This window comes from Mesoplodon mirus (assembly GCF_964341445.2).
Source record: "Mesoplodon mirus genome assembly, chromosome: 17".
Lineage (NCBI taxonomy): Eukaryota > Metazoa > Chordata > Mammalia > Artiodactyla > Ziphiidae > Mesoplodon > Mesoplodon mirus.
Genome location: NC_138993.1, coordinates 73,629,086 through 74,782,518, shown reverse-complemented (window position 1 = coordinate 74,782,518; position 1,153,433 = coordinate 73,629,086). Strand labels below are relative to the sequence as shown.

At 38.7% G+C, this 1,153,433-nt stretch overlaps 4 protein-coding genes across 8 annotated transcripts; 2 read left to right on the top strand and 2 right to left on the bottom strand.

The window, feature by feature from the left end:
• Nucleotides 1–101,510: 101,510 nt before the first annotated feature.
• Nucleotides 101,511–135,589, bottom strand: TNFSF13B (TNF superfamily member 13b). Its single transcript, XM_082602185.1, has 6 exons — nt 135,236–135,589; nt 135,070–135,157; nt 119,467–119,523; nt 105,713–105,825; nt 105,475–105,625; nt 101,511–102,142 (listed from the first exon to the last, which is right to left on the bottom strand). Exons 1-6 carry the CDS (start codon nt 135,563–135,565, stop codon nt 102,030–102,032), a joined length of 852 nt encoding a protein of 283 aa, XP_082458311.1. The 5' UTR covers nt 135,566–135,589; the 3' UTR covers nt 101,511–102,029.
• Nucleotides 135,590–170,746: 35,157 nt separating this feature from the next.
• Nucleotides 170,747–185,893, bottom strand: ABHD13 (abhydrolase domain containing 13). Its single transcript, XM_082602483.1, has 2 exons — nt 185,460–185,893; nt 170,747–173,474 (listed from the first exon to the last, which is right to left on the bottom strand). Exons 1-2 carry the CDS (start codon nt 185,890–185,892, stop codon nt 172,441–172,443), a joined length of 1,467 nt encoding a protein of 488 aa, XP_082458609.1. The 5' UTR covers nt 185,893; the 3' UTR covers nt 170,747–172,440.
• Nucleotides 185,894–185,951: 58 nt separating this feature from the next.
• LIG4 (DNA ligase 4) lies at nt 185,952–195,943 on the top strand. Of its 4 annotated transcripts, none has more exons than XM_082602476.1 (3): nt 185,952–186,020; nt 187,315–187,416; nt 192,072–195,943. In XM_082602476.1, the coding sequence occupies exon 3, from the start codon at nt 192,100–192,102 to the stop codon at nt 194,833–194,835; it is 2,736 nt and encodes a 911-aa protein (XP_082458602.1). In that variant the 5' UTR covers nt 185,952–186,020; nt 187,315–187,416; nt 192,072–192,099; the 3' UTR covers nt 194,836–195,943. The 4 variants fall into 4 exon arrangements, with proteins under 4 accessions (XP_082458602.1, XP_082458603.1, XP_082458605.1 ...); XM_082602477.1 differs by having other exon boundaries at nt 187,315–187,437; XM_082602479.1 differs by lacking the exons at nt 185,952–186,020; nt 187,315–187,416 and adding an exon at nt 188,251–188,355 and having other exon boundaries at nt 192,152–195,943.
• A 175,207-nt stretch (nt 195,944–371,150) lies between these two features.
• On the top strand, nt 371,151–952,446 carry NALF1 (NALCN channel auxiliary factor 1). Of its 2 annotated transcripts, none has more exons than XM_082601935.1 (3): nt 371,151–372,654; nt 919,443–919,614; nt 950,345–952,446. In XM_082601935.1, the coding sequence occupies exons 1-3, from the start codon at nt 371,755–371,757 to the stop codon at nt 950,632–950,634; spliced, it is 1,362 nt and encodes a 453-aa protein (XP_082458061.1). In that variant the 5' UTR covers nt 371,151–371,754; the 3' UTR covers nt 950,635–952,446. The 2 variants fall into 2 exon arrangements, with proteins under 2 accessions (XP_082458061.1, XP_082458062.1); XM_082601936.1 differs by lacking the exon at nt 950,345–952,446 and adding an exon at nt 948,538–948,584.
• The last annotated feature ends 200,987 nt before the right edge of the window (nt 952,447–1,153,433 follow it).

Here is a 1,153,433-nt window from a genome sequence, read left to right as displayed (position 1 = left end):
CTGAGCCTAGTTTTCTGGGTTTTGTTTTTTCGTTCTTTATTTCTTGAAACCCATATTTTCTAAAGGTTCGCAGGGTTTCGAATCCAAATGCCAAAGTGAACGTTTTCCACTAGGGTTCAACACCGCTGTTCACTGAAAATCAGCATTGTTTTTCCTTCTAGTCATTTGGAAATTACTTTTATTTTATTAATTATATTTGGCCTTTTTTAGTGCAATGTTTTATTACACTGCTATTGTCTGGTCCTATTGATTATTCTTAAATTCCCCTTAATTGCTCTTTTCAAAAAAGGCTGTAAAAAAAAATGAATGAATGACAAAAGTACAATGACCTATCTGATCTCATAGGGTAAGATGTAGATTTGATTTCAATATGTAGAGAGGAACCAGTTCCTTCCCCATGAGCAGATTACTTGAAAAAGAAAGTCATCATTAAAACCAGAACCAAAGCAAGTTCTCTAAAAGCAAGGTGTACAAAACTAACATCACTTCCTTTCTTACTAATATTATTGTACAGAAAGTGAAAGCCAAAATCATGTAGTATATCTTGATTTCAGCAAGGCATTCAATAGTCTCTCATGTGATTATTTGGCATGAAACCCCCGAATCCTAGTTCCGGTATGAATTTCTACTCTGAGACATTTGCAGCAAGTTGAAGCCAAGGTTTGCAAGATCCAGGCCATATATTGGATCTGCAGTAAGAGGGCCAGAAAGTCGATAATACCTGCAAAATGCATAATAGTATCTGGGAGCACCTGACAGTGACGTCAGACTGGCAGGTGCGCAGAGCAGAGCTGGATCTGCCAGGTCACTCCTGGAATACGCCACCCCCCTGCTTTGGACTTGATGATTATTCAAAACTTGGGGGGATGCAGAATCTTCTGCATCTCCGCTGAGCTGTAGCTAATGGTTTAGGGGAGGAAATGGACCTAGAAAACCAGAGATGAATGTCTCTGAGCAGCCTCAGAAGGACCCCCATTGAGATGGATACTGCTGGATTAGAGAGGGGACCATGCAGTGACTTTTTTTCCTTTACAAATTTATTTATTTTGCCATTAACCAGTTTCAACGTTTTTGTCAGGAATGAGGAAGGGCCACCGCCTTTAGACTGGAGTCACAAAAAAAGGTGAGTTTCAAGAAAGAATTCATATAATTATGTGTTTGGACTCCTCTGAGTTGTTTTTTATCGAAATGTAAAGAATGGTTCTTCTAAAGTAATGATCCACCTGCTGGAGCCATCAGATTCTTTCTTCTTTCCAATTGATGTACCCAAAATCAACTCAGTTTTGCTTTTACTGATCATTTCCTTTTTAATGTGGGACAATTTAAAAGAGCTTTGGTGATCCAATTATTCTGATTTTAATTTCACAATGATAGAGCCCATTATTCTACATTTATAGACAAAAATCATTTGGGGAATGGGCTACTTGTTTTTTTCAAAGATGAAAACAAATGTAGCAGAGTAAAATTTTAAACAGATCATCAATAATGTATGTTAAAGACTTGTCTTACAGTTTTCAGAACACAACACTATATGCAACTCAGAGCAGAAATAAGTAGAAATAGCCAAACCACAAAGTATGGTTTCAGTTCCAGGGCTGACCACAAGGACAACTCAAATGTGGCTAAGGTTACTTTCCTTCAGCATTATAATCAAACTGGTTGATGCACAGCATGACGACTCCCAGGAGATCCAGAAAGCGTGGGCTGTGTGTGAGCTATCTTTGGCTCCTACATTCCTGACAAATTCTTACCTGCTGCAGGGCCTGGGGTCCACAGTGGGTGGGCGATTCCCCCAGCTCTTTATTACCTGGAACCTCAGGATAACCTGGGGATCACAGGCATTGCTGCCTTTTAAGTGCTGCAGCTGCAGTTACGGGGAGAGACGGCAGGTGCCCAGCAGTAGCTGGTGGGCATTCTTTGCCACATGGGCACACCGGCTTCCTTCTGTATTTCAGTTCTTATTGCATCTTCAGGCCTGTTCTTCTTGTCAGAGAAAAAGTTCTGGATGTGGCCTGCCTTATGCATGACACTCTAAGAAATTCTTCAAACCACTATTCATTTAAAAACTGAGAAATAAACTATTAGTCATGAAGCTGTCAAGCTATATGAAAGGGGCAGACACTATCAATTGTGCGGGGGAGGAAAAGCACGGCCGAGATTTCCAACTCTCAGAAGAAAAATAAGTAGCACAAGAGTCCAATAAAAGTCATGATGCTCCTGGGTTAACCTGTGTAAAAATAGTGCTTGTAAATGCATGCCTTGAGCTGCAGGACACTGTTCATGGCATGCTCTGTGGTTCCACAGTTCTGCTACTTAAAATCAGAGTGTCCTTGTGCAAGCACCTTAAACACTCTGTGCCTCGGTTTGCTCAGCTGTAAAACGGGCATGATAATGGCAATTGCCTTGAAAGTTTGTTAAGAGAGCAAATGAATTAATAACTATAAAGCCCTCCTAGCATGTCTGGGGCAAATTAAGGATCTAAACTGGTATCAGGATTACTGCAGGACTCCTGGACTCTCCAAAATGACATTTAACCTCTACAAACTCAGGTTGAATTCCACTGCTGCCGATTTATCCACTACTGAAGGTATTTCATTTCCATTGGGATAGTCTCACTTTTCTTAGCTCTCCCTTTTTGCAATACGATTTGGGTGAAAAAGACCATTTTGTTTCCTACTGAGTCTTGGCTGCCATAGTCTCTGCTGGCAGAAGAGGTAAAATCAGTGAACAGGTGCAGATCTTGGAACTTCCTGAGGTGAGAGAATGGAAATCAGAAATGAGACGGGAAATCCTTGATGTAAATGCAGAGGAATGGCCCTGGTCACATGCTCCTTGACCATATAGTCAGCTCTCAAGATCAATGGCAGCTTCCTAAAGAATAAAATAATGGTAAAGATACTAATCATAACACAACCACAGAAGCAGCCACATTACCAGGAACTGGTACTGTTCTAACTGTACCAACAAATGTGCCCCATGTTTAATCCTCACATTAGCAGCCACTGTTGCTAATTCTCATTTTATAATAGAAGTCTGACACAGAAAGAAGTAACTTGCCCAAAGTCACACAGCTTCAAACTGGGCTAGTCGGACGTCAAGTCCACACTCTTAAATAATATCCCAAACTGATAAACACAGCAGGGGTTTTATTAGAAATCCTAGAGTCATTGATGAAAAAAATCTCAAGATGCAACGTTTCTGTAGACATGGCTTAACCTTCTAAACAAGATATCATTTGAAAGTGCATTTAGCCCTGTTTAGAAGCAATCATTTCTGTCATGCTTTAGCACTAGTTTCATAAAAAGAAACAAAAACAACTATTAGAGAAGTTTAGAATAGACTTGCTGTTTCAAAGATTAATGCAATTGCATACTATTGCTTTCTCCATCAGTATCACTCTTAAAATACATTATAAAAAGTACTGCTACTTTCAGGACTCTAAGAGAAGCTGTTCATCTCTGAATCATAAACAATCCTCCCCTAGAACTTTATTCATAATTCCATTTCCAGATCAATAGAAGGTCTTTTGCCTCAGACTATTTTCATTGTGGCAAAAATAGAATAAGATTTATACTGCCCAAATTGTTTACTTCAAACCCAGTTTTCTTTTTCTTATTATTGAAATTACTTTTCCAGTTAAAAGATTAAAGTAATCCAGTTATACAGGAGATTATGAGAATAGATTTTAAACATCATTTCTTCTTTCATTAAATAGCTTTGTAATGAGTTTATAAGTACTTATAAGTGGTAGACAAGTTGCCTTCATAGAATAAGCATTTCAGTGGAGGAGAGAAATGAAAGAAAGAGAGGAAGGAAGGAAGGGAGGAAGGAGGAAGAAAGGTTAAGAATTTTTAGGACTGGGAAAGAAGGCAGTTATGATTGATTGATCAGCAGAGACCTACTTTGAATAGGTTTGTTAGGGAAGGCCACCTCTGTTTGTGATTTAGATTTTGAAAAAAAATTTACATTTCTCAACAAGAAAGAGAAATTTCATTCATGTGGTCTAGTTTTGATTTACACAAAAAGTAGTTTTCAAGCATCAATAATTTCCAGACGGTCTCCAAAAATAGGACTCAACCACACTTTTAAATACTTCCCCGCTTTTCTTCTTTTTCTACTCAAAATGGCTACAATAAGCTAAGAGAAACCCTGTCCACCCACTCAGGTCCTAAAGAAGCACGGATTTATCCTTTGGTTTACGTTGTGTGTAGTATTCATGAGAGCAGCTTTGATTCAACATGAAGTGCTTTTCCGGTTTCTTTTACTTTAATAAAAATTTAAAGAAAATTTTAAGACTGAGGTTTGAAAAACCAAGAATGCTAACTTGAAATTGGTTTCATAGTTTTTATCTGATGAAGAGCTTCTCCCTTCTAACTTAGGCCTGTGGTTCTGACCTTACCTAGCAATCATTCAGGTCCCTGAATGATATCTATGAATATTTTAGAGACCAGCTAATCATGAGAAGAAATGGTAGTTCCTTCTCTTCTGTCTGAAAATGCATCTGCTTTCTTTTTTATAAAACACAAGCCCAGAAATCTTCTATTTACTTGGTTTACTTTCAGTTACAATTTATTAACTTGGTGTAACTTTTCAACTAACAATTATATGTGCATGCTGAGGAATAATTTTGAAAGTTAAATATTTGATCACTACAGGAGGCCTAGAAAATTTAAAGATTTTATGCTCTGGAAAAAAAAGCAGCCACATGGCACAGGGACATCAGCTCCGTGCTTTGTGTCCACCTAGAGGAGTGGGATAGGGAGGGTGGGAGGGAGACGTAAGAGGGAGGAGAAATAGGGATAAATGTATATGTATAGATGATTCACTTTGTTATACAGCAGAAACTAACACACCATTGTAAAGCAATTACACTCCAATAAAGATGTTAAAAAAGAAAAAAATTGGGGCTTCCCTGGTGACACAGTGGTTGAGAATCTGCCTGCCAATGCAGGGGACATGGGTTCGAGTCCTGGTCTGGGAAGATCCCACATGCCGCAGAGCAACTGGGCCCATGAGCCACAACCGCTGAACCTGCGCGTCTGGAGCCTGTGCTCCACAACAAGAGAGGCCGCGATAGTGAGGCCCACTCACCGAGTTGAAGAGTAGCCCCCGCTCGCCACAACTGGAGAAAGCCCTCGCACAGAAACCAAGACCCAACGCAGCAAGCAAGCAAGCAAGCAAGCAAGAAAGAAAAGCAGCACCAGGCTGCTTTCCAGATAATTTTATACAGTAAGTTGTATGCCTAAGTTACTTCCTAAACTGGGCCTATTTATTCCCACATATTATGAAAAATGTTCATTATTTTTCTGTGTTATTATGAATGAATAATGTGGAGAATTGGAAAAAAAGTTAAAATATCATCTACCTATATCTTCAACACCCATAAATAATAATTGTAAATATTCTGACATGTATTTTACAAATGATTCTCTTACAAAATTGAAGACACATTGCTCTTACAAGGTGCAACATCGTTTTTCACTTTAAAATATATCATAAGAACTTTCTTATGATATATTTTTATTTTTAAATATTCTCTAAGAGGATAACTTTTAGTTGTTTAGTAAACATTTCTAGGATAAAAATACCTGACTGCAGAATGAATACCCCATCACGTGATTTTACCAAAACTTATATTTAACCATATTGTTCCATTGTTTGACATTTTTGCAGCTTCCAAATTTTGCAGATAGAACTGGGATTGACATCCTTGTCATAGAAAGCCCTTTGTGTATCTCTAATCATCTCTTTGGGATAAATTACAAGTGTGATTAATGAATTAAAAGACAAAAAATTTATAGTGCATTTTGTACATATGGTCAAATTATAAAAGGAGTGTCTCAACTCACATTCCCACTGGCACAACAAAGAGATGCTTACCCTCATCCCTTTTGTAGTGACTGGCTGTACTTTGTTGAAATTTGAAGGACATGTAGCATTTGTAGGATAGGAAGAGAACTATATTTGGTATGTAACAGAATTTTAAGATGTGAGTAAGCCAGTGCTCAGATGAAATTCATTGACCTAAACAATTATGTCACTAAACAATAATGTATTAAATTAAACTAAGGCATTTCCTGAAAATTTAGGAAAAGTATGTTAGAATAAAACAAAAGGAGAAGATTAAAGAACTAATGATATAAAAACCAAAGGCAGTAAATTGGAAATTTAAAATTTAAAAGGAGGTAAAACAGAGAAGGAAAACTAAAAAAGGGTTCTTTGACAACTATGGTGATGATTGTCTCTCATTTCTTCCCCTGAACTACCACTTCCTTCTAAAAATCTTATTTCCATTGCCAAGGAAAATTGAGGAACTCCATTCTCCAGTGTATTCTTCCCAACAGGATTTTCAAGCTTACCAGTCAGAGGGTCTCACTCTAGATATAAAAGTCCAGGGAAAAACAAGGGAGAAAGAGAGATGATTATTTCATCCTGGAAGTTTCTGGCAACACAGGGGCTGAATGAGGATTGAAGAAGCTTCTACAGCATGAAAAAGAAAGCACAGCTACTGATGAATATCTTGCAAGTAAATAGAATCCAACATACATGAAAAGAACAATGGCCGCCACAAAAAGGGATTTATTCCAGGACTCAATCGTAGTTAGAGATTACATAAAATACTGCGATCAATCACAATGAAAATACTATCTTTTCATTTCAGTTGATACAGAAATGACATATGAAAAATTCCAACTCTGTGCCTGATTAAAGAAAAACACTTTTATGAAATAGGAGCAGTTAACTATTTCCTTACTGGATGAGAAGAACACATGGGAAATCACACCCTGCATCCTACTTGAAGGAGAGAGGCTAAAAGCAGTTGGTTTAAGCCAGATCAAAACACCATCACTTAATAGTCTCTTCAGGAGTACTAGTCAATTCAGAGAGACATGAAAAGAAAAAAAAAGTAAAACTGGAAAAAAACATGACAAAGTTATCTTTTACAGGTTATATAATTCTATACCTTAAATGCAACAGAATGAAATAAAAAAAACTATTAATCACAAATATAATAAATACAATAACAACTATTACATCCAGGTCAGAAAGTGGTTGGTTCTATTAATATACCCAAACAAAAACACTCTTTACTGCTTTAATTGGAAGAAAAATATCAGATTTACAATAATACTCCCCAGAAGGGAGGTTAAAATATCTTAATGAACTTAGCAAGAAATTTGCAGCACATGAGGGGGAGGATTTTAAAAGTTATACCCATTCTCATAGATAAAAGACAAAAACAACAGAAATGAAGAAATATTTGCCATTCATATAAGAGTAAATGGCAGTTTTCTTAGAATTAAAAGAACATTCAAAAATTGACAAAAAAATATGAATACTCCAATACAAAAGTAACAAGGGATTTGTCCAAATAATACAGAGAAGAAGAAATTAAAACTCCAATGAATGTATGGAAAGATTCTTCCCTTTATTAGTAGGAAGGAAAATACAATTAAGTAACAATGCGATATGAGTTTTCACTATCAATAAAGGTTAAAAAGAAATCAAATCCCAGATTGACAAAGCGGAGAAACAGGAACTCACAACCCCATGGTTGCTGGCACTGTTACTGTGAACACAAATATCAGTAAAAACTTCATAGAAAAAATTGAAAAAATAATTACCAAAGTTTTAACTATGTTAATTATAATTTATAATTATAAATTTTGACCCAATCTTGCTCTTACAAATGTCCAACATGCATGATAAGCAGGTCACTGACCAAATGTTTGCAACTCACAAACATTTTTAAAATGACTTCCTTGGTTCATTAAACCAACAGCCAGCCTTTCCTGCTGTGCAGGCAGGTCTCTTTCTGCCTTTGGAAAAGCTGTTGGGAAGAGCAGTGTTGGTCTCCTCGTTGCTCTTCATTAAATTCCGCACTGCCCTCTGCAAAGCCAAACAGGATGGGTACTGGCCTTTAGAAAAGTTGATGACCTATCCTTCCCAGAGCATCTTACTCCTGTGGTCTCAGTCAGCACCTCCTCCCCTCCCCAGAAAGGAGATGGCCTTTCTCTCACCTGATTCAGCCCTTTCACCCTCAGCATCCTATTCTCCTTGGGGTCTTCAAAGTCATCAGTTCATCACTTATCCCATTTGGGCCTGCTTTTCAACACTTTTCTCTCTACAACTCATTTTTTCTATCAATATTTTAAATGACTAAGGTCTTTCCCTTCTTTTACAGAATAAAAGGCAGAAAAGAAAACTGCAAAGTGTTCCCTTTAACTTTCCTGCTTCCCAAGCTATGCAGCAGGTAAACTGGAAAGATTCATCTAATCTCTCTAGTTCTACTCTTTACCTCCCAGTCCCCCATTTACTGAAATCTGGCAACTTCCCCCAACACTGACCGAAGCTGCTCACCCTCTGGATGCTGATGGACTCTCTCTTGCCAGTGGACTTTTCAGGTTTAGCTTCTTCACTTCTCTGCAACAATAAATAGTAGTAAATTCTCTTGCTCCTTTAATCATTTAATCCAGGCTTCTGCTTCTGGGACACTGCAGTCTCTGGAGCCTCTTGCTTATTCTCTTTCATGGGCTCCTATTTTCCTACACTGCCCTTAGAAGTTAACCCCAGGGCTCTGTCTTTTGGGGCTCTCCCTGTGTGCCCCCATACATCCTAACTGCTTTCTCTACTAAACATAAGCTGAGGATCCCTAAGTGGGTAACATGATTGCAGAATCCTCTTCTGAGCTTCTGAAAGACTTAATTTTTCATGTCTTCATCTATAGACCTATAATGTCCTAGAGTCATTCAAACTTAGCAAGTTCAAAATTGAACTTTCAGTTGATTCCCCAAACTGGTTACTCCTCTGTTGTTTCTGATCTCAAAAAAAGAATACGTTGGCACAGACAACACTGTGTGTAAACTGTTTCTTTTTCCAACTCAAGACAAAGGAAGGCCTTATTCTCCAGTCCTCCCTGCACTGTGGTATCCTGAGACAGTTCTGGCAGAGGCCTGTGGGGAGTAGTTTCATAGGCTCCATGTAAGCCTGGTGCTAAGGTTTTCCCCATTACCACACACACTTCTCACATGGCCGCAGTGAAGAATTCTAGAAGGGCCTGTTATAGGAGAAAAGACACAGCCTGATGGAGAGTTGCCCCACTTGTGTTAGACGGTATGCTAAACGAGTGTTAAACAAAAGAAAACTGTATCATGTTGAGCCCTGCATTATTAGACTTGTTTGTTACTGAAGCTTTGGTTAATTTCCCTGACTGATACAAACACCAAGGTAAAAACCTGAGAGACACCCTTAACTTCACTCCTCCAGCCAGATCCAATTACTACCGAGTCCTCTACTGTCCTTCATCCTCAGACCAGCAGCATTCCAGGTCAAGCATCAGTTTCTGGGGTCTGAAGTCCCTGCTACCCCCACCTTTACAGTAGATCCTGCCAATCAGCTTTCATGGTGCAGCCAAAGTGGTCTTTCTAAATGCAATTTTTTTCTGTCTTATTTGAAACCCTTCCTTCATTTCCTGTTCCTTCAGGATAAAATTCTAAGTCCTTAGCATAACATATAAGGGTCTTAATTATCTGTTCCTTGATTATTTTTCAGGCTTAAATATTACCAACCTCTGTTCTCATTTGACTCAGGCAGTCCACAGATTATTATACATGCAGTTCGCTATTCTCACGCCTCCAGACGTGTGTACATCCCACTCGCAGCTATAAACGACCCCTCATTCCTTACTTTTATCTAATTCCTTTTTTTTTCTGGAAGATGGGGCCCATATGTCGCCTCATAGAGAAACTTCTGTCCTTCTCACGACCCCTCCATCATCTGACCCACCTTGCCCTGCTAGGAGCTCTCCCAGCCCCAAGGTGTGGCATCCTGTGATCACAAGACCATCTCACTGCATCCTGATGGCTTATTAACTTGTCTCTCCATTTATCCACTGCTGCTTGAGAACAAACCTTGCATCATACCTGCTTTGTGTTCTAAGTCCCAACTGCAGTACCTGGTACCTAGTAAGCACAACATAGATGTTAATTGAATTAATAAAGGAATGACATTTGGATTCATTTACTATGGTCTGTATTTACTATTACTGAAGACAATAGCCAAGCATAGCCATGTGTGTTGACTCTGTAAATAATCATAATCATTGCTTAATTATAATTATATGTGAACTATATATGATTATTCACATATATATGGGAATCATATGATATGAATTATAATAATATCATACAAGTCACTTCTCTGATTTTTAGTGAGGTTACTAAGATATAAATGTACTATGATTTTTTTAAACTTCCCTAAATTTGCTCAAGTTATTCCTCTGCCTGGAATTCCCTCTCCCGGTGTTGCTGTTCAAAATCCCTTCTTTCCCTTGAGGAATGCCAAAGTTGCACCTTCTCTCAGCTGTTCATCCTCATTCTCTAGTCAGCAGTTATCACATCTCTTTCCGGTTCCATAGGCTTTGTTTCTTTATATTATTTTATTACTTTACATCATTTTCATATATGTAAGGGCAACTTCCATGGGCTTGTAAATTCTTAAAGAGCAGGGCGTATACTGCTTTCCTTTTCATATCCCTTCAGAGTCTGGTGAATTCTTTGCACAATGTAGGCACTTAATGAATGTTACTTCAATTAAATGTTGGGGATTTCAACCTCAGAATCACCAAGTTAATAGAAGATTCTTGATTGCAATGGTGCTTTCCGGTACAATGTTTCAGGAACTGTGCTAAGATTTTTACGTGTTAACGCATTTAATTTTCACAAGAACCTTGTATATAAGTATAATTAATATCACCATTTTGTAGATTAGAAAGATAAAATAAGTTGCTAAAGTGTACACAACTGATAAATACATAGCATGATCTTAACCATTATCCTATACACTTATGGTAGTTATATATTGGCAATGAATTTTTCTCTGACATACTAATCTGTTTAAAAGAGAGAGAGAGAGAGAGAGAGAGAACTATGTTTTCCTTTAGTTTAGTTTCTTTCATCCAAATATTTTTAAGAATCATGGTTAATTGTATTGAACTTTCTATATATGAAATATATGTCTGTGTATGTATACATATACACATGTCTGTGTGTACATACATATGTGTATATACTATATATGAAATTGATGTGTCAAATATAAATATATATTATAAAAATATTTAAAATTATATATAAAACATATGATAATTAAGTGCATGTAATTATCATATATATGATAATTTCAAGGATCCAAAATATGTACCGCTGCTTAGATGTGTAATTACACGTACTGAGTAGCTGTAACTCTTTCAAATGCTTATTGCCTTTCACTGATGTGGTTTTGATTCTAAGAGCGATCAGGCAGTTACCTTTCTTTACAGATGGTTGGTCAGCTTATCTTCCCCAAGAAACAAAAGACCTGTCTCCTATTCTGATAAATCCTTACCAGGGCCCTCTCATTCTGCTTCCTTTGAGCTAATTATGGGATCTACAGGCAATAAAGGCCCCCTGCATTCTAGGACACCCTCTTACTTTGGTGTTGTCATAGTAGTGCTCTTTTCTTGGTTACAGAGAAATGCCTGTCATTTTGTGCAATTCTCCCAGGTTGGCTGGGTCTGGCTTTTAGCACTGTCCCTGTGTGATTGGAAGGTGCTACAAGATGCGTCACTGATGGCACCCTTGGCAGCTGTGACAGGGCGCTTTCTGCTCACCCCCCCTCCCCACAGGCACAGCTGACCTTTTGCTTTTCCTGATCTGATGTACAGTTGAATCCAATGTTGGGGACGGCTGTGAGGCAAAGGGGAGATCAGCACAAAACAGTGGATATCAGTACCTCCCGGGGAGATCCTACAGCTTAAATGATACATCCTAGGCTGTCACAAATAAAGTATGACCACCCAGCCCCTTAGATCTATATCTGCCTTACAGGGATATTTAAAAATACTGTATTCATTGATAACAGGATTGAATACCTTTCTTCACTCTGGGAGCTGATGAGAAAACCAAGATGGTGGCCAGTGTACCCTAGGGTGGATGGTAGACTGACCACCTCCGTGGCCTGATTCTCCAGTCCTTTGTAGCATTCTCCCATTCTTGGCTAATGGTGTTTCGCAAAGTGACACAAGTAGAAGTTTGAAAAGCTCAGTGTATCTTGCTAACATCTTCTGCCCCCACTCTGAGCATGTGCCCAGCTTGTCCACTGGAGGGCAGGAGATATGTGGGGCAGTAATTAGTGACTCCGACTGAGACCATCCTGGGTCAGCCAAGGCCATTTGACTCCAGACATGAGCAAGGCAAGCTGGGAGCAGCCTAAACCAACCTGCCAAGCCATGAGCTAAATGGATGCTAGTGACTTTAAGTTACTGTGTTCCAAAGTCATTTGTTACTCAGCATTGTCATGGCAGAGACCCTTGATATAACCAGGATTGCCTTTAGCGCAAGGATTTCCTTTTATCAACTTCTCTCAAGTTCACCATACAGTAATTTCTTTATAAATTATTTTGCATAGGGACTTCCCTGGTGGTGCAGTGGTGAAGAATCCGCCTGCGAATGCAGGGGACACGGGTTCAAGCCCTGGTCCGGGAAGATCCCACATGCCGCTGAGCAACTAAGCCCGTGTGCCACAACTACTGAACTTGCACTTTAGAGCCCTCGAGCCACAGCTACAGACCCCGTGGGCCACAACTACTGAAGCCCACGTGCCTAGAGCCTGTGCTCTGCAACAAGAGAAGCCACCACAATGAGAAGTGTGCGCACTGTAATGAAGAGTAGCTCCCGCTCACCGCAACTAGAGAAAGCCCACGCGCAGCAAAGAAGACCCAACGCAGCCAAAAATAAATAAAAATTAAAGAAAATTATTTTGCATGGAAATTGTGTATTTCCTTGTGTATCTCACTAGATGGGAAACTCCTTAAAGACACAGATCCTACCCAGTTCACTGTTGTGGCCTCAGTGCCTGGCTGTTTAATATCACTTGGCTCTCCAGATCTTCCCTTTCACTTTGGCAGCCTATTTGGACACTGTCTGACCGAGTGACCTCAGTTCCACTTTCCTTTTACCCTGATTTTACTAGTCTTGTTCTCACTATAAGAAATACTCCTTTCAGTATTAGTGATGTTAGTAAACTTTCTGCTGAATCAAGAAGGGCCAGAAAAGGCTGTTACAAAAGGCAACATGATAGAAAAGGAGACAGACAGCAAAAAGCAACCTATGTCCAGGGCAAGAACGTGGTTCTAGACAGGAAGAGCATCATGTCCAAAAGGCTGAGACAGGAAAGTGATCTGATCAATAAGCCATGGCATAAGGTGTCAGCCACAGGTCAGGATGTGTCAGTCATGGCACTGTCATCCTTTCTACATCCATAGCCTACTTTCCTGTTTAGAGGATGAAGTTGTTCCCTTCATCTCCAGTTTTGGATTTTGTCATCTATAGATGGATTTCACAACAGCTACCACCCTACCTGGTCATACAATCACAGCTGAATAACGTTCCCTTGCTGTGTCGTGCCTGCAGAAATGACTGCCCAGGGGTAAGGTCAAGGATGGCTGTCCCTACCCAGAGCCTGCTGCCCTCTGCCCGGAGCCCTATTCTCTGCCAAGCCAGCCACTGTCAGTCCTTACCTGCTATTGCCAAGTTATTTTTTTCCTCATTGACCCTGTCTTGAGTCCAGTAATCTCATCACACTTCACAGTCTGAGTCTAAGTTGCTACGAGTTTAATTTTCTGGGAAGGACCTATCCAAGAAAACTACTTTATTGCTGAAGAAAAAGTTCATGAAAGAGTTTAGCAAGTAGGTGAAACCTACTCGGGTGACAGATAATACCCCAAGTTTCCCTTCTTGCTTCAGCAACAAAGTAGGACCTCTATCATTTCTCTATATTTGTGTTCATCAGGAAATTGGTAATTAAGCTTGCCAAATATTAAAGTCAGCAACTGTACAGCTGATTTATGTCTCCAATTCCTTTATTTTCCCATTAGAAAAAATATGAAACTTATATAAAATAATACACAAGAGTAAAATGAATGCCTTCTATTTATCATCCCGTTGGAACTATTATTAATATTTTTCTAGTCTCACTTTATCTGCCTCCCACATGGAAAGCAGATAGCAGACATCACACTACTTGATCTCTGATAACCTTACCATTTTCTTAATGTTCCAAATAAATTGCTTTTTATAAATCTGTATTGGAAAGATAATTAGAATTAAGAAGCAGAGTGGAAGATATTAGGTTTATAATGTTGCATATAATTTTCCACATAAAAATTGCATACAGTTAAATTTTTTCACCTCTACAGTTTTCAAAGATAACTGAAGCCCTACAGAATCTGCTTATTTCAAATCTTATTCATTTCATTATGAACAAAGTAATTAGGAAGGTTTTATGCTTGGCCCTAACTGACTTGATCAACTTTATTTCAAAAGATTTATAAGGTGAGCCAGTTAACATAAAGTCAAGGCCATAAAATAAAGGCAAAACATAATAAACTTCTGTTTCTAAAGCTCAAAGTTCTTACGTGGACCAAGGCCTTAACAGGGGCAGCAGTTCTGGACTTGGGTCCAGGCCTACTGCTCCATAAGAAGGTGTCAACCTTGTTACAGCATCTCTGTGGAAATGTCTGCCTTAGTTTGCAAGGGCTGCCATAATAAAGTGTCATAGACTGGATGGCATACACAATAGAAATTTTATTTTCTCACAATTCTGGAAGCTGTAAGTCCAAGATCAAGGTGTTCCTTTGAGACCTCTCTTCTTGGCTTGTAGATGGGCATCTTCTCACTGTGTCCTCACATGCTCTTCCCCTGTGTGTGTCTGTGTCTTGACCTCCTCCTCTTATAAGAACACTGATCATATTGTATTAGGGTTCACCCATACCCTTATTTTATCTTAATTACTTCTTTAAGACCCTACCTCCAAATGCAGTCACATTCGGTGGTAGTGGGAGTTAGGCTTCAACGTATGAATTTGGCGGGGGGGATGCATGGTAATGTCCTAGCTGAGTGAGTTGTTAAGAGAGTTAAGTGAAAGAAAGTTTGTGAAAGTTACTGGTAAACCATAAAGCACTACACAGTCTGTGTTTATTGTTTGGTCATAACACATCTTTTAATCTACCAGAATTTAATTATGTGCATCCAGTATATTCAGTGCTGAGTGAGCTGCTCTCAGAATCCTTACATTTTAGGAATCCATGATCTTAAAGAGAAATCAAAATGAACACATGTTAAATGAAAAGCACATGAACTAGTCAGATTTTCAGCAGATGCAAACTTGAGTAATCCAGTCCAAAGAAGGGAGCTCTGGTCAGGCCAGGAAGGTGGTGTCTGAACGTGTTTTGGAGGAGAGTTAGGATTTTTTATGGTGGGAAGAAGATGTGAGAATGACTTATTGTCTTCTGGGTAGAGAATAAAGTATGGCCAGACCCTGCACTTTGCTGAAAGGTCGTGGAAAACAAAGCTAAACAGGTTAAGACAGGGGAAGATTAAAAAAGACTTGAAAAGCCTGGCTGATGAGTTTTGGGATAATGAAGAAAATTATATCTAAGCCATGGATATAACTATTTCCATATCAATGTATTCATTCTGGATTTAACTATTTCCTAATAATGAAAACAGACAACTCTAAAAAAAGAAGCCAAAAGGAAACTCCTCAGTGGGATAATTATATCTGCTATGATTTTATTCTCTATTTTCTGTTCACAATAATATTGGGCCAGTGTATTATTTAACTATTGCTGTGTAACAAATGTGTCCCTGAATCTTAGCAGCTTAAAGCAATGTTTATTATCTCATGTCATTTCCTAGGCTCATGTAACCGGCAGCAGCTTAACTGGGTTAGTCTGGCTCAGAATCTCTCCTGAGGTTGTAGTCAAACTGTCAGCTGAGGCAATGGTGTCCACTAAGACTGGAGGATCTTTTTCTAATTTCACTCCCGTGGTCATAAGGAGGCTGTCTGTGGTTCTTCACTAGCTTTGGCCAGAAACTTGTTTCCTGCCATGCACTTGCCAAGTACTTACAACATGGCAACTGCCTTCTTCTACCACATCGAATGGTTTGAGAGAGAGAACGAGAGAGAGAAAAGAGAGGGAGAGAGGCATAAGAGAGACAGACAGACAGACAGACAGACAGGAGGGCATTCTGCTGACCAAAGAGGGACCAGCTTGGAGGCTGTTTGCTGCAGCCAATAATAAGGACATGCTTTTAAAAATAACAGCTTTTGTCAATACTGCATTGAAATTTGCTCTTTATATTATCAAGGGGGAATGAGTTCTCACCTGTTTCTTTTCATTCTAAAAAAATAAATCAGGGTTAAACTCCTTCAGGAGTTTTGCTGTTCTTCAAATACCTTCTTCGGTGGAATTAATTCTAAGTTGAACATTTGCATTACCTTGATGTTTATCAACCAAAATTAACTACTTTTGTAATTCTGTAAGTAAAATTTCAGGTATAGAATAAAGGTGAGGAGTAGATTCACATAGGCTTGGGGGTTAAAGGAAGTCACTTGTAGCAGTCAAACAACACATGCAGAAACATTGGTAAGATCCTCAAGAGTCTTTTACTGGAACAGACTAAGATAGAAGGCATTAGTTAAAGACTATTTAGCACACAAACTGAGATACCTAAGGAAATTTAAAGCACAAAATAACACTCTTGGTAATGCAAGTGATGCTTATTGTTTCTGGAGCTCATGAGAGGAGCAATCTAGCTGGGTGAGCAGTATTTTGACTGTACTGGTAGGAGGTGGTCTGGAAGGTTAGTTCAAGGGGACAGCTGGAGAATTCATGACTCTGTGAAATGAAGTGGAAAGCAAAGAATCCGGAGCACTTGTCACTTTTAACTCTTTGGATGTGAGATCTGAACTGGACATCAGGCACAAACTCTAGCATCCAATCTAAATAAATACCTTTTCATGAAAAAAAATGATAAATGGCATCTCTCAGAATATACAAGGAAATAAACAAGGAAAGAATAAATCTGAAAGTTCTTGATTTGTGAAAATTAAGAAATAGAAATATGAATAGAAAACCATCAGTTCTCTGTCACTGGGGTTTCTGAGAAAGATAAACTGTTGGAAACTCTGGAATAAACATCATTTGTAGGTTCCCAGCATTGGTGATATACATGTTCCATCAGCCTTAGAAAGGCAAAATCTACATACTTAGGGTGGGAACCATCCGATTCATGTGGACAAGGCAATATTGCATGAGAAAAATGTGCTGTCTGTATGTGTGTGTGCATGACAGCACAGGGAAAGGTCAACTGAGGCAACTTCAGAACCCTGAAGCCAAATTTTATGTAAGTGTACAAAACTGTAAACCACGGAGTGATGTATGCTTATGATGTATCTGTAATTCTGAGGCAAGATTGTTAAGTCAGAAGTAACTACTTTCCAAAACAAAATGCAGGTATGGATTTCGACCTTATATACTATTCATCCAATGTCACTGTCATGAAATTCTTAATCAGATTTGGACAAGGGGCCCCTTATTCCATTTTGCACTGAGCCCTGCAAGCCATGCAGCTATTCCAGGCACCTGGTTTCATGTTATTTCCATTGTTGACACAGCACAGCCTTAAGAAAGCCACTGGCTCCCACTGGCGCTTGCGTGTCTTGGGTGAGAGCCTCAGGTTCTCTGTACCTCTGTCTGCTCACCTCGAAAATGGGGCTGGTGACAGGCTCCACTTCATGGGGTGTCCTAAACTAACATGGGCCTAGCGCTCATCACTGCCTGGCATGGGTAAGGGCATGCGCGTGTTAGCGGCCCTTTTTATTGTGTTTCATTGTTTTGTTGCTTTTACTGCGGAACTGGTAAAGGAAAAATATCCAGTCCAGACTGCTAACCACCCTGTCGGACCAACACTCAACCCCTACTGCCTAGCTGCATGTATAAAAGTGACATAACCAACCCATCAAGGGCTCAAGGTCACTTTGTACACACTTGCAATGAAATAACTAATTTGGCCAGTTGGTGATATAACTTTTAGATAAACCACGCACACACACACACACACACATTACTATTTAAGGCTGTGTGAGAACTTAAGATTAGTCATGTCACTGGAATATAGATGGGGTTTATTGTGCTCAAAATAAATTCTAACCATTAAAAATAGACTCCTTATCCAATGATGGCCTGTCCTGAACATAAGAAGGAACAAGCCCTGGGGGTTTTGGAGGAAGGGTGAGCTTACAGTGGGAGATGACAGGGGGACAGGAGAAGTACCATTAGTAATGGCATCTAGTGGTGGGGGGCAAAATCGCCCTGTGTATCCTTCAGCAGTAATATTTTTGTTCAGTGAATCCATGGACCCACGATCCCACAAAATACCCCCATGTGAGTGATCCAGGTTACCCCATTTCCTCCATCTCTCGATTCCAAAGAGAAAGCATTTCACAGAGGTAACCATGTCTTTTGAAACAGTGAAAGAGTAAATTCAAAGTCCTTATAGATTCCCCTGTAAATTAATAAAGAGTTTATGATAAAAATGCCATGCCCAGTGTGAATACATAAGAAGACATTACTTTTTGCTTATGTTTGAAGGGCAAAGTCCATTTAGAGTTTACATTCTTCAAATACGTTCATTGTCAAGGTGCTGGTCAGTAAAAATTAACATGGTTATCGGATGCACTCTGAACCAATATGTAGGGGATTGTGAGTCTAATTATTATACAAGATATTTTAAAAACTTTAACTAATTTGAATCATAATATTAGCTAATCTGCACACCCGTGACATGATCCTTCCCTGGTAGAGAACAACAAAACAGACAACCAGCCTAATGGAAATGCTGCACATAATGAAACTGGAGGAGGGTCATGGGTCCCCTGGGTGACAGGTGTTATTAAAATTTGAAAGGACATTATTGTTACAGTTGGACAGGGAATTTCGAATATTGGCATTGCAGGCCATTAAGGCCATCTGTCTGTACAATGTGCCTGGTGATGTTCAAGAAAACAGGAATAAGCTGCTATATATTTGAAATAAGGCACAATACTTAAACCACTTATCTTGAAACACAGGCATTCTCAATAAGACGCCATTTCTGAATTTCAAACTCTGATACTGCCAATACACAGAGTCAACCCGTTTTCCTCCCTGTTTACATCTTCCCAATATTTTTAAGTGGAGGCTTCACGACTAGAGATAGGAATGCAAATTGCTCATACTCTGAGTCAGAATCTATCATTTGCATGCAATTAGATGATTCGCATAATATTGTTCTCCTGGGAAAAGATTGCCTGAAAAATATCTTCACTATTTCTTCCACCACACAAAAAGTTTGAGGCTAGAGTAGTCATGTAGACACTGTTCCTTTAAAATATCTGCTAAAGGAATTATTTTCCGCCTCTGATGTTCACATCTCTGGATCCTCTCTAATTTTATCACATCTTTATGCCTTCGAGGTACACTGAATGTTGCAGAGTTCATTTCTGTCTACTTAGACCCTTCCAGCTTCACTGGTATGACAGACATTAGAATTATAATACCTCAGGGTACAATGATTCCTTGGGTATGGCTGAAGTCACCCTGGATTTGCCTCTCTCTGATTCAAATCCCTATCTATTTTGCAATCTAACAGGTCTTTCCCAGCACTACTGCCCATGACCTTCTAAGCATTTACCCTGCTGATCAATGGTGTCACGAATTGCTGGTCTCTGGATTCATTAACTCAGATTATTCAGGCTAAATGTTACCTTGTTATTTCCCATATGTGTGTTTAACTTCCCTTGTTCCATTTTAAATATTAGATTCCTTTCCTTGGTGGTACTTACAACACTTATCAAACTGGGATCATTTCAGAAGCAACAAAGGCATTGCTGTTTGTCCTTATTTTCCAGCCAAAAATAAAGATGCATAACAAATTCAGTATAGTGTTAATCCCTGTAGGTCTTCAATAATAATGTCTTGAAGTTAGTACATCATAATTTAGTTGAATTTGTCGGTATTTGGCTCTTCCATAGCACATAATTTTGAACTAATTTCATTTCTTTATCTTCTTACACAGAATGAGATAGCTTTGAAAAGAAGAATTTTGTTTTCAAATTACAAGGTACTTTGTACCACATTTTTGGGAAATATTGAAGCTTGAGTTCAAAGTCCTTGCAGATTCCTTTGTATATTAACAAAGAGTTTCGGAGAAAAATCTTGTGCCAAAAAGGTACCAGTTTGATCTGCCTTTGTGTTCATTTTTAATGTTTTGTCAAGAAAATAGGTACTGAGAAGGTATGTAATTAAAAATAGTGGTGTCTGTAAAGAGCCCTTCAGTAATCAATGCACAGGGATTTTTGTTCTGAGCTACTCCACATTAAACCCAACAGGCTGGGTTGTGTCTAAAGGAGGGGGTCCAGCTGCGGGGGGGATCTGAAAAGGGGGTTTTACGAGGAAAGGTTGAAGGAAAGGAGAGTGCTTAGCTTGAAAGTTAAAGCTGAGAAAAATGTAATAATTGCCTTGTGTATGTTAACATGTCTTGTTTTAGGAAAGGGATGATGCTTAATTGTGTTATTTCACGGGACAGAAGAGGAAACCCAGGTGGTTGTAAAATAAAGTGGGGAGGAGATCTAATAGCTAAAGATAACGAAACTGGAATGGGCTTCCTGGGAAGGTCTTGAGTTCTCTGCCATGAAAAATCCTGCAAAGGCTGCGTGGAAGCTCCTGAGCTCCTTTTTGCACTGGGTTGTTAAGGGATGTGTGTGTGTGTGTTGGGGGGTAATCTCTGGGTGATTCTCTATTGTTTGTCTTCTATCTGAAATTTAGAAAATTATAAATAGACATGGAATCCATCAAAATAGGAACACTGACGGTGGCAAGAAATTGATCGTCAACAGAAGGAAAAGGAATCGGGATGCCTCATTTGAATCTTTCCCATGAATTGTATGTCTCTGCTCTTGGCATCCAAACCTCAAATACAGAGACCCCAGAAGTCATTTCTAGGGATTAGTGTATATTAAAGATGGTTCTGATCACCAAATTCCAATGTGTGTGTGTGTGTGGAGGGGGGATGGGAGGGTATTTTCCCCACCCCATCAAGCAGTTTCTAGCAGCATCAGCTCAGTGTTGTGCAATTCAACTCGATTCAACTCCAGGACTCTATCTACATGGAGACAACCTCAGGTTCCTCAGGTTAAGGGCTCAGTCTCCACTTCAGGTGCCAATCGCAAACCCAGGTTCCCACCTGCTTCTGACCTACCAGCTATAGGTTGGAGGTTCCAACGACCCTTTCCTTGGGTTCGATTAGGTTGTTAGAGATGCACACAGGACTCAGAGGAACATCTTACTTACTAGATCACCAGTTTATTATAAAAGAATGTAACTCAGGAACAGCCAGATGGAATAGATGCATAGGGCAAGGTATAGGGAAAGGGCATTGAGCGTCCATGATCTGTTGGAGGGTACTGCTCTTCCCAAATCTCCACCCATTCACCAAGCCAGAAGATCCCCAAACCCGGTCCTTTGGGGTTTTTATAAATCTTCATTACCTAGGCACAATTGATTAAATCAATGACCACTGGTGACTGATTTAACCACCAATCCCTCTCCCCTCACCAGAAATCAGGAAGTTCTAACCCTCCATCAATGGTTAGTTCCCCTGGCACAGGTTAGCCCTTAGGTTAGGTCCAAAAGTCACCTCACTGACCTAACAAAAGACACCTTTATGGCTCTCAAGGCTTAGGAAGTTCCAAGAGTTTTAGGAGCTCAGTGCCAGTAACAAGGATGAAGCCAAAATATATATTTTTCCTTATAAATCACAATATCACAATGTGTCATAGACCAGGCATATGCTCGTCTCTGCCTAACTCACTCCCCTTAAACCAGACCATGGTTTTAGGTGAGTTGGAAAATGCACTTAAAACTAGTTGAATGCATCAGCGTGATGAAGGCTGGACCAGGATTAGCAGCACCCGGTCAAACTGTCAACCACAGAGAGATGTGTGCTTAGGATGTATCTGTAACCCTGAGGAAAGATTGATGAGTCAGGGGTAACTACTTTCCAAAACAAAGATGCAAATATGGATTTCGACCTTATATACTATGCATCCAATTTTAAGAAAGTGATCTGTTGGGCTTCCCTGGTGGCGCAGTGGTTGAGGGTCCGCCTGCTGATGCAGGGGACACGGTTTCGTGCCCCGGTCCAGGAAGATCTCACATGCCACAGAACGGCTGGGCCTGTGAGCCATGGCTGCTGAGCCTGCGCGTCCGGAGCCTGTGCTCCGCAGCGGGAGAGGCCACAACAGTGAGAGGCCCGCGAACGGCAAAAAAATAAAAAATAAAATAAATTTAAAAAAGAAAGTGATCTGTTAATAAGAAAAAGGGCTTAAAGACAGTTTCTGATGGTAATGGCCACTATTAACTCCTCTCCCTGTGATGCTGTTCCCTCTGTATCTGGGTCACGTGAGTGGCAGCACCTGGTGCTATTTTCTGAGTTGTCACAACACAAAGGGACCCTGTAACTAATTAGCCACCCAGCTGGCATGGTCTTTAGCTCAACTCATCATGAAAATGCAAACAATGGTGATCAGACTGTCTTTTGGCAAAGCTTGATGGGTACCATCTCAGAGAGTTTGCTCTGGATCTAGACTGATTCAGTTACTGGTTCTAGCCCTGTGCATTTGTAGACTGAAAGTGAAACGGAGCCGGGCCGTAGAGTCTATGCCGCCCATGTCCTCAGCCTGCCTTTTGTCTGTGGAAAAACATTAGCCAAAGAATAAGTTTAATCAGAGAAGTGAGAAAATGCAGAAACAAAGGAAAACAGTCCAAGGACACCAAATAATAACAGTTTAGTCATTAAGCAAAGTCAAGGACCTTTAGTTCCTCTTCAAGGGCTATAGATAATCTTTTGAGCCATGTCATGTGAACTGTCTTACAGACACTGAAACCCCCATCAGGTGGAGAAATTAACTACATAATGACCAGACTGTAGCCATGACACAAGCTTCCACAACTCCGAGAACTGGCCTCAAGAAATGAGAACAAACCGACCTTGGATCTGAAGATTAACTGTACCTAAAACAATCAAGATGATGCTGGTCAGACCACCAGGGACCAATGTCAAGAAGACTGTCAGAGCTGACTGTGCTATTTCTGCATGGAGCCCCCTTCCTCTGTCTATAAAAGCTCTTGCCCCCTGATTGTCAGTGCGGGGGAGTCGGCCTTTGGACAGGCATCTGCCCTCTCTGCATCTGTTGCTGGCTTCTGAAATAAAGCAAACCTTCCTTTCCACCAACATGGCTTCTTTATTGGCTTTTGAACGGCAAGCAGCCGGACCCCGCTTTCAGTTACAAAAGCAGCCATAGACAATACACAAGGCCATGAGCATGGCTGTGTGCCAATCAAGCTTTAGTTATGGACATTGAAATTCAAACTTCATATAAATTTCATGTTTCATAAATTCTTCTTTTGATATATGCCAACCATTTAAAACTGTACAAACCATTAATAGCTCATAGGCCATACAAAAAAAAATTGGGATTTGGTTTGTAGGCTATAGTTTGCTGACCCCTGTTAGCATGTTATAAAAACTACTGCCTTAATCCCACTACTGGGCATATACTCTAAGAAAACCATAATTCAAAAAGAGGCATGTATCATAATGTTCATTGCAGCACTATTTACAATAGCCAGGACATGGAAGCAACCTAAGTGTCCATCAACAAACTGATGAATGGATAAAGAAGATGTGACACATATATACAATGGAATATTACTCAGCCTTAAAAAGAAATGAAATTGAGTTATTTGTAGTGGGGTGGATGGACCTAGAGTCTGTCATACAGAATGAAGTAAGTCAGAAAGAGGAAAAACAAATACCGTATGCTAACACATATACATGGAATCTAAAAAAGAAAAAAAATAAAATGGTTCTGATGAACCTAGGGGCAGGACAAGAATAAAGATGCAGATGTAGAGAATGGACTTGAGGACACAGGGAGGGGGAAGGGTAAGCTGGGATGAAGTGAGAGAGTGGCATGGACATATATACACTCCCAAATTTAAAATAGATGGCTAGTGGGAAGCAGCTGCCTAGCACAGGGAGATTAGCTCGGTGCTTTGTGTCCACCTAGAGGGGTGGAATAGGGAGGGTGGGGGGGAGACGCAAGAGGCAGGGGATATGGGGATATATGTATACATACAGCTGATTCACTTTGTTATACAGCAGAAACTAACACACCATCATAAAGCAATTATACTCCAATAAAGATGTTAAAAATAATAAAAATAAATTTAAAAAACTACTGCCTTATCTTAAAATATTTTGGGGATGTGACATGGCCACTCTCAAAATTGGGAGAGAATTGTAGTGATTGAGATCCTTATTTTTTGTGCTGTTTGGAAACATGACCTTTCAAAGCATTTGCACAGAGCTTACAGAAGAGTGCCATTGCTGGTTGCTGTCCCTGCTGTGCAATCGTCAGGTCTCTGACCATACTATAAGCTCTAACCTCTCTCTTACAGCCTGCTTGTCTGTGGCACAATGGTCCTGGCTCCTGGAGATGGCTGTGTTGAGCACAGGCACCTGTGGGGTGCAGTTAAAGACAGCATAGTGGACTTCCGGGTAAGATGGCGGAAGAGTAAGACGCGGAGATCACCTTCCTCCCCACGGATACACCAGAAATACAGCTACACGTGGAACAACTCCTACAGAACACCTACTGAACGCTGGCAGAAGACCCCAGACCTCCCAAAAGGCAAGAAACTCCCCACATACCTGGGTAGGGCAAAGCGGAGAGATCCCCACACAGAGGATCAGTGCCGAGCGGCACTCACCAGCCCGAGAGGCTTGTCTGCTCGCCCGCCGGGGCAGTCGGCACTGGGAGCTGAGGCTCGGGCTTCGGTCAGAGCGCAGGGAGAGGACTGGGGCTGGCGGCGAGAACTCAGCCTGAAGGGGGCTAATGTGCCACAGCTAGCCGGGAGGGAGTCCGGGAAAACTCTGGAGCTGCCGAAGAGGCAAGAGACTTTTTCTTCCCTCTTGGTTTCCTGGTGCGCGAGGAGAGGGGATTAAGAGCGCTGCTTAAAAGGGCTCCACAGACGGGCGCGAGTCACGACTGAAAGCGCGGAGCCCAGAGACGGGCGTGGGACGCTGGGGCTGCTGCTGCCGCCGCCAAGAAGCCTGTGTGCGAGCGCAGGTCACTGCCCACACCGCCCTTCCGGGAGCCTGTGCAGCCCGCCACTGCCGGGGTCCCGGGATCCAGGGGCGGCTTCCCTGGGAGAACGCACGGCGCGCCTCGGGCTGGTGCAACGTCACGCCGACCTTTGCCGCTGCAGGCTCGCCCTGCACTCCGTGCCCCTCCCTCCCGCCCGGCCTGAGTGAGCCAGAGTCCCCGAAGAGGCTGCTCCTTTAACCCTGTCCTGCCTGAGCAAAGAACAGACGCCCTCCGGCGACCTACACGCAGAGGCGGGGCCAAATCCAAAGCTGAGACCCAGGAGCTGTGAGAACAAAGAAGAGAAAGGGAAACCTCTCCCAGCAGCCTCAGAAGCAGCGGATTAAAGCTCCACAATCAACTTGATGTACCCTGCATCTGTGGAATACATGAATAGACAGCACATCATCCCAATTTGAGGAGCCCGGAGTCAGTGCTGTGCCTCTGAGGTGGGAGAGCCAACTTCAGGACACTGGTCCACAAGAGACCTCCCAGCTCCACATAATATCAAACGGCAAAAAGCTTCCAGAGATCTCCATCTCAACACCAGCACCCAGCTTCACTCAACGACCAACAAGCTACAGTGCTGGACACCCTAAGCCAAACAACTAGCAAGACAGGAACACAACGCCACCCATTAGCAGAGAGGTGGCCTAAACTCATAAAAAGTCTGCAGACACCCCAAAACACACCACCAGACGTGGACCTGCCCACCAGAAAGACAAGATCCAGCCTCATCCACCAGAACACAGGCACTAGTCCCCTCCACCAGGAAGCCTACACAACCCACTAAACCAACCTTAGCCACTGGGGTCAGACACCAAAAACAACGGGAACTTTGAACCTGCAGCCTGCAAAAAGGAGACCCCAAACACAGTAACATAAGCAAAATGAGAAGACAGAAAAACACACAGCAGGAGAAGGAGCAAGATAAAAACCCACCAGATCTAACAAATGAAGAGGTAATAGGCAGTCTACCTGAAAAAGAATTCAGAATAATGATGGTAAAGATGATCCAAGATTCTATTTCCCAGATCCAAAATCTTGGAAATAGAATAGACAAAATGCAAGAAACAGTTAACAAGGACCTAGAAGAACTAAAGATGAATCAAGCATCGATTAAAAACACAATACATGAAATAAAAAATACTCTAGATGGGATCAATAGCAGAATAACTGAGGCAGAAGAACGGATAAGTGAGGTGGAAGATAAAATAGTGGAAATAACTGCTGCAGAGCAAAATAAAGAAAAAAGAATGAAACGAACAGAGGACAGTCTCAGAGACCTCTGGGACAACATTAAATGCACCAACATTCGAATTATAGGGGTTCCAGAAGAAGAAGAGAAAAAGAAAGGGACTGAGAAAATATTTGAAGAGATTATAGTTGAAAACATCCCTAATATGGGAAAGGAAATAGTTAATCAAGTCCAGGAGGCACAGAGAGTCCCATACAGAATAAATCCAAGGAGAAATACGCCAAGACACATATTAATCAAACTGTCAAAAATTAAACACAAAGAAATCATATTAAAAGCAACAAGGCAAAAACAACAAATAACACACAAGGGAATCCCCATCAGGATAACAGCTGATCTCTCAGCAGAAACTCTACAAGCCAGAAGGGAGTGGCAGGACATAATTAAAGTGATGAAGGAGAAAAACCTGCAACCAAGATTACTCTACCCAGCAAGGATCTCATTCAGATTTGATGGAGAAATTAAAACGTTTACAGACAAGCAAAAGCTGAGAGAGTTCAGCACCACCAAACCAGCTTTACAACAAATGCTAAAGGAACTTCTCTAGGCAAGAAACACAACAGAAGGAAAAGACCTACAATAACGAACCCAAAACAATTAAGAAAATGGGAACAGGAACATACATATCAATAATTACCTTAAATGTAAATGGACTAAATACTCCCACCAAAAGACACAGATTGGCTGAATGGATACAAAAACAAGACCCATATATATGCTGTCTACAAGAGACCCACTTCAGACCTAGAGACACATACAGACTGAAAGTAAGGGGATAGAAAAAGATATTCCATGCAAATGGAAACCAAAAGAAAGCTGGAGTAGCAATTCTCATATCAGACAAAATAGACTTTAAAATAAAGACTACTAGAAGAGACAAAGAAGGACACTACCTAATGATCAAGGGATCGATCCAAGAAGAAGATATAACAATTGTAAATATTTATGCACCCAACATAGGAGCACCTCAATACATAAGGCAAATACTAACAGCCATAAAAGGAGAAATTGACAGTAACACACTCATAGTAGGGGACTTTAACACCCCATTTTCACCAATGGACAGATCATCCAAAATGAAAATAAATAAGGAAACACAAGCTTTAAATGATACATTAAACAAGATGGACTTAATTGATATTTATAGGACATTCCATCCAAAAACAACAGAATACACATTTTTCTCAAGTGCTCATGGAACATTCTCCAGGATAGATCATATCTTGGGTCACAAATCAAGCCTTGGTAAATTTAAGAAAATTGAAATTGTATCAAGTATCTTTTCCGACCACAATGCTATGAGACTAGATATCAATTACAGGAAAAGAGCTGTAAAAAATACAAACACATGGAGGCTAAACAATACACTACTTAATAACGAAGTGATCACTGAAGAAATCAAAGAGGAAATTAAAAAATACCTAGAAACAAATGACAATGGAGACACGACGACCCAAAACCTATGGGATGCAGCAAAAGCAGTTCTAAGAGGGAAGTTTATAGCAATACAATCCCACCTTAAGAAACAGGAAACATCTCTAATAAACAACCTAACCTTGCACCTAAAGCAATTAGAGAAAGAAGAACAAAAACATCCCAAAGTTAGCAGAAGGAAGGAAATCATAAAAATCAGATCAGAAATAAATGAAAAAGAAATGAAGGAAACGATAGCAAAGATCAATAAAACTAAAAGCTGGTTCTTTGAGAAGATAAACAAAATTGATAAACCATTAGCCAGACTCATCAAGAAAAAAAGGGAGAAGACTCAAATCAATAGAATTAGAAATGAAAAAGGAGAAGTAACAACTGACACTGCAGAAATACAAAAGATCATGAGAGATTACTATAAGCAACTCTATGCCAATAAAATGGACAACCTGGAAGAAATGGACAAATTCTTAGAAATGCACAACCTGCCAAGACTGAATCAGGAAGAAATAGAAAATATGAACAGACCAATCACAAGCACTGAAATTGAAACTGTGATAAAAAATCTTCCAACAAACAAAAGCCCAGGACCAGATGGCTTCACAGGCGAATTCTATCAAACATTTAGAGAAGAGCTAACACCTATCCTTCTGAAACTCTTCCAAAATATAGCAGAGGGAGGAACACTCCCAAACTCATTCTACGAGGCCACCATCACCTTGATACCAAAACCAGACAAGGATGTCACAAAGAAAGAAAACTACAGGCCAATATCACTGATGAACATAGATGCAAAAATCCTCAACAAAATACTAGCAAACAGAATCCAACAGCACATTAAAAGGATCATACACCATGATCAAGTGGGGTTTATTCCAGGAATGCAAGGATTCTTCAATATACGCAAATCAATCAACGTGATACACCATATTAACAAATTGAAGGAGAAAAACCATATGATCATCTCAATAGATGCAGAGAAAGCTTTCGACAAAATTCAACACCCATTTATGATAAAAACCCTGCAGAAAGTAGGCATAGAGGGAACTTTCCTCAACATAATAAAGGCCATATATGACAAACCCACAGCCAGCATCATCCTCAATGGTGAAAAACTGAAACCATTTCCACTAAGATCAGGAACAAGACAAGGTTGCCCACTCTCACCACTCTTATTCAACCTAGTTTTGGAAGTTTTAGCCACAGCAATCAGAGAAGAAAAGGAAATAAAAGGAATCCAAATCGGAAAAGAAGAAGTAAAGCTGTCACTGTTTGCAGATGACATGATACTATACATAGAGAATCCTAAAGATGCTACCAGAAAACTACTAGAGTTAATCAATGAATTTGGTCAAGTTGCAGGATACAAAATTAATGCACAGAAATCTCTGGCATTCCTATATACTAATGATGAAAAATCTGAAAGTGAAATCAAGGAAACACTCCCATTTACCATTGCAACAAAAAGAACAAAATATCTAGGAATAAACCTACCTAAGGAGACAAAAGACCTGTATGCAGAAAATTATAAGACACTGATGAAAGAAATTAAAGATGATACAAATAGATGGAGAGATGTACCATGTTCTTGGATTGGAAGAATCAACATAGTGAAAATGACTCTACTACCCAAAGCAATCTACAGATTCAATGCAATCCCTATCAAACTACCACTGGCATTTTTCACAGAACTAGAACAAAAAATTTCACAATTTGTATGGAAACACAAAAGACCCCGAATAGCCAAAGCAATCTTGAGAATGAAAAATGGAGCTGGAGGAATCAGGCTCCCTGACTTCAGACTATACTACAAAGCTACAGTAATCAAGACAGTATGGTACTGGCACAAAAACAGAAAGATAGATCAATGGAACAGGATAGAAAGCCCAGAGATAAACCCACGGACATATGGTCACCTTATCTTTGATAAAGTAGGCAGGAATGTACAGTGGAGAAAGGACAGTCTCTTCAATAAGTGGTGCTGGGAAAACTGGACAGGGACATGTAAAAGTATGAGATTAGATCACTCCCTAACACCATACACAAAAATAAGCTCAAAATGGATTAAAGACCTAAATGTAAGGCCAGACACTATCAAACTCTTAGAGGAACACATAGGCAGAACACTCTATGACATAAATCACAGCAAGATCCTTTTTGACCCACCTCCTAGAGAAATGGAAATAAAGACAAAAATAAACACATGGGACCTAATGAAACTTCAAAGCTTTTGCACAGCAAAGGAAACCATAAACAAGACCAAAAGACAACCCTCAGAATGGGAGAAAATATTTGCAAATGAAGCAACTGACAAAGGATTAATCTCCAAAATTTATAAGTAGCTCATGCAGCTCAATAACAAAAAAACAAACAACCCAATCCAAAAATGGGCAGAAGACCTAAATAGACATTTCTCCACAGAAGATATACAGACTGCCAACAAACACATGAAAGGATGCTCAACATCTTTACTCATTAGAGAAATGCAAATCAAAACTACAATGAGATATCATCTCACACCAGTCAGAATGGCCATCATCAAAAAATCTAGAAACAATAAATGCTGGAGAGGGTGTGGAAAAAAGGGAACACTCTTGCACTGCTGGTGGGAATGTGAATTGGTACAGCCGCTATGGAGAACGGTATGGAGGTTCCTTAAAAAACTACAAATAGAACTACCATATGACCCAGCAATCCCACTACTGGGCATATACCCCGAGAAAACCATAATTCAAAAAGAGACATGTACCAAAATGTTCATAGCAGCCCTATTTACAATAGCCCAGAGATGGAAACAACCTAAGTGTCCATCATCGGATGAATGGATAAAGAAGATGTGGCACATATATACAATGGAATATTACTCAGCCATAAAAAGAAATGAAATTGAGCTATTTGTAATGAGGTGGATAGATCTAGAGTCTGTCATACAGAGTGAAGTAAGTCAGAAAGAGAAAGACAAATACTGTATGCTAACACATATATATGGAATTTAAGAAAAAAAATGTCATGAAGAACATAGGGGTAAGACAGGAAAAAAGACACAGACCTACTAGAGAATGGACTTGAGGATATGGGGAGGGGGAAGGGTAAGCTGTGACAAAGTGAAAGAGCGGCATGGACATATATACACTACCAAACGTAAGGTAGATAGCTAGTGGGAAGCAGCCGCATAGCACAGGGAGATCAGTTCGGTGCTTTGTGACCGCCTGGAGGGGTGGGATAGGGAGGGTGGGAGGGAGACGCAAAACGGAGGGGATATGGAAACATATGTATATGTATAACTGATTAAATTTGTTATAAGGCAAAAAATTAAAAAAAAAAGACAGCATAGTTACATATGGGAGACTGGAAATTTCCAACTTACAAAGTCCAATTTAATTAGAGGAGTGGACCCTACCTATATGACAACAAAGAAGGCTCATTGATTGCTTTTTATCCCACAGAAAATCAAGACTAGCTTATCAATCTTGTTTGAATAGAATCTGCTGAAGGCAACATGCGAATGGCACAATTCAGTGTAGACACTGTGTTTATTTCCCTGATATTTGCATGACCCGTGAAGGACAACGATGGCTCTCACATATTCATAGCTATTTAGAATTGGGTAATGGAAAGTGACACGTTTATCTAAATTCAAATTCAACGTGGGCTTAATCTCATTTGGTTGTAATAGAAATTTCAGCCAGGAGCGGGTCTGCTCTGAAAGATGCCTTTTTCTAGCACCATGGCTTCTACTCCAATCTATAATTCAAGTATCAAAGTGACAGAAATTAACAACTAACTACATCTATAATAGTACATAGTTACGTTTCCAAAAGAAAATGCCCTAGGTGAAAAAAATGCAGAAACTTGGCAAAAATATAGAGCAGCTAGCATTCCTTAGTCATCTAGAGAAACTTGTGATACACTTGAAAGCCAAATAGAACCAGTGGTTCATGTGCTGACAAATCAGTGGAGTCCATCCCAGCTTCAGGATGGGCATGAGAACTGAATTCTTTCACAGACCATTTATTCAGGGGCGATTTAGACCCAAGCCAATATAATTCTATCTCAAAAGATGCCAGTCTTCTATAACCATGGCAGAAGTCCCAGTTGAGCAATATCCCTTTCCAACCACAAAACAGCCTGGTTGAGAGAGATGCTTATTAGTTTTGTCTTGGATGCTTACAGCCTTAGCTTTTCTAACTTCTTACCAGCATCTGTTGGCACTTATTATCAAGTCTTTCCCTCTTATTATAGCCTTAAATTGTATGCTTCTGTCTGACTTTATATTAAAACAAAATAGAAACATATGTGTTTTACTGATGAGTCAAATATGGGTTTTTCTTTGTTTTGAGAAGATATGCAATGCAGTGGCCAAGAAGTGGATGATGAATAAGGCAAATATGGGAGCATGATTACAGGAACAGTCTCTGTCTTCCAAGGAGAGGTGTTGAGCCACTTATACACAGACCGTCAGGGTACACAAGATTTATTTATTTATTATTTTAAAATTTTTTGTATTGGAGTATAGCTGATTTACAATGTTGTGTTAATTTCTGCTGTATGGCAAAGTGATTCAGTTATACATATATCTACATTCTTTTTCATATTCTTTTCCATTATGGTTTATCACAGGATATTGGATGTAGTTCCCTGTGCTATACAGGAGGACCTTGTTGTTTATCCATCCTGTATATAATAGTTTGCATCTGCTAACCCCAAACTCCCAATCTATCCCTCCCCCACTCCCATCCCCCTCGGCAACCACAAGTCTGTTCTCTATCTCAGTGAGTCTGTTTCTGTTTTGTAGATAAGTTCATTTGTGTCATATTTTAGATTCCATATATAAATGATATCATATGGTATTTGTCTTTCTGACTTACTTCAGTTAGTATGACGATCTCTAGGTCCATCCATGTTGCTGTAAATGGCATTATTTCATTTTTGTTTATGGCTGAGTAATATTCCATTGTGTATATATAGGACATCTTCTTTATCCATTCATCTGTCAATGGACATTTAGGTTGTTACCATGTCTTGGCTATTGTAAATAGTTCAGCTATGAATGTAGAGGTGCATGTATCTTTTTGAATTATAGTTGTGCCTGGATATATGCCCAGGAGGGATTGCTGGATCATATGGTAGCTCTATTTTTAGTTTTTGAGGAACCTCCACACTGTTTTCCATAATGGCTGCACCAATTTACATTCCCATCAACAGAGAGTATGCAAGATTTAAATCACAAGCCCTGCTTTCTACTTTTATAATAAAAATATCATAGCTGTTCACATTTGACTGAGTCCAGTTTTCAGTTTGAATAATGGCAAAAAATATAAAAATACATTTCAGTATCAGGCTATTTACTTGATTCATTTGAGCATCAAATGGTATGATCAGCTTACATCTGGACCAAGTCCCCATCTTGTGCTGAAGTTATGTTGGTTAAGGAAGTCTGTACTATGTTCTTATATACATAATGTTTGCTTTGCTTTTGTACATATTTTAAAATAAAATGGGTGTATTTTTTAGGGCAATAATATACATATATATTTCAAAGACTGAATATTTTTAAAGACATAGATGTATATCTTTTAAAATATTCATTCTTTGGGCTTCCCTGGTGGCGCAGTTGTTGTGAGTCCGCCTGCCGATGCAGGGGACACGGGTTCGTGCCTGGGTCCGGGAAGATCCCACATGCCGCAGAGCGGCTGGGCCCATGAGTCATGCCCGCTGAGCCTGCACGTCCGGAGCCTGTGCTCCGCAACGGGAGAGGCCACAACAGTGAGAGGCCCACGTACCGCCAAAAAAACCAAACAAACAAACAAACAAAATATTCATTCTTTGACCAAGCAATTTATTTCCATTCTAAGAATTTATACTAGGGAAATTATCAGATTTCTCTTGCAAGAATATTTGTTGAAGCACAACTTATCAAAGGAAAACTGGAAATAAGTAACTAATTCTTTGAGTGAGCCTCTTCAATTTGTACATCCCTTTAAGAAAAACCTAAGTAGTATTTTGTTGTTCCTGAAATGAGCCATTAAACACATTAAGGCGTCTGGCTATTTCATGCTTCACTAGATTAAGCCAACTGAGGCCCTTTAGCTTCTACAAGCATAGAAATGGCAGGTAGTTGTTTGAAGGGCAATCAAATTAGAATTGAAAACCCTGTACAGAATTAAGGGGGTGGAGAAAAGCTATGTGAAAAACTCAGTAAAGAAAAAATCTTCATACCAAAATCAGAGAATTATTTGCAGGATGCTGTGTATACCCAATTGAATATACTCAGTTGAAATCACTAAAAAAAAAAAAAGAAAATGTATTTTTATTCAAGGCAATTTGTAAGAATAAGATTTCATTTCAATGGGAAATAGAATGACACACCAAATGGAAATCTTTGGGCTCTTTTCTGATTAATTGCTATTCAGTAGAACATGTACTGTTTTGGACAGAGCCATCAACCAAGGCAAAGACCTCAAGGTTAGAAGGGTTTGCCTGAATTGTATTCAAGAGGCTTTGTGTCTACATCAGAGAACCTAATTATATGGTTGCTTCTCTTGTCCTGCCATCTGTCACAGAAAGCTTTTCTTTCACATAAATTCTGTTTACTGAAATTACCTTGTAAACCACTTATTTTCAATGTTATGGGAGAGAGGGATAGATTTCCCTATTCAGGCAAATCATGAAATTCCAGGAAGACTGAGGAACTTTTCCAGACTGAAGAAGCTTGAAAAAAATGTGACAACTAACTGCCATGCTCACTTCTGATCCTTTAATATAAAAGACATTATTGGTGAAACTGGCAAAATCCTGATGACACCTGAGGATTTTAAAGAAATAATGAAATGCATCAGTATTAATATTCTGACTTGATGTTGTGTTTTACTTTTTATTTTTCTTTTTGGAACACTGTAGTATTCAGGGCTGTTGGAGCAATGGGGTTGGCCCCTAACCCTCATGGTTCTGGGGGAAAAAAAAAGTTTTTTGTGTTGTAATTCCAACTTTTGTGTAAAGTTTTGATTGTTTCAAAGAAAAAAGGAAATACTTTTTTATATGTTATGTAAGCTTTTTAACCTCTCATAACTTTGATTTCTTTCTTTGTACAAGGTGAAGAAACAAATAGGATAATGGATGCATATGAAAACACCTTGCAAACTACAAGGCATTATTGAACATGTTATCGCTAAACATAATAATAACTATAATAATCATATACGGCATTAACAAAACCATTCACTGTTATTCCTTCAATCTTCTCTTCAACAGTTAGCAAATGTCATTGGTGTCAAGCATTGTTCTGGGTGTGGGAATGGCTTCTCAAACTAGACATACAGGAGCATTAAGTACAGTGAGGGAGAGAGAATTAGTACATCATTTCTCCTGGAAGGTTATGCTAAGGGCGGAGGTCATGTCAACTGCAGATTATGATGGGATGGCCAAGCTGGATCACATCAATCAGAACGTAGTGTCAGGAAAAGGGTTACAAAACTGTCATGTTTAAACTGACTTTTGTAGGATAAGATATCATTTGAAGGGGGGGAGAGATAAATTAGGACTTTGGGATTAACAGATACACACGACTGTGTATAATAGATAAACAACAAGGGCCCACTGGATAGCACAAGAAACTATATTATTTTGTAATAACCGATAATGGAAAAGAATCTGAAATATATACACATATATCTGAACCACCTTGCTCTACACCTGAAATGAACACATTGTAAATCAGCTATACTTCAATACAAAAAAAATAGATATCATTTGAAGAAGGGGAGAGAGACCGTTTTAGGCAGAGCCAGCAGAATGTATGACGCCTGGGTCGTGAGCCACGGTGTACTGGGGACCCCAACAAGGACAGCGGGGCTGCAGTGAGCCGTGTCTGTGGGGAGGGGATGTAAGGGTGGCAGTCGTGTGAAATAGGTGTATCGGGTCTGACATGAAGGGCCCCAGGATCTCAACTAAAAATCGGTGATTTGATAAAAAGAATTGGCGTGAACTGAGTTTTTAGTAGAACAAGGGCCTTGCAGGGGTGTCCACGACTCACCTGGGGTTCATCAGCCTGGAAGGAGAAAATCGGGTGCTGTGCACCCTTTCGCCTCTGCATCCGCTTGGGTTCTCTTCACTGTCCTAGGGACGGTAAGAAGAGGAAAAGATCTGGATACGGGAAGAGTTCAGGCCTGGGCATCTTGATATTCACATTTGTGTGGGATTGCCGAGTGAAGACGCTGAGCATGTGCCCACTATCTTGGATGCGCTGGATTCCCGAGGTGCAGACAGACCACCACCCATTAGAGTCACTCAGCAGACCTATTTCTCCCGCCCTGGGAAGACACTCATGAGAGCCTCAGAACTTTCCCAGGCGCCTTTAGTCACAAGCACAGTCTCATTTGAGCTTTAAAAGTGTCTTTGTTAGAATACAACCAAAACCCCACACTCTCATTTATTTACATTTCGCCCCGTCCAGTCCTGGCCTGCTTCCGCTGGGAAGTCGGCAAGGGGCAAAGGCATCTGGCAGCTTCTCCCCTCCCAGCCCCCTCCCCCCAGCTTCTGGTTTCCACCATCCTCTCCTCCAGGATGGGGAATGACACCATTTTACATAGTCCCTACTTCCAACGTGTCACTGGTTCCCTGCAGGTATGATGGATGCATCCAGAACTCACCTTGTCTTTTTTTGCTGTTGCCTTGTTTCCTGTCTTTTGCACCTTTGCCCAGCTGTGTTCTCCAGCTGCTATTTCTTTGGTGCAAGACTTTTTCACTAATGGCTTGAAACGTCCCCTTCAACCCTGGGTATCCTGAGGCCCATCCTTGTGGGGCTGGGGGTCTCCCTCCTCCATGAATCCTCTTGTGAGTGGGATCCCTTTTTAGCCAACTCCAAGCCAGCCTCGATCTGCAGGGCTCCTATGTGGTCCCCTGGAACTCAGACATTTCCTCTCACCGGGGAAGTATGAGCCAGCCCCATGCAACCCCTTTGCTTTGCTTTTTTTTTTTTTTTTTTTTTTGATAAATGTGCCAACATTTATTACATTCTTGAGTGAACAAAAATACCAAATTTGTTTGCTTTAGGCTGAATTATAACTTCTCCAAAAGGCAACACTAGTTTTCTCATGTTAATTGGAAGCTCTAATTGGCTGCTTTATATACTACTGATTACTTTTTTTTTAACATCTTTATTGGAGTATAATTGCTTTACAATAGTGTGTTAGTTTCTGCTGTGTAACAAAGTGAATCAACTATACGTCTACCTATATCCCCATATCCCCTCCCTATTTTGAGCCATCAGCTGGCAGCTCCCCCCCAGCCCCTTGCTTTAGACTTATGGGTGTCAGCCCGACGTCAGGTGCCATGACTCTCACACCCCAGAGGCATGTACCAAGCTCCCCAAAATGCTTTCAGAGCCCCTCTCATCTGACGTGAGGTGAGGGAAGCACACCTACCCTCTCACACAGGTCGAGAGGGAAACGCCTTAGGGCTCCAACAATTGCCTCACTTCTGGTATCTTCCATTTCACCTCCTTTTTATCCAGGAATTGGATGATGGGCTTGCAGAACAGCGTGACAATCTCTAAGCATTCCTGTTAGTGTGCGCATGCTCTTGGTAACTCTTATTCTCACACAACGCTCAAATTTTAGGGCCTCTGCAAAACCTGGACACATCCTGTTTCAAGTTCACTGCCCTGATGATGCCAAGAAAATGCTTGATTCTGAGAAATCACTGTGACATATCTGCAACCCCTAAAGGGCTGGCATTTGTCCAAGAGTCGTAGAAAGACTAATTCAGTTCTTTTTATTATTCTGTCTGCATCTCTGGTTATCTGCCATCAGGTAAACACCAGTTGTTGACTAGGTTAAGGTGAACTTTAACCAGGTTAGATATACATTTAGCATGGGTAAGTGAAGACATCGAAATATCATTAAACACACACTCATACATCCTTTGGATATTAGGCTCTATACTAGTTTATTTATTTTGCTCCATCTAAAAGCTAAAGGTTTTCTGATCAGTTTCAAGGCTGTATCTTGTGAGCAGAGCAACATCTCTGCTGGCACGTGAAGCATAAAAAGTCTGGACCTCACACCCAGCTTCCCAGCACCTGCCCCAGCGCACAAACCAACATGCTGTGTTGGTGACACATGCACGTTGACACAGCAAACTGTGAGCACAGCTCCACCAGAGAGGATTCTGTTATTTGCTTTTTGTAACACGGGAAAGGAAGACAAGGATTTTTCTCTCATTTTTATTTTGGTTTTATTTTGAATCAGGTTTATACTTTTAGAAAATTGGACAATAATATCCAGAACTCCCAAGTAACTTTATCCAGGTCTCCTTGAGTGTCTCTAGGATGGATACATCATACTCTTCAATCCTTTAATATTTCAACATGTATTTCCTAAGACTAGGGTATTTGCTTATGTAACCACATATAGTTATCCAAATCAAAAGCTTTAACCTTGGTACAGTACTTTAATCTAATCTACCATATATTGATACATTTCAAACTTGTCAGAGGTCTTAATAATGGTCTTTGCAGAATCTTTCTGTTTAGTTCTGCTTGTCCTTCAGTAAAGAGTCCAACTCTAGATTTGACCAGTAGGAACCTCTTCATGCTGCCACTTGGGTCCTTCAGACAGGTCTCTACAATTTTTGTCTGTTTTTTGGTTTGAGTACTTCCGTGCTTTGTAGTCAAAGGGGTTTTTAAAATAGCCTTACTTTTTTTAGAGCACTGTTTGAGTCACATCAATATTGAGTGAAAGATGCAGAGACTTCCCGTATAACTCCTGCCGCAGATAGGCATGGCTCCACATAACTAAAATGTATTTCCCTGAGAGGAGGGAGCTTTTTCTATTTTGTTCGCTGTTTTAACAACAACACTTACAATAGATCCTGCCATATAGAGATCTTCTCAATAATTTTTTTGTCAAATAAGTGAATCTATCTTAATCTTTTGCTCTGTTCAGATTAATTTGTTTGTCAATAGACTCGTTTATTAATTCCCCAAATCGATTGATGTTCTACAATCTTCCAGGTGCAGGAGATAGAGTAATAAATAAGATTCACGATCCCTAGCTTCTGCCTTCATCCCTCCCTGAGTTTCGCAGTAACTGCCTTGTTGCTAAATTCAATGAATTCCTTTCCATTCTCTGTGTAGCATCTGGCCCTTTACCGTCTCCTTCTTTTGAAACTATATTTTCTCTTGACTTTACTCATTCTTTAACTTTCCTTTTACATCTCTGGTCACTTCTCAGCCTTCTTTGCTGTTTTCTTACTTCCACCTCATCCCTGTAGTTGATGTTCCTTGGGACTTGGCTCAAAGCCTCCTGTTCTCCTGCTGGATACTTTACCTAGTCAATCATATACATTCTCATTTAAAAAAATATTATTTATATGTTGATGGCATCAACATTTCTGGATCCAGCTCAAATCTCTATTTATTCTCCTATCTATCTCTAGTTTCCAGAGAAAGTCCAGCACATGGTAGGCTCTTAAAAAGATGTGTGGAATTGTTTGTTAAATGATTCTCTCCCTTAAGCTTCAGGAGCAAAGATCCTCTGAGCATCTATGCTTGAATATCCCATAAATACTTTAAAATCCACCAGCTCCATAGAAAAACCCAACCCCTCCTTCACCAAACTCCCATCTTTCTTTTTTGCTTCCTTATTGAGTGGGGCTGCCATCCACATGGTGGTCCACACTAGACCTCCACACCATTCTTGATTTCTCCTTTTCCTCAGCTCTCTAGATCCAACTGGTCACCAAGTCCTCTTGTTTTATCATTTAATGGTTTTTCAATTAACATGAAGCAGAAATGTCAGCTTCATCTTCAATCTTCAATGAAACTAGGGGATCCTTAAACAACCCCCCAACCAAAAAAAAAGGCAGAGTGTCAACCAAGAGATTTCAAGAGGATCTTGCAAACTGTATGCTCTCTATATACATACTGAAAAGCCCCAAACTCTCATTTGCAGCTCAGAAGAGTGGGTTCAAAAGCAGATGTGGGAGCTTTGATGGATCAGATGTAGGTTAAAGAAGCAGAGAAGTTGGTGGGCTAAGCAGGAGCTCTACATGTTCAGTACTTTCTCTTTCTCTCCCATATATATATATATATATATATATATATATATACATATATATATATATATACACATATATACACACACACACACACACACACACAAACATATATGTCTCTTTTTGGGCTTAAAACAATGCACGTTTATTCTTTTATAGTTCTGGAAGTTGGAAGTACAAAATGAGTTTTATAAGTCTAAAATCAAAGTATTGGCAGGGCTGTGTTCCTTATTTTTAAAAAAATTTTATTGGAGTATAGTTGCTTTACAATATTGTGTTAGTGTATACTGTATAGAATGAATCAGCTATATATCTTTTTATATATTATATATACATATATATCTTTTTATATATCATAGTATTACACACACTATTATATACTCTTTATATATATATTTATTCTCTCTCTACATACACACACACACAGACATCCATATCCACACATATGTGTGCATGTGTGTGTATTTGTGTGTTTATATTCAGATCGCTACCACCCAGATCAAGATACACATCATTTCTGGCACCCAGATGATTCCCTAGTGCTCCTTCCTAGTGAATATCTGGACCCTGAAGGCAATCATTGTTCTCATTTCTATCATGATATATTGGTTTTGCCTGATCTTGACCATAAAATGGAATTGTATAGTATATTCTCTCTTCTTTTAAAAGATGAAAAAAAATTTAATAACTTGTTTTAATTAAAAGAGAAACATAAAATATACACACGTTCCAGGGACAAGGACAGTGATACATAATTCTGTTGTCATTAGGAGAACACATCTTTACTCCTGGGACAAAGACAGTGGTACATAATTCTGTTGCCCTTAGGAGAACACATCTTCACTCCTGGAGAGCACTGTGGCAAATTCAGAAATGCATAAAATCAGGACCAGGAGTATATTCTCTTTTATGTCTAGGTTTTTGCTCATCCTTACTTCTGTGAGATTCTTCTGTGTTACATGTAGGAATCATTATTTCCTTTTCCTTTTCATTGCTGGGTTGAATTCCATTGTATAAACATCCCAAACTGTTTTATCCATTCCCCTGTGGATTCACACCTGGGTTGTTTCCAGCTTGGGACTATAAGTAAAGATGCTATGACATTTGTGTACAATCTTTTGATAGCCATGTGAACTCATTTTTCTCACTTAATTGGTATTTACAGGTGGAGTTTGTCTCTGGGTGAGAGAGAGTAGAGACTTTTGCACTGTAAGCCACCCTAGGACTGCAAATTTCTATTGTCTAAAGTGGTAGGGTAAGGAGGGTTGTTAAAATTACTTTTATGTCCAACCCTGAGTGAAAAGGAAAACTGCCGCACTCCTGGTCTTCTAGCTTTAATGTAGCTTTTGGAAATTAAGACTTCTAATCCACTATATTTACAAATGGATATTGCTTGTATTTATGCAGCCTATTGATTTTATATATTATTTTTTCAACCAGTCAGGTTATTAAATTTTCTTATCTTATAAGTTCATCTAATACATTCAGTTCATTCCCTTGGATTTCCCTTTATTATTTGGAAACAATATTGTGTACTCCTGCTTTATAATTTTATTTACTTTCATTCTCTTGAATAAATTACATTAGTTGCTCCAAACAACTATAAGGAACAATAGTAGTACTGGGGGTTCTTTATTTTTTCTGACTTTAATAAAAATCTTCTTGTCTTTTACCATTAATCATTATGCTGGGTTTTAAGATACACACTTGTAAATTCTTAATTTATTAGTAACTTTTATCAGCAATGATGTAGAATTTTATTAATTAGATATCAGCCTCGATCAAGATTTGTTTTTTCTGCTTTGATACATTATTATGTTATAATGTATTCATTTATTTCTAAGGGGAAGCTATTTGAGTATTTTCTCAAAAAATTTCTTCTGTAATTTCCTTTTTAGATTTTAAATGTTTTCTGAAGTCAACTTTAGACATTTCATTTTTCCTATAAATACCATTTCATCCAATTTTCAAATTATTAGCTTAGAGTTTAGCAGTGTAACCACATATAACTATTTTCATTTATTTTGTATCTCTTTATTGTTATTTTATTTTGTCTCTTTTATCTTGATTAAGCTAATTACTTCCTGGTTGCTATGCAAATTACCAGTTCTTGAATTTTTGTATTAGTTACAAAGTTTCTGGATTGATAATTAATTGAAGCTTTTATACATATCTTTTTGTCTTGCTTTCTATAGATTTTAACTGTTTGGGTAAGTTGAGTTTTTCTTCTGTTTTCATTCAAAATTTGTTTAATTCCTCATGCGTTTTCTGATATTTGCCCTTAAGTTCTTATTCCACTTTATCTGTGAAATCCCTTGGGGTCTGTTTTAGGTTACATTTCTCCAAAGAGGAATGACATGTTTTTCCAGTCTCCTGGAGTCACTACCATCCTGAGACTCCTTTAAGTTAAATTATTTGCCTAGGTTTTTTACAGCCTTGTAGGTAGTGTGAATTCATGTTGAAAACTGGCTGAAGAACTGGGTTGTGGTTACACATTCTCAGAGGATTTCCTTTTCCTTCCACTTAGAGTGACTCTACATCCCCAGCCTGTTGTTACAGCATAATTATAAACAGTGACCTTTCCTTTCAAAAGTGCCCCAGTTTTGGAGACAAATTATATGATGACTCGATGCTGGAGTCATGCCAGGTAAGTTTCCTTTCTGTCCCCTTTGGGGTGGCAGATTTATTTATTGTTTTCTTTCATAGAAAGAGTGCTAACACTTTGGGGCCATCTCTATTCAGGGGATTCATGCTAGACTTCTAATCTAGGGTGGCCCAAGTCTACATCTGTGTCCTTTCTTCCTTGTCCTATGCAGCCAACAAAATAAAATCTCTCATGTATCAGAGTCCATGGCACAACCCTTGGAAGAGACATTTGCTTGGAATACAGTCTGCAATATGAACAATAGTGGTGACAGTGGATTCATGCTGGCTCTAGACTTTATCTTCTATCGAACATCAATCATCATAAAGTAGCTCTTTCTGTCTTTCAATATTTTTGCCTTGAATTCAAATACAATTTCATGATCTCTGAGTTCTTTTTGTGTACATTTATCAGTGATTCTTCTCCTTTTCTTTATGTCCACCAAGTCTTTGTAAGGTTGTTCTAGAATGCATCACTTTGTGTACACAGATGCAGGTTCTATTTTTGATCAAACCAGAAAGATTTTCCTTTAATTAGTTTTTCTTATCCCATTTACAATTGTTGATTTGAAAAGAAATTTGATCTCAGTTTTGCCATATTTCTTATATTTACTTTTCCATTTCCTTTTGAATGACTTTTCTATTTTTTTCTCTTTTACTTCATGGTCTTTGTGTTTTTAATTTGGGGTGTGTGTGTGTGTGTGTGTGTGTGTGTGTGTGTGTGTTCCCACTGAGTGTTTAGAAGGATTAGAGTCTGCATTTTTTTTCATATGGAAAATTCCTTTTTAAGTGTTAATAACATGTTCACAATGCTCTAAAACACTTATGCAGGGGATACTGGTGAACAATGATAAGAAAAAAAGTTATATTTATATCTGGTTTACTTTAATTTCCAAATGAGGAATTGAAAACATTATAAATTATTCTCCTTTCTCTTTTCCCTTCATCTTCCCTACATCACTAATATAATTATGCTATCATAATTTGTTTTTCCAAAGGACTTATTTATGCTCTTAAACTTCTACTAATTATGTTATCAGCTTTAGGTAATTCTGTTGATTCCCCACCATGAAAGACGTTGGACTCTTAGAACACGACTCCCCTCCTCTCCTTTCCCCTTTCCATCTCCAGATTGGGTTGATGTGATATCACATGATTTATATCATTTACTTCCTGCCCCATACCTTTAGTTCAGGACTGAGATGGATTCAGTGCCCACCATTAATCTTTAACTCCAAAATCTTCTTTCATCTCTTAGATGGATTTGTTATCAAATAAAGATTTTTTTTATCTTCTTTCAAGAAGAATGCATAGTCCCTAAAGGCATGAATGTATGAAAGTGTCCTTTCTTACTCTGTTGACACTTCAGCCCTCTTGCAGACACTATACATTGACTGAGTAAAGTATTTCCAAACTCTTCTCCTCTGCCTTCCTCCCTTGCAGTTAGATGTGGCCTGAGAGACCTTTCTGAACGAGAGGCGTAAGAATCACCCTCCTGGGAATCTCCCCTGTGGAGTTGGTTCAATGAATAAAAGACAGATTGAGCTTGACTGGGCCTTGCCCTTTCATTTTGTCTTGGACACAGAGGCAGTGCCTACAGGGAGAGGCAGACTCTTTCAGTCAACAATCGGCAAATGTGTCTGATGCCCGGATTGTCTCCCTGGAATACCAGTCCCAGCTTCTAAAGGTTACAAGACTAAAACCATGTTTTCCAGAATCCCTTGCAGCTAATTCTTGCATGTATAATACATGTACATCCACCAGCTAGATGTATTTAAGTGATTACACTAACCCTGAATTAGGAAATATTGAAAGTTAGCATTATTAGAACCAACAAACCATATATATCCAAAAATGGCCATTTGAATGCAACTAGTATTAAATCTTAGGAAAATATATACAGCTTTAATATGTTTCAGCAATCAGAATTACCTTTTAAAAGCATTAGCCATCCAGTTATTTGTAAATGAATAGAAATTTATTTTATTTAATAGTTCTAAAAGGTGGGACTTCCCTGGTGGCACAGTTGTTAAGAATCCACCTGCCAATGCAGGGGACCTGGGTTTGAGCCCTGGTCTGGGAAGATCCCACATGCCGCGGAGTAACTAAGCCCATGCACCACAACTATTGAGCCTGCACTCTACAACCCATGAGCCACAACTACTGAGCCCCCGTGCTGCAACTACTGAAGTCCATGCACCCATGCTCTGCAACAAGAGAAGCCACCACAGTGAGAAGCCCATGCACTGCAAGGAAGAGTAGCCCTAGCTCGGTGCAACTAGAGAAAGCCCACATGCAGTAATGAAGACCCAACGCAGCCAAAAGACAAAAAAGTTCTAAAAGGGGAAAGGATACAATGTACAAAAAAGGAGTTTTGATTTCCTATTGATTTTACATGGATACAAAAAAAATAGATACTATTGTGTGGAAAAAAAAGAGTTCTTTTTAAAATAATGGGTGGAAAACATCTCAAAACAATACAATTTTCAGTAATACTATCTCTAAACTCAGGAAAAATGGGGGGGGGGCAAACATAAGGCAGTTGATTTTTCACATAAGCCTTAGCAATATTTAAACCACACAAAGAGCCATTTAGATAAATCAGAAAAAAGAGCTCACAGAGAAAAGTAGAGTGTGGGCCAAAATTTTCAGTAATATGGGGAACGTGCATAGCAGCTCTTTATCAAGTGACTTTATGATGTATTTAAATAACAGAAAGACAAAATTAATTTTAATTAAAACATTTTTACTTGTCCAAAATAGGTATTATTTTAGATATTATATAGATATTATTAATTCCACAAATACTGGCTGAGCAGCTAATATGTTCCCAACAGTTTTCTAGGCACTGACAATACAGTGGTGAACAAGACAGGCAAAGTATTTCCTCAAAATCTTACATTGCCTTGGAAGGAGGTCTGAGCCTGTGCGCACTGACGGGAAGTGAGGGGTGTCCCCGCCCCTCCCCCAAGCATCACTCACAGCTCAGGCAGCACCTACTATCCCAGAAGCAGATCATTCAGAGTCTCCGCCTCAGTTCCTGCATGACTTCCCTCAGTCTTAACAATAATAAATATATATTGTGCAAACCAACCAACAAACAAATCTCCCCTGGACCCTCTTTTTATTATGCTGTTTTTGCATGATTTACCCTGGTGGTAAATCATTATTATGTGACTATTATGTTTGCTCACATAAGGAGCAGAAGATTCTGATATAAATCAAGCCTTCTTATTGTGGATATGTACTAGAAATGATGATGATTTTTATGCAGTGAAAAGACTCTCAAGCCCAAATGAATTACAGGGCTCATTTGTAGCATTTCTGAAATCAATTAACTTCTGTTGAATTATCACCTTGACATTTTCTTTGAAGTATTTGGTAGCAGGGATTATCTATACTTGTAAACTCTTTGAATCAGTTGATTTTTTAATTTTAAAAAATTTTTACATAAAATATCTTTATTTTGCCTGAATTAATTTTTTTTAATTTTTATACAATTTTAAATGTTACTTTCCATTTACAGTTACTACAAAATATTGGCTATATTCCCTGTGTTGTACAATACATCCTTGAACCTTTCTTTCACCTGATAGTTTATGCCTTCCCCCCACCCACAAATGGTAGCCACTACTTTGTTCTCTATATTTCTTAGTCTGCTTCTTTTTTGTTATATTCACTGGCTTTTTGTACTTTTCAGATTCCACATATAAGTGATACCATACAGTATTTATCTTTCTCTGTCTGACTTATTTCACTTAGCATAATGCCCTCCAAATCCATCCATGTTGCTTCAAATGGCAAAATTTCATTCTTTTTTTATGACTGAGTAGTATTCCATTGTGTTTGTGTGTGTGTGTGTGTGTGTGTGTGTGTGTGTGTGTGTGTATACCACATCTTCTTTATCTACTCATCTGTTGAGGGCTACTCAGGCTGCTTCCTTATCTTGGCAATTGTCAATAATGCTACTATGAACTTTGGGGCACATGTATCTTTTTGATTAGTGTTTTTGTTTTTTTCAGATCTATACCCAGGAGTGGAACTGCTGGATCATGTGGCAGTTCTAGTTTTAGTTTTTTGAGGAACCTCCATACTGTTCTCCATAGTGGTTGTATCAATTTACATTCCCACCAACAGTGCACAAGGGTTTCATTTTTTCCACATCCTTGCCAACATTTGTTATTTGTTTTCTTTTTGATGATAGCCATCCTGACAGGTGTGAGATGATATCTCATTGTGGTTTTGATTTGCATTTCCCTGATGACTGGCATTGAAACAGTTTATTGAAAGGTGTGGTGAGTACCAAGAAACACCTGGTCAGCGACTCAAGTCCAGCAGGTTTGTGTTGGTAAACACAGGTGGGAAAGATCCAGAAAGGCATATTCACCTTGGCTGTACTCAGGGACCCAGAAGGCAAGATAGAAGATTCAATAAACTTGCATGACTGTAAATTATTTAGAACAAATTGTAAAAAATTGTTAAATTTCCATCTTACAACCTTTAACAAGACAGGCATTTGAAATATTAACTAAAAAATAATTTTTTAAAAGATAAAAAGACAAAAAAAGAAACACTTTAAACATTAGCATGTACCTATAACTAGATAAGATACTCCTAGTTTCCTGTTCACTTGAATTAGAACAAAGATTTTAAAGTTTATAGAAAACATTTGCACATCAAAGTCCAGCTACTGCCATATAATCAGCTCCTTTTTATACAGAGATTGATAAAGCTTTTGCTAGATTGGCTGTACTTACTGTCTTATGTGAAACGCTGTAGTTCAGCACGCTGTATGAACTGCAGGGGGGGAAATGGGGATTTTATTGTAATCTGTACTGTCTATAGCTATTAGAATTTTTGTAAACCTAGATCCAGGATTTAGCATATATTTCCTCATCTTAAAATTTAAAAAAACATAACAAGTGAAAAGAAATGTAAATTTGATTTATTGTGTCAAAGACAATTATTCTTTTATGTTTATAATGTATTCAAATTCTGCACAGAGAGGAAACTAATTTTAGCTAAATTCTTAAAGAAAAGGCACAGGCATAACTTCTGAAATTAGTAAAAATCCTACAATATACCACTTCCCTCTTTTATCAAGTCAACTATACTTATTTGGGTATTAATACCAAATATGTTCTTAGTCAATATTTGAACACTCTTCCCATTTTTTATGGTTTTACTCTTTTGTTGTGTTTATACTTTTCTCTGAATTAAAAGAAAAAAATGTCAATCCTCTTACATTGTTGGTAGGAATATAAATTGGTGCAGCTACTGTGGAAAACAGTATGGAGGTTTCTCAAAAAACTAAAAATAAGACTACCATATGATCCAGCAATCCCACTTCTGGGTACATAACTGAAGGAAACAAAAATCACTATCTCGAAGCTATATCTGCACTTCTATGTTCATTGCAGCATTATTTACAATAGCCAAGACATGGAAACAACTTAAGTATTACTTGCCTGGTTGTTTAAGAGTATGCATAGGTGATCAAAATCAGTAAAAGCAAATTACTAACATATATTAATTAGGCTACAACACTTCTGCTTAAGGAGTATATATATTCTGTCTTTACTGGGCAATTTCTTCTGCCTAGTACAGTGGGAAAATTATATATGAGAACCTGCAAGTCCCTCAGGGCACAAGGAAGAATTAGGCAATGACTACAACAGGATAGTTACTACAAAATGCTATCCTTACTCAGCTTACCCTGAGAACCAAATAGATGTGGTCATAGGAAGTACAATAAGGTTCAATGTGTTATTGATAAAAAGAAACCCCATGTACAGTAATCCCCTCTAACCACAGGGGGAAAAAGTACCACCTTTACAGAACCGTCTCCTTATTTATCAGAAGTGTTGTCCACCCTGTCAGGAAAATTCACTCTTCAACCTGGAACGTACTGATGTGAACAGAGAGGATGCAAAAGCAATGCCTCCATCAGAAATATAAAGAAATAAAAATAAACAATAGAAGCAATGAACGAGTCCTTGCCTCTGCTCCAAGACATCCCTTTCTCTTTCCTTCACCTTACCCATCACCTAAGTAAATGTTACCTGTGGGCAAGGCAAACCTAGTAGATTTGAGTTAATGGCTTGAGGTAAGCATGAGATTCTATCAACCACAAAATGTCATTCCATTGGCATGCTCCAATGTAATTGTAATCATTAGGGGAATAATGATGATGATGATGATGCTGATGCTATTAATGTAGTATCTCTAAGAGGCAAATAAATTACCCAAGACAGAATTATATGGGATGTTTTGTGGCTAATTGCCATATGAGGGCCCTGGATATCTAGAAAAAAGGATAGTTCCAAAAGTGGAGATATCAAGAGATCAAGACTAATTTCCTCTGTTTCACACATATCTTTCAAGCCCCAGGGATTGGGCTTTGCTCTGGGCACACAGGGATGATTAAAGCAAAATCGTTTTTTGTTTTGTTTTGTTTTGTTTTGTTTTTAGTGGTATGCGGGCCTCTCACTGTTGTGGACTCTCCCGTTGTGGAGCACAGGCTCCGGATGCGTAGGCTCAGCGGCCATGGCTCACGGGCCCAGCCACTCCACAGCATGTGGGATCTTCCCATACTGGGGCACGAACCCGTGTCCCCTTCATCGGCAGGCAGACTCTCAACCACTGCGCCACCAGGGAAGCCCCCAAAATTCCTTTATTTTAAATTTTATTTTACGGAAAGTCTTTCTGCAACAAAATTCTAAGTTAAAATGTTTTATTATGCACAATTCTGAAGGTATTAATCCTTTAACTGGAAGTTTTTGTTGTTATTAATGGGAAAAATCTGATCCTTTTCTGATTCTCATCCCTTTGTGGTGATGTTTATTCTGGAAATTTTAGGAACTTGTATTTAAACTTTCTGTTTTCTATTATTGCACTGATATAATTATTATATTCTTTTCTCATTCATTTTGTTGGACATTTGTTAGTCTTCTTTTATTTGCAGACACCTGATCTTTGGCTCTGGGAAACTACTTTGTGTTGTTGTTGTTTTAACCGTCTTACCATTCTATTTTCATTCCTGTTCTATTTGCCCTTTCTTCCCGGTTTTTCCATTTGCTGAAAAAAGTTGTGTTTCAATTTCTTGGAATAATCTTCCAGTTTGCTTATCTTTTCACTCATATTTTCCACCCCTTTGATTTTTGTTCCATTTCCGAGGGTATTTCCTTGGTTTTTAAAATCCCACCACTGTTATTTGATATTTTAAATTACTTAAATCATAGCTTTAATTTCCAAGTGTTCTTTTGTTTTCAATTTTTAATAGTATCTTGTTCTCATTTTACGGATGAATTTTTTTCTCGTATCTCTCTCTAGACATTATTTTTCTCTCTCTCTTTGGGTCTCATCTGTTTCCTTGAGCATCAGTTTCTTCCATGATCAGCTGTCCTAGTTAATCTTGGTGTCTTTCCTATCACAAGGATTTCATTAAGTGATCCAAAGGTTCACATATTTGAGATTGAAACAGTAAAAGCTGCTTGGAAGCTCTGTTTGTATGGGCAAGTCTTGTCAACTCACATCCTCATCTTAGGTAATTGTTCAAGAAGCAAGAAAGTAACTTGAAGGGCTCTAATGTGAGCATCTTTGTTCTGAGGCAACTTTCTGTAGTAAAGACCTACACAGTGTTTTGCTTGGTTGGCAGGCACCTGGGTGCTGGGTAGAGATAGGGGATGTTGTAAACTGACTGAAAACCAGACTTTCCAATAACCAATCCTGTATTTTATACCCTAAGCCTTACTACAGTGATGTTTTGTAGTTGGTATTTTTTGAGACCCACTGCTCTCTTGGGGTCACACCGACGTCTCTGTCCTTGTCTATAACTTATTCCTCTCCTTTTCTAACTTGTCTGTCAGTTTGTGATCTGTGGAATCAGGTGTCAGCATCACTGAGGAGCTTGAGAGAAACACAGATTCTCAGACCCTACCCTGCACCTACCGAATCAGAAGCTCTGGGGTGGCATCTCACAAGCTGTTTTAATAGGTTTTTTTTTTTTTAAGCAGAGACAATTTGAGAATTGCTACTCTGGATTGAAGCTTCCTCATCTCCACTTCATTGGTTATGTCTCCTCCAACTGTGTTCAGGCTTCCAGAAATTATGGATTTCTCTTGACAAACATGTTTCCTGCTCCTTTCATTATTGTGTTTTCACGACAGAGGTCACAAATATATATGTCTAAGGGGCAAAGCAAATAAAATTAATGAATATATTGGCTGGGTGACAGGCACAGGGAGTGAAAGGAGTTATGGAAGCTTCCCCTAAAGGCTGTGGCTGCCATGTGGTCTACTCTGTCCAGCTAACAGCATCCAAGTAAGAATGTGGGATCATTGTTGTCAGAGTCTCAGGTCTTTCCAATGGGGGGAGGGAGGGGGGATTGGAAGTAGGGTGATTTCCTAATTTGAAACATTGTGTGTACCCTCAAAACAGTTTGTGGGCCACCCGGGTAACACTTTATTTATATCATTTCCTTCTTTAATATTGTATTAGTGGAAGCTTGGTAGGAAAAGGAGATGAACCCCTGCTGTTAGTCCTCCTCATTTAGGAAACATCTTTCTGTTCCTGCTTTATTTTTTATTTTTGGTAAACATCTGAAGGCCTTTTCTTGAACTTGATCCATACATACAACTGAATTGGAAATTTTCCAGTCTTTCTGTGAACTAACAGTAGTGAATGATGGTGAGGTAGAAGTCAGAGTCTTCAGAAGTTGTGTCCTTTTAGTTAAATGGTATCTTTTGTTTCTGCTTTGATTGACCAACAATTGGACTAGAATAGACCTTGGCTTCTTTCACTTAGCATAATTTTTTTCAACTTTCATGCATGTTGTAGCAGGTATCAGTACTTCATTTCTTTTTATTGCTGAATAATATTGTTATATGTATATACTATGTTTTGTTTATCCATTCATCCACTGATGGACATTTATATTGTTTCTGCTTTTTGACTATCATGAATAATGAATAATGCTGCTATGAACATGTTTTTTAATCAATATAATTTTTTAATTTTCTTGGATATATGTGAGAGTGGAATTGGGTCATATGGTAATACTATGTTTAACTTTCTGAGAAATCACCAAACTATTTTCAAAAGTAGTTGCACCATTTTACATTTCAACCAACAATGAATGAGGGATTAAATTTCTCCTCAGACTTGCCAACACTTTTATTATCTGTCACTTTTACTGTATCCACGAGTAGGTGTGAAGTGGTATCTCATTGTGGTTTTGAATTTGAATTTCTCTGATGACTAATGATATTGAGTATCTTTTCCTGTTCTTATTTGCCATTCGTATATATTCTTTGGATGAATGTCTACTTAAAGCCTTTTCTCCTTCTTTTAATTAGGTTGTTTTCCTTTATATTGTTGAGTTGTAAGATTCTTTATATGTTTTAGATACAACTCCTTTATCAAGTATATGATTTGCAGATATTTTCTTCCATTTCATGGATTTTCTTTTCACTTTCATGATGGTGTTCTTAGAAACATCAGGTCCACTTAACTAATATTCTTTTTTAAAATATCAGGAATGGGTATAGAATTTTGCTCCATGTTTTTTTGCTGTTAAAAGATTTATTTTATATCATGTATGATGCCCTAATGTCGAATTAAACTTGTGTATCCAAGATGAGCTTAATTGACTATGGCCTAATTTTACATTTGTGTATATGTGTACATATATATGCTTTTGGTTTGTTGGCTTGTTTTTGTTTTGCCTCTTGGTTCTGACAAAGTCTGGGGGTAAATATTATTTTTATGGTAATTAAGGCTTTGTGTTTCTAATATTTCCAGATATAAATATTTAATGCATCCTTATTTGGTGCATGAATAATGTTATATATTGACTCTCCTGGGCTACATATGGCCCACAGACATGTTTTGTTTGGCACACACAATACTGAAAACATAGGGACAGCTCCCATAAAAAATGTGGAGATTCAGTTTTATTGAAAAATTCTGCATAAGTTTCCCAGAGCTCATATTCCTCCCCAGCAACAATCCTGGTCTAGTTTCCAGTTTCCCCTTGGGGCAGGTCATGTGGGCTCCACATTGCTGCCATCAGCTGTTGATTATCATTCAGTCATTGATGTTACCTTCCTATAGCTGTATAGACAGGAGCATATAATCTCTGGAGTAAGGATCAGAACCTTTATATCTTCACTGTAAGTTTATTCTTCCATTGTTTCTGCTCTTATATATTTTGTAATACTTCTTTATATATATTATTTGCTCTGTATATGTGTGTTGAATGAGAGCTAGAAAAGGTACCAGATCCTTTGATAATTTCAAGTACAATAATAGAAATCTGAAAGACATAGAGGATAGGATGGAGGGGTTTTCCCTATCTTTGGTGGTCAAGGGGGCTTCCCTGAGAGAGATGCCTGTCTCAGGCATTGAAGTCGGGTATCCCACTTTAAAGAAGAAGAAATGGACTCAGAGGTGCTAAAGAACAAGGTAAAAGTCATAGAGATATGAAGGGATATATCTTAGGCTTATTTTACATTTAGCTAAGAGTCATGCCTTATTCATGAAATTTTGGATAGCAATTTTTACTCTTTGCATTATTTTAATATGTGTCTAATCCATTTTAGAATATCAATCTACCCAAACCACCCCCAGGATATTTTGAGGTCATTTTGACTAGTTTTTTGTTTCACTGGCATGCAAGTGAAAACATATACCTCAGCTAACAGTGATCTATTCTAATTTTTCAGTTCACTGACTATTCTGATTATCTAAAACTTAGCACCATCTATTCAATACCCTTCATTGGGTTGGTGGTAACACCACCCAATGAAGTGTGTGTGTGTGTGTGTGTTACATACAGTGTGTACATTTAATAAACAAGTTCTTCCATTAAACAGAATATCATGGAGTCTTTTCAATCAGGCATCTTTCAAAGGAATGTGTATGCCACTGCCCTAAACAGAAGTTGATTTATATCTGCAAATAACCCTCACAATAATTTTAGTATTCTATATGAAACTCCTCTTACATAAACATCAAACACAACAAATTGTTTTTCACTCAGAAACATGCTGTAAAGAATTATTTATTATGTTTTTTAAAAGTATGTGTTACATTTAAATTCATTTTCAATGACTGATTATAATAATCTGACACATTCCTTTTATGATGTATGGCTTTAATATACTAAAATATATAGAAGGATTTCATTAATTTAAATAAAGCCATTATTCTGTAAAAGCTAATTTGAATTGAATTGTCTTTACTAAAAGCCAAAGTATTCAGTTATAAAATTCCTATTTAATGCATGATATAATTCATTATTAATATCCAAGTTTAAAATAGTAAGGAGAAGAAGAAAACAACCACTGCAATCTAATATCTTCTCCTGGAATGTGGACAAGATGGTAATGAATTAAAGCGATGGGGTAATTTTGATTTAATTTTGGTTGCTCAATTTCACTTTCATTCTTTTGATTGCTCAATAAAAACTTGGCAGTAGTTGTCTGCTCATCAGAGTTATTTCTGCTTAAAAGAAAAGTTTTGTGGGAGAAATCAGGGTTCACTAGTGACAGCTTTTTTGGTCACCCCGCCAGGGAGGGGTCTTTCGAGGGGAGCTAACGTAGTATAAACACCCAGTTCCGGGTCTGGTGCTCATTTGTGCATGTTTAAATAGTTGATGGTTAATGCACCCAGAGGCTAACATGTCCCAGCACACAGACATCACTGAAACTCACACTTACATAAAAACACACCTACCAGGTGTATGGGATACTTGGCTTCCCCAATTATCAGCCTTGCCCCATAGGTGGGATGTCATGGAAACCAAATTACAGCAGGAGGAGTTAGTTTGTGATCTTAATGGTTTAGGTCAGGATGCTGAGATAATGCACTGCATTATCTACTCTCCTGTTACACCTATGCCACTAACCAAATATTTGCATTCATCCACAGTGAAAGCTTAAATACTTAAATATCTTAATACTTTTAAATACATTAAATACTGTTTAAGGTAATTTGTGGTATTATTTATTTTTGTACTTAATTCTCAATATTCTTATCACCAACACATACAGTTTACAAACACGTTGGTTTATATCTCATCATTCTATAGGAAAATCTTCAAGTTAAATAAAAAAATGGAAATGCTAAGGAAGATACAGTTTTCACATTTTCACATAAAATATTCATGAAAAATGGTTTAATCACCTAGGTATTGATTTATGTAACTTAAGGATTTAGAATACAAGATATGTTGTGAATATATAATATTTTGTGCAGTCTCTTTATCTGCACTTTTTTATCTTAAGCATTAAAGATTATTTTTTATAAACTTACACATAATTTTCAGAATAGACAAGAGCATCAGAAATATTATAATAAATATTTTAGTAACATTTAGGGATATCAATATATCTTATATTGAATCTGTCAATCAAGGCAAGAAAGAGGATTCATTCATTTGTATAACAAATATCTATTGAGCTATGTTTTGTTTCAGATACTAGAAATACAGAGATAAGTGGATACAGTTCCTGTTCACAGGAAGCCTGCAGAGTAGTAGGTAGGGAGATGTGGAAAAAAACATTTATTTTGTAGTACAACATTTGCCTAAGTAGAGGTATATACAAATTGCTGTACAGTTCCAAATATGAAACTTTTTTAACTTTTTATTTTATTGAAGTATAGCTGATTACCAATGTTGTGTTAGTTTCAAGTGTACAGAAAACAGATTCAGTTATACATATACATGTATCTATTCTTTTCCAAATTCTTTTCCCATTCATGTTGTTACATAATATTGAGCAGAGTTTCCTGTGCTATACAGTAGATCCTTGTTGGTCATCCATTTTAAATGTAGCAGTGTGTACATGTCAATCTCAAACTCCCTTAAGTCAGCTTGAGGCCATCTAGAAAGGTTCCATAGAGAAATCAGCATCTGAACAAAGATTTGCAACTGACAAGTTGCAAAGGACCCCCAAGCCAAGACAAAAATGTGAGTGAATGTAGATGATTCTGGAATCTGTAAGTAGTTTACTTGGCTGAATGAGAAGTACAGTGACAGAATGTAGCAGGAAGTAATACTGAACAAGAAGGAGAGAAGCCAGTTCAGAAAGGGATTTGCAAACTCTGGAAAATATTTTAAAATCTTATAAGGGAAGAGGAAGTGGTACTCTTTCCTTAGACTTCACGTTCAGATCATTGAAGGTTCACATTCAACTGTAAGAAATAACACAGAGACCCCATGTGCCCTTCACCCAGTTTCCCCCAATGCCACACCTCGCAAATCTGTTTTTGGATTAGGAACATCACTCTGTTGGTGATGGGGAGAGGATGATGAGAGACACAGCCTGTGTCAAGGGACCCCTGGGGAAGTTCATCCGCGACCCAGGAGAGAGAAGATGAGGGCATAGCCCAAGGACATGCTAGTGCAGGCAGAAAGAGGAAAATGGATTTGGGAGGCATTTATAATGAAAAGTCACAAGATTGGGTGATTGACTGGTTTCTAGAACCACAGAAAGACAGGGATGCAGAAGACTTCCAAGTCCTGTCCTGGAAGATGTGTGAATGGTTTACTAAAGTTGAGTATATGGACGGGGAGCAGGTCAATATCAGATGCAGTAGAAAAAGCAAAATGATTGATAATTATGATTAATGTAGCAAACAAAAGCCATCAGTGTCCTGAGAGGAGCATTTGAGATGATTGCTCTCTCTCTCTCAGCCAAGCTTCCGGAGAGAGGAGTCTGCCTTCACTTTGGCCAGTCCCTTCACCATTTACCCTTTGCTCCACAGCAATCTGACTTCTTCTTTTTTTTTTTTTTTTTAGGCTGGACCCCATGGGGGATAGTTCCCTGACCAGGGATTGATCCTACACCCTTAGCAGTGAAAGCACCGAGTCCTAACCACTGGACCACCAGGGAATTCCCATGAATACCGTGTCTAAAAGTTATTAAATAATAATAGATTTTTGGACCAGGAATGTGAGAATCCTTCCTAAGAAACATGTCTTCTTTGTATGGCTCCCAGAGACACAGTCATAAAGAACAATTGACTTTTAATGCTGTCCAGGTGATTGAATACGCGGGCACACCGAGAACTGCTAAATTAAAGTGCAGATTCTGAACCAGAGTTTCTCAAACCTTAATGTGCATACAGATCATCAAGGGATCATGTTAAAATGCAGATTCTGATTCAGTCAACGGGGGGCTACTGGGATCACACTTTGGGTAACAAGTTTCTAAACATTAAGCAAGTTGTTTTCAGCATCGGCTGCTCATCGGATGTACCTGGGGAAGTCGGAATAGTCCCAACGCATTGGTTCATGGCCAGAGATTCTGGTTTTGGTTGGCCTGGTCAGGTGTGCAGCCTGTGTATCAGGGCAGCCGAGGTTCAGTTTCCTGCTTGTAAACTAGGACCCCTGTCCTTCTCATTGTGACGCAGAATCGAGGGTAGGCCCTGGAGCCTGAAGACAAGTGTGACAGGTAAGGACTTGGCCCAGAGATCAGACATTATTGGAAACTTCCTGAGTTGTGCCTAGTGGCTTGGTTCTTTTGAAGAAGGGTGTCAGTTGGATAGTGGAAAGATGGGGTAAGGCTATTTTGCAGATCTCCTGATCGGGGAGTGGGGCAGGGAGGCCTCACCTGAGAGAGTAAAGCAAACAGCCAGAGTGCATCTATAGAGGGGGAATCCCTTCAGCTCCTGGTCATCAGCACCGTGATATCTGCCAGGGCTGAGAGCTCAGGATCCACAGGAGAACAGAGAGCAGCAGCATCCCCATCCTTGACCTGCCTCGGGGTGTGCAAATCTCCCGTGGCACAGCCTTCCAGACTGATCTGGAGTGTGCCAGTGACTGGTTTGTGCCATCGTAATATCCAAGGGACATAAACTCTGAACCTTGCAGATGCTTCGTAAGCCAAAAGAAAATAAAAAAAATGTGTCCACATGTGTGCACAGCCGTGATAACACTGATGCAGGTGCCAAAATTTAATAAGTGGCTTTGGAGAAACACAGAATCATGGAATTATTTTCTATGGCACTATGGCTGTGGACCAGGGAGCCTCAGTCCACAGTGGGGGACACCTAACAACCTGGAACAATTTTCTTTGTTAGTAATAATAGTAAAAATTTGTTGGACTGTTACTAGTTAACAGCATCCTAAGAACTGTTCATATGTTATCCAAATTAGCCACACAAGCACACCATGTAATAGGTGACATCTCCTTTTTGCACATGTGAAAACAAGGCACAAACGGTTCCACAGCTTCCCAAGGTCACACAAAGTCATACAAGGGCCTGCACCATGATGGATGTCTCCAGAGGCTGTAGGTTTCAGCACTATGACCTCATGCTTCATAAGCACAGCACTGTCCCTCCCTGCAAAAGTCTAGGCATCACTAAACAGAGCGCTTATTACATAGTCAAATCACTAGCAAAGATAGTTCTTTCAATACTGCATAACTGGAAAGTGCTTGCAACCCTGAATTTCGCATTTTAGTTCCCCTACCTGGGACTTAGGAGGTGAACACAGAGCCTGGGGGACTCATTCTTCTATAACAGCTGCAGCTCCATATGTTAAGTGAATTTTGGTCTGATTGCTCTCCTGTGAACACGGAGTGCTAAAAACAGTGTAATTGGAAGCTAGAGTTAATTACTAAGACTTGAACATTTTCAGAAAGGAATGCTGGAAAAAAAATGTGTCCTTTTAAAAAAGGACATTGTTTTCTTGTTAGTTGGCCTTAACTTACTGAATTCCTGATTAGCACCAAGAAAGACTTTCTGGGTGATAATCTAGCTTTGCTTTATAAACAGAATTGTTATAATGTTTCTCAAGAGCTCTGATACCCTGGATGAATGTAGTCATCTCACATGTAGGTCATGGTAGGCAAGTGGAATATTCAAATTCTCACAGGCAATTTAATATTATATGTTTTTCATGATAAAACTGTGAATCCGAAGAAACCTCAATTTTATATATTCCACCTTCCTTCCTCCCATCAGGCTAATGATGATAGAATTGAAAAATGAGCCCCCTTGTGTTTTATAGATGAAAAAGTCAAGGCCAAGGGGCGAGGTTGGCTCAAGGTCAAACCAAATGTTGGCACCAGATAAGAGAATTAGAATAAGGATGATGCAGAGGTTTCAACTCTAGCCCCAACTTACTATATTTGCAATAGATTGACTGTCCTGGGGACTGTTTGATGAAGGACTGGGACCCCAGCCCTCACTGAGGCTAGTGCAGTGATTGATTGGTAATGTCTGCATGAGCTGGGGGTGGAGGAGGGACGAAGGAATTCACTGACCCTTGACAAGAGGCGGGGCTGGTGGTTTTTCAACATCCCAATGGTATCCCATACCTCAGTGACAGGCGGGCTGCCAAACATAAGCAAAATGCAAAGTCTGTTTGCTTACACTGATTACCAGCCTGCGTATTTCAGTTAGAAAATCATGGGATGCTGGGTAAGAGTCAGTACAACTGGCTGTGAACTAAGGGGGAGGGGAGTGCCATGCGGTGTTAAGAAAGATCACCTATTTCCTGGGACATTTCTGGATTTTGCCCTGGACACCTAGGAGAGGGCAATGTGAGGGAAGTAAAACCTCTACCTAAGTGGCCGGCGAGTGCTAGACCGTCTATTTGTAGATGTTTTTACAGGTCTGTCAGGACGTGTAAATGTAAGTGTGTCTGTTGTCATCTCTGGGGACTAGTTTAGTTTTGTTCAAGTCTGCTAATCCCTTTGGATAGTCCACCTAAAACTGTAACATTTGAAAGTAGGCCTAAAATATACAAAAACCTTCAAAATCCCTGTTCTTCATACTTCCTGGAATTAGTGGTTTCCACCCGCCCATAGTGCTTCCCCCAAAACACGCCCCTCATAACCTACCTGTGGTTTTGTGTCTTCCATGGTCCACTGGCTTCAAAGTTCAGCAGCCTCTTCAGAAGGTGTCATCATTCCCAGCCACCAACAGGCTCCTTTGGTGAGCTTTGTAACCAAAAAGAAGGAAAGAGTTAGTGCTACTTTTTTAAGCTAAAGAGAGATCTAAACGACATTCTTTACTTGGGCGTGTGCTTTTGTTTTTGTTTTGTTTTGAAATCTGGAGCTGTGAAATGGGCAAGTCACTGTGTCTAAATACGGTGCTGAAGTCACCTTCACCAAAACTGGGGGAAGATGAATTCTGATTCTAGTGACAAGAGCTAGTGTGGAGGGAATTCCCTGGCAGTCCAGTGGTTAGGGCTCCACGCTTTTACTGCCAGAGGCCAGGTTCAATCCCTGGTCGGGGAACTAAGATCCCACGAGCTGTGCTGCGTGGCCAAAAAAAAAAAGAGCTAGTGTGGACTGTCAGCACAGTATTTACAATTCTGTTAACCATGATTCCAAAGGAAGAAGTGACCATTTTTAGGTGGAGTTTCAGTGTAATAATGGTTTATTTTGTTACCAATTCTCCCATACCATTTTAATAAACAATCGTTAAAAGAATTGATTAAAATATTATATTTTTAGTATAATTAAATTTCACTTTAATTGTATTTCTCTGAAGTTAAGAATACTTTTCTTATTAGTACTACTAAATTACCTGAGGTTTATCTAGGAGTGAAAATGTTAAAGTATATAATTTTATGGTATTGTTTAAAATGTTTTCTTTGTTAATAATGCTACTGCATTTTTATCATACCCTTGAATCTTAAATAGCTCTAACATGAATGAAAGATTTTCTATTACTATCTCAAGCAAATAATTCTAATCTCCCTATTAAATCTAACAAAAATCAGTCTAACTTCACCCAATCACACAAGAGAGAGGGAAAGAGATAAAATTACATGACTAGTGACTAGAATCTTATAGGAAGATGAACAAAGTAAAACAGAAAAAGAGTAAACAACAGTTATAAAAGACTTCCTGCTGAGGTACTTAGAAGGATGTAAATGACTTCAAAATAACTGGAAGAATAGATTAATTCCATAAGTGAGTTGCATAAACTTTCAGCACTGAATATGAAGATGATGTGTGATTCTAAAATAAAATGACTCAAATATTTTTGATATGATTCCACAAATAGCTGCTCTATAACAGTCTGTTGAGTTCAGCATAAAACAGAAATAGTCAGCATCCAGAAAGATAAACTTGTCTTTGTAGAAGAGTAAATATTTTAAGGCAAAAATAAATCGCAGATGTAAATAATTTTTTTTTTTTTTTTTTTTTTTTTTTTTTGCGGTACGCGGGACTCTCACTGCTGTGGCCTCTCCCGTTGCGGAGCACAGGCTCCGGACGCACAGGCTCAGTGGCCATGGCTCACAGGTCCAGCCACTCCGTGGCATGTGGGATCTTCCCAGACTGGGCCACGAACCCGCTTCCCCTGCATCGGCAGGTGGACTCCCAACCACTGCGCCACCAGGGAAACCCGCAGATGTAAATAAATTTGACATTTATGGGCAACATGTGATTTTTATGTCATCCATGCTTATAAGGAGAGACTGGAGCGTTCAAGAAATTATATAGCATTGGGATAGTTCAATACGTCATTTATTATAAATGTCAATGCATTTTATAGCTCACCTTCATTGTGTTTATTTCCACACAATTTTTCTGAAACATGATTTTTCATCTTTAACAAACTTCGCTTCCAATCAAAGTCACTAACTCTTTGCAACCATAGGTTACTACTCAGCTGCTATTATATAACTCAGTCTCAGCTGGGGACAGTTTTGCTCCCACCCCTCAAGGACAGTTAACAATGTCTGGGGACATTTCTGATGGCCAGGACGAATAAGGAAGGCAGGGGGAGAGCCACTGGCATCCAGTGGGTGGAGGCCACCAATGCTGCTAGACATCCCACAATGCACAGGACCGCCCCCACTACAAAGAATTATCCAGCCCGAAATGTCAATACTGTCATGGTTGAGAAAACCCCATCTAACTGGATTACAAATCTGAATGAAATGGTGTGAAGTCTTTCAATTGCTTAAAATATAAACTAGTTCTGGGCTTCCCTGGTGGCGCAGTGGTTGAGAGTCCGCCTGCCGATGCAGGGGACACGGGTTCGTGCCCCGGTCCGGGAAGATCCCACATGCTGCAGAGTGGCTGGGCCCGTGAGCCATGGCCGCTGAGCCTGTGTGTCCGGAGCCTGTGCTCCGCAACAGGAGAGGCCACAACAGTGAGAGGCCCGCATACCACACACACACACACACACAAATATACATACATATATATATATATATATATTTTTTTTTTTCCAAGGAGGGTGTGATAGTTCGGGAAATAAAACTGTATGCATTCTCCATCCAATTTTCTGACTCATATTATCCAGCCACTGTAGTTCGCAAGTGAAACTGTCCTCCCATTAAAGTAATTACTGTGGAAACAATTCAGTGGAGACTATAAAAGGACACTTGTGTTTTCAGCCTTAGCAACTCCACCCAAGAGGGTTCATGCCCCAGACCCTCAATGGGTTTCAAAGGAAATCCATGTGTTTTATAAATGATTCCTGTGCTGACCTCTTTTTCCCAAGCCAATAGGGCAGCATAGCCAAGCTTGAAGAGTACGAAAACTGTACAATCCATGTGGTTGTTCTAGAAGGTGAAGGTTATCAGAGACACATGGGGCTGGGCATCCTATAATATAGCCTTCACTGCATGAACCTATTTAACTGAAAATCGAGGTCAAACTGTCCCCAGGAAACTTTAGAGTGTGCAACTGTGGTGTATTTACAAACTTTGGTTCTCAAATTGATACTTTTCTCCTTAATGCACATATTGTGACTATGTAGGGGAAGCACTAAAATTGAAACAGGGTGGGACTTAACTCACTGACAACTCATCATAATCCCCCTAAAAGCATAAGTTAAAAAATTGAAACTAAACTTGAAGAACACACATACCACATTTTATTTCTTTAAAGAAGTTTGGATGGGTTGTTGAATAAAATTGGAAGACTCCCATGACTCAATTTTAACTCTCACCGTAAAGCTACTATAATCAAGACAATATGGCATTGGCAGCAGCCGGCCTGCTGGACAGAGCCCCTGAGAGGTCCTCAGTGTGGGAAGAGGCAGAGGGGGAGAAGGTACCCAACAGGCTCTCTAGAAACAGCACACAGAGCACATGCGTTTGGGTAACACCAAAAGCATAAGCAAGATGCAGTAGAGGGGCTTCCCTGGTGGCGCAGTGGTTGAGAATCTGCCTGCTAATGCAGAGGACACGGGTTCAAGCCCTGGTCTGGGAGGATCCCACATGCCGCGGAGCAACGAGGCCCGTGAGCCACAACTACTGAGCCTGCGCTTCTGGAGCCTGTGCTCCGCAACAAGAGAGGCCGCGATAGTGAGAGGCCCGCACACCGCGATGAAGAGTGGCCCCCGCTCGCCGCAACTAGAGAAAGCCCTCGCCCAGAAACGAAGACCCAACACAGCAAAAATCAATCAATCAATCAATCAATAAACGCCTACCCCCAACATCCTCTTTAAAAAAAAAAAAAAAACCAGACACAGTAGGTAACTGTTGGACCTATTATCTGAAGACAGTTTGGGGGAAGAGCAAGCAAACGCGAGACGGTTTTAGTCCCAGCATGAGGACAACCTATTTTTCATATCTGAGGGTCCTGGCTCTTTTCCAACCATCACAGAGTGAAGTCTGTCCGTATATAAGCCCACCAATAAACACAGAGTTTCTATTCAGCTTCTCTACCACCTTCTCCTTTAATATGAGGAACCAGTTATTTTAAGAACCCTTATAATATGAGGGGGAACATCCAAGAAAAAAACCCACATGGCACAGGAAGATAATTCAAGGAACAGAAACAACAAGAAAGAAAACTTTAATTAGGAGGTGCATACAAAGTCAAGAAATGAAAGAGGAAAAAGAAAAAAAAATGAGAGGAAAAGGTAAGTGACCTAGACTATCATTACCGGAGGTACAACTTACAATTTATAGCAAGTTTTCAAAAGAGGGGAAAATAAATTATCAAAGAGTGACATGTGATCATCTCCAAAGTTGAAGGGCAGATGAATTCAACAGGAAGACCCCACAGGGAGTTTACCAGAGCTTTGCACTGCTCATATGACTCCTTTTCTCCTGGGACATGCCACCGAGGCATGCATCCCCCCAGCCGTCCACTATTGAACCAGTGCTATGAGGGTGCAAGAAATACGAAGTTATTATGGTAAACTGAGATTTGCGGGGCTTTTTTCCAGCAGTTCATACCCTCTGACTGAAATGGAAACTGACACCTTGACTTAAGCTGATGCTGCTATAATAAACATCTAAAGTATGTAGCACTGGCATTGCCGTAAAAGAGTCGTGGTGAAGAAACAACTGTGCAGGGTGGGTCACAGGAAATACATGCTATGCAATAGAAAAACATTTGGTAAAAGTACAAGCTGTGATACAAAAGGCTGGAGAACAGAATGTAAAAGTGTATGTTGGTTGCAGTGGACTGCGTTAGCCGTATATTATAAGACAGAAGTGAGCTCAAGAGAGAGTTGGAGAACAATACATGTGCAGAAATTGTAGGAATAGGGAAATTCCATAAAAACTGGATCCTTGAAGAGTTACAGAAGCCTAGCTTCTAGAACCAGATAGCAGGAAGACCAAAAAAAAGGCACCCCCCCCCCGCATGGACCATTCACAGTAGAATGGATAAATAACTACATTGTAGTGTTGTCAAACAATGGACTGTTAAAGATCAGTAAAGATAACTAGGGCCTCCCTGGTGGCGCAATGGTTAAGAGTCCGCCTGCCGATGCAGGGAACACAGGTTCGTGCCCGGGTCCGGGAAGATCCCACATGCCGCGGAGCAGCTGGGCCCGTGAGCCATGGCCGCTGAGCCTGTGCGTCTGGAGCCTGTGCTCTGCAACGGGAGAGGCCACAACAGTGAGAGGACTGCGTACCAAAAAAAAAAAAAAAAAAAAAAGATAACTAACTACTACTACTAGCTAGATGTGGACGCAAGGCAGATTCAGGGGTCCTGGTAATGTTCTAGATCAGCGCTGACCAGAGTAAATACATGAAGTGAGCTACATGTGATTTAAAATACTTAGTAGTCACATTTTTAAAAAGTAAAAGGAAACAGATAAAACTATTTTTGTGAATTTTATTTAATCCAACAGGAAATCAGTATAAAAATTACTGGGATATTTTAAAATTTTGTACCATGTCTTTGCAATCAGTCATTTATGGCTCTCAATTCAGACACTAATTTTTCAACAGAAATTCTTGATTGATACTTAGATTTTGTAAATTTTACAGACAGAAAAGTAAATTCATATACTCAAGCTGTTCCAAATATAGTTGAATATTGCCCAATAATTGAATCAATTATCAATTCTCTTATGTACGGCTCATCTAGGTGGTAGGTACATGGTGTGCTCACTGTAAAAATTCATCTTGCGCTTTGATAATTTGTTCCCTTTTCTGTACATATATGCTATTATTCAAAATTTTAAATTTATTACTTTGGAAGAAAGCCTGGGACTGAGGAACATGGGATCAGGAGATAATTTCTTTTTATTTTAGGTGCTTCTGCACTATTTGCTTTCCTATACATACGTATAACTTGTTTGACGTACTTAGAATCATATTTTAAAAAAAGAAAAGCTTTTCAAGTTTTCGCTGCATTCCTGGTAATGAGATGAATTCAACCCAATAGTGGAAGTTTACTCTGAGAGCCACACCTCTGCCCCTGAGCCAGTTCACCCAGTGAAGAGGCTGGGATGGAAAACCTTAATGATTCAATGCTTTCTTGATGATATATTTTAGTCCACTTGGTTAAAAGGCTTTTGAGAAAACAATAGCTGCTATTATTTTTTGGTTTGGTGTTTTTCTTCAGAATAAATGTATTTAAATTCAAAACAACCCTATGAAGTGTTTATAATCATAATCCTCATTGTCCACGTTATTGAACTCAGTACAGAAAGGTTATGAGATTGTCACATCTGGGAAAGTGGCCGTGCAGGGACTTGAACCCAAATTTGAATGCAGGGATACTTAGCCACTCAGACATTTGCTGAATACCCTTGTGGAACTGTAGTATTGTATCAACACATAGCCTAAAATATTCTTCGATGTATACATGCCCATCCATTCTCTGTAAATATTTTTGTATAGTGAAAACAGAGGTAAAATAAGTAAGAATAAAATCTTTCTGACCCCTTGCTGTGCTTGGCACGTGGCAATCCACACGTCAGCTGGCTGGTGTTTGTTCATGTACCCTCTCTCACCGCCAGCTCTTCTCCACCCAAGATGCTGAGCAACTGGTGTGGTTGCCCCGGGCTGAGTGTGCCAGGTGCAAGATCTGCCAGCCCCCTGACCTGCCATCCAACACCCACCCACTCATGGGTGTCCTCAGCTGGTCCTCCCACCTGCCAACTCCGCACCGTCACTGGCTTCACTCCCACTTGGAATCCACTAGTGTCTTTCAGAATCCCTCAGCCTCGTTTTCTGCCTGATCATTTTGTTATTGAATAAAACTTTCGTTAGCTCTGTGTATAACCTAGGAATAGAAATGTAGAATACTCAATAGTCTTCCTCCTAATAGAAAATCACAATACTCTCTACCCCTTCTGTGCTCTCGAGCGATGAATAAAAGCTAGGGTTTCCAGTGCCTTTGTTTTCCCATGTTTCCCCAACAGTTACCAGATCCACGGGGTGAAAGCTAGGACCCGTTTACTCAAAGTGACCGGGATAACTAATAAACAAAACTCAGGACTCAGAGAGACTTCCTCAATTATGGGAATCTGGATTTTCTCAATAAGTTTAGAGTCTATACTTGTCTCATTAATTCAGGGCAAAGAGGATTTTCAGGTGTGTGAATGACAAGTAAGTGCACGATATAAAATGGGTTTATTACAGCTCATAAGCCTGCATTGCCCTTCTTTTGGGACAGGTATAAACCATGTCTCAGGCACTCAGCATTTCTACTATGATTACTGAGTTGTTCACCCTTCCCAAAAATAAAATTCAAAGATTAATGATAGACCCTCTCCAACCAAATCTATATCTGAAACTGACCACTCTCTTTGCTCATATTTATGCTGCATATATGCTTCCTAGGAATAGTGTTGCTATAAATGATGAATGCTGAGAGGGGGCAAATCAAAGTCCACTTTGAAATTGCTTTGTCTAGTGGTTCAGATTGACTGTGAAATCATCTTGTTAAAACTTCTGTCTTGTAAAATGGGGCTGCTAAATGTTAATTGTTCCATTGATGAATAGGTAGCTGCTGGCTGACTCTGCAAAAATAAATTGGTCTCTTTCAAGTACATTTTTTAAACCTTCTTAGATCGTGTGGACACTCAAGGATTGAGTGAATAAACAATCTTCCCCACAGGATATAAAATTTCCTAACATCTAATGCCATAAAGACAGCCTGCCATAGTCATCCAAAGAATAATTTACTTATCTTAGTAAGAGCGCAATGGTAATAAGTATGTCCACATGATTCAAATTCTACACTTAAGTCATAACTAACTCCACTTCCTAAATTTATGATTATCTTTTAAAAACACCTTTCGTGGGGCTTCCCTGGTGGCGCAGTGGTTGGGAATCTGCCTGCCAATGCAGGGGACATGGGTTCGAGTCCTGGTCTGGGAAGATCCCACATGCCACAGAGCGACTGGGCCCGTGAGCCACAACTACTGAGCCTGCGCGTCTGGAGCTTGTGCTCCGCAACAAGAGAGGCCTGCGCACCGCGATGAAGAGTGGCCCCCGCTTGCTGCAACTAGAGAAAGCCCTTGTGCAGAAACGAAGACCCAACACAGCCAAAAATTTAAAGAAAAATAAAAATAAAAATAAAAACACCCTTCGTGTGTGGTGATGTTAACTAGACTTTACTATGATCATCACTTCACGATACATACAAATGTAGAATCATTACGTTCTACCTCTGAAATTAATACAATGATTTATGTCAAGTATAGTTCAATAAAAAATGTCTAAATAAAATAAAAACTGAAACTTGAGGTGCACATACAAATTGAATAAATGGCTATTTCTACCGTGGACTGGAAACATTTCATTATTTGGATAATTTGTATTTTGTACTGGTTCTTGGGGAAAAAACTGTGCAATGTGTTCATCTACAAAATGTCATGCTGTAAGTCCTTTGAAGGTCATCTCTTTAGGTCTCAAGTTTTTAGTTAGTCCATTTTTTCCTTGAAATCTGTGCCAATCTGCTAGTGGGAGAGATACAGCATTGGGTGTAGTAATGATACGTCCCAGTTGTGATCATCTGGGGTCAACGGTCCATCATCCATGACTGTGGAGGCATCACAGGATGAGGAAGAAGCTCCAGTGCATTAGGGGTGCTCTCAACTCCCCCCAGCCCTGGGCTTCTCAAGACTACACAGGGGACTCCCTCCCCTGGGCTGCTTTCAAAAAGTACCAGTGCATGAATGCCTGGGTCCCACTCCCAAAGTTTCTGATTGAATTGGTCTGCAGAGTGGCTGGAGCTTCAGGAATGTTAAAAACCCCACCCCAGGTGACTGGAACCCCTGCTTAACTCACCCCTCTCGGAGACAGAGTTCTTCCCTTCATGCTTACTCCCTCATTGGATTTTCCAAATACCCTTGACAAGCAGTCAAGATAAACCGTGTTACCTTCTTTTTAGTGGGAAACTTGGCCATAGAGACTTTGGGTTATGTAGCCGATCAGCACAAAGCAGAGACTAGAGGTCAAGTCTTAGGACTCAAGGTCACCTTGTTCCACAAAGTCACACTTGTTCCCACATGTGAGGGATGACAATAAGGGAGGTGTCTGCCCAGCCTTAATTATAGGTCAACTGTCTATTACAGATCAAGAATGAGCTTTGTTTTTTACTTGAAAACCGATTTTTGTGATTCCTGTGTTTATTTTTCTTCACATTTGTCATCATGAACACTGATTCCATTAAACTTAGGGATGATGCAAAGGAAGTAAAGGAAGGAACGCTCGGTGAAAATCCTTGTCGTTGTGTTATTCTGCATCACACCTCTGCCTTAACTGAATTCATTAACATTTCAGCAAAATAGCACTAGCAAGAATTAATTCAGAGCAAATATATGGACACACTACAAAGAGCATTATTATTCCTAATGTTTTGCTGTGGTTGAAATGCCTTCTAAGTATATATATATATATTTTTTTTTTTTTTTTGCGGTACGCAGGCCTCTCGCTGTTGTGGCCTCTCCCGTTGCAGAGCACAGGCTCCGGACGCGCAGGCTCAGTGGCCATGGCTCACGGGCCCAGCCGTTCCATGGCATGTGGGACCTTCCTGGACCAGGGCACGAACCCGTGTCCCCTGCATCGGCAGGCGGACTCTCAGCCACTGCACCACCAGGGAAGCCCTAAGTATATACTTTTACAGTTATAAAAACAGTTGCTTAATCATGTGCTACATAGGGTATCATTGTCACCTCCATTTAGAGGCAAAAATTGTAGTAGTTTCAGTCCTTTTGTGATTCTAAAATCACAGACTTTTCATTTTCATGCTCTGTCCCTCTGGTAGGTAGGTGACATCTCTGACCTATCATTGGGAGGATGTGCCCTTGGAAGCACCTTTATGATGTGGGAGGATTTGCAGGTCACTCCATGTAAATTTCCTTCACTTCTTTTGTCCTTAGTTTGCACTCCTTATAATTAAATTTTTAAATTATAACTCAATTTTATATTGTGAATCTACAAGAACTAAAGGATAATTCGGGCAAGTACTTTGCCCTGTGTGAGAATATATCCCCACACCTGTAAAATGTGGAAAATAATACACATTCCAAAGATTGTTGCAAGGGTTAAATGAGATCGTGGATGTCACTTGGACCACAGTAGGTGCTCAGCAAATAGTATTATTTGAAAGCACTCAAGGAGGACCCAGCTCAATTCAGTAGGGCTGAGTTGGGATGATCAGTATTCGTGTTTGCTGCATGTATTTTGCTCCTTGTAAAAAATGCAATTTATAGATCTACTTCACATTTTTGCCTTGTCTTGGTGAGTGTGTATCCATCACTAGTAGCTTGTTCAACTATGCTACATATATTTGGCTTTCTGCTGTCGATTCTTCTAGCAACACTCCATTCAGACACGTCTTTCATATACTTCATTATATTATAGTATCATACTGTGAGGGTTTTTTAAAAGTATTCCATGCTGCTTGAGAGGTTGAATTCTGTGGCTTGGCTTTCATTTCAGTTTTTTTTTTTTTTTTAAGGAAAAAGAAAACCTTTGCTATGGTAGTAATTAACAACTGGTGCTTGGATGACATCCATTAAAAGTTTACCCCAGAACAGCTGTAGTTTCTATAATCTACCACCCAGCTGTCCCAGATGGTATTTTTAGCATCACACTCTCCAAATACAGGAGGCAGGAGTCAAAATATAGTTAAAAGATAATATTATTATGGGGATTATCAGAAGAGAATTGGGTTTCTTTCCTTTTTCTAAAATTTATGCTCTCTGCAAATAATAGACCCTAACACAGTTGACAAGTGTACCTTGATGGGAGGGTCAATCAGTAATCACCAAGATACACTTTTGAAAATTGAAATCATGAATATGGAGTCTCATATTAATTCAGGAGTCTCATCTCTGCTTGAGTCCTATAACAATAGTTTAAAATTAGGACGATTATCATGGTTCTAAAAGAAAAATATGGTTTTAAAATATTTTATCTCTAAACAAGAAAGTATTCATTGAGGGCTTACTAGGTGTCTAACATTATTATGAATTATGCAAAATGGATCCTTTCTCTGTAAAAAAACAAAACAAAAACAAAACACTTTACTGTCTAGTTGGTAATCTCATTGTAAATGAATAAAACAAGAACAAAATAAAATGCTCAATTGTGGGGAAAATATTTTAATACATGAATATGTTTATTTATATTTGTGAGGGAATATTTGCATCTGCAGAATTACTGACTGAACCGTTCTGCTACTTCAACCCTTCTCCTGTACATGCAATGAAGACTTGGATTTCACAGTTATGTAATAGTCAAAGCCAAGGTCAATCTTTAACCAAGTCAATGATGCACTGTGAAGCCTAACTAGAAGCTGCTCCCAAGGCAGGGCCTGGAATTCCTCTGACATTCCAGCCACCAGCACAGGCCTGCTCTGAACATCCCAGGTTGGGCCAGCCTCAGCTCCAGTCTCTGCCTCTTTGTCTGTTCTGATGAGGCTTTTGAAACAATCTGACTAATTCTATAGTTGGTATCATCCAGCTTCATAGCTTTAAATACTACCTGTCTGTTGATGTGTCCCAAATATATATCTCCAGTTCAGACTTTTCCCCAAATTCCGGAAATCATATGTCCACCCATCTACTGGTCTCTCCATTGAGAATCCTACTAGTATTAAAAAGTTACATCTACGAAACAAACGGACTCACAGATAATAGAGAACAAACTAGTGGTTACCACTGAGGAAAGTGAACAGGGGGAGGGAGGAGAGAGGGGTATGGGATTAAAAGATAAAAACTATTATGTGTAAAACAGATAACTAACAAAGACCTACTGTATAGCACAGGGAAGTCTGCTCAATATTCCATAACAACCTAAATGGTAAAATAAATTGAAAAAGAATAGATATATGTATATGTATAACTGAATCACTTTGCTGTACACCTGAAACTAACACAACATTGTTACTCAAATATATGCCTCCCATATAAAACAAAAAATACAAAAGGAAATGAAAAGGAAAAAAAGATAAGCCACAAGGATATATTGTACAGCACAGGGAAATACAGCCATTGTTTTGTAACAACCTGACATGGAGTATAATCTATAAAAATATTGAATCACTATGCTGTACACCTGAAACTAATATAAAATTGTAAATCAACTGTATTTCAATTAAAAGTAAATAAAGCAAAAATAAGAATAGTTATATCTAAAAACAAGTTTCTATATTCCCACGAATGTGATCTTATCCCAGGAAGTCTTCCCCATCTCAAGCAGTGGGAACTCCATGCTACGAACCTTCATCCTTGACTCTGCTTCTCCTCTCACATCTTACATATCTTCCAGGAATAAATCATGTTGTCTTTTCTCACTGCCCTCAGGACAAACTCCCTGGTCAAGGGCATCATGAACCCTGTGTTTAACTATTGATCTAACTTCTCCCTGATTGTACCACAGCTTCTAACTGTATACTCTCAACACAAGTATCAGTACAAACCTATTAAAGCCTAAGTCACACATTGTCACTCCCCAGGCACAACTCTACAGGAGAATCCCATCTCGGAGTAAAAGCAGAACCCTTTCCACCCCGTACAAGGCCCCCACTGCCTGTCTGACATCATCTCCCGCTACTCTGCTTCCCAGGTGCCGAGTTCCCCAATGCGCAGGGCACCGTCCACCCAGCACTTTCCACTGACCCCTCCCTTTCTGCTCCCCTCCTGTCAGCCACGTGACCTGCTCCTTCCTTCATTCAGTTTTAATTCACAAGTCACTCTCTCCGTGAGGTTTTCTGAATCTACACTCTCTAAAATGTCAATACCCACTCCTTCCCTGGACTCCAACACTCCATAGCCCCACCTCCCTCTTTGATAGTTTCTCTTAAGCACTTATTACTGGTGCATATACTGTCTGCTTTACATATTCAACTTGCTTATTGCCTGGGTCCTCCACTGGAATGGAAGCTCCCTGAGTGGAGATTTTTGTCTTGTTCCTTCCAACATCTCCCAAAACTAAAACAGGGACTGACATGGAACAGGCTGTCAATTAAAATTTGTTTCACATTCATCTAAGGGGCTTTAAGGATGACTCTTCAAGGGTTGTGGTCTAGATAGCAAGACATGGGATTATGGTTTTATAGAGGAAACACCAAAACAGCCCATTAAGAGAGTACATTCAGTTAAATAAATGAGCAAAGAAACAGGTTGACTAATATTTGAATCCACTCATGTGATCAGTTAACTCAACAGCCTAAAGACACGTAGACTGTATGTCCCTTTTCACGTCTGAGTCATGATCTGTTATGTTTCCAAAATATCTGGAGCTTCCATGAGTTTGACTATTTTCAATAACTCTAATAAGTAGAAAGTTGAATGGTGGCATTCAGGGCCTGGGGAGGGGGGGAGATGAGGAATTGCTGTTCAAGGGACATAGAGTTTCCATTATACAAGATGATAAAGAAGCACTAGAGACCAGAGATAGGACATTGGGCTTGAAGTTAACAACACTATATCCTCCACTTAAAATTTTGTTAAGAGGGTAGATTCTTGTTATCTGTTCATCTGTTATCACCACAGTAGAAACAGAAGAGGAGTGTCAAAGAAGCCAAAACACCACCTTCCCTGAGATGGACACCAAACATATGCACACATGGCGACAGCCCTATGACTGACATAGCAGCCTTACAAAAGAAAGAGGTACATGATAGTCCTCACTGCCCAGAGCCTTAGGCTCTAACTGCTCCTCAGAGGGCTGAAGAAAGTGTTTGGTGACCTTCCCGTGAGCATCTTCCTCTGTTGCTCACGAAGTGAGAGGAATATTAATTATGAGTGTTGACTGCCCGCACGAGGGCTCATCCCCCCCTCCTTGGATGAATATTGCCTTCTCCATGACCCCTTCTCTGGTTTCATCTGTAGCAGAACAGAATTTAATATAAACATGTGTGAGAGTCAAATAGCACAACAGGAATGGCAACCTAGCTGCCGATCACCCACTAGATTAAAATTTAAAAGTGCAGAAGTTCCATTCTGGGGAGTCGGAACCCAACATCCCCAAAGGACGACTGAGTCTTCCTTGAAAAGAGGGTCCATGTCTTTTTCATCTTGAACTCTGTGAGTCTGACAGCTATCTCACATGTACTCAGGAATGATTGTTGATGGAATGAGACATGTGAAGCTTTTAGAATAAACTATTACATCTCAACTTTCCATTGAATATTTTAAGTAAAGCTGATGTGCCCCCAAAGATAAACCCAACAGAACGAAGCAAGAGAGCAGACCTCACCAGTGTGTCTGTCAGCCTTACTTACAATTTTTCATTCAAGAGCTATACTGTCAATATCATACTGATGAACAGAAATGCTGAATTCATCTTCCTGTCTTTCTTTCTATTCAGGCTTCGACTCAGTGATTCTTCAATTACCGAGACTCAATGACAGGACATTTTTGCTCCCCTATTTCCTGTATGTCAAACAAAGTTCAAAATATGCCAGATCCTTCCAACAGTTTGTCTTCTTTGACATGAGGTAGTTTTGAATACGTGTGTATATCACTTTGGACATAAGTACCTTGCTAACCTGAGAGAGCTCTTAGCACGGAGCGGTTCAATGCATCCAGCTCTCTGTTTCAACTTTACATACAACAGCTCTCAGAGGATTATCTAAGAAAAAGGTGAACTTGACAAAGACTTTGAATTCTATTTTCAATCTGACAGATTGCCAAAACACAATGACATTCTTTTTCCTATGGCAGTCATAGAATTCCAGAGTCTTTGAAACATAGCAGAACACAGCTTGGGCTCTTGAAATAAAGAATTATATCCCCAAAGGGCCAGAGGAGCAACTGTGACAGTAGGGTCATGCATTATTTTTTGGCAGAGCCACGCCAGAATCTCTAGAGGAAGAATTGCACAATTTCCCTCGGCACACAATTGCAATGCTCATGAGTCACTTTCAGGAAAAATAGAACCTGAATACTGCATTCTCTGGATCTCTTCTTGTTCTGCTGTCTTTGAACAGTGAAAGCAGCCAGCTCCCCCACCTTCGTATTGAAGGTCATCCTTTATTCTCACTCCACCCTTTGCTTCTCTGGCTGAGATAATCCATGGTGGCTAGTGGATTTATATCAAACCAAACGGATTTAAAATTTTTCATTAACACTATGACCTTAAGAGACTAAAATGACAATATTAAACATTAGCAATATTCAAAGCTTTCTATCAAAATGGTTCATTTAATGGTTTATTTCTCATTTCTTCACTATTCTTTTGCCACTTTTAATTTTTGTGTGCTTTGATATGGAAAATATTTGTCTTAACCCATCTGTGTGCATGTCCTGTTCTTTCCCTTTCAAACGCCCCTTCCCTTTTTACAATGCCTAACTTTGTCAATGGATACTGGCCAAGACTTATATTTTCACAGTACTTTTTAAAGAAACAGACACCAATTTGCTAAGATTTGAGAACGTTCCAAGAAGATCTTACAACTTATCATTTTTCCTTGTTTACTGTAATAATAAAATTCAATTATTGTATATTTATTTCTTTGGTCAAATGCCATCCTTACCACAAGAGCATTATTTACAATATGAAGTATAAACTTTTTGGGGTCTAAGGACACTATAGAGCTGAGAGGAGATGCATGAGAGAGAGGAAGGAGATTGTCACTTATTTAGTGAGTATTATTCTCTAGACGTGTTTATATATATTCATATTCAATGTCTGGAACAACCCATTTTATAGATGAGTAAACCAAGGTTTAGCAAATTTAAGAAACTTATCCTAAATAATCATCTAATAACTATCAGATTCTAAACCCAGTCAGTAAGGCTACAAGGAAAAATGCTGAAAAACATTGTCACCCTCTTCAGATTCAGTGCTCACATCAAAGTGGCTGGTTAATTTATTCCATTAAGACTGCAGGCACAAAAGCAACTTGCATGAAAGGTAAACAGAGTTACCAAAATGATTCTGACTTTTCTCTATTCGAACTAGTTGCTTTTGCCTAATCAAGAGGAAATATAATGTAGAAAGAGCATATTTAATTCAAGTGTATTTGTGTACACTTGAATTAAAAGACAAGTTTTTCACTTTCTGGTTGTGTGACTATGGAAAAATTAGTTAATCTTGCTGATAAAATTAAATTGTTCTGAGAATAAAACAACTTGAGAATGAAGAATAAATACTCTTATTCAAATACCTCGCACAAAGTATTTACTGAATAAACTAATGTCAGAATAATATATAACAATAATAATAACAACAACAGAAAACTGTAGTGGCAAAAAGCCTAAGAAGAAAGAAGAAACACTGCTTCTGAAATCTTTCAATGCAATAGTCATGGTATAAATTGTAAAACACAAAGCAGAAATCCTCATGTAACATGAAGACATTTATTTTCACTCTTGCTTTCATCTTTGTTTATGTCCTGTGTTTTCACAACGACTTTTTGCATTATGCAGTTTGAGGGGACTTCAAACCTAATCTAGGCTTTGTTTTCTAAAAGATCTATACCTCAGCCACCCTAGTCAAACAGCTGTAGGTCCACTGTGTCCCAGCTGGTCTCCACCTGTCTCTTCAGACAATTGACAGCTGCTACAAGTTGCAGATAGAAACTCAGCCCCACCAGCTGGTGCCACTGCTTCTTGACATAGAGCAAAATTTCGATTGTGCGCCTTCCCTTGTGCTTGGGAACACTCCAGTTGGGTTTTGAACCACAAGATTTTCATTTTCCTTTGAGTGAGCACTTTACTGGAGACCCGAAGTCTGTAACCCAGGTCAACAAAGAGATGGGAGGTCAGGGTAGTGAAAGGGGGTTCCAGGAACTGACAAAGCAGGGCCATGGTGTTAGAGAAACTATTGGCTAAACACAGATCATACACTCTCTGGATCACTGTAACCATAGAGCCAGAGAGGTAGAACATGAGACCAGGAATATATTTGAAATGTACATGGCAAGGGAATTCCATGAAGAAGCAAATGGTAAAGCAGGCCAAGTATGACGGGGTCTGCCAGCCCAGTTATCAGAGCTCTTTCTTTCCCTGCTTTTTACAAGCCTCTGTCTTTCCACTTCTTGGCTCCCAGGCCCTCTTTTCCTAGCCACCTCCAACACTTTCATTTTCTCCCCTCCAACATCCTTCACACTTTTGCCCACTTTGTCCTAGTACATGTACATAACTGCCTTCCTTCTGCTTAATAGAAAAATTGATTCCCCACTTTTCCTACAAGGTTGAATTTCCCTCCTTAGGTGATGTGTAAAGACCTGCACGGTCTAAAACCCTTCTCACTCACCAGCCTTAGCCCCTCACCGTTCCCTTCTGGCCACAGACACCGACATGTGGGGTCTCTGGTGGGACTCAGCTCGCACCCCCTCAAATATTCTCTTATGTGGATGAGCAGTTGTACCAGCACTGTCTGTTAAACAAGCCACACTTTTCTCACTGGACTAAAACACCATTTATATCTTTTTTTTTTTTTTTTTTTTTTTCTTTTTTCGGTACGCAGGCCTCTCACTGCCGTGGCCTCTCCCGTTGCGGAGCACAGGCTCCAGACGCACAGGCTCAGCAGCCATGGCTCACGGGTCTAGCCGCTCCGAGGCATGTGGGATCTTCCCAGACCGGGGCACGAACCCATGTCCCCTGCATCGGCAGGAGGACTCTCAACCACTGCGCCACCAGGGAAGCCCTATGTCTAATATTTTATTACATGTATATTGGACTGTATTTCTCGATTCTCTTTGGTTAAAATTATTTGTTTTACCACTTTGTTAAACTAATCTATTTATCTATCTGTATTCCAACACTGTATTGAGTCAATTCTACTGGCTTTATAGTATTTGTTGACATCTGCAAATAGGTTTTTGTTTGTTTGTTTGTTTGTTTGCGGTATGTGGGCCTCTCACTGTTGTGGCCTCTCCCGTTGCGGAGCACAGGCTCCGGACACGCAGGCTCAGCGGCCATGGCTCAGGGCCTAGCCGCTCCGCAGCATGTGGGATCTTCCCAGACCGGGGCACGAGCCCGTGTCCCCTGCATCGGCAGGCGGACTCTCAACCACTGCGCCACCAGAGAAGCCCCCAAATAGGTTTTAAAAAGAGTTTTCTTGGCTACCTCCAAAGATTTGCACTTCCTTATGAATTTTAAGATCATTTTATCCAATTCCAAATTGGATAAATTCCACTGGAATTTAAATTGTAAATTTAATGAAATTTACATATTAATATTTAGAGAATTGACTTGTGCTGTAGACAATTCTCTTTATTATGACTGGCTTTTTGAAAATGTCAGATACATTTTAATTTCTTTATTAAAGGCCCTGTTAATTATTTTAAAAAAAGGGTATGACAAACCAAAGTAGCCATTTCAGACATCTCAAAGCTATTCTGCCTTTTTATAGCATTCTTTAGAGTAAGAAAAGAAAACTAAATGTTAAAAGGAAATATTGGTGGGGAACTTCTAGGTAACCGAGGGACTGGCAGCCACTTAACTCTGAACCACTTTACACATCCTTCAAAACACTCTTTAGATCACCAAGAAGAACAATAGCACCAAGTAAATATTATGCCTGCAGCCAAACAATATTAATGGAAAGCACAACAAATTCAACAAAAATGACGTGACAGAGCTGAAACTAATCGTATCAGTCACATCAATATTTTAAATTTGGTTCACAAAGCAAGAGACACACTCAAAACAAAGTGATTCAGCAAAGCCAAACTAGAGGATAAGCAAAATACACGAGGCCAGTGGAAACAATAGAATATCAGGGTGCTGATACTGATAGCAGACAATAGCATTTGAATTAAAAATGGCAAATGAAATGAATTAAATGCCATTTAGTTATTTTAAACATTTTATACTAAGATATAGGAGGTATGAATAACTAGGCTCTAAATACCACAATTCCTTCATAAGACAGAAACTATGGAAGACACGGGGTAGATTGAAACACACTCTTGGTGCAAGAGATAGCTAGTGGGCCAAAGATCAGTAAGAAGAGTAAAGATCCCAAGTTCAATTCTAGATAAGTTTCCCCTTAACCAGACACTTTTTATTTTAAAAAACCCAAAATGAACAGAAAGTAAAGAAATCCCACAGTGATGGGGACATGTCAAAGGCCTACAAGAAATCAACTGAAAGAACCTCCAGTAGCCAAAGCTGAAAAAATTTGAGCAATAAAGTAGTATTGGAATATAACCCAAAGTATAGAGCAAACATCCATAAGTCCATATGCTATAAATAAAAAATTGAATAAATTAATAAATATTAGAGAAGAAACAAAGCTTCCATGAAGAAGAATTTCAAATAATTTGTGTAGATACTCTACCCTCAAAAGGTGAAGCGTGACTTCCATTCCTTAGGTATTGGCTGAACAATGATCTCCTTCCAATGTATACAGTATCAAGGGGATTAAAAAAACAATAGTTTTGCAGTGGAGAGATCTGATAAACACTACCTGAGCCAAGTGATCAAGGCTCACTCTCCCAGGCATTCTAGCAGTTTCCATAATCTCAATTCCCTATATTAAATCCTTTATACTTGAAACACAGAGTGATTTCTGTTTCTCTGACAAAATCCTCCTTGGTTCTCAGACCCTGTCTTAGTTTTCTGGGGCTGGCAGAACAAAGTCCCACAGACTGTAGACTTAAATGGCAGACCTTTACGGTCTCATAGCCTGGAACCTGGAAGCCCAGGATGGAGGTGTCCACAGAGTACGTTCCTTCCCAGGGCTGTAAGGGATGCTCTTTTTCATTCCTCTCTCTTTGGTTTGTAAATGGCCATCTTCTTCCTGTGTCTCTTCACATTCCATCCTCCTTGTGAATATATCTGTTTACAAATTTCCCCTTTTTTTAAGGACACCAAGCTTACTAGATTAGGGCCAACCCTACTGACCTCATTTTTACTTAATTAACTTAGTAAAGACTGTATCTCCAAATAAGATTGCATCCTGAGGTACTAGGGGTTCGAACTTCAACATATGAATTTGAAGACACAATTCAACCCATAAAAGAGCCAAAATAACAGTGACTTATACAAGACAGAAATTGATTATTTCTTGTATAATCTAAGGATATTATGTAAATAGCTGGTTTACTGCCCAAAAACATTCTCAGGTTGACAAGCTATTTTTTCTCAGCTTGGCATCGATGTTTTCCCTAAATTCACCTCATGAGCCAAAACTATTGCTGCAGCACCAGCCATAAGGACTATATTCCAGCTAGCAGGAAGTAGTACTGGACAAAGGAGAAAGTGGCAAAGAACGTAAGCAAGTTATCTGTTAAGAAAGTTTTCCCAAGTACTTTTGCTTACATTCTTTTGGCCAGAATTAAGTTAAATGGCCCCACCCATCTCTTGTGTGAGATGCTAATTAACAAAATGTTTATTCTGAGAAGAAATTAACCTGGTGAAAACTTCTGTTGCTATGAAGGAAGGAGAGGATGGATATTGAGGTCAACTGGCAAAATGCTCCACAGTGAAGATATTACATAATTATAGGCTGTGGTTCCAACTATTTGGTTGGAAAAAGTAGTGAAAAGACTTACATAGGTCAATGGAAATACCATCTATTCTGTGGATTAGTCAAGATCTCAAAGTTATTTCTAAAAGCAAGATTTCTTCTTTATCAAACATCTTTGGACACACTGTATGTCTTGTCAAAGGAAGAGTCAGAAGCAGAATCACTTTAAAGAGCAGAGAAAGCGTTTTTTCACAAAGACTTCTAGGAAAGTCAGGCTTCAGAAGACTGGCTCACCAAACATAAAATGCAACAGATATTTTTAACAGTGGCAAATGACCAAGCTTAGTACATTTATATTAGTCTGCTCATGGTGGAAAAAGAGCAATTCTCAAGCAGTTATCATATTCACAAAGTTATGTTCAAACACCAACACATTAAAAAAAAATCAGGGGGGGGGGCTTCTTTGGTGGCACAGTGGTTGAGAATCTGCCTGCTAATGCAAGGGACACAGGTTCGAGCCCTGATCTGGGAGGATCCCACATGCCGTGGAGCAACTGGGTCCGTGAGCCACAACTACTGAACCTGCGCGTCTGGAGCCTGTGCTCCGCAACAAGAGAGGCCGCGATAGTGAGAGGCCCGTGCACCGCGATGAAGAGTGGCCCCCGCTTGCCACAACTAGAGAAAGCCCTCGCACAGAAACGAAGACCCAACACAGAAAAAATAAATAATTAATAAACTCCTACCCCCAACATCTAAAAAAAAAAAAATTGGAAAAGGAGAAAGATTAAAAAAAAAAAAGATACTTATTAAAAAAGAATCAGGGATAAAATTTTTTGTTAAGTCCAGTTTATACAAAATAGTCAAGATTTTATCTTTTGGGCATTCCAGAACCCATAAGTGTGATCTGTTAGTTTTGGTTTATCCCAAGGGCACGCAGTATCTTTTATGACAGTTCTTAGACATCTTAGCAGCAAAGCAAAGTGTTCGATTCTGATTCTGCAACGTCAACCAAAAATGTCAGTTCCTTCTTGCACGCCTCCATTTCCATTTTCCCTCTTATCTCCTTGGCAACAAGGACAAGACATCAACATTGAGCTTTGCTTCCCTTCTTTGGCCTGTAGGTAAACTATTTGGATATTATTACTATAGGCCCTCCTGGTGTTGATTTCCGAAATTACCAGCACTTCCACGCCACCCGCGTCCTGCCATCACTGGTTACCTCGCCCTGTGGTCACTTCCTGCTGTTTCTCAGGCAGCACCTAGAGGACAGAGCAGGGATTGGGCAAAGGGCTATCCAAACACAGAACTGGTAAAACAGGAGGCTGGACTCAATGACAATTAAATGATCGATCTCTCATTTTCAAAAGACAGTTTATCAGTTATGTGAGCATTTGAGTGTACAGTTTTTGCAGTTGCTGAGAAGAAACGCCTTCTATTATTAGCCACTGAAGGAATGGAGAAGCAGGCATTGTTGCTGCACCCCATCTAGTGGTCACCACTGCTGAGATATAAGAGCAGCTTTTTGGATTCAAAATCAAGGACCAGGATGGGATTGAAGCCAAATTTTCTCGAGCCTTCAACTGTTCCCTCTTATAAATTAAGCCACCTGGAAAAGTATTAATTTTTTTTAGCTGTGAGATGATCAGCCAGTGAAATTTAAGGCTGATACGTGAGGAAGAAATGTATTTCTTTGAAGATTTAAATTAAATGAGAGGTAATTATCAAAGATCATCATAGTTCAAGATTAGCCTAAATAAATCATCACTTCCCTTTAATTGTGTCTTTTCCCTCTTCTCAGAAGAAGGTATCTTTAATATAATTTTATAATGCAGGAATTTAACGTTCTGGCATTAACATTTTACTAATATTAGTGTCTATGTAAATACCCTATTGCTTGTTTAGGTGGTGCTAAAGGCTTACACTTTTCAAGCAAGCATCAAAATACTAGGAGTGTCTTGCAATTTGGAAACTGTTTCTCAGTCCTGATTTTTTTCTTACAAACTCCAAGCAAATGATTCATTTATCCCTAAAGACAATCTCACTAATGAAAAAGAACCCTTTAAGATCACTCCAATTAATTGGTAGTAGCTATACAAAGCCCTGTGTTAAGAAATCGCGTATGATTAGGCTGAAAGCAATTTAGCCAAAGCAATTTGGCTTACTGTGATGGAACCGAAAGTAAGATGTTCTGCTTAAAAGCCTAACTGAAAATGAGTATTCTTCCAATGCTGCGCTTGTCTTTTAGTATGGTGCTTCGCAAAATGATTTCTTAAATATCTAAGAATTTTGGAGAGAAAGATTTCCATTTTATTCCTTCCTGTCAACTGAAAAAAATGCACAGCCTAAAGGTTGAGAATTATGTTTTATTCGGTGGACAAATCTGAGGACTTGAGCCAGGGACACAGCATCTCAGATAACTGTGAGAAATTGTTCCAAAGAGGTAAGGGGGGAAGGGAGGGAACCAGAACATATAGGAGTTTTTGGCAACCAAAGACAAGGAGGTCAGGGACTTTCCCAGGGGTGCATTGGTTGGGACTCTGCACTACCACTGCAGGGAAGAGGGAATAAGATCCCACATGCCTGGTGGCACGGCCAAAAGAATAAAAAATACAAAGACAAGGAGTTCAGAACATCAAAAGATTACTGTTAATACAAGAAAACCAGATATCTCAAGTTAAGGAATTTAGCACTTTGCTGTGTGCGGGAAGATGCAAGGGTCTGGGCTCACTGAAATCATTCCTTTGATCTGCACCTCAGCTCTCTGGGGCCCGTACCCTGTGCTCTCTCATCCTGTGGCTGCAGCAGCTGACTGCTAGATGGACTTGCCAGTGGGCAGACCTTTTGTCTCCATCCTGAGTTCCCTCAGGGCTCAGCATCCGGGCACCTGTAATGTGATGGCGTGATGGCTGCAACATCCTTTGTTTACTGACATGACAGGCAATATTTTAGTTCACATTCCTAATTTGCTTTTTTAAAATTTATATTCTTCTATTACTGCAGTGCACTCTTCGCAATAGCAGAAATATGGAAAAGTCCAGCTACCCACACATGGAGAATTGTGAAGTCTTTCTAGTGATTATCTCTAGGTCTTTAATGTTGTGATATGTCCTTTGGAGGGGGAACACTTTTATTTTTCTACTTCAATGCATTACAAGTGGAACTAACTCAATTAGAAAAATTATAAAAAAGAAATTGAAGCTATTGGTAAAGATCTAAAAATTCGATGGAAATGTTGAAAGACAGAAAGAGGGGCAAAACTCCAGTGAGGGGGCTTCCCTGGTGGCGCAGTGGTTGAGAGTCTGCCTGCTAATGCAGGGGACACGGGTTCGAGCCCTGGTCTGGGAGGATCCCACATGCCGTGGAGCGGCTGGGCCCGTGAGCCACAACTGCTGAGCCTGCGCGTCTGGAGCCTGTGCTCCGCAACAAGAGAAGCCGCGATAGTGAGAGGCCCGCGCACCGCGATGAGGAGTGGCCCCCACTTGCCACAACTAGAGAAAGCCCTCGCACAGAAACGAAGACCCAACACAGCCCTAAATAAAAAAAATATATAAAAAAAAAAACCTCCAGTGAGGCACCAAAAGTATCACCATTCAAGGAATATTGTATGTTAATCATTACCTCTAACATTATTATTTGACTAAATTATCCTGGGGCCCAGCTGACACTTGGCTAAACAATATTGATCAACCTATGAGCACAGAGGGATGGACAAAAAGACCTCAGGGCTCAGCCAGGGAAAAGAATTAGATTGATCAGAGATGAAGGGGCAACTACATTACAATATGCTCACCTGCTAGAAAATAAATACTATTCCTACAAACAAAGAGAAAATGTTTGAGGAGAACACCTTGTCATCATCGTGCTGCAATAAAAATAGCAAAGAAATCGTGAAGACTTTCCCAAGTGTTAGCCTTTAGTGGAGAAATATAATTTAAAACAGAATACTCTTCCAACCCGGAAATCCTCTCCATAAAGTCGGTAGAGAAAGAAAATAGTTTTATTGTTGAATAAGCATTAATCCAGAATGTGATGCACATAGCAGGTAGTCTGCTAAGAGGTTGCAAGGAGAGAAAGCCCTCTTTTGTCACCAAGGGGATGCGACCCATTTAGATACACGTTCTCAGGATAAACAGTAACTAGTCCTCAAGTAACAGGACTTGACAGAAACATTCGTCCCATGTAATTCATCCTAAATCTACCTGGTGTTTGGGGTGACCATCCGTGTTGGTTAATTGACTTTATACAAAGGAAAAACAAACGGCGATCTCTCTAGGGCAGAAGATGGAGCCCTTACCTTCCTTGATGTTACTTCTCAAGGAGATGGCTCCCAGGTCCTTGAGAAAGACTTTCCCGGGCTGGGAAACCTAAGTTGAGCTTTTGGAAAGATTTAAAAATACTTCGAAGAGACAGAGAAAGAACTTGCAAGTTTTTTAAAGAAAATGTTCTAAGCGAAGGGAGGAGAAGCAGCTACTCCCTGATCTCTAACAGGTAGAATGATGCCTCTTCTTTCCACTTTTATTTGCCCTACATCTTCCACATTTGCTTTTCTGGCAGCAGCCTCACTGCCTCTGCCAGCCTGCATCTTCAGGGCTTGCCGATCACCTCTGGGAGCCTGCTGTCAATGTGACCCCTTCCCCTCCAGTGTTGCCTGTGGCCACCTCGCCTCTTCTTCCTCAGTTTGCTCCAGAACCAAGCTGCCAGCCTTCTAGCAAATCTGAAGTGCTTGAAAACAGCTGTTCTCAGGGAATTTCACCGGATAGTGTTGTTATGTGATCTATCATTTCCTTTATATACTTCAGTATAGATGGAAGGATGCACATGTGTGTGTGCAAGTTGCCTTTCGTTCATAAGGGAGGGATGGGGGTCAACAAGGAGGAATCAGGAAACAAACTCCGGGTGGTCAACTCGAAGACCCTCGTTGGTATTCCAGCCTCCAGGGGGCTGTGCAGCTCTTTCTGTGATGCCAGCTCCATTCTGCACTGCAGGACTGTGAATCTGCATAAGAGATGTCATAAAAAGTAGTTCATGGGAGGAATGAGCTGTGTTCACCCTGTATGACTGCAAAAGTTGTTTGGGGCATTTCAACTTTTACATGATCATATAGAAAGACCTGGAGAGTAAAATAGCTTAACTTTCCAAAAAGGTGCCAAAGGTTTAAAGTTCTAGTCGATCATGTGACCAAGAGCTTCAAAAAATGTGGTACATCCACTTTCAGAACATCACTGAATTTGCATCTGAGGAAACTTTTCTTACAAAGTACTGGGCTATACACCTGACACTAACACGACATTGGAAATCAACTACACTTCAATAAAAAATGAAATTAAAAATTTTTTTGAAAAGTACTTACTGAAGTACCGAAAAGGACAGAGAACTGACCGTGTGACTATAAGGAAAACACAATTCTCTCTCTCTGGAGCACACCTCCTGGCAGACAGCTTGCCGGGGTGCAGAGAAGTACCTGCCTCTAATTGTTAGAAACCACTGATACGCCCCCCCAAAAGGATATGGCAATTACACATCACCAGACTATGTCCATTTTCAACAGATGTATATCTGTCTCAGAAAAAGTTTAATTCATTAAGTAATAAGATAAGTGATTGCATATGACAGTATAAGACACTGAAGGTAATCAAGCCAAAATTTAAGAGCATAAGCACAGTTTAAATTTTTTCCAGAAAAAAACAATGTTAACAATAAATAAGTGAAAAAATACATATAGAGAGAAATAAAATTGGTTTCATAAATTATGAATCCACCAAAAAAGACTGCAATGAAAATCTAAAAAGATAAATTGGTAGGGCATTTTTCTTTTGAAGCTACTTGTTAAAAAAAAAAAAAGATTAAATTAGCTGAAAATAGCCCACAAAGGAGACAAAATTCTCAATTACAGTTAAATCAGGCTTTTCTGACCCTGGTTTACCTTCATTGTTTCTTTTTTACTAAGCTAGTGTTTATATATAATGGCATATATAATTTTAGGTATATAGGTAGGTGAATGTCAATAATTGTAGAAAATCATGTTAGCTGAGTTTGGGCTACAAACTGGATTTCTTCAGCAGTTAGTTTGGGTCTCAGTTCAGATATTTTGTCCTCAGCGTTTGTGCTTTGCATCTGTTGATTAGAGATGAGGAGGAGGGACTTCCCTGGTGGTCCAGTGGTTAGGACTCTGTGCTCCCACTGCAGGGGGCACAGGTTCAATCCCTGGTGAGAGAACTGAGATCTCGCAAGCCAAGCAGTGGGGCAAAAAAAAAAAAAAAAAAAAGGGGGAGAGAGAGAGAGAGAGAGAGATGGGGAGGTAGACTTTGGACACCCATTCTCAGACTCCTTCCTTCCAGGATTCCCCACACTCCTCAACAGTCATGTTTTACCAGCTCATTTCTGATTTCCTAGAAATCCCTCTGGATTTTTCCACATGTGCCCCACAGCCCCCCAGAGAAATCTCCGTGTACAGTTCCACCTCCCAGTTCAAGCAAGTGTGCTCTCCCCTGGAGTCTGCTGGCTTCTCCTCACCCCCATGGCCTCCAGGTAGTTTTTGTACATGTCCAGTCTTTATAGTTTTTTCTCCCAGGGCTTTGTCTGGTAGAGACTTGGTCCATTTTAGGAGAAAGATAGACTCCTGCCAACAGAAGCTCTCCGACCCTCATCCTAACAGTTAATTCCCATCATGATCAGAAATCTCCAAAGAAGACGATGCTTGGATTAAAGAGGGAAAAGTAAACCAGGTGCAAATGCCCACAGTTTCTCCATTAAAACATGTAGATAGTTGTATTACTTTTCCAGTTAGCCTTTTTCTATGACGTTTAAATCCAAGGAATCCAAACAGTATCAACTTTGCATCAAATCTTTGCTACCTGAATTGTGACTTAGCTGGAGTCATTTTTATTACTAGCTATTGACCACAAGTGCTACTGAACTGCTGTGTGGACACAGCAGGCGTTGTGTACACAGGAAACAATACAGCATCCTCAGCAAATTCTCTGTGGGCATTTCCACTTTCTCTATCTACTGGAGATAAAAAAATGTTTTACTTCTCTCAGTAAGACCATAGACGATGCACAATGAAAGGGTCTCCATCTCTTGACAAAGTGGCATAATATATGGAAAGAAATTGATGTAGGTGCAAGAAAGTAGACATGGCACCGATTTCCAGATTTTCTTAAGTTAGAGGTTATGAGGCGCTTCATGCCCTTAATAATTTTTAAAAATTTATTTTATTGAGGTAGAGTTGATTTACGATATTGTGTTCATTTCTGCTGTGCAGCAAAGTGACTTAAGTGCACACATATATGCATTCTTTTTCACAGTCTTTTCCATTATGGTTATCACAGGATATTGAATAGAGTTCCCTGTGCTCTACAGTAGGACCTTGTTGTTTATCCATTCTATATAGAATAGTTTGCATCTGCTAATCCCAATCTCCCAATCTATCCCTCCCCCACTCTCCCTCCCCCTCGGCAACCACAAGTCTGTTCTCTGTGTCTGTAAGTCTGTTTCCGTTTAAGTTCATTTGTGTCATATTTTAGATTCCACATATAAGTGATATCATATGGTATTTGTCTTTCTCTGTCTGACTTATTTCACTTAGTCTGCTAATCTCCAAGTCCAACCATGTTGCTGCAAATGGCATTATTTCATTCTTTTTTATGGCTGAGTAGTATTCCATTGTACATATGTACCACATATTCTTTATCCATTTATTTGTCAATGTACATTTAGGTTATTTCCATGTCTTGGCTATTGTGAATACGTTCCTTTAATAATTTATTTGTCAATTAAGAAACATAAGCTGATATCTTTTATGAGCAAAACACTGGGCTAAGTTATGGGGGATAGAAAAGTGGGTAGGACAGAGACATCCTTTTCCCTGATCAGCATCAGCCTGGTAATAAAGGCACACATGGGACGGAGATCATTACCACACCTGCCATGGGCAGGAACTGAGCTACTGAGTGAGCTTATAAGTTTTATAAACTTATCTCTGGTTCCCACATCAACTCTGTACAGATTCCTATCCCTGTTTTACAGGTCAAAAAACTGAGACTTGGAAAAGTTAAGGGCTTACTCAAGAACATATACCTAAAATTAACACAGTTGCAATTCAAACCAGTTCATTGGATTCCAGGACCCCATGATCCTGTCACAACTCTATACTGCTTTTCAGGGTAATTTAATAAGATACACCAAATAGGTAAAAATGAAGTTCTGTGTCATTTCAGCAAAAGGTTTAAGTAACTCCCAAATGGAGAGAAATGCAAAATCTTCATGGCAAAGAAAGTAAATTCCTAGACAAGTACACACTGGTATTCAATTTTTAATTAATCAAGCAAAATGGAAGTGATTCCACCCCAACTGCCATTTTAGAGACGTATGTACACCACTCCGCAATTATTAATTCAAACTTATATGTTCAGAGAAACGTGTGCAGGTGAAGATTTACAGAAGGCTTTTCTTAGTTAAAGAGTAAAATATGTATGGTCTTTGAAATATCAAATATGCCCTGTACTTTTACATTGTTTTGGTCTGGTGCATAAATTTAAAAGAAAATTGATGGTCTGAAACTCCAAGATAAAGATGAATAATGCAGTCATTAAAACTGTAATATTTCTAAGTATGGGTAACACGATCATTAAATTTTTCATACTTTATAGTATGTTATTAATACGATACCCAATAGAGATAAATCCGTTTACTCCTAGTGATGCATGGCTGGTCCAGTTCAAACAAAAGGAAGTGAAATTCAGTGAGACTGCCTCTAGACTCAGGGTCTATTAAACTTAATTTTTTATTAAACTCAGAATCTAATTAGAACCGAAGAGAGAGGGACACAGCTGCGCTCTCTACCATGAATGGAAGCAGTTGGGTTCAGAAACAATGTGAAGGTTCTGATCATTTAAGCGTGAACGGAACTTCACCTCAAGAGCTTCAATGGGACTTGTGAGTATTCAGTTTAAAGAAAATGTTTTGTCACCATTTAAAGCGAAGGCGTGGAGGCTGTGAGCAGGTGTGCAGCTCACAGGAGGAAGAGGTGGGGAGTTTGGCTGCGGGGCGGAGTGGGACCGCGTGCCGCCCCACCGTCTGTGCATCTCGCGGTGGACAGTGCGAAACCAGCTCCTTAAACCACTCATTAAAACGATCTCATTGTTGCCTTATTAAACGGTTTGAAAATAGAACCACCAAGTCCTTTAACAAAGAAGCCCATCGGGACTTTGGATGTTCACGTAGAGCTGATGGGGGGATATCATGAAAAAAGCAACGGAATCCAAAGCTTCGACCTCACCTGTGCAGATGGTGGGGGCGGGTGGGAGTGAGGAGGCGAGGGGCACCCAGTGCCCGCAGCTGCACGGGGCGGGCGGCTCCCCGACAGCCCAGCAGAGGTGGGAGCGCAGATGCTGGGAGGAGCCGGCCACAGAGAATCAGAGCCCTTGGCCCTGAATCCGGCGCCGCCTGCGCATTCAGGAAACTCACCTCTTAAGTCACACAGAAAACAAGGTCTCTCGGGCCTAGTGTCCTTTTCCTTCTCGAGACCTGCCTTCTGCATCCTCTACGCTGAGGTACTTCCGGCCTCTGCCTCCGGTGAAGCGGTACCTAAAGCGACCTCCCTGCTTTTCCACCAGGTCCCACGCCTCTCACGCTCCCCGGATCTTGCAGGGCCTCCCTCTTGTCTACCCTCCAGCCACCTCTTCCCTGGACCCAGGGCTGGAGCCCGCATGCCGGCCGCGGATGCCCTTCCGGCTGCTTCCCTCACTCCTCTTTCATCATCCGAGGGCTGAGAAACTATCATCTTTCGTCATCAAAGTCCTTGAAATAAAACGCTTCGCTTCGGTTTTCCCAAGGCCCGTCCACGACCCCTCCGCTCCTCCTCGCACACTGCCTTCTAACCGGGCCCACGAGCCTCGCTTTCTCCCCGGGCGCGTCTCTCCTCCGCCCCCGCTCCGGGGACCCCTCCCCTCATCTCCTCCAGGCCCCGCGCTAATGCTGAGAAATTAGATGGTTCCAGCCCTGCAGCCTGGTGAATGTGGGAAAGGCTGATGTACTTCCCGGAAAACATTTCCTTGTGTTGAAAGAAAAACAACAAACAAGCAAACAACTGGCCTCCTTTTTTTTTTTTTTTTTTTTTTTCGGTACGCGGGCCTCTCACCACTCTGGCCTCTCCCGTTGCGGAGCACAGGCTCCGGACGCGCAGGCTCAAACGACCATGGCTCACGGGCCCAGCCACTCCGCGGGATGTGGGATCTTCCCGGACCGGAGCATGAACCCGTGTCCCCTGCATCGGCAGGCGGACTCCCAACCACTGTGCCACCAGGGAAGCCCCAACTGGCCTCCTTTTGAACCTCGTTGATTGCGCTCTCAGGAGAGGCGCAGGACCCAAAGATGCTGCTGCTGCTTAAAGAAAGCGCTGCAAGAGCGTGAAGGTACCACTCGTGCTGCCCTCCACCGCCCTCCCCTATCCCATCTCCCAAGTCCTCTCCCTCTCCCTCTCCCTCGCTCTCTCTTTCTTTTTTAAGAAACATTGGTAGAGGTGACAACACACCCACAGTGTTACTCATCCACCTTTTCTCCTGTGCATCTGTTTGGATGACGTGGATAGTCTAGCCCTCTGCTGGGAAATTTCCAGGCCAAAGTGATTAAAAGTAAAGATAGTTGACCCCATGGCCTGACTTGTGAAGCTTCATTTTCACTTCTACCAAGGACCAAACGAAAATCCCCTGGGTTAAGTTATAGCGGATTTTTCCCTGCTCTTTCAAGAAACCATTGCATTGTTCTCTGACACTGAAGAAACCCCTGCTGTTGGTCTGAATGCAACTTTTTGGAAGCTGGATTTGATTTTGCAGTATTTCAAAGTCTATTCTCAAACACTGACTGTTGCTAGCTCACTGCATGTCCAAGTAGGCACCAGTATCTAGGGCAACATAAATGGAAAGTGGACCAATATCAGGGTCTCAGCATCACTACTGACCTCAATGGAGCACAAAGGGGTGTAAAGCTAATAAACACTGAATACAAAAGTGAAGAAGCAGTTGGCTCTGCAGACCCTGTCCCCATCAGGGGTCACAGTCCAGATGCACACACTGTGGTTTCTGAGACCTTGCATGAGATATGGCCCCAGTTCCTCGTCTCTAAAATAGAGGGAATAATAGCACCTGCAATCCCACGGTTGTGGTGAAAACTAAATTAGATTTAAGGGAACAGAAAGAAAAATGACAGACTAGAAGGGGACCTTCACAGAACACACATCTGACAAAGGACTTCTACTAAAAACAGACAAAGAACTCTTACAACTCAACAGTAAGAAAACACACACCAGGGCTTCCCTGGTGGCGCAGTGGTTGAGAGTCCGCCTGCCGATGCATGGGACACGGGTTCGTGCCCCGGTTTGGGAAGATCCCACATGCCGCAGAGCGGCTGGGTCCATGCGCCATGGCCGCTGAGCCTGCGCATCCGGAGCCTGTGCTCCGCAACGGGAGAGGCCACAGCAGTGAGAAGCCCGCGTACCACAAAAAAAAAAAAAAAAAAAAAAAGAAAACACACACCAATTGAAAAGTGGCCAAAAGGTCTGAACAGACGTCTCAGCAAAGAAGATCTGCAGATGGCAAAGAAACCTGAAAAGGTGCTCAACATGGCATGTCAGGAGGGAACTACAGGTTAAAACAAGGAGGCAACTCTGCTCACCTATTACACGGCTAAAATCTGGAACACTGACAGTGAGACCCTAGCCAAATGCCGGCGAGGACGTGGAGCAAAAGGAACTCTCATTCACTGCTGGTAAGAATGCAAAATGGTCCCGCCCCTTGGGAAGACACTTTGGCAGTTTCTTACAAAGCTAAGCATAGTCTTACCATATGTTCCTGCAGTTGTGCTCCTTGACTTTTACCCCAGTGATTTGAAAATGTACGTCCACGCAAAATTCTGTGCACAAATGTTTATAGCAGCTTCATTCATAATTATCAAAAATTGGGAGTGGGCTTCCCTGGTGGCGCAGTGGTTGAGAATCTGCCTGCTAATGCAGGGGACAAGGGTTCGAGCCCTAGTCTGGGAGGATCCCACATGCCGCGGAGCAACTAGGCCAGTGAGCCACAACTACTGAGCCTGTGCGTCTGGAGCCTGTGCTCCACAAAAAGAGAGGCCGCGATAGTGAGAGGCCCGCACACTGCGATGAAGAGTGGCCCCCGCTTGCCACAACTAGAGAAAGCCCTCGCACAGAAACGAAGACCCAACGCAGCAAAAATAAATTAATTAATTAATAAACTCCTACCCCCAACATCTTCTTTAAAAAAAAAATTGGGAACAATTCAGATGTCCTTTCATAGGTGAACAGATTAACAACTGCCAATCATCCATACAATGGAGGATTATTCAGCAGTAAAAAGAAAGAAGTGTCAAGCTACAAAAAGACATAGAGGAATCTTAAGTCATATTGCAAGTGAAAGAAGCCAGACAACTTATGGATACCAAACGGGATAGGGGGAGGATAAATTAGGAGTTTGGGATTAACATATACACACTACTATATATAAAATAGATAACCAACAAGGACCTACTATATAGCACAGGGAACTATACTCAATGTTTTGTAATAACCTATAAGGGAAAAGAATCTGAAACTGAATCACTGTGCTGTACACCTGAAACAACAAACACAATGTTACAAATCAACTATACTTCAATTAAAAAAATAAACATTAAAAAAAGACTATATACTGTGTGATTCCAACTCTATGACATTCTGGAAAAGGCAAAACTATGCAGACAGTAAAAGAGCTGAGTGGTTGCTAGAGCCTCAGGGTGGGGCGTGAAGGGAGTGGAGGGGTGAATGGGGGAGCACAGGGGACTTTTAGGGCAGTGGAAGTACTCTATATGATCCTGTGATGGTGGATACATGGCTTTAAGCATTTGTCAAAACCCATGGACTGTCCAACCCCAAGAACCCTCATGTAAACTGTAGAACTTTAGTTAATAATTGTGTATCAATGTGGGTTCATCGATTATAGCAAATTTACCACATAAATACGATATGTTAATAACATGGGGAGTTGAGGTGGTGATGATTAAGTGGACAGGCTCTCTCTGTTCAATTTTTCTGCCAACACAAAACTGCTCTAAAAAATTGTCTATTAATTTTTTAAATTAAAAATTAGATAGTGTGTACAAATTGGCTTAGTGTGGTTATATATATAAATGATTTTTTAAATTAAACAGATGTAGACAGTATGCATTATATATAGGTATTAAAACATACTGTTCACCATTTCCTGGTTAAAAAGTCAGAAATGGGAAGAGATTTCTGTGAAAACTTAGGGAGGAGGCTGTCCTCCAAACTTCCTGTGCCCAGGTTCTTCCTGCCACCCTTCTGCCCCTAACGTGTGGACTCGACACATTGGCCGCATTTTCCAGGTTTGCCAACCAGTTAGAACAACCCCACAGGAATCAGCCTGCGTCACACGGGACAGAGCAGAAACTGTGACATTGCAAAGCTTTCATTCGGAGTTGGATGTGATTGAGGAATCACTAAAAGGGTCTGGTTGGTCTTTTAACCCTTGTCCAGTTCTTGGTTTTATCATTTTTAGTATTTCTCTACCCACTTAGTTGCATTTAAAAATAAACCATTTGGACTGAGTTATTTGTAGTGAGGTGGATGGACCTAGAGTCTGTCATACAGAGTGAAGTAAGTCAGAAAGAGAAAAACAAATACCGTATGCTAACATATGTATGGAATCTAAGAAAAAAAATGGTTCTGATGAACCTAGGGGCAGGACAGGCATAAAGATGCAGACGTAGAGAATGGACTTGAGGATATGGGGAGGGGAAAGGGTAAGCTGGGACAAAGCGAGAGAGTGGCATGGACATATATACACTACCAAATGTAAAATAGATGGCTAGTGGGAAGCAGCCGCATAGCACAGGGAGATCAGCTCACTGCTTTGTGACCACCTAGAGGGGTGGGATAGGGAGAGTGGGAGGGAGACGCAAGAGGGAGGGGATATGGGGATATATGTATACATATAGCTGATTCACTTTGTTATACAGCAGCAACTAACACAACAATGTAAAGCAATTATACTCCAATGAAGATGTTAAAAAAAAAAAAAAGACCATTTGGGACTTCCCTGGCGGTCTAGTGGTTAAGACTTCGCTTTCCAATGCAGGGAGTTCGGGTTGGATCCCTGGTTGGGGAACTAAGATCCCACATGCCTTGCGGCTAAAAAACCAAAACAAAAAACAAAAGCAATATTGTAACAAATTCCATAAAGACTTAAAAAAAAAAAAAGACCATTTACTTCAGTTGTTCTAGGTTTCCCTCTGGTGGTTGTACATGGGTACAACACCTCAACAAGGCAAAGGTAAGACGCTGCTGTTTCCAAAGCAATGAGAAACATGAATTTCCAAGTGATCTCTTGGGAATTTGGCAAACACTACCTAGCCAGGTGATTCTGTCTGATTTGATGTGATGAGAAGGGCACTTCTTTGGTGTTCTTCCCCAAAAGGCATAATAACTCCATCCTAACCATGAGAAAAATACCAGGCAAACCCAAACTGAGGATCATCCTACAAAACACCCTCAAAGCTGCCAGGACCATGAAAATAAGGACAGTCTGAGAAACAGTCACAGATCAGAGGAGGCGAAGGGAGTGTGACAACTAGATGCAATGAAGTACCCTGGGTTGGATCCAGGAAAGCAAGAGGACAGCAGTAGAAAAGCCAATAAAATCCTAATAAAGTATGGAGTTCAGTTAATAGTAACATACTAGTGTTTGTTTCTTGGTTGTGGCAATGTCATGTATGTATGACACTAACTATGTGGGAAGCTGGGTGAGGAGTGTACAGAACACGTACTATCTTTGTAACCTTTTGTAAATCTAAATCCATTTTAATATAGGAGGATGCGCAAAATCTTTTCTCAGAAAATTCTTTTTCTTCTTCTTTTTAGATCTTTCTCTAAGCCTCTCCCTTTCCTTCCTGAGACTATAATTTCAAGTTCCTAAGGTTTTTAATTAAATTTGATCAGTTTCTGCACAACTCTTCAAATGTATTTTAAACAGGTAAATTTTATAGTATGTCATTTGTACCTTAAAAAACTTGTTTAAAAAAGAAAAATTCCGGGAGGGATAAATTAGGAGTTTGGGATTAAAATATACACACTATTATATATAAAATAGATAATGAACAAGGACCTACTGTATAGCACAAGGAACTCTTCTCAATATCTTGTAATAATCTGTAAGGGAAAAGAATCTGAAAGATAATGTGTGTGTGTATATATATATATATATATATATATATATATATATATATATATATATATATATATCTGAATCACTTTGCTGTACACCTGAAACTAGCACAACATTGTGAATCAACTGTACTCTAATATAAAATAAAAATTGAATTAAAAGAAGAAAAACTTCTGTAACTTCTATCCATTGATTCTCGTTTTACCCTCTAGCATGTTATGCCTCTTTAAATATTGAAAAAGTTTCTTCCTTCCTTCCCTCCTCTCTCCCTCCTTTTCTCCTCCCTCCCTCCCTTTCTCCCTTTCTTCCTTCTTTCCTTCCTCCCTCCCTTCCTTCCTTCCTTCCTTGCTCTTCCTCTCTTTTTTGACTTCTTTTGGGGGCAGGGGCTTTCTTTTTCATTTTTTTCTCTTGTACAGAAATTTCTAGTTTCTTGACACTTCCTTCCTTGACCTTTTCCACATTTCTCACTATCAGGTGACAGTGGGAAATCCGGGGGCTCTTTCACCTCATGTGCCAAAAAGCAGGCTTCCTCCTACATGAGACCCAAGTGCACCACCCATTCCCTGAGATAAGACTCAAGCAACAGCTAGAACTCCAATTGGTTTTAATTTTCACAAATGAAAATTCTTACAGCTTTCCAAACTCTTCCAAATGGCTGGACGTATCCATTCAGATAATGGGGGTTAAAAGGAACTTCTGCTAAGTGCTGAATTTCCTCTCCTGGGATGTGGGGAGAGGGATCTCTGAAAGCACAGACCGCATCCTAGTTTCCTGAAGGAGATGCGGATTTCAGCACTAAAGCAGGCTGTCTTCTCTGGAGGTGTGTCCTCTGAGGCTGGATGACAACCTTCCAAGGTGGCAGAGGGGAGTCCTCCGCAGGTGGGAAGCTGTTTAGATATGTCTTGTTCACTTCTACTGTGATTTTTAGACTCTAATCGGGCAGCCCTGTCAACTCTGATGTTAACACTTAAAAAAAATAATAATCAATTTTTCTTCACTTCCAAGGGAGTCAAATTGTCATGTATTATGCAATAGGCTTCTCTGAAATGCAAAAGGAGAAAGTGGGCTGTTTTCATTTCCAAGTGACTCTCTACCCACACAGTCCTGTTCATATTGAGTGTGGTTCCTATTCCACTGGGGGACCAGGAAACCCAACCCTATGCTCTTCCCTGACAAGATCCCTTAAGAGGATCAATCCTTTCTCAGCACTTAGAGCGAGGCTAGGTAGGGGCGGTTCTGAGGGATGTGAGCAGACCACGCCCTCGTCTCCCTACTTGCCCCAGCTCATACCTGTGGGCCGCTCCCATACGGACAGCCCCGCGGCCCCGGAAAGACTCTTTCCCATGGACGTTTTCTTTCTCATAAACTCCCCTTTATTCTGCTTTCTTGCCACTCTCCCCAGATCTCCTGAATCCTGGTTCTTTTCACTCCTTCCATCAAGTTAAATTTAGGGCGACCTTCTGCTTCCACACTGAAGCTCTCGCCCCACCTGCCTCTTAAATCCTGGAAACACGGAGCCTCCGGGCAGGATGTGGTCAGAGCTGTGTGTTTCCTTTTCCATTTGCACTCCTGGGCAGGAGGAGGCTCCCATGGGGCTGAAGAAGGGCAGGAGAGGTGCTCCCAGTCCCAGGGGGCTGCTTTCTCTCTGGTTCGGTTTCTTTTTTTCTGGTCTATTCAAGAGATCTTAAAACAAAATAATAAAACTAGATTTCTCAATTTCCTTCCAATTTAACTTTCATATTTTTTCTAAAATAAAACCGAATAGTGCATATCTATTTCCTTCTTTTGAATTCTGGTTCAAATCCCTGCTCTTATGTGTGTGTTTGAGGATGGGGGTGTCTTTTAAGCAAAAGTACTTAGTACCTATACGCCAATTGCTATTAATGGAAAACATGGAATAATAGATGTCATAATTATGTAATATTCTGAAGCTGTGCAAATGCATAGGCCTAAAAAGAATACTGTTACAGGTAGTGATCACATATGAAAACCTGCTAAGAAATTTCCCTTGGTATTTAAAGGTTGAACTATAATGTTAAAAACTGCAATTCCTTTATAACCACGAGACTTTTCTAACATTTTTTTATGTTAATATGATGGTTTGGATAGGAGCAGAACATTTTGGCCTCTTTGTGGGTCTTTTATTGACCTGGAAAACAACGGCAGCGATGTCTATGCCACAGGGAAATGTGACTCATTACTGCAGTTACTATGGCAGACCCTCTGCCACAGAAAATACGGAAAAGCATCGTAACAGGCAGAAGAGCTGTGAATAAGGACAGCTTGAAAGAAAGGAACAACAGAACATCCAAAGCAGCCAAAGTCTGAAAAGCACAAGGTCTAGAGTCACTATCGAAGTTTTATATATATATACACACAATAAAATGTTTCATCCAAAAAGTTCTCATAGAATATACTCTACCACTATAAATACACACCTAAAGGTAATGATATAAGCAGTGTTTCCCTCTAAGTGGTCTAAAATGGATTTTGTGAGTTTTCCCATTCATTTGTGAAAAAAATCGTTGCTAAACAGATGGAAAAAATAAGACCCAGAAAAATTAATCAATTGTACTCCGGAATACCAGATAAATCATAGTTTTGTGTTGTTGGTCTTGTTTGTTTAGTCCTTTAAAGTGACAAATTAACTAGCCATTGGGAGATCTAAATTGACAGTTCCATGTCATAACACCAAACCTAACGGTCCCTCACACAGAGCTACCCAGTCCATCTTAGCCCATTAGTTCCCACCTTTGTGATTACTTTTAAATACCGTGTGTGATCGCAGCGGGGTCTAGAAACACAAGATAAGACAAAAACTAAGCAAATGCCTAAAATCTTTTCACGTGCACAGAATTAAGTATTCAGGAAAAGTATCGCATACTCTGAATACATGATCTTAACTTTTGGGGAGGATCATGCTAGCATAAGATTGTAAAATAAATCTAACTAAACAACAAATTGATACTCATAACTGTCATTAGCATCCTTCTACAATTTTATTTTATTATCTTTATTTTTTCAATGATCTTAAATATTATTTCCTTTTTTTTTTAAGTAACAAAAGACTTAGTCAACTTAGCGATGGGGAAGGTGAGGAGGAAATCAAAGACAGCCTCAAACGGAGCTTAAAAGAAAATTGCATTCACTTCTTGATGGCCCGGGCATGGCTAAGCAGGGACATCCCCAGTGTTTGGAGTTGCTGAGGGCCCCATGCCAGCCCTTGGGGCCCTCCCCTCCTCCACAGGAGAAAGGAAACCAGAAAGGAGAAGCTGATTTGATGGACACCTAGAGATCTTGGACCCCCTTTAACGATGATGAATCTGTGAAAGTTAATTAGATTTATGCACATTTACAAAATTAATTTAGAAAAGTGAATGAGCCCACAGATAACCGGAGTAAACTCTCTTTATAATCCCCAGGATCCTAGCACAAGCCAGACAGATAACAGGGGGGCAAAGAGAGTCCCAGGGGTCTGCAGCAAACCAGAGAGCACTTGCCTGGCTGCAGTGGGCAGGGAAAAATTATCCCTGTCAATTGTGCCCTTGAATAGCCTGGTTCTGTGTGATTTTCTGGAAATTATCATTCAGAAATCTTTTTAGCAGTATTAACTGAAGCTGGACATATGCATGGTCTATGTCATAACAGTTCCACTCCTAGGTATAGATCTAGTGGAAATAGGTACATAGGGTCCCCAAAATATTTTCAGAGAATATTCACAGAAACACAACTCATAATAGCCCCAAGCTAAAAATAGCCCAAAGGTCTTTCAATAGTAAAATGGACAAATATATTGTGATACATTCACAAAATGAAATTCTATTCAGCAGAGAAAGAGAATGAACACTTCCTACAGGAAACAGTGCGGAAAGATTTCACAAAGTGGTGAGCAGATGTTCAAAAGATGACATCCCGTAAGGTGTCATTTGTATAAAGTTCAAATGTTAAAACTCTTCCTTTAAGACAGAAGTCAGAATGGTGATTACTTAAAGTCAGGGAGGAGGTGACAGGCTTTGGGCTGCTGGAGATGTCCTGTGGTGAGATTGCAGAGCTGGCCTCAGGAGGGGTCCACTTTGTAAAAATGCATCACCAAACCGTGCCCTGAAGATTCTGAGTATTATTGTACGTATATTATATATCACCCTCCAAGGTTGTAAAATAAAACGTCTGTATTTCTGAAAGAAATGAGTGTCCTGTTCAATGTAATGAATCTAGATTTTTATCTTAGAAACCAACTCAAAAATTGCGAAGCAACATGGGAGCCAAACCAAACACGTCAGGGGGCTGCACGGGTCTCCTAGGGCAGGGACGTCCTCATAGTAATATTTTCTGGTTCGGACTTCGAATGACAATAGGATTTATTAAGCCCTTCTATCAGTAGGTCATTGCACCCATAACAGAATGCATGGGAGGAGCTTCTCTGCACGGTGACCAGACAGTGGAGGGGTTTCCCCAGGCGCCAGTGAGGCCAGCACATTACTTCCTCAGGATATTCTGCTAATGCGTTGAGGGCCCTCACTGGGTGATTAGGTAGCATCACGAATCTTGACTTCGGATTTAAGACAAAAGAGTATCTGGCCTGGGCCCATATACTTAAACCTTAGAAATTTTCTTTTCTAGGAAATCCCAGGATAACATCCATTTTCTGCTAAAATAAATTGGAGGAAAGATAGCAAAGGCTGAACTTGGGCAATCTCACTCACTGTTGCAGTCACATCCCCCCACACCTCTATATTTACCTAATCTTTTTTTTTAATTTATTTTTTATTGAAGTATAGTTGAATTACAAAACCATGTTAATTATGGCTGTACAGCAAAGTGACTCAGTTATACATATATCTACATTCTTTTTCACAGTCTTTTCCATTATGGTTTATCCCAGGTTATTGAATATAGTTCCCTGTGCTCTACAGTAGGACCTTGCTGTTTATCCATTTTATATATATACCACTTTGCATCTGCTATTCCCAAACTCCCAATCCAACCCTCTACCACGCCCCTCCTCCTTGGCAACCACCAGTCTATTTTCTATGTCCCTGATTCTGCTTCTGTTTCATAGATAGGTTCATTTGTGTCATATTTTAGATTACACATGTAAGTAATATCATATGGTATTTGTCTTTCTCTTTCTGACTTAATTCAACTTCTTGATAACTGCATAAACTTTGACTCAACCAAAGTCTGATTTTCCTCACAATTTCACTGACGAGGAAGATATTCACATTTTAAGGCTGGTTTGAACAGAAAGCAAAATAAGATTTAAGACCATTTTATGTGGCTGAATTCTACATCTGCTGACAAAATATGCTAAGCCATTTAGAAAGAAAAATGTTGCAAGCTGTAGATTTACGAGAGATTAGGGTGCAAGACTATTACAATGTAGTTTTATCTTTTTTTAACCTAGGCTCTAAGAAATATTTAATCCATAACTTTATATATATAGTATTGAGGTGACCAAATCCTTTTTGGAACATGTAAAATATTTATGACTTCAAATACTTTATATCATACCCTAACACACACTACTTTATAATGTTCTACAATTTATGCACCTAATTTTTTTAATCATTTTACTTAGTCTTTTTTTAATTGAAGTATAGTTGATTTACAATATTGAGTTCATTTCTGTACAGCAAAGTGATTCAGTTATACATATATATACATTCTTTTCCATATTCTTTTCCATTATGGTTTAATCACAGGATATTGACTATAGCTCCCTGCATGCACCTAATTTTTAAGACAACATTCAGTGTTATGGAGAGAAACCAAAAGATGAGTAGTGTTAGACAAACAATCCAAAAATGAGGCAAAAGGCACTAACATTGTTTTATTTGGCAATCCACTTAGCAGCAACACTAAGAAAATCTCTGACTTCCTTCTAGTATCGAAACTTCTACCTCACCTATCACTTCTTTTTTTATTACAATATTGTAGAACAGAATAAACTGCAAAGTGTATTTTATTTTAACCAAAAAGCCAAAACTATAGAAATCAGTTTTAAACAAAGTTTAATTTTAGGCACAAAATACAAATAATTTTGTTTTGAAAAAAATACCTTTAAAAATATTTTAATGTAAACTGGGGAAAACTAGTGTAGACCAGGGTCTATTTTTCCATCTGTTTAAACAATGGAGTAAACTGTTTAAACTGATGACATTTAAAAATATAAGCAAAACACATGATGTTATAAAAGATAAGTATTACAGCATTCTCAAAAATGAGTCTTTATAAAATGAAAATTAGGACAATGTCTTCCGGCACGTGATAATCTTTGGAACAAGCACATGGCATATAACATACTCAGGATGCCAAGAACTTTAATTAAACCTCAACTTCTGTAAAGCTAATAACATGAGTATTTTTTAAAGGCTGGGATATGTGAACTACAATACCAGCAGTTTAAAACAGAAGGATAGGAAATTAAGGGAAATTATATTACATTATTACAAATGTACTTATTAATTTCTATGGCAGATTTTATTTTTAGGTAAAAACACGTATAGTTATTTCTTTCAATTAATGCTTATATGCATGAATTGGAATTACCCTACATTAAAAGTTTCTGAAGTAACTGAAATTAGCTATAAAAAATATACCTAAGTGTAAACACATGAGAGAATTATTTCCCTCCTGTGAAAGATGTCCAGGAGTGTTCCAGCAGGTAATATATGATATTAGAGCTAAAAATTGCAAACTTGAAATAAACCTAAAAGACTTAAATAGTAACAATATCCTATTTTGAGTCCGAGTGTTTAATATGATATTTAAATTTAAACTTTTAGTTACTTTTTCTTGTATGGAATGTAAGATTTCTATACTTTTTTCTTTTTTTTAGTTTCCTCAATATTAACTGAAAATGGAGAAAGGGTATTTAACATAAAAATAGAGGATAAATCCTGAGATTTCCCCCAAATGTCTTAATGTCCTACAGGCATGGGTGCTGTTCCATAGCAAAGAGTGGGATACCATTTTTGAAGAAATGATTACTGCCCCTTTGTATCTTGTGCTTCTTCCAAGGTAAGAAACTATGACTAAGGTGTTCAACATGGCATTATAGTGAAAAGTCTTTCTAGTTCTATTTTTCCTTAAACGGGCTTTAGTTCTTGTAATTCACATGACACCCTTTGGCTGTGGTTCTCTGTTAAATTTCCTGTTTTGGTCTAGTTTCAGCAAACCAGGCTATGGTAACTACCTTTTATTTTTCCTTTTGGTATTTCCAGTTAAGTGTTTTCTCTTTAGAGGTACAAAGAAAGGGAGGAAAACAGCCACACCAAGGTGTGTAAGTAGGTCACAGAAGTTTCAGTGCACCAAAAAACGTGCCATCTCCATCCCGGGATATTTTAGCATCTTCACGTGGTATTGCCAGCTGGAGTTCATCTCCTTCCTCCAGCTTTGCGATGCCTGGAAAATGATTTTCAAGAACTTTAAGCAGTTGTACACGGAAAGGAGGGGGAGGGGAGAACATTAAAGACAACTACTGTGTTTTGGAAAAAAATAGTAACATAGGCATTCACCCTTCAAATTACACCAGTGGACTTCTAAACCACTTATTATTTGCCTAAACACCACCCCCACCCAAAAAAAAGTAAAAGAAATAAGCAGAAGGAGTTATAACAGACATAAATGGATGTATCACCTACTGTTTGTAAAATGGAGAATCTAAACAGGACCCAGACATCTAACTATAAGAAAAACAGTTTAGGAATTCATAGCATGTCCCTTGATGGAATGTTATATAGTTTAAAGTGGTCTTGGGCATCCTGCTGATGCAGGGGACACGGGTTTGTGCCCCGGTCTGGGAAGATCCAACATGCCGTGGAGCGGCTGGGCCCATGAGCCATGGCCACTGAGCCTGCGCTTCAGGAGCCTGTGCTCCGCAATGGGAGAGGCCACAACAGTGAGAGGCCCACGTACCACAGGAAAAAAAAAAAAAAAAAAAAAAGTGGTTTTGCTTCATTTTATTGACATGGGAATCTTTAAAAAATAATGTTAAATAAAAATACAAAACAATGAGCACACCCACGTATATATAGTGCATAGTCCTAAATATACTTTCAAATGTGCATATAAAATGCATAAATTATTTAAAAGTGAAAAACAAAACACTACTTATTCATAAAGCACATCTGCTAACATAGTCTTTCTCTAGAGTACAAACTATGGGATGAGGAGTCATTTGGATTATTTTTATAGCCCTCTATAATTTGTGTTTCCATACTTGTTTTTATAATCAAAAGCAACAAGGTAATTAGCTTCTCAAAACTGATCAACTAATCTGCATTCATGCACCTAATTTGCAATAATGCAGCCTGTGATTCAGGAATACAAAACACAACTCAGGAACTACACTCAGTATATCAGGTCGTTCTTGACATCATTTTAAAAGAAAAAGATAAAGAAAAAGAAAGAGGAGGAGGGGCAGAGAATAAAACCAACGAAATAACAAAGGAAATAGCATCTAAATTGTCAATACTTTCAACTAACAATTTTTAAAGTAGTTGCATTGTTTCATTAACATGCCATGAAAATGTATTTACAGGAACACATCTACGTTAACCTCTATTCCACTGTCAAGCCAAAGCACCTGGGTGTCCTGCAGCAACAGCCAGTGGGTATTTATTTACTGAGCATCTCAGATATACCAGACACCTTCATAGGCCCTCATAGGGCGGTGATCAGAATAACCAAAGAGTCTGTCTACAAGGATCTTGTTTTTTGTTAATAGACCAAGACAGACAACAAACAAAAGAACATAGTTCTATGTATTGTTAAGGGTAAAGTGTACACTTTTAGGACTGGCAAGGCATTTATGACTACATTAAGTAGTAGAAAAAAAAAGATTGAAGTTATTTGTTGAATGGATTAGTCATTATCATAGACATTGAAGATAATCTAATAATTTGACAAAGGCTATAGATCACAGATCATTAAGTAATAGTAACTCTCAAAATAAAGTCTGTGTGAACCAACTACGTTTCAAAGTAGGTTCTATTTAAAATTTCAACACTGGGTTATTGGCTATTTCAATTCTTCCAGATTATAGCAATCAGCTCTAACTTTTTCTACAATAAACACATTCAATTTGTTAATGAAATAATAAGATTCAGCTTCATTGGGCTCCTCAAATGGACCATTTTAATTTTTTCCAGATTATTATGGAAGCACTTTATACACGTATACACCAATGTGTGGCTTTTAATGGTTTTAAACAAATTCGTTCTAGAACAGATAAAGATTGAAAACCTGAAATTTCCTAGAAAACACTTTTCGTAAATAATACTAAGCTACTAGCACTGAGAAATATCTTTAAGGTCAAGTTAATTACTCTTAAAAAGTAAGACACCTAGGAAATCTGGCTGAGAAAGTAACCATGAGGGGCTGATGATTAGAAAATTTGAAAAAGAGTGCGTTGTAAAGCTCTAAGTACTAATTAATGTAAGTAAATATAACAGACTAAAGTGACCTCACCATTTATAAATATTTTGCAACACCAAAACACTGGTTACCACTGGCTGCAGGGAAACATTTCTCTATGAAAATTAGGGAATTCCAATTTAGTAAACTTCCTCATCACCCTGTCAAAGGTATTTATGGCTGTGGATCCAGAATGACAATAGTCTCCATTACTGGGAACTACTTTGCTTCCTCACTTGTTTCATCGTGCCTTTGCCAGTAAACGCCTTTGGAATAGAGTGCTTCAAATCGCACAGCCCAGCTGCACCCCATGTTCCACACTGCCATTCATGCTAACTGTCTGGAAGGGAAGACATTCCTCGGGGTCCTGAATGGAGTTGTCAAAATCACCAGAGAGAAATAAATGTGTCGAAGGCAATTTTTTTTTTCAAATACTGGCCTCGATTAATTTGAAATTACCCCAAGACAAAATGAAGGCTACGATGGCAATTACAGTCCAAACAGACCTGCAATGAAGCGAGCCTGCCCTTTCCCTTTTCTGAGTTGAAATGCAGCCTCACTCCTACACTTTCACATCCCAAACGCATCCACCTGGTGTCCATTGACACCAGCAAAGCCACTGGGCCACTGGACCTGACCCTCAAACCGGCCAAAGGCACTTCTTCTGCAGGAGGTAAAGAAGAGATTCTGTGAGTCCCACTGGGGTCAGGCTGGCTGGTTTAAACTAAGTTCTGTGCAGCCTAAGACAATGTGTGCTTCCCCTCTGTGCCTCAGACCTGACCTCCCTTCAACAGGGAGGATTAAAGGCAGGGGCCCAGGTAAAGTGCCTGGCACATGGTTATCATTCTGTTATTATTCCAGCATTGTTATTACAGGTTGAAGAAAACACAGCTTACGACCGTTCTAGTTTGGATTGCTGTGAAGTTACTGCCCTTTCTAAATGTATATAAAAACGATAAACCTATTAATAATGATTTTGTCTCTATTAAAACAGACTAGCTGGGCTTCCCTGGTGGCACAGTGGTTGAGGGTCTGCCTGCCGATGCAGGGGACACAGGTTCGTGCCCCAGTCCGGGAAGATCCCACATGCCACGGAGCGGCTGGGCCCGTGAGCCATGGCCGCTGAGCCTGCATGTCCGGAGGCTGTGCTCCGCAACGGGAGAGGCCACAGCAGTGAGAAGCCCTCGTACCGCAAAAAAAAACACAAAAAAAACAAAACAAAAAACAAAAAACAGACTAGCTTATCATTCAAGATAATAAATACCACACAGTATATTGAGGAATATCTTTCTGTCTATGTATATAGAACTATTATTTACCAGCTGAATAACAGGAATTATTGGGTAGTGTTTCAGGCATATTTTGAATACATCGGAACAAAGTCACCAGACTCAATTCGTCCCCAAAGACATGGACTTTTTTCCTCTGTATTAGGTGTCCCATGGCAAAGGTGTTATCGGTGTATAAAACCTGAGAAACAGACCAAAGAACTTTGTCAGAAGTCAGCACAAAATGGGAGGCACTGGACAGTGACAGCGGTATTAGGGTTGAACCTACCTGACCGTATATAAAGAAGTAACCCGTTTCTTTGACCAATATTTTATTCTCTTTTTCTTCTAGCGCTCTTCCTCTTTTAAAGCTGAGAAGCCATGGAACAAATGTGTAAGCTCCTACAATGAAGAGAATGATTTATAAGAAAAAAAAACTGAGAAAAGCAGTTCTTCACCTCCACTTAGCTGCTATCTAAGTCTGAAACTTAGAGGAGAATTTCATCTTTTAAAAAAAGGGGAAAAGAAGAGAAATCACAATCCTCCACTGGTTTTTCAGCCATCATGTACATACTCACCCAGGCAATTATCACATACAGGAACTTGAAAGCAAACACTTCATATGTAATGTCTGGGGTTTTGATTTCTTCTGTATTTCAGCAATTTTCAAAATATAGTCTGGTCTGGATGGGACAGTTTGAGGCCAAAAAAAAAAAAAATGCACAAACTGTCTCTGAATAACACACCAAGAGAAATTTTTGGTTTTCTTTTGATTCTGTTGGGGAGGAAGAGATTTTCCTCTACCCTTCTTGGTTCTTCTGTCTGGTCTAAGAATTAAACTGACATGAAACAGATCAACAGGAGAAAATCACACAAAAGTTTAACCATATGCATACATGGGAGAGTCCCAGGAAGACTGAGTAACCCCCTAAAGTGGGCAAAGCCCTCACTTTGAATACCATCTTCAGCTAAAGACAAAGGAGGATGTTGGGGGTACGGATGCAGGACTTCAAAGGGGATGAAGGCGATTCACAAAGAGATGGAAAAACAAATGTCTGCTGGGCCACCAGAGACAGTGGGACACAGAGTGGACTCTGGTCGCTAAGCCCTACCAGAGTCTCCCCCACTACCCTCAGCCCATATTCTTTGAAGACGTCTCTCATGATGGCTCTGTTCTAGGATCAAGTCCTCTATCCAAATTCTTTTAGGCAGTTAAGGGGAGAGGTAACAAGAAAAACTTCCTGAGTCTTCTTAAAAATAATCGCTAAAAATAATCGGCCTAAATTAATCCTCATGTCAAAGAGACACATTTTGGGGCAGCAAATTTTGCTCCCCTCCAGTTCCCAGAGAGGAGGGAGTTTGTATGTGGAGAGTTTAGCAAAGAATATGGGGAGGAAGCCACCCTCTCCCCAACATGGCAATAAGACAGAGCTTAAGGAGAGGGAGAGAAATTACTGAGATGCAATCTCTCCTGGGAAATGGTCTGGGAATGTTGTGATAACCATCCGTAATGTTCAAGTTGAAGTGGTTTCTGTTCAATACACCAATTGTCCTCCACTGTCCCTCAAACATCACTTGGGGAGTGGCAGGAGAGCCATGGTTCTTAAGAGCTGGATAAAGGGGCAGAAAGAAGACAGAGGCCAAAGAAATGCATCGGCAAAAGGGGTGCAGATGGCTGAGCTGGAATGCCCACTGAAAGAGTAAACATTACTTTCCGGTGAATTCACACACTAATGAGGTCACTGGAGTTCCCACCATCATGTTATGCATATATTGGAGTAAACAGTGGACCCTGAGGCTAGGGGCTGGGAAATTTGGGGTATAAATAAAATGGCATAAAGTAAGGGAAAAGAAGATTAGGGAAATGGCAGTACAAGAAAAAAATAGTAAAGTGAAACTGTGGTAGTCTAAAATCACATAAAAAATGTTCCCATATAATTGGCAATGTTGGACCACATGTGTCCCCAAGCTTCACCTTGGTCATAACAAAAAGAGAAACAAAATCAATAATAAAATTCAGAAGTCTACAAGACGGTATGACAGAAGTGCAAGAGAAGAACAATTTGTCCTACATTGAGCATAAAGGAAATTTTCCCCTGTGGATTTTCCTAAGGGGGTGGCCTAGGATGCAATAGTTGACAATGCTTTCATGTTCATAAATACAATTTCTAAGTGGACATGCCCACTTCAATGGTGCCCCCAAGGCAAAACCATCCTACTGGAACTTTTCCCAAATAGGATTCTCGAGGGAAGAATACAAAAGAAGAACCACATATTTTCTGAATATTTCTGAGGCATTAAGAACCTGAGTGGTCAAAGCCACTACACCGTGAATTCAAGTTACAATGAAACAACTCCTTAAGGCAGCCCTCCAGGATCACATTCCACAGACAGAGGGAGGGAGCTGAGAGGGAGGGGTGGGTGGAGAGAGGAGAGAGGGAGCAGCAGGAGGGGACCCCACAGATCTCCACTCCTCTCCTGTCCTCCCCTGAATGGCTCCATCTCTCAGGAGGAGTGAGTGCTCCCCCCGACACATGAGGCAGGCCTGATCTCCCCAATCTGCTGTCCAGAAAGACGGTCTCTGAGAAACCATTTCCTTAAATGAAAACTCTCCAGTGCCACACACTGGGTAATGACAGTCCATGAATAAAGATCTCCTCATTTACAATAACAGAGGTAATCTCATCATCACCTGTTTTTATAAAATATTATTTCTGTGAAAAGATTATAATGATGTAGTTTTGAATTCTGTTTAAATAAAGATCACGTGCCCAAAGCATTCTTTAAGGTAGAGCTCTGAAAACATGAGGAAAAATTAATATCATGGTTGTTATTATTGTAAAATGTAAGCTGATGACTGGACCTGATTGTTTTCATGGAAGTGATACTTATTTGGTACTCTGACCACAAAGGGTTTTCCTTCCCCTTCAAAACTGTACACATCATAGACTCTAATTTCTCTGAGCTTGGGGACTGTTTCTGTTTGGTTCCCTACTTTTTCCCCAGGGCCTAAAATGATACTTGGCCCACAGCAGATGCAGCAAATATTCACTGAGTTAACTAATTGAAATTTAAACATACAATAATTCAAAATGGTGGGGTACTAGGCAATTAGTCACTAGCATTCGATTGTTTTTTAAAAGCATTTTATTACCTGGTTTCTGAAACTCTTGGAAATGAAACACCCTCCATTATAGAGGTAATACGAACTCCTGAAGTAAAACACATATTTCTAAAACTGCTTGTTTATATTCTGACTAGAGATATTGAGTAAAAAAATTTTTTGGCCATACCTGAAATTGATCCTCTATTTCTTTATACAATACTATATCTATAAAATTAGCCAGTTCATACCAAATTCCACTGCTGTATTGTCATAATAGAAAGAAAAACAGGTAGTTATTAGGTTTATATTCTTATTTACTCTTTTGCTTTTGTCATTTCATCATACCTCGCTGGAAATATTCTTATTAAAGAGAGAGAGAGTATACATTTACTTGTCTTTATATACTGTCTATGTTTCTCCTCCCAACCCCACCCTCACATATGAACGTGTGTGTGTGCGCACGCACACACACACACACACACACACAGATTATACTCCATTAGGCCAAGGCACTGACTATGCTGTAGTCACAGCTGGCAACTCAGATGCCAAGAATGGAGCCTAGCACACAATATGCACTCAATCAATATATGCTGCTCAATGAATTTTTAATTTAAGAAAACAGACTGAACAATTAATTAAAAGCTAAAGTAATTATAAACTTAAGCATAAATGTTATAATATGTTTCTACATCTTAAAATTCACTTAGATTTTTTTGCCTGCTAGTTAGACCACAGATAGATACTAACAAGAAAATAGGCATTAAATGACTATTATGTAGGCTGCTTATCTAAACTAGTATGAATCACTCCTTATAGTATTTAGGAATTTGGAAAGGAAAAATTTCAATGACCACAGATTCTTACATCTTCTCCTCATACATAGAAAAGCACTAAAGTCATTAAACTGAGAGTCTATTCTTTGTGATTAGCAGTAATCTTTTGATGTTCGACTAAACATTATTTTCCAGAAAAAAAAATTAGATATATCCAGGTTCCTCCCTTGCCTTTTTAGAACTGTTTCTCAGAGCTATCTGGGAGGCTGTCTCCCAGGCTACAGTCCTCAATAAGACACTGAATGAACTCCAACTCATAGATCTTATATTGTGCGTTTTTATTTCAGTCAGTGGAGGTAAATCCTAGGAGTATTAATGCTTAGTTTTGTTAGTCAACAGCTAAAATACTGATATATCTTGGTATATAAAGTGTGAACTTCCCAGCTCCACTCAGCTTTAAATACTTGATGTATTTAAATGTTTTGGAAAACTTAATAAATTACTGTGTACATTAATATGTGAAATTAAATAAAAATAATGCCAGTATTTAAATGTAAAAATAATTTACATGTATTTCTGAAAATGCCTGCTTTTGAAAGAGTAGATATTTCCTGTACTGATATATATGAAAGACTTGTAGATAAATTTTAGGACAACAAATTTTTATAGGAAAATCAGATCCATTTCATTAATATTTGTTTTCTATTCTATTTTATGAATAGGAAATTTCCTCCCAAATATTTATATTTCCAGTGTTATTTCCCTCAGTAATTGAATATAAATGCTCCAGAGAGCAGCTATCAATCACAGCTATCACATTTGGTTACTGCTCCTGATTTTCTATTTTATTATCTTAAAACTCCTGGAAATAGTTTTAAGGGAGAAGATACTAATAATATTTTTTGAAGATAGATTAAGTAAACCAATTTAAGAAATCAGGATTTTTAAAAAAGAAATAGGGATTTTTTTTATTGAACAAATATAGTTTAGCAGTGAAATTCATGTAATCATATGCCTGATTCTGTAGATGAGGCAGGACTAGGAAATTCAAAAGAAACAGAAGCCGGACAGGCAGAGCCATGCAGGCTGAGCTACCAGAAGGGCAACAAGAAGCCCTGTAGGGGCTGTGAGCAGTGGGGGAAAAATGACTATATCTGTGTTTTAGAAACACCTCTATGTAGTTACCAGGTAAGAAATGTGCAAAACTGGAGGCAAGGAAACCAGCCAAGGTGAGAGACGATGGTGGTTTATACTAGGATGGTGAAATGAAAATGAAGAAAAACAGATTAGTTCAAATTATATATATGAGGAATCACTGATAACGTTTTGAGAATAACGTACTGACTTCGAGGAAGCAGTCAAGAATGACACCCAGAATTCTGGATTGAACAGCTGAAGACATGGTCAGCACTTACTGAAATAGGAGACCTGGAAAAAGACCAGACTTGGGGAAAAGTTCTAAAGAGTTCACGCTGATATGCCACCAAGATACTCAGGAAAAGATGTTAAGTAGACAGAGGTACATATAGGCTTGGACCTCGGAAAAGTCATCTGGGCTAAAGATCTACATTTAAGCCATCACACAGGCATGCTAAGTGACAATATAGGAGGATTTAGGAATGCCAAAGAAATAAGAATGAAGACAATGGGACTGTGGCAGAGGTCTGAAAAACATCAATACTGAAGAAATTTAAGAATAATTTGCAAAGAAATTTAAAAAGCAGTGGCCAAAAAAGCTAGGAACATGGTTGGAAAAACAAACCAAGAAAAGCACGTGTTTCAAAAAGAAGGGAATCATCACGTGTCAAATTCTACAGTGAGATTAAATCTCATCATTGCCTCTATGAAATAATTATGTTGAAAAACAGAATAAACAAGAGACTTCCACTATCAATGACTGTGGAAATCACATCTCTCCTTTTTTATCTCCTGTAAATCCTAGGAAAGAAACATAGATGTGTGTTCTCCAAAATAACTGCAAGGGATGCCAAAAGCAACTGAGATCACACTGAAGCTGAGCATAAAAATGAAGAGAAGAAGCAAAGGAAATAGTCAATGGCCTGGAACAGCAAAGTTCACATAGAGTCAGCAAAATCAACTCACTAATGGTGACGAGTCCCTCAAACACACACACACAGAAATCTACAAACAAACAAAGAGGAAATGTCAATGTTAGCTAAAAGAATTTGGAAAATTAGGGGGGGAAGTGCTCACTTAAATGAAAGTAAAAATTTCAGAAGGGAAAATAGGTTTCACACAAAACAAAATGAGATGGAAATTTAAAAAAGAGCTAAGAATTTGAGAAAAATTGTAAAACTATAGAATATAAAAGATAGGTAACGAATTACCAGTATATACATAATTGGAACCCAGAGAGACAAAACAAAAACAACAAAAAGTCAAGCAGAACACCCACTTAGAACTACTGCAGAATTAAAAGACCCATTATGTGTCAGAGAAAGTTGATTCAGAGTTTTATTAGTTTCTTAATGCAGCTGTAACAAATTACCACAAACTTAGTGTCTTAAAACAATACACATTATTATCTCCCATTTGAAACATCAGAAGTCTCACTGGGCAAAAATCAACGTGCTGGCAAGTTGTGTTCTTTCTGGATGCTGAAACGTCCATCCCTTGCCTTTTCCAGCTTCTACAGTCTGCCTGCTTTCCTGGGCTTGTGGCCCTTCCTCTTCCCAGACAGCAACCACATCAGTCTGAAGTTTGTTTTCATTGTCACATCACCTTCTCTGACTCTGACCCTGCTAACTCTCTCATACAAGGGCCTTTGTGATTATACTGGGACCACACGGATAATCCAGGATAATATGCCCAAATTCCTTATCTTAATCACATCTTCAAAGTCCCTTTTGCCAGGTGAGGAAATAAACTCACAGGTTTCAGGGATTACAGTGTGGACATGTCTGAGGAAATATTTTTCTACCCACCACAATAGTCTACCTTCAGATATATAATAAAATAAGTACTGAAATTTTAAGGTAAATATATAATTCTTTGTGTAACTAGGCAAGATAGTCAAACCACTTATGAGAAGAAATTTTCTCTTACTTTAGTTTTCTTCAAAGTGCACATAATGCCAAAGGCAAAAGACAGTGGAGAAATTCCTACAAGTTACCCAGGTAAAGAAAGGGTAAACTGAGGATTTCACACCCAGGCATCAGTCCTTAAAGTATATAAAATACAAGGAAACAGCTTTATTAATGCAAACACTAAGAGAACACTAATTGCTCTCCTGTGGCGATTTTGAATAAACTAGTAGAAAACAAAATTCAGGAAACTAAGATATGAATGAGGAAACCATAGCAAAAGGACTTGCAATGGGTATTGAATATATTTACTGTAAAAACACATAAAGAGGATGGTTTGATGATAAAGAATAGAACAGTTTTATGCCATACAATGTAGAGATTATATAACTAGCAAATACTGAGAAGTAGTGGAGAAAAAAATGTTGACAGTAAATTCATCAATTGCCTCATTTTTAACAGCTGGGGCTCAAAGGATATAAATTAAAGTTGAGAGATCAAGTAATAGAAATATAAACATTGTAACAGTATGTAGATAAACATTAAGAAATGTAATATCACTATGCAAAAAAATGGATGGTGGAGGACAGGAATGATAGAGAAAATAAAGAAAAATCATATTTAATTTTATTACAGACCAGAGTAGACAATCAATGTATATTATCTAAAGATATAAGTATAATGTCAGAGTAACATCATGAAAAATGACAGAGTAGAAAGCTCAAAAATAAGTCCCTTTGTGGAGGCAAGGGTATACAATGGAGAAAAGACAGTCTCTTCAATAAGTGATGCTGGGAAAACTGGACAGCTACATGTAAAAGAATGAAATTAGAACACTCCCAAACACCATACACAAAAATAAACTCAAAATGGATTAGAGACCTAAATGTAAGACTGGACATTATAAAACTTTTCAAGGAAAACATAGGAAGAACACTCTTTGACATAAATCACAGCAAGATCTTTTTGGATCCACCTCCTAGAGAAATGGAAATAAAAACAGAAATAAACAAATGGGACCTAATGAAACTTTAAAGCTTTTGCAAAGCAAAGGAAACTACAAACAAGACAAAAAGACAACCCTCAGAATGAGAGAAAATATTTGCAAATGAGGCAACTGACAAAGGATTAATCTCCAAAATTTACAAGCAGCTCATGCAGCTCCATATCAAAAAAAACAAACCACCCAATCCAAAAATGGGCAGAAGACCTAAATAGACATTTTTCCAAAGAAGACATACAGATGGCCAAGAAGCACATGAAAAGCTGCTCAACATCACTAATTGTCAGATCAATGCAAATCAAAACTACAATGAGGTATCACCTCACACCAGTTAGAATGGGAATCATCAGAAAATCTACAAACAACAAATGCTGGAGAGGGTGTGGAGCAAAGGGAACCCTCTTGCACTGTTGGTGGGAATGTAAATTGCTACAGCCACTATGGAGAACATTATGGAGGTTTCTTAAAAAACTAAAAATAGAATTACCATGTGACCCAGCAATCCCACTACTGGGCATATACCCAGAGAAAACCATAATTCAAAAAGACACATGCACCCCAATGTTCACTGCAGCAATATTTACAATAGCCAGGTCATGGAAGCAACCTAAATGCCCATCAACAGATGAATGGATAAAGAAGATGTGGTACATATATACAATGGAATATTACTCAGCCATAAAAAGGAACGAAATTGGGTAATTTGTAGAGACATGGATGGACCTAAAGAGTGTCATACAGAGGGAAGTAACTCAGAAAGAGAAAAACAAATATTGTATATTAACGCATATATGTGGAACCTTGAAAAATGTTACAGATGAACTGGTTTGCAGGGCAGAAATTGAGACACAGATGTAGAGAACAAACATATGGACACCAAGGGGGGCATGGGGGGTGGTAGTGGTGTGATGAATTGGGAGATTGGGATTGACGTATATAAACTAGTATGTATAAAATGGATAACTAATAAGAACCTGCTGTATAAAAAAATAAATAAATTTCAAAAATCAAAAAAAGAAAAAGAAAAGTCCTTTTGCTAAGGCAGCAATTAAGCTTGCAAGAACTTATAGAATCCATGTTTTTGGATATATGAAATCTAGTAAAAAACTTATAGAGACCAAGGGAGTGTTTAATGAAACAAAAGGTGTAAATTTCAGTAAGAAAGTATTGTGGTATTTTTGCTTACTCATGTACCACCCCTCATTTTCCAGCTTCATGGCAGCCATAGAGATGGTGGCCTGAGATCCAGTTGGTGTCTTGCTGATGCCAGGAAGTGCAATACTCACTTTGTTCTCAAAACATTGTGACTCTGGATTTTGACCTGCCTGGAGTTTCCATTTAGATGGGAGCAGCTCCTCAGCCTGGTGTCAGTCAAAAGCTTTACAGAAATACACTACCTGTAGCCACCTGTAACAAGGAACAGTGGATAGGGCAAGCAGCAGACTGACAAAAAGCCTGAGAAGGATGAGGCTAAGGAGGAAGATACTTCAAGGAATAAGGGCTTTGAAGTATTACCACATACACCAAGGAATCTACAGTGGATTGTGCATGACCAGAGCAGGATGCATGTTCAGAAAACACCTGAAGGAACCCTAAGCTAACATCTCTAGTTGATCTTTGCTCTTTGCTCAAGCAGGATGGGAACTCTAAGGCACAGTTGCTGGTAGCCTAGCTAAATGTTGAAGGAGTGCCCCAGCCCAGAGATAATCTGCTCAGAAAAAGGGAGTTTGGTTTTTGTTGGTGGTGGTGGTTTTGGTTTTGGTTCCTGGCATTAAAGTAAATCTCTATCAGGATTAGGATTGGAGATAAAAGAATCTCCAACAGGATTACTGCAGAGATAACAGAAAAAAGACTTCAGTGATCACACAGAACAAGGAGTACAGTTTATGTTTTGAAAAAATATTTTGGAAAATTCAATAAACAAATGGACAACTGCAGCCCACAACAATCAACAACAGCAAACCCTGGGGATGGGATTTCCAGAGTTACCACACTGTAATATTCAAATTGTCCAATTTACAAAGAAAAATGTAAAGCATACAAGCAAACAGAAAATTATGGACCATTCACAGGGAAAAAAATGGCATAAACCATTCCTGAGGAAGCCCAGATATTGGACTTACTAGACAAAGATATTACATATTTTAAATATGTTTAAAGAGCTAAAGGATACCACGGACAGAGAACTTAAGAAAACTGGGAGAAAAGTGTATGAACAAATAGACACTATCAGTTAAGAGATAAAAATTATTGTAAAAGGAACCAAACTCTTTCTTTAAAAAGAACTTGTGGAGCTAAAAATTAAAATAGCTGAAATAAAATTTTTACTGGAGAGGTTACACAGCAGACTTCACCAGGCAGAAGATGGAATCGGCAAACTTGAATATAGGACGATTGAAATTATCCAGTCTGAGTAGAAGAAATAAAAAGGAAAAAAAGGAAGTGAAAAGGGCATAAAGGACCCATAGGACACTCCCCATCGGACTAATATATGCATTATAGGAGTCCTAGAAGGAGAAGAGAAAAAGGCAGAAAGAATATTTGAAAAAATAATGGCCAAACTCTTCCCAACTTTGTAGAAAGAATGAATCTACATATCCACAAAGCTGAATGAATTTCAAGGAGAATAAACTTAAAGAGATCCATACCAAGATGCATTATAACTAGCAGCTGAAAGACAAAGGCAAGCACAGAATTTTGAAAGCAGCAAGAGAAGAGCAATTCCTCAAGTACAAGGGATGCTCCATAAGATCAACAGCTGATTTCTTACTTGAAACTATGTAATCAAAAGGCAGTGGGATGACATATTTAAGGTTCTGAATGAGGAATTATGCCAGTAAGATGGTAGAGTAGGGAGGCTTACCCCTCATCCTTCCACAGAAATGCTGATTTAACAATAATATTGTTATCAAAATACCGTGAAGAGACATTCAGGATCCAGCTAAGAAGTAGAAGCAGCCTAGAGGAGCACAAACTGAGAAGCAGTCATATTTATACAGGTAAGAAAAGCAATTTCAATTTACTCCATCAGTCCCTCCTCCAGACAGGCTTAGCTCCCCCCAAGAAGACTGTCTCAGCCCATGATTCTCACATGGAGGGATAGTGACGTTGGACTGTGCACAAGGCCTCATGGCCTCCCAGGGTGCCTTCTGAGGAACTGGTTTCTATCTTGCCTCATACTGAGCACTGAACAACCAAAAGATCTTGGTCCCTTGAGACAGTTAGAAACAAAAAAGGGGAGTGCATCCCCTTATAGTCAGAAATTTTTTTGTCGTGATTGTGGAAAAGCAGAGAACTGATACTTTTTCTCAGGAGGGAAGGAAGGATGCAAAGGAGCTTTGCTCCCAGCCTCAGAGTGACTAACAGTGAGCACTGCCAACAGGGAAAGTGTATACCAGTCAAACTCAGTCCAAGAAGATGGGGAGAAGTAGCTGCTTCTTCAAATGCACAGACAACAAAGCAAATCTACAAGGAATATGAGGAATCGAGAAAACACAACACAAAGGAAGAAAAAAAATCTCCAGTAAACAATCTGAGAGAAATGGCTATAATGAGTTGTAAATCACTTTCAACTCTAGTAAATATAAAAGTTAAAAGACAAAAGTATTTTTTAAAAAAAGAATTATGACTACAATAATGTGTTAATACATACACAAGGTAAGCAGATGTAAGTTGTCACATTAACAAGCTAAAGTGTAGGGGAGGGATAAGTAAAAGTGCAGTTCTGGGATAAGATCAAAGTTAAGCTGTTATTAGCTTAAAGTAGACTATTATCACTCGGTTGTTTTATGTAAACCCCATGTTCAGCAGAAATAAAAACCTGTAGTAGATACACAAAATGTAAAGAGAATCAAAGCATACCACTACAAAAAATAATCAAAGAACACAGAGAAAGACATTAAGAGAGGAAGAAAGGAACAAATGAACTGTGAAACAGCCAGAAAACACTTAACAAAAGGGAAATAATAAGTCTTTACTATCAATAATTACTTTAAATGTAAATGGATTAAATTCCCCAGTCAAAACGCATAGAGTGGCTGAATGGATTGGAAAGAACAAAATCCAACCATATGTTGCCTACAATAGACTCATTGTAGCTTTAAGGACACACATAGACTGAAAGTGAAGGGTTGGAAAACAATATTCCATTCAAATGGTAAACAAGAAAGAAGAAGTGGCTTTTCTTAAATCAGACAAAATAGACTTTAAGTCAAAACCTGTCACATGAGACAAAGAGGGTCATTATGTAATGATAAATGGATCAATTCATCAAGGGGATAAAACAAATATAAATATATATGCACTCAACAGTGGAGCTCCTAAATATGTAAAACAAATATTAACAGATCTGAAAGAAGAAATAGACAGCAATACAACAACAATAGGATAATTCAGTACCCCATTTTGAACAATGGATAGGTCACCCAAAAGAAAATCAGTAAGGAAATAGCATACTTGAACAACCCTACAGACTAAACGAACTTAACAAATATATAGAGAACATTCTAGCCTACTGTAGCAAAATATACATTCTTAAGTGCACAAGGAAAATTCTCTAAGATAGATGAAATGTTAGGACACAAAGTAAGTCTTAACAAATTAAAGAAGACTGAAATCATATCAAGCATCTTTTCCAACTAAAATGGTATGAAACCAGAAATCAGTAACAGCAGAAAATTTGAAAAACTCACAAATATGTGGAAATTAAACAATACACTCATGAACAACCAGGGAGTCAAAAAGAAATCAAATGGTAAATCAAAGAATATCTTAAGACAAATAAAAATGAAAACACAACAAACCAAAACTTATAGGATGCAGTAAAGCAGTACTGCTGCAATGTCCACACACACTAACATTTACACATTCAAGGCTTACTGGCATCACAATGCATCAGCCCAAGTGGCAAACACCCAGATAAGCACCCAGATCTCCCAAGGAGGATCAATGTAGAGCAGCCACCATGCGAGGAAGATCACAACACTCTGTGAAATTCAAGCTCACAGTGGAGTAGCAGCTGCATTGTTTTTGCATGATTTATAGCATTTTGGGTTTTGGCCAAATGTGTAAAATAAACCTTTTCCAAGTTATATTTTTAAACTGGTCCTTAGGGTCTTCTTCTGGCTCTATTTTAATTCTTAGGGAACAATTTGCTACCTAATAAAAGTTGCAAACATATGACTTTGGAAAATGCAGAACAATAAATAATAAGAGAATTTCAAATATTTTAGTATTTGGGTTACATTTAGGATAATTAAAGTCACATAGAAAAATACAGATGAAAGGTAGTGTTCCCCAGGAATCATTGCAAAGGCCAATCCAAATTCATTATCTTTCTTGTGTCTCCACTCCTGGCCCCCAGCTTAACCTCCTGACACTTCTGAACTCCCCCTTGTGGTTCACAACCCAAATATTCCCTTGCCCCCACCTGCTTTATTTTTCTCCATAGCATTTAATTTTATCATTCTACATTTTACTCGTTCATTTGTTTGCTTTTCTGTTTTCCCTTCATGAGAAGGTAAATTCCATAAAAATGAGGACCTACATACATGTTTCACTGCTGAGCCCCAATACCCACACAGTAACTGGAACATTGTATGTTTTTAACCAGTATATGTAAAATATAAAGCAATAATTTCATACTGGAGATTTATCACAAAATGTTATATTTATTTGTACATATACTTATTGATAAATTAATATAAAATGTATGTTCAGTTTAACTTCATCCTATTGTAATATTCTACAACCTAATATAACAGAGAATGAATATTTGTGAAGAGGATCTTAAGGCACCATAGAAGCCAAAATCATTTCTAAATAATAAAATACTGAATTTGATTTAGTACTGATTTTATCATGTGCTACTTACTTAAAATTTGTATGTATTAGTATCCTTAAGGTAATTCTCTTTGTTAGGTTATTACATTAGCCTAAATATTTACTCCCCAATCATTTTAAATAAATTTATTATTTTAAATCTGATTGTAAGAAATTTTGAGGCAGATAGGTGATTTGAGATGGAGTTTGAATACAATCTTTAGACTTGAAATGTACAGGTAATTGGACTGAATTGAATTCTAAGTGGAAACGTTCCTGGGAATATTTTATTACCTTTTCGTATGGTAGGCGTGTCACTGTCTGCAATCAATTGCAAGCAGTCTTGAGTGACTGAAAAGCAAAAATATATCATTTTAGTCACTTGAATAGAAATAGTAAGGGAATAAAGATGACCAAGAATACAAAACTGTAAACCCACTCCTCCAGTGACACCAAATCAGTTATACTTTCTATATTGCCTATATGCTGTTCTTAAAATTACTTTAGGAAATGTGCCCACAGGTTCTTAATATAACTTTTACTTGAAATACAATATGTACTTGAAATTCAAGCTTTAGAAAAACTCTATATGCTGTTGAAATACAGTAAGTATATCATCTGAATAGTTTAGCTTAACTTATTCTAAAATGTTATGCCTGTATAGAAAGCAAGTTTAGCCACTGTCAATTGTTTTTCAATTCTCTCAAATACACAAGCCAAATTATCAGATTACTCTAAAATGATTTTTTGTTTTAAAAAATCTAACATTAAGTAATAACTCACTAGTACTGAAAATATCACTATTAACATTACTGAAAATAAAAATAATTGCTAAAATACATTGAGCTAATATAAATCCAGGCAACTTCACAAAAATCCCAAGATTTACATACTGAAAACTACGTCATGGAAAGTGTAAACAACTTGTCCACTCCCCAGGGATAGAAAGTGACAGGGCCAGAACTTAATAACGCCTGTTTCACTGTGGAGCCAGTCAGGCTTTTGGTAAAATGTTTTGGACTAGAAAGAGAAAGAGAGCTACAACGTCTTTTTAAGATAAAATGGAAGATTTCCCTGACACTGCATCACCAGTAAATCTTCTGGGATGCATCAATTCACATCACACATCACATACAGAATATTACACAGAGTATTCCAAAGAATACATAACTACTCTATTAAATTAAGACAATGCCTTCAGGTAAAAGCAAAATAGGTACGCTGCCTGTAGGAAAAGAAAATAAAGCAGTAAATATCTATGAAAAATATGAAACATGAACCTAAGTGTGCCTATTTTAAATTAAGAAAATATCAGTTTAGATCGTTTATTATATAGCAAGTATTTTATTCTGCATTGAAGTAATGCTTTAAAAACATTCTTCACAATGTATACATTTTAGGAGCTTATTAACACAGTGGAGAGTTCCTGCTGCAAGTCACTAATGGAAAACATGGAATAACAGATGTAATAATTATGTAATATTCTGAAGTTGTGCAAATGCATAGGCCTAAAAAGAATACTGTTATAGGCAGTGATCACATATGAAAACCTGCTAAGAAATTTCCCTTGGTATTTAAAGGTAGAACTATAATGATAAAAACTGCAATTCCTTTATAACCATGAGACTTTTCTAACACATTTTTACGTTAATGTGATGGTTTGGATAGGAGCAGAACATTTTGGCCACTTTGTGGTTTTTTTATTGACCTGGAAAACAATGGCAGCGATGTCTATGCCACAGGAAAATGTGACTCATTACTGCAGTTACTATGGTAGACCCTCTGCCACAGAAAATATGGAAAAGCATCGTAACAGGCAGAATAGCTGTAAATAAGGACAGCTTGAAAGAAAGGAACAAAAGAACATCCAAAGCAGCCAAAGTCTGAAAAGCACAAGTCTAGAGTCACCATATTAAACCTATTTTTCTGACAAACACTTCTTGAGGAATTACGACATACAAGGCACCGTGATAAGTTTTGTGAGGGATGCAAGAGCCAATCAGAGCATGAAAAGCTCTAATCTTTCCTCCACAATGAAAAAGAAGAGGATCTTGATGAAAGTCAAAGTTAAATTTCCAAATTTTCCATCTTTCCTTTGTCATGTGCATGCATATTGTAAAGATTAAATGAGATAATAAATCTGAAACATTTAGTACTGTACTTGGGACATAATAATTGCAAAGTCAATCTTGGCTATTATTAGTGGTATTGTTCTTAGTAGCATCGAACCAAATAAACTGGGAACACAAGGGAAGGACATTAGGAGAGCAAGAAGACCAAATGAAGCTGATAAAGGGCTCAAGGAAATACTATTTCTTTCTTTCTTTTTTTTTTTTTTTTTGACCACACGAGGCACCTGGGATGGATCTTAGTTCCCCAGCCAGGTATCCAACACTTGCCCCCTGCACCCCTACAGTGGAAACACAGAGTCTTAAACTCTGGACTGCCAGGGAAGTCCCTAGAAATACTGTTCCAATTAGTCCTCTCCTTGACTGTTTCCACAAACTCCTGTAGGAGACTTACCTTTTCTATTTAGACAGAAAGGGGTTTACCTAATGAGTGCTGCCTGGAGACTACCAAACTGATATGAAAATATCTGAATTTTAATCTCCAAAGCCCAACTAAAACTTGGCCACAACCTACACATTGAAAATTTATGATCTATTCTATCACACAGTAGCAGAAATCTAACTTTTAGAAGAAAATACACTATGGAGAGAAATTTTTATTTCATGAAATACTCTTCAGAAAAGAAAATGAGATATTAAAATGACAGTTCAAGGGTAGTGTTTGAATTATATTCACTAAAGCTAGTGCTATTCATTAGTTTTCCTTATTCCAGAGAAAGTACTGGGCTTTTCAAGGAGATAAGTTCTTGGAAATAAGAACAGGACTCTCCATCCTGCCCTCATTAGATGCTGTTCAGGTCCCATCAACCCTATCAGTGCTACTTACCTCTTCAGCTTTCAACTCTTCCTTTTAAGGAAATTTGATATCTATTATCAACTTATCTCCAGTTCAGTCTTTTAGGACTCTCTTTCCAATTCACCATAGATCTGATTTTAGACTATAGATTATTGTTCACAGAAAGTTGGCCAAAAGAGAGCAGTACTGTTTTTGTATCTCCCAATAGCATAGATATCCAACCACAAGAGTTTTGAGAATGCATAGTCTAATATAAGAAACATAATATTGATAACAATTGTAGTATTAATTGACTGTGTTTGGTTTTCAACTGTCTTTCACACATCTTTCCTGCTGCTACAGTTGAGGGGAATTATACAAGAGTTTGAGAATGGTTTAGCTTTTTAACTAAGCAAGGCAGTAGCATACATTAAAACATTTCTGTGTCAGTGGGGAGACATATTTCTAAATATATATATATATATGTATATATATATATATATATCTTATATTATAATGATGTGAGAACCACAGATAATTAATCTTAAGTACATTTTTACAGCATAAGAAAATTTACTCATAATATTAAACCATGTGAAAAATATTTCTAAATACAAAACATTATATTGATGACAAAACTAGCTTACAAAAGAGAATTCCTAAAATAAGAACTTTTAGACAAAAGTCATTTGCTATTGCTCAATATTTGATACAATAAAACCCAACCAACTTCACAATTAGAATAGTGGTTGGACTGACTGTGATTGAAAGCCACCTTTTAAAGGGGCTTTTAATCAGGAAAAGAGATTTATAGGTTTATGGAATTGCTAATATCTGTTGTATTGTTTTCTGTGTTGGAACCAAACCTTTTCAAACTGGAATCCAGTTTATTATACATTATTTCAACAAAGCTAAATCTAATAGAAACTACCATAAATAATACAATTATTGCAGATTATGCATGGTTCCCATGAAAAGCATCCCACAATGAGCTTTTCCCATTACTCGTGTCCTGTCCATATGACCTACACCCACTAACTCCCATATTTCTCACTCATCTCATTCAAGAAGCTTCTTCTAAGCTCTTCAGTCTGAATGAGATGCCCTTCCTTTATCTTCTTTTATCTTTCTTCTTTTTTCTGTTGTCTTACTTATTACATTGTACATTTTTCAAGAATGAGGACTCTGAAGATGATGCCTCTCTTCATTTCTGTAGAGCTTTCATTCAGTACATGGAAGTCATGACAAATGTAGGAGTTGGAATTTTCTTGAGCTACTTTTGAATAAATCATCAGTGGCTGGAAAAGTTTAATTAAGAGAAATCCCTTAAAGATCTAAATATTGACCTAATGCTGGACATAGATTTATGAAGAAATCAAAGAAATCACGGTTTTAGGATAAACATTTCTACTGGAATTGGAAGACAAAATTTTAGGGGTGGAAACTGGATTATAAAGTTTTATATGATCAGGGATAAGCAGTTTGTGTCACTGGCAAAATTTATTAAGTTACTTATTGGTAACTTACAAAAACAATGAATTGAGAGAGTTTTGAAAGAATTTCTAGAGAGCTAGGTTGAGAAGTCTGTATTTGACTTACTAGAAAATAGAAAAAATATTAAGAATTTTTAATCTTGAGAGGGGCTTGCCTGATACATGTTGTGCTTGAGAAAGACAATATATGTGTCTATGTGTAGAATGAACTGCTGTAAAGGGAGAATGAAAGCCAAGGTTTAGCTCTTGACTGGTAATAAATATAATATGCAGATGATTTGGTTTAAAATGAAATTATATAAGTGGAGCACCCAAGACAAACTGTGAAAAAAATTTAAAAGTTTCTGACTAATGAGTATATGTGCTTGAAGGAGAATTAAAAACTAATAATAAAAGCAGGTTTTCAATTTTGGGGAATTCACAAAGATGGCAGCACTATAATGGCCTTGGGGAAGTGAGAAAGGGGTGCTGAATTTTTGGAGGTCTTGGAATGAAGCTGATAAAGTAGAAATAAATATAGAGGATAGAAGTAAAGAAATATATTTGAATTGAAGATTTTCTCTGTGTATATGTGCACAGAAACAGTCTTGACATGAACTGGAAGTTGCCATGTACCACTCATAATATAATCATGTTCTACGACTAAAGTAAGGCAGGATATGTAAGATGGCAGCCCTCTGGATAGCCTCATAAGAGTAAAGTAACAAAGACAGAAAAAAAAACCCAAAATACCATCTTCATCTAATGTTGTTTAATTTTGCAAATGATCAAATATTTTAACTTAAAATTACCAATTTTATAGTTGTCATCATCTCCACAGGATATGTTTTTTCTTTGGTCATGACTTCTTTGCATTATTTTAGGATATTTCACTTTACTAATGACACATACTCAGAAGGCACTGGCTATCACTAACTTACCAGTGAAGGACATTAGCTTCATAACAAAACGTGCAAACAGGTCTGAAGTCAAGGAAGGTAAAACCAAAAAATACAAATACACCTGAATATCTGGAGAAAGGTGGCAATAAATTGCACAATTGGCTGTTACATATTCAACTCCCGCTTGGACATTCCCACCTGAACGCCATAGTGATCTCAAGTTTCATCTGCCTCAAATCTGTTTCTTGATCTTCTCCACACACATTCACCTCTCACTCCTTCTCTGTTTTCTCTCTTAGTGGGTATATAACTGCCCTCTGAGTTGCACAAACTAGAAACTTTATAAACATGCCTTATTTCTTCCTCCTCAATCTTGAAATTCAAATAATAACCAAGTTCTAATGGTTTGAACTTTTAACTTTTGTTCAATTAAGATTTCATCTCTCATTCATCCATTCAACAATTTTACTGAGCACTAAATTTGTGTCACATGTTGCACTTAGGGATACCAAAAAAAAAGGAGATATGATTCCTACCCCCATGGAGCTTACAATCTAGTGGGAAGAACAGGCATGAATCAGTAACACCAAAACAGAATTAAAATTGCAACTGTAAGAGAGATACAGTGCCCAGATGTCTGATCCAATGAGGAAGGCTTCTTTGAACGGTGGCAAGTTTGGCTGAAGGAGAGGGAGAGAGAGAGAGAGAGAGAGAGAGAGAGAGAGAGAGAGAGAGAGAGAGAGGGAGAGAGAGAGGGAGAGAAAGAGGGAGAAATGGTAAGATGGGGAGCATCGTAGCCTAAATTCAGATCTTTACCCTCACCATTCTTCACAATTACCTTAGCCTACCTAGTTGTGCCTCTTCCATTTTCTACAATTCCTAGTCCATCACTTGCATTTCCTCGAGTTATCTTCCTAAACCCAAATCCTATCTTGTCCTTTTCGTATTTATAATTCCTTCAAAAGGTTTCTTTGTACACAAAATCCAAGTCTACCTGCACAGCCTCATGACCCTCCTCTCCAATCCCCGCTGCACTTAAACACACCTTCTCAGAACAGGAGGTCGGCTTCATGTTTCCAGGCCCTTGTATCTGCCATTCCCTACGGCCAAATATTCCTCACCTTTCCAACTGGTGAAACTTCATTCATGCTTCAGGGCTCAGGTCACATACCAAATCTTTCCCTGATCCTTCTAGCTAAATATTTGATGCCATTACACTTTGTACGTACATCTATTGAAATACATTTCACTATATGTACTAATTGTTTCTATAACTGCTTCCATCCCTAGACTGTGAGTCACTTCATATTAAGGGCCATCATTTACAAATTTGCAGTGTCTGGTTTATAGCACATTTAAAAAAAATCTGTGGAGCAATTTAGAAAAGAAAGTAGACATCATACCAACATCTAACCTCTCCAAATAATTCTTAAAAACCCCATCCTTACATCCAAATGTATAATACATGTTAAATCAAATTACATTAATGTTGTAGGGAAAATAGCTTCCATTAAAAAAAAAAACACCTATGTCCATGATGTCTGAACTCTGTAACAATAAATCTTTGGGTCCATGGTTTTATGGAAAACATTCTTCATAACGAATAATCTCAATAAGTTTTTGAAATGTCATCCATAGAACTGTAGCACGCTATAATATTTTTTTAAAGTAAATGGTTGTGTGCTATTTCTCTAGAATTTCTTACTCTCTAGTTACCAGAAGAAGCTCCAGGGTAGTAGATAGAAGAGAAAAAAGATGAGCTGAAGTGTAGCTTCACCACTTGTGTCAGTAGATACCATGAAGCAGTTATTTTCCATTTCTTTGTCTACCTGACACAGGATAGTCAGAGGAGAGGGATGGAGAGAAGAGGAAAGCCTGAACTTCAATCAATCAACATTTGCAAAATTCCCCAAGGAGATGGCAGCTTACTATATAATGAGGTCTTTTCTTGTATTTTTTTTCTATTTCCTGTTTTACTACTGTTACCATATCTTGGATACACTCTCCTCTTACCCACATCTACTCAACCTTTAAAACCCAGCTCAGCTTTTCTCCGCCATGGTCTAGACAGTCTTTCAGTCTGTGATCTTGACTACTGACATTCTGTGATTCCATAACTAGCCATCCTTCTCACTGGTATAATACTGATAATAATTTAGGCTTCTCCAGGATCCAATAACTTTTCTCAAAACTGGTGCTTTATTTGAACGTTAAGCACATATAGCTCACGTGATCAAAAAAACTCAGAATTTATAGTCAAGATAATAAATTCAACCTTAGTTCTTAAACCAATTAGCTATTTAATCATGAGATTGACACTTAATTTTGAAATATTTTTTCTTATTTGTAAACTGAAAAAAAACAATATCTATTTCATAGTGTTGTGAGAATCAGTTGAAGTCGTAATTTGCATGTGTTTTGTAAAGGCAAAAACATTGTTATTTTTAAATTATTTATTATCTTGAAATTACATTAGCTTTTTAAAATTTCTCCAACTCAGTACTGGGTTTCTGAAAAGAGGGGTTGGCTGTGCCTGCTTCAATTCTCTCACCTAAAATGCAGACAATAATGCCAGCACTGCAGGGTTATGAAGAGGGCAAATGATAATCATAGGTCCACCGGGCCTAACCCAGAGCTTTCACATGGACCATACTCGGCTAATTTCATTCCATTTCTCTCCCCTTTTCTGTATATTCTGGAGAGCCTACCTCAGAGCTTTGCACAGCAGGTGTCTCCTCTATTTTGAGAAAAGTCTGTTTCTTCTCTAACTCCTCAGAAATGGGGATACTTTTTTTTTTTTGATATGTCCTTTGAGGAATTTTTATTTTTTTAACATCTTTATTGGAGTATAATTGCCTTAAAATGGTGTGTTAGTTTCTGCTGTATAACAAAGTGAATCAGCTATATGCATACATATATCACCATACCTCCTCCCTCTTGTGTCTCCCTCCCACCCTCCCTATCCCACCCCTCTAGGTGGTCACAGAGCACCGAGCTGATCTCCCTGTGCTATGCAGCTGTTTCCCACTAGCTATCTATTTTACATTTGGTAGTGTATATATGTCCATGCCACTCTCTCACTTCGTCCCAGCTTACCCTTCCCTCTCCCCATGTCCTCAAGTCCATTCTCTATGTCTGCGTCTTTACTCCTGTCCTGCCCCTAGGTTCTTCAGAACCTTTTTTTTTTTTTTAGATTCCATAAATATGTGTTAGCATATGGTATTTGTTTATCTCTTTCTGACTTACTTCACTCTGTAGGACAGACTCTAGTTTCATTCACCTCACTATAAATAACTCAATTTCGTTTCTTTTTATGGCCGAGTAATATTCCATTGTATAAATGTGCCACATCTTCTTTATCCATTCATCTGTCGATGGACACTTAGGTTGCTTCCATGTCCTGGCTATTGTAAATAGTGCTGCAATGAATATTGTGGTACATGACTCTTTTTGAATTATGGTTTTCTCAGGGTATATGCCCAGTAGTGGGATTGCTGGGTCGTATGGTAGTTCTTTTTTTAGTTTTTTAAGGAACCTCCATGCTGTTCTCCACAGTGGCTGTATCAATTTACATTCCCACCAACAGTGCAAGAGGGTCCCCTTTTCTCCACACCCTCTCCAGCATTTATTGTTTGTAGATTTTTTGACGATGGTCATTCTAACTGGTGTGAGGTGATACCTCATTGTAGTTCTGATTTGCATTTCTCTAATGATTAGTGATGCTGAGCATCCTTTCATGTGTTTGTTGGCAATCTGTGTATCTTCTTTGGAGAAATGTCTATTTAGGTCAAAGAAAATCCCACAACAAAAGAGCAGCTGCCCAATGCAGATCCTGTAAGTAGGACTTGACCTATAAAAAGCATAATTAACCATTAAAACTAATATCACCCATTTCTATGAACTATTAATGAGAATGCATCCCTCGACATTACGAATTTATTTTTAAAATACCTAGGCATGTCTGCAGTTTTTTTTAATGTTGAAAGTATAAAGAATTGTTGAGCTTTCAGAGATTAGATAGAAAGACTTACCCTGGCCTCCCTATTTAAAATACAGACATGTCCTCTTACCTTTCTTCACCCTTAACTCTGCTGGTTCTCTTAACCCTGCCCTAAATTTTTCACTTTTGCAATGTATTTGACATTTTCTAGTATTATAATTTCCTCATTAATTATGTTTATTGATTATTTTCTATGGCTTTCCACCTCACTGCAATGTAATCTCCAATGCATGGGAAACTTTTATCTGTTTGTCTTCTAATCAATACCCAACAACTAGAGCAGTGCTTGGACCTCCTAGGTCAGGGAAGATTGGAAGAGATACAATATCACTTCTGGCTGAACTGGTTGATTCTCTTCCTGGCTCTTCTGTTTCCCAAAACTTTAAACTTGATAAGAACAGGGTTCAAGGTTTGGTTACCAGGTCACTATTTTCATTTTAAATACTTTTGTGGAAACTGAACAGATTCCAGCTCTTGCAACACTGAAAAAGAAGGCTCTCGTTATTTACAGCAGGGGAAAAGAAAAATGACACTCAGGGAAGATTCTGGTCAAAGATCACCATGACAGCAGCCAGCTGTTTCTGTTCTAGGAAGGAACACACCCTTGCTCGTAAGAGGCTGCCGTTAGCCTCATCTGGGGACAAATTGGATGGCTGAGTTATACACTGCATGCTTTTAACACTCACTTTACAGCCTTGTAAGTTACAGCTGAGCCCGAAATGCCAATGAAGCAAAGACTGGATGTTACAGACCCCTCAGATACCCCATCTTTTCTTGCAAAGGAAATGGACTATGGATTTCAAGAAAGAAATATTAATATTTCAAAAATATTAATAGTATTGATATCTTTATGTTTAACAACAAAAATGTTTACCTCAGAGAAATACTTTAGTTATACTATTAGGTGTTAACTTATGTGCATTATATTCAAAACTCTGATTTTTAAAAACTATTAAATGCATTCTGGTGTCCTGGATGGCTCCCGGAACATGATAAGACCTTAGCGGAAAAGCTGGTGAAATTCAAGTAAAGTCGGGAGTTCAGTTAAATCCTAATGTTGGTCTCTAAGTTGTGACAAAGGTACCATGGTAACATAAGATGTTAACATTAGGGGAAACGGCATGAGGGATATATGGCAGCTCACTGCACTGTTATTGCAACTTTCCTGTAATTCTAAAATAATTTCAAACTAAAAAGTTTATTTAAAAATGGAGAAAAATAAAGTAGATTGGTCAAAATTTTACAAGAAATATTTGAAAGATAAAATATGGGCAAATTTTTCTGCTCTTGTTTTTATATTTCTTTGAAATGCTGATGCTTTCACCACTTCATTACTTTTTTTTTTTTCTTAACTTTTTGCCTGTGCCATGCAGTACGGGGATCTTAGTTCCCCGACCAGGGATAGAACCCGCACCCCCTTCATTGGGAGCACAAAGTCTTAAGCCTGGACTGCCAGAGAAGGCCCTTTCACCACTATTTTTAATATTACATTTGAGATGAGTATAATAAACATTATTAATAAAAAATAATTTTTGTCTTTCTATAATCTAAAATACATGGGTTTCTGATAACTTAAATTCCCTACTGAATAACAAGGGAAAAAATGAAAGGTCACCTAATTTTATTAATAAACTTTTTTTTTTTTTTTTGCGGTATGCGGGCTTCTCACTGTTGTGGCCTCTCCCGTTGTGGAGCACAGGCTCCAGACGCGCAGGCTCAGCAGCCATGGCTCACGGGCCCAGCCGCTCCGCGGCATGTGGGATCTTCCCGGACCGGGGCACGAACCCGTGTCCCCTGCATCGGCAGGCAGACTCTCAACCACTGCGCCACCAGGGAAGCCTTAATAAACTGTTTTAATTCAGTAAGAACCCATTTGGAAGAATTCACTTTCTTGATGGACTCTGAAGATGCTTATCTTTAGATTCTTGAAATGAATAGAATTATAGTTAAGTGCAGGTTCAAAACATGGGTCATCATGATTTCATCTGTGAACAAATTTTCATGTGTAATATTTTCAAAGCCATGTCACTTTAGTGTTTTTGTTTTTGTTTTAATTGGGACTATCTCCAAATACACTTATGGGCTTAAAAGTGAATTTTTGGCTATTGTAGGCCCTTTGGCAATTTTAATCCTGGATTTCCCCACATTTCTGTTTGTTATATTATAACCAGAAATTATCTTATGAAACACATGAAACTTACTGAGACTTTCACTTGAAACACAACATAATTAAGAAAAACAAAACTGGAGCCACAGTGCCAAATTCTAGAATGAAGTAAAAGCAGCACGTTTACTCCGGGGGTGGTCTGCAAGAAATACTCAATGGGTGTGGAGACTGATGGTGATGTCTGCCCTTCATCTCCTGCTGTTCAGCTTGTGAATTTCACTGACCTGTGTCCTGAAGATACATGCCCTTTTCTGTATGTAAATAATATGTCAATTAAAATTTAAAAAAATTAAGCTAAAACCCCATGAAATTATAGTTAAAGAAATTGCTGAATATGGGAGCTTCTCTATGACTTTTCAGTGAGCCCAAATAGTGCCTCTACTTGGTGCACCAAGAGAGTCTGAGGCAAGGGGTTTCCAGACTGCCCCTGCGACTTTAGCCTTATGATCATGCTCATTCTTTGGTTAATTAGTTATTTTAAAGGTCAAGTTAAAAAAATTTCATAAGATGGCCTTTGATCAAAACCTGACAAATGAAGAAATATGGGAAAATCCCTTCCCCCCCAAAATGATGTCAAATCATTCTATCTTATTTGATATTGGCCCCAAAATTGATTAACACATATTCATGGAATACCTACAGGGTGCAAGTGTCATGATGAATATACAAAAGGAGAAATAGGACCAGACCACAGAGGTCTCTACTCTTTAGTTGAACAGATGGGGTATACACAAATGAAAAGAAAACAACCTTCCTAGGTAATATGTGATGAGTATCAAATACCAATGCAATAACTAGGCTTGCTGTGTGCTGGGGAGGTTCGACTTTCTAGCCCACAACATACTGGAATTTACTTACAAACTGAATATCCACACAATAAAATTGAGATGCCTGGTGATATTTGGGTTGGATTTATAGAAAAATAAGAATGAGTAACATTCTGGTATGTTACTTAGCAATATTCAGCTGTGAACCTTTATGACACAGTTATAAAATAATAGCAACTTGATGTTGAGGAGTATATACAGAAAGCAGAGTATTTTAGAAAAAATCTAGAATAATATTATAATTCTGTTAAGTATAAATCCACTGAGTGTACTACTGATGTGGCTTAAAAATAAGCGTGAGATCAAATACTAAATCGTTTACTGAAAATTCTATGTTTTTTAGCAGTTTAACAAGCTATTTGAAAATGCTAAGACTCCTAATAGCAATAAACCCTTTTTAATTTACCTATGAAAGAATAGTGAAACCTATATAAGGAAAACTGTCTTATTGTGAAATTTAAAATTCTGTATTTAATAGAGATATTAAAAATTCTTGAACACATCAATTCAAACTGTGAAAATTCATTTTCTTCTTCAGAGTTACAGTTTTTCTAAAATTCCAACAAAAACATTTATAGAAAATGAATAAAGAAAATAGAAACTAATACTTTGAAAGTAAAAGGGATAACTCTGGCTTTTGAGTTTTACCTAAAATAAATCACAACAACTAGAATGGAAACCAAAACCAAAGAAAGTTGCTAGATTCAAACTGCAAAAAATTTTCTCAATTCCAAAAAAAGGACCCTACCAAACAGAAAACAAACAAAAATCATGGAGTTTCAGACAACCTTCTTGTTTTATATATATATATATATATATATATATATATATATATATATATATGCATTAATTTTGGAGTAAGGCTAAACAAAATAAATGTTCCCTGCACAAAAGGATAGTGCCTAAAACAGCATTCAAGCCAATTTCATTGACCGGGAATAACTGACTACATCTGGGCTATGGAAACCGGGTCCATTCTGATTCATTGGTTAGAACTTTCTGCTATTCTCCAAACTTTCTAAAAATTGCAAATTATTTGGGGAAAATTTTTGTCAGTATACAATTTTTGGATGCCCTAGTAACACAAATATGAAAAAATATTCACATGGGAGGAAATTTTAAAATATTAATAGAACATATTTTGTCAAGTGGGACTCAGGGAGCTATTGATTTCTTACTCAACTCTTTCCTTCTTAAATCTGCTGTAATGATTCTATATCCTCTTTGGAATGGAAGTGTTAGGGTTTAGTTTTAATATTAATATTTAGAGGCAGGGGAATACTAGCAGACAAGGTTGAAGAAGATCGAGGCATACTCACCCTACTAGGCATTGAAGCTCATTTTATTATAAAATTACTTAAAATATTTAATGCAGATAAATAGGAAATAAATCAATGAAAAAAAAGTCTCAAAATAGATTCAACTATAAATGAGGAACTTAATATAATATAGTAAGCATTCCAATGCAAATGAGTTTAAAAAAAATCATCTAATGAATTTGGCCGAGATACTTAGCAACAGTTTGGAAGGAAAAAGTAAAAGAAGAAAGAGGAAGTTAAGGAAGGAAGGAAAGAAGTTCCTAAGAAAGGAAGTTAGTATGACATGACCTACCAAAATAAACTCCAGGACTAATGGATTAAATACCCAACTACAACACTATATTACAAAAAAAGTCAAAATGGCAGAGAAAAGAATAAACTACTTAAGAGATTATGAACAAATGTATTTTTAGCTTTGATGTATTACAGAAAATTTAAAAAGTGTATCACATTAAATATACAGATGCAAAATCTCTGTACAAGTTTAAAAAACTGCAAAATATTGTGAAAATATTTACATCAAAATTTTGATAAACAATATGCCTAATACAGAGTTTATTCAAAATTATTTTAAAAATAGGACAAATGAGGGAAGTTATAAATAAAAATTAGCAGAAGATAGAATTAGAAGTTATCAAAATATGCAGAAAGATAATTCTTATTTGTAAGCAAGCAAAAAAATTAAATTTGAGGCACTCTTTTACAACTACTAAACTAAATATATTTTTAAAGATAAAATGCTGTAAGTATGTGGAGAACTTGTACACTGCATTTCTGATTGCATACATTTGTAATTCATTTTGAAAACAGTATGGCAACAGGTAGCAAGGGTGCTAAAGATGTTCATCCTCTTTGGCTCAGCCATTCCATGTATGGAATTTATATTGAATATATGCATAAGATTCCTCAGAAACAAAGAGATCTGCACAAAAATTTTGGCATGTTCCATTCTATCAAAAAAATGGGAAATGATAAATAATTGTATGATAACAAATAAATATGGATGTGTGAGAATTACTTAGAAACAAGGAAAACATTTATTGTGTAATAAGTGAATACAAAAATATACCACAGTATATATACTGAATTTTTTCAAATATGTAAAAAATATAGATAAAATGCAAAATATGAAAATTGATGTGTTAAAGCATAGTAAAAATATGAGTGTTTTCCAGTTTTAAAATGTTTAAACCCAATCCTTTCTGATAACTGGTACAAAGATATGATAACCAGATAAAAAATTTACAGTTGTATAAAACGAGGAAGAATTTTTTCCACGAATAAGGCACTGAGTGAAAAATAAGTTTACAGAAGGAGCATTCTGTGTGTGTGTGTGTGTGTGTGTGTGTGTGTGTGGTGTGATAGGACACCTATTCTGTCTCTCGTGCACTTCTGTTCAGAAGTACAAATACATGTAAATAATTACACCTGTTGGGTCTGCCTCACACTCACCGTGAAGGTGAAAGGAAACAGGAGGTGGGGCGATACCTCTCCTAGTACAAGCCTGCCTGGCACATTCTAGGGGCTCAAGAAAAGGTTCCTTCAATATAAAAGAGAAACAGCACCAAGGATTTGTTAAATTGCAATATTAGTAAGTGCCCTTCAAATGCTCTTTCTCAGCCTTGAAATGAAGGAACTAGAGCTGAATCACGTCTTGGGAGGCCCCACCAAACCTGAGGGGTCAGGAACCCACACCATTCTGTGGGACACGTGCAGCAGGAAGAAAGGTAGCAATCGCTAAGGAACTATTACAAGGAGGCTATAAACGTGTGGAGCTCCAGGAAAAGCACACATTAAAGAAAAGCATTACAATCTGTGTGTGTGTGAGTGTGTGTGTACAATAAGCTTTTTTAAAAAAGCAAGACACCAAATAAAGCACAAACATGCACCTGCTTCCCGGGTGATCTACACGTGGTTTCACAGCGGCTACGCCCCCCAGGAGATGCTGTCTGGCTGCTCTTCTCTGACAAAAGCTCATTCTACACTGGCACGTGGTGCTTTTTTCCTGCACTGCCAGACGATGCTCCTGACATAGGAGTGAACTATCAATTTGAGGGGAAACGTGGGCCCCTTTCCCCTGTTCTAAAGTGCTGCACAGATAAATACCTCTCCCCACAAAATCTGCTCACTGTAGGACAAAACATGCTGTCGGCCTATTACATCGGCCAGGGCTTGGCTTTGCCCTGGAGCCACACCTGGCTGGGACGGTAAGTTTCCAAGTTTCTAGGTCCTGTTTGGCTCCCCTCTCCTCCTCACCTGTGAACTGGGATCCCTGACTCCTAGCCGCTTCTGTGCCCCAAACATACCTGTTTCTTCTGCATCCTGCAGGCCACGCTTACTCCTGCTGCTTTGGCTGGAGTTGCTTTCTCCTGGAGCTGGTAGCGCAAAGCTCCCCTGCCAAGAGAAAAGCCCCCCGTTATTGCCAGGGCGTCTGGGTGCGGGAGCATGGGGCTGGGGCTGCCGCAGACTCACTTTCAGGGCGGAGGTGGCGGCTGCAGCCTCCCGCAGGGCGGCCCTGGGGGCTGCGGCTCCCGCCTGAGGGACGCCGGGCAGCTCCCGCAGCTCCTCCCGGAGCCTTCCCAGCTCTGCTTGCAGGGAAGCCACGCGGCAGAAGGAGAGCACCGCGAGGCAGCACGACAGCAGGGCCAGCAGCAGGGTCACGGCCAGCAGCTTTCCATCTTTGGAGAAGCGGACAGAGGGGCTTTCCTTCTGGGGGAGGATGAAGACTGTCCCCTTCAGTTTCATTTCGTCTCTGGTCTTAAGGCGAGAAAGGCGTGACTGTTCCCCTGTGGAGTCATCCATTTCCCTCCTTGAACTTTGAAGGTTCGGGCCCTTAGAATAAGTGACCACAGAGAATGGATCATTTCCTGTTATCTGTGTTTGTTGATGTCCTACATTGACTACATGGCCCAGCCCGGCGCTCACCCTCCGGAGAGTTCTCCTGAATTTTCTTCTCTCTGCCCGGCTGCATCTCTGCCCCTACTGTATGATAGGTCTTCCTGGCATTCGCCCTTCTATGTGATTGCTCAATCAGTCTTCCTCATTTCACTTTCAGTTTTTGTAAGAATTTTAATGGCATCTCAGAACACTCATGCACAAACGAGCCCCTTAAATCTACTGACGGCAAGGAGTTGGGGGTTTGGACCAGCACACTGCAGACAACTTTTTAAGACAGGAAGGTGTTTAAGTAGCTCCCCCTCAGGCATTAGGAGAGAACTGGGTCCACTTGGGGCCACGTGGCTTTGTAGGGAAGGAGGAAAATAATATTAATAAGTTCCTGCTGGTGTGATAAAATTAATGAATGCCAAGGTCAGATAAGCTAAGTACTTTAGCATTGAACTGTAGTCAACTGGAGAGTGATTTATTAACAGTGTCTAAGTGGGAAATAAAATGAAATGTTCTTAGACGAGGTATAAAAGTCCGCTGGGGAGTACTCTCTCCACTATCACCTTAGCAATGTAATAAGAAGAATGTGCCTCAATTTGGGGGACCTACTTAGATTAGGTGCGCAGGGGATTCTCTATATGCAGGTGTATGCATTTTGAAAGGGACCCTAAGTAATCCTCTTCCTCGTGGGACACACTGCTAGAGAGGCAGCCACCCACAGGATGGCCAGTCCCCAGGAGCTGTCCCACCTCTGCTGTCCCCACCTCTGGAGCTGAAAGTCCCTGCTCCGTCTGACACCATTTGGGGGAGAATCGGTCTTAGCTCAGCTCCAGATGCCTGGGTCCCGTCATTAACTGCTCTTTCCCTAAAGCAGCTTATCTGCTCGTCCACATTAGGCCGACTCTGCCCCAATCTAACCTGTATACAAGACGACCCGACTCGACTCAGACAGAATTTAGTTTCAAATCTCTATTGTTGGAGGCTTCCCTGGTGGCGCAGTGGTTGAGAATCTGCCTGCCAATGCAGGGGACTCGGGTTCGAGCCCTGGTCCAGGAAGATGCCACATGCCGCGGAGCAACTAAGCCCATGTGCTACAACTAACGAAGTCCGCGCGCCTAGAGCCCGTGCTCTGCAACAAGAGAAGCCACTGCAGTGAGAAGCCCGCACACCGCAACTAAGACACAACACAGCCAAAAGTAAATAAATAATTTTTTTTTAAAAATCTCTATTGTTGGACCTGGCGTGGCTGTAAGGGCACCAATCCCGCCTGTGATTCAGTGTCCTCATCTGTTGGATGGGGTGATAACTGTCCCCGAGAGCTGTAAGGAGACTTACAGGAATGTAGAACAAGCTACCTTGAAGATGTTCCCATTTTTCATTCATGCCATTCATTCATCATGTGGAATCTATTTCACTCATTCATGTTATGAACGGCATGTTTCATTTATTTAGTCCATGGAATCTTTTTCATTCTTACAAACAGTGCTGCAATAGACGTCTTTGTACCTGTCCCCTGGTCATAGCTGCACACACCTGCTGGAGAAGAGCACAAAGTCACCTTGACTAGGTGTCTCTGAGCTCCCTCCCAGGACCGCCTGTTTCATCCTTGTCTCAGTAAGCGTGATGTCATCCGCCTTATTCATTTTTACCTCTTGGGATTGCTGTTTTTTCCTTTGCATCTGCAAGTCCCAAGACCTTTCAAAATGACTTTAAAATTTTTTTCTGTTTAAAAAAAGGTTTTAGTGATTCCCGTGGTCCCCCCAGTTAGCTTTTCTCAGGTGGAAGTTGTCTTCTCTAAGTGAGCGTGCAGACTCTTTACTGTAATACAACTCCTTTGTGACAGTCCATGTTTCCAGATCAATCATGGTAAAACATACTAGATAACATTTCAATTTTTTACAAAAGGATTAGTCTGGGGATTACTTTCTGACTGAAAGTAATTGAAACTCTCTCAGATTATATGTGTGTGCATTCATAGTACCTAAATACATAGAGAAATAAAAGAATTCAAGGCAGTGCTAGAAACCAATTACTTTTTTCCACCCTGGACACCGGCAGCCACCGCTTCTTTCTGTGAATGGACATTCTTCCCCTTCTGGCAGGCCACTCCGCTCCGTGTTCTGCTGTAAAAGTTCTGAAGAAAGAGGGAATAACTTGCTTTAGGGAATTACCTTTGCCTTCAGCTGCTCTCCTGGGAGAGCCACTGAGCAGTCTGCCTGCGGCCAGTTTGGAACCAGGAGCTGGTCTTGGACCACCAGCAGGCAGCCCCAGCAGAGGAGGGCTAGTGCTCCCTCGACCAAAGGCAGCAGGGCAGCGGGCCCAGACTGGACATGGCCAGGTGATGTCCTCCACAGCCATCACACAATGCAGTTTCTCAGAAGACAGGTAGAAAACCAAGTGGCATTTATGTGCTCTCGAATTTCTTATTAGAGGAACAAAAGGAAGTTATTACTCCATCAATCAAGGATCTGTTTCCTGCAAAGGAAAGGGTGTGACAATAATTTAACTGAAATTCTGTTCAACAGATAGCAAGCACGTCCATAGTCACTGACTAGCTCACCACATTCACGTTTATTTAGGGCTGGACCTGAGCCACAGTTCTCTTCCATGGTTCAGCTTCTTTTCACCCATTTCCTTTTCTCAACTGGAGTGTAAAACATTCTCCTGCAACAGAGCTGAAACAAAGTGAGTCCCATGTTCCCTGTCCCATCTACTCAGGAGAGGGTAGATAGGAACATGGGAGAGTATATTTGAAAAGAACTGAAGTCACGAGTTTTTCTGATGGATGAAACACAGCATAAAACAAACATCTACTCTGACTGCTTGCTTCTTATAGTGACAACCTCAAAAAGATTCAGAAAGCTTAATTTTAAACTTCTGGCTTAACAATCTTTTACAAAATTGGCTGGTTTGAGAAATCTATCCTTTACCCATTTCTTTGAGGAAAAAAGTGTCTTTCGTAAGGATTTGGACAACACAAGCATGGAGACAACAGCTCTTCTAGAAATGCATATGTACCTAAAAATAGACCTAGGTAAAACTGGCTTCCTCAGGTGCTCAGAATATGGAAAATGGCTTGATGCAAATAATTATTAATTTCAGAAAAAAATCATGTTGTTTTCTTGTAGAAATATATACGTGCAGTCAGTTGCTATTATAATTATAGTGAAACTTGAGTTGGAAGGCCAAGTGCTAATCACTCTGTGAAACTGAACCAGGAAGTAATGGTGTGATTTTAAACAGACAACACTGGTCATTTCTTATACAAAAAATAATGTCAGTCCCTGCGATGTTGATTTCTATTTCTTAATAGTTATATTCAAATGAGGAGTGTGTATGTATTTATTTGAGCTTAATTTTTGTCAGTTTTGGAAAAAAAATCTGCTAAGAATTCAGTTTTATTTGTGAATTGTCCTCAATTTGTAGTGTAACTGCTTTCAGATTTAATTCTCTTGAGTGTTTATTTAAGTGTGTGTTTTTAAGAAATTTCTGTTTAATACTATTTTCAATTAAAGTGCAATTTAGTTTGTTATTCTTTACCTATATAATACTTACGAGAATATTTTCATTAGTATTAAGATGAATATGTGTCAGTCCATGTGATCATCTATTTCATATACATCAACTAATTTTTCTATTCTACATGCATGACACAGACAATACCCATTGACACAGAGGGGCACTCAAATAATACCTGGTCAGATTTGACCATCTCAAAAATGTTGGGAGAAAGGATTAATTCTATCCATGCAGGGAACATTACTTATGAAATTCTCTGTCTTTAAAAATGAATAAAGCAGAGTTTGCAAACATTTTTAATAATTTATTTGAAATTTTGCTTATTAAATGTGAGAAGTAAAATGATAGGGGTGAGATGTATGGCCTCTGAAGTCAGACGCATCTGTATGCCCAATTTTGTTTTACCATCTTAACAGACTCTTTCCTGCCCCAAATCTAGAGACTGACTTTGTTTAGATAGACATTTTGGTGGGTGGGATGCTGATCCACTGCAAGCTTCAGTTCTAATCACTGCAATGCAGTCCTGGTGATTCCATCCACATCAGCATTGATTGCTAAGAGTGGACGGATAAGAGAGGTTTCTAACAATCAGATGGGAGGGGTGGTCTCTTTGGGGGCTCCTGAGAAAGAGTTAATCATCTTTAAAGAGAAACCCAAGAGAAAGACATCCTTCCTGCACCGCCACATGTTCACATATGACACCACAGAACTGTGCTGGCCATCCACCAACTGCTGTGCTGTCCAGGCCGACAGGTGGAGGGTAGGAAGAAAACCTGGGTTTCTAACTGCACTACTGTGCTGCTGAATTAATCAACTCTTCAGGGGCTTCCCTGGTGGCGCAGTGGTTGAGAGCCTGCCTGCCAATGCAGGGGACACGGGTTCGTGCCCCGGTCTGGGAAGATCCCACATGCCGCGGAGCGGCTGGGCCCGTGAGCCATGGCCGCTGAGCCTGCGCGTCCGGAGCCTGTGCTCCTCAACGGGAGAGGCCACAACAGTGAGAGGCCCGCGTATCGCAAAAAAAAAAAAAAAAAAAAAAAAAAAAAAAATCAACTCTTCATGTTCCCTATTTGGGGATGTTTTATACTGAGTAATACTTTTGCCTTATTCTTTAAGCCAATTCGAGACAAGATTAGATGTTAATGGATCCCAAAACATCCTAACTAATTCTGCTAGCTTGAGGATATTTATATTCCTACAACCAAAAAACTTTGTGTTTCGAATGTTCTTCCAGAATTTTTCCAAGTGTCTTCATGTTAAAAATTACAATGTAAAGAGAAATTTTTGTTTTATATTTCATCTAGCATTTATTGCTGGGAAAACTAGCTCATTCACTAAGAAGAATCTTATTTCCATTTCTACTATAAAGTTACTTTTTGATAACTTCAACTATTTAGTAGAATTAGGAAACTTAAGAAAACAACATCTTTACAAGTTTATTCTGTGGAGGTGTATTGAAGGGACCTGTGTTTTCTAGGTGGACCCAGAATAAATTCAATCACCTCTTCAGAAAGGGAAATAGGAAATCAAAATTGTGGGTCACCACATAAGGAGGGGATCACCTCGAATTAAAGAAAAACCAAAGGAAGCCCAGGGTGTTCTGAGAAAAATGCAGCCTGAATCCATTTTTCTTCTCCTTCCTACAGGCTCTGAGTTATCCATCTTTCTTGAGCCAAACTACAGAGGAACCCAGAGGCAGCTGGATGTTGGGCTCTAACAGGTCTTAGACAAAGAAAAATGATGTGAGGCTTCTTCCCCCAGAGGAAGGTTAGGTAGTATTGAATCTGGGACTGGAGTCTCAGCGGATCTTCGAATAAATGGCAGAGCAGAAGTCTGTGGGCACAGGCAGTGTGCCTATGAGTGTGCCAGGTGTCCTTGACCTGGAGAGGGCATGGAGGAACCAGGTGAGTGGAGGTATTCCTCCCGTCCCTGGAGCTGGGACAATGTAAGGGGTGAGAGGAAACGAAAGCCTCCCCAATGCCCATGGCTCGTCAGTAGACAGCAAGCTTCTTTTCCGGCACCAGGCCGGCTTATCCGGATGGAGAGGACTTGGTTTCCCAGCAGTTGAGCGAGTAAAGAAAACTGATAGGATGCTTAGGAGAGGTGAACAGGCCCAGAAGGAAAGAGAAACAGGAATCCTCTTGCCAACATGCAAAACAGAGGTGACGGACAATTTGAGTTCTAAAAATTAATAGAAAATTCAATTGCAGTAAGTTTCTTAGAAACTAAAAAAGATCCCCATCATTTTCCAATGAAACAGTTTAATAGATGAGTTAAAAAGGAAAGGATGGTCACTTTTGAGCTCTGAATTACTGGCCTGCTGGCTTAAGTGGAAGTAAGACCTCAAAACACAGAGTAGAGACCTAACATGTACAACACAGGTGATGTTAGGGGCAGGGGGGTGGGCGACAGATTAAAAGACAATGATTTAAAAGCTTGTAGAAAGAAAATACCTTTCTCAATCTATGAAGGACCTCAAACTGCAGTTTGAAAGTTCTCACCAAGTGGAAACGCAGAAAAATAGACACAAGCAAGACCTGATGAAATTCCTGAGAGTAGCAAAATGTGTGGGATATTCAAAATTTGTGAGATGCATTTAAATCTATTTTTATGATGAAAATGACAGCTTCAATTGCATATTGTAGAAAAGAATAAAAAAAGTGAATATAGTTCACACGGTCCTAAAAAAATTAAAGTAAAAGCAAATTAAGCTTAAAGATAAAGAAATATAAAAAGAAGAGAAGAAGTTAATAAAATAGATAGCAAGTGACCACGCAATAGAGAGGATAAAGAAAATCGGTTATTTGAAATGGCAAATAAAATGAATAATTTGGTGGAAGACAAATTGAAGAAAAAAAGAAAGTACAAAGTTGCACTAACAAATGAAAAAGGGGACATTTCTGGAGCTATTACAGATGCTAAAAAGGTAGTAACAAATGAACAAATTTTTGCAGTAATAATAAGGGGGAATGGGAGTTTACATACATTTCTATTGTGTACAAGGAAAATGAAATAAAGCAGGGAAGGTGGTTGCCAGATGAAAGACAGTCAACATTTAGCTCTTCATTTATGTTCTAGGTGCTAGAAAGAAAGAAAAATGGAAAACTCCTGCTTTATGGAGCTTAAATTCTATTGTATGAGATCATCCATTTTGAACAATTTCAAATTTCATTTGATAGATTTACACAAAATAGTTTTTTCTCTGGTTTTCCATTTCAATTTTAATCAGTGGCTCTCTCTCTTTTTTAAAAATTGTCTACTTGTGATTTCTCCCTTTATTTCATGGGAGGAGAGTCAAAGTTTGTTTGTTTTGTTATTGTTTAAGTAATCAACAGATAGTTTTACTATCTTTGTGATTTGCCTCATTCTACTTGTCTTAAGTTTATTTTGTTCTTTGTTCTAACTTCTTCAGTGGAATGCTTAAGCATTCATTTCCTTTCTTATTTGATCTCAATATATAGTCTATTAAATTTCCTATGAGCATTGCTGAGTGAAATTAAATCCTATTTGATAAGCAAAGTTTTTATCATTAATATTTTTTAAAAATCTGACAATTTGGGATTTCTACTTTGACTCAAAAAGTCATTTTAATAGGTATTTATTAATTTGTTTTAATTTTTCAAGCATTTTTTCCATTGTCTTACTAATTTCTACTCATTGCATTATAATTTTCTTTTACTATTTCTACTTACAAAATTTAGTTAGAGTTTCTTTGTAGATTAATAATGCTGTCATTTGTGTGAATATAACACAGGCACTTGAAAATAAGATACAATCTTATTAATTTTATTATTTAAATCTACAATATCTTTTTTTTTAATATGGTCTGTCACAGACTAATGGAGATCAACTAAAGTCTCCTACAACTAGTGTTTTTTCTATGTATTTCCCATTGTTTCTCCTTCGGTTTTAACTTTACAATTACTGATATTATATTGTTTACTATATTATTTAGTATAAGGATATTTAAAAAAGAGGGTGATGCTTACTTATGTCTATTAAAAAGAGATTTTTTTCCCCAAATGTACAAGGAACACTTACAAAATTTAACTAATGACTCAAAAAAAGTAGAGCTTTTTACAGGCTGCTGTGATGGATAGTTTGCAAAGACTGTGAGAACAAACCCTCTAGAGGAAACCCATTTGCAAAGTGACTTCGTATCCTGTCAAAAGGTTCTCTAGTTTCTTGCCCCTGAATCTGAGCTGAGCTTGTGAGTTGCTTTGACCAGTAGGATATGGCAGATATGACTGAGTTCCAGCTTCCACTCTCTTGGACTGCTTCCCTGAGACCACCATGTAAAAGTCAATCTCACCTCTACTGGAGGATGAGAAGACACATGAAGAGGCACCAAACTCTCCCAGCCTCTTGGCATCTGCTGCCACATGTGTGAGTGAGGTCAGCTCAAACATTCCAGCCCAGCCTGGCTGCCAGGGACCTGCAGCCACAAGAGGGAACTGAGGTCGGACCAGCAGAAGGACCCCCCTGAAGCCCACAGAATCACAAAAGTAACAAATGATCACTTTTATAAGCCACTAAGTTAGGGTGGTTTGTTACTTAGCAACAGATAACTGAAATATCATATTCATTGGTTGTAGTTAATAAAAGTAGAAATCATTACAAAAGGTCAAAGAGTTGTTTACTTGAAAATGTAAAAATACATTCACAAACCGTGAAGCAAAAAGGTATGGAAAACTGAAGTTAGAAACTACCCAGATAGCAAAGAGAAGGAAAGCAATTTATATACTAAAACAGCAAAGGCAATACTCATTAATAAAATTATGGCATGGAAAACAAAGCTATGATCAAAACATATGATATTCAAAGGAATCAAATGCTTATCTGAAGAAATTAGAAAAGGAATAAAATAAGGCAAAATAATCCAGGAAATGAAAACTAGTAAAGATAATAAACATTGATGATTAATTGTTCATTATGATTGCTAGTTAGAATGTGAGTAAAGGGTACTCTTTCAAAAATATAAAATAATAAAGTTGTTTTGGAAACGAATCTGGCAATACCTAGTAACAGTGAAAACACAGACACTTCAGCTCAACAATCTTACTGGTGAGAATCTATCCGTGAGAGGAAAACACTGTAGAAAATTGCATACATATAAAGTCTCAGGTAAAATTAAATTCCATTATGTTTAGTCCTCTATTGGAAATCTGCAACTTCTCTTCTTGTGTTTTCCTGCTACTCAAAATATAAAGACTCTCTTAATCTCAGATTGTTTTATTACCAAGTCTGACTGCTCAACAGAAATATAATTTTATAGGAAAATTTGTAAAAGCTGTATTAGATAATCATGAAGTGTCATAAAACATGTCTAATATGTCAGAGTTCATAAATTGCATTTATTGTTAATTATGTCTGAATGTACTGCATTTAAAATGAATTTGCTGATTTTTGTCTATTCCTTTTAAATATGTCTCTTTGTTCTACCACTGGTATAAAAAAAAGAGGGTGATTTCCAGAATTTTAACCAAAAGCATAATCTGTTATCTCACAGCTACAGCTGTTTACATATTTTAAACTAAATAATGAGTTTCTATTAGTTTCAAAAATTAAACACGGGCTTCCCTGGTGGTGCTAGTGGTTGAGAGTACGCCTGCCGATGCAGGGGACACGGGTTCGTGCCCCGGTCCGGGAAGATCCCACAGGCCGCGGAGCGGCTGGGCCCATGAGCCATGGCCGCTGAGCCTGCGTGTCCAGAGCCTGTGCTCCGCAATGGGAGAGGCCACAACAGTGAGAGGCCCGCGTACCGCAAAAAAAAAAAAAAAAAAAAAAATTAAACACAAGCCAGACCCATTTTCGTATTTCCACACTCAAGAGAAGTGATCACGATGCTGTACAAAATTCATGTGAAATTTTCACTATCACTTATCAGCCAGCAGTACTAGTAATAATTAACCAAGGATAACAAGTCAAATAAAATATAAACTGGGCTCTGCTGGTGACTATTAAAATCCTTCAGTATTTTAGAACACTAATCTTAAATCATTAACTGTAGACATTTTTTGAGTTTTTTTAATTGAGGTAAAGTTGGCACATGACATGATGTTAGTTTCAGGTGTATAACAATTCAATCTTTGTGTGTGCTACAAAGTGACCACACAGTAAGTCTAGTTAGCGTCTGTTACTGTACAATTGATCCCCTTCACCCACTTCACCCCCCCCGCAAGCCCCTTCCCCTCTGATAACCACCAATCTGCTCTCTGTATCTGAGTTTTGTTTTGTTTTGTTTGTCTGTTTGTTTTTTATATTCCACATGTAAGTGAAATCAAACAGTATTTGTCTTTATTGGTCTGACTTATCACACTTAGCATAATACCCTCAAGGTCTATCCATGTTGTTACAAATGGCAAGATTTCCCCCTTTCTCATGGGTGAGTAGTATTCTACTGTATATGTACCACATCTTTTTGATTTAAAAAAAATTGTGTTAAAATACATGTTACATAAAATTTACCACCTTACCTTTTTTTAAATTGAAGCATAGTTGATTTACAATGTTGTGTTAGTTTCCGGTGTACAGCAAAGTGATTCAGTTATACCTATATACATATTCTTTTTCAGATTCTTTTCCATTATGGTTTATTACAGGATACTTAATATATCTCCCTGTGCTATACAGTAGGTCCTTGTTGTTTATTTTACTTATAGTCATTTGTATCCACGTTACCCTTTTGAAGTCACTTTTCAGCTTCTCTTTAATATGGTTGACTTTTTAAAAAAATACATTTATTTATTTTTGGCTCTGTTAGGTCCTCGTTGCTACGCGTGGGCTTTTCTCTAGTTGCGGCGAGAGGGGGCTACACTTCGTTGCAGTGTGCGGGCTTCTCATTGCGGTGGCTTCTGTCTTTGCAGAGCACAGGTTCTAGGCACGCAGGCTTCAGTAGTTGTGGCATGCAGGCTCAGTAGTTGTGGCACACAGGCTTAGTTGCTCCACGGCATGTGGGATCTTCCCAGACCAGGGATCAAACCCGTGTCCCCTGCATTGGCAGGCGACTTCTTAACCACTGCGCCACCAGGGAAGTCCCAATATGGTTAACTTTTAAATTTATAATCCTCACCCCATCCCAGAGAAGGAAAGGTACCTCATTTGGGGAAACTTCTGTATGTCATGGATCTGCAACACGAAGAGGACTGCAGGAGGCACTGTACACATCATCTCAGGCTCCAGAAGGTGGCAGTGCATGGCGGACAAAGCCCCGGCCACACTCAGAAAATCTGGGTCCTGATTACAGTTGTGTGTCTAGGTTTGGTCCCTTCACCCTAGGGTTTCATCTCATTCCTCTGTGGAAGGATATTCACTTCTCTTTCAGGTCTCTTCCACTCTAATCAGTACAGAGAAAGGCATTTTGATTCCCAGGACTGCCCTTTACCTACAGTGCCTCCTGTGGCCCTAGATTTTTTTTTTTCAAATTGTGGTTTAAAAACACATCCCATAAAATTTACCATCTTAACCACTTTTAGGGTACAATTCAGTAGTGTTAAGTGCATTTACCCTGTTGTGCAACCATCACCACCATCTTTCTCTAGAACTTTTTCATCTTGCAAAAATGAACGTCCATACCCACTGAACTAAAAACTCCCTTTCCCCTCCCCCAGGCCCTGGTCACCATCATTCCACTTTCTATCTCAATAATTTTGACTACTCCAGATACTCATATAGGTGGAATCATACAATATTTGTCTTTCTGTGACTGGCTTATTTCACTCAGCATTATGTCCTCAAGGTTCATCCATGGGATGGCACGTGTCAGAATTCCATTCCTTTTCAGTGCTGAATAATATTCCAATGTACATATGTTTGCCTGTGATAGCAATGTAGGTAGCCCTCATCCAATCCATCAAAGGACTGAAGAAAACAAAGAGGCTGACCTTCCGTTGAGTAAGAATGAACTCCTCCTGCCTGTTAAGGGGGACATGTGTCTTTTCCTGCCTCAAGACTTGAACTGAAACACTGGCTCTTCTGGGGTCTTGAGCCTGCTAACTTTCATAGTGGAACCTACAATATCAGATCCCCTGGTTCTCAGGACTTCAGACCTATACTGGAATATGTATGTATGTATGTGTGTGTGTGTGCGTGTATACACACACACACATACATACTGGAATACATGTATACTTACACATCCTGTTGGTTCTGGAAAACACTGATTAATATAATACCACATTTTGTTTATCCATTCACCCATCAATGATGGATGATAATCAACTTGGGTTTCTCAATGATCAGTTTGGGTTGCTTCCACATCTTAGCTACTGTGAATAATGCTGCTATGAATATGAGTGTGCAAAATCTCTTTGAGATCCTGCTTTCAATATCTTTGGACAAATACACGATGTGGAGTTGCTGAATCATATGTTAATTCTATTTTTAATTTTTTGCGGAACCTCCATACTGTTTTCTGTAGCGGCTGCACCCATTTTATTGATACATGTCCATCAAAGTGCTCAAGGGTTCCAGTTTCTCCACATCCCTGCCAGTACTTCTTATTGTCTGTTTTTTGATAGTAGCCATCCAACAGAAGTGAAGTGATATGTCACTGTGGATTTGATTTCCATTTCCCTGATTAGTGATGAACAATGGACATTTTTTAAAGGTCTTTAAAGTTTACTTTAAAAAATAACACAAATGCTAACTTATTTACAATGTGAAATAAAACTATAGACAGTTCTTGTGCATTGACTGGCACATCTTCTCAAATAGGCTTGTAAAGAAAATCTCAATCTTCCTCCTGTGTATCTTTTTTTTCTTTTTTTAAATTTAGTTTTCTGTTTCTTTGTTTTACCTTTCTATGTATCTTTTTACCGTCACACCACAACCAATCTCTCAACTCTTCTGAAACCAAATGTGTGGGCGCTTCTCTGTGAGGCCGGCTGGCTGTCCTACAGTTTAATTCAATTCTGACACATCTATCTGGAGTTTGTCTCAGGTTCCACAGGCTGAGGGCTCAGTCCCACAAGACTAACTCCAGCCCACTTCAGATGGCAACCACAAGTCCAGGTTGTCACCATGCTTCTGATAGACTGGCTATAAATCTGAGGAACCCACAACCTGATCCTTGGGTTTGATTAATTTGCCCACAGAACTCAAGAAAATGGTTTAATTAGTGTTTACCAATTTGTTATCAAAGGATATGATAAAGGGTACATATGAACACCCAGACAGAAGAGGTATGTGGGAAGTGGCGCCGTGGTTCCACACCCTCTCTGGGATGCCATGCTCCCAGCACCTCCAGGCAGTCACCAACCCCACACTTCTGGAACTTTCCTGCAAGCTTCACTAGGCATGATTGCCCATTAACTACAGCTCCAGCCCCATCTCTGGAGAATGAAAAGTGGGGTTGAAAATTCCAAACTTCTAATCATGGCTTGGTCTTTTTGGTGACCACCCTTCATTTGGTGACCAAGAGTCTCCTCATTAGAACAAAAGACACTAGTATCGCCTAGGATATTCCAAAGGATTTAGGAACTCTGCATCAGGAACCGATCAAAGACCAATATAAATATTTTCTAAATCATTTAAAAAAATCGTTTAGAAGCTAACTTATTAAGAATGTGAAAAAAACTATAGCTACAGTTCTTGTTTATTGATCAGCAAATATTCTCAAATATGCTCAGATATTCATGAGTAAATACACTAGTGAAGCAACATTAGAAACACAGGTTTTGGAATTGAGCAGGGGATTTCTTGGATTAATTTCACAGTTACTATTATCAACCCATGTTAGCAAAATAAACCTACATCGTCTACAAGGACACAACTGCCCTTACACCCCACTCTCTAGGTCACGGTCTCCTCTGTCATGTGGGAGACTTACTGCTAATGTGACTTCCATTTTTCATGCCCCATTCCTGACCACTCCTCTCTAATTGAGACACTGTTTTCCTCTTGGATTTGTTAGTCTTGTGCCATGAAACACTCTACTTTTTAAGGAGACTTTGCATATGTTTAATCTATTATTGTTTGTTCTATAGTATAAAACATAAAATTCAAATGCAATGTATAACCAGATGAATATCCTGGATCAAAAAAAAATAAAATAAAAAAGCTCAAAGAAATTTGGGGAGAGATTGAGGAGAGCTGAATACACATTGGCTACTTTGTTGTTAAGTATCTTAGGTGTAATAGTGGTATTGTGCTTCCATAGGAGAACACCCTTATTCTTAGGTAATGCATTCTGTAATATTTATGGGTAAAGCGTCATCATACCTGCAACTTACTTTGAAATAGTTCAACATAAAGTAATAGATATATGATGGATATAACAGACTGACAGGTGAAGCAAATATGGAGAAAAAATGAGCAAATTCTGAATCTAAGTGACAAGTGAATGGCTATCCATTTTACCACTATCTCAATTGCTCCATACACATGAAAACTTTGTAACCCCACAAATGGAACAAAAGGTCAATCACCTTTTTCTATTTACAAGTTCTGTGAAAAGAAAACATTGGAGGAGGCCCCTCCGTCTTTCATCCACGTACATAACAATCCTTTTTCTAAAAAGTAAGATGTGTGAGCTTTAATGATATTTTCTCTTGCTTCTGCTCTTTCTTCCAGAAGGCAGGTCAGCTTCTTTGTACTCTTATCCTTCAGAATCTATGCCCATCACATGCTCTGTTGATTCTGGATTTTTAAATCATGTAGCATCTTCGTCAGTTTCCAACAGAACGGCACTCAGGACAGAGACTGGAAAGACAAGGGGGTGGTTTCCGCCAAGTAGGGAAACCCGCATCTGCCACCTGTAGGGCCTCTGATGGGAGGTCTGTGTGAGGGCCAGAGACACACAGTGTCCCTAGAAGCTGTGGAAAATAGACTCATGGCTGAGCCTGGTGTGGAAGGAACGATGCTGCCTTAGAACAAACTCTGGAGTAGAAGGACCCAACAAGATTTAAATAGCACGCATCCCAGCAGTTATCATATTATGTTGAAAACCTGAGGCACTGCTCCAACTGTCTGAGATCCCATAAGTCAAATGGCTCTAGAACCGTCTCAGGAAAGAGATTAGGGGACCCTGACAGCAGAACCATCTTGATCACCAAGATTAACGATCCAGCCAGGAAGATCAGTGAAGGCTGAGTCAGATTTAATTTGATGTAGAAAAACAAGGAAACATGATCTTTCCTGCTCCCATGTACAAGGGAGTCATTCTCTTGCAGAGAAATCTATTCTTTCTAATTATAACACGTACTATTTGTACTGCATGTGTATATATTTATTCATTTACCTGTTAATTGTTCATCTCCCAAGTTCCATGAAGGCAGAAGCTGTCTGTTTTGCTTGCCTTTATGGAACCAAAATACAGTACAGTGACAGAACACACTATAAATGCTCCATTCATTTAAACAATTAATGAAACAAATAATATCCATTATATTAATATATAATATTATGTACATTATATACTATATATAGTATAATTATACATAATCAATAATTATAATTTAGGCTATAAATCAATCAATAATTTAGGCTCGTTTATCTAAATGTGCAGTTGTTTATTAATGGAATATATATATATATATATATATATATATATATATATATATATATAAACATTTCAGCCATTTTGCCCTATTTCACATTATTTCAACATTCTTCCATATCAAAATCTCATCAGCATGTCTTCAGTTGATAATATATTTGGATTTCTGGTAATTTGTTTACACTTCAGTATGGCAAATGTGCTATATGTGAATTAATTAGAATTAGTTAATAGAGGTTGAGTAATTATTGTAAAGAGTTAGCTCGTCTGTATTACATCTTAGGTTTTGTAAAAAACATAAAGATTGTCAGAGATTATCTTTAATTGGCAAAATCAGTGGACTACAAGATACGTGTTAGTGAGTACTGGTATGGCAGGGCCCACAGCCTTTGCACATACACGGATAAGCTGGTGCGCCCAGCCATCCATGGTGCCCCGAAAGTATGGATCCTGCTAAACTTGCATCTCTCTATTTCAAGAGAAATCCTGCTAAGCTGCTGGTCCACAAAGCATGCTGCTCCTGTCTCAAAAGCATTATCAAATAACGCTGGAGCGACCCACTGATACAAGGTGTTAGAAGGACCAGAGGACAGAGTAAAGAACCTTTTCCCTCTATCCAATGTGTTACGCTGGTTGTGAATTAGAGCCTGTGCACGTAGAGGAATTCAGTCTGAGACCTGCTCTCGTAGTAACATCTATCTGGGTGCTAGGTGCCTCTAACATGTAGAGAATCTAGAGATTCACAAGTATAAGCATATTTGCTACAGCTGACGATCTAGAAAATAAACTATATCAGTTAAAGGGACTTGAAATTTGAAGATCAATATAAGCTTTTGTGTTTTCTAATTAAGTTTAGATCCTTCAGATTTCAACAATATGAAAATACTTCTCTTACATTTTTTAAATACCCCTAAACATATTAGGTGGAAAATGAATGGTGGAGAAAATTGTGTACCTAATGCTACTACACCCCTAGGATGAAGTCAGTGGAGATAGATGGATAGACTGAGATGATAGATAGATAGATAGATAGATAGATAGATAGATAGATATAGATGGATGGGGGATATATGGAATATTTTATAGATATATATGTATGTATATATATATAAGTGTATATATAATGACTGTTGTTTGGCAATTTACAACCGAAATATTTTAAATAACGTTTCTATATTTCAGGCAAATTTACAAGCTGATCCACAACAATGTGACTTCCTTTTTTTAAAATTAGCCATTTTATTATTATTATTATTATTATTATTTTCTTTTTGGCCGCTCCCCATGACTTGCAGGATTTTAGTTCCCAGACCAGGGATTGAACCCGCACCTTCAGCAGTGAAAGTGTGGAATCCTAACCACTGGACCACCAGGGAATTCCCACAGTGCTCTTTAAAACCAGACATATCACTAGAAAAGATTTCTTCTATGAAATAGGGGAGGGGGAAATTATTAAAGCTATCATATACAAACTCTCCTTTATCTTTTCAGTGTTAAGTACATGACAACCCACACTGTTGTCCAAGGTGCTTTTTTTTGGGGGGGGGGACTGCGTTGGGTCTCCGTTGCTGCGCGCAGGCTTTCTCTAGTAGCAATGAGCGGAGGCTACTCTTTGTTGCACTGCGCAGGCTTCTCATTGCGGTGGCTTCTCTTGTTGTGGAGCACGGGCTCTAGGTGTGCGGGCTTCAGTAGTTGTGGCACTTGGGATCAGTAGTTGGGGCTCGTGGGCTCCAGAGCACAGGTTCAGTAGTTGTGGCTTGAACCCGTGTCCCCTGAATTGGCAGGCGGATTCTTAACCACTGCACCACCAGGGAAGTCCCCAAAGGTTCCTTTTTATTAAGAATTATTTCACTTATACTTTGTCGATATAATGCATGCTAAGTATAAGTCAAACAATTTTGAGTTCTATACCAACTAATGATCTCTTCCTGCCTTCTCCCCTCTGTAGCAATCTTTCCCTGATATGTAATTAATACCAACAGTTTAATGCATGTACTGTGTATAATATATAAACAGTCAGATAGCATATACAAGTTTTATACCAACACCACTCTCTTTTATATGTATACATATATACACAAACACATACATACTATTATATCTCTATATATGCTTTCTAATGGACTAATACTGTTCACGTTACACTGCAACAGATTTTCTTCAATAAAATATACCAAGGGTATTTTTCCAGATCAAAAATATAGATTTTAATTCCTTTTATAACTTATTTTATTATTTCTCACTGATGGAGTTTCAAGTTATTTTTCAGGTTTTTGTTTGTTTGCTTCTTTGTTTTGGCTACTACCAAATAAATGCTACATTAAGATATAATTTTACACATGCTCTCATCTAATTATACTTTTAGGATAGATTTCCCAAAGTGAAAACTGGATTAAAAGTGATAAAACAGGGGCTTCCCTAGTGGCGCAGTGGTTAAGAATCCGCCTGCCAATGCAGGGGACACGGATTCAAGCCCTGGTCCGGGAAGATCCCACATACCGCGGAGCAACTAAGCCCGTGCACCACAACTACTAAGCCTGAGCTCCAGAGCCCGTGAGCCACAACTCCTGAAGCCCGGGCACCTAGAGCCCATGCTCTGCAACAAGAGAAGCCACCGCAATGAGAAGCCCGCGCACCACAACGAAGAGTAGCCCCCGCTCACCGCAACTAGAGAAAGCCCGCGCGCAGCAACAAAGACCCAACGCAGCCATAAATAAATAAATAAAAGTTAAAAAAAAAAGTGATGAAACAAAACAATGTTTCATAGGTGCATGCAGTCTGGTCTCCAAAATGTAGCAATTCACAATCCTGCCAGCAACACTTCCTTGTACTCTTGCCAGAATGAGATTTTATCAATTATTTAAATTTTGTTCCTGTTAAACTTGAAAAACGAAACAGTGTATTGTTTATACACTGACACCAAATTAAACTGTTATTCCAGCTACCTCTGGAGTAGAAAGTCCTGATTCTATACTAATTTCACTAAAAATTAAATTCTTGTGATTTTAAAATATAATAACCAACAAATCCTCCCAGAACTCATACATTCCAAAGAAATGAACTAGTACTAAAGATGCTAATTGGTCCTTCTCCCTTTTTCACATCCCCTTCTTGGACCATCTGCCCCATGCATAGCCCAATATCTGGGCTGGGAGTTGCAGGCATCTTTGGTGACACCAATTATGGGCTAAGTCCAAGCAGAGCAGAAGTCAATCTGCTAAGAGAAAGCAGAGATATGAGACCATGTGACTCTAGAACAGCCAGAGAGAAGCTTCATTCATTGATTCTTTGATCAAATGGTCATGGCAGGGTCTGCTTCTGTTGGCATTTTACGAAATTCCACACTCTTTCATGATTAAAAGCATTCAAAAAACTAGAAATAGAAGGAAATTACAACATAATGAAAGCCATATATGAAAAGCCCACAGCTAATCTTTAGAGAAATGCAAATCAAAACTATAATGAGGTACCACCTCACACCAGTCAGAATGGCCATCATTAAAAAGTCTACAAACGGGCAGTCCAATGGTTAGGACTCTGTGATCTCACTGCTGAGGACCCGGATTAGATCCCTGGTTGGGGAACTAAAATCCCACAAGCCACATGGCACGGCCAAAAAAAAAAAATGTCTATAAATGCTGGTGAGGGTGTGGAGAAAAGGGAACCCTCCTACAGTGTTGGTGGGAATGTAAACTGGTGCAGCCACTATGGAGAAGAGTATGGACTTTCCTCAAAAAAATAAAAATAGAGTTGCCATATGATCCAGCAATCCCTCTCCAGGGCATATATCCAGAGAAAACTCTACACAGCAAATATGGGTTCACAGCAGCACTATTTACAATAGGCAAGACATGGAAACAAATGTCCATCAACAGGTGAATGGATAAAGATATATATATATATATATATATATATATATATATATATATATATATATATATATACACAATGGAATATTACTCTGCCATAAAAAAGAATGAAATAATGCCATTTGCAGCAACATGGATGGACCTAGAGATTTTTTTTAACTTTTTATTTTATACTGGAGTATAGCTGATAAACTGTGTTGTGACAGTTTCAGGTGTACAGCAAAGTGATTCAGTTATACATATACATGTATCTATTCTTTTTTCAAATTCTATTCCCATTTAGGTTGTTACATAAGGACATAGAGATTGTCATACTAAGTGAAGTAAGTCACTTAGAGAAAGACAAATATCATATATCACTTATATGTGGAATCTAAAAAAAATGATACAAATTAACTTATATACAAAACAGAAATAGACCCATAGACAGAGAACAGACTTGTGGTTGCCAAGGGGGATGGGGGTGGGGGAGGAAAGGATTGGGAGTGTGGGATTAGCAGGTGCAAACTATTATATACAGGATTGATAAACAACAAGGTCCTACTGTACAGCACAGGGAACTCTATTCAATACCCTGTGATAAATCATAATGGAAAATAATATGAAAAAGAATATACATATATGTATTGATATAACTGAATCACTTTGCTATACAGCAAAACTTAACACAACATTGTAAATCAGCTATGCTTCAATAAATTTTTTTAAAAAGCCCACAGCTAACATCATACTCAATGGTAAAAAACTGAAAACTTTCCCTCTTACTAACAAGGCCAGAATTCCCATTTTTGACGCTTCTGTTCAAAACAGTACTGGGAGTCCTAACTAGAGCAATTAGGCAAATAGAAGAAATAAAAGGCTTCCCAATTGGAAGGGAAGAAGAAAAGTTGTCTGTTTACAGATGACATGATCTTATATGGACAAAACCTTAAGATTCCACAAAAATATTGTTAAAATAAATAAATTCAGTAAAGTTTCAGAATATAAAATCAACACACAAAAATCAGTTGTGTTTTTATACACTAACAATGAACCATCTGTAAAGGAAATTAAGAATACACTCCCATCTACAATAGCATTAAAAAGAATAAAATAATTAGGAATAAACTTAACCAAGTAGGTAAATGGCATGTACACTGAAAACTATAAAACATTGCTGAAAGTAATTTAAAAAGACACAAATAAGTAGAAAAACATTCCACGTTCATGGGTTAAAGGAGTTAATATTGTTAAAATATTCGTAATATTCAAAGCGATCTACAGATTCAATGCAGTCCATGCCAAACTATCAATGGCATTTTTCACAGAAATAGAAATAATCATCTTAAAATTCATATGGAATCTCAAAGGACTCCAAGTAGCTAAAACAATCTTAAGAAAGACAAAAAACAAAACTAGAGTCTTCACAGGAAAATGAACAAAAAAACTATAGAGTCTTTACAATTGCTGATTTTAAAACATAGTACAAATTTACAGTATGGTACTGGCATGAAAACAGACACATGGACCAATGGAACAGCATTTAAGAGACAGCACAGAAATAAACGCTCACTTCTATGGTCAAATGATCTTTGACAAAGTTTTTGGGGCTACACAATGGGGAAGAGATAGTCTCTTCAACAAACGGTGCTAGGAAAACTGAATATCCACAAGCAAAACAATAAAATGGAGCCCTTATATTACACCATATACAAAAATCAACTCAAAATTGATTAGATACCTAAATGTAAGACCTGAAACTATAAACTCCTAGAAGAAATCATACAGGAAAAACTTCACGATATTGGATTTGGCAATGATTTCTTAGATACGGCACCCAAAGAACAGGCATAAAAAGCAAAAGCAGACAAATGGAACTACATCAAACTTAAAAACTTCTGCATAGCAAAGGAAACAATGAACAAAATGAAAAAGCAATCTACAGAATGGAAGAAAATATTGCAAACCACAGATCTGATAAGGAATTAGTATCCAGCATACATAAAAAACTACAACTCAACAACAACAAAAATCCCCCCATAACCTGCATTAATAATCAACAGAGGACTTGAATAGACCTGTCCCCAAAGAAGATAATTTGTAAATGGTCAACAAGCACATGAAAAGATGCTCAACATCACTAATCATCAGGGAAATGCAAATCAAAACCACAATGAGATACCACCTCACATCCGTTACAATGGTCACTATTAAGAAAAAAGAAAGTAAAGTGTTGGCAAGGATATGGAGAAATTGGTACCCTTGTGCTCTGTTGGTGGGAATGTAAAATGATGCAGGTAGTATGGAAAACAGTATGAAAGTTCCTCCAAAAATTAAAAATAGAATTGTTATGTCATCCAACAAATCTCACTTCCTAGTATATACCCCAAAGGATTGAAAACAAGATTTCAAAGAGGTATTTGCACATCTATTTTCATTGCAGCATTATTCACAATAGCCAAGAGGTGGAAGCAACCTAAATATCTACTGGCTGATGACTGGATAAAGAAAATGTGATGTATACATACAATGGAATACTATACAGCCTTAAAATAGAAGGAAAGCCTGTTTTATGCCACAACGTGGATGAACCTTGAGGACATTATGCTAAGTGAAGTAGTCACAAGGAGACAAATGTTGCATGATTCCATTTACATGGAGTATGTAAAGTAGTCAAATTCAAAGAAACAGAAAGTAGAATTATAGTTGCCAGGGGCTTGGGGAAGGGGAAAATGGAAGTTGTTCAAAGGGTAGAGAGTTTCAGTTTTGTAAAATGAAAAAAAATCTAGAGATCCATTGCACAGTGCACATAGTTAACCCTAATGGACCATATACTCAATAATGATTAAGATGGTAAATTTTATGTTTGTGAGTTTTACCACAAGAAAAAAAGATAACTGACTAATGACAGAATAATTACAGTTGTGAAATTTATAACATATACAGAAGCAAAATATATGACCAAACTAGCACAAAGGCAATAAGGGGAAGAATATAAGCATACCATTTTTAGGCTCTCAAATTTCACATGAAGAGGTCTAAAATTATTTGAAGATAAACTGTAAATTTAAAAAGAATGCTGAGAGAACTAAAAGAAAGCCTCAAGATTTATATTTTTAAGATATTTATTTGACCCAAACAAATAGTTCATCAATTTGAAGGTTTTTTTTTTAAAGAAAATAACATTTCAATATTTGTATGGAAATGAAAATGATTTAGAATAGTGAAAAAATCTTGAAAAAGAATAAATGTTGAGGATTTACACTAAACGATTTCAAACCATTCTAGAAAGCTTTAAGTAAGCGAGTGGTACTAAAATAAAGGTAGAGAAGTCAATGGGACGGAATAAAAAGGCCAGAAACTCTGTGTCAATGTCTGTCTCTCAGCTGCTACAAAGGCAGCAGAGTCAATACGATCAAAAACTGCCTTGTTCATCTGCTCTTGGCCAATGAGTGGTTATAATTCCAAATCTTAAAATTTCACAGTAACAGAAAGTCTAAACCTAAATGCCATCATCTCTCTTTCTTGCTCTTTTTCCTAATCATATATATGTTCACTTCTGCCACCTCTAAGTATCCAGCTAAGGACAAAAAGAAAATATAAGACTTAACTTTGTCATTATTTTTATTGCCACCTTAGCGGAGTGGACGTTACTAAGTAAAGAAAGGTGTGGCAATCGATTGTAGTGAAGGCTGTTGATAATAGCTGCAGAACGTGGCCCACATTCATGAAGAAATCTCACTTGTCAGAGAAACAATAAACCGAATTAGAGTGTATGTCGGGAATATGACTGTAGGTGAAGACTGAATAAAAGTGTTTTCAGGCAATGGCGCCTTGCTTCTGATTACATGCAGAGTAAACAGTACTCTCTCTCCCAGTGCCCATCCTGGACTCTGGATTCCTGTGGACTCTGCACTATAATAAAAGGAGCTGTTCTATGCCATGACCCCAACGGCTAATCTTGTTCACCATGATGCTATATACCAAATTTTATAACCCATGTGTAATTAAAGATGCAATTAACACTCAACAAGCTCAGGAGCTCCCCAGTTGAGGAGTAAACTCATTCACTCATTCAGATTTGGAACAAGGCTACAAACCTTGTTCCAGACTACCCAGTGCCAGCTACTCCGCAGAGCTGAATAAGACACCTCATTCTCTTTCTCCTTTAGGGACATATCTCTTTCTCCTATCCTTTAAAGGTTCAAATGCCTCAGCTTAGGTCCTACGTTCTCCTTTCCTTTTAGACTCTTGCCCTAAACATTCTCATCCATTCCTTCTTTTTTTTTCCTTTTTTTTTTATTGTGGACAAATATATATAACACAAAATTTACCATTTCATCCATCTCTTGATAAACAGTTCAGTGTATTAGGTACAATCACACTGCTGTGCACCACCAATTCTTGTATCAACAGTATCACTGATGGGTATTCAAACTCGTATCTTTAGCTCCGATCTCTTTCCCCAAACCTAACGGCCTTTTCAGCATCTTCTCTTGGATGTTATACCAGTCAGGTTTCTCTTAGGTGCAAGCAACATAAACCATCTCTAGCTAATAAGATAGAAAGGATTCTATTGAAAGGATTTAGGGTAACTTGCAGAAATCTACGGAAAGAATTAGAGAAGCATGCTTAATCATGTTTGGAGGACTGAATATATATACCTCTCACGATCACAATACAGAAGTGAGCCCATAAAAATACCGCTGCTGCTACAACTGGGCACAGACCACCACTTGCAGTCATAGCTCTGGGTACCTACTGCTAGAAGCATAAGTGCTGGAGCCTCTGAAATCTGCATCTGGCTGCTGCTGGTGCTCACTGCTACTGCCACATTAGCATAGATTTTATAACAGCCTTCCTTTTCCACATCACCAGCCTCTACCTGGTTGACACCAAGTGTACCTGGTTGACAAAGTCTGGGTCATCACAGCTGCAAGAGGAGCATCCAGCTCTGACCCATCGGATGGAACATTTGCCAAAGCAAAGGGCAGGTGCTAGGCAGCTGAAAAGGATGAAGGATGCTCATACCTTCTTCAGTAGACACTTCAAACTCATTACGAATTTAACTTGAACTGCTGATATTTCTCCCAAAACATTCTTGGGTTCTTTTAATCAACCAGGTATGAAAGGCAGAGATATAGATGTATTCATTCTATAGTCTTCTGGACCTCCAACAATTGCTTACACCCCAAGTATATCTTGAATCCATCCACTTCTCTCGAGATCCACTACCATCATTTAAATCCAAGAGTTTCTACTTAGAATATTCCTAGTCTCACTCATTATAACAGCTTTATTGAATATAATTTACATGCAACACTATTCATGCATTTAAAGGCACAATTCAATGATTTTCAGTATTTTCAGAGTTGTGATACAGATAGATCACAACAATCTATTGTAGAACATTATCATCTTCCCCAAAAGAAACTCTATATCCATTAACAGTCACTCCCCATTCCCCCTCACCCAATACCCCTACACTCAGACCACCACTAATCTACCTCCTATATGAATGGAGTTGCCTATTTTGGACTTTGCAAATGCATTGTCCCTTGTGACTGGCTTCTTTCACTTTGCATGTTTTCAAGGTTTGTCTATGTGTAGCATCTATCAGAATTTCATTTCTTTTCATTGCTGAATAACATTACATTGTAGGATTCATCACATGTTATTTATTCAATCATAAGTTATTGGATTGTTTCCACTCTTTTGTTGTTATGAAGGATGCTGCTATGAACATGCATGTACTGGTTTTTGTATGAACATATATTTTCAGTTCTCTTAGATACATACCTAGTAGTGCAGATCCTGGTCATATGTTAACTCCATTTTCAACATTTTAAAAACTGCTAGATGTTTTCCGAAGTGGCTACTCCATTTTTCATGCTCACCAGCAATGTGAGTGTTCAAAATTTCTCCACATCCTCGCTGACACTTGCTGACACATTGTTTTCTGTCTCTTTGATTACACCTGTCTTACTGGATATGAAGAAGTGTCTCATTGTAGTTTTGTTTTGTTCTGTTTTGTTTTGTTTTGCGGTACGCGGGCCTCTCACTGTTGTGGCCTCTCCCGTTGTGGAACACAGGCTCCAGACGCGCAGGCTCAGTGGCCATGGCTCACGGGCCCAGCCGCTCCGTGGAATGTGGGATCTTCCCGGACCGGGGCACAAACCCGCGTCCCCTGCATCGGCAGGCGGACTCCCAACCACTGCGCCACCAGGGAAGTCCTCATTGTAGTTTTGATTTGCACTTCCCTTATTATTAATGAGAGTGAACATCTCTTTATGTGCTTATTGGCCACCTGTATGTCTTCCTTGGAGAATGTATATTCAAAGCCTTTGCCCATTTATAAATTGGGTTGTTTGTCTTTATATCGTTGAGTTGTAAGCGCTCTTCATATTCTGGAAACAAGTTCCTTATCAGATATACGATTTGCAAATGTTTCCCCCTTTTTTATAAGTTGTCTTTCACTCTCTTGATAATGTATAATGTCCTTTGAGGAATATTTTTTTTAATTAAGCCCAATTAATCTATTGTTTTTTCTTTTGTTCTTTGTGCTTTCTGTGTCATACCAAGAAACCACTGTCTAATCTAAGGTCGCAAAGATATGACTACGTTTTCTACCAAGAGTTTTACAGCTGTAGCTCTTACACATGGGTCTTTACTCCCTTTTTAACTAATTTTTTTATATGGTAAGATGTAGGAGTCCAAATTCATTCATATGCATGTGAATATCCAGTTGACACAACACCATTTGCTGAAAGACTGTCCTTTCAACAATGAATTATCTTGGCACTTTTGTCAAAAATCAGTTAACTGTAAATATATATTTATTTATGGACTTTCAATTGTAGGCCATTGATTTATACATCTATCCTTATGCCTGTATGTCTTGACCATTATACCTTTCCAGCAAGTTTTAAAATCAGGATATATGAGACCTCTGACCTTGTTCTTCTTTTAAAGATCATTCTAGCTATACTAGATCCCTTGCATTTATGCATGAATTTTAAGATCAGCTTGTTAACTTCTGCAAAAAAAAAAAGAGACAGATTTGATAGGGAGTGTTTTGATCCATTGATCAAACTGGGGAGTATTGCCATCATTTTTTTTTTAACATCTTTCTTGGAGTATAATTGCTTTACAATGATGTGTTAGTTTCTGCTGTATAACAAAGTGAACCAGCTATACATATACATATGCCCCCATATCTCCTCCCTCTTGCATCTCCTCCCACCCTCCGTATCCCATCTCTCTAGGTGGACACAAAGCACTGAGCTGACCTCCCTGTGCTATGCGGCAACTTCCCACGAGCTATCTACTTTACATTTGGGAGTGTATATACGTACATGCCACTCTCTCACTTCATCACAGCTTATGCTTCCCCCTCTCCGTGTCCTCAGTCCATTCTCTACGTCTGCATCTTTATTCCTGTCCTGCCCCTAGGTTCTTCAGAACCATTTTTTTTCTAGATTCCATATATATATGGAATCTATCTATATATGTGTGTTAGCATATGGTATTTGTTTTTCTCTTTCTGACTTACTTCACTCTGTATGACAGACTCTAGGTCCATCCACCTCACTAGAAATAACTCAATTTCGTTTCTTTTTATGGCTGAGTAATATTCCATTGTATATATGTGCCACATCTGCTTTATCCATTCATCTGTCAGTGGACACTTAGGTTGCTTCCACGTCCTGGCTATTATAAATAGAGCTGCAATGAACACTGTGGTACATGACTCTTTCTGAATTATGGTTTTCTCAGGGTATATGCCCAGAAGTGGGATTGCTGGGTCATATGGTAGCTCTATTTTTAGTTTTTTAAGGAACCTCCATACTGTTCTCTATAATGGCTGTATCAATTTACATTCCCACCATCAGTGCAAGAGGGTTCCCTTTTCTCCACACCTTCTCCAGCATTTATTGTTTGTAGATTTTTTTAATGATGGCCATTCTGACCGGTGTGAGGTGATACCTCATTGTAGTTTTGATTTGCATTTCTCTGATGATTAGTGATGTTGAGCATCCTTTCATGTGTCTATTGGCAATCTGTATATCTTCTTCGGAGAAGTGTCTATTTGTCTTCTGCCCATTTTTGGATTGGGTGGTTTGTTTTTTTGATATTGAGCTGCATGAGCTGCTTGTAAATTTTGGAGATTAACCTTTGTCAGTTGCCTCATTTGCAAATATTTTCTCCCATTCTGAGGGTTGTTTATGCTTTCCTTTGCTGTTCAAAAGCTTTTACGTTTCATTAGGTCCCATTTGTTTACTTTTGTTTTTATTTCCATTTCTCTAGAAGGTGGGTCAAAAAAGCATCTTGCTGTGATTTATGTCATAGAGTGTTCTGCCTATGTTTTCTTCTAAGAGTTTTACAGTGTCTGTCCTTACATTTAAGTCTTTCATCCATTTTGAGTTTATTTTTGTGTATGGTGTTAGGGAGTGTTCTAATTTCATTCTTTTACATGAAGCTGTCCAGTTTTCCCAGCACCACTTATGAAAGAGGCTGTCTTCTCCATTGTATATTCTTGCCTCCTTTATGAAAAATAAGGTGACCATATGTGCGTGGGTTTATCTCTGGGCTTTCTATCTTGTTCCATTGATCTATATTTCTGTTTTTGTGCCAGTACCATATTGTCTTGATTACTGTAGCTTTGTAGTATAGTCTGAAGTCCGGGAGCCTGATTCCTCCAGCTCTGTTTTTCTTTCGCAAGATTTCTTTGGCTATTTGGGGTCTTTTGTGTTTCCATACAAATTTGTTCTAGTTCTGTGAAAAATGCCATTGGTAGTTTGATAGGGATTGCATTGAATCTTTAGATTGCTTTGGGTAGTATAGTCATTTTCACAATCCAAGAACATGGTATATCTCTCCCTCTGTTTTGTATCATATTTAATTTCTTTCATCAGTGTCTTACAGTTTTCTGCATATATGTCTTTTGTTTCCTTAGGTAGGTTTATTCCTAGGTATTTTATTCTTTTTGTTGCAATGGTAAATGGGAGTGTTTCCTTAATTTCTCTTTCAGATTTTTCATCGTTAGTGTATAGGAATGTAAGACATTTCTGTGCATTAATTTTGTATCCTGCTACTTTACCAAATTCATTGATTAGCTCTAGTAGTTTTCTGGTAGCATCTTTAGGATTCTCTATGTATAGTATCATGTCATCTGCCAACAGTGACAGCTTTATTTCTTCTTTTCCCATTTGGATTTCTTTTATTTATTTTTCTTCTCTGATTGCTGTGGCTAAAACTTCCAAAACTATGTTGAATAATAGTGGTGAGAGTGGACAACCTTGTCTTGTTCCTGATCTTAGAGGAAATGGCTTCAGTTTTTCACCACCGAGAATGATGTTGGCTGTTTGCCATATATGGCCTTTATTATGTTGAGGTAAGTTCCCTCCATGACTCCTTTCTGTAGGGTTTTTATCATAAATGGATGTTGAATTTTGTCAAAAGATTTTCCTGCACCTATTGAGATGATCATCTGGTTTTTCTCCTTCAATTTGTTAATATGGTGTATCACATTGATTGATTTGCGTGTACCAAAGAATCCTTGAATTCCTGGGAAAAACCCCACTTGATCATGGTGTATGATCCTTTTAATGTGCTGTTGGATTCTGTTTGCTAGTATTTTGTTGAGGATTTTTGCATCTATGTTCATCAGTGATACTGGCCTATAGTTTTCTGTGCGACATCTTTGTCTGGTTTTGGTATCAGGGTGATGGTGGCCTCGTAGAATGAATTTGGGAGTGTTCCTCCCTCTGCTATATTTTGGAAGAGTTTGAGAAGGATAGATGTTAGCTCTTCTCTAAATGTTTGATAGAATTCGCCTGTGAAGCCATCTGGTCCTGGGCTTTTGTTTGTTGGAAGATTTTTAATCACAGTCTCAATTTCAGTGCCTGTGATTGGTGATTGGTCTGTTTATATTTTGTTTCTTCCTGGTTCAGTCTCAGAAGGTTGTGCTTTTCTAAGAACTTGTCCATTTCTTCCAGGTTGTCCATTTTATTGGCATAGAGTTGCTTGTAGTAATCTCTCATGATCCTTTGTATTTCTGCAGTGTCAGTTGTTACTCCTCCTTTTTCATTTCTAACTCTGTTGATTGGAGTCTTCTCCCTTTTTTTCTTGATGAATCTGGCTAATGGTTTATCAATTTTGTTTATCTTCTCAAAGAACCAGCTTTTAGTTTTATTGATCTTTGCTATTGTTTTCTTCATTTCTTTTTCATTTATTTCTGATCTGATCTTTATGATTTCTTTCCTTCTGCTAACTTTGGGTTCTTTTTGTTCTTCTTTCTCTAATTGCTTTAGGTGTAAATTTGTTTATTTGAGATGTTTCTTGTTTCTCGAGGTAGGATTGTATTGCTGTAAACTTCCCTCTTAGAACTGCTTTTGCTGCATCCCATAGGTTTTGGGTCGTCATGTTTTCAATGTCATTTGGTTCTAGGTATTTTTTGATTTCCTCTTTGATTTCTTCAGTGATCACTTCGTTATTGAGTATTGTTTAGCCTCCTCGTGTTTGTATTTTTTACAGATTTTTTTCCTGTAATTGATATCTAGTCTCATAGCATTGTGGTCAGGAAAGATACTTGATATGATTTCAATATTCTTAAATTTACCAAGGCTTGATTTGTGACCCAAGATATAATCTATCCTGGAGCATGTTCCATGAGCACTTGAGAAGAAAGTGTATTCTGTTGTTTTTGGATGGAATGTCCTATAAATATCAATTAAGTCCATCTTGTTTAATGTATCATTTAAAGCTTGTGCTTCCTTACTCATTTTCATCCTGTATGATCTGTCCATTGGTGAAAGTGGGGTGTTAAAGTGCCCTACTATGATTGTGTTACTGTCAATTTCCTCTTTTATGGCTGTTAGCATTTGCCTTATGTATTGAGCTGCTCCTGTGTTGGGTGCATAAATATTTACAATTGTTATATCTTCTTCATGGGTTGATCCCTTGATTGCCATCTTAACAATAATAAATCTTTCAATCTACAAATGTGTGATTCGTTTCCATTTATTTGTCTTCTATTTCTTTAAAAAATGTTATGTAGTTTGCAGAGAAGACATTTTGCCATTATTGCTAAGTACATTCCTAAGTATTTATTTTTGGTGCTATTGTAAATGGAATTTTTAAAAATATATTAGGGCTGCCATTAACAAAGAACCACAAACTAAGTGACTTAAACAACAAAAATTATTCTCACAGTTCTGAATGAGAGAAATCCGAAATCAAAGTGTCAGCAGGACCATACTCTCTCTCCTAGCTTCTAACAGCTGACAGAAATCCTTGCCATTCCTTGGTGCTGCTGCATAAATCCAACCTGTCTTCATTGCCACACAACCATCTTTCCTCTGGCTGTGTCTTCACATGTTATTCTCCTCTCCATGTATGTCTGTTTCTATGTCTTTTCTCTTTTTATGATAAGGACACCAGTCATTTTATATTAATGGTACACCCTACTCCCGAATGATCTCATTTGAATTACATCTTAATGACATTTTCAAAAACCCTGTTTCCAGTAACGTCACATTCATAGGTACCAAGTATTAGGACTTCAACATATCTTTTGGGGGTACATAATCCAAGCTACAAAACTCTCATTTGAGGGTTGTTTATTGACGGCGTATACAAATGAAATTGATTTTTGTATATGGATCTCGAATCCTGCAACCTTGCTGAGTTCATTAGTTCTCATATTTTTAGTGGATTCCTTAGGATTTCCTATACACAAGCTCACATCACATCATCTGTAAATGTAATATTACTTCTCCCTTTCTGATCTAGATGCTTTTTATTTCCTGCCTAGTTGTCCTGCATGGAACTTCCAGTACAATGTTGAATTCGGGTGATGAGCTTGGGAGCCTAGCAAGGTGAGAGGACATTCCACCTAGCAGTTAAAGCACCGGACACAGATAAACGCATAGAGGAGGAATGAGTTTGGCTTATGAAACAGAAAGAGAAAACTTCTTTCACGAGATTGTTTAGTTGGTGAAGGACCTAACAGACCAAGAAGTCTTGACTTTAAGGAGAAATGAAGTCAGTAAATGCTCTTAGGGAAAGGCATGCAAATTTTTTCTAACAAATTAGAACAGGACAAACATGGAGGAGTTGGGTCAGTGGATTTGGACACCAGATCATAGACTATTCAGTTATCAAGAATAAATGACAGGGCTTCCCTGGTGGCGCAGTGGTTGGGAGTCCACCTGCCGACGCAGGGGACGCGGGTTCGTGCCCCGGTCCGGGAAGATCCCACATGCCGCAGAGCGGCTGGGCCCGTGAGCTATGGCCACTGAGCCTGCGCGTCCGGAGCCTGTGCTCCACAGTGGGAGAGGCCACAACAGTGAGAGGCCCACGCACCGCAATAAATAAATGAATGAATGAATGAATGAATGAATGAATGAATGACAGGGAATTCCCTGGCGGTCCAGTGGTTGGGACTCCGCACTCTCACTGGCGTGGACCTGGGTTCAATCCCTGGTTGGGGAACTAGAATCCCACAAGCCACATAGGGCAGCCAAAAAATTTAAAAAAAAATAATGACAAAAAGGAGTCAGAACAATACTTGATACATAACAAGCATTCAATTAAAATGTCAGCTATTATAAAATAATTCCAGGGACTGGTATGGTGGTATCGTAACAGAGGAAAGGCTGGGAAACTAAATCTTATTGGAAAAAGAAACAGCAAGATCAGATATATCAGTTTCACTTCACAAGGAAGATGACTCCTAAATTTTTCTATAAAAGGCTGAGGAAAGAGGATGAGAAGTCTTATGAGGTTAATTAACTTCTACATTTTCCTAGAGGAACACACATTTAACTACTTTGAAAAAAGCGTAGTTTCTTGTATATTTCTAATTTTCTATACATAGCCACTTTTAATTTCATTTCAATGTCTTAAATCAACTCCAACATGGATAAAAACAAATTGTTTCATTGAGTAAATGAGGCAATGTACAGTTGTCCTAGATTTTGAACTGGAGACACATTCAGATCCCAGCTCCATTCTGGGTAATCTTGAGCACATTACTGAACCACTCTGAGCCCGTTTATTATAAAATGGGGCTTTTATATGCAAATTACTAGACAGTTTGCTGTGAGGGTTCAACGACATTAACACATTCTACACTTGTAGGTATTCAAAAGGTATCTTTTCCCTCCCTTCCCCTTAATAAGACAGGAGTTAGTCTCTAACCAGATCCAACTGCTCATCATCTTTAGGATGTAAAGCAGGAGTTGAAGAGTGAAATAGGAATGTGAAAAAATTATCGCTTGAAAATAAGAACTAGTTATCTAAAGGATTCAGGTTGGTGATCTGTCAGGGAAGCACATGAGGGATGCTTCTTCCCACCAGATCTACCCATGGAAAAATGGTCTCCACTAGGTGAATTCTTCATCTGCACTTACAGGGGGCCATTTAAGGTTTGTCATACATTTCCTATCATCCAGCTGGTTGTGACACTATTTAAGCATGCACATTTCTGGTTAGGGAAAGCAAGCTACAGCCCCCTAAAGGTCGAATGAATATCAGGCCATTTTTGTAATCATCCCAAATCGTTAACACAGTACTAATAAGAGAAAAAAAAAAGCATAATTTCATGAAAAGGCACTTTATGAAATCTCAAGACAACATGACTATGAACAGTTAAAATCTATTCATTCCTAGATTAATGTAACTAATCAAATGCTTTGGGTCTATTCAATCACCAGCACTTCACATATAGAAAATATTTAATATTAGCCTAAATGAAATGTATGTGAGAGAAAAATACGAGGAAAGGGAAAATAAATCTAACTTCTACTTTTTATTCACACCATTAGTACAATAAAAATTAATTTCAGAACAAATTCAGGAGTTTATTTGATCATTAAGGAAGCTTTAATGTCCTACCATATAATCTTGGTCAATAGAAAAGACTGAATACAAACTATCTTAAGACATTAATCAAACTTTTAATGTATCAATTTATTGCATATGTCAGTACAGAAAAATAGAAAGTGTATTTTAAAAGAAATTTATTGTAAAAACACAAATGTAAATGTTTGCTTTTGCCATGATCAGCACATAATGTACTATAACATTCAGATTTGAGTTATAAAACTTTATCACTGCTTCAAATAAAATATGGCAAATAACAAAAATATGATTTACATTATGAAATTGGATTAACTTATTTTATCCTGAACGTATTTGAAGAAGTTAAAAACAACTTGAATTTTCAGTATATGGAGTACTGACAGAAATTCTGTTATAAATGATGTTAAACAACACACACTCATCCCTGTTACATATGTATATATGACACTTTTCGTAAAAAAAAGTGTCTCTTACACACAGTCCTATTGTTAAACTACATTTTTAAGATACAAAATATAAATGGAGGTATATTTGCACCATCTGGCAAAATGTGTTGACTACTATTAGGATGAATGCATTTATTTTGTCATACAAATGAATATACTATTTCTGATTAGCTGAGATGATGTGCGCATAGAGCAATATAAGTCAACAGAAGTGCTTTTTATTTTCTACTCTGATTTAAAAAATATGTCTGTGCTCTGTCATTTCCCAACTTTACCTGAGTGATATGAAAATACATAAATTTAAGGATAATCCAAAAGCATTATGACTAATTCTTTTCACATTTCTTTCTCCATAATTGCTGTCAAACATAATAAGAAAAACAGAGAGGGGAGAGGTCAGTGGAGGTTTTCAGGATATCTCAATCATAGTCTAATTTAAAAAGTGACTTCTGCAACACCCTCTTTTAAGGTTTACCTTATTTATTCCTAACCTCAAGGACAGGACTCAGTCAAAAACTACACTTTGGCTGGGCTTGCATGATAGTTTATGTAAAATTGAATATGGTCTTCATTCTTTAATTCCACCAAAAAAGCCCATACCCACCTCAAACCAAATCTTATAAACAAAAGAAATGACTATGAAAGCATCAGTGGTATGAATTCTCAATAAATATTACGGTGTCATTAATCTGGTGACGCATTACCAAAGGTAGAATTTGGGTTATTATCAACTGTCTACAATCATGAAAAGATAAATTTAAGCTGCCCCATCACAAATTTCAGAACACCACTTTAATGAAAACACCAATTTTACAGTCAAAGTGTTTGCAAAAACATAGGGTAGGTGCAGTATCAGGTACTCCAGTTGCCTTCTCTGTTAGAAGCACCTTGAGTTCAAATGATCTGTTTTACATGTTATGCTTCCTTTTCACCAACCTCACCAGCTAATTATTTCCTAGATCTACATTTAAGAACGATGTCACATTTCCCTTTCCAGTTGTTTCTATCCTATTAGTATTCTTTTATTTGTTACAAATTATTTCTTCCCGTATTTTGCAATATCTTTTTTTAGGATCTTTTTTGCCATTTTACCCCCAATAATCCCTTTTAAAATAATGGATTTTATCTTGCCATATTTAAAATCACTCTAGGGTTTCCAAATTCCAGTAGCTTAATAACTTAAAAACTCATTCAGAAACTCCTACAGCTACTCTTACATCAATGAGCCAGAAATTAATAAGATGGACACACACCTATTCCCACTAAGAGATGAGTCCAAGATGAAGGTGTGACTCATGAAGAATTCACGTTTTATTAAGACCAATTGCTTTGGCCACAAAATTAGACATGTTTTAAAAAAAGTGATGCCACAGGCTTCATGGACCCCTGATAATAGGAGTTTGTCTTCTACCCGCTTCCCATCTAAGGAACCAGTCTCAAATACAGAAGGAAGCTAGGAAGGAAAGATGTGCTACAACCCTAGACACCTTTTCCTTTTGCTGCAGAAAGAAAGGCTCCTCAACCCAAAGAGGAGAATGAAGGTAGGGATGGGACACATGTACTCCACAACTTCTGAAGTCCTGGGTCAAAAAGAAGAGGGGGGGATTGTTAATAAACCTGGAGTACTAAAAAAAAAAAAAAAAAAAAGCAGCATAAAACAAAACACTGATGAAGAAAAAGCTTTTTATACTTCATCAGCATAATATTTATAACTAAAGTTGATAAATTCCTCCATAGTGTACTAGACTAAATCATCACATGAAAACATAAGGTACTTTGTAAACTTTAAAGAATGGTACAAGTCTAAGGTGTGCCATGTAAACTCATGTCTAAATACACTACATTTTGTTGTATTAACGTTCTTGTTAATACATTACTATTTAGGATAGTCATTCTACATAGCAATGATTGACAAGATGAAAAGTAGCCTCTAATTGTAGTGAATTTATAAATACAAAATACACCTTCCATGATACGTGTTTCCAACTTTTTTTTAAAACGCATGACTTTTTTACAATTTATAGAAAACATTATCCTTTAGAAATCGTACTTGCTGTAATTTATTTTCTTCTAAATACGGACATAAAGTGAATGATAAGAACGTTATTTGGCAAAAGTATTTCTAGCCCTATCTCCATGGAAAGAGTTTCAATTAAGGTCAAGATTATTGACCTATTATTTCTCTGCCCTAGCTGCTTGCACAAAGCCAATAAATATAGCTAAAATACTCAGAATATCATATGTTAAAGCTGACATAACGTACAGAGCTCAATTACATCTAATTTTTGAGGACTGCCTGAAACAACTTAGCTTATATATCTTAAGGTAAATCCTGTAAGTTTTAAGGGGCTCTTTTTTTAAATAAGATTTTTCTTACCTTCTATGTCTAAATACTACTTCCCACTTACAGCCATTTAATTGTTAAATGTGGTCACAGGTTCTGTGATCAAAACCTCTAGAGTTCCTTTATCCACACATTCTCACATGTAGAAAATAAATAAGACTTCCTAAAGCTGTCTTTTGATGCAGTTCTTCTATTTCATAACTGAAACATCAGACCAAAGAATATAGTTTTCATTTACTTTTGTTTTTGTAACTTTTATTTTCAGAAAGTCCAATAAATGATATCCTGGCTTTAGTGGGACAGATATACCTAGATACTTGGACTTAAAAATGAAATGTGGGAATTCTTGTAAAATAGTATGTACAATAATGTAATGATAAGACTTCCTAATTCTTAAACAGATTCTAATCTTCATTATGACTGCTATTAGTGGTTCAGCTGTAGACTTACAAAATCGACAGAAGCTAAAATTCTCTTTGCCACCAAAATTACAAATGTTAAAAAGTTCAAATATGCACATCAAAGCTGCAGTAAAATTCTCAATTTCTATTTTTACATGCCATGATCCAGACTGTACCTAACAAAACACGGTACGTTTATATTGGAAAATGGGGTCCCATTTATTTGTAAGAAAAAGCTGGATCTCAGCATTCACCAGAGCAAAATTCAATGGCAACCTGCACATAGGCCTCAATTTCATTTCTTGCTAAAAACAAAATAGAGTTTACATAAAAATAGATATAACCCAGGTTACCATATACATTGGTATATGACCAGTATTTACATTAAAAACATTGCATTGCATAAGTCAAGGAATAAAATACCATCATGCATTTCATTTTTAAGGTGAAAAATGCTATTACAGAACTAAGTTTGCTTACCATGATTGTCCCAATATTTACTAAAGGAATAATACCCAAAGGTTTCTTGTTTACATGTCTCCTTCCACACTTAGTCATTAATCTAAGTGTCACGTAGATTACACAACTTCAGCAACAAGAAACTTTTGAATATGCTATTATGATAGCATAATAAACTAAAGATATGGATACATAACCATACTGAAAGGTTCAATGAAAATGTATGAAATCCCAATAATTAATAGTTCTTCAAATGTAAAAAACTATTTGGATCATTTTAAAGGAGCACTGAAGTCCTTTCAAAGTTTAATGTCACTCTTCAGACAAGTACAGATATAACACACTTCTAGAAAGGAACATTCTTTATCATTCTGCAGAAATTAAAATACAGTGCATTAATCAAAAAGAAAAACATTATATAATTGTTACATTAGATGAAGTTTTTGCCATTTCTTCAGGAGAATGACTCTTTATTACTTCTTTGATGAACTGTTCAAGGGCAGTGAAGTAACCCTGGCATTGCCATGTATCATTATGAGTTCCATCAGGAAAAATGGCTAATCTCTTAGTCCGAGATGGGGAAAGTTCATAAAGTTGCTTCATCATTACTGGTGGGATTAATTGGTCAGAGAGTCCAGAGATGAAAAGAGAAGGCATTCTGCACTGAGAGATTTTTCTGTAGGACAAAAATTTATTTTTGTAGCACCATAAAGGAAGGTAACGCATTGGAAAGAATGAAAATAAAGTGCTGGCCATATGCGGTATGCTTAAAAATGTGTTCTCCACCATAATGGCTGAAATCCTATGTGAATTTTCAGAAGCCAAATGAATAGCTACTGCCCCTCCCAAGGAACGGCCAAAAAGAAAAATTTTTGTTTTGTCAAGGTCAGGTCTGGTCATCACGTAGTCTAGCACAGCCTCAGAATCTAGGTAGAGTCCTTCTTCACTTGCTTCTCCTTCACTTTTTCCATATCCTCGATAATCAACAAGCAAAAGATTAACTTTGAGGTTAACCAACATAAGCAATGCATTCGGTAACCTGTGACCTATGTTGCCTGCATTCCCATGAAAATAAATTATAGTTGGGGAATAGGGTGAATTGTCTCCAGTGTATCTTATCAAAATAAGATTTAGACGCACTCCATCTTTGGTTCTGATGAAAATGTTTTCATGTGGAATACCAGTTGGCATGGGAACATAAAGGCGTGAAGAAGATGGCTGCTCTGGGAAATAAAGCAATACATCCTGGAATTTATAGAGAATACCTGCTATTGATATGAATATTAACAAAAGTAAGATAATGCCTCCATACAGATGGAAAGTCACTATTAAAGGTAAAAGAGAAATACGGCAGAGAGCCCAAGACCATGAAGCCAAAGCTATTAGCCATCTTTCAACAAAGTTCCACAGCATCCAGGACTTTTCCATTGTGGCTCTCCGTAAGTGTCCTAAAGAGAGACAGAGATAGGGAGAATCAGTAATTCAACATATATCTATTATTTTAAAAGTTAGATCAATGATGTAATAAATCATGGTACTAGGTGAATCCTTGGAAACCTACATCAATCCATCCACAAAATCGATTGTTCTAATTTTCCTCATCCCTTCAGTTCTCAAGGTCTCCTTTCTCCCTCCACCGCTGTATATATGAAACACAAATATTCATCAAACTGTATTATTTTCTAAAAAAATGCAGGTACTTTCATTCATGTATTCTCCTTGATTTGACATTGTGTGTGAGTGTGTGTGTGTGTGTGTGTGTGTGTGTGTGTATGTATGCCACATCTTCTTTATCCATTCATCTGTTGATGTATATTTAGGTTGCTTCCACATCTTGGCTATTGTAAATAGTGCTGCTATGAACACTGGGGTGCATCCATCTTTTTGAATTACAGTTTTTGTCTTTTCTGGATATATGCCCAGGAATGAGACTGCTCGATCATAGAGTAATTCTATATTTAGTTTTTAAGGAACCTCCATCCTGTTCTCCATAACGGCTGTACCAATTTACATTCTCACCAACAGTTTAGGAGAGCTTCCTTTTCTCCACAACCTCTGCAGTATTTATTATTTGTAGACTTTTTGATGATGGCCATTTTGATTGATCAGTGTGAGATGGTATCTCATTGTAGTTTTGATTTGCATTTCTCTAATAATTAGTGATGCTGAGCATCTTTTCATGTGCCACTGGCCACCTGTATGTCTTCTTTGGAGAAATGTCTATTTAGGTCTTCTGCCCATTTTTGGATTGGGTTGTGGGGTTTTTTTTTGTTTTTGTTTTTGTTTTGATATTGAGCTGTATAAACTGTTTGTATATTTTGGAAATTAAGCCCTTGTTGGTGTCATGGTTTGCAAATATTTTCTCCCAGTCCATAGGCTGTCTTTTCGTTTTGTTTATGATTTACTTTGTTGTGTAAAAGCTTTTAAGTTTAATTAAGTCCCATTTGTCTATTTTGCTTTTGTTTCCATTTCTCTAGGAGATGGACCCAAAAAAATATTGTTGCAATTTATGTCAAAGAGTGTTCTGCCTAGCTATTTTAGTCTTCCTAATGGAACTGTAAATGGGATCATTTTAATTTCTCTGACAGTTCGTTATTAGCATATAGAAACATGACAGACTTTTATATATTGATTTTGTGTCCTACAACTTTACTGAGCTAGGTAGGTTGAGGGCAAATTTTATTAAAGAGGTAGTTAAGAGATTCTAACCTATCAAGACCAATCCAACAGAACTGTCAATTTTTTTTCACATTATAGAAAAAAAATTATAATTAAACTAAAATAAAAAATATTTTATATTTCCCTTCTGTTTGGAGGTTCTCACAGCTAAATTTAAAAAATAATTTAAATGGAACACTAGTTTCTAATATTGTATTATTTTTAAGAAAAAGTCTAATAATTTGTCTTTCATATATGATTAAAAAGAAGCTTTAGATTGTTAATACTGTGAAATATGCTCAATCTTTTATAGAGCTCTCACTGCAGTTTCATACCAGTGGGTCAACAAAGATTGCTACAGTATACTGATAAGGCTATAAACACTTGGGGGATAAGTGTGAAACAAAGACACAAATTCTATTTCAGAACCAGAGATAAATGAAGAAAATGACTTACTGGAGAAAAATCTTTTTAAAGTTTGCTAAAAAATATAACTGATGTAAAGAAAATACAAAAGAAAAGCTTTCAGAAGTCATTGTTTTTGTTATCAAATAAAGTTTATGTGTGTCGTCTTAAAAAGGCACAAGAGGTGAGATGTTACAATTTTTCTTATGTAGTACTCATTTACTTATATATTTACCATTTTAAAAAATTACATTCTCTTTTACTAACAAAACTACCATAAAGAAGTTATTCTTAAATTTAATAAATAATTGTTAATGACTTATCTTTAAAATTTTACTGTATGCCATAAGCTAATAAATGTGGCATTTTAGTTCATCAAATTAGATTTAAACACTGAAAACCAAGTTAAATTATACTGGCTACAAAGATGAGTTAGACGATTTAATAGATTCGATTTTTCACTATAATCTCACCAAAAATATTTTACTATTCCGCTAAACAAGGACTTTAAAATCTGAAATTGTGTTCAAATAACTCCCTTTGAACATAAACCAACAGTGTAGCATTTTTTTGAAGTTTCTCTAAAATCAACACTGCCACCCAGTTGCAGCAAGTTTTATTACAATAAGCACTACGTTAAGCCAGAGAAGAGCAGGTAGGTGAGGTAAAACAAAAATCCAAGCTTAACAACTACAGAAGCAATACCTGAGCATTAGATGTCAGACCTGGATAAGAACCAGAATGAAAGAGGGTACACTACAGCAGCCAAATAAGCCAATTACACTGAATAGTGAATAACTGTTCCAGGTCAATAATCAATGCTGTTCACAATCTCTGACCACTATTCATCAACAGCTTAAATTATACAGGGCTACTCTATAATCCTTCACTGTACTGGATAAGTCTGAACAACACATCTGAGCACTTAAATTTTCATCTAATGCTTAATTTTATTTCTTTAAGCGAATGATTTTCATTCATACCCAGAAACTGTATTAGGAAATTTTGAAAACAGACTGGCATTTACTTTATACATCAAAATAAAATAATTGTTGTATAATGATTAGGATTAACAAGGTTTGGGATATAACATACAAAATTAAGGCACTGTATCATTTGGAAAATAAGATACCATTTAAGATACTTCTTTAGGGAAAAAATGTACTTTTTTTCATAGTCAAGCCAATCGTTTACGACAGAAGTATCAGAGAGATGAGTAACTCAAATATCACTTATTTGGTGATACAGTAGAAAAAAAAAACACACTAAAATTCCATCACCCTTAAAGTCTGCTCTACCATATAGTTGTTAAATAATGTTGGGTTTATCAGTTATTTCCAGTTTGAATTTCCTTTTCAGTAGAATGAGAATTCTAAAAATGCCTATTTATAAAGCTGGTCAGCATTATCAAATAAAATTAATAAAAAAGCATTTACAAATGCTACAGATATATTAACTTAATTTGCTTTTGTGACTAGTATTTCTGGCTGTACTACTACATTCCTAACCATGTTCTGCTTGAATTAACATCAAAATGAGAACTTACCAAGCACATATAAGAAAAAAAAAATTAGGAATTTGATAAGGGCATGGCAAAGCACTCCCACAACCTGGATAATCAGGAGTGAATTGACTCAAGTTTTCACATCAAAGTTATCAAAAAACTAATACAACACTAAATAAAACATAAACCTAATACATGGACAGGGCATAATTTTGAAATTCAAATCACCTATACAGATTAAACTATATAAAGTTTTCGATTTTCAAACTTTGAAAAAATATCTTTTTTTAAAAAGTAGCCTCTTTTCTTTTTTTCTTTTTTTTTTTTGCTGCCTCCAAAACAAGACTTCACTCACAGAAAAGGCTCAGTAAACAGCTATCATCTTCATTACCATGACTGTCATCATTACCATCATCTTTGTTTTTACATCATCTTATTTCATTCTGTCCTTCTTGGGAACTGCAACTAGATGTTTAAAGATAAATTTGCTTTTTTAAACACACAGTTACTTGCATATATTTATAATCATTCATAGGAAATTATGGCAAAATATCTATTTTTTAAAGGTCTTTCTATAATGTATACAGTAAATCTAACCTGATATAATGAGAAATGCCAGCATCACATGACAGTCAAATCTTTTGTTGAGAAATTTCCTGAAAACAAGTTTCTGAGCTCCTCCCCATAAATCACAAGCTCTGTACAGAGATCAGCCTTTTGGTCTCTCGCACTGGGCTCTCCCTTCTCTTTCTTCCAGAGGATGGGAACAGGATAGGATCCATGATCAGTGAGAGCTTCTGAAATAAGTTCTGCTCAAGCATCTCACTGTTGATCCAACCAGCTCTCCCATTTATAACTACAGAAATATTTAAGGGCATTTTAACCCCGGAATAGGGAATTGTTGATGCACTTAGCTCTCAATAGCCAGAGACCTGCTCACTGGCTGAGATGACATATTTCGAAGTGAAGTGAGGCTGGGACAGATGTGTGGTCTCCCTGTGATCACCGTTAGTGAATAACAGCAGCCGTCTTCCTGGGCTCCTCTGTCAGGAACCACAGTCCCCAGCATACCTCATGCTCTGGTGGCTGTAACATCTCTGAGGGCTGTAACAATGTCTGAGCAATTTTCATTAATTTTCAGCTGACTCATTTTTCCAATTTAAGTCATTTAATCCTCAACTTAAGGAAGCATGTAATGTTATTTCCCTTTTACAGATGAAAAAAAAAAAAACAGGTAGAGAGGTGAAGCAACTTGCTAACATTTACAAGGCTGATTAATGCTAGAGACAAGACGAGAAATCAAGCCTTTTTGACCAAAAGCTCTTAATCTCTGATTTCAAAGCATCTAACTATTTCTGAGTCTCTTAGAATCTCATTATGTTCATGGTATAGATGCTTCTTAAATCACTGGTAATTTCCTATAACAGCTGCTTCGTCTTCAGAATCTTTTCAACATACAGTATTGAATTTAAATTTGTAAGGCCAGGAACTGTGTTTTTCTTTTTCACTACTGTATCCCTATGGGTAGTACACCACTTTACATATATTCAAAACTAAAATGTTTTTTAAATGAACAATCCAGTAATGTATCTGAATTATTAGATTTCTAAGAAAACACAACTGCATTCTGAGCGTCAGACATATATATTTAAGACTAGACATCAGAAAAATGGCATATTTGAGTCCATTATTGGTTAGGAACAATAGGGATTAACCTTGCAGCTTTCCACAAAGCATTCCTGAAAAGCTGCCTTAATTAAATGACTTTGTGATAAACAAAGGTAATCTTGCAATGGATTGTTAAACTGTGGAAGTCAATAAAAGTCAATTCATTTTGAGGAATATCAAATGGATGTCAATTTTTAAGGACAGGTTAATAAAAACTGTTCTAGAGTGTGTGTCTCTTCTCTGTAATACATTACGGCATATTGGCGGTTTAGAAAGAGACCTCCACGCACGAACTACCTTCTTTTCCCTATAACCCAATTAGCCAATAATTTCTGCTCCTCCTTCTGTATCACACCTCCATGCTCTTAATGGAACTGGATCTATCGAACAACATAGGAAGGATTTTTTTTTGATAAATTTGCTGAAACTATCAACAAAGTACAATTACTAGAGCCATCTGCTGAGATGTAAAAACAACTTCACATAAACCCAGATGCTATGATGATCAATAAAAATGAACACTGCCTCCGGTACAGTCCAGTGCACAGATCCTCGAGCTAACGGTAAGTTTTCCACTTATTTTGCCAAAAAATTAGTTTGAATAAAGGGTTAACAAAACCTTTTCTCGGACTTCCCTGGTGGCGCAGTGGTTAAGAATCCGCTTGCCAATGCAGGGGACACGGGTTCGATCTCTGGTCTGGGAAGATCCCACATGCCGCGGAGCAACTAAGCCCATGCGTTGCAACTACTGAGCCTGAGCTCTAGAGCCCGCAAGCCACAACTACTGAGCCCACGCGCCACAACTACTGAAGCCCGCGCGCCTAGAGCCCGTGCTCCGCAACAAGGGAAGCCACCGCAATGAGAAGCCCGCTCACTGCAATGAAGAGTAGCCCCGGCTCGCCGCAACTAGAGAAAGTCCGCGCGTAGCAACGAAGACCCAACGCAGCCAAAAATAAATAAATAAAATTTAAAAAATAGAAAAACAAAAACCTTTTCTCCTCCATGAAAACAAAGTGACCTCTGGTTAACCTTCTAGCACTGTTACCCTGGAAACCTAATAAAGGTGGGAGATCAGCTTTGTCTCTAAGCAGTACTTTGTGTGGTGAACTTGACCCCTATTAGTGAGCTAAATCTGGACTAGAGGACAGTGAGCAGCTCTGCACATGCCCAGTGGGAATACAAAGAGGGGACGCTCTGGTGTGTCCTCTGCTGAGTCCTGGTCGCTATGCCCTTGCGCTGCAACAAAAGATACTGTTTCCTGTGGAGCATGAAGCAGCTAGCTCATGGTGGCACCTGCTCCCACCCAAGTGCCATCTTTCCACTAACCTGAGCTATTACTTGGAACAATATACCTGATGCTGCCAGGCCAGGTTTTCTATCCGCATCTTTCAACACAGTAGAGGGAGGCTGGGGCCAGGTATGGTCTTTTGAGAATGAGAATGTCCAGCTGAATCCAAGACCATTGCTGCTGGTCATGCAGAATAAGCAAGGCAATGAGTTACCCCTTAAAAAGTACATCCTATGAGGAAAATTTATGAAATGTGTTGCCAGAAGAGATGGGTTATTTGCCAGGTTCTTTTGCATGCTGCAATGCACTTGCTGATAACATCTTAGCATCATAAACAATCAAGAGAAATGTGAGTTTAATATACTCCAAGTGAAATCAATGTTTATACTAATTAAGAAGGCTGCTTAGAGGGAAAGAACATTAGATCTGTAGAGCACAGACGCTCAGTCAACCAATGTCCTTCATTCGCCATTCTTCTTCTACACTACTACTCTGTTTTTAATCTTATGCCTACATCTTAAATAAGTACCTCACTTATTCCCATTTCTCAATTCTGCCTCTGCCAAGTTATCACACCAGCTCGCACATATCAAATGTCTCTAAAGCCCATCTACCTATGGCTTCGACCACCCCAGTAACCGTTAACCACTCGCTAGTAGAGGATCTGAGGCGTGAGCTCTTGTGATGATCTCTCATAAAAAGCAAACCTCAATTACTAATAAATCCAGTGGACTTTTCTCAATCCACACTGCAACACCATACCCCTAAGTAGCACCAAACCTGGAATCTTCCTCAGCTTCCAGTACAATCAAATCCCTGTGCTTCTCACTCTGACCCACCCCTAAATGTAGGCATTTTCCAAGGCCCTGTATATTGACCTTTCTTTCCCTCAGGGATTTCATTCTTTCTCATGGCTCCAACCGTCATACTTGTTTATGAATTATTCCCATTCTCCATGTCTACTCCATCTATAATCTCAATTTATCTGTTCCTTGAGTACCTGATGCTTCGTTAACAACACAGACTTATCCAAAACTAAACAAATCCTCCTCATCTAATGTTTTACATGCCTTATGTTAATTATGAACAAAAAAAGCATGATGTGTAAACAAATATATTTTTTAAAAACAATTGCTTCTAGGGCTACATATAAAATAACATGCAAAGTAAATTTAACTATGTTACAATATCAATAATAGGTACATTATTATAACATGCACAGGTCTTATATCTGAATGAAAAAAATCAACCTTAAAAACAATTTTTGTGCTTTTTATTTAGATGAAGTGGTTAGAGGTGCCATCTGATATTAGTGAGCACTTCTCAAGAAATAATCTATTAAAAACATGACTAGGGGCTTCCCTGGTGGCACAGTGGGAGTCCGCCTGCCGATGCAGGGGACACGGGTTAGTGCCCCGGTCCGGGAAGATCCCACATGCCACAGAGCGGCTGGGCCCATGAGCCATGGCCACTGAGCCTGCGTGTCCGGAGCCTGTGCAAAACACATGACTAATTTTTATTATAATATATAGACAAAGTAAAACTAATTATGATTGTTTTCTTTTTAAAAGAATGGTTTTGAAATATTAGTAATATCTTTTTATATTCTATAAGCACTTTGATCAAATGAATGAAAAGTAGAAATATGATGATGATTATCTTGAGAATTTTATAGTCATTAACTTGTTTTGCTCACCTTTATTGCTCCATATGCTTCCTATCTTTAAATATCAGCCCATATAAGTATATACTAACCCATTTAAGGCTAAAAATATAAACAATTTATAGCTGTGAAGCTGTCAGAACCACCATGCTGGTTACAGCATGAGCTGAGTGACCAGTCACCTGAGTGAGTGATGAACAAGTGCATCTGACCTCCTTTAATCACCTTATGTGCTCCCTCATATATGTACTTGGAGGATCGCAAATGGTTCCATCTCTAAGGAAAAATATTTAAATAACTGTTCAATAAGCCGAGGCTTAAAAAAAAAGAGAGATCAATACCAAACGTATGCCCACCTTCAATCATATGAGTCCTCAGAACACAACTACCTGTCCCCCAAGGGAGTTCTCAAACCCAGCCCAGACCACAAAATGGTCCCAGGGTTGGTTTCTCAGCCTCATCAGATCCCAATGCATCCTATCATAGTATTTAAAGATTAAAGACAATGCCACCAATACTTGCAGAGATTTGCTATCTGAATCACTGTGCTCAGACACTGTAGACTATTTAAAATTTATAAATATGCAGTCTTATTCTTAAGTAGCTCATGATCTACTCAGTAGCCCTCGATCTACTCAGGAATCATGGGCATATGTAACTGTATATGTCTAACATAAATTTAATTATAGAGGGGCCAAGGAAAATTAGAGAAAGATCACACTGTCCTTACATAGAGCAAAAGAAAAAGAAAACCTTAACTATGTGACCTTCACAACATAATTTTAGTAATCTCTGGATTTCATTATGCTTGAAAACTTAAAGAAACCATGGGGAAATTTTTGCCAATTTTTTAAAAACAGGACAAAGTACAACTCTAGCATTAATAATTTCACTTACTTTCCATCAAACGGCTGTCTATGCCACTTATTTTTATTCATTTAGCAGTATTTTATCCAAAAATTTAAAATAAATAAAGATTAACAACTTAGATATATGAAGAACTAAAACTCAAACTATGGGAATGGATACATTTAATTATGACTGCCCCAATAATACTAGCAGAGTAAACTGAACAAATATGTTACTCTTTCAATCGCAGATAAAATTATACTTTAATGAAGGCTAGAACTGTCTCGCAAAAAAAAAAGTAAATGCTAATTATTCTCATTATTTTTTAAATGCAGAAGTTTATATTGTATTGCACAGTATATATTCATTTACTGATTCTGCCAACAGTAAAAGGTCTTTGAAAACTATAAAAGATGTTTTACCTATACATGAATTAAATATGACTTCCCCAAAAACAATCTGACTAAAGAGTGACCAATTATAAATACAATTTTAAAGTCATAAATGTACTATTATTTTAAAGGCCTTTATATCCATCTCTATTGATAATTTTAGGAACATCTTGTTTAAAAATAAAAACTGCTCGTACATTACAGAAACATACCGACAACTGACAAAACCATGTGTAGGTTCAAGGGAAGACTAAAAAGTGGAAAGCAAATTCATGTGTCACACCTAACGTCTACATCACAGGGGGAGAATGGTATCCTTCGGGGGAATTCACAGCTTCCAATCACATTTCAAGTAACAGAGAAAGCATATTCAGCCCTCCTGCATCAATGGATCTCCTTTTCTGCTAAGCACTGGAAAGTTAAGAAACCATGCCAGCTGCACAGCTGAAATGAAAACACAAACAGCCACTATCAGTGTGCTGGAGACACCACAGGATGAATTATCTATTTCCCTAACGGTTACCCACGCGTCATCAATAATGAAAAAGTGTGTATTAATAGTCCTACGGGACAAATCAACAGTAACTGCCTATGGAGATGCTGGATTTAAACTGGGATTTCAATTGGCTTGAGCAGACATCTGGAACATTATACCAGGCATCAACTTAGTAGCATTTTTGTGCTTTCCCTTTCGCTTGAAGCACAGAAGACTTCGCAAATGTAGTCCACTCTGAGAGAACAAAGATAACAGATTCTTGTCACTGTGGAAGTCAGTCACAATTTATTCCGAGATTATAAATATCAAAGAAAGAAAAGGGTTAAAAAAAATAGATCCACAAGGCTAAAAATGCAAACAGTGATGTGAGAATAAAAACTGATAATGAAATTCAGGAGGTTTCCAACTTACGACGGGATAGTGTTCTAAATACTATTAACTAAATGGGTGAAACTTAGAATTTATTTTCTTATAAAATCAGTGTTACGGAAGAAGTAAGATTCTCAGGCTAGCTCATAAATGCACACAATTCACACCCTGGATATACTACAGCTTTGCAATTCCAGTACAATATACTGCTGTAGGAGTTGAGACTTATATGAAACAGCAAAATAAAATGTAATAATTTATTATGCAGTCTATCATTTGAGGGGGAAAAAATCTTAATTAGAAAAACTAGAACCTCCCTTTTTTTTTAGGTCTATTCTAAAAAGAGTATATAAGGGCCTCAAACATTCCTGAGGTGACTAACCAATAATTAGAAAGATTTTAGAATCTCTGAGTAACAACCGAGTTCTAAATTAAAGAAAAACAGAGAAACAGAGGTAGATTTTCCTGAAGTAAGCGACCAGAGAGAAGAGATCACAGAAAAAGGTTAGGTTGGATTGTTTCCTGTACCCACTTCTAAAGTCACAATGTTGACCCAGGACAACTTGGTTAGTAAATGCTCTAGTTCAGGCCTGAGGTGTGGCTGAGAAGCCAGGAGGCTTGCCAAGGTCCGTATGTACAGATACTCATAAGCTGGCTCACTTTCATCATTCCAAAGGACCTATGTATCAATGGCAAGCAGCGTCGTGCTGTGGGAAGGAGGGTGTTTTCAGTCTCCGTACGTTGACAGCTGGGCGGCTTTTGCCAACTCACTTAAGTCTTCTAAATATATGTCTCCTGGTGTGTAAAAAGGGGGTCAAACACATAACTGAAACACGGCTGCGATCAACTGTAACACAGTGTGTTAATACATGCAGCTACTTGTACGAGACAAAAGTTAAAGCATTTTATTATCTACTAGAGCAGAGTAAGTACAACTAGAAGGTCTGCTAGACCTGGGTGAAATAATGGTAGGACTCACTGGAGATTACCTGAGTAGGGGCACACAGGAAGGAATTAGGGCGCTGCCTTATTTTTTCCTGTCAAAACCCAGCTCAGGTAGCATCTCCCTCAGAAAGCCTTCCCTGGTCCTCTATTCCCTACTGCCAACCATTCCACATCCTGCAGTTTGTACAAATTCATGTGGTAGCACTCACTACCGTAGTGTAATTCATCTGCTTTACAGAGACTGTGAGTTCCTTGATGACAGTGACATCATCTTATGCAAATCCGTATTTTCAGTTGACAGAGCAATGCCTGGCACACAGAAGTCTCTATTAACAACTACTGAATTGAGCAGTCTAGGACGTAAGCAGGACAATTACGACATACCACTAGATGGTCAACCACGAGTTCTTAGCTCGTGGAATAAAACTTAACCTCTCAGCAAAAGATACGAGATCAACCCACGCTTGCACACAAGTTCTTAACGCGTGCCGAAAGATACCAGGAGAGGATCCATGAAAAACCAAGCATCAAAACTTAAAGCCCACATCTTCTTGTCCCTTTCTATGCAGTAACTGTAACATGGTGAACCTAAGTCAAAGAGCTATCGAATAAAAGACTTTGTTTGGGGTTCTGATACCTTGGGCAATAACTCTCGTAATGCATTTTGCAGAAAACACATGTTGACAAGACTCTACAGCAAAACTGACTTAATTCTATGGGGTGCTCCCGCCCCGTTTCATAAACACCCCAAAGTTCCTGCCATGGAATTCGCAGGTCTAAACCTGTTCTTGACGTGAGTGGATCAGGACTACTCCATGCCTCACACCTGGCAGCTGGGATTTTCGCTGCACTTTTCCTGTGTGCGGGGGAGGGTTGGGCTGGGGAATGGATGGTGTCCACGCGCCTGTTTGTACACGTTACTGGAAACACCACTGACAGCAGATTCTAAGACACCTTCTAGGACAGCGTCCCGGTGCCGCACCGGAGGGCGGTCGGGAATCGGCGCCCCTCGGTTCCCACAGCGGAGTCTGTTTGGGCTTCTCCCCCCTCGGCCGGCGAGGCTGTGGAGCGGACTCCGTCCGGTCCCGCACGGCCCTGGGCGCGCAGCTCCGCACTCCCGGGAGGACCCCGCCGGCCGCCCCCCGCGGCCCCGGGACACGGCGGCCCCGCGGCTCGGCGGCCCGCACCGCACTTACTTAGACCTGCTCGCAGGCTGCGCAGTCGGCCGCGGACTCGGAACCCGGCGCCGCGCAGAAGCGTCCCCCCGCGCCGCTTCCGTCGCTCCTCATCGTCCTCCTCCAGGCGAGGGGCCGCCGCCGTCGCCACGGTGTAGCCCGGAGCTCCTGCGGCGCCGCTCTCGGTTCCTCCACTTCCGGCCCACGCTCTGTGTAGCCGGCAAATACTCCCGCCGGCTCCCACATTACCTGCTCTCGCCTTCCTCCCGGGAGTGGGAAGCCGGCCCGCCCTCCCGGGCATGCGCAGAGACCGCGGCCGGAGCAGTTTCCCCACCCACGACGGCGGCCCGGACGGACAAGATACCGCGGGAACGGGCCGCCGGCACGCGCATTCTCGCGATGGGCCGGGTACCCAGCGGCGGGTTGTCCGGCAGCTTCTCTTCCCTGTGATCATCGGGAGGCCTCTCGCCCCGCCTCCGAGGCCTTTGGGATGAGAGCTCGGAGCCTGCCGGATCTGCCTGCAGGACGCATGTCTTCCCGAAGAAACGGTGTCTGCCCCAGTCGGTTGTTAAGGGTATAGGAGTAAGTTCCGGCACTTAAATCGCTTCCTTAACTTTGTTTCTCTTTTTGTCTTCTCCCAACCCAGACCGCTCCTACCTTTGTCAGAGTGGACCGTCACGGGCGGATGCATGTTTTATGAGGCCCGAAACTTGTACCATTTAGACGGCCCTTGTAAAGAAAAGGAATGGAGCATTACCTTACTTTTGCAAATTTTACAGAAGCACAAGACCGTGAAAACATTGCTAGGGCCCCTCCCAGGGCCTTGGAAGTGACCATACAAATGGGCCCCTGAAGCTGGAGCGTCATTACCTTCATTGACAACCGCCTTGCGCACCAGATTGTACTCAGTTGTTTGTTTATAGGTGTCTAACCCCACCCCCGTCATTCCCTATTCTCTGTACCCTGTGTTATATATACAGAGGATATGTAACAATGTTTTTTTAAAGCTTGGAATCTGCTACCAAATTGAGAGCTCCAGGTCAGAGAGGCTCTTGATAATAATTCCTTATTTTTATCAGAAATTGTTATCAGGTGGTGCATCATCTGATAAGCACCACCCACCATGGTAGACCGACCACTTACAAAAATAAACTAATAATCAAAGCAACTCTAGATGATACTCAATGAAAAACTCTTGATTCTCTTTGAACCAAGCATCAGAAGGCTAAAATAACATGGTAACTTGGAGATGGGGATTTGAAACAACTTGGAGTTTGTCTGGTTTCCTTGTTCCTCTCATATCACTAATACAAAGTGCAATCTCAGACATTATACAAGCTCAATAGATGTTGAACAGGGTACAAAAATGTACACAAATGCCTTCGCAAAAGATGGGCACGTGGAGGGTCCTCTAACTTAACACTATTGGGTGCTCCTCCAAAGTAAATTGATAATTAAGTTGACTAGTAGGTGGAAAAATTACCCACAAAACGGTACCATGTGACTTTACGACTCAAGTGATTTTAGAAAAGTAGTCAGATAACATAGCTGATGTGACATATAATTGTTGTTGAGCTAGAAGGAGCCCTAAGTCTAGCCACACTACAAATTAGTAGTGTGGATTAAATGTGTGTCAGTTTGTAAAAAGAGGCTTTTGTACATTAGACAACTCCTAAGGGCACTTAAAAGTTCCAAAATATGTTCTCAGAGCCTGTTGTAGCAAAATTTCACTTTCATTTTAAAGCAATAATATTTTATGCTAAAAAGCTCCAAAATGTATTCACAGAGCCTGTTGCAGCAAAATTTCACTTTCATTTTAAAGCAATAATATTTTATGCTAAAATGAAGTAATTCTAAAAGTTGTTTCCTCCTACAGTTTATGAATAATTTCTCAATTCTCCATGGTGGAAGAGGACAAACCATAGCAAGATACTGGTAGAAAGCCACAGCTCCTGGAAAGCCACACACAAGGATCCGGGTTGTTTTCATTTCTCAATCTGTATGTAACACAATTTACAATATCATAGTAGATGCTCAGTGGAGATTTGTGGAACAGTTTTATTTTGAATCCTTGAAACTAGGAGTCCATTGTTGATTTCTGAGTATGCAACTGTTTGTATTATGAATTATATATTATGTATTATTGTGAATTATGTATTATTTCTGTGTTAGGAGACAAGAGCTCACATCACAGTTGCACCATCATGAAAAACAAATAGGAAATAACTGCCTTAGACAATTTTGCAAAAGCATATTTTTCCACCTTAATGAAACAGCAGACGATTTGGGAGGGAAGATGCCCTCCTCTCCCCTGGGTGCTTTCACAACCACGGAAATGAGTGATGGTACCACTCTTTACACATAGGGAGCAGAACTCTGAGAGGTTGTCACTTGCTAAGAGTAGCCTAAGCAGAGAGGCTCAGGCTCAAAGTCCCAGTAAGGAGCCAGTGGACAAAGTATTTGGGGGACTCTCTCAGCGACGAAATCCACTCTCGTGGGCCAACCGTTTGCAAAGAGCACCTGCTGCTGAGGCCAACCGGAGATGTGTTGGTAACCACACTGTAACCCCGGTTCCCTCTGGGCCTCTGCAGCTCAGCAAGGTGGGCGGTCCTCCCGGTGCCTCCGGAAAGGTACGGCGCCTGCGCACATCATCTCCCTGACGTCACAGCCTCTGGGACCGCAGGTGGCGAGGGCGCTCGCGTACGTCAGCCGCGTGAAGTCAGGGCCGCTCCGTCCGCAGGAAGCGACTGCGCCTGCGCAGGGAGTAGCTGGCGGAACCGGCCCTCGGTGCTCCCGCTTCCGGTTTGGCGGCGGCGGCGGCGGCTTCAGGTCAGGTTGGCGGTTTGTGTGACAGCCCGGGAGGGGCTTCGGATTCCACGGAGGATCCAGAGGTGGAATCTGGGCAGGCGAAGGCTGGGTAGGTGTGGCCGAACAGGAGGGTGCCGTGTAGCGTCTTCTTAGTCCTGGAAATGCTACAGTCTTAAGAGTTCAGGTTTCCTCTTCGTCCTTCGGTTCATCCTCCTCGGGTCCCCGGGTGAGGGGCACCGACACCCTGGTGACCCGCCGCGTGAGAAGCCCGGTCTCCGGTTCGGGGCTCTTGCTCTGGACCCCACCTCCTAGGACGTGGGGCGAGGGGACTGTAGTGTCCCCCGCCTTTGACGCTCAGGAGCCGTGTTGGCTGCTTGAATGGCCTGACTCCGGCTTCCGCCCCGCCAGCTGGGGACCCCTGGACTCAGAGGTAACGGTTTGCCCAAGGCCAGGGCTCCCCCGGCATCCGCTGATGAGGGTAGTGTGGACCGTCCAGTGATTTTGCGGAGAGGGAGTATGCTTGTTTCTCTTCTTACACCTTGTCTTTCGCTAACTTCCTGCCTCCCACAACTTTCTGGCTTTTTCTCACCACTAATTTCTTTCTCCTGAGGTTCTCCCAGAATATCACAAAGTGCTGTGGAAGGTGGCCTCCTGTCAACCCTTCTGTCTTGTCGAGGGTTGCACGAAGGAAACTTCACCTGTGCCATCCCTTTCTCTCCAGTAGAAGAGCATTGAATCGTCTCCCATATTCACCGAATAAAACCTTGCTAGTGTGTCTTGTTGTATATAGGCAGCAGCTGAATGGATGATGAGTCATTGTTGTACTAATTATTTGTATATATTCTCTTGAAAGCTTTGCTTATCCTTGTCAAAATGAATCGTTCCCCTCTCTTCTTATCGGCTTAGTATTTTGTAATATTCATGTGTTCAGTGTCTTTTGGGTCAACAAGCATTATAGTACTAAAATCGATCAGGGGCTTATTAAATGCCAGGTACTGTGTTAAGCATCTTATGTGAATTGTCAGGCATCATCCTAATTTCTACATAGTTATCAATCCCACTTAACACTTAAGGAAACTGAAACTTAGAGAAATTAAATAACTGCCCCATATCACACAGCTATGAAGTGTTAGACTCCACATTTAAATTCAGATTTATTGGACTCCAGAGCCTGAGCCCTAACCACAAACTTCTTTGTATTGCTTTTTCACAAAACAAAAGCATCAGCTAAAATCCTCAAAATCCAGAAAATAAAAGAGTATGTAAAAAGCAGTGGAAATGGTAATACTCGACTTTTTTATACTATTTTAATAAGTAAAAATATTTGAAGTCTATTCATTTTATACTAAGTTTGGAATCCTTGTTATCTATGTAGCAGTTTTACGATGCATATATATTTACATCATTACATGGATTTCAACATTAGTATAAAGTAATTTGAGTCTTTGCCTGAGACTTGTTCAGGGAAACTTGGACTTTGAGACTGTAATAGAATCTACAGATAAATCAGAAACCCTATACCAATCTTGAACATTCGAAGAAGTATTTCTTAACATACTTCGTTTGGTACATATTATATACGAATTGTAAACGGCATTATATACTGTAATGCGCTGGGTTGCGGGAGCATGTTTTGAGAGATGAGACAGTGAACAGACCTAACCAGGTGGTGCAGTCAGTTATTCAAATGAGACACAGCAAGGGGAAGCAGTTCCTGTATTCAGAGATAAAAGACTCAGGATTGTGGTCTCTCCTGGGTTTATCTCTGCCTCATGGACTCTGTAGAAATTGGATTTCCTTTGTCAGGAATTAGACTGCGAAGTGAGGATTTTTTTCCCCATAGGCCCCCAGATGGATTTTGTTAACCTTCCCCAGAGCAGTCATAGCTGCTGGGTGTTTTTAACCAAACTACCCCACCAATCGTGTGTGTGTGTGTGTGTGTGTGTGTGTGTGTGTGTGTGTGTGTGTTCAGCTCCTGGCCTTCCCTAGTGTGCTTTTCCAGGAACTCAACTGTAGGTTTCAGTAATTCATTCAACAAACCAACCTACTATGCGCCAGGACCTAGTGGCACAGATTACAACTTGATTTCTCACCTCCAGAGACTGACAGTTTAGTAAACATGGTGTTGTAGTTAACCATGTGATTTCTCCTGCTAGATAGTATAGTCTCCTGCTGATAATACTGTGTGATTCTCTTTTGTTTGCTGGGGCCGGGAATGTCATGGACTCTGTACCACAAGAGACCTCCCCACTCCCTGGAAGCTGCTCTGACTCCCTGCCCTCTGGGCTACATGGGGATATGCCAGGAGGTATCTGAAACCACAAGATAAAACATGGCTTAAATTCCTAGAGTACACATTTTACTTGAATCTTTTTTTGGAAAAGTTAGTATATTTTAGTGTTCCATAGTTTAAACCATATTAGTTCTGATATCTTATAGATTCTAATAGAACTTGCATGATTATTTAAAACTTCAAAGAAATTTTATGCTTGTGGTGACCACTTTAGCAAATATTCTAGACCCTAGTCCAGGGTCTAGGGTCTAGAATAAGGCCCCCATTATTTCCTCTCTGACTTTTAGGAGATATTTCAGTGAAAAGCTCTGTCTCATGACATTTTACTTTTGCTATATTTTTGTTAAAGCACTTATCATTTTATAGTTCCCATTACATCTCTTTTTCATCGCAAAATGTACTCCCGAGGCAGAAACATACTGTATTTGCCCGTAGCACAATGCGTGGCCCATATATAGTCAGCAAGTGGTTTTGAGATTACTGGCATGGGATTATCAGCCAAAAAAGTGCACTAATGAATTTAAATTTATAAAACTGTAAGTAACTATGATAAAAGAGTTAAGAGATAGGTAAAGTGGGGGCCTCCCTGGTGGCGCAGTGGTTGAGAGTCTGCCTGCCAATGCAGGGGACACGGGTTCGTGCCCCGGTCTGGGAAGATCCCACATGCCACGGAGCAGCTGGGCCCATGAGCCATGACTGTTGAGCCTGCACGTCCGGAGCCTGTGCTCCGCAACGGAGAGGCCACAACAGTGAAAGGCCGGTGTACCGCAAAAAAAAAAAAAAAAAAAAAAAAAAAGGTAAAGTGAGAATTTCATGGGGAGGATATTTTGCTTTTGGTTTTGAATGCTAGAGTGATTTGTCATAGCAGTGAAGAAGTGACAGTAAACATAGTCATAGGCTTTGTCTGGAAGAAGAGGGTACTTACTTGGGGGAAAGGACCCTATCTATATAGAAGTTCAGTTCAGCCAAATTTCAATTCAGTGAGCTAGCGATTTGTTAAAAACATGATTTTAGGAAGTTTTTCTTTTTACATATAATGGGTAAACAACAAGGTCCTACTGTATAGCACAGGGAACTATATTCAATATCCTGTGATAAACCATAATGGAAAAGAATAGAAAAAAGAATGTATACATATGTATAACTGAATCACTTTGCAGCAGAAATTAACACAATATTGTAAATCAACTATACTTCAATAAAAAATAAAACAATAAAATGGGAAAAATTGTTTGTAAATTGAAAAAACAAAAAGTTTGTTTCTGGTGCTGTGTGGTGGTGGTCTGAAAGAAAAAGAGGAGAAATATAAGAAAAGACCTCAGGAGCCCAGAATTGAAATGGGTTTGAAACAAAATAGTTGATTATCATTCAGTGTAGAGGTTGAAAAGAGACATCATTTGTAACATTTGTCTGTTTTCATTTAACAAACATTATTAAACATTTGTTATGAACCAGGCACTTTCTGTAAGGTCTTTACATTAAAATTTAGTTGAATTTTATCCTTTACAGTTATTCTCTTTTTGCTTTATCAGATAAACTAGAAGATTCACCTTTGCTTCCATGGCTGCCTCACAAACTTCACAGACTGTTGCATCTCACGTTCCTTTTGCAGATTTATGTTCAACTTTAGAACGAATACAGAAAAGTAAAGGACGTGCAGAAAAAATCAGACACTTCAAAGAATTTTTAGATTCTTGGAGAAAGTTTCATGATGCCCTTCATAAGAACCAAAAAGATGTCACAGATTCTTTTTATCCAGCCATGAGACTTATTCTTCCTCAGCTGGAAAGAGAGAGAATGGCCTATGGCATCAAAGAAACTATGCTTGCTAAGCTTTATATTGAATTGCTTAACTTACCTCGAGAAGGAAAAGATGCCCTCAAACTTTTAAACTACAGAACACCTACCGGAACTCGTGGAGATGCTGGAGACTTTGCGATGATTGCATACTTTGTGTTGAAACCCAGATGTTTACAGAAGGGAAGTTTAACCATACAGCAAGTAAATGACATTTTAGACTCCATTGCCAACAATAATTCTGCCCAAAGGAAGGACCTAGTAAAGAAGAGTCTTCTTCAGCTTATAACTCAGAGTTCAGCGCTTGAACAAAAGTGGCTGATACGGATGATTGTAAAGGACTTGAAGCTTGGTTTTAGTCGGCAAACTGTATTTTCTGTTTTTCATAATGATGCTGATGAGTTGCATAATGTCACCACAGATCTGGAAAAGGTCTGTAGGCAACTGCATGATCCTTCAGTTGGACTCAGTGACATTTCTATCACTTTATTCTCTGCCTTTAAACCCATGCTGGCCTCTATAGCAGATATCGAGCAAATTGAGAAGGACATGAAACACCAGAGTTTCTACATCGAAACCAAGCTAGATGGTGAGCGTATGCAGATGCACAAGGATGGCGACGTGTATCGGTACTTCTCCCGCAATGGATATAACTATGAGGATCAGTTTGGCTCTTCCCCACAGGAAGGTTCCCTTACACCGTTCATCCATAATGCATTCAAAACAGATGTTCAAAACTGCATCCTCGATGGTGAGATGATGGCCTACAACCCTAATACACAAACTTTTATGCAAAAGGGGAATAAGTTTGATATTAAAAGAATGGTAGAAGATTCTGATCTGCACACTTGTTACTGTGTCTTTGATGTATTGATGGTTAATGATAAAAAGCTAGGACAGGAGACACTGAGAAAGAGGTATGAAATTCTTAATAGTGTTTTTACACCAATACCAGGTAGAATAGAAATAGTGCAAAAAACACAAGCTCATACTAAGAAAGAAGTAATTGATGCTTTGAATGAAGCAATAGATAAAAGAGAAGAGGGGATCATGATAAAACATCCTCTGTCCATTTACAAGCCAGATAAAAGAGGTGAAGGATGGTTAAAAATTAAACCAGAGTATGTAAATGGGCTGATGGATGAACTGGACATCTTAATCGTGGGGGGCTACTGGGGGAAAGGTTCCCGGGGTGGAATGATGTCTCATTTTTTGTGTGCGGTGTCAGAGAAACCCCCTTCTGGTGAAAAACCATCATTGTTTCATACTCTCTGTCGTGTTGGCTCAGGTTACACCATGAAAGAACTGTATGACCTGGGTTTGAAGTTGGCCCAACACTGGAAGCCTTTTCATAAGAAAGCTCCACCAAGTTGCATTTTATGTGGAACAGAGAAGCCAGAGGTCTACATTGAACCTTGGAATTCGGTCATTGTTCAGGTTAAGGCCACAGAGATTGTCCCCAGTGGTATGTATAAAACTGGCTGCACGTTGCGTTTTCCACGAATTGAGAAGATAAGAGAAAACAAAGAATGGCATGAATGTACATCTCTGGAGGACTTAGAACAACTTCGAGGGAAAGCCTCTGGAAAGCTTGCATCTAAACACCTTTATGTGGGTGATGATGATGAACCACAAGCAAAAAAGCGGAAAGCTGCCCCAAAGATGAAGAAAGTTATTGGAATTATTGAGCACCTAAAAGCACCCAACCTTTCTAACATAAACAAAGTTTCTAATATATTTGAAGATGTGGAGTTTTGTGTCATGAGTGGAACAAACAGCCATCCAAAGTCTGATCTGGAGAACAGAATCGCAGAATTTGGTGGTTACATAGTCCAAAATCCAGGCCCAGACACATACTGTGTGATTGCAGGGTCTGAGAACATTCGAGTGAAAAACATCATCTCTTCTGATAAACACGATGTTGTCAAGCCAGAGTGGCTGTTAGAGTCTTTGGAGACCAAAAGCTGTGTGCCGTGGCAGCCTCGCTACATGATCCACATGTGCCCGTCAACAAAACAGCACTTCGCTCGGGAATACGACTGCTATGGGGACAGTTACTTTGTCGATACCGATTTGAACCAACTGAAGGAAGTGTTCTCGGGAATTAAAAATGCTGGTGAACAGACTCCTAGGGAAATGGGTCCTGTGATTGCCGATTTGGAACACCGGTATTCCTGGGACAACACTCCCCTTAGCATGTTTCGACACCACACCGTTTTTTTGGACTTGTATACTGTTATTAATGACGTAAGTACTAAAATCGAGGGGGCAAGATTAGCTATCACAGCCCTGGAGCTTCAATTTCATGGAGCAAAAGTAGTTTCACGCTTAGCTGAGGGAGTGTCTCACGTCATCGTTGGGGCGGATCAGAGTCGGGTCGCAGACTTTAAAGCTTTTCGAAGAACTCTTAAGAGGAAGTTTAAAATCCTACAGGAACGTTGGGTAACTGAATCAATAGACAAGAGGGAATTACAGGAGGAAAATCAATATTTGGTTTGAAGCTGACTTTCCTAGTAAGGGAAGCCTCTGATCTGGCTGACTCATTAAACTACATTTTATTTTAATCTCTTAAAATCTATGCTTAAACAGTTTATTAGATATAGAAACACATAATTGTAACTTTTGATATAGAAAAGACACCCAATGGCCCAATGTCAAGAGGGAAAATTTTTTAACAGTATAGAATTTGATTATTTTTATAACCAAGATGAAATAAAATGTTTAACGTTAACAGTCTCCTTATAGAAATCTAGAATTTTGACTCAGATATTAATAAAATAGATTTAGAAGCTTTTAGAGTAATTAAATACAGTGACCTAACAGGATTTACTGAAGTCAAATAAAAATTTTAATAATAGTTTTTGTCTAATAAAAGCATTGCAAGAAAAAAATCAGAATTGTTACAATTGGACTTGTAAATATATGTCTTTTTAAGTTGAAGGCTAAAATTCCTCTTTTAAATGTGAAATGTGAACAGATTTATTTTTTAAGGTTAAGTCAAGCTCATGAGTACATACCTTGTTAATGATGTCATTAGCTAAATCAGGGGAAGTTGAATGAGATTTAACGGTCTAAAAACTTAAAGTTAGATCAGTTTGATTTTTAAAATCTCTTGCAATTTTAAAAGTACTTGGCCCTCACTTAATGTTTTTTTCTAAAATAGAGCATGTTTTAAAGAAAATACTTTTATGTGAATTTGTACTTCAGTATAAATAGTATTCACAAAGAGTGATTTTCTTAAGTATAACCCATTGAATGTGTCAGAATGGCATGTGTGTTATAACTTTCTTTACAGAGAAGTACATTGCTTTGACTTTTTAAAGTGACTTTTATTTACTCTTAGGTTATGTAAAGTTTGTATAGTATGTGTATGTATTTATATATATATATTATGTCTGGATTTATGTACCAAATATATAAATACCAAAATATACCAAATTTTGGAATGCAGCCTGTATGTTTTGAAAAATATGTTTTTATGACATCAAATACTTGGAATTTGGTACCTGAGAAACTGTGTGTAGATTATTTGTAAGTAGTTAAAAATTTTATCAAACCCATGGAACAAATGTATGTTATTTTGTTTTATTTCTTAATTTAAATAAAATATTTAATGCACTATTAAAATAATTTCTTATCTTTATTTTCAAACAATTCATAATAGTTATTTCAGTCAAATAGACATTACAGTATTAATATAATTTTTGACTGATTCAAGTCAGTTCCTATTTCAGGTCCTTTGAATTTCATATTACTGAATGAGCTTCATTAAAATTTTTAAACGTATATTTTTATATAATGTCTATTGAGAAAAATTACAAAATACAGGTATGTGTAGTGAGAAGAAAAGTATATAATTTTACCACCAAAGATAATAACATCTATTTTAAGTTACTGATGGTAAGGAAAGCACAAAATGCATATTTACAGTGTAACAAATAAATATAAAATAAGCTATAATGCTTTCTATGACTAGCTTTTCTCACCTAATAAATTGTGAGAATATTTACAGGTCACTAAACTATATCTACATCATTTTTAATTGATGCACAATATTCCATTGACTGGTTTGTAATGTATCCAGCTGGCCCTTATTGTCTGGCTTTTAGGTTATGTCACTACGTCACCCTCACTTCTTTACTGAGCTTTGTAATCAATTGTTTGCATTTGTAGAAATGGAATTGCTGATTCATAGTTACGTATTTTCCAGTGACTTGGGACACACTGTAAAATTCTGGCAAGAATGCCTTTCTAGATTTTCTTGGAGAGTTCAGTTTCTTAGTACTAGACCTCTTCTCTCTCCTTTCAATTCATAGGTGTTCTCATCCTGCCCAGTGGCTTTAAATATGCTAATAACACCCACTTTTTTTAGCCCCGATTTCTTTGCTTAACTCTAGTTCACATATCTAACCATTTACATAACATCTCCACATGAAGTCGCATGGGCCTCTCAAACATAATGTGTCCAACCATAACTTATGTTTTTAATCATAGAAAAAATTTTAAATGCAACCAGAAGGACCTGCATGCACATCACCCATTCTCAACAATTATCAATGATTAATCTTTTTTTCATATTTATAGACCTCTGAATTATTTTGAAGTCATCTTAGATCACATGATTTCATCTAAAGATATTTTATAGAATTCCTGACTTCTCAAACAAACATCTTTCTGTTGGAGTACTGTGGGTTAACAATGTTGTGTTAGTTTCAGGTGTCCAGCAAAGTGATTCAGTTAAACACGTGCATGTATCTATTCTTTTTCAAATTCTTTTCCCATTTAGGAAAATGTTTCCTCTTGCATAAAATAGGGTAATAGTGGTAACTGGTTTATCCAGTGGTTGTAAGGACCCTGTGTGTGTGTGTGCACACACACACATGTGCATACGTATTATGACTGTGTAGAACATTATCTTACCAGTTATTATTTTTGTATGTAATGTGAGAAGGAAAAATAATATGTGCAGAGGTTCTGTGATACATGGTAATAATAGAATGTGAATTGGAGAAAAGAACTGTGTTTGTAAGGGAAAACCCTGTAATGGGCATTACCAAACTTTTCTGGCCCTTTCTCCTACGAAGTGGTTCACAGCTGGGGAAGATTTTTGCCCTTCTGGGGTTTGGCAATATCTGGAGACTTTGATTGTCAAGACGGGGGGCGGGTGGTGAGGTGTGACTGGCATCTAGTGGGCAGAGGCCAAGTATGCTGTTAAATATCCTACTGCGAACAGAAAAGCTCCCACAAGTAAGGATCCAGACCAAAATGTCAATAACGGTGAGGCTGACAAAGATTCACCTGAAATGTAATGAAAGAAGACCTTATATTACTTATGAGCAACTCCAAAAGACCGTGCATAATCACAGCTTTATGGCGAGCCAGTTTTTCATTCATAAAACGAAAGCTAATTCCCACTTATTCCTTTAAAAGTGTTAGTAAGTGGGTTAATTAGTTTTTGCAAAGTCCTTTGGAGATGTAAAATCGTATGTAAATGCTATGTGTTATTAATTACCATTCTGGAAGACCGTACTGTGATCCTTGCTCATGACCACAGCCAAGCCTCAAAGGCCTAAGAGGCACTGCGTGATTTTTGATAAGCTGGAACATTTATAATGAGAAAGATGGGCATCAGGACCTAAGCCAGTTTTCAGTGGCTGGGATGTGACTGTATGTAACTTGGCTCATTAAAACTAAGAAAACTATAGGTTTTGCTTTGGGATATGTCTGCTAAATAGGAGTAAGTTTCTCCCAATTTCACGGCACTGTATGCGGGGGTGGGGGTGGGGGGAGGGGAGGAGCAAGAATCCATAATATAATTTTAATTATTATAAAGAAACAATTAATTTATAGAAAAATTCTACTATTTATATTTATAAACTGGTTTTCTCTGACCTGGGAGTCACGGTGTAACTCAGACTGGGTCTGATAAAATGAAGACAATAAAATGAACAGCAAAAATCTAAAGAAACCAAGAAACTGAGTATAATACAGTATGTTTTTTTCTCTAGGTATGAAGTGTAATTCATGTCCCATAAATATAATTTTATCCTTTGACAGTATAAATATCTTTAAATTTCAGTACGGCTCTTGATTTTACCTAATGTGACCATTTTCCTGTTAGGAAGTAGAATCTAACCTCTAGATTTAAATAACAATGTTATCTTTAATTCAGCTTCAATCTGGATAAAGTATCTGTAGTGACATACTGGGGTAAATAATTCTGAGCTGTGAGATTTGGCTTTGCCAAATTCTGATGGACGCATATGTGAACTTCAGTGTTTAATAAAGGTGACATTTCATGTCAATGAGGGAAAACATGGATTATTTAATAAGTAGTTTGGAGACAACTGTGTAATCATCTAGAAAACAAACCCTCTCTTATTGCTTAAATACATCTCAGATAAAGCAGATATTTAAAAGTAAGAAAACAAAACCACACAAATAATACAAATTTAAGAGAAGGGTATTTTAAGTATTGAAAACAAAAATGAAAATAGAAGCCAGAGAAGAAAAGATTGCTAAATTTAATTTATATGATTGATAAAAATACTCTACAGTGATTGCCATAAATCAAAGGTGGTGACACAGGAAAAACATTTGTACCAAAATAGCAGGAAAATGACTTTTTTCTTTATTATATGAAGAGCTCCCATAAGAAAGGCTATCAACTAGATAATAGACAAAAAATACAACTACATGTAAAACTGTTCAAAAATATAAAAAGATACAAAGATACGTCAAAGAAAACACACGGCTCTTGAACTCACAAAAAGATATCCTCCTCAGCCATAACAAAGACAATCTAAAGTTGTATTTTTTTTTGCTATCAAATTTGCAAACCAAAACTTTGATAATACGTTGTGCTCATAAGCATGCGAGAAAAAAAAAAGATATCCTCATGCTTTTTTTTTTTTTTTTTTTTTTTTCTGGTACGCGAGCCTCTCGCTGGTGTGGCCTCTCCCGTTGCGGAGCACAGGCTCCAGACGCGCAGGCTCAGCGGCCATGGCTCACGGGCCCAGCGGCTCCGCGGCATGTGGGATCTTCCCGGACCGGGGCCCGTACCTGTGTCCCCTGAATCGGCAGGCGGACTCTCAACCACTGCGCCACCAGGGAAGCCCCCTCATGCTTTTTTGATGCAAATATTTATATCGTGTATATACTGATTTTCTGTAGGGGGAAATGGCAACATGTATCAAAACTTTAAATGTATTTATACTCTAGCCAACTTAATGAATTTTCAGGGATTTACCTTTCAGAAGCTATTACACACATACAAAACCATACATTTACAAGCATAGCATAGTTACTGCGAAATTACACTATAATGAAGGAGAGGGATTAAATTAAATGTAACAGACGTTTGGTTAAATACATGATGGTATATCAGCCCATGATAACATAAAACTATTTTTAAAAAAACAAAGATGTTTTCCTACTGTATTTACCAGTAGGGAAGTATCTTTCAGATACACTAAGCAGAATAAAAAAAGAAATCTGCAGGACATGGGGGAGATTCTTTTACCATTTTTTTTTCAACATCTTTCTTGGAGTATAATTGCTTTACAATGGTGTGTTAGTTTCTGCTGTATAACAAAGTGAATCAGCTGTACATATACATATGTCCCCATATCTCCTCCCTCTTGCGTCTCCCTCCCTCCCACCCTCCCTATCCCATCCCTTTAGGAGGTCACAGAGCACTGAGCTGATCTCCGGGTGCTATGCGGCTGCTTCCCACTAGCTATCTATTTTACTTTTGGGAGTGGATATATGTCCATGCCACTCTCTTCATCCCAGCTTACCCTTCCCTGCATCATTTTAACGAAATCTCCGAGTGACTTATTTGCACTGTAAAAGAAGCACTAGTCTAAATAGTTTTATTAGAAGGATGGGCATTTATGTAAATAAATGTGAGAGGAACATTCTTTCTTAATTTTAGTGCAGAGTGCCCCTTCTTCTAGAATGTTTGGACCGCGGTTAAACCTAAAGGGAAAATTGTTCACATTCATTTCTGCTTCTGTGTTCAGTAATAATGGTTTCTTGTTTTGGGTAACTTCATCTTCCTCCAATATCAGGTTGTTATTAAAGGCAGAATTTCTCCAAATCCACAAATATTCAGGAATAGAAATTATACCTTCAAATCGGGACATGTATCATATATGTATTCAAATTATAGCTTAATTAGATAAGAAAAATATATAAACACTTTTATCAGTTCTTTGAAAATAAGTATTTACAAGTTAGGCTACTGGGAAAAGAGGTCGTACAGAAATATTATTACAAATGGAATAATTAAACCAGTTCAGATTTCTGGAGCTGGAAAAAGGTGCAGCAAATTTGGAAGGCATCTAGACAAGAGTGACTAAATTTATATCAATAAATTTAATATATAAGGTGACTTCCTCTGGCAAAACTGGTAGCCCAACTCAGACCCCACACCAAAGGCTTCCTGGTCACATCCCAGGGGTCATCCTTTTGACATTTTTCTACAGTTGCCACCTAATGGTCAAGAATGAATTCTGTTGGTCTTGCTGTTTTGACATTCATTGATTTATATGTTTGTCTTTAAATAATTCATCAGATATAAATTATGGGCCTATTATATGGTAGGCATTACTGTTACAAAAATAAGGCATTGTCCTTGTCTCAAAGAGTCCATGGTTTTGTTCAACAGAAAGATAAAATGAGGCCTTGACATCAAATGGGTATATGGAGAGAGAAGGGTGCAAAGGAACACATGAGAGACATCTAATCCTGTCTGGGAGGTCAGGGAAGAATTTTCACAAAGAAGTACAAAGAAATGGTTCAAATGTGGGGTCCTAGTGTCAGAAAGGCTGTGATGTGTGTGAAAAGAAACTCAGGGAGGAAAAAAAACTGAAATCTATATGATTCATTAAATTGTTAAAATTGAAGTATTAATCTATTGATCAAGCCATATTATGGTTTGTAGAAAACACACAAAAGAGGTGGTTTCAGTGTGAACCACCGAAAGGATCTTTTAAGAAGAGATTTTTCTTCACAAGAGTTAATTAAAGGTGAGTAATTTATATCCTTTAACAAATATTTATCAGGCACCAACTGTGTACCAGGCATGGTGGGGATGCTGAGGATTAAACAGTGATCAAGACAATGAGGGAGGGCTTCCCTGGTGGTGCAGTGGTTGAAAATCCGCCTGCCAATGCAGGGGACACGGGTTCGAGCCCTGGTCTGGGAAGATCCTACATGCCACGGAGCAACTAGGCCCGTGAGCTACAACTACTGAGCCTGAGCATCTGGAGCCTGTGCTCCGCAACAAGAGAGGCCGCGATAGAGGCCCGCGCACTGCAATGAAGAGTGGCCCCCACTCGCCACGACTAGAGAAAGCCCTCACACAGAAATGAAGACCCAACACAGCCAAAAATTAATTAATTAATTAATTAATTTTTAAAAATTTATTTTAAAAAAAAGACAATGAGGGAATGTAAACTGATACAGCCACTGTGGAGAACAGTATGGAGGTTCCTTAAAAAACTAAAAATAGCATTACCATATGACCCAGCAATCCCACTACTGGGCATATACCCTGAGAAAACCATAATTCAAAAAGAGTCATGTACCACAACGTTCATTGCAGCACTATTTACAATAGCCAGGTAATGGAAGCAACCTGAGTGCCCATCGACAGATGAATGGATAACGAAGATGTGGTACATATATACAATGGAATATTACTCAGCCATAAAAAGGAACGAAATTGGGTCATTTGTTGAGACGTGGATGGATCTAGAGACTGTCATACAGAGTGAAGTAAGTCAGAAAGAGAAAAACAAATATTGTATATTAATGCATATATGTGGAACCTAGAAAAATGGTACAGATGAACTGGTTTGCAAGGCAGAAATAGAGACACAGATGTAGAGAACAAACGTACGGACACCAAGGGGGGAAAACCGCGGGGGGTTGGGGATGGTGGTGTGCTGAATTGGGCAATTGGGATTGATATGTATACACTGATGTGTATAAAATTGATGAGTAAGAAGAACCTGCTGTATAAACAAACAAACAAATAAAAACAACTAACAGGAAGTTGGGAATAAATGGTGGTCCCGTATTTTACAATGAGGCTGTGAAGGCTAAGAAGCACCAACGAATACTTATGACTCAGACAAAGTTGGAATTGTGAGTGGGACAGACGTACTTCCCGACAAACGTGTGTGTTGCCCCGTTTATGCCTGGGTGCAGGTGCTCCTGCTATGCCCCAGGTAGGCGTTCTGAGGCTTCCTGTGGGTATTAGGAAAGGTCTTTCAGTGTGAGTGCTTGCCGTTGCAAAACTGCACCTGGTGGGCAAGGAAGAGGGAAACACACACAACATTTAAGTTGTCTCAGTCTTCCAGTTTCCCAGTTCCAGGAGTGTGGGTTCTCCTCTTACATACCTGTGTGAGTCAGGATTCTCCAGAATACACACACACACACACACACATATATATATATATGTATATGACTTATTATAAAGATTGTATACACCACCGCGGAGACTGAGAAGTCCTAAATTCTGAAGTCAGTTCTGAAGCTGGGGACCGAGGAGAGCTGATGGCGTACCGTTCCAGTCCTAGTCGAGCCCTAAAGCAGTTGGAGAGCCATGTGGCAGCTGGAAGACAGTCAGGGTGAAGTTCCCTCTCACTCAGCCTCTTTGTTCTATTTAGGCCTTCAATGGGTTAAGTGAGGACCACCCGCATCAGGGAGGGGCCATCTGCTTCTCCTAGTCTACGGACTCAAATGTTAATCTCGTCCAGAGACACCCTCACAGACGCACCCCAATCACGTGTGACCAAATGTCTGGGTGTCCTGTGGTCCAGTCAAGTTGATACATAACATTAGCCATCATGATGCCTACACTTCCTATTTGGACTTTAGTCCTGGAAAGTTCCTTACGTATGATACGGTCATGGATTCTTTACTCTTAAGCAGTCTAAGAAAGAGATCTATTCAGGGATCTGGCAAGTGTGTGTGTGTGTGTGTGTGTGTGTGTGTGGTGTGTTTGTGTGTGTATGTGAGGGATGGACCTGAGAATTTTTCCAGGAAGAGTTTCATAGCTTTCATCTGACTTTCACTTGTGTTCTTGACACCCAGCATATTAACCACCATATGGTCAAACCCCACAGGCTATAGGTTAGGGTACTGGGTGGGGCAGAGGTGTGCCCAGATGCACACACCTCTTCAGCAGAAAAGCTAGGAGAGGAGCTGTCACATCGTCTCACCCGGTGTTCTTGGCCCTCACCTGTGCTCCTTCTAGACAGAATCCAGTATTTAATGATTTAGTGGTTATTAAGGGATATAGGCTAATTTGCTAATATTACTAAGTCTTAGAGATGTGTCCCAACCCTCCACTACTTGGGATTTGTGAGCTTCAAGGGACAGGGACTACGTTGTCTTCAAGCGCTTATGATAGATGTCACATGTTCTAAGGTTCTGTTTGGTGTGAAGAAATTTAAAATCATGAGGTCTTATACTTTCTAAGCTTTACTTATGAAATTCTCCAATATTATTTTCTGCACTTGCATATGGATGTGTCTCTCATTTTGGCTCAAAGCTTAGCCATAGCACATAACAAAAAAATTACAGAACCCTGGACTCTGTGAAACAAAAATCTGATAACTACTGCAACTAGTGGAAAAATTTTTTTAATATATTTTATATTCTCCTTAACAATCTGAATAGAGATTATTGATGTTTTATCTCAGTATCTCCTATTTGTTTAATCATTTTCCTCATTTTATACTAAAGTATTTCTAAATAACAAGAGGAAAACAGTTTTATGATATCAATTTAAATTCACTTAATTTAAAAAATACGATCTTTTAAATGTCACATTTATCTCACATTCCACTTTTCATTAAAATGTCCCCTGAAGTGTGGATCTTATAACTAAGAGAGAATTTACCATCGTTATCATAAATATGAAGATGCTCATAATCACATTGGTGTCTTCTTTTCACAGACTACATGCCTTTCTGAGCGTTTTAAGATCACGTTTAATTATTCACAGAGCCACCCAGTGAGACCAATTTCTCAGATGAACATTAGATGACTGAATGCTTCGAGTAATATATTTTACTTTATTTTGTGTAAATGTGAAATTATTTCAAACAGCATGGCAAGGTTCACCTCCTCTTGAGGGGAACAATTCCCGAGAGTTACAGCAGGTGGCAGCATAGAATATCGCAAAAGGGCTGAATCGCCTCAAACAATCTAAGCACCAGCATGCTGTTCTTTCTTTTACCGTGACTGAGCCCGCCCCGAGACCTTTAACGTGAAAGTAACATGAGTGTACATGCTAACAATGAAAATAACTTTTCAGTATGGAGATAACATACCATGCTAAAGACAATCATAATAAAAATAGCTAAACTATATCGAGAGCTAAATCTACGCTTCCCACCGTTCTAAGCACTTTATACGTGTCATTTATGTATTACTCACACCAACCTTTCTGTTGGTATTATTACTGTGTCCATTTTACAGGCCATAAAACCGAGGCAGGGACTTGGCCCAAGTTTTCACAGCTGCTAAGTGGAGGTGGTAGAATTTTAAACCAGGCCATCTGGCTCTAATGGCCAGTCTTTGAACCACTGTCATGCTGCTAATTGTGGGAAATGCAATAACTGATGAGAATTCAAAGGACTAGGAAAAATACGATGAGTTTTCAGAAAAGAGATCTGAGTATTAAAGGTAATTGTTAAAAGGTGGAGAAATTACCAGGTCATTAAGGAGTGTTTCAGTAAGAAATAAAGAAATGAATGAATAAAACTAGAAGAGAAAATGAGGTTTCAAGGAGGCCTGCAGTTAATGGTAGGTATCAGAGCACGCTGATGTAGGGCAAAGAGAGGTAACACGTCAGGGCAGGAGAGAGAAGAGAAATTCGTGTGGGCACAGAAAATGTCACAGGGGCAGACGGGGCCATGGAGAAGGCTCTGGATCTGGATGGGGCAGTCTTGACTGTGTCCTGTGCTTCACCCAGTCCATCTAATTCCAGGATGAGTTCTCCATCACCTTCATCTGTGCTGTGGCCAGATCACATAACCCCTTGGTGGGGGAATAGGACAGAGCTTACAGAATATTTGTACTTACCCATAATTTTTCCTTTGTGTGATCATAGGAAGAGTAAGGAGATTTACAGATGACCTTTGATTTAATGTTTTTATTTAGTTAATTACTGTCCTATCTACTAACGTCTCTCTCCCTGAAACCCTACTCACACCGTGGGGTACTGGCTATTCTCTGAATACATCCCTCACTTTTATACTTCTGTGTGTTTATCTTGTTTCCCCAAAGCTGGAGGAGCGCCATCTCCCAGGCCCCTGTCAATAATGGTTATTGGACTAATGTCAATATTGACCAAAGGAGAGGCAGAGTGGAGAAGTTGGAGAAATAGGGGCAGGGGCTTGTCAGAGAGGCTGGGGTAAATAGTGGCTCGTGTTTCAAAAGCAATGGGATGAGAAGCCTTCTCCTGGCATTGTCAACTCTGGTGTCACCCGTGATTTCTCCAACGGGGTGGTAAATTCCTTTCAGAGGTGGAGCCACGTTTTGTTTACCTTCAAGGTCCTCCCAAACATAGCTGCTAATACCTCACACTGTACTTTGCTTCCAGTAGGAATCAGTGATTGGTCGTAGAGGGTGGAGTGGTGCAAAGTCCAGCTAGTATGGCACCTGTGTTATCTTGGCTGGACCCAAGCACCTCTTACCCAGATTACTTAGCAGCCCTGGGCCAACAGGGAGCTGAAATCAAGCAGAGATTATTTTTTCTAATTTGGGAGAGAGAATAAACAGCTATAAAATATGGCCACAAAGACAATAACCAGGTTGTCTAAGTCACAGTTGACAAAATGAATATGTTCAGGAATGCTCTGTAGGAGGTACACCCTTTCACTCCCAGGCTGGAAGGGAAATCAAAGTACCCCCAGGTGTGAGGGATCTGTCCATGTGTAGCACAGCCTGTGTCCAGGCTAGAAGAGGAGGCTGAGTGGGTAGATCGTCCTCTTGGAGGAAGGCTGTCAGAAGCTGAGCAGGACTCAGGAGAATCCAGGTATTAACTAAAGACCACCTCTTAGTACCATGGCGCTAGGGGCTGGGATCTCAGCATATGCACTTAGGGGGTCCATGACATTCCATCCACAGTGCTCAGCAAGGGTAACCCCACCCCTTGGAGAGGCATTGCTTTACACTTCTTAGGTCAGGGTGAGATTTCCGGTGGATGTTTCTTTTACTCTACCCTGTTAAATAGTGTCTTATTTTTTTTCTTTCTACTCATGTGAGTTCTTCTAGGGCAGGTACTGTTTCTCTAACAGTGTTTGAATATTCTGAGATGAATTTATATGTCCCTTAAAACTGAATAAAAGTACAATTATAACTAAAAGTAAAACACACTAAGCAAAATGAAGCCACTGATAATACCACCTAAAGAGAGCCACCGTGATTACAGGGGAGTTACAAAACTGGCATATACTGTATGTCTTTGGCAATGTCTTTTTTTCACCTAAAAATGTTTTGTGCTGGTAACACCTGGGCCTACTGATCAATAGAAGATATCATTAAGAGTAGGTTCGTAAAACCTTATCTGAGTACTCTGAAGTATTTTTGTTAAAAACCTGATCATAGTCAAACCTCTATATCTAACTTTCAATTTACAAGTTATACAGGGATTGGAGGATAAGTTAAGTGACAGGAATGCAATCAGCAAAATTCAGAATATGGGAAATTTTATATGAAAAAATGATTACTTTTTTATTATAAATGAACATGAGATAAAATAAGGGACTTTTATAGATTAAAAGAGACATCAACAAAATACAAAGATTGGGCCTCATTTGCATCCAAATTCAGGATATAATTGTTTTTGAACATTTGAACATAGACTTGATATTTAGATTATATTAATTATTGTTATTTTTATGAAAGACTTGTGTTAAACTCATTAAACATATCGTATCTGCTAATAATCCATATTGAAGCATTTACAGACAAAATGATACTGTAACTGGGAATTGCTTTAAAATATTCTAGCAGATACTTGTGTTTCCAGCTAATGAGGGACTAGATTCCAGCAAAGCAAGCCTTCTGTATCCTCCAAAATTAGAAAAGCAACACCCAAAACAATACTTCTCACCTACCTCCCCACACCCACCCCCCAAAAGAAAATCTGTTCAGAGACATCAGAAAGCAGCCAAGGCAGCCAAAATTGAGGGTCCAAGCTCAGAGAGGGAAGAGAAAGTCGAGCCTGACATTCCTTGCTGCATTTCCCCTGAGGTGTTTGCTGATATTTAAACTAAGTTGGACAGGAACTGAGAAACCAAGGAGAAATCTGAGCAGAGAGCAGCGACTGTGCAGAGCTTGGCTATCTCATGGCACCAGGAGAAATTCAGGCTACCAAACCAGCTAGGACTGGGGAAGCCAGTTCCTCAGGGGCTGAGGAGTAAGCAGAGGTTCGTAGGTTTCACGAGCTAGAGACATGACTCTGAGTCTCAGGCCTGCAAGGACAAGGCACCCTATCAGACATCCCATGCTCTTAGCTTAGATGCTGGAATACCAGAAGGACTGCATCCTCAGGAAACTACAAACCAGAAATCACCCATGACCTCTAAAATCTGCAGCCCCAAACCCGCCTCAAAACCAGGAGGTATACTCTTGCAGCCATAAACTGGAGAGAAAATAAAATCATATTCAGGTGGGAGACACAGATGCACATGTTGCAAAACTTAATTCCAGGTTGGATTAGGAGGATCTTTCTCTATTCCAACTGCTTGTCAAAAGCTAAGTGTTCACACAGATGCTCTACAATTATTTATACTAAATATCCAACATTAAATCTATAATTCTCTGGTGAAATTCTCCATGTTGTCATTTTCTTCTTGAACCTGACAAGCACTCTATTTAATAAGTTATTGCAAGGACTCTACCTAATAAGTCCAGTGTCTGGCTCACCTGTAGTTCTGTTTCTATTGTTTGTTTCTCCTTTTCTCTGCTTCTTAACAGATTCAATCTAATCCTTATCAAAATTCCAGCTGCCTTTTTTGCAGAAATGGACAAGCTGATTCTAAAGTTCTTTGAAAAAGCAAGATATACAGAAGAGCTAAAACAAATAATATTCTTTGCTTTTCAAAAATAGTTTAGAATATTTATCATATAGGTCTAATAACTTTCTTATTAAATTTATTCCTAAGACTTTTTATAATTCTTTCCATATTGTCAATTTTTTCTGCTGTGTCCTTTTCTAGGTTCTTATCAATGAAATATATAGAATCAATTGATTTTTTGTTGTTATATTGTATATAGCCACCTCCCCAAGTTCTTATTAATTCTAGTTGTTTCAGACTAGAATCTTGGACTTTTTTAGCTATGTGATAATGTCATTAGTGAAAAGATTCAGTTTAATCAATGTAATTTATAGTTTAATTAATATAATCCACCACATCAGCGGACTAAGGAAGAAAAGTCCTATGATCCTATCAATTTTTCTGTGAACAGGCAGGAAAAAATATTTGGAAAATACCCAAACTGATTCATGATAAAAACTCTCAGCAAATTAGGAGTGGAAGGGGCTTCCTCAATATGACAAAGAACAGTTACCCCAAATCCACAGCTAAAATCACACTTGATGAAAAACAATGTGATCTCACTACATACCTATAAGAGTGGGTAATGTCCATAAAACTGACAAGACCAGAGTGAGGACCTTCTTCCTGGCTTGATCAGCTGCCTCCTGCCTGTGTGTTCACATGGAGATTCCTCGGTGCATGTGCACAGAGAGAGAGAAAGCTCTGGTGCTTCTTCCTTTTCTTATAAGGGCACTAATCCCATCATGGGGACTCCACCCTCCTGGCCTCACATAAACCTAATTACCTTCCAAAGGCCCCAACCCAAATACCATCATGTTGGGGATAAGGGCTTCAACATACTGATTTTAAATGTATACTAATATTAAGTCTGTAACAGTGAATTTGCAAAATAAGTAGCTCAGCATTACTGTTGCATAAATTGCAGGTGGAGAAGAGAGAAAGTAAATGCATATTAAAAATTGGGCAATACTCTATCTTTAAAGGTCTCACAACAAGGTCCTACTGTATAGTACAGGGAACTATATTCAATATCCTGTAATAAACCATAATGAAAAAGAATATGGAAAAAAATCTTGCAAGGAACTTAGATTTTACTGTATAAGTTATGGGAAGCTATTGAATAGTTTTACATGGAATAGCAACACAATCAGAACAGCATTTTAGGCTTAATCAGGTAGTAGTATTGTAGATGGATGGATGATAAATAATAATGTCAGGGACGGACTTTTGAAAAACATATAATGAGAGCCTGACCCAAGGCAGCACTTGACAATGAGGATGGAGGGATGAGAATAGCTGTGAGATGTACAACCTAAAATCTGCAAGAAAACTTAGATATGGGAGAGAAAAGAGATGGAGGCTGGACAATGACCCAGACTTGGAATGTAGAACCACAAACTCAACCTGGCAAGAGAAAAAGAGCAAGGGGAGAAAACTGAGTAGTAGAGGAAGTTGAGCTGATTGAGAAACAGACATTTGGGTTCATTGAGTACACATTTAAATGTGTGTGTGTATATATATATATATATAAATATATATATATATATATATATATATATATATTTGGATTTGGAAGACAGCATTTTTTAGGAGAACATTAAAGTGTCAAATTCCTTAGAAAAGTCCAATAGTATAAGATCAAAACATCGACCATTCAATTTAGCAAATGCTTAGCACAATAAATGGGATGCACATGGTCCTTGCCAAAGTTAGCACTATTTCAAAACACATATGAACACATAGCCATGAAAAAATTTCAAAATATTTATCCCAAAGTGTTCCATGTGGGGGACAGTTTACTGAGAAGTAAAACTGACTACTCTCTACTCAATTAGGTAACATGAAAGAGGCTAGTTATGTGATCTTAGACTCAGTAGTCCCTGCCTCATGTCAAAAATTTTAAGTGATTGGATATAGTTCAGTAATCCTTCCCACTATTAGTTTTAACTTTTAACTTTTAGCTACTGTCATTCCAAAATAGATAAAACCAATGTGACTTCTAAAGGTCATGGCTAATATCCATATGAAGTCTCTAAAACAGTAAAAATTAATTTATTTTACATCTAAGCTTCTTTCCTGTCTACCTTGGAAAAAGATTAAACATAATAAAATTGAAGTTAATTTAACTATTTTCTTGTTGAGCTTTCCTGGATTTCTTATTAAAAGTCTAATTGAGTATCTTTGCTTTTTCTCGGAAAATACTTTTCAGTTGCCAGTTCCCTTGCTGGTTCCATGTGCATTAACAAACAGTGACCAGTGGGACCTCTGAGTAATTTAATATCAAGGTGCTGAGCAATCTGAGATGTCAGAGCACCCCACAGGAACACAATTATTTCCTCTGAAGATCTCATCATTCTCAAACTGAGATGAAGTCTGTATGAGTAGAATTGCCCTTTCCTTGGGAAAATATGACTTTCTTTGCTGTTAATATTCTATGTACTTAATGTTCAATTGGAGGAGAAAAATTCTGTTTTGGCTGATCCAAAAACACTTTTGCTAAAAATTACAGGTGGTTTGTCTAGAAAATTAATGTTCATCCATATTTATTCAGTTTTGAGATATTTTAGGGCACAGGTAAATGAAGTGCTGATAACTCTGGCTTAATGTGTGTATACTCCACTTCTGTTTTTCTTTGAGCATCTATGTTCCCCAGGCTAGGTGTGGTCACCAAACTAAGATGGGATTTTGCCTACACACAACCCAAAATCTTGTTTCAACATCTGCTTTATTAATGTCTAAAATATACTTAGGAAAAGTGCTGAAGTCTTAACCTATATGGAAATATTAAAGAGATATTTCCATTTTATTTGGAAGGAACTACACTTTTGAAGCATGAGAAGTAACTGCCTTTGCTTTTACCACCACTTCCCGTGACCAGGGTAGTTTATTTCCTGCACAAAAAGACCATACAGTTTTAGTTTTCTCAACATCTTTGCTGACCAGCAATACAAGTATTTTGTTCCTGGTTTATCTGTGGGATTTCCTTTTGAATTCCAACTTCCTTTTTCACTTGAATTTACTTGTTCAGGCTCAATAAAATAAGAGGCTGAAAGTCAGTTTGCTGGGATGAGAAGTTGTTTATTCTGCTTGATAGGCCCCAAGCATTTGCAGAGGGTCTGCTGAGCATTTAACACTGGGTTAACCTGTAAGAACAAAAATTTGAATGAAACAGTTTCTGTCCCCAAGAGGCTCCTATTCCAAGTGGGTAGTGTGCTGAAGCAAGCACAGTGAACTGTGTGGTAAATCCTTTGGCATAGGAATGCCAGAAGAGCTGTGGGTAGGAGAGAGAAAGCAGTTCCAAGTTGAGAGAACACGGGCTAAGGTAGGCGTGAACATACCACATGCTCCATCTGGGGATGGGCAAAGCAAAATGTGCACCAGACAAATGTAGACAGGGAAGCACGACTTTATCCCAGGCTATTGTAATAGGGGAGAGAGGCCGGAACTCAGTCTGACCTTAATTCCACTGAAACAGGGCAGGGGGATTTTCAAATTCAGGATTCATCAGCTTCACCCAAAGAAAAAGCAAACCTCCTTGTACCCTTGTGACAGGAGGTAGTTTTCCAACTTGGAGCAAATCCCACTAATTAGCTCCAACCCTCCAACAGAAACTGGAAAATGGGGTGCTATCTCCCTGGATGTTTACACTCCAAAGAGATGGCTCCAAGCCCTTGACAAAAACAGTCCTGGGCTGTAAAACTTGCAAGAGTCTCTAAAAAAGACTTTCATTCATCACAAAGAGGCAGAGAAAAAATTTACAAGTTTTCTAAAGTAAATGCTCTAAGAAAAGGGAGGTCAGGGTCTAGAGTAGGAAGAAGCCTGATTAAAGTTTGGTGACACAGAAGGGGACATTCAGGATTCATGCCATCCAGGGCAGGATCTAGACTCTGGAGCACATAGACCCTGGAGTGACCAAGTGACAGAAAGTGAGAAGGTGGTCCAGGGCCAGGTCAGGGGTAATCTTGGAAGTCCTGATGTGGAGTTTAGGCTTCAGTTTTTAGAAACAAGTAATCATTGAAAGATTTTAAGCTTGGTAATAAAATGATCAATTTTAAAAGCAGGGAAATATGCAAATTTTTATGAACTGAGAATTGAAGAGGGTAAGACAGGTCATAGGAAGAATAAAAGAACATAAAAGGAATTATCTTGTTTAGTACTCAAAAGTTTGTAATGTGGACACTTCTTATTTCCACTTTCATGTGATAAAGCAGAGGCTCCAAGTGTTTAAGTGATTTTTCCAAATGTTGTATGCTTAGTTGTATACTTAGTACACGTGGGCAGTGTGTCTCCCAATAAGCATAGAAACTTCCCACTTGGCAATAGGGCTACTGAACCAGTGACCATCAAACAGAATATGCTGTGTGTCTGTTTTGTGAGAGATGGGTGACCAGTGAATGATAGGGTGTGGTAATTATGGATGGATGGTACTTGCATGATGATGGAGAACCGAGAAGTGGATCAGTATCAGTGTCAGAAGGATTGAGATGGACGTCAACTCTTCCTAAAAGTACACTCCTGGGATCTTGGCCAACATAAGCTTCTTTGGGTTTCCTAGATTCAGTGAGATAATACACACCAAACAGCTTTAGAAACTGTAAAATCCTAAGAGATGAAGGCTATTACTTTGGGAGGGAGGCTCAAGAGGGAGGGGATATGGGGACATGTGTCTGCATATGGCTGATTCTTTTTGTTGTGCAACAGAAACTAACACAGTATTGTGAAGCAATTATACTCCAATAAAGATCTATTAAAAAAATTTTTAAAGCACATTAAAAATTATAATATTGTACCTAAAAAAATAAGAACATAAAATATTTATAAGTCAGTTTCTATCTTAAGTGCACTAGGGTGGATTATATTCATTAGAGACCCATCATGAATTTTTTATAAAGTGAGAAATTATTTCCTGTTGTATTCCTGTTGTTTTCATATGTTTAAGACTCTCTGTGGATGACTCAAAAACCCTCCTTGAAACTCAAAAAAATGCCTTGAGAAAATGTCTACTTAAATATGCATCATTTGGAATATTTTGTGCGGCACTTTGTAGAAAACCTAACTCAAAATGTTTTAAACGACAAAGTTAATTTACTGGGTTTGCAACTAAAAATCTGGCATCAAGAAAAGAATCTTTATGTAATAACTCAAGCTACATATCCAGGGCCATGATTCATCCTGATTCTTCCCTCTGCTTCACTCAGTGCTGGTTTCATCATCAGCCTGTAAGGGATGCACCATCTCCCACCACTCTCCCCTCCAGTCACACCTCATGTAACAGCAAAAGAGCCTCAACAGTTCCAGACCTCAATCCTTACATTACATAGTTCATAAGAGGAGACAGGATCACTCCTAATATCTTCTGTGGAGAGAAGAGGAACTGTCCCCTTCCCAGAAGACCTTAGCAAGTATCTCCTCACATCCCATTATTCTCCTTTGGCTTCTGGATTTTCCCTGAGCCAACTGCTGTGACCAGGGAATGGGCGTCATTGACTGGTGTAAGGCGATTGGACTCTCCCCTGACCGCCACAACTGAGCTTGGCTCAGTCCTGCCCCATCCACATGGGCCCAGTGGTCCCAGAAGGATGGGTAACTGTGCTGGGAAGCCAACAAATCTCACCGTAAACCACCTTTGTGGTTGGCTTGGTGTGTTCTACTGGAAACATCCAAGCTTAAATTCAACGAGTTTCACCAAATAGATCGATTTGGGGGGATTTCTTTTTGAATTACTTGGAAGTTAATTGGATCCTCCTCCAATAGGTTTATTAAAGACTTACTTATATTTTCCTCAAAGTATTTTATGGATTACTTAATAACTTAGTGTTTTGATTAGTGGAGTCTTACTGGAATTTTTCTGGGATCTGTTTTGGTATGATGTTTACGTGAGGATCCAAGAAGCCTTTTTTGGGGGGAAAATTGTTCTAAGATCTCACGGTCTTCCTTCCTGTATCCCTCCTTCACCTGTGGCCACAACTCCTCTAGGTCTGCAGCATGATTTTCACTGTACTCACTCATGTGAGCCCAATCCAATTTATTTTATTTTAGGTTTTGGCTAGATAGGCCAGGCCTTATTTTCATAACTGAGTTATCTTATTTGCACTCATTTATTCCCATACCATTGGAAAAATCAAGTACAATTCTGACCAGCAACTTCTCCACACTTTTCAAGATGGAATCTGTGATAATTATTTTTAATTTCTTAACTAACTCCAGGTATTAAAGGAAACTTTCTCAGATAAAATTATATTAATGTCTTCGGAATAAAAAGACATTTAGGAAAATATATATGAGGTAAGATTATTTTAAAAGAAAACAAAAGAACCTTGGTTCTTTTTTGGGCAGCAATCACTTCTTCCAAAAAAATGCCATTAGCTCAGAATTTCCTTTTAATAACTGGTGTACTTTTCTCATAATATACTTTATTCTGCAAAAATTGTCAGAATGACATTTTGAATACTGCTTAGTTCTTTCTGACTTCATCTTCAAGAAGCTTTAAAACCTCTGATATAATGGACTATTGATATCTTTAGACAGATTATTAAATTTCTGAGGTCAAAGGGAATTTATAAATCATTCTCTTATTCAAAAAGATTCGTACACTTCTCATTTTAGTGGGGCGTTTACCCAGCAGAAACTATTGTGTATACATATGGTATACATGTGTTGTATGTATACTCTTGGTGTGAGTACACACCTACACCTTTAATAAGTATGTATAGAACCCACAATGATTTTCTGCTCATCAAGCAATTCTTGATTCCTTTACACTCCTTTAGCGTCTTGTTTTATTGCTTCTTTTGTGTTGAAATTTCTGAAGTCCTTCTCTCTGCTTATTCACTTTTCCCTGTTTCAGGATCATATCTAGAAGTATTAAGTTAGTAGGGTCAGGAATTTCATTATAGATTCGGAAAAAGGGGAAGCCCTAGCTGAGTGTGTGAGGAAGGAGGGTGCAGTAGAGCTGGACTGGACTGGACAGGGTGCGCGGTGGAGGTGGGCAGGCAGAGCTGCCGTCCCCGGAAAGGAACAGCAGGGGGCACTGTGGTGGGGGGTAGAGCGGCCCCTGCCCAGCAGTTTTGTTTGATTACGGGCAATGTGATCATTCTTTTCCTCCCTCCCTCCCTTCTTTCCTTTCTTTCTTTCTTTCTTTCATTTTTTCTTTCTTACTTTTTCTTCCTTCCTTCCTTCCTTCCTTCCTTCCTTCTTTCCCTCCTTTTCTTTCTTTCTTTCTTTCTTTCTTTCTTTCTTTCTTTCTTTCTTTCTTTCTTTCTTTCTTTCTTTCATAGCAATTAGGCAAAAGTCCTCAGAGCCACTTCAGGGTGTAAAACTAACAATATAATTACCTTTTATTTTAACAGTTGGATTTTAAAAATGGTCTATAGTAACAGCAGTCATTTCTGTCCTGTGAAGTTTTACACAGAAATATCATCTAATCTTTTCAACAGCCCTACAAATCTTATTATTGGGTCCATTTAACAGATGAGGAAAGAGAGGCTCAGAGAATATGAATATGTATTCCAAGACTCACACAGTGGCAGAGGATGTACTCTCATCCAGGTCTTCTGATTCTAAATTGTGTTCTCTTGATAACCCCACTCACTAGCAACCATTCTATTTGAACAATAAAACTTCATAAATTATTAGGAAACCAAGGGAAGTTCCCTTTGAATTAGCATAATACTTCAATAATAGAGCACCTAAAAGAACAATGGAGTCGTGTCATGTGAAAACTTGTCACAAAAGCATCAACGGGTAGTTATTTTTAGGTTACTTGCTCTATTGAAATGTTAGAGTGATATTAAATTAGCAAGAATTCATCTAAATTATTTATGTAATTTAAATACTACTCTTATATTTTAATTTTATGATTTAGATCACTGCACATGTATGAATTGTTTATTTATATTTATTTAGTGTTTCAATTAGTTTATGTTTATTCACATACATGCTTATTCCACAGATTTTCTACAGTGTTCTATCTACCTGGTTAATTTGGTTATTTTAATGCTGCTTCTCTTTTACTGTATGGGGGCCTGTCTGTGGGGCTATTACTAAAGTCTTATAAAGGAATTTGTCTGGGAAGGCAGATCTAGAGCATGTAGCTCAGAGCCACACAGAGAAAAGTCTGAGAGATCATGGTAATGGCTTTTACTAAATTACCAACTGCCAGCCAGCCTGCTGGGCACTGCTCCTTTCTCTTGATTATGGTGATATTTCTAACCAACCCACTGTAATATGTACAGATGTCAAAAACTGAACCCACCTTGATGCAGTATTGTAGATATTTGAGAATGTTTACTTTCCTGAGCTAGAAATTACAAATATTAATTGTATAATGAAATTACACAGGCCACTGTCCAAGAATGCTCTGTATTAGTGAAAGATTCCACTGAAAGCTTCATGTAAAAGGTTAAATAATTTCTGAAGACCAAGATCTGAACAAATCCTTACCCAAACACCACGTATTTTTTGCCTTGCAATGTAATGAGTGCCTTTGTGGATGAGATATCAAACAGATGAGGGATTTTAATAAAAGTATATGCTCAATACTATATTTTCCCTTTGAGCAGGAAGCATTTTCCTCAACAAGCTTATGGGAGACCAAATGTAAAGTGTGCATCTGAGTGTGGGCCTGTCTATCGGCAGCTTTTGGGAAATATGTCTCCTTGAAGAGCAAACTGAGCAGGAATTTCAGAGTGAGAGACACCAGTAGTGAAAACGATCCTGTGCCTGATTAATCATCTACTTATCACCTACTCTTGGTAGAACTATATCCTCATAGTGTAGTCTCTGCAAAGGAATTTTGAGTCCTATAAATTACATTTCACTCACAAGAGAGCAGGTAGTATCCTGCTGTGTGGAAACAACAGACAGCAGGGAAATAACATGTGTTGTCATCTTGGTGACTTGGTTTCAAACCTGTTTCTTTTTCTTAAACTTTTTATTGAAATATAGTTTATTTACAATGTTGTGTTAGTTTCAGGAGTATAGCAAAGTGATTCTGTTATACATTACATATATATATATATATATATATATATATATACATATAATTTTTTAGATTTTTTCCCATTATATAAAACCCATTTCTTTTTTTTTTTTGGCCGTGCAGCTTGTGGGATCCCCAACCAGGGATCGAACCCACGCCCCCTGTAGTGGAAGCGTGGGAGTTTTAACCACCGGACCGCCAGGGAATTCCCTATAAAACCTATTTCTAACAGTTGCTATTTTTATGGTCACATTCATCATTTCACCCATGATTAACATGATTTTAGCTATTTTTTAAGAGATTATTTCCCTATTTGACTATTTCTGTTAAATGTATGTTACGTATCCTTTAACTCAGGTTTCTTCCCTCAAATATGCATACATTTTATTTGATTTATAGATGTTCTGTAGTATTCCTTGTTCTTTTGTTACAGGATTATACTGTTTTAGAGAAGGAATGATATGTTCCCGAAGCTCCATATTTGCTCTTATTTTTCTCCAATGGTCACCTGACAAATAAGCATCAAAAAAGTGGAAAATTGAATTTCATGGGGCTAATATGTCAAGTCCTAAAGTGACATAGCATTAAAAATAGGAGGCATCATAGATAAATGTTAATGATTGCACATTTTCTGCAATATTAATAAGCCTTTAATCTTGTCATTTTCAAGGGCTTGGTGCCCTTTCTAGGGTGAATTAAGCCTTGTTCTTTATCACAGGACTTGAGTAAAACTTTAATTATTGATATAATACAACCCTATTATAACATAGCTCATTATTCAAGTCAGGTCTACTAATATATATTAAGCACCCATTTTCTATTGGAACTATGCAAGGTGATTGGGGACACAGATTTAGAAGCAAAAGACAAAATGTCACACTCTTTGGGGTTTTTAATGTATCCCTATGTATGGTAGCCCAAAGACTACCCCTTGAGATATTATAATCACATATTACAAAAATCTGAAGTAATATAAAGAGCTTATAACCTGATAGAAGAGAAAGATGCTGAAAGAGATAATTTTAATATTGTATAGTTTTTTTTCTCAGTTGGTGACTTGCTCAGGTGATGTGAAATGGCACTCAATCCATTCTAAGGTTCAGGAAGTCATCACTGACCAAGTGATGCCATATCTGTATCATGAGAGAGTTTGTGTAAAGAATGAAACTTTGGAAGACTTCCGGGGAACAATGCCACATGAGCAAGATGGATATAACGTGCACATGGATGTAGAACTCTAATTGTTCAAGATAGAAGGAAGGTAAAATGGTTGCAGGTGAGGATGGAAATCTGAGGATGACCTTATGAGCATTCATTGAATTTAACTGGGCTTTGTTATGGTAACACTTCCAAATATTGGTCACTTGACCTACTACAAGTTAATTTCTCCATCAGGTACAGTCTGCTAGATACTGTGGCAAATCACCAGCATTGTTACAGAATACAGAACATCACACTGCCATTCCAGGCTTATAATGCAAAGGATAGACACCAGAATATAGGACCTTAAGAAAGAAATAGATTTTTCTAATGGAGACTCATCCTTATGGGAGAGCACACTGTCCAGGACAAACAGATTGAACTCCACACTGGGCCAAATGAGAGCCCAGTTGCCAAGGCTATCACAGGGGCTTGCACTGAGAAGGCTTATGAAGCTGTAAGTCACCCCTCTTCTACCTCTCCAATCTCGCCAAATATCAGTGGAATCGCAGGTAAAACTCCTTAGGAATTTGAAATGGGTTTTAAGTCGATTTAACCTGAATTTCAGGGATGACTGGGTTACTATTAACACAATGCCAGGCTTGAAGAATGGTCTCAACCAATGTTAGTTTCCCCTCATACTCGACCCAATCATGGTTGGAGAAAAGAACACTTGCTAGGGGCAACCTCAAATGACAGTGACTCCAAGGCACAAGCAAACTGTGTGTTTGATAATCTAGGTTTTAGGGAAGGGAGTAGCAATTTTGTGCATTCCATGTCAGCCTGAAGGAATTCTTTTCTTTTTTACAGAGGACCTCAATAATTTTTATTTTTAAAATTCATTAAGTGGCTAATCGTATCTATACTATTAAAGTCAACTGTTTACATACTTCATGATTAGGGCTTATATTTTAATGTCTTATTTCTAACTGTGGTTGTACCTTTTTCAAATTCAAGAGTCTTGTTGTATATCCATATCTTTGCCATAATGCAGAGATGCTAGTCATACTCCATAAATCTCTGGGCACGGTGATGATGATTTGTGAACAAGAGTCTTGTTTTGCCTTATCTATCACTTTAGATGCTATAATTGTTTGCCTGTTCACTTTAGCCCTCTTCCGAATTATCTTCAACAAGAACTTGTCCTTGAAATTAAGAATATCTGGGGACACACGTGAATCATCTTCTGGTTTGAGCTGTAAGGGAGTGGGACACAGTTCAGTGTACCTTAATGGCGTTATGTGTTTGAAAGATAGGGGGAAATAACAAGGAAATTTTTATCCTAATCATGAATGGCCCATAATCAGAATCCTACCTTCCGCGGCATGTTAACGTTGGGTAGACAGAACAAAGAATTCAAAAGTCAGACCTGGACCTCATTAGACAATAAAAGCAAGAGGAAATGATGTCAGTAGCCAACTGTGGGATGCAGGATGAGAAAGCTCATGAAAATGAAGCTGGAGGGAATGTTGAGAAAAGGGGCACACACTCGACGCCCCGCAGCAGGACCAGCGCTAACAGAATGAAGAAAGTGCCTTGATGTCCGCTGCCTCACCACATGTGCTGATTAATTTCATAAGCTTCCGGTTGCATAGAATGGAAAAGCACATTTAACTGGAGATAGTTAAGGCAAGAATAATAACGCTAAACAGGTTAAGAATTTGTTTCCTTTTTCAGATGCACGAGCTGTAATCACTTTTAATCACCTCACATCTTTTAGCTTGGGAATATAATGAACACTTAGCTTCTTCATGTTTTAGGAGTATCAAAATAGTGAAGTGAATTACTCACTAGTTTCCCTAAGCTTTCATGTTTCTGCGCTCCTTCCTGCCATGTCTTTTCTCTAGGTCTCAGTTGAAATGTCTCATCTCTTCTGGATCATTCTTTGATCTGCCCAGAGTCCACAAGTAGCCGGCCCTTCCTATTCATATGCACACAAGTGTCTCTATTGTAGTCCTGGTCATCTAACAGCTGAGGTACTCATTTATGTTTCTCTTCTTTCTGTGAGGCCCACCAGGGTAAGGATGATGTTCTGTAGTCGTTTTGACTTCCCAGGTATTAGTACAGTGCATAAATAAACTTAAGAAATATGTGAGAAACATAAACGTGAGAAAGTCAAGGTCTTGAACACCAGAGGGGCCTTCAGTCAGAGCTACAGAGGATCAGCTTCATTTTGTGACTCTCATTTGTCTGCTGATTGGACTGATAAATCCTGAGGTTGTGATTTAACACCATCAGGCTCCTTTCCCCTAAATTCCTGGGGTCTGAGAGAAGGATAACCAACTTTGGGCTCAGCAATGCAGGTCTTGTGGTGAGGGGGAAGTGGATAGAGAGATTCTAGTTTGTCCTTAATTGAGGCAGGGGATGGATTTAGGCACAGCTAAAATCCACCCTTTATTTGAATGTGTTCCCTCTTTGTCTCTTTCCTCAGATGACCCCTTCCGGTGTTGCTCACCTTGCCAGAAAGACTGTCCTAATGGTTATGATCACAGCCCGAGGCAGTATGTCATAAAATAGACGTTGGTTCAATTATGAATAAAGAATAAGAATCACAAATGAAACACAGACAGCAAATGAAACCAAATACTGGGGAAAACAAAGAACCAAATTTTAAACAATAATTGATGACATCTCAGTATGTAAGAAGATTGGAACAGCCCTACAGATATTTATGTAATATTATTCTCCCATAATTTCTCAAACAAGAGCAAATTGCTTTTGTTATTTGTCCACAAAACCACCTTTGGCTTCCTTTGCATTAACATGTAGAATAAATGTTTGTGTGATCTTTTAAGGCTTAAATGAAATTTTGCCAATACCAACAGTGTGTTCCAATCACAGTTAGTTTCCCTTCATCTCACGGACTTCCAGAGCTGCAGAAAATTACTGTTTGAAGCAAGGTTGTATTTCACACAGAGGATTGAAAATGCATGCACAAAAAAGACATAATCTCTAGGTGAACTGCTTCTTGGTGCTAGTAAGGTTATCCATTCTATTAAATAAGCCCCCAAGAGCTTGCATTTGCCTGGGTCCTAAATTTAATAAATATTCAAATGTTACTGATTGATCAGACACAAAAGGCTTACTCTGTGATTTCAATTATATGTCCTTCTAGAAGAAGCAAAACTCTAGTGACGGAAAGCCAAACAGTAATTCCCAGGGGTGGGGATTGGTTGCAAAAGGGCATGAAGGAACTTTTTGAGGTGATAGAAATGTTCAATATCATGATTGTGATGGTGGTTAAATGACTACACATTTGGAAAATTCATCAGATTGTGCATTTATAATTGGTCATTTTCACTGTAGGTCAACCATATTTCGATAAAGCTGATAAAATTGATTGACCAAGTTGAGCACATTATAACCTGTGATTCTTCTAAGTCATCACTGCAATTTTCTTATGTTTCAGAGTTATGTTCTGAAGAAATCTAGAAAATTCAAGTGTTTCTCACTCTATTGCAGGCAATATTATGGGCTACAATTGGGCTAAAACCAAGTCAGTTTCTAGATTAAACAATTGATGGTGGGGCATAGACAGGATCAAGGAAGTGGGAATTAGTATGGTCCCTGCCTCATGTTCTGGGATAAGAGTTGATGGTATTATTAGTATGTTACCCTCTGGGGTTACTGACTTTCAAAGCTTTGTTTATTGTATTGGTTGATTCATTCTTAATCAATCATGGTGTGTGTGTGTGTGTGTGTGTGTGTGTGTGTTCACACATACACATGCTCAAGCATTGTGTGGTGGAAAAAAAATTAAAATGAGGGTTCCAGTTCTATCACTTACTAGCTGTGTGACCTTGAATAAATCACTTACTTTAATGAAATTAAAAATAAAATGCTAATATTCAATATGGTAAGGGGCTCAAAAGATATTGTTACTTTTACTATCAAAAGTAGTCACAAACTCAACCAAATTCCATGAGAAATTATCACCTTGACATAGAGGTAGCTGTTGAAGAGTCTGCAAGTTCATTACCTGCCAGCTTCCTGAGGACAGGTGGGAGGTATATCCATGCAGTGACATTGCTACTGTCTGTCTGATTGTTCTCACAGCTAGTGACACATTTTAATAATCTGTCTAATGACTTCAGGTATTGATCTTCATGAAATTATACTTCTATCACTCTTATTCTCTTCAAATAAACAATTAGCAGTATACAAGATCATTAAAGAATGTGCCAGTTTTGAACTCATATGAACAGAATCACCAACAGAAAAATCTTTATTTCTCAGAGGTTAATATTTCAGTTTGCAGAATAAAAGCAAATATAAGAATAAATATAAATAGGAAATGTATATATATTTTCAATTTCTCAATCTAATATCACAATTCATTTGATGTTTTGCCCTGTCTTCCTTCCCTTTTAAATGGCCCATGTTTCAGATAACTTACTGGAGTTACGATTTCTCATCCTGTTCTTCTTTTTCAGCCTAGAAGTCCTTTCCTCACATGAATTTCTGGTGGATAAAAGCTTACTCAACCTACAAGCCTCATGGCACATGCTTCATTATACCTCCTCTGGCGTGAGTAATCATAATAAATCTATTTGTTTATTCTTGTATGCTTATTTGTACCTCTATTTATAGCCCTTTATTGTTTACTTGTGTCTTATGTTTACCTGTAAACATTGCCGCCCAAATCCATAGGTCACATTTATCACCATTTACTTTTTGCTAGGCACTTTCCATGGATTACTCACTGAGTTCTCTACATGACCCCATGAGGTAGATAGCATTGTCCCCTTAATTTTATAAATAAGGAAACTGAAGGAAATAGATGTTAAGTATTCTGTCAATGTCTCACAGCTAGTAAGTGAAGAAAAGAAGATTCAAAGGATCAAATTGATAGTCCCTTTAACCTGTGTATTTGTCTAAATATCAGGGTCTTTACGTAGACTTTAATCCTTCAGAGGGCAAAAGATCCTGCTTCTTTATGTCTTGAATGCTCAGCACAATTCTTTGCACATAATTAGCTTTTGGTAGGTATTTGTTGAATGACTGAATGGAAATACACATTTGCAAATTATGACTGCCAAAATGTATTACTTTTAATAAATGGAGAATACATGTGTACAACAAATCTATAATGATGATTAAATGGAAAAGGAACTTCAGAGATTTTCAAAAGAACTGCCATGAAAAGTAAATGTCAAAAATGTTCAATTGTGTCATAACTTAAAAATGAAAGCATCAATTTTCAATTTTTACCTACAATTAGAAGTCTGTCTGCACTGAGAAACTGTGCTCTCATAAATGCCCAGCTTTGTAAACCAAGGTAGCACACCTGAGGGGTTAAGAACACAGGATCTGAAGCCAGGTTGACTGGTGTCAAGTGCCCACTCTGCAACTTGCTCTTAATGTGGCTGGGCCTCCACGTCCTCATCTGTAAAATGGGTTGGTGATTATGCTTTCTTCATGGGGTAGTTGTGAGGATTGTGTGAGCAGATATTTAGGAAGCTTTCATAACACTGACTGGCACAGAGTATGTTGCATGCTATGTAACTGCTTGTTAAACAGAAATTCTCACGTTTTCAGTGAAGACAAGATGGAACCCCATGACTGTTGACAGCTAAACACTTTCTAGGTGCACAAGATGTATTTTATTTTTATGTCATCCTCATAGCCGTGGCAGGTGATGTGTGCTCATATTTACAGATGATGGAACCACCGACCAAGAGGCCAACACTTCCCCAGGACCCAAGTTCAATGGAGGAAATTACATTACTTCTTATTTCATACATAAACATGACCTCCTCCCTCAATTGTCTGTAATATTCTTGAAATTAGAAACCTGGAAATTTATTTTTTTTTACTTCTTCCCTACACATCGTATAATAATTCATGAACTATAACTACTAATAGTCATTGAAGGAACACGTGTGGATTGAGCACCTAAAGTAAACTTCTGTCCTTAAGAGACTTACAATATATTTGGATAAATATGCTACTTCAGGATAAAGCTAACAGAATAAATAAATTTGCTATAAATGCCAATCAAACGAGACTTAAGAAATGCTTTTAGAAGTTCAGAGACAATCCCTGGCAAGGATATTTAATAATAAGAGGTTTCTATAGAAGGTAACTTACTTTAATGTGTATTTTCTCCTTTCCATCTCTGAGACACTGCAATTCATTGCGAGGACATTCTTTTGTTATAGTTTTCCAGGACAGTTTTCACTGGTTTACAGCATTTTCAATGTTTCTTTCTCCACATAGATGAAATTACGGCCTTAAATACACCCATTTTTAAATGTTACTTCTTTAGAAAATATTCGGCTTGAGGAAATGTGACACATGGGGTGGAACTGAACTCCCTTTTGTCTTAGTATTGGACTCGTGTTCAGTACTAAACAATCTAGATCAATACTAAGCAGCCTATAGTCGTTCTTCAGTATCTGCAGGGGATTGGTTCCAGGACCCCCATGGATACCAAAATCGGAAGATGCTCAAGTCCCTTACATACAATGGCGTAGTATTTGCATATAACCTACACACATTCTCCTGTATAAGTTAAATCATCTCTAGATGACGTAATACCTAATATAATGTAAATGCCATGTAAACAGTTGCTGGGCAGCAAAGTCAAGTTTTGCATTTTGGAAACTTCTGGAAATTGTTTGGAATAGTTTCAATCTGTGGTTGTTTGAATCCTACAGATGTGGAACCCAAGGATATGGAGGGCAAAGTGAATTACCAATTAGAGGGGGACAATAAGGAAGCAGATGAGTTTCTGGTAACAAGGAAAGAAGTCAATGAGGGTCAATTTCAGCAACTGTACTGATGGAAAAGCTAAACAAATAGGGCAAAAACTGACAGCACTGGCCGGTCAAGTCTCCCTGATATGATACAGAGAGCAAGTTTATGCTGTCCACATCTCGGGCTGGAAGGGGCCCTGAGGACGGGTTTTCTGACAGGTGATTGATTATCCTGGATCTTGAGGGTAATGAGGAATGCCGAATTTATTCTTTGCACACATTTTCCAAAGGCAGCACAAACTCAGAATTTTAGAACCAAAGGGACATGATCGATCCTCATTTCTCAGAAGAGAAACTTGAGACTCAGGTCAACAGATGTGCTGCAAGTCGTACGGTGACATAATGCCAGATCTGGATGGAGCTGAGACGTAAAGCAGGATCTGAATGCTACAAATCATGCATTTAGTCTAGATTCTCCACTGGCCCTTGTAAACATTATGCCAGGCATAGCGTGTTTTTTCATGATTTTTTTTTCTCCCTTTATCATCCACCTACCTGGTGTGCCGCCCCCGTCTCCTCCCTCCCCATCCCCATTTCCTCATCTTATATGGCCATTGGCTGAAAGTGACAGGGTTAATTGAGGACTGAGGTACCTGCTGAGGAGATAATCCTGGAAACTTAATGTGGGGTTTTAGAGACAAAAATCTCTCTTGTATTCAATGAACGGAGATATGATCTGAAATGACAAGGTGTGGGCTTGTTATTTTAGAGATACAAAGGGTGACACTATCACCTGTAGGTATATGGAAGGTAGAAAATATACCTAATTCACCAGGTGATTTATCCCAGGAGGTTTCCGACCAGGGTGTGTCAAGTGTTACCTGACTGCTCCCTTTGCCTATTAAAAACACGCGTGAGGACAAGAATAAGCAAAGACTCTCAAAACTACAGCGTGACTTGCTAGTTTGGAAGGCTCCCAGCCCTCCAGATGCTAAAATTAAAAATGGCTTCTGAGTAAGTAGCTAAGCCAGAGCACTGTCAGGAAAGCTGGCGTAGAGATGATGTCGAGAATATCACCGTGAAATGTTTAGTGAAGCCTTGGGAAGATCGACCTTCCGTCAGACCAAGGGCCCTCTAAGGCCATGTGGCAGGGGGTGGTGCCTCACTGATCTCTACATCACATCAAACATTGGACTTCTAGGAAATTTAAAGGGGGCGTTTCTCAAGCCGGTCAGCAGGGCTCATTTTTATGCGATCTGGGTAGAGTGTTGCAGGATTCCGTGACTTGGTTCCTAGCAAGGGTGTAATCAATGGTTAACCTGTGCTGACTCCCCGGCAGCCCTGGAATGTGTTTCTCTCTCTTAGCGACACCGGCAGAGACAAGAAAGAGCCTGAAAGGAGTGAGTCCTGGGCTCTGTCTCATTCTGCCAATGGTCTCCCCATCGTTTTCTTTAGGTTCAGGGGAGCTCAGCCCCTTTGCCCTCCTTCAAAAGCCAGCACCTTATCTTTATTCTCTGTTGTTGTTTAACGTCCCCCATGCCTGGTGTAGAGCGGATCCCTATCTTCCCAGTTTGCATGGATGCTCTAAAGATTTTTCTGCCAAACTATCTGGACAAAGAGGCAGAGAAAACAAACACAAACAGTATGGGACAGTGACCACATTGTACACATTCACATCCACACGTAGACTTCTTTCAGTGTCTGATATCCATGAGTCCCAAGAACAACAAGTCTCAAAGAGGATTCCAGGACTTCTGAAAACTTTTGTGCACAAGTTCTGGGTTAAAGTTTAAAAAGGTTTCTTTTTTAGTAACATGCCTTGAAGTTTTTAAAGGCAAATGTTCGTAATGTATTTACTATTTTTTTAATTTTTTAAAAGTTAAAAACACCGTGTATATATAACCTGGTTTAAAAATATGTGTGTATATATACATATATATTTGTATACACACACATTATATATACATAAAACAAACGCTTCCCAAGTGCAACATAAAGCATTTATAAAAATTGTGGCAGAGTCAGAAAGCACGTGTTAACGAACAAATACCAAATAAAGTAACTGGTACCATACATTCTCTGACCCCAATGCAATTTTTTTAGAAATAAATAACATAACCAAAAGAAGGTCTCAAGTTTATAAGCTGAAACATAGCCCTCAATAATATGGAGTTAACATTCAGCGAAGCTGACCTGACCACTACAACTGCTGAGGCGCACTCGGCCAAAGCAGAGTCAGACTCTGAGCCCCTGACATGCTCTGCCCCCTCGGGGGACACCAGCTGCCTGGTGACAGGTTCACTCCATGGGCCCATCTCCATTACAGGGGGGCTGTGGTTCCTGTCTGTTGAGCCACAGACTCACTTTGAATATGGATTTGACTTCCATGCCTGCTACGTCTCTTCCAGGACCAGCGGTGTAAACTTACTGATGCCTTATTCTCTTTCATAGTACCCCAACTGACATTATTCCGGATCATTCCCCCCTGCCTCCTTTTTTTTTTAGTGACAAAATAAACGAGACAATAGACTCATACTGTGGCATTCACTCATGTTATGTGCTCCATTATTAGATGAACTGGCTCACTGACAATCCAGTTACAGCATCAATTTGGGAAAAAGATCTTGTAAGTGTGAGATGTTGCCCCATAGGATAATGTATGCATTGAAAGACCAATGAAGAAGTCATTCCGTCTCTCCATATCTGGATCATGGGTTCTGGGAGCCCAGGGGTGAAAGAAGCTCTAGCACCTGTAGGGCTCGTATGCAAACTAGAGTTGACCTTTGAACTGTGAGGGTGCACTTATATGTGGCCCACGTACCGCAAAAAAAAAAAAAAAAAAGAACTTCTGATGGGGGTTAGCCATTTAATTCCTCAGGTTACAGGCTAGTAAAATGGGGTTATGACTGACCTGGAAAAGGAAAGGACGTCATCCAGAGATGTGTCCAGTGACTGACAGGACTATGGGTTTCCCTTCTAAGGGAGTGTAAATAGGATGATGCTGTTTGAAAGCACAAATGTCCATGGGGGAGCATGTATAGATGTGGAGGACCACAGGACTGGCCTTCTTTTAGTGAGTTCCTTTGCAAAGACTTGAAATCTAAAAGCTGCATTTCCCAGCCATTCTCATCGATAGGGGTTCTGCAAGTGAATTAAATTCCTTCAGTTAGATAAACTTAATGAGGTCTGGTAGGTGGAAGTTAGGTGGAAGCTATACTTCTGGATGTTTTGGAAAGTCAAGTCAGGAGAGAGAGAGAGAGAGAGATAATATGAATAATATTATATAAATATAATATACTACCATATAAAAATAATATATTATATAAAATAATATATAATATAAATTATATATATATTATACTTATAATATAAATATATATATATTTTCCTGGATGAACACTCAAGATTCCACTATTGCATCATTTTCAAATATTTTATCAGTACTCAACACTCTATTTTTTTATGCTTAAAATAATTGGAGTGGTTCCATTTCTTGTAACTGAACCCTTACTGGCATAATTTTCTTTTTTTTTTTTTTTTTTTGCGGCACGTGGGCCTCTCACTGTTATGGCCTCTCCCATTGTGGGGCACAGGCTCCGGATGCGCAGGCTCAGCAGCCATGGCTCACGGGCCCAGCCGCTCCGCGGCATGTGGGATCTTCCCGGACCAGGGCACAAACCTGTGTCCCCTGCATCAGCAGGCGGACTTTCAACCACCGCGCCACCAGGGAAGCCCTATTTTTCCTTTTTATATACATAGTCATTGATATCTTAACTCGTTAGAGAACAGCCTGGGCAACTACATAAGCCTCTTCAAACAAATCATTTTTCCTTAGTAAGGTCATGTGTTAATAAATCTTCAGAGTTTTGTCATGAGAGACCCCATCCTTCCCGAGTCATTCTCCCTTTTAAAATCTCCTGTTGTTGGAATCACATTTGCTTTTTGAAGTTTAGAGAGACCCTGAATCTTTCAATCCATTTGATTTGACCAGATATGTTGTGGATGCAAAAGCGAATAAAACACTCTGCCTCTGAAGACTCAAGTTCAGTTAGGTTAACAGGCAATGCCTCACTATATGAATTGGGCAGGACTCTAGTCAGTGGTCTTAGCAAGTATGTAAGGGCACAGAGGAGAGAACAGGATAATCTGTAGAGGTTTAGAAAAGTGAGTAGGAATTTGCCAAGTACAAAAAAATGACGGAGCAATTCTGACAAATGGGGCAGCATATGTAAAAGCCCTGTTGTGTGAAAAGGCATGTGTGTCCAGGGAAAAGGGAAGACATTGTTATGGCTGAAAGATGGTGTAGGACAGGGGAGGGATTAGAAGGAAAACAGGAGCAAGATGACGAAGAATCTCAGTTTTCCTGTTAGAGTGTGAATCTCATACGGTAAGATCCACACAAGTGTCTTCAACAAGGGAATGCTAAAATCCATGTTCTTGAAAAAAAAAAACAAAACTTCTAAGATATAGTTAATTTGGGAGAATTTTAGTATTTCACTTTTATAGGCTAGGAGAACTGAAACAACTGTTTTCAGAAAGCACTTAAGCCCATTGCAGAGGCTGTCGGGCAACACTCTAATATGTAGAAAATTGCAGCGTATATGGTTAACAACTTCTAGGCATTTATCATCCCTTGCGTCTACCTAGGTATTTCCCACGTCCATATTCACATTCCAAGTTCTGCCACAAGTAGCAGTTTGATGGACAGCAGCTGAAATTGCATTTTCAAACTTATTTTTGGATTGTGGAAGAGACTGGGTTGAACATTTTCTTCACTTCGTAAGAGTCTAGAGGATCCCAGCTTATCTTCCTGTGTTCCTTGGAGCCTACACAAAGGCGTGTTGTCTGTAAGTAAGGTCTAAGCGTAGGCGGTATCTTGTTCACTGTTGAATCACAAAGAGCTGTCACAGGGCCTAGAAACCAGCAAACTTTCAATAACGTATTAAATGAATGAAAGAAACAAACAGAACGGTCTCCTTGAACCACGATACCTCCTTAGCAGCAGTTGAAGAGGAGTCAAATATGGAATTATAAAAGTGATGTGAGATTCTAACCGGTTTGTGTCAGGCTGGTATGTTGTGAGCCCGAATAGTCCCCAAAACCTGATCTTGAACTATTCAGTTTCTTCTTCCCGTGGGTAGCATCAGAGACTCAGAGGGTTAGCATTTCTGAGAGAGAAATGCCTAAACTCATCAACTGATTAAAAGTTCAAACACAAGTTTAAAGATTTTAAAAGGTTGTAGGAAAAAGTGACTTTCTCCTACTTGTGTTTTTCATTCTTTCTTTCTTGTTGTATTTTACTTTGTGTATTATATACATAAATTTATATGAGGCATGGATGCATAAACACTCACAATGACAGGCTATAAAATAAGAGTAACATGTCTAAATGAAATACAGTACAGGACAGAGATAGGAAGTACTGACACTTTCTCCTTGTTTTTGGAGTCTTAGCCATTTTTGAAACATTTAATGTTCAGTCTCCTTTTCTTTTATTTATATACTAAGCAAGAATTTAGCACTTGATATTTGACATAAATAATGCTTAGGATTGAATGAAAGTAGTTTTCTTCTTATAGGTATGTTTGCCTTCTCAAATTTGGATCTCTCCCAAGACCCATCTTCTTACCTCATCACAATTGTCATACAGTAATTTTTTTTGATTGATTCTGTTACAGGTCAACGGAAAATGTGTAGGAAACAGCAAAGGTAAGAATCTTCTATTAGTGGCTACAGCACTGTGTCAACCCAAGAGCAACCTCTTCACCTACCTCACAATAAAGATGTAAGCCATCTACATCTCATTCAGAGACTGGGAATGCAGACAAAATTAGGTAATGATATAATTTTACCTCTAGAAAGGCACTTAAAGGATATGTAGGCTTACCCTGTGTTTTAATTAGGAGAAACAAAGATTGAGAGAAGTTACAGAGATGTGCCCCAAATCACAGGTCAAGTTGATATCAAAGTCAAGACAATAACACAGGTATCTTGTTATCCAGTGTTCTTTCTGCAATAGTTTGTAACGGTTAGTGTTATATGGGGATCCTGGAGAACATGTTTTCCATGGCACATACCATCACAGAGTAGCAATTAATCACACGACTGCAAGCACTAATAATTAAGCTGCCATTTATTAGGCACTTTTCTTATGAAGAGAACTTTATGCTCATATCTGGCCTAATATCTTTGTGGCAACCTCATATGATAGATACTATCATTCATATTATTTTATGAATAAGGACAATGACACTTAGGAAAGGTAATATCTTTACCTGTGGCCATGCTACAGTTAATCATGAAACTAGCACCCTAACCCGAATTTTTTCTAACAAAAATTCCCATGTCACTGACTACTAAGCTATACTCTGTGAGTCAAACTTAGCTCTGAAAGAAAGAGATCAGATTAGCCATGTCTATCCTTCCTACTTTAATAATCAACAGTTTGATTCCAGGTACATTCATGGAAGTTTGTGTCTTAAAAAACAATCATTAAGAAACTCTAAGTGAAAAATACTGGGAATTCACTGTTCTTAAAGAGTTACTGACTTTTTTCCCCCCACAGACTACAGTGAACTGATCTCAAGGCTCCTACATATAAATAGATCTTTGTAGTTGTCACATAGAGAACAGAGGGCTGCTCTAATGGGAATGGCCTGCAGTTGAACCCTGATCATTTGTCCATTGACATTTTTACCTGTTTTTAATTGAAAGGATGGTACACCTACAATTTTCCTTTTAAATCATACAAGTCTCATGCTGACAAACATTGATCTTTTCCAAAATACCAAAAATGTATAATTTAAAAAAATATTCTGTTCTATTATTTTAGAGGTACAGCCAGAACTCTTTGCCGGGGAACAGGTTATCCAGTTAGCTCATTTTCTGTGCCCTGGGGTTTCTCTGTCTCCTTGTTCTGTTCTCTTTGAAAGCATTGTACTCATTAGCATCACCATTGCAAGCTGAGGAGAGGCAAGCTTGAGAGAGGTTATGCCTTCTTCAAAGCAGTTGAGTAGATAAATAAGCTAAGTAAAACAAGGATCTGAGAGAGTTTCTGATGTCTCTATATATTTTTACTATTTCTCATCTACATCAATATTGGAAATCTCTAGTTGAAAATTTAGTTTTACCTGCTGCAGGCTCTAATTTCTGTAGGAAAAGCATGGCAATAGATAATAGGATTAGTTAGAACTTTGATAAAGTATTAAGCTTCTTCCACTAGTTTCTTGATTTTAAATTTATCAGTTAAAAAATGCATTCTGAGTATTTATAAGAGAACCTTAACATTTTTATTAGCTATAATGCTCAGAATTGTATTTCTCAAACTGTGACTCCCTACAAGCCCAGGAAAAATCCCATAGGAGCCCAGAAAACACTCTTAGAGGCTTTGAGGTCTTCTCTTCTATATTATCACACTAAGTGTTTATCTCTCTTTTTTTTTTTTTTTTTTTTTTTGCTGTACACAGGCCTCTCACTGTTGTGGCCTCTCCCGTTGCAGAGCACAGGCTCCGGACGCGCAGGCTCAGCGGCCATGGCTCACGGGCCCAGCCGCTCCGCGACATGTGGGATCTTCCCGTACCGGGGCATGAACCCTTGTCCCCTGCATCGGCAGGCGGACTCTCAACCACTGTGCCACCAGGGAAGCCCCCAAGTGTTTATCTTTAATGAAACATTCAATATAAGTATATTCTGGGTCATCTGCACTACTGCCTGGAACTGACTCCCAGCTCTTTATTTCTGCTACCATAATTACTTTTGTGTTTAACTTCACTCCAGGTAAAGACCATAAGTAAACATTTGCAGTACACTGTAGGAAGAAGGGTTTTGCAATCACTGGAGAAAAGTAATAGAGGAACTGAGCCGTGACACATGTCTCCCTGGCAGAGGCTGGGTAAGTTCAGAACTACCTCTACCATCACACATTTCCCATCTCTGTGTTGTGAGCTGACTTATTTGTCAATTTCCAACAGTTCATTGTCAAGATTTCTTCTGCTCCTGATAGCAGCAGTGATTACGATATATACTCATGCAGCGAAGGATTCGGGAATGCAGCTATGCAGACTTTACGTTCATGCAGACCTCAGTACAGAATTAGCAAGTGAGCCCTAATTAAACTTGGCATTAGAGAACTTCTTATGGCAGCATTTCATTAAAGTGAGAAGCTGTATTAGCTTAAGTAGTCAAGTCTTAAAATTATTAATACTTTATAAAACACATCAGTGCAAACATACATTTTCTATATTAATATATTTAAGTCAACATGGGAGGAACTGTTAAAACAGAAAGAAACTCAGGGCAAAATCTTCATTGTTATTAAATACAAATTCTTTATTATTGAAGTCATCATTTGTAACTTAATTTCAAGAAAATAATCCAGTTGAATAAATAGTAATTTGAAATAATTTTACATTGGTAGTTTTGTGTTTTTTTTTTTTTTCTTTTTTTTTTTTGCGGTATGTGGGCCTCTCACTGTCGTGGCCTCTCCCGTTGCGGAGCACAGGCTCCGGACGCGCAGGCCCAGCGGCCATGGCTCACGGGCCCAGCCGCTCCGCGGCATGTGGGATCCTCCCAGACTGGGGCACGAACCCGTATCCCCTGCATCGGCAGGCGGACTCTCAACCACTGCGCCACCAGGGAGGCCCGGTAGTTTTGTTTTTATTTATTTTATAATTTCTTTTGGTTCTATAGATACATAGGAATATTAAGAGTAAGGAATTTACACTAGGTTGTGCAGATTTAAGTTACTATGTGATCAAAATACAGTACCGGGGATTTTTTATTCCCTGCAAAAAGGAGACAATACATTGTAAAAGTCTGAGAATATACTGTGATATGCTCTATAAATGGCAAACACTTGGTAGAAATTTTTCAATATATTGGAATTACAGAACTGGAAGGGAGCTTAGGTATCATTTACTCTAGTCCCCTTGTTTAGGCAAAACATGGACTCAGGTAGTTAGAACCCTCCTCCAAGATCATTTAGAAAGAGAAGTCATTCAATCAAGAAATATTTCTGAGCACTTACTCCTAAGTGCTAAGAATATAATGTACACATTTGGTTAATGGCAGAGTCCCACCTAGAAGCTACACCTTTTATGGCCAAGTCCAGTCTGTTTTTATTTCTCCATGGGTCTTTCTAAGCCTGAACACCAGCCAGAAAGAAGCCTGATGTCTTAAGCAGGAATCAAACAAATCACAGTGGCTTCTTCCATTCTGGGTTCTGCTTCCATTAGCATCACAATTCATTTTGAATTTAGTTGATAAGGTTGAGATTTTACTCTCAGCTATAGAGAAAGAGAAGCAAGGGAATAAGTTAAAAAATTATGTATATGAGCTCAGGCTAGCCATACAAAGTAAACTGTGGCTTTTTCTTAATCAAAGACCAAGTTTTATTATTTTGATGAGGAGGGCAAAGCTTCATTATCATCCATTGGTCTTTCCAACTATGATAAGTGACAAATTAATGTGGAAATTTTGCAAATTATTGAGAATATCTATGCTGTTTATAGGCTCAGTCACTGGGAAGATACCAGGTAAGCTTGTTGTGTCGTAGGGCATTTGGTACAAATACCAAACTGCATTTACTGTCAGTTCTCTCTAAGCTTTATTCTCATTCATGTAGCACCAGTATAATCCCAAGTCCCTAGGACCTGGGTCCAAGAGGCCTTGAAAATGTTGGGTATTTCCTTTTCCCTATTTCACAGTTAGCTCAATAAATAGAAAGTCCAGTTGTGTAATATTATGGTGTGGTTTTTCTAAGAATATACTGCTTCACTTTCATTCAAGGGCCTCTGAATCAGTGTGAAAATCAGGGGAGGAGTTATGACTACCGGTTGGATACACTGAGGAACGTCTTTTGTAGGTGCATTAATACTGTTTCACTAAACATTTCCAATTCTCCTTCCTCCAAGGTTGGGGTAGGATGGCTCTTTGTGACCCTTCAAGGATCTGAACCTGCAGTGCATCCTCTCCATACCATAGCAGCTTCTTTGAGTGAAATCTAGAGAAACAACTCTGATTAACTTAAGGAAGAAAGGGCCTGGTGCCTTTTCTTATTGGAAGGATGATGAGTAGCTTGAAGAGTTGGACAAAAAGGGAGGTTGAGGAGGACAAGGACAAGAGCAGAAACATCTCAGGTAGGAGCCGCAGAACATCGTCTGACCATCTATCTAGTTCACTGGTTTCGAACCGTGAATGAACCCTGGCTACACAGTAGACTCACCTGCAGAACTTTTTCTTTTCTTTTTTTGGCCATCCCTGGGGGCTTGTGGGATCTTGGTTTGCCTACCAGGGATCAAACCCGGGCCCACGGCAGTGAAAGTGCCAAGTCTTAACCACTGGACCGCCAGGGAATTCCTCACCTGCAGAACTTTTAAAAAGCACTTATGCAAAAAATAAAGTAAAAAAACTGGGGGCATCAAATTAAGGACCCCATGGGTGAAATTAATTGACAGGTAGTGGTACAAGGAAAACAGTCTCAAGTCTATATCTGGAAGCTAATATCTAAATATGCAAAGACTGCTTGGAAATTAACAACAAATCAAAAGTAACCCTGATGTAAAAATGGGTAAAGGATATGAAAGGGTGATCTCTATAAGAAAAAAAGAAAAACCCTAAAGCTAACAAACTCATGAAGAGATACTCAGAATCATTGATAAATATAGAAATGAAAACTACAACAAAAATATACCCTTGGAAATTTTGGAATGAAAAAATTAACAAACTGGATGTTGCCAAAGGATTAGTGCGGATTTGAGTATATATATATATATATATATATATATATATATATATATATATATATATATATATATATATATAAAACTTCATGCCTTGCTTTGGGAGTGTGGACTGGTATACCATTTGTAAGAGCAATCTGTCATTTAGCCAAATTACGCACATAGCACAGTAATTCCATTCTTAGCTATATACCCCAAAGAAATTCTCACATAGGTCTCTACAGGAACATGCTCAAAAATAGTCATCTCAGTGTAATCTGTGTTACAAAGAGTTGGTTTCAAGTTGGCTGTCCATCTCTGGGAGAAGAGAAAATTAAAGTTGATAGTCATAAACCAGGGAGAATTATGAAGCAGTTAGAAGAAGGAGTTAGAGGCAATGAATTAAATATATACATGGCAACATGGATGGATCTTAAAAGCATTTGCTTATGAAGAAAGAAACAATATAACATACCTAGCACAATACCATTAAGAGACTTTAATCCACATGCACACCAAATAAAAAAATACGCATTTTTTTCAAGACTACGTTAAACATCTATCTATCTACTACAAGGTACTAGAAGATAATTAGATAATATTATAAAAATTAAAATAACATAAAATAAAAACTAATGGCTCAGCTCCTCCCCAGAACAATTTCTCCCTCTCCCTCTCTCTTTCTACTTAGTTTTGGGAGCTCCTAGGTGATTACAGTGTGAGGTAAGAATAACTATTGAACAGAATATAAAATCCACAAAAAAAGAATAAAAAGTCTCCTGTGGCCTTTTCCTCTTATGAACGCCTTCACACAAGATTCCAATTACAGGTGAGAGAATCTGATTACTTAGTATAAGTGGTATCTGTGCCCCCGGGCTCCTGAGATCAGAACCCGTCCTGACTACATGCAGAGCCAGAGGAGCTGTTTCCCACAAAAAGGGGCGCCAGGCAGCCCCAAACCCCAGGTGGGCCTTACTCTACCCAACAATAATTAGACTGGATGTTTGGAAGTTTCTGATTCTCAAAATATATTTAAGACAAGATGTTTGATTCCAGGATGATAAAGATTCATTAGTGAATGACAATTAATCACTATAAATTCAGGATTCAAATGATTCCACTTAAATACTTCAGTATTGCTGAGTGCTTTGCTTTTACTACACGAAGTACAGAGAATAAAACAAAAATTTTATATATATATTTTGGATCTTTTGCCAATAGGAATTCCAGGTTAGATGGATTTCAGTCTGTCATTAGTGCCATATAATGTCTCAGGATGAGGCATATGTCAGATTTTTGTAAATGATTAGGAAAAATTACTGAGGAAATTATTTGTATGGGAATTTTAGGCAAAACCCCTTGCATGTGCTCTAAAATTTCCTGTTGATTATTTTGAAATTCCAACACTGGATGGAACTCCATTCCCCCTTCTTGTACCTATTACGGCAACAATGTGTTTATCATGAGTTTGGGCAAAGCTTCATTTAATTACTGCACATGTGTTCTAGCGATAGAAAAAGCTTTTGATCTAGAAGGGATCTTTGGATTCTTATTATCTCCAGTTTTAGTTTTATTTAAAAAAAAAAGAGGGCTTCCCTGGTGGCTCAGTGGTTGAGAGTCCTCCTGCCGATGCAGGGGACACGGGTTTGTGCCCTGGTCTGGGAAGATCCCACATGCCGCGGAGCGGCTGGGCCCGTGAGCCACGGCCGCTGAGCCTGCGCGTCCGGAGCCTGTGATCCACAACGGGAGAGGCCACAACAGTGAGAGGCCCGCGTACTGGGAAAAAAAAAAAGAAAGAAATTAAAGTCCAGCGAAATGACGTCCCTGGCTCTAGGAGGTGGGAGTGTCGGTCTCATTCCAAGCTCTCACTCTGATGTCAGGACAACGTTAAGGCTCTTCCCAGATTTGTCTTCCCCAGTGAATGATATCTTTCTGGTGTATTCATAGTAGATGATACCTAGTCATCCAGAACCTTGATGTCTGCATGACTGACACTAAAGTGCCTGTCACTTTATTTTTTACAGCTTATTTCTTTAAAATTTGTTGGGTTAGTAATTTAATGTTTTTAATCATAAGTAACATAGTATTGTTGAGCCATTAAATGCATTTGTTCCAAATTTGTTATATGTATATATATATACACACATGTATATACGTATATGGGTGTAGTACGTATGTGTATATGTGCTGTATATACATGTATCTATGTTTTCTGTGCATGTATGTTTGTATATAAGTGTACATATGTACCCTTCAATGTGCAAGGCACCATTCTAGACATAAATAGCCCCATGATGAAGGAAACAGATGAAACTCATGCCCTCGGGGAATTATAGTTCAGAGTAAATCAGTTCTATCAAAACAAGCAAACACCAATTCAGAAGTGGATGTGGCTTAGTTGTTGCAGAGTTTTATGCTCATGTGTGTGTGTGTGTGTGTGTGTGTGTGTGTGTGTGTGTGTGTGTGATGGAAGGAGGGAATGTGGAATGGGAAACGGGTTAAAAGAAATTGCATATTTCTTTTATAAAGGTCTTAGAAATTTGAAGAAAATTATATTTTTCTGGGTGGCTTTATATGAATATTTTCAAAGGAATACCTTTCACTGCTGAAAATTACTGTGGGCTGCTTATGCTGATGACGTGGAGGCGGGGTTGCCACTTTCTTTTCCTTCCCGACATTTTTCACTCTAATCTAGAGCATGATGTACCAACTGATTTCTACTCACTTTGTATTTTATGAGATTTTACCTTTTCAGTTTTTCATATGAAAATATTTCCCCCATTCTTCCTAAGCATGTGGGTGCTTGATGTTTAAGCACATGGACTTTGGGTAAAATGCAGGTTTCTGATTATAATACCTTCTTTAGTACACATTAAACTCTACTCACAGGAAACTGATGGCTTGGTCGATTTCCTCTCTTGACTTCTCCCCAAGTTGTCCTCAAATACGTGCTTTATTCTTCCTTGAAATGACACATCCCGGTGATTCCAACCAGTCCTTTATGCAAATAATTCCCACTTCCAGATCCTAACCCTTGGACTGTCTTCTGAGCATGAGTGTCATTTGTCCAGGGGCTAATGAACATCTCCAGCAGGCTACTGCATAGCAGTATATTAATTTTCCTGAAGCATAAACTGCCCTGGCTTCTTTGTTTCTATCCGTGCTAGAGCATTCTTTTAGTTGTTCAGGTTTGAGAACTTTAAAAATCATTTTAACTCATCTTGCACCTTCACTTCTTATAACCACTCAGTCACCAGATATTTCTGATTCTTTCTTTGCCATCCTTCACCCTGTTACAGAAAACGAATCAGAAAGTCAATTTACAGTGTTTTTCTAAGAAGAGACCAGTAGGTGGAGAGACATATATGGGAACTACCACTGGGAAAGATTTGGGTTGGTATGACTTGTACATGAGAATATTTTGAATGTTTTATTTTGGCTATGATTTTAAGACCTAGGCTGGAAACTTAACTAGATTTTATTTGATTTTCTGGAAAATATTTTTGAAGTTCCAAATATATAAATGGGTATGGGATAAATTAGGAGGCTGGGATTAACAGATATATACTACTATATATAAAATAGATAACCAACAAGGACCCACTGTATAGCACAAGGAACTATACTCAATATTTTGTAATAAACTATAAGGGAAAAGAATCTGAAAAAGAATATATATCTACATATACACATATAACTAAATCACGGTGCTGTACACCTGAAATTAACACGACCTTGTAAATTGTTCAATAAAAAATAAATAAATCAAATGTGTTTGGGGGTTACTTTGCTATGAATTACCTGTTACTGGTAACAAATCTCTAGAAACCACTAGAACTTCCTGCTGGAAGCGGAGGTCAGCTCTTTTTTATATTGATGCTGACTAATACCACCGAAGCAGGCAAACATGCGCACCTTGGAGATGTGCTCCCAGATATGAGCATGGCACTCAGCTTTGTACCCACGTCCAGGCAGTGATTACAGGGGGCTCGCAGTTCCAGTGCAGATCTGATGTTCACTTAGTAAGCTTTTGCAGAGACAAGAGATGGAGAGAAATATGCTTCATTACTCCCCCCTCAGCTCAGAAAGGCATCTCTGCCATCAGCTGCTGATTCTAAGAGCCATTCTGTCTCCTCCAGAAGACAAAGCTTGGCAAAGTTAGGCCTGCCACAGAAATATTGTACAATCTCTGCTTTATGGTCTCCTCTTTGCATGCATAAAGGTTTACTCTTCCAAGACTCAAATATTTAAAAATCACTACTATCTCTCTTTGCCCTATTTAATGTTTTCAGCCTCGAGCTCCGTATTGTTTGATGAAAACGTTGCCTCTGGAGCTTTCTTTTCATTTCCATTGCTTGGTGTCCCCTTGCCGTTCACTCACGGGTAAACGGTAAACGTTTTCTGTCACCTTGTTTTGTGGTGATTTCATAAGTGATAAAGAGCTATTTTTAGTTCTAATAGAGTCTGACATTCATTGTATGTGATACAACATTTTAACCCATTGACATTTTGATGAACCTACTCTAAATCTTTAAGTTGTACCTAGACTTAAATATTTTGTGCTGTTTTCTCTTCTTTTGCCATTTATCTTTACTTTCTTTATGGATCATTTTCCTTTTTCCTGTGAAATTGGAGTTTCCAGTATGCTTTCCAAACCTTCTTTCCATTTTATAGGAACATACCAACGTTAAATAATTTTTGCATGCCCTCACCTCAAATATTTACTTGGCATTGCCTTCCTTGCTCCAAGATGAAATCTTAAGAATACTTGTGAATTTCCTCAACTCCTCTTTTCTCTGAGAGAGTCTAAAATTATCTATTTCCAAAATATTATTAAACTCACTCTTACTATACATCTATTTTCCTTTAAGAAGCTTTACATAAAAATAATTTTTCAAATTCTCATTTTCGTTATCATCATCCATTAGGGTTTAGCCATGCAAGATCCATTGTTTCCCCACTCTTTCTTCCTTAGTGTTCCCTGAGATACCTGCTCTGATTTCATGGTCATTTCTTGGAATACTTACGGTATTGAGAGATGATGTACATGGACGCTGCAGCAGGGTCTTGCCAGTGAAATAGGGTCTGCGTGAGACAGTTCAGTACGTGACAGGAGACTAGTGACAAAAGTGTGGGAAGAGAGGACGTAGCCCATTGATTAGCAATAGGAAAACGCAGCTACTTCCATCAGGGCTGGAGTAATGAGGGGGCCAGGGGGTGTTGCCAGCCCTGTGGTGGGAGCTGGAACCATAGTAGAGAGAGATAGTGCCAGCCAAGGACGCGACCTGATGCAGAGACGAGAAGGAGAACCGATCCCGTCTTCCCCCCCACCCCTAGTTGCCAGTCTCCCGTCAGGGCCTCCGATTATGGGAGGCTATTGAGAAGCCAGCTGGCGAGGGGACCTGGGACTCGGCTTGAGAACACAGACTCTGGGGAAGGGCAGGGCATGGGCTTAGAGCAGCAAGCCAGGACCAGCAGAATCCTTCCTCAACTTTGCCATTCCAAGACTATCTTTACGTTGCACCAGCAGATGGATGCTCTCTTGGCTTGCTGTGTTACTCTTCATCCCAGTCTCAGCTCCTTCACAGTTTACAGTATTGCTCCACTGCCATCTTTCTACCAGGTTTGTCCACAAAAAAAATGGATTTCATTTTTATTTCTTTCCTCCATCACAAAGTGTGCATTATATTTTCTTTATTCTCTGAATTTCAGAATTACGAAATTATCCTGAGATTTGGGGATTTTATATATATATTTATAAATCGTTCTTTGGTCTTTTTTTCCATCCTTCTAGGATTCTCATCACTCACGAATTATCTCTCCAGTATCTTTCTTCCAGGTCTCTTTCATCATTCCCCTCACAACTGCCATTACTACATTTTTGCCACACATATTTTTTTCCATCTGTTTCTCAAAACAAGTAATAAACTTTCTAGACTCGGATTTCTGTGAGGTTAGGGTTTCTTTATTCAAACACAGTGCTCAGATCATAGCAGGCACTTAGTAACTATATGTGGATAAAAGAGTATATAAATTAGGCAATCATATTATTTTCAGTTTAACAGATTACAAAATATATGGACACAGATATAGATGTATAGAGATATGAGTGTATATGTGGATGACTTCAACTAAAAAAATAATGCTGCACACATAAACATTTGGATTTCTGAGTTACCACCGGATATACAAACTAAACAGGACTCTTGCATAAAGGAAATGGAGGAATAGTGTACCAGCAAATATAGGCTTTTCAATATATATTACCTCTAATTTCTTTCTTCTTTAATTCAAAACAGGAAGCAATGGTACTCATAAATTTTCTTGAACATTGTGTTTATAGAAATATTTGTGTTTCATGCCTCAAGTAATAGCAGAACAAAACCTTTTGAGTTCTAATTTTTTTATTAAACCATTTAAAATGTTACTCATTTTGCTTTTCTGACTGGAGATAAGTCTAAAAATGATATTCCAAGGAAAATATTTTTAATGATGCATGAGGCTATATATTTTTTAATTTTTTATTTTAATTTTAATGATGCTTGAGGCTAGAATTTTAGAAATGGAGCTATATAATATTTTAAGCTTATTAATATTCAAGTCATTTTTATAAGGCACCTAGCAACAGTGTACACACTTACAGTGAATTAAAAAGGGAAATGACTACCTAAATATTGCAGACACCTTATGTGATTTATAAAATGTCTGTGATGACAATGCCAGAATCTTTTCTATCCCTGGCTCCATACTGGAATCCACTGGGAGCTCTCCAAAAGACTCCCTCCACACTCAGGCTTCAGACCTCAGGCTCATTGATATTTCATTTTATGAGCAATTTCCTCAAGGGAGAAAATAATCAGGCCCCAGCTTGCTAGAATGGGAAGAGAAAGGGAAGCAATCACAGTGCAATGAATATCATTTATTAAAACTTACAAAGCTCCTTGCACCGACCAACCAGTTTAAAAACATTATTCTGCTCATGACTACCTTACAAGGTAAGAATCATTATTGTTACTATCTCTGTTTGACAGAAAACAAAACTGAGTCTTAAGGATGTTAAGCAACGTGCTCAGACTCATCATTTACCAACTGGTGGAAACAGGCTTGAACTCAGCTCTGTTTGAAACGAAATCTGCTCTGAACTGGTCTACTGCACTGTTGCTCATGATGTTAAATTTGATTTACATGATAATGTCATGTTTATTCTAACAGTTCTTACTTCATCTTGACGGAGAAAACTGAACTTGAAGTATATTTTTCTCTTATAAAAAAACTAGATTACACATAATTATACACAGAATAAAAGTGTAATTAAAAACAGGCATTTTGGGCTTCCCTGGTGACGCAGTGGTTGAGAGTCCGCCTGCCGATGCAGGGGACACGGGTTCGTGCCCCGGTCCGGGAAGATCCCACATGCCGCGGAGCGGCTGGGCCCGTGAGCCATGGCCGCTGAGCCTGCGCGTCCGGAGCCTGTGCTCCGCAATGGGAGGGGCCACAACAGTGAGAGGCCCGCGTACCGCAAAAAAAAAAAAAAGAAAAACAAAAAAACAAAAAAAAACCACGCATTTTGTTGACATGTTTGGAACCTTGGATTAGACTGTTTCTCTTTAAATGCATTAGATTTCTAAATATAGCCTCCGTAAAATAGGCTGTTCCCTAACAACACAATGTACCGTAGCAAAATGCATTGTTTAATACAAACCTGGGTCACTGTGTTTCATTTCCAAGTGTGAATCTCTCACATTTTCCACATTATCCCTAATGCCAATGATAATATTCACAAGAAGAACAGCACCAAAGCACTGGTTCTGTGTCAGGCCTTGTTTAGAGCAAACATCACCGACATCTCAGCCTCTGTGTGACTCTCAGAAAATAGCATAGACAACAGTGTGTGTGTGTATGTGTGTGTGTGTGTGTCTCGCTGTTGTTCTTTGAGTTCAAGTTTAGTAAAATTATGAAATGAATTTCAGAAGCCTACCTGAAAAATTAGTGTTGGAGCAAAATATCTGAAAGGTCTGGAATTCTTTAGATTCCCCCTCCCCGCCAGCAGGGATGATGACCTAAAGGACAGAGAAATCCTCTGTGGGACAATGCTGCCTTAGTTTGGTTCTTCGTGAAAGCCTTCCAGGAGCCCAACAGCAGGCAGACACCCCATCCAAGAGGGAAGCACACTGGCCCAAAGCACACTATTTCGTGATCCTCAGTCAGCCCTCCCTCTCCCTTGAGGGTGCGAAATTGTCAAAATTGTACAATCATTGCCTTTATCATTTTTGTTTTATTCCACATGTCCAAAAATTTTACTAACCAGGATACATTTTCCTTAAAAGAGTAAGTCATTTTGTTTAGTTCTATTGATTCATATAATTTATCCCAGCAAATGCTAATAAATAAAATATTTCCCAATATGCATTAACACATACACAAGCTTTTTATTTTTTAAAAAATTTTGGTTGCGCTGCATAGCATGCGGGAACTTTGTTCCCCAACCAGGGATTGAACCCGTGGCCCCTGCAGTGGAAGCATGGAGTTTTAACAACTGGACCACCAGGGAAGTCCCCAGAAGTTTTAAAAATACGATTTATGGGCTTCCCTGGTGGCGCAGTGGTTGAGAGTCCGCCTGCCAATGCAGGGGACACGGGTTCGTGCCCCGGTCCGGGAAGACCCCACATACCACGTGCAGCGGCTGGGCCCGTGAGCCATGGCCGCTGAGCCTGCACGTCCGGAGCCTGTGCTCCACAGCAGGAGAGGCCACAACAGTGAGAGGCCCGTGAACTGCAAAAAAAAAAAAAAAAAAAAAATATATATATATATATATATATATATGATTTATAAGATTTCCCACATAAAAATTTAACCTTATAATGTCTATTTTAAGACATTATATTAATGTCTATTTAATGGTACTCCCGATTAGGATTTTCCTTCAAAATCTACCCTTTATTCCAGGCAAATTCTATTCACATAAAATAGAATTCAAGTCTTAGGAACGATAGTTTACTTTTCCTTAATGGTTTGTATTTTCACCTCAATGTTGATCCAGTTCTCACTTTTTGTCCAACCTGACGATCTCCGTGCTTCCTTGTAGTCATACAAGAAATGCTCGGACTTCCCTGGTGGTACAGTGGTTAAGAATCTGCCTGCCAATGCAGGGGACACAGGTTCGAGCCCTGGTCTGAGAAGATCCCACATGCCGCGGAGCAACTAAACCCGTGTGCCACAACTACTGAGCCTGCACTCTATTAAAGAAAAATATGCTTACTCACTAAAGTAGATATCAGATTGTGAAGAAATTGCATCAAAATTTCATATATAACCAACCTTTCCTACCCCATGGAAAAACTGACTTCAGTTAATTTCCTCAACACATAATCAAAACATTGTGTTAGGCACACTGATTTTGCTTGTTTAATCTCTTAAAGAGTTTTCGGGAATATTTACTAACGTTTTGCTCGTAAAAATAAACCTCCAAATTTTGTATCTGTATTCCCAGCGGGAATCCAATAAGGCTGCTCAAATACTGAATATTATATGGGAAGGTCATTTGAAATCTCTAAAGCACTGTATACTATAAATTATTATTTCCATAATTACAGTAGAGAAAAGTCACGTGCTTTCCAGGTTTCATTTCAAGGTGCACTTTTAAAGTAATGTCATCTTCCTATTAACCCACTCCTCTCTATTCCTTTTTAATTTTAATATTTTTTTCAAGACAATTTCGATGTCAGTATCCTCCATAAAGCACTCCCTGACTTCTCAAACCCAAACCAGCTCTTCCTTCACTGAATTCTTTTTCACTACAGTCATTATTGCATAGTCTAGTACAGAACTGCAGTGGGATTGTTTCATATACATCTTCATTGAGACTAGAATTTTTTGAGGACTGTGTGATGGTTATGTGTCAACTTTACTGGTCACAGGGTACCTAGAGTAAACATTACTTCTGGGGTTCTGTGAGGGTGTTTTCAGATGAGATAGGCATTTGCATGTGTGGACTCAGGAAAGTAGATGGCCCTCCCCAGTGTGGGTGGGCATGACCCAATCTATCTGGGGGCTCGAACAGAACAAAAGCTGCAGGAAGGAGGAACTCACCCTTTTGCCTCCTGTCTACCTGCTTGAGTTGGGACATCTCTTCTTATCTTCTCTGGCCATCCAACTGGGATTTGCACCACTGGATCCCTGGTTCTTAGGCCTTCAGGCTCAGATGAAATCACACCACTGTCTTCCTGGGTTTCCAGCTTGTGGCATGGACTTGAAGTCGTGGGGCTTCTCAGCCTCCATAATCACGTGGGCCAGTCCTCATAAAAAATCTCCTCTATATATCCTACTGGTTCTGTTTCTCTGAGAAGCCCATCTAATAGAGACTGAGAGTGATTTTCTTTTTTTAAGGGTGACTTGGAGCTTAACTTTTTTTTTTTAATTAATTAATTAATTAATTAATTTTTGGCTGTGTTGGGTCTTCGTTTCTGTGCGAGGGCTTTCTCTAGTTGTGGCAAGCGGGGGCTACTCTTCATTGTGGTGTGCGGGTCTCTCACTATTGTGGCCTCTCTTGCTGCAGAGCACAGGCTCCAGACACGCAGGCTCAGTAGTTGTGGTGCACGGACTTCGTTGCTCCACGGCATGTGGGATCTTCCCAGACCAGGGTTCGAACCCATGTCCCCCTGCATTGGCAGGCAGATTCTCAACCACTGCGCCACCAGGGAAGCCCAAGAGTGATATTTTAAATAATCAGAAAATCTCCTAGAGAACGGCCATAGAAGATTCATATGAACACGGAACTTTAAATGGATGTGTGGGAAACAGTGACTTCAAGAAGAAATGTGGCCGCATAGGTCAGACCTTGTCCTTTTCTGAAAACAATATAAAAGCAAAAAGGACAGTGAAAACAGAACAAAATGGACTTCCATTTCCATCAAGACCACAAATTCCAAAGCATGTTGAAGAGCTGCTAAAAAGCAGCTAAGATTGGGTAGAAGCCACATGGAAGGAGATTAAAAGAAGAAGAACAGAGACGAGAGAAACAGGACAGTACTATCCAATATCTGATCTCAGAAAGCTTAATCAAAAACACATTTCCTCAAAACGAAGGATTCACCTGAAGTCAAAATATCATGTTTCTTCTTTATAATACTGAGAATCACACCTGAACTAAGAAGAGCTATGAGAAAAATTTCTCCTAAATGGAGTTTAGTTCAAGGGTGCTGAGGAGAAGGACGACACTAAGACCCACACAGATGAGCCTTAGTTGCTAGAAGCAACTGTTTTGGCAGAACTATCTCAGTGCCATGACCCCTATTCCCCCATTGATGTATCCCTTCCCCAGTGGTCTACAGGGGGGCCCGGGAATAAGGTGGGGCTAAGGTTGTCTTTTAGAGAGTCAGTGCTACTCAAACAAGGAACAAAGACCGTCCTTGTTCAATCAGACAACTCACTCAACCTCCCTGGAGAATGCGGGGAAATATTTCCACTTGGAAACCAGGCAGAGGGAAATTATCAAGCCCTATAATAATAACTATCTTTATTCTTATTTTACTATACCATTTTATTGGCATTAAAATGGATTGTCTAAGAAGTATATTTTTTCTCAAATCATGGAAAAAAGGGAACCACTATGGTTTGAATACCTACTAAAGACAAAATACTTTGATTTGCCTCATTTAATTTTCCTCTTAACCCATCTATATTTTGAGACATTAAGGTTTAGATAAGTTTTACCTACAAAAGTAATAAAGTAATCAAGGGCTAATGACAAGAATTGAATCTATGACGTCTGCCCCTATGATATTCTATTCACCATATTTTTCTGTTTCCTTCTAAATTTTGTGAGTTAATGGAGGATTTTCCTTATTTCAGGGAAGATAAGATGCCATCAACTAGAGTTACCCAATTCTGTTTTATACCACTAGGAATAAAATGTGCTGCCAACTAACACATGATGCGTATGAATGATAAGACACATCTCATTATCAGAGATAATAATCTGATAGAAAACTAGTGTTAGAATGGATGAAAATCTAATATATTTAAGCTTAAGAGAAAATTCAAGCTTCAAACATAAATCCCACAACTTTATATGTGAGAGGAACGATTCGACTTGGATTAAATTTGATTTGTAAAAATACTGTGAATCAGTCTAGCCTCTTAATAATCACCCAAAGAATAGCTGATTGCTGATTGCCAATATGCAGTGTGACTTCACTTCAGTTAACGCTGGAATATAGTTGTCATTTTTATTTGTGTATAACAAGAATGAAATAAAATTTAAACACATAAATTAAATCCTCTCCTATCAATTACACACTTCCAGATATAGAATAGTTCTTGTTGCTAAATCCTCACCTCCAACCAACAAATATTGAAAATTTGCCATTTTGACTCCTGACTTAGTCAACTACTTTAAAGTTTCTTTCTGATGACTAAGTTAATTTCACAGGGCTTTCTTAAAAAGATTAAGACATCGTTGCATTTGCCGGAGAATTTATGTTAAAAACAACTTCAAAGGTTCAGTCTCCTGAGGAGAACAAATGAGAAAATAAGATTGATATGGAGTTTGAAAAGATGCTGGAATCAAATTCTTTCTAATAGCTCTTGGGATCTCTTTCCAGCATAAGGTGCATGCATCCTGGAGGTGAATGCAGTCCCAGAGGAATGCGTGGGTCATATAATGATACGTTTTCCCTTTCATCATTTCTCAGCAGAGTGGAGTCAACCTTAAACTGTAGTGCATCTTTTCTAGAGTTGAAACAATTATGGAAGAGTATATAAATTCATAAGATATTGTCATAGTCCGTAGGACACTGTTCTGATTTAAAACCACTTTAAGTGAATTGAATGATTGTGAAAGTTGCTGATGTAGTAAAGCCTCTGCCTTTTTCTTTATTTGCGGTCTGTATAGAGAGCATCAGAGTCTCTCTTTGGACTATTTATTACTTCATCCATAAAAAGCCTAACTCGTTTAGCGCCAAGAAAATTATTCCTTGTTTGTGCCAACAAAATAATTTATATAATTCTTCTTACACAGAACTCAAAATGCTCTTAACTAATTCACTCATGATGTATCTATAGAAAATGTGGATTGTCTTATGGACAGAACTTGTTAGGTTCAGAGAGATGATTCAAGTGCAGTGTGGCAATGTTTTAAGGATGTAACTGAGTGGGTGAACCCCTAGAGTGTGTTCTCCTCTCAAGACACCTTTGTACATGTTCCCTCTACTTTGTTGCCCCTTAGGAGTCTTTAAAGGATCCAGATTTTTTTTTTAAAAAATTATGTGCCTATGTGGAGATCTTCCTTCAGTCATGCTATATCATACACATTACTGAACTTAAAGCTTTCCTTTAGTAATTTGGAAAAGAATATACATTGGTTCACTGTATGTTCCTTATGGAATTTATATCCATAATATCCTAAAGATGCTCTAGCTCCAGTCCAGCACCCTGAGTGATCACCCAGAAATTCTGATGGGTTTAGACATTCTGCTCCTTGTACTGCACTGACTCTGAACTGGACTAGGCCCAGAAGTAAAGACAAATTTCCAACATGCCATCTCACTGAGAAGATCTCATTGCACTCTAACTCTGGGAACTATTAACAGTGCTTTGTGATACCACTGGGAGTCAGAAAAGCTACAAAACTTAAAACTAGTCACCATTGGTTATCTTGTGCTTCCAAGAAAAGCGGAAATGCCATTGAGAGATTCTTGAGTGTCCTCTGAGGTCACCTGATACCCATAGCCAGCCTGTGGAAGCTCAGGCTTGAAACCTTCTTGGCAGAGTGCCAGCCTGGGACCAGCGTTAGCATCCAGATAAAACAGGAAGTGCCCTGCTACTTCAGTTGAAAGCTGTCAGTCTGCTTTACAAACCAGAACAGTGGTTCAGTATGCTCCTGGGAGGTCCAGGGGATTCAAGATAATGTAAGATAGTACACTTGTCTCTTAGACACTTAAATGGCAATGTTAACAGAGAATATAAAAGAACAGCAAACCTTGGAAGACGTTGTCAAAACACATGCATTCAAGCATCTCTGGCCCTTCTTGCTAAGACCCTAGAACAGGGATAATTCAGATCAGATTGTAAGGCTGGCATTGGAATGACAGAGATTGGTAAAAAGAAACAGACCAGATGAAAACTGAGGAGAGGAGCAGAGGAAATTAGGCTCCAGCAGCTAAAATAAAGGGCTTGAACACTCAACGTATCTACCCACCCCTGACGGCCACTGTCCTTCCAGGATCTATGTTGGAGGCTATGTTTTCCAGCAGCTCCTTGGAGCCGAGGTGGGAGTGGCCAGTGATGGCTATAGCTCAGGCAGACCACGGGTACTATCTTCCACCAATCCTGCACCCCTTCGGGGAATAAGCCACTCCTCCCTGTGCAGAGCTCAGCACACCGGGCTTAGAGAGCTCTGACTCTTCTCCCAGTCTTGTGCTGGAGTTGACTAGGTATAACTGGGACCTGTTTACAATAGTCCTGTATCCACCTGGTGTCCAATACTTATCAAATGGATTAGCATTTGACCCGAGCAGATTGATCAGAATCCTCCAAGGTCATCTGCTGGAACTGTCAAGAGTCACGTGATTTTGACTTCCCTGCATTTGTTAGCCAGGAGGTTGGTGTAAGCAGGAACTTCCTGTTTCAATCTTGGCCACCACATGAAGGCAGCCTGCCAGAGCATGAGATTATTTCAACCTCGGGGTACAGCAGAGCTCTAGGACTGCCTGGCTGCAGGCCAATACATTTCTTTTACCTTTGTGTAAGCTCATCTGTCTTGGGTTTATGTCACTTGAAACTAAAGGAGCCCTAACACAGAAATTAAGAACAACTGAACACATGGCTCCATAACCTTGATATTCACTTTCACCTCCTAAATTTTGTGCACCTTTCTCTTCTCAAAATAGTTTGTTAGGTTTTAATGATAAATTTCTGCTTTGCTCCTATTGTCTGGCTCTGATGTGAACATTGATCCTGTCCTACATTTTACATTTAAATCTGTACATCAAGTGTTTTGAATTTTCTTAACAAAAGGAAATGGACTAATACTGTATGATGCCAGTTAATTAGTCTATTAAATGGAGAAATCTATATGGTCACTCTTATGATCATTCCTGGAAGTGGTTACCCATACATACTGTGACTACATGGCATACACATGGCATTTATACTTGTGAGCTCCCTTTATACAAGAGTGTATAAGTATGTCATTAATATCATTAGCAAGAAGAAAAATTAAGGGAGTACCCTAACATCATTTTATAAAAGCACAATGAGTTGTAGAAATGATATATAAGCACAAAATAACAACTTTTCCCAGCTTCAAACTAATGAAAACATATTTTAAAATAAAGCAATATAATAAGTATGCAGAAAAAAAAAGGTAGGGGAAAAGGCAGGAATATCTTCAAACAGATGACTATAATAATCAAAATGTAAGACAATGAATATATAAGCTTATTTTTCATTTCAGGAATGGTTAAATGTTTTCTCATTTTAGAAACATTAAATAACAGATGACACAGCCTTGTTAGAGATATGATATAGTGTAGGACAAAGCCACCCAATGTCAAAAATAACCTCTTGAAAGAACTAGGTGTCAGGAAACTGAATTAACCCAAGCCAACTGATGAGGCTTGGCTGATGAGCTGGCTACATGGCAGCAATTTCCTCTGGCTTATTCTAGCATAGTTTTGCAACAAATCATTTTTCAATCACTACGCTCTTTGCCAATAATTATTCCTGGTCGCTATTCCTAGTCTTTATCCATGGCCATCACTGAGCAGAATTTATAGCTCATTAATTTGGGGTGATATTTATGGTGAATCTATGTGAGGCCTTCAGGGCTTTATTAAGACTCTGCCATGATTAGAAATCTTGGAATGAGGGAACAGTTGCAAAATGGTAGTTTTTTTGATGTTTCCTTTTGTCTTTGCCAAACTCAAGTCTATAAACATAAATGGTCGTTTTGCACAAGGCATTGCATCAAGGCTTTTTTTTCTAGAAGGCACTAGCATTCTTACATGGGATTCACATTAATCATGGCTTTTAAACTGTTATATGACAAATAGAGAGCAGTATCTCATTTATAAAAGAACCAGCTAAGCACACACCCTAGACCTGACACTTGAGGCAGCTTAGTCCGCTAATTTGTCAAGAGTAATTAATAGTGGACAGCATGGTATGTTTTCCTGCCACTAATTCAGTTATATCTGGAGGCAAGGGTGCTGCTGCTCGTCTTTTAAGAAATTTACCAGATTTTATAGGATGGAAAATTTCGCTCTGCTCTTGCACAGTGAATCCAGGTATAAAAACGTCACTTCTTAATCATAACTTACATTTATAGAGCTCTTTTGCTCCCTAAATCTGAAAGCTCATCTTTTGGGTTACAGGGTCCTTTTGATCCAGAATTTAATTTCAGGCTTTGAGTTATTATTAAAAGTCTCTCTATTTTTTGTTTTGTTTTGTTTTGTTTTGTTTTTGCTTATATTAGATAAAATTGAAAATCTCTAGGAACTGATAGAGGAGGGATTTAAATATATTTTAAAAGTGTATATAGATTATACGTATATTGGGTTGGCCAAAAAGTTCTTTTGGGTTTTTCTGTAACATCTTATGGAAAAATCCGAACGAACTTTTTGGCCAATCCAATACTTTATGGAATTGTTCATATTTCTATGCTTCTGAAAGCTTTCATTAAAGTGATTATAGAATTCACAGATCTTGAGACAGATCATACCTATGTAATTGATCAAATTAGATTTGGTACAGAACTTCGTTTGGGAAATATACAAATATACATGCCATGTATTTGCCTACAAATGTGGTTAAGGCTCCAAGCAATATTTGAGGCATTTGACAGGGACCATGCTTGTTAATAGAGGCTGTGTTGTATAGTAGAAAGAGTATGAAATTTGCAACCAACTAGAACCAAATTCAAGTTACCCAGAAGTAATTTTATCACTGTCAAGTGGTGATGGTAATACTTACTGGTGAATATTAGTTTTAATAAATGGCAATTGTTTAACCCTTGAAGGTGTGTCACTTTTAGTTCTCCAAAAAACAGATGCCATGATGGGATTAGGTGGGCAAAACGTTTACTGATGGAAATATTTGTTGTAAATAAAGGAGGGAGGGTCAGGAACAGGCAAACAGCAGGGAAATCTTCAGATGATGAGGCACATCAGACCACCAGGGAAGGAGAGGAGAACAGGCTGGGAAGAAAAACAGTCAGATCAGTTGGGTTTCACAGGTAGTGGTTTGGGACTCCAAAGAGGAGGAAGGCAATTCGAGTGGAGATGGAAAAAATAAAAGTTTGATAAACAAGTGTTTGCTGGCTCACCAGAGACACTGGGAGATCAGAGTAGACTCTGGTCGCTAAGCCCTGACAGAGTCTTCCTCACCACACTCAGCCCATATTCTTTGCAGACGTCTCTATCTACCTCTCTCTCATGCTGGCTCTATTCTGGGAACAAGCCCTCTGTCTAAATTCTTTTAGGCAGTTAAGGGAAAGGTAATGAGAAAACTTCCTGAGTCTTCTTAAAAGTAATAATTAAAAATAATCAGCCTAAATCAATCCTCATGCCAAAGAAACATATTTTAGAGTGGCAAAATCTGCTCCCTTACAACAGCATTTTTTTCCTTTGGGGAAACTTAATTTGAACTATTTTGCAGTTCACCAATCATTTCCTCAGCTGTGTTGTATCTACTGTTGAGACCTGTATAGTTTAGCTGTTCTTTATTTCTATTATTTTTATTTGACTACTTCTTATAGTGTCCATCTCTCTGCTGAAATTACCTTCTGATCTTGCATTCTATCTAATTTTTCTATTTATAGCTTTGAACATATTAATCGGAATTATTTCATACTCCCTGTCTGATCATTTCAGCACCTGTTTCAAAGCTGATTTTGGTTGTAAGGATCACTTGGACTCTTCAGGTTGTATTTTTGTCTACTTTTGGCGTGCTTTTTTTGTTATGTTCCTTCTGCCATGCCTTTGGTATCTGGTCAGGATTTGGGCTGGATTTGAAGTTTGTTGTTGCTCTGGTTATCTGTGTTGAAATGTGTTGTTCTTCTGGGCACCATAAACTGTCAATTTCTCTAGTGAATCTTTTTATCTCCCAGGTAGATGTTGTGTCTTCAGTTTGTGCTTCTCCCTTGAGAGAGTTTCCCTTTTGCAGCTTGCCAGCTGTTTCCCTTTATTTTTTAGTTGAGACTTGTTAGCATGGTTATGGGATGGGGGCAGAGCCATCATCATTCTCCAGTAAGTCCCCTACATATGAATGAGTTCCCTTCCGAGAGCACATTCGTAAGTCCAATTTGTTCATAAGTCCAACACAGTTAGCCTAGGTACCCAGCTAACACAGTCGGCTGTATAGTACTGTACTGTAATAGGTTTATAATACTTTTCACACAAATAATACATAAAAAACAAACACACACACAAAATAAAGGAAACACTTTTAATCTTACAGTACAGTACCTTGAAAAGTACAGTGGTGCAGTCCAACAGCTGGCATCCAGGGTCTGGCATCGAGTGAACAGGCAAGAAGAGTTACTGACTGGAGGAGGGAAAAGAGGTGGGAGGTGGTAGAGCTGAAGGATCGTCAGCAACAGGAGACGGAGGGCAAGCTGCAGTTTCACTCACGCCTGACATTGATGGCATGCACGTTTGCATCTTTGAAAGTTCTCAACTTGAAGGCTCGTATGTAGGGGACTTGCTGTGTTCCGATTAAGTTTCAGACGTAGGGAAGTCCTGGGAACCTGGATCTTGCGGGTGTGGGCTTCACCAGAGATCCTGCCCCTCCTGCACCCCTATCTCCTGCACCAGCTGCAGTGTCCTCAAGCTGTGCTTTTGTTCCTGGCCTTCTGCTCATGAGCCTTTCCTGCTTAGGGAAGATCGGAGGAAGGAGACTGTGCCCTCTCGGTGCTGGCTGTGTTCCCTGCCACACTGCAGTGGACGCCTCCCCTGTAGACTCACTGTGTTTTTTCGCTAGTGGAGAAAGAGCGTGTGGGTTTGGGTAAATTTTCACAGTGGGGTGAGAAGGGAAAGAGCAGATTCTTTCTAATTTTCCTTGAGAGCCTGGAGGATGTCCTAGAGCAAAGGCCTGAAGGAACAAGTGTGAGAACCCCTCTGTGTCGGTACCCCCAAGGCTTTATACTCTCACACTAGCCCACGTTCAGCTTTTAGCAGCTTGTTAAATCTTTCTAGTTAAACTTCGTCCTGGATTATATTGTATCCAGACATGTCTGCCTCTAAGCAAATGCTCAGGCTCTATTTCTCTCTGTAGACTTCTGGGTCTTTCAGAATCAGAGTGTTGTCTGCCCTGTGGTCTCAGTTCTCTGATGAGCTCAAGAAAATCATTAATCTTCAGTTTGTCCTGCTTTTTTCCTCTTGTGGAATGTGACTGACATCCATGCTCAGCTCTGTACACCTCTGAGGTATTTTTGTTATTGAATAAATGGCTGTGCTTATTTTTAAACGTTTTATTGTCATTTTGATTAAATAGCTGACCAGGTGTTGCCTCTCAGGCACCCATGGTCCTGTCTTGATCCAATGTCCAAATTTCTGGTGACAACTGTTTTGATATTTGAATCCCCAAATTGAGTCTTAAATATAGAAAAAATATTATATAGTTTTCAGGTTATCTTTTAAGCCAAAAGTAGCTTGAGATTTCCCAGAGGGGCCCTGGGTAATCACAAAGATTTGTTCATTCCTCTTATAAAAAGGGAGGTGCTGTAAATGATTAGGTTTATTTAATATGTTACTATCAAAATTGCATGGGAAGATGTTAAATTGGAAGAGATGCTGAAACTTGTAGAGGAAAAATGCTGTTTCTATAAATATTTCAGAAATTGTATATTTTATAGGGAGTTCCTAGGTATTTGTTAATACTTTCACTGTCCATAACACGTTTCTGCTTATTGCAGTTGATGTTTTGCCCAATGATATTAGATATCAGTAACATGTTATCAGTCATATGTTTGGTTATTATTAAAATTCTTACTTGGCCACTCTCTTATTTATTTTGAATCTAGCATTTTCTAGGCCAAATATTCTCAATTACTGTTGCATGGCTGACTTACGGAGTTTTATAAAAATACCAGTGGTGGGTCCTACTCTAGACTTTCTGAATCTCTTCACATGATATTCTCATTATATTTGTATATTAAGTCTCAAAATCTTTGTATCAAGATTTTTTTCTCAATAAAATGTATGTTTGTGTGTTTTTAAAATCAGATGTTTAAGACACAATCATTTAATGAAAACAGTGGTAATAATTATGTATTTTAGACATTTTATGTAGTTAGACATTTATAGACATTTTATCTAATTTTTGGTATGGCTTTATTACTTTTGTCTGTCATATGGTTAGAAAATTCTTTCTTTTTTGCTACCAAAATCTGACTCCTTTAAATCCCCACTACTAGTTCACACTTTCTACCATGCAATAGGCCTTTTATGTATTCGAAAGTAGTGTTTATTTTCCCTGTATTATTTTTCTACTCTTTTCACCTTATTAAATGAGATAATGAATGAGAAAATCTCTTTTTCCAGCGCTTGGCACTTGCTCAGCAGTAGCTGTAAGAGTGTGCGTCATCCAAAATTGCTGAGGGAAATTTGAATGTGCATTTTTTCACTTTCTCGTTGAATTGCATTCCTCTTTTTTTTTCTTTTTTTTTTTTATTAGTTTCTGCTTTATAACAAAGTGAATCAGTCATACATATACATCTGTTCCCACATCCCTTCCCTCATGCATCTCCCTCCCTCCCACCCTCCCCATCCCACCCCTCCAGGCGGTCACAAAGCACCGAGCTGATCTCCCTGTGCTATGTGGCTGCTTCCCACTATCTATCTACCTTACGTTTGGTAGTGTATATATGTCCATGCCTCTCTTTCGCTTTGTCACAGCTTACCCTTCCTCCTCCCCATATCCTCAAGTCCATTCTCAAGTAGGTCTGTGTCTTTATTCCCGTTATGTTTAGAAGTCATTGTCAACTTTGCCGTTCCCCCAGCCACATACTACCTCATCAGCATTTGTTTTAAGTAATTCTTGCAAATAGCTCTTTCATTCACACCCACGACACACACAAACACAAACCCACAGATGGACACACGCACCTCATTTTTCTAATAGATATAATTGCTGTTGTAACTATAGTAATAAATACTTATTTAAAATATTATTGTACAAATAATACAATTTTATCATTATATGCCTTTTCAACTAACATGCATTAAAATACAACTTGCATCACTGACTTCTGCAAACATTTTTGTTAAGTTTGAAATGCTTTAATAAAATTGGGTCAGAAGGGAATTCACTTTCCACAGACAAAGGAGCTTGTCCTCAGTCCTGGAAAAGAGTCTTGAATGTGTTATCAAAGGGGCGTTTGCAGGGGTTTGGACCAGGAGCAACGGGGCCAGTGGAGAGTGAAGCTCCAGGCTGCCAGTGTTTTACTCCTGGGCACTCTCAGAGCAGCCGGTTCACATCTTTATGCTAGTATTTACAACATGATATTGCATGTGCTTTTATTACTTATGGATTCTGAGTTCCCCAGGGTAGGGACCAGTTCCTGTTTGCTTCTGGATCCTCAGTGCTTAGAACACGTTAGCTAGTCCTGCATTTCCATTTGGAGCTAGTTCAGAACATAAAGGAATTGCTGTAAACATAATATTGATATATGTAAACCATACCGAAAATTAGATAAGATTTTCCCACTGTGGCATAGTGGGAAACATACTTCTTGCAACAGTACACACACACACACGCACACGCACATGCACACAGTGTTAAACCCTGTATGAAATCCCTCAACCACTCTCCAGAGCGTTCAAGGATAGAGACAAAAGGACCTTCCTGCAAACATGGCTGTTTGGTTCGGGCTCCCTGCATCCACAAGGTGTCTGACTGTGGCCATCCTGCCTCTTCTGGCCTGCATCCCACTCCTGGCCTTTGGGGTCCACGCCAGCCCCTGTGTTACTCACACTCAACACTGATCCCTGTCTGCTTGTGTATACGCTGCCTCTCTGCCCTGTCCCCATTCTTCATTCCTCCAGGCTCCCTCCCATCATTCTTCTGTATTCTGACTGTCGACTGAACGAAAATGCACAACATGAGGCTGTGAGTTGAGTTTATTCAGTGTTGTATTGAGGACTATAGCCCAGGAGACAGCCTCTCAAAGAGCTCGGAGGAACTGTCCAAAGAAGCAGGGGAGGAGCCTGGATATGTATGACGTTTTTGGTTGGAAAACAAACAGGAACATCAAAAGATTCCTACTAATCCCAAAGAACAGACATCTCGTTAGTGATTTTAGTGCTTTTCTATGTACAAGATGCAAGAATCTGCAGTCACTGAAATTTTAACTTAGATATGTATATTAACTATCTAGGGGCCGCTAACCAAAGCACAGAATGCTTTCTGTTTTCCTCCACAAATTCCTCGCAGATGCACTGATCTTAGTAGAACTGAAATGGCGGGTGACATTTTTTCTTTTTTTTCAAGAGTGAGCATCCCTCCTCCCTAGGACTCCCCTCCATCTCAGCCGTGTGCTGTCTTTGTCCTGCCATTCCACTTGGCACTTTGTCCTTTAAATCTTGATTTATTTCTCTTTCTCACTAGATAACAATTACCTTTGAAAGCAGAGGCTGTGTTTTATTTGACTCTGTGTCACCAGCACTTATTTTAGCTCCTAGCAGCAATATTTGTAGAATTAATTAATTATTTGTGAGTGAATAAAGGCAAATAATAAATAAATTTGACTTAGAAATCTCTTGCTCCAGTGTCTGGGAAGATAGCAGTAAGATGAAGATGGAGTGAAGTATAGAAACAGAATCTGAGAAGAAACACTGAGTTCATTTCAGACTCTGCATTGAACGTGAGTAAACTAGGGAACACCTAGGCAGACAGTTAGTAACATTTAACAAATATTTATTCAGAACTTATTAACTGCCAGGCACAGTTCTATGTATTAAAACAGGAGTCACCTTGCCCAGAGGGTTATGCCCTAAAGCCTTTTTTTCAGGCAACCAGGTGGTCAACAACTAAAAGACTGAGGGGGTCTGGAGACTGGATAGCTTGCAGGATAACCCCATGGAGCAAGTCATACTCCAGAGCTTCCCTGGGGTATAACTGAGGTCAGCCTGCAGGTGCGGATGTATTTGCAGGTGAGGATGTGTTCCTGCTGAGTTCTTCTTAACAAAGGAAGTGATCTTCCTCCAGCTCCTCTCTACAACCCTGAGCACAACTGGAACTGCTGTTCTTTTTTTTTTTTTAATTTATGTAATTTTTTGCATCCAAATTTTATACTCACAACTATTTTAAGAAGCCACTGTAAAAGTTTGCAAAAGAAAGCAAAATGCCTTTAGGATTTGGATTCTAAAGAAACACACACACACACACACACACACACACACCTTAAAATACATATATCATAAAACTCCAAAAACACATTTGTTCAGAATGAGTTGAGCACATGTTCTGTTCCATGTTGAATGACAAGGAGAGATTGGGTATATTTTTGTATATCTCAGTGTTGTTCTTTGGAAATGTAGTTTACGATTATGATAACACTTCATCACATGAAATATGCTTCATATTTTCACATTTCTTATTATCTGCTGATAAATTCAAATGTGATTGTTAGATAACATTGCTGCTTGCTGTGTATTAGCCAAACACAAGCAATGGCACGTTGCTTATTGGAAAACAAGAAGTGAATTAGGAGACTCATTGTTGCCTCTGATTGACCTGACCTCACTTTTTTGTCACCAACGGGATTTTCCATTAACCACAACACTGAATTCCCTACTCAAACTTCTGTATCAAATTTTTTTCTTTACGTATCTCATGTACTACTATCCTTCTTTCTGGAAGAACCTTCCCTTTGCCTACCATGGAATAGACTTAAGAACTATCTCAAGAGACGATATTTGTGATATTCTTTTAAATACTCATTCAAGAAAGAAGTAATATCTCTGTAGATATCTTTATCATCTACTCATTTGTTAAGTTTATGAGCCTGTCACCTGAAAAAGAAATGCACAAGCTAAAAGCTGACAGTTATGTTTCATTCAGTGGACTTACTGAGGATTTAAGCCTGGGATGCAGCCTCTCAGTTCGGAGGACTGTTCTGAAGAGGTAAGAGAGGCTGAAAAAAAAAACCCATGGAGTTGACCATCAAAAGGTTACTGCTGGGGCTTCCCTGGTGGCGCAGTGGTTGAGAATCTGCCTGCTAATGCAGGGGACATGGGTTCGAGCCTTGGTCTGGGAGGATCCCACATGCCGCAGAGCAACTAGGCCTGTGAGCCACAACTACTGAGCCTGCGCGTCTGGAGCCTGTGCTCCACAACAAGAGAGGCCGCGATAGTGGGAGGCCCGTGCACCACAATGAAGAGTGGCTCCCGCTTGCCACAACTAGAGAAAGCCCTCACACAGAAATGAAGACCCAACACAGCAAAAATAAATAAATAAACTAATAAACTCCTACCCCCAACATCTTAAAAAAAAAAAAGGTTACTGATAACCACACAGACATCTCAAGTTAAAGATTTTAGTACTTTTCTAAGTATGGGAAGATGGAAGAGTCTGGGTTTATTGAAATCATTCCTTTGATATGCATTTTAACTATCTAGGGCCATATCCTGCTTTGTTCTATCCTGAGTTTCCCTGGGAGTGGGTGGCCAGGGGGCAGAGGAGGCCTGCAGTGGCTGATGGCTTCATGCGCACAACAGCCTTTGTTTAATGAAATGTTAGGTGGCATTCTTTGTCCACAAGTCAATTAAGTGGAAAGGAATGCGTGATATAATATTCCTTAACATTTAAGATTTTAGTAAAACATTAAATAACATTTTTGCATCTTGAAGGTTATGTATTATTTAAATAATAAACCTCTTTTTTAAAAATAATAAAACCTTTAATGTGGCTTGGAAATCATGAAAAATTTGCTAGTCTTGATTCGTATAAATATTTATGAATGAACATAGACTAAAATATATCTGCAGGCTTGATGGTCACATATTTTTTAGAGAATTATGGAGACACTCTATTGAAGACACTTAAAAATGTAGGGACTTCCCTGGCGGTCTAGTGGTTAGGACTTGGCACTGTCACTGCCATGGCTCGGGTTCAATCCCTGGTCGGGGTACTAAGATTCCACAAGCAATGCAGTACTGCCAAAGAAAAAAATAGTAATAAACTAATAAATAGATATTCTTTCCTTCCGTCCCTCCTTTTTTTCTCTCTCTCTTTTTCTGCTGTATTGAGTTCACTGAATAGACATTAATAGAATGCATGTACTACTAGAGGGATCAATGATGAAAAATTCTTTTTCTTTTAAAGCAAAGACTTACATGGTTTATTTTAACGCTGCATTTATTTAGCACATTTACAAAAATAAGTTCACATGGAAACATTATCACGAGTTTACAGGAAGAGAAAAAAGATTTTTTTTTCCTCTCTCTAAATGTGGTAGTTAGATTATCTTTTTCATTTTCTCTAGTTCCACTGCTGAAAAGTATTAAATAATGGTGATTTGTGGTAACTATAATAAGACTCTTACATATAAATTATCAGTTTTCACTCATAAATGTATTAATGACAGCTAATTTTGTTTTGCTTTTAAGCATAATTTCTATTATGATTTAAATAAAATTTTGATATGAGACAAAATAGAAAAAAGAGACTCATAATTTGCTCACCATTACACATTGTTAATATGTATTTAACTATAGGAACAAATATGCTCATTTTTGTTGATTTGGTCTTATGTAAACATTTTGCCTATTCTTATATTATGATTATATCTTCTTAACCATCTTAACTTCTTAACTATCATTTTAAATAACATCCTACTTAATAAAGATAATTTCCGTTACTATTTTATATTATTGAACAATCATTTTTTCCTGATTTTTATTATGTTAAAATGTTATAAAATATTTATGCATTTGTGCATTTTTAATATTGATATTTAATAATGCTTCTTTTGAATTGGTTACAGGATATGGAGTTACTAAACAGCACAAAAATTATGTCTCTTAATGTGTATAGTCTTAGCATTTTAAATTATTAGTATGCTTTTATAATATTTTTTAGCAAAGTTTGAGACAGCCAGAGTCATTACTGTTCTGTGGACATTAGGCATTTAGACATTCATTAATGACTTATCAATATTATACAGTTGGGTCCTTCAGAGAACTGAGCTCACAGTGAGAGGCAAATAGAGAGGGTCTGAGCTGAGATCAGCTGACCTGGAGCAAAGACTGTTGGAGCCATAAACCAACAAGATCACTTTAAATGGCAACTGTGACCACATGGTGGAGGTGAAGAGTGGACTAGCATGAATGAGAGAGCCATCCAGGGGCTCACTCTTGGGGCTCCCCTACACTTTCCTGGGTCTTATGTCTAAAAATCCCACCAGATAGATGTAGCATGTCACATACAGGGTAGATATCAATCCATGTACACCAATATTCATTTGAAATGTGAACCGTCTAAATATACCAATTAAAAGGCAGTGGTGGTTAGACAAACATGACCCAACATTGTCATAGGAAACCCACTTAAAATTTAAAGACAAAAATTAGTTAAAGGTAAAGAAATGGAGAAAGACATCATGATAACAGTAATCAAAAGAAGACTGGAGTAGCTATATTAATTGCAGACGACCATACTTCAGGACGAAGAACATGGTCAGGGATAAAGAAGGGTATTATATAATGATAAAGGAGTTTATTCTCAAAAAACCCCATAACGATGTTTAATGAGTATGTACCTAATAAAAGGTCAAAATGTGAAACTTTTGCAATCTCTGAAAATATTTTGAGACCTAAAAACATGGTTTATTTAATTTCTTTTCTAACAAATGTGATTGGGAACTCCCTGGTGGTCCAGTGGTTAGGACTCTGAGCTTTCACTGCCAAGGGCTCGGGTTCAATCCCTGGTTAGGGAACTAAGATTCCACAAGCCATGTGGTGTGGCCAAATAAATAAATAAAAATATTAAAAATGTAATCATTTCATATGACAACTTTTCCTTTGAATTCCTTGATTCTGTTTTTCACAAATCAACATCATATGGCTACTTAAATGGATAGAAATGACCACAAAATCCCAAGGTTTTATTATTTTGAGTGGGTATAACTTTAGATTTTCACTTCAGTCTCTGAAATGTCAAAATTTTAAATTATATTTTAATTAAGAATATATATTAGTTATAAAATAAGAAATTTGTAGTATAAGATTAAGATAATTGTAAATATGTAATACACCAAAGGAAGTTTGTAATCTTCTGTTGCTTATAGAAGCTTTTGTTTCAACTGAGGAATCTTCTAAAGAATTACAACTTATGCCAGAAAATCTTGATTTTGGAGTAAGCAGTAACAGTCTGTGTAGAATGTGTCTGTTTTGTTTTTATGAAAATGTAAATTTGCCTTAACCTCATTTTTCCATTGTGGCAGAAACCACAGCAAAACTTTGCCTTAGTAAACCACTAAAAGGTATGCAAAGTTTAAAGGAAAATCACCAGAATTGTTTTCAAATGATAAGAAAGAAAATGTTAAGCTAGGAACACAATTCAAGTAAGATGTTTCTGAAAACTTCTTAAAGATCATCTTCAGAATAACCTTAAAAAGTGAATTTTGAATAACAGGGGAACTTTTGGGAAGGCCCGTGTTGTTGACACATCGCAATTTTTTTGAGGGGAGCACAGGATAAGCCAACTGAGTTGGGATCTGCACTTCAGCTGCATCAAATGTTGTATCCTAATTGCTCAAAAGAAACCAAATGATTAACCAACCTAGATTTTTAAATTACAGTTAAATCCAAGTACTGGCTTCAATAATTGCACTGTTATGTTGGTTTTTGTTACTACATTTCTAGCCATGTCTCTTAATATGTTAGTTTTACACCATTTTTAATAAAATATTTTAATTTAATGGTCTATTCTAATACCCAGATATAAGCCATTCCAAGAAATGTCCTTTTCTATTGCATCATGATTGAGAACATTTCGAAAACTGGGAAGCGTTGCAAATATGGGGAGACTCACGAGGAAATGATTATTATCTGCATTCCATGATATTTTACATGCAAGTAAAAATTGGCTATTATGGCTTATTTTATTAGAATTTTAAAACTTATCTTTGGAGCATCTTTGAGTTTTAGAAACATTACTAGAAATGTATATGATTCAACTTTGGATGACCTCATAAGTAAAATACAGACTCTTCCCCTCCCTGCAACCCCTGCCCAGTTTCCAAGCGATATAAATTCCTTCTGGTCCTCGTGTACAGGGAAAGTGTGAGGGAGCTGTGAGTCATGTCCACAGCAGAGTGCTTGGCAATGTTACTTAGAAATTTGGCAGGTATGATAATGGTAAGGTATTTGGGGCTTAAACTTTTTAGCAAAATCTTCCATCATAACTCTTATTTTGTCATATTGAAGATAGAATTTGTGGTTGTATGTTTCCATTTCAAAAAAGTAAGTACAAAGGATGAAATGAAGCCCTGAAAATGGGCTTCTTGTTTAGTGGACTTGAGGTACTACTGAAATCAATATGCTTTTCATGTCTTAGCTGCTCCAAATCCTTCTGGTTCTTTAGAAAATGGAAACATGAAAACATGTAGTACAAAACTTCCACTGTAATTACTACAGATAATAGAAAATAGAAAAGGCTCTTTTGACCTGTGAGGGTTTTTTTGTTTTTCTTTGTTGTTTTTTTTGTGTGTGTGTGTGAGTGGACTGCTAAAAAAAGCTTGCCTTCAAACCCAAACCGGGAAAGACCCATAAAGAGCTACCTCTTTGAATACAATAGGATCACCTCCATTATCCTCCTAATTATCCCCTGCGAATATGGGAGGTTCAGTCACCTTGTCTGTAGGATCTAGTTTTTCAAGATGATTCTCTATTTGGTGTTTGAAAAATAGGAAAAAGCAGCTTATTTCTGTTATTACTCCTGTTTTATTGGTAGTTTTTGATACAACAAGTCATTGCAGCTCATTTCTAACACACACTCACATAGCTTGTCATTGTTAATACCGTGTGAGGGTAGGACAAAACATGATTTTGCATGGCAACATCACCTTATTCACAATGGCTGAGTTATTAACTCTATAGTTTTTCTCTCTCCAAGCAATGGCACTATGGTGAAGCAAAAGATGTATCCAGTCTCCATTGTGGTAAAAAGTACCAGGAAATCTTAAGTGGCTCATTCCTAAGGGCAAAGTTCAATCCATTATGACCCCACTTGTTCCTTGGGCACATTTTGCTTTAAGTTAGAAACAAGACACTGGGTCTCAGAGCAAAGAACCATTCAAGAGAACAATTCAAATAGATGAGGTTAAAGTAGTCTTCTATTTACTCTAAACCACATTATTAAAGAACAACAAACCTAGCAAAAATAGGACTTTGTGCCTGTATGTACAAACACACAGAATTCATAGAGACATGGAAACATGCTTGATTGCTTTCTAGGTACCAGGCAATATTTTCCAAGTACCATCTCCTCACAAAAGGTTTATGAAGTAAATATTGTCACTGTCGCCCATGATAAACAACAGGGAAACAGGCACAGAATGGTGAATTGTCAAGGGCTTGAACTCTGTCTACCCCAGAGCTCAAACTCCTAACCACTATGCTATGCTGCCTTCTCATGTCAACAATGATTCGAATTTAAGACATTATGACAGAGCAAAGTAAACTTTTTTCAACTTTTGGTTTTTGTTTGTTTGTTTGTTTGTTTGTTTGTTTTTTGTGGTACGCGGGCTTCTCACTGTTGTGGCCTCTCCCGTTGCAGAGCACAGGCTCTGGACGTGCAGGCTCAGCGGCCATGGCTCACAGGCCTAGCTGCTCCGTGGCATGTGGGATCTTTCCATACCGGGGAACGAACCCGTTCAGGCGGACTCTCAACCACTGCGCCACCAGGGAAGCCCCTAAGTTTTGGTATCTTAAAATGAAAAATGCCAAATATTCTCACCAGGGGGAGGTGGGTAAGGGCAAGTGGAATAAAAGACAGACTTACTTTTTCTAAAACAGAATGTGGCTGGACAGTTATCTGTTACTTAAAATCCTGTTGAACTTGTCCTGAACACACAAAATTGCCTGCAAGCTGAAGAACCATCTGTCTTCTTCCTTTTTAATGACTTTGCCAGCATGAGATTTTCCAATGTTTGTGCAGAATTCCTGAGAGTCTTACAGACACATGCTAAGAAATCCCATGGGTTACATTTGGAGCACCAGCTAATATTTCATGTTCTGATTACTGTGGAGAAAGTAAAAGGCTTTTTCATTGTGTTAGAAGAAAGGAAGATAAATATTAAAAAAAAAAAACACCATAAGCTTTTGGAGTCTCATGTAAAATCAAGTCTACTTGACCTACATGCTCTAAAATTGGGTGCAAACATGGAGTCTTGGAATCTGGTTTCAACTATTAGAAAAACATTATGACAAATGACTTGGTATTTTCATACAGTTTTCCTGCGGTAAACCATAACACTGCCAGGTAAGCTGGTTTCCGTGATTTAGTCTATCTTTGACCTATTTCTTATGGCATTATCAAACAAACACTTCTTATTCTCAGAAATGTGCATTAGAGATATGACAGGACTTTATTATATTTATTATAAGGGAAGGGTTCATGGTTATTTGGATTGAACCTAATTACAAATACTCGTAGAAATTTACACACAGGTCCATAAAAATAAATGATAATTGCAGTCAAGCTTTACTCTATTGTGTTTATATTTTTGTGTTTGTGAGTGTATCCAGCATTAGGAAGCAAACACAGGTAAGAAGAGGCTGGCTTAAGATAAGAAAATAGAAACCCATAACAGATGGAATCCAATCTGGGACTTGTTACCTGTGGTGCAGGCGATTAGGAATATGCTAAGACCCCCAGCTAGTGCCCCCTGCCCTCTGGTTGGTCCTGGCAGAGGTCACAGAAGCAAGCCCAACCTTTCCACTATGTATGTATGGATACACATGTTTTGGGGTACATAAACAAACTTATAATGTAAAGCCAGATATTTATATATAAATGGGTGAGCAATCATTTATACCAAACCCTCTATGATATAATCAATGTAGATGGCTGTGTGTGAATACATTTTATTTACAATGGAAGACAGTGTGTTAACTAATAGTGTCTGCATGCCATTTAATATTTTAGAATGTAAAGATGGTGTCAGCATCAGAAAAAATGAATTGAAAGAAATTCAGTCTGCATGGGATCATACAAAAACAGTAGTATATCAGACCTAGGGACACATACAGACTGAAAGTGAGGTTATGGAAAAAGATATTCCATGCAAATGGAAATCAAAAGAAAGCTGGAGTAGCAATGCTCTTATCAGAAAAAAAAGACTTTAAAATGAAGACTAGTACAAGAGACAAAGAAGGACACTACATAATGATCAAGGGATCAATCCAAGAAGAAGATATAACAACTGTAAATATTTATGCACCCAACATAGGAGCACCTCAATACATAAGGCAAATGCTAACAGCCATAAAAGGGGAAATTGACAGTAACACAATCATAGTAGGGTACTTTAACACACCACTTTCACCAATGGACAGATCATCCAAAACAAAAATAAATAAAGAAACACAAGCTTTAAATGATACATTAAACAAGATGGACTTAATTGATATTTATAGGACTTTCCATCCAAAAATAACAGAATACACTTTCTTCTCAAGTGCTCATGGAACATTCTCCAGGAGAGATCATACCTTGGGTTATATATCAAGCCTTGGTAAATTTAAGAAAATTGAAATCATATCAAGTATCTTTTCTGACCACAACACTATGAGACTAGATATCAATTACAGGAAAAAAAATCTGTAAAAAATACAAACACATGGAGACTAAATAATACACTACTAAATAAACAAGAGATCACTGAAAAAATCAAAGAAGAAATCAAAAAATACCTAGAAACAAATGACAATGGAGACACAACAACCCAAAACCTATGGGATGCAGCAAAAGCAGTTCTAAGAGGGAAGTCTAGAGCAATACAATCCTACTTCAAGAAACAAGAAGCATGTCAAATAAACAACCTAACCTTACACCTAAAGCAATTAGAGAAAGAAGAACAAAAATCCCCCAAAGTTAGCAGAAGGAAAGAAATCATAAGGGTCAGATCAGAAATAAATGAAAAAGAAATGAAGGAAACAATAGCAAAGTTCAATAAAACTAAAAACTGGTTCTTTGAGAAGATAAACAAAATTGATAAACCATTAGCCAGACTCATCAAGAAAAAAAGGGAGAAGACTCCAATCAACAGAATTAGAAATAAAAAAGGAGAAGTAACAACTGACACTGCAGAAATACAAAGGATCATGAGAGATTACTAGAAGCAACTCTATGCCAATAAAATGAACAACCTGGAAGATATGGACAAATTCTTAGAAAAGCACAGTCTTCTGAGACTGAACCGGGAAGAAATAGAAAATATAAACAGACCAATCACAAGCACTGAAATTGAAACTGTGATTAAAAATCTTCCAACAAACAAAAGCCCAGGACCAGATGGTTTCACAGGCGAATTCAATCAAACATTTAGAGAAGAGCTAACGTCTATCCTTCTCAAACTCTTCCAAAATATAGCAGAGGGAGGAACACTCCCAAACTCATTCTACAAGGCCACCATCATCCTGATACCAAAACCAGACAAAGATGTCACAAAGAAAGAAAACTACAGGCCAATATCACTGATGAACATAGAAGCAAAAATCCTTAACAAAATATTAACAAACAGAATCCAACAGCACATTAAAAGGATACACCATGATCAAGTGAGGTTTAACCCAGGAACGCAAGGATTCTTCACTACACACAAATCAATCAATGTCATACACCATATTAACAAATTGAAGGATAGAAACCATATGATCATCTCAATAGATGCAGAAAAACCTTTTGACAAAATTCAACACCCATTTATGATAAAAACCCTCCAGAAAGGAGGCATGGAGGGAACTTACCTCAACAGAATAAAGGCCATATATGATAAACCCACAGCCAACATCATTCTCAATGGTGAAAAACTGAAACCATTTCCTCTAAGATCAGGAACAAGACAAGGTTGTCCACTCTCACCACTATTATTACACATAGTCTTGGAAGTTTTAGCCACAGCAATCAGAGAAGAAAATGAAATAAAAGGAATCCAAATCAGAAAAGAAGTAAATCTATCACTGTTTGCAGATGACATGATATTATACACAAAAAGTCCTAATGATGCTACCAGAAAACTACTAGAGTTAATCAATGAATTTGGTACAGTAGTAGGATACAAAATTAATGCACAAAAATCTCTTGAATTCCTATATGCTAATGATGAAAAATCTGAAACAGAAATTAAGGAAACACTCCCATTTACCACTGCAACAAAAAGAATAAAATACCTAGGAATAAACCTACCTAAGGAGACAAAGACCTGTCTGCACAAAACTATAAGACACTGATGAAAGAAATTAAAGATGATACAAAACAGATGGAGAGATATACCACGTTCTTGGACTGGAAAAATCAACACTGTGAAAATGACTATACTACCCAAAGCAATCTACAGATTCAATGCAATCCCTATCAAACTACCAGTGGCATTTTTCACAGAACTAGAACAAAAACCTTCACAATTTGTATGGAAACACAAAAGACACCGAATAGCCAAAGCAATCTTGAGAAGGAAAAACTGAGCTGGAGGAGTCAGGCTCCCAGACTTCACTACAAAGCTACAGTAATCAAGACAGTATGGTACTAACACAAAAACAGAAATATAGATCAATGGAACAGGATAGAAAGCCCAGGGATAAACCCATGCACCTATGGTCACCTTATTTTTGGTAAACGTGGCAAGAATATACAATGGAGAAAAGACAGCCTCTTCAATAAGTGGTGCTGGGAAAACTGGACAGCTACATGTAACAGAATGAAATTAGAACACTCCCTAACACCATACACAAAAATAAACACAAAATGGATGAAAGACCTAAATGTAAGGCCAGACACTATAAAACTCTTAGAGAAAAATACAGGCAGAACACTCGATGACGTAAATCACAACAAGACCCTTTTTGACCCACCTCCTAGAGAAATGGAAATAAGAACAAAAATAAACAAATGGGACCTAATGAAACTTCAACGCTTTTGCACAGCAAAGGAAACCATAAACAAGACCAAAAGACAACCCTCAGAATGGGAGAAAATATTTGCAAACAAAGCAACTGACAAAGGATTAATCTCCAAAATTTACAAGCAGCTCATGCAGCTCAATTCCAAAAAAACAAACAACCCAATCCAAAAATGGACAGAAGACCTAAATAGACATTTCTCCAAAGAAAATATACAGATTGTCAACAAACACATGAAAGAATGCTCAACATCACTAATCATTAGAGAAATGCAAATCAAAACTACAATGAGGTATCACGTCACACCAGTCAGAATGGCCATCATTAAGAAATCTACAAATAATAAATGCTTGAGAGGGTGTGGAGAAAAGGGAACCCTCTTGCACTGTTGGTGGGAATGTTAATTGATACAGCCATTATGGAGAACAGTATGGAGGTTCCTTAAAAAACTAAAAATAGAACTACCATACGACCCAGCAACCCCACTACTGGGCATATACCCTGAGAAAACCAAATTCAAAAAGAGTCATGTACCACAGTGTTCATTGCAGCTCTATTTACAATAGTCAGGAAATGGAAGCAACCTGAGTGTCCATCGACAGATAAATAGATAAAGAAGATGTGGCACATATATACAATGGATTATTACTCAGCCATAAAAAGAAATGAAATTGAGTTATTTGTAGTGAGGTAGATGGACCTAGAGGCTGTCCTACAGAGTGAAGGAAGTCAGAAAGAGAAAAACAAATATCGTATGCTAACACACATATATATATAAATAGTTTCCATATATATATGGAATCTAAAAGAAAAAAAATGGTTCTGAAGAACCCAGGGACAGGATAGGAATAAAGACACAGATGTAGAAAGTGGACTTGAGGACACGGGGAGAGGGAAGGGTAAGCTGGGACGAAGTGTGAGAGTGGCATGGACATATATACATTCCCAAATGTAAAATAGATAGCTAGTGGGAAGCAGCCGCATAGCACAGGGAGATCAGCTCGGTGCTGTGACCACCTAGAGGGGTGGGATAGGGTGGGTGGGAGGGAGACGCAAGAGGGAGGAGGTATGGGGATATATGTATGCATATAGCTGATTCACTTTGTTATAGAGCAGAAAGTAACACACCACTGTAAAGAAATTATACTCCAATAATGATGTTAAAACACACACACACACACGCAGAAACTGTATTATAGAGTTATCAGTCATGATGGTGCTTTTCCTGGTTTGATAAGACCTACCCTTGAAAGAAGGTGTTGGCCAGTGTTGTCCCAGATGTTGTCTTCTCCAACCTAGAGAGGTAAGGGTTAAGGGTACGGGCGCTGAAGCTGGAATATGGGGTTCCAATCCAGGCTCTGCTTCTCTTAGGGCAGCTACTAATGTCTTTGTGCTTCAATTCCTTCTTGTGGAAAATGGGTTAGTAATAGTTACCCACAGGCTTCTGGTTTTCTTCTCGTCACATAAAGATTTTAGCACTTCACTCGTTATTCTTTCCTGTATTCATTTTGTTGTTTTCAATGTCCATGTAGATTATCCCTGGAACATTCCAACCTCTTATTTTCTTGTACTCCTCCTTATTTCAATTACACACGTGCATGTTTGGAAATATAAATAAATATTATGCTTTGTTTGTAAAAATAGAATGTGCCATTTCATTAGAAGTTTATAAAAAGATACTTTTAGACATAAGAATGAGACAGTAATAATAAAAAGGAAAGAATTGTGCAGCTTTTATGCTTTTGCAACCACAAGAGAATAAAAATTGAGGTGCAGTTTGGGAAGATTCATACAGAGAAAAATCTCTGAAATAACGATGAAATGGTTTGTATGGCAGATAAATGGGATTATATTGAACTGGGAGATTTCTCAAGATCATCTTGGGCACTGCTCATGGTGGTCATTCCTGTTGCTCTCCTCAGCAGAGAGATCAGTGAAAAAAACTAGGTATTTGTACATCAGTTTTCTCTGCTGTTCTCTCTGTTGCAGGCTGCTCTTGCCTGGAAAGACGCTCTAGGGAGCAGGGCAGGAGAGTCAACCATCAAAATAGACTTCTTTTTGTATTGTTGAGTAAGCGGAGAAAAATCCAGCTGGGATGTATGGAAAAATATTGCCACAAAAGGAAATTAAAGCATATGCCAAGAACATAGGAGACACCAGATTCCTGAAATAGATTTTTTTTTTTACAAAACCAAAATGACAGCATAGTTTCTCCATGTTCTCAATAAGAAGAATTACCTATAATAAAAGTACAGGTCATTATAGAGACAGTAAAATAAAAATTGAGAATAGCTGGAATGGAAAGTGTTAGCAAAGATTTTAAACAAGGCAAAAATATAAATGTGATATTTTAAAGAACAGGTTTTATGTAACAGAAATTGAATTACTGGATTAAAAAACACATTTCTGGACCAGTCACAGAAAGGAGAGAAAGAAAATAAGTAGATGAAAGTTATAAGATAGGATATAAGATATTGGATATATGACATATCCTATACAATTTATAAGAAAAAATAGAACTGAGGGAAAAATGTAATAAATATAGAGAGGAAAAAAATGATTGCATGCTGAGAGAAACATGATCATCTGATTTTTTAAATATATGAATATATATATTCTTTTCCTACATTCTCTTCCATTAGCTTATTGCAAGATATTGAGTACCTTGTGCTATGCAGTAGCATTATCATCTGATTTTGTAGAAGACTCACCAAGGTTGAAGACTAAAGAAAAGATTCACACCTGGTCATAACAGTTGCCCACTTTACTAGATTTGTATTTTTTTAAATAAAAGTTATTTACAAAATAGTGCAAGTAAAGTGACAGCATGCTTTTTCATAGCTATTTAACAAACCAGAAAAATTATGATGTGATACCTACAAATGCTGAGTGAAAACAAATTTTGAATCAATACATCCATGCCAATCACATATACTTAACTCATTAAACTCAGCTCGTATGTGCAGTCCTTGAAAATATTATTTGAAGTCTGAGCCACTGAGAAATGAGTCAAAATTACGAATATAATGGTAAGAAACAGATAAAGAAATCATATGACCTGGAAATCATAAAAGTCAGTTTTATTTGTAAATATTATGGAAAAATTGAATGCTCAAGAATAGCAATCTTTAAAAAAATCATTTATGTTGTTATCAAAGTGATATAGTTTACACCCCTAGGTAAAACCAACTAATGCCATTTCAGGTGTAGGTTTAGGAAATGGAAGGGGAATCAGATAAACTATTTTCTATGAAAGAGAAATATTTCATTTGATGGCATATAAATTTTGACTTAAAAATTTGTTAGGAATGTGTAAATAAAAGTCACTTTAGTAGAGGTACAAACATGATGGAGACCTTCCATTAGCAAACAAAATATAGTATATCTAACAAGAAAATCAATTAGCTATATAGCAAGAAATTATTCTTTGTCTTTGTATGTGTGTGTTTTTACTATCCCTCCTGTGCTTCATTGGGCTTCTTCATCTGTGGGTTTGCTTCTTTCACAGGTCTGAAAAATTCTCAATTTTTATCTCTTCAGATATTTCCACTGATCCATTTGCCTTTTTTTTTTTAACTTCTGGGATTCTTTGATATGTTGATATTTTTTCTGATGTTCTCACTCCTCCCTCCATGTCTCCTAACCTTTTTTTCTTAGAGATCACAATATTTATTCAGCCTTCTATTGTAAATGAGCGTTTTAGGTAAACCTCTCTTTATATTTTCTATCTCTTTGTCCATCTGTCCTGTATTCTGGACAATTTGTTCAGATCCATTCTCTAGTGCATTAACTCTCTCTTTTTAATTTGCTTTGTTTTAATTCCCATTTATTTTCGAATAATTTTATTTCATACATGCAAATAAAACCCAACACTTTATTAAGAATAACCTTGGGCTTCCCTGGTGGCACAGTGGTTGAGAGTCCGCCTGCCGATGCAGGGGACACTGGTTCGTGCCCCAGTCCGGGAAGATCCCACATGCCGCGGAGCGGCTGGGCCCGTGAGCCATGGCCGCCGAGCCTGCACGTCCGGAGCCTGTGCTACACAACGGGAGAGGCCCCAACAGTGAGAGGCCCGTGTACCTCAAAAAAAAAAAAAAAAGAATAACCTTTTATTTTTGTCAATTTAATCATTTTTTAAAATGAACTGTTTCTTATACTTCTAGGAATATCTACTCATCTCCACCTCCACCCCAACTAAAATATTGGAATTTTTGTTGGAATACTTGGAATATGATTTTACTTGTTTTGTTTTAGTTATTTTTGGTTTTTATTTTACAAGGATACCCTCCATCTGTGTACACAATAAAGTTAGAATAGAACAAAATACTATTTCAGAACTTTTGGCTCCTGAGATTACTTAAAACTTTCTGACCCTCTAGTAATAGGTAAAATAATTTAAATATAATTTTAAAATATATGGAGTTTTCCATTTAAAAAATACTCTTAAGTAAAAAGATGCAGAAACTTGTTATTACAGGTTGATTATATCCCCCAAAAGATATGTTGGTGTACTAACCCTTAGTATCACATAAGAATGTGATCTTATTTGGAAGTATGGTCTTTACAGAGGTAATCAAATCAAATAATTAGGGTGGACCCTAATCCAGTATTATCAGAGGATCAGAACAGAGCTTGATGTATTTTTATTCTTTTTTTTCCAGTTTTATTGAGATCTAATTGACAAAATTGTATGTATTTAAAGTGTACATGCGATGATTTGATGTATGTATACGTTGTGAAATGATTACCACAATTAGGTAATCAGGGTAGTTAACACATCCATCACCTCACAGTTACTTTTCCCGTGTAATGAATCACTTAATGTTTACTCTCTCGGCAAATTTCCAGTACAAAATACAGCATTATTAACTATAGTCACTATGCCTTCTACTAGATGCCCAGAGCTTATTCCTCTTATAACTGAAGGCTTATACTCTTTAACCAATATCTCCCATCCCAAACTTCCACCCCTGATTCCATCACTGGTACCTACCATTCTACTGTGTCTCTGAGTTTGACTTTTTTTTTAAGATTCCATATATAAGTGAGATCATACAGTATTTGTCGTTCTCTTTCTGGCTAAGTTCACTTAGCATCATGTCCTCTAGGTTTATCTACATTGTTGCAAATAGCAGGATTTCCTGTGGCTGAATAATATTCCATTGTACATACATATGCCACATCTTCTTTAGTCAGTGGACACTGAGGTCGTTTCTATGGTTTGGCTTTTGTGAAACACGCTGCTATGAATAGTGCAGATATCTATTCAAGATCCTACTTTTACTCTTTTTAGCAACTGTACAAGATCGGGATGTAGCTGCCGGGAGAGCCTCCACTCCAGGAGAAGCAATATTAGTTGAACCAGGTTGGCGGTGAAGTGTTAAGTCCTTTTACTTACCTTCCTCAGAAGCTTCCCCACGTTACATAGGAGCCAGCTGGTGTCCTTCTTCTCTGTCCTCTAAGGTCCTCCTCCTGCTCTGAAATTCCAATCGTCTCAATGTTTTCTCTTCTGGACTCCCCAATTCTGTAAGGTTATGTTTATTCCTGATCAAGTGCAACGTGAAGAACAAAATACTCTCTCCAATCCCTTCCAGCCCTATGGTAGAATGTTCCAAAGAATGAAACGTTCAGTGTTCTGACTCAGTGCTTCTCAAAGGGGTGTGACTGGCATTTGGGTGCCATGATTCTTTGCATCTGTGGAGACACTAGATGTCAGTCGTGCTCCTGAGCAACTGATACCATTAAAAAAAAAAAACAGACACGAAGATTTCCACATGCCCTTTGGGGTCAATACCATTCCCAGGTGAGAATTACTGTTGTAAAATGTATCAAAATCAATTGAGTTTGGCAGTGTCACTTCCTAATTCAAGGAGTGGATGTTATGTGTGTGTGTGCACCATCCTGGTGGTGTGAGGAGTGGCTGAGTTGTTTGGGAGGTAAAGGAAGTACTACAAGGAAGCAAGATACATTCCTATGACCTGTGGTCCAATTGCTAATGTGTTCATATTATAGGAAACATACAAACAGACATGAAGCATTCTCACATCCCTCCCTCATCTCAAGCTAATAGGAGGAAGAAGACTTTTTGACTGGGAATGCTATGTAGACTTGGAGGAGCACAGTGAGAGGCTGCAGGTAGGATACACAAAGGTGGAAAGCTAACGGGGAGTTAGGAAGTGATTGTAGAGTCAGAGTTTTGGAGGTCTGAGAGGTGAGTGTGGAAGCAAGAGCGCAGGAGCAACTGCTGTCCCTGGGAAGCTGGGGGCGGGACTGAGAAAAGGGGGACGATTTACATATACTCCTCCCACCTCGACAGACTTTGGTAGAGAAACTGAATACAACACTGAAACGCTTCCAGTTTCCTCTTGATTGACGTGTGTGATTTGATGTATGCGTTTGGAGGAGATGGGCAAAAAGCTGCACCGACTCAGCTTCAAGGATATTTGACAAGCAAGTGATTGTTATTAGGAACACTAATACTATTTTCCTCAGCATTATTTATATTGTTGAAGACATGTCTTTCAAATTTAGAAAATGGCATATTAAGGCCATTACATTTTTTTTTAGTTGGATGTCCACTCAAATAAAAAAAATATATCAGGAAAAATTTCATTGGGGCACTTTCTATACAGACAATATAATATATCCTTTTGGCAAGATAATAATAATGATTATTATTGTTACTGACCTATGAACAACGACTTTGAAGTTGGCTTGACCATTCCAGAAAAATAACTATTTTAGATTTCCTGAAGTGAAAGATCTAGCACTTTCATTGTATGTGCTACTTCTATATATCATGAAGAAATATTTCACTTACCTGCTGTACAATTAAATATTTAAAATTATGATGCGGCATTTACTAAGATATAGGTAGGCATTGTCTTAACATAAAATATTCAGAAATATTGCCTGACAAAGGCCCTAGTATTTTATGAATATTAAAATATTCATTTTATTTTGCACATTAAGGCGCTGGCTTTTGTCTCTCACTGTAGGTACTGTTGTGATTGATTTAGTAATATGCATAGAAATGGTACTAATAATTCCTCCAGCGTAATGCAAGGTGGTTATAGAACCATGATCAAACTATGTTGTATTATGTGGCATTTAGAATGGGAATATTTAGCTCAGATTATATTGAAATTTAAACTATTAGTTTACAAACTGATTGATATTAAGGAGCCCTTTTTGTATTTTGGTTACATTATTGAAATTTAGTTCACAATGGATACACCTGGAGACTGAGCTTCATCGTCCTTTACCCCAGTGCACTGGCAGGTGCCTTTTAGTGACACACTCCTCAGTGACATGCTCCTCAATCACTGGGCTTAGATGTTATGTAAAGTAATAAAGAGACTTTTGTGTTTGCATGTAAAGAGAGAGTATCACAATAAATCCATTGGGTTCTAAGAAAGAAGGCATTTGTCTTCAATTTGCATAACACTTCTGAGCTCCATCTGGGAGAAAGTCAACAGCTTTTCAGAGAGCAATAGTTTTGCCTTGTTACGTTCACACCCTGTCCAAACAGGTCTGTTAAATCACTGGGCTGGAACACCCTGCAGGAAGAAGTGGTAGCAGCGTGCTGTGGTTTCATAAGATTGAAATTCTATCTCTTCTGTCAAATGTCAGGGGTGATACAGCATGGAATGAAGTCTGCCTACAGCTGGTGAAAAGGGCTTAAGAGGAAAGAAAGAAAACAACTTTAAATAGTATCGATTCCAGAAAACAGAGGAGCCATCCAGCTGCCCACCAGCTGCTCTTAGGTGGGCAATCACGGGTGACCTGCTTGCAAAGGGAGACACCTGCCAGGTAACAAACAGAGGGAGCGGGGACCCAGGTAGAGTGCAGGGAAGGTGTGAAATAAACAAGCTGCCCACAGTGCCATTTCCGTTTCAAGTTACCTATTTAAGCAATAAACTAACTTAAGATAACCCCATGCTTGTGCAGGGATTCACAATACTGTCACAGTAAAAGTGGAATTCTAAAAGACTGCCTCTGGAACAAGGAAAATAAATTAGTCTGGAAACTTGAAAACAATTTCAAATCTGGTAAATATCTTTTTCTTCAACTTGCTTAGCTTTTCTCCTGACCTTATTGATGTAACCCATCCTAAAAAGTACATGGCATGGGCTTCCCTGGTGGCGCAGTGGTTGAGAATCCGCCTGCCGATGCAGGGGACATGGGTTCGTGTCCCAGTCTGGGAAGATCCCACATGCCACGGAACGGCTGGGCCCGTGAGCCGTGGCCGCTGATCCTGCACGTTCAGATCCTGTGCTCCGCAACGGGAGAGGCCACGGCAGTGAGAGGCCCGCGTACCGAAAAAAAAAAAAAAAGTACATGGCATATACTAGGACACTAATTAGAGACTATCTGTAGTTGTGTTTTTTTTGTTTTGTTTTGTTTTTTGCGGTGCGCAGACCTCTCACTGTCGTGGTCTCTCCCGTTGTGGAGCACAGGTTCCGGACACGCAGGCTCAGCGGCCATGGCTCACAGGCCCAGCCGCTCCGCGGCATGTGGGATCTTCCCGGACCGGGGCACGAACCCGTGTCCCCTGTATCGGGAGGCGGACTCTCAACCACTGCGCCACCAGGAAAGCTCCTAACCAGAGATAATTTAACACAGGATATCGGCTAAACAGGAACTGGAGAACTGGAAGACAAAAAGGAACAGGTGAGGTGCCACAGTGACAAACACTCCACGGGTGGGTGATGAAAGTAGAAGAGGTTGGGATTATCAGGACCCGGAACTCCTGATAAGGAGGTTGAGGTTGAGGAGGTCTGTGAACCGGGGCCGGACGTCTGAGCCGGGAGGCTGTCCAGCTGGTGCTGGCGCTTCATGAGCTCAGGGAAGTCTTTGCCAGTCTGGGACCCAGACCTCTAAGGAATAGTGCTGATGGACAGACAGTTTTTGAAACCCCAGGATCTCAGACAAAGGCTCACAGAACTGGGGTCCAGATGTCTGGGGAGAACGAGATGCCTGTAAGCTGTGGCTAGTGTTTCTGAAGAGTGTGATGTAGCTGGTCTGACAGTGAGGAAAACATCTGGAAATAGAACCAGCTGCTATTGGAACCCAGAGCTGCTGCCAAAGGGAAGGGTCGTTACGGGGGGAAACTGGCAGACACACAGCACCTAGGGAGCAGAAGCCCCCCTTCCTCCTCCTGTCTCTCTCTTTTCTCTAGCAGCCCTGCCGGCATAAACTAACAGCAAGCTAGCCAGCAAAGAAGTGCGGTCTACACTTTCTCTCCAGCAGCTCCAGAACAGAGGGAAGATTCGAGGGGAGGCACAATAACATAGCACCAGCCCAAGCCACGATGCTGGATACTCAGGGTTCATGCACAACTGTCCACACACATTTGCAATTCCACACAGCAACAGCAGTCGGATTATTTGGCCTAATAAGATGAAAGCATCCTTTACACAAATGAAGACCTCTTGCCATCTCTCCAAAAACAAGTGGAAGACATAAAACCAAAGGGGATTCTATGAAATCTGTGTCCTTTGAGCAGTTATGTTAAAAGAAGTCATGAGGTATTGGTGGCTGCTCCACAGTGTGGGTGGGGAGGAACTGGTCTAGGATCCAGGGTTTCCCTGGGACATCTCATAAACTTCTACATTGTAAAGGAAAAGTTAATGGAAAACTATAGCAATCAAAACAAGTCAGGGCTGTGAAAGTTTTAGGAAAGAATGAAATGAACCTTCAAGGGTAAAAGTTCTAGTTATTCCAACAGTTAAAGAAACCAGCTAGCTAAGATTCCAGGAGGGGGCAAAGGGGACATTAAAGAAGGAAGTTAGTCCTCAGTTACAGAAACTAGGACTGTGGCAGCTACTGAGAATCACTGCTTTCTTGCTTGTTGGATACATACATGTTTGCATATGTACCATGTTCTTGCTTGCTAATTCTTTATGTGTATAGGGGTGCCTATCAGCTATCTACTTAGCTATCTATCAATCTATCATCTATTAATCTTCTATCAATCTATCTATCATCTCTATACTAGTACTTTCCTATCTTCTTTCCCCTTATTAATTTATATAAGGGTTGTAGGTGGTAGGTAACTTTATAATTTAGTCTTTAAGTGAAGAATATTCATGTGGGACCATGACTGAATTTGAGGAATAATTAACACTGTCCCTGTGATAGATACACTGAATATTATTATAATGAACCAAATTGATATATGTTTTAAGAGAGATGAAACCCTAAATCCCCATGAACTTGACTATTAGTTAGGCATGAAAACGATAATACAGATGAATATTTATTGGTGTTGTTATCTGTAATATATTCTTGTGATTTTTTTTTAATACTTAAAACCTTATGTGAGATTTCCATTTTATTCCACAGTGGTAGAAGATTTGCTTTCTCACTGTAAACAACGGGAAAACTGGACAAATGTGAAAGAAACATTTTCTTTAGACGTTGGAAAGCAGGCAGAAAGGAGACAGATGAGGGGAACCCCACAGGTGCCCCACTTTGTGTCTAGAGGCACATTGCCAAACCAATGCAAGAACAAAACCTAAGCTGAGCACGGTGGGCTCTTTGGGCTGGGGAGGCCAAGGATGATTTGGGGAGATGAACAGCTGGAGGTCGTGAGAGGCAGAGAACCAGAGAGGAGGGCTACATGGGGAAAGAGTGCTGAAACCTACCCAGGCGCCTTTTAAGTCTTGGACTGAATATTCAGCTGTCCCTGTGTTGCTGAAACTCCATGAGGTTGGGAGAGAGGGATTACTGTGGTTCAGCTCTTGCTGGACAATTCCCTTAGCCCTGAAGAGCCAGAGTGAAGAAACCTTGCTGACCATGGGGGTATTTATTCCACATTCCCAAGTAAGGGCTGCTCTTGACACAGGATGTCATGCTCACAACAAAGGCTCATCTCCTCTCCTCTGAAGACATTGTGATGTAATGACATTTAGCACTGACTGACACTTATTCTGGGCCTTGAACTGTTCTGAGCACATCACATATAATAACCACTCTACCCTCAAAACCGTTCTATGAGTTAGACACTTATTATCCCCATTTCAACAAGGAAATGAAAGCACAACTAAGAAGGCCCCACTGTTTTCACAAATGGAGCCAGAAATTGCACCCCAACTCCAGAGTTTTCCCTTTTAGCAACTATTTCTCCTCTGCCTGGAAGTAGATATGACAATGACCATTTCATTGTAATGGGATGATGGTTATTTTAAATTTTCTATAGTTTGCTTATGTGCATTTTTAAATGTTTCTAAAATGAACATGTTCTGATTTTGTAATAATAACAGATTTACTTTTAGCTAAGAATATAATAACAGTTGTGAACAGTGTACAGAAGTTCAATCATTTTAGAAAGCAATTTGGCAGTGTGAACCTGGAACAAAAATAAGACTGTTCCTATCTTAGGTAAGGTTGGATCCCATGTTTTAAAAAATGAATAGTATATATAAATTTAAAAACTGAGAAGAGGATAGGATTGTGAATTATTTTGATTTTTTAATTTGCTTTCTGTGCATTTATCATATATTATATAGGAAAATATAATTAATCTTAATCAGGGAAAATGGTAATTTTAAGTTCCCATTATTTAGCTAGTAAGCTCATTTGTAGGATTTTTAATAACAGGTATTTAGGACACTATTGTTTATAGTGATGAAACCTGATGAGTAACCTATATGTCCAAAATAAGATTAAGTAAGCAATGATATAGTTATGTGATGGAATATCATGAAGACATTGTTATCCTATTTTTGAAGAATGTTTAAGGACTTGGGAAATAATTCAGAACATGTTAATAAAAATTAATATTTTCAACTGTATATAACCTCTGTTTCCAGTTTTGTAAAAATAAATCACAAAGATAAATACATATTCTTCCACCCACACCCCACCGCTCACACGTAACAGAGAGACACCAAAAATGTTACAAGTGGTTCTATCTGGATAGTGAAATTAATGTGATGTTAATTTATTCTTTTTGTTATCCTTCCAAATTTACCATGAGAAAGATGCTTGTTTTTTCTTCCATGAGCAATAGACATGTGTTCCTAATGTAGAGGCAAACCATTTGACCCTACTTTTGTACAGTTGTCAGGAATTTAGAATGATACAGAAATATTTTTTTCATTTCCTTGGTGCTTACCAGTGACTTAGGGATGTCAGCCTTCTTATGTAACTGTAAAAGTTCCAGCTTTCTTCTTTGCCAACCATTTTATAATTATTATTTGGGTGAGAGTAAATATAACAACACTGGGGAGAATATGAAGGTTTCTGGTTCATCATAGAATTAACTGAAAAATAAAAGATGTGTATATTTTAGTTATTCAGTATAAAGTTCTATGTAATAATTTTTAATTCTCCAAGAAAAATAAATCATCAACGTTACCTAGCATTCAATGAATATAATGAATATGCACAGTTCATATGGTGATGTTTGTAAATAAAAAAGCAAAGCTCACATTTTTATCAGTAATCAGTTACTTTTCTCCTACATTGTATACTTGCAAAATTGTTTATTACATTACTCTGCAGAAAGGTCACATTTGATTGCTGTTTTTTAAACCCTTATTGTTTCAGCTACTAGTTCTTTTGGTTTCTTTCCTCATTTCATTTCAGACAAAACCAGTCACTGATTGCTCCCTCAAAAGCTGGAAACACTTGATAGGCAGACATGCCTATTACTTGGCAGAAGATAAGAGGGTAAAATTCTTGGGAGATAAAAGCAAGTTTTATTTAGAATGATAAAACTGAAATCTTGAAAATCTTAAAATGTTTTGTGATTGAATTATCTGAGAAAATGAAGCAACCATGACTTTTGTGATTTTGATGGATTATCACAAGTTTCAAAGAGAATCCCAGGCCAACATTTTAACAAATATTTGTGGTTATTCGAGTTCCTGCCTGCATTGTTAGCTACTAGGCTAGAGGATATAATGATGTGATGTCCTCTAGATTGCTGTCATACTGATGCAAACTAGCAAAGCTTCACCAGTGAAAGTTCGCAAACAGGCTCTGTAGGTCATTTCCCAGTAGCAGGAATCATCTAATCAAATCCGGGGATTAAAAATAATAATAATAATAATAAAGTGAATTCTGTGAGAGTAAGAACCAATACTCTTATGTCTTCAGTACTTAATACTTTGTATCCCCGGCACTTAATAAGGTCTCTGACACCTGCTGGGCTTCCAGTAACTCGACGGTGAATAGAGAAATGGATGTGGCACCACTTTAAAGAAACACAGTTTAGGCTGTGACTACATCATGTCACAATTTCTCAAATGGGCAGGAAACTGAATTTTTTTGTTTTTATCCACGCTCTTAGATTTATGAAAAGATGCCTAAGTATGTTTCCCTGGAATGTTTGGACTTTGGTAAATTTGAGTTTTCATATTTTATTTTTACAAGTAAATGACTGGAATAAAATGAATTTAAAATTTTATGCCTTACTAGGGTAAATTAACATAAAAACATACAACACCTATGGATAAGTTAGTGGCCTATATATTTTTTAAACCAAGAATCAAGATTTAAAATATCTGACCTGACGTTCATATGTTCTTGGTAGAAAAACAAAGTATTTGAAACAAGGGCTACTCCTGAAAACCAAGATTTTTTCTGTCACACTTATACGTGGTTTCTCTTTTGCATTAGTGTTAATTATTACCTCATGCAAATTTAATATTTTAGCAGAACAGTTAACAAAGTCTAGTTAAGCAATGCTGTTATAACATGCAGTTTATATACCCTCAGCTGGCTAAGACAATTCAATACTCAGCAGCTGCAAAATGAGAATGTCAAAACAAAAAAAGCCCAAAGAATTTAAGTTATTTTAGGACTAAAATGACTCAATTTCATTCCTTTTTATGGCTGAGTAATATTCCATTGTATATATGTACCACATCTTCTTTATCCATTCGTCTGTCAACGGGCATTTAGATTGCTTCTGTGACCTAGCTACTGTAAATAGTGCTGCAATGAACACTGGGGTGCATGTCTCTTTTTGAATTATGGTTTTCTCTGGGTATATGCCTCAGTTATTCTGCTATTGATTCCTTCTAGTGTAGTTTTCATTTCACTTATTGTATTGTTCATCTCTGTTTGTTTGTTCTTTAATTCTTCTAGGTCTTTGTTAAACATTTCTTGTATCTTCTCGATCTTTGCCTCCATTCTTTTTCTGAGGTCCTGGATCATCTTCACTATCATTATTCTGAATTCTTTTTCTGGAAGGTTGCCTACCTCCACTTCATTTAGTTGTTTTTCTGGGGTTTTATCTTGTTCCTTCATCTGGTACATAGCCCTCTGCCTTTTCATCTTGTCTATCTTTCTGTAAATGTGGTTTTTGTTCCACAGGCTGCAGGACTGTAGTTCTTCTTGCTTCTGCTCTGTGGGGAACTTGCTGGCGGTCCAGTGGTTGGGGTTCTGTGCTCTCACTGCCTAGGGCCCGGGTTGTATCCCTGGTCTGGGCAAGCCCTGAGGCACAGCAAGAAACAGACCTGTTACCCCCTTCCCAAGGGAAACAGGATGAAGAGAGCCCTGAAAGAGAACTTTTTCCCTTACTCTACTTTCTGCTTCCAATCTGAGGGAAGGAAAATAAAATAGAAGAGCGGAGGATCTGCCTGCGAAGCGTATCCCCAGTTCCAGTCAGGCAGGGAGCAGGAAGTCAGATCTGATTGTACTATTTCAATAATTTGGAATTCTTTTAGGATTCCAAGGTAAGTTAACTTGGGACAGTTGCTGAAGCTGCAATGGCAGGAATATGCAGAAGAGTTATCCAAAATGTGGAAATACAGCAAAAACGTGGGTGGTACATTCTTTTAATGTCATATGGGGTTGAGAGCCAGGGGAACATGCATGGTTCAATTCACTGCTTATTACTGATTAAAAGTCCTAGACTAAGCAAAGTTACATGTTAACTTGTAGATTTTTGTGTGGTAGAGAGACTAATGATTTCTCTCTCGAGATACACTTGAAGGTTCTATATTTCACTGTTTTAACATTAACCCATTTTATATCCAACCCAAGAATCTTATCCTGTCATTGCCTATTTATACCTACCTCTCAAGGGCTTTTTGAACTGGTCATAATATCTTATTAGTTCCCTTAATTGATGAGTTAAATAAATAGTTGACATGTATTCATCTTATTTTTAGACAGTTCATTTTAAAAGCATATTTGAAAATTACACACTAAAAGTTGTGGAAGTTTGACCAAGAAGTCCAACTGGACTCACCAGATGCAACAAAGCAAACTGTTTGTTTAGCAAGTGCACCTCTTGGCTGTGAGGCCCAAGTACACTTTTTCTCTCATTCCTGAGTGGAATTCAAGCAGTAGTGGACTTTAAACTCCTTTTCTCTCTCCTAGAGTTTTGTTTCTGGACAATAAATTATTCATGGGCAATAAATTATTCTGCTTTGGTGGTAGCTATGATGGGGAATTTGTTCTAATGGTCTAATGATCTAATGATCATTTGGTGATCTATACTGGATGAATTTTGAATAGCTACTCTCTGATGGGTGAGAGAAGGCAGAGAAGTCAGTTCGTCAGTCTTTTGGGTTTTGTCTAATTGTGAACTTGCTTAAGTCAATTAAGATTCTTGCGTCCACTGGAAGGGGAATGGCTTTTTTTGATCTGGTGAAATTGTCTTTCTGTATCTTTCTTTTCACCCCTGCTGAAGCTGTTGAACTGAAGTTACACAGTCTCTATATGTCTGTGAATCTACATGTCCGTATTTTAGAAATAGCTCTCAGAAGAGTGGGAGGTATTTTCCTAACTCCAGAATAAATATGATGTGACATCTCTTGAATTAAAGGTACTCTCTTCGATTGATTACATGATTTTTAAAGTGCTTTTATAAATCTAATAGTTCTAAAATTTGCTGAAAATAAGAAACTTCTGATTCTTTACATGTGCTAGCCTTTTAAGAAGAAAAAAAAACCTGCTGGCTTAGAAATATTTTAAGGATCTGAAATAAATAATTGGGTGAATCATTTAGTGAATAAGACCAGCATAATAATTTTTGTTTAAGAAAAAGAAATATCTTTTCTTTGATTTATCAGTGTCAAGTAGAATGCAGATGTACATTTGACTTTAAAAATAAGTTCTCGGTTTGTTTTCTCATTAAAAAAACTAATGAACTGAAATTCCTACACTTTTCTTGTTTACTGATTAAGCTAATATTATCCCTATATAATATTTAAGATTACAAAAATATGTATTTTTTATTCAACTATATTGAGTCATTACTTTAGCAATTTTTAAACATCAATAGTAATTTTGTTTCGTAGTATGTCAGCTTGAACATAATAAAGATCCTTGGATGACTTATAAACTTGATCTTATAACAGAAACGTTTACAGAAAATTCCTGTGTGCACATAACCATAGCTAGCAACTTTTTCATGTGTTACATGCACGGTACAAAAGTGTAGCAGAAAAATATAGATCAGTTCATGATCATAAACATAAATTAATTATATTAGGGAAAATTACATCACCAAAATTAAGTATTGTTATGGTTGTTTTCTTTACGATTGTTTTATTTCTGTTTTAATTATTATGTTCTTTCTTTCAGATCAATTTACAAGTTTTTCTAATTTCTGTAAGATTAGTGTGCAATGGAGGTTATAAACTAAATAAAGTTTGGATGTGACCCCACTGGGGAGAAAATGCCAAAACCTGTGTATACAAGCTATTAAAATGAGGTTTTGTTTTTCAACAGAGAAAAAGAGTACTTTGGTCATAAAGTGTTGTTTTCCCTGAATAAAAGAGGATAGTGACAGATAAAAACTGATGGATAAAGTTGTAGAAGAGATGCAAAAAGGAAACTTAAAATTTTTTTCATTTATAATAACGGTAAATAATGATTCTGGATAGAAGAAAAAAAGTGTTAAAATTTTGCCAAAATTGTCTATTATTCATAAGAAATGAAATGTTTGTGAAACTTTACAAATATTTAGTAATGTAAAACCAGGGTTTATCTTTTTCTCTCTTAAGACTATAAGCTGGGCTTAGAGCTCTTAACAATGGGTGAAAAAGATTATTAGTCACTGTCTATGCAATCTCCTAAGTAGCAGAGATTCCATATCTCACTTGAGTAATTTATCTTAGTGTTGGCTTTACTGTAACTCTGACCATTAAAAAGAAAAAATTATCATATAATTTTGAATGAGCTAAGGCACCTCACAATCATGTTACCTTCTATGTTTGCTTTAAAATATGTTATTGTCAGATTGATGAAATAGACAATCAAGTATTGTTTCTCAGGCATGCATAGTCCTACCTTAGCCAAGTGAACTGTCTTTCCTCTATCATATCATAGCATAAATTTAGGAAACTTCTTTCTATGTATCTTTCACACATAAAATTATCTTTGATATTTTTCCAGCAAATCTTGGAAAAGTCACAAAGATTTTTTTTTAATTTTACCTTAAGAAAAGAGAGATGTTAGGAATAATTAAGATTGTTTGATATGGATATTGGGCGGTTCAAATAGCCAATATCATTTATTGAAAAGGCATTAAATAGATGGACAAAAAAAAAGTGCTGGTTAAGATGTGGAGAAATTCTAAAACGTGTGCCTTGTTAGTGAGAATGGAAAAAGGTGCAGCCATTGTGGAAAACAATATGGTAGCTCTCAAAAAAATTAAACATAAAATTACCATATGATTCAGCATCACCACTTCTAGTATACACCTAAAAGAACTGAAAGAAGGTACTAGAACAGATATTTGTATACCCATGAAGGTGGAAACAAGCATCCATCAACAGATGAGTGGATAAACACAATGTGGTATGTACATACATTGGAGAATTATTCAGCTTTAAACATGAATGAAATACTGATACATGCTATAGTATGGATGAACCTTAAAGACATTTTGCTAAGTGAAATCAACTAGACACAAAAGGGTAACTATTGTACGATTACATTTATAAGAGGTACTTAGAATAGTCAACTTCAGAGAGACAGAAAATACAATGGTGAGTGCCGGGGGCTGGGAGGAGGGGGAAATGGAGAGTTATTACTTAATGAGCACAGGATCTCAGTTTGGGATGATGAAAAGGTAACAGAGATGGATGGTGACGATGGCTGCACAATGTAAACAATGGCGAATGCTCTTAACGTCACTGAACTGTACTCTCAACAATGGTTAAAATAGTAAAAAAAAATTCTCTTTGTGTTTCATTTTGGATAGTTTCAATGGCTAGTTAAGTTCTCGAATCTCCGTGTTTAAAATGTCTAACCTGATGTTAATGTGGTGTGTTTTAAATCTCAGACACTGTAGTTTGTAGAAATTTTGATTTCGTTCTTTTCGTACCTTTTCTGTCTCTAACTTTCGTAACACAGGAAATAGAGTTATAATAATTGTTTTAAGGTCTGTTAATTTTTACATCTATCAGTTGAAAGATTTTCTCCCCATTTTGGGCCACATTTTACTGCTTCTTTGCATCCCTGATAATTTTTTACTGGATTCCAGACATTATGAATTTTACCTTATTCATTGCTGGATAATTTTATATCTCTAAAAGTATTACTGATCTGTATTCTGAGACATAGTTGAGTTACTTGAAAACAGTTGCATCCTTTCAGATATTGGTTGTAATGTCTGTTAGGCAGAACCAGAGCAGTGATGAATCTAGGACCAGTTGTTGCCACTAATGAATAAGACCCTCAGTACACTCTCCCTGGGGCCCCATGAATCACGAGGATTTCCATTCTGGCTGGTGTGAACAGGCGTTATTCATGGCCTTGGGCGAGAACAGGACACTATTACCATCCACATGTATTTTCTCACAACCATATGCTGATTAACAGGATATTGGAGATGAACCTTCTGTGGGTCTCTGGAATTCTCTCTCACTGTTTAGCTCTTTCCTCTTTGGTATTCTTTTCTCTGAACCCCAGACCTAGGCTGGAAACTCCCTCAAAACAGTGATCGTGGGGAATCATAGGACTCTTTTTGTTTTGTTTCCTGTCTCACAGGTTAATATTCTTTTTTTGTCTGTTGTCCAATGTGTAGAAAACTATTACTCTCACTTGACCTGAAGTAGACATCTTGCTAAGTTCTTTTTTTAAGTTCTCTAATATATAGCAGAACCTCCAGATCTCCAGTCACTATTTTTAAGGTTTATTTATGCTTTCTTCTCTTTTCTTTTCTTTCTTTACTTAACATCAGCCAATTTTGGACATACTAAATATTTCTAAATAACTAAAGATTCTGCATCACAAAATACTCCCTGCAAATAATTCTCTGGGAAAGTACAAATGCCGTGAAGCTAACAGTAACAGAAAATTGCAATGTCAGGTTGTCTTTTTGACACAACAGCACACATTTTATTTACTTAATTATTTATTTGTTATACGCGGGCCTCTCACTGTTGTGGCTTCTCCCGTTGCAGAGCAACAGGCTCCGGACACGCAGGCTCAGCGTCCATGGCTCACAGGCCTAGCCACTCTGCAGCATGTGGGATCTTCCCGGACCGGGGCACAAACCCATGTCCCCTGCATCGGCAGGCGGACTCTCAACCACTGCACCACCAGGGAAGCCCTACAAGATACTTTTGATTGATAACATTGTTTTCTAAGGATAAAACTTGGATAAAAACATATTTAATTGATATTAGAGATGGATCCAAGTTTTATGGGCCCTGAAGCTTATATAATTTGGACAGACAACTTTAATGGAAAAGAAACCACCACAAAGTTAGAAACAAAAACACAGGTACAGGGACTTGGAAGGAACTTGTCTAAGTGGGATCCTGAAGTTTAAATACATTAATTTCTGACTCAGACACACATAAAGTATTTGAGGTTATGTTTCATTCTAAAAGGAACCTCTAAAAAATTTCAATAGTGAATTTAGTAGTAAAGGTCTAGAAGCAACCATCTTCTCCAGTAAATGGCACTTTTTACCTACTTTTGTCTGCAATCCATGTTGCTCCAGTATACCTAACACTCAGCTTTAATGAACTCAAGTAATTGCTGCCCTGCTGACCTGAGCAGCACCTCCAATTTGTCACCTGTGGCTGATGCCACCAATAGAATGATGATCTGACATTTCTGGTTTGGCACAGGATGAAATACCATGTAGAAAACAAACCAATGTTGCTAATGATATGTTATATAATTTACTGATATTTGCAAGATGGGTTACAGGGTATAATTTCAATAAATAAAAAATTATCTCGGGGCTTCCCTGGTGAAGCACTGGTTGAGAATCTGCCTGCTAATGCAGGGGACACGGGTTCAAGCCCTGGTCTGGGAGGATCCCACATGTCGTGGAGCAACTAGGGCCGTGAGCCATGACTACTGAACCTGCGCATCTGGAGCCTGTGCTCCGCAACAAGAGAGGCCCACGCACCACGATGAAGAGTGGCCCCCGCTTGCCACAACTAGAGAAAGCCCTCGCACAGAAACGAAGACCCAACACAGCCAAAAATAAATAAATTTAAAATGCACAGTATTCCAAATCATTGTATAAAAATAAAATTATCATTCTTTGTACACTCTAATGATCACTTAAAAAAATTATCTCTGTAATTTGAAGTTGTAGTTTAGTTTTATTGAATTTTCCATGCCTCTTCTGCATATTTTGTCCTTAGTTTTCAGTTCTTACTTTATTATTTTTTGGATTTTTCTAAATTTTCTTGAATAAGCAATATTTTTGTTTTATAAAAATTAAAAAAAAATTAACATTTAAACAACAGTGAAATGTGAGATAAATGTCTATGCATTAACTCAAAATAAATGAAGAAACATTATTTTGGTGAAATGGTATAAGTGGAAGGTCTGTTGAATCAACAGTGCATTTCACCCTCAAGGAAATTTGCAATATTGTGTCTTCTGCACAAGTAAAATCTTGGTGACATATGTGAAAACATTCACAATTTTCTTGGTGTGAAAAAAACTACAACTGCCCTATTTTTATTGCTTCTTGTATGCAATAAAAATATAACGTTTCCTTAACTGACACACATAAATTTACTACATGTTAGAAAAGAGATTAAATCTGAATCCATTCTGCTTTCATCTTATATACTTTCATCCACTTGTCATGCTCCCACACGAAAGATTTCTAATCAATTGTGTAAGTCTGAGATTGTCTTTTTTGCTTTTTTAACACCATGTAACCTCAATTTAGTATTTGGCTATCTGGTACATATGAGATTCTAGCTTATATGGTAGTTTAATTTTTAGAACAATAAAACCATAGGTTGTTTTTGTTATCCAATATATTCTAATACATGAGTAATTGTCAAGAAGGCATTATAAAGCATTAGTAAACATTGAATATCTATATCACAGTTATACTGCTTCATCTAAAACCTTAACAGGTTATTAATAGCATTGGTAAAAGGACACAGGTGCAAACTATCAAAGTGAGCAAATAAGGTCCCTTTTTAGTAATAAAAAGAGAAAGTAAGAAGCCGTCTGAAAACTATGGCATTTGTTCAGTAGTAAATATTAAAATATAAAAAAGCAAAGTTTTAAAATATACTTTATATGGTTAAGAAAATATACTAAAGCACTCTTCAAGATACTTTCTCTTTTTCTCATCCTCCTTAGTAAACTTATTATAAAACCATGAGTACATACCAAAGTTTATTGAGAAAATTTTAGAAGACATATCTATGTATAAAATTTGATGATATCACTCCAACTCCTTTTAAAAGATAAAATATAATATATAACCAAAAGCTAAATGTAAAGAGATATAATATACATGATAAACAAAGTATTAATTTCTATAATATGGAAAGTGCTGTTTGATAATTACACGATAAAGAAAAAATATCAATAGATAGAAAATTCGATAAGGATCCCTTCATGGTCCACTGTGAATACCAGTGGACAAGTGTGGTCATTTATATTTCAATTAATTAAACAAAAGTTAAAATTCAGTCTTTCAGTCACATTGCTACATTTCAAGAGAATACTTCTATGATGGAAGATTCTATGGAAAGCTGCTGCTTCAAATTCTCAGCTGATAGAAGAGCAAATACAAATGGTCAACTGGCAACAACAAAAAAAATGGCCCAAATCACTAGTATATGGCAACAGTGATTACAGTAGCAGAGTATTATTTTACACTCACCACACTGACAAAACAAGAAGAGAGCAAGAGTAGCCTCCTTGCCTGGGATTCACTTATTCTTACTATCGCCATAGACCTATACTGTGGCATACCACTTTTAAAAGCAAAACAACAATATTTATTTAATAACATTTTATAATATGTGTGTGTGTATGTATGTGTGTGTTTTGTATAACTCTCTTGACAGCAGTATCATTCCTGGTAATCTCTCCCACAGAAATAAAAGTCCAAGTCCAAATGAAATATGTATGGCGGTGTTTATGAAAGTCTTGCTTGTAATGAACAAAAACAAGCAAATAAACAGAAATAAAACCTAAAAACAAATAACTGCCCATCAATAGGAAAGCAGCTGAATATATTACATTGTACTCACATCTTGGAATACTCTGCAGACACTGAAAATAATAAGCTCAAACACTACCCGTTGACTTGGAGTGATGCCCACAAAGAGCTATAAGTGAAAAGGGAAAGATTTAAAACAACGTGCATTATATGAACTTATATTTTTCCAAAGCAAAAATGATGAATACATTTATGCACATGCTCACACATACATGCTAGTACATGACTGTACATAAATGATTATCTGAGCTTGCAAATATATGAAGACTACAAAGTAGACTCTGCTCATGTTGTCAACACGCTGTGGAGACGAGGATGGAGAATCCAATATGGGAAAAGGGAGAGTTAAGCATAGAAACACTTAAAATGATATAGGATTTGATTATTAATGTAATCACGTACAATTGTATACACCTATATCTGTGTAAAGACATTAAAATAATTTAAAAGAAAATTCATGCTTTCTAAATCCAGAGAAAAATTTTATAATCCACACTGAATTTTAATGCATGTTTCTTTTCCAAAACACCAAATAAGATTTTTCTCACTGCATACTGCTTAATTGTTTTATTTAGATGTCAGTTATGCTTTTTCTTGTTTACATACAGATGTATCTAACACAATATAGGAAAGGCATAATTGAATTATTATGCCTTTATTATTATAACCTTCTAATTAGAAGGTTAAGATACTATAGCAATACCATCCAATAGAAATATAAGGCACATTGTAAATGAGAGCCAATGTGTAATTTAAAATTTTCTGATTACCACATTAAAAAAAGTTAGAGGAAACAGGTGAAATCAATGTTAGTATTATATTCTTTTTAACTCCAAATATCCAAAACACTATCATGTCAGCAAGTAGTTAATGTAAAAGTTATTGAAATACTTTTCATTACTTTCTCATATTAAGCCTTTGAAAACCCAGGTATATTTTACACTCTCAGCCATTCTCAATCTGCCTGGCCACCTCCTATGGAGCACCCATAGCTGCTGGAGTGGCCAGGGTTGAACTAGACAGCTGGAAAAAAAAGAGGGAACTGATCAAAAAATGTTGCAGTAGTAAAAATTTTGCTCATGATATAGAGGAATTCAGAACTGTCTAATATATTTTTTAATCTGTCCATTGGCACATGCAACATGTAATAGATAGCATTTCCAGAATAAAAATGCTGTCTGATGTTTCACAAATGGTTCCCCCCGCCAACAAGTTTTAGTGAGATACAACTGACATGCAGCACCGTATAAGTTTAAGGCATGCAGCATAATGATTGGACTTACATGCATTGTGAAATAATTACCACAAGAAGCATCCATCACCTCATATAATTATAAGAAAAGGAAAGAAAAAAATGTTTTTTTCCTTGAGGTGGGGAGTCTTGGGATCCACTCTCTTAACTTTCACATACACCATACAGCAGTGTTAACCACAGTCATCAAGTCGTAAAATGGTTTCTTTTATAAGGATCCATAAGGACATTTTTCCTTGGTGCCTGCAAAAGCTGTTCTTCTCTCACACAAATGGTCATTTTAGAAGTAGGTCATTCTCCATTAGAATGGAGAAATATGTATGTGTTTGTGTGTGTGAGTATGAGAGTATCACTGCGTATGCTTCTTGTAGAGTCTGAAATTCTTCCTTTAAGAAATTCATTACAATCTACAGAACTTTCCTTTTTTTAAAAATGCAGAATCTTAACATCAATCCAATTTCATGGATTCAGAATTTCCAACTGAGATATGAGTGCCCATCAACTGACTTTAAAAAAAAAATGCTCACCTCATGATTCTGAGGTAATAGACTGTTTTTTGTTTGTTTGTTTGTTTGTTTGTTTGCAGTACGCGGGCCCCTCACTGTTGTGGCCTCTCCCGTTGTGGTGCACAGGCTCCGGATGCGCAGGCTCAGCGGCCATGGCTCACGGGCCCAGCGGCTCCGCGGCATGTGGGATCTTCCCGAACCGGGGCACAAACCCGTGTCCCCTGCATCGACAGGCGGACTCTCAACCACTGCGCCACCAGGGAAGCCCAAGACTGCTTTTTGATGAACCCTATTTGAGAAGTTTTGCTTCCATTTTTGGCCTGCAGGCATCTCAGCACTCTAGTTGTACAGACATTTCTCTCATGTTTTAGTGTTACACCCACTCTGGATTTATTTATTTTTATTCCAGTGTTATTTTCCCTTCACCTTGAATATGATCTTTCCTAACTTGATACTGACCACAGTGAATTTTCAATACAAGTTATTCAACACAGAAAAAAGTTGAGAAGTATTAACACATCTTTGTGAAATGTCTTTACTAATGCATGACTTGAGGCTTCGTTGCCCTGGGCAGTTAATTTGCCTGCAGAGATTAGTAATGTTAGAGAAGAAATACAAATACATAGTTTCTGCTATGAAAAATAGAATTTTGCAGCAAAACAATTCCCTGTGCAAGCCCATTCATTGTGTGGCTAAAGACTGCTGTTTCCTTTCCCTTTTCATCAGCTTTGAGTCAACAACCAAGACTAGTGCTACCTACCCTTGGAATTCTCCCATGTGTAGGAAGGATAGTTCTTTTGCCACAACAGTAGAGAGGAAAGGGGTATGACATGGATGGGATAAAAGAAAAGCCCGGGGGCCTTGGAAGGAATAAGAGAGGGAGGAAGTGGAGGCAACGCAACATCCTGGCACCCAGGGGAGGGGTGGGGATAGGCTCAACAACTGAGGACAACGTCGAGATCTCCCGTTCAGGATTCTGGATAGCAACCTCCTCTCAGGCCACCATATACCAACATGGGAACACCCGTCTGCAAGGAACATGAGGCTCTGTGACGTGGGCAAGCAGCAGGCGACTTGGGGTATGCCTTTCCACACTGGCCCTGGGTCCATGTGATATATACTGGGGTCAGGCCTTGTAGGCGAATGAGGGGACACTTGCCAGAGGGAGTAAGGTGACCACAGGGATGGATGGAGCCTGTGCTGCTTGGGCTGGGAACTCAGGGAAATGCACAGCACCATGTGGGGTGAGGTGCACCTAGACCCTCCTCCAAGCTGAGCGGAGCACCGACTGTAGACATTAGTCACCAGTGACCCCTGAGCGAGCCTTAGCCGGAGACAGAGTGGTTGGAGGTGAGAGCTTTGCCCAGTGACCAGAGCACAGCGAAAGCATAAAAAGAGAACCAGAGCTCCCTGGTAGTGAGGAAACTGTCATAAAACCCAAGGCCACGAGTCAGATTTTGCAACCAGACACGTCTTAGGGGAGACACTTGGAGGACTAAGGGTGCTCGTTCAACAGAGACTGATAACTGCCTATATGTCAGCTTAGAATATGCTTTAAACCAGATGTGACCTTTAATTAGTGTTTTGCTTGCTCAGAAGGCAGGCCAGATTACTTAAATAAAAATTTAAATTAATCATTCTGCCTACCCATTTTGTAATGAGAGTTAACTTTTGACTTCAACAAATAGATAAAGGAATGAATGATTTAATGAAATAATCATTATCATACGGATATTTGAACTGTGCTGAAGGAAACACAGGGGCAGTAAAACCAAAAAAAAAAAAAAACAAATTTTATGACAAAATACCCTTTTCTGCAAGTTTAAACAACAGTAACAAAAAACCCACTTAGGAGTTAATAACAAGATATGAAAGAAAATATAATTATAGTAAATCCAGTGTGATAGTTTCTATAGAATACTGCTACTAGTCAAAATATACCCAGGAAATAATGCAGTATGGAACCAATGACTGGACTTTATTAAGATACACTTCATTCCATCCCTTAGCAGCTCAACCCACGTCCAGAAAGACTCTTCACTTGCCTACTTAGAACAGAACATCCTCTGCACAGCAATCAGAATATGGCTTGAAAATCTGCTTCTCCTTCTCCTCTTCTACTAAGTTTAAAAATACTTGTTGCCCTAGGAGAAAAGATGATTCTGATATTTCCATTAAAAACCTATATCTAATTAGTAATGACATCATTGTAATTCTTTGAGTATGAAACTGAAAGACTGAACAAGAAGCACAGTCTAGCTCTATTTTTCAGAGATTAATATTGGGTAATTGTTAGTGAACCAACTTGCGGTCAGGCAGTGAGGCCAATATACTGACACTGGGTTGTGGCAAAGGAAAGGGCAGCGTTTATTGTAGGGCGCCATACAAGGAGGACAGGTGGCTCATGCTCAAAACCCCCAAACTCTGCAAAGGGTTTCAGCAAAGCATTCTTCAAGGCCAGGTAAGGTGGGGGGGTGTCTCAGGGTGCCTGATCAGCTCACGCATAATTCTCTGAGTAGTTGATGGTGAGGTAACGGGGCAGTATCACAGGGGTTAACATCAATTCTTAAGCACCAGTAGGTTTGGGGGTTACATGCTCAGGATCATCAAGTAGATAATTTCTTCCATTTGGTGTGCTTTTAGCATCTGTGAAGCAACTCAGGAAGCGTGCATCAGATACTATTATCTGGGTACTTCACAGAGGAGCTACAGCCGAGAATACAGGGGAGGGGTCTGTCCCGGGAAGACCCCAGAGGGTCCTGCTCAGTTACATAATTATAACTCATTTTCTTTTCTTATCTGTTTTATATTCAAGGACTTTTCTAATTTGTACATGAAAGTTCATTTTTGTTCAGTTGTTTTCAGCTGTTCAGAATGTTCTTTATCTTTATCAATAGACATTTACTAAGTAGTCTGCCATGTACTCTGTTAGTCAATGAATTGCCTAAAGGTGATTCTTTTTTTTTTTTTTTTTTGCGGTATGAGGGCCTCTCACTGTTGTGGCCTCTCCCGTTGCGGAGCACAGGCTCCGGACGCGCAGGTTCAGCGGCCATGGCTCACGGGCCCAGCCACTCCGTGGCATTTGGGATCTTCCCAGACCAGGGCACGAACCCGTGTCCCCTGCATCGGCAGGCAGACTCTCAACCACTGCGCCACCAGGGAAGCCCAAGGTGATTCATTTTATACTAAATTCAAAAGGAATTCAATTTCACATATTTCAAAGCATGGACTTGTAGGATTTCAAAAGTATTATTTTATTTATTACCAATTATTATGGAAAATGTCTAATTTATTTCAAAAAGAAGAAAGATGAGCATGAGGAAACCCCATGTGCTCATCAACAATTATCTCATGGCCTCTCTGCTTTTATCCCCACTCCACCTCTTCTCCCTCTTCCAGATAATTTTGAAGCAAACCCCAGACTTCCTATTATTTCATCCAATAATGTTTTTTAATCCTGGGTGGGTGGGGGACACTAAAGGCAGACTATTTATTATTGACAATCACAATTGTTCAGCTCTTACGATTAGAAAAGAAAGAGTTCAAAGGAATTTCTTTTGGCATCACAGTGGACTACATTCTAGAAAATCCACAAACTGCATCACTCCATTTATATAACATTCTTGAAATGACAGAATTATAGAAATTGAGAAAAGATTAGTGGTTGTCATGGCTTAATGAAGGGGTGGGGGGTCGTTGTCGTGATATTAACATGAAAGAAGTCAGGCTTGGCAGCCCACTGATGAAGAGTCCTGCAGGGCTCACTTCCTGCCTGGTGCAGTACTGGACAGCTGAATCTGGGGTGAGCTCTTCATGTCAAACACTGGCTCTACTTCCAAAATAGTTCTCCCAAAGGTTTCCTGATCAACTACTGTCCCCTTTGCAGTAACTTAAGTTTTGTTTTTGTTATTGTGAAAGGGTTTCATTTAGATGAAAATTTGGTCTTTTGAGCAATTTGTCTTACACTGGCCCCTAAATTAAGACCGCAGAAGTCTTCGTAAGTCTAGACTACACTCTTTAATATCGCCACCACATATCTACAGCAGTCTGTTCTTTAAATGTTTGAAACAAAATTAGTTAGATGCACAGCCTTTGCCAAAGTAAAACTTTAAAAATTAGATTCTGTTCATTTACAGAATTTAGATAGCATTTCTTCACAGATTAGCATATAAATGGGACAAACACTTAAAAGTGTGTGATTCACAAGATATTAAATTATGATTCGTTTACAGTAAGATGGATCTTGTTTATAATTTCTATAACTTTTTACTTTTTTCTTTTTCTCTTCTCTAATACCTCAAATCAGATATTTCATGATGTGGCCATAACCCTAGCATCTCTCAATGCACACACAGTGAACAACTGAATATGACAGCTAGAAATTCTGCCCACTGGGAAGGTCTGCTTTCACCAGGCAGACAGTGAGTTCTGAGAAGGCTGTAACCATGCAACAGTTCACTTCTCACTAGGTGCTCATGATTTTGCAGAGCTCCATGTTTTTATTCCTCAGTCAATTGTTTTTATGAAACTTCTGTGAGGCCACTGGTCAGCATTCAAGCTCCAGCTCATGTGGACTTATTTGGACCTTTCAGACCTGCTCAAGCCTGATCTCTTAAATATAATTTCTACACGGTTATGGATTGCTGTTGAGAGCACCCAACCTTATGGTGTAGGGGTCAGATTTCTATCAGTTCCTGATGGGCAATGGTTATGTAAAGTCTGAGACATGCATTCACTGTCTAGCAGATCTAGTAGATCTCAGAAGAAAGCCAGATACAGTTCCTTTAAAGGAGTATAAGGTATGTGTGCAATAGGACATAACTTTGCTCCAGCATTTACATATCTGTGCTGGCACGATCCTGTTTGAGCTTGCCAAAGTCAAGTTCACTTGTCATAAACACTTCAATTATCATTGGACATTCTAAGGCCCAAATATTAGAGAAGCTTCACCAGCCTGGGCCTGATGCAAAGCCTTCTCTTGCTCTATGCCTCACCCAAAATAGCAGCTTAATGGGATACATAGCAAATAGACTAGACTAAATATGCTATGACTACAAATACAAAAAGGACCCACATATATGATGTGCCACATTTTAGTAATTGGAGGTGCAATGTGCCGCATCTTATCTTCTGCTTTGGAGAGGTAGGTAAACACACTCCAGATCCCTGGATGCTCAAATTTCCATGGGCTGCTGGGCTTCTGAATTTTCATGGGGTTTACCCCATATACTCTGGCATTCATGTTTGCTATGAAGACACTGTAATTTTCACTGCTCCTTGCCCCCACAGACTCAATCAGCACAACATCAATGAAGCAAAGCAGTGACACATTCTGTATTAAAATTGTTTTACAGACTAAATTATGGTTGCTTCAGTAGGTCTTTGCAAAGTAGCAGGAAAAAAAAAAAGAGCATTTTCCACATCAAAGGCAGGGTTAACGGATCTATGTTGATTTGCTATGATTAGAGAAAGAGCCATAAAATAAAGCAAACGGTATCAGAATACAAGAATGCATAAAGACAAATCTAATGAGTTAGAAAATAGAGATTAAGGAGAGTAATAAATAAATAAATAAACCCCAAAGCCAGGTTTTTGAAAAATTAATATACAATATATATATGTTTCTATCTAATTTAGATAAGAAAATATTTAAAGCTCAAAATTTGAAAAAGAATGAAGGAAATAAAAAGGTAAGGAAAAGAAAAAAACAAAATAATTTAAAAGAATAATAATAAAATAACTTTCTTAATCTGTTACTAGAATATGTTTTAATCTGGGTGAAATAAATACTTTTTGGAAAACTATAACTTTCAACAATGACTGCAGAAATGATAGAAAATATAAACAGCCCAATTTTAATAAAATAAATAGAAGAAAACTTCAACATTTTACTTTAATACAAAGCATCAGATTGCATAGGTAGTAAGCAAACAATGCTAAATATACTGTGTACAATGTTAAACATCATACATTTAGTCCTTTCCTCATGTGTTTAGTGTTCCCAATTAAATATGATACTGTTGCTTTTATTTTTATTGTATTAAAACAATACTACTTATGTTTTATCATTACATATTTTTACCAAGAACAGATTTCGAATCTTAAAATGCTATTCCAGTATTAATGTAGATCTTCCATTTTTCACTTTAGATCTATGAATATGGTGAATTATATTAACACATTTCTTAATTCTAAAAAATCTTGCATTCTTAGACTTACCCCAATTTAGTCAAATTCTATTATTCTTTTAAGATGTTGCTGAATTCTACGGGCTAACGTTTGGGACTTTTGTTTACTACTTATAAAGAAATTGGTCTGAAAATATCTTTTTGGACCAACATTTTTCATATTTTTAATTTTTCTTCAAATAGATTAGCAGCTTTCATTCTCATATAATCCAGAATAGTGCTGTCTACCTCTCTTAAGCCATGCTTCATTAAAATCCTTTGGTTGCATTAGGTTCACACTCATCTATATTATGGTTAAGAAAAGTTAATGTTATTTTTCCAGATCACATAGTTAGTCATAGAATTTGATCTAAAACTTTCAATAAAAATAGCATACCCAGGGACTTCCTTGGTGGTGCAGTGATTAAGAATCCGCCTGCCAATGCAGGGGACACAGGTTCGATCCCTGGTCCGGGAAGATCCCACATGCCGTGGAGCAACTAAGCCCGTGCGCCACAACTACTGAGCCTGCGCTCTAGAGCCCGTGAGCCACAACTACTGAGCCCACGCGCCACAGTTACTGAAGCCCGAGTGCCTAGAGCCAGTGCTCTGCAACAAGAGAAGCCACAGCAATGAGAAGCTCGTGGACTGCATTGAAGAGTAGCCCCCGCTCGCCGCCAACTAGGGAAAGCCTGTGTACAGCAACGAAGACCCAACTCAGCCAAAAATTAAAAAAAAAAAAAAAAGTCATACCCAGGATTGGCTACAAAATTTGTACGACCCAGTGTAAAATAAAAATGTCGGGGCCCTTGTTCTAAAATTATTAGAAATTTGAAGATGACAACAGCAGAGCATTACACCAAGCCTGGGGTTCTTCTGAGTGCAGGGCCTGTGCCATTTACCAGGGTACAAGCCCATGAAGCCAGCACTGGTAACCCTACACACCCCCGTCATAAAACCACAGGATGTAGCACCAGAAGGGACTGGAAACTGTATCTTGATTTCACAGAAAGTTGAAATAAGGAAGTTATCTTAGGTCATGCTTGCACAAAGTGTTGCTGTGTTACATTAGGCTGGGGTGCGGGGTGTGGGTGGGGTATGGTTGACAGCAGTCTAAGGTTCTAGACTCAAGTTTCTAAGCTTTACCCTGCCAGGTCTAATTTTGGTTTTGCCAGGTATATCCTCAGTTGCAACGCACTGCTGATTGAACTGCTTGTACATGGGGAAGATTGTCCAATTGCCAGTATGTTCTTATTGCTGCAATAACTTAGAAGATGTTTATATTCTCTTCTCCACTTGTGCTGTTAATACCATCAGTGTCTTAGCTCTTTTCATACCATATAGACCTCAGTTTCAGTACTAGCAATCTCTTTTAAAATGACTACATAGCTGTTCTTGAGAACTAAGTAGTGTAACAGTACCTACTTTGTCCTCTGAATTACTGTCAGGCACGTCAACAGTTAAAGCCAGTAAATGTAAAAAGGCAGGTGTAAGGGTTTTATAAGCAAGCTTAATAACCTTTCTTAACTCATGAACTACAGAATGGAAGCCACTCCAAAAATGGCAAAATTAGGTTGTTTGTTTCAGCAAAAATGGCTGGTCCTGATAGACATTTTGCAAAGAATACGGTGGCTTATTATCAGTAAGCAAGTTTTTTGTTAACTAAGTTCTTCTTCCCGTTTATTATGCAGAACCATGGCATAAATGTCCACTTTCAGTCTCTGAGGACTGAAAGTCAAGACTTATGTCACTAAAGAACATTTACTTTAAACCCTCACATTTAACAATTCTATGCCTTCTGAATGAACTAGGCCCTCATTTTTACTTTAAGTGGTGTTAGGACATTTTGTCCTTGATGAATTATTGTCATTTGGGTTCTAAAATCATTTAAAATAACTAAACATATGAAACTTCCTGTGAGAATTAACTAGCAATTACTCTTCTATTGAAAAAGAGAAGTCGTGGTGTAAACCCATTAAATACTCTTTCCAAATTCAAAAACAAGGACCAATGTTCTAAAGTACCTCATAGGTCTTCTTTAATCTTCAGTGGAAATTATTTATGATATTCAAAATTTTTACAACAGTTTAGTTTTTGAGTTAACTTTTAAAGTTACATTGCCTAAATTTTTTATTTAATATAAAAGGGTCACAAAATACTATGATAAAATTATCTTTACCCATGTTTACAGAATTTAACTTGGACTAAATAATAGAAATGAATATACAGATTTCAAAATGGAGACAACATTTTCATCTTATATTTGAATGTAATTAGTACAAGCACACACATTTCTTGTATCTGTAGATTACTGAAATGGCTGAACCTTAGAGATTAATGAAAACAAAGAAAGCCCCAAAGTAAAGTAAGTGCTTTGCCTCAATCATCACACATACTACTTTATATCTGAAAATTCAAAAACCACATGAAAAGGAAAGTTCTTACAATATTCTAATAATGATGTTCAATTCTGGGTAACAGGGATACAGGTACTTTCCTTCTTGATTTATTTTGTCTTATTAAAGTACCTGCTGTCATTTTTGTAGAATTTTGTATGGGCTAGAGAAGACAGACCTTGTCCCCACAAGAATGTTGTTTGGGGATGGGGGGGAACAGAGGTCCTTCTCCGCATTACTGCCATGTGGCAATACTGTAGGTGCTCCCTAGATAGGACAGTTAGAGATGAGGCAGCAAAACTGCAGATGACCTGTGATCCATGAGGCAAGCTTTCCGTGTGTCTCCCTGTGTCTTCATGAAGTTATTAAATTCATGAAAACATGAGTGTGATTGGACTTTTAGCATGAAAATACTAGAGGAATCCAGATCTATATATCAATCAGGATAAAGATGCAATAAATAAAACATTGCACACAGATGCAAAAGTGGAAATGAAGACCAAGAACCCAGAGGAAGCATGGGAGAAGGATGCTGAAGTCACAAAGGCTGGGAAATTGTGCATTTAGCTAACACTCCAGGGCAGCCTGCCTCAAACTGTACCTGGATGCTATCTCCAAATCAGAGGTAGAGTGTGGAAACTATCTAAGATTGGCATCACAGGTTCTGAAAAGATACACTGTTCAAGGGCAGTTATTTCATACAGAGAGTCTGATATGGGCTTACTAAAGAGATGGAATCCAGTAGGAAGGAAGGAAGAAAGTAAGGGAAGGAGGGAGGGAGGGCAGAGAGGGTAAGCAAGCTCCTCAGTGTCTCACCCCTGGTGGATGGTGAACTTGGATTCAATCTAGAACCCATGTGCTTCACAGTAAGGTTTTTGACTTGTTAAGAAAATACTTTGTAGAAAGGATGGCAAGAAAGGAATCTGGAAATCAGTGAATGGCAACATCTTGGCTGATGTTTGTAGGCAGATGCAGACAGATGGAAGCAGAGAACCAAGGGTGACGCAGATGTGACTCAACTCCCTGATGCTGCAGCTTCCAGTGACTCTCGTGTTATAACCACATTTTCTACAATGAGTATTTATTGTTCAAGAAAGTAAGAAAAAAGAAATATAGGGGTTTTATTTTAAAACCATACATGTATGGCACATGAATTCATTTGGGTATTAACTTGTGATTTTTCTGAGTTTTTTCCTCCTTTCCTCCTAAATGGAGCCAGGACCTTTTGTTCCCCTTTGTCAGGCTTGTAACAAGAGTAATATGTGCTTATAAGCAATGAGCGATCCAAAAATGAAATTAAAAATAAAGTTCCATTCACAATAGCATAAAAAAGAATACTTTTTAAAAATAAGTGGAGATACAGTCCATGCTCACAGATTGAAAGACAATACTGTTCAGAGGGCATTCTCCTCAAATTGATCTGTAGTTTCAATTTAATCACTGTCAAAATTTTTTATTTTTATTTTACTTTTGCAGAAGTTAGCAATCAAACTCAATAATTTATATGAAGATACGAAACATACAAAATGGCCAAAATAATTTGGAAAAAGATAAAGTTGGAGGACTTTCATTTACCAATTTCAGAACTTAGTGTAAGACTCCAGTTATCTAGTTAGTAAATGTAGACATAGGGATGCATGTTAAAGAGTTGAGAATCCAGAAAGAAATAATTATATTTATAGTCAATTTATTTTTGACAAAGGTGCCAAGAATATTCATTGGGGAAGGGACTGTCTGTTCAACAAATGGTGCTGGGACAGTGGGATATCCATATGCAAAAAAGGTGAACTTAGACCTATACCTCACAATACCCACAAAATTAACTCAAAATGGATCATGGATCTAAATGAAATAACTAAAATGAAACTTGCAGTAGAAAACATAGAGGAAAATCATTGAGTCCTTGAGTTAGACAAATATTTCTTAGATACAAGACTAAAAACACAGTCCATACAATAAAATATAACCAGCTGGAACTCACCAAAGTTTGAAATTTAAAATTTTCATTTCAAAAATCACCATTAATATATACCTATTAGAACAGCCAAAATCCAGAACACTGACAATACCAAATGCTGAAGAGGATGTGGAGCAACTTAATTCTCATTCGTTGCTGGTGGGAATGCAAAATGGTGCAGACACTATGGAAGACAGTTTGGTGGTTTCTTACAAAACTAAACACATTTTTATCATATGATCCCACAATCATGCTGTTTGATTTGCCCAAAGGATCTGAAAACTTATGCCCACATAAAAACTTGCACAGGAATGTTTATATTAGCTTTATTCATAATTTTCAAAATTTGGTAGCAACCAAGATGTGCTTCAGTGGTTGAAAGGTTAAATAAACTCTGGTACATCCAGACAATGGAATATTATTCAGCAAAAAAAAAAAAAAAAAAAAAAAAAAAGAGTTATCAAGCCATGAAAGGACATGAAGGAACATTAAATGCATATTACTAAGTGAAAGAAGCCAGTGTGAAAAGGCCACATACTGTATGATTCCAACTATATGCCATTTTGGAAAAGGCAAAACTATGAAGGCCGTAAAAAAATCAGTGGTTGTCAGGGGGGTTACAAGGAAGGGAGGGATAAATAGGCAGACCACAGAGGATTTTTAGGACACTGAAAATACTCTGCATGATGCTATAATGGTGGATACATGTCATTATACCAAATATATATTTGCTCAAACCCATATAACGAACAACACCAAGAGTGAATTCTGATGTAAACTATGGGCTTTTGGTGATTATAATGTGTCAATATAGGTCTATCAATTGTAACATATGTACTACTCTGGTGGGAAATGTTGAAAATGGAGGAGGCTAGGCATGTGGGGGCAGAGGGTAGATGGGAAATCTTTGTACCTTCTTCTCAATTTTGCTGTGAACCTAAAACTGCTCTGAAAAATAAATTCATTAAAGAAAATCACCATTAAGAAAATGAGAAGACAAGCAATAGATTGGGAGAGAATATTTGCAAAATATTTATCTGATAAAGGACTTACAGCCAGAATTTACAAAGATCACTTACAACTTAATAAAAAGATAAACAATCTAATCAAAAAATGGAAAAAAGATATAAATAGACATGCTGAAGAAGGTATACAAACAGCTAGTAAACACATGAAAAGATGTTCAACATCATTAATCATTAGCAAAATGCAAATTGAAACTATAATGTGATATTGTACAATTTCAAAATTGCAAGAATGATTTTATTAAATAAGACAGCAGAAAAACAAATGTTCATGGAGATGTGGAGGAATGAACACCCTCATGCATTTCCTGTGGGAGTGTAAAATAGTGAAGTTACTCTGGAAAATGTCTTTAGCAATTTTTCAAGAAGATAAATGTAAAACTACCATATGACCCAACAATTCCACTGTTAGGTATTTACCCAATAAAAATAAAAATTTATTTCCACATAAGACTTACATACTACAAAGCTACAGTAATTAAAATAGCATGGTATTGGCACAAACACAGACATAAAGATAATGGAACAGAATAGAGAGCCCAAAAATAAGCCCACACACCTATGGCCAATTAATCTTCAACAAAGGAGGTAAGAATATATAATGGAAAAAAGACAGTCTCTTCAGCAAGTGGTGTTGGGAAAGCTGGACAGCTGCATATAAATCAATGAAGTTAGAGCACTCCTTCACACCATACACAAACATAAACTCAAAATGGCTTAAGAAAAATATAAGACAGGACACCATAAAACTCCTAGAAGAGAACATAGGCAAAACATTCTTTGACATAAATCGTAGCAATATTTTCTTAGGTCAGTCTCCCATGGCAATAGAAATAAAAGCAAAAATAAACAACTGGGACCTAATCAAACTTATAAGATTTTGCATAGCAAAGGAAACCATAAGCAAAATGAAAAGACAACCTATGGATTGGGAGAATATATTCACGAATATAAGATTGACAAGGACTTAATTGCCAAAATATACAAACAGCTCATACAACTCAATAACAACAACAAAAAACCTCCCAAACAACCCAATCAAAAAATGGGCAGAAGACGTAAATAGACAATCTCCAAATAAGAATACAGATGGCCAATAGGTACATGAAAAGATGCTCAACATCATTAATTATCAGAGAAATGCACATCAGAACAATACAATGAAGTATCATCTCACATCAGCCAGAATGGCCATCATTAAAATGTCTACAAATAACAAATGCTAGAGAGGGTGTGGAGGGAACCCTCCTACACTGCTGGTGGGAATGTAAATTGGTGCCGCCACTATGGAAAACAGTATAGATGTTCCTTAAAAAACTAAAAATAGAGTTACCATATGTTCCAACAATCTTACTCCCAGGCATATATCCAGAGAAAACTCTAATTAGAAAAGATACATGCACCCCAGTATTTATAGAAGCACTATTTACAACAGCCAAGACATGGAAGCAACATAAATGTCCATTGACAGATGAATGGAGAAAGAGGATGTGGTATATATAAATACAATGGAATACTACTCAGCCATAAAAAGAATGAAATAATGTCATTTGCAGCAACGTGGGTGGACCCAGAGGTTACCAAACTAAATGAAGTAAGTCAGACAGAGGACAAATACATGATATCACTTATATGTGGAATCTACAATATGATACAAATGAACTTATTTACAAAACAGAAATAGACTCACAGACATAGAAAACAAACTATGGCTACCAAAGGGGAATGGGGGTGGGGAGGAATAAACTAGGAGTTTGGGATTAACAGATACAAACTACTATATATAAAATAGGTAAACAACAAGGTCCTACTGTAGAGCACAGGCTAATATATTCAATATCTTGTAATAACCTATAATGGAAAAGAATATGAGAGAATGTATATATATGTATACATATAAAACTGAATCACTTTGTTGTATGCCAGAAACTAACACAACATTGTAAGTCAACTATAATTCAATTTAAAAAATTTAAAAAAAAAAGACTTATGGGCTTCACTGGTGGCGCAGTGGTTAAGAGTCCGCCTGCCGATACAGGGGACACGGGTTCGTGCCCCAGTCTGGGAAGATCCCACATGCTGCAGAGCGGCTAGGCCCATGAGTCATGGCCGCTGAGCCTGCATGTCCAGAGCCTGTGCTCTGCAACGGGAGAGGCCACAGCGGTGAGAGGCCCACATACCGCAAAAAAAAAAAAAAAAAAAAAAAAAAAATGACTTACATGGGAATGCTCATAGCAGTATTATTTTTAATAGGTCAAATTAGAAAGAAATGTTCATCAGCTGGGAATGGACAGATGAAATGTGATACACTTATACACTAGAATAATATTCACCAATAAAAAAACAAACTACTGACATATGCTACTGCATGGATGAACCTCAGAAACATTATGCGAAGTAAAAGAAACCATATAAAAGAGAATATATATTGTACGATTTCATTTACATGAAACACACAGAAAAGGTAAATTTGTAGACAGAAAATATTAGATTAGTGGTTGCCTGGGGCTCAGGGTGGGAATGGGGATTTACTATAAAGGGGTATGAGGGATGTTATTAGAAGGATGAAAGCATTCCAAAACTGATTTTTGATGATGGTTGCACCACGTACTAAAGTTACTAAAATCAGTGAATTGTATACCTCAAGTGGGTGAATTTTATGATACATATTAAGAAAATATATCTCAAAAAAGTTGGCAAGAAAAATAACATATGCATGCCAGCTTAAGTAATTTGGGTATTAATTGTTCTCTCTTAATAAAGAAATCGAAATCTATCGGTTTGCATGCAATTGGATTTTTAGGATGAAATAGTAAAGGAGAGTCCATATCTGCATTATCAGTCAGCACAAAACTGATATATTGGAATACATTTGGTTTGTGAAATTTTATATCCTTTGTTTTTAATACTTTTTAAACTGGGGATAGTGTTTCTCTGTTCAGCAATGCTGACGATATCAGGATGGTAAATAAGTGGAAAATAACATGAAAAAATATGTCAGTTAAAGTCATTTCTGAATTACTGTTTAATATATTATTATTACATATTAAATATGTCTGAAATGTTTATAATTAATTTTCAAGCCTTTTATGTCCTCTTTTTTTTTTAATCCATGGAATTCTAAACTTATTTTAGATATCCTTTCTGCCTAGGAAGAAACTGATAATTTGTCAATAGTGAATAAGTTAAAAAGTGTATTTGACATTTGTTTTCTCACTTTCAAGTAAGACTATGAATAAAGGGAAAACGAGCTCATCCATCATATAGTAAAAAAGAGAAAGGATCATTGGTAAACCAAAATACTAGGTCCAGTAGTGATAAAATAAACATAGGATATGGTGAGTCAAACCATGAAGACAGAGCTGGCTTCACGGGTACAAGACCTATGCAGTCACATAAGCCCACCTCAGAAGGGCCCACACTTGCCTTAATGCTCTGCTGTTGCCATCTTGATGTTCTTAATAATTTTTAGCGAGCCCCCTCCCCCCTTTTACTTTGCATTGGGCCCAGGAAATCAGGTCGCCAATACTGTGTGCAGAAAACAATATCTGAGAAAAGGTGGCACTTTACCATATTAGTTGTACTTTAATTGCCCTCATATGTTGAAATGTTTTCTCTTTGTATGCTTAGAGTTAGATAAACAGGGATAAGAATGTGTGCCTTTCCGTGACTGTACTCAAACAGCTGAAAGAATTCATGGAACCTTCCAACTCAGAATAATCATTTTGTTCAATTTACTTAATTCTCTGCAGATATTCCCCTAGAGTAAACAGTTTCTTATTAAAAGCTTTAGAGAAGGTCAGACTGGTATCCACCCAGTACTACCTCTGTTTTGCCAGCGAGCTCTAACGGGCCTGACACACCACGAGCATCTTTGCTGACTGAGAGAAGAGCTGTCCAGAGGGCTCACGCCCGGAGGCTACTCCACTCACAGGTGACACTGTGATAGAGGAGACAAAGGAGGAAGAGGTGCCAGATGGATAAATGTTACTTACTTTGGAACTGAAAACCATAAATATGCTGTATTAAACACACTTGTGAGAGCAAGCTGGTGTCATCTGCTCACGATGGTTTAGCTGCTGTAGGATTACATGAAGTCTATCAAAAGCTTCTTGTAAATGCGTAAAACATTTTCTGGACAGCATATATTTTCTAGGAACTAAAAATGTATTTTCTTTCAGCTTCATATAAATGCTCTTTCTCTCTCTTTTTTTTTTTTTTTTTTTGGCTGCGCTGCGAAGCTTTCAGCGTTCTTAATTCTCTGACCAGGGACTGAATGCAGGTCCTCAGCAGTGAAAGCGTAGAGTCCTAACCACTGGACCACTGGGGAATTCTCTCTTTCTCTCTTTTTCTATCTTTTCTCATCATTGAAATCCTTACCCATCCATCTTTCACCCCTTCTGAAGGAATCTGCAGTTGTGAGACCTCTGTGTCCCCTTTATACTAACACACAAACACACACACACACTCACATATCACCCCTGATTAACTGACAGAGGCTGCCTCAGTGCTGAGATGAGTACTGTTAGCTGCACCCTTGTCAGCAGGAAAGTGACTTGTGATTGATTAGCGCTGTCTCACTACAGGGAAGATGCTGAGATGGTGAGGCTGGGGACACAGGGAAGGGAGGTTTAGGAAAGGGGCGTGTTATGCATTTGGCTGATCTTAAAGAAGGATCTGTTATACTGATACCGACCAGCCTAAGGGCCCTCATGTTTGCAATTCCTTTTCATTTTTGCAGACACTTGTATTTGAGAACCACTGATTTAATAAATGATGCTAGTTTATATTCACTTACAACTTGTTTGATGTTATAAAGTGCGAAAGCTGGAAATAAAGCTGGAACCTGGACTGAAATCTTGAGTGGTGCAGAGGGTGGCTGAAGCCTTGTCAACTGGATGAATACTGAGGCCTCCGTATTTTTCTCCCAATGCTTTTTTTTCCCCTGGAGGGCCCTTGTTCATAGAATAATAGTATTCATTCTTAAAGCCTAGCTAAGAAGTCATCTTTTTCAGTAAGTTGTCCTGTCTTTTCCAGCACAGGTCACTGCTCTCTTACCTCTGTTTTGTTTTTGTTCTTTTCACTGTCAATAATAATGTGCTTATTTTCAAGACTGGCTTCTCTTCTAAGTGGTGAGCCTCACTGACGGACCTAAACAAGGTTCAAGAAGACATTCTTTTCAAAAGACTTATTAGGGAGGGGCCTGTAATTGGGTCTCTCAACATGAACCCCAAAGGCTTTTTTATATTGCTGTCAATATGACTTTATCTTACATGTTACAGGACGTTAACAAGAAGTGTTAAATCATCAGCAATATGCAGCTGAGACGGAAGGAAATACTTAGACCCATCGATACCACTCTCGATGCACCTCCTCCAAATACCACACAATGTCTTCGATTTGATACGAGTTACTAATCATTGCTGAAGGAACTTGCATTGGTTTCCTGTAACAAGTACCACAAACTGGATGGCTCAGCACAACAGAAACGTATTGTCTAACAATTCCAGTGGCTAGAGGTTCAAAATCAAGGTGTCAGCAGGGCCAGGTTTCCTCTGAAACCTATAGAGGATAAGTCTTTCTTATCTCTTCCTACCTTCTGGTGGTGTGCGGGCAATCTTTCCTATTCCCTGGCTTGTAGATGCATCTCTCCAATCCTTCATCTTCACATGGCCAGCTTCTTATAAGAACACGGTCGTACTGGATGAGGGACTCCCTCTACTCCAGTGTGACCTCATCTTACTGCAATTAATTACATCTGCAAGACCCTATTTCCAAATAAGGACACATTCTGAAGTAGCGGAGGTTAAGACTTCAACATATTTTGGTGAGGACACAATTTAACCCCTAACTGACTTATTCTTCAGTGATTATATTTATATTAATATTATGTGTAGACATAATATTTCTAAAATACTTCCTACTTGCAGCAATGATAATGCCTTAAATTCCAAATTGAAGATTTTTAATATTGATTAAAACCTCTAACTTGACCATATGAGTCAATTATAGAAATTTTCATTTTATTTTTTCCTGATTTTAAAACATGGCTGGACTTTACTAAGGTAACAAATGTAATATGTACATTTACACATTAGAATAATTTAGTGTACATTTCAATGATTACATATTGTTTTCAATTCTTTCTGAGTAAAGTCCCTTATAAAATAAAACCAGCTTTACTGATGTCACTAGCAGATTTAGTTTGGGTAACATTTAACCATCATGTAATGAAGAAAACAATGAAATATTCCATAAGCTGTTAATAAAATAAAAATGAATGTTTTGAATAGTTTAAAATCTACTCATAAGTCGTATTTCAATCATTTGGATACAGAATTTCTTTGCCTATATTATCTTAATAATTACTTCAGTTTTCTACTTTATATTTTGCCTATATTTATAGCACATTTTTTTTCCAACAAAATTCTAGTAGAAAACGGTGTGTTTTATGTTACTTTATTTTTGCAGGACTTTTTTTTTTTTTTTTTTTAGTATCTTTATCGGAGTATAATTGCTTTACAATGGTGTGTTAATTTCTGCTGTATAACAAAGTGAATCAGCTATACATATACATATATCCCCATATCTCCTCCCTCTTGCACCTCCCTCCCAACCTCCCTATCCCACCCCTCTAGGTGGTCACAAAGCACTGAGCTGATCTCCTTGTGCTATGCAGCTGCTTCCCACTAGTTATCTATTTTACATTTGGGAGTGTATATGTGTCCATGCCACTCTCTCACTTTGTCCCAGCTTACCCTTCCCCCTCCCCATGTCCTCAAGTCCATTCTCTATGTCTGCATCTTTATTCCTGCCCTGCCACTAGGTTCATCAGTACCATTTTTTTAGATTCCATATATGTGCGTTAGCATACGGTATTTGTTTTTCTCTTTCTGACTTACTTCACTCTGTAAGACAGACTCTAGGTCCATCCACCTCACTACAAACAGCTCAATTTCATTCCTTTTTAAGGCTCAGTAATATTCCATTGTATATATGTACCACATCTTTTATATCCATTCATCTGTCGATGGACATTTAGGTTGCTTCCATGTCCTGGCTATTGTAAATAGAGCTTCATTGAACATTGTGGTACATGAATCTTTTTGAATTATGGTTTTCTCAGGGTTTATGCCCAGTAGTGAGATTTCTGGGTCGTATGGTAGTTCTATTTTTAGTTTTTTAAGGAAACTCCATACTGTTCTCCACAGTGGCTGTATCAATTTACATTCCCACCAACAGTGCAGGAGGGTTCCTTTTTCTCCACACCCTCTCCAGCACTTATTGTTTGTAGATTTTTTGATGATGGCCATTCTGACTGGTGTGAGGTGATAGCTCATTGTGGCTTTGATTTGCATTTCTCTACTGATTAGTGATGGTGAGCATCTTTTCTGCAGGACTTTTAAGCATAAGAAATGCTAAAACTCAAAAAGGAGTCATCAGCAAAATACCTAAACCATATCGACTTGAGTGCTTCTGTAATCAATAGCCATGCTGGCAATCAATGAAGCCTAGATACTCAGCTAAAAATCAATGGAAGGGCTGATGATAATGTGCCATTCATTCTCTGACCAAGACAAAAATGAAAAATATGACAAACTGTCCCACAGTGCATAGCACCTGTGCAATTCTGCTAGCTTCATGTAGGAAAAAAGTGTGAGGTGTAATTTAAGACTAGAGAAGCCAACTCTAACAATGGAAGCAAGTGTGACTGTGATACATCCTTAGACCTAGGTACATCCTTTGGGCTAACACATTCATTAGTAAGGAAACAAAATGGAAAGTGTAAACTGAGCCCCAGATTTAAGCATGAATCAAAAGGAATTACCATCCATTTCATAAACAGTACTTTAATCCAGGGGATAAAGTTTGCTTAAAGGGTGTTTTTATTAGTAGTATGTTATAATGGATTAGAGTGCTTCAGGCTCTGAATCGAAATGACCTGTAGTAATGATCATTATCAAATTTTAGTTATGGTGACAATGATGGAGCTAACACTTGGTGGGTTCCAGTGTTAGTGATTTAAGACCAGTACCTGAAAGTTTCATCACTTCTATTTCAAATGCTACTGAATACAAGCAAATCCTCTTCCTGTTACTATGCTTTGTTTCGTACGAATCTGGCCACAGAGGGTTGGATGAAAGATAATCAACTACCCAAATACACCAGCTACAAGCCAATCATCGCTCTACAAGCTACCCCAGAAAATCTGCATTCACTAAGGTATTCAGTACTTGATAGAGACTGACTGATCCAATCAAGGGCTCATCCCCAAAAGTGTTTTACTTTGGAGGAAATGGAAACACTTGATGGTGACCAGAAGACTAGAGCTAACAAAAACAAACAGAATAATATCATGGCTCAATATTATGGCGGAGCACTATTGTTGGAAGCAGAAGACAACTTCTGCTGAGGTTAAACACATCTTTTCCCCATCATGGTCATACATGCACTGCATCCAGAGAAATTCGGTTTAACTGAGGCTTTTCTGTGTTGCTATTAAGTTAGTTTCCTATCTTCTATTTATTCTTCATGTGGCCTTAAAATAGACCTGATCAACTGAAGTTCAGTGCATCTCTGGTCTTTAAAATTGATACCTGATTGTACTATTTAAAGAAGTTACATCATCTCACCATCATTACTAACTTTGGTATAGCAAATTCTTTTTGACTATGGAAGGTGAATTGCAAGAAATCTTAAATTGCAAGAAGTCTTAAAATAAAAGTATTTTCCTAATTTCCATGTTTCCACTTAACTTTGCCCACCACAGTATTTGTGTTTAAAAGTTCTAACATACGTGGTAGTAAGAAATAAAAAACATTGGAAAAGTTACATTCTGAAAAGAACATGTCCATTTCTGAATAAATAAATTTAATTACAAATCCATAATTGAGTATTATTAAGAAGAGTAAGTTCAGAATCTATTTGGCAAAGTTTTATTTCCACTTAAAATTATATTTTATCAAAATTTTGTCTTTCAAAAATATATATTGTCTTTATATATTGAGAGTTTTTGACTAGATACTTTCTATATAAGATCATCTCAAGTATCCCATCACTAGCAAAGGGATTATATTACCATTAAGTTTATAATGTAAAATGGCACTATTTGACTTACCTAATTCCTAGGCCCCGAGCAAATTAATGGGTCACCCAATATTTAGGGCATACTCTATAGTGGTTGAAAATATACTGAACAGGTCATTTGACCTGGATTCCAACTTTTGCTCTACCAAAATTAGTTGTAGGTTTTTGGTTAAGTTACCAAATTAAAATGAAGAATGGGAAGTCCCAGAGATGTTAAACAACTTTGACTAGATTACTGCTAAAATTTCTAATATTATTTAAAACCTCTGATTCTATGGTATAAATTGGTGTACTATAATACATAAAATAGTATTCTCACTTTATTAGTTTAGTGTTTGGCTATGATTTAATGCTTCATTATCCAAGCAAACATTATTAATCAATCTACAAAAATGAAAGGCGATGGATTTAAAATGTAATCACAGATTAAAAGATGAAGTCTTATCATCATTCTTTGATACAAGTATAGTTTTAATGAATCTCATAAGATTTTCAAGTTGTCTACTGTGATGTGTGACATAATTGCCATAGATATATTATGGTGTCATTCTTCATGTCTATTCCTTTAAAATATAATAATACATACAGTTCAGTCTCTGCAGAATGTAAGGTATATATAGCAGGTGTTAACAGGGTGTTTCTGTTCAGAGAATCTTGGCATTGTCTTAGTATTCATTCCATTTTACGTAAAAATAGTGACTTGCTCAAATGCAATTTAAAATCTAAATATAAAATCAGTTACAGTAACACCCCAAGTAACCATGTCTTTTCCTTTAGGTATCACACACCATTATGGTGCATACCTGCTCTCTTCCCATCACTTACACTCTTTCTCAACTGAAGCATTTTATAAATGATTCATGTAATTACAGCTTACTTAGTGATTTGGTGAGGTCACTAGAAAGGAGAAGATTTAAAATTGTTTTATTTTTACAGAAATTCAGTATGAAATAAAATCATCAAAAATTATACCTTTTAGCATTCAAATTTTTCAATACTACTTTATTTTATATTAATGGTTCATTAAATTATCATCTTCCCCCAAATATAATATCAAGTTAAATTTACTATTATTGTGGTAAAAATGTTGGGGTCTCAGTTATCAAATGTGAAAGTCATCTATTGTTTTATTCCTTGAATTCATTAACTGTTATTTAATCTCAAAGCAAAGCTAGCCACGTAAGGTTCTTATTCAGTTTGAAAATGCACATTTGAATTACAATACTGGAGTGTTATCCACCTAATATTCCAGCTGGATCTTGCAAAACTTATCTCACATAGTAACAATGAAGAGCTGTAGAACGTCTCTGGGATCTTAACAATATTATTATAACATTAAAAAAGTCATTGTACATAACTTCTTCATGATTTAGGAATGTGGAAATGATTAGTACTTCAAGTAAATCTGTAAGTATCCTGGATGTCTGGGATGCTCTGCAGTTTCCTACGGAGGCTCAGGAGACAATACCTTCTCCTGTGAGGAAAACATTCCTCACAGAATCAGGATCCTGAGTTGAAATCCCTTAATATGCTGTGAGGCTTGTAGGACTCACTCTTTCTTTCTCACGTATAAGGACAATAATATCTGCTTTGACCATTTCCCACAGGTACTGCCAAAATGAAATGAAATATCAGATAGCAAATAAATTTGAAAAATATGGAAATGAGATGCATGTTCAAAGCTCAAAGTTTGATATATGGAGTAAAGATCAGATACCAGTATGATTTAAAGAGGTACTTTCAGAATAAAAATTACTTTATTGAGGATAAAACTAAGCAAACATTCCAAAATAAATTAAAGTGAATAATTAGAACATTGGCTTATATTACTGTGTTTGTATCATTAATATTACTGGTTATTTTTACGTCTGGAGACCTTGAAAGTAAGTCCAATGCTTTTCAGAAACTCATGTGGTCAAGATTGATGGAGTTCTTGGCATGGGGCCACCTTGTTTATGACAATCACAAGTCAATGACTCACACAGGAGTAAATGTGCTGTTGAAGATGGTATTTTTACTTCTTCATGTATCAGTTTTCAACCATATCTCACATGCTTAAAGATCAAACATTAGGTTAAGACCATGAAAGAAAAATTACATAATCTTTCAATGTTGAATATGTATACTTTTCCCAATCATGAAAAATGCATTAATTACACTAAGTCCAGCTTTTGGATAAAGAAGTAATATCCCTGTCATATCCTCAGCATTCCACTGCCTTGAGTATGCTGTGCATATATGTTGAGGTCCACTTGATACCTATGATGATACCTGGATCGATGTTAAGGAATCTAACTGAAAGGAGCATGGAGGGGGATATGGATTCATCACCTGCAGTGACCCTCCAAGTGTCAGGGCAGTACTATGATCTTAGGCGATGTAAACTTGTCAAGACTGGGATGACAGAATGAAAACAGGAGCAACCCTTGGAACCAGCTAAAAGACTTTTTTGTTGGGATCCTATAAATATTTGGCCCATCTGTACTGTGACTAGACCTCTTGACATTTTGTTGTCTTCTCCCTTTGATTTTATTTATTTATTTATATGTGATTACTCTTTTTAAAAAATTATTTATTTATTTATTTATTTTATTTTTGGCTGCAGTGGGTCTTCGTTGCTGCGCTTGGGCTTTCTCTAGTTGCGGCGAGCGAGGGCTACTCCTCCTTGCGGTGTGCAGGCTTCTCATTGCCATGGCTTCTCTTGTTGTGGAGCACGGGCTCTAGGCAGGTGGGCTTCTGTAGTTGTGGCACGTGGGCTTAGTTGCTCTGCAGCATGTGGGATCTTCCCTGACCAGGGCTCGAACCCGTGTCCCCTGCATTGGCAGGCAGATTCTTAACCACTGTACCACCATGGAAGCCCTCCCTTTGATTTTAGTATGAATTATACTTTTTAACTGGGCCTTGTCAGAACTTTTTCCTAATACACTGTACTAAATTCCAAAAAGTACACACCTCAGAGTTGTTAATTAAAAGGGCCTGCTGGTATAAATAAACACATATGCTGCTGATTAGCCACCCTTTAGGGGTCAACAGTGGGGAACTCCTGCTGGGCTTCTGTTAATTGTTGTCCAAAATCTTAACAGGAACTGTCCAATGATCTGGTATGGCTGTGGCCATCTGGCCCTCTGAGTTCACCTGCCAGTAAATAGCCAACCTTTAGAAAAAGAGAGAACTCTCTCTTACAAGAGGAGTATCTTATAAGATATAACCTAGCCATCCACATGTGTGCATTAAGGATGGGTTTACCTTAATTTGTTAATCAAACCTCATACTCCTAATTTAAGTTGGCCTTTAGATTTATTCTGATGTCAACTGCTTTAATACTAGCTAAGAACCAGATTTTTTTGCTTCTTTTACATAAGTAGCATTATCAGGACTTGCTAGTATTGCATATTTTATATTTATGGCCATAAGCAATGAAGAATGCTTTTAATAATTAATATTTCTGAATTTTGCCTGAAAATTTTAAGTAATGGTACATCTTTTTCTTCCAGTCAGTGGGGGTACTGTGGAACTCATGACTAGGTGCAAAATCTAGTTTCATATATTCTAAAATAGACTTAGGATTTTGGTTGGTGTTAGCCCTCTAAATATTACAAAGCTACAATATTAGCTAGTTTTTCATGAAATCATCTCTGCCATTTGTAGCTGAATGTTACATAATAGAGTTAACAGATTTAAAGCAGCTAGTAAGAGAATAATCTTCATTCATGGTAAGACATTGTTTTAAAAACCTCTGTTTTATTTTTCTCATTTTTCAAAGAGCTGAAGGTCTGGATATAGGGGAAGAGATCCTTCATCTCAAGATGCATATGTGTATATTTTATTCATAGATAAATGTGTGCTGAAGAGAAGACTATAACTGGCCACATTTACTCTCATGTTTAATCTGCTAGTACACTATCCAAAGAGATCTGGCAGTACTTTAAAATTTACCTAAGCAGTAGAAATGGAAGTTATTGTTTTTCATTTGTATTGTATCTCATTGGTGTCTTGCTTTGTAACAAATAGACACTTTTCTTTCTAAATTTTCAAACTACAGTAAGTCGCTTACATACGAACCTTCAAATTGTGAACTTTCAAAGATGCGAACGTGTGTTCCATCAATGTCAGGCATGAGTGAAACTGCAGCTTGCCCTCCGTCTCCTATTGCTGACGACCCTTCAGCTCTACCATCTCCCACCACCTCTCCCTCCTCCAGTCAGTAACTCTTCTTGCCTGTTCACTAGATGCCAGCCCCTGTATGCCAGCTGTTGTACTGTACTACAGTACTTTTCAGGGTACTGTACTGTAAGATGAAAAATGTTTTCTTTATTTTTTGTTTGTTTGTTTTTTATGTATTTGTTTGAAAAGTATTATAAACCTATTACAGTACAGTTCTATATAGCCGATTGTGTTAGTTGGGTACCTAGGCTAACTTTGTTGGACTTATGAACAAATTGGACTTAACGAATGCGCTCTCAGAAGGGAACTTGTTTGTATGTAGGGGACTTACTGTACTCTCTTCTCCAGATGATATATTTTTCACCTAAGGCTTTGCTTAATTGGTGAGCACTCTTTAAAGGAAACTAAGTACAGACAGAACAATATTTGTGACAATGTTCACTTTGACATATGATTGATCAATGTGGTAGCATGGATGGCAAAATATAGCCACACTGTGACTATCAATCATAACACACATCATGATTGCTTTTTAGTTATGTTGCCCTAATTCTGAAAGAAGAACTAGAAACTCAACTTCTTTCAAAGGTTTTATAAACAAATTTTACATGAGGTACAGAATGTCAAACTCTTTCATGTTTTGGGTTTTATTCTACCTCTCTTTTTTCCATGGCTCCTGCTAGCAAATCTGAGGGTTGGATGGGAAATGAGAAATCAACTAAACTAACCACAAATTTTTCTAGAACTATCTTCATCCAAAAAAATTCCATCAGGACACTTTCCAATTGCAAAATCAAACATCTGTGTCTATAAAAATTAAACAAAGATACAAACAAAAGAACCCTTGGATGATTCAGATCCTTAAATCTCTACATCCCTCCAGATCCCAGAATGTAGGCTGCCATTCTACTTGCTTTGCTGTCCTTCCACATCCTGGTTACAGTACTCATAATCTCTGTGGAAAATCAAACAGTCTTCTCATATTTTTTCTTCCACACATTTCTGAGTCCCCTACTGATTGATTAATTTCCACATACTTGTGAAATTTCCATATTTCCTTATGTTACTGATTTCTAACTTCATTTAATTGTGGCTGAGGAATACACTTTGTGTGATTTCAATATTTTTACATTTATTAAGATTTGTTTCACATCCTAAGACATGACGTATCTTAGAAAATGTTCCATGTGAACTTGAGGAAAATCTGTATTTTGCTGTTGTTAGGAAGTGTTCTTATATCTGTTAGGTCTAGTTGATTTACAGTGTGGCCAAGTCCTCTAGTTCCTTGTTATTCTTTTGTCTAGTTGTTCTATTCATTTTTTTTTTTTTTTTTTTTTTTTTTTTGCGGTACGCGGGCCTCTCACTGTTGTGGCCTCTCCTGTTGTGGAGCACAGGCTCCGGATGCACAGGCTCAGCGGCCATGGCTCACGGGCCCAGCCACTCCGTGGCATGTGGGATCCTCCTGGACCGGGGCACGTACCCGTGTCCCCTGCATCGGCAGGCGGACCCTCAACCACTGCGCCACCAGGGAAGCCCTTTAGTTATTTTTCTTAATGGTTGTGCTGGGGTTTACAATTAATATCAAATTTATAACAAACTAGTTTGAAAAAATACCAACTTAGCTTCTATAATTTGCAACATTTCTGCCCCTGTACAGCTGTATATCCCTCCCCCTTTATGTTGTTATCATATATTACACCTTCATATGTTGTATGCCTGTTAACATAGATTTATATTATTCTTGTATGCATTTAAGAAAGCCATTATCATTAGATGAAATGTGTCTCCTCCTGAAGATACCTGTAATGTGATTTTATTTGGAAATACGGTTTTTACACAGTTAACTTAAGATCAGGTCATTAGGTAGGGTGGGCCCTTACCTAATATGACTGGTGTCCTTATAAGAGAGGAAGACGGCCATAGGAAGACACAGACACACAGGGAAAAGACCAAGTGACAAGTGAGGCAGAGACTGAAGTGCTGCAGTTACAAGCCAAGGGTCACCCAAAATTGCTTGAAAACCACCAGAAGTTAGGAAGAAGAAAGAATTCTCCCTACGGGTTTCAGAAGAAGCATAGCTCTGCTGACATCTTGATTTCAGATTTCTGGCCTCCAAAACTTAGACAATACATTTCTTTATCCAGTATATACATAAACTTTACAAAGTATTAGACAGTGTCAGGGTTTGTTTCAACATTCACAGCTTTTGCTTAATTTGTGTAGGAATGACTATGAAAACATCCAGGCACAAGAATATTTTAACTAGACACATTATATCATGTGTGCAGGAGGAGAATAGGAGAAAGATGAACTAAACTGAAGATGGGGTCAGAGAAATCTTGACAGTGGAGAAAACATTTCAGTTGGGATTGAAATGATGAGAAGTGGTTAACTAAGCTGAGAGGCAATGGGAGAGGGTTCTAGATGAAGGGACTTGTGCCAAACCAGGGAAGTATGAAATTACATAAGTTGTTTGGCAAAGTATAAGAGGTCCAATACTGTAGAATATTAATGTTTGAGATGTAGATGGGAGAACTATTAGTAATGACTGATGATGTATTATTAAGGAAACTTGCCTTAACTGAATTTTGGGGGAACTGAGAATGTACTTCCTGACCTAGCCATATCTAAGGATTTAAATCACAGCATCTAGACTCCTGTTTCCATACCGTGCCTCTTCTTTCTTCTGTGTTGGCTTCATGCTCAGTGAATTGACAAAGACAGTAGCTAAAGCTGAATATTCCTATCCATCAGTTTAGCTAGAGGATGAGAATTCCTGTTGCTACTGTTATTGACATTGCAGTTCTCCTAACACTACAGTAAAAGTTCCAGGTAAGACGTGGATTGGCTCATTTGGGGTCATTTTCTCTTTTCTGAACTAATTACACTTGACAAAAATAGAGGGCACTGTGACTCACTGAGTTCGCTCTCACATGCCCATCTCTGGGGTAGGGCAGAGGCAGTGCTGACATCCTTCTAGTGCATAAAATGAACCAAAGTATTGCAAACTCATACAGGGATATAACCTCCAAAATAGGTTATGAGCAGAAATGGAAAAGACAGAGCCATAATAAAAGAAACCAAACAAACACCAACTCCTGAGGAAACAGGAAATGAATATGATGGGTGGGCAGAACTAGACCTCGATATTATAAAGAAGGAAGTCTGGGGCTTCCCTGGTGGCGCAGTGGTTGAGAATCTGCCTGCTAATGCAGGGGACACGGGTTCGAGCCCTGGTCTGGGAGGATCCCACATGCCGCGGAGCAACTAGGCCCGTGAGCCATAACTACCGAGCCTGCGCGTCTGGAGCCTGTGCTCCGCAACGAGAGGCCGCGATAGTGAGAGGCCCGCGCACCGCGATGAAGAGTGGCCCCCGCTTGCCGCAACTAGAGAAAGCCCTCACACAGAAATGAAGATGCAACACAGCAAAAATAAATAAATTAATTAATCAAAACTCCTACCCCCAACATCTTAAAAAAAAAAAAAAAAAGAAGTCTGTCTGTCTTATTCTGTAGAAAAGAAAGATACATTGGAAAAATACAGAAAGGACAATGACAAATTGCATTTTCATGTTAGAAAAAGAACTCTGAGAACTGTGTGGAAGACTTGTTGGAGAGGAGTGAGACGGAGGCACTCTGGCCCCTGCCAAATATGTGCCCCAAATACAGACTTTCTTTCTTACCTGGATGCATTTTTCCTAATATTTTTCATATTCTTTAGAGACCTTGGGAAATGCCACAAAAATGCTGGCCAGCTATTCAAATACGATTCAACTATGAGACATAAATAATATATATAATATATATTACATATATAACATTATATAAGACTGGCTTTGTTCTTTTGAGATGCTGCATTTTAGAAAAATGCTAATGCTTTGCTTCTGAATTGACTATGTCTGTCTCTAGAACATTTTTATTTCCTGTACACTTCCATGTGTTTATGCATATATAATGAAATCTGTACTATTTTGGTATACACACTTTTTATGTAAGCATTGTATGTTCTAAGGAAGATATTTTGAATAGTGAAAGCAATAGCCTTCTGAAATAATATGATTTAGAAAATAGTAAAATCAACCAGAAAAACAGTGAATATTCATTACAATTCAACATGCTCTAATGACATCACTTATTAAATTTAATTTCTTGATTATTTTTATCTCTTTTAGTGTGTATTAAACATTAGCCAGCAGTGCTGCTCTTTACATAATGAAAGATTACCCATACATGAAGGATCTCACAAATATTTACATTTATTTTAGAACAGTAATCTCATGTGAGTTTTGTGTAAAAACATACCAGATCAAAAAAAAAGCCTCCTACTCAGAATCTTGCAGCAGAGTATATACATGAAGACCAACACTTTAAAATTCCTTTGTAAACAAAAAGACTTGTATTACTGAACCACAAAATATGTCAAGAGAGTGTGCTTGCTTATTTACTTTTCTGCTGCAAATTATATTGGGCCTTTTCCTAAGTTTATATTTGCATAGTGTTAGGCATGCAAGGAGAAGAGTGTGTCTATTTGCATTTTTAACATTTGGTATCTTTGGCATAAATGAAGGTAGGCAGTTTGCCCTCATATTCCCTCAGTACATTTCTTGACATGAAAATATCTTTCCAGTGATTCACTAATGTGGTCTGTAGAAGAAGCAAGACTATTATTGAGGCAATCTTCACATGTCAGTTAAAAGTTTAGGCTCTTGGTTAAATCTACATCTCAAGTGTAATTTTTTAAATGCTGTGATGTGATTTAGTCACGCTCTCCTTCCTCAGACACCCCATCCACCACCTCCAACAATTCCATGTGTTTGTTGATACAAACTTTTACTGGACTCAAATATCTGTTTCTAACCACGAGGAATGATGTTACTTGGAATCTTAAAGCAGATCAATAAATATGTTGATTCATTTAAACTAATCTTCTAAGGCACAGGGCAGTCTGAATGCAAACAGGAGAAACAAACAAACAAACAAATAGTAGTGGTGTGTTCTGAAGATAGCCAGAACTGGAGATTAGGGTACAATTCACATACCTGCTAAATGAAGACAGCACAGATATAAAGGCTTCAGATACAGAACAGTGGGCTCAACTCCCAGTTTTGATGTTTATTCATTGGAGGAATTTTGGTAAATTTATAACTTATTCATTCATTTTTATCCACAAATCATTTATCCAACAACTATTTAAAACAACCTAGAGTGAACCGGGAATTTATTGTGTGAATTTCATGTATGGGCCATTGTGAGGGATTTGATACATATTTGATAAAGAAATGAATAGTCTGAATAACATTAATTAAATATGAAAATTATTCTAAAATAAAAGAACAACTTTATTAGTATATGAAACAATCTTTTTAGCTAAGAACACATTAGTTTGCACAGGGCTATTTAGAAATTCAAAGAGAAACCAAACAAGTGATGTTTGTCTTTTTTTTACCACTCACAGTATTTTTATTGTGCATACTTTGGTTTCTAAAATAATTGTAGTGCCTCAGCTTACTAGCATTATCACATTATCACCACTTTGGCAACTCTACATAATTTTTGTTAGTGTATTTAAGACAGCAAAAGCATGGCACAAACTCTTCAAACCCACCATAAAGAACTGCACAATGTCTCAGAACGACATAACGATGCACCTCCACTCAGGTAGTTTTTTTTTTTTTTTTTTTTTTTTTTGCGGTACACGGGCCTCTCACTGCTGTGGCCTCTCCCGTTGCGGAGCACAGGCTCCGGACGCACAGGCTCAGCGGCCATGGCTCACGGTCCCAGCTGCTCCGCGGCATATGGGATCCTCCCAGACCGGGGCACGAACCCGTGTCCCCTGCATCGGCAGGCGGACTCTCAACCACTGCGCCACCAGGGAAGCCCTCAGGTAGTTTTTTGATTATTAGCAATGATGAAAATTTTTCTCTAGCAAGTACAGTTTTGACCCTTGAACAATGCAGAGGTTAGGAGCGCCAACGCCCTGAGCAGTCGAGAATCTGTGTACAGTCTTGCCTCAGTGTCCGAGGGCGGCTGGTTCCAGGAGCCAACATGAATACCAAAATCCCAGGATGCTCAAGTCCCCATAGTCAGCTCCCTGTGTCTGCAGTTCTTCATTGCAGGTTCAACCAACCACAGATCATGTAGTACTGTATTTACTCAAAAAAAATCCACATATAAGTAGACCAGCGCAGTTCAAACCTGTGCTGTTTAAGGATCAATTGTAGTTTGTTATTAATGAAAATCTGTATGTTGGTGTCCATTAAGAAGAGAAAATTCAGCAACTGTAATAAATATTTTGTTTTAAAAATGTTAGGAAATATATCGTGCATAAAAACGTGTCTACGGCAAATAGATGAAGTTAAAGAATAATAAAAAAATGAACCCCATGAATCAAAGCTTTGCTAAATATGTTAGTCCTTTAGATTGTCCTGTGGGTGATTCCCCAACCTTGTCCTTGTTGATTCCTGGAGATAGTATCACTCTTCTTAATTTGGTGATAATCATTTCCTCCTGTTTCTTTGTAGAATTATCACAATAATAGATAGCCTTGAATAATATGTACATGTTTTAATTTTGCTTCTTTTCATATTTATAAAAAAGGACTGATACTGTGTTAATTCATCTCTGACCATGTTTTTTATCTTTCAGCATTGTTTTTAGAGTCACCCAAGATGATTTAGGTAGCCCTATTTCTATCATTTTCATTGCTCAAAAGTAGAAATTCTTAAAACTTTTGGCCTCAGGACTCTTTTTTTCTTCCCTCCTTACTAGATAGTAAAATTATATCCCCTGCTAATTTCAGGTTACCATTGTCCATATCATCCCCCAACAAAATGACCACACTTGCCGGTACTCATACTCATGGTCTCTTTCTCCATTCTTGACTGCTCCACCCCTCCTCTGCCAATGTACGATAAAAACATCTAGAATTTTAGATCTAAATTGTTAAGAATAGACATCTGTTGCCTGCTTTTTTGTTTTATTCTGTTCCTTACTTTGTGAGAAAACATTTCATTTTACTAAGTTACGTGAAACCATTACTTCCATTGGCGCCTATCATCCTCCATGATACTGCTTTCTTGAGTACTTCCCCCAAGGGTATTTATAATTAGATCTTGGCATGGTATACCATCTGATGCCTTGAAAGATGAAATTATCTTTAACTATTAATCCAGTGATAATTGAATTGAATACAAAAATACAGTTTTAAAGTTACTTACTTAAACATTTGAAAATACTACTCATTTTCTTCCTCCATCAAAATTGCCATTGAAATTTGAAATAGATCTGATGGAATTTGTTTTCTGTCTAGGGATGAGTTCTTTCATCTCTGGAGGTTTTGAAACACACTTCTTTGTCTTTCATTTACTTAAATTTCACAAAAATATTTCTAGGTGTGATGCCTGGAGCACTCTGAAGCTTTTCAATCAGTTAGCAATGATTTTTCTTATCCTTGTAAATTCTAGGATAACACTCCTTTAAAAAAATTTTTGTTCTGTCCTTGAGTATTCCTTTCATGTTGATGTTAATGCATTTTTTCTGTCCTCAATATTCCTAGACTTTTCTTTTGTAGTATCCACTTCGTTATCTCTTTCTGACACCTTCTAGTAAAGTATCAAGATCTGAACTTCAAGTTCATTAATTTATCTTTAGATTTATTCTACTCCTCCCAATCTGTTATTTATTCCTCAATATTAATTAATTAATAATAAAAATAAATTAATACAAATCTGACTCTTGGTTCTCCTTATAATTCCTTACATTTCCCTATCTCCTTGAGAATACTTAATGTGACTAAATTAAACTCTTCAGTTATGTGTTCCATTAATTTTACTTTGCCTGGTATAAGTGATTCTGTTCATCTTTCTTTTATATAGCTGTTCTCTTTATTTTTCCTCCCATTTTCAGTGCCAATTTATGTTTTCTTAGTGGTATAGAGATTATGTGATTTTTACAGTTATTAGTTTCTCATCTGATCCCATGCCCCCATCATTCGTCCCAACATGCAAATTAAGAAAACTAAGCACAGGGTCTCACCCGAAACAAGGTGGCTCATAACAGTGGAATCTCTCAGTTTTGAAGGCATAATGCATTTCCCTCTAAGTCAAAGATTTTGAACTTAGAAGAACACTGAAAGGTTTGTATAATTATGCACTTTTACAAATGTGGCATCAAAGTTTACAAACAGGAGTCATACAGCAACACAGTGCTCCATTTATATGATATTCTAGAAAATGCCAAGGAATAGGGACCTAAAGTAGATCAAAGATTAAGGGTGGAGAAGTTCAATAAAAATGGGCAGTATAGGGCTTCCCTGGTGGCGCAGTGGTTGAGAGTCCGCCTGCCGATGCAGGGGATGTGGGTTCGTGCCCTGTTCCAGGAAGATCCCACATGCTGCGGAGTGGCTGGGTCCCTGAGCCATGGCCGCTGAGCCTGCGCGTCCGGAGCCTGTGCTCTGCAACGGGAGAGGCCCGCGTACCGCAAAAAAAAACAAAGGGCAGTATAAGACCACTGTTTTCCCATGGTGGAGTGTTCTCCATTTCCATGGTGGTATAACCATACGTTGGTGAAAAACTCACAACTCTACTTAAAGTAGTGTGTGTATATCCTACAAACAATTAATGGAAAACAACAAAAATGCTTTCACCTGCTAGGAGAAAGTTAAACTTTCTGAACCTTGGATTTTACATGTGTAACACTTCCTTCCACCACCTTGGGGTCCCTCTTAGGAAGAACTGGAAGGATCGTGGAAGGAGGACACGGGCCACAACAGGCCTTTCTTGGAACCAAGTCGGAAGTTAGAAAACACTCTCTAGGGCGACACCTGCCCTCCTGTTATTCACACAACTGGTGAGAAAGTGACAGGACTCCAGGGTCTGCCTTTGGGTTGACATCAGGTTTCTGGGGTCAGATTTTGGGAAAGCTGTGGTCTGAAGCATGGGGTGCATCTAAAAGACCTCCCCATGCGGGGTCCGTCCGAATTTATCCTAATCCTTGGGCATCAACATCACGTATTCCCAGAGCAGGTCTTGAGGTCAATCCCAGCTCTTAAACGTCCCATCTGAAGCCCCCTCTGGACCTGCTTTCCGAGAAACATTTTGAAAACACAACACCCGTCCCACCCTGGAAACCTCTGTTGCAACCCTGTGCGATTGTGATCCAGGTAAAGCAGCAACAACCCAGAAGCCACGTACCGAGGCGCCGCGGCCACAGGAAGTGACGTGAAACGCTGGAGGAGGCTTTTGCCCTGAGGCCCGGGTTCACCTCAGCGAAGGCAAGGTGCGCCCACTGCCTCCCGAGGGAAGGAGCCCGGAGGAGGAGCGATAGCCTCCAGTGCCTTCCGGGTCCCCACGGTGGCCTCTGGAGACCTGGGGCCCGGGGTCAGCCTCCACCCTCCCGGACAGCCGGCGTTCTGGCGAGCAGCGAGGGAGGCCTCGGTGGGAAGGCCGCGCAGGGCCGACGCAGGTGAGAGCTCGGGGGTGGGGACGCGCCGGGGGAGGCCCGCGGGCCGGGCGCCCTCCCTGGGTGCGGCTGGACTCCTGAGCTTGGGCTCCCTCGTCAGCGCTGGGCCGCGGGCTGCTGCGCGCGCCTCGCTGAGACCGCAGCTCCGCCCCGCGCTGGGGGTCGCCGGGGGTGAGCCTCCCTGCCGCCGCCATCTTGCCTAGCGGCTCGGGAGATGCGGGATAGGGAGTCGGCGCCGCCGTGTGTGCAGTTCCTTCGTCCCTGTTTAATGCAGCTGAGAGAGAAGCGCTCGGAACACCCGCCGTTCCTCTACCCTGGGCGCGTCCTGTCCCCGCCTTCCTCCTTCCAGAAGATTCTCCACCCAGTAGTTTGGGCGGCGCCTTGTGTTGGTTGGCAGCTCCGTCACCTCTCCGCAGGTCTTGGCGTGGGTGTGGCGGGCCCCAGGGCTTCCGCCTCCGTCTGGGAAACACCAAGCCCGGTGCTTGACGACCTTGAGATGAGTGACTTAGCCGTCCCCGTCTCGGGGACTGATGGATGCGGAGGGGGAGTTGGGTGGGTGACGCCCGGGTGCTCTCCTCTTCGGTGACTCGTCTGTCTTGTGTCGGGAGTGAGAAGGTGTCTGTGTGCCATTCATGCGGCGTATTAGGCGCAGCTGAGGCAGGAGATGATCCCATCGCCAGTGGCAGCACGCGCTGGGTGAGACCCGCCAGACACAGGGAGGTCATGCGGGAAGTCTGCGCATTGTGCCGTCCAGAGGGACACCTAAGAGGATTGGGCCAGAAATCAGGTGGCTAGGCAGCCACCGGCTTGCATTTGGTAGAGGAAGATTTTTAAGTTCTAAGGATAATTAATAACTCCAACAAGAGGTTCATGAAAGCATATCTTTGAAGAAGAGAAAGATAATATTGTCCCGAAAACTCGAATAAATAGCTCAGCATTTGTTCTTTTAGGAATGGTGAATTTGCTTGAACACGAGGTGCAAATATATAATGTAATGAAGAGTGAGTACGGGAACCAGTTGAAGACCTCCTAGAGCTGACCTGAAGTTCCCGAGTAACTCAGTTTCGCTCTGAGGATGTTGCATTTCTAGAGAAGCTGTCCTCCCTGAAACAGATTTCACACCTTTAGGTCAGAGGCCCAGTGATAAGGAGACCAGTGCAATGACCAGAGGGCTTCCAGGCTTTCTGGACTGATAAAAACACTGAGGTACCTCTGATAAAAGGATTTGATGGGGAGACCCGAAAACTACACTTCTCTCCATCATTGAGGTGAAGGCTCTCAAGCCAGAGTTGCTTTGGTTACATAAATTAAAAAGTGGCACTTCTTACTCTTTAAAAGCTATGGCGAAATCCAGACTTAATGTGCATGTGTACACACACACAGACGCACACACGTTAAAAGACCATAACAGAAAAATACCAAGAATACCAAAATGTTCAAAAAGTGCTTCTCTCTTAGTGGCGGTAAGGGAAGCAGTTATTTTCTTCATACTTTTATGCATTTTTCCACAATGAGAAATTACTACATTTGTTATTGGAAAATAATTTTTAATATAAGAAGAATGTAAACTAGTCTATAATCATTCTTTCTGCTTTCCTGCAAAGCTGTTGGAAAAAGCCTGCCATGACTTCTGCTGAATTTAATATTCTTTCTCTTGTTAAGGCCAGTGTTCAAAATGAACTATATTGATAATATGGATGTTAATTTATAGTAGTGGAAAGAAAGAGGGGGGGATGTACCACTGTGAAAGGGCCATGTAGTTAGTAGAACATGACACCAGGCCATTTATGGTACATGGTCAGCATAACCCAAACTTTGATCTGTTCTTTTGCCAGTGCTCTGATGCTAAGAGACTGGGTTTTGACATTCTTGGCATTCGATTTAGCAGCTTTTCCTGCACACATGACCCTAAATTTCAAGTATTCACCAGTCTGGAAATAATCATGTAACAAAAATGTCTCAGGGCAGTGTGCTGCCTAATTTTGTTTAAACTGTGAGCAGACCGCCCTGAAAAATGAACACCAGACAATAGATTGGGTATACATGTGTAGCCCTTATTCACACCATCATATAAAAACCAATTTGGTAATTCATTCAACAATTGTTAATAATTGTTAATTTTTTGTGACACAAACTGTTTTAGATGCTGGACGATCATAAAATGTCCCTGGCCTTGCAGAGCTAACATATTAGGGGCAGAGGCACATAGCAAGCGAGTGTACAGACATCCTCAGTCATAGTCACAGATCTTTCTTGACTTACGGTGGGGTTACCTCCAATAAAACCATAAGTTGAAAATATCTAAGGTGAAAATGCAGTTAATATACCTAACGTGCCAAACATCGTAGTTTAGCCTAGCCTATCTTAAATGTGCTCAGAACCCTTAATATTCATCTACACTTTGGGCAAAATCATCTAACACACAGCCTATTTTATAATAAAGTGTTGAATAGCTCATGGAATTTAATGAATACTCTACTGAAAGTAAAAAACAGAATGGTTGCGTGGGTGCAGAATGGCAGTTAATGCATGGGTTGTTGACTCTCCCGTGATCCTGTGGCTGACTGGGAGCTGTGACTTGCTACCGCTGCCCAGCCCCACAAGAGCATAGTACTGCATGTTGCCCGAGAAAGATCAAAGTTCAAAATTCGAAGTACAGTTTCTACTGAATGCTATCACTTTTGCAACACTAAAGTCAAAAAATTGAAAGTTGAACCATTGTAAGTCAGGACCATCTGTATATGAATAATGCCCTTAGTACGTGACCTCTATCCCCTAAACATATCCTGAAGACCACAAGATAAGCCCACCATTCGGCAACTTCAGAATGTTATGTAAAAATGGAAATATTATCAATTTGACATAATCAAGCCTCTTTTTTTAAATCTTTTTTACTGTTCAACTTTGAGCAGCAACTTTTTAATCTCCAGGCATATGCACACATAGTATCTGTATCCAGGGACAAACACTCAAGGTATTGAGCGTCTTTTCATTCTGTTCTCACCTTTCCTTCCACAGGTTTTGGTCTCAAGGGCATACTTTATAAACATTTTTCATGCTAAACTCTCTCACGGATTATGCTTCTCAAGATCCCAAACTGCAACACACAGGAAATTAGGCTCTGGAAACAGAATAGCCTTTCATAATTGTTTTGAGTTGGATCAAGAAGGCCAGGCCTGGCGTCAACCAGTCTTTGGATATGGGCCTCAGAGGAAAGGAGTTGACCTTGGGCAGGGTGTATAGCAGCTCTGGCCAATGGGCTGGTCCCTTCTGGATGCAGCCCACTAACTCAGGCATCCTTGGCAAGTGACTGATGTCCCTTTCCTCTTCCTCATTCCAGGGCAAGAGTGGACATAGGGTTGAAACTCTAGTCTGTGAGGTTGCTGCAGGAGGGAATGAGGTGGCATGAGATGGATCCATAGCAAGATGGGTGCAAAGGTTTGGTGAGAGAACACTGATGCATGTCTCTGGAATTGTGAGATGCTCTGGATTATGTTCATGGAGGAAAAGAAGGAAGTACAGGAAGAGTGCAGCCGAGCCTGAAAGTACCCATCCTGACCCTGTCACAAAGTGATTTACAAACATGCTTACCAGTATGACCTTAGAATTTTGGAGAGTAAGAGAGCTTTACCATAGCCAATGCATTAGAAAAATGTGAAGGCAGGTCACACTAAAATATGTCCAGGGATCACAGTTTGACTCGATTGGAAAATATGGCATATATTCTAAAACAAGTGTTTGCAAAGGTAGTTTGGGGACCATGTTTTAGAAAGCTTTGAAAGCAATATGGGATGCATCATGACTTTGAGCCAGGGGATAGTATCGTTAGCCCTAGGCTTTAGAAACGTTAATCCAGGATCAAGGTTTGGGGTGAATTTAAGTGGTTAGAGGTGAGAGGTTGACCGAACTGTGAGGAAATGTAAATGAGCATCAGAATGAGGATGGAACTACATGGTGGCTCCCTGGCTTGTAAATTATATGACTCTGGCCAAATTTCTTAGCTGGTCTCATTCTTAATTTTTTAATGTCTATAAAGGGAAAGAGAATATCTACTTCACAAAAGTTCATATAAGCAAACAGTAAGACAAACGTTGTAAAATATGAGCATATATTCCCAATAATTACTAGTTCTCTCTGTCCGTATCAATCAGCCATCTAGGGTTCTGTTTTTCAAACTATCCTGGGAATAAAAAAGATGTACCATAGAGTGTTAGTGGTGAGGATAAACAGGGGAAGAACATAACACTTAAATAGCCTGCATCCATGATTGTATCCCCAACAGGAAATGATTCTTTAAAATTAATAGCAATCGTCAAATTGTGGCAAATCATCTTGGAACTTGTTTTTCACTGAAAATTATTGGTAGAATAGAGAAGCCATGATAATTTCATAAATGACAAATTAAAAACCTTAATATCCCATGCATTTTACCTTGTCAGTTCTTCCTCGTGGAAAATTTGAGGCCAAAAAGTTCTGTATATGGGGTTTGCTGATCTGTGTTGATGCTCAAAATGAACTTTCAGAATCCTGGGGGAAATTTGGTGATTCTGACCAGAAACATTCTGAAGACATTTTGGCCATGAATCAAATGGATAATCAGAATTCAAGGAGTCATTACCAGGGGGAATTCTGTCCTTTCTTTGCAAATAAGATTGGTCTTTGGTTATGAAATGTACCAAGTTTAAACTGTTGAAAGAGAGAAGACTGTTTTTAAGTTGTCTTAGCTTATTCGTCAGTATTTTCACAGTAAAAAATTATCTCCTCCACTTCTTCCTTGAGATGGTCCCAAAGGCTTACAAAAAGAGAGAGAAGAAACCAGTAAAAAGAACAAAGTAACCTTGAAACCACATGGTAGAATTATGTAAAAGAATGGAAAATAATGTAAATTTATAGATATAGATTCATAAGACAAAGTATATTCTCTTATATATGTCAAACAGCAATATATGTATATAGCAAACAACGTTTCTGCAGTCTTCCTGCACAACCGTGTCCATCCACACACACAGGCATGTGTATGTATGTGTGTGGACGTACATGGCTGTGCAGGGAGACTGGAGAAACGTTGTTTGAGTCCATACTTAAGACAGAGGATCAGTAGGACCAGTAGTACCAAAGGCATGGAAGGATAATAAATAACAACTTCCTAGAATTACTTGGCCCAAACAACTTTTTATCTGAATTTAAAAGTAATATATATTTTTTTAATTAAAGAAAAATTAACTAAAAAAGCAAGCTATTACTCAAAGATAGTCACTGTGCAATATTGTGATGTGTCTATTTTCTTTGAATACATTATAGATTCATAAGATAATAGCATATAAATTATATATATATATAATTATACCTTTATAATTTAACATTGTATCACCAGCAAAACCATATATTAGTGTCTGTTTTAGAAAAAATATTTTATCGTGGCTTCGTGATATTCTGTTGAGAGACTTTATCAGCTATTTCTTGGTACTTTGACATTATGATTGCTTCTAAAGTTTAACTATTATAAACAATATCTCATAGAATCATATTTGTTCTAAAAACAAATAAACAAACTTTTAAATGGGTGCACTAAGCTACCAAAAGCACTTTTTTAAATAACAGAAAACACAAAAGATTGAACTCCCTTTTGTGGGCATTGGTTTGCAAAGGGAAGCAGAGTGTGTGGTTGCTCCTTTTTTCAGAGAAGTTAATGGGTAAAGAAAATCTATTCATGAAGAATGAACTAGTATGGGTTATTGCAAAGAGACTTTGCAGCGATGTTTCACATAATATTATTACTTAACATTAGTTGAGTGGTTAATGTGTGCCAGGCAATATTCTAAGCTCTTTATATTTAAACATTTGTTTGATCTTCACATTAAACCTCTGGCAGGTACTACTATGTATCCTTATTTTATCAGTGAGGAAAATGAGGAATACATACACACACACACACACACACACACACCACCTCCTGCATAGAATGAGTAAGTTACCCAAGATCACTCATCTACTAAACGGAAGTGTCAGGATCTAGACCAGTTTGCCTGAGAGCTCTATTCATGCCAGGTATCTATCCGGTAATAGTGTTGAGCTATTAATATTGTCTGTGCTTCAACTAATTGATCATGAATCACGTGAGAATTCTTATTTGCAATCCTGGAAGCTAGAAGGCAGTGGAACAATATTTACAGATTATTCAGGTACCGAACTGCCGTCTGAGAATATTTACACACCCAAGATAGCAGTCATATGTGAGGGCAAAAGAAGGATAAAATCTGGTATAGCAGGTGCTTAGTGGGTGTACCATCCAGGGTATCATTCTCAAGGAACTGACCAAGTAAATTCTCTAAACAAAAAGACATGGCATCAAAGCAAGATTGAAAGATAAAAACAGACAACATGTGCAAGAAAAAAATGTGTCCAATGAATTTTATGTTCTTAGCTAAATTTAAATGGATAGAAATTTGTTCCTAGCTGTGTTGAAATGACAAGGACTTGACTTAACCTACTGTCATAATTAATTAGAAAAGTGGAAAAGTACATGAAACAACCGTTTTCAGGTGGTGGATATCAAGTAGCCTCTGACTGTGATCTTTGAGAGAAAGCAAATAAAATGTGGTGAGTCCTAGGATTGTTATCCAGCTTTTTGCCTGGAGGCAATTTTTGGACCAGGATCATGAAGTAGGGGCAGGGAGGTAGAGGCCAGCATTCTCCTTGGACTGGGGAGGAGGTGGGACGTTAGAGAGGTGGAGGGGGCTGGAAGCTGTGGGACAGAGCTGCAGAGGAAGGAGCCCCGTGGTGAAAGAGCACTAGAGATCAATACAGGAACATTGTGGAGGCATTGCTGAGTACTAGGCCATGCGTACAAAGGGGGGACCTTAAAAAAGCCTAAGTAAAAAATGACCAAGGGGTAAGCTGAACACTTCTCAGAGCTAACGCAAGGTAAAAACACATTCCAACTATGACCAGACTGATCAGAGAATTCTCAATGATTTGCTGAGGTGTTTAGCAAAAACCCCAGAACAGTAACACCTTGTAGAAGAGCACATCTTTCTCTGGGGTGAAGTCTACTCCATACCTATACCAGCAAAGTATGAAAGTAGAATGCAGAGGGAACTCGGGATTTTTTTCTGCAGAAAGTTTTCACAGTAAATGGGTTTAAAAAATTTTTTCCTGTTAGTTTTTATACAGTTTTGGAAAAAAATAAGTAAAATTGCCTTCATAAATTAAAAAGAGATATATATATAGTGAATATAATTTATAAGTAGATATTTATGTATTGGGTTCATGCTCAAAATTTTATTGGAAAGACTATACAATCTGAAAAGTTGTAGACCAATAATAATGTAGAAGAGTAGCATTCAGTCTAAAGGTCCAATAATAGTGGGCCATCCATTTAAAGAAATTTGATGTGTCTATTTAATAGATGACTAGAAAGCCACTAAATTCACCACTAAATTACATGGAAAAGAATTGTATTTCATAGCAGTGAAAGAATACTTAAGAAAGCATATATAAATATAGAAGTTTAATGTGTATTTTTATTTTCACATGAGTCAAAAATGTAAAGTTATATAATACAATTTTAATTCTGTGAGTATATGTATGTATCTGTTTCCTGCATTTCTTCATTCTTCTGTGTCATTTTTCTATGTTTTCTATAAGTACATGGAATACTTTTTAAATTAAAAAATATGTAGGTATTTGAAGGTTATGTCATGTTCAGATTTATGGAACTCACATTCTCTAGGATATTGTTAGCATTCAATTTATATTTAGTGAATCCTTGGATGGATAAATGAATTAATGAATAAAAATTTTATTATTGTAAAAAATTATTTCTCAGAGATAAATACATTATTGGGTATTCTAATTAAGCAACACTATACTAAGTATTCAAAAGTAATAATTTAAAATTCTGAGTAGTCATCTGTTGCTCTTTGCTTAGATATTTTAAAAAATATTGATCGTGCTTGTGCCTAACTTTCTCCTTGCATTTATATGCACAGAATTTTAGAAAAATCTGGTGGTCCTCTGGTGGTTCATTAGGATTGAAGGCTTTAGCAGTATTAATTGATTGAGAACCAAAGTTTGATTCTGAGCACAGACTGAGTATTTATGATTCTCTGGTCTCTCTTCAAGTACTACGATTTTTATTACGTTATCTTTATAAAATGTAATTTGTAAGTGTGATGGACACTATGACTCATTAATTAATGGAAAGTGTCAGGGAAAAGGAGACAATAAGAAAAGGGAAAATAGGCTATATAAACCGTAGATTCATCTAGATAAACAATGTGAGGGAAAGTGAGGCGTGATGAATGGAAGGAAAGATGGGTATAGAGAGAAGAGCAGTCAGCAAAACAAGCAAAGCCAAATCACGATAATCACAGTTGTAAGTTATTTTTATTCAGACCTTTGTGTTTAATGGCATGAAAATTCAGTGAAGCCTTATTCATGAGTTTCAGCCCCGCCCCCCTTAATCCTATCCAGTTTATCAAGCTTCAGAACTGATGACAGAAAAATACACAGTTGTGCTGAGATACCAGAAATATTTGTAAAACAGAGATAATACTTTGCAGGAAGAAATATTTATAACTAAAATAACTTAATATTTCTACAGAATTACTCTTAATTATCATCATTTATTAAGTCTACATTTATTTACAAGAAGTTCTGTATCCATTTTGCACTTACATAATTAATTGTTAAAAGTAAGAGAAAAGTAAACTAGAGGATGTACATAAGATAACGTTTTAAAGTTGACCAACAGAACAAAATTACAAAAATTCGAAACAATCAGAAGAAAAACACACACACTAATACACTCAAACAACATAGGCAATATGTTAAAAGAATAAAAAACAATAGAAACAGAAAATATTACATAAAGTATTAATTTGAACCCAAGAAGAACATTGATTATATTAAGAAACTTTAATTGTTTTAACTCACCTATTAAAATTCTGTAACTCCCAAATTGAATTATTGAATAAAATGCAAATGTATATGGTATGTAAGTTACTAAAACAAAGTGACTCAAAAGTCACTGAGAATAATCAGATGTTTAAAGCATGCCAGGCACAAATTGAAAACAGGAGCCATGATATCAGTCAGTGTTAAATTTAAAGTTATTAAGCATTATAGGACACAAAAGCCCAATTTATATTGATTAAGTGTGAAATCCACAACAAAAATCTAAGTTATTTTGCATGTGATAAAATATCATAAACATTCATAAAATAAAACCAAGAGGCAATTCAAGCAGAAATAGGAACAATGTAGTAGGCAATTTGATGCATACCTTTCTTGTGGCACAGTATGTAGACAAAATGATGATAAAGGTGACCTAGGTAATTTGATGAATAAAAGATCTACTTGATATAATGAATTCAGTACCTTCAAAACAGAGAATATGCCTTTTTGTCAAGTGACCATATGCCCATCCACAAGCCCAAAGAAACTACAGGTCGTGGAAGGCATTTTAAACATGATCTGGTAGCTATCTGGAAACTTGTCCTTTGTCCTGGTTCTCAGACACTAAATTCATGAATTGACTCAGGCCAGGTTGTAGAGCCTGAGTCTGTGAGTGATGGATGAGGACTTCAGGTCTGAGTGCACTGTTGCCCTGCAGTGATTCATTGCACAGGATAGCTCAGAGATTGATGAAGCACACCTGGCCCAGGTGAGATGTTCTCTGGCATGGATTCAGATTTGACTAGTAGTAGGATTTCTATAGACTAATATACTAGGTTGGACCTAGGAGAAATTCTTAAGTTTCAAGAAGTTCTTTCTAGAGTAACCTTCATTCATTCACATATCATCAGTTGTTTGCAGCTTTATATTCTCCAGTGAAGGATTTTAGGGTCACATTTTCACCCTGTTTGTAAAAATATTGCTGATATCCTGGCTACCTGCCAGTAGTGTGCTGATAGACCTGTATCCTTTAGGTAGTTCAACACTAGTTGATTTACCTGTACCTTACCTACTATTGACTCTTGTCAACAAAGTGGCCATTCATCTTTAAATAGTCACAAAAATAGACAAAGAAGACCTCAAACCATTCCAAAAAGAAGAAATAAGAGACATTATTATCTTATCAAAATGCAATAACAATGAATGAAGAAAAATGGGAAAATAAAATATCTTATCTTCTAGAATTTGAACATTCTCCTCAAAGACTTTTGGCAAAGACTCTGGAGTGGGGAGGGATGGTGGCAGAGAGAAAAAAATTATTGCAGAATATCTTCAAAATAATTGTAATAAAATATTACAGTTTGACCTTTGATGGAAAAAAGGCACAATAAAGTACATAAATCATTAGCTAACTCTTTCCAAGGAAAAAAAAAAAAGAGAAGCAAAGCCCAGCTATTCAAAAGCAGACATGATAAGGAGAACTAATCACAGACACAGGAAATTTAGACTCATGAGACTTTTTTGTTCAACACTAAGCAAATAATTTTGAAAACATGGGTGAGATGCGTTATTTTCTAGAAAACTAGGAATAACCAAAACTAATCAATGAAGATATAGAAATTCTAAACAGACCTTAGACAAATTAGGGAAAGTTACCAAGCAGCAAAAACCCGAAAGATGTTTTAGTCCCAGGTGCTTTCACCAGCAGAGAGCTGTGAAATCAGTGCAGGTAAAATGTCTGGATGATTTACTAGTATTTTCTTGTGTAGAAATGAAAGGGACTTTGATGACAAAACCTCCCCTCACGCCCCAACAACTGATTCTGGTCATTCTAAATCTTACATTCAAAGGCTTATAAAAAGTACCAATTAAATAAATGAGTTGCTGGTAAGAGGCAGGAAGTCTCCTGTGACTTCTCTAAAAGAATAGGATTCCTGGGCTTGGAATAACGGAGTAGAAGCCCAGCAAATGTTTTTAATAAATGGGGTTGGCACATTTAAATGGAAGTAGCATCACAGCAGGCATCGGGAGACTTGGGCTATATACTAGTTCTATTAACCAATGACCATTTGACCTTGAGCAAGTCATGTACATTTTTGTGAATTGATTTATTTATGTTTTGGTTTGTATAAATGGAAGGTATCTGTTTTTTTTTTTAGAAGGGGATCTTTGATATATTAATAGGTTTCCCACAAGTGTTTGAAGGATGCTTAAATAGTGATAAATTGAAATATTAAAAGAATAGAGAAAATTTAAAGTGTTGCACACCAAAGTGGGTGGACTGTGATTGGTACCACCCCCATATGGGAATCTTGCCTTGGATTGCTAAGAATATTTTATGGAAAAGAGAAGAATCTTGGACTTACCAATATCATACTCAAATGTGCAAAGTAAATTAACATCTTTCCTTCTTTTATACTTTAAACAGATTCCTTTCCCTTAGAGCTCCCTTCCCACTGGGAAGTGGGGAAATATAATTTAACCCCAATGTATTAAACTCAGTCCCATGGGATAATTCAGACAGTCCTTTGAGAAATCGCTCAATGCTCTTAGGGAAACATGCTTAGTCTCTAATATTACCCCATCCTCATTCCTCCTCTTAAGACGACACCCAGGTGTATGAGGAGCTTGTTCTATCACATGGCAGCAGAAGAGTGGAGATTTTCCATTCACGGTTGGGTTCTATGGTTTTTCACTGATCGTCTCCGTAGAGTAGTTGGTTAAAGTCACTCCCTGAACATCCTGCTGACGTTTCTGCTAAAGATGGTACCTGGTAAAATGTGTAGCCCATTTCCTTTTAGCTTGATGAAGCCCTCATCACCTTCCAAAGCTGACTTTACGCACCTGGGTACTTCTGGTCTGGCAAACCCTCTCTGTTACCTCTGCTTCCACTTTCCATCTTCTGGCCAGGCTATCAATGGCACAGATTTGACTGTGAAGTCATCCTTCCCTTCAACGGTTCAGACCCTGGAAGCAGACCTTAACCTTACTACCTAGCTCATAAGGAGACTTGAGAACTTCTGGGATTTGTCTACACCATTCAGGAAAATTGGATGACTTGGAGAAGTTAAAGTCTAGCCTGACAGAAGAAATAATTACATTGTATAGCCAAGTCTACTTTATTTGGGGGAATCTCCTAAGTCGGTGTGGGGTGAGGAAAAGGACATCCGAAATGTTCTAGAGACTCATTTCCTCCTCCCTTTCAGGAGTCTGCCAGAATCGGACTCAGCATGCACAAGAGTCAATGGAAGAACAGCTCCAGAAACTCTTATTTTCAAACAAGGTTATTTCCTCAGCAGGCAGCTTGATTGTTATACGAGACACTGCGTGTACTCTGCTCTCCTTTCTCTATAATACACAGACTGATACTGAGGATTAAATCTTTTTGGTGCACTTCATTGATGTGGTCAGCTCTGCCCAACACAAGCTGCCTCTGTGGATAGCAAGAGAATATGGGAACACTGCACCATACTCAGTAATCCTAGTTGTACAGATAAAGTACACAGCATTCTCATTGCTGTGTGTCTGTGCCACAGTTGTACAATGAAAGGAAGATTGCACACCTTACTCAGGCCAAGAGCTGCCATTTTAGGGAATCGGACAGCATACCCCTGGCTCATTGTAATCTAAGGCAAAAATATAGAGCCAATGTCCAGTGGTGTGCTGGAGTGGGCTCCTGGCAGTGTGTGACAGAGGATTGTGAATGTTTTAACACAGCCTTTATTACAAATTAAATTATATGAGCTTGTAATTAAATTTTATTAAAACAAAAATAAATAATAAATGCTCGACAGTCATCATTGATTAACTATTTTACTACTATCTATGCTTTGAGATTACTTACATCTATTATATTTTTACCGTGGATCTACTACATCACTATGTACTACTGCACATTTCTTCCCACCTCTGCATTCAGTGATACTGTGTTGTCAGCTCCAAATTGGACATGATAGGTGTATTTACACTATAGAAATTGGCAAACACATTTCTCCAAAGAAGACAACAGATGGCCAACAAACACATGAAAAGATGCTCAACATCACTAATTATTAGAGAAACGCAAATCAAAACTACAATGAGGTATTACCTCACACGGGTCAGAATGGCCATCATCAAAAAAATCTACAAACAATAAATGCTGGAGAGGGTGTAGAGAAAAGAGAACCCTCTTACACTGTTGGTGGGAATGTAAATTGATACGGGCACTATGGAAAACACTATGGAGGTTCCTTAAAAAACTAAAAATAGAACTATCATATGACCCAGCAATCCCACTACTGGGCATATACCCTGAGAAAAGCATCATTCAAAAGGGTCATGTACCACAATGTTCGCTGCAGCACTATTTACAACAGCCAGGACATGGAAGAAACCTAAATGTCCATCAACAGAAGAATGGATAAAGAAGATGTGGTGCACATATGCATGGAATATTACTCAGCCATAAAAAGGAATGAAATTGTGCAATTTGCAGACATGGATAGACCTAGAGACTGTCATACAGAGTGAAGTAAGTCAGAAAAAGAAAAATATTGTATAATATTGCTTATATGTGGAATCTAGAAAAATGATATAGATGAACTTATTTGCCAAGCAGAAATAGAGACACAGATGTAGAGAATAGACATATGGATACTGGAGGAAATGGTGGGATGAACTGGGAGATTAGGATTGACATATATACACTACTATGTATAAAATAGATAACTAATGAGAACCTACTGTATAGCACAGGGAACTCAACTCAGTGCTCTGTGATGACTGAAATGGGAAGGAAATCCAAAAAAGAGGGGATATAATGTATGCATATAGCTGATGAACTTTGCTATACAACAGAAACTAACACAACATTATAAAGCAACTATACTGCAATAAAAATTAATTTAAAAATTTTAATTAAAAAAATTAGCAAACACTAGAAACATGGGCATTATTTTTTCTCTTGGATTGGATCGCTATCATTAAACATTTGACAGCACACGACTGATATAACTCTCCCCAAATGGAGACCATTGTTTGTTGATGACTAGGACACAAGAGCTGAGAACTATCAACATGGCTGTCAGTTTCTGAAAACTAAGCTCCTAGGAAACGCTGCTGCACAGGAAACAAAGCAAACTTTTTCATTATGGAACTGTAGCTGAGCTAGTCGCTAGGATATGTAATCTAGTCTCAGTTATATGCATAAATAAAAATTAACCAGGAGGAAAAAAATATAATCATTTCAATGTAGCTTTGTAATCCTGTATTTGGCAAGGCATTTACCTTTCCAAATGTGTTTAGTTTAACTCAATTAGGTATTAACCATTTGGGCAAATACCCTTTTACAGAAGGTCTTTGCAGCTTATCCTGGGAGAAAGAGGAAAATAGCCTGATTAACATGTTTTGCTACAAATAATGCATGCAAGAAAAATAGTATTCTTGCAATTCTTTTCATGCCAAGATTCTAAAGTTGTTTGAAGTTAACTCTTCTTTATTTTCCTATGTTTTGATTCTTTTATAAAAATCTTAATTTATTCTTTTATTTAACACATGCTTTAAAAAAAAGATGGAGGCTCAGGGATGAATAAGGAGTGGTCTCTGCCCTCAAGGCAATTATAATCTAGTTAGACGAGAAAGCCAGATAAACAGGAAATACCCAACAACAAAATGAGTGCAATGATGTAAATGAAGCATGGTTTGTGGGAGTACGTGTGTGTACAAATATGACTTCAAGTATATAAACATGGTATTGCCCTTCCTCCCTCCCTCCCTCCCTCCCTCCTTTTCTGGTATACCCTCAATGCTCCTGCTGGGTGAATCCATCTGAAGTATATGGTGATATCCCTCATCCTCGGTTGCTTCATGTGGTACTGTGAAAACAAAACCAATTTTAGCATCAAAGGATATTTTCAAGTATTTTTCTTCACTAAGCAAGCTGTAAGAATCTTCAGCTGTTTTGTTGCCATGGTGAGTGGAGTTGAAGTGGTATTTCTAGTCAGAGAGGAAAATCTAGAAAATGAATGCTAATATATATGAAATAAACTAACAGCCATCATCTTTTAAAGCAGGAAAGGTTAAATGTGAGAGTCATCACCTCCTCTCAGACATACAGAGAAGCATGTAATTGTGCCTGAAGACTGGGGGGTAAGGGATGCCCATTTTCTCCTCTTTGCAAATTCAGTTTTGAATACAGCTAAAGTTTTAAATTGTACTTTATTTCAAGAATGGGTTTAAAATTTGGTTGTAGTGAGAAAATAATTTTTATGGGGATGGAGGACTAGGTTTTGGTCAGTCCTCCAGAAATTATTACCAGGGAAATTTATAAACTTGTAGGAGCTCATTTTCTTCATTTACAAAAAAGAAAAAAGAAAAAGAAAAAAAAGAGGAAAACTAATAATTTTTGTCCTTACAGAATTATTTTAATAGTAAGTAATGTAATGTGTCCTAAAAGGCTTATTAAACTGTTAGACCCCAGACAAACATTTAATTTTAGTATTGGCACATGGTAATACAACACACAAAAAGGTGTATTATTGATTACAACACCTGATGAAATAAATACAGAATTCTAGGTGAACAGTGAAATTCCCTCACCATTTCAGGTAACCCATTCTGTGCCTTTCTTTTTACAGTCTGTGAGATAGCATGGTTCTTTTTTAGACTTCTATAGCTGTAACAATATTTGGGAGACTAAACAGGTCTTTTTGCCCATTGTTTTTATGGAGGTTTTATCTTCTTACTAGTGAGTTTTAAGAATTGGTTGTGTTTTCTGGATATAAGTCCTGTTCTGTTTAGACACTGTACAAAAAAGACATAGGAATGGCCAATAAGCACAAGAACAGGTGCTCAAATGCATTAGTGATTCAGGAAATGCAAATTAAAACCACGATTGACGTACTCGTTCACAACCATTAGAGTGAATACAATTAAAAAGTATTGGCTAGAATATGAAACAATAGAACTCTCATATTTTGCTAATAGTAGAGATAAATGGTAATTTGGTGAATTTTATTGCACTTTCTTTAAAGTTAAAGATACACTTATCATATATTATCCAGAAATTTCATTCCTAGGTATTTTTCCAGAGGAATTCCTTCTGTAAATCCAATTTCATGTATGTAGGTTTATTTGATTTCCTACAGGTCTCTGATACTGTATTTGATTTCTTTTTCTTTTCTTTATTTTAATGTTTTATGATTTGAATGGTTCCTACTTACCTTTATTTAAGTTCACTTAATCATTTTTTCTGCTATGTCAAGTGTGCTGTTAATATCATTCAATAAATAATTTATTTGATATTTTTTATATTTTAGGTCTGCAATTTCTGTTTAGTTTTAGTTTAGAGCATTTGTTTCTCTGCTGAAATTCCCCATCTATTCACACATTCTAACCATCTTGTCCTATCAATTAATAATTTTCTCCATTAGTCCTTTTATTTAGTTATTTAATTGTTAATGATTTTATCTTAGCCTTTAATTCTTGCTTCCTAATTCCAACATCTAGGACATCCTTTGTTCTGACCCTGTTGACTGGTGGTTTTTTCTTGATTATGGGTGACATTTCCCTGTATATTTGTATGTCTAATCAATGTAGTATGCTAGGCATTTTATATAAAAATTCAGCAGAGACTCCAATAGATAATTTTGTTTTGTTTTGTTAGGCTCCACTGGAAACATACTTTCCTTTGTTAGGAGCCTAATGAAGTGGCTAACACCGTGAGTCGATCTGAACTGTGGGTGGACAACTACAAATTTAACTAGTTTTACTTTATCTCTGGTTTTAAATGAGGCAACAGGAAATGTCTTCGCCTTTTTTCCCAACCATCAACGTCTTGAATTGACTGAGGGACTGTACTCTTTGATCTTTCATATATTCCTTGGGACTGAGTCTGTTTGTAGCTTTCGTTATATTCACCTTAGCTGAGTTCAGTTCCAGTTGTGCTCTGTTTCCAGCTGTGCTCTGTCTCAGTTAACTTAGCAACAGTCCAGTGGAGGGTAACTGTCAAGTCAAGATACTCATTTTTGTTTGTTTGTTTGTTTGTTTTTGTTGTTGGAGACCCTTCTAGTTACTGACCAGATTTTCCAAGCAACAACGTTAGTAAACATTAGGCTACTTTCTCCTTTTCCTAGAAAGGTCTCTCCAGTTTCAGCAGTCATATCCTTCTACTTACCATACCTAGGTTAGGCAGCTGGTCCATATACAACAGCAACTGTCTCTCTTTGCTCACTGATGAAGGGCTTATCCTTTGCAGAATGTATTTAATTTAGATTTGTTTGCATGCATTGCTCTTTGATGGCATTAAAGACAAGCATGCTTTTGTTTTATCCAGTGTTTTCTTCTTTCAATGGGAGCAAGGGACTTTGACTTGAACTCAGTGACTATTTTTATTTTGCAGTTTGCTTTTTCCTTTATCTTTAACAGTATACATTTCCCCTATCTTCCTATAGTGGACAGCTCTCTAGATGAGTGCACGTAGCCCTGCTTCATTATTTCCAGTGGCTGAATGATATATCATATTATGACAAGACCAAAATGTATCTAAATTTATCTCCTGTTGATGGCCATGACTGTTGATACTTCAAATAATCACGGGATGAACAACCTTGTATATATGAGATACATATTTGTCTCAGACCTTCATGTGATTTTTTTTCCCTTTGGTATATTACTGGGATTGGAATTGTTGACTCAAAAGGAACATTAATTTTAACTTGTCGTAAATATCAACAGATTATGTTTACAAATAAGTATTATCAATAAATTCTTCAAAATTTTATTAATTCTCAACCCCCCTCCTTGTCACCACTGTGTATTTCATTCTTTTAACTTTCTGCCAATTTCACAGGGGCAAATTTCTTCCCACACTCATTTCTTTTAGTATTTAATTTTCTTGTTTGTTAGTGAATTTCATCTTTACTAGTAACTAATAGTTAAACTTCATCTTTGAAGGCCATTTATATTTGCCCATACACTCTTCCATTGCATCCTTTTCTAGTCCCTGTTGATTTTGAAGAACTCCTTGAACATTATGGATATATAAACATACATATTAGAAGTTATTTCTGTGTCTGTATTTCTTAGCTGGGTAGGAACTTCTTGACATTAAATACAAAATCATATTAACCTTTTCATCTCCAGGAAAATTACAGTTGCTTGCCTAAAGTGGATGTTCAAATATTGACTAACTGAATAAAATTGACACAGAGTGATATATTCCATATTTATTTCTCTAATAAATAATATATACCCACATATCCTATTATATAAACAATCAGTTTGTTGAAATAGATCCCAATCTATTCTGCCTTCTATTTCAGTAGTTGTGTTCATCTACATGCTTTTTAATGAACTTCACCATTATAATTCTGCTTTAAGTCCTACCTAACCAGTCATCTGGACTACCCTCAATGTCTGTAAAAACACTATTTATCATTTACTAATGATTCATCTCTTTCCAGTGTATCACTTGTTCTTTTGGACTCAGTGATCTTACTCATAATATAGATATGACCTAAGAGCCCTTTAAAATTGAGTTTGATCAAAGCACTTACCCAGAGTCCTGATGGTAAAATATGTTACAGTCATTAAATCTAATTAAGAAAGAAAACCCTCTTAAACCAGTATGTATAAGTATAGACACGACCCAAATTCATTTATATTTTTGTCATTGAAAGCTAACCATGGGACAGTTTGATTGGAAAACTCGACTAAGAATGGCAAAACATAGCAGGTGAAGCAGATGTTTCACTAAAGGAGCCTCAAGTGTTGACTGCTCGCATTTCCTACTAGAACAGCTTTTCCTGGCAGTGAGTCAGGACACACCTGTGTCTTGATCAATTATTGAATGTATGGAGAAACTAAAACTCTCAGCATATAATTTCAGCTGTGCAAAAGACATATAACTTTTTCTATTATTCAACTTAATGTTTAATTCAAAACTTTTATTCTGCTCAGACACAGTGCCCTTAAAAATGTCCCCTCTCACTTTGGGACATAGCCATATAGTTATAAACATTGCAAAGAAATGGGGCCAGGTGGAGTGTGGAGAGCAGGTAGAATATGTTTCTTATATGTCTTATTCATTGGTCTACACATGTTGCTGCAAATTCCTACCCTAAAGGCTTATTATGCCTGTCTCCTGTCCTGCCATACTCCTGTCCTCAGTTAATGAGTGAGGAATCACTCATATGAATGGACACAAAGGAATAGGTTAGAATAGAGGGAGGGAGAAAATAAAATCAAAACTATCATATATGTGGGTAAGAAAATCACTACTGAATATTGTAAAGTATTTGCTTTTCTATAAATACATACATTAAAACAGATGCAATTTTTCCATCAAATAACAATATTCTCACTAACTTGCATTTGAAGTTGTCTTTTTGAACTGGAGAGAAAGAAGTGATTTACACAGCATACAGAAATATGTACATAACAAAAATAATTGAAATATGTAGTTAGTTACTTTGGATGAATATTGCTGTTCTTCAGGATTTGTGGCAAAAAAAAATGTAGATTGATTTCCCAACAAAATTAGCCAAGTTGAGTATAGAAAATCTGGGTATATCATGGAAATGTGTCATGCATGAGAATATCTTCATTTGTGCCTGCAACAGGAAAAAATGTGTGGAAACTATTTTATAGAGCAAAATGTAATGGGGCACGGCAGCTGACAGATAGCAGTTTAAAATAAAACAAAAGAGTTAGGAAGTATACATTTAACTAGACTCCTTCAGAAAAAGTTTTCAGGAATGAGTGGACAGCAATAGAACAGAGATGTGTTGGTTGTCTTTCTATTTAATAGATACATTTGATCCTCTATTCTGTGCATTCATGAAAAATATGCATTTAATGGGAGTTAGATATCCAGGCATGGGAAACAAGGACTCTGTGACTATCAGGCAGCAGTAACTAGAGGGAAGTGCAGGACAGTGTCATGTTCTACACTAAACCATAATGCATGTGCTCACCAACCATCCATTATTATTAGCTCCAATTCCAAAATCCTGTGAGACAGCACTCAGCTGGCCAGGACTGTCTTACGTGTGCCTCTTGATTATGCCATTGGGAAAATGGGAATCAAGCCTCTTTGATTTCTATAGAGGAAGGCAGCCATTATCTCCCAAAAGTATCCAGGAGACTAGATACTGGTTACCCAAAATATGAAAAATATTTATTACACAGGATCACAAGAAGTATAAGACTTGAAAGCAGATCAGTAAACTGATCAAAGTTGATTCTGCTGCATATGTACACATCATAATTTACATAGCTAGTCTCTTTTTTGATAGATGGTCAGATCATGCTCTTTATCTTTACTGTTTTATTTACTATTTTCTAAAACTTCCAAGTAACATCTGTATGCATAGCTTTTTTTTTTTTCCTAGCAGTATTTCCTTCAGACTGTTTCATGGAAAAGACCATTTTCGAATAACATGTTGTACTCATTTTACATTGACATATATTGCCAAACTGGTCTTCAGAAAGGTTCTTTAAATTTATACAACCACCCATAACTTTTGAGAGAAACCATTTTACTCCCTGTTAAGAACAATTTGGCAAGAGCAGGTAATATTCAAAGATGGTGTGAGTGCAGCAAAAACTCAAGAAGAGGGGTTGGTATGTGGCTGGGATTATTACTGTTTACTTTGGGGTTCTTTATAGAGTGTGGTCCCTCTACTAAGAAATTTGAGTTGGAAGAATAAGAAGATTAAATAGCAAAATTAAAATATAGAACAACTGCTTTGAGAATTGTGATTGGAAGTGAATCAGGATGAATAAAATGATTAAAAAATGGTAGAAAAGGCAAATTTAAATTTAGAAAGCATAAATCTGTATAGAACATCATCCTGCTTCTTCCTCTGTGAACTGCAAACACTAAAGGAAAAAATGAATTGGAGGCAGGGTAAGAGTGTAGGGTCTTGAGTTGGTCACTGTGTTCTAAGCTCACTGAGAGGGCTGAGTACAGGTATTTAGGCATCTAGGATACCAGAGAAAGTACCATTGAAATAACATTAGAACATCTAAGATAGTCAACAGTACAGTCAATAATGTAACAACTGGACTGGGAAAATTAGGGGAAGATGAAGAATTAAGCACACTTTTTTTACTAGAATGAACATTCCTAAGTGAATCCTATGTAATGTCCACGAATCAAAACATATTGCACATTCAGTGCTCAACAAGTATAAATAAAGAATATCTTCTTCTGCAGACGTAGAGAATGGACTTGAGGACACGGGGAGGGGGAGGGTAAGCTGGGACGAAGTGAGAGAGCGGCACGGACATATATAGGCTCCCAAACGTAAGGTAGATGGCTAGTGGGAAGCAGCCGCAGAGCACAGGGAGACCAGCTCGGTGCTTTGTGACCACCCAGAGGGGTGGGACAGGGAGGGTGGGAGGGAGGGAGACGCAAGAGGGAGGAGATATGGGGACACATGTATACGTATAGCTGATTCACTTTGTTATACAGCAGAAACTAACACACCACTGTAAAGCAATTATACTCCAATAAAGATGTTAAAAAAATTCTTCAAGAAAATTCTCTAAGGATGACCAACATTGTGAGGCAGACACCTGAAAGACAGCAAGGCAGACAAACACACCCACTGCCTTAGGAATGGAGGTGCAGCAGGAGGAAAGAGCCAGGGAGATGGTGGAAGGTTGTTCACTGCTTCACTGATCCCCTCCCTGTAAACTTTCACTTGTTCAGGAACATACAGTATCCAAAGTATGATTGTGAAAGGACACATTGATTGAGACCTCGGTAGGCTGAGCGGAAATGCAACCAGGGAAATGCCTGGTAGTCCAGTGGTTAGGACTCGGCGCTTTCACTGCCGGGGCCTGGGTTCTATCCCAGATTGGGGAACTAAGACACTGCAAGACACACGGCATGGCCAAAATTAATTAATTAATTAATTTAAAAAGAAAGAAAAAAATGCAGCCGGGGCACATGAAGAGAAGCAGAGCAGATACAAAAATAAGGTTAAATTTTCTTAATAAAATAAAAAAAGATTAAGGGGTTTAGAGAAACTAGAGATAGCTTGGATTTTTCAAAGCTCTGGAAGAGGTGCTTAGAGCTAAATCTGTCCAATCTTGAAGCACCTGCAAGTCTTCAGTGACATGTACTGTTTCACACAGGATTTTTGTACTAAGATGAAGTACCCAGTATGTTTTAGATTAAACCATCCCTTAGAACTGAATTGAGAATGGACTCACTGTGCCTGTTAAAATCCTTGGATGTGAGGTGATCAGAAGTTGAGACAGATCAGGCAGGACCTGTAATGATCCTTATACACCACCTCAGAGTCAGTGACATTATGAAAGCTTCTCTGAAAGATCTTAATTGAAACTTTTGTGAGTTGTACCTTTTAAGACTTGGTGTTTCAGGTGGAGAGCCAGGTTCTGGAGCTCTGTGCGAGTTTGCTAGACAGAGAAAGGCTGAGAAACCATGTGGTGATAGGAAAAATGTGAACATTGGAGCATAAGCAGTTTTGAAAATGAACACTTTTATCAAGAAATTGGATTTAGATGTCTAACCATGAAAAAAATGTCTATGGAAGATACATGTAGTGTGATGAAAGCCCTTTTCTTGACTCAGAAGGCCCGCAAGGCTGGTTAGCTGCTGTGGGATTGGCTCTCAAGTGTGGTTCTGAACTCCTGATGTTACCAGAATCTAGAAACATTAGTAGAATATACAGTGCCAGAACACAGGAGTGGGGAATTTTGAGTTGGCGTTACAGTATGTCACTGAAATTTTAGAGAAATGACAGGCCTTACACTGGAGAAGTGACATCTATAAATGGAAAGTTTGCAGGGCCTGGCATTAAGAATTATATCTGTCACACACTCTCAAACTCCCCCATTTCTAAACTGATGCACAGTGCACTTGAACCTAGTATAAAGTATAGGTTCCCAGAATTTTGGCATCGGTTTTCTTCCATAGCAAGCACTGCGGAAAATACTTCTGCTGTAATGCAGAATTTAGAAAATCAGCCCTGGTTAGGTAAAACTGTTGTGGAAGCAAATTCTATATATTTTTTTTGAATTTTTGAATTTTATTTTATTTACTTTTTTATACAGCAGGTTTTTATTAGTCATCAGTTTTATACACATCAGTGTATACATGTCAATCCCAATCGCCCAGTTCAGCACACCACCATCCCACCCCCCAAACTCTATATATTGAATAAAGTATTTTAAAAACCCAAAAAACAAAAGAGACTTCCATGAGACATTAAAGAATCCCTAAATTCTTGTGATTATTGAAACTAATTCCATAGAAACAATGGTGGAAGGCAGCACTGAATGGTAGAAAACAAGATCCAACAGTGTTTTTGGCACCAGAGGCACCAGCTTGGGATCCGGAAGCTGGAGCTGATACAGGTGACTCAGCCCCGGTGGAAATCCTGGAGGTCATGGAAGGCTCTCTGCTGCTGTTTGCCCTGCTCAGACTCTGGCTAGAGACCAGAGATTTGTTTCTGATGTGCAGAGCTGGTCACAAAAAGGCAGGCTTCAACCCATTTGAAATTACCCTCTGACTCTTAAAAGACTTCTAGTAACAGTGGGATAAATTCTAGAAAGAAAAAAGAACTCATGTAGTAGTGTACTATTTACTATTGAAAAAGATCCATGTGTAAATGGACCTGCACAGATCAAACCCATGTTGTTCAAGGGCCAAATGTATTTGGATTTTAATTAATTGTGTAACATACAAGTATGAGAGGCAGTCAGGTACATATACTGCAAGGTGAAATTGTGGGGTGTGACATTTGGATGACTTATGGAACGTCAGATCTCTTAACTGCAAGGGACAGTAAAGTTCATCCAAACAGTTCTAAGCAAAGAATCAACTCACTGGCTCAAATAACAGTCAGTTCTAAAAATTGTTTTTATTTTGTCCAATACAGGTTCAAAAATTGCTATGACCTCCTGAACACAGAGTCCCATATTTCCATTTCTTAGCTCTGCTTTACTCTCCTTGGGCCTCCTGTGACACAGATTTTCTTCTTCTTCTTTCTATGGCAGTATGGCTACCAGCAGATCCATGCTTAAGTACTCTTCTCTCTTCCCAGAAGTTGTAAAAATCCTAAGACTGAACCTCAGGGGCTCTTTTGGCTCAGGCCTGTCTATTAAACAGTCACTCCCTAGAATCAGATGCGATATTGATTGAGAAGGCTTGGGTTCCAAGCTCACTTCTGGATGCTATGAGAGTTGATGTTGAACTGAGAATGAGGGGTGAGTGGCCCCCGTCTTCCTCTTCCCTTTGGAGATAACCACTCTTCAGTTGTTACATTTCTTTATAGTTTTACCATCTGTATCCATCTTTGATTTTGAGTTTTATATAAGTATAATCAAACATCAGACAATATTTTAACTGGCTTCTTCGGCTCAATATTATACTTGTGAGATTCATGCACAGTACTGATCATTGTTATGGTTTATTCCTTGTCATTTATGTATTATATTCCAATTTATGAACAGACTAAACTTTATCTATCCGTTATGATGTGGGTGGGACATTTTTTGTACTTTCCAATCTGAGGCAACAACCAAAAAAAAAAAAAACAACAGTGCGGTGACCACATATCTAAATCCATACGAAGAACATACATTTCTCTCAGACATATACCTGGAACTGAGTGTCTGGGTCATAGGATGTACATGTTTTTACATTTAGAAGATAAGGCCAGACTATTATCCAAAGTATTTGTATTGTACATTCCTACCAGAAATGTATGACAATTCCTGTTGCATTACATCTTCATTCCACTCAGTATTGTCAGATTAACAAAAAAAAATTGTCAATCTGTTGACATATAATTGTATCAAATGGTGATTTTTCTTGGTGTTTCTCTGATTAGTGAAGTTAAGCATCTATCACATGTGTATTAATCATGTGACTTTCCTTTTCTCTGAAGTACCTCTTTACTCTTAGCACATTTTTGTTGGGTTTTACGTCTTTATCATCTACATGCTCTCTTTACAGATTTAGGTAGTCTTCAAGTATTATGATACTAATTCCTCAATGCCTAAATAATGTACATTATGGGTAGTGAGTGTTTCCTGTGTCTTGCTTACACCATTACTTCCTATCTTTAAATAGGGAAGCTATTTTCCTGTATTCTTAGTTTTATAATTTTCCTTTTTACACTTGATTTTAATCAATTTGGAGTTTATTTTTTGTAAGGTTAGAGCTAACCTTCACTCTTACCATATGTTAATACAGTTATCCCATAATCATTTATTGATATCAATTATCAAAATGTTTATTGAAATATTTTCCACTGTCTTACATGCTATGTCTCTCATAAACCAGGCATCCATATAAGAAGGATCTCTTTCTGCTTTTGCACCTTCCATTCTGTCCATTGGTCTTTATGGATATCTATCATCTAGTACTGCACCATATTAGTTACTACAACTTAAAGATTAAGGTGACCATATAATTTACTTTCCAAACTGGGACAATGTGAAAGTGAAAGAAGTTACCAAAATTAAATTATGTGAGTTTTAAAAATATTTATTCATGTGTAACTCAATTTTATTATATTGGTGAGCCTATGGAAATGTCTATTCAAAATGATTTTTAAAAATAAAGTTATTTCTGAAAAATAAAATAACATTTATACAATGTACACATAGTCTTTGTTCTAGCTGCTATTTTAAAATGACATACACTGGGCAGTTTATAAACAACAAAAATTTATTTTTCTTGGTTCTGGAGTCCGGGAAGTCCAAGATTGGGTGCTAGCGGGGTGATTAGAGTCTGGCGAGGGTGCGCTTCTGGTTCATAGATGGTGCTTCTTACTGTTATCTCACAGGGTGGAATATGTGAGAGTGTTCTCTGGGTGCTCTTTTATAAGAGCATTAATCCTATCATGTGGGCTCCCCCCTCAAGATTTAAGCACCTCCCAAAGGCCCATTTCAACATATGAATTCTGGGAGGATGCAAACCTTAAGTCTGTAGCAACATTACACATATTAAAGCAAATCTTTAAAATCTTTTATTGACTATCAGCATTAAAAGATAACGCAAACAGAATAATTAATCTTGGTAATATTCACAAAATCATTTCTTATCTACATCTGTTCATAATAGCCTGTCACTGTATTTTAAAGAAATGTTACTTTTTTCAATATGATATTATCACTTACAATTGGTTATAAAATTTACTGAGATCTTCAAAATTTTAATGATGGTTAATAATTTTATATTTCTTGAGACCTTTATTGACTTTCCTCTGTATACCCAAACATTTTTGAGAAACTGTTCCTTTCGTGTATGTATTTTTAATATTTAAAAATATTAAGTGTGTAATTCTTTTACCAAAATTTTACCAAAAAGCCTCTATTCAGATCACCAATATTAAAAAAAAAATTTTTACAAGAAAAAAATTTCTTTAAATCAGTTGATTCTAGGGCTTCCCTGGTGGCGCAGTGGTTGAGAGTCTGCCTGCCGATGCAGGGGACACAGGTTCGTGCCCCGGTCCGGGAAGATCCCACATGCCGCAGAGCGGCTGGGCCCGTGAGCCATGGCCACTGAGCCTGCGCATCCGGAGCCTGTGCTCCGCAACGGGAGAGGCCACAACAGTGAGAGGCCCAATTAGCTAAAAAAAAAAAAAAAAAAAAAAAATCAGTTGATTCTATTTATGGTTCTTTTGAATGTTTTACCAGATTTATATGCTGGAAAGTCACAGCCCTTCTTGTTTCATTCTGTCCCAGTCAGAGTATAAATTTATCCAATTAAAGTAGGAACTTCATCAAAAATTCTTCTCACAATCCAAGATATTCCACATCACACTTGTAGAAGTTAAAAATTAAATTCTGTACACCATCTGAGCTCTAACTCTTTGATTTGTTCACTTCCTCTTTTGCTTTTGTCAGGATAATTTTCAATGTCTTCTAGTTTTCAAGGTCTCTTTTCAATAATTGCAGTTCAGCCAGTTATTCAAAAGCTGAAGTTTCTCTTCATTGAGTACTTGGATAAAGATTTCCAACCAATTATGTGCAAATTAGGACTAATTTTTCAAGAACTCATTTATAAAATAATTCAATAATACATTATGTGTTTGATTTAGCTACATCATTTCTGAATTTTGCTGGTTTTGATTGGTTATTTCAAAGCTTTGATTGATTATTAATTCTTCTAGATTAATATGAAGTGTTAGACTACAGTTCCATCTGCTTTGTGGCCACATATTTCTGATGTCTTTTCATTATTTCTTTTTTTTTTTTTTTTTTTTTTTTTTTGCGGTACGCGGGCCTCTCACTGCTGTGGCCTCTCCCGTTGCGGAGCACAGCCTCCGGACACGCAGGCTCAGCGGCCATGGCTCATGGGCCTAGCTGCTCCGCGGTATGTGGGATCTTCCCGGACCGAGGCACGAACCTGTGTCCCCTGCATCAGCAGGCGGACTCTCAACCACTACGCCACCAGGGAAGCCCCTCATTATTTCTTAAAATGTTAATAGGATTATTTTTTATCTTTCTCCTTGTAATTCTTCTAGTAACCTTTTTATGGATTAGAATATATTCCCTTTTTTTCCTCCCATTGCAAAAGATGATGGGACGGGGATGGCCTAGGGAGGCTTTCTCTGTTTCCTGGCTGGCTTGTGGGCTCCCCACCTTTCCTGAGGGATTCAAAATGTGGCCCCACCTCACTCAGGTAGCCATTCCTCAATTCCTCTAAATGAGGTATTCTCGGAATGATTGTTTTCCTTTTGCCCCATGCCACAGGCTCTCACCTTAGGCATTCTCTTGCTTCCCAGGACTTCTTAGACCTGCTCCTGGGTGTCTCCCCTTCTGGCCATCTGAACCTTCTCTCATTCCTGGTGTTCCTTCGGTGCTCAATTTGGATCTCTCAGGAGGAGCCTGTCATCTTCTGGAGGATAGTCTCTGCAGGTATTTCTTAGGCTACCGTGTTTCATTCTACCATGGCAGTGTTTGAAGTCCTGTCGTATCCTGGCTTCTTGTGCTTGCCAGGAACTTGGCGGCTCTGATGGTTTCCAGCTATACCTGTGGCTCTTAGCCCTCCCAGGCTTCTAAACTCAAGTCTCAATCCTCTCTTTGGCGGGGAGAAGGGGTGGACATTACATTGTATTCCACAGGGTTTATAGGTTGTGGATTGGCCCCTTTCATGGCCTGACATTCCCATCTCACAGATATTGATTCTTACTGGTTTGGCCTCACCCAAATATTTCCTTGGGAATTCTTTGTTATCTACTTCTGTGGAATATGCCATCATCATTTTTCCTTTCACTACCCAAATTTATTTCTTTGTTTTTTTTCAGGAAGAATATTTTGGATATTCAAACATTATGCTGCCAAAATGATCATATCGCTTTAACTATTCATGAATTTTAACTAAATGATATAAAGTAGAAGTTCCCATTTTATCTTTCAATCCCACTCCCCCAGAGGTAAACATTATTAAGCTTTTATTGGATTTTTCATATGGTTTGTAAGTTTAAACAGATATAGCCGCATTTCTATGGACTAAAGTGTGTCACCTCAGAATTCTCATGTTGAAGCCCCAGCCACCAGTTTGATAGTATTGGAAGGTGGGGCTTTGGGGAAGTGATCAGGGTTAGATGAGGTTATGATGGAGGGGCCCCCGTGATGAGATTAGTGTCCTTCTCACAAGAGACACCAGAGAGCTTGCTTCCTCTCTCTCTTCTCCACGTGTGGACGGAGTGAGGAGACCTGCAAGCCAGGAGGAGAGCCCTCACCAGAGAACTGAATGGACACCTTGATCTTGGACTTCCCAGCCTCCAGAACTGTGAGGAATAAATTCCTGTTCTTTAAGCCACCCAGTCTATGGTGTTTTGTTATGGCAGCCCAAGCTGACTCATACATTACCATATTCAAGTCCTTACTTTATTCAATCACGTACATGCCCTTTTTCTACAAAAAAAATCTATTTTTAAAATATAGATGTTTAGAGATTACTAAAGAATATGAGAATTTTAAATTTTAATCAATACTGTTAAACTACTTTGCAAAACAACTGCATCGATTGCCATTCTCACAATGAATTTACTAAGAAGACTTCACTTCATGTATTACCTCTAGTATCAAATTCAATTGATCAGAGATATACAGTGCCAAATAGTGTTGTATTTAGATGCAGCCTGAAGGTGTTATTTGAATTAGAATAGTAATACTGTATCAGATATACAGTGTCATTTGTTCTAAACTTTGTGTCTTGATCAGCTGTTATGTTTCTGACTGCTAGTTCATGATAAAGCATGGGCAAAAGGCAAAACAAAAACAAAAACAAAAAACCTCAGAATTCCAGTGGATGAGAAATATAGATAAAATAGGTAAAACAGTTAGTTAAACACACCTGGTGAATATTGAGACTTAGGACATAACACTGGGAAGGCAAGCATTGAAACCTTAGTAGGAAAAATACAGGATATTACTGTCTACAGGAAGGAGGGAGTGCCAGACTGAGGTTGGCACTGGCCTGTCTGACAACAGTGATATCTGCTTTTAGCCTGTGATTGAAAAGACTTAGACATCTAATAGTTGGGACCTTGTATGGTTAGAAAAGCCAAATTTCCAGTCCTAAGCTATTCAGCCTAAGCTAGACACAGGCATGGAGGGTAGACGTTTAGATGTATCCTGGAACCTGAGAGAATCCTGATTCTCTAGGCCTATCCTTGGAACCTCCTGTTACTCATTTCTGCCAGACAAGGAGCCATACCCTTAGTGTCAGGATGGTACCAGAATGCAGCTCAGGAACCAGAGGAGGACTTTTTTACCCCCAAGCCATTGATTCAAACGGCCTAGAGGCATAGGCTAAATTAGAGACCTGTAATTCAAAGGCCTGAGCGTCGATGCTTATGAGTAAAGAAAAGGATATTCACAGACCAGATTCTAAATTCACAGATTATAATTGAGCAAGATTTCTGGCTTTGGTCAATATCACATGGTCAGTATCCCATGATTTCCATAATGACCAAAAAAACACCAGTTTGTTTTTAATGTATTAATTCATTTACTATTATTTAGTAGTTACTCTAGATATTACAGGCTATATCTACCCTACCTTTATAATTTTAGTTATAGACTCTGTTTTATTTAATTTTAGAGTTTCTAGTTTTCTGACAAAATTCTTCATTGTGTTATCTAATCTCTTTAACATATTAATTAAAAATTACTTTAAATTTTATGCCCAATACTCCAATTTCTGGATCTCTAGCAGATCTATTCATATTTTAAAATTTTTCTCCTGAAATTCTGTCATGAAGTTTTCAGATATTCTTGGTCATTTTATATTACATTTCAAATATTGATATGAACCATTGTAGACATAATTTGAGACTCTGGTTGATGTTTGATTTCTCAGGATAGGTTTACTTTTGCATTAGGTAGCCAGTTAGGGTAGACAAAGGATGCCTCAGTCTAATCAGGGCTTGAGGTGCTTCAAATTTGGGCATCAGATTCCATGAGGGCTTTCTTTTTTCTAGTTCTCTTTCTTACATATAGTGTGTAAACATTTGGGCTCCCATTTGAAAGCTGGAGATATCTACCAGGGTCTGTCCTCTTTAGTAGATGCTGACTGATCTGTCCTATCCTCACCCCCAGCCAAAAGAGAGGTGAAATCCTTTTCAGTCTCTCAACTTCTTAGTTGCTCCTGTCAGTTTAGTTTTAAAGCCTCTTCACTGTTGCTTTTTTTAAAGTAACTTTATTTATTTATTTATTTATTTTTGGCTGCGTTGGGTCTTCATTGCTGCGTGTGGGCTTTCTCTAGTTGCAGTGCGTGGGCTTCTCACTGAAGTGACTTCTCTTGTTGCAGAGCACCGGCTCTAGGTGCACGGGCTCAGTAGTTGTGGCACGTGGGCTCAGTAATTGTGGCTCGTGGGCTCTAGAGCGCAGGCTCAGTAGTTGTGGCGCACGGGCTTGGTTGCTACACGGCATGTGGGATCTTCCTGGACCAGGGCGGAACTCATGTCCCCTGCATTGGCAGGCAGATTCTTCACCACTGCACCACGAGGGAAGCCCCTTCACTGTTACTTTTGGATTGACAAATTCCTGAAGAACAACATAGAATGTTGGACTTTCTGTAGTTCATCATCGCCTTCACACAGATGTATTTTGTATTTTATTCAGCTTTCCTAGCTGAAACAAACTTGTTTTTAAAAATGGAAGTGGAAGTCTCTCCTCGTTTATTAAAAGACACAGTAGCTCACTTCCCATGATGCGTTTTGGGGAGAGGGCAGGCATGTTGTTTGTGTCTGAGTGGTCAGGCACATTCATTTCATATCCACAATTGCCAGGCCTTGAGAAGCCACATCTGTGCCTGAGATTATGACATGTCAGTCAGATGGGAAAGTAGGCTATAGTATTTGAATAATTATTGTATTTTATGCTCAGTATCTACTTGCTTCTTGTGGTCACAATACCCTGACTTTATTTGGGAAATCTCTCCTTGTTTCTGCAAAACAAACTTCACTCCTGGGCTCCTGAGTACCACACATGTCCAGGCTAAGTCCTTCAGCATGTTCTATCCTCTTGGCCATAGTGACTGGTTCAAGGATGGGCTCCAGGACCAAGATGGGCAGAGCAGGAGCAAGAAATTTCAAAATTGAGATTTAAGGGGACATTAATTTAACCTTGGAGCTCCAAGAGACCACAATGTAAATCCTAAGAATGCAGCCAGCACAGTGGAAGGAAGAGCCCAGAAAACAGAGAGGCCGACCCTTACTCACCTTGGTTGACTGAGTATGGATGAATGTAAAGGTCTGTCCCTGGACATTTTGGTAATAAAAACCAATATATTCCTTTTTCTTTTCTCAAAATAGTTTTAAGTAGATTTCTGTGACTTGCAAATAAAAGATCTCACTGATGAAGCCTGTCTCTATCTGGAGATGGGAGAGAGCAGCTTATGTAAACCTGTGTATTTTGAAGGATATGGATGGGAGCGAGGATATGTGGATGTTCGGGAACTACAGTACAGACTCCTTGCCATTCCTGGAGTGTTTTGCATCCACTCACCCTAGACCACACAACAGCCTCAGATTTTCATTTACAGGTGAGCCACTCTTAAGTTCAGTGCATATGGCTGGGGTGGGGGATCAACTCCAGTTCCAGGTGTGGATCATGTGAGGTAGCCTAAACCATAGCCATCGCATCAGATGTGAGCACATGACTTAATAGTCTCCAACCGCAGTTAATCTCAGGACTTCGGTGGGAGCTACTGGAAGAGGATCAGTCATTTCTGATGATCTTGAGCTTTGAAGTCTGTGAGGTAGCGGCTGCTGACACAGTCCTTCCACATAAATGAAGCACCTGCATGTGAGCATAGCCAACAAATTAGAAGTCAGAGCAGAAAGTTGGACAGTAAAATTAGCCAAGAAGACAATGTTCAACCCTAAGAATCCATCTATGCTTGAACGAAGGCTTACGCCTGGACTTTTCAGTTCCGTGAGCCAATAAAGTGATCTTTATTTAAACCTGTTCAGAATTCTTTTCCTGTCACTTTGAACAGAAGGAATCCTAACTGATGCTGTATGCAGTCACTTTTCTTTGGTGTAGTTGCACTGTGTGGGCATAAGCATCTTTCATGGAGCACGTATTTGAGGAAAAGTTATGTGAGATCCTGTTGAATTATTTCTCCACACATATTCACTTTCACTCAATAGATATTGATATGTGCTATTAGTCTGTTAGCTGCAGTAAATGCAAAAAGACATTCTGCCTGAGAGGAGCTTACAACAAGGTGTTTGTTTGTTTGTTGCTATTTTTAAAAGGGAAGATGTATAAGCAAACTCAGGCAATACTTACGGGCACATGCCAGGATGGAAAGGTTTACAACAGGTATTTTTTGACCTGATGTGAATGGCCTATGATGGAGTTTCAGGAAGTCTCTGAATGTTGCAAAACTGTAGGCAAAATCTTGAGTGTATGAGCAATAAACTTCTTTTGGGGAGAGTGTGCAGAGTTTTCATCAGAGTATCAGAGATACTTCACTCCAAAAATGGTTAGGAGTCACTGCTGTATAGAATATTGTGGAAAACCTAAAGAGGGAGGTAGTCAGTAGTAAAATTGCAACTATATTCAGAACACGTTGAGGACATATTTGTTCATTTATATTCCTATAAAGACAAATAATAGATATGCAGTATATATTGGCTAAATAGGTTAATGAATAAATTTAGCTCTGTCTGGAATGGTCAAGGAAGGCAGCAGGGAAAAAGTTATGTCTGAGCCAGGTCTTAATAGGAGTAGGAATTCACAAAGTAGACTGGATTGGGGACACACTTGCTCTTTTGAGCAGATTAGTTTACAAAAATGTAAAGCCCTTAAAACCACAGTATAAAAATATCTACCTCTATTTCTAGACTGTAAGCACCGTGAAGTTAAAGAAACATGTCTACATGTTGATCTTTTTAGTTAAGGAGACTAAGAAACTTACCTAACACTTAGTGACTGTGCAGCTAGAGTGCTTTATAACTGAATGGATGAATGAATACACTGCACAGTATTTCAGAAACTCTGACCCTGTATGTTTATAAGCTTGTGGAGGAAATGTGTTTCAGTATCAGGGAATGAATCAGCTACATGAATGCAACACCCCTGAATAAGTAAGAGTTCATTTTCCTTTCAGTCATAGCTATAATTTTTTACAAACAAAAGATTAATGATTTCACGAAGTTAAATCTTATAATTTATCACATGAATTTTTTCATTGGTTTAAGCCTTCCTCCATATTTTCTCCACTCTTTAAGTTTTCATATTTAATTATATAACATGTCTAGAGACTATGCTAAAGAAGTAAATATATAAATGAACTCATATATCAATATCTAATCCATTGTCCCAGAACTATTTATTGTGTTATATTTTCCCTAATCCTTTATCATATGCTAACTCTTTATAGGTCTTGTTTCTGTGGTTTTTATTTTTCCCCATTCTTTGCCTACTTTTAGGCCACTTACACGTTGCTTTAATTATTAGATAATTAAAATATGTTTTAGCACATGGTAAGGTTATCACCCTCTTTACTTTTATTTATTTATTCACTTTAAAATTCACCTGCATTCGAAAGCTCCCAACTGGGTGGCCACTCCCTTTGGATGTAGATCTCTAGGTGTGTTCTCCCTCCTCTCTGTTTACAGTTGATTTTCTCCTGACCTCTTGTCACTACCATCTGTGTTGATTTTAAAGTCTGAGAGCCAGAGAGAGAAATACATCACTGTCTACTCTGAGGTGGATGTATCTGATTTCAGTTTGTGATTAAATCTGTAGCTGGTGTCACAAATCCATTCTCTTTATGGTGGTGTGAGAACAGCACTACAGTATCTGGGAATCACCATCCGGGTATGGTACTCAGAGATCTGTCCAACTGGCCTCACTCACCCAAGCTCTGGCTGGAGAGTCTCTGAACACTGGAGAGATATGGAGGGGCAGAGGCTGGATCCTGCATCAGTTGTTCATGGAATGAGTAAGTCACCATTTATATCCCCCTCCTAGTCTGCTTTCCATAATAGCCTATTGGGTCTTGTGATGGAGAGGCCAGTCACGAAGGGAGAGCCATGGAGACGTCCTGTCTCAAGGGCAGCTGAAGGTGGAGGCAGACGTTCCTGTGCATGAGCACATTCAGGGAGGATCCATTCTAATATCTACTTATGATTCCAGATTACCTTTATATCTTGTTATCAGTTTCTACAGAAAATTCCTGCTTTAATTGAAATTGTATTAAACAAACCATATTTGTCCCTGAATATAAGGGAAACCGAAATAGGATGTGTCTAAAGCCTATCCCTTTTGATGAATCAGAAACTTACCCAAAAAAGGCTTCTATAAGCTTGTACTTATCAAATTTAAGGATGAAAATGAAATTAAATAGCAAATGTCTACTCATAGCATTTTATGTATAGATTTAGATACACACTTATTTGAGTTAGTACATAAAGTAATACATTAATTTTGAAACACCTTTTTATACTCTCACAAGCCAACAAAAAATATTACTCAAACTCTCCACTTGCATTTTTGTGAGTATCTGAACTTGTGTCACCACTAGAGACAATAACTGTCACTAACTTTACTCTGTTTCTGCCTGATGGGCAGCACTCAGATGGTTCTGTGAGGGTGCCCCTGGGAAATTTTGTGCCAAACCAGAGAATCCATTTGCATAATGGTGATAATGTTCTTTTCTCTTAAAAAAAAAAAAACCCTGAAAATGTATTCTTAACCACTGCCACATGAACATTATATTGTTTTCTACTGTGATCTTTGACATCCTTACTTAAAATGACATCTGGTATTTAATATTGTGGAATCATTACCCCAGAAATAATTACTAAATTTACCTCCTTTAAAAAAGTTTTCCTTTGTTAGATTAACAACTCCCTTGGGTATCCTCTATAAGCATGTAAAATTAACATTGGTGGGTCTTACTGTAGGGGATGTGTCTTCCCCAGAAGAAGTTTGGGGTAAAGTAGAGAGAGGCCCCACAGCATGAAACGTTTTGTAAGCGTTCAAATATTAGATGGCTCCCTCTTATATGGGGATACTTTCAGGAAGAATAATCTCACCTTCTTTTTAGGCATATGTACATTAATTTGGGAGAATTTCCATCTTTATAATAATCATCTTCCTATTTAGACACAGGCTGATTTTTCCTGCTGTTCAAATCTTCTCTTATATTTCTCAGTGACTTTTGTTCATTTCTCCATTTGGACCTTGCCCTGTGCATCTTGAAGGAAGTGTTTTCCCTTTGTGAGTTTTTTACTGACAAAATTTGGTGTGTGTGTTTACACATATACTCAGGACAATATTTGGCAAATAATAAGTAATTTCTATGATGATGAAGTTGTAGGTTTTTTAATGGTATGTGTTGGTGTACTATATTTGCATTCTTTGGAAAGTGTTCATGAACTAACCCTCCATGTGCTAACTCTTAACCACAAATACTATTATCTAACATTACATCCTCTAACAGATGGATCTTGATATTGGTTTAGAATTTAGAGTGTGTACTCTAATTTGACTGACACGGGCTGCTCTATCCAGCAGGGCTGTCACCGTGGATAGCCGGATTCACTGGTCATACAAAGTTACCAAGAGAGACTTGTTAAAAATGCAATTTCTGGGGCTTCCCTGGTGGCGCAGTGGTTGAGAGTCCGCCTGCCGATGCAGGGGACACGGGTTCGTGCCCCGGTCCGGGAAGATCCCACATGCCGCGGAGCGGCTGGGCCCGTGAGCCATGGCCGCCGAGCCTGCGTGTCCGGAGCCTGTTGTTCCGCAATGGGGGAGGCCACAACAGTGAGAGGCCCCCGTACCACAAAAAAAAAAAAAAGCAATTTCTCTGGACCTCATCCTAGTCCTACTGAAGCAGGTCTCCGGAGAGTGGCACAAATTTCTAAGCCTTCGTTTGTTTTTTTTGCCCGCCAGTGTCTGAAAACCACGAGCTGGAGCACACTGGAAGGGAGAGAGCAGGTTCTAGTTATGCCCAACCAACCAGTCAAGCCAAGGTCTGTTGAGGTTCAGAGCGACTCTGGCACGTTTACCATTGTTGGTAATTAACCGGAGCCCTCAGGTACCTGATGGTGCTAGGACCTGCCCTTTTCTTTAAAGAGAGTTTTTATTAGCAAACTATAGTGGGCCTAAATCTAAAGGTTTAATCTTATTTTCTTTATAAATAAGCTTAGCGTACTCTTCATTAGGTCTTTATCCATAATTTGTTTTTAAAAATATAGATATGTTGGTCAAGAATTTGCACGTTATCTGTGAATTCTGAAAGCACAAAATGCCCTTCTAGAACAATAGGTATATAAGAACATGATCTGTTTTCACTTACATGTGGCACATAAGCAGTGTCATAACAACTAAGAGGAGGTGCCTATTTTTGTGCATCCAGAAGACATGCAAAGTGAAAAAAGAAAATAGCTCAGGATTGTTAGATATTTGATTTATGGAGTTGGCATATTCACGTAATGGTTTTCACTAGAAAATAAAATATTTCTTCTCGGTTTGACTTTTCTATGGTAAAATTATTTGGTAGATAATTAACTCTAAGGAATAAAGGTAAATTTTTGAGAAGAGGACAAAACATGTTATTTTAATTATTTTTATAAAATGGAACCAAAATAAAAGAAATATCTCCTTTCCAATTCATAACAATTTAGCCATTTAAATAGGAATAAAAGCAGTCTCATGAAAATAAGTATAATCAAATAACTTCAGCACTTTGAATTCTTTGAAAGATATAAGCATAAATGACACCCAGAATAGTAAACACAGAGCTATGATATATATGTAGATTATTTCTGCAACGTTGTCTTGTAAGAAGCACGTTTAATCACCAGAACCCTCAATATATTTGCAACTGGGTACTATTCAGCTGTCTTCTGAAATGTGCCTGTGCTATTAAGCTACTCTGTGCTGTTAGTCACACTGTTAGGTAAAACCTGCGTAGGAGTTTCTAGACTCCACAGCCTACTTTTTCTGATAAATGAAACCTACATACCAGCCAAGCTATTTGCTCTTCTTTTCCACTGTGCTACATTTGAGCTGATAAGCTAAGAAGAAGCAATGTATTTACTAACCTGGTTAACTAACACCTTCCCTGCACATATTTCTCATTTTGATTTTAGTGAACGGTGATGTTAGTGAAAACCAGCTTTTAAATCACTATCTAAATTTCCTCAGTGAATCCCAGCCACCTTCAGGAGAAGAGCCAGATCCTTTGCTCATGATACATTATCATTCACGAGAGAGTCCAGCCCTGTTCTCTGGTCTCTTTCTTCAACTTTGCCATGCGCCCTCACACTCCAGGCCAGCCCACTCACCTGTCGGTCCTCCAGTGCCCTGGGGTCCTTCAACATTGGGGGTCTTCTTCAAGAATCCTCCCTAATGTCACTCAATGCCCCCAATATCTTCCTAACCTGGTCCCTCTCAAAATCGGATTGGAGTTCATCCCTTCTCCTCTGAAGCCTCCCAATCGCTAATCCTTTAGCATTCCCGGCCCTGTTGTGGTTGTGTGCCCAGTCCCTTCCTCTCGCCCTTGACTAAGCTTCAAGAGGCTGGACATGGTCTCTCATCTCAGCCTCCTCATGGTTCATTCTGGGACCAACACATAGCAAGCAGAAGTGGGATTGGTTGTTGACAGTTTACTTTCAGAGGGCATGTACCCTTAAAGTCGTCTTATTTTAAAACATCCTAATTCATGGGAACTATAAGAGGAGGGCAAGGTCCAGATAACCTAAAAACAAAGAATTGACTATAGGCTATTTTAGAAAGTATTATTATTCTAATTATTTAAAAAATTAGTAAAACGCTATTGCAGTGTATTAGACTTTTACTAAGCATCATTGAAATATCTTGTGAGGCATAGTTTGGCTAGATATGACTAATAATAAGATTAAAATAACAGAGCCTGACTTTGCTTCTTCCCCTTGTTTGAGAGTAATGAACCTTTAATTTTATATATTGTTCATTTCTTTTTTTCCCCATTCCTAGTTCTCTTTCTGATTTAATCACACGCTCAGCGAAAAAGAGAGATGCTAATATTTTGAGACACCATTAGAATTCATGTGTCTCTAGTTAAAATTAACAATGCCGTACTGAGGGGAAAATTTATTATCTCGTACATGTGAGTACGTATGCTATCAGACTTCCTACTTCAGTGCTTAAAAGAAATCTGATTTAGTAAATGTCACAAAACGGGTTTTATAATATAAAATAAATGTTAGAGAGATACTGCAAAATGGAAATAGCGACTATATCTGGGTGTTGGGATTACTTAAGACTTTTTAAATTGTTTGCATTTTGTAATTTTCTACAATGTGCATATTGTATTTAATGTGCATGTAATAACTGTAATTACATTTATGAACATATACACATATATTTAGTTCAGTTTATTATATACTATGTATAAAGTACAAACAGACAGTTGCCTGATTAATAAACAGTCTGGTTAATAAATAATATTTTAACGGGATTATGGAGAAAAATTCTGACATTAATCAGATATACGTAACTGTCACTTATCCCCTTAACTTTCCATAGAGAAGAGAGTGAGAGGTTAAGGGAGTTTCAATATTTTCAATATTAGTCTTTTAAAAGTATTCTATAACAAGAGATGTATGAGGAGGTGGTGATTCTGGGTGACGATTGTAAGTTCCCTGTATATAAAGCAGAAGTTACAGGTTCATCTGTGATGCCAGAACTTCTCCCAGGCAGATATGTATTAAGAAACCACCACTTTGAGATGTTTCTAGAGCAGTGGTTCTCAACGAGGGTGATTTTGCTCCCAGGGGACATTTGGCAGCGCTCGGAGACATTTGTAGTTGCCGAAACTGGGGAGAGGTGCGTGGGCTGCTGGTGTGCTGTGAGCAGAGGCCGGAGAGGCGGCTGAACCTGGTGCGAAGTATAGCTCCTCCCCACACCGGAGAAGCGTCTGACCCCATGTGTCAGTAGAGGCGATGCCGGGGGACACTGTCTGGAGTGGTCGTGAGTGCTTTGATTGCAATAGCTCTGTTGATCCTTGGCTTTAAAGTCCATCCCCTAGGTAATGAGTCTGTCTGTCAGGAGCGAGAGCCATCAACAGAGAGCACGACTCCAGGCTACCGGACGTGAAATTTGAAGCTGAAAATGTGCATGGAGTGGTGCAGTTGGGGAAGAGAGTTAGTAAGAATTGCGATGTGCTGGACTTGGGACAAGAAATATGTGTTTTGAGGGGAAAAAAAAGAGCAAGTATGGTAATTCGTTTCAGTAGAACATCTGCCACTTTTTCCTTGGAAGCGTAACTTCAGGTCACAGGGCAGGAGGAAGCAGGGTTGGGTGGTGCACAGCTGGGGAGTGGGGGTCCAGTCAGGCACTTCAGCCTTGGAACCCTAACAGTCACTTTGCCCACCTCTCTCCCTTCGGGGTAGCAGAAGGGCTCTGGCGGATTTTGCTTTCTTACATTAAAAAGCCAGTCACCCTCAGATCATCTTTTGCTCTGAAACTCAGTCCAGTCTGCCTATGAACTTTCTGTGTGAGCTTCCCCACTCAAGGACACCATGTGGACTTCCTTAGCCAAGGATTTTCTGAGCTTTCTAACTTGCATAGTAGAGATCAAGAAAAATATAAACCTGTCCAGGCAGCATCTTTAAGTTAGGAAGAAACAGGGTGAAGAAAAATGAAGAGGTAGGTAAGAGAAAGAAGTATGAAATTAGATCCTGTAGCCCAGCTATTAAACAACTGCCTCTAGATAGAGATAAAAATAGATGGATAAGCAAAAAAATTCCTTAAATTTTTTAATTAAAAAAATCCTCTCACCCTGTGTTTATAGAAAGAAAGGCCTTGATTGTTATACTTCATCTATATTTTATCACAAAGGGCCAACAAGTTCAAAACAAAAGAGAGGGAGAATCATTGCAGGATTTAGAATATGATATGTTCAATTTCATGTTCTGCAAGGTCTTTTATCGAGAAGTAGAAATCAAGACTTCTGATATTATCTTCCACATGTATTATATTTATTTATACAATAGAAAATGCCACACCGATATATTCACTTATGTCTACAAGCAGACTTTATGTATACTTAAATCTGATTTGGTTTAAGAGGGTTGAAGTTTTAAATTTAAGAAACAAGTAGAGGACCAAACAAAATGCTTTCTAAAATTTACAGGGATTTTTCCAAAGGATATCTTTATCCATATCACTGGTTGAGAGAATATTGTATTCGATGTCAGAATAATTTAAACTATCAAAAGAGAGAAGAATTGAAAAGACTATTTCCTCAGCTTATGTTGGCTTCCTATACAAAGCTCAGATAAAATGTTTTCATTTCATGTTTAATTTTCAACATGGAAATTTGCTTACTGAAAGGTGCTATAAGGTAAGGACAAACCTGCCATAGAAAGTATATCTTTTAGTTTCTAGATCTTTTATGTAGCTAAAATTCAACACATTAAAAGCCAAAGTACCAGAATGGTATACTTACACAGGTTGTCTTGTAAAACATTACATGACACAGATCAACAGGCTGTCAAATTGCACCAAGCTTTGACGGTCACTGCATATCGTTTTTAGAAACTTACAGTTTACATGGGTAAAATTTAGTATTCCGCAGAAAGGACTGGTTGGTTGAATCCGGCCCATTATCTTTTGCAACTCGCCTTTTAAAAAATATCTACTTCTCCCTCTTGCCAACACTTAAGGAATGTGAATACGGATGATCCATCCTTTTGGTTTCTCAACATAGCTGCTTAGAATGATGGCACCCTAACACTGCCCATGTGAATGTGCACCTTACAGAATAGTAGAGTCATTAGAAAGCAGGGAAGGGAGGTTGACACAGTGAGTGCCCGGTGGAACAAACCGCTGTCCTCTGCGACAGCCAGAGAGAGCTCAGGACAGTGCTGGGCTGCGGGTGCGCGCGCACGGGGAGGCGCACGGTCTCCTGCCCTCGCAGCGCTGGTGGGAGTGAGGGGCGAGCTGGGCAGGGTCTTCAGATAAAACGAGACTGCTCTTTGCCCCCAGCACTGATCCACGTGAGGCGGGGTTGAGAGAACCCCTGGTTTTCCCAGCGCGACTGACGCTTTTCCTTCTCGGAACGCCGAGAGCCAACGCTAAGGGGCACCAGAGGCTCGGGTTGCCGCGGCTGCCACCCGGGCAGCCTGGTGGCCCGCTGCTGCGGAAGTCCTGGGCGACAGCAAAGCCCCGCTCGGTGGGGGCTGGGGCGCAGGCCTTCGGAGCGGGAGTCCCGGGAGCTTGGGGTGCTGCAGGCTGGAGGGGAAATCCTCCGAGGTCAGGGTGTCGAACTCGAAACTCTGCGCTGGGCAGTGAGCCTTGGTAGCCGAGGTCTTACTAGTTTTTCCTAAGACTCTGTTGAGGCCACTTCTAATCTCCTTCTACTTTATGAAAAATGTCGCTGTCCTATATACAGCTAAAGTTGTCGATGCGCACACATATCCCTTCCGTATACTAAAATCATTTAAGATGATTTGATGCACGGAAAGCTGTTGATCTCTAGTTGTCTAGGGATCCTGAGGCACATGCAGAGGGATCATATGTCACCTCCTCCACCTCCGCCAGCCAATTCATGTTCACTCTCATGCCCCCAACCTTTCATTTGAAGTCGACTATTCTTTAGTTAAGGAGGTGACACCCAGACCCTCGCCCCGCTAGAAGCCTCTAACCACCCGCCGGCAACTCGGACTTTTTCCGGAGTCAGAGAGGGAGCGGGAGATGCTGAAGAAATTAGCAGGCGTCCTCAACCTTGCGGTCCGCATTCTGACTTTTCCCAGTGATAACAGTAAGAAGAAACCCAAAACGCGGGGAGGGGTGTGCGGAAGGGAAAGAGCGAGCGTCGGAGCGCAGCAGTGCAGACCCCCGACCCGCGCCGGACCCCGGCGTCCGCGCCCTCCTCCTCCGCCCCGGCCGAGCCCCGTGCCAATGCGCCAGGATGGAGACATCTCGGCGCGGGAGGAGATGACGCAAAACCCAGCGCTCCCCCCCAAAAAAGTGTTTCTCCAGGACGAAGATGGCGGCAACTTAGCCGGGGACTGAAGATGACTGTGGCTCTCCGGAGGCCCAGCCCCGGCGATTCGGCCCCGAGGTCCGGGGGAGGCGGCGTCAGCAGTCGGAGCCCGGCGGCGGCTGCGCCCGCGGGCAGACCTGCGGCGGCGGCGGCGGCGGCGGCGGCAGTTGGAGCGCGGGGTGGGGGGTGGGGGGGAGGGAGAGCCCTGCCGGCGGCGGCGGCCCAAGCTCCGGACTCGCGGAGAGAGAGCGAGAAGTAGGAGCAGGAGGAGGAGGAGAGGAGGGAGCTGGGGAGGCGCTCTGGTCGCCGCCAGCGGGCAGCGGAGACGCGGCATGCCCCCGGCGGGCGAGAGAGGGCTGTCCTCGGCGGGGCCATGGGGACGCGCGCCCTGACAGTGCCTGGGTGAGAGGGGCAGCGCCAGCCACTCCGCCGCCTCCACCATCACCTCCTGCACTCCGCTCACCGCCGGCCGCCAGCCCCAGCCTCCGACTGTCTCTCTCTCCCCCCCCACCTCCCTCTCCGCCTCTCTCTCTGCATTATTGTTTCCCACTCTACAGAGGATGGGGTCGGCTGATGATTAGGTCGGAAACAAGTCATATCTTCCTCCAAAGCCTGGTAATATTTATGTAGGCAAAACGACAGAGAGAGAGAGAGAAGAGGGAGAGAGAGAGGGAGAGAGGGAGAGGGAGAGGGAGAGAGAAGAAACGGGAGGAGGGGATAAGGAAATTAAACCCTTTAAGTCAATGCATATCGTGGTGACACCGGCACAGGAGCCCTCACGGTGGAGTCGGCCAGGGCTGTGCGTTCCCAAAATATGACCAGGGGTGCTTGGATGTGTCGGCAGTATGACGACGGGTTAAAAATCTGGTTGGCGGCACCCCGGGAGAACGAGAAACCGTTCATCGATTCAGAGAGGGCTCAGAAATGGCGACTGTCTCTGGCATCTCTCTTGTTTTTCACAGTCCTGCTCTCTGATCACTTGTGGTTCTGCGCCGAGGCCAAGCTGACCCGGACCCGGGACAAGGAGCAGCAGCAGCAGCAGCGGCAGCAGCAGCAGCAGCGGCAGCGGCAGCAGCAGCAGCAGCGGCAGCGGCAGCAGGAGCCCTCCTGGCCCGCGCTCCTGGCGAGCATGGGGGAGCCCTCGCCCGCCGCCCAGGCACACAGACTCCTCGCCGCCTCCTCGTCCCCCACCCTGCCCCCCTCCCCGGGAGACGGCGGTGGCGGCAGGGGCAGCCGAGGCAGAAACAACCGGGGCAAGGCTCTTATTCTGGGCAACTCTGCCAAGCCCGTGTGGCGCCTGGAGACCTGTTACCCCCAGGGCGCCTCCTCGGGCCAGTGCTTCACGGTGGAGAGCGCGGACGCCGTGTGCGCCAGGAACTGGAGTCGGGGGGTGGCGGCCGGGGAGGAGGAGCAGCAGGTGAGGGGCACGCATCCAGCCCCGCTCTGGAACTTGTCGGATTTTTACCTTTCATTTTGTAATTCCTACACACTTTGGGAGTTGTTCTCGGGGTTGTCCAGTCCCAACACTTTGAACTGCAGTCTGGATGTGGTGCTCAAGGAGGGCGGCGAGATGACCACTTGCAGGCAGTGCGTCGAGGCTTACCAAGACTACGACCACCACGCTCAGGAGAAATACGAAGAGTTTGAAAGCGTGCTCCATAAATACTTACAGTCGGAGGAGTACTCGGTGAAATCGTGTCCTGAGGACTGTAAGGTAGGAACACTGGATTTTCCCCATCCTTGCGCTTTTATATCCGTGTGTGTTTGGCTGAGGCATCTTCTAGAGTGTTAAAATGTTTTCTGGACTCTGGTTTTTTTGTTACTTCACCGTTGTTTTTGTGGTTATAAGAGCTTGACTTGCTGCTTGATTTGGGACTATCCCGTGGATTGCTGGTGGACTGGTGCCTTCTTCTGGGATCCTGGGAAGGTCAGGAAGACCCTGGTCTTCTAAGATAATAAAGCCAGTGCTATGGAGTTGGTTCAAACTGTGTTGCCTTTTTTTTTTTTTTAATGGAATTTGAGTGAAGCTTGTTAGGAAGACAGTGATGGGATTGCATACTGATGACCGCAGCTAAAATCAGAATAGTCTGAGACAGGCATGTATGGTCTGGCTTATGGGCCTTACACATGAGCTCTCTGATTGTGACATCATTCAGCTGGTTGGGGACAAGAGAAAGTGTTCGTGGCTGTTCATGTAGGAAGAGCTAAAAAAGTGTTTTACTTGTTTTACAGGGGTAGTTCTGGCTGTTTGGAAAGTCTGTGGGCCTACCTAAGCGTATTTACTCACATACGTTTCCTGTTTTCTCTTAGAAACTTGTATAGTTGTTGATCGGAGACTCATTATGAGTAGAAAGTTTTAATTAAGTATCTGGTGATAACTGATCGATGTTAGATTTTTTATCAGCCACCTTATGTAATTAGCTTGAATTTTCAGGATGCTCTCCAGCAGTACTAATTGGCAAATGCTTGATCTATGAATGAAAAATACTGAACTGATTAATAACATATATTACCTTTAACCCCTTCCTATTAATATAATAATGGCTATAATCCTTGCTGATTCACAAAGAAGTGTATGCAATTTTCTTAAGAAATGGCTAATGCAACCATGGGCGGTTGTCCTAGTAGAAGTGTTGCTGTCCGTGGTGCTGAAATGAGATTTGCTCAGAGCTCTGTTGAAGATGAAGATACTGCAGTGACCTTTTAGTAGGGAAGAAATGATGACAGAATCTCAGTAAGCCTTAATGTTTTGTTCCAAAGGTAATTTCTTAAAGAGTGCAATAAAATAGTATTGCTTTTCAAAATAAATAACACACCACATTCTCTCTCTCTGCCTTTCTCTTCATTACTTCCCCAGCCTCTCCAAAGGAACACAGCAAATGTCCCTTTTTGACCTCACTTGCTTTGTACTCAGAAAGCGTAATCAGGGGCAGTATGGATCAAACGATTCTATGATGCTTTCACAAGAGAACTGGCCTAAGGGATACCTACTTAAAATGAACACAGTTCAAGGGCTGTATTTTAGTTTGGATTGATTAGTTGTGCTTTTGACAACTAAGCTAAACTAAAACTAAACTTGTTTTGCCAACATTCTTTAAGACCAGAAACATACCTTCTTTGCAAATAATAATGTTGCATTTACAACATTAATTTAGAATGCTACTTCATTAGATAAATGGATTTTTAAGGTTTTTTACATATTTTTCTTAACCATACCCCTGTAAGTCATGCCTGGGAATTGAACTTAATCTTAATGGTAGAAGTTAATAATGAATGACTAGTGTATTTATTGCAGTTATTTATTTTGACAAGATACGTTGCATCAGAATTGCAAGGAAACTGATGTGCCTGCTAATTCTACTGCTAATAAAAAGCTTGCAAAGGTTTCAGTATATTTATGTTTAAAAGTGATCCCTTGTAATAATTTGAAGTTGCTTGCTTCCTTGACTGTAAACTCTCATAGAAATTTCTAGTAATTCCAATTTGTATAGTTTCAGTATTTAAATGATAGTCTACATTGTCAATATACTAGAGCATATTTTCAAATAAGTCTGGCAAATACGTTTTTGTTTAAATATTCAAGTTTTAAATATGTATAAATGTATATTTTCCTCTTGACCTGAAATCATCACCAACTTTATACTTATATCATCATAGCTATAAAGTACAGTGTAGGCCAAATTAATGTGTAATGCTATGAACTACTTCTGGATTGTGTTCTCATATAAAGTAGTAGTTGTGAGCTGTATACACAGAAGCACATTAGAAAAATCTGAACTCCTTTTTAGAAACATTTCTTCACACTGAGAAGTAAACACAGACATTTGAGTTTTTCATCTCCACAACACAGGATTTATTACTTGTGATAAGTAATAGCTATTTCTTGGTTGTTTGTTTGTCAGCTGGAAACACTTGAAACATTTATTCCACGATAACTGTTCTCACACAGCTTCAGATTTTAGGTGCTGGGGGTTGGAGGGGGGCAGTGTTTGGTGTTCTTGGTTGATAACTCACAAATCTGTTGATTAGCTCCTGAGCTTAATATACAGCTTCTTTATGATTCTGCAAAACCACAAACACATCCACATACCAAGTATATTACATGGCTTAGAGTGCTACTTGTAGTCTTTGAAGAATGTGTCTGAGTTTCTTTCTGAACATTTTTACTTATTTCAAGCATACTTATAATTATGAAATGATGACTATCTTCAGGAGCAATGTTCAAGATACAGTCTGTGCAAAATTTTCCACATTTTAAGGTTTACAGCAAAGTCTTAGGCTACATTAAAAGTAAATGCATTATATTTCTGGAATTGGTAATATAGTCATGAAAAAATCCAATTTAATAGTTTATTAGTGTATTTATAAATTTATAGACAGGAGAATATATGCAGTAATATTAGCTATACAAATTAGTAGAATCCATATTTTAGGAGCAATATATTAACTCTGGTATACCCATATATAATTAAATGATTAATACAGTGATTTCTGACTTTTAAAAGTTAGGTCATGTTATTACCCTCTAGTTTTATAATCTCCCCTGTTAAAAAAAAATGCCACAGTCCATATACATATAAAATTAAAATGGATTAAATTTAATTTTTATTGAACTTGATTTAAAGGGCTTTTGGCCCATTATACTGAAAACAAAACAAAACAAAAAACACCTTAATATTGATCTAATCCAATCATACTGTCTTGGGCCCATAGTAGTTGCAGATCAAATATAGCTTGGATTTTCTTTAGCGAACCTTTGTTTGCAACATATAATAGGAATCATTTGCACCCAAGAATATTTTTTAATATTCATAGAAATAGCTGGTTTAATTTTTAAAGTAAATATACACTTTTATCGAGGAAGTAACTTATAGTAAAATAAAGAACAAGAACTTCTGCATGTATCATTTAGACTATAGCATTCAAGCTGCTATATTACATAAATCAAGTAGCAAAAATTTGACAGTAATTCTTCTCTGGATTTTGTAGTGTTATTCAAAATAATGTTTTTGACATACAATAAGAATCTGAAAATCTTCAAATTGGCTGGAAATATTAAAAAATACACTATTCTAAACTACAGAATTATATATGTATATTATTAACATGCCTGAATTTTTACTTAAATAAAGATGTTTTCTTAAATATGCCATTCTTTACCTCCTAAGCATTCTTGAAATTACATATTACAAAACTGGGATATTTAGGGAATATAAACTTCTATGTTACAGGTAAACTTTTGTTAATGATAGTTTTATTGACTTACTATTCCTTAAGACAGATGGTCAGGGAAAGTGGGTGTGAGATTAGATTCTAACATAAATCACTGCATCATCTGTATTTTAGTTCTCTCAGAATAGATTCTAATCTTTATACTATCAAGAATTTATGCATTCTTACATTTTTATATTATAATTTTGTATTAAAGCAAATTATATTGCCTATTTTTATTTAACAGACAATGACCAAAAGAATACTCTGCCAGTGTTCTGCATATATAACAATCGTGATACTCAGGGCTTTCTGTATTGTTTGCAGAAATGACTCAGAAACATTAACCAGTTTGAGGACATAGAATTTGGGTTACATAATGTGCAAGTTAAAAAAAAGGCATTTTTAAGTCCTTATTTATTTTGATGTCATATACTATAGATTCTTAAAAATAGTTTTTATAAGGAAATAAAATATCTAACAATTCTTCCCACTTAAATATTGAATCTAAAATATTATTTTGCTCTTACTTGGTTAAGTGCTATTGTACATATTATGACACTGTCCAGAGTGTGGAATACGTCTGCAAATAGATCTCTTTTATATTATACCACTGTGTTATTTTTAAATCATATTTTTATAGATGAATTGCTTCTCTGTAAAATCAAACAGTCTAACCTTCAGATGATCACATTAACCATTAATAAGGCCATTTATAGTATCAAAGCCACTTTCATAACTGTTTTTATAACCCAGATTTTCATTTTCATGTTTTTGCTCCGTATATAACTACTGATTTATGATATGTGTTTTATTTTTATCTTAATTTTATTCTATTTTTATCAAATTTTATCTCAATATTATATGCTGTTGCTTTATAGACCAGAGAATGACTATTCTTTTTTAACTTTGGACTTGTAACTGGGTCAAATTAGTAGCTATATAAAGTTTTAATAATTGCTGTTATACCTTGGTTTTAATCACTTTAATTAGATGAGGTTGGTGTCTGCATATGCAAGGTGAATTAAAATGTGAAGGAAAGGAAATCAAATAATTTTCTCAGTCTCATGCCCCCCCCACAAATAAATTATAATCCATTAAGATATATTTTCATACTAGATTGAATATAAAAGAACAAATATACAGATAACTATTTGAAACACAGTACTATTTTGGTTTGAATTATCTGACCTATTGCTTTCATTTCCATTCCCAATTTCCTTTTTAATCTTAATCTTCTAAGTTGACCTCACATTGACTAGGCTCCAATCATGTTGTTGTATGCTTTCTATTAATTTACACTGAAGAGATGTTTCTTCAATATCAGTAAACATTTACTCTAGATTAATGGTCCTTGGGGTCACATTAGAATATCCTGGGAATCTTTGAAGACACCCCCAGCCCCAGGAGATTCTAATTTCATTGGTCTGGCTTGTGTCATGAGCTTGGGATTTTCCAGTTTCCCTGGTGATGTGCAGCCCAGGTTGAGAACCACTGTTCTAGTTGAGTGCCAACCAAAGTGGAAAGACCTTTTAGCTCCTGCGCCTCGGTAATTAATACATAATAACCTCATTTGTTCAACTGATGAAAAAGCAACTTAATTTCTTTAAAGTGGTAAAGGCAGTAGGTAGGACATAGCCAGAGGGCAGGGGAGCAAATAGGTAGTGACTGGACTGAGGAAGTAGATGAGAAGTGAACCAACTGGGTGCAAAGTTTAAGGAATGTACCAGGAGAGAACATGGAGAGAAGCAGAAGGATGCATAGAGGACCAGAGTCAAGGCTGGGCCTCTTGGCTTTGGATTTTCTGTCTTTTAGCCAGAACTGTCACTATACTAGTGTTCACTAATACACTGAGCACATGAATGCAGAAATTGGATGATTGTCTCTGTGAGACTGATCAACTATTTGATTAGAGGCGCCTCAGCCTCCTTATTTTTGTCTCTAATTTTAGATTATATAAATGGCTAAAATTTAGAATTTTTCAGAAGTATGGGTTGGTTTTAAGAGAAAACATTGTGGCTTTTCATAGTATTTCACATAGTTCGGGTTTATTCTTTCTTCACCTGTTCAGTTTATTAAACCTAGGAAATTACTAATCCTTTTTTACTTTTCTTTTAACATTGTAATGATGAGCCATGTTTCCTTTTTTACTTATTTCTATCATACTGGAATAACTAGTTGATATTCATATAGTGTTTTGAAGATACAAGTTGCTAAGTAGGCACAGAATACTACCACACCTAATTTAGGAATTCATTTTAGAGAGATCTTATCATTGTTCTCTTTTGAAGTGATTGTAACATAGTCATATTTTTTTAAAGTTTACATTACAAGATGCTGTGAAACACTAAATTTAAGTTTTACCTTAAATTAATAAGCAATTAAACCTTACAATCCAAATCATGAAATTATAGTAATAAAATGTTTTAATTTACTCTGATTCTTTAAAACTGGAAACGAGTTAACATCTGCCTTTCTTTGGTAATAAATAGTTAATGACTTATACTATGTATTGTAGTAGAATGCATGAAAATATTTTACTTCTTGGGTGTTTAAAGTGTTAAAAGGTAATAGTTGATTTTTCCTCTCCCTTGGTAGTCTGTTTCTACACACAGTCATTTATTTAAAAAGAAAAGTTGTAGAGGTTACCACAGGGGGTAAAAAGAAAAATATCCTGCAAAAAATGCAAGTTTACTACGTGTTTAAATAGTGTTATCGATCTTAGCAGCAGCAGTAGTGTATCTACATGTGTGCGTGGCGGGTGAATGCAATAATTACTTCTTTGGAAATACTTTGGGATTTTATATGTCAGCTGTTCTGCCCTGCTTGAGAAGGAAATTGGGCTCTGCTCAAAACTCTGAATCTTCACCCCTTGGTCTCCTCTTCTTCCTGTCAGCGTGCCTTCTTGCTCTCATCTGGCTGAATCCTCTCCTGGTGTCTGGAAGCTTCACTTGCAGGGCCTGTGTCCCATAGGAAACCCGAAGTTCAGAAGTCTTACTTCTCTGCATCTCTACTGACATCAAAAATGATCAGTCTCTTTCCTACTGAACCATCACTGACTTAGTTTCTTTGAAAAGAAAACTGAACTAAGACTTAAATGGATGATCATGACAATGTGTTATTAGTTTTCTCAGAAAGTGAGTTGAATCACTCAGAAATTTAAGTGCTGGAACGAGCTTCAGTAGTAGCTAACAAGCTTTAGAGTTTATTAGAAGTCAGAAACTAGTCTAACTCATTTAATAGTCACGTCATCTTTATGAGGTAAGTACTATCACATATTTTACAGATGAGTAAAGCGAGGACATAAAGTTAACTGTTCCAAGGTCAAATAGCTGGTAGTGTTAAAGATCAAGTTCACTTCCTCACTTGATCATTATTTTCTTTTTCCCCTTCGTTATGATCATTACAATCATACCAAAGAGTGAAGAGATAAGAATAACCCACAAATAGATTTAACACCTATTGAAAACCTCACCATATATACTTCTTTTTATTTTATCATTAAAAACATTTTATAGATGATACAGAGAGCTAAGATGACAGAAATTTTGGAGCCCTAGACAGCTGGAATGAATGGCCAGGAATTCCTGGTTCATCACTGCGAAGTCTTAGAGGGAGATATGAATATGAATAAATGGTGTGACGATCAGCAGAGTGCTTAGACTTCTGCTCTTGTTTTTCGAGTGGAGCAGAGAAAGGATAAATGTACAGCTTTGCAGGGAAGGAAGTGAACTTTGGAAATCTGTGATAGTTCCTGCACTGAATTCATGTTAGATAAGATACAATCACTTTCTGTTTATAATTTTTAAACAACAGTCCAATTTTTACCATATTGTTTTAAAAGATGTTGAGTTTATTAGTTGAGAATTGTGTACACGTTGCCTGACATCTATAACACTTAGGAATTTTAACATTTATCTAACCTTTATTAGCTTCTTATAAGCCTTATCTCCAAATATAGTCACATTGGGGGGTCAGGGCTTCAACGTATGAATTTTGGGGGACATAGTTCCACTCATACGTTGAGTAAGGTATGTGGCAAGGGCTGTAGGAAATACCTTGGAAAGATGGTAGTGCTCAGTTGTGAAGAACCATGTATCCCGTGCCAAGTCTTTTTGAACTTCATTCTCTGTGTGATAAAATATCAGAGAGGAGTTTTAATCAAGTGATTTACTTGGGATGGTTTGTTTTTCTCAAAACTTAGCCCTGACAGCAATGTGGTGATAGGTTGGAGGAGGGAGAAGTGATGCCAGAAACTAAATTTTAAATTATACTTAATTTCAATTAGTTTTAATTTAAATAGCCCCATGTGGCTAGTGGCTACCATGATGGACAGAAAATTCTAAATGACTATGATGGCTATGGAAGTGGAGAAGAAAACAAGATTCAAGAGACTTTTCTGAGTTCAAATTTACCAGTTACTGTGTAGAGGAAGGATTTGAATATTACTTAGCCATAAAAAGAAACGAAATTGAGTTATTTGTAGTGAGGTGGATGGACCTAGAGACTGTCATACAGAGTGAAGTAAGTCAGAAAGAGAAAAACAAATACCGTATGCTAACACACACATATGGAATCTAAAAAAAAGAAGAAGAAAATAAAGGTTCTGAAGAAACTAGGGGCAGGACAAGAATAAAGACGCAGATGTAGAGAATGGATTTGAGGACATGGGGAGGGGGAAGGGTGAGCTGGGACGAAGTGAGAGAGTGGCATGGACATATATACACTCCCAAATGTAAAATAGACAGCTAGTGGGAAGCAGCCGCATAGCACAGGGAGATCAGCTCGCTGCTTTGTGTCCACCTAGAGGGGTGGGATAGGGAGGGTGGGAGGGAGACGCAAGAGGGAGGAGATGTGGGGATGTAGGTGTACATATAGCTGATTCACTTTGTTATACAGCAGAAAATAAAACAGCATTGCAAAGCAATTATACTCCAATAAAGATGTTAGAGAAAACATGCGAGGGAAAAAAAAAGCTTTATAAAAGGTGAGACTCTGGATGTGGATACATCTAATGAGATAGGAAATACAGGAGGAGGAACACGTTGGGATTGAGACTAGTGAAAGAAACAGGAGTCCATTTTTGGAGAGAATGACATCAGGAGATGTCCAGTAGATAGTATACCATGTAAGTAGGGCCTCTGGCTGTGAAGTTTACTCTCTGCGCGTCGTGTAGTTTGATCCAGGAAGCTGTGGGCAGAGATGAGATGATTGAACAAAACAGATTACTTGGAGAGAATGTCAAAGATGAATTCTGAGCAAGAGCAATATTAAAGGGTTTGGGCAGAAAAGGGACCAAGAATAGAGACTGAGAAGAAACAAGAAATGAGAGTGAAAATGGGGGAATGAGAACAGAAGAGAGAATGGAGGAGGGTGGGGGGGAGAGGCAGAGGTAGAAGGAAAGGAGAGAGAAAATCATTAGCACGTGATGACCTGAACAATACAGGGAAGCATTTTAAGAAAGATACAGAGTCAGTCAGGAGTGTCATGTTGCAGAAAGAACATATAGGATGAAGCCTAGAAATAGGTCACTGCATTCGGCAGTTAAGTCTTATTGACCTTGTAAGAGTAGTTTCGTAGAATGATGGAAGAGATGTCAAATTGTGCTGGATTAAGGAATGAGTTGGAGTGGAGGAAATAACAACTAGTCCAAACTGTTCTTCATTAAGTTCAGCCATGAAAAGGAAAATAAAATGACATAGGTGGGAAGATGAGAGTTTAAATAAATAAATCTTTTATGATGAAATAAACATGAGAATATTTGTAGCTTTTGATCTAGGACCCAGATGGGAGTACGATATTGAAAGTACCACTTTCAGAAAAAATGAGTGAAGGCACCAGATCCCAAAGAAGAGATGCTGGGCTCTGACCTGTTGCTTACTCTTGGGGAGGAGGGACGTTTTATCTTGTACATTGTGCTGTGCATCTAAGATCCTTTGTTTTGTTGTTTATATTTTAAACAGGAACAATGCTTTAATTTCAGGATTTCAGACAATAAGCATAATTATTATCCTGAATATGCTTAACTAAAGTAGAATATTCATTTTCAAATAGTATAAAATAGTTACTGGCTGTAAATATGAGATCATAAATAATTATATCATGTGTGTTACTGCAAACTATTTTCTTTAGGAATGTGCTGCCCTGGGGTTCAATGACATATTTAGAGAGTCTATGGAATTAAATATGGCTATCTTGTTATACGTTTTCTTAAAAAATACTGATATGTTTGATAGAAAGTTCTAAAAATAGAAATTAACTTAAAAAATAAAAATAGAAATTAATTTTAAACCTAATAGAGAAGTATAGTAAAATGGTTAAAAGAAGTATTGAGGAAAACTGGGTTCAACTCCAAGTTTCATCACTTATTAGTTATATGACATCATCCAACTTAAAGTAGGGATTCTAGCATCTCTTTCATAAGACAGTTATGGGGAGAAATCAAGAGACTCCCATGCAGATTAAAGTACCTAACCTAGGGCTTGATGATGCCCAATAAATGGTAGCAATTCATTAAAACAGAAGCCATGGGAAAATCAGTAAAATTGCTTCACTTGAGATCTCATATAAGTTTTCTGGTAAGCACCACTCATTTACGAGAGTTTTATAAGCAGACTTTGCATGCTGCATGGTAAAATTCTCAGTTTTATTACATCTACATTCCTTCTGCTTCTCTAGAAAGGTGACTAATGGTGATTCTTTAGAGTGAAACAGAAAACAAAAATTCAGCTAGGGTGAAAATGTTTCATTCCTAAAGCTTGACTTTTTTCCCCCTGTTATTTCAGATTAAAAATTAACATGTGCTGGGTTGTAGACCGAGTGGATCCTCTTAGACTGCTGCAAAGAAACTTGAGCCCCTTTGTGTACAAACCTTTTGGGGAGGACAAGTGGAGAAACCATTGTAATGACTCTCCATCTCCTGGAAACCTCTGGGTAAAAATAATCTTGGGGGAAATTCTTTGTTTTGTAGTCTGTCAGGCATTGCAAAGTCTCATGTGCCTCCAAGTTTCATTTTAAATGTTGGAGCCCTTTGCTCTACCCACTAGCTCCCTGGCTTTGTGTTTTGTTTTGGTTGTCCATGTTATTTTCCGCTCTTCCCCCGGAAGTTATGCACTCGGCCATACTTAGTAAGTTTATTGATTGGGGAGGGAGAGGAAGTAGAGTAAAAGATTGTCTCGGCATTTGAACTAAAGCTAGCAGACAAGGCAAACATGGCAGGTGCCAAGATACGCAAGACTGTGTGGGCTAGAATAAAAGACTGTAAGCTGTGCCCCACGAATGGGAACATGATTGCCCTGAGAAAGAGAAGACGCAGGGAGACATAGCGAGGCTCTTTAATTTGATAAAACTTGTCATGTGGAAGGGGAGTCTTATTATCTAGTACTTAGTTTTGGTCTAGGGGTAAGGATGAGGCTCTATAAGCAGGTGTTTTAGAAATATCTCTCCTCTACATAAGAGAGAATGTTCTGTTAAAGGATAAAATGGAACAATCTGTCTGGAGAAATCAGGTGCACATTGCTACAGAAGGTGTACAGATAGGATGGGAGCTATCTGCTATGACCCTAGAGGGCATCTTACCTATGTGTTGCAGGTTGGCCAGAAGATTTTAAATATTCTGTCTAACACTCTTTGGCATAAGATGAGGCACCCAGAAGTGGTAACTTTGCACAGTGAGATGCACTATATTCTTTGCCTCACACCTCGCTCATAGTAATAGTTCTTTGCTTTTAAAAAAGGAAGTCTTGACGACTTCAACTTGGTTCCCATTCATATTGTTGTCAACCTGGATAATTTTTAAAAAGAATGAATCAAATACATGTGCGTATCCTGAAGAAATATAGGAATTGAGCTGGACTAATCTCTAAGTAAATTTTTTGTTATTGCTGATAACAAGAATAAATACTCATTCTTCTCTCCTAATCACAAACACATCAATCACTTTTATAAACTCTCAAATGACCTTTTGAGCAAAGCAAGACTCGACGACATGGTCAGATCTGAAGGGAAGTGGGTGTGGCCTTCCTCCATTGGTCTTGCAGCACTTCTTGTCACACGTGGATTCACCCCACATACAGTTTCTGTGGGGACATTATCACTAGTAATTAAAACCACTGTATAAAATTCCCATTCTTGTGGAATTGTACACATTATGTTTTTAAAATAAACAAGTTCTACACGATAACTTTAGCATCCTTATCTTATTTAATCCCCACAACAATCCACCATTATGGGCAAAATTAGCTTTCTTCAACAAATGGGTTAACTAAGGCTTAGAGAAGGTAAGAAATGTGCCAAAGTTCTCACAGGCAAGTGTGGCGTAGACCGAACTCAAACCAGTAACATCTGGCTCTTAATCTCATGGCCCTGACTTTACTGTTATAATATCCTGTTCACTCTGTCACAAATCACTGCTCATGTCTAGTTCTTTAAAAAAAATTTAGGGGGAGAATGTGGGTGGGTGACAGCAGGAGTGGATAGAATATAAAGTTCTTTGGCACATGAAAGAAAATGTAACTCACTTCGTCCAGTTTTTCTGTTGCAGCAGCTTGGTGTAGGAAAAGAGCATGGGTCTAAAAGTCAGGAACGCCTAGATTCAAATGGCTGTTCCATCAATCCTGTAAGATGGGGATACTTATATATCCAGGTTGAGGAGTCACTGAGAGAAGAAACAGAGCAAGTGTGTAATAAAAAAAAAAATGAAGCTGGTAGGTAGAGTTGTCGTCTTTTCAGTCCAAGCTACTCTGAGAAGAGAGGGGGGCGTCACGCTGCAAGGCATACTCTGCTCTCTTTACTGTTAGACACTGAGCTGGTAGAAAACATTGACAAGTTTGTCCTTCTAATCCAGTTGTTGGTTTCTGATCAGAGCTGTCCTAGTGTAGAGATCTTGGATTTAGTTTCCATAGAGGCATTTAAAAAGGCACTGGTGACATATTTTATCTTGGGAGTCACTATGACTCTAGATAAGCAGTGAGAGACTGTCTGAAGAGAAGCAAGTGTTTTTAAAAAGGTAAATCTGAATCCTAAGCCATTTAAAAACAGAATCTCTCCTTCGGCATAGTGAAGACTGGACTGGTCACTATGGGCCATTGGGTAAGGAGGTGTGGCCCACCCCCGCCCCCGTGCTTTTCGAGGCAGTGGCTTCAATGCAAAGTCCAGGTGAAATAATGGGAAAAAAGACTACCTGCAAATGCAAATGATCTTGCTGTCAGTGGAGCTGTGGGTTTTTATACCTGACTGCTTTGTAGAGGGTTGGCAAAGAAATGGCACATTTCAGGTATGTTCTATTTGTCCTAAGGATTTCTAAATACATATTGAAATTTTAAGAGTCTCTTATGAAAAAATGAACCCTTTCCTATCATTTCAGTTTAGACTTTTTAAACTAAATGTTCATTTTTATTCAATGTATCTGAAAATTCCAGTAGGATGGAATTCAAGTCTGAGTAAACAAAATCCTTGTCAACATAGTTTGCTTCACTGACGAATATAGATTATTTTCAGCTGTCATAGTTATAACTGCTCAGCCATGGACTTGATTTCTCTATTCGATTGACTGGCTCTTTAAGATTATTAAAATAATTGATTCAGTCTTTAGGTACTTGATATAGTTTGTTCTTATGACTTAATGGATAAAACAGGCCAATAAAATAGCACTTTGTATGTGCTATTTCACCTACAAGGAGTCAAAGCAGCTATTTATCTATTTTTTTTTGGCAAAAGCAAACCTTTTAAAAGAGTACCCAGTACCCCGACTCTTATTTGTCTATTTAGTCTTTGAGAAATAAATTTCTCATTTCCAAATAACTTCAAAATCTAGGGAAAATTAACAAAAATCCATATGAATATTTATGTATTAAATTTGTAATTTTACATTTCATACATTATATTAAGTGCTTGATCTTTTCATAACAAAAATCTAAAATGGTTCCCCAAAGATAGTGGGGTTGATTTTTGATGGTCCTCAATTATTTCATAAAGGTAGAGATTTTAAAAGGCCCTACATACAGGAGTAATTCTTAACATGGACGAAGAGGTCGGGCTTTGCCCCAGTCGCACTGTCCAGACAGGCAGCACCTCAAAAGTGCATGACTGAGTTCACTGATCACTTGGTTCACTGTTACAGCTTCTCCAGTATTACACTCTAATTGGATGGATGTTTAAGTTTCTCACAGTATACGCTTTAAACAGATAAATGCAAAAGCTAAGCAGTGCAAATTTGCATTTCTTTAACAACTTGATTACATTAATAAACTGAAAACTATATAGCTAAAGGAACCCAACAATTTACTTTTTTTTTTTCAAATCAAGACTAGATTTTGTTGTAGGTGAACTGTAGAAAAGTTAACTCATGATAGATATTGTTTAGGGAGAAACATTCTATCTTCATCCAAATATATTAATTTATCTTAATGGCCGGACATTTGACATACATGGGACCAGATGAAGGTGCTGCAGATAGACCGAGGGAAGCACACAATGATTAATGAGAGTCACCATTTCCTACCTGTGATCGATTGTCATGAATTTACTTTTGTCTGTGTAATGCTGTCTCCATTCTGGGCTATTTTGTACGGCCTTGAGCCTATTCCTATTCTACTGTTTTTTTTTTTTTTTTTTCCTACCGTAACAATATATGATGAATTTAATGTGGTAAGTTATTAAAGAGAATTTCCCAAGGGGCTGTTCAACTCAGTTCCTCTGACTTCTCCAATTAATGGTGAAGGGCCATTCTCAGGGCTGCTGGTCGATGCTTGTTGTGGAATGAGCAGGTGAATCATAAGGACCAAAGAAGTGTCAGCACTGAAGAGAACACATGCATTTTCTCAGAATGATCACAGTGATTATTTGCAAAGGATATGATAATTGCCATCCAGATGTATTAAAGGATGCTTCATAAAGAACATTTTAATAACTTAATTTGTGATCATTGTCTCTGGGAATGCATTATGTCATACAATTTTTGTGTGCTCTATAGGAAAAAAAACAGTATAAGGACAAATGAATATTTCCTTTTAAAAATAGATCTTTAGTGGAAGCTGTTCTTAGATAATTTGAGCACTATTATTATATGGCAATAGTAATTTAGGCACTGAGATAAAAGATATCCCACAGTGCACCTAGTTTAAAAAGGAATAAATAATCAGATGCTTCATCATGTGTGACTCACATATGGATGTGAAAAAAAATGTAAGAAATTTATATATAAACAGCATGTTTACTAAAGCAAGCGAAGGAAAGAATGTGAGCAAAAATCAAAAAGAATATTTGATTTTCTTTTTCTAGGTACATGTTTATGAGAACGAGATTAAAAGGCATGTAAATCTCTTAATCCAAAAACTCTTGTGTTCATAATCTGCTACTGAAAAAAAAAAATAACCAACAACTTGGTAACAAATTTTTCTTTTCACATGGTCTCACTTTCAGCCTATAAATGAAAATTAGATTTCATGCAGAGATTTGAAATCAGGGCAGTGTTGCAATTTCAACCTGAAATTGTTCCTTCTAACTTGCTTATGAGAAGTTCATTGTTTCCCTCTTAAAAAAACAGTTGGCCCTAAGTCAAATAATTACAAAATACCAATTTTATAAAATACGGTGCTTGATATCTTTGTTGCTGAACAACAGAGCTTTTTATATGTTAAATATAAACTCAGTATTTTATTTCTACATGCTTCTTTATGGGTAATTATGGGTTTGAAAAGTAATAAATAGCAGTGTAATTATTCCATAGCTTGCAGTGGGGATGTGTGTTTCCTTAATCTGACCACTTAAAGAAAGAAGTAGCTATTCATCTCTGAACCTTTCCAGAAAAGCAATTTTTAAAAAAATTCAATGTCTTTTTCCAAATTTAGAAGGCTTTAGAAAAATATATCACTGTTTGGTTCTGCTGATAAGTTCATGATGTTTAAGAGACTGGAAAGATACTATAACTTTACAATGTTGATTTCATCTGAGAAATCACCTGGACAGGTCAAATAGTTCCAAAAATTCAAATAATCCACAGACAAATGTTTTAAAATATCACTTTCCACTTAAGGAGAGTGTTGTGACATCTGCAGCTTACTTTGATATGGTTTAGGCAGAAAATATAAGTGTAATTATGGAAACATTTGCCAAATCTAGGTTATGGTTATATGAGGGTTAGTTATTAGTCTTTCAACTTTTCTATATGTTTAAATTTTTTCATAATTAAAAAGTTTTTTAAAAGCAAATCAATGGCCTACAGGGAGGAAAATGTTCACTACTTTGGGGGTTGTTTTTTGTTTTTTTGTTCGTTTGTTTGCAAAGCAAAAAAAAAACACTCAAGCTGCTTCACTTCAACTAAAACTTTAAAAAGAAGTCGAATATAATATCGTCTCATTTTTGAAATTACTTATGAAAACTGACAACCACTCTGTTGAATAAAATGTTTAGTAAATTACTGAGAAAACTGATGGGTTCTTTCCTTCATGATGCTTGTTTGCCTCTCCCTGTTCTACCCGACGTTTAGATAATGCCACTTGCTCCTGATTATACCATGCCTGGGCTTCTTTCTTGATTTCTGGCCTTTAATTCTTCCCAAAATATTCCAGATAAATTGAATGTGAAAATTTGTTCAAATGATGTTTAGAATATTCCAAAGATATGGCTAGTAGGTGGATGATACAAGAGGTGGTGATTTTAACATGTGAGTGAAAATGTAACTGTTTTTTCCTAAAGAACAGTTAAAAACTCTGTGGCTGAGACAGAATATCATAATAATCACCCACTTGAAAACAATTAAAGTTATAAATGCAGAGTAAATTATTCAATTTCAAGTGGACTAGTTCACTATAATTCCTTAATTAAAAAAACATCAAAACATGAGGATTTCAACTGAATATTCCAGATAACACGGCCTTAAAATTACTCTTCCCTCAAAAATTTCAGCAAATATATTTGGTACTCTATTTATTTGGACAGTTATACTAATTTCCGTTTAACTTGCCACATATGGACACACAGTGAAACACATTAGTATAACCCAATGAAAGAAGTAAGAAGCTCTTTGGAGAGGACTCTGCTGTATATCTTTCCATGACACTGTTCATATGCAGCCTCAAACTGAATCTTTTCAGTTGTATTGTACACAGCTTGCTCATAGGCATTGTTAATCTGCTTAACATCATGCATGTCAAAACTTCTCAGATGATGAATTGGGTGCAAGAGTCCATGCATGAATATTGGCTACTAAATGAATTAAATGAACTGGCAGGAGAAAATGTCATAAGAACAACTTCAAGAAACTGCTTACCAGCATTGCTAACCAGAGAGGGAAAGAATTCAGTAAGGTACATGAGGCCACATAGGTTTCTTTTATTTCAATTTTCATTAGTTTTACTCAATGGAACCTCTAACCTAACGGAGAATCAATCATTCAGCAAGCTGTTATTGAACACTGTCCTATTATCTGTTGCATAACAAACCACTAAAATGTAGTATAAAACAACAACTGTTTTATTACAGTCTAGCATTCTGTGGATCAGGAAATCAGACATGGCATAATGGGGAAAGCTTTTCTGTCCTCCAAAGTATCTGGTGCTTTGAGAACATTTGAAGGGCTCCAGGTGCCTTAAATGGCTGGGCATTGGGCTCATCTGGAGACTTTACTCACATGTATGGCACCTGGCCTGGGACAGTTCAAAGGCTGGACTCAGTCGAGACTGTCTACGAGAAAGCCTACCCATGGCCTTTCTATGTGGCTTGGGCTTCCTTACTGTATGGTGGTCTTGGCTTCACTGACTGCCTTAAAGAACAGCCCAAAGCTTCAAGAATGCATGTCCCAGCAAACAAGAAAGAAACTGCATAACCTTTTATCACCTGTCTTGGAAGTCACAGAGCATCACTTCTGCCCTGATCTTTTTAATAAAGCAGTCCCAAGCATAACCAGATTCAGAGAGAGGACATGCTCACACCTCTCAGTTGTAGAAGCATCAAAGAATCATGACAATGTTTTTTAACCAACACAAGCTCATTTTCTTCTTTCTTTTCTTCTTTACAAGTGATTAGACAAAAAATATGAATAAGACATAACTCCTAGCTTTTTTTTTTTTTTTTTTTTTCTTTGTGGTACACAGGCCTCTCACTGCTCTGGCCTCTCCCGTTGTGGAGCACAGGCTCCGGACGCGCAGGCTCAGCGGCCATGGCTCACAAGCCCAGCCGCTCCACCGCATGTGGGATCCTCCCGGACCGGGGCACAAACCCGTGTCCCCTGCATCGGCAGGCGGACTCTCAACCACTGCGCCACCAGGGAAGCCCACTCCTAGCTTTTTAAGAGTAGTCTCAGAATCTAACAGGAGAAACAAATGGACTAGTACATATGTACAAAATCAATATTATGGACTTATCATGTAAATCATCCACATGTTGCTAGAAATTGTCTTCAAGCTAATGTTTTCAGTGATTTCCTACTTTCTTTCTTTCCAATAATCTGTAATCTTTGAAAATCAGGACTGTGTCTATACCATAGCAATGTAATAGAAAACAAATATAAGATAATTGTTAAGAGCTTTAATTAAAAGTCTTGTGCCCTTTGTTTATGTTTCTGCAAAATGGGGATAATTATCAGACCTACTTCAGAGAATTAAATAACTTGGTCTATCACTAACACTAGGTGCTAACTGTGAACTATTATGATCTTAACAGAGAGGAAAATTGTCCTCCAACTTTGGGCATAGCTTTGCTGCCTACCCACGAATCAAATTAAAATTAAAAAGTAAAATTTATATTTACAAAGACAGAGAAGTAGATTTTCATCAGTTATTTTCCCTATACTTGGGTTGTTGACTGATTAATAACAAACTTTCTTCAAATCAGATGACCAAAGCAGTCACTGTAGAATTAAAGGCCAGAAATCAAGAAAGAAAGCCAGGCAAGGTATAATCAGGAGCAAGTGGCATTATCTAAACGTTGGGTAGAATAGGGAGAGGCAAACAATCATCATGAAGGAAAGAACCCATCAGTTTTTTGAGTAATCTGCTAAACATTTTATTCAACAGAGTGGTTGCCAGTTTTCATGGGTAATTTCAAAAATGAGATATTATATTTGACTTCTTTTTAAAGTTTAGATCGAAGTGAAGCAGCTTGAGTTTTTTTTCTTTTTTTTTCTTTGCAAACAAACGAAAAAAAAAAAAACCCAAAGCAGAGAATTCCATTGTATTAGTTATCTATTGCTCTGTAACAAATTACCACAAATGTAGAGATTTAAAGCAATGTACGTTTATTATCTCACAATATCTGTGGGTCAGAGTCTGGCATGGCTTTGATATGTCCTCAGCAAGGCTACAATCAATGTGTGGGCCAGGGCTGGGGTCTCGACTGAGTCTTTACTAGGGAAAGATCAGATTCCAAACCCACAGGATTGTTGGTGGAATTCATGCCTTTGCAGACTGTGGAACTGAGGATCTGGGATACTTACTGCCCATTGGCTGGCTGCTGGCTGCCCTTGGTTCTTTGCCAAGTGGCCCTCCCTAGGGTAGCTCACAACCTGACATCTTGCTTCTTGCAAGACAGCAAAGGGGAAGGTTTCTCAGCAAGACGAATGTTACAGGCTTTTGTAATGTCGTCATGAAAATGACAACCATCACCCTTGCCCTGTTTTATTCTTTGGAAGCAAGTCCCAACCACACTGAAGGGGAGGAGGCTATCCGAGGACATGAAGACCAGGACAATGAATTGTGGGCACATTAGAGACTGTTTGCACATCCATTACTGTTAAAGGTCCTTCAAAGATATTATTCTTTAAATAAGCAGAGACAATTTCATGTATTTTTAAATCATCTCAGGCAAGATACATCTTCATTTTTGTTTTGTCACTAAGTCAATATTTGATAAATATTTAACTATTAATGTAGGATTTCATCAGCATTATTAAGTACAAATGTGTTTTATTGCAGGGACATATGTAAGTAAAATTTTATTAGGCTTGATTCTGCATAGAGAAAATGGAATTTTAATTAAAGAAATTGAAAGTGGTCATTTTCAAGCCTTCTTATTTCTTCCAAAATTGTTTTTGTGTAAAGTCAACATTGTAAAGCAACTATACTCCAATAAAATTAAAAAAAAAATTCTAATTTAAATTTTCTTTATAATATTTTTCTTTAAATTTAAGAGATTTGCTATAATTATAGAATGATAAATGTCACATAATTGCTTTAGATGAATACAGTCCGTTTCCTAAAATGTATTTTTAGGGTAAATTAATGAATTTTAGAACCTGTAGTTTCTAAATGGTGACCTATAATTCCATAATAAGATTGACTTGTTTAGACCAATAGAGTAATTGCATATGCCTATTTAGTCATCTGTATAAATCTCATTTGTCTGGAATGCTGCCCATAATGCTGAATTCAGATTAAAGTTTTCAGCAGTGGGATCTGAAATAAACTTGAAGGCACTTTAGGGCAGCTGCCTTTATGCATAGAGGTCTGGAAACTATCTCTCTTCAACTATTCTGATCCAACTAGAATACTTATTTCTTTTTACCATTCTGGAATGGCAGATATTCTTCTAGGAGCTGCTTTTTTTTTGTCTTTAGTCCTGCATCCTCATTAAAGTTCAAATTCTTCACACCTAACACTGCCATACATTTACTTGAGTAAAATGGTTTTCCATTTCTTGCTTACTGTATGGTCTTTTTTTAGGGAGAGGAAAAATATACCTGGGGTAGGATTGGGAGTATTGAGTCAAACTTGGAAGGTGAGAAGGCTGTATCAGTCAGGATAGGTCAGGTTATGGTGAATTAATAAACATCCCCAAATGTCAGTGACTTACAACAATAACATCTACGAAAGATTTCTTTCTTGCTAACAATATATGTCGTTGTGGATTGGCAGTGCCTCTGTTATACATTTTCAATCCAGAGTTCAGTCTGACAGAACAGTCACTGTTTAGAACATTGTCAGCCTTGTGGCAGAAGGAAAGGAGACAGGGTACCATAATCTGGTTCATAAAAGTCCAGCTCAAAAGTGAAACATACCACTTACAGCTACGTTTCACTGACTGAAGCAAGTCACACTACCACTCCTGTGTTCAACAGAGTAGAGGGGAAACTAGGGTGTTTGTCAAGTGGTGATACAGTCTACCAGATATAGTAAGGATAAAATTCAGAGAATCTGGGCTCAAAGAAGATATATTTTTATATTTCAGGACTTTGCTTATGGTTGGTACTTTTTAATGTATTTTTTTAAAAATTGTATATTAAATCCAACTCTGCCATTATCTTCCAAGTTTTTTTCAGGAAAGTGTTCCAAAGATTACCATATTAGTGGCATCCTTTTGGATGGTATGATAGTGGAGATAAAGTTGACATAACGGATAGATGAGACTTTTCCATATGTAGTTTTAAAATGTAAGTAGTTTGAAAGCAAATTCTAACTTTCTGAAGAGTGGGAGAAGTAGAGTGGGGATATGTGTAGAGCAGTGTTTTGGAGTCCTCTCCCCCAAAGCACAGGAGTTAAAAGAATCCCAAGATTTAAAAGGGTATTCTCAATTACATTTCCCCATTTATATCACTGTGGTTTTATGAAGTTAAATTATCTAAATAGATATGCTTAGTATTGAAGAATGCTTAGTATTGAAAATGGAGAACACAGTTTGGAGATAGTGCTCTAATTTCTGGATTTATACTCATTGAGGAACTGGTATGGTTTTGTGTGGAGGAGCAATTAGATTGGCACTTGGGCAAACAGGGTGGGGTTAAGGTTACCACCGTTCTGCCTGCCTCAGCTTGCACCCATTCTTTGTCATCAGGTATCCCTGTGTCACTGCACAGACCAGACCTTTTGGTTGTTTAAAGAAGCTGAAGTGGGTCACTATTTGAAAAATGAGTCCAAACATATGCCACCCGATAGCATCATCTTTGTATTTAAAGGAGAGAAAGGAGTTAACAGTCCTTCATCTGGACTTGGGTCATGCCAAAGTGGTAAAAGAAACTAGTACAAAATTAAGAATTTAAAAAAGTATTTCTGGATTTTCCTTTTGCCATAAATGGAATCATATTCTTGGACATTCTGAACTTTTAAACTACATATAAGTTGTTCATTTTTCATATGCATAATTATTGACTTAGAATTAATGTGCTATGTAAAATTAGGTCCAGGTCTTTATTATTTATCCTTTCAGGACAGTTGGTACATAATTATTCACTAAATATTTGTTGAATGGATATTATCCATTTGGAGAAAATCTAATTTTAATTGCATAATCATAAAAAAGTGGGGTAGCCAAATCTGCTGTGACTCCCAGAAGCACGTATCCTTATGCTACACTCTTAAAATCAGGCAGAATTTAACTACAGTCTTTTTCTGCATGGTTTTTAGGTGAAGTCATGTTGGATCAGAGTGTCAAAATCTTGTTTGAATTAGGAAAAAAGAAGTTAAGCAAACCCATGTCTTCATTTCAAAGTATATTCATTCTATTGTCAAACTATCAGTGGTTGCTGGATTTCTTCAAATCAAAGCATGATTCATATAATTACTGTATTATGATTAGCTTTATTAAGGGACTGAAGGTATTTTAATGGTTTGTGATGAATGAAAAGAAGATGGAGTATGAAGAACTAGTCTGCAGTGAGAAGTGCTGAATGTTGAATTCAGTTATAGTTATTGTTGAATATTCTTTAAATAAGATTGAATCCAGAGGCAAGACATTTTGTTCCTTAAAAAAAACCCATTGAAATATATTTTAAGAATGACCTACATAGTAATGAATTTTCAAATTCTTATTAACATCCTGCAAAAAAAAAAAAGAGAGAGACAGAGAAGGAACTCTGGCATAATTACTTTGGCTTTTTAAGTTTAAATTGATGCTCAAATTCATTTTAAGTTTTCTTCTGGTCATTTCATAAGATTCTCTTGTATAATTACTGATTTTATAGATTTTCTTTAAATATGTATTTTATTAGTGGCTACTTACAACTTGCTACTTGACAGATTGTACTTATTTCTAGTCACAAATAATGGAGGAGGGCATGTTCAGTTATATTCTAATTAACTATTTTTAGAACACTTCAAAAAGGAGTTTCCTTTAGAAATTTGATGAGAGTGAATATTAATGTTCATTATTTACTAATTTACATCAGATTTGACTATGCATAAAGTAAAGACCAAGCAAGTTTGGCTGCTTCAGTACTTGAGTGGAAAATAAGAAACATACTTTTACAACACTTTGTCTCTTTAGAAGCATTTAATGTTAGAGGCAATGTCTGTTTTGTAAAATAACATTTTTGATCATCAGTTGATATGTAGTTTCTCTCCAGATGTCTTTAAAGTGCTTTTAAGTTTATCTTCAATTTATTTTCTGCTTGACTCCATTCACAGATGGCTTCTGTTTCTACTGGCTCTTCTTAATGAGTTTTTGGTTAATGTGGCCTCTGTCCCAGGAAGACAGCACAGAGGTCTTCCATGTGCACATTAGAAGTTGCAGGATGTATCTGATGGAAAACAAAGCTGAAATAAGGAATTATAGTGATTAGGTTTGTTCACTTCTAGATTTCATTTCAAGGTGAACCTCTTGGGGAATCTTATTAAAATACCAAGTCTAATTAGTAGGTCTGGGCCTGAACTTCTGAATTTCCAACACATTTCCAGGTCATTACCAGGATTCAGGGACATGGAATGGACCATGTTTTGTGTTGCAGTTTTGTGGGGTTTGAGGGAGTCGTACCAGTGAGACTTGCTCACGTCCCACCTGCCTTTGTTTTAGCAGCCCCTTGGCATGTATAGTTTAACATTCAGAGTTTGAAAGTCCATTACTTGTAGGTTTAATTTATAATATTACTGAGATACAATTTTGAATTGCAGTTTTGATAATAAGTCATTTATCAATTAAACATATATGTATTGATATCCTACTTCATGCTAGGCATTCTCTTAGGTGCTTGGTGACAAAGGCAAACAAGACTCTCAGACAAGCAAATGGATAATTGGAATATAGTGTGATTATTGATACCCTGAGGGATGTCCAGGAACTATGTGAGGCTTTGGAAAGCCTACTTAGAGGAACCAGTGTCTAAACCGAAACCTGAAGCCAGCAAGGGTATGTGTGTAAAAGGACAGAGAGACGCTCTGGGTTCCCTGCTGCCCAGAGCGTGTTCCATAGATCAGCAGCGTAGCCCTGACTGGGGAGCTTGTAGAAATGGAGTCTTGGCCCTGCTTTGGACCTGCTGCATCCCTGATTAGAATCTGCATTTTAATAAGCTCTCCAGGTGATGCATGTGCACATTAACAAGATACCCAGCTAACTCAGTCAAGGAAACACTGACTGTAGGTGAGAGACAAAAAGGTACTTTAAACAGACTACAATAAATTTATTTCATTGGAGGAGACAGCTGAGCAAACCTCAAAGAGCTGGCACCTTGAAGGCCAGGGGGTGAAAGAGGTTATTCTTGTGTTTTTAAGTCAGTTTATCACAAAGTACACATTGTTTTCATTGTTTTTAATAAACTGATAAAAATGTCTGGAAATGCTAGGTACAAAGTCCATTGTTTGCTGGGAGCTCTACCACCTTGAGATGCGGCTTCTGATTATGGGAGTTGGTCCTCTCTGGCTTCAGGTGCTTTACTAAATTCTCCATACTAGGTCATTCAGGGAACAATCTCTGCCTGAAAAACCTTAAATTATTTTGCCAGCCATAAGAACGTTGCTTATGCCAGTCTACTCTAAGAAAGGTGTGTTTCTTAAAGACCCTCACTCATATGCAACACGCTGTACTTCACGTCAGGATCCATTTCCAGTGATGCAGATTAAGCTGTGGCTCTTCCTGATGGATGCTCCCCATTTAATTTCAGATGTCAAACAAAATAGACTGGGGTCTCAGGAATATAAATCATCATGTAAAAGCACAAGACAGACACAGTCTTCCTGAATTTGGCCACTTCCTATGATGGAGTATTTTAGGCTCGTTGAATATAATGTGTTTACTTTCCAATGTAGAAATCTGACCACTGATGATGGATCATGGGCCTGCTATGGTACTGGGCCAGCCCATGGTGTCTGGTGAGAACTTTTCACCTGGACTTGGATCAAGGTAGCTTTTACTCTTTGGTATCAGAAAACAAGCAGCGTGAAGGTATAAATAAGGAAGAAGCACAGGGGGTTGTCAAGACAGTTGATTTCTTGTAAGCCCCGTGTATATACCAGAAAGGTATATGGAGACACATCCACTCACCTATGTGTTTGCTGCCTTTTCTACCTCTAGCCACATCAGCACAGAAATCATTTTTACTTGCATATAAGCAGAATATTCTAGACCTTAAAGTGCAACTTGGGTGAGTGCCAGAGCCACCTCTCTTTACCTGCCCTGTTCTTTGGCCAGAGATTTCTGTTTCCGTTTCCATCTGCTTTGGGTCTCTTCATGAGCAGGCTTGACCACAGCCTCCTGCTAGTAGAGTACTGTGGTTTCATGTACTGAGGAGATTACTGATACAGTTCCGAGCTATTATGGGAGAAGAGGAGAGTGATATCAGTCAAATGAGGTCCAGAATAACGGTTACAAAATTAGAAGATGACATGCATATGGGCAACTATTCAGGCATTAAAAAAAAGCACCAAGTAGAAGTTGAAAAAATATCCAAGCTTGCATTTTTAAAAGAAGTTTCAGAATTTAAATAATTTCACAAAAAACCCACTTTTATAATCTTAAAATATTATTGTATTTTTATCTTGAATGTATAATCCCTCACAAGCTGTATAAAGAGACCAAGACTTGTTTCTTTACAGTGAGGTTACCCTGTCCGTTATTTTGCAGAGGAAGTTACAGGTGCTTAACTGTATCTTAGCTGAGGTTTTTCAAGAGCAGCTCTAGTGCTGTTCAGAATAACCTTCCACAAAGTCAGTTATACTTCAAAAAAAAAACACCTTCCATGATAATAGAAGTGTTTGATACCGTCACTGTCAACACAGTAGCCAGTAGTCACATGTGGCTGTTGAGTATTTGAACTGCGACAAGTATCACAGAGCGACTGAATCTTCAGTTTTATTTAAACTTAATTAGTTTAAAATTTAATTTAAATGTCCATATGTGGCTAGTGGCTGCCATAGTGAACAGCACAATTCTAGAAAATAGTAGTTATCTCATAAGTATCTGAATGGCTTTTTGTATCTCCAAGGCAGTATCAGGGTAACTTGTAGAGACCCTGTACTCAGTTAATGATTAATAAGGTGAGGTGTAATTAAAATTCATTGTGCCAGCCCTTACTAAAAAGTCATTTTATCTGCATGAAAGTCAGAATATATAACCTTCAATAAGAAACTCTCAGTGATTGTCAGTTCTTTGATAAAGTCAAATGAGTTTGCTCCAATATTTTTAGGATCAATATTATAGGATCTACTATTATGTGATTGTGCTACATGCCACGAATAGAAAGATGTGACTGTTGGTAAGGTGAGCTTTGAGGGGCTCCTGTCATATAACACTATCTCCTTTGGTGGAGCTGCAGATCATAGGGATAATTCTCTCAAGTGTTGCTTGAGCTCCGTAGTCAAATCTACATTCAAACTTTGTCTCTGCAGTTTACCGCTGGTGTGGCTTAGAGCCATTTACTTAACTTTTCTGACTCTCAGTTTCTTCATTTGTGATAAAAGGTTAATCACAGCACCTAACTCCTGGGGTTGTTAATAAAGATTAAATAAATCCAGATTACTAAAGCGCTTAGAATAGTGTCTGGCACACTGTCAGTGCCATAGAAGAGTATTTGCTAGATAAATAAAATACGCTTGGCATGGAAAACATGCAGCCAGCCGTTAGTCACCAGTGATGTTCTGCTAAATGTGGTTAGTTAAATGTTACATGTATTTCTACTACCTAGGGAAGTATCAGTGGCCTGAATAACATGCACATGACCCATGGAGCCTGAGCGCTTCCCTGGCTTGTCCAAGAATATCTGGGTGATGCTTTTATTGAAGAGGACACGTAAAAGCTGATTAGGGTGTAGGGGGAGGGTCCTGGTGATATCTAAATAAACAGCTGGGCATAAATATCACACTGGCAGATGTCGTCTTCCCAGAGATTTGCCAAGATTGAATTAGATCGCTGTCAAGTTTTCCCAAAGAGTGTGCTGGGGAATCACTGATTACACAGGAGGTTAAAAGATGTTGAAAGATAAGGAATGTTGTCCTCAAGTGTGTCTGAGAATTGGTAGCTTTAAACATAAAGTTAATTATATTTCTTTACGGCAGGCCTACTCATAGTCTTTCACGTATCAGTGTGCTTTGTGAGTCTCCAAGCTTGGTAAATGTACAGATTTCTACCTTTACTCTTTATATGTAATATACTTTCAATCTACATATTTGATTTTGAAAACAATTCAAATTTTTGCATCATAATGATTGACAACACTTAATAAATTTTAAAATGCCAATATACCAAACATCTGTAGTAGACACATTATTTCTTCGTGACCTTGCACAAGTAATTTGATCTCTCTTGGCTTTGATTTTCATTTGCATACAAGTAAGTGATGAAATGGATCTTTTTATGTTTTAATTCTGATATCTATGAGTACATGAATCTTGGATCACATTTGCTTTAATGATATATTGGGTATTTCTGTCACTTGTCTTACCGTATTATACTTAGAAGCCAAATTGGCTAAAATGTTTCAAAATGAGATAAAAACATTTTTTAATTGTTATGTGTATGTGAAAAGAATATGATATTTCACCAAGTTATATGTAAGAAGGATTTCATAAATATAAGCAGAAAAAAAATATTTTTGTTTTAATAGATAACTTCATTATTTTTGTGTACTTCTAAAATGATAGAAATTTAAATATAGATGCACATTTCTATATATGGTTTGTGAAAAGCATTCTTTTGCAGGAGTATTTGAGATTTCAGTGACACTTCAGGCATGCAAAAAATAATGTAAAAAGTAAAACAGGCGTATAATCAACTTCTTTCCCAGAACTTATTCAAATAATATGCTTCCCCCATGGCAATGTAAAAGCAGTCTTTGTGAAATGTGTTGTAGGAAAACAAAACAAAGCAAAACAAAGTTAAACAAGAAATAGAGAACATTTATATTTTTTCTAGTTTGGGGTTTTAAAAGAATTTGACAGAGATTCCAGCTTTTCTTTTGCATTTCTGTTTTGTATGCCCCGAGTCATTCTCAGAGAAGAACTAAGGACTAATAAAGGAGAGAATATCTATGAACCGCAATACTTATAGAGATTATTTCAGTGCTGGGATGTTACCATTTCCCCCCCAAGCATTCTAATATTATTATTATTTTTTTCTGTTAAATGAAAATACTCATGAATGGTGCATCCTAATGGCATCAAATGTGCTAAATGGGGTGTTGCCTCTGAGTAGCTCTTTCCCCTTTGTGATGGTCCCTTGAGGGCACACATAGTCGGGGCTCTCATTCCAGGGCAAGCTCCTTGGGCAGTAGTTTTGGCAGTCACAGATGGAGGAGGCACAAACATTCCCAGATTGCCTTGACTCCTCATTGGGTTGTGAAACCTTAAGTGCTGTTGAAATTGTGTTTGAAATCCACTTCAGTGTAATTGCATAATTTACCAAATATTTATTGAACATCTTCTATATGCAAAACATAGGGGGAGGTGCCCGTAATAGTCCCTCCATTCATGTTTGCTACATGCACGAATAAATTACATGCACTGATGACCCCTGCCTCCCACTAGCATATCATTTAATGGGAGAAACAGAATTGCTTAAAACTATTTGTATTCCAAATCAGGATGCTGTGAATCACTAGGGAAAGGTCAAGTTCAACAAGAAAGGATTAGGAAAGATTTTATTTAGGAAGTAGTTTTAAAATTAAACCATAAGGACAAGTAGGGTCATAAATTACACAGAAATAGTCATTTTTTTCTTTACTGTTTTCTAGTAGAAACCCAATATCCTGAACTCAGTTGTAGTTATATGGGGCCATGTGACCAAGTAGTAGCCAATAAAATGTGTTTAGGAATTCAGTGTAGTCTTTCAATGGGGTTATCTTAGAGGGAAAGGGCCTTTCTTTATCTTTTATCTCTCCACTTTTCTACCTGGAAGGCAAGTGTGATCTTCTTCAGCTCCAGAAGGCATCCCGAACCTTAATGAGGAAGGTCTGTTAGATCCTAAGGATGGTGCGGTTTAGCCATGGGATCTGATGAGTATTTTGAGTTACTATACCCAAGTGGACCACCTGGTGCCAAAATTTTTCCATTTTAAAGCAAGAAAAAAAACCCTACCTGCTTGAAACCACTATTATTTGGGATTTTACTGTTACATGTCTGAGAAAATATATATGGCAGTGGCATTGCTAAAGAGCTTTACCAACTGTGCTCATTTCTTTTAGGTTATTCATACTTAGATCTTAGGATATTCATAAGATCAATTTGTAGATCTCATTTTATCTACACAAAGAACATAGGAAGTCCACAGTATATATGTGTTTTAGAGTATTTGCATTTGTATATTTGTCTATTAAAGGGAGGGAGATACAAGTTTAAATGTGAACTGAATATAATATGCTATACCCTGTTACCACTTTAAATTAAGCACCGAATATTCTTAAAATTATACATAAGGCATTAAAAATAATGGCCTTTAGCCGTCTTTATTTTCTCCATTTATTCCTTGTCTTCAAAATTTACTCCTTATCTTACAATTTTTTAATGGGTAATGAAGATCCTTATCTAAAATGTAAGTAATGTTTAAGAGATATTTTTGTCTTAAACATGCACACATTTTTACACTGTGGACCCAGAGCTGGGAATCCAACTCTGTTGCTTCCTAGCTGCGTGACCTTGGGCAAGTTTCTTAAACTTTCTTTCCTTTAGTTTCCTTATGGGTAAAATGAAGAATAATAGAATTTACCTCAGAGGGTGAACTGAGTTAATATATGGAAAGTGTTTTTATGGTACTTGGCACCAATAAACACTATCAAATGATCAGCAATTATTCTAGTGGTAATCTTTTCACAATAAGCTATAGAGTTTAGACTTTATCCACATGTAAAATAGCAAACAATTTAAATGGGCAGTGGAAGCATATTAATGAGGAAACTGGGACTCCAGGTAGGTTAAAGAGATTGGAGTCTGGAAGATGTATTAAAACAAGGGTAAAGCAGAGATGTCAGATCGTCATTTAAATGACAGCTGAGCTTACACAAGGAGACTAGAATAAGAGCACTAAGACTGCTTTCATCTTCATGACATGAGAATTGGTCCAAGCACTAAACTAGCTAGGCCAACTAAATATCACTCCTTTACCCAACATCTTATTACAAATCAGGTATTTTTCTCCCAGCAGGATGGCAATTATTAACTTACTTTGGGGTGGTGGAGGTCATCATGAATCCTCGCTCTCTGAGAGGGTAAGTAAGACCCAGAATCGAACACAGAACCGGAATCGGAATTTTGCAGTCAAAAATAAGGCACCTGCAGATTCCTGTGGGGGAAGCATCTATGTGCTCTCTTTCTGCAAGGCAGTGCTGTTAATTCCTCACTTGCTAGAACATAATAATTACTCACCAGTAAAATGTGATAGAAGAGGATTTGTTTTCGTATAATGACTTTCATACTCAAAACATCCCCAAACTCCTCGCAGATGAGTGATTGAAGAGCTCCTCATCACCCTCCCACCTGCTCAGGAATAACTGGATCCTCTAACAGCCTGTATCTTTTGAAGCCAAGTGAGATCACAAGGGGGGAGGACAAGAGTGGAGGTGCGTTTGCATGAATTTAAATGATAGCTTGAATAAAACATCTCTAAAGCACTTCTTGCTGTCTTCACTGTCCCTGCTAAGACCTCTTTAATCAGTGATATAGCCTGGATGCATACTCACACAAGCATGCTTCCCACCAATTAGCTGTTACCTCCAATGACTTTAAGAAATGTGTCCCCAAGCTCCCTTTGAATAGGAGAAACAAAATAATTTCCAAGTGTAGGATGCTCTGTAGAGTGTAAGCAGTTACAGGAAAAAAATACTGGTGCTGAAAAGGAAAAATAAAAACATTCAATGTGATTTTATTTTATTGCTTAAGGAAAGAGTAATCCATGGTGGTGCTTCTTGTGTTATGTATCAAATCACCTGGGGATCTGTTAAAATGCAGATTCTGATTCCGTAAATGGGATAGGATCTGAGAGTGCATTTATATCAAGCCCCGCCCCGGGGGGGATGCTGATGATGCCGGCTCTTTAGTTGCGCTCAGAGTAGCAAGCATCTATGGCATAAAGGCGTAATTTGTTAGTAAACGTGAGAAAGAGTCAAAGCCAAGCTCTTCAGAACCCTACTCTTTCATGAGTGGTTCTTGTACTTGTTTTTACTGGGCTTCCAGCATTTGGAAGTTGTCTAAACAGAAGTTACAGACCTTTCTACTCACATTCTGAGCACCTAATCTACATACCAAACCAGAGCTCATTTCTGAAGCATCTTGGGTCTAACATGCGTTTTTGGACCTATGTTTAAAAGAGAGCTGCCTAATCTAATGATGGATGCTCTCTTGTAAATCAGTTATGACTGCTTTCTCTCAGAGAAGCCTCTGTGAAATGATCTTCGAGGTTTTCAGGGTATCTTTTTTTGCAGAAAGAACTGGTAAAGTATCATTTCCGTTCATCATCCTCATCAAATGTCTTTTCTGAAACCCGGATGGTGCTGTGAAGTGCTATATCAAGAAAGTGATAGCAGATGTCATGCTGACTCCTGGGAGAGTCGGTGCAGCTGGTGGGGCATTCAGGGTCCCAAAGCCCTCCCCAGATTGTTTCAGGTCATTTGTATTGCTCAAGCTTTGATATCTCTCAGCGTTCTCAGCGTCTCCCCTCTATTTTCAGGACCCATTCTCTGCAACAACCTCTGTGCTTACAGAGCTCATCCCAAATCCTTCTAGAAGGTAGATGCCTGAGGAAACTTGTGGAGGTGCGTTTGATGTTGGGAGGAAAAGGCTCTTTATTGCTACAAAGAGTTATCATTGTGTCCACATATTTCTTCATTCAGTAAATCAACTTGAAGCTTTGAGAGTGTTGTCTGCTGCTCTGTCTTATCCTCTCTGGGCACCAGTTTCCACATGGTAGATGCTCTTTGAGATTGATGAGTTTATAAAAAGGGTTGTGAATAACATCTCCTAGTGTTAGCAACATTCATCGTGTGCTTTACCATTTACAAAGCTTTTCATATAAATTGTCTCAACAATGAATGTAGGACAACTTGCCTGAGGTCACTTGGCCAGTGAGGATTTTAAAGGAATTCTGAAGCCAGGTCAGAATTTTCACTGCTAGAAAAATACTGTTAATTACCCTTCAAATGTAGAGTAGCATTTAACCCAGAATGTTATGGAATCCTGTTTTTCTTCTGTTTTCATGTTACGATCTATTTCTACTATTGTCCTAATTAAAACTATAATTAAAAAATTTAAAACCCCACTCCATGAGCAAATGTGCTAATTCGTTTTGGGAGAAATTTCTCATTCTTGATGATGCCTTTGTTGGCATATTTAACAAGAAAATAACACTATTAAATGTTAACTACCTTGATTTCAAGGTATATTATACTTTTCTAAGTGCTTTTTTGGTATCAAACACAAAGAATTTGATAGTTTTGCAAGCAAAATGTTTCCTAAAATGTTTAGGAAATTCCTAAAATTTCCTAAAACTTCTGTTCCCTAAAACATAAAATTGCTTCTGTGTTGTGCTTAAAGTCGGGCTGGCTCTCTGTGTCACTGCCTGGATTCCAGTTGTTGTGATTAAAATGAGAATGTACAGCACACAGCCTAGTGGAGAGCAAGCATCACTGAATGCTAGCTCTTAATTCATATTGTCATTTCTCATATTTTATGTCATGCATTACTTACATACTTTAAAATGTTGTTAATAATGAGCTAAATCCTCAGCCACTGGTCTGCCTGTTGATCTTGTGCCTGCTCTTAAGTTTACTCGAATGGGCTAACTACAGCGTTTATGCTTCCCACTGTCTCAAAATCGGTGTCACGAAAGACACATGTCCCTGGATCCCTCACTCTCAGGGCAGAATTGGCTGAGGGAAGGGACAGGCCCAAAGTCCGATTTACTCTAACAGTTTTGGGGAGGACGAGTGGGTGGAGTAATTTTAAATTTATTTTTTTTAATTTAAATTAAATTTAAAAAATTAAAAAAAAATTAAATTTAATTTAAATTAATTTTTTAAATTAATTTTTAAATTAATGCAAATCATGCTTATTTGTAAGAGCTTTCACAGTGCAGAAAGTTAGGGGGGGAAAAGAGAGGTTAATCTATCTTTCCATCATTCGGTGGAGAGGAGATATTGATGACATGTGTAAAGAGATTTGTAAGTGTTTTTATTTTCTGTGTATCTAAGAAGAGAAGGATGTTCCCAGGAGCCATTTTACATGTGAACTTGTGCTCTCATGTGCTTCTGTGTCCTCCATTTCTAACCTGACACTATATCTTGACAGCTGTCTTGTAAATAAGTACCGTGCTACATCAAAGGGAAAAATAAATAACTACGTAGTAATTAACCCTGTATCAGACATTGGGGATGACGTATGATCATATATTTCCATGACAAAAGAAACAGAAGAAAAAGGAAGATGCTAACCTATGTATGACTGCTGTGTGTTCCAAAATCAATCCTGAAAGCCGATCATTTATAGCCCATCTCCTGTAAAGTTCCTTTCCTTTCTTCCTCGGTGCCACTTACTGTCATATTAAACCTGGAATTAGTTTGGTGTTCTTGTCTTGTTTCCTTAGGAACCTTTCTGAGTGATTCGTTATACAGGAAATTATCATCCCACAGTGAGGAAAGTAATCTTAGAAATGAATAATGTTTTGACAGGATTTTCAAAATTAAATTGCATACCATACCTTAGCAGAGTTGAATTATCTCAATGTATATGTTCCTGAGAGAGTTATCTTTATCATCCACATAGGGAATATGAGAATGAGAAGTGATTCCATTTTTCTTATCAAAAACTGGAGAGCAGAGCTTTTCTCCAGGCAAGTAATCCAGCTGTCTGGGGTAACAATTAGACATGAGAATCAGAATCCTTTTAATTACACTCGTTAATTGTTTACCCAGTTAGTGCATCATTAATTGCCACCCTTGTTGGGCCAGTACCCTGATGACTACCGTCTCACAGCTCGGCTGATAAGCAGGGGATGATTCATTGCATTTCCCTCTACTCTCTTGACATAATGGTGAGAGCTTTACTGTTACTAAAAAAAATAGCTAACACGTTTAGTCTCATGTTCTCTGACTCAAGTATGAAACAAAAATGGTCTAATTTAGTATTAGGTTTGAAATTTGTCACAGTTGCCAGAGTTAATACAAATGTTAGTGAATGGCATTATTAAAAATAAAAGACACCTATCTTAACTATACAAAAAACTGAAATTTTAAATATTATGAGAAGAAAGTAAAATGGTTTCACGGAATAATACCTTTTCATGGGAAGCATTATGATGGCAGATAACAAGGGGGTCAGAAATCTTAGTTTTCATTTTTCTTATTTTTTTTTATTGTGGTAAGAACACTTAGTATGAGATTTACCCTCTTGAAATTTTAAGCACCCACTAGTGTTGTTAAATATAAGCAGTGTGCTGTACTGACGATCCCCAGAAATTACTCATCTTGTGTAATGGAAACTTTATATCCCTTGACTAGCAACTCCCCATTTTCTCCTTACCCAGCCCCTGGTAACCACTGTTCTACTCTGTTCATATGAGCCTGACTATTTTATATACCTTATTAAGGGAAAGTATTTGTCCTTCTATGTCTGGCTTATTTCACTTAGCATAATGTCCTTCAGGTTCATCCATATTGTCCCGTATGGCAGGATTTCCTTCTTCTTTTAAGGCTTAATAATATTCCATTGTGTATATACAAGATTTTCTTTAATGTTATATGCCACATTTTCTTTATCCATTCATCCATCAATGGACAGTTAGTTACAGAAATCATGGCTTTCACTTTGATACTTTCGCTAATTGGTTGAAAAATTTCGGGCTCATTATTTAATCTTGCGATCCTCCATTGCTTTGCTATGTAAAATATCTTATTTTTAACATCTTTCCATTTGAGAGAATTATGAGGGGAGCAGTGACCATTGAATATGAGGAAAAATAAAGTTAAATATGGCACACAAAGAAGCTAAATAAATTTGAGAGTTCATCATGATTGGGAGGTTGGAATGTAGAAGATTAGTTGTAATGATAGAAGCAACCAGTGTAATAAGAGAACTAGCAAGAATAGTTTCACATACATGCAGACACATAAATTCTGTAAGTGGGGAAAAAAAGGGAAAGGTGACTCTTCATCCAGCTAATAATACACGGTGTTCAGCAGAGTGCTTATTTTGAACCTGATAGAAAATTATACCAGTAACATTCATATTTGTACTCAAAAACATGTCTATCTTCCTAAGGCCAAAAATTTCAAATTCATAGAGACAGGAAATATAATGGTTGTTGCCAGGGGCTGGAAGGAGGGGGAAACTGGGACTTTTTGTTTAATGGGTAGAGAGTGTCGGTTTGGGAAGACAGATATTTTTGTCTGCACAGTGCGAACTATCCATCATACCAATTTGCTGACCATACAGTGAGTCAGACTGCTTTGAACACCCGAAAGGAGGAAGTAGAAAGGGGAGTGGGCCATGGGCAGGTGAGTCAAAGTGGTGTCAGTGTAGTTCTCCTGCTTCTTTGACGAGGGTTCCCCAGGTTAGTGATAGCATTCTTGGATCATGTAAATGGAGTCTTGTGTGGGATAGGGTTGGAGTAGGTTGCCAAGCTATCATGTTCCCTCCTGCAAAGCCTCACTGTGACTTCATGTCCTTCTGAACACAGTGACACTATGGATTGAAATTATATGCCATCTCTGTTACAGAAGACAGTTGCATAAAGAGAAACAATTTATGTTTATTGCCATATACCCTCCTGTTGCAACACAAACCTTATAAAATATAGTGTATCAGTGATTTTGAAAAGTATATACACGTAAACTTCACTGATGGAGAAAAACATGTAAATCTATTAGTATGTTTCTTGCCAGCAAATGTTCAGAAATGAGTCAGCTCATGATCTTTTTATCATAATTTATTCTGACACAATGATAATACCTTGAGTTCAAGATTAATATGGTTATCTTAGATTTTATTTTAATTAATTATCATAATATCAAGATGCAAAAAGGAGATTCTGTTCATAACATGACCTGATAAATGTCAGTGCTTTTGTCTGAAAGTGTTTGAAGACGTGGTTGTATGAAAACACTGCTAAGAAAAATTACTTGAGTTCTAAAAGTTATTTCCTTGCTATTGTGGGTGTGTATTATTTCAACATTGAAATATTGAAATGTCAGGTTCACTGCTGTATTTTTGGTCTAGCAAATTTCTGAAATATGCACGTGATGTGATATGCTTTGTCAGAGCCACAGGCTAGGCTTTGACTAACCAACACTATTAGAAGCAGATCAGTCACTGCTTAATATTGTGTTTCCTTGCTAGAGTGTGGAGCAAAGGTGGAGCTGGATGTAGGGGGAGGTATTTTTATTTCACCTCCATGTCATCCTGACATCTCCCAAAGACCTTTCTTGTCTGTGCTTTGCATAAGCAATGATGGGAAGTGTCTCTGGTGTATATGCCTTACATCCTCAGATTTGCCTCTCCATTTTTGCTCGTTTGGCCAGCTGCAGACTAACCTGCAGAGAAAGAATGGGCATTGTCATGCTCCAGCCACCTCTGAAACTCTTCTAAGTGGCGACCATGGATACCGGTGTACTGAACCTTGGGCCAGGAAAAAGCAGTGCACGTAATCTAACTGCTTAGAGAAATGTCTTTGTCTAGGTGATGATACACCTATAACCAAAATGGTGAAATCGGTACCATCCCTCCAAGCAGATCCGAAGCCACGTCCTTGTTCATGTAGACTGAGTTGCTAGTTATCAAGTGAAAATATAAATTCATACCTGTTTTACATGGTTTTTGAACAGGTGACCAGTTGTTAAGCCTTCATTCTTTTATCTGCTTCTCCAAGCAGAAATAAACCTCTGAAAAGAGATATTGGATTGGAATGAACCAGACATGGAAATTGTGTTTGTTGTTAGGGGAGACTGTGTGTGTGTGTGTCTCTGTGTGTGTGTGTGTGTGTTCTGATTAAATTTAATGTGAATCACTGCATATTCTGAATTTCCTCATGGTATTCTTATTTTACTTCTTTATATTATTCTTCTTTATTCTACTTTATTTTCCGAGTGATTTGATGTAATCAACTTAGATAAGATGGGTTACAGACAAGTATTTAGCACACAGTGATGTATGCAGGTGCAGTTGCTGCGTGGAGCCTAACCTGAGGCCTTCTGCTGCCTGTGCTCCCCACTGTGACTGCAGAAGAGAACCACACACAAAGACACGAATATGGGCCAGATAATGTCAAAATTTGGAGTGCAAAGGATACTAAGGGGAGCCTTAATTCTAATCACTGATAAAAACCTTTTCAAAAAGAAAGATAGGATTGTGTAGTTTAATAAAAGTGCTATCAGCATTTTAAGACTAAGCTGAAAATTGCCCCAATGAGAAATAATGTGAAATCTAACCGACAGATCCCTTCGGTTTGCTGGGGCAGTGTAAGATCCCTCTCTGCTGAGTGCCCAGTGAGAGGCATACACATTGGCACGGCAGCCCAAGCGGCAGCAAGGAGGTCCTGACTGAGGGACAAAACGCTTCCTCATCTGCTTCAGCCTTCTTCAAATAAATATGTGAGCATGGATATGCCCAGAAGAGTTTATCTTTTCTGTGCTGAAATAGTTTAACTGCTCTTTCCAATATTTACCAAAGTGCAGTTTTCTTAAAACTATAACCAGGATTTATTACATGGTGTTTTTTTTTTTTTCAATTCACTACTGATAAAGAAAGAAAGAATTGTTTATCTCCTTTATATATGTCTGTGGAAAATAAAACAGAGTGGTTATAAATAGAATTTTTTAAAAAGCATGTTTGTGGAAAAAAAATTAGACTGTTGATTTGCAGGGTACCATAGACTGAACGTTTGTGTTTCTTCAAAATTCGTATGTTGAAACCTAACCCCCAAGGTGATGGTCTTTGGAGGGGCTGCTTTGGGGAGCTGATTGAATCGTGAGGGCAGAGCCCTCAGGACTGTGATTAGACCCCGTATGCAGGAGACCTCAGAGAACTCTCGCCCCTTCAGCCACGGGAGCACACAGGGAGAGGTGGGCAGGTGAATCAGGAGGCGGGCCCCTGCCAGACACCAGCTCTGCTGGCACCTTAATCGTGGACTTCCCAGGCTCTAGAACTGTGGGAAATAAATTTTTGTTGTTTGTCAGCCACCCAGTCTGTGGTAGTTTGTTATAACGGCATTAATGATGGTGATACAGGGCAAAGGTTATACAGGCAAATAACTATAAAAACAAATAAAAATGTGGATAGTAGTTAATTAAAAGTAAATGGAATGGGGCTTCCCTGGTGGCGCAGTGGTTGGGGGTCCGCCTGCCGATGCGGGGGGCTCGGGTTCGTGCCCCGGTCTGGGGGAATCCCACATGCCGCGGAGCGGCTGGGCCCGTGAGCCATGGCTGCTGGGCCTGCGCGTCCGGAGCCTGTGCTCCGCAACGGGAGAGGCCGCAACAGTGAGAGGCCCACGTGCCACAAAAAAAAAAAAAAAAAAAAAAATGTAAATGGAATGAATTGGCCTAGAGGTGCATAGCACTTACCAGCCTGGGGAAGTGAGTTTTGGCAGTTGAGTTCTAATGCTTCCTTATGACCAGGGATCCTTGCGGGAAGACACTGGGTTTAGTTCCTAGGAATAGGTCTGTTTTCGGTGATTTTGCAGCAAACTCTTTGACTCTGACAAATATTATTCCTGGGTGGAATCCTTCTAACAGAAAGACATAACTCATTTAATAAGGAACCCTTATGCTCCTTTAGCTCAGACAAACTCTCAGCTAGCTGAAAAGTAAGTAGGTGAACAGAGGAAAAAAAGGCAGTCTAATGCAGTTAAGAAGACTACTACATGTGGCCCTTTATTTATTAGGAAAATACTTTAATTCTAGAATAGATACTCGAAAAATATTTATTTCTATTTCTGTAATATGAGTCAAATAATATTAGATTTGATTGGTTAAAACAGGTGTATTGCAATATTTGTAGTTTTAAGAGCACATCATAAATCCTAAGGCAGTGTCAGAGGTTATGCTCAGCAGGATTTATTCCAGAACATGGTGGATGCTGAATCTGGTAAATAAATAGGTTTACATGCATTAGTAGCCTGAGGCATTCTGACATAATTTGATATGCTACCTTGCTTTCTCTTATAATTTTATTTCCATGTGTGTAAGGTCTTGTTTTTCTCATGAATTTATGAAGATCGAACACCTACTATGTGTCAGGCGAGGCACAAAGCCCACTACATATTTTTTTCAACAACCCTTTGAGACATTTGAGGCCAGTTATTCCAATGAGAAAACGGAGGCTAGGAGAGTTGTGTGTTTTCTCAAGGTCACGTAAATAATAAGGTGGAACAGAATTTTAATTTAAATGTTTCTGCATCCAAAGGCCACCTCCTGTCCAGAGGGAAATGTCCTTTTGTCTGTGAGGTGACCGTGGTCTTCTCCCCTAGTGTCCTTTATGTTTTATGCAGGAAATTGCTCTGACATTAACAGTTATAATGCTAGAAAGACTTCCCTACCCTTGCTGAAAATTGTTTATAAACTGCCTTCTCTTTTTATGAATTTGTTTTTCTGTTTCATACTGTCAGCCTGGAGCTGCCTGGCATCTTTCTGTTCACACTGAGCCATTATAGATGGTGCTTCTTTTCTGCTCTTTCTCGGCATGCTCTTCTGTGTAGCCTGCAGTATTGCTCCTGCTGTCTCTGTTGCTCATGGTCCCCCTGCTGCGTTTGACAGCTTTGCAGTTGCTGGTATTCTCTGAGGCACACTCCCCCAGCTTGTGCTGTTGGCTGAGTGGCTTTGCACTGTAGTAGGGGCTACACACACGCACACGCACGCACGTAGGATGGTGCACATACAGGAACGGGATAGCTCGGAAAGACCACTTTGCTAGGACCTCAGATGAGCCTTTCCTTCTCTCTCTTTCTCCCTCCCTCTCATTTTCTCAGTCTAAAATTCTACTCTCTTCTCCAGCAAAGTGGCTACATTTAAAAGACTACCAGCTGTATGATTTTGTTCTTTAATGAGTTATACTAGTTTTAGTCAAAATACAGCTACCTTACTGGACCTTTTTGGAATGGTAACTGCTCATTTAAAAAGTTTATGAAGTTTCTCTTCTTTTTATAGTTTTGCATGGGTGAAGAACTGTTTATATGAGTGATAATGGAAGTCATTTATTTTCTACAAGCATGTGAGTTTATTTTGAATTATCTCTGTAGCTTTGATCATTAAATAATATTTTCAGGAGTTAATGCTCACTGTGAATTGTATTCTTAACTTAGAGCATAGGCCTTGAGGCCTAACTATGGATTGAGGCAAGAGTTCAGGTAAAGGAAAGAAGATTCTAAGGAAAGATTATAGATTTTTTAAAAAGTTAAGGAGCCTCAGTATTATTTATTTATTTATTTATTTATTTTTTTGTGTACGCGGGCCTCTCACTGCTGTGGCCTCTCCCGTTGTGGAGCACAGGCTCTGGATGTGCAGGCTCAGCGGCCATGGCTCATGGGCCCAGCTGCTCTGCGGCACGTGGGATCCTCCCGGACCGGGGCATGAACCCGTGTCCCCTGCATCAGCAGGCGGACTCTCAACCACTGCGCCACCAGGGAAGCCCGAGCATCAGTATTTTTTTGATGTCATAAAACATTTGATATTGAAAAATGGTATTTCACAAATTATATAACATGATTCTTTTAGGTTAGGTTAGAGACAAGAAATTATATATATATATATACATATATATAGTGAGAAAAACAAACAATTATACTTATAAAGCCTTTTGATCATTGGGGATCATTCAAAGTAGACCAGTATTCTCATTTTACAGTTGAGGGGGTGTCTGGAAGGTAGATTTTTGGTTACTTATCACAAAACAGCAAAGCTAATTGGAAACAAGGACAGGAAGTCTAACTCCCCCCGACCCAGGAATGTTCCTTTTTTACCCTAGGAATTGACAGTTGAATTTTGCTTTTGAGAATCATGAGTTTGCTATTCTCAGGTATTGCCTTTCCTTTCTAAACATCCAAAGTACTATTGGAATCCAAACAAACAAGAAAATAAATAACAGCAGCGTAACCACTAGATTCATGGTTTTGGATTGTGTCCTAGCATTCAGGAGAGGTGGAAAGCAATTTATTTATCCCTACTTTAATATTTCTGACATTGGCCACTGAAGTGGCAAACAGAAATTCATAAGGGCAGTGGTGCAAAGCGAGCATGATTCACGACTACAGGGTGATGGACAGGCCCGATACACATGCTGGGAAAAGTGTGCACTCACACGCTTATCAGGTTCTCATCAGAAATGAATTGCAGCTAGGCTCCTGGCTTCTTTTCCCAGAACTCTGTGATTTCCTATATTTATATATGAAAAATGGAGGAATCCACACATGAAGAATGGAGTTGAGAGGCAAGCAATTTTCAGTTTGAGTCAGTTATTTTAATCCTTTAGTCTGGATTAGTTTAGGCCAGAATTTCCTGCTTAGAATATCAGCCTCATGACTTCTGTTTTGCCCTTTATCTTCCTTGTGTTCTCAAATCTCAGGGATGTTTCCCCAGGCTTTGTATGAATGGTAAATGCATTCCGTTACAGCATTTTCAATCCAGTGAAGCATCACCCAAACGGCAAGCAGTTAAGGAAATTATGGGAGAAAAAGGATTTAAGACATTTAATCTATTCACGCTGTATTTTAATTGATTTCCTAATTTGTTCACTCATTCAATAAATATTTACTGTATGGCTTTCACTGTTCAGTCTGGAGTCAAAACAGATGACTTTGACATAGTCCCTACTCTTAACAGTCAGGCAATATAATGAAAAAACAGAATTGTGTACTTAGAATAAGTATTTTAATATGTGCTAAATATAATAATAGCTGTAGCCATTTGTTTATTCAACAAACATTTTGTGAAAGCCAGTCATGTTCCATTAATATGTTACAAAGGTGAGAACACAGAAACCATCCTTGTCTTTAAGGAGTGTATATCCTGATGGGGGTAAGAATAATCACAATAATAATACTGAGCATTTTCTAGATGCTGGCACTGCAAGAAACACTTTTCATGTATTAATTCATTGATTTCTCCCAACAGCCTTATGAAATAAGCATTACTATTATTCCTTTTTTTTTATAGATGGGAGAATTGAGAGCAAGGAGGTTAAGTAACTTGTCCAGCATCGCACAGCAGGTAAATAGCATAACTAAGATTCAAATCCAGGTTTCCCAGCTCCAAAATCTATAAACTTATTATATAAACGTACGTAAAGCTGCATGGAAGGAAGAGCACAGAAGGTCTCTGGAAGGTCATAGAAGGCTTCTCTGAAGACTGAAGCTTTGAAGGACACGCAGGACATAAGTTGGTGGAGAGGGAGAAAGAGCATCCCAGGCAGATGTGCAGAGGCCCTCTGGAGAGGGTGCACAGGCTCTAGGACGTGGCAACAAAAGCCAGTGGGACTAGAACACGGGCAGGTGAGGCGGGAGGTGCAGGCTTCTTGGCCTTCATGAGGAAATTTGTTTTTAACTTCAGAACAGTGGGAAACCAGTGGGCTTGCATGATTATGTCTGGAGAACAAGTGGGACAGGGCAGAGACTCTCGTGGAAGGTGAATTAGAAGAGTATCTCCCTTACCAGGTGAGAGACGATAGCAGTGCAGACAGGAGGGATGGCAGTGAAGTCCACAGTTTGCTAACTGCCTAAGGAGTTTTTAAATGTATCCAAGTCTCTGTGAGAGAAAGACCCAAAGGAGCAGTAACAGGCACACTGGGCCCAGAAGGCAGGACTTTGCCAGACAGACAGGGAGGGTGACTGGCCATTCTAAGTAGAGGAGAGAGAGATACTGATGGAAGAAATTCGGGTAATTGAACTGTCACAGTAAAACCAAACAAATGCTCCTGGCAGCAGCGTTTCTCTTGGTCAGCTGCATCCAGCACTTTTACACAGATTCTCTTTCTCAGCAAACTGCAATAGTGTTGGCTTATTTGTTATGGCCAGTGGCAAATGCTTTATTAAAATCCAATTTGAATAGAGAGCAGACTTCCTCAGAAAGATTAACTAATATTCACACATCATAAGTTTTTGGCTTAGCTATAGCAGTTTAACTGACCGTTTCAATCTTTGGGTTAATCTTTTTTTTTTTTTTTTTTTTTTTTTGCGGTACACGGGCCTCTCACTGTTGTGGCCTCTCCCGTTGCAGAGCACAGGCTCTGGACGCGCAGGCTCAGTGGCCATGGCTCACAGGCCCAGCTGCTCTGCGGCATGTGGGATCCTCCCGGACTGGGGCACGAACCTGTGTCCCCTGCATCGGCAGGCGGACTCTCAACCACTGCGCCACCAGGGAAGCCCTGGGTTAATCTTTTGAAGCCATAATTTTTCATTGTTCTTTTTATATTTAACAACGTCCCTAAGTCTTAATATCTTTCCAGAATGTCATTGCCATCTATCCCTTTAACTATAGTGCCAAAACTTGGAAGATTTTCAGTCACCTTAGTGCTAAAATATAAGGGAAAAAATATGAAAGGCTATAAACAGAAGGAGCTCAGGACTTTAACAATATTTGTGATTTGTCAGCTGCACTGATAAAACTGCATTGCTGACTATGTTGATGGCGTAACTGTGTTCACATTGAGTTGCTTTAACGGTGAAGTGCTGGGTCTCACATTTGGGTGTGTTGTGGAATCACCTGTAGTAAGAACACAGATTGCTGCACTTAGCCTGGAGGGTTTATGATTCAGTAGTTTTTTTTTTTTAATAAGTTTATTTATTTATTTGTTTATTTTTGGCTGCGTTGGGTCTTTGTTGCTGCTTACAGGTTTTCTCTAGTTGCGGTGATCAGGGACTACTCTTCACTGTGGAGCAAATGGACACTCTCTAAAAGAGAGGCATGTTTGCAATTAATTTTTATGTACAGAAGAGGGGGTAAATGATATAACAAAAGAAAATGTTTTCATGCATCACCATTGTCCACACCAACTGTGGTGCTAGAGTTATTTTGAAGATTATATTGTGTCATAGCCATTGGTTCATTATAGTCCTTTGAAAATATGCTCCAATGTAAAGATGAATCATGATATGATAAAGATAAGTTGTTTAAAGGTTTAGGAAAGGGTATGGAAAATAAACAACAGTATTTTCACAAGTAAACAACTAGTTTAAATTCTTATTTCCTTTTTTGTTAACACGGTTAATGATATGGATTTATTTGGATTTCACCAGCTACCCCATTAATGTCCTCTTTCTGTTCCAGGACCAAATCCAATCCAAGCCACTACATTGATTTAGTTGTCTTGTCTCCCCAGTCTCCTCTTGTCAGTGACAGTTTCTCAATATTTCTTTACTTTTTCTGACTATGAGAGTTTGAAGAATACTGACCATGCATCCAGTAGAATGTCCCCAAGCTACATATGTCTTAATTTTTCTCAAGATAAGACTGGGGTTATGGGTTTTGGAAAGAGTACCACAGAGAAGAAATGCTCTCATAATATCATATCAGAGGATGCATGATATCAACAGGACATCACAGATCTATGCCTGTGTTTATGTAACAGGCAGGCATAATTACTTAATCTAAGTGCTAATAATTGCATAATAGTAATCACCGGAGCAGATTGGTATTTCAGTAGCTGAAGGATATCTGTGTAAGCTATCAGCAAATCAGGTAGAAAATTCTCTTATAAATGTTGCTATAATAAACCAAAATTTATGAATTTCATTAACTTCAAATAAGTAAACTTCAAATAAGTAAAAGAGTCATATTTAAGCACAGAAATATTTTTTGTCACTAAAGAAACATTTATTTTCACCTCTAGAGACATATTTTACATTGAAGAACATAGGCAGTGATGCTCGTGTGCATATAGTGACTGTAGTTTATGCTTATATTTCTATTTTTAATGACATGCTAAGGGGAGGGAGTATGCAAAATAAATAGCTATGCATTTTATCCCCGTACATGAGAGTGCAAGTAACCCAAGACACAATTTTTGTTAATACCTGAAGTAAATATCTGGCAGGGGCATTTAGCTCCCAGGTTTCAAACATTGATAATGAACTACATGATGGAATAATATCATTTTTTTGCCAAATCAGTGTCTCCTGTGGTTATTAAGCTACAGACTAGAACTAGAAAATCTCTGTTAGCAGCAGTCACTGTGACAGAAATACCAATGTAGTGAGAACAGGGAAACAGATATTTCCTATTAAAATGTGAAGCCCTTGAGCATGAAGAGAAAGATTTACATGGTAGATAAGGGGAAATAGATTAAGTTTCCCAATATTCATTTTGAAATTATCATTTAGATTTTTGGACTCACTGAATACCATAAGCTTCTGCCTGGCAGGCTGTGAAAAAATAAGTCTGTGTGTCAGCACCTTGACAAGGTAACAAGGCTGAGGGCAATTTTAGCCAGCTTGTGTGATGCACCATGAAGAGTCTGGAATAATCCATTCAAAGTAAATGTCAGATCTCTATGCACATTCAGTTTTAAAAATATGAGTGTGATTCAGGCCACTAGAATCAGTTGTACTCAAGGAAATATATGATTAGCAGTGAGTCCAGTTGACTATAAAATATCTTTGGAAGAATAGGAAATTCTCGCATTCACAGAACATCACACATCATTCATGAAACATGTATTTATTGAGCTCTTACCTTGTGCAAAACACTGTATGAGGCGCTAGAGATGATGCAAAAGATACATGGCATAAAGGATCTGCTCCTAAGAAGCGTGTAAGTAAAAGCATAGCTGTCTGAACGTCTTGTCTTTTTGGGACTGAGAAGGGGACATAGAGTTCTGACAGGCTGTTTTGCATGAAACAGGGCTACGTTTTGGAATAGAAAGCTTTGGCTCTGAGATCTGAGCAGGAAGTCTGCAATCCACATTTCAAGAATTTAGCCTCTAAATTCTCTCTGAATGCATCTATTATCGGAGAGGAAACTGATAATAAGCTAGAACCGGTTTAGACAACTATATAAATAAATGACTGCAAATCAGAAACCCTACAAAATAGAAAGTGACAAGGTATAGATTAATCTATACACAAGGAGATATAGATTAATCTATACATGAGGAGGTGTAGGTTAATCTATACACGAGGAGGTATAGATTAATCTATACACGAGGAGGTGTAGATTGTACACGAGGAGGTGTAGATTAATCTGTACACGAGGAGGTGTAGATTAATCTATACACGAGGAGGTGTAGATTAATCTATACACGAGGAGGTAAAGATTAATCTGTACACGAGGAGGTATAGATTAATCTGTACGCGAGGAGGTGTAGATTAATCTGTACGCGAGGAGGTAAAGATTAATCTGTACACAAGGAGGTATAGATTAATCTGTACACAAGGAGGTAAAGATTATACACAAGCAGGTAAAGATTAATCTATACACAAGGAGGTAGAGATTAATCTGTACACAAGGACGTAAAGGTTAATTATACACAAGGAGGTATAGATTAATCTATACACGAGGAGGTAAAGATTAATCTGTACACGAGGAGGTAAAGATTAATCTGTACACAGGGAGGTATAGATTAATCTGTACACGAGGAGGTAAAGATTAATCTGTACACGAGGTAAAGGTTAATCTGTACACGAGGAGGTAGAGATTAATCTGTACACGAGGAGGTATAGATTATTCTATACACAAGGAGGTATAGATTAATCTATACACAAGCAGGTATAGGTTAACCTATACACAAGGAGGTATAGATTAATCTATACACAGGAGGTATAGATTAATCTGTACACAAGAAGGTAGAGATTAATCTGTACACAAGGAGGTAGAGATTAATCTGTACACAAGGAGGTATAGATTATTCTGTACACAAGGAGGTATAGATTAATCTATACACAAGGAGGTATAGATTAATCTATACACAAGCAGGTATAGATTAATCTATACACAAGCAGGTATAGGTTAATCTGTACACAAGGAGGTAAAGGTTAATCTGTACACAAGGAGGTAGAGATTAATCTGTACACAAGGAGGTATAGATTATTCTGTACACAAGGAGGTATAGATTAATCTATACACAAGGAGGTATAGGTTAATCTATACACAAGCATGTATAGGTTAATCTATACACAAGGAGGTATAGATTAATCTATACACAGGAGGTATAGATTAATCTGTGCACAAGGAGGTATAGATTATACACAAGGAGGTAAAGATTAATCTGTACACAAGGAGGTATAGACTATTCTGTACACAAGGAGGTAAAGATTAATCTGTACACAAGGAGGTATAGATTAATCTGTACACAAGGAGATAAAGATTAATCTGTACACAAGGATGTATAGATTAATCTGTACACAAGGAGGTATAGATTATACACAAGGAGATATAGATTAATCTATACACAAGGAGGTATAGATTATACACAAGGAGATATAGATTAATCTATACACACGGAGGTATAGATTATACACAAGGAGGTATAGATTAATCTATACACAAGGAGGTATAGATTATGGAATGTGTTTGAGAGAAGGAAGAGAAGGAGGGAAGGTAGAGGAAGGGGAAGAGAATCAGAATTTCCAGATGGAGGCTGGCTTCAGGTCGTGGGCATGTAGTGTCAGAGAACAAGTAACACTCCTACAGTAATTTAAGTCCAGACCTTACTCAGTGGTCAGTGGTAAGTGATTAATATTTACAAGTACTAAAATAACATAAACAGACTTGTACTTTAGGAAGATTTAGCAGTTTATAATATAGATTTTAGGTGGGTAGGGCACTGCATATACTTTCTTAGTATGCAAAAGGTGATGACGTCCTAAGTTTGGAAAAAAGAGGCTACACGTACAAGAAACACTGTTGTGGTAGACTCTGACAAATTATAGATTTTTATAGAATGATTCATGTTTAAGGGTATTTATTGAGTGCCTATTCTTTATGTGATAGTCACTGTGTTAACATTGGAAATTCAGAGTGAACAAGGTAAATATGATCCCTGACCTCACATTACTCATACTCAAATGGGAAAAAAAAGACTTATTCAATTATGTGATTACAAGTCATTCATTCATTTACTCAGCAGATATTTATTGGGAACCTAACTCTGCAAGACACTAAGCTCAGTAGATAGAGCAGTGAACCATGAGATCATGATCAGTGCTGCAAAAGTGAGTATGCATCAATATGTGGACCTGTTCCAAGGGAAACAACAGCACAATAACTGTGTGCCTTTCAGGAGCAAGCTGTCATTCTCCATGATTTCTCAGCATTCTCTTCCTGCAAGAACATAGCTGGATGTTTCCACAGTTAACACTGGAGTTCTCAAACCTGCTCAGTTGGATTTTTAGGACAAATTCTGACATAAAGTGAAAGACATAGGCAACTTTAACTGCAGTCTACAGCTCTGCACCAGGTGATCTGTGTTGCCTGATGAGGGGCTCTCTGGGACTGGGACTTATGCCTGGACCCTACTTCTTCCAATGTCGCCAGGGCCCTCATTCACACAGCCAAGATGCACTGAGCACTTGCTGTTCCCAGCAACCCCTGTGAAGGGTGGCCTCGAGCTAAGGTTATTTGACACACAGGCTCAGAGTGCTTTGTGCCATGCCCCCCACCCCTTAAAAAGAGCAGCCAGTGGACTGAGTCCTGCTTGTGATTGCTGCCCCTTGTCCAGCTGAACAAGAGCGAGCTTAACTCTTCCCAAAATGCCCCCAGGAGATTAATGCACCCCTGACTCTGGCCAGGGAATGCTTGTTGATGGGCCTCAGAGTCCCTCATCTACCAGAGAAGAGATCTTTATAAGAAAGACAGCATTGATCACCATACGACTTACAAGGAGAATTCAAGAACGATAGGAATTGATCTTTTATTGCATGTCTGTCTCTACCACCAAACAGCAACTTGAGAGCAAGGAGCTTGCTTTACATATCTTTATATTCACTCCACTTGGACTACCTGACAATCAACAAATATTTGTCTAATGATAGATGGATGGGTGGATGGATGTAGAAAGCAAAAGCCTTTGTGCTACTACAGTACAAAAAAGCAAATGGAAGCTAGATTACATGGATGCTGTGTTGAGGAAGTGTAGGACTCACAAGGGCAGTGCCCCTTCAGGAGGTTTGTCAGTGATGTGGAGGGGGACCATGTACAGCAGAAGCACTGTGAAGTTATAGGAGTGTGCGAAGCCATTTAGGAGGCTGGAGAATGACTGCAGACTGATGGGATGTCCTCTGTGCTTGGTGAGATGTTGAAAACAAATCTTAAATGAGGAGAAGTGGAACAGATGGATGAATTACCTACAAAAGGAAGAAAGATTTCTTTAAAAGGAGAGAATTGTGAGAGAAGATAGGAGAGATTATAGAGTAACTATTTCTATACTCTCCATGGTGAATGTTTTAAAGGTAACATTTCTTAAGATATCATAATATGTTTCTTTGTATTAACTCTAGTGTGTGTCATTAACCTGTTTGTACTTCTTTTATCACAGATCTTGGTTTAACTCTACCTATAATTTAAGAAACATCATTCTAAATAACATTTACAAAGATAACATAGCTGTTATATATTGTTGTTTCCATACCTATAATGTGTCATTTTGCACAAATCACAATTTCAAATGCATTTCATTCCTTGACAGTCTATTAAACGATAACATTTTCCATTTTTATTTGTGAGATATATTTTAGTTGATTCTTACATGAAGATCTTAATATTTATTTTTTATTAACCTATTTACTTACATTTTACTCACATATTTACCTCTTCATTTATTGACATTGGTATTCATATTTCGTATAATGCTATCTCTTTCTTCCTCCAACCAAGAATAAAGTCCTAAAGAAATTTAAAAATTACAAAAACATTTGTATTAAATTCCCTGAAGAGAAGTCCATGTGTATTATAACAGAATAAGGAAAAGGTGAAATAATAGAATGAGTTTGGAAATGTCACTCATAATTGTATTTGTTTGATTAGCTGACTGCCATTTTTTGCTTTTAAGTGGCCCTGGCTCCTTCTGTATGCTAGATAGAAGTTAATTGTATGAATTAGGTGGATACATCCTACATAAAAATAAAATTCAACAATTTTATTGCAATTTGATTTTAAACTTATTTTGTTTTATTTAACATTAAATAAATCAACAATTCTTGTCATATAGACAATCACATATGCTTTATTGTCAATAAAAATCTTTTGTATAACAGCTTTATTGCTGTGTGATTCACGTACCATCCAATTTACCCTTTTAAGGTGTACATTCTAGTGGTGAATACTATGTTCACAAAGTTGTGCAACGCTCACCACAATTACTTTGAGCACATAGTCCTTACTTCCCAAGGAAGCCCCATCTCTATTTGCAGGCACCCCTCTTTCCCCTCAATACCCCCAGCCCCATGCAACTACTAATCTACTCTGTCTCTGTAGACTTGCCTATTTTGAGTCTTCTATATAAATGAAATCATACAATATGTGGTCTTTTATAACTGGATTCTTTCACATATGTTTCACTGGATTCTTTAGCGTATGTTTTCAAGGTCCATCGTATCTTAGTTTGTATCAGTACTATATTTATTTTTATTGCCGAGTAATATTCCATGGTAAGGGTATGCTACATATTTTTTATCCATTCACCAGCTGATGGACACTTGAGATGTTTACACACAGTAAATATAAATATTAAAAAATATATATTATGTATTATATGTAATAATAATGTGCAATAAGCAGCATCTAATATATAGCCAACCTTATAAGAAAATGTAAAATTACATAAGTAAACATTAAAACAAGTTTGAGTTTCCCAAAATTTATTTTATGGGTTTTCAAAATTGAGATTGTTATAGGAGGAATTAAATACTTTTGTTTCTCCAGGTAGGTTTGTATGTTTCATGTGTTGTTTATTTATATAGTAAGCTTATGCTTCTAAATTAGCCCCCTTTAAGACCTATAATTCTATTGTAGAATATAATAGTCATTTTTTATCAACTTAATTATAGCTTTGGTTTCTTTGTTCATTGTGATAATTTGCTGTGGGCAAATGACACATACAAATAAGTGTATTTATTCAATGCTCACAATTCACAATTTATCAAAATTTGACCAAGCCTGTGTCACAATGATTACTTATTAAGACAGTTGCTAATCTTATCCCAGTAAGGCCAAGGCAGACTAAGCTTTCTAAAATTTTATTATATTGCGGCTAGAAATAATGCAACATTATTTCAAAATTTCCATAAAATTATACTCCTTGAAAGCAGAAGCTTTGGCTAGGGAAAAATAAAAATAAATACTACTTACAGTCATGAGGAGTTTTACATGACAAATATTAGATAAGTTGTATAAAGCTCTAGATGGATCCATGATTGAAAATTATAAATCGGTGAGGAGAAGTTTGAATGTTAATATTATAACACAAGACTTGTAGCCATTATCAGAAACGCTCTTTCACTGACATGGCTAAAAAAAAAAAATCACATTTCTCAGCAGACCTAGTATGAGGTATGCAGTGTTCCATATTCTCTGCATCTTCATCAGATGAACCCATTTCAGGTGGTCTTTTTCACTAAGTGAACAAACTATCTTCATATATCTCAGCAGTGTTCATTTGAGTGGTCAACAAATATTATTATGGTAGAAACATTTAATTCATTGAAGCATGTCAATGATGTTTAGGTTGGCAAAATTTGGTTATATTTACTTAATCCTAATAAAACTGCATTTATACTGGGTATTATAGCATCTATTCTACATACAGACTTTTCATTAATTTAGCATATATCTAGCGGAAATGAGTGAAGTTTATCGACAATTTTAAAATTCACTATTTTAAAATAGTGAAATTTTAAAATTTCACTATTAATAATTATGTTTACATATTCAACACTATGTAATATTCAACATTAAAATATTTTCTATTAAATTCTATTTCTCAGGCCTTCTGAAAATATTGAATAGAAAAAATTTTCAATTTCCATGATTAATTTCCCTAAATGTCAGTGAAAACAATTTAAAGTGTAAATATGGAAAAATGCTAAGGGATTAAAGTTTAGCCTAATCAAAAAGCCTATTTTAGACGTTAGGAAGCTGTAAAGATTAATAAGATATATTTCCTGTCCTCTGCAAACTCATAATTTAATAGAGGAGATCTATATGCTTTATGTATATGATGTCAATCAACATAAAATATAGAAAGTGTAACGTAGAGACTAAAAGGTGTATAGTCAGAGTGAAAGGAACAATTATTTCTGATTCAGGAGTCAGGGACAGGTGTTGCAGGTGTTCGCATTTCAGTTGGGGTTTGATGGGTCAGTAGAATTTCTTCAGTGGACAGAGGGGAAATAGCATTCCTCCTGAGGAAATAACATGAGTAAAAGCAAGTATGAAATTGCATGCCACGTTTCAGTAGCAATTAATTTTCCAGTGGGCCTGGAGCTTAGATAGTGTTCTCTAGGGGGGTGGGTATTGATTTAGGAGAACAAGCAGTCTGAAAAGCTAATCTAACAGAAGGCCTGAATTTCATATGGAGGATTTTGGATCCCACTCTGTAGGTAAATATTTCTGAATAAAGGTATAATGGGTCACCATACATCAGAGGATATATTTGCTCATTGATTCATATGTTAGATTACACATATATGATATATGTATAATTATATGATTAACATAAATAACATGTATGGAGAATTGTACAAATGTTAATCTGGTTGTAGAATGAATAGAATGGAGAGGCAGAAGTTTGAAGGAAGGTTGGTCACGATGCCAAAGCAACATCCCTAGAGAGAGACACTGAGGACACAGATTACAGAATGACATTCCGACGCAAAAGGAAAGAGAGGATGGGAGAGATTTTGAAGTAAGAATTGGCAGGATTTGGTGGCTGACAGAATGCAATGACTGTAGGAGAGAAAGCAGTCTTAGACAAGCATAAAGGCTTGGCTCAGATTATTAAAAGAGTGATCATGGCAATGACCAAGATAAGATGGAAGAAGTTGTTGTTTTTGAAAAACGATAAATTTGTTCAATCTCTATGCAGTTTGCAATGTTATCAGCATATCCAGGCATAAATGTGCAAGGTGCTATTGGAAAAATGTATATAGAATTCAGTGAAGAGATCAGGGCCAAGATATAGACTTGGGGATTATCTGCACAGAGGCTATGGGAGTGCATATATAAAGCATGCAGAGAAGAGAAATGATTTTGGAAATCTGGGAGAGATCATCTTTAATATGGCTGAGTAGAGAGTGAGGAATAAAGAAACTGAGATGAACTGTCACTGACATAGAAAGAAAAGCAGTACTGAATCATCATAAAAGGACAAGGAAGGACATAATTCTATGATTGGTCGAAAGTATCAAATGCTGTGGAGCTATTGACTGGTGTGTAGACTCTGAATTTGCCATCGGGAAATGGTTGTTGATCTTGGAGAAAATTTCTGCAGAAATGGAGAAATGGAGAATAAACCAGTTTGATCGTATTTAGGAAAGAGGAAATTGAGGTAGTAAATGTAATGAATGTAAATTATTTTCTAGAAAACTTTGTCAGTGAAGAGCGTTAGCTGGAATAAGAGTATACCTGGTGGACAGAGGAAACATAAATATGCCTGACAAGGGGAGGGAACAGTAAGATATGAGAGGAAATGGGCAGGAAAAGATCAAAAGTATGATGGAGCAATTTGCCTTGAAAAGGATGAGAATGATTGCTTCCTTGAGAGAAAATGAAGATGATGACTGAGGATAAAAGAAAAATTGGGGGTGTAAGTGAGATATATGGGAACGTTTACATGAATATGACCTCTGTTTTCTCTAAGAGGTGTGCAAGTGAATACAAGCTGAGAGCCAGTTGTAGGAAGGAACATGGCGTTTTCACATTTGGGGAGTGAAGATCCTGCTTGGGAAATGTACCATGAGTATATCAGTTGGCTTAATATTTCAGGTCCAGTACCAGAGGGGTGAGCACAGCAAAAGCAGGTCTTCCAGAAATTGAAGGTCCATCCCATGTTCCTCTAAGATGATAAAGCTCACCCCCCAAAGACAACCAAAGACAAAACTACCTCTTTTCATTTGCTGCAGAAAGGGGAACTGTGGGCATTTCAGTCAAAGGCAATGGAGAGGGCTTTTTCAGGGTTTGAAGTTTTGCTGAATGACTGTAAGAATGTTGCGAGTGAACCAGGGGGTGACTTTAAGTGGCATTTGTCATGAGTCAGTTGCTGATCTCAGTAAGTCTGCAGAAGGTTGAGGGGACTGAGAGGGATATCTTTGGAAAGAAAGCAGTGATTGCACAAGAAGATGGGATGTGTGTGGCTTGGGAAGAAAAATTATCTACATGGCCCTGCCCATATCTAGGTAAGGACATCATTTTACGTTCGGTTAGGAGATGCATGATTTGATTAACGGTAGTGTTGAGAAGTAGACTTGGGGTTGGGGTTCTGTTTCTTTGTAAACTACATGATTAAGAGAACTGTGGAATGTTGAATCCAAAAGCTCCCAGTCTGAGGCTCTGCATCTTGTTTTGGCAACAAGGCTGCTTCCCATTGTCAGGGAGCAGATTCCCAGAGTAGATTGTTTCTTTTTCACCAGTATGATTTTCACTGCAAATTCTGCATGTTCTGTGATTTCAGAAAACAAGGTTTCTTAACCTTGTATTTGATGTTAATCCATAAAAACTGGCTTACACGTTCACAGACCTGTTTCCAGCTCTGGGAGTTGGTCCTGGATTGGACAATCTGGTCACAAAGTACTTTGATTTGAACCTGCCTTATGAGGTTTCTCGACCACATCCCCTGTTATGTCTAATACTGTGAGCAGAAGCAAGGAGATAAATGTGGAGAGATTTCGGGAAGATAACTATCTTCCAAATGCCTTTTCTTTTACTACATAATTTTCCACATTGTTCTCATAATCTGTCCAAGGAGTATTTTTTTTTTTTTACTGCATAATGGGAATTCTGTCACAACTAGAAGTGAAAATGGAAATAGGGAAAACCACTCCCTCTATCAGCCAAGCTTTCTTTCCTCCTGAGTCACCTGTGTTTCTCTGAGAGCCTCTGTCCATGGTTGCTGTTCATAGTACAGGGGTCTGTTGAAGCTAAAATAATGATGTTGGACAGGAGGTCAGGAGAAAGAGAAAGACAGACTAAAACAAGCCAAAAGTAGGAACAATCTTGGAAGAAATTTCTAAAAAACTAACGGAAATTTATATTTTCCAGGATTAAAATAAGAAACATGGATGGGATAGATTCCTTTAATGTAGAAAAATCTAAATAAATATTATAAACATTTCATTGTAAGCACTGGTTGGTACCATCATTTATATGGTAGTCCTCATAAGGTATTCTCTGTGGGGTATACATCTAGGCTGCAAAAACCCTTGTGTCTCACAGTACCCTTGCAAATTAAGCAGTCATATGGTTCCCTTTGATAAATAAACTAAAGAGAAAAAAGGTAATTTTCTAAATCAGACAGCCTGTTAATGAAGGAGGCCTACAACTCACTAGATATGCTCCCTATATAAATTATTGTTTGTAGAAGGAACCACTTTGAAATCTGGTGAGTTCATTTACCATTTATGCATTTACTGTTTTATCACAATATGTAGGTAACGCAGTGTGGAAAGAATAATATAAAATCTGCAAGTGCTGCTTTAGTGGGAACCATCGGTTGGCTCTTAGCGATTTTTCTTTTTGGTGAAAATACTCATTTTAAAAAGTTGCATATTTTTGTGAAACATTTTTGATATTTGTGGCTCGTTTATTTGATGTGCTAAATAAACCTTTTGTTTTTACTTATTTGATTTTGTCAGGCTTTGCAGAATCAGTCAGGTGCAGTAATACTATTCAATAATTTATCATAATAAATATTTATGCATGGTGATAGTTTGTATTCTAGATGCACATAGTGTACATTACATGTTGAAATAATATTTTGCAATAATTCAAAGTGTTTTATGAAGCTGAATAAGCAGACTCTCATACCAATGAAATCATACATACTGAATATTTTACAGATGAATTTACAAAGAAGTCAGGAAAGGATTAATACTAAAAGAAACTAAATAACACTGTTCTGTTCTTTTGCAAGTAGATGTCAGTATTAAGTATTTTAATAAGTGTCTACAGACTTACCTTGATATTTAGGGTTTGAAATACATGTTAGAATTCAGCAAAACAGAAAATAAGAGGACTTGCCCGAAATCATTTTAACTTTGAGAAAGGATCATAGAATATCTACTAGCAAATTAATGTAATTTATAAGAATGATTTTGAAAGAAAGGAAAGAGAGCATAGTACCTATGAGTCAGGGGTTTTAAAGCGCATGTTATTGATTTCTTACATTTAAACTCTTGGGGTTAAAAAAGTCTTTGTTTTCAGTTACTTGTAGTTGGTTGGACACATACACAGAAAATAAAATGCAGAGCTTTCAGTGTCACTGGAAAGTATCATAACTGCAGGTCAGAGATTAAGAAATGACTTTTATAAATAAGAAGTGTTCTCAAAGCGAATTTCAATTTTTTTCATCTACTTGGTATACTGAACAACCCCACATAGAGACATTTTTGCTTTTCTAAGATGTCATATTTTGGCACCATATTTAATGCTAAATGAACAATCCATTGCTTTATAAAACTCATAAAATTATATATTTTTATCATGTAGAAATTTTATGAAATTATATTAGGAGATGGGCACAATCAATACATGATTGACTTTTTAAAAAAATTGGTGTGCCTCAAGATTCATTCTTCTTTTATAGTTCTCTTCTGAGATAATTTCTTTAATTTTATCTAGAATGTTTTAACATTTTTTACACATAGAAAAACACAATATATTCTATTTTATGTCCCTTAAATAAAAAGGTCAGTATGAACCCACATCTGTCAGTGACTGCATTAAGGAAACACCTAAAGGCATAGAGAATTTTAAAGCTGTCAGTAACAGAACCCAGAGCACAGAAGAATATTTAGTATTAGAAACTAGGTCATCCCTGCACAAATGCATGTACCTTCCTTTTCTCTCTAGGTCACTTTGAGGTTTATATGCTTAGTTCAAAAATATTGGGTTGGCCAAAAAGTTCGTTTGGGATTTTCCATAAGATGTTATGGAAAAACCGGAGCAAACTTTTTGGCCAACCCAGTACTTGCAATCTGAAATCGTCACAAAATGGATGAGCTTTCTGAAGGTTTCTCCATGATTCTTTCTATATAATTCTACAAAATCTATTTTTAACATTAAATAACAGTAAAAATGTATTTTAAGACATTAGATCTGTTTTCACCTTATTATTTTAAACCTACAAGTGCTGGGATTGGCCCTTTTAGTTTTGTGTATGACCAGAAGCCCAATCCATGTCAGGGATCTGGGCCAGAAGAAGCCACAGATGATAGTTAAACTGAAAGTCCACACTGACAGGAGTTAGAATTGTTACCAATTCATTAAGAAGATATTTCCAAAATGCTTATCCAAGACTTCTAAGACTATAATAAATGACTTATTTGTACATAAATTTACTCTTGTGATCACTAATCTGGAGGGTTCATTGCACATAGGATTAAATAATGTTCCATTTCTCAACTAAATGTGTATTTACTCGTGGATTGTAATTTAGAAGTTTTGAAGCCATGAATTTTTTTCCCTGCATGGAAATGAAGGGTTGGAAGAAGGTGGATAGACTCTGCAGTCTATTAGAGCTTTCTCCCACCGCCCTCCTTTCCCTCTGTAAGAATAAAAGAGCCTCTCTGACGGTGGAGAATGAACCTGTTTATTTCATAATTATAAAGGCATAAACATATCTTGGACATCCTAAAATATTACCTATGCCTATGGCATAGAGCATGCAAGTGAAACGCTGCAAAGAGAAACATGGTTGAACCTGCCAGGGCTGATGACTCTGATAGGATTCGACTCGCTTGAGGGGATAATCGATGGTGATATCTGTACATTTAAAAAGACTGCAGGTAATATATAAGTAAGCTCTTAGAAGGCACTACAAAATGGTGCATGACCTATAGAATTTATGGACAGTCTGATGTAGTTAATGCCATCTCAGATGTTACACAATTGGACCCATAAAAACACACACCAAGGATAATTACACTTCTCTAAATGTATTTCAATTACTGTTTTCAGCTGCCTGACTCAAGGATAATTATTTGATGTCAGTTGTCCAGGATCTCCCAGCAAGTCAATGATATATTCAATGATTTAAATTATTTAAATTTAAATACATTTCCATTTATTTTGTATGGTACATAAATTATGATATAAATTTTACTCTTCCATGTTACTGTACTTAATTCCTTAGGTCCCTTAAAACGTAATTTGAAGCAAAAGATTAAATATATAAGGCCCAACACCATATTTCTTTGTTTATATTGACAAGTAAATATTTTGATTTCTATTTATTTGTCGTTCAAGGCAATAAATCCCACATGCACATACTTTTGCGACAACTAACTGAACACATTTGAGATACTGTGACACAGTTCATTATGCCTTAATTTTTCTTTGTAAATTTAATGCTTGAAATTTTAGTAAACAAATATTATTGTTTTTAAAAATAACCAACATGGGGCTTCCCTGGTGGCGCAGTGGTTGAGAGTCCACCTGCCAATGCAGGGGACACAGGTTCATGCCCCGGTCCGGGAAGATCCCACATGCCGTGGAGCGGCTGGGCCCGTGAGCCATGGCCACTGAGCCTGTGCATCCGGAGCCTGTGCTCTGCAGCAGGAGAGGCCACAACAGTGAGAGGCCCGCATACCGCAAAAAAAAAAAAAAAAAAAAAAAAAAAAATGACCAACATGTATAGACATTCAAAGAGACCTCACACTGAGGACATCACCACAGTGTAGCAGTGTTCTTATGTGGTGGGGGAAGAATCTGTTCAGTCCAACACGTATGTACTGAGTGCCCCCTGCATGGCGGGCTTTGTGAAGGGCTGAGGCACATGGTCCCTTTCTTTGGGGAGCTCATCTACAAGTGGGGGACATTCCACCACAGATGCGGAAAGCTATGCACAGGGAGGATATTAAACAGGTTTATACTGGGGCAGGGACTGGAGAAGGCTTCTCAGAGAAAGGAAATGGCCTTTAAGCTCCACCTGAAGGAAAGAGAAGTGGAAAAGATTGAGAAATAGAACCTGTGAACCATTGTTCTCCTGCCTCCCAGCAGTAGAGAGGTGTCTTGGGCTTAACTGATGCTGAAAGCATTTTAAAATGGTTGACTAAGGAGCATTCAAGACAGAAGATGGGCGTGTGTGAGGTCTTGAAGGCAGAGAGTGCTCAGAGCATTTCTGGAGGGGCACTTGCTGGCCCCAAGGTGGGAAGGCGAGGGAAGAGCTGTGAGATGGGGGACAAGAACTCAGGGCTGTATTTTAGTCTGTGCTGAGTTTAGCATCAGAGCAGGGGCTTATAGCATGGGATTTGTGTGATTGCATTTTTGTTTAGGAAAGAAAATTCAGGGAAAGTAGAGGAGAGGACACAATGGTGACATATTGTGTTGGAAGAATGGACAGGACTTGGAGATTCATTGTGATGAGGGAAAAGTCAGTGAAACTACCACTTGTCTGACTGGCAATTCACTGAGATTGGAACCAGGGAAAATGGACCAGCTCACTTTAAAATAAGGGAAGGAGAGGAAAATATTGGATATTACCCTATATCTGAATCAGTGATTCAGGAGTAAAATGTTCACCATGGTGGGTATGCTAAGTTTGTTTTGCAGAAAAGCCAAGTCTGGAAAATCTAAAGCAAATCCCATTTCTTAGTATAGGCAACTTGTCTGTCTCACTTTGCTAGGGTCAGTGGCTCCTGAAGTCTTAATTTTAGGTTTTCATTGGGATCTGCAGTCCTAGACGTGCACCTACAGTAACTTCTCTATAGTTAAGGGTAAAGGAGATCAAAGGAATATGGCCTGAGTAACAAAACCCACTCATTTTAGGAAAGTTTAGTGCCATTCTGGGTCTAGAAAAGCTTAACTACCTCTAAAGAGAGCTCCCAAAGCTCCCATTATTCAATATCAATAAGCTCTGGTACAAGATGTCCAAAAAATAAATGGGCAGGCGAACCCTTCCTTAAACGGAAGCAATTAATTTCCTGCCCACATGCTTCCACCTACATTGTTCTGTGTCTCCACTGTCACTTAGAAAACAGAAACAAAGTTCCTAGATCTGTCTAGCTGAACCTTACGACAGTGCAATCCTGAGCTGTGGAGTGATGGCGTGCACAAGGAGAGAAGCAAAGATGTTCCCCTGCAGGACTCAGAAGGAATGACAGAGGGAAAGAAACATTTAGGTTTGGTGAGGAAAGAAATGAATCAAACATTAGTCATGTCCACACAGACCATGACATTCCAGGTAGCTCTATCTAGCACTCTGGTTCTGTCTCCCTCTCTGCTCTGTCCAAAGACACAACACCCTGAGATTCATTTTCAGTTTGAGGTATAGTTATGATGTATTTGAAATATTTTGCTCTGGTGAATTCTTACATTCACTTGAAACAGAGCTGAGTACCATCCTTCACCATTGCTTTCCAAGGCAACAAGGCTTGAAATGTCAAGGTCTTTCACTCCTCCCTGGCCATTTCCATCAAATCCTCTTCCTCTGTATTGCCTCACCTTACTTCAAATCCTACTGCATCACATACCACAGAAATGGAAAATGATCAATTTCATGCATAAATTATTCCCAACACTACTGTTGCTTTAGAGAATATACAAGAAACATCAAGACACCCTTCCTCAACCAGCCATTGGAAAACCTCAGCTGTTAGGACCCAAACCGTAAACTTTTAGAAAGGTCTCCACAATGACAGTGTCCATGTGGAGTAGTCAGAGTGCACTGATTCTGCATTGAACACTCTGTGCTGGAGATTTAGGAAGTTCAGTTGTATGTCCCAGAAACCATTGGTTGAGCTGAATTATGGAATCAGCCCATGGTGCATGAAAAGAGCCCTAACATCAGGGCCAGTGTTTGGATCGGGCTCTGCTGTTTTCACTTGCATGTACTTGGGCAAGGAGCCTCCCCCTTGAGTCTGCCATATTTATTGTGGGAGTTAAATTAATTAATGCAGATGAAAGTGCCAGTATATAATGGCCTTCGTTACAGGCTTGCTAAATTTGTTGTTTGGAAGCCATTTTATTTCTAGTTAGTTTAACAAATTAAAATCATAAACACAGATAAAACCCCCATATTTTTGAGATAACTTTTCTAAGGGAGATTTTAGTTCAGAGAGTTTAGCACTTGTCTGGGAGAATGCATCACTCTGTACTGTACATCATTATAAAACTATGTGCAGAAAAAGACAGTAAAGTTCACATGTAGTATTTTGAAAATGAATATTCAGATAATGCAAATATTTCTTAATGATTTTTATCCTGATTAATACAAAGCTATTTTTAAAGGTCTTAATCCAGATTAGAGCATAAAATAATAATTTGACTTCTGTTACATACTTTTGAGCAAGTTGCCAGTTAATCCTCATTATTATTTCCTGGAAACCAACTTGGATTCTGAGGGAAATATTGACCAAGTTGTGTTAATCTTAGCAATGTTAAATTTAGAAATTTGGTGTCATTTAATTGTCATTTTTCTTTGAATTCTTACCAACATAATTTACAAATTGAATCCAGTCTCCTCTGGTTTTCTGAGCTGTTCATTTGATATTTCAAATAATAGGGACAGCCCATGTATCTGTTTGCAGTCTGAGAAGGCAAGGCTCACTCCTTTCATGTCTTCAACAATGCTGACACTTAAAAGGGGCTTAGTAAGTATTTTTGAATAGCAGTATGCATGATAGAATGACACCAAATTGGAGATTTTCTAGGCAGCTTTTCCTCTTGCTCCATGAAGAGATCTTTCCATTTCTACATGAAGGATGTGATGAAGGTTTCAATATCTAGTACAATTGAGTTTATTGGTCATTGAATTCATTTGAACCCAACTTTCCACTAAGATTTTTCCTTTTGCTCTGTCAGGCAAATGATCATCTTCAATCTTAAAGTCAAGCATTTGAACTAATAAAATTTCTAGCAATGCGGATGGTATAAAAATGGCTTCTCCCTTTTTATTCTGTCTAGCACATTCTGCAACCTTCCTTTTATTCACTTATCCATCTACACCCTAACAATTTATGAACTATATACTCTCTGCTAAGCATTGTGTTAGGTACCACAATTGATATACCAAAATCATGGTCCCTTTCCTCAAGGAGCCCATGTTTTATACATCTGTTTTTTCTGGGAAATGTGTATATATGTATGTTATGCACTTGAGTAAATTTTAGATGACTGTAGAAAAAAGAAAATAAGAAAGGGGTTGGAGAAAAAAATACAAAACATTTTATATTTTACTGTTTTTAAGATTTATAGAATTATTTGCAGATTGTGATTAGAAAATTGACATGCAAAATATATTTATAAGGATCTATTTTACAAATAGTATGATTTTGATATTGTTTGTAAAAGTTGTTTTTATTTTAACAATCTGTAGTATATACAAATATATTTACAGATATTTTATATATACATATATCTACACACACATACAGATAAATTAGCTGTAGGCTGTAAAAGGAAAAGTGAAAATATACCAAAGACATATTTTGGGAAGACTAATTTTGTCATTTCTATTTGTGGTAATAAAATATTTTTCTAGGTATATCTACACAGCATACTCATTTATAATATGCTAAGTGAATAATAAGTTTACCCAAGTGAAAAAAAAGGGAGAGGTTACAAATTGAAACAAAAAAATTATAAAAGACGAGTGACCTATATGGAACTTTGATACACATATCTTTTCTTTATCTGTGAGAGGAGACATCTGGCAACCAACTTCTTGATAATAGAGCTAAAGATATTTCTAGTGAGAAGTTTTTCATGTTGAGATCTTTACATAAGACAGATTTCATGCAAATTTCTATTTTTAAAAAATTTCTAAAACATATTCGCATCTAACAACATGGGCAAATGAGATGGGTTCTCAAACTACTTACACACAAATAGTTAGAGACTTGAGCCAATGAAGTGTGCAAAAGGCAGAGGTAACTCACAGTCATTTCACTCAGCCAGCACAGGGAGAGGAAAGAAAACATGCTGGGAGCCAGGAGGGCGAAGTTTGTGCAGGGCCTCACGGCGAATTTTCGAGAGCTGACTGAGTAGACCTGGTTCATCCTTGAGAGACATTTTTGAAATTGCTCTCGATCAGCATTAATTAGGATATGAAATTAAAATCTGTTCACATCCAACTGAATATTATGTCAGCAATACAGGGCACATCTTTAGTTGGCCCCTGACAGGATTTTAGTTTCTGCCGTCAGTTTCTAGAAAAACCTTGTAAGCAATGGAATGTGCTGATCTATATTTTGTACTGACGGCTGCCAAGGTTCTGCCAAATCCATCTGTCTTGCTATGATTACCTTTCACTGGATGTCCTTGGAATTCCTTGTACATAAAGAGAAGAACAGTACCTGAGCATCACCTGTGACTGTGTTATAATTGCACCACAGCCCTCCTCAGTGATTGCTCATCTATTCAAAACCTTTCTTGCAAATATTTTTAAACAAATTGACATCACCCTAGTACACCAGTTAATCTACTCTTGTGTGACATCTGGGAGATGTCTTACTGCTATGTTTTGTATGCATTGGGTAGCTAGGAAAGAAAATTAGCTATGGAGGCAGTGGAGAATATTTTAATGAAAGAATTATATTCAGTCATCTAGAATCCTAGATGTCTATGAGAGCAGTGACACAATTACAGTTCTAAATGCTTTTCGAACAAATATCTTAATATTATACTATGTAGTGTACCTTTTAATTTTTATTTTAATGTGTAGAAAAGACGCAGGACTAGTCAAAGCAAACGAAAGCAAGTATTATTTAAGGAATTTAAATAGTTTAACTGACAAATTGTATAGAACATGTAGCCAGATAATTATGAAAACCAATTTCCTTGAAGTGTGACTAAGGAAGTGGAGTTAGTGCCAGACAGTTTGTTGACGTCGCTGATTTTCTTCTGTTGGATAAAAGATAATTCTAGAGCAACCACAAAGCTTTGTTCTGAATATCTGTGGTTTATTATTTTAGAAAAGAAATATACTATTTTAACTCAATCTAAATGGTGCTAAGAGGAAGAGTTAATGTTTCTTCATTTGTAATTTACAAATTATTTTGACTTTTTTTTTTTTTTTTGGCGGTATGCAGGCCTCTCACTGTTGTGGTCCCTCCCGTTGCGGAGCACAGGCTCCAGACTCACAGGCTCAGCGGACATGGCTCACGGGCCCAGCCGCTCCGCGGCATGTGGGATCTTCCCGGACCGGGGCATGAACCCGTGTCCCCTGCATCGGCAGGCGGACTGTCAACCACTGCGCCACCAGGGAAGCCCTACTTTGACTATTTTTTAATTCATTTTAGTTAACTGTGTGAATGCAAGCTAGGAGAGAGCTTCTGGAAAAATAATATATAGAGTAATAATAACACAATAAACTAATTCAAGAGGATTTTCTACAAAATATCAAATATGAAAGTCAAGTATCTTGAACTTTAAAAAAAATATATTTATTTATTTATTTTTGGCTGTGTTGGGTCTTCATTGCTGTGCATGGGCTTCTCATTGTGGTGGCTTCGCATTTTGCAGAGCACAGGCTCTAGGCACGTGGGCTTCAGTAGTTGTGGCTCGCGGGCTCTAGAGCGCAGGCTCAGTAGTTGTGGTGCACAGGCTTAGTTGCTCCAGGACAAATGGAATCTTCCTGGACCAGGTCTTCAACCTGTGTCCCCTGCATTAGCAAGCAGGTTCTTAACCACTGCGCCACTAGGGAAGTCCCTGTCTTGAACTTTCTACTTCACTTGAGCATTCATTTTCTTGCCCACAAAAGTTAGGCGATGAATAACTCTGAATGACTCCTAAGAGAAATCTTTAGACTGTACTACCTTTTTCTTTTTCTTTTCCTCTTGCTCCTTCTTTCTTAGTTCTGTACTTCAGCCAACCAACAAATGTTAACCAGATGCTCTTGAAGTGTGAGGGTTGTGACAGACGTATTAGGCATAGTTTGATTCTCCCTCCCTTCCTTCCTTCCTTCCTTCCCTCCTTCCTTCCCTCCTTCCTTTATTTTCTTTTAAATCTCTCTCTTTTTACCCTCTTTTATTTCCTTTCTCACTTTATTTTACTTTTTCTGACATTCTTCAATTTTCATGGCTTTCTCCTGTTTCCAATAGTTAGTCAAAAAAGATGTAACTCAAATTCCAGAGAGTCTTAACCTGTTGTTGTTTTTCCTTTCTTTGTAAAGTACAAGAAATCTGAACAACATTTGGATCCTCAGCCTTGCTATTTTGCTTTCACCTACTAATTGTAATACAGTTTTCAAATTTTCAGCATTCTTTTGATGCTCTTTTGTATAAAATTTTTAATGTGTGTTAATTCTACTTTTTTTTTTTTTTTTTTTTTTTTTGCGGCACGCGGGCCTCTCACTGTTGTGGCCTCTCCCGTTGCAGAGCACAGGCTCTGGACACGCAGGCTCAGCGGCCATGGCTCACGGGCCCAGCCGCTCCGCGGCATGTGGGATCTTCCCAGACCAGGGCACGAACCCATGTCCCCTGCATCGGCAGGTGGACTCTCAACCACTGCGCCACCAGGGAAGCCCAATTCTATTTTAAAAAAGTAGCTAAGAATCAGTCCATAGATCCTTCTACCCTAAGATTTATGATTGTAAGCAAAACAAGCCCCATTAATTGTAAGGCTTACTTGTAGAAGTAAATAATGAGTCCACGCTTCTAGCCTTTAGCCATGATGGTGGTTGGGACTGTAGAGAAGCTGATGAACGTGGAGCCCCTTCCATTGCTTTCATCACTCTCGTGTTCTCATATGCAGGGGAGCGGGAGATCAAAGGAAGTGCAGGCAGACGAGTATCTGTGGAGTGCCCAGCAGGCCCGTGGCCCCGTGCTGGACATTGCACACATATTACCTCATTCAGAGGCAGGCCCCATTCCCATGAGCACCAGCGAGGCTCCTCGGCGGAGCTAGCCCCAGGAAAGAGGCTGAAAGTAGGGCATAATGAGAGGAGGCTGGTGGCGGCACCAAAAGGATTTGCTCCTGATTTTGCAGTGCATGTGTTCATATCCCAGCAGAAGGCGTTTCAGTCACTGCAGTGGATGTCTAGGGCCACAGTCCTTTTTGCAAGGTTTCCCCCGATGGGCGTGCAGGGATTCTGCACTAAGTAGATGTGAATACCACAGTTAGGAACAAGCTTTAGGAATAAACAAGACCAGAGGGACTAAAGTCTGCCCTTTTTTGGTTGTGGGACTTTATTAAATACATTAGGCTCTCTGAGGCTGGCTTCTTCTATTTAAGAAAAGGCTAATTATGAGAGAGTTATGAACTTAAAAGAGAAAACACAGTTCCTGGCATATATAAATGTTTAAAAGGCCATAATTTATATATTTACTATTATTACTAATTTGGCAAATGTTGCATTTTGTTCTATAGTATTTTGGGGCAGATTGTTCATCTTTATTTCCAGGACTTTATAGACAGTGGGCTGCATTCGAAGTCTGACAAGCCAGAAAGATACAGTTCAGAAAAGAAATATTGTTTTATCCCACATTAGCAAACTTTATTTAGAAATTCTGAAAATGAAACTATAAAACCATTCCAAATGGAACAAATTTCCCCTCTGAATGCACTGTTTCTAATAAATTAAACTGCACTGTCAGTTGGCTCATCTGCTTGTGAGTAGATTTCAAAATTCAAAAGAAAAGACAGGACAAAAGAAAGTCCTACTGTTAGGACTACTAGGACCTAATTCTGAATAAAAAATCTCTTAATCTCTAGAGACAACAGTCAGCCTACTTACCTGGCAACATATATTTAATGTGCATTTTGTTTTATAAATTTTGCTCTTTGAAAAATAATTCTGCAAGCAAAGGACGAAAAGATACACAAAGCTAAAAGCGACTGTCATCAGCGATTAATGATCTGTACTAATTGTTAGTGAAAAGACAGATGCCAAAGTGTCCCATATTCAAAGGGCAAAAGCAGGAAGCATCAGTCGTGGGGAGAACTGTGTACCCTTCCTTACACATCCACATGTCTCTGAGGCCAAGAACATTGTTTTTCAAAGCATAGTGGCATGCCTTGCTTTTGAAGGACTCACACAGAATCTGCTGTAATCCAGACTGAGGAAAAACCGGGATGCAATTTAAATAGTTGCAAATTGCTTTCAAACTTTTTAAATATAGAAAATAATAGCCATTTTGGGCCATTTCTGTTAAAATGTATTTCATTTGCTCTGTTAAATTCTTTCATGTGCACCATAGGAAGACAACATAGGGAGTCTGGTGCACAGTCTTGCTGGAAGAGTACCAGTTGTCAGAGGTTTGCATTTCCTGTTAAGGAGTTTCTCTTCATTCTATAATTAGAGATGTGATATTGAAATATTGTATTCAAGTAAGCCTAAACAATAAATCAGGATGGTATTTTAGAATGATAACTTTGATAGCATCTTGGAGGATACGTCAGGATTGAAACATTGGGAAGACACAGGGAGGATAGATACTCTATGACTGGTGGGGGAGGGACTGCGCTAAGAGCATAGAAGAGCGACCCAGGCGCTTAGAGAAGCCAACGGACAACAGAAATCAGTGGAAAATGCAGAGCTTAAAACTGCCAGAGATTGTTAATAATCCTGTTTGGAGATTATTCCCAGAGAAATACGGGTTTCACAGAAAATTTAAGTGGATTTGGAGTAGCAGCACTGGTGAAAATTAGGGTTAAACACTCCTCAGGCATTTATTCATGTCAAAATAAGAGAAGATTTGGAAAATAATAATGTCAAAGAGAATCCTTATATTAAATACAAGCAAATACTAAAAAAATATTATATTAGGCTAGAAAAAATTCAATGTAAGAAATATAACTGTGCAATCCCAGACCAGGGAATGACGCATTGGATGCTATTTGATAAATAGCATCCAATTTGATAAAAACTACACTGGATTTATTATAGTACTCAAAAATTTGAAAGAAACAAGGTACATAAGATAAATAAAAGGAAATCCAATCATCATGACTTCAAATTTTAAGAGGGAAATATATTTGAGGAGAATTATTAGTCTCCATTAATTACCACATACAAAGATTACCTTACATTAGTCTTAAAGCATGTTTTGATGTAAAAAATTATTTACAGTTGATGTTTTTAAAAAATAGTGACATAGGAATACAGTAAGACACTCACCAATATGAACATTGGTGTACTTTTGAGTCTGGTGGTCATCAAACTGGTATGAAATTTAACAGGTAAAAAAAAAACAGTTTTAAAGACTACAGAGGAGGAGGAAGAGGAAAGAGGAGGAAAGCAAAGGGAGAGGAAGGGTAGGGAGAAGAAAGAAAAAGAAAGTTCTACAGTTTAGGAGAATCCTGTTTGGAGAATATTTTTTCTCACTTGTACTGACATAGCACAAGACAACTGAGACGAAAAGTACAGACGAGAAATGTGTTTTATATTCGAGGATGTTACAGTCAATGGAATACTGGAAATGTATATTAAGTCCTCATCCATTGTTAGTTTAGGATAATTTGGGCTTATAAAGTACAAAGTACAAAGTGATTTATGAACTATAACATTATTAAACATAATCAAATAATTATTATGTGTATAGCACTGTGCTAAGATAAAGAGAGAGTTTTGAAATCACAAAACAGTCTTCTACCTTCTAAACATGGAGTTTATTTGAGGAGAAAGGCTTCATACAGAAAAAGGTAAAGGTCTTTTCTTCCAGCATTTTAAACCTCAACTCGGTCAAAGGCTAGAGATAAGTGCCACTAGAGGAAAACCTTGGACTAGGAGGGATGGACTGCTCTGTTTAGTGAGAGCCTTCCATCCCTTTGCTGACCTATGGCTTCTACGAAAGGATGCCTAACGGGATACATTGCCTGTGAACAATGAGCCTTATTAATGCTTTTCTATTCTTCCCAAGATCAGTGGCTTTTTCCTCCTCTTTCACAAGATGGGTACTGATTTTTTTTTTTTTGCTTGAGAATGAAAAAATTAGATTGACCTAAATATTAGTTGACTGTAGTTTATTTTATCTAGAAACACTGGCATGGTTTATAATTACCCTGGTGCTCTGAATAAAAATTACAAATGCAGGACTCTCACATTACCTTAGCTAATTTTGCCTGCTTTGCTCAATGTGCACTCTTTTTTTTTTTTGCAATTATTTGTATATGCAAATAAACACTTTGTAAAATTAATGTGCATGTTCACTTCACCTCTTTTGTTTTATTTTGTTTTTTTCTTTTTGTTCTCATTGTTATGCTGTCAATCAATAAGGTGACTGGGAATAAATGAATCCAAATATTTTCCTGTCTCTTCAACACTAAAAGAATGTGTTTGGACAGATAATTTTCCTATTGCTTAAGAAGGTAAACCCGTTATTTAGGCATGAATATATTGTACAAACATTCAAAATATAACTTAAAGAACGTAAGTAAAAATAATTATTCAGTGCTTCCTTTGTGACAGACGTTTGCCTTAACAGTAGCTTAAATCCTTAAATGATCCTGTAATGGAGTCCCCATTATTTCTGATATTCCATAGATAGAAAGTAGTGCTAGTGAGAATTTTTTAACCTAATTATGTAGTTTCCAAGAATACTTGTAGAAACTGGCAACAGAAGTCAGATTTTAATAGAAATTTTTTTCTTTTTTGGGTGAAAGAGGGAAGTTTTGAAAAAACAGTCTTTCAATATATTGACATATTTGTGTCAAGCATTTAACATTGGCAATGAAAAGCAAACAAAGAAACAAAAAAAAACCCACATGCTAGTCTGAATAGAGAATAAAGGACTTTTCCCATTATAAGCAGCATTTTCAGATCCTGTGCAGCTCTATCCAGTTTAGGAGTCCAGCAGTTAAAAGTGGGAAAAGAAGGACACAGCAGTTATTCAAGAGGGGAGAGGTCAAAAGCTCACAGGAAAACAACCATGGCTTCGACTGGGGGGGACAAAGAAGCCAAAAGACTGACATGACCAAGAGCTTTCAGATCCAGTGAAAGGGTAACAGGCAACTGTTCTTCATTTCCGAGGGCATAGAACAAGAAATAAGGGGTATGCTGCTGTGCAATGGATTTAAGTTAAGTGTAAGTTGGCTGTAGGTAGGTAAATTACCTAAACTCTTTTTCCCAGATATATTTTAAAACAGTGCAGATTCTCACACCTGTTTGGAATGGTATTAGTTACCATGCTTAAAAATAAGAGTGAATAGGATCAGTTAATGAAGTTCATATTCAAGCTCATCTTTTTTTCAGATAATTTCAAGCAGCTTTTAAAGACTGAAATTTTTAAAAAGACTGTAGTGATTCACTGTCAATTTAGAGACTAAAGAAAGCAGTTAAGCTGAGGTGGGTTTATTTGTGTCTGGATACCAGAATTTATAATAGGCTAGGTAGGTGGGACCGACTTTATGACCTAAAATTTCAGTAGAAATTGATTCAGAATAACTAAGTCTGATTCAGACTTATGACTAGTTAATGGCAGAAACTTTGAAGCTGAGATTAAAACACAAATACTAAAATTTTGACACAAATCTGCTTCCTAGCAGAAGCAGAATCAAGTATTACTTGCTCTCTGCTTGGTGTCAAAAAACGTAGCTTGGGAAAATTATGAAAATAGTTTAAGTAAAACATTCAGGATAACATTTTGCAGAAGCAAAATCCCATCCTAACTGGAAGATAAGGATGTAAATATGAGTTAAGGTTTCGTGAATCACAGTAATGGATGAAGCCACCAGGTCTAAAAAAAAAAAAGGAATTATATCACCTAGGAAGATTTGATTAGGAGACACGCTTATTAGTAACTTAAGCACATACAATGTAGCTTTCTGAAAAGAGTGGCTTTGTTATTGCTTAACCCATAAGCTATATATATTAGGTTGTGAGAGAGTTCAGACTGGTAGTAATTTTCTTCTACAAAGAAAATAACTTTGTAAATACTTTATTTTACTTACCAACTTATTAGAATAAATGATATACTAGTTATAGTAGCCAGAGTTAGGTAGCTCTGAATTCGGTCCCTAAAACTCCCAAGAAGACATACAAACATTGGCAGTAGTTTTTAATTGCTTTACTAGGAGCCACATAACATAGATCTGGTAACACTGGTTGTAAAATTAAAGACATATAAACTGTGAATCATAAAGAGAACAAAGGGCATGATCAAAACTCAACTCATGTGAATTTGCAATGCCTTTGAGCCTCTAATGAAGTCTGTATTTTTGAAAAGTCCACTTATATAGACATTCACCATCTGCAGCTATTATTGGAAACATTTAAGGCTAGAATTTCCGATTGGTCAAAATAATCGGTGTACATGCATATGTACAGATTTCTCATCAGTGTAAGATGTAAAATATTCTTACATCAGTGTAAGAATATTTTCTCCCATGTCTGTACAACAGAACTGGTAAAAAGAATTGTTAAAATCCTCAGTAATGAATAGTGATGACAGTTAAGTATAACAATAAAGAAATACCATTAGATGTACATGATAGTCTAAAGCTTGGTATATTTTCAGTGTTGGTTAGTAGTAAGCACAGACTGGGAGACAGAATAATCATGTGCAATGATTATGTTAAGGTTCCAGAGTATCTCTCTACTAAGTAGGTTTGTTAACCTAGGTCTGGAGTCCAGTGTTCTGATCTCTAAAATGAAAATGGCGAATACGTGTTTGTCCCACCAGATTCACTTTCCACCACTGTCCACTCTGCTGAGGGAGGTGGACCTGTAATAGCTACTCTAAGCTTTATCTCAGTGAGTTCCTTAGCCATTTGAGTTAGGCAAGCCGTTGCCTCAGGAGAGATGAGAGGGAGGGAGGAACCGGTGGTTAGGGTATTCGTTCCTTGGTTCCCTTCCTATGATGTTGCCCTGTGTCCTGGATCTTCCAAGGAGACCCTCTCTGGAATTTTCTTTCCTTCTCCATCCTTTCCTTCTCTTTGTCTTTTTGGGTGTTGGCTGTGGGAAAAGCTAGCCCCGTGCTTTTACACTACCCTTTATGGTATCCTTACATCTTGCCCACAATTGTCTCTTTGTACATAAAGCCTCCCCACATTATCCCAATTTGAGTGCCATCTATATCCTGTCAGATGCTGATTGATACAGTAGTCTCTAGAATTTCATCAAGGAAAATTATTCGTTGTTTCCATAGGTTTTGAGAACCGCTGTCATCAACGTAAAACCATTAGAAAGTCTGTTCAGAAGAACAGTTATCGTAGACACTTCTTTGCATCTCAATGGAGTGACACCTTTCACCAGTTTCATTTTAAATATTTATTAAAGCAGGCCATAAACTGGTTCAAACTGGTTCATTTTAGACAGTCTGAGAAGTTTTCTTTTCTATATAAAGAAAAAAAACCAGTCAGTGATTTACTGGGAAAAGTCTTCCTGAACTGACAGGTAGGAACAGCTATTCTGGTGTGTGTGCATGCTTTTGTGTAACCACACAGGACAGTTGCTATTTCAGTGATTACTAGCAACATGCAGTTTCCATGTCTTCACTTCCTGTTTTACTGCTTAAAATCACAATTTCTATTTGAGATGCATCACTTGGATTAAACAGGGGAGGGGTTATTTAGGTCATGCCTTCATGGGCATCTTCTTTTCTAAAATATGTGTAGACTCTAACATGTACAGGTTTTCCTGATATCCCATGTAGCTCGTCATCTCATACACTATCTGCAGCTGTCACCTACTTGTGACTCTTGGGAAGAAGAGTTAGTTCTTGAGTCGCTCCCCCTAATTGAAGGGAGCTGTGGTGTGGACTTGGTTCTCCATAACCCAGGCTAGATCTGCTGGTCTCCCAGGGGCTCAGTTCTGTCAGGGTGCTGTGTAGAGAAGGGGTGAGTTCACCTCTAAGATTTAAGATGTTTTCATAAGATTTCTTTAAAAAATTGGTCCACAGAAATGTAACCTGGCATTTACAATTTTTATTATCTCCTAGGGAGTCAAACACCAAACAAACAAACAAACAAAAAAACAGTGTTTGGTACATAGTAAGTCAGTTTTTTACAGAAAAATAATCATAAATATGACCATAGATTAGTTGGTTGTTTGGTTCATTTATTCGTTCAACAAATTTTACTGAGCTAGGCAATGAGGATATTATTATGATTGAAGCATATGTACTTATTCTCCACATAATGATTACGGTAAGTGCATATGACATTCAGTTAAGTAAGTAATTAAAATCAAAGAGCAGAGCTTTTAGAGGCATGTAGCAGAGGCATCTAGCTCAAAATTAGAGTCCCAGGTGAAGGGCTGTAAAGAAGAAGTGCTTCTGACATGGTCTGGTCAACTGGAAATTTTGTGCCTTTGTCAATTAGTGGGAGTTACCGATAGATTTTAAGTGATCATACCAAACATTACACTCATAAAATACAATTCAAACGTAATATTACTAGTGATGGTGGAACAGATGTGGACAGACTCAAGTAGCCCCTGGAGTTAGAAAAGGAAGAGAATTTACATGTGGTGGTTGGGGGCAAGCTGAATTAAAGTTCTGTACAGATCCAAGATGTTGACCAGATTTAAAAAGCACCAACAAATTACTCATGCTGTTTCTTCACCTGAATGTTGATTTTTAAATCTCTTAAGGCTTAGGTAATACAGCCTCTGATCCAGGAACATATACTCTCCTATAGAGCCTTGCTTTGCCTTAGAATGATTAATGTGGAAAAGATTCATTGAATTAAAAATAAACTTTCTTTTTTGAAGAGACACCTCTGCTTCCAAAAATATACAAATGAAATTAGAACCTTTGCATAATAATATTACCATAGACAATATTGGTTATGTTTCTTCTTGCACAAGAAATTTGCAGTATTATCAGAAGTAAAAAGCAAGCTGCAAATCCACCATAAATTTGGTAAATATTTGACATTTCTGCTATGTTCTAGTTTATGCAACTGATAAAGTTCTTAGCAGGTATTGATTAACTAATTCAGTATTTGAGCATTCTAACATACGACAGGCAATATACTAATGCTAGGAATATAAAGACGAATACAAACCTGGTTTCCATCCTCCAAAGCTCACATCCTATCATTGAAGGCATTGCAAACGAGATTTTCCCCCCAGGTTTGTTGAGGTATCATTGACCTATACCACTGTATGAGTTTACGGTGTACAGTATGGCGATCTGATACACACGTACATATTGTGAAATGATTACCACAGTAAGGCGAGCTGACATTCTTCACCTCACAGAGTTATCGCTTCGTTGGCATTGGTGGTGGTGTTGCTATGGTGGGAACATTTAAGGTCTACTCTCATAGTGATTTTCAAGTATACAATACAGTGTTGTTAACTACAGTCACCGTGCTGCACAGTAGGTCTCCAAAACCTGGAAGTTTTTACTCTTTGATCAATATCTCCTTATTCCCCCCACCCCCCCAGCCCCTGGCAACCACCAGTCTGCTCTCGGTGTCTAAGTTCATTTTTGTTTTGTTTCTTCTTAGATTCCACATATAAGTGGAGTCATAGAGTATTATCTTTCTTTGCCTGGCCTATCACATTAGTATAATGCTCTCAAGGTTCATCCATGTTTTCTCAAATGGCACATTTTTATAGATTTCCTTCTTTTTTATATGTGAATATTGTCGCATTATATATATATACATACACACATCGCAATTTCTTTACCCATTCATCTGTTGATGGACAATTAAGTTGTTTCCATGTCTTGGCTATTGTGAATAATGCTGCAGTTAACATTGGGGTGCAGTATCTTTACAAGATAGTGGTTTCACTTCCTTTGGATAAATACTCAGAAGTGGGTTTGCTGGATTCCACAATAGTTCTGTTTTTAACTTTTTCAGGAGTGTTCATACTGTTTTCCACAGTGACTGTACCAATTGACTTTCCCACCAGCAGTGCACCAGGGCTCCTATTTCTCCACATTCTCACCAGCACTTACAATCTCTTGTCTTTTTAACAATAGCTATTCTAACAGGTATGAGGTGATATCTCATTGCAGTTTTGATTTGAATTTCCCTGATGGTATTGAACACTTTTTCATGTACGTTTTGGTCATTTGTATGTCTTGTCTTTCTTTTTTTTTTTTTTCTTTTTGCTATTAAGTTGTTCCAACAACAAGAAGAACAAAACAGCAACAGGGAAAAATGTGTGTTTTGTATATAGAGATCAAAGTAATAATAGCACTTTTTATATAAAAATAAAAAAATAATTCTCTTTTAACTTTTATGAGTACAACTTGTTTTCCAAAGGGCTTAAGACCACGAGTCATGCTTTAAATTTTATAGCAGAGGGTGTCCAACTTGAAGATCTCAGCATGAAAAGGAAAAGAAGTATTGAAATGGTAGTATCTGCTTCATAAGAAAAGGAAGTGACCTGAGGTTTTAGGAGAAAGTAGAAAGAGAGTAAGTGAAGGAATTTCAAAAGGCAGCTTGAGAGGGTTGATTAAGTCATCCAAGTGTGGAGACATCTCAGGTAACAGTATGAAAGTGTCATGTAAAACTTGGTCTAAAAGGCAGAAGAGTAAAGAGCTCGCCTTAGGTGTGCTGGCAATCAGCGTTCCTTCTCCAACTGTGAGTGGTTTGGCTGAGAGCGGATGTGAGGAGGGAAGGGTATCTCCAGGGAAAGGGGCAGAGGGGCCTCCCTCACCCTGCTTGTTATAAGCAGAAGAGCACATGGAAAAATATCAGTGTTTAAAAGCCACTAGATCTGGTTTTTGGAAACAGTATCATCATACGTGTGAATCAGAGATTATGAAGTATCTGATTTGTAATTGTATATTCCCTCAGTGAAGTATGGAAAGAAAAATTACTTAAAGATATGATACCATTCAATATGTAGCTCTGAAGGTGGTATTAGCGATGGACTTTCTGGTTCTGAGCAAACGCTGGAAGGTTGACGTAGCCTAAGAGGACATCATGAGCTCAGGTGTTTGAGTTAATTCTATAATGATGCAGGTGTTCATCCTCATTTAGGTCAATATGATAAGATGATGGAATATACAGCAGAAAAATGAAGGAAGGTCAGTGAGCTTTGTGTATGAAAAAGCATAGAGCAATGAAAATATTACATCTGTCTTCAGTAACTCAGCCAAAATATTCTGAATATGAAATGAGATTTGTATGAACTTTATGGACCTAAAAAAGAAAGAAAAAGCAGAACTTGATGGCATATTGATTGCAGAGAATGTAAGATTAGGAACAATCAAACAGTAATACTTTTTTAGTGAAAATAATTGGAACTGGAAAAATGTGAGAGTTTGTGGCTAAAAATGTGAATTTAGGAGGTGATAGTTGGCTAGTGAGAGCTGAAGCTGTTGAGAGCCATTGGCTGTTTAGAAAGAATCCCTGAGAAACTGGATGCTGGCCGGAGTGCTTGTTGATCCGGAGAATGAGAGGTAAGAGAAGGCAGAGGAGTCGGCAGGAGATCCGGGAGGGAATTTCAGAGTTTACAGCCTCCACGTTCTGTCTGTAGAGGAAACTCGTGCTTTGACCTTTGAGAAACAGGGAGCCCGCTCCTCCACCACAGTATCCCACTCCTGTCTCAGCTGTGGCCTGCAATCTGCCTTCCTCGAAGGCCCAGCCGTTGCTTCTGGTCTGTCTTCAGTCCCAGACCTTTGACCTGTGAGCTCAGCAGTCATGGGCCTCCCAAACGTCCAGTCCAACAGCTCCAACATTCCCTGTCGTCCCTTTAACCAGCCCTCATGTGGTGTGCCTTTACCTTTCCACTCTCCTGATTTTCCTCCTCTGGGCACACTCTCATTAAGTTCCTTCCTAAACTGTGGTGCCCAGATCTAAACACGATGCTCCAAATATATTCCATGCATTAAGGAATAGAGGGAGGCACGTGTGTTTCCTTTGTTCTGAATCCCGCGTTTCTATTCGCGCAGCCCAAGTTCACAGGGAAGTTTTGGCATCCGAGTCTTTCTCTTCACTCCTGTTAAATATGCAGTCACCCTAAAGGCCCTGGGTATTCTTAACAAGTTTTAAAAAATTTATCCAGGTCTCCTTGGGATTTGGATCAATGTTTTAAAACTTAACACATGCAAATTAAGTCTATCTTATTAAATTTTATTTTTAATTCATCAGCAGATAAATCGTCAGATAATTTGAACAAGACAAAAAGTAAGCACAGTGTCATGTCACAGTCATAGGAAGCACATTTCTAGGAATATGTTATAAAAATATGTTTATCACAATTTTTAAACATACATTACATAAACTCTACATAATATGTTAAGGGCTTGTTGAAGTTTATTTTCTCCGATTTCTTTAATCTCTCTTTTTTGCTTCCTTTCCTATAATTTGCATATAATTAAAGCTCTGTTTTTGAAAGGCATTGGTGGGTGCACTTCCTTTTCTTTGCCTCCCTTCTCCATTGGGTGATAGAGCTTAAGAGGCAGAATGTGGCTGACCACTTACTACCTACGTGTCTAGGGTGAATTTTAAATTTTCTCTTAACCTTAGTTGCGTTACCTGTAAAATGGGTAACAGTAACAATATCATCCTCATCAGGATGCTTTGACAGTCATACGTGATACCTTATGTGAAGTGTTGGACAAATTGCCAGATTCAGAAAAGACATCTGTAAATATTAGCAATTTTTATTGGGCCACCACTGAATCTGGATTTTTCTCTATTTCAGCACTTACATTAAAGCATATTTCGAGCATATTTCAAGTATGTGTTTACATTTTTGTCTGTCCTAAAATCTGTCATGTCATTAAGGGAACTGTTTCTTACTCAACTTTGTATCCATAAGGTGGTTCCTGGCACACAGTAGTGTGATTGTGAAATTAACATAATAAATGGATTAATCGGTGAAATTATGATGCAGTCTAAGAACTCTCGAGTCCCACTAGACTGTTGTTGAGTGGCGGTGCTCATCACAATGTAATGCTGGTATAATCCCAAGACCTGTTCTTTATGTGTTAACCACTGTATTGCTGTTATCACTGAAAGCTCACAACGTGCCAGGGCTGTTTATGGGCACTTTCTCATTGAATCCTCACCACAACCCTGTGAAGTAGGTTTAGTCATTTGCCTCTTTTTACAGGCGAGGAAGCTGAGGAACAGAGGAGATGAGACTGACCAAAGTCACTCAGCTGGTGAGGGATGGAGAAGGGATTAGAGACCAGCCTGTCTGGCTCCAGAGCCAAGATCACCCATCACTGCCCACTGTTGCCTCTCACCTGCTGAATTGCTCAAGTTCAATCTTTCTAATGATAATAATGATTTAAAACACAAGACTTTCCCCCAGATTTAGGTCAGCTTATACATTTGTTTTGTGCTTTCCTGACTGCTTTCAGAAGCCACAGCTGGTGGGCCATGGCACTTTCTTCTTCCCTCTGGCTGCCGAGGGCAGCAAGTCTTACAGTTCACATGTGAGAAAAACAGGGTTGGCTGTCACTTTAGGGCACCTCTTCTGTGTGAGTGTTACTGAGATATCACCGCTGAGCTGTTATAGACTAGGTGTGTAACAGCCAACCTGCTATGACAGCCAAGCTGCGTGATTCCCCAGCTAGCTAACCTCAGAGACACTGTTCAGACTTCCTCAAACTCAGTAGTTCCCTTATCTTTGAAAAGGTGGATGTGATACTTTTCCATATTGTTGTAACGAGTAAGTGAAATCACATGTGAGCGCACCTAAACTATCGTGTACCTCAGCGTAAACTTTGTTTCTCACCCAAATGAAGTTGATAATCCAGTGGGAGACATAGGAATTTACATCAATAACTATAGTGTGATGGTCTCTGAGATATATTGTACTGGACATATGTAGAATATAGAGATATTAGGGAGGAAAGGTCCCTCCTGGTTCTGGAAAAAGGGAGGAAAGTCCATAAAAATGGGATTTCTGGCTGATCCTTGAAGGAAATTTTCAGCGTCTTTGGAGCATGGCTAATTTAATAGCGATTTGCTCCCATGGACTCCATGAGGGCAAAGAGAAGGATTGTTTTCCCAACACTCCAGCCCCACTGTCTAGCAGCATACCTTACATACAGTTTTAACAAATATCCATTGGATGAGCTAGTAAGCAACAGAGAATGTAATAACCACAGTGACATACTGTGTGTTAGGTCAGAAGTATTTTTAATTCCATTCCACTGGTGAAACATTTAGACCCAGAGATGTTGTGATTTGTCCAAAATAGTTCATCCAGTCAGGAAAAGAGAAAGGAACATAGAATTTCTGACTGTAAAATCTGATTGTATTGTATTAGGAGTTTTGTCATCCTAATTTGTAAAGAAATGAATGAAATCAAGTGTTGAGATTGCTTTTGGAATCCAGCAGTGATTATATTAAGGACTGCATTTTTCTAGCTGATTTAAAAGCTTGTTGGAACCGTGGAGAGCTCCCTAATAAAGAACTGCCACTAAGATTTGCAAACCGTTCAGAAAAATGCATGACATCACATCCAGGATCAGAGCTCTATAACACATGTATGCACACAAACATAAATACACACACTAAAATTGACTCAGAATTACTGCTACCATAATGAGCCACCTTAAATATGTGGGAAACGTCAAGAGAAATGAATGAAGTGACCGCTCTTCTTGCATTCATTAAGGGGTAAATATTCTAGCTCAGTATGTGTAGCATAGTAGACCCTCAATTAATAGTTGACAAATAGAAGCGTAGCAGGTATGCTGGAAACATAACAGCATAGTTAGGTAATTCATTTAATAATGAACTCTTTAAAATGCTTGAAATTGATCTTTTAAGGGGAAAAAGAACTGTCTTTAGCAGGACTGTAAATGTAAAATAACCTTTACAACCTAGTTAATCTTAAACTTATACAAAATAGTGATACTTACAGTTATTTTATTTAAATGATAAGGAAATCGAAACAAAAAACAAGCACTGTAAATTAAATGTAAGAGAAATCTCTTGTAGGATAATTTTTTTTTGGTTTGGTTTTAGAAAATTTATTGAGAAATGGAGGGGTATAATTAGAATAAGAACAAAAACTTAATCCCCTGAGATTATTTTATAAAATTCATAGTTTGCTCACCCCATGGCAAAGTAATCACAAGACTAATCTACTAATAACTTCAAGGTATAGCCCTAGAGTAGCTTTAAACAAAGACATTAGTCTGTATTCAGCATTATTTTCAACCTGGCTTATTCTGTGAGTATGATTTATAACCCTGAACTATGATTTATCATATATATCAAGATAGATAGTTTCACATTTTCTAGTGCTATCTTTGTTTCAGCTCATGTTTCTGATAAGAAAATTGCAAATAATTCATCAAGGTGGAATATGACCAAGCTGGAATATGTCAAAATGTGACTAAAATATAGATCACAAGTCAAATGGCTTCTACAGACACGTGGCCAATATACTGTTTACCTTAATTAAGAACCAGTACTTTCGTTTTAACCTTTGATAAAAATAAGCTCTTTAAAAGTAAGAACTGTGAATTATTCATCCTAAATTACTTGTGCTTGCTTATCAAGGTACATTCTAGATACTTAATGCTCATTAGGTAACACAAATATAAGATTTAAGAAACCTTTTTTGAAATGTAATAGGTAGTAAAGGTCTATACTGAAATGTTCTATTCCATAAATTTAAACATTAATTTTTAACTGAGAACAATCACAAATCAATTGGAAGAGATTTTCCTATATGATTAAAAAATATCAAATTTTAAAAGGTGCATTCCATAGAACACTGCTTTCAGAGTTTAACGTGTTTTTATCACGTAAGAACCCAAGCTCTCAAAGGTTTTATTATAATAGGCTGATATGGAAGGTCATGGCTCAAGAAGAAATATAATTACTGTGTTTCCCATGATTATTTTACCACAGAATTTTTTTTCATTGAATATATTTTAGGAAAGTTCGATGTAAATGATGCTGCAAATTTCAGGTTAGTTTATTTTTTGCTGATATATTTTCTACTTTTTTTAATAAGAGATTTTTTTCACATAATATTTCATACAGCTCCTTAAAGGCCTCACTGAACTTATGTTTCAGGTTGAATTTATCTCAGAAAATGGAAACATATTGACGGTATTACTTGTGCCAGGACAGGATTTTTTTTTCCCCACATCATTTGTAAGCTCTCCAGAATATATAACTGTATGTGTGTGTACATATATTTATACATATATTTTTTAATTTTTATTTTTATGTATAATCGAATTCAATTTATTTGATAACCATTAAATGTTATATATTATGTTCATAATTAACTTTCTAAAATCTATATGTTCAATTGCAAAACATTTTAAAAATCAAAATCCAAGGACTTCCCTGGTGGCGCAGTGGTTGGGAGTCTGCCTGCCGATGCAGGGGACACGGGTTCATGCCCCGGTCCGGGGGGATCCCGCGTGCCATGGCGCGGCTGGGCCCGTGAGCCATGGCCGTTGAGCCTGCGCGTCCGGAGCCTGTGCTCCGTAATGGGAGAGGCCACAACAGTGAGAGGCCCACATACTGTAAAAAAAAAAAAAAAAAAAAAAAAAAAAATCAAAATCCAAGTACTTATCATATACTAATAAAAGCTTCATATAAAATTCAATCTCAAATCAACCTAGAGATTTGAGATTTGGAAACATCCAGAAAGTAAAAATAAAAGTTTTGTTAATTTTATATTTTTGTAGATTTTTTTAACTTTAATCACTAACCTGCAAGACAATCTAAACTGCAAGATAAAATGGTATGCATAATACTGTAAGTACATGTACCATAAGTACATTTTCAAATGAAACTGTTTTATGCCCCTTTGAAAAAAACAGTGTGTCAAGTGATTTTATTTAAGGCGCTAGACCCAAATATCCTAATTCCTCAGAAGGAAGAAGGCAAATAACTGCAAGGACTCCTAAAGGTCAAGGAAAATTTAGGCCAGAACCAAGAATGCAAGAAAAGAATTGCCAGAAACGAAGAAGACATAGTGAAAAAGGAAGTCAGCAAGTTCTTTAAAAAGGGAAGAGAGGGGCTTCCCTGGTGGCGCAGTGGTTGAGAGTCCACCTGCCGATGCAGGAGATGTGGGTTTGTTGCCCTGGTCCGGGAGGATCCCACATGCTGCGGAGAGGCTGAGCCCATGAGCCATGGCCACTGGGCCTGCGCGTCCGGAGCCTGTGCCCCGCAATGGGAGAGGCCACAACAGTGAGAGGCCCGTGTGCTGCAAAAAAAAAAAAAGGGAAGAGAAAAATGAAAGTTTAGGTCATTAAAGATTTAATTGACTAGTCAAAGTCAGCGAGAACAAAGTGATCAAATGAACTTCTACAGTGGCCCCATGGAGATTCCACCCTGGCCATTAACATATCTTCCTAGGCAACTCTCAGACAGGCTGTTGGTAAACCCTGCACGTTTGAGAAACATAATTGGATAATGGCTTGGAAGCAATTAGAAGGATCATTGGATAAGACAGTCTTTATTATTTACTTGTGAAACCATAGAACTTTGAAATTAGTTTCAGAAGTTAAAGCCCAGTTGTAGATACTTATGGAAAATATATTTCTTTAAGAAGTAGAGCTCTTCTTGAGAGACCTTCAAGATGGCAGAAGAGTAAGATGTGGAGATCACCTTCCTCCCCACAAATACATGAGAAATACATCTACATGTAGAACAACTCCTACAGAACACTTACTGAATGCTGGCAGAAGACCTCAGACTTCCCAAAAGGCAAGAGGGAGGGAGCTGTGAAGGAGGAAAGGTTTCCACACACTAGGAGCCCCTTCACTGGCAGAGATGGAGGGGTGGGTGGGAGGGAAGCTTCAGAGCCATGGAGGAGAGCGCAGCCACAGGGGTGCAGAGGGCAAAGCAGAGAGATTCTCGCACAGAGGATTGGTGCCGACCAGCACTCACCAGCCCGAGAGGCTTGTCTGCTCCCCCACCAGGGTGGGCGGGGGCTGGGAGCTGAGGCTCAGGCTTTGGACGTCAGATCCCAGGGAGACGACTGGGGTTGGCTGTGTGGACACAGCCTGAAGGGGGCTAGTGTGCCACAGCTAGCCAGGAGAGAGTCTGGGAAAAAGTCTGGAGCTGCCGAAGAGGCAAGAGACCATTGTTTCGGGGTGCGCAAGGAGAGGGAATTCAGAGTGTTGCCTAAATGAGCTCCAGAGACGGGCGCGAGCCGCGGTGATCAGCGCAGACCCCAGAGATGGGCATGAAATGCGCAGGCTGCTGCTGCAGCCACCCAGAAGCCTGTGTGAAAGCACAGGTCACTATCCACACCGCCTCTCCCAGGAGCCTGTGCAGCCCGCCACTGCCAGGGTCCCGTGATCCAGGGACAACTTCTCCAGGAAAATGTGCAGTGCGCCTCAGGCTGGTGCAAAGTCATGCCGGCCTCTGCCTCCACAGGCTCACCCCGCATTCTGTACCCCTCCCTCCCCACAGCCTGAGTGAGCCAGAGCCCCCGAATCAGCTGCTCCTTTAACCCCGTCTTGTCTGAGTGAAGAACAGATGCCCTCAGGCGACCTACATGCAGAGGCGGTGCCAAATCCAAAGCTGAACCCCAGGAGCTGTGTGAACAAAGAAGAGAAAGGGAAATCTCTCTCAGGAGCAGCGGATTAAATCTCCACAGTCAACTTGATGTACCTACCCTGCATCTCTGGAATACATGAGTAGATAGCGAATCATCCCAAACTTGAGGCAGTGGACTTTGGGATCAACTGTAGACCTGGGGTTTGCTTTCTGCATCTAATTTGTTTCTAGTTTTATGTTTATCTTAGTTTAGTATTGTATTATCACTGGTAGATTTGTTTATTGATCTGGTTGCTCCCTTCCTTTATTTTTATATATATATATATTTTTTCCTTGTTCTCTTTTTGTGAGTGTGTATGTATATGCTTCTTTGTGTGGTTTTGTCTCTATAGCTGTGCTTTTACCATTTGTCCTAGGGTTCTGTCTGTCCGTTTTTATAAATTAATTTATTTATTTCAGTATAGTTTTTAGGACTTGTTATCATTGGAGGATTTGTTTTTTGGTTTGGTGCTCTCTTCTTTCTTTTTTACTACTTTTTAATTTTTAATAATTTTTTAATTTTTAATTTTAATAACTTTATTTTATTTTTCTTTCTTTCTCTCTTTCTCCCTTTCTTCTTTCTCTTTCTTTCTTTCTTTCTTTCTATCTTCCTTCCTTCCTCTCTTTCTCTTTCTTTCTTTCTTTTTTTCTCCCTTTTCTTCTGAGCTGTGTGGCTGACAGGGCCTTGGTGCTCCAGCCAGGGGTCAGGCCTGAGCCTCTGAGGTGGGAGAGCCAAATTCAGGACATTGGTCCACCAGAGACCTCCCAGCTCCACATACTATCAAACAGCGAAAGCTCTCCCAGAGATCTCCATCTCAACGCTAAGACCCAGCTCCACTCAATGACCAGCAAGCAACAGTGCTGGAGCCCCTATACCAAACAACTAGAAAGACAGGAACACAACCCCACCCATTAGCAGAGAGGCTGCTTAAAATCATAATAAGGTCACAGACACCCCAAAAAACACTACCAGATGTGGTCCTGCCTACCAGAAAGACAAGATCCAGCCTTATCCACCAGAACACAGGCACCAGTCCCCTGCACCAGGAAGCCTACACAACCCACTGAACCAACCTTACCCACTGGGGGCAGACACCAAAACCAACAGGAACTATGAACCTGCAGCCTGCAAAAAGGGGACCCCAAACACAGTAAGTTAAGCAAAATGAGAAGACAGAGAAATACACATCAGATGAAGGAGCAAGGTAAAAACCCACCAGACCAAACAAATGAAGAGGAAATAGGCAGTCTACCTGAAAAAGAATTCAGAGTAATGATAGTAAAGATGATCCCACATCTTGGAAATAGAATGGAGAAAATACAAGAAACCTTTAAGAAGGACCAAGACAAACTAAAGGGCAAAGAAACTGATGAACAACACAATAAATGAAATTAAAAATTCTCTAGAAGGAATCAATAGCAGAACAACTGAGGCAGAAGAATGGATAAGTGACCTGGAAGATAAAATAGTGAAAATAACTACCGCAGAGCAGAATAAAGAAAAAAGAATGAAAAGAATTGAGGACAGTCTGAGAGACCTCTGGGACAACACTAAACGCACCAACATTCAAATTATAGGGGTCCTAGAAGAAGAAGAGAAAAAAAAAGGGACCAAGAAAATATTTGAAGAGACTATAGTTGAAAACTTCCCTAATATGGGAAAGGAAATAGTCAAGTCCATGAAGCACAGCGAGTCCTATATACGGTAAATCCAAGGAGAAACATGCCAAGACACATATTAATCAAACTATCAAAAATTAAATACAAAGAAAAATATTAAAAGCAGCAAGGGAAAACCAACAAATAGCATACAAGGGAATCCCCATAAGGTTAACAGCTGATCTTTCAGCAGAAACTCTGCAAGCCAGAAGGGAGTGGCAGGACATATTTAAAGTGACGAAAGGGAAAACCTATAATGAAGATTACTCTACCCAGCAAGGATCTCATTCAGATTCGACAGAGAAACTAAAACCTTTACAGACAAGCAAAAGCTAAGAGAATTTAGCACTACCAAACCAGCTTTACAAAGAATGCTAAAGGAACTTCTCTAGGCAGGAAACACAAGAGAAGGAAAAGACCTACAATAACAAACCCAAAACAACTAAGAAAATGGTAATAGGAACATACATATCGATAACTACCTTAAATGTACATGGATAAATGCTCCAACCAAAAGCACAGACTGGCAGAATGGATACAAAAACAAGACCTGTATATATGCTATCTACAAGAGACCCACTTCAGACCTAGGGACACATACAGACTGCAAGTGAGGGGATAGAAAAAGATATTCCATGCAAATGGAAATCAGAAGAAAGCTGGAGTAGCAATTCTCATATCAGACAAAATAGACTTTAAAATGAAGATGAGTACAAGAGACAAAGAAGGACACAACATAATGATCACGGGATCAATCCAAGAAGAAGATACAACAATTGTAAATATTTATGCACCCAACATAGGAGTACCTCAATACATAAGGCAAATGCTAACAGCCATAAAAGGAGAAACCGACAGTAACACAATCATAGTAGGGGACTTTAACACCCCACTCTCACCAATGGACAGATCATCCAACATGAAAATAAATCAGGAAACACAAGCTTTAAATGATACATTAAACAAGATGGACTTAATTGATATTCATAGGACTTTCCATCCAAAAACAACAGAATACACTTTCTTCTCAAGTGCTCATGGAACATTCTCCGGGATAGATCATATCTTGGGTCACAAATCAAGCCTTGGTAAATTTAAGAAAATTGAAAATCATATCAGATATCTTTTCTGACCACAATGCTATGAGACTAGATACCGATTACAGGAAAAAATCTGTAAAAAAATACAAACACATGGAAGCTAAACAATACACTGAAATTAGAACTTTCCCTAACACCATACACAAAAATGAACTAAAAATGGGTTAAAGACCTAAATCTAAGGCCTGATACTATAAAACTCTTAGAGGAAAACATAGGCAGAACAGTTTATGACATAAATCACAGCAAGATCCTTTTTGACCCACCTCCTAGAGAAATGGAAAGATAAACAAAAATAAGCAAATGGGACCTAATGGAACTTAAAAGCTTTTTCACAGTAAAGGAAACCATAAACAAGATGAAAAGACAACCCTCAGAATAGGAGAAAAGATTTGCAAATGAGCAACTGACAAAGGATTAATCTCCAAAATTTACAAGCAGCTCATGCAGCTCAATATGAAAAAAACAAACAACCCAATCCAAAAATGGGCAGAAGACCTAAATAGACACTTCTCCAAAGAAGATATACAGATCGCCAACAAACACATGAAAGGATGCTCAACATCACTAATCATTAGAGAAATGCAAATCAAAACTTCAATGAGGTATCACCTGACACCAGTCAGAATGGCCATGATCAAAAAATCTACAAACAGTAAATGCTGGAGAGGGTGTGGAGAAAAGGGAACCTTCTTGCACTGTTGGTGAGAATGTAAATTGATACAGCCACTATGGAGAACTGTATGGAGGTTCCTTAAAAAACTAAAAATAGAACTACCATACGACCCAGCAATCCCACTACTGGGCATATACCCTGAGAAAACCATAATTCAAAGAGTCATGTACCACAATGTTCATTGCAGCTTTGTTTACAATAGCCAGGACATGGAAGCAACCTAAGTGTCTGTCAACAGATGAATGGATAAAGAAGATGAGGCACATATATATAATGGAATATCACTCAGCCATTAAAACAAATGAAATTGAGTTATTTGTAGTGAGGTGGATGGACCTAGAGTCTCTCATACAGAGTGAAGTAAGTCAGAAAGAGAAAAACAAATATCGTATGCTAACACACATATATATATATGGAATCTAAAAAAAAAAATAAGTTTCCCATGAACCTAGGGGCAGGACAGAAATAAAGACAGACGCAGACATAGAGAATGGACTTGAGGACACGGGGAGGGGGAAGGGTGAGCTGGGACGAAGTGAGAAAGTGGCATGGACATATATCCACTCCCAAATGTAAAATAGATAGCTAGTGGGAAGCCGCCGCATAACACAGGGAGATCAGCTCAGTGCTTTGTGACCACCTAGAGGGGTGGGATAGGGAGGGTGGGAGGGAGCCGCAAGAGGGAGGAGATATGGGGATATATGTATATATAGCTGATTCACTTTGTTAGATAGCAGAAAGTAACCCACCATTGTAAAGCAATTATGCTCCGATGAAGATGTTCAAAAGAAAAAGTAGAGCTTTTCTTGAAAAACAAACTAGAGTTACTATTTTATATATCTGTTGAGATTTACTGTGCATAAGTGATATTGAATAATGCTTTCACATTGAAAACTTGAGGCCTCAAAAGTCTATGTCAGATAGAACGTTGACCTTGACCCCTCATCGGTACTTACAATGCAAGACAAAGTGGATTATGAGACATAACACAACTGCCCCTGAGTTGTAGGCAGCTCCCAACAACAGAAATAATGACAAGGACGTTTTGGGGAACTCTGGCTATTATTGGAGATTATCAAAATCATAGAAAAGCTAAAGTAGATTTGGAAGTTTGAGATATTAGGAGAGTCTACACTGATGCAGTTTTCCAAGTAGTGCCCATAGCCTGCTGCAGTTAGTCTCAGGGGCAGCACTTCATCTGTGTCCATACACAGCCATTGATCTAATGGGGGACTGGCTGGTTTAATTAAGGTTAATGAACAGTTTTTAAGGTTGAGCACTGTATTTATTTCTAAATTCTGAAGAAGTTTCTATATCTGCTAATGAGTTACTATTGTTTATCAATTTTACTGGTAGCATTAATTTTTAAAACTTACACTTCTACTTCCAAAAAAGATTTGATTTAATTTTCTTCTACTTGTGTATCAGGTGTTAAAGATGGAGGGAAATTTATTCAGAGAATGGTTCAAACTGTCCATCCTTGTTCTTAATAAATGTTTCTGGAGATCTCAATTAGTAGAAAAAAAATAATTCTCAATAATTTTGTTTACATCCAAATGTTTTTGAGACTACCATGTATTGAAAATTTGTTGTGCCCCTTAGTGTTAGGATATTTCCATAGATTATCTCTAGTCCCGAGAAGGAGTCCCAGGTATAGGTAGGTATGTTTACTTTTACTTTGTCGAAGAAAAGTCAGGAAACACAGTAGTAAAATAACTTGCCACAGGTGTGCAGTACTTCGCCTTTCTGAGCCATAGTTTTAGAAATAACCTTTTATTCATTTATTGAGTACTTACTACAGCCCATATACTGTTCAAAATGCTGTAGATGTAATGCCTAATTTTATTCTGTAAAGAATCTTATAGGGTATGTATCATTGATCCTCCTCTCAGTTGTAAAAACTGAGGCTCAAATAAGTGAAATAATTTGTTAAAGGCCACAGGACTCTTCACTGACAGCTGAGATATGCATTCAGGTTCATCTGCCCCCCACCCCCGCTCTAGTCCCCAGGAGTGTTTGAAGGAATGACAGCCCAGTGATGGTTCCTGGGAGTTTTGCTTTCTCAGTGTCTCTCTCCTTTATGCATGTCTCCTCACTCTTTAAACTTAATTCTTCTTACATAAAAACATAAAAATGAGAAAAACACTCTGTGAAGATCTAGCACTGCCTCAGTGTATGTACTAAAGCAGGGTATGATATCATATGTAAACAGAAAAATTCTATCATGAACGGCATTACAGGGTTATATAAGCAACCACACATACACATGTAATGTATATAATATGATTTATATGAAATGACCTTTAGCAGCACCCATATAACTCTTACACTATTACATGAAAGTACATGATACAGTTAACATTCTCTCTAACTCTATGGTAGTAATGCAATTCTAGGATACTTTTCAGAAGGAACACAGCTGTCCCCTAACTGATATACAGATATGGGACATCCTAGAATACTCTGATGTGGACCAGGAAACTAAATCTTGCAAAGCCTTTATAGAGCATTTTAGGACAATGGACTAGCATGTAATAACCAGTCATTGCTACTGTCCTTGGATGTACAGCAGGGAGAGGGAATCCTGGGCCCTTGACTTCATTTCATCTGGCCCTGAGGGTAACAGGAAGTAACAAGCCATTTGTGCATCCAGTCACAAAGCACAATGTGACCTTAGAAAAGCTACCATAAGAGGTCACGTGGTATGGATTTCTAGCTTGTTAATTTTTTCCTCTGCTTCTGCTTACACGTGTCATTTATCTTCTTTGTATGTGAGAATAGCACACTGTGGGGTATTCCTCTGTCACTTTCTGCATGTGAATCTCTATCTATATTTCCTCCTCTCTGTTGCATTTTCCCTCTTACTCTTTTGTCTCTCAACCCCCCTACCAGTTCTAATTCTTTCTGTTGTCAGTTACCTGCTCCTTTTATTGATAACATAAAATAAAATTATAAAAAAAGTCTGAGCTGCTTTTGGGCTCCTTCTGTAATATGAAAATAAAAATGAATTTGGTTTTACTTCTGTAGCTTTTAGATGGTTCTTTTTATGGATCAGACGCCGTTCAAACAAAGAGTGGGACCTGAGTCCACATTCTCTGTCTTTCCATGAACTGTTTTGAATCCAATACATGAAATAAATATATGATAATTTGAAATTTAGAAGTTTTGTTGCGTTCAATTTATTTTAGTGAAATTTGTCTTCTATTTTAAATTGAGTTGGCACTCTTTGATTGTTGCCTTAATACAAAGGTACCAATATGCTCACAACATATGAGAGGAAATTTTTCTCATATATTACACATACAGATACAAATTCTGTCATAGGTTGGCAACAATTCTAAAATACCCTGTTTGACACTTTACTCATCAGCTTAAATCTGTATTGAGTATATATGTCATTAACCCAGACAGTATTTGGGACAACAGATTCACTACAGATTTCAATATGTATTTCTCCTATTATTATTAATGCTAATAAGCCTGCATTTTGATCTGTTGTGTAGTATAATTTCACTTGAAAGAAAATTAATTTTTGGTGACCTAATCATACATTTTCTTTGTCTGATTTTCACCTGATTTAAAAAGGAAATGTTTTGGTGAGCACATCGTTATCTACAACTTACTCCTTTGCAAAGCAGAATTTCTAGCACATCTGCTAAGCTGCTGTTTGCCTTAGCTTGCTGTCTAATATGAAAGATGTCTATTTTATTTACTTAATCTCTAGGGATGATACAGATTCATCTTACTAACACCACCCTTGGTGAGACTTACTAAGGTTCTCAGGTAGCCATTAGCCACAGTGCTCTTGTGCTAGAAAGGGAATGGCACTGAAAAAAGGCTTATTGCAGCTGCACCTGTATCTGTAATTACACCCACCTCCCAACATGAAGAATAATCACAGAGTGTAAAGATGGATGATCTTTCTCTTCTTTATGTTTTTTTTTAAATTTTTACAATGAGCAAAGAAAAAACTAAACTAAAATATATTTATTTTTATAAAAGAGAGTAATGTGACCTACATAAAGAGGAATTTAAAACAGCTAAGTTCATTAGACCCTAAAGGAATGTGATTTGTCATAGACATAATATGTTCCTCAAATATTTATAAAGGTTAACAGTTAACTACTCTCCAAATATTTCATTCCTTTTAAAACCAAATCTAGGTAATATTTATTAATTTAATTTTTTTTTTAATTTAGGAGGCTTAAATAAACTAAGAGGATGTTTCAGGAGCAATCAGTGAGAATAGGTTTTATAAATGAGGCAAGCAAACTATCTCTTTTCATTTATTGTGAATATAAAACATGAATGGGCAGAAATTCTATTTACTAAATGGTATTATGAGAGACCAGTTAATTTCTTTTAAAAATCTGTCCTCATTTTTTACACCTATCCTTATTTTAAAATCTATTCTTAAATAGTGTAACTGTATGTTAACACTATATACATTTATTATATACATACACATAGTTGGAACTAAATAGATAAATATTATGTAAGTGGACATGCAAGTTTATGTGCTCAGCTCTAATAGCTAATCAAGATAAGATGACACTTTCATATGCTGTCACTTATATAACCAAACTATACTATCCCATCCACATTAACCTGATACTGAGCCTTGGAATTTTGTCGTTAGATAAATATTTTAGGGAGAAATTTAGAAACCCCACTGGACTGGATTCATTCAGGACACATTCTGATGATACCAGCTCTTTGGAAATGGGTATTTATGGTTTGTTGAACATTTGTGGTGTAATGAAAATATGTAAATTGCAATTAACACAACAAAGTTGAAAAATGAGAAAGTTGTGAGATTTCAGTATCTTCTCTGCTAAGCTGCTTGTGCATGTGGTGGTGGGGATTTCTGTAGTATTCTAATCCTAGCAACGTATTTTCTTTCCATTCAGTGATAGCTCTCATTCAGAGAAGTGGCAAATATACCTACTAGATAATCTCTTTCAGTGGGGGAGGGGCAGCTCTTGTTTAACACTTTGTTAAGGTTGCAGTGATTTGCACTGACTTGAAAAGCAGGGACTGATATCCTCTGGGCATCAGCTACTCCCAAGTTGTAAGATAAATCACTTTATCATCTGTCTTGGTTCTTTCAGTCCAATGGCTGGAAAATTACTAATCAAATGTAGTTCTCTAAAGGGCTTGACTCTTGAGATCACATAGTTGACCTCGGCACAGAGAATATTTTGCGGGAGAAATTGTAAACTCCGTTAAAGTATGTCCCAATACATCACTGGGTATTTTGCACTGTTTCCACTAACTTTACTGATCTTGGTCATCTGATGAATATTTCTGTGATAGAAGAGACTTCTAGCTATTATGCTTTACATGTTTGACAACACAGAATCGCCATTTTGACATAATCACAGGAATTTTTAGGTACTATTTTTAAGTCAAATGTACTTGGTTTTCTGTTTCTTGATTTTTCTTTTTTTACATTACGGTCACCTAGATGAGACAAAGTCTCTTCATTAGGATATTTTACCAGATATTGATATCAAGGTATCTCAGTCTCTCTCTCTATGATTGATAGATAGATAGATATGGATATAGTTACGGATATGGATACGGATAGAGATACAGATACAGATATAGATATAGATATAGACATCAATATAGAGATATACAGATATAGACATATTTATAGATTTTATGTATATAATAAAGCTTTGCCTTGGTGTTGTAGTATATTGCAGTCTGTTTCCTTTCCTGTCATGCCCAGGTTTCATAATATTTCTACCTCAGCTGAAAGAAGTGAGAAAGAAAACAAAGTGGTCACCACAGTGGGGAAATTTCCTTGATGTTATGGTAACTCAAAGTATGTTGCTTGGCAGCCTCTCCCGGAGCTCAGGGGACAGAAAGATTTGAAGACCAAACTAAGAAGATTGAATTACTGGGACTATGATGTTTATTTAAATGTACAGTGCAAAGCATTAGGAAGAAAACATTAGGACAGGGTGCCAGTGGGGTGGGGCAGCTTTTGATCAAGTAAGGTAGACCTCCTGGCCTGTGGTGGGAAAACTCACCCAAATGGCTGGACACCTGGTAGTCCTGTCTTTATATAACTTTTTATAGTATTGCTTTATTAATGCAGTGACATGAAATAGTAAATATTTGACTAGTAGAATGTATATATTATATTTCTGCATATATCACTATAACCCCAAAGTCAGTCACAGAAATAATTAGCTATTTCTAAACTTTGCAGTAATATCAATTTGCTGCTTTTTCATTAATGCTTGTTTAGGACAGGTAGAAACAGGCCTCAGAGCTTAGCAAGAAATATTTTTGAAGAAAACTTGAAATGGAAACCCTATCTACTATTTTTCTCCCCAGTGAACTGGAAAGGCATGCCATTTTTATTTTTAATTTCAGTATGGAAAACTTAAGTATAGATCCCAGATGTTCTAAAAGTACATAATCTGAGAACCAGTGATTTAGTCTGAAGAAAATAATAACAGGACAACTAAGTAGCTATTTTAAGACTGTAAGTGGACATTATATGGAGGATGGCATCTAGTGATACTTAATTTACCAGAGTCACTATTTTCACCCATTGAAATCCCATTGGTGACTAATTCTTGGGGGAAGAGGAGGGCGTTTAAGAACACTTTAAATGGATACCTCTTATTTGTGTGGATATTGATTTTCTCATTTTCTCGTTTCTGTTGTAGTATGTTTAGAAGATTTTATGAAATATATGAAATATATGGTTTCAAATGATTTGTTGGATGCCAGAATAAATGATGAATTCATTTTTCTCTCTTCAAGCTAAAATTTGAGACCTATTAGAAGAAGAAAAAAGTATCAAAACAGATGTGTTCATTGTTATTCTTTTCAGCATCTACAAAGGCTGATATCCAGAGGCTGGGAAATCTGTAATTATTTTTCTTGTTTCAGTTCCCTCTCTGAAAACCTCATAATAGCTTCTCAGTACCCCTCAGATACAATCGAAACTCCTTAAGAAAATTTATGACTTTCTTTTTTTAATGATTTTAAAATTGTGTTTAAAAAACCTATAACATAAAATTTACCTTATTAGTCATTTGTAAGTGTACAGTTCTACAGCATCAAGTATATTTACGTTGCTGTGCAACAGATCTCCAGAACGTTTTCAGATGTTCCTTGCAAAACTGAAACTCTGTACGCATTAGACAACGACTCCTCATTTCCCCCTCCTCTCCAACCTCTGACCACCACTCTTCTGTAAGACTTTCTTCATCCAGCTCCTGCCTGCGCTCTCTGATTTTTCTCTAACCCGTCTCAAAACCTGCTCTCTGGGCACACACTGTCTTTCCATTACACGTTCAAACTCTCATTTCGGGACTTTGGTCCATGTTCTTTGCATTGGTTAGGACACTCTTCCCCCACCTCTAGTATTGTTAACTTCTGACTCAACTTTCACATATAGACTCACATGGCTCTCCTAGGGTGGGAGATGTACACCTAACTATGTGTTCTTATGTTCACCTTATATTTCCACCTGTCGCAAAAATAGCTTTCAATTTTTTCTAACAGAATATGAGTCTTCGAAACTAAAAACGTGCTACACAAATAAGAACATCCATTCCTTCCCATCATTTTATCCCCGGCACCATCGCACACACTAAATAAGTACTTGTTGATTGAATGAAGGGGTCAGTGCTCAAAACGCCTGAATTTGAATTTTATTTTGTCACCTCCTGGCTGTATGCCCTTGAATACAGGAAGATAACTATGCTGACAGTAATAATGATTACGACAATAGTGACCGTGGTAGCAAGATGCTATCCCCGACATTGCAGAGCACGTATTATATTCTAGGCGTTTTGTAGCCCTTACGTATATTGACGCATTTAATCTTCATAATAACTCTACGCAGTAGATATCATGATTATGCCCATTGTCAGATGAGGAACGAGAATGGGGGTATTAAGTGATTTGTCCAAGGCCACACAGTTCAAAAGAACAGAACTGTTCCTAGAATCAGACATTTTGAATCTGAAGGCATGTTTAGAAATATTGCTTGAAGTGTTGGGGCCCCACTTCCTTCTATAATAACGATTATTGTAACCATTTCAAATATGGGTGATGAGCATGAAATGCTCTCCTCTATGAAAGTTGCTTAGTACAATGCCTGGTATGTAGTGAAAATTCAGTAACTGACAGCAACTCCTGTCATAATAAATGTCAAGTGCCTTGCTCAGTGCTTCTAGTGATGGAGGCTTTCAATAAACGTTACCTCCTGTCTTCTCTCTCTTCCCCCTTAATTAGAGCAAGTCAGAGGTAACTACTAGTACAATAGAATTAGGTCAAGAGCATACTGCAGTGGCCGCCAAGAAGATGAGATATAATTGGTACAAGCAGCAGAAGAGTAGTGCAAACCGAAGAAGAAAACGGCATCCTGTAACTGAGCGCTAGTACTTTCCTGAGACTGTGGCAGAGATGTCTGGCATGTAGATAATGCTTATAACTTTGAAAGCTTGTTAACATTTTTCGTATCATTTTTATTTCATAGTTGGCTTGGAGAGAAAGGATAGACTATCACAGTTCCCATTGTACAACGTGATTTGCTGAAGATAAGAACAGTTAGGGTACAAAGAGGAACTAGAAATTGTATTTATAGAATGCTTGTTCTGTAAAAATATAATTCATCATCACAACAGGGCTTTTTGAAAGTGGAAGGAGAACCTGAGCAATTAAGTTAGGACAATAGACATAAATTAGGACGGCCCAGGGCCCGCCAGGAGGTATGTTGCCCTTACTTCTACTCATATTCTTCCTTATCTTGTACATCTTTCCTTTTCTCTTGCCCCACAAGCAAGCATCACATTGATTTAAAATATTCCTCATGGGCTTCCCTGGTGGTGCAGTGGTGGAGAGCCCGCCTGCCGATGCAGGGGACGCGGGTTCGTGCCCCGGTCTGGGAAGATCCCACATGCTGCGGAGCGGCTGGGCCCGTGAGTCATGGCCGCTGAGCCTGCGCGTCCGGAGCCTGTGCTCTGCAACGGGAGAGGCCACAGCAGTGAGAGCCCCGCATACCGCAAAAAAATAAATAAATAAAATAAAATAAAATATTCCTCATCCTTGATCCCCAGAGAAGGAGTTATTTCTCCTCCTCAGGGCTTCCATAGTTGCATTTATTATGCATATGTATATGTGTGGAAATCAAATGTATCTAATAGAAAAAATGAGAAATTTACCTTGACGCAGTGACTATATATACATGTATGTGTGAGTGTGTGTGTGTGTATATATACACACACATATACATATGTCAGATATGTATATTTGACAAAGAATGAAAGGCCGGTAGACTTGATGTGGTTTCCTTCTGCGACTGAATTATCCTGTGCTCTACTGAACCTCCTTTTATCAGCTGTATTAAATCATATGTCAGTTTCCTAGTGCTCATAATAAAGTACCACAAACTGGGTGGCTTAAAAAAACAGAAGTGTATTGTCTCACAGTCCTGAAGGCTTGAAGTCCAAAACCAAGCTGTTTGCAGGGTTGACTGTTTCTGAAGGCTCGGAGGGAGAATCTGTTCAACCTCTCTCCTAGCTTCTGGTAGCCCCACATGCCCCTTGACCTACAGATGCATCACTCCAATCCTCTACCTCACACGTCTTCACATGGCATTTTCCCTGAGGGCCTGCGTCTTTATATGCCCATCTGCTGTGGTCCTATTGGATTAGGGACCCATCCTGCTCTTGACATTACACTTACAATGATCCTATTTCCAAATAAGGTAACACTCTGAAGTACTAGGGGTTAGAAATTCAATGTATTTTGGGGGAAGAGAGCACAATTCAACCTATAATAAGTAGTAGAGCCAAATATAATCATCCTGTAGGAGGATTTGCCATTGTTGCACAGTCTGCATAAATCTCTTTTTTGTTAATTTGTGTTTTAGTAAAGAAAGAAAATATAAGACTTAATTGGGTCTACTGAAGATATAACCTCATAGTGACCTTCCCTTTTCATTGAATGAAAGATGGTGATGGGGTTAAATTTTATAGACAGGAATTATAAGCAGAGTTACTACAGAATGAATATTTTGTTAAATTATTTTCTCTACTTGCTTTGTTTAAAAGATATGCAAATTATTTCCCTCTTTAAATTTACAAAACTTTACTACCATTTTATTGATAATGTTAAACTGATTGTATTCATTTTATATTTGTTTTAGTCATGCACAGTTGTTTATGGGAATGGGAAATAATTTGGCCTGTTAGTGGAATTATAGATTATTACTAGATAGATACTTCACACTCTAGAAAACATGACAAAGAAGTTATTATTGTAACTTGCTCTGGTTTCACATAAACGAAACAACATAGTGGTGTCTGGATGGACTTCTCATTCCCAGCAGAACTTACCTGGAGGAAAGAACCAATAGGATTGAGAACAGCATCCTGGGCAGAATGACAGATCCTCTGGGAAGACATCAACAGTTCCAAGCAATTAAGTCCCCAAGAGACAGGCAAAGTAAATACCATTTGAAGATAGCTAATTGAGGCTCCACATAGAGAGGATGAAAGAGGTGCTGAGCAGGTAGGGCAGAGAAAACACAGGTAGAGTGTTGGCTAATGGATTCTATGAGAGTTGAAGTGCTGGGATTAGCTCCTTGTCTGGCAGGCACCAACTAAACCAGCTAGCCCCCTGGGACTATCTAGAAAATGGATCTGGACTCATGAGAACCAGCTTCACGTGCAAGAATGAGAGACAGGCATGGACCCATTCCCTCTAACAATTTCTACCAAGGTAAAGGGGTATTCTTCAGAGATAGCTGCAGGTAACTTTCCCAACCGAGCAGTTTGCCATCTCTTTTTAAGCAATTGGCTCCTCAACGCAAGAGGACAGTCTCTTAAAAAACCCACAAGCACCTTTCATATCCCAGCTCTGAGACTTCCACGGTTCCCCACTAGGAAACTGACATCATCATCCTCATCCTCTCTCAGACTAGATAATCTAATGTGGCTTCCTAGAGTCTTGCAATCTGGAGGTAGGGTTTTGAGTTTTGTTGTTCTTTTGAAATCTGTATTGAGACACTGAATAAAATGATTCCATACTTAACCTTTTTTTTGCCATTATGCATAAGACATTATTTTAAACATGCATTGTGGGGAAAGCCGAAAGTATGGCAAGTATAACATGCTTTTTATTGACTCAGCAAATGAGTCATATAATAAAATAATGAATGTGCTTTTATAGAGAACTTAAAACGGAATGATTCGATAGCTTTGATAATTTCAGATTGATGAATAGGATGATGTCAATACAGCAATGGAAAAAAATTGTTTTGGAAATTATCAGTTTTGTCAGCATAAAATCCATACATATTTATTAATAGTGAAGTAGGGAGGAATAACATAGATAAGCAGGTATGGTTGAAATCAAAATTCAATCAGAAGTCTTTTGATCTTTTTAACCCATTTCTCATTGGATATTTTGCTTATATTGCCTAAATAACATAAGAGAGTAACTGCATTTTGGTGTTACTTCCTCTTGTCATTTTTGCAGGGTGGTGATGGGGGGATGCTACTGTCAGTTGGATATATGAACGAAATAGCCAAATACGGAGATAATTGATTTATCTCTCTGATCAGTCCCTGTACAATTGGTAGTGGAAAATGATTTAATACCATTCATAATGTTCAAAAAAGAGATTATGCATGAGCTATTATCATTAAGGGTGACATATCACAAAACCCAAGATGATTTTACAGAATTTTTCAAACTGTTTAAATCCTTTAAGCATCCAGTTTGAAAAAAAACAAAAAAACCTTCAAAACAGTCAAGTGATTGACTTGACAGATGCTTTATTTTACTGATCAGCCAATAACACTAAGAAGTCATCTTAAAGTCTTAGAACAGGTCTGTTCTTCAGTGACAAAATCAATAATTTAATCAATTACATAAGGGGAAATGTGTGTGTGTGTGTGTGTGTGTACACGTAAACATATATTCACCTAAGTTTTTCAAAATGAAAGAGATACTTTGGGAGTAATGATACATTCAACTCTTTATATCTATAATGATTCTTTACTATCTATGAGACAAAATTCAAAGGTTTTTATAGTTAGGGGCTGCATTTTTACAGATCTCTAGCTTCGTACTGTTCAAATGGACTTTCAATAGTACCTGTTGAGTGAACAAAAACCAAGGCCACAGTTGTTAACTGGAGTGTGAAGCTGTGCGTGATGTTCCTCTTCATCTCCCCAAATAAAGCCTCCGTTAAGGTCATGTTCATCCTCGCCACAAATCTCCCACCCTTCCCCCCACTGTAGGAACATGCGTGGAAGGCCTTCCTTCCTTCGGGCTGCTATAGTGCTGATCTCACCTGATCAGCTGGATCGTGCAGGCTTCATACCTTCCTGTTTTATCTCTCATGGCTCTGCACCGGCATGTACTGCCTCCTGGCCTTGCTCCTTGTGTAAAGGTGTGGACCGTGTCTCCACTCTCCTCAAACCTTGAATAGGGCAAGGCCTTTGTGTTAATATGAGTCTTTAGTCTGGAATCACATCTGTTATAATTTTTTTTTCTTTTACAAAGTACCATTGAATGGATATTTATAATGTGCGACAACTGGAAGTTAAGGCACACGTCAATTTGTAGCTTTTAATATGAACTTATTAAATGAAACTTATGACAGTAGTGCATCAAAGAATTCATGAGACTAATTGTGAAGATTTGTGTGACAAGTGAATCTAATGTCATTACAACAAAATCAGATCCTTAAACCTTCGTATGTGACCAAACAATTAATTTCACAAAGCACTGAGTCCCCTGTCCTTGTTTATTGTGTGAAAGAGAAAGTGCAGATCTTCTCTTTGAGGTTAATTGTTGTCTTCATGGCTCACACACCCTCTTTCCTTGCACCCCTTCAGGATTGCCTCTGACCCATGACATACTTGTGAAAATTGATATTCATGGTTTATGGGCCACAGGGAATGATTTTAACGGTAACTGATCCCTGGACGTGTTCAATATAGTTAAGCATGAATGTTGAATAAGGGCTAAACATTTTTAAATGACAATTGTGAGGATACAGAAGCTGTGTCAGGCCTGCCTAGGCTAACATTTATTTTATTTTCTGTTAAATGTGGAGTCTCCATCATGATTTTATGTGTTTACGGTTTATATGTATCTGTATTAGTGCTTTATATGCACTGACATCAAACTCATTTAATATTTAGTTATGATTGATTCTAATGCTCTACATCTGTGCTCCTCAGAGTGCAGCCCGTGGACCAGCAACATTGGCATCACCCAGGGGAAGCTGTTAAAAATGCAGAATTCAGGTGCTGCCCTGAACTACTTCATCAAAAATACTGAGTTTTTTTTTTTTTCTTTTTGCGGTATGCGGGCCTCTCACTGTTGTGGCCTCTCCCGTTGCGGAGCACAGGCTCCGGATGCGCAGGCCCAGCGGCCATGGCTCACGGGCCCAGCCGCTCCGCGGCATATGGGATCCTCCCAGACCGGGGCACGAACCCGTATCCCCTGCATCGGCAGGCGGACTCTCAACCACTGCGCCACCAGGGAGGCCCAAAATACTGAGTTTTAATGAGAACCCCCAGCCTAATGTTTTCTATGCATATTGAAGTTTGAGGGCTGTTCTACATCTCTGTGAAATGTACTCTTTGTAGAGATGTGAATTAGTATTTGGTTTTGAAAATTGCCATTGTTTTGGGGAAGTTAGAGCACCTAGAAAAAGTAATTTAATATTTTTCATAACAAAGTCTTCTAACTTCTACCTGGTGTATGGAGATTTTACTCTGGAGTCACACAGATGGAATATTACAAAGAAACATTAAACATAACGTCTTTAGTAACCCAAAAGGCAAGATTTCATTAGATACTCTATGTGTAACAGGCCTCAATATCGATGAAAGTAGGTTCTTTCTCATTAGTGACCCTTTTGTCCTTAGTTGTCACATTTGTAGTCCTAGAAATCTACAGGACTGTAGTAGAATTGTATATAAATAAAAATTTTGGCCAAGTGAATTTGCTGGATCTGATTTCCATTGCTCCTTAAGTCAAAGGGCTCCCAGTGGCACTGCTAAAGATTTTATGTTCTGAGATAAATTCTACCAGCTGAAACTTTGGGTCGGTTCTCAGTCTGTGGCAGACTAACTTTTCCCTGCGAGTATACATATATGTGCAAACACATGAGCACTCAAGCATACTGAGAATCAATTTTGAGCAGCTCTAATAATTTTGTCTATCAACCTAAGTTCATTATAGGAGCCGTGGCAGTTAGAGGGATAAATAGAGAACAATTCTTGCCTTCTGGGCATTTGTAATGTAGTGTGCAAGATAAATTGAACAGAAATCATCCCCATATGAAATGTAACAGAAGAGCCCCTGATTACTTCGGGTAGAGTAATCAAAAAGACATTTTTTTTGATAAACTGGTATTTAATTGATCCTTGAAAGATACATGACACTCCAACAGGTAGAAAAAAATAACATTTTAATTGGAAGCAACAGTGTGAACAAAGACAAGAAAACCAAAAATGATGAGGACTGGAGAGGAAATAGTTCCACTGAGGAAAATGGTGGAGAGAAGACAATTTGAAGCTAGCTTCTGTAAGTGTCAGAGGCTAAACTAAAAACTCTGCATTTTATTTAGAAAGTGAAAGTGAAAGGTAAGACTGTGTGTGGAAAGTCATGGGATCATGGGATCTAAACAGAGCCCTTGGCAGAGGGACCTGGCAGTGCACACACAAAATGTTTTTGTTATCTTTAAAGATTTTGTTCTTTCTTTTTGGTTTGGGGAGTTGATTTACTCAGGAAATACTTGACAAGTTCTACCTCTTGAGCCTTAGCTCCCATATGTGATAAAAGCTACTGGAAAATTTCTGTAGCCTCAAGAGTTCTCACAAGTAACTAGATGCCTTGTTTTTGTTATAAAGCCGAAATGTATAACTCATTTCATGTAACTGCCCTTATATTTCATTTCAATTTGTCAACAATTTTAGAGCTTAGGTTTGAAATTATATTCAACAACCACCCTAATAGGAGACACACAGGATTGATACTACATATCAGTTGACCAGAAGACCTTAACCCCTTCATGAAAAAAAATCCCAGAAAAAAAATGAAAAAAAAATTGAAAATACCAAAAATTGAAGGAAGAGAGCTCTACTTGCCACCACTCCATAGTACTTGCATCTTCTCACCTTTCTAATAGCTTAGATATATAAAGGCATTATTTTTATAAATATTGGTAGGCTGAAAATATTCAAGTCAATTTAGAAGACAAATGTGAAAAGACACTTCATAAAATAGTTAACTACAAGATCGTGTGGTCTTAGAAAGAAAACATCATTAAGAACCATCTTCTTCAACTTTCATATGAAGGACAGAAATCTTCTATCTCTTTTCTGGTTTCCATCCAGGTTTTGTTTAAATTCATTTATTGACAATTTTCTTCACTGAAATTTTCAAAACATCATCTGGAAAGGCCTTTTATCTTGAATTGATTGGAAATCAGAGGAGAACCATTCAGTGGTCCACTTGTTTGTCCATCCCTGATCCCAAACTAGGAAATTAGGAACACATTTTTAACTTCTGCTTAGAACTTTGGTATTTTTCTAAGCTTATATTCTTCAAATGTTCCATACATGGTATAAAATATTTGTGTGTGTGTTTTTGTTTGTATAAAATTTCTAAGTTCTCTGATATCCTTTCTTTGGATGAGTTCCCAGGAAAGGACCAGTAAATGCAAATTAGGTCAAAGACTTTTCAAATAATTGCATTAAAAATCACTATCATGTATCTAATTTCACCGTTATTACATAAATAAAAATATAAATTTCACTTCGAAAGTAGGACGAAAATAATCTCAGAATAAAACAGCCCTTATCTTACAACAACTTAATTTTATCATATGTAGCAAAACTCTACACAATATAGTCCTTATTTTTTTCACTTTTTTCCGTGGTTTACAGAAAAATCTCTTCATGGTCAGCAGACCAAAATTTTGAAAGCAGCCTTCTCTGTGACCTCTATTGTGTCAATATCTCTTTGTAAAATGTTATATCAGAATTGAACACAGTGCTCTAAAGCGTAGTCTTCTCTTGTTTGGACATACGTCCTGGGAAAGTGCAGCCAAATAGCACATTAGGTATTTTTGTCAGCATTATCATTCTATTTGCTCATCTTGCACTCAGAAGAAACTCTCAGCTCTGCCACGCCACGTCTTTATCTGTGCAGTTAACTTTTTGAACCTAAAGGCAACACTTTATATTATCCTTCTCAACTATATCCTTTTCAACTATATCAGTACTGCATTCTGTTGAGAACTTTCAAAATAATGGTGATGTATATCTGTCGTTTCATTTAAAATTTTTTATTTAGCTATATTTGACATATAACATATTAATTTCATTATGTTGTACATAAAAATGTTTGTATGTATTGCAAAATGATCAGCACAATAAGTCTAGTTAACATCCAGCACCATACATAGTTACAAAATATTTTGTATGTGATAAAGTCTTTTAAGAACTACTCTCTTAGTAACTTTCAAATATACATTGAAGTATTATTAACTATAGTCACAGTGCTGTATGTTACCTCCCCTTGACTTATTTATTTTAAAGCTGGAAGTTTGAACTTCTTAAACTCCTTCACCCATTGTAAAGTTTATTGCCAGTGTTTTCAGGCTGTCAAAAAAATTGAGCAGAAAAATTATATAAAAATGTTTTCAGGATGTATTCTGTGTATCATTAGTATGTCATATTTCCTTCTTGACATAAATAAAAAATGGATCAGTCTTATGTATTTTAAAAAAATCTGCTAGGTTGAAGTTTTGGCAGACACAGCTTGCTATACCTTAATCATCTGCTCAACATTTTTTGTAATGAGTATTTCAAATAAAAATTGTATATATTTAAGGCATACAACATACTGATTTGATATACATAGTGAAATGATTACTACAGTCAAGCTAATTAACATGTTATCTCCTCACATAGTTACCATTTGTGTGTGTGAAGAGTGTTCCTGAAATCCATTCTCTTATATTTCCAGTGTTCAGTACAGTATTATTAAATATAGTCATCATGTCCATACTTTAGCCTTGCTCATCCTACATAACTGCAAACTCGTACCCTTTCACCAACATCTCTTCATTCTCCTCCCTCAGCCCAGCCCCTGGTGACCAATGTACTACTCTCTGTACCTGTGAGTTTGGCGTTTTTTTAAAATTCCACATATAAGTGAGATCAGACAGTATTTGTGTTTCTCTGTCTGACTTATTTCACTTAGCATAATATCCTCCACATTCATCCATGTTGTTGCAAATGGCAGTATTTACTTCTTTCTCATGATGAAGGTAGATGGATAGATAGATAGATAGATAGATAGATAGAGATAGAGATAGAGATATCACATCTTCTTTGTCCATTCATCTGTTGATGGACACTTAGGTGATTTCCATATCTTGGTTATTGTAAATAATGCTGCAATGAACAGGGGATAAAGACATCTCTTTGAGATACTGATTTCATTTCCTTTGGGTATATACCCAGAAATGAGATTGCTGGATTGTATGGTAGTTCTATTTTTAATTTTTTGAGGAATCCCCATACTGATTTCCATAATGGCTGTACCAATGCGTATTCATTCCACCACAGTTCACCAGGGTTCCCGTGTTCGCACATCCTCACCAGTAACTGCTATCTCTTGTCTTTTTGATAGTAGCTACTTTTAACAGGTATTTGAAGATATCTCATTGTGGTTTTGATTTGCATTTCCCTGATGATGTTGAGTGCCTTTTCATATACCTGTTGGCTGGCTGTATGTCTTCTTTGGGAAAACATGTGTTCAGGTCCTTTGCCCAGTTTTTAGTTGGGTTATTTGTTTTCTTGCTATGTAGTTGTTTGAGTTCCTCATATATTTTGAATATTAACTCATCAGATGTATGGTTTGCAAATATTTTCTCCCATTCTATAGGTTGTCTCTTCACTCTGTTGATTTTTATCCTTTGCTGTGCAGAAGCATTTTAGTTTAATGAAATACCATTTTTCTATTTTTGTTTTGTTGCTTGTGTTTGGGGGGTTATATCCAAAAAATCATTGCCTAGACCAATATCAAGGCACTTTTCCCCTATATTTTGTTTTCAATAGTTTAATGGTTTCAGGTCTTATATTTAAGTCTTCAACCCATTTTGAGTTGATTTTCATATATGGAGTGAAATATGGGTCCAATTTCATTCTTCTGCATGTGGAAAACCAGTTTTATACCACTTACCAAAGAAACTGTCCTTTTCTCATTGTGTGTTCTTGGCACCTTTGTTGAAGCTCAATCTCCATAAATATGTGAATTTTTGAAGTTTTGGCAAACGCTGCTCTGTATTTCTTCATCTGTTCCACATCTTCAAGAAATGGCTGCATTGTTTTTGTCATGATTAAATGCATTATTTAAATTAAGACAGTAACAAGAAAAAACGATTTATTATTTTGCTGCCAAGAAATGCAGAAACAAATTTGGCTTAGAAAAAAAGTTAGAAATGTGTCAAGATACTAAAAATGGCCTTTGGAAGAGAGGAAAAAAAATCTAACTCAGAGTGGATGGCCAAAGAGAGACCCATGGTTACACTGAGCTTTGCTTTACAGAAGAAAGCAGTTTTGTTCTTTTGCTGACTCTTTATTTAAAAGGTGATGAGTTGACCATGAACAAATTGTTGAGTCTGTATTCTACTTGGAAGGGTTTAGAGCATAACCAAGTGACTTAAAAAGCAGCCATAAGTCTCATAAAAATCTGTTTTCATCTTTAAACACATAATAATTATGTTACAGCCAGAGTCTAAATGTTGGCTAATATAATGGTGAAAGACAATTAGAAAATCAATAGACTGGCAATCTATTGTAGAAAAAAGGAGAAAGATAGTGTTGTGTAATGTGTATAATAGATATAGCATTGGACAGGTAGTCAAAACATCTGACATGCCATTAATTACTAAATTTGACTCATTTAATATTTTTCATTGTGTACTAGACAACAATGATTGAATCTTTCTTACATTTATTGGCGTTTTGAAAAAATTTGACATTTGATACAATATTAAATGTGAATATACTTTGTAAAACTTAAAATCTATATTTTTGTTGTCATGTAAAAATTCTAAGCACTTTGGATGAATTTCATTCTATATTATTATAAATTGTAAATGTATATAAATATATTTATATTATATATAACTATGTGTAATATCCTTATATTCAGTAATAAAACTTTGAGTAAGTTTGGATTTCTTTCAAGTCTATTTTGGAATAGGAAGTCACTTATAGGGTATATATCTATGAATTTCTGCATTATATTCCTCATCATGATTTAGCATTTGAGACATAAATATTTTACAGGGTAGTATCTTAATAGGACTAGAAATTGTACATGTTCAGTACCATTCACCAGGTGATATATACCATAGAAAAGTCTGTTGAAATTAATTAGGTCTGTTTTAAAAAGTAATTATTTATTTTAGTTCAGTAAACTGTGCATGTATGAGTTGATCTAACTTTGTAATTGATATATGAATAGATATTTTTAACCTAAAATAGTCAAACCAGTTAATTTATGTGTGTACTTAATCCAAAGACCAGTTGTTTGTCACCATATAGCTATTTTTTGGGGGCAATACGCGGGCCTCTCACTGTTGCGGCCTCTCCCGTTGCGGGGCACAGGCTCCAGACGCACAGGCTCAGCGGCCATGGCTCACGGGCCCAGCTGCTCCGCGGCATGTGGGATCTTCCCGGACCGGGGCACGAACCCATGTCTCCTGCATCGGCAGGCGGACTCTCAACCACTGCACCACCAGGGAAGCCCAGCTATTGTTTTTTAATCTAAATAATGTTCTCCAATTCTTTACGAAACAGATATTCTTCAAGGTCAGTTTCCCATTAATTTTAACCTGAAAGAAGGCTTCCATAAGCATACAAATGCAGCTTCTCTCTTACCTCTACCCTGGGCAAAGCAATGTGAAATATTATTGGAGCATCCTCTGATGTTTTGCTATGAGCCTTACGACAGTTTACCCACTCCAGAAAGGTTAAGGCATGTCATCCAGCCTACAAAATAGATTATTTTATGGGAAAGCAGCTTTTCCTTTCTAAGTATGTTTTGCCCTGGAGGAAATGAAGTTGCCACTTTAGAATGCTTAATAGCACCAGTGTTGTCGCTCACAGAGAGTAATCAGTTTCTGCTCTGTTTTATCATCAGTCAAGAGGCTTCCAAATTAAGTTTGGCGCCCATTGGACCTTCACCTGTGCACTCTAGGATGTAGTCTTTACAGGAGGCGTTCTATCTTGGAATTTTTTTTTTTTTGGTTCCCTGCCTTATAAAGCAGATTTTAAAAATTAGTTATTTCATATTTAACACCTCTTAGCTTTTTGAATGAAAGAAAATCCTTAAGAAAGCTTACTTTCTAATTTCTAATCTTTTATTTTGTGATCTTTTAGTGGAAAGGACTTCCATGTTAATATTTGAGAAAATATCATTTAAGATCTATGATTATCTCCTAGAATTGTCAACTAAGTGAGTACAGTATAATTATTATTTTAGTGGAAAGCTATATCTACTTAAAAGTATTGTTACCTGTTATTATAACATCATTATTTGTGAGTTTATTTTGTTTGTTGCTTTTCTTTGTTCTCTTTTATTTTTCATGTTAAAGAATCCAAAATAATATTGTAATGGCTAGGGTTTGCCCCAAATAATAACTTTTATTTCCTTTTCCCCTCTTTTTCTTTCCTTTCCTTTTCCACAAAGGTAGGAATTATATTATCCAGTTTCATTCTAAAACACATCCAGATATAAAAAGTTAAATGGATGAAATTTATGATGAGACTTTTAAAAATGTGATGTAGCTCAATTTAGTATGAGTTAAATATTGGCTAACTAATTTCTTGCGTCTCTTCCTTGAGAAATTTGATTCCCATGGTTACTCTATACAGGACCTAGATAGACCCTCCTGTTGGACAGCTTAAAGTTCTTACCATATTTTCTAGTCTCACTGGATAATGGCATTATGGTAAACTGGCTCTATTTTCATGCAGATGATGTGTTGACTCTGCACACCTACACTCTCCAATAGGGCAGCCGTTGGCCATGTGTGACTACTGAGCACTTGAAATGGGGTGAGTGAGGTACAGGGAATGCTCTTTTCCAGTTTCATTTAATTTTAATCAATTTAAATTTAAAAACTGATGTAAAATAATCTTACAGTAAACATATTTTCATTGTTTTGCTAGGACTGTATTTTACCTTTGAAATTTTAGCATATGATTAAGATGTAATGTAAAATACAAGATTTAAAAGATATTATATGAAAAGAGGAAGCAGAATATCTCAGGAATAATTCTTATTTTTATTACATGCTGAGATGATAGGATTTTATTGTAGATATATTATGTTAAATAAAATGTACTATTAAAATTAATTTCACCTGTTTCTTTTTATACTTTTTTAACGTGGTTACCAGAATAGTTAAAATTGCTAAGTGGCTCGCCTTGTATTTCTGTTATACAGTGCAGCTCTGGTGGTTCACATGAGATAGTGATAGTTCTCTATGCAGAGGTGAACTTGGCAGTGAATTCCTACACAACTCAACATTTTCTCCATCATTACAGATTCTTTCCTTTTTAATTTATTAAGAGAAAATCATCTTAAAACACAGATTTCCCAAAATATGTTATGACAATGTTAAAAAGCTTTCTTAGGGTTTTAATATGCCATGTGCCATATGTATATATAAACATTATACCCTGAGACATTTCCTAAATTGATTTGCAAGGAGCATCTCTCAAGAACAGCATTCTATGGATCAGGTGATCAGATGTTTGGAAGTGTAATAATGGTTGTGCCACTCACTATTTTGGTCGTCTTTTATCCTAATGTGACAAATGGCAGCTCCTCACATTGAGTCCCAGGTGCATAGTACACATATATTTAACGTTATTTGGCACTTTCCCCAGGGACTAAGTGACCTTTTACAGCTAGTTACAAATAACGTAAGTAAATCAAATAATGTGTGTGCAATTTGTACCCCAGTTTTAGCACACATATTTTCGTGTTTAATATTTCATGCTAAACATTTCTAATTCTTATCATTAGCTTCAATTAAACATTCATGACATTAAGTTACATACCGGAGGGCATTCAATGCTACTGATCAAAAACGATTCCTGACTAATGAGTATTAATTAATCATCAGGTCAGTTAACAAATGTTTATTAGGAGTTTATGTTCTGCAAGGGACTGTGCTGTAGACACTGGAGATTCAGTGGTAATAGACACACATGGAATTTAATGATACGACTTCATGGAGAATAGCTATCAGCAAATAAATGCCATATATTTAACAAAAATAGCCAGTGCATGTGTAGTATGAAGGCTGGTTCATTTATTACTTTGAGATTTCCTTTTTGCTCTTTATGTTAAACAAGATGTGGAACTTGTGAAAAAAGTTATATGAAACTGCCAAGTATACATTTGTACATAATAAATGTAAAAGAAAAGTGAATTTTGTGTCTTATAAACCACAAGCTGCAACTGAAATATTTTTATACACTTCAGATTAACAAAGGATATAAAATTACCTACTAAGAAAGCAGAAGGACCATTACTTGATAGAATTACCCGGTTTCATTTTCTCCTGCTTTTTCCTCTTTCTGAGTGGAAATTTAACATAAAAAATTCAATTTGATCCCCTAAAAGAAGCAGGCAAACTGGGGGTGTTTTTCACCGAGGCAGGGACGAGCAGTTAAATTATTGTAGCTGAAATTAAATTTTGTCATTTTGTTAGAATTGAAACCATTACTTACAGAAATAGCATAAGCTCTTTCAATAACTGATTCACTTAAGATGTTTCTCATTAGATGCTTCTAATTAGAACAGGGAAAATATTTGGTGAGACATAAAATAATTCTATGAAATATACTACTCATTGTATGCAGGAAGCAAATAAGAAATAATTAAATTTAGAATTAAATATTTTAATCTTAAGGCTTTAAAAAATTTATTTTTTACAACCTTGGTAGAGTCATATATACATTTTAACAGTGAGTCATTTTATTTAAAAAAAAGAAAAGTCCAGAACTCTTCTTGAAGAAACACAACTTTGTCCTAAATAGTTATTTTCCAGAAGAGGGGATTATTACATGACAGAATTGTAGACATCTGTGTCTAACAAAATTGAAAGATATAATGAGTGTAGATTATAGAATATGGGCATACAAGACTCTCCACTGGCTCCTAAGTGTGCTTTTCAAAGATTAGATTTACACTAGAGTTTGGCCATCTTGGAAAAATATGAGCCTTTTGAAAAAATATTTATTGAGCTAGGTGTTTGAGGCAATAGAGAAATAAGTAAGATACTCTTTGCACTCAGAATTCCTAGAGTTTAATGGGGCAGAGGGAGGTAAAACAAACATAACAGTTAACCAAACCAAAGGATAGGTGTTCATTTACTAACAGCTGAAAGACAACCTAGTTTCAGTAGAGTAGAAGTAAGATCCCATCTGGTGGAAGGTTTGAGCTTCACAAAATAAGCAGCATTTGAAATTAGCTGCACAGGATAGCAAATTTTTACAGACAAGAGATGAAGAAAAAAAGAGCCTTGCAAACAGAAAGAACCATGTGGACATAAGGGAGAAAATGAAAATCACCATCAGAGTGCAGCAAATAATGCTTTGATTATGGCATGAGATAAGTGTAAGCAAAAGAACTTAAGATGGAAATTGAAGTCAAATTGTAAAGGCACTGACGATCATGACTCCTATTGTGTTCAATGGACAGTGAAAAAATAAAATTCATGAATGAATTGTAGGAATGTTAATCTTTCAGTAGAATGGTTTAGAGTGGATAGAATTTGGAGAAGTATTGGTTTGGATGAAGGCAACTTCTGTGAGCCTGAAGCCAGCTTTCTTTGAGATCAAAGTCCTGATGAGATTCAAGCAGTTCAGGAAACAACTCTGCACAAAATGTTTCCATCCACAAATTTTAAAAATATTCACAAGTAAAATATTTATTCCAATTATTGAATAAAAGATTACTTTTGATTCAAAATTGAGTAATTTTGGAAAGTTTAAGTGGGATTTCTTTACACTTGAGTATGAATCAGTTTAATCAATGTTTTTCTTCCCATCTGAGTTCACTGAAATTCACCAGAAAGCTATAATAATTCTAGAATTGTGTGCAATTGACAAAAAAGCCCAACACAGTAACCAAACAAAATTGATAGAACTATAGAACTCTGCTCTCATAATGGAAGATTTCACATATATCTGTCAATTATTGATAGGTGAAGAAAATAAAAAGTAAGCAAAGATAAAATTTGAACAACACAATGAACAAGGCTGATTTGTTAAAACCTGTACATAAAACTAGTATGTGTATAACTTATAAAATATACACACTTTTAAATTATATATTTTCACTTAAAAATCATCTAAGTCAGACATAAAGCAAGTCTCAACAAATTTTAATAAATTTTAAATAATTCATATCACACAGTGATACAGTAAAGCAATAGGGTTTAGTGAAGAGTATTATTGGGTCCCCACTGTATGATTTCAAATCTCAGGTTCTTCACATACTAAGACTCTAGGAGGATTTTTATTCTTTTTCTGTTTCCTCAGCTGCTAATAGAGGTAATAATAGTACTGATTTATAGATTTATTTTGAGTCTTCAATAAGTTAATGTGTGGAAAGTACTTGGAAAAGTATCTGGAGCATAGTAAAATGATCTAACAATAGCTACTATTGAAATAATAGTTTTTTTATAGTACAGGAGCAGTGGGGAAGGAAATAGTCTTTTCAGAACAAGGCAAGATTTTCCCAGGCTGTCTGGATAGAGATCCAGAATAGGAATAAGGAAAAAGGGAGTATGTAAGATACAGGGCAAAAAGGAGCCCGGTAACTGGGAGGAGGGAGGGACTGGGAAAGTGAGGATGAAAAATAAATAAAATCCACTCTGTTTTGAGTTGAGTGTGTTGGGTAACAGCAATGACTCTAGGACACTGCCTCAGCCATACTGTTGGCCCCGAATCTGTTCTTGGTGACTCTTGAAATGTCTTTACCAATCCTAGGTGGTGGTGCTTTGGTGGATACTGGCATAGGCATCTCAATAGCCCCCCTTCTTACCATCTCTGGCAAGTCATAGGTTGTGAGCCCTGACTTTACTCTGTGGTTGTAGACCTCCTTATGGACATTGGAACAGAGGACCAGCAATGGAGCTTCTACAGTTTGTATGTTATTGAACACAACTCCGCGTTGTATATTCTTCGGCAATTTTAATTTCACTGCTTATCTACTGTGAAGGCCAAATGTTGTGCCTTTGGGTTTGGATCCTGGTATATATGTTCACAAACATGTTGATAGAATGTAGAAGCCACAGTGGTCTTTAGCTACATTTATTACAATAGAAACTTGTTCTGAGAAAGATGGCCAAATGCCTGCATAAAGAACAGAACATTTAATCTTCATTCAGTCTGATTTTTGGTAAACATATGAATACTTGCTTGAAAGGCCCTGTTTATAGAGTTATTACACCAAGTGTTACTTTCCAATTAACATTGAGAAGAAGCTTCAGAATTTTAGTGCATCTGCAGCAAAGATGTAGAAAATAACTCCTGAAGAATCCAGGCTTTTTGATAGTAAAATTCCTAGGTAAATAGAGAATAACTCTGCTAATATGCAGCCATGGATGAATTAAAAAACAGTAGATCTCAAAAAGTCTATGCTAAAACAAAGTGCTAAGCAATAAAAAATCAAATTCTGTTAACAATGTTTCCCGTAATGTCTTGAAAAAGGAAACCTGCTTCTTTCCCCCCAAGAGAATATCTGTTTCCTTTAGACACAGATTGGGTCATCAATATTTATTAAGCACCTTAGGGTGAGCTGGCCAGGATCTGAATTACTGCTCTGCCTTGCTGGCAATAATAAATAATAAATATTGGTGCTATGTTCAAGCACAGGAATTCCCTGATTTGAAGGTTTTTTAAAATCAGAAAAACAGACATAGGTCACGATAAATATTTTATTACTTCTTATTGTTTATCTCTGCAAACCCCATTATGAAATAAAAAGGGAGTGAGAAATAAGATCAAATCTGTTTTGGCTAAGGAGAAATAGTAGTTTCAGGGGGGATTTTAGAACTTTAGGAGACTTTCATAATCATCTAACCCAAGAGTCTCATGAACATTTATTGAAACTGAGTCCTAGCAAGTGTCTGCAGTCTGACTAATATCACACAGCTAGTATGTGACAGAGGTGAGAGCAGATTTCTCTCCTGGTTTTTTAACTCTCTATCAAGTACTCTTCGTACTATATCAGACTACTTCCTACCTTTAGTCTTGTTCTGTGTAAATTTCTCTGTAGGTGGGAAGAAAACCTTGCTTCAAAGTTATATAAAAATGATAAAATCATGGATTATTATATTTCTATTTTATCTGAGTTTTAGTTGCAGTGAAAGCCAGTGTTGGTATCCCTTTGACCATGGTGGTAATTCATGCTACAGAACTTCCCCATCTTGGATTGGAAGATCAATAGTGTCATGTTTATTAAGAGACTTTGCTGAAGTTGGTCATGGTTCCAACTTACTTACTGCAGCTGATTATGAACGTAAACAAAGTAGAATGAACCAAGCTGTACAGCTGAATCATTCCCTCAGGAGTGTGGTGGGCCATCATGCACCAGGCCCTGTGAGAGAAGTGCAATAAATCAACAAACAGATATTTTTGCTAAATTCTTCCTGGCCTGGAGTGTAATCTTAAGGTTGATATGCTTAGAAACTTGAATTTGTCTTTAATTGAGGGTATGATCATGTTAAACCATGTCATAAGAAACTATATATAAATTTCAAGTGAGTATTTATTGAACTTCAATAAAAATACCACTCTCACAGAAAACAGATTTCTCAAGTTGGCATGGCCAACATTTTCTGTTATTGTAGTCAGACCTTCAGGTGAAACCAAATCACAATCTCCAGGTTGTTTTGAGATCATGGAAGCAGAGGAAGAAGCGTAAGTTGTGTGACTCACATAGACTAATGCGCTGGATTCTGCTCTAGGTACTTGCCTGTTATGTCTTTTGTCTTCCTTTCTTTAATGATTAATTCTAGGCTGATAAACCCCACACCTCTTCTGATTGGTAAATTCTTTATTTTTATTTTTTTTAATTAATTTATTTTATTTATTTATTTTTTATTTTTGGCTTAGTTGGGTCTTTGTTGCTGCACGCGGGCTTTCTCTAGTTGTGGTGAGTGGGGGCTACTCTTCGTTGTGGTGCATGGGCTTCTCATTGTCGTGGCTTCTCTTGTTGAGGAGCACAGGCTCTAGGCGCGCGGGCTTCAGTAGTTGTGGCACGTGGGCTCAGTAGTTGTGGCTCGCGGGCTCTAGAGCTCAGGCTCCGTAGTTGTGGTGCACGGGCTTAGTTGCTCTGCAGCATGTGGGATCTTCCCAGGCCAGGGCTCGAATCCATGTCCCTTGCATTGGCAGGCAGATTCTTAACCACTGTGCCACCAGGGAAGCCCCAATTCTTTATTTCTTAAAATTTATTTTATTGAAGTATAGTTGATTTACAATGTTGTGTTAATTCATGCTGTATAGCAAAGTGATTCAGTTATACATATACTTTTTCATATTCTTTTCCATTAATGTTTATCACAGGATATTGAGTATAGTTCCCTGTGCTATACAGTAGGACCTTGTTATTTATCCATTCTATGGTAAATTCTTTATTTTGATATGTTAATCTCTTTGGCTAAATTTTAGCTTTGGGGATATCATTTTTTGAAAGACTTTGCTGACTTATTCATGTTTTAACAACAGTGATGATAACTGCCATCGATTAATCAGATGCTTAATATTCTCCAGGCACTCTGCTGGACTTCAAATGCATTATCTGTTTTATGCCTCAGTAGCCAATGGGGTATGTCTTCTTCTCTTTCTTGTAAATGAAAATGTTCACGTCTCACAGGGCTGAAAGAGCCTGCAAGATCTCACACTGGATTAAACCCAAGTCTGTCTGACTCAAAGCCTTCTCTGCCTGCTCTACTTTCTGTGTTTCATTTTTATGGTCACGTCCTTGCCTTACAGCCGGTCAGGCTGCAGCTAACATACACTTCTGTTTTCTTTTTCTTTCCCTCTGTTGTAACCTTCACTCTGGGCACCATTATTTGCTACATGTACTACTGGACTAGCTTTCTACAAGGATTTCACAACTCCCTTTCCTTATTCTAATCTATTTTACACAATTAAAAGATCAGTTTTCCTAAGGCACAGTCTGATCATGTCACTTACTTTCTAAACAAAATTTAAGGCTCTCCGTCGCCTATACAATTGCAATTCTTGGCCAAACATACAAGTTAGAGTCCCTTTCCAACCCATCCTCCCAATAACTCCCTTCACACAGTCTATGGTCCAGACAAACAGAAACACCATGTTCTCCATACAACTCTGCTGTATGGCCTCCATATATTTCTTATTCCTTTTACTCTGTTAGGAATGGTCTCAATTTCTTCATGTCTATACCCTAACCATCACTCTCGACTCAACCCAGATGAGGCTTGACCAAGTTGGTATATAATCCTTGGTTCTTTCTTCTTTCAATGCATCTTTATCGATTCTTCCAGGTACAGCCCCTCCCATGAGCTTCCATAGCACTCCATCTGCACTTCCATATGGCCTCTATTACTTTTAATATTATACTACTGTGATTTAAGTTTGCTATTTCCTACCAGAATGTAAGTTGCTTGTCCCCAAAGTGAAGACTGAGACAAGGATTTGAGCGCAAGTCATTTATTTTCGAGTTGATCTTGGGAATCACTTATAGGAGAAGGTGAGGATTGAGGCAGGGAAGGGAAGGATGTGCTAAAGAGCAGGGTAAGGCCCTGGGAAGCTGCAGTATGGTCCTCTGAGGATCTGTAAGATACTCTAGTGTGTCCACACTAAGGAGGGAAAAGCTGAGGTATGCATATACTAAATTCCCATCTGTAAAGTTTGAGGACCACACCCAGGTGAAGTACACTCAGCTCTCTCAGCCTGGCCAGGAAAGACTGAGCCAGTGAAGCAGGCAGAGAAGGCACTCAGGGAGACAGGTGCACTGTGTGGGTAGGACAAGTGTCTGCAGTGTGCCTCCAGGGCAAAACCTTGTGGATTTATCTCTATGTTCTCTGTAGTGTCCGTAAGGCTTAGCACGGTGACATTCATTCATCTGCTCGTTCATTTAAAACTATCTATATAGTGTCTGTTTGATGCCAGGCCTAGTGCGAGGGGGTGTGGATGCACCCCTGTATGTGGAGGGTGCACATCAGTGCTGCTCACGTAGAGTTTACACACAGTGAGAACAGGTCAGTAAACGAGGAAGGAAATTAACAGAGGGATAACCTCTGTACAACACCGCTTAAGGGGCACCTGTGAGCAAAATTTTGTTTGCTCTCAGCTAAGTTAAAGAAGCAAAAACTACAAGGAGAACATTAAAAAAAAAATGCCAGGTAGTATGGCTTCAGTATTGAGAAATGTGCCAGTGGGCATGATTTAATATTACTATCTTCTTATATTAAAAAACAAAACAAAACTTATCCTGGGTTATTTACTTAAGGCATTTTTCAGTTATTATATTATGTTTTAGTTATGTGAAACCGATAAGATTGCCTCTCAGAAAGTCTGTATAAAAGCAGTTGAGGGCTTCCCTGGTGGCGCAGTGGTTGAGAGTCCACCTGCTGATGCAGGGGACACGGGTTCATGCCCCGGTCCGGGAAGATCCCACATGCCGCAGAGCGGCTGGGCCCCTGAGCCATGGCCGCTGAGCCTGTGCGTCCGGAGCCTGTGCTCCACAACGGGAGAGGCCACAACAGTGAGAGGCCCGCGTACCGCAAAAAAAAAAAAAAAAAAAAAAAAAAGGCAGTTGATAGGTGCTCAAAAGTTGTTTCTTGTTAATAATGAAAGCATTTGTCTTTTTTCATACCTTCACTTTATCTACAAAACAATCTTAATAATAAAATCATCATTTCCTTGACAAATTTATGCTTTGGCAAATATTTCTCCTAGAAGAGGTTAAAACATTTCCCAATATATAATTATTATTTAGCAAGGTTTCCCTGTGAAATGGGTAAAAAGTACTCCTTGACATATTTGCTATTTGGGAAATCAACAGTCAGAGAAAGTCACAGTAGTTAGTGGAATTCCATCATCCACTTAGCACCGTAATCTAATGTAAATAATAGATTTTGGAATTGTATGTCAGTATGCCATTGATGCGTCCATGCATTGTCATGAGTGAATTACCTTAATATTAATTTGATTTTGTTGTATTTTAACTAACAAAATGCTACTCAGACAGAAGGATCAATGTTATGCATGGATTATAGTAGGAACACATTAATGTGTATTGAATGAATGCAATACATTATATTGTATGAGTGAATGAGCATCATGATCTCTGCCACTCTAGCTCTTGAATTTAATGATATCTGAAGCTGTTCTCTGCTACCTTTATGTCCATCCCTCCCACTCCCACTCTGTAACCCACAGAGTAGTTTACCTTCTGTTTGCGTTACAGAGAACATGCTTTATCCCTGACTGTGGAGGGTCCGGTGTGATTTTGTTTTTCTGACCCTCAGGAAAACTGGCAGGAATTAGCAGAGCATTTCACACATTTGGCAAACCATTCTTGGATAGGTGATGTATGCAAAATGTTGGCTATTTATAAAATGATTTATATAATGATGATATTAGATATTCACCAATACCTGGGAGTTACCTAGGTTACTATAATTTGATTTATGAAAAATAGGTGAAACTAATATGTAAACATTTTAAACTTTATAATTACATGTATTAATTTTATTATAGTTTGCACATGAATCTGAAAGATCAATAGTGATTAATAATCTAATGACAGATGCTATGTTAGTTCAAGAAATTCAGTGTAAATTACATTTAACTGGTTTTTAAGTATTCCTACACTAAGTTCCCCAAACGAAAAATAATCATTTGAAATCTCCATCCTTTATTCTCCAAAGAGAAAGAGAAAGGGTATAATATTATCAACAGATACCACGTAGATTGTGTATATCCTGATTCTATTCGATGGTTTTGTTTCTGCTCTTAATGAGATATTCTTATTCTGCATGTATCATTTCCAGTGAGGAAATGCATCATTTTCTGTATTCATAGATATTATTTTTTACCTAGATTTATACAAAATATTATTTCAGGGATATAAATTGTGCAAAGTATATATCAGGTCATATTGATTTGAATACACTGTAGAGTTCAGTTCCCCTAGGTCCTAATAACACAATTTACCTTGTATCATCAGTATGGCATTGTTCTAATAATACATTAGATATGTATTTGTCACCATATGTTCCTGATGAGTCAATGAGGTCAGTATCAGCATGTGAGAGCTTGTCCCATGTATGACTAGAAAACCCCTGCAGTAAGATTTTTGAGCAAACATGTGCTTTGATTATAAAATGTAACTGCAGTTTTCTCTTTGTAAATTATACACAGCTCTTTTGAAAAATGTGTCTACTTCATTTCTAACTGCCTCTTTATTTACCCATTCGGAAATTATAGGGGAAAAGCTCTTAATAATTTATTGTTGTTATTGAGCTAAGTGGTGTCATTGTTGTTTCCTTGTGTTCTCTCAAGTTACTAATTATTTGACTCAAGTTGACCATTTAGGAGGATGAAAATGGGTTTGGGGGCAAGGGAATGGGGAGAAGCGGGGAAATTGGACAAAGTGCAGGTCTGTGATTAGAATCATGTAAGACTTTATGCAGTTACTGTGCAGTTGGTCAGATGGAGGCTATCCATCAAGGTCATGAGTCTGCATAACTTATAAAAGCCAACCAGAGCAAAAAGTGGTGACCTCTTCAAAAACAGACACATAGATCCAGGGAACAGAATAGAGAGCCCAGAAATAAACCCACACACCTATGGTCAATTAATCTACGACAGAGGAGGCAAGAGTATACAGTGGAGAAAAGACAGTCTCTTCAATAAGTGGTGCTGGGAAAACTGGACAGGCACATGTAAAAGAATGAAATTAGAAAATTCTCTAACACCATATACAAAAATAAACTCAGAATGGATTCAAGACCTAAATGTAAGATCAGAAACCTTAAAACTCTTAGAGGAAAATATAGGCAAAACACTCTTTGACATAAATCGTAGCAATATTTTTTTGGATCTGTCTCCTAAAGCAAAGGAAATATAAGCAAAGATAAACAAATGGGACCTAAGTAAACTTAAAAGCTTTTGCAGAGCAAAGGAAACCACTGACAAAATGAAAAGACAACCTACTGAATGGGAGAAAATATTTGCAAATGGTATGACAGATAAGGGGTTAATATTCAAAATATAAAACTCAATGTCAAAAAAACAAAAAAAAAGGTCAGAAGAACTGAATAGACAGTTTTCCAAAGAGGGAATGCAGATGTCCAACCGGCACATGAAGAGACGCTCAGCATCACTAAGCCTCAGGGAAACGCACACCAACAGCACAGCGAGGTCAGAACCACACACCTGTCAGGATGGCGGCCATCAGAAAAACCACGAGTAACAGGCGTTGGTGTGGATGCGGAGAAAAGGGAGCCCTTGTGCACTGTTGGTGGGAATGTAACTGGTGTAGCCACTGTGGAAAATAGCAGGGAGGTTTCTCAAAAAACCAAAAACAGAACTACCATATGACCCAGCAATTTCACTCCTGGGTATATAATATATCTGAAAGAAAGAAAAACACTAATTCAAAAAATATGTATGCATCCCAATGTTCATAGCAGCATTATTGACAAGTGCCAAGATATGGAAACAACCTAAGTGTCCATCAACAGAAAGGTAAAGAAGATGTGGCAAATATATACAGTGGAATACTACTCAGCCATAAAAAATAGTGAAATTTTGCCATTTGCAGTAACATGGATGGACTTGGAGAGCATTATGCTAAGTAAAATAAGTCAGACAGGACAAGAACTACCGTGGAACCTATATGTGGAACTTATATGTGGAACCTAAAAAACACTACAAACTAGTGAATATAACAAAAAAGAAGCAGACTCACAGATGTAGAGAACAAACTAGTGGTTGCCAGTGGGGAGAGGGGAAGGGGGAGGAGCAATATAAGGGTAAGGGATTAAGAGGTACAAGCTGTTATGTATAAAATAAGCTGCAAGGATATATTGTACAATATAGAGACACAGCCAATAGTTTATGGTAGCTGTAAATGGAGTATAACCTCTGAAAACCGTGAATCACTGTATTGTACACCTGTAACTCATATCATACATAATCAACTATACTTCAGTTTAAAAAAATGGTGACCTCCTATCCAGAGCAAACTTCTCAGAAGTAGAAATAAATATCAATTGGGAACATTCTAGAAAGTGTTACACTAGCCTTTTTTTGTGTCTGGACATAAATAAAATGTATATGTTGTTAAAAATTTTAATGAGAATTCTGAAAAATATCATCAAGTTACTCCTGGAAACCAACACTTGAAAGATGAGATGACAAGCAGGTGGGGGTGAGTTACATCTTCATTCTTTTGCCTTTCCACAGTAAAATAGTGTGGAATGCAGAGACCTATATTTTTTAAAGTTTTAATCTTGTGCCTTAGTATCATACTGACTGAGCTAGAACTATTTTTACTGCTTCTTGTAGGCATGTATTTATGACTGTGCAGAAATTTTATATTTTCCAAATGACTTAGCATGTTTTAGTATCCCTCCATCTGAATCATACATGGATGCATTTTGTATTCTTCAGAAAGAATGTTATGACCTCTACATTAGAAGAAGAAGAAGGAAATTGTTTCCATTAGGCCTACAGACTCCCAGACAGCAGTGTATTCTACAGGATGATGGATTATTTGCCATACTTTTATAGGTAAATGACATCTCAGACAAGATGCAAAAAGAAATCTACAAATAATTAGGAAATTTATTTCTACTCTAGTTCCTTCATCATCTCTGGAAGTTATTTATGCAAGAGTATACTGTGAAACTAAATAAAATTTAGCTTTCTACTTTGAATCTTTTTTCCAGAAACAAGTCAGGTTTTTAGGGTTTAGAAAAATAGTGATTACAATATAGAAACTGCAAATGGTTAATAAACATGGAAAATGATCACCTATTGTTATCAAAGTTACATAAATTTTAATATTAGAATTCTTCTGATTTCCCCCATCAATAGTTTTAAAAAATCAATTGGTTTTAGAATGAAAATATCTGATGCTGTTAAGGATTCAATGAATGGGAATTCTGCATCACAGTGGAATGTTGATAAAACCTATTTCAAAACTAATTTGTCTCACTAAGCTTATAAATATTCATCACTTTTAACTCAGGAATTTCATTTATGGTTAGCTATTCAGTAGAAACCAACTACAACAAACTCCTGAGAAACGGTTTTATGAAATCATTAATAATAATCTCAGAAACTGGAAATTACATAATGGCTAGTAAAAAGGTTACTGGTGCTTCTTTATGCAGCTTTAACAGTGTTGTTTACAAACATTTAACCATAATGTTTTAATGTTCAGACTAAAAGAAGTTCATGGAGAAGTTGATGTGGTTCTCAGCTGGCTTCCAGACTAGTGGAACAGACAAAACAGGTAGTTATTACAAGGCATGCAAACACGTGTAATTAGAAATGCAGACCTGCTCAAATGGTCAGCAGGTCATTAGGATTCTCCACTGCCCGGGGATCCACTGCCAACTGCTTCTAGGAAAAATTATCTTAATCTGGTGGCGTGGCTTTCATTTTGTTTTGTTTTAAATTTTGGAAAAGGAAGTTTCCGATCTCTACCCTGGCACTCCCTGCTTAGCCTATATTTTGCTTGTCTGTCAGTGCCTCATCACACCCGAAATTAGCTACGAGTCTTTGATTCACTCTGGCTTTTTTCATAGCTTGTTAACTGAAGGCAGTGTCTTAACAGACAAGAGTTTATAGACAGCAGAACTGAGCTAAAGAAAAAAGAGAGAGACCATTTCAGACCCCTACCATTTGAAGGTGATCTAACACCCAAATTGAACGAGGTGGGGTGTAAAATGTAATGTGGGCTGTGCTCAGTACTCGGTGGTTATTTAGAGAACTAACAGAAGGAACATTTTAAAGAGACTTATAACTAAGCACAAAGGAATGGGTAGGTTTGCTGCTTATTTGTATAGATTTGTTCCCACCTGTGAATTGCAGCATCTTATTTTCAGGGAAACCTACCAACGACAGCGGTAGCCAGGGGTGTAATCAACCTGTGTGAACAAGTCAACAAGCAAAGCTCCAACAAGGAAACATTACACAGTGTAAGAAATTTGCTGCTGCCGTCACTTTTGCTGCACTCTAATGAAAGTGTCCAAAGTGATTACAGAGTACAACTGCTTAAATATAGCTTATTCAGGGTGTATGTGTGTGTGTGTGTGCCCTAAGGGTCTTTATCGTCCAGTAGAGAACATAAGATTAATATAAAAAATAACTTTGACACAAGATAAAATGAGATAAATGCCATGAGAAGGGAATACAAGTCAGAGTAGAGAAGAATCACTGAAAGAGTTAGTAGTTCAATAACACACAGTTGTCCTTCATAGGCAAGACTATGTTAAATACCCATCTATTAGCTGTGATGATATAATTTTCGATTCCAGGGCTTGTTTCTACATTATCCTTGTACCAGAAACAGTTTGTGAGTAAGGGGGTGCTGGAAGAGAAGCCTGTCTCCTTTTGACCATAATCTGTTAATGATGTGAATTCAGATCTAGAAGGCTACAGCTATTTGTACAATAATCTACTGTTTTTACTAACATGATTAGATATTTTAGTAAGAAAAGAAAGATTTTATGAGCATGGCTTTTAAAAAGGTCTGTTCGAGACAGGACAAGTAATCCATTTTTATTTCCTTCTTTGCCACTTACCCCTTGCTCAATTTAATCTGTGAGTAAAGAAAAGTTAATCATGAAACATATGTGTATTTAGATAGGAATTTGGAGAGGGGAGTTTTTCTGATTTCACAGTATCTTCCTGGATGAAGCAGGCTAGTCAGCATTCTAAAGCCAGGAGAAAAAGGCAAGCTGCCATGCGCAAATATTGGCTGAAAACATTTGGCCATTCTCTCCAAATTAATTATTTTATTCATCCAACCATGTTATATTCCTGATCACTTGGAATCTAGAAATGCCCACAATTTAGTCTGCCACAAAGGCACCTTGGCATCAGTATGCCTTTACTATGTATGTCTAGTTGTTAAATGTGGAGATAAAACTTATTAAACCAAAATGTATTATTATAATCTTCATTCTCTGGGACTCATGAGAATATGCGGTCTGGGTTCCTATTTTCCACCAGGGTCCGTGCAACTAGATCAAGTCTGTGTCAGTGTTTCTGAGCTCCCAGTCTACCAGGTTTCCTGGTAGAAAATTGTTTTCAGGATGGGCAACAGGGCCTCCCATCTGCACCTATACCTTTGTTCCCAGGACCGATAGCTTTTGACTCCATAGGTATCCAGATGGGGTTTAGTTCACCTGTCAGCTACTGTCTTACTTCCCCCATGTAGAGTATATCTATAGCCGTGTCTAAACTTTGGGCTGTAATGGTGCCTGGAGCGTAGTTGGGGAGGGATAGCAGAAGTCAGCTATCATTTGGAGGATCTAACGTAATATTATTTATACAGATCACTAACATACAGTGAATACTGTCAGTGGTAGTTATCAGCATCATTAGTAATGTGAGCACATGACACATCTTCTTTTATTTTATCCTAATGATATTCTTATGAGATAAGCATCGGTATCCACATCTCACGTATGAGACAACTGAGGCTCAAAGAGATCAGCATCTTATCCAGGTCCCACACCTGCGGGCAGGAAGAGCTAAAACTACATCTTTCTGCATCCAAAGCTTGTTTCCATTATGCCACAGATTTACCGTGTACTACAGCGTAAACACACATGCATACACACCGACACAAAACTACAGGAACAGCCCTTAGAAGGATTCGATGAGACCGCCAGTACTGCAGAGGAAAGTAAATATGTTTTGAGTACCCTGTATCTAACTCTTGGATCCTCCTTAATTCACTTATTATGCTTTTCAAGGCACAGAAAAGATCCATGAGTTTTCTCCTGTCTCACAGCACAACGTTACAGATGCTCCCTAGTGATGCCCTTTCCCGGAATTAAATTGTAGGGCTCATCAGTGGCTTATACGACTGTATGTTCTAGCATAAGTGAGTGATGTGACAGTAAGACCAAGCTCCTCTTTATTTAGTTTCTATTCTTTTGCTTCCCTCTTCTGGGAGGTAAATACAAACTGTACCAGGAACAACTTCTGGTGTCACACAAACTATAAAGGTAACTCTTGATAAATTAATCTTCTCTCATGACCTTGGTGGCTTTTAATGTCATGATATTTCTACTAGGTTTTTTTATGTCATCGATTTATTTTTATTATGTAGCTTAGGAATTAGTAAAACTTCTTTTCTCAGTCTTAAGCTAATAGAAATATACCCCTCTTTAGGGCTAATACTAATGTATGCCTTTTCTTTTTACAGAAGTAGTAGATCTAAGATACATCACTGTCGTTGACTGTTCATGGTATTTTGCTTTTTAAAGACACATCCATGTGAACTAAAATGTAAAATCGTAAGCTGCTGGCATCTTACATGTGACCACAAGTCTGGCAGCACTTTAGAAATTCAACAAGGAGACAAAATAACTGAGATTTAAGTCATTCTGGAAAAACAAAGAAGACTTCAAAGTTGTTACAGAAGGAGTTTACCCTCCTGCAGCAGTGTCTGCGGTAAACAGCAGGTGTGCTCTGGGATGTGGGTGATGGGAAGGTGCGGTGAGCATGCTGCCGTAGCTTCTGCAGTGCACCCTGGCTAACTTAGGCTGAAAGACTAGACCTTTGTCTAATTTAAGAAATTGGCACAATGACTAGCGGATTAACATCCCAGGCATTGTTTTATTCTAATAGAAGAACTTATGAACCCAAAGAAAAGGCCAGTATTTCTAGAGGATTTGAGTGAAGGTGCTTTTGGTCCAGGAGTCCCTTCTCTTCTCCAGGGAGCTGTCTTGCTTTCTGAATTTCCATATTAACCCATTCAATTAGCACAATGTTTTTTTTTTTTCAAAGCAATATTGTCCTCACTCCCCAACCCTTACCTTTCTATGAACTCTAAAAACCTTGGGGTAAAACAAATTTCTACTAAATGGGTGAGCTATATACAAACTTGCATACACCCAACAGATGGAGGGAGACAGAAAGATGAAGCAAAGATGCAGGGTAGCACCTGTTGCTTATGTTACTCCAGGTGTTTACATGGTTTCTGTAATAGATGTATATCACTCTGCATCCCTATTTATCATGGCAACGGAAGTAGGCAAAAGGTGAGGGGAAGCCTCAAATCTCACTACTGAGAAAAGTAGATTAAAATAGGCAAATCCCAAGAGGCACCCATTCTGCTTCCCCTCTTTTTTGTAGTCCCGTGTAAGGCTTAAGAGAAACTGCTTGCACTTTTCTGGAGGCCATGCCCTAGATATGTGGGTGAGTGCTCATGTGGCCATCTTCTGAGGGCATGAGGAGAGGGTAGACGTATTCAGTAGCAGTAAGAGCGCCGTCCTAGCTCTGGCCGGGAAGACAGGCAGGCAGGCGCACCCACACATGGCTTCCTGTGAGGCTGGGCTTGTAGGCAGCTAATATATCTTTTCAAGTGTCCACAGTGGTCAAAGCACTCACTGCCCATGGTTGAAAAACTCACCGTGTGTACTTATACACCATGCAGACATAAAATCAAATGGAATTGAAATCAGTACAAACGCATCTATGTGTATGTATATGAGATAAATAATATTATTCACATATTCTATGTGTATGCTATTATATATATATATATATATATATATATATTCATGTTTATAGTATGTAAAACATAGTATGTATAGTACAGTGCTCAAAATCAACGGAAAAGAATCCAGAAAAGCTCTGTGAAGAGAGATGAGTGAAGCTGCTCCCAGGGAGCTAAGAAAGAGTCAAGAATTGCTAGAAATGTGGGGATAACATGGGAAGAGTCAAACTAGGAGCAGTAAGTCAGTTTACAGCAGCAGTAAATTCCCAATTCCTATTTCCCCTTGTTTGTTTTCCTTATCATATAGGTTCCTACAATCTAGATAGCCCTCTGGAGAATTCTGTAAGGCAAAGGAAGCAGGAGAGAGGGTTTTTAGGAATTTTAAACTTAACTATAGCATAAATTAATATGTGAAACTTCAAGTTCACTTTTCTTAACAAGTACCCTCCAGGTCGTAACATTTACTGAGGATTCACATATAATATAAAGGCTCTGTTGAGTGATATTGTTGTTGTATTAATTTAGAGGTAAAGTTTCCTTACAGTAAACAGGGAAATATTTGAATCATCTCCTTGAAAAGATGCAGGATGTCTCTATACCTTTGGGCAAAGATTCCTTCCACAGTTTGTTTTCTGAAAAGATAGTCAGCATACTAATTTCCTAAGAAATATTATGGCAAAAACAATATCACATACTTCCCTAATTATACCCATTCCTATATTTTATAATGTAGGAATAGCTCTCACGCTCTCCCAGCATTTTCAGCATGCATGTCCCTCTCTCAGATGGGCATTCCATTAGCACACAGGTGGTGTGTGATGTGAAACACTTCATCACTGGTCTGAGGCTGAAAACCCTGAGGTAATTTACAGTGTTTATAAGCTGCAGGGTCTCTAATTGTGCAGTCTGAAACCAAGCATTTCAGTGCGTGTTAGCCTTCAGAGAGGATAATGCTTGGTTCCTGCAGAATCACTAGCATCTGCTTTAGACGATATTACTCATTTACTAACTTACAATAAAAGGTAAGCTGTGGCAGGTCATCCTGAGATGGTTACCTGATTTTATGTAATAATATCAACTACCCTAAAATGTTGAAGAAATATGACATTTTTATTAAAAATACATTGAAAATGACTTCTTTATGAAAAATTGTTTTTGTGATATCATACATTCATAAAAGGTAATACTGAATGTCTTTTAAGGAAAGTGCAAGTATTAGATTGGAATGCTAGGAATTGTTAGAGACTCATTTTCTACTCCAGCCAGTGAATTAAATCAAAACACAGAAATACCGGGAAAACACTAAATCAGATTAAAGTCCCAAGTTGAATTCATGTCACGACTAGAGGTAAAAAACAAAACAAGACAAAAATAAAAACCTCAGCAGCTAATGTCAGCAACAACAAAAATGAAAATAAGCTCAGGAACCAGAGTCCTGTTTAATTTTCATATTATGATGAACTTGGCTCAGTCATTATATTGGAGAGTGTTGATTGAGCCCGAATCTCACTGTGATATGAAAAATGTGTGAAAAGCATTCGTGTGTCAACAATATTTTCGGTAACTCATTTGTGCTGACTTCTGTGAAAACAAATCACTTTACTTAAAGCAAAATAATAATGAGAAAAAGATTCTTGACAGTATGTCTATATGTAGAATCCTACTTTATGAATATGCTCTCTCATTTTTCCTGGAACAGACAGGTGTTTGATTTTTCCTGGAGCAACTTTAGTAGCAGACTTAGAAAATAGATGCTATAGAGATTATGCCATTGATAATGAACAAGAATGGCTTTTATTATGTTGACCAAGAGTTTCATGGATCAAGGAAACAATATATTTTGACTACATTGCACAGAGTAGACACTCAATACGTGTGGGAGATTGAGTCGGTTCTTCTAGGCATATGTCCCCAAAGTCTATCCAGTGTATAACTGTACGTGGCCGAAGGAGCTGCACAGTTCACTAGTTTGATTCATTTTAAATTAAATTGTAAAATTGAAAATACATTCATACCTTACAATTTAATAGCATCATTATACATTACATTCCCACATTTATTTTTTCTCAGTAGCAATGTAATGTATCACAAATAGCATCCCATAAGGATGGGGCAAAAAGGAGATTTATGGTTGGCCAAGTAAGATGTTTAGGTCAAAGTCTTGCAAACTTTTCTGTAAAGAGCAAGACAGAAAATGTCTGGTTTTAGGCTTTGCAGTCAATGTATAGTCCCTTTGACATGTTCTTTTTGCGTTATTTTTTAAACAAACACTTAAAAATGTAAAAATATTCTTAGATTATTGCAGCACAAAACAGATGCATTTGGATATGAGACTCTAGTTTGCCAGCTCAAGCAAATCAGTATGTACTTGGTGGCTCAAAGAGGAAATGCCTTTCTTTTTCAAAGGCTACTTTGTGCATCCACTAAGAGGAGTCAATTAAATTGGCATTCTCTGCCATGATGAGCAAATATATCATATACAGACCATTTATTAACCTCCAGAAACTAGTCAGAATATCTTTCAACCAGCACGTGTCCTTGTGTCTTCTTATTGTAGCGTGTTCAATGGATGTTCTTTTGGCCTGTTGGCTATAACCCTTTCCTTGCCCTTAGACCTGATTTCTCAGCTATGCCTACTTCTGAAGAGGAGACCAGTTTCCCACTTTCAAACCAGTTTGTGTAGTTCAATGAGGAAACACTCTTCTGTCGTTTCCTCACAGCTAGATTCTTCTTCCTCTTCAGGTTCAGAGCTGAAGAAGTTGCAGGAGCTGGTGCCAGAAGCAAAGACTCTAATAGATGCCTACTACTGGACTCATGGAAGCTTTTTGTCTTTCCCTGTTGTCCTCAGGGATGCTCCTAAACCCACAGAGTACTGGGTATGATGCAGGTGCTAAAGGGATGGATAGCAGTTCCCAAGTTCTGAAAGCCCTTAGCCTGGAACTCTCATGAGAAGTGCCACAAGACCCAGAATATTCTTCATGAATAGTTTTTGGAACAACTCATAGAAAGTCAAAAAGAGATAGGGATATAATGCACCTACCCATTTGAATCTTTTCAGATGAAATTTTCTACAGGATTATTTTAGTTTTATCCTTTATGTATATTAGCTTATTAATTAATTAATTAATTTAGTTTGCATGGCAAGTTGTGTGTCCATCTTTTCTTTTAGCAAAAGACATACTGGTCTCAAGTCTGTGCCTCAAAGCATGCCATTTCCTTTGCTATCATGGGCAGTCTCTTGTGTCATTTAAGTATCTATTTATTTATTTATTTTCCCCAATTTTCTGCTCTGCCATGCTGAAATTTTAGGAACATATAGTTTATACCATGAAGTAGGTGTGGATTCCAAACTTGGAAAAATAAAAATGAATAATTGCTAAAATCATAAAATGCCAAACCTTGATAATAACAGCTCTTAGGAAAGCAAATCAATTGAGGCACAATTCTTTGGAAATTGGGAGTAAAAAATAGTCTTGAGTTTCTCCTTTAATAAAACGCATGACACAATCTCACATTTTCATCTCTGATTTTCTGTGAGTGTTTTCTTTGTAAGCAGTAATATGTCTTTGCAGATTAATTTTCAACCATCTGTTCTATGGAAAAGAATCCCTTATTTTTCAACTTAATCTATTCAGCTTAAAATTTAACTTTAAAGATATCTTTAGCAATATAAAATTCAAATGGACAGGTAAGGAATACTGATAAATACAACAATATGTATGGGCATTTTGACTATACAGGTTTTCCTATGAAAGTTAGATGAGACAGTGAAAAGTTCTGAATAGGGAACATGTATCAAAGATAAAATATAAAAAAGAGAAAACACACATGAATTTCTGATCTGGATAACAAATATCTATGCCTCTCTGAAGCCCAATAAAATTGGACTGGGCTCAAGGAAACAAAAGGAAAATCACAACCCAGATGAGGGTCTGCTTTATTTTAAAGAAGTTTCTGTGAAGCCCAGTTGGATATTTGGAAATGTTTTATAGGTAATTTAATAAACCAAGATATTAAACTGATTCTACTTTAATGCTTAATTGCTTCAGGTGGAATTTTTGTCTTGAATTACAAGATTGGCATTCTTTTCAGTTTCACTCTGCTTATTTAACCAAACTTTTTATACTTATGTTGGACCAGTTTTTTTCTTCCTGCTCCACAAGTTTCTTCTGTTTGCATGTGAGCTACAAGGGGCCATTTAGAAAATAATTTCATTAGATCTTATTGACTTAGAAGTTTGTATTTACCTCCCTTGCATTTGTAGGTAATGTATAATTAAAGAATGTATTTCTGATAGATAGTGAAAAGCCTCAATTTTTGGACAACCCATAAGAAATTATCAAGAAACATTATTATGTTATATATATTTTATATGGTAAATATTAATATATTATATTAACATTTATTATATAGTATATATTTATAGCATAATGTGTAGTCATACAGTATAATACTTAATGTATGTAAACTAAAGTCATGTATCATATATAGTATATATCATATGTATCATATATCACAATATAACATATTATATATTATTTTATACATATACTATATGTAATACATATTTAACTATAGCAATTTAAATTAGTAATAACTTACTAGGTACTAATTATTTAAATTAAAGTTTTAAAAATGATGCACTCAACTTCAGTGGTCCAGTGTGTCTCCACAGCCTTTGCAGTTGATATGTGCAAAACTCAGTTTGCCAATCTTCCCTAGATTTGCTGAAGAATATCCTATAAAGTAGACATTGTGTATCTTTGGTGACATTCTGTTCTTGCTTGCTCACTATCTCATCCAGATCTCTTTTTTGACCATCAGCTGGGTTTTATTTTCCAAGAGTTGGCTGAAATGTTTTAACACTTGGTTATTTCTATTACAATGGAGAACTCTTGACATCCATACAAATTAAACAGATAATAGTAAGACTGGCAGTTCTGGACAGATGGACTTGCCCACTTCTCCAACAGGTCATAGATAGACGTGGCTGTTGACAGCACAGTCAGAGATAGGGGACATCAAAGGCAATGTATTTCAGTTTTTTCTGTAGAAAAAAGTAACACTCCATTTAATTGATAACTTCATATTTTCCAAACAACAAAGAAACATTTTAATATAATTTGATTTTATGGAGGAGAATTTAATTTGATACAAATGCAAATTAGATACGATTTTGGTCATGGTTTTATTTTTTTAAATATATAAAACTTTATGTATGCCATTCTGTTTTCTATAATTTCATCACACCAAATTAGGGCTTATTTAACAAAAGTAAAATAATACCAAGCCCCCACTACCAAACAGAAAAAATTCACACAGGATGCATTTAGCATATAACTATGGAAACTGAACCAATGTTAAGTATAAGTAAACTACACTTGACTGTGTGCATAATGGTCTAGCCAACATTATAAGAGGTATTTTGCTCTGCTTTGAATTCCTAACATCAAATTTTAATATATGTATATAGTCATTGCTTAGTATTCTCTGGTAATTTGTTCCAGAACCCTCCAGGGATACCAAAATCCACAGATGGTCAAGTCCCTTGCATTGGGCCCTGTGTATCTGTGGGTTCTGCATCCTAGGGTAAGGAGGGTCAACTGTATGTTTAAAATTCTTAATTAATTACTCCTTTCCCTAATGACCAAAAAACACATTATGTCAAAAATATATTGACATTACACAATTTAAAATGAATTTTTGGGATGTCAGGGTAAATATGGTGGGAAGAGAGACAATGTAACTTTAGCATCATTGCCTGTACCTTCTGTATTTAATGGATTTTATCATTCAATTAGAACACTGAGTAACTGAGAACTTTTTTAGTTTTGTATTTAATGAGTCAGTGGTCTAGAGCTAATAATGATAAGTCCTCATTTTAAAGCCCTAAAATTAGATATCGGAAGAATAATGAATATTATTTCATTATTGCTTTATTATTGCTTTAGGTGATATATACCACTGCAATTTCACTCTCTGTTTGAAATCATACTTGATAAACCTATGGTTTGTATACCTGACTAACCCTAGCTCTACCTTACAGATAGGAAGTAATTCTGTAATTCTCCAGTGTTTAGAGTAGCTAGTGGTTCTCTACAAATTAGAAATATCCACTACAAGAATTTGGGGAGAGAGCACTTTGGTAAGGAAAGGTGGGATAAGAAAGATTGTCCTAAATACGTGGCCAAATTTAATTCCAACACAAATGATACTTACTAATTTTAATTAAGTAATTAATTAATTGACTATTTCTGATATGTGCACGAGCTGTAGGTAAGAGACACTTGGGGTGGTATTTCATGACAGGAACCAATTAAATGATTAAAGGTGTTACTTGAATTCAGAAATGCCCTTCACAGGTGAGACCTTAAGCTTGATACCTGAAAGTTTCTTTTTTTTAAGTAAGAAGAGTTGAAATGTTTTGTAGGATTCAGAATGGAAGCAGGCAGTCTACTGAAGGAATATCAATGTGAATCTTTAGCTTTCCAATGTGATTTCCTTCTATGCTTTCATTAGGTTTATTTCACTTTCAACTCACAATTCAATCTGTAATGCTGACTGTCATATATAATCCTTAGAGAAAATTCTAGAGTTTTCCATTTGGAAAACATCGAAATTGTGCTTTTTGTTTTGATTGTTACTCAGTAACTCAAGAAAATGCATTTCCTTCCTCATATATTTGCATATTTGACCTATCTTTTATCATGCAAGTAATACCTGGCAAGCTCAAAGGTTGACCAATCCAGTTTAAGGTTCTTAAAATTTTCTTGTGTCACCCTTTATTCTTATCACAAAATATATGTATGTGTTGATGGGTGTGCATGTGCATATGTATGTGTGTGTGTACACGGTTCAATGATGACAAAGATTGTCTCTCTTCTACCTGTTACATATTAGGCATCTAATAATTAAACTATTTGCTGAATGAATGAATGCACAAGATATTTAAAGAGTATTTCAAACCAAGTGTAAGAGATTACCGTACTGAACTTGGGGGCTTAAAGGGATGAAAAAGAAAGTGAGACACAAATTTATTAAGATAGAACACCACTGTCAAAGGCATTGTATGGGATGAGTAAGAAGTGGTTGAATGTGGCTAAGGGTAATAAAGGATGTGATACTGGAATAGTTGGTAGGAACTTTATTTATTTTTTAATTGAAGTGTAATTGACTTACAATGTCATATTAGCTTCAGGTGCACAACATAGTGATTCAATAGTTTTATACTTTATGAAATGTTCACCATAAGTAAAATTACCATCTGTCACCCTACAAAGTTATGACAATACTATGGACTATATTCACTTTGCTGTACATTATATCCCTGTGGCTTATGTATTTTTTAACAGGAGGTTAGTGCCTCTTAATCCCATTCACCTATTTCACACATCCTCCACTCTTATCCCTCTGGCAACCATCGGTGTGTTCTCTGTGTTTATCAGACTGTTTCTGTGTTATGTTTGTTCATTTGTTTTGTGTTTAGTTTCCACACATAAGTGAGATCATATGGTGTTTGTCTTTCTCTGTCTGACTTGCTTCAGTTGGCATGACACCCTTTATGTCCATCTATGTTGTCACAAAAGGCAAGGCTTCATTTTTAAAGGCTGAATAATATTCCATTGTGTACATACACACACACACACACATATATGTATATGTACATCTTGTGTGGTGTATACATATATACCAGAAATGCGGTATAACACACACACACACACACACACACATATATATATATATATATATATATATATATATATATATATATATATATACCATATACATGTGGTATATATATGTACCACATCTTCCTTATCCATTAATCCATCTCTGGACACCTAGGTTGCTTCCATGTCTTGGCTATTGTAAACAGAGCTACAATGAACATTGGGGCGCATGTATCTTATCAAGTTAGGGCTTTCGTTTTCTTTGGAAAAGGTAAGAGCTTTAGTTTTAAAGAGATCGTATGAGGTGTATGAAGCTGCTGTGCTATATAAAGCACCAAGAAGAAACAGTACTCCCTTCATAGTTTGAAATCTTGTTTTTTGTAGGGTTATCTTAACTCTTATCCTGCTGCCAAGATATTATTTGTTTTGATTTACACGTGATCCCCGTTCAGAAGGCTGTCAGCACAGGTCACTGGGTATTAGTTTCGTAGAGCAGGGAGGATGTTCTGGTTGCCTGTGCTCCCCGACAGCTGCCAGCCAAATGCCTGGCACGTAAGAGATATGCAGGATCTCTTAAATTCTGTGTTTCCACCTTTGAGCATTTCTCAGCTACATCCTTCCCAGCGTTGAAGTCATGTCTAGGGAATTTAATATATTTTAAGGGATTACGAAAAATGGGCGTTTTGAGCTAGTTCACTGGACTCTGAGTTTTCAGGGTCTGGAGGAGATCTGCACAGCTAGCAGTGGAAATTGCAGCACAACAGATGTGTTGGAGGGTCAGGGCCCGCAGAAGCAGCCAGGCACTCTGGTTCCAGGACTTGCATACACGAGTAGCCCAGGAATCCCATGCCGCATTTCACATTGAGCGTCTTCTCAGGTCCCCAGCAAACTGGCTCAGTATTATGAATGAATGCAATAATTAATCAGGGTTATTGCACAAGGAATTCCAGGTCTGGATGTGAATTCTAACTAGGTGGCTTATAAGATTTTTTTAATATTGAAAATCTGTGATATATACATGCATAGAAAATCCTAAATTGCGTGATCATTTTAACAACCACCCTTTTGGGTACGGCATGTACTCAGAGCAACCATGTATAGTAACTCGGTTTTCCAAGAGGGAAAATCAGGCTGGAATCCATCCCGGGTTGTAACCATCTGACCTGACTAGACTGAATGCTTTAAATGCAATGTTTGAGACTGTTACAGCAACCCTGGAGTGGCATTTTATTACTTCCATTTTACAGATGAAAATAAGGATTAGGGAGGTTTTGTGACTTGCCCATGTGAATGTGGCTAAACAAACCCAGGTTTGATCTCAGGTCTGTCTGGATGCAAAGCCTTTTCCCCACACTGTGCTATTAGGGCCGTCGGCAGACATTTGAAGAAGGGAGATATGCGTGTTGTGAGGGGCCTGCGGGAAGGCTCCACAGGAAAGGCTTTGCTGAGGAGCAGCCTCACAGCGTCACTCCTGGACCAGAGGGCCCTGCTTCTGGCCCCTGGTGCTGGAACACTGAGGTCAGGCAGCCAGAGCAGGAGAGGATGTGCTGGCTTTCCTCCTAAACTCCCGTGACGTGAACCACCAAATCATCCAGTTTCAGAGGCTGTTTCTCCTCGTTTCCTTCAGTCTGGCCCTTCTGACTACAGAAAGAATATGGGCGCCACACTGCACTTTATGCTAAGACCACGTAATGAGTTCTTTAATGTTTTCTCTCTCTTCCTCTTCCCCTCCCTCCCTCCTTCTCCCTTCTTCTCCTTCCCTGGCTCTTTTGTCTCTGTCTTGGTCTCTCTCTCTCTCTCTCTCTCTCTCTGTTTAGGTCACGGTGTACCTATGATTGCACCAGAATGTCTTTATTTGTTAACCTGCTGAATGTTTCAGTTTGAATTTAAAATGGCCTTAAATCTCAAAGGTTGAAAAAAAGTCCTTGATGATGACTTCTTTCATTTGTCGTTAGCCAGGGTGTGTGGGTAAACAAAGCACGCCAAAAGCCTTGTGAATGCATATGCCATTTGAGAATGTTTTAAAATAGTCAAGAAACAGAGGTAGGGTATATGCCCAGTAGTGGGATTGCTGGGTCGTATGGTAGTCCTATTTTTAGTTTAGTTTTTTTTTTTTTTTTTTTTTTTTTTTTTTTTGTGGTACGCGGGCCTCTCACTGTTGTGGCTTCTCCCGTTGCGGAGCACAGGCTCCGGAGGCGCAGGCTCAGCGGCCATGGCTCACGGCCCCAGCCGCTCCGCGGCATGTGGGATCTTCCCGGACCGGGGCACGAACCCGTGTCCCCTGCATCAGCAGGCGGACTCTCAACCACTGCGCCACCAGGGAAGCCCTATTTTTAGTTTTTTAAGGAAACTTCATACTGTTCTATGTAGTGGCTGTATCAATTTACATTCCCATCAACAATGCAAGAGGGTTCCCTTTTCTCCACACCCTCTCCAGCATTTCTTGTTTGTAGATTTTCTGATGATGGCCATTCTGACCGGTGTGAGGTGATACCTCATTGTAGTTTTGATTTGCATTTCTCTAATGATTAGTGATGTTGAGCATCCTTGCATGTGTTTGTTGTCAATCTGTATATCTTCTTTGGAGAAATGTCAAGAAGAGTCAGGTACCACCATGTTCACTGCAGCAGTATTTACAATAGCCAGCACATGGAAGCAAACTAGGTGTCCATCAACAGATGAATGAATAAAGGAGATGAGGCACATATAGACAATGGAATATTACTCAGCCATTAAAAGAAATGAAATTGAGTTATTTGTAGTGAGGTGGATGGACCTAGAGTCTGTCATACAGAGTGACGTAAGTCAGCAAGAGAAAAACAAATACCAAATGCTAACACATATATATGGAATCTAAAAAAAAACAAAGAAGGTTCTCATGAACCTAGGGGCAGGACAGGAATAAAGACAGATACAGACATAGAGAATGGACTTGAGGACAAGGGGAGGGGGAAGGGTAAGCTGGGACGAAGTGAGAGAGTGGCATGGACATATATACACTACCAAATGTAAAATAGATAGCTAGTGGGAAGCAGCACATAGCACAGAGAGATCAGCTCTGTGCTTTGTGACCACCTAGAGGGGTGGGATAGGGAAGGTGGGAGGGAGACATAAGAGGGAGGGGATATGGGGGTATATGTATATGTATAGCTGATTCACTTTGTTATACAGCAGAAACTAACACACCATTGTAAAGCAACTGTACTCCAGTACAGATGTTAAAAATATATATTTAAAAAAAAAGAGAGAAAAGGAAACAGCGGTAGGAAGGTATCTGACAGATCCGCAGTCAGTAGCCCTTCTGCAGCTGCGGTTCCCTCTCTCACAGGAGAGAGCAGGAGGGAGGATTTTCCGTATTCTGCTTGCCAACACTAGGCAGTAAGATTAACATAATGAGAAGGAAAAATGCAGATTGAGGCTATCCCCGATGTCAGTCTCTCCCGGAAGTTAGATGTTTGGATTCTGCCGGAGAAACAGCCAGTGGACATTGCGGGCAGAGCCCAGAACCAGGAAATCCCTCCCCAGGGGCTGGATGAGCCTCCCTGCACTTTCCTGCAGCTTGGGGCCATGCAGGAGCCTGGCTGTGGGTTCTCCTGTACCGTGGAAAGAGAGAAAATCGAATGTACGCCACGTTGCAGAGAGCTGAGTTCTGTGTGTCTTTTCAGGAACACATAGAACTTGAAATATTAAACCTTCTCTATTTGAAATGCAGTCTAGCATTGAAAATTCGGAAGTCTGTAGTATGGACTCAGTTTGCCTGCCCTCCTCACTTCTCTAAATGTGACACAGGGCCTCTGGGCTGGGCTGGGCTGAGAAGGACTGTGTTTCCTTTTAGTCCTGGGTGCTGGTGGAAGCTGATGAGGACCAGCTCACTTGTCGAGGAGGCAGGCAGAAGGCAGGCAGAGGTAGAAATGTCAGCAAAGCCACTTTCGTTGTACACAGTATCCCCCAGGAAGCTACATCATTTTCACATGTTAACTTTATTTCATACAGTTAGGTGCGTGATATCCAGAGCATTCACAATCCTGCCCTTGATGTCTATTACAGAAATGAACGTTATGATTATTTTATTACAGATTCTTTTATGTATGTTGAGCTCCAGTGACAAACCAGTTTTAAGTTAATGTTTCAGAGTAAATAATGCAGCTGTCAGGCTCCAAGGTAAATTTACGTTGTACACACGATGAGATACCCACAAGTATATAAGTTCATGTGGGTACACATGGATTTAGGAAATGATGCCTCCTGTAACTTCCGTGTTCAGTTCGGATTTGACTGTAGACAAATAGAATTGTGCTGGATTATTCTCCCAGAATGGAAAAAAAAAAAGCAAATATGCAACCTTTTGTGTAAACAGATGTGTTTCAACCTGTGTTTACCCAGAAGGTGGGAGGAATCACTACCCTCAGCGCAGCATGATTTTGCTCTAAAGTGATCAGTCATTAAAAGGGCATGGATTAGAACTGCAGTGTAGGCAGATGGGTAATGCCTGGGAAAATAACAAACTCTCTCTGCTTCCGCAGCTGGGTTCCTTCCATCATTTGATTTGGCTAATTTGCTGCTGCAGTCTTTAAGGTGGTCAAATGCAGAATTTACAAATCCAATTCAACAGGCATTACTGGACTCAACACTCATAGGTATTATGCTTGGAGCTGTGGCCGTTATGAAATTGCACAGAGGACATGATGGTCTTCAAGGAGATGTCGTAAGGTCATGTGCAGGCCTGACGAGTGGCAAGTTTGTAGGGTGGAGGCCACCCGACTGCTGTAGGATCGAGATTCTGTCTTGTTGGAGGTGAATAGGAGACGCTCCATGGAGGTGGTGGCAAAGGAGAGAAGACACAAAAGTGGGACGAGTTTGGGGTGGGGACATAGTGGGGGGGGATGGGGAGGGCATTTCAAACGCAGAGAGAGACATGAGCAAAGGGATGGAGGTAGATATCAGTCCCTGGGGAAGGAGAGCAACACGGCACCACTGTGTTCAGGAAGATCAGCCGTGCAGCCGTACTTGCAGTGAGTCTCGGGAGGGGGTTTGAGTCTGAGAGAGCCGTTGCTGGAGTACAGGTCAGAGGTGATGAAGGGCTGAGTGGGGCAGCAACACATGAGTAAATGCTGGGAAAAGATAAAAAAAGAGCAGAGTATGACTATGGTCTTTCAAGCCTGGAACCCCAGAAAGCACTCCATTACCAGAAAGGGAGTATTCAGAAGGGAGGAATTTAGTCAGAGGTGAGAGGAAAATATGAGGAGCTGGATTTTAATTAACTTTAGTTTGCTTTTGCTGGGTCATCCCGTGCAAATGTCTAGCAGGCAGGTATAGCAGTGTGGATCTGGAAAAAGATCAGGATAGGGTAAATAGAAATTTAGAAATTTCTTTAAAAAGTGATGGCCAAAGTGGTAAGCATGATCATATCACCAAAAAAGAGGTGGTTATAGAGGGAGGAATGGTGAATGTTTACATTCATGGGAAACGAAAAAAAGGGAGACTGCAGACATAGTGTCTAGGGGCAATCATGGGAGCAGTGGGCAAACAGAACAAGGCGGTGTTATAACAGCTAAGAGAATATACACCGAGATGGAAGTGCTCAATGGATTAATGTTAGAAACGTCAAGGGACCCTGCTAATTTGAAAACTAATGAATTATTGGTAAGGTCTGTAGATAGTCGCCAGAGTTCAAGTAGTAAAGAGAGTAGGTGTGAGGAAATAGAAATAGGTAGCTCCTTCAAAATGTTTTTGATGAAAAGAAAAAGAAAATCAGTAGCCTGAAAAGTGATTGTGATAATGACATTTACTGATTACCTACTGGGGGCCGGGCACTGCATTTAATTCGGACGCAAACAGTTATAACTGGAGATTTGGGATTGAGAGAAGAAGATGAAGGCATGCGGGCATCACTTCAGCCTCCCATCGCCTGCGTTCCACAATTTGAAAGATGATAAAGGCAGAAGATTCCTTTTTTTCTATTTGAGACTCAGTCCTTTTCTGTCTGGATGTAGCCTCTCCTCCCATCCTATCACTTCTTGGTTTTAACTGCAGTGCACTCGACGCTGGATAGAGTTTCCTACTCAACATCCTCCAGCTACCTTGATGAACACATTCCTCTTTCCTGGCTTCCCCTCTCCTTCCTTTTCAGGATTTTCTAGCTCAGTTCTTAAGCCCTAGTGTGCATCAGAATCACCTGGAGAGTTTGTGAAACCAGTGCAGGCTGAACTCTGGCTCCAGCATTTCTGATTCAGTAGGTTTATAGTGAGACCTGAGGTTTTGCCTTTCTAGTATGTTAGAAGGTGATGCTTATACTGTTGGTCAGGGCACTTCACTTGGGGAATTTTGTAGATTACGAATATGTTGTGTGTGGGTTTATCTCTGGGCATTCTATCTTGTACCATTGATCTATATTTCTGTTTTTGTGCCAGTACCGTACTGTCTTGATTACTGTAGCTTTGTGGTGTAGTTTGAAGTCAGAGAGCCTGATTCCTCCAACTCTGTTATGAAAAGATGTTCAACATCACTAATTGTTAGAGAAATGCAAATCAAAACTACAATGAGGTATCATCTCACACCAGTCAGAATGGCCATTATCAAAAAATCTAGAAACAGTAAATGCTGGAAAGGGTGTGGTGAAAAGGGAACCCTCTTGCACTGTTGGTGGGAATGTAGATTGATACAGCCACTATGGAGAACAGTATGGAGGTTCCTTAAAAAACTAAAAATAGAACTATCATACGACACAGCAATCCCACTACTGGGCATATACCCTGAGAAAACCATAATTCAAAAAGAGACATGTACCAAAATGTTCATTGCAGCACTATTTACAATAGCCAGGACATGGAAGCAACCTAAGTGTACATTGAGAGATGAATGGATAAAGAAGATGTGGCACATATGTACAATGAAATATTACTCAGCCATAAAAAGAAATGAAATTGAGTTATTTGTAGTGAGGTGGATGGACCTAGAGTCTGTCATACAGGGTGAAGTAAGTCAGAAAGAGAAAAACAAATACCGTATGCTAACACATATATAGGAATCTAAAAAAACAAATGGTACTGATGAACCTAGTTGCAGGGCAGGAATAAAGAGTTAGACATAGAAAATGGACTTGAGGATGTGGGGTGGGAGGGTGAAGCTGGGGCGAGGTAAGAGTAGCATCGACATATATACACTACAGAATGTAAAATAGTTGGCTGGTGGGAAGCATCAGCGTAGCACAGGGAGATCGGCTTGGTGCTTTGTGATGACCTAGAGGGGTGGGATAAGGGGGATGGGAGGGAGGCTCAAGATGGAGGGGATATGGGGACGTGTATGCGTATGGCTGATTCACTTTGTTGTGCAACAGAAACTAACACGGTATTGTGCAGCAATTATACTCCAATAAAGATCTGTTAAAAAAAAAAGAATATATTGGACTCAGGAGAGCGTGGCAGACTGCTTCTAATAGCCATGTAGTTGTCAGTTGGAAAAGGGATTTTGTTGATGTTTGGTTCCAGTGGATACAACCAGAATTAATGAGCAGGAGGTACAGGGAAATCTGGCACTTAAGGAAGAACTGAATTCAAGAGGAGAACGTGGGTGAGCTTCAAGGACACTGCTGAGGATGCTGTAGCAGTTTCCAGTGTGCACGTGAAGTTGAGTAGATGATCTTTAAGCTTCCTCTCAACTCTGAGATTCCAGTGATTTTGATTCTCCCAAGTTCAACATTTTTATTCAGCATGTCCTGGGCCCTCTTACTTTTCCAGAACCACTCCCTCCCCCACCATTAAAACAAGATAAAGGTGTAAAAATGTATTTCTTTTTAAAACTCCACCCCTCCATCACCACCGTCAGTCACAGAGGTGGTAGCTGGACTCTCTTCCTTCCAGACTCAGCATTCACCACATTCTCCGATGAGGCCTGTGGCCCACATAAGGTCCTATCAGCCATTAAAGAGATTTCATCTGGAAACGAATCTGTGTATAAATGTAGTCACAACTCCTGTCTTCAGCCAAGTAGGCCACGGCATATCCACTCTTGAGAAGGAGGTATTTTCAAAACATATCACCTGGTCTGTACCTTAAGTGCAGAGTTTGTCCCTCATATCAAGCCGTGGCCCTTGATGTACTGAGGAGGAGGTGGGGAGGGAAAGGAGGAAAATATGGTGCAGTGAAATCGAATATGCTATAATGCTTTCCTCCAGGGTGAATTTTACACCTGGCTGAAATCAGGGAGCACTGTTCCGGAGTGATTGAGAGTCCTCTTTTCCAAATGCAAAGACTCCAGTGAATTTTGAACCTTTCAGCACTGTCTTATCCTTGGTAATAACTCCAGCTGAGAAGTGCAAATGAGTCTGATGCCTTTGAGAACCTCTGAATGGTCTTGATGGAAGCATTGATAGGGCGAAGCGGGAAATTAATGTTGCCTTGAAGGGTGCCATAAATGGGTTTCAATTACCGCCTGAGATGGACATCCTAATTTCTATAGATAACATCAGTCTTCCCAAAGTTAACTGTGTTCCAGGCATTGAACTTAGCAAACTTTGACAAAACAACATCAGAAAGAAATGCTAGCATGCCATATCTTTTACACTGATCAGTTTACTTCCTTTGCTTTGGAGCAGTGCTTGTAATTGCAGGAAAAAATTCTGTCCCCTTGCATGAAGCCCTGCATGGCGATCTTTTGAGCTACTGTTTTCATTTAAAAACTTCAGAGGAAGCTTTTAATCCAGCCAGTGTGGCCAACCACAGAGGGGAGCCAAAGTTGCTGGAGGTCCCTATGGCAGGAATGTGCGCTACAGGGCAGTGCTTTGCAAACCGTCTGTGCTGATGGCCTCACTTTTTCCCAGTACATCACAACCCCTGGGGGTCCCCCGCACATGACTGTACAAAGCTCACGCCTGCCACACACAGCTCATCACGGAGTTCCAACGAAGGGATGACTCTTGTTCAACAAGTGACTCCCTTGATCAGACACAGGAATGCCGTGCATTATCAAATTGTTACAAAAAGTTCCAAAACACTCACTTTCTGTACTTACCTTTCTATGGACCGTAACTAATTGTAAATGACCATGACTGGAGGGAAACTCCTCTTTATCAAAGAACCTGGTTAATTTTTGAGACATTTTATAAAATGAAACTCTTTCAGGTACAAACAACATAGGCAAAGAATGTTGCTATGGACCCCATCCAATCCCTGGACTCTTGGAATTTGAAGTAGGAAATAATACTGATACAGACAGTTTTATGTCAGACTCATAGGAGATAAACTGGGAATATCAAAGCAGAACACAGATACACAAGAGAGGTAAACATTCTGTTCAGATTAGGGAGCTGCCCAAATTTGTGAGGAAGGAATAATTTAGGGCAGCTTCAGGGGGTCCACTCTCACGATGGGAAGAAGCTGGGAGAAAGAGCCAGGGGAGTCCTTAAGGACAGCTCTGGGCCTTGTTGACTCTAAGCTTTACAGAGATTCACTCATCATCATATCTCATGATCAATGGTAAGTGGAGTGTTGGCCATGAAGTGGATTCCTTACATTAAAATTTATAATTGCAGAATTAAAAGCTGCAAATTAAGAGCTTTAGTGATTATCTATTTCTTATATGAAGTCAACTGAAATCCACAGAGTTGAAGTAACTTGTTTCAGGCCCCACTTGTTGTAAAAGCTAAAAACAGGTCTCTTGTCTAGGGCTTCTGACCCACATATGAGATCTTTTCCTAAATCCTGTTCTATCTCTCTCTCAACCTTGATTTTTATTCTTTTCACTTAGTTATTTAAAAACACTTCTTTCCTTTAGTTTATACAGCATACTACCCATTGTGCTATTTTTTTTTTTAATTTCAAGTATCTTGTTTCTTCCCATGCAGGAAGGTTTAGGGTATTGGGTCTTGCATTTGACCCTTTCATTAAAAATGTAGATACATAAAGATTACTGGTAAATATATGACACACGTATTGTATATGCTGGTTAATTTAAACTCTCCATTTTATCATGCTCTTACCTCCATACTATGCTGTTTACTAAGTTATCAGGGACTAAGATGACAAATTGAAATAAGATTATGAAAGCATGATGATATGAACACTGGCTTATACAAGCCGTTCTTAAATCCAGTGCGTGACCTCAGATGATGTATTTAATCTCTGTGCCCCTCAGTTGCCACATCTATAGAATGTAGGTAATAACAGTGTCTACCATACAATCCCATTATGAGGATTATATGGGGCCATTTATTAAGGCACTGCCACAGTGCCTAGCAGTACACAAACAATAAACATCACTCTTATCATTATAAGTTTATATCATTACATTCAATAGAAAAATATGAGTCCTTAAACGACAGTAGAGAAGGAAAAAAATCGTGTAATGAATTAAGAAAGGAACAAGGTCCAATTATATTGTTGTGCTCTGAGAGAGTGAAAACCATTTGTTTGTGTTCATTTCCCTCAAAGGATAATCAATATTTGAAATGCTCTGCTTTCTGAAGGAACGAGGAAATTGGAAAAATCTAAGTAAATTTAAAAATACATTTAAGAGTGCCATTTCTAGGCAACATTGGATGCTGCCTTGCAGTGGCTGTCCCTTACGTGGCCGTGGTCTGCCCAGCATATCTGGGTCAGGAAGGCACTCCTGCAGCCACAGGGACACTGCGGCTCTCATTGCCCCTCTTGGAAGCAGAGGGCAAGGGCCTCCGCCTCAGCTCCAGGTCAACATGCTGGCCGTGATCCGTCTCCAGATGGAGGTGAGGCCTGCGTGGACCTCACGCCTCCGTGTCTGTTTGGTTTGTGGGTTAGCAAGTCAGCCCCTGTCTTTGATTGCAGACAAGAGAAAATCTTTTGAATTTAAGGAATCAAACCACTGCAGCTGTTATGAGGCAACAATTTGAAAAGCTTTTGTAGACTTTTTGCTGAAAGAAAGCTCTGTACCTTTTCATACAAGCCTTTTGCACTGTGTGACATTTTCAGTGCTTTCATTTTTCTTTTAATCTTTCTAGCACATGCCACAGTAAAATTACAAGTATAGCAGTCCTCCATCCGGCAAGACTCATCCTCCCCGAAACAAAGCTGGGGCTGTGGAAGATGCTTTGTATTTTACGTTTCTGCTTCCCGCCATCTGTACCACTCTGTGTTGTCTCTCCTACTTGTTAATCAAATCTTGAAAAATAACCTTCAAAATTAATTTCTAAGGCTCTCAAGGCCTCAGTAATTCATGCTGGTCTCAGTTTAATTTAGGATCTCAGCTTAATTTAGGATCTCGGAACTTAGTTTGTGTTTATGGCTTACATCTAACATATTTTTTAGGCTGTGTATTGCCCCAGCCTCTGTGTTATTGCTGTTATTACCATCTGTTTGATTTTTAGGGTTCATTCCTTTTGGTTCTTTAATCCTTTTTGGGAGTGTCACTGCTTATTAATATCTCTTCCAGGGGAGAGCAGAAAAAGGGAGAATACAGGCATCAAAAATTCTCCAAATCCAAATGTAAATGGCTGAGTTTAATGCAGTCACCAGTCCATGTTGACAATTTTTTTTAAGATCCTTATTACCAAATCAAGGTACAATTTATAGCATGTGAGTTTATCATAGGATTAAAATATGACTTAATTAAGGTATGTACGGATTAAGGTAATCTAACTGAGGTAAAATTCAAAGAGCTTTTACTTTTTTGGTATGGAAGGGATTGACAAAATTAAGGTCTTATTTGTTTATTCTGGCTGGGGACTTTTTGTGTGATTAGTCCATATAAAAACCTGTTTCTCTTGCTTTTAAATCCATCTAAAAATTCCCATATAAGATATTGTTCCCAGTAAAAATATTCTCTTGTTAACAAGCACACGTTTCTTATTCACTAACTGTGGATTAAAAAACGATCAATAGGGACTTCTCTTGTGGTGCAGTGGTTAAGAATCTGCCTGCCAATGCAGGGGACATGGGTTCGAGCCCTGGTCTGGGAAAATCTCACATGCCGCGGAGCAACTAAGCCCGTGCGCCACAACTACTGAGCCTGCTCTGTAGAGCCCACGAGCCACAACTACTGAAGCCCACACTCCTAGAGCCCGTGCTCCGCAACAAGAGACGCCACCGCAATGAGAACCCCTGCACTGCAACAAAGAGTAGCCTCCGCTTGCCGCAACTAGAGAAAGCCTGTGCACAGCGACGAAGACCTAACGCAGCCAAATAAATAAATAAATATATTTTAAAAAAGAAAAAAATGATTAACAGTTATAGCAAAAGCATGCTCTATTTAGATGGTCTCCCTGCCTGTTTCCATAGGAAGTAGTATTTAGAAGTAACTAATTCTTGAGAATGCTGTTTGAAACTCCTGTTGAACACCTGGGGTTTGGCACAGATTAGTAAGATATTTCTTCTTATTTTTACAAAATCCTCCATACAAACCCTCCTGGAACACAGATACGTCCAAGATGATGAGGAAAGCACTTGATATGTTCATGGACGTTTTCCTGGGTAATAAACAACTGACTACTCTTTCCTTCATGAATGCATAGACTTCACACTAGGTTAAAGGGAATTCTCTAAAAGAAGGATTATGAGTTTGGTACAGTATCACAATACCACATGTAATTCAACTGTGTCCACACTTCTGGCATAGCTGCTGCTAGAAGGGCACTCTCAGTCCACGTGGATAACATAATGATGTGCAAGACACAGCCTCTTCTCTCAAGTTGCTTATAGTGTACTTGAGAAATACGATAAACATATAACTACTATAACGTATTTTTGTGATTGGTGAGTTACTGAGCACTTCAGAAGGAGGAATCATATTATTTGAAGGGAGAAAGAAAGTGTCAAATAAGTCGTTGTCATTTGAGGTGGTCTTTCATAAAATAATTTCTGATACCTAGATTCAATCATTCCCAAGCAAATAAAACCCACAGAGACATGACAACTAGGGAAAGCTTTTTTACATACTACTATTCCGCATGAGCTAGAAGGCAGAGGGAAGTCTCCATGCTGATTTTTATAGAACTGCATTGATGCCATAAAGCTTAACTTTTATCAAAAAATCAAAGGTGGGTTGTCTACACAGCATCTTGGGATAACTGATACCCTACCCACCTCCGTCTCATTGGATGCCAGTGACTACTAAATTTGACCAAATTATTAAATCCCAATGAAGCTGTCATCACAGGAACAAGCAACAAATGAATAATAATATGCATTTACAGCATATTTTTTATAAATGATGTAAATATATATATAAATTTATAAATATATAAATGTCTCTTCTATATTTTTACATATGAAACCAAAAAGAATTAATTAATGGGGATAAAACTCATAATCTTTTCATCTATTAATGGTAACATTTCAATTGTTTCATCATGAAACGGAAATTTATAAAATAACCACATTATTTTCATCCTAAACAACACATGTTAAAAGAGTGGGAAATAATATAATGACAAATATTTTGTGACCCTCTCTAAAATTATCTTCTTAGCAATAGTTCACTAAATTTACATCGTCTGATAGAGCAGCCAGTAGCCATGCTTGCTTTTTAAAATTTAAATTAAGTAGCATAGAATAAAATAAAAATTCATTTTTTCAGTTATACTAACCATAGTTCAAGCACTAAAAAGCCACATGTGGGTCGTGGTTTCCTTATTGGACACTGCAGATATAGAACATTTCCACTGTTACAGAAACTTCTATTGGACAGCACTACACTTAAGTTCCTTTGAAGGTAGAGCAATAATTTTTTATTGCTTAGGAGACTAAAGAAATATTTTTGAGCGATTAACTTAAAGAGAGCCCTAATCTAGAACTGTTGGTCTCCTGGAGTTCTTTTTCCGGGGGTGTGTGCTTTGAAAATCCCTGCCTTTGGTTAAATGTAAACGCTAAGCTATAATGACTATAATGATGCTGGTGGTGGTGGTGATGGAGGCATTAATGACCAAAATATAATGATGATGGGGCCGAGGGTTATGAATATCAAATAAGAATATTTACCAAGGGTAAGCTGATCTGGGGTGTTGAATTTTTGTTTGTTATCTAATGAGCAGTTGTTGTCAACTCTTCAAACAGGAAATGTATACCTAAAAGTTTGGTATGTCCGTGATGTGGATACAGGTGCTTTTACTTACATGGAGTTCTTTTCGGTCATATCTGAGGTCTGGTGTAAACGTCTGTTAGAAATGTTCTATGTTGGGACTAAGTCCTTATGGAATAGACCTTGAATGGTATACTGCCAATATCTGGTTGGGATGGTAATATGCTGTAAGAATTTTAAATGGTGTAGAAAAAGGGTTGTTGAATGTTTAGTCTGAGCTTCTTCAAAGATGAAATGGCTTAAAAGAGTTTCTGAAAGCCACATCCAAGTTAAGACTGTTGATCCCATTCCAGCTACTAACTAATGGAAACCAGTTTCACAAGAGAATGATGAGAATTTTCTAAAGAATTTTCCTCCAGGAGACATCTTCTCAGAGGATAATCTCCTCAGGAGATTAGATATAAGTATGCATAAAATAGACCTTCAGCCAAAAACAAGCACAGTGACTTTCAGGGGTTACTGTGGTCTCCAGTAAGAATTGCTCTTCTTCCCCAGCAAGAATACCCTGATTCCAGATGTAATGGAGAAAAATGGAAGCAATGTATTTTTACCTAAGGGTAGACTATTCCCTAGAAGCAAATTCTATCATGACTTTCAAAGGTCCCCATCATTATCTTTGTGTAAAAAATTTATATGAGCATTTTCTAGACGGCGTAAAATTGACTCTATTCATCCTTTCTTTGCAGCCGTCCAGAAAACACACCTATCCATGCAAACAACTGGGGGAGCTTATAATTATTTGTGTTAGAATAACATGCATTTCCAAAATCAGGGATTGTTGTGTGTTTTCTTGGTCTAGAAGTCCCAAAACTGAAATATAAGAGCAAACAGAAATGCAGAATACCAGTCAGAGTTCTTATTTGCAAGCAACATATATTAGCCAACTGTGTGGCTAATGTAAGCTAACAGAAACTCTAAGAAAGCCAGCTAACCCAGTTTGAAAGCTATGCAGCCGTGAACAATGCAAGCTATCTCAAAATATCTAGCCATACGAAGATGTCACCATCGCCATCTCTGGGACAGTGAGTACTGCTGTGGCTGTAAACATTCACCGGAACTGGTTCATGCCTTCCCTCCCATTTTACCTCATTCTCTTCCTGTCCAAAGTAGGAAGTGGGTGCTTGTGGTTGGCAAAGCCAAAGTCCTTCAGCTGTGCCCTATCTGTGGGGCATAGGTGGAGAGAGAGTATCTAGAATTTTCAGCTTGGTGGTGAGAGTTGGGCTCTGCTTCAAGAGGGAGGTGATTTCAAAATGAAACGACCACAAATAATGAAAAAGCCCTACTATGCATAAAATCTAGCTCAATCTCTTTATCACTGACATCAGATGCATCATTTGTGTGACTCATGAAAGTAAGGAAATTAAATTTTGCCAGATCATTAGGTTTACTTTAGCCTACATGAATGGCCAAGTGGCAGAATATTCAGATGGATGTACTTAATCTAAAAACCACAGGACAAAATTCTCTCCCCATGTATGTTAAACAATTAAGCAGTTGCATTCAAATACAAATGAGGTTAAAACTATTAAGAGAAGAACATTTTCTGGTTGATGTTTTAGGTTAGAAGATAGGAAGAGCCAAGAATGGAAGACCATCAGTGTAGCCAATCCTTGAAGCATCCTGAGGACACGCACTCGTTCTAATATAGCCTGTTCTGTCTGAGTAGGGGCTGGAGTTATATTTTCTCATTTAAAAAGTCCATTCTTTTGTTTTTCTGAATGATACTGTTTTGCTCAGGACTAATCCTGTTTTCCAGTTATCAAATGAAAAAGACTGCATCAAATGCTACATTTAAATTTGCATTGAGAAGAGCTCTTGTGGGGGGTTGTGGGACAGCAGTAGGCATAAAGAAATAAATGTGACAGGGAAGTCTTTGCAGGATAGAACTCATCTACTTCAAAGAATTTCAAGTGAGAAATCTAAGTATAATACGAACCCTTACTAGGCTTAATGAAGTAACTGCCAGTATAATCTGTCTTGCAGAGCTGCTTGTCCTTATACTGAACACATCATGGATTCCTAGCAAAAGAAATATAGGGTGAAAGAAGAAATTTATAATGTCTGGAAGGGAGCAGAGTTCTGGTTACATTCCTGACTAATAATTTGACTTTCCCTCCCACATAGACAGTCAGAGAGAGCATTTTTCAGGCATGTTATTGCCACTAAAGATTGAATCCTGTCGTTCTAGAATACCACAGACATCCAGCTTTCTCTTTCTCTGCAGTTTAGCAGGATATTGAGAATGTGTCCTTAAAGGGAATAACTTGTCATTTATCCAGACGTCTATGTGATAGTCACTTGTGTCGCTGGAGGTAAAGCTCAGACTCCCAGTGGAGCTAAGTGTCTGACCGCTCCTCAGTGGTTCTGCCTCTGCCGCGCTCAGCAACCCCTTCCTTCACCGCCCCTTTGCCTCCCTCCCTCACACATCCTCAGCACCTATCAGCTGGAATAGTAACTATCCAACTGCTTTATCACCGCTGCAAATCTGTCACCAAACATAAGCTCTCAATGGAAAAAATAAAAGTAAGGCCTTGCAAGATTTGCACTAGTGTTTTCAATAAAGCATCTGTTGATGTTTTCTTACGCTGAAAGGCATCGTTGTTTCCATTTGTCCTCAGTTAGAGCCTTGGCTTTGGAGTAAATTGTGGGGACAGTTATATCACTTTCTCACTTTTTTTCTTTCTAAGCCAGTGTTTTGCTTCTGTTTGAAAACGCTCGCTCATATTTTGATCAACACCAAATTCTTTGTTGTTTTATACTTGAGCCTGACTGTGTAAACATGGTCCATTTTGGATTGCAACTGTAAATATGTATATACACAAACACACATATAAACACACACACTGCTATCGATCTCGTAGACTTGGCCTATGAACTTTGTGCAATGCACTGCCTTAGGCTTCATACTCTGCTAATATTGCAAAAGCAAGTGCCTTCTCGTATGGTGCATGTCCACCTCACAAGTACTTTCCAAGACGTTTACATTGTCTTGACCATAAGAATACCTCTCTTTCATTGTCTGTAAAAGGGAATAATATGTATATGTCTTTCATATGCCTGATATAAAGTTTAAATGAGAGAATATCTTTAAAGCCTAGCACATAACATAAAGAGGTCAAAATATGGAAGAACATGGGAGAAAATATTTGCAAACGAAGCAACTGACAAAGGATTAATCTCCAAAATTTACAAGTAGCTCATGCAGCTCAATATCATAAAAAAACAAACAACCCAATCCAAAAATGGGCAGAAGACCTAAGTAGACATTTCTCCAAAGAAGATATACAGATTGCCAACAAACACATGAAAGGATGCTCAACATCACTAATCATTAGAGAAATGCAAATCAAAACTACAGTGAGGTATCATCTCACACTGGTCACAATGGCCATCATCAAAAAATCTACAAACAATAAATGCTGGAGAGGGTGTGGAGAAAAGGGAACCCTCTTGCACTGTTGGTGGGAATGTAAATTGATACAGCCACTATGGAGAACAGCATGGAGGTTTCTTAAAAAACTAAAAATAGAGCTACCATACGACCAAACAATCCCACTACTGGGCATATACCCTGAGAAAGCCATAATTCAAAAAGAGTCATGTACCACAATGTTCATTGCATCTCTATTTACAATAGCCAGGACATGGAAGCAACCTACATGTCCATCTACAGATGAATGGATAAAGAAGATGTGGCACATGTATACAATGGAATATTACTCAGCCATAAAAAGAAATGAAATTGAGTTATTTCTAGTGAAATAGTTGGACCTAGAGTCTGTCATCCAGAGTGAAGTAAGTCAGAAAGAGAAAAACAAATACCGTATGCTAACACATATATATGAAATCTTAAAAAAAAATTCTTTTTCTTAAGAACCTAGGGACCTAGGGGCAGGACAGGAATAAAGATGCAGACGTAGAAAACAGACCTGAGGATATGGGAAGGGGGAAGGGTAAGCTGGGACGAAGTGAGAGAGTGGCATGGACATATATACACCCCCAAATGTAAAATAGATAGCTAGTGGAAAGCAGCCACATAGCACAGGGAGGTCAGCTCGGTACTTTGTGACCACCTAGAGGGGTGGGATAGGGAGGGTGGGAGGGAGTCGCAAGAGGGAGTGGATATGGGGATATATGTATACATATAGCTGATTCACTTTGTTATAAAGCAGAAACTAACACACCATTGTAAAGCAATTATACTCCAATAAAGATTTTTTTAAAAATTATGGAAGAACGAATTTCTGTGAATTATGCAGTCTAAGTGTGGGACTGATAATAGGAAAACTGCACATTAGTTAGACCCAAAGGTAGGGACCTAAACATCCAGGGAGCATTCTTCCTTCCATTCCTCCCCTCCCCCAGTTTATTCTCTGGGGTAAGTGATCCAGAGAAATTGAGACTAGAGGTATCTCAAATTTGAGGATAAAGTTTAGAAATAAAAACACAATGATTGTATCACATTCCACACACTGAAATGTGGGGTTCCCTGTCTTCTTATCACTTTACCTGAGAATGCCTGTGGCCATGCAAATATTCCCCAAAGCTAGAGATTGCAAAATTCTTCTTTGGATAAACCCAATAACCCCAAACAAAAGACCTAGTGACACTAAAACCTGGGAGCCCACAACAAACACAACTGACTCAAGGTACATGTTGCTGCATTAAAAGATAAGGATAGGATAGGATATAAAATAATTTGTCAAACAACTGAAAAAGAACTCTTGGAAACCGGGAATATAATCACTGAAAAAATTTAACAGAAAAATTCAGGGAATTTCACAAAAACACCATGAAAAAGAAAGAGATAGACAATAGTAAAGAAAAGATTAGTAAATGAGATAAAACAATCCAGGAAGTCTTAGATCTAATTATTTGGAATTTCAGAAAGGGAAACCAAAGGAAAATAAATGAAATATTATCAAAGAAAGAAATAATTCAATACTCTATCCCATAATTGGAAGACACAAATCTTCAGATTAAAAAGACCACACATCTGAATAAAAATAATTAGTTAAGTCATTAAGTCATTAAAAAGACCACACAGTTTCACACTGTCAAGCATAATAGTGTGAACCAACAACATCTAAAAAAGAAAAAAGGTGCATGCAAATGTACCAGATTTAATTAAATGTCTTTAAGAGCAACACTAGAAGCTAGGAGACAGAACAAATGCCTTTCAATTTCTGAAGGAAAAATATTTTTTAGTGGAATTATATAGCCAGCTGAACTATCAATGAGTGAGAGAAAAATAAAGATATTTTTGGACATGTAAAATTCTCAAAGAAATTTTTGCCTCTCTTTCAGTATTTCTCATGAAACTTCAGAAGCTATACTCCACCAAAACAATGAATTAAATCATGAAAGAAAAAGCAGGAGATATAGGAAACAGGAGTTTAATAGAGAAAAAAAAAAAAGAGGTTCCTTGTGGGGCAGGATTAGAAAAGTTCCAGGCTGAAGGACTCCAAACAAACAAAACAAAACAAACAAACAAAAAGAAGATAGAGTTTATAGTTTATCTGGTGCATTTGAAAATAAGTGGATTAGATGATAGGGCCTTTACGGGTGTCTTTGGGAAATTTTCACAATGGATATGTAAAAAAAATTAGGCAAATGAAGAGATTCAAGCCAATTGTTAATTCTAAGAAAAACAAAATTTGTACATTGGATGAATACATATTACAATGTTGGGGTCCAGCAGGGAACGATATTTATAAATTGTACAAGCTAATTTTTAATTTAAGATATTGCTTGAGAGGGCAGAATATTCATCCACCATAATGAAAAATGAGTAGAAAATTTCTGAAATGTATAATTTGGGAATTAATTTTTTTTATTTTTTTATTTTTTTTTTGCGGTACGCGGGCCTCTCATTGTGGTGGCCTCTCCCGTTGAGGAGCACAGGCTCCGGACTCGCAGACTCAGCGGCCATGGCTCACGGGCCCAGCTGCTCCACGGCATGTGGGATCCTCCCGGACCGGGGCACAAACTCGTGTCCCCTGCGTCGACAGGCAGACTCTCAACTGCTGCGCCACCAGGGAAGCCCCAATTTCTTGACTTTTAATTTCGTTCTGCAGAAGTAATGATGTGAGCTGCAAGTACTATAATTAACACAGACAACAGAAAGTTTAAACTATCACTTTCTATTACAAAGCTTATTATGACAAATGTCCTCTCTCCACCCACTTCTGACTCACCAGTCTTGCTTCTCAGAAGCAACCACTATCACCCATTTTAGTTGTTTCTTTTCATATTTAAAGTTATATTTCTAAAAAAAAAGAGCTCTTAAAAATTAATTCTTGGGCTTCCCTGGTGGCGCAGTGGTTGAGAGTCTGCCTGCAGATGCAGGGGAGGCGGGTTCGTGCCCCGGTCTGGGAAGATCCCACATGCCGTGTAGCAGCTGGGCCCGTGAGCCATGGCCACTGAGCCTGCGCGTCCGGAGCCTGTGCTCCGCAACAGGAGAGGCCACAACAGTGAGAGGCCCGCGTACCACAAAAAAAAAAAGTCAAGAAAATTTAGTAAGTTAGCTAATGTCATTTGTATAGTAAGTGAAAGAACCAAATTTACATCAAATCTGGCGACTCCAAAATTTCATACTCTCAACATTAACACAGTGTCATCAACAATTGTGTGTGTGTGTGTGTGTATACATACTCACTCTTTCCCTGCCTCAGTAAATTATGCGGTGTGATTTCCTTTCAAACAAAGATACATGGAACCAGTTAAATTGGTCAGTGTGTGTGTTTATTACAGTTCACAACCTGTTGTGATTTTCTTATGTATTTGTTCCAGATGCCTGTTTTAGAAAGCGGGGTCTGTGAACAGACTAATACCCAAGGTGATTCAGGATAATTGAGTTTTATATTATGGAATTCTCTTCTGCTAATCAAGGTTCAGCCTCTGAAAACAGAAAAGTGACCTTAGGTAGTACTATGGTGAGTGGTTACAGAGCTTTTTCTGGCTGAACCAGGGACCACAAGATAGGTGGTAGACTCAGGAAAAGTAGATTATAATTGCTGTTGGATATGTACATTGACAAAGCCCCTTCGGAAGGTAATTTGGCAGTTATCTCCTGAATTTATATATCATATATCCCTTGATCGATGATTTGCATATACTGGAACACTTGAGAAATTATATATGTCCAAGGATATGCATTACATTTTTTTTGTAATAAGGACAGATAGGAAATAACCTAAATTTCTATCATTGGGAGACTGGTTAAATAAATTATGACACATTTATTTAATGGAATGGTAAATAGTTGCTATTAAAAAATAATGAGGATAGCCTTTATGAGCTGACTTGTAGAGATTTCCAAAAAAAAAAAAATGTTAAAAAACTAAACAGACAAAACCAAAAGCCAAAATGTGTAACAGTGTATGTGCTGTTGATACTATTTGTATAAGAAGGATAGAGATTTTATCAGTGTAATTGGCTTGCATATTATATTACTGGAAGCATGAATGGATGGGATAAGAATGCAAAGGACTTTTCCCTAGATATTTCACATTTTGAGATTTTGAATTTGCTGCTATGCAGGAGATGGCGTAGGGCAGGGTGAAGTTGTTTGCTAAGAGAGGATTGAAATAGTGTAAGTCACAGAGTGTCAGAGTCAAGAATAAAATGCAGCCAAAGGAAAATAGGGCTTCAAGTCAAACACTGTTTCAGTTTATAAAAATTTGTAGCTAATGATTCTATTTACTTTTATATTTGTGTATAGATATTGTGAAAAAACTGAAATTCCTTCCTTCCTCCTCAGTAGACATTTTGATGAGAGCTTTCTTGATAAATAAATGCATTTAAAACCAATAGAATATTCAGTAGCAGCCAACAGAAGCAACCAATTTTTAATTGAAAATATTTAAAGCCTGGAAAATGAATATGCTCAAGGTAGGAATGTAATTATAGGTGAAATACATGGCCAAATACCAGAAAATACAAATAAACTTTCACTACAGTAAGGCATAAAGTTCAAAATGAAATTATCCATCTTAATCTATGAATGCAAGATTAAAAATTAATATTTCTGGTTATAGTTCATTACAAGTTAGCTCTTGGAATTTTTTTTTTCATTTAAATGAGATACTTGATATATTAGTATCTTCACCTAAGGTATTCTTCACAAATCCATTGCTACAAAAGAATTACTTAGTAGTCTCAAATAAAACATATCAGAAGTCTTATAAATCTTATCTTGAGGCTAGTAATTCTATTGAAATGTTATGTACTTAAAAATTAGGCATATTGGTTCTTTATATTTACAATTTTAGTTTTTATAGCCATGGTGTGTGGCCTTAGACAAGTAACTTAACATTCTGTGAAATCGTTATTTAGGCATTCTCTAAAACTAACCAAGATTGTCTCAATATACCAAATTGTTTATCCTTTCTTTCTCCCTTATTATTGATCATTAAACAATAATGATCATACTAGCTTCGTCCTAGCTTCTTGACCGTACAGATAAATAAAATAACAGATAAAAAGTGGGGGAAGGAAGCAAGTTGCAGGGGAGGGGAAGGCTAAGGAAGAGAGAATGTGTATATGCCAACGGAGTAAGCAAGTGAAGTGGGATACAGGCAGGGGCACAACGTGCAAAATACAAAAACCAGGCCAGTTAGAAAAATAAAAACCCTCCAAATGCAAAATGATTCCAAATGTAAGCACCGTGTAATTTACAAAAACCAAATGAAAGCTATGAGCTGTTGAGAGTTTTTGTATAACAAACATTCTGAGTTATTTTATGTATACATCATCTGATCTAAATTCCCCAACATTTCTGTGAAATATTATTAATTCTGATATTTCAGTTGTATATATGTGTGTATATATGTATATGTCTGTATATATACCAGAAATATACACACTAATTGTATGTATATACACACATGCAAACACACACAATACATACAAATACACACATACACACATGCTTGAAGACCTGGAGATGTGAAGTACTTTGCCCACATACTCTTACTAGTAAGTAGGTAGTAGAGCTGGTATTTAAGTTGAGTGTCTGACTCCCAGGTCCTTTATCCTACCCTTTTTTTGTCTGTGTTCATTCTGCTTTCCTTTTGAGTGAGGTTCTCAGTTGTGAAATGGAAATCAGATTTTGAATCATCTATTATCAAATGGGTGTCCACCATGATTAACATTTGCAAGGTATTGGAAGTTTTGAAATGTAAATTATACATAGCATAGCTTCTACTAGAGCCACTCTTGGGCTTCCCACTGTTTTAAGTCTCACAGACTCAAAGATGACTAATAAAGGCTCTTACTAAGAGTTATAGATGAGCAAACGTAGCTCATATTTTCCACCATAAATTGCACTAATTCATTCAACCAAAATTTATTGAACCAGGCATTGTGTAGAAAGTTGCCTCTTATTTATGCTTTTGATAAAGGTGTGCTTAATTGTACAGGCTTTTTAAATAAGACAGTATATCAGGAGGGCACTGAATAATAAACCAAGAGAATACAGTGTAATAGAAAGAGAACTCAACCAGAAATTAGGAGAACTATATTATGTGCTCATTCACTGACTACCCGTTTTATCTATAGTCTCCAAGAATCCAGTTCTTTCATCTATAAAATGAGGTGGACTAAAATCTCTGTATTTTGATTAAGAGCTTATTCTGGGCTTTGAGTAAAGCACAAACAAATTAAATTAAACAGAAGTGTTAGTAGGAAGGAATAAACAAAACTATTTAGGTACAGAAACCATAAATCTGCCACTAAAGTGATATTTTAACTTGTTGAGAAAATATGTGAGAGGAGAATCACTGAATGTTCCCTCGCGCCGAGGTGATCCTCACCTGCTAGGTTTGTTTATTTTAATGGCTATGGTTTCTACAAAGTTAAAGTTATGTTATAAAAAGTGCCCTAACCTTACTTACACATCAAGATTCATGGTAGCTCTCTTGCCAACTATTTATATATATTTGTTTTTCTCTGACTGGAAGACATAGTAGGCACTTTTGTATTTTTATTCCCCTTCCTTGTAAGGGTAGTTGTTATTGGTCCTGTATCCCATGTGAGAAAACTGAGACTTGGAGGGTAAAGAGCTTCTTAAGTTCAAGTAAGCTGGGGAGCTAACCACAACCGATTCCAAAATAATGTTATAGAAGCAGAGAATTTGTATAGCACGGAAAATAACTGTTTTTATAAATAAGGTTTGATTATATAGCATTTAATTAATTTATTTTTGCTGAAGAAATCAGGAATATATTGATGCAATTGAAATAGAGTCTGAGATTCGAGCAAGAAAATCGCAGAAACTAACAAAATGACTACGTCACAAACATGAGTAAATCATTAGTAATTTGGTGGCACGGGAGTGCTTTGTTGGTGGGACCCAGTCCCTGTTGCATATAGATCTCCCTGGCCCCAACAAAAGAAAATGAAATGTATCAGAATTCTCCGGAATTCATTCCCATGCAAACCAATCATTGCTTTCACAATTGATTTTGACTTTTTAATGAGATAGATAGATAGGAAGAAAGACAGACAGACTGGAAGCAAATGCAGTCTGTCTTTTCTTATCAAATCATCAAATTAAAAGTGAAATGGAGAGGAGAGTAAGGAGCATGTGGAAAAAGTAAAAAGCGAAAGATGACTTGACAGTCGATTTTAAAAGGAGGATTGAGGCTGAGAGATTCAATTCCTGAGCTCCTAGGATTTCAGATGGTATCTGCAGTCTCCTAACCCTTTCTAGGATTAGGACTTTTAACAAGTACTGGTTCCTGCTGCAGGTTATCATGTAGAGTGGCGTGAAGAGGTGGTCTGTAACATCACCACTCCTTTTGTGACCTCTCGTGTGTAGTTTAATCATTCTCCTCTTCAGTTTCTTCATCTGTATGTTAAGGAAGGTGGTAATTTTCACCTAATGAGATCTTGCAAGTATCCGTGAGGTAAGTGTGCGAAACAACTAGCACAGTACTTAGAAAACACCATGGCTCTTGAATCTGAGAGTCACATTTTAGCACTTCCCAAACTGAATTGTGTCTTACATTTGATGTGTGTGTTTACGGTATCATTTTTTTTCTGGGAAACATAATATATTACCTTCCTCGGGTCAAATTTGGTGGCAATTAGAGTGGCAATATAACAGAAAGTAATCAATAAGCAATAATTACTTAGCTGATGATCTAGGTATAACTAATTCTTTTACTCCCGTTATAAAGAAAAAGAAGAAAACTGACTTTTTAAAAGAACTTTGCCTAACTTATAATGGTGATTTCTATGCAACTCTCACTGAAAAATGTTTCTCCCATTGTATTTATTCTAAATTTGTACTGCTCTTTTCTATGTAAACTCAGAAATTTTATTAAAATTCATTTAAGAATTCTTACTATTTTTTTAGTTATTTAGGCACATAGTAAAAGGGTGGATTTCTAGACATCCTTCTAGATTAGGTATACATTGTTAGTTTGACATAGCCATAAATATATGTTAAATTGAGAAGGTTATTTTTTCAGATATATTAGATGCACTGTTCTTTGTCCAGGTTTGTGAGAACATTTTTAGTTATAATGGATAGTTTGCCTTTAGACTTAGCACATTTTTATGTGATTTTGTTTGTGACTCAAGAAGAAACTACTAAGAATCACATAGTCTGGGTTTCTTTAGCAGCAAATATAATGCTTTAATCCATAAATAGCTGAATTAAAGTAATTTCTTGATTACTTCAAACTGAGCCAGATTTGCATAATATAAAACCAAGTAAGATTGATTTCTCAATAAAATTGAAATTTTAAATGAAAAATAAAGTTTGTGTTTGGTTGCACTGTATATTTGTATCAAATATCCAATATGTCAATTTACCAAATTCATTTTTTACACAAAATCAATATTCATAAAATTATTAAATTTTATATGTAATAAATTCAGGTACCAAAGGGAGATAGCAGAAAATTGGCATTGACTGCAACCCTGTCTCACTAGAGTCTAGTTTGAAGAGGAATGATTTAAGCCTTTTATCTGTTTTTAAACTTTTCATAGTTCAAAATCATCAGGTAGATGATTTTAAATAATGTGAATTATCTATAAATCTCAATACATCTCCTTTAATCTCTTTTTTTATGCAGATATACTCAGTTGTCCGTAAGATTTTATTTTGCTTTATTTGTTTATTTACAGACTTGAGAAACATTTACTGTCCATGTACAATGTGCTGAAAACTATGCCTGGAGGTGAAGATAAAAAAGATATGACATAGGTCCCTCCTCGATTTATCCACAAAATAAAGGAGGGCTTAGAGTATTATGGAATAAATATTTTTAAGAAACATACATTTTTACCAAATCTTGTTCAGACTTTCTTTGCCTATGTTTGCTTTATTCATATACCATTTTTGTTACTTTTGAATTTATGAAATGCATCACAAATCATCTAACAGGGCATACATTCATATGAAATATTTGAGATTTGTACAGTATAAGTGGATTTCAGATACTTGCCTTTTCTAATATTCCATTGTTAATTTGTTGCTGCATTTTTAAAAATTTATTTATTTTGGCTGCATTAGATCTTCGTTTCTGCACACAGCTTTTCTCTAGTTGCAGTGAGCTGGGGCTGCTCTTTGTTGCGGTGTGTGGGCTTCTCATTGCAGTGGCTTCTCATGCTGTGGAGCATGGGCTCTAGGCGCGTGAGCTTCAATAGTTGGGGCTTGCAGGCTCTAGGGCGCAGGCTCAGTAGTTGTGGTGCATGGGCTTAGTTGCTCCGTGGCATGTGGGATCTTCCTGGACCAGGGCTCGAACCCGTGTCCCCTGCATCAGCAGGCAAATTCTTAACCACTGCACCACCAGGGAACCCCCTGCATTTTTTGACTTTGAAAAAATAGTGTTATTAAGAAAAAGGGTCCTGATTCATGTGAGATAAAAGATGAACTCTTCATTTTACTTTGATTCTGATCTCAAAAGCAAAGTGTATGTGGGTGACACTTTTATAATAAGATACAGTTTGTATAGAAAACCAGATGAGAAATACATCCTTGGATACTTTATTGGTCTGCTAGGTCAGCCATAACAAAGTACCATAAATGGGCGGCTTAAACAACAGAAACTGTCTCACAGCCTGGAGCCTAGAAGTCCAAGATCAAGGTTGGTTCTGAGTCTGTGAGGGAGAATCTCCCTAGTTCTGCTGGTTGCTGGCAGTGTTTGGCATGCCTTGGTCTCTGTATCACCCCAGTCTCTGCCTTCATCTTCCCATGGTGTTCTCCGTGTGTGTGTGTGTGTGTGTGTGTGTACATGTGTATATGTGTGTGTGTCTAATTTTCCCCTTTTGATAAGTACACAGTCATATTGGATTAGGGACCCACCCTGATGATCTCATTTTAACTTGACTAATTGCATTTTCAGTGATCCCAGTTCCCCATAAGGGGCATTCTGGGGTATTGGGATAAGGACGTCAACACATGAATTTTGGGGAACACTATTCAACCCACAACAGATAATGAATTCTTGGCTCAGATTTACATAAAACTAAATTGATTTTCGAAGTCTCTGCAAGAATGCATGAGTGACTTATATTCTTACCATCATCTTGCTTGTGTACCTTCTTCGTGACTCTTAGAAATTTTCCACGTGTTTATAGCATGAATAATTAAATTTCTACCTCTCCTTGTTTCTTCATCCTCCCCACTGCAGCATTTGATCCTTTGGTTAAGACACCATTCTGAATGGCATCAGTCACCAGTCCTCCCATGTTCCTTCAAAGTGTTTGTTCTGATCAGATTTTTTTTTCACAACTATTCCGCCCTACTCGGAGGCTGTACCATTACTCACTATGTAATTTTTATTTCCTAAATTTTAAGATGAGCACTCTCAGTGTAAACAGTTGACCTCCATTTAATCAAACTATCTTTAATTTTGAATGCTTTCTTTAGTTCAAATCACTCACTAATTCCCCAGGAGACAATTTGAAAACCACTTTAGCATCTCAGAACAAACACACTTAAAAGCTATCACTCTGAATGTCCTACATTGAATTCTCCCTCGGGAAGTCAAGTACTGGAAACTTTTAGATACTGTTGAACTATGAACTGCATAATAAGAATATGATGTTCCCTAATTGACACCCTTTCCCTCTAGGTGAAGCACTGTATCTCTTTTTCTTGCATTGTGAGCATTCTCATTGAAACTTTGATTGCATTAACCCTTAAAGCATAATAGAATGGGCCAAGCACAGACTTGAGACGACTACAGAACTGAATTTGAACGTCAGGTTAGTTTTTCCCTTGTTCTTACCTCTGAAACAATTCCTAAACTCTCTGGCACTCACGCTCTTTATCTGTAAACTCAGGATAGTAAGACTTACTTTTAAGACTTGCTACACTAGATCAGCTAACACGTCAGTGAAAGGCAATTAATGCTACGTTTAGTTCCTTTCTTAAACTTTCCTTTGCCTATTTTTTACTTACTTTTACCTACCTACTCAAATGCTAAATTAAATAATAATTGCTTCCAAAAAGGTACAAGTCAAGATTTAGTTATGTCTATAGGGAGCTATATTCTTTGATTACCAGAATGATAAAATATGTACAGTTCTTTATGAGATGTGACCGTTGATGGTGTCTTCAATTTGCAGAAAGGAATGGAGGCAAACAAACAAAACCAAGTTAAGAGGCAGGCCTAGAATGTTTTCAGAGTTGCCAGAACTTAGGTCACTTACACATATCAAGAATCTGAAGACTTTTTCTAGAAGAAAATGTATTTTTCTTTCCACCGCAATTGCATTCCCAGACTTACATGGAGAATTCAAAAATCACAAAAGTAAATCCAGTTTTGTAAATATCTGTGATGACTTTTTGACGTCATATTTAAAATGAAATCTTTCAATATTATTACTTTAAGAGTTCCAGTATAAGCTCAAATGACCATCCCTTGAATTCCCGTTTCGGCAAAAGTCCATAGGACTAAGTTATATTCCTTTTAATTGTCACCTTAGCATCAAGGTAGTTTTAATTTCATATGTGAGAAAGCTGTGGCAAAAATTCAACTCCAGTGTGATTCTTCATTTACTTGGACCCGAAAACAAAGAATGGTCGAAAATTGTCGATTATATCAGTTATAAAAAATTGTCATCATAAAAAGTCAACAGTAGGGTCAAGTAAGACAGAGGAGGGAAGAGAAAGGAGAAAGAGGAGAAGGGAAGATAGCCGCCGGAAAGGGAGGGCAAGCCAAGAACAGAGACAGAAGAAAGGGTGAGACCGCGCTGGCTGGGGGATGGGGGGGACTGAAAATCAGACTCCAGGGGAGCACGTAAACATGTCCAGCTCTGCTGTGATCTTGGCAGGGTGACTTCTCTCTAGAAGTTTTCAAGAGGACTGCAGAGAAAGTATCTCCAGGGAAGCAAGCTGTCTGATCAAGCTTCCTGGCCATTCTAGTGACAGAACAAAACTCTAGGCTTTTCAGGCGGCGTCTTTTTGTTCTGTGTCATTTGGTCCTTCTACTCCAGCTCAAGCTCGCCTTCCTGCTTCTTCTCATTACCATCATCCTCACTCACCGCCTCCGTTTTGAGATTCTTGTCTGCCTCGCTTTGGTGGCATTGTCATTAGGTAATGCATGTATGTCACGAGACCCGGGAGCCGCATTCTGCCAGCCTCTGTTTCTGACCTCTGAATTCTCTGGGCGGATTCTCCCTTTGGGTTGATATTTCTAGCCCAGCTTCTCAGGCAGCAGGTCTCAGACATCAGAGCTAGGGTCACTTGGACAGGAGTTGTAGAATGACAGAGAAATGCTGCCTTTGACGCTGCCTCTGGGTTTTCCCCTGGAAAATCTTTCCTATGCAGAAGAAAGAGGTCTCGTTTCATTTTATTTGAAGAGCCACCTTAGACTTGTCATCCTTCATGTTTTCCCATTTAAACTTTAAGAACAATTGACTAGAGCTTGCCGTGCACGTCAAAGGCATTTTATACTGTTCAAAACATATTTACGTATTTCCTATTGATTCATATTTCTGTAATGATCTACCGTTCATCTAAGTTAACGGAAATGGCATACACTTTAAATTTACGAACGTTCAGCTGGTCAGTACTTGGGGTAAAACCCTACGATGTGCCAGTGAGAACGTTCTTCACCGTCTCGGCAGTATTGGGGGCGGGTGTGGATGGGGCAGGAGTCTGGAGTCAGGCACCTTGTCTGTGATGCTTTTGGTTCCATGGCATCGCACCCAGAAAACTTGGGGCAGTGAGTGAACTTCTGCGAGCCTCGGTTTTCACAGCCATAGATACACTGTTATTGTAACCGTGCCCGTATCATCAGATTTTAATCAACATGATGTGGGAATGTGGTTACGATGTTTAGCACGGCGTCTGCCATGTAGAAAGCAATCCCAGATCGTCAGCCCTTGTTATTATTGTCGTTGTCAGCAGTAGTGTCTAGTAGTGTCTGGCTTCTGGGCCCTTGCCACAAAGCTAGCGCAACTGGCAATCTGAAGTTCTAATTATATTTAATTTTAAATGGTTTTAAGTTTAAGAGCCTAGGGTGCCCAGATTTAGCAAATAAAAATAAAGGACATCGAGTTCAATTTTAACTTCAGCCAAACAAAAGATACATTTTTAGTATAAGCGTGTCCCAAATGTTGCATTGGTTATGCTTATACTAAGTATCTTATTTGCAAATATAAAAGAGCTACATGTCACTCGTGTTTACAGCATTGAACAATCTGTCTCTAGGCAACTCCTTTTTTTAAGTAGCTAAAATTACCATATGCATTCAACAAGAACATATACAACATAGCACTGTAATTAATTTTCCACTTCATTTGTGACCTATTATCTAAAATCAAAATACGTAGTTTCTTGGTGATATCATGGGAAGTTTCAAAGACTTTAAGTAATGTTAAATTGAACTTTAATTTATTGTAAAAGAGAAGCCAAATAAATGAAATACTGGTTAACTTCAGGAAATTACATGCTTGTTTTGAGTCAAGTAGAATAATATATGGGTCTTAAATAACATGTAGGTCACGTGGAACACAACATAGGAAAAGCTGGGCTATGGCGTAGAGACAGAATAAGCAAGGGTTACATATTTAAATAAAGTGATTTTAATTCCTTAGTTATCCACATATGTAAGTCCCAAGCATAAGGAATTTAAAATACGAAGAAACATTTGCTCTCAACAGAGACAGCAGTAGTGACTTGACATAATTGTAAAGGGGGGAGGAGATTGTGTATTTTTACACTCTTCTCTGTAGAATACCTTTTGTAATTTCTCAGTCTTTAAAGGAAATTCATTGAACAGTCATAATTATCATTATCAAATGCATCATTATTTGAAGTCAAATACATTTTATAAGACTACAAAAATGGTCAAATGCTTTTTCTTGCAAGATTATTAAGACTATTGTTAAGACAAGCAAAGTTTGCCTGATCGTGGAACAAACTGCAGGGGATGACAGAGGAATAGGAGTGATGAAACCTGCCTCATGGGCTGATCTTGAGAGCTAAGGGAGCAACTGTCTTTTGTAAAGGTTCAGACCTCACACAGATGTAAGGTATATTTATGACGATGGTGATGGCGTAAATACTTGTGATCCTAGTATGTATCCTTTACACCTCTCGTTTCTTTGTCCCTCGTTCCCAGTCCAGCAGCCAGCCTTTCGGAGCTCGTCTTCTTGCTGCCTCCACACCTGTCCCAGCCTTTGCTGTTTCCCACCTGGGTTCCTGCCAGGCCACTGTGTTTGCCCTGCTTTCATCATTCGGATCCTAGAGTGCGTTCTACACGAGGTAGAGCAAACCTTGTAAACACACCCCTGCTCAGACCCTGCCCTTGTGGCCCCGCTGTGGTTAACATACAGTCTCCACCTGACCTCCAGGGAGGGCCCTCTCCCCCCTCCCCAAGGCCCCACCCCATCTGCTACCACTCTCAGCTCTCCCCACTCCTCCCCGGTCCCGCTGGCCCTCTGGCTGTCTCTCCCACATACCAACACTGCCTTTACCATGCAACCTTAGGACAGACTTCTCTGGAATGTTCTACACACAGACATTCCCATGGCCTTTTTTAAAGTTCTCAGATCAAACATCACCCCTTCAAAGAGCCCCTGCCACACCTACTTTATCACGCCCAGCACCAGCATTAATGATATTTGTGGTTGGTTTGTTACCTGCTACCCCCATCCTAACTAGAATGTAAGTCTTAGAGAGAGGAAGGAACCCAATCTAATTTATTCACTATCGAATATCAATAGCTCAGAACAGAGCTGGCAGAGACTAGGTGCTCCAGTATTACTGGTTAAAGGAATCAAGAAGATGATTTCATTCTTTGCATTTCTGCACTTTGCTTTCATTATCGTCCCTTTCCCCTCAGTGCTGTTGTGCTTTATTTGGCTTGAATCTGGATTCCTAGAGAAATCCACTGACCCATTAAAGACTTAGAGAGACATTGTTGAAACAAAATTTGGCTACAGTGAAGATGAAACTTTTCCCTTTAAAAATAACATGTTCCGGGCTTCCCTGGTGGCACAGTGGTTGAGAGTCTGCCTGCCGATGTAGGGGACGTGGGTTTGTGCCCCGGTCCGGGAGGATCCCACATGCCGCGGAGCGGCTGGGCCCGTGAGCCATGGCCGCTGAGCCTGCGCATCTGGAGCCTGTGCTCCGCAACGGGAGAGGCCACAACAGTGAGAGGCCCACGTACCGCAAAAAAAAAAAAAAAAAAAAAAAAGTTCCATGTCAAAAGAATAGAAACATGGTTAAAGTAATTTATGCATTTTTTTAATTAATCCCCACTTAAAATATGAATGTCTTTGGAAAATAATATAGTGTCCTGTCTTATCCCTCTTTCTTCCCCTAAATTTTGCATCTAAACATATCCATCAAGAATCCAAGTGAATGTACAAAGGCGTTCTTTTTAAAAAATATATTATTCCATTCTTTATTTCAAGCTGCTTGTCATTCTGTGCTTGAATTCTAACACTTGTTTTTCTATGTAATCAATTTCAATCAATTTTTAAAAATACTTTAATATTCAACAAGATTCGTCATGCCCTTCTCTACCTTTAGTAATATTGGGGAAACAAAAACTCTAAAGTAAGAGAGTTTGTGTCTTTAAGGAGTATTTTTGGCCAGAAGGGAAGATGAGATGTGCACACAGTAGAGGGCATGTTCCCCAATTCCCAGGAGCCTCATTGGCAGCGGGAAGAAAAGAACACAGTGAGGTGGCAGAGGATACCGTGGCCTTCGGGGACCCGCAGGATTAACAGCCACCCACGCCAGCTACTCAGCCAGAGGTGGACTAGCTAGGGGTTATTTCATTTAGAAACTTAGCACCAAACTGAAGATATCTGTTCACAGCTGTGCTCATTGATAAGTATTATATATCCTGAAACTCTTATCATTGGTAGCTAAATAATGCACTAGAGGTAACTAAACAGAAATGACATGTTTCTTTCTTGCCTTGCCAAGTAGAAGCATTATACCAGTCTGAGATGCTGAGATGTTGACGGTTTTCTGTCTTTTAAAACTATGACTTAGACTTGGGATGGAAGGAGCACCAGATGGAGTGATGTCCACCTCCCTGGGCTTAAAAGACACACTTCCAGTGTCAGAGTGATCGATCTATTGCCTGCTGTGTGCATACTTCCAATTATTTTGTTAAGTAACATGGAATCAAGCCCAGATATTAAGGGAAAGACCATTAAAAGCTAATAATGCTATTGATAGTGACTGGTTAAAAACTCAAATTCTTTAAACATTTACTCAATTTAAAATGTGTACTTCCTAAAAACATATGACAAACTGAAAATTGACCAGCGCTATATATACATGCAGGCATGTACACACACACACACATACACACACACACACGCTTCCTTATACCATCTCCTCAGCTGCTTGTCATCCGTCATCACAGGCATCTGTACAGGGAACATTTCCTCTCTGTGCAAGTAAGACAGCAAAGCATAGGAAGAGGTTGGCCAGGCAGGAGTGGCTCCTCTTGGCTGTGCTGCTGAGCCCCAAGCGGGAGGGGCAGGCTGGTACCTGGGAGGCTGCAGGGGCCCTGGGAGCACCAGTCCCTGGAGGGACCTCCCTTCTATTCTACTGGCCCCTGGGGAGACACATTCAGCTGCACTGTGTCTACCCGAGAAGGGGAATTACACCTCCTCCTCCAAATGAAGGGAACAGAGTCAGAGTAATGGAGAGTGTGTGCTTGTTTCTTCCACTTGGACGTTCCTCAGGGCTGCAAAGGCTCCCAGAAGGCAGGTAGGGCCAAGACACCCCAGAACACAGAACCATGTGGGCACTGGGGGCCGTGGACCACCTCGGGAAGGGGGCTCTGAAGAGATCCTGAGGGGTGGGTGCACGCATCCTATCCGGGCACAGGGGCCCCTTCAAGGCACTCTTGAGGATCTTAGGTGGATTTGTTTAATTTGATTACACACTTTCAAAAGGGAAGGAAGGAACAAATAACCCTGGCCCCTCTGAGCAGGCCTGTGTTCTTCCCCGGGCCCTTGTGTTAGTGGGTGATGTTCCATGACGACCTTGGCAGCTCTGGGGAGGGAGGGGGTCACAGGATGGGGGTGCTGCACTTCTAGCTTCATAGGCTATGAAGTTCTACCTGTGACTGGAAGTTTCTAATTAGGCCTTCTGGAAATCTGATAGCAGATGGTTGCTCATTCTGGGAAGGGAAGACTTGACTTTCTCCTATACCGGGCCACCTGCACTTAGTGGCAAGTAGAGGGTGGGGGAAGTGAGTCAGTCTTAAATCCCAGTGTGTGAGTGGCATTCCTGGCCTCACCTGGCACGGGCTCCATAGTAGCCCTGTGTTGGTTCTACTTGTGTGTGATTGGGTCCGTGAGGGGTGGTAGACAGAAACTTACACCCCAATTTGGAATGTAAGTCCACAGAAGGGGCCCTGACTTTCCTGGTGGGACCAGGAAGGGCTTTTCCTGCGGGAGCGTCCGTGTGATTCTGCGAGGTGGTCTCATTTTCTTCACTCATTCGAAGGGAATAGAAACTTCTTCTTTGGATTGTGAAGATTAATTGAAAGCACAGTTGCCTTTACCATGAAAACAAGGGCTTAAAAATGTATGGTATTATTTTATTTAATCCACAGTTGCTATTCAGTGGGGAGAAAGTGCAGATCCTTCCCCTCCACCACATGGAGGGCAAGCAGAGTGAGATGTTGATGGAAATAAGGTGAGAGATGAGAGGGGCTCAGAGAGGCTAGGCCTGGAGGTCAGTAATTAGGAGTGTGTACAACGTACAGCTCAGTATGAAACCATAGAATTAGGCGTGATCATCTAGCAGTGTTGAGAGAATGACACAAAATGGAGACAGAAACTGGAATCCTTGGAAATCCCAGTATTTAAAAGGCTGGTGCTAGAAACCAAGTAGCAACAACCAGGGAGATTGAAAAGCCAGACAGAGTGCCGTAAAAACTTATTTCTTTGTTGACATTGTAGACTCAGCACATCTAATGCCCACGTGATACCCAGTAAACCATTTAATGGATAAAATGCTAATCAAGAAATGTTTGTATTCTTCAGATGATGCTAGGCAAGAGTTCAGTTGAAAATGTAATATCCAGTAATAGTGGTTGATGTGTTTTATTTTTTTCAAAAAATCAACTTATTGTTCTAAAGTCATCAAGGGCATTTCCTTATGTACATGGGCTCACTTTTTAAAACAATTTTGGTATGTGAAGTTGAACAATTTGTCTTTTTACCTAGAAGGATTTACACCTAAGACCATAGTTTGATAAAGATAACCCCTTCCTGTATTGTGTTGTGAATAGTTACATTTCCACTAATAAGAATTCTGATACTGGACAAATAGCCAACTGAAATCCTTTTGAAAAGAGGATTTGGGGGTTTTAAAAATACACATACAGATAAGAGGCCTGACTCAGAGAGGTATGCTTTGCCCACCTAAGCTCTGCATGTTGCCTCCAGAAAGGGAGCCCTGAGGGCAATTCTTAGGGTCACTTGCCAGGTCATGGGCCTTGTTGTCCAGAGTTTGTCTTTTCTGTAGTCTCTGGGTTGCATGACTGATGATGATGTGGCACTTTCTTGTTGATGCTGCTGCATTTGTGCACCAATAGCTCGGTGGCCATGGAACTGTCTCCAGTCTGTACCTGGACCGTTTGTCCAGAGACCTTTATTCTTAAACATATTACATTCTGGACAGATTTTCTGGGTTAAATCACTAGTCACATAAGGTTAGATTTTGAGGGACAAGGAAGGGAAGGGTTCTGCATATACGTATAGAACGTGATAGCTAAAATTGTAGGAACCTTTCTTTCAGTTTGATACATTTTCCCTTAGTATTCTCGTAACTTTGAAAGTCCATGTTGGCTCGGGCAAAATGCTGTGGTCCACATTTGTTTTAGGACTTCAATATGATTAACGATGCACGTTCACAGTTCTAGGGATTCCTGAGAAAGAAACAGGAGGAAGAAGTTGTAACGCAATACGATAAAGATACTTTTAACATTTTTAACAGATACATAAAGATAGATTTTCCCTCACTGAAAAGTTATTAGAACAACTCTAATCACGTTTGCTCAACAAGCGCATGTTGGCTAATGATGCCGTCTACGAGCAGGTGCCCTGAGGGCAGCGGGGACATGGCAGCCTGTACCCCGGTGGGAACAGCTAACTCCAGTCTCTTGTGATGTGCAGAAACAGCCACATGAACTTGAGGGCAGAAGGAGAAGCACATTCCCCGGCAGATAGTACACAGAACGCCAGTTTTCTTCTGGAAGGGAAAGTTTAGCATGGACAGTGATATTTGAACTGAGCCTTTTAAAAGTGTGTAGAAATCTCTCTGGTCCCAAATCCAAGCCCCTTGGCCACTGCTGGTCTGGTCCTCTGTCTCCCGCCCACACTGAGGAGGACCTACCTCCCCTGGGAAAGGCCTCTGTGCTTTGTAACAAACCGCATCACACCTCCTGGATGCCTCTTGCCCACCTCCCTCTCCATCTGGTAGAAAACAGTCCTCAGAATTGAGCCCTGAGCTTCCAGGAGGGTTTTTATTGCTGAGTAGCTGGGAGGGAGGGTGGGAAGCCTACCTACTACGTGGATGACACCCTCTCCCACCATTGGCTCTCACTCCTGCTGGCCTGAATGTTTCCCTGGCCCCTAAATCCCCAAAGCCTTCACTTTCCTATGGTCTTGAACATCTTATTTTATGATTTTGTGTATATTTAAAGCTAAGTTCTTCCTTATCCCCTCAGGCCTATTTGCTAATGCATGCAGGTGGCACATAGCACAGAAACGTAACTTACCGGTCTCTCCCCAGTCTCGTGTCTTAGCCCCTTGAGGGCAGGCACAGGGCCCACCACATTGCAAGATGAGAAGTGTGGACCAAGTAAATGGTACCTGAAAAAAACCAAAAAGCACAAAACAAGGAGGCAGGAGTACGTTCTGACTATTTCAATAGAAATAAATTGGAAAGAGGGGACAGCATGAACCATAGCTTCTGGCTATGAAAACACAACAGCAACAATAGGAAGTGCTCAAGGATGAAATGGAAAATGAGGCTGGGAGGTTTGCATCTGTGAAGATGGTTGACAGCGTGTTTGTGTCTGGGGAGGGCACTGGCTATAATGCAGATTTGGGGAAAGGAAAGTACACGCCCTCTTCTGTTTGTAGGTGGCTTTCAGATGACAGTCCAGGGCAGGGGAGCAGCAGAGGACAGAGGCAAGGGCTCTCTTCAGGTATGTGGTTTTTGTTCTTTGTTTTTCAATCTTCCCATTGGTCACACCAGGACCAAGGAGCAGGCAATGCCAGGAAACCACATGAGATGCTCAGCTCTAGGCTGGAACTAGGAGTAAAAACACAGTGACTGATGTGTGTTGCCTTCTGTTCCTGGACCGCGAATCCCGAGAACCGCAGACACCATGCTTTCACTCTCTGTGTCCGTCCTGAGCACCTGGTCCTCGCCATACCCTATGCTGGACACTGTGGGTAAGCCCTGAGGCTACCTTCTAGGAGAATGCATGTCACATTATTTCCTAAAAGGTAAAGGGGCTGGACACACATGTCAAAAGTAAGCTTAGGCTGAAAGTATAATAACTGTATAATAAATCATCCTCTATTTCAGCAAGTTATTTGGGAAAGTCTCATGACACCCTTATGGACATACTGGAGGAAGGACTGGAGGGTGTATTTAATGATGATTCACAGCTGGTTAGCAGACCCAGGAGTTCACTGATGAATGATGCCTGGCCTGTGGAGACCGGGGCCCTGAAGATGTGGAGGGAAGGCAGCTGACACTGTCCTTGTCCGAATGCGTCCTCTGCTGGGCTTCACAGGCTTGGTTTGATTTTAAATATTACAAAACACAGGGTGTCAATATTTTCAAGGCAGTTTTACCCTAAAAACAGAAGTCGGGTACTTTTTAATATTAAAAAATCATCTACATTTTTGAAAAATTAAAGCTCAGAGAATCATTTTAAACAACCCACAAAACATTTTCCATCACAGTAATGAACTCTATTCACATTCCAAGCATATGACTATCTCCTGGACAGGAAATATGGCATCATACTAACCACTATTCTTTGATTATTGAAGAATTTGTCACCCTTTTCATGTAATTATTGGTCATTAGTTAATTTTTGTGGAGTTTTCTTAGTAAATCTAAGACCATCTGAATATAATTAGCTGGTTTACATAAAGGTGAGTCCATTATATAGAAGAATGATCTGAGAGAGTCATCAATGAGGTGAATTTAACTAAACTTCTGATATGCATGTAAAGAGAGCATGGTCTCAGTGGCTAGTAAAATAGTCGTATCCCCCAAACAACAACAGAGCAACAAGGTTGTAACTAGTCACCAGTATCACCTTCTGTGTAGCAGGAGCAATGTCAGACACTCGAGATACATTAGCTTATTTCATATATACAACAGCCCCACCAGAAAGGTATCACTGTTCCAATTTACATGAGAAAACAGAAGTTCAGAGGTTGAGCCTCTTTCTTAGAGACCTAAGTCCATTCCTCATGTTCACTTTCAGTGTCTTGGAAATGAGGGGATAAATGAGAGACTCTGACCCTTCCTATGTTCTTGTGAGCATGTGTGCGCCTATGTGTATACAGGTGCGTGCATGTATGCGCATGTGTTTGCACATGCGTGTGTGAGACGATATTTAGGGATATGGCTATTTTACTAGTCACTTAGACCATGCTGTCTTTAGGTGCCCTTAAGAATTTTATTTAAATTCACCTTGTTGTTTCCTGTCTCAGCCCATCCTTCCATATAATGGATTTACCTTTGTGCAAACCAGCTAATTATCTTCAGGTGGTCTTAGATTTATGAGCAATTTTAATAAGTGACTTCAAACTGGAAGCATAAACTTATCACTGGGCATGAACATCTGGTGAAGTTCAGGGCATTCATTTCCTAAAAGAGGATTAAAAAGTAACCCTTCTGTATTTCCTGTGAATCATTAAAAATCAAAGGGTGAGAGCAAATAATTCCAAACATCATTTAAGTGGAGTCCAGCTTTCATCACTGATTCGCAGCATCATTATCCACACGATTTCACAACCTAGAGAGAATAATCACCTGTGCAGCGCCAGCCAGTGGGAGGATGGATGCTGAAATGGGGCTCCTGAATTGTACCTGTATTTGTTCTGACTTGCTTTATATCCCAAAGCACTCCCGCTTTTCTTTGTGAGCTTTTCTCCAAAAAAGAACCAACAATTGCTGTCTTAGTTCCTGCATTGAGTTTGTGAACATTAACAGAAAACACTGTTGAAATGAGGGAGACGAAACGCTGTGTGTGACTCAACCTTTGCGAGAGCTCACGCCAGCTCGGGTGTAAACGGCTTAGAAATAGCTGGTGTTCGATTGTTCAGCCGCGGCTCTGTGCTCCTTCAGAGCGTCCCATACTTTCAGCAGCCCCAGTGACGACTGAGACTCAGTCACGTGAGGCTGGCTTGGTTTGCTCCCCGAATGCCCTCTGCTTGCATCACGTGCCTGTTTGTATTCTTCTGGATTAAAGTTGGGACTTAGGTAAATATGTATAAAGCGGTTTTAAAGGACATTCAAAGTTGGACATTTTGTAATATTCAAGCATTTTCCATGATAGAACATTTTCTGTACAATCTTTTAAACAGTGAGTATTATTACTGGTTATTTCTCAAAAAAGTAATAAATGCAGATAAAACTAAAAGAATTATGCATAAGAAAAGGTATCACTAGCCTTTCCCGTTTATTTATTTTTATTTTATTTTAATTATTTTTTGTGGTACACGGGCCTCTCACTGTTGTGACCTCTCCCGTTGCGAAGCACAGTCTCCGGACACGCAGGCTCAGCGGCCGTGGCTCACGGGCCCAGCCGCTTCGTGGCATGTGGGATCTTCCCAGACCGGGGCATGAACCCGTGTCCCTTGCATCACTAGGCAGACTCTCAACCACTGCGCCACCAGGGAAGCCCGCTTTTCCTGTTTATACTGAGCATCTCCTTAAACTAGAGTCAGATCTTCCCCCTTTCTTTCTTCTGGAGCTCAGGCCTGGGAAGGTACTAACATATAATAGGGTCTCACAAAGTGTTTACTGACTATAGATTCATATGTAATTATGAACATAAGAAAAATACAAACTTAACATCAATGCCACATCATTAAGTTTTCCAAAAACGTATTTTAGTGCATAAATACGAAAAGGAAAGTATAAAAGCAAGCATTTAGTGATTTCTGATTTTGAAGCTATTAGAGCTTTTTAAAAAAAAATTGTTATCTGAAAGTGAAAAACTCGGCAGATCATTGTAGTACTTAGTGCATTATTTATGGTCTGTCTGTCTTCCAGGAAGCTCATAGTATCCTCTAGACTCAATCTCATTAGATTTCATGCTATCCCTCTGAGGTAGGTGATGAGCTATGGCTAAATTATTAATGAAAAGCTGTTAGATTGATAACAGAGTATTTCATACACAGAGTCTCAAAGGGCAGAGAGGCCTGGACTCTCCATGAGCACATCTCGTATATCACAGGGCAGAGTTCCTCCTGATTCTGGATCCTCCGTTGTGTGGGTCCTAGAGTGGGGAAGAGAGGAATAATTGCCATCCTTAACCTGGGAACCCCTAGCAAATGGAATCACTCCTCAAGAATGTTGCAACTACATTTTGCAAATAGAAAGAAACCAACAAAGGTAGATTCAGTTATCTAGGTGTAAGATGCACAGAACTTCCTGGGAGCCAAGGGGGTCCCTAGGGAAGTTGGGGCCCCACCTCACAGGAGCCTAAGCTCTGCACCCCACCCAGCTGAGAGCAGCAGCGAGACTGCCTGGGAGCTGGGCCTCACTAAGGTGTGAAAGGGAGGAAAGAGTAATCTTGGTTGTAGGTTTTTCCCTTTCATCACTTTAAATATGTCCTGCCACTCCCTTCTGGCTTGCAGAGATTGTGCTGATAGATCAGCTGTTAGCCTTATGGAGATTCCCTTGTATGCTATTTGTTGTTTTTCCCTTGCTGCTTTTAATATTTTTTCTTTGTATTTAATTTTTGGTAGTTTGATTAATATGCGTCTTGGCGTGTTTCTCCTTGGATTTATCCTGTATGGGACTCTCTGTGCTTCCTGGACTTGACTATTTCCTTTCCCATATTAAGGAAGTTTACAACTATAATCTCTTCAAATATTTTCTCAGTCCCTTTCTTTTTCTCTTCTTCTTCTGAGACCCCTGTAATTCGAATGTTGGTACATTAAATGTTGTCCCAGAGGTCTCCAAGACTGTCCTCAATTCTTTTCATTCTTTTTTCTCTATTCTGCTCTGCAGTAGTTATTTCAAAAGCAGTTCTAAGAGGGAAGTTTATAGCACTACAATCCTACCTCAAGAAACAAGAAACATCTCACATAAACAACCTAAACTTACACCTAAAGCAGTTAGAGAAAGAAGAACAAAAAACCCCCCAAAGTTAGCAGAAGGAAGGAAATCATAAAGATTACATCAGAAATAAATGAAAAGGAAATGAAGGAAATGATAGCAAAACATCAATAAAACTAAAAGCTGGTTCTTTGAGAAGATAAACAAAATCGATAAACCATTAGCCAGAATCATCAAGAAAAAAAGGGAGAAGACTCAAATCAACAGAATCAGAAATGAAAAAGGAGAAATAACAACTGACACTGCAGAAATACAAAGGATCACGAGAGATTACTACAAGCAACTCTATGCCAATAAAATGGACAACCTGGAAGAAATGGACAAATTCTTGGAAAAGCACAACCTTCCGAGACTGAACCAGGAAGAAATAGAAAATATAAACAGACCAATCACAAGCACTGAAATTGAGACTGTGATTAAAAATCTTCCAACAAACAAAAGCCCAGGGCCAAATAGCTTCACGGGCGAATTCTATGAAACATTTAGAGAAGAGTTTGCACTTATCCTTCTCAAATTCTTCCAAAATATAGCAGAGGGAGGAACACTCCCAAACTCATTCTACGAGGCCACCATCACCCTGATACCAAAAACAAAGATGTCACAAAGAAAGAAAACTACAGGCCAATATCACTGATGAACATAGATGAAAACATCCTCAACAAAATACTAGCAAACAGAATCCAACAGCACATTAAAAGGATCATACACCATGATCAAATGGGGTTTATCCCAGGAATGCAAGGATTCTTCAATATACGCAAACCAATCAATGTTGTAAACCATATTAACAAATTGAAGGAGAAAAACCATACGATCATCTAAATAGATGCAGAAAAAGCTTTTGACAAAATTCAACACCGATTTATGATAAAAACCTTCCAGAAAGTAGGCATAGAGGGAACTTACCTCAACATAATAAAGGCCATATATGACAAACCCACAGCCAACATCGTTCTCAATGGTGAAAAACTGAAACCATTTCCTCTAAGATCAGGAACAAGACCAGGTTGTTCACTCTCACCACTATTATTCAACATACTTTTGGAAGTTTTAGCCACAGAAATCACAGAAGGAAAAGAAATAAAAAGAATCCAAATTGGAAAAGAAGAAGTAAAGCTGTCACTGTTTGCAGATGACGTGATACTATACATAGAGAATCCTAAAGATGCTACCAGAAAACTACTAGAGCTAATCAATGAATCTGGTAAAGTAGCAGGATCCAAAATTAATGTAAAGAAATCTCTTGCATTCCTATACACTAATGATGAAAAATCTCAAAGAGAAATTAAGGAAACACTCCCATTTACCACTGCAGCAAAAAGAATAAAATACCTAGGAATAAACCTACCTAAGGAAACAAAAGACCTATATGCAGAAAACTATAAGACACTGATGAAAGAAATTAAAGATGATACAAACAGATGGAGAGATATACCATGCTTCTGGATTGGAAGAATCAACATTGTGAAAATAACTATACTACCCAAATCAATCTAAGATTCAATGCAATCCCTATGAAACTACCAATGGCATTTTTCACAGATCAAGAGCAAAAAATTTCACAATTTGTATGGAAACACACCAGACCCCAAATAGCCAAAACAATCTTGAGAAAGAAAAACAGAGCTGGAGGGCTCAGGCTCCCAGGCTTCAGACTATACTACAAATCTATAGTAATCAAGTCAGTATGGTACTGGCACAAAAACAGAAATATAGATCAATGGAGCAGGATAGAAAGCCCAGAGATTAACCCACACACATATGGTCACCTTATTTTTGATAAAGGAGGCAAGAGTATACAATGGAGAAGAGACAGCCTCTTCAATAAGTGGTGCTGGGAAAACTGGACAGCTACATGTAACACAATGAAATTAGAACACTCCCTAACAGCATACACAAAAATAAACCCAACCTGGATGAAAGACCTAAAATAAGGCCAGACACTGTAAAACTCTTAGAGGAAAACATAGGCAGAACACTCTATAACATAAATCACAGCAAGATCCTTTCTGACCCACCTCCTAGAGAAATGGAAATAAAAACAAAAATAAACAAATGGGACCTAATGAAACTTAAAAGCTTTTGCACAGCAAAGGAAACCGTAAAGAAGACGAAAAGACAACCCTCAGAATGGGAGAAAATATTTGCAAATGAAGCAACTGACAAAGGATTAATCTCCAAAATTTACAAGCAGGTCATGCAGCTCAAAAGCAAAAACACAAAAAACCCAATCCAAAAATGGACAGAAGACCTAAATAGACATTTCTCCAAAGAAGATATACAGATTGCCAACAAACACATGAAAGGTTGCTCAGCATCACTAATCATTAGAGAAATGCAAATCAGAACTACAATGAGGTATCACCTCACACCAGTCAGAATGGCCATCATCAAGAAATCTACAAACAGTAAATGCTGTAGTGGGTGTGGAGAAAAGGAAACCCTCTTGCACTGTTGGTGGGAATGTAAACTGATACAGCCACTGTGGAGAACAGTATGGAGGTTCCTTAAAGAACTAAAAATAGAAATACCATATGACCCAGCAATCCCACTACTGGGCATATACCCTGAGAAAACCATAATTCAAAAGGAGTCATGTACCACAGTGTTCATTGCAGCCCTATTTACAATAGCCAGGACATGAAGCAACCTAAGTGTCCATTGACAGATGAATGGAGAAAGAAGATGAGGCACATATATACAATGGGATATTACTCAGCCATAAAAAGAATGAAATTGAGTTATTTGTAGTGAGGTGGATGGACCTAGAGTCTGTAATACAGAGTGAAGTAAGTCAAAAAGAGAAAAACAAATATCGTATGCTAACATATATATGGAATCTAAAAAAAAAAAAAAAAAAAGAGTGCTTCTGAAGAACCTAGGGGCAGGACAGGAATAAAGATGCAGAGGTAGAGAATGGACTTGAGGACATGGGGAGGGGGAAGGGTAAACTGGGACTAAGTGAGAGAGTGGCATGGACTTATATATACTGTCAAATGTGAAATACATAGCTAGTGGGAAGCAGCCGCATAACACAGGGAGATCAGCTTGGGGCTTTGCGCCCACCTAGAGGGCTGGGAGGGAGACGCAAGAGGGAGGGGATATGGGGATATATGTATATGTATAGCTGATTCACTTTGTTATAAAGCAGAAACTAACACACAATTGTAAAGCAATTATACTCCAATAAAGATGTTAAAAATAAAAAAAAAAATTTAAATTAAAATAAAAGAGAAGAAAGATTCAGGGACTTCCCAAACCTTAGAGAATACTTAGTAGTTGGGATGGGAACAAAACTAAACAGAGGATGACATACTATTTTCTTTTCCTTAAACCTTGCATGCTTGTTCTTTGAGTAGAGAAAATGAAATCTCTGTCTTTATGTGTTAGATCGTTCAGCAGTACATGCTGCATCACCCTCTGGTAACTTCTGAAAGGGTGATTTCAAAATAAATTGGAAACTATTTGAACTACAAGTATAAATTTTCAGTTAAATGATTCACCATTTCTACTTAAAAAATAATCATTGACCCAAATCTCTATATGGCCATATATTTTTATAATTTTAAAGATGTTAATTAAATTTTATATATGATATAAAGAGGCATTCACAAGTAAAAAAAAGTAGGTTCATCCTGCCCTCACAAAAAATAAGAAAATATTTTTCATTACATAGAGAGATTTTGAAAATTCATTTTCTCTTTTAGGATTTTACAGTGTTTGATTAGATGACTCTTTTGTCATCAAATAATTGTAGTACTCTACATTTTCTTTAAGATCTTTTGATACCCATAGAAGTTACAGAAATTAAATTTGTTTCTGATGGATAGACATTTGGCCTTTCTCTAAAAGAAAAATTACAATAATTCACTTTTTAAAAATTGACTTTGAACATTAAATTTTGCTTGAAAACTTATATGTTGAACCCAGCATATTAATCTTTCGCTTTCCTTTGTGCCACTTCTCTACCTTTACATAGGCTTTAAGAATCTTAGGCATCTTCAAGTTTAAGTCCTTGCATAATTAATGAGGAAACTGAAGCCCAAGTTATTAGGTGACATAAATAATGAAACAAAAAACAAATCTTTTTTTCTCTCATTTTAAATAGCCAATCTTGGGGTTTCTTTTCTCTTGATTCACATTTAAAATTGGAGGGAAAAAAGTCTTTCAATAATCTGAAGTAAAGTTTTTTTGGGGAAATGGGTGTGATAGGATCCTATAGCATGATTTTGTGAATTAAAGGATACTGATATTTTCAGGGCTTATCAATGATTAATTTGTGTGTGTGTGTGTGTGTGTGTGTAGGGTTCATATATATATATATATATATATATATATATATGACTCAAAAATATATTTTATGGTAACTAAATGTAAAATTAAATGCAATTAAATTGTTAGGTACCTGTCTATTAGCTGAAATTGCATTTATTGAGCATTTAATATAGGTGGAGGAAGAATTAAGATGTTACCTTAGAAATCTGAAAAAAAAATCCTAAGTACATTTGCTTATCTATTTAAAATGGTTTAATAGTTTCTCTTATTCTCTGGCTCTTTACATATTTTTCTTTATGTATTCTCAATATTTTCAGAAGCATTTAAGGCAATTTTTAGAACACAAGCAACATGACAAGATGCGATAAAATTCAAAGAAATTTGAAAAATAATGTAGGAGAGCAAAATATTGCCACCAGTAACAGTAAGGTATTTAACACTAGGTTATGTTTAGAACTTAGAACCAGGGCAGGGAAGGGAAAACATGTTTTCTGAAGAATCAGCATGCCAAGAAAGGCTTTATACTTGTTAGATATGATCCACAAGCTTGTCTGTAAGTTTTATGTTAGATAAAGCTGATTTTGAAACCTATCAGTTACAATATTTGCAGTGCCCATGTCTAGAAAGAAAACTCTTGCTCAAGAAAAAAACTGCCATGATACTAACAGTGTATGTCTTCTTTAGAAATATCCTCCACAGTCTTGGAGTAAACCCAATGATAACTGTCGCTGGTTGCTTTTTTTGATAATTATCTTTTTTATATTTTGTGCAGAAAATTAGTGCTAAGTATGGAGGGGGGAAGCCCGGGGTACAGATGTGTCTTCTGCATAAATAATTAGATTTGTAGAACTAGTCAAATATCTCCTTTACAAATATCAGGGAATTCTGAGCTAAGTTTATTATCTCATTTCAGCGACCATGTCAGGTTCTAAGCACATATTGCCCCTTGGAAGTCTTCACATCTCTTTTCATCTTCTGTTTCACTCATCCACTGTTGTTCCACTTTGTCCTGAGCTGTCCGTGTGGTCACCTGTTGAAACCAAAGTGCCAGTGTTGGGTGTGAAGAAGGGGGACAAGATCACCTGGGCAAGTAGACCTCAGATTCAAGGCATCCTTGGGAGACTCCGACAGTGCTTACAGAAAAAAAACACCCATGCCAGGGCCAAGTTCAATAAGGATGAATAATGAATATAACACTGGATCAAAAGAACACAGTGCAGAAAATAACAACTTCAGCTAATACTTTCAGGGGAACCGTATTCTTGTGTTTACATTTGTGGCAAAAATATACAAAAGCAACCATGAGTTAGAGATGAATGGCGTAAGAGAGAAGGGTTCAGGGAAGAGTGAAAGGAAAGAAGCTCGTAGACTTGGGGTTGGGAGTGGTGGGAAGGCAGATCAGATAAAGCCTTGCGGGTCCTCAAGAGGGTGTTGGCTTTCCCTCTGAATCAAGTGGGAAATGGCAGAGGGTTTTGTTCAGAAGTGGGATGTGATCTGATTTGAACTGGCTACTGTGTGGAGGAGAGTACAAGTGGGGATCAGCTGGGGAGCCTGATGTGCTGACCCCAGTGAGACATGGGAGGGTCCAGGCAAGATGGAGAAGGGGTGAGGGCCAGCTGGGTCCTGAGCATAATTGGAAGGTAGAAGCATCAGAGCAGATACACGGGCAGATGGGATGTGTGTGAGAGTAAGGAGGAGATGGCGGAGGAGCAGAGTCCCTGGTGTCTACAGGGAAGACTTTGTGGGGTCAGGACTCAGCCATGGATGTGCTTTTCTCAGACATCTGTTAAGCAAGAAGTAGGCAGCTGCACACGTGGACTTGGGCTTCAACAGAGATTTCGGAGGTGGGGGCCATCAGCATACAGAGGACACTGAAAGCCATGGCATTGGGATCATGAAGGAGTGAGTGTGGAGAAAGAAGGGGTCTGAGGGCAGAGCCCTGGTCCACTGCACCCCTGAGAAGTCGGGAGTTGAGGGGAAAGCACAGTGGAGAGGGAACAGGAGAGCTGGATGGTGTGTTTCCAGGAGGAAAATGTGAACGTGTTCAAGGGAAGGTGGGATCAGTTGAGTTCCAGTGAGATAACTGAGAAGTTATTATTAAATTTGATAATGAGGAGTTATTTGATGACATTGTCAAGAGTAGTTTTTATAGAAAGATGAGGAGGGCAACAGGCTCACTGGAGTGTCTTACAGAATGTTGTATTTTTAAGAAAGCTCTTAGATTTTCTATAATAAAATATTGTATTGTCTTTTAAATGTCTGGACAAAATTATAATGCAATTCTCGAGCTAGTGTTACCAAGAATTTAACATGTATAACCGTAGTTAAGCTGTGGTATGAGGTATTAAGTTCTACATTTTAAAAAAAAGACTATTTTGTTGATAGTCAGGTTTCTTTGGAGTTTTCTGCTTTGAAGTTCATCGGAAATTAACCAAGTTCTCCAAACTGGTGGTTGCCAGAGGGGAAGGAGATGGGGGCACTGATCAAGAGAGGTGAAGGGGGTTCAGAGGTACTAACTTCCAGTTATAAAATAAATAATTCACAGGGAGGTAATATACTGCATAAGGAATATAGTCAGTAGTACTGTAATAGGTTTAAGAGGTGCCAGATGGTCACTAGACTTGTTATGGTGATCATTTCATAATGTATTTAAATGTTGAATCACTATGTTGTACACCTGAAACTAACATAATATTACAAGTCAACTATACTTCAATTAAAAACAAAAAACTAGGTTCTCGGCTGCTGAAATTAGCTGACTTCCGTGTTTTTCCTGCAGTAGTGGTATTCACCATATACTTTCTGAAGGTCTTTTTGGCTATAGGATAAAACATTTTTATTTCATCAGTTTTCCATTCAGGGCTATTACCTTTGGACATACAAAGGAAAATGTGTTCCCTAAGGAACTGATGAAGGAATTTTATGTGCTAAGTAATGAAAAGGATCGCTAGAATTTATCACCTCCAAACACGGTTGAATATTCTTTTTCTAGTATGAAATAATACAGTACATTTTAGTGTAAAGGCTTATTACTATGAGACTCTGAGATGATACCTATATAGCACCAGCATAATTTGTTTTTCAGTGAAAAGGACTCATTCAAGTTGAATATTTAGTTTCAGAGTAAGTGGGAGGGGAATATATATTTTGTTAATTTCGATGAATTAATTTAATTAAGTTTACATAGTTAGACATATTGAAGTGAATAATGTATAAATATCAAAAAAACAATTAAATTAGAATTTTGAATTAATTTTAAATGACTAGCTTAAGGTCATGTTAACTTTCAAAATCTTTAGAATATACTTATTTTAAAAAACCATAGTCTTTATTTAGTTGAACTAAATCTTTTTTCAATTTTATACTTGGTCATTGAACCCCTGGAAAGTGAAAGTATCTTTTTACACCTAATAATAGTATTTATTATCATTTAATTAGAATATGTTCAGAAATACAGATTCCCCTTTCTTTTATTTCTTAAATACAAAATTTTACATAATAACATCTTACATAACTATTTATTTTTAATTGTCTAATTTAAAATTTTAGAATCTTTAAAATCATAGAACGTAATGAAAAGGGGAGTTAAGTGACATTAGTTTTATTTTCAAATTATTTTTAATGGATGTGGTACTTGAGAACTACATGAAACATTTGTAGGAAATCATATTACAGTGGCTAAAAACAAGCCCAGTTTTGAAGAAAGATTATTGCCATGTATTTCCTATGCTATTTTTTTTCACATGATTGCTATCAGGCTTAATTTTCCCTATTTAAGGAAAAACTATTCACGCTCTCAATGATGTTAAAAGTCTAGTAACTAAAATATGGGGGTTTAGTAGGTGATAGACTTCATTTGTTTTTCTATTCTGTCACAGACACATATCCTGGAAATAAGTTTCCCTGTCAGCTGGTTGAATCCAGTGCCCAGGATACCATGTGGATGTTTCCTGGTATCACCTGTGACCATGGTTACCTCCAGCTCACTCATCACCAGCCCTGGCCGGGCTGTAACAACCAGGCCATAGGACACACAGCAAGTGAAGAGAGTGGTTGCCAAAGTGGGGAGAAGAGGAAAGAAGTCAGAAGACTGCATGCCCAAAAATATCAAGAGAAAGAGTTTTGTTTTAATGGAATGATAGAAGCTTTTATTCTGTAACCCCTCATCATCCCTTTTTTACCTAATTCAGATTTTTGAATCTAGCTCTTCTTGGAAAGAAATAAATGTTAATAATTTCTTCATACAATTTTCAAAAGATTGTAGCTATAGAAATAATCCACAAAATCATAAAATTATAGATTAGGTTGAAGCACTGATCTAAAATTTAAGGAATCTAAGTAAATTTCCTGTTTATGTTTTCTTCATTGTCTTTTTTTTTTTTCCTTCTGGTTAAGGTTGTAACAGGTTTAAGTATCAGGCTTAAAATATGTATCAAATTAGTGTTGTACAATATGTTTATTCTTGACATTTCTTATTGGATAGGCATAATTACCTCAGTGTGAATTGGGCTGGGGAACCCATGATTTTCCCAGTGTTGATGGATGACAGGATATTATCTCAAACTGTGAGATGAGAGGTAATTCAGTTTTCACAGAACATTCATGTAATGCTAATTGAATTAATCCTTGGGTTATGTGGCATGTCTTGTTTAAGGTATTATACGCCTAGTGCTTTTGTTTGTTAGGAAGCTTCTCCATCATACATTTCATATTTAGTTATCTGTCATCCTGGTCCCCTTGGTCACTTGTGAGAGATGTGATTGCAGTTGGTTTTGGGGCATCATATGGTTCGCTCTACTTCCTGAAATATGTCTTGAGTAGCAGACACAAAAGTAAAAAAAAAATCATAAAACTGATTTCCCAAGCCAACAAAAAAATGTATCACAGGTTAAACTGAAAGTATCTGATGGAGCCTGATTGGATACACTTGCCAGTACTCATTGCTAATAATAAAGGGGATTTTACATGGTGGTAAGATCTGGAGGGAAGAGGGTATAGGGTGGGACTGGAGGCAGATGAGAAATCCTAGAAATCAAATCCACACAAAGATGCTCAATAAATGTCTTCTGATGATGAATGCAAACTTTTCTTTAAAGTTCATAGAATTTAGAAGCTCTCTGTACTGAACCAGTTTTGTTTGAGAGCTGCTCCAACCCCCTCCTGAAAAAATAATTAGAGCTACTTCCCAATGTCTCCAATAAGGTGCCAACTAAATGCTACAGAGAGAAGTGGCAGAGAGGGTTTCTTGGACTACGTTAAATGTTGATAGTTTGAGGGGTGACAATGGTCTTTTTAGATATTCATCCATTTGACTTTTTTCTTTTAATGCCAACAACATGGAAGACACTCCACTGGGTACCAAAGATATGAAGATAAAAGATGCTGTCTATTGATAAGGCACCCTGTGATCCAGTGAGGAAAAAGATAAATACAATAGATTATGTGTAAATTATAGGCTAGAAGTCTAAATGGGATGGTATGCAGCACAGAGAAATGACACTTGATTCACCCTGGGAGGTGTGGTTGGCTTCCCAGAGGGAAGTGACATTTCAGCAGATACTTAAGTGATGAGTAGGAGTTAATTAGGAGGAAAACTGTGTGTGTGCGTGCATGTGTGTGTACGTGTGTGCATGTGTGTGCACATATGCATGTGCATGGTGAGTTGTGGCTAGTTGAGGAGGGTGTCCCACATGAAAGGATACGTAGAAATGGAATAATAATGGTGCATATGAGTAACCACAGAGAGTGCAGTTTACACAGACACGGAGCGTTGTGAAGCCGGTGGGCAAGATGGGCTGGAGCTATATTCCAGTTTTACATAAGGGCCTCCTTGCATCTCTGATGGAGTAATAAAAACCTATGGAATAAGCAGTTTGAAGAGGGAATGACAATCACATTTTTGTTACAGAAATATCATTATAATGGTACTAAGGGAGAGGAACCAGACTTGAGGTTCTTGGGGGATGTGTTTTAATAATACTAGTAAGAAATGATAAATGTGGGCCAAGGGTAAGAAAGCTTCAATGAGATTGAAGTGCTGGTACAGTTGGATTAAGGGGATTCAAGTCTAGAATAACACAAGGCTGCGGGCAGGGTGAGAATTTGCAGTCTGATTTTTCAGAAATAGAGCAATTTCAAGTGATGACAAGAAGCAGAGTTTGAAAATGGTGCTAGGTGTTTGCAAAGTCATAGTGATTGAGGTAAAAGGGCCAATTCATTTTTTAGAGGTTAATGTGCAAATTCAGTATTCAACATGAAGTACAGTTTGAAGAACAGAGTTTCAATAAATGACATTAAATGATTTGAAAATTGTAGATACTTTTAGGGAAGGTGATAGAGGCCCATAGGTATTGAAAAGCAGACAAAGGGAGGAAGAATATGAAAAAGTGATCAAGAGGCATGGATGGTAGACAGATAACAGCCTCACATAAGCTAATGGAAGTTGCTCAAGAGAGAGGAGATAATTGGCAGGAGGTAAAATTCCAAGATAGATGAGAATTGTGCAGAACCAATAAACTCCACCAATCCTCGTATTCAGGAGGCTCACCAAATCCCAACAGAGGCAAATAAAAAGATATTCACACCTGGAGACATCATAATAAAACTATGAAACGAAGAGAAAAATCTTAAAAGTAACTTATAATGTCTGACTAACAATTCTCATCCTAAAGTATCAGTGGACACCAGGAGACAAAGTGCTCAGGAAAAATAGGTAACATCTTAAACTTGTAAACCCTGTCAAAATCTCTCTCAAGAAGGAGGGCACAGTAACAATATTTTCCTTCAGAGGAAAATGGAATTTACGCCACAGCCCTCTCTAAAGGAACAAAATGCTAAAACACGGTGTTCATGCCCGTGTGACGTGTCAGGTGGCAGGGGGAGTTGGGCATTGGTCACAGGTGAGAATCCAACACAGAGTTATGCCTGGCATTGATACTTCAGGTATTGGTGTATAATGAGGTTTAAGTGTATACTTGAGAAAAACAAAATGAATAGGCGTCCTCAGTTGGAGCCAGAGTAGATAATAGGTTCTCGTATAAAGCACACACCTCAGAGTATCAGTCACCGTCACTGGGTAGCAATGGAAGGATGCACAGTCACAAAGACTTGTAAAAACTGTGTCCCACAGCCATAAAATCATAGCCAATGAACTGTATTTTCTCTCCACAACTCTCTTGGCAGACTTTCTCTCCTCACCAGGATCACTGATCAGTCCCTTTGCCTCTCCAATATACACATGTGTGTACACACACAGACCAGACTCATCCACACAACACGCACTTAAACACACAATACCAGGAAAAAACAAAGTCAACCCAATTACCTTCTAAAGAACTGCTTTGTGGTGGTTGGTGGTGGTGGTGATACACAGTAAGGGAAAGGAGTGATTGCTTTAATTTGGGACCATATTTAATAGTACTTGTAGAATTCACTATGTGTATTCGCATAGAATAATTGGATACATGTTCTGGAGCCCAGGGCAAAGTTTGAAACTGAAGATGTAAATTTATGAAGACATTTTATGTAATTAATTATAAGTAAACACACAAAAAATTAATATAGTACATCAACCAATCTGCATGTAAAATTAGCTTACTAATAATCAATACTATGTGTTTTTTATTAAGGGAAAGGAATGGATGAGTTTGCTGGCAACTATTTATTTGGTATTATTCTAAGTTTACTTGTAATATTAAACCAAAGGACATGTTGAAGTTTAAAGGTAAAAAATAAGCATGTGTTTTGGCATTTACCAAGACACAAAACAGGGGTGGTGATGGTAATTGAGTTCAGCATAGCCTTTCTTCTGTTTGCTTTCTTCTCTTACTGCTGCTCATTGTTCTTTTTCTTTTTTTTTTTTTTTTTGTCTTTGGAAATACGGTATAGAAGTCAAAGCAGAATGCCACTTGATTTTCAGTCATCTGCTATTTCATTAATTATTTTTGCTCCCTTTGTCTGTAGAATCTGCTATTTTGTTAATTATTTTTGCTCCCTTTGTCTGTCTGGTGTCCCTCTCCAAAGTTCAGGACCCCACCTATCTAATTTATAAACAGTGTATGAATTGCTAAGTAGTTGCCTTATCACAGCCGCATGCTAGGCACTCTACTAGAAGCTGTGATGGACCCAGTGATGACCAAGACATGCTACTTCCTTCTGAATGGCTCACAATTCACATAAATAGAAAAAGCACTTATTCAATTTATACTACTTCTATAAATAAACCATGCCATTTCTACAAAACTGGGAATTTGGTGGGGAAAAGTATATTGAAATGGTTTGGTTGCTGTGCTTTGTCAATGTGATACATTGTGACCAATCAATGAAAGGAACCACCAAAAGATCTGCCATTTTGGGGAGAGAAAGCTTCAGTTACAGAAAATTCATTAAAAGATTTAATAAATATTAGTTGTGTTTATAGTATGTAGAGCTCAAAAAGATTACACCAAATGTGAACGTTAGTGCCATGTAAACATACAATCCGAGAGGCTGTTCACCCTTCCATCTGTATATGTAGCCAGCATGTAGATACAGCCACTTAATGACATCCAGGGAGAGATCCTCATCTCACTGGGGTTTGCCAAACGCAGAGAAATAAATAAACCCTGTGTCTGGCTGTCTGCAGTGTGAGCCTGTTCTAAGAAGAGGCCTGCATAACCGCCAAGTAGCATGCTTGTTCTGTGCAAGTTCTACCAAACATCTACAGAGGGAGAAAGAGATGCTATTTAGTTTTCAGACTAATGTTATATGTTTAGTTTCATTTTTAACTCCGAGCTCAGAGGGATAATAATGCTTCATTTGTTTTGCAGATGAAGGAAGAGATCTCTGAAGTCCTTGTTAACATATTTTTCCTTCTTCACCTTTGTTACATAAGAATTTTTCTCCTTCATTTGGGATCCCAAAGTATCTCCTCCCTGTCCAAAGGACCTACTAATTGCTCACTGTGTTGTCCCTCGTAGCTGTCCGCCACGATTTTCATTCCCTTTGCAAACACTGAAATACACATGCCCAGAGTCTAGGTCAAGGCACAGGATGCCCATCAGAAGTGACCTGCAGAACCCCCGGGACTGCCTTATTACCTTACCTTAAAATTACCTCATTTTCTCTGCTGTCCTGTCTCTGTCCCCGGGACTGCCCTCCTCTCCTGCCACAGACAAGCCTACTAAACTAGGCAGCTGCTGTCTGCAGGCCAGTCAGTACCAGGTACAGTACCTGGAGGGGGAAAGATACTCTCTCACTTTCAGAGCAAAGACAGGAGGCAATGGGCTCATCATGTTTAAAATGGGCACTCATATTTTTACTTGCTTTAAGTTTTATTTACAATTTCTCTTCTTCAGTGTGTGCATGCTTATGTATGCATGTGTGTGAGGGGTAGGTAATAAGAGGCTGGTGAGTTTGACCTTGTAAATACCTCCAGGACTGTTTTCAGCTGGGCAGTTGTGGTGGTCTCTAGGAATCTAGATTGTGCAGGCCATCTCTCAAGCATTCTTGTCCCTGTCTGTACTGTTGATAGAAGTAGAGAGAATGTATTCTACTTGGAGTCAGTCTATCTATATGAAAAGCTCAAAATGCATTGGAAATAAAAACTGGAGTTACTGACTTAGTTGATAGATTCCAACAGTTCTAGACCTTAATTTCTAATTTTAAAAAAATTGCTTTATGCTAAGAACACAATGGCTTGATTATGTTTATCAGTGTTAGATGACTAGGGACTAAAATAAATGATGACCCAATCTAAAAATAGGTAGACAATTAGTAGATAATCCCTCCCACCATCTAGTTGACTTAATTTTCTCTTTCAACATTTGAGGAAACTTTCAGTGAAATGACTTCCCAATTGGGTAATTCTCAATTACCTTCTCTGCCTACAAAAAATGTATGGAAAGAGAGGGTGTGTTAGTTAGTTAGTGGGCTAACATTAAAATATCTAACTCAATATACAAAATTTATACATTTAATTGAAATGTGGTGAAATAAAACATTATTTTTCTTGAAATTCTGTGTTCTTACAAATGCTTTAAAATGTCTGTTTTCATTTCTAGTACTCTATTTTAATCTCAGAAAGGACATTTGCTCCTTAAACCCATGATGATTTTTTTTTTTTTGCAAATCCAGATTCATTTTCTATACTGCAAAATCCCTAATTTATTTGTTCCCTGCATATATCTGATTTATGTTATCCATTCGTGCATCCTTCCAACAAATACATTTTGAGGACTGACTGTCTGCCATTGATGTTCTAGGAACTGGGGATACAGCAGTGAAAAAATGGATATAGTCTTCCCTCACCAATGGCTAGTCTATGGCAAAGTAAACCATTAAATAAGCAACAATATGAAAACTCATCTATGTTATCATAGAAGAAAGCCTAGCATTGTTGAGTGTAGATTCTTCTCTATGCTGAGGGTACACGTGTGTGTCTCCATCCTTAACTGCACATGAAAAACTTTTAAGTTGAATAATACAAACAATAATACATTAGAAAATCCAAAAATGAAGAGATTTGGGGTGTTCAATTTCTGTATTTTCTGAAACCTATTTAAATTTTAATATTTCTTTTATAGCAGAGTACATATTATATAGAACAAACTATAATAATAAATTCATCAATATTATAGTTTATATATAGTGATACTTATTCCTTTTAACATGTGTTTATTAACTCCAAGGTCTATGTGTCTCCAAATATTATATTGCCACTAGCATCCTTCTCATGTTGTGGTAAAAAGAGAAATGAAAATAGAAAGCTATAGGGTTGCTATATATACATATATATATGCAATACTTTTGCAATTTAAATAAATTTAACTGGTGTAATCTATGAGATACTGTGCAAATGAAATGCTATTTTGGAGCATCAGTCCTCTGAGTAGATATTCAAATTGCACAGTATATCTAAGCAAGCTTCATTTATTTAAAAGACTCATGCAAAATTATCTGTATTTTTCTAATTACTATGTTTCAAAAAAAATTAATGATTGACATTAAGACATTCTGCTAGAAGAATTTAAGAAAATAAGGGAAATAGGAACATATTGTACTTAATGTTTTAGGACTTTTTCACCTTGACATTATTAAGTACTTATATATTTAATTTAGTGCTATAACTTCTGAAAATGATGTTTGAATCATAGTCAAACATCTACCTTATTTTTCATTTTAACATTAACAAAATTAGCCTTCACCAAACAATGATATTTTAATTATACTAAAAGTTGTCTATTTGATTTTCACCAATCTTCTTTGTTATTTCCATTTTGTTACATTTACCTTATTCCCTTTGTCAGCATATCTTTTGAAAACGTTTGAGGTTTGAGATTGTCTTTTAGTAATTTAACCATTGCATCTTCATGTTGAGGTATTTACAGAGATGAATACTGTATTTCTTTTTCAGTATCTGTACCTTTTTCTTGCTACTCTGATTTCTACCATACATCAGACTCCCACACACGTATACACACTAAGAGCAGAATGGATGAACACCTGGCCTATGTCAAGAGAGCTTTAAAATGTATTCAGTTTTCTGTACATTAAAAAGTACTTATTTCATCCAGTAGTCTGATTTTCAGAGAGACAGTAGCTAAAAATTGGGAAGGCAATGTTTACCAGAATTATTTGGTGTTAGTATTGAACTCAGAGAAGTACCGACTTTTTTTCTTTATTTTTCTTATCCAGCACAGCCAGGAGCTTAGACACATTTTATAATGTCTTATATTAGCTTCTGGGGAAAACAAATCACAAAATGAAACTCACAAAACAAACATTTTTTAAAATAATGGTAAATTATTCTGTTTGTTTCACACTTCTTATAATTCATGGGATTGGTTGGTGCCGCAAATTATCAGATTGGCTGAGAGTGTTAGGTGATGACATGGGAAGGGTGAAATCAAAGCCAGTGAAGCCTACATTTACAGCTCAAGCAGATCCAGATTGCTTTATATCAATCTAATTTCTCTCAAATAACAGAGAGCATTTTATTAATATTAAGAATGAATGAGGGCTTCCCTGGTGGCGCAGTGGTTGAGAGTCCGCCTGCCGATGCAGGGGACACGGGTTCGTGCCCCAGTCTGGGAAGATCCCACATGCCGCGGAGCGGCTGGGCCCGTGAGCCATGGCTGCTGAGCCTGTGCGTCCGGAGCCTGTGCTCCGCAACGGGAGAGGCCACAACAGTGAGACGTCCGCGTATCGCAAAAAAAAAAAAAAAAAAGAATGAATGAGATTTTCTGATTCTCTTCTTTTTCAAGGAAAGACCTTTGTTTTAAAGAGATTGAATTTCATCCAGTGTATTTGCTTCTAGAAATTACACAGAATAATCTTTAACAATATAGAAAAATTATAGTACAAGAATCTAAGTAGGAATAAAAAAATGTTATGGAGGGATTTATGCCATCATAAGAAACTGAGTTTTAAGAATTTCCTGGCAGGACTTAAGGTTTTTTTAAAAAAAATCACTGTGTAACTTTTACTGGGTTTTCTAGAATAAAGTTAGAGGGTTACCAAGCTTGACTGCTATATTTAATGTTCCGTTTCCCACTACAAGATAGTCTTAGTTGCAATTTTTTTCTTTCATTAATTCTTTCAACAGTAGGAATGATATCTAAGACTCAGATGGGAACATAGAATTCTTAAGCATGGCTTAAGCATACCCATTACAATTGCTTATTTTTTGAGTTTCTACAGTGACAAAAAGGTATGCAATACAGTGATTCTGTTGAATAATCTGGAGGCCCACAGTACAGATGAACTTTATTCTCAAGACTAGAAATGCTACTAGAAACAATCCAAGAAAAGTTTACCATTTTTTTCGCCATTATTTCAGCAAGGTTTTCATCACCAAGAAATGCTTTTGTATTGGAATTTTATTTCCTGAAAGGTAGCTGGGATATCATAGTTATTTCCAATCTAGAATCCTTAGAGAATAAAGTTTCCTTCAACCCTCATGTATGTCCCTTGAAACATATTTGGCAGAAGTCTTGAAGGAACAAAAAGTGAACACAGTGGACATAGAGCGACCTGTGGATAAATTCAGGATGCAGTGATCTGAGGCACCTAACACTGCTTCTAATCGTTGGTCTTTTCCATGTTGTGAAGAGGAAAGCATCAATACAGTGATCCCAAGGATAAAGTCCTTTATTGACAATGTAAGGATGATAAATTTATCAAGCTAAGGACAGGAAGAAAAATTGAAGTAGGGTAATACTCCTGTAATATTTCATGGGAAATAGCCTCAAAGTTCCAACACTTAAAAAATGATAAAAAGGAAAAAAATGTCTTTGTAAATGGTATGTTCCCTGCCCACACATATGCTTTCTGGGGAGAGCTTAAAAATCCCAAATGCATTAATTTAATGATAGGAAGATAATGGCTATATTTGTTCCTATTTGATACTTTGCTTCTTATTTGGTTTTATAATTTTCCCTCTTATCTGCAGGATGGCATTAGGTTGTGAAATAATTTGAACCCAAGTAAGAACCTGTTTTCACTAGTAGATTTCCCAGACTGAAGATGAAGTAAATAAAAAGTAATACAGTGTTCTGCATCATAAATCAAAGTATTTTTCAACAAAGAGTAAGAAAGTTATTTATAGAGGTGATCATACCTATATCTATAAAGATTTTTTAAAAATCACATATATCTTCGTCTTGTTTATGATCTCACATTCATTAAAATGGAAAACTTCTAAGTTTAAAATTAGCTTTGATATATTCACAGAGGGCAGATCTCCATAGTCCTGGCTGAACATCTGAACATCTGGGTGGAAAGATGCATCCTTCCTCCCTTCCAGCCTTCATTCTACCCTGAATCTTATTTTGATTAGACTAGATCTTAGCGCTTGAGATTTAGTAATCTTCAAGTGTATGTTACTGAGAACTCAGCATGCGGAAGTGCTTTAGGAGCCTCCTGTAATAAGCCGAGACTTCAGCTGTGCTCACAGACGGTTGGAAGTGCTGGGGGATGAAGGTGTGGCTGGGGGCTGGGCTTCCTCTTTGAAAAGAGGTCAGCAAGCCGAAATGCCTGCTCCATTTCAAAGGTAATTAATGCGCTGTTCCACTGAGCAAGCTAGCTTGAAATCTGTTTAATACTTGTATCCATCAAACTTTCAGTTGTTACTGCAGGTATAATCTCAACGCTTTCATATGCAGGCTTTATTTGTTTCAGGGGTTTCCCTCGCCCCCCACACAGAAACAGATCAAATCCGTAAGACATCAAAATGCTGACGAAAATCTCAGATTCATTCAAATGAGCTAAGACAAAACTGGATGACTCAACCCTTTGGCATTGAACAGTTGGAATGGTGAAATGCTTTAAAGCATTCCTGATGTGACCTATTGTCCCTGCTTCCCAATTATTGCTTTGTGCAAATAAGGAATGAGAATGGGGGGAGCCCTGGACCAAATGTCTGAAGCCATAGGCAGTGTCTTGTGGAACCCTGGGCAAGTCCCTGACACTTCCCCCATATATAAAACAGGGACAACAACTCATTTTCCTCTTCTCTCATAAGTTTTTAGAGTCAAATAAGGTAATGGATTTATAATTATTTCCATAAGCAGACATTACTATTCGAATGCAGTGTCTGCCAAAGGAATTAGCTGATTTGTTGGAAGCTAAATTACGACCACTAGGTGGCGCAGCCTCATTGCACTGCCCCCGGGGCCAGTTCTCCCTGCCACATAGTTGGCCCTTTAGGATGGGAGACTTTGCTGACTTCTTTGAAATTAAAGTGACCTTCCTTTGCATTTGCTATTATTAACTTGGGAGCCATCTGTGTCTGCTTCATCTTATCAGATAAATCAAGAGTATATTATTAATAACTGTGCAGGATATGCCCCCAAGTGGCCCAAGCTCCTACAATTCTAGACCTAACAGGCGGCATTCAAATACTTATTTTAAGAATGGAGCGATCAGCAGAGCAAATTTAACCTTTAAAATTTAGAGTACGATATCAAGGATGCCTTTCAATTATTAGTTCTTTTCCTTTCAGTTCTATAATTTATAGGCCAAAGTAACTCACGAATATCAGCAATAGCCTACACAGAATTATATTTTTAAATGACAAGCTGACTTTTAAGAGCTTGCGCCTGACCTGTGCCTGTATCCTGTGCTTGGGGTCATCTTTATAGTGTGGACTCCAGGCCCAGCACGTCACAAAATACAAAGTTTCCTAAAAGATAGTCTGTTTTATAAATAGTTGAATCTCCTATGCTATTGCAGTTACATCATAGCTTTCCTTTTAACTATTTAAAAAGCATGAATTTAAAAAAAAATTCTCCAGGATATTTTTTTCTGTGACTAATCAACTTCTTATGTTAAAAGTTTTATTTGCACTTAAACAGGGTTGGATAAAGGTAAATATATACATTGTTCAGTCAGTATGCCTCGTGGGAAACGTAATTCATATAAACAATTAACTCTATAATCCAGGACTTAAATGTAAAATGCTTAGCAGAGGAAATATCTGATTTAATCATTTTTAACAAAAATATAACAGGAAAAAACACAATAATAACTGCATCATCAATACATTAAAAAACCTATTTTTGTAAATTTTACTGTATAACATATAAAACTAAAGAGTAATCTTTAAGCATGTTTTTGGTGTAAACAACAGAACACAATTCTATATATTCATATCTCTTGATAATTTAATATCATGATTCAAGATATTATAGTCTCATTATGAGAATCTGTATATCTTCGTAAACAATGAAAATTGAAAGTTCCCACATGTAGTAGGATAAAAAGGAAAGTAACAAAGTTAATTCATAGTATAGCTGATATCATCATTTTTTAACATTTAAAAAGAGTGCTATTAAGACAATGAAAAAAAAAGGCATAGACTTGGAGAAATATTAACAAAACACATAAGGGATAAGGAACTTGTATCCAAAATATATAAAGAACTCTAAGAAAACAAATAGCCCAATTTAAAACATGGACAAAAAATCTGAACAGATTTCTAAGCAAAGAAGATATTCAGAGGGCAAATAAGCACACAAAAATATTCTCAATATCATACGTCACTAGGGAATTGAAAATTAAAACAAAATACTGATAAATACCTACTAGAATGGCTATAATCCAAAGCACTGACAATACCAAATGCTGACGAGGATGTGGAAAACAAGAACTTTCATTCATTGCTAGTGGAAATGCAAAATGGTACAGCTACTTTGGAAGACAGTTTGGCAGTCTTACAAAATTAACATACATTTACCATATGATCCAGCAATCACTCTCCCTGGTATTTACCCAAATGAGTTGAAAACATATCCACACAAAAACCTGCACATGAATGTTTATAGCAGACTTATTCATAATTGCCCAAACTTGGAAGCAACCAAGATGTCCAAAAATAGGTAAGTGGGTAAACAAACTTGGGTACATCCATACAATGGAATATTATTTAGTGCTAAAAAGACATGAGCTATCAAACCACAAAAAAGACATAGATGAACATTAAATAAATATTGCTAAGTGAAAGAAGCCAGTCTGAAAATACTACATACTGTATGATTCCAACTATATGACATCCTGGAAAAGGCAAAACAATGGAGACAGTAAAAAGATCAGTGGTTGCTGAGGGTTGTTTTTTGTTTTGTTTTGTTTTGTTTTGTTTTTATGGTTGCAGGGGAGAATAGTGGATACATGCCATTGTAAAAGCCCATAAAAAGTACAGAGAGTGAAACCTAATGTAAACCTCAGACTTTAGATAATTATAATATACCATGTTGGTTCATCAGTTGCAACAAATATCCTAAAGCAATATGTTAATAAAAGGGGACACTTTGGTAGGGGGTAGGGGGGTGTCAAATGGGACTCTCTGTAGATTCTCCTCAGCTTTTCAGTAAACTTAAAACTCTAAAAAGTAGTCTATTAATTAAAACAAACAATGCTAGTCATTTTTATCGTTAATATTTTGGTACAATACACAAAATTTAGAAAAATTATTATATTCCATAAGCATCAAGTAAATTTACAGTAGCTTTTACTTTGCTAAGCTGTTTTAAAAATTAATTTCTAAATAGCTGAGTTTTTAAACAACATTTTTAAACATTCAGTAAAGCTGCATGACTTAAAATTTAGAGACTATTTAATGCCATTGTTTGCATTATGTAATAATTGCTACACACCCGTAATATAAATATCCCTTGGTTATATTTAAAGTAATCCCTTTCTGTGTTTTTTCTCACTTTTGGCAAATTTAACTCAGAGCTAGCAGTAAGTTGCTCAGGACAGATAAGTCATCACTGGTGGAGCTTTCTGACCCTGAAGCCTATATTTCTGCTATAATAAAGGGTAGTTTATTTTAAACAGTATCTCACTTGTGTTATTAAGTTATTAAGGCTTTCATGGTGGTTTGTTAAATTTGCAGTTCTGCTTTTGTAGAAACAATCTCTATGTCCCTTAGTGTGTGTGGGGGGGTGTTTAATAAGCTTAAAAAAATACCATAGAGCGCTCTGCAGCAATTTGAAGGAATGAACTAGAGATACAAGTGTTCTATTTTAATTAAGTAGAATGCTTTTAGTAAAAAGGTAACATATAGTTTAAAAAGGGAAAAAATAGTATTGAAGAACAAATAATTACAAAAGTAAATCTCTCAAGTTGGGTGGGAGGCAGGGGTTTGTTCACAGTTCCTTGTATACTTTTCAGGGAGCATCACAATCCTTTCATTGCTTTCTTTTTGTTTATTTTCATTTACCAATATGTTTTAGTGATTGTTCTTATTATCACATAGCAAATTACCTCAATATTCACAGTGATTCACTGAATACATTTAATGTAATTTAACCAGTCCCTAGTGATGGGTCTTTAAAATATTTCCAAACTTTTGATTTATTAATAAGTTGCAATAACTATTTTCTAGTATATATGTCTTTGTCCACATGAGCAAATATATCTGCACAGCAAATTCCTATAAGTGAAATTGTTTGGTCAACATTTGAGTGCATTTATATGTTTGATGGATGTTGCCAAATCATTAAAGAGATTATGTATATCATTGGCCTTAGAAGAATAAAAATTCTCTATACATTTTTCAGCCACTAAGGCCATTCAGCTTCAAGCTAATGCATTCATGAATGGACATCATGAATTTTACTGACAAGAGCTTAAAGGTAGCTTTAATGTCAGTGTGAAAAGATTTATATTATACTATGTGATGGTTAAATAAAGCTAAATGTAGGAAACTCAAGTTATAACTATATATATAATGTATGGAGAGAGAGAAGGGTGGGGAGAATTAATTTATATTGGAAATCAAATGCACATTACATTAATAGACAAAGAATTCACATAAAAAGGAAAAATATTTTACTCAGTATTTAAGTATAAGGAAATAATCTAGGTCATCTGATCAACAAATCTTTGGTCACTTTAACTGTGGAGAATATAGTACAAGATGAAAATCAATAGAAGAGGTAAAGATCTCTTCAAATAATTTATTTTAAGGGAATAGCTTTTCGATGGGGGAGAGACACAATTCGGTCTCATGCTATTTTATTTTAACTACATCATTAGGAAAATATTTCTGCTGTTATTTTAGAAATTGAAAATGTTCTTACCTAACTACACTTTTATTCGTTACTTTTCTTTCTCCTATGTAGCTAGCAGTTACCCAGGGAGTATGTGTGAAGGAGCTAGGGAATGTTAATGCTTTTCATTTAAAATAAAACCACTCTTCCAGCTGTGATGGAATAGCTTGTAGTTGACCAATGCTTCTACTGAGAACAACTAGAAAAGTCAGATAAAATTTGTAAAATATGTTTGAGAGGATCAGACAGCTGCTGAAGCAGCCAAAACCTGAAGGGCCATTGCCAAGAGAGAAGGGAAGACAACACCGTGAGCCAAGTTTGCTACATTTCACTCTATGGGAGCTGATGCAGGGCTGGAGACAGAGAATAGGTTGAGAGCAGCTGCTGAGAGGCAGAGAAAGCACTAGTGTTTTCTGTAACCTCTTGAAGCTTGGGAGACCCAACTTGGAGCTGAGTTTTGCTGTGAGACCCAGGAAAGAGAAACCTAGAAGAGACGTTCAGAGAAACGAGCCCAATATTCAGTATCAATTTCTCGAGTTATTTGCTAAAGAAGCTCCGCAGGGCAAAAGGCTAAGAAGCCAAGCATAAAACAGCTGAAAAGTAAAACAGTTTTATTTTCCCCTCTACCTTTTTCACGGTGCTACGGACTGAGAAATTAGAGTTCAGAGCTTGCAAAGGAGAAATTGTAGAAAACAACCTAGACTCTCTGTTGTCAAAAGAAGACAATGGAACAGAGAAGAATAAGTATTAAATGGATAAGACAAATAGGCTATACATAGTTTTATGGTAGACATAAACCCAAACGTATCAATAAAACCCATTAAATCCAGTAACACATATATAAGTAGTCAAATATTACACTTGACAGGTAATACCAAATTGGATAAAATATGCAACTGTATAACGTTCAAAGAAAAGCAACTTAAAGATAAAAATACAGAAAGATTGAAAGTAAAGATATGGAAAAATATATATAATAAAACTCAACAAAACTGGTTAAATTTGACTAACATATATCAATATAGATAGTATAGATAAAGAAAAACATTTTATACTGATAGAATAGTTATTTCACAGGGAAATGTAACAATTCTAAATGTGTAGGTAACACACAGCTTTACTGAGATATAAGTGACACATAACGATTGTATATACATTTAAGGTATACAACGTGATGGTTTGATACATGTATACATTGTGAAATGATTACCACAATCAAGCACATTAACATATACATCACCTCACAGAGTTACCTTTTTTGTGTGTATGGTGAGAACACTTAAGATCTACTCTCTTTAACACATTTCAAGTATGCATTATTATTAACTGTAATCACCATATTTTAAATTGTCCTCACCTCCTTCCATTTTCTCCAGCCCCACAGAAATCATATATGAGAATTTCTATATCCTGACTTTTCCTTATCTCATTCGGTTGGAAGTCTTCCCTATAACTTACAAATTCTTTCAAAGCATAAGCATGAGAGCTGTATCATAGAGTGTTTTTGATGGGAATAGTTTATTAAACTGCAACCGGCTGGTTGCTAACCCTCTTTCTTTTTTAGTTATGCTGATACTTTGTCTAGAAAGTCTTCCTCTCTAATACCGTTCAGTTAGCTGCCCCAGCCATAACCGTGTTCCTGAGCCAGCAGTGTGCTGGGATACCGCCATCTGCTCTTATACTCTGAGATGCACAGTCCGCTTCCGCCACTGTGACTCTCATACATGCATCCTTAAGATGAGGCAGAAACCCCAACACGAGGTCTCTACATCAGCTCCTTTTTCTGAAACACCTGTAATTCAAGAGCAGGACACAACTGCTATGCCTGAGTCAAGGTGAAGGGGCTTCTGAGTTAAAGTAAAACCTAATGAGAATGGTGAGCTGGGGCCCCCCTTTGTGATAAACGCCAGGGTTAGCGTGGCTGCGTTAAATGTTAGGTGCTGACTCAGGGATCCTCGTTTCCCCTTTGCAGAGACATCTTCTGACTTTGGTCTTTATGATGTTTAACCACACATCCCTCCTTGATGTTCTGGTTTGTCCTTTCACAGAAACTCTACACATTTCAGAAATACTTAAGGACATAGGAATTCACCTAGGACAAATCACATTCATATTTTCAGGAGATGTATTTCGATATTCACAGGTAAATATTAGGAATTGATTGTTATGAAGGAACAAGATAGATGAATTTCAGTTCAGCAATATGCAATGTGCATAATGATCACTATGTCATATCCTGAGCATATAAAGTCTTTTTTTAATTTATTCGAAACTGAAAATTTCGATGTCTGGTACAACGTCCAACACATGGTATTGACTTAATAAATCTGTGTGGGATAGATGCATAAATGCTGACTTTTTAATTGTATTGACATAGCCAATGTTTTAGTTTGGTTAACTGCATCATAGAGAAATAAATAAGTGAAACCCAACCTTTACTTTTAGTGAAAATATAACTCTGTGAGTTATGACGGTCACTTCCCACCAGCTCTGATATGTGTTTACTGCAGTGCTTCTCAGCTTTCCCTGTGCATAAAAATCACCTGGGGATTTTGTTAAGATTCTTATCCAGTAGTTCTGGGACATTCTGCATTTCTAAGAAGCTACCAGGCAATGTTGCTTCCCCTATTCTGAGTATCTCACTTGGCCTCGGCCTGTGTTTGTCACACCTGGCTGCACGTTGGACTCACTCAAGAAGCTAGAAAAGGTGATTCTGAATCCTACTCCTGAGATATTGGGATTGGATTGGTGTGGCATGAGGAGATAATTGTCTCCTAGGGTGATCATCCCCCTTAGCCCTGGTGAGTCGGCCCCAGGCAAAGTCCGGGATATGATCCGCTGATAAAGTCCTGTCATCCACGAACTTTTAAAGCTAGGACTGTGGTTACTGCCTAATGCAGAATGGACAGTGAGGTATATCTGGGTGGCTGGCTATTTTCTGACACTTGAGATATAGAAGCATCTTTCTGCAGAGAGACTGAAGAATGAAACCAAACAAACAAGAATTGTGGAGATCTCAAGATCCTGGGTTTTCATTCCTCTCTTTTTGAGATCCAGCTACATTTACTGCCTTTAGCCTCCATGGACTGTTTCTGCATCTTTGAAAGAAACTCCCTTTTGGGGGTTATCTACCTGCTATCAAATGATTCTTGGCTAAGATAATAACCAAGGAACAGGGTTTGAAAGTCCCACTGATTATTAAATTATAATTGAATACATATATTCACACGTTCTTTATAGAAATAGACTGCCAAAATAGCATCTTGGCTGAAAAAATAGGGAAGTGAATGTTGAAGGAAGGATGCTAGGAAGAGGGGCACCCGCATCTTTCCTGATGATACCTGGCCATTCTTATCCTGCAACTGTAGTGGATGATTCTCAGCTTTTGTTGGAGCCTCACCAAAGAACATACAAATGTAGGTAAAAGTTACACGAAGAGCAAGGGAGGAGTTTATAAAACCCGTATTTCAACACATTTGGTCCTCTTCCTTCTTACACTAGGAGGGGAATTGCATAGACCCAATAGCTGGAGATACCTGGAAAATTTAAACTGTGCTCCATGAGGCTTGGTTCCATGAACGAATCTTTAAACAACTATGCACTTACTATGTTCTTCGTACACTGATATATAATTTGCAGAGGCAAAAAGGCTATATTTTCATGGCCCCTACCTTCGAGGAGCTTCCAATACAGTTTCTTTGTTCATCATTTTCTAAGTGCTGGTATAATGGACAGGAACTCAGGATTTATAGCCTAGTTGTCCACATTCAAATTATAGCTCTGCCACTTTCTGTTGTGTGAGCCTGGGCTTCATTTCTGTATCTGTGGAATGGGAATAGTAAGTGTCCACCTCCGATGTGTATTGACAGGATCAAATGGTTTCAGGTCAAGGTCTTGGAATAGTCCTTTGCCTATGGTGGGAAGTAATCAATAGGTATTAGCTATTATTACTATTATTACTTTCACTGTTATTTTTATCTCCAAGTCTGTATTTGTTTTCTTCAACCAGAATGCTGACTCTTTAAAGACAGGTTTTATAACTTTTAATATTTCACATATTATCACAGCATCTCATACTGGTCTCAAGGTCTAGAAGTAGCACAATCTACGTTGTTAATTCCTTTGCATTTTTAGGGTTCACTCATCGTTATTGCTCTTAGGCCTCACAGAACAGCTGACACACATGTCAAATGTATTTCTTTCACTAAAGCATTATTCTTAGAAAAATATTCATGCAAATGAAGTCTTCAGGGGAAAAAAATCTTAAAGGAATATTTTCACATATACTGTTTTCTTGCTGATAAATATTTCCATGAACAATCAAACCCAACTCTGAACAACACTTGACCTATAGATTATTTCAGTTTCATATTTATTAGTCTCAAATCTTATAATGTAAAACAGTTGTGAAATTAATTAAAGGTTATGTGAGTGTTACCAGGAAAAATGACTACTTTGAAAGCTTTCTTACTTTATCATAAGAATATTATATTAAAATGAAATAAAACTAAGTAAGATGATACAGCTGGGAATGTTTCATTTTAAATTATATTTTAAAATTCCCTGCCTTGACTTTTTAAATACTAAAAAATACTTGCTGCATAAACAAGCCACATTCTCACCAGTTTAGCTGTAGGCTATGTCATCTAGGGCAGGTTACAATTTTTATTTTGTTCCTCTGACTAATGCCATGGGTCTTAGTGGCAGAGATGTAGAATTTGTTTATAACCTTCAACACTGTGTAAACTTGTTTTCTTCTTTGGCAGAGGCATCTTCTAATTACAATTTTAAATGATTTCCTTTTCACTCACCAGAGCCATACCATAATAACAAGAAGGCAAGGTAAATTATAAATATTTAAAGCATTAAATGATTATAATCCTTTTGAATATGAGATTTTCCATTATCTTATCATGCGTTTGCTTGGATGATGTTTGATTATAAAGACTGGTTCAAGACCACCATAATATAATATAAATTGAATGATACTTCTCAAATATTTATATATTCAACATTTATTATGTACCAACTACTTTTCTCAGGTACTGGGAATATCAACATAAATAGAACAGAGTCCACTCATAATAATCTTTATAGGTTGCTATAGATATAAAAATAAAAGCACAATGAAGACCCGTAGCTGAGCAGGTTCATTTCCACTTGGAATATGAAGCATGGTGTCAAAGAGTAGATACCTTTGATCCAAGTCAAGAACGTTTATTTACATTAACTGTTTATTGAATACCTCCTCTATGTTGAGATTTGTTCCTAGGTCCTAGGGATGCAAAGATATATATGCTTAAAATCTGCATGCTGAGGAAGCCTGTGATCTGATCAGGAGAACCTACGTTCTAAACAAACAATGATGTAAAAATGTGCACAGGCTACAATGAGGACATGGCGGAGAGGGGTAGGGAGGGTCGATCAGTAGTACAGGCTGAGTAGTTAGGGAAGTTTCTTAGATAAAATAGCACCTAAGCTGAGTTTTTTTTGTTTTGTTTCATTTTGTTTTTTGTGGTACGCAGGCCTCTCACTGTTGTGGCCTCTCTTGTTGCGGAGCACAGGCTCCGGACGTGCAGTCTCAGTGGCCATGGCTCACGGGCCCAGCTGCTCTGCGGCATGTGGGATCTTCCTGGACTGGGGCACGAACCCGTGTCCCCTGCATCTGCAGGCGGACTCTTAACCACTGCACCACCGGGGAAGCCCTAAGCTGATGATTTAACAGCATGAGTTGGAGGTGGAGGATAAGGACACTCAGAGTAAATAGTAGGAGCGAATGCAGAGAGGACATGGTGTGTCTGCAGAGTTGTAAAACATTTGTCTGCACCACTGGGAGAGAAAGGAAGGTGCCCTTGTTGAGAGGTATGTTTGACAGGTGGGCAAGGGTCAGATCACACAAGGTCTTGGGTTCCAATTCAAGGTGGTTAGAAGAGCAGAGGGAGATGGCATTAGACTTTGCCTTGCAAGGCAGCCTGGCTGTGGGATGGATGAGAAGTAATCTATTTGGCCACCAGCAAAATAAATAGCTTATATTAGGTAAATTATCTCTTCCATGGGGACAGTTATCTTTTTCATTACTTCTCCCAGGAGAACAATTTGCTTTTACTGGGAGTGCACTGTAATCAATCAGCTGTTCCAACAATAATCAATCAGCAACTGTTTATTGGGCTCCTGTTCATGAGAGGCATTTTAAGTTATATGTGTATATGGCAGCCAGATGCCAGCCATGTGAGTGTCCTTCATTCTTCCATCCTTGTGGGCCTGGCCCCTCGTGTACCTGTGATTTCATCGCCCATCCTTTGCCTGTAGCTCACTCTTCTGCAGTCTCCCCAGCCTTCTGTAGTGCTGCTATCAAGTTGGTCTCTATCCTGCCCCAGGGCCCTTGCCCAATCTCTCTGCCCAGAGAGCTCTCTCCAAAATCTTCAGATGGCTGCTTCTGACTCACTCAGGTTCTAGCTGTTCAGAGAGGTCTCCCCAGACTATGCCGTACAAGCTCCCTCAGCTACCCCTATTCCATTGCTCTCTTTTCCTTTCTCTTCTGTAAAAGTTTGTGTCACTTTCTGAAATCGTCTTACTCAGTGGTGGCTCCACTTTGTCTTTATCTAGCATCCTCTTCTTCCTGTGTCCTGTCGCAGGTTGTAAGGCTCATTAAAGCAGGGCCTTTTCTGCCTCATTCACTGCTACCACCCAGCACTGTGAACAGCAACTTCAACATAGCAAGCCTTCAATAAATACTTGATGAATGAACAGTGAGAGGCTCGTGTACCGCAAAAAAAAAAAAGAAGAAGAATGAAAAAGAAGCCACCATTACTTTAAAAGTAATCAAAAAGCAAAATAAAATGATGCATGATAAAAAGATATCACTAAATAATGAAGGCATTTCATTCTGTCAGAGTCAGAAGTAAAAGCCTTCTCCTTTAGCATGTTTTCCTGAACATAAATTGTTAAATATAGGTCTTCTTGATCTGTCTCCATCTTAAGCAACCACAAATCAATCTTTTAAATAACGTGCAATGAAGAAATGTTTTGGTTCATCTTGCAAGTTCTAGAATTGGCACCATACAATTCTAAACAATTATGTGTTTGTTTAAAAGCTTTCAATGGATGGTTGCATGAGCAAACTCCTCCTTTTTTTGGGGGGGGGCAGTTCGCGGGCCTCTCACTGCTGTGGCCTCTCCCGTTGCGGAGCACAGGCTCCGGACACGCAGGCTCGGTGGCCATGGCTCACGGGCCCAGCCACTCCACGGCATGTGGGATCCTCCCGGACTGGGGCACGAACCCGTGTCCCCTGCATCGGCAGGCGGACTCTCAACCACTGCACCACCAGGGAAGCCCTCATTTCCAGCTTTTGATTTAAAGTGAGAGACATGTGACTTTTCCTTTCACTTGAACACTCAGAGGCCATTGTAGGGTTATTAATTGTCCTAATTTTAGTATTGTTGTATCTCAAGAAATAGGGATGCCCGAGGAAAGGGAGAGAGACAGGGACCTGCTGGTCAGTGGGACAGTCAGAGCACACACAACATTTATCAATTGTTTGCTGTCTTACATGGGTACAGTTTGTGGCACCCCAAACAATTGCAATAGTAACATCAAAGATCACTGTAACAAACACAATAACAATGAAAATATTTGAAATATTGTGAGAATTATCAAAATGTGACACAGAGACATGAAGTGAGGAAATGCTGTTGGAAGAATGATGCTGATAGATTCCTCCATCCAGGGTTGCCCCAGATCATTAATTTGTAAAAAATGTAATATCTGCCAAGCATAAAGCAAAGTACAATAAAACAAGGTATGCCTGTAGTATCTTTGCTTCCAAGATTTCTCACTCCAACCAGTCAAGATATCTTTTCTAAAATTATCTATTTACCTATGTAGCTATCTATCTATATCTATCATCTATCTATTTATCTACCTATCTATCTATCTATCTCTATCTATCTATCTCTATCTATCTATCTATCTGGCATCTATGTACCTTTCTGTGTAACTATCTCTGAAGTAGAATTCATTGGAGTTGATGATCAATTGGAAATGTATGCAGTAAGGGAAAAAGAGTTGTTGAGAAAGACTCCAAAGTTTGTAGCTGAGTGAGGAGAGGAATGAGCCCATCACTAATCAAGATGGGGAGATAGAACAACTGGGAGGATGAGGGGAAATTTTGAGTTTTGGACTGATTTTGACAAAGCAAGTCCTTTAAAATAGGTGATTTCTAGCAGACAAAGTATATGGATCTGAAGCTCAAGAGAAAGAACAGAGTTGTAGCCTGCTGTGTACATATGAATCAAAAGAGTATTTTGGTTGAAATTGCATAATTGCCAAAATTTTCAATCGCAGTTTTCAGTGATACAACTTCACGCCTTAGACAACAATAATATAAATTCCTTACAGATAATTGTAAAAACATATTTCAAAGATTTTGTTTGTTTATGTTGACCTGAATAAATATATGTATAATGGGTAAGAGTGGGATATTTTAATAGTAAAATAAATCTATTAGTATTGTTTTCAAAAACAGTAAAAAAATAAAAAATAAAAACCGATTACGATCATTGAAATAGTAATGAGCATTTCATAAAATTGACTTGGCATTTGACTATCTGTCTAGAAATTTTTCTTTATTGCATATTAGTCTCTTTTTTTAACATTTTAAAAGCATTTTCGTTGTGGAATTTGACGAAATGTTAGTAGACTAGCGCTCTTCGTAGAGGGATATCTCAGTGCCCAGATGACAAGTGAATTTTAAACATGTAGACTAGAATTGGACACATGTGATAGCCCTTCCTAGAGTTCTTAATAATGGCGGTTCCCTTTGTCCCTGGGTGTCATATGTGTCATGTTGTTCTTGAATTGGGTGATTACTTAGTTTCACATTAGTGGTGCTTATGGAGGTACTTTGGATTTGGATTACATAGTAGAATCATTTAAAATTTGGATTTAAAGGAATTTTTATACCATAACTCATCCAATTCTCTTTAGAACAGAGACATAGAGGCCCAAAGTAATTTGTTCAGTCAGTGCCAGGATGAACAGTGAGTGTTCCTGACAGCGTACACCATATTGTTTGTTTTATCTCGCGGCTTATAATTGGCCAACTGATGGTCACTCAGAAGCCACCTTGCAAAAAGTAGGGCACATTAGTCTCAAGCAATTTAATTCATCTCCATGCTGAGTGGATGAGAGATGGATAAGAAATTGGAAAATACAAGTCCTCTCAAGTAAATTTTTATGAAGCAGAGAACAGACTATAAATACCCTGTTACCTATAATAACAGGGGAAAGTTAAAAGAATGTCCTAAGCGGTAAAAACTTTAATTGGGGAGCCTGTAGGTAAGGGTTCACAGAGAAAGAGCATATTAACATCACTTTTTAACCTAATGCCTCAGTACCCCGATTATTAAAAACTGCCCACATTTTTTATAAATGATTTTGAAATGAAAACATCAATAATAATTTTTTAGAAATCCCATTGGCATTCCATGTGAAAGCTAATCAGGGTTCATTTGTTTGTTTAGTTTTTTAAAGTAAGATTTGCAAATTGACTAGATCAGTTTAGACAATGGCTTTTTTCCTGAATAAGAAAAAAAAGAAATATGTGACTGAAAGAATGTTCAAGATATTACTTAAAACTCGTGTAGTCTCTCATTTTAAAAGAGCATTGAGAATTACAGCAAGCAACTAAAAAACCCGTGTTACCTTTTGATATGCAAAATACTTTAGCGAACTTATTTCACCTAATTATCTTTTCCATTTGCTGTATAGTTGTGAGCATGTTGAATCAATACACCTTTTAACGTGAAACATTTTATGAAATGTAGAAATGGTAAACCGTTCCTCAGAAGTTTCTGCCACACAAAAGGAGCTGAAGTAAAGGGTGGGCTGCCTTGAATGAAACGTGTGTTCACTCTAACAGTCTTGCTAATGGCCTCAGAGTCTAATTGAGGCTCACAAAATAAATGGCAAGAGATCCATTTGTGTTCTCACTTGACATTCTGCTTGAAAAAACAATGACAGGAAGGGGTATCCCAGTGGAAGCAAGGTGGGGATTGGGGAGGTGTAATGTCCATTACATGGAAAGGGCTTGACTTTGCCTTAAATCAGCTAAAGTGCACTATACAAATGCAAAGCGAAGCAGCAGCGCTGTCTGTTGATTTATATACCAAATGACCAGAGCATGAATCTTGGCTGTCTGTTTAAATGAAACTTCTTGCTTTGGAAAAATATCAAGTGTCTGTTACAAGGGTAGCAGGCCTTCATGATGGTTTATTAAAAAACAAACAAACAAACATAAAAGATCAATCCTATGGGTAAGGGAGGGGTGTCCATGCCACTGAAGAGAAGTGTCTGATTTGTGTGATAGCTTGTGTATTTTCAGATTTATGAGAGAGTAATTTCATCTTCATAACATTTATGGATTCTATATAGACATTACTTAGAAATGAAAATAGAATTACTGTCCTTGTTTTTGTTTGTTTGTTTGTTTATTTTTCTACTTTTAAGGCAGAAAAAAAGCCTTTAACATTGCATTCCTTTTGTTTAAATGAGCTGGATTTCAGAACAACTCCAGGGTGATAACTACCCTCAAGTGTAAGATAAAATAAGTAAACCTATGGAAGGCATTCATACGGAGTGCATGCAAATTTGTACTTTCTCTCTGGAAAGCAGGATGCTTTTAGAACTAAGCTGAGAATTAATAATAATAGAAGGGGGGAAGAAAATATAGAGTCCATAGTTACTGTGCTTTCTCCATAGTGGTATTTCATTTGATCCCTTGTTCCAAGTTGCTTTCTGAGTGGCATTTTTCTTTAAGCCTTATGTGTAGGCTTTAAAATATAAGTTTTATAGGAAATTGCACTCCTAGGCATACAGGGGAGAATGTGCCCCTACTGCAGACATTCAGGCTGCTTTCATGTAGAGAAAATATAGGTCCAAAAGGAACTCCTTCATTAAGGTTTCACTGGCACATATGAAAAGACAATCTCCCCCTCACCCATGGTAAGTAACACTGAAAAGAATATGACTTTCTGTGAAATTATGAACTCCATTATGGGCTTTTCTAATAATAATCATAAGGATGAAAAAGCCTCAAGAAATCTGTTCACTTTAATAATACAGGGTCTGGTAAATAGTATTATGGAATCAAGCTGGTGCAGTGCTTAATCTCACAAGGTACTCATTTCTTTTCATAAGTTTTTGAAAATCACTCTCTAATTCCCATATCCCAGGGGAAGTAATAATGTATTTTCTAGGTGATTAGAAGTTTCCTAAGTTCAGTTGTACATATAGACCCAGGACTAAATCAGTTGGATTAGAACTATTTCTACAGGGGACAAAAATCACCTTTTTATGTTTTGATTCCATTTTTAGTGTGTGTGCCATCTTGAAACTGAGTGCAACTTCTGGAATCGCTCCTTGTAGAATGTTGGAGAGAAGAATAAGGAACAATATGCACTCTGAAATGGACTCACCACTTGGAGATCATTCTTGCACTATGTGGCAGAGAAGAGTGAAACATAAACTGTGCCTTTGTTTATTTAACCACTTTCTTATTGTAGATCTTGATTGTTTCCAGTTTCTAGTTATAAATAATAATTCAACGAGCAAATTTGCATATAAATTTTTACAGTGTCTGTGATTGTGATGGATTTATAAAAGTGGGAGTGCGTGGTATATTTTTAGATTTTGACGTATCTGTCACCTCATCAGTTATTAACAAAACTATTAAACATCCAATGTCATTATTTTCCAATTTTATGTAGTGGATAAGATGAACAAGTTCAAAAGAAAACTTTTTATAATCTACATAGTCAACCTTATTAAATTTATTTATTTATTTATTTATTTATTTATTTTCGGCTGTGTTGGGTCTTTGTTTCTGTGCGAGGGCTTTCTCTAGTTGTGGCGAGCGGGAGCCACTCTTCATCACGGTGCACGGGCCTCTCACTATCGCGGCCTCTCTCGTTGCGGAGCACAGGCTCCAGATGCGCAGGCTCAGTAGTTGTGGCTCACGGGCCTAGTTGCTCCGTGGCATGTGGGATCTTCCCAGACCAGGGCTTGAACCCGTGCCCCCTGCATTGGCAGGCGGATTCTTAACCACTGTGCCACCAGGGAAGCCCCATAGTCAATCTTTTAAAATAGGTGTTATTGAACTAAATAAATACCCTGGATGTTGAGTGAACAGGTGTACATTTTTTCTGCTTTGAATATGGAACCCCTCATGTACCATTCATGCACTAAATTGACTAAGCTGTGTCTACATTGCAGAACAACCTGTCAGTTCAGAGAAGATAATTACTCAAAACAGTTATTTGGTGTCAGGTAGGAAATAATTTTCTCTTTTCAACAGGGTTTGTTGCTGTTGTGTAGCTCAGACTAGAAAGAACACTTATTCCAGAAATATTACCCTTCCTGGAAATCTGTACCATTCACCTGGCTTGGAACACCAATGAAAGGCCATATGAGAGAATGATGAAGAGGAAATGAACACTGTGATTAAGTGGAGAGAAAGAGACTGGGTTATATTTTTCAGCATGTCATTAATAAACTTTGATTTTCCAGAAACAGTTTGTATAGACAACCAGTGCCAAACATAAAATGCAGCAGTAAGATATGTAGAAATGAAAGATGGGAAATTGTGGTATTTCACAATATCCCTAAGGTACTTTTAAGTATGTTCTGATATGCAACACCTTAAATAACTATTTTTGCATTAAAATTTTTTTCATCACTTAAGATGTAGCTAATAATTTGGAGTGGGTGGTTCATATCTGTGTGCTGTTTTCTGCTCAATGCCAGAAAGTTGACCTCTTTTCTGAATCATTAGGATACTCCCCATTTAGACCTTTATTTTCAAAAACATTGAACCAAGGCTTTTTTTCAGGTTACATTGCCCCTGGGTGGAGATGAATCTAATGCTAAATCTACATAGAGCTGCAAGTAGAGATAGGTTAGGATCAAATTATCAGGTGCTAGTGGAAATTTAATCTTTAAAGGCAAAAAAAAAAAGTGATATTCTACATGGGAGTTCCTTGCCTGCACTCTGATTGTTGATAATTCCTCAGCATTAATGACTGAGGCCCTGAAGGGCAAAAGGAATCATGTGCCTATGGCTAGATTAATGCATGTTGGAAAAAGCCAGGGGTTATGCAGAAGAAATCTATGCATTGAAAGCTCATAAATGTCTATGGTTTAGCATCTGAATGTGTTGCTTTTAACTTTGGCCTGAAAGTGTAACCTAGCATTTACCCAGAAAATTTGGAAGCAGAACGTCTTTCCGCCGTCCTGTCTTCCACTCCTCTCCTCCCTTATTGAGGAGATAAGGGGAGCATCAGTGGTGATGGTGAGCAAGCCGTCAAAGAACGTCATCCTCAAAAGAGGAACTGAGGGAGCGGGGAGCTAAAGGTCAAAGGCCACAGATATGGGCATACCTAACTTTACACTTTAGCTCTGTCTGTTCTACAATTCACTATTCAAAGGTTTTACAGCAAAAATTAGGAAGAACCCAAGCATTTGTCCATAAACATCCACAGATACTATCACTTGTATGTGGAATCCAGAAAAATAATACAGACGAACTTATTTGCAAAGCAGAAATAGAGACACAGAGGTAAAGAACAAATGTATGGACACCAAGAGGGGAACCGGGGTTGTGGGATGAATTGGGAGATGGGGATTGACACATATACACTATTGATACTATGTATAAAATAGATAACTAATAAGAACCTACTGTATAGCACAGGGAACCCTACTCAGTGCTCTGTGGTGACATAAATGGGAAGAAAATCTAAAAAAGAGGGGATATATGTATACGTATAGCTGGTTCACTTTGCTGTACAGCAGAAACTAACACAACATTGTAAAGTAACTATACTCCAATAAAAATTAATCTTAAAAATTGATTAGATTGTGTTAATTATAAAATATCTCAGGATGGGTTAAATTTTAAAATAGCGTAGAGTGATGTGTCCATTATGCTACCTTTTTTGTAATAAAGAGGAAAATATGAATGTGCGTGAGTGTATGTCTGTGTGTGTGTTCTGTGTGTTTGTGTGTGTGTGTATCTGAGTGTATAAAACAGTGGGATATACACAATGAGGTGAGAATGGGTCGGTGAGTGTGAGAATTGAGAACAACAGAAATTAGAGTCAGAGCAAGACTTTTAAATATATAATTTATTAAATCATTTTGATTTCTAAGCCATAGGGATGAATTACCATTCAAAATAATAAAATTCACTTAAAAAATAAGCTTTATACCAGCTTTAAAATTTATATTACTTGTCTAAAAATAACAGCTTGCCAGAAAAAAGAATTATATAAGATGACATCCTGTGGTTTTTCCCAGAACTACAAATTGAAAAGTCTCTGATTTTTTAAGAATTTTTACCAAGAAAATTCAATATATGGTAGGAGGCAAGAGTTATGATAAATAACTTGAAGTTTAAGAGCTCCAATAATTGTCTCCTGTGTTTTTTTTTCCCCATCCTTCCTCCCCATTGGCCACACAAAATTGTACTTACATTTGTATAAACCACACATTGGCTTAGTAGAGGTACATTACACAGTAAATCAGAAGAAATTTATACATCTATGTCTTATAAGTACCTTTAGATAATTCACTAACATTTCTGAGCCTTCATTTCTTTGTTTGTAAAGTGAGGATGATTATTCCTCCATCACTGAGTTATTCTCCATGACTTAATGCTATAATATTCAGAAACCTTTTACAAATTTTTAAAGTCCTATGTGAATGAAAATTGAAAATATGGCTATTTTGTTACACAGCTGGATGGTAGTTATGCTTCAATCAATCAAGTTTATATGTTGATACAATATACACATCCCTCTATACATTTTCATCCATTGTCATAGTTTAAAATGCTTGTGCCTGTCATTCTCACTCCGTCTAAAAAATACTTCCTTATCTTTTGGACCAAAATAATTTCTTTCCTTCTGTTCTTTAATTAAATAGTATTTAGTCCAAAAAGTTGTTTCTAATTCATACTGTTTTCTGTATGTGGCCATTTTATTTGCTTAATTAATTAATAGATATTTATGAGCATGTGCTATGTTTTAGAACGCTCAGGAATGTTGGGGGAGCACAGAGACACTGTGGCACTCCACTCTCCTTACTTCCCAGCAAATGTGCCCTATCTTTGCATTTCTACAGAGGTTTTGTGCAGTTGACTCGAACCATGCATACAACAGAAAGAAACAGTGGTGCAGATAGATAGTATATTTACCTTTATTTCACTTATGACTTTGGGATATTTTTGCATCTAAAATTCTTAAGCATTCAAAACACTTCCAGGAGTGGCTTTAGAGATACTGCTCAAGAGGAGTTAACTTATTTTCTAGTTTATTTACCCTGTTCCAAAGCTCAGAAATAGTTCCTTTCTCCATGATGTAGACCTTCAATCTAAACAATGTGACCGTGCATGAAAAACAATGTTTTCCTGAAAAAAAAAAGCATATAAAGAAAAATTGCTGTATGTTTGTTTCTTTGAATACAGATTCAATAAAAGAAAAGTCATGATAGGAGATATTAAAACAGTAGATTTATAAACCCTCTAACTTAATTATATTAATCAAACTTGAAAGGCTAATTATAGATAATAGAGTTGACTGTGTATGTGTGTTTTATAATGTATGCTCTCCATGCTTTCTTGTGGGAGCCATAAGCACAGGTGAATCAAGCCCTCGTGATCCAGCTTGGAGCTGAACCCACTTCATTCTTAAGCGCAAGTCTTTGGCAACAGTGGAACCTATTACAAAAGTTCTTTTTCTTTTTTCATTTAAAAACAGTAATTTATGTTTTAATTTTTCCCAGATTTATTGAGTTATAATTGAGATGTAACATTGTATAAGTTTAAGGCATACAAGTTGTTGATTTGATACACTTAAATACTGGGAAATGATTACCGCCATAGTCTTAGCTAACACCTTCATCGTGTCACATGATTGCCATTTCTTTTTTGTGGTGAGGTCATTTAAGATCTATTCACCAGCAACTTCCAAGTATGTAATACAGTATTGATAACTATAATCACTGTGCTGTACATTTAATCCTCAGAACTTATTCCTCGTGTAACTGGGAGTTTGTACCTTTGGATCAATGTCTCCCCTTTTCTGCTACCCTGGCAACCACCATTCTACTCTCTATTTCTCTTGAGTTCAGCTTTTTTGGATTCCACATATAAGTGACATTATACAGCATTTGCTTTTTATATACTGGCCTTCTGTAGATTTTGCTCGCCAAATCAGGTTCATTTGATGACCTCTACAATTTTTCATGGTGCAGTGAATCTGTTTCCCAGATATTCATGGTCTCATATCATGTATTGTTTTTCACTTTGGCGGAAAACTACTGTATAATGTCTCAATCATTCCCAATTCCATTGCTAGGCCTTGGTTCTGTAATAGCTTCTGAAAACCATTCCCTATAGGGTGCACTGCCTAAAGGGTACAAAACCCCAAAAATAAGCAATAAAAATACCTGAGCTATATCCGAAGTGGAATAGTTTTTGCTGGTGAATAATGATTTGTTCAATGAATAATCACTGACATTCCACCTGGCCAGATGGATTTGTAAATCCCTGGGGTGAAAGCAACCCCAGGGTTTTGTATAGAATATTTTTCTTTTTCAGTAGCTTACCTCTGAGGTAAGCAGGAGAATTCATCAGAGACAGAAGATCGGTGGAATAGAATAATCATTATTGGAAAATCTCTCTCACGGACATACTTCAGATGTCATTCTGTGAGTCCCAGCAACATCTCCCTTGGAGGGGCCACCCTCGTTCCCAGTTACACATGCCAGAGCCGACTCTCAGAGCCAAAAAGGAGAGGGAGGCTCGGTTGACTTGATCATTCATGATCAGACTCGGATCAGAACCCAAGTGATTGGCTTGCAACTTGATTTCTGCTCAGGAAGTCAGAGCCTTGTCTGGGCCTTCATTATAGCCTCAGGGGAGCAGCACATCTCAATTTTTCTCATGGGTTTTGAGTGTTCAGCCTTAGAGTAGGGGTGACAGGTCAGATAGCCAAGCATTACATTCAGGCAGGCCTGGGTGAAATGTATATGGTCCCTGAGGAACAAGAATACCTAGAAGCAGAAAGTAGTATCCTAGCAACTACAACAGAGGAAAAAGCAGTACAACCACTTTATTTTTTTATTTTTATTTTTTTAAATATCTTTATTGGAGTATAATTGCTTTACAATGGTGTGTTCGTTTCTGCTGTATAACAGAATGAATCAGCTATACATATACATACATCCCCATATCTCCTCCCTCTTGCGTCTCCCTCCCACCCTCCCTATCCCACCCCTCTAGGTGGTCACAAAGCACCGAGCTGATCTCCCTGTGCTATGCGGCTGCTTCCCACTAGCTATCTATTTTACATTTGGTAGTGTACATATGTCCATGCCACTCTCTCACTTCGTCCCAGCTTACCCTTCCCCCTCCCCGTGTCCTCAAGTCCATTCTCTACGTCTGCGTCTTTACCCCTGTCCTGCCCCTAGGTTCTTCAGAACCTTTTTTTTTTTTTTGATTCCATATATATGTGTTAGCGTACGGTGTTTGTTTAGTACAACCACTTTAAAGTGAGAGCCGGTTACAGTAGCACATTATGGGAGTGGGAACAGCAGGCACACAAAACACGAGTTTTGCTAGGACTGTGCTTCTGATGACTCAACAACCCTCTCTCTGTAATTTCACATCAGTCTAATTTAGTTTAAAAATTCACCAAACAGGGGCTTCCTTGGTGGCACAGTGGTTGAAAGTCCGCCTGTCGATGCAGGGGACACGGGTTCGTGTCCCGGTCCAGGAAGATCCCACATGCCGTGGAGCGGCTGAGCCCGTGAGCCATGGCCGCTGAGCCTGCACGTCCGGAGCCTGTGCTCCGCAACAGGAGAGGCCGCAACAGTGAGAGGCCTGCGTACCGCAAAAAAAAAAAAAAAAAATTCACCAAACAGGACTATTTTACTGTCTTGTTTCTCACAGTTCACAGCTTCTTGATAGAGTTTAGAATGGTTAACGTTGCCACTATTAAAGATATGTTCCTTCATGTTTCTACAGTTCTTTTAACCTTAAGGAAGCTTAATGATACTAGAAAGTATTTATCACATCAAAAGTATAATAAGAAAATATTACTATTGACCTGAAAATATGCAGACTACCTAACAGTAGACTGTTGTGTTAACACTGTAATTTGGGACAGGAAGACTTTGATGGAATTGCAGGGAGCGCTGAGGCACCCAGATGTAATTACTCACTCGGAGATCAACCCCAGCCCTGCATCCCTTCCTTGATGGGATGAGTCAGAAGCAAAACTTTCAGCGTCAGGAGTTGGTCTGATGTTAAGCACGTGTTCTGCTTGACAGAACGATGCTCCCTGGGACTATTAGTCAAGCGTGCACTGTATGTGAGCTCTCAGTGAGCTTGGTACCGTGAAAGCTATGACGAGGTGAATGGCATGCATCCTTCCTACTGAACTTGAAACAGAGAAAGCAAGAGAAGGAGGCGGAGGGAAAAATAGAGAGCAAAGAGCCTGAAGGAGCCAGAAAGGATTACTTCTAGTGCTGGGGACTAACATTTCTCTTCAAATAAACCAAAGACATTTTAGAAAACTTAGAAATATGCAGGGATGGTGATTAATTGAGATCAGGGGAAGCTCTGAGTTAGTGTGATGGACAAATTTCTACCATGCCCTCCCCACCCAGACAGTTCCAGATTTCTCTACTACGTGGTCCTATGGGACTGGAATATCAAAGGAAGAATATGATTGAGTTGGAAATACACTCAATATTTAGGAGGCTGCATCTGACATAATTTGTTGGCTGGGTGTTGTTGTGCACTAAATATATACATTGATTGCCATTTTATACCCTAAATTCTAAAGAGTAGATGGTGGACAAAAAAGCAGGGTTCTCACTTGCTGTGAGAAAGTCACTTAGTGCAAAAGTATCAGAAACCACTGCTCATCCACCAGGGAACCCATGGATGGGAAGACATCCTGTGATTGATAAAGGTGAGAAAAATGATGCAGATAAAGAGACCAGCTGGTAAAGAATCCTGTTAAAGATTTGTGAACATTCAATGATAGAATTGCAGAGATTTTTCTGTTCCTCTTAGAATTTCTGGAATGCCACATACAATTAGAGATTATCCTGTTTTATTCAAACAATAACACATTATTCCCCACATAGATTATCTCTCTCAGTGTATATGGCTCTTTGTGGCACAGGTATTGATAGCTTTAAATATCAAGGGTGTCTCCCACTTGACCAAATCATCATCATCACCATTCTTTTGAAATCCCTTCTCTGGCTCACCATCAAATTGTGGTTCCAGTGTGTACTTTGGATTGGATTTCAATGATAAGCTTCCTGGCTAAGGATTGGCAGCTTTTCTTTTTTTTTTTTCCTGTCCTAGAGGTTTTTTTTTTTGAACAAGTTTCAAACATCACAATTAGGGATTATTCCATTTTAAAGGCCCTATAAAAGCCAATTGGAAAATGCCAGGAAAAAAATGTTCCATTGATGCATGCCAGATTACTTAATAATGAACACACAAAAAGATGGACACCTGTTTCTTTCCAACCCCCTAATCTATTTATGATTTGGGAAATTTGACAAGAAAACAGAATGTCCAGGCATTAGAGCCTCTGAAATTTCCATATTGGCCTCCTCTGGAAAAAAATAGCTTTGACGGCTGTTGTTTTGGTTAAATCCTATCATATAATGTGGTTACATTAGAAGTGTAAATGATGCACACTAAGAATTAAGAGGCCTGCGTTCCTGTCCTTCCGGTTCTGTGGGCAGCTCCTCGTGTACCTGGAAGCAGTTTGCTCATTCATATAAGGCAGGTGGCAGGACTGCATGATGCCTGAGAAAGTTCCAGGTCGAATAGTCTGTGGTTTTCTCTAAAACTGGAATTGATTAGATGCTTGATATATTTTCTTAGCTTTACAAATTTGACTTTAGTAAAAGATTGTATATTTGGCTCTGATCTAATAAAAGTGCAATATGTAAAAGATTAGTTTTATATTCTGAGGCAACCCTGTCTGAATATTCCATCAGAGAACTATATTCCTTCCAAAATCCTTGTTTATGATCGGGGTTCAGGAGGGAGCAATAAGGTACTCTCTGATGGAGTAATGCACCTCTTGTCAGTTCAGATATCAGGTGAGGAGGACCTTCTAGGGTAGCAATGGTCAGAACGAAGAGGAAGAGGTGGGTGCAAGAAATATTTTGAAATAAATCAGCCAGACTTTGCCACTGTTGCCACATCTTAGCTCATGTCCAAACCGTCCATCTCGTTTCCTTTTCACCCCCTACATTCTAATCCTCAAACTTCTGTCTCACAAACCCGACACAAGTGAAGTCTACCAACCAGTCCTGCAAACTGCATCTCGGCCACTCCTTGATCTCACCTGGAGAGGTGTTCAAAGCGGTCTCTTGTTTTCCACCCCGTCCCGATGCTAATTCATTTCCCACACAACCGTGAAATGATCTTTTGAAAAGTATAAGTTAGAACATGTCACACTTCCATGTAAAACTCAAGAGTCTTTCCTTTTCACTGTGACATAACATGACCCTATGGCTCACAGCACTCCACCCTTACCTTCCTTTTCCTTCTCCGGGAATGTTCTGCCCACACTGTGAATGGCTGGTCTCTTCTGGCTTCATCCCATCTCAGGTGAAATCTCCTTTCTTCGAAGAGACTTTTCCTGAGCTTCTTACTTTAGGTCCTCCTATCTCAGCACCCTGTTTCTATGCTCCGTAGCACTTATTACAACCTGTAAGTAGCTTTAAGGTATTTGTGTTTCTTTTTTATTATTTGCTTGATGACAGCAGAGATCTGCTCGTATTATTCATTGTGGAATATTCCAATGAGTATGTGTTGAATGAATGAATAATTAGATGAACACAATGCACTCTCAGTTTCGTTACCTGCACCAAGCACTTTGAAGAATGAGACACAGCAACATTTCAGTAAGAAAAGGTGATCACAAAAACGCTGGAGCATTTAGGTTCTTCCAAGTGGCAGATTATGGACAATGGGGGATGGGGGTGGGCAGCGTAGAAACACTGGCTGCCAGGCTGCTGCAGGCATGCTAAGGAGAAGAAGGAAAAGGAAGGTGGAAATAGCATCTGGACACGTGCAACAAGCTCGCCCTCCACTCCTCAGCTTCTCTAGTTTCCTTCTTCTTTCCATTTGTCATACTTGTGCTGCTTTATCTTCCTGCCTCAGTTAATTTTTTTCATTCATTTTGTGGCACTTTTCTTGCTTTGTTTTTGCCATCTCTAACCCAGGGTTGTCTGCACACTCCTTCTTTGTGGCTCATCTTTGCTGCAGCTGTTTTTTACTGGTTTGTTCACCATCCACTGTGGTGATGGTCAGACTATTGTTAATTCTTGAGAATTGATTTTTTTTTAATCAGGTACCTAGAGCCAAAATGTTCACTCAGTTTCTGAAAAGTTGCTCTTCAAACAACTTGTTCTAGGAAGCATTATGTTCTTTCTTATTGCTCTGAAAAGGAAAACTATCGAATTCTTTCACAGAATGATTATAACTAATGGTTCTCTGGCAAGACAGTTGAAGGTAGTTGGTGGATTGTAAATTAAGTGATTCCTTTCATCAGGCATAAAAAAAGGGGCTCCATATCATAGAGTATACCTGGATCATTTCCTCAAATGGAGGACATGTTTTGTCAAAGTTTCATGGTTAAATTTAGAAGGATATGAATAGTTCAAATTTAAGGAAGCCACATTTAAAATGTAAAACACCTAATTTCTTTTATTTGGGTTATTAAGTCCCATGACAAATGGAATATGTCTCTCATGAATTTAGCCTGCTAAATGTGCACTTACTTATATGTACTGGGGAAATCCGATTTTGTATAGACCCGGGCATTTTTTATGTTAAAAATAATTTTTCAGAATAACTAAGCTTCATGCTCTCCATGGAAGAAACAAGAATTGCTCTGTAAGAGGTTTTTGCTTTTCTACACCTAGATGTTTCATTTCTGTATTTCTATTCTTGGGTGGCATCTGACTGCAAATCCAGCGTGTTTTGCAGTCCAAGAAGATGTGCTCTCACCTCCATCCACTGGTCACCCTCCATCTGCTGCAGTGGGAGAGTCCCTGGCGGCATGGGTACTGGCTTGTCCTTTTACTTCTGTAACTATTCCTGATGACCGCAGAGCACTGAATGTTTTCTCATATGTCATCCTGTCTGGCATTTGTTCTGTAAAGGGTGGATGAAATAGCAGCTACTGACATTTGCTCTCGACTAAAGGAGGGGAGAGTAAGCATCTTGTTTTCTGGATGGCAGGTGGGTTTTCAGAAGGTTTCCCTGAATTCTGTTTCAAAACCAAATTTGTATTTTGCTTTAGGTTTTTTAACATTTTTCCATCAAGAAAGAGAAGGAGATCTGTAGCTTTGAAAGCTACGTTAAGAAAATCTGGTTACAGCACATATGGCAACAAAATGCTTAGCACTTGTTGAACTAAAACTGGCAAATGCTCCTGGATTATAACTAAGTGTGACGACAGCGATGTGACTGGGAGACGTCTTCCAAAGAACATGCAAATCATCAGGCAGAGGGACAGAAATCAGTTACTAGAGATCAGGTGCCCGCTTTAAACCTAACCGCTGTGTGTGTGTTTCTGGAATTTTAATCTTAACATTCAGATTTTCACTTTCTATTCTTGTAAACTTTTATTTTTCAGATAGATTTTTATTTTCCAGGAAGTTTATATCTTGTTGATACAGGCATTAACTTTCACATCTCCTCCTTTATCTTCATCAGCAGCATGGAAATCACATAAGAAAGCAGCTGTCATTTATGGAACGTCTTCTGTGTGATGAGCACTTTAGATGCATTTGCTCATTTAATCCTCACTTCAGTCTCCCCACTTTACAGATTAGGATTTAACAGACTGAGAATTATGAAATCCCAAGGGACCACGGGGCTTTAAAATGGCAAGGTGCGGATTTTAAACCAAGGCTATGGGAGATCTGATCTACGAAGTACACTCCACTAAGCAGCTACTGTTTGCATGGCTCTCTGCTGTCAAAGAAGATGTAAGTGATAATGTTCCCTTGGGACAGGCTTGTAATCTAACTGAACAGAATGAATATCTGCATTAAAAGAAAAACAGTTCAAGATACTAATTTCTAAACGTAGACGGCTAGTATAGACCAGAGCTCCCCAACTTTTTCATATTGGGGCACACAGAGAATCAATGAGCCTGGTCCAGAGGGAAGTGACTGGCCCATGGGCTCCAGTCCTTCCAGGCTACTCCCCACTGCCCTGAAGGTGGATGCATCAATGCACTGGCACCCTTTGGACCTATCTGCTGACTGATGGCTGACAATTTTATATGATAGACTCTAGCTGCCATAGGAATTGAAGGAGGGAGGGCTGGAAGGAACAGGTGTTTTTATGATCCAGGTGGGTTTTATGAAATAACAATGGGATTCAGACAAGAGGACAGTCGTGAGGAGAATAAACAGGCAGGAGGAATAAGTTGGTGAACCTGCAGATGACGTGCCCACAGTACAGAGAATAGCAAAGGCAGGGTAGCTGCAGACTACTTCCTGCAGGTAAAGCACTGTGCTTTACAGGGAGAATATATACATCCAGAGATATGATTTTTATCCCCTGTTAGGAAAATGAATAAGTGTACAGGGTGGTAGTTGAATTGAGGTAAGAAGATGAGGAGGTCAAATTTATGCAGACTGATTTTTGAAATCGTGGCTTCACATTTAGGTATTAGTGGTTAAAGACAAAAAGGGACATGGGATTGAAAATAATAAAAGTTTTGAAAAGAAGAGCCTCCACTCCAGTATGTCAGTGTAGAGAAAGAAATTATATGTGATCTGTAGACAAACTCCCATCTTTCTCCAGAGAATAGAGGGTAAGTTTGTTTATTTAATGGACATTTAAATAGTAGTTTTCTATTTTCCAGGCATGGTTTTAAGTGCTTTATCAATATTGAGTCATCAAATCCTTATAACTTCCTCCAGGGGAGTATTTTAAATTGTGTGTGTGTGTGTGTGTGTGTGTGTATATATATATATATATATATATATATATATATATATGGCATAAATTTACCCTCTATGTTACTCAGGTTTTCTAGAGCAGTGGTCCCCAACCTTTTTGGCACCAGTTACTGGTTTCGTGGAAGACAATTTTTCCACAGATCTGGGGGGTGGGGGGATGGTTTCTGGATGATACAAGCACATTACATTTATTGTGCACTTTATTTCTATTATTATTACATTGTAATATATAATGAAATAATTATACAGCTCACCATAATGCAGAATCAGTGGGAGCCCTGAGCTTGTTTTCCTGCAACTAGATGGTCCATCTGGGGGTGATGGAAGACAGTGACACCCGAGGTGTGTTGCTTATGTCCATCTACTCCGTAATCTCGTTTTGGTTACTGTCACTGCAGAAAACCCTGCTTCACAAAGATAGGATGCTGGAAATGGAAGCACACTTTTCAGTGCTTTTGTGGCAGTCTCAGGATAGTCCGCCTTGACTTTAATCCAGAAGGTATGGAGATGTGAAGTTGTCTCAAACATACTTTTAAGGCTGCCGTCATTTGAGATCTCAAGCAGTTGATCCTCTTCACAAATGGGTCGCGGATCCATTCCTTCCCAATTTGGGGGTCTTCTGCGGTTGTGAAGTAATGCTCAAACTCTTTTGAAAGCTGAGATAGGTGATCATGCACCAGCTGGGAGAAAGAAGGCCCTGGCTCAGTCTCTTTCAAAATCTCTGCTAATGTTTGAAACATGTCAAAAATCCCAATGTTCGCTCGTCGTCCCCATAATTCCAGTTTGGCTTTGGATGCAGCCACTTTATCTGCTGACTTGAACACAGTTGTCGTTCTCTCCTGAAGTGACAGATTGAGTTCGTTGAGCAGGTGGAATATGTCACACAAGTAAGCACATTTTGCGACCCCTTCTGTGTCACTGAAATGTGCTGCCAGTGGTGACTGTTTTTCTAAAAGAAATCTGTGGAGCGGCTCTTGTAACTCAAAACCTCTGGCCGGTGATCTCCCTTTGGAAAGCCATCTCACTTCTGTGTGTAAGAGAAGACGTGTGTGCTCTGGGTCCATCTCCTCACAGAGCTGCTCAAACAGACGTGAGTTAAGGGCATGGACTTTAACGTGGTTGATGATTTTAATCACATCCTGCAAAACGTTGTTAAGTTCAGGTGACATTTTTCAGCTTGCCAGCATTTCTCTATGGACGACACAGTGCGTAGCCTCACATTCAGAAGCTAACCCTTTCACCCAATTAGTGAAGCCACAAAGCCGTCCAGTCATGGCAGCTGCTCTGTCTGTGCATATACCAACACAAAGTGACCAATTCAGTTTTCCTGATATGTAATCATTCAAAGACTTGAATAGTTCTGCAGCTGTGGTGTTGGTTGGCAGCAAAAGTGCACATAGCATATCCTCATGCACGTCTTCCTGAAAAGTATATCACACAAAAACAAGCATTGCTGCCTTGTTGTCAACACTGGTAGACTCGTCAGCCTGGATTGCGTACCATGGTGACTCATTAATCCTCTCTAACAATTGTGCCTTAATACCCTCTGCTACTTCATCAATTCATCTAGTTATGGTGCTACCCAAAAGTGGAACATGTGCCACCTTTTGAACTTCAGCCTCTCCTAAAGTTCATGACAAATGTCTTTGCAGCAGGCAGGATCAACTCTTCACCAATAGTAAAGGGCTTCTTAGCTTTAGCAATGTGGTTAGCTACTAAGAAGGATGCTTTCAGTGCAGACACATGTGATGAAGTGGTGGCCTTCAATAATTGCTTCTGTTCTTCGTGTTCACGTTTTTTTCTTTTGAAAAACTCCAAAGGCTTGTCTTTCAATGTAGGGTGCTTGGTCTCCATGTGGCGAAGCAGTTTTGAAGGTTTCATGGCTTCGCTAGATAGCTGGTCGCCACATATTATACAAAGTGGGCTTGGAGAACATGAATCATCTGTTGCAATGAACCCGTAATTTAAGTAGGACTCTTGGTTCTTTCTTTTAAATGCAACTTTCTTTTTCTTAGCAGTCTTAGAGTCTTTTGCTGTCTCATCATTGGGTCTTTCCCCCTTTTCAAAGAAGCTCTCCAGTGATGTTTGTATTTTACTCCCTTCATCTAGGGTTAGCTTGTGGGCTTACCAAAACTGTGACTGAGACAAGTGCACACTGCAGGGAAAGAGGCTTGGACGGAAGTGATAAATAAAATAATGGGCAGACCACACGCAGACCAAAATAAGTGTCAGATTCTGACTTAAGGCCTGCCACCAGGTGCAGCTGTACAACTGAAGTACGTGAACTCACCTGCCACTAAAAAGCCTGCCACCAGATGCAGCTTAATCGTCACTTGCCACGCACTGATAGGGTTTTGATATGAGCCTGCAAGCAGTTGATTTATGATGGTCGCTATGCAGTCAAACCTCTCTGCTAATGATAATCTGGATTTGCAGCCACTCCCCAGTGCTAGCCTCACCGCCTCAGCTCCCCATCAGATCATCAGGCATCAGATTCTCATGTGGAGCGCATAACCTAGACCCCTCACATGCACAGTTCACGGTAGGGTTCGCGCTCCTATGAGAATCTCATGCCGCCGCTGATCTGACAGGAGGCAGAGCCCAGGCGGTAATGTGAGCGATGGGGAGCGGCTGTAAATACAGATGGAGCTTTGCGCACTTGCCGGCCGCTCACCTCCTGCTGTGCAACCTGGTTCCTAACAAGCCACAGACTGGTACCGGTCCGTGGCCTGGGGTTAGGGACCCCTGCTCCAGAGAAGCAGAACCAAATATATGTACACATACATGCGTATACATGGAATGAGAGAGAGGGATTGATTGATTATAAGGAATTGGCTCACACAGTAGTGGAGACTGACAAGTCCCAAGGTCTGCATTTAACAAGGTGGGGACCCAGGAGAGTTGATGGATGGTGTAGTTCCAGTCTGAGTCCGAAGACCTGAGAACCAGGAGAGGTGATGGGATAAGTTCCAGTCTGAAAGGTGGCAGGCTAGAGACCCAAGGAGAACCTATATTTCAGCCTGAGTCCGAAGGCCAGAAAAGACAAGTTTCCCAGCTCAGGAGACAGGTGGAGCTCCCTCTTACTCAGCCCTTTTGTTCCCCTCAGGTTTTCAGGAGACTGGATGAAGCCCACCCATATCAGGGAGGGTAATCTGCTTTATTCGTTCTATTGGTTCAAATGTTATTCTCAACCAAACACCCTCACAGACACACCCAGAATGCTGTTTGACCAAATCTCTGTGCATCCATGGTCCAGTCAAGCTGACACTTAAAATTAACTATCTCTCCCTTTTAACAACTCTTAACTATACATTACAGTGTTGTAAACTATATGGACATTTTTGTACAACAGGTCTCTGTACATATCTGGTGATTGATACTGGCTGTTGGTAAGGACCTTAGCTGAAGTTGTTGGCCAGAACACTCTGTGAGAGACTGTGGCCTCTCCATATGGCCTGGGCTTCTTTGCAATATGGTAGATGGACTCCAAGGGCAAGAATCTCAAGAGAGAGCAGCCCCTGGAAGCTTTTAACAGCCCCTGGAAGTGCCACCTTTTAATGCCTGATCTTAGAACCTGTGCAGCCTCACTTCCAACACATTCTATTCAACAAAAGAAGATACTAAGGTCAGTCCCTACTTAGAGGGAGAGAAATTACACTTACCCTTTTGGATGGGGGGAACTGTCAAAGACTATGTAGACTCATTTTTAAACAATACGAAATGGCCATTAAGGAGAGTACAGAGTTGCACAGAAAGCAGTAGTCTGATGTTTCAGTGTAGACAATGAGGTCCATGAAAAAACTCCCATCCTTCTGTAGAGAAAAATAGGGGATTTTATTATTATTGACTAAATAGTTTTTTCTCTGTTTACAGGTATGGTTCTAAGTGCTTTACAACTTTTGTTCAACAGATCTTCATAAAACCTTGAGTTAGGTTCTGTGATTATTCCCATTTTAAAGATATGGAAAGTAAGGCAAGGGTGGTTAAGTAAATTGTCCAGGGTTACACAGCTAGTAAGTGAGAGAACCAGGACTCAAACCTGTAAGATTTGACTCCAGATTCTAGGTTTTAAATCACATCATTATTTTGCCTCTGCAGTAGTGACAGACTGGGTTAGAGATGGGGCAGGAGGGCCATGTGATTGTCCTTAGTGAGCCAGTGGAATGAAATGAACCTCCTCTGTTTATTTATTTATTTTGGACTTTTTTCTCTTAAAAAATACAAATTAAACTAGCATGAAGTTTTTCCTTTTTGCTACTAGTTCTGGTTTTGTTGCAAATGTGTTCTACTTTTGCTATCTAATTCATTACATCTACAGTCTTTGCATTATTCATTTCTTTCTTTTTCCTTTGGGTTACCTGTATGATTATTTTCCAGCCTTTGGAATCATGTGCTTACCTTATTTGTTTATAACCTTTCTTATATTCCACAAATCCATTCAAGCTAACAAATTTCTAAGACCAGTGTGGTTGAATTGCTAATGTTTAATATGTAGTATTCTTGACGTTGTTCACATCTAAATAGTTCGTAAGTACGTTCTGGTTTTCTCTTGGCTCTCTTTTTGGTTGATACACCTGAAAAACCTCCACATTATAGGCCCTAGAGAAACTCCCTAGGTACAGTAGGCTAATCATTATTATTATTATTTTTATTTTATTTATTTATTTTTTTTTTTTTGCAGTAGGCAGGCCTCTCACTGTTGTGGCCTCTCCTATTGCAGAGCACAGGCTCTGGACGCACAGGCTCAGCGGCCATGGCTCACGGGCCTAGCCGCTCCACGGCACGTGGGATCTTCCCGGACCGGGGCACGAACCCGTGTCCCCTACATCGGCAGGCGGACTCTCAACCACTGCGCCACCAGGGAAGCCCCAGTAGGCTAATTATAATAAGAGTTAGCCTCCAGAGTAACAGAGGAAATTACCTCCAGTTACATATGGACTCCCGGGAAGAGCAAAGTGCCCTTGTTAATTCAGCGAAGTTAGATTGTTATGAAATAAAAATATACCAAGCCTATTAAGTTATTTCACTTTCAGGATAAACAAACTTTCTTTTAAAGAAATCCAAATCACTAGTGCCGCAGAGAAACGTCCTAACGGAGAAAATATGAACTAACCAACCAACAGACTATTCAGCTTGGGCATGAAATTTGTGTTAAGAAATGAACAGTTTTAACTTGCATTTTGTTTTTATTTATCACTAAATACACTTTAAATGTTCCTTCTCAAAAGATGTTAAGAAATATAAAATGGATAAGAATACAGAGAATATTTTCTTGGGGAATAGTAGATCCACGTCTACTGCTTAATTTGGTCATTGCAAACAGTGCCATTTGTCATAGTTATAGTGGTAGCAAGGTTTACAGAATACTAATCTTGGTGCTTTTTGTTGTACATGTGAGTTTAGGTAGTAGAAAACACATTGTTTCTCAAATTGTGCCTTTTGCCTGCAGCATAGATCTGAATGAAGAATTATGTTCTTTAGGGTAAGTCAGGAAATCTCTCAGAGATCTGACTATGGAATATTAAAAGTCAAACATCTCCAGGTTTGTGTCCCACGATGGATTATGATTTGAATGATACAGCCCGGCTGGAACTACATGTGTTTTTGGAAGGAATTAACTGGTGCAGGAGAGGCAACATTAGCTTCTCAGCACGGGAACAGGTTGTCTGATAGATAATGTTTCAACAAATGTTTTCTTCAGCTAGTATGTTTCACTGTGTGGACGGGATGTTTCCCAGCAGCAATGACTCCATCCTGCTCTGCTTAATCCGAAACACCCCTGTCTAGCTCTCTAGAAACACACCATATGGGAAAAGAAGCCATATTTTCAACCGGTAGAACAGTAGTGTCATATGCACATAGATGGAAATTTCTAAGAAAGGCCAAGTTAGGATTCTTCCCTTCTTAGGAATAGAGTCTTATTTTCTTTAACAAATCATTTTTTATGAAACCCATAAATAATAACCATAGCAAAAGCTAATAGAAAGAAATATTAAAAACAAAAGTATTATGATATACAATTAAGTAAATAGGCCTAATTAATTATTGTAGAGCCTGTTATAATTCTGCACAGCCAAGTCCTGCATCAGTTAACAGGGAGGTGGGAGATGTCTTTACTTCGTTAGAGACAGTTGGCCGTGACACCCAGTTAGGCTGGAAAGGGAGCAGAAGGATGTGTTACATCCTTAATGCTGGGAGCAATAAGAGCTTAAACAATTTTGCTGGAAGAGAAGCACATCAAGGTCTTAGAATTTTGATTTAAAGAAAATGCAGAATGTTCTTAGAAGTGATTATATGAACCCAAGTCCTTATCTAAATGGAAGTCATGCTTTGACCAACACTTCCTTTAAATCTGCTTTAGAGTATACTGTTTAAAAAAATGATAATATGCATGTAAAGTGTTTAGCATAAGATCTGGCACATAATAAGCATTCAGAAACGGAAGGCCACCATCATTATTATGTGTAGAATTATCATTATCTCATGGCTAATGGGACCATTGAAGAGGGAAATGCTGGTGTCAGCTCCATACCAGAACTCAGCCATGATATTAAGGACACAGCAGAGTTTCAAAATAATCATACCATAGTTTACTGTCACCAGGTAATTGGGAAGTAGCACAGATATTTTTCTTAGATAAATTTCATGCTGAGACTTAATTTTTTTAAATCAAAATATTGTGGAATATTAATGAGGCAACTTGCCATATTCTGCCTCTTTTCTCATCCCCTGCTTTACTCCCAGTCTTAATCAGAGAGAATAATTTTCCTATCTGTCTTTTCAATGAAGTCTTCCGAAAGAATATCAAACATGTAAACTAGCATGCACCCTAGACTTTTTCTGAAATCAGCAATGTTTCGTTCAGATATGTTTCCCAAGAAATGAAAAACCCACTAATTCAGGTTGGAATTGCATTGCTTTGAGTATTTTCATTTTGATTCTGAGTCTTCTAAAATGTCTAATCATACAAATGAGAAAATTTTTTTCTTAATTCCTTAGAAAGAAAAAACAAACTACTGAAATCTAAATGTGGATAGAAAAGATGAGCAAATAATTATTTGGCTTAGGGAACACCAATTTAAAATGTAGTCTCTCAGTTCCCCTAAACAGCAAAAAGCAGTTTTGATGTGCTTGCATTTGGATGAAGGGGCGTGGGTGGTAGGGAGGGAGGCGGAAGGGGAGGAGGGAGGTTGGCAAGAATGCAATTATCTGGAGCACAAGCATTTCTGATCTAAAGGTCACTGTTTTAGGATGTTTGGGGGAGGAGTTCTATGAGTATTTTAACTTTTGCTTGTTTGGATGCTTTTATGATGGCTTAGACATTTTAGCTACATGATTCACTTTTGTCTTCAAATATGGTTAGAGGACAAATTTTTTCTGGAAGATTTGGAATTGAGAATGACTTATTCCTCAGTTAAAACTAAAATCTTTTGAGTTAAAACACAGCCTCCTGCATGTGGCCCCTGTGTGTCACCTTTAGCTACCCTCCTTCCACTCCAGGGGAGTATAATGGAACAATCTTCCAGTGCTCAGTTGACAAAATGCAAGTCATCAGAGTGTCAAAACGTGCAAAAAGTATGGCATTTTCAAAATAGTTAACTATTCCCCAGAATCCTGTTGGCATTTGGAGTAACAGATGGAAACATAGAAAATGGAGCCGCATACATGCACACTGTGGTTACTGGTCAGCCCCACCATAGTCAAAGGATCTGTATCTTAATCCTTACTTTCTTCTTCTATTTAGTTTTCATGGTCAGATTTTAAATTGACTCTTCGTTAGTGTGTCCATTACTGATCTGTTATTAAAAGGAGAGGAATATACTTTTTACATGATATAGTTTAATCCATTTTTAAATTTTTGATACATGTTGGCATTTTTAAAAATAACCCTGTATCACTGATTTCAGACTGTGATATTTGCATGGTTATCACTTTAGTCTTTTAAATCAGCAATAGTAACTCATTACTGCTTCAAAGTTATAAAAAGAACCCCTCATAGTTGGCCAACTTTTCTGATCAACCTGAAAGTAAGTGCTTACATTTGAACAGTTTCGAAGAGAGCATGGTAATCTTTCTTCTTGAAAAACGAACTGACGCCTCTGTAGATTTTTGACTAACTGAGAATGGAGTCATTGGCCCATAAGTCACCTAGAAAATGTGAATAGAAAGTGCACTTTAATTAGAAATTCTTTGGCAATACCATTTCAGTAGCATTTAAATTTCACAACTAATTATTAAGTTGCAAATATATGCTAGAAAAAAAGGAAAGTGATCATTTGGATTAATTTTATCATTGCTTTATAAAACAATTAAGGAGGCTTTTTTTTTCTTTTTAAGAAATCTCATTAAGGAATTATTCTGAACTTACCAAAATTTCTCTTCACAGACGGGACTATAAGCAAGACTCTGTATTAGGAGAGCTGCTAAAACTACCCTGTCCCTTCATGCTCTTACTAGGCCTCTTTGCCCAGTTATTTGTGGAGAATGAGATTTGCTACCTAATTAGTAAAGAAGATGAGTTATGAAACATGTATATGTTGTTAAACATCTAATAAGTATGAGCACAGAGAATCACGCGTTCTCGTGTGTTTATGCGTTCTGGTACTGCTAGGCTATCAGGAGCATCAGTGAGATGGATGGCTACCTGAGAAAACTTGCAGCTGTAAGAGCCTGAATTGCAAAGCTAGATACCAAGGAATAATTTAATGAATTAAACCTTTTCTAGAATCGCACTAAATATTAAGTGAAATCTTTAAATATTGCTCAAATATTTAAAGGTAAACTAGAGTACAGTTGGAAGTACGTTGTATAACATTTAAGGAAAATAGGAAAGTGTTAGTAAGCCATGCCATCATGATATAAACACCTGCATTATTGACCATTATAGTTTTTTAGTTAAAATGTGAGTGCTAGCTGAGTTTGAGTTAATCTAGGAAATCGCTCTGGAGGCTAACTAAAATAATTCTTTCCGGAAGGGGACAGAGACAGTGTTGGAAAGGAGTTTGGATGTATACATTTACAAAGTCATTTCATCTCTCTAGACATCACTTCCTCAACCGAAAATGAAAAAAAAAAATGGGTAAAGTAATTTATAAGATTACTTTATGTTTCCAAGTTTGTATTTCTGTATCATAGAGGGAATTCATTCATTAGAATCCATCTTCCCTCTCCCCATCCTGGTTGGCACCTTCCCAGCTCAGCTCACCATGATCTCCAGCCTGGAATAGTGAATTAACCTTCTCATGGATCTTGTCAGTCTTGAGGAATGGGGGCAGGGGCGAGCTTGGGAGGGAGCCTGTGTATTCTGGGGAGGGAATGACAGGTTAAATTTGATATGCACATCAGCCACCCAATAAATAATGTTGTCTTGGCAACTGAATATATGAAGGTGATGTTCAAGGGCAAAGTTCAGAAATAGAGGTATATATTTGGGAAACTTTGGTCTATAAATTGATTTAAAACTATGAGACTGACTGTTATTATTGATAAGGTCAGTATAGATATTTAAGGGCTAAGCCTTGGGTTACCTAAATATTTAGACACTGGAAGATAAGAGAATTCAGGTAAAAGAGAGTATGAAATGGTTGCAATGATGAAGGCAGAAAACCAAGAGTGATTGGTGCCCATAATATAAATTTAGACAAAATGGAAATCATACACCTATGAAAAATTGAGATTGTGTGTGTGTGTGTGTGTGTCCTCATAAAGCAATTTGGAAAGATAACAAAATGTTAACAATAGTTATCACCATGTAGGTGATAGAACATAGAGTTTTTGATACATTTTACCTGATTTTTTAATTCAGAACCATATTGACTGATTTTTAAAAATGATTGTACATTATTTTTACAAGTAGTACAAAAGCTCCTTTCATTTAAAAAAAATCAGACAGACTTCTCATAGACTCAGTCTCAGGATACATTTCTACTCTTATTTCTCACTGTATTGAATTACCTAACGTTGACTATTTTTCTTTTGTAAGCTTTTGTAGTTTTTTCCCTAGAAGCAAGCCATTTCCACAGTTCAATACCTTTTATGTTACCTCTATTATTTATAAGAACAAAAGCCCTGGAAAGAAAGAATTTTCATGAGTGTAAGATTGATAGTCTCAGCTGGAACTTAATGTACACACTAAAACTCATGCATTTTCACATATGTAAGGAAAGGTTTGGAATGAATGATGTGGTAGATGAGATGCTGGATAGGAGAATATACTGTACATGTTTCCAAATCTTGTACCAAAAGCATAATTTAAACCATCTTTGCCTTAATTCACCTTGTCTACATGTGCAGGAGTGCCATGAGTATGTATGAATGTGTGAGTACGTGTGCTTGTGTGTGCATTAGTTATGCAAGTCTCCAGGCATTAAGGCACTAACATGCTGCTTTATGCTAGTATCTTTGACAATAAGTAGACTTTTTCAAGGACTTACTTGAAGAATCTGTTCACATAATCTATAAGAGCACTTCTGATATTCTCAGAGAGCAAATATGAAAAATAGCCCCTCAATAGATGCAAAATATCATTTAAGGTTTATCTCAATTTTAATATAGATTAAAATATGTCAAGTAAATGCCAAATTGAAGCAGGACAAACAGAGGCACCTACCTAGAAAAGCAAATTACCGTTGTGATTTTAAGCAACGTGAGCTGACTTCAAAAAGTTCAGCTGCTCACTATTTACAATGGCCAAGACATGGAAGCAACCTAAATGTCCATTGACAGATGAATGGGTAAAGAAGATGTCATATATATATATATATATATATATATATATATATACACACACACACACACACACACACACACACAATGAAATATTACTCAGCCATAAAAAGAATGAAATAATGCCATTTGCATTATTAATGCCACAAAGTGACTGACTATATATTTCACCACTCAAATTCATGCAAACAATCTATTATTCATGAATTAACTCATCAAATGTTTATCAAATGTCTAATTTCCCAAGCAATAACATAAGGGATAGGGTGTTCAGAGGAGAACTGACATAGTAAGACTTGGCACTTTTGCTCTGTTGTACCGACAGCCATATGGAAGATGGTAAGAACTGGATTCTGGAGACTGCTCAGATGCAGTAGAGATGAAGAAGGTTTATGGGAGTTGGGATGATGAGGTAGGGACAGTTTGTAGAAACAAATAGGAATATAGAAATAAGCATCCAGTTAATTGGATATTGAAGGAGGGTAGGAAAGGAGTCAAGACTGACTCATATTTCTAGAATAGTTGACTTTGTAATGCTGCTAAGGAGAGAAAGTTCCAGAAGAACAGATGTTGAGCATTTGATTGCCATATTGTGCATGAGGTGTGCACTTGGTAGCTAGATGTGACATCAGAATCTCAGAGGGCTGGTCTGAAGATAGTGGCATGGGGATATCAATGTGCAAGTGAGAGCTGAAATCAGAAGAGTACATGGGATCTTCAGGAAAAATGTAGGGTAAGCAGAGTAGTGCAAGAATGGAACCCTACAGAAAACCAGCATTTAGGGAGTGTGCAGTGGAAGAGTCAGTGCTATGAATACAGGGGGACAAATCAAGGCTGAGCAGAGGACAGACTGGTATTGCCTCCGGGATGTTTCCATGGGGGAAGGACGAGAAAAGGGAACTTGCATTTGTGGGAGGACATAGGTGAAGCATCAACCATGGAGGGAAATAAAAGCAGAATACCACGAGTTGAAGGATGATGTGTCATCATGAAAGCCAAGTAGGTAGCGAGTTTCAAGATGATTGACAACATCAAATGTAGAAGGCAGGTTACTTAAAATCAAAACTGTTGTATCTGTTTCAGGGTATTAGGCCCAAAAGACCACTTTCAGCCCAATTTCAATGAGTCAGAGAGGAAAGGGGAGGACTCAGGCTGACAGTTTTGAGAAATTTGGAGAGCAAGACAGAAATGGATGAATGGATCACTATCTAAAAGGTCGAGGTAAAGTCAGTGCCTTAGTCTGTTCAGGCTGCTATAGCAAAATACCACAGACTGGGCACCTTGTAGACCACAAAAAATGTACTTCTCACACTTCTGGAGGCTGGAAGCCCAAGATCAATGTGCCAGCATGGTTAGATAAGTGGTCTCTTCCAGGTTGCAGACTGCTTGTTGCATCCTCACATGGCAGAAGAGGCAAGAGAGCTCTCTGGGGTCCCTTTTATAAGGGCACTAATCCCATTCATGAGGGCTCCACCCTTATGACCCAATCACCTCCCAAATTTTCTACCTCCTAATTACCATCACCTTTAGGGATTAGGATGTCAACTTACGAATTTTGGGAACACACAAACATTCAGAGCATGGCAGTTATTTTTTGAAATGCGAAAGTTTTGTTTAAACATAAATTTGTCCTATTATCTGAGGGCCCAAAGCTCAGTATTCTTGAACTTCTATTGCCTGCCATATACTCTTCAAATACTGTCATAAAAATTAAATGTGTTTAAAAAGACCTTATATAGAACCTGACCATGATGTTCTCTAAACAAATGCAATTTCCAAATTCTGTTTTTTCCTGGTAGAAACATACCAGAGGCAAGCTGAATTTGGTCTTTGATCATAACTGAATTTTTTTCTTGATCTGTAGTGATGACATTGAATAGTCATTTTACTGTTATTCAAGGTTTCATGGTGTGTGTGATCTCAAGCTAATGATGTATGTTCCCCAGATATATCACTTAGCATCACTGGATTTCAATGTTGGCATTTGCTGAATGGTATAAAGAACAAAGTGATGAGAGGTGGTCTTAGGTCTCACAGTTCTGAAATTCTATGTGTTTACAACTTCTCATTTAGGGTTATCTTCTACTAATTGAATTTATAAAAAACTTTTATTTCTATGGGATGTTGCAGTGACTACAGGATAATGACCTGATTCTATCTTAAACTGTATTCAATAAACATTTTTCAGTACATGCTACATCTCAAGCACTATAATAAACTGAGTTTAAAAAGTAATCATAAAAATAATGGGAAAATATTTGAGAGAGAAAGAGAGAGGGAGTGTGAAAGCCTGGAAATAGTTAAGATACTTTGTTTTGGCTTTTTCCAAAAAGAACGTTTTAGTTGCTTGGACACACACACACACACACACACACACACAGAAAATTTTCCTTTTTCACAAGAAATGGGATCATAGTATAGCAGATTTGCAAAAAACATTGAATAAAAGTCAAATCTAGGAAGTGAAGTATTTGCATTTGACTAGGTAAATACTTGAAATTGTCGGGCAAATGTTGTAAATTATCTATACTTGGGTGTCCCAAGGGCTATAGAATCTCCATCCATCTTTAGAAGTAACAGAAATAACAGTAATCCTTCACATAGATTTACTCTCGGGGAAAAATGTTCAGACTAAGTTTAATTTTTGGAAACTATTCTGTCAAATGTTTTCATTCGTTCACCTGCATATTTTAAAAAAAAGATACCGAGAGTCATTCAAGAAGGTTTCCTCATACTTGGTTTCTCTCAGAATGAAGCAAGTGGCATCTGCAATTCCAAAAGTTTGAAGGAAAGAAAAGCTAGCTTTCTTCTTTTCATTAAACTAGTGGGAAGAAAGATAAAATCAAATAAACCTAAATGAAGGTTACACTTCACTCATTTGGAAGTAAAGTCACCTTTGTAATAAAAGTTAAAATTAAAATGAATATGAATAACTTCTTATGTTTTCTGGCATTTAATTGAATGTGTGGTATACTAAGTAAAACTGCTTCAATCAAAATTTACATTTGCATACTGTCACTCGTCTAGAAGGTAGATTCTGATGATTTTCAGATAGTTCCATTAGTCTGAAGAAGCCAGAAACAGTGCTAATTGCTCTAAGCCTGTTATGTTGCAGAGTAGATGGTAAGCTTGGCCACTCAAGTGAGGACTCTTACTCATGTTGCTGCAGTTACGCAGCTGTGGGAGAGGTCTCTGGGGTATTTGTACCCATAGTCCACCTTATTACTTCCGTCTCATACTCACTTGACAGTTTCCTTTTCCTGTTCAGTGCTAAGCATAACTTTATCAAGAAGTCTTTGTAAACACATTTAGGTTATATAAAAAATACTTGGGAACCACTGAAATATTGAATTATCCTGATGGGAATTCTGTTGTTATTCTCATTCTTATTCATCCCATTAGACATTTGACCCACTGGGTTGTCTCTTTCCTCTTTACTGCTTCTCAACTTCACATTTACATGTTCTTTCTGTTGGTAAGTTTTATAATAGTCTTTATAAACTGTATAACTGAGTTTATAATAGTTTTATAATACTGTACTTAGAAAATAGTCACCCAAACCCTGTGACATCCTAGTTTATCTGCCAACTGCAGCTAATGTATAGGGGTTTCCAGGTGTCTGTAAGGTAAGGGCACATTATAGATGGAGGCAACGGAAGGTGGAGACTGTGATGGAGCAGGGGACTCATCAAAACTGTACATGAAGGAGGTACTTGGCTCATTTAAGTACTCACCGGGACAAGTCAAACACAACCTAGGTTCTTACTCATATGCCAATAAAAGGTGATACCCATTCACTGCTACCGAAAGACAGTTTAGAGAAATCCACAAGTGATGGGTGTGTAAATGGATAAAGAAAGGGGTGGAGGCTTGTTCCTAACCTCCGAGAAGGACTCTACCTGTTTTAAATACTATTTTTCTCTTTGTTCAAAATCGTTCTTGATGTCACCAAATATACACAATATTCAGTTGTAAACCAGAAAGGCATTTTTTGTTCTTATGATTAATAGAAGTGAAGATGGTTTATTCATTATATAATTAATAGTCTGTAATTCAAGCAACTTTATTTTCTCTCAACCAATGAACAGACTTATACACTACATGATATTTAAGGCAATAAAATGCCACATAAAACAATAATTATCCTGAATATCATACATGACACTGTTATTTTTTTCCCGAACAACTCTGAAATATTTTGGAAATTGAAAGGTTAGTGTAACCATTTCTGATTCTTACAAGAAATCATACAAATAAAATTCTCACCTTAAAAGCTAGATGTTGACTGGTATAAATTTTGTGGCATTGTTACTAACTCATTTAAAATTTTTGAATCATCTCATTTGTGTTTTCATGACAAAAAGATGAAACATTTTCTAACTGTATGATGGTTGGTATTTTTCAGGGTAAGAATATTTGTCAAAACAGTGCTTGCAACTATTGTAAGTATAATCTTGATGTATCTCTAGTGTAGTGTCTTTTTTGCCAACAGAGAACAGGACTAGAAAGGAAACTTAATTCCATTCAAGTGAAAACTAAGGAATATTAGCCTGTTAACTAAGAGAAGTAGTAGAAGTACTTAAGAGCCTCCTGTTATCTTCTTTCAGCTGAGATGTAAATGACCCAGCTAGTCTAAATATGTAATCTGTTTGGTCATCCTGCCTGATGTTACAAGTTTTAGTAAATATTGAAAGCCCAATCACAGCATATAATAACTGCCTCGGGAATTTCCAAAAATCAGGCAATCAAAGAAAAAACTGGTTTACCAGATAATCTACTCCCTTAATCAGTATCTAATTATACATGAATCGTTGTGTTTTGGAAATATTATACTTTAACATTTCATTTCACAATTACAGCCTAATTACACAGAATTCAGAGAAATTTATATTAAATGTTATGGACTAAGCAATGGTAAATGTACTCTAATAACATTAATTTAATGTTTAGGGGGAAATGCCAGTTATTTTCTACCTTACAGAAAAAAAATCTTGGAGAGACCATTTACCCTCAAAAGCCATTCATAATTATTTGAATATGAAAGCAAACTCATAAAATAAAATGTAAAGCTTCCAAAATCTTAATTAAATATGCCACCGATTCAGTGCACTTGTAAAATCACAACATGTTTCAGGAATTATTTCCCTTAATGAATTTATTATAGTAGGAAGTATTTTAGTTGCTGTTTAGTAAAAAGCTACCAAAATTCAGACAGCTGGAATTTGTTTTTGGCTTCTCTTGTAACCTTGAAACGTAACCAAAATTTTAATGGTGATGAAAATAGTGCACGTAAATTCATCTTCATATTGATATTTCTAACCACTCCTAGTGGGCCAATAGTCATAAAAATGTTAACAGGCAGAAAAAGGAAAGACTTGAGATGAACAACATTTGAATAATTCACAAATTGACATTTGATTCTTGACTTTTTGAGAATTCACTATATATACTACCACAAAACAATGAGAAAAACCATGAACAAAAATCATGGTCCAAAATATCTTGGCAGTAACCTGTTTGCTATTTTCTGTCCCAAGTATTTTAGGCAAATTTTCAATTAAAATGGATTGTAATTAAATTATTTGGGGCAGAAATGTGCCTTAGCCTTTGATTAAGTTGATCATTTCAGCATTTTTAAATGCTTAATCTATATCTTAAAATGACATCAAGTTATGATATTGCCATTTATGGAGGCCCACATGCTCTCGATGCATTTACAGATTTGGCTCTCTTTCTCTTATTTCATTACTCCTGGAAAATATGATTGATTTAGTTTTATGCACATGCAAGATGCCATGCACATGGTGCCAAGTATGCCCCATTCAGAAAAAAAAAAAATTAAAAGGACATTTCTTTTTATGCAGCAGCCAAAATTATGCAGATGTAGAAACTAAAAATCCTAAGACTGCTTGGCAGAAATTGTTCAGGGAAAATTTACTTGTGTTGTTTTCCCTTTTCTACTCATAAATAACAGATTTATAAATACCAAAACAGCCTTCATCAAAATAATGTAATGGGCACATTTGTTCTCTGATGACTTCATTCTCTCTTCCACTTTTGCCCAAGGCATCCTATCTCGGGACCCTTTTTTGTGCCCAATTATTTGCGGCCTGTCTTCTTTTTCCAGGTGTGCTCAGTTGGTTCAGTTATGTAGGGCTTTCCTTATGGCCCCAGACATCTAAGGCTGTCATGGCCGTGTTTCCCAACTCACTCTTTTCAGAGCCTGCACCATTTCCGTGTTATCCTGTCATATTGCATCTAGTCAGAGACTCAAAATTGCCTACAGTGATATGGGCCACTAATTTACTTGATAAACTAATTTCTGTTAAGGCTCTTTGACCTTATTTCTCAGCTAAAATGTGTGTGTGTTTATAGCGGCCTACCGCTTACACTCTGCTTTTGGAAGCTCTTGGATGGTATCACTATGTGAGAAGAAAGGAGGGTGTTTATGGCACACCCACTATATGTGGGCACTGTGGGAACAGCCTATGACGGGTGGACTATGGTGGCTTCAGTCAGCCACTCTCTGGGAATAAACTCTCTTATTAAAGCAAGCAAGAAAAATCTTTATAAGCCATTCAATCATTCACTCAACACATCTTAATGTGTAGGCCCTGAAGATACAGAAGAGAGGACTATAGACCTTACATATCCTCGTGTGGTTTGCAACGTAGCAGGGATGCACTCGGGTGACAGAAATCTATGGATGGTGTCTATTCCACTCACCCCCAACCCAATTCAAAGTAAAAATAGGACAACAATCAATAACAATAAAAGTTACCACTTGAGTGTTGAATAGGAGCCCTACACACGCCTCTCCTCGCCCCCAGGCACAGTTGTGCAGAATTCTGAACCTCAGACTGCCATTTTATTCACTTTTTATCACCTTGGCAGCCCCGTTCCCCTCATATCAGATGCAAACGCATCCCTTTTTCAGATCCACTTATAAAACTGCCTGCTTTTTTATCCATTCTTACTCTCTCCTCTCTTCTCATCTCCCCCTCTGCCCAGGTGCAACAGATTGAATTGAGCCTCTGGCAATAATTATCATCTCAAAAGTGACATTTATATTTGAAATCTTATTTTCCCTACAGAGAAACAGCGATTAAAAAACAAAACAATTGAAATGGGGAAGAATTACCCTGAAAGGTATAGCTCAGAAGTACGTACAATTTGTAAATTGGTAAACTGATCTCCCTAAGACACTGACTGTGGATTTTTGCACTGCATGGTTTTTGAGACCTTTGCTTCTGAAGCATCCACACATGGCTGAGAAAAGCACCTCGATCCTTGCCGTTCATAGAAGCTTTTGCCAGCCCTGTGGAATGTCTGTGCCTCCCTCCCACTTCTCCTTCCTCTCGGGGTCATGGGGGAAGCATGGTAACTCTCCATGGCTCTAATTATCAGGATACTGCATCACACCCTGGTAGTGCTATTATTCAGATCCAGAGCAAGAAAAGGATACTCATGAGCACAGGTTCCAAAAGAAGTCACATGTCTTAGACTTTTTTCAAGTGAACAGTTTCATGAGATTTATCCATTCTACCACTAATTCATGGCTTTATAGAAGTATCTTAGGATAATAGATGAGTCACGGCAGATATAAGAAGCCTTATGGTTCTCCTTCTACCATGACACGGTAGAAAGAGAGGTAGTTCTCCTTCTGTTTATATATGTATTTGTATTATAAGGTGGTTCTTTCTGTTTATTCTTCATCCATTTCCCTTTTCTGTACATCAATCTGAGAACCCAAAGGTAATAACCAAGGCAGAATGTTGAGGGTAGTAAAATGTAACAATGGCATTTTATGCTATTTGCGCTAATGCATTTTATAAACTAAATTCTGGCAAAAATCTATTTAGGAGAACCCTGGATAAAGCCATGATCTCTCAGTGATTCCTCTCTGAAAGTATATTCTTAAAATACCAGTTAAATTACCTACCTCTCATAACTAGATAAATTCAATTATTTATTTAAACAACCAACAAAATATTTGGAAATGTACCCATAACATACTGGTATTCTAGGAACATGTTGGAGTGATTGCATTCAGTGTGTGTTTGGAGCCACAGGAACTCAAAGGCCCCTGTGACATTCAGACTTCATACGCTTGTGTCTCTCACCACATGGGCCACTGGGATGCTGGTTGGTAAAGGAGAGTTAGACTACACCTCTTATGCTTTACTGTCTTAATAGCCGCCCTGGGAAGTTGGTAGGATGGCTGTCAGCCCCACTTTATAAACGAGGAAAGTGCAGTTAAGATTCCACGTAGCTGCACGTTCCGGCCAGTTCTTCCCTGCAGTGCTTGCTCCAGGGCAGGACAATGTCATCAGGTGTCTGGAATTTCCTTCCGTGTCCCTTCTTCCTTTCTTCACACACAGCCCTCTCTACTCAGTAAGTGTAAAATGAATGTCATTGTTTGACTACGTTTTGTCACCTGCTGAGGTGACAGGCATTCTTCCAGAGCTCAAGTTTCCACATTAGCTGTCTCAGGGTACTAACTTTGAATCCAGTCTTTATCATATGCAAAGGTTCCAGGGCTAAACATATGGTCAAAAGTAATTAAATACGTACGTTGTGTGAGATTTCAGAAAATTGATATTTTTCCCCAACAGAAAGGATTTTGTGATATGAGTGATTAAATTAATGAAATACCACACAGTGTGTTTATGAGGTTGGTATATGGTAACGGCAAAAAATAATAATAATAAACACAAAGAGCGTTGCTTTGTTGTTCCGAGGTAATTATTGTCCCCGACTATGATCTGAGAACAGATGGTGGAGGCTGTCAGCTGGGTTGTGAGGCCCCGGCAAGCAGGAAGTAGGCAATGATAAATGACTGGTAATTTCCCTTAGTGGAGCAACTCAACAGAAGGCTCTGCCGGAAAGAATAGATGCTGGGCTAAAACATCATCTATGGAATCTTGTCCAGTACTTCATTTTTTCTTTAAGAAAAGAAAACGCAGAAGTCTTGTTCTTTGTCTTTATGAAATATCAGGAAACTCACAATAATTTGTTTGCTCCTGAAAGAGAATTATCAGCCTTATCTAAGAGGTGAAACCTCATATTTCTTGCAAGATTAGTCAGGATTTTTCTTCCCCTCTGTAAGCACTTGGGTTTACCGAATACTTCCTGCTTGCCCACCGTGCCAGCCAGGATTGGTTTGTCACAAATTTATTTGTATCGAATTTCAGGTGAAGGAATGGAAGAGATTCTTTATTTGATTTGTTTAAGTAACTGATTATTAAGAGTCTATTTTGAAAGGGGACTGGTGACTAATATAATAGAAAAGTCAAGTCTCTGAAATCAGAATAAGTCCAAATTGCAATTTTATCACATTCTATCTGTGTGTCCATAGTCAATAACTTTACCTTTCGGGACCTCTGTTAATCATCTGCAAAATAAAATCACTCCCAAAGCTACTGTGAGAATAAATTATTTTTAATTATTTAAGGAAGCCACCACTGTATAGTAGCTAATAGGCATTTAAGAAAAAGTAGCCTGATATTAAGTAGCAGTGAGAGATGTAATAATAGTGATGATAATAATATAAATAATACAATGTAGTAAAAGAAAAAGGCAGCAAATCAGGAGGAATGTGGGAAGCACCCAACCTGTGGGTGTCAAATGGAGCCATGCAGGATGCAGAGACATTCCACGGTGAGACCTACGTGCTACCAGAAATGAACCTCTCCATTTATCACAAGTGAAAAGTGCAAACAAACTAAAAACACGTGGCAGTTCTGTTAATATTTCTGTTTGGTTTGATGTTATTTACCACAGTGATAAAGAATGAGAACCATTTTGATACTTGACATTCCCTCAAGAAGCAATAATTTAAAAGCCTCTTCTAACTGCTGTTCTTATTTGACATGTTGATCACTGCTTCTTTGAGGTTTAATTTAGGATGTTAAACTGCAGGTATGAACTGATAAGTGATTGCATAAAAAATGAGTTCTTCAAATTCAAGATTTGGAATAAAACAGCTCATTTCCTTAAACACTCATACATTAAAATACTCTCAGTGATTCAACTTTGTAAGCATCTTACTTACAAGTGGTAGCTTTTAGATTATCTGACATTCCAAATCACAGTTGCTATTAAATCTCTGAAATAACTCTGGGATATGTCTAATTTTCTTATGTATGTGATTCATACTAATCTTGTGTTTATTTGACTGACGGCCTTACCCCTATGTGTCATTCATTTAAGAAAATACATGTATTCCTTTTAGAAGCAAGAGAGGAAGAGCGGTTCATTGGAGAGCCCATAGGTTTTATTGTTTTGTTTTGTTTTGTTTTGTTTATTTTTGGCTGTGTTGGGTCTTCGTTGCTATGCACAGGCTTTCTCTAGTTGCGGCGAGCGGGGTCTACTCTTTGTTGTGGTGCGCGGGCTTCTCATTGCCGTGGCTTCTCTTGTTGTGGAGCACGGGCTGTAGATGTGAGGGCTTCAGTAGTTGTGGCATGTGGGCTCAGTAGTTGTGGCTCATGGGCTCTAGAGCACAGGCTCAGTAGTTGTGGCGCACGGGCTTCGTTGCTCCGCGGCATGTGGGACCTTCTCGGACCAAGGCTCGAACTCATGTCCCCCTGCATTGGCAGGCGGATTCTTAACCATTGTGCCACCAGAAGTCCCGAGCCCATAGGTTATTGCACATCTTTAATTTTTTTTTTTTTTTTTTTTTTTTTTTTTTTTTTTTTGGTGAATTAAGACCATAGGTCTATATGTTCAGGTACCAGGACCTTTCAGAATGGAACCTATGTCCTGTATGGTCTTTAAGCCTCATTGCTATGCATTCTAATGACAGGTAATGGAAAATTAAAGGAACTTTTTGTTGTTAGGATTGGGGTAGAGGAAACCTCTCTTCTTCACTGGGAGTCAGAGGAGGAGATAATGAGGGGAAGAAAGAAACACCCAGAGGCAAGGAAAAGGCCTCATTAGCAAGCAGGTGGAGGGAAAGGTCCAGGGTATTTCCGTTGACAGTAACTCTTTGGGGCACACTGCTTTGAAATATGATGAAAGCCAGGTATTTGCAGCCCTGTTAAATGTATATACACACAAAATTCCATGTACAATTTCTAGAAGTTTGAGTACTTCCTAAAATATTCAGCATTAATGTCAGATTAAAAACCCTGAGTCTCTTTAGGTAAGAGAATGTCAAGAGTCACACATACTAACTTGTGCATTTTTAACTGAAGACTGAAACAATTTGTTCCCAAAGGGGCATGTTTTAAAACTAGACTTAAAATCACAGTGGTTATTTTAAAATGATCATTTTAATGGATCACTGTTGCTGTAGTTTATCACTGGCCACAACCAACAGACAGAAAATGTTTATTATATGGAAACTGAGATCATGTAAGTTTTATAAAATTATACTTCATAATTTATAATTGATCTGAAGTAAAATATAGGGAAAAAGTTTTATTTATTTGATAATCTAAAAAATACTAATAATATTATTTGATAATACATTCACCTGATAAAATACATGTATAAATCCTAAAGATTAAGGAGTATATCACAGAAGTGATTCTTGCAAAAATATATGTACATTATAAATATTACATTTTATAAATTATATACTGTATACATTTATATTATATTTTGTAAATACTATATTAATGTATGTATAAATGTGTTATCTGTCAAATTCAGAATCTTTATTTCCTTCTGTATGAAAAGACTGGATGACTCAGAAAAAGAGGCAGAGAAAAGAGGAAGGAAATCACAGTGAAATATTTCAAGAAAGGTTCCTAGAAATGATGAAGAGAACCCCAAGCCTCGTGTTTTACTGGGAAATTTCAAACCATTAATGATGAAAGGAAAATTCTAAAATCTTCCAGACAGGGGGAAAGAATGGCCTACAAAGAATCAGGAATCAGAAAGGCTTTGGACTTCTCAAGAGCAAAACCAAAGTGAGAAAACAATGCATGAATGCACAGGTGTGGACACATCTCAGGCTGGCTGATTCCAGATGAAAAATTTGAATCTGTGTAGATTGTACAGAAACTTATTTTTTCCTTTTTAGGGAAGAAAATCGTCATTAAAGTATTGTTCTTAGAATTCTTTGCTCTTAAATATGAACTTTTTCGTGTTTGGGGTACATACATTTGCTTATGTATAATAGAAATATTATGTATATGTAACTTCAAATTTAAGTCTTCCCCTAGATGAAAATTTAAGAAAAGAAACAATTTATAACTGTAGGTTAAAGTTGGAAGAATCTTCTATAAATTCTGACCCAATAACCAGTTATGCTTCCTGCTCCAAATTCAACTTAAACTTCATGCTGAACCTTTGACTTCACTTATTTTTTTCTTGGTCCAGAATGGCTTAGCCAGGCTTCTCTTTTTGGCCTGTAATGTTTTCAGTCTTTGAGACCAGGTTCGATTCTTAGCTGTCCGTGAAACCCTTCCTGCTTCTCTGAAAATGCAGGGGGACTTCTTTATCAGCTCTCCTGTAGCACTTGTATTTCCACCACCATCATCATGGTTTTTAGTCTATGCAGGATGTAGGTGCTTCCACATTAGTCTTAACATATCCGCAGAGAAGAATCCATGTCTCATCCAGTCTTGTATCCCTGGTTTCTTTGTTAGTGCTTATTCACAGTAGGTTCTGAATGCTTAAAAAAAAGAACCTGGGGGACTGCCCTGGCGGTCCAGTGGTTAGGGCTCCACGCTTCCAGTGCTGGGGGGTGTGGGTTCGATCCCTGGTTGGGGAACAAGGATCCCACATGCCGTGTGGTATGGCCAAAAAATTAAAAACTTTAAAAAAAATTTTAAAAAAGAATCTATTTCTTAGGTGTTCATGTCATTATATTAATTTCTAGACAACATCCAGTCAACCAAATTATCTTTCCCATCAGGTGTTTACTGATTTTTTTATGCTATGTCCTGGATTTTGTGCTAAGTAACATAGCATAGGAGACTTCAGTAACAATGTAGAATGAAATACAAAAATTGCTGGAAGAAAGCTTAAAACCTACAGCAAATTAGTCATATGAGAAGTAAGTGCCCAAAGGGATCTGATGAGGGGATAATCATCATGGGGTGGAATTATTAGGAATAAGAACAGTTACCATTATTATGGATTTATACGGGATGATGGGTGAGAACCGAGTCACAGAAAATAGGAAACTAATGTGCACTGATGAGGGTCAGAAGGGTGTGGGATTAGAAAGATACTATTTGCTTATGAAGGAAGAGTCAACAAGACTCAAGCACTTACTTGCAAGGTTCCCTCTATTATCTAGACATTTATTGCAATATGTTTTCATTTTTGTCTTATGAAAACCTTGCTCCAAGGAGAACTAGAATGATCTGTTTACTTTGTTCATAGTTCACTTACCTCTCTCATTACACAATTTTCTTGTACTATGCAAAGTGTTATGTGTTTTTAGTGAAATTAGCAAGACCATTGGTTTTGAAGGCTCATTGATATCCTGTGATTGCTTTGCTTTAGCCAAAACAGGCACTATATTGAATTTTGGAGGCATATGTAATAATTAAGATAAGGGCTAAGTAGGAAACTCAAAAGGCTTGAATCAGAAACAAGTTATAGTACAGCAAGATAAAGACCTTTTCTCTGTTGATTCTGCTCCCCTTTTTTGGTCCTTAATGGGGTCACTTTTTTTAATATGAAAAAATGCCACGTTTGCATCCAAGTAATACCAAGAAGAAGCAATAACACAGCAGTTACCCAGCCTTTGACCAATGCTGTCCTGAATCAGTGCAGTAGCCTAATCTAAATGCCTCTAAGGAACAAACAATGCAAACAAAACAGGAGAAGTAACTCTATTTTTCTTGAAAAACGTCATTTCCAAGTCTTGGTTTTCACTGCCAGAGCCTTTTACTTAGCTCTTATCTGGGTTTACCGTGTTTTGACCGTTTTTCTCTGGTCTCCAGCTCATTTAATGCCTCTCTTGGCTCCTGTTCAGATGGGCACAGTGAAGGCAGTTTTTCTTCTATCGTTACAGTGACTCTGTCTTTCCTTTTGTTCCTCAGCTGCTTTTTCTTTGCTTTCTCAATCATCAACAAGCCACTAGTCCTCTCTGGTCAAATCTGGCACCCCTTTCCCCCTGCTGTTAAAATGTTTAGTTATAATTTAGACAGGGGAGAAAATCTGGGCATGAAACAGGATCCCCCAGAGTTTTCAGCTTATTCCTCCAAACTCAGAAAGAGTATGTGCTTATAGTTTTATTTATTAGGCACATATCGACTGGTTGCCTTCTACGTGACAGACATAGTTCCAGGCCCAAGACACAGAGTGACGAGGAGCAAGACTAAGTCCCTTCTGTCATGAACATATTCTTAAGGAAAGGCTCATAAAAACTGAACATATAAATAATGATACAATTTGAGAGAGTGAACAGTACTGTGAAGAAAAGGAAAGAGGTCATGTCATGAAGAGTGCCTAGGAGGGGGGAGGTGCTACTGCTGAAGGGTTGTGGAGCAGACCTCTTGGAGAGGTGCCATTGCAGCTGAGACAGGAGTGACAGGAAAGTGCCAGTGCACACAGGATGGAGGAGAGCGCTCCCAGCAAGGAGAGAAACAGGTGCACCAGCTCTGGGTGGGAAGCAAGCAGAAGTGTTAGGGAGCAAAGGAAGCACATTGGAGCGTGGTGTTCCAAAAGGAAAGTAAACGCCAGATGGATATTTATTAGGAAAACGAATATTGAGCTAGAAATGGGACAAGATATAGATGGTAGGGGTCTCAGCATGGTGAGCCAGTTAGTAGGTTGTTGTAGTCTTTTAGACAAAATATAAAGATGGCTTGGATCAAAGTGATAGTAGTTGAGAAGGAGTGCAGTTAAAATAGCAGGCATTGCTGATGGATTAGATGTGAAAGATGGGAGAAAGGGAGAGATCCACAATGGGGCCAGTTTGTGACATGAGGTCTTAATGTGTACAAACAAAGCAGCCTAATTAAAAATTAAATAAAAATCAGCTAAGACAAAAATAAGGCTATTAATAGATTGTATATATATGAATATCTCCACATACGGCTCCATCCCCCAGGCAAAAAATTACAAAGAAGAGTGAAAAATTACTCTATTAGAATGTTAAATGGAATGGACTGAGGAGTGATGGGAATTAAAGACACTAGCCTGAAATCAGTAAGTTTAACTAAAGAAGGCCTGACTGATGTCAAAGGAACCAGTTAGGAGACTGGCACATGACAAGGAACAGGGCACTGGGCAAGGGTAGAAACAACCAGAAGAGATACGAGTTGATTGGTTTAGGACTTATTTGAAAAGAAAAGATGGTGGAACTTGTAAAAAAGTTGGGTAATGAGAGCAAATAAGTGGAAGGGAGTCTGAGACTCAGATTTTAAGTTCCAGTGGACAGAATGGACACCCAGTGAGGAAAAGGAAGGAGACAAGAATTGGGGAGGGGGGCTAACATCGATTCTGTGTTGCACCCCTGGAGTTTTAGGTCTTGGTGAAATCTGCAGGAGATATTTTTAAATGAATGGCGATTCAAAGAGTTTTAGGCTGGGATCGTGCATCTCAAGACAAAGTATCAGAAGTGATACTTGACTATAAAAAGGGGATGGTACTGAAGAAAAGACAAATGTCTTCTAATAACATGGTCAGGAGCAAAAGCCAAAGTCAAGGTTGGAAGGAGAGGAGGAACCACACAGAATGTAGAGAGGTGGGAGCTCAACTTGAAGAGACGTGGCTAATCCAACTTTCAAGAAGCTCATGGGATTGGGGTGGGAGATTTTTAAGAACATAGTAGTTTTTACAACATCAGAGACCACAGAACATTTGAGGGAGACAAAATTTGACAAAAAAGCAAATCCACCTATTCAACTAATAAGGAGATTTTCACAATAGAGACAAGAAGATTTAAGTAAAAAAATCACAGCTAATACACTGAGTGAGAAACAATATGGTACATCCCTTGACTTTGCAAAAGAATAATTATGAATACATATTTCCCAGATCACAGATTACCTAGTTTGGAAGCATTGTGACTTTAACAATTTGGGGTATTGAAAGTGGCTAGTTTCTCCCCAAAATTCATTTCCCCTTTCTTCCTGGGTCTGTAGCTGCCCAGTTAGAATATACATCCCTCTCTCCTTATAGCTAGGTGTGGCCATGTGGTTTGCCAGCCTGGTTTGCCCATTCCCAGATTCTCCCATGAGAGAGAAACAAACGTTTATATTATCTAGGCCATAGAATAGTAGGCACTTTTTTGTTATGAAAGCTTTGCCTACCTTCTAATTTATGTAACTCCTGGCCATGTAAGGGCTAGCTACTGTATCGTCACTCATGAGAACACTCATCTATGGAAGATTGCAGCACGTATGAACAATTATGAAGTCAATCCCCAATTGAGACTAGGAAATATTTATTTTCTACAATTCTGTCCTTTCAAACTGCTTGTCATTTTTTTTTTAATTTTATTTATTTATTTATTTATTTATGGCAGTGTTGGGTCTTCGTTTCTGTGTGAGGGCTTTCTCTAGTTGCGGCAAGTGTGGGCCACTCTTCATCACGGTGCGCGGGCCTCTCTTGTTGCGGAGCACAGGCTCCAGATGCGCAGGCTCAGTTATTGTGGGTCACGGGCCTAGTTGCTCCACGGCATGTGGGATCTTCCCAGACCAGGGCTCGAACCCGTGTCCCCTGCATTGGCAGGCAGATTCTCAACCACTGTGCCACCAGGGAAGCCCTGCTTGTCATTTTTAATACACAACAGACCATTCCATACCTCCTTGCCGTGGTGTAGACCGTCCTCTCTTTGTAGAATGGTCTTTTTCATTTCACCTGGCTTACTCCACCAGTTCTGTAAGATCCAAATCAAAGAACCTTCCCTAAATTAATCATTCCCTTCTCTGACCTATATGTAAGTGACCAGTATGCAAGACCGTGTGCTTGGTCTTACTAGAGCATATCACACTGTGTGCTAATTATCCTTTTATATTAGGCTCCTCTACTAGGCTATGAACTCCTTGTTGAGCAGGTAGCATGATTTATTCATCTTTGTTTTCCAACCCTCATCCTTTAGCATTTCTGACACACAGAAGGCTTTAAAATTAGTCTGAGCAAAGAATTCTCAGGAGAAGAGAGAAAGAAAAATGTTCTTTCCTTTGGGGGTAATTATTGTTTCACTGTTAGGAATTTTAGACCCAGAAAGGATAGATGTCAGTGAATATGTACAGGTTACTAATTCAGTGGTTATTCTCTGAAATGGAACTTTTTAGTGCATTTAAATCTGGTCTAACAAGAGCTAAATCATTATCTACCATGATAAGACCTGTTGGAGAGATTCCCTTTCATCATTAACTAAAAAGTTGAAGAGCATTGTAGATTGTGCTCTCATTTCCTGATTCAAGTAAGACAGAGAAGTTAATCAGGTCTGATATTGGCACTGTTTTAGTTATGCCCTTGCTCTTGAGCAGAAGCCAGACACTAAATGTATCAAATCTGCCTGCGCACACGCACGCGCACACACACACACACACACACACCCTTCCCAAACATACCTTCATGAACTTTGTTTTATACCCAGACTATGTTCAATCTCAAACTGGAAATCAAAGTCCAAAGCTTGTCTTACAGATGGAAAAAATAATAATAATCACCTAAATGCTAGAATTTTGGTGATACTACAAAATCTGATATTTTCAAAAATCCTCCCCAATCACAGTCAGATGGCAGAAAGTGACAGTCAGGTAGTGTCCATCTTTAACCAAAGGAAAGAGAGAGAAGGAATGCTGAGGATGCAAAGGGGAATGCATGTGCAGAAGAGTCAGGGAATCCACGCTGAATGTACACTGTAGGTTGGAGCTTGTGGGATGGTGTTATGGGGAGACAAGACCATCCTGAACTGGGTGCTGGTCCTGGTTCCTGCCTGACCTCATAGCCCTCGGGCTACTCACTCCATCTCTTTGCACCTCAGTCTTCTCAAATGCGAGGTGAATGCACTCCACCAGATGTCTTGGAAGTCCCTTTGAGTATAAGATTTTGGTTTATTTTTCCCCTGGACTCTACTAATTTTGTTAATATGAAAAATTCACCAAAGTTCTATGGCTTCATTCTACTTCAAATAATTTTATATTCTATATCCAAGTAATTTTCTGTTGTTAGTGGAAAATAGAATTGCACAATGGGCCTTGTGCACTTTAGGTCTCAAATTTTCCCATACTCTTAATATGGCAAAAATGGTTAGACCACTCTTCTAACTCTCAAGAAAAACTTTATGACATGCATCCAGGAATTTATTAGCTGAGGAAGTATTCATAAAATAGAAGTGCAAGATGCTTCCAGAATAAGAATAACTATTGATCACTTTACTGTTCCTGAGTTGTCCAGGACTTCTCTGTGCCTGCCCTAGATGGTACTGACTTTCATTTCCAGCCCCCTGATCTACTTGGAGTTCAAGTTTCCATTTTTAATTCAAAGATAACATCTTTGCTAAAGAAAGGCTGCTCACTGATATGCAGATTGAAGAATCAGGGTGTCCTTTAAGAGTTTCAAGCTGTGGAATCAACCAAAGACCTGAAGGATAATACGGCCATAGATCCTTTTACATTGTGAGACTTTGATCTACTACTAACAAGTCACTAAGTTATATCTATGAGCTTCACTTAAGATGAAAAAGCAAAGTTTGATCTTCAGCAAGTGATTCTAATGCAGAACTATGTAGCACAAGATCAATTGTAAAAATTCAATCACTGATTCATTTACTCATGTATTCGTATTCAACAAATATTTATTGACTGCTTGCATTTTTGGTCTTTTGTCAAAAAAAGAGACTGTTCTCATGGAGCTTATATTCTAGTTGGGGTGAGGAGGGAAGAAACAGACAGAAAACAGACAATAAATGATGAAGACCCTAATCAGGTCGTTATCCTTAGATGATAAATGATAGAAGAAAAATGGTATATGATAATAGACCAATTATTGTATATAATAATTAAGTGCTAAGTAGGAAACTCGAAAGGCTTGAATCAGAAACAAGTTATAGCGCAGCACGTTAAAGAGCTTTGTTCTGTTGATTCTGCTCCCCTTTTTAAAAGCTTCAAAATGTGCTCATACACCCATATGCCAAGGTCAGCCAACCCAGCCAGCAGCTGCTCAGGGGCGCTGCCTTGGAAGTCTTTCCTGCAAATGTCAAATTCCTTCTGTTCACACAACTAGCTTTCTTTTAGATCACCTAAGGGTGACCTGTTAAGATGGAAATTGTAAAAAATATGACATAATATTCTGATAGGACCAACAACGCTAATGAAGTTAACAGAAACCAAATTATCTTAAATTATTCAAATGTATAAAAATGAAAGAAACAGCTTATGTGGAAAGCAAACTCTGGAGGCTTCCTGGACAGACCCATCTCGTGGGCTGGCGTGGGTGCCCGACCCCCTTTGGGCGCGGCACTGAGATGTGAGGGTGGGCTGTGCAGTGCGTTTCTGTACATCTCCAACTCCATTCACGTCAGGCTGCAGGGTGTCTGAAGGACTCCTGTGTTTAGACCCAGACAGTGCTGGGTGCCTCTGGCTGTGTCTGCTCCAACTCCAGAGGCCTTGCACCTCTGCGGTTGCTCCCAGTATAGTCATTAAAGTTCAGAGAGATTTGGCTGTGACTACAGAGACTTCCTCACCTCTATTTCAGGATGGAGACTATTTATGTTCATATTTGTTATTGCACAAACCTGCAGAATGTGGGAAATGCTGAAAGCGTGCCTCGTTTCCCATAGAATGGGCTCTGCTCAAGCCTTCCGTAAAATCCCTCCTTGCCTGTAAAATTGTGGGTATCTTTTGTGAAATTGTCCTCTCATAAAATCCTCCCCATTTCCATGAATAGGGTGAATGTTTTTATAGCAATTCTTGACATACCTTCTCAGCTTAATTTCACTGAGAAGAATTTCCCTATCACTTAGAAGTTCTCCCTGTAACAATTGCCTCTCAATAGGAAAGACTATTTTGGTTTCCATCCAAGTAAATTATAATTCATGTATGTTAGGATATAAGTATATCTTTTACCCTATCTGGAAAAATAGAATTAGCTTTTACCTGAAGAGCTAGGCTCTAGTCCTATGTTAGGTTATTTTTGAGACCGAGAAAAATTTCTTTCCGTTTTAAAAATTTAGATGTTTGAAATCTATTCCTTTGAGAGGCTGCTAGAGGTCACTAGTGAAATCAATTGTAAGGTTTCACAGGGAAATTCAAATTTTTGCCTGGGCAAAGTATGATGGGCTTATCAATTTCAAGAACAATCAGATTAAGGAGAAATGTCCAGCTATTCTCATATTGGAAGAAATAGAAGCCTTGAGAAGTAATGTTACAGGAAAAAGAAAAAACAGGCCACATCCTGATACTGATACATGGACACATGGACATTATCTAGCATCCTGATAGCTGTCTTGTTTTACAGATGAGAAAACTGAAGCCCACTGTTAGGCATGGAAAGGAAGTTTCCCGGCCCCAGGAATGTTTTCTTCACAAATATCTGTGTGCCTCTTCTCTACTCCATCTTAACTAGGGACGCTGTCTTGCTTTGTTTTCACTTGCTCACCTCTTCCTTGTGGGCATATTTTCTTCACCACATTCTTAGAGCTCCTATTGTATTATGCCTCTCCATTTCAATGATCCCTTATTCTGGGCCACTTTTCTGTCGTCTCTGGTAATCTCTGTGTTTCTATTTCTTCTTATGTGACACTGTTTGTTTTCATTTTATATGGTTGCTTGTCTTTGGTTTTGCTCTTTTCCTTTCCCTCTTAGGGATGCTACTTCCTCCAGTGATGACCCCTCGTTTCCCTGTGTTCCTATAATTGTACACCACCCTTTGTTCTCGCTCTTGCCTCCCTCCACCCCTATTTCAAGTTGCCATGATTTGTCTGTATTTTCCCCTTGACTCTCTTTCATTTGTTCTATTTCTGCCTCTTCCTCTTCCATTTGTTCTCCTACTTCATCAAAAAACACATTTCCCTGTATTTTTTGTCTCTCAATATAACCAGTTTCATCTTCCTGTTCTTTCCTGATTTAGACATGACTCCACGTAAAATAAAAACCAAGGAAAATGTCTTTTTTGTAGGCATTTGCATTCCTGTTTCACTGCACTGGTCAATGGAAAAGTGAAAATCATATTTGTGCTTTCATATATAAACGTGCTCCCAAAATATATCTGTAATGTTCCTTTAGACTTGGAAACAGGTGGCAGTTCTTGTGGGGAGTTGTCAGGCATGGTCCCAATAGGAGCAACATCAATTCTCTGACTTCCAAGCCTTGCAGCAGCCTTACCTGTATGAGGGACTTAGGCTCGGGATTCTAATGGCTCTGTCTTAGATGCAAAGGATGAAGAGGACCTGCTGTCTCTAGCTGGACTGTGGATTATGAAGACTGATCAGAAGAGAAGCTCAGGGCTTCCCTGGTGGCCCAGTGGTTGAGAGTCCGCCTGCCGATTCAGGGGACGCAGGTTCGTGCCCTGGTCCGGGAAGATCCCACATGCCACGGAGCTGCTGGGCCCGTGAGCCGTGGCTGCTGAGCCTGCGTGTCCGGAGCCTGTGCTTCACAATGGGAGAGGCCACAGCAGTGAGAGGCCCATGTACCGCAAAAAAATAAAATAAAAAACTAAAAAAAAAGAAAAGCCCAGTCTCCTTGCCCTTGAGACCCCTCCGGTCATGGAGCAGAATCAGCTTGAGGCTGAATCAGACCCAGCGGTTCCCTCTAGATGGAGTAGCAATTTGCAGTGTTCAGGTGGTTTCAGATGTGGGCGTCCACCTGAGCTGCTCTGAATAGGAGCAGGGTCCAGCCTCCAGGAATAAGGTTAGTCTGTGTTCCCCTGGGATGAGGAAGAGCAGCCAAGGGGAACTCAGGAAGGCCCACTGCGTAGAACAACCTCATGTTGGAAGGACGTGGTTTAATATTTACGCTGGGAGGTGGTCAGAAGGCAGAGAGGGAACTTAAAAGGTGACCGGCAGCTGGCAACTGCTCCTCTTTTATGAAGATTCCCGATTTGAGGAAATTGACTGTTTTGATGATTCTTTCTTTCTCTCTCTCACACACACATATTCATATATTCACAGCTGCTTTATGTTACAATATGCATTTGTAAAACCTTTGAAATAAAATAATGAATTTAGACTCATTAGATCTTAGACCAATAAGGCCTTACAATTGATTAGCTGCATATTTATATTTGAGAGATGAACCTGGGACTGTAGAAATAGAGGAAGTATCATTTCCCCAGCCTCCATGAGGATGGGACATTACCTCCATTCTCTCAGAAGCTTCTTCCTGGGCTGTCTTTCCCAGTCTACTCCGTATGTTCCAAGGCATGCTAAGAACTGTGAAAGTTTGGAAGATACAGTTTTGCTGAACAATAATGGGTCAAGGGTGAGACATACAATAGATGTTTAGAGATCTTTGAAAAGATATTTTGATAAGGTTATAAAGAATTTGTAAATATCATTTAATTCTCTCATATTCTAAAAAGGTTATCTGCCTGACATATTCATAGTGGATTAATTGATCCTTTTTATTTGGTCCCGGATGGATCAAATAAATAGAATTATACAAGTAAATGTTACTTCAGATCCTCCGGTGGTAGGAAATAGCTTTATAACAAAATTACATAACAGCTGGTGCTGCCTCCGGTGACCACAATGGCGATGTTTTCTTTTGATTCCCCTGCAACTGCACAGGGCTATTTAGCTGCACGGTCTTCAAAGACTTTCGGCAAAACGGCGCAGAGCTAAATAAGGGACATTAGGGCTGGATAGGGATAAATGAACATTACATTATTTCTTTATAAATACGTTGTAGTATGAAGTGCAGTCTTCTCGTCTGCATTCAACTTTGCAAAGTTATGTCACTGCTTTAACTGGAATAAAAAGAGCAACACTTCTAAACCATGCTTCTCAGATATTAATGTGTAGCCAAAGGACGTACGAAACATGTTAAAATGCAGATTCTGATTCCGGGGCCTGGGTTGGGCCTGAGACTCTGTTTTTCTCACCGGCTCTCGATGGCATTGATGGATGGTCCCTGAACTGTGCTCCCAGGAACAGGAGTCTACACCACTGACTGGGTTTGTCAGAACTGATCCATGCAGTTGGGCCTGTCCCTAAGTCTACAGATCTAGGAGCTTCTGTAGGAGGTTCTGGTTTCTGAGGAGGGGGCTGTGATTTTAATCAGCAGTTGCATGCAGTTCACATAAAGTTGTCATCCTCCTTAGTATCCCAGTGTCACCTTGAGGCAAGGACTTTGTCACAGTTACTGTTTGCACTCCTCATATACCAAGTCATGTGCCTTACACTGGCTTTGTGCTCAGTGAATGTTTTTCTTTTTTTTTTTTAACTCAGATTTGAATAAACACTTGTTAAAACTCATTAAACTTACTCACTCACATTTGTTTGAAGAAATCCACCTGAGCTCTCTGTAGGGTCGGCTCCAAAATCTCAGAAGTGGGTGTTGGCAGTTCTGAGGTGGAACAGAAAGGAAACCATGAAAGCTCTAGTTGGTTGGAAGGTAGAATTTTCTTCAAAATGAAAGAGAACTCAATGCATCCACTCCTATTCCATCCAATTTTCACAGGCCTCCTTTAGGTCAGGGACCAATGTAACTTCTCCTTGTAGCCTCCTTCAGCCTGGAGTGCACTGGATGGTCCAAAAATGTCCCAGGGATGAGTTCACATGGTCTTGGAAACAAATGACATCAAGATTCTGAGGTTCATGTTTGTAGGCGGTGTCTGGAGATGCTACAAAGGAGATTATGGTTTTCAAGATCCACTATATCTGTAGCACTTATCAACTGATTTTTTTCAGAACGAAATAAAATGGAAAGTTTTGTATTTATATCAGACATCCTCACAAAGCCCGGTGTTGCAGCTGCTGTACGTTGCATACAAAGCAGAAGAGGCACAGCAGGGGTGAGTCTGTGCAAGTACAGGGCCTGCGAGCTTTACAGGCTCCTAGCGTCTACAACAGTCATGTGGCCAGACATCGAGGGGCAGATAAGGATAGAATACACAAATTGCACATACGCCTCTGTCATTTCTCTTGGAAATAAAACTGCACAGATGCTGGCATAAGATTCATTCATAATAGCATGGGCTGCGGAATGGCATGAAGGTTAAATCCATGCCCCAATATAGTAATTCCATAGGTTGTACACCATTCCCGGAAGGTGTAGACATGTCTTCAATCCATACAGCACAGTGGACCCTCGAGCAAAAGATATTTTTTGTTTCCAAGATCTCAAGGCAAAGTCAAAATAGCAAAATCTCTTCTTTATTTTCTCATAGACTATTAGGCAGTCATTGTTAGATTCCACAAATATGATTTTATTAAATATGCGTAAATTCAAGGGATTACAAATTGGCTCCATTTTGCATCTCATTTTGTTAATCTAAAATGGCAAACCTTGGAGAATTTCTTTCAGTATAATGTAAGTCCCTAAATAATAATGTAACGAATTCACAAGAGTGAGAAATGTTAATGCTGGCAAAACGTTGTCCCTGCCTTTTTAGAGTCAGTAGAGGGAAGAGACAGTTACATCAACACTTACTTAGAATGCGCCCTGTAGCAGGGGGAAAATAATTAGCTGTGCTCTGGGACTGGTGAACGTTTCATACCAAAAAGATAAAAAATGATGGGTAATCTTAAAAGCTTAAAAATAGTCTTAAGTATTAATGGGTAGGGATTTACAAACTAAACATCTGACAAGAGGCAGAGTATTTGCATGTTCTCAAAGTTTCTCCCTACAGATTGCTTATGAGTTAAAGGGGAAAATAGTAACTGCAGTGGAAATACTAAACAATACCTTGACCCAGAACTCAAAATTATCATCACCAATGGGAGTAGAGAGACACAGGGTGCCTTTAATTTAAAGATAGCACCCTGAGAATCACCGTTTCGTGTTATTCTGGTGGGATGCATCAGACAAACCAAGTGAGGTACATTCTATAAAATAACTTGCCTTTGGTCTTCACAATGTCAATGTCACAAGAGACAGTAAAGTTGAGGAATTGTTTCAGATTCAAAGGAGACTCAAGAGACATGACAACTAAGTACTTTGTACTCTTGGACCAAATTCCGTGTCAGAACTGGGGAATGTTACAAAGGGCGTCAATGAATGCCATTGGCTTTGTCAAAATTGCAATATGGAAAATGTGTATTACATGAAACTATGGTATTGATGTTACGGTTACTAACTTTGATAGCTGCTCTGTGCACTGTTGCAAGACAGTATCTTTGTTCTTTAGTTATAAGACTTGGATGAGTATTAAGGATTAAGGGATTTAGATATTATTTTTTTATACACATACACATATGTATATAAAACCTTTTCTCAAATGGTTCAGAAAAAAAAAAAACTTGCAAGGTCATTCAACACTTAGAACCCACATGTAATGACACAAAATAATGAACTGACATACTTTAAAATATATATATAAAGGCTGTTTGAAAAAAAATACAGGGGCTAGGGCTTCCCTGGTGGCGCAGTGGTTGAGAGCCCGCCTGCCGATGCAGGGGACACGGGTTCGTGCCCCGGTCCGGGAAGATCCCACATGCCGCGGAGCGGCTGGGCCCGTGAGCCATGGCCGTTGAGCCTGCGCATCCAGAGCCTGTGCTCCACAACGGGAGAGGCCACAACAGTGTGAGGCCCACATACCGAAAAAAAAAAAAAATACAGGGGCTAGTGGTGGGTTGTATTAGGAAATAAGGCTGGAAAAAGTGTGCTGAGAACAAGTGATTAACTTCTCAACCATGTGGGAAATTTATCTTGTTGACATCATGCTCACGATGAAGCCTTTCAAGTTCTGTTTTTAAGAAGGTTGTCTCCCTGCCTTAGTTAATATAAAGATATGAATGTTTTAGAAAGACTTGTCTGGCAGGGCACCAACCGCTCACTGAGGGAGCACAGAGCTCATACACCTCTGTGCACGTGTGTGCCTGAGTGTGTGTGCTAGTGACTGTGTGAGTGTGAATTTCCTGTATCATGAATACATCAGCAGAAAGAACATGCAAATAAGCAGTAGTTTCGGGGTATTGCTATCCATTTAAAAATAATATAAAGTCTAACCCTACTTCATACCATATTTTAAAAATATACTTCAGACCCTTTAAAAGATTAAATTTAAAGAGTAAAAAAAGTACTGAAAAAAAACATAAAATATATTTAATCTTGGAGTGAAACAGACCTTTCTAAGTAATATAGGACGTAATGCCAGTATCTATTTGCTTTTTTATTTGCAGTGTCCTTGAAAGAAAATCATTAGACAAATCCTTGAGTATTAGCTCTCTTCAGAAATTTCTTTTTCTTCTCTCTCAATCCCATACCTGATCCCCCCAGCCCCTCCCCCGTGTCTACCCTGCAGTCGACAGTAGACCCCTTCTCCTCTCCCTTCCTGTCTGCAGTCCACTTTTTTTTTCTTTTTCTTTTTGACCCCCTTCACCCATTTTGCCCGCCTCCCTGGCAATCACCAGTCTGTTCTCTGTATCTACAGTGAGCTTTTTCTTTTTTAGATTTCACATACAAGGAAGATCTTTGTCTTTCTCTGTCTGACTTATTTCACTTAGCATAATGCCTTCCAGGTCCATCCATGTTGTCACAAATGGCAAGATTTCATTCTTTTTTATGGCTGAATAATGGAGTTCACTTTTGACCTTATTGTATCCAGCACATTCCTTTGCCAACTCCAAATGCTGTTCCTAGAAGCCTGCAGATTTGATCCACTCTGCTGGAAAATTCTACTGGCTTCTCAACCTCAGCATGTCCAAGCCAACTTGTTTTCTCCATCCTCCACTTGCTGTGAATCCCACGTAAGATGGCCATTTCCCCTGGGCTGCTTACCTTGCTTAGTGGGATCTCATGAGTCATTGTTAGAGAGGAAAGCCTTGGAATGATCTGCCTTCTCGCCTTCTCAGCCAATTCCACATTCATCTCCACTGATTCCATGGCCACAGTGTTTCTCCTTTTCCTTTCCTTTTCTCGCACCATATTGATCTATCTCAAATCATTATTATCCTTTCCCCTTGTATAAAAGGTTTATGTCCATTTTAGTTTTAATTTTAAATTTTAGCATTAGTGAACATTGAAGAAAGATAAAAATAGCAACCCTATAGATTTTGTTATTCTTTTTTGCATAGCTCTAATGCTGAACTTATGGTTCATTGCATGACCTTCATATGACCGATGAGTAGCTGTTGCTCCCCCAAACAACTTAACAATGCACAGGGACAGTGTATGTCACCCCAGTGGTCACCATGACACCCAAGTCTGATGATATTTCCTTCTTTACTTTGGATATAGGAAGCTCGGATCAAAACAATTAGTAAATTATTAGATATTTATTTCCTCGACTTCATTTTATTTCTCTAAAATTGTACATATTTTCTTCAATGCTTCTCCAATTATTCTTACCTTTTATCTTACTCCTTGTATCTTTGTTCACTGCCTTAGCTCATTTTGTTTTTATGAGGCGGTCTGTAAGCCATTAAAGAATGACTTCTTACCTGGACGGCTCTCTCTGTCCAGTCCCATTCATGCTATGCAAGATTCGGGGGTCACTCAGCAAAGTCTTCTCTACCACCCTTTCTTCAACAACACAGGCTGTTGCTTGAACAGTCTACCTGCCCTCTCTGCTTCTCTGCATTTGCTTCTGCAGTTTCCTCCCCATGAGAGGTCCCCTCCACATGGGGTATCTTCCACCACACCCACCTCTCTCCAAACCAAGTTCCAGTTCAAGCCATACCTTAAACCAATAGCAAGAGTAGCAAATGACTTAGTTGCACTCTTACTGTGAAAATAATCATAAGCAAGCACAGTTGTTCTCCGTAGTTTATTTGTGTGCTCATATTAGTACTTTCTTTCAAGAAATGTACACTACTGTATTTAGAGATAAATGTAGCCTGATCAGGATGCTATACTAGGGAAGAAGAGACCCAAGTTTTAGTCACAGATTTATCATTCATTTTCTGCACTATTTGGGAGCAATTCACTTCTTCCTCCTGAACTCATCTTTATCAACATTTGAAAAAAACTTTTTTTTCTTGGAAGAGTCATAGGGGAAGCTCTCAGAGTCATTGGACCAGTGACCTGAGTGTATCCACAGGGATACGGTTTGCGTTTGGGTTCTGTTTCATCTATTCAGTCTTTCTAAATGCCAGTGCCTTTCCAATATGAATGGCCACTGTGACAATGACACATCCCCCCAAAATGCCAACCCACAACAATGGTGCATAGACACAACATTGGCAGAGGGCACTTTTGATAAAATTTTGAATGTTTTTTTTTTAAGTAAAGAAAATCAGAGTCACTGTGGAGCCTCTTTTCTATTCATCAAACATACGCGTTTCCGTTGTTTGTTTTTTGTTTGTATTGTGTTACACAGTGTGTATGGTAGAAAGCACATTGAGATGGGATTTAAGAACCACAGATTTTGTGCCTTAGGAAGGAGACTTAAATTTCCTGTGCCTGAGCGTTCTGTTCTACAAAACGTGTTTTCATCCATCTCAAAAAGGCCAGGCTCCTGAGAAACCAAAATAATTAAAGGAGGGATAACCACCATCCATTTTGCAGGGCAGCAGGGAAAGTGGAGCCAGGAGGGGCCGTCATCTGGTGTCAGCAGTGCAAACAAAGTGTCTAGAGTCTCATGTGGTGGCGGCAGTGTCCTCAGTTAGTCCTGCAGCGTGAGTTGGGCATGTTTGACAGTGATTTGGGCCATACTACATCCCATTTCCCAAGTCTGGTTCTCCAAGATTTTAGGCAATTTCAAAACAGTTCTTTTCTGCTATAATCAGCCAAAACCCATTTCTGTTGTTTGTGAAAGTTAGAACTCTTCCTAATGCAGTCAATTGCTATGATCAACAAGAAGATTTAGAAGAAAATTAGACCAAGGATGATTGAACGTTTAATATTTGAAGCTGCAGCAAACCTCAGGGTCTATAGATAATAAAATTACTACTGCTAATAAAAATAGCTTTATTGAGAACTTATATATTAGGAGCTGAAGTAATAAGCCTTTTATGCATTATTTCTATAATTCATGGAAGATATAGGGATTCAAATCTAGTGAAAATGAGCCAGATGGAAAGACATGGCCTGCAGTTTAGTGGTTGATGATGATGGTGACGTGGTTTAGAGTGAGGAGAATCACCGTTAGGGTCAAAGCCATATATGACTGAGTCTGTTTGAAGTGTCCCAAGTCCTACGGATGCTCCTGGCAATAGCCCCAACTCTAGGTAAGTCTCCTCCACGTTCATAAGGAAAGACAGAATTTAAGTAACTATGGAACGTAGAGTTAACCTCTGTGTCTCCTGGAATTAGCCTCAACTTAGTGGTATGCATGCCCCTTGGCAAATCCTTCAGTTTTCCCAGTTTTCCTGTTATAATTAATTTAGCTGTGAAGCTACCAGTCCATTGATGTTTAGCTCAAAGGGACCATGGTGAACAGGGACAGGAGCTCAGTCACAACCACCAGCGTGATCTTTGTGGATGTACCCACTGGGAGGAAGGGCATTGGTACAAAGAGTAGCTGGGCATCTAGCTTGATTTCAGTCAGTTCTCTTTGATATTGAAAAGAACAAATAATCGTTTACTTTTAATAGAGTAGTAAAATTAATAAATAATGATGTGCAATGAAAGGCAATCCAAGAAATGTGTCAAATAAACACTGACAACCTATCAAGGTCCTTTGTCTGAATTAAAGAATTATTAAAAGTTCTCAGGCAGAGGCAAAGAAAAATAAAATATCCCAAATTGAGCTTGAAGTCGGGAGGTGTTTATTGCACAGCCCAGAGTGGGACAGTTGGGATGAGCAATAACCTGTAAAGAGCAGACTGTCCTCTCCACCAGCTGCATAGAAACCTTTAGCACCCCTCCCGCTACACACCCTCCCCAAAGTTTCCATCTTTTCCTGAACTTGATTTGAGAACTCTGTACACACTGTGCTCGTTCACGTGTTTGCAGCAGTAGCCCCTGTGCTGAGATATGTTCCAAGCTATAGTCAGCACTCCATTTGGGTGAATGAATAAATGACTGAAGGAATGTTCTTTAAAAAATACTAACGAAACAATATTCATGTTAAGAAGCAAGCCTCTGGCCATAAAATTATTGAAGAACAGATATTACTTCTTTGGCCATGTTTTAAAATCTAATTCAACATTTCACTCTTTGGGAAAGGTAGACAGCTGTACACTAAACTAAAACCCAGTGTGTGTGGTATGTCAGAGGCTGGAAATTTGCATTAGGCAAATGGTGTAGCACTGAATGCACTTGCTTCTCTTCCAAGTGTTAGCAGAGTGTTCCTTCCCCCTCTCCCTTGTTCCTTTCCCTCCTCCGTCCCCTTCTCTCCTGCATCCTCCCCCTCCTCCCCCTCCAGTCTCTCCCCGTCCTCTTTCTTCTTCTATCAAAACTGACGGACAAGCAAACCTAATCCAGAGGAACTGTTGAACAATAAACAGATATGAATTCAGCATTATCTATAAGGCCTCTTGAGTTTTAATGTTAAAGGAAAAAGTCAAAAAAAGTTCTAAGCCAATTATTATTCCCTAAGGCTTCTTCACATATATGCAAAAAATAATGTGGCCCACTTTTGAAGATAAGCAAAAAGAACTATTACCAGTCTCATGTCTGTGGCCAATATAATCTTTTCTTCCCCTTTCTATCTCTCACTGTCTCTCTTTTATTAATCAGTTGGTATGTCTCCAACACACTATATATATATATATATATATATATATATGCTGCATTCTCTTCAGCTAAAACAACTTTAGCTTAAATATAAAACCAGAATAACCTTCAAGACACCGATGTATTCTACTTTTTTTGAAGATATAATATACTCTTAGACTAAACTTTATTGATTTAGAATTTGAGAAGATTCAATAGTAATTTGTGTAAAGAAGTCATTTAAAAATATTCCTGAACTCGGGCTTCCCTGGTAGCGCAGTGGTTGGGAGTCCGCCTGCCAATGCAGGGGACACGGGTTCATGTCCCGGTCCGGGAAGATCCCACATGCCATGGAGCGGCTGGGCCTGTGAGCCATGGCCGCTGAACCTGCACGTCCGGAGCCTGTGGTCCGCAATGGGAGAGGCCACAACAGTGAGAGGCTCGCGTACCGCAAAAAATAAATATTCCTGAACTATTACAAGTAAGCTCGGGGCACTTGTTTTAATTTGAACAATATTTTAAACACGTATGATTCTTACCCAGTTATTAAAAGAGATCTGCATCACTGCTGGTGGGAACGTAAATTGATACAGATACTATGGAAAACAATACAGATATTTCTCAGAAAATTAAAACTAGAACTACCACATGATCCAGCAATCCCACTTCTCAGTGCACATTCAAAGGAATTGAAATCAGGATCCAAAAGGGATGTCTGCACGCCCATGTTCATTGCAGCATTATTCATAATAGCCAAGATGTGGGAACAACCCAAGTGTCCCTTGATAGAAAGAAAATTGGTACATACATATGGTGGAACATTATTCAGCCTTAAAAAATAGGAGATCCTGGTATACACTATGACATGGATGAACTTTGAGGACATAAGTAAAGGGAGATAAGCCAGTCACAAGAGGACAAATACTGCATGATTCTACCACTTATATGCTGTATCTAAAGTAGCCAGACTCATCAAAGCAGAAAGTAGAATGGTTGCCAGGGTCAGGGGGAGGGTCAGGTGGGGAGTTGCTATTCACTTGGTTTAAAGTTTCGGTTATACAAGATGAAAAAGTTCTAGAGATCCATTGTACAGCATTGTGTCTATAGTTAACAATGCTGTAGTGTACACTTAAAAATTTGTTAAGGTGAAAGATCTCATGCTATGTGCTATTTGCCACAATGAAACAAACAAACAGAAAGAGACCTACATTGATTATAATTGACAATATGTTTTGCTAGCTACTAATCTTTGTATAACCTTATACTTTTGCAGGTAGTAAAACTGAATTTCTTCTAAATTTATTTTATAAAGCCTAATTTTTTTCTAATTTAGTAGGTTTCCCCCAATCATTCACAATTATTTTCCATTATTCTTAGGGAGGATATGTGATGAATGATGCACTAATTAACAATAAGCAATTTGAATAAGCAGAGAAAAGTTAAGGATTGTTATCCAAAGTGAATTTGGGTTTCTACAGAGCTTCGCAAATTTGTTTTAGTACAATCAAACATTTTTCTCCTCTCACAAGATAAACTTTGAGGGATAATTTGCATGAAGAAATCTATATTACCCTGTTCCAGAGCCCTATTCTAATGGTTAGGGGTTGTGAATCACAATATAATTAAACAGCTGGCTAAATGATTGATTGGATTATGTTGGTCGCTGCCAACCTGAAGAATGAGAAAGTTGCGATAATCACTCAAATTAAAGTGATTGTTTTGCAGCTCAACTTTGTCTTTTTTACCTGTAATATTTAGGAGAGAGAAGCCCTCTCTCTGCGGCAGCCATCCTGGGTACTGTGGGCTCACAGCCCTTTCTGTGCCACCCTCGGGGCCCAGCCCTTGCAGGGCTCACTGCAGAGCTGGGGCTTGCTGAGCATCCTCCGCCTTCATGCCTTCCATCCTCCCTACTTAAGTATTCTCAACGCTCCCCTTCGCACATGGCATCCCAGCCCTGAGAGCCAGCCTGATTGCGCATTCTGCCGGGGGAAGACCTTCCCTCCACCGAAGGAATGGCAGTATTTATCATTATGCCTTGGTGGCAGCTGGAGAGGGAGAGAGAATCACACAGACACAGTATAAAGCAGTGGGCAGCGAATGTGGATGGTGAGCCAGTACTGGAGGCTGTTAGAAAGGAAGAGTGCCTTTCAAACTCTGGAGTCAAAACGTGTGTAAATAATATACCCAATTTGATGGGGGCCATGGCCGCTTTGATAGCTCCCCACCAGCTCCAGCTTATGTTCTCTCTCAGCGTCTCTGGGCCTCATCTCCTCTGTCACCCGGGTGCTGTATGGGGACATGCCATCCCTGCCAAAGGGGAGGCCTCCAGGGTCCCCAGGCTGCAAAGGCTCTTGTGACTCATTGCCCTGCCTTCCCTCAGCCATCCCTCGGCTGCAGGCACTGGCTGTTCAATGCAGGGGGACTGATCAACTCTGCTGTGACCTTCCCCACCCACTCTCTGAAGCAGCAAAGCCTCTGACTCAAGACTCCCAAAATCCATCCCCCAAAGGCTCTTTTTAGTTTTCCCTTGCAGCCCTTTCTCGGGACCTCTGGCCTAGATCATGGAACTGGACAGAAGAACAGACACATTCCTGTCCACTCAAGAAATCTACAGCAAGCTGGAAACACAGCTTCCTTCTGATACAGCCTGGAACTGGCACTAAATTCTGCTTTGGGCTCAGCTCAGACCCCCTGCCATATGTCAGGAAACCTTACGTGGTTCCAGGTACCATCTATCCATAACATCTCCCACCCATCCACACAACTGTATGAGGTCACAAGACCATCTCCAGTTGCAGATGAGGAAACCGAGGCATGTAACAGACAATCATGGAGTTAAGTGGGGACGCTGAGACCAGAGCTGGTGACTTCCTGCCTCTGTCAGGTCATGAATGTGCCCTTTAAGTTGGCATGGACTCCCCCGAGCACTTGCTTAACTGTGGCAGAATCGGGTCTAGTGTTAGGACTAACCAGAATGTGAGTAACAGAGTAGGAGGCAGGAAGAATGTTGACTCTCTAAGGCTGTGAGATCCACAGGCTATGCCTTCTTTCTTATAAGTGAAGCATAGCTTTGGTGACTTACTCATTATTGCTCCAAGCATATCAGTAAAGTATGTATAAATTAATGAAGCCTAATTAGCTCATTCATATTAATTAAATGTCAAATAAATCAATAAACATTTTGATAGGTGAAGTTTTACTGAAGCGACAATTCAACTAGAACCTTAAGAATATAACATTGTCATAATTTGCAGGTACATTTCAAATAAGAGTAATCTGTAGTGAACCATAATGTTAACTTCAGAAGCAAGTGCGAGGTTTTTTCAACGATTAGATTATGCATGTAAAGGGTCTCTTATAATTCCTGGAACATAATAAATACTCTAAATATTAGCTTAAAAATGTAGCTATATTTTTAGTACAGTGCAGGTCTCAATGTATCTACTATCAAGAGTAGTGGTGGGGCTTCCCTGGTGGTGCAGTGGTTGAGAGTCCGCCTGCCGATGCAGGGGACACGGGTTCGTGCCCCAGTCCAGGAGGATCCCACATGCTGTGGAGCGGCTGGACCCATGAGCCATGGCCGCTGAGCCTGCGTGTCAGGAGCCTGTGCTCCGCAACGGGAGAGGCCACAACAGTGAGAGGCCCACGTACCGCAAAAAAAAAAAAAGAGTAGTGGTAACAGGTAGGGAGGCTATGAGCTATAGTCATGTGATATGATTATTGATGACTGCCCAAGGCACGATAACAAAAGTCCTATTTATTTTGAAAACAGAAGTGCATTACTTACAGTGGGAATTTTTACATGCTATAAAGCAGTTTTATGAAAAGATTTAGTAATGAGTTCCTAGCTTTTTAGGCCAGGGAACTTATCTTTAAACATTAGGTACTATTTTCTCTCAGAACCATTTATGTTCTTATAGCTTGTCTGTGTGACTTTTCATTTACTAAATATCAATGTTGTTGAAGATTCATCTATTTATATTTATGAAAACTGAGCTTCTTAGACCTTATACAATTAAATGAGAGTCACTGAATATTTAGTTTTAATTCATTGATTTACGAGAGAACAATTCAAAATATTTGAGTGGAGATTGATTTAATGCGTTATACCTTTTAAGCTCTATTTAATATTAGTGTGCCCCACATTTGATATTATATGAATAGAAGGAAATCATTGGTAAAACATGATTGTTTTTAATTCCTGAAAATGTGATGTAACACTATAAACATATTCTAAATACCCTAAGATTAACGTACAGTCTGAAAACTTGAACTGCTTAATGCAGACTACAATATAATTAACCATCTATTTCATATGTTGTTTCCTTTTGTAGGAAAACTAGATTCATTATGAATATACATGTCATAGCTCCCTGAAATTTGTATAGTGCAGCAGGACTGAAGCTTAGAAAGACTGAAGTGGGAAGTATTTTTGTGGTACCTTTAAGAGGTGTTCCCAGCATCTTCTGTGTATAAGAAGGCAGTTCCCACCAATGAGCCCAGTTTATATGTCTGTAGCCTGCCTCATGGTTCCTGTATCTTTTGGAGAAGCATTTAAAATCACCAAATTCTCTTCTGTAAAGGAGGACATTCTATTAAATGATCTGTATGTTTTCCTGATACAATTTAATTTGCTAATGCAAGTGTATTAATTTAGTTAACATATGTATAGCACACACATATCATATATATAGTATGGATAACATATAACTAATAACACACACTATATATTCATGTACGGTATAGTTATATACATGTATGAATGTATACATGGAGTTAACATAGATAGACCTCTGAAAGCTCCCAGGCTGCAGGCAGGTGGTCAAGAAGAGCATCAGTGGTTTCAACACCGCACACTGGGTGCTACTTGCGGTGTGTTATGGAACACACAGGGTGCACAGCAGTCAGGAGGGGTGTTAGGGGACACTCCTCAGGGAGTGGGGCACCTGATGCCTGGTGGAGGAGAAGGAAGCCTTAGGTCGGCCTTCGAGACGGGGAGGGAGTTCCAGACGGTGCTAAAACACCAAGGATGGCCCGTCCACTATTTCTTCTTAACGAAAAGAACGTTTTCTGTTCTGTGATCACTTGTCCTGCTGCAAGTGGTCTTGCAGCCCCAGCGTTTCTGCTCTTCTGTCTAGATTGTCTAAATATTATTTTGCGTCACCAATGGGCTCATTGCATTTTACACTGGATCAGGAATTTCCACTTAATACAAGAATGTCTTTACCACTCTGTTTAAAGCTGCATCAACCCTAGGTGGGATTGCTCCAATGTGGTCTCCAGTATGGAGTGCGTATGTGAGAGGGGCACTACGTCTGTATCAGGAATACGGGCTATGGAGCCACCAGCCTGCATGTTAAGTCCGGGTCTGCCATTTCCAACCTGTGGCACAGGGGCAAATCACACCTCAGTCACCTCATCTGTGAAATGGGTATGATGATGGCTGCCACCTCTCAGAGCTGCAGTGAGGATTAATTAAGCAAATCTATGTAACATACTTTGTATATTACCTGACCAATGGTAAACACAAAATAGTCATAGTTATATTATTATTCAACAAGTTAAAAAATTAATTTGGTAACCCACAGATGGTGTCTATTATAGATTCTCTTAAATTACAAAGTGATTGAGACTTATGTTAGTCTAGTAAGTATCGTAAAATGGAAAGGTGTGGGATTCCGTAATAGAATTCCCCTTTCCTGATCCCACATATATGCGTTAATAGATGATCTTATTTACAAAGCAGAAATAGAGACACAGACGAAGAGAACGAATGTATGGATACCAAGGGGAAAAGGGGTGGGTGTGGGATGAACTGGGAGATTCCGATTGCTACACATACACTATTGATACTATGTATAAAATAGATATAACTAATGAGAACATACTGTATAGCACAGGGAACTCTACTCAGTGCCCTGTGGTGACCCAAATGGGAAGGAAATCCAAAAAAGAGGGGACATATGTATATGTATAGCTGATTCACTTTGCTGTACAGTAGAAACTAACATAACATTGTAAAGCAACTGTGCTCCAATAAAAATTAATTAAAAATATAAATAAATAAATAAAAATAAAAAAAGAATTCTCCTTTCCTGGATTTCAGTTTCAATAGAACGTTTCTCTTTAAGGAAAACAGTAGACCAACCCCTTCACCACCTCTACCCTTTTAAGTCACATAAATGTGGTCAACCAGACTATTATATATATATGAGTTAGTCTTCTGATGTCATAAAAATACAGTTTACAATGTACCTTCTGTTTATAAATTTATGATTATTATTACTGACCTCCATTTATTGGACACTCTCCAAGTGTCAGGTACCGAGCAAAGAACAAAGAGCAAAGAGATTAAAAAAGTACATTTTGCTGGGTCATTTGGTAATTCTATGTATAGTTTTTTGAGGAACCTCCATCCTGTTCTCCATAGTGGCTGTATCAGTTTACATTTCCACCAATAGTGCAAGAGGGTTCCCTTTTCTCCACACCCTCTCCAGCATTTATTGTTTCTAGATTTTTTGATGATGGCCATTCTGACAGGTGTGAGGTGATATCTCATTTCCCACTCCTGGGCATATGCTCAGAGAAAACCATAATTCAGAAAAACACATGGGGGCTTCCCTGGTGGCGCAGTGGTTGGGAGTCCACCTGCCAATGCAGGAGACACGGGTTTGTGCCCCGGTCTGGGAAGATCCCACATGCCGCGGAGCGGCTGGGCCCGTGAGCCATGGCTGCTGAGCCTGCGCGTCCGGAGCCTGTGCTCCACAACGGGAGAGGCCACAGCAGTGAGAGGCCCGCATAACGTGAAAAAAAAAAAAAGAAAGACACATGCACCCCAATGTTCACTGCAGCACTATTTACAATAACAAGGTCACAGAAGTGACCTAAATGCCCATGAACAGACGAATGGGTAAAGAAGATATGGTACATATATACAATGGAATATTACTTGGCCATAAAAAGGAGCAAAGTTGGGTCATTTGCAGACGTGGATGGACCTAGAGACGGTCTGACTTACTGTGAAGTAAGTCAGAAAGAGAAAAATGAATATCGTATGTTAACACATGTATGTGGAATCTAGCAAAATGGTATAGATGAACCTGTTTGCAAGGCAGAAGTAGAGACACAGACGTAGAGAACAATCCTATGGGCACCAAGGGGGAAAGGAGGGGTGGGATGAATTGGGAGACTGGGATTGACATATATACACTAATATATATAAAATAGATAACTAATGAGAACCTGCTGTATAGCACAGGGAACTCCACTTCGCTGTACAGAGTAGAAACTAACACAACATTGTAAGCAACTCTACCCCAATTAAAAAATAAATATTGTGGTAATCATTTCACGGTATATACATATATTAAATCATTATGCTGCACACCTTAAGTTTATGCAATGTTATATGTCAAAGTATATCTCAATAAAACTGGAAAAAAAAGGTACATTTTATCATTTAATTTTCTTAACAAAAATTCGGTAGGTAGTATTATCCCCAATTGCAACCAAGGAGCCTAAGATAATAAGAAAGATGAAGTGACTTAGTGATGGTCAGACAGCTAATATTTGAGTTGGATTTAGAAAATAAGACCTGCCAATATTTTTTCTGCAAATCCTTCTACCATCTTTCCTCCCTATACAATAAAGTGACAAGTATTATCTTAGGTACCCAATTATACTGAGGGAAGTGCTACTTGGAAGAGAGAGAGGTATATATGTCAATTATTGTATATACATTTTGTATATTATATATATCACAACATTTCTAGTTTTTTCTTACACTAGTATTGATATATTTGAAAAAAATTCTATTTTTTACTATTAGGTAACTTTATTTATATACTATGTCACTGGGATTTTGTTTATGTAGTTGTTTTGGTTCAATATTGATCTTCAGAGTTTTTTTAGGCAGAGCAAGGCTAGATGGCTAGGTTGAAAACAGCTAGCCAAGAGAAAGAGAAAGAGAGAACCAATAACAAAATAATTAAACTTGCCTCATAGCGAAGCATTATTGATTTGTATTTGCAGTGTTCAAGGTTGCAGCTAGAGCTTTTTTGCCCCCTGGAAGTGCAAATAAAAAGGTCAGTATAGAATGTGAATGCACAAATGAATGGAGTGTTCAGGAGAGCTGATCCTAGTTTAAAATGAAATTAATTCAGGCCATGATATTCTGGACGCTTAACACCCTTGAGGTCAGTTAAGAAGAAATGTGTGAGAGATGTTTCCAGGCAAACCTGTGTTAGGGAAGGCTGAAAAACCATAGCAAGGTAGATTTGTACTTTCTATTAACTACTCTTGCTTGCGGACAAACGCGGTGGGTGTCTGTTAAGAGCCCTAAGTTCAAGTGGAAACTTTCCCCCTTTCTGTAAGACCAGCCTGCAGAGCAGCAGGATGGATAAATCACAAGGGCCTTAAATCACAATGGCCTTCAAGGGCACAGTGGCCCCATGACCCGAGGCCAAGTGGCAGTTTACAAGTGTTACTGTGTTGTTGGCTATCATTCCCCAGGGAGAAGGAAGGCCCAGCAGCTTCCAGCTACCTGTGGGCAACTCCGGGAAAAGCTAAAAATTGTTCTCAGATGCTTGACCTGGAGACTGTGAACGCCTCAGTGTCAAGGACGCACCTGTTTATTTGCTGAACAGAAGCCTACAAAAATGCAATGTCATTCCTTCCAGAATGGTATTTGCTGTTGGAAAGAAGCCATACTATAGAGGCACAGTAGTTATTAGGGGTATTTGCAGGTCCCAATGCTAGATGTATTCCATTGTGTTAGAACTTACAGGAAGAGAGACCTGTCCGTGGTATCTATCTCCTGCTCAGACATGAGCATGCTGGAAGGGGCTTTTCCTCAGCCCATCAGGCCTGTACGATCTTGCCCTGCCTGCCTACCTCATTACCCAGGATGACTCTACTGTCTCTGGGCGTCATGCTCATCCCACCTCCTTCCAGTTGGAATGCATCTGACACCTCGCTTCCACAGCCTTCACACCACGCTGGCCCACGCCTGGAAACACACTTTACTCACCCCCGCTCCGTTACCTGCTCTGACCCGACGCTTCCTTCAGATCTCAAGCTCCAGCTTTGCTTCTTCAGGGAAGTCTTTCCTGACCTTCTCCCACCCTCTTTCTGAGATGCGCTCGGGGGTCCTTGCTGTACTCTCCCAGAGCCTATTAGTTTCCTGGGGCTGCTGTAACCAAGTACCGCCAACTATGTTGCCTAAAGCAGCAGAAGTGTATTCTTTCAGTTCTGGAGGCTAGGAGTTTGAAACCACAGTGTTGCCAGGGCCGCGTTCTCTCTGAAGGCTCCAGGGGAGAACCTGTGCCTGCCTCTCTCCTGGCTTCTGGTGTTGCTGGCAAGTCTTGGCATCCCTGGGCTGACAGATGCGTAGTTCCCATCTGTTCATCTCTCCTCACAGACCATTGTCCCTGTGTCCCGTCACGTCTTCTTCCCTCCATGCAAATCTGCCTCTGCATCTCTTCTCTTCTTACAAGGAGACCAGTCTCATGGGATGAGGGTTCACCCGAATGACCTCATCTTAACTTGACTCCATCTGCAAAGATCCTATTTGCAAATAAGGGCACACTTATAGGTACTGGAGGGGTAGAACTTCAACATGTCTTTTGGGGGGGACACAGTTTGACCCCTAACACAGAGCAACCTATATTTTTCCTTGCGAGTATCCAGCACAGTCTGCCATTGTACGCTTATTCTGTGATTGCTAATTGTTCCAGGTCTGTCCCCTAGAGTGGACTGTGACCTCCATTGGTTCACCTCTAGCTCCATCCAGCCCCACATGAAGTGACTGGCATGCAGTTAATACTCAAGAAGTTTTATGAATGAATCTCTTTTCTACTCTTCACCTCATGTGCAAAATGCTCCCCATCTCCTCCCCCAAGGCAGGCGTCAATCACAGGCTCCTCCCTGGATCTGAAAACAAAGTTTCACACAGAGGAAATTATAGGAGCAGATTTCATACAGAGGTCACTGCAGTTGAAGCCCATTTTGGCATTCTGGCCAGTTTGACCAAAATACTTATTGTTAGATGCTAGATTTGTCTCAGATTAGCGGCAAAATGGCTTAGAAGAAACTGGAATTCTGATTTTGGAAACTGCTCATGCTTCTGTTTTGCCTTTGAGACATTTTTGTTTATTATAGTGGAAAAATGTTGAGGAAAATTGCTGTTTTTCTTCATTTTGGATAGTTAAGACATCTATTCTCATTTATAGCTAGACTCATTGGAAGTAAAGGAGTCTCTGAACTGGGACTATAGAGCATATTAAAATAACATCACGAATGCCAAGCCTTTCTAACTAAGGATTTGGTAAAATCAAATCCTTTGGGTGTCTCAGAAACTGTATTTGAAGATTTGAGGGCACTTATCTAAAAGCATGTGTCAGCTCACCTCCTTTATGTTAGTGACTTATTAGATGGTTTGTTTAGAATGATTTTTCATAATTTTATTTGCTCTACGTATAGGTTGCTATTATCATGTCTACACATTTTGATTGTCTAATTCTAGCAGAAGGGTACATTCTGATATATTTGCCTATCAAGATATTTTGTTTTTATTTTGACTTTTAGATTATTCCCTGACTGGAAACACCATCCACTGTTAGATTTAAAAACAAAACAAAACACTTTTAGCCATATGTATTGACATTAAAAATATTTTATCATCTATAGATATTTAACACTTTAGAGTGCCACTATATTTCTACCATTTCACTTCTAACTCTGAAATGCTATTCGTGTTGAGAACTCTAAAACTCTATAACATATATGTATTTGTTATATATATATATATATTTTTTTTTTCTTTACGAACATATCTAGTAAGCAAAGGTCTCCAACAGTTGACAGAATTATACCTGCCTTTTCATATATTGCATAAAAGGTTCAGGGCATACATACCAGGGTCATTTTTCCCATGAGTAGGCCTTCACAGGATCTTAGGAATTACACTTGAATCCACAATATGTTGTTTTTATTTTGTGGTTATTGCTATTTTAAATAAAGTGAGCTGGAATGGAATCATAGTATATACTGTAGCATTAGTTTCAGGTTTAATGCTAAATGCAACTTGAGTTTCATTTATTCAATTTGGTATCTGATATAGGAACTATTTATTCTGAATTTAAGAGCAGAATTTGCCCTGAGAAATAACAATGCTTGTTACATGTTTCAAAGTATACAAGTTTAGTGATAGTCCTGTTAAATGTGAATGCTGTTGCTATGCAATAATTAAATATATTTCTAGTGTGCAATTCACTTTAACAAAAGAAAGTAATTTGACTTTTAATATTCATGAAGTCTGTTAAATAGGTTTTCTTAACTTTTTATTTTATACTGGAGTATAGCCAATTAACTATGTTGTGATAGTTTCAGGTGCACAGCAAAGTGACTCAGCCATACATATACATGTATCCATTCTCCCCCAAACTCCCCTCCCATCCAGGCTGCCATGTAACATTCAGGGATATGTTAGTTCCACCTTAAAACTCATATCCTCTTCTTTCTCAGATTTCTTTTTGGATTTGTATCCTGAATTTATGCTTTTTAATTGTTTACAGATTTTTTTTAAAGGTGCCTGACCAAATAAGCTTGCTGAGCCTTTTTTGGTTGGAAAGCACCTAATTTTGCCCACATGCTTGAATGCTAATGTGGTTTCCCTCATACCATTGTTACTCCATTGTTGTTAAACATTAGATTGTGCTCATGAGAAGTCTAGTGTTTGTTTAATACTTCCAGCCATCCAGGGAGCATGAGGTGGTGCCTCATGGTGGGTTTGATTCGCAGTTCCCTGATAATATAATGGCAAGCATCTTTTTATCAGCTTATCGACTATTCATTTGTATACATTTCTTGGGGAAGTATCTATTCATATTCTTTGCACAATTATTCATTGTTATTCGTTCAACTTATTTTTAACTTTGGTGATTTTAACTCTTGCCCATAACTTCAAATCCTAATAGCAAGACTTTTCCATCAAAAAAAGCAAAGCAAACTGCCCCTCATTTTGCTCCCACTTCCTGAGCTCTCCTTTCTCTCACAGCCTCCATGTGTACCCTTCTGTTCACATCCTCAGGTCTCAATTCATATATCACCTCCACAGGGAAACTTGCCCCGATTCCTCCAGACTGGGGTGGGTAGCCCTGTCACATGGTCCCAGGGATAGGTGTGCTTATCTTTAAAGGACGGAAGCAGCTGACTCTCACTCACCAGTCTAGGTCAGATGTGTCTCCAGCTGCTCTGCCCGCACTTCCTTTTTCAACCCTAATATGACTGAGGAACTTGCCCAAGAACTCACATCTATCACGTGGGTGATCCAGGATTCAAGCCCTGATATCTGATTCCAGAGCTCAGACTTCATCTACACTGATGTATCTTTCTCCTTTTGGCCATATTTAATTCTTGTAAGTAATCAACTTAATATAACCCTTGGTGTTGGAGACTTGGGAGGGTAGACGTCAGGGCTCTGCCCGCCATGGTATCCCTGACCCCTGTCACAGAACAGGTGCTGGTAGTTATGCCTTCTCTCCCAGACTGCAGAATTCCCTCTACCCCTCACTTTCTTTGCTTAGCTTGCCTTTGTTCATCTTTCAAAACACAGATCAGACATAATCCCTGGAGGCTGACCCTCCAAAACCAGATCACGTGCCCTGGTGAGTATGGAGGAAAACTGGTATGCTTCTTTAACCCATACCATTCCTCGCTGTAAAATACATACATTCCTCATGTATTTGAACTCTTGGTTTGTCTGATTCTCACAATACACTCCCTGGGAGCGGACACTCTACCAGCAGGAGTAAGCTCTGTGCCCACAGTACGTCCCACAGTGTGTGTCCATAGAATGAATAAATAGCCTTGCCGGGACTTGGTATATCTTAGTCATGGCATAGCTGTGTATCCACTAATATCTGTAAGTGCATTCAAGTAAATATTTGCAATTTAGCTATGCAGAATTAATGAACCAATATGAAGTATTTCCCAAAAATATCAGAATCTTTGGGTTTTGAACAATACACTAGCTGCTAACGCAGTAGGGTTCCTAATTCATCTCCATGGCGGTGGCAAAATTTCATACATTGCAGCCATAAAGGTGACAGGTAAGACTTGCGAGGAGAAACTGTGTTCATGCTGACTTATGCTACCTGGTCCCAAAGGTCTGATAAATGGCATCGGTTTGGTGGCACAAGGCCATCCCCAAACTCTGCCCTCATATTAATTTGAATTTGTTTTGTTCCTTCTTCATTCAAACATGGATATGTGCCAAGGATAAAAAGCACTTGATATATAGACATGTATTTTATAGCCACTTTCTGGAGTGTCCTTCTTCTTAGTTGTCAAGGGCTCCTTCTGGTTTCTTGCTGGAGTAGAAGGAATGCGGGGGCTGGGCACACACTCGGCTCTTTGAGCTACACTACCTTACAGTCTCACTGAAGCAGGGCGGCCATCCAGGGACAGAGTGTCTGTGAACGAGTATAGCAGAGACTACTGCTTTTCTTCACCCTGTTAAATGTAAAGCATTTAACACCTTTCCCTTTCTTTATCTGTTGTTCCGTGTTTGGATTGGGAGGCTGTCATGTTACTACTGTTAAAGGCTGTTGGCTGGAGACACCAGCTAAAGAACTCTTCACCATCAGGCCATTCATTTTAATGAAATCACCTAGTCTGTACCTGTAACATTCACACCTATTGCTTCAAATTACACATAAATATCCCTGAAATAAAAATGCATAGAGCACAGTGCAGTTTTAAGGCTATATATAATGAAGATGCAGGGCTTTGGTGTGGTCCCCAGAGAGGATAAAACTTGTTCTATCTCCTGCTCTCTCTCTCTCTCTCTCTCTCCCTCTTTCTCTCTGACAAGAGATTGGTCATTGGATGTCTTTTTTTTGTTTTTGTTTTTGTTTTAATATTTATTTATTTATTTGGCTGTATTGGGTCTTAGTTGCAGCACGTGGGATCTTTCGCTGTGGTGCGCGGGCTCTAGAGTGTGTAGGCCTAGTTGCCCCGAGGCATGTGGGATCTTAGTTTCCCGACCAGGGATGGAACCCGCATCCCCTGTATTGGAAGGTGGATTTTTAACCACTGGACCACTAGGGAAGTCCCCATTGGATATCTTGAGTTTGGAATTAAAGCTATTCCTTTCTTCTGCTTAAATACTTCTTTTGCTCTAGAAAATGAAGGAGAAGGAAGGATACTTCTGCAGAGGCAGACATACTAAATTAATATCCTGAACCCATAACAGTTACAGGACAAAGGGCCATCCTAGCTGGAGCAGCCTCTTCATGAGCAAGGCCAGAACACCAGCTCCAGGAGCCAGCCTGTCTCTGGAATAACAAGGTCTTCTTCAAACAGGCACATAATGATCCTAGCTTTTTATTCTTTGATAGTTGAATAATTAATTGCAATAAATTTGTAAGATTATTAAAAGCTTTAGATTGGGTGGAGAAAAGTAAGGAGGGAGCATAAATCTTGCTTTTCATTTTTTGTTTATTACAAGTGGCTGTCAGGGCTTTTAATTTATTTAATATTCTTATTAATAACAAGTCTAATTAAGAACTCCATTAGAAGTCTGTAAAGTTAATTTAACAGCGGAAAATCCTAATGGAGTATTATTGGAATTGTCTCTATAAAAAGAATGCCACAAGCTTTCATGGATTCTTAATCAGAATCTCCTATCATCTAAATTAGATAATGTATTCAAACTTGTATATTTTTAGAGTTTTATTGTTTGAGCCTATCTCAAAGCATTTTTGGTATATGTCACCGAGTAGGCACGTTCCCCAGGCATTAGTGGCTGCTTGGCTGTCAGGAGTTTGGAAATTAGATGACTTTAATTTGTATAAAATGTTCTCAGTATAGCAGATATTTTTACCCCTAATGTTTTCAGCATCTTAAAGTTCCGTGACCAGCAGTCACTGAGGAAGTTGACAGCAGAGCTTTCAATCAGTCGTGCATGACAAAAGCAATCATTCACTTCTCTAGAATGGTCTGTATTTTCTGCCTCCCGGTTAGCATGTATACACAGGTATAAAACATTCATTTTTAGGGAATCAAGAATACAGCTTTAGAATACATGATGCTGTCTTTTGATCATGATAGGGAAATTAGAATATCAAATGTTATCTATGTAGAAGTACACTGAAAAGTAGTTAAATCAAAACTCAGAGGCAGTTTCTTCAGGTTTGTCAAATTTAACAATAATTTTTATGTTTGGTATTTCTAGCTTTAGCAGAGGCTGAGGTTTGGAATTTATTCCCTTTCAATGGGCTAGAGCTTTCTTGTGAGGAACAGGAGTGCATGTAAAATCTCCTGCAATGCTTAAGGAGAATGCCATTTGTGTCTACCTAAAGAGCACCCCTGAACGAAGACAAAGAATGACTTAGCAATATTATTCTGATGGGAAGAGTCTACGAACCATAATTCTTTTAGCATTTGCCTACGATTATTATTATATAACCTAAGAACGCTTTAAATTCTCATTGGGCTAGCAAAATCTGGTGGCTATCTGATTTTATTTTCTTTGTGTTTTGCTGGATTTTAATGGTGTTTTAAGAGACTATTAATTAACTAGAACAATCCTTATAATTATGCTATCTTTAGGAACTTAAAAAAAAAACAGACTTTGTAAGTTTATACATCTCAGTAGTGCAGAGCAAAACCAATATATCATGCTAGTTAAGAAGAGCTGCCTTGCTATTTACAATAGCCAGGACATGGAAGCAACCTAAGTGGCCATTGACAGATGAATGGATAAAGAAGATTCGCACATATATACAACGGAATATTACCCAGCCATAAAAAGAAATGAAATTGAGTTATTTGTAGTGAGGTGAATGGACCTAGAGTCTGTCATACAGAGTGAAGTAAGTCAGAAAGAGAAAAACAAATACCATATGCTAACACATATATATGGAATCTAAAAATAAAATGGTTCTGAAGAACCTAGGGGCAGAACAGGAATAAAGGTGCAGACGTAGAGAATGGACTTGAGGACACGGAGAGGGGGAAGGGTAAGTTGGGATGAAGTGAGAGAGTGGCATGGACATATATACACTCCCTAATGTAAAATAGACAGCTAAGTGGGAAGCAGCCACATAGCACAGGGAGATCAGCTCACTGCTTTGTGACCACCTAGAGGGGTGGGTTAGGGAGGGTGGGAGGGAGACGCAAGACGGAAAAGATATGGGGATATATGTTTATGTATAGCTGATCCACTTTGTTATACAGCAGAAACTGACACCATTGTAGAGCAATTATTCTCCAATAAAGATATTAAAAAAAAAAGAGCTGCTTTGGGGTAGACACAAACTCAAAACTGGTACAGTTATAAGCATAGATGTCATGTGGCAGAATATTTCAAGGAACCATTATAAATAAATAAACATTTCAAATAATGTCATCACAGTTATTACATTACCTCTATATAAAATCTTTTGTGTATTTTATCCTATCCTAGCATATAAATATACTTTTGTGATGTCATTAGGTAAACATGTCATTTCTCTCTGTTTTATAGATGAAGAAACAGGTTTAAGAAAATTAAGTTGAATTGAGCAAACATTTATTGAGTGTCAGCCCTCTTTACATAGTACTTAGGTGCTTAGGGAATGCAGAGATAGGGAACTCCCTTAGGAAGTGTACAGAAAAGTAAGGGAAAGGTCGAGTAGGCAAACTCCAGTGATGAAGTAAAAATAGTATGTCCCTGTCTGCTTTGTTTACCAATGCATCCTGACGTAGGGTTTAGCAAAACGCCTTGAGTGAGATACACACTTCACGTCTGAGTGCAAAATAAATGAGTGACTAGAATAATAGGTACTAGTTAGTGATTTCTCTATTATTATCGTAAGAGCTAACCCAGGCTGACCATTAACAATATTCCAAGTGCTGTGCTAGACCTTTCAGAAATAGGATCTGTCATAATTCTTACAACAGTCTTGTGCAAGTGATATCATCCCCTTCTTACGGATGGGTCGACTGTAGCTTACAGAGTTCGAGCTAGTTTCTTCATGTCCTTGGGTGAAGTCAGGACTCCAGCTAAGGCCTGACTCTGGCCAGTGAATACAGGAGCTGTGTCTGTGGTCCTGTGGTTAGAACCCCAGATAGGTAACTTGCTGACTTGGGTCCTTAGAAGGTGATTTAACTCAGCTCCAGGGTCTCTGCCCTGAGGAAAATAATGTTTTGTATCTCCCAGGGTGATGCAGATTAAGTGCTTTGCATATGAAAATGTTTCCTAAAATGCACTTAAGGGGTTCCGGGTATGGGGTTCAAAGGAAAACTGCTCAAGGATTACTGCCTCTTCTATGATCATTTTATGGAGGGCGAAAAGAAGTTTCTCAAATAACAGAAGTAGACTATACTCAGAAAAAGTAAGGCATGCAATTATTAAATGGCTTAACTGGAACATAAAGTCAGTCAGATGTTCAAAATGGATAGACTGTGAGTCATTTGCAGTCCTGAGACATCCTTTATTGGGTTTGAAAGTTTTTAAAACATCAGAAAATTCCACAAATAAGTTCATATTTTGAGCTACTTTAGAAAGGTTGGAAAATCTGTCCCCACTTGTGTGTTGTATATGCAATGCTCAGTGCTTCTGGGGCTGGGGGCCCGCTTCACCACAGTTCGCCCGTTCTCATGCATAACACAGGCTTGCTTCACTCTTTCACATTGCCTGGCTGGTCCCTTGGGGCTTTTGAGCTGGTCATCCCCTTGTAGGACGCCAATCCTGTCATCTTTAACATGAGTCTGTAAGATACTGTTGAGATGGCAAGGATAGAAGTCAAGTGTTAAGTGAATCCTATTTCCATCACAATCCTCAAGTGGAATGATGAAAGAGGTATCCCAGTCACTAAGTAAACAACTGATAATAATGAAGCTAAAAAATAATCAAATGCCACATCTCAGTTATAAAATGACCACAGGTGTAAGGGAAATTGCATGTTGAAGTTAGTTTCCAAATTGGGTTATCTAAGTACATACAAAGCGCTCCTATAACAAGGCTCGGATGCCCAAAGGCCCTAAGGTAAATGATTATATACCAACAACCTGCAGGAATTTTAGTGTGCTGATGTGTTCACCTGTCCTTTGACACACAATCAACAGGATAATTATCTTCCTATTGATGTTCAGGTCAGCGATTGCAAATGGGGCCCATCAGACTTGTCAGGATCACTTTTAGTGTTGGTTTGGAATAGAGTCTTGCATTTGTGCTCTAGTTACCTAGACCAGATCCTAGAGGGCGAGACCTGAAATCTGTGTTTTTAACAAATTCACTGGTGAAATTTTAGGCATATTAGAGTATGGGAAATACTAGCTGAACTTATATAAGAAACTTAGCATTCCATGTTAACTTTTCTTCCTTCCTCTCCTCCCCACCCTCCCTTCCTTCCTTCTTTCCAGCTAAATTATCAGTATAGTTGTCTGTCAGTGTTCATGGGGGATTGGTTTCAGGACTCCCTTGGACCAAAATCTGAGGATGCTCAAATCCCTTGTATACAATGGTGAGCTACCGTTGGCCCTCCCTATCCTTGGATTGAATTGGAACTTCAGATTGCTTGAATCCACAGATGGAGAACTTGTGGATATGGAAGGCCAACTGTAGTATGTTACGTTTTTCTAGGGAAGAATGTTAATATGTACATAAAGAAAAAAATGTATTTTAGAAAGAATATTTCACTTCATTGTTCCTGATCAGAAGATGAGGCAAACATTCTGAAGTAAAAACACATTTGTGGTTCTCAAGTTGAGTGTACATCAGAATCACCTGGAAGGGGCTTCCCTGGTGGCGCAGTGGTTGAGAGTCCGCCTGCCGATGCAGGGGACACGGGTTCGTGCCCCGGTCCAGAAGATCCCACATGCCGCGGAGCGGCTGGGCCCGTGAGCCATGGCTGCTGAGGCTGTGTGCCCAGAGCCTGTGATCCGCAACGGGAGAGGCCACAACAGTGAGAGGCCCGCATACCACAAATAATAATAATAATAATAATAATAATAATAATAATAATAATAATAAAAGAATCACCTGGAAGGCGTGTTAAAAACAGATGTCTGGGCCCTGCTGCAGTTTCTGATTCAGTGACTGAGTGTGACCCAAGAACTTGTATTTCTCACAAATTTCCAAGTGTTGCTGACATTGCTGGTCCATGGAACACACTTTTTAAAGCCAACACTCTAGATTTCCCACTCACCTTCCACCCCTGATGCCCACCTTCATTCTCTTTCTCTGTTGTGCAAAGAATTTCCTTCTGCAACACTTTGTCTCCCAGGGTATTTAGTTGCTGGGTTCCTCTCAGGCAACAACAGATCTCTTCATTCCTTCTCCTTTCCATTGTCATATAAAATCAACTTATGTCATCAAACAATCCGAAGAACGGATTTTACCATATGTCATCCAAGGACATGTGAAGACACCCTTTTAGAGGTACTAAATTTTTAATAAGTCCTTAACCAAAGCCATAATCTCCAGTTGTACACTTCCTGGCACCATAGAGTACCATGCAGCAGAGGAGGGATTCGGGGGTTTGTTTTATTTGGTGAGTTTGTTTTGTTTTGTTTTCCAAAGGAAGGTCTTTCTAATACTCTCTCAAGTTCTTATTGAAAGATATCTGAACACATTAAAGAAATTGTGTTACTATCATAAATACTGTTAGGCATTTCAAATGTATAAACTGCTATAGAGATTTCTAAGTCACAAACAATCAAAATATACAGAAAGAAAAAGAGATTGGGAAAGCCAAGCCTCTTTAAAAGTTATTTTTGGACTTCCCCAGTGGCGCAGTGGTTAAGAATCTGCCAGCCAGTGCAGGGGACACATGTTCGAGCCCTGGTCAGGAAGATCCCACATGCCGCGGAGCAACTAAGCCTGCGAGACACAAGTACTGAGTCCGTGCACCTAGAGCCCGTGCTCCGCAACAAGAGAAGCCACTGCAATGAGAAGCCCGTGCACCACAACGAAGAGTAGCCCCCGCTCTTTGCAACTAGAGAAAGCCCACACACAGCAACGAAGACCCAGTGCAGCCAAAAATAAATTTTTAAAAAAGTTATAACTGTATATTTTAGGGAATATTTATGTTTGGATAAAATGATTAAAGTTTTAATTCAGAAGGACAGGCAACAACCGAATCTAGTCGAAGCAGTCCAGTTTTTAAAATTGTATTTTGTTTCAGCTTAGTATTTATACTCAATTTGTTTTCATGTGATTTATGTTGATAGCTATCATTGTCATGGAGTTTTTCTAATAGTTCTGCTACTATCGTTAGTATAATTTTTGGGACCTATCTAGGGATCAGCCTCTTGTCTTTGGTCAATATAATTGCGATTTTATCTTAGAAACTAGCACAGAAATGTGATTATATTTCTAAATTAATTTCTAAATTGCTGTCTTTTCAGGGATTCATATTTTCTCTAAATTGAAATTCTTGATAACTTCAGTAATATCCAAGGCTACTTATATAAGTGAGCAAGGCATATGAGACAGAAAAAATCAAAGCTGGAACGATATCTATGAGAAATAATCAAATATTTTAGATAACTGATGTCAAAAGATATGGGTATATAAAAACTTCACATAATGCACTTTGATTAATTTGCTAGTAGCTTATGAAGTGTGGATTTGGACTAGATCACAACAAAAGCCTAAGACTTAACATAACCTGAACTCTCAATATTTAATAAGATAAATTTCATGTTTATTGATGAGGATACATATGCCACTAGAATGAACACTTCCTGGAAAAACATTGCAACAGAAAATATTAACAATGATTTTTATTGCCAAAAAAAGTAAGTAGTAAAATAATCCATGATCACAGCTCATCCAAAAGAAATAACAATAATTGAAAATCCTTAATGAATTCCTCAAGATTTATCCTTGAATAAAACATATCTCATATTGGGGGAATTCACAGTATTTCAAAAGATCTGATGCAGTTTTACTTTAAAAATTTGTTCTTGAAAACTTGTAGTTTTTCATATTCTAATTCTGTTTAATTTCTCCTATTTCTCTTTAGTTTTTAGTCGATTACAAGAAACTTTATTCAGACCAGAGCACTTAAAAAGTTTTAGTGTATGATAAAGTGGCTTATTAACCAGTTAGGGAATAAAGCATTTTTCAATAAACACTTCTTAGATATCTAGCTAACTATTTGAGAGAAAAAAAATTAAGTTAGATCAGTATAAGAAATTAGCCATATTAAAGATTTAATTGTGAAAAATGATGCCTTAATCACCTAGAAAACAGATACTTGAATATCTGATTGCAAAATTTCACAGAACTTCATAAGCATAAAAGTAATGAAAAAGCTCAAAGGAGAATATCAGTCGATCAATCTTTATGAAACACAAAACTTTGGCATGTCCAAAAGCACCATGAAATTAAAATGCAAGTGAAAATCTGGAAAAATCATTAGCAACAGTATGTCTGTCAAATTCAGAACAAGATCAGCATGCTGATAGAATAATGGAAAAATACATATGAACAGACAAATCATAAAAAAGAAATGTTCAATGTGAATTTAGCTAAAAGTACCATTGTTTAATTATTGAATTGGAATAAATGGGGGAAATTGATGATGAAGGTCAGTGGTCAAGAGCCTTGTCTTTCTAGAGGGCCACAATTTTATATATATAAATGCATACTCTTCGATTCAGTAATTCCTCTTATAGGAATGTACCTTAAGATAACAGCTCAGTTGCAGACAAATATTTGTGTATGAGAATGTTCAGGAAAGGGTTATTTAGAGTGCAGAGGACAGAGTTCTAGCTCTTTAAAAGTTTTTAACACACCTAAAATTTCTTCACTAAAGTTTGTAATAAAAATAGGGAGTATTATTTGCACATGGTCAGATACATTTCTGTCATTTATGCTGTTTTCCGCAGTATTGCTGAAATTTTACTGCCGGAATGGAGAAACCAGATCAGAGTCCCTATATTACTTAGAAATGCTTGTTTTCTTTGTATAGTGTCAGCTGCTCTTCATAGATGATTAGCCTCCGTGTTCAGGATGGATTCCAGTTTACATAATTATAATCTAATTGATATTATGTTTTCCCCATAACTTTGGTGATTTGCAGTATTGTTTTGCTTCCTATTTTTCCTGTCAGAGCTGCTTAGTTGCCCCAACAGGCAGTGTTTACGCCCTGGCATTTTTGTATGGAATGAGTGTTTTATGCTCTCATGCACATGCTATGGGCATATTAAAATAATCACACCAAATACATTTAACCTTAAGCCATTTCTTTCAATTTACAAGTTTAAATAAGAGGAATTTATTGGACTTGTCTTCTTTCTATGTGGATGTATTTCTTTCATTATTATTATTTTTTAACTGAGCACTTGGTATGCACCAGGTTCTTCATGGTTTACATGCTAGTGGGCGTTACAGGCAGGAAATAGGAAAACAAATATAGACATTATTGCCGACTGGGATATATGCTATGCAGTGGACAAAGGGAGAGTGGCTTTGGTGTGGAGGGTTTGGCTCTGGATAGAGTTGTCGGAGTCTTTGAGTAGGTGACTGAGTTACGAAGAGTGAGGCTAAGCCAGCCGTGTAGCCAGTGCAGGAAGACTGGTCCAGGGTGAGGAGGAAGCAGGACCAAGGCCCTGGGCTGGGAGTTTGGGAGGTGGAGGGCCCTACGGGGCTGGGGTGGCTGAATGAGTGTGAGCTGTGGGGACGTGGTTTGGGGTCACAGTAGAACCTGGCCTGTTACCCTTGGCTGTTGACCGTTCTCTTCTCCTCAATAGATGAGGCGACAGGGTTAGGCAAACTGGGGGTTGGCGTTGCTTCCTCATGAAAACTACCTTGAACCCCATGGGCACTGGATGAAGGGAACTAAACCAAGAGGCCACCAGCTGTCCCCCACCGTGGACAAGTTCTCAACACAACACCGTCAGGACCTGCTGAGACAGTGACTCTCCTTCAGGGGACGCCAGTTCCTCTCTCACAGGGCTTCCAGCACTTGACTCCACATCTGAATAAAGGGAATCTTCCAGTGGCTGCACCACGAGCAAGGCTGGCAAAGGTTTGGCTGGTGCCTCCTGGGGCACCTGGAAGAGTGGGAAGCCAGCATTGCTCACCTTTTAGCTGAAAGTTGAAATTAGACCAATGAACTATACTTTAGGGCTTTCAGTGTCTGTGGTGTGAAAATCTGGGGTTGTATGAAAAAAGTCAAAAGCACAAAGTTTGCAGGCTGTCTAAACTTGATGAATCATTTGCTATTTTATGAGTATACCGTGCTCCCTTCTGTCTCCCTGTTTTCAAGTTTTCTTTTCCTATCTGGAATGTTCTCTTTTCCTGACCACCTACATCACCTTTTTTTTTTTTTTTTAATTTGAAGGCTAAGAGGGGTTAAGTGACTTCTCAAAGCCACATAGCTTGTTAATACCAGAACTATGTTGTCATTCTTCTGCTGTTTAGTAAGTATTCACTTGTTCCTTGAAATGCAGAGGGTGTGCCAACCATGTGCTAAGAACTGAGAAAACAAACGTGATTAAGACAAAACCCTGATGTTGGGCTGTCCACTGTCTGGTGGGGAGACCTTGTTGAGCCAATAAAGTGGGATGTAAGTGAACGCTGCTGCAAGAGGACAAAGGTGGGGCTGAGCAACCCCGTAGGAAGGGATTGTAGAATCTGCAGTTTAACTGAAAAATAATTCAAGTGGGAAAGGTTTGATGGGCAAGGACTACACAAAACCTGTATGCAGAAGATCGTGATTCAAGGCATTGTGCCACTTTTATTCATTAAAATATTCAGCTGAGCTTTGGTTTCTTCAGTTATTAAGTTGTACCCTCAAATTTTGAACTACACAGCCAAGGCAGTTAGTTGACAGGTGATGGACACTTGGTCCTTTGCCGTACGCGCTCATGAATCACATCTGCATTATAAGAGTATTATAAATGACCTTCCCGAATAAGTCAGTGACTGCTGACATCAGCTTTTGTTAGGAAAGCACGTCACCTGTTGTCTTTGTCGGAGGGATAATTCCTCAGGGCCGAGTGTGTTCTCCATTTTGAACCACACTCATCCTCAGCTCTGGCTCACATATCTGGGGAACAGGACCCTGCCCTCAGATGCCTCCAGAATGCGGACACCTTTGAAACTGGGCACTCATCCTGGAGGCTTGTATTTTGGACACTCAGATGATTATAATAACTTCAAAAGATAACAAAGAAACAGAAGTTCCAGGGACTTGGGTAATGAATCCATGTTGAATTGGACATTTTTTTAAGTTTAAAAAAAATATGACACGGGCTTCCCTGGTGGTGCAGTGGTTGAGAGTCCACCTGCCGATGCAGGGGACACGGGTTCGTGCCCCGGTCCAGGAAGATCCCACATGCCACGGAGCAGCTGGGCCCGTGAGCCATGGCCGCTGAGGCTGCGCGTCCGGAGCCTGTGCTCCGCAACGGGAGAGGCCACAGCAGTGAGAGGCCTGCATACTGCAAAAAAAAAAAAAAAAAAAAACATATGACACTATTAAAGACTGTAAGTAACTGATATGTCATGCTGCTTAATATATTTGTATAAATTTTCTTAACCCGAGTGTATGGTTTTAACTTATTTTTAGTATGACATAAACATAAAGTTTCTATTTACTTTATTATGCAGATGAGCAAATCGGCCCCATTGTGAAAAATTGTTCTTTTCTAATCAGTAAAACATGTTGATTTTTTAAATTGCTGTTATCAAGATGCAAATTATTGTATTATTGTCTAGATTAATTGCAGAGAATATTTTTGGGCTATCTTGCATCACATAATTTGCTGGTAATTTAAGAGTACTTATGATTATGTACCCTTGCGTTTTTTTAATTAGTGGATGTTCTCTCAATTATATTAGTAATGACCTCATTCATTTTAAAGTATCTGTTCTATGTATGTTCCTCTGTAGCAAACTAAACACCTTTGAAATATAAAAAATCTTATTTTTTAAAGAAGAAAAATCCAGGCAGGCTTAAACTGCCCAGACTTTTTCAAATTGAGGCAAAAATTCAGTAGTTAATTATCAGCTGTAATATTGTGTGTGTGTGTGTGTGCACATGTGCCCGTGCATGTGTGTGATTAAAAGTAATACTGAGTGTTTGAAAATGTATACTTCCAAAATGGAATGTGTCTATGCCAGCTCTCAGAGCATTCTGTTTTTCCTGGACCGTCAGAGTTCCTCTATTTATGTTCCCACAGATGTCCTCTGAACCTTTTGCAAATGTTAAGTTTATCACAGAGAAGCCAAGTTAAGCATGGAGGTGTATCAACACAAAGCCATTCATTCTTCTTCACATCAAAGTGGTCCCCCAATGACAGTGGGTCAGTCGATGCAATTCCCCAAGTAAAGATCATAGTCCTTTCTGACAGTTTCTTTTTTTTTCGTAACACTTATGGCAATAGAAAAATCATGTTTGAAATTTCACTGGGGTTAATTAGAAAGTTCCAGGAGACCCACTGCAAGTATTGTGGCTTATAGGAATCATGCCTGTCTAATTTTTAGTGATGCTATTCAAGAGTCTCGGTGGCTCTCCAGCATATCAATTGGGTCATAACTAGGTTAGACGATACTCGTTTTCAGTTTAATTTCATCTTGTCACTTAATAGACAGACACTTTCCAAGCTGTCTCATGCTTGAAGCTGTTTTCTTGACTCGTTTTTTTCTGAGCATCAGATGTTGTTTCTTAATTATAAAAGATCTTTCAAGTCAGATAGATTTCCATTGATTTTGAATGTCTAAAGTTTAATGCTCTCTACACAGAGGCATGAGTTGCATCTCTTCACGGGTTTAACCCAAGGTCTGAAATTTCAGATTATCCTCTTTTGTTTTGACCTTTAAATCATATCAATTATATTGATAACACAACAATTCCTATCACTTTTCTAGGATCCCCTTGCTAAACAATAATTTTCCACTGTTTATCCTACTACAGTAACCTTATTTGTAGTTAGAATGCAACTCGGTCCTCAAAAATTGTCAGGCTTACTATTGCCTTGGAAAATAATGCATGAGATGAATAATAAATATTAAATTATTCACACAAATAACCACCCTGTACAAGGACTCCCTGTTTCTCTGCTGGGGGATACACAGATAACATAAAACAATCAATGGAAACAGAGTTAAGAGATAAAGGCATCAGAAGGCAGAGCACCAGTTGCTGCCAGGAAAAGCTTTCAGTAGATGAAACCTTTACAAAAGAGATGGGCTTCCCTGTTTTAAGTATAGCTGAAAGGTCAGGTTAGCTTAATAACACTCCAGTTCATCTGAACACATGATGCTCAAGAGAAAAATGGAGGTAAAGAATAAGTAGTTCGGGCCTCCCTGGTGGCGCAGTGGTTGGGAGTCCGCCTGCCGATGCAGGAGATGCGGGTTCGTGCCCCGGTCCGGGAGGATCCCATATGCCGCGGAGCGGCTGGGCCCGTGAGCCATGGCCGCTGAGCCTGCGCGTCCGGAGCCTGTGCTCCGCAACGGGAGAGGCCACAGCAGTGAGAGGCCCGCATACCTCAAAAAAAAAAAAAAAGAATAAGTAGTTCTAGGAGGAAACTAAATGACAAATGGCAGAATAAAAAAAAAAGAAACAACTTTTGCTCTGTGAATGACAGTTTGAATGAAAAAACAAACTGTGACTGGGTGAAAAGGTGATAATTTGCTTTGCAAATATCTGACAAAGGACTTGTATGGAGAGTGTGCAAAGAACACTCAAAACCAATAGAAAAAAGCAAACAACCCAATTAAAAATGGGACGAAAACATGTATGGATACTTTACCAAAGAGGATATATGGATAGTAAGTAAGCACACAGAAAGATGTTCCACATAATTAGCCCTTACAGAAATGCAAGTTAAACCACTATAAGGTACCACATCCCGTTAGAATAACTAACAGTAAATGTATATGTATATAAACAGACAATATTTAGTGCTAGTGATTATACAGAGCAACTGTACATTGCTGAAACAAAACAGTGTGAAGAAGTATGGAACAGTAGAGACACTCTGGAAAAGTTTGTCAGTTTCTTATAAAATTAACTCTATGCTTATTATATGACCTGGAAAACCTACTGCTTTCTTTTGAAAGAATGCTAGGTGTTTATCCAGGCAAAAATACAAACATATGTTCACACAAGTTTGTACATAAATGTTTATAGAGACTCTATTCATAATGGCCCCAAACTGGAATCAACTCAAGTGTCTCGCAGTGGTGAATTAATAAACCAACTGTAGTACTTCTGTACCATGGAATACAATCAGCAGTTAAAAGCAACAAAACGCTGATGCATGCAACAACACAGATGAATTTCACAGGCATTATGATAAATGGAAAAAATCAATCTTGAAGATTACGTGCTGTACGATTCCTTTTATATTACATTCTGGAAAAGACAAAGCTATAGCGATGGAGAACAGATGAGTGCTTGCTAAGGGTAGGAGTGAGGGGTGGTGTGACTTGAAAGGAATAGTATGAAGGAGGTTTTGAGGGGTGATGGGACTGTTCTATATTCTGATTGTGGTGGTGGTTACATGATCACATGTGTCAAAATTCATGGATCCGCACACGTAAAAAATCAACTTAACTCTGTTAATTTAAATGTAAACTCTTTTATAGAAGGGGTTGACATAGTCCCTTGAAATGTACAGGATTCACTGACTCAACTGTAGGTTAGTCTCTCCAGAGCCCCACGTGGAAAACAAAGTCAGAAATGGTGGGGTGAACATGGGAAGCCTGAAAGCTCTTTGTGTCTCCTGAGATTTTTGTTTTCTGAGAACAAGTTCCTCAGCTGTTATACTGAGATGTTTAAATTCACAGCTTTTAAACCGCAGCTGCTGAACTATGGCTCTGGAAATCATCTGAAACTGAGAATGGTAAATATTATATATACAGTAATTTAGAGGAGAGTCAACATTTCCTTCCTTAACCCGAGGTTTTGAGTTCGTGGAATTGCCACGGTTGAGTAAACTTTTAAGCCCTCCATCTTACTTCTTTTTATCCAAGTTTTCCTATTGAATTACTCTCTCTCTACCAAGGGTATTCTAAAATTCAAATGATTAGGCTGCAAAGTGCTTTGAGGCTTTGGGATACAGAATGACTCAAGTGCTAGTTATTATTATGTGGTATTCTAAAAAGAAAAAAAAATCTCCTCTACCTTGCCTTCCATTACACTTCTTTCATCTTAATTTCCTCCTAGTTTACTGATCATTTCATTCTAACTTTTTCTATGGATCTTCTCCTTTCTCCCACCCTCCAAATGTTGAGATTTTGCTAAGATAGAAACTGGATCTATCAATTCTCTTCCCTCATACACTTTTTTCTTTGAAAAATGACATTGTCATGGCTTCTTCTAACCATGGAAATAGCTTCCAAACCAACCCTTTCTGCTCTGGCCTCTTTACTTTAATCAGTTGGGTCTTCTCTACTGGACTTTTTCAACAACATCTTAAACTCTCTGTATTTGAAAAATCCCATTACTGCTGAGAGTCAGAATGGAAATTCTCTTGCACTTTTGGTGGAAATTTATACTGGAAAACATTTTGAAGTACAGGTTGTCAAGAGGTACCCAAAGTTTCTATGGCATGCCCTTTGACTCGACAGTACCACTTTCTGGAATAAAAAAACATGTGTACAGAGATGATAAGTAAGACATCATCATTTTATAGCAAAAAAAAGTGAAAAAACTTCAATATTCATCATTAGGGAATTGTCTAAATAAATTAAAGGTAATTCCATATTATACACTTCTGTATATCCTTTGCATGTTTACATTTATAGATATGAAATACACCCAAATTATATTATTAAATGAAAATATGAGGTCATAACATAGCATATAAGTGCTTCTTTTTAATATTGATTTTCCTTGACTTCATCAGGTACTATTTTTATAATCAGAAAAAAAAATCTCTCCTCATTTAGGGGACAAAATTTAAACAAAAGGTAATTACTACTTTCATCTTAAACATACCTATCATTCTGATTTTGCCTTAATACCACATATAGGAACCACCAATCCCCCCGACAGCCAGACTTGAGAACTGAGAGCAGGGACCAGGAGATTGCACCCTGTCCCCCCTCTGGCTTTCACGCTGCTGATCAGCCTTGCCGCCCGCCTGGAACTCTGCCACGGTGATTTTCAAGAGGGACTGGGATGGATCTGTATATAAAAGTCTTCATTGTGGAATGACTTACAGCAGCGATTTTTAACTGAGATTCTGAAATATCCATGGAACTCTCACCTTGAGAATCATTGAGAATGTGCCACCTTGGGAATCATTCTGTGCATTGAAGTCTGTAACTGACAGCAGCGTTTTGCCATCGGTGAATGATCTGGGGCAATAACAAACGCTGAGGACCGCAGCTCTGAATTCTCATCATTCCTACTCTGTACTTTTCCCTGGGTAATTTTGAGAATAACCTCATTGATTTTCCTCTTTGTCTTTCTGATATCAAGCTCTCTTCCAGCCTCCATTCAAGTTATCCACTCTTCTCTGATCAGTGTTACCAAGCCATAGCTTGAGATGGGGAAACAGAAGATGCATTCAGTTTTTGACATGCTGGTCTTATGACGTCATATTCCTAAATTTCTCCAACTTGTCATCTTCCTAGAACTTCTTTTGAAAGAATTTGGTGAACATGAGGATTCTCTTAACAGGAATATATGAACTGAAAGAGAAAGTTTGTCAAAAACTAAAGTGCTTTGTAGAGGGGGACCCCAAATAAATGCTGTAAACAAATAAATACTGTAAAAGATAAAAGACAAATATTTATCACAGAATCCTTAGGAATGGGTGACTTTTTTAAAGGTTGGACATAGAGAGATAAGAGAACTGGGCTAGAAGGAAGAAATCACTGACTTAAAGAGGCAGCGTAAGATGAAGAGTCTGTAAGAAAGGTCTAGAGTTCATGGAGTGAGAGGGAAAATGATTATTATTTTTTTCAGTGTGTGGGGGAGGGTATGGAGTTCAAGAAAGAGATCCAATAAGATTAAGAAGGGAAATAAGATGCTGCCATCTGAAGTTAGGTTTTCATTTTGTCAACAGATACATCTATTATTTTCTCCTTGAATTGCAGGAGGATTTCTGACGCAATCAGTAGAGGATTTGCTTTCTTCTCACCTGTACCAGTATTTCCAATTGTCTCTTTCTTTTGTAGCCTGGAAGATTGTATCCCTTGAGAAAGGGACATAGTAAGATTCAGGGGGTGTGAGGGATATACCCTTTTTTCTGGAAGTATGAATTGGAAAGAGGGAGATTGTGAAAAGAGAGGTGGAAAGGAGAACCAGTCTATACTTCTAGCAAGTTCTGGGACAGATCAGTTTCAGGAAGGTGCAGAATTAGAAGCAGCCTATGCCTATGTATCTTGTAAAACTCTTTGTTGTATTCCTGGGTATGATTCTCCATTTGTACCGTCGGTTACTGTAAATTTAAACTTTGGAGCCACTGAGGTAGTAGAGTCTGCCAACCGGCTGATGAAAGCAAGTTTGGGGTGAACAATCACACACTCACAGAAGACTTCCTTCCTTTTGGCCTCTGCACTTAGGTCAAAACGGAAACATTAGGCTGCTGGTTTTAGGTTCCGGGAATCCATCTGTGAACAAAGCAGACAAAATCCCTGTCCTTGTGAAGCATAATTAATTAGTGCCTAATAATGATTTTAAAAATAATAATAATTTATTATTTATTTATGAATTAAATATGTGAAAATACAATAAGTGCTATAACATATATCAGGGTAATGTAAATTCAGGAGGGCAGCAAGTCACAATTGACATTGGGTTGTCAGGGTAGAACTCACTGAGAAAGTGATGTTTTTTGAGCAAAGATCTGATATAGCAAAGGATTTACTCACTCATTGAGATATCTGAAGGAAAAGACAGTCAGAGATACCCTATCTCACCCTCTGCTGGGCAGGTTTATTTCCAGTTCATTCGTTCATGGCTTTTTGGGGTATCTCCAGATGTCACCTTCCACACTGCTTAGTTTGGCAGGTTTGAATCCCAATACTTATGTTGTGGCCTGGTAGAAACTAAAGTTTTAGTTTCAGAGCTTTTGTATCTATATGGATTTAGGGTCTCGTTTCAAATGTATGCCCCCAGCTCAGCCATGCATTTAGTTTTAAGGTTTTTTTTTTTAATTTTAAGCATTTTATAAATATAGCATGCTTGAAAATACTGTCCTGGGAGGGGTGTTTAGAACATCTGCTCCCTGGATATTACAAGTTGACTCTGCAGCCTGACCGCCTGTTTGAACCCCAGCTTGACTACTTTCTAGTCATGGAATTCTTGGCAGTTATTTATGTTTTTGTGCCTCAGTTTCCTTACCTATAAATGGAGATAAATAGTAGGGTCTCTCCTGGAGGTTTGTAAAAAGGTAGTATACCTAAGGTTCTTGCATCTTTGCTTCAGACAACATATAGGTGTTAGCTATGAGGATGATGATGGCCTAATTGCCTGCTGCAGTTAATTCAGCTCCCCATGTATCTTTAAGTACATGGGCAAAATGGTACCAGCACCAGCTCCTGGATGGCAGAGATCATGTCCTTCCAGCTCCATCGGGCAGGGTTGGTAGTGCCTCTCCCATGAGTTTAGAAAGGTGAGAAGAGGCTTCTTTGTTTGTCAGCAGGACAGGGGAACCTCACCAGTACTTGTGGGCAGTGATGCCAGTCACTTTGCAATGCACAGGGCAGTCACACACAGTGAAGAATTGTTCTGCCAAATGACAGATACAGCCCTGTTGAGAATCACTGTGTACAGAGCCTTGCACATAGTAAAGGTTTGATAAATTAATTGATGATTGAGCGAATAAAGTTCATTCATGGGGACCTGAACGTAAAATGCTTATCTGGGTGCCAAGCACTGTGTAACTCTTTAATAAATGTTAGCCACTGTGGTTACTCAGATTACTACATTATGATATGTTTCCCTGCTTTCAGATTTAGGTCAAAAGACATTTAAGAATCTCTGAGCTCATTTTCTCCAGGTCTATTTCAGATCTGTCCCTCCTTCTATTGTAATAATCTTTCTCCTTTCACATTTTATTTCTGGACATCCAATGTGAAAATCTATTGAATGAAGAAGTGTAAATTACGTGGGGAGTCCTAAAACTCATTTATACTCTTTTAGTCATGATTTTTGAATAGGAAGCCCTCATCTAAGTGAAAACCAATGAAACTGACAGCTTACCAACTAGTTGTTTTTGTTTTCAAAACAAAAACATGTTTTTGTTTTCATGTACATGTCCCCTTATACATGTATGAAAGCAGTTATATTAATTTGACCCCTAAAATGCAATTTCATAGGTATGGCTTAATTTCTCATAATTTCCTCCTGTGTAACCTACAATTGATATTCATGATGCTGACCTTAATTACTGTAAGATACGAATAACTTTCCCAGTCATTGAAAATTAAAACCTATTTTACTTCTTGAATTCTAATTTTTACATATGATTTATATATAATTTTTGTATGTAAATTATGCATATTATTGGCAACTTTAACCAGAGTACTCCACTTTTTGAAATGAACATTCTCTAACTAGAGTTACATATAGTTACTATTTCTAGAATGAACTGATAGTTAATTTTAACTGAATAATACCTGGATATTGTTCTGTAAGCTACTTCTCTCTCTACCTATGTCTCTTGGTAATAGTATGATACAGCTGCAGTGGAAGAAAAACATTACTTTGGCTGGAAAGTATTGTTCCTTTTATTAGGTCATGAGCATCTAGTTTTATTTAATATTTTGCTGTTAAATATTTCTATTTTGAGACTTTAGTTTCTGTGGCTAAGAAGGAATTAAAATGGGACCCTTTTTCTGACCCAGCAAAAAGCAGCAATTATTTAACAACTTGGATTGCCTTCTTATTACTGGAGAAATGGCCACCCCTTGGCAAACCATACACTGGATGGTGTGATCCTTCTAAAAGAGTCCCTGGGGAGCCAACACCCTGGGGGGACACCATTCTCATAACACAAGGTCCTTTGTGAGTCATAACTTACATGTACCGCAGCTTCAGTTGTTACACACTTTAATGAACGTTCTTTGACATGCTCTCTTTTCTTCCCCACATCTTCTGATTTGCTATCACATAAGAATCTTCTTCATCTGTATCATAATACAGCTTCATCCTTAGCTTCCAAGAAATTGGAATTGAGTGCCCAAAGAAGTTTTCATCTCTTTTTGAGTACCTCAAATCTAAAATGCTAATTGGAGACCAATGTGAACAATAATTATATATTATCTGTAACTTGTGGTTGGTTATAAACACAGATCACAAACTATTCCCTAATCACCTTTACCAGATATTAACCAAAGTTCTCTGGAAGGCACATTGTAAATTCTGCACATTACAGTCTCTACCAGCATCTGAGTGCTGGTCCACCTGTGTGTTTGCTTTGTTATTTTACTTTCCCATGAGGGTCACTGTGGCCTGACTTGTCACTTGGCATTCCAGTCTTACCTTCATTTCTCCCATGAATCACTCTGGCCTTGTTGTCTTGTATGGTTCCACTTCAAATCCACTTTCCCAAATAAATCGCCGTGATGTTGAAGTGTTCTCAAGTTCGTTTAGGATGCTCCATCCCAAACTCATCGTGCTTGTTGAAGAACACCCGAAAGAAGTAAATGTACGATTTCAGGATAACTCAGCTGTCTGCTTTCATTCACATTAGCATAAGGTGAGAGCAGGAGCCAATCACGTCTCTGATCCGCTTAGAGAAACCTGCCCTCAGCCATCCCAGCCTCAAGACTCACCAGGTCCTCACCACAGCTACTTTTAATTTTTTCTCCTGGAGCAGTTATCACCTCTCGTAAACTATATAGTTACTTATGTGCCATGTTTACATCTTCTTCTGCTTTTCCCTACTAGAATGTAAGCTCCAGGAGAATGGGTAACTCAAAGTATCCTAAGTGTCTAGAAAAGTGACTGACACAGAGTGCAGCCAATAAATATTTGTCCAATGAATAGAAGAATGCTAGACTGAAAAAATATACATTTATGTATGAGAGAAAAATGTAAAATTAAGACAATTATGTGCATAGCCTAACATTTTCTCTAATTGGGAAAACAGAATTATTATTCACTTTTTATAGTATTGTCACACCAAAGTAATACATGTGAATTGCTGAAACAGATGATGCATACTTTTAATTCCGCATTCACTTCACTTGGGCCTTCATGGGGCTGTGGTCATTCCCTGTGATTGTCAGACTGTAGAGCTGCAATCCTTATGCCATTTCCCAGTAATTTCAAGAGCTCCTTTCTTTCCAAGTACATATATGAACACCTCAAATTTCATTTCACTAATTTCCCCAAAACTGCTCTCACCCCTTCAGTTCCTAGATATTCCCAAATTCCAACATTTGTGTATGCTTCGTAGAGAATATGTAAACAATTAATGAAACCAAAGCCATGTGCAGCACCATAAAAATGACCTACTTTATATTTAATTATGCGGGGGAATATTTGATCTTATCTGTTCTGTTCCTCTTCTTTCAATGCCAACATTAAATTCTTTAATCTGAAAATAAACAAAAAAATAACATATTTGTACAGCAGAGAGAAAATAAAGCAACTGTTTTTCTTGTATTTGACAAAATTCTATCTCATCTCAATTCTTCCTAACATTAAGACCCGTATTTCAAAGCATCAGATCTTTTCAGCTTCTGTTCGTCTCTCGTTCTACATTCTGTGTGAAGGGTTTGTGGGTTGCTCCTGTCAGCATTATGTTCTGCCTTACTCCAAACTCCTTTTTTGAGCTTATGTTAAGTTTCAATTTCCTTTTTTTCTACTTAAAAAAAAAATCCCCATTAATATGTAGGAAGAAGTTAAGCCTGGGTAGTGTAGCTAATATTGCCAATAGTTTGCTTCTTTTCTTTTCCTTTGGTTTTTCAATTATATTTTCTCTATTTTATAAAAAAAATGATCTTTTCAAATAAATAAATAGGACAGAATCTTTTCCTAGACATCATCAAAGACCAGTAGGAGTAAGAGCCAAGATACACACGTATACACACACACCACACACGTATACACACACATATACACACACACGTAGACACATACACCACACACACATACACACATATACCCACACACACATATATGCACATATACACACACACATTACACACACACGTATACACACACCACACATGTATACACACATATACACACACCACACATGTGCACACACACCACACACCACACACACTACACACGTAGACACACACACATAGGCACACATGTAGACACACACCACACATGTATACACACATATACACACACCACACATGTGCACACACCACACACCACACACACTACACACGTAGACACACACACGTAGGCACACATGTAGACACACACCACACATATATACACACGTATACACACACCACACATGTGCACACACACCACACACCACACACACTACACACGTAGACACACACACGTAGGCACACATGTAGACACACACACCACACATATACACACACACATACACACACATCACACACGTATACACACACACCACACACACCACACAAACTTTACTTTAAACTAAGATAACAAATAGTATGGAAGGAATAGAGAAATAGTGAGGAGTATCTGTTTCATACAGTGGAAAGAGTGCACAGCCAGGCGCCATCCTGCATCTTTGTCCAAGGATGTCAGCACCGTAACACTTCTGTTTATCTAATCTAAGATTATCCAAATTAGTGAAATTCAGAAACTTTGAAATCTGGTGTTTATTAAAGAACCCAGGTCCAATTTTGCATATTGACAAAACACAGACGTAAATATTTACTCTGGAAAATATCAGTGTATATCCCAATATTTACTAAAATCCTCATTAGCTGGTCGGAAATCATAGTGGATGGTGCTTCAGAAAAGTTCCCTGCGGTGCACAATTAAAAAGTGGGAATTGGGGGGCTTCCCTGGTGGCGCAGTGGTTGAGAGTCCGCCTGCCGATGCAGGGGACGCAGGTTCGTGCCCCTGTCCGGGAGGATCCCACGTGCCGCGGAGCGGCTGGGCCCGTGAGCCATGGCCGCTGGGCCTGCGCGTCCGGAGCCTGTGCTCCGCAACGGGAGAGGCCACAACAGTGAGAGGCCCGCGTAATGCAAAAAAAAAAAAAAAAAAAAAAAAAAAAAAAAGTGGGAATTGGGCTTCCCTGGTGGCGCAGTGGTTGAGAGTCCGCCTGCCGATGCAGGGGACACAGGTTCGTGCCCCGGTCTGGGAAGATCCCACATGCCACGGAGCGGCTGGACCCGTGAGCCATGGCCGCTGAGCCTGTGTGTCCGGAGCCTGTGCTCTGCAATGGGAGAGGCCACAACAGTGAGAGGCCCGTGTACCGCAAAAACTAAAACAAAACCAAACAAACAAACAAAAAGTGGGAATAGGGGTGTACTCATTTTTCGTATGTGCTAAATTCAATCTGTCTGTTTGTAATGGAGACTGTAAAAGAGTAGCCGTTACTATAGAAAAGGTTTTCTTCCCCTAAATGTAATTGCCAACCACTACAAGACTGCTGCGATTGCTTTATTATTTACGCATCTGAAGGCTGGCAATAAGTTGAGAAAGCCACATACGTTAATAAAGCTGAGAAAAACTAAATTAAACTGAGATGTCAAATTAAATAAAATCTTTTTGCTTATATCATGGCAAGTGCTGCTGTTTAAGGACAGTCTCTCTGTACTGAATGGTGATGGTGGTTGCTTTCTAATGTGGGGTGTTTAATAGGCTTGGAACAGCGAGCAAGCACCATTTGCTCTTTTCTTTCACCCTCTGCTACCGGCCACATTGCTGGGTTAGCGCGCATTACCCTCATTCTGGAGTCTGCGCTTCCTCTCTCCACTCCTGAGTCCTCAGACCCAGGATCTGCTGTTTGTCATCTTTGACTTCTGTCATTTTAGAAAGCCGGGTGGAGACTCTTTATTGCTTGTGGATCAAACGTCAGCCTTTTTCTCCTTACAGCCCTGCAGGTCACGCTCAGTAGCTTCAACTGGCAGAATGCATGTTCTCATTTTGTTTTCAAAACCACTGAGTGAAGCCATCCTGGAAAGGCGTCACTCTTCGCCCACATTCTGCTTCCCCTGAAGAGTCGATTCGATCTCCTCTTTGTGAGGGCTTTTCAGGTCCTTTCGCCACCTACTCAGTGTCTGAGAACAAGTTTCCTGCTAAATCAGTGGAGCTACCTATTCTCCCATCCTCCGAGGCCTGAAATTATTCCTTCTTCCTCAACTCTGTCCTCATACAGTGAGTAAAATAGGGTCATTTCCACTCCAGTCCAACCCCAGAAATAAGCCTGCCAGAGGAGCTATCCCAGCTCCTGAGATGCTGGAAGCACGCAGTTCACGTGGCGGGGAAGGTGATGAGGAGAATGTGGGATGAGTATCTCAGGTTCACCGTGTGAACGGTGGTGTCACAGCACAGCCATGGAACATTACTGGTTATTGTTTGTAATAACAGGAACGGATCAGAACTAGGGCTTTGTGGCTGGGCAGAGTTGTTTTCAAACCCCCAGCGTTTGTTGTTGAAGCTGTTTGATTTGGGGCAAGTCTCTCTGATTTACTAATAAGTCTGTTACTTATTTCCTGTTCTGTGGGATGATGGCAATGCCGACCATGCGAGGTTGTTATAAGGTTGAAATGGGTTGATGGACAGCAAGGGCTTTGGGTGGTGTCAGGCATGTGGTAAGCGCTCCGTATAATGATGTTTAATGCTCAATATACTGTAAGTCTGAATTTTCAAAGAAGAAATGTCTGGTAATCTTTTACTTTTCTCTCTTTCTCCCAAACCATTTCCCACCCCTAACCTTTCCATTCTTACTGTCAACACAAAGGTTCCAGCCCCAGTTACCACTCAGTTGTTTGTAGGAATCATACTTTCTCATTTTGGAGTCATTTTGATGATTACAGGCACTTTTACAAAAGCAGTGCATTTGATCTTCAAAGTTTCCATTTAGAGGGGGTACATTAACTTCTCATATTCTGTAAATGGGTAAACTGTTGCTCAGAGAAGTTAAGTAACTTATGGACACGTAGCTGGCAGATCACAGAACCTGCTTAATCCTCCTGGACCTCTTATGAGGACAGGGTCTGTTCTTATTTATCATAGGAAACATAATAAATACCTGTTACATAAACAAAGGTCAGATCTGACCACACTGTCCACTGCCTCCCAACAAACTCTAATTCCTTAGCCTGACTACTTCTTTATCTTTATATCCTGTTGTCTATCCAATGATTTAAACAAACTGAAGTGAACTGCTAAGTGCAGAGATTCTGGGCTTTAGATCAGATAGACAGACCAAGGTTTGAATATAGGTTCAGCCAGTTGTTTGCTGTATGACCTTGAGCAAATTACCTAAACTCTCTGAGAAAACAAAGATAGGATTTAGTAAATATAAACAATGTGTTTTACCTTTTTTCACACTGCTACATGGAAGTTGTAAATCTTTCTCAAATAATTCGTGTGTGCAAGAAAAGTTACCTTACGTTTATTTAAGTCAAATCAGAGGCATAAGTTTCATCTTCAACTTTATAGCTGGCCCAGTGGTCCCCCTAAGCCGGGGGTCACTCAGAGGTCTCAGATTTCTTATGCTGAACGAATAGTCACCAATGGCCCAGTAGCCACCAAAACACCCATTGTCCACTGAAGCGCGTCCCATAAAGTCTGATGTCCAGGGTGGTTCCACTGCCTTGGTCCCAATTCTCTTCCTGGTTGAGCATCCCTTGATGGACCTTCAGCCATTCCCCCAAATGACCCGCCACCTCCAGGGGGACAGGGGGCCACTATGAGGAGGAGAACGTGGGGTCTCCTCTGCTCAGGCACCTCCATCATTTACCAGGCTTGAGACAATAGTGTTGCTTTCTATTATTACTTCTACCATCATCCTTCAAGGCCCTTCTCACCTCTGTTACAATAGCGATAGACCCTTAATTAGCTCAGACTTCAGGGAAAAAGAAAAGAAAGGCTAGGATGCTTTAGTCTTAAACAACTACGGCTCCTCTTCCTATGATGCAAACGTCCTGCAAGACAGAAGTCTCACGAAGGGCTTGGAACGGAAGAGAAGAACGATTTGTGACATAAGAACAACACAAAAAATATCATGCAGGCAACTTTTCTGTAGGTTTTAATGGTTTCAAAATAAGAAAAGTTGAACAAATGACTTACTAGTTTTTTTCTTAAGCAAATTAATACTTTGATAAATTATTTTCGCACAAAGCACCTAGGAGAGAGTTATGGTAAGTGCGCAGTTATCAGTAACTACCTGTTATGCCCAAATATCAAAGAGGGCTTTATTTTTTCCAAAAGTTATCCCTCAAAAAAGTGATGTTGTCTTATACTAAGTCCTTATGAAATCCTTCATACTACAATGAGTTTTTTAAATGCTTACTTTGAAAATATTGTTATGGGAAGACATATTGTTCTGAAATAAAGTCAAGCAATGCTATTTTGATGCCTGTTATAATAGATCACCTAAATATATTTAAAAACCAAAGACATTTAATACAGGTCTAATATTTATCCCTCTGGGGATTGATTCTGTATTAGTGAGCTGTAGATATTGCAATAAACAAGCTTTTTCTAAAGATCACTTTAGAAAGTAATGCATATATGGTTCAGATGTATTAACTCTGGAGAGAAACAGAAATGAGTACTAACTTTATACAGGTATTTTTGTGGTTTGGCACTTGACTTTTCATGAAAGTCATTAAGGAGACTCAAAACCACTGCCTCTCAGACATTTGGGATGTGAAGGTGATGTGCCTTAGGTGTGTGTCTTAGGTGACTTGGAAAGGGCTTAAGAAGTAGGGCTTTGCTGACAAGAAGCAGGACATAAGACAGGGGTGAGGGATTCTATGATTGGAAATCTTAATAAATCTTATCTAGAAACAGGGAAGACAAGCGTGAACTAAGCTGTAACTTGTAAGAAAGTAGTAGCCAGTCATTTTAGCCAGCATAGAGAGGGCAAGTTTGGCCATCTGTGGTTTGCCCAATGTCCATGCTTTGTCTGTGTTCAGACACAGTTACAGAGCAGTCTTGTCTGTCACGGTCACAGAGTGGCCTTGTCCAATGTTGATGGTCTGTGGAATTGGGTTCAACAGCAGAATGCCAAGGGTTGGCTGGGTAATGGGCAAACCCCAGCATGTTGGAGGTGGCTTTTCTCTTTCTCGACTATTTCATCATCTATAAATTGTGTATAATAATTTTGAGGTTGCAGAATATAGTAAGAACTAAATTAATTTGAAATAAAACCCTCTGTTGTAGGCTCATATGGGAGAGCACTCCTCTTCTTTTCTGCTCACAGCTTCTACTGGGCAGCTGCCCTTGAGAATCATGGCATGAACCAGGTTTAATTGCTGATTCTCCCCAAGAGATAATGAGAGCAAGACCTGGGAATGAGGTGTGAAAACATCAGTGAAACTGAATGTGTCACTTAAATAATATTATCATCATCAAAAACATATTTGAGCTTTGATTAAGGATACAGATTTTATTAATAAGCAAACTTAAAATTTAGTTAAACCAATTGTTCTTTTGAGAATTTCAAAAGAGAGTCAGTTTAAAGCCATTTTTGTCTGATGGCTATAAGAACACCTTTCGAAGTTGTTAGTGGTTACTTTTTGGCAATTTACTTCTCAATGTATTACTTTCTTACAAATTTTTATAGTGGCTAAAATGATGAGATGAATCTACATCTAGTAGAAATATTGATGTTTGAAGACAAAATGGAAGTAATGCTGTAAAAGTGACATACCAGAAAGTGCACAGGCCTCCACGACAGCCCAACAAGCACTGTCTTTGAAGCATGAAAGTTCCAAAAATTAGGGAATATCGCATTATTCTAATCCCCATATATCAATTTTAAATCTGTTTCTCGTAAATCCTTTTCTACTGAAATCTTTGTTGTAAGGGCTTGATTACAGTAAACTTTGTCAACAATCCCGTAATTATTAGTTTGCTTTTTAATGTTATTTAGATTTCCTGGAGTTAAAGCCTTAAAATAGTAGAAAGTAGAGTAGTCAATTCAATCGATAAATATGGAATAAGATCTCCAAGAGTGTCTGGTATGTTTGTGTAAGCATATGTTTGTGTTTGTGTACAGTATTATAAAGTAGTATGTAATATGTAGATACAATACTACTACATATAAATATGTACACCAGTGGTAAAGATGGATAAGTCAGTTCTGCATAAACAGTAGGCTGAATTTGTACATCTTGTGTATTAGCAACCAATTTCTGTTTGAAACAGAATCTGATTAAAAATAAATATTATATATATATCAAATTTTTAATTCCATTCATTAAATACTGGAACTTGAAAATATAATTTGCAAATAATTTATTTTTATGTTAGACTTATTTTCATGACAAGTAGTTATAATATACTCTAAAAAGAGAGAAATAAAAGTTTCCCAAACCCAAATATTAAACTTATTTAGCATGGAAAGTGTCTTGTTTTCTTGCTTGCTTGTTTGTTTGCTTTTTAACAAGTAAAAGGTGTGTTTAGTTCTGCTCTCCATTTATGAGGCTGGTCTGATTGGCTCCTTCTTCCTGATTTTGCATTAGTTGTGAGATGGGGGTTGTCTCTGTGTGGTTGAAACCTGTGATAATGCACAGCTGGACTTTCCTTTCAGATGTTTATTTCTGGTGTTGTTTATCAGCAGCCTGCTCAAGGAAAAACCAGAGTGAGTTCGAAAGATGATGATGGAGTTGGAATACCTAGAACTGCATTTTATTGTCAAGGTTTGAAAGTTAATTTATCCCCCTCTATGTTACATATGGAAATGAAAAGTTTAAGAAAGATTGAATGACTTGCTCAAGATTCACACCTGGTTAGTTATACATCCTCTACCAGGCAAGCAGTTCAGATTTCATTTTATATCAAAATTCCTTATCTTCATTAGTATTATTCATCAATAGTTGCAATGACTATACCAGTCTAAAATATAAAACATATAGTTATATGTTATTAGTTATATAATATAGCAATATACTAATAAAATCAATAGACCTATATAAATATTTTAATAAATTCTATTAATATAACTAATATATCCATGTAATTATATATATTAGTATAATATACATTAGTATGGTCCTTAGTTACTTATATGATGAAAGCATTTACGACTGACCTCAGAAATCCAAATATTTGTATTATACAAGGTGAAATAAAGAGCTGAATCAATCGTTTCAAAATTTCATATATGAAGCAGAATCTCCACTAATGCTTACTTACCACCTTGATCATTATAAAGCAACAATAATGAATAATTATGTTCATGCTTATATATTTTTTAATTAATTATTTAATTTATTTTATTTTGGGCTGCGTTGGGTCTTCGTTGCTGCACGTGGGCTTTCTCTAGTTGTGGTGAGCGGGGGCTACTCCTCGTTGCAGTGCGCGGGCTTCTCATTGCAGTGGCTTTTTGTTGCAGAGCACGGGCTCTAGGCACGCAGGCTTCAGTAGTTGTGATTCGCAGGCTCAGTAGTTGTGGCGCACGGGCTTAGTTGCTCCGTGGCATGTGGGATCTTCCCGGACCAGGGCTTGAACCCATGTCCCCTGCATTGACAGGCAGATTCTTAACCACTGTGCCACCAGGGAAGTCCCCATGCTTATAAGACCCAGACATTCCTATGACTATTTCAAATTGTCAGAAGTCATGATAGATACTTTTTTTAAATAGGATGGAGCAGTATAATTTATTACTATTTTTTTTCCAATCAATGAGCCTAATCTGTTTTTATGAAGAAGGTGGTGATTCAGAGGAGAAAAGGCCAGCAAGAATGTGTGGTATGGGAGGAGGCTCAGACATGGCAGGCCAGCCATTCCATTCTGGGAACATCCAGCTAGTTGAGCAATTTTTGGTCTCCTAGTTAGCACAACTAGCCATTTTTATGCTTTTAACTTAGACTTTTCATTTGGCTCTTCAATTATCCATTAGGCAATGAGTGCTAATTATTCTCTACTATTTCATAAGTATAACAGGGATGAGTTGAAGGAATCCCAATATCAAGAGGGCAAGACAGTGTAAGATACCTAGAACCCAAAGTCCTGATTTCAAACCATCTTCACCACACTAGAAAAAGTGGCTCCTTGACAGCTACTATGAACTTCACTGTATCGAGTATTTCTGCCCTTGCTTTCTGTAAGGAGGATGGAAAACTAGAACATATTGAAACACCTTTAAACATTTTTTTAAGAGGCAACTTAGATTTTTAAACATACCTGAGCAGGTTCATTAGCCCTTGGTTGCCTCAGGTGCTTCTTATGTAACTTCCCTTATCCATTAAAAAAAAAAATTCTAGCACATAAAATACATGAATCTCCTCTGGGGCCAGTTATAAACAAATGTCCTGTATTCTAAGTTAATGAAGGAAAGGAGATTTGAAGAAAACCCGTCTTTCTCCTACATTTTGCTGTCACGCGCTGACCAGGAACTCCCTAATAAAATGCTTGAAGTAGGTCAGCTTAACATAAAATTCTATTTGTGAAACTCTATTACAATCTGAATAATGATTTCATCCCTGGAAAATAGCTTAGAATTTTCATATGCATCTGTTCAATGTTGAATGAAGAGTACATGTATTTTGTTTGTGCTCCATGAAAGAACTGTCCACTCAGTTAGAAATTACCAATATCCCAGAAATTCAGTATTCCTTCTCTTCTGTATTTAACCAATAAAAGGTGATTTTCCTGATAAATTAAAGATAATTTCTTAATTATGCTTAAGTTTAAAAATAGATTTAGAAATACTATTAGCCAACAATTATATTCCTTATTATATATTTAAGAGAAATGAAAAATATTTCCACTCAAAAAATTGTACGTGAATGTTCATAGCAGCTTTATTCACAAGAGCCAAAAGGTGGAAACAACCCAACTGTCCATCAAGTGATGAATGGATAAAGGGCGGGCATACATAGAATGAAATTTTATTCAGCAAAATAAGATATTGAAGTTTTGTTACCTGTTACAACATGGATGATTCTTGGAAATACTATACTTATTGGAAGAGACCAACAAGAGATAACATATTTTGTTAGTCCACTTACATGAGATTTCCAAGATAGGAAATATATAGAGACAGAAATATTATAGAATAGTGGTTGGCTTGCGTTGATGTATTGATAGATGACTGCTAGTTGGTACAGGTATTTTTGTGGGGAGGGGTGACAAGAATGTTCTAAAATTAGTTGGAGTGATAGTTGCACAACTCTGTGAATGTACTAAAAATCATTGAATTATGCACTCTAAATTAGTGAGCTGTGTTGAATATGAATTATATCTCAATAAAGCTGTTTAATTTTTTTTTTTTTTTTTTTTTTTTTTTTTGCGGTACGCGGGCCTCTCACTGTTGTGGCCTCTCCCGTTGTGGAGCACAGGCTCCGGACACGCAGGCTCGGTGGCCATGGCTCACGGGCCCAGCCGCTCCGCTTCATGTGGGATCTTCCTGGACCGGGGCACGAACCCGTGTCCCCTGCATCGGCAGGCGGACTCTCAACCACTGCGCCACCAGGGAAGCCCTGTTTAATTTTTTTTTAAATATACTCTTTTGTTTTTAAATTTAGTATATTTGTAAGACACTCTATTGTATTTAATATATAGAAGTCAATTAGTTTGGGGATAAGGATACACCTATGAGAGCATCACAACCATCAAAGCCATAGAGATATCCATCACCTCTCAAAGTTCCCTCTCGCCCCCTTTTTTATTATCATTGTGTGTGTGTGTATGTGTGTGTTAAGAACACCTAATATAAGATTTAGCTGCTTAGCAAATTTTAATTATACAGTGCAATATCTTTAATTATAGACACAATGCTGATTAGTAGATCTCCAGAACTTACTTATCTTACATAACAGAAACTTTGTACCCTTTGATCATCATTTCTTCATTTCCTCCTTCCCCCAGGCTGTGGCAACTGTGTCTACTCTCTACTTCTCTAAATTTGATTTTTTTTAGATTACACGTATAAATGAGATCATTTAATATTTGTCTTTCTGTGTCTGGCTTATTTGACTTATCATCATGGCCTCCAGGTGCATTTATGTTGTCACAAATTTCAGGGTTCCTTCTTTTTTAAGGCTGAATTATATCCCATTATATGTATATACCACATTTTATTTATCCATTCATTTCTTGATGGACATTTAGCTTATTTCTGTATCTTGGCTATTGTGAATAATGCTGCAGTGAACATAAGAGTGTAGGTGTCTTATCGAGATTTTGATTTTAATTCCTTTAGATAGATACTCAGCAGTGGGACTGCTGGATCACACTGTAATTCTATTTTTCATTTCTTCCATACTGTTTTCCATAGTGACTGTACTAGCTTACATTCCCACCAACAGTGCACAAGGGTTCCCTTTCCTCTACACCCTTGCCAGCGCTTGTTTTGTTTTTTAATAAGAGCCATTCCAGCAAGTGTGAGGTGATATCTCATTGTGGTTTTGACTTGCATTTCTCTGATGATTAGTGATGTTGAGTACCTTTTCATACACCTGTTAACCATTTGTGTGTCTCCTTTTGAAAAATGTCTCTTCAGGTCCTTTGTTCAATATTTAATCAGGTTATTTGTTTTTGTTTTTTCCTATCAATTTGTAGGAGTTCCTCATATGTTTTGGATATTAACCCTTTATCAGATATATGGTTTGCAAATATTTTCTCCCCTTCCATAGGTTGCCTTATCATTTTGTTGAATTTTTTCTTTGTTGTACAGAAGTATTTTAGTTTCATGTAATCTTACTTGTGTTTGCTTTTGTTGTCTGTGCTGTTTGGTGTCATCTCCAAAAAATCATTGCCAAAATCAGTGTCAAGAAGCTTTTCCTCTATGTTTGCTCCTTGGAGTTTTTCAGTTTCCAGTCTTATATTTAAGACTTTAATCCATGTTGAGTCGAGTTTTGTGTAAGATGTAAGATATGGGTCCAATTTCATTCTTTTGCATGTGACCATACAGTTTTCCCAACACCATTTATTAAGGAGACTATTCTTTTTCTATTTTGTATTCTTGGCACCTTTTTGAAGATTAGATGATTGTATATGTGCACATTTTTTTCGGGGCTCTATATTCTGTTTCATTGGTGTATGTATCTGTTTTTATGGTGGTACTATATTGTTTTGATTACTATAAATTTGTAACATAGTTTGAAATCAGGAAGTGTTATGCTCCCAGCTTTGTTCTTCTTGCTCAAGTTTGCTTTGACTATTCAGAGTCTATTGTGATTCCATATGAATTTTAGGATAGGTTTCTCTATTTCTGTGAAAAATGCCATTGATATTTTTTTAGGGATTGAACTGAATCTATACATCACTTAAGGTCGTGTGGACATTTTAACAATATTAATTCTTCCAGTCCTTGAACATAAGATATCTTTCCATTTATTTGTGTCTTCAAATTTCTTTCATCGATGTTTCATATTTTTCTGTGTACACATCTTTCATCTCTGTGGTTAAATTTATTTCTAGCATTTAATTTATCTTGATGCTATGTAAATTGGATTGTATTCTTGATTTCTTTTTCAGATAGTTTGCTGTTAGTGTGTAGAAATGTAGCTGGCTTTTGTATATTGATTCTGTACCCTACAACTTTACAGAATTTGTTTATTAGTTCGAGCAGATTTTTGGTGGAGTCATTAGTGTTTTCTGTATAAAAGATCATGTTATCTGCAGAGACAATTTTACTTCTTCATTTTTGGATGCCTTTTATTTATTTTTTCTTGCCTGATTGCTCTCCCTAAGATTTCCAGTTCTATGTTGAATAGAAGTGATGAGAGTGAACATCTTTGCCTCATCCCTTATCTTAGAGAAAAAGTTTTCCATTTTTCACTGTTGAGTATGTTAGCTATTGTCATAGCTAAGTTGTCATATGTGGACTTTATTATAATGAGATAAAATATAGTGTATTTTTAAAAAACATGTTATTGAAGGGGAAAAGTAGGAATAGATATGGATTGGTTTGACTTCAGGGAAACATAGTTAAAATGACTACATTTTAACTAAATGAGTGATACTTAAAGGCATTTCTGGCCTAAGGTGAATCTTTAATTTCTCACATGTTCTGATGTCATAAATTAATAATAACAACAAAAAGTTTCTCCAAGTTTGAGAAGTAGCATGGTAAAATGTTTTACATCATAATTGTTAATAAATAGTGTCAGTACAACAACGCTGAACAGGCTTAAAAGACTTCAGAATTGGTTTTAAGAACAAAATTTTTATCCATCAAACCACCTATAAAGAAATGTTATTTCCATAAGTTCAACCAATATCTATTGAACCTTAACTTTATATCCAATTGCATTTATATGTCACTATGGGAAACACTCAGAAGATGGTGTTCTCTCTCCAATGAGTTTTCTTTCTTTTTTTTGGCTTTTATTTTTTAATTTAATTTTCATTTAATATTGGAGTATAGTTGATTTACAACACTGTGTGAGTTTCAGGTGTACAGCAAAGTGATTCACTTATACATGTACATGTATCTATTCTTTTTCAAATTCTTTTCCCATAGAGGTTATTACAGAATATTGAGTAGTCCAATGAGTTTTTGATGTGGTGGGAAAACAAATTTGTCCATACCTAACTGAGATCTTAAGGCTGAAAGCAATCTCACAACAATATGGATATGTCAAAGTTGATAACTTTCAAATTTATATGCCCAGCTCTGGAAACTCAGACTCACACATCCAGTGATGTACTAAAAATCTCCAGTTGGATATACAGGAGACACTTAAATTTCTTGTGTACCCAATGGAACTCTTAATCTCCTGCCCACCAAACTCACTCTTCTCTCAGTGTTCTCGGAAGAACTCAGTGATTCCGAGTTCCTAGTCCTCAGATCTCACTCATGGAGTCATTTGTGACTTTCTCTTTCACTCCCACATCCAATCCAGTCCATCAGCAAATCTGCCATCCTACCTTCACAGAAATCGGACTCTGACCAGCTCTTACCTTCTTCCCAGCTGTCATGTCTCACCTGGACCACTTGCACGAGTCATCTCTGAGCTCCCCACTTCTCCTGTGAGCCTCCTGCAGTGATAACTGGAAGGAACCTTTTCAACAACAAATCAGATCATGTCATTTCCGTATCGACCATCATCAGCTTCCCTGCATGTTTAGAATGAAAGCCACTCTTCTTTGTCATGCCCTGAGCCTGCTTCCCACTCCTTGCTGCACTTTAGCCTCCCCCGTGCCTTGGACATTTATCACAAATCCTCTGTTCTCTCCGCACCGCTTTAAAACTTGCTGTACTGTCTGCCTGGGACATTCTTCCACCGTTTGCATGGTGCTGCCCTCACCCCGGGCATGGCTCTGCTTCCTTGCTGTCACGGGCTCAGAGGTCTTTCTGAATTCTAGTCATTCTCTCTCTTCTTGCCCATGTAATCTTCTCCATAGCCCTTACAGCTTCTTGCAGTTACGTCAAATTTGGGTTATTTATGTATGTTCTGTTTCCCCTGCTAAAGCATAGACTCTCTGCACGCAGGGACCTTTGTCTGTTTCATTCAACTCTGGCTCTCTGGCATATGTAGACATTTGCTAAGTAGTTGTTGAATAAACAGAGGTATAGAGAGAGGGTAACTAGACCTTGCGGCTCACAGCAGCTTTACCTGGGATGCCCATTTCCCCTAGGCATCAAGAATGGCGGGAGGGGGACAGTTACAGTGGTGACATACGCTGTGATGGTAGTTAAGGCAAACTATGGAGAAAAGCCTGAGTAAAAGATATGTTGTACTCAGCAGAAATATGAGTTTGGGGATGAGGTTAGTGTATTGTATAAAATTGAAAAACTAAGTTAGGGCCAGATTTTGGAGAGGACTTCAATACTAGTATCAAGAACTTTGGACTTTAGGTTACAAACAATAAGTAAACCTATTAAGGAATGTGAAACTGAAGAGTGATGTAATTAGGCCTTTTTAATAATAAATTAGTTGTCTTTTAAAAAACGTACAATATGCAGTCAGAGCCACTGGAGAGTCTATTATAAATACTGTCTATTTTGTCTTATCACATCTGTCTTCTGTTAAAGGCCATTGTTAAAGGCCACAATTTCAAGTGCCTCTAAGGTTGGAGCACACAGAAAAGCTAAATGGATGAACTGGGCTGGCTGGAGATTTTCCTGGGAAAGAGGCTGAGCGAGAGCTTGCCCCACCTACAGACTTTACATTCTATTTTATTTGCTTGAATTTGGGGTCAGACAACACCAGCATGCTGGCAGGATTCAGCCTGAGGCCTCTGTGCCTGCAGCCTGTTCTCCAGGCTCCAATCAGCTAACACAAGGGCCACCCACAGGCTGCATGAATCTCAGGACATGGGCTGTGTTCAGTGGAACTTTATCTGTCAACTGCTAAATGGTTATTTTCACAAATACAGGCATAAACAAGCTGCATCTCCATTTTTATAGATTCTTTTGAAAAGAAAAAAAAGTGCATTAAATAACAGTATTGTACCAATTCATCTGTATTCTCCGAAAGCTTTTAGGCAATCAGATTACACAAAAAGGTCATATATGGGGGGGGGGATTTAGATTTAACTATGTATCTGCTTTCACTTTTTTCTCATTGTCCGAACAAGTTTTTGAAATTCTAGAATTTATTGTTTAAGTGGTTATAAGAAGTATAATATTTTACAGAGATTTTAAAAAGGAAGGTGTAGCCAGAGTTCTAAGGGGCTCTGGGTTCTTTGGGAGGTGACCTGCAGTAATGGAACCAGAAGGGAATAGGTGGGTTCCCATGAAGTTGGATTCTCATTAAGGCCATTGCAGTTCTCATTTTATAATTTTAGATGAATACCATTTAGACAACTTACTCTTCTAAATTAATAACAACTTATCTGTGCAATAAGGCATCTCTTTAAATAAAAATCTCCCAAGGTATTTAACTCAGGGAAATGTAAGGGAGATTTATACTGTGTTTCCTAAAGGATGGGGTGCTGGAGAGATGAAGGGGAGCCTGCAAAGCTCAAACATATCTTTAAAGTCTTCTTTGAAAAACAGAACTTGATGTTAACTGTATTTTTCTAATTTCATGCTATCGATAGGAAGCATTCTCAAAGTATTTCTATCATATTTATATTTTCATAAGAATCTCCAAAATATTTTTTAAAAGAGGGAAGCCTTATTTATCACTTGAGATTAAACATTCCTTGCACTCTTGACCGTGTGAAGCAGGTCCTCAGTCGTAGAAATAGATTTCTCTGGTAGCAGTTTGAGCATAGAAATAATCTGTCCTGTCCTAAGTCAAATATAGTCTGCAAATGATGAAAGCTGTAGTCAGTCCTTTTAAATTTGGGGGGATTCTTACTGCCGCCTCCAAAAGAGAGCCCCAAACCGTAATTCTTTTGCATCTGTTCATGTGAAAAGTAATAAAATGCCCTGCAGAAGTTCCATCCTTTCAGTTGGATAGGAAAATTGTTCATTGATGCTCTTATACATCAAAAACATTTATCCATATTAAAAGGAATGCCTGAAATCATGTATTTCACAAGGTGGAAAAATGCAAAAGAAAATCCTTCTCTCTTATTTTCTAGTAAATCGTTATTTCATTTATCCTTTTTAAATCACCACATTCAACAGAAAGTAGAACTCTGTTCCCATCAGTGGCTAGCTTAAATAATCCACACGCCGAGGCTTAAAATTGTATGAGGAAACTGACTTGGTAAATGTGTAAAATCACGTCTACCTGATAAGTTTGACATTCTGAAAACAGGGCTTCTCTTTAAATACTTCAGTTTATTGAGTCGCTATACAAAATATTTGCTGTTTCAGCATCTTAGTTCTTAGCGGACCTCTTCATGCAGAGATAGGAAATGACACAATGGAAATTACAAAAATATTTAACAAAATGGAAAAAATGAGAGTCGAAACAAAGTGATGTTAGGCATAAAATGATATTTTAAGACATAATTCTTTTTTTTTTTTCTTTTGTGGTACGCGGGCCTCTCACTGTTGTGGCCTCTCCCGCTGCGGAGCACAGGCTCCGGTCGCGCAGGCTCAGCGGCCATGGCTCACGGGCCCAGCCGCTCCGCGGCATGTGGGATCCTCCCGGACCTGGTCATGAACCTGTGTCCCCTGCATCGGCAGGCGGACTCTCAACCACTGCACCACCAGGGAAGCCCTAAGACATAATTCTTTACCATCACAAAAACAAAATGATGTAGGTTTTTTTGTTTTGTTTTGTTTTTTGTATCCCTGTCCACTTTAGAATTAATATATGTGAGACTGTCAAGCCTTCCTGTATTCTTGCTGACAAGCTTGATTGTAAACTTCTAACCTTATACATGATAATGGATATAGTTGATCTATAAACTATGTGTGACCTGTTTTGATGGTATAGATAATTTTGATGCTACCTGACCTTTTAAATGGAACGTTAGGATAAGTTTTAAAGATAATGAGTTTCCTCAGCGCGTTATTTGAAAACAACACACAAACATTGCCCTAGATGATGTACATACCAGGTAAAGTCCCACAGTCACTTACATCTCAAGGAAAAGAGAAAATATGCACACATAAAATAAAGTTGGGATAATTAGAGAAGAATATGTCAGATTAAGAATAGCAGGAAAGACAAACCAAGGCATAAAGAAATCATTGTTCGATTATTTTTTCCTTTGGTCTCTAAATCTCAGTGTTCATTACAGTGTCCTCGATTTTCAGGATGGTCCTGTAAACAATCAAACATTATTAAAATAGTGTGAAATAGTGACTTGATCAAGAGCTTGCATGTGGCACATAACCTAGAATTTCCAACAGAAGAGTAGAATTTTCACTGGTTCTGAGACCAAGTGACTTTAAAAAGATATTATTGTATATAACCTTTAAATGTAAGACAGGATTTAATTCTAATAGTCTGTGAATTCTGTGGCTCTATAACTCTCAAAGTGTTTGAGAAAAAATACTTTTAGTGTTTGAAGAACTTGTTTTTAAGTCGTCTGTATTAATAACGTTTATTAAGTGACCATATACCAGATTTATTTCCTTCTGACATTCGTTTATTGACTAAATAATTAAGATAATAGAAGACCAGGCATCATTTCAGTTTTAACTGCAAGTATATTGACCTTTTGCCTTTGCTGAAGTATAGTTGTCATTAGGTTAGGGCTTCGTCACAGTTGTGCATGTGTATGTGTGTGTCCTTGTGTGATAGATCTGTACATATATACACACATATTTGATAAGTACTTAATAACATTAAAAAATCCATTACTACTATGTTTTCTACATATATCCATTTTCATTCATTTGTTCTGAGTAGAAACTGCTTCTGTTTTTGCAAAGATTTTTTTTGGATTAACCTGAAAGAATTCCTTTTGGCCTCCTACTGTAACGACAATTGTCAGGATTGCTGTTTTTATTTCTCTTGTTGAAGAATCTTGAACACATTGTTAAGATAATAATAGCAACAAGAACAAAAATCAAGCCCCTTGTTAATTTTTTCATAATCTGTGTGTATCCATTCATTTTTCTTCTCTTCATAATGGAGACACTATCATTTGCAAAGCATCTCCTAGGTCTGAAATCACTTTTCAGTTCTGCATTGTTCTTCAGATGTCTTCTTCCCACCATTTTCTCTTCTTAAAATTGCAACAATGAATCTTACTCTTTGATCTTTAGTCATCATCCTCCCATATCTCCTTCTGCACAAAACTTACTTACCCTCCAAAATCACTGCCCAAATTCAATTGACTTTAAACCCATAGCCATTTTTAACAGTGATCAGGAAGCAGATGTCTCCAGGGCTTTCTTTTTTTCCCCAACGTAAATTGTTCCTGTTTCCCCACAGTTCTCTCCCAAGCCCCTCAAATTCTTTTCCTGTAGTTATTGCACAGTGGATCCAACAATAGGAACCTTTCTTTGAGCTTAATACTCTCTGACATATTTTATCCGCCTGACTCCTTCTGACACATGATTAATATGTTCCTGCTTCTTATTTTTTAATATAAGAATACGTCCATCACCAGATACAACTATTTTTTATTCTTCTTTGTTGTTTACTCATAGATTCTGTGTATAGGATTTGTTTTATGTAATATCTCTTTAATTAGGTAATCAGTAGCCCATCTATTCTAATATCAAATTAATAAAATATCAGATCTGATTGGCTTCATCTTATCTCTTTTGGATAGCAATCAGAACTTGGAAGGCAGTCAAGATGTTTACATTTCATAAAATAGTTTTCTATTTTTACAAGGGCAAAGATTCTGATGATCGGGAAACAGATAAAGTGTAAAATTACTTTATCTGCATGCATATGGCGGATCTGTTGATTCCTGATTCAGTTGTTTTGTTCTATTTAATTGTCAGATGCAGCAAAGACACATTTAATCATCATTAATTAAAGGCCTCCAACTATGAGAGGTGCTAAAAGCCTATGAAGATACAGGAGGCTGGGCTCCTGACCCTCAGCTGCTTATATTTGATGAAGAAGATTCGCATGCACACAAATATCTATGGTACCAATCAGACTACAGAAAAGCTATATCCGAAGTGCTGTGAGGACATTGAGAACTACTAATTCTGATCGCTTTGATTGCCAAAGGCTTTACTGATGAAGTAGCATTGGATATGGATCTGAAATAATCTAGAAAACTGTGATTGAAGGGAAATATACATCAGGGCAGGAAGTGACTTGTCCTGACATGGCCCTGGTGATCAGAATGACCAACTTTGTGGGAAGACAACCCGGGAAATAACTATACCAGATAAAACAAAACCATGACAGCATCATATATAACAAATAATTATACATTAACAAAATTATGAAACATTGGTGTTTATCTGAATGATATATTATTCTGTATTATTTACTTTTCCATTACAGAAATGCTATTATTTAAATAAAACAGTAGGACTAATTAACAGTGCCAATGAATAGTAATTAAACAGTAAGAATGATTAATCAAATATGTATGATAAAAATATAACAGTACTGAGATAGGCTCAAGGATGTATTGTACAACATGAGGAATATAGCCAATATTTTGTAATAACTGTAAAAGGAAAGTAACTTTTAAAAACTGCATAAAAAATAAAAATATATAAAAATATTCTTATAACATTTCTTTCTGTTCTTGGATACAGCAATTTATTTGAACTTTTTGTTAAACTCTGGATATTTAAAATCCTTAGGCTATATTATTGTATACCCTCAGTATTCATAGATGTAAGAATTTTAGAAAGGAAACTATGTAACAAATCTAATCAGTATTACCTATATTTAATAAAATATACTACTGGCACGTTGCTTTCCATCCCACTTTGCTGGGCTGCCTGCACCCTCGGGACACAGCCCCCGTTCTTGGCGTGGTGTTAACATCGGATACAAACATAAACCTCCCTCTGACTTGCAGCTCTGCTCTTGTCAGACCCTCAGGGCACTGATTCCTGGTGTCAGTCCGGTGAGTGCACCAAGCAAAATATTCTCTCCACAGTGGGGTCAGAGCGTGGGATTCTTAGGACTTGACTTGCAGGCAACAGCAGGTTTTAGACATGTAGGAATCAATTTCCAGCACTCCACAAATGCCCATCCACTTTGTACCCGCAGGCTGGCTTTGGTAGACTGGCTGTTCGTCCATTAGGTCCTTTAAGTTCATCATACTGGCTCTCTGTGCCCAAAAGGTCTGCCATTTTCACACACACTGCAGCACACTGGATGTCACCACCAATTAAACAGCGCTTTCCCAGGGAACATGCTTTCAAAGCACAAAGGTAAGTGGAACTTGCAAAGTCCAAGGTGGTTTCCAAATACGTTACAATTTAATAAAGAAATTGAGAAAGAACCGTGTGATTCATTTGCCCTTTTCTGGTAACATTTTGGGTTTTTTTTAGTTCTTAAGCAGTCTTGCTTCAAAAAACCAATTCATTTTGCTGCTGAGTTTTCGTCACAGCCCGCACAGGACACTGGACAACTGAGGTGTAGTCAGTTCATCCTTTTCTAGGCTCCTCTGGCCTTCTCAAAGGTCATCACAGTTCTGGAGGAGCAGCGCATAGATCCTGTTTCCCTGTAATCTTGCTCTCCGTTCTCGTCCAGTGCACTCCACGTTGGTGGACATCCTTCTTTTCCCACACTTGCAAAGTATAATCTTACTGCAGGTCAGTATTTTAACATCTTTTCTGTGGCTGACAATGTTAAGCGTCTTGTCTTTGGGTGCTGTCTCCTTCCGTAGCTGTGAATTCACATCCCAGTCAGTGCTTCTGCATGCTTTGAGGCAGGTGAAGGACTGACCAGACTTTCATTATGAAAACTTCAGTGTCACAGGGAAGCACATCACATGCCGTTTTTCAGTGTCACATGCAGGATATACAGGCATTTGGAAGGTAATTTTTAGGGAGTGGGGTGAGTCTATAATCTAGATGGAATTTGCCAAAATTTGTATTTGTTCCTTCTGCTACATATGATGGTGGATGAGCAAAGTCTAATTTGCAGTTGGACAAGATATCAACAATCAACAATTTTTTTGTTTTATGTTTCCTGTGCTTTCATTAAAATCTTCATAGAAATCAAGATGATGATTTAAAACTCCAATTTTCATAATACCTAAGAGCTAGGAATACCATTTTTGATTTTGTGGCTGTGATTGAACACATCATTTTTAATATGTTACAGAAAGCATGATTGTTAGTACCATCTGACAAGATCAACATTCTCCCTTTTGTTCACCCATGGCACATTTTAGCTGCAACCTCTGATTCAGGAAATGTAACTTTACTTGGTTTCATTGAGCCATCAAGAGAATGGAACGATAACTGAGTTTGTGTGAATGATAAGATATTGTATGTGCAGTGTGATAATGTGTGTTCATTTGTGCAGTGTGCTCAAAATTCAGTAGCTGTTACATTCTGAGTATGGTGTCTTTGGAGGAGACAAAATCTTTTGATTGATTTAGGAACACCTGTCTGTCTTATGCTGACTTGGGAGATTCTGTGTCCACATGGGCTATTACATCCCCTTCTCCACCATGACCAGACTCAAAGTCTATTGAGAAGTATGCTCTCTTTGGGTTATTTACCTTCCTAACCAGGTTGAATATGTCCTCCTATCTGTCATTTAAAATACCACTGTTGTTCATCCTCCTTTTTTGGTGATGTCTAGGTCATGTTGTCTTGGTGTAATCATGATTGTTTTCACTATAGGAACTCTTAGGAAACATGGTCACAATATTCATCATGTTAAAAACTAAACTAGTGCTACCTTGATACAAAGCGCAATAGTTAAGCCATAGGCAAACGGACACTGGTTAAGACTCATTATTACAATGCACTGAAGCTGCATCACTCAGAATGATGCAGCTACAGATGATCCAACACCGTGAGCGGAAAGTCATGACCGTCAACGTCAGTGGTGGGGGAAAGACAGCAACAGGGACGTGTTAGGTTAATCATCTCTGCCATACCCACCTGGAACTGAAAACAGTGCTGCTTTCAACCCCTATTTTGTGGGATGACTTTGGAGTTTTGTACTTTCCCCCAGGTTTCAGCACTCATTGCCAAAGGCAACTTCTGGAGCTTTGCATCCCGGGAGACATTTCCTGGGACATGGAACTCCCTGGGCAGACCATGATGCTTGCCTTGGGCAGCCTAACAATTTGTGCATCTTGATTGCTTCGGGGTAAGAAGGTACACTAACAGTTCGAAATCTCACAAATAAACTTCTTTTTCTTTTAAATCTTTGCTCTCTGTTAAAGTGCAAATATTACAAAAGATATGAAATATGAAGATTACGAATTGTTTACCCTTATTATGAATGAGTTTACCAGAGAGTGAAGCATGAGATTGCAGGAGTGGACTGGTTTATGGGATGGGCTGAGCAAATCATCTCTAACTCTAGAAAGGGAAGCTGGCAGTATTATAGACAAACCTCCCCATTGAAAAATACTGCCTATGGTACCTTCCCTTCTAAGAGACCTTAATGCCTCCTGGTTTTGTCTTTTTGTTTACTTTTTTCGAAGGAAAATTTAGCATAAAAGAAAGGACTACGGGATCTCCAGCAGAGGAGCACCTGGCCTTAGGAATTGGGATGAAGTTGTTCAAAATCTACTTAGCCAGAAGATGAGAGCCAATTCCAGCTCTTGTACTAGTCAGGATAACTAGCACAACGTCCAAAATTAAGATTTGGTTCTTGTCCTCATAAAGGTTACAGTCAGCTATAGGAAAGCAAATATTATTCAAAGAACTACACACAGAACATTTAAAAATCCAACTGTAGTAAGTGTTTCCAGGGAGAAGGGTATGGTTTTGAGGGTATGATAAAGGGCAGTTGACCTGGTCAGAGGGATCAAAGAAGGCTTATTGGGGAAGAAGGCCACTGAGCAGTTATCTGAAGAAAGCTGAGGAGTTGCTTAGGCCTAAGGATTCCGTTTATGCAAGAAGAACAGTGTGTGCAAAGGCCCTGAGGTGAGAAGCAGTATACTGTTTCAGTGGGTGGCAATGGTGATTGAGAAAGTGGGCATGGTGCAAACAGAGGCTGGCAGTGAGGCAGAGTAAGGCCTCTGTGACAGCTGGAATTTGGGGTGTTTCCTTCCATGCTGGGTCTTTTCCCCTTTATCAAGAAAGTCAACGGACTCCTCTTTGCATCAAGCCATTTCTGTTTGGAGGTGCCAAGGTGAATGATGGCATTATAAGACTTCCGTCCACCTGCCCGTTGAACCCCAACCCTTCAGAGCACTTACACTTCTTTATTTATAAATGTCCCTAACTGTTCATTTTGCTGCAGTCAGTATTTGTGCTGATGAAATAAATGTACTGGTTCCTTATGTCAAAACAAGGTGGTGGCCTTTCACCCATTCATACTCCTAATCAGATACCTAAGAGATCCTGACTTACCTGTTTCTAAGGCTCTACATGGTAAGTAAAAGGCTCAAAATGAATTTTACTTTGTACCATTTCTTTCCAGTGTTATTTCCTGGGTGCACATTTTCCCAGATAATGACTTGTCCAGCCCATCCAGCATTTTTCATTTTTACTTTATTTTCCTCATACATAAAGTAGAAATGATAATGTCTTTTTCTGCATACCAGGGCTATCATGACAGGATAAAACCATAAATAAAATAACGGTTATGAAAGCACTTTGAACAATTCTGAAGATTATAAAATGGTGGATGATCCTGTTACATAAAATTCCAGTGATAAATTCTGATTCAGCCATACTTGTTCTTAATAACAAATTGCTTCATTTTTCGTAATTATTCTGCATATTAATATCACTGTGAAGTCATTTCAACAGCTGTCTCTTTTTGGTTGCAGATGTTATACCCTCAAAGAAAATGAAATTGTGTACTTCTCTCTTCTGGAGTTTTGATGGAACCGGTTTTGAATCTAAATAACTACAGAAATGTCTATTGTTGCCCATTAGTGAAATACATCCATTAGCAGAATCTTATAAGTTAACCTTTTTCAACATACTTTATTTTTTTGGTATCTAAGAAAACATCCTACTGCAGACAGCAAAGAACTGATAGAAAAGAGGAGAAAGAGAAATGAACAACCAATTATAGAAATACTGTGGAATTGCAGTCCTAGAGTTATGGGTGGGATGTTACAACAAGACATTGAGGAAGGCAGTGAAGGCTTCTTTGAGGAGGTGACCCATGAAGTGAGGTTTTATAAAATGAGAAATTCAAGGAGGCAGTGGTGCAGAGGAAAGCACAAGAAAACCTGTGGGGCTGAGAGGAGATAATTGCATTTTTAGGTATTCTTTCTGGTGCTGTCAATCCTCTACATCAGGAGAAGTTTAAGACGGGCCAGTAAAAATGAGGTAAAAATACATTTGCAGCCTACCTGAGTGCCGTAAAGGGCATATGTGCCCAGATGTCATTTATCAGGATGATAATGATGGCAATGAATATTACTATAATTATTATTATCATTTAAAATAATTGATCCCATCATTCCTTCACTTTGGCTCATTCTTACCTGCTGTCTTCAGGTTTTTGTTTTTTTTCTTTCCTACAGTCATCTTTGTAAGAATGAGTTAAATTACTAAACACTTATGGACTCTTCTGAAGAAAGAGAGTCTGTGTGTCCTGGCAGTGGTGCTGAGTGGGACTGTTGAATATGATGTACGCTAGGGACAGACAATAGGTATTTGCAGTAGTTTCTGGTATGGCTATTTTGATGAATTTCAAATCCAGTTATTATTTCTGCCTTCTCTTGGTACCTCTTTAACTTAATCTTTGCGGGAGTGGAGCATAGGACCACCCTAACTCACATGGCACCTTCTGGGAGCTTCATCCAGAACCCCTCCTAGTGGGCTGAGGCCTGGGTGGTGGACTGCATCCTGCTCTCTCAGCAGGGCACCCTGGACCCTCCAGACTGTACATTCTGCCATCCATGCGGCGCCCTCTACTCCTCTGCAAACTGTGCCTTCGCTTCGGATGTTCATTTTTTAGTTCTCATTCTCACACCTAGAGTCAGTCACCGAGAGGGATTTCTCACACTGTCTGTCACTCTTTATCACTGACAAAATCATTTGTATGTGACCCTCGAGGGGGAAACAGAGAAACTCTTCAAGCCTTTCTAAATGTTCTGAGTCACAACGCCTGGTTTGCTGCCTCCACACTATAAAATGTCCTTTAGGTTACTTCCGTCCTGACGAGGGGTTCACCGTGCTGTGAATCGACTCAGGACATTTTCTGTGCCACAATTTCATTTTCACTTTTTCTTTAGACAAATATCTCTGACTCGAATCCACTGGCTTTTTAGACTCAAGGTCTTCATTATATAGGACTTTGAGGTAGAAGGGTGTATTGCCTTCTTGAGATGAGTATGGAAGATGCATGGCTTCATTTTGCTGAGGTAAAACAGTAACTTGGGATAAGGACCCAGGTGTCCTTGGTCCTGGAAACTTCAGTGTCTAGTCATCACAGTAAGGTTTCTTCACAGAGCTTAACTGGTTGAACATTTTTATTAGTCTCTCAAGTACATTATATTGTCATTTACCATGTTGTTATGCTGTAATGTGTTTCTACATAATAAACTTGAATAGAAAACCCCAAGAGGGTGATGCTTCTGTAGATAATGGCCCCCTTGTTAAATGTGACAACTTGTGGGGGAATGATAAAATGTTACACAGAGCTTATCATCAAATGGATATAGATTATCAACACCGTGGATCCACTGCACATCCATCCATGGGTGCTGAACAAATGAAGTTGTTCCTTATGGATGCAAAGTTTTCATCATGTTTGTCATAATTCCCCCATTTTTTCCACAAAGGCCTCCTGTTTATTTGTAAGTACTTTACCAACAACATATTAACTGTTCAAGAACAAGACAAACACAGATACCTGGAAACTTGCTTCCCAAGTCCTAAATGTATGTGAGTGTGCGTGAAAATTACCAATGGGTGGTCCACTCCTAGTTACCCCAGATAATTTTCCATTATTAGTATTGTCCATCTGGAAAGGAAAGTCTATGCGTTTAAAAATAGTCACTTTTTGAGTTGTCAAAAATCCGTTGGGCTGCGTGTGTGAGAGCAGATAGTGGATGATACTCTTCACCCACAGGGGAGTGATGCTGAGAATACTCTTGGAAGTGTACAGACGAGGTTACTGCACTTGAGGAATTTATGTTATGCCTCTACACTATTTTCTACTTTAATAGAACCAGGTCTCTCTTATAAGTTGGTACAGACTTTTATGAAATTAGGATTTAGTACCCTTATGGATAGATACTCTTTTAGGCCTTTAGGGTCAAGTTGATTCTTCACACAGAATATATTGAGAAAATATAGTTTTTTCTTTTACTTTTAGAGGTAATATTTCTCTAAAAGTTTAATTACTTCTATGAACACAGGATGAAAAAAAAAATGACCGCTTTGGGTATCCAAAGACACTGAGTTGAAATATTTCATGACGGGCAGTAAATAAAGGGGAGGAGGAAAATACTGCATTCGTTGTCTTGTTTCCCCATCAGGAAAATTCACATTGGGAACAGGACATGAGAACGTTGAAAAGAAACTCCCTCGTGTGCACCTTCTGTGCCTGGGCTTCCCCTGCCAACCGTGGGGTCGTTCTTCCCAGGTCACTAGTGAGAGGGGCGATGTGTAGCCACACCAGGCTGGAAACATCCCAAGCACAGGAAGGAGCCAGCTTATCTCTCTCAGGAGCCCAGCCTACTCTTGACTCAGAGACACAGGGATCCCGGGAACTGGAAGATTCTGATCATGGCTTAATCTAAAAGCTCTATCTTCCTAGATCCTTGCATCCCTGTTCTCTTACTGATAGCTCTTCCTGTAACCTTTCCCCTAATAATTCCTCTCTATCTACTTTGGTTACCTTTACTCTGTAGTTTAACAACTAAAAAACTAAACATTTTTTCCCTTTATCAGTTTCTAATTATTAGATGGGTCTAGCTAACTGCTACATGTCACACCAAGGCCTAAAGAAAAGGCCCATTTGTCCAATCAGACTAGCTCCCTTACAGTCCATGGTGGCAGAGGTCATCCTGCATATGTGTGCAATTTTAGCCCAAAGGGAACCGAGCCTTCTTAACAATTAATTAATATTTTGGACACTCGACTTTATGCCTGACACTGAGCTAGATTCTAGAGATAAACTAGGAAGTAAAAGCATGGGATCTGTCACAGGATTTGGCAGGGGGGATGGGGGTAGAGGAGGAGTTATACGTAGGACAGACAAGCAATTTCACAGGTTTATGGAAAATCATTACTGTTTTAAGTCCTATGAAGGTGTATAATAGGGAAAGCTGTCATGGTCTAGGGAATCGTGCGTGTTTCTTCAAGGATGTCATTATCTTGGAGTTAACCTTGAGGAAGTGACAAGGGGGCAGATCATTCGAACGTGCAGAGCTCTGGGATCGAGAAGAGGCTTCACAACCAAAGACCCTGAATATATGTAAAAGGTTTTGGACTTCAGTTCAATTTTAGGTAAACATCACAAAATGGTTTGCAGCAGTAGTATCCAGATACATTTATATTTCTATTAGAGCAACCGTCCATTCATGCATTCAGTGTATAGTAACTGAAAATTCTCTGCAGACTCCTCTGTCTACTGGGTACTAGGGATGTAGAAGTGACTGAGGCCCAACCACTGCCTGCTCACAAGCAGTTTCATCGCTAAAGTATTTACAACTTCATTGTTGAATATCTGACAGTAAATGAGGTGTGGGAAGTGCCCTACAGTTAAGGTGGAGGAAGGTAGGGTTTTTGTTTAAAATGTGATGAGACCCATTCACATGTTGGTCTTGTGATGAACTGCTTTGCCTGGTGGCAGAGAGAGGGACCGATGTCACTGCAGACATCTAGGGCCTTAGATGCTGGGAAACGTGCAAGGAACTGACGAGATCCCAATACAGAGTTTCCTGCAGCTCTAGCAGAAGTGCCGGTCAAGTGTCTCATTAATTTTTACTAATTGGCAATCAGTGAGAGAGGCAGCAATGAAAGGCAGTGCCTTCATCTCCAGAAGGAGCACAGACACACACAATGTAACTCGCAGAGGCTTCATGATCGGGAGGGTAGCAATTACTCATGAAACCCTTCTTTATTACCACTTCTATCATAGATGCACATTTAGGAGATTTGCTGAAAAATACAGTCTTTTCCAAGCCCTATGTGAGCTAACTAGCGTTTATGAGGCTAGCAGGTCCTGTGAGGGTATCAGCAGAAGCAGAATTTGATATCCCATCATGTACCACTGGCCAGGTACTTTGTTCAGTGGAAATGCCCTAAAGACAAATACTCCACAACCATGATGCCTCTGAAAGGCTTTCACACTAAAAATGGATGATTATGGCTGTGAACTCCAGTTTTTCTACAGACTTTCTCTTCTTACATGCCTGGGGAGTTCTGATTTGAAAAATATCTATTGCCTTCTAATGCTCAGAAGAGAAGACAGCTGTTCTCAGGGCTTCATGGCATCCTTCATCTACCGTTTACAAACGGCAGGACAAACATCAGAGTGTCTTAGGCATTTCTTCTGTCCTCGTCTTTTCCTGCCTCCTGATAAGTGTGCTGTATGTCATACAGGATGTTAATGAGAGCTGCCAATGGTCTGGAAACATTTATTCCCAGGGGCATTCATTCGACAAATATTTATTGGCTGGCATACGGGAATCCAAGGTGGGACTAAGAAACCCTGTTAGAGCCTTTCTTGTTCTTCTTTTAACCCCAATGAGGTAGAAGAAACAAGGAGAAAGAAGAAAGTCCCTCTCATCCAGAGCACAGGCTCCTCGCCTGCCAAAACTGTTCTCCTGGCCAGGGTCTTATGGGGATTTCAAAACACTGAAGAATAATTTAAGTTTCAGATATCTAATGTGTTCTTGTGATTGAAAATCTGACCATTCCCTAAAGTAATTTTCTGGAAAGTGTTTATAAAGCAAGAGAGTCACAAATGGACACTAAGCTAGTTCAATTTGATATTGAATATAGAATATGCATGAAGAAATAGATAGTTCATTTTTTTCTAGAAGTACTGTAATATATAGGGATATTAGAGACATATTTCTTTACTTCAATTACCTTTCCACTGTCAGAGAGCTATAATGAATGATACATTTCTCATTCCTTTTTGGCCTTCTACATTGTGTTATAGTGGCTTGAGGGAAAAAGAATGAAATTTTAGAGCTAGGAAGTTTGCATTTAATGTCGGTTTTTCCCCTTTACTTTTTCTGGGACTATGGGTAATGCATTTAACCTCCAAAATTGTGAAAAGAGGGAATATTAATAATAACAATAGTAATACGAGTAGTGCCCATTTCTTAGAATTTTCTGAGACTTAAATATATTTTTTAAAACTTTTTTAACTCTGAAGATTTTTTTACCTATTATGTTTATGTAACATATTTATATGTATAAAAGTGCTGTCCTTTTCGATGCTGCAATGTTGTAATGTCACAAGTGCAAGAGTTTAAAAATTAGGTTCCATGGTGAAGCTACAGTTCCTTCCTATGTAAATCTTATTCTCATCTAATATAAGAATAATCATTGGTTCTAAGCTCTTCAAACAAAAAATAACATAGTTTAAAAAATTATTCTAGTCCTAAAATAATCCAAAGTTTATTTTATCTTGTGGCTCCCTCCTTTAAAGGCCTATATTTGTACCTGTAGTTTAAGGGGAAGAAATACCCTTTATAATTGTTGTTTTACTTGTTTTAATAAATCAGATTTCTCTGTTTCAGGTGGAAATCTGATTAGATTAAAGCCAAGGATACATTGCATTTCATCAAATCAAGTATACCATCAATTATAGGACTAAGAAAAAGTCCCAGACAGAATATGACAAGCTATGGACTTTATTAAACAATTAGACTTCAGAAATGTTAAGAGGCAATGGGTAACGTTGTCTTAGAATCAAAGAAATTAGAGACTTATATGCATTTTACCGAAGTTAGCTTAAAGCACTCATCAAGTTGATTATACAATGTTCATTCACCCTTTCATTAACTGAGAGATATTGCGTTAACTTGCAGTGTGCAGGCATGATGCCTGATGAATGAGGACAGACACAATCAGTGCCGTACATTTGTATACGGGAGCCCATGCACCATTTGGCTGGTTGACACCAATTCCATAATCCAACCAATAAATGTAAAGCCCGACACTCCAGAACCATTTAGCAGGGGTGCCTCAGCATGGAATAGGGGAAGACCTCCCTGGGAAATTACAAGGAGCTGAGGCCAGGAGGATGACAAAATGTTAATTGGGAAGGAGAAGAAGATTGTGGTTCACATTTTAAATTACTGTTCATGATGAACTTGGCCACCATGAATAGGAAACTGCCCTGGGACTGGTTTTGCTCATATTCTTTTTCTTCTTGCCTCCCTAAATCCCCAGATCTTTCTTCCAAGTAGGACCACTCTCCATTTCCTATGTTGATCTGGACCAAAATGTATCTCTTCCCAGGGCACTTCCTAAGCTCTTGCTGAAAATTCATTTAATATATACTTTTTAAAATTAATTATTCTGCTTGAAAGGCTTATTTATTTCTCATCTGTTCTGTAAAATGTGGCTGCCCACTTAAAATGAAATGATGCAGTTTCTCTTTCTTTCTCCATTCTCTTTTTTCTTACTTGGATGTTCTCTGTCCTGTATTTGAATTGTCTGCTACACTCTAAAAATAGAAGGATATTACAAAGCTTCTTTTGTTGAAAAGCAGCATCCTCCTCAGGGTCCCTGTGAAATTTAGGATTCTCTGGAGAAAGAGAACCATTAGGATGTGTGTGTGTGTGTGTGTGTGTGTGAGAGAGAGAGAGAGAGAGAGAGAGAGGAGAGGGAGAGAGAGAGAGAGAGGGAGAAGGCGATATATTTTAAGAAATTGGCTCACACAGTTGTGAAGGCTGGCAAGTCCCAAATCTGCTGGACAGGCTGGCAGGCAAGAGGCCAGGAAAGAGTTGATGTTGCAATCTTGAATCCAAAGGCAGTCCCTCTTCTTTAGGGAACCTCAGTCTTTTTCTCCTAAGATCTTCAACTAATTGGAGGAGACCCACCCACATTATGGAGCATCATCTGCTGTGTCCAAAGTCCACTGTGTCAGAGGCTAATGTCATGTAACAAACACCTTCACAGTGACATATAGACTGGCATTTGGCCAAATATCTGGGCAGTATAGCATGACCAAGCAGGCACATAAAATTAACTGCCATGCTGAGATCATCAATTTCATGCAGATGGCAGAAATAAGGATAACTGAACACTTTCCACATGGCCTAAGTCCACAGCCTCTACTTTCAGCAAGTCTCATGGTATTCCTATGTCTTGATCAGGTAGAACCTTGTGAAAATCACACCGTCATGGAGCGGAGGACTCCTCTCAAAACTCCTGATCATCTGAGACCCACGTCAGCTATCTCCTCTGCCAAGAAATGCTGCTTGTACTGTTACTTAGACCCACTCAGTCCTTCCTGTCAGCCCTCAGAGCACTTCACACATTCTTTCCCTCGGATTTTCACTCTTATTGCTTCACTGGAGATGCTTAGACTGAGGGCAGTGTGTCTTTTTCATCCTTTATTCTCCAGTAGAATCTTGCACCTAATAGGTGTTTAATAGATCATTTGAATTACAAAATCACCTAAAAAGTCAAATTCAGCATATCTGTTTACATGCTTTGGAGAGAAGTAACATAAATAATGGTTATTTCTGTATGATTGCTTTTATATGAAAATAACCTATTTTTAATAGAAAAGAAGATATCACTATGTTTTCTTTTTCACTTTAGAGTTTGAAAGGACAGCAGAAAATACTTTTAGGCTATTAAATCATTTCAGATAGACCATTGTGACAAAGATTTATTTGCAGCAAACTGTTTCAAGATAGTATTTCATTTATTAGGATTTTTAGGTATGGGAAATTTTCAGTCATAGAAGTTTCATGGTAGGAAATCCATTCAACTATGTATGAAGTGAACACTTTTCCAATGGCTTTCTCTTGATATCAATGACATAATGCAATTGCTTTCTAATTGCACTAATCAAACTTTTAGCAGTCAATCCAGTTGCTATATGTTTTGAATCGGTTTAAATGTAATTAATAAAAGAGAAGATCTTCATTTTTAAAGAACCAGATGCTACCTCAGAACCTCTTTGGATGGTCGAAAGGACTGGGATTCAGATTTTGACCTTCAGTAACATCAAGAAGTTATTCCAATATCAAATGATCAAAGCTTTATCCCCTCATTTTTTTAAAAGAAGATAGTAGAAATAGTAGGTATAATAAATCAAAGGATATGAGAATGCCTTCCTCAGTATATTTTGTTTAAAATTAGAGATTTAATGGCAATCCTATTGTTAGTGAATACTTAGAGCTCTATAAAGTTTACCTTATCTCATCTAAAGTTTACCTTATCTCATCTAATCTCTATTCAGGTTCTAAAATACTTCATTTAGACCAGAATAAAAAGTACAATAGGCCTTTTGTATAAACGGATTTGACTGTTCTATAGAGACCCCAAAGATTCATGACGTGTAGCAATTTGGAATTTTACTGAAGAACAAATTTGAGTCAAAATACTGGAAGACAGATGTGTGAGGATGATTTAGCAAATGAATGACTTAGCAAATGAGTGATTTAGCTAATGAGTGATTTAGCTAATGAGTAAACTTAACCTCCAGAGAGGAAAGATTAGTGGTGTTATTAAAAGAGGGTCTCTGCAGTCAGCGGGCTTGGTTTCAGTCCGGCTCTGCCAACCACCAGCCACGGGGCCATCTACTTCTCCTCACTGAGCTCCACTGTCCTCCAAGCTTAGGGACAATGCCAGCAGGAATGCTTACTGCTAAAAGAAGTTAGCTTTCAACAATTCGATTTGGCTTTGACATTTTGTCTCCATGTTTTGAGTAAAGTAATTCGCCTCCACTGATTAGTAGGCTTAATTTTTTATGAACATTGGGCTCCGAAATATATATATATATATATATATATATATACATATTTTTTCCCCTGCACTATATAATGCCAGAAATTCTTTAAATTGTTCATCTTCCCAAGTTTCAACTTCTACTTGGTGTTGCAAACACTTTTCATGAAGGTAAAACTTAGAGAAAGAAATGGGGAGAGAGAGAGAAAAACTGAACGGAGATAATTGTGCACGACTTTTGAAAAATGATTCATTATTTCCACAATATTAATTTCCTCCTGAGTTCTTAAAAATAATCCACTTTGACTTAAAAAGGAGTTATCAGTAAGTTTCAAATATCAGTACATGACTTACATTTCTCGTCTAAAATATTACTTTACAATAGGCTTAAACTGCAGGAATATAATATAATGTAATATAATATAATATAATATAATAATATCCTCCTTGAAAGTCAGGATATTAATTAGTGATGTACATAATTAGAAAAGCATTAGCTACTACTCTTTCCAAGTTTTTTTTTTTTCTTTTTTTCTGGAGCAGATCTCATTTAAAAACCCATCTAGCACTTTACTTCAGTTTAGAAATCAACTATGTAACAATTCTAATTACCAAAGAGCAATGTCTTAGTTATGAAAGTGGATACACCTATAAAATATGCCAGTGACAAATTATCTATAAAAAAAGCCAGGGTGGAGGAGGGCATAACTAGATAGAATGGGTCTCCTTTGACAGATACGCTAAAATAACAAAAATATTTCACAATATAAGAAAGGCTTATAATATTGGTATTTCTTTAACTTGAGCATAAAACTAATACAAGACAGAGATAATATGAAGCAACAGTTTCATAAGAGGCTAATAGTTACACTACCAGGAGTTTTGAAATTCTCAAAAGGCAGATCATGATTATATAATAGGTAGTTGGAGGATTTTGGCATTGTCAGTTCATATAATCAGATATCTGAGATGCTTACTAGAGAGCCTTGGCAAGGAGGGATGAAATAGTCTAGGAAGTGGGGTGGCTGGTCCACACCTGGTTCAGTGGACCAATTTGAAGGCCATCTTCTACAGAAGGCTGGAACTGCCAGCATCAGTGATTCCTTTGACACTCAGAACTCATTTGAATAAAAAAGTGGCTTTGAAGCGAAGAATTTTTAATCCTCCTGGTTTACTCCATATGATGCAACTCTAGAGAAACTGTGGAACTATAGCTTTCATGAGAAGTCAGAAATTATTTTATTTTAGAATCCAGAATGAGTATATTTGTTTCTAAAAATCTTGTATGTTTCTCAAATATGTATTCTTAATACTTAATACAACTGTAAAATATATTTATATAACAGTGAGTATTTTGTGATGAATTGGCACAAATCTAAGGTTTTAGTGAAAACTAAAAAAACGGGTGAGTTTCTTTAATTTCTCCAGTTACGCAAAAAGAAAATGTAATAAAAAATAATAAAAATCAATGTAAACATTTAACCATATGGAAGAAAGTAAGTATAGCATGGTGGTTTAAACACAGACTCAAAACCAGACTTTCTTTTTTGGGCTTTTCTCTATTACTTGGGCAAGTTCCATGACCACTCTGTTATCTCTCTCTCTTTTTAAAATCTGCATTATGGAAATAATAATTTAAGCAACCTCATAGTGTTTTGTGAATATTAAATAAATTAACACAAAGAACAATGCCTGCCACTCATTAAATATTTAATAACTATTGGAAAGTATGATTACCTATAGTCTCATATAGGTCTCCTTCACCTTGCTTGATACATTATATTGCATTTGTAAACACTTTGAAGCGTTTGTGTTTTGAGTGTTTCCAGATATTCATTAGCTAAATTGAATAATTAATTAGATTTTGTTGAATTCTCTGAGGAAATAAAAATAAGCTCCAAATAGAAATGAAAATCACATTTGGGAATCTTCACATTCATTTCAATGATCATGTTTGAGTTGTGCATTAAAAAATGTACATTTTTCATGTGAGAAAATGAATGTTGAACACCAAATACCTGAAAGACTATGCCAAAGCAAAAATTTCACCTGATGGTGTTAAACAGACCAGGGTGACTTTATTCAGAATGGCTACTGTAATAGGGTAGAGAGGCCAGAATGCAGCATGAACTCCTCTCTGCTGAAACAAAAGGATCAAGGGCTTTTATGAGCTAGGGGACAGGGATGGGATTTTAGGCTAACTGTGCTGATGGTCCTTCCTCAGAGGAAAAACAAACTTTCCATGAAATCAGGGACTGTTACAACCTGTGGGTAGGCCTCTGCTGGAGTCAGCACCCTCCCCTCCCATGGAGACTGGGATATGGGGGTGCTGTCTCCCCTGACAATTACACTTGGGAGGGACGGCTTCCATGTCCGTGAGGAAGACAGTCCTGGGTTGTAGAGGTCGCAAGAGGCTTTGGCAAAGGTTTACATCTCAAAGGAGCAGAGAAAGGGTTTCAATTACAAGTCTTCTAAAGTGAATGCTCCAAGAAAAGGGAGGTCAGGGGCCTAGAATCCGGAAGTTTTGTTACATGAAGGGAACATTAAGGCCATCTTGGCCAACCACCAGACCAGCCTGTTGACCAAACAGAGCTCAGTTCGTTACCTCCCCATGGAAGAGTACATGGCAAAGTCCTTCTGTGGCCTAAGAAAGGGGACTCATGGGTGGATATTTCTGGGCTTTGAGGTCTGGACTTGAAAGGCCTGTGTCTTGAAGCAAGTATTTATAAATAAACAGTTGTTTCATTAGAAAAGGGGGCTGTTTGAGTAGTCTGTTGGTTTGGAGGAAGTTCCTGAAGCAAACAATGAAGTTATTTACTGGCTTACAGCCTTATCTCCCTTGAGCAAGAATTTGCTGGAATGAATGATAAAGTCGTGTTGATGTAGAAGGTCTGAACCGTGGTCCTGGTAATTAAACTATGGAATACCTCTGGTCTCAGTTCTCAGCAGTTACTTGAACATTCAACTGTGCATTCTTTTTTCAGAAATTGAAATAGGGCCCAAAAATGATTTTCATTTATTTCATTGGATTCGTTTCTTGACTCAGTTTCCCTGACTGCAAATGCCGTTAGTAAGAGCTTTAAACATCACGTGAAAATGCTTTTAAGTTTACGTTAATATGATTTATAGTTTTAAAAGAATAGCTGTCCACTTAAACGCTCTAGCTACTCTCCTGAATTGTTTGTTGACTTATAAATTAATTGATCCCCAAGTTCCTAAATACCTCTTGGCTCATTAGGGGAACACTTATATTAATTGACCCAGCAGAGGGTCTCCGTGGTTGTCTCTGCTGCCAGAGAATTTCTACCAGGTGAGTTCATTTAGGGATTCCAACATAAATCTATGATCATAGCCCAATGAGATAGAATGCAAACATCCCAACTCTAAGTGCTTAAATTGATGTGTACTTATAAGCAAAATTAATAAAATGACCAAAAGTTATCTATACTTCATTCACTGCTATATGAAAGGTTAAATATTTTGGATGGTTTGATACTGTCCAAATATCAGAGAAATACTTTAGAGTTCTTACTCTTAGAATGATCATCAATTTGCTTATAATCTATTCAAAATAATTGGATTAATTCAATATCTTCACTGCTTTTTTAAAAGCAGGATTATATATTTTTGTAGCCAAATTTTAATTTAATCGAACTGAGTTTTCTCATACATTTCATGCATGAGAAAACATACACTCAAATGGTTAAGGATATGGTCAGATAGTTGATGAAAAATTCTAAACCTGTGTATTACAACTCTTTATACCACATTGCCTGCCAGTTCAAAATATCTTATTTTACAATCACTTTCTTCGATGAGTGGTTCACAGTTCAACATTCAGGGCTCAATACAAGTAATTTGTGTCCTTAAAATGTCAAATCCAGGACTTCCCTGGTGGTGCAGTGGTTAGGAATCTGCCTGCCAATGCAGGGAACACGAGTTCGAGCCCTGGTCCGGGAAGATCCCACATGCTGTGGAGCAACTAAGCCCGTGCGCTGCAACTACGGAGCCTGCGCTCTAGAGCCCGCCAGCCATGGCTGCTGAAGCCTGTGCGCCTGGAGCCCATGTTCTGCAACAAAGAGAAGCCACAGCAATGAGAAGCCTGGGTACCACAACGAATAGTAACCCCTGCGCACAGCAGCGAAGACCCAACGCAGCCAAAAAATTAATTAATTATTTTTTTTTTAAAATGTCCAAATCCAACATGAAGATGTCTGCCTCCTGCAAGGACAGAGCTTTCTTTGTAACTCAAGGATGCCACTCCGAAACATAATTGTATTAATCTGAAAGCTTTTATTCTTGAAATATTTGTTTATTTCCGAGATTTAGTGTGTAGACTGAGTACTAATTCATCTCCCAAAAGAATGTGCTTGTCTACAGACCTGGAATCTCCTCTTCTCAATGAGTCTATCCTCAAAAGCATCCTGTGCCAGAGATTTATAGAGTATTGGACTGCTTTCTTTCTCATTTCTCCTAGTATTTCTACTCCTTTGTCTATTAAGGAGAATACAGAGAAACGTGTATTTTTGCACTGGGTGAAGGCTGTGGGTATGTGTTGCTCTCTCTGTGAGTTCCTACATAGTGCTGGTTGAACAACTCTCAGTAAAGAGCTTCTGTGAGGCAATAATTTCTCCCTCAAGCTCTATTACTTTTTGATTTAACTGTCCATTTCATTGAGCTGAAAGAAACAATAATTTCCCTGAGAATTTCTTTAGCAATTTCTAAAATAAAATTAGGTTATAATTATACTTATTTTCATAAGTTTATTATCTCCTCAAGGGCATCTTTAAAATATTGATTTTGAGGACTGAATGTTTATCGTCCTAAGAATCTACAGTAAACCCTTTGTCAAGAACATGAGGCATTCTATCACTTTATGGTAATTAGCATCTTACGTATGCAAACAAAATGCTATGTAAGGAACCAAGGAGCATAGTGTCTTCCACGTGTATGCAGTGAATGAGAGCTGGATTTGAATGTAAGGTTCAAAGGATTGCAGCCCATCATTTTGTGGGCCTCTCATGTTTCAGCCCTTCTAGTTTCCTCTCTCAAAATCCGGTGCCTCTCCTTCCTCTCTAATGAGAACCTTTAGTTCCATTTTTTCTGGATGGTAGCAACTAAAAATACTGTGCCTAGGGATCCATGGGTTTATCTCTCAGCATCTCCAAGTAGGACGGATAGCTTTAACAGTGGGATTTAGATAAGAGTGGCTTATTGTCAAAACGTCATAGTCCACCTTGCATCATAGAACAGTTTTTCAGCTCTGTGAATTAATTTTCCTCCTTGGTCATATATTGCAAAAGCAATTTATACTCTGCAATACCTTGATTGATACAGAAATGTATAAAATGAAAGTTGCCCTTCAAATTATCCAGGCTATTATTAATAATTTGATATTACCCTTTTGTGTGTATAAACATGGTTGTGTATATATAAGCCTTATAAATAACATAATTATATTAAATGTTTTTGCATCAAAGATATTTCATGGGCATCCCTCTGTGATTCATATAGAATCATCTTACTATTGTTCATGTTTGCGTCGGATTCCATGTGTGTATGTAAAACAATCCATTTAGCTATTGACCATTAAGGGGCATTTCGGTTTTTCCACCTTCCTCAGTTTTATAATTAATGCTTCAGTAAATATATGTGTGTATTGTTTTTGTCAGCTCGGGCTGCTATAACAAAATACCATAGACTGGGTGGCTTAACCAATAGGTATTTATTTCTCCAGTTCTGGAGACTGGGAGATCAAGGTGCCAGCAGATTCAGTTCCTGGTGAGGGCCCTCTTCCTTGCTTGCAGACAGCCACCTTCTTGCTCTGTCTTCACGTGGTGGGAGAGAGAGAGAAAGAAAGAAACAGAGAATGACAGAGAGAGAAAAAGAGAGAATGAGCACACTCTGGTCTCTTCTTATAAAATCACTAGTCTCATATGAGGGTCCCACCCTCATGACCTCATCTAAACCTAATTACCTCCAAATACCTTCATATTAGAGAGTTAACGGGCTTCAATATGTGAATTGGGTGAGAGCACAATAACATACATATATCCATGTGCATGTGTATGAATATTTCTGAAGGATAGCGTCCTGGAAATAAAATTTTTAGTCAGATCAAGCTCTGTTTTTATAGGTAAGGGATCATAACTGAGCAATGCAAGAAAATATCCTGGCATTCCTGAGGTTTACAGCATATTACTCTTAACAAATATTTATGACCATCTCCAGCCCAGAAAAGCCTTTTGCTCTACTGTCTGCAGTGCACAAAATGAGACTTACATTCTGCCTAAGAGATGATAGAGCTTCATTTTCCTTTCATACATGAATAGGTGAAAATAGTTGATTTAAAGCATTGAAATCTTGAAGCTTTCCTTTGCTATCAATATCTGTCAAATCAATAAAGAAATAAGAAATAAATAGCTTGGGAATAACTACATGTAAAACAATCGAGTTAGGGACTATTAGATTCTTCCAGCTAAGACTCAATGATTCTAGCTGTTTTAAAATAATTTGTTTTATTATTAATAATTATTGTGAGAATCAAACCAGCCACAAGTATTGATTTATACCCTCTAAGAAGTATGCCGTGAATGGGTCTTGATTAAAAAGATATCCTTTACGTCTACATAGTAGAAACTTCCAACTTTTTCTGCTACTGTGATTAGACTTATAGAAATCATGTGACTTAGTTTATAAGCTAAAAGAGTAAGACTTGAAGCATCATCTATAAGAAACACTGTCCATAAGAAGCATCACCTATAAGAAGCATCATCTATAAGAAGCATCACCTATAAGAAATATCATCTATAAGAAGCATCACCTATAAGAAACATCATCTATAAGAAGCATCATCTATAAGAAGCATCATCTATAAACAACATCATCTTTTATCTCCCACTGAAAGCATATGTTCAAAGACTTTATGTAGCTCAGGTTGGAAAATAATAAATGTATTCTGAAGTAGACAATTTTGTTGAAAAGGAGGAACTTATAAGACTTTTTAATCACTGTGATTTTTAAATAGAGAGTAGATATTAAAATCATATGTTAAAAAATGGATATATCTGTGAAAGTAAGACCTCAAAGACTTTGGGAGAAACCAAGGTTCACATCTTATGGTAAAATTCTGTTGAGGAACCGAGCTCAAAATTCAGCAGACATGCTATATTTTATATACTTTTAATTCTAACCACACTTTTGTGTATTTATTAATGAATCATCAAATAAATTCATCTCAATAATTGTACATGTTAGTGTGTGTGTTTTGATTCAATACCATACAAATATACTTGTAAGAGCAATATTTCTCCTTACTATTAGTATTTTCCCTCTTCTCTGTTTCTAAGATGCTTTGTTTGTATCTTCATTCTTAAACTTACCTATCATAATTATGTGTTTACATATTTGATTCCTCCCTTACTATTTCATAAGCTCAGTTACTTATTAAGAGGTGTTTTTTCCTTCCAGTTTTATTCAGATATAGTTGACATTAGGCACTGTATAAGTTTCGGGTGTACAGCATAATGATTTGACATACATACATCGTGAAATGATTATGATAATAAGTTTAATGAACATCCATCATCTCATATAGAAACAAAATTAGAGAAAATTTTTTGTGATGAGAACTCTTAGGATTTACTCTCTTAACAAATTTTATATGCAACACAGAACAGCTTTCATTATATTTATCATGTTGTACATAACAACCCTAGTACTTATTTATCTTATAATTGGAATGGTGTGGTACCTCTTGACTGCCTTCCCCCAATTCCCCCTCCTCTACCACCACCTCTGGTAAGCCCAAATCTGATCTCTTTTTCTTTGAGTTTGTTTATATGTTTCTTTGTTAGTTTTTGAAGTATAATTGACCTACAACACTGTGTTAGTTTCTGCTATGCGACACAGTGATTTGGTATTTCTATACATTTCAAAAGGACAGGTGTTAAATCTTCTCTAAATGTTTGGTAGCATTCTCCTGTGAAGCCATCTGGTCTTAGATGTTTGTTTGGGGGAACTGTTTTATTACTGATTCAAGTTCATTACAGTAGTTGGTCTGTTCATATTTTCTATTTCGTCCTGGTTCAGTCTTGGGAGATTGTCCATTTCTAGGAATTTGTCCATTTCTTCTGGGTTGTCCATTTTATTGGCGTATGATTGTTCATAGTTATTTCTTATGATCCTTTGTTAAAAGGTGTTTTTTATATGTTTATTTTGTCCAGAAGTACTAGGTGTTCTGTATCTGGATTTATAAAAATACATCTGGTCAGCTCTATTGCTGAAAATAAACACCTGTTCACACGTTATCTCATTTTATTCTCATATTTTTCTTATAGTGGCTAGTGTTAAAATGAGGAAACTTAGGCACAAAATCTAAGCAGATTAGCCACCCTGACCAGTGTGGCAGACCATGGATCATGGTTCTAAATATTTACAGCAGCACATTCTCGGCCCTTGTTTCATTCTGCCATGTTCTAGAGTTAAACATTGCTCTTTCTTCTCCAAATGTTAAAGTTTGGGAGGGTAGAGACATGGACAGCTCTTCTTCTTGGAATCTGTAAATATTTGTTGAATGGAGTCAAACTTTTTGGCATAGTGGCCTCCATCTCCCCTGAGGTAATTATCAGTAAATTTTAATGTTAGGGTTGGATTAAATTGAAACAAAAATCACTATGGCTCACCAGAGTGTTTAGCACTTTTCTTCTTTGAATTGTAAAATATCAGCAGTTTGTTTCTTATTTGCATTAATCAAGTACCTTTCCTTGGTACAAGACAGAGGTAAGGAACAGTCATATGACTTTTCTAAGCCTGACAGTTACTGATTTTAATAGTTCCAGAATTTGATTGCTAAATCATATAAAAATTGTACTGATGGTTTAAAGTATTTGACTTTTCAATGATCATATTTGCTTCTCGTATAGCTGTTTCTCCTGCTAAATGCAATATTAATAATGTAAGCTTCTTAATTGGTACTTTATTTTCATTAATCATAAAAAATTATGCCATAAGAATGAGAAGAAGATAGTGGAATTTTTATTGTGGATTTCAGTAGCTTGATTTTACAGCAACACTAAAGAATGAAATATTTAAATAGGACTGAAGGCACTGCTGTTCCTTCACAGGTGGTTTGTGGAAAATTTTATCATATCTTACACAGAAGCAAGAGAGCACAGAACATTAGAAGGAACTGTAGGTATATTTCAAACCTTAGTCTTTCAGAAGTGAAAGTATACATCTATGTCAGGTGCCAAAATTATACAGATTTTAACTCAATATCTATCATTTCTATTTGTAATAGAAATATCTCCAAGGTTCACCTCCTTCCATGTCAGCATGCAACACTGTGACCTGCCCTGTAAATTCAAATGGTCAACAACATACAGTATACATACAGGATTTACACATATGTTCAAAGAGCACACCGAAATAATAGACAAAACGAATAATCAGAATTCCTAATAAAGTGGTCACACAATTTCATGTGAAATTTTGGTGGGAGAGAGAATCAAGTCTGTCAGTCATTACTAAGAAGAATCATCAGTTAAGTGCAATACAACATGAACATAAGGAAATGGGAATCTTGGAATAAACAAAGTTGATAGAGCAATTTGAGAGAAGAAAGAAGCATATTCCACACTCTCACCCTATCTGCACATTGCTCAATGGCCCCAAAATAGGAGAAAAACACCATGAGAAAAACACCATGAAGTGGAAAAAGAAACTTTACAAGAAGTTCTAAAAAACCATGATAAAAAGAGGTTTTCTCCAGCTCAGAGCCTCTTTTCCAGGTGAACCCAATCGGTTTTATTTTCCCTATCTCATCTCAAGGAATATACCTTTGAACCATCAAATAAACTCTCTCAGTCCCCAGTTCTGCCTGGAGTTGATTGGACCAGAAAACTCAAATTCTGGATATTTATAAGCTGTCCATATGCTCTGGGCCACAAGGGGGAGGCAACTGTTAGGTTCCTGGAAGCAAGAAGTTCCTTGGTCCATTTGCGCTAGACCCTGGTTCTGAGATTCTTGGCAACCATCTTCCCACATCTGTCTGTCTTGAGTCTCCATCTCCTTCTACCATGACCATTCTTGCCCTTATTATCTTGTCTGTTACATTCCTGAACTTGCTCCCTAATCCTCCATTGAGCCAAAAGCCATGGCACTATTTTATGGTGGAGTAGGATCCCATTCCAGGTTCTGACTGGTGAAAATACACTGAAGCTCATTTCCTCAGGAACACATGTGCTCAGTAGATGTGCCAGTGCAAGCAGAGAACTGGCAGATCTCCTCCAAATTGCTTTGTTCATCACCATCTTCTGCGCTGGAGGTTCCCACAGAGGACCAGGCAGGTGCTAAGATATGTGTAACAAGAGCCTGAACTTCGGGGCTGGAGGGTAGAAACAGAAAGAGTCAAAGGAAAAAATGAGAAAACCGTAAGGTTTACAAAGGATGCTAAGCAAAAAGGTAAACAGAAAGATATCTAAATAACTATACTATTTGGTTAATAGTATTTTCTAACAACATAGAAATGTTTAACAAACCAAGAAAGCCAAGAAAAATTTAATAAACCAAAATATTACATGTAATTTCCTTTTATATTAAAAATGTATCTAAATTAAAAACTTCTATGACCTTAACCAAAGTTCCAGACAGTTTTAATGATAGAAGCTATAAATTAAAAAATTTATATAAATCAGACTTGCTGATATTATGCTATAAATAAAAAGTTAAAAGTAAAGGTAATATACCAAAATGTACATTTTTTAATAAAAAGGACAAAGTGTGACTGTAGGCTCAATCCTTTGTGAAAAATAAGACAAAAGTCCACCTTATAATGACTAGAAAAGAGAGAAGATCAGATAATTCTTGAATTATTTTACTCATTTAAAATTTCATATTGCTTATTCAAACCGTGGCATAGTTTCTCCAGATGTAAAAATTCAAACCAAGTCCTTAAGAATTCAAAGCTCACAGTGTGTCCATTCTTCCGGCCCCCTAGTTTTGTCACTTCAATGTGTCACTTCCTCCTACTACTATGTGTCACTTCCTCCTACTAACAATGTATATATCTATCATCTATTCTATTGCCAAATAGTTCTCATTTAAATTTCATTCATTTTCATGTGTAATGGTAGTAATAGCCAGTTGTCACTTAGTGATTGTTGTGTATCAGCCACTTTAGTATGTCAGCTTTTTTATGTGAGTTGGTAAATAAAATCATATTTTGCAGATGGGCAAGATAGACCTGTGCAGGACATTTGTAACCTGTCCGAGGTTTCCATAGCTTAGTAAGTTGTACAGTTGGGAGTCTAAGCCACCTGTCTGGATAGGAACATGGGTTTTGGTGTCCGACAGGTGGAACGGAACATCGGAAAACTAGCTTACTTGTCTAAGCCTAACTAGTACTTCCTGTTTCCAAAGTTTATAGCTCTTTGTTCATAGCTCTTTTCTTACAATGACGTATGATTGAAATGGATTTGTTTACACATCAGTTTCCCACAACTAGATGATGAGCATCCTAAGGGCAAGAAACTGAGCCCTCTTGATCATTATCCCAAGAACAAGCACCATTTCTGGTTTAGTGTAAGGGCTCATTTACTACTTTTCCTCCTTTTTGGAATTCGTTTTCCTTTTCTTTCCCCTCTCGACTGTGTGAACGATACGTGCTTCTTCCTTTCTCTTCTGAATGCCCCTTACCCTGTGAAAGCTCTCTGCTCTCCATGACCACCTTGTCTCCATTTGCATCCTCTGTACCACTGCTTTGTCATGTGTGATAGAACCTCACTTCCAGCTACATAGCACAGAGATATCTGCACATCTGGTTTATGCCTCTCAGTTGATAAACTTTTTGAATGCAAAAATAAAATCTTTCTCTTTTACCTTGTTCAGTGTATCTGTATCCCCTACAGAGTAAAGTCCAGAATTTAACATGCATTTTTTTTGTTCAGCACCATCCTTACCTCTCACTCTGTTCTGTACCCTCCTCCAGATGTTTACAACTTCCTCAACAGGTATTGTAGGATGTGCTTCCATGGCCCTTAGGATTGTAAAAAAACATGAACTTTGGAGTCTCACAGACCTATCTTGGAATCTCACATCCACCCCTCCTGTGTATTCTCCTCATTAGTAAAGTGAGCCTGATAATTCCTACATCAAGGGACACTAGGAAGATTGAATGAAGTAATTTATGTACAATCATGAAGCATCGTTTCTGGGATGAGTGAGTAATCAGAATTGAGAGTCCCTTCCTTTCCTCTTCAAGATTCAGATCACGCGTCTCCTTCTATCTGATGTCATCCCTGAATCTCTAAGGAAAATTCTCTCTCCCTTTGTGCATTTGTCCACCCAATGCATATTCATGCCAGGCGTCCCCAGGATCACTTCAGGTCTGATGATTCATAGCAGGACTCAGAGAAGCTGATGTCATCATGGTCATGGTTTCTTACAGTGAAAGGATACAGATTAAAATCAGCTAAGGGAAAAGGTGCATGGGGAAGGCCCAGGAGAGACCAGGCGCTAGATTCCTGGCCTCCTCTCCAGTGAAGTCCTGCAGATGCATCAGACTTTATTCCCTCAGCACTGATGACACAGCACCTATGAAATGGTGCCACCGAGGGAAGCTACGCAGCCTTGGGGTCAGCGTTTTATTTTGGGCTAGTCACATAGGCACATACGACAGAAGTGACTGACCTTAGCTACACAGCCTCCAGCCTCCTAGAGGTCAAACCACTGATACAGTGTGGCCCTGGGTCCTCAGGGATACCCAGACAACTGTTACCCAGCAGGACCTTCCAAAGGCTTAGAAGTTATGCCCCAGGAGCCTGTCAAGGCCCTCCTCCTGAAACAGACCTTTTTCTAGAAAGCGCAGGACTCGGACCTCCTGAATTAAAACCTTCACTGCACACCGTGTTTTACTACAATAATTCCACGTGCCTGTTTTTTCTATATTCCCACTACTTAGTACTTTTGTACTCAAGCAATCTTTGTCGAATGGTTGTATAAATACATAAATGCATTTCTGAATCTCCTAACATGACCTATATGCAATATCCAATATATATTTATAGGTTCATAATTGATAATAATAATTCATAGTTAAGTTTCGTTTGTTTTTCCTGTTGTTTTAGGGAACGAGCCAAAGTATGAACATTATATTTGTTCAAGCTTCAAGTTTTGTATTTGTTTTTCTTTGGATTATCCGAGAGCCTTTCAAAGATGGTTGGTTGATTTGCAGTGATGGTAAAAAACAAAGTCAACGTTGATCTTTACTAACTTGGAGTACACAAAATGGCAAAAGGCACACATTTACGGGTAAACAGAGAAAACTTTCCTTGAAAGGGTCCACCTTCAACAGAAATACTAGAAAGATAAGGGAGAACCAGCGTTGGCAAAGCCAAGGAAAACATCTAGATGTTAAATATGTGATGGCCTAAAGGCAGGAAAAGACTAACCTACCGCCTTTGGGAACTCAGTCCTGGGGTGGTGGGAGAGGGCTGGGAGCTGGGACAGGGCTGAGAGGAAGCAGAGCTGGTCCACGCTTCTTGACTTGGCTCAACTGAGTATTTCACTGGACCATAAAGGCAGCTTTCAAAGAGCTTGAAAGTTTTGAAACCTTGTAGACCATACTTAGTGACCTTAGTGACTGTTATGGGTAAATAAAAAGAAAAAATGCAGACACAGTTTCTCACAAATGTCTCTGACCTAGTTGGGGACAAAATACACATGCAAGAAAAGGATACATTTCTTATTCTTTCTACCTCATAGAGGAGGTTGTTTAGAGTGTTTTTATGTAGAATACAGGGTTTTGGAAGTTCAATATAGAAATAAAAGAATGTTTCTAAAAGCATTTTTAAAATCTCATTTTATCCAACTGGACAATGAGTCTAACATTCTCTACATGAATGTTTATGCAAATTATAGCATGATTTCACCCAGTTTCAATTACTTCATGTTCATAATAGTTTTAATAAAAGGGCATTTACAATTTATATTTAATTTTTTTCTATCCTAACAGAAGACTCTAAGTTTCTGAAAAATAATGATTAGATCTAATTTTTGTAAAAGAAACATGAATTATTTCTACTTAAAAAATGTTAGTGGGGACTTCCCTGGTGGTCCAGTGGTTAAGACTCCATGCTTCCAATGCAGGGGGCCCAGGTTTGATCCATGGTCAGGGAACTAAGATCCCACATGCCATGCCGTGCAGCCAAGAAAAAAATTTAATGATAAATCAGAGACCTAGGGGCCTACTCTATAGGTTTGGTCTTTATTGAACATTCAAGTTTTTGTGTTACGGTCCTTTTAACAAAATATTTCTCTGAATTTTCGTCTTTCAGGTGGTCAGTTAAAATCAAGGCAGTATATTCAGATTTTACACTATATTGTCTTAAAGTCCCACATTAAATATTAAAAGATGTGTCCTCATGTGCCAACTGATTCTTTTTAAGAAAAATAGGATTATACTGAAGACAACCTCAATATACTGTATTTCCTTCTAATACCCATGATTAGATTATGCTGCCATTAGTCAAAGGGTTCTTACATTTTTTTTAAAATGGGATATAGTTGTTTTACAATGTTATGTTAATTTCTACTGAACAGTGACGTGGAGTTCTCATCAAAGTGTTCTTACATTTCTTGCATTTAAAGGCTAACGTTGATGCACTCCGTAAAGCATCTTTAGAAGAAAAATAATTTTTAGAAAGATTTTACCTTGAGAACTATGAGTTGGGAGAAAAGCAAACTCAAATCTAAAAACTGGTAACTTTTTTTTCATCAATATACATAGTTTGGTATACATAATACCATATACAACTATAATATCTGTAAAATTTTCGACCTACGGTATATACCACCTTGCAAAAGGTAGCAGCACATGAAAATCTGTCGTGAGATTTGCTAGGTGCAAAACATATCAATGCTTTGCTTACCCACAGAATTCTGTGTACCTTTTGCAGAAGTTGAATTTGATGCCCAGGAACATCTTCTATAGAACGAAAGGTCTAGAAAGAAAGTCAGCCTATTGGAACAGAGCACACCTACTCCTAGCCTAGAATAATACCCTGAATGTCAGGTGTTCATAATAGTAGAGGTCGTTGTCAAGTCTCAGAATTGTGGAGATGTGTGTTAAATTAGAAAACTAATTGGATGTTATGTAAAGAGTCGTAACCCTGGCTGCCAATCCCTCATCTCCAGCCCCTCTGGGGGCACAGTCTCATTTGAGGGATGCACAGCGGTGAGGCTTGAGGATAAATGTGGAGGTTGTGAATCCCTAGAGATGTCCGGGCTTCTGGCTTTTTTTTTTTTTTTTTTTTTTTTTTCTTTTTGCGGTATGCGGGCCTCTCACTGTTGTGGCCTCTCCCGTTGCGGAGCACAGGCTCCGGATGCGCAGGCCCAGCGGCCATGGCTCACGGGCCCAGCCGCTCCGCGGCATATGGGATCCTCCCAGACCGGGGCACGAACCCGTATCCCCTGCATCGGCAGGCGGACTCTCAACCACTGCGCCACCAGGGAGGCCCTGGCTTTTTAATTTATCATCTTGTCACCTCCCACTCTCGCCTCTTTGGGCTTGAGATGAAAGAAGTGAGATATAAAGGGATATTCATTTCACTTTTTACTTAAATATTTGGTTGGGTTCCAAAATACAAGGCTTCAGTTTTCAGTTCACATGCACAGAAAAGATGCCAGAAAAATGGTAAAAAAAAAAAAAAAAAAAAAAAGTTAAGCTTAGAAAGGATATTCTTACACACAAGAGACTTTCACTTACTTTGGCTTCAGCAGAAAAAAAAAACTCAGCTTGCAGGGCCCAGACGGCGTTCATAGAGTGTAGTCTTAGAACATGGGTATTTCTTGACCTCTGTCGGTGAAAATAAGTGCAACGTACCATAGAAATATACAATATTATTGTGGCCTCTGATTAAAAAATGTTTTCTATTTTTACATTTATGCACAAACGTTCTGCCAAAACTAACTAAAGCCATAGAAGCATGCTTGGAAAGTGTTTATTTGTTGGACTTTCTTAACCCAAACAATGTTAGAACATTTGTTTAAAAGACTATCTTAGGTTCCTGTTGGCAGCTCTTCTAAGCCTCTTCAGTTGGCCATTTAGCTTTGAGAAATAAATAAATCATAGATGCTCAGAGACGTGTATATGCTTTTATTTTACCTTAGCCTATAAAGGTGCTGTTACCAGTTTAGCAGATGAAATATTAAGCATCCTCTAAGAGTCTAAACAGTAAGGTTTTGTTCCAAGTTAAGGAAGAGGGTCGCTTCCTGTTTCCTACCTGCCACGGGTTCTTGGGTCTCAGCAGAGTTTGTAGATGCAAATTCCAAAAAAAAAAAAAAAGGATTAAAACAGTATCTTATGAGTTACATCAATGCCAATATGAGTTCTGAGTGTCTGAGAGTCTCAAGGCTCTTTCAGTCTCCTGATCTCCTAGGCAGGGCTTCTCACTGGTCCAGTGGCCCATCAGTGGTTAATGAGGTGACCGTTGCATGGTTTAGCTTCCTCACCAGTAAAACAAGGGATTTAAATCAAACGCCTTGAATGTCGCTCCCAATACTAATCTTCCAGGGATATCTTTAATGTGTCAGTACCTCTTAGAGGGGTTTTACTTTAAATCACATCGTAAACTGTTGGGATGTAAGCTTCTTTAGCATTAAAGCAGGACTTAGGCAACTTTAATGGAAAAATTAAATAAGGAAACACTCTTTCCATTGACTTGATGATTGAGTTTCTCTATGTGTCACCTTCCTTCCGATAGTGGCCTTAGGCTCTCACATCAACGGATACCATATAAATGCTGTCATTTGAAACATCGGAACTAAATAAAGATAGTACTTTATACAGCTCCCAGTAGGGGCAGGGAACAAATCTAATCCACCCCCCCACCTTTTTTTTTTTTTTTTTTTTTTTGCAGTACGCGGGCCTCTCACTGTTGTGGCCTCTCCCGTTGCGGAGCACAGGCTCCGGACGCGCAGGCTCAGCGGCCATGGCTCATGGGGCCAGCCACTCCCCGGCATGTGGGATCTTCCCGGACTGGGGCACGAACCCGTGTCCCCTCCATCGGCATGCAGACTCTCAACCACTGCGCCACCAGGGAAGCCCTAATCCCCCTTTTAATGGCATCTGTGGAGGAAGGTTCACCTCTATCACCTCATCTCTTTAATGAGATGATATCCTTTTCTGAAGTTTATTGTGATTTTAAATATTATTTTTTCAAAAAATCCACATGAGAGTAGACTTTTTCCATGCCACCCATTTAGACTTTTCCTAGAGTTAAACGAGTACTGAACACGGAAAAGTTCTGCTTCATCTTTCTCAAATAAAACCAGCATGAAATCTGAAAACTGCAGAAGGAGATCAAAGCTCAAAAGACATTATATATCATCACTAAGAGTAAAACTCATGCTGTGAAAACCACAAATGGTAGAAAGAGTATCTCCATTTGTACACTAAGTAGTATAATTTTGATGCAGAGCCAGGAAATATTCCTGGAAGAATTCCTACATATTCTATTAAACACAATGGGCCAAGTAGAGAGTATGATTTATTTGGGTGATTCTTACTGGTCCCAAGTTAAGGGTTCCTTGAGTCTTTAGACAGGAGATTATTCACATAAGAAAAAAATTCTGAAAAATTAATGATAAATGTCATGGACAATATAAATCTGGGTAGCAGGGTGTTCTGAATGTTCACCTTTGCTTTCACTTTTATGTGGTTGCACTTTACTGGAAAAATATCTTGTGTTCCAGTTCCAAATTAAACAGGGACTGGGTGTCAGGGGAGAGAGACTCTGACATGGGTTTTTTTTTTTTTTTTACTATCTGTGTCGATGAAGAAGATCCCCATGCCTCCCCTACTCCACTATGGTGCCTTTGACATTCCTGCAGTCAACAAGAGAGCATTGAAAAAAATAAGGTGAAACAATCTTCAGTTGTGCTCCTGGGTATTTTCCCAAATGAACTGAAAGCTTACGTCCACACAGAAACCTGCACACGGATATGTATAGAAACTTTATTCATAATTGTCAAAAGGTGTCCTTCAGGACGTGAGTGGATAAATAAACATCAAGACAATGGAATATTATTTAGTGTTAAAAAGAAATCAGCTGTGAAGCCATGAAAAGACGTGGAGGGATCTTACATGCCTATTACTAGATGAAAGAAGTCAGTCTTGCATAGGGCACTTTCTGTGTGATTACAGCTTTGTGCCATTCTGGAAAAGGCAAAACTATGGAGATGATCAGTGGTTGCCGGGGGCTAGGAGGGATAAAGGGATGAATAGACACAGCACAGGAGATTTTTAGGGCAGTGAAATTATTCTGTATGACACTGTGATGGTGGACACATGCCATTATACATTTGACAAAACCCAGTGGAATGTACAACATCAAGAGTGAACCCTGACGTAGAGCACAGGCTTTGGGTGACGGTGACCTGTCAGTGTCTGATCACAGGTTGTACCTGCTGTCCCACTCTGATGGGGGCGTGTCACAGTAGGGGAGACCGTGCGTGTGTGTGAGTGTGAAATCCCTATACTTCTCACTGAATTTTGTCGTGAACCCCAAATTCCTCTAAAAATAAGTCTCCTTCTTACAAGTCAATAGTTACATTCAATTATAGAATTTTGAGGTTATTTTATGTTACTTGTGATTCTTCATATGCATTAACATGTAAGTAATTTAACTAGAATGCAGTATGTTCTGTTGCTGAGTAAACCAAAAAAAATGGGTCGTTAAAGACACTCTCTTTACACTAATTGAATACGAAAATTTTACTGGACAGACCTAATGTTGGTAGTTAGTACATAAGCCTCTTTCATCTGGCTAATGGCAAAAAAGATTGAACTTCTAGCAAACAACAATGGTAGTCGTGAAAAAGCTTTTATGAGGCCGAGGAAAACGGTCTGAATGGTGGGAAGCCTCCAGGCGTAGCCTCTGGGGTGTGCCATTGACCTGTGGTCCATCTAGAAGAATATTGTTCAGCTGGGTGTCAGGTAGACGTATTTCCAGATTTCTCAGGTTTTCAATAGAAACCAGAGTGTTCAAATCTCCCAGTGTAGAAATCATGCCCCAGTGTTAAGTAAAACATAACAGATGAAGACAAGCATAGGGGCAAGAGCAGTGTGGCCTGTGGATCAGCAGTGTTTTACCTTCTAGAGCAAGAGAAATGGGTTTGAGAAAGAGACAGGCCTGAGGTGTCCTGGGCTAAGAGCAAAAGAACTGACCCAGGAGGAGTGGGAAAAGAAAGAGGGCGGAGAGGGCTTTCCTGGCGGCTCGGTGGTTGAGAGTCCGCCTGCTGATGCAGGGGACACGGGTTCGTGCCCCGGTCCGGGAGGATCCCACATGCCGCGGAGCGGCTGGGCCCGTAAGCCATGGCCACTGAGCCTGCGCGTCTGGAGCCTGTGCTCCGCAGCGGGAGAGGCCACAAGAGTGAGAGGCCCGTGTACTGCAAAAAATAAAAAAAAAAGAGGGGGGAGGCAGCAAGGAGGTCAAGGAAAGCAAATACATCAATGCATGACAGACAGAAAGATAGACACGGACAGGCAGGAGAGACAGGAAAGGAGGAAGTGTGAAATCAGGGAAAATGACAAAGTGGAAGACAAGAAAGCAAGCAGGATGGGGTGGAATCCATACTCTGTCTCTGGAATTCACATCCCAACACAGGAGGCTGAAGACAGTCCACTGGGCTTATTAGCCAGTGAGGTTGCGTCTGGCCTTTGACACTATGAAATTAGCTGAGCATCGGGGTCGCAGATGCCATCTAAGGGGAGAAAAAACAAAGCTGGTGGAAAATTGGAAGGAGTTGTGCACAATTTATTTATTTAAGAAGTCTGAGAGTTAGAGGAAAGAAATGGATCAGAAACCAGGGAGACGAAGTGAAGTCAGGAGAGAAATCATCTTTCTGGGTAAAGGAGATCAGTTCAAGTGTAAAGCAGAAGTGTGAAAAACAGTGAGGAGGACAGTGAATAAAAATGCTGGAGGAAAAGAGAAAAGGAGCTAAAAAACCTCAAGGATTTGTTCACATACGCTCCTTGTTGTATCTATTTTTAAAATGACATTACGCCCTGTCATTTCGTAAGCTCGTGTTATTTCACACACTCGTGGCTTAGTAGGCGCTGTTTGTTCTGAGGATTGTAACCCCTAAGTAATCAGGACACAGTAGGTTATTGTAAAGCTTTAAATTCATCCAGTCTAGAATGTGTGCTTCAAGAGATGCTCTCTTCAGACACCCACAGTGCAATAAATAGGAGGGGAGATCAGGAGAGCTGATTAACTCAGCCGCACCAGGTCCCCTCCCTGACGAGTCTATGCAGTTACGTGTGCCTCTCTCTCTGGGATGGGTCTTCGTATCTGGCATCTGCACCCTGGTGTCAGAGAAGCAGACATCTCCACCTGCCAGCGTGCTGGCAGGACCCTGACATCCTCGGTATCCTGCCACGGAGCTCTGACCCAGCACACGTCCGGTGCTCATGGTCTGCTCGGCGGAGCACAGGCATGCTAGTTGCCTCTCTTTGCGTTTTCATCTATCTACTGGGCGACAGCTTTCCAAAGGTCCACATCCTTTGTGGAAGCAACATAATATGAAATCCAGTGTTACTTCCTGTGCCGTGTGTGACTCACACCCCATCTGGCACAGCCAGGGACTGAAACATCATCTCCAGGGCACAAAGTATTTAAAACGTAGCTCGTCGTTGGAGGCTTTCACAGCCAATTCAAAGCCTATATTTTCCATTAGTTAAATATTTAGGATTGGCAACATGAATTTGGATTCTTTCATCTTCTTGCAAATTATCTGTTTATAACTATTATTGATGCCTAATGAGGTTGGCGATACATAGGCCTCCTCTCCACTACCAACTCCATCTCACTTCTCGGGTTTAAACCAGTTCGGGCCACAGAGCCTGAGGAATTCACCCAGCGCGTCCCCGAGACACCTTAGACCTGGCAGTCTTTCCACATTGTGTCCCCCTCTCCCTGCGTTAAAAATGCTTCTGTCTCCTAACCATTCCCACAGCCCAAATTACTCTGGGAAGCAGTCTAAACTCAGTGCTTCTGTTTTCTCATCTCACTGTCATGTTCCATCCCCTTGCAGTTGGGTTTCCTGAATCGCTGCAGTAAAAGGGCTGTATTATAATCTCTGTCTTCAAGCCCAACAACTCTTTGAAGTGCATGTGTTCTCTTCTCGCCTTGGTCCTCCCCACATGCTCTTGCTTCTCTCTCCCACACTGGCCAGAAGCCACCTTCTCCTCCTGGGCCCTCTCCATCTCCAGGCTCTGTGACGGCTCTTTCTTGTTTCCCCACATCCTTTCTGATTATCCCTCCTCTGTCTTTCTCATTGGGTACTTTTGCTTCCCCCAGTCCTTCAGTTGTAGGTGTTCTTCAAGGTTTATCTTTTGGCTGCACTCTATAGCTCCTATTGGGGGCACTAACTAGAACGCAGAATGGGTTCCCAGGGGAACAAATGGTAGAAGGCTTATTAAGGAGTGACGGATTGACATGTACACACTGTTGTATTTAAAACAGATAAACAACAAAGACCTACTGTAGAGCACAGGGAACTCTGCTCAATATTCTGTAACGACCTAATTAGGAAAAGAATTTGAAAAAGAATAGATACATGGGGCTTCCCTGGTGGCACAGTGGTTGAGAGTCCGCCTGCCGATGCAGGGGACACGGGTTCGTGCTCCGGTCCGGGAATATCCCACATGCCACGGAGCGGCTGGGCCCGTGATCCATGGCCGCTGAGCCTGCACGTCCAGAGCCTGTGCTCCACAACGGGAGAGGCCACAACAGTGAGAGACCCGCATGCCGCAAAAAAAAAAACCAACATACAAACACATACAAAACCAAATGGTAGAAGGCAGGTCATTACTTATGTCATCCTGTAAGCTCTTTTTGCCTTGTTTATGTCACCCTTCCATCACCTTCTCTCAGCCCCACCTCCTCCTGGACAAACACTTTGAAGAAAACTGCTGGTGCCAAAAGTGGCCGCTGCACCTTAGTGAATGAGGATGTGGTCATGGGAGATGATCTGCTTTGCTGACATTTCTAGCTGCCTAGGAATTCTAGGCAAGGTATACAACTTCTATGTGCTTCTCTTTCTTTATCTCTAAATTTTGGAATATTAATGGGACCCCTAGGTTGTTGTGATGGTAAGATTAGTTACTGTACTTAAAGAACTGAAAATAGCATCTAAGGGCTGTGTAGACATTGGCTATTGTCTTTAAACACAGCTCTGTTTGGTAACCTACATTTCTAGCACCCAGCTCTCTTCCAAGCTGCGGGACCAGATTGATGTCTTGACCTCCGTGTTCCCCAAGCTCCTGGCAACAGGTTCAAAATCAAGTTTCTCTTCACCTACTTCTTCTACAAACCCGTTTGACAATAGCTTCCTAGACTTAAAAAAAAATCATCATTCTATTTTACCAGTCCGCTTGCTTCAGAGTCCGCAGTCACTGTAATTCCCTCGTCTCTTTTGCCCTCCTCTACACTCTCTGCAGTGTTACCTCTTCCGTTTTCATCCATTTCGTTCTTTATGTTGCATTGTCAATAATCTAGGTCAGTCTTTCTTCCCTGGTTTGATCAATGAGGAAGCTCTTGTTCCAGTTTTACACACTACCCAACCCATCCTCCGGGTCCTGCCCTCGGCAGCCCGAGTGGTGTTCTGACAGACAGCACAGCTCTGCTCTGCAGGTGATAACACAGCAGCATTCAGAGGACAGTCAGGAAGAGCCTGTGGCCCCATCATATCAGCTTGAGAAAGGCAGCACCCAACGTGGACCATAACTAGGGCATGATGATATCATTATTTCCTTGGGACTCTTTCAGACACTTAACTTTCAAAGGCAATTCCAGGGCTGCTTACTTACACAAGTATGGGTCCATTATTGAGTCCTAAAACCGTGTCACCTAAAACAGCTCCTGGCACATAGTAGGTGCTCACTGTATGTTTCTCCAACGATTGAATGAATCCATAATGCTTACAACAACACATAAAGAAAATGCAGATGCTATGCATGCGTGTGACCACCCATCTGGGACCTGATCCATCTTGGACACTATCCCTCCCATTCTTCCATATAAATATTATATAAATATTCTATTTCTCCATTCCCAGGGACAAGGCTGACTCCATGGTAACATAGGGTGAAAGGATCCAATGTGCCAGCAGTCAAAAATGATCTCCTCCACTTGCATGCCATGTGAGGGAAATTCTTATTACTGGGATTTCTTCTTAAAGTACTAGAAACAGAAGACTTCAGTTAAAAATTCAAATTATTTCTTTACTATATCTGCATGATTTTTTGCTTTTTTGGTCAAATTAGCTCTAATCGGTGTCACACAGTGAATGGGCACTGGTGGACCAATGGCCTTATGCCAAGATGGAGCTGGTTATGTGCAACGTGGGACCAAGATGCATGGCCACTGAGGGCCTCAGGGAAGAGTGGGAGGCTGAGTGAGGGTCGGGCTGGGCTCCTGACCCTGTGCGAGGAAGCAAGAGAGCACGCTCAAGCCTGGGGGGGGTTGGCTTGTTACCTGTGCAGTAGCAACAGCCCATTTGATCACTGAAAAATTTATAGATAGTCACAAGTAGTCAGACTAGTCACACTGGGGGTACACATACAGTTAGAGAACCCAGCACATTGGTGAGGCTGGTCTTTCTCTTGCTCTGCTTTTTTTAGCTCATTTATTCAAAAAAATTTACAGAACAACTATGTATTTAGGTGCTAGCTCTATAGTAGTGAACCAAATGGATAGAATTCCTGATTCCTGTCTACATTCTGGTTTCTGCTCAAACTCAAATCCTGCTGGGTGCTCTTGGCCCCAAGAGAACAAGACTCATATTTTCTCTCTCTCCACCTCTCTCCCTCTCTCTCTCTCTCTCTCTCTCTCAGACATTTGTTCAGGCACCACTCTATTCCTGCCTTCCTTTCTCTCTGCAATACTCAGCACTCACTTAAAGGCTCCATTTCAAATCCCACCTTCCAGAAATATTCCCAAAAATAGCACTTTTGGGAGAATGTGTCCTATTTCAGCTTTCCTAAATGATCTCTTGGTTTTTAATAATTTAACTTCGAGCTCTTACTTTAACTGCTATTTTTCCCATTATGTTTATACTTTGTTCCTCTCCTCAGCTTTCTTCTACATGTTTTCCTTTATTACCATATTTTCCCTCATACGTTAATCTATATTATCAAACCTACTGATTGTATGTCAAGCAGCTGGAGCCATCTCAGACAGCAACCACTAGTGCGGTGGGTAGCTTACTAAGTCACCTCTGTTCTCTGTGCACATACGCCTACCTCCTGGGGGCACTGGCTGGAATAACCTCTCTCCTGTCACTCTCTACACTTCTCCAGTTCCAAGGTCTCACTGCCTGTCGACCCTTCCTTCCTGAATGCACTGTTGGTATCTCACATTCAATAAAAGTGAAGTCATAACTGTTCCTTCTCGTCCCCTTGCTGGAATGCCTAGTCTTTCCACTTTTGTATGTGGCAATACTATGTCCCCAGTCACTCACATGAGGGCTGAGTCTTTGACCTCTTCCCCTTGCTCTGGTTTTCTCTCATGGCTCATTTTTCCTGCTTCTTCAATATCTCTCATGTGGGACTCTCTCTCCCTGGTATTGTCCAAAAGCCTGGGATAGACCCTTATTGCCTGTATGATGAAAATGGTCTGCCCGTGGATTTCTGCTTCCTTTTAACCATCCTACCCAACACTGGGAGGGCAATCAGCTGGAAAGCTTAGACCCTCTCTTATTGCGGTAATGGATTTCCACTGTAAGCTCCAGGGTCCCCCATACCCATCTTGGACTCTGCACTGGGATGTAAGGTATTTGTGTGAGTAGGAGCCATGTCCTCTTCTTGTTTTCACCCTTGTGCTCAGTAAATGTTATGCATTCAGTAAATATTAACTGAGAGAACTGGTTAATGCCCATTCACCAACAAGAGAGCAGTAGAGAATATGTGTTTTCTTTTATTCCAAATGAAGACTTTAAAGTTATTATGAATATCCCTCTAAATTTGTTTTGTTCCTAGTAGTGTAGCACACAAACAACGTGGAATTTCTCAGTCTTTTTCACTAGCATTTTAAGTATTGAGGGACAACTTTAAAAAATCATTTCAACTAGAAAATAAACTTACAGCAAACATCGTTATATTCTTTCATAATTATACTTTTCCATAATGAGACAATAAGCCTTCCTGTAATACCTTTGTTTACATTCTCGAATCATTATATTACCTATGTTTATCCAGCACTGAAAGTACCAAAAGGAATAGTAAGCATTCATTATTGATAAGAGCTGTACAGAACTATTAGAAATGTAAGAAAAAGAAAAAAAAACATTTAAAGAACATCAGTCCAATTCATGAAGCAATTTAAGATTGCAAAAACTTGTTACTAATTAGGAATAGCACTCTTAAAATTTTAAAGATCTCAAAAAAAATTTATGCAGTATCTTTCCAGCTGAAAGAAATAAAAGCTTAAGAATGTTGCTGATTTGCATATAAGATCTATTTCAGAAAACTAATTTTATCAGTTCTATCTTTGCGTGTACATAATAAAGTACAAACAAATAAAAATTAAAAAATAAAAAGCATCCTGAATGGATGCTTCAATTCAGGATTATTGCCATGACTGAGGGTTCTTTCCTTAGTTAAAATAGTTTGGGTTGGTTATGTGCTCATGGACTATCCTCTTCCCCTCTATCTTTATACCAGAGACCAAGGCCTCTCCCTGGATCATAATCCTTCATGCCCAGCTGTACTTTCTGAATGTTTTTGTTTGATATGGTATATTGGGGCCAAGGCTATACTATTTTCAATGATACATATTTAGAAAACTTACTTACTTACATTACATTTTAGCTTCTTGTGAGGTGATGTTCTTGGTACTTCATGTAATCCCCAGTCAGAAGGATGACAGACTATGAATTTACCTTTTTTTCTATAAAACAACCTCTCAGTTGATAGCCATTAAAATTTTTCACATAATATGAAATAAAATATGTTGTTTGGCATCTTATTCACCAAAACGATTGTTTTTTGTTTGGGGGGTTTGTTTTACCGTTTTCCTAGAATGTAGATAACAATAATAAGTAAAGTTTTTTGGATATTTATTAACATGTGTGTATGGTAGACACATATATCATCCAGTCTTCATGACAACCTGAGCATTGGGTGTAATCCCTCCCTTACAGGTGAGAAAACTGAGTTTTAAGCCATCACAGAGTGAGTGAACTGCACTGATACAGATGATTCCACGCTGGTCTACAGTTGAGTATCAATGAGCTAAGGTGGATTTGGGAGAGGGTACTGCCTAGGCGAACTTATCTTGATGCCTTAATTTTGAAATAAAACGTTGAGGGAAACTTACTGGACGGCCTTAAGGCTCTTTCGGTGAAGAGACAGGGTCGGTAAGAAGTGGCTGAGGCAGGAGAGGAAGACAGGAGGCGCCGGGGGTGTGTGTGTGTGTGCAGGTCCCTAGGGCGGCAACAGCAACAGGATCTGATGACAGAGTCCTAGTTCGCCAGCAGACGGGAAATAGAATTGGAAATTGTGCATGAGGACTCTTTAGTGCCGATAGGAATGGAAAAACTACTTAACACACTGTGCTTCTGCTGTCTTCATTTCTGCTTCCTGCTTTTCAACCCAAGTGTGCTGCATGTTCTGGCGGCTGTCTCATGGTTTTTGTACAAGCAGCACACTGTGCAGGCATGACCCAGTGACTCAGGAAGGTTGGTGTCAGTCCTAAGGGCTGAATCCCAACCCGAGGATGGTTTTCTTAGTCAAGGTGCCCCGTTCTTCTTCTTGCCTGACATTGTTGGCGGCAAGCAATTTGCACAGGAGATGAGGCTATGTTACCAGTGTGTTTGCTGACCAGTGTTTTGTGTCCTCTATCTTCCAGGATTGCCCGGTGCATAGGTAGCCCTCTCTAACCAGAGAAACGTAGAACAAACCCAGAAAACAGAGCGCTGACCCATTTGAGGCAGGACCACACATACTATAACATCTCCGTACGTGGGCACATATAGTGGAAACCTATTTTGATCAGTGGTTTGCATATGTCCTTTAGTGGTGGGTTTCTTCCTTCAAATAAATATTAAACTGACGCCCAATAATTAAAACAGATAAAAAGTAGAGCTGATGATTTTTAGGTGTAAATGAAACTGTGTAAGGAACAGTAATTGCTAACAGAAAAAAAAAGTCAGAGAGGTAGGAAGTGGGGTTTCCTAAAACCAGGCCTGGACCTAGAACTGCCCCAGATGCTCCAGCCAGCACTCCTCTCTGGGTACCTGAAGACACAGCTCTCATTAATCGTTAAAATACAGATATCATCAGTACATAATTAGTCAGAGCCAAGAGTTTCAAAATTGCCTTTAAAAAAATGTCTCTAGGGCTTCCCTGGTGGCTCAGTGGTTGAGAGTCCTCCTGCCGATGCAGGGGACACGGGTTTGTGCCCCGGTCTGGGAAGATCACACATGCCGCGGAGTGGCTGGGGTCGTGAGCCATGGCCGCTGAGCCTGCACGTCCGGAGCCTGTGTTCAGCAACGGGAGAGGCCACAACAGTGAGACGCCCGCGTACCGCAAAAAAAAAAAAAATAAAAATGTCTCTAGACCAATAAGACTTTACTTTTACCAGATTGAAATAGTGCATATTTACAAAATGAAAGTGTTAATTAGAAGGATTGGTTAGCCAGAAAACAGTACAACGAGAATCACAGAAAAAACAAACAAATAAACAAACATAAACATTGGCAGTATCCATCAGAACATGGTCAGGACAGAAGCTGACCAGGATTATGAATCTATAATCATAACACTGTAAAAAGAATAACAAGAACAGCTGATATATTATTATTACTATGTGCCAGATTTTGTTCTAAGTACTTTCATACATTAACTCATTTAATCTTCCTGATCACCCTATGAGGTAGATTATTATCCCCACTTCACACGTGAGGAAACTGAGGCACAGAGAAGTTAAATGAGTTATTCCAGGTCACACAGGAATAGAATTGGAGCCAGAATTTCAGGACAGGAAATCTGATCCACAGTCTGTGCTCTACCTGAGCAAGAGGGGCGCACCAGACACTCTCACCTGATGCCCTAAATATTCTCACCCTTGTAAACAACTTTACTTGTTCTGTGTTCTGAGTGCAACCTTGTAACTGTGATAAGCCTGACCATGTAGTTGTGCCTGCAGAGGTCACATTGGTTATTGATAGTTTTATTTGTAATGGTAAAATGTTAAGTCAGCATTTTGGCTTAAATTATCAATCTTTCTTAATGTAATCCCTCGAAACCTCTGAACAGGAAATGCCCCATCTCCCAAGGCCCTGCAAGTGGCTGAAGGTTGCCACGTATCTTCTTCTTGCCAATGAAATCCCACGTCCACTCTGCTCTTCTCATCTGCTACTGGCATACACAGCTGTTGACCTCCCCTGGCTCCTTTATGGGGCTCAGTCCCTAGTCAATCCTACTTTTCCCCCTTCTGGCTCAGAAATGGAAGCCAATCCAGAACTGATCCTGCTTCCTTGAGACCCTCCTCTGCGTCCTTCACCTTCACCTTCACCTGAACCTTACAGAAGAGACTTCCTGCCAGGCTCACATGGAGTGCTGTCCCACAGTTCTTCCTGAGGGCCCTCTGTCTTTGCATCAAGTCAGTAATCCCAATTTCATCAGACTGCTGGCTCGTACCTGGTGGCCTTTGGGCATCAATATTCCCTGTGTCCTCACACCTTGTCCAGATGCAACACCTGGGTTCTAAGTCTCCTAGCCTAGGTTAAATTCTCAGGGCCTCAACTCGCTGCCCTAATTTAAACCAGCCTGTGATTTCGATCTTCAGGATGTGATCTCTGGCTCATCTGCCAGCTCACCAGTCTCTTCTATCTACTTAGATTCCCATTTTTTTGAGAAAGGCAATAATGCACACTGTGTAGAGAAAGGGTTCAGTGTTCACACAGCCTGATTATAAAATGTACAATGTGAGTGTGGACAAGTTACTTAAAGTCTTGGAATCTCATTTTCCTCATTGATCAAATGAGAATAATGTTTACCTCATCAAGTGATGTGAGAATTGAATAAATTGTATAAACTGTCTTAAAAATAATAGAGGTTTTTATTTTTATTTTTTTATTTTTGCGGTACGCAGACCTCTCACTGTCGTGGCCTCTCCTGTTGCAGAGCACAGGCTCCAGACACGCAGACTCAGCGGCCATGGCTCACGGGCCCAGCCGCTCCGTGGCACGTGAGATCCTCCCGGACTGGGGCACGAACCCGTGTCCCCTGCATCGGCAGGCGGACTCTCAACCACTGCACCACCAGGGAAGCCCAATAGAGGTTTTTAAAATGTTTATTCCTTCCCATGAGGCTGCTTACCCTCCTGACCCCAAGCTGCAAACTCCAGTTGCAGCCCAGTTCCAACCATAGTGTTTGTCCTGTATATAATGATAATAATAATAAAAACAATAGTACTGATTTGATAGTTAACACTTAGTGACTCTTTTGTTAGGTGTAGGCAATATTCCAAGCAATTTGAATCTATTTAATGTCTTCAACACCTCTATAAAGTAGGCCCCATGGAAAACCTTACTTTATAGGTGAGAAAACAGAGACACAGGGAGATTGAATGAGTTGCCCAAAGTCACACCGCTTGGTAGAAGAGGGATTTAAACCAAGAAAGTCTGCTTCTAGACCCGGTATGCCTAACCCATTCTGTGCATTTATTGATACTATAAGGTAAGACTTTATTGTAGAGATTACAAAATAGCATTCTAAATGCTGAATCTGATCCATGGGAATGTAATGTTTGATCATTGTGGTGCTTAAACAGTTGAATTAGTGGGCAATATCTTTTTAAATGAAAAAAAAATTATGTAAAATTTCAGATTCTCAGCTTCTTTTGAAAAAGTAGAAACTGTGGCAATACCTGGTCTGAATACCCACATGGCAAGATCATCTTTAGATGGATGTGTGCCTTCAGATGGCCCATTTCTCCACCATTGTACACCTGGCTGCTTTGCTCCTTTATGAAGACACCTGGGCCCTATCACTGCTGGAATTTGCAAACCCTGCCTGAATAAAACAGGACTGTCTTTTTAAGTGAGAAACCCAGTATGGTGCTGTGAGGAGAAAGATGTTTCAGCATTTGGAACCTAAGCATTGGCAAAGAGTGGAGCTCTGCCATAGTTATTTTTGTTTAGCTTTCAGAATTAAATTACAGACTCTAATAAATTGGTAGTGTTTCTGCTCATTCCAGTGTTGGGTTTCCTTTCTATGACATTTAAAGACAATTTAAACTCATGCATCAAGAGAGAAAACTGATTAATGTCAATTATGTTACATATTTTCAAAAAAAGTGATTTTTTTAGTCATGTGTTCTAAGGGAAATAAACATTTATATTTGAAAATTTCAAGTCCTTTATCATTTTTAAATGTTAGCTATATTTTGATTAAACAAAATAAATCCATATTTTCAAACCACCCCCAAAGAATCCTCTTAAGAAGAAAAGATAAGCACATTTTGAAGAAAAGTGAATAACTTGTAGAAAGGATCAAAGGCATAGCCTGGAAAAGATGTGACTGTCTTGCTTAATCTAAACAATTGTTAGAATGAAACTTACAATGTAGATTCACTCAATTTCCTTCAAGCTAAATCTGAAATAGCTAGGGTATCCACTGGTGTCAGCTACGGATAGTAGAGTTTTAATGCAAAAATTATATAAAGATAGAAATTAGTCAACATTTCTTAGTGCTTCAAAATCTATTTCTAAAGCCTCTGTGTAACTGGAGGATGTTAATCCAGAAAACCTTTTCTATCTCCTCCTTAATTTACCTCCGGTTAAATTTCTCCCCAGATCTAACCTAATTGTAAAGAAGAACAATGTCATGATAACTGACTTATTTACTTCAGGCAAATCATTTTTCGTTGTTGTTGAACCAATGATGAAATGCATCAATATTGTCAGATACCAAATATTGTCACATTTTTGTGTCTCTGACAGAAATGATTTCCAGAGCAAGAGGTGCAAGGACTCTCATTTTTTTTAATAGACTGAATTTCCTGGGATCTGGTCAAAATGTCAAATTATACAGAACCAGATACTTGAAGTGAATCCTAACAGACTCCACAACACAATTTTTAAGAACTTCACTTTGGGGGTTGGGGAGGGACCTTTCAGGTACCATCTACCTGAGGTCAGATGACCCGTTACCGTCTGGTGACCTTGTTGCATTGGTTGAAGAGAGGGGCAGTCTTTTGTTTATTTTAAGCAAAAGCAGCCAAAAGGAAACTATAACTGAAAGGTTGTCTGGGATTTACATAATGTCGCATGAAGGAGCTCCTTGAACAGCACAAGAATTAGGAAACAAGTACAATCTGATGACAGAAATTGGCTTAAACACCTAGATTTTAAATTTAATAGAATTTGGTTAGTGCACTAAAATCCAATTCCAAGCAAGACTCCCTGCTACCTTCCTCACAAATAAGAGTCAATTGCTATAAATGTACAGACTCACAAATGCTCCATTTTGGGTGTTTGCTCCTCCTTCACATGTTGTGCTTCAGCAGCAGACCTACTGGTACTTCCTGGAACACACCACCCTGCTCTCTGCCTCTCAGCACTCAGTCCAAATACTAGCACTGACTTTAAAAAAGATGTTTTCTGCTATTTCTCCAGCACTTGGAACAGTATGCATGGTACAGGTTAAATAAACATTTGTTGAGTAAATGAAGACAGGTGATACAGCCTTTGACTTCTTCAGGCTCAACTCCCCTGACTGTAACACACCCCAACTAAACAACCACACTGACCTGACATTTATGTTGATGTATCAACTCCTCACGTTGCTCCCATTCCCCCCACCCACCCACCCACCCATATTGACGTATTCCACAAGACCCTCTCCTCCACTCAGGTAGCTACGGTAATCCACCATAGTCAGCCAAAGGTAGGGTTTTAATGCAAAAACATAGAGAGATAGAAATTAGCTCAATGCTTCTTAGAGTTTCAAAATATATTTCTAAATCCTCATCTGTAATCAAGGTTATTAAATTAGAAAACCTCTTGTATCTCTTTTTTCCATGACTCTCTGATTCTGCTTAACTACAGGGATAATGGATAAAGTCAGATATTCAGAAATGTTAAGTGGAAGCATTTCTTTTTGAAAGTTCAAATATTAAGACATACATATAATTAAAGCACATATAATTTGTCCTCTTAAATTGTCAGTGATCTGTAATTTGCTTTGCAATTTCAGTCACAGTTGAAGGATAACACAGTCAAGGGTAAGAGGTCTTTCTTTCTCTCTCCCCTTCTCCTTCTCCTCTCCCCTGCCCAGGATCATCCGAGACCATTTCCAGGGAAACTCATTTACTTTGGCAACAAAGATCTGGGCCTCGCCATGAACGTAGCTTATTGAGCTTAGATCCAGGGGACAAAGAAATACTGAAACCATGAAGTATATTCTGGAAGTGAAGGAACTCTGGTTTAACTCCATCCAGCTGAAAACAAAGTCCCCCAACACGTTTGAGAGTTATGGGGATTAATGCACGTGGAGAATGAGGTAATTAGAGGAAGATGATACAGATAATACGGGGGGGGGGGGGACGTGGAAAAGGACCGGGGCCACGTTGCAGTGGGAGGAGAGAGCTTATCCAGGCATGTAGTTGTCTTTTCTTTTAAAATCACAACCCAAGGGCATGTGGGAGTTCCTTTAGATAACCAGGAAACACTGTCATTCTCTACTGTGAAGACACAGCCACAAGAGAATGAGCACAAGGCCGTGAACTGGGTCCTGGTGAAAACCAGCTGTGAAGAGGAGACAAAGGAAGGTTTGTTAGTGTTAGTCCTAACAGCCTTGAGTGTTCTCAATGTCTTCCTTCCAAGAAACTGATATATACATACTTCCCTTCAGTAACTATAATTCCCCTATCAGCCACATGGGCGTGATAGCTAAGTGCCCAGGGTGATACACCCAGCAGCAGTACAAGAGAGTCAGCCAGCCCCTGCACGTGGAGCGAAGTTGGGCATTATCAGCTTTTTGGCTTTTAAAATAATAGTCTTTCTGCTGAGTGTGTGATGGTATTTCATTGTTCTTTTATTTTTTTATTTTTATATGTGTGATTTATTTATTTTTTTAACATCTTTATTGGAGTATAATTGCTTTACAATGGTGTGTTAGTTTCTGCTTTATAACAAAGTGAATCAGCTATACATATACATGTATCCCCGTATCTATTCCCTCTTGCATCTCCCTCCCACCCTCGCTATCCCACCCCTCTAGGTGGTCACAAAGCACCGAGCTGATCTCCCTGTGCTATGAGGCTGCTTCCCACTAGCTATCTGTTTTACGTTTGGTAGTGTATATATGTCCATGCCACTCTCTCACTTCATCCCAGCTAACTGGCAATTCTTGGATAACTAATGATGCTGGAAAATTTTTTACGTGTTCCCTTGACATTTGTATCTCCTCTTTTATGAAATATCTGAATCTTTTGCCTTTTTAAAACATTCTTGGATTGCTTGTCTTCTTTGACTTGAATTGTGGAAGTTTTTTATATACTTTTGAGATCAGTTCTTTGTCAGATATATGTTTTGTAAATATTTTTTTCCAAGACATGTCTTGGCTATTTCTATTCTTAATGGAGTCTTCGATGAGCAAAAGTTTGTTGTTAGTGCATAAAAACAAAATTGATTTTTGCTTACTGACCTTGTATCCTGTATTAATTCCAGTAGTTGTTTTATAAATTCCTTAGGATTTTCTACATAAACAGTCTGGTTACCTGCTAGGGAAGACGGTTTTTCTTCTTCCTTTCTGAATTTCATGTTCTTGTATTTTCTTGCTTTATTGTACCAGTTAGGACCTCTACTACAGTGTTAAATAAAAGTGATAAGAGTATATACCCATGCCTTGTTCTCCATCTTAGGGGGAAAACCTTTTCCCTTTTAGTTTTTGTTGACCGTTTTTATCATGAAGGGGCATTGAATTTTATCAAATGCTTTTTCTGCATTCATTAAAATGATCACAGGCTTTTATTTTTCCCCTGTTATTATGCTAATACAGTGAATGATGTGGATTTATTTTCAAATACTGAGGCAGTCATGTTGTGTGGGATAATCCCCACTTGGTCGGAATGTATTATCTGTCTTATTTACTGCTAGATTCTGCCTTTTATTTAAATTTCTAGATCAAGGAGATGTTTTTTAATTGTTTGCTTACTTTTTTTCCAACAAAGTAAATTTTCTATTTAGATAATGTTCTGAGCTAATTCTAATTACCTAAGATAATTTTACTGCAAGAGTTATTTCTGAGAATAGGTTTAAGCAGTTATTCAAAAATATATTAGGAGGACACTATAAATCACAGAACAGATTTATTAAAAAATGAACAAAGTTCACTGACCAGATTAGTTTATTTACTATTATCATTGGTGTTTCTTGTTCTCTAAGATAAAGTTTTGCTCTAGTTTTGATTTTAGAAATGGGGTCCAGTGCTTCTTACTCAGAGCTCTTGGAAAAGAAGTGGCCATTTTCTCATCGGATGCTTGCTCTGTTTACACAGTCTCTCTCTCTCTCTCTCTCTCTCTTTCTCCCCTTTCTCCCCCTCTCTGCACCCCTCCTTCACTCTCAGTCTCATTCTTTTTCACTCTTTCTTCAGTCATATTGTGAAGATGTGACTATTAGTTTAACTAGGTCATAAGAGTGGTCCCTAATCCAATATGATTGGTGTCCTTATAAAAAGGGAAAATTTGGAGACAGACAGGGTTACCTGGAAGAAAACATGTGAACACGAAGATGGCTACCTACAAGCCAAGGAAAGAGGCCTAGAACAGATCATTCCCTCACACCCTCAGAAGGAACCAACCCTGCCTACACTTTGATTTCAGACTTCTAGCCTCCAGAACTGTGAGACAATACATTTCTGTTGTTTAAGCCAAACAAAAATTTTTAAGAAAAGGAAGATGTGAATATTTATCAAAGGCTCCTAAATCTCAGACATCAGACTGTTACGCATTTCCCATCACTTCTTTTCATAGGTAAGAACACTGTCCCATCAGCCTGTTTGGATACGGTAAAAGCCCAAGTACTTCTGCAGTTTTCTTCAGGTAGCAAATGACTAGGTTAATAACTATGTTAAAACCGCTAGATCTGTCAGCAAGTGAACACAAAATGTAGTCACATCATGAGTGGAAAATAAGCCTTCCTATCCCTATATAATCATGCAGAAGACATTTAAGACACTAACAGATTCATCAGTCAGAAAAGCAGGTAAAACTGCTGCACGCATTTATTAATTTAATGAAGAAAAACACCTAAAACGGGTCTGCTAACAACATTTTGAGCTAACTTGACTTTTGATTTTTTTTAATCAGCCTCTAAGGTGCTATTACTTTTAATATCATCTCAACTCCACAGCTAGGAAAGATTTTCAGAAACCCTTGGAGCATCTTGATGATGTGTTTCAGGGCCAAAACTAGAGGAACATGCCTGTTTTGTTGTTCTCTCATGACTGGAATTCTCCTTGTCATCTTGGGCTTTTTGTCCACACATTTCTCACAGAGGCCAAATTGTACATGGTAATAAGTTGCCAAAGTTACCTCTGCAAATCTTACTAACCCCATCAGGGAAGCAAGGACCCTAGGGAGGAAAACCTCTTTTAAACACACCCGATGTCTCCAGAAACCTCCAGTTATTTGGCACCTATCACCATTTTGAAGCCAACTTGGAGATGTTTGCTGTCACAGAAGAAAGGGTACAGCAGGCAGGGTCTCCACCTCTCTTCATGTGTCTGTGCACCCCACTCCCCTACGAAGACTGATGATGGTGACTACCTTTGCTGGGCACTCTCCACAGTTTAGGTCCTCTGCTAAGCTCTTTATATTCACCACCATATTGAAATCCTGCAAGAATGCTTTAAGACATACTACTCTCTGCATTTGCAAAATAGGGAAACTGTATCTTGGAGAGGATATCCCCGTCCTGGAGGTCATGCTAGTAAGCAGCGGAGCTAGAATATAGAGTAAGATTCATCTCACTCCCAACCCCATGCTCTCAGACGCTGAATGCTGCCCTCCTAAGTAGTTCTACTCTCATAAGTTGGGTCCAATGACTCAAGCTGTACTGTATTTGTGAGCTTTTATTATTGTTTAGTTTTGGAAAGGCATAAATCATTTTGGGCTTCCAGAGTCAACTGGCAGAGCAGTTCTGGAGAGCTGAGCTGGCAAAATGAATGGAGAGAAAAATCTAATTAAAGAGCCTCATGTGAATTGCATGGTCTTCTATTACAACTCTGGTTAGTGTGAATTTCATCATCTTTATGATGATGGATCTTTATGAATAGATGAAGAGAAGATCCAATTTCTCTTTACCTACTGAGAAAGGAGTAAAAGTGAGCATTCATTTTGTGTCAGTGAAAATCAGCACACAGTAAATTGGTATAAAGTTTCTAATTTCATAAATATAGAAATCAGAATAGAGGAGTTCATTGACTGCTCTAGATGTCTTCGCATGTGAACAAAATAATCTTCAACTCAGTTTAAGATGGGATTATATGACACTGAAACCAGACCTCTTATTCAGAAAGTGACATGGTTCTAAAATTCTAAAATTGGATGTGCAGTTGGTCAGTTTACTTTGTTTTTAGTATTTTAGTAGGGCAGGAATATCAGGCTCCTGATTCTCACTCAACAGTTTCTTGATGTTCTAGCACACCCTCCTCATTCAATGGACAATGAACTTGCTCACATTTCCTAGTGGCATATAGTCTTAAGTGGACAAGGCTTGTTAACCGCTAGATCATATGTCTTCCTCATGCAGAGAGCTGCCAGCTTCCGGGTGCTTGCTTTCACATCAGCTGGCAAATTGGCTGCTTGCATGTTTCTTAAGATGCATCTCTCTATTTCAGCAGAGCATCTGGGAGTCTATTTAACCTTATACACTAAATGAAAAATGATCTCCAAGGAAATCTTCTCCTTTCACTTCTCCCAGAATTTTTGATAGTATATAATCAGTGATCATAGTGCTTCCATCATGACACAAAATGAACCATTTTTAACTGAAGAAATGGGAAGTGTTCTTCTAGGAATAAAAGAGAACTAATTATCTCTTTAATCTCCTCTCCATAATCTGTAACTCTAGTGGCAGAGTAATTTGGGATAGGATGGGCAAATTATCCTCAAAGCCAAGTCTCTGACCAATGAAGAGGTGACTCAGACAATTTAAGATATTTACATTTTTAGAAGAAATAGTTAATCTAACTTTAGAATAGTTTCAGTCATCATTATGTAGCAAGTGGTCTCTTTTCCAGCCTAAAGTTATTATAATGTACAATAATTAAGTAAATTTATTCCATTTTTTCATTTATTTAGTAGGTATAACAAAATGAGCATTGTTATCATCCCAGAGTTCTACTTAGGGTCAGGCTGTTTTTGAGAGAATACCTCCATAATTTGCTTAAAAGTGAAGGTAGAACACTGGAGAATAGATGTCTACTTGTGGCCCAAACAATAAGATAATAGGTTTCTGTAAGACCAAACATAAAAGTGTATCTTGAGATGGGAATGAAAGAAAAGATCAAGAGGTGAACGAGGGGGAAAAGTGGGTAAGAGGGTGTAAGGTTGAGGGCTCCATGGGGTAAGTGCACTGTCTTTGTGGTGGGATGCTTTAAGGATATTTTAGGGGATGGATGTCTAATTCGAATCACATATATTTGCTTCCATAAATGTAAATCCCTCCTCTATTGCTCAAAGTAATATGTAAAAGCAATCATAATCTGAAATTATTTGAATGGGAAAATTATTGAATCCCAAAGAAAAACGGAAAACAGCAAAAGCAGATGACCGAGCCTGGGGACAGAGGTCCCTACAAGAACATCAGTCCCCAAGGGAGTTGAAGTCCCTTGTTGAGGGTTTTGAATTTACATAGGCAGGGAATCTTGGGTGCATTCCCACCCTATCTAGGGGTGTAAGGTTAGGGTGCAGCGGACAACTTGCTTCCTCACACGTTTGTTTATTCACAGAAGTAAATCTCAACCTTGAATGCATGTTGGAATATCCTCAGGGAGCTTTTCACATTTACTAATGCCTGGACCGCACCCCAGAGAGTCTGAATTTTTTGGGTGGAGCCGGCACATCATTATAATTTTAAAGCTCCTCAGATACTTCCAGCATGAAGCCAAGATAGGGAAGCATTGAGCTTTGTGACAACGGAGTATATGATGCTGAAAATCTCATGCAAGAAAGGGATTTGGAATGGTCCGCTTTCTTAAATGAGGTGCCTCATTTGTACCACAGAACATCCGAAATTATTTTACTAACTACAGTTTTTAGGGCCTCCTGGGATTCCTATAACTACTGTTATTCCTAAAGGCATACGACAGTCTTAGGGCAGGAAGGCATAATCCTCTCAGAACCTTACTTGGATATCTGGTAGACAGAAGGTGGGGATGTTACAGAGGCATAAATATTTGGGGGTACATTACATGGCCTTGTGATAGTCTCTCCTGTGCTCACTAAGGACGTAGCCAAGTATTCACGGCACTCCTGCAAGGTGAGTCAAGCCTCTAACCCCAGAAACCTAATTCACATTTGCCCCTGTGAGCAGCAAACACCCAGTTGGTTTAAGTTATGTTATGCAGTTAGCCTAATGGCATCATAGAGCTCATCAAAGTGACCAAACTATTCACATTGTACAAACCAGGACAGCCTGTGCAGATGTGTGTTTAGGAAGCACTGTTGATGGTTAAGCTGCAACATGGGCCGTTGACCAGGGCCTCTTCAACACACCAAAAGGCAGACGGTTATTGGGAGGGGGGTTCACTTGCCCAACTGGAAGAGGGTTGTTTGATTAAGAGCAAAGTAGTAGAGTGGCTAAAACATGTGCTCTGGCGTCAGAGTGAAGTTTGTTTGATTAGGAACTCCGGTATCTGTTAGCTCTATAGCTTTGCTATGTCCAGTGTTGGCTACTTGAATTATCTGTCTTGATTACTGTTATATTCCAACTTCTTTTTATGGAATAGCTTTTCAATAAGTATACTTGAATGTGGACAAGTGAGTAAATAATACATATTCAAACATCTCTCTTCACTTGAGATTCCCTGCTGTGAATGTATTCTGTAGGAACTGACATCTCTCTTAATACTTTAAAGCTCAGAACCAAACACCTAAAGCCAAATATGATCTCTCCTTTCTGATATAGCAAGGTTAAACAGTCTAATATTTTACATATTTAACAGCTTTATCAGATGTTGTTCTTATTAAGCTGGGGTATATAAGGGCTTGCCTGGTGGCACAGTGGGTAAGAACCGCCTGCCAATGCAGGGGACACGGGTTCGAGCCCTGGTCCGGGAAGATCCCACATGCCGCAGAGCAACTAAGCCCGTGCGCCACAACTACTGAGCCTGTGCTCTAGAGCCCATGAGCCACAACTACTGAGGCTGTGTGCCACAACTGCTAAAGCCCACGCGCCTAGGGCCCATGCTCTGCAACAAAGAGAAGCCTTTCAGTGAGAAGCCCACGCACTGCAGTGAAGAGTAGCCCCCGCTCACCACAACTAGAGAAAGCCCACGCGCAGCAACGAAGACCCAATGCAGCCAAAAAAATTAATAAATAAAATAAATTTACTAAAAAAAAACTGGGGCATATAAAAAAATAACAAGTATTTGTACATCAAACTGCTTTAATAATGCCTGCAAAACTGAATAGTGTATTTGAAAGGTTGATTTTAGGATTTTTACATTTATCCCTGATAAATTTATCTCAAGCATTCCAGTTCTGTGTTTCCCCTCCATTTGTTTGCTTTACATTTTGATTCTATTTTTATCATCTTACTGTTTCTTACCAGCTTGGAAGCACTGAAAAATAATCTTGCATGATTGATAACAATATTGCATAAGAAGGGAAGAAGAACACGGTGCCTCCACTACTGACTCTTTTCTCTTTGATGTTATTTAGTTGATGAACACTAATGAGTATGGTTCTCTGGCTGGTAACAAATCAACCCAATGGTGTTATAACACCACACTGATTTTATTGCTTTATCCAAACAGAATGTTAGGGCGGCATTAGGTGCCCTCTGCTTTCTCCCTCAGTTATTTTAGCAATCGGTGCTCTACCTAGACATGATATTAATTTATATTTGGCAGGTAAGCATAATTAACACATGGAAAACATTTTGATTACTTTATAATCCTTTTCTTTAAAAGATCTGAACAATTCAGATGGCAAGCATTTAAAGACATAGATACCTGATTAGGACCCAGTAGAACACCTGGTCCGTATTAAGCACTCAATAACCATGCTGGAGAATTTACCTTTAAATGTGTAATGATTTACTTAAACCCTTGTTAGAAGGGTTCTTTCATGGTGTAAATGTTGGAGGATTGTTATTAGTAGAACTCATGTTAAGTTGCAGCAAAATGTACATAGTTTGTTAACATAAGATACCAAGAAGCCACCATAAACAATTAGTTAACAATGAAATATTTAACTTAAAACATCCTCCAAAGCACTGGAGTTTGAGTAGCTAAAGATGTTTTTGAAAAATATATTTGCTTAGATATTTCAGAATCCAGAATTTAGCAATATACTACTTGGCACTCTCCATTCTAACAGTTCCTGTTATTTTGCTGCTCAGCACCTTTTGTTGGGTTATTTCCTGATTCTGGGAGGTTTGGTCCTCAGAATTTCAGAGCAGGAAAGGACCCTCAAAAACTAATCCAACCTCAAATAACTCTCAAATTTTAGGAAAAAAATGAGATCCAGAAAATGACTTTTGACATGAAGCTCTCAGCAGTCCCCATTTCCTGATTTCCAAATCGGTAGGCAGCAGATGGTGGTAAAGATCCCGGAATCTTAAGTGCAAATTGTACCAGAGTTCCCGTCCTAGGTAAGTCATTTACAGAAAGTGTGAGCACTACGAAGTTACTTATCACTTCTGAACTTCAGTTTCCTCATCTCTAGAATGGGATAATAATATCCCGGACCCCATCAGGCTGCTACAAGTAGCCTGAGTTAGTAGATGTGAAAGGCTTAGAAGATGGCCCAGCTCATGGGAAGCACTATGTATTAGCTGGAGTCAACTCTATTTATTAATATTATTCTGCCACACTCCTTCAAGGGTCAGCTCACACAACCCCTCTTCTAAGAATCTTTCCAACCAGTTTCGTTACTTCCTCCCCAGTAATTCTATTTTGGCAGTTACTGCTTTAGAGAACTGCACGCCTTTCTCCCCAGGTAAGGCTGTTTGCCCTATAAGCGCTATAGAGTATTTCAGATTAAATACATGCTTGTTGAATTGAAGTACATTTTCCTTTAGAATACTGAATTTTCAAGATCGCTGTATCTTTTTTTTCCATCCTTAATAGTATTTAGATGGAGAATTTGTATTCCTGGAACAGAGCTCTCAGCCAGCTTATGAACAGCTCCTGTTAGGCCACTCAACAGAGGAAGTTCCTAATTGGATTTGAGAAGGAAATCCGTTCCCTTGTCTAACAGCCCCAGTCCTTAGTTGGCCCCAGAGAAAGCACAAGGCAGGGTTTTTTGTTTTTGTTTTTAATTAAAAAGAACAAAGATGTCATAAAACATTTTTCAAATTTCTCTATTTAATCTCTTTTTTTTCTTTCTTATCATCTGAAGTTAACTGTTTTGAAGCATTATTTAAGAACTTATCTAAAGCTGACAACTCTGCTCCAGTTCTCTGAATATTCCTTCTGTTTCTTAAGAAGTTTATCTTTCAGGAAGTGAAATTCAAAGAAATGTATATTTTTATACTTCCAGTAGTATGTTTCTTGGAAAAATAAAATAAAATACCCCAGTCAAAATGACTATGATAAATTTTTCCCAAATTCTGTTGATGGCTTTTTAAAATTTAAAACAAAATGTTCTGCGCTTACGCTCCAGGGCTAAAAAATATTTTGGCGAAAATGCAGTAAGAGTATAAAAAGTGAACAGAAAAACACAAGTATGTAGGTTGTGTTCTAAAAACAATGGAAAATAGTATAATTATGTAGATGAAATGGAATAAAATATTTATTTAGTGAATAAAGAAATTTCAGCTCCCTCATTTGTGTGTATTTATCTATTTGAAATAGCAATATCCTCATTTTTTGAATTATAATAAAATTATCCATTAACACACCATCCTGACTCCTTGCACAATTTTAGTTTTGCATATTAATTTTCTCTATATGTAAATTAGAATATATAATAATAATTAGGATAATTGGCTGACATTATATATAATATATAATGTGCTAGGTACTTGTGTTATATAATATGAGAGGTATTATCTTAGTTTTATAGTCTTTATTATGATCAGTTTTAGAAACTATTATATTTCATTTTGTTTTATCAAGAGCCTAAAAACTGAATTATTTTATGACTCAAGGTAGCAGGATATCATTGAGAAAGTTTTTTCAAGAAGCAAGCAGCTGTGGGGTAAAGAATAAAAAACAGTGTTTCTGGAAGCAATCTGATGAAACCCTCTGGTGTGTGTGTTTGAAGATTGCGCTTATTTGGTTGGAAGAAATTAGAAATTCTGAAGCTGCATTACCACTTCCAGGACAGAACCCGATTATACAGAGGCAGTTATGGAGGCAGCACACCAGTATCTCTCAAATTATATTGGATTGGACCATTTACAAGTCCCCCCCGCCTTTTTTTTGTATATTCAATGATTCGTTGTGAAAATATGAGGGGAAAAATTCCCAAACACGCTTCTGGATCTCAAAGATGGTGAAGGAGGCTGAACATTCATATGCAATGAAAATCCCATGGACCCTAGTGTCACTCAGGTGAAGGTTCAAATATCTGTTCTGTCTGTACGTTTCTTCAATTTTCTAAAATGTTGCACCACATTTATTCACTTATTCAAGGATTCCTGATCTCTTGGAGCTTACCGTGGAACACAGGGGACAAATACCAATCAATCACTGACACCATGGGAGGTACAAGAATTGATACACAAAAGTGTATAACTGAATCACTTTGTTTTACACCTGAAACCAACACAACATTGTTAATCAACTCTACTCCAATATAAAGTAAAAAATAAAACTAAAATTAAATTTAAAAAGATAGAAGTGGAGAAGAAAGAAGAGAAAAAAAAAAAAAGGAGAGAAATTCTGTTCTACAACCACAGGTGATAGAGACCCTTGCCTGGCTTGAAAAGCCAAGGACGTCATCCCTGAGGGCGTGATCTTAAAATGGGGACAATAGTAAGAGTAAAGTTGGGGTGTGGGGTGGAAACAACCCACTGGGAGCATTTCATACAGAAGAAACAAAAGCCACCCATTTCTTGGAGTCAGGGAGAATGTGCCTTTTCCAGGAAGAAGAGGAGGTTGTATGGTTGACAAGACTGAGCAAGAGATTGAATGAGAAAATGTCTAACAGAGTTTCTGGTACCAAGCTACATAATATGTTCTTTTAAAGAATAATAAATCAATAAAATCTGTGTTAGTAGGAAGTCAAACTTTTCCTAACAACTTATTCTGAACTTGGCCATTCTCTTTCTTCTCCTTCTACATTTTTATATCGAATATATGCTCTCTCTGTGCTATTTTGGAACTTATATAAATATTTTAGGTCAGATTTTCTGATGAGGTTTTTCTCTTTAGAATTTCACCTAGTTTATGGTGAATTATGGATCAAGCATGTATCCACATTTTCACCCACATTTGATTTGTGGTTGTACATATTGCTTCAACCAGTACAGCTCCGAAGTTCTCTGCCTTTGGTAAAAAGCATTCGTTTCTCAAAGTTAAATCCTAACTGTCAGTTTGGGCTTTGTTCCCATCGACTTTCTTTCTTAAAGCTTCCAGTAGAGGAAACTAGTAGCAAACTGCGACTTTCATTTGCTAGAAAAGGTTTGGTTCTAACAAAGTTTTGCTCTAACAGAGCAAGGTTCTGAGACCAGATACTTCTCTCTTACCCGACAGGTGAAATGAAGAACTTTGTCACTGGTATATATTTTATGTGTCCCACTTATAGGGAAATCATAAAGAACAGAGAGATGTATATCTGGCAAAGTCTCATTTCTTCACGTAGAACACTAAAGCACTTGTAAAAGAACTTTTTAGTGACCTGTTGGTAACTTTTTATGTGGGAAATCTTCAAATTCCCTGAAGTTCTGAAAATCAAGTGACCTTTTAAAGAAATCACAAAAGTTGAGATCTACAGGAGTTGAACAGAAAGATGACATTATCAGTGGTACACCTCTAAGGAAAATCTGAGGTGTTAGAATGTCTCTCCCCATCAGTGACATAAATTATACAAAAAAAGTTTTTAAGTGAGATAGATAAATTAGCTTTTATAGGGTCATCAGCAGTCACTTGAATTAAAATACTATTCTGTTATCACATGTAAAAGCAATCTACAAGTGCATGGTACATCAGAACTTCCTATATGCACATGAGAAGGCAGCTTATTTCCAGATGGAGCAAAGAATCTCAGATCACTTTGAAAAGTTATCCAAGAGATAGCTATACCCGTTCACTTGACGTGTGGCTAGTACTTGTTGACATCTGGTAATACATTTGAAAAACTTGAAATTTGAAGCAGTGAAAGAATTATATTAGAATTAGAAACACTATTTCTTAAGCTCTAGATGAATGCTGGCAGGTAGAACTGATTCCGTTCAATTAATAATTTGCCGTCCTTTAAAAATAACTTGCTAAATCACATGGCATATACACTCACTCATCTAAGATTGGTAGCCTCAGGAAATTGGCAAACAAAAGAAGTTTGCAGTGAGCTTCTGGAGGCATCAGTGTATTTGTGTGTTTGTGTTTGCTTCCTGGTTATTGAGATAGCCCAGTTCTGGTTTTGGAGTCAGTGAAGATCAAGTGTTTCTTTCTCTAGTTTATTAATGCTCTGTTTTTATTAATTCTGATAAACTTCCAAAGAAAATGCTTATTAGTCAGTATAGTTAAATGATTATAAACAGAATTTTGGAATAAGTAATTCTGGGATCAATCAAGTCCTGGCTTGACCCCTTAAATATACCTATTATTTTGGGGAAATTATCTTAGAACTTTAAGCCACAGCCTATTTGCAAAGTAGAGACAATACACTCTTCACTGGCTGGATGTGAGTATACAATGCTCGAACCGAGTTTATTATTGAAAACCATGCAATAAACAGGTACTGTTTTTATGATCATAAAGGAAGATATGAGAATGCTCTTTTTAGCCCTTTTGTGATATTTTTTTAACATTCTGCTGAGTGAAAAATAGTTCCTAAAAATTTGATGACGATACTTGAAAGGTTGCAGAGATTGCCTTCCCCACTGGTTGGCTTTCTTATCGGGGAGCCGTATGGACAGTGGTAAGGAGGTGGGTTCTGGAGTCAGTTTGCTTTGACTGTTAACGACCTGTAAGACCTTATGTGGGTTCCTAAAAATTGTGTTCTCTCATCATACTCATCTGAATAGTGGGATATGCCTACCTCATACTGTGTCGGAGGTTTAAGTGAAATACTGGGTAGTACAGCCACAAGAGGACCCATGGTATGTAGTGGGCACCCATACATGTTAGCGATTATTATCCGCAAGAAAAAGCATCTGTCAGACAAGAGAGAAAAGGCAGCCAGGCTTACTGCTTATTGAGTGTGGGTGAGCAGGGTGAAAACTATTCACCCAGCAACGTAAGCCTGTAGGGGGTGTGTGGGTCCATGGAAAGAACAGTGCTTTCAAATTTGTTTTTCCCTTTCCAGAGGATTTTTCTTTTGTTTATCTGTAGCGAGAGATGAAGAAAGTTTAATCTGTGCCAATATTTTGTGTCTGAAGTATTAAGAGAGGATCAGAGGAGGAAGAAAGAAAGGGTGTGGGTAGATTGTGTGGGAGAAGGTAGATAAATAGGACGAATGATGTTGCATGGATCTGAGTCAAAATGATAAATCCCAGTATCTCTCCAGAGCGGGTTTGAAGTTAGCCAGTTTCTCAACTAGGAAATCGAGATGTGTCTATTTTCCATGTGGTGCTACTGCTCTCCTTCTTTCTCTTTTTCTTCACCTTCCCTTTCTTGTCCTCCTCCTGTATCATCTTCTATCATCTTTTGTTCTTATGTACACTGTTGTCATGATTTGTAACAGCAGAGGGAGGTACATCCGGCTGCTATGTTTGGAAGTAGAAATGACAGTATCCCTAGCCCTGCCCCATGACATCAGGCTTTTAAAGGAGTATTAATAGCTGTGTCTTCTGCATTACAGTAGAATTACAGTTAATGCATACAGAAGGGATGATTGAAATAGAAAATCACCATTTAGCAACACCCCAGTAATAATCATTTCAGACAATTAGCATCAATGAATGTTAAATCTACAGCATAATGAGAAAGGAGATAGTTGCATAGCCGCAGAGTGTCTTTCCATAAGATATTTATTAACTGCAAAGGATAAAATAATAACTTTACAGTGGAGAAACCTGGCAGATATCACATTAACCAAGTAATCAAAATGAACACCAGTAATGAGACGTCTCACCATCGTGCATCCCCTGATGTGATGCAGAAAGCAGGGCACCATTTCTGTGGCATTGTTGTCCAAAGAAGGCATCTCCTGATTTTAATCTTGATGAAACATTAGACGAACCCAAATTGAGGGACATTCTAAAAGTAAAAGTAATTGTTCTAGGGACTATGTAAACACATCATCTCGATCGTGTAATGCAGTCTTGCTTTGCACTAAAAACATCTTGGAAGTAAATAACTTGAAGATTTATGTTCAGCACATGGAATTATTCTAAAGCTTTTGGTGGATCTACAGGATTATCCGTATGTCTTAATTAGATTCATAATAATAATGCATTGCCTTTCCAGAGCAGTCCCAAAGCTAGAAATGCTATTAGGGCTCCAAGATTTATCTTATCTTTCACACGAGCTGGAAATACTTAATACGAGAATATTACCGAATTTTCAGTCAAAAGCAACTGCAGCGAGGTATACCAGGAACACTTAATGCAGGATTTATTGGCACATTTTCTCTCTCTTGTGTTTTTTCCCCTTCCACCCTGTGAGAAGAAAATAAAGAAAAATGTATTTTCTTCAAGTTGTTTTTTTTCCTCTTTTGGAAATAATATTTGCTGTTTATGAAAGAGTCTTCTCTTTTGGAGCACTGGTTTTCCAACCAGTGGAGATGGAACATTCTACAAAAATGACCAGTGGCAGCAGCCAGGATTGCAAGAAAATGAGCAATGAGCACCTCCATTCAGAGCTCCCTCCCTGCTTCTGGGTCTTTGTTCCACTAACCGCGTCTTGGACTTCTGAGAAGCAGATCTGAACGATCTGCTCTTTCTCGTCTTTCCTATCCTTCCTGAACTCTGCTGGTCAGAGTCCACTCTTGAATAACTATGTTACTAGTTCCAAACTGGGTTTCCCTTCTGAAACCAATAACGAAAAGAAGTGCATCAGATATTGCCGCTTCCCAAGGCAGGAGCTGACATACACATATCCTGGATGTGAGCAAACCTGATGTGTTTCAGAGTCAACACAACATACTGTTTATGAGTTTCTTCTCACTGCTGTAGCAAATCACGGCTAATTTAGCGGCTTAAAACCACACCATTTTATCTTACAGTTCTGGAGGTCAGAAGACCAAAATAGGCTTCACTAAGCTACAATCAAGATGCCAACAGGATTACATTCCTCCTGGAGGCTCTAGGGAAACATTCACCTCATTCCCTCTCCAGTTCCTAGCGGCCAGCCGGTCCCCTGGTTCCTGTCCCAGGAAGCAGTTCCATCACTCTGATCTCAGCTTTCCTAGTCACAGCTCCTCTCACACTCTGACCTCTCTCTTTCCCTTATAAGGACCCTTGTTATTCCCTTGGGTCCATGCAGAGAGTCCAGAATGATCTCCATCTCCAGGGCTGTAACTTAGCCATATCTGCAAAGTCCCTTCTGCCATGTAGAATAATGTATTCACAGGTTCAGAGGATTAGGAAGTGGGCATTTGGAGGCCAGTACTCTGCTTATTACCCTCAACTTGCCATCATTATGCAGTGAGGAAAACCTGAAAGCAGGATTTTGAAGCTATGGAGAGCCATCTACCCGACTAGGGCCCATTGATGTGCTGAGTGTGATGATTATTCGTGCAGTAGTTTTTAAGCTTTATTTCATGAGATGCTAAGGTGTCATAGAATAGCTCTCCAGCTAGTTTAAAATAAAGTATGGTCTACTCTGTAATGACCTATATGGGAAAAGAATCTAAAAAAGAGTGGATATATGGATATGGATAACTGATTCACTTTGCTGCACAGCAGAAACTAACACAACATTGTAAATCAACTATATGCCAATACAATACAATACAATACAATACAATAAAAGTATGGTCAATGGATGGCTTGTTGATTTAAGCCTTTCTTCATCATATTCACGTGCTAAGGTAAAAAGCGTGGCAACATTTGAGATCCTAAGGCTTAGAAACCACAGAATACATTTTCACATCAATAGTATGGGTATTGAATAGTAAACTCCTAATGGGGAGGAAAATATGAGTTTAATTTTTGGTATGATGTGTGGTACAGTCATGTATAGAGAGAAACTGGATAAATGTGTTTCCTAAGAGTGATTGTCACCGTGATGATGAGTGGGATAGTGGTCCTTCCCATAAGAACTGATCTATAAAATACACACAGTACATTTCATGGGTAGGAATCTCATAGTGACAAGGAGAGAACCACCACCTCCCAGGGAACAGGATACCAAAGGAGGATAAACCCATGCCTCATGGACCATCACCTTCAGAAAACACGATGCCTGTCGCTCTGCTCCTAAATCTCCAGAAGTGGCAGTTTGCCTTCTCCATAGTTGTGTGTAAGTCAGGGCTTTGGTTAAGCCTGGACTGAAAACCAGCAACACACTGACCTTTTCTACCACCCAGCACCATTCTTTCAATGTTTACAGAGAAGGGAGGATGCTGCAGAATGAACAGGGCCAGCTTGCCACCAGAAGGGCCTCCTGACACCGCTTCAGCCGCCTTCCTAGTCTACTGAGGAGGGGGCGTTGTGTTCCCCCTGCTGCACCTGTGACATCCATCAGGGTGACACAGCTTAAGGGTGCATCACTATATGAAACTCGCCTCGTGTCTATCTTTCTGGCTTTTTAAGTTTAGGGAATGAAATAAGATACACCTGGCACAATTTGTTTTATCTCTCATTTAGAATTTACTCTTTTCCATATCAGAGTTACAATACCCTATTTTACTAAAGAGCTACTTTACATCCCTAAATAGCACAGTATACCACCAGTAACCAAATAGAAAGCTTGGACTATCTGGCAAGTAACACGTACTGGAGCAGTTAAAATTCTCCTTTTGTGTGAGAACTGGGATATAAATGAAGAGGAGGCACCAAAGAAAATGCCGAACAAACCTGCACTTATAAATCATCAGAGCTCAGAAAGACTACTGTTTAAGACCTCAACTCCAATTATGAAGTTATGTGACATTAAATGTCTCTTTTCCATGCTTAGAGTAGAGAGTATGCATAGCTGAAAGGTGGGTGTTTTGAGATAAGAATGGTGTTTCCTCCCACATTTAAAGCCACTTTAATGTTGTATGTTGATGAGATAAAAACCTATCATATCTCCCCTTTATGACCTCTTATTTGTGTTGCTTAGTAAAAGTCAGTAAGGCAGCCCCCATGATAAAAATAAGGAAACAACAGGGAGATATTGGATGGCATGCCTGGAGAAGTGCACAAAAACACACAAAAAAGGGGAGGTTATACAGTGTTTCCTAGCCAATGATAAATAAGGCCCATAAAAATGCAAATGTACCTGGTATGCCTGTATGTGTGGCTGACTCTCTCTAGATTAATATATTGAGTGGATTCCGTTAGAAACCCTCAGGCGACAGTATGATTTCTGAAATGAAAGCCATATATGTAGCTGTCATCTCTTTCAGGCGATTGCCACTAAGCTCTCGTTTCTCAGCACTGACTTCTCTAGGAATTGCCTCAGACACATGAGCCTCAAAAGCATTCTATCAGCTAAAGATGGATGATATCTGACTTAATTTAAAACATTAAAACATATAATTTTCCCCTTATGCATAGTTATTATTTTATTAATTAATTGTTCTCAGGAAAAGAAGGAATACATTTATTATAATGTCAAGTGATCAGCATATGAAAATTTTTAATAGGGAAACCCTCTAAATAAAATAAGTGTGACTTTAAAACAGTTCAGTGGTTGCATTTTTGGATTTTTTCTGAATTGAAAAAAAATATTTTTTTTACTTTTTCTGATGATAAAAAGGTGCAAGTAATTCAAAGCAGTGTAATTTTGAAATGTTATTCATCTTTTAATTCTCTTTGGGGAACACTGAAATTGAATTCTATAACTATAGTGTCCTAAGAGCAATTGAAAATGGATACAGAAAATGCCTTTCTAGAGTATAAACTCAAACACACTTCCACTGCTTTACTTGTGTTTTCAATTTTTGCACCAGACATGCAACACGTCAGTAAATTATTATCCCAACACTCCATAGCAAACTGACTTCTGATTTTTTTCAAATATTTTTAGAGTTAACTAAAGAGCAATTTTACTTGCAGATAACAACAAAAGCTATAAATTGTCACTGACACTAAAAATAGAAATACTTCAATTATTACCTTATTTTATTTGCCAATGTGATTGATTCCTCCACAGTATTTTATACTTCTGACTCTTTTCTTCTTAAGGAAATATGTCATACATAGTGTTTCTTAAGTTTGAAAAGAATGGATTTAGAAGGAGAAATAAAGAAATTAAAAGTATTGTGCTATGTAATGATTTCATTAGAATGTAGCTTTAAAGTTGGAAGGGATCTCAAAATTCAACCCCCCAATTTGGGCTCTCCCTCTGCCTCAGTATCCTCACGTAGTAGTTTTCCAGTCTATGCTTGAAGCTCTTCAAGGATGTGAAACTTACTTCCTACAAGAGCCAATTCTATTTGTGTTCAACTCCTTTCTTTCTTGTACAAGACTTTGATCTCTTTTTCTGTATCCCTGAGGACGAGCTTTACAGCTAATTACTCATATGCAGAAAACTGCCTGATTTTAGATATAAGAATGTGTGATGTACCCAATAATTGATATTATCTCAGAGTATTTTCACTGTCAAATGAAGCTTCAAATTTCTAGACTTTTTTAGAAATAATGTAACTTTGTTTTTATTTGATTAATGTTTAATTGGATAATCAACTTTTAACAAATCATATAGGACTCTACTAACCAAAATTAGAAACAACCATAAAAGCCTGTGAAGAAAAAAAATCTACTCAGAACATATGCAGTTTAATGAATATCCACTTTGCATACGGGGCCAATTAACCTTAAAAGACAATAAATTCTACTGATGCTGTCATGTTATTTATTTATTGGGTTTAAGCAGTGCTGGTTTTGATCCTCAGTGCCTCTCTTGCTATCTACTTTGCTTCTCCATCGTGGGCAATGGAAGATAAAATTTAGCGTCTGTCAAACAGTTCTTTGGAACAAAATTAAGAATTCTGGTACTAGATCACTGATTTTTCATTTCTATAGTAGATATAAACAATCTGTATGTCAATGGTATTACATACCTACCTACTAGTTATCTCCGCACACAAATTATCCCCAAACTTAACAACTGAGGAAAACAAATGTATATTATCTCAACAGTTTATGTGGCTCTGCAATTCAACAGTAGCTTAGCTGGGTGGTTGTGCCTCGGGGTTTCCCTGGCGGTGGCACTTGTGGATTTCTGGTGCTGCTGGGTTTGCAGTCCTATCAAGGCTCCACCAGGAAGATGCGTGCTTCCAATCTCACAGGGCTCTTTCCATATGGCCCCCTCCTGACTTTCCCAAGAATTAAGTGATCTAAGAGAAAGACAGAGAAACAGAGAGACAGAGAGAGATCCAAGCCACAAGCCTCTATCTTTTTCTAACCTAATCTTGGAAATGGCATCTCATCACTTCTGCCATATTGTCCTCATTAGAAAGTAATCAGTCAGCTCTGCCCGCATCCCAGAGCAGGAGGGTGCACAGGGCATAGATACCAGGAGGAAGGAATCATCCAGGACCATCTTCAAGGCTGCCTACCACGGGGATCTTCTCTGAAGAACACAGAAAGGCCAGGTGACTGAAGACTATAACTTAGCTTTACTGGGCCAAGCAAGTAGAGAACATTTAGTACCGCTATGAATGGAAATTTCTTTTCCCTTTATTTAAGTCCGTGTATTCTTAAAAATAATAGGGAAGTGGTGGATCAAGAGAGCCATATTTGGATTCTTTAAAATTCTTCTGCCTTTTTGACATCTTGGTGACATTACTAGGGAGGAAGTAGGAGGGAGAAGACACAGTAAGACGGGGGTGGGGGTGGGGTTGTTAAGTCCATGTACCCACCACCGCCGTTGAGAGAAGTAAGCACAACACGCTCCCTCCTTGACTGGATCTCACAGTCAAGTCAGGACAACACGAACACAAAGGGTTAAATAGGTATACAAAAGCATTAAGTTAAATATTAAAATTGAATGGCACAGATGTTACATAGTATAGGAATCCTGATATAATGAAATGGTAAGGTGCACCTGATCTTGTCCAGGTAAGTTTGGGGTTGTTGGATGAAGATGATAGATATTTACTTTGATGAAGCTCTGATATACCTCTTGGGAAGATGTGATTTATATCTGGGGCTTGAACAAGATCAATAACCTGATAAACAGGAAAATAACTCACTCTGGGAAATTAGAATCAGTGTTCCAAAGCACAGACAATGATTAGAGATCCAACACCAGGATATTTTGAGTATAATATGGACAGCTTCCTCAGAATGTCTTCCAGCCACAGTCCCAGTAAATACATTCTACATGGCTAGGGAGGATGACTGAGAGACAAGTGCTTTCAAAGGAATTGAGTAAAGCAAAGCATCGCATCGCACATCCAGTGGAAGAAATTGAGTGATAAAGTAATTATAATGGAAGGTGTCAGGGATGGGAGGAAAGTTTCCCCACATTGGCTGGTGAAAGTTGGAGGAAGCTGCATCCATGAACACCAGTGTGATGGGGACCCAAGGGTCCTGGGGAGGTGGGGTCAGTTCACTAACAGGTCCTCAGAGGCAGGGAGGAGTGATTGCTTCCTTCAAGGGTGTGTTGAATAAAGTCGAGACAAGACAGTGCAAGCATGACAAATAGTAAATATGCAAACAGTGGCATGAAGAACATGTATTTGGGCTGGTGAATAGATGAGTTCAAGTGCAAAGTGTCTGCAGAAAACACTGGAAAGTCAGGCTTTAACTTGAGGTGGGTCTTAGATGTCAGATAATAAATCTCTCTTACACTCTGGAGTTTATGTGTCCAGTAGGAGTTTTCAATGTTATAGAGAGGAACTAGAAAACCTAAGGTGCCAGATCATATTGGAACACATAATTTGGATATGTCTTTTCTTGGGAAAATGTTACAGATGATTCTGAGTAGAAAGTAAAATGAAAAGTTGGATGACCTAATTTCCTCCACATTTACAGTTAGAGGAAAAGTAAACTATGACACCACATGATGCTATTGTACAATTTAAATTTCTACAGATTCAGAGTGAAGTGCTTGTCATGGTAGCAATAATTAATTCGGGTGAAGAGTCATAAATATATTACTTTTCTATTGCTTTGGAAAGTTTGGGGCTTTTTTTTTTCAGGACAATGAAACCTGCAATGTCGTCAGCAAGATCCATGTGAAGGAAAACTCGCCAGTTTTCACCCACCACTAATCCTAGGTCTGTTTCAATCTAGGTAGCACATTGTGTACTGTTATTTCCAACCAGGGGAGCTCTTGTTTTGCACTGAAAAAATTTCTCATTTGGTCCTTGTTTTTTTTTTTTTTTTTCCTTAGGCTGATGGGCATTTGGCAGTGGATATAAAGTCCAATAAAATTTTACTCTCTCAGAGTTAATATATGCTTTGGTTAATCTTTTTATTCTTTTAATTTACTGGTCCCTCACCCTCATAATAAAAAAGGCAAGATGGTTGTGTTTTATGAAGGTAGGATATGTACTAGGCAGAGAGAATTTCATAGATACATTTCCTGTATACAGATATGTAGTAAAATCAGTTAACTTTGTGTCTTGTTCACTAATCTATATGTTTTCAAAATAAACTTGCAAATTTAAGTTTAAAGAAGTATGTCAAGTTAGACTTAGTGAAATGTCCTATGAAAGTTCATTTTGAAAATGATACTTTTACTAGGCTATTATTTTTCTTATTTTGGTTTTATCTTTGGTTAGATATTATAATTCATCACTTGGATTTTTATCTGGCAGTGACAATTTTGATTTTATCTTTATGTATGCTGAAGTTATGAAACACTTGCTTCTAGAATACTGGGCAAGGGTAAAAACATCTACAACTCTTAATCAAAATGAACGTTTAGTAGCCTGATTATTTGTGATTTTCACTTCTTAAGAATTGCTCGAAAAAGAACATATATACAACCACGATTTTACAGAGAACTTATGGTCAAGATGAGAAGTAAGATTTAAATTAATAATCTGTATATTAAAAAAAGAAATAAAAACAGTTCACTGGGAGCAAGTAATGCATTTGATAATATTTGTCGCCATTCTTTTTAATTGGAAAGAAGAAAAAATGTCATTATTTAGGAATGATATTATTTTTATCCTTGGAAAACTCAAGGTAATTTAATAAAAATCTTTTTGAAAAAAATTGAATGGTCCGTGAGGGGACTGACTGCATAATTAATATATACAATAAATTCTATATATGAATATATGTAATGGAAGAAAAATGGCTTACAAATTTAATTTAAAAACAATAGTAATTACTCATAAAACACATAGGTATAAATTTAACAACGAATATCCAGAATCTATAAAAGGAAAGCTATTTAACTATTGGGGTGAGCAAAAGAAAAAGAATAAGTGCAGAAACATTACCTTCTTGATGTGAAGCTCGATCTACAAAAACATTAATTAATCGTAAATCTAATATATATACACTAAATTTAAGTTCAGTCTAAATCCTACAAGGCCTTTTTGTTTTCAACTCAGAAAATGATTCTGAATTGTATTGTGGGAAATAAGCATGAGAAAATGATTAGAAAAATCTCTGAAAAACAGAGTGAAAGGTCTGAGGAGAAACTTGATTCACTGGCAGTTATTTTGGGGAAACATAATTAAAAACAAAAACTTCTCCCAACCCAGGAAACCTCTCCACCAAGGTAGTAGAAAAATAAAACACTTTTATTACCAAATAGGTATTAACCAGACAGTGGGGAGCTTGAGCAGAGAGGGGAGGAACCTGAGGAAGAAAGGCGAGGACCTCCTGTAGCCCTGGTACCTCGGGCCCTGGGTCAACAGAGCCTACCGAGGACCCCTCTCCAAGAAACAAATCCAGTTTTAGTAAATTGTCAATTAAGTGACTCTGTCCTTTGGCAAATGCACTGTTCAGTGAGTCGGCTTCTGGTGGTGGTGTCTGTAGCAAGTCGTGTAGAGTGACAGTGGTACTGACACAGGGACCAGCAGGAAGGTCCCGCAATGCAATGGAGAGCTCGTAAAAACAACCATAAAGTGGAGTTTCAAGTAAATAAAGAAATACTGATTGTTTAATAAATGCACTTAGGATGATGGGGTAGCCATTTAAATAAAAGTTTAAAGGAAGAAAGAAAAAGGGAAGAAAAAAGAAAAGGAAGAACGGAAGGAAGAAAATTGGATTATACCTCATACTTTGTACCAAATTAATAATCATATTTAAATATTAAAAGCAATATCATAAAAATACAATAAATATACATATTGAGTTTTAAAAAACAATTTTGAGTAAGGGAAGACTTTTTAAAGCATATGATTATTACATGAAATTATTTTAATATATAATTTTGACTATATAAAAATTTAAAAATATATTTAAAATATTCAAATATTAAAAACAATATTCCCATTTGAATGAATGAAAGGTGAATGGAGGCATGAGGAAAAGGTTTTTGCAATATATATGACACAGTTTTTATATTTTTAATATATATTCTTAATATATGATCAATGTGAAAAAAAACTCAAAGTAGAAAAATTAGTAAAATACACAGAATTGATTCACAAAAGGAGAAAAATAAATGGTCAATAAATAAATGAGATATTAACATTTGTAATTATCATGTAATTTTAATTTAATTAGTATCTACAATTCAATTACATCATTCCTATTTTTTAAACATATATAATCTAAAAATTGTACAGAGATGATTTAAGAAGATTGATGAGTTTGCTTTTGCCATTTTCCTCTTTACTTATCTTTTGGCTGTAATATGCAAATAGGCCTTGCTAATGGATGAGACTTAAATGTAGAAATTTTGTTTCTTGTACTGAAAGTATAACTGAAGACTATTTGCAATTAACCTTTTTATCATTGCAAATAACATGCACTTAGAATTATGTGGTAATTAATTATTCTCCTCAAGTTTATTTATTCAGACCCATTTGCTAAAATATGATATTAATACATAAACATAAAATGTACTTTAATAAATGTTAAGTATTTCCCATACAAGCAAAAGGCTTATTTTCAATTTGACAGATAGAAACGGGTATTGTTCTTTTCATAATCTGTGTTCCCTTCTGACTGGTTTTAGAAAAGATGTTCCTCCTTTTGGCAAGAAGACAACTATTAATATATTCAACAAATCCAGGTTAAATTTTTAAAAATCTCACGTGGCTTTCATAGGTCACACATGATGGAAAATTCTTCTTGTAATATTTTCCCAATAAGAAAAATTGGTGTTTTCACTAGGAAACAAAGTGATACTCTACCCCGACAAAAGCAGATCTCTTTCACTATTAAACATGAAGATTCTGCGAGTTCAAATAGCATAAAATCCGTTACTTCCCTTTTGTGAAGACATTATTATGCCCGATGCTGTCTTGTGGTAAAGCTGGAACTTCAGTCCTAACTGTGCTGCATTAGTTAATGAGTTAATGGGTGAATCTGCATTTTTTTTTGATATCACAGTCTTGTAAATATTCTCCAGGCGACATCTGACTGAACAATCATCTTATGCTTTGTTGCAGCCATGATATTATGTGACAGTGACATGCAAAGCACATGAAACACAATATGAACTCAGCAATCGTGACTTGCTGCAGGGGACACTAACAGAGCAAGCAATAGCCTCCTGCTATCCTTTGTGAAAATATATGGCCCTAGTGAAGATGGTATATATTAAGTTCAATACTTATACTGCAATGGCAGCTACAAGTTGATATTCTAATATGAATGGCCGTCCTAGAGGCAGCTGATGTAGTACTTACAAAAACAGCTTGATAAGTTACTAATTTTTTTCAATTTGGACAAGTTTTTTTTTAATATCATTAATATTCAAGTTTTTATCCATCAAATGAAAATAATAATAGAACCTCATCCACAGTACTACGCCAGATTAAATGAGATGAGTTTTGTGACGTGTTTAGCATGGGGCTTAGTATACATAAATCTTCATTCAGCATTAGCTATTACTTTTGTTGCTGCTGCTTCCGAGAAAACTGAGGTTCATCTAGGAAACTATCATTTAAGTGTCTGGAAATCTGGACCATATGGTGTTTCTGTCTCCGTCACTTGGTGTCACAGCTCATTTAGCTGTGAAATTGTGAGTTGGACAGATTCTAACAATGTGTGGATTGTCAGGTTTTTGAAAGTCCAAGTCAGATCGTGTCAGTGGCTTCCCAGTATTCTTAGGATAAAATAGAAAAGAGGTGGACCTTTGCCAACCTCGCTGGCTTCAACTCCAGCCGTTCCCTTCTCCACACCACTATTCCCCTCACACCGCTGAGTCTACGAAGGTGTCCCGAGGAGCTTCTTGCCCACATTCTGCTGTTTTCTGCCCAGACCTTCTCCCAGGCTGTCCCTTCCAGTCCCATTTACCTGGCTGGCTGTTTTATCCTTTCAAAGTGGCTTCTGGAAAGCTACCCCTGATGTCCACCCCATTTCAATGCAGGATATTGTTGAGCTTAAGGCAGTCATGTAGGGAGCCCAGTGCCAGGGCGGTCTTACCTGCAGCAAGTCCCCTGACTCCAGGAAGGTGGACATCGACATTCCTGAGAGACAAAGACCCAGGGTCAGATGGTCTGAAGCAGGAATCCTGAGCTATTTGCAGGGAGGACAGGAAAGACAGCAGACTTTAAAGAGAGGGCTATTCAAAGCCACCTAATGCAGGTGCTTCAACATTGGTGGCAGGGTTGGGAGCCCATAGCTCATCTTAAGGGATCAGTGGATGTAGCTAGTCGTCCTTTCTTCTAGTCCCCTAATGTCCTGCCCTTCTTGGTGACTCTCATTATCCTCATGGTCACTTCCATTGGTCCGTGTGCAGGGCCTTGCACAGCAGTGGCCTACAGTCAGAGCTGAATACCTGAGTGTCTGAATGAGGGATAAATCCATGAGTTTAAGTCAACTTCACATTTTTTATTTTACTTCAGCCTGTGAGCAGGATAGCAACCAAGCATTCCCAGAAGAAGTGTGTCATGAGCCCTGCAGCAAAGGAAAATCCACAACCTTCCTTAACTGTCTTTATGTTTCCTTGAATTTCACAACCTTTCCAGCAATCCCTTGTTCATGAGACTTAGCTCAAATCGTCCCTAGGGCCTTAAAAGCTGAGATGTAACTTTACTGTTAGAAGAAATCTATTTCTCCCACCTTCTAAAAGTGCAGCCTAAACAAACTGGATGCTCAGTTCCAAGCATTTCTGTTGGGACTTTTCTGACTCTCAATTTTCTGTACCACCTCCCACCTCCACATCTTATAGTTGAAAATCTCATCACTTTGGAACTCCTTTGGACTGGGTATTTTAAAGTCTCTTCCAAGACAAATGCCTTAAATCAGGCGGAAGTTGTAGCTCTACATAGATATTTTTCAGAATAATTGCAGAATTGCTGTGATTTGCCCTGTGTCTTTTACACTCACCCCTTTATAATTTTGAGTAAGAAATATTGGACACAGCTGAAGTATATATTCTGAAACTGAATGACACAAAATCCAGATTGTCTGCACCTAAGTGTCATACAAAGTCTGGTTTACTGTCTCTTCTAAGACATTTACAGTCTTTCTCCCTACTCTGTACCCAGAAAAAATTTCAAGTGTTTTAGCAGCTTTAATTGTTCTGTGTGTGTGTGTGTGTGTGTGTGTGTTTGATTCCTTGATCATTTCCAAAGTAACTATTTCAATTAATAAGGGCCAGGTCCTCATAAATGGCCCTCCAGGGCAGTGCGACGTTGCCTATTTCTCCCAAATGGAGCAGATGCAGTTATCTTGACAGATCTCTGTCCACATTTCAGTCTCAATTTGGGTCATATTTGTCAGGGGATTCTTTTAGTAGATTTTATTCAGATTGCTTTTCCATTTTTTCACTATTAAACTTTGGAGAGGGACCGATAGTACTGGAAATCAGAAAATAACAACAGGAAAATCTGCATGTTTAGCAATGCTAATACTGAAAGTATGTCATTAAAAAGGAGACGCTTTGAATATTGTATAGGTTGCTCATTAGACATGGTGATCATTAAATTTGTATCCTTCCCCTCTCCCTGGGTTCTATAATCTCTGCCTTTCCTGGTCTGCCCATCATTTCGGGTTTACCTCAATTCCTTTCTCTCTATGATAACTACACCGAATATTTCAGCTTCCTGTATCTCTTTCTTCTCTCAACTTTTAATTAAACTTTTTACATTTAATTATAAATTGCTTCTCAACATTTTTTTTTTACCATTTCAATTTGAGTGTAATCGTCTTGATTCTTGGAAAAACCATATAATTTAAGAGTTCAGGTTTTGCAATCAGGGTTGAATTGAAATGTATCTGTTCAATCCATAAATATTTATTGAGCACATGTTCTGCTCTAGACACCAGGGCACAACAGTGACTAAAATATACAAAATTCCTGTTTGCAAAGGGTTGACATTCTAACAGGTAGAGACATCATATAAACAATCAAACAAATCAATACTATATTAGGTCTTGATGTGGATATGAGGAAAAGACAAGGCCAAAAGGATAAAGAGAGAAAGAAAAGGTTGGGAGGCACTACTGCTTTAAATAACGTGGACGGGAAAGACCTCTCTGATAACAGAGGAGTAATCATGGGGGCTACGGAGAGAAGAGGAAAGAGCGAGTGTGAAACCCTGAAGACAGGATAGAGCCTAGTATATTCCAAGGACAACAGAGCAGTCACTGTGCCGAGAGCTGATATACATACACAATGAGGGTAGCAGTGACCTGGGGAGAGGGCCAGGCCCTGGTCTGCTGCCTGTGCGTCAGGACAGGGATTCCAAATTGCATTGGGGGGAAGCCATGGAGAGTTGAACAGGACAGGGGCATGCTCACACTTGCATTATAAAGGGATTCCTTTGGTCACTCTATGGATATTAGATTGTATGGCAGCATCTTTCAAATGTTTTGACCATTAACCACTGCAGTAAGTCCGTTTTACATTGTGACCCAGAATAAAGATGTGTGTGCATGTTGTGGGTTTATATCAGGAATCATAATTTCGTGACATAACCCTTTACAAAGCACAACATACTTTATATATTGCCAATTCCCCTCCAGTTCTTCTTTTTGTCTTATTCTGTGAAGTGACTGAAACACAGCTCAGTACATTTTCCCACCCAGTTGTGTAATACACCACAGTAGAGTCCAGGAGAGAGGATGAGACTAGAGCTAATATTTTGAGGGTTCATCAGCCAAAGCCATTGCCCTGCATGAGAGCACATGTGAGCCAGTGAGGACAGGAAAGAGGAAAGGTCCAAGATGTTCAGAGATGTTGGACCCACCAACAGAAAGCTGGCGAGACCTACAGGGTGACTGAGGAAATGACAAAACCAGCAGAAGATGACATCCTGGAAGCCAAGTGAAAAAGGTGCTTAATGGATAGGAATCGCCTGCCACAGGGAATTTAACACGTTGAATGGATCTTCATGGGTCCATTACCCCAACTTAAAAGAATCCATTTATAGTTTAAATATTTACCACTTCTTGGGAAGCACCAAACATTATTACTTAACATATGTAGCCACAGAGTATTTTCACATATTTGTCGTAAAACTGCATTCTTGAAAGCTCATGGTACCATGAGGTTTCCAGTATATACTGGAAAATACTGGAACTATCATGATAAAGCTCATGATACCATGAGCTTTCCAGTATATACTGGAAAATACTGGAACTTTCCCATTCCAGTATTTTGGAATGTATAGAAATTAATGTGTATACCTTCATTATCACATATACTTCTATTAAATCCTTTCTCCTCATTTGTTACTATGGTGTGTCTCATTCCCAACATCTGAGGATGCAATAAGAAGCTATTACACTCCAGAATAATCAATAGATAGGAAAAGGTGGCTGATTGGCAGTGGTTGGGCCTGCTCTGAAGAAAGCATGTGTGGGGCTAGGGCACTTTGACGGGGAGGAGCCTGTGGGAGGGAAACCCCCAGTCTAGCTGTATGTGTCTTTATGGAATGCACACTAATTGATGTTCTCAGATCAAGATCTGACATTTATTTTCCGGGTAACTGTGGGTAAATTGCTTAAGGATCCTATAAGCCTTGGTTTCCACATGTATATAATGAGAACCATATTAAAGCTAATTTCACTGGTTGTTGTGACTGTTAAATGAGACAACATGCAAAGTTCATAGAGTGGGTCTCTCTTCCGTAATTCAGTTTACCACCATTGATGTCCTTTTAGTCCCTTGAATGTCCCCGAGTCATCTCTCACTCTGAGACCTCGGCACATGTTCTCCCTTTAGTCCTCAGTGTTCCCCATGGACCTACATCCCTTCATCTCTCACAGCAGAGCCCAAGTAGTGGTTCTTAAGGAAAATCTTCCCTGACTGCCCTCAGATCCTTCACTCACTCGTTCCCGTATTTCCCTCTACTTTTCCTTTCCTTCTCATAGTTGGCAATTTTACATTATTTATGTGGTGATTTGGTTAGTTTATTCCCAAGGCCACAAGCTCGAAGAGAGTTCATTCCTGTTCTGTGTGTCATTGTGTCTCCAACATCTAGTCCAGAGCCTGACATTCCATGGATATTTGTTGAATGAATATGATCGTTATTTTACTGTAGCGGCAGTTGGGTGGTAGTTCCTTTTTAAAAATCTATTAAATTGAGCTGAGATCTGACTGACATCTACCACTTGGGGTCCAGCCATAGCCACCCCTCCTGTTTGTAAAAACTCTTTTGCATATAAAGCGGACAGCCTATTCGTGTTGGGTTTTGTTTATTGATTCATCTTTTTTAACTCCTGATGACCCTCTTCAATACTATTTTGCTATTCTTTATAGCACCCACAAGACACATTCTGTAGTAAACTTATAATTCCTACTGAGGTATACCCGGTAGACAGTAATAGAATATCTGTTGACTTTATAACATAATCTCTGACATCCCTGAAATTCTTTCTTAAACTTCTCACGATGAAAGTTTATTGCATGCTCTTTTAATAATTACCCTCTTAGGAATGGAACTGTTTAGTTTTCAGAATTTGCTTTCTATGGGTCAATTTAATTGTAAAATGTGTCAGTGCTTTACTTGACCATTACAAGAATTGGTAAAATATTTATTTTTCTTTTTAAAAAATAAACCAAATTCTCTGAAACCATCATTAATTCAGAGAAGTTATCAAGGTGCTTCTCAGAGCACTGGAATGCCTATTTACTTGAAAATTACCCTTACTCTGGAACAGTTAATGCAGGTTCCAGAAGTTACTTTTACCTACAACTTACAACTTGTGCAATGACAGAATCTCAGTCAAATAACTTTTAAGAATTAAATCTTAGGAGAAAAATGTTCCATTGTGGGGTGAGGTAAGGGGAGGGTGGACTATTCTGATTTCATATCTCTTTCAAAAAGGTGGAATTTAGGGTGGATTTAAGGTTATCTTTATTATGGCAATGAGATACTTTCAGATCTGTGTCTTACAGAAAGATCTGTGAATAACCTTTTATCTTTTTAAAGTTTTTATTGATTTCACACTGATGTATGAAAATCCAAATAAGAACACTGACAAATCTTTAGCTGTATTTGATGTTATCCAACTCAAAAGGTTAGGCATAATAGTAACTCTTCCCCTTTAATCCTTTCCAAGGACCAAAACAATCTTATAACCACTTTTCAATAGCATAAGACTATGGTCGTATGAAGTAAAAAGAAGGTTCTGTTAGTTCAGATTAAAAAAGGAAATAAGACTCAAAAGGTATATAATTTCAATCATAAATATAATATTCCTAAAAGAGGTGAGTCACTGTTTTTCTTTGATCTTTTTGGGGAAAGAAGATATTGGATTTCCTTATGGCAGAACTCACCTTCAGTGCTTAGCATTTTAAAAAACTATTGACCATTTTTTCCCCCTGCTTTGCAGATTGATTTAGCAACTTGCTGAAGTATTACATTGGGCATGTCATATAAGCTATGAAAAATGCATTCTTTTTCATCTTCAGACTACATTTAAAATGTTGAATTACGCATTTTAAAGACCAAATAAACAGAGTAATGGAGTACCCTGAACATCTAATCGCTTCAGACATGCTACATTTTCCGAGCTCAGACTTGTCTGCAGAGCAGCTTCTTAATTGGCAGGCTTCCCACCAGTTGCGTCTGTGCTCTGTTACAGCAAGCACATTCATTACACAGGTAATAAAAATATGGTGTAAGAAAATTTTAAGCACAAGAATTAGAAACTTTACTCGTTTCCATGATCACCCTTCTCTGCTTCCAAACTATAAGAGAGTATGGGAACAGGGTGCAAAGCCAAAGCAGGATGAAAAAGCAAAGATGGGAAGCTAACTTTGAGGTCAGACATGGAGCACCAGCCCCGTGTGTGCCAAGAGGCTGCAATCAATCAACTCCCAAGACTAAATCATCAGGCCTGCAGGCACCCAAGCCTGGACGTCCTGATGGTGAGAAAACTCTGACCTTCAGTAGGACACCTCTTACAAAATTTTTGCTGAAGCCTGACAGTTGGGGCAATAGATTGTGCTGAAAAGGGGATGAGTCATCAAAGCAGAATGGCAGAGTGGCCAGAAATAAGGAAAAAAAATCCTAAAAGTCATGGATTATAAAGTTTTCTTTAGAATTTTAATAGTAGTATTTCCAGATGACCTGTTAAGTGAACACACTTCTTATACTTCCCACAACCCTCTGAAGTGAGAATAATACAATGCCTCTTAGAGGTGAGAAAACTGAGGCCGAGAGAGTTTAAATACTTTGCATAAACACACGGATTACACATGCAACTCCATCTGACTTCAAAGCCTGTATTCTCTGTGTCTCTCAATGAAACATATGGTTGTAGCATGATACCTCGGGTTGACATATGTATTAGTAAAAAACATTAATGTTTTATGTAACCCAAATAAAACCAGGGTATAGTATCAAGTATTGTATTAGTTATCTATTGTTATATAATGAATTACTACATATTTAAAGGCTTAAGCCAACACTCATTTATGGTCTCACAGTGTCTGTGGATCAGGAGTCCAGGCACAGCTTCGCTAACTCCTCTGCTCTGGGTGGGTCTCTCCAGGAGTGAGTTCAAAGTGTTGGGTGGGGGTGAGGTCTCATCTGAAGACTTGACTATGGAAGGATCCATCTCCAAGCTCGTGTGGTTGTTGGCAGGTTGTTCACAAGTTCTGAGAGTTAGAGTCAGACTAAAGACTGCAGCTTCCTGCTGTCTGTTGGCTGGAGGCCCTGCTCAGTTTCTGACTACATGGGCCTCTCTAGTGCATGGCTTCTTGCTTCATCAAGGTCAACAAAGAAGAGTCTGTTTGTAAGGGTGAAATTACTGCCTTGTGAACCCTTGGCGTGGAAAGGACATCCCATCAGCTTTGCTAGGTCAGCCCACATGCAGGAAGAGGGGATTATACATGGGCATGAATACCAGGAGGGGGGGATGACTGGGGGCCATCTAAGAGTCTGCTCTCCACAGGTATGGAGGTCTAAATGCCTTTTATAAGAAGTGATAAGGCTGTAATCTCAGTATTCAGCTGAACACGAAAATAAACAAATTAAACAATTCAGAAACAATTAAAAAGTCAAATTGCTTGTGTAAAAAGTCCTTGTTAATTTCAGGCTGTCCAGTGTGGGTTTGCTTCTGACTCTACCCTATCCTAAATGCTTTATGCAGTCATTTATCTCCAGTCATGTGCCATTAGAGCAGACTGGCAATTATTACAGCAGGAAAAGAAGCTCAACATTGTTTTTTAAAGTGACAATTCTTTCAGTTGGGTGAGGATAATTTAAAAATTGTCTGTTTATTTTAGAGATGCACAATATTTTTTCCCTTTGACATGGAAATGAGCAACTCCAGAAGAAAGCCTGTCATACAAAAAACAGTCGACAAAATAATAATTTGCTTTAATTTTTCTCCAGTGTTTGTGGTGATGAAGATATCTCAGCTTTGATTTTAAAAGAGATGGCATAGTCACTAGTAGACTGACTGCTTGACTAGAAAACAAAATCCTATTACCATCACAGGTTTGACTTCAGATTCCCTATGTTCAACAAGGATTTACATGTTGGCCAAGTCAGAATACACACATGATTAAGACTTCATTTATTCTTTGCACCTACCTCAATAGGATTGAGTGAATCAGGTATCTAGAGAACTTCATCAGGGAAGGAGTGTCTATATGGGGTCTTATCTAAACTGGTCCACTCAATTACTTTTGAGCACAGTGATAGATCAAGGTCTGCTTTATAAACTATGTCATTACAAAAGACTGTAAGAGATTCTTAAAGACAAAAGAGTGAAATTGATCATGTTAATGCATGTTAATGAAAGCAAATTTAAATTTGTGTTATTTTTTTACCAGAGTTCTAAGAGAGGACAATAAAACACAGGGAGGAGATAAAACACATATTAGAAAAATCAAAGAGATATAAAGTGAAATTTGATCAACCGTATAATTTGCTCCCAATTGGAGACAATTTTGAGATGGAAAGAGGGTGTTAGAGATATGTAATTTTAAAAAGTACATGTTAATCAACAAAATGTTTCATTATATTGGTGAACTTATAAAAAGTTGTATACAAAAATTGTTTTTAATGAAATTCTTTTCAAAAATAAAAAACAACAAAATCTATGCATGTTAAACTCCCCCTGCCAAAAAAAATATGAATTATTTGAACATTAAATACTAACACAAACAGGATGACTATTCTTGATACATTTCACATACTTCTAATTGGTATATTGGCCACCTCTCCCCCAAATACTGTGCCTCTAGTATTTTCCTGAAGAATGCTTTTTAAAATATTGTCTTAATTTTTTAAAATATAATTGCCTGCATTCTTCATCAAAGATGCATTTTATACTTTGTTGTTTTATGTTCACAATATATCAGCATGTTCAGTTAACTCTGACCATGCTATACTATTTTTAATTGAGGAAAAATTTTCTTTACAGTTGCTAAGGTATCTGGAAAATTCAGAGCAATTTAGTAATTGGAGCTTATTCTCAATATAACTTTGTTTATATTTAAATGGATAAATATTTGAATGCAAACATTACCACATTTTTTGGGTTAAAGTCATAGTACTCCCTTTGTTTGAAAAGTATTTTTGTGACATAACTTAACAATTTGTTTTTATTTATTATTATTGTAAATATTTTGCCACTTTTAGATACTTCAAAACTACAGCCTTTCCAAATGTCATGCAATTCTGGCACAGATTATAAATTTACCCAATTAAAACAGGAGTTCCTTCCAAAGATACTCCCATGAGTGGAGAGATACTCCCATTAGTGGATGCTTCAAGGGTGACCACTAGAATATCAAAATTAAATTAAATCTTGAACATGGGTTGAACTCTTATCACATTATTGTATTCAGGTTAATTCATTCTGTTCCTTCCTTGCTTTTATAAAAATATAGTTCTATTTTTTTACACACTGTTTTCAATTGCTAAAATAACTAAATAGCACTTAAAAAACAAAAGCTGAAGTGTTTGGGTGCTTTATTTATCAAATATTTTGAGTAAAAATTTCCACTTTATATTGAACAAATATAGCAAAAATTTACAGGCTTTATTTTCAAAACAGTTATATAACAGTTAGTACTATACCTGGAATAATTTACAAAGTAGTTCTTCAAAAGCTAAAATATTTCTAAGATCTTGTCTTTAGGTAACTTTCCATAAAGTACCTTAAAATTGGAATTGAAAATGGGTGTACTTAATTTAAAAGAAAAAGAATAGCAGATGTTTCACTATTAACAAAATTAATTTCCAAAGGCTTTACTTTGATGCATGACTTGGCTGAAAAAATTTGAAGTTACTGGAATTAACTGATTTTTAATTTGAAACATCTGATGATACTGGTTATCTACATTTATCAATGTTAACTGCTGATGCTCTGTACCATGAAATTTCAGCATTAGCAATTACCTTGAGCTTAACCTGGTCCTAAAGCAGTTCTCAAAGTGTGGATCCCAGACCACCAGTGTCAGTATCAACCAGAAACTTGTTAGGAAAACAGTTTCTCAGGCTCCTCCTTCTGAGTCGAGTCTAGCAATCATGTTATTATAAGCCTTCCAGACACTTCCCATGTTTGAGAACCACCGCCAAAAAGCATAGTTGAAGGCCATCTTCTCTCTGTTGATATCTTAAGTTTACCTAAGGTAAGCATAATCATATATATTAAAAACTGAGTAAATTATTTATTATTAATAAAAAACTTAGCTACTCTAAATTGAATAAATTGAATAATCCATGACTCAATTTGAATAACTAATTGATAATAGGCTAAATTCACTATGTTAATATGCCTAATTATGTTTTCAAAGCTAGAAAATTAGATGATTTGTGAATCATTTATTAAGCAATTACATGCATGAAACATAGTATGTAATTCTGAGGTAGAGGTATAAAGTAAATATGGTATGAAGTGAATGTCATTGCAGACAATTAGCAAATTTTTAATTCTAGTGTCATTTTTAGTATACGTTATGGTCTTGTAAAATTGTTTAAAATGAAACATAGTCTTAAAAGGAGCATCATTATGCAATGACTTTAGTCAACAGATCATTTTATGTAAATAATTCACCTTTGCAGCAATAAGATACAGAGAATGATACTATTATTTCATACCTTTTTGTTCTTTTCTGCTTTTGATGTTTGTTTTTGTTTGGTCTTTTTCTGACAGGTTTATAAAGGAAAATCAAAGCAATTACGTAGACATTTTAATAGAAATTGAAGCTGGGGTTAGGGCATTCTGCTACTTCTTTTCCTCTTGGTAATGCATCTCAGGATTTCCCTATTACTTTATACTCTGAGGGTGTTGGTGGGTGTGAAGAGGATCTGGACTCTTCCAGGAAGTGGGAAGCCAGGGAATTTGATTAAGCGGGTTCTGCAGGCAAAGACTCAGGGCGGATGTGTTATGATGGTGACATGGCTGGGGCCACAGAGTTGTGAGGAACACTAGGACTGAGCAGGCAGGAGAGGGGACCTTTCTCTTTCATCAGCTGGACTGATTTCTTCTCTTCTAGGCAGTGTGTGTGTGTTTTGCTTTGCTTTAATTTTGAGTTATTTATTTTAGGGAAGTACAGTGCAGGTTAGGTGATTATGAATGTTGAACATCTCACTATATTGTGGGTATTCTGTTGTGTAAGCCAAAGGAAGTGCTCATTTATATGAAGACACACACACACACACACACACACACCTCTTTTCACACACACAAATACACACGTGCACACACTTATGCATGTTTGCATGCACACTTGCAAACACACATACACTCATGTACGTATTTTATATGTATATCTCCATACAAATAGCACTTATATCATATATAAGCAAATATGGTTATATTATATAGTAAAATAGATAATATATACAATTATATATACATATATGTTTATGTAAAAGGTTCAACATAATTTTTCTTCTTCCTTGAGTATAACGTAATTCATATCCCTCTTAGGTCTATAAATGTTGTATTTAACCCTCCACTTCCATTTCTTCCCATTAAGCAAATAATCATAGAGCTGCTTCTGAAATTTTTATTGCAAGCCCTATGTGTCTAGCCACATCACTGAGTCTGCAGCTTCTATAGTAAGTATGATGCATACAATCTATAGCTGTACTGGTTTTATGGGAATTTTGGGTGAAGAAACTATACTTCCTATAACCTGTGACCATGCCACTCACAAAGATGGTCAGCACCACTGTGACATTCTGTTCTAATGTGGAAGTTTTCTACCACCTTTCAGCCTTCTTCCCACAGAGAAATGCTCAGGGCCAACAGTGAGGACATTGATTCTGTAATTGGTAAAAAGTTTGAAGAGAATGATTTTGTTTCTCTCATCTCTTGAAGTTGGAAGAATATATTGCTTATGTTTTCCTAACTATCAATTCATTCCTTTATTCATATAACAAATATCTAAGTACCAACTGTATACTGGATATTGTACTATGTGTTGAAGAATATGTCAGTGATCAAGACCCTTATGGGCATCAAATCATTGACTCTGCATTAACAGGTCAAGTTTGCTTATCAATAACAGGTGGACATAATTTGTATTGGGAACAGCAATAAGTAAAGAAAAATAAATGAATTTCCAACTTAGTACAAACTGCTGCAATATTTACTTATTCCAAACAAGAAGAATAACAGTAAGAACTACCATTTTAAAACACTTGCACTCAGTTTCAAGAAGTATCCATGAGAGAGCATATAAGTTATTAAACATTACTGTTCACATTGTCCATTTCTCTGTATTGTTTGGGATTTATTTTGAATGTTTGTTTATGTTGCAGACATTTAAGATTCCATGTCCCTGTTTCTGGGTTGAGGGTAAAATCTCTCTCCTCTGAATCCATTGGGTAACCAGGAGAAATCTTAATTTTACCAATGTTAAGCATTTGTGTGTATTGTTTGGAGAGCCAAAATAATAAGAAAGTATGTACAAAGATAATCAGTTTGCAAGGAGATGCATTCCACACTTGAAAATGGATTTTTAAAGGTGGGAATTATAACCTTAACCATGGAGTTTAGAGAAAAACTATCAAATTCTTTTTTTGAAAAGGACAACCTGGGTGAAATATGAATTACCCATTATTTCCCTGCTTCTGGAACATTGTCATGCTGATGGAAAGGAGAATGAATAAATATCAGTCAAGTTCATCTGTAAAGGGATCAATTATGTAACAGAGTATTAGCCACTCCAATTGTAACTGCTTTTCAGGATGGCCATCATTTATATCATAAGCCTTCTATGCTATATTTAGGATGTTGGAATTTTCTATACATAGGAAGACATATTAATATTAAACATCAAAGTAACTTTTTGATTGCTCTCTTTTCCACGACCACTACTTTAAATGGACTAGAGCCAGGGATTAGCTTCCTAGGGTCTAAAATTGGACACTGTCATAGGTTATTCTACTTGACAAATATGGAGCAAAGGGGTGAGCCTAAGGCCGTGTCTTTGGGAAGCTTTAAAAATCAAATTTAGGAAGCCAAATGTTTATACCAAGTAATGCTTAACTACAGACAGAAACTTGGGCAGACCGGAGAGCAGCTTACACACAAAGAGAATGCAGTCCTGGGGGGTTACCTCCAGTGATAGGAGGGCCCGAGAATCCTTTGGGATAGTTGATGTGTGCATGCAATTAACGCACATGCCAGTCTAAGTTAGAAGTACCAGGTGAGCACAGTGTGTTTGCAAAGTCCTCCTCAGAGGTCCTTGGCATCCCACAGCTGACAGTGACACCTTGATGTTAGGAACACACAGATCACATGTAGAGTGCTGGAGCATCTCTCAGTAATGTTTCCTCCTCTCATCATCTCTCAGGAGTGGAGAGAGAAGGGAAACATAAGGGACAGGAAGAAGGCAATCAGCTACAGGCCCTGCATGGAGTAGCAAGAGAAGTGGACACCTGTGGACGGACTCCAGAGCAGCCAACTTCAGGGACGGTTTTCATGGCGATCCTTGAAATAGTTTCCCTACTGAGATGACTGACCTGGTGCTTAGAGCCAGTCAACTGATGTTTGTGGTCTAGAGGGAGATGCAAACTGAAACTTAACCTGTCGTCCCAGGTGGTCAACCTTCCACAAAGGGTAGTGTTCTATCCTCCAAATATGCCCCCTTGACCCCCTTGCTTCCTTTGCCTCTGCCATTATCTTAAGTTATTCTACCTATACTTAAATGAACACAGACTCACACATACAACTGCAGTCTGATTAATATCAATCCACCCATTAGTATTCATAATTTCCTACTGTACACTCTTCACCCAGAAGTCATTTTTCACACACACACAGACTCCACAGCACTCCTGGAGTGATGGTTGAACCAGGATAGACTCGGCTGGAAACCCGTCTCCATTGTGGTATAAAACTGCTCGCCTCTTGTGTTATAGTACATAACTTAATTGAACCAGGATGACACCAGAGAATTCTATCCCAGTTCTTTCATTAAGTAGTAGTTCCTGGGAAGCTTACTGTGGCCTTCAGTCTACCACCTTCAGTGAGGCAGTTATCGACCTAAGTGCTAGGAAGGTCTTGACCTTCCCCAGCATCACCCCAGGGCTGACCCAGTGACCATGGTCATCAGGCAGTTCATCCACCACCACAGAAGCTAAAAGTGTAACCAATGGAATGAGCTCATTTAGTGTGGTCAGTAGATGCTCTCAGCTTTAAAAAGTGGCTTTTCAGCTGCCTGCTGCCATGAACATCAAGGCAACCAATTTGACTAATTAGATTAGTTTTTCTTGTCGTATCAAAGCTGGTCTTCTTTGAAGGCATTAACATTCTCATTTCTCATAGAGCTCCTCAATAGCCTATGAATTTATTTAGTGGTGGAGGGGGAGTGGATTCTATGCCTTATATTTTTGTATCTTTCATAGCATCCAGCACAACTCGAAAATATGTTGTATAACTTAATGAAGAAGGACATCATTGGATGTCCCCAGTGGAATGTCCCACTTGTACCATCTCTGCACTTTGCTGGCCCCCTCCCTGAGGCCGTGACTCCCCAGTGGATCATTCATCTGCTCACTCATAGCCTTGCTATGAGAGAATGTTAAAATGGAACCATTTCACTCTAGAGTCTGCCCAGACCCAAGACCATAGATGCCATCATCCAAACTGACACCTAGAACACAGGTACATAGAGACATGTAGAGAAACACTGCTGTCTCCTCCCCCTGGAAAATCTGGACAGTGAGAGCCTCTCCAGCCACTGCCAGAAACAGAGCCAAAGAAAAAATTCTCTGCATGAGGGGCAGACGCTACCTGATATTCATCCTGTCAATCATGAGAGTTTGATGGGAAAAAGAATGATTGTTTAGCATGGGGCTTGTACAGAAGACAGCAAGCAAGGGATTGCTTTAGAGCCTATCAAACAGAGCAGCCTAAGGGACAAAGGGAGAGGTGCAGAGGTCCTGCTGGATGCCTGGGATGGAGGAGAGACCGACAGCCAACCAGCTGGACAAATAATACACTGGCCTGGATGTGGGGCAGTCTGGGAGCGAATCCCCAGGGAGTTGTCACCCCAGGGAGTCGGAAGGAAGGGGGAGAGTCTCCAAAGATTCCACAGAGGCAAGAGTTAACAAGGAGGGAGGACAGGAAAGGGAGAAGAAGCCAATGATGAGAGGCAGGGGAGCAGTGGATGTCAGACAAAGTTTTGGTAATTTTTATTATTACCCTGAACTGGGTACTTTAGTTCCTGATCTGAGACCATGACTTGAAGTGACAATATGCCTCAAGTACTCTGTTATCATCTGAGGACCAGGAGACACTTCCTGGACTCCGTCCTGATTTCATCCACAGAGGTGGGAGGAAGCTACCCACCCGGAGGAGATTGAAATGGACCATGAAGAGAAGGAAAAGAGTTGCTTTCCGATGATACCCCCAAATATCCTTCCTGTTCAGGGTGGTGGTTATATCAGCTTCAACGTTCCTTCTTCCACATCCTGCACCCAGAGCGGTCGTGTTGTGTTGTGTTGTGCTTACACACATTAAATGCTGAATAATTTCTTAAAATATAAATGTTGAATGCAGTGAGCAATCTCTGTCTTCCCCCCCATTCTCTAAACAAGAGCCTCTGTTATTAATACTACTACTACTTTTATTATTTTTGGTTCTCCTGCCCCACTCTACCTGGCCAAATATACCTTGGCTTCTGGATTTGGGGACTTACAAAAGGGATGGTATTGCAAGTGCCCTATTGCTATTTTAGCTTCATGCAGTTCACTCAATATCTGGCCGCCATTTTCTTGTGGAATTTGACCATTTATTTCATCTCTCTGTGCCTTTGCTCTCTCATCTGTAAAGCGATAGCATTGCCCAAGTTTGGTCTTGGATAGTCAGTGACGTCCATGAATCAACCTTTTCTCATGTAAATTCTAAAGCACTGGGTTTAAAATATTACTGCTTTTCATTACTGTTCTAATTGGGTTTTTTGCACCTTACTTATGCTTCAAGGTGCTTAATTTATTCAGGAATTTAAAGCTTGTAAGCTCTCCAGGATCAAATTCTGTTTTGGTCGAAAGGACAGAGTTGTTTTGAATCTTCTACTAAGGGATATATTTTGACTACCAAAGTGGTCCAGCCACTAACTTGATCCAGAAATTGTGAGATAAGTAGAGGTATGATTAGAAAAAAATCAAACCTAGGAAGTTTTACTTTCATGCTTAAACAACTGGCAAGGCACATTTTTAGAGGCTATATTAAGTCATTATTGGGCTATTAAATCCAAGTTCTTTTCCTTAGCTTTTAGCCCCAGCTGTCACACCAAATTACATATGAATATGATAGATTTGGTGCCTTGAAATGATTTATTTATTCAGTAAGTGTTAATTGAAGAGTGCTGAATGCCAGGTGCTGTTCTAAGCAGTTACGGTACTTAGATTAATGAACAAAACAGACCAAACTTGGCCTTCGTGAACTTAACACACTAGCCTGTGTGTGGGGGTGGGCATTCAATAATCACAAGGCAATGGATGGCTAAATAAGGTAGATAGTATACGTATAAGTTTGGTCGGGCAGCCACAATGAAGTACCACCATCTGGGTGGCTTAAACAACGAAAATTTATTATCTCACATTCTGGAAGCTGTCAGTCCAAAACCAAGGTGTCAGCAAGGTTTGGTCCTTCTGAGACCGTGAGGGAGAGTCTGCTCCAGGCCTCTCTCCTTGGTTTGCAGATGGCTGTCTTCTCCCTGTATCTCTTCATATGGTTTTCACTTCTTTGCATGTGTTCAAATATCCCCTTTTTCATCAGGACACCTACCATGTTGGATTAGGGCCCACCCTAATGGCCTCATTTTAAGTTGACTGCCCCTGTAAAGACAATCTCCAAATAAGGTCCATTCTGAGGTACTTACTGGGAGTTAGGACTCCACCTTGTCTTTTCAGGGTGACACAAGTCAACCCCTACCATGTGGTGAGGGTGTTAGGAGGTGTGTTAGAAGGTGATAAGTACTTTGGATAAGTGCCTGCTGTGGGGAAGTAAGCCACTTGACTGTCTGCAGAGGAAGCAGCCTGGTGACATGGCCAATTAGAAGCACTGTCATACCTCCTCACTGCCGCAGCCTGTCTCTGAATGTCCAGTATGGGGAAAGCACAAGAGGGCGGGAGTATGCAAGTGTGGCCAAGACTTGGCTCTCATCCGCTGAAGCTGCAGCAGTGCGTTGTGCTGACACGTCCCTGTATCAAGGGAGCTGTGATCTTTGAAGGATATTTACAGCTGTAAGGAGTTAAGAAGAGCTAACGTGACTGTTTCATAGATGTATAGTACATTCTTGCATTTTTTGCTACATGGCAGTTCCCGAGACGCCTTCTCCTGTGGACTGGGATGATCTTGCTGCCCTTGCACAGTGTTTTCCTGGGTGGTAGCGTTTCATAGGCTCTGATGCCTGGGCTTCTTTCTTTCCTTCACACAGTGTGCTGTGTGCACTAGGATGAAGGGCTGGAAAAGCAGGCTCCATTCCCTCTTAATGCATTTTACTCGGTGAAGTGCATTTTATTTAAAAGGAGTTCATTGTAAAACCTACCGTCTCTCTCTCCAGGGCACGAGTTTCTCCCCCAGGTTGTAAAATCTTGTGTCAGACTACACCTAATTTGTTTTGCATGGCACTGGGGTCTTGTTTCTTGTGAGATGCTGACTTTCTCAGATAATAGGATCATTCAATTCCAAAGTCTTAAGTATTTGAAAAGAGGTAGTGTTCAGACAAACATGCAGACAAGAGTATAACAGATTTACACATGAGCACTGTGCCTTAGTCCCCTTAGTTTTACAGTTTTCAAAATATTTAAGAATAAAGCCTTTGGCATAGAGTTTTTGAAAATTAGAGACATCTACACTTTTGTATCTTGGTACAGTACCCTAGACAAAGTATTCTGGGCAATTAAATATGCATGAGGGCTTTTCTCTTGCTTGAGACGAAAACCTATTCTGATTAGATTTAAAATGGCCTATGTTATGAATGATTAAGCACAGTAAGAGAAATTCCAGGAACATTACATTATGGCTCTGATTCTTTAATTACTAGACCAAAGATTAGTCACCTGTTTATTTCTAAGAGTAGGTAGTTGGGAACAGAGGCTGGTGTTGCTGACATGGTACAGGCATTAACAGAAGGGCAGGGCCGGCAAGAGAAAGGGTATGGTGAGGGCTTGTTCTACAGACGTGCCACAGATGCCTTTTATTTATTTATTTATTTATTCATTTATTTATTTTTATTTTTTGGCTGCAATGAGTCTTTGTTGCTGAGCGCAGGCTTTCTGTAGTTGCGGCAAGCAGGGGCTGCTCTTCATTGCGGTGCACGGGCTCTAGGCGCGTGGGCTTCAGTAATTGTGGCTCACGGGCTCAGTAGTTGTGGCTCACGGGCTCTAGAGCACAGGCTCAGTAGTTGTGGCGCACGGGCTTAGTTGCTCCGCAGCATGTGGGATCTTCCCGGACCAGGGCTCAAACCCATGTCCCTTGAGTTGGCAGGCAGATTCTTAACCACTGTGCCACCAGGGAAGCCTCACAGATGCCTTTTAAATGCACAGAGGAGAGAAAAAGAAGGACCAAAAGAGACAAGCTCTGGTGAGAAGATCAATGAAGATTCCTCCACCATGAATTAGGGGCACCAAGACCTCTGTTAAAATCATGCTGAAGAATGACTTAGCTTTAAAAGAAAAAGTGCAAATACCTATGAATTTCAACCAACTTTATTCAAAATTTGGGCAGTTGCCTAACCAGACTTGCAACTGTTAACTTCCCAGACTTGCAAACATGACACCTTTTCTCCTGCACACATTCTGAGTCTATAATTCTGCTGTCAGTTTTGGGGAAGGATTGATCTCTTATGACACCACAGTCATGAAAATCTCATCTCAGATTGGAACTAATCTTTGGAATTGGATCATATGCAGGTAGGGGACAGGTTCGTTTTCCTGACACTGAGCAGATCCAGTGTACAACCCCAGAAAACTTCTTTTTAATATAATACTGTGCTTTCAACTGAACAAGACAGCAGTAGACAGGCAAGCAGCGAACCCCAATCAGTCGGGGTTGCCAGTAGCCCATTAAAGGTGTGAAGATAAGTCATGTCTTGTTCAGAGACTTCAGCTCCGTGAAGTAAGGCAGGGATCTGCTGCTCAGCGTTGCCTGATGGGGGGTGAACCTGGAACAGAAACTCTGTGTCAAATATCATCCTGCCTGTGGTCACAGAACTAGACAAATTAATTCCTACAGGAGGAATACAGATTTCTGAAATGTCTCTGAGTTTTGAAAGTTCACATTTGGATCACTTCCAAAAAATAGTTTAATTTCTGTCAGACTTGTCCAAATTTCTAAGACACTTTAGATGGCCAAAATGCCCTTGATCAAGCTTTTTATTCTTTCTACCCAAGGATGTGTCTATTTATCAATGTCCTCTTTATTTTAAGCAGCTACCGATGCTGTGGTCAAAGGTGTTTTTTTTGGGGTGGGGGAGAGGTCTAATATATGAACTACAGTCCTTCTAGATTCAGAAAATGTGTCATTCTTTGGTCTGTGATGCCAGCTATGACATGAAGAGCCTGTTTGCAGCTCTTTTTAATGTGTCACTTTTACTTGAAAGATGATAACTTTGCTCTTATCCCTTCTCTGGAATATTCATCATCTTAAGTTACTTCCTTTTAATCTCTAAGCTCTCTGCACAGAAACCATAGTGATTTCTGAGGTACAGGTGCCAGCCCTTGGATGGAATGTCTCTGATAACATCTCAGTGGCCAGGGAAAAATCTGTGGCCATATTTGCCGACAAAGTCATTGGAATTTCATCACAATATTAAAGCTTTGAGGTCAGCAAGCCATTTGCCTTTTCATAGAATTCAGATGGGTCACACAGTTAGCTACTATGAAATAAGTAGGGCGAGGACTGGAGCACTTATCTCAAAATCAACAGCCGGTTAGACTTGGGGATTCAAGAAGATTCGCCCAGAGAAGGTGACAGTTCAGTGGCATATAGCCAATGATCAGGATGATGTTCTGGACTGAATGTCTATGTTCCCCGTGTACATTGAAACCCTAATCCCCATGTATCACTATTAGGAGGTGGGGCCTTTGGGAGGTTATTTGGGTGGAGCCCTCATGAGTGGGATTTGTGCCCTTATAAAAGGGACCTCAAAGGGATCCTTCACCCCTTCCGCCATGTGAGGACAACCTTGTGAGGTCACCTTCTGCAACCAGGAAGGGGGCTCTCACGAGAACGTGACCGTTCTGGTACACTGATCTCACACTTGCATCCTCCAGAACTGTGAGAAATAAATGTCTGTTGTTTATAAACTACCCAGTCTGTGGTACTTTGTTTTAGGAGCCACAGTGGACTAAGACAGAGAAGAAATAGGCAAAGACTTTCCAAGCAGTGGAACAGTAGTATGAAAGCCCAGTTAGGAGAGAGCAAATTGCTCACAAACTTAAGAAATATCACGGCCACAATCATTTCACTCTTAGACCACAAGTGGCTAAACATTAATCAAGATATCGATTTGACTTACAGAGAGCCAACCAAGGACGTTTTGTGTGTAAATACTGCCTTCAGATACTTCAATTTATAAAGTGTCTAGAAATTGCATTAACATTATTTTGAAGAAAACATACCTTGAGTGAAGATATCTATCTTTGAATTAGTTATTCGTCAGCCTCAATGCCAAGCTTCCTAACCAAGTTCTCATTGAGAAGACAGAATAAAGACATAACTATCTTATGTTCAATAGTGCTTAATAAAAAGGTGTGATTTTATGTCATTTAAGATGAAAGCTGTTCTCTATTTCAAAGCTAACAATTGGAAAGTGTCTGGTTTTAATAGAATTTAAGGCATCCTCACCCGTCTCAGGGCCCCATGTTGGAACACACTGTTTTAATTCTGCAGTTGTGAGCTAGTGGACTGCTCACATTCCAAGAGGTATTATTTCTTTCTGATTCTGTATCTGGATTGAACTAAGAAAAGTCTTTTCTGTTTAACTTAAATATCAGTAATGAGTGAGAACAAAATTTTAAAATACACTATGAAATATCACTTTCTATAAATGGGACAAGAGTGTGGAAATGTGGAATTTGCTCCTTTGACACTATTTTCTAAAGATTGGCATATACAGATTGCAAACTATTGAAGAAAACAATATCTTGTCCTCCAAGTAGCATGAAAACCTGTTATTTTAAGATACTCTTAGTGCAATTAATTTCTAAGAACTTAAGAATGTTGGCTTTACCTTACCTCTCCTCCTCATAGAGTTAAATAAAGGGATTCCTTATTTAGAAAAGAAAACAAGAGGGGGGAGATACTTTTTATTTCAACTGAACATGAAGAAATATGGTATTCTTGTTAACTTTAGAGATTTTTGAAATAATAATGATGGAAAAAATGGCTAACATTTAATTACCCCTTAATATGTGCCAGAACTATGCTCACCGCTTTACTTTGATTATATAATTTAACTTTTATGGCCAGATAAGGTAGGTATGGATGTTATCATTTGCTTTCTACAGATGGAGAGACAGGTTTACAGGAATAATTTGCTTTCCTGAAGACCCACAGCAGGGTATAGATCTGAGATTCAAACCTAGGCAGCCTGACTTAAAGGCTTAATAATCAGGAGAGAAACTACCTGTTCCATCAGACCTTAGAAAACAAAATTGACACATTTTCCATATGAACCTATTTACTAACTTATTTGATTTCCCCTTTTGTATCATGCAGATGAAGACAGGTCTTAACCTTTTCTCTCACCACTGTAAGCTGGTTTGTTTTTAATATGCTGACGCTTAAAGGAGGAAGTTAATTGAAAAGTCAGTATAGGATGTTGACAAACAAAGGTTCTTTTATTATCTGTCTGATTTTTTTTTTAAATATGCCTTGCCTGGTTTCACTTATCTAAATTCTAATGGGTTCACTCTTCATTGGGAGAAAAATATTATTTCATTTTAGTCACTGTAAATATAAATTATAGAAAAACAATTGCTCCCACTCAAAATAAAATTTCAGAAGAGTAACTTGCCTCTCCAAAAGTAAGTAAGTATATAATAGTTCTGGTACTAAATTCCTAGACTTCTTGGAAAGCAAAATGAGAGGCCAAACTTGTCTTCTGTGGAGGCACACAGACGTTAGAGTTATAGATGCACTTGGCTTAATGCATTTAATTTTTAATTGTGTCTAACTGAAATTTATAAGGGAAATAACACCTCCTTGCACTAAGAAAGTGCATTAAAAATGAACCAACCAATTTATCTTTCAGGTAGCTAAATAATCTATTTGCAGTTTTTAAAATTGCTTCTTAATTTTCCAAGTTACTTATTCTTCAGTCTATTTTTTTCTTCTTTATAAACTTGACTTCACTTTTTTTTTTTTTTTTTTTTTTTTTTTGCGGTACGCGGGCCTCTCACTGTTGTGGCCTCTCCTGTTGCGGAGCACAAGCTCCGGAGCCATGGCTCACGGGCCTAGCCGCTCCGCGGCATGTGGGACCTTCCCAGACTGGGGCACGAACCCATGTCCCCTGCATCTGCAGGTGGACTCTCAAACACTGCCCTACCAGGGAAGCCCTGACTTCACTTTTATATCATACATTTGTTGCTATTGTCTCAGGATAAAAGAGCAAATGTTGTCAGGTGAATTGTTTTCCTCGAGCAATGGGAATTATCCCCAAAATATGATTTTTATTCCCTCAAAATATTTTTTAAGCATAACAATGGGATAAACATCAATTATTACCCACAAAGAAACAGAGACCTTTTCTTTAACATGTAGAGCTTTTGAATGTATGGAACTTCAAAGCTTGATAGTTTTAGGAGAATTAAAAGAAAAAAAATCAAAAGTCAATTAATCTTACACATTAAATACACAAAGTGAATATGTACACAGAGACTGATGTTTATGTAGTTTGAATAAGCATGTCAAATTCTAACCAGATTAGTAGAACACCACCAGATGGAGTTTTCGTTTGCCAATGCGGTGAAATCATATAATAGGTATTATTAATAGGCTAAATTTTACTAGCTCAGTTACATGTTAATAAAAACAATGACTATATTTTCAGAAGAAAAGGGTCACAAAATTATTTTGCCATTTGATTCCTAAAGTTGTGTGTTAAATAAATAGCAGGAAGTACGTAATACCCTCAACAATAGTTGCTTATTGAAGTAGATCCATGTTTTTTGAAGCTTCAGACATCTTACAGATACATACTGAAAAGAATCCTTACAATTTAATGAGGTCACAGAATGTTCAAAATATACCCAACTACTAAGTTGTGGTATTTAAACACAGGAAATGCACAAAGAGCTCAGATATGCCATATAGAGTCTTGGTGTTGCCTCTTGCCACTCAGTGGTGGCTGCAGCCTGGAGTTTCTGGTCTGCCATCTCTGGGTATCTTATAATCACTTCTTCAAGCTGCCCAGCTCTCTGCTGTCAGGTTCACACCTGTGTTTATTCCCTAAAGCAGAGCTACAACTAGCCATTTATCCAAAAGCTGATCATGTAAGGGCAGAACAGTTCAGGGAAAAAATGATAGAACTCAACAACAGATGACACTCCTCTTAGTGTCCACTGGCAAACTGGGGGACATTCTACAAAACAATTGACCAGTACTCTCCACAAGTGTCAAGGTCATCGAGACAAGGAAAGACAGAGGAATGGTCACAGATTGGAGGACACTAAGGGAGTGGGACAGTGAAAACAATGTGGGATCTTGAATTTCTTCCTGACATAACAAAGGTATGGGGAGGAAGGATCATAGTATAGCATTGTACCCATGTTTCTGAAATTTACACCATTATTATGTAAGATGTTGATATTAGGAGAAGCTGGGTGAATGCTATACAGGAATTCTTTGTACTATTTTTGCAACTCTTCTGTACGTCTAAAATTATTTCAAAATAAAAACTATAAAATAAATAAGAAGTAAAACACATTAAAGGAGATAAGGTCGTATGATTACAGAATATTAATAAATGCTATAGGTTGAATGTTTGTGTCTCCTCAAAATTCACATGTTAAAATCCTAACCCCCAGTGTGATGATATTAGGAAGTGGGGCCTTGGTGAGGTGATGAGGTCATGAGGGTGGAACCCTCATGATGAGATTAGTGCCCTTATAGAAGAGACCCACCAGAGAGAGCCCTTACCCTTTTTGCCATGTGAGGACACAGTGAGAGATGGTGGTCTATGGACTAGGAAGTGGGCTCTCACCAGACACAGAGTCTGCCAGTGCCTTGGTCTTGGACTTCCAGCCTCCAGAACTTTAAGAAACAAATGTCTGTTGTTTATAAGCCAGCCAGTCTATGATATTTTGTTATAGTAACCTGAACGGATTAAGACAGTAAGAATATTTGGCCAAACTCCTCTTTTGTACTGGGTTGTTATTACAATTATTCAAACATGATTTTTCCTTTTAAGCCAATTCAAGATCCTCTTCCTTTTTCTGGGAACATATAGGTTAAAAAACTTTTAGAACACTAGTCAACCAAATAGACCAACAATTCTGAGTTCAGCTAACATACCTAATGACTACCTAATTTCTTATGTAATTAGCTAATCTTCTCAAGAACACAAGATTATAAACCATTAATTACAAATTATAAAAAGTGACTATTAATGTTGTTACATGAATTTATTTTAGTGGCAAGAAATAGTATTGGCATTATTGTTTCATAACTCACAAAGTTACTAATATTTTAGCCCCCAAAGATTGCTAAATTATTTTATGAATACAGTTGTTAAGTTGCGGTTCTATTCATTAAATTATCTTTAATTATTATAAAATTCCAATTGTGTGTAATTCATTTGACAGGGTTCCATTTTTTTAAATTTCTCATTATTCAGATCGACTCTGAATTAAGATTAACTATTTGTATAGTCATCCAGTTTATTTTTGCATTATGAACAGTGACTGACCAGATAGAAAACGTTTCTTTTTCAGAGTCAGGGGAGGATCAGAAGCACTGCTCATGCCTAGAGGTGCCACAAAGATTATTTTATTTTTATTCATCTGCCCGAAAGCTATTTGCGACACTCCTACTTTGTTCCAGGCACTGTTCTAGATGCTGAGTATATACTTGGAAAAAAGATACGGTTCCTGCCCTTTTTGATCTTATATTCCTATAGGAGAGACCGACAATTAATAAGTAAATGAATATATACCCAGTGAAATTTCAAAGAGTGGTAAGAACTATGAAATGAAATAGGCTAAGAAGCTAGTTGTGAGGAAGGGCAGGTCATTTTAAGTAGTGGTCAAAGACGGCCTCTTTGAGGAAATGACATTTGCATAAAGATCTAAATGTACAAACAATCTCAGGTGGTGAGAAAGGAGAGGGCAATGACTTTGAAAAAGGAAGGCATAGGCTGGACTATTTGAGAACCAGCAAGAAGACCAATGTGGCTCCAGAGGAATGGGCAAGGCAGAGATAAGCTGGAGATGATGAGGAAGAATCAGGAGAGATCTAGATTATTAGGACCTCATAACTTTTGTTAAAGAGGTTGCCTTAATTCTGAATGGAACGGAAGCCATTGGCAGGTATTGGGAGGAGGTGTAACATGATCTGAGTGTGTAGGTTTGGGACGGGTCACCCAGGCTGCTTCAGGAAGCAAATACTCTGGATGGAATAGAGTGGAGGGAATTGAGTGAGTAGTGGAGGGGACAGGCTATGACAGAAGCTCAGCAAGAGATGATATGGTTTGTAGAAGCAGCACTGTGAGAAGCCAAAATAATTTGCTAATGGATGAGGCGAGAAGAATTGAAAAGACAGATGTCAAGGATGGCTCCTACTTTTTTTTGCCTGTGCAATATAGTGAACGGCAGTGCTGTTTTCTGAGAAGAAAAATGCAAGAGGAGGAGCCACAGCCAGCTGCTTACTTACTCAGATAGCAAGTAGCACTGGAGGTTGAGGAAGAGTTCAAGAATGGGGATCTGTGGGGTACTCATCTTCCAGAGGTAGCTTAGGGAGATGGATGCGGTATTGAGCAGAGGTACCGAAAGGAACTAAGCCCTGGGAAGAGAAGAAGGACCATTCTCCTGGTGCCTCTTGCTGGATCAGGTATCATCAGAGGAACATGGCTGGGAAACAGCCTATGAAAGGCCCCTACTCTGATACCCCATAAACCACTCAGAGGTCCTCATGTCTATCATTCCCAGCCCTTCCACTCAGAACGTGGTCCTGGAAAGGCAGAAAGAGCTCAGATTCCCTTTCTTCTTTCTTTATTGTTCTCTTCTTCAACCACCACTTCCCTCTATAACAAAACATTTTAAGAAATAATGTAAAGGATATTGAAACAAGGCAGTACTACCGACACGTGTCCACTTTTTAATCTCCATCTTTTGACAAAATACTTTCTCTTTTCCTCAGAGATGCAATAGTTTCTGTTTTCTTTTCCTGTTTCTGGAAAATAATCCCTCAAGAAAATAACAACCCTTTCTTGTACTGAAAGGGGCGTGGGGGGAATTTCAGGGGAGGAGATCAGACCAGTCATTCTGTTTGATGTCTTAGAACTGCCTTAAATGAGTTCTTGTACATCTCCTTGCTACACAAATCTGTACCCAAATTTTGTTTCATTGGTTAAGGCTGTCAATTCAAACTCCTCCTTATTCCATCCTCATATAAGATTTTTCCGTAAAGCAGTTTGTTTATATAACTTTACATTTTCTTGTTTTTGTAATTACTATCACATACAAAAATGATGAGAGTGTTTAAAAAAATAGTACTATAAAGGAAACAGCATTCAAGTATGCAAAAATCTGGTAAAGGCTGGGAAATTGGAATTTTTCAGGCTATGCTGATTTAAATTTCAGAACTGGAAACATTAAAAATACTAATGCTTTTCAGAAATTGTTATTTTAGTAGGCATATTCAGTAATGACTCAGAAATACCGCAAATAATGACAACAAATTATTACTGAATGTACGGATATAATTATGAAAGAATCTGTTACTTTCTCAGTATCTTAGATGAAAAACAGACCATATCTATCATTAAAAAATTCTTGACACGTGTATGACTTTATTTTCTTGAAACTTAAAAGGAGTTTATAATAAATTCCCAAGTGAGTGTGGGTCTTTATAATAGAGCACGTATTCATATCCGTCTTGGCAGTTTGGGCGTCTCCATGTGCTACTGATTTAACAGAGAGACTTTGCATCTCAGCCTTGAGTCTAAACCCCAGTTGATCTACTCAGTTGCTCATTTCTCTCTAAATAGAAGCGTATTCTCTTATAGGTGGTCTGAAGGCGTGTCATTTGTCTGAAGCTTAATTAGTTCTGAGCAGGTGTTGAATGAAGTGCTCAGGCTGGGGTGCAGTTAATCAGATGAGGTTTCTTGCATGAGAGGTGGTGAAGAGGAAGGAGAAAATTCTGCGGGTGGGTTACAGCGAGTCCGGAGTGAAATTGACTAACAGATGGCAAGGCTGCGCTGGCGGTGGGCCCTCTTCCTAAGAAGGGCAAGCTTCCGTGATGATCCCGGTGTGGGCGTGCACCTCCCCTTCCCTCGTTCGTAGTCCTTTTGCTTTTCCCCCAGCGGGATTCTCAGACCTGAAATCCTTAGAGCATCCTCGAACTCTGAAATGCACTGGGAGTGGGAAACATCATATCAGTTGAACTTTGTGGAAACAAAAATGTTAGACCGTTTTAAGAAACTAATGGAGAGTTACTATAGCAATAACAAAATCAGGCCTGGGTTGGGACTAGGACACCTAAAGTCGTTGCGATTTGTTTTCTGTCGTTTCCTTGGTGATAAGAGAAGCTATAATTAATTAACAGCCCACTACTCTGGTTATTTCTGGGTTATCACTGAACAGAACATGAAGTGATATTTTTTGAGCTGCATAAGAGATGGAGCATTCCAATTCTATTTAAAATAATTTCTAACTTGCAAGGTGGTCTATAAAGATAAAATAATTCCTTCTTGGAAGAGGTCCTGTAAGTCACCTAGGAAAGCAATTATTTTTTCATGATACAATAAGGAGTTGTGTTAGCAATGACTTATCAACCTACAATGGTGGTCATTGGTCAAAATGCTACTAAGAATAAAAGCATCCTAAATTAATGTGATCTTGGTTTTATTTTCATTTAAAATATCTAGTCCTGATTTTCCTGTGTTTCAAGATAATCAATACACCATTTGTTTTCCTGTCCAAAAACCTGCATTAAAAATAAAAGAGTAAATGCCTGTATATTTTATTTTTCAACAATAATATTAAAAATTTTGGAAAAAATCTGTTGTATTACCTAAAATTTCTTGCAGGGTTAGATATGTATTTTCAAGTTCTTTCTTACCTATATTTTCAACAAGAGTGCTGACAATAATTCAAATAAATTTTCGGGTTTTCAGATACTCAGCTACAAGTTTTTTCACTTGGAACCAGAATTTGTAGTAATTTCTCATAGTATTTATGGATAGAAAAAGTGAAACAGTCCTCAGAGAAAATTTATTCTCTGGGTTAGTTTATAAATGAATTTTTCTTTCAGAATATGCAAAAGCACTTGGTGAGGTATGTGCATGTGTGTTGAATCTGAACATGTAGCTAACCATCAAAATTGGCCATATTATACGTATATGTTTAAATTACTAACCTGCTGGGGAGCAGTTACATGGTAATAACTGCCATACACTGCTCATATATATCTCAAGTATACACACAGAATTCTTCTGCATTATTCAAATTGTAAGAACTGCTTGGTTTACTCCTGGAAGAAAGTTGTTTCTATTTTCTCTGTAGCGTTGCAGAGAATGTAAAACAAAAGCGGTTTTAACTTTGACCTTTCAGGCGACTCCTATGCACAGCAGCTCAGGATTTACTGTGTATTTTGTTTTAAGTTCCAACTCTGTTTAAACTCTGAGGGGGCAACCAAAAAAAGAAAAAAAGAAAAAAGAAAGGCAAGAAGAGTGAAGAGACGGATTTTAAGTAAAGAAATGTTATTTGATAAAAGCTGGAACAGGACAGAGAACAAGGGGAAAGAAGAAAAGACTGTTTTAGGAAAGGAACGTTAACACTTCGTCATTTTGTAAATGTGAGACACAAAAGAATAAGGGCAGGGTCCAGGGCCTTGAGTCAGGGAAACGACCTTGGCATTCTCCCAGCCCATTTCTGTCTCCTCCTATCCTGTCTTTGTGAACCTCCGAAATTCCTTTGATTTCTGTGACCCACTGATGAGACTCTGTCAAGGGAAGAAGCAAAATGCGTCCCTTCAGATTCTCCACCACCCCTTTTGGGATGCAGGCACAGGGTTGAGGACACAGAGCTGTCTCCTGTGGTCCTTGAATCCATGACCTCCCCTCCCTCCCTGGTTCCAGGGCTCATCTAAGCTTTCCTAGGAGGAAGGGTACTTCCTAGGAGGTCAGGGGACAGTAACCAGTCCTGGTTTCTGCTCAGCCCTGGGTCCTGAGGAGGTGAGAGCAGGTGGACAGCGGTGCCGGGCAGGGCTACTTCCCCATCAGGGCAGGGAGGGACCGAGCATGGGCTTAGTGCACGAAAGGTGAGTTACCTTCTATGGTTTTTGTCTCTTCTGCTGAACAGGAGCCAAAGTAACCTAACTAACTGACTGGGGGTGGAGAGATGGGGGGCGAGGCGGGAATAGAGAGCTTGGCTTGTATTAAGTGGCTGTGAGAGTAGAGAAGGTTTTACAGCTTCACTGTGCTGAGCAGGAGGAAGCTGACAAGAGAAACACAGAGCAATTCCTGCACATTTGGAGGCCCTGGCTGTGGTCAGTGACCACAAATTCCCAGAGCAATCAATCTTCATGGTGCAATTCTCTCCACTTTTGTCTAGACCATATGTGATAAAGTAGGTACATTTTCATCATCCTTTCCACTGTGGCAGATATGGAAAGGAGCAGCGCTATCATTGGAAATGGACTCTCTTTTTCAGGGTTTTGAAACATGTGATGTATTTATAGCCCACCTTATTGCACATAGAAGCTAAGGTGTTTTTGAAATATTGGGCATAATTTGTGGACTCTGTTACATTACAGTCTTGAGAAACTCCCTGAAGAGAGAAGGTGGCTGATTGATTATATTTGCAGGATCTCCTGGTCATTTTCATATCGGACCAGCAGTATGCTTTTAATTGAAGCCATTGAATTTATTCAACCAACATTTATTATTTATTTACCTGTGCCAGGTACTTTACCAGGCATGGGGGCAGAGGGATAAACAAGATAGGGAAAGTTGCTGCTTCTGTGATGCTTATATGAATGCATGCTAACTGTCTAAAAAAATAGAAAATGCGAAGAAGAGAAAGTGGAAGTCCTCTATGTGTGCATGGAAGGGGACTCAGGAGAGAGGATCATTGGGGTCATCTTGGAGCCTGGCCACCACCCCCATTTCCCACTTTCCCAATTCCACTCTCTACCCCAGTTTGGTATATGCTTTCTGAAACTTTTAGAAGAAGAATGTTCTAGAACATTTTTTCTTTTTTTGCTGTGAATGTTTATCAGGATAAGGGAGTAATGTTCTGTGTTAATCCTTTCCTCAAACTTGGAGCTACTTTGTCATTCTATTCTTTCTTTTCTTTATAGAGTTCTTATATTATTTTTTAAATCATTAAAGTATTAAACTTTTAAAATTCAAAATTGAAGCTTAAATCAATTTGCCTGTATTTCTGTTCTGTATTTTTTTTCTCAACTGATAATGAAAATATGCAATATGAAGCAGTTAATCACTGAACTTGGACAAAGCACAGAGATGAGATATTTCCCATTTATCTACATGATAGATATTTTCTGGAATGTTTTTTCTTCTTTAATATACATTTTCATAAATGGTGTATTCTGTGGAATATGAGCAAGCATTTCCCAGAGAGTCACTCTTTGAGAACATGAAGAATATTAAAAGAATTTCCAATTTGTCTTCGTTGGCTTGGTTGAATAGAAAATGTCAAGTGCAGCTCTCACATGTTAAATGGAATATGATTAAGTAGGAAGAATGTATTTTGAAACCACATACCTGACAGCTAAATACACACACACATACATAGACATGTGGTATCACAGCCCATTCCATTCATATGGTTCACTCATATTCCTTGAATCATAATTGTTAAGATTCTAAATGTGCTATATTTATCCTACCAAAATGAATGCAATTGGGCATATGCACATACTTTTTTTCCTGTACAACTAGAGAAAACCTAATTGAGCCATTTATACAGTTAGAAGGTATGTGAAGGTGAATTTTTAAAAACCGGTGGATGGTACCATTTTAAGTTACAAAAGTATACCTCTGTGCCAAGCCTAGATAAAAAATAATCATATGATGTTTCTCATCTCATAAAAATGTGTCGTCAATCAAGGAGAGAATAAATTAGCAAAAACTTTAGACAATGTATTCTCTTTCTTGGTTTGCTATTGACCTTCTGAGACTGGGGGCAGAGTCTATCCTACCTCTGTGACTGAGGTAATTCTTAGCATCTCACTCAGTATTTCTTTGAGCAATTTCATGATGATTACAAAATACTTTTCTCAAGTGAAAGCTGCTTAATGATATTTAAGTTGTCATTTTTAAATACAGCTTAGACAGTAATATGAAACCTGAAACATTAATAAGGTATATTCCAGAACTATAAAGGCAATCTACTTGTTAATCTCTTACTGAATTGAAAACTAGCCCAATACAGATGCTCTGATGTAGTCATGTGTTGAATCAGAGTAGAAAAAATTTCCTCTGAAAATAATTTCACGTTCTTGATAGTGTATTATTCCACACAGAATGTATGGGTGGCTTGGAGGGTCGATTCAAGCAAAGGTGTGTTGGGGAATTGTGTTGCATTTATGGGATGATAACTGGTCCAGATTGACTAAAGCAGAGAAGGATTTGCATGGGAAAGCAGGAGGAAACAGAGCACACTGACAAATTTTGTAATATACATTCTTTATAATTATAAAATAACATGGAAAACATGTTAAGTAAAGAAACACTGGAAAGGTCAGAAACATTCCAAATGCAATTTTAGGTGGTAAGATGAAAAACAGTGTTTCATTTTTAAGGAATATTGTCTGGTGTTAAAAATATTGATCATCATGTACAATGTATTTTTCATAAATATTTTTTAAAAGAATGAAAATCACTGTAAATAAGGTAGGTTGTTTTGATGGATAATCTTAACCTTTTACCATGCAAAGCCAGATTTCCTCGACTTTTATCATTTGAAACAGATTTGTGTGGCGGATCAGACTAAATCTCAGGTTCAAAAAGAAAAAGAAGAAAAAGAAAAAAAATAGATGATCGTGTTGCCCTCTTGTGGCTGTTTGAAAGACCAGATTGATGCTTAGAGAGGTCAGATATGAGGTGGATCTTTTACAGACAGAGGAGGTAGCCCTGGAAAGCTGGAGGGCCCCTTTTATTTGGTCCAGTTTAGGAATGCCACTGGACCAGTACATTAGGATCCAGCTGAGGTCCCATCTTCCAGCAGCTGTAGGAGCTACAGTGTAATACAAAGTTAGCTGAGGGGTTAAGATCAGGATTCCAGGGTTCACTGTCATCTTGATCACATCACTGAACAGTCTCTCAAGTTAAAAGACTGTTAAAAATTGGGATTTTAATTCATTTACTCATATCCATTCCATTTGGGATCTTCAGTCTGTCCTCAGGTCTTCCCTGTTCGAGGTCACCATCACCGGTTACTCAAAGTGAAATCGAGGACCCTGACCCAGCTACCAGGAGTGCCAGGTGCTGGTCTCAGGTCCACATTTCACTTATGTTTCTCACAAAGTTACTTTCCCCTTAGGTCTCATTCCTCTTTAATAAGGACTAAAAGGAAGAGAGAAGGGGAACCCACATTTATTGAATTCCCAGCTGGAACCTTGTTCTCTGGTAGGTGATCTTCATGCCTTATGGGAAGGCATTATTATCCGTATATTGATTATGTAACTCAGACAACTACAGGAGCTCATCCCAAAAGGAATCAGAGTGTGCATTATTATCCCCAGTTTACAGATAAAGGATTTGAGGCTCAGAGAAGTTAAATGACTTCTCACAGAGGCTAGCAGTGGAGGAGATAGGATCCAATCCAGATATATCTGATAGTATAGTAACAGCTGTCGCTGAGAGTGAACGAGTTAGATTAGAGGCCACGTATTTTTGAGAAATGCTGCACTGAACAAAATTAATCAGGTTTTCTTCTGAGTTTCTCATGGCCTTTGAGATCTAAATGTCCACAGTCATGCATAGTTGCACCTTTCCAGACACCATTGCTCTGTAGTACACATTTTGATAGTACTCATCTGCCCACAACTTGTTTCCCCTTATCTCATCTAAGCAAAGATCTTCCCTGATTATTTCATCCTCATTTGTGTGTCTTTCTATGGTTGTTTCTAATGATATCTATCATATGATTTATTTTAGTGTTGCAATTTCATTAAACATTTCTTCTCTGCTAAATTTCAAATTCCTAGAGGGCAGAAATTAGTTTAGAGGTAACTATAGTGTCTTTCAACGAACAGGCACTCAGTAAATAATTGTGTAATACGAGAATAAAATGATGTGGTTATGCAAATTACTGTTTATATTTACATTTGCCTGGGAAGTTCATGGCTGGCATGTCATATGTCCCTAAGGAGTTATTATTGTTTCAACAGAGGCCTGGTATATCCTACCCAGAAGGTTGTCTAAAATAGAAATTGCATGCATTGTGACACTGTCAGAGAAGGATTTGATCGAAAGGAGATTTCAAGGCCCTTTAAATCACATGCACATTGTTAAAACCTTAGCATTAGAAAGGATTATATAAGTCTGAAAGATGAAAGAAATTGGGACCTTAGTTCATCTGTAGTGGTTTATCCTTCCAACATCTTGCTGTCTCTGAGGCTGCATATACAGCTGAAACTTCCCTGAGCTTTGCAGAGCCTCACAGCAGGAGTTCAGTCAATAGTATCTTATTCAGCTCGAAGAACAAATACACAGTCACTGACTTTTTGGGCTGGAAGGACTCTCAGAGGCCATCTTGCCAGGTTATTTTCAAACTTTGTAGAATCCTGGGATGAGGGAGGCCTGGGAAAATTTGATTACATTTTTATTTCACAAGGTAAGTTTAACTATTTCTAAAACTTAATAAAATTTTAACACATCAGATGCCTCCTTCTTTTTGACTATTGCTGCCAGTTTTTAACTTCTGCTCTTTCTACCTGATTAAAGAATATCCTAGGGGCTTCCCTGGTGGCGCAGTGGTTGAGGGTCCACCTGCCGATGCAGGGGACATGGGTTCATGCCCCGGTCCGGGAAGATCCCACATGCCACGGAGCGGCTGGGCCCGTGAGCCATGGCCGCTGAGCCTGCGCGTCCGGAGCCTGTGCTCCGCAACGGGAGAGGCCACAACAGTGAGAGGTCCGTGTACCTCAAAAAAAAAAAAAAAAAAAAAAAGAATATCCTAGATTGGGGTTAATTACTAATTTTTCTTTTTAAATCATGATTTCTCAGGGTCAGTACAATCACAAGAAAGTAGATTGGTTGTGAAGACCTATATAAAACCACAACTCTCAGTCATAGCTACTAATTTCAAAATGTCATCTTTGTTCTGGCTGATGGACTTCATCATAATAAAAATTCAAGGACAAGCTCATGAAATATGCTTATTCTAATGAAGCGCCACATTTGCTGTTTTATATTTTGGGTTTTTCCTGTGAATGTGTCTCAAAACTCTTGTGTCAGTGCTTTCCGATATGTTTTCAGCAGAGGAAACTCAGGGCCAGAGGAATAGCTAAAATCTGGGTCTCTTGATTCCTCATTTGCTGTTTTGCTTTCAGTATACTCTGCCATGTTTCCGTTGAAAGCCAAACCTAGCTGGAGGGGTGAGAAGGAGGTAAGCCATTTCATGGATGAGGATTTTTAAATGATAAAGCCTTCACTTTTTTCCTTCCCTTGAAGTTACTTTTAGATCAACATGCAGAACAGACTACATCTGACTGAAGTCTATGCCAAGCTGAGTTCATTGTCATCGCCGGGGGTAGATTTTATCTCTCCAGTGGCCCGCCACCTACTGATTTGGCTTTTGTAAGTCCTCTAGATTCTTCATTTTGAGAACACAGGGTAATAAGCAGGCCTTTGCAAGAGCGCATTGGAATTCTCCGTAGGAACTCAGGAAACTCGAGTGTCTTCCAGAGTCAGAAGAAGACTATTTTGGGAGGCGGCTGTGTGCCTCCCAGCCAGAACTGACTCATCTCACTGAACGTGGTGGGCACCAAGCAGGGATTACTCAGTGATCCCCTCCGGATGAGGATCTGCAGGAGAGGTAACCTTCCACCAAACCACAATTTGGAAGGAAGAATCTGGGGTTTTTATTTTTTGTCAGGTTCACAGATTTGTACTTTCTGTGCCTCAGGCTAATAGACATTTAACTTTTGGAAAGTAAATTTGTATGTTTCAGAAGGATGGCATTCTATTTACAAGCTTTCCGTGATCACTTTTGCTCCTGCAGGGCAGTTCATGGTAATTTGAATTCATAAAGAATAAAAACTCATGACAGCTTGTTTATTTTCTGTTCCTCCTTTGGTTTATTAAATGAGTGAACCAGATGTTTATCATAAGATACCAATTACCATCTTCTCACGTTTGTCCAAGACCATCTTTGGAAAGGCACTAAGGTCAAGAGTGTGGAGAAAACATATCTTTTTCTATATTTTAGAACATCATAAAGAAGAGACAACTTCAAGAATAAACTATCTAGAAGAATAAAGTATCTTCACTATCTAGAAGAATTTATTCTATTTCTATTCTTAGAAACTGTATACAGTTTAGATAGTAATCAAACATCTTTTGATAAGATCTGAAAAATAAATCTTTAAGAACCCAAACAAGCTTATGTTTGGGTCAAAGTAATGACTTCTTCAAACCTTTTATTCTGTGACCATATTAGCTTTCTTTCGGTGGTAGTTTTTAATTCTTTGATTCATCAATTCATTAATTTATTCAACAAATATTCATTAAGTTTTGGGAGGACAAAATTTGTACAGAATGAGCTTAGTAACTTTTTATATACCCACAACTATGTACATACAATGAAATATACATAAATATTGGAAGATATTCATCAATTAAATGTTTCCTGTTTTTAACTTTTAATGGTAGGGTTATAGGCAATTCTATTTTTTGCCTTTTATGCTTATTTAAATAATCTAAATTTACTTGTAGTACAAAAAAGTTATTAAAAACATTATGAGAAACTAACACACCATTGTAAAGCAATTATACTCCAATAAAGACGTTTAAGAAAAAATTATGGAACACCTGGGAAAAACTATCATATTCCAAGTATTAAAACAAATGCAAAGAGGAATTTCTGCATTCTGTGGTGGAGGAACCACAATCAGATGAGGGCATTTGGAAAAAAATATTAGAATGCGTTGTAATAAGGGCTCTACTATAGTTTTGCATTCGGTGCTACAGTGGTTCAGAGGAAGAGCTCTAAACTTCCCTTGGAAGAAAGGGACATGGAGGCCATAACTGGGAATTTTGGGCAGACAATGAGTAGGAGATCACAAGCTGGACAAGAAAGAGAACCACATTTGTTGCAGAGGAAAGAGAATGTGCAAATGCACAAAGCTGTGTGAACAATTGACGTATGTGATAAGGGCGAACAGGTCAGAATATAAGGCATTTCAGGAGATGATGTTAAAATGTACACGGTGAGCTTTACCAGCATGGGTGTAGTGGGCCTCCCAAAGACATATCCACACCCAATCCCCGGACTGGTGTTACCTTATTTGGAGAAGTATTTTTATCAATATAATTAAGGATCTTAAGATGAAGAAATCATTCTGGATTGTCTGGATGAGCCCGAAATCCAATCCTTAGGAGACACATAGAAGAGAAGACACAGAAGAGGTCAAATGAAGATGGAGACAGAGATTAGGGTAAAGTGGCTACAAGCCAATGAAGGCCGAGGATTTCCTTCAACCACCAGACCAGAAGAGTCAAAGAACGGAATCTCTCTTAGAGCCGCTGGAGGGAGCATGGCCCAGCCAACACCTCAGTTTTAGACTTCTTACCTCCAGAATTGCAAGAGAACACATTCCTGTTGTTTAAAGCCACCAAGTTTGTGGTAATTTGTTACAGAAACCACAGGAAACTAACATAAAGGGCATTGCGTGCCATATAATGAAGAGTTTTATACGGATTTTAGCTGGGGGTAAAACCGCCATATTTGTGTTACAACTCTGAGTAAAGGAAAATAACCCTTTGTGCTCTAGTTGAAAGGACCTGTGAGTTTTTCTAAGAATTATGATGAGATGTAAAAAGGCATTTTATGTCTGTTTATGAATGTACCTCAAGTACACAGAACCCTGTATTTTATGTACATAGGATTAAGTGCTCAACGATTTAGCACTTTTCATAGGGAATCGGAGTGCTCAGTATAATGGCTGTACTGAAATCTAAGATAGCATTTTCAGAAAGATACCCTTTTTAAAATAAAGATTATTTATGTAAATGCATCTTTTTTTGTGCAGTGAAGTAGTCTCTCTGACTATTTAAGCCCAATCCTGATTTGGGCAATTTTCTTAGCCTGTGCAAATGTTTGCCTAGCAGTTTGTCAATGGACAATGCTATTTCCCTCTTTGCCTCTTAGGACAGTTATGAATGTAAAGATGAACTACTACATGATTTGGCACAAGGGGATGTGTAACTGGATGTGAGACTGTGTAGCTGTGGGTACTTTCCTGCCAACGATGATGAAATGGTATATGGACATATACTAGGTAGCTCATCCTGCAGGCCACAAGGCTCCCAATGAAGCCACGGCTTTGTGTGTGTTCTTCTCCAGGTGGAGCTAAATTCAGGCTATTTTTGTGGTTAATTTCTTCCCACGTTGAGTTTTCTTCCATCAGCCAGGAGAGATGCTAATCAGGTAGGAAACTCTTTTTTTTTTTTTGCGGTATGCGGGCCTCTCACTGCTGTGGCCTCTCCTGTTGCGGAGCACAGGCTCCGGACACGCAGGCTCAGCGGCCATGGCTCACGGGCCCAGCTGCTCCACGGCATGTGGGATCTTCCCGGACCGGGGCACGAACCCATGTCCCCTGCATCGGCAGGCGGACTCTCAACCACTGCACCACCAGGGAAGCCCAGGTAGGAAACTCTTAATCAATATATCCAAACAGGAAATGAGGACGAGACTATCTTCCTTCTTCTCGGTCTGAAATAACACGTCAGGACAATGTGAATTCCACGCCACTATTCAGGTCAGTCTAATTCAGGGCTGAGCTACCTGTGCAGACTTAACAAGTGCCAACTGATGAGACGCAGACCTGGGTGACAGCAGAGTGACTGGTGGCTCTTTCTAAGAGTTGGGCTTTCCCACCCAGTCTCTTCTCATTATAATTCATTCCTGAACTACATTTTTACGTTGGTGATGGAATGTGTGGTAAGAGGAATTATCCCTCTGTTTTTAAAAAATTAATTTCCAAATTTAAGCACATATAGCTTAATTGTAGTGTTTCATTTCTCGCCTTAACTTTCACTTTCCCTCTTGCCTTTTCGCTTTCATCCTTGAATAAGAGACTAGTTATCCCCAATATTCCTTCTTCTCTTCCCCTGGAGGTTATTTGTCCCCAGAGACAATCAGAATAAAGACTTCATTTCCCATGTAACAAAGTTCTGGCCAGCGAGATGTCAATAGGAGAGATTTATGGAATATCCAGGAAGTGTCTTAAAGGGAGGTCCATGTTTCTGTCGTGTCGTGGGCTCCAATATAGACGTGAAGCTTCAACATGGAAACTGTATAATGAGGGTAACAGATCAACAAGGGAGACGGAGCTGGGGTCCCCAAGAATGTGGGGTCTCTGACCACCCTTGGATTGCTTACAATTAAGTGACAGAGATGTAAACTTTTACATTGCTCAAGCCACTGTCATTCTGGAATTTTTATGCCACAGTTCAATGTCTCTTCCAAAACGAAAGTCTGTTGACAGAGTTGAAGCAGTGGTCCAGATTAGTGCACCGGCAAGGTGTCATTGAGTGAATACAATAAAGGGGTAATAATGGCTATGTAAGAAGCTCTTGCCTCAAAAATAGGTTGGCCTGAGACCTTTTGTTGGTATGGTATATTTATTATGAACGTACTCATTCCACATATATAGACTTTCTTGATGGCAGGTTTAGAGCAGACATTGCATTACAGAACTTAATAGCAGAAAGAGACTAAAAGGCAGAAAGTCAAGATGATTATAATTCCCACTTCAAGTTTAGATATTGAAACCGTTTCTCAGAAGGAGCAATGAATCTCTGTGTATAACCTATTTTGTGTGTGTGTGTGTGTTACGTGGGCCTCTCACTGCTGTGGCCTCTCCCATTGCGGAGCACAGGCTCCAGACGCGCAGGCTCAGCGGCCATGGCTCACGGGCCCAGCCGCTCCGCGGCATGTGGGATCTTCCCGGACCGGGGCATGAACCCTCGTCCCCTGCATCGGCAGGCAGACTCTCAACCACTGCGCCACCAGGGAAGCCCTAACCTAATTTTTTTGTCATTAAAATCATAGCACAGTGAGTACTTTCTGCTTCACTCTCCTGTAGATAGGAATCTAGATTCCATAGAAATCATTTGTCCCAAAGAAGTTCTTCATGAATGAGGCTGTTACACCAACTCCCTTTCTGGACTGATCTTCTGCACATGCTAAGGGTGACTATCGTTTCCATCAAAATAAACCTTGATAGATTATCACTCTATGTGTCTCCACGTGCTTTAGGATGATTTCTCTGTTTGTTGTGTGACTTATTTTGTTGCATTCAACAGGCAGGGAAATGTAGAACAGACCCACAATAGGCTTCATAATCTCATTGTTGCTTGGTAATTGAACTTCCAAATTTATTGCGTTAGAACGAAACAGCAAGCCCCTGACATGTACGGAGCTCATACATCTGGGGGGGCTAGTAATGCTGAATAATGAACAAGAGTAGGAAAAAATATATACAAATGTATAGCTTGGGGGGTTATTGTTTAAGCCAATGAGATTGTCGCTCTGGGGAGCTATAAAATTAGCGATATTTTAGAGGAGGAGGTTATTTCTCTCTGCTTGGATTTAAACACTCGATTTACTGTCTGATTCTGTCCACAAGTGAGGCCACGAGAGTATTTCATCCTCTTTGTTCATCAGGATGCCTCTGCAGGAGGAGGTTAGTGTCTCCAGCAAACTGGCTGCAGCCCCAGATGTCAATAAGCGCCGGCAGACAACAAAAGACCACACATATGGCATCCATGCATCTGTTGTTCTTTGCTGCTTCTCCACTTTGGCCACATTTCCTCAGGTCAAAAACGCTAGAGAGACAGTCCTAAAGTGGAAGACTGAACTGAGAGATGTGTGTTTGTGTGTGACGCTCCTTTGTACCACCGCCAGAGGAAAAGTTTAGAGCAAAGAGAACTTTGGAGAATAATTTCAAAATCTGGAGAATAATTACGGTTCTTTGGCAAGAGGAAAGCAGCAAAATGTTCCCTCGCGTCTGCCCTCACACTGGTAAACTACTTGCAGCTTGCAATGAAGTGTTTTTTGCAGTTATGATTTTTCTGCACCTTTTCAAACTTGGTCTGATCACTTCCCAATAAAATTATATCCATCATAATATATGTTACTGAGCGTTCTCAAGTGAATATGCTACTATTGTGTTTTTTTGAGGGAAAGATATGAAGAAAAAATTTAAAACCCTTCACGTGTTCAGATATAGACCTGAATAATGAAAAGTACCGTCTTTTTATCTCAGTGTCAAAAGCACATCATCCTGGGTCAGGCTGTCAGGCTTTTAGGAACAGATGTTTGTGAACTTGTAACCAAGGCTTGTGTCTGACCCTGTTTCCACATTTATCTTAAGGTCCTGACTACCTTTAACATGAAGTAGAAGGAGAACGTTGACTCCTTTGCTTAAACCTTATTTTACTGTCTGATCACTTGTTCCTTTGATCAACAACATAACAGCATCTTGGATCTGAATGGGGCACTGTTCTCGGTACTGAGAATACAGCAACCTGGCATTTCCATCCTTAAGGAGAGTAAAAGGGCGAGCCCGATCCTCTGGTCTGGATGCATGGACACCGAAGTGAGGATGGGTGGATGAGAGTCCACGTGATTGCCACTGGGTGTGTCAGCACTGCTAAATATGTTACTACTAACGTTTTCACACTTTATATGTGTTACACCTGTAGACAGGCTTAGATGTGATGTACAGCAGCATACCCTGCATTTCACATCCACACGCTGTGGCTCACCATCCTCTGCTTTTTGAAGATTCTGTAAAATGGAGTAGTTGGCGCTTCCCATCCAAGATTAGTAATAAATGCTTGCATCAAAGAAAAATTTGACCTCTCTGTGTCCAAATTACTTTAAGTAGCTGAAGGGACCCATGGTACAATTTTTTAAGCATTATGAGCTATAACAATTGTTTAATAAACCAAGAGATCATAGCATATTACTAAGTAGCTTTGGTTTCTCAGCAAAAAAAGAAACATTCCAAATATGATGTTATGAATGGTACTCAAAACATAACTTATTACTTACTCATTAGAATGTTCAGAAAGTACAATGATGAAGGTTTTAATTTATGCCTGTTTATACCTATTTTATTTCATTTATGCTTATTTCTATTATTATTCAAGGACACTTGGTCACTACAAGAAGCCACTTGTCATTGGATTTCCAGGTTACCTACTGTCACCCCAAGACTGAGAAATGCAACATAAAATAGATTTCACTGCACCTTCTCTTTGAAATAAAATGAAATGTTTTACAATTTTATTTATAAATGCTATTGAGGAAATTCGGATGCAAGAAGTATTTAGACCCAATTTATTTATAATCCTGAAGCCAATTTTAGAACAAGTCAAAATGTCTCTCATTTATTGTTAATCTTAAACATAAGCAAGCCCAAAATAAAATCAGATATTATTCCGAAAAAAATCACATAAACTATACTTATCAGCCTCATCCAGGATAAACAGCATTCTGAGTAAGACTGTATGCAATCCTCTTTGACCATTTGTAAAGTACTAAGATTAGTACCTGGTAGGAATACTAAGATTTTTAGAGGAATATCTGACTATCTGATAGTTTAGATAGGAATGGACAAACTAAATAAAAATGCTTGATTTGAGGATTTTGAAACATACACTGTATTAAAGGATTTAACTTATTCTAGTAGAAGTTCAAGTGTTATACATGTGATCTATTGTTTTCCGAATAAGATTTATTTTTTCACTTTATGATTCCAATTGACATATAAGACTTTGAATTTTTGGAACATCACGATTCTATGAAAGAGGATATAAGATAGAATTTCGGCCTGTGTCATGAGCACAAAGATATGTACTCCATATCTTTCACTCCACCTACTGCAGATATACCACACTCACACCCCACATGGTTGCTTCGTGTGTGTGTGCCCACGTGGACGTTCACGTGAACACTCATGGGAATTCATATCAGAATACATGGTGCTTTGCAGGGGTGTAGGAGCTCCACCTCCCTTTTGGTTTGAATTGTGTTCCCCAAACAAAGTACTTTGAAATCCTCACACCAGAACCTATGAAAGTGACCTTACCTGCAAACATTAATTCCTTCCCTTTTTACCTTATTCCTGCATCTTTATAAAACAAACCTTCTGCTTCAGCATCTTCTGATTTGAACATTTTCCTCTAATCCTATTTCTTCTTCTTCTTCTGATTCACCTATTCCAATTCTCAGCCCTTATCTTTTTTTCTTGACTCATATTCCTCTTCCAAATTCTTAAATCCTGGGTCTTTCCAAGGTCTTCTTTGTTCCCAAAGAAGACCTTGGAAAGGCTTCTTTGCTTTCTCCTGGGATGGTGCTTTCTCCTGGGATGGTCTCCTCATCTGTTGCTGCATCTACTATCTTTAGGTCCATGTCTCTGGTCTTTAACTCTCCCTGAACAGCAGATTTCCAACTATCTAATACTTATTTCCTGAACCAGTAACATTCTTGGCTCTTCCATGGACTTTTTGCAGCAGCCTCAACCAGAAGGTTTCAAAGCTTCCATCAAAAGTCACTTCCTTTTGTAAGCATTCCCTGAATTCCTCCAGCTTACTCATTTGTGATATTTAAGTAATTAGTACTTTTTCTTTACCTAGCTAAGAACATACTCATGATAGTAGAGGGCTGGACCATGAATTGGTGAGTAAGGGAAGGAAGTTCTTGGTTGTTGATATACAAAGTAAAATATTTCTATGTATATAAGTAAGACTTGGCTGAAAAAAAAGGAATCTGAAACTGATCAAGCCTATAGATTTAATTACTAATTTCCAGGAAATGTGGAAGAAAGAACATATTCAATAACACCCCTGATAGGCAGTCAGTGAACTGAGACTATAGGAAACCCTACAGGAAAAGAAGACATGGCTTATTAACCAAAAATATTGTAAGAGAAAAAAGAGAGCAGGAGAAGACAGAGAGAGAGAGAGAGAGAGAGAGAGAGAGAGAGAGAAAGAAAGGTAGTTGTAGATTAGAAAAAAAAACTTTCAAAAATCAACCTGTTAAAATTGTTGCATTCTGATTTGAACATACTACTAAAAATTATGAAGTAATAAGAGAAATTTGATTACAGTGAGCTATTATTATATTTTCTAGTCATGATAATGACTGATGTTTTTAGAAATGTTTTAAATGTTTTTTTAAAATAAAATATATCAATATAATGTCCAATATTTACTTCAAAATAATTCAGAGTGTGAAAAAGTGGGTGCTGGATATAGATCAATGATAATTTGGTATGAGTTAAAATTGGGTGATGGGATGTGAGGCTTCATTTATTATTCTCTTTTCTTTCTTTGTATTTGACATTTTTCATAATTAAAAAAAAATTGACTGAACTGGCCAAATAACAACTAAGCCTCCACCAATTCCAATTTTTGTGATATGAAAAGGGTGAGATATTTCATTAGCAGCTCAGCTCCAAATTCATTTGATGATTCCAATGGGGTTTTAATCTGGAAGTGAAGATGAAAGACCACTGAGGCCTGAATTCTTCTGGGATCTGAACACCATAGTTTAGTGGAAGTTGTTTTACAGTTTGAATCAAGTTTAGTCTCTGATACACTATTGAGTCAGAAATAACTAGAACTCTACACAAACTTCCTTTGGCTCTGATTGATTTTACTTCCAAAACTATTTGTTGACTTGTGAACGCATACAAGTGCCTACTTTTATTGTCTTTTTATTAGTGCCCTAGCAGCCATCATCAGAGTAATTATTTCTATTGCCATGCATTTAATTTTACCTTGTCTTTCACATGTTGCTACAAGTCATCTGCAAATTCTCACATCTATGCAATAGCATAACCACATTTGTGGTCAATTTTAAAAATCAATTTCTCCCTTGTGCCCATAGTGAAAATAATTACAGGTTATATAAATGCAAGTTTTATCATGACAGTGGAGGAGTACTGATGTGGCATACTAATTTATTCATTAAAGTGCAAATGAACAAATTATAATAGAAGGTGGTTGCCTAGTTTCCTTCTGCCTCTGTTGTCCTAGAACACACATTCCATTCAGATGGGAGACTGACAAAGACAGGATCTTTGGAGCCCTTCAGGGCACTTTGATTTTGATCCCGCTTAAAAAGTGATTAAAATGCCACACTCCAGAGGCGGCCACATTTTTTATATGGTTCCTAAAGTGGAGAGATATTGACATTAAGGAAAAAGGAAGGAAGGGAGAAGATAAATTTTTAGGGAATAGAACTTAAAAACTTGTATCAACATGCTACTCAATGCTTCTATAATATTTATAGAATTGGCCACTTGTAAAGGCATATTGGTTGTGTCTTTTATAAAGTAACACCACAACACTTATTCTAACTGGATCACACATTCCTTCTAAACATGGGATGGGAGGGCAAAGACCAGACTGCCTCAGACCTTTGAAGTCCAGTGGAAGAGGTAGGACAATCACAAAATACATCAGTTAGCAATGCACAGCTGAGCAACAGAACAATATAATTCTGTTCAACTGGAAGAGGCTCACTGTGGGTTTGGGTGTTCAGGGAGAAACCCTGGCAAGAGAAAGGGACTGAGAGAAAGTGGGATCCAGTTGATCTGGAAGAAGAGAGAAGAAGGAATTATGAGAATGACAGGGTAGTGAACACAATTCCAGGGAAAGGAGTGTTCAGAGCATGTCTGGGGGAGTTACTGGACCAAGCTGGCTAGAGCCAAGAAAGATTAAAGGGAGATTCAGCAAAATTGTTCAGCGTCTCCAATAATGTCCAGGACTTTAAGTAGTTTTTAAAATCAGGAATTAACACTAAGTGACACTTTAAGAACAACGTGCTCTTGTGGTTGACATGCTGATAAAAAGGCGTTGCAGTGGTGGGCTTCCTCTCCAGCTGCTTGTCTTTGCATCCAGTCCCAAAGAAGCCTGTATGTAAATTGAGAAAATATGTGTTACCCATCAAAATCAACATTTCAATTATACACATTGTCATGCTTTTCAAGCTTGTATATTAGCATGGATCCCTCTTTGGGGATGTTGACTAAATTCACTTGCATAATAGACTGTGTTCAATGGTGCAGGGAATGCACATATGGTTTATTTTCCTGGTGATGGCAGAAGACGTTGTATTTTTAATTTGCAACACTGTGTTTCTTTGGATAGTTTGAAGAGACATGCTTTTGGGAGTATCTTCTTCAGGCCTCAAATAAGGAGACCTGGTGTTTCAAACAGTTGAATTAGCTTTCCTTATCTCTTGGAGTGTGGTTGACAGACCTACATGGGCATTCACGTGGGTTAAAAATACTGCGGAGGTCTGTTTCCCAGCATTTACCAAGTGCCATGCGCTGCTGAGCATTTCTCACATTTATCTCACTGAAGCTCAAATGCTTTGTGTGGCAGTTTCCACTATTCACTTCGTTTGGCAGCTGGGGAAACTAAGGCTCAGAGAAGTTAGGTAATTTTCTGATGGCACCACAGCAAATAAGTGATGATGCCAGGAATCAAATTATACCAATATTATTAGTAGTAAATTAATAATACTTTTATTAAATTATTAATACATTTATTAAATCATTAATAAATTTGTTTGCATTATATGATATATAATATTAAGTATATAAAGTGGATAGATGGGTAGAAAGACGTGTATATGTGTATAGAAAATAGATGGGTAGAAAGATGCTTATATATATGTATATACATATATATACAGAAACATGTATATGTACCTATGTGTACACACATGTATGCACCTGTGCATAGATAATACATATGTATATTCATGTGTGTACATGTATTCATTGTGTATATAATTCATTTGTTTGTTTCTTCATTTATTTCCTCATTGCAAATGCAGTAAGTGCACACCCTAAGTGGCCTGCTGAAATCATGAACTAAACTTGGCATTGTCCATGCAATTAATGGGCCACGGGAGAACCTCACAGTGACCCCTAAACTATAGTGAGCTGTGCTGAGGGGTTATCTGAAAACTCCTCCAGAAACGATCCATTAAACTAAGTTCTATAGTTTATGCCCATATGTTACTGCACTGCTCTCTGCAAGAAACTATGGCATCATTTGCTGTTATTATCTCCAGATTATGTCTCAGCACTTTGGTGGTAGCATTTCTTTTTTATAGGAGTGAGTGGAGTACAGTGGAGAAGACAAAAGGGTCCTCCACTTGTAATGCTTTTCCTCTCCAGTCATCCATTCAGATACTCCAAAGCTACTTCCTCTGGGACATTTTCCCTGGTCCCTCAACTGGAAATAATTTCTCTCTCTCTCTCTCTCTCTCTCTCTCTCTCTCTCTCAAGACCTGCCATAACATCATTTTTTTTTTTTTTTTTTTTTTTTGCGGTACGCGGACCTCTCACTGTTATGGCCTCTCCCATTGTGGAGCACAGGCTCCGGACACTCAGGCTCAGCGGCCATGGCTCAGGGGCCCAGCCGCTCCGTGGCATGTGGGATCTTCCCGGACCGGGGCACGAACCGGTGTCCCCTGCATCGGCAGGCGGACTCTTAACCACTGCGCCACCAGGGAAGCCCCCCATAACATCTTTTTACATCTATCTACTTTCTACAATGTATTGTTTATATCTCTTACTTTGTTTATTAGATTTCAGGCCAGTTTATGTTTGATTCATCTTTCTGTCCCTCAGTGTATCTGTGTGACCCAGGGCACTATGGGAGTCACCAGTTATTGAAACAGTGGGATTCTAACAAAGAAAAGGCTCGAGTTAAGTAGAATCAGTGAATCTGGCATGGCTGGCATTTGTTTTTCAAACTGTTGTTCAAAGGCAAACTAAAAATTCTCTTGGTGAGTTCGACAATTTGTTTGAAATTTGTTTGGCCCTTGTTGATTTGACCACAGAACGTGTCCCTCTGCGGCATTACTAACAAGAGAATTTAATGAGTTTAATTTATTTTAGCAAGAGTTAAATTCTCTCTAACAATAGAATTTTATTTTAATGAGTTTTATTTACTGTTGTTTAGTGTTTAATCATGAACTTTTAAAAACACAGATGCCAGTTGTTATTGTTCGAAGGCTTTGCCCTGGTAGAGTCAGTTTCACGATCTGCGTGTTTACATCACCTTTCCTGATCACAAGGGCTAAGCAATGAGCAAGGATACGGGATGAATAGAGAGGTCGGCAGCCTTCAGAACAAATTCATGCTATGGGTAGAATAGGGCAAATAGACCATTAACTTTGAAGTGACAAAGACTGCCCACTTGTAATTTTGCTTTCCAAGCAATTTAAGTTTCCTTGGTCGATATATAGCAATCTGAAAGACTCTAAGTTTTGGGAAACCACTTTGGCACCAAGCTCACTAGAGACCTAAATTCCTGTTTTGTTGTAGACCCTTGACATTTTGAAATCTTAATTAACTGAGCATCACTATGGTGTCATAGAGTGCCATGCTTTCATTAAATCTACCCATGCCTAAAATATCGAATGTAGATTATCTTTGAGGACTGAACTGCGGACATGAACCAGTACTAAAATGTAGCTGCTTTCAGATCAGTAGTCACATCTACAGAGCTTCACTGAAGATCCATGAAGTTTCTGAGGTTTTAGACTCTGCAGCTGTACCTGCCTGAGGAGCATCGCATCAGACTGTGTGTTTGTTACAGGAAGGGCACATGGGACACCATATCACAGGCTTTCAGGAGGGCAATACTTGCCACAGTAAAGAGGGCTTTAGTTAGAGAGAGGGGATGTAACCACCAATCCTAGATCTTCATCAAAATTTTTCAGGACCAGGAATCTTAATGATGAAATGCACTAACGTGCCTTGCTTAAGAAACAGATGTCCTAAGATACTAAAATCTTTCATCTTTTACTTTTCTCTATTTCCAGTTAGCACTTTCTGCACAGGCAATTTCTTTGGAAAAACCTAGAATAAATATATTCCAGAACTTATCGTCACTTTGCCAAAATAACCGATTGCCAAGACCAGTGTTTCTCAAACTGAAGTTAGAGAATTATTCCCATACATAGCCTTGCTTGGAACATCTTGTAACTTAATTTATCCCCCTGACCTTGTTTTTTGGGAATTTTTTGTTTTGTTTTGCTTCTGCCTCAAAAACTCTCTTTTTGTGCCTGATTATTCTGTCCCCTGAGATGACATATCGATGGGTTTGACGTTACAAACCTGGTTATACAGGGACTATTTTCTGTGAGACCTGCCTCCTCAATGTAAACTACCATCCCCAGATGGACAATGGCACCTTAGTTATCCACAAACTTAGTGATCCACAGCCTCAGAAAACTAGGAACGGAGTTTGACATTACCCACAAGCCTGCTGGGGTCTCCCTGCCATGAAAATTGCCTTGGAGTCCTCAATTCTATGTCCTGCTGAAGCCCTTAGTCTCACTAGCTATCTGTGAGATCGTGGGGTTGGAGCTCCTAGCTGGGGTGGATGATGGTGTTCTCATATCTCTGCTTTCTGGAATCTTCCAGCAGAGTTGTTGCTGTGCTTGACGTTGCTGCAGATGTGAAGCCCAGACTCTTTGATGGCAGGAACCCACTCTTACAAACACCTGTAAATACAAGATAAAGCATAGCTGCACATACCTGTCAAGTTCACTGATGAATGAACAGACAAACCCAAATTACACATTAACCCACACAAGTCACTGGTGTGTGTGAGCGTGCCAGCACCTGGATTAGTTCTCTACTGCAGCCGTAACAAATCATCACAAACAGCGCATCACTAGCAAAGCGTAACAAAGCATCGCACCAGGCTAGAGGTCAGAAGTCCCAGTCGGCTCAGGTGTGCTCTCTGCCAGGAGCGCCACAGGCTGAAGCACAGGTTTGGGTTTGGACTGGTTTCTCCCGGAGGCTCTGGGACAAATCCCCAGTCAAGGGCACTCAGGATGTGGCAGAATACAGGCTCTCGGGGTTGTAGGACTGAGGTCCCCATTTCCTCACTGGCTGTCAGCTGGGGATACTCTTGGCTCCTAGAAGATTCTCTCCAGTCCTTGCACGCGGTCCCTACATCTCAGAGCCAGAAATGGTACCTGGGATTCTGCTCACACCTGGAGTTCCTCTCACTTTCCCTTCCGCTGCACTTTTCTGCCCCCAGTGGGGAAAAGTTTTCTGCTTTTAAGGATACATGCGATCAGACTGGGACTAATTAGATAACCTAAACAAATCTCCCTATGTTAGGTGTCACCTTACTTGCACCTGCTAAGTTCCTTTACTTAATTCACAGGTTCCTCTACTAGGGCGTGAACATATTGTAGGAGCATTATTCTGCTTGCTGCACACGAAATAACATTTTTTTTTCAAAAATAAAGAAGGTAAGTCATCTAAACCATCTGAAATATTCATTAACGTCATCAGGTAAACCCAGATCCACTTTTCTCTCTCAGGTAGTAGAGCTGCATCAGAAGTCAAAGCTAAGTGCTCAAGTTTCCGTTCTTTCACGGTTTACCAGCTGTGGGATTTCAAACTAGAATTTAACCTCCCCTCAGAGACAAGACATTGTTGTCTCTCTTTTGTGAGTGAAAAGGTGATTTACCACACAGGTTAGTTGTGTGAAGGGCTATTCTCCTAACTTAAAAATGACATCCCTTTCCTGTGAATCACTTAAAATATGCCTGTCATGGGCTTTCCCAAGAGGATCAGTGGTTTTCATATACAAAGCTCTATTTTTTTTTTCTTTACAGCAGCTTACAGATAGCATATCTTTGCATGCTTAGGTGTGTGGAAATGCACTTGGGTTTTAGTAAATGGATTTGTCTTGATGTTACAGCTCTCGATGCTATCACAGAACGGAGAACGTAAGCAAGGCGACACACGCTAACCTCGAACCTCGCAGAGGTCAGAGGGTCTACTTGCAGGTATTTGTCAAGAAGAAGGAAACAGATGAGCTAGCTCGATTTTCTTATCTCCTCTCACTAGCTTATCTTGCACAGAATGGTTACCCTCCTGTGGGACGTGCCAGGGCACCGAAGACAGTTTTATTCAACAAGAGACATCCATGACTTCTGTTTATGAGCCACAGAGATAGGCCACAGGGCCAGAAGCTGTGAGTGGGGCAATCAGAGCCCATTTTGTACATTGCCGATTAGCTCAGCTGAGGAAACCAGCGGGGGAAGGGAGAGATGAAGAAGAAAGCAATTGTTCTCTTTTGAAACACCTGAAAATGCATAGACTAGAAAATATAAGATAGAATCAGGCTAATGGGAACGTCCCCAGGAACTCCTACTTCAGGATTATGATTCATAGATATCCCTGAATGCCAGGAGCTCTGTGTTTGACCAGTGTCCGCCACCATGCTCCACAGGCAGTGCTCCAGTGGCCATTTATACTGCACCACCTGCCATCTCATTTAGCAAAGAACAGCGGAAACATGCTTAAAGAATGGATGGGGTCTTGATCCGGGCATCTCTGCTCTCTACAAAGGAAGAGTTAGCATCTGAAACAAAAGAGAGGCTTAATAAGAAGGAAGTGGAAATGAGCAAGATATGAAGAGTGTATTATAGCTAATTTCATTGATTTTTGTCCTTCTATTTTCAAATGATCTAAAAATAGCATTCCACACACAGCCCTCCCCCAGATCATTAAAATATTCAATGCCTGCTTCCTCTGAAAATATATGACTTGTCACCAAATGAAATAAGTGCACACTTTTCATTAATGATTAAGAAAAGTATGTTTATTATACACATTTTAAATTTCCCCAAAAGATTTGAAACATTTATTGAAATCTGCTCAAGTATTAAATTTGCTTCTGAGTAAACTTACCCTTTTAATACCAATGAAATGTTTCTTTAAAAAACCTGATCCTTCATGACATGTATGAATTAAATTAAATTATTTGATCCATAAAGTACACAAGTAATATTACTCTTTCTTCTAAAAATGCCCCTGGCACTGCGGTCAACCAAGCAAATATTGAGAAGCTCTTTTATGTTTTCTATGGAAACGAAATAAACAACCTTCAAAGCTAGTTCCAGTGTACAAACGATTGGGAAATGTTTCCAGATAATTAAATGTAACCAATAGAATCACCAGAATATTCTGAAATAGGTGTCGTAGGATGAATGGCAGTGGTATAACACTTCCTAGAATCAGAAGGGGTGGTGACGCTTGTTTCCCTTCTGCTGTGAGGTGTAACAGACAAGACCAAATCCAGCCTGGCAGCAGAGCACATTTGCGTCATAACAACCGTGCATCTGAAAAGCTTGGAACGTTTCATGGACAAGCAGCAATTAACTATCATCGTGGTAACACACTCAGAGGACACTGCTGAAGTTTAAGTTTAGACATTGTTATTAGCGGAAGGACAATATTTGCAGCCACAGATAGAGGTATGGTTAGTAATTAGAAAGCCTGTTTCATTTCATTTGACTCAAACACAGGCTTTTCCATTTGCACTCTGTATTATTACAAGGATCCAGAAATAAGGACGGGCCTGTCGATTCAGGGCTGGGCATTTCATGCTCATCGTTATTTGACTTGGCTAGATAGTCTGTCCCTGAAAGAGAGATGATGGAATTTTAAAGTAGATTGTGTTGTAGCTGGATAAGCAGAGCCTGTCATAGGCTTGTAATAATTACACAGACTATTTTGTGTGCCTTGTTTCATAACTCAAAATGTGTATTTGTTCTGCTGGGGGGGCATAGAGTTTAAACTTTGTGTCCACTTGAAATGTGATCTGCCAAAGGATGCTTGATTTAACAGGTAGATTGTGGTACACGAAGGAAAGGTCATCAGATGGTTGGTGGTCCCCTAGGTGAACAGGCAGCCAGCCCCTGAGGTCCAGAACAGAGTGATGGGGTGACTCTACAGCCAGGGGGAGCAGGCTGTCCCCACAAGTCAGGGCAGTTACAGCCCTGAAGCCTGAGAGCAGAGCCATGGCCCAGCCACCAGTAGAGGCTCCTTGGAGAAGAGTCTGGGAAAACAAAAGAAATGTGCTCAGCCCCAAGTCCACATTATGACTCTTCTGACCTTTTCCTCCATAAAAAATATGAAAAATTATACTTTATGACTGCATTACTATAATGATGAATGTAATCCAGGATGAATTAAATTCACTTTTTTTCTGATTTTTTTAAAAAAGTGTGTGCCCCTAGTTGCAAAGGATTTAAGAAAACAATTAACCTAATCCTGAACTCCTGAATGTAAGTATAGCTTGTAAGACCCCACTGGTAAATCATGATCCCCTCCCCAAATTCCCAAAAGGGAGGAAAATGGGCAGTTGTCCCTAATTACATTACCTTAGATAGAGTTGGCTGTGTTGTTTCTCACATTTTGTCAGAGCCCTAAATCTGTGTGAAATCAGAGATTGTTCCTCAGTAGTAGCAATTTCAAAGAAAAACCATCAACATGAGACATTTTAACTATGCCCTAATATAGCAAATGTTCAACAATCTCCTTTCTGTTTGGTTTATTTTTTCCCAAGCACTCAAAGATCATTGCAAAATAAGAATGTCATTGTCAATTTCCATTTCAATTGTAAAGCCCCAATATATATACCTACTGTACACCATTTATAGTTCAGTTGATTTGGCAAACATGTTCTGTGGTGACATCTCTGCCTAAGCCTTTTACAAATATCAATCCCCATTGAGTCTTCACAACCATTCATTATGGGTTGAACTGAGCCTCCCCAAAAGATCTGTTGAAGTCCTAACCCCCTCCACCCATGAATGTAACCATATTTGGAAATAAGGTCTTTGCAGATATCATCCCAAATTAAGATAAAGTCATACTGGAGGAGTATGTGCCCTAAGTACAATATGGCTGGTATCCTTATAAAAAGAGGATATGTTATATTTTTTTACCACAGTAAAATATAATCCTCATATAGGTGGTAACTAATAAAGAGATGTATCTATTTATCCACAGTCACATGAGAAAAATCTCAGTTATTATATGACTTCATAGAAAACAACATACAGAGAATTTTAAAAGTATAAAATGTCATATCTCAATGAAACACTTCATAGAAATTGGGCTGTAATATCTCCCATGAAATTGAAACAGCAAGAGCTCTTGCTGAGAGAGGCCTTCTTGCAAAGTGAGCAATTCATTCCCATGCACATCCTCTTGCTGTGCAGAATCATGCCTTGTCAGCCCAGCCTGCTCTAAGGGGGACTGTTTTGCTGGATAGTTCATTCTCTGCAAAAAATTTTGGGCTGTGAAGACCGGGTCTTACAAGTATCTGTCTGTAACAATATCTTAAGATGGCCTTCAACCAGATCTTAACAAGAACACAAAATTTGATGTGAAAAGAGACTAAATTCTGAACCATAGGTGAAAAATACTTTCCCATCTATCATTTGTGTAGGCAGCAAACCGAGGAGTCAGAAGCACAATCTCTGTAGCGTTTGAATTCCAGCTGTGCCGCTCACCAGCCGTGAGACCTTGGGCAGGTCATCTACCGCTCAGTGTCTCAGTTTCCTCTCTGTAGGAGGGAGAAAATAACAGTTCCTCCCTCCTGGATGGTGTACGTCTCTCCTAGAACTGTCATGATGAAGGACCACAGCTGGGGCTTAAAATGACAGAAACGTCAGGAAGCCTGAAGTCTCAGCATTGGTCCCTTCTTGGGGGCTCAGAGGGAGAACCTATTCTGTGCCTCTGTCCTAGCTTCTGGTAGTTGCCTGTAATCCCCAGCACTTACTGGTTCCCAGCTACATCCTTCCAATCTCTCTCTCTATCATTAGATGGGTGTCTTCCCTCTGTCCATCTTTGTTTCTGTGTCACATATATGTGTATGAAAATGTATATATATTTGCAAAATGAAGGAAATCATAGTACCCGTGGATTGTGGTGAAGATTATAGTGCTAATATTTAATATTAGCCTTATAATTTAACTTGTTGGCTTCCCACTCTCTCTCTGTATATATCTATATATACACTCATGTATATACACACATCCACACAAACACACACACTCAGTGTGTTTAGGTCAACCTGAACAAGCTAACTGTTCTCATCCATTATGTTGTGTGTTCTCAAGTACACCAAAAATGAAAAGTATCCTCTACGTAGGAGACCTGCTCCAAACAGTTAAGAGCTTCTACAAAGGTAGGCTCTCGGGAAGTGTCTTTGTCAAGTCGAAAGACATTTCTTATCTTTTATTTATTTATTTATTTTGTGTGGTACGCGGGCCTCTCACTGTTGTGGCCTCTCCCGTTGTGCAGCACAGGCTCCGGGCGCGCAGGCTCAGCGGCCATGGCTCACGGGCCCAGCCGCTCCACGGCATGTGGGATCTTCCCAGACCGGGGCACGAACCCGTGTCCCCTGCATCGGCAGGCAGACTCTTAACCACTGTGCCACCAGGGAAGCCCAAGACATTTCCTATCTTTGACAGTGACGTGGTCTAGGCCTCCTTGTCGTCAGCACCAAGTGTGTGTTAGAAACCATGCCGTTACCTAGCACGCTGGGAGGAAAGAGGACGTGTAGGTGTTCCAGGAAAGGCGATGCTATAGGAGGAAGAAAAATTGGGCAGTAACGGACTTTTCCAGAATCCTTCCAACTAATTTTCATTGCATAAATCAACTAGAGCCAAACCTGTCACCAGAGTTCCTTCCCTGCAGGATGGTGGTTGAGCCACTTGTCTAAGCCACACGGTTGTGATGGCTCTTGGGAGCTGCCCTGGCAGACTGTGATGAGGCAGAGACTGTTTAAAACTGCAGACTTTATCGTAAGGAGATTTATAAGAAAGTAAACCAGAAATGTAAAGAAAGCATGGAAACTGAAAATGGACAAAACGTAGACTCGAGTGGCCATGGTGGACGTGGAAAGAGATGTCTGAGTTACACGCAGCCGTGTGGCCCTTGGCATAGTTCACACAATGAATCTGTTTGCAGTCTGCTGTCAGTGAAACGATTCCTCTCTCCAGCAAATGCTCTCTCCCTTCCACGCTTTGGTTTCTAACTTAATAAAGAAAAGGGAAAGAAACGAAAATGGGAAGCATTTAAAGGAATGCACGTGACAAGACTGATGTGGAAGGGAGTAACAGACCGGGTTGGGGGCAGTGGTAAAGCCCATCCCTGAAGACAAGATCTCTGAGGACGTCCCGACATCTCTGAAGGAGATGAGGCAGTGCTGCCTTTCTCAGCAGTGTTCACGTGGTCAGTTGAGGGTTGTGTTTTAATGTTGGCTTAGCCTCAAGAATAGGAAATCTAATGAAAGAATGGAAAAGGAAAGCGTTTTTCTTAATTATGAGAAAAATTATAGTGGAACACAGAAAATGTGTGTATATTCATATACTTGTATTGATATATATGCACATGTGGACACACACACACACATAAACACACACATAAATACAACGAACCGGATCCATAGACCAGCATGTCTGTGGGTTATATTACTTGTAAAAGGATAAAAGCACAATATATTCTGACCAGAGTGCAAATCTAGTTAGAGGTGAAGCAGATTCCCAGACCCCAATTCAGACCTACCAAATCAGAATGGGGTAGGGCAGGAATCTGTATTTTCACAAACCCTACAGGTGACTTGCATGCTCATTAAATTTGAGAAGCACTGTCAAAGGAGGTAAATATGATAATTTAATAACCCAGCATCTTTGCCTTCCCCCTGAGCACCTAGTGGGAGTTTACCACATTTTAAATAAACCCAATGTGTACATCTCTAAGCCACCAAAGACAAGCAAAAATAATCAGATCAAAAATCAGCGTAATGTTATTTCATTGTGGTTAGTTGATACCTTGTAGATTTATTGTTAGTTTCTATCTGTTAGGCTCTTCTACATATACATCTTTAGGAAAGACAAGGGGTAAATAGGCCCCAAATTGCATAGCAGCAGATATTTCTACACAAAGTCTCCCTTAAACATCACAACCGTATTAGATAATAAAAATAGTAGCTGATCCTAACTAGTGCTTAGTAGGTGACAGGCATTTTTTGAGGAGCTTTGCAAATGTTAACTTACCTAATTCTGACAACCTACCCATGATGTGTTGTTTGATTTTTTAGCTCCATTTTACCAATGAGAAAATCAAGACTCAGAGAGGATAGGTCAATGGCCAAGGTCACACATGTCATAAGTAGCAAAGCCAGAAACCAAACGTAGGCAGCCCAGCTCCAGACATCATGTCTTAACCACTAAGTATGGTTAAAACATATTTATGTTATTTTACTGGTGAGAAAGCAGATAGGTTCAATGCTTTCTTAGGGTCATAGAGTCACTAATAGGCAACCCAGTTCTACCTCACTCCCCAGACTGGTACCCAGTCCCCTATTCCAGCACCTCCGTAAGTACCAGCCACATCAAATAGATTTAGACATTTATATAAAGGGATTCTACCCCATAGGGGTTGTTAGAAGAATTAGGCCAAATAATGCATGCAAAGAGTTCAGTGCTTAGCACATAGTAAGAGCTCAACTTTAGCAAAGATTATTCATTATTATATTAAGTAGACAAAGATTATACTGTATTTCATAGAATTCAGTTGTTATAGCTAAGAAACATCCCCACCTCAGAGATGCTAAAATATGAAAATATATGCGCCTTTATAATGGATGAAATATGGCACTCTATACGTATTAGATTTTTAATCAGTGTTGAATGTTGGATTGTCCCAGAATAACCACATCTGCAACAATTTTTTTTAAGTTATCAAGATGTGTGTGACAGGGTGGTAGGTATGTACATTTATTTTTAAATTTCTCAGCCATCTGCTAAGGGATTATTATCATTTCTTATTATTATTCATTGCACAGACAAGACAACTGAGACTTAGAGAAATTAAGCAACTCATTCAAAATCAAACCATTAAGCGGCGGAGTCTGGATATCATTCAAAATCAAACCATTAAGTGGTGGAATCAGGATAAATATTTGGTGCCTCTGATCCCAAAGTCTTTGTACTGTGCTGTGATGCATCGAACGTCTCTAATCCCAGAATACTTTTCTTAACTCTTTTCTCTGCACTAGTCTTTCAGCTCTGGGATCTTGACTTTTTCACAGAGGAAATAGCTGCAACAATAGCCTCAGAGAGCTTTCACGAGATCAAGGGAGAGCAAGGACAGGAACATTGAGGGATGGAGTCCTGAGCATGATGCGAGGGCAAGGTGCCCCTTCTGCTCCTTTATCAGTACTGACCTTGCTCAGCAAATGCATTACAGATCTACAGACTTCAGCAGTTCACTGAGGAGTCCCCAATACATCTCAACTCTCTCAAGAATTCAGATATGCAAAAAATTAAAAATGAAGAAGTTGCATTTGAAAACAACACGGTTTTAGTCTTCAAACATTTACACAGCACATTTTGTTCTGCTGCAAAGTAATCACACTACCATTAAGTTTAGAGAAATAATAGAATTGTGAATTTCCATATTGCACTGCAGTCTGAGAGAGGGACAACCAATACTCAGCTTTTTAAAGGACCAGACCTAGGCTTTCTGATCTAGCAGAACAAACTTCTGACCATTCAGATACTTACATTTTCCAAGTTGTGGGCCACACTATGAGAGGTGTCATGCCCATCATTGGCCTTTTCTTCTAACACGTTTTTCATAGTTAACAAAAGGAGATACTTTATTTCCAGGACGACCTAATATTTGGTATAGAAAAAGAATGACACTGGTTTCTTTTAATTGATCATTATGCATGAATGTTTTAATATTGATTAGAAACAGCTGCTCCAAAAGGTGTTCTTACTTTCCTAACTTGATTCTGTTGTCACTGTCAAACAGAGTAAGGGGAAAGAAAATGACTCGGAGACACTCCAAATCATGCTCAATTATACACCTAAAGTTATGTTTTCCATTCAGAAGAGTCTTGCTTGAATTAGACTGTGGGGAAAAAAATGTAAACCTGTTCAGTAATAGATTATTTTTAGGGTAGTTTCATAATAAGAAGAAAAAAGAAGCTACTACTGATAACAAGCTCTGCTCACAGTTTTGTGCTACGTGAAATGCATATTCAAGGGCATTAATACAGAAAAGGCAAATGGGGACTGGTAGGGTGATAGCGTGTAATGAGTTGTCCCAATTTGACTTCCTGGCAGTACGTTAGGAAGCAGAGTTGTGCTCTTCTCTATGTGATGTTAACAAATGACTTTACAACCTCAGTGGCTGTTGTACTAGTAGAAACCAGCAAATTATATATATATATATATATATATATATATATATATATATATGAATTCAATTATTTTAATATTTGTGATCTGAAGGTTCTGGAGTACAATGTCCCCATTCATGAATTTATTAAATTTTAAATACTAATAAGATACTAAGTTTGCAAGAAAGAGGAAGATTACAAGAAAAATCCATCACCACTGCCCAAACTTTCCATCACCTTTCTCTGCCACAGTAGCTGACTGGTTTAACTGAAAGATGCAAGATGCAGTTCCTAAAACTGAAAAAAAAAAAAAAGTTAAAATTTGGAAAGATGTAGTTTACAAAATTGAAAAAGGGAACTAGTTAAACTTTGGAAGTATACCTTTATTAATTAAGTAAAAAGTGTATCAGAGTTGGTGGGAAGGAAAAAAATGAGCATAACATGTGGAATCTAAAATATGACACAGACTTATCTATGAAACAGAAACAGACTCACAGACATAGAGAACAGACTTGTGGTTGCCAAGGGGGAGGGGGGTGGGAGAGGGATGGAGTGGGAGTTCGGGGTTAGAAGATGTAAACTATTATATATAGAATGGATAAACAACAAGGTCCTCCTGTAGAGCACAGGGATCTATATTCAACATCCTGTGATAAACCATAATGGAAAAGAATATGAAAAAGAATGTGTGTGTGTGTGTGTGTGTGTGTGTGTGTATATATATATCACTGATATATATATATATATATCACTTTGCTGTACAGTAGAAATTAACACAACATTGTAAATCAACTATACTTCAATAAAATAAATTAAAAGATGAGTATAACTTGCTTGAGGTTAAAAGAAATGCAATCAATGATACTGAATATTTCTAAGTAGCTACAGATTTTGAAATAGCTATGAAAAAGTCACAAACATGCCTCACGGTTGGGATTTTAAAATCACTTTTAAAGTGGTAGAAAATTAAAAGGAGATGTTCAGTTGTAGATGAAAGATAGGAAAAGGTCATTGCTCTGTGAGATTTAATAGGAGCATCTTAAATGTACTTCCTCCAGCACTTTCTGAAGACTTGTGAAGACGGGTGATGGCTTCAAAACACTTGATCAGTTTTATTTATTGTATTGTATTTATTGTATTGATCAGTATTATTTATTTATTGTAGTTAGTATAATACAGGAGATTCAGGAGCTGCTGTTTTAGTGACAGTGCCCAATAGAAGTCAGGTATCATTTAATGCAAAACCTTGAGGAATTGATTGTTCTCAGGTAGCCAAGGCCACAGTTTTTAATTTCCAGGAGATTTAAGATGAGATCATCTTGGTCCCATCTTACTCTCCCTCTCATTAGCAGAACAGTCTCTCTAACCTTTTGGGTGAGCATTGATGCTGGCTTTAGGGCAGACTTGGGGAAAGAAGCATTCTCTCCAAATCCCTGCTTCCAGACCTCACCCTGACTCTGCCACTGCAGAGATTTATAAAGACTCGGGAAAGTGAGCCCTTTAGATTTTCCCATCTCCTCATCTTTAACAGCAACTCTCAAAATCTCCAAACCAAAACCACAAAAACATCACCACCAATAATGAGCAGTAATACAAGCCTCCATAACAAATTCTGCCTGAGCCTAGAATATTGCTTTTCATTTCACCCAGCAAAACAAAACAACACAAAATTGATAGGCTCAAGAGCTTAGTAAACAAACCTAGTGTTCTGTTCCTAAGTCATGCGTTTAGGTCGCTTCATTATTTTTTCCCCTCAAATTGCTTTCAGTTTGTGTAAAGAGCCACTCAAAAAGTAAAATACACATAGCCTTAAAGGTAAATAAAAGCTCCATCTCTAGTAAGAATTGCAAATTTTAACTACAATTTGTTTTCACTGCTTTTACTTGTCAAGGTTAAAAACATAATCTTACCTCTGGTCAACTCCTGAGGTCTTTCACTGAAGGGGTGACAGCGCCTTCTGGAAGAATGTGTAAATCAAGGGCACACTTTAAAGGAACATTCTAGAGAAACAGAGCTCATTGGACACCGTGCTTGTGTAGCAGGCATTGGACAAGGCTCCAAACAGAGAGGTAAGGGTGGAGCTAAAGTGTTGACCTTCGTCCTTGGTCCTGTGGGCCATGTATTCTCAACTGAAAGATCAAATCAGATGACCAGATTCACCAAAATCACATATTCTGAGGTTTCTACTTTGGAAAGGTCTCCCCAGATAATACTGATATCCCTCTATGCAAATCTTAGGATATTACTGCTATGTGAAATAAAGTATTGTTGAAGATGGATTTCCTTGAATTTGATCCACCATCGCATTAATTAAAATATAACAAGAATATTTAATTAATATTCAGTTTCCTTTTCAATGTGGGTTTTAAAATTTGCTGTTTCTTCTAAACATAACTTCATGAATGAAACAGTGATATGAATGAACAGAATACATTCCCTTTATTTAAGGGAAACTCGGAAGAAAATAAATATACAGAAATAGAGATACATCCTTTTCTCTGAATTATTCATCAGTGGGAAATTCTGAGACTTGCAAATCACAATAAGTTCTTGAATAGCAGGGAAAAATACAACCCAAATCAACCAACAGAAGCAACCCCTTCTCCAGATTGGAAGCATTCACTACCCTCTTGGGAAAATAAGGCAGGAGCAGTGATCACTTCCATTTTTATTTTCACTTGCTCAGCATTTTAGCACACCGTGTATTAGTAAGCATTTTATAGGTATCTTTTGGAATATCTCACGTATTTGAATGTTTCATTTATTTTCTCAGCTTCTGCCAATCTTTTTTTAATTGAAGTATAATTGACATAAAATATCATATTAGTTTCAGGTGTACATCATAGTGATTCAGTATTGACATACATTTTGAAATGGTCACCACAATAAGTCTGGTTACCATCTGTCGCCATATGAAGTTATTACAATAATATTGACTATATTCCCTATGCTGCACACAAACTTCCAGTTATAAAATAAATAAGTCATGAGATGTAATGTACAGATTCTGCCATCTCAATTGTCCATTAATCCTGTATTTGCAAATTCACCTACTTGCTAAAACTTATCTGTAACCCCCAAATCAATACTTGGGTGCTTCCATGGTCATTCAGGGACATGCAGAGCAGTGAAAATTTTGTCACCCATGGGGCATGTTCCCAGCTCAGAAGGTGATACTCTGCCTTCTTGTTTCATCTCTTATACTGTAAACAAGTTCTCTCTTCTTAGTCTGTTTAGTGCCATGTCTTTCACATCTTTTATGCTTTTTGTTGGTGATTTCACTACTTAAAATGGCCCCTAAGCATAGTGCTGAAGAGGTGTCTTGTGTTCCTCAGTGCATGAAGGCTGTGATGTGCCTTACGGAGAAAGGACGTCTGTTAGAGGAGCTTCGTTCAGGCACAAGTTACAGTGCTGCTGGCCTTGAGTTCAATGTTAATGCTTCAACGTTATAGATTAAATAAGGCGTCCTTAAACAGAAACACACATAAAACAAGGTTATATATTGATCGGTTGATGAAAGTATTGTGGCCAGAAGCTCGCAGGAACCCAATCCTGTGCTCCCCCAAGAGCCATGGTCAGTATTCACTACTTCAGTGTTTGTGATATCTGAATAGAACATAACTGCCATGAATAAGGAGAATCTAATTTTTTCACTCTTTATTTAAATTTTTATCGGGTATAGAATTGTGTTAATCTTTTGTTGTTTTAAAATCACTTTTGAAACTGAATTCAGTTTCAGCAGTGGGTTTCCATAGAAATATGCTCACATCTTAGCTGTTCTTCAGTTTGACCTTGAACGGAAGACTCAGTATTTGTATTCTGGGAATCTGGCCTCTGGCGATGCAAGTGGTTTACTCCTCGGTGTAGCTCTGAGGAAGTCCATCTGTCACAGCAGGTTAAAATATACCCTCTGGTTGTGTTTTGCTACTGCTGCACCTCTGTAAAAAATTTTTTTCACTGTTTAAACAGTTTTGATTTAATTCCCTTACATGTTTAAATTCTCTACCTGAATGCCAGGTGGCATTATGGTTAAATGTAAGTGTTTTTGTCCCTTCTGCAAACCGGGCAATTTGTACAGTGTGGAAAGGATCATTCCAGAGTTGTTATGGAACCAATAAGTGAATATTTTTGAAAGTAGGCTGTTTACTGCCACTTTAACAAAATCTATGTATTCAAAAGCAGATTGTTTTATGTGCAGAATGTGATTATTTGCAAAAGACCAATTCTAGGAACTAACCATTAGTAGCCATATTTAGGAATTGTTCTTTTATTGAAATTTAAATTTACTGGCAGTTTTCTTTGGAAAAGAAATATTTTACAAGTAATTCTCTTCTGAAACAGACAATAGGAATGGGATATTTTATGAGTTTTACTCTTGTTTTTTCATTGACTATTTTGATGTCCTTGGAAACATGCATTGTTCTTTATCCCTAAGAGTTAATATTCTAGGATATATAAAATTGAAATGTCTTATGAAAATGTTTATAAACATTTTGATATTCATTTTAAGTGTCTGACCCCTTCTGAATCTTTAAAATATGCACAGTAATTTCCCCTAATTTTTAGTTGAAAGAAAATTGTATCTATCATGTAAAAATTGCTTCATGTTCTCATGAATAATTATCTAAAAGTTATTGTAATATTATGCTAAAGCTTAGAGGAAGAGCCTGGAACAAACATCAGGAAAATAAGATTTAGTACTGACTCTGCTACTAGTTAACTGTATAAACTTCTACAAATTGCTTGATTTTTCTGGACCTCAGTTTCCCCAAGTGTGAAATAAGGTGTTGAGACTGGGTTTCCTCTATGACTTATGTCATTGGGGGTGGGGAAATGTGGTCATATGCACACAGTAAACATTAATCATGCCACAAGAACTTTGCCCTTATATCTTTTATCATTTTTATCTACGAACAAATCGTTTCTCAGAATTCAGAATTGAACAATTGTTCTACAGTCTTCAAAATATTATGTTACTGAAGAAGGTTAGATTTGAAATTCCTCTAAATACTAACAAAAATAAAATCAATATACAAGACATTTTTGTTCAGTATCATAAAGCTAAAGTCTCCAGATTACTATTGTATTACTATTGTTTTGTAAACCAGATTTCAGACACTTTAGAAAAAGTGAATATTTAAAACTGTTAGTATCTTCTTTTCTTCTATAGTTCTCTTTTCCTCTTATTCTATATCATTGCAATTATTACATATTTTATGTAAGTTCTTTGCCATCTTCTGTGTTTCATGATACAGGTTATAGTCAGCCATTGAAAAGATTCACTATATAAGCAGAGAGGATAGACGTAGAAGTAGAAAAGGATATGACACATGAGGGGATAGGTTGATAGAAAGGTTTTCATATATTTTAAATAATTTTATTAGCATAAATCTTCCTTTTTATTCTTGTTTGGAGCAATCTATGACATTCTTCATGACAAGGCTTGAATTTAGAGATTGCATTTGCAGTTGAAAGGTGCAGTTCAGCTGTTTGTATACAAGTATGAAACAATTACTGCTTGAAGCACATTTATTCCAGTATCACTGTGTAACCATGGTGACACAGCCCTGTGGCTTGAAAGATGGCACAGGATGTGCGTCTAAGGAAAAGCCTCACACTGTAATTCTGGACGTGAGAGACCAGTTGAGAGACGAGGGTAGAAGCAGGATGAACTGAAACCCCAGCATATGCAGCACCTTTGATTTTAGGCTTTCTCATTTGGGATTATAAATATAAACTATTCCTCTCATAGTTACCTTCATGTCTTTTTCACCCCAATTGAGAATCAAATGATAACTTTTTTGGTAATGAATTTGATTCCCTACAATTTCATATGTTTCATCATAATATGGAAAATAGAGATAAGAACTGAAATATCATGTTGATATTTATAGGTACTCAGTATCAAGCATCCCAGAGATAATGTATCCATATATTGGTCAACATCATTTCCCTTTTGACATCAAGTAGATGAAGTCTCAGATTCTTCATCATTAGTGTCAAAATAACCAGATCAGCTCCTCTTACTTCTGGGGCTGAAACTCACTTACTGTGATGTGTATTCCAGTGCATTTCAGTTAGATAGACTATAGTTTTGACAAGGGCCACTGCCTTGAAATGCCTGCCTATGATCTTGGTCAATGTAGCTAATGAACACAGCCGACTTCAAGCTCCCTTCCTCAACTCCTTCCTTGACAAGCCTGAGCCTAGAGCCTGTGTTGGCAGGAGTGCCTGGCGCTTTCTCACTGAGCTTCTCCTTGAGTTCTCCAGAACCAAAGATGCCTCTCAAGTGAAAAGCATATGTCAAGCTCCCCAAAATTCACTGCTCCAAGTCCTAGGACCTTGTCTTAGTCGACTTGGGCTGCTATAACAAAATACCACAGACTGGATGGCTTAAGCAATAGATATTTGTTTCTCGCACTTCTGGAGGCTGGACGTTGGAGATCAGGGTGATGACACAGTCAGGTTCTGGTGAGGCTCCTCTTGCTGGTTTACAGACAGCCACTTTCTTGCTTTATGCTCACATGGAAGGGAGAGAGAGAAAGAAAAAGAGAGAAAGCAAGCTCTCTGGTGTCTCTTGTGAAAAGGGTACTAATCCCATTTATTAGGACCACCCTCCATGACCTCATCTAAACGTCATCACCTCCCAAAGGCCCCACGTCCAAATACCATCACACTGGGGGGTTAGGGCTTCAACATATGAATTTTGGGGAGACACAAACATTCAGTTCATAATAAACCTGAAATAAATGGGGGGGAGCAGTGAAAAATGGTCCACAATTTTAAAAGGTGAAGTTAGGCAATAAAACTTGTGGGGACAACTTCTCTCAAAAGTAATTTAAAGACTCAAGCCAGATTTTCTTAGGAGAGTAGCTATCAGGTAGTTGAAAATTAGGTTTGTTGGAAAACACTTACCTAGGTCAGGACCTGATGTTTCCATGATACTTGACATCAGATTGCATTCAATAAGATGAAATGCTTTTTTCTACTCCATTTGGATTTCCAGAAAAATGCTTCAGACTCTCTTGAGTTGAAAATTTAAACTCTTTTATCAAAGCAAACCTTAATGTCTACTAAGATTTCATGCTTAAATTGTGCTTCTCTAAATTCCTTAAGACATATTATCAGTTCCTAAGAAGCTATATGTTTCAAACAATATTTTAAGGAAATACAGTCAGTTTGTATTTATGGTCTTGAATATTTCATAGCTCAAGATCTTGATAATTTGGCTCTATTGAGACCCCCCTCTTCATTTATAAAGCTAGCCTGTTACAATATTATACTGATGAAACATCTCTAATTTACATCTCTAATTAAAAACCTAGCTAACAATATTTTCCGTAGACATACTGTATTGGCCTGTTTGTCACTGAAAGGCTTCGTGGTTGGCACTGGCATTCTGTTTGCTTGAGATCTGAAAAAGAGGTAAATTTTTGATGATTTAGACAACCAGTGTGTATGAGCACCATAAACATGAGTACTTTTCATTTATTTCCTTACTGTGGATGTAGAGGCTTAGGCTTTGGATTACAAGTTTATCCCTCTATTTCTTCCTTTTAAAAATGAGATTAGAAAATTGTTTCCCTAGAACATGGGTAAAAAGATTTATGAGGCATTATACTGTTCTGTTAGAAATACATTTTGTTCCTCCAAACACCTGTGCATCTGTAGAAGCAAGACAGGCAGCAGAGAAACCAAAGGTTGTGTCAAACCACTCCTTTAGAGAGCCCTGTAAGAACTGATTGACAAAGGGAAAATGCGCTATATGAGGGCTTCTGATATCCGGTTGGACTCTTGAGTTTAAGTTGAGATGAATTAGATAATTATAAAAAAAAATTTGAATGAATGTCAAGAAAAGTTTGTTTTAAGCACCTAAAGCATGCTAGGTAGTGGGAGTGAAGAATGACAAGTCTAGGGAGGAAAATTCCAAGTTGCTGGGAGATAATATAGAATATACCAGTGAGAGCTGAACCAAAATCTGTGTGTGTGTGTGTGTGTGTGTGTGTGTGTGTGTGTCGGGAGGGATGGGGAGAAAAGTCACTTTAGGCTAAGATCTGAAGGATGACCTGGAGTTGGGTGGATGGGTACCACACTAGGAAGAAGGACTGACAGGGACAATGGTGTATACACAGTGCCCTGTACAGTCACTAGTCACGTAAAATTAACCATCACATCCTGAATATCTGATGGCTGTTGAAGCTAATCATCAAGTATTTAAGAAGAATCAATTAGCCATTTGAATCTGGTATTGCAACCCCAAATATGTAAAGAGGACAAGAAGTGAAAAAGTCACCCATATTGAGATGCATTTGCGATCTGGTGGCTCAAGTCAGTGAAAGCTCTGAAAGTAATGCTATCGTCATGTTTCATCAACTGGAATGATATATTACCATATCTAGGGCACTCAGTGACATTTGATTAAGTGGTAATTATACCACAAGCTTGATAACAGGAAAGAATGTATTAAATGTGTGAATGGCAGCCTATTAAAATATTTCTCATTACAGAATAGTTGGGCCATGGCGATCTCATTCATATTGCATTTATTTCATAAAATGATTTCTCTTGAAATAAGTATAGTTCAAGAGAGCTTCGAGTCCTGATGCCTGTGGTTGGCAATATTCTCATAGACCAGGAATGTCTGTTCAGGTCAGCCGTGCTTGGTCTGGTTTGTCTGAAGGAGAATGGAAGAAAGTGTTTTTGTTGGATAAGCAGGGCTAACCCACCTTAAACTTTGCTTCAGGTGCACTATTACGTAATGACTTGTGCTAATTTTCCTAGATGTTAGATGACTTAGATAAGCCTCAAATACCAACTTCCTGATTCCAGCTTCCTAGCTTTTCAGCCTTCAAAATTATCTCTACTACTACAGATTTTTTTAAAATTGTCTGAAATTTTGTGTATTCCTTTTTTCTGCTGATTTGATGCTAGTGAAATGATTTGATGAGAAATAGAATTATTTTCTTAAAAACTAGCAGTTACTATAGAATACAATGTTAGAAGTCAAAGGAAAGAAATTGATTTCCCACCTGTCTTTTGCTCTCAGCTCTGAAACTGACAGATTTTGTACAAGTCATTATTTTCCATTAATTTCTTTTTCTTGGTCAAATCAGGACTATAAAATATGTCTCACAGAATTTTCTGGAAGATTAATTAGGAAATAGACGTGAAAGAACGGGGAACATATATACTTGGAAAACGTAACTTGTTATTATGCACTCTATTATTAGAATTATATTACATTACAGTATTTGGATTATTTTACTTTTATCTATATGGTATTATATTATGTTATTGTGTATTATAATATGCACACTCTGCATTTCAAATTATATAGTACTTGTTAAGTGCCGTGAAACATTTAGAACATGAAAAATAAATCATGTGTTAACAGAGCACTTCCATATATTTAAAGAAGCCACTGAAAATTTCAAGATAGTGTTTGATTGAACAGACTATCTGGCAGGATGGTGGTCATCTTTACAACTGATTTAATTGCTTCAGCAAATCCACTTTGTGGCAACAGACAAAATCATGTAAGATGGTTGAAGTGAGCAAATCGACTCGTTCAGGTTTTGTTTATATCATACAGTAGAAACAGTCTACTTGGTGTTGAATAATATACCTTGAGTTATTTGACAGTAGATTTTTTCACATAAATTTCCTGTATCCATACCTTCTGCAATAAAGAATGATTTCTTTAGAAGTGATATGAACTACTGAAAAATGGGAAATATTTCTGGAAAATCTAGCCACTGTTCCATGAGATTACATGTACATCTACTAAACACACACACAAACACACACACTTCAAACTGATACACAATATACCATGAGTTAATGTATATGTATGGTGAAGAAATGGAATGCTTTGATTAACCAACAATTATAGTTCTATGCAATGTTATCATCTAGTATAAGGATACTTTCTTGGAATTCAGGGATCTCCTTAAAGAAATTTGTCTCTGAATATGCACAGAGAGCCCTGAAGACTGTTTAAAACAGGGGGATTTTTTTAAAATGTAGTATTTTAATCTGCTAATCAGAAAGTTAACTACAAGGTCAAGCACTTTAAAAGAGACCTCAGATGGGCTTCTCTGGTGGCGTAGTGGTTGAGAGTCCGCCTGCCGATGCAGGGGATGCGGGTTTGTGCCCCGGTCCAGGAAAATCCCACATGCCGCAGAGCCTGCGCGTCCGGAACCTGTGCTCTGCAATGGGAGAGGCCACAACAGTGGCCCGCGTACCGCAAAAAAAAAAAAAAAAAAAAGGCAGATACATAATAACAGCGTCTCTGCTAAGTTCAAATTTAAAAGAAAAAATTAGGGGAAAAAGTAAGGATAAACCAAAGACCAAGGAAGAACATAATGGTGTGTTTCATAATTCAGTGATTGGGCATTTATTTTATTCAACAGGTATTTATCACAGGCTGGCCACAGTACAAGCACTGTAGCAGGCGCTCGGGCTGTTGATTAAGAGCAGATCTTCATCTCTTAAAATCTGATGTGAAAGAAAAATGAGTAATTAGGAGCCACTGGTAGATTTTAAGTAGAGGAAGCAATGATTACATTTACATTTTAAAATGATCCCTCCAGCGATAAAGTAGGGAAAAAATTGGAAGGGGCAAAAATCAGAAAATAACTCAAAGGCTGATAAAGTAACCCTTCTCTGATCCACCTGAAAAAGAGGAACAGAAGTGTAAGACTTGTCAAATGACAAAAATAATGCAATTTAGTAACGAGTTTGATGTCCTTTATTCAACGGAAAGCAACCCTTGGATTGGGGAGTACAGTGGAAACTTCCTGTGCAAGAGCGAGTTTGGGCAAGAGGGATTTTACAGAGGTTTAGAAGAGGCAACTTGGAAATGGCACTATGGAGTCGTGGATTTCCTTATAAGGTATCAGGTCCTGTTTCCTAGGGTCAGGTAAGTTAGCTAAAGCTTATTTGGAGGATCGTGATTGGTTGCTTTGACAGTGAGGCCCTTCCAGTAAGTGCAGGCTCACCTTGGTGTAAATTTATGAGCTGCTCTGGGCCTCCATTTTGTGGGCCCCGATATATGGATTTCCTTTATCGGGAAATGAAAATCTGAAAAGGTAGAAGCAATGCAGATGAGTCGTCGCAAAACCTTTTAAATGGTGTTCTGAATATTAAAGCCCTAAATGAAGTAAGATTGTTTAAGTGTTCTAAAATCAAATTGGAGCTTTTAAAGCTGTCCAAGGGACCCTGGGGATTTATAGATAGAATATTCTTTAATAGAGCTGTTTTAAAGCTAATCAGATGTTGTGTAGCACAGAGGCATTTGCAGTTCTGTTGGGAGATAGATCTTAATCGTGCTGCTGGAAGTTTGGAAAGTAGGGAACCACAGTTCAGCTGTCACCTCTTATCAGGTCTTTGCTTGTCAGTACTCATCTGATGTATTGATAAAACCCTGAAAACAGAGAAACAGCTTATTTTAACGTTAGTTGAAAAGAGCAAGTAAAGTCAGTGGTGGTAAACTCAGCCTTGGTGTTTTTCTAGAAACGAGAAGTTAGGGTGGAGCTACTGGAAAATTACAGATAAAATATTTTTCCAAAATTTGAAAAGGAGGAAAAAAGGAAAACAGGTAGCATAATAGTGATCCATAGTTGATTTCTTTCATTGAATGATTGGTTTGTGGTTATGTAAGAAACAAGAAGTCACCACAAGAATCCAAAATTAATTTATCCAGTCTGATGCATAGTTTATTTATTTTCTAGGGAGTCTTAATTGTTTTCCATGAGGCGTTTAACAAAATGTCTTATGACAGCCTTTTAGATACTATATAGACATGCAGGTTTTTTCTTACTACATATAGATAGGTTTATACCTGTTTGAAGTTTTATTCTAGAGAATATTGTTTAAGGGGGAAATACCAATCTGAAGGCAGTAAGGTACTACATACTGGGCGTAAACAGGAAGATTACATCAGCATGACCACGAAATAATGGTTATCTGGAGGTAAATATAGAGCTCCTATCAACATTCAAAAAAAATCTTCACAAACACAAGAAAAAGAGACTTGTTTTAACAAAAGCTCTGTATTCAGTATACAATTCAGTGTACACCCACTCAATAGAGTGGGTGATATGGCTACTGAAAAATAACAGTAATAAGACACAGGCTCCATTCATAAAGGAAAGGACGTAAAAATCTTACCCTGCCCGAACTGATTGAATATATCAGAAATATATATATTTTTTAAGTTTTAGAAGTCACATTTTAAACAGGAATATTGATAGGAATAGAATCAGAAAAGTGTTAACAGGAAGAAAGTCTGTGGAAACACCTGAAATGGCATTTTATTTTATTTTTTTTTATTTATTTATTTTTTTTTTGCTGTACGCGGGCCTCTCACTGTTGTGGCCTCTCCCGTTGCGGAGCACAGGCTCCGGACGCACAGGCTCAGCGGCCATGGCTCACGGGCCCAGCCGCTCCGCGGCATATGGGATCCTCCCAGACCGGGGCACGAACCCGTATCCCCTGCATCGGCAGGCGGACTCTCAACCACTGCGCCACCAGGGAGGCCCTGAAATGGCATTTTAATGAAATCGTGGATGAATTCTGTGTATTTCCAGATGCAGGACCAGGAATAACCCACAGAAATTACTGGAAACAGAGTTCAGTTCCAGATGAGAACAAGCTTTCTACCACATAGAGTTGTCTGAAAAGGTCATGGGTTGCTGTTCCAGAGAGAAAAAGTTGGCAAATGTCCTGATCCTCAGAAAGTCATCTCACTAATTATTCCTGAAATCAGCATTTAGACACTTGGAACACACTTGCTACATGTAGCTTTTTCTTCAACTTACAAAACAAATTTATGTTTCCAGTGGAGTTTGAGATGTCCTTCTGCAGTGAAAATTGCACAAACTACAGGAAAAATGATTAATGCTCATTATCAGTCACTTGCAATGTTCTCATATTTTTGTCTCAATATTCAGAAAAATAAAATTTCTTGTTCTGTTCTTTTAGCTGGGCTGTTCCCTTCAACTCATTAGTTTATCTTGGAAACTCCACTTTTCAAATTTAAAGGCCCATAATTAGAATGTTTAACATTGACAGAAAAAGTAAAATGAATACATTACCAACAAAAATAAAAACATTTGCCATCCTTTCAAATAAATATCCTCTAGATTTGTTTACCTTAAAATTCAGTGTGCAGGGCTTCCCTGGTGGCGCAGTGGTTGAGAGTCCGCCTGCCGATGCAGGGGACACGGGTTCGTGCCCCGGTCCGGGAAGATCCCACATGCCGTGGAGCGGCTGGGCCTGTGTGCCATGGCCGCTGGGCCTGCACGTCCGGAGCCTGTGCTCCACAACGGGAGAGGCCACAACAGTGAGAGGCCCGCATACCGAAAAAAAAAAAAAAAATTCAGTGTGCAATAATATTGTAAATTTCTCCAAGTTTTAAACATCCTTAACTTGTAAACTCACATAAATTTTTTTATAAATATTGATAGGAAAGAATATTCTTAAAGATGTAATAGTTCCTAAAACAATCTGATTAATAAAAATTCATAGAGATTCACACCCAGAAGGAACGTCAGAGATCGTACAACCTAACCTCGTGTTGTAAGATGAAAACATGTAATCAATAAAGGGGGCCCAAGTAAGCCAGTCACATCACCGATCAGGTGCCCAGGATACAGAACTTAGTAACTGCTCATTAAGCCACCATTCTTTACTCAAAGAAAGTGTGATTCTTGCAACATTAAATTATTATTTATTAATAATGGAAGGCTTGTAGAAATAATTCCTGATTGTCTCAAGATTTGTTTTGTAGTACTGATTTTTTTTTTAATCATCCCAAATCCTGCATGATTAACCATTTAACTCTGTTCTGGTCCCTTGGCTTCATTCTCTATAATTAAGTAGTCCATGTGGGGAAGTAGTTCTATTAACTTATGCTATTGGGTTTTGCATGCTTTCTAAACACTTTTCATTCCAGAAATTCAATTTTTTTATGCTCTATTCAACTCTTTTGTTAGTCTCTGCTTCTTTTCTGTTATTACCTTAAAGAATTTCTATGACCTTTTTATTTTTAAAAAATTGTAAAGTTAATATTTTAATGCTTTACTTTATCTAAATTTTATCTCTTGATTAGTTTTCCTAGATTAAGGTATGGAGGTTGTAGTCTAATATAATTATTGGTTAAGAGTCCAAAAACACATTCATTATTTCTTTTTTTTAAATAGGTTATTTTGAACATATTATCAATATGCATGTTATATGCTATTATTTCATATAATCATCTAATATATACTCTTAATATTGATAAGACTTTAATGAAACTAGACATCCAACCTGTTCTGGACATAATGTTTCTTACCTTGTCTAAACTAAGATTAAACTTTAAACTTTGTGTGTGTGATTAGAAAGTTTAGGAACTGGATTGATTTTTGAACCTAAAGATGATTCCCAGAAATTCTACAATCTTTTCAAACCTCTAATTTGTTTAAACCTCACATATGCAAAATTGTTATCAACATCATAAAGAAAATGGATAAAATAGATAAAATTTTAATCTCTTTTTTACTGAGATCTTAGAATCATTTTGTTAAAAAACAATGATTGTCATCCAAGTACATATACAGTGTAATGATGTTTATTAGAAATGTATTAAAAGATATACTTAAATAGGCAAGTGTTCTTGTCTTGCTGAAGAATTGTATGCATGGGCTGGCTAAATCTAGAAAATAGTTATATTATTGTCTTGATTATTAGCTTATCTCCAAATAATCAAACTCTGTTCCCAAATAATCTTTTATTTTGCTGGATAAGTTTTGTCATAAATAATAAAAATTAAATGTAAAGCTGAGTATTATTCTAATAGCAAAATCAGATTTAGAGTCTTGGTTACTAATGTTTCTACTATAATGCTAGGTAAGTTCCATATCTACAAAACAATCTATTTTCTTTCTTCCTAGAAAATACCTTTCATTTACATTTCTAAGAATAAAATTAACAGGAAGATGTTTACTTTTGTAATTGTTACAGTACTTCCCACTTATGGCTTGTTGTCATAGTTGCAATGATGACTTAAATAAAGATTTAGGTGCTATTCTTTGGCAACAGAGAATGTAAAATGAGGCTGTCAGTTGCAGATAAATCAGCAAAATGCAATAAAGTGCATTTTTGAAAAGCAGAGAACTATAGCTTAAGTTGTAAGATTTTAAGATTTTTTTACTTCAATTTTATTTATCATTTTTATTAGGAAGTGAATATGCTTATTTCTACTACTTTGGAAAGGAGAAACCAAAAGAAAAAATAATAATTTTAAGCAAGGAGAGATGCTGTAGACTTTAAAAATTAAAAAAAAAACACTAAACAGTCTTCCCTGGTGGTGCAGTGGTTGAGACTCTGCCTGCTGATGCAGGGGACACGGGTTTGTGGCCCGGTCTGGGAGGATCCCACGTGCTGCGGAGCGGCTGGGCCCGTGAGCCATGGCCACTGGTCCTGCGTGTCTGGAGCCTGTGCTCTGCAAAGGGAGAGGCCACAACAGTGAGAGGCCCACGTACCACAAAAAAAAAAAAAAAAAAAAAAAAAAAAACACTAAGCAGAGATACTCAACCTGAACATAGGAAGGAGCTGCAAATTTTTCAGACAACTTTTGATAAGTTTCAAAGAACTACGAGAATCACATTTCAATTTCTAGACTAGAAAACACTTATTCAAATTTCTAAAAATCTTATATGTTCTGGTATAATGTTATGTCATAATTCTAGTTATTACTTTAAAATGTATGTCTCAGAAATAACTAAAAAAAAGAAGAAAACACTTATTCAAAAGTAAATCTGAAAAGTACATTGGAAATTGCATTTGCTCAATAACAGTATGAAATGGCCTGTAATGTTTTATTTTACATTATGTGACAAAGTAAGTAACCAAGAGAAAGCAGTTAAGGTAAGAGTATGGAAGCCTTTTCAAGTCAGACAGAGGAAGATACACATGCAATGTGAAAACCTTGTAAACCCCTAAGTATGAAAAAGGCTCAGTGAAAATCAGTGTTTTGGCAAAGTGAATTCGTCAGTGTCATTCACCATGGGCACGTGAAGCTGTGATGGCAGAAATGCTGCACAAAGCCTGGCTTAGAAGGGTAGTCCTGAAGCTGCATAAATCTGAGGCATTTTCAAGGAAACAAACAAAAACCAATGTGAATTCTTTCACATCTCCTCTTTTGATACACAAAAGGGTATTGAGAAAAGGGCCAATCTGAAAGAAAATGTCATACATTTAGTTTTGCTCAAGTTGATTTTAAGATGAGGAAGTGAACATTGGAAGTGTCCATTTAACCGTCAGAGAGTGGGTGGCAATCCATGAATCATCACATCAAGAGCGTTTGGGTTGACATTGGTGACAAAATGAAGGAGTACAGAGAAGGTATTTTCAGACTAGATACCTTACTCCATCAGTTGGCAGTTGTATTGCTTTGATTCCATTATTTGAATTACGTGAGCTTTGTTTCATTTGTTTGTTTCTTAATTCAACTGATATTTTTGAGTGTTTACTAAGTGTTTTGCATTGTTCTATTCACTGGAGATATTAATGGAGAAATAAACAGGGCTCCTTCCAGGATGGACAGTCTATTAGGAAATATAAACAAGTAAAAGACAATAAAAATCCAGTGGGGTGAGTTCAATGTCAAATAAAGTGTATACCAACCAAGACTGGGCAGGGAGGAGGTCTTCAAGAGAAAAAGGTATTCATGCTGAGGTAACTTGGGTAAGACAGGGCAAAGGGAGGGTCACGGGTGAAGGGATGGGAGTGGAAAAGGGGGAAATTGCTCAATATGTGGGACTAAGGAAAAACCAGTGCTTCTGGAGAATTAAGATGAGGCTAGAACTAGGGGGAGAGAAAGGGAGTGTAGAGAGTTGCACAAAAAAATAACCAAAAATCAAAACTAAAAAGTGCTAAGTGGGGTCGCATCATGCAGAGTCTCATTAAGGAATTTGTACATTATCCTGTGGCAAAGAGGAGATGAAAGGCTTTGCAGTTGTAGAAGATTATTCAGACCATCAGGTGGAAAGTGGATTCCAGGAGGCCAGCTGGAGGCCGAAGCCTAATTAGAAGGCAGTCTTGGTGTTCTTGGACAGGGAGGATGGTGCCCTTATTGGGGTAGAGTCAGTGGGGCTCAAGAGGAAGTGAGTAGGTTTAAGAATTATTTACAAAACTGTCAGACTTGGTAAGTGATGAGGACTTGGTGACTTGCAGTTGCACTTTCTTCTTTCATTGCTCTGTTTTTGTTTTAGAGTTCATTTAGGTTGTGCTTATGATTAGTCTTTTCAGTCTGGAAACTCATGAGACCTTGAAAATACTTTTGTATTACTCATGAATAGTTGAAAAAAATTCCTGTCCCTTATTATCTATGGTCTGCATTTTGGGGCTTTTCATTGGATGCTTGTTTACACCTGTTCTTAAGGCTGCTCTTGGCCATTTCTCTATTTCTCTTCTTCTATTTTTTTCTCTGTTATTTTCTGGACATTTTTAAATTTTATTGTTTTATTAATAGTTTTATTCAAGCTACTGTATTTTAAATTTCAAAGAAGACTTTCTTTTTCTGTAGTTTCTATTCAGAGTACTTAGTTTGTATGTCATGAATGCAGATTTTTTTCCTCTTATTTCTATGAGAATACAATTTTTTGTAGTACTGATATTTTCTTCTGCTCTTTGTATCATGACAGCATTTCCAAGATTTCTCTTTTGGTTTGTTTTGGTTTCATTTTTCTTAAGTAAGAAACATTCTCAAATATCTTGTGATTCCTTTGTGTGTGTGCATGTGTACATGTGTACGTGTGTGTGTGTGTGTGTGAGATAGAGAGAGAGAGAGAGAGAGAGAGAGATTAGGAGCAAGACACTTACAAAGCTAACTGGATAATTTCTTATTGGACAGGAATTTTGGAGTCGGTCCAGAGTTCTCTGTGCTAATTCTCCAACGTGGGCAATCCATTTCTTACTAGGTCAGCCACCACTTCTCCATTGGCTTTCACTTTTTTTATGGATTGTGATTCCAGGATTTAGGTGTCTCTGGGTTTCATAAAAGATTATATTTCTGTTCTGATTCTCCTTGATGTTATTTTAAGATTTCTAAGTGCAGAAAGCAGTTTTAGATATGTCTGAATTTTGCCATCTTCAAACCAGAAGTCTGCCAGTTAATTATTCTTAGGTTTTTATTGAGCACTTTTAGGGAACTGAATTATGATGAATTTGCTCAGAGATTATCACATAATTATTATATAATTTAATGAACAATTAAATACAGTTCAGTCTTAAGAAAACTCTTTTTTGACTAATATGCCACAGTGTTCACTTCTAAGCCAGTAAACCTAATGAATACCACAAAAAACAGATGTTTTAATAATTAGAAAGTCTATAAGTTCTGAAATATATGTTTTAAGATCTGACAGTTTTTAGATTAGAGAAACAGCATGAACAATTTTACTTTTCAGGTGGCTCTTTTAGTTTTTTTTATTTTTTTGCTTTTTAACCCACAATTTTATTTTTTGATAACATCTTTATTGGAGTATAATTGCTTTACAATGTTGTGCTAGCTTCTGCAGTACAACAAAGTGAATCAGCTATACGTATGCTCTTTTAAAATGGACATACGACTTCAATTACAGTTAAACTTGGATGGTAAACGTATTTATCTTTAAGAGGAATTATTTTTCTGTACTATACCTCTTTTACCACTTTTTTTTTCACTTACACTGTAGAGGAAGTATTTTCAAGCAAAAATAACACACACACAATACTGATAGCAGAGATGGGAACAGCTGAAGATCGAGCTCATTTCGTAGGAAAAAAAGAAGTTAGAACGTCATCCAGGATATCTGGCTCACTGAGAGTTGTTTTCTTATCAGATTGATACCTTTGTTCACCTCAGGTCACACTTTCTAATTTCTCACCAGGCTTTTCACTCATATATGGTCTTTAATAATCACAGACGATTTCACTGTGTTTTAGGATAAGGTGCTTGATATAGTTACAGAATTCAATATAAAAAGAAAATCAGGGGTTTTGCTGTTGCTGTTATTTCAGCATTATTTTCATGTCAGGAGAGCTACCATTGTCCTTTAAATTTGATTAAATGAAATTCATCATGATACTTTGATGTAAAGAAACATCACTGGTAAGAAGAAAAGAAAATGTCTCCTTTTTCAGTGTTTTAGGAGAAATCACATCTTGAGCGATACTGAAGTACCTAGACATTAAAAGCAAAAAACAAAACAAAACAAAAAATAGTGCATGTGCACACACACACACACAAAAACCCTAGCCTTGCATTTGCATCCCTTGCTGGTAGCTCATGTCAATTCCAAAACCCATATGGAATTGACAACTGGAAGGTTTGAGATAATCTGTCAGGTACTCTGCTCTTAAAATGAAGAAATAAAATGGATATAAGTGTTTACTTCAGATGAATCCTCTCTACTGTAAAACTCAGAGAATGAATATAATTGTAAAACAGAACCACTGCACCACAATGAATATGAAGCTGAAATTTGAGCCACAAGATGACCCAATCCATAAACAAGCAATGTGCTTTTAAGAGGAGTATGTTAGCTGTTCCAATTATATTATACTCAGTGCCCTGGTAAGTGAAATGAGACTCACAACTGGGAATGACTACACAAATTCAGCCAATCCTTTCTGCCAAGCACCAGCCTCTACATTAAATGTAAGCAATGTTGCCTCATAATTGACTATGTTCTCCAAATTCACCTTTTCGCACCTGTTCTTGCTGTGGACTTGTGTGTTGACCTCCTATCATGGTGATGCCAGTTGGCTAAATGTCAGCTCAAGCTTTCCTGAGTCAAATAAGCTCTCCCTTCTCTCATCAGTGTCTCTTATTTGCCTCAGGATTTCTCTCAGAATTTTGAGAAACGTAAACTGGTAGTGATCACGTTCTTTGGCATTTAAAAGCAGGAATGTTTCTGGGCAGAATTCAAACAGTCAGGAACTCTGATGCCAATGAATGTGAGGTGAAAATGAGAAAGGTTGAGTGACATCATTCTGGAAACCACTTTTTTCAAGTCTGTTACTTTTTACCTTTTCTGTGTACAGAGAAAGCATTCGCCAAACACAAGAGTTTCTTTTGCTCATCATTGTATTGCTTATTCACTCATCAACATTTCGATGAAACTACAAGATTTCAGGCAGATAGGAAAATACATGGGTTGATGCCCTCACCATTAATAACTCCCTGGTTAAAGAGGAGAATTAAGAAAATAGATTTTTATTGGAAAAATTATCTTGTAAAAGGTAGACACATAGGCAGACAAGTCACACTTGGTCTATAGCCTAAATGCCTTAAATTGAATTAAAAGTCAAATAAGTTCAGTACTTCAGAGAATTTATAAGGATTAAAAAATAGGCAGATAAGATGGAATTCAAGTCTGAAGAGGCTGGTGGCTAAGGAGGGGAAAAGAAGGGAGATATGAACATCCATGAATGGATATTAGCTTGAGTAAAACAGCGTATGGGTCATCCCTGTTCTAGTACATCACTTCTTTGCTAATATATAAGTCATTTTGCAATAAATATGTTGGTTAATAAATGTTTTCCATATTTAAGATTGATTTTTTAGGAGAGACTTCCAAAAGTAGAATTAGTGGAAGGTATGAGCATTAAAAATTCCCTAATATATATTTCAAATTACTTTTTGAAAGAGTATGCCAGTTCACACTCATACCCACAATGTCTGAGAGTGCTGGTTTCACCAATACCTTGTTAGGATACATTTGTTTATTTTTGTAGCATTTTTGTAGGAGTAAAGATAACATGAGGATTTATTTTAAAAGCATTTGAGGGTGAATGTTTTCTGTCAGTAGATGACTGGGTGTTTGTATTTCCTTTGCTTCAAATTATCATTTCATGTTCTGTACCCACTAACATTTGGAAACTTAGAGTCTCTTTGTTTGTAATTCATGGGAAATTATTGTTAGTATTTCATACTGTTACAAATATTTGTCAGTTTTTTAAAAAAATTTGGTTGTGATTGCTATGGACATTAAAAGAATAAAAGCATGGATACAACGAAGAGGAAAAAACAGAGGAAAAGTGATGCAGAAATCTAATGAGATTGCCTGTGATTTCCTGGGTAGGAAATAATGTAGAAATACAGTGCTATAAGCAATACAAATACTAAGTCCTCCACCCACTGATCCACCCCACACATCCATTAGTATTATACTAAGGGTGTAACATATTTCATAATATTAATTGCTCCTTAGAAGATAATCATAATATCATTAATGATAGTTATAAATTGCATCATAGATTAGTCTAAAATATCACTTCTAAGGAATTAACTGCCCACGATCATTAATCACGGCAAGTTTATTATGTCCATTCAAAGCATTAGTATAAAGTGGATGAAGATTTTTATTTTCTAAATATCTCATAAGCATTATTTGGCAGTTAGACAGAAAACCATTCTATTTATGTTTAAGGATACCTAATTCCCTCAGTTGTTCAAGGCTGAATATAGACCATTGACAGACAGAGAACGATACAGAGAACAGTAAAGAAGAGTGGGAGCTCCAAGACTGATTCTACTCCCTGGCTTAATTTTCTGACATCGAATTAAGTGTCTGCCTTTATAGCTCCAACAACTTCTTCTTGTATTAAAACAAACAAAAAAAGTACCATGTAAATATGTTTCGACTGAATCAGTCACACTAATCAGGAAAAATGATTCTCCCTTCAAGTGACTATGTTCCACCCAGTTCACGTCAGTGCCCGGCTGAATGGATTAAACCACTTCCCCTCCCTGTCCTCTCATCTCTCTCCCAAGAAATATGCATCTTCTTAACGGAGGTAATAGTTTTGTTGTCATGGCAAAGAGAGTAAAAAACAAAACATTGTTCCTTACTATCAAGGGGAAAAGAGGCACAAGGTACAGCAGAAGCTCACCCCACTGGTTCTCTGACTTTATTTTGTATCGAGATGATCCTGGAGCTTTAACTACTTAGAGACCCCAGTGCCCAGGGTACAGCCTGGGCACTGGGATCTCTAAGTTCCCTGGTAATTCTAACGGCAGTAAATGTTGAAAACAACTGGTCTGAGGCACCTCACCTCATCACAGGTGTGCCCTCTGTCCATTGAAGCCACTAAGACCCCAGATGTAATACGACTTTGATCAGAGGAGTGGGCATGTATGCTTTGGAAGGAAATAGACATACATACGAAAAACACCTTATTTTATTTAGGAAAAATGTCATCAGGGCTTTCAGGTGTCAACATTGCAAAGACTTGGTATTTTTTAAATAGGAGTTGCTCTTAATTCTCATGGTAATATTATCAGGTGAGAAGGTTTTTCTAATCAGTCCTTGACTGAAAATGAAATGTCATTCATTGCTGTTGTGGCAGTGGTGGTGGTGGTCGCTTTGTTGACACATCATGATCAGAGCCTCTTCCTGTAGCCCCCAAATTGTAAATGATAATCCATCCATTGAGTGTTTGCAGATCATTGGAATACCAGATTTCATCACTGATACCCAATCATCATTGATACTAAATAACAAAGTCGTTGCCAGAAGTCACCATAAACATAACCGTGGCCATGGCAGTGGGCCTTGACTTTGAGTCCACTGTTTCTATATAGTGCCCAAGTGTGTATGTTTGCTACAGACAAGAGATGGAGAACAGCTTTGTGATTCAGTTCTGTAATCAAGGTCCAATATCCATCTTATGTCAGTGTGAGAGGTCACACCATGGTTTTTTTGTTTATTTTTGGTCTGTCTGGTAGCTTTTCTTGTTTTTCAAAGACGTTAATTTAAAAAAGGACTTTGAGGGGCTTCCCTGCTTCCCTGGTGGCGCAGTGGTTGAGAGGCCGCCTGCCGATGCAGGGGACATGGGTTCGTGCCCCAGTCCGGGAAGATCCCACGTGCCGCGGAGCAGCTGGGCCCGTGGGCCATGGCCGCTGAGCCTGCGCGTCCGGAGCATGCGCTCAGCAACGGGAGGGAGAGGCCACAGCAGTGAGAGGCCCACATACCGCAAAAAAAAATAAAAAAATAAAAATAAAATTAAAAAAATAAAAAAAGGACTTTGGGACACAAGTAATTACTTTAAGATCACTTATAATTTATAATTTAAAAAAATTATTTGATTTTTAATTGTACAATATTTTATACTTTTAAATGTTTTTAATTTATAATTTTGGAAGACTTTAAACATATACAATAAGAATAGAATAGAATAAGAATAGAATAGAATAGAATAGAATAGAATAGAATAGAATAGGAATAGAACTAATGAATCCCCATGCACACATCACCCAACTTCTGCAGTAATCAACATTCTATCATTCTCATCTCATCTATACCTCCACCCACTCCCCATGCACCTGCTTGAGTTATTGCTGCTTTTACCATTTTTAAGGTAAAAATTACAGACAAAATGTGTACATCGTAGCAGTACAATTTTGACAAATGGATATGCCTGGGTAGCCTATACCTCTTCACAGCGTAGAAAATGTCCTCTTACAAAATGTTCCCTATTATTACTTCCCAGCCAGTCCCCATCCTTCAGAAGGAACTGCTTTTCTTATGTTATTCACCTTTGATTATTTTTGGCTTTTTCTAGAATTGCAGATCTAAGGAAATATGCAGTATGTATTCTTTTGTGTCTGGCTTCTTTTGCTCATTGTAAAGTCTGTAAGTTTCATCCATGCTGCTCCATGGATCGGAACTTCATTCCTTTTCATTCCTGTGTAGTATTCGAGGAGACCATGTGGGTTGGTTTGGTAGCTCAGTGACGTCATCAAGGATCCAGGCTCCTCTCTGCCAACCTCACTAGGTCAGAGTTGTCTTTTTTTTTTTTTTTTTAGAGTTGTCATTTTTCATGGACACATGCTTTGTCCTCTCACCACAACATCGAAAGCATAAGAAGGGCAAAGCTTAAAAGACTTGGAAAGTTTTAAACTTAACCCCCCAAAATAAAATTAGCATTTGGATAATAAATAAATGAAGGATGTGGATATAATAATGTCATTCGTTTCAGAAATCTATTGGCAATCAGAATTTTAATTTCATTTTTATACCCAAACAATTGACACTCTGAAGTTCTTTCTAAATAAAGAGCAGATAAATATGAGATTTTATGATTTGTTATGTTGTTTTTCTTAAAATAATCAACCTAAAGATAGTAAAGAAAAAAAATTCTTTATGCTTCTTTTTGGTCCCTAAAGCAAAGTGCTGGACACATTACAGACACAGTAAGTGTTTGTAACTTGACAATAAGAGGTGGTATGATTTACTGACTTATGACCAGCTAATTGCTGAGTATTAGGCTCTGACTTGGAGTAGTGGGCATAGGATTGAATGAGAGTGTTGTTTTGTTCAACCAACTATTAGTTTGAAAACTACCAACTGCATTTCTTTTGATTGCATTTCTTTTAATAGCTTATTAACATCATGTATGCTGAAGGACCTCTTCTGAGTTCTTGTTATTGTGTATTCAGAAAAGGGCTCCAGTGAGACCTTGGAAGACTTCTGTATTTATTTTCCAGGAGTTAGCCTGCGCTCATAATTAACTAATGGTCTTTAATGCATTCATGGAATAATAGCCACAGTGATAAGTGCTAGAGAACATTTGCATAGGGCTACAAAGCTGACGAAACCCAGACCCCTCTCTGGCAATTGACATTCTTATCACCGCTGTCTCTTGACACCTGGTTCCCTTGGTTTGCCAGCATGTTGTGGGTCTCCTTTCTCACTGCACTCTGTCTTCTTTAATTGGATTTTCTCCTGCTCTTAAGCGTAATTATTGTTCAAGGTTTTTAAGGAGCAGCGGACTAGAAATGAGAAAATAAGCTCTAGTCTTGGATCCACATTTTAAACATTTATTGTAGATACCATGAAACCTCTTAAGCTGCAGTTTCTTCACCTATAAAATGGGCATTTTCCCTTTTTCTTTGTTAATTCTCAGGGTTGTTGTCCCCACCAACTGAGATAACATGTGTCCAACATTCTGAACACGAAGTTTTTTAAAGTACAGAGCAAATTCAAGGCACTGCGGCTACTGTGCTCCCTGTAGACTCTCAGCAAATAAGAGCCTTTAGTCTTCCCTGTGCTTCTCCACCCCGCCCACACATACACACACTTTGTTCTGTCTAAACTCCTGTAGTGTATAAATCATTTCCCCTGAAATCTCTCCAGTCCCAGTGAAACTTGATTTCAGTGTGAGGCTCACTAGTTTGTCTGATCTGCCTGATATGCATAAATCTTTTAGGCTCAGTCTGAGACTTCCATTATATATTTATCTAGATGTAAAACTCTCTTGATTCCCAAATACTAATAATCTACTTATATTAAATAAATTTAATTAATTTAATATTAACTCAAAGCACAGTTGGTATCTAATTTGAGAGAAATTTTGTTTTAAAGGGGTTTGGTAAATATGTTGCTTTTAAATGTAAATTCTCATCTTTACAATTCTTAATTGTAGTCTTTTTCTAAATACCCTTCTCTAAGAACAGGAACCAGGGCTCTTTGGAGAAATGGCTGAGTCTCAGTTTGGGGCAGAGAAAATACAAAAGAGCCTGAAACATTGAGCATAGCAACACTTTTGTGGTCATCTTTTCCAACATCAATCTAAGCATGAGAAGATATCAGGCAAACCCAAAATGAGAGACATTCTACAAAATAACTGACCAGTATTCATCAAAAGTGTCAGGATCATGAAAGATGAGAAAGAACAGGAACTATCACATGTTGAAGGAGAATAAGAAGAGACAGCAATTAATGTGGGACCGTGGATTGAATCCTAAGACAGGAAAAACACTGATAAAATTCAAATGAACTCTAATATTTATTTAAGAGTATCATACAAAGTTAATTACTTGGTTCTGAGAATCGTGCTATAGTTATGTAAGACTCTATCATTAAGGAAAGCTGGGTGAATAGCATATGGGAAAGCTCTTGTACTATTTTTGTAATTATTTGTATAAGTCTAAAGGTCTTTCAAAGGAAAAATATATGTCTATGTGTTGTGTGTGGATGTGTGTGTGTATACCTGTATATAATTTATGTTTCTTGACTCATTATAATTCAGACCTGATCTATCACACTTGCCCAAGCTTCAGTGCATAAATATAGAAAGATTTTGACTACTGTTTGGGACATATTTGGGTGGATAGTAGATGGCTTTTACTGTAATAAGTGCTCCCTTTGTTTCTTCAAAAATTCCTCATAGAATTGGACAACATTATTTGACCTGTGTGGATCCATGGAAATATTTGTAAATGTGCCCTGTTTCTTATTTTGCTCCTAATGTATGCACAGTTCACATCCATGTTGCTGTATTCTATTCAACCATAATTCATTAAGTCAGCTCCATGTTGCCATCTGTTAAATACTTTAAAATTTTTCATTAAAATATTAAAAGTAATCCTCATTATTAAGGTAAGAAATGATGCAGTAAATGAGTTTAACTCAAGTTAGTATTATATCTGCCAGGCTGGAACTGCTCTCAATTTTTCATCAGTTATTCTGACAGTCATCCATTTTTCCAGAAGTCTGAGATTCTTTGATTTTCTTCCTTTCTTCCTGTAAGTTACATTTTCTGAAATCCAGCCTTTTGAAAATTACTGGCTGCCTTTTTGAGTAAAATGTAAAGGTAAAGTTGTCCCCCTCCTTTTAACATTCCTGAGGTCAGCTATCCATCTCTATAAGTTTTAGATATAGAGATAATTTCAGTGATACACTTCATTTTAGAGAGAAAGCAATGAGACTCAGGTAAATGACTTGCATAAGATTGCAATTATTTTACTGGTAAAATGAGAAAAGCACCATTTTTATTATCGAGGTGGTCATTAATAGATTCAGCAAACATTCTTACTTGGTCCTCAACATTGGAGGAAAAATCAATGAAAAGACATGATTCTTTTCCCTAGAGAGCCCTCCCATGTAGTGAGAAGGGAAAAAAAGCAACAGTTATAATAGAGCCCAGAAGGAGATTCACAATAAAAGCCTTCAGCAGAGGCCCTTTATGCAGAATGAGCAGGTCAGGGAAATCTAACATGAATTTCATTTGTATTTTCTCTATTAATTACAGCTCTATTAATCAATGAAAAAAAAATAGTACTCTGGGCAACGCGGGTCCATGTGGTGACTAATAATGCGACATTAATTTTCTGACCTTTTTCCAGACAACTTTTGCCTGAATGCTAACTTAAAGTGACATCTGCCCTCCCCATCGTTTGTGTAGGTGGGTCCTCCCGGGCGTGGGAGCAGGGCCCTGGCTCTAAGGACCCCCATCGTCATGTTGCCTCTTTTTGATCAGCTCTTGACACTCCCTAAGATTATAGTTTTACTCACTTTTTACCTGCCAATGTTCCCTGTCCCCTGATGTTTGTAAACTGTTATGACCTGAAGATGGCCTGACTAGTGTCATCCCTTAGTAAATATTTGTTAAAATAATGAAACCTGGGTATCAGCTAATATCCATTGTCTGTCAATTGAGAGTGAAATACTTTCTCTTAAAAACTGCCTCCATGGAGCTGAAACCAATAACTTGAAGTAAGAGCTTTAATGAAATGATTTTTCAGGGGCAACAGCAGTTCCCAAGTTACCCTTCATCTTTGTTCTTCTTTCCTCCTGATCAACCTTGAGGCAGCAGATTAAACAGTCATAGATTTTTGGTTTCACTGATATTCACTAGATATTCTATTAAAAGGTAGCCTCACAAAAATCAGCAATGAACAAATTTAACTGTAGCTATTTTTTAATAGTACCAGGTAGTGTATCTTCCACTTACTCTTCTGATACATTCAAGAAAATAAAAATAAACACTATAAAGTATTACAACTGAAAATGAATTGGATGCAGGACAAGTACTTGTTTGGCAGAGTTGGGGGGCTTTTTTTGGCAGAGAATATACAGTTTGCAGGACTGCTATTAATTTGATGATATTGTGCACATTTTTTTTGTTTTTTTGTTAATTCACATCTTATTAAATTAGATAAGGAGACATACATATAATTGGAAATACAGCCAAATTGTCAATGGTTTGTTTTTTTTTAAAAAAAATGTTTTGAATGTTCCCTGTATCTTGCTTAAAAACTTTCAGAATGTACTTTGGCAAGCTTTCTTCTTTAGTTCTTTAAGCTCTTTCATTTCAGAGGAATTCAATCAAAGTTCATTTCAGAGTTTGCATTGACAGTTGAAAACACCAACTTTCAAGGGAACTGAGATAACCAGTACTTTTTGTGAACGGTTTAGAGAAACTGTTAAGTAATCAGATCTTGACAGATGAGGTGAATTTTGTGTCCGTAGGGTTTGGTTCTAAAAATAATAAAATTTAATTTCAAAAACCAGTAGTTTAGTTCAAAATCAAAGTAATCTGATGCTTCTGTTTTGAAGCCAAGCACACACGGGTCTTGATCTCGCATTGCCTCAGTTTCTACATCTTTAGAATGGGATGATAATAGTACCATCCTGATAGCATCGCTGAGGATCCTACGAGTTAGGACATGGAAAGTGTTCAGAAGATTACCTGGCACATGTTAGGCACTAAATAAATATTTGTGAAATGAATGGATTTTCCAATAAATTTTGCAATTATTTTTCTTGTTATTCTTATTATCATTAAGTAGCTTCTCCAAAGTTTCACAGACACTATGTGATAAATGTCTAAGTTTGAATGTTGGATCTGCTGTCTGGTAACTGTGTGACCATGGGCAAATTACCTACAACAAAGTTCGGTTTGTCCATAGAGAATGGAAAAAACAGCACTACCCTTCAAAGAGTATACAGATTAAATAAAATAATGAATGTCCAAAAGAAAGAAACAGTGACAGGGATCCAACTAGCTCTCCTATTTGTAGCATCCCCAGGGAGACTTTTCTTGCCCCCTCCTCCCTTATGTTCTGTGACTAGACGGTCCCTGGTGTGATGAGATTCGCAGTAGAATTTTCTCAATTTAGCCGTGCAGCATGTACAACTGAGTAGCCATCTGCAGACACCATGAGAATACGTTCCAAACATCTGCTGAGTTTACCTCTCAGTAAAACAAATCTAAAGAGGTTCTCTTGGCGTCGAGGTGTGTAGCTAAAATGGTCTAAGAGGAGTTTAAATCTTCTTGTTTCCTCTTTAAAATGTTTGCTAAACTTGCTTCTTATGCCATAAAATATCAGTGCTTATTTTTATAAAAAATAATATACTTATATATTGTATATATTTATATAATAATATATTTTTCCAAGTCTTTAAATGAAGACTTTATTTCCAACAAGATGCTTTATATTTTCTGGTTCTGTTCAGTTTGTCTCCCCTGAAGTCTATTTCTCTAAACAACCTTGGGTGCATCTTACAAATGAGTATTCCTGGCTCCACTCCAGAAATTCTGAGGGCCTGGCCCAGGAATTTACATTTTTCAGAAGAATCCAAGGGAACACTAAATGCGGCCTAAATAAGGATGACTCAGTATTAATTACCATATTAATTACTACTGGACGTGTAAAGTTGAGTTTTTTCTTCCCGCAGCCTTTGCTGATGGCTACGATGGCGACCAGTCAAATCCTAGTGAGTGAGAAGCTGGGAATGAGGCCTGGAAAGATTTTTGTAGCCTTTGGTTTGTGGTGGAATAGCATAAAATACAAAGCCGATGCACACTGTTCAAAGAGTCATATGCCGGTAGGAGCAGGGTAGCTATGGTGAGATACTACGTCTCATTTATAAATTTCAGTATCTTTACTTCCTGAATTACGTACGAAGTTAAAATGTTTCACGACTGTTTTCTACTTGGAAATTAAATCAATTTAGAATAGGTACTCATTGTTAAAGGAAAATATCTGAAATACTTTGAGAGAAAACATTGCTTTGAAAAATATTTTCATTACTTTTCATGAAAAATATTGTATAGCTCCCTCAAGGTTTGAGTAATTTTTTAAGTCTTTCGTTTTGGAGGTCACTTCCGGTCACCAATATAAACCACATAAGGAAGAAGTTTTACTTCTTATTATCACTTAGTGACTAAAATTATCACCTAGAAAACACTAAATCAGAGCATAATTTGTCCTTTTTGTTCACATCCCTATAAATGGGTAAGGAGTTGGCTTCCAGAATAAAGATGCACGTTTGGGAAGAGGATTTCACATATTTGATTGTAATTTGAACTACTTATTAAGCATAACGGAACTACAAAACATGGCCTCCTGGGTAGTGCATCTAAGCAGAGACAAATGGTAGAAGACAGCATAGTTAGTTAAGAGTCAGCCTTAATCAGCTAAGAGTGAGCAGCAGCCATTTTTCCTGAAATTGCCTCACGATCTCCAGTGAGGACTCCAGGACCGTCTACTTCTTCAATTAATAACTTGTTTTCTGAATGTGTCAGTTCAGTGGTACTACTGTTTCTTTAATTCAATGAGATACAAATTTGAAGTTAAACTCAGAAATCTATGCCAGCCTATAAAGCTATAGATGATATATTTAAGTAGCACATAAAGGTATGTCTCAATATCAATTTGTTTTTCTAAATTGCAGAAAGTTTTCTGAAAAGTAATGTTAATTCAAGAAGTACCCTCTTTCCCCTTTTATCCCTATTTTTTAAGGGAGGAGGGAGTTACACTGGTTCCTTAAATCACTAAAATAAGTTTCCTGATATGAAATCATTCACTGTAATTTGTAGCAAAATGTATTTCAGTTTCCTGTCTCTTTGGGAGAGTGAGAGGATGAGGTTTCTGAGGCAGAAGATACTTAGCAAATTCAAAAACTTAATAAATTTTACCGGGGGGGCTTCCCTGGTGGCACAGTGGTTGAGAATCTGCCTGCTAATGCAGGGGACACGGGTTCGAGCCCTGGTCTGGAGGATCCCACATGCCGCGGAGCAACTGGGCCCGTGAGCCACAACTACTGAGCCTGTGCGTCTGGATCCTGTGCTCTGCAACAAGAGAGGCCGCGATAGTGAGAGGCCCACACACCGCAATGAAGAGTGGCCCCCGCTTGCCAAAACTAGAGAAAGCCCTCGCAGAGAAATGAAGACCCAACACAGAAAAAATAAATTAATTAATAAACTCCTATCCCCACACCTAAAAAAAAAAAAAAAAATTGGAAAAGGAGAAAGATTAAAAAAAAATTTTTTTTACCAGTGAAGTCTACTGAAGTCCAAGCATCCTCTGAATATAGGATAATTCTACCAATATCCTATCAGAACACGGAGATGCCAGTATCCTGTTAGCTGCCACCCTTGTTCTCCTGGATGTTCCTGAACAGGATCATAGTCAACATTTTCCCACACTTGAAAAGGCTCATTCCTGTTACTGCTGGTCCTAGGGCATGGCTTGTCTTTTGAATTCATTTATTCTTTGAATTCATCTATTCACTGACACTTTGTGACTCATAGGAATGACCATATTTTTTAATGTTCTTTTAGTCATTGAAACATCTATATTCCAGGCTATTCTGGTAGAGAGTTGGTGACGAATTCATCCAGGAAATAGCTCGTTTTCTTTCCAAATGGCTCTCAGCTGGATGAGTGCAGATGGAGCCTGATGGGTTTGCATGTGTGCACTCAGATGTCCACACGCCCTGAAAGGATCAGCAGATTTGGATCTGATTATCCTCTAATTCACTGAACTCTAAACCATCAGTAAACAGTTTTGAACACACCTCCCCAATAGGTGTGTGTGTATGTATGTGTGTGTGAACATACGTATATAGTATAGTATAGCATAACATGCATATGTTATAAATGCATACCATGGTACACCTTGATAATGTATTACATTACAAAACAAAGAGAACAAAAAAATAGAATATTTAAAAGAAATAACTTATCACCTCTTTTAGCAAGTAATTGTTGAGCACCTATTTTGTGCCAGGTACTATCCTAAGTGATAAGGATCCAACAGTGAACAGGACAAACTTTTGTATTTCATGGAGCATGTATTTTAGTGGGTAGATAAACAGTAAATACATAAATATGTAATATAGTGCCAGTGATAAGTATTTTGAGGAAAAGTCATGGTATGTTATTCAGAGAGTGATGGGAACTGAAGTATTATTTCAGCTAAGGTGTGCAGGAACACTGGACAAAGGCCTCAGTAATCAGAGGGAATGAAGAAAATTATTTATATTACAAAGGGGAAAAAAGTGCAATGTCTTGAGACAATGGCAATGGGGTGAAGATAAAACCAACAGAATTTATTTATTAACAGTTAAGGAGGCACCATTAAGGAGAATGAGGGCATATCTGTATTTCACATAGTCTTTTAATACCTTTGAGTTTTTTTGACCTAACCTCTTGCCTTATCTGATGGGCTTGTCATTGTTTTAACTTTAAAATATAGCTAACAGAGAACTTGTACCAGAAATAAGAGAGACTATCAGCTGCACCACTGTTTTATTTTATTCACACGTTTAAAAAAATGTTTTCAGAGCATATATATTTCCTACCAAGACATAAGACTAGTCTGCTATTAAATATGCTATGTACTGGTCAGGTGAGGTATGGTCAGTTGAAATGACAGCCATGGATTTTGATTAGGCAGGATTATTTTATGATAAAAGCACAGAGTTAGTTATTAAAGTTTTATATTTGATATTTTGTTATATGATTTTAATAGAGAAAGACCTGGAAGGCAAGGATCAAGTATTTTGAAATATCTGTGTATCACAGTGAAAATACAGAACCAAAAACGCACAGGAGCTTAAATTACGTTAATAATGACCTTGTACAGTTCAAGCAAACGTCAGGAGATCATTTAGGTTAGTGTACAAATCTCATATTAGGTCATCAGAATTCCATGCAATGTAACAAACCTTTCTTCAAAAAGAGCCCTGTGAATTCTGGATGAAACCTGAATTACTTACTACTTATTTGACCTATTCAGAGTATCAGAGCGACCCTAACAAAATAAAAACAGCTCAGACTTTGAAGACGACTATCGAGAAATATAGTAACATACTGGCTTGCACTGTGTATGATTTGTGTAGGTCGCTGCAGAATGGGAAAAGTCCGAACTAAGAAGTGTTTACCAAGCACACTCATAATAATGGGGCCCAGATTGATTTCTAGATGGTGTTGTGTTTTCTGTAATGTTCCACTGATAAAGTCAGAATCTTTTTGTACCAGAAAAGTTTTCTGAACAGTGTATGTTGATGGATGGTAGTGGAGATGGAGTGAAGACTGTAGTTACCATTTGTTTTTAATCACTAACAGCTCTTACCGATTTTTTATTTTTCATTTCAGTTATTGTACTTTTGAGCTCCAGAATTTCTAGTTGGTTACTATCTTAGTTATCTTGGGTTACCATAAAAAATACTATAGACTGTGTGACTGGACACAATTTTATTTCTCACCGTTCTGGAGCCTGACAAGTCAAAGATCAAGGTGAGAAAAAGGTAGGTTTTATTCCCCAGTCTCTTCTCTTGGCTTGTAGGTAGTCCTCTTTCTAAGGGTTCACATGACCTCTCCTTTGTGCCCAAATGGAGAGAAAAAGAGAGAGAGAACACTTTGGTTTTTTTTCATACAAGAGCACTGACCACACCAAGAGGCCAGAATCACTAGGGGCCTTGGAGGCTGGCTACCAAATCAAGTATCTGACTAGTCACAAGTTCACCAGCTCTGCCTTTTCCAGTCCATTCGTTCTCTGTTATAGGCCTAAGCCAAGCCTTACATAGGTGACAGCATTATATATTTTATTTAAAGCACTGAGCACTGGTGGCTTTGGTAGCAAGCACTCAGTAACAGCTAGGATTAGACACTCCCTTGTTTCCCATATGATTTCAGCCTGACCTCAAAAGGTTTGTCTGGGATGGAATATTGGTGTTAATGATGACAACTTGGAGTTCAGACAGGGCTGCTCAAACTGGCAGTGTCAGGTCTGTAGTACACCAGATAAGATCACAACCGAGACTGCACTTTCCCGATTCCTCCCCGGCCGTCCACTGAGGGGCTGCACCCCAGCTGACAATGCATCAGTGCAGAGGGAGAGCCTGTGGGTTAGGAGAGGTTGGGACTGAGGACCCACTGCTTCATACAGGCAGGCTGGGAGGGATGTCTCACCACCACTCGAGTGTTCAATTCCTCTCACTTTCATCAATCCTTGCTGTCCATCTGGGTTCTGTCTCTTTCTGTGTCATCAGGCTTATAGCAGGACCATAGATAGTGAAATATCCTTCTTTTCCCATTTTATCTCCTCTAATTGAAATGTATTCCTCCTATGTCCAACTTATACCACTTGCTAAAGGATCAGCTTATGTTCTACATTTTCTGTGGTGCCTTTCCTGCTGGGGAAAGAACATCTCTTATTTCAAGGACTCCCATGGCATTTCATCTGTAATGTTCTTATGGGACATATCACTGTTGACCTTGTACCAGAGTTATTTGTGTATATTTCTATGTTCCCTATTATATTAAGAGTCCCTGAGGAGCAGGATTTTTGTCTAATTTATCTTTATATCCCCAAAGCACCCAACTGTACCTTGCATGCAGCAGGCAATCAATATACGTATTTTAGGAATAAATTAGTCACCAATGAATATTTGTAGGGGTACAGCCCCTACATAGATATGTATCTTTATATTTGCATATGTGAAAGGATATAAAAAGAGGGACATGCATCATAGAACATTTCATAGAAAATATTAAATTAATTAAGCAAATTTAAAGCTCTGCCAAACTGTCAAACACAAAGAACTACAATACTGTTTCTGACGAATGCCTTCTCTTAGCCAATTAGAAAAACTGGGGACATAGTTTTAGTTGTGAGACTTTCTAGTTTGGTTTGGTGTACGAATTTGTATTTTCGTAGTCTCCATAGACAAGTGGTACAAAAGACAAGCATACAGATTGCTTTTATTTACTTATTTATTTTTTAGTATTTGACCTTTAGTTTGATCTAGATAGTCACAATTTATGTAAAGGTGGCAATTCAGAGTGTAAAGTCTCTTATGTTTCTTCAGTTTGTATCAAAACAAAGGCACCCTAGAGCTAGTTTGAACAAATTTTAAGTTAAAAATAGTTTGCCATCAAACATAAAGGCATTTAAACTGTAGGTTACATTCTGATTGTACCTTCTGTGTTTATATTCTGGAAGTTAATCAGTCAACGAATGTTTGCATGTATCATTCATTCAGTCAGTAAGTCAGTAACATCTTCATGGTTCAACATGGGGCACACCTGGGTGATTGATGGAACCCCAATTATCATACTATTGGTGCAAAGATAAAAAAGATATAAAGCTTACCAGCCCTCATTCAGTTTACTATATAAGTGAGGTGCAGCATTTACACAAATAACTAGTAACATAATTGAAGTTTTTAAAGACACATACAAAGAAGAGCCTTGAAATTTCAGAGTAGTAAGAAATCATTTTCATAGAAATAAAAGCATTTGAGCTGGACCTTACGTGGTAAAGAGGGAATTTTAATAGTTGGAAGTTGTCAGTGGGAGAATTCCAAGGTTCAGAGGCATAAAGTGCAATATTGATCATGTAATATTCAGTCTGATGAAGAATGGAAAATGTATAGAGGGCTAAACTAGTTGAGGTGCTATAGAAGACAGCAAAATAAGAACTGAGAAACTGCAGCCTTTTTCTTTTCTTAACATCTTTATTGGAGTATTATTGCTTTACAGTGGTGTGTTAGTTTCTGCTTTATAACAAAGTGAATCAGTTATACATATACATATGTTCTCATATCTCTTCCCTCTTGCGTCTCCCTCCCGCCCACCCTCCCTATCCCACCCCTCTAGGTGGTCACAAAGCACCGAGCTGATCTCCCTGTGCTATGCGGCTGCTTCCCACTAGCTATCTATTTTACATTTGGGAGTGTATATATGTCCATGCCACTCTCTCACTTCATCCCAGCTTACCCTTCCCCCTCCCCGTGTCCTCAAGTCCATTCTCTACATCTGTGTCTTTATTCCTGTCCTGCCCCTAGGTTCTTTAGAACCAATTTCTTTTTTTTTGTTCAGATTCCATATATATGTGTTAGCATATGGTATTTGTTTTTCTCTTTCTGACCTACTTCACTCTGTATGACAGACTCTAGGTCCATCACCCTCACTACAAATAACTCAATTTCGTTTCTTTTTATGGCTAATATTCCATTGTACATATGTGCCACATCTTCTTTATCCATTCATCTGTTGATGGACACTTAGGTTGCTTCCATGTCCTGGCTATTGTAAATAGAGCTGCAATGAACATTGTGGTACATGACTCTTTTTGAATTATGGTTTTCTCCGGGTATATGCCCAGTAGTGGGATTCTTGGGTGGTATGGTAGTTCTATTTTTATAGAGAAACTGCAATCTTAATTGATATTTAAAAGGTAACTGTTGGACTTGGGAAGCAGTTATTACTATTAAATTGTAGGGGTCGACTGTAAGTCATTATTGAGCGGGTGGAGAGGAAATGAAGGTAGCAAGTGGAGATTGTGGAGACTGATGATAAAAAAGGGGAAAGAGATAAGACTGCGTGCAGCAATGACTCAAGATTGAGGGTTGGGCTTTTTAGAACAAGGAAGCATTTTGTAGGTAGAGTTGAGTGGGTAGAGATGGACAGATTAAAGACAGAGAGATAACAGGATAATTAATGGTGTAAGGTCTGGGAAGAGGAGATCTCAAGAGCATCTCTGGAGGATTTTACGTTACAAAGGGTGGAGGAATGGGGCAGCCATTTATTCCTCATGTCTGGGGAGGTAGAGAGTAGATGACCGTTTTGAGAAAAAAAGGAAGAAAATTGAGACAGCTCAAATCAGATGGCCTTGATCTCAACTGAGTTAGAGGCTGACATAGAAATCGGGAGGCGAGAGAGTGAAGATGACTTGTAGAAAAATGTCCTGCAAAAACAAATAAGCAGGTAAACCGCTGAGGATAGATGACATTCAGTTACCTTGAATCCAATCAGCATAATTTCCTGACTTGCTCTAGCAGCCTTGCTGCATGTGGAAAGGAGAACTTTGCATAACATGAGGAGTTTAGCACAATCTTTAAAGCAGATATCAAATTCCAATGTACTGTGGAAAACATTATTCAAAATGTTCAAAAGCTAATTGTCTCCTGCTTCATAGCCAGTCATTTGTAGCTTAATAGGATCAGGTAAAAGTACTAGCATTATCAGATTGAAAACAAACAAACAAACAAACAAACTGGTGTCTTACAATTAGCCGGTAATTGGTTTCACTTTCCATAAACAGACTACTTTATTGGGCATCCAAAATTAACCAATCTGGTCAGAATATATAGCATATGTTTTTTTGCTCTAAGCTCTTAGATTGTGAACTCACTTATTCATTTGTTCATTTATTCATCACATTGATGGTGCTATTGTCAGAGCGTATGACAGGAGCGTGATAGAGAAAAAGGAGGAGAAAACCCACATAATCCCCAATTCCAGGGAGTTTGCTGTGTGCTGTCTTATATTATCTTCTTTATTAATTGGCTGCACAAACAAATATCAAATAACATGGACTTATTAGGAGTGACTTTCATTTTTAAAAAGTCCTGCTTTGGCAGATGATAAACAGAAAAACATTAGACCAGGAGTTTAGGAAAGGCAGAGATCAATGGTGAGTCCAGATTTATTCTGAGTATGCATGGGGCTAAAAAACATATAAAACAATCCAGCTAGTGACCGACTCTCCCTCTACTGAATTCTCTCAAAATCGTGAGTGTGCTTGAATGGCGAGTTGATCATTAATGTGACCAGTGATTAACTGGGCGACCAATATTTTGTGACACATTTTTAAACACTTTGTAAAAACTGTTGTTCTTACCTGTAAATCATGGTATACAATGGAAACACTTTGGCTGCTTTGGGCCAGTTTTTCCCTTCAGTTATTAAATCGGCAAAGTCAAAAGGCACAGAGACAGTCAAATATACAGTACCCTTCTTTAACCCCCTCCCCTGGATGTGAGCTAGATTTACTGACTTCTTTCTAATGAGTAGAATATGACAGAAAGAATGGGCTGTCACTTATGAGATTTGGATAGAACAGACAGTGGCTCCCATTTGAACCATCTCTTGGATCTCACACTGGGGAAAGCAAGACCATACGTTGTGAGCAGCCCTATGGAGGGGCCCATGTGGTGTGGCCAGAAACTAAGACCCTCTGTCCAACAGCTCCCAAAGAAGTGAGGACCTCAGCTCCCAAGACACTGAAGCCCACCAACAACCATGTAGGTGAGCTCAGAAGGGGCTCTTCCAGCCTCAGTCGAGTCTTGAGACACAGTAGACCAAGCCAACACTTCACTGTAATCTCATGGGTAATGTGTTCAGATCTGGCAGATAAAAATACAAGATGCTCTGGTAAATCAGAATTTCAGATAAGCAGTGATAATTTTTTTTAGTATAATTGTGTCCCATGCAATGTTTGACACAGTTATGCTAAGAACTTATTTGTTGTTCATCCAACATTCAAATTTAATCTGCATTTTATCTGGCAGCACTAGAAATGAGATGCCTTGAGCTGGAGGCATAGCTAAGCCATGATCAGATTCTGACAGATAGAAACTGTGAGGTTAAAAATGTTTTTCATTTTAAGGTGTGAAGTTTGGGGATAATTTGTCTGCAATGATAGACGACTAATACATTACCTAATATTGGATGAGGGTCCAGACAAGCCTGCAAATTGATTGACACATGTTTTGATTGGTCTCAGAGGTGCAGAACCAATAATAATGCTTTCACTTTGCCTATCTCACTAGAATAGAACACGGTTTATTGCTTTGGAGACAGGAAAGATATATTATTTTCATTTAAACACTATTGACTGGAACACAACTTTTGAGAGACAACCTTTCTAGCCCCATTAGAGAGATGTCGGAAAAAATGTATAAATAATTTTGAAATTTTAATTTTTAAAATAATTTACCTCTTTAAAATATTATGGTCAACAAAAGTTAATAGAATGATGCCTAGAGAGGGTTTGTTGGTAAAATAAAAACTATATACAAAAATACTAAATAAAACCCCAAAAAACTGTATTTTATACAACTTTTGAAACTATATGCATGTTGTATACCCATAACCATACTATGTATAAGGCACTTTATCCATCAGTTACACAGGTGCATCAGGGGAGCCTCTGATTTGAATTTTCTCTTTTCCCTCAGCCACATTTAACCAATCACTCAATACTATCATGCCATTTTTTGCAACATTTCTCAAACGCTTTCCTTCCTTCTCTTCTCATTTTTTCCCTTCCAACCCCACAAGGCCTCTGTCAGTTCTACCTGTTCCACCACCATGGTCTTCTAACTGATCACGTTGCCAGTGTCCTCTTACATGTCCAGTGTTCCCCTACAATGCCAGAGTCCACCTTTCCAAAATCTTATAATCATCATACCTGGTCCACATCCTACAAGTTCTACTCATGTTCTATAACCCAGAGAATGGGCAGAAAAGATTTGGATCGGAAGTAACGTCTCCTAAAAATATGACTCTAACCTTTGTTTCGTTTTGTTCTTCTATACTGTCTGGTTCCGTTGCATTAGCATGACCAAGTCATTCACGATACGCTAGGTGTAGGTGTTCCAGAGGAAACGGCTCTGCTGTTACTTAGTGTGAGAAACGTAGTGCTTCACCTCCCACGGGGATATTCACGATGTGCAGTAGCAAGGGCGGATCCGGGCTTTGTGGGCATCTATTTAAAAAACACAGCTTCACCAGTACAAAATTTTGTATGAAAGTGCAATATTGGTTAAAATTTAGAAGAAGAAATGTCGCTAGACCTCTGGAGATTCAGGTCCTTTTCTTCTGAGACCTCTCTAGGGTTGTAGTGTTGAACTTTTGTGCGATCACAGACTCCGTTGAGAAGCTAATGAGCATAAAGATTCCTCTCCCCAGCAAAACGCAGAGGAACTCCCACACCCACAGAAACTTACAAACAGTTGATGGTATTCTTAGAACATTTCACTCCACCTCTGTGATCCTGGGAGGTTACAGGATGTCTGCTCAGCATCTTTGCTTTGGGAAATGTCCTGTTCTCTCACAGAGAGGCCAGCTCTGTTCTATACCATGGATTCCAGCTAAAAGGAGGTTATTTCCCTAGGAAATCTGCTTATAATTCTTTTCTTTCAGAATTCTTGTTTCTTTTATGATATCATTTTTCTTTCTCTTAGGCTCTGTCACTTTGCATCCCAGAAGACAGTAAACATGTTGTGTCCCATTTCAATATTTGCAATTTTACTTTGTAACCAAATTGACTGTCTATCATAATATATTATCTTAATGACATATCTTAATTATGTTAACTTTTCAAGTGGAAAACAAAACTTTAGTAAGATATGGAAATAAATCCTTTTTATTTTTCAAAATTTTTTAACATCTTTACTGGAGTATAATTGCTTTAAAATGGTGTGTTAGTTTCTGCTGTATAACAGAGTGAATCAGATATACATATACATACATCCCCATATCTCCTCCCTCTTGCATCTCCCTCCCATCTTCCCTATCCCACCCCCCTAGGTGGACACAAAGCACTGAGCTGATCTCCATGTACTATGTGGCTGCTTCCCACTAGCTATTTTACATTTGGTAGTGTGTATATGTCCATGCCACTCTCTCACTTCGTCCCAGCTTACCCTTCCCCCTCCCCGTGTCCTCAAGTCCATTCTCTACATCTGTGTCTTTATTCCTGTCCTGCCCCTAGTTTCTTCAGAACCTTTTTTTTTTTTAGACTCCATATATATGTGTCAGCATACAGTATTTATTTTTCTCTTTCTGACTTACTTCACTCTGTATGACAGACTCTACATTCATCCACCTCACTACAAATAACTCAATTTCGTTTCATTTTATGGCTGAGAAATATTCCATTGTATATATGTGCCACATCTTCTTTATCCATTCATCTGTCGATGGGCACTCAGGTTGCTTCCACGTCCTGCCTATTGTAAATAGTGTTGCAATGAACACTGTGTTACATGACTCTTTTTGAATTATGGTTTTCTCAGGGTATATGACCAGTAGTGGGATTGCTGGATCATATAGTAGGTCTATTTTTAGTTTTTTGAGGAACCTCCATACTGTTCTCCATAGTGGCTGTATCAACTTATATTCCCATTAACAGTGCAAGAGGGTTCCCTTTTCTCCACACCCTCTCCAGCATTTATTGTTTGTAGATTTTTGATGATGGCCATTCTGACTGGTATCAATGAGGTGATACCTCATTGTAGTTTTGATTTTCATTTCTCTAATGATTTGTGATGTTGAGCATCCTTTCATGTGTCTGTTGGCAATCTGTATATCTTCTTTGGAGAAATGTCTATTTAGGTCTTCTGTCCATTTTTGGATTGGGTTGTTTGTTTTTTTGATATTGAGCTGCATGAGCTGCTTGTGTTTTGGGAGATTAATCCTTTGTCAGTTGCTTCATTTGCAAATATATTCTCCCATTCTGAGGGCTGTCTTTTTGTCTTGTTTATGGTTTCCTTTGCTGTGCAAAAGCTTTGAAGTTTCATTAGGTCCCATTTGTTTATTTTTGTTTTTATTTCCATTTCTCTACGAGGTGGGTCAAAAAAGATCTTGCTGTGATTTATGTCATAGAGTGTTCTGCCTATGTTTTCCTCTAAGAGTTTGATAGTGTCTGGCATTACATTTAGGTCTTTAATCCATTTTGAGTTTGTTTTTGTGTATGGTGTTAGGGAGTGTTCTAATTTCATTCTTTTACATGTAGCTGTCCAGTTTTCCCAGCACCACTTATTGAAGAGGCTGTCTTTTCTCCATTGTGTATTCTTGCCTCCTTTATCAAAGGTAAGGTGACCATATGTTCGTGGGTTTATCTCTGGGCTTTCTATCCTGTTCCATTGTTTGTTTGTTTGTTTGTTTGTTTGCGGTACGCGGGCCTCTCACTGTTGTGGCCTCTCCCGTTGCGGAGCACAGGCTCCAGACGCGCAGGCTCAGCAGCCATGGCTCACGGGCCCAGCCGCTCCACGGCATGTGGGATCTTCCCAGACCGGGGCACGAACCCGTGTCCCCTGCATCGGCAGGCGGACTCTCAACCACTGCGCCACCAGGGAAGCCCCTCTATCCTGTTCCATTGTAAATCCTTTTTAGATGGGCAGATAAACGTGTCAGTGACTTATTTTTTCTTGTTTAGTGACGAAAAATATACAAAGGATAATACTGTCCCATCTAAATTTTATTTTTGCATGGTGCTGTAAGACTGATTTATTTGTCCAATGGTAGAAGTTTTCAGTAAATATAATAACCTGCATTAATAAAAATCTGCATAAATAAAGACACTTTAAACCTTTTGAAATAAGAATATTATATTTATTCACAAAGTTATTTCCACTTATTAATTAGTTTTTTATTTCAAGTCATCAGGTCCTGATGTTCGATTAATTAGAATTATATTTGGCAACAAGTGACAGAGACCTAAACCACAGGACCGTAAGCAAAATAGAAATTTCTTACTCTCTCAGTTAAATAAAGTAGTCATAGGCAATTAGAACTGGGAGGGCAACTTTATGGTATCAGAGACCCAGCTTCCCCTGTATAACAGTTGCCCCATATGTGGTTTCCAAGATGCTCATGTTCCAAGATGGTGCCAGCAGTTCCAGCTGTCATATCCACCTGCAAAGCAGACAGAAAAAGGAAAAGGCATAGAAGTCATATCCTATTCCTATAAGGACATTGTGATTTTTCTGCCTATTTCTCATTGGGTAAAACTTAGACCCACGATATGTCTGGCTGCAAGGAATGACAGAGAATGTGACCTTTTAGCTGGAAAAGAATGTCCCAGTTAAAATTTTATGATGTCATGGACATATTATATGTATGAGCATAATGACTGTTTATTTAACATCTTTATCTTAAGATCAATTCATTATAGATTTTTTAAAAAATATTCTACGACTAAGAAAAGGAATGCAGCTGAAGCAATGAACTACTGAAAGAGATGCTCCTGGTGTGTGTGTGTGTGTGTATGTGTGTGTCTGACAAATTCATAAATATTTTGTAGAAGAAAAATTTTACAAACACAACATAGCCAATAAATGGTTGAGCAAAATCAAAGGGACATAACACACCAGGAACTCACCCAAGAACAGAGTAGCTCTGGCTGTCAAGTGACCAAGCAAACAATATTTGAACGCATTGCTGAGTTGTTCATAATTAAATTTAATACAAAATTAATGTAAAATCAGGGTATATTTCCCATTCATGAGAAAAACAAGCTCTTAGAAAATTTACACACCAATGCTATGAAATCCTAAACTAAGCTTTTAATCATAATGTTGAAAAACATTTTATTAACACAGCAGTCAATTAATAAAACTTCCTGATACCTAATCATCTATCACAAAGCTAAATTAGCACCAGCCAAACAAGCAAGCACTTTCTGCTCCTTTGTACAATATATTGGAAATTTGGTCGAAACTTTGGATATAATTTGTTTAGAAGAACTAAAAGCTGACTGTAATTTAAAAGCCCAATAGGCAGAAAGTTCCATTTTGTTATCCAGAAACTCAATATATAAAAAGAAGGAATGAAGGACCTCTCTAAAAAAGTCACAACCTTACTGAATCAAGACTTTGTGGCTCAGTTATTCTTGGGTAGCACACAAGACCACACGTGGGTGGTTATTGTGAGTGACCGTAGGATGTTTGCAAAGTTAGTTCTCCAAGACACACTGCCATCTAAAGGAATTGTTATGGCTCAGAATAACTCTGTGTTGTGTTGTGTTGTAAGAGCCTACTTCTGTTTTCTGGCTACTGGATATCAGTACTGTTGGTAGACATTGCTGCTACTTTCATTTCTCCATGTTTGTCTCGGGGGTGCTCAGTGCCCTTCTCAACATCAGTATACCATTTCTGATTACTGCCTGCCAATTTGTTCCTTAAAATGATATGTAGCTGAAGAATCTGCAGAAATGCAGTATTTTTCTGTCTCTCATTGTCCTCATGTCTTCAACTCACATTTTCTGCACAGTATTCCTTCTCATGATCTAAAGACAGCTCCTTTTCTGTTCTGTTTCTCTCCCCCATCTACCTCTTTGTTATATATGCTACAGATCATTCTATCTGTTAAAAAAATGCTTATTCAATTATCGAGAACAACAATAAGTACATGTTCTGAGACTCTCCTCTGGGGTAGCTCTTGTAATGGATCTGCTGATTCTTGACACCATTGCTGATAATCCTTGGCCATCATTTGGGAATAGAGTTTGAAAAAGAATAGATACATGTATATGTATAACTGAATCACTTTGCTCTACACCTGAAACTTTCACAACATTGTTAATCAACTATATGCCAATGTAAAATAAGAAGTTTTAAAAGAGGAAGTTAAATTTAAGAATAATATTAATAAAAAAGCTACAACATGGACCATGGTATGGGTAAACAACCCAAAGCTGCTTGAGAAAATGTTACATGAAGCCATGAACTCATAACTTTGCAAGATTGTGAAGGCATGTTAGTGTCATATACTTCCTCATTGATAGAATCCTATATATGCCTTCCCTATTCTTATTTCTGTATTGTAGCTAACACAGTTTAAAGTGTGTTACTTAGACACCTTATGTAGAAAAGTAAATGTTTGTCTCTGAATGGGTGGCAGTCTTTCTCTGTCAGCTATGAGAGGATTTTCTTAGTTAAGGCAGCCAGTGCCCCTCAGCTTCCTCAGTTCTAACAGTTTGACAGATGTGTGCACATTTCAAAGCCACCAGTGATTTATAGCATTTGTTTCTTTGCCTGAAACTTTTCTCAAGGGCTTTTGTTGGTTTTGATAGTCTATGAAATGGATATAACTCTTGGAGGACTGAAAATATACTTTAACACTGATTTATAGTTTCCTGAGTTTTCAACATCATTGGACAAAGTATATTATCCAAGGCAGGAATCATTAAGCAAACTAACATCACTACAGTTGTTAAAAAAAAAAAAAGTACAGAATTGAATAGAGAATCTTCAAATGTTACTGAACAGATACCCTAAAAGATACTGACAATTCTTTTCATGGAAATTAGTGGGTCTGCTTATTTTTGTCAGAATACTTGTCATATATGTATGTATACCTATATATGTGTATACATTTGTGTGCATATGTATGCTCTATGTATGTATAAATATTACATTATTATATTGAGAGATTTGTGCTTGCTGCATGTACTTTCGTAGTTATTTCATTACAAAGCGTGAGCAAATGTAGGGAAGTTGCTCTCTGAAACCCAATCACTAGATTAGAAGATAGGAGATGTGCCCAAATGTGAGTCTGGAAGTCTCATTACTATTCTTTTTATAAAGTATAGACAATTACATCTGTCCTCCTATGTGCTCGTATAAGTCCTCATTTCCTAAAGTTCATTGACAAAGCATAACTTGCCATGAAGCATAGGTTTGACATTAGAGTGTGAGGTCTGTGAGGTTTATGAAATTGCAAAATAATGGTCCAGCGGCAGGAGAGGGGCAGGAACTGCATTTAGTTATTTTACTTTATTATTATTATTATTATTATTTGTGGTACGTGGGCCTCTCACTGTTGTGGCCTCTCCCGTTGTGGAGCACAGGCTCCGGATGCGCAGGCTCAGAGGCCATGGCTCACGGGCCCAGCCGCTCTGCGGCATGTGGGATCTTCCCGGACCGGGGCATGAACCCATGTCCCCTGCATCGGCAGGTGGACTCTCAACCACTGCACCACCAAGGAAGCCCAGGAGCTGCATTTATTAAGCAGTCGCTCAGGCAAGCACTGGGCTGGTACCTTCCTCATCTGGATCATCTTTCTTTTCTTGTCTTGTCTTTTTTATTGAGGTATAGTTGGCTTACAGTGTTGTGTTAGTTTCTGGTGCCAAGCAAGTTGATTCCATTATACACACATATATATATACTGTTTCATACTCTTTACCATTATGTTTTACTACAGGACATTGAATGTAGTTCCTTGTCAGATCATCTTTAAAACAGTATCTTCATTTTCAATCGCTGACAAACAAATAACACAAACGTAGCCATTGAAAACAGCACCACTCACTGACCTACAACTCGAGTAAGTTGGGCCCCTGGCACAGCAGGATGGGTGCTCTGTTCAGTCTCCCAAGGTCTTAGGTGTCGGCCAGTCTGTATTCTCGTCCACAGTGTGAGTCCTCTTCTAAACTCACGCAGGTTGTTGAACAAATTCAGTGCCTTGTGACTCTTTCCTCCTGGGCTGTCAGCCAAGAGCTACCCTCAGTTCCTTGAGGCCTCTCACATTTCTCGCCATGTGGCCACGTTTATAAAAACATAGCTGTCAACAAAATCTCCAGTTTTCCTTGTTTCTCTCCTTGACTAAAACATCAAAGAAATCCATTGCATCAAAATAATTTAATGTTACCTTCAAACTTAGACTTAAATATAAACTTCCATATTTAAACTTAAAATCATACTAACAGTTCTTGAAAAATCAAGACTCTAAACTATTCCTTCTCTCATTGATCTGTTCAATTAATTATTTATTGATCAGTTTCTGCATATCGGTACTAAATCCAGAGGATACAATGATGATAAACAAGATGGTCCCTCTGCTGTTATAGGTAGAAGAAAATAAACAAACCAACAGATAGTTAAATAGATGATAGATAGATTTTTGATAGATGATAGATAGATAATAGATAGATGATAGATAGGTAATAGATAGATGATAGACAATAGACAGATAGATAGATAGATGATAGATAGATAGTTGGATAGGTAGATAGATAATAGATAGGTGATAGATTAATAGATAATAGATAGATGATAGATAGACATGATAGATAGATAGATAGATAGATAGATAGATAAATGTTAACTAGATAGGTAGATAGAACTTCTGGTAATTGCAATAAAGAAAATCAACTGGTATGCTGACTTATTAGACCTGATTCAGATCTGATTTAGATCAGGAATGTCTTATAATTTGAGGCCTAAAAGATCAAGAGGAATTGACTCTGCCTCGGGAAGGAGCAGGGATCAGGTATAGGAAGGACTTTACAAGTTAAGGAACTGAAAGAAGGTCAGAGTCCCTGAAAAGTGTTCAGCGAGGGTGAAAGTGGCAAGAAATAGAAGTGATAGATGGGGACTGCATCAGTGGGCTTCTCTTCTGATCATGATAAGAAACCATGGCTCATTTTTTTGTGGCTAGTTTGTAAATCATAAAGGATATGTAGTTGCATGTAGAGTGATTAGTAATATCTTGTCTCATTATTTAGAAGTTCATAATAATGGAAGTGATAGCTTTGGGTGAACATTTATAAAAATCTATGCAGCATTTTCCTATAAGTATTAAAAATGTTTTGAGCCTCACTTAAGAAATTAGCCTGATATGTATTGCATGTAATGCCTCAAGAAATAAAATTGCAATTAGATTGACCTTTGGAAAATCATTCTTGGAAAACATTAATAATTCAGTTGAAGGAATGACCAAAAATTTGAGATAGAAAGAAATTGAATTTTTAATATTCTGAAAGAAGCTTGATTATTCACATAGTAGGCTCTTTCAAATTTTTGTGACGTTGTATTTCAAATGCATCGTTCACAATTAGAAGTGATATTTTAAAAAAACATATTTCTTCCTCATATAAAAAAGTAAAATTGCCTTTTACATCACAAGTGCAGTCCACCTTCTCTCATTCTGCAGGTGTCTCTTCTCTCTTGTACCTGTTGCCTGATATAAACCAATATTGCACCTGCTCTTACAGCTTTGAGATGTGATATTGCCTCTCTGCAGTGCACCATATAGTGAAAAAGAGAAAGGGATACTCTTAGTTATTATGTGTCTGAACACAACTCTAAGAACTGTGGAATGATTAGCTACACAGAAATTCACCTTCAGAAATAAAAATGAATTCAAACTTTTACACAGAGGACTGTTGTAAAATACTATAAACATCATTACCTTCGAAGCCTTTCCAAAATTGATCTTGCTATCTGAACGCTTGACCCCAGCCTTTCTTCAGGTGTTTCTTTTTTTTTTTCCAGGGGGCGGGGTTCTTTTTTATATAATTTCTTTTGGAGTATAGTCGATTTACAATGTTGTGCAAGTTTCAGGTGAACAGCAAAGTGAATCAGTTATACATAGTTTCTGACTTTAGTAAATAACATTACTGTCCATTCAGCAAGACTTAAATTTATCCAATCAGTTACCAAGTCCATTCCTTTTAGTTACTAAATACCTCCTGAGTCCATCCATTTTCTCCAGCTATGTTATTATCAATTTGTTTGGTACTTGTGGTCTTTCGTAGCTATTGTGATAGATTCTAAAGTACTCTCCACCCCACTCACCATTTCCCTGATTTCTAATCCAATTCTACTCCACAGCCAGAGAGATAATAGAAAAACACTCATCTGAACATATCACTCTTCTCCTTAAAACAGTTTACCCTTGGAAAGTGAAAAACAAAAACAAAACAAAACATATTATGACAAAAATGTCCCGCAAAATCTAGCTCCTTGTTTACTCTTGAGATTCATGATGAGACCCATTCTCACTCTCGCTGCTTTAACCAGACCAGCCCTTTTGTAATGTCTTCAAGCAATCGAACTTTCCTGCCTCAGGACCTTTGAACACACTGCTTCTTTTTCCTGGAAAACCATCCTCATGGCACCTGCTTCTCCTCCTCTCTCTGTAAGCCCTGGCGACCACTCATGCAGTTCCCCTTTTTAGTCCCTCATTTATCAGTTTGTATTTCTGGCATCACTTTCCATGACTGCATCTTAATTGTCAACTTTTATTTAATATCTACATTCCCAGCTAGACTGTAAGCTCTGTGTTGACCTCTGTATTTCCAGATTCTATCACATGGCTTGGCACAAAGTAGGTGATCAATAGAATTTATTGATCAACTGATGTATTCTAAAGAAAAATGAAATAAAGCATAGTGGAGGGAGCCTTGGCCAGGAGACGAGTGATTTTGGGGAAACCTAGATTCTAGGACTGGCCCCATAGTGAAATATTTGTGGACCTCAGTTAACCCTTGTGTAAAAGGAGGAGGAACGGGGCTTGAAGCAGCACTTCGTTCAGTCAACATTGTGCAGGAAGTGGAATCAGTTGGGCTCTCAGGTCACCATCAGCTGGATATACTGCACACACCACATCAGAAACAGGAGCCTCATGCTCTTGTCATCACCTCTCTGGGAAACAATGTTCAGAGTCTAGAATCTAACCTGAAAATAAAAGTCCTATCATTGAGCAATAGAAAGGAGTTTTGTCGATCGTTCACATAGCTGACCTTGTGCATAATCATCTTTCATGTTCTAGCTTTTTTTGCAGGGGAGAGGGACAGTTAGAAATTGCATTGTGATATGTTGTGACTTTGGTTAACTTCTGTGATGTGCTTTCCCCATGACACTATACTCCTGTATTTATAGTTTAAAAATAGATATATAAGTCATAGGTATTGGATTCTTCCTCTTCCACAGATGAAGAGCAAAAACAAGAGGCTGGGAAACTTGGAGCAACATGAGAAGAAGAAATCAATGCCAACAAAGAAAACAGATGTTCATACAGCAGTGTGAATCTTGTTCATTGTTAATAGAAGTAGCCATCTATTTGCCAGGATTGGTGCAGGCAAAGTGCTGGGTTCATTTATAACGTGCAACATTGTACAGCAAAAGTGTTAATTTTTCACTTAAGCAAAAAACACAAAACACATATGAGTATTTTACACACATGGCAGAGTCACCCAGGCACTAACCAGGGGCTAAAAGTCTTTCAGTTTGATAGAAAAGAGACGTTGAATGGGAAGAAGGAAAGTGTAGACCATATTTCCAGCTTGCTTACAGAGTGGGTACGTTACCTTGCCTAGGTCACTGGATCTTCAATTTTGCTGGATTGCTTTTCAAGAGTGTTTCTTTGTCTCACTTGCTGATTTTAGGAACAGAGATTATAACCCTTGATACTGCTTCCAGGAAGCTTGAGAGCATAAATGAGAGAGAATCTGAAATAATGATCTCTCAGCACCTTACAGAAAACCCAAATATTATCCATTCTATATTTTTATAATTCCCTATACTGAAGCTGCACCGCTGATTTCTTTCTTAATATATACTTTGGAAATACTTAATTACTTAGTCTGTGCTTATATAATTTCTTTGTAAAAAAATGACAAGATTTCTAAGATATTAATTACATGGGAAAAATAATCTCATATTCATATACCAGAGTAATTGTGATAATTTCCCTAAATATGGTTCATTTTAGAAAGTGTAAGGTCTATGGCATGCCTTAAAGTTAATGTTTAAAGTGAATTTTGACATTTAGTAGTTGAATTAATGTTTTAAAGAATACAGTGAACTAAAGAGAATCAAGTAATATATGAATGTTAGTAATAATGAAATTCAGTAATGTGGCTAGATGGAGAACAATAAAAAAGAAATTAACCAAATCAATGAGGAAAAGACAAGCAACCCAAAAGAAAATTAGAAAAAGTACAAACAGTTCATGGAAGAAAAATAATTGGTCAAAAAATAAGGTATTTAATCTCTATAATCAGAGAAATATATATTATAGCCAGAATCAAATCACATTTTTCAAAACAAGCAATTAACAAATAAAAAAGGTGGGTGATATCTAGCTTTCATAAAGGTGTGCTTGACATTTCTCAGAAGGTAAAATAACGCCTTCTCATCTGGTAGATAATCTTTAAGGACTCTCTCCTGTAGAAATACTTCCTGAAGTGCACAAAAATTTATATGCACAACTATTTAGTACAACAATGTTTGAAAGAGAGAAAAATTAGAAACTACCTAAATTCCAAGCAATCAGGAAATGGTTAGTTAAATTACAAGGCATCTATACAACCATTACAATGAGCATTATATGATCATATCAATCTCTAAGAAGGCGTTAATCAAAAATTAAATCAAATATTAGAATAGTAATACAATGTGATTCTATTTATATATTAAAAAACTGTAAATGCAAAATATTTCAGTAGTCACACAGATGCATATAAATATAAATGCATTAAAAAAAAAACAGGAAAGATAAACGTCAAACTCCTCACAGCTGTTCCCTTTAGAGCAGGAAGTGGGAATGGACATTGGATCCAGGAAGAGGCTGTCACAAAGGGCATTTTTGTTCTTTTTTTAAATCAATATATTTCCATATTTATAAAAAATATTTTAAATGAGGGTGGTCTCATGTACCAATTATGCAATTAACAAATAAAAGAAAGCTACACTGGTCCACTTGATGATTGATACAATGTATAAAGTTTGCAGTAGCACTAGCAATGGTCAAGAGCAAAATGAAACAACAAAGTATTTCCCCATCTCTCCACCTGGTAAGTTGCCTCCCTTGGGCAAGATTGGCCCTTAGTTTTACCTAACTTGGCTAACTAGTTTATAAACAAAATTGAGATAATTATTTCAATTTAGTCAAAAATAATTATTTCAATTTAGTCAAAAACGCAATGCTTTTCCCAATGGGTTTCCAATAGAAACCCATTAAATGGGTTAAATGGTTAAATGAATTCAATCTTTAAAATGTGATGAGAACCAAATCATTTGTGTGCATAAACTAATGATTATAAACCAGTATTTTGAATTGATTTTTAATTTAAAATGACCTCAAGAATTACTTAAAAATTGGCAACATAGTTGATGAAAAAGAATTAATTCACCACAGCCAAGAAAAGTCTACTAAGTGATTACAGAAAATAAAGATTACAACATTAAAAACAATGGCATGTTTCTCACATTCAGGGGTTTTAATATAATGAAAGGAGAAAAAATTTAGACACATGTTTCCTCTTAAACCTACTTTGTATTTGAATCCACCAAATGTACTTTGTGCCTTACTCAAATAAACTCTGACCACAATTTCATAAGGAATGATCAACTATGTTCCTAACTCAACCAAAGGATTTGCATCAGCTACTGCCATGAGGTGACTGTGAATACCTGTTAGACATAAAAGGAAGTCTTAAGCCCTGCTCACATGGTTCTAATCTAAGGAAAGGCCTAGAATAATTTTCACAGTAGAGAGATATAATAGGATGGATTCTATGGATGATTGACAAATAAATGGAGTATAGCAGCCATAAAAATAGGAATCAAGATGATTTTGTAATAAGAGTTACATACACATTTGCTGTGAGTCCATTGTTGAGTGTGTGCATATAAGTATGTATATGTACACACATATATTTAGGTATACAAGTATATAAGTATATATATGTGTGTTTCTGCTATTATTATTATTTTGTGGGGTGTTGGGAGGATATATATCTACACACAGAATATGGAACTTAGCTGCTGGATTAAGGAGTGTCCTCTGAGGGTGACTGGCCATGCTGCTCTGTTAGGAATGATTTTCTGGGATGTGGGACTTTCCTAAAGTCCCTGGCAAAGCAGGATTTTGGTTTTTCCTCACCTTTGCTACTCGTATAAGATTGTTCCTACTACTAAACATCTGACGGAAGAGGCTTGCATTCTCCCCGTATGAGCATCAAGTCTATAATTCTCTTTATTTTGCCCAAATACTCATACATTGGGCACTGCATGCAGACAGCCCAGTTATGGCAGATATGGTAAAGTGACTTGTCACTTTGCTTACTGTGGTATATTGAGGTCACCTATGTACAATGAAGTGATCTTGCCCGGCAGTAAGAGTGATGGGATTGGAGGTATTATCCATGGCATATTGTTTGCCCTGATGATATTGGAAATACTTGTGAGTCAGGAGCGTCCACCCAGTTAGCCTAAGTGAGACAGTTTTATAAACAGTACTTATTCCTATCATAATGTAAAATTTCAGCATGTGAAAAATTCTGGTTTGATGGGGGAAACAGTTGCTTTCTGTGCCTACATGCGGTACCTGTTGGAAGTGAATGCATTCTTTGGGGGAAATAGATCCCATGGAAAGGACTGCTGTTTTGGTTTGATGTACAGTGTTAGCATTGTCTGAAAGAAATCCTGCAACTTTCATATGTTCCTTGTGACAGCTTGCTTTATTTGAGATAATAACATGTAGAAGCCTTGATCAATTATATTTATTTATTCCTTAATGTGAGTCCTAAGCATGTAAGCAAATAAAGAAATAAATAACAAATGTGATCTGCTGTTAGGTCACATTATTAGTGCACTGAAATAAACAAATATTACTTTTTGCTTTACTTTAAAATTCGTTTATAAAATGCAAAGCCAGATCTGACACAGTGAGTATAAAATGAGTTAAGTGGGATATAATGTTGAACTCTGGGGAGCATTAATCTAGGTTTCAGAAGTTAATGACCTAGCAGCCCGACAAATGATCCTAGAAATGCTTTTGAAAGATACATGTGGCCTAGATAGATTTTCAGGCCTGGATACTTTGTTGAAATGGAGAGAAAAAAAGGAAAAGTCTTATGCTGGTTAAACTCGGCCTTGAAATCTACATTTTGAAACTGCAGTAGTTGAGACAGGTTTTCCTCTGGTATATGTATTAACATCTTGTTAAATAATAAGGAATTTATTTACTCAAGTAACTGACGGTAGTTCAGTCTCTGGGGTCAAGGTAACCTGGGGTTCCTGCTCACATTCTCTGTTTTCTCTGTCATTTTCTGGACTGTGACCTCCATACCTGTTGGCCCAGGGACATCTCATTTTCTCTTAATTCTAGATTCCCTCTTCTAATTCCCTTGTATCCTCTAAGTCAGGTTCTTAACACTGACTTATGACATCTGACCACATTTGTTTCATCATTACTTTGTCCTTTTTACCCACTCTCTTGTTTCTGTTGTGTGTTTCTTTGTTTGTCTCAAAAACTTCCTTTCCTGGCTTCCTGATTCCAACTTTGCCCATAACATGGATTAGAACTCAATTCTTTTGCTATGATTATCTCTGGGTCTCCACATGTGGCTAAGATTTTACAGGATTACAGACGATCTTTGGAGAGGAACTAAATGCTTTCTACTCCAAATCTCAAGGCTCTAAGTTTCTACATGAAGTGATCATCTAGTTTCTGCCTAAATCCTTTAAAGATGGAGACCTCAGAGCCACATAGAGCAGCCTTTTATTTTAACTTTGTATCATGGAGCCACGCATCCTGTTTCACAGAGAATATCCTTCAAATATTGAAAAGTAGCTTAAAGTTCTTTCTGTGTCCGTGCCATCTAAATATTCTTGATTGCATAAGCTATCCAAAAACATATTTCCTTTTATGGACGATTCACCATTCCGGTCCACTTACTTTTGGAGGCTTTTCAAGTTTTGTCAATATGTAGGATAAGAATTGAACACAGTACTCTTTGTGTGTCATCAACTAGTGCAAAATAAACCTATACTATTCTCCCATCCTGGTAATGCCCTCCTTCCAAGAACTCCGAGATCAGGCTGGCATATTGGTGTTCATATCATCCCGATGGATAATATCAAGCTTAGGTTAATTAGCTATGGATAAAGCACACCTCAAGTAACTACACAGTTAGGTTTTAGAGTCACGAGAGGACTTTGTATTTATCCTAATTAAGTTTTACCACTGTAGATCTGACCAAACTTTCAAGCTAATTATGACATTTTGAGTCAGAAGCTATAAACCTTCTACTTAGCCAGAGAAGTAAGACAGGGCAGGGTGAAACGTTTTGCTTTACCTTGGATTTCAAATGTTTGGCAAGGCAGTGGGAGTGAGATTCTGTATTGTAGAACCAAAAAACAAAAGAAACAAACAGAGACAATGACCCTCTTGCTTGAAGTACTGATTTAGTAACCTAAATTTTTTTTTAAAAAACTAAAATTAAAAAATAATGCTCACATTTAAATCATTAGAAGCTATTAAATTATTTAATTTCTGTAGATTTTACCTAAGATAAGAACCCAATTTTCTTTGCATGTTGTTGCTATTACCAAATGATGTGCCAGGTTGCTTCACAGAAGTATATTCTTATGGGAAGCAAGTCATCTCACTCAGAAACTACTCCAGTTCAATATGAACTAGGTTGGACTCATTTATATATTTACTGTATATATAAGCTGTGCTCCTTCCCTGTTTATTGACTGCTACAGAGGTATACTTTCCCTTTAAAAAGAGCTCTGTAACTTGCTAAATGTTTCCAGCAAAGCATGAGTTACTTCGATTTCTTCCTCCTATTCCAGCCCTGGAAGGAGAAAGAGATCCAGAAGCTGTGGGTAGGGCGCTGAAGCTCTTTGTGGTATTGCATTCATTATCCCTCCCCCACCCTCGCCATCCCTGCGACCCCCAAAGCTGGCGTTTCTGCACAGTCACGTGACTCAGCTGCAGAGTTTCCATCTGCAGAGATGACTGCCCAGGCCTCTGGCCACCTCAGGGCATCAGGCTGTGGGAAATAGGTCACTGGCCTCTTCACAGATGGGAGAGTTCCCTGCTGCAATTTCTTAAGATCAACGAGAAAAACCCATCAGAGTGATGCTCTGAGGCTCTTTATCCTAGTGGTTTCTACTGGAGCCTATAGGAGATTAAACCTAAATCAAGAAAAAATAAAGTAGAAAGAAAGATTTGAGTCTCATGAGTGTTCATAGCTGTTTTTACACACTGATGTTTTCTCTGAACATTAAACGTAGGTTAGATCAAGTATTTTACATTTCCTATTATTAGTTGAACGATTCTGTTCTCCATGAGAGGAGAGATCATGACAGCCTTATTTACTGCTGTACCCTGGGGTGTTTGGGTAGACAGTCAACAACAGATCCAAGGGGTATTCATGGGTGAAAGTCCCTAAGATATTATACATTTTACTGACATAGAGGATGGGTAACACACAGTTTACAAAAATAGAAACATAAAATACTCTTTGTTGTAAATTCCATTTAGCCAACCAATTCTCGCAGAATACTTTTGTTAATTTTTGCAAACTCTTGTATGGGTAGCCAAACTATGGTTGCGACTGACAAGCTGACAAACAAGGGTAACCGAACATAAATGTTGGTTGATATTTTTAGTTACATTAACTAGTAAGAAGACAGTGATACAGTGAAGACATATATTAAAACCTCACTCATTTGTCAATGCAGTAACGTGAGAGCAGCTTCTCTTCTGGATTGGGTGATAGTTGTTGAATGTTGGAAGAATATTCCCTCAATTTTTGTGCTATCCACAGTGTGACAGTTATGTACATGAAGCACCTTTACATTTAATTTGGTTTACTAACATTTTCTCCATCACTCTCTTAGGACTAGATAATCGACAAAGCATAAATCAAGCTGTGGCTTACATTGTTTACCTTTTTCTATCGTGTAAACACATCCATCATGGCAGAAGTGGAGCCACCGGTGTGACACCACCAAACACATCACTGTATGCAGTGCCCCAGGACGCGGTATTTCCACCACCCAAACGTACTCAATATAAACAACTTCAAGAACACAGATAATAGTAAAATTTAGTAAAATAATTAAGAAGTAATGCATCTTGGACATATGGTACCTTTGTTTCTAATATAATTTGTGTAATTGTAAATTTATATAATTTAATTTTTAATTATGTCTGCTTAGACAACAGGTTTGCAAACAAAAATTTAAATTTCACAATGGACTTTCCCAGCCAAGGCCAATTGGAGCCACCCACCACTGAATATCCCTTGTCTGATATGCCTATTTCAGCACTGAGAGTACATGGTCCGGTAATGTTGGTTATCATTGCCTGTGCCAATATCTGATTTCTCAAATTTCTTAACATATTGATAATACCTTCCTATATTAGGTGGCCACGAAGTGCATGGATCAAGCGATAAGACTCTACTTTATTTGAAGAAAAGCAATAGAGAAAAGTGATTAAAAGGATAGTTTCAGAGACAGACAAACTATGTTTAAATCTTGGGTCCGTGTCTTTACTAGGTATGCAGAACCAAAGAAATGACCCAAGTTGCTTCCATTATAAAATGATAATACTAGTGATAATAGCAATAACATCAATAACAGTAATGAAGAGAATATAATAATGGTAATAATAATAAGTAATTACTATTACTATTATTATTACTAGTAATAGTAATTACTAATAGTAGTACTAATAATAGTAATAGTAATTACTAATAATAAATAGTAATAAATTAAGTAGCAATAAATTAAGTAGTAATAAATTACTAATAATAGTAATTAAGTAATAATAATAGTAATAAATGATGATAAAAGTAATAATAGTAATATCATAATAAAATGATGATAATAGTAATAACATAAGAACATATTATGTGTTGTGAACATTAAATTAGACACTGTATATAATACATGTGCTCGGCAGATATTAAGAACTTGAAAAATGTTAATTATTGTAAATTTTGTATTAGTCCTCCCAATTATGTGTATGCACCAATTGAATTTCTGTATCTATACAGAAATTCAAAGTAGAGTTGATCCTTCCGGTCTTTCCCAAACCTTGTAAGGATGTCAGCCAATGACTTGATAAGACTGTGAAAATTATTGTTACTCAGAGAGTGAGGCGCCCCCATGGATCTGAGTCTTTTTTGTGTAGCACCCCCATGTGGCTTCAGAGAAGCTGGAGACTAATGAGCACTCTTACTTAAAATTTACTTCAGTACTTGGAAATATAAAACATAAAGGGCTGAACGGAGAAGTACACATGAAAAATCTTTCTTGGTGAGAATGAAGAAAGACAAAAACTTCTTGCCAATCAAAGAGCAAAGACAGAGGAAGAGAGGAGAGAATAAATTGTTTTCTGCCAGTATGCCCCCATTCAGGGAGCAAATTTGCAATCTTTGAAAGATTTGTCTATTTCTCCTGGTTTAAAATAGTAATTGCAGGTCTGTGAATGAAATAGCCAGCTATTTCCCAAGCACTGCTTATAATCCTCTTCCCTGTGGGGTAGAGGATTGGAAACAGTGTTTGCAAAATCTGTGAATGAGAAAACTCATATAAACTGAGTATGTCCTGAGTTTAGTCATCTATTTTTTGAGAACTAAACCAACTTTGAAAAATGGAAGGTTAAGTAAATATGGACTTTCATAGGTCCAATGATATTTATTAACTACTATTGTGTTTTCCTTAGGTTAATATCATTAAACTGAACATTTTATGGTTATAAGCCAATACGCTAATGATGATAACTAGAATTATAGTATTTGCTTGATTGACTGATACAAGACTGAAATATAATTTCCCCCACATTCTTGATGCAGAAGCTTTGTCAGTGATGACTAGAATCTGAAAGGAAAAGTCTCATTCTGCAGGTTATGTCATATCACTTTCTTAGGTGGTTTCCTCACTTTAGAAGTCTTTTATCAATGGAAGTAGTGGCAGCAGAAACCACAATTCCCCTGACTCTGATGATGATAATTTGTAGTCCTTGGTGTTAGAAGACAATTTCACGAAGCCTTTCCTACTGCTCACCTGTCCTCCTTCTTCCACCATCCCCACCTTGTAACATGGCTTCAGCCCCTTGGTCTGTCAACTTCTGCTTAGTCTTCAACACCCAACATGTCTTACTTCTCATGTGATGTCTTTCAGTATGGTGTAAGCTGAGAGTGTGAGCTTTCCACAACCTGAGTTCAGATTCTGACTCTGTTCATCTCTAGCTGTGTTCCCTGTCTCTGTTCTGTAAAATGAGGATAACAGAATCTCCTGCGGAAGACTGCCAGAGGATTAAGTGGCCAGAACACAGGAAGTGTCCCAGGCCTTGCCTGCAGACACATGGCCTCATATTCTTACCAGGCTCCTGTGTGCTTACTGTTTAGATAAACACATTTCATCCTTATTGATGAAACACCTGTCATACGCAGATACTATTGGGGGCGCACTGGGAACACAGTGGTGAACAAGACAGAGCCCTTACTATCATCAAGCTTATATCCTAGTGGAGATGCACAATAATCAGGTAAACACATGAATACATAATATGATGGCAGGTGATACAAGCAGCAGGAATAAAGATACCATGAGGGGTGTTGAGAGGGAAGGCTCCTTGAAGAGATGTCATTTGAGCAGAAAATTAGGTGACAAACAAAGACCTTGGAGGGGAAATGATGGTGTGAAGGGAGTCACATGGCCCAAGGTGGTGAGTCAGGAATGCACTGGGTATATCCAGAGAGATGCAAAGAGAACTATGTGGCTGGAGAGAAAGAGTCAGGATAGTGACAGGAGGTTAGGTCACAGAAATGGGCAGCAGTCATGCTAAGGACTACTTAGTGTTTCATAAGTCAGCATATAAGCTATAGAATTAGTATTTTAGAGTGATCTGCTCTGATTATATCATGTAAACCAGCATTAGAGATGCTGAGAACACAGACTCCGAGTTAAAAAGGGGTAGGATGAGGCGACTTCCCCTACTTCATGGGGAAACTTAGGAACTTACTGAAGGCAGAAAAGTGGGTTTCTGCTGGTATGGGCGATATCCCGGGGAGAAAATGTGGGCGTCTGCAAAACAGTCCCAACCGTGCCTGTCATCTGGAGACGCACTAGGCATCAGTCACTTAGTGTCTCTTTTGATTTATGGGTAAATGGGTTTAGAAACAACCTGCTGGGTGTATAACTTGTCGCTAAAGAGATGGGCTTCGGTGCTCCAAAAACAAAGTAATCACTTGATAAATGGAAGTAAATGATCCTGAAAGTATCTGAGAAAGAAATACCAAACAAGAGGAGAAGGGATTGGTACAAAAGGAGAACAAAAGACTCATTATTTCAAATGTCTTAACAAATATGAATTGATTCAAATATTCTTTTAAAATTTCTATGTACTGATTTTGAAAAGTCATACAATAATACAATAGAATTAAGTTATTTCCAGGAAATCAAAACCTACACATTCTAAACAATCTTGCTTTCCTCTCAAAATCCAGCTGTGTAACTCCCAAATAGTTGTGACTAGACAAAGTCCTTCTTGGCATCAGAATACAAATAAATCAATATGTCTTCCCAACATATTTTAACTTACATTGCATCCATTACCCCACGTTCTTCGGCTTTTCCATAATTAAATGCCAGTGATCTCCTATCTGCAGTTTGCAGTGTTCTTTGAAGCCACATCACAGTTTGCAACCTCTTATTCCAGATTGGGTCTTTTTTTTTTTAACATCTTTTTTGGAGTATAATTGCTTTACAGTGGTGTGTTAGTTTCTGCTTTATAACAAAGTGAATCAGCTATACATATACATATATCCCCATATCTCCTCCCTCTTGCATCTCCCTCCCTCCCACCCTCCCTATCCCACCCCTCTAGGTGAGGCCGCTGCCATTGGCTGTAGCTGCCGGCAGGTGTGTCTGTAATGAGGGCACTTAGTCATAATTGGGGACGGCTATTGGTCTGCCTCGGCTGTCAGCAGAAGCAAAATCTTCTGTTCCACTTTTACCAAACATATGTCTTTTGAAACTGAGACAAAATGGAGAACAGTGTCTTGTATCATTCTTCTAATTCTGTGAATTCTTTTCTGATCAGTCAGAAATAGGACTTTCTTGGATTTTTGGGGTTTGCTGCTTCCTGAACTTACTCCATCCTAATGAAGTTGAAGTGGAGGCATTCACTGGAGAACTAATTCAGCTGCACAATGTGCCTAAACTAATGAACAATGGTACTTCCCACCTTCCTATCTTCTCTGAAAACTATAGCACAAGGTGTTAGTGAAAATAAAAATGGATAATATTTCTGTCCGATGAATGTTAATGTCTAATGTCACTATTATCTTAACTGCTATATAAGATCCCATATGAGGTAAGATACGGTCATTCTCATTCTTTTGGCATTCTCTTCTAGAATGCCAAAATGCATTTTTTAAACAAGGGAGCATTCTCCCTTGTTTTTTTTAAAAAAAAGGTATTTTAAAATTCTTGTAACTATTGCTGAGGGTCATATTCTGAATTCTTTTTTTCTGATATGAATACAATAGATACAATAAATACCTTTTTTGTTTGATTAATAACAAAGTAGTCTTTAGCTGATTTCAATTATGTAAATATTTTCCTATGGTATTTTCCTCTTGGTGATAATGTCTCTTACATAAGTAGATGATTTTCTTTCTGATGTGTAATCAGCATTGCATGTAATTGTAATTTAGGGTTCCAGTAGTGGTGAGGAGGGAGAGGGAGGAAGGCAAGAGAGAAGGAAAGAAGGAAGGAAGAGAGGAAGGAAGGAGAGAAAGAAGGAAGATGATCACAGTACAAAATAAAAGTATCCTTTATCTATGGCATAATAAAAGTAAAGTTTTAACCACGTCCCTACGTCTATATTCAAAACTGATATAGTTTGCCTCTTCTGAATCTAAATGGAAAAGCAAAGCAATTGTACATGAAAAGCTACTTGAAAGGGAGGCTGGTTACCCTTCAGGATGTGTCTTGAGTACCTGAGCTCATTTTATACAGAGCTGTCCAACCTACAGCCCCTCACCAAATACCTTTTGGCTCCCCCAGGTTGGCATCTTTATTGGAATAAGAGCATGAATTGAAATCAGCTCAATTCCCTAGCATTCTCCTGGGCAATTTGATTTTTCTGAATTTTAGAGACCACTTGGGATGTAATTTTTTCATATTCCTCTAGATCCATGCCTCAATGAGAACATAAAATTCTCAATGAACTCCATTTAATTGAGACTTCCTTGCCATGAGTCATCATGGCGATATCTGACTGTAAACCTATGACTGAAAATAAAATTATCTCCTTATCATGTCTTTGTCATTAAAATCCCAGAAGATAACTTTTGCTTTGATAGTAATCCAAGTGGCTCTCTGACATTTTTTTTTACATGTGATATTAAATATGGTAGAAATCTTACTCTGAATGAGTTGAAGACTATGGGGAAGATGCAAATTCTCAAATCAGGAAATGTTCTGAGATGTCTTCTGACATGTTTCAACTCGCACCATGCCATTATTGTTTTAAAAATGCAACAAATAGAAAGAATGTTAAAATCATTTCAGAAGTCTGATGAAAGATGACAAATATATATACACGAATAAATATCTTGCTCCAGAGAGCACCTGAGTATTGTACAGTAAAAGCTTTTGCGTAAAATTTCTTTCCAGATTTCACTGAATACTTGGGTCTTTTTCCCTGTAATCCATGCCCTTTGGTGTTGGACAGTCCTGCCCCCCATTCTCTTGTGAAGAGCCCACACTCTTCTGTCTTCATGTTCTTTCTGTCTTTACCTTTCCAAATAAGTCCCCCATATTCATCAAAGTAAATGGCATTCACTTAGAAACTGCCTCTTTCTGCACTCTGTATTGTGAGGATAAAAGACTGTACATTAATCTATACACTCAAAGTTCTCATATTATCAAACTGTTCCATTCAACTCTAGAACATTACTTGTCCGGTAGAACTTTCTTCAAGTATGGACATGTGCTCTATCTCTGCTGTCCTATATGAACACACATGGCTATCAAGGACTTGAACTGTGGCTAGTGCAACTAAAAGGCTGGATTTTTAATTTTTTTAAATGGTTTATTAATTTCAATTTTAAAGCCACATGTGGCCAGTGGCTACCATATTGGACAGTGCAGCTCCAGGGGAAAAAAAAATAGAAAAGTTAGATTTTACTAACTTAAGTTTTACCACTAGCTTTTCCTTAGGCTACTGGGAATTTTGAAGGTTTTGACTTGCAAAATTTTTGCAAGAATTTAAGCTGGTGAATAAATTACTTTCAATGGTGTCTACAGTACCTAAGAGTAAGACACAGTCAGTTGGGTAACTAAACTAGAAAGACCTCAGCAGGAAATGATAGGTTGTAGCCTGAATTCTAAGCATGGTATTCTTGCTCCAGATAGCACCTGTGTATTGTACAGTAAAAGCTTTTGTGTAAAATTTCCTTCCAGATTTCGCTGGATACTTGGGTCTTTTTCCCTGTAATCCATGCCCTTTGGTGTTGGACAGTCCTGTCCCCCATTCTCTTGTGAAGAGTCCACATTCTTCTGTCTTCATGTTCTTTCTGTCTTTACCTTTCTAAATAATTCCCCCACCCATTCATTTTGGCTACAGCAAAGTGGTGGTAATATTAATAATAATGTTAAGATACGTGATCGGGTACCTTGTTACCTGAGGTATTTAAAGCTCTCCTGTCGATGTGACTATCCTCCAAGATGCCTGATAATTGTTAGTGATCTTTTCTACTCCTTTTCACCTCTTCACTAAGCTACTGTCTTGTGCTGGACTTGAGCAAAATGCCCAGGTGTGGCCTCTTCAGACACTACATAATGACACACTGATTTATATTCAGCGTGGCTCTGTTCCAGAAGTCAGACAGATTGAGCCAATGGAGGGTTTTTGTTTGTTTGTTTGTTTCCGTCTCTGTGAATTCAAAATCCCACAGTCATTTCTTAAGATCCGCACTTTCCCTTCTATTCTAATCTCATTCCATCATCATTACATTTTGTTTCCTACATTGAACTTATTAAATTCAGTTCCCTTTCAGTCAAAATAACAGATAACCTCATGTTTCCCTGGAGAAGTAAAGAGCTCTTTCAAGCACATGTGATTCAACTGTACATTTAACTTGTGATCTTATTGTATAATATTCTTTTCTTTCCTACTCTATGAGGCAGCTCTTTCATTTCATTTTCCCATTAAACGTCTTTTCACCAGGGGCTCTTGTAAAGTTGTTTTTGTATCTGTATTTGTGAAAATAGGCAAATTGAACTATCTTTTTCTCACTCGCATTGATCACTTATGCAAATCAAATTCATTTTGGGGTATCTCATGAAGAACATTGATTATCCATGTCTGTCAGTATCATGCAAGTAAACAGATTTATCTGTCACCATCTTTCCAGAAATTATATTTAAATGGCTGACACTAGAAAAACTTTGAAGATAAGTGGACTGTTCATTCTTGAGTCTTAATGTTTGCCTCTGTCAATACTGAAGATGAAAAAGGAATCACACATTTTGAAGTGACTTACATAATATTTTGCCCTTATGTGTCTCAACCAATAGATTATTGGTACCCTTAATCTAGATTCACTGTAGCATTTCCAGCTGTTTTCTTTTTCTCCTTCATGTTAATCCAAGGAGATTAAAAGACCAAACTAATTAAAAATTAGATTGGGTGAGAAGAACTTATTCCCTGGCTAGGAAATGTTTAGTTGCCACTCTGAGTAAATTTTTAGAGATGAGAAATAAATCCATACAAATAGGTCTCATAATGGAAACACTAGAATTCTTAAAATACCTCAGTGGAAAATGTCATAAATGTGTGCAAGGACTGTCACAGAAATGTACTTCTTAATCCAGAAAGTTACCATTTAGTCGTTTATTATAATTTTGGAAAATATCATTGAAAGGTGAAACTTTCTCCTCTCCTCTTTCCTCCAACCAAACATAAGCATGGTGTTTCATAATTTATCATAAAGGATAATCTCCAAAGTAGCATTTTCTTCCAGAGAAAACATAAACCATAATTTTCTTATATTTAAATTCTCTTGGTAGGTTTTCAGTGACAAAAGATTCTGGCAAAACCATTCTGAATGGAGAAATGTTCTTTGATCCAACATTATAATCTTCAGAGATACTCATGAGGAATCAGAATAAATAAATACGGTTGCACGACCTTTTTGAAAGCCATACCTTTCACCCCATGAGAATTCTATGTGATATTTCACTGTGCTCTGAAAAACAAAACAAGGATTAAAAAAAAAACAGCTTGATCTTTGAAAGAGACAACAAAGAAGATGAAAGAATAAAAAATATCCTACATTCTCTAACAGGATTTCAAGCTTTAATTTTTGATATTCAAATAGATTCTAACTCTGCCTGCTTTGTCCTCGTTAACAACAAAAAAAATTGCTAAATATAATAAAAGCACAACTTAACGTATGGTAAAAAAAAAAAACTAGTTCTGTGGTATGGGTTGAACATAAGCTGGGAAACAGCTGAGACTTGAAGGGGGAAGAAAATGATTTTTGTCTTTCTTGTTGCAAGAATACTTACAACCTGAAAATCTACAAGAAAGGCTGTTTCATACTGCTTGAAGCATGTCTTCAAATGAATTTTTTTCAATGCACCGAAGAAGAGAGTACAAAGTGCTCTGGCTTTTGGTGAAGTGGAATATTGCTGTTTGTGCAGAATGAGATAAAGACATGCAGATGGAATGAGAGAACCCTCCAGGTACCAGCGAAGTCAGTAGAGCTGAGGGGAGAGATGCTGACTTGGGGGGAAGGTGGTGAATCCTGTCTTCCACGTGCTGAGCTGGAGTTTGACGGGATAATTTCTCTTCCAGGAGGCAATGCCATTCAGCATGTGGGCTGGACCACCAGAGGAAGGTGGTGTCGGGCGTAGATGCAGGGATTAGGGAACCATCCACACTGAAGCGAAAATCTCTGAATTGGAGGAGGGGCTTAATTGGGGCTAAATATGCAAGGAAGAATGCCCTTATTTTAAGTTTTTAGAGAGGGAAAATATATTGAAAATATGACTTCTTCCTGCATGGGTTGATAGGCAAACAGTATATTGTTTTTTCTCTTTGATGTGATTTCAGCTTCATACTGCAAACATTTCTAGGCAAACATACAAAGGAGAAAATCAGCAAAATGAGTATATCAATGCATAAAATGATTTAAATGGTTTTCTTAGGATTTATTTCACTGTAAATTTATATTATTAGACAAAAGTATTATTCATAGGTGTTGACTTGGAAACCAGAGTTATACCTGGTGAGATGTAAGTCTGAGCATGGCATGTCAATTACAGGAGGCCTAAATGCAGGCGACAATTATGATCTAGGGCACAAGCATTTTTTGTGTCTAACTTTTTATTTATTTATTTATTTATTTTGCAGTACGCGAGCCTCTCACTGTTGTGGCCTCTCTCCCGTTGCGGAGCACAGGCTCCGGACGCACAGGCTCAGCGGCCATGGCTCACAGGCCCAGCTGCTCCGCAGCACGTGGGATCTTCCCGGACCTGGGCACGAACCCGTGTCCCCTGCATTGGCAGGCGGACTCTCAACCACTGCGCCACCAGGGAAGCCCCTGTGCCTAACTTTTTAAAAAGCAAATAAAATAAAACTTTAGACTGGATTTCACTCTATACTAGAAATATAATGAAAAGTAAATTTTAAAATATCAACACATTCATGACTTTACTGATCAACATGAAAACTGCCTTTTTCTTTGGCATAAAGCAGGTCAGGTGAAAACAAGAGATATCCCTCATTTAACGGACACTGCTTAATTCGTTTCCAATTTTAGAAACAGACTTTTAGTGTCACAAAGTCATAATGAATAGCAAAATTATCCCATGCTGACATCTTCCACGGGTCTCTTTGATTCTGGTAACTCAAAATTAAATAACGATCTCCAGCTATTTTAATAGCTGCTTTATAAATTAAAGTTAGTGCTAAATTGCAAAGTGATCATGGTCTTGCTCAGCTGACACATTAAAAAGTGCTGATGGTGTACTTCTTTGACCATCAGAAATTACAAGAAGCATCTTTTCACCTCAGTGAGGCCCTGGGTCTTTGTTAAATGAAAAATAGGAAAAGCATACTTATTGTCTGTTAGCAGTTAGGATCAGATGGTAATTCTTAGCAGCTACTGAAGCTAAACAAAATTGGTAGGCAAAGACAAGTATGTCTTTCCTTTGTCTTTATAGCATGCAATTGAAAATAGATTTATAATTTATTAATTGGCCTCCCATATACTGCCCATATTCTGTGTTTCAGTATTCTCATCACAGCACTATGAGGTAGGCAGGGAGATATTCTTTCCTTCCATGAGGACTTTGTTCGAGTCAACTATGGAAATAAGACTGCTGAGACCAAAGGAATGGAGAAATGAGAGTTAAACTTCAAGAGACGTGTAAAACCAGATCACGGATGTTCCCAAAACACTGGCTGTGTTTGCCCTTTGACATGAAGAGTCCGTGTCAGCGGAACAAACACATCTACCCATGAAGACAAACAAATAGGTATTCGTAAGACTACAATTCCTACTCATCTTCTCTTGTCTTTCAGAGGGAAAAAAATGGATCTATTCTCATAAGATGCTAGGTCACCATGATAAAGCTCACATAGTATTTACATAATAAATAAATAGTGGCATGAATACACAACTCTTAAGAGTGACAATATGTGCTATACTGTATTGATGGTGTCCTTCTTTGACCATCAGAAATTACAAGAAGCCTCTTTTCTCCAGCAAAATCACCATAGCAATTAATATTTATTTTATCAACATCACAGCCTTGTTCTGACTCAGGTTTTTGCAGTGTCATTGCAAGACTCAGCATGAACAGTGGAATCATTTACTGCAGGATTTGAAATGACTTCCTGTTGAGGGAAAATTATAGAGCAAATTTTGACACAAAAGGATGGCACAGATTGTTGCAAAGTCCTTGATATGCCTTTTAATTGATGAGCTCACTACAAAAGACAACTTTCCTGTAGTCCACCAGGATCACCTGATTTCTGTGACTTCTGAAGCTGTTGGCACTGCTTTATGCAGTAGTTTTCCTCAGTGATTGGATTAGGGAAGAGGGGACGGGGCGGGGGACAAATGGGACATTCCTGCAGCCACACAGTGTGTGTCTTCGACAGAACCGAGTGCCTCACAGGACCCACAGCATGGAAATCAAGCAGGGATGTCACATCTCTTCACCTCCCTTTCAGCTGCTTCCTGGAGGCATGACAGGGTATCCTTCAGTTTCCCAATCCCTGACTGTCAGCCCCGCTTACATATACAGTGCTGGCTGTTCATCTAATACTGTAGGTAAAAGAAACAAAACTAAAGCTTTAAAACAAATAAGGAGACTGGAAGGGAAGGTGGCATTAAATATCAGAAGGCCCTTCTCTAGCTCTTTCTTTTTTTTAACAAAATTGTATCCTTTAACTGATTTCATGAGATGTCTTTATCTGTATAGCAATCATGTCTTCAGTGTTTTAATATTAAAATGGATTTCCCAAATCATATGACAAGAACAAGAAAAATAACAGAGGCTGAAAAGTGAATCCTTGATACTCCCACCCTTTGACCATTTATCTCTTGTGTTTCCTCAAAGGTCTGGTCCACAGGAAGATATTATTTTTATCTACCTGTATCCATCGCAGAGCTATGAGGTTCAGCCATGTGGAATTTTCAATATATGACCATTTATTCCTGCAAAAATAATCATTTCATATGGTTCAAGCTAATATGTTTCAGCTTTAAATTTAAAATCTAGCTCTTTCTGTACCTAAAGATGCCCAGCATGTTTATTTGTCCATTCATTTCTTTAAAAAATGCTTAGTGAGTGCCTACCATCCTCCAACTTGGATGCTGGGCAACCAGTGAAGACAGGTTCAGTCCCAGGCCGACATCTGGGTTGTAGAGGCTTGGGATCTGGATGAGGATAGACGGTAATCAAGTACATGAAGGCATAACCTGCACACATTATGATAAGTGCAGTCAAGGAAACCAGCTGGGCTGTGACAGGAAGCAAGGGCAGTGAGGGTCGGGGCCAAGCTGAAATCACCCCAGAGGTCTGGGAGCCCTCTCCCAGGAGATGGCATTTACACTGAAATCTGAAGAAGGAGAAGGAAGAGGTGGGGGATAGAGCAGGTTGCATCCAGCAACAAAGTGAATAAGATTCAGGAAGAGCTCAGCCTGTTGGGAGAAATAAAGCACAAAGTGGCAGTCAGGGGAGAGAGACCGAAGGAAAAAAATGGCGGAGAGCAAGGCAGCGGTCAGATGATGCCACGGTCTCAGAGGCGGGACTTGGGCTATAAGTTCCAGTGCAATGAGAGGACAGCAAAGGCTCGAAAGCAGAGAGCGGTGAAATGTGGATCCCACTCCCTGCCCATCCTGTGAAGGTGTCTTGCATTAAGACCAGAGTGTGTGTGAGTGGCTGAGAGGGAGTGGCGTGGCCTAAAGCTGGTAGTGGTGATGGAGGGAAGGAACAACTTGGAGATATTTTAGGTATTCTTATTCTTTGGAGGTATGATTGATGACAGGGAGAAACACTAGTCTTTTTGCTAATAGAGCAAAAGTTGGAAGATAATTGATAGATCATCTGTCTGACGCATTCAGTTTTTTTTAGGAGTTGACCCAGGGAATTCTAGAACCCACTCAAGTCTCACATCTAAAGACTAACAGAATCCATAAACCAAACCTTTTTCCTGCGAGACCACACTGCAAGAAGGATCTTTAGAAAAACAGAGACACCAATAAAGTGCACACGGCTCTAACTTTGAATTATTTATGAATTCTTTGTTAATTAATGTTGATCAGTTAATTAAAATAAATGTAAATTTGTTCAAAACATGTCACTCGTAACATGTTCAAATATTATGAAAGAAATCTACTGCTGACGGAAAACAAAATGCAACTTTTTCTGTAAGATAAGTCAAAGAAAACTTATTGAAGGTGTCTGGCTGTTCCTCCGTATTTCCCTTTCTTTCCTCCTTGCTGTCAGAGCCTGACAGCTCCTGCCGGGCGCTCACCTGGAACAGGGCCTGGAAGAGGGAGACCGACGGACCTTCCCAGCAAGGGTCCTGCATGGCCTCCACGGTGAGGACACCAGGTTTCTGCAAGAATGTATGCACCAGGGGTGGCGAGGGGAGTGTGGTCAGTTCCATTTTCTGCTTAGAGCCAGAAAATCTTTCATCAAGGATCATTCACTGGTCGAGCCGGACCCTGTTTGAAGCTATGTTTCTATACTTTTCTGAGCTGGGAATGTAAGCCAGGAAATGGACTTGAAAGGCCAATTTGAAGCAATTTAAAAAGTAGGGGTGAGCGACTAAATGTTCTGTTCATCCAAGGGTTTGAGAATTTGGAGGTTTTTCAATAGCAAGAACAGTGCTAATTGGAAAATAAGATTTCTCAAGAGCTTCAAGATCCGGCAGGCCCTCCCACACGTCCCAGCCAGGGTACTTTTTTGGATACGCTTGACTGCTTCTGGCAGGGCCTCCCTTGGGGAGAGTCACAAGTAGTGAGTTTTCTGGGAAAAGGGAGGGTCCTTCTCCAATTCTCTGCTCATTGCTGTGCGGCAGCTCTTCAGCTTCAAGGTTTTCACATTACCGATTGCAGTGAAACCTGTGAGATAGACATTCCCATCTTGAAGGCAAAGAAATCGAGTGCCAGGGTCTTCCCTGGTGGCGCAGTGGTTGGGAGTCCGCCTGCCAAGGCAGAGGACACGGGTTCATCCCCCGGCCCGGGAAGATCCCACATGCCGCAGAGCGGCTGGGCCCGTGAGCCATGGCTGCTGAGCCTGCACGTCAGGAGCCTGTGCTCCGCAACAGGAGAGGCCACAACAGTGAGACGCCCGCGTACCGCAAAAAAAAAAAAAAAAAAAAAAAAAAAAAATCGAGTGTCAGAATAATTAAATGACTTTTAGAGGATCCTACATTCAGTAACAGAGCCCAGATTTGTGTCAGCTTTCCAAAGAACAATACAACAGATGTCTATTGGATGTCAGACACAGTTTTAAGGACTTTTCTTGTATTCATCATAAAATCCTCACAACCAACGAGCAGCACGCCATTAATAACCCATTTTGTACGTGGGAAGAAACCGAGGCACGGAGACACTAAGTAACACACGTGCCCACATCACAGAGATAGCGAGTGGCCGAGGCAGGAGCTGAGGGGCATTCCTGTTCTCACTGAGAAGGCTCCACTGCGTTTTATTAAAACTGCAGGTAATTATTCCAAGCCAATATCAAGTATTCCAGTTGCCTCTGTTATCTCATACAAACCTGATGGAGGTGCTATAGCTGGATGGTGATCAGCCAGGACTCCAGGGGCACTTTGAAGCTCAGCCAGTCTTCACACCTGATGTCAAAAACGTTGATAATTACCATAGTTTATGAAAACTATGCTTTGGGCTCTGCTGACCACGTACTTCAATCAACCATAGAATATCAGAGTTGGAAGAATCTCAAGGCAGCAGGAGAAATGTTAACTTCTTTGGTGCCGGCAACTTAAGTCCCAAAGAATTAATCAATGTGTTTAGTCTAAAATGGAGAGTAAGCACCAACTGACGAGGGCATTGAGGTGGAAACCCAAGGGTTCTGACTTATAACTCCGCTTTCCCTAGAGCCTCTTCCAGCTCCAGACTTCTGTAACCTGTGCTAATCACAGGACAAAACCAAAAATGAAATCAGGATCATTCAGCAAAATACCATGTTGGTATAGAGGAGGAATGGTATTGAAGTACCATTATAGTCTAATTAAATTCTGAGGAAATCAGGTTGGCCCCATAAAGATGCCCTGAAATTTTATTTAGCCACATTATATATATATATATATATGTATATATATATATATATATATATTTTTTTTTTTTTTTTTTTTTTTTGCGGTACGTGAGCCTCTCACTGTTGTGGCCTCTCCCGTTGTGGAGCACAGGCTCCGGACGCGCAGGCTCAGCGGCCATGAGGGATCTTCCCAGACCGGGACACGAACCCGTGTCCCCTGAATCAGCAGGTGTACTTTCAACCACTGCACCACCAGGGAAGCCATATATTTATTTTTAAGCTTCAAGATAAAAGGCATATCAGCTCTTCCTTTTTCTGCCATGACAAATAAACATATTTGTGGTTTGTGTCTTCTCTACAAAATTCATAAGCTGTTAATTCATAAATAAATATCCAGGTTATTTATATAGCAGATTTTATCCCTTACTGAGAGGATTAAAGCCTGTAGCTCCACCCTTAAATAGCAATAGATTGTGTGTTCACACTACTTGTATAAATTTAGGTTGATAGTTTTATAGCTGATAAAATAAAGGGCCATCTATAAAGAATTTCTGTGTTGAATAAAACTCAGGTAGGTATGAAGATGATGAACTAAAGCAAGATGGGGTGGGTGAGAACTCAACATGCAGTGACCACAGAGCCGGGAAGAGTGATTCATGTGGGAATAGTCTCGTGGTGGCTTCATCAGCAGAGGAAGATTTGAGAAAGATAGAGCTTTTCTTAGCCATTCTGAGACATTCTTCCTATGTTATGATGCCTTTACTTCCAACACACTCCTTTTCCACTGGAATTCAGTGTAAAAAAATAAGTGAAGCAAAGGATATCTTTAGTTAGATGGAATTTCCTCTTTTAATGTAAGCATTTTTAAATTTTGAAACCACATTCTAACATACTAACCAAAAAAATCCAATTTATATTCTCAGAGAATTCTTAAAAATGTTCTGTGACACAGAAACGTACTACAGATTCCTACCTCAGATGAGGTTGGTTCTCTTTGTATGTTTTCTAAAGCACATGTGATGCAGTCTGTGTGGTCTGAATAAAGTGCCCATATCTTTCTATGTGTCAGCCTCCTCCTTTGTAACACAGATGGTAATAGATAAGCACCAAATACGTGCTCTAAAGGCAGGAAGTCATTAGGGTGGGCTCTAATCCAATATGACCAGTGTCCTTATAAGAACAGGAAACTGCCACATGAGGACACAGGCATACAGAGAGAAGGCCAGATGATGACAGAGGCAGAGACTGGAGTGATGCAGCTGCCAGAGATACCAGAAGCCTGGGGAGAGACATGCAACAGTCTCCCCTAGAAACTTTGAGAGAGTATGACTCTGCCGACACCTCGAGGTTGGACTTCAAAGTCTCCAGAAGCGTGAGAGAATGGATTCCTTTTGTTTCAAGCCACCCAGTCCGTGGTGCTTTATGACAGAAGCCCTAGGAAACTGGTACAATACTCAACCTAAAATCTCTTTTTTTTTTTTTGGTCTTCTTTTGTCTTCCACATTCAGTCAAGCACGGTGTGCTGTGTTTATTTAGCCTCCTGCAAATTCTCAAGCCCATCTCCTGCTTTCCATTCCAACGCCACTACCCTAGCTCAGGCTTTCATTATTTTTCTTTTTGAATATTGCATGTTACTTCTTTCTTTCCTTCTTTCTTCCTTCCTTCCTTCCTTCTCTCTCTTTCTCTCTCTCTTTCTCTTTCTTTCTTTCTTTCTTTCTTTCTCTCTTTCTAATTTTGCCCCATGTAAATCCACCTTCCACACAGCTGTTAAGGTAACCTAATAAAGCATTTCTGCATAAGGTTCCCCATTTCTTAAAGCCCTATATTATTCTGTGGCTTATCTTCAAACACACAATAAAGTCTACATTTCTCGGAATGATTTACAAGGCCCTGTTTCCAGGTCTGATGGTCTGGTTTCATCGAACCCACTGCCTGTCCTGCAATTTATGAGAACAACAAATTGCTTGGTATCCTGCCAACACCGAAGCACGTTGTTCCACAGTTCTTTATTGTCGCTCTTGTACCATCTGTCTGGAAAGTCCTTTCCTTCTTGATTCTCTGCGGTCACACCTACTTGTCAGCCATCTCCTCTACCAAGGCACCTTGCATTTGGCCACACCTGGCCACGTGTGTTCTCACAGCTCCTTCTGTTGAAATAGTTGCCCTGGTGGCACTCCCCAGTGAATGGAGCACTCCTTGATGGCAGTAGCCATCCTCAGCTCGCAGAGCACCTGCGGGGCTAGTGGTGCTCCCTGCAGCCGTGTGTACCTGAACCAGCTCCTTACCTGCAGATACACTGCCCATTTTAGAGAACACAAGGGCACCATGTCCTTCTTGTCTTTCAAACAGAGTTCACGGAGTGGACACAATTCAGAGCTCCCATCATCCAACTCTGAGAAGAAGAGGAGGTTTTAAGAGTTAAAGGACTTGTCTAAAGCCACACAGTTTTAGATTTTAAACCCTAGATGTGTTGTTCTGGTTCTACTGTGTGTGATTTTGATTCTTGCAACAAATTACATCTACTAAATGGGTAGGGCCCCTCTCATACAGAGTTCAGCTCCATCCTAAAAAAGAAGACTGACTTACACTGTTATTACCTATACTTTTTATTATCCTTCAAATTAGAGATAATAACTTTTTTAATTTAATTTTTATTTTATATTAGAGTATAGTTTATTTACAATGTTGTGTTACTTTCAGGTGTACAGCAAAGTGAATCAGTTATATATATACATATATCAGATTCTTTTTCAGATTCTTTTCCCATATAGGTTATTATACAATATTGAGTAGAGTTCCCTGTGCTATACAGTAGGTCCTTGCTGATTATCTATTTTGTGCATAGTAGTGTATACATGTTAATCCCGACTTCCTAATTTATCCCTCCCCCTATCTGTTCCCTTTGGTAACCATAAGTTTGTTTACGAAGTCTGTGAGTCTGTTTCTGCTTTGTAAATAAGTCCATTTGTATCATTTTTTTGATTCCACATATAAGTGATAGCATATGATATTTGTCTTTTAGAGATAATGGATTTGTTCATCATGTTTCTGTGTCCTATGGGAGAGACGCCTGTGTGTGTATGTATACACGTGAGTGTTCCTGTGTGTGTGTGTGCTGCTGTCTCCTAGATGTATGTCTTGAGCTCCAGTCTCTCTTCTGAGCACTAGATCAGTAGGTCCAACTCACTATTTTCACCCAGTATAACATATATAGATAAAGAGATAGGTCAGTATAGATTATATATATGCTTTTGAGGATATAATTGAGAGTATTACAACAAAGTTAGGACACAGTATCTCTAAATATTTTTAAATTTTTCTTCATACTTAGAATTTAATTTGATGTTTCACATACTTATAATCTAAATATGTGTTCTAGAATTCACTATCCATAGAATTTTACTTTCTCCATACCTATCTCCAGCTTTTCTTATTAAATAAAATTTTCTATTTCTGTAATTTCAGATTAATTAACTTGCTGGTCTAAATTATTTGTGATGGATAAGTTCTACATTCTGGGTGTGCTTATCATAATGTCTCATAAAATAATCAAGGACAGAAAAATAACAGAGAGGAAAAATATATTATGTATATAATATATAACATGTCCCAGAAATATAAAATACGTTCTATAATACAGAAATATATAATATATATAATATATAATATATATTATATATATATATATAACATGTCCCAGAAATATATAATATATAATACATAATATGTCCCAGGAATTCATAATATATTATATAATACATAATATGTCCCAGGAATTTATAATATATAATACATGATATGTCCCAGGAATATATAATATTTTATATAATACATAATGTGTCCCAGGAATTTGTAATATATAATACACGATATGTCCCAGGAATATAATTATATTGGTCAAATATCATTAAACTACTGAACGTAGCGATGAGATTTACAGTTTACGTTTCTCTAATTTGTTGTGTAGCTTTGAGAAAGACACCACTTTGTGTCTGTGTTTCTGTTTTCAAAATGAAGATATTATGAGTTCTGAGCTCTCCTAATCTGGGAGTTTGCAGGTCTGCTTTCCTCTGGGCTGTGCCAGGGAAAGGGACCAGGCTTCCTTTCTCCTTTATCCTGACCAGAGCCTGCATGTTCTCAGAAGACACTGACTTGCGGCCAAATGCAGCCGCCCTGGAACATTTGAAACTGACTCCTCTGTCGGGAATATGGGAGCTCCTTGCTCTGGAAGCCTGAGACGTTCCGATCTTTCACTGGACCTTTATGGCCCTCCTGTACCCTTCTCTGTGTCCTTCAGCAGATGGCCTGTCTGTGCGCAGATGGAATGCTGGGACCTGGTACAACCTCCAGCCCGAAGCAGAGGGCACTCAACAGTAGCAGGCTGTGGAGTCTTCCGTCTTTGCCACTTTTCTGGCCATCTTGGGCAGATAGGACCCGGGCAGAGGTCAGAGGAGGAGGAGGCCGCAGACAAGGGGACCTGCTGGCCAGCACTGCCAGGAGACAGCAAGAAGCTGAAGTCATCTGAGGCGTGTGCTTTTCTTTGGGAATGTTCTCTCCTTGGAAAATGGCATCATTCTCCACGATGGTATTTACAAGTGAGGAAAACTCTTTCCCATGTCTTCAAAACATGGAAGGTAATAGTGTTAACCAAGGCCTTTCATGTAGTAAAAACCCACACTAAGTATTCATTGAACTGAAGAGAATACTATCAACCTCTACCATTTATGATTTTATATAATTCTGTCATAATTCTTTGAAAAACATTTGATTAAAAGTGTCCTTGAAAATGGTGTTTCTTTGAATCATCACAACAAATTACTTTGCACTGGATGCAGTGGATTTTTTTAAAAGTATGTGTTCACAAACTTGGATTTTTTATGTTACACTTTTTAATAAGGTGGAATTATTAGTAAATATATACTGATTAACTACTTTCAGGAATTATTTCAATAATAGGAAGGCAGTGCACTTTGACAATGAATATTGCTTACTGATTTCTGCTAAGCTTACTGTACAAATTATATGAGAATATAACAGTGATAGAAATAAAGAAGTATGTTGCTGAAAAATCTTATTTTCCTGTGGTATGGACTAAAGTATGGTGTCCAGTATATTTTAAATGGAGCAAGCACAATTCAGTGGAGATTTTTGTGTGTTCCATTTTTAACACTTGCCTTTTTTTTCACATTCTTTTTCTGTATAATTCTGTCTTTAAGTGATTAATGCACTATGGTACTATTAATCATGGAGATTTTCAGGCTTCCACATCTGGAGGAAGGCTGAGTGGGGATTCCGTTGATAAGAGCATCACCGGGATGAAGGAAGTATGTGGAGCGGGTGGCATCCAGGCATTAAGATTATCAAGTCATCAGCTCTGTCTGAAGTCTAAGGAAGGGTTTCGGGGTGTCAATCAGTCAAACTGTAATTACCCAAAACACAGATGACATAGACCAGTTCGAACCAGCTGCATAGCACAGGAAGATAAGCTCGGTGCTTTCTGACCACCTAGAGGGGTGGGAGAGGGAGGATGGGAGGGAGGGAGATGCAAGAGGGAAGAGATATGGGAACATATGTATATGTGTAGCTGATTCACTTTGTTATACAGCAGAAACTAACACACCACTGTAAAGCAATTATACTCCAATAAAGATGTTAAAAAAAAAAAGAATAACCATGTTGGAAAGCATTTACAATTTTAAAGCAGACGAATGGAGAACTTAATATCTTCTTTTTTTTTGTCTGAGCTGCTGTCTGGACACAGTGGTAGGGACTTGGAGAAAGTCACTTGGGATTGCTCTTAGCAAGGCCACATAGCCCTTGGTGAAGAAAAACAGATGATCTTGGAGGAGCCGGTTCTGCTGCTTTTCCACATGACCCGACGGCTGCTGAGCACAGGGCCAGCGGCCTGAACCTCTCAGGCCTGCAGGGCTGGCTGTCCAGCCTGTCTTTGATGTTTATAAAAATGGCATCCTCATTAAAGCAGAGAACACAAAATCCTGCCACCTCAAGCACACACTGTCCCTTGCAAAAGGACAATCAGGTCATGGTTGGCTCAGACTACGTTGCACGGGTGGTGTTGTCTTGCGTCTAGATGCAGGAAAGTCACCAGGTTTCCCTAACGAAAGAAGGAGCTAGCCCAAGCTCTGGGGAAAGTCTCCTTTTCCATTTGATTTCAACCAGATGCAAATTCACTTTATTTAAAAAGCTAAGAAGGGGGCCTCCCTGGTGGCGCAGTGGTTGAGAGTCCGCCTGCCGATGCAGGGGATACGGGTTCGTGCCCCGGTCTGGGAGGATCCCATATGCCGCGGAGCGGCTGGGCCCGTGAGCCATGGCCGCTGAGCCTGTGCGTCCGGAGCCTGTGCTCCGCAACGGGAGAGGCCACAACAGTGAGAGGCCCGCGTGCCGCAAAAAAAAAAAAAAAAAAAAAAAAAAAAAAAAAAAAAGCTAAGAAGGAAAGATAGTGTGTGTTTGGAAGAGCATGTCGATTTATGCCTATTTAAAAATAGAACAAACAAAAAGTTCCATTTAATTGTGCTTGCTCCATTTAAAATATAATAATGGCCTTAATGTCTAATTTCTCATTTGAGACTCAGAATACTGGACACCATACTTTAGTCCACAGCACTAGAAAATTCAGCAACATGCTTCTTTATATCTATCGCTGTTCTATTTCTCATAAAATTAGTATAATAATTCAAGTAACAGTGTAATAAAGGGAATGCAATAATAGAGAAAGCTCATGTGGTACAATAAGATAATAGTATTATATTATCTATAACTCTTATTCTTTGACATTTTAAAAATAGACTATAGATATTCTTAATCATGGTATCTTTCTTCATTTAATTTGAGAATGAATAACAACTTTTAAGAGTGATGTGTTTTCTATGACATAAATCACAGCAAGATCCTTTTTGACCCACACCTCCTAGAGAAATAGAAATAAAAACAAAAATAAACAAATGGGACCTAATGAAACTTAAATGCTTTTGCACAGCAAAGGAAACCATAAACAAGATGAAAAGACAACCCTCAGAATGGGAGAATATATTTGCAAATGAAGCAGCTGACAAAGGATTAATCTCCAAAATTTACAAGCAGCTCAATATCAGAAAAACAAACAACCCAAACCAAAAATGGGCAGAAGACCTAAATAGACATTTCTCCACAGAAGATATACAGATTACCAACAAACACATGAAAGAATGCTCAACATCTTTAATCATTAGAGAAATGCATATCAAAACTACATGAGATATCATCTCACACCAGTCAGAATGGCCATCATTAAAAAATCTACAAGCAATAAATGCTGGAGAGGATATGGAGAAAAGGGAACACTCTTGCACTGTTGGTGGGAATGTAAATTGATACAGTCACTATGGAGAACAGTATGGAGGTTCCTCGAAAAACTAAAAATAGAACTACCATACAACCCAGCGATCCCACTACTGGGCATATACCCTGAGAAAACCATAATTCAAAAAGAGTCATGTACCAAAATGTTCATTGTAGCTCTATTTACAATAGCCAGGACATGGAAGCAACCTAACTGTCCATCAACAGATGAATGGATAAAGAAGATGTGGCACATATATACAATGGAATATTACTCAGCCATAAAAAAAATGAAATTGAGTTATTTATAGTGAGGTGGATGGACATAAAGTCTGTCATACAAAGTGAAGTCAGTCAGAAAGAGAAAATCAAACACTGTATGCTAACACATATATATGGAATCTAAAAAAAAATGGTCAGGAAGAACCTAGGGGCAAGACGGGAATAAAGACACAGACCTACTAGAGAATGGACTTGAGGACATGGGGAGGGGGAAGGGTAAGCTGGGACAAAGTGAGAGAGTGGCATGGACATATATACACTACCAAACGTAAAATAGATAGCCAGTGGGAAGCAGCCGCATAGCACAGGGAGATCAGCTCGGTGCTTTGCGACCACCTAGAGGGGTGGGATAGGGAGGGTGGGAGGGAGGGAGATGCAAGAGGGAAGAGATATGGGAACATACGTATATGTATAACTGATTCACTTTGTTAAAAAGCAGAAACTAACCCACCATTGTAAAGCAATTATACTCCAATAAAGATGTTTAAAAAAAATTAAAAATAAAATCTCTTTCAAACGTGAAAAGAATTAAAAAATAAAAAATTAAATTTACACTTCATTACACTGAGTTGATCTAAATGCAGACGTCTCAGTAAAATAAAGTTTAAAAATATTACTCAAAGGATTCATATAAATATTTTAAAGAAGTACCTATTTCCATGATTTATGTTTAGTATACACTGATCAATCTATTCTATTCACATACTTAATAAAAGTAATCACAATGTAACTTACAATGGGAATGGTATGAGACAGGTACCTTTCTAGCCTATTGTTTCCTGGTATATTTCCACTTTTGCTTTGGATGAACTATTTGAAAAAGTTTGAACAGCAAAATTGTTTAAAAAAATCTGTGTCCATATTTGTATACAGAAATATATATTTTATGCTCTTAATGTGTGTCTATATGTATATATGTATGTGATATATATCATATGTGTTATAAAGAATCTTATTACAATAAAAAGACCTTACTCTCAAAAAAATAAAGTGATGTATTTGTTGTCTAATGCATATTTGATGAATTATACTCTTTCCAATTAAGATTATTCGACTCATTGTCACATTTGGAAATACCTATGCAGCCAATCTTCCTTTGACTGTAAAAAAAGTATGCATTTTTGGATGAAAAATAATTTTTAGACAAAGAGTTTTAAGAAAAAAAGATGCAGAAGAAATTATTCTTTCATTGAATAGAAGGTTGGATGCAAAAGTAGTTTCTAAAGTGAAGACTATTATTCTACAATTCCATTTCCATAACAAAATGTTGTTTAAATATAAGAAGATAAGATTATTGTTTGATCGTTTGTATTGGGAGTAAAGCACCACTTTGTATGTGTGTTATTGGAGGCCTTCCCTCTCTCTCCCTCAGTCCGTCTCTGCCATTGTGTGGTAGATGCAGTTGTGTAGGCACTGAATTCAATTTAGCTTGTCTTGGTTGTTGCTCTGATCTTCGTGCGTAGATCTGCTTATGTAACATGTAGCAGAGCCAGACAGAAATATGCCTTCAGAACTCTAAGCAAACCACTTATGGGTATTTTTGTCCTTTTTTTCTGCCCCCAAATTTTGGCTTCCATTGTCTGTTGGGGATGTCTTCCACTCAGTTATCTCTTTGAATATCCAAAAAGGTCCTTTAACTCAAGATTTGATGAAGATTGAACTGGATTAAGAATTCGTGGACCCACACAATGGAATGTGGATGCTGTAACCTTTCTACCTTCTCCTAAATGTTTTGTTGTTTTCAGATATAGCAAACTACAAATACTTCTTGTTTTAACTTGTCATATTTTCTCACTAGAAAAAGACAATAACGCTAGCTATAGATGACTGTGAAACCCTCTTGCCTTGGTTTCTCAGCTGTGTCTTGCCTTTGTCACTGTGTCTCACCTTTCCCTGTGCCCATATTTCCATGTTTCTTCCTTGTCAGCACAGATCTTCCTGATATGAGATTTCAAAATATGACCTAGAGATGAATCCCTCTCTTTCTGTTTATACTTGTTCAAAATTCAGAATCAAAGCAGATCTTTTCTCAACTTAACTATTTTAGTTGTTATGTGTTTGTTCTTAACGGCATAGAACTAAAAGGCTTCCCTTTGAACTTACCATGTTCTCTGAAAGAGAAGCAGCATATTGAGGCAGAGAAGAACATGGGTTCTGAAGCTGGTCTGTTTGGGTTCAAAGTCTTGAACCAACACCAACTACCTGTTGATCTCAGGCAAGTTACTTAACTTCTCTGAGTCTCAGTGCCTTCATCTCTGAAGATAGGGATACGGAGTGCCTACTTAATGCAATTATATTGAGGATGCTCTCAGTCACAGTATATAAAGTTTCTAGGACAATAATTGAAAAAAATAGTAAGTGCTCAAAAAATAAAGGTCCTTTCTATCATCTATTTCACTAGTTTTCCAGGAACTATGCACAAAGTCTTTTGGCCTGGGGCTTTAGCTCTCTGAGTACTCTGCATCCAGCCGAAGCAAGTGCTTTCAGCCTTTCAGCCTAGATCACTGATGAGTGAGAAACATTATTAAGATAATGAAATTTCCTAAATTTTAAGTCCACATCTAGCAATCTGAGCTTATCAAATCAGTAGGTATTCTGAAGAAGAGCCCCTTTTGTAGCCATTTTGAAAGATTGGATAAGACCATTTGTGATTAAGATGATGCATTCAGTTGACTTTTGGGTCTGTGGGCTGTGCTAGGTGAAATAGTGTAGAATCTTAGAGGCAGAAGGAACCTGGAAAACTGCATCACTGTTTCCCTGTTCTCCCGTGTCTGTGATCTCTAGAACTCTCTGTAACATGGAGGAGCTGTCTGGACGTGGAGAGGACCACACTCAGAGCAGCCTTCCCATTATCAGCTAGCCTTCCTGATGAGCTCCATGGTCCCCCTTCTTTTGAATTCCCCATCTGCCCACCCTCTAATGTCAACTCCAGACTCCACGGTAGGGACGACAGGGTCTGCCCTCAGCCATCCAATTACCTTGGCTTTATTTCCAAGTGCTTATGTGAACAGTGACCACAAAGGAAGAAACGGCCATGATCTGCAGGACTGACATTCGGACCTCTCCATTCTTCCCACACCTTATTTGCAGATGCTTAAATTTAGATCAGATTGTTTCATCAAACTTGCTTATGGTAAGTGCCCTAACCTTCATAGTTGTCCTGACACACTATGAACACCCATCCATTTTGAACTCTATTATTAGAAAATAAAAATAAATAAATTGGGCTTCCCTGGTGGCGCAGTGGTTGAGGGTCCGCCTGCCGATGCAGGGGACACGGGTTCATGCCCTGGTCTGGGAAGATCCCACATGCCGCAGAGCGGCTGGGCCCATGAGCCATGGCCGCTGAGCCTGTGTGTCCGGAGCCTGTGCTCCGCAACGGGAGAGGCCACAACAGTGAGAGGCCTGCGTACTGCAAACAAACAAACAAATAAATAAATAAAAATTGTTTTAAAATGTTAGACTACTTACACATGTGATGAAACACTGAAAGTCCCCTGCTGCCAGAGAGGCTGTCTGGTCATCAGTTAAGCAGAAAATGTAAAAGACTTTTGAAGAGCACCTAGTATTTTCCATTCTCCTTCCCCTTCACCTTGATGCCATAGCATATGGTTCTGGGTTGCTCTTTTAAATGCACAGATCAGTTTTGGTACTCAAAATCACAGAAAAAATTAACAACTCTCTCTTGAGGGAAACATTTTGGCACAGATCAAAAACTGCTTTTTTGTATATTATACTCAGAAGCCCTCAAGGAGCTACCGGTAAGACCAAAATGTAGTCTGTTGTAGCAATGCTGAGAAGAAGGAAGTGAAAAACATAGGGCATAGATTTTTTATGTGGAACTTTCCCATGTAAAGGCAATTTTGTCTAGTCTAAAATTAATGCATCTTCAAATATGCACGATTATTCAAGCACAGTGGCACAAAAACACTGATTGTATGAACCATTAAGAGAGCTGTAATCTGGACGACTTTTTTCCGACAAATTATACCTATGGAATGTTTAAAATCATTCATGTGGTAGAAGACGGTTGACCTAACACAGCCAAAATATGCAAATAACTGAGGGACTGTGGGATTCTTTTATTTAAAGATTTTTGTGTCAGATGGACTTAGACCACAAATTCATTCTTCTAATCCCCTCTTTACCCTGCCCTGGGCAAATATTTTTTAAAAAACTATATTTGCCAATGTTCCGTTTCAAAATACACACTACTTAACTTTCACTTGGTAAATTGCAAACCCTTGAATCTAGAACCACCCACAGCTATCACGGGGTTTCAGCGTCTAAGGCGCCCTCAGTGGTTCTTTTTCACAACTCCCTAGCTTGGCCAGGACATCTTTCTCTTTTATCCCTTCTTATCTCTTTCTCTGGTTCCCTTTCATTTTTCTTCCGCATGCCTTCTTTGTATTCTTCACAATATCTACTAGACAAGCAATAAATACATTGAAGGGCAAAAACAATAAATAACACCCAAAAGAGAAGACACACGGACATACGGAAGTCAATACAATAATGTCAATATATTCACACAAAAAAGATTGAAAGCCTTTTTCACCCTAACAGGCAACCAAAGATAAAATTGCTGACATTCTGTGCTTCTAGTCCACATGCATAGATATAGAAATGCTTTTGAAATTCAAGGGCATATAGAGATGAAGGAGGAAGAAAAGAAAGATTTGGTGGTAGAGTGTAGTTTTTCTTGTATAAAATCTAGACTTTCTAGTTCATTAGATTGAGCCATATGAAATTGCCATTTTTATAGATCAGAATAGTTGAATATCAGGAATTATTTATGGATCAACCTAATAAAATTAACATACTCATGAAAAACTGTTTCTATCCACAAAGATAGAAGGCTGCATCTCCAGAACAAGTAAACCACAGGCAGTTAGCAGCAACTAGCACGTTATTTCAGGGTAACCATCATTATCTTCCCTGTCAAGGGTAAAATCATATGAGGAAAGACTTCTCTATAACACGCCAAATCTTCCATCACGGAATGGAACGGTGCTCCTTTGCTTTTCCATTTTTCTTGCACGTACTTGAAGCTTAGTTTGGAATCCAAGGCAAGAAAGATAGTTTTGCTGAGGCAGCAACGAGAAGATGAGTGAACCTGGGAAACCCCTACCTGGCAAATGAGCTTTCTGGAGCCCAGGGAGACTTTAATTAATGTTAATGGAGAAACCTCCTTCAAAACCTAATTAAGCACTTAAATGTGTTCTTAATGATCTCTGCTCCCTGAGTCCGGGTGCAGAGAGGGGAATTGATTTAACACCAGGAATAAAAATATAGTGTGCAGGGCTTCCCTGGTGGTGCAGTGGTTGAGAATCTACCTGCCAATGCAGGGGACATGGGTTCGAGCCCTGGTCTGGGAAGATCCCACATGCCGCGGAGCAGCTAGCCCCGTGAGCCACAATTACTGAGCCTGCGCGTCTGGAGCCTGTGCTCCGCAACAAGAGAGGCCGCGATAATGAGAGGCCCGCGCACCGCGATGAGGAGTGGCCCCCACTTGCCGCAACTAGAGAAAGCCCTCGCACAGAAACGAAGACCCAACACAGCCATAAATAAATAAATAAAATTTTTTAAAAAAAGCAAAAGAAATCTGAATGAAGTATGGTCTTAAAAAAAGAATAAAAAAAAAAAAAAAAAAAAACATCCCCTGCCTCTGGGAGGGCAGGGGTTTACAGGGTAAAAGAAGTCACCAACAATTTCTTTAAAAAAAAGAAAATTATATATATATATATATATATATATATATATATATAGTGTGCATGGGTTCAGTCTGCTGCTTTTTCTGTGGAAGCTTTGCTCTCTCTTGGTAAACAAGCTTTCCTCCAGATTTCTCACGCCCTGTGAAGCGCCTGTGGGCCCCTTGCCCCACCCTCTTGAACTGTGCAATGGAAAGCTTAGCAGCTGAGCTAAGGGCATCCCTGGGTGCATACTAACAGTTATATAAAGCACTTCTAAAATACAAACAGGTTTTGAGTGCCTGATCATGCTACAGGTGTTGTGCGTCCCCCAGCGTGAGAAATGATCTGACACTCTCTTTATCACAGGGCCGATGTGATGGAAATTCCCTGTCCCCAGGGAGAGAAGGGCTTCTCCAGCAGCACGTGGGCCCCACCATCATGATTCATACTGATTTTAGATGAGCATGTATTTCTCATGATATAGTTCCTCGTTGCAAATTTTTCAATGAAATCCAAAATGAATATGCTCACCTAGGTTTACTATTATTTCTCAATATTTGAGTATATGTGTCTAAAGCATGGTTTCTGTTTTATCTGAGGTATCTCTGGTTCAAATAGTATTATGCTGGGAGCTAAAGGCAAAACAATATTAGAAAATACTATAAAACAGTCACATGACAGAGCTTCTATGAAGCTGGTAGGCTTGAACCATACAAGATAACCAACTGGCAGAAGAGAACCTTACTAATTGAAATGGAGGATTTTCAGGCAGACAAACAGAAGCATCATCTACCGAGTCTCCAGAACCCCTCCACTTGTATCTTACCCTCTGTGTTTGAGGTTGTTTCAAAGAACAAAATAAACAACTCAAAAGGACTGAATTCTTTTTGCTGTATGTTTGAGCTAAACATGGCAATAGAGCACAATGAAAGGTTTATGTCATAGCTTCGCCCCCCAGGCAGAGGTATACATTTAACTTACAGGTCTTTTTTTCCCTGTGATGATGGGGTTGCCTTTCCTTGTCTGCTTTCCCTCATTTGCTCCCTCTCCTCACACTGAGTTCTCCTCACCGTTCTACCTCTAGGAGATGCAGCATCTTCTAAGATCATAAGAGAGACGTTGGACGGGCTGATTGCACTGAATTACTGTCATCTTGGCAATAAGGAGACTATTTCAGCAGAAGGAGAGGAACTATGTTCACAATCCCATGCTGCCTCCTCACCTTGTATTATATATTTTCCAAACAGCCTATAATAGATTGTAGCTGCCATTAACCTTCTTTGAGATTAAGCTTCATTGATATCACTGTTTAGCTAAATTAACCAAAAAATACAGGCTAATCAATAATGGTACCACTCTTTTTACCAGTGTATCTGGCCTAGGCCCTTCACACAATACTTAGTAGATGTTGGTGGAACGACCAAGTTAATAAAAAAGGCAATTCATTACTTCTACCAGTATGTTATGTTATATGTAAAGAGCTTGCATTGTGAAACAGGGGCTTTGCCAACACATACCATCAGCAAAGTCTTATTAGATTTGATTGTATTTTATTTTTCCTTACATATATTTGGTTATTTTGTCCTTCCTAAGACCTTAGGAGGTTGGTATTACTAACTGAAGCTCAAATAAATAAGCTAAGTGCAAATAAATGCACATCTTCAACCCATCACATGTAATAAGTGACATTGCTCATGGCTTCCCTTGGATCCTTGTCACTTGAAGGGCTCTTATCTCTCCATTATATATTCTTTTCCATTTCACTGTCAATCTCATCATGTAAAATTTGCATGTATTGGCAGTGGGGAGGGGGATGGTGACAGTTTCAATCATACCTATGTTTTTGTCTATCAAGACGTGAAAATTACCAGTACTATGCAAACTTGAATGATGTAATGGAGAAGATGTTTCAGAAAAGCAATATGCTCGAATTTTAACTTAAAGTGATCATCAAGAATATTTGATCAGAAGGTCCGAATTCATTCATAATGATGTTTAAAAGCTTTTGGCTGGCATGGTATTTACCAAACATCTTTCTTGGAAGGAGTTTTACACACCTGTGTCTTGAACATCTTTAGCTTACAATAATCTAACCCATTCAATAGCTCTTCATAGATCAAGGCACAGTGCTAGACACAGAGGGCTCTCTACAAGCTTCAAATAAAGCGCAGTCCTAATGAAGAGTCTCGTCTGTGACAAACTGCCTCAACACTACCAATTTCAAAGGAGAAACTGAGGCAACCAAAAAGCAGGTGTGGCCTGATTCACAGCCAGTCAGAACTGCAGGATTTGGAGGCAATTGCATTGCTTGCTGGAGGGTGAGATGGTCATACTTTTTCTACAGAAAATATTGGAGAAAAGTTTATGCACAAGTACAAGTCTATATAGAAGTACACAACACCTGTGTTTAGTGAAATGGAAGATATAGAGAGAGAGATTGGAGCTTTGACTCAAACAGGAAGAGAATTGTTGGCAATGAATGATACATAACCTCAGAGAATTTTATGTGCTGCTCTGTTGGCATGTTGAGTTGCTCAGTCTATACTTTTAATTTATTTTGCCAAAAAGAAATCTCCTGAAATGATGTAATACAAGAATGTCTACATACAACATGTACAGTGACACATGAGCCATGTGCTTTGGTGAATGTAAAATATCTAGCAGTCATCATGCAGATCCCATAGCTGAATGGCTGGGTGCGTGGGATCTGAAACAAGCCAGAAAATATCCAGCCTGTATTTAAATTCTGGCCCCTTGGCTTAGCTTGTTCACTTCAGTCAAGGATTTAAAGTCTCTCGGCCTCATTTTTTTCACATCTGTAAAAAAAAAAGGAGAAATATTACTATTTACTTCAGAGGTTTCTTGCGAAAATGAAAGGAGCTACTACATGTAATACTTTTATCAACAGTTTCTGGCACATAGTAAGTGCTGTGTAAGTATCAGTCATTATCATCTTTGCTTTTCTTAAGATGTTGCACTTGTAAGACCTGAAATCACCTATTTGTTATAATCATCATTCTATTCCTTCAGATTGATAGCAATGATGAGAAGTCAGGAAACTGATGTTAACATTTTTCAGACTGTAGGTCTTTGAAATTCAAGTATCAGGCTCTTATGTTTTGTTACCTCTCACTTTATTCCACAGTGAATGAATGACTTCTCACATGTGTACTATGTGAAAGAAACAGGTTATTGGCGAAATTTTCACTGGAAGGAAGCAATTTCCATCTAAATGTTTACAAATTCCAATAAATATGCAATTAACCTTGTTTTGATCTTGTAACAGAAGACAGATATTTTCTGGCTGAAACTGATTTTAAACAATGGAAAAGCATCCTAAATTCTAAGGAGTAAAATCAAGCTATAATTTTGCCAGCATTTTCTGATTTCTTGATTTGATGTCACACAAATAGCATTGCTTTCTGATCTCTCTTACCCAGTGTGTCCTCTCTAGTCTGTTATTCTGGCCTTGGTTTGTGTTTAAACTTGGGCTCTCCCTGTGGTAAATCATCCCTCCCCACTCACTGACCCTCAAGAAAACAACTTTTAGGAAGGGAACTGAATGCTGTAAAGGCCCTTGGAGTTGTAATTCTACGCAGAGAGAAACGTAAGGAGTGTTCATGGCTGTGGGAAGTAGTCAGGTGTTTTTATTTTGAACTTAAAAGAAATAGCTCTGTTCCAAGTCCACTGTAAGAGGAAAGGCAGAAGGTATTTTTTCCTTGATATGATAATGGGATCTGGCCAACTGTAGAGAAAATGTGTGTGTGTCTGTGTATATCTCAGTATGTCTGTGTGTGTGTCTGTGTGTCCCTGTATGTATGTGCGTGTCTTTGTGTATGTCTCTGTGTGTGTTTGTGTGTATGTCTGTGTATGTGTGTCTGTGTGTGTCTGTGTGTATGTCTCTGTGTGTGTCTGTGTGTGTCTGTGTGTATGTCTCTGTCTCTGTATGTATGTCTGTGTGTCTGTGTGTCTCTATAGGTATGTCTGTGTGTGTCTGTGTGTGTGAATGTGTCTATGTGCGTGTGTGAATGTGTGTGTCTATGTGCGCGTGTATGTCCGTGTGTGTGTCAGAACCCTTTATAAATAAATATTTATGGAAGGGAAATATGCTAAAATTGTAAAAGGACAGAGTGAAAAATGCATAGCAAGTACAGTTTCAAAGATAAACAATTTGGTGTCAGTTCTGTATAATTTAATAGTTGAATAAATGTTCACATGATAAAAGAGAAAGAGAGAGCAGTGAGGCTTTAGGACCAGGACTAGGAGAAGTAGCTTTCTGATTGGTGGTAGCTGTTAGTTCAAGTGACAGGCAATAGTTTTCAGACATAATTCTGGCTCTTTTCTCATTAACGGTAGTATTACTCATGTCACCAGTGCTTGGAGTTTTGAGCATGTGTTAATAAGATCACAAACACTGTGATCCTTTGCTGTATTTAAAATCTTTCACTCTAGACTAAAACAGCAGTTGCTGAACTCTCTTCTTGAGATGAAGCGAAGTACACAGTGTTGAAAATGTTCAGATCTCCAAAGCTTATCCCCAGAAGACCCAGGAACCATCCACATAAACTATCAGAAGTTAGTATTTGTTTACACCTGAAGTCTGTGGGGTACAATGAAACACATTTTGCTCTGGGTAGAAGTGCTGGGTAAAATGACCTGAAATCTCAGCCTGGCTTTACTGTATTTATTCTGCTGTGGGACTTTGGCCAAATTGCTGGAATTCTCTGAATCTTAATTTTCACCTTAGTAAAACTGGAATACTCACACTCACCTCATGTAGACAGTGCACTGATACCTAGGTGAAGAGCTGAGTACAGGCATACCCCAGTTTTACTGCACTTCATTTTAATGTGTTTTTTTACAAATTGAACCTTTGTGGCAGCCCTGCGTCCATCAAGGCTATTGGCACCACTTTTCCAAAAGCACTTGCTCACTTCATGTCTCTATGTCACATTTTGGTAATTCTAATAATTTGTCATTACTATTATATTTGTTATGGTGATCTGGGATCAGTGATCTTCGCTGTTTTTATCATAATTTTTTCGGGGACCCACAAACCGTGTCCATATAAGATGGCCAAATTAACTGAAAAATGTTGTGTGTGTTCCGACTTCTCCACTGGCCATTTCCCATCTCTCTCCCTCTCCTCAGGCCTCCCTATTCCCCGAGACAAAACACTATGGAAATTAAGCTAATTAATAACCCTAGAATGGCCTCTAAGTGTTCAAGTGAAAGGAAGAGTCACGCATCTCTCACTTTAAATCAAAAGCTGGAAATGATTAAGCTTAGTGAGGAAGGCATGTTGAAAGCTGAGATGGGCTGAAACCTAGTCCTTTTGTGCACAACAGCCAACTTGTGAATGTAAAGGAGAAGCTCTTGTAGGAAATTAACAGTCTACTCCAGCAAACACACAAATGATAAGAATGTGAAACAGCCTTAGTGCTGATATGGAGAAAGTCTGAGTGGTCTGGATAGAAGATCCAACCAGCCACAACGTTCCCTCAAGCCAAAGCCTGATCCAGAGCAAGGCCTCATCTTTTTTCAGTTATGTGAAAGCTGAGAGAGGAGAGGAAGCTGTGGAAGAAAACTTGGAAGCTAGCAGAGGTTGTTGGTTCATGATGTTTAAGGAAAGAAGCCATCACCATAACATAAAAGTTCAAGGTGAAGCAGCAAATGCTGATGTAGAAGCTGCAGTAAGTATTTGCAGAAGATCTTGCTAAGAGAATTAATAAAGGTGGTTACACTAAATGACAGATTTTCAGTGTAAACAAAACAGCCTTATACTGGAAGAAGATGTGACCAAGACTTTCATAACTAGAGAGGAGAAGTCAATGCCTGGCTTCAAAGGTTCAAAGGACAAGCTGACTCTCTTGTTAGGGGTTTATGCAGCTGATGACTTTGAACTGAAGCCAATGCTCATTTATCATTTTAAAAATCCCAGGGTCCTTAAGAATTATGCTAAACTACTCTGCCTGGGCTCTATTAATGGAACAAAAAGCCTAGATGACAGTGCATCTGTTGACAACATGGTTTACTGACTACTTTAAACCCACTCTTGAGACCTAATGCTCAGAAAATAAATATTCCTTTCAAAATAGTACTACTCATTTATAAGGCACCTGGTCACCCAAGAGCTCTGATGGAGATGGACAATGGGATTCACGTTGCTTTCACGCCTGCTAACACAACATCTGTTCTGCTGCCCATGGGTCAAGGAGCAACTTCAACTTTCAAGTCTTATTTTTTAAGAAATTCATTTTGTAAGGCTGTAGCTTCCATAGATAGTGATTCCTCTGATCGATCTGGGCAAAGTCAATTGAAAACCTTCTGGAAAATATTCACCACCAGAGATGCCATTAAGAACATGTCGTGATTCACAGGAAGAGGTCAAAATATCAACATCAAAAGGAATTTGGAAGAAGTTGATTCCAACCATCATGGATGACTTTGAGGGGTTCAAGACTTCCGTGGAGGAAGTAAGTGCACATGTGGTGGAGATAGCAAGAGAACTAGGATTAGAAGTGGAGCCTGAAGATGGGACTGCACTGCAGCCATCTCATGATCAAACTTGAGAGAATGAGGAGTTGCTTCCTATGGATGAGCAAAGAAAGTAGTTTCATGATCTAGAAACAACTCCTGGTAAAGACGCTCTGAAGACTGTTGAAATGACAATGGAAGATTTAAAATAGTGCATCAACTTAGTTGAGAGTGGTGGCAGGGTTTGAGAGGATTGACTCCAGTTTCGAAAGCAATTCTACTGTGGGTGAAAGGCTATCAAACAGCATTGCATCCTACAGAGAAACCGCTCGTGAAAGGAAGAATCAAAGGATAGGCAGACCTCAACGTTGTCTTCTTTTAAGAAACTACCACAGCCATTCCAGCCTTCAGCAACGCTGCCCTGATCAGCCAGCAGCCACCAGCACGGAGGCAAGACCCTGCAGCAGAAAAGGCTGAAGAATCAGATAAGGGTTAACACTTTTTAGTAATAAAATATTTTTAAATTAGGGTATGTACATTATTTTTTTAGACATAATGGTACTGCACACTTAGTAGACTACAGTATAATATAAACATAACTTCATATGCACTGGGAAACCAAACATTTCACGTGGCTCATTTTATTACAATACTCACATATGGGGGTGGTCTGGAACCGAACCCACAGTATCTCCTAGGTCTGCCTATGTAGTAAATAGTTCTTATCTGCCCCCCTCCTTGCTGTCTTCCTGCTGTCCTTTTCCCTTCCTTCTTCCCTGTCCTGTATCACAGGCACACTGACCCCCACTCCAGTCCCCTCTCTGACATGCCACGTCACTCCCTGTCTTGACCGTCCCCTTCTCTTCTTCAGAACCGCCAGCCACCCTCAGTCATCACTGACCTCTGCTTTCTCCAAACCAAAGCACCCTGATGGTAACACACTGCCTACCACGTCTTGCCTTGTCTCCTTTAATTTGACAGGACTATTTTGGGGGCCAGGGAAAATGTCTCATAATGACATTTTTAACCTGCCCTCCACTGTCAGGCCAATAGTCGGCTCTCAGTAAATAGCTTTGGATGGATTGAACGATACCTTTGAAGCCAAGGTTGGTAGAAATCAGTTAGCTCTTCCTGCAATATGATAACTGGCTGCAGCTCTGTTCTAATGAGAATTTTGAAGTGTTCACTCTGTCACATTTTAAAGCTATAAACTCTAAGAGGCTCACTGGCACTTTTCTGGCTGTGATCCCGTTTATCTAAGGACCAGGTGTAAATAAATAGCATGTTTCAATGGCCACATGACACACCACACTGCTGCATCCCCAAGGCGCTGGTTTGCACATAGTCTCCATAAGGAGCTGTCATCTCTCCTGTCCCTGCTCCCCAAGAACAGGATGCATCAGGATAAAGCAGAAACCATAATGATAGCTGTTGAGCTTGGACTTGGTGATGACAGAATCAGAAGCACTCCTTCACATCTGGGAGAAAAATAAAGAACGCAAAGAGTCCACTCAACCAGGGGGCGGCAACACCTGCTTTGAGCGAAGATATTATTATTGTTTTAATTGACAACTCTTATGCCTCTGATATTGTAAAGTGGGGTGTCATCATGTATGATTCATACAGAAATGTCTTGACTGTATTGCAAAGAGGTAGAAAATTTAGATATATACCCAGAGCATGTTATACTCTAGTTCTATAAATTATAAGACTGTGTAAAATTATCAGATTGTTAGATAACTAATTTTCCTTTATTACTGCAAGTTTTCCATATTTTACTTTGGGTTCTATGAGAAAGTTATTCCTTAACTTTCTTTAGACTTTTATTGGATATTTCTATTAAGTGAGAGGCAGTTATAGGCAAGTCCCATTCTATTGACTTGTATGAAAAAAGTGAATACAGCTGCACTTTTTAGTGAATGTACTGATTACTTATTGTTGTTCTGCTGAATACATTGGTATTTTCTAAACATACTCTAGAGTGTGGATTATAACACTCATTCATTTATTAATCAACTGCTCCATGAATTCCCATGTGAGTCCTCCAAAATCAGGGGACTCTACCATATTGACTCTCCCGTTTCCTTGATGAATACATGCTTAAGACTAGTCTCAGGTTTATCTACAGACTCACTTCCATTTCTTCCTTCAGAAGGTTGATTTCCTACTTTTTAAACCCCTTTCAACCTTCTCAACTTGCTTAACATATGGAGCCCCAAACTGAATTTATATCGAAGTGCTTCCTCACTGCCTTTTTAAAACTATCAACTCTAATAGGATCATGAGCACTTTGATGATAGTTAACACAGACCACGTTAAATACATAGTGTATCTAGAGGACCGTGTGATATATAATACTGCTGCGTTTCCAAGGTATTGTTTGGCTGATAGTCTACAAGGAAACTGTCATTTATCCCTGTCTTTCCCAATTCTAGAAAAGGCTGTTGAGAAAACATTATGTCCACCCATCGTCGACACACAGAAGTGGTTTCCATGAAAGAACTTCCTTCCTTTCTTTTTTTTTAATAGAATCATTTATTATCTTGGACTTACAGTGTTATTAAAATGCTGACCATATTTCCTGAGTCCTCTTGTTCACTTCACACCTGAATTTTTCCAAAGTTATTCCATGCCCATCATCTTTAAAGCTTTATCTGTGGTGCACAGACCCAGGGTTTTGAGGGCTTCTTTGTACTGTGTAAATGATATGGTGCTCTCATTCAAGAAGCCCATCACCTCAAACACAGCTGAGTGTTACAGTTATCCATAACGGAAGGGAAAGTCATGCCTCATATTTTGGCAATTCTCAGCTGTTCCAATATAGATATTAAATACTCTCTTGGTTTTTCCAGCTGGAAAAAGAGGAGGGCACTGGTGAGATATTCAGCAACTCCATGATCAGATGTTTTGCGAAATAATTCCTGGCCTCACGCTGCCTCTGCTGCTGGCCTCCACCACTCCCCATCGGGCCCTTGCCGACCCTCCTTCTTCCCCGAGCCCCACGCGCACACTTCCTGACAGCTTGTTCCCTAACATGAGCTTTTAATTCACCTATTTCTATCACTAGGAATATTCATTTTTGGAAGTACAATAGAACTGTTTTGGAAAGGGATGCGGTAGTGTAATCTGTCCTCCAGAAACTTTTTGCCATGATCCCAGCCAAAGCAGCTTGTCCATTTCCGACGACAAGGCCAGAGCAAATTCCACCCTTGGCAGCTCTGTGGGCCTCCTCTGAGTCCCACCCATTGAACCTTCTCTTTGTGTGGAAATGCTTCTCTGCTTGGAACCCTAGTCCATGTTGTGTCTCAGTACCTAAAGCACAGTGTCTGCTTGGAAAGAGGTTCAATCATGAAGTGCGCTTTTAAAAGTTTCTTTCTATAGGATTTATTTGTCCTCCGATAAGGGAGTTTGCTGATACCTCAAAAGGAGTCCATAGGATTTAATGTCTTGGAAGCACGTCAGGGTTCATGGTTGGAGTCTGCTCTGTGCAGGATCTCAGAGCCAGGTGGACTCGCTCACATGAACCAAATCACCCGACATAGCTGTGCACCTGAAGCCCATGGTGCGAATTTCCAAGGACAGTTCTATGGACAGTCCATTTCTCCCAGGTACACCCAGAGCACCAGGAATACAAAAGTGCACAAGGCCCCTTTACAGGAGCCTAGAAAGGGAAGCAGACAAGCAAAGAGTGTCGCCTTCAGTGTGAGTCCATAGGAAGCGAACATTCCAGAGGCTTTCAGGGGTGGGTTTACAGATCAGGGGCAGGTGGTTTACAGATGAGGTCACACAGGACGGGTAGGAACCCCTCAGGCTGAGGGCTGTGTGAGCGAGGCGAAGCGGAAGCAGGGGTGCGGGGCTGCTGAGGACGAGGCCCGTTTAGGAATGCTGCATGTCACCTTCCACAGCCACAGCGCACAGACTGAGGATGGGGGTGGAGGGTCAGAGGCTGGAGCGCTCAGCAGGGTGAGGTCACAAAGCTCAGTGTCCTTTAAGGAGTTTGAACTTTTCCCTGAGTGCTGTGGAGAGGCCCTGGATGATGTAAAGTGAAGTGGTGACAGAATCAAATCAGTCCCACAAAGGTTACCCTAACTGCCCGGTACAGACCAGCATGGAGGAGGAGATCAGGACTGAAGGCACAGAGACCCATCTGTGGACGCGTCGTCTAGGTGAGTGATGGGAATGGCTGGGATAATAGTGTCAACAGAAATCAAGATATTTGGAGCCTTGATATTTAGGACGTAGGCTCGTAGGACCTGGGGATAAAGTGGCTGGGGAGAGAGCAGAAGGGGACATTGGGGGTGACTCCCAGATTTCTCTCATCTTGCTTCTCCCGAAGAGAAGATGCTGAATTCCACTCTGGACTTGCAGAGGCTGAGATGCTAAAGAGCGTGGAAACAGAAGCATGTAGGACACAGTTTATAGACAGATCAGGTGAGAGAGAGAGAGAAAGAGGGGTGCCCTGGAAATAACGATTTAGGCATCACTGTTTTAAAGACCAAGTTGAATCATCAGAGTGGATGATTGCCACGAAAGACTGTGCAGAAGAAAGTTTAGAACAGAAGCCTGAGTGACACCAACATTTTGGGGAGTGGCAGAGGAAAGAAACAACAATCACAACAAAACAACCAATGAAGTAGTGGCTGGCAGAATAGGAGGAAGCCCAGGATAAATGGATTCTCGTAATCACGGGGGCCAGCGTTTCAAGAAAGAGTTTCATCAGCAGCGCTCATTGCTGCCAAGAAGTCAAATAAGAAAATAGCTGATTTTAGCAGCTGGGTTTATCACCACAGAGACCAGGTGGCTTAGAGAGAACAAGTTTCTGTGCGGTAGTTCAGGCTGACACAAAACCATAGTGAGATGAGGAGGAGAAAGAAGATGAAACAAGGATGTCATTAACTCAGACAATGCAGGAGGTATACAGTAAGTCCCCCACGCACAAGCCTTCAAGTTGCAGACTTGATGGGAACGTGTATTCGCACGTCCAATCACATAAGTTAGTTCACGTGTCATACATTGTCACGTGTCTGCATCCTCTACAAGGGGTTGTGCTTTTGCGTACTTTAGCACAGTACAGTATAGAATACAGTAGTACAGTATCTTTATTTCAAGCCCGGGATGTCCGGAAGCAAGCCTAAAAGCAGTGGTGATGTAGCTGGTACTACTGTACTTTTTGAGGTACTGTACTGTAAGATTTAAAACGTTTTCTTTATTTTTTGTTAGTTTTTTATGTATTACTTGTGTGAAAATTATTATAAACCTATTACAACACAGTACTATATGGCCGATTGTGTTAGTTGGGTACCTAAGCTAACTTCATTGGACTTATGAACAAATTGGACTTAACGAACGCGCTCTCGGGATGCAACTCATTTGTGTGTGGGGACTTACTGTGTTAATGAGGAAGAGGGGAAAGAAGAAGCTGGCTTCCTGTGTGCCCCGGACAGTGCAGGAGACACACTGACAAATTCTTCCCTGGTTTCCTTCGTTTCCGAGATCATCATTGGAAGGTAGCATCCTCTGTTCAGGAAACCTTCAAGAGTTGATTTGCTTTTTGTCATCATTGCCATCACATGTCTGTGGGCCTCCAGGTATCGCACGCGACAAGCAGGTGGAGCCGGGCTGGCCCTGCCTTTTTCAGACGGATTACCTCTCCTGAAGGGACTGAGCCTAGGGTGGTGGTGAGAATGGATTGGGTGGACCTAAAAACATAGGGCGGTGCCAGGAAGCAAGGGCCGTTCTGAAGTTCGGGGGATTAGACCAAGTGTTCTAACAGGACCCACGAAGTGGGTCACCAAGAGAAAACAGGAAGGCATTTGCATTCGACACAGGAAATGGAGCCAAGATGCAGCCCCACAGGACAAGGTGTGTTGACATTGTAAGTCTTTGGCGGATCAAGGAGCCTGTCTCCTTACACTGTCCATCTCTGAATATTCTTCCTCAGATGACCTGGCGCATCCTCAAGCAGGGATTGTTTTCTTGCTTCCCTCTTAAAATATGGCAGTATTTCCATTTTCTGGGTGCCACGTGTGCTTTAACCGGACACTGACACAGAGCTAAGGAAAGACGCTCAGGTATACGCATATGAACATTTCTTTCGACCTCCTGCCCCACTCACAACTGTAACAACATGCCTTGTGCATCAAAGTGCACTAGCCCGAGGCGGTCGCCACCGCAGACTGCTGCTTACGTAACCAGTGATTTCAGCCCCGCACGCTCCAGACACACGCCACTCACGCGTTAGAGCTGCCAGGGAAGGGCCTCAGAAAACGCATCAACACGTGGTATACATGTAAGAAGAGTAAGCCCTTAGTAATTCTTGGGGGAAAAGGGAAAACGAGCTTCTAATTTGAAGATGACGACCATGGTCCATACCTGACATTTTTCTTAATAATAAAAAATTATAACCAACATATTTTTTCAGCCAGCTAACATATATTTGCAATATAAATTGGTTCCCTTGCTCTAAAACGTGAATATAGATTTTGGGGGAGGGCGGCAAGTATACTTAAAAGAAATGAGAATCCAAGCCCCTATGGGAAAAATACGAATCTGGGGCATTTTGTGAAAGGCTCTATGGGAGGTGAGCCATGGTCATGAGACCCGGTGCGTGCTGACGTCACACTGGTGCATGATGACGTCACTTTTAAGGAGGAGCCTGAAAAACATGATTATTCAGGGCACTGGGTATAACCCGTAATGAACAATATTTCTAGCCACATAAAGCATCCCCATCCTAGAGTCCCGTAGCTTAACATCACTTCCCGTCATCAGGGAATAGAGACCCCTCGCTCAGTCTGTCTCCTGGGATTTTCCTCTCAACCATGCTTGTGCCATTACAACCAGAACTTTCCTGAAAACTGAGAATTATCTTTAAAAATAAAAAAAACTAGTCTTCATCGGGAATCTGGAAATGAGTTCAGTAGACCACAGCTCCCTGGGATCTCCCCTCCTGTCCTCACACCTTCAGTTAGGCCCGCAAAACCGAGGGGATTTGTAAAGTGATGTTGGTGCAGAGAAGACCCAGAAATCAGCCCGGGGATGGGGTGTGATTATTACAGCCACTGCGCAGAATTTCAAGGGGAGGTTTGGAAAGTGCAGATCTGGGGTGAAGTGACTTGTAAAAAAGAAAAAAAGGTACGTTAGAATGAATCTGTTGATGCCTTCCCAAGAATGTGCTGTGTTATTAAAACAACATCCAAGAAGGCAGGGGTTTGAGGTTGCCATCAGCTGTGATCTTCCTAGGCCCCAGTTCTCACTTTAAAATGTGAGGCTTAGCTAGAGGATCCCTAGGACCTTTCCACTCTGAACTGCCACCCCTCCCCTCGAGGACTCCAGAGACCCACCTTTTGTCAGGTTGTCATCACTTTCCGCTTCCTCTCAGAAGAGGTCCAGCTACCCCAGGGCCCAGTGAAGGAAGTGCCGGCCTGAATTCTGTCCATTTGCTACTATAATCTCTCTCTAACTCAGGTTCTTTATTTGTAAAATATTTCCCAAACCCATCTCAAGGGTTTCAGGGGGAAACATAAGAAATGAGAAAAAGCTCTGGGAGAAAAAGAGAAAATTGCTACCCAGCTATTAAGTAAAAATGTCATTCTTTTTTAGGCCATTTTAATAGTCTAGTCTGTTCCTTTTCTAGACGGTGGCTTGAGAGTATTTTCTATTGACTGTAGGATGGGCAGCTGTCAAGCAATGTGTTGTACCGTCAGCAGTGATTTCCAAGGGGCAGGAGCAGAGAAGGGCTGGGGTGAGACGTCAGTCACGAGCGTAGGTACCCGGCAGACGTAACTTCCACAGAGAGAGGAAAGTACAAGCCCCCCAGGAGAGATGGGGGTAAACGTAGTTGAACCCGTCATTTGGCATCAGAGACCTTAAACCTATTTTTGTTCCTTCCCAAAATTATTGTTTAGCATCAGATAATCGTTTATATTATTCAGTGACACCTAGAAAAGCAATGACTTAGTATGTCTCTCCATAGGACAAGGCTAAGCCATTATAAAAAAGATTTCTGGTCTTCCTTATACTACGGAGCTCTTATGAAAGAAGACAAGTGTATTCATTTGTCATCATGTGCTTTTCTCTGAAAATCCTTTAGGGCTTTTAAAAGTTAATCATCTTGTTTCTTTGGTTTTGTGCCACAACAGAACATCTAACTTTCTCAAACCCCCTCCCTCAAAAATAAAAGGGCGCCATTGGAAAGTATCTCAGAGCTGTTTATTTCTCTCCCTTTCCTGAAACAAGCATCCTCCTCACAGTATATTGGCAAGAGTTATCTAGATTCTGCTTGGATTCTAGATTGTCCACTTACTTCCATTGCTAATTATTATCCGTGTGCAAAGTGTGACCAATAGTTACCTACTATGCGTGTGCTAAGAATTACATGGGGAAAAATGTATGTAACTTGCTTAGAACAGAGTGTGAAATTGATAAATACTCGCTATTACTCTTGCTATTATTGTCAGGTATTTATGATCTCTTAGTGTACCTTTAACGGTACACCGTCCACTTTTCCAGGGAGAACATAGGCGACAGAATCTTACCAGGCTAGTATTAACCTTAGAAACAGGTAAACAGAAGACATCAGAGCCAAGGGTCTGGGAAATACCTGAGTCACAGCCATCTGTATGGTGGATACTTTGCCATTGTTTTATTTGGGCCTAGTTTCAACTTGTTCCCTTATATTAGAAAAAGGCATTTTTTCAATATCTACTTTCCTAACTACCTACCAAAAACAAAGAGCTAGGTGAAGTCATAGTCCTTTCACATTTTATTAAATTAAGCAAATACGGGCCTCCCTGGTGGCGCAGTGGTTGAGAGTCCGCCTGCCGATGCAGGGGATACGGGTTCGTGCCCCGGTCTGGGAGGATCCCATATGCCGCGGAGCGGCTGGGCCCGTGAGCCATGGCCGCTGAGCCTGCGCATCCGGAGCCTGTGCTCCGCAACGGGAGAGGCCACAACAGTGAGAGGCCCGCGTACGGAAAAAAAAAAAAAAAAAAAAAAAAAAAAAAAAAATTAAGCAAATACTTATCGAATATTGATGCGGATCACAGTATCTAAAGGTCCAAGTTGCGGTTCTGATGTGGTTTCCTTCCTCGTTCTCCTCACCACACCACGACATAAAGTGTCTGATTTAGGTTGGGTGTTTCCCGGCTTTCGGACGATGAGATATTTAATGCATTTGATGTGAGTCATCAATTTAAATGCCCGCCCCTGCTTGTTCTGTGCCCTGGAGTTCAAGCTCTAACCAGCCGCCTCTGCACAGCCCGCGGGGGCATCTTTGTAGGGGACTTAGCGCCATCTAGTGCCCTTAAGGGGAATAGCCGGTGTCTGCAGGGCTCACTTCGCACCCTGTAATAAATAACCACGGTGGATCCAGTTATCTCCTTTCTTGTATATCATTGGATTTTAAAAACTTCAGGCCCTGCTTAACTCCACTGTTTTGCACATGAGTTACATCCCCTCAAATGCCACATTACCTTTTGCATTCTCTTAAGGGCTCAATCCAAAAATGTTTTGCTCTGTTGCCAAGACATCACTTGCTGCTGGCCTTGTGTGAATACGCTTTCTCCAAGTGTGAGTTTTCTTATGATCCGCTTGAAACCCTAGCATGCTTCTCACAGTACAGCATGTCCTTTATTAGTCAGAACTGTTGTCATCCCGCCCTATTTTTGATTCTTCTCTTTTTTCAGATTGTCTACAAAGCCTGGCTGTGTTCCCAGTATTTTGAAGTCGCACAGCTGAACTGCAGAAAGACAATTCCTTGCAAGCAATACTGTTTGGAGGTTCAGACGAGGTGTCCGTTCATATTGCCCGACAATGATGAAGTCGTCTACGGGGGACTCTCCAGTTTCATCTGTACAGGTACAGTGCAGGGCAGGCGTTGGCACCCAGCCTCTCGTGGTGGATCTGCTTCTTATGTGGTGTTTGTTTGGCTGGGGGTTTCCTTCCACCTGTGTAACCCTCAAGATTTGGCTGGGATTATTGCATGATTTCCTTCACGGAAACCCTGAAAGGACCCCGAAACTGATTTGGAGATGCCACGTGATGTGTCGTCTACCTATGACCACCATCATTAAGTTTGTAAAAGGATAAAATGGAAAAATGTCAGCAATCTTTGGATTTGCTTAAATTTGCCTTAGAGTCGGTTGGGTTCTACCTGCCTTATCTTTGTATTAACCTAAGAACAGATGACGTGATAAGGCGGTAAAATTATGTTTCTTCTTCAGATTGGTAACAAGTTTAGGTCCCAAATCTATTTTCTGAGAAGTGTTATGTTACTTTATCTTAAATAAGTATCGAGAGTATAAAGAAATGCCCATTTAAGTTACTCGTGTGTGTGTATGTGTATTAGAGTCCGGTTAAATTGTTTACCTCTTTCACCAAATGACTCAGACTGGGCAAAATACCAATAGCAGCATTCAATTTCTGGGTATTTATAAGTGTTACACAATTTAGACATAGAATAAGATGCAAAGGATAAGAGTAGATTGCTTTTTAAAAATAAATGCTGAGTAGACAAGTGAGAACAATCCACTTTGCTGCAGAAATGTGATCCTCAGAGTTGTTGCTCCACACTCTCTCAGTAAAAATGTGCTACTTGTCCTTGTAACTGGATGGCTTGAGTTGTAGCATGTTTTGTTTTCAAGTTTTCAGGATAAGACACCATCATATGTACGAGGAAACATGAAAACCCCTCTTCTTATAATAAACTTTGTGAGACCCTTCTAAGCAGAGTGACATATTGAGATGCTCAACATGAGAATTTATCAAATTCTTTCTAGAACACTTATTTCCATGCCTATCCATAACCTATACTGTTCTAAGTGATGTGCTATCAAGAGACTGTGAAGCAAAGCTCTCCCCTAAAAGCCTGCCTACACACTGGATGACTTTTATGCTGCCCAAACTTATGGGAAGAGTATCAGGATGAAGGTTAAGAGACAGGGGTTTTCCTCCTATTTCTATTAATGCATTCTCTCCGAGCCACCATCTTCTCATTAGTACATTAGTGATAGCATTCCCCCTCAGGCATGTCTGCGGTGAGGAATACAGATAGATAAGCTGCACGAGATACGTCACCCATAGGCAATAGCCATTGTACATAAGGAAGCGATTTGTGGAATGTAAAGTGATTTACCAATTATTTTTGTTATTCCACTGATTTGATGCTGAGATCATTTTTCATATGGTTCCTCTCTACTGGGAAGACAGAGAGAGAGAGAGAGAGAAGAGAGAGAAAAAAGGAAGGAAGGAAGGAAGGAAGGAAGATATTAACACCTTCTTCCTTTGAATCTGAGCCAAAATTCACCAGTCACAGGCTATTCATTTATTTGTCTTCCACACAAAACTTCAATAAATGGTCATCAAGATAAGGTCTTCATCTCTTGACTTAAGGGCCAATGAGGCGTCCGTGATTTTAGGACTTCTGAGAAACTTCTGGAATTTTATGTAAAGGTTGTATTCTTGTTCATTCTCATGCATGTAGCTTTTTTCCTAGAGAAGGTCAACAGCTTCACTAGATTCTCAGAGCAGAAAAGAACCTCAGATGAAGGGAGAGGCATCTGTCTTTATCTCCTCCTGCTTCCTGGTCCCTTATCTGTATGTTTGAATCTGAAATACAGGTTTGAATGTTCATCGCCTTCCCTATACACGTTCAAGGCCATCAGAAAGCTAAACATGGAAATTAATCTCTTTTTGCACATGTGCAGAAAGTCTATCTTATATTTTTAATTGTCTTTGAGTCTTTCAAAGTCAGATTTTTTCATCTACATCATTAAGGAAAACAAACAGGAAAAGAGAGATTTGTCATTTGTCGGATCTAGGGAAAAATGCCACCAAAATTAGAAGCTTTCTGGGAGAATCTCATCACTGAATATTTGGGAATCTGACTCTTCTTTCCCCACTGTCAGCTGGGCCTATGTTCTTTTTCTTACTTCTCAAAAATGTGCAGAATAAATTATGAAGGCATTTGGTCCCTGAGTGCTGTGAAAATTTTTGACAAAAAAATGGTACTAATTTTCAGATTGATCCTCTTTTCTAAGCTGTGACCCAGGCTTCCTGGAAGAATTCTGTGTCTTGATCATTAGCAGCCATCCTTTATCCACCGCGGGTCACAGAGGTCCCTTGAGTTTTGCTGCTGGACTTGAACAGGAGAGATTTCTGCAGGTGGGAATCGCTTGCTGCCACATCACTACTGATGAGGGCCCCAGTCACCAGGGCCCCCAGAACATCTCCTTCTGGGAAGAAGTGAGCTCCCGGGGCCACTGGTGAAACCCTGCCCAGGAGCCCAGTGGCCTCACATTTGTAGGGAAACTAGTAAGACTTTTACATATAAAACATTTGTTCCCAAACATTGTCACACAATCTTTGAAGGTTCACCTCTTACAGATAGACATGAAGATCCAAAGAACTCACCTTTCAGGTATACTTGGAGTAAATATTGAGTCATCTCACGCACCTTTTACGCATTTTGAATGAAGCGTCTTCTGTACTCAGAATGAGACTAAGTCTAGTCGAGAAATGGGAGTATTTTTCCTAGTTCCTCAGTTGGCTGCACATGACCTGAGGCCCACTGGGAAGCGGGCTCACTGCCACGTTTCAGCTCACACAGAACAGCACATCTGCTGGACGCCCCCCTCAGTGAAATGAGTAAATGACAATCACTAAACCCAATTTCACTAAAAGGAATTCACTAAGTAGGTTGGTCTTTATCTTGCCTCCAGTAATTCCTCTTTTTAAAAAAATTAATAAATGTTTTTATTGCCATTCTATATGCTGAAAAATATAATCACTTATCATCAAGAGTTGAAGGAATAGATGGAGTTTCCTTCAAATTCCTTTAATAATGGTCTCCCTACCAATGGAAATATATCCAATTCAGAAGCTTCCAGAAGGAAAGAGATTCCCTCTAAAAATCAATCTCAAAAAAGTACTCAGTGAGCACATGACTGCAAAAGGCTCGCTGACAGATGCTGTCCAAGTGAGGGTCAATTTTGTTCAAGGTGCTTCTCCATGGTGACAAACCAGTGGTGTGATTGTGGCTTTTTTTCCTAGCGTCCTCTGCATCATCCAATCTTTTAGAGACTGGGATTACAGGACTCCAGTTCTTCCTGTCATCTAGGCTTTTATTAGATATATATTGATGCTTAGAATTCCTGTCATCCATCCAAAAAAGTACATCTCAGTCCTTGGGATCAGGGAACCAGTTAGAGGGTTCAGAACAGACAAAATTCCTTTAAATAATCAGGAGTTACTTAAAATTTTGGTAAGTTATTAGATGCAACCTTATTGCATCATTTCTTTATGAGGCTTATATTACTTACCCATGTCCTACATGGGAGTGTTTTACATGTCTATATTTTGGTCATCTGCTGCTATGATCCTTAGCAAGCCGGTAGCTTATTTTTAAAAAATGAAATATCTGAGAATGCATGTCCGTGGCTGTACAATGTCTTTGACTGAGGCTGTTGCTGAAGGTGAAGGACAGATGTTCTAACCACAAAACTAGAGAGAAGAGCCTCCTCCTATTGTTAAGTTCTGCTTCTGTTTTAGGTGATGAAGGAAAGACACTTTGCCTGAGATCTCTCTTGGTTTTTCTGTTAGAGGATAAAACTGAGGCGTTGCTGAAGGGGCATTTGAGAAATTAATTAGGGAGAAATTCCAAGGTGCTGTCAGGGTGAAGCCCATCATTGGATGTCAGGCTTTATTGAGTTAAAACTTTTCAAGGTGGCTTCTGTTCTCAAGCTGGGTTCACACAATACTCTGCTATTTTAGGAACTGTTTCTTCGTCTTCAGAGTGAGGGGGTGGAGTCCTTTGTGGGTTCTGTGCTGTCAACCCATCATGGTGATAATTACGCGGGTTTCCCCCCTGCACACTCCCTCGCATTCTTCTGGAATCCCCTAGAGAAATCCTGGATTGCTTACCTGGAATGGTGAGCCAACACTAACAACACAGAAGTAGCAGAGCATCTCAGGCTGCGGGTGCTATGGTAACATGCATTAGGAAAATTGCCACTTGATTGATGGATAAGACAGACCCTACCTGATTTGCTGCTGTATTTTTCATAGGTGAATTATTGAAAGAAAAAATAAAGTAAAAGTAGATCTGCTGGGGGTTACTGACAATGGAGATAAAACATTTTGAGAATTCTGTGTAAATTCTGCATTTCATTTTTTAGCTGTGACAAGCATGAGGTTATATTTCCGCCTCCTGGGAAAACACGGCGGGCTGTTGTTGCTCGTTAGGGTGACAGGTCTGATTAGGAAGTGATGGAGGACGGGCGCCCCCTGGTGGCTAGGCTCTGCCTCTGCAGGGGACCTAAAGCGGTTTATTTCCCGCAGGCAAGGAAGTCATTATAATAATCCTTTGAGAGAAAAAGATGGGGGAAAATACTTGGATATGCATATTGATCGAGTCCGAAAGGCATTTTCTAATGTTGCATGTCATTCACAGGAGAGAGTTGACAACTGTGAAAAAACATTCCCTAAATTGTATCTCACACATCTGGGGAGTTGATGAAGATTTTTAGAAAGATTATGTAAAAGATTTTCTCACCAAATTAGTATTTCAGTAGAAAAACCTGCTCTCTATAAATTTTAATTTGGACGTCTATGATATCTTTAATCCCCGTACCTTCTCCAGTGTGTGAATATGTTTGATTATTTTCTAAAACTCAAGGGTCTTTTTTTTCTGAAAAAGAAATAATGAAATACCAGCTAGTTATAGCACCATGTGATGTCATACAAAGTCTTTATATATATATAATATATATATAAATCTACAAAATATGTAGATCCAAAATCTTTATATAAATATATATGTATATATATAAATTTAGACCAAAAGAGAAATGTGAAGGAAGATAGTATGATCAGAATAAATAATAAATATGAAAATAAGTTATTTTTAAAAAATTAAGTAGCATGGAGTAACTTCATGTGTTTGGGACATCGTTTTCCATTAAAACACTGCACTTTTGGAGGCTTATTAAATTCATAGAGTTAGACCTGAGTTCAGGTCCTCATACTTAAAGTCATCTTCCCTGACGTCCACCTCCATGTGCTTCCCCAACAGTTCAAGTTTGCCTTGAGCGAGGGGACTAATGCAGGGAAAGAGCCCCAGAGTAGAAATTAGGTTGGTGGATTCTGCCCATAGCTATGAATTTTGGAACGTCGTACCCACTGGGTTTCCATTTCCTCATCTCTACAAGTGGCTGATGGGTCTGGGTCTCCAGCACACGCAGCCCTCCTGGATGTTGAGGGCAGAGTCTGAGTCAGGTGGACGCCCCTTGGTCCAGGCAGAATCTGAGTCAGATGGGCACCCCTTGGTCCAAAATGAGGGCAAAGCACCCCAGCTCCAGACAATGCAGAGTCCATCCTTGTCTGTGTTAGTGGAGGCTGGCATCTCGCTCCAGGTCCCCCTGGATGACCCTCGCTGGCGAGCCAGGAAGGACTGGTGATAAACTCATCTACCTCCAGGTGTGCTGATAAAACTGACCGTACCCTCCCAAGCCTGCACACCTAGACAAACCTTGGAGAAGTTCTAACATAGTCCACGTTGTACTTCTGCATTTTCTCTCTCTACCTTACCTGATCTAAGAGGAGAAATGAAAGGGATTAGACCAGGGAGAGTTGAGGAAACCGTGCCTGGAGCTTTTGCATGGCGTGGAGTTGAATCAGCCCCAAGGTGTGTCCAGTCTCTATGGCAGGGAGCCCCAAGCTTGCTGCTTCTGGAGCCAGGAAGGGCGGAGCCTGCAGCCACTCCCTGGCCTGTCCCCAGGCACGTGAGCACCGCAGGTGCATTGAGCAGAAAGCGGTCCTCCTTGGTGCCACCTGGAGAGGATCCTAGTGACATCATCTCACAATTGCCTGGTAATCCGTAGCAGCAGCGTAACTTGCTGGCCTGGCCGGTAGGTCTTGACCTCTGAACTCCCTAGGATGGACGACTATCCTTTACTGAAGCCAGAACTATTGAATGCTGCTCCGACAGTACCAGGGCAGGGCATCCTGGGCAATGAGTTGGTTGGTCTGTACTCAGATGGAGGTTGAAAGAAAACGTTTAGAGAGCTTCCCTAGAGCAAGGAGGAGGGTGAAATACACATCGTTCTACAGAGATTCACAGCATCCCCAGAAAGCTTCGTGACTGACAAGACTCAGAGCTGTTTATGACTGACATGGCAGCAAAGTAGTAAGATAGAGGAAGAATTTCAGCTCTGGAATTCGGTTTAGGAGTGGTAACTCTGCGCAAAGAGGAATCTCCTAGAACAGGCGAAACCTTATTCAGTGAAGGCGTTTACTAACTTCACCTGCAGTTAAACATCTCTGCAATCAAGCCTCTCTGTGAAGTGTGTATCCCCACCCTGTAGCTGTTCTGGGTGCTGTTCTGAACTGCTTTGGACATTGCAGTGATCTCACGTGATTATAGATTCAGTCAATTTGAGAACAAGCCTGAATTATAGACGTCATCTAGTCTGATGTTGCTTTTATACAGGGTTAAAGAGAGCTGACCCCCTGAAACCTATTATTGCAGAAACCAGGATAGACCCACCTTTCCTGGCTATTAGTCCAGTGTCTGTATCGCTGGTGGAACGGAAAGTGGCCATTCGGTCAGTCCTGAAATTAACCTGTAAGCAAATGTCTCGTTTCTGCTGTCCAGCTGGAGAAGGTCCCTCTGTAAGAAAAGAGAAGGTGGGGACACAGCTTGTGGTGTGTGCAATGCCGTTTCCAGTAGTTCAACACACACATCCTGATTTTACAACATCACATATTATATTAAAAATAAACATCACATATATTTTCTACCTGGGCCATTCTTTCTGCTTAAAGAAAGGAGAACTGTCTGGCGCTGTTCTCTGGAAGATTTTGTGCTTAGATGGCTGGCTTTTTCAGTCAGATTAGTGAGCAAGTTTTTTAGACTGCACACATGCAAACCTACAGATATATTACTATGAAGGGTAAAGACAAGGAACCAAGGTCTCTAAAATGTTTGCCTAAATAATTGTGAATCTACCTTCTGCTTTGTGTTCAGTAGGTTTGAGTCCCATAAGGAAATAATGCATTCTATACATTTTAAAAATGGAAAGTGAACCAATTTGTCTCCATTTTGAAATCTTGTCTTTTTGGTGGTTCGGCTTGACTTTACCAGATGAGATGGTTATCGTTAGTCATAATTTCTAATGTATCAGATCATTATAATGTTTACTCTTTGGGTTCAACGTGAAGTTTTCTTCAAATGAGTAAGATGTAGGAGGTCCATTTTTATATCCGTGATGCAGTCATTGTTCAAAATAATTTCTTAAATTTTCTCTGGAAATAATTTTCATATCCTGAAGTATTCTCTTCCTGCTTTGGGAGATTTATCTGAACATGTATGTTGTTTATGGCTGTATGCCCAGTGCCCAGAAAGGTGTTTGACACAGTCTGTGCTCAATAAACAAATTTCAAATGAATTAACTAATGGGGAGCAATCTGTGATGGGCCCTGTTATGAAGAAGAAGGGACCATCCAAGGTGGGGAGAAGCCCAAGGAAGCCAGGAGGTGAAGGTTGTACCCTGCAGGGCCACCAGCTGCCTCCTGCCTGCCTCTGTCTGCCAGCGATAGTCTGACGATTCCAGAGAGGGGGCTGACAGGTAGATGCACTTTAACAACACATCCCCCTGTTGGAGTCAGAGAGAATATCAGTGTTTCCTTTGAAAGCCATTTTGTCCCTCACGTTCCATCCTTCTGTCACAGGCAAGATAAAGACTCAGGTTGAATGCTGTCTGGACCTCATCATGCACATTGCTTACTCACCTGGGATGCTAGGACTTTAAGCCTGATGAACGAAGTGACACCTCACTTATGGAATTTACATTTTAAGTGAGCGTCAAGGTTAACTTGCCCCCTGCCCCCCAATTCAAGTCCTAACCTGCAATATCTCAGAATGTGACCTTATATGAAAATAGGGTCTTTTATGGAGGTAATCAGGCTAAAGCAAGGACATCAGGATGGGCCCTAATCCAGTGCTGCCTGCCCAGTGGGTATGTTCATCTGCTAGGGCTGCCATGTAACAAGGTGCCACAGACAGGGTGGTTTAAACAACAGAAATGTATTATCCCGCAGTCCTGGAAGCCAGAAGTCCAAGGTCAAGGTGTTGGCAGGTTTCGTTTCTCCAAAGGCCTCTCTCCTTGGGCCACCTTCTTACTGTGTCTTCACAAGGTCTTCCCTTTGTCTGTGCACCCAGGGGTCATCCTGGGTGTCCAAATTTACTCTTTTCATAAGGAATCTCATTGAATTAGGGCTCACTCTAAAGACCTCATTTTAACTCAGTCATCTCTTTAAAGGTCCCGTCTCCAAATACAGTCACATTGAGGTGCAGGAGGTTAGGGCTCTAACATCTCAATTCATCTCACAGAAGTGTACTTATAACAAGGGGACATTCGTACCCACAAACACACCCACAGGGAACACAATGGGTTGAAACACAGGGGGAATACCATCACCTACAACCCTGCCAACACTCTGACCTCAGACTGTCGTCCTCCAAAACTGTGAGACCATAAAGTACTGTTTTTAAGCTGCCCAGACTGTGGAACTTTGTTAGGGCGGCTCTGAGCTCTGCCTGGCAATTTTGGAATAGAACAGATACATTCAGTATTGTTTGTTCAAGAAGAGAATAATGTCTAACCCTTCTATGAAGACAGATTTTGCGTACTTCAAAAGTTCTAGAGGATTAGAGGAGAGGAAGCAATAAAAAGGAATTATAAAGGCAAAGAGAGAACTCAGCCAAGAGGAGTTAGAGGATAATAATTATGCAGAGAGAGAGTAATGATGAAAAAGAGTATTAACCAGTACGGATCGGTTTTAACTGTAAAATAAAATGATTTTCATGAATTTCACGAATCTCCTTTTGAAGGAATTTAGAACCACATTCACTTTGCAAAGCTCTTGTGTGTACTGTATCCACCCTTTCATGGCTTCATGATTAGAAGATTTTAAACCTGAATCTGCAAACTTTTCATGTCACGGAATTGCAGTTAGTGAAGTTTTCTTTTGGAAAATCTAATCTCTCTGTGCTTTGTGCTCAACATTGCTGTAAACCTAAAACTGCTCTAGAAAATAAATCCTAATGAAAAGCGGGGGGGAGAACCTAGCTAAATGAACTTTCTATCTCTAGATAAATGGTCTTCCATTTGGAGATGTGTTTGTTCTCATCATTTCCAGCCTACTCTTGTAGTGTCAGAAGGAAATGCAGACTCATAATTTTATATAACAGTTTTATGAGATTTGTGGACAGCTTTCAAATTCCAAATCTCAATCCTTACAAGAAGAAAGGTTTATATCCCTGTTCGCTTCTATTATTCTTTCCACAAAGAGATAAAATTTAAATGCATGGAGCATCAGGAAAAGCATGGAGTGTATTAGAAATCATGAGCTCCATCAATTAGCACAAAAGAAGCAAACATGAACATATAATTAGGGAAACTCCATATGTAAAGTCACAAGGTTTAGAGCTGAAAGGACGTGAGCTGTTGTCCAGCTCTTGAGGGTGGGTTTCCCATTGGCTCCGTGCACGGTTGGGTCTGGACTGTAAAGAGGATTGAGGTCGGGACCGTTAGTGGATTCAGTGATCACCTAGAAAAGTCTGCACAAGTGAGGAAGCAGGCACGGGCTTTCCTCAGTCATATTCATCCCTCGTGATAGCTCAGTGGTTAAATCCAGCAGAAAAGAAAACTGAAGAATAGAGAAACCAAGTCTCTTCCCCGAGTTCACACTGAAGCCATCGGTAGAAGCCAAGGCATCTGGCTCCCTGACTTGGCACAGTTCACTGCTCTTCTCTTTTCTCCCTTTTCACCAGAATTTATTTTGTAACTGGAGTAGCCAAGCTTCTCTCAGTCGTGACCTTCTCATCACAAGCTTGACTCCAGAGGGTCATTAGCTCTTCCTACTTTTATTGTAAAATGCTTGCTGTGCTAGAGAGAAATGTCTGAGGAGAAATGTGGTAGATGTATATGAAATTATATTCTCTCCTCCACATTTTTTTTTTTTTTGGTTGCAGTACGCGGGCCTCTCACTGTTGTGGCCTCTCCCGTTGCGGAGCACAGGCTCCAGACACGCAAGCTCAGTGGCCATGGCTCATGGGCCCAGCCGCTCCGTGGCATGCAGGATCTTCCTGGACCGGGGCACGAGCCCATGTCCCCTGCATCAGCAGGCAGACTCTCAACCACTGCGCCACCAGGGAAGCCTTCTCCTCCACATTTTACTTCCTAAGAAATGTGTTCTGTTCCGCCCTGAGTATTTTCTCTTGCATTTTCACTCATTCAACATAAATTTGCGCAAGACTCATTGCATCAGTTTTCTATTGCTGCCTTAACAAATTGCCACGAACTTAGTGGCTCAAAACAGCACAAATATGTTATCTCACAGTTCTGTATGTCAGAAGTTGGATCTCACAGGGCTGAAATCAAAGTTTCTCCTGGAACCTCTAGGAGAAGACCTGGTCCCTGATCATTCAGACTGTTGGCAGAATTCAGCTCCTTGCTATTGTAGGACCAAGGTCCCTGTTCCCTTGCTGGCTGTCCACCAAGGAGAGTGCCCAGCTTCTTGAAGCCACCCACATTCCTTGGCTTGTGGTTCTACTGCTCCAAGTTCAAAGTCAGCAGTGGAGAAGCAAGTTATTCACATGTCACATCTCTCTTACCCGCTGGCCTCAACCTCTCTCCCCTTTTAAGATCTCGTGTGATTAGATTAGTCTCGCTTGGTAAACTTCCTATTTTGTCAGCTGATTAGCAGCCTTAATTCCATCTGCATCCTCAATTCCTTTTAGCCACGTTACAGGATATTCATAGGTTCTGGGGATTAGGATGTAACATCTTCTGGGGGGGGGCATCATTTTGCCCTCCTGCATCTATCATGTACCAGCTATTGGGCTAGATGCCGGTGATAGAAAGAGGATTAATAAATGTGGTTCATAACCCGAGAAACACAAGTTTATCTGTGGAAGTAAACAAATTGAATAAATACTAGGCTGGACATGTTGCTTGTAATGTATTAACAAAATATTGAAGAGGAAAGGAACCATTCACTTATCTCCATAACTTCTCTGAGGTGTAAGTATAGAGAGTGTAATTATCACAGATTTACAGATGTGCAAGGGAATACAGAGAAACTATGTTTTCCTAGGTTTAAGCAGATGATTTCCCAAACAAGGGTAAGATCCATGATGAAGATTTCATCCCTAGCTTCCAGGCTACCTTACCGTGTATGTATGTCACTGCCACTGTTATAACCACTCCCAGCATTATTACTACCTACTAATTCTGAGCACTTAGTCAGCACAAGACATTCAGCCAAGCACCTAAGATCCACCATCTCATTAAAGCTTCACAGTGTCTCCATAAGGAGAGTATGTGTGTTGGTAAGGTGTCCTGTAAGTGCAGAAATCCTACTAGAACTGACTGAAGCAAAGATGGAATTCATGGTCCAGAAATAAACAACAGGGAATATATTGTTCATTAGATAGATAGATAGATAGATAGATAAGTGGTAGAAATATGCTGACATAAAGAGATATACTGAAGCATAGAGATGCAGGAGAGATTCCATGCAGAGAATAACTCTCTCGAGCTCTATCAAAGCTCCAAGTCAAGCTTTGGCTCCCCGACCCCACCTCTGAGCTCTGTTTTTCTCTTTGTTAGTTGATTTCACCAGCAGCTACAGATTTATAACCTCTCAGTTCGGGAACCGCAGCAGGAAGAAATCACCTCATTGCCATAATTTTTGCAGAAGTCCCGCCTTGGAGTCCACTAGTGTGGCTTAAGTCACGTGTCCACACTTGAGTAATCCCTGCCGCCAGGGAGATGGAACATCCAGGTCAATAAGGCAAGTCCCAGGCCTCCTGCATGTGGGAGGGGCTGGCCCAGCCTCGCCTGCACCACATCCCTGGAGTGCAGGAAGCCTTTTCCCCAAAATAAAATCTGGGTGCTGTTCCCAGAGGGGTCACGGATGTTCCCTGAACTAAACAACAGCTGCCCACCGCATAGGTGCCCCCTCACCAAAGAGACCAAGGAAGCCTGCGTGCCTTTCCCAGCCAGCCTCCGCTGGTAAGAGCCCAAGGAGAGCCGGTAGAGCCTCATCAGAAACGCTGGGTTTACTCTTCCTGTAGCACCAATAGATTAGAGAAAAGATGGCGTCTCTTTGAAAGTCTAAGCATTTTCATCAAATATCTTAAAAACTCACAACAACGTTTCTGCAAAGTAATATCTGTTATTATATTTATACTAGAAAATGCATGCTTAATTATTTAAAAACATTCAGTAAGTGTCAGGACTTCCCTGGTGGTCCAGTGGTAAAGAATCCGCCTGCCAGTACAGGGGATGTGGGTTGGATCCCTGGTCGGGGAACTAAGATCCCACATGCCTTGGGGAAACTAAGGCCACGCACCACAACTACTGAGCCCACGCGCCCTGGAGCCCGCGCGCCACAACTAGAGAGAAGCCCACACGCCACAGTAAAGAGCCGGTGCCACAATGAAAGATCCCGCATGCCTCAACTAAGACCCAAAAAGAAAAAAAAAAACATTTAGTAAGTGTCCATCAGCAAAAAGAAGAAAATAAGAAAATCCATCATCTACCACCAATAGGAAAACAACATTTTATACCGTGAATAGTGGTTTGAATGATTAAATACACTTCTATAGCATAATTTCATGTTTGCGTGATAATACAGTATATGATTATGATGTAAATTACTTGAGTGTTTAACTAACTACCGGAATTTTTTCACGTTCAGTTTTTTGCTATGTAAAAAAAAAAAAAAAAAACTACTAAGAACATATATGCATACTTATTTCCATACATTTGAAAACAATTTTATTGAAGTAGAGTTATTTATAATGTTATGTTTAATTTCTGCTGTACAGCAAAGTGACTCAGTTATACATTTTTTTTTCATTTTCTTTTCCATTATGGTTTATCACAGGATATTGGATACAGTTCCCTGTATGATATGTAGGACCTTGTTGTTTATCCATCCTATATATAATTGTTTGCATCTGCTAATCCTAAACTCCCACTCCATCCCTCCCTCCCCCTCTCCCACTTGGCAACCACAAGTCTGATCTCTGTGAGTCTGGTTTTGTTTCATAGATAGGTTCATTTGTGTCATATTTTAGATTTCACATATAAATGCTATCATATGGTATTTGTCTTTCTCTTTCTGACTTATTTCACTTAGTATGATAACCTCTGGGTCCATCCATTGTGCTGCAGTATTTCCATACACTTCTGATTCATTTCCCTAAACTCATTGAATTGTACTTGGCAGGTAAAAGCGCATGCAAAACTTTAGCCTTTTGATATTTATTGCCAAAAACTCAGAAAGTTTTAAAGACATAGATTCTTGCCAGAGGTGTATTATACTTCTCATTTCTCATTCCTTTATGGACATACATATTATAATGAGTATTTCTCAATGTTATAAGCAAAATATTACACATCCTTATTGTTTCAAGTCACTAAATACTAGTATTTGAACTTTTTTTTTTTTTTTTTTTTTTTTTTTTTTTTTTTGTGGTACGCGGGCCTCTCACTGTTATGGTCTCTCCCCTTGCGGAGCACAGACTCTGGACACGCAGGCTCAGCGGCCATGGCTCACGGGCCCAGCCACTCTGCGGCATGTGGGATCTTCCCAGACCGGGGCACGAACCCGTGTTCCCTGCATCGGCAGACAGACTCTCAACCACTGCGCCACCAGGGAAGCCCTGAACTTTTTTACATTGGTCTTTTTTCTCTTTTATTTTATTTATTTATTTATTTATTTATTTATTTATTTATTTATTTATTTTATTATTTTATTTATTCCTAATGTCTAATTCTTAATTTAATATATAATCTTTTTTTCTTTATTTCTCTCTCCCTTTCTTCCTTCCTTCCTTCTTTCCTTTCTTCTTTTTCTTTCTTTCTTTCTTTCTTTCTTTCTTTCTTTCTTTCTTTCTTTCTTTCTTTTTGTCATCACCTGTGCACATTTTCCTTTTCTTGCATCTTTGTTTTCTTATAGGAAACAAGGGGCCCAAGGAGCCTGGCTTCTTAAAATGTTCATTTGTGCTGTCTTGCCTCTGAGAGATACATACTTCAAAACCTCATTTTTGTTATTCTTCATATTTTCTCAGTTTCTCTGTCTAATCTTTTCTCATCTTAATATTTTCTCATTTTACTATATATGTATGTGTCCTTCTCTATATATTTAAAGAATGTAATCAGCAGAAAACCAGTAGATATCAAAACTATTGAACGAATATATGCTTTTGTTATTATAAAAGAACAGATGTTCTGGGCCTCCCTGGTGGCGCAGTGGTTGAGGGTCCGCCTGCCGATGCAGGGGATACGGGTTCGTGCCCCGGTCTGGGAGGATCCCATATGCCGCGGAGCGGCTGGGCCCGTGAGCCATGGCCGCTGAGCCTGTGCGTCCGGAGCCTGTGCTCCGCAACGGGAGAGGCCACAACAGTGAGAGGCCCGCGTACAGCAAAAAAAAAAAAAAAAAAAAAAAAAAAGAACAGATGTTCTATGTCTCTCAAATAAGAGTCATAAGTGGGTGTTAAAACCTATTATTTCCCCCACTCCAAAAAAGAATAATTATATCTCTTTTACTTTAAACTTATTTGTCAATTCACATCTGACAAATAAAGACAGTTAATCATTCTAGTTAATATTCTTTTTGTTAAGTTTAATGTCAACTCTAACATACTGAGACAGTTTTCTTGTCTATAAATTATTCTAGAATATTGGCTTTTCCTTAGAGTCTGTGTACTACCAACTTAAGTTTTGGCATTATCTTTGAGTAAAAATATTTTGATGAAAATCACAGCTACTTTTGTTCACATTTAATGTTTCAAAACTGGTGATCAAATTAGGAAAATAATTTTCCCCTAACTCATTTTAAAAAAGCATATTTTTGGAGTCTGGGTCTATTTATGAGGTGTTTTCATGCCTTGAAGGCATTAACATGTGTCTGTGTAGGCAGGGCACAGACATTGAGATAGCTTTGTATGTATTCTGTGATTACACAGAAAGTCTGTTTTTCTTTTTAGAAAGAAAAGCAGGAAATGTTGTTTGTACTCTAAGTACATTCATGGATGGATCAAAGCGTTAGCAAAACTGTCTCTTCAATTACAAGTCATGGTTTGAGATTCTGCAGCCACAGACTTATTTTCGTAGTTTCCTGTTTTTAAGGATATTTCCTTTGCAGAGTCATAGTTACTAAAGATTGCCAAATTAAAAAAAGACTGAGTTATCTACTAAAACATGACACTGATTTACAGTATGTGATCCTCACCGTGTCACTTCACAGAGAAAAATAACACAAATAAATAGAAATAGAACATAATAGGTAATGTTCTTAACAAGAACCATGAAATTTTCCTCTTGGGTAACAATGCTGAACTAGCTAGCACTCAGCATGAAGTCACGGAAGCATCCATGAGAGATCCAGTTTTTCACATCCTCCTGTAATGTAGATTCATATGACACACTTAAACGCATTTCTGTGAATCCTTGAAATTCATCTCATGAAATGCCATAAACACTTTTCCCATCTATGAGAGGAACCCAAGTGGAAAAATGAAAGCACTTAGCAACCATGGCTGGATCACAGGAATGGAAGAGGAGTCAAGATTCTTATTCCTTCCTCAGGTGACTTTTACTAGTTGCACTTAGTACAAGTCCCTGATACTTGGGAACTTATCAGAATAGGAAGAGGAACATGAGTCTTTCTGTCCCACCAGCACCCCCTGCCTTGAGTCCTACAATGTTCTGATGGTTTGTACGGATGCTAACAGCTACACTCCTCTGGGAACTGATATGGTTTTCCTCCACGTCATCCTATAAAGTCTACATCAGGGACACCCTAAAAGGCATCATCAGGAATGAGGTAGAAAATTAAATGGTATATTTGGTGAGAAAATATTTACTTCACCCATGAACTTTTTTTCTTTCCTATTTTCTTAGAATAAATTTTTCATAACTAAAAATGTCACTGTAACCATTTTAGGAGAGATAACAATGAAAATGTGATATTTAACATCATTTATTAGTTCTGTTGAGACTGTATTCTCTCTGACTGCAGAAGACAGTCTCTGTTCTTTTAGTACAATCCTAGAAAAATTTAGGACCCATCGTTGAGGAAATTATCTGCTTAGCTTCTAGACATTTTGAATGCCTAATTTATCCCTCAATTTAGCTTATGGTCTTAAGAAATGAGTGAATTCTTTGTAGAACTTCTTTGCCATTTTAATGTGGGCCTTTGATTTTAATTTCATTACATATGATTTTCCATTTTTAAAACAATCTCTATTCTATTGAATGTGCACTTAGCTTTCTATTCTGAATGACCCTTACATAGGCAGGTACTTGTGTGACCCGTTCTTGAGAGTCTGCATCACTTTTCTTCCTGATATGTGTACTTATATTTTACTATTGGGTTATATCCATGTGCTAATATATTCAACGCATTAAGACAGTCTTTTACAACTCAGAGTATTACTTCATGATCCCTTGGTTCCTTCCCCTCATTAAACAAATACTTTTTGTTCTCTGGGAGATAAGCAGAATGCTAGGTGTTTAGAGAAAGGATGGAGTAGTTAGATTTCAGTGTGATGTTAGACTGAAAATTCATCATATGGACCTGATACATTTGCCGCCACTCCTTTCAAAAAAAAAAAAAGAATCTATTTCAAATGTATACCTTAATTACTTAAAATTTCCCCTTGCTTAAAAAAGATACCATAAAAATTATAAATATATATATGCTCCTAAGTCATTCTTTCTGCAGATGGTCATATGATTTTGAAATTAGTTTCTAGATTTCTGAGACTGACTTCTCATTTTATATTGTTTTACCAGCCCAATGATAAAATAATCCTAGAAAATTAGCAAAATCTCTACAGGTCACTTATGTTATTTTTACCTTTAAAAAAGTGGATACAATTTGGATACTAGTGCTAATTTTATATTTTTTGTAAGTTATTTCTAAATAAATCCTAGGTTATATGCATGTGAAACCACTATTGCCGCAAATATAAAATGAAGAGCTATTAAAGGTGAAATGCTAATTTCAAAAACTATATTTTGCAACTCTCAGGATTTACACGATGGCAAAAAATGGTCCTGGTGATGAGTAAACCATTGCATTTAAGTGCGAGTGTGACTTCTGGTTCAAGGTGGCAAGCTGAAACAGGCTTTTATTTCCCACCTGTCTCTTAACTCTTATTGAAATTGAAGTACAAACTACAAAATGGGATACATTCATAGAAGCTATAGAACCTAGAAAATGGGACACAGTGAAAATGGAAACTGTTTTTAAAAATATACAGAGGACTTCCCTGGTGGTGCCCTGGTTAAGAATCTGTCTGCCAATGCAGGGGACATGGGTTTGAGCCCTGGTCCAGGAAGACCCCACAAGCCATGGGGCAGCTAAGCCCGTGTGCCACAACTACTGAGCCTGTGCTCTAGAGCCCGCGAGCCACAACTACTGAGCCCTCGTGCCACAACTACTGAAGCCCGCGTGCCACAACTACTGAAGCCCGCACGCCTAGAGCCCATGCTTCACAAAAGAGAAGCCACCACAGTGAGAAGCCCCACGAGGAAGAGTAGCCCCTGCTCGCCACAACTAGAGAAAGCCCGCACAGCAAAAAAGACCCAACACAGCCAAAAATAATTTTAAAAAAAATTTTAAATAAACAACATACAGAAGAGAAAAGGCAAATGCAGGACTCTAGAATGCAACCAGAACTGTGAGAGCCTTCAGAGCAGGTTCTGAAAAAAGACCTCAGCAGATGTGGAAACTGTTCTTCCAATAGGACCCTTTGATGATCATGGGTTGTTTTTGGGGACACAGAGAAAGCAGAACAAAAAGACCAGAAATTCTCTGATGGATTAAAGGCTCTGAGCAGACATCTGAGCCAACAGATCATCCCCATTCCTATCTATGCAGTGTGCTGTCTGCCCACAAAATCCAGGGATCGACTTTCTAGACATTGAATGAGCTCCCTGGGTGGATGTGAGGAAGCCTTCTTAGTAATGACTTTTGGGGTGTTAGGAGGGGAGCTGCGATTCATCCATTTCATCTCCATTCACTCACCCTGAGGAGACTTCTGCCTCTTGGAGACAACTGAAGGTGACAAGAGAGTAAAACATTATGTGGAAGGGCCAGGACAACCCCATAAGAGCTTTTTGGATAAAACAAAACAAAAAGGGTATGAAGGTGGAAGTGGGGAAAGGAATTGATTATCAAAGCAATGTTAGAAGGAATTTCTCCAGAGTGGAAGAAAACCATGGTCAGATTGAAAGGGACCAGCAGAAGAAGCTATGAAGAAACCACGTGTAGACATATCTTCTTGAAATGTTAGAAAACAACAAATATATGAAATATCCGAAGAGGTTTCACTGAGGATAACAAACCCAAGCCTTCAGTGAAATGAGAAGGATATTAACATCTGTGTCATAGCCAAGATTTTAGCCCCTATGATCTTCTTTCTTGATATGCCTGTGAATATGGTACATTACATGGCTCAAAGGACTTTGCACATGGAATTAAGATGGCTAATCAGCTGATCTTAAAATAGGGAGGTTATCCTGGATTATCTAGGTCCACCCAATATAATCACGGAATACAGAAGTATCAGCCAGAAAGATGAAGCAGAAGGAGAAATCACAGAAATGGAAGGTGTAGGAGGGACTCAACCCACTGTTGTTAGATTTCAAGATGGAGAAAAAGTCCGTGAGCCAGGGATGCAGGTGGTCTCTGGAGGCTGAGAGTCTCCAGTTGGCAGCCAGCAAGAAAGCAGGGAGCTCAGTGCCACAGCCACATGAAACTGAATTCTACAAGCCTCCTGACCCAGTTTGGATAATCAAGGCCAACACCTTGATTTCAGCCTGATAAAAAATTGTCACAGACACCATCGTGGCTTAAAATGGCATCCATGTATTACCTCACAGTTTTATAGGTTGGAGCCTGGGTTGGTTTTGACTTATGTCTCTACTTCATTTTGACACTAGTCAAAACCAACCCAGGCTCTAACCTATACAACTGTGAGATAATATATGGGTGCCATTTTAAGCCACTGTGATGTCTGACAGTTTTTTATAAATAGAAAGTGAATGCAGATTTCGGTACGTAGAAATGGAGTGTTGCTGTAACAAATACCTAGAAATGTGCAAGTGGCTTTGGAACCAGGCACTGGCTTAAGTTGGAAGACTTTTGAGGAGCATGATAGAAAAAGCCCAGATTGCCTTGAACAGGGTGTAGGAATATGGTCGTTAAAGTCTGCCGGTGAGGGCTCAGAAAGGAATGAAGAGCATGTTCATGGAAATTGGAAACATCTTCAATAGTATCAGAAAGCTTAGCAGAATTGCATCCTGCAGTTATCTGGAAATCAGAGACGCTAAGTCATGAAGTTGGCTCTATGGCTGAGATTTCCAAGCAAATGTTTAAGGTGTGACCTGGCTTTTTCTTGCTACTCATAATAAAATGCATAAGGAGAGAGGTACACTGAGAAAAGAATTATTAAACAATAGAATCCAGGATTTGATGATTTGGGAAAATCTCAGTCTACCAAGATGGCAAAAGGTAAAACAAATTGCTGTCAGGAAAGCATACTCTAGAGAAAACCAAACAAAACTTCTGAGGGTATGGCTGTACAACCATTCTAAGACCTCACAAAGTTTGGAAGGTCAGAGTATTAATTTATACAAAAGGCTTTTGAAGAGATTAAGGGTGGGACTCATGGATTCCCCTCAGCCCTTTGAGCAGTAGCCTAAAGTAGAGGAGGGATTATCTAGGGAGGATTTGTGGGGGAGCTTCTTGTCTAATGGGGTAAACCCTTGTGACATAGACAGGAGTCTCACAAAGTTATGGAGAAGTTTATATTAGCAAAAACACTGCCAGCTTGGGCAGAAAGGGACAGAGACAGGATGAAGTGAAGGAAGGCTGTTGGACCCTCAGAATTCTACTGGCGGAAACTTGCTAGTGAAACTACTCAGCTGCACACAGATGCAACTTTTTATAAGAAAGGAAAGATGAGTTAGAGGACGGAGATGTGAGCCCAGAAGGTGGAGCTGAGAATTGCAAAGGATCATGCACAGGCCTGGAAACTTGATGGAGTTTGTGCAAGTAGATTTCAAAGTTAATTTAGGTTGATGACCACTTTTCCTTCCATCTTCTCCCTTTTTGAAGCAGAATGTCTGCAACTATTAGTCTATGCCTGTCTCACCATCATGTGTTGGGAGCAGATAACTTACTTTCTGGTTTCACAGATGGAGAGGAATTTTATCCTGGGATGGATTATGCTTAGAGTCACATCAATACCTAATTTAGGTGATACAGATAATGAAATTTGAGGGTTTTGGACTGATGAGACTTAGGGGAGATTTCTGCACTTGGAGTTGTATTGGGTTGAGACTTGGGACCTTGGGTTAGGGTAAAGAGTTTTTGCATGTGGCATGGATGTGAGTCTGGATAATGGCTCCTCCCAAAAAAGATGCCCATGAACTAATGCCCAGAGCCTGTGAGTGTGTTACATGGCAAAACGGACTTTGCAGCTACGATTACGGTTGTGGTTGTGAGATATGGAGATTATCCTGGATCATCTAGGTGGGTCCCATCTAATCACACAGGCTCTGAAAATCAGCGAAGGCAGAGTCAGTCATAAAGACACAATGTAAGATTCAGGTAAGATGGGGCTTAAGGAGAGGTCAGAGAGGTTAGAAGAATGAGAAAGACTCCACACTGTCACTGTTGGCTTTGAAGATGGAGGAGGATGAGCCCAGGGATGAGGATGGCCTCTCGAGTCTGAGAACAGCCCCATCCAACAGCAAGCAAGGACCTCAGTCCTAGAAGCATGGAGAACCAAACTCTGCCAGCAACCTGAATGAGCTTAGAAGTGAATTCCCCCCTAGAGACCCTGAAAAGGACTTCAGCCCTGCCAGCATCTCGATCTTGGCCTTGCTAACACTGAGCAGAGAAACCAGCCAACCCTCCTAGATTGTGACCTACAGAAGTGTGAGTAAATAATCGAGTGGTGTTTCAAGCTACTAACGTGTAGTAATTTGCCACAACATCGACAGGAAACAAATACAGTCATAGTTTTCTCCCACAGCACTGGACCCTAGGATGCAATGAGTAATGCCTCCAAAGTTATCAGAAGAAGAGATTGTGAGTCTTGGATCCTATACCCAGGCAAAATGTCTTTCAAATAGGAGAATGAAGTCTGTTTCAATTAAATGTGTATATTCTTGAAAGTTTACCTTCTACATATCCCATCTGAAACATTACTTGTAGTTTTACTCTAGTAAAACAAAAGAGTGTTACAAGAAAGAGGGTAATGTAGGCTCTCAATATTCGTGGTGGAGTAAAATAAATCATAAGATAATATCTGTGCATCGAAAATAACCTGTTCATATTAGAACACTGAAATTGTTATGATTATAAAATGGATTTAGTGACATAGGGATGAAGATATAATATTTTTCCTGATTATATGAAGAATGAAAGACAACTAGAATCTCAGAAAAAAATGTGCAAGAGAATCGTGAGTCAAATATAAAGCTATCTAAAATTTTTATGGTTTTTATGAATTGATAAAATATATAAAGTAATCATCTATTTTGCCTGATATTTTAAATTATTTGAATGATGTTACTGTAATGAAATGGCATGACATGAACTCTAAGAATTTTTTTTCTTTCACTTTCAATTTTCAAAATTAACATACAGAATGAAAACATGTAAGAAGATGTAACCATAGTTTAGAACAAAAGCAATGGCTGGCCAAATATGAGATTAATGGGATAGGAGAGAACTATACAGACATGAATCTACTCAACTTTGTCAGTTGAGAATAGATATGATCTAAAATCACTGGATTAAGAAATAGACATATGAACACACTGTATAGAATTATGAAGGTACTCACTTCCAACATAAAAACAAAGAAAAAGCAAAACAAAACCCAGCAAAAGTCATAGTGGATTATGCACGCCTACCCTCCACAACCTGCTGATGACCTCATCTTAACTTGATTAAGTCTCTTAAAACCTTATTTCCAAATAAGGTCACCTTTTGAGGTACTAGGATTTAGGTATTTAAGATATATTTGGAGGGCAAATCTATTCAACTTTTAACACAGAGAAAATGAAATATGGAACCTAATAAAATATACTTCACATAAAAGAAGGAAGACAGAGTTTGAGAGACAGAATGATAGCATATATTTAAGAAAAGTTACTACAAGGGTAATTTTAGACAGCATCTGCTCTCAATAAAATTCAAGGACATATAGACCCTTTAAAACAAGGGGAGAAACATGGAAAGGAAATTTGGCTGGGAATCAGGCAAACATAACAATTAATTTAGATTAATATATATATAATACATATATATACATATATATATATTGCAGGGCAACAGAAAACAATTGCAAATATGTTATACACTTATGGTATCAACCATATAGAGATTGAAGTAAGCAAAGTGGAGGATAAGCTTGAAGAAGACAGAGGCAAAGTCCAAGGTGGAGAGAAAAACTATAAAAATGATGAGAGGGAATGTGATAAATTGAAAACACATAATACACAGTAAACAAAAGAAATAACAACCAAATGAAGACTGGGAAATATCTTTCCTGAGCTTAGAGACACTCTTACTGGCAGATTAAAGTGGTTCTTCCCATTCTGGCAAAATTAAGGAAATTAGATCAAATTCCAAACATTCTTGATTTTTGAGAATGGAAGAAATAGCCTACAAGCTCCAAGGTGGAAAATATCAGATTTGAGCAGAAAGAAAAACACTGACTTCACGTTTTTCTTTCAGAGAGTGAACCTACATGCACAGCTATGTTTGTTCTGTGGGAATCTCTCTCTGGTGTGGCTGATGAGACCAGCATAAACCAGTCAAATAAGTCGATCTGCATCCCCAGGAGCATGTCACTGGAACCCAGCAATTCCAGTCAGTCCCATATGACATTGAATTAAGAGAACAAAACAATGAAGTCCTATCCCCATGAAAAAGCCCAAAGATAAATGAGGGAGATGTGCCGCAGGAAACAGAGATCATTCCGGTGCTATAGGGGGCACCCCTACTTCTGATGACCATGCTATTTCTTAATTTAGTTCTTCATGTTCCCTTGTGTGCTCTCAGTCTTGTATCTCATAGAATAGGCTTGAATTTTTCACGTATTCCTCCCATTAGCTGCTCTAGGTTTTGTTTCGTTTTGTTGCCTAAATTAGCTCCCGTGAGTTTCTATTAATTGCAACCAAATAATCTGTGAATAAGGTACATATAAAACAATATGCAAATGTTATTAATCATTACTAGAAGGGAAGATATTAAAATGTTAGTAATTTGACAATAAATAAGTTTCAAACATCTGATTATAGAGCCCCCCCAAATGAAGAGGGATTAGGAGTTGGAGGAAGTAAAATTTAGATAACTTCCTCATCAATGATCCTGATAATTAGACAAACTTGCCCAAGTGTGTGTGATGTTTTAAAAACGTAATTCTAGGAGAATGAATAACTGCACATATTTAACAAATTATGAAAAGATACGCACTTAAGTTCACACAGCAAATGGTAGACAACAAAGGGAGTGGTAAAGAAACATTTTTAAATGTTTGAAAATGTTATTATATGAGGATGAAGGCAAGACCAAGCACTACAGATCTGACGGTAAGGGTAACTGGATGGAACTCCCCTTTCCAATCATTGTGAAACTCTTAGATGTAGAACATAGTGCAAAGAAAAATATAAAAAGATCAAGAAAAATTAAAATAATGGACCATGATATATCAAAGATGCTCAAATGAATGGAGATAACGTTAAATCACTTTCTTTGCTCATCTATAGGAAGCAACTCCTTATCTTTCAAGTTTGATCATGAGATGGCTGCAATTCAGTCATATCTTCAGGCTCCACTTCTAATTCCAGTTCTCTTGCTATTTCTACCACCTTTGTAGTTACATCCTGCACTGAAGTCTTGAACCCCTGAAAGTCATCCATGAGAGTTGGAACCAACTTCTTCCAAACTCCTGTTAATGTTGATACTTTGACTTCTTCCCATGAATCAGGAATGTTCTTAATAGTGTCTCTAGTGATGAATCCTTTCCAGAAGGTTTTCAATTGACTTTGCCCAGATCCCTCAGAGGAATCACTACCTATGGCATCTACAGCCTTACAAAATGAATTTTTTAAGTTATTACTTAAAAGTAATAACTTGAAAGTAAAAATTACTCCTTGGTCCATGGGCTACAGAATGGATGTCATGTTAACAGACATGGAAAGAGCATTAATCTCATTGTCCATTTCCATCAGAGCTCTTGGGTGACTAGGTGCATTGTCAATGAGCAGTAACATTTTGAAAGGAATCTTTTTCTGAGCAGTAGGTTGCAATAGTGGGCTTAAAATATTCAGTAAACAGATGCACCGTCACCCAGGCTTTGTTGTTCCACTAATAGCATGAGCAAAGTAGACTTAGCATAGTTCTTAAGGATTTTAGAAATGGTAAATGAGCACTGACTTCAATTCAAAGTCACCAGCTACTTTAGTGCCTAATAAGAGAGTCAGCCTGTCCTTTGACGCTTAAAGGCATTGACTTCTGCCTAGCCATGAAAGTCTAAATGGCATCTTCCTCCAGTATAAGGCTGTTTTATCTACGTTGAAAATCTCTTGTTTAGTGTAACTACCTTCATTAATTCTCTTAGCTAGAGCTTCTGGATAACTTGGTGCAGCTTCTACAGCAGTACTTGCTGCTTCACCTTGCACTTCTATGTTATGGTGATGGCTTCTTTCCTTAAACCGCATCAACCAACCTCTGGTAGCTTCCAAGCTTTCTTCTACAGCTTCCTCCCCTCTCTCAGCCTTCACAGAATTGAAGAGAGATGAGGCCTTTCTCTGGATTAGGCTTTGCCTAATGTTGTGGCTGGTTTGATCTTCTATCCAGACCACTCAAACTTTCTCCATATCAGCACTAAGGGTGTTTCACTTTCTCATTATTCCTGTGTTCACTGGAGTAGACATTTAACTTCCTTCGAGAAGTTTTCCTTTGCATTCACAATCTGACTGTTTTGCACAAAAGGTCTAGGTTTCAGCCTATCTCAGTTTTCAACATGCCCTCCTCACTAAGCATAATCATTTCTAGCTTTTGATATAAAGTGAGAGACATGTGACCCTTCCTTTCACTTGAACACTTAGAGGCCATTGTAGGGTTATTCATTGGCCTTATTTCAATATTGTTTTGTCTCAGGGAATAGGGAGGCCTGAGGGAGAGGGGGAGAGATGGGGAATAGCCAGTCGGTGGAGCAAACACACCACATTTATTGATCAAGTTTGCCATCTTATGTGGATGCAGTTTGTGGCACCCCAAAACAATTTTGGTAGTAACATCAAAGATCACCGATCACAGATCATCATAACAAATATAATAAAGTGAAAACGTTTGAAATACTGAAAGAATTACCAGTATGTGGCACAGAGACACAAAGTGAGCAAATGAAAAATAGAGGAAAGTGGCACCTTAGACTTGCTGGATAGTCACCACAAACTTTCAATTTGTAAAAAACACAATATCTGTGAAGCTCAATAAAGTGAAGTGCAATAAAATGAGGTCTGACGGTATATGTGTGTCCATGTTAGTAAAAAGTTGAGGAAACAAATTCCAACAGTTTCTTCTTGTTTCTTTTTTCATCTTAATGAAATTAGGTTTGGGGTAATTTTCCCCCTTCTTTTTGCTTCACTGTTTTCTAAACTTTTGCATTTGGAAAGATATTATAAAGCATATTACTAATTCAAATATTTGAAAAATTAGTCTCATATTCCTGGATTTAAAGATGGCAAAATGTAAATTACTGAGATAATGAAGGGTTATATTGAAATAATATGTGTTTATTTTAAGGATTTCCTTAGAATGTCTTTCCTGCACTTAGATGTTATTTATACTGACTATACTAGAATAATTGTTTTGAGCTGTAAAAAATAAGGCTTTTCTGTGAGTGGCTTAGACTAATTGAAAACAGAAAAAGAATTTGAATTAGATGTTCTTTAAAGCCCTTCCTAATAATAAATTCTGACTCTACTATTTATCCCAACGTATAAGAGGAATAATTAATATTACGTGACATTTTACTACCTGCCAGGCACTGTTCTAGACAGTTTATGTGTATTATTTAATACTCAGAAATAATTCATGAGGTTGGTACTATAAGATAGAATAATTGCTACTACTATTATTTTCAATGTCAAATAGGTAATGATTCATTAGAGATTGCAGATAGAACATTTTGTAGCAAACTGTAGAAGAACAACATTTCATTAACTGAAAAAATTGCTCTTTTCCTTTCCTAATCCCGATCTCTTATATGTTTGTGCAATGAGATTATTTGAGAACATTTTTAATTAAGTAATATGTTCTTATAGTTTCTTTGAAGGATGAGGAAGGGTTGGCTGCTATAGGTAGGCTTTCCCAGGAAGCATCTGTATCCAGACAGTTTACTAGAGAGAACTCAGAACTGTACCTGCGAGGGAGTTAGGGAACAAGGATTCCACAGAGGGAAAAAAATCCGAGGCTGGCTTGGCCCTTCGCAGATGCCCTGTGTCTTCAGTTTCTGGGGAGACACTGAGGCAGAATCCAGCCACAGGCAGCACTCCTGGCTGAAGGAGTGAGTCAGAGATCAGGACAAAGCAGACCAATGTAGAGAAAAGTGCAGTAAAGTTTCCTAGGCAGACCCAAGAGAAAAGACATCGTTATGAGGCATAACTCCAAAAGGAGAGAAGAGTGGATAAGGAGACAACAACCAAATCCTCTTAGAAACTAGAAAGAAAATTGGTGCATGTGAAAGGATTTGCTGACACCTAGAAAAGTGAATGCTAAAGCAGCAGAGAGGAAGCAAAGAGTCAACCAGATTTTCATCCAAGACTCTCTCCAGACACAGGAATTGACAGCATGAAATGCTTCGGAGGAGGTGACAACATAAGGGAGACCAGGTGGAAGTCTGTATATGAGGCTGTCAGATCTCCATAACCCATGCCTCCCTCTCCAGAGAAAAGTGCTGGCATATTTCTTTGTGGGAGGGGAACTATTTTTTGGAGATGGTTGGAGAACGTTGTTGGACTGGGTGACAGACGTGAGGAGGGCTTCCCACGTAAAAAGTAAGAGACAAACAAAGAAGAAAAAAACGATCTGGAGAAAAAAAGAATGCCTGCAGGGAGGAAATAAAACACGACAAATAAAAGTGCTGTAAAAATCTCAGAGTAATAAAAGAATGTATTGCAACTGTGAAATGAGAACAGTCACTTGAAAAAAGAAATTCAGAGTATATAAAAGAGCTCTTGAAATTAAAATGTGATTTAAAAAAAAAAAAAGAAAAACTCAGTAAAATTATTTTATGGTAAAGCTCACCAAATCCTCCAGAGAGCAGAGCAAGGGATGAAGTGATGAACAAGGGAGATGATAAGAATATTATGGGACAGGTCCCAGAGGTTCAACAACTAAATATGGGAGTATCACTCAAATAAAGCTGAATTATAAGAATTTCTAAGCCAGAATTCCATACTCAGCCAAACAATCCATTAAACGTGAGGTAAACGTTTTTAGGCATACAGCTTCTCAGAAATTTACTCCCAAGAGTTTGTCCTTATGAAAATACTAGATACCCAGTCCACCAAAATGAGTAAAGAGGTGTAAGGAACAGGAGATAGGAAATCCACAGGAAAGAGGCAGCCAGCATCCCCAAGAGGAAGGTTCACTGGAGTTTTCAGGCTGGAATCTATGCATTAGGCATAAAAGCCACCAGTCCAGATGGTAAAAGACTACAGGAGATAGTTCTTCAGGAAAATACCACTGGTAGGAAAGAGCTGTCAACGTAATGGGTGCTGAATTAGTAACTGTAGAAAACTCTAAGAATTAGTAAGTATTAGTTCTAGGAAAAACAAAGTGGAATCAAATGGAATGGAAAATGAAAGTTTACTGCACGTCTGAGTTGACAATTGTTTTTACAGCATCCCAATAAAGGAACACCGAGTATTAAACATGCTACCATAGAGGAAGGGGGTCACCTATGAGCTGGAGAAGGTGCAGAATGAATGTTTTATCCTCACATGTCCTGTGGCGGGGTTGGGGCGGGAGGAATCTACAAGTGATAGTGATACAAAATGAAAAATCACGAAAAGTATAAAACAGGTTATTTCCGGAAATGGAGCCAATACAGAAACAAATAAAAAAGTGCAATATTTGCCTCTGAGAAGGAAGAATTTGGGATGGAGGAGGTGGAAGAATTTTTTCTTATAAAATATATTGTAGAATTATTTGATTACTAATATGCATGGATAACTCTGAATAAAAATTCTTATTAAAAAGATGGACAATGTAAAAAGAAAGAGTATTAATTTTTTTTAGTCCAAAAGAAGAGTACATTGATTGACCTGAACAAATTGCCTTATTTTTTCTGAAATGACTTTAGGTCTAAATCAGTGACCTGGCTTCTGAGCAACTTTGGAAGAGCTTCTTATCTGGATGACATTGTTAAAGATATTCTGACTGTTACCATTCTAAAATGTTGACCTAAATGACCTTTAGATTTCTATTGTTATAATCTTAACTATAAACTGTCTTCTTTGTAGAATATAATTTTGGAAGACGTATACTTCAATAAATGATTAGTCTACCAGTGAGGTATCTTATTTGAAAAAAGAATAAAATACATACAATAAAAATGTCAGAGCTGCAGACCTCATTAATTCAGTTTTTTTTCCATATTCTACCTAGGCGAAGGTGAAGTTTACCTTTGAATGCCTAAGAAGAAATGAATATTGTAAGCATCATTATAAGGATATCTTGGTCATTTTTTTTAAAGAAACTGAAGATTGCAGTGTATATTATTTAATAGACTCTTTATTGAATAAATATATATTGAGCTTATTCATGTAACAAATCTCATTAAGTACCTATTTTATTCAGGCATTCTGCAACATATTGGGAACACAAGGCTGATACTATATAGTTCTTGCTCTTACGGTGACACATAAGTAAGGAAATTGACATGAAAATGAGCAATTGTGATTAAAAGAAAAAATAATAATTGCTCTATTGAAGAGTTACACAAAATGCACTAGGTGCCCAGGACTATGAATATAGGCGTCACAAAGGGAATTCCATGTGAGCTGAACCTGAAGGAGAAATGAGAGTTACTTCTATGAATTGATGGAGAAAATTCCAGAAAGGAAGCTTGAGCCGTGGTACATATGTGGGTGGAAGTGTCACGTGTTCTGAGATCAGCCAAGAGTTGAGGATGTCTGGAGCACTGAGCAGTGAGTCTGGAGAGAGAGGAAAGGAGACTAGATTTCATGAGTAAGGTCGAGTCAATGAGGCACTATTAATAGTGATTATAATTCACAGTAGTCAAATTTTTCAAGTTATTTCTCTGTGCCAGGCACTGAGCCAAGCACTTTACATGTGACATTGTATTGAATCCTAACAATTACTCTATCGTCATTTTTAAGTTTTTCAAGCTTGAGAGTAACAGAATAAAATTTGTGTAGAAACTTCATGCTAAATCTCATGAAAAAATGTTTCAGTCAGGTTAAAAAAAAAAAAGGATACAAAATGGCTTAAGCGACCACGTAAAAATTTTATAATCTATCAAGAAATGAGATTGGAAGATTTAGATAGCCAGTTGTTTTATTCTTTTTCATCACTTCAAAAGTATCCACTTATCAATTTAAAAATAAGAACAATGTGTGTTTTTAGAGGAAGAAGGGAAAAGAGAAGGCAGAAAGAGGAGAGATTCTGTGGTGAGGGAAGAGAAAAAAGGAAGAGAGAATAAGAGAGAAAGAGAGAGTGAGCTAGACCCACAATCACTAAAAAGCAATGTTGGAGGATGGGAAAGGGAGAAGGATGAGACAGAGACTCCTCCCCCAGTGGTCCAGGCAAAAGACAATACAGGCTTCAATGTAGGCAGTCATCAATAGAATAGCAAATGAAAGAATAAGAGAAGTATTTACAAAAGGAAATGGTCACGCTTTGGGTGTGTAGATGTTAAGCCAATTCAGCAAGAAAGGGAGATGTGAGCCTTGGTGAGGTTCCTGAGGGGACGTGATTAGTAACATGGTTCCTGTAGCTCTGGTATTATGATTTGTTGGTGGTTTCATAAATAAAATATGCTAAATATGCTAACTCATAACTAGTGGGTGTCACTTTACGCATTGCATTAATTAATCACATTCCTATTAAAGAGAAAATGGTGGTTGAATGTTCCTGGTCACCAAGTTGATCCAGAACCTCAGGTTCTGGTTTTGACCTAATGAAATCTTTTATCCTGTATTCATCACAACACAGAACTTTCATGGATGACCACCAAGAGTACAATAAGAGCATGAGGAACCTCAAAGTACTGGTTTGAGAGCATCGTTGACCATTGACCCAGATTGTATGGACTTGACTCTCCTTTACAAAATGTTCCATTGCTGTAAGATGTTGTGGATCAGATGTTAAAGTACACGCTGCCGTCTGCCCTGAGCGCCTTCCTACCCATCTTCCTCTTGCCTGTTAACCTTGCCCTTTCTTCACCCCCCAGGGCTCTACGAAACCTTTCTAACCAATGATGAACCAGAATGCTGTGACGTCAGGAGAGAGGCAAAATCCAACACCCCCTACAAAGGGACGGTGGACAGAGGCGGCTCCTGTCCCAGGACGTCGCTCCCTGCTTCAGCAGCACCCAGGCTGGGCCCCAGCAGACTCAGACTGTGTGTCCTTGTGCTGATGCTCCTTCACACAGTTCTCACGGCCTCGGCGGCACAGAACGCCACAGCCCTGGGCTTCGGGGGCATCCACGCACTTGACGAGCGCTCGGCCAGCAAGGAGTAGGGACGCTGGACCCTGGAGCATGCCTGCCGCCCTGGCCACTGGCATCATGGCCTGGGTGCTCTGACCCGCGCATCACTTCGTGCAGGGCCTGGAGGGCCAAACTGGAACAGAGGGACCTGAATCCAAACAAGGACACACACACACAGCTTTTTATGGACTAAAAGGCTGGAAAGTGACTTCAATTTCTCACACCATTTTATACACTGTGTTTTAATGTTTGGAGGTTTTCTTTGCTTTCCTTTTGATTTGGGTTTATCTGTTTGTTTTGTTTTTGCACTTGTTAATACAGGATTTATTTGGGGGGGATGGTTTCTCAGAGGTAAACTAAGTCTTTTCACTGTCTCTCTCTCTATATATATATTTCTAGTCATTGTGTGTGTTCCTCAGATAGTTCTGTCTCATGTCCTGTCAGTTTCTATTAGCGGAATGATGGCTATGACCTCACGGTATAGCAAACAACAACAACACACAAAAAAAATCATAAAAAAATAAAAAAGACAAAAAAAAGAAAACAACAAAAAAATAAAAATAAAAAAACTCCCTGACTCTCCCTCCTGCCTCTGGAACCCACGCCCCTCCCGGCCTGCCCACCCCGGGCCTTCCCCACCCACAGCAGACGACATCCGCTTGCTTCTGTTCTTGTCGCAGCTGCCGTGAGTGGGCGCAGTGCACGCTCCGCTGGGCCTCTGAGCTGCTGCTGCGCAAACCCGCAACGGAGCAGAACCAGGGGGGCCCTTTCTAGCTGAACAAACAAGTGCTCTCCATAACAGGTAGGGTCCCACAGTTAGCACATCTTTACGTTGAAAATAAAACAAAAGCATAGAAAACTCCCATGAACTCGGTTGGTCTAGCTCCCCCTTCCAAGGGCCCAGGCCTTCCTCGCTGGTCAGGTGGCTGGAAGCAGCCGCCCAGAATGGGGGTGTAAGGAGGTAGGGAGTCCTCCCCTGAAGCCGCAGGTGGCTGGGCTTTCCCTGGGATTTCAGTTCTGTTGCAGGACTACACGAGCACCTTTTGGCCATTGTTACAGGAACAGGATTCTGAGGACTTAAATCTGGACTTCTTTTTCCTCCTTTACCATTGTGGAGGGCTAGCAGATGTGCTCAGACACCTGCAGCATACAGAATCTAGACCATTTCACCCCAGTATTTCCCCCACATACAGTTTTTAATTACTCCAGGTATAAAGTGTATGCAATTCTGCATTATCGAAAAGAACTTTTCAAAAACTAGGTTAGCCATTTTCATTCAAGTACAGAAACGTTACCACTCTCACATGCTCTAGATAGTTGAAGGCAAGAGGAGAAATCGGATTGCTCTGTTTGTATTTTTTCTTTTTGTGGGAACATTTTACCTGCTGAGTGTCTATGAATTTGCTTTCTAAAAAAAAAAAAAAAAAAAAAAAAAAAAAAAAAAAAAGGCTTTTATGAGTTTACAGTAGAATCAGTGGAAGGGAGAGTTAATAAGGGCTGTTTTTAAAACAAACAAACAAAACAAATAATTTTAAAAGAACCACTTCACATTCTTTACTATTCTCTACCTACACTCGGGAACTGCATTTCAGGGATGATTGCTGTATAGCTGGCAGATGAAGGAAAACCATGGAAAAGGTCCTCTTAGCGAACAAAATTTAGTTCCTAACTTTCTAGCTATGAAATTCCCCCAGGCATTTGTTTTTGTTGAAACAAAACTTTAATCTCTGCATCATACCTAACTCTGCGACACGCGTTACAGTATGCATATTTTGTTTTGAATAAAAAAAAAAAAACTGTTTTGTTCCAGTCTGTTAAGAATATTCAAAATAATAAAGGTATTGCTTAATAAAATTGCTAGAATTGTTTAGCAGTACATGCACAAATATTTTACTAGATTCTTTGTTTTAATAGTGTTTTGTTGAGACTGAAAATCCTAAAATGGTCTGCGCAAATACAAAAAAAAAACCACCAAAAATGCAAAATTCTCCAGTTTTTGTTCCTTTTTTGAAATTTGTTTTTTATTCAAATGCAAACACACATTCACACGTGCACCCACACAGGCACAGCATTTGTAATTTATGAAAATAATGGTACTATTTCTGGGGACAGTGGGTGGACAGTGGCTCTGGCGCATATTAACTGCATTGAATTTTGCGAGACTTATAGAAGTGAGTTTTGGTAAAGTCTAATTAGTGGAGGATTCTAGATTTCAGTGGAGTTGGGGGTGGGATGAGAAGGGTTAGGGAGCAATGACTGGAGGGGGAGGGGTGAGTGATGACTCATGGGGAAGAACGTATCAGATGAGCTCTTTTTCCACTGACCTCTTAATGACCTTAAGGTATACGACCACAACAAAGTTTGTCGTGACCTTCGTCTACCTCTGCCCGACAAACCCCATCCCACTCTCTGTTTCTTCAGTGTTCCTTGTGCTTCTGTTCATGCCAGAAGCAAGTCCATTCTTTCAGGAAAATAACACAACAGAAGATGCAAGTTCCACCCATTCTTACTGGGATGACAAGAAGTTACTATTTCTAGACACAGGGCAAAGTGATGACAAATAGCATCCCTTAACAATGGAGTTTCAAAAAAAAACCCAAAATAAACAATGGGGTTTCATTTTCTATTAATATTTTTTGCAACTGATTAAGATTCTTTTCCAGAATAAGGGGACTGGATGGTTCCACCTGCCCATGTTTTAGCTTTAGTCTGGGGAGAATGGTGGCCAAAAGAGGGAAACCCAAACCACCGCTACTTTACATGGGGGGTAAGCCCTCCAAAAGGCAAGTTCAAGAGCTGGGAAAACCCATGCAGTATTGTGAATACGAAATTCTCGCTTAGGTGAGGAAGAGGTGGTGGGGTGGGAAGGGGAATGGCAGGTCAGCCAGAGGTGGAATCCACTGTAATTCTGGTCAGATTTTTTTCTTGCCACATTTACTCTGATGTGAGAAGGGCCTCCGTGCCTAGTATTTATGATTGTAAATGGGTAACCATTTGCTTATGACATTTCCACTGACACAGTGAACTAAAGCAGCTATTCCTGCGATTGGCTAAAGAATCCAAATAGGCAATGACTCCTTTACAAAGTCAAGAAACAACCATTGATGATTTGTGATGCAACCAGTTGGTGATCCAAATCTCACTACATCCATGGATCATTTGCAGTGGTTTTCCTACTTGATAACATGCTTGATGTTCTGCACAGAAAATATTCAGACATTGCGCCTTTGTAATCATCATCTTGTTCTATTTTCCTCGTGGTAGATATCCACTGCATACTAGCTAATGAATTATGATATTAAAACAATTATTTCTGAAAACAAGTTGAAAATCAAGAAAACTATATTCTTCACAAATGTATGAAACAGAATTCTCCATATTTATGATTGTCTTTTTTTTCTGCAATAGAGAAATCCCAGTTTGAAGAATATGTTGATACTGCAAAACCAAATGTCAGCTAACATAAATGGAATTATATATTACTCCTTATTGCATTGATGTTTGGTGGTACATTATATTGACTTCTCCTTCATTAAAAAGATAGTATTGTTCCCCTCACCCACAAATAGTAAGCAGAAGTTGTTCTTTTAAATGACACCATGATAAAAAAAAAAACAATTTAGTTCCTCACCAATGAATTGATACTGTTAATTACTAGGACCTGTAGTCATTAAAATAAAAGAAGGCAGGAGCACAGCAAGGAAAAAAGCAGACAGGAAGGAAGGAAGGAAGGGAGGGAGGGAGGAGGGAAGGAAAACAAAAATGGATTTTTGCATGAATGAATAAGAGCCTCATTTTTACCAGGAAAAATATAATAAATGAAAGATGTAGTTGGGTGTCAGACCCATATGCCAAATACCTGAATTGGCAGATGACATTTGGTATCTGGACAACATTAAAATATTGATCAGTCTCAGGCATTGTTTTAGTTCTTTCTTGGTAACAGCCAAATTTACAGCGTTATTGCAACTGGAAGCATACAATCTGCAAAGAAATGAAAACTGCATCTTATTTTCACTATAACTGCAGATGGGTATTTGACTATATATGCATCCATGTGTGTATATAGGGAGAAAGGGTTATATATCTCTGGCATATTTTTATAGTGAGATAGATAAATAGAGAGAGAACAAGAGGGTGCCTCTTGTTCCTTAAGCAAAAACACTGCAGTAAATTTACATTTATTCTGTATGAATATATGTCTATGCTGAGTTGATATCTCTTTTGTCTTAAATTAGTACTACAATTTCCACACAATGAAATCACAGTGAAAAAACTAGGAAGCCTGAGAAGTTATTGATTAAGTCTAAGTAAATTGACTCTCAGTAAATTAATGGATTAAGCAGGTCTATTCATTAACCTTCTTATTTCACTAATTCTTCTCTCTCTTCCCCTCCCATCCACCTCTCACCCACCTAATAGATATGTGGGTGTCTTGGCATGTGTCTTACCCACTCCATATTTCCAACTATAACAGCTTCAAACACTTTCACCCTTAAAACTTTAGTTGGAAGTCAGACTCTGGACCTTGATCTGTGGATATAGGCTGTTGACCTACAGATATAGAAACGGAGACTGTCTCTCCTTAAACCCCCAGCTCACTGCAACACTGGCTGCTGCAAGATTCCAGTTGTCTGAGTGCTGGCTAACGAGGAAGCCACTGGCTTTGAAAAGCAAATTTCAACTTATGTCCATTTCCCATTGGCCATTTCACTGCAAAATAGATGGCATGATAAGATGGTAAAATCAAAGCAAAAGTTAAAATTCTATATGGACATTAGAAAAACTCTGAACTGGGGAGTTCCCTGGCAGTCTAGTTGTTAGGATTTGGAGCTTTCACTGCCGTGGCCCGGGTCCAATCCAGCAAGCATGTGGCAGGCAGGGGTGGAGGCAGTGGGGATGACTTGACTGTTCTTTTACTTTTTCTCTTTACCTTTTCTTCCTTTCCCCCATGTGACTTTAATTTCCATATCATATTAAGTACCTTAATGTTTGCACTGAAACAATATTTCCATTTTTGTTGATGATGTGTGATATATTAAAAATAGGGACAACTATATAAACTCATATGTTATTTTAAAATTCTTATTCTAAATTCACTCAAGTACAATTTTTGAATAAATAAAAACATAGAGCCAAAGTAGTAATACCACCCAATTCTGAGAGACTATGAATGATGTGAAAAATGCAGGTTTCCCTACAACTTTATGTGGTATGCTAGCAGCTACAGAAATCCTTTATTTCTTTTTTTTTTTTTTTTTTTTGCGGTACACGGGTCTCTCACTGTTGTGGCCTCTCCCGTTGCAGAGCACAGGCTCCGGACGTGCAGGGTCAGCAGCCATGGCTCACGGGCCCAGCTGCTTCATGGCATGTGGGATCTTCCCGGACCGGGGCACGAACCCGTGTCCCCTGCATCGGCAGGCGGACTCTCAACCACTGCGCCACCAGGGAAGCCCCAGACATTGGCTTTTAAAATGTGCTGTCCTATTGGCCCAGAGTGGATGATTCCTGGAAATGTTTTTCACACAGTGGAATATTGACAGCTGGCAATATGTGCCACATGAAGAGGGTGTCAGCTTGGCGACAAGGGGAAGTCTTCTGGATTTGCTTGGAGAGTTCCTTTTGCTGAGTGCTGCAGAATTTCCTGGCTCTAACTTTCCCCGTGACTCCTCCGTGTTCCAGGACTTGACTCATGTCCTGCTTCTCATGCCTCCCTGGGACCTTTTTGCATCTAGACCTGAAGCAGGAACGTTCTTGGGGTTAAAGAGTCGGTAATGGAAACAGCAGAAAGAGAAAGATAAGAAAACTCTGTTGGGTTAGCTACGATGGACTCACATCTAGCTGCAGTCTTTTCCGAAGGGACCAGTAACATAAAATGGAACTTGACAGCCTGGCCTAGGTTTAATACAGACAAACCTAACCATCGCCCCCAAGTGAGGGAATTAGTGGACTGTGAACAGCTGAAACAAAAGACCGTTCCACAGAGGGAAGAGTGGTGGAAATACTTGAGAGACCTACATATGATCCCCGTCTCCTGTTTCAGTGTTTTGGGTAATCTCCTCCTCTGAGTGTATGTATGTGGAGGCTACGGGGAGGGTTCTGTAACTTTCTTCTAACCCCAGAATTGGGAAAAGGTGACAGATGTATGTGCTGTGTGTATGTGATGACAGGATGATGCTCTATAAGATGTCCTGGCCGTCTGAGGTCCCCACCCCGTGCCAGCTCTGAAGGACCAGGCTGCCTGTTGAGGGGACCCTGTGTCGGGGAGCCCAAACGGTGAGCAGCTGGAGACAGGCTCTGGATGCTGATGGTGGTCTTTGACCAGCAATCGCAGGAAACCAAAACCCTCAGTCCTACAACCCAAGGAACAGAATTCTGTAAACAAAAGTTGATCTCTCTCCAGCTGGGCCTCGATACTGCATCCCCAAGCGACACTTCACTGATGACTTTTGAGAGTCTAAGAGTGGACCTAGTTTACCAAGCCTGGACTCCTGACCCACAGAAACTGTGAGAAAATAGATGTGGATATTTTTAAGCAGTTAGGTTGGTGGTAAGTTCTTACACAACAATGGAAAAATAATACAGGAAGACATTCCAAGGATTTAATCCAGGTACATCAAAGGGGGCTAAATAAAACACTAAGACTCAGAGTTCCATTTCCTAAGTAGGTGCCAGGAACCTGCCTTCAATAAGATTGTCTGGGAAAATGATCTTTTATACACATTGCACTTTGGTATATGAAAGTTTAGAGAACTCTTGCCGTAAAGACATCTGTTTAACAGTTAAAGTTGGAAGGTCCCAAATGTATTTATTCAAAACAATTTTGGGTGTATGAATATACCAAGAGAAATTTTCACCTATGGTTGCTCGGGATGACCTGCTGGTTAAAAGAAAGGTATCAGGATACAAAGAATGTGGTGCATCTGAATATCACAGTATTTATTCACGTATGGTGACCACGAGGACTGTGGGCTGGAATTTCTGTGTCTGACTGCAGTGGAGATCTTAAAGGAAGAAAAAGATAGGGCAGGGCTTCAAACTCCCAACTCAATTTATAGTCAGAAAAATATAAGTCAGAGAGTTAGTGGCCTTAAAAATACTGAGTGAAGTAAGTCAGACACAGAAAGACAAATATCATATGATATCGCTTATATGTGGAATCTAAAAAAGAATGGTACAAATGAACTTATTTACAAAACAGAAGTAGACTCACATATGTAGAAAACAAACTTATGGTTACCAGCGGGGAAAGGGAGGGGGAAAGATAAATTGGGAGGTTGGGATTGACATATACACAGTACTATACATAAAATAAACAACTAATAAGGACCTGCTGTATAGCACAGGGAACTCTACTCAGTGCTCTGTAATGACCTATATGGGAAAAGAAGCTAAAAAAGAGTGGATATATGTATATGTATAACTGGCTCACTTTGTTGTACAGCAGAAACTAACACAACATTGTAAATCAATTATGCTCAAATAAAAATTTTAAAAATAAAAAAAGGAATATACGTTTACAGGCAAAAAAAGAAAAAAAGAAAAAGTCTTCTTTCTTACAGCCACAGTAGATCATCGCTAAAGTCTCCAACCAGACAGGGTATTATTCAGGTTATACATTTACAAAGCAAGTTGAATGCACAGTTGCCGAATTTCTTAAGTGAGTCAAGGAGAAGGGTGAATAAGGAGGGGGACCGTGAGATTTTGGATGAGGATAAACATGAGGCTTGAACGCCAGTTCCTGCAGAGTCCCCTTGGCCATCAGATGGGTCCCCCCTCCCCCTGTCCGAGGAGACTGGCCACCGAGCTTAGAGCCCCTGTGAGATCTCAGCAGAGGCAGTCTGTTGATGGGGTTACCATGAATGCTCCTTCCTCCAGACTCCTAAATACAAGCATCTTCCAGCATACTCTGTGTGGGGTAATGCAAAGTTTGATCTTGGAAGAGACAACTTGTACACACAAATCATTGCTAAATCAGGCCAATTTATACTGGCAGAAAAGTAGCAAATATGTGTGGGAATGGATTCTGAGATTGCTAGACCCATAAGACCAATATAATGCTGGATCAGACCAAGCTTATTGTTTGGGGTACACTTTCCTGGGAATTTAAATTTAATGTGTTAGTTCAAGCAGCTGGAAGTGGATGAAACAGTTCACTTGGATGACTGGACTGAACGATGTACTGAAGTTAATGGGGCTGAAATTCTAGAACTGCCATAAGGCAGAGAAGGAAATCTAAAAGCCTGGAGGTAACAATGTTGGGGTAGATTATTATACACAAATATTTTACTTTCTTCTTTATTACATCATCTGGCAGGGTCTCGAAGACACTCAGTTTACTAAGCTATTAGAAAGGCGTGGGTGAGAGAGACAACATCCTTGGAAAGCTCCTTGGTAACTGACATGCAATGGATCTGTAGCCAAGGAGAACTGTGGGAGATGCATCCATTGAAATGGGTATCTTGATTGTAGAAGTGATAACCTGAGTGACGAAGCCACATGGAAGTGCTGAGACGCTACAGACAAAGACATGAGATTATGGAAATGGGAAGCAGGAGTGTGGTGTTTGTCACCGTATTTTGTTCTAAACGCATAGGAGGAGGTGCCTCATTGGCTGTATTGTACACGGGCATTAAATAGGCGGGCAGTGTACCAAAGTGTGAACTGATTTATCTAACTGAAAATCTCTTGAAACCCAATATGAATCCCTGCAGTGAGAATTTTTGCCATCACACCAAATCACAGAATGAAGTCTGTTCAAACACCCAGATCTTCTTGGGTGAAAGTAAGGCAAGATTGTCCTCTGACATAGGCATGATAACTTATATATCAATATTATAAATCTTCCTCCCTTTGTTGTCTTTTTTATAATGGATATACAGCAGAAAAAAGGAAAATATCCACATTTGGTCAGATTGTTTAACCCTGGTTCTTTTTTTTTTTCTTGAATTTTATTTTATTTATTTTTTCATACATCAGGTTCTTATTAGTTATCTATTTTATACATATTAGTGTATACATGTCAATCCCAAACACTGGTTCTGATCCACCCAGTTTGTGGTACTTTGTCACCACAACACAGGACAGGCTGGAAACATCTGGATTCTGGATCCCCTTACTCTGGGCGCCTTCCAGCCTCCCAGGCTCTGCCTTCCCTCTATCTTCATGTTCAGAAGCCCTCTTCCTTTGCCCTCCTCCTCCAAGAATATAGGTTGATCCCTACAAAGGGCTAAGTTCTCCCACAGAAGACAGAAAACCTATTGGATTCAAGTTACTTTTGTTTTTCTCGAGGGAGTGCATGGCAAAGCCTGGGCCATCAGCATGAAAAGAAAGGAGAAGGGAAATGATAAGAGAATAGTTTTTTTTACCACTTAAATAAATTATTCTGCTGCACATTCCAAACTACAGAGCCATTAACATAGAAAAAAGGCAGACACGTAGAAGAGTAGAAAAATATCAAAATAATATACAATTGAGATCAATAGATAAAACAAGAGGATTCTGGAGGAAGTACCAGGGATGGGTAAATGATAAGTTGAAGGACAGACAGAGCAGGGAGAAGAATACCCCCACCCCTCCGTTGGTCTTGCGTCCTGAAGCAGGCTGGAGCTGGAGGAGGGAAACCGATGTAATCCCCTTCAAATCTGGAATTTTGATTATCGCATGAGAATGAGTGCTCTAAACACTGAATCAGAACCGTGCTTAGGGCTTCCCTGGTGGCGCAGTGGTTGAGAGTCCGCCTGCCGATGCAGGGGATACGGGTTCGTGCCCCGGTCCGGGAAGATCCCACGTGCCGCGGAGCAGCTGGGCCCGTGAGCCATGGCCGCTGAGCCTGCGCATCCGGAGCCTGTGCTCTGCAACGGGAGAGGCCACAACAGTGAGAGGCCCGCGTACCGCAAAAAAACCAACAACTGTGTTTAGAACATGAAGTGACTGTAGGATTCTCCCTTTCCTACGAACAAACAAAAAAAGGCACGGGACAGGCAAGAATTTTCACCCAGGAGCAAGAGGAGATTGCACTGCATAAAAGTTAAAGGGGTGGGGAAGCAGGAAGTTCCACTGCGATCACAATTTTCAAGTTAAGCACCTTTTTTCTCATCGTACCAGTTACGCACATGTTCCTTGACTCCAGTAAGACCTGCATTCAGAGGGAGGACGTCCACGCCCGGCACCTCCACACCAGGCCCATCTGAATGTGTTTCCTTCCTTCCTTCCCCAGTTTAAATTCTACGAACATCACTTCCACCACTGTGCTCTTCGTGCTGTCCACATCCGTAACTCAGATTCTCTCCATTATACCTGCCGGTCAAAAGTCCATCCCTGATGGAGGTTTCTCCACATTTTACCCAAGATGCTGAGAGCACCAGAAGGAAAAAAAAAAAAAAAAAAAGCAGGATATGATGCTGCTGCTTGGTACCACTGCAAATACAGAATGCCTCGCCCTTGACTTTCTTATTGGCCACCTAATTTCAGCAAATGAGCTTCCTTTCACTCCTCAGAGAGAAGACAAGCCACTGCAGGGGAAGTGTTTCATTTTCCATCCCTTGCTATGACCGTCCAGCCCACTTGTACCTGACCAGGTGTGTCAAACAGGCTGATTCTTCCCCAGTCGCCATGGAAGATGTACCTGTCCCATCTCCCCATGTGTGCTCAGGACACCGCCCCCTCCTGGCATCTCCAGGGACTTTTCTCTCTAGTTTCTCTTGTATCTTTAGCTTTTCCCTCTCTAGGGCATTCTTCTAAGCCCGACTGACTCAAACATTCTTCATCCTCCACCTTAAAGCCAACATTTGACCCCAATAACCCCAGTTCTGCCTCTTTCCTCCACTTTAAGCGTTTTCAAAGCCTTGTTTGTACTTGCTATCTCTACCTCCTCACCCTCCCATCTCTTCCCCAGCCCCTGAAATCCACCACCTGCCCCTTGACTTCAGTGTCACATCTCTCACCTAGGTCACCAATAACTTTCTGGTCCATAAGCTCAGTGGACAGGCTGAGCTTCATCTTCTTTGGCCTTTCTGCAGCCCTGGGTCCCTCCCTCTCCTTGAACTGTTTCCTCTCATGGTTTCCATGGCATCCAACTCTTCCGATTGCTCTCCTTCTTCTCTCACCCAGTCCTCCCCACCTCCTCTCCTCTTCCCTCATCTCCTCAGCCCCTCTCGGGTCCCCCCCCAATCCTCTCCCGTCGCTGTGCCCCTCGGGGAGCTCTTCCCCTCCATGACTTCAGCTACAAGCAACAAGCCGGTAACTATCAGTGGTCGTGAAATCCAGCCCAACTTCTCCGTTGTGTTTCACAGTCATGTGACCGAATCTCAGCTAAAGCTCTCCATCTAGATATCCTTCTGGCTCTCAAACTCAAAATCACCAAAATTGAAAACATATTCTCACTACGGTCTTCAAACGTCTATCTTGATGGATGATTCCTACATCTGGTGAAACTCTTTGGAAAGTTGAAGCTGTTCGATGACGCCTCCTTCTCTCGATCAAACCTGAAGTCCTACTGATTCTACCTCTTTCTGGGTCCCTCACAGGTGAACATCTAAACCCTTGACATATAATAATAATAAGGACCTTACCAAATCCTCTCCTTTGTCCACCCTACAATTTTCTTTCTACCCACAAGTATCCTCTCTTCTTATTTCTGACTGTGTCTTGCAGAAATCACGGGATTAAGCATGATAATTAGAACAGTCACACAGGGGTTTCCAACAGGGCCTCAGGATCCTGATCATGATGTTTTGATCCCAGGCTCTCACACTTACCTGTTGTGACCTTAGACAAGTTCTTTAACCTGCCTGTGTCTTAAGTTTCCTCACCTGTAAAATGGGCACATTAGTACATAATATTATACTTCCCACCTCAGAGTACTGTTGAAAGGGCTGAGCAGGTAAATTTATGCCAAGTGGTTAAGACAAAGCTTGGCATGCAGCAAGTGCTCAGAAAGTGTGGCCCAGTGTTTATTATGGTTATTTCCTTGCAATCACTCTCTCTTGATGTTTCTCCAAAGATCTCTGCTGAAAAAACTCTAATTTGGGAAAAAAAATCATCCACCTCTGGCTTGTCCTCGTGTGGGAAACAGTTGCTGAATCCTTCCAGCCCACAAGATTACATAAGCCCTGGGCTCCAGTGGACCTGCAATCTGTCCAGCAAAACTATAGCTTTTCTACTCCAATGACATTTGCTCTTTGGCAAAGATTATTTGATAGCTTTCCTCAATTCTCAAACCTCCAGTAACTCTTCCCCACAAATCCTCCTTTTCAGCAGATGACTTTGCCTCATGTTCAGTTGATTGGAAAACGTCAGACAGAAACCCTGTGATCTCCTCATCTCAAATCTAAAACCCTGGGCTTCCCTGGTGGTGCAGTGGTTAGGAGTCTTCCTGCCAACTCAGGGGACACGTGTTCGAGCCCTGGTCCGGGAAGATCCCACATGCCACCGAACAACTAAGCCCGTACACTGCAACTACTGAGCCTGAGCTCTAGAGTCCACGAGCCACAACTACTGAGCCCACGAGCCACAACTACTGAAGCCCACACTCCTAGAGCCCATGCACTGCAACAAAGAGTAGCCCCCACTCGCCGCAACTAGAGAAAGCCCACGCGCAGCAACGAAGACCCAACACAGCCAAAACTAAATAAATAAAATCATAAATTTATTTTAAAAAAATCTAAAACCCTACCTGGGTCAGCTCCCATTCTTCTTCCTGTGCTTCCAAAGGGCAGGTCCCTTCTCTTCTCAGAGAACGATACACACGCCAGTCCAGGGCCACGTCCCCAGGACCTTGTCTGGGATGAGGCTCTTTACTCCTTCCCCTCTTGCCTCCTTCTATGCTCTGCTGAGTCATTGTCATCAACAAACCTGCTCTTCCTCCCAAAGCGCATCCTGTCTGCGTGTCCAGCTACACCTGTGGCCCCATCTCTCTGCTCTCCCAGCAGCCGGCTCCTCTTAAGTTCTAGCCCAGGTCTTTATGCTTCTTCTTGTTCAACTTACTCCCAACCGAAGTCTGAACGTGTGAAAGTTTTCGAATTACCCCAATTTATTTTGCTCACATTTTCCTTTCTATGTTCACCCAGAGGTGATATATGATTTAAAAAATCTATATCTAAACATGTCAAGAATAATCTCTTCTGATACGTTTAAATAGAGACTAGTTGAAAGAAAGCATTAGGTTATAGGTTAGCCACATCTTTTTCTTGCTGGAACGTAGACTGTCAATATATCTTATAATCAGTGCATCTGAGGTGTGATGACATAGATACCACGCACGTATGGAGGCCTTCACTGATTGACCGACAACTCTCTCAATAAGCATTCTCTTCTTTCCTTCCCTAGGTGCTTAGCCCAATTGTAAATGTGTTTGTCTCTTTATCTGCTGTATAACTATTTCCATGACCAGGATCTTTGAAGACAAAGCCACATCTAGTTGACTCAGCCCAGGATGCTCTCTGCCCAGAGAGAGAGACTGCTTCACAAAAGGCTTTCACTACATATTTCTGGGTTCACTGAATCAGTGGATGAAAACCTCCTTCAGGGAGCTCACCCTTTTAGGAGCAGCATGTTAGTTGCTATAGGCTACAATGAGGTAAAAGACAGTCACTTTGATTTTTGCCCTAGACTTCAGTTATTAAGCACTAAAACAAAATGCTGTAAAACACTTTAACATGAGAACACTCTTGGGCTTTATAAAATAAGACATATAAAGGCAACTGGGTTCCCCCCCAACCGCAGGAGTACAATGAGGCTTAACGATTTCCTTGCTGCACTACCCAGGTGAATCTTATTAATGAAATAACCCAAATATATAGTCAGGAATATCCTTCCACAGACCCTAAAAATGTGGTTCTAAAAGACGAGAGAAATAAACAAGCAAAAACAAAACCCTGGAAAATTCTCGCGCAAACCCAAAGCAAGCATCCCCCATATGGATTTCCCTTTGTGCAGCCATGGATATAAACCAGAGCTCAGCAATCACTCTGGAATCCCTCAAGTCCTTAAGCAAAGAATAAATGCAATTTTCTCTTCTGGACACGAAAATAAAAAGGAAACTCTGATTTGGAGCACGTGTTAATGCTAAGTGTATCATAAATCATAATTAAATGTAAGCGGTGCCTTATCTCAGCTTTTGATCTAAAATTTTCATTTTAAAGACAAGATGAAATGGTGGAAATCCCTAAACAGTCTAGTTGTCCCTTTGGCTCTGAATGCAGATCAGTATTATTCCAAGAGACTTCATCATTTGTTTACAGATATTTAGGCACTGTCACTTGCTGGTATTGTGGGCTGAAACACATAACTGAATCACAAAAGCATGCAAACTAAATGTCTACTACTTGCATTTGAAAAAAATCAATTACCCACAGACCTAAGAAGTTGAACAAATAAAATATATAATGAATCGCTTCCTCCTGGGCATAATGTGAGACTAAATGAGAAAACATGTATTAAGTGCTCTCTGAAAATGTCGTATAAATGCATGATATTAACAGCCAACATTGTTTTTCCGACATTTTCTAGCTCATTAATTTATATCTGGATTTCAAAAGATTTATCTGCCATTGTTAATTTAAAGAAACCACATGAAATAATGATTTTTAAAATAGATTAGGTGTAAATTCATAAAGGAAAACATGCATTTCTATTGTGTAAAATGATTTTCAAAATGTGGTTTCTTGTTAAAATCCTTTCTAGAGATGTTATACCAAAATTTCCCAGAGGAGGGCAGCAACGCCTCATAGTTTAATTCTAACTTTCTGCTGTTTCTTAGATTGGAGGGGAATAAGTCTTTTCAATTTTTCATTGCAAATCAAAGCATAATTATAAGCTAATGTCCTATCTTGCCACCAGCCTCAAAGGTCATCGGAGTGTGTTCTATAAATGAAAAGAAATTGTTAGTTCTAATTGCATGTAAAATTACTATTGTATGCTCTGGAGCTGCTTTCTTCTTGGTTTTTACTCTTCACCTTTCAATTGGATGAGATATCATAGGAGAGACAAAGAGTGGCTACCAATATCCTTCATGGATTAAATTCTATGTGTTGTGGTTTAATTCAAATATTTGATTTATTATCCCTATAATTTAAATCACTTCAAATTAAATTACTGTGTTTTTGTACCTTCTGAATTTCTCACCAAGGACACTTAAATGAATCAACTTAAACAAAGCAACACATTTGGTTTTTTTGTAAACCAGATGCTTTTTTTTTTACAGTTTCATTTATACACAAAAACCAGAAACAGTGGATCTGGCAGAGTGGCTGAGTGGGTGAATGTGAGCCTGTGCGCATTTGAACCCTGCCTTTCTCAGTCTTGGAAAGGGAGTGCAAGTAATTTGAACATAAAATGTATCAGGAGGAGGAGATATTGAGGTAGAAGGAACATTCTTACAAAATTCTCAAGTGCACAGTGCATGGGGTGGGGGGCAGTCTGATCCCTTTGGCACCAACACCCCCTAATTCCAGTCAAATTGAGCAGAACCGGGAATAGTAGATGAAAACTGCAATGAGGCAGATTGCAGGTCGCCTGCAACAAGAGCTTTATAACCATTAAACCCAGCAAACGGGATAACAGTTTCCATGAGAAATGAATTTCCCACAAGCTTCAAACGGACGCTTAGTGATTAAAGACTGAAGTAGTCAGTGAAGGTCCACAGGTAGTCCTGAAGTCAGTTTGCAAATCCAGATGCTATAACGTCAACACTGGCTTGTGGAGCATCTCCTGTGTATCAGTGGCTCTCCCTGGGGGGATGCTACTGCCTACATCCTGCCCCCATCCTGCTCTGGTGCCATCCTAGAGTCAATGTTTGAAGAGATAATCTATGTCCTTTCCTTTCTCTTTCAAACTTAACTGGCCTATCATTCTGAACACCCTGCTGGTTTCTGAACTGCATAGATAGGTACAAGTTATAACAAAGGAAAGTGTAAAATAGATTAATCTTTTAAAAAAAAATTATTGAAGTATAATTGATGTACAGTAATATTAATAAGTTACAGGTGCACAATATAGTGATTCACAACTTTTAAAGGTTGTACTCCATTTATAGTTATTATAAAATACTGGCTGTATTCCCTGTGTTGGACAGTATATTCTTGTAGCTTATTTTATACCTAATAGTTTGTACCTCTTAATCCCCACCCCAGTGTTTCCCTCACCCTCCCTTCTCCCCACTGGCAACCACTAGTCTGCTTTCTCTGTGAGTCTGCTTCTTTGTTGATATATTCACTAGTTTGTTGTATTCTTTTGATTCCACCTATGAGTGATCTCATACAGCATTTGTCTTTCTCTGTCTGACTTATTTCACTTAGCTTAATGCCCTCCAAGCCCATCCATGTGGTTGCAAAAGGCAAGATTTCATTCTTTTTTATGGCTGAGTAGTATTCCACTGTGTAGATATACCACATCTTCTTTCTCCAAAGAATACATCAGTCTTTGTTTCACTTTCTCAGGTGACTGCTGGTGAATCCATGTCAGCAGAAGCTGAGTCAAGATGCAAAATAGCAAATGAAGTCTCCCCGAGCTGCTCCCCATCCAATGTCTCCCCCAATTTCCAGTGTCCTGATGGGCTCCTGCACTGTCTGTCTTCCCCGAAGTGTGCACAGCTGCCTTCTCCTGACACATGAGCTCCTCACGTCAGGAACCCCAACCAATAATGATAATACTGAGCTCCTAGAGTTATTGTGAGGAGAAGTGGGGAAATGCTGGTAAAGTACTTAGAAACCCTTTGAAATATATAATGTGGCAAACAATTACTAACTACAATTATTATATCATCTCTATAGTGTGAAAAAAACAAAGTTTGGGATAAATATATTTCTTCCCCCACACTTAGGTGTACCTTCTCATCACTGACTGGATAAGCTGTCACAAATGAAAAAAATCAAGTGTCAAAGAGTTTCCCAAGGTCAACATATAAAGCTCTGTAGGTAACAACACCGGGTTTCAAAATAAGGCGTGCCTGATTCTACTGACCAGACAGCTTTGGGCCACATTATACTTGATCCCATGTAGACTGGTTTATGATAAATACAATTCACTCACACAATCGGTTCATGATTTAAGTGGTAGTAGGTAGGAATTAATCTGAAAATATGTAATGTGAATATACTCACACCAATCTTTATTTTTGGCCTCTTTATTTATTTATTTATTTATTATTTATTTATTATTATTATTATTTTTTGTGGTACACAGGCCTCTCACTGTTGTGGCCTCTCCCACTGCGGAGCACAGGCTCCAGACGCGCAGGCTCAGCGGCCATGGCTCATGGGCCCAGCTGCCCCACGGCATGTGGGATCTTCCCGGACCGGGGCACGAACCCATGTCCCCTGCATCGGCAGGCAGACTTTCAACCACTGCACCACCAGAGAAGCCCCACTCTTTTATTTTAACAGGAAGGCAGCCATCTAGCACTTCATCGACTTTCAGAACAAGCAACCAGCTTGCTGGTCTGAGGGGCTTGTAGGGCAGCCATGCATTTGCGTCTCCATCAAGGTCTAGTTGGAATTGCATATAGGAGGCCACTGAGCAAGCAGATAAGACCAAGCTAGAACCCCATTGTGGAAGCGTTTGGCATGAGGAAAGAATAGTTTCAGGAGAAGGGGCAGGCTTGAAATTCAGAATCAGAGAGAGAGAGATTGCGAGCTCTGAGAGAAAAATCTAGGGATCCTCTGAAGCCGTGTGGAAATCTGTTAGCTTCCTGCCGTGTGGTTCTGGCCAGGCTCAGGGGATGCGGTAATTCTGTCCTTTCAGTCTATGACTGCTTATCTGGTCCTGTTTTAGATCAGACCTTCTCTTTATTACAGCACTTACCCAGCTATAGTCTCCTGAGACTAGAGGAAACCTCTAGCTTTCTCGGCTAAATCCACCCCCGCACAACTTGGGTATCCAGTAGACCGGAGCCCGGTCGTTTGATCTGACTGGCAATTTAAGAGTTGACTGATTTTCATATCCTTAGGAAGCATCACAAGAGGTCCTTGGAGTGTCTTTTCTCGTTTCCATTGCACTGTTTATCCTTGGGGACTTCTTATCTCTTTCAGAGCAAGGACACAGGAGTAGCCTAGGAGTATCCATTCTGCTGGGGGAAGGATGGTCAACCTGACGTTTTGAAAGACCACCTATCTTAACTATTAACATGGGTTTAGTTTTTTTTCCCCTCCGTATTGCAAGTCACATGTGGGGTGGAGTTGGGACAGGTGGCGAAGCAAACAGTTCAACGTTACTGAGCCTAACCCCCAAAACATATCACTGAATCACATAGTAATTTATTCTTCTTGCATGTCTGGGGCTGTGCATGTGCAGGCATACAAACATTTCCTATGTTGGGATGAAAGCCCATATTATGGCTCATAACAAGGTATTCTTACGAGAAATGCCTGGTTGACACTCAATTTTGTAAAGAGCAGAAAGAAAGAGGGTTTTCTTATTAACCAGTCTTAAGCAAACTCAAATATACTTTGAAGTATTAATAATTACTGATACTAAAGGGCATGAATTTGTTGACAACTATGCTACATATTTTTTCTGATCTTTTAAATGCAATATTAACCAGCATTTAGACTTTAGCTCCAAATGATGAATCAAAACTATGGTTTCCTAAAGAACGTATTAGATGTTTTTCTCTCCCAACCCCATCTCAACATATCAGAGTTCAGCTATGTTAATTCCTAAATGGGACTTACATTTTGCAATATTAAAAAATGAATGTGAAATATTTTTATGTAAAAAAGTTAAATTGGGAGCACATATGGTCTTCCTGGGAGCATTTCAGTCTTGTCAATAAAATTTTAAATGCCATTGATTTGTATTCTCTTACACCACTTCTAAACTTTCTAGTTAGTTGCTTCATGAACTACTAAATCTACAAAGTTATTTCTACAAAGTTGTTTCATGGAGGCTTTTTCTGAACTGAATGGCTGCATTGAATCATGCTAGATTTTCCTGACCTTTTCTGTCTCACACATTCCTTCATCAAACTTTCACCCACTGTGTCCTAGAGCTAAGACTCGTGATAAGTAACATTCACTGTCTATTATTTGCCAGATACTCTGCTAAGCATTCGTGCTTGTTACTTCTCATACAGCCCCATAAAGTAAGGAGGATTATCATCCCCAGTATAAAGGTTTGAAGATTGAGACAGATACATTAAACAGCCAGTAGTGGCAGGTGTTAGACTTTTAGCCCAGAGACCTCACATCTGTGCTTTTACTAAGAACTTCGCTTGGGCACTAGAGATGCAAAAATCAAAGAAATTTCCTGCCATGTAGAAAAAGTTAGAGGAGGACCTATCAACAAAGAAAAGAATTACACTATGATTAGCTTCAAACACTATGATTTACTAAGTGTTACGAGAGGCAAGGAGGAATTCCCTTACACTAAGTACCCCTGTATGCCCCCCATCATCCTGGCCACTTTGCATACACATCTCACCTAATGATCAAATTGAATTTCTAAGGGATCTATCATAGTCCCATCTGGAGATGCAGATGAGCCTGAGGAGTGGTGGGGATGGCCAGGAACAGACTGGAGAGGCCTCGGGCTTTGTGGAAGGATGCTAAGCATGTCCTCAGTGTGACAAAGTTGTCTCTGGGTTCACCAAGCCCAGGACTTTCTCTGGTGGGCACCCAGCCAGGCTGTATTTCCCATCCTTCCTTGAGTGAAGTGAGCTCTGGGACTGATTTCTGGTCAATGGAATGTGCCCTTACATCATGTTCTCCCCCACCCCCCATCTGCCAGCTGGAAGCACAGCATCCCTTGCAGACTCTGAGCGATAGAACACAGCAGAGCCGCCATATGCAAAAAGCCTGGGTTTCTGAACAAGAGCAGTAGGGACAGATCCTGCTCTGCCCTGAGCCCCTGAGGGTGGGAGATGGTTACAGCAGCCAGCTTACCCTAAACACACTGGAGGTCAGTTGGTTTTAGACAGAGAGACTGTGTTTGGAAGATGGCTCTGGGGAATCCTCTGCTTGGCATTGAACTGACACTTGTGACAAATATTGGGAGAAAAACAGGAAAGTCCTGGTGTTCTTCCAGTTTAAGCAGCAAGTGTTAGTTTATGCCATTTGGGGACTACTTGCCATGTCCTGTTGGAAAAATTTCTTACTGGCCTAATAAAAGCCTGTGTGAATAGACCGAATAGGACCTTTAGTATTTTTGTAGAACACCAGCTCTCAAATTGTGTGTGTAGAATAATCACCTGGGGGAAATTCTAAATTTAATTCTCAAAATTTGAGGACTAATATTTTTTACTTCTAACAATCAATCATCCAAGTGATTCTGACACAGGCAAGGTTAAAGGCAAAACCCAATTTGAGAAAAACTGCCTAAACTCTAATCTATTGATGTAGTCCAGCCGTTATAAGACTAAATATGAGAATATAAAGTGTAGCTCAGCCGTTGTAAGACTAAATATGAGAATGCAGAGTAACACCATTCAACCTGCACTGGAAAGGGCTCTGTAGACAGGATCTATGGAAATGACGTAGGAAGTGTAGCATTGAGGAAATTTGACCTCAGCAGGAATGTGGCAAATTAATCCCTAACCCACCTTTGTTAATTTAGCAGGAGTTTTTTCTTATGCCTCATGGCGTTACAGTAGCCCAAACAACCAAAGTTCAGCACATAAGACCCATCTGCTTCTCCAGGCCATGCATTCCTTTTTATATATTGTATGGATCAATATGACATAAATAATTTAAATGATGCTGCATGGAAAATACACATTAGAATTTATTTCTAAAATCAAAAGCCCATGACGAGAGATGGAAGTTATTTTTCATGTACGTGGGAGTTACCAGTGGATGGTTGTCACTGCAAACTGACCACCAGAAAACGTAAAATATAAACTAATGCATTCGCTCTTGATCATTCATGGACTTATTCAAATAAAGATGATGGGGTTTCTTCCTGCCAGCTCACCATCCTGGATTCTTCTCCGCCCCCCCCCGCTTTAAGGTGACAGGATGGGGCAGGTTCCATTACGTTCCATCTCGGCTTAATCCCTTGTTGTTACGGGAAGTGGAAAATGCAATTAAATTCACTTCTGAAACCTTCCCCCAGAGTGCTGTTTACAATATTGCCTGCATTAAGCAGGCCAAGCACGGTGGTATGACCACTCTCTTTGCATCTGGTGGCTTTACTCAGCTTTGGGAAACCCGTTTGCAAATTAAAGCATTCAATCAGCAGCTCTGAGAACCAATCCCAGTTTGTTATAAAAGAATATCATTGAAATAAACACTCGTGTGGGTTTTATTTGGAATAGGGTTTCAGAGTGGGAGGGTTAGCAGGACATTCCATGCGGGCAGAATTGGGATCCATTTTGCTCTCCAGATGTCAGAGGAATTTCAATATTAACAGACCTTAAAATTACCTTAAAATAGGATTCTAAGCCAAGCAGGACTTTTCCTCCCTCCCCTTAAATGATAATCCATTATTTAGATAAGTAGAAGCCACCATGGAAGCTGCCTGTTTCTTTCTGAAGGATGCTACTTTCTCATCTGACCATAAATTCCATTTGTTTCTCTCATAGGGAAAGGTGTGAAGCGACAGGTGACTAGAAGTCAGAATAAGATGAAACGTGTTCTTGGATCTGCGTAGGGCTTGGTGTGTGGCCGTAGTCAGGACATGGAGCCTCTTGGTGATGCCATTTGCCTACTGAACTAGATGCCATCGATTGAAGAGGTCGTCACACCCCACACAGAGCACCTTGCGCGGTCTTTAACTGGATGTGAATTTGATGAGGCTAAACATCCAGCAAACATTTCTCCAGCACATTGTCTCAAAAGGTGGTCAATTTCTATACCACCACTTCCTCCCAAATCTCCCTTTTCCTCCCAAAAATGCTGTTTTGTCTTTGCGTCATCAATTACCATATTCCCATATTCCCACTGTGGATGGGAGAGGATTGACTTCCAGGCTTTGGAAATCTTTCACTCTCTTCTCCCCTTGCCCTCTCTTCTCTTCCTTGATTTCATTTTCACAGTGCATAAAGTCTGCCTTTTAATGCAGAATAATGAAGAGCTGCATCTCTGCCACACACCACTTACCCTCCTGTAAGCAGTTTAAAGCACCGACACTTCACCCCTCATCTGTCTCTGTCGCTCCGTCTCCATCCCCCTGCCCTCCATGCCACTCTTCTTCTACTGTAAGTGCGTTAAGTAAACACAAGACAACGTGCAGTTCTCTTTAGTAGCAACGACACATGTGTTGAGAGGCGGATGTGAGACCAGCACAGTGATAAGTTCTCGGCATCAAAAGAGGCACCGCAGAAGGACCTCTCATTGGTCCCTGTTTTCCCCAGACCCTCTTATCAATGGACATTCTGGCTTCAACAAAAAGGTTTAGCCACACTAATTCATCAGCCAAAACTGACCAAGACAACCCATGTGTCAGTCTCCTCAGACCCACCAGTCCACGGGTCTTGCTGTTTTGTGAGATTTAGAAACTTCACACACTGCTATATTTAAAATGGATAACCAACAGGGACCTACTGTATAGCACAGGGAACTCTGCTCAATATTATGTAGCTACCTAAATGGGAAAAGAATTTGAAAAAGAATAGATACATGTATATGTATAACTGAATCACACACACACACACACACACACACACACAGAATGAAACCCATGTGCTCACAAAATCACAGGACTCTCCTCACCCCAGCACACTGGACCAGTCTTTGTAACTAGACTTCTGGCTCTGTTTTCCGTTCTGCTCTCTTTTTCTTTGTTGGGATTAAGGTCTTCACATGATTCCAACCTCCCAGAGCTAGTGCCCTGCTGTCACAACTGTGTCTTATCCACTCCGTCTTCTATGTGTTGATCCCACACTGCATCCTGAAGTGAGGTGCTGGATGCCCTCCTGGGTCCCATCTGCCCCTGGCATCCTGCAAACACAGTGTCTGCTGGGCGTCTCTCAGCAAGATGGAAACTCTGTGCATAGGAACACTGGCTGGAAGGAAAAGGAGTGGACTTCTGGTCAACCTCGCAAGGGCTGCTCTGTTTGTGAGCGGTGCCCTGCACCATCCTGGGTCTCTTAGGCCTGATGTCTTCCTCCTCATCCTCCAGCATGGGGCTCCTATGTTCCAGCATCTCCCAAAACTCATCCCACCACAGTCATATCAATGGAGCTTCTATCCCACAGAAGGGGAAGGATTCTAATATAGTCAGGGAGACTATAATATAGTTGGCAAAATATAAGTAATAATAAAAGTCAGTTAGGTTTATAGTGTTGCTACAAATGATAAATCTCACAAGAGGGGAAGTAGAGAACAGAGAAAGTAGGAAACTCACAGCACATTCAGAGGATAAGGTTTTGAGGTGACCCATGAAAGAATACAAAGTAGAGAGAGGGGGTTGGAAATATTTTATGGAAATATAGGGTTCATTTAAGATGATAACAGCAAATCTTTAAAGATGTTACTGAGGTCACACAGTGCACATGAGAGGCTAGATAGTAAAAAGAGGTTTGTATTGACAGCCAAGAGACTAGGGTTATAGCCCCAGCTCTGCTACGGCCAGGTTATATGATTTTAGACAAGTTACTTATCCTCCACTGACCTCATTTATTGCATTTGTTATGTGTTAAGGCATGTGTAGACTGATGATCAGTAAAGCTTTTTGTGATGAAAGCTTTTTATGTAATTAGGTGAATCCATGGCATATTCTAATGAGTGACTCAAGAGTTCTGAAGGAAAGGTGATTCTGTGGAGTTAGGAATATTAATAAGGAGGGTATCTCATGATGAGCAAAAGAGCAAAGTAGAAAACTAGGGAAAGTAGTCCAAGGAACTTTATGATGTGGACCAGGGTGATGAGTAGGAGAAAACAGAAGAATAGAATGTGACAGACATGGAAAAGAAACAAATTTCCAGAATATCCTTATGATTAGAAATGGAAGAGGTGAAATAAGAAAGGATCATAATGACATATATTTTTAACTGAGTTATAACAAGAAAGTGCCATCACTCAGAATGAAGAAATTTGAAATAGGAGCAATATCTGGGGTTGACAAATTCTTCTTGTAAAAAGCCAGATAGTAACTATTTGTGTGTGTGTGTGTGTGTGTGGCCATATTGTCTCTGTCAGCACTAATTAATCCTGCAGTTACAGCACAAAAGTAGCCCTAGACAATATGTAAACAAATGGTCATGGCTAAGTTCCAATAAAACTTTATTTATAAAAACAGGCAGTTGGACAAAGGATTAATCTCCAAAATTTATAAACAGCTCATGCAGCTGAATAGCAAAAAAACAAACAACCCAATCCAAAAATGGGCAGAGGACTTAAATAGGCATTTCTCCAAAGAAGATATACAGACTGCCAACAAACACATGAAAGGATGCTCAACATCACAAATCATTAGAGAAATGAAAATCAAAACTACAATGAGATATCGTCTCACACCAGTCAGAATGGCCATCATCAAGAAATCTAGAAACAATAAATGCTGGAGAGGGTGTGGAGAAAAGGGAACCCTCTTGCACTGCTGGTGGGAATGTGAATTGGTACAGCCACTATGGAGAACAGTATGGAGGTTCCTCAAAAAAACTAAAAATAGAACTACCATATGACCCAGAAATCCCACTACTAGGCATATACCCTGAGAAAACCATAATTCAAAAAGAGACATGTACCAAAATGTTCATTGCAGCTCTATTAACAATAGCCCGGAGCTGGAAACAACCTAAGTGTCCATCATTGGATGAATGGATAAAGAAGATGTGGCACATATATACAATGGAATATTACTCAGCCATAAAAAGAAATGAAACTGAGCTATTTGTATGAGGTGGATAGACCTAGAGTCTGTCATACAGAGTGAAGTAAGTCAGAAAGAGAAAGACAAATACCGTATGCTAACACATATATATGGAATTTAAAAAAAAATGTCATGAAGAACCTAGGGGTAAAACGGGAATAAAGACACAGACCTACTAGAGAATGGACTTGAGGATATGGGGAGGGGGAAGGGTAAGCTGTGACAAAGCGAAAGAGAGGCATGGACATATATATACTACCAAATGTAAGGTAGATAGATAGTGGGAAGCAGCCGCAGAGCACAGGGAGATCAGCTCGGTACTTTGTGACTGCCTGGAGGGGTGGGATGGGGAGGGTGGGAGGGAGGGAGATGCATGAGGGAAGGGATGTGGGAACAGATGTATATGTATGACTGATTCACTTTGTTATAAAGCAGAAACTAATAAAATAAAATAAAATAAAATTTGGATAAAAAAATAAAATACAGGCAGTTGGCCAGATTTGGCACATGACCAGTAATCTGTGGACCTCTAAACTAAATGAGTTGACATTCTAAAAGTTGATTTTTGAGAAATCACAAAATTAAATGCTTATTTTCTCTACCAGGTAGCAAAACAAATATGTGAATCAGTTCAACACAGGTAATAAAGAGTGGTGGGGTCTTTATTTAGAGGAGTGTATGTTACACACAATGAGATTTAAGTTCAAAACATTACAAAAAATGTTGTATCAACTAATCAAGACATAAGGCAGACATGAGAGGAGGGCATCCAGGTGGAGCTGTCTAGAAGTGAATAAATTACAAGTTGATATTATGGAATTATCAATACAAACTTGATGACTGATTCTATGAGAGTGAACTGTCAAGGGAGAAATTAGAAGGAAAGAGAATGGATTTCAGTGTTAAGTCCTCAAATAGGCCCATTTTAGGAAATAGGAGAACGTGGAGGTCACTGTAGGTGTGACCCAACAAGAAGATAATAGGGTGTAAACATTTTCCGAGGACCTAAAGACAGAGGAGTTGAAGAAGGAGCATCTGGTTACTGGGATGCCTGCTGGTTGGCAACCACAGGAACAAAAGCTGACAGGGGACCAATTGCTGGGGACCTCAAGGGACGTTGATGTCTTTGGTGATGCTATTTCAGTGAAAAAGTATGAGCAGAAATTTTAGGATTTTAGGACTATATTGTGGGGTTAAGAAATGGATAGTTGGGAAGTGCAGTGACAGACAGGCCTGGGTTCTGCTCCACACTTAGATACGTCCTAACTACTTAGGTCTTCTTCTTATAGTTGTTTAAGCTCTTTGAGATTCAGTTTGTCATTTGTAAAATAAGGAAATTAATATCCATCTTCAGGATGGTTTAAAAACCAAAATGAGGGGCTTCCCTGGTGGCACAGTGGTTGAGAATCTCCCTGCTAATGCAGGGGACATGGGTTCGAGCCCTGGTCTGGAAGGATCCCACATGCCATGGGGCAACTAGGCCCGTGAGCCACAACTACTGAGCCTGAGCATCCGGAGCCTGTGTTCTGCAACAAGAGAGGCTGCAATAGTGAGAGGCCCGCACACCGTGATGAAGAGTGGCCCCCGCTTGCCACAACTAGAGAAAGCCCTCGCACAGAAACGAAGACCCAACATAGCAAAAATAAATAATTAAATTAATAAAATTAGGAATTAAAATCATTTAAAAAAATGAGACTGATTTATACACAGAGCAGCTTGGTGCCTGGCACATGATACCCTCTCCCCACACCTCCCAATCCTCTTGGAATGTAGACTTCAGTTTTCAAAAATATGTGGTCAAACACTCTATTATGTACTCGTCTAAATCAATCAAAACTTTTTGTCCACCAGACAAATTAAAGGGTCAAATTGTAGCCATGAGATGATCCATTTCCTCACGTGAGGGAATATACCAGCAAGAACCAGAACTTACTTAAATGTCAGCTTAACTAGTAGTGAATCAATAGAATGTTGATTTTATTTTATTGTTTCATTCTAGGAGCCTTTATGCTAAAGGGGAAGACAGCAGGAAATTTTTTTATAATGTTCAATAATTTTCTTTACTATTGTATGAAGAAAAAGGACTTTTATTTCAAAATTTCTAACAGATAAGGAAAAAGGATTCTACCCCATTATTAAGTCAATATGAGCATAAGACATATTGTGAACTCTTTTTCCTAAGTGTCAAGGACTTAAATGAAATTTTCAAAGTCTCAGAAAATTATTGGTTAAAACTATTTCAATTGCACTAAGATCATTTCATCCTACAAGCTAAATCTTTAGAGATTTTTATCAAAATATTTTGGTTCCCATATTTAATATAATCTGTACTGAAATTAATGAATTATGTAAACTCCTTCCCATGTAGACCTTGGTAGACTTTTGATATTATTTGCCTAATTTGAATAATATTTACAGAGATTTTTCTTAATACTTTATTAGATATCAATTCCAAACTTTTCAGATGAACTTTATAATACCTACATTTCTGATTAGAAGATTGAGCCTACAAAGTTTCATTAATTATCACAGAGTGGGTAGAATACTGTTGAGCCCTTTTGTGATAATTAATGTTTCTCCTTACTTGGGAGAAATATTTCCTTCTCCAGAAAGCCCTAAAAAGCCTGAAAACCACTGTGGAAACTCTGGTTTGCATCTCCATCCTCATTCAAGGCAGATCCAGATCCAAGAATAACTGTCTGTCATCCCAGGAGTGCGAAGCTGGGGTGCTTGAGATTTATGAATAAACTAAGCGCGTTAGGGGTCATGACTGAGACTGAACATGCATGACTAACAGTCCAAAGGGCAATTTCCTAAGTTATGACAGAAGAGAGATTTCCATCTGTATTTCTCCCTATATGAGAAGACTATCTGGCAGATGGGCACCCTAGGAGGAATCTTAAGCATAAGACTTCTAGGAGACTTAGGACTTTTGCAACGTGGAAGTGGAGAGAGTTGGTGAGGATGACACCTCAGAGAAAGTTGATGGTAAAGGGAAGAAGTATACAAGGGAGGTGGGGTCTTTATTTGGGGAGGGGAGAGAGAGACTTACTGTACTGTTTCATCCACTGACCAGATAATTGTCAAGTGAAATGCTTGGCATGGGGAAGACGACAATGAACTCGACACAATCACTCTTCTTCAGGATCTTTCTTCCAGCCACAACCACGTGGTTTGAAGCAGTGAGTAGCTGGGAAAATGGGCAACAACACAGAGTCCCTGAGAAGTTCTTGGCCAGCTCAACCCATGTCAGCAGGGATCCAGGGCAGGATTCCATCTTCAGAAGAGAATAATGGTACAAGCCAGGAAACCACGACAGACACTCGGCCCCACACTAAACAAACCCAGTGCAGTGGAGGAGCCAGGTTATAGCCTGATGAACAGGGAGCACACAGGTGTTCTGCCCAAGCTCCGGGCTGGGTGCTCACGGGCAGAGACTAACTCTGCACCCCACCCATCGAGGACCGGACCTCCAGGCTGTGGAGCATCTGCCACTGGGCGGAAGTTAGCCAAGACGGACTGAGATGTAGCCTTTAAATGTTGTCTCCAAAATAGTTAATTTTGGTGTGTATTTTCAAAAATCAGCTCTATTTCTGAAAGTTTCACATTTTCCCCTGTCCAAACTTAAATTACCATGAATGTTTCAAAAGAAGCCCAAGTGCATTATATCATCTATCAAATCAAGAACAATGATTTTGTTGTTTTTAGTGTATTCATGCCGCTCAATAAACATCCACGGTATTATTTCCTCATGTAAAAGAAAGATTAAAATCTGTCTGAAGTTGATAAACCTAAAATTAGAATTTAGTCACATCCACATGATACTCAAATAAATAGTCAAGTGGAGATTTCATGTGAAATCCTTCAAGCTGTTTCCTGATAGGTGGCAAAAGGGTTGATAAATTAAAATTTTTAGTTTGAGCATCAGAATAATACCATTTTCCAAGCACTTCTCAGATCTTTCTAATTCTATGATTTTTATACCATAAATGGCTAAAGCAATCCATATTTTTGAGAGATTCCATAAAGGGTATTTCCTGTGAGGGGGCTAGCAAAAATTATGGCTTTAGTTTTCTTGTACCTCAAGTACCTGAAAGTCTGTTGGGAATGTTAGCAGTTGTTAACAAATTATTTTGTTTGTATTTTATGTAAATACGAGATGACTCAATATTTTTACCTATTGGGTATATATTGGGTCTGGTGTTGTGCCCTGTGAGAAAAAGACCACCTGGATGGCCACAGGCTTCCTGAAAGTCTGATCTGGAAGGTCTGATGAGGAAAATATCTATTCTGCCATTATTACTGAAATCTTTGAAACACTTAAATGGATAGAAGGAGTTTGGGAAGTACACGTCAAATCAGCAGTAAATCAGGACTGGCTGTTCATTCATTCAACACGTTTTTACTGGGCACTTGCCCGGTGCCATGGCCAGTGTAGGCTGGGGAAACAGGGAGGCCTAAGTCAAAGGCTCCACCCTTGAGGAACCCCCAGTCTTGTGTGGAAGACAAGCAAGAAATACAAAAGAGAACTCTCCCTGATTCACAGCTCTAGCCATATTAGGTGGCCAGGAGCGATCAAACAGCTGGCACATTTAAGGGTGTTAAAACCCAGCAACAATCTTAGAAATGAACGCTAATATTCCTACCTTCTTCACTTCAAGTATTTTTACAATTATTACATTTCATTCATTCCTACATCAAACTACCTCTTGAGTGCCCCCATGCTTGACACTGCTAGGTGCAAAGATTAACTTGACAAATGTCTGCCTTTGAGGAATGAGGCATGTAAGTAAACATTATTGAATGTGCTAAGATCTTCTATAAATATATATATTTTTTGTAAATATATATATATCACACTACAGGAGTTCACAAGAAGGAATGCTCAATTTTGTTTACAGGACCTAGGGAAGGCTTCTGAGAAGAAGTGTTTCACTGGAGTTAACCAGAAGCTCATTAAGCTCAAGCAAGGCACAGGGGCAGCTAGGATTACAGGCAAAACTATGCTGGAAATAGCAAGTAATACGGTTGAGTAAAGGAATGTGAGAAATAGCAGCTTGGAGATGGTCCCATGGAGGAGGGAAAGAAAGATGGGTTGTAGGAGACTCCAGGATGGTCTGGAGTGGGTAGTAAAAGGCTTTGCAGCCTTCTGGTATTTAAATAGCATGTTTCATTTGATAGAATCACCCAACTGTCTAGATGTAAGTGCTGGAAATCCTGTCTCTGTGCACCCTTACATTTATCCTCATGTAATTTCAAGTGGGCAGGAAATCACCATGTACATAACCTTAGGAGATAATTATTTATTACTGTATTATAATCTGCATACAGTGGTTATTAGCAATCACTGTTCGCAGCCATAAAAGTTCATTAATAAGGTGAAAGATCTAGATCTACAGTGAGGGGGATTTGCTCAGGGTTTTATTTCAATGATGAATACAACATAAATCATGTTTTACTGATGAGGAAATACACAGCAGCAAATCTAAGCATAATATATCATAAGGAGGATTTTGTCAAACATTGTATTTCATTCAGCTGACACAAAACTATCAAACATCTCAGACTCGGTCTCGGCCTGGCTGCATACATTTGGTGTCGATTGTATTGCCATTTTGTTAATGAAATAGAAAAATTAAATGTATTTCAATGAAATGGTGAAATAAGTAGAATTCCACACCCTTTTGGCCTCAAAGAAAACAGGCGGAATGAATGGTAATCAGCTGCGGAACCCAAGGGGAAAAAAAGCAAAAGTCTATTGAAGTAATCTAAGGGATCTTCTCTACGCTTTTTCACTTCAAATTTAGTTTTCTTAGGAATATATGTTGAGATAAGTCATAGATCATTAATTCTCTCTGAGCCAGGATTGGTTGATTGACTGATTGATTGTTTGATTGATTTTTTTTAAGTTATTGGGTAAAGTAAACCAAAGCTGACACTTTGATTGATTTCACGACAACTCAGAGAAAAAGAAAAAAAGGGGTCAAATCACGGAGTCCTGCCCAATGAAAAGCATGAAGTTACAAGCTAAATGAAACTTCAAAATGGCAACGTAGTCAGCCAATTCCATTCAGCAAGCATTTATTTGTCTCCAACTCTGTGCCTGACACCCTGCTGATAAACTGCCTCATCGTGACCTCATTACACTTGTGCTCAGGAATTTCAATGTCGTTTCTACCTTTTCCCAGCTCATTCTATACAGAATGACCAACATTAGCAAGGTGACCAATATGGTAGACCCTGGGAGAAACAGATATGTGGCCTGGAGGAGCCCCAGCCCGGCCAGGCTTCCGAGCTCACAGGACATTAGATGTCAGGGTGTTGGGGAAGCAGTCCTCGAATGGCTAAACTACCAAAGTGAGATGACACCAGAAGCTGTGTCCCTGCTCCCACGTGCATCACACAGATCTTTGGAGTGAATAAACATCACGTAAAGGTCCGGGGAGGGAGCCAAAAACCCATGACAGATATGTGGGTCAATGACAGGATTTTAAACAAGCTTCAATCTTCCTAATGACTCTAATACCACAGATAAGACTGGAAATGATGTTTTCTGTAAATTGGATTTTGACTTAAAGAGAACAGAAATATATGTAAACAGGGGGTAAGTGCATTTGATACAGGCTAAGGCTTGACTTTTTTTCAAGCCGTGTCTATTCTAGCAGTGGGTGAATCAGTTCTAAGCTTATCTAACTGTTCCAGAAGCAATAAGATCAGCTCATCAGATTCTGGCCTAGAATTCTTCTTTATAAAGGTGGAGAAAATTATGCCTACTAAGAATTCCGTTTCAGTTCAATTTGCTCTCAGCTGTACAGAGCATCTCAAGTGGGGATAATATAAAGGGATAAGGAGAGCTTTAAGAATGAAAGAGAATTGGATGTGTTCAGGTGGGTACCCTGAAGTTTTTAGCACTAAGTAGAATGTTTGGCAGTGTCCCTGTTTTTTTCCTTTAACATCAAACAAACAAATAACACTTGCTTATTTTCTTGTATTTCAATCTGTGTATCACCTACTTGTGCCACAATTTTCCCCACCAGAAAAAATAAAATAAAGATGTTTTATTCTTTTGAAAATGTATATGTAGAAGCAAGACTCAGGAAAAACTTGATTTTTCCCTCAAATGCAGTATTCTATATCCAGACAGCAAAGCACCATTGGGAGAAGACTTAGTCTGTGACTTCTGCCACATGCCCTGAACACGGAATAATCAGAAGGATCTGTTAAGAATGAAACTCACACAGTCTTCCTCTCATCATTGTACAAACAAAGGGAAACATTCTACAAAATAATTTTAAATGTAATTATTTATTAATTAAACTGATGATAGTTATCAAGGACAGAATAACTTCCCCATGAGTAAGAGAATCATTATTTATATAATCAAACCACTTTTCCAGCATGGATATTTTTTGCTATAGAAATCTGACAATGCTGAGATGGGTAGCAAGCCTTCTTGTTCAAAACGTTCCTATTATTTTGCTATTTATTATGTAGGTCTCCACATTTTACCACCATTCTGTCTGGGATATTAGACTCTGCATAAATATTTGTAATTCATTTTCTTTCTATCGTGCTGAGGGAAGATCAAAAGGTTTTATGATGTATGCTAACTTGGCAAAGAACTAGTCAAATGCCTACCTGCGAGGGTGAACAATAAAGATTTCCTCTTATCTCTTTTACTGCAAGCTCGGAGCAGTAGAATTCTAAAAGCTCATAATACTTATCAAAATGTATTTTCTGAGCAGGATTTATTATTAATGAGTATTATTCTGTCTTTGGTCACCTTACAATTTATTTTATTAACAACAAGGAAATAGTCAAGAATAAAATACATGCTGCTTATTCAAAGGCGCTTACAGGCAAGAGTAAAACACATGGAGCTTTCTCAAAGACCCATGCCGTTATCCGTATCTGTATTTGTATCTATAATCAAAGTCGGGCAGATCCCCTTCAGGATTGTGGTATACGTATTGATTAATTACCTGATGCGTCTACTCTCAAAACCAGTCTGGAAGTGATTTTTTTTCCCTAAGTTTGAAGTAACACTGTAGTAAATTATTTCCTCAATTCCGCTGTGCTTTGAGCACATGCTAAACTCTGCTTTCACACAAAGGCCTGCCTTCCTCTTTGAATGGGCCGGAGCTTTTGTTGCTCTTTATCGTCCACACACAGGCACCAAGGGGATCCCTTGGCTGAAGTAGGTTCCTCGGGACTGAGGTTTTCGTTGTGATAACCTAACCGTTCAAGGCTTTGCCCTTTAGATTGGCCCTTCAGACTGTTTAATGAAGCGAAGAGCTTTGTTCTCTCAGTGCCTTTTCCACTGTCTGAAACCACATTGTTTTACAACACACGGATAGAGCATTTTTATGAGATTCATCTGAAGGAAGTGTATTTTAAGAAATTCACATAATGCTTGGGAGAACAAGATAATCACAGATGAAAAGGGAAATGTTTCGATTACTGAATTTCAGAAGCAGAGCACGTGATTGGAAGTTACAAAGCAACATACCCAATTTCCAAAAGTACCAGATTTGAATATTCCTATGAAAAAAATGCCAGGATAGATTTAACAGAAATGCTTCACTTTCAAGTTAAAAGAGTTAAGAAGCAAAATATGGTCTGATTATGGGTAAGGGATTCCCTTTCAGACAGGTAAACTGAAATTCGAGTTCAGCTAGGTGGTTCGATGGGTCCTTGAGAGCACATTGGAAAACACCATGATCACTGGGGAGGAAAAACTCTTAATAATTACAAAGTGTTATTATTTTGACACTTTAAGTTCTTCTTAACTGCAGTTATTTAAAAGAATGCTTTCATAATCAAAATATCACAAAATTAACCTTTTGGAGAATTGCAAGGCAGTTCTAAAGTGGTTGGAATGGGGAACAATAAATGGGAGTTTTCAGAAGCTCTACATTCCAACAAGGAGGAGGTCGATGAAGATTATGTGTCCAAGGAAGAAACAGAGTATTAAACCTCACCATCTGTATAGCACTCTCCAGGGAGCAGACGTTCCAGAGAATGGACTTGTCTGTGATTTGTCTTCTCCAGGAGTGATGGGACTTCTGCTTTACCTACATGTACACATCTCAGTGCACATGCCAGGGGCCTTAACAGAAAGGGAGAAAGAGGATAAATCCTTTTACAGCAGATCCAGCCCTTTTTAGAAACTGCAGAGTTTTTTTAAGAGTTAGTAGCCAGTAGTAATTAACATATCTTAACAAATTATACCCAGTTAATTTTATCACCCGATATGAGCAAGTTGACAAAGAGAGATGAGATTCCTTCACGGGGCTTGAGAAGACCTGGATTAATATCCCGTACCAGATTAGGTCTTCTCATACTTAGCTGTGTGCTCTGAGTCAAATGAATGAAACTTCAGACCGTTTAGCAGACATTGTTTGGAGGATATTGGATGAGGTGATCAGAGATCACGGAGTCACTTCTGAGGAGTCCATGTTTAAAAGTCAACATATCTAAGATTTAGCTTACTGTGTCTATGATTTTGGCATCCTTTTCAACTTATGAAACCCTGTGGACAAGACTCCCATAAAGTGAAAATGATGGGAAGAGGGGGGGATTAATATATTTTCAGGAAATTGTGGCTGTGTTAGTATTTTCAAAGTTGCAACGTGAATATAAAAAGCATTAGGTACGGGGCTTCCCTGGTGGCGCAGTGGTTGAGAGTCCGCCTGCCGATGCAGGGGACACAGGTTTGTGCCCTGGTCCTGAGGGACCCCACGTGCCGCGGAGCGGCTGGGCCCGTGAGCCATGGCCACTGAGCCTGCGAATCCGGAGCCTGTGCTCCACAACAGGAGAGGCCACAGCAGTGAGAGGCCCGTGTACCGCAAAAAAGAAAAAAAGAAAAAAAAAACATTGGGTATGGAGACTAGAAAACAAAAATGTAAAGAAAAATGTGGTCAATATGCCTCTGGTGCTGTCCAGGGGAGAGGACCCCTCCCTGTGGCAGGCATTGGCCTGAGGGCTGGCATGAAATACTAAACCCTACCCAACTTCCATGCTCAGTCCAGTTGGAAAGGCAGGCAGATAAACTCACTGTGAAACAAACAAACTCCTAATATTCCTGTATGTGTTTCCATGCCCACAAAACCCAGCTTTCTATTTGCTGAGCTGAAAATCTGTACTGTGACAAAAGCACTGTCACAAGAAACAGCTTTCTGTTCAAAAATGTTTGCTCTGCCTTATTGGTTCTCACTTCTAGGACTGTGTCTAGAGCCATCCTTCCTTGGCCCCAAGGTCTACCTCCCCAGTTCAACTCGCTAAACTCACACATCCTTCAGGGTGGCTTATGGTTACATTCCCATAGCAACTGGCCTTATCACAGCTCACTTCTTCGTCGTCATCCTCAGAGTTGGCTCCCTGGGTAACAAACTCACCTGGGACTCACTAGAATTCACGTTCTCTGGTTCCACCCCAGAGGGACCAGCAATGGGGGTTTACCAAGCTCTCCAGATAAATGGGATCCTGCTAACTCATAAGAATCACTATTTCACTGCCATTGCTGGCCCAAGTGCCTGCCCTGTAGACTATAATCACCCTACGTGCAGAATCCACACCTCCAATCACCCTACTATTCCCAATGTCTGGCACATTCTGGGTGGTCAATAAATGTTTTCTGAATGGACAACAAAATGAATGAAATAGCTTCCTAAAGGACATTGCTTCTTCATCTAAATTCCTTTTAAACCAGGAGTCCCCAACTCCCGGGCCACCTACCAGGACCAGTCAGAGGCCTGTTAGGAATCAGGCTGCACAGCAGGAGGTGAGCGGCAGGCCAGCGAGTGAAGCTTCATCTGCCGCTCCCCATTGCTCCTCATCGCTCCCCATCGCTCCCCTCCCTCCCCATCGCTCCCCGTCGCTCCCCATCTCTCCCCATCCTTCCCCATCACACCCCATCACTCCCTATCGCTCCCCGTCCCTCCCCGTCGCTCCCCGTCGCTCCCCGTCTCTCCCCGTCGCTCCCCCTCGCTCCCCATCGCTCCCCATCCCTCCCCATCGCCCCCCGTCACCCCCCGTCGCTCCCCGTCGCTCCCCGTCCCTCCCCACTGCTCCCCGTCGCTCCCCGTCTCTCCCCGTCGCTCCCCATGGCTCCCCGTCGCTCCCCCTCGCTCCCCCTCGCTCCCCCTCGCTCCCCGTCGCTCCCCGTCGCTCCCCATGGCTCCCCGTCGCTCCCCGTCGCTCCCCGTCGCTCACATCACAGCCTGAACCATTCCCTGCCCCTGCCACCATCCCCGCCCCCCCGCCTAGCATCCGTGGAAAAATTATCTTCCACGGAACTGGTCCCTGGTGACAAAAAGGTTGGGGGCTGCTGTTTTAAACCATCCATTTAAAACATCCTAAAACTATCATACAAATAGGTACATTATAAAGCTTAAATAAAGGATCCATCCTGCTGCAGATGATAGATTAACCTTCTTTAAAGCCCTCAACATGTACTTCTTAATGATTCCCAGAGGCTTCTAGCTACTGATGTAGCTCCATCAGTGGTTCCCTACTGAGATGATTTTGCCCCCCAAGGACATGTGGAAATGTCTAGAAACATGTTTGGTTTGGACAATTTGAATGTCTACTCACTTGCATCTAGTGAGTAGAGGCCAGGGATGCTACTAAACATCCTACAATGTCCAGGACAGCCCCCCACCCCCCCAACCCCGCTTCAAAGAATTGCCTGGTCCCAAATGTTGATAGAGCCAAGGTTGAGAAACCCTAGTCTATATGAGTGATTCTGAAATAACTAGTGATAAGGGTGGAGTGTAAATTTCTGAGAAGTTGGATATCAGCTGTCGACCGTCATAGAGACTCTCTTCACATAGCACTCTTTAATCCAATAGTTCTCAAGCATTTTCCTCCTGAAAACATTCTTTGTTGTTTTCCTCTTCACAGCCTTATGCCTTAAAAGCAATCTTTCAAAGATAGAAAAGTACAAAGCTAATGCAGAGAAAACAGCACCACCAAGCAATTACTCGGTGCCCTTGCATTCAGCCTCCTGCCCAAAGTCTTCAAGTCTCAAAAGGAAGAACAGCAAGATGAAGAAGGAGGGGAGGTTAGTAAAGAGGCACACTTAGGTCCATCCATCCTGGCTCATGATTGCTGCCATCGAGCAATTATTCGGGGCTATTCTAATATGTTGTTTCCCCTTCTTTAGAACTCTCCCACGTGCCCCTTAATGAGCTGCCTTTCAGATGAACAAGTACCGTGTAGGCATCCCAGATGCAGCAGGTTAGGTCTGTATGGGGATGCTGCATCAAAATGATGCTGAGAGGCCCAACACACTCGGATTATCCCCTCCAAATAAAAGGACTATTTCAGGCAAAACCAGAATTTTCTCTGCTTGCAAAGCCTCAGTTATGTTACTGAGGAAAAGTGAGCGAGTGCTGATGATTTAGCACAAAACTGTATTTGAAAGGCAACACAAATCAAAAATCTATTGAAGGTAAATGAATTGTGTTATTGTCACCAACTGGTGAATTTTGCATTGGACGTGGCAGTGTAATGGGTTAGTGTTACTCAAAGTGTAATAGTTTGGTTTGAAAACAGGTAAAATAGCTAGAATGTCCTATTCCGGCTCTGTGACTTTCTGAAAGTCAATGCTGGTGATGATAATTTTAGATAAATAAAGCCTTCATTGGTCCTAAGAACTTAGACATTCTTCTATCCATAGAATTATTCACCCAGTACAGCCAAGATGTGTGTTTTAGCATATTCTCCCACCAGGATTTCACCCCCCTTCTTTGACAGCATGCTATTAAATTTCATACTTAAATCCTTCTGTAATTCAAAAGTGTGTAATGAATGTCTTAAAACCTAACCACAATAAATAAAAATGTATTTGGACTATTCTAATAGAAATTGTATCTATGAGAAACGAAAATGTGTCAAAGATCTAGAGATATTGTTTCTAAGTGAAATGAAAAGGTACACTTTGGAGACTGCACACTTAAGAAATACTTCTTTCAATATTCAGTCATGCACTTGGTTATTAGTATATCTCACTTTCATGTTGTTTTTCCTTAGCAGAAAATAAATATTTAATAAATTTGATTGACGTCGGAGCCGACTGGGATATCATGCCAATAAATTCTGAAGAATCAGCTAACAGCGGAATACCGAGAAATGAAATGTCACTTCATCACGGAAGAAATAAAAATACAGTTTCAATTTTTCATAACGTTTAACCATCCTTTTTCTGAACTCAATGAATCTAAAACATGTGGTTTGACAAAAGTAATTAAAGTGTGGACATTTTGAGTTATTTTGATATTTGAAATGAGAGCTTGTCTACCTTACCGTTCCTCATCTGTCAAACTTCTTTTTTTAACTTGAAGTGACTTTAAAGTTACTAACACACAGTCACCTTGAAGACTGGTTCTAAAACTTGCATAAGCAGTCCTTGTTTGTTTCAGTGAAATTTCGTTGCAAGTAAAATAAGGTCATGGGCTCATTCATTTTCACGGGAAACTGAGAACATTGAGAAAGATCTGGGATAGGCAAAAAAGAGCCCGTCCTCAAAGGCACTACTTGGATAGATCATATAGACATAACCAAGAAGTCTCCTCATGGCTGGTTCCAGAAACATTTTAGGAAACAGGAAGCAAAAGCTACGTCATTCTTGAAATAATCCACACAATCTTAAACGTGATAAACTTGCTTAGAAGTGGTGCATCAGGTACCTCGTAAAATATCTTCATGACACGTCCATGTTATGTTTATAATATCCCATCTTCTTTCAAGTGGCCAGTCTGAAAAGATATTTCAATAGCAATAACACTACTCAAGTTATTTTGATTACCAAAATTATTGATGGTATGATAATTGTGTGCAAAATGCAATGCTAAATGGTCCAAGGATGTAAGGCATGCTTATAACTGCACAGATATGGATCTTAGCTTTCACACGAGACGGCTGGTGTAGTAAAGAACTGAATTTATCTTCTTCTACAGCCGTGCTTCTCAAATTGTGGTCCCCAGATCAGCAGCATCCACCTCACCTGGGAACTTGCTAGAAACGCAAATTCTTGAGTTCACCCTAGACCTACTGAGTCAGAAAGTCTTGAGGTGGAACCAAGCAATCTGCATTTTAGTAAACCCTCCAGGTGATTTTGGTGCGCACTAAAGTTTGAGAACCTCAGTTCTACAGCAGCAGTTCTTAAAATATTGTCACAGGATCCTGGGGAACCCTGAGATCTTTCAGGGCTGCAAGGTCAATTACTTTTATAATAATACCAAGATGTTATATACATTTTATGCTGTGTCAACATTTGCCCTCTTGGTATAAAAGCAAGGATCAATGACTTCAGCTGATTCTTTAGCGCCAATCAAGGCAATACAGTGACACCAAACTCTATTTGTAGTCAATAAATTTTTCAGCAGCACAAGCATGCAGTTCAAAATGTTCATTTCACTTAAATATGTTGATTACACAGTTAAAAAAATTATTAAAACTTTACCCTTGAGTAGGTATTTTTTTATTATTCTGTATAATGAAATGGGAAGAAAGCATGAAGCGCTTTTGTTGCAAATCCAAGTCAGATGGTTGTCTGAAGGAAAAGTACTAGTAATATCGAGTTGTGAGCTGAACTAGTAGCTTCTTTTCATGGAATAATATTTCTACTTGAAAAAACAACTGACAGATGAACTATGGTTATTCAGATGTGGGTATCTGGCAGACATTTTCTACAAAATGGATAAAATGAGGTCATCACAAGAAAAACAATGGACAGTATTTGTGGCCAAATGTTGAGAACAAAAATTACAACTTTGAACATTTGGTGTTTGCCCTTGTGAGCTTAATAGTTTTCCAATACTCAAAGTGTTTTCTGATTAGATCAGTGATGATACTAACAAATATGACTTTTTAAACATCAGTAGGAATGTGTGTTCTGAATAATTTATCAAATTATGCACCAGTAAAAATCCAACCAAAACACAAGCTAGTCCAAAGGCTTTCAAAGTAACAGCACGTGGAGAGTTTAATGGTATGATTTCAAGTTCCATGTTACACCTGACCTTTCCTAATGATCATTTGTTGAGTTTTATTGAAGTGTCAAAGAAGAACATCCAGACTTATCTCAAAAGGCTATTGCAGTACTCCTCTCTTCTTAAACCTCATATGTGTGTGAGGCCAGATTTTTCCCCTTATACTTAAACCAAAACAATGGATCACCCGTAGATGGAATGCAAAAGCAGATATGAGAATCCAGCTGCCTTCTGTAAGTCTGATGTTAAAGAGATTTGCAACTTGTAAAACCACGTCATGCTTCTCACTTTCTTATGTGTTGGAAATAACCTTATTTTTTCATGCATATATGTTGTTTATTGATCTATCTATCTATCTATCTATCTATCTATAGAGAGAGAGAAAAAGAGAGAGTGTGTTCATTCTCTACACCCACTATAATACCAGCTCAATAATGGTAGGATTTTTTTTTCTTTGATTTACTGCTGTATCTCCAGCACCTAGAACAAGGTAGTAGGTTCTCAATAAATACTTGTTGAATGAATAAACAACTGCAGAAATGAAATGAAAAGCAGAGAAAGAATGAAAGGAAGAAGGGAGAGAAAAAGCCAAGACAGCCTCACAGGAACTTGTTTGTCACTTTTCCCCAAATATTTTATAAACAATTATGAATAAAAAATTATTTTATAGGAGATAGGAAGCATGGGTCTACCTTCAACTTACTGCCAACTTTTGAATTACATAGGATTTCTTTGTAACACTGCCTTTCAGAACACAACATCCTGCTAACTTTCAGAGGTTTTACAGCTAAATGAGATTACGTGACTCTATACATACTCTTCAGAGTAAATAGTTTATAAGTTCTAGATGTTACCATGATAATTATTTTATGTTGCTTATATTGCCTTGAATTGTGTTATTCAAACAACTGACACCTTGCAATGGCTCTTCACAAAGCAATAAGCCATCTTTGGAAATCTAAAAGACATATTTTCTGAAAATATACATTTCTGAAGAAAAAAATCATCATATGTTATATTTCTTTCTTTGGAAGATGCCGTTTGAAATTCTGAAGACTGACTGAGACCTTTACCCGGGCTTGATTTGCTATTTTCTATAGAAAAAGCCTTCTGAAGATTTGATAGCTGCTCTCAGAATGAAGAGTAATTGCATAATACTTCATGCTTACAGCAGAGGATTGCTGTTTTGTCATTTAGACATGCAACAGTGCTGTTCTACACAATGCAATGCATCAGAAAAGATTCAATAATCATTTCTTAACTAGTGTTAATTTGACTGACAATAGACTATAGGGTGCAACAGTTGAAAAAAGTCCCAAGAACTGATGTTTTCAATTCCACATTCTTTTAAGCAAATAAAATACATAAATACTTAGAATGAATCTGATGCAAAAAATTCCAAACGCCAAGCAAGCCTTCTTTCATTCATCATTATAACCAAGTGGCAGGCAGACAATATTATTTTACTGTTCAAGATGGGGAAACAAAAAAGCAAGAGACCTTCAGATATGGAGCTAATGATACTAGTAATGCTAGTCACCTGGTACTTACATGTCAACTTCTATTTTGAAAATCCTTTACACAATTTCCTTAGAATGGTTCTGCCTCCCTAAATCAGCATTATCAATATTTATCTTCAGAAACGTCTAAAGCAGTCATCATCTCATACCTCTCAAATATTTGGCCCCCAAAAGCTCAAAAAGACATTGGATTCAGACTAGGAAACAGAAGTTAACTTGCTTTCAGCTGTATATCATTCTGTGGAATCTTAAAAATAAAATTCTGCACTGATATTTTATTCTGTGTTTAAGAAAATGGAATGTTCTTTCATTATTTTCCCCACCACCATTAACTTTTGGTAGAAGGTAAGGCTGTAGGTGGCACAATGTGCCTTCTGGAACATCAGGACTTAATTACGTATGTTGTATCACTCCATGAATGAATGAATGAATAGTGGAACTAGAGGTGACAACATTTCTGTGGGAAGAGAATTTTTTAAAACAGTTTCTAGGACTGACAGTGGCATCCATATTTGTACATAACCCAGTAGTAGTATCATAATATTTTTGAAGATAATGATAAGGAGACCATTTTCCATAGGAATAAAAGCTGGGGAAGAGAATGGGCCAAATAAAGAACTCATTTGAACGGCGTCAAAGTCTCTATGACAAACTCAAAAGTCAACAGGAGGACTTTGTTACAATACCAGAAAAGGCACCTACCTCACAGGAGAAGGCTCCTGTAATCACGGGAGAAGGTAAGTGCAGCAAGAAACGCTGGCTTCCATGCATAATTTACTTACCTTAGGAACTGACACAGGCCCGGGCGATGATTTGGCATTTATTTATTTTTAAATTTTTATTGAAATATAGTTGATTTACAATGTAGTGTTCGTTTCAGGTGTACAGCAAAGTGATTCAGTTATAGATATAGATATAGATACAGAACTTTTTTAGATTCTTTTCCATTATAGGTTATTATAAGATATTGAGTAGAGTTCCCTGTGCTCTACAGTAGGTCCTTGTTGGTTATCTATTTTATATATAGGAGTGTGTATATTTTGCATTTTAAGACAGAAAAATGGAAGGGTGTGGCATGCTGATCCTTCAAGACTGAAAGCTGGAATGAGGCAGAAATGTCCCATGAAGACCTTCTGACCCCCGATGTCAGGGAACATGTGTGGGTTCTGAATTTCAAACTTGCCTGATTTTTACTGAATGTTGAAAGCAGCCTGGCATCTGCTGGGTGTCCAGGTGGTGTGAACAGGTCACAGCCTCCTTGAACTCACCTCTAATGCAGACAAGAAGGCTTAGTTCCAGAGCCCCGGGCTTGGTCTACCCCAATCCTGGTGCAAACAGTAGGATGAAGATGCTCAGAGTGGCCACTCAGAACTTCAAATGGGTGAAGAAAGCTTTCTGAATGTTCCACTGTAATACCCACACTCCAAGGCAGAGGGTCTGCTGCTGTACCCTAATGTATCATGTTAGCTGGCGTCTCATTTCCGGGCTGGTAAGTACCTAACACATATGAATGAGAATGGGGGCATTTGCTATTAAAAGTAGGCTTCCTTTAATTAGAATTTTTTATACTTGAGTCTCCTAGTTTATGAACCCCTGTGATAGATGTAGCTTTGTTTAGATAATTGCTTGAGATGAGTGAATACCCCAATATTTATTTTGCAAGGATGTCAAGGAATTATGAATGGACGCAAATAGTTCCATTGGGCAAGCACTCTAATTAATAAAGCCAGTTACCCATGGTTTCCTGTGTGCGAGCGCAGTACCAGGGCTCTGTGGCCACGTAACTGATGCACAGAACAGAAGTTAGTGGTAGTCCTGAAAAAAGAACTGGCACTGGAGGAAAGCTGACTGGACTCAACCCCTTTATATCTCTATCTCCTCTCCCTTCTCCCATCTTAAAGACCTGGATCTTATCAATACATTTGCATAAAACAGCCTTTCCCCCAAGAGCTGATAGTTTAATTTCTAGCATTTACTGACAATGGTTTAACAGATTACCTCTCCTGGGGATTTTCTTGGGAGGTAAATATTCTTAAACTAGTAACAGGACCAGTCTAGGGCTAGTCTGTACATACTGCATACCAATTGATAAAATATCCAAACATCTCCATTCCTTTTGGTAAATAGCAACCGATCACAAGTCCTTAATTACGTCCTTAAGTCCTTAATTACCTTAAGTCTTACCCTTATGCTGTGGAAGCTCATCACTATTCAGTAACTAAAGAGTTAATGTCCACCAAGAGTCTTGAGGTCCAGATATCATCCTGGCCTCTGTTTTTATCAGAAATTTCTTGTGCCTTACTGGATGTTAAATATTTGGAATATGACTTCTGGGTGCCTCATTCCATCCCCAAAACTTAAATTCTTGAATTTTACCCACAACAATACAGAGCAGATCCTCTCTGTGGGCTGCAGGAATGCCAGGGCATCTTTTTACCCCCCATGCAGGCATCCATCTACCTGAGCAGTCCTGGGAGGGAAGGTGGAAGGGAGGGCACCATTGTAACCTTGAAATGTATTAAATATTGGTGCAGCAGGGATGTGAAGCAGTACTAAGTCCCCTGTAGGTTCAGTGTTTTTCTGTTTAATAAGTCACATGAGCACGACCATGTTCCCAGGTATTTTGATACATGTATGCTTTACGTCACTTAATCCTCACATGAGTTAAGTAGTATAGTGCCCATTTTACAGATGAGTACAATAGTTTTGCCTCTCTTATAAGGAACATGGGATGTCACCCCTCTTCTAAGAAGGCTCCAGGATTCCTGCCCCCTCATGTACACACACTAGATAATCTGATTCCCCTGAGCATGACCAGGACCTGTGAATATGATGCACTCTCGCTCCTATTATTAGGTTACAGCATATGGTAAAAGGGAAGAGATTTGCAGATGCCCTTAGGTCCCTAATCTATTGGCTTTAAGTTAATCAAAAAGGAGATTATTCTGAACGCATCTGACGGAATCAGGTAAGCACTGCAAAAGAGATCAGAGTATAAAGAGAGAGATTCAAGGCTGCAACAGATGCTGTCTATTGGCCTTGAAGAAGGAAAGTGCCTGGTGTGGAGAGGGTACATGGCAGAGAACATCAGGCAGCCTCTAGGAGCCGGGGATCATAGTCCCAACCAGTGGAAGCCAGTGAGGACCATGAGCCTCAGATGAGATCACAGGCTTAGCCAATATCCTGACTCTCACCCTGGTGAGAACTTGAGTTGGGAACCGAAGTAACCTAGTCCACACATCAGACCCATGGAAACTGTGAGAAAATAAATGTGTGATGTTTAAGTGCTAAGTGCGTGGTAATTTGTTATGCAGCAGTAGGTAGCTATTGTCCTAGGCCCCAGAGGTTATCCACACGAAGGTTATACGTAAATACTGAGAGACAATTTGTAAGAAATATATGAAGTAATCTTTAACCTGCCTAACCTATACTATCCCAGTGTTCAATTCATACTAAGTGTTGGGTAGTTAATAGGCTAATGGATACCAACATTTAACCTAAATGTTAATCAACAGATACTGAGGCTTAAATTTTTTTTTTTTTTTTTTTTTTTTTTTTCGGTATGCGGGCCTCTCACTGTTGTGGCCTCCCCCGTTGCGGAGCACAGGCTCCGGATGCGCAGGCCCAGCGGCCATGGCTCACGGGCCCAGCCGCTCCGCGGCATATGGGATCCTCCCAGACCGGGGCACGAACCCGTATCCCCTGCATCGGCAGGCGGACTCTCAACCACTGCGCCACCAGGGAGGCCCCTGAGGCTTAAATTTAACCTAGCAAATATTTGATATCTACTACATGCCAATAAGTAAACTAAATGATGTTGAAGTTTTCATAACAACAACAGAAATAGAAATGGAATAATTGTGTGCCCCATGGCGTATTAAAAGTTACGTAACTATTTATTATAATTAAGTTAGTAAAAACTTAGTTAAAATATATCTTGAAGGGCAGAGTGATTGAGAATATCTTCATCTTCTTTTTTTCCCAAGTCAGTGAGCCTACACTGGGTTAAACAGATATTTGTGTCAGGCAACCTGAAAGTAGGCCAAAGATAACTGAGTCCATTTTGATTCAATATTATTGTGCATCATCTACTTAGGCTGATTCAAATAAGTATTTCCTTTTAAGGCTACTGTAATGGACACAATAACACCACCAAATATGGGAACAAGAACCATCAAAAATTTCTATATTACAGTGAATCTGGATTGAGGCCATGAGACATATATGCCCAATATCTGTCAGCATGCGGGGCCCACAGGTAGAGATGGGGGTTGCTAAGCTCAGAAACTTGGAGAAAGGACCTCTAGCCTTCAAGGCAGCATTGTAAATCGAGCTATTCTTTGTTCAAGCATGAGTCTTCCATCAAGACTGGTAACTCCTCTCTCTCCAAAGTTAACAAGGATGCAGAATTGTTCTGCTGCAGCTCAAATATGCCAGCTTTGGGGATTCTCTCCACCAGAATCCTCATGGTACCCTGATGTGACCTCACCTAAGACAACTGGATGAAGCACAAGCATCACGTTCTGCCAATGGTCTAGAGGTAGATGGGGTTAGAGATGTCTCCTGACCTTGCTACCAAGTCAAGTCCCTTTGGGGACTGGAGGTGTAGGCTATTAGTCATTACACCTAGACAAGCAAGACTGTGCAGGTAAATCAGGTTCCACGCTCACCCTCCTTATGTGGGTAATTGACGAGAGCAAAACTCAGCCACTCTTGCAGACATTTGATGGCAAATAAAATGGACAACAACCTGTTAGTTGAGTGGTGAAGTCCCAGCTCTTTCCTTCTGGTGACATGAAAAATCTGGCAGTAGAGACTGATTGTGCAAACAGCACAGTGTTTCGGTGGCTTCAAGTGGTCAGGTGGAATCAGGTTGGAGCAGGCTTCACAGGACCAAGTGCTAGACCAACTGCTGCAGTCAAGGCACAGTGAACCTTCTGACTAGGGACAGAACAGAGTATGGTTCTGGGTTTACTGTCTGGAATGTCACCCGTAAGGTTACAGGGTGGAGGTTCTGCTAGACTCTTAGAGCCCATTCGTGCAAAATCAGGTATAACTCAAAAATACTTGAGCCAACCCATGGTTCTTGAATACTAGTGTTATGGATTGAACTGTGTCCCCCCCAGAAAGATAGGTTGGAGTCCTAACCCACAGTAGCTCAGAATGTGACCTTATTTGGAGAGGGGTTTTAACAGAGGCAGTCAAGTTAAAATGAGGTCATTAGGGTGGACCCTATCCCAACATGACCGGTATCCTTATAAAAGGGGAAAGTTTGGAAATTGAAACAGACGTGCACATGAGGAGAATGCCATGGAAGATAAAAGCAGAGATTGGGGTGATGCTTCTACAAGCCAAGAAGTACGATTGCTAGCATATCTCCAGAAGCGAGGAAGAGGAAAGAGTCTACACAGAGTCTCAAGGGACCACAGCTCTACTGACACCTTGACTTCATACTTTTAGCCTCCAGAATTGTGAGGCAATAAATTTTAAGGCACCTAGTTTGTGGCACTTTATTTCAACAACCCTGGGAAACTAATAAAGTCACATTCACAAACAAACCTATTGTCATAATTGACGTAAGCATATTTTGAAACTTGAGGGTGTACACACCAAGAGACTCCAAGTTCCAAGTAACTGAGCACACACAAAAGTGAACACCAAGGAAGGGTGTGACTGGGCAGAAGGGGAAGTGGATGACTTGAGTATGGAGAAGTGGAAATGAGTGACAGGGGACAATAGTTTGACTCCGATGTGTGCCTCTTAGACACTTTCCAGGAAACACACTTTGTTCAAGGATTTTCCATCTCAGGACAGACTGGGTGATCATGGCACAGGCTTCCCTAGGATATGCAAGCTGTGCAGATGCATTCTCATCAGAGCAAAGCCGACATTACACCACGATCTTTCATGCAGACCTACAGAGGTCACACAGGTCAGGAGAACCCCTTCCCGTCCCTTGAAGTCACTGACATACTGGATCCTATCCCACAGTGACTGTCCTCCACTTTTCTCACTAATCAATGGCATTTATCTGTTTGACGTTGTTTGGGTAAATCCAGAGCTTACTCTGAGGTATGTCCTATAAACCGCTCACTTTGTAAATACCCTCCCTCTCAGAAATAAATAATCAGCCTTTCCTGATTCATTTCTCCTTCCTTGGAAATTCCTATGTAAGAATTTCCACTGAAAAAAGCAATCCTTTCCCCTGGAGGTAAATGTTATCTCCCCCGCACCAACCCCTGGAACACCTGACTCCCCTGCTCTCATTAAGAGACATCCTCAAAGCCTTCCTCAAGAAATGAGACCCGTAATTACATGTTCTCAAAATAATAGCTCCATAAAAATGACAGATTTGGCTACTCGCGCTGTTGTTTTGTCTACATGACACCAAACAGCCCTGTTGGCTCATAGAGTCACTGAGTTAATTGGTCACACCTGTTACAAAATGTCAGGCGCACCCTGAGTTTGCAACACAGCGCCGCGTGCAGCCTTGAGGGAGGTGGGCATGGGCAGGCTGCTTCCCCTTTCGGGTTATCACGTTGGAAGCTGGGCTGTGAAGTCATCTCTCCCCTAGGGCTGCTCAGGAACTGGTGATGGCCCAGAATATCCCCTTCAGCCTCAACTGAATGCGCAGGAAACTATTTTAATACAGCACGAAGTAAAACTGAAAACAACACGCCCTTCATCCGACTCTGTCCCTTTATCCAAATCCTCTCCACACCCTGGAACCAACTTAATTCCCAGCTCCTCCAGAACAATGTCCTCAAAATACGTTTTCACCCGTCTCTTTCTTCCTTCACTTTTCTTGTTCTTTATTCTTTAATTTTTTGGAGTAGAGTTGATTTACAATGTTGTGTTAGTTTCTGCTCTACAACAAAATGAATCAGTTATACATGTACTTATATATATACTCTTTTAGATTCTTTGCCCATATAGGCCATTACAGAGTATTGAGTAGAGTTCCCTGTGCTATACAGTAGGTCCTTATTAGTTATCTATTTTATGTACAGTAGTGTGTATATGTTCTTGTTCTACTTTTAAAATCACTCTTTAGGCCAATACTCAGACATTGCCTCGTGTAATTATTTAACAGTTTTATGCATATTATTTCTATTCAATAATCCTCTTGTTGGTACTAATCATGATTTATATTTAACTGGGGTCACTGTCCTCCTTATCTTGTCTAGCCTCATGCCAAAAAAAGGTAATTATTCAGTAAATAATTGCATTAAATGATAACTCTAAATGGATAACTTACAGCCTGTCCTAGTGCTGTAAAATTACCAGAGTATGTGTGTCTTTCAATGAAATGTGCATTCTCTGTGTTTTTGACAATTCCTAGATGGAATTTCTAGAATTCCTAAAATCCATCTGACTGATAGATTCTCCTCTTCAACTTCCTAACTCTAAACTCTTTCTGGAATTACATCAAAGAATAAACTTAGGAAATGTCAAGGTCCAGTGCCCTACATTTATTTTCTTTAACTCTGTGTGCATTGCAACTTCATCACATAATTCTGTCTTTCTTGAAATATCCACATTCTACATGGATAATCTTATTTTGACCCTCAGTTTACCTTTGATGGGAGTGCTGTTTGAGAAAACTCTTTTTATTTTAACCACATCTGCATCCTGTACTTTTGGTCCTACAGAAATAATAAAGTTTATTAAAACATTTCATTAACAACTTTTCATCCCATTCATAATTTTATGTGTATCTACCTTAAATTTCTCAAAATCCTTCATTGATGACTCTCCATATTGCCAATCTGCAAGAGGTCTCAGTTATTACAAGTATCTTGGGCTGGCTTTTTCCCTAGACTCAGTCATCAGTTCTGGATGAAAATCTTATTCTCAAAATCAGTTGACCTACCATTAGTTCAGCTTGACTCCAAACACAAGTTCCACTATTAAATCACTCTAAAAAATGGACTAAGTTTCTTATAGATAATCCATAATAGGGGTTCTTGACCTGAGACCTTATGTTCTCTAGAAGTTGTAAACAGAATTCTGTGTGTGTGGATATATTATTTTTCTAGCTAAAGGACCATATCTTCACCAGATTATCAAAAGGTCTATGACTCCAAAAGAATAGTGAATATTCTAGAAATAGGTGCTGAACCAGGAGCGGAAACAAGGAAAGGTTCAAGATTTTTGAAATTTCTATTGATATTTTCATCTCCCGAGTTTGTAGATGTGTCCTGCATTGGTGATAATATATTAATATCTAATTTTTAAATGAGCAGCCATATATAATTATTTCAGAAAATTTAAGGAAAGGGTACAGGGGGACAGGAAGATAGAAGATTTGACTTAAATATGGAAATATTTAAATAAGAAATCTGGACCCCTTCCAATAAATTTACATTCTGACATCAGGATGGTCTTAGGGATATATCTTCATTCTTTAATACTGTGAATTGCCTGGACATCACGCACTCACATGTAAAGTCCAAAAGTAAAGATATAATGACCTTCTTTTTATCTGCTTTTCCCATCCCAATATCAAGTGTAATTAAGAGTTGATTCTCAAAGAAGACATCATACAGACAAAATAAACAAAAAAAAATTGAAAGCCCTCGAGGAAGAAAACAGAGAGGAACACGAAATTATCCTCTTTAAAGTCTTTTAACCTCACTGAGACTCAGACTGCATTTTATCCATGAAGAGGGAATTAAGTTAGCTATTCTTTAGGGTCCCTTTCAACTCTTAAATCCTTGGATTTCTGTGATCTCGTGACTTCATTATTTTATTCCCAGTTACAATAAGTGATTTCAGCCTCAGCCTGCTGAGAAATTCTACGCCCGTGTCCCCCTACACAACACTGTGGGGTCTGTGTACTTTGAGGACCCCCAAGGATGCCTCAGTCTACGGCAGCTGAGGACTAGCAGAGGGTGAACTTCACCAAGAGTTTGCAAACAAACATGCACACACCCACACAGACACCTCCCTGTGACGGCAAAGTGGCTGCAGGTGTGTGTCCCTCTCCTCCATCTCACCATCTGGGTCGTTGAAATCAGCCGGGAGTGGAGTGTGGGATTTTTAACACAGTGGTTGGAAAATGAAAGGCATGTATAGTACCATCTTGGGAATAATGTGATTCTGGAGCGGCCTGACATGACAAGTAAGTGCAGCCTGGAGATCCATGCTTGCCAATTACATCGGCAATTACTGAAGTTGTTTTCTCCCGTTTGGATATGAAGTGATCACAGGAGACACATACAGGGTGAAAGTGGGAAAGCTTGCTCAGAAACACAGGTTGTCATTTGGGGGACATCAGATGAGCATTTTAGAAAGTACCCCTGTGCCCTGCCGTGATGCAAAATAAATGAATATTATGCAAATGTTTTCCCCTCCCAGTTGTTGGAAAACACGGAAGACCTATGCCTGTATTTAAAAGATAGTCCAGCCCGACTGTGGTTATTAGTGCTCCTGGAGAAATAGCAGTCCATAAATGGGTTGCCTCAGGAAAAAAAAAAAAGAGAGAAAGAGAGAGCCTGCGCGCCATTTCTTTAAGTCCTAGTTACAACGTTAGAGGTGAGAAGACCAATACTATTTATGGGAGAAGCATTGCTTTTCTTATGTCATAAGAAGCTAGGAGGTGGATGGGAGAGTAGAAGGGAATTAGACTTCCCAGGAGAAATAAACTAATTTGCAACAACAAAAGGGAATGTGTGGCTCTCCCTCTGCCTAGACCAGCACGCACCTCACCGAGCCATGTCCTTGCTTCAGACTCTGCTCCCTCGCAGGCAAAATGGGCATAATAATGTTCATCCTTCCTTATTCTTTTACGGAGTGTTATGAAAAAATTCAACAACTGCAAAGGAGTTCAAGATTCACCATGGAATATCCCCTTGGGGTTATCAATGAGAGTGAGGCCACCATCCCACAGAGAGTACTAATGATGCATCAGGCCCAGTGCAGCAGCTCCCGGAAGCATATACACCTTGAACGGAAGTCTAGGCTAAATCATCTTGTTTTCCACTCAGAAAAAGGAGAATGTTCTCCCATAATCAGGCCTCCCTCCTCCAATCTCAGCTTTCTAGACCTGGGTGGAATAGAGTCTTTCTGTACATGTAGGCTAAGACAGGGGTGTAATTGGAAGATGTAGGAAAAAGAAGCATTTTGTGTGATTACACTTTATATCTATGACTCTACTATATGTCTTCAGAGTTGATCTTTCCGCTTTTACTGTGTCATCTGCTCTGATGATAATCAATTTGTTTCAGTTCCCTTGTACAATACAATTCATTGCCAGTGCTTCCTGGAACACTGTGTTGAGGATTCTGAGTGTGCGTGAGCTCTCAAAGGATCCTCATCTTTATTCTGCTGGGCTAGGCAAATTCTGAGGGGTGTTTTCACCTGGGTCATCTCAGGGGCTCCATTTTAAGAGGGAAAGATCAATGAGAGAAGCAGCCATAAGAAGAAGCATTTTACTGAAGCCGCATATAGGGACTCATGGCAACTTTAAATGAGGAAGTGTAGGATTAGAAAGATGATAAAGTTTTAAAAAATTCATCTTGGTTATTATTTTAAGGCCTCCATTTACTATACATATATATTTTTGGCTGTGTTGGGCCTTCATTGCTGCACACGGGCTTTCTCTAGTTGCGGCGAGTGGGGGCTACTCTTCATTGCAGTGCACTGGCTTCTCATTGAGGTGGCTTCTGCACGGGCTCCAGGCACGTGGCCTTCAGTAGTTGCAGCACCCGGGCTCAGTAGTTGCAACACATGGGCCACAGAGCATGTGGGCTTCAGTAGTTGTGGCACGTGGGCTCAGTAGCTGTGGCTCACAGGCTCTAGAGCGCAGGCTCAGTAGTTGTGGCACATGGGTTTTGTTACTCCATGGCATGTGGGACCTTCCCAGACCAGGGCTTGAACCCCTGCATTGGCAGGTGGATTCTTTTTTTTTTTTTTAAGGTGTTGGGGGTAGGAGTTTATTAATTAATTCATTTATTTTTGCTGTGTTGCGTCTTCGTTTCTGTGCGAGGGCTTTCTCTAGTTGTGGCAAGCGGGGACCACTCTTCATTGCAGTGTGCGGACCTTTCACTATCGCGGCCTCTCTTGTTGCGGAGCACAGGCTCCAGACGCGCAGGCTCAGTAGTTGTGGTTCACGGGCCCAGTTGCTCCGTGGCATGCGGGATCCTCCCAGACCAGGGCTTGAACCCATGTCCCCTGCATTAGCAGGCAGACTCTTAACCACTGCACCATCAGGGAAGCCCTGGCAGGTGGATTCTTAACCACTGTGCCACCAGGGAAGTCCTCCATTTACTACTGAGAATGACTCATCATTCTTTCTGAAGGCCTTGAGTCTACCAGGCCTAAATAATATGAATTTACTATTTGGACTTTCATTAGCACACCTCTCAGAGTTTCATTAGCATTTACAACCATGAAATGAATGTAATTCATTTTTTTTTCACAAGAAAGAGTGTATAATTTGAAGGTTTGTTTTGCTACTAAAATAATTATCTACCAATTACTAGCGGGGGGTGGGCATGAGGTGGGGGAGGAAGGAAAAGACGAACGTGCTTTCTGTTTAGGGTTAATTATCTTGCCAGAAGTCACCCTGCACTGGCACAAAGTGCCCCTGTCAACATGAATTTGTACACTAGGATATGACACGCCTGTCTCCATCTGGTGCTGCATCCATCGCACAGTGCCGGAAAACCACATACCAAAGAATGGACTCTTTTTAAAAAACACCTTATTTAAAGAAAATACTTAATACCAGAAACATAGAGTCTTCCATTATGCCCAGAGGAGTGTCAAAAGTACTGTTTAGGGCTTTCCTGGTGGCACAGTGGTTGAGAATCTGCCTGCTAATGCAGGGGACACGGGTTCGAGCCCTGGTCTGGGAGGATCCCACATGCCGCGGAGCAACTGGGCCCGTGAGCCACAACTACTGAGCCTGCACGCCTGGACCTGTGCTCCGCAACAAGAGAGGCCGCGACAGTGAGAAGCCCACGCATGGCGATGAAGAGTGGCCCCCGCTTGCCACAACTAGAGAAAGCCCTCGCACAGAAACGAAGACCTGGCACAGCCAAAAATAAATAAATTAATTAATAAACTCCTACCCCCAACACCTAAAAAAAAAAAAAATTAAAAAAAACAAAAAGTACTGTTTATCCCATATCTATTTTTTTCATCATGTAATTTCTAAAAAGTAGAACCTATGGGCAACTATTGTCTGCAGATTATTTTCATATGTTAAGATTTCATTTCTCTGACAATGGGCATTTTTTCAGAAGTCATAGAAAGCACATAGGTGAGGGCTCTCCTTCCACATTTCCGACCAGCCTGCCCAGCTGTTATCTTTTAAGTCTGACTCTGTCTTTTTAAAAACTTTATTTAAACTGTGCGTATGTAAAGCATATAGATCAATAAACTTTAACTTATGTATGCACCCATAAGACTATCACTGAAATCAAGATAATCAGCATATATACAGAACCCCCCAAATGTCCTCATGGACTTTTATAATCCTAACTACTGGCCCTCCCTATGATGGTTAATTTTATGTATCAATTTCTCTGGGCCACAGTGCTCAGATACTTGATCAAACATTATTCTGGTTATTTCTGTGAAGGTGCTTTTTGGATGAGGAACATTTCAATTGGTAGATGTGAGTAAAGCAGATTGTCCACTCTAGTGGGGGTGGGCCTCATCCAATCAGTTGACTGCCTTGAGAGAAAAGAATGAGATCCTCCAAGAGAACAAGAATTCTGCTGGCAGATGGCCTTTGGACTTGAGCTGCAACATCAACCGACCCCTCCAGATTTTGGGAGCCAATTCCTTAAAATAAATCTATCTCTAGCTCTATCTGTACACATCCTGTTGGTCCATTTCTCTGAAGAACCCTGACTAATATAATACAGTCCCCAATTCCTCACCAGCCCCATCCCACTCCCTACCCTAGTCCCAGGCAAACACTGATCTGCTTTTTGTCACTATAGATTAGTTTGGATTTTAAAGAAATGTATACAAATGAAAAATTACAGTATGTACTCTTTTATCATCTAGCTTCTTTCATTCATCACACTGATTTTGAGATTCATCAGTGTTGTGGCATAGCGATAATTCACCTTTTTATTGCTGAGTCATGTAACATAGTATATGCTGTATATGCCACAATATTTTTATCCATTCACCTGTTGCTGGAAGTTGGAGCAGTTTCCAGTTTTCAGCTTTTACAAAAAGACTCCTGCGAACATTTGTGTATAAGTCTTTGTATGGAAATACACTTTCATTACTCTTGGGTAAAGGCCTGGGGGTAGAATGGCTGTGGGGTCATATGGTAGGTGTATGCTGCTAATAGGCTTTTAACTCTGTGCTGTTCTCTATTATATAATAGAGAGACCAGGAGTCCAATTTATCATTCTCCTATAAATCCTAGTTATGAACTATGATTTATTTCATTCTTGGAGTTTAGCTCAACTTTTTGAATGACTATTTACAGGTGTGTCTTTGAAAGCCTAATGGAAATAAATCTCAACTCTCAAGTTCTAAAAAACAACCTCATTATAGTTAAAAAGAGGATTGCTTTACATTCCTTACATTTAACTATAGTCAGTGAGGAATAGAATTCAAATTCAATAAAGAATAGAATTACAAGCTTTTTGTAGGTGTCAAACATTTTAAATATATGCCTCAGTCTAAAAAACAGGTCTAGTTATTTCTTCCTATTACTGAGTAGTCTGTAGTTCAATGTAGGACTTGGTTGAACCAACCAAACCAGTATTTACTGAGAAAAATGCTAGGCTTTACCATTAAAACAGAGTTGCATGAACATGCAGCAAATTACTTGGAAGCTGACAATTAGGTAGACTTGTTGAATAACTAAATTATACCAAACTGTTTGCCTTTCTGCTTTTCTTAGATTCATTCGGATTTGTTTGCCCTCCTCAGTATCAGGGGAGTTTGTCACCAAGCAAGGTTTTCACGATCCATAAGCTTATCTTTCAGAATCTTCCTTGTTGGCAAATGTAGTGACTCAGAAGGCAAAGCATATTAAGTTCTGGGACACAAAGGGAAACAGTATTTGAAGTGGTATTATCATTGCTCTGTAAGTGAATTCCTGGCTTATTCCTAGCATCAGAAAGATAATTTTAAAATATATAAAATAAAGCCAATCAGTTATTGAGCCCTAAGGCACCATCAGATAGGAATCATAATAAATCAGGCCGATGGCCTTCAAACAGCCCCTGATTTTTCTTACTAATCAAATGAGATCAGAACTCAGCCATCACTGCAGGAGAAAAGCCAAATTTAATTAGCTTATCCAATGGTGTCATTTAGTAAATCAAAAGCCTTTGAAAGGTCAATGAATCTTGCCCTTATCATCTCATTATCTTCCATCACTAACGAGGTATCATCAACCAGCCCCACAGAAACAGTTATTTTAGTGTCAGGCAATAGCTTTCTATAGCTAGTGACACTTTCCACTTTAGAAAGGGTAGTGTGTGGAAAAGTCTACTCTCTTGCTTCCAGTTCTGTTGTAATCCTTTGCCTTCTCCATGATTGTGATGGAAATAATATTTTCCCTCCCTTATTTAATAAATGTTAATAATTAACGATGCCATAAAATTCATCAATGTTGGTATCTACTCCAAGCATAGTCTTTTAAGTAAAACCTGACTACTGATTATTGTATTATCCTCTCAGTAATACTTATTGAGCACCTACTATGTGTCAGGCATTCCATGAGGCACTCATAACATTAATATCCCTTCCTAAAGGGCTAATTCACTCTTTGATATTTACTTTGGCAACAGGCATGAACTCCATTAAGATGATGCATGGATAACTCTATTTTTAGTTTTTTGAGGAACCTCCATACGGTTCTCCATAGTGTCTGTATCAATTTACATCCACATGATCCAGCAATCCCACTCCTGGGCATACATCTGGAGAAAACCATAATTCAAAAAGATACTTGCACCCCAGTGTTCATTGCAGCATTATTTACAATAGCTAAGACATGGAAGCAACCTAAGTGTCCATCAACAGATGAATGGCTAAAGAAGATGTGGTATATACATACAACAGAATATTACTCAGCCATAAAAAGAATGAAATAATGTCATTTGCAGCAACGTGGATGGACCTAGAGATGATCATACTAAGTGAAGTAAGTCAGACAGAGATAGACAAATATCATATGATATCACTTATATGCAGAATCTGAAAAAAAAGTTACAAATGAACTTATTTACAAAACAGAAAGAGACTCACAGACATAGAAAACAAACTTATGGTTACCAAAGGGGAAAGGGGGGAAGGGATAAATTAGGAGTTTGGGATTAAAATATACATACTACTGTATATAAAATATATAACCAACAAGGACTTACTGTATAGCACAGGGAACTATACTCAATACTTTATAACAACCTATAAGGAAGAGAAAATGAAAAACAATATATATACATATATAACTGAGTCACTTTGCTCTACATCTGAAACTTACACAACTTTGTAAATCAACTATATTTCAATAAAAATTAAAATAAAATAAAATTATGCATTGAACACATAGTATTTGACCATCTACTCTGCATGCTTAGGATTTACTGGGATGAGACATAAGACAATGGGGAACTTTCAAGGTAGCCTCAGAAGTGTTGGATTACAGCTGACCGGCTGAGTAAACTGTCAGTAAGATGGGGATTCAGAGGAGGGAGAGCCAGACTGCTGGGGCCACAGACATAGCTGCTGGACAGATGAGTCGGCCCTTGAATGGGTGCCAGTGTATTAGGAGGAGAGGACCCTTTAGGGGAAGTTAGCACTCGAGCAAAGGCACAGACGCAGGAATGTGTACGGGGGCTTTTAGAGAACAGCAAGGTTACAGTAGCAAGTGTATCAGGGCTGTGGTCCCCAAACATTTTTTAGCCACAGACCCCTTTAAGCATACCATGATATGGTGATGGTAATAATAACAATAGCAATGCTATATTAATGTTAGCAGTAATATCAATGATAACACACACATAATTTCAATGTGCCTTCAACGTTTTTCACATAAGTGCTTTTTACTAATTTAAACTTCACAACCCCATGAGGTCTCACGATCAAGCTCTCCCCTTTACTAGATGACAAAACTGAAGTGTGAGCAGTTCAAAGGTCATGCAGCCAGAAATGTGTGACCTGGAATCTGGGCTCAACACCACCCTGCCTATCCAAGCAATAGGCTCTTTTTCTAGAAGAAGGAGTATTCTGCATTTCTACACAATTTCAGAGGGTTCATGGACTTCATGGATCCCCACGATCTTGGTCCCTGGGTTGAACAGCTTTGATCTGTGGGGTGGTTGGTGGCAATGTTGGATTCACATTGATAAATAACCTCAAATGCCACCTTTAGGAGCTCTCTGTAGGAAACCAGAAACACTGAACATTCCTAACCTGGAAATGATATGGAAAAGCAGTTTACTTTAAAAAGCACAGAAAGAGGGCCTCCCTGGTGGCGCAGTGGTTGAGAGTCCGCCTGCCGATGCAGGGGATACGGGTTCGTGCCCCGGTCTGGGAGGATCCCATATGCCGCGGAGCGGCTGGGCCCGTGAGCCATGGCCGCTGGGCCTGCGCATCCGGAGCCTGTGCTCCGCAACGGGAGAGGCCACAACAGTGAGAGGCCCGCATACCGCAAAAAAAAAAAAAAAAAAAAAAAAAGCACAGAAAGACAGTAACACGTGTGAATTGATTAGTGCACCTGAGGAGCTGTGTCAGGCACTTTCAGATATTACGTTATTTAATCCTCCCAATAACATTGTTTTCTTATGTAACCCTCCTTCCCATCTTTTTTCTTACAGGCAAGGAACCTGGTCACCTGAGAGTGTAATTTTCCCAAGGTCAGCGCCGTCGCAGAGTTTGCTCCTTTCCACCCCCTCCCCAGCTAACGTAGAACCTGTGCCTCTCACCAGCCCTGAGCATCCTTCTCCCAGTTTCTGTGAACTGTCTGCTAATGGCTCACATCGGCCACCTTCAGAGACTGGCCTTGGCCAACGTGTTCACTGCCCAACTAACAGCCAGAAATTCCCTCAAAAACAACCAGCAGCTCAAGGCCAATGACTGGTGTGGAAGTGAGGCAAGTTGGGACCCGGGACCCTTTGCTGCAGTGCTGCAATGCTTGCACCTGGACAAACATCTCCTTGAGCTACAAAATACAAAGGAACTGTATGGGACTAAAAATAACTGCTTGCATTCCCAGTTGGGGCAAATTTTGGACGAAAGATACAAAGAGACCAAAAAACCCAGCTGCCACTTTTGAAGAGCCCGGAGCAAAAGCAGGAGCAAAAGCAGGGTACTGCGCATGTCCCCTGAACTCAACACCACCTAAGGGGTGGGCAAATCACCTAAGCCACCCCTCCGGCCTGACCCCTGGACACACCCCTACCCTCACCCCATGTAAGGAACAAGCTCGCCCTCCTTCAGGGAGTGAGCAAGAAAGGGAAAGGATTACTTGTTTTCACTCCCCCCAGCTGCAGCAGGGGCCCCAATAAAGTCTTGCCTGAATTTCTTGTTTGGGCTCTAGTCAATTTCTATTGATTGGGGAAGGTGAAGAACTCTGGTCGGACCAACGCCCAGGACTTAGTCTCCGGTCTGCACACACCCTCCAGAGCTCCCGCAGAACCCTGCAGAGTCTGGGTCCTCATCTCAAATCCCACCTTTTCCCAGCTTCGCCCCTTCTCTGTCCTGCTTTCCTGGCTCCATGGAGCACTTCCTAATAAATTACTCTCACTCTCATCCTTGGCTCAGGCTCTGCTCTTGGGAGAACCCAGACTTAGCTGGTCACACCAGCATTAAGACTAAAAGGACACCAAGTCTGGGTTTGATCTGCCTTTGCTCTCTTCCTTATATCCCAATAGCCAACAGCTACAGAATTGTAAAGAAAAGCATCTAGAAATGAATTATTTATATACAGCTTCATTTTGGCAAACTAATTCTATGGACTCTTACAAGTGGGAAATGCATTAAATAAAAATATTGGAAGGGAAAACTAATAGCAAGAATTATTGTGTATTATTTTTAATATGATTTCTAATGACTTGATTTTCAGGTGTGTGGTTTACAGATATGGAGATTAATAGACCATTACTGAGACAAGTTGCATGAACTTGCAAAAGCTTCTAATACTAGCCTAAATGTAAGAACTTGAGTCAACTTCAATGATGAATGACAGCAACTCTAAAGGGAATATGATAAGAAATTGTACAAATAATGCACAATCAAATCTCCCCAGTAGTCGTCTCTGCCTTGGTATGATGTGGATTTTTGAAGGTGTGTCTCTTCTTGTCCCATCCCTGATTCATGGATGGAAAGGTCCTCATCTTTGTCACATTTGGTAACGACATGTGGAAGCCATGAAGTTCCATCGTGTCAGTGATCAATGAACTGTGCTCACCGCAGATATAAGAAGTGTAGCCACTGGTGGCAATAACATGAAAAAGCAGAAAATATACAATTCATTTCCAGGGGTGTATGTCTATGGATCATGGTTCTGCGTGTTTTTCTTTAAGAAAAGAAAAATACTTAACTTAGATTAAAGTTCTGTAAGACACAGCATTTGATGAAATCAAGCATCTTGATCATCATAATTTAATATGTAGCCGGTTTTTCCTTCAATAAATCATGGATATGAGTATACATATTTTTTTCACTAGAGCGCTCCCTGAGACAAAGATATTCAGATTTTGGAAGAGATATTTTTCTTTCCCTTAGGAAAACCTCTACTCGACATGACTTTTTAAAAAACATTGCCATTTGTCTCGAGAAAAGTTAGTTCCCTTAAGCGAACAGGAAAAAAATAAACAGGACTCTTGCCCCAAGTAGCACTTTTCACAGGTTTATATCAAAATATTTTATAGCCTTTTAAATTATAGATTGTATTCCTCCATTAGATACATATATGGTATTTTTCAATATACCATAAACAGAAACAGAGGAGTCTCTCACAAGAAGAATTCTGTGAAATGGAAAGAATCACAAAGCGGAGAATCCCCAGAAGTGGATCTGAATGAAGTGTTTGGATGAAGAGACCCCAGATAAAGCTGCATCCTTTTCTCAGGAAGGAAGTTTTTCTTTCCTATCACAGGCCCATGCTCTGTCGTGAGCTTGTAGGACACGATCTGAAATAGCAAGCCTTTGGCCACAATACATAGGACTTTTCACACAAACAATCAGATGGTGAATACCAGTTGGGAAAAAGAACAATCTTCTTGAAACATAAGCATCACCAAAAATATGAAGAAAGCTGTAAGAAAAGTAGTTGCCTTTGAGAACATCCTGTTTTTTGGTTTGTTTTTGGTTTTTTAAAGGAAACAGTGAGTCTTCTACCAAAACCACCTCTGACTTTCATAAAGCTGCTATCTGTAATTCAGTTGTTTCTTTTCAATGTATTAAACATGACAGGTTTCATCTTTTGGTTTTCTGGAGCTGATTTGACCAGAATCTCTGAAAATGTACTTGTGGGAACTTCTGTCAAGTGCCTGAATGACAGTGTGAAAAAATGTTTGGAGAAGGAGAAAAATCAGTGCATATGGGGCTGAATGACAACTCCTTAAGGGAAACCTAAAAAAGGAGATTTCTAGCCAAAATGTTTAATTACTGCCTCTTCAAGACAGGCCAAGCCATCTGTTGGATGGGATCTTGTCCCCACCTTTGGGGGGTGCCTGGTGATTGGCTGGCCATGTGTGAGAGAGCCATCTCCAACTGACATCTGTCATCTGTCACCCCCCCCAACTGTAATGATGGGCAAAGTTGCTATCGGCTGTCAATTGGCCATATGGAATGATGAGTAAACGAACAGACCACATCCCAGACGCAGGGTGTTTCACAGGCAAACCAACCACTCACCAGCCCCTCTGGTTCTGAATGGAGCTGTAGGATTTCATTCTGCAAGAGAACATGAGGGAAGTGGGGTCATGGTTACACATTAGAAGCCATCTCATCTTAAATCTTTAACAGAAAATTGGGAGATAGGGATTGACATATACACACCACTGCATATAAAATAGGTAACTAATAAGGACCTACTGGATAGCACAGGGAAACCTACTCAATACTCTGTAATGGCCTATAGGGAAATAGAATCTGAAAAAGAGTGGATACATGTATATGTATAACTGATTCATTTTGCTGAATCAGCAGAAACTAACACAACATTGTGAATCAACTATACTCCAATAAAAATTAAAACAAAATAAAATTTAAACTTAAAAAATCTTTACTGGAAAGGTGAATGGAATAAATAAGTAAATAAGCCTGAAAATAAGTCCATCAATTAGCTCATAAATGTGTATAGGTTAGGGTGGAACTATAATCAATCTACACACAGACATCTGCTAACATGACAAACAATGGCCCCAGGAGTACAGGGTCAGTAGGAAAAAGTCTGCCTTTAATGGTCAGTTTGAAAACTAAGAAAACATCCATGAACAAAGCTTGAATACCATCTCTCTCTGTTTTGGGAAGCTTCATACAGACAAGCAAATCACCGAGGGAGAATGTTTTGGTCTAAATATATATAAAGTTCACTTGAATGCTTGGTCAGCAAAGCTGAGATCTTAATGTCATGTTCCCATGGCATGACACATCCTCAGCAGCCTTTTATATGTGTTCTCTGTTACCCTACGATTTATTCAAGAAGGCTTATTACAGGGAGTTACCTACCTTAAAGCACTATCTCACAGGCTTTAAAGTGTGGAATGAATTCATATTACCTAAATCAAGTCAGAACTTGACAATAGTCATTTCTGGAACTAGAGACAAGAGCAGGTGGGTGGTAGCATCTTTCTATAACTGAGGAATCAATTTGTAACCCCAAGTTTTTCAACTCCATTTACTTGTGGACACTAAAGAATTTTGAACAGTGGTTCTCAATTCCAGATACTCATTGGACCAACTAAATAAAAATGGTAGGAAATAGGACCCAGCTATAAATATATTTTTAAATGTTATCTATCATTCAAATGTACAGTTGAGAAGCATTGTTTGTAAATTCAGTTCAGCTGAAATTTGAGCCGAGCCTGATGAAGCTTGGAGGGCATTACGGGACCCAGAGCCACCGCAAGCCGGCTGAGGGCTGAAGCAGATTGGCTTGGTCATGCAACCAGGAGCCAATGTGCCTGGAGTGAACCAGGGACCCTGGGGCTCAACAAGGTCCAGGCTTTCTCCAGCACCTTCTGTGTACATCTGTTTCATACAAATTGCTTTCTGCACAAACATCTTGTCAGCACTCCAGCCTTATCTATCAGGACCAAAGCTCATCCCCGACCCCCCTCCTGACTTCCAATTCCTCTGCTGTATAGAATGGAACCCCTGGAATCATAATGATGTCTCCTGCCCAGACTTGACCATCCTCATGGCAAATATGATGTGAGAATTAAGGTGAGAATTATTATCACCAGATTGAAGACAGAAAGAAAGCTTGAAGAGGTCCAATCCTTTGCTTGTGTAACTGCAGTGCTAGATTTCATCCCAGGCTTGTCTGACTCCAAAGTCTACCTTTCCCCTTTTAGCCACTAACGGGCAGCTCTCTCTCCTCAAATTTGGATCCAGCTTCTCTTGAGAGGGGCCAGTTCTGCAGCCCTGGCCGCACTCAGCTCCAGCCACTGCCCTTGGCCCCCTCCTTCCTACTGGATGATGCTCCTGGATCCCATCTCATCACCAGCTGAGTTATAACAGGGGCCAACTCTACATGCCATCTTCCCTTCTTATCACCACTGACCAATCCAGGCTCCTCTGACGCTTTTACAGCTTGGATTTTCCTTTTCATGATTGTAAGAACATTTCACTGTAGGTTGATCTTCAAATGCTTTAGGTTTGATCAATAAAATAAAAAGAGCCTAATAAATGATTGTCTTCTCCCTTACCTGTGCAGCAAGATTTTCTTAGTGAATCTTGATGAATTTCATTAAAAATTTTTGAGATTTATTTTCCTTAAAATAAGAGGAAAAATAATTTTGGACTAAACATTAATAATAATAGTAATTACATTTACTCAGAAGAAATACAATTCTAAATTCAAAGTAAATAGGGCAATTTGATTTTTGATTTTAAAAAAGTGAAAAAAATAAATAGCACAATAGGCTGAAAAAGCACTTCATCTCTCTCATTAGCTCTGAGGTCTTTCTGGAATTGGGTTACAATATCATTAATAAAAGCATTAAAATATTTTTGGTACTTTTAATACACTAATTTGCTTAAAATGATATGTTACTTTTTTTTTTTTTTTTTTTTTTGTGGTACGCGGGCCTCTCACTCTTGTGGCCTCTCCCGTTGCAGAGCACAGGCTCCGGACGCACAGGCTCAGTGGCCATGGCTCACGGGCCCAGCCGCTCTGCGGCATGTGGGATTTTCCCGGACCACGGCATGAACCCGTGTCCCCTGCATCGGCAGGCAAACTCTCAACCACTGTGCCACCAGGGAAGCCCAATATGTTACATTTTTGTTTTAAAAGTGTTACATACTTGTGCTATAAAATTTGGAAAAGTAGAGAAAAGAATAATCATGAGAAAAGCACTGTTAATATTTTTAAATATTATATTTCATTAAAAAAATTTATTGGAAAAAAAGAAACAAACCCGAATAACTTTCTAAACTTGGAATAAAAGTTTCTTCTCAACAGTATATATAAATTTTTAAAGATCCCGATAAAGCTTAACATTTTTCAAAACCTTTGGAAAGTGGGTCATTATATAAAAAGTGATAAATCACTCTCTAGAAAAGAAAATCCCGGTAAAGTAATTATGGTTGTGGCTATCATAAATCCACAGTGATTATACCTGAATTGAGAACGTCTGCCAGCCTTCTCTTTTCCTATGAACTACCTGAACAGTGTTTGTTTGACTTTGTTATTTCAAAAGACACTGTTCTTTAAACTCCATCAACTCCTAAAAAATTATGTCAAAATTTCATTTGGGGAGCATGATTTATTTTCATCTTGTTTTTTCTTTTAACCTCACTTTGTAATTGACTTTCTTTTTTCTTGACAGGAAAGATAATCACTCATTTTGTATGACACTATCTACTTTCTTAAAGACATTTTCAGGTAGCCCTCAGACTTCATGTTCTAATTTGGAACTATTATTTCTATGCCAGCAGTAAAGGAGTCTTTCTGAGATTTATCTTTTTTTTTTCCAGGGATATGTTAGTTCTACCTTAAAACTCATATCCTCTTCTTTCTCAGATTTCTTTTTGGATTTGTAACCTGAATTTATGCTTTTCATTTGTTTATAGTTTTTTTTTTTAAAGGTTCCTGACCAAATAAACTTGCTGAGCCTTTTTTGGTTGGAAAGCACCTAATTTTGCCCACATGCTTGAATGCTAATGTGGTTTCCCTCATACCATTGTTACTCAATTGTTGTTAAACATTAGATTTTGCTCATGAGAAGTCTAGTGTTTGTTTAATCCTTGCTCCTATTTTTTTAAAAGAAAGTTTCGTTCTTTCTCTGAGGAGTTCTGAAATGCTCACCAGTCAATACTTATATGTGAGTTGTTTATCTACCTTTCAGAAATTCTTCCAAGTTTTCATTTGCTAATAATCACTTCCTTTTCACTGTCAGTTTTGTTTCTTTTATTATTAATAGTAAGTAATGTGGTCAGTGCCCCAATTTGAACTAGCATTTCATATTTGTTCTTTCATTTGGTGCTAACTACTTTAGCAAACATAAATATTGGTAAGACCACCTTCATCCATAAGGAAATAAAACATGCAAACAAATATTCGCAATATAAGGTTTTTAGGGCACATTTCATTAAATGTCTTGTACTGCAATTCTTAAGTGATAGGACATCTGGAGTGAGAAAAATCCCTTCCAGTTGTAATAATCAAGAAAGACTCCATGAGGAAAATAGAGCATTTGCATAGAATAAGCAGGAGTTGAAACAGTAGAAAAGAAAGAATCTAGTCTGGACAGCCAGGAGGGGAGGAAGTGAAAGAGACTGGAGGGTAAGGGGGAGTAGATAAGGAACTGTGCGGTAGGTATTCTTGGGGCAGAGATTAGACTGACTCAGCTGGAAAGGAAACTCTTGTGTCAGGAATTGTGTAAATTGCGAGGAGAGGTTCACTTACTCACCAAAGGCCCGAGCAGCTGTGATGAAAGGGTCAGTAAGCCATGCACAGGGGAATCAGGCTGAACTTGGTCTCCGTGCAAAGCCTCTGGGGAATTCAGCGGAGTAAATGAAATTTAATAAACGTGGACAAGTTTCTAATGTGACACACATTTACATAACTATATATAATATTAAAATTACAGATGTGGGTGGGGTGTGAAAGGAGAGATTTTCTTGGGGAAAGAGTGGGTTAGGGATTGCGGGTGGCATTGAACGTGAGGCTCTAAAGGCATTGGACCTGAATCAGCAGGAAACAGATGCCATTGAAGGTTTTTGTGCCTGGAAAAGATGACAGAAAACATATTTAATGAATCTACATCTGATGGTGGTTTATGGACTATAACAAAGAGGAAAAAATAACAATTAAAAAATAAATTAAAAAGCCACCAAGCAAATGAGAGCTCTCTTAGGGGGGTCCCTTTGAGGAATTGAAAGTGAATGAAGAAGAAAGGAAGCAGCAACTGCAAAGGTAGGTCAGCAAGGTGGGCAGGTACTGGCACCTGAGAGTAAGGCAGCAAGGGTAGGGGAGGAGGGCATGGGAGGGAGTGCAGTGTACGAAAACTGAGATTTTTAATCCTAGAACTGGAGAATAATGATGGTTCTATTTCTAAAAAGAAAACTCAAAATACATCACAATGGGGAGGAAATCACAAAGGTTCTGCATGTGACAGGTCTACTCAAGTCCTGTTTCTGCCTCTGTTATGGAAACTTCACTAAGGCGCTACCACCTCTGGGTCTCATTTTCCCCATCTATAAAGTGTGTTTGCAGTAGGGTATATATATATACATATATATTTTAAATTTTCAGATTAAAATTCTATAATTTACTTAGTTTACACATTAGTGTTGGTGTCCTTTCTTCAGGAACTCTATCCCATATATTCATAAGCAACACATAAATGCTACTTTATGGGCAATGATGTTAATCTGCTACCTGCACATCTTGCCTTAGGAAGGGGTATTTTTTTATTTTTATTTTTTTAAAACATGGTAAGAATCAGAGAATAGTGGAATAATACTATAAATTATTTAAGAACCAAGGAAAGGTTATTTAAAAATATATATATATATGGGGCTTCCCTGGTGGTGCAGTGGTTGAGAGTGCACCTGCCGATGCAGTGGACACGGGTTCATGCCCCAGTCTGGGAAGATCCCACATGCCGCAGAGCGGCTGGGCTCGTGAGCCATGGCTGCTGAGCCTGTGCGTCTGGAGCCTGTGCTCCACAACGAGAGAGGCCACAACCGTGAGAGGCTCATGTACTGCAAAAAGAAAAAATAAATAAATAAATAAATAAATATATATATATATATATATATATATATATATATATATATATATATATGCCTTGTATTCCCCTTCAAATTCCAGAGCAGGAGATCAAGTCAAAGAATTTTAATGTGGATTTCAGTTCTATATATAAATCATCCTGTCATTTTGGCACTGCAGCTGAGTTTCCTCATATTAGCTGGAGAAGATCATGAATAAATTTGCAGCAGACTGCACATGGGATTACGTGTACATGAAATAATTCTTATTGGCAATGGCTTTTACAATTCACTGCACAGAAAATTTAACATGAGGGCACACAATCTCATTTCTCACACTAGAGGGGAAACTGAGAGCCACAAACACACATGGTGAAGAGTCTCTGCTCCCCTGATCAATATAGCTTCTCTGCAAACCTGTTCTGATCTAACACCAGAAGTGCACAGCGATGTTGGCCGTGATCTTTCAGTGAAGTCCCTTGGCTCTCAGATAAAATCATGGTACTTCAATCTAGTAATCAAGGTCTGTCACCCTCTGACTCTAATTCAATCCAAAGCCTTATCGCTAGTTTGGAATATTCCTGTACAAGAATGATGAACACATGATGCCTGTGTTGACCTCTGTCCCATGCCCACGGAAGGCACCATCACTTGGTTGTGGCATTTTTTTTTCACACTAGGTAGTAACATATCTTCTGAAACCTTCTCAGTACCATGTTCCAGGAAGTTACTTGGACAACTGATCAGAGTGGGCATCAGGTTTCAATACATCTGCTGTTCCTGGTGGCTTCTCTCTCCCCTTACTTTCCAATCCTTGTGGCTAAGACCCCTTAACTTCCATGTCTAGTTCAGGCTTATCCCAGGTTCTGAGGTCAACTTTCCCAGTAGGAATAAATGTTTAGGGAACCTCAGGCTAGTATTTTAGAGGCCCAGAAACAAGTCGTCCTCTTTACTGGCACCACTCTGATCTTACGTCTTAGTTCTATTCACTGGGCTTTTGACTTATTCTTTGGGATCCTTAGTACATGGCACCATATCTGAGTTTATCTTGGTCACTTGCTGAGGATACATCTTTTCTTTGGGATTTGGGTGTTCCCTTTCTCTTAATAGTCTCTTCAGATGCCAGAGTCCTTTCCCTTTGTGCCAACTGCTTACACAGCTGACTATTTCCTGGAATCTTAGTTTTCCCACTCTTGGCTTCTTCCAAGACTCATACTTTTGGCCAACCTTGGACGTGGGCATCACCTCCTGCCAAACTATCTGACACTCCACCTGGCAGTTCAAGTCTCTCTGTGAAAATTATGAGGTATTTCTCAATCAGCAAAATTTTCTCTCTTCCCACAGATTATATCACACTGTACCTCACTGAGCCCAATTTTAATACAATTCTACACGAACCTTCATTTCAGTCAAATTGACCTCTGAGTGTGTGTGATAATTTTTCCCTCCTCTGTAGATTTCCTCAGAACATTCTCCCAATCCTAAATATCCTCCCAATTCCTCCACAAATATTCAGCTCAGAGCTACCCTAAAGCTTCTCAGCTTCCTTGAAATTTGCTTCTTAGATCCAGTACCACAATTAGTTTCATGGCTTAATAATGCCTGGGATTTTGTCTCACAAAATCATAATTTCCCAGGTTTTGGGAGCATACCAAAGGCCAAGTAGTTCAAATACCACCCTGGTGTGATATATGAGCTTCTCCACAGTCTCCACCAAGTGTATACCCATACTTGAGCATGCCAGCGACAAGGAACTTGCTACCTCTTACATCTTTGTAAATATTTAACCATCAAATAATCTACTTCTCAGTTACCTTATACTTACTTTCAGAGCCCTAACTTTACCCATGGTGAAACACACCTAAATATCCAATAGCAGCACTACAAAATGATAGTGCCTTAAATGTTTAAGACAAGTCTTACGTGTTCACCTGTCTCTAGGCTTAATACCCCAAGACTTCAGTTATTTCTAATATTATAAAGTTTCTAGTTACCTCATAATTCCAGACCTGCCTCATATAACTTTTTTTGTGTGTGTCTTCAGAGAGACTGATTGCAGATCGGTTCCATTTTTCACTGTGTTTTCCACAGTGATCATCCTCCTTGCTTGGGATGAAGGAGATACATATTGTAGAGTTATTGATTAAAAATGACTAATGAGGATTTATAAATCATAGGCTAGTATGGTATGTGTTCTATATGTGCATGTTCTATAGGAAGATCATTTAAATGAGACTTATTATGGCTGCACTTAGCCAGCCTGAATCTAGTGCGCCAAGACTTTTGAAAAATATTAGTTCATTTATATAAAACATAAGGATGTGCAACTTATCACCCACTTGTTCCTGTCCTTCATTTATTTACAACTGTTTTATGGGTGCTTAATCCATGTCTGGAACTATTCTAGATGCTGTGGATACAGGGATGAACAAGGCAGGTAAGTTCCCTACAATCCTGAGGCCACAAACAGGAGAAAACATGTGGTCTGGATGGTAGCAGATTACATGTGCCTGACATATGTCCTCCCAGAGTTCCTGTTACGATATACAGACACACAGAAATGCAAAATAGATAGGCCACATATGATAGATAAAGTGTGAGTGAGAAAGCAGAGGTCAGTCAAGGCCAAATTTCCACTGACTGTACTTCTGGTGAGTGAAGATGGATTAAGAATCACATTATTGATGAATATGACCAACGTTCTGGGCTTTGAACAAAATAGAACACATAACCTGGATAAACTTTTTGGCTTTTCTATTAACTATAATGGTAAATAATATCTTATAATAAGAAGATATTGAGCCCTAGTTATATAGAAATAAACCTGAGTTTTAAATGTTTCACTTATGAAATGTCTCACATAAAACTCAGTATAGCTGATGTTATGGAGGCATGTTCAACAGCAGAAACCAGTATTCTGTAGTCTGGTTTTCTGGTTTATTTTTTTAACAATAAACATTACTACAACTATACTACTTATAAAATATTATACTAACAAATGTAACCTATCAGGTTCCCAATTTAGCCATTAATAGTTTGGCTTAATAGAATAATACTAAAAGAGGCAAAATCAAAGACATTCAGGTAAGAAAGGCAAAAACGATCTTGCTGTTTTTCTGGGTCTTCAAAGTAGCCTCATTGGGAGGTAGGTTAACTTGGAAGGTTATCCACTTCCGTGTCCATATTTTGTGGATAGAGAACGATTCTCGTGGTTGGTTTTGAGATATTTCTTGTTGCCTGTGGAGAACAGGGCTGGGCCAGGACAGAGGGCTCACGTAGAGGATTCCTGGGGAGCTTTGTCCTTACCTTTCAGAAGAGGGGAAGCATGGGCTGTAGTCTTCTCAGGAGGTGACTAGAGTGATGCTATAGTCTAATGGTCTGTGCTTCCCTTGTTGGGGCCATCTCTTTGGTCAGATTCAACTCAGTGTTGGTTTCTGAGACTCAGACCCTCTTGGTCCCTTGGTCATTGGCTTTTGCATACTGAGTCAACTATTCCCAGTTACAGTTCCTCCTTCTGGGACAGCCTCGCTCCTGGGCCAGTTCTCAAGCGCTCAGATGGCTTCCTTTGACAATGTCTTCTTTCTTGTCAGCACTTTCCCTCAAGGCTTTTCCCTCCCCCATGTCTGGGACCACCTTCTGGCCACTCCTTGATAGTTTCACCAGGTCTGCTTTCCCCCACAGAGCTTGTTGTTGTAAAGGAATGTCCTCTTCTAGAGAGAAGAGTCGACCCAAGGGGAGATTTTGAAAACCAGTGGACCTGGTTTCTTGGTTGCCAAGAGACTAGCTCCCCTATTACAAGTTAGCAAATAGGAACCTGGAAGGCTCCCTCCTGGTTCTCCACCAGGAAGAATGAAGAATGGTCCCTGCTCCCTCATGCCTTCCTGTGTCCCAGAGGACTTTCATGTGAAGAAGAGAAAATTGTCGATGATGTTTGTTCCTAAAAACAAACTGTTTAACTATGAATGCAAACCACTTTTTGTACAATTTTAATATAAACAGTCTTTTCCAGGAACGCTACTATATGTCAACTGAGGGAGGGTTTCTTTCCCCTGAACTTTCCCAGGAATTATTCATCATTTTAGAAAATCCCATGATGCTGTCCGTGGCACTTATGTCACCACAAGGAAACATCTAAATCAGTCTGCATTTCTATCTACCACAGTCCTGGAGTGTCTACACATAGGGGAGAGGATCTGACTAATTTTTTTTTACAGTAGTGTGCCTGAGTTGAGCCTTAGGTATTTGAATCTTCAGTTGGATTAGTTTAATCTTTTGCTCTGCTCTGGGCAAAAGATTGTTTTTATTTTTTTAATGGTAATCTCTATCCTTGAGTTTCTATGATGTCCAGGCATCAAACTACATTCCATGTATTATCTCATTTAATCCCCACCCTACAGTAAACCCAGTGGTAGGTAGCTTCATCTTCATTTTAGTGAAGAGTTCAGTGAGCCTGTACATTAAATGGTGATTAGTGGTCAGGACTAAAGCCAAGTTCTTCTGACTCAAATGCCCTATCTTTCTACCACACAAACTCCTCCCTTTTCAAGGTGTCGTCACATGACTACATGCATCTCAAGTGACATTTCCCACCTCATCGAATGGTCACAAGGCCACAGTTGGGCCAGACCAGAGGGGATCTCTGTGGAAAGTCTCATAGGAGGCAAAAGACTCACCTCCTTTATTTAGGAGGAAGTTAATTAGTTAAATTCTTCTCCTCAAAATAAGAGGTGCTTATTATTTGAGGAAGAAAAATTAGAATCATATCATTATAATTAGTGGTTCAGAGAACTCCAAACCTCTCATTAGGATCACAAAAAATTTCCCATTTAAAAATTCTGTTTCATCTTTATTTTTTCCAGGATGGTAAAAGGATTCACAAAGTAAAGCTTTAGTACACTTTGATGGTATTAATATTGAGAAGTGGAAAAATTAGACCAGAAACCTTCCACTTCTCCAAAAGCTGATATGAAGTGACAGGAAAGAACAGGAAGTTGTAACCTGCACTTTCACCAACGTGAAATCATGGGTTTCATCATGGGTTTCATTCAGCCACAAATCCCATTCTGTATGCAAATGGAATGTTTGCTAAAATTTGTGCCAAATTTATCTTTTTTTTTTAACATTTTCTCTCCCCTTTTTGGCTATCAGTTTTTAAAAAACAATATTTTAATCATTAATGATTTAAAATCTATGCTTGTATTTGATTCATAACCTTATTCTGGCATTGCCATGTGTTGGGTATTCAGATGACTAACTAGTTTGCAAAACTATTAGATCATTTATACAAATTTGATTTTAATTCAGTACTGGTTAATGGGCCATAAAAATAAAGGGTTAGCCAACAACAAAATGAATATGGTTTATTGCCTGAAAGAATGCCTGGGGACTGCAGTTGCTTGATAAGTTAATAATAGCAAAGCATTAACTTCCCCCAAGCCTTTGTCATCTGTGAAAGTGAGATCATGTAATACCTGTTTATAAAAGCACACTTTAAATATATGATTTAAAGAGAGAAAATATAGAATGCAGGGAAATTGGGTGATTTCCTGCTTGAACAATGAAGCTGAAGTTCAGGTGTGCATCTATCACACTGCAGAACACTCCTCTCACCAGTGTCCTGCTGGGGCATTCACTCCATTTCCAGCTTATAGAAAAATACTGGCTGGAGATGGATTTTTGGTCAGACGTATTGGCCATAAAATATAAGAAAGGACAATAAGAGCTTTTCCGTGTTTTAAGGACACTATATGCACACTTGCAATGAAACTAGTTTAATTTTCTGTTTTACATCAACAGGCCTTTTCCCGGAGTATGCCCACAAAATGTAGCTCAATGTGATCTACTCAAAACTCCTACTGAACTGACCTCGATGTTTCTGGTGGAGACCAAACTATTGCAGGGGATGAGGGTGCCTCCTCTTCCTCTAAAATAGATAAAACTAAAAGTTTTATTTTTAGAAGCAGAACATTTTAGAATAAGTGGAAAAACAAAATAAATGATACTACTGTTTCAATTTTCCTAGCAACATTATTTAAGTAGCATTTGACAGAGACCTCAGGCAAAGAATACTGTGGCAAAATGTGAAATTTGGAAATTAGGAACTGAGGGGGTGGGTCCTAGAAGGGGAAATTTCTACAACATCAGCCATGATTTGGAGCAGGAGGTACATCCCAGGAGGCACAGCCGGGCTAAGCAAGAAATGCAAAGGCAGGGGCTTCCCTCATGGTGCAGTGGTTGAGAGTCCACCTGCCAATGCAGGACACATGGGTTCGAGCCCTGGTCTGGGAAGATCCCACATGCCACGGAGCAGCTGGCCCCGTGAGCCACAATTACTGAGCCTGCGCGTCTGGAGCCTGCGCTCCTCAACAAGAGAGGCCACGATAGTGAGAGGCCCACGCACCGAGATGAGGAATGGCCTCCACTTGCCATAACTAGAGAAAGCCCTCTCACAGAAACGAAGACCCAACATAGTCATAAATAAATAAATAAAATTTAAAAAAAAAAAAGAAATGCAAAGGCAGTGTCAATTATCTCCTTGGGAGAGAAGAAGAAAGGGTGAATGAAAAAGAACATAGAAAAATCTATAAGAGGAGTCAGTTGGTTGTACCAATAACATAGGTAGAAATGGACATGGCAGGCTAGCCAGTAGTTTTATTTCAGCATCAGCTTTGGTAATAAACATACTTCATTAACATATGTGTCCACTCACCATCCATTGAAACCAGAGAGTTGAAAAGATCTTTAAGAATGTGTTTGCTGAAAACTGTTCACACTGTGTTGAAAATGCCCTCCAGTCGGGGCAAATCAAATTAGAGTAGGGAACACAACTTCTGACCTCCATGAAAAGTTTTCATTGTCCTTTCTTTGCTAAAATAAAAGTATTATATGCCAAGAATGGAAAGTCTAAATAATTCAGTTTCTAAGCTTATTTAAAAGTTGTTTCTATAGAGGCTAGCCTCTATCTGAACTTCCTAGGCACAGATTTGCTGCTCTAGATAAAACTGAACAGCCTGCACTCACTTTTTTTCTGAAACTGAAGTAGATTTTTAAAGTGGAAAAAAGAATATGAGGGATCCATCAGGTACCGAAGCAACTGCTTTTTTTGAGATGGAAATTAAGATGCAGGTCAAAACTTTGAAGAGAAAGGTCATATAGAAATGGACAGGAACAGCAACCAGATGCCAGGTATTCTTCTTAAAATGTTCTTAGAAAATTGCTCTTAAATTGGGTTCAGGTAGAAAAAATGAAGACACGTGAGTCAGTACTGATATTTCATCTATGTGAGACCATGATATTTCAGAATTTTTAACATTTCATACCAACATGAATAAGTGAAACCATTTAGATAAACAATTTATTTTATTTTATTTTATTTTATTTTATGTGGCTGTGCCACAGTTCCAATATATTTGGTGGAACATTATTTTGGATGCTTCTGTGGTGTTTTTAGGATGAGATTAACACTTAATATTGTGCTTTTAAAAATACATTTTAAATTAATTAATTTATTTATTAAATTTATTAATTTTGGCTGTGTTGGGTCTTCATTGCTGCACATGGGCTTTCTCTAGCTGCAGCGAGCAGGGGCTACTCTTTGTTGTGGTGCTCGGGCTTCTCATTGCAGTGGCTTCTCTTGTTGCAGAGCATGGGTTCTAGGTGTGCAGGCTCAGTAGTTGTGGCTAGTGGGCTTAGGAGCACAGGATTAGTTGCTCCATGGCATGTGGGATCTTTCCAAACCAGGGTTTGAACCCGTGTCCCCTGCATTGTCATGCAGATTCTTAACCACTATGCCACCAGGGAAGTCCGAAGATAAACATAATCTTTGATAAAAAAATGACTGAATGGAATGTAGCTAAGCTGCCTGTCCTCAGGAACTGTACTTTCTACAACTTTGCCAGAGCCCCAGTGAGGGAGGCCTGGGGTTGTCCTGTTTTGCTGACTTTCACAAAATAAATAGCCATGTGGCTGACAGGGTCCTGGTGCTTTGACTGGCTGAGTGTCAGGCCTGAGCCTCTGAGGTGGGAGAGCCGAGTTCAGGACATTGGACCACCAAAGACCTCCCAGCCCCATGTAATATCAATCAGCTAGAGTTCTCCCAGAGATCTCCATCTCAATGTTAAGACCCAGCTCCACTCAATGACCAGCAAGCTATAGTGCTGGACACCCTATGCCAAACAACTAACAAGACAGGAACACAACACCACCCATTAACAGAGAGACTGCCTAAAATCATAGTAAGTTCACAGACACCCCAAAACACACCACTGGATGCAGTCCTAGCCACCAGAAAAACAAGATCCAGCCTCATCCACCAGAACACAGGCACCAGGCTCCTCCACCAGGAAGCCTACACAACCCGCTGAACCAAATTTATCCACTGGGGGCACACACCAGAAACAATGGGAACTACAAACCAGCAGCCTGAGGAAAGGAGACCCCAAACACAGTTAAGTTAAGCAAAATGAGAAGACAGAGAACTACGCAGCAGATGAAGGAGAAATGTAAAAACCTACCAGACCAAACAAATGAAAAAGAAATAGGCAGTCTACCTGAAAAAGAATTCAGAGTAACGATAGAAAAGATGATCCAAAATCTTGGAAATAGAATGGAGAAAATACAAGAAATGTTTAACAAGGACCTAGAAGAAGTAAAGAACAAACAAACAATGATGAACAACACAATAAATGAAATTTAAAATTCTCTAGAAGGAATCAATAGCAGAATAACTGAGGCAGAAGAAGGGATAAGTGACCTGGAAGCTAAAAGAGTGCAAATAACTACTACAGAGCAGAATAAAGAAAAAAGAATGAAAAGAATTGAGGACAGTCTCAGAGACCTCTGGGACAACATTAATAGCACAAACATTTGAATTATAGGGGTCCCAGAAAAAGAAAAGAAAAAGAAAGGGACTGAGAAAATATTTGAAGAGATTATAGTTGAAAACTTCCCTAATATGGGAAAGGAAATAGTCAATCAAGCCCAGGAAGTGCAGAGAGTCCCCTACAGGATAAATCCAAGGAGAAACATGCCAAGACACATATTAATCAAACTGTCAAAAATTAAATGCAAAGAAAGAATATTAAAAGCAGCAAGGGAAAAACAACAAATACCATACAAGGGAATCCCCATAAGGTTAACAGCTGATCTTTCAGCAGAAACTCTGAAAGCCAGAAAGGAGTGTCAGGACATATTTAAAGTGATGAAAGGGAAAAAACTACAACCAAGATTACCCTACCCAGCAAGGATCTCATTCAGATTTGATGGAGAAATTAAAACCTTTACAGAAAAGCAAAAGCTGAGAGAGTTCAGCACCACCAAACCAGCTTTACAACAAATGCTAAAGGAACTTCTCTAGGCAGGAAACACAAGAGAAAGAAAAGACCTACAAAAACAAATCCAAAACAATTAAGAAAATGGTAATAGGAACATACATATCGATAATTACCTTAAATGTGAATGGATTAAATGCTCCAACCAAAAGACATTGACTGGCTGAATGGATAAAAGAACAATACCTGTATATATGCTGTCTACAAGAGACCCACTTCAGACCTAGGGACACATACAGACTGAAAGTGAGGGGATGGAAAAAGATATTCCAAGCAAATTGAAATCAAAAGAAAGCTGGAGTCCCAATTCTCATATCAGACAAAATACACTTTAAAATAAAGACTATTACAAGAGACAAAGAAGCACACTACATAATGATCAAGGGATCGATCCAAGAAGAAGATATAGCAATTGTAAATATTTATGCACCCAACATAGGAGCACCTCAATACATAAGGCAAATGCTCACAGCCATAAAAGGAGAAATTGACAGCAACACACTCATAGTAGGGGACTTTAACGCTCCACTTTCACCAACGGACAGATCATCCAAAATGAAAATAGATAAGGAAACACAAGTTTTAAATGATACATTAATCAAGATGGACTTAATTGATATTTATAGGACATTCCATGCAAAAACAACAGAATACACTTTCTGCTCAAGTGCTCACGGAACATTCTCCAGGATCATATCTTGGGTCACAAATCAAGCCTTGGTAAATTTAAGAAAATTGAAATCGTATCAAGTATATTTTCCGACCACAACACTATGAGACTAGATATCAATTACAGGGAAAAAATCTGTAAAAAATACAAACACATGGAGGCTAAACAATACACTACTAAAAAAACCAAGAGATCACTGAAGAAATCAAGGAAGAAATCAAAAAATACCTAGAAACAAATAACAATGAAAACATGATGACCCAAAACCTATGGGATGCAGCAAAAACAGTTCTAAGAGGGAAGATTATAGCTATAGAAGCCTACCTCAAGACACAAGAAAAATCTCACATAAACAACCTAAACTTACACCTAAGGCAATTAGAGAAAGAAGAACAAAAAACCCCCAAAGTTAGCAGAAGGAAATAAATAATAAAGATCACATCAGAAATAAATGGAAAAAAAAATGAAGGAAACAATAGCAAAGATCAATAAAACTAAAAGCTGGTTCTTTGAGAACATAAACAAAATTGATAAACCATTATCCAGACTCATCAGAAAAAAAGGGAAAATAAATCAGCAGAATTAGAAATGTAAAAGGAAGAGAGATTGGTTCAAGATGGCAGAGTAGAAGGGCATGCCCTCACTCCCTCTTTCGAGAGCACCAGAATCATAACTAACTGCTGAACAATCATCAACAGGAAGACACTGGAACTCACCAAAAAAGATACCCCACACCCAAAGACAAGGGAGAAGCCACACTGAGATGGTAGGAGGGACGCAATCACAATAAAATCAAATTCCATAACTGCTAAGTGGGTGACTCACAAACTGGAGAACACTTATACCACAGAAGTCCACCCACTGGAGTGAAGGCTATGAGCCCCATGCCAGGCTTCTGAACCTGGAGGTCCAGCAACGGGAGGAGGAATTCCTAGAGAATCAGACTTTGAAGGCTAGCGGGATTTGATTGCAGAATTTCAACAGGACTGGGAGAAACAGAGACTCCACTCTTGGAGGGCACACACAAAGTAATGTGTGCATTGGGACCCAGGGGAAGGAGCAGTGACCCCATAGGATCTGAACCAGACCTATCTGCTGGTGTTGGAGGATCTCATGCAGAGGCGGGGTGTGGCTGTGCCTTACTGTGAGGACACAGCGCTGCCAGCAGAAGGTCTGGGAAGTACTCCTTGGCGTGAGCCTTACCAGATTCTGCCTTTAGCCCCACCAAAGAGCCCTGGGTAGACTCCAGTGTTGGGTTGCCTCAGGCCAAACAACCAACAGGGAGGGAACCCAGCCCCACCCATCATCAGATAAGTGGATTAAAGTTTTACTGAGCTCTGCCCATCAGAGCAACAGCCAACTCTACCCACCACCAGTCCCTCCCATCAGGAAACTTCCACAAGCCTCTTAGATAGCCCCATCCACCAGAGGGCAGACAGCAGAAGCAAGAACTACAATCCTGCAGCCTGTGGAACAAAAACAAAAACAGAAAAATAGACAAGATTAAAAGGCAGAGGGCTATGTACCAGATGAAGGAACAAGATAAAACCCCAGAAAAACAACTAAATGAAGTGGAGATAGGCAAGCTTCCAGAAAAAGAATTCAGAATAATTATAGTGAAGATGATCCAGGACCTCAGGAAAAGAATGGAGGCAAAGATTGAGAAGATGCAAGAAATGTTTAACAAAGATCTAGAAGAATTAAAGAACAAACAAACAGAGATGAACAATACAATAACTGAAATGAAAAATACACTAGAAGGAATCAATAGCAGAATAAATGAAGCCAAAGAACGGATAAGTGACCTGGAAGACAGAATGGTGGAATTCACTGTTGCGGAACAGAATAAAGAAAAAAGAATGAAAAGAAATGAAGACAGCCTAAGAGACCTATGGGACAACATTATACACAACAAAATTCGCATTATAGGGGTCCCAGAAGGAGAAGAGAGAGAGAAAGGACCAGAGAAAATATTTCAAGAGATTATAGTCGAAAACTTCCCTAACATGGGAAAGGAAATGGCCACCCAAGTCCAGGAAGTGCAGCAAGTCCCATACAAGATAAACCCAAGGAGAAACATGCTGAGACACATAGTAATCAAATTGGCAAAAATTATAGACAAAGAAAAATTATTGAAAGCAGCAAGGGAAAAATGACAGATAACATACAAGGGAATGCCCATAAGGTTAACAGCTGATTTCTCAGCAGAAACTCTACAAGCCAGAAGGGAGTGGCATAACATACTTAAAGTGATGAAAGGGAAGAACCTACAACCAAGATTACTCTACCCAGCAAGGATCTCATTCAGATTCAATGGAGAAATCAGAAGCTTTACAGACAAGCAAAAGCTAAGAGAATCCAGCACCACAAAACCAGCTTTACAACAAATGCTAAAGGAACTCCTCTAAGTGGGAAACACAAGAGAAGAAAAGGACCTACAAAAACAAACCCAAAACAATTAAGAAAATTGTCATAGGAACATACATATCGATAATTACCTTAAATGTGAATGGATTCATTGCTCCAAACCAAAAGACACAGGCTCGCTGAATGGATACAAAAACAAGACCCATATAAAAGCTGTCTACAAGAGACCCATTTCAGACCTAGGGACACATAGAGACTGAAAGTGAGGGGATGGAAAAAGATATTCCATGCAAATGAAAATCAAAAGAAAGTTGGAGTAGCAATACTCATATCAGATAAAATAGACTATAAAATAAAGAATGTTACAAGAGACAAGGAAGGACACTATATAATGATCAAGGGATCAATCCAAGAAGAAGATATAACAATTATAAATATATATGGCCCCAAAATAGGAGCACCTCAATACATAAGGCAACTGCTAACAGCTATAAAACAGGAAATCAACAGTAACACAGTAACTGTAGGGGACTTGAACACCTCACTTACACCAATGGACAGATCATCCAAACAGAAAATTACTGAGGAAACACAAGCTTTAAATGACACAATACACCAGATCGATTTAATTGATATTTATAGGACATTCCATCCAAAAACAGCAGATTACATTTTCTTCTCAGGTGTGCCTGGAATATTCTCCAGGATAGATCACATCTTGGGTCACAAATCAATCCTCAGTAAATTTAAGAAAATTGAAATCATATCAAGCATGTTTTCTGACCACAACGGTATGAGATTAGAAATCAATTACATGGAAAAAAACATAAAAAACACAAACACATGGAGGCTAAACAATACATTACTAAATAACCAAGTGATCACTGAAGAAATCAAAGAGGAAATCAAAAAATACCTAGAGACAAATGACAATGAAAACACAATGATCCAAAACATATGGGATGCAGCAAAAGCAGTTCTAAGAGGGAAGTTTATAGCTATACAAGCCTACCTCAAGAAACAAGGAAAATCTCAAATAAACAATCTAACTTTACACCTGAAGCAACTAGAGAAAGAAGAATAAACAAAACCCAAAGTTAGCAGAAGGAAAGAAATCATAAAGATCAGAGCAGAAATAAATGAAATAGAAACAAAGAAAACAATAGCAAAGATCAATAAAACTAAAAACTGGTTCGTTGAGGAGATAAAGAAAATTGATAACCCTTTAGGCAGACTCATTAACAAAAAGGAAAAGAGGACTCAAATCAATAAAATTAGAAATGAAAAAGAGGAAGTTACAACAGACACTGCAGAAATACAAAGCATCCTAAGAGACAATTACAAGCAACTCAATGCCAATTAAATGGACAACCAGGAAGAAATAGACAAATTCTTAGAAAGGTATAACCTTCCAAGACTGAACCACGAAGAAATAGAAAATATGAACAGACCAATCACAAGTAATGAAATTGAAACTGTGATTAAAAATCTTCCAACAAACAAAGGTCCAGGACCAGATGGCTTCACAGGTGAATTCTATCAAACATTTAGAGAAAAGCTAACACCCATCCTTCTCAAACTGTTGCAAAAAAATTGCAGAGGAAGGAAAACTCGCCAACTCATTCCATGAGGTCACCATCACCCTGATACCAAAACCAGACAAAGATAACACAAAAAAAGTAAATTACAGACCAATATCACTGATGAATATAGATGCAAAAATCCTCAACAAAATACTAGCAAACAGAATCCAACAACACATTAAAAGGATCATACACCATGATCGGGTGAGATTTATCCCAGAGATGCAAGGATTCTTCAATATGTGCAAATCAATCAGTGGGATACACCATACTAATAACTTGAAGAATAAAAACCATATGATCATCTCAATAGATGCAGAAAAAGCTTTTGACAAAATTCAACACCCATTTATGATAAAAACTCTCCAGAAAGTGGGCATAGAAAAAACCTACTTCAACATAATAAAGCCCATATATGACAAACCAACAGCAAACCTCATTCTCAGTGGTGAAAAACTGAAAGCATTTCCTCTAAGATCAGGAACAAGACAAGGATGTTCACTCTCACCACTAGTATTCAACATAGTTTTAGAAGTCTGAGCTATGGCAATCAGAGAAGAAAAAGAAATAAAATGAATACAAACTGGAAAATAAGAAGTAAAACTGTCACTGCTTTCAGATGACATGATACTATACACAGAGAATCCTAAAGATGTCACCAGAAAACTACTAGAGCTAATCAATGAATTTGGTAAATTTTCAGGATCCAAAATTAATGCACAGAAATCTCTTGCATTCTTATACACTAATGATGAAAAATCTGAAAGAGAAATTAAGGAAACACTCCCATTTACCATTGCAACAAAAAGAATAAAATACCTAGGAATAAACCTACCTAGGGAGATGAAAGACCTGTATGTCGAAAACTACAAGACACTGATGAAAGATATTAAAGATGATACCAAAAGATGGAGAGATATACCATGTTCTTGGATTGGAAGAATCAATATTGTGAAAATTACTATACTACCCAAAGCAATCTACAGATTCAATGCAATCCCTATCAAATTACCAATGGCATTTTTTTACAGAACTAGAACAAAAAAATCTTAAAATTTGTATGGAGACACAAAAGACCCCGAATAGCCAAAGCAGTCTTGAGGGGAAAAAATGGAGCTGGAGGAATCAGACTCCCTGAATTCAGACTATACTACAAAGCTACAGTAATCAAGACAATATGGTACTGGCACAAAAACAGAAATATAGATCAATGAAACAAGATAGAAAGCCCAGAGATAAACCCACACACCTATGGTCAACTAATCTATGACAAAGGAGGCAAGGATATACAATGGAGAAAAGACAGTCTCTTCAATAAGTGGTGTTGGGAAAACTGGACAGCTCCATGTAAAAGAATGAAATTAGAACACTCCCTAACACCATAGACAAAAATAAACTCAAAATGGATTTGAGACCTAAATGTAAGACCTGACACTATAAAACCCTTAGAGGAAAACATAGGAAGAACACTCTTTGACATAAATCACAGCAAGATATTTTTTGATCCACCTCCTAGAGTCATGGAAATAAAACCAAAAATAAACAAATGGGACCTAATGAAACTTCAAAGCTTTTGCACAGCAAGGAAACCATAAACAAGATGAAAAGACCACCCTCAGGATGGGAGAAAATATTTGCAAACGAATCAACGGACAAAGGATTAATCTCCAAAATATATAAACAGCTCATGCAGCTCAATATTAAAAAAAACAAACAACCCAATCCAAAAATGGGCTGAAGACCTAAATAGACATTTCTCCAAAGAAGACAAACAGATGCCAAGAAACACATGAAAGGATGCTCAACATCACTAATCATTAGAGAAATGCAAATCAAAACTACAATGAGGTATCACTTCACACCAGTCAGTATCGCCATCATCAAAAAATCTACAAACAGGGACTTCCCTGGTGGCGCAGTTGTTGAGGATCCATCTGCCGGTGCAGGGGACGCAGGTTTGAGCCCTGGTCTGGGAGGATCCCACATGCTGTGGAGTAGCTGAGGCCCACGTGCCTGGAGCCTGTGCTCTGCAATGGGGGAAGCCACTGCAATGAGAAGCCCTCATACAGCAACTAAGACCCAATGTAGCCAAAGACAAATCAATTTTTTTTAAATCAAAAAAAAATCTACAAACAATAAGTGCTGGAGAGGGTGTAGAGAAATGGGAACCCTCTTGCACAGTTGGTGGGAATGTAAATTGATACAGCCACTATGGAGAACAGTATGGAGGTTCCTTTAAAAGCTAAAAATAGAACTACCATATGACCCAGCAATCCCAGTACTGGGCATATACCCTGAGAAAACCATAATTCAAAAAGAGTCATGTACCACAATGTTCACTGCAGCTCTATTTACAATAGCCAGGAGATGGAAGCAACCTAAGTGTCCATCGACAGATGAATGGATAAAGAAGATGTGGCACGTATATACAATGGAATATTATTCAGCTATAAAAGGAAACAAAATTGAGTTATTTGTAGTGAGGAGGATGGACCTAGAGTCTGTCACCCAGAGTGAAGTAAGTCAGAAAGAGAAAAACAAATACCGTATGCTAACACATATGTATGGAATCTAAAAAAAAAAAAAAAAGCTTCTGATGAACCTAGGGGCAGGACAGGAATAAAGACGCAGACATAGAGAATGGACTTGAGGATACGGGGAGGGGGAAGGGTAAGCTGGGATGAAGTGAGAGAGTGTCATGGACATATATACACTACCAAATGTAAAATAGATAGCTAGTGGGAAGCAGCCGCATAGCACAGGGAGATCAGCTCAGTGCTTTGTGACCACCTAGAGGGGTGGGATAGGGAGGGTGGGAGGGAGACACAAGAGGGAAGAGATATGGGGATATATGTATATGTATAGCTGATTCACTTTGTTATACAGCAGAAACTAAAACAGCATTGCAAAGCAATTCTACTCCAATAAAGATGTTAAAAAAAGAAATGACTGAATGACTTGGCTGTAGGAATGTTATCCTCCTCAACCTCCTTTTTTCAGAAGGAAGGAGCTTGGTGGTTTGGGAAGCACCCTGTCTTGTCAAGAACCTGATTTGCTGGTGGTTGATCAGGGATTGGAGAGTGAAGCCCAGGCTGCCCAGTGTTCCTGGGCCTCAGTCCTGATGCCGACACACGAGAGCAGCTTGGTCACAGTTCCCGGCAAGGCCCTCAAATTCCCCAAGCATTTGTATCCTCATCTGCAAAACAGGGATTTGTAATAATCCTTCATGTGGTTATTGTATCCAGTTGGTAATGCATGTGGCGGCACTTTCTAAACCTCTACAAATGCTATACCAGTTACGTTATTATTCTTCCCATGATGTTACACAGTGTTCTCTGCGTACCTGATGAGAAAGCTGAGGCCTAAGGTTACAAATTCACAGGAGGTGATTCCAGAACTGGGTCTCAATTCCAGCGTATATGCTTTTCATTCGGCTGAAATTTTACTTCAAAATCACATTCTTGTCCTTCTGAGAAGTCGGGTCAATTCCTTTTCCTTCTGTTTTGATGTTTCATTTCTCCTAAACCTACAACCCCATGGTGCATCCTTACTGAGTTCTATAGCATGTCTTTCACTAATAGAAGTAAACCCTAAAAAAAAGTTTCTACCGAGTCCTATATTTGAGTATTGTTTCTGTACATGTCAGCTTCCTCTTCATGAAAATCCTATCAAAGCTTGGCTGTGACACATGACAAAGACCCAGAGAGCAGGACTGGGCAAACCAATTTTACCCAGCATCTAGTGGAGCCCGCCGAGAGACAGGTGTGCAAAGGTTTAGCAATGCTCGTCATGGTTATAATGGCCATAAAGGTGGTCTCTCATCTATAGATCATAATATAGTCCGTGAAATGTCACAATATAAGGAAAAATCTTATTAATACCTAAAGAACTATATCATAATGGAAGTATTTCAAAGTTTCAGAAATCTTAGATGTCACATGTCACCTAGCATGGTTAATTGGATGGAATCCCCAAAACACGCCTTTATTCTGCACCCTGGATACTCCGAAAGAATAACAAGCATCACAGTGCATGCAGTACAGTATATCAAATATTCCTCAAATATATTTGTCTTCCTACAATAGATTTGCCTGTCTTTTATGCCTTCATTTTAGTTACTAATAAACATCTTGAGAAAGATGGATCTCAAGACAGGGGCATGTTGAACTTCTGAACTCCATGGTAGCCTCAGACAATTAAACAGCAGATGGCATCCTGATGTTATAAATCTGGGTTAGTCCCCAAATCTCCCATTCCTTCAACATTTCTGTATCACAGTTGCGATGATCTGAGAGTAACTGTTGACTGCATCTGGCACATTTGAAACACGTGCCTAGTAACCCTCACAAAAAACGTTGAATTACTTGGGTATAGCTTGACATGTTTTTAGTGAATGCACAATCACCAGATTCTTTTCTAAATACTCACAGACAATCCACTGAAAAGAGTTAATTGTATATTTTGGCCACAATTCACAAAAGTCTATAGTTTCTGGAAATTCCAGAAGATTTGTACTATCTGCCATTCTCCAGCCAAAAAAAAAAAAACCTCATAGAATCCATATTTTTTTTAATTATAAAGTTTCTCTGAGATTACACATGTTTATTGAGCCCATTCAGATGTAATGCTCATGTACAGACAGATTTGGATATGTTGAAACTGACTGGATTTGTTTACATATTCTTTGCAGCTGACTTGCGTTTTGTTTTTTCCTCATCAGAGCTGCCCTACCCTTTGCACTTTGGGACCGTCCTCAGAGTTGAAGGCACCAAAGCCATATGGGAATCGCACAGTTCAGCTTTTGGTCAACATGACATCATATTTCCCAAAGGCCCATGCCTTCTTTGTTCTTGTTGCTTCAAACAAACAAACAAAGAAAAAAAAACTGTATTTTTTTCTAGCATTTCTCATGAACTTCATGTGTCATGGGTTTAAGCCTTTCCTGACATTGTTCTTACAGGTTCATTTCATGCTTTCCTCGTGTGTCTATTTAATTTCACCTGTGTCCATCCCACTTACAGAGGATAAACATGCTTTGAGTGATTCATCAGAAGTTGAGTCACAGATGAGTAAAATCAAGTGAACATAAGAAGGGAAAATTCGTATGGGAGAGGCACAACTTTCCAGACTCCATTTCCAAATGTTTGCCATTTCCTTCTTCTTTCCAGAGTGATTCCTCAGGTGATGCTGGAGGAATCACTGGAAAAGTCTGTCACAGGAAGTCCCCAGTGTCCCCTGAAACACCTCCTCAACGTCAGTAGCTGTTGGAGTGTTTGCTTTAAAAAACTCCCAGTGCTGCCCAGGAGAAGCTATATGAGCTGGGCCTTCCTTCATATATTCATTCATTCACACATTTAACAAAGATTTATTTTTTTACATCTCTATTGGAATATAATTGCTTTACAATGGTGTGTTAGTTTCTGCTTTATAACAAAGTGAATCAGCTATACCTATACATAAACCCCCACATCTCCTCCCTCTTGCATCTCCCTCCCACCCTCCCTATCCCACCCCTCTAGGTGGACACAAAGCACTGAACTGATCTCTCTGTGCTACGCAGCTGCTTCCCTAGTGATCTATTTTACATTTGGTAGTGAATATATGTCCATGCCACTCTCTCACTTCGTCCCAGCTTACCCTTCACCCTCCCCATGTCCTCAAGTCCATTCTCTATGTCTGCATCTTTATTCCTGTCCTGCTGCTAGGTTCTTCAGAACCACTGTTCTTTTTTTTTTTTTTTTTAGATTCCATACATATGTATTAGCATACAGTATTTGTTTTTTCTCTTTCTGACTTACTTCACTCTGTAATGCAGTCTCCAGGACCATCCACCTCATTGCAAATAACTCAGTTTCATTTCTTTTTATTGCTGTAGTATTTCTTTTCATGGTGTAATATTCCATCAGTAATATTCCACTGTATATATGTGCCACATCTTCTTTATCCATTCATCTGTCGATGAATGGACACTTAGCTTGCCTCCATGTCCTGGCTATTGTACATAGTGCTGCAATGAACATTGTGGTACATGACTCTTTTTGAATTATGGTTTTCTTAGGGTATATGCCCAGTAGTGGGATTGCTGGGTCGTATGGTGCTTCTATTTTTAGTTTTTTAAGGAACCTCCATACTGTTCTCCATAGTGGCTGTATCAATATACATTCCCACCAACTGCACCAGAGGGTCCCCATTTCTCCACACCTTCTCCAGCATTTATTGTTTATAGACTTTTTATGATGGCCATACTGACTGGTGTGAGGTGATACCTCATTGTAGTTTTCAGTTGCATTTCTCTAATGATTAGTGATGTTGAGCATCCTTTCATGTGTTTGTTGGCAATCTGTATATCTTCTATGGAGAAATGTCTATCTAGGTCTTCTGCCCATTTTTGGATTGGGTTGTTTGTTTTTTTTTTTATATTGAGCTGCATGAGCTGCTTATAAATTTTGGAGATTCTTTGTCAGCTGCAAATATTTTCTCCCATTATAAGGGTAGTCTTTCCTCTTGTTTATGGTTTCCTTTGCTGTGCAAAAGCTTTTAAGCTTCACTCGGTCCCATTTGTTTCTTTTTGATTTTATTTCCATTTCTCTAGCAGGTGGGTCAATTGGATCTTGCTGTGATTTACATCATAGTGTGTTCTGCCACTGTTTTCCTCTAAGAGTTTGATAGTGTCTGACCTTACATTTAGGTATTTAAACCATTTGGAGTTTATTTTTGTGTATGGTGTTAGGAAGTGTTCTAATTTCATTCTTTTACATGTAGCTGTCCAGTTTTCCCAGCACCACTTATTGAAGAGGTTGTCTTTTCTCCATTGTATATTCTTGCCTCCTTCATCAAAGATAAGGTGACCATATGTGCATGGGTTTATCTCTGGGTTTTCTATCTTGTTCCATTGATCTATATTTCTGTTTTTTTTGCCAGTAGCATACTGTCTTGATGACTGTAGCTTTGTAGTATATTCAGAAGTCCAGGAGCCTGATTCCTCCAGCTCCATTTTTCTTTCTCAAGATTGCTTTGGCTATTCGAAGTCTTTTGTGCTTCCATACAAATTGTGAAATTTTTGTTCTAGTTCTGTGAAAAATTCCATTGGTAGTTTGATAGGGATTGAATTGAATCTGTAGATTGCTTTGGGTAGTATAGTCATTTTCACAATGTTGATTCTTCCAATCCAAGCACATGGTATATCTCTCCATCTGTTTGTATCATCTTTAATTTCTTTCATCAGAGTCTTATAATTTTCTGCATACAGGTCTTTTGTCTCCTTAGGTAGGCTTATTCCTAGGTATGTTATTCTTTTGGTTGCTATGGTAAATGGGAGTGTTTCCGTAATTTCTCTTTCAGATTTTTCATCAGTAGTGTATAGGACTGTAAGAGCTTCCTGTGCATTAATTTTGTATCCTGCTACTTTAGCAAATTCATTGATTAGCTCTAGTAGTTTTCTGGTAGCATCTTTAAGATTCTCTATGTATAGTATCATGTCATCTGAAAAGAGTGACAGTTTTACTTCTTCTTTTCCGATTTGGATTCCTTTTATTTCTTTTTCTTCTCTGATTGCTGTGGCTGAGAATTCCAAAACTATGTTGAATAATAGTGGTGAGCGTGGAAAACCTTGTCTTGCTCCTGATCTTAGAGGAAATGGTTTCAGTTTTTTACCATTGAGAATGATGTTGGCTGTGGGTTTGTCATATATGGCCTTTATTATGTTGAGGTAAGTTCTCTCAATGCCTACTTTCTGGAGGTTTTTTTTTTTATCATAAATGGGTGTTGAATTTTGTAGAAAGCTTTTTCTGCATCTATTGAGATTATCATATGGTTTTTCTCCTTCAATTTGTTAATATGGTTTATCAGATTGATTGATTTGTGCATATTGAGGAATCCTTGCATTCCTGGGAGAAACCCCAGTTGATCACGATGGATGATCCATTTAATGTGCTGTTGGAGTCTCTTTGCTAGTATTTTGTTGAGAATTTTTGCATCTATGTTCATCAGTGATATTGGTCTGTAGTTTTCTTTCTTTGTGACATTTTTGTCTGGTTTTGGTATCAGGGTGATGGTAGCCTCGTAGAATGACTTGGGAGTGTTCCTCCCTCTGCTATATTTTGGAGGAGTTTGAGAAGGATAGGTGTTAGCTCTTCTCTAAATGTTTGATAGAATTCGCCTGTGAAGCCATCTGGTCCTGGGCTGTTGTTTGTTGGAAGATTTTTAATCACGGTCTCAATTTCAGTGCTTGTGATTGGTCTCTTTATATTTTCCATTTCTTCCTGGTTCAGTCTCAGAATCTGTACATTTGTACATTTCTTCCAGGTTGTCCATTTTATTGGCATATAGTTGCTTGTAGTAATCTCTCATTTGTATTTCTGCAGTGTCAGTTGTTACTTCTTTTTCATTTTTAATTCTATTGATTTGAGTCTTTCCCCTTTTTTTCGTGATGAGTCTGGCTAATGGTTTATCAATTTTGTTGATCTTCTCAAAGAACCAGCTTTTAGTTTTATTGATCTTTGCTATTGTTTCCTTCATTTCTTTTTCATTTATTTCTGATCAGATCTTTATGATTTCTTTCCTTTGCTAACTTTGGGGGTTTTTTGTTCTTCTTTCTCTAATTGCTTTTGGTGTAAGTTTTGGTTGTTTATTTGAGATGTTTGTTTCTTGAGGTAGGATTGTATTGCTATAAACGTCCCTCTTAGAACTGCTTTTGCTGCATCACATCGGTTTTTTGTCATTGTGTTTTCACTGTCGTGTTTCTAGGTATTTTTTGATTTCCTCTTTGATATCTTCAGTGATCTCTTGGTTATTTAGTAGTGTATTGTTTAGCCTCCATGTGTTTCTATTTTTTACAGATTTTTTCCTGGAATTGTTATCTAGTCTCATAGCATTGTGGTCAGAAAAGATACTGGATAAGATTTCAATTTTCTTAAATTTACCAAGGCTTGATTTGTGACCCAAGATATGATCTGTCCTGGAGAATGTTCCATGAGCACTTGAGAAGAAAGTGTATTCTGTTGTTTTTGGATGGAATGTCCTATAAATATGAATTAAGTCCATCTTGATTAATGCATCATTTAAAGCTTGTGTTTCCTTACCTATTTTAAGTTTGGATGATCAGTCCATTGGTGAATGTGGGGTGTTAAAATCCCTTACTATGATTGTGTTACTGTCATTTTCCCCTTTTATGGCTGTTAGCATTTGCCTTATGTATTGATGTGCTCCTATGTTGGGTGCATAAATATTTATAATTGTTATATCTTTTTCTTGGATTGATCCCTTGATCATTATGTAGTGTACTTCTTTGTCACTTGTAATAGTCTTTATTTTAAAGTGTATTTTGTCTGATATGAGAATTGCTACTCCAGCTTTCTTTTGATTTCCATTTGCTTGGAATATCATTTTCCATCCCCTCATTTTCAGTCTGTAAGTGTCCCTAGGTCTGAAGTGGGTCTCTTGTAGACAGCATATATACAGGTCTTGTTTTTTTATCCATTCAGCCAGTCTGTGTCTTTTGGTGGGAGTATTTCATCCATTTACATTTAAGATAGTTATCAATATGTATGTTCCTATTACCATTTTCTTAATTGTTTGAGGGTCTTTTCCTTCTCTTGTGTTTCCTGCCTAGAGAAGTTCCTTTAGCATTTGTTGTAAAGCTGGTTTAGTGGTGCTGAATTCTCTTAGCTTTTGCTTTTCTGTAAAGGTTTAAATTTCTCTGTTGAATCTGAATGAGATCCTAGATGGGTAGAGCAATCTTGGTTGTAGGTTTTTCCCTTTCATCACTTTAATTATGTCCTTCTACTCCCTCCGGCTTGTAGAGTTTCTGCTGAAATATCAGCTGTTAACCTTATGGGGATTCCCTTGTATGGTATTTGTTGTTTTTCCCTTGCTGCTTTTAATATTTTTTCTTTGTATTTAATTTTTGATAGTTAGATTAATACGTGTCTTGGTATGGTTCTCCTTGGATTTATCCTGTATGGGACTATCTGTGCTTCCTGGCTTGATTGACTATTTCCTTTCCCACATTAGGGAAGTTTTCAACTATAATCTCTTCAAATATTTTCTCAGTCCCTTTCTTTTTCTCTTCTTCTTCTGGGACCCCTATAATTTGAATGTTGGTGCTTTTAATATTGTCCCAGAAGTCTCTGAGACTGTCCTCAATTCTTTTCATTCTTTTTTCTTTATTCTGCTCTGTGGTAGTTATTTGCACTATTTTAACTTCCAGGTCACTTATCTGTTCTTCTGCCTCAGTTATTCTGATATTGATTCCTTCCAGGGAATTTTTAATTTTATTTTTTTTGTTGCTCATCACTGTTTGTTTGCTGTTTAGTTCTTCTAGTTCCTTCTTAAACGTTTCTTGTATTTTCTCCATTCTATTTTCAGGATTTTGGATCATCTTTACTATCATTACTCTGAATTCTTTTTCAGGTAGATTGCCTATTTCCTCTTCATTTGTTTAGTCTGGTGGTTTTTTACCTTGCTCCTTCATCTGCTGTGTTTTTCTCTGTCTTCTCATTTTGCTTAGCTTACTGTGTTGGGGTCTCCTTTTCGCAGGCTGCAGGTTCGTATTTCCCATTGTTTTTGGTGTCTGACCCCAGTGGCTAAAGTTGGTTCAGTGGGTTTTGTACGCTTCCTGGTGGAGAGGACTGGTGCCTGTGTTCTGTGGACGAGGCTGGATCTTGTCTTTCTGGTGGCCAGGACCACGTCTGGTGGTGTGTTTTGTGGTGTCTGTGACCTTATTATGATTTTAGGCAGCCTATCTGCTAATGGGTGTGGTTGTGTTCCTGTCTTGCTAGTTGTTTGGCATGGGGTGTCCAGCACTGTAGCTTGCTGGTCATTGAGAGGAGCTGGGTCTTAGTATTGTGATGGAGATCTCTGGGAGAGCTTTTGCCATTTGATACTATGTGGAGCTGGAAGGTCTCTGGTGGACCAATGTCCTGAACTCAGTCTCCCACCTCAGAGGCAGTGTCCTGTCACCTGGCCGGAGCACCAAGACCCTGTCAGCCACACGGCTCAGTAGAGAAGGTAGAAAGAGAGAAAGAAAGAAAGAAAAAAAGAAAGAAGGAAAGAAAGAAAAAAAGAAAGAAAGAAAGAAAGAAGGAAAGAAAGAGAAAGAAAGAAAATAGTTATTAAAATAACAAAAATTATTAAAAATAAAAAAATTAAAATGTAATAGAAAGAAGAGAGCAACCAAAGCATAATACAAATCCACCAATGATAACAAGTGCTAAAAACTATACCAAAAAAACAAAACAAAACAAAATGATCAGACAGAACCCTAGGACCAATGGTAAAAGCAAAGCTATATGGACAAAATCACACAAAGAAGCATACACATACACATTCACAAAAAGAGAAAAAGGAAAAAATATATATATCTATATATTAAAAAAAGGAAGAGAGCAATCAAATGAATAAACATATCTACCAATGATAATAAACTATAAATACTAAACTAAGATAAACATAAAACCAGAAACAAATTAGATGCAGAAAGCAAACCCCAAGTCTACAGTTGCTCCCAGAGTCCACCGTGTCAATTTTGGGATGATTCGTTGTCTATTTAGGTATTCCACAGATGCAGGGTACATCGAGTTGATTGTGGAGACTTAATCCACTGCTCCTGAGGCTGCTGGGAGAGATTTCCCTTTCTCTTCTTTGTTTGCACAGCTCCTGGGGTTCAGCTTTGGATTTGGCCCCGCCTCTGCATGTAGGTCGCCTGAGGGCATCTTTTCTTCACTCAGACAGGACAGGGTTAAAGGAGCAGTTGATTAAGGGGCTCTGGCTCACTCAGGCCAGGGAGAGGGAGGGGTATGGAATGCGGCATGACCCTGCGGTGGTAGATGCTGGTGTGATGTTGCATCAGCCTGAGGCGCGCCGTGTGTTCTTCTGGGGAAGTTGTCCCTGGATTGCGGGACCTGGCAGTGGTGGGCTGCACAGGCTCCCAGGAGGGCAGGTGTGGATAGTGACCTGTGCTTGCACATAGGCTTCTTGGTGGCTGCAGCAGCAGCCTTAGCGTTTCATGCCTGTCTCTGGTGTCCATACTGTTAGCTGTGGCTTGCACCCATGTCTGGAGCTCGTTTAGGCAGTGCTCAGAATCCCCTCTCCTCGTGCACCCCGAAACAATGTTCTCTTGCCTCTTAGGCAGGTCCAGACTTTTTCCTGGACTCCATCCCAGCTAGCTGTGGCGCACTAACCCCCTTCAGGCTGTGTTCACGCAGCCAACCCCAGTCCTCTCCCTGGTGTCTGACCTCCAAAGCCTGAGCCTCAGCTCCCAGCCCCTACACCCCCAGCAGGTGAGCAGACAAGCCTCCTGGGCTGGTGAGTGCTGGTCGGCACTGACCTTCTGTGTGGGAATCTCTCCGCTTTTCCCTCCACACCCCTGTTTCTGTGCTCTCTTCCGTGGCTCCGAAGCTCCTCCCTCTGCCACCCACAAGTCTCCATCTATGAAGGGCCTTCCTAGTGTGTGGAAACCTTTCCTCCTTCACAGCTCCCTCACACTGGTGCAGGTCCCAGCCCTATTCTTTTCTCTGTTTTCCTTTTTTCTTTTGCCCTACCCAGGTATGTGGGGAGTTTCTTGCCTTTTGGGAGGTCTGAGGTCTTCTGCCAGCATTCAGTAGGTGTTCTGTAGGAGTTGTTCCACATATAGATGTATTTCTGATGTATTTGTGGGGAGGAAGGTGATCTCCATGTCTTACTCCTCTGCCATCTTGAAGGTTTCTCTCTCAACAAAGATTCATTGAGTGTCTACTATATGCCAAGCACTGTTCCAGGTGCTTTTAATATCTCAGGGAACAAAGAACAAGAACTTCTTAAAAATTTTTTTTCAACTAAAAAATTAAAAATAATAAATAAAAAATTTAAAAATCTAATTAAAAACAAAAATAAATTTAAAAAATTTTAATAAAAAAAATTTTTAAGGAAAAGAACCCCTGCCCTCCTGCAGTTTGGCTTCGTAGACGTTTTAGTGGGTCATGAAGGATGAAAAGACAGAAAAGAAACTTCAGGCAGAAGTAATAGCAGATGTTAAAGCCGTGAGTCAGAAAACAGCCTAGCAGCTTAAAGGAAATAGCTGCAAATTCTTAAAAAGTGAAAATTCTTCACCTACCAGGTGAAGAACAGCTGGGCATCTGGAGAGGTGGGGTGGTCCCATCAAGAAGGTTCTGAGTGTTCCTGGATCGGCTATGGTTCCTATACATAATAATCAAATATTTGTTGAAATGAAGTAAAAAAGCTACCACGTGCAGTTTAAAATTTTGAGAGGTACATTAGTTCTTATAAAAAACTGTGAGTATTGGGGAATTTGGTACTTTTTTGATGAATCAATAAATGAAGGAAGGAACGAGTGACATAAGGAATTAGAACAGTCAGATTCGAATTTTAGAAAATAATTATTGTGTCAGTTTAGGAGGTGGATTTGAATGGAAAAACATCAGAAAGGAGGTGACCAGATAAAAAAGGAGCAAGAGCCCCAGAAAGGAATGATAAGGATGAGAATCAGTGCCCCAAGATTGCCCCGGGGGCTCCACTCAAGGGAGTCCAAGGGCACCACCCACTGGAACATGGGAGAATACTGCCCACTGGAGCTGTATGGTGGGCCAGCCTCAGGGTGAACTATGGCAAAGACAAGGGGGATGAAAAATGGGATCAAGGTAAAGGACATCTGGGTAATAACAGATTGGACTTGCTGGCTAGCTGGTGTTTTAAAGTTTCTGGCTAATGAAGAAGTACTGAAAATTATTTACTGCTTTCCCTTAAATTTTATTTGAGTGATCTTAGTATTAATCCTTAGGTTAGCATTACCAAACCATAGAATACATATATGACTTTGAAAAACTGAAAAAACATTTTTTCCACTTGTTATTTACTGAAAGCCTAATAAACACGAAGTTTGTTGCTGTATCTATATATGCCAGTTGAATCCAATGCACACTTCATTTCCTTTGTGAAGATTCTGAATTTACCATGATTTCCCCCTGGTTGTTCCCACTGTCCTCTCTTCAACTAAATGGATGCTGCATTCAGAGACTTTAACACACTACTTAATACTTGATCATATATTGCTTTCTAATTATTTCTTGCTAACTACACTTTGGTGCTCAAAAATTCTCTTATAATCGCCATGATGGTTATGAGGTTAGAGGTTAGGAGCAGGTTAGTATAAAATAGGATAATATCATGAAATTAATGCAATTAATCTCACCATTCGAGTTTTGCAAAAGCAAAACCTCCTTCCTAAGAAAAATCTTTAATGTTTTAAATTTATATTTTCAGTCAAGGGATTTTTGAAATGTCTTCATGTAAAAATTAATGTGCTAGTAAAGATAGTAAATGTCTTCTCATCTTAGCATTAGAATGATAAAAAGTCACTGATCTGTTCTTCTGGGGGCCATATAATTTTTTCATCTCTAAAGTTTATTGCAAGTTTGTAAGATTTCATGTTTCTCAGTTTCTATTTCTAATGTGTGGATGTTATTTCTATATTTGTTAAAAATGTGTCTGCATTTTGCACATTTCTAAGATGATCTGCAGGTGTGAAGTTTCTGTTCGGATTTTTAAGTAAGTTGGTTTTTGAAATCTTATCTTTACATTGGAAACACTAAGGTGCTGGGGGCTGATTTATTTTTCAGAAGACTGGCTTGATTTTTAATGTCTTATTTTAAAAGTCAATTTAAAATGTTTATTAAAAGTCTTACTAATACAATTTTGTTGCTGTTCTTCAGGTCATGATTTGGGATCTTTAACAAGAAGAAGGGACTGTAAACCAAGTGACACAATAACACTGGTTGGGAATAAAAGAGGATCATTTATTTTCCAGCCATTGGGCTGAGATTTCTTGGAAGAATAATTTTGGATCAGGCCAGGATGGGGGAGCATATTAATCATATTTGCTGAAAACTGACTTGATACTTGAAATGCATGCAGGGTTACTCCCAGGTTTGGGTTTCATCAAGGGGTCCCAAGCAACAAGCAAAACCCTCTTCCATGGGAGCACCACAGGTCAAGGTTAGATCATGGACATGAAGGTCCTCTGATGGCAGCATCCATCACACCAGAGTCTGTACAGTCGACCTTCCCTTCGCAAGTTCTTCCTTCCTCACTATCCACTCCCCATGCTCTTCTCCTGAAACTGAACATGCAATAAAAGCACACAGCCTAAAACAAGAGGGTCACTATTTGGTCAAGAATGTTTAAATAGCTCTGGATTCAGCTAGAAGTCCAGGGCAGACATACACAAATTTTGATTTCACGCCCAGAATCATTCAGTTAACCCAACTGCACTGGACTGATAAAGCAGAAGCAGAAGCCAAGACAGCAGGAAAAGGACTAGGAGTCAGATAATACATCTCAGTTCAGGCCCAGTCCTGTTGACTAATGATATTGAACTTTCTGATCTCTGCTTCCTTATCCTGAGAACTGGTCAGCCACTGTGGGCTCAGGGAAGAGGTCAAGACCAAAACACATTGGCAAGTTTCCACCATCTATTTATAAGAATCAAGAAAGCCACTTCATGAACTTCATCTTTAATGGGATTTTTCGATGTTCCTGGTGATTCTTTTATTTGATGGTGAACTCCTTGAGGACACGTCTCCTGGCTTGGTTGTAATCATTCACATCACCTGCATGTGGCCTCATGGGTAGAATAACAAACTCATGGAACCTCAGAAAGGCCCTGAAACTGTCAATCACCGATCAGATACTTGACACTTTATTACATTCCTGTCTAATGATCATTTTGGTGGTTAATTTTACATGTCAACGTGGCTAGACCATGGTACAAAGTTCTTTGTTAAACAGCAGTCTAGATGTTACTGTGAAGGTAGTTTTTGAATGAAATTAACATTAAATCAGTTGACTTTGAATAAAGCAGATTATTCTTCAAAATCTGGGTAGGCTTCATCCAGTTAAAGGTCTTATGAGAAAAGGCTGAGGTCCCCTAGGGAAGAAAGAATTCTGTCTCCAGACTGCCTTTGGATTTAAGACTGAAACATTAACTTTTCCTTGAGTTTCTATCCTGCTGGCCTGCTCTGTAGATTTCGGACTTGCCAGCCTCCATGACTGCACTAGAAGGGACTGTAAACCAAGTGGCACAATAAATCTGGTTAGGAATAAAAGAGGATCGTTTATTTTCCAGCCATTCCAGCCTGCCTAAGACAACCATTTAGCCACCTCTCAAATACTGTCAAGTTATCAGGATGCTTTTGAGATTGGCCTTTGTAACATCATGGTCCTGGGAGTAAATCCTATCTCAACCAGTTACTAACTGTGATTTTTTTTTTTTTTTTTTTGTGGTACACGGGCCTCTCACTGCTGTGGCCTCTCCCATTGCGGAGCACAGGCTCCGGACGCACAGGCTCAGCGGCCATGGCTCACGGGCCCAGCCGCTCCGCGGCATGTGGGATCTTCCCAGACTGGAGCACGAACCCGTGTCCCCTGCATCGGCAAGCGGACTCTCAACCACTGTGCCACCAGGGAAGCCCTAACTGTGATTTTGAGTGAGTTACTTAGACCTTTCAGAGCCTAGCTCCCCATCTATGAAATAGGTATGATACCAACTACTCTGATGGAATGTCTTGGAAATCCCAGATGATATATATGAAGCACTCATAACATAAATGGTTCTCAATAAATAGTAGTCACCATTTTGCTTTGATGAGCTAAATGTGAATAAATCCTGTTATTAACTGTACTAGTAGCTAATGGCAAGGCTAGTTTGAACTTCTCAAAAGAATTCATCTTTCTAGGCTAGAAATTGACTGTGTACTCTATATTTTAGGATGGCCTTTTGTTGTAATGTTGTCATGCAGGCTACAGAGAGATACCTCCAGACTTGAGTCAGCTTTCTTTATTCTGAGGCAGTAAAGAGAGACCTCTTAAAGGATGGCTCTCCATGGCTGGGAAGAGCAATGGCTGCTTAGCAGAACCACAACTGAATGACCAAAGGATGGGGAGATAATGGTTTAAACACTGATTAGCCCATGGAGCTTGACTTTAAAAAAATGTAGGAATTCAAAGGAGAACCTTTCTAAGGATAGGTTTATCCCATTAATCAGATTCCCAAATGAATCAAACGTCTTTAAAACATAATAATCACTAACCTAAGGTGTACAGGCTTTGTGGGATAATTATTTTATATGCGAGGGCTCACATTTTTTCTAAAGACCATAACTGTTGAGCAGATAATTGTTTTCTAAATGTAAGTATTAGAGATTCCAAGGGCATATCATCATGACTGACATTTTGGATATTCAGTCATAATAAATTATTAGAGATAATTTTTAAAAGGAAAAACTTGAGCTTTTGTGAAATTGAATGCTTACATTTCATATTTAATTTGGTGTGATAAGGGTTTTAGAAAGATATATTTCAGTCAATTGTTACCTAAGTGCATACTACAACACTTGTCACAAATTTTCTTTCAGTTCTAGGTCCCAAACTACTTCAGACAGGACACTGGGACTTTCTTATTTATCAATCAGTATCTAAAGTCAATATTTCTGAGAAGAGACTCAAGAACAGCTTTCAAGGAAGATTTTATCACCTCTCCTTAAATCACATTTCAAATTGCTAACACGGTATTGCATACAGCAGAGTGAGACCACGTGATCCACAGTCAAGACAGGGAGACATGACTTTAAAATGAGAAGGAGAGTCAGGAGCACAGAACCTTATATCTAAGGATGATTTGGTTACACAGTGTATTTAGACAAAGCCAGAGAGTTAACTATGAAGCTGTACTGAAATGTGTTTGTGAGAACCTGTCAGATGTCCAGCTCTGTAGCAGGCGTCACTCCTTCAACAGCAGAAGCTGTCTGTCAGGAGCTATTGGCCTGTGGCAGTCTGAATTACCAACCAAGAGTGAAGTCACCCAGGGACTCTCAATTAGGGAATTTTAACAATGCTTTCTTTGGGAACAAATACTGATGAAAGCTTATATTTGCTACTACCTATGTTTCTTAAGTCTATCACTTCTGGGGAAAAATTGAGAAATCGTACCACTTTGTATTGGTCTTTGAAAAGAACTAGGAACTTTTCCATAAATGACTTAAACATCCATCACCTCAAGAGTTTATTCAACTTTAATCATTTTATCTTCTTCCTGTTTACTCTGTCATTTAGCATTACTTCTTTAGAGATTTTTTGTGTGTTTTTTTTGATTTGTCAACAACATGGCATAAGACGTTTTTTTACTACGACCCGGTGAGAGAGTTCATAGGATCAGGGTAGAGATCTCTGTCCACAAGGATAAAATCCCATGTCTCTAGATTGACCTTAAGCAATCAACAAAATACTGTTTCTTTTCATGACCTTCTGATTATTCAGGAAAAAACTATCTTTCTTTGCTTAAGTTTGTAAGGCATTTTATATGTTGGGTTTTGCTCTTTCTGTCATTTGAAGCCTGTGTTATCTGCCTGTTTGTGGGAACTGTCTCAGCAATAAGCTCTCATTCTAGGGAAAAAAAGAAACTGCAGTAATAGTTCATTTTGTCATCACAGATAACAGATCACGAATGAGTGGTAGCTTCATAATGTATGAAAAGAGAATAATTCCTAAGGATGCTCATTTTAGAATAATACTAAAAAGAGAAAGGCAAGCTTAATTAGTGACTTTGAGAATTACTAGTTCCTGCTTCTATATGAGTTTAGTAAAACTACAGTAAATAATAGTTTAATATCAATATTGTAGACAGTCTTCAAACTTTACTAAAATTTGAAATACATATTCAGAAGCAAGAGTCTGATTTTTACGATTTCACTTTGGTAGCCTGTGCTGTCCGTTTCACTATGTGATATAACATGCACTACTATGTTTGAATTTAATTCCTGGATCTGCCATTCACTGTGTGAACACACTTAATTTGAGAGCTTCTTCTCATGTTCCTTGCCTTCTAGGTTCTAGTTGGCAACACAGGCAAATAAACAACATATTTACCCGTTGTAACGAGATGAGATGAATGAGATGAACACAGGTTACTGCACAATGCTTTAAAAAAAAAAAAGCATTTCTATTTGAAAGCTGTATATGAGGTATTTAAAAGCAAGTATTTTGAAGTATACTTAGACCTCTGTTTGTAACTGGATTTGTTAAGTAGGAGCCATTTGGCCTGGAGGAAATTATAACTTTACCTCTCAAATACTAATGACTTACCTGTCAAGTGAAGATAACAATCACACCACCACAGAGCTGTCATGAGGATTCCATGAGATTGAAAAGCATGTACAGCACATACTCTTGGATCTCAGGACTCCACTGGCATTGATAACCAGTTATTTATTTATTTATAAATTTATAAATTTTATTTATTTATTTTTGGCTGTGCTGGGTCTTTGTTGATGCTCACGGGCTTTCTCTAGTTGCGGCGAGTGGGCTCTACTCTTCGTCGCGGTGCGTGGGCTTCCCATTGCATTGGCTTCTCTTGTTGTGGAGCACAGGCTCTAGGCACGTGGGCTTCATTAGTTGTGGCACATAGGCTCAGTAGTTGTGGCTCGTGGGCTGTAGAGTGCAGGCTCAGTAGTTGTGGCGCATGGGCTTAGTTGCTCTGCGGCATGTGGGATCTTCCCAGACAAGGGCTCAAACCCCTGTCCCCTGTGTTGGCAGGCAGATTCTTAACCACTGAGCCACCAGGGAAGCCCAACCATTTATTATTGTATGAATAAAAGTTGATGAATCGATTTCCACGTAATTAAAATGATTTCCTTCAAGCTGAAGAGTAGGACTAATTCCAGTCTCAGTGTTTCCTAGAATAAGGTTGTGGGTCTAGTGGGCAGTCGCAGCTGCAGATTCGGATCTTGGGTGGTAAGTCTTAGCCAGACGTTGCTTCTGGATTCATCAGTCATTGAGTAGTAATTGAAGCCACAGATATGGATGAACTCACCTAGTAAAACACAGAGAGAGGGAGAGAGAGAGAGAGAACAACAAATCCATAGGGAGCACAGATAGAAAAGGTCAGGAAGATGAAGGAGAAAATATGTCTTTTCCCTGAAACAAAAGGGATGGAACTAGGGGTTGGGTACAGACACAGCCAAAATTTTAGCTAGGAAGAGGGTAAAGAATTGACATATTTAATTATCTCTACATTCTCTGATGCAAGGTTTAGGTTAATTGAATGTGAGGAAAAAATAGAAATAAGGGCAGTCAAGGAACCAGCATCAGTGATGAATATAATTCATACGTGAGAATAGGAGGAGACAGGTTAGAAAGAGACATGGGCCGATGGTTGGGGGAGATCTTAGCTGTTAGAATAACATTTATCTTCCATCCCTGAGGGAAAGAATTAGATGAAAACAGAGCCTTGAGATCTTAAATTGCTCGTGGAGTGCAGGATAAGCTGTAGGGAAACTGGAGTCAAGGAAACCAGTTAGCAGGCCATTGTGAGAAGGTGGACTGAGGGTGACTTCTTGGGCGGGATATATTCTAAATGGTCTGACCCTTCTGGTCTTCCTTTGGCCACTCCACCACCTTGAACCCCATCGATTATCTGCTTCTTCACATGGCTAGCAACTCTTCATCCTTCAGTTCTCAACTCAGGTATCATCTGTTCAGTGTAACTTTCCCTGACACCTGGTCTAATCTTAATATCCCTTCTCAGCATTGTCATAGCACCCTATCAAGAAACTCATCACACTCTACTGTAACGATTCATCTGCTCATCTTTCTTCCCCGCTGAACTGTGAAATTCCTAACAGGCAGAAACCATGCCTCCTTATTCCCTGGCATCTAAACACAGAACTTGGAACACTGTCAAAATTCAATGAAGGTGAATGAATGAATGAACGAACAAGTACATGTATACCAACTAAATACTATTAACAAAAATAACAAAATCATAAAGGAAATGCAGACAGAGCATATTTAATAGCAAGCTATGTGAAAATGGGTCTTCTAAGAAAATGAAGGGTAATGAATGAACACTTTTGGCAGCAAAGGTCAATGAATTCTTGTTAAGCCATTCCAGCCACAATCTGCATTCAGACCAGCAGTGTGCCTCTGACAGTCACTTCCACGCTATTCTGTGAAGCACTTAACAGATGCACTAAGCCTCTCCCTGCCACCCGAGAGCCAAGGGGTGAGAATGGAATGAAGGTGCTTTTCTTTTCATGTGATCTTTTAACAGAACAGGCTTTTCTGTGAAAGGATTGAATCAGCCTGACCTTCCTGCAACTAGCGATGTTTTACAGTATTTTTAAAAAATGCCACCCGCAAGGCAGTGACTTTTTTTTTTTTTTTGCGGTACGTGGGCCTCTCACTGTTGTGGCCTCTCCCGTCATGGAGCACGGGCTCCGGACGTGCAGGCTCAGCGGCCATGGCTCACGGGCCCAGCCCGCTCCGCGGCATGTGGGATCTTCCCGGACCGGGGCACGAACCCGTGTCCCCTGCATCGGCAGGCGGATTCTCAACCACTGCGCCAACAGGGAAGCCCGGCAGTGACTTTTATATGGTGAGGCTATGCCGACAGTCACACCAAGTCAGTGATTTCACAGAATCGGTCTGCTAGCAAGTTGTCAGAGAGCTTAGCTGTTGTCTGCCGAAGATGATCAGGCAGTAAACTCCTGTGTCTTTTATCTAGAAAAATGTAAGTTTCCTAACACTAAAAGCATCATTTATTTTAGCATTCCTCCATATCCGGGTTTTTCAAACCTAGAGATCATGTGATCATGACCTAGTCACTTACAAATATAGAAATGGATCAAGTTTCATGAATTTTCTCCTTTTACCTCTTTTTTAAAAATTTTAATTTATATTGGCACATAGTTGATTAACAGTGTTGTGTTAGTTTCAGGTGTACAGCAAAGTGATTCAGTTCTAAATATACATGTATCTATTCTTTTCCAAATTCTTTTCCCATTTAGGTTATTCCAGAGTACTGAGCAGAGTTCCTTGTGCTATACAGTAGGTCTTGTCGGTTATCTATTGTAAATACAGCAGTGTGTACATGTCAATCCCAAACTCCCAAACTCCTTTTACCTCTTGACCACACTTCACTGCTCTTCCGTGAATTTTTTAAAAAGCCCACTGCAACCCTACCCTGATGTCTTTAGCCACTGATGGTCTCAGTCACAGTTTAAGAAACATCATTTTACAACACGGTGGAGGCAGTAAAATTATAGTCTAGAGAGTAAGCTACTGTTTCACTGTTGTATTGTTTTTTTACCATTTTGCCTATTTTATTTAATCCAGCTGATCAGTTCAGTCAAATTTCAGACTCTTTTTATCTGTGTCTTAATAAACTTTATCTTTCAACTTCTTTTCGTTTTGTTCTATGTGTGTTGTGGTAGGGGTGGGGTTAGTGATGGAGAGAAAAGCAGGACCACAGACCACGTGAGCTTTATCTTAGGATGGAAGATAACCTTTAGGAAGTATAGACAGTAAATGAGGCTTTAAGGTCATCTGGCTTCACATTCTTGGAATTTTACCTCGATATTTGCCTTATTTGTGCATCCATTCAACAAACCTTTTGTAACACTTACTGTCTGTCTAGTTCTGTGCCAGGTGATTGGAGATTCAAAGATGAAATACAGGTTTCTGTCAGAAATACATTTATCACCTGGGAACAAAGAAGACGTGAGAAAAATTATGAAGTAATTATTTTGAAAAAAATCAACCTACTCTCTACATTTCTGGATCTGAGTTAAACTGATATCTCAGTGCAATAAACTATTATAAGAAATGTAACAGATCTAAATTCTACTTGATAGAAAAATAAATCTCTAGTCCCAGTAGTTGCACTACATTTGTGAGTTGAGCTTACCTTTATTCTCCCCGCCCCTGAACTAGTCAAGGATTCCTCCAAAACACTGATTCCTTCTTGGTTTCAGACCCTCACCTCCTTGGAAGAACAATTAGAGGTTCTTCTCTGTGATGCTCTGTGCGTTTGAGGACTTGATACCTTGATAAGTCCACTCTGTTAATCTTAGTGCACACACTCCTATATGCTTGGACTAGGATTTATCTCATTTCCTCATTGTTAAATCATAGTAAGGAGTAAAAGACTTAAGAAAGCCAGGGTGTGGATAACTTTAAGTGTGATTCAGTACCTATTTGCTTTCCTCCTGGGGATAGCTGGAGAAAGAGATTGTCTTGCACCTGATACCATTTGCTAAGAGTGATATAAAAATGCACATCAGAAGAAAGGAATCCAAGAGCATAAATAAGCCCTTAAATATTTTCAAGAAAGAAACTTATAAATAGGTCTCTTTCTGGGAAAAGATTTACAGTTTCCCTTCCTAGTTGTTTCAATGGCTCCTGCTTGAACTGTGATATGAGATCTCTAAACTGGTGACTGAAAATACACAGAAAGTTACTAGCAGAACTGGAAAATTTAGCAGGAAATGAACAAGCAGTGAGAATAGGGACAAAGCGTGGTCTAGTTTTTACTTGCTTTTCAGATCACATGCAGCCAAACCGAACTACATTTGAAATTCTCAGTGGTGATTGTAGATTCCATGTCAGTTTCCAATATCTCCCCGTTGGGCCTGGGCTCTGAGGCTGCTCTACCCTGGGGGACATAGAGCTCCACGTGACAAACGCTGTGACCCTCAACTGCCACATTACCTTTCTCACCCTCGGGTTCCTCCTCCGCTTCGCATGAGGTTTTAGTGCCCATCTCACTAGATTATAGTGCTGATTACATGAAATCGTGTAAATCCCGATGTGCAGATGAACTTAAATGGTAGTTGCATTAAATTTCAATCTGAACTTGTTCTTCCTGTTTTCTCTTTCTTAACTGCATCATCCAGTCTCGGGACTGCACTTACTATCTTCGTATGAAAGACACCAAATCCTGTTATCTACAGCATCAAACTTCTCTCTCGAGCTGCCTTGCTTGCTACCTATTTTTCCTTGGGTACAATACCCTCACATCCCATTCCATCTCTTTAAATGATTATATTTACCCCAAACCAGCTTCGTGTCCCATAGCTTCCTTTCCTCTTAATGACAGAATTATTCTTTCCAGGTGCCTAAGGTCAAAACCCTAGTGTCACCTTCCTAGCTTCTCAGTCCACACCTTCTGATTTTCTACGCTGTATCAGGCCTTGTGTTAGCACGGAGACACACAGTGATCAACAAGCCAGACATTCAAACTTCATCTTCTTTACTGTTTTCCTCCACTCTGCCTCTGTCACCTCAACTTCCCTTTTACCCTCCACTGCCATCACCATAGGTCAAGCCTTCAAGTGCAGCAGTAGTTGGCACAAACGTTTCCACATTTCAGTGCATCCTCCACACTCCTGTTAGACTGGTACCTCTCAGCCACATCCTTGCACAGAATTTCCAGATGTTTCCTGTCTGCTCTAGCAGTGGGCACAGACTCCTTAGCCCTCTATTATGGACCAACACCACCTTTCCAGTGTCATCTCCAACCCAGATCTTTGTAACTCTCCTATCCTGGTTCACAGTGGGCTTTTTTATTCATTTGCTTTGGCTCAAATTTCTTCCCTCGACCCCCCAAACCATAAAGGAACGTCTTTTTCTCCACTCCTAAAAACTATGTGCATCTTTAAAACAAGCTCTATTATCTTCTCTTCTCTAAAGCCTTAATAAAGCATTCTTAGCCAGGGGCTGAAACACTCACTCATTGTCACCTAAGCTTTATTTCATGGGAAGAAAATCTAGGAATGTTCTCACTTATCAATTAGCAGGTTTTAAAGTTTAAAGTGCATTTATTTTCCTTAGCTTCTCTGCAAAATTCTGAATAGACAGTTCAATGTTTCCACTGTTCATCTCTGACTCTCTCCATGGATGTATAAATTTGTATATATTTATGTCTATTTTTACATATATATTGATAAATAAAATTCAGAGTATCATCCTGCTTATATAAAAAGCACAATATAATTTGGAAATTTCTTATCATGTATTGAGACCATCAGGACCCTGTGGGGTTCCTGGGCACAAAAGTTTTTCTGTGTTCCCTGCTTGCAGGAAACAGGTTTCATTCAGCCTCCTTGACCATCTTGGAGTTCCAACAGGCAGATTCAAACAGTTGCTAATCAGGGAAGGGAGGGGATGCAGAGACAAGAGAGGAGCAGTCAGGAAACAATAGTGCAGCCTTGGGGCAGGGTCCTGGTTCCCCTCAAGGGATACACAGGACAATATCTTTGAGCTTTTTGCAGATACTGAAACCCCTACCAGGTGTGGGAAGTCAAGGGCATGCTGCCCACAAGCACACAGACCCCAGACTGGTTGGAACCAGAAGGTTGATGATGCCGACTCCTAATTACCTCCCCACCAACCAATCAGAAAAATGTCCACGAGCAGATCACGCCCACTTTGAACCATTGCTATAAAACTCCTCACTAGCCCCTCCATGCTGGGACACACAGTTTTGAGGGCATTAGCCCACTGTGGCCCCCTTTGCCTGGGAAAGCAATAAAGCTATTCTTTCCTACTTCATCCAAAACTCTGTCCCCGAGATTTAATTTGGTGTCGGTGTCCAGAGACCGGATTCAGCATCAGTATCATGTAGCACGTAAATAATTACTTGTAAAATCTAAGTAAAAGTGATTTGCTTCTATAGCCCTCAACACTCTACCAAAATAGCTGAGCAGTGCAGATAACAGATAGGACTCTAAAGAAATCTACGACTCTCAAATAAAGATGGTCTTAGGTCCTTGCAGTAGTTACCTCAGTTTTTAAATTCACCAAAATTCCACACTGAGCTTTTATTTTGTTTTCCAGAGCTAGGTTGTGATTGATTTTTCTCAACACAAACAGCAGTAGATTAGGGAATTAATTAAGGGAAACCTAGAATGTCTTCTTCATTTCGCTTCACTTACAATGCCTGCTGGGTGGATTGAGGTGGCACTGTTAAGGAGATTATTTCCCCTTAGGGTGTGCAGAATATAACAAATGTTGTGATTAAAAGGCCTAAGGGATTTATACTGAGAAAAGTCTCAGTGATGACCTAACCACTAAAGAGTGTTCAAAGAAATCAATTGCAATTAATCCTTCCAACTGGTTAAAAAAAAAAAAAAGGTACCAAAGTTTTTTTAAAAACCTAAAATTAAAAAAATATAGAGAGAATGACCCTAAAATATAGTCTGAAAAAATGTCATAAAACTAACACATTTAGGGCTTCCCTGGTGGCGCAGTGGTTGTGAGTCCGCCTGCTGATGCAGGGAACATGGTTTCGTGCCCCGGTCCAGGAGGATCCCACATGCCGCGGAGCGGCTGGGCCCGTGGGCCATGGCCGCTGAGCCTGCGCGTCTGGAACCTGGGCTCCACAACGGGAGAGGCCACAGCAGTGAGAGGCCCGCGTACCGCAAAAAAAAAAAAAAAAAAAGTTACCTCGGACTTCCCTAGTGGCACAGTGGTTAAGAATCTGCCTGCCAATGCAGGGGACCCCAGTTCAAGCCCTGGTCCAGGAAGATCCCGCATGACGCGGAGCAGCTAAGGCCGTGCGCCACAACTACTGAACCTGTGCTCTAGAGCCTGCGAACCACAACTACTGAGCCCACATACCACAACTACTGAAGCCCACATGCCTAGAGCCCATGCTCTGCAACAAGAGAAGCCACAGCAATGAGAAGCCTGCACACTGCAACAAAGAGCAGCCCCCGCTCGCCACAACTAGAGAAAGCCCACGTGCAGCAACAAAGACCCAATGCTACCAAAAATCAATCAATCAATAAATAAATTTATAGAATAAAAGAAAAAGTTACCTTTTCACCTTAGCATGATGTGGTGCTTGTTCATCTTTATAACCAGTGAAGGGTACCACCCCATAGAGCAGAACTGGCAAAACTGATAGTAGGAGGGACCATAATTTAGAACAAACCTGTTGGAAAAACTGCTGTAACAGTAAAGTTGAGGGTAAGTGCTGGAAATCAGACACAAAAGACCACACATTGCATGCTTCTGTCTACATGAAGTGTATAAAGGCAAATATATAAGGAAAGATTAGTGATGCCTGGGCCAGGGGGCAGAAATGGATATTGACTGGAAATGAATACAGAGGGTATTTTGGAGATGATGGAAATGTTCTAAATCTGGATTATGGTAAAGTTCACATAATTCTGTCAATTTACTAAAATTCATTGAATCATACACTTAAAAGTGTATGTAAATTATATCTCAATAAAGCTGTTTTTGAAATGATGCTTATCAAGATCAACTCAGCCAGTTTGGTGTCATCAAGATGAATTTCTAAACTTGAGAATTAATATGGTTACTTTGCCTCTGAATCTGCTCCGAGGCAGCACTGAATCTCACAGGAGGCAAACTGCCATCCTCTTGTGTAGAAACAAATGTGTTCAGGGCCCTTAATCCATGATAGAAACTGTGCAAAGTACTTAACAATGAATAAACTCTATAGCGAATTTAAGAAATTAATTATTCTGGGTCTTGTAATTACTTTCTCTTTCAGTCCGCCATTACTCCTTCATTTCTATCATTTCTGTTTGACAACTTAAAAAAAATAACCTATCTTTCTTCTTTTCATAGTTTAATGTCAGCTAGAATTTTAGATGTCCCTTTTCTTTTCATTAATGTAAAGTTCCTTTCCTTTTGTACCTGAGACTGCTGAGTTCAAGCAATTAGTTGTTGAAAAAGCTATGAAAATTGTTCTATTTCCAATTGAACTGAAGATCCTAACCTGTGAATAAATAACTGTCATTGATGGGTTAGAAATCAAGGAAGAAAGACGACAACAAAAACATTGCTGCAGAAAAGGGCACTCTTTAGCAACCCTTAATGCCTGGGGATTTATGGAAAGTATTCATGAATGTAAAACAAGGGTATTATTCACCTCTTTGTATGGTTAGGGGAAAGGACCAGAAAGGAGCCAGTTAATTAACAAAAAAAGAAAGAAAATTAAAAAGTCCAGTGGTGAGAAATTGAACATATCAACTATGAAACTGTGTTAATTTGATAAGTAAAGTGTCTTAGTTCAAATGTAGATCTTGGACACTTAACAAAATGATGACAAAATAATTAGGTATGAAGGTATATTATACACACATTAGTAGCTGAAATGAATACAGTATGAAGCTCCTTTCAGGAAAATGCTTTTCGTACAGCACAGAGCAATTATGCATAGACTTGATTTTATTTCCTCATTCCAAGAGGATCTGGGAAGAATGACAAGGAGCCTTTCTAGTTCGGTTGAGTTCTGAAGCCCACAAGCCAAAGCAGAGAAGGAAGAGAAGGTTAAAGTGGGGAAGAGAGGGATGTGGAAAACTAACAAATGAAGAAGGATGTGCACGAAGCCCTGTGTCGTAGCCCCTTCCCTTCTCTTCTAATTTTCTGATTCTCTGCTTTGACTCTCTCTCCTTTTCACCTTTATCCTCTCACATTTTTGTCCCTTTTAAGATTTTTCTCTAGTCTCTTTGTATATTTCATCTTCATTCTTTTCTTTCTTTTCCTTCCTTCTCAAAAAAACATTCATTAAGGCAAGAAAGCTCTTGAGAAAAAAGAAGATGAATGGTTTAATTTTTGTACCAAATTCAAAAGGTGGAGACAAGGAAAGGAAACCAATGCATCATGTCTTTATAGCTCAGACAGGATGGCAACCTTAGGAGAAAATAGCAAACCAGGGGATAGAAACTGAGGCCTTTCATGGAAAAAGGTAATTCATTACAATACCTATTGTTCTGAGGCTGGGTGTGCGAATTGATATTTGTACAGTTTCAGCCAGGTAATTGGGTTCTCTTGCTTTGTCTCTTTCCCTTGAGGAGTTTAAATTTTTCCTTTTATAACTATAATACAAAGATGAGTCAGTGGCCCATTTTTTAAAAAGTAGATTTTTTAAACACAGTTTACAGTATAGTTAGAAATGAACAGTCTTCTCTTGTGCATAAAGCATCCAGGGAATACATTTAACTGCTAATTTTGAAAGAGGAAGGAAAAAGGTGACTATATGCTTACACATCAAAGTCATTTCATTCATCAAGTCATTTTATATTATCAAAACCATCATTTCACTTATTGCCCTCCAGCAATCCCTGTTGCTCATTATTATTATGATGTGTTCATTATTATTTCTATTTTATTACTATTATGTGCATAAAGCAATTGAAGTGAAATAATTTTTGCCAGGTCATTCATGTCATATTTTTTTAGACCTGAAAAGATCAATCCCTTCATCTTACAAAAGAGAAATAGAGGTGCAGGGAAATTAAGTGCCTTGCAATGTCACATTGCTAATTAGGAACAAATCTGAGACTAGAAGTCGGGCCTCCTAGAGTGCTCGGGCCACTACATCATGCTGCCTTTTATTTAGCCTCACAATGATCCAACCAGCATGGAAATACAGATATTTCATACATGTTTGCATTCTTTTTAACTAAGTCATGAAGCAGCGAACTCTTGCATACAAACTACTTTGGAGGGTGTTGACAAATCCCAGAGACGCTGTAAGTTATAAGGTTAAGGTAGAGGTGGTAATTCAAGGCCAGCCTTAAACCATACTAAAGTACCCCAGTATTTCAGGAATTGGGACAATTTGTCAGGACAGCAGTTAGTAACAGATACTGGGTAAGCATTCTCAAAGTTGGTCCCATCACTCCTGTCTTTCTGACAGCAATTGGCTGAATGCAACCAGCATTCTCTTCTTCATTTCATCTTCTCATTCCCTATTAGAATTCAGATTTACTTCAAAGCCTCCATAATTATCCTTTATTTTTCTGAAAGATAAGATCCCAATCTCATACACTGTCCCATTAGGACACACAGACTTTGAGGCCGGCAGTGGGCAACTGTCTGATACCTTTTCCATGGTCCAGCATGAAGGTGGATGCAAATCACAAGTATGGCCAAAAAAGAAAGAGAAAAAAGAGCCAATCCTTATTAATATTCTTCATAATCAATCTTCATAGTCAGAGGTGTTTTATTTCCACGATGTTTCCTGGACAAAACTCATAAAAGATTGCACAAAGGTTGATTTTCTAAGAGAACAGTTTTTATTGCTTCTCTTTGGTGGCTTCAAGCACATGATCTAATCTTTCTGTGCCTCAGTTTCCTCTTCTGTGAAATGAGGCCAACAACAGTACCCTCTACAAAGGCCAGTTGAGGTTTAAATGAGTCAAAATTCAAAACACTTAGCATAGTGACTAGTGCATGGTCCATCCCCCCAAAAAGAGTTGCTTAATATTTTTCCCAGGAAAAATACTAAAGTTGTAGATTAACTATCAAACAACTTTTAGAAACTATCTTGTTAGAATAATCTTTCCTGGTTAGCCATGAACAATGCACCAACAACAGGGAACAGTCTGTATTGTTCATAAGAAACCCAACGGCCTTCCACCCCCAGGTTTTCTGTGCTGCACACTGATTTTCATTCCCATGTGCACAGGGTTCCACCCCTAGTAACAGGCATATTTGAACTCAGATTTTGCTCTTTCATCCTCAGCCCTCTGAGACTCTAGGAGATTCATGGCTCTCATGTTTGAAACCGATGTTCCTTGGAAATATTTAACATTTGGGTGAGTTATCTTTATTTTGGAAATTAATACTCTCACAGTTTTCTTCATTAATATTTTAATATGTTTATGATGAGACTCAACCCAAACCAATTTACTCAAACCAAACCAATTTCCAAATCAAATCTGTCCCTCTGCAATTTGATTTGTTGGAACAGAGAACAAAAACATTACCAACAGGGCAGTTTGAATGAAATTATAATTAATTAGGCATATGAATGCGCTAACTAATTTTGGATGAGTAATTAGATGACTAATTACATCGAAAACAGAACTGTGTGCTTAATGAGATGACCATGGCCAATTCTACCCACAGAGAATTTTTTCTATTAGTTAAACTTTTGATTGTTTTTGAGGATGCAGGGTCACCTGTGGCACAATTACATCTGGAGTGATTTGAGACTGTTTTGACTTGCAATTTCCATCATACACCCACAATTAAGGCCTCTTTCCCAAACTTGTGTTCCATGATTGTAGTCTTGGGATTTATTGATATCCCATTTCTTTCCTTTCACACCCTCAAACGCACACACTTTCCCACTAGCATCTAAACCCCAAGACAATTGCTTTAAGTTTCTAAATATAGCTAACGTTCATTATTGCTGCTTAAGTTTGGGATCTACCCAATGATAAATTAAACAAGAAGAGAAATGACCCATTGATCAGGCTATAGATAAATTTTCATCCTGGAGTCGTGTTTGCACTGGCAGTTTCTCCTTCTAAAGGGCTCTGTCAGAGGCTGGCTCAGATCAGAGGCAACCTTCAAGCATTTAGTAGTTCCGCTTCAGGCAGCTGGTTCTAACTAGCTCCTATTTGGCAGAAACCTACACTCAGGATTTCTGGTTTTAAGTTGAGACCAATATTTCATAGCAATTGTGTTGTCAGAATTCAGGTCAGGAAGATGGCAGATGTTAATTGAAACCAAAGAAGCAAAAACAAAGTCCTTTCACTTTTTCTTTTTATCATGCATTTGGCAGCTCTATGCAAATTCTGAACACAAAGTAAACAGCCAGTGGGTTGGAGACACATGGAGTAGAGGAGACCTTCTTAAGTTACTTTGATGTCTGGTAAATACCGAATTGATACTAGAATCAGACAAACAATTAATGGTGGGAAAAGGGATGGTCTTTGTATGTCAGAAAATACCATTCTTGATTTTCTTTATTCTAAAAAGCAAGCTGAAAATCATCATGATCCCAGGTTTTATGAAAATGCCTTACCTGGTCCATATTATTCAATGAGCCAGACTGTAGGCTCAGTCCTCAGAGAAAAACCATTCACCCAGGTCTCTGCTTTTTTCCTAGACTTCAAAAGGATTTCCCTTGAGAAAGTGTTACATCTGCAGAAAAATTTATATTTGTGCCTGGAATCTAAGTATAGTCGAATCTACTCCATGGTTAAAACCCAAGACTCCCCATTCTTTTATGATAAATGCAAAATTGCGGGAAAAATCCTATGAATCTACATGAATATATCTGTTTTGGGGGGCATTTGTGTACATGTAACTCTCTTTTTATTTGCCCTGCTCTTCATCTGTTTTTGTAGTTTCAAAAGGCAAAGACCCAACACTGAACGTCTTCCTGATAAATGTTTCTATCTTAAAAGGGAAGTATGACTCTACCATAAAATCACTTGAATGAGCAATTTGCAATTCTTCGCATTGTTCAGGGCTCAGTATACTGAAATGATGGGTTTTTTCACACCGAAGAAATTATTTAAAAATTATCTGTTGTATTCTTCAAATCAGTAACCAATTATCTGACAAGCGTTTGAAGGTTATCAAGTGGCACTACCTGTCTGCTCAATATTTTGTTTCCATGAGACCAATAAACTACATACACCCCTGGTTCCTTTATGGCTCTCTTGTTGACTCAACATTTCTGCAGCGTCTGACCGTCACCACCAGGCAGTTCTTAGGTCTATTGTGTGATAATCTTATCTGGTTTGCCATTTTATTTTGGCTATTTTTGCTGACCTTTTCCTTGTCCAAGAAAGCTTTCAGGAATTTTGGTTCTCCACCTGAGGATATTGAAATATTATTTACTTTAGATTAAGCATTTTGGAAGGTCTCGCTTAAGGAAGCCCATCACACTTCCACATCCTGCCCGGAAGAGGTCACTTCAGATGCCCCAGTTTGTCCTGTCCTCATTTCCATGTAGGAGGTGTCACACTTCAGGAAAATAGAGACTCTTTGCTTCTGCTGGTTTAACCTAAACAGCAAAAAATAGAAGACCTCTCTGTAGTTTGTTTATTCCTCAATGAGAAAAAATAAAAAAGAATGCTTTGAAAGAGAAATTTAGACTCTACAAAGGTCTTTACCTGGAAATGAAGGCCAAATTTGGAAATTCACAGAACAAAATCCTAAGAATTGTTTTAGCTGGTCCTCTTTTCATGTTAACTTTTCCCCAGCTTTGGCAAAATGATGCACTTTGCTTTAGTTGTTTAGTTAACAGTTTGTCCCACTTCCAGAAAGCTAGGCATTGTTTCCTTTCTGTGTTAGAGATTTATTAGAAAAACTGATACTGTGTCAGAGAAGCTGAAAATAGAACAAGACAAAGGGAATCAAAATAGTCACTTGTTTTTGTTTTTTAAAGGTGTTATTTTAGAAGGCAGTGATCAACACGTTTTTACAACCTTAGAATATTCTGTCCTCTGTGCCTGCATCTATGTAAGTGTTGAATGTACCATGGAAAACGGAGAGCATTTGACACTAAAAATGTTTACTTCATTTAGTCCACTACTACCAATGTAAATGGCTTTCCCTAAATCAGGGATTCTGTTACACAGTCCTGAACTTGTTCAATTCAGTTAAGTCAAAGTTAACAATTATCTACTAAGTGTTCCTCACGTGAGCTGAGCATATGCTTGGGCCCATAGAACAAAAATACAAGCAATTCAAGAGAAAGAAAAATTCGTTTGTATTTTATTACTGACCAAGACTGAACTTAACAGTAATTTATGTTGGTATGTAAATGTATGCTCAGTGTATATGTGTCTTTATGTGTGTATGCTTGCGTGTATGTGCACGTGTATGTGTGCATTACATGTTTGCTGAAAGCATATACTTTCTAAAACACAAATAATTCAGGTTGATTTCCTTTTTCCCCAAATTTAAAGCAAAAATACTTTTGAATTATTATGTTTGGTTTAACTTTTTCTACAACTGATTCATGTGTTGCTTATTATGGAATTCTACCTGGTGATAGAACTTGTGTTGAGAAGTCTATTTCCCTAGGTTTTTGATCTGATACAGTACACATTTTGTCAAAGCAAATGCATCAGACTCATAGAACAGACTTTACATTTTGCCCTTAAACTGACTAACTGGGATGTCTATGTTTGTTTGACTTGCTAGTATCTACTTTTCTGTCCTTTGTGGAAAGGATATAAGTTCATATTGGCCACAGGGATTAGTGTTTCTATAGAGTTACTTCTGTACCTAGCATACCATGTAGAGTGCAAAGTATGTCTTCACTGCAGGTTACTTATATGGGCATCCAATGAAGTAAGTGTTCTAACTGCAATGGAATTCTTTAGCTACATTTCATTACACATTCATAAAACAACTAGGCTTCAGAAGAATGAATTGAAAAAAAGTCAAGATAAGGGCATCACACTTTGGCTTTTACCAAAAGTTTTCAGACACAGTTGGCCAGTGAATTCTATCGTTTCTAAAATCATTTAAACTAATATTAGAATGACTCTTTATTGTATTTTATTGCTTTATAGTTTGTGGTGATATGATAAAAGACCATTAAAATATACATGGGTAAATTCTTCCTGATAACTTATTAACTACACCCCAGTTAAGCTAACATAGCCCTCAGAGGCTCTGAGGTTAAAAATAGGTGTTAGGTTGCTTTTAGCCTGCACAAGATCCAGGATTGTCACATGAGGCACATGGTAGGTAGGTACTGCATGGTCCTCAGGGGAGGATGGTACCCAAAGTGAAGATGTTGTGGTTTCTTAAAAAATAAAATCAGTAATTGGCTCTACACTATTAAATCTCATGAATTGACATGTCTAAGAGTCCACTGTCAGTTCTAAACTAAATATGGAGAAACAGAGAAAAAACAAATGTGAGGCTAGTTTCTGCTTTCCACCCCTGGTTTTGCACAGACCTTAGCAAGGCCCATCCTCTCTCATCCTGTGTAGCAGCTGAGGATTAGCGTCATCACTGCAATTCTGTGTTAGCATACCCCAACTCTGTCCATGCGTGAGAGTCATTAAGAAAGGCTCGGTCCAAGGTCAAGTGTCAGAGCAGCTGTGGAGGTTCCTCCAACAAGGTAAAAGCATGATTAATTCAAGATGGCTTACACTTCTCCACTGGTTCAGGCTGAGAACACATGCAGCTGGGTCACAGCTGGGAAAGCACCTGGCTTCCCATTCACCCAGAGCTGAGTCCTACCCTTCCTCATGGGTGAGGTAAGGGGAAGGCTGGCAACAAATTTCAGAATTTGAACTCTTCCCTCCACACCAGGTGGCTACATAACGAATACCATCCCATGTAGGTCTAAAGTATCCATTTTTCACCAGGAATTCTTCCAAGCAGTGATATGTAATGCCACTTCCCTCACACCTCCCAGATTTTTTAAGCCCATATATTGTGAATGTATTTAAAATAGTTCAAAAATATTGACTTTATAAAAATGAAATCTTATCGGCAATCCTTGTCAGTTGAAATAAAAATAGTTAAATCCCGTATTTTTAACTAATTCTTAATCATGTTTTATAAAAACATGAACAGGAAAAGTATATAATTACAAGATTTGTTTATGACTCTGTATGCACTTAGCCAAGAAATCTGAAAGAGTGTGAAGTAACAAGGCTGCAGTGGAGTCAACCTGAAAAATCAAAGGAATTAAGTGAATTCTTAAAACATAAACCAAGGAAACGTTTGAGAGCAAACTATCCCAGGTCTGGAAATAAATTACTTAGATGAATCTTAGAACCGAGCATCCCAGGAAGACTTGGCATCAGGAGAAATATATAGTTCCTTCCCTCAAAGAAGCAAACAATCTAGGATGGGAAAAATTAATGTGGATAAGTAATATAATGGAAAGAGAGGTATTAGTAGCCAGAACAGGGTTGTTTGATCTGAGGATAATTGTATCTGTGCTACTAAGACTAAATTATGTGAAATAATTCAAATTAGAATACTGACCTTACTATATTTATATCTTTTTTTTTGTTCTTACTAGATTGCTGGTTTATTATAGAAGGATATAACTCAGGAACAGCCAGATGGAAGAGATGCACAGGGCAAGGCATGGGGTGAAGGTGCAGAGATGCCATGTCCTCTGCAGGGGCTCCACTCTCCCAGAACCTCTTCAGAACCCTGAAACTCCTATTGACAAACTTCAAAATAGAGCCATAATACTACGATTTACACTGGTGTTATTTATTGAATGGTGTGAAAATTCTACGGTAAATCAACAGTGAGATACTGAGGCTCATAGAAGCATGGTAGCTCTACTGGGTAACTCTAAAGGGCACTATTTACACTGTACCCATCAACTGACCTTCTTGAGATACCAAAGCTGGTTAATGACAGAGCTAGATTTTGTTGGCTAACTTCAGTACATGAGCATTACAGTCACATGGACCTTTATCAGCTGAATGGCTTTGGTCCTGATCATTATCATCGTCATCACTTATTTTCTTTGTGCCTCCATTTCCTAATCTTCAAAACAGGATAATAGTACTTGTTTCACACATTTATTGTAAGGATTAATGAGGTATGGATACAGAGCACTGAGTACAAAACAGACGTTCAATACATAGTAGCAGTTACAGAAATGTTACTACTTAAGAACTAATGTCTATTGATTTCTAGGTGAAAAATCTTACCAGTACATCAGGCTTCTTTTTTTTTTTTACATGGGCTGATTCCATATAAATATATTATTTAAACAGATATTTTATGTGTAAACACAAACAGATACACAAACACACACACACAATAAACTCACATACACATAACTTCAAAAACAATCTATAAGAAAGAGTTTTCCCAGTTGGAATTTTTGTTGTAATCTTTACTGAAGAACAAAAACTCTCCTGTTATTAAAGCTTAAATATTATTCCATTTTTCTGAGTCGTCCAATCATGAGTTATATAAATTTCTTTCATTAAATTATATAAAAAATAAACTGTGTAACAAACACCTGAATTAGTATGTAAAAAAAATATTTCCTCTAAGAACTATGTGACAATGGTTTGGCTTTGTTTAGAAAACTTCTTCAAGTTTAATTTAATTAAACCAGAGATAATTAAAGATAATAAAATAAAAAGTAATAAATAAAAATTAACTTCCAATAGGAAAAAAAGAATCATTATTGGGGTAGGGGGAAGAAAGAAGTTTCATCTTTAAAATGTGACTCAGCTTTGATAACATAAGTTTTGAATAAATAATCCAAAAGAAGTTCAATCAGATGAAAAAGCACCCAAGATGAGTATGATTAAAAAGTATGGGCAGCATAATGCGTCAATATGTATTTGAGATTTTTCTAATAACTCTAAATAAATCCTTTTCAAGTTTTGTACACTCTTCCTATTTGCTAAAGAGCACAGCATTTTTCGTTCATTCATTTTTTTCCCCTTTATTCACATCTTCGTTTAGTCATTCAACAGGCATTTCTTGAGCAAATAGTAATAACAAGATGCACCAAGGCCTGGGTAAGATATGTCCTTTTCTTTAAAGGAATTTAACATACATGTAAGTTAAGACACATAAATACACAAGAAACAAGGCATGACACAGCACCAGTAAGTCTCGGAAGAGGGGAAAGAATTTCAAGCAGGTGTCATCCGGGGAGTTAGATGCAGAGAGCGGCTGGCCCATGGGACAGGCAAAGACGGGCATTCTAGGTACAGGAGGGCTTAAGTCACATAAAGGGAGCCCTACTACAGGGAAGAGAAAAGAGGATTACAGACATTTTTAAGAACAGATTTTAGAAATATTTGTTATCAACTCTTCGTTTTGCTGGTATTTTGGAGGGGGGTGTGCGTCCATGTATGTGCCAGTCCCTGTTCTCCCACTGACAGTACATCACTGGATAAAACAGAGTCATAGGGCTTCCCTGGTGGCACAGTGGTTGAGGCTCCGCCTGTCGATGCAGGGGACACGGGTTCGTGCCCCGGTCTGGGAGGATCCCACATGCCACAGAGCAGCTGGGCCCGTGGGCCATGGCCGCTGATCCTGCGTGTCCGGAGACTGTGCTCCACAATGGGAGAGGCCACAGCAGTGAGAGGCCCACGTACCACAAAAAAATCCAACAAAACAAAGTCATATCTCTGATGTCATAGAATTCATAATCTATGGTGGTCACTGGCAGATGGGGAAATAGACGTACAATAAATACACAATGTATCAATATGTCATATGTGTACATAGCAGGTCATAGGAGGGTTGAAGTTTTTTAACAAAGCAGTCAGGATATTTGAGTACCAGCCAACCAGCAAGAGGAGAACTAGCAGCCCTAATGGTAAAGGAGGGAAGAACATTCCCAGGTGGAAAGAACAGCAAGTGCCAAGGCCCTGAGTTGGGAAGATCAGCTGGAGGGGAAGGGGGTGAGGTCAGAAACATCAGGCCACCATTTTGAGGCTCTGGCATTTGCTTGAATTTGTTTGAGAAGTCTCAGGATTGAGCAGAGGGGATCAATCAGCCCAGATAAGGAAAGGATCATCTGGATCATCTATTGAGCGTGGATTCTAAGGGGGCAAAGGGGGAATGGAAGGAAAGAGCCTGGAGGCTACAGGACGTCCAGCCAGTGTCATGGTGGCTGGGACCAGTGTGGGATGAACACAGGTGGTGAAAAGACTTGGTGAAAAGACTTGTAGATAGTTTGAAGGTAAAGTCAACAGGATTTGCTGTGAGACGAAAGGCACCAACGATAACTCGATTTGATCCCTAAGCAACTGAAAAGAAGACATTGTCAATAATCGGAATTGGAACACTGTGGAAAGAGCAAGCCTCAGGGGGTGAGTGGTCAGGAATTTGGCCATTTTAGTGCCTAGGTGGTTCAAGTCAGTAATTCCTTATTTATCCATATTTATTATACTTAACAATTATGCTTTTTATACTGGTATAAAGTCACACCAACCTACAAAATAAGACTGCTTCATGAGCTAACAGTTAAGGAGCTTTACTTCTTGAAGTAACCCAACACTGCCAGCGTTAATTATTGTATTTTATTTTGGTTGTTTTCTCTTTAGCATGACATAGAAGTGATTGAAACAGGAAGCAGAGGTGGGTGTCTATGTAAAGATAAAGTATTTCGACAAGCCAGGCTAAGGGAAAAGCAATAAAGGCAAAGCAATCAGAGGAGTTTCCAAAGGGTCTAGTCAGATGTTGAAAGAGACAAAATGTCCAGTCAAGCTCCTGTATAACCAAAGCTCTCCTAAACAGAAGAAGAAAGGAGGAAGCCCTTCAGTGAGAAAAAAGAAGCTATTCATTCCTCTCTGTCCCACACAAGAATATCTTAAGTACCGATTCTGATTCCAGTATTACAAACTATGGCAACATAAATTATGGTGGGTGGCCTTAAGATTTAATAACCTGTCATATTACAATAAAGAGTGTCCCATCAATATGAATAACTGAGAATAAGTGAAATAATCGGCCAAATACATAGGAATGTAAGGAGCAAAATGTTATATCATACTTCCTGGGCTAATGCACACTAAATGATTTTAAATGCCTTTTTTTCAATTTTATAAACAGCCAAGCATTTAATTACTGACCTATTATTTGGCCAGAGTCAAACTTACATAAAGAAAAATGTGCATGTGTGTTTTCTAGAAAAGATCTTTACAACATTTGATGGTCAAATTTTTAAAGGATGCACTTAAAACTTTCATTTTGGAGAGTTTAATTATTAGTACTCTAGTAACTATTATTGTCACCTATGTCTTATGTACCCTCAGGTAGGTTCTATTAAATAGCTCAAACAACACTTATTTAAAATATTATATACCCTCTTTTTTAGTTTGACACACTGGATTCTTTTATTCCTTAAACTTTCATCTTTTAATAAGAAATAATTGTCTAATTCATATTCAATTTTTGCATATAGGGCTTTTTTCTATATTAGAAATAGAAAATTACAAATTAAGTTACAGTTGGATGAAGGGCTGCTTAAAGCTCATTTGCCTTTAATGGGTTTGACCTCAGGAAAAACAAAAACAGAATAACTTTTAGTCCATTAATTGCAAATTGTTGATGCCAGCAACAGAAGGGAAGGAAGGAAGGAAGGAAGGAAGGAAGGAAGGAAGGAAGGAAGAAAGGAGGGAGGGAGGAAGGGAGGAAAGGAGGAAGGGAGGGAGGAGAGAAGGAATAAAATTAGAAAGAAAAAAAACTAGAGGAAAAAAAGAAATCAAAACAATAGAATTGTTTTCATATAAAAATGGAGTGATCCTGTAGGTGGACAGATAGTCCCAAGTTCAGTAGTGTTTGTTTCTTGCTTTGAACTTGCTTCTTGTTATGGTCTGATATCTGTGTCACCCCCCCAGATCCATATGTTGAAGCTTTACCCACCCATTGTGATGATGTCTGGAGATGGGACCTTTGGGAAGTGAGGAGGTTTAGGTGAGGTCATGAGGGTGGGGCCCTTATGATGGAAGTCGTGCCCTTATAAGAAGAGGAAGAGGACCAGAGACCAGCACTCTCTCTTCATCCTGCAAGCCAAGGTGAGAAGCTGGCCATCTGCAAGCCTGGAAGAGGACCCTTCCCAGAACCTGATCTTGCTGACACCCTGATCTCAGACTTCCAGCTTCCAGACTGTGAGAAATAAACATCTCTGTTTAAGCCCCCCAGTCTATGGTATTTTGTTATGGCAGCCAGAGTTAAGATACTTTTCTTTGGTCCTTTGCACTCCAAATTGCTTTTATAATCTCACCTGAAGGCCCCCTCCACTGTGCTCAGTGCTTGCTGTGCTGTGTATGTGAAGGTTAAAAGGGCTGCATCCTGACCTCAGAGTATCTGGACCCAGACACCAGGAAGAGAGAGTTTTATTTACTCTTGTGGTGCATCTGCTCATATAGCGCAGAGCAATATGCCCATATAAGGCCTCGGATCCAAGGCAAGAAGGCCAAGGAGAGCTATTCCATCCGACATCCTTCCTGCAAATGTCAAACAAGAGGTTGTTAGTTTACCAATCTTTACAGTGGTGTCCTGAAACAAACCATACAATGAACATTCTTCTTATCCTGTGTTTTGTTACTTGGAATACATATTAATTTGTTTCTATCAAACAATCTTGCCATTCAATCTTCATTTTCACCACGTGTTCTGACCTGTGAATGTGTAACTCTAAGGATTAACTTCCAAGTGCATTCTTAAAAAAAAAAAAAGTAGCTCATGTCTTTATCCACCAATATTTTGCTGCCAACCTGGTCAGCTTTATTTTTAGAAGTTTACATTTTAAACTAGTCACAATCCAAACATATTGCTTGTGTTAAGCTAAAGGAGAGTGGCCGAGGGAAACAGATACATCCCTCTGTTTGTGATAAATTGAATGAATGTTATTCCCTTACATTCACAATCTTGACTCCATGAGAGTGGCAGTATAGCACAGTTGGATTTATCTGGTACTTCTTCTTAAAATGTAAAACCTATGCTGTTTTTCCATTTGATATTTTTTAAAAGATTAGAAAACAATTCATTGGATAGAATTAAATTTATACTATATTATACATAACAAAGGTATGCTTAGCAATTTCCTTAAATATAAACAAAAATATCCATCAATCTCTTTTTTTTTATTGAAGTGTGGTTAATTTACAATGTTGTGTTAGTTCCAGGTGTACAGCAAAGTGATTCAGTTATACACACATACATATCTATTTTTTTCAGATTCTTTGCTTTTACAGGTTATTATAGAATACTGAGTATAGTTCCCTGTGCTATACAGTAGGTCCTTGTTGTTTATCTATTTTATACATATATAGTACTGTGTATATGTTAATCCCAAACTCCCAATTTATCCCTCCCCGCCCTCCATCAATCTCTTTTCACATGAGTAATGGTAAAGATCAGGGGCTGACCCAGACTTTGTAGAGACTGAAGGTTAACTATCTTTTATACCCCATAACAAAAAGAATACAAAATGATGAATACCACATTGCTAGGGCCCATCCAGGGCCTTGAACAGGTCCCATGTCAGAGAGAGAACCAGAAGCTTGATCTCATGAGGTATACAGTGATTAGCACACCTCTGGGACAGATCTTAGTCAAGGAAATGTAGCTGGCGTGGTCGGGGTCCATTTCCCTTCAGTGTCGGCATTCGGATCCCGCCGTCCACTCACACAGCTCACAGTGGCCGAGGACAGGCTGGTTGGGCCCCAGCTTCAATGCGACCCTGCACAGAAGCCCCGTCTCTCTATGGGGGACTCAAGTTCAGTCTATTCTTAGCTCAGAGTCTGCTGTAACCATGATGCAGAGAGTCATGCAAGCTACTCCCATGGACACCCACAGTTCAGTCTTGATGGCTGCTCTGTCGCATATGACATGGCCCCTGTCCTTTTTGTCTCCATGTTCCCACCCACTCCTGCATGGATTTCCATCTATCTGTCTGTCTCCTATGCTGGCTTCACTCCTTCGATTTGTGTATCTTAAAGGGATGTTCTGGTTTAATCCCATGACTCCTCATACAAACTCCCTGACCTACTTTCCACCCAGACCTCTCCTCTGGGTTCTAGACCCAACCATATAATTGGAACTTTTTAAAGTCACACAGGTTTCTCATGCTGGAAATGTCCAAATCTGAGTCCTGACCCTCTCCTCAGTACCTAGTGACTGACTCTTCCGGCTATGCAATTGCTCAACTCAGACCCAGAGGAATCAACTCCAACTTCCCCTATTTTCACTACACCCCTTTCTAGTCAGTTACTAAGTACGATGAATTCTACCTCCAAAATGTCTCTTGAATTCACTCACATCTCTGCATCCTCATCATCTCAAACCAGTCTAGGTTATGATTATCAAGTTGATTGATTCTTTAAAACATAGTCTTATTCGACTTCATCAAATACCGTTTTAGCTGTTTCCTACATTTGGATAGAAACAGAAAGCTTTTCAAGGCCAAATGCTGTGTCTTCCATTTTCCCCCATTACTCGAATCTATTTTTCACTGTAATTAGTTTGGACTCTCAGCAGACAACTTGACCGTCTCCGAGAAGGAAAATGAAAAAAAAATATTAAGGAAGAGGTGGAAAACATCTTTAACATCCAAAGACCAAGCCTAGGGACTTCCCCAGCCACCCAGTGGTTAAGCCTGCACTCCCAATGCAGGGGGCACGGGTTTGACCCCTGGTTGGGGAACTAAGATCCCATGCATGGCGAAAGGACCAAGCCTATAAACTTGCTGGCATCAGAACCCATGTTTAATCTTTCATGCCTGTTACCATAGAAGTGAAGCCTTCCTCTGAATCAAAGCTCACCCTTTATGTGTCCACCTGTGATCCGGATACCATCCCTTCCTTTCTTCTCTTTTATTTTATTAAATGTTCTGCATCTTCTTCACTACAGACACTTTCAAGTCAATATTAGACCACAATTGTCTTTTCTACCATTGAAACCATTCTCCCCTCACTGGTTCTCCTAACTATTTCAATTCCAAATTCCCTGAAGCAGTGCCTACGTTAACTGTCTCTTTGTTCTCTGCCACCTGACATCAGCATTTTACCGAATTCCCAATCAACGGACATCTCAGTTACTTGGGCTTTCTAAGGGACACCTTAAACCTGATTTTCTTCCTGACTCTCTGATTCCTCTTTCTCAGTCTATTTCGTGACCCTTTTCTGTTTTACCTGTACCAGCTCCTCTGCTCTTTTAACCTTATAGACCTTTCTGTTCCATCATCCCCAGCTTTAATTGCCAGTGATGGATTCTGATTCATAAATTCATATTCTTTGCCCAGATCTTTATCCTGAGATTTAGATGAATATATCCCTCTAACTAGTGAAGATCACCATCTGAATATCTCCCAGTAAGGTCTAAATCCAATGTCCCTAAATAAGTTCATCCTACTCCCATCAAACCCACTTTCTCTTGATCCCAAATTTTGGTGGCAGGCATCACCATCTACCAAGATGCTCAAGCAAGAATCCTTTTGCTTCCCTCGCCTCCTTTGCTTCCCACATCAAAATTCCCGTCAGTGATACCACCTAAATATTTTTTTGAGCTTACCTCTTCTCCTCATGGCCATGGTCACTGCCCTACTGTTCACTGTTACCTCTTACCCAGTACCCTGCAGGATTCCAATTGCTCTCTCTGGTCCTAGCATTGCTTGCTTCTAATACAGTCTCCATATTGCAATGTAATCCTTCTTTAATGCACTGAAGAATGACCATGTCATTCTTCTGATTACAACCTTACAATGGGAAATGACAACAACAAAACCTTACAATGGCCCTGCATTGCTCTTAGAGTCAAGTGCAAACTAAACATGTCTAATAAGGCAATAATGCATGGCTCCTGCCACCTCTCCAACCTCCCTCCCCATCACCTTCCCCGACACTGTGTAGCCAGCTGACCTCTTTATGTACCTGAGACTCTCCAAGTCACTCCCTGTGCTGCATTGCCCCTTCTCAGGAGATCTTCCTTATCCTCGAACCTCAGTTTAGCAGCAAGCTGTCAATGAACTCCAAAGTCTGATTTGGTTAAGACTCCCTATAGTGTCCTTTACAGCCTCTACTGATGTTTATTACAGTGTACTGTGTTCCCTATTTGCTTATTTGTAGACTATAAATACCTTAACAGCAGGACGAAGATCGTACTGTTTAATCTGCACATTCTTTTTTTTTTTTTTTTTCAATATGCGGGCCTCTCACTGTTGTGGCCTCTCCAGTTGTGGAGCACAGGCTCTGGATGCGCAGGCTCAGTGGCCATGGCTCACAGGCCCAGCCGCTCCATGGCATGTGGGATCTTCCTGGACCAGGGCATGAACCCGTGTCCCCTGCATCGGCAGGTGGGCTCTCAACCACTGCGCCACCAGGGAAGCCCTAATCTGCACATTCTTAGTGCTGGGTTCAGTGCCTACCACCTAGCAGATGAGCAACTTATATATTATGTGCCTGAACTCTAAAATGGGGATCATCATGATACCCACCTATTTGGCTGTCGTGAGAATTGAGTGAACTCTCACCTGGAATGAACTTGGAATAACACCTAGCACATAGTACATGCTTAATAAATGTTAGCGATTGTGATGTAATGAATGGGCAAGTAATTGTTCTGACTAAAGGAACTTCCTGGTCTCGGACTCAACTTGGCTCAATATTCCCCATTTGCACAAGAACCTATAAATATGGAGTGTTAGTATTTTTAACTTAACTAATATTTACTCAAGTAGACTATGAGAGGTGGAGGATGCAGAATGAACAGCACAATCTCCTGGACCCACTCACTTTAATATAATGTAGGAAATGCTAAGGATGAAAATCGTGACATGTATTGTTATAGAGACCTGCAGGGTGGTAGGGCTTTTAAAAGAGGTCAGGTCAGAGACTAATGAATGAATCTGAGCGTTTATCTCAAAATTTTAAATTTGAGGGAAGAAACATTGCAATACAAATAGGTATCACTTGGAAAAGGTAGAGTACATCAAGTTATTTACTAATCGACAAGGACAATCTATTACTGCATTGAATAATTAACTAATATTTTCACAGAAAGCATACGTTTCTATAGGGGTTACCTAAGGAGGAAGTCACACAATCTAAAATTTGAGATTGCAAAATATATATTAAAAAAGATGCAGTAGAGCCTTACACAAATCTTTACCTCCTTGGAATTGCAATTAATGTGACCTAACTAAAAGGATTACAGCTTGTATCAACTTGAATGACATAGGTCCTAATACATATAGTCCACATTATAGAAACCAGCACTCAAGATTCACATTTGGGCTCACATTTTCTTACTTGTGTGGGTTTAACTGTGAATCTAATCTAATGAACTTCTGACATCTAACCTCCCAGAAGAAATTGTCATAGCTCTTCTTTTTAAATGTGTCTGGAAATACAGTGATAAACATGTTTGTATTTATTATTGTGTTTTTTCTCAATACATTCTACACTCCACTGATCGGGATTGGTTTAGAGTCTAACACCTCGAGGACAAGAACTCAACCCAACTCTCACGTACAGCAACGCACACAGGAGGGCACTTAATTGATATTGTTAGTAATAATAAAGGTCAGCATCAGGGGTTCTCCACTTGGCACTCCTGACATTTGGGGCTGTATGACAGCAGCATCCCTGGCCTCTATCTTCCTGATGTCAGCTCACTCTCCTAGTTGTGGAAACTGAAAATGTCTTCAGACATTACCCAATGTGTCCTGGGGAGTGGTGTGCAAAACTGCCCCCACCTGAAAACCACTGCTCTACATACATGCAGGTGTGGGAACTTTAAAGGCAGCCATAGCAGGGAAGGGATGCAGCCCACATCACGTTCCTGCCATACGATCTTGGTGTTCCAGGGCAGTGAGGTCAGAAAGAGGCACAGGCAATCTACTTAGAATCTGATGAAGTTACCCACTGGCTTCAAAATTATTAGGCCGCCTTCAATTTTCAAATCTTCTTCTGCAAGATGACAACTGAGAATTTATGCCCTGGTGGTAGCAGGCATAAAAGAGCCTTGTGAGGTCCTAGGTGGATTAAGCTTTTCATAAATCAACAGTGTAGTGTGACTAACTGCCAAACAAAAGCCAATTGGATCTTCAGCTGCATTGAGAGTTGCATATTTTATTAAATGATGAATTTAATGTTCTGTACTTTAAGATCATTTTTGGAATGTCCTGAGACTATATTGTAAGAACATCTAGGTAGGTACTAGGAAATACTCAAGGAATTGTAAGCTAACAGGGAAATCACATGTCTCACTACAGAATAAACCAAGGAGGTTTGAGATGCTTCAATGATGCTAAAACTCAAGCACATACCTAAAGACCATTGATAAGGATAGTATAGAAAAGCCTTAAGTTTCATATGAGCAATTAAACTTGAATATTAATGCCACTTCTAATCTTGAGAGGCTGTGATTCCTTAAAAATGATAATTTATTTTTTCTCTCTGGCCTATTTAAGACCAGGACTGGAAGGGTGGGGGGATGGGTGTTCCCAGCCTACAGTGGAGGGTAAACCAGACCTGTGTCTTGTATTTAGATTCCACATGTGTCTGAATAACTCAATACTCCTTTACAAACATCTTCCCAAGATCTTAATGCCCTTAAGAGCAGGATAACTGTCAACCCACCGGCCCGCCTTGGTTTACCTTACTTGGCTTCTGCAGATATGCAGAATGTGATTTAGACCAAATAAATTATTGACTATTCTGCCCTGATACCATGGAATTTATCTTTCCTAAATAGCTTTAATCTTTGTTACCTACTATATCACTATTTGTACAGCTTTGGTTTATCCATGAGAAGGTCACCGCTGAGAGTGTGATTAGACAGGACTGAAGTTTCCCACCAATAAAGCTGTGCTGACTCAGCTGACTTGTGAAGACACCTTCAAAGACAAATTTCCAGAATCACCTCCTTGCACTTGCATTCCTTATTTCTTGAGGCAACCTATTCATAAATAGTCTTCTTATTCACTTATTTCTCAAATATTAGATTTGATTCACTTGTAATCCCAAAGTGACTTAATGTCATAGCATCATTGAGTCCCTATTATATGGTTTCCTTCCCCAGAATATGATGTGTCCTTACTCAAAATGTAACCTTTTACTTGTTTCAGTTTCAACCTGAAGACGGCCAACATGCATTAGTCGTAATATTTCTTACAGAAAACACAAAGCTCTTTTATTGTTAAAATATAGCATTATATCTCCAATTAGACAGCTTCCCAAATCTTTGAAACCCTCTCTTTTGTAACTATCACCCACGCTCTTTTATGTCATCTCAACCTTTAAATTTTAAATCAGGTTAATTCTCTACCAAGTAAAATATCAAGTTTCCTCTCACTCCAAAGTCAAACATAATAATGAGGGGGAAAAAATTGCTACAAATAAACTAACCTGATGAAAGTCTGCTGCAAAGGGGTGCCGTCAGTTTTTTAGATGGTTCCATTATTGTGATACTTTTCATTGGTCCTTTCCATCAAGTTCCCTCACTGTATCTTATATGAAAGGATATGCTTGCTTGAGTCAATATGTTGCTGCATTGAGGAGGTGTATCGAAGTTAAAAGTCAGGAAATTTCATTTCTCTCACCATCACTAATTGTGAATCCTTTCATTTCTGTATCAGATGTTTCCTACCTGTAAAATGAACTCTCTGGCCCACGAGAGGACATGATTAGGATTAGTAAATAAATATCTAAGGGTTTTCAAAGATATCAGACACAGATTTTTATATAGCTTCTACAACTGAACATGATGCCCTAAAAGTTCATGGTTCTGAATGTGAGGGCTAGTAAAAGCCTGTGGAGAAAAGGAGGCCCCCTGCACTGCAGGTGGAAATGTAAGTAACGCAGCTACTCTGGAGAACAGTGTGGAGGTTCTGCAAAAAACTAAAACTAGAACTACCACATGACCAGCAATTCCGCTCCTGGGCATATATCTGAAAGAAAAAAAAAACACTAATTCGGAAAGATACCTGCACCCCAATGCTCATCATAGCACTATTTACAGTTGCCAAGATATGGAAGTAACGTAAGTGTCCATCAACAGATGAATGGATAAAGAAGATGTGGTACATATATACAATGGAATACTACTGAGCCATAAAAAAGAACAAAATCGTGCCATTGGTAGCAACATGGATGGACTTGGAGGGTATTACAATTAAGTGAAATAGACAAAGAAAGATAAATGCTGTATGATATCACTTACATGTGGAATCTAAAAACACAACATACTAGTGAATATAACAAGAAGCAGATACACAGATATAGAAAACAAACTAATGGTTGTCAGAGAGGAGAGGGAAGAGGGGGACAATAGTGGGGTGGGGATTAAGAGGCACAAACTATTAGGTATAAAACAAGCTACAAGGACATATTGTACAACATGGGGAATATAGTCAATATTGTATAATAACTATAAATGGAGTATGACTTTTAAAAATTGTGAATCACTTAATTGTACCTTATATAATACTGTACGACAACTATACTTCAATTTTAAAACAAGCCTGAGAAAATGTAAAAACATTCCAGCATGTATTCTTTGTGGCAGCAGGAAAGACGTCTGGTTCCCTTCCATCTCTATTGTGCATGCATCACAGTTGTAAATCTCCTTATAGTTCTGCATTTTCTTAAGCTATAGCCCTCTGAAGAGAGGCTACTGTCAGCGAGAGCCACACAATCTGGACAGCCAGGGCAGCCAAGGAGCGGTGGGCTGCTGTCTCCAGGGCAACCATTACTAGCGGTTGGAGGGTATGGGTAGTTAAGTGTGCCGGCCTCTCTCCCTTTGGAGCAGAGCTCTGTGCTGCATGCAGTGCGATTTCCCAGGGGGTCCCAAGAGGGCCTGAGCCCCAGTTGCTCACAGGGGACACACTCTTTATTGGTCCATTATTTTTTCCTTTGGCTTTTTTCCTTCCCTGTCTCACTCCCCATGCCTGTATGTCTGGAATCATCCTCCAAATAGACCACGTGCACCCAAGACCTCATGTCAAGCTCTTTTGGGAGGGTGAACCCAAAGTAAGACAATTTCTCAGGTCACTTCAGTTTAATAAACTTTTATTGGGCAAGAACTCTATGCTAGAAAATGTGCCAGGGTTTAAAGATAATCAGTGCAGTCACACATTCTCCTGACTCAAGGAGGGGTAGCCTTTTCTGAGGGAAATAGACAAGTAGACACTTCATCACAATAGAATATTATAATTGCTATAGTCACAGCATGTCCAGTGGTTTATGAGAGCTCAGAGGAGGGAAAAACACATTTTGTGGGGTGGGGGGACATGGGAGAAAGGCATCTGTCTCAGGACGCTTCCAGAAAAGGTGTGTAAACTGATGCTAGATGTATCCAATAATAGTGTGCTACATGAAAAACAGAGGAAAAGTGGGAGTGATCTGAACAAAGCATGGACTACTTATTCCTTTAACATGAGTTACCAAGCTCATATGACATGGTGAGCTTCCTACTAGGCACTGGGAAGGGGCCAGTGAAGGAGACAGCATTTTGCATGACATTTTGTGAGGACTCACCATTCTATCCTTTGAGGCCTTCACCGACTTTCCACTACACTGTGAACGTCTGGACATCAGGGACTACATTTTCTGGTTTGTTTTCTCTTATAGCTTCATACCAAAATTTATCCAAATCTTGCCTTTCTAAATCTTCCTCTATTCAAACATCATTACCCGGCAACCTAATTTCTTCCTTTTTTTTTTAAATTTATTTTTTATTGAAGTACAGTTGATTTACAGTGTTGTGTTAGTTTCTGGTATACAGCAAAGTGATCCAGTTATACATGTATATATTCTTTGTCATTATGGTTTATTACAGGATACTGAATATAGCTCCCTATACGATATAGTAGGACCTTGTTGTTTATCCGTCTTTTAATATATAACAGTTTGCATCTTCTAATCCCAAACTCCCAATCCATCCCTCCCTCATGCCCCTCCCCCTTGGCAACCACAATTCTGTCCTCTATGTCTAGGAGTCTGTTTCTGTTTCATAGATAAGTTCATTGGTGTCATATTTTAGATTCCACATATAAGTGCTATCATATATGTCTTTCTCTGTCCGACTTACTTCACTTAGCCTGATCATCTCTAGGTCCATCCATGTTGCCGCACATGGCCTTATTTCATTCTTTTTTATGGCGGTCTAATCTCTTGCATGCGCCAGTTTGAGGAGTGACTCTGTGGTGCATAGCAACCCACAATGACGTGTCCAAGGAGCTTAAAATTGTTTGGCTTTTCCTTGGACTCACATTTCTAAAATAAACTGAAATTTTCTTGGCCCCAAACTTCCCCTCAGCTTCTCAGCCCCTATGATGCTCACCCTTGAAATGAGAGAGAGTGTTAAACATGCAGCTGAGTGAGGACTTTACCTACCGATAATCACTCAGGAAATTTTGGTCCGTAAATGTGACCTGGAGTCATTCAGAAAACCAGCTATGAGGCCTTGGTCTGGAAAGTTCTGGCAATGTGATGGAATCAAAAGTAGAAACACAGGTGAAAGGGGCACCATTGGCTCCCAACTTAATGAAATACACAACCATCTGTGTGTGTAGGGACAGATTTATTTCCTGCTAAAACATGTATTTCCTGTCTCATAAACACAACTTGAACACACCTTTCAAACACCCAAGGAGAGACAAAGGCCGTGGGGCAGCAGGGTACAGTCCACCCACCAGCTCATACCAGGTTTGTCTTCATCTATGGAAGGTCACGTTTCTCACCCTAAGTTTAGCATCTACCTACCTCTCCTGCAGCCCAGCACCCAGTCTCTATTTTTAAATGATGATCCCAGTTTCTTAGCTCACTATACTACCTGGTGTAAACATTCTTCTCATCTATTTTTTTTCCTCCTCTGGGGAGCAAGGTATTTCCTAACATCTGTTTTGAATTTGTTTTTCTTTTAATTTCTGTGCATGCCTTTTTCCTATCATTTGCACTGAATTGAAAATAGCTTGTTGTGTTGAAAGGATTTTCTTGGCCATTTTCTAGGATAATGTTACCTTTCACCCCAGGGGGCTCCAAAAGTGCATTTGTGCTACCTCTTCATGGATCATGTGGCCATTGCCATGCAGCCACCTCAGTGTCAGGGGACTGAAACAAAGCCGTGTGTCCCTGAAAACCTCCCTCTGAGCTATTTCAGAAGCCTGGACTACTTACTGAAATAGAGCGATGGATGGCCACTGCTATGGACTGAATGTTTGTCCCCCACCCTGCCCTGTCCCACCAAATTCATATGTTGAAGCCCTAACCCCCAACATGATGTGGTCTCAGGGAAGTAATTAAGCTTAGGTGAGGTCAGAGGGTAGAGCCCACAGGATGGGATTTGCATCCTCATAAGAAGAGGCATCAGAGAGCTCCCTCCCTCTCTGTCTCCCTTGCTCTCTCTCTGTTTCCACTGTCATGAGGACATGGCAAGAAGGCAGCCATCCATAAGCCAGGAAAAGAGCCCTCACCAGAATCCTGCCTTGATCTTGTACTTGCAGTCCCCAGACTGCAAGAAGTCAATTTCGATGGTTTAAGCTCCCCATCCATGGTACTTTTTGGTGGCATCCCCAGCAGATTAGCAAGACAGCCTTGTTGCACATTTTTCATTTTTCACACCCCTCTGTACACCCCATAAACCTCTTCCAGATATGTGGGTGGGGCCCCTCCTTCACTGGGGCCCTGTTGACTAGACTTAGCATGTTGAGCTCTTCCTCTAGACTCTAAACTCTGGCCACTCCTGACGAGGACAAAGATTATTGCCATATGCAATCATGCTATTGGGGGTATGTTTTAGCATATGCATTACAGACTTTTTGGAGAACAAATGAAAATGGAAATTAAATAAATTATCTACAATTCCACCAGTCCTAAGATAAATAGCAAGTATGTGTTGCTAAGATTACTTCTAGTCTTTTTAATATGCATATATGTGGTTAAAGTGAAGCACACGTGCATATGTTTGCAAGTGTGGGTATGCATGTATTATTCTATATTCATGAGTATTATATGTGTGTATGTAGTGGATATGTACATTTGTATGTGTATACACACATGTCTGTGAGTAATACTGTATCTGTATGTGTATTATATATATGTATATGTATAAACACCTGCTATATACACTATACACACAAATAACACCTAGGATGTAGGCCAAAGATTCTGCCAACCTAGATTCTTTGTGATTCAGAATCTGGAGAATTGAGAAAGAGTAAACAATTGGACACTGGAGAAAGAGAGTTCTTAAGAAGTGTTGCTGAAAATTAGAAATGGATTTCCTTCAATGTTATTTGGAAAATGAATGTGAACATTAGAATTCTTTTTTATTTGTGGCTTGATAGCCAGACTCTTTTTCAAATGCTGCTCCATGCAAAGACTCTTCCATGAGGCTCCTTGGTTTATATTTAGGATAATATAAAAACGTGTCACTGAATAGTGCTGACCTGGTCATTTTCATCCAGCATGCATCGCTTTCCAAAGAACATCACAGTTTTCTGTACTGGACGTCTCTTTAAGTGAACTATTTTATGAATAGACAATTTTTAAACAGTAAAGCAGAAAGCAGATGTGAAATATTGCTCTTAATAGTAATGGGGAAAACTCAGAACTCAAAATGGAAAGCAGATAAAGGGGGAAAAATGCGATGAAGGTTTAGCTCTTCCCATTGCCTCCACAAGGACTGCCATGAGTGCTCAGGATGGCAAGGGTGTCCACAGGAGACCCTCCACCAGCTCCAAAGGCAGCTGGGTTCTGAGTCAGAGGGTGGCTCTGCCATATCTCAGTGACCCCGGGAGCACTTCCGTATTATCTTGGTCACTGGCCCCTTGCCATCTGTATTTTGAGATGTTCACAAAACATTTTCTTCTCATTTCCAATAGGAAATAATTTCTGTAAGTGGCTGACTTACTCTAAACAGTCTTCATTCTAGAATGCACATTTACTTAAACGGGCATCTTTTATAAAATGAAATATCTGATCAGACTGTCTCACAAGTTCAATTCTCACGATCCCCCATGACCTTGGAAGGGAAGAAGGGGACTAGAGGGTCTTATTGGGATCTGGTGTTCCTTAACTGTCGATTATAAACTTCTAAAGTTACTATGATGAAGAAAATCTTGGAATATTTCCTAAAGGTACTTATTCTGTGCTTTTCAAAGACAGTTCTAAATGGGGTGTTACGATGAAACATTATGATAAAGAGTTTTAAAGATCATGAGAGGTTTTTCCAAATTAAATGATTATATGATTCTTTGAAAAAAAAATGCAAACAGGTGTTAGGTTTCTTTACAAGTTACCTGAAAAATGACTTCCCGAAGTTGACCAAGCAAAATGCCCCGTTACTATTTTGCATCAACTGTAAAGGATGTAGGGTGTCCAGCTTGGGTAAAGAAGGAATAAAGGAGCATGAGAATATGAGATCAAAGCCTGCACGCTTTGGAGAAAATTCTTTTTGTCTGCGGCTTTGAAAATCTCTTTCTAAAGGGATCCCCTCCCCACTTACTTTGGGGTTTGGCATATGGTTTGTGCTACAGATGGATAAGCAGTAATACAGCTGTTAAGGGTCTGGCTCTCTTGCTCTGCGATGCTCCCTGCCAGCTGGCCAGCAGCAGCCTGGGCTTGCAGAAGAAGCTGATTCCTCCCAGCTGTGAGGCAAATGAAAGTAGGGAAATGTTGTTATTCACCAATTTCCCTTCTAAGCCATCTTAGCTTCAGTTCAATCCCGACAATAACAACTTCCCCAGAGGCCAACTTCTTGTGACACAGCACACTTTGTCCACGTTATGTGGAATCGTGACTGCGAGGTTACATTCGGATGAAGTTAAAAGACGGCGGAAGTGCTTATTGCAGGAAGCTCTGAATAATGAATAAAGGAAGAAACCTCAGTCTGGGGGATTATAGGGCCTTCACTGTGCTACCTGGCTGCCACCAGCATCCCACACAGCCCATGCAGACTGGCGGCCAGGTAATTCATCCCCCTGTATACCTGGAAGACCCAACACGAGGAGGTTACCTTACTCTGTAGCGAGTTTCTGACAAAAGATGCATCAAACAATACTTACGATAAATTGTCTTAAGAAAAAGAGAGCTCTGAATTTGAAATGAAATCCACAAAGTACTGAAAGTGTCTCAAGAGCAAACCTTATCTGGGGGCTAAGGGTGCAGGGGAAAGGAGGTGACAGGTCAAGTTTTCCAGGGAAGTCATCACCCTTTCTCTTAGAAAGCGCCAAGTTCACATCACCTTTTAGAAATGTGAGATACATGTTGCAGCAATGTCTGTTTTCTCGATGAAGATGAATGCATTTTATTTGTAAATACTTATGTTCTGCATTTACATTTCTCTTCTCAAGGGGACTGAATGATCTCACTCTGAATGGTCACTGGAAGAGAAAGCGGTCTGCTGTAGGACCCTTCCCTGCGATAACCCCAGACTCACCAGATACCCTTCTCGCGCTCCGGCCCCAAATCACAGATCATCTCCTGTATCACTAAGCATTTGTTCTTCATCTTTGCTGATCGTGGCAGTTTTATGAGGTGGGGAGGAAAAAGGGAGAAGGGGAATAATGGACCAGAAAATTGGATGTTTGCAAGATTCTCAGGGATGGGTCTGGGGGGCTGCCGAGGGCTGTGATGAAGTGTCCTGTTGGCTTCTAGTAGGAGGAAAGGAGTGAACTGGAAAGGCACAGGTCACCAGACAAACCTCTTACTTGCTCCCTTCTGTTGCTTCTGAGACACATACTGTTTGAGCTCCCAAATCCAACATGCACGGCAAAGCCAAAACCCCACAGGGTCTCGAGCAAGTTCAGGTGGAAAGTGGAAGCAATGTGAGGAAGCCTGCCTTATAGAGAAGCTGCAGATCCTAACAGGAGAGCATCCTTCCAACCTGCTTCATAGCTACGTTGTGATGCATTAGCCCTCGATCGCCTGCCATGGGACAGGCTCTTTTATCTTTCCCCAAGTGCCACAGAAAAGCTATCATAAAACTTAGATATGCTGCCCATCATGGGGGAGAAGGCAGCGTGACCAGGTGCATAATTATTATAGAACATGGAAAAGAAAAAGGATGAGAAACAAATTAATATTTTGCAGACATCAGGAGCTAGTTGTTGAAAGGAAGGAGAATAAGTGGACGAATGCTCCTTTCCCTCTTACTATCCTAATCATGAAACGTTTTAATTAAACAGTTGGAGAAAAGAACTAATATTTTAAAACCAGTACTTTTCTAAAACATCACAGTGAAATTAAAGAACAGCATTTCTCATGTAATACACACTGTATTCTTGCAATTCATCTGGGACCCAGGGATGAAACGCTTCCAAATACTCTCTTTATCTCCCCTGGCTGCCAATTTTATCACGAATGGAAGCAGTGCTTTAGGAAATAACAGCACATTGGCTAATAAACATTGTCTGATTCGGTGATTTATTTTCTTCAGAAGTTATAGCTGTGTTCAGAATGATACCCAGTGAAGTGTCACACATTAATTTAAAAACATTTCAACAGGAAAATCTATCTGTGAACTTTGTGATGCCACCACGTTACTGTAAAACACCCTCTCATTTTTTCCCCCTCTATTGGCAGCAATAATAGCAACGACATACCTCATGGATGCTACCAAGTACTCAATGAAATGCATATGTTAAGTGCCTTCTGTGTGTGCAGAGTACTACACAAGGCAATATGGCAGGGTTGGGATGCTGGTAGGAGAAAAAAGAAAGGGAAGGAAAAGAAGTCTGGTTTAAGGAGTAGACTTTCTACTGCTGATAACCTCCATGAACCAAATTCTTTCAAAGAACCTGTTGAATGAAGTGAAGCTTTTCTGGGGGAAGGGGGGAGGAGTATCCCCCAGTAAGCCTATCAGAACAGATAGGCTGAGATAAAGATAAAGAGAGGGTAGAAACATGGGAAGAAGTTATGCCCGTTATGCCTCATGGTTGGTAAATTTATGAAAACATTGGAAGAAATAGGCGTGTCTTATTATTTTGCTGATAAGAAAAAAGTCATGGATCTTCTAAAGAACTATTCCAAAAACTGAGTTATTTCATCCTAAGATATTCTTTCTCATGCAAACAATGGTCAAATGCATACACGTCATTGGACCAGATCGTTTCATCTAGATTACATTGGTGGAGTTGAGGATGATAACAAAGAATCACAGATCAGCAATTAATCTCCTGCCTTCACAGGTACAATGCCCTCTCCCTTAAGATTTGTTTTGGTAGCTTCTCTTTCTCTACTGCCAGAACCCAGGAACAATTTGCCATGCCCTTATTCAAGAATGGTGGTCCTGGAAAGAAATCTTACAATGTAGGAAACCGTGGAAATATAAGTAGAAGGAAGACTCAAATAATCTCCAGGGCATCGGGAAAACATGAGTTGTAGACAGTGCCTGTTGCCATGGTAAACCCACCTTCCTTTCCAAACCAAATCTCGCTTGCTTTGAAAAACAAATTCTTAGTGCTAACTAAAGCTAATCATTAGTCTTCAGACTCACTCCCAACATCTTTACCTTCATATTCTCACCATGCCAATTGCCTATGATGTTCTAGGGTAAGCATTAGATGAAATTGAACATATATGGCCCCAGCTAATCATTAGTCTTCAGACTCACTGCCAACATCTTTACCTTCATATTCTCACCATGCCAATTGCCTATGATGTTCTAGGGTAAGCATTAGATGAAATTGAACATATGTGACCCCAGCCACTAGTTCTGATACTTATCTAGCTATAAATCAAGATTAGCATTTTGCCATGGGTCTTATTTGGTTGCCATTCTGTAATAAAGTGCTTTTTCCTTTCTTTCCCCAATGTGTGTAGGGTAGTAACCACATACCCAGTTCAGGATCCCCCCTTTAACAATACCTTACATGCTCTTTTGAGCTGAGCCTCATATATGACAAGAAAGTTGAGGCTCCTGGAACACTATGATGAAGCATATTACGGAGAATACTAAAGAAAAAATACATGGGAATTAAGCCATAAGGAATGACCAGCCACTAAATAAGTCCACAGTCTTAAGAAAGTCTTTCTTCTTGTTTTGGTTCCCCTGTTAGTTTTCCCAGTGGTCTTGTGACTTGGCCAAATTTCTTAATAAGGGTGGATATGTTAATTGCAGATGGTACTCAATCCATCTTTCATTTTAAAGCTGTCTTTAAATTTTATTGATTTCTTCTACTGAATTTCTGTCATCTCAACACTTTCTCCTCCTAACTGCTGTTCCACATATCCTTGAAGTGCCAGAAAAACTAATCTTCTCTAATATTAATGCCCCCTGAAAAAAATACCTGTTGTAAAAAGATGGTGACAAAATAAAATATGTAAGAGAAATTTTATAGAATTCTCTGGTTTGTGCAAAGATAGAATTATTCCTGGGTGGAATATTATCTAGAATTTCATAAATGAAGTATTTGTTTAGGGATATGTTTGTGATGACGGTTTTCTGCATCCCTCCCAACTTTAACAATCTCTTTCTCCCACTGCAGTATCTGGGGTTAAAAGAGATAATTTTGCTACTTCACTGAGATTTATTTATCATATTTATTAACTGTGTTAATCACACTTAAATTTAGTAAAGCCTATCTTCAATGTAATCTATTGTTCAGTCACTCTTTTTTTTTCAGAAGAACATTTATTTGGCAACTACTCTTCGTCAGGTACTGTCCCTGGTCTAGGGATAGAGTAGTGAACAAAACAAAAATCTCTGCTTCGATAGAATGATTTGACTGGAGGGAGACCGGCAATAAGATGAAAAGTAAATATGTAATGTATTAGATGCTCTTAAATGCTAAGGAATAAAAATGAATATAAAATACCAGGACAGGCGTTGAGATGACCCTTTCGATAGGATGGTTCAAGGATTGAGAAAAAATAAAAAGAGGGGAGTCAAGGATGATGCCATGGCGTATGGCCTGAGCAACGGGAGGAATAGGGTCCCTTACCTGAAAGGGATTGCGTTAAGAGTCAGGTCGAATATCAGGAAATATCAGGGGCTTATTACCTATTTTCAGAATGGGAGCCAAGAGGGAATGTCAAGAAGTTAGTTGGACACTTGGGTCTAGAGAGACAAGTCTGGATTAGAGATACAAACCTGGAAAATAAATCTAGATGATAGTTAAAGCCATAAGATCACCCAGGGCTTGAGAGGAAAGAGGAAAGTACAAGTTCTGAGCCTTGTAGAGGTCAGGGAGATGGAGAAATCTACAGAGGAGCTTGGGGAGGGGCAGCTGGGAAGATGGGAGGAAACCCAGATGAGAAGTCAACCCAGAAACCAAGAAAAGAAAACGTCTTCAAGCAGAGTATCATCTCGGGACTTCCCTGGTGGTCCAGTGGCTAAGACTCTGTGTTCCCAATGCAGAGGACCTGGGTTCAATCCCCGGTCAGGGAACTAGATCCCTCATGCCTCAACTAAGAGCCCACATGCCACAATGAAGATGCCATGTGCTGCAACTAAGACCCAGAGCAGCCAAATAAATTAAAAAAAAAAAAAGCAGAGTATCATCTCTATCAAATGCTACTGAGAGAAAACTAACACAAGGACTCAAAAGGCCACTGGATTTGCAACATGGAAGCCAATGATGACTTTGGGGTGGACGGTGGTGGTAGAGTCCAAATTGCAGTGAACTCAGAGAGACAAGGAAGAAAGAAATTGGCTTCTTATGTACCAGGAGTTTTCCTCCAAAGCTTTCTTTGAGTGGATTGGCAATAAGAACTTTTTTTTTTAACCAAAGAAATAAATGGGTTGTTTTCTTGTGAAAATGTTTGAAAGACACAGGAACACTTGTGCAGCTGGGGTGTTACTTGAGCAGCTTGGCAAATGCTGCCTCATTTACAGCAATCCTGGTGGCAAAGCTCCTTCAATAGGGATGTTCCAAAACAACGCTTGAGTTGGCTTTCAGTCCAAAAAGCTAGATGAATTTTTTTTTATTTTAATTGTAGGCTAGAGTATGATTACTAAGAAATCCTGGAAAGCTGGCATTTTTTTAAGGAATAATCTCCTAAAACCTTTTTCTTCTGTATAAGTACCTAAATACCAAAGTCAACATCATTTTTCTTTTAGTTTCCATAGCCCTTCCTGGAAAATATTTCTCAACCTGGGAGCAACTCAAGTTTGCACTCTGTAAAAATAAAAGCTATATCAACCTTAAGCACTATAGAGGAAAAAGTCAGAAGATATATTTTAAAGTCATGGATACTGGGCTCAGTTATTAGCTTTTGTGCCAAAAAGAATATACCGTGGACTCTATACTGGAAAGATAGAAGTACATGTCTTTGTCATGTCAGACAATTAAAGGAATCATACTGAGGCAAAAAATATTAATGAAATCTCTCAAATCCATGGCCACCACTTGGCTTTCTAATAATAACTCATTCTCTTTTCAATGAATAAGAAGCACATGGGTGCCTGCCAGAGCATACTGCAATCAGTTTCTGACTACTAGAAATGTTCTTTTGCATGGAAGGGAAGATGAAAACATGAGTTTCGCCAGAGAGTTTTGATACATTTAAGAATTCATAGGTCTGATGCTTGTTAACCCCTAAAATGCCAACCAGTGTTATTAGAAGTTATGCATCAATCTGAATCAGGGTCGTCTACTCAAATCATCACTTGAAAGCCACATGGGCAACACCTTTGTACTTGGATTGTCATCCATCAGCTTGACGGTGATCAAGGAGCCCCAATTCAACATTGAGTTTCTGAAGTCTAATATTTACCAAATGTGCAGCCTTGATCCCTTGCAATCCTCTTTACGAGTTAGAAAATGGAGACCACTGGCTTCCTCAAAGTCCCACAGTGACTTGTGATTATAACGGGGCCACATCTCCGACTTTCCACAGTTGCCATTGCTTTTCTCATTCTACAAAGCTGTAGTGTGTTCTAAACCTCTCTAAGTGAAATCAGTTGCTAATTTACCACTGTAGCACTTGCCTTCATTTGGGGAGAACCATTTTTAAAAGGCATTAAAGGAATAAAATGAACTAAAAGTGATCATCTCAAATTTGCAGCTTTATTATTTAAAGTACACAATGACCTCAGATTTTATTTTTACTTTCAAATATCAAGGAAACTTTAATATCATCATAGACTATACATATTTTTTCCATTCATTCAGATGGTAATTTGCTTAATTGGAAAGATTATACTTCTGGACAAAACAATAGGCTAGGATCTAACTTTTTATAACTCAATGTAGGATTTCCAAATTTAGCAAATTTATCCATGGGATATACTTATACTGAAAAGCTATTCACTGTTTATCTTCAAGTCAGATTTAACTGGGCGTCCTGTATTTTATGTAGCAACCTAGACTAGCACCACAAAAGTAAACAAAATGCATGAACAGCATTTATGCGATTCCTTTTTGTAATGAAGAAAGGAAAAATCTTCCTTTAAGATAGCACAACTGTTTTTATTTTTTAATTTTTTTCCTTTTTAATTTTTTTATTGAAATATAGTTGATTTACAATATCGTGCAAGTTTCAGGTGTATAGGACAGCAATTCAGATTCTTCTTTTTCAGAGTTTTCTCCTTTATAGGTTATAACATAATATTGAGTATAGTTCCGACTACTGTTTTTAAAACAGTAGGCAAAACTGACTGTTTCCAAGCGGAACCCAGAAGCAGCAAGTAATCAGGGCAGTGGTTCTCAAACACGGGCCTGGGATCTGCAACATCCGTGTCACCTGCATGTGGCTAGAATTGCAAACCTCAGGTCCCACCCAGACTACTGAGTCAGAAACTCAGGGGGCTGGGGCCCAGCAATCTGTGTTTCAACACAGATTCTGAAACGCTTGCAAGTTTGAGATCCACTGACTAGGGGACCGTTCTACTTGCATTCACATCTAAAACCAACCAGAAAATGCTTATAAACTCAAGAACCTCCTTTTGAATGTTGTTGGCTTTGTTTTTACTTTTTATTACAGATATGGAGCCTTTGTGTCCTCTCTTAATTAGACAATGAGGATGCGGCTATGGGGTGAGGGAGGAGCAAAGAGAGAGCAAGGTTTTTTTGGTTTTTGGTTTTTGGGGTTTTTTTGTGGTACGTGGGCCTCTCGCTGCTGTGTCCTCTCCTGTTGCGGAGCACAGGCTCCGGACGCACAGGCTCAGCGACCATGGCTCACGGGCCCAGCCACTCTGCAGCATGTGTGATCTTCCTGGACAGGGGCACAGACCCGTGTCCCCTGCATCGGCAGGCGGACTCTCAACCACTGTGCCACCAGGGAAGCCCGAGAGTAAGGTTTTGACATGTTATTTGGTACAGCCTTCCGGCCAAGGGCTGGCCTAAGATAGTTTCTTCAGCACCAAGATTATTTATTGACTGCAACCTAAAGCCATTTAATCAAATCAGCTCCATTGTAAGGTCAATTTTGCAGATAACGGGGCCAACTTATCTAATCAATTCTTTATAATGGTTTCTAAGTAATAACAGGTAATTAACATTTTGAAGCTGGTGGGTGAAATGCAGGATATAATGCTTTTGCTTTTCACAGAGAAGTTTGGATCCAAGATGTAAACAAAGAGACAATGTAACAAAGAACTTCTAAAGCTCCAAATGATCTGTGAACTAAAGTCTTAGGAGCATTTTCATTTTGGGAGAGTTTGGTTAGACACCATATTATCTTAATTACATTAATAGGGAATTACATATCCATGGGCTTAACATATATATTTCATGTATCCTAATGATATTAAATTAGAATGATATCATCTGATAAAAAGTTATCACCTAGCTGAGATCCACGATTTTTTATATCTTCTTATTTACTCTAAATGTTGGCATGGTCTAAGGTTTTTGATCAAATAATCATATGTTTTATTTGTCTTTTTGAATAAAGAAACAAATATAAATTAACTTTGTGCAATTAACCTTGGTTATTTATTTCTTTTTGAGTTTTCTCTCTTGGGTTCTAAATGTAAGAATAAGTACTGTTTATGTACAATGTAATTGTCACCCTTTCCAATATAATATCTTCATTTGAAGAGGTCTGATTAAATGTTTCATTAAATATTTAGAAAGAGGCATAATACATATGAAGACAAATAAATACAGATGTGTATAACTATTTATAATGCACATGTGTAAATATATATATTACATAGATATCACATCTGTCAACATTTAAACAAGATTATAACCATCCAGATGATGTGGTAGTTTTTACCCTACGTCTATACGATGGTCACATAGAGCTGCTCAGTAAACACACTGGCTGTCAACCCAGCAACTCTCAAAAAAATGGAGGAGAAGGGGCCTTACATGATCCTGATGACAAACATTCAGAGGGATTATAACTGAAGGACGAGTAATTCACACACAATGAAAACTTCTACCAAAACATGAGATGACAAAACATTACCCATCTCAATTTGAGTCAATAACCAGTTTTCAATACAAACTCTTGAACTAAAGCCTGATGGGTGTGACATTCATCCTTGACAAGTGGGGAAATACATGAATTAAAAAAATGGTCAGTTCTCCCAGAATCTGTAAATTTCTCCAGAAAAGACTGAGTCCTAACCAAAATTCTGCAAGTCTTATCTGACTCAGTGTCTTGAAGAATGTGCATACACAATGACGTCTTGGTTAGTGGAATAAATGACCAAAGATGACAGTCAATCACAGAGGCCTAAAATGGGCTACTAGGTGCTGATGTATTTGCATTAAGAGGTGCTTTGGTGAACCTTATTGTAAAATTTGAAAAGTTTGAAAAATAGAATACAGCTTCCCTGGTGGCTCAGTGGTTGAGAGTCCGCCTGCCGATGCAGGGGACACGGGTTCATGCCCTGGTCTGGGAAGATCCCACATGCCGCGGAGCGGCTGGGCCCATGAGCCATGGCCGCTGAGTCTGCGCGTATGGAGCCTGTGCTCTGCAAAGGGAGAGGCCACAACAGTGAGAGGCCCATGTACTGCAAATAAATAAATAAATAAATAAATTTTAAAATAAATAAATAAAAAATAGAATAGTGGCTACTGTGCATAAACCTGTTATCTTCACTAAAATACAAAAAAAAAAGAAAAGAAAAAAAAGAAAGCAAAACACTTCCCTTTATTTAAAGGGAAGCTTACTGATGTAAGCTTAAAATAATGCAGAAAGTAATAAACTATATCTATTTGAAAGTACAATTCCCTAATTCTAACATTCCCTTAGGCAACAACAGTTATGACAAATAATTATCTTTGTGCTACACAAGAATAAAGAGCCCAACACCGTTTTGAAATCTCACTTCAGCTCACCTCAAGGAGAGGCCTTTAAAGTCCCTTGATTAGGAGTATGTTACTCTCTTTTCTAAATCAAAGGAGGAGAAGGTATTCTAGAAGGTTCAAGTCATATTTTTTTCTTAAAACGCATTTCTTTGGGTCCCAAAGATTTCACGACAAATCACAAACTCATTCATATTTTTTATAGCCCAACAAGTCAAGACATGCTTTTGTAGGTAACATCAAAGCAAAGGAACTTGTTTTATTTTATTAAATAAATGCTCTAATATTTGCAAAAATTTATTAGACCTAAAAATGCTACCACTGAAGAAATAAAACTACCATAAAACTAGAGAAAGAGTCATAAAAAATGGAATCACTGCAGTAGTAATCCTAATATTTGATTCATGTTTAAGAAGCCCCTCCGTTGAAATGTTCAGATGGTGTAATTGTTATTTCTTGCTAAATTAAACTGAAAAGCACACAATCCATTTCTCTGATAATATAGGGCTTCTATAGGTTTTCCTGTAGCCCTGTTTGTGTAACCAGTGTTGATAGACTACCGAGACAGTTTGATTAAGAATGCCCACATGATTAAGTTCTTCTATTTACATGGCTAAGTATGTTTGGATGGTGAGCCATTTTATTTTTGTTTAAGAGATAATAGTTTGAACATGAAAGACCAAGCAAAAAATTGAATCTCCAGTTATAAAATGTGGCATGAAGTCCTATGTAATTAAGATGTAAATCATCCCATCGTAAGCTTTCAAAGAAATGGGAAGGAAAAATGTTCAAAGGGACCAAGCTCCCCTCTTTTTAAAGTTCATATGCCAGAGAAGAGATGAGTTTACAGGAGGAATAGCAATGTCTGGGATGAAAAGGAAATCTAGGCATGGGAGACAGTGGGCCTGAGCACCCCCAGTACTCCAATTCTCCTACTGAACCAAATTTACAAGTCAGAGAACTCTGCTCCTGTGTAATTCACTAAACCTGCTTTCAAGCAGTCATTCTGGGCAGACAAATGTCCCAGGCTTGGCAAGGATTGGAAAGAAGGAGGAAAATGCTCTCGGACCATGCAGTCTATTAAGGATCACAAACCAATACCCAGAATACAGGCCATAAGCACCAGAAGAGATGTACTCGGGGCCCAGGGAATTCAAGTAAGGAGGACAGAGTATTTGGCAGTGAAGAGTGAGTGAAGTCTGGGCGTGAAGAAGGCAGTGAGTGGGAATTTGGGGAGGAGAACTGAGATTGAGCAAAGATAGGAAGGGTTTGAGCACTGACCTGTCACATAGGACACGTAGAGGAAAAGGGGAGAAAGACACTAGGGAAAGTTGTTTGGGGTCTTGGTGTGGGTGATAATAAACGCCATTCAGAGGACTTGGTGTTTGCTTAATTCGACAGTCACTGAGAAGATCTAGAAAAAGCCTCAGTGGGGTGGTGACATGGCGAGAGTGAGCTTGTCAACCAAGGGGGGAGAGGGAGGAAGAAGCAGGATTTGGGGGCTGGTGGGGTGTATCAGGGAAAAGATCACTGATGCCTGATTCATCCATAAATAACCAACTCCAACTTTCTCCAGTCTTCACTCCCTGCTATAAGGAACTTACAAAATGGCAATTTGGGCACCTGGTTACTAGTCAACTACCACTGATCTGGAAAGAGCTAGACGTCTTTACAGGTTACACATGAAATCTTAACTAGAGCCAGTTTTTCACATGAGAAAGCTGAAGATCAGGTGACTAAGTAAATCCGATTCCATCCTGTGTCTTCAATTTCCAACTTTATGCTAATTCTCCATTTATTTCTTCAGCCACTTATTCTCTCTTGGTCTTTGAGTATCGTACTTTAAAGTTCCCATTAGACTTTTCCTCATAGCTGTGCTATCTCAAACCCCACATCAAAGGAGCTCATACCTTCCATGTGTCAGTTAGTGGTGTCACCACAAACCTGGTCATGCAAACTAGAAAGTGCAGAGCCAGCCTCAGTTCCTCTGCTGCACAGAAACCCAGTAAGGTACCTCTAAGTCTCCCTGACTCTGGGGAACTTTCAGGCCAATGATTTACCCCCATCTTCACTGGCACTGCTTAAGTTCAGGGACCCGTACTATCTGTCCTAGACTACAGCAGCAAACTCCTCATTTATCTTCCTGTCCCCAGCTTTTTCTCCCTCTGGTCTGTTATCCGTCTCTCCTTGGTATTAGGTATCCATGTAAAATAGGCTGAGATAACATCACCCACTTCTACAAAAATGGCTTTCCCAATTGCCCTCTTACAAATTAAATACAAAACCCCAACAATGGCATTCAAAGTCTTTTTACAAATGAGGTCCAAGGCGTCTTTCCAGCCAATGATCTAACTACACAAGACAGCCCACCATTTATAATTTTGCCACAAACACAAATTTCAATGCCTTTAAGAGGTTTTTTGACTGTCTACAGAGTTCTTATTCATCCTTTACTTACTTGTGAGGTGACTTTCATTGGTATTGTTTTGTAACTCTGGGCTGACATTCAAGATCAAAGCTGAAGAAGCACCTTTGGCAGTGGGAAGAGGGAAGACCCTTGATGTTACCTTGCTGAGGGTCTTTGTAGACAATACACATACCCACCCTATCATGATGTAAAAGGGGAGAGTAGGGAACAGTGTGTGTGTATGTGTGCATGTGTGAAAAGGGAAGGAACTTGTATTTTCGGTAACATCTTATGGAAAAACCCAAACGAACTTTTTGGCCAACCCAATAAAATGATATCTCAGGCAGCAATAAAATCTTATAAGTTAGAGAAGGCAAAAGAGGAAAAATTGAAATGAAAACTTATAAGATCAATATATATAATTTAGCAAGTGCTTAAAATATGATGCTGATACATGATAAAATTGATAAAACTAAACTTAATAATATAAGCAGGAATGATACAAGTATGAAGAAGCTATTTTTGAAAATTGGATATGAGTCTATTAACTGATTCCACAAATATATTGAATACCTACACATTCTAGACACATCTAACAATGAAAAGAGCCACAGATACAAAACGTAGCCACAGACACAGGTTGGTAGTGGGGTTACAATCCCCCTGAAGTTCTCTCCCCTCTGGTCACCCCAGCACATCCTCAGCACACATATATAGGGACATATGCACAGAAATCCTTAGTCTGTAAACACTGCAGGGGCATGCTACCACCAAACACTCAAAATTGCTTTGTAAAAAGCAAATGAGGCAAGATGGTACATTTTCTTTCACTGATAGCTTGGCAGCCACATCAGCAAAAGGAAAACAATAGACATGGACAGTCAACATTGATAAGGCTTTGGAGTCTGACCTCTGTAGTGCTATCATGATCGAGTTTGCTGGTTGATGAGAGTGTGTGGTATGGTTTCTATGTACTGAGATAGTGTAGTTAAGCTTTTTCCTGAAGTGTCCTATACTAAAGATAGTCAGCTAGGAGCACAATGTGAATTTGGATTGTACCATAAAAATGACTGTAGAACACATGCCACTAGACTTACATATTAATGATCTATGTGGAAGAACAGAGAACCCAATCATCAAATGTTGAGATATATTTAGAAGCTACTGCAAGATTCTGTTGGTTGCTGAAAGGATTACTTCTTATGATTCCTTATGTGCTACACTGGGCAGAATTCCTAACACTTTGTAAAATACAGATGTAAAGTGAAAAATCACCATATCAATTGGAAATATGATTTTATAAAATAATGTAAGTAAATTCGAGGCTGAATGGCAAAGGGAAATCAGAAGTACATGTCATTGAAATGTAAATGTAAAATCAGTTAGACATGAAGGAAATCCAATTCCTATCCAAAATCCAAGGATCCAGTAAGGACTTACAGCAGAAAAAAGAAAGAAAGAAAGAAAGAAAGAAATGTTTATTCAAGAATATCTACTAAATCTAAGTAAGAGCACCAGGAGCCTGTGGCATTTGAGTCCCCACCCACTCCCTCCCCAGTCCTCTGCTGACAGTGGTGGAAGTGCCACTCCACATGGGTGCAAACATGCAGACTCCTGTCCCAGACTCTCCAGTCTAGGGCTATGATAACTTCCTTGGAGGGGCAGGCTGCAAAGATGTACGCATGGCCAATAAGCACATGAAAAGATGCTCAACATCCTTAGCCATTATGGAAATGCAAATCAAAGCAACAATGAGACACCACTTCACACACACTAGAATGACTATAACCAAGGCAAGGACAGCAAGGATGTGGACAAAATGGTGAAGCCATTCCAGAAACAGTTTGGTAGCTCATCCAAATGTTAAACATAGAGTTCCATGTTATCAAGCATTTCTAACTCTAGGTATTTATCCAAGAGAAATGAAAATGTATGTCCACGTAAAAATTTGTACTCGGGTTCAGAGCAGCGTTATTTATAATAGCCAAAAAGTGAAAGCAATGTCTATCAATTTCAGTACAGCTTAAAAAAACAGCATGAAAGTAGCATTTATTCATGGGACTCAACATAACACACCCCATGAAATACATCACAGAGTGGTTAAGATGATGGTTTTTGTAATCAGATAGGACCTGGGTTCAAGCTTTGCTTTTGTCGTGATTTGCTGAGGGACAGTACAGAAGTGTTTCTGTGTGTTTGTTTCATCTGTAAATCGGGAATACTGATGACTACATCTCAAGATGGCCATAAGGATTATGTGTAATAGGGACTACAAGAAGAAAAGCAAGAACAAAATACTATTTAATAAATCATATTTGTTAAGGACATTAATTTTCAAACTAGTCAGTGGTTATTTCCTATATTCTATAACTGTGAACCTCTCTTCCATTTTTTATTCAGAAAACAACAAGAATAACAACATTTTCCCAAACTGAATCAGCTAAGCCTTCTAGTGACCCTAACCTGGGGAAAACTCAAATATCCTAAATCTCGATGCATCATCCAGGCTCCAGGCATGGCTGGTACCCTATTGACTGCTTCCTACATTCTCCTTGACCCCTGAGTTAAGACTCCAGCAGTTTCCCCAGAGTTCCCCGGTTCCTTTCTCCTCAACCATCCCAGAAGCTCCTTTACCTGCAGACACAAAGATATCTCTGCAAAACTAGTTAGTTTTGTCTAGATCAACATCAACGTTAGTTCTACTGAAAGAATTCTACTTTTGTATATTCAGTGTCTCCCTCAGTAAAGCACTGCATCCTGGAGAACAAGGAGGATATTTTCTGACACCATGAAACTTCTTGTAGTACAGACCTTCGTAGGGGAAGTTTTATCATTGCCCAGCTGGCTGGTTTGGAGGACAAGACAAGGTCCCTGACACTGCTGGGGGACTCTGGGAAGGCTTATATTGATGTGCAGCTCCTGCTAAAACAGGAGAGTCTCAACTTTTGCCTTTTATTTCACATGATTATTTACAAAAAAATAAGCCCTATTTTTTTTTCTGCCTTACCCTTTCCTTGCTCCCAAGAGCATGTTAACTTACAAAGATGGGTACCATATAACAAAATTAAGTTGATTAAGACCGGTAATAAAAATAATCTAAAGGTAACGTGAAAGGTTGAAAAATAAAATGGAATCGAGAGTGAAGTTAGGTTACAAAGGCAGTCCCCAAATTCCTCTACACCCTGCTGAAGCCAGATCACAAAACTAGATTGAAAATTTCCAGCAGTCAGAAAACTGGGAAGGAATGACCAGATGCAGGAGATGCCGTGCTCCTAAGTTATAAGCAAAGCAGTTGCTAGAAAAAACCCACATCTCTTCCTAATACCAGAAATCAGAAGACATTTCTCCTGTGGATTTTATAGGATGAACATAATTCTCTGAGTAACAATAAATTTCAAAACCAGTCCTCATAACTCATTTGAGAAATATACCAGCGTGTTACAATAAAGATGATGGTCTAAAAGAGAAAACAGCATTCATATTTATAGACTTCTGCTTTTCTGCAATATAATAGTCATTCCTCTCTTCAACAATGCACGTTACACTCTATGATAAATGAATAAAAGACGCCTTATGTGCAGAAATAAATGCAATCGACTTATATTTACCACGTGCTACAGCCTTGCATTGTCCTTTTCATTATATCAAAAAAGTGATTTTTAAAGCACTTAATCTTAATTTTGGTTCCCCTTCAAAACATTTTATCCATCAATAGGTATGATTTTGAAAATACGTTCCATTGAAAGAAAGATGGCATCGTTTTTTTTCGTTCCTTTAATGTACAAAGATATTTATAATAGATACCATCAAGTTGACCTCACGCTTGCCTTTCTGGATTCATGGAAGTACAATCATAAAGGAATTCAGGGAGCAGATTCTAAATTAATTGGCAGTTTGAACTTTGAATGATCATTGCTTTGTGCCTGTTTGGGAAACATGATTGCTGGATTTAGAGATGGATAAGGACAAACTGCCCTGCTCTGACAAACCATTCTTCTGAGAAAATTGAACTGTTCTTTCCCAACAGGGTAATGATACCTAATCCTTTGAGATGTAAAAACTCTATAAAAAGGCCTCTTTACGGAGCACTCTGGTCAGCCGGTTAAAGAAAGTGAGCAGTGTTCTTAATGCAAGGTAAACGGTTGCCCTATAGGGTTTTATCTGTCATAATCTCGAAAAGCATCCCCTATGGGACTGAAGTTACAAAGACTGTCAAGGCTTCCCGGCTCCGTCAGTGAATACCTGGAGCTTAGTACGTGAAAATGTTTAAAATACTTGGAAGAAAGCTTTCCCCTGCACATTAGTCTAGGCATACTCAGTGAACCCGATGTGAGATAATCCAAAACAATTCAGGTTCAACAAAGGTTGGGAAAATATTGTAGTAGACATAAAGCTTTGATAGAGAGCTTCTTTGATCTAAAGATTATACAATACACAGTTTCTAATCTGACAAATTTTGAGCTGCAGAGCACAGTATCTAAACATTCCTCTTTTGTCATAACAGTTTAATCCCTTAAGAATGTGATTTAAACCACTGGGGAGCAAAGGTTACTATGAGATTTGTATGAAAGGGGGAAAATGCCTCAGACACCTTGATAGAAGTATGTGAGGGTCATTAAATTATATAACAAAATGCTGCTTGCGACAGGCCCTGCCAGGTCACCTCCAGTTCAAGGCATGCCAAGGGCCCATTTCTTTTCTTGCAATTAGGTAGAAAATGAAACAGTTCTCTCTCTCTCTCTCTCTCTCTCTCTCTCTCTGCTTTTCCCTTTCCCCTTTTGTTTCTCTTTTTCTCTAGTTCAAGATTTAAATTCCCTTGATGTCACAAAACTAGCTATCTGTAGATGTCCCAGTAGCTACAACTAAACTCTTACTACAAGTTCTGCCAATTGTAATGACATGCTTTCCATAACATATAGGTTCTACCAAAAATGCCTATATAGTATTTTAACAATAATACCTAAAGTTAAACACTGAATGGCCATCAATATAGACAAAACAAATACTTTTTTTTTTCATGTGGGCCAAATATACTTCCTTGTTCCTGCTGATGGAAGAAGTTGGATGCCGGTGAACACATGAAGGCAAAAGCATATTAACCAGTTATCCTAACCTTCTCACACACTCAGATAGAGCTGTGGTCCAAGTATGCTAAATATCTGACTGTCTCTTCATTGATCATTAGGGACTTGGGTATGATTGATGCATCCCCATGGGCTAAATGCCCCTCTTTGAGATCTGAAGAGAAATAGATGATCAATGATGTACTCACCCAGCCATTGTAGAAGTGGGGTTTGGGATTTAAGGATGCAGATGGGCATGACACCTCTGCTCTATGTACCACTTTGGATGTTGGGACAGGGGTGGAGGAGAGGCTGGCTTCAGCAGAGAGACAGAGTTTCATTCAGTAAATGCCCTTCCCCACCTGCACAAGTCCAGATGGTCTGGAAAGCCTAGGAAACAAGCATTCTATTTCTCCCAGAAATGGAAAGTTAGAAGGGATCTTGCAGCAGTACTGCTCCAACTAGCCAGACTTACGTATGTAAATGTCTATCTGCTTCAGAACACAGATATGCTTTTCTTAAATATTTTATAAGCAAATTAACCCATTAACCGAGCTTGCCAGATGACTAGTTCAACATCTAGTTTTCAGGACTGGGTACCAGAAGACACAGATACAAAACATGGGTGTGAGGTCCCCATACTTCAGGTTCTTGTCACTGGGGGTGGTGGTGCAAAGGCCCTGGAAATGACACCAGAAGACACAGGCCTCCCTGGAGGTCCAGGCCCTTCATTAGGTGATCCAGACAGGTGAGTGGAGATCGAAGAAGAGCTCTGCACTAAACCCCCTCCCCGCAGCGGGTGAGAACACAGCGTTGATTTGGGTGGAGAGCATCTGAGAGCATCCTCACAGGAGTTAGAAAAGGACCTACACCTCCCAGGGGTCAGATCAGGCCACAGGGCCACCTAGGCTGAGCCCAAGCAGAGCCGACCTCCAGGGCAGTGTAGAGGTCATTCATTCAGCATACACAGAACGCCATGGAGCTCTTACAGAAACCGGGTCTCTGCCCTCACAGAGCACACGTTTGCTTTCCCAGCATCCGAATATCAGTTCTCTCCTGATGGGCTGAGCCAATTTTTTCCAAGAGCCTGGTCCTCTCTACGGGCCACATGGATTTGCAGTTTTGGTTAAAATCCTGGTAAGAGAGACAAGCGCTATACATTTTTTGTATCCCATGTAGGAGGGGGCACACAATTAGCATGCCACTATTTGAATACAATATAGTGTTCATATAAGAAAAAATAGAAATTGCGTTTAATGGAGTTTTCTTATCAAAGCTTGGTTGGTGTTCTCTTATCAGAACCAAATATGCTCCTGTAAGTAAATGGTTTTCTATCTTTATCCTGTTAGTGATGTCATCTTCCTGCTACCTTCTACTTTAAAAACATTTTAAAAGAATAGATTTGTTCAGAAGGGTCAGTATTATCTCTTCTCTTAATGTTTGGTAGAACTTGCCTGTGGTGCCATCTGGTCCTGAACTTTTGTTTGTTGTGAGATTTTTAATCACAGATTCGATTTCAGTACTTGCAATTGGTCTGTTCATATTTTCTATTTCTTCCTGGTTCAGTCTTGGGAGACGGTACCTTTCGAAGAATTTGTCCATTTCTTCTAGGTTCTCCATTTTATTGGCATCGAGTTGCTTGTAGTAGTCTCTTATGGTCTTTGTAGTTCTGTGGTGTCAGTTGTAACTTCTCACTTTTCATGTCTAATTTTGTCGACTTGGGCCCTCTCCTTCTTTTTTTTCAAATGCATGGGACTAACAGCTTATTATGTCAGAGGACCTGGCTAAAATATTCAGCCATCAGGTGACCGGCCATTATTTTTAAGGACTCATGGAAGACACTGGTGAAGCACTAGAGGACTTGAAAAGGGCAAATGCAGTGTCTAGATTTAAAAATGGGATGAACAATGACCCTGGAACTTACAGGCATCAGCTTATTTTCCTTACCTGGAAAAACCAGAACAAATCATCCAAAAATCAATTTGCAAGGACGGAGGAGAGCGCGTAGTGCTAGATAATAATTCACAGACCGTCATGGAGCAAAATGCTGTCAAAGTTTTATAATTTCTTCCTATGCCAGTGATAGCCTGGTAAATTAGAGGGCAGAAATGGCATCATATTTCTTCACTAATAAAGTTTATTGTCCCTTGTAACATCCCCATATCATCTGAGTAAATGTGAACTAGGACTGGAGGTCAAAACAAAGTAACATGGGCACAGACATAATGGTGGTGTTTCACCGAAATATTAATCAATGAATAATTACATTTCAATTTTATAGCTTAATAAAGTGAGATTTTGTAAGTGGTCCCTGGAGATCTAGGACTATTTGATATTTTCAACTTTACCACATAAAAAATAGACTATACTCTTGGTAAATGAACCAAGATAATCTAAGAGGTACAATTATCACCTTTAGTAATAGTATTAGAAATCAAAATAACATTAAGATAATAAACAAAGTGAAGTTTAGCATCATAGGGAAAGATACAAGGATATTTTTCTTGTTGGACAAGAAAGGAAATCTGTAAAGAAAGGACCATGAGGGAATTTCCAAGTATATATTAAAAAGAAAAAAAAATCTAGGATGTGAACTGAAATACATGTGGATAATTATTCAATAACAAAAAATTCATTATAAAAATAGATTTGGGAGAAAAGGCCATTTTTAAATGATTGAATTCATTATTTTACATTTAAAAATAATTATTCAACAAAAGAGACTTCCAACAAAATTATGTAGGATTGAATTAGAGAGTATCTGATTCATCAGAAATTCAGCATCGAACTCTGAGTCCTTTAGGAATGGAAAGTGGGACTTACTCATCTTGAAGGCCATACTGGGGATATCAGGTTGTTTTTCTAGCAGGAACTGGCTGGACATGACTTGGTTGGGCTGAAGGCCTGCTTGCTCAGAGAGTTTATACAGATAAGTTGTGCTTCTCAGTATGAAGATGCTGGTCCCAAACCGCTACCTGTCATGAGCTACACAGGTACTGAAATTGAGAGGAACTATTTTGACAGATTGATTTCATGCCTGTTAAATCCAGCAATTAAAAAAAAAAACGTGAGGCTTTCTTATACTGTTGGTAGGAATGTAAATTGGTACAGCCACTATAGAAACCAGTATGGAGGTACTGCAAAACACTAAAAATAGAGTTGCTGTATGATACAGCAATCCCACTCCTGGGCACATACCCAGACAAAACTCTAATTCAAAAAGATAAATGCACCCCAATGTTCATAGAAGCACTATTTACAATAGCCAAGACATGGAAGCAACCTAAATGCCCATCAACAGATGAATGGATAAAGAAGATGTGGTACATGTATACAATGGAATATTACTCAGGCATAAAAAAGAATGAAATAATGTCTTTTGCAGCAACATGGATGGACCTAGAGATTATCATACTAAGTGAAGTAAGTCAGAGAGAGAAAAACAAGTATCATATGATACCTTACATGTGGAATCTAAAATATGACACAAATGAACTGATTTACAAAACAGAATCAGACTCACAGACATAGAGAACAAACTTGTGGTTGCCAAGGGGAATAGAGGGGTGGGGGAGGGCTGGGTTGGGAGTTTGGGGTTAGCAGAAGCAGACTATTATACATAGGATGGATAAACAGCAAGGTCCTGCTTGTTTACAGCACAGGGAACTATATTTAATATGCTGTGATACACCAAAATGGAAAAGAATATATGTGTGTGTGTGTGTGTATGTGTGTGTATAATTTAATCACTTTGCTGTACAGCAGAAACTAACACAACATTGTAAATCAACTATACTTCAATAAAATAAATTTTTTAAAAATTAAGGCTTGTATTTTGTACATATTTTCTTTTCTTTTCATTTTCCTAGCACTTCACTTCTTTTGTATTTTACAAATATATGGTTTTGCTATGAGTTGGAAATTTTAAAATGTGGCTTCTCACCACAGGTAGTTTGAGAAAAAAATGATATAGAGCACATAGAAAAATGGAAAAAATTAAGTTCTTTCATTATCTTAACACTGGTTTGGTTTATTTAAGACCATTTCCAGAAAAAAGATTACAATATTCAGAAAAATATTAAAAAGATTCTGAGTTATGAATATGCTTCACATGTAAGTAATAAGACCAATTGGTGAATTATAAATCTATGGTCGTAAAATGTTCTCTTTAAATATCTTTCTGTTTTGTGATAAAATCTTTATAATCCTTGGGGTCATTTTAAAGTGACCTCTCTTCCAGAACACTTAAAGCAAGCATATTTATTTTAGTGTCAATGGTCATGCTAATAATTCCTTTCCAATTCTTCATTTGAAGAGGTTGTTTATTAAACTATCAAGCAATTCTGGTCCCAGCATTGTTTACTTCTAAGGTCAGTGAAGAATCAGTTGGTGGGGGCGATCCGTGATCAAAAGCCCTAAGTCCACACAGATTCTCTTTATTTCCCCTTATCTGCAGCCCCATCACTCTGTTACAGAGCACAGTTAAAAGAGTCTGACAGAGGACCTGGAGTGATCCTTCACACCTGTTTCTCTAGGTTTAGGGATGATGGGCATCCTCTTTTATCTACCAAGGGGGTACTTTTCATCAAAACCCACATCTTCTACACAGCACTTTACAATAATACCTAATGGAAGGTTTCCCACATTGCTAAAGACAATGAAAAGAACTATGAAGAAAAAAAAAAAAGAAATCCAAAAAGAAATCCAAAGGTTGATAGCCTGATGGGTAGAAGTTCATCTCATCTTTTCTGTCTATTTTCATTACACTCTGTCCTTTGACATTCTCAGGGAATGACCAGGGGATGCGTTAACAATAGTAAGTTAACATGAACATAATGTTGGTGATGCTAATTGAAATATAAACGCACCTACCAACCTAAATGAGCCATATGGATGGCTGGGCATTTGTAAGTTGGACCTTGTTTATAGCATCGTTTTATAGACTCTGTCGAGGTGGGTCCCTTCTCCTCTGTTAGGACCAGTCTTGAAGACTTTCTCAGTGACTGTCCATGGAGCAGTCATGCAGGTCTGACCATGAAAAGAACAGAACCCTCTCCTAAGCGAGAAGCGAGGACCTCATTTCATTAGGGCTTGACTCCTGCCCAGCTATTTCAGGGGGGTACTCAGTTCCTCCTCAAAGGCTCATGAGCAGAAGACTTAACCAACTCTGCAGCTCAGCATTCAAGGACCCTGAGGTTGTATAGCTGTAACATTCAAGCCACCCTCACCCCAGTCCACCCAGAAGCCTGAAATCTGCTCTGCCCTCCAACCTCCTGGATGCCTTGGCTCTTATACCATCACCAGCCTTCCTGGACAGGACCGGGATGAGGCAACATTCCTTCTACACATACTCCTATGTTGTTGTGCTTACACAGTTCTGAGGCAGTTTTCACTTTGTGTTCACCTCCATGACCCTACAATAGACTCAGCTCCTTCACAGCCTGTAACGGTGCCCCTAGGTTGTCACAGAGACAGGCATGCAGCCAGCACCCAGGGATGCTGATGAGGGGACTTTCTGAGCAGAGACGCCTTACTCTCTGGTCCTGCACACTTCAGATGGAGTTGGCTGGGAGGGGTCAACTTCCATCCCAGATTCCATCAGGAAACTGAAGGCCAAAGAACTACTCCATGTCCCACGTCCTTCTCATCCTTTCCCACTAACCAAAATGTGGTGTCACTGCTCATTAGTTCTCTCCAGGGGACAGTCACTTAAACTGTCCCTCTGTGATTCCCTGTGCTTTCCCTTTGCTGTTACCCTCTCACAGATGACCTCCCTTCTACTAGTTTTCCTCGCCTTCTCTGAAATGTACTTCCCATGTCGTCTTACTCTTCCTATAGTCCTATCCAGAAGCTATGTCCCTCGTAGCCCTCTTTAGCAGCTGTGTTCCAAAGTCTCAGCACCAAGGAATCGAGCAATGAGGTGTTTTCCCTCCTAGCCTCCATACTCCTCCTTCACTCCTTATGTAATATTTCCTGCTACAATGTCCTGAAATCCTGCCATGTCATTGTCATTGCCAAAGCTCCTGGTTGGCTCTCCCATCATTGAAGGCTTTGTCATAAGGGTGACAATGTTACTCTACACCCCAACTCCCACCAGCATCATGAACTTCTTTGGTATCCAAGTGGAGTTTCCACGTGCTCACTTACCATGACCTTCATCTCCTTTCCCGTTTCATTCACCTTCACTCACAACCAGACTTTGCTGCATCTCATCACCCAGAACTTCTTCTCTCCATCATATTCTCAACTCTGTGTTTCAATCTCTGACCGACAGATGTCAGTTTCCACCCCTTGGACCCACTCTGTCTTCTCCACTTTGTCTTCTCCTAAGACTCCACGTTCTCCGTTCCCGCATCTTCTCGTTACTTTGATCTTTACAGCTTCATCTCCTCTCCACCTGGTTAGTCTCTACGTGTGACCACCTGAACTACCTTTCACCAGAGAGCGAGGTAAGTGATCCATGTGTTGAGTAACAGAAAGAAGAACAAGGAAGACCCCACCAACATGGCATCAGATGTTCACTGATTACAGGTGTACTAGCTACTGTGTAGAACTCTGGGCAAAGCAGGGCACACACTGCTTCCCATTTGCCCTTTAACGCCCTTTTCTGGACCTTTGTTTCCTCAACATTGAAATAAGATAACTGAAACAGATTAATCCTTGCTAATCTATTCTATCTACCTTTCTCTACCTTCCTTTTTTGCCATAAACTCCAATTTTCAAAGGAAATCTTATTACAAAACCCCCAAATATATAAAAAAAAGATGAAAGTAATAAAAAGGACTCTCAGGCAGCATACATTTTAATTGTTTGGCAAAAATAAATATTTAATTTTTATAGCCCCAGAAACACCTGTGTGTAGCCCAGGGCTGTATAGAACTCATTTTGAAAACTAGTGTGTTATACCTGTGGGCTACAAGCTTTATAATAAAATTTAAAAAGGCAAATTGCAAAGGAGTATATTTAGTATAACTCCATTTATACATATATATACATGCACTCATGTATATATACATTATGTGTATATATACATATATATTCTTAAATACACATAGAATATTTCAGAAAGAACAAATATAAAAATTAACAGTTATTTCCTCCAAAGACCAGGAATAGTGTATGAGGAATTTCATTCTCCAATATGGTTGAATGTTTTTTTTACCATAAACATGTGCTATATTTATAATTTTAAATAGAAGGTGCAGTTAAGAGACTTAAGGTTCTCTGAGGTATCCTTCAGCTCTAAGGTTCTGTGGTTTTGTTTCCTGTAACCTGTGAGTTAATCTCCCTTCTTTTCCAGTATTTTCACATATCAAAAAATTGCTTGTGACAAAAGCAATTTGCACATATCAAAAAATTGCTGCTTTAAAAATCAAGAGTGGTTTCTAGAAAGGAATGTTCCATCAGAAGTCCTTATGAGTGGAAGTGTGTCCCCCTAAAAAGGCATGTTGAAGTCCTGTCCCCCAGTAGCTCAGAATGTGACCTGGTTTGGAAGTTGGGTCATTGCGGATGGAATTACTCAGGTTAAGATGAGGTCCTACTGCAGTAGGGTGGGGGGGTCCTAATCCAATATGACTGGTGTCCTTATAAGACACTGAAAGAAGCATCCATGTGAAGACAAAGATAGGCAGGGAGGATGCCCTGTGAGGCCGGAGCAGAGAATGGAGTGATCTGGCTGCAAGTCAAGGAAGGACAAAGATTGACAGCCATCACCAGAAGCTAGGAAGAGGCAAGGAAGGATTCTACTCAGAGCCTTCAGAAGAAACCAACTCTGCCAACACCTTGATTTGAACTGCTAGCTTCCAGAACTGTAAAAATATAAATTCCCATTGTTTTAATATACCCAGTGTGTGTTACAGTGACCCTAGGAAACTGATGCCTAAGCCTACCCTATCAGGAAGGCCTATCTCCATACCTTTATCATTTCCCACTTTGCTGCCCACCCTACCCACATGCTGAACAGTTGTCATTGACCCGATAAAGAAGACATAGTAAGTGGTCTTTTGTAATCAGCCCACAGACTCAAATTCAGAAAGTAGAGTTAAACTCAAGGATCAAATCATCCTATGTCTGGGATTGAACCATGTGATATATGAATATATAACAACTACAAAAGGAATGATATTCATCACATTGCTTTCTTTGAGAGCCAACTGAATATATAGTGAGTTATTGATTAGATTTCCCCTCAACCGTCAGTAAAGAAATGGAATTGAGCCACGAATATTTTACATCAAGAAAATGTCAATTCACAAAGAGCCTCCAAAACTAAACACCTAACAAAAATCTGGAGTTGATCCCCCAAGACAAAGTGCATTGGATTTGTTTTAACTGCAAAATGGTGTCCACATAATCCTCAGGCAGCATTATTTTCCCACCATAATAAGTTTCTGGTATTGGACCATATTCTATTCCAATTTGTCATTAAGAATAAAATAACACTTCATTTATGAGAGGAAGATTCCAAGGATAACTTCAGTGCAATAGAGACACCCACACAACTGACCTAGAATCATCTCCAAAGCTATTACAATAGCTGTTTTTGAACTTAGCCAAAAAAACTCATGATTTCCTATCCAAAAAAAAAAAAAAAAATCACATCTTGGCCTCTGGATCCTATAATTAGTCAGTTTTCAGATTTAACATTTTCTTTTTTGTTGGTAGCTTTTCTTTCTAGCAAAATTTTAATCTTCTGGTGAAAAGCATTTGATGTGTGAAATGGCCTCTGACCCAAACTAAGGTATTCACAATCAATGCATTTAATGAGCTCCTACTGTATACAAAATATTTTAGTCTTCATGGTTCTAGATACAAAAGCAAAATGAATACCATCCCTTATTTTATCAAAGTTCGCCAATTTTACAGATATGTATATTGATAAATACATATCAGTAAATCCAAACTAAATAAAAGTCAGCTTCTGCCCCAGCAATAGACCCACCCCTGAGATCACTTTGAGATATTCAGACCAGGATGAACTCTTCCTCTGGAACCACTAATAGTTAGGTATCAATCACTGTACATCAATCACTCCTAATGCAGGTGTGCTTTCAACATTGCCTTATGTGGACAAAGGTGACAATCACACCCATGTTAATGAAAAGAGTCACCTCCCCTGCCCTCATCCAACACCTCCACTTATTTGGGTCAGCTTCTCTGCCCCACTCCTCCCCTGGTGACTGGATAGGTTTGTTGAGCCCTGGTTTGAACTAAATTTCAGATTATTATCCTCCACTGTTTCTATCTGCATGTGTCCCCTTCATGTCTGCCTGGGTGGGGAAGGAGGAGAAAATAAGGAAATGCAGTAAAAAATGAAACTAGAAAATTAGGTAAGAGACAAGTTGTAAAAGGCATTATATGCCAAATGAGAATAATTTGATTAGAATCTTCCTTTTAAAGCAATTGCTCAAATCCAATATATTGCTAACATTCTGACACCAGCTTCCATTTCTGTGGCAGAACATCATATGTATCAAATTTTGCAAATTATTTATTTGCTATACAAATTAAACTATAATCAATATTATTCCCATAAAAATAGACTTTCTCAAATTTGAGTAGCATATGAAATGTTTTTTAAAAAGCAAACAAACTTCTAATGACTCTCCAGTGTTGACCAATCATTTTCATTATAAAGTTTCTATGGCAGGTTGAAAAATGTTACACCTACCTCTCCCCTACCAGCACCACCACCAAAGATAGCCACTTTCTATTTCCTGGAACCTGTAAATGTTACCTTATATGACAAAAAAAGGGGGATGGTGGTTTGGAGATGTGATTGAATTGAGGATTTTACATGGGGGTAACCATCCTAGATTATCTTAGTGGGCCTTACATGCAACCGCAAGTATCCTTACAAGAAAGAGGCAGAGGCTGATTTGACACCCAGCAGAAGAAGGTGATGTGAAGACAGAAAAAAGAGGGACTTGAAGATGTGACCACAAGCCAAAGAATACTGGCCACCACCAGCGGCTAGAAGAGGTAAGGACCAGATTCTCCCCTGGAGTCTCTGAGCGGAGGGTGGCCCGGGTGATACCTTGATTTGGGCCCAGGGATAGTGATTTGGGACTTCAGATCTCCAGAACTATGGAAGAGTAAATTTCTTTTGCTTTAAATCACCAAGTTTGTGGAAATTTGTTATAGCAGCCTTAGGAAACTAATACAGTTACCAATTGTTTTTATTATAAAATTGATGTACAAACATCAAACAATTTATAAATTCTTTATTTTTATGCCAATAATACATCAGCAAAATCCCAACTAATTTATAAATTAAATAAAAATAATATAACCAATAGAACTCAATAACAGCAGGAATGTAACACGAATGATGATTACAAAAATTAAGCCACCGTGTGCAGTATGAATACAGCTCTCACAGTCATGGTCCAAGTTCTAAGTTTTACCTGTCTAAACTACCAGGTACTATGTGCTGACTTAAATCTCCCACCACTTTCCTCTGGTTGAACTCTGCTGAAAATCCTCACAGAAACTCACTGGGCTAATTATTTAATTTTCATATATACAGTCTTTGTCCTTTTCTGATTAGCATTTGAAATTCAAATAGCACTAATTGGCAACAATGAAAGGGTAAACCTAGAAGTCAATTTGGGCACTGAAGTTGGGAGTCAGTAATATTTGTAGGTAATCACCTAAATCAGAGCTGCTTAAACTTCAAAATGTAGCAACAAATCCCTAGGTATCTTATTGAAATGCAGATTCACAGGCCTGGGTGGCGTCTGAGAGCCTAGCAAGTTCCCACCCAGGTGATGTCAATGTTGCTGGACCATAGTTTGAAGAAGAAAAAAAAAAGATCTAAATGACCCATCTGGAATGTGCTTATTTTAAATTATTTTATATCATGATAAAAATATTTTAAAATCTTTTAGTAGGTTTATGGAACTCTCACATCCACCCTTAGAAATACATCATGTGCGTAACACTTGCCTTGGTTGGGATGGATACATGATGCCGTGTTAGCAAACAACCCTGGAATATCAGTGCTTAACACATAAAAATGCACTTCTTTTACACGCCGAGACCACTGCCAATGAATTAAAGGGCATTCAATGGTCTCTCTCCAACAGCAGCTCCCCAAGCTCAGGGGTCCAGCTTTTACCTCTCAATATGGTGCCATCTGCAATTCTCATAACCTATTTACTTTCTAGAACTAGTCACATGGTCCCACATAACTGCAAGAAGGTTGGGAAATTTGGCGGAGCTCATGGATATTTAGGGAGCAGTAAATATCTCTGCCAAGCTACTAACTTATAATAATTACTCTCTCAATTACTTGCATTCAAATAATTTTATATGAGAGAGAAAGAGCAGAAATTACAGGGAACTCTCACACAACTGGGCTTGGTTACAGTCAGCTTATCCATGACACAGCTACAGTTAAAACATTCACTATTATGGGAATAGGGCTAATACTATTATCTTACAGAACTAATGCTAAGATTAATTTGTTATATTATCTTACCTTCTAATTTTAAACTATAGATAATTTAGGAAGACAAAGGGGTCCATTCAAAGGGCATTCACATCTGCATTGTACCTGGGTTAGATTAACTCTATAAATATATCATTCACTTTAACAAAATCAAAGGTAAACAAAGTCATTATTTACGTGAAATTGGTAATATTGTATTTATATTAGAGATCACATGTAAAAGTGTGTAAATTATATACCTTTTAAATTAAATAAGGATTTGTATAGTTATTGTTTAATAGTATATACCTGAGTTTTAAAAATTTGTATAATACATGTTATTGAGATCTGAAAAAAGCTCAAAACTATGTTTTAAATCTTTTTTTTATTGCAAAATATAATATAAATACAAAAAAAGCACTAAAGCATAAATGGATATTTTAGAATTCGTTTTACATAAAATTATTTCGTTAAAAATATATGTTTGATCAAAAGACAGGCCCACATTCACAAGGTAACATGGTATGTGATAGGTATGGCATTGCAAATCAATAGAAATATGATAATCCCCTCAAAATACCTACAAAGATCATTGTGCAAATACTAATGATGAAACTAGATCTTTCTCTCAACCACATGTGCACACACACATACACACATTTTCATTTGGATTAAGTTTTTAATACTAAATAAACTTTAAAAATAGAAGAAAATGTAGGATATATGCCCTTGTTGTTGAGCAGCTTTTAAGTAAAGCTCATACACATACAAAATGAAATACTAAGGTCTGATGAAGTTGGCCTAATTAAAATTAGAAGTTCAGGGCCTCTCTGGTGGCGCAGTGGTTGGGAGTCCGCCTGCTGATGCAGGGGACACGGGTTTGTGCCCTGGTTCAGGAAGATCCCACATGCTGCGGAGCGGCTGGGCCCGTGAGCCATGGCCGCTGAGCCTGTGCATCTGGAGCCTGTGCTCTGCAACGGGAGAGGCCACAACAGTGAGAGGCCCACGTAACGCAAAAAAAAAAAAAAAAAAAAAAAAAAATTAGAAGTTCAAACAAACTGCTATCAACAAACAACACAAATAAAGTGAAAACAAAGTATATACTGGAAGAGAATATTTGTAATCTATATAACACATATACCTATGAGAGATTAGAATATAGAATATGTTACAAGTTAATGAAACAAACAAACAACCCAATGAAAGAATGGGCAAAAGTTGTGAACATTATGCCCTGCAGAGAAAAGAAAATCAGAATAGCTAGTAAATATATGAATATACTCCTGCAACATCATTAGGAATCAGGGAAATGCAATTAAACCAATGATGAAATTCGATTTCAATTCATCAGACTGGAAAAACTATTAATTATTCTGTACGTGACAATGAAGAGAGAAGAAACTCTGATACAGCAGTATTGGGCGATCTGATACAACCATCTGGAGAGCAATATTATCTGGAGAGCTGAAGAGGTGTATTCACTAAATGGAGGCATTCCTCTGGATTGTAAACTTTCTTGCTCTAGATTAGAAGGTCTACCATATGTGCATGAGGATATTCACAAGGATTTTTGCTGCTGCCGGGTTTGTAGCAGTGAAATAATGAGAGAATTGGAACAAAGTTACTATCCCCTACTAGGGGAATACACAAATAGATGGGTTTATTCAGATACTGGAATCCCATAAGGCCAGTTGATTAAATGAACTGCATCAACATGTACCAATATATGTTGATGACAAAAAAAGTAGGGTGCAAAAGGGTAAAAATAGTGTGATACAATTTCAGTAAAAATGTAAGCAGGCTAATCATATAAATTGCTTATAATATAAACATAATAGGGGTACAAACATATGCACAGTAATGATATACAAAACTTTAGCCTCTGGAGAGGAAGAGAAGGGAATGGAAGGAAGCCCAGTTTTAGCTGTCTCTTTTTTTCCTCTTTAAAACAAAGAGGAGAACTCTGAAGCCAGTGTAACAAAATGTCAACATCTGGTAGATCTGGGTGGTCGATATATGGATAACGGTTATATTATTTTCATTGCTTTTCAGTATGTTTGACTTATTTCCTATAAAAATAAAAATGTTTAAAATCAAATTGCCAATTTATTTTTCCAGTTAAATGACATTTTTTATATCTTCGAATGGCTGATTTCATTACTTTCATGTTTTAAAATATTTTAACGACTATCACACCAAAAAATGCAGCAATATTTGCTTTATTTCTGCATACAATTGCGGGGAAGGAAGGTGACTATTTGGCTTTGTCCATGTCAGTGTGTTGCTTACATGACAGTCACAGCACATGTAAGACTGAGAACTTTTGGCATAGAAAGATAACTCTGATAGCAGAATCCAGGATGGAAAGAAACAGAGTCAAGAAGCAAAGACATTAGTTGTAATAGACTGAGTGAATTTACGAAGTTCTAGCGGGGGCCGGGGGGAGCGCAAAACTGAAGATTAAAAAGAAGACCAATTTTAACAGCAAGTTCAGCAAGATTCGACAATTAAGTCAATGTACAGGGAGGTGTAAAATAAACAAGACCAAAAGACAACCCTCAGAATGGGAGAAAATATTTGCAAATGAAGCAACTGACAAAGGATTAATCTCCAAGATTTACAAGCAGCTCATGCAACTCAATATCAAAAACATAAAAAACCCAATCCAAAAACGGACAGAAGACCTAAATAGACATTTCTCCAAAGAAGATATACAGATTGCCAACAAACACAAGAAAGGATGCTCAACATCACTAATCATTAGAGAAATGAAAATCAAAACTACAATGAGATATCACCTCACACTGGTCAGAATGGCCATCATCAAAAAATCTAGAAAAAATAAATGCTGGAGAGGGTGTGGAAAAAAGGGAACACTCCTGCACTGCTGGTGGGAATGTGAATTGGTACAGCCACTATGGAGAAAAGTATGGAGGTTCCTTAAAAAACTACAAATAGAACTACCATATGACCCAGCAATCCCACTACTGGGCATATACCCTGAGAAAACTGTAATTCAAAGAGAGTCGTGTACCAAAATGTTCATTGCAGCTCTATTTACAATAGCCAGGAGATGGAAGCAACCTAAGTGTCCATCATCGGATGAATGGATAAAGAAGATGTGTCACATATATACAATGGAATATTACTCAGCCATAAAAAGGAATGAAACTGAGTTATTTGTGGTGAGGTGGATGGACCTAGAGTCTGTCATACAGAGTGAAGTAAGTCAGAAAGAGAAAGACAAATACTGTATGCTAACACATATATATGGAATCTAAGAGAGAAAAACAAAAAAATGTCATGAAGAACCTAGGGGTAAGATGGGAACAAAGACACAGACCTACTAGAGAATGGACTTGAGGATATGGGGAGCGGGAAGGGTAAGCTGTGACAAAGTGAGAGAGTGGCATGGACATATATACACTACTAAATGTAAAATAGATAGCTAGTGGGAAGCAGCCGCATAGCACAGGGAGATCAGCTCGGTGCTTTATGACCACCTAGAGGGGTGGGATAGGAAGGGTGGGAGGGAGAGAGATGCAAGAGGGAAGAGATATGGGAACATATGTATATGTATAACTGATTCACTTTGCTATAAAGCAGAAACTAACACACCATTGTAAAGCAATTTTATACTGCAATAAAGATGTAAAAAAACCAAAATAAAAACAAAAAAACACATCACCCTGAGATTTTACATCTGCAAGGAGGTGACATTCCCAAAATATGGGAAATTTAGCACTTGTAAATGGAGAAGACGGTGAGTTCTGTTTGGGACATGCTGGATTTCTTGTGCCTCATTTGAAAGCACAACATGGTTTTCTAATGTGACTACGTGTCACCAGAATAACCTGGAATTTAGGTTCCTAGTGGGTCGTAAATCTGCTGCATCCCATAGGAAGCGGGAGATGCCAGTTCACAAACATGAGGAGGTCGGAAACAGCGTAGGAGGAGGTCCCCTTGAGGCTCTTTTGCTTGATTTCCAAGCTATTTCTTAAGAGTGCAGGTGTTATTATCATGTTTTAATAAAGGTGAATCAGGCTGTAGGGCTTACTTTAAAATACATTATACACTACGAAATGACTTTTCTGCGGTTTGTTTTGCTTGCTCTCTATTCTGGGGTCTATAGAGTGAACCCCAACTTCCCTGTTTCTATACTATCACCATCAGTAAGGTTTGCTTACCCCTGAGTCTGAGGATGTAGGGCATCTAACCACTGGTCTACACAGCCCAGCCAGCTTTAACCACCCCCACTCCCTCATCCCCCACACCACCTAAACACCCACATTTCCCAAGAGAAATTCTCTGGCCTGGTCTAGAATACAGTATTGCAATCTGCAGAATTTTAGTAGCTTCATGACATTCTGCTCTTTGTCAAGAATATCCAGAACATGCCTATAAATCTCTCGTATTATGCATGCTAAAATGGAGGGAAATTTTTTCATTTCTTCTATCATTCCAGCTTAAAGTTTCCCTACCTTGAGTACAACTCTGAAAGGCAGGAATATGAAACATTATTTTGGCTCAGAATTATTTACTCAATAAGTATTAGTGCCGGGAAAAAATCTAGACACTGAGCTATAGTAATACATTTTAAATGATTAAAAATATGTACCCTTATAGGGTTTATATATTTTTTGGAGTATAGTATATTAAAAATACACAAGTAAAATATCAAGTAAATCACTAAACTAAAGCAAGTACAGAGACTACGTATTCAGGAGAGTTTACCGTTTTCATTGGAGTTTGTCAGGGAAGGGATCAGAACACAGAATGGAGCAAAGACCTCTGAGATGTAGGAGAGTTTACATGTGGCTAATTAGCAGTTGAGTGTTCCAGACAGAAAGCACAGCACGTGCAAAGGCCCTGAGGTAGGGCTTCCTTGGAGGTGGGAGGTACAGCAGTGAGGCAGAAGTATCTGGAAATAGAGTGAAGGAGAGGGCGAATCTTGATCAAAATGCTGTTAGAGGGTGGGTGTAGACCTACAGGGTCACTGAGACCACAGTAAAGGCTTTGCCTTTTACTCAGAGTGAAATGGAAAGACACTGAAGGATCTGACTAAAGGAATATGATTTAGGCTGCTGTGTTATAAACACACTGTAGGGTTAACAACAGAAACAGAAGACCTACTAGAAAGTCTTTGAAATAATGCACAGAAGAGATGATAGTAAATTAGCCCTTGACATTGGCAATGGAAGAGTAGTATTTTGAAGGTAGATCCAAATTTTACTGATGGACTGAATGCAGACTGTGAGTGAAAGAGAAAAATTAAAGATGAATCCAAGGTTTCCTGACCCAAGCAGCTTAGAGGATGAATTTGCCTTTGGCTGTAATATGGGAGAAGAAAGAGGAAGTGGGCTTGAAGTCAATCAGGTCTTTACATTCAAGATCAGACACCCAAGTGAACATGTGACAGACTGCTCATCCAATTCTGGTGTCCAAGGAAGATTGGCTGAGTGTGAGTTACACAGTGCAGGGTAAGGCCATGTAGGTCTTCAGCAGGTTGGAAGGGCACCCTCCAGTACTTGACCTTCTTTGTGGTCAGTGGTAAAGGATGACCTCCTTATCCTTTCCTGCTGTTGCTCAGAGATTCTCCTGTTCTCTCATGATTATCTCCTGGACAGAAAGTCCACATGCACCTGCATGAGGGCATGTACACACACACACACACACACACACACACACACTTTCCTGGGACAAACAGTCATTTTCCAAAAGCAGTATAGTTCAGTTCCATTTGTAAGAAAAACTACCATTCCTCTAAGTACAGAAGGTGAGGCATATCATCCCAGTCAATTTATATTTTACGAAAGAGAACACTTAGAGTATTGGTGTGAAGCAAGTTTCCCCAGCAACTCTCAGTAGGCCCATGTTTCATATCTGCTAGATTCCAAAGCCCACAAAGCAACCCCTCCCAGAGTAAAGGGGGAGGACCCAACACAAATTCTTGTTCACACCTTAGAATGTGAAAGTGTTTACTGTTATACTAAGAAGTCAGCTTTCCACTTTAACCAATTGCGAGCTTTATTCTACATCAAGCACTCTATGTTAACAACTGAAAAAAAAAAAAACCTCTTAAAACACAACCTGATTATTTTATTCAGTATAATAATTTAAAGCTGATACTAACTGAGTCTCAAAATAAGGTACTGAGAACACGTTTGGATACTGAAAGAGAACTACCCTGGAATTCAAACGCTTAAGTGGACTTGAAGTGTGTTTATTCCAAACCTTGCCCATAAGAGAGATTTAAAAAGAGTTTTGGAGTCGAGGACCTGCCTCCCTGAAATTCTCTTCACCTTCTTGTTGTTGGTCGTGACCGGGTGGTTCCTGCATGGGGGCCTCCCATTCTCTCATTTCTTCCTGCTTTCCTTTTATCAGAGATGGGATAAGATCAGCCCTCCATGTTTCTCCATTCTTAGTGACAATTTCAGTTCTCATTTCTTAATCTCTCTTCTAACACTCTTTCTAATTCCTTCTAAAAAGGTAATGAGTATAAAGGGTTTCACACTTTCTACACAATAAGGAACTCTGTTATTTGTCTGTACTTTTCTTCCTCCATCCCTTCCTTCCTTCCTTCCTTCCTTCCTTCCTTCCTTCCTTCCTTCCTTCCTTCCTTCCTTTCTTGTATTTCTGTTGAAAAGACTTCCATTATCCTCATGCGAGTGGGAGATATTTGAAAGTGCTAAAGGACTACTTGTTAATAATATTCTCAAGCTAATGCTGTCAAAGCTGGGTACATATTCTTTTTTACTTTTAATAGAGCACTTACTTATTGTCAGGCATTGCTATGTGCAAAGGTATATAAGGAATGGTCACCTTCTTGAAAAGGTGCAGAATCTAGTGGTGGAGAGATAGATATACATGTAAACAAATGCACCTTGTCAAAAATATTTTTATAAAAAATATGTAATACGGGATTAGAGAAAAACTGAATGCAGCTTTCAGAGAAAGTCTATAGTCAGATGAAATGTCTGTGCTGAGACACTAAGTAGGCATCTCCAGGGGGAAAGGGCATCCAGGCAGATGGAAGGGTCCACACACAGGCAGAAGTGTGGACCAACATGATATTTAGGAAACGTTCAGTGACCTGGTGGGGACTGAAACAAAGTGGGATTGGGAAGGAGGAGGTCGATGGAACCTGGCCTCCTATCCAGATGGCGAAAAACTTTGCAGGCTGAACTACGTGCCCTGGAGTTTATCCACCTGGCCAAAGTGGGCCCGTGAAGGATTTTTAATTAGGAAGTATTACAAGGTCAATCTGAACTGGTGCTGTAAGAGAAGGGAGCCGTCGGGTGGTGACACCATGTCTGGTATACCAGATGACTGGCAAGGTTTCCCACCCTTTCCTCAGGACATACAGCTCTGAAACTTGACCCTGATTTTTTTCTTCTTCTATTATCCCCTCAGTGATATACTTTTCAGAGAACTACCTTTTATTAAAACAAGACAAAATAAAACAAAGCACAGCTTTTATTCTACTTAAATGTCCTTCGGAAATGAATTGATAATAATTGGCGTATAAGTGTCATAAATATCTTGACAAAATTTAATTGCTTTTAGTGTCAACTGGGGACACATGCCATTTTTGTGTTCAGTTCTAGGTTTTAACCCTTCCTCATGGAGAGCAATAATATTTGACCTGACAGATTCTCGCATCAATACAACCTGAGGTCAATGGAAAGCATTTTATGGGTGCAACGTGAGTTGGGGAAAAGAAGGAATGGGGAAAAGGAATGTATTTGTCAGATTTCTCCAGAGAAACTGAATTAATAGGATATGTGTCTGCACAGAGAGAGATTTATTTTAAGGAACTGGCTCACAGGACAATGAGGGCTGGCATGTCCAGATTCTGCAGGGTTGCCCACAGGCTGGAGACCCAGGAATACTGAATGTTGTAATCCAAGTCCAAAGGCTGTCAGGCTGGAGAATTTCCCTCTGGCTCAGGAGAGGCCAGTATTTTATTCTATTCAGGCCTTCAACTGATTGGATGAGGCCCACTCACTTTATGGAGGGTAATCTCCTTTACTCAAAGTCCACTGACTTAAATGCTAATCTCATCCAAAAACGCCCTCACAGAGACATTCAGAATAACATTTGAGTATACAGCTGGGCACAGTGGCCAGCCAAGTAGACACATAAAATTAAGCATCCCAAAGATGAATATGAAAGGTAGAGAAGAGGGTGGAAAGTGTCTGTAAATTTGTGTCCTGTTGTGTCCAGCCTGACAGTGCTGGGACACACATGAAGCAGGGTCGATATGCTAAAGTAGGTTATGCATCAATAAAGCATAATATTATTTTAGTTTTTGAGTTAGCTTGAAGGTTAAGATAAAAGCAAACTTTCTTCCTACCTGATTCTCTGTAGATGCTGTAGAAACATACTATTGCTAGGCTAACTTTCCATAGCATGTAGAGAAATACTTTTGAGGTGGCTTTTCAGAACACACATACTTTCTATGTTATGTCTGTGAAAAATAAAATATTTTTGCTATCTTATCAGGTCATGAAAATTGCCATGGGAAGGTTTCAGCCATGCTATCTAGCCAGGCCTTGCTCCAATCCCCTGTCATGTACTGGCATGGCCCATGTGGCTTTAAAATGCTTTTTAAGCTATATTTAGAGCTTCTCAGAATATAAAAATTGGATCATACATTCCTTTATTTTTATGCTCAATTTTTCACTTCATCCCTCTAGCTTACTTTCCACTTCAATAAATACCTCCTATCAGAAATCTGTCATATCTAAAGCTTTCCTCCCTCACCCTTCAAGGCAGTGAGGGATCCTCCAAATTATTCACCTTAAATGATTCTCCTTTCTCCACATCAGGTTGGCTGACCCAGAAGAACTCAAGTTCTGACAAAGAGGAGGAACATTCAGGCTTTAGTTTTGTGATTTCTATACGGTAGGGACTTCCTGGAATCAAGGTGATGACTTAAAGATGACCCTAATGCTCACGTGTTCACAGAGCCAAGGGGACAATCTGGAAATATTTCAAAAGAAAATTGGAAAAGTTTCCTGTACCCAGATTGACACTTGATTAGGGTGGGATGTCTTAAAGTAGCACATGAGGGAGGTTAAAGAGTCTCTTGGAAACAGGAAGTTATTTAAGAAAAGAAATTAAAGGAGGTCACTTCCGGTAGCCCCTACGTGCTGACCAATGGGATTAGGATGATGTTCAACCTTCGGAAAGATCAATAGTCCAGTGTTCTTAACCTGCTTTATGTTTTTAACTCAGGAGCAGATTTCACCTTTCCTTGATTCAAGAGTATGTAATGGCCAATTAGCAGGAAAGGTGAAGGTGAAATTAAAACTCTGTAAAGAGGTTTTTGCCTGTGAGAATGTAGAGAACTCTTAGATGAAGAATGAGACAAACTCAATTACTTAAATAGTATCTTTAGTAACTGATGAGAAAGGGCATTCTGCCAATTTTTACTTGAGATTTTAGAGAAAAATGAACTTTCTTATTCAATATAATCATTTTGAAGATTTCTTGACTATGAAGAAAAGTTTCTGAAAGACTTTGAACATGGAGACCTTTTAAAAACACATAAAAGGTGAGTTGATAGACAAATTGTTCTTAGTCCCCCCTTTGTTTTTCTGGAAAGCAGTGCTAAGGATGTGAAGGTGAATGAGTACATCTATCTACTGGGGAAAATGTCAAGAAATTGCCATCAAAATCCTGGAATTTTAATTTAAAAAATTAAGAGACTATAAACTGCCTTGGCTTTCCTAGCTTTGATGTCTTCTCGTATTTTAGCTTGACTCCTTTAAAGTGGAACTATATGTAAATTACCGAGATTCAGAACATTTTTGATAAAGTCACAAATATCAAATAAAATCATCATAACTCATGACATCTGACCCCATAATAATTTTGGAACCAATAGCAAATGGTCCACGGGTAAAAACATTTAAAAAATGAGTGGCCAAGAATGATAATACGCCTGCCAATAGATTTGCCTCCACTGCTGTACAGGGGAACAGTGTATAGGCACAGGGCCACATTCCGAAGAATATGTGGGTACTTCTGCAACACTTGATTTGTCCAGCCAAAGCTAGCCTAGTTCCCTTTGCATATTTTCTGTGGCTTCTTTCAAGGATGGTCTGGGACTGATAGTTACATTACCTTTATCTTCATTTACCTCTGAATTGTTCAACTGAAGAAAAAAGTTCTCTCTATTGCATCAAGAATAGCACTCAGTCCTCCTGGAAAAAAATGCCATAAAGTGATGAAGAAATAATTTTTGCCAATTTCAACAGATCCTTAATGCTAATGATCAGATCAACACAATGTATTCTCTCTTCTTCCTCTCTCTCCCTTTCTCTCTCCTTCTCTCTTTGTCTCTGTCTCTTTCTCTCTCTCCCCATCCCACCTTACTCATGTTTCTGAGTGAACGTTTGGTTTAGTCTTTGACCTTAACCAAGAAAGAAATCACTACTCAGCTAATAAATAGCTACTGGTAGCAATTTCCCTTCATGAGAGGGAAAGTTCTCTTAAACCAATAGCAAAGGGGAAGACATAACTTAGCATTGCAATTACCTGACTTCCTCTGATGGTCTCTTTCTGGCACGTCTCCACGTATCACAAATTCTTTTCTAAATTCATAGCTCAGCTCCCATTTTCTCATCTTATGTAGCTAATATCCTCACAACATCTCAAGGACTCTTCACTCCCTCAATCACTTCCAGGAAGAAAAGGAAATTATGGTAAAAAGGAGAGTCTCCTTCAAGAAAACTAATCAGTTAGATAGTGAAGAGATTTAAAAGCAAATTTAAAGACTTGGAAAGTAATTAAAAAAAAGAAATCTTTAGAAATAGGTATTGCACCTGTAATGTGGTTTTAAAGTGCTCAAATTGAGTTAAGGAAATGGATTAATCAGTAGAGTGCATTAAACAGAACCAACTAACATGATTTCTAATCTGAGGATAAATTAAAAAGAAAAAAGCTGTAAGGCCAAGCTTTATTTGTTTGGAGAATTTTAAACTAAGGGCAGACCAACTGTAAAAACATCTGCAGTCATCTGGAACTGTATTTCCATCACCACAGGGCAGCTGAGATCCATCCAGGCATCTCTTCCAGGACATCAAAAAAAGATGAGCCTAATTGCTTCAGCCTTGGCTGGTTAAATAGTTAAGTGCACGGCTGTGTCTTACTGTGTGTGATGGAAAAAAAATGATCTTGTGATGGATTGAAGAATAGCATCTTGATAGAACTTCTTGTTCCAACCTACCCTGGGTGTGTAGCATGAAACAGATCAGCATGATATTGTAACTCTCACTCTTCACCCAAATAAGAGATGCTTTTATGGACAGAGCATAAGGAACTTATTTTTCTAAGGAGAAGGCTAAACCTTTGGGAGAGAAAAGAAGCTTCTAGACTGAAGCTGGGTAGTAAGTACTCTTTTGAATTAAAACTGAGCAAAGTACTGTCTCATGAGACAAATTAGTCCCATCATAAATATAACATTTACTGAACTTACTTATTTTGCTGGAAATTAGTCACTACTATCTCCATTGACCTTTTCTATTCCATTCTTCTTCCTTGATATTTTCATAGTTGTAATTATAGTCATAGCCATACAGGGTTTGCCTTCTTATGGTTTGTTCCTTCCCGTTTTCTAATGTGATGTCCCTCCATGACTCCTTTCTTAATACAACGGCCAATTTTGAACTGGTAACCATATGAATATATGTTACAAATTTGGAGTAGCCATCACCTCTGAAGTCCTTCGTTTTCTCAAACCTGTTACCTCTGGGCACAAAGGTAAAGTTCATTGTGAGCAATTCTGAATGAATCCAGAGAGAGACAGAAGAAAAAAAATTTCCATTTTCCAACAACAGGAGGCAAACTGTTCACATAAATAACATCTCTAAAGCAGAAGGTACGTGGACCAGAGGACTTCAGGGTCTCTGGAGCCCCGAAAATGGAAGGTAAAATCTGCAATTCAGGTACATTTGCTACAAAATTTTTTCATCAGATTCGCAAATAACTCAAAAGATTAAAAAGAACTATAAGGGGGAACTAAATCAATCTATATTTCTACAATTTAACCCTGGACAGTATACGGGCAAACATAATGACATGAGTATACCTTACAATCCTCCATGACGTAGACGTACGGTCAGTTGCAGGCAAAGGTGTTGGGATAGCAAAGCCTCCTGGGATAAGCTGTCCATGAAAAAGTTGCCAGAGTCGTATTTGCAAACTGATTCCACTGACTTCCTGAGATAAACAGCGGACACACTTTGAAAGTGACATATCCCAGAATTATGGAAGTTGAGAATTCTAGACTCATGGGGGAGGTGTGAGATGAATTGGGAGATGGGGATTGACATATATACACTATTGATGCTATGTATAAAATAGATAACTAATGAGAACCTACTGTAGAGCACAGGGAACTCTACTCAGTGTTCTGTGTTGACCTAAATGGGAAGGAAATCCAAAAAAGAGGGGACATACGTATATGTATAGCTGATTGACTTTGCTGTACAGTAGAAACTAACACAACATTGTAAAGCAACTCTACTCCAATAAAAATTTTTTAAAAAAGAGGGTAGGATGAAGCTGTCATAAAACTCCACAGGAGACAAGAGAAGGGTGGGCAAATGGATGTACGGACTACCCGCACATAGACTATGAGCTCAAAGATACTGGAAATGGATAGAACCCCTCCTTGGAAACTGATTCTGTGTGTTCCAAGAACATATGTTGGTTATACTCCAAACCTTCTCATTCAATCCTACGGGAACTTTACCTAAGTCCTTCGGGAAATCTGAGGATTGTAAGAAAAAAAGGAGATTGCAGCAGACATTTGGAAGGACCATGTTAGCCATGTAGAAATCTGATAATATATACCTTAATGCAAAAAAAAATGTTTGGAGAAAACCTTTCTTCTCTTGCCAGTGATGCAGAAGGACAAGTAGGAAGAGGAGAGAGAAGGAAGGATGGAGGGGAAATACAGTGGTTAAATCCCTTTCTGAGAGTGAAACATCTGAGGGTAAAGCAGGTTACATTGAGACCCCAGGTGGCAGAGTGAAGTATTAGCTCTACAGTAAAATCACCTGTGAGAAAATATAAGAGAGCAAAATCCCTGAGAAAGGAAAAAAATCCAGAATATTCTCTGGGTGAGAGCAGGTTTCTATGCACTAATTTAAAGCACAATGCTGGTTGTTTGTCACCTCACGAAGTCTAGTATGAAAAACAGCCCCAGAGCTGCAAATACCTTGACCATGTGTGACACACTCCACCCCAAAGGGCTCACCCAGCTAGCTGTGTTTTACCCGCATGCTCAAAATGTGTCATTTGTACACTCTTGTACACCAAAGAGTGAAGGTAAAATCTTAATATTTTGAGGCGAGGAAAATGAGGCAGCAATGTCTGAATGTTTGGATGGAAATGACAGAGTCAGATCAGCTTGTTAAAAGGCAACAGGTTAGTGACATGACTATAGTACAAGTTAGCAAAACTTCGTAGGAGGATCTGGTTACCTCAACCTCTCCCAGTTAGACATTGAGAATTAGAAACATCTGGTTATAATCTTAATTATTCAGTGTTCTACACAGTCCAGTCACAGTGCCCTTTTCAAGATGAGACACTTTTACTTTATGGAAGTTAAGTTAAGACTCAGTCTTGGGCCTCACTGATTGCTTTTTTTTTTTTCTCTAATCAGGTATGCTATTGGTCTTTAGAATTCACTTTTTGTTTTGTGTTGGTTCCATCAAAGGGCCTAAAATTCTGCTCTAGGCATTGTTACAGATGACCCACAAAATTAAGATGATTCCCTAGGTTAGTCTGATATCTGACTTGTCTATATAATACTGCATATCTGGAACACAGATACATTAGCCATGGAAGGATATTATTTGTATCTTATTAAATTTAATAAGAAGATAACATTTCTATAAAGTGCTGGAAGTACAATGGTGAATACTACCTGACCTTTGTTCTTGTGAAGGTTTAAAATACTCCAAAAGAGGCAGACATGATATCGGGCAGTGCTATTGATGCAAAGGCTGTCATGGGGGGAGCCCTGTATGTGCTGAAAGATAAACAAGAGAAAACAAGGAAGAAAAGTAGAACACAGAAAACAAGAATGGACCAGGCTAACTGCTTGAAAACATTTTGGAAAGTTTGATAGAAGAGTTAACGTTTAGACTGAATCTCGAAAAGACAAGCTGACACTCTCCAGGGCCCATACAATATGTTTAATGAGCTACAAGTTGGCATGACCGGAAATTAGATATATTTGGAGAAAGGGTACAACCAGATTGGTAAAGAGGCTTGTAGGATGGGTCTTATCCTCCAAGCTAAGGAATTTGGAGTTTATCCAAATGTAGCTGATGGAGAATGGTTAAAGAATTTTAAACCAAAAGAATTAAATGTGCTTTAGAAAAACTTCTGGCAACACACGTAGTTTGGATCAAAGGAGGGTGAGAAATTGGAGGGTGGTTGCAATGGAGAAGTCCAGGGCTCATGAGTCCAGGGCAATCCCCTGAAATTCATCAAGCTCAATTATCCTCCTTTCAGCGTCAATGAGGTCCTAGGAGCCATAGCTTCAGGTGGGGACATCCTGGCGGCTGTGTCACTTGGAACTCAGATGAGAGGTCTGGGCAGGAAACAGGACAGTCATGGAGGGCTGGTGACTGTGATTATTAAGATCGCTTACGACTAGGAAGAGAGAAGGCTCAACTTTTCTCCAATTTGTACACTCTACTATTCTCTCTCTCTCTCTCTCTTCTCAACTTCTAACCATCCCCATTTACTTCCCAAACTGAAATAAATAAACAGAAATCTCTCTGACTCTATATTGCTTTCTAGCTCCCACCCTTTGAGCTTTCTTTCTCTTCTCAGCCAAGCTGCTTGAAAGTGATGAGAGTGACATCTTCCTTCCTTTCCTTCCCTTCCTCACCTCCCATGCATTTTTCTTCTGACTACCATCTGCTCTCTGCCTCTAGGACTCCACAGAAATGACTCTGGCAAAGGGTAGCAAAGATGTCTTTATCATCAGAGCTCCTAGACTCTGTTCAGCCTGTATCTCCTGAATTGCTGTGATCACTCAGTATTGCAGAGCTTTCCTTGGCCAAGTATCAAAGGGGAGTCCCTTCTCCTTTCCAAAGTGCAAATGTATTCATTAGTACTTATTTTTTTAATTAACGCAGTGATGGATGGATTCCAAAGCTACAGTTTTTGTTTGTTTGTTTGATTGTTAACAAATTTCATTTACTTCCTGGAAATTTAAACACCTACCATCTTCCCTGCCCTTCGCTGGTGATGTCCATTTCCTTGAACTATTTCATAATATAGGCAGAGAAAACACTACCTCAGAAAAGAAATTCATTCAAAGTCAATCTCCAGGAACATAGCCTACAAAACGCTCTCCCCTCGTGGGGTAACCTGCCTGCTCTTTCATTTTTGAGATGATTCACAATGATGTGATGGTGTTGCAATCTATTTTGTGTCCTATGAGACCCTAAAAGGGGGAGGGGGGTAGTTCTTCTATATTTTATCAAAAATAGTATGAAGAAACAAGCATGCAAAAAATTCTCAAGACCAGACCAAGAGGTACAGAGTGAAGACCATTCCTATGTTTATAGCTCCTTCTTACTGTACAATTTATATAAGTTATCTATGGAGAATATAATGGATCAAGCCACATAACACCATGCTCCCCTCACCAGAGTTTATCAACTCCTCATGAAGTTTCCAGATAAAGAGACATCATTCCATGACAAATGGCTCCAAGTAAAGGTTGTAACAAGGATTCACTGACACAATTTCTATGATGCTATCCTCTTATGACTCTTCTTCTACATCATTTTTTCCCCACCTCACTTTGAGGTCCTCCTCTTCATGCCCTTAAAATTGGTGTTTCCTGGGGTTTTTTCCTTGGCCCACTAGTCTCCTTTCCATCATCTCCCTGGGTGATCTTGTGCCCTCAAGGTTTTGATGACATCAGGGATGGGAGATTCACTACCCTTCCTGGCCCCCATCCCTGTGGATGTACCACAGGCTTGTCATCCCACATGCAACATGTCCTCAACTGAGATTTGGAGCTACTCATCTTCCCAACTAAGACTGGTGCTTCTTAACATTTTCCCAGTCGTAGATATCGGTACTATCAAGGAGCCGATCACTGAAGCCAGACATTCTAGAATATTCCTAGATCATCTCCCCAAATAGACACTCAGTTGACTACACTAGAATCCTTTGTCCAGCCCCCCAGTGGCCTTCCTTCCTCACAAATTTAAATTCCGCAGTCTTCTTTAGATCAGCCTCAAGTCAGAGGGCCAGGAGACCCCCTGAGACCACAGTTCTATTCACACCCCCAGGAGAACAATGAGCATTTTCTCAAGGGTAGTTGACAGAACATTTCTGTACCCTTATATCTGGGATCATTTTCAATCACTATGTAAGGAAATTTATGAACAAAAATCCTTGGATCCAATATACCTAATCTGCTGATGTTGGCCAAAACTTATAAAATGTTAAAACTATGGTCTAAGAAGACAGCAAGTGAGAAATATGACAGCAGGAATATCCATTAGAGAATGAATGCTGAAATCCATAATTAAAATAGTAGCTTGCTTCCTACATGGCTCTGTTATTAATCTGTTCAAATCTGTAAATTACAATATCAATCACTTTACTAGGGGGAGAAAATTCTCCCAGTCTGTATTCCATTTACCAATATGTCACCTGAAGAAGAACCTATCTGGGACATTTCCCAATATCCATACATGTCAAATTAAATTATCTGGTCATCTCATTTTGATGCCTCATATTTATTCACTATAAAAGACCCCCTTACTCCCCCAAAAAGGAGATGAGTACAGTTGAACGAAATTTTGGAGGGTAAAATGAAGAGTTTGTCTCCCATCCAGGTGACTGGTTCCAGGGATATAAATAGGATTCAAATGCAGTCCTGATACCTGTGACTTCCAGTTTCCAAAAGAGTAAAACAGAAATGCGTAAAACAGATCACCCAGGGAGATAGAAGAAAGGATACTAGGGGGCCAAGGAAAAAACCCCAGGAAACACCAATTTTAAGGGTATGAAGAGGAGGACCTCAAAGTGAGATGGGAAAAAAAAAAAAAAAAAAAAACACTTGTCCTCTAACATCCTGTCTGAGAACCAATTTGTGATTTGGCCGATTCAACCAAGTCAAAGCTTTGGAAATGATTTAATGAAACCCAGTCAAAATCTAGGAATACTGCCCATTGCTGATGCAAATGAACAAGATTCAGTTTTCAACTGATCAAAATCATTAATTCCGTCCTTAGATCTATAAATTGGCTATTGATTTTCACAGGGGGAATGACTCTCTCTGTACCATCACAACTCAGAAATAGAAAGTGAGTTTCCTCCCCACAGATACATCTGTTTGACAGCTCCGACTGAGCTCCCTTGGTAAAGCCTCCACAAAATTTACATCTTTCTCTATGACCTCTGAAATCTTCTACACTAGAAAAAAAGAACCCCCAAATCCCAAAGTGTCCTTTGCATATAGATGCCTCCATGGGATTGTAGCTGTGGTTGTGGAAATGGCTTCATCTGTCAGCCACCTAATGCAGGAGGTTTTCTAATTGATAATGAGCTCCTTAGGGGAACATAATTTCAGAGTGTAAATTAATAATCATTTTCAAAGGATGGCACCTGACTTTTAATAAGTTATCTACTACGTTGTGTGTTATCTTTTGTAATCAACTTGTCCTAAAAAGGCAAATTTACAAAAAGAAAAAAAAATGTGTTGAGTTTGATGGTATGCACATAAGTTAACAAATCAACAATTGTGGTGACTCTACTTTTTAAAAAATACAAAACACCATCTGTGTTGTCTAAGACAACTTGTTGAGTTTAAAAGTATTTCACACTAAGATCTGAGTACATGTAGGGCAGGTGTCTCTTAAACCCCAACTAGATGCTGACTTTGCCTGGAAAAGCTTAAGAAAGTTTTTAGTGAAACTCAAAATAGCAACATAAACGTTGACTTATTTAAAAAAAAAAAAAAAAAAAAAAAAAAAAGAAGAGCCCTTTAGGTCTCCCGGTTCATCCCAAATGGTTCTCAGTGTTTTTAATAACCTGCATTTAGGGGGGTGGATAATGCACTGGCGATAAAGCTTTTTATTAATACACATTTCAGCAGCCAGAGAGTGTGAAGACAGTGTTGGTATTGTGGCTGAGGGTTTTGTTTTCTGATTACGAAGGACTGGAAGGCCTGACGCGCCAGGGCTGAGTGATTTCACCAGGTTTGTTCTGTGGTTCCCCATTGTCGCCCTTGAAAAGAACATTCCCACAGAGCGGGCTCTAAAGACAATAAACATCGTATGTTAAAAAGAAATGACATAATATTCGGTGCTGATAAGGGAGCTTTTCCCAGGGGCTGCGTGGGACTGAGCCCAGGAGGCCGTCTGAGCTGGGTGCCTGGAAGGAAGTGTCCCCAAAGTGGTTTACGGAGCCAAGGCAGCCTCGGCACAAAGGACCCAGAAGTGGGCAGGTCCCTCCCGGCCTCTGTGAAAATCAATCCAAGGAAGTCTGAGGCTGTGGAGCAGTTTCCTGTCCACTGTGTGGGAAATTTAACTGAGGGCAAACGGCCGGCAACAATGGGACAATATATTATAATAAACAGGAAAAATAGCATTGGCCACGGAAATCAATGGCTGGACTTCATGAGGCATTCATAAGATTGCCAAGTGAATAAATTAAAACCCAAAGGTTAGGACACTGAAAGAGAAGTTAATTTTATGTCTGTCCTGGAGCTGCCCTTTTCAGACTCAAATTAAGACTGTGTATAATAAAATAAACACAAAAAGTCTTAGATGCACAGAGAAGGCTTCGCTAAGACCTACACCGTCAGAGAAGCAGAGGTTCTTTTAGGAACGTTCCTCTGCAAGTGCAGCGCTGCTGACAGGGAGTTAACCCCCTCGACAGCGTGACCAAAGACTTATTTAAACGAGTTTCTTGCTTTCAAGAAACCTGCGCTCAGCAACCAACTGTTCATCCAGGAAGTGATGTGATACCCCAATACCCTGAAGAAGTTTACTCAACCAGAACGGAATGGAGATGTGCTATTTAATTTAAAGAACCCAGGAAAAAGCCACAGGAGACTCCTCCAAACCCCCAAATAATTATCCACAACAGAACACAGCTAACTCTAAAACAGACTTCATTTCCATAAACAATGATCAGTCCATTTCCGTGCTGTGGCTTCCCTTTTTAAAGATGTTTGTAAAGTGTGTTTGGCTTTCTTTTAATAATAAAATGACTTTAGTTAGAATTCACCACTCAACCTTGGTTTTGCAAGAAAGTGTTTGACACACCAAATTCTTTCTCCTAATTACTGTGAAAGACAGAGCTTCGTTCGGCAGACAAAGCAATAGGCTGAGGATTTTGAGACAATTAATTCTAACCCAGGCTTGGCGACTAACTCTCACTCCATCTCAGTTCCTTTGACAATTAAGCATGAATCCACAGTTTCTGAACTTTTGTTTTAAGTTATTACAAAGCATGACATGTCTGATGGCTGCCGCTGGAGAGCTGTCTCGCATACCCTAATATTTAGAAGCCATACCTCAAGTATGTCTTACAAAGTCTGGTTTGGGTTTCAAAGATGTTTTGCTGCATTCTTCATTTTACTCTTTGATTTTGGACTGAGACGTTTTCTTTACATACCAAGGATTGCTGACAGGGTCCAATATTTTGCAAAGTTGTACGATTTGGTCTTTAATAAAGAAAAATTAACTCAGGAATTTCTAGCCTCCTAGTCTCCTAAGAACATTCTTAAACACATTAAAGCAGAAAGATAATATCAGAGTGCCGAACTCTGGTTTCACCTTAAAATTTTTACTATGATTTTAGGAGGATGTAGAAAGATTAAGAAATAACATCCTTCAATCTCTTTATTATTTTAAATGTGGTAACAACCTAGTTTTTTTTGGGGGGGGATGGTTGGTTTTTGTTAGGTTTGCCCAGAAGGAGGAGAAAAAAAGTCAAATTTATTTATTTGTTTAAATTAATCCAACCTCATTCTTAAACATTGACTTCAGCAGCTGGTCAAACACAACCAAGGCGGCCAGCAGAGGGCAGTATATAACAGCAGACAGTCTTTATTCGAAAGGTAAATCCTACCAGTTCTACACGCCAAGAGACATAAAATAAAAATACAATTCTACATGGAGTAGTTTCTGACCAAAGAAACAAACATTCTGGCATCAAATTAGATATTAGAATGCAGTCGGAAGACGTGAAGGCTCCTGGAAAAATCCGCTGCGGTTCCGTGACACCCCCCGAAGAAGGCCCTTCACACGCCTCACTTCGTGTTGTCTCTAAGGCCAAAAAGAGTCACTGACTTCTTCGTCTCAGCGTTTTGTTTAATTTAGATTCCATCCCGCTGAGCACAAGGTCCAGGTCTATGTTCAGAAGAGAACCCAGAGCGCCTTCAATGAACATTAACAAACCTGGGCAGACGCCTTGCGGGCAGCCGGGCAGCTTCACCCACGGGGAGCTCCTGGCCGGGTTTCCACGTGGTCCCTGCAGGAGGGCGTCCCAGCGCTCTGCCCCACGGGCATCCTCCTCTCCTCCCTCCGCCTTCATCCTTCTCCACGTCGTAGGTTTCACAGCTCCATCTGCGGACCTGGCATCTAACCCCTTCTAAGTGGCGGGCAAAGCTTCCATGGGAAGCCCCATTCTCGGACAAAGCTGCAACTCCAGTCTGGTCTTCTGGGTCTTCTACAACTTTTACCCGTCATTGAAATTAACAATAGCATGCTTTCCTTGACAGCCTGGGCGCTGGCCTCCTTCCCTGGGGCCAAGGCCAGGTTTTCTGGGTTCCTCTCCCACACAAGCCCCACCCTTCCTTCGCCCTCTCCTCACCCCCGCCGTCACCTCCACCCCGACTCTCTTTCCCCTTCCCAGCCTCAGACCACGACGGAATTGAATTAATAATCAGAGTAGCCTCCTGGGCACCGATATTTCCTCAGTTTTCCCGTGACCCGACCCAGCACCCCTCTCCAGCTGTTTACTCCCTATTCAAACATCTGGCAGTTCTTCTTGCTTATCTTTTTTTTTTTTTTTTTTTTTTTTTTTGTCTTTTCCTTAGGAAAGGAAAGTACAGGACAAAGACAAAGGCTGTACTGCTGTACAAGAATAAGAAGGATGAACAGGCTACTCAGGGTCTGAACCAAAGTCAGCACAGGGGTTACGGAAACCCCAGGACTGCAGTCAATCAACTCACCTGGATGAGTTAAGACCTCGTGACCTCATCTGAGTGATGAGTGGGCTCCCTTTTTAAAATCCATTGTATGACGAAAAGGAAAAAAAAAAAAAAAAAAAAAAAAAAACCTTAGTTCCTAAGCAGCTGCATCTCCCGCTGAAATCGTCATGAACTTGAGGGTTTAACTCAAAGGTGTTTCCTTTACTCTCAAGATAGTTTATCACATTTCACTTCAAATATGGAACGTGAGTTTGCTGGAAGGTGTAAAATACACCCCGTACTTTCAAATATTTCAAATTAAAAAAGAATAAATACAGAATTTCATAGTTTTCAAAGAAATATGTGTTGCCTTCCCGGTTATTCACGTTTAATTTGAAAGGAAAACTATTTTTAAAAGCTAAATAAGGATGATATGATTTCCAAGAGTAATATGGAATCTCGACATTTCTCTCTATCCCACTGTCCACTTCACACCTCAGCTGAACTTGACTCAGTCTTGGAAGAAAGATATCACTCTGGAAAAGGAGATTCCTACAGTCTACCCCATGAACAAACTCAGCCTTTGAAAGAAAACCTCTGTGGACAATGGCATTGCTTCTCTCATCTCCACAATAAGAGCCTTAAGTTCACATTCACCCGAGTCCAACGTGATTTTGAAAATCAATATATCACTATCAACAATTTCTCCTCTGGTCAAAATTCAGAGGGCTGGTTATTTTAATTTTTTAAGAAATTTTGGCCCTTTAATGATTTTTATCCATCTCAGTGAAGACAGGCTGGTTCTCAATAGTGAGTCTGAGATTTATGGGCAGGGGCCTCAGGCAGTGTCTGGTGCTCAGTCAGAGAATTCACCCTAAGGCCAGCCTCTGAGGGAATCCCTTCAACAGAATCTCTGGCAAGCCTTCATCCTTCATTTTCAAAACACCCCAGTGATGGAGAAGCAGTCTCTTTAAAGGAGGTCCGGGCTTCCCTGGTGGCGCAGTGGTTGAGAGTCCGCCTGCCGATGCAGGGGACACGGGTTTGCGCCCCGATCCGGGAAGATCCCACATGCCGCGGAGCGGCAGGACCTGTGAGCCGTGGCTGCTGAGCCTGCGCGTCCGGAGCCTGTGCTCCGCAACGGGAGAGGCCACAACAGTGAGAGGCCTGCGTACAGAAAAAAAAAAAAAAAGGAGGTCCATTCCATTTCTAGGTAGAATAATGGTGCAACAATTCATCCTTATGTTAAGCCCACCCTTGCTTGTAATTTCTATTTATTGATCTTAATTCTAACTTCTGGGCACACATTGGGGAAAAAAAAGGCAAATATTCTTCTGCAGTGATATTTGAGTAAAGCTCTCATGTTTCTTGAAAATTCTCTGGGTTAAACAGTGCTGGCCCATTCTGATGTTTCGCATAGAGCACACTAGCAAAGCCTTTCAGCGCCCCAGTTTCATTTCTCAGGATCTGTGTTTGTAACACACAGCTCTGGAAACTGAACACAGTTGGCTAGGTGTGGCCTGACCAGCACCTGATGAGACCTCTCTTTTTTCTTTATCAGTAATTCTGAAACTTGTATGTGTCCAAGCATTACCTAGGGGACTTGTTAAAAATGGACATTTCTAAGCCCTTTTCTTATACATTCTGGTTTCTAGGGGCCCAGACAGCTGCATATGATGAGCAGGTATTCCTCAGCCCATATATTGAGAAATATTTCCTTAGGGGGTATACTTTTTAAAAATCTGGCCTCAGATCTTACTCTTTTTTTTAAGGACACTACAGAGTCATATTGATATTACAATCAATCTAAACAGTTAAGTCTTCTCACAGAAACCCCTATCAGAGTTCTCTGCCCTACAACTGTATAAGTTTTAAGGCTAAAATTCATGAAAATGCATTTATCCCTATGTAGTGCTGCCAGATAAAACACAGGAAGCCTAGTTAGATTTGAATTTCAGATAAACAACAAATCGTTTCTTATTGGGACATATACTAAAAATTATGCATTGTCTATCTGAAATTCAAATTTAACTGGGTGTCCTATATTTTTGTTTACTAAATCTGATAACCCTACTCCGTGAAACTTACTCTGGTAATATTTGTTTTTTTCTTGTCTCCCCTTTGTGACCATTTTGGACCTAATTCTGTCCTCAAAAGTTTTTAGTTCTCAAAAATATTCTCCTGTTTCTGACCATCAAGTTACTCTCCCTGTTTATGTGAATTCCCAGGGACAGGCTCAGAGTTGATGTTTGCTCCCTATTGTAAAAGAAAGATCCATCTCACACAAGTGATTAAGTACAAATATCCATTTTGCTTCATCATCTCCAACCTTCCCCCAAGTCCAAGATGACTAGTTTGTTTTCAGCTATACCGTAAATAAAAGCACACCTGACTCAGAATCAGAAGGCCTGAGTTCGAATACTGGTTGTACCATTTAAGAGATGTGCGACTTCAGGCAATTAATAGACTTCTCTGAACCTCAGTTTCCTCATTTGTAAATGGGGCTACTTAGGGTGATTATGAGAAGTTAATGAGATGATAGGAAAGTCTCAAGCCTTGTGCCTAATAATTAATAATTCCTCAAAATGAATTCTTCATTCATGAATTTTTAAACTAGTTATGAGAGCTGCAAGTTCAAATTGGCAGAAATAAGTGTGTGAATCACTTCCCGTTTGTCTTAAAGTCCATGAGAAGTATAAAAAGCAATAAATCTGTAGCTATAAAGAAAAAAAGGGGGGGGATTGAGGTTAGCAGCTGCAAACTATTACACACAGAATGGATAAACAACAAGGTCCTACCGTATAGCACAGGGAACTATATTCAATGTCCTGTGATAAACTATAATGGAACAGAATATGAAAAACCATGTATATATATAACTTAATCACTTTGCTGTACAGCAGAAATTAACACAAGATTGTAAATTAACTACACTTCAATTTTTAAAAAAGAACGAAAAAAAACGGGGGAAGTCATCATCAGATATACATTATCAATGAGTTATTGGAAAACAGAAAGCCAAGCCTCTGGGCACATGAAATCGAAACAAGAGAGAGCAGCCAGAATACACTCCTCAGTGAAGGGGCCCAGGAAGTGGGCCGATTCTGTGCATCCACACCAAGAGGATGTGATACAGGAGAAAACCATCAGGTACAGGGGAGAATAAGAAAAAACAAAAACAAAAACAGTGTGGCTGACAACAGAGAACCGCATGAATATTTACTTTCACTGAAGATCCGACATGCATACATAACCAGGGTGTTATCATCAGGAAGACAACAACCAAAGGGAAAAAAATGTGGGCACTAGCCCTCCAGAGCACAGCTCTGCTGGTCCTGACATTCCCTTTGAGGTGGAAGGAGGAGCTTGCAGCTGACAGCAGGCTCTCTCTCTGCCCGTTCCCGCCAAAGAGAAGCCAGGAAACAGGCTGGATCCACATTCCAGGGGCCCCAGCTAGTCCGCCCCATGACAAGGAGAAGGCTGAATATGTATGTGGAGGTGGACTTACTTGCAATGCAGCAGAGAACCCCACCCAGTTCCCAATGCTTCCGTCTTAAAAAGGAGCCGACTATCAAGGAGGAAACACATCGTGTGAAAAAGTAAGACGGAGAAACAGTTAACAGTAGAACTGAACCCAGAAAGACACACACAATTCAGACAATCAAGAGACCTTATAGAAGGAAGAAAAAAAACAAAACAAAACTTCTCAATAAGATGAGAAAGATTTGAGAAAAATATTCTATTTTAAGGTAGTAACAGAATTCTACGAAAAAGTTACAAGAACAGGTGAGCAGTTGTATATGACTGATGAAATTAAAAAATACATCAATAAAAGGGACAGAAAATAAAATCTAGGAAATCTCCCGGAATGTGGAAGAACATGACAGAAATAGGAAATATAAAATAACATAGGCAGCATCGGGAACAGATCCAGGAGGTGTAATATTCAAATAATACATCTCATAAACTGAGAAAAGAAAAACAGTAAGGAAGAAATTATGAAGACAGAATAGGAAAAGAATTCTAAACCTAGAAAAAGTCACCCATCTTCAAATCAAAAGAATCTGACGAGTATAAAGCAAAATGGATGCAGAAATAGCCTCGTGTCTTTTCACAAGGGCAAAGTTAAAAGTCTTGGGACTTCCCTGGTGGCACAGGGGTTAAGAATCCACCTGCTAATGCAGGGGACACGGGTTCCAGCCCTGCTCCGGGAAGGTCCCACATGCCGCAGAGCAACTAAGCCCGTGCGCCACAACTACTGAGCCTGTGCACCACAACTACTGAAGCCCGCGCACCTAGAGCCCATGCTCCGCAACAAGAGAAGCCACCACAATGAGAAGCCCGCGCACCGCAATGAAGAGTAGCCCCCACTCAGTGCAACTGGAGAAAGCTTGTGTGCAGCAACAAAGACCGAACACAGCCAAAAATAAATAAATAAATGTATATTAAAAATAAAAAGTTAAAAGTCTTAAATGCTTCTATGGGCGGTGGGGGGGTGGGGGTCAAAACCTATCAAAGAACAAGAATGAAAGTGCTATCAGATACCTTATCAGCAACCCTGGTGAAAGAAGACAATGAAAAATGCCTTTAAAACCTGGTGGAAAATGATTTGGGACTCAAATTATAAATCAAATGTGAGATGCTAACCACCTTTCCAGACAATCAGTGATCCATAAATTGTACCTTCCACCTACCCTTTTCTGAAACTTCTTACAAATATAAGCCAGCAAAAGCAAATAGGAAAAAACACAAAAGGATAAATCGTGAGTTTCAGGAAACAATGGATGCAAACCAAGAAAAGGTAAAGTCAAGTCCCCGGATGAGAGCAGAACAGGTGTAGAGCAGATCTAGAAAGAAAATGGTCCAGCTCAGGCCATTAAGGAAAAGGCATGTAATTATAAACTTCAGGACAAGCAAAAAACTGTAAGTAAATCTGTGATCCAATGAGGAAACAAACTAATAATAATAACAAACACTTGCATAAAGCTTACAATATGTCAAACACCTTTTTAATCATTTTTTGTATATTGATTCAGTATCCATCAAAACTGTATGGTTGGGCTTCCGTGGTGGCGCAGTGGTTGAGAGTCTGCCTGCCAATGCAGGGGACACAGGTTTGTGCCCCGGTCCGGGAAGATCCCACATGCCGTGGAGCGGCTGGGCCCGTGAGCCATGGCCGCTGAGCCTGCGCGTCCGGAGCCTGTGCTCCACAATGGGAGAGGCCACAACAGTGAGAGGCCCACATACCGCAAAAAAAAAAAAAAAAAGAGAGACATATTTCCACATACAATGCTTTGAATTAGCACAGCTTCCAAATTTGTGAAGTGCTAAGTAATGAGCTGGGTTTGTTTTTTCACTTAACTTTTATTTTATATTAGAGTATAGTTGAATTACAGTGTTGTGTTAGTTTCAGGTGTACAGCAAAGTGATTCAGTTATACATATACATATATCCATTTTTTTTCAGGTTCTTTTCCCATGTAGGTTATTACAGAGTATTGAGTAGAGTTCCCTGTGCTATACAGTAGGTTCTTATTACTTATCTATTTTATATATAGTAGTGTGTGTATGTTAATCCCAATCTCCTAATTTATCCCTCCCATGAGGTTTTATAATAATACAAGATTAGGTAAAACAATCATGGAGAAAAAGGACATAGAAAAGGCTCAGATGGAGAAAAAAAAGTCAATCAAAGAAATCAGTGACTCAGATTGTCCAAGCAAAAGGAAAGGGGTGACATCAAAATACGAGTATCCAAGAATAGAGGCTGCCTGTTAAACTGAGAGCAGGACGTAGGTTATTACTTTAAATGATGGCAGAAAACTAATGGGAAAGTCAAAGGTAATGATGAGTGTATCAAACCACCTTTTGGTTTGGGGGTGTGAGAGGTGATGATATTTGCCTGTGGTGTTTATTCCATTTGAATTTTCGTCCAATGGAATCAGTGATTTAAACTTAAGACAGTGACATAAAGATAAGCATGGAAACAATGATTTGTTTCAAATATGTCCTACAAAGAAACTCAAAGTCAAAGGTGATTCAAAGATTAGAAAGTCTGGGGTGGGGGGAGAAACAGACTCGTGAAGCCATGCAGGATGAAGTTGCCAATAGGTATCTCTGTAGAGAGGACTTTTCCGTAATAGCACTATTTTACTGGCAGTATGCTTAGGAAAATTAGCCAACATCCAAACATTAGCATCAGAGAAACAATCAGCAGAGGCAGCAGGAGCCATTGTGGTAGCTGCAAAGCCCCATAAATATCCCCCAGTGCTATTAGCCTGACAGCAGAGGTGATGAGCACAGGTTATTCTGACAAATAGATGCATATTCCAGACACACTGAATTAGTTCCAGGATATATCATCAGGGGACACCAGATGACACTGGAAACAGGGGACCTCAAAGCGACATAGGGCAAATCATAAGAAAGATGGAGTGCAATTAAAGCGAATGGTCAAAGGTGTCAGAAGGCATGGGGCGGGGTGGGGTGGGGGGACCAGGGAAGGTCCAGGAAAGAGAGGGATGACAACACTGCTTCTGAGACACCCATAGGTCACTGCAGACAATGCAAGGACACAGAGAAGAGGGGACTCAAATTATGATGCCGAGCAAATCGATTCCAAGTTATGCAATGATGAAGATAAACTGCCCGAAACAGGCTGTATAATTATCGGCTAAGCTAACAACAAACTGTAGCAATTGTCAGGACTTTATCTTAAGGAAAACAAGAATCTGTAAATATACATTAAACCAAATCGGCAAAAAACAAATTACATATATAATTCAATAAACATAACTGAAGGCCAACTACATGCCAGGCACTGGGCTGGGAATTCAAAGGCAAATATGAGACCCTGTGGAGTCTGTGATACAGACAGGGAGAGGGAACCATGAACAGGTCGAGTTATCGCATAATATACGAGCACTTGTGTGCCTTTAGTTCAGAGCATGGACATGTCACCGTGGAAGGGTTATGGCCGGAGAGCTTTCCCATGAATGCTTGGGATTTTAAAAGACGTTTACAGAGAGATGAGGGGAAGGGGCATCGCACGGGAAGAAAGGGCAGGTGCAGAGGAGGAGGGTCGGGGAAGGACGTACGGGGATCAGCGTCCTGCTCAGTGTCTGGTCCGGGCGGAGGAGAAGCTTCAGAGGGGCAGGAGTGGAGCGGGAGATAAGATGGGAAAAGGAGGTCCTGGGCGGTCCTGGGCGGCCTTGTGTGTCAAGCAGGGAAAGGGGACTCTGTCTTCAGGCAGTGGAGTCAGCCAGGGTTTCAGTGGGAAGCAGGGAGGGAGCTCTGCGTTTCAGAGCTATGGCCCTGGTGGTGGTGTGGTGGGCAGACTGGGCGGAGGCAAGACTGAAGGTGGCGAGGTTTCTGTCACCAGGTGGGGGTGGTGAACACCCGGAGGGGAAGGACTTTCAGAGTTCCTCTCCCGACGTGGTCATGAGAACAGCTACAAGCTGTCCATCATTTCCCATATGCCAATTGCTTTACCTGCAAAATTCTCTCATTGACTCCCTGTAACCATCAAATGTCTCCCTGTGACAGCTGGAATTCTCCCTGCAGCTCTGAAAAGGTAAGCAACCTGCCAAACCCCTATGGCTCTTTACCCCAGAGCGGCTCTAAAACTCGCCTTCTTAATACCACGTGTGCTTAAGAGAATTTTTTTCCCCTAAAAATCCGTAAAACTATAAATCTGAAAATCTGTAAATAAATTGACTTTGGTGAGGAAAGCAGCCATTTCTCTTCCCATAACTTCCATCCTGTGTCTCACATCAGACCACAAACCACTTCTTTCTGAAACAGTGTGTGGAGTTGACCCTCTCTGCAGCACATGTAACTGAGCTTGCATGCATTTGTCCTCTAGACTGGAGCTTCCGAAGGCGGGCTGTTCTGGATCTCTTGACCTCCGAGTCTCTGCAAGTGCCCTGCACACAATACATGCAATTATGGGTTGAACGAATGAATGAATCTCCTGAGTGGCTTTTCAGCCTTTTTACAAGGGCTGTAAACGCTTGTAATGGCCATGTTATAGCTGCGATGGTGACTTTACCTGTCAGTAGTTAATGTCCCCTCATCAAAGGACAGGCTTTCCCTAGAGGATCGCACACATGCGTCCTTCATTGGAATGGCCTGACTACCAAGCTTTTAACTAGTGAGTGAGAGAAATAAACTAGCACAGAGCTCTACTCATTAATCTTTTATACATAGTATAATCGTTAAACAGGCTGTAAGTCAAAAAATACTACATAAAATACCTTGAAAGACTACGATATTTTTTAATGCTTAAGAAAAATGTTAATTGTTCAGCCTTTACTTAATCATAGCTTAATGTAATCACTGCCATTTTCCCCATTCCCTTCTTGGAATGTGTCTTCCTCACCAGTTGTGAAGTTGAATTTTAGGGTCGTACCCCTTCCAGGGCTCATGTGCGTTTCAGGAACCTCAGCCGTGGGATGTGAGGCCAAACTGTCACCTCAGGCCACTCCTGCTTCTTCCATCTGCCACAGTTTTTCCCCTACATGGCCCACCTCGATCCACTCGGCTACCGTGGCCACTTGCGCTAATTAAACATAGTTCTCTCAGGGTGCCTGTCCTTATCATTCTAGAAAGTGTTTTCTCTTCCCTCTGATCTCTTGACTCCAGTCTTTACTCAGGACCCAGGCAGGCAGGAAGCATTAAGGTAATAAGAAACCAGTCTGCTTTTTATCTCTGAGTCTAGAAGACCCTCCACACCTGACTGCCTCCAGGGATTTTCTTTAACGGCTGCTTTTTTCTATCTTTTTCTTTTTGAAACCACTCTCTCCAAGTTTTATTCTTTTCTGATTAAACCTTTATTCTACAAACAATGCCTTTTCTTATTAGCTTCCTTAGAATCTTTAAATTTTTACATCCTCCATGAAAAAGACTGTATCATTTTACACAGACCCTAAGTTTTTAAAACCAAACCTAAAAAAGGTCTGAAAGCACATATTTTACATGGGGTTTTCTCCTAATCATCTGACCTATCTTTTTAAAAAAAAAAAAACATCTTTATTGGAGTATAATTGCTTTACAATGGTGTGTTAGTTTCTGCTTTACAACAAAGTGAATCAGTTATACATATATATATATATCCCCATATCTCTTCCCTCTTGCGTCTCCCTCCCTCCCACCCTTCCTATCCCACCGCTCTAGGTGGTCACAAAGCACCGAGCTGATCTCCCTGTGCTATGCGGCTGCTTCCCACTAGCTATCTATTTTACCTTTGGTAGCCTATGTATGTCCATGCCACTCTCTCACTTCGTCCCAGCTTACCCTTCCCCCTCCCCATATCCTCAAGTCCATTCTCTAGTAGGTCTGTGACTTTATACCCGTCTTACCCCTAGGTTCTTCTGACCATTTTTTTTTCATTTTTTAGATTCCATACATATCTGTTAGCATACAGTATTTGTTTTTCTCTTTCTGACTTACTTCACTCTGTATGACAGTCTCTAGGTCCATCCACCTCACCACAAATAACTCAGTTTCATTCCTTTTTATGGCTGAGTAACATTCCATTGTATATATGTGCCACATCTTCTTTATCCATTCATCTGTTGATGGACACTTAGCTTGCTTCCATGTCCGTCCTGGCTATTGTAAATAGAGCTGCAATGAACATTTTCATACATGACTCTTTTTGAATTATGGTTTTCTCGTGATCTACCTTTTAGGTAAATAAGATTCCCATCCTTCACCCAACAAAGTAGATATATTTCAAATGAGTTCAACTGCATTTCTAAATATATTTTCCCAACTGATAGAGGGAAATTAGTATCACTCAAGTGAAAAGCCCAGAGCCCTAACATGGGAAGGCTGTTTTTACTAGAATGCTGCTTGCTCATCATGGGATCATGGATCTCAGTCTTCCCTAAGAATCTGCATCGTAAATAAGGCAGCAAGAGCATAGCAAGAAATCACCGCTTGTCTTTTCTTCCTTCTTGTCCCTCCCCACGTACAAAATAGATACTAGTGGGACAAAGGTGATGGAATTAATGACTGATGATGACAAAGTAGCCTAATAGCAGAGAGCACTGTCATCAGAAGGACATTATTCATCACCCTCGTGAAGCACGCTTGCCAATTCCCTCCACAAAAGAGCTGCAGCGGGCTTCCCTGGTGGCGCAGTGGTTGAGTCCGCCTGCCGATGCAGGGGACACGGGTTCGTGCCCCGGTCCGGGAAGATCCCACATGCCACGGAGCGGCTGGGCCCGTGAGCCATGGCCGCTGAGCCTGCACGTCCAGAGCCTGTGCTCCGCAGCGGGAGAGGCCACAGCAGTGAGAGGCCCGCGTAATACACACACACACACACACACACACACACACACACACACACACACAGAAAGAGCTGCAGCTTCTTAGGTCTTCTACTCCTTATCCAGGTCCCATTCCAAACACTGGAATTTAGTGAGCAATGTTTATGCCCCATGGACTCTAAATGCCCTGGGCTTAATGCCACCACACCATTTAGGAAGGCTAACTCCATGCAACCAATCGAAAGAAAGCGGACCTGTGGGCCTTCCTGGAGCACGCGGTACTCTATCCCTCCCTCCCCCGCCACACCTATCACCCGCGCTATTTCCTACTGCAGACCCTCTCCCTGGATGGCTGAGCGCTCCAAGAAATGTCCAAGGAAACCGTGTCTCCCCCACCTCACAGAGCAAGCAAGAATTTACATCCCCAGTCGCCACATTCAAACGATTACTCTGATATAACATTGAAAACATGGCATTTGAAATCAGAAAACTTGTATTTTTAATTCGGTTCTGGTACTCATCCCTGCTGGCATATTAGAATCATCTGGAAACCTAAAAAGAAATATCAGTGCCAGGCCATCTCCAGAGATTTCGATTTCATTTATCTAAGGTGAGTCCTGGGCACAGGCATTATTTAATGGCTTCCCTGATTATTCTAATGTGTCACCACCATTGAGAACACACACACACACGCATGCACACACACATCTGTGAGCCTTCAAGACAAGCGCTTAATTTAAGTCTTTGAGTCTCAGGGTTTCCACTTGCAAAATAGGGGTTGTGATTTCTTTCTTGACAAGGTATTCCGAAGATTAAACAGGGTATACATATGAAGACATTTTGTAAAATATACATTACTAAATTTAAAGTAGTTTATAATAATCATTAATAATTCAAGATTATTTATTGACTTATTAACTCCTGCTCATTCTTTATTCTACTGCTATTTTTCTGCCCATCTAAGCAAGTGAGTAAGGACTTTGTGTCTCTCTGCTTTGTGTGCATGTGTGCGTGTGCATGTGCACGTGTGTGTGATTTTTAGGGACAAAACAGAAGTTTCCATGAATTAGAAGCTTTTCCAACCCAGGCTATTTGGAAAAGCCAAGACTCTGGGGTATCTGGAGTCAGGAGCAAGGACACTCAGATGTGACTTCCTCAGACATAGGAGGAAGAAGGCTTGGAACCAGGTGCCCAGACTTAGGAAAGAGAGATTTAAGTTGGTTGGGAGGGCAGTAGAATGACACAATTCCTCCCAAGTTTGTGTAAGATTGTCTGGAAGCAGCGTTCATAACTTTATGTCTCACCCTGAAAGGAAGAGGCCCAGCCTGCAGGATGGAGGCTGGTGATGTGACCCATGAGAGTCAGGGCTTGGGGTGCCTGTCCAGCCTGTTACCGGAGCAGCAGAACTCACCACCTCGAGGTCCACAGTCCACTTCACTGTGATTAGAATTCACATTTCTACCAGCTCAGAGGGATCCTGGAGCAGATTTTTTTGAGTTATAGAAATAAAGAAATTAAACTATATATTATACAATGTTGATATTGTATAATAAAAAATTCAGAGCTAATAGTTCTTCATTTAACAAAAGTTTACCAAGACCCACCATGTACCTCAGAGCTACTGTATTAGTTTACAGGGATATCCTTTAAACTCAACAAAATAGATTAGGAATAATCATGATAGAAATGGGAATAACTTTAATACCTTTGTCCTCCCCACCAAAAGGCTCATATGAGATAGTAAATTTGAAAGTGAAACTCTGTAATCAATATGCATTAAGAAGCTGAGGCTATGCCATAGTCAGATACATGCATAAGAGTTGGGTAGCGTCCTAGTCAGTAACTTTTAAATAGCTCTAAGATGAGTATGAAGAAAATTTGGAATAATACCAAAGAGTAAATGCTGTTTAGCATTAGTCATTAGTTGATTTCAAATTGGGAGTCACAGAGCCCAGGCAGAGTTTGCAGGCTCAAGTCAGAGCTGAGAATCAGAGGAGTCGCATATTGAAATCAGAGTGTGATCCATCCCACTTGTAGGGTTTGGACTTGAAGTCCAGTTTGACCAAGAGACTGTAAAAGAAAGTTCTATCTGTCTCTAGTCACTTTGAGAAAAATTGCCCTGAATGTCTACCACTGCAGCCAAAATCTCTGGATACATAAGCTCAGCCTGTAAATGATGTAACTCAGCTTAAACTTGGGATTGGAAGTTGTTTCCATAAAAGATAAATAGGGGACTATAAATAACCCAGAAAGGTTTAGAATCAAGTATATTGATGACATAAATCAAATTCATTGTATGAAGACATTTGTGTTGAGTTTGGGAATAACAATTTGTATATTTGATATGTAGAGTGTTTATAATGTTTAAGAGAATTTAGCATCCTAGAGAATCCAAAAGATTAGCCATGGTATTAAAATTTTTAAGGTAATTAATTTAGGCTTGTCATTGGACCTTGAAAGTGAAAAGATAATTTTACCAAGTTTTAAAAGAATATTAGAGTATGTAAAACTAACTAAAGTCACCATGTTTTCTATAATAAATATGAAACTTGTCAATGTGTACTATATTACACTCTGTCTTGGCAACCCTGAAGTATTGAAAATATTTGGCATTTAAGGATAAAAATATGAAACACTTTTAATATCAAATAGGAATATCCATACCCTTTCTCTAGGCAAAGTTTTCTGCACTCAACATGTTTAATCCATTTTTTAAAGACTTTTAGACACAAAAGTATTGAGAAATGTCATTTAAACCAATTCTCCAGCCCTATCAATGAAGATCAGAAATAGAGAAGTTAAGTGATTTGCTCAAACTGCAAAGCTATTTGTGTCCAAAACCAGCAAGAAATTTCATGACCCCCAGCTGAGTGTTTTGTCTCCAGTGGCATCAGGTTGGTTTATTTTTTAATGAGATGATATCATTCTCTGGGACATACCACTGATAATATCTTAGTCTGAACACAGTAGATGGTTCTTATTTTTCCAGACAGAGAAGACGTTTCAGTTACCCCAATGTTTACAGCTGAGAACATCCCTCTTCCTACGACCCTAACCAAACTTCACAGGCTTCTTTCCTAAAACCATTGGAAAATTCCACTGACCTGAACAATGTTTTATTCTAGCCACAACTTATCCATTATTCAAAAACACTGCCTTTCTTAATGTCCAATATCCTATGTTCACTTTCACAACTTTGTCGTGAATAACTTATTCCATATGAGACTTTGTGAAGTACTTAGAACCCTGAATAATCCTCCTAGGACCTACTGGAGAAGGATCTTATGCTGTAAGAACACTGACTACTTAACTTCTGCTCCAAGTACAAATTGAGGTCCTGTTCTAAAGTGCTAACATTTGTCAAGGGGTGGATGGAAAACAGCTTACGCAGGGGAAGAAATCTGGCCCACTATCGACAAAGCACTCACAGCCCTTGGAAGAGTGGTATTGTGCAAATGCAAAGCTATTATTACATAAAAGCATTCAGAGGATAATATTAGCCAAAATTGTATTAAATATTAATATGAATGCAAATGATGGCTAAGAGCTTTAAAGAAGAACTGTAGATAATATGTGAAGATAATATGTGTAGATAATATGTTGATAATATGTGAAGTAAAAGTACGAAAAGCTTGGGTATTTCTAACTGTCATACCACGCAAAGCCAACAAACTGAGGACTAATAATGAATTGTCAGAAGTCATGCTTTCATCTTTAACTCCTTCAACTCAAAAAAATTTAAGTTATAAATGAAGGTTGTCAAATGTTTTTCAATGAGCATTGAAAACTGGACTTAAACCCAATTTACTTGATTTCCATAGGTGATGGCTTTTTGATGTGGCAACTTGGTTAGGCTAAAACACAGTTCTCAGTTATTCAAACAAACATGAATCTAGGGATGTTTGTGGGTGTGCTTAGAATCCCTAATCAGTTGACTTTTTTTGGCCATGCCTCGCAGCCTGCAGGATCTTAGTTCCTCGACCAGGGCTTGAAGCCACACCCTCGGCAGTGAAATTGTAGAGTCCTAACCACTGGACTGTCAGGGAATTCCCATCTAATCAGTTGACTTTACATTAATCAAAGGGAGATTATCCTAGACAGGCCTGACCTTATCAAATGAACCCCTTAAAAGTGGGCTTAGGGCTTCACTGAGCCTGAAGGCTCTGTGACTCTTAGCTCACGCTCATGGGTAGCAGTATGCTCACCATCCTCCCTTTCTGACGCTTATGGACTTTGGGGACAGCTCTCACAACACATAGGCCAATTCTCTGCAATAATGGAAACATCTGTCTGTCCTCTCTCTCTTTCTCCCTCTCCTGTTGGTTCTGCTTCTCTGATCGAACCCTGACTAATACACTATACTAATACACTATATTTTTCAATAAACATGTGTGAGGGTTGTTGGATTTTCATGGGTAGAAGAATGTACTCTAAATAGTATCATTTTACTTTGTAACCATAACGCATAAAGGAAAACAATGTTTAATTTTGCTACCACTGTAGATGACATAATCTACCATTGATTTTAGGATATCACCACTCAAGATGGATGAGCTCTTCAAATGTTTTTCAACTGGATTTCAAATGAAATTCCAAACATGATGAATCATTGGGTCCTAAAAATTAAGGCTTCAATACTTTGGATTAAAGCAAAGCTTTGGAAATAGCCTAGGACATTTAGTATGGACCCCCCAAAAAAGGGCTCCCAGCACCATGTATTCCTAATGCCTTATTTCCTCCATCCTTAAATGAAAATCACACATGAGCACACACATGTAAACACACTGCCTAGCAGAGCAAAGCAAAATGTAAGATTGGGGCCATCTCTCAACAAGCCTTAGGAATACTGAAAATTTAGAAAATAGATTAAACTATAATTTAGTTCAAAGTTGAATAAAATAATTAAAATCATTTCAACTGGTTGTAATAATTATCTTCTCCATTTATCCTGAGTAGCTTCTGGTGTCTTAATAGATGACATACACGTGTTATTAACTCCCTTTTAAGGAGTGAAAAACCAAAATATTTTAAATGATATATCAAAAAGCAGTTAAATTAATTAGACCTTCTAACTTCATTCCTATTAAAACTGCCCAAACAATAATGTCTCAAAATTAAAAGGCATTAGGAAAAGCAAATTATAACACATTTGTAAAATGGAATATTATACAGCCACCTGAAAATTATGTTATAAAGTAATAATGAGTGGGAAAAAATGATATATAATCAGTAAAAGCAGGATAGAGGGCTTCCCTGGTGGCACAGTGGTTGAGAGTCCACCTGCCAATGCAGGGGACTTGGGTTCGTGCCCCAGTCTGGGAGGATCCCACATGCCGCGGAGCGGCTGGGCCCGTGAGCCATGGCCGCTGGGCCTGCGCGTCCGGAGCCTGTGCTCCACAACAGGAGAGGCCACAACAGTGAGAGGCCCGCGTACCACAAAAAAAAAAAAAAAGTAGTGAACTCCACCCCCCATTCCCCACCCAAGAGCACACACTGCATTGATCATGGGAGCTGCACACATTCTGTGATGAGCTCCTGGTGACCTATGTGCCCATGGCTCCTGCTGTGGATCAGAACTGGCTGGTGCCTGACTCTAGACTCTGTGTAGACCATGAGGGATGCTTCTGGATTGGCTTCTGGTGCCCCCAGTCTTTTTGTGATTATAGTTATCAATACAATCTGATTTAGTAAGAAAAGCCAAGACTATTAAAGTCTTCGTAATATGTGCTCACACACACACGCACAATAAAAAGGTGTGAAGATTTCATAGACTGAAGAATTTTGCTTTACTTTTGCAGAGACCTAGATTAAATTCATCATTTTAGCCCGCCTGCTTCACATACACCACTATTCTCACAACTGCATTATCCACCTCGTCTCAAACAGACGTTTTGATTTCAGTATTTTCCTCACTACATTTACTACTTTTCTCCCTTGGGGACCATGGTTCCCTCTGTCAGGGGGCTTCACTCTCTCATCTTAAGTTCTCTTTTGCCAAAATTATCTTTCTAATTAGAGATGAACAGATGGACAGAAAGTATAAGAAAGATGATTCAAAATAAGAGATATTTAAATCAACTTCAAAAACTAGTAACTGACCTCAGTAATTTTGTATCAGAACAGTCTCCCTTCCTTCTTCCCACATTTATGATCCCTACATATAGAGGGAGTGAATAGAAGATCCGTGACTTCAAACACTTTCCACCCCAGGCTGGATTTCAGACCAGATTTTCCCTTTAGGATTCCAGCTTATGAAACATCTAGCTCTGTCAGCACTTTAAAAAGAAATCATAGAGGGTAATGTTCCAGCCTTTGAGTCGCCTGGAGAAAATATTTGGGAGTGTATGCATAGCTCCATGGAGAACCATTCTGATGTGGATAAAGAGGAAATAAATTCTCCTTTCACCAAAACCTCTGAAAGGCTTTCCTCTGCTTAGTGATAACAAATCAGGGCTCTATATACAGATCAGATAACCAGAGGTATAATTTCTTCAAAATCAGATTCATCCTACTGAATGGAGCTTATTATGTAGCATAATGATAAAGAAAACAGCCAAACTGATGGAAAATATTTCTAATAATGACAAAGACCTGATCATCTATGTTACAATCATATAATTATCATGTATCAAGGAAACAGAAGCAGGTTTGGGGGAATGTTGAAAGAATCGAATAATAGTGTCAATAACAACAAATAACTCGGAAGTTACATAAGTTGGGTTGAAAGCCACATGAACAAACTGGACTATTTGCTTAAGTTTTAAATGAAATTGGGGGCTGTTCCAGTTCCTGTCAGGCTGACAAACCAGTGGGAGGAGCTGGTCCCCCAGTACTTCACTCTGGAGAGCCAGAGAGATGAGAAGTTACTGGATGTAAGAAACTGATGTTAAAGCCATTTGACAGCCTGGGGAGAGAAAAGGTGGTGTTTCCTGTGGAATGTGGGAAAGTGATGGCCCAGACCAGTAGTTGCCAGGAGTACATATGAGGATAGTTTGAGGGAGGGCGTTTTCTTTGCAATATTTTCTTTTTTAGTCATAATCCAGGGCAGATTATGGCTGCCCATCAAGTTAAAAGCATCTGGAAGGAAAGAGCAGATCACCTACCACAGAATAAGCATCAGGTAGACATCAGACTTCTCATCAGCAACACAAGATGCTGGGAGACAATGGGGTCATTATTTCCAGTGTTGATAATCACTTTGAAACATGAATTTTCCCACTTAGTTATATTCTCAATCAAATACATCTGCAGAAGTTTCAGTAGACTTCTCGTAATAGAAACGGCTCAGAAATAAGAAAAATAAATGTAGGTTCTCTGAAATCTATATATATTCACAGATGAGTAAATAACTGTTGTTTTTGCTGTTTTGGAAAAAGGCAGAAACTGACATCATGGGAAAGGGTGAGCTTGCTTGGGGAGAAACTGAAGAAAAAAATCTGGCTTGGGTTGCTCTGTCTGGTTTCTAATTGTGTTTGGTTCTGTTTTGTTTTGTTTAGGGATGAAGATGTAGATACTAAGAAGCTTAAAAATTAATGAAGAAAATATAAAAAATTAGGGGCCTATTTTTTTTTAATTTTTAAATTTTTAAAAATTGGAACACTCACCATAGGCATAAAAATAAAATGTATGATTTTTAAATCAAAAGAAGGAAATACTAATCTATTTTTTTTAAAAAAACAGAAAAGGAGAAAAATTAAAATATGTGGTTCATAAAACACATCAAATAATGGCACAATACATCTGACTATGGAAATATGGAAATGGATTATGTTGAATGATCAAGACCTTGTCAGACTTGTGATCTTCAGATGAAACAGTTGAGCGAATTGCTGTCTACAAGAGACACCATTTAAACCAGAAGATCCAGGAAGTTTGAAAATTAAGGGATTGAGAACGATACTCCAGACAAATGTAAGCCAAAGAAAGCCAAGTTAGTGATTTTAATATCACACAAAATAAAAATTCAAGCTGAAAATTCTGTAACTGACATTATATAATAAAATAACAGTAGATTTTAGAATTTTATTTTTATAAACATTTACTGACCTAACAATATTGCCTCACAGTATATAAGGGACCAACTGACAAAACCACAAGAAGAGTGAGAGAATTTTAAAAATTAGCTAGTAATGGGGAAATGACAGTATATTAAACTTCATTGGGAGACTTGCATTATTTATAAGCCCAGTAAAAATCCAAATATTTGACAACATAACGTATTGGTGAGACCATGGGGAAATACATACTTTCACCACTGGTAGTGGGAATGCAAAGTTATTCAACACTCAGGAGAGGAGTCTGGCTCTATATCGAAAAGTTCCATATGAATTAACTCTGACCCAGCAGTCTTACTTCTTTAAATCTATCTCAAAGATACACGGACAAAAATACAAAATGAAATTTACTCAGGGTAGTTTTTCACCATTTGTTTCCAATAGCAAAAGATTAAGAACAACCCAAATGACCATCAACAGGAGACTGGCTGACAATCTTTGATACCATCCACAAGCTGGGGTACACACAGCTAACTAAAGAGACTAAAGAGAAACTCTGTATCATGATCTCTAGGCTACATTGTTTTTTAAAAAGAAGCAAAGTAGACACAGTGGTTACTTAAAATCTTGGGTAAATAAGGGGAAGGGAATTTTTTTT

Bases quoted from the DNA above. Each gene is read 5' to 3' on its own strand.
- TNFSF13B (XM_082602185.1), bottom strand. From the start codon at position 135,565: ATGGATGACTCCACAGGGGAACAGTCACGCCTTTCTCGCCTTAAGACC. The intron at 135,158-135,235 runs GTGAGTCTGCGG...TTCTCTTGGCAG, and splicing joins CCGCCACCTCCGCCCTGAAA to GGGAGCTTTGCGCTACCAGC. The intron at 105,826-119,466 runs GTAATAAAATAT...TCTTCATTGTAG, and splicing joins CACGCCTACCATACGAAAAG to GAGCTTACACATTTGTTCCA.
- ABHD13 (XM_082602483.1), bottom strand. From the start codon at position 185,892: ATGATCACAGGGAAGAGAAGCTGCCGGACAACCCGCCGCTGGGTACCC. The intron at 173,475-185,459 runs GTAAGTGCGGTG...GTCTCTCTTTAG, and splicing joins CAGCCTGCGAGCAGGTCTAA to GACACTTACGGAGAGCCACA.
- LIG4 (XM_082602476.1), top strand. From the start codon at position 192,100: ATGGCTGCCTCACAAACTTCACAGACTGTTGCATCTCACGTTCCTTTT.
- NALF1 (XM_082601935.1), top strand. From the start codon at position 371,755: ATGACCAGGGGTGCTTGGATGTGTCGGCAGTATGACGACGGGTTAAAA. The intron at 372,655-919,442 runs GTAGGAACACTG...CTCTTTTTTCAG, and splicing joins CGTGTCCTGAGGACTGTAAG to ATTGTCTACAAAGCCTGGCT. The intron at 919,615-950,344 runs GTACAGTGCAGG...TTCACCCCCCAG, and splicing joins CTCCAGTTTCATCTGTACAG to GGCTCTACGAAACCTTTCTA.